Source organism: Pseudorca crassidens, chromosome 16 (assembly GCF_039906515.1).
Source record: "Pseudorca crassidens isolate mPseCra1 chromosome 16, mPseCra1.hap1, whole genome shotgun sequence".
Taxonomy (NCBI): Eukaryota; Metazoa; Chordata; class Mammalia; order Artiodactyla; family Delphinidae; genus Pseudorca; species Pseudorca crassidens.
Window position 1 is genome coordinate 74,608,583 of NC_090311.1, and position 1,153,433 is coordinate 75,762,015.

General features: G+C 39.6%; 7 protein-coding genes, 2 long non-coding RNA genes and 1 other non-coding gene across 40 annotated transcripts; 5 read left to right on the forward strand and 5 right to left on the reverse strand.

Annotated features, from left to right (window-relative positions):
- Nucleotides 1-9,421: 9,421 nt before the first annotated feature.
- On the reverse strand, nucleotides 9,422-29,161 carry ZNF248 (zinc finger protein 248). 7 transcript variants are annotated; one of them, XM_067710979.1, is made up of 7 exons: nucleotides 29,038-29,140; nucleotides 28,033-28,086; nucleotides 27,194-27,295; nucleotides 27,060-27,101; nucleotides 18,690-18,837; nucleotides 18,337-18,432; nucleotides 9,422-13,643 (listed from the first exon to the last, which is right to left on the reverse strand). In XM_067710979.1, exons 4-7 carry the CDS (start codon nucleotides 27,072-27,074, stop codon nucleotides 12,163-12,165), a joined length of 1,740 nt encoding a protein of 579 aa, XP_067567080.1. In that variant the 5' UTR covers nucleotides 27,075-27,101; nucleotides 27,194-27,295; nucleotides 28,033-28,086; nucleotides 29,038-29,140; the 3' UTR covers nucleotides 9,422-12,162. The 7 variants fall into 7 exon arrangements, with proteins under 7 accessions (XP_067567080.1, XP_067567083.1, XP_067567082.1 ...); XM_067710982.1 differs by lacking the exon at nucleotides 28,033-28,086 and having other exon boundaries at nucleotides 18,690-18,816; nucleotides 29,038-29,161; XM_067710981.1 differs by lacking the exon at nucleotides 28,033-28,086 and having other exon boundaries at nucleotides 9,422-13,640; nucleotides 29,038-29,161.
- Nucleotides 29,162-39,662: 10,501 nt separating this feature from the next.
- On the forward strand, nucleotides 39,663-117,110 carry LOC137209365 (zinc finger protein 585A-like). 6 transcript variants are annotated; one of them, XM_067710993.1, is made up of 5 exons: nucleotides 39,663-39,764; nucleotides 42,245-42,303; nucleotides 54,541-54,636; nucleotides 70,306-72,421; nucleotides 113,415-116,572. In XM_067710993.1, the coding sequence occupies exons 1-5, from the start codon at nucleotides 39,667-39,669 to the stop codon at nucleotides 114,262-114,264; spliced, it is 3,219 nt and encodes a 1,072-aa protein (XP_067567094.1). In that variant the 5' UTR covers nucleotides 39,663-39,666; the 3' UTR covers nucleotides 114,265-116,572. The 6 variants fall into 6 exon arrangements, 1 of the variants encoding a protein (XP_067567094.1); XR_010936006.1 differs by lacking the exons at nucleotides 39,663-39,764; nucleotides 54,541-54,636; nucleotides 113,415-116,572 and adding exons at nucleotides 39,791-39,996; nucleotides 103,997-104,030; nucleotides 116,579-117,110 and having other exon boundaries at nucleotides 70,306-70,410; XR_010936010.1 differs by lacking the exons at nucleotides 39,663-39,764; nucleotides 54,541-54,636; nucleotides 70,306-72,421; nucleotides 113,415-116,572 and adding exons at nucleotides 39,776-39,996; nucleotides 103,997-104,030; nucleotides 116,579-117,110.
- TRNAG-CCC (transfer RNA glycine (anticodon CCC)) lies at nucleotides 88,084-88,156 on the forward strand. Its single transcript has one exon. It is a non-coding gene; the product is annotated as a tRNA-Gly (tRNA).
- On the reverse strand, nucleotides 88,350-108,345 carry ZNF25 (zinc finger protein 25). The gene is made up of 6 exons (XM_067710986.1): nucleotides 108,190-108,345; nucleotides 105,801-105,914; nucleotides 94,767-94,893; nucleotides 94,374-94,469; nucleotides 92,291-92,354; nucleotides 88,350-91,798 (listed from the first exon to the last, which is right to left on the reverse strand). Exons 2-6 carry the CDS (start codon nucleotides 105,813-105,815, stop codon nucleotides 90,715-90,717), a joined length of 1,386 nt encoding a protein of 461 aa, XP_067567087.1. The 5' UTR covers nucleotides 105,816-105,914; nucleotides 108,190-108,345; the 3' UTR covers nucleotides 88,350-90,714.
- A 2,155-nt stretch (nucleotides 117,111-119,265) lies between the features above and the next one.
- Nucleotides 119,266-125,668, forward strand: LOC137209364 (ral guanine nucleotide dissociation stimulator-like). The gene is made up of 4 exons (XM_067710992.1): nucleotides 119,266-119,329; nucleotides 120,170-120,279; nucleotides 121,162-121,355; nucleotides 123,200-125,668. The coding sequence occupies exons 1-4, from the start codon at nucleotides 119,278-119,280 to the stop codon at nucleotides 123,306-123,308; spliced, it is 465 nt and encodes a 154-aa protein (XP_067567093.1). The 5' UTR covers nucleotides 119,266-119,277; the 3' UTR covers nucleotides 123,309-125,668.
- Nucleotides 125,669-126,308: 640 nt separating this feature from the next.
- Nucleotides 126,309-130,299, forward strand: LOC137209367 (uncharacterized). Its single transcript, XR_010936024.1, has 2 exons — nucleotides 126,309-126,452; nucleotides 129,936-130,299. It is a non-coding gene; the product is annotated as an uncharacterized lncRNA (long non-coding RNA).
- A 46,046-nt stretch (nucleotides 130,300-176,345) lies between these two features.
- LOC137209366 (uncharacterized) lies at nucleotides 176,346-283,876 on the forward strand. Of its 13 annotated transcripts, XR_010936016.1 has the most exons (9): nucleotides 176,346-176,480; nucleotides 198,022-198,138; nucleotides 198,277-198,436; nucleotides 198,619-198,773; nucleotides 199,338-204,897; nucleotides 205,651-205,965; nucleotides 206,401-206,552; nucleotides 244,089-245,068; nucleotides 262,171-264,382. It is a non-coding gene; the product is annotated as an uncharacterized lncRNA (long non-coding RNA). The 13 variants fall into 13 exon arrangements; XR_010936011.1 differs by lacking the exons at nucleotides 198,022-198,138; nucleotides 198,277-198,436 and adding an exon at nucleotides 277,787-283,876 and having other exon boundaries at nucleotides 262,171-264,364; XR_010936021.1 differs by lacking the exons at nucleotides 198,022-198,138; nucleotides 198,277-198,436 and having other exon boundaries at nucleotides 244,089-244,726; nucleotides 244,972-245,068; nucleotides 263,493-264,382.
- Nucleotides 255,696-325,158, reverse strand: LOC137209357 (zinc finger protein 37A-like). 5 transcript variants are annotated; one of them, XM_067710975.1, is made up of 6 exons: nucleotides 325,110-325,158; nucleotides 314,322-314,390; nucleotides 306,263-306,321; nucleotides 272,019-272,145; nucleotides 271,642-271,737; nucleotides 255,696-260,440 (listed from the first exon to the last, which is right to left on the reverse strand). In XM_067710975.1, the coding sequence occupies exons 2-6, from the start codon at nucleotides 314,350-314,352 to the stop codon at nucleotides 258,990-258,992; spliced, it is 1,764 nt and encodes a 587-aa protein (XP_067567076.1). In that variant the 5' UTR covers nucleotides 314,353-314,390; nucleotides 325,110-325,158; the 3' UTR covers nucleotides 255,696-258,989. The 5 variants fall into 5 exon arrangements, with proteins under 5 accessions (XP_067567076.1, XP_067567074.1, XP_067567075.1 ...); XM_067710973.1 differs by lacking the exon at nucleotides 325,110-325,158 and adding an exon at nucleotides 317,752-317,926; XM_067710974.1 differs by lacking the exon at nucleotides 325,110-325,158 and having other exon boundaries at nucleotides 314,322-317,926.
- A 3,159-nt stretch (nucleotides 325,159-328,317) lies between these two features.
- Nucleotides 328,318-354,553, reverse strand: LOC137209356 (zinc finger protein 33B). The gene is made up of 5 exons (XM_067710972.1): nucleotides 354,359-354,553; nucleotides 353,161-353,296; nucleotides 339,936-340,080; nucleotides 339,190-339,285; nucleotides 328,318-333,770 (listed from the first exon to the last, which is right to left on the reverse strand). The coding sequence occupies exons 2-5, from the start codon at nucleotides 353,173-353,175 to the stop codon at nucleotides 331,684-331,686; spliced, it is 2,343 nt and encodes a 780-aa protein (XP_067567073.1). The 5' UTR covers nucleotides 353,176-353,296; nucleotides 354,359-354,553; the 3' UTR covers nucleotides 328,318-331,683.
- A 33,407-nt stretch (nucleotides 354,554-387,960) lies between these two features.
- Nucleotides 387,961-904,400, reverse strand: CHRM3 (cholinergic receptor muscarinic 3). 4 transcript variants are annotated; one of them, XM_067710995.1, is made up of 6 exons: nucleotides 903,818-904,400; nucleotides 763,804-763,912; nucleotides 671,210-671,272; nucleotides 633,832-633,934; nucleotides 486,604-486,724; nucleotides 387,961-392,983 (listed from the first exon to the last, which is right to left on the reverse strand). In XM_067710995.1, exon 6 carries the CDS (start codon nucleotides 392,962-392,964, stop codon nucleotides 391,192-391,194), a length of 1,773 nt encoding a protein of 590 aa, XP_067567096.1. In that variant the 5' UTR covers nucleotides 392,965-392,983; nucleotides 486,604-486,724; nucleotides 633,832-633,934; nucleotides 671,210-671,272; nucleotides 763,804-763,912; nucleotides 903,818-904,400; the 3' UTR covers nucleotides 387,961-391,191. The 4 variants fall into 4 exon arrangements, with proteins under 4 accessions (XP_067567096.1, XP_067567097.1, XP_067567099.1 ...); XM_067710996.1 differs by lacking the exon at nucleotides 903,818-904,400 and adding an exon at nucleotides 902,761-902,962; XM_067710998.1 differs by lacking the exon at nucleotides 633,832-633,934.
- Nucleotides 904,401-1,153,433: the final 249,033 nt, after the last annotated feature.

Sequence of the window (1,153,433 nt, forward strand, 5' to 3'; positions counted from 1 at the left end):
CTGCTGTTCTTAATGAGTTTTAAGTAGATTTCCTTGAATGTTTCTTTTTCGCCATATGCCTTTAGGACAATTTCCAGAGACTTTACTTTTTTAAAAAAAATTTTTTTTCATCAGTTTTGCTTGCTTCATGTGGGAGTGGATCTGTGGAGTGAGTCATAAGTACCTGTTTGTACTTTGTTGTGCCCATTAGAAAATAAGCTCTATAAGAAGACAGAGGTTTTTCCGAGCTTTATTGAGATATAATTGACATATAACATTGTGTAAGATTAAGGTGTACAATGTGATGATTTGATACACTTGTATATTACAAAATGTATATACCACAGTAACGTTAGTTAACACATTCTTCACTTAACATTGATTACCATTTTGTCGTTATGGTGAGAACAATGAAGCTATGCTCTCATAGCAACTTTCAATTATACAGTACAATATGGTTGACTATAAAGTCCCCATGCTCTTCCTTAGATTCACGGAACTTACTCATCTTATGAATGAGTTTGTACCCTTTGCCCAACATCTCCCCATTTCCCCCACCTTTCAGCCCCTGGCAAACACCATTCTACACTGTTTCTATGAGTTTTTATTTTTATTTTATTTTTTTTGCGGTACGCGGGCCTCTCACTGTTGTGGCCTCTCCCACTGCGGAGCACAGGCTCCGGACGCGCAGGCTCAGCGGCCATGGCTCACGGGCCCAGCCGCTCCGCGGCATGTGGGATCTTCCCAGACCGGGGCACGAACCCGTGTCCCCTACATGGGCAGGTGGACTCTCAACCACTGCGCCGCCAGGGAAGCCCTCTATGAGTTTTTAGATTCCACATATAGGTGAGAACATACAGTATTTGTCCTTCACTGTCGACTTATTTCACTTAGCCTAATGCCCTCAAGGTCTATCAGTGTTGTTTCAATGGCAGGATTTTCTTCTTTTTTAATGGTTGAATAATACCTCATTGTATATATATATAATATGTATATATTATTTCTATATTTTCTGTTTATTCATCTGTCAGTGGACACCTAGGTTGTTTGTGTATTTTGGCTATTGTGAATAACGCTGCAACGAACATGGGAGTGCAAGTATCTCTTTGAGATAGTGATTTCATTTCCTCTGGATATACAATGAGTGGGGTTGCTGGATCATATGGTAGTTCTATTTTTAGCACTTTGAGGAATCTCTGTAGTGTTTTCCTTAGTAGCCTTACCAATTTATATTCCCACCAGCAGTGCACCAGACTACCCTTTCCTCCACATCCTCACCAGCATCATTTGTTAACTGTCTTTTTGATAAGATTCATTCTAACAAGTGTGAGGTGATACGCCATTGTCATTTTGACTTGATTTTCCCTGATGATTAGTGAGGCTGAGCACCTTTTCGACATCATTTGTATGTCTTTTTTGGAGAAATGTCTATTCAGTTCCTCTGCCCATTTTAAAATCGAATTGTTTGGGGGTTGTTTTGTTTTGTTTTGTTTTTTGGCCATTGTGTTGTGTGAGTTCCTAATATATTTTGGATATGAACCCCTTACCAGATATATGATTTGCAAATATTTCCCCCCATTCCATAGTTTCCTGGATCATTTTGTTTCTTTGGTTGTGCAGAAGCTTTTTAGCTTGATGCGGTCCTACTTGTTGATTTTTTCTTTTGTTGCTTGTGCTTCAGGTGTCTTATCCAAAGAATCATTGCCAGTGCCAAGGAGCTCTTTCTCTATGCATTCACCTGGGAGTTTTACAGTTTCATGTCTTATGTTTAAGACTTTAATCCATTTCTATTTTTGTGAGTGATGTAAGATAGGGGTCTAGTTTCATTCTTTTGCATATACCCAGCCCAATTTCATTCTTTTGCATAAAGTATACTTTGATTCCCTTTTCTTTATCTTGAGTGTATCTACTATAGGTTTCTGTTTTGTGGTTACCATGAGGCTTACTTGAAACATTTTATTGACATGACAGTTTATTTTAAGCTCAAAACAACTGAACTTCCATCGCATATAAAAGCTATACTTCTTTATCCGTCCCATTTTATGTTGTTGTCAATTTACATTTTTGTACTGTATATCCATTTACTATTATAGCTATAGCTATTTTCAATGCTGTTGTCCTTTAAGCTTTATACTAGAGTTAAATGTTTAACACACCACCATATTATAGTGTTAGAGTATTCTAAGTCTGACTTAGAATACTTATATTTACCAGTGTGTTGTATATTTTCATGTTATTAATTAGCACCTTTTGTTTGTACTTGAATAACTCCTTCTATTGGTAATGAATTCCCTCAGCTTTTGTTTGGGAGAGTATCATGCCTTCATTTCTGAAGGACAGTTTTGCTGGGTAAAGTATTCCTGATGGGCAGGTTTTTTTTTTCAGCACTTCAAGTGTATCATCCTACTCAGTCCTGGCTTGCAAGGTTTCTGTTGAAAGATCCACTGATAGCTTTATGATGGTTTCCTTGTATGAGAGAAATTTTTTTTCTCTTTTTGCTTTTTAAATTATCTCTTTGGCTTTGATTTTTGGCAGTTTTATTATAATGTGTCTTGGAAAAGATTATTTTGGATTGAAATTATGGGGTGATCTATTAGCTTCATGTAACTGGCTGTCCAAATCTCTCTCTTGGTTTGGGAAGTTTCCAGGCATTATTTCTTTCTTTAAAAAATAAATAGATAAATAAATAAATAAATTTATTTATTTATATTTGGCTGCGTGGGGTCTTCGTTGCTGTGCGTGGGCTTTCTCTAGTTGCAGTGAGCGGGGGCTATTCTTCATCGCGGTACGCAGTCTTCTCATTGTGGTGGCTTTTCTTGCTGTGGAGCACAGGCTCTAGGCGTGTGGGCTTCAGTAGTTGCAGCTAGCAGGATCTAGATCACAGCCCAGTAGTTGTGGCGCATGGGCTTCGTTGCTCCACAGCATGTGGGATCTTCCTGGACCAGGGCTTGAACCCATGTCTCCTGCATTGGCAGGCAGATTCTTAACCACTGCACCACCAGGGAAGTCCTGCCATTATTTCCTTCCTTCCTTCCTTCCTCCCTCCCTCCCTTCCATTCATTTATTTTATTTTATTTTTGGCTGCCTTGGGTCCTCGTTGCTGCGCACAGGCTTTCTGTAGTTGTGGCTTGTGGGCTCTAGAGTGCAGGCTCAGCAGTTGTGGCACATGGGCTTAGTTGCTCCATGGCATGTGGGATCTTCCCAGACCAGAGATCGAACCCATGTCACCTGCATTGGCAGGCAGATTCTTAACTGCTGCGCCACCAGGGAAGCCCCATTATTTCTTTAAATAAGCTTTCTGTCTCTTTCTCCCTCTTCTCCTGGGTCTCCAGTGATGTATACATTGTTTCACTTAATGGTGTCCCATTAGTCCCATAGTCTTTCTTCACTCTTTTTTTGTTTTCTCCTCTGACTGGATAAATTACAAGTGATATTTTTTCTTTTTGGGGGGTTCATTTATTCTTTCTTCTTTAAAATCCAGTCTGCTGGTGAAGCTATTCAATTCTTCAGTCATTGTGTTGTTCAACTAAAATCTTGTTGTGTTTTTTTTTCATGTTTTCTCTTCATTGAACTTCTCAATTTGATTTTGTACTATTTTCCTGATTTCACTAAATTCTTAATCTGTGTTCTCTTACAGCTCTCTGGGGATATTTAGAACAATTATTTTGAATAATCAAGCAATTCATGAATCTCTATTTCTTTGGGGTCAGTTACTGTAAGTTTACTGTGTTCCTTTGGTATTGTCATATTTCCCTAATTTTTCCTGATCCCTGTATCCTTGCATAGGTGTTTGTACATATGAACAAGCAGTCACCTCTTGCAGACGTTATGGACTGACTTTAGTAAGGAAAGACTATCACCTGTGAGTGGGGACATGCCAGAATGTTCTGTGATGCAGGTTTACTGGTGCAGGGTGCCAAGTGCTAGAGTGTGTGGCAGCTCTGGCTTGGTGGAGGGGAGGTGTGATGTCTCACTGGCTCAGGCCACTGGGGGCAGGGCACTGGCAACTATGTGGCCCTTGGTGGGTGCTGTGGGGGTCCCCAGTGGCTGCAAGGACTGATAGAGCTCTCAGCAGCACCTCCAGGTCCAGCAGCTAAGGATCAGGGCAGGCAGCAGTGGTGGCCAGAGCCAGTGGCACGCATACACTCAGCTCTGGGGCCGGCCGCAGTTGCTGTGAAGTGGCAGGGGTTGGTTGCAGACACAGAGTGGTGAGGACCAGGGCCAGAAACAAGGACCTCGGCCAACTGTGGGCACACTGGCTGCCGTGGGGCCCCTGGCTGTTGGTGTGCACTCCTGGGGCTGCAGCGTGTCTCCACAGGCACTTGCATGGCAGTGAGGCCAATGAAGGGAGTCAGGCCAGGAGCGTGCAGGTGCACAGCTGCAGGGGAAGCTGCAGGTGAGCCCAGTGGTGCAGACCAGTGGCGAGAGAGGGCCGAATCTGGGCCCCGATGCCGTTAATGGGGCCCTGTTGCCGTGCGCTCTTGTGGCTGTAAGGTATTGCCACAGGCACACAGCAGCGGATGTTAGTGACAAAGTTCAGGCTAGGGAAGTGCAGGTGCACAGCTGGCAGTGGGCCTAGCTGCCTGTGCGCCCAGTGGTGCAGGCCAGTGACTTGAGATACGGCTGAATCCAGGCCCAACAGCATTTATGCGGACCTTGGCTGACAACATGCACTTCCATGGCCACGGGACGGCATACCAGGTGTGCACATGGCAATGGAAGTTGCTGACAAGAGTTGGGCTGGCAGCATGCAAATGCACAGCTGGAGGAGGTAACCCCAAGGGTGCATATGGTGGTGGGAGTTAGCTGTGAGGGCTAGGCTGGTGCCTTGCACTCCTGCGGCTGCGGAGGCCTTCACTAGCTGCTGCTGTGGATCTCAGGCTCTGGTGGACGGGGGTGGAGCAGAAGGGCCTGAGGCGGACTCAGGCAGCTGGTGTCTGTAAATGCAAATACCTGTTGGGCAAAAACTGGTGACACCTGCAGGGAGTCTGTGGCTGTGCTGCCTATTGGTTTCTTCAGTGGGAAAGCTGCTGGGATCCTCTGCAGGTCACTGGGAACCGTGGTTGCTACTGCTGTGTGGGTGATACTGGTAGCCTCTGTTCTTCTTCCGTGTTCCTAGCTACCTCTATACATCTCACCTGTGCCGGTCTCTGGGTGGAGTGAAACTGAAGTGGGTCCTTCCTCTGGAACCCTGAAAGGCTGGGGAGGCTGGTTGCTCACCTGCTCCTCCTTTTCCAGTGAGAGCTCTTTCTAGCTGGGTTGGTCCGTCTGGCATTGAGCAGCGCGGGCCAGCAGGGTGGGACAGTGCAGGCAAAATGAAGTGGTTCTTCCTTCCCTTTTTGAGTAGTTCTTCTCAGGTTTTTTGTTCTACTCTGTTGCTGAAGTTTGTTAAGTGGATTCCTGAGCTCTCCCACAGCTGTTTTTGTTCCTGGATAACTTGTCTAATTGTTGACCTTTGTTGGGGAAGGCTGGGGTCTCCTACTTCGCTGTCTTGGTGATGTAACTCTCCAGAGTTTTTTCTGTTTGATTTTCAAATAACTCCTAATCAACTGAGAAACTGACTCATATCTATTGATTGAATAAATACATTTAGAATTTACTTGCTTATCTTATTTAAGTCCTACAACTCTATAAAGTAGGTACCGCCATCATTCACATTTTAGGCAGGGATAAACTAAGGTTTTCAGTGGTTAAACTGCCTATCTAGACTCACAAATGTATTAAGTAATAGAATCTGGACGTGTATGCAGACAATAACTCCAAAGTCTATGCTCTTGAACCATGTGCTTTACTACAGACCACTAACACCCCACAGCCCCAGCTCTTACCGGACAGCCTTTAACAACCCTTCTCAATCACACTCATGGACCTCACGCCCTGGCGTACACAGCTTCAGAAAGATCTTCTGGAATAGAGACGTATACATTTTACTGCACACATCTGGCCACCGACATAGGGAGCTTTCCTCAAAGAAAGTAACAAATGCAACCACAGCTGATCCCCTGCTCAATTTCAGTCCTCACCCTCTCTCCTCTGCACCCTCCCCTTCACTCTAAAACACAGACCCTGGAGCACAGCCTATCCCCAAAGGCCTTTATCTGAAGGTAAGTCCAGGGTAGGCACAAAAATATTATGGACACAAATTAAAACATTAATGGGCCCAATTCAGAGGCATTTGGAGAAATTTTGGATGCTACCCACTGTAAGCTAGTCTCAACTCCTTTTCTCTCTGCCAAATTCCACAGAACCCAAAAGTGCACAAACTTCCTTTCCCGTTCTCTGTCCTGAACCAGGTCTCCAGAAGACAAAGGTTGGAACCTTAGGAGGCTGGAGACAGTGAACTGCACATGTGCTGAGCAAAGGGCTGCACCTTCCTTCCCCAGTGTCATCAGGCCCAATATGTCACATTTCTGAATTCAGCATCCATTAGCCTCAATGGTCCCTCCTTTAGTGCTCCCCCAAATAATCTCTTCTCTCTGGAGGTATTGCTCTTTTACAATTCCAAGGACATAGTTTAAAAATGGGCTATAATCACACCCTGACTCTATACTAACATAAAACTACCACAAATATATGCCACAAATATATCCATTTCAATTATGGATATACGGAAAACATTTAAATAAAGCTGAAAACAGAGGCCAACAATTAAAAAGTGTCATATCCATGATCATCAGGGTTTCTCCTGGGTTGCAAAATATGTTAGATTCGAAAAATTACACAATTATTAAACAAAAATGGAAAAAAATCCAAAAAAGAAATACAATCCAAAAGAAGACCCCTGCTCTCAAAGTTAACTTTAAGCACCAACTCTGACTTTTTTTTACAAAGGGTATAATGCTGTGTGACTGGCTTTTCATTAAATATATAGTGAAAATCTTTATTGGTAAATATATATATATGTATGTTTTTTTTTTTTTTTTGCCGTACGCGGGCCTCTCACCGCTGTGGCCTCTCCCACGGCAGAGCACAGGCTCCGGACGCGCAGGCTCAGCGGCCATGGCTCACGGGCCCAGCCGCTCCGCGGCATGTGGGACCCCCCCCGGACCAGGGCACGAACGCGCGTCCCCCGCATCAGCAGGCGGACCCCCAACCACTGCGCCACCAGGGAAGCCCCGGTAAATATATTTTAAGAATATAAAGTGTCCCCCTTCTGTCCATGATGATAATATAGTCAAGAGGTATACAAGTTCAAAGAAAATAATATCTAGACATAAATAAAAAATATGCAGAGTCTATATGAAGGAAACGAACTTTACTGAACAATAGTTTAAAAGATTTGAGTAATAAGAGGTACAAATCATTTTCCTGACTACAAAATGAAGTATGTTACGGCACAACATTCCAAACAAAATCTCAACGAAGTTATGTGTCTTCACATTTTTTTTGTTCCATTGCTAGAACAAATGTAAATTTTATGTGGAATAATGGGAAGAGCCAAACATTTTGTGAAAATAAAGACTAACGCTTATCTAAAGATGTGTTGTTAATGGCTATAATAATCTAAATATTTTAGTTTTGAGTCGGGTAAAAAAACATGTGAAGTCCTAAGATTGTCATAGGAATTCAGTATATGATATTGGTAGTGTTTTTAAAAAAGTGAAGAGAAATGGGCCTATTTAATAAATGGTGTTGGGGTGGCAGAAGATTAAGTGAAAATAACGGATTCAACAGGATAAGCCTTCCCCAGAAAAACACAGATAAAGGGGTAGGTTCAGGGCAACTACAGCTGCAGTCTCCAACTGGGGGCAATAAACAGGGGTAGTGGCTGAGGACATCTAGGATACCCATGAATTAAACCCTCCCAGAGGCTATGGCTCCACCTTTCCCTGCCAAGCATAGGCATGATGATAGCTCATACCAAGCAAGGGGAGGTCAAGTTCAAGACAGAAAACGGGCCCAATTTTAAAAAAAACAACAACAAGAAACAAAACCAGTTTACACATGTGTATGTATTACACACATATACACACAACTTCCTCCAGATATCCAAGTGGCTCTTTTCCTCCACTTTGGCCTCCCCAGTGAGGTCTTTCCCTCTCCACACTACATAAAATCAAACCATCTTTCTGACAACTTTTCCCATTTTATTTTTATAACACTTGTCACCATCATCTTCTTCCTTGCAGATATATTTTCTTGATATGGCTGCTGGTAACAAGAAGGATACAAACTATCTGGTCACGATGACTTCTCAATAAAAATATTCTAGGATGGGTTCTCATTGGCCCATTTTAACAAAGGATCATTCCTGGATGAATACAGACGTGGAGCCAGGAATAGATGGTGCCATCTGGAGTAAATGCCAACTCCATGCTCACAAGAATAGGTAACATTACTAGAACAATGTAGAAAAGTTGCAATAGCCACTACATAATCTTGAGGAACTGACGTCTACTCTTACACACCACTGTTTGAGAGCAAGTTCCCCTCAGATGCTTGAGGAGGTAGAGAAGTGATGCTTAATATCCTGCATGCCCCACCTTGAGCATGTCTGGAGTCCACAGGATGGAATGGTTGATGCTCTCTGGGCTCAGTATCCTCATCTACAAAATAGGGGTAGTTATCCCTATGTGAAAGAGCAGATCTTACCCTGAACTTACTTCCAATAACACACAGCCAAAAATTCTCAGTTGTCTAACCCCCCGCAAAGAAGCCCAAGTCCTTGAAGAATAAGACGGGGTTCAGAATTCCTTGAAGCCCCTTGTGAAGACATGCTCTGCTCTTGTCAGTCTTTAATCATATTCCTTAAAATAGAAGAGGAACTTGGAGAAGCATGGTGGCCATGACTGGTGCCCAAGGAGGTAGCGAAATTTCCTAAGCTTTCCTAGGACTGTGCTGATTAACCAGGGCCCATATTGAGAGAAGAGGGCATAAATACTCTTTGGAGTATAACGGATGACTACTCTTCAGACTCTACCCCAACAGTTACCTCCCCCAAAGTAACTATTGGCTTTTAGTTCAGCAGGTATCCTGGGCCTTTTGCCATGTATTTTAATCCATATATATCTACCTATAGAGAATTTATAATACACTGGAGTCTTATTTTATGGGCATTTGAATTTTGCCAATCAGAAATACTGTCAAAATATTATATTTCAATTAAAAATCCACACAAAAATGTACTCATTATAATATGTGAGGTAAACACCTACTCTTATTATGCTCTCGAGGGGGGTAACCAGTTATCCCTACTGGTCATATCAAGCCAACAAGAAAAAGGATGAATTAATCAAACAGTGCAGAGGACTGGCTATTTGGAAGAACAGAGAGCTGCTAACCTCACACAACTATGACAAGAAACACCATGTAGGGCTATATGAATAATCAGTTTAACATGTCTGCTTCACATATGCCAAAGGAAAGACATACCTGCCACAGTGCTCAGTTCCAAAAGGAATTTACTTTATGACAACGTAACAGCACAATGAGGCAGAAACACTTAACTTTCAACGAGTAGAATAACTTTATTTCTAATACTGAGCCTTTATATAGGAATTTACAGGAATAAAAAACATTGTGATGCTTATTCTCCAATAGCTCCACCCAGACCTTCCCTTCTACATTCTCTAAGCCCACTTGTGCTCACCTGCACGTGGCACCTGAGGGCTCTGGGGATTTGGTGCCAAAATTTTGGTAGTGACAATATCTCCTATGAGGAGGCCCCTCCTCCATAAGAGCAGCTCTTATTGGGCTCTGGTAACACTTGCTTCCATCCTTTGCCCCTTAAGGACTTAGAATGGTAATGGCTTCCTGGTGACACTAGTCTCTAGGTGCTTCAATATCCCTTGTTTTTGGCCCAAACTACTGTACTGTAATAAGTCTGCCACTAAAGTCTTCTTAGTTGAAGCAGAATTCTGTTTTTCACCAGAACCATGGCTGATACTAACAGCCATCCCTATACTAACTTGTCAAAAGAAGTAATTCTTCCCTAAAATTGCTGTATAGAACATTAACACTTAGACAAGAATTCATCTGTATCAGGGAACTGCCTTCAGGTCTAAGTAACAGACATCCCTGAGAATAAATAAGAAGCCACTTATTGCCACAGTAATACAAACTCCTAGTAGAGAGCAGGTCCAAAAAGAGTTGTGCAGCTTAGTGACGTCATCTCTGAGCCAGGCTTTTCCCATCTTGTGTACTGTTATCTTCAGGCTATTGTCCTTCAGGGTCACAACTATAATCTAGTGTAACATACAGACATGAAAATGTCCAGCAGAAGAGAGACAATCTCTTCCCATGTCATGACAATACTTTATCACTGAGATCTTTCCCCAAAGCACTGCAGAATATTTTCCAAATATCTCACTGCTCCCATGTCCATCCCAACAAAATCATTAGAATAGAATATTCATGATTAACTTAGACTAATGTGGATTTACCCCTAAATCATCTGGGGGAAGGACGGACAAAGAGACAAAACAGCCCAGCAACTAAGAAGTAGGAATTGGCTGTTGGGTGGGCAGTATCTCTTGGAACTGCTTTCAATGTGTTCCAAGGAAGCAAAGGAAACACTAAGACAAAGGAGAGAGAGACAGTATATTACAGTCTATTAAATTAAATACATAGTTCCTTTGTTACATACAACTCGGGTTACACACATCATGCCTAAATAGATACAGCAACAAAGCACCAAGAATATGACAGAGGCATTTCATTATACACCACTACTTTTTATTTGTAGAATGCAGTGAGCATTACTGTTCATAACTGATGTTAACCTTTGCGAAATTTATGTAAATATCGTTGTTATTAATAGCATTTGCATTATTGACTGACCCAAGGCAGCTGAGTTACCTCAGAAAAATATTGTTTGGCTCTTTTATGGAAGTGGAAGCTCAGTAAAAATGGCCATACTCATTCACATATGCCAGCAAAGTCAGAAGAAAGGTAAGCAATATGGTTGTAAAATAGCATATACTGGCCATACTACAGAGAGACTCTGGTAGTATTTAGAATAGGATTGATGCAGAGGTAGTTAAAAACCTCACAAAAACATATTTTGGCTTCTTTATTCAAGAGGCCATTCAGCAATAATGGCCATAGCCATTTATTTATATCAGAAAACGGAAAAAGGGGTATGTGGCTTGTACTTTAAATTTTCCAAATGTATTTTCATAAATACACAGTGATGTGCTACTGTAAATATGTGACTACAGGTTCTCTGAGAAAACAAAACCCTGATTTGTAGAGTTTGCCAATTATCATGGTGTAAATACTCCCACTAAAGCCAAGCTACCAACATGATGGCACTGAATGTAGAGCTGGGAAGAGATGTCCAGTAGCACATCATTATACAGTATTCACCATGCAGATTCAACAATACAAATAACCTAAAGAACAAAGATAACAGCAAAATACTGTAAAATAATTAGGAAGTAATGAGTGTTGAGTACTTATTACCTTGCTTTTTTAATATTTAACTGTAAGTTTATATAGTTTAATTTTTAAATAATGACTCTTTTTAACAACTGGCTCACAAAATTCCTGAAAATTTAACAATCAGCAGTACTTGCAAGCCAGTATAAGCTTACTGCAGTACACCACTGTGTGTTGGTATGTGTGTATAAACATATTTACATATCCATATGTACATAATTGTGTCAACCTATAAAGACACTGATGATATCTAGTGTGGGAAATATTAATATAGACCATAATAGTTACTTAACTAAGGGTTCAGAGTTTCTCTTCACAAGCATGTTGGGCTCTAATATACATATCAAGAATACCTCAAATTTCTATGATATTAGCATACTCACATAAGGCCTGCAAACATCAAGGACTCTTCACATAAATGTTTAATGCTGTTGTCATTTAACTTTTTTAAACTTATGATTCTGTGAATATGACTATAAAAGAGTATCATCCATTAGATTTACAATACAATTTCGGCATCACATCCAGAATATGGCACTACACAACATAAATCTGAGATAAAGGTTTTTGCCATATTATTTAAATGAATTTCCCCTCAATATAAATTTTCTGATGGAAGGTTTTAATTTTTCTTGAAAGCTTTCACATATTCAAAACATTATAAGGTTTCATTCTAGTACTAATTATCTGAAGCACAACAAAACTTCACTTTCTAATAATTTGTGGCATTCTTTGGGTTTCATTAATCTCATTTTAAAAACCTGTATAACAAATTTGAAAGAGTGGATAAAGGCTTCAGAATGTTCAGGATGCTGAAAGAGCTTTCACCCTTGTGTGAATTCTCTGATGTTTAGTGAGTACTGACCTCTGACTAAAGGTTTTCCCACATCCATTACACTCATAGGGTTTCTCCCCTGTATGAGTCCTCTGATGTTTAGTGAGAGCTGATTTCTCACAGAAGGTTTTCCCACATTCATTACATTTATAAGGTTTCTCTCCTGTGTGAGTTCTTTGATGTACAATGAGGTTTGATTTCACACAGAAGGATTTCCCACATTCATTACATATAAAGGGTTTCTCTCCTGTGTGTGTTCTCTGATGCACAGTTAGGGCTGACCTGTGGCAGAAGGATTTTCCACATGCATTACATTCATAGGGTTTCTCCCCTGTGTGTGTTCTCTGATGTTCAGTGAGGTTTGACTTCACACAGAACGTTTTTCCACATTGCTTACATTCATAGGGTTTTTCTCCTGTATGTGTTCGCTGATGGTTGGTAAGATGTGGTTTCTGACAAAAGGCCTTCCCACATTCAGTACATTCATAGGGTTTCTCTCCTGTGTGTGTTCTCTGATGTTGAGTGAGGTTTGACTTCTCCCAGAATGTTTTCCCACATTCACCACATTCAAAGGTTTTTTCTCCTGAGTGAGCTCTTCGAAGTTGGGTGAGATGTGACTTCTTGTTGAAAGTATTTCCATTTTCATTGTGCTCATAAGGTTTTTCCCCCATGTGTACTATCTGATGTCTAAAGAGGGTTGACTTTTCCCACATTTTGTGACTTACTTTATATTCATGGGGGATCCTTCTTGTGTAATTTCCCTGATGGATAACGAAAGCTGAACTGTCACAGAAAATCTGCCCATATTCATTATAAGGATTTTCCCCTGTAAGAGCTCTCTGATGCCCCAATCTTAAATCCATATAGAAGGACTTCCCACAAATACTGCATTCATATGGCTCCATTTCCAAATGAGTTCTCTGAGATAAATTAAGCTTTAAACTTTGGATGAAAGTTCTTCCACATTCATTATACTTACAGTGTGTCTCTCCTATCTGAGCTTTCTTGTTTGTGAAAGAGTCTGCCTCCCCATGGCAGCCTTGTCCATTTTCATTATATTCAAAAGGTGGGTCAAAAATTGGCTGAGTGAGATCCAGACTACGATTCTTTTTTTGATTATATTTATAAGATTTCCCTCCAGTAGGAGTTTTCTCATGCCGAATATCAAGGAGCAATTTCTCATATACATTATACTCATCAGGCTTCTTTCCAGAATAGTTCTTTCTATTAATAATTAAGCCTGAAATATTTTTCAAACTCATTTCACATGTGTCACATATCTTATACAGAAAATTTCTTGAAGGAACAGAGTCTGTACCTAGATTTAAAGTTTTCCTTACTCTGTCACCACTATCTGTACTTAACGTTTGGTTGGTGAAAGCAAGTTGCCAAAAATGTTCATCTTCATTTTCCTGGCTGCTCTCTATCAGGTCATCAACTTTCCAGTCTTCTAGAAATGAGAAAAATAACCACGTCTTATAAATCCTAGTACATTTCTAATGGAATTGGACTTTTACACTAATGCCCTATTACGCAGTCGATTCTTTTGTTTTAGGCTCAGTTTTCTGGTGTAAACTAAATCCAAGTATACATTTCCTTTACACTTCTAGTTTGAGTGGAAAATAAATACACACTGCAGTGGAATACTTTATTAATATAACCTTTAAAGCTGGACAGAAAAAGGTGAAGTAAATTCAAAGCACAGGGAACCGGTGAGTGCTTGATTCAGAAATCAGGAAGCTCAAGAGAATGGAGTGAGCCCAACAGAGACACTGAACACTGAATAAAGTGACACTGAAGATTAGCAGACAAGGGCTTTCAGGGGATGAACTATGTTTGGTGGAGACAGAACAGTCTAGTCCTAATCCCCTCAGACACTGATTGCTGGGTGGGATTCCTACTAGAGTACTTGCTTCTACTCTACACATCAACACCAGCCTAAAGTTCTGAAAACACCAACTTCCTCAGGTTCAGAAGAATTGTCCGCTAGCCCAGGATCTAGTTTTTCCTTTAATTCACAAGGAATAATTATTTTTTTTAATGCTGTAAGAGCAGCAGGCTAGAGAAGATGAAATGAACTCAAGACACAGTGAGCAATGGATGGAGATTTTCTGAGCATTGTTCATGTAGGGAGCAGGAAACTCCGAGAACTGGATGAGTTCAACAAAGGAGGTTTTTTGTTTTTGTTTAGTTTTTTTAAAGGAAAATAGGCTGTCTGAGAAACATATTAGAGGAAGCACTCAGTTTGACAGAGACAGATTATGGTTTCTTGTCCTTATCTTCCCACACCTTGATTACTGTGGTAGGATCCTCACTAATATGCATGTTGCCATTCCTCTTTTTCCCATTTGATATAGCAACATCAAAATAAATTTCTGAAAGCACCTATTTCCTCATGTTTTAAGGGACAGTGCTTTAACCCAGACTCTAACTCTCTATCTAGCTGTGATTCACAACAACACAAATGTCCAACAGGAAATACAAAATAGAGGAGGGGCAGACCATCTCTGCAAAACGACCAGGTTCATTTGGTTTTCTCACAGCTGTTAATGAAGTTGTCCCAACCATCAAGTCATATGTTTCTTTACTTCAGTCTGCTGGTCTACTTTCCCCCATAACAATTTTGTTTCTGAAGCAATACTGATTTTTAAGTCTGCTTTTATATCTAGGTTTATCTTTACAGTGAGGTTTTCTGCTTTCATATCTAGCCTCATCTGTGGCTTTTACTTACTGGTGAGACCCATAATGATCACATTTTTCTATATGGTTCTGAGACCTTCAACAAACTTTATCATAAAAAATTCTTGTCTATACTTTACTGTTGGTACCCAATGCAACAATGTTAATTACGTGTTAAAAAAAAATCTAGAACAGTCCTGAGCCCACTGCTCCAAAGGCTAACTGATAATAGTTTTCATACTGGCAAACACAAATCAAAACAAAAACTAGATTCACAGTAAGAGCTCAAATCACAATTCCACAAATCCATTAAAAACTATCTGTGCAACTCTAGCTGGAGCGCTCATAAACTGTTCATTCCTAAAAACACACATTTCACTTAATTAGCTACACTCCAGCCTTGGCTCTCCTTGGGACCTGGACATCCTTCAGGAAATGCTACTTACTTTAATTTAAAACAACAAACCACAAAAATATTAATAAAAGAACAAAAGCCAACAAACTCTACAACATCCCTACCATGTTTAGCTTCCACTTGCTGCCTTAGAAGAAGTTACTGTCTGTTTAATTCACTGTAAAATAAAACAAATCCAGTGCTCAATGCTAAATCCTTTGTCATGACCACAGTCTAGCTCTTGACAGGTGTTACCAAAATCCTGTTTCCTCTGACTTCATTGAGGACACGGTACATTAATCATTCTTAGAAAGTAATGTGCATATGAATTACTTCCAACCTGTACATGAGGACAAAATAAGGAAATGTGCATTTAGGAAGAGTACTATAGAATGCTTTCTGAATAGATGAAAAAGAGTGATCTCTTCTAAACTTGGCTCAACAAAGTAATTATTAAAATATCAGAATCAGGAAAAATATGAAAGGGCCTTCTCTTTGGGAAAACAAAATCTCAACAATGATAGAAACCCCAAGCAGCAGTCATATGGTCAGGTCTGAGTTTTGGGGATACAGATACTAGTGGGTTAGGGTTACAAAATATGGACTATTTAAGTTGCAGCAAAAAATTGATCTCTAACTTAAAATAAGTGAAATAATAACAAGCCATTACTATATACCATGCAATATTTAAACACTTTACATTTACAATTTTAATTAAGTTTCTGAAAAGGCAAAATAAAAGTAAAAGTTATAGAAAAAGGATAAAATATTAATAAGTGAAATTTAAGACGTAAGATAGTATGAGTTTTAGTATAAACTCTGAAGAGCAGAAAGAAAGACTGAGATATATAGAACAGGACCACATTGTGACAGTCAATGGAAGGAGACTGTAAATTCATTTATTAATAAGGAGCAATTGTGTTAGGTTAGTGAAAGATAAATTGGATGCTTTAGGTAAAAAAATAAAAACCAATTAGGAATTAGATCAAGTCAGGAACGACAGAACAGAGACACAGTTATGGTTTTGAGTGACATCAGTGAAAAGTGAGAAAATGAAGACATGAAAAAGATAGAAAGGAAAACAATATCAGGAGTATTTGAAAAAACTAGTAATAGGGGATAACGGGTTCCATACCCTGATCCCATGGTTGCCATTTAAGGCAGTAATGGATGGTTCAATGTTCCTTATTTGACCCCTGGGAAACCAGGCTCTCTAATTTTCTTGTACCTCAGACTTCCTCTCAGTCTCCTCTAATGACGAGATTTAATGGATTTACACACCTTGTAAAAGTGGTACCATCCCAAGACTACCTCTCTCATTTACAATCACTCTCTAGAAAAGGAGACAGCAAACTATGATTATAAGGCAGTGGTCCTAGAACTCAGAATGTTTTTTATGTTTTTAGAGGGAAAACAACAGAAGAGGCAGCAGAGAGGAGTGAGGAGGAAGAGGAAGAGGTAAGAGGAGGAGGAAGAGCAGCAGCAGCAACTGAGACCATGTGTGGCCCACGAAGCCTAAAATATTTACTCTCTGGTTTTTTACAAAAAAGTTTGCCAATCTCTAATCTAAAACTCTTCATCTAGCCCCAACCTTTAACACCACCTAAAGCTGATGCCTTTCGAATGGATACTTCTAGGTCTGGTCTCATTATGTACTTCACACGATGTATATATGAAATCGCCTTTTCAATACCAGATTCTAACAGTTACCTCAGCTTCTTGTGTCCAAATGTAAAATTTGTAGTAACTCCCCTATAATCTCTCCTCCAAATTTTCTCTATCTCAGTAAATGGTACGCTAAGTTATCAGGTGCTTGAGACAAATCACTGGAGTCATGCTCAACTCCTCTCTCTCTCACACTCTGTATCCAACCCAATAGCAAATCCTCTTGGCCTCATCTCCAAGATATATGTACAAATCCACCATTTCTCAGCACTTCCAACATAGCCTTAGCCACTAGCCTCTCTCCTCCCGAGTACATAGTAGTGTCCTGTTATTCCTTCCTTGATCGTGCCTAAGCATCATCTACCCACCACATGTTCACCACAAAGAAGTCAGAGAGATCCTTTAAAACTGTAAATCCAATCTTATAGCTTAATCTGATTTATGTTTACTCAAAAAAGCCTGAGGATTTCCCACCTCACTCAAAATAAAATTAATGGGTCTCCCATGGTACATGCTACTTATGACATCATCTACTACCAATCTCCCCCAGGCCTTCTCACCTCCAGCCACACTGACATCCTTGCCATTCCTCAAACACCCTAAGAGCACAACTGTCTGAGAAGTTCAGCACCTGATGTTCCCTCTGTCTGGAATACTCAGAATCCACAGAGCTCACATTTTAATTTTTTAGAGACTTGTCTATTGTGGACCTCATCAAAAAGGTTTTCCCTTGACTTCCATACCAAATAGCACATGCCATCATTCTCCAACCCCCTTTTCACTACTTTAACTCTCTACAGTATTTATCACCACCCAACAACATGTGTGTGTATACAAGCATGTATAACTCCGTACACATACACACACCTATACCTATACACACACGTATGCTTTTCTGTCCCTCACTGTAATAGACACTCTGTGATAATAGGGACATTCTTTTAATTACCTATAAACATAGTTGGGTCATATTGGGCGCTCAGCATATATTTGTTAAATGAATATATGGAAGTATTGCATGAATACATACTACCTAACAAGAGATGTCCAAAGACAATACAGAAAAGGTGAACAATTTTAAAAGAGAAGGTGAACAATTTTAAAAGATAAAGTAACCAAGAAAAATTATCTCAGATGAAGCCAAATGAGTTTGGATTATGGATATAGGTAAATCACTCTAAAATGTCAAATAACAAAGGGAAGCATTTATGAGTGAAAGTGACATATGGAGGAATGTGATTAAGGTAACAAAGGGATGTGGGCCAACTGTCCTTAATCACTTCCAAAGGTCTGGGGCTAAAAAATGTTTTTTTGGAAAAATAGTTCAAAGTTAATAAACCATAAACCAGTGCCCTAAGATCTCATTTCCTCTGGCTTCCATCTGCCTGTGAACTCACTAACTCACCTGAGCGGCACTGTTTTGGGAATCTTTCCTCTAATATCCAAGGTTCTTCTCCTTGCTCGATCTTGAAGATCACTTCTGGCTTAGTAATGCAATTCCCTGTAAAGAAAATAACACACGACTATAGCTGAACAGCCTGGCTTCGGGGACTCTGAAAAAATGATAGGGAAGAAATGTATAGCTTCAGGAGCTACCTAAAAGAGGTGCCTAAATGAACCAAACCATTCTTTATAGTGGCCAAAAGGGATCAGTCATCTGATCCCTTGAATCTCCATCAGAAAATTCCACAGGGAGTTCTTATGTTTCATCAACTAAGAAATGCATGCTCCTCGTTCACATGGAGAAAAAATTCTTACCTACTGAGACAAGATGGCTGTAATTTTCCAGGATCACGTCTCTGTATAGTATCTTCTGAGCAGGATCCAGCAGGTACCACTCTTCCTGGGTGAAGTCCACACACACATCTTTGAATGACACTTGTTCCTGTAACAGTATATTCCTTTTCTATAATGAAATTGTCAGAGCTCTATGAGTGGTAAATATTTAAAAGAACCAATCTCTTTAGAGTTTACTAAAAATTGGTATATAGGATTGCCTTCTTTTATGCTATTCTATGTAGGAAAAAAGTAATATCTTGTACAAATTGAGTTTCCACTAAGGGGGTGGAACTAGTTGCTACAACTGTTATTCCTGATAAGGAGACATACACATTAACATTTATTAAATTAGACACTGTAGGAGCTAGCATTATGCACAAAGTAGACTGGGGTTACCAAGAAAATGTTCTTTCATATTATCTTTTATATTATAAAGTTAACTGTCACTAAGGAAGTAAAACTTTCCGTTGTTAAAATGAACAGAGGGATTAAAATTAATATGGTACAGGCCCTAACCAAGCTCAACCCGTGACTGATTAAAGTGACCAGTCCTGTACTCTACCTGCCCAACAGAGAAACGGATGAATCCTCTCTGCTAAAAGAGATCATTTTCTGGAGCCTCTACCAATATTTGTGTTGTTAAATACAATGTTTGGCATCCAATAAAAAATTTCATGTTATATGAAGAGACAAAAACCAAGGAAAAAAAGAAAATAAAAGCGTACCCATAGGACACTCAGATATTGGAACAAACAAGAACTTCAAAATGAATTATGATTAATAGGTTCAATAAAATAGAGGAAAATATGAACAAAATAAATGAAAGGATGGGAGAAGTTCAACAGATATGTGGTATGTGTGTTGTGGAGAAAGAATTAACAGAGCAGGCCTGAGACTGCTATCCTCTGAACGATCTGCTACAAGGGTGTTCCTCGGCTGGCATCTGGGAACTTGGATTTCAGGAGGGTTCTTACCAGTCCTTAATAAGAATGGTTCACTGAGCCTAAACTGTTTGTGTAAACAATATGGTTTTTGCTGCACACATACATTCCTTCTGGAGTCTGGAATTCTGTTATATGCTAAGCAGAAAGTACCTATGTTACTAGCCCCTGATAAACATGCTGAACACTGAGTGTCTGTTAAGCTTCCCTGGCAGACATTTCACATCAATTGCCACATCTCACTGCTAGAGGACTTAGGTGTGTCCTGGGAGAAGACTCTTAGAAGCTTGTGCCTGGTGTCCTCTGGACTATGCCCATGTGCCTTTTCCCTTTGCTGATTGTGCTTTGTACCCTTTCACTTCAATAAATGATAGCAGTAAGTACAACTACATACTGAGTCATCTTAGCAAATCACTGAACCTGGTGATGGTCTTGGGGACCTCTGATACATGTGTATACAAACACACACAGGTACATACATACGTGCATAAAATGGGCATTCCAAAGTTGAAAATTACAATATCTGAAATTAAGAACCATTAGATGGGTTCAAATCATATTAGAGAAAGAAGACACAATCTGAAACATATTCGTCTAATAAAAGAGTATCAAAATACATACAGCAAAAACTGATAGAAATGAAAGGAGAAATAGACAAATCTAAAACCATAGTTGGGGTCTTCTATCTTGAGCGATTGAGCAGGCAGAAAATCAGTAAGTATACAGATGACCTTCACAGCACTATCAATCAACATGATCTAACTGGCATCTGTAGAATATTCCACCCAAAAAAATAAAACACACATTCTATCATTCTATTCTAGCTCATATGGTCCATTCACCTAGATAGACCATAGTCCTGGCCACAAAACACACCTTATCAAATTTAAAACAACAGCTATCATACAAAATACGTTCTCAGACCACAATGGAATTAAATAGAAATCAATAAGCAAGAGATAACTGAAAAATCCCGAAGAGTTGAAAATTAAACAACATACTTATAAATAACCTGTAAGTCATACTTATAAATAACCTATAAGTCTAACCTATAAGTTTTAAATAACCTATAAGTCAACTTATAATAACCTATAAGTCAAAGAAGTCTCAAAAGAAATTTTAAAATATTTTAAATGAAATGGAATAAAAATGAAAATACCATGTATCAAAATTTGTGCGATGCAGTGAAAGCAGTGCACAGAGGACATTTATAGCATCAAATGTATACATTAGAAAAGATTAAAAATCAAAACCCTAAGCTTCTATCTTAGTAAACTAGAGAAAAAAGGCAAATTAAGCCTAAACCAAGCAAAGTAAAGGAAATAATAAAAATTAGAATAAATCAATTAAATTGAAAATGTGAAAAAAATACAAAAAGCCAATGAAACTCAAAGTTGCTTCTTTGAAAAGATCAATAAAATTAATAAACCTCCAATCTAACCAAGAAAAAAAGAAAAAAGAGGCAAATTGGAAATCTCAGAAATGAAAGATAGGTTGACACTACTAAGCCTAATGACATTAAAAAAATAATAAGAGAATACTACAAATAATTCTATTCCTGAAAAATTGGTAACATAGATGAAATTGACAAATTCCTTAAAAGACACAGCTACCAAATTCACACAAGGAGATACAGATAACCTGCATAGACTCATTTCTGTTAAAAAAAAAAAAACTGAATCAATAATTAAAACACTTCCAAAATAGAAAGAACCAAACCCAGATGGCGTCACTGGTGAATTCTACTGTACATTTAAGGAAAAATTAATAACAATTCTCCATAATCTCCTCTGGTAAATAACACCTCCAAACTCATTACATGAGGCCAACATTACCCTAATACCAAAACTAGATAAAGACATTATGAAAAAAATAAAGACTAATGTCTCTCAATAACATAGATGCCAAAATTCTCAAATATTGGCAAATCAAATCTGACAATGTATAAAAAGAAATACAAACCATAACCAAGTGGAATTTATTGCAGGTATGGAAGGCTGGGTCAGCATTAAAAAAAAAAATCAATCAATATAATCCAACATATCAATAAGCCAAAGAAGAAAAATTACATGATCATATCAATTAATGAAGAAAAAGCATTTGACAGAATCCTACAGTCATTCATGATAAAAACTCTCAGCAAACTAGGAATAGAGGGGAACTTTCCCGACTTAATGAAGAAGCTAACATCATACTTAATGTTACGAGACTGGACACTTTTCCCCTAAGTGCAGGAACAGGGCAAGGATGTCCTGTCTTAGTACTCCTATTCAAGTCCTAGCTAGTACAGAAAGACCTACAACAAGACAAAACAAACAAAAAGGGCTTCCCTGGTGGCGCAGTGGTTGAGAGTCTGCCTGCTGATGCAGGGGACACAGGTTTGTGCCCTGGTCCGGGAAGATCCCACATGCCACGGAGCGGCTGGGCCCGTGAGCCATGGCTGCTAAGCCTGCGCGTCCGGAGCCTGTGCTCCGCAATGGGAGAGGCCACAACAGTGAGAGGCCTGCATATCGCGAAAAAAAAAACTGAAATAAAATAAAAAACTGAAATGTGATTAGAAAGAAAAAATAAAACTGTCTTTATTTGAAGTCAACATTGTCTATGTAGAAAGTCCCAAAGAATCTACAAAAAGAAAAAGAAAAAAAATCCTGGAAGTAATAAGCAAATATAGCAACATCATAGGATATAAGGTCAATATTAAAAAGTCAACTGTTTTCCCATATCAGAATAAACAATTGGAATTTCAAACTTTTGAATGAAAAAAATACCATTTACAATATGACCACCAAAAACAAAGTATTCAAATATAAATCTAACACAATATATTTCAGGGATATGCAGAAAAACAAAAACTGATGGAAGAAATCGAAGATCTAAATAAATGGAGAGATATTCCACATTCATCAATCAGAAGACAGTATTGTTAACATGTCAATTCCTTCCAACTTAATCTATAAATTCAGTGAAATTCAAATAAAAATCCCAGCTATTTTGTAGACACTGAAAAAATGATTCTAAAATTTAAACAGGAAGGTAAAGGACCTAGAATAGCCAACGTAATATGGAAGAAGGAAAAAGAGGATATACATTACCTGATTCAAGACATATAAAACTACAAGTAACCAAGACAGTGTGTTATTGTTGAAAGAGACACAGATCTGTGAAACAGAACAGAGGTCCCAGGAACAGATCCACTGATATATAGTGAACTGATTTTTTTTTTTTTTGTAATTGAGGTATAGCTGATGTACACTACTATATAAGTTTTAGGTGTACAACATAGTGATTCACAATTTGTAAAGATTATATTCCATTTATAGTTATTATATAATATTGGCTATATTTCCTATGTTGTACAGTATATCTCTGTAGCTTATTTATTTTATACATACTAGTTTCTACTTAATTCCCTACCCCATCCTGCCCCTCCCCCTTCCCTCTCTCCACTGGTAACCACTAGTTTGTTCTCTATATCTGTGAGTCTGTTTCTTTTTTGTTATATTCACTAGTTTGTTTTATATAGTCAACTGATTTTTGACAAAGGCACAATGGCATTTAAATGGAGAAAAGATAACCTTTCAACAAATGATTCTTCAACAACTGTACATCTATGCAAAAAAATGAACCTAGACACAGACCTTACACCTTATACAAATATTAACTAAAAATGAATCACAGACCTAGAAGTAAAATGCAAAACTATTAAATTTCTAGAAGACAATATAGAACATAGGAAATCTATGTGATCTTGGATTTGGTGATGAGTTTTTAAATACAACAGAAAAAAGCACATTCCATTAAAAAAATACATGGGTTGGGTTTCATTTAAAATAAAATATTTTGCCCTGCAAAAGCCATTTGTAAGAAAATGAAAGGTCAAGCCACAGACTGGAAGAAAATATTTGCAACATATATATCTAATAAAGAAGTTACATTCAAAATACGCAAAAGAACTCTGAAAACTCAATAGTAAGAAAACAAATCACCTAATAGAAAAATGGACCAAAGATATGAATAAACATGTCAAGCAAAGACATATGGATAGCAGATAAATTTATGAACAAATGCTCAATATCATCTGTCATTAGGGAAATATAAATTAAAACAAAAATGAGATACCATGACACACCTACTGGAACAGTTAAATCCAAAACAATGACAACATCAATTTCAGTTCCAGATGCAGAAGAGGAATTCTGATTCACAGTTGGTAGGAATGTAAAATGATACAGCACTTTTGTAAAATTGGCTGGCAGTTTCTTACAAAGCTAAACAGTCTTAACATATGATCAAGCAGTTTCACACCCTAGCTATTTAAAAATGTATGTCTATGTAAAAACCTACATGTTTCTAGCAGCTTAATTCATAATGACCAAAAACTGGAAGGAACCAAGAGTCCATGGGTTAATGACTCAGAAATCACTTATACATGTATGCTGGAACTGAACAATTAAGTAAATGAAGTGCGGATGGTGGTAGACAGATTGCTAAAATGGGAGTTACAGACAAGCAAGGAGAGAACGCTAGAATGTTCCATGTGATAATGATTACAGCAGGGGACATCAGTGTGAAATAATACTTAGCTTAATGCAAACACAGACGGTTACATACTGAAATATTTATAGATATGTGTAAACATGTGAGTTAGTATACATATATATTTTCTTGTTCAGTCAGCTGAGAGGGTCTCTAAGGAATTAGAAACCAGTAGCAATCCAGCCCCCCAATCTTGGTTTCTAATACCATGCTCCAATAAAAGGAACCAGAGCTCTTCAGGGAAAAATGGCTAATTCTAGGGCAGGAAATACAAGATGAGCCTGGAATATCTTCTACTACCAGAAAGTATAGAAGAAGTACTCAAACAAAAACACAATAATGGGGTACATCAGAAAGACACAGGAACCAGTTGAAAGTGCTCTATTTAATAACCAAGCTGAAACAATTTGAGCAACAAAATGACCAAGGTAGTACTGGACTATAAACAAGGTAAAAAATAACTAGCCATGAGTTTATATTGATATTAAACACTGACTGAGTTAATAAATACACAAGTCTCCTGTGCAGAACTCCTAATAATTTATGTGGATACTCCACCATGAAGAAGGTGCAGCATAACTCCCCACTTTCTTCCAAAGGGTACAGTATGAAAACAGACGAAAAAAGAATAACTTTGCAGTGGAGAAAGTTGACCACATGACCTCAGCCACGTGATCAAAAGTGATTCATCATCTGTTGAAAAGTGAAAAGTCATGTGAAGAGCATTTACCCTGATAAGATGTTACCAAATGGCACTCTACCTCTGTGGTCTTTCTACACGAAAACAATTACCCCAATATAATCACGAGAAAAACAGCAGACAATTCCCAAGTGAGGGACATTCTACAAAACACCTGTCTTGTACTCCTCAAAAACTGACAAGGTCATCAAAAACAAGGAAAGTCTGAGAAACTGTCACAGCCAAGGGGAGCCTAAGGAAACTTGATGACTAAGTTAAATGTGGTATCCCGAAGCAGAATACCTGCATGGGGAAAAAAAAAACATGAACAATCATCAAAAGACAAATGATATACCAGAAAATAACTCATATAAAAGACAAGCATAAGTATCCCTAATATACAAAGAGCTAACGAGACATTGAAAAAAAGAAAAAAGCCAGAAACCTAAGAGCAAAATGGGCAAAAGATATGAACAGACAGTTCACAGAAATATAAAAATAAGACACCTTTTAGATGCGTGAAAAAAATCTTCAACCTCTCTCATAGTTAAGATAATTACAGATGTAAAGTACATAAAATATTAATTTTTACCTATCAGTTGCCAAAGTCCAAAAGTGAACCACGTATTTCTATGGGAGAAGCTATGGAGAAAAAGCACTATCATGCAGTACCAATGGAAATACAAAATGATACTATCTATAATCCCACCAAAAGGATCAAGTTTATCAATTGTATTCAACCCTTTGACCTGGCAATCTCACTTCTGGGAATTTATCTGGTAGAATAAACCTACATGTACAAGGCTATTCATTAAAACATGGTTTGTAGTAGCAAAAGGTTGGAAATAGTTAATAACTAGTTTAATAAACTATGGAACATTCGCAATTGAATTACCATGTGATTGTTAACAAACAAAGATGTTCTGTTACAGAAAGATCCCTGGGAATAGGCTGAAAAAAGAAGTGAAAAAAGGAAAAAAAAAAAAAAAAGAAGAAGAAAAAGAATGGGAAATAGTGTATACACTCATTACTCAGTGTGGTTCCCTGAGCAGCAGAATCAACTCCATCTGGGAGCTGATTAGAAATGCAGACTCCAGGGCCCCACCCAGATATACTAAATCAAAATCTGCATTTTAACACGTTGCCAGGGATGTACAGGTGCATCTAAATTTAAGAAGCTCTAATAATAGATTCCCTTTTAAATGAAGGCCGGGAGCACATATTTTCTTTCAACTGAATAAAGAAACACTGGGAGGACAAATAAGAAATAGAAATAATGTATACTATAGTAGGGTGACAGTACACTGCAACTCATCTGGGACTGTCCCAATATATGCCAGCTGTCTCAGCATAATTGTTAATAAAACTTCTTTCACTCTCAGTGAAAGTGTCACAGTTTAGATGAGAAATAAATGTCACCCTACCTGGAGGAAGCATCAGCTACAGAGAGGATGGGGTGTGAATTTTTACTTACTTTTTTTTTTTTTTCCATGTTTTAGCCGCACCAAGCAGCATGCGGGATCTCAGATCCCCAACCAGGGATCGAACCCACATCCCCCCACAGTAGAAGCACGGAGTCTTAACCACTGGACCAGCAGGGAAGTCCCTTTACTTACTTCTTTTGTATCACTTACTTTTTTTAAAAACCATGTTAATATACTAACAGTTTAAATTATTTCATTTTTTAAAAAAAAGACAAAAGCAGTCAGGAAAAATAGGTATACTGGGAAGGGCAGTTGGCTAAGGATAGATAAGCAGGGGATAAGCAATAAATCCAGAGATAAGCAATGTTGGGGCAAAAGGCAAAGCCAACTTCATGAGGGACAGAAGTTAGGAAAAGGAGAGCTAGGAGGGTAGTATCATAGACAACAACAGAGGAGACTTCCAAAACAAAGAGACTATGGATAATAGTACCAAATGCTGCAAAAGGGTCAAGTAAGACAAAGACAAAAACATGGATTTGATTACAATCTGGTGATCTTTTCCAGAACTGATTCAGGTGAGTGGTGGTGAAGAAGCAAGACTGCACGTATTAGGTGGAAATGGAAATGGAAATGCAGAAACAAAAGCCAGGACTACCTGCTACTTAAGCTAGAAATACAAATGAGCTAACATGAGGTTTTATAAACCTTTAGAAACTTTAGAAAACGCATTTTAAGACAAAATGGCAATAAACAACAAAAAAAAACTCACCTGGGATTTGTTCATTTTTCACTCTTAGTGGAGGAGGGAGAGCTGAAGGAGAAGGAAGAAGGAAGTAAGAACTTGACCTGCCTTGTAGTTCCTGGATTCACCTGCCTACACAGCTCCACACACAAGATACTTACTTGTCCATGTGTGGCTCCGATTTATGTTGAGCTTAGACATGATACTTTTCACTGAGTGAATGTAAACATTTGTTTCTTATTGATTTATTACCAATTTAGGTTCTGTGACACAGAAAAATTAAAAACATGAGATGAGTTTAACATTGAACAGTAATCTAAAGGAAGGAACACTATGGATCTGCCAAAACTGATGTTGTAGGGGGAGAAAAACACCTCAAACCATATTGTTCATCTGGTTATCTGCTAACACCATTAATCCTATGAGGTCAGATAATCCAAGAAACCTCTGAAAAAAGGGATGGGAGTGTTTAAGGCAAATTCTTTTTTTTTTTTTAATGTTCTCACCTGCTTACAATTTTCAGAAGGATCTTTTAATAAAAAAACTAACTTTGACCTAACAGTCACAAAATGGGCAGTGGCCCACGAATCTGCAGACCTGACTTTCAACCTCGATTCTACCACTAACAAATTGCATGACGTCAGGCACTCACCTTCTCAGGCTCAATTCTTTTTTTTTTTTTTTTTCATTTTTCAAGTAAGCAACAGATAACCCAAAAAGGACCTGCCTGCACTACCATCCTGCGCGTCTATCCAGCCGGGGAGCAGGAACCTCAGCATTTCTCTAGATGCCATGAAAAATGGGACACTGAGGGCGGCTCACCTCAGGAAAGAGTGACTGGAGAATGAGGGGAGGAGGAGGTGTTAGGGACAGACAATGACAGAATTTCCTTAGCTATGGCTGGTGAGCCTTTCAACCCCGACCATGCCTTCACAAACTCTCCAAACAGGTGACATTTCCTGTGCAGCCTGCATGCCCACCCATCTCAGCTCCAGCTCACCTCTCTCTTCTTAAATTTGTCTCAGACCTTCCACCGTCACACAGCCTTCGATGGCTTCAGGATACCGTGTCATGATTATACACAACAAATAACAAATGAATACATAATAAATAATAACTTGGGATCTGGGTGATGTTAGAGCCAGGAAAAGGCCTTGGTGGCTAGCTAGTTTAGCCCCCTCCAATCCCATTTCACAAACGAATTAACTGAGGAATGGAGGCCCTAGAGACTTATCCAAGCTCCAGCCGCCTGTATTACATACAAAACAATTAAATACAACAGCAGCCAACAAAACGTGAGCGCTCAAAACAACACAGTGGGGCAAGCACTCCAGATATCTGCATTTTACAGCTAAGCAAGACAAATCTCCCAGCGGCTATTTGGTCCAGGAAATTCATGTATTTCCGAGCCCCTTCCTGGGGCAGTCGTTCTCTCCCACATCCTCCCTGCGCCCCGTAATCCCGGCACGTCACTACGTAAAGCACACACACGCGCGCGCACACACACACACACACACACACACACACACACACAGAGACACACACACACACACACACACACACACACACACACACACACACACACACGTCGCGCACGCGCACTCGCTCTTCCCCGCATTCCTCGCCCCTCCCCGCAGGCCCAGATCACACGTCACGCACGCGCTCTCCCCTTGACAACCCCGCTCCCTCCCCGCGGGCCTAGCGCACACGTCACGCACGCGCACTCCCCACGGGCGGCCACACGACGGCGCCGCCCGCTCAGCTCAAGGGCTGAAGAGCCGAGGACCGAGCGAGCCCGAGAGTCCGCGTTTCCGCGCGGGACTCCGGCCTCTCCAGGCAGAGGTGCCGCCGCCTGCAGTCCCTTCAGTTCTGCAGGCGCCGCAGACTCCTGGGGTCCTGCCGATGTTCGCGGGGCTCCAACCTACCACCCGGCACCGCTGCCTCCGCCGGCTCCCCGAGCCGCGCGGGGTCCCCTTGGCCCTCGCCCCCACCCTCTGGGGCTCACCCGCAGCTCCCTCGCCGCGTGGACCTGGAGGCCAGGGATTGTTTCCCACGAGGGGCTGGAGGCCGGGGAAGGACGAGCCGGGAGGAGAAGGCGGGGATGCACATGCGCAGAGGGAGGGAGCAGCGTGGGGCGGTGGCGGCGAGTTGGAAGTTGGCTTCTGGCAGCTTGGGTTGGAAAAGTGGCTCTACCTTTAGAAGGAATGCCTCACTCCTAAATTGTACAAAAGTTAGCTAATAGTAGTACAGTACCTAGCTAACGGTTTTTATGAAGATTAAGGGCGTTTACATTGTAAAAGCACTTAGGATGACGTCTGGCACATAAATTGTTCAGTACGTTTTTTAAGATTACCTTGCCCAGTATACACCATGCGCACTCCTTTAGAAATCAGCTGGGAGAGTTTCTGCCTTGTTGACTGGATTGAGATATTACTATCTGATATATTCACTCCTGCTACCTGGACCCTGGATTCTGTCCGTGTCCCAGAGATGTATGTCAAAGCAGTGTGCGCTTTCGACTAGACACAAACCAAGAGAAGCAAAGTGGTACATGAATTTAATTTATGAACGTGGACAGATGTTATTTTAGTTTTGATAAATTTATCTTCTATAGTTTAGACAGTAAATCTATGTAAACTAAAATAATATCTGTGAGCAGCCTAGTTATTCCGCGGAATGAGGAAAAAAGTAACCTAGCAATTCAGTATTAATAATAAAAACTGTTCCTATGTAAGAAACTGTTCACACACCAAACTTACGAAGAAAGCACTTTATCATCTCTCAGAAATGCTTTACCTGGAACCAAATATACATTCTTTTATGTGGGCATCCTCATGACATTTTTAGCACAGTATGAGCATATGGGTATATTATTTTATGATGAACTTTTCATAAAAGAATATGTAGTTAACTCTTTTTGATCAATGTCATTTAACCTATTTTTACTACAGATTTACAGAAGAGTTGCAAAGATAGTTCCCATATACTCTTCACCCAGTTTCACCTAATTGTTAACATTTATTTATTTATTTTTATTCGGCTGCATCAGGTCTTAGTTGCGGCACACATGGGACCTTCGTTGCAGCGTGAGGATTTCTCTAGTTGCCGCGTGAGGATTTCTCTAGTTGCCGCGCGTGCGGGTTCAGTTGCCCTGTGGCATGTGGGATCTGTTCCCCCACCAGGGATCAAACCTAAGTCTCCTACATTGGAAGGCGTATTCTTAACCACTGGACCACCAGGGAAGTCCCTTTAATTGTTAACATTTTACATAACCATGGTACATTTACCAAAACTAAGAAAGTGATACGGGTACAATTGTATCAACTAAACTACAGAGTTTATTCCGAGTTCATCCGTTTTTCCATTAATGCGCTTTTACTGATCCAGGATTCAATCCAGGATACCACAGTACGTTTAATCATCAAGTCTGTTTGGTCTCGTCCCATCTGCAATAGTTTCGTGGTCTTTCCTTGTCTTTCATTACCTTCAGATGTTTGAAGAATAGTGGTCAGATATTATGAAGAATGTCCCTGACTTTGAGTTTGTTTGATGTTTTCTCCTGATTGGACTGAGGTTATAAATTTTTAGAAAGAATACCACAGAGAGGATGTGTCCTACCTATATATGAGGGGACACATGATATCAACACAACTTATATTAACCTTGGTTACTTGGTGAAGGTGGTGTCTGACAGGTTTCTCCACTATATCTTTAGGATTTTCCCCTTTCCAATCTATGCTTAGGTGTGGGTTACTAAGTCCAGTGCACTCAGTGGGAGCGGAATAAGCTCCATCTCAAATTTAGGGTCATATTTTTAAATCACCACATTTAGTAGTAAATTTGGGGCGAGAACCTTTAAGGCTATGCAAATATACTATTCCTACTTAGAGTTTTGGCCACTAATTTTAGCTTTCACTGGTGGCTCTTGCCTGCAACAGTTATTACTGTGGTGTTCCAATTGGTGATTTTATATTTCACCTCTTTCTTCTATATTTATTAACTGGGAATCCCCTGTAAGGGAAAACTTTCATTTCCAGCATTTATTTATTACATCATTTATTTATATCAGTATGGATATTTATTTTATTCCCAACCATGGTTATTCAACCCACCTTCTCACTCAACCATTGGCACTCTCTGATCTGTCTTCTGTTCTATAATTTTACCCTTTTCAGAATGTCAAATGGAATTACATGTATCTCCTGGGTTTGGCTTAGCAAAATTCATTTAAGATTCATTCATGTGGTTGCTCCCTTTTTTTTTAGGTCAGTTCCTTTTCCCTGACTCTTTTAATTTCATCCAATACTATTATGTTATTATGTTGCTCCAATTGTTCTGTGTTTGGGCATTGAGAGCTATCGTAGGTTAGCTTTTGGATCCTCTTAAAGTATTCTTATCATTTTTAAGAAATAACAGTTTTATTGAGATATAATTCATATAACATACAACTCACTCATTTAAAGTGTACAATTCAGTCGTTTTTAGTTTATGCACAGATAAGAGTGATCATCACCACAGTCAGTTTTAGAGCACTTTCATCAACTCAAAAGAAACCCCATATGCTTTAGCTATCATCCCCCTATACCTTCATCTCCGCAATGCCATGCAACTACTAATCTATTGTTGTCTCCATATAAATGGAATCAAACAATATGTGGCCTCTTGTGACTGATTTCTTTCACTTTACATAATGTCTTTCAAAGTTCTTCCATGGGCTTCCCTGGTGGCACAGTGGTTAAGAGTCCATCTGCCGTGCAGGGGACATGGGTTCGAGGCTTGGTCCAGGAAGATCCCACATGCTGCGGAGCAACTAAGCCTGTGCACCACAACTACTGCGCCGGTGCTCTAGAGCCCACGAGCCACAACTACTGAAGCCGGCACACCTAGAGCCTGTGCTCCACAACAAGAGAAGCCTCCGCAATGAGAAGCCCACACACCGCAACGAAGAGTAGCCCCCACTCACTGCAACTAGAGAAAGCCCGCACGCAGCAATGAAGACCCAACGCAGCCAAATATAAATAAATGAAATAAATTTATTTTAAAAAGTTCTTCCATGTTTTAGCACGTATTAATACTTCATTCTTTTTTATGACTGAATAATATTCCCTTGTATGGAATATTTTTGTTTTGTATCAATTTTCTTTATCCCTTCATCAGGTGATGGACATTTGGATTGTTTCCACCTTTTAGATATTGTGAATAACGTTGCTATAAACATTCATGTATAACTTTTGCTTGGACATGTTTTCGTTACTCTTGGGTATTTACCTAGGAATTAAATTGGTGATTCACATGGTAACTCTATGTTTAATATTTTGAAGAACTGCCAGACTTTTTTCCACAGTGGCTTCACAATTTTTCATCCTCACCAGAAGTGTATGATGGTTCCTATTTTTACACATCCTTACACACACTTTTTTTTTTTTTTTTGGCCATGCCACGTGGCTTACAGGAGCTCAGTCCCCCGACCAGGGATTGAACCCAGACCACGGCAGTGAAAGTGCCAAATCCTAACCACTAGACCACCTGGGAACTCCCCTACACAGACTTGCTTTTATCTGATATTTTATTCTAGTCATCCTAGTGTTATGAACTACAACTGCACTGTAGTCTTGATTTGCATTTCCCTGATGAATAATGAGGATAAACCTCTTTTCCTAAGTTTATAGGCCATTTGTATATCTTCTCGGGAGAAATTTCTATTCAGATCTGTTGCCAATTTTTAAATTGTGTTATTTTATTGTTCTTTTAGTATTGAGATGTAAAAGTTTTTGGTGTAGTCTAGATGCACGTCTCTTATCAGATATATGATTTGCAAACATGTAATCCAATTCTTTTTTTTTAAACCGATCAAGGCAAATAATTATCTATTTATTTATTTATTGGCTGTGTTGGGTCTTAGTTGCAGCACGCGGGATTTTTCATTGTGGTATGCACGCTTCTCTCTAGTTGTGGCGCCCAGGCTCCAGAGCGGGTGGGCTCTGTAGTTTCAGCACGCAGGCTCTCTAGTTGGCGTGCGAGCTCAGTAGTTGTGGCACGCGGGCTTAGTTGCCCTGCCGCATGTGGGATCTTAGTTCCCTTACCAGGGATCAAACCCGCGTCCTCTGCATTGTAAGGTGGATTCTTTACCACTGGACGACCAGGGAAGTCCTTGTAATCCAGTTCTGTAGGTTGTCTTTTCACTCTCTTGATACTGTCCTTTCAAGCACAAAAGTTTTGCATTTCAATGAAGTACAGTTTATATTTTGCTTAGTTGCTTGTACTTTTGGTATCATGTCTAAGAATTCATTGCCAAATCCAAGGTCATGCAGATATACCCCTATGTTTTCTTCTAAGAATTTTATACTTTTAGCTCTTACATTTAGGTCTTTGATCTGTTTTGAGTTAATCTTTTCCTATAGTATGAAATAAGGGTTTAACTTTATTCATTTGTAAGTGGCTATCTGGTTGTACTAACACCAGTTTTTTAAACTTTATTGGAGTATAATTGCTTTACAATGTTGTGTTAGTTTCTGCTGTATAACAAAGTGAATCAGCTATACGTATACATATATCCCCATATCCCCTCCCTCTTGTGTCTCCCTCCCACCCCCTCTACCCCACCCCTCTAGGTGGTCGCAAAGCACAGAGCTGATCTCCCTGTGCTATGCAGCTGCTTCCCACTAGCTAGCTATTTTACATTTGGTAGTGTATATGTGTCAATGCCACTCTCTCACTTCATCACAGCTTACCCTTCCCCCTCCCTGTGTCCTCAAGTCCATTCTCTACATCTGCATCTTTATTCCCATCCTTCCCCTAGCATCTTCAGAACCATATATAATTTTTAGATTCCATATATATGTGTTAGCATATGGTATTTGTTTTTCTCTTTCTGACTTACTCTAGGTCCATCCACGTCACTACAAAAACTCAATTTTGTTTCTTTTTATGGTTGAGTAATATTCCATTGCATATATGTGCCACATCTTCTTTATCCATTCATCTGTTGATGGACACTTAGGTTGCTTCCATGTCTTGGCTATTGTAAATAGTGCCGCAGTGAACATTGTGGTACATGACTCTTTTTGAACTATGGTTTTCTCAGGGTATATGCCCAGTAGTGGGATTGCTGGGTCGTATGGTAGTCCTGTTTTTAGTTTTTTAAGGACCCTCCATACTGTTCTCCATAGTGGCTGTTTCAATTTACATTCCTACCAACAGCCAGCACCGTTTATTTTTAAATTATTCTTTCCCTATTGAATATTCTTGACACACTTGCCAAAAATCAGTTGCCCACAGATGTATGAGTTTATTTCTGGACTCTTAATTCTATTCTGTTGATCTGTATTTCTATACTTACGTCCATACTTCACTGTCTTTGATACTGCTTCTCTACAGTAAGTTTTAAAATTCATAAGTGTGAGTTTTCTTCTTCAAGATTGTTATGGCTGTTCTATGTCCCTTGTTAATCTATATAAATTTTAGAATCAATTGTCAATTTTTATGAAGAAGCCAGCTGGGATTATGGTAGGAATTGCATCAAATCTGTAGACTAATTTGGGGAGTATTGACATCTTAACAATACTAAGACCTGTGATCTAAAACTTTGGGCTTTTTTGGAACTTCCCTGGTGGTCCAGTGGTTAAGACTCCACACTTCCACTGCAGGGGGCACAGGTTCAATCCCTGGTCGGAGAACTAAGATCCCACATGCTGCGTGGCCAAAAAAATAAAATAGAATGAATAGTTTCTTTCCTTTAATTAGATTTTTGTTTCCTTTGATCAATGTCTTGCAGTTTTTAGGTGCAAGTTTTGTAATTCTTTTGTTAAAGTTATCCCTAAGTATTCTATTCTTTTGGTACTATTGTTAAGTAGTATTGTTTCTTTAATTTTGTTTTTAGATTGTTCATTACAAGTGTATAGAAATAGAATTGATTTTTTTATATTGACCTAGTATCCTGGCACCTGGTTGAACTCAAGTATTCTTTAGGATTTTATATATACAGGATAATGTCATCTGCAAATAGAGATTTACTTCTTCCTTTCTTTTCCTCTCTTTTCTTTATTTTTTTTGACCACACCCCTTGGCTTATGGGATTTTAGTTCCCCCACCGGGGATCAAACCTGGGGCCCTGCCAGTGCGAGTGCTAAGTCCTAACCACTGGACCACCGAGGAATTCCTACTTCTTCCTTTCTAATCTGTATGATTTTTATTTATTTTTCTGGCCTAATTGCCCTGGCTAAGGCGTCTAGTACAGGGGTCCCCAAGCCCCAGGCCACGGACTGGTACTGGTCCATGGCCTGTTAGGAACTGGGCTGCACAGCTGGAGGTGAGCGGTGCGCGAGTGAACGAAGCTTCATCTGCTGCTCCCCATCACTCCCCATCACTCGCATTACCGCCTGAACAATCCCTCCCCATCCCCCAACCGTCTGTGGAAAAATATTCTTCCATGAAACCGGTCCCTGGTGACAAAAAGGCTGGGGACCACTGCTCTAGTACACAGTTGAATAAAAGTGGAAATAATTGGCATCCTTGAATTATTATTGATCCTAGGGGGAAGGCATCCAGTGTTTCATCATTAAGTATGATATTAGCTGTAGGTTTATATAGATGCTCTTTACCAGGTTGAAGAAGTTTCCTTTTATTCCTAACTTGTTGAGAGCTTTTATTATAAAAGGGTGTTGAATTTTGTCAAGTGCTTTTTCTATGTGTGCTGAGATGGTCATGTGGTTTTTAGTTTTATATTATTGATATGATATATGACATAGATTATTAAATGTTAAACCAACCTTGCATTCCTGGGGAAAATTTCGTCGTGATTTATAATTTTTTTGTATGTTATGTAAGATTTAGTTTGCTATTCTTTTGTTGGGGATTATTATGCCTATATTCATAGGAGATACTTGTCTCGTTTTTATTTTTTGTCATGCCTTTGGTTTTGTTTTCAGCATAATACTGACCTCACAGAATGAGTTGGGAAATGTACCATCCTCTTCTATTTTTTTGGAAGTGTTTGTGAAAAATTGTTATTGAGTCTTCTATAAATGTTTGGTAGAATTCATAGTGAAACCACCTGGGCCTAGGCTTTTCTTGCTGGTAATTACTGATTAGTGACTTGATCTCTTTACATGTCGTAGGTCTGTTCAGATTGTCCATTTATTCTTCAGTCAGTTTGGATCCTTTGTGTCTTTCTAGGAATTTTTCCATTTGTAGTAAGATACCTAATTTACTGGCATACAATTGTTCCTAGTATTTCTTATAATCTATTTTTATTTGTTTCTGTAAGGTGGATAGTAAATTCCTCTTTTTTATTTCTGATTCTAGTAATCTGAGTCTCCCCTATCTCACTTCCTCCCTTCTCCCCTCATCCCTCCATCTATCTAGCTAAGGGTTTCTCAGTTTTATTGATCTTATCAAAGAACTGGCTTTTTGTTTCATTGATTTTCTCTATTGTTTTTCTATTCTGTTTTATTAATTTGTGCTCTAATCTTTTATTATCAGTTCTTTCTACTTGCTTGAAGTTTATTTTGCTCTTGCTTTTTAAATGTCTCAATTTGGAAGGTTGGGTTACTGATTTTACACCCATCGAGGAGCCCATGGAGGAGCCAACCCAGAGTTGCCTCATCAGAACAAAAGGAAATATCACCCAGGAAATTCCCAGAGTTTCATAAGCACTGTCAGGAACCAGGGTCAAAGACCAAATATTAGAAGATAAATGCTTCTGGTGTTCTTATCACTTACGAATTTTCAAGTGTTTTAGGAGCCCTGTGCCAGGAACTGGGGGCAGAGACCAAAATATATTTTCCATTATCTCACAGGCCCAAATAAACAAGTCTCATGATGCAGCCCAAGAGATCTTGATAAATTAGGCTAATTGACTCTCTTCTTCCTGCATTCAACTAGAACTTTAATTTATTTACCTCCAGATTTATGAGCATTTCTTCTGTGTGGAGGGGTTGTCACGGAGAAATTTTGTATGTATATATATTTTTTTTTAATAAATTTATTTATTTATTTTTGGCTGCATTGGGTCTTCGTTGCTGTGCGTGGGTTTTCTCTAGTTGCAGCAAGCGGGGGCCACTCTTTGTTGTGGTTCACGGGCTTCTCATTGCAGTGGCTTCTCTTGTTGCAGAGCACGGGCTCTAGGCATGCAGGCTTCAGTAGTTGTGGCATGTGGGCTCAGTAGTTGTGGCTCACGGGCTCTAGGGCACAGGATCAGTAGTTGTGGTGCACGGGCTTAGTTGCTCTGTGACACGTGGGATCTTCCTGGACCAGGGCTTGAACCCATGTCCCCTGTACTGGCAGGCAGATTCTTAACCACTGCACCACCAGGGAAGTCCCCGTATGTATATATTTTTGAATTTTTCAAATATATTGAGCCTAGAATAGGGGTAAAGAGAGAAAGGATAAGGTCCTGGATTGTTCTTGAAACCCAGGTTGCTGTCTTGTGCAAATCAAGACTTGTGCTGTCTTGATCCTAAGGGAGAGGCTCATAACATTGTGTGAGTGACCATCACAACTATATTCAACATGAGCCAAGACATAATTAAAAACACTATTGTTGAGAATATTTGTAAATATATGCGTGTGAATCAAGAATGGCACCACCTTGGCCCTACTGCTCCTACTACATTTACTTTAAGGGGGAAAACTTGTATGGGCCCTGAGGCCTGGAGTCTCCTCAGGCTTGAGGATTCTCTGAGTTTCTAAGACCCCTGAGGCCCCCAAATCTTGTGGACTAGGCATGTGAAGGTATATTAAAAACTCTGTCATTGATTTGGTAGTACCAAGAATGCTCCATGGGTGCTGGGAGCCTAGCAACCATGGGGAAAGGGGCAGTGGCTTATGCTTACTTAAAAGCATAGACTACATTCCTGAAGACACTATCCATCCTCTCAGGATATTGTCTTCCAATTGGCAACATAATTGAGTCTTTAGTAAGCCATTCCACCTTTCAAGTTAGGCCAGCTCCTTCTGGGTAATAGAGTATGTTGTAAGACCAGTTAATTCCATGGGCATGAGGCTTTGCTGTGAAATGAGTTTCTTGACCAGATACAATGCTATGAGGAATACTATGAGGTTGATAAGACATTCTTTGAGACCACAAGGGGTGGTGCTGACAGAAGCATTACACGTAGGGAAGGCAAATCCATATCCAGAATGTGTATCTATTCCAGTAAGAATGAATCTCTGCCCCCTCCATAATGGAAGAGGTCAAATATAATCAGCCTGCCAGGAGGTAGCTTGCTGGTCCTCCCAGATAATGGTGCCACATCAGGAGTTAGTGTTGATTGATGTCTGTTGTTGATGACAGATTAGACACTTAGCAGTAGCATTAGCCAAGTCAGCCTTGGTAAAGGGAAGTCCATGTTGTTGAGCCCATTCTTTTTTTGCCACCCCATGCAGCCTGCAGGATCTTGGTTCACGAGCCAGGTCAGGCTGAAGCTCCTGCGTTGGGAGCTCCAAGTCCGAACCACTGGACTAACAACAGAGAACCTCAGACCCCAGGGAATATTCATCAGAGTGAGGTGTCACGGAGGTCCTCATCTCAGCACCAAGACCCAGCTCTACCCAACAGCCTACAATCTCCAGTGTTGGAAGCCTCAGGCCAAACAACCAGTGAGATGGGAACATAATCCCACTCATAAAAAAAAAAAAAAAAAAAGGAGGAGTTACTAACAAAGAAACACAACAGTACTTCTTTTTATATTTGCCTATGTAGTTATCTTTACTGGTATTCTTTATTTGTTAATACGGCTTTAAGTTACTGTCTAGTGTTGAGTATCCTTCCTTTTCAGGCTAACAGACAGTTTAGAATTTCTTGTAGGGTAGGTCTACACTGACTTAGCTTGGACCAAACTTTAATCAGGCTTCTCTCGCCCTCACAAGCCCCAAACTTTGGCTGTCCCCCAGTGTGACCAAGCACAGAACTACAGAATATATCCTCCCATCCCTTAACAGCTCATTCCAAAAAGGGCTTAACAGAGTCAGACAAATTTCCAGTCAGACTACCCCATCAAGCTGTTTGTTCACCTCCTCCACTCACTCAATTTCCTCTCGAGTTCCCGCTAATCCTTCTTATTCCTCCCTAGAAAAGAAAAGTCTTTTTCTATTTAATTTTGAGACGCTTTCCGATCCTTAAGTCAGGGCATTATTTCTATTGCAGTAGTCTTTTTTAGAGGCTTCTCTTAACCCGAAGCCTGGATTTATTTTTGATATCCAACGCGCCATCTTGCTATCTTTTTCACTGCTGAGAGAAATGCTACCATATACTGTTTACTTTTAAACAGTATCATCTTATTGCTAGTATTTCCTAGTATTTAATTCATTTAATTTCCTAGTATTTAAAGTAACTTTCCTGTTCATATTCATAATTCACATTGATTTACAACTTTGCTTCCTTGGGTAGCCTGGTGTTTAAAAGGCACACTGGCTGTGAGACTGTTTTTATGAGGTACTAAAAGAACTCAGGGCTGCATACAGTAGAAGTGATAACCCTAGCCCACAATCTCTGAATTGCTAAGGAACAAAAATGTTACTGAAATTCTTTCAAGGTACTGGGCGAGCAGGCTTCTGGGAAATGGAGTCTGGAAGTTCGTGAGCTCACCGCGCATGGTCACGGGAACCGGTCTCTTTTTCGCGTCTCCTTCTGCGCATGTCTGATAGCCTGGAGGCTCTGCCTCTAGAAAGCCTCGGGACGATTGAGGCAGACGGTCACGGAGCGTCCGGGTCTGCGCGCCGCTCAGGGAGCTGGTGCGGCCCTAGTGGGAGTGGCGGGCGAGGCAGAAGGGTTGGACGAGGGCCGGGGGGAGGGAGGGGGCGGCCCTGCGCGGCTCCAGGGAGTAGGCGGGGGGACTGCGGTGCCCGAAGGTGGGGAGGAGCAGGACCCGCGGCGTAAGAACCTGAGAGGGCAGGTGGTGGCGGCCTTGGCGGAGTTTCTTTCTGGAGAAGTCGTCGGCGTCGGGCGTGGGGACGCCAGACCTCGGTGAGGCTGCAAATTCCGCGACGCAGGCCGCCTGGTCTCTGCGGCCACGGGCGTGGGGCGTGTGCACATACGTGATGGGTGCGCCCTGCCCGCGAGTGGGGGGCGGGTTTGAGGGGAGCTTGGGTGCAGGGCAGAACTAGGTATAAAGGAATCTGGGAAAGTTACCTACGTGAGACTTCATTCTCTCGTCTGTGAAACTCAAGATATTAATAACGTGCCTCGTGGGGTTGTTCAGAGGATTAAATACCATAGCACAGTGCCTGGCAGTAAATGTTAGCTACCGTGGTTCATAGAAATAATTCTTCTTACTCGTTACTTTATGGCTCACAACCTGTCACTTAGGTCAGTATAACTCTCCCCACTGTAGCAGATTAGAACACTGAGACTGAGAGGACAGTTATATAGACAAAGCCACAAAACTATCAGATAACAAACTAGAAGACATACTCAGATTTTCTCCTAATGTCATGGTCTTTCGCATTTACTGTCTTGGTTATAAAAGCCAGCATTGCATCCTCCCCAGAACTTAGCAAAAATAATTTGACGTGTGAAGAAATAATTTGAACGGTTGAGTATTACTATGTAACAGCTCTGTTTCTGGGATTTCTAGATGTCTTCGGAGTCCTGGGGACAGACAGCATAATTGTTTCTGAGTTAGTTCTGTAACAGTCTAGTTTTGTGTTCTGAGCAGCCTTGGTTTGAGTTTATTGAAGGTCCGACCTGAGATTCTATGGAATAATGGATACTAAGAGTTGAACTGCGGGCCTGGGTGAAGGTTCCAATGAAAATGAATTTGTTCCTTAGGTGCATTTCTCATCTACCTTGGAATAAAGTACCTCTTGTGAAGTAAGGAGGAGTCTCTAGGAACAGAATCTGACGTGGGAGAGAACCACTCCACCATTTGAGCAAGTGTCTTAGCAGAGGCAGTAGTTCCTAGAAGGGAGCAGATCCCAGGTTTGCACCGCCTGCTCAGAATGAGTGAGATTTGGATGTTGCCACATTCAGAAGTCGTCACAGGCTGCCTGATGGAGGAAAGTCTGGACAAGTTTTCAGAAGGCAGGGGAACTGGGCTGAGAGGAATGAAGGAGGGTTAGGCTACTCAGGAAATATAAGTTCATTGGAGAGCTTTTGAGGACATGGTGTGAGGAAAGGAGCTTTACAGCTAGATTGGAATGAATTCTGTTTTAGCAATCCCAGTTAAACCCGCACTCCCTATTTTTCACTCACTCATCCCAGATTCTGAGCTCTTAGCACAGTGAATCTGGCATCTAAAAATACGCTGATGATTTTCTTATACAAAACAGTATAAGAAGAACTTTCTATTTGTCTTGTTAAAAGTTGGGAAAAATTGGTCCTGAGGGTGTAAATGAATTTCCCTGGCTTTGTGTTAGTGGCAGAGCCAAGAGTAGATGTTGAGTCTCCTGATACCCAGGCCGGTTGCTGCTGCATCATCATTGGTAAAATGTTTCTTAAAAGGCAGTCTTTTGAGGATCTATATATACTTTTTTGTATTTTTCTTTTACTTTTATCCATATTAAAATTTTTTTTAATTAGTTGATTTTTAAAATTGAAGTATCATTGATTTACAGTGTTTCAGGTGTACAGCAAAGTGATTCAGTTACACATATATATATTCTTTTTCAGATTCTTTTCCATTATAGATTATTACAAGATACTGAATAGCTTTATATATATAACTATATTTTATAGTTCCCTGTGCTATACAGTAGGTCCTTGTTGTTTATCTATACACATACTTTAGAAAAACACTTAAAAAGTAGCCTTGAAATGCCTCCTTCCCTTTTTCCGTAGCTTTGGGTGAATTCTCTACCTCAAGCAGTAAATAAGAAAATATATGTGTACATTACAACATTTGCTGTATATCTTAATGAAAGCTTAGTGTTCCTTCATTTAGGGTATTGTTATTTGACCAATTTCCTTGTAATTTTTAAATTTCTTTGAAATAAAGGGGTACATATATTGTTTAAAAAAAAGTAGAAAATAATTACATTCACCCAGTGAAAAATTGCATACCCAAGCTCTGCATGACCATATCAACAGTCACACATAGACATGTGAGTACTTTTTTTCATATGTCCCTTCCTGCCCCTTCTGCAGGATGAAAAGGATATTCTCCCACATAGAAACATTTTACCCGGGCTATTTTTGTAGCCATTTAAATAGGCAAATCCAGGAGTTGCAGGCAGTCTATATCTCTAATGACTTTATTCCTCTCTTTCTGTCCCAGCTATACCTTCAGAGATTTCAACATTTTTCCAAGACCAGCAAAATATGAAGAAATCTTATGTGAGTTGTTAAAGTCTTTCTACACTGTTTAACAATGTATTTTATGAGGTTAATGACTCCTATACTTGAAATGGAAAAGTAGAAATAGGTAAAATGAAACTGAGGGAAACAGCATAGCATAATGGTTCTCAAACTTTAATGTGCATTAAAATCACCTGGAAAGTTTGCAAAACATGGAATGGGGCCTGAGATTGCAGGTGATGGTGATATTGAGGTCTACAGGCCAGTAACATTGGAATAGCAGGTCACTAGAGCAGAATTGGCAAGGAGACACATACACACAGATCATAAGAAATTATGTGGTTACCAAAATTAAGCTGCAAATATTTATTTATTTAAAAATTAATTTTTATTGGAGTATAGTTGCTTTATGATGTTGTGTTCATTTCTACAGTACAGCAAAGTGAATCAGCTATATGTATACCTATATCCCCTCTTATTTTTTGGAATTCCTTCCCATTTAGGTCACCACAGAGCGTTGAGTAGAGTTCCCTGAGCTATAGAGTAGGTTCTCATTAGAGCTGCAAATATTTCTGACCATTCTGGTGGTCATGGCCAAAAAAAGACTATGTTACATGGCTTTTATTGATCATGTGAATAAAGCTGCCTGCTTCCTTTTGGAGCCAAAAGATTTTCTGACATTGAAAGCTGAAAGAAGAAAAAAAAAAAACCTTTTGTTTCTTTTCTTGTAAATGATGAACAACCTTTTGGTGGCAACCATGAAATCAATGCCTGTAATTATTCTTCAGTGGATGCAAAAGATGGTACCAAGCAAAACCCTTGGTACCAAGATGGTACCAAGCAAAACCCAGATTTTTCAGGAGGCCATATTACTGATGCTCATGTAGACAGCTTTCTGATGGTCTTGGGTTTTTTGGGGGGGCCCACCCCTGCATAAAACTAGAACATCTACAGAATAAATTGACTGCATGTCCTTAAAATAAATTTCTAAAATTCTTTGTCTTGCTCAGTATATAGAGTGTTCAGTTAAGAGAAGATTTTCTGGCAGGTGTTTCTGCACCTAATCAAATTTCAATCTGCTTCATGCAGAATGGATTCTGCCTCATCATTTGCTGGAATTTGGTCAGTGAAAGTCACCAATAATATATATTGTTTAAGTACATGTAAACAATTAACCATTTTAAAGTGTACATTTCAGTGGCGTTTAATACATTCACAGTATTGTGCAACCATCATCACTATCTAGTTCCAGAACATTTCCATCATCCCAAAATAAAACCTAATACCCTTTAAAGTCATTCTCTATTCCCCTTTTACCCCAGTCCCTGGCAACTACTAATTTACTTTCTGACTCTAAGAACTTGCCTCTTGTAGATATTTTACATAAATGTAATTATACAGTATGTGTTTTTTGTGTCTTTCATTTAGTATGTTTTCAAATTTCATCCATATTGCAGCATGTATCAGATTTCATTCCTTCCCCACCCCCCAGCTTTATTAAGGTATAATTGACAAAATTGTAAGATATTTAAAGTACATATCATGACAATTTGATATACATATATGTTATGAAAGGATTCCTCCCATCTAGTAAATTAACACATCCACCACCTCACATATTTTTCTCTTTTTTTGTGAGACATTTAAGTTCTCCGCAGATTTGAATTATACAATCAATACAATGTTATCAGTGTAGTCACCATGTTATACATTAGATCCTCAGACCTTTTTCATTTTATAGCTGAAAGTTTGTACCCTTTTACCAAGATTTCATATCTTTTCATGACTCAATATTCCACTGTATGGAGGTACCACATTTTGTTTATGCAGGTATCAATTGATGGACGTCTTTGTTGTTTCCACCTTACAGCTATTGTGAATAGGGCCACCGTCAACATTTGTGCACATTTTTGTTTGAAAACCTGTTTTCTGCCTGTATCACTGCATCTTTTCCAGTCTTGAATAGTCTCATTAAATAATTGTATTTCATTAAAAAAAAAGAAAACCTGTTTCAATTATGGGTATATACCTAGAAGTAGAAATGCTGGGTCCTATGTTAATTATTTTTAACTTAATGAGGAACCACCAAACTTTTTCACAGTGGCTCCACAATTTTACATTTTCACCAGCAATATATGAGAGTTCCAGCTTTTCCTCATCCTCAGCAACACTTGTTAACATCTGTATTTTTTTATTATAGCCATCCTAGTGTGTGTGAAGTCGTATCTCATTGTGGTTTTGATTTGCTTTTCCCTAATGACAAATGAGCACCATTTTGTGTGCTTCTTGGACATTTCTATAACTACTTTGCAGACATATTTTTTCGTGTCCTTTGTCCATTTTTAAATTGGGTTGTTTATTATAAGAGTATTTCGGGTACTAGGCTTCTATCAGTTATATGATTTTCAAATATTTCCTCCCATTCTTTGAGTTGTCTTTTCATTCTTTTGATAGTATATACTTTGAATCAAAAAGGGTTTTAATTTTTTTTAATAAATTAGTTTAGTGGTGCTTGATTCTTTTTTTTATAAATTTATTTTATATTTGGCTGCGTTGGGTCTTTGTTGCTGCGTGCGGGCTTTCTCTAGTTGCAGCGAGCGGGGGCTACTCTTCGTTGCGGTGGGTGGGCTTCTCATTGCAGTGGCTTCTCGTTGTGGAGCACAGGCTCTAGGCACACAGGCTTCAGTAGTTGTGGCTCGCAGGCTCAGTAGTTGCGGCTCGGATCTAGAACGCAGGTTCAGTAGTTGTGGCTTACGGGCTTAGTTGCTCCATGGCATGTGGGATCTTCCCAGACCAGGGTTCAAACTCGTGTCCCCTGTATTGGCAGGAGGATTCTTAACCACTGCACCACCAGGAAAGCCCAAGGGTTTTAATTGTGATGAAGTTTGGTTTATCTATTTTTCTTCTGTTGTATGTGCTTTTGATGTCGTATCTAAGAACTCATTGCCAAACCAAGATCATGAAGATTTACTGTGTTTTCTCCTAAGAGTGTTACAGTTTTAGCTCTTACATTTAGGTCTTTGATCTATTTTGAGTTAATTTTTGCATATATAACATGAGGAAGGGGTCCAGTTTCATATATTTGTATGTGGATATCCAGTTGTCCCAACACCGTTTGTTGAAGAGACTGTTTTTTTCACGTTGAGTGGTCTTGGTACTCTTGATGAGAAATAGTTCACCAGAGATGTGTAGGTTTTTCCCCAGATTTTCAGTTCTGTTCACTTGATCTATATGTGTACCCTTATGCCAGTTCCATACTGTTTTGATTCTCTAGCTTTGTGGCAAGTTTTAAAGTCAGAACACGTGAGTCCTCTGATTTGTTCTTCTTTGTCAAGTTTATTTTGGCTATTCGAGGTTCCTTGCAATTCCACGTGAATATAAAGATCATGTCCATTTCTGCAAAAAAAGACTGTTGGATTTTTCATCGAATTTGTGGAACACTGGGGAGTATTCTTATCTTGACTATATTAAGTATTTTATCCCATGAACAAGGAGTGTCCTTCCATTATTTAGGTCTTTAATTTTTTTCAGCAAAGTCTTGTAGTTTTCAGTGTATACAAGTCTTGGACCTCCTTGGATAACTCTGTTCCAAAGTATTTTATTCTTTTTGATGGTATTGTAAGTACAGTTGTTTTCTTAATTTACTTTTGGATTGTTCATTAAACTGATATTTTGTGTGTTAATCTTGTGTTCTACAATTTTATTGAATTTATTAGCTCTAATAATTTTTTGATGGATATTTTAGGATTTTCTGTGTGTAAGATCATGTCATCTAAAGACAGAGATAGTTTTACTTCACTGTTTCTAATTTGGATGGCTTTATTTCTTTTTATTGCCTGGTTTCTCTGGCTGGGACTTCTTTTACAGTGTTGAATAGAAGTGACCAAGGTGGGTATTCTTGTCTTGTTCTACATTTTAGTGGGAAAGCTTTCAGTCTTTTACCATTAAATACTAGCTATGGGTTTTTCGTAAAAGCCTTTTTATCAGGTTGGGAAGTTCACTTCTATTCCTAGTTTATTGAGTGATTTTATCCTGAAAAGGTTTTGGATGTAGTCAAGTGCTTTTTCTGCTTCACTTGAGCATCATGTGGGGATTTTTCATCTTCATTTGGTATATTAAATTGATTTTCTCATGTTGAACTGCTCTTGCATTCCTGGTATAAATTCTACTTCGTCATGATTCATGATCTGTTTATTTATTTGTTCATTCATTCATTCATTCATTCATTCATTCGTAATGCACCACGCAGCTTGTGGGATCTTAGTTTCCCAACCAGGGATGGAACCCTTGCCCCCAGCAGTGGAAGTGTGGAATCCTAATCACTGAACCGCCAGGGAATTACCTATGATCCTTTTAATATGTTGTTTGGACTCAATTTTGTAGTATTTTGTTGAGGATATTACATTTATATTCATAAGGAATATTGGCCTGTAATTTCATTTTATTGTGATGCCTTTATCTAACTTAGATATTAGGGTAATTAATGCTGGCCTCATTGAATTAGTTAAGAAGTACAGTTTACCCTTGAACTACACAGGTTTAAACTGCATGGGTCCTCTTATATGCAGAGTTTTTTCAATACTAGATATTACAGTACTACACAATCCATGGATGGTTGAATCTGCAGGTGCAGAACCGCAGATAAGGAGGGATAGCTCTGAAGTTATACTCGGATTTTTAACCACACTGAGGTCATCACCCCTAACCCCTGCGTTTTTCAGGGGTCTGAAAAAAGTTTTTCAGGGTTTTTCTTCCTCTTTTTTGGAAGAGTTTGGGAAGGATTAGTGTTAATTCTTCTTTAAATGTTTGTTAAAATTCAGCAGTGAAGTCATATGGTTCTGGACTTTTCTTTGTTGAAAAGTTTTTGATTACTGATTTGATCTCTTTGCTTGCTATTCACATTTTGTATTTCTTCCTGAATCAGTTGGTTATTTGTGTTTCTAGGAATTTATTCATTTAATCTAAGTTTCTAATTTTTTGACGTAAATTGTTTTTAGTATTGTCTTATAACCCTCTTTATTTCTGTTAGGTTGGTAGTAATGTCTCCATTTCTGATTTGAATATTTTGAGTCTTTTTTACTTTGTCAGTCTAGCTAGAGGTTTGTCAGTTTTGTTGATTGTTTTTTAAAGAAGCACTTTTGGTTTTGTTCATTCTATTTTTTTCCCCACTTATTTGTCTCTCCTCTAATCTTTATTATTTCCTTTCTCCTGTCAGAGACAAAGACCAAAATATATCTATATTCCTTACTGTATCACAGTATCAGAAGGATAGAGACAAACAGAGAGAACACCATGTGATGACAGAAGCAGAGATTGGAGTAATGCAGCTTCAATCCAGAGAATGTCAAGTATTGCTGGCCACCATCGGAAATAAGGGGGAGGCAAGGAAAGTTTCTGTCTAGAGTCCCAGAGGGAGCATGGCCTTGCTAACACCTTGCTTTTGGACGTCTAGACTCTAGAACTATGAGAGGATAAATTTCTCATTACAAACCACCAGTTTGTGGGAATTTGTCATAGCAGCCCTAGGGATCTAATCCATGTGCCATAGATTTGTAATTATTGTTTTATGCTTTTGTCTTTTAAGTTAGATAGAGAAAAAAGGAGTTATTAACCAAAAATATAATAATATTGGCTTTCACATATACCTTTATAGTTTTTTAAATTATTTGTTTGTTTGTTTATTTATTTTATTTATTTATTTTGGCTGTGCCGGGTCTTAGTTGAAGCATGTGGGCATGCGGGACCTTTAGTGGTGGCATGTGGACTTCTTAGTTGTGGCATGCAGGCTCCTTAGTTGCGGCATGTGGACTCTTAGTTGCAGCACGTATGTGGGATCTAGTTCCCCAACCAAGGATCAAACCTGAGCCCCCTGCATTGGGAGCGCAGAGTCTTACCCACTGGACCACCAGGGAAGTCCCTACCTTTATTGTTTAATAGTGTTCTTTGTTTCTTTAACTAGCTTTGAGTTAGTGTCTTCCATTCATTTTAGCCTGAAGGACTCTTTAGGTTTTCTTGAAGGACAAGTCTATTAGCAACAAACTCCCTCGGCTTTTGTTTATCTGAGAATGGCTTAATTTCTCTTTGTTTGGAAGAACAGTATTTTTGAATATAGAATTCTTCATTGAAAGTTTTTCTTTCAGCACTTTAATATGTCATGCCACTGCCTCTTGTCCTCCATGGTTCTGATGAGAAAATATTCCTTTTCAGGATCTTCTGTACATGATGAGTCACTTCTCTCTTATTTCTTTCAAGATTCTCTTTATCTTTGACAATTGATTATACTGTGTTTTAGTGGGTCTCTTTGTGCGTATCTTACTTGAAGTTCCTTGAGCTTTTTGGATATGTAGGTTCATGTTTTTCATCAACTTTGGGAGGTTTTCGGCTTTTATTTTTTCAAATATTTTTTCTGTCTTTTACTTTCCTTCTGGTACTCCCAATATGCAAATGTTGGTGTGCTTGATGGTGTCCCACAGGTCTCTTAGGCTCTGTTTATCTTTCTTTATTCTTTTTTCTTTCTCAAACTGTATAATTTCAGTTTACCTATCTTCTAGTTTGCTGATTCTTTTTTCCATCTGTTCACATCTGCTGTTGAACCCTCTACTGAAGTTTTTATTTCAATTTTTGTACTTTTCAACTTCAGTATTTCTATTTGTTGATGTTCTCTTTGGTGGAACATCATTCTTCTGGTTTCCTTTAATTTACCCCCCATGGTTCCTTTACTTCTTTAACCTTATTTAAGACAATAGATTTATAATCTTTGTCTAGTAAATTCAAAGATTAGGCCTCCTCAGGGAAGGTGTCTGTGAATTTTTTTCTTGTGAAAGGGTTATACTTTCTCATTTAAATGCCTTATAATTTTTTGGTGAAACTGGACATTTTGAATATTATAATGTGTTAATTCAGAGATCAGATCTCCTCCCCAACCCTCAGAGTTGTTACTGTTGTGTGAGGCATAGTTTTTTGTTTGTTTTGTAAATGTCTAAACTATTTTTGTAAAGACTGTCTTCTTTGTTGCATGTCATTACTGAAATCTCTGTCCCATTTACATAGTGCTCAACTAGTGATTTAACAAGAGATTTCCTTAAGTGCCTGGAGTCAACAAAACCAAAAATCTCCCCAGTCCTTACTGTAGGGTTTGTATGTATTGGAGCATATCCTCAACACCACACTGGGCAGTTTAAAACTCTTCCCTCACCCTCACTTCTTATTTGTACAGAGCTTGACAGTCACCCAGAGTTGAGAGCTTAGGATTTTGTCAGGTCTTTTTTGAACATGTGCTTCATCCTAGATATGTGTGGGTCTTCTAGATTTCCAGGACTATATGGAAACTTTTCAAAGCCCCAAAGCATTTCACTCCCCAGCTTTTCTTCACAGACTTTTTTGACATATCTTTTGTTTGCTCCAGCTGACGTCCTTTGCCCCAGTGGCAGTAGCTGGTTCATTTGCCTTTAAATGTTTTCAGTAAATGCCCTTCATGTAGTCATTTCTCTGATGTAAGAGGTTCTGAGCATTCTGCTGTAGTCTTTTCAGGTCTCCACCAGACAGTTCAAAACAAACAACCCCAATTGTTGAGAAATAACTCCATTCTGCTCTCTCTGGCACCAGGAATCTACACCAAGAATATTGGAGTCCATCTTCAAGACCAAATGTTACTGGTTGAACTGCCTCCTGAAAATTTATATGTTAAAGTCCTAATCATTGATATCTCAGAATATGATCTTACTGGGAGAAAGGGTCTTTACAGAGGTAGTCAGGTTAAAGTGAGGTCATTAGAGTGGGCCCTAATCCAATACTAGTGTCCTTATAAAAGGGAAATTTGGACACAGAGCTACATATAGCAGGAAAACGTTGTAGAGTTACAGGGAGAAGACAGCCATCTGAAAGCCAAGGAGAAAGGCTTTGAATAGATTCTTATCTCACAGCCCTCAGAAGGAACCAGCCCTGCTGACATCTTAATCTTGGACTTCTAGCCTCCAGATCTGTGAGATAATAAACTTATGTTGTTTAAGCCACTCAGTCTGTATACTTTGTTATGGCAACCGTAGCAAGCTAATACAGCCTGAGAGGGTGAGATGGAGCAAGGGTAAGTTAAAACAACACAAGATCCCGCCTACCAGATTTCAGTTGCATTTTTCTTGATTAATCATTCTCTTGATTGTTGTAACCTTTGTCTATTTTCCAGAGTTCTGCTAAAGTTGATTCTGATAGTTTTTGCCAGGTTTTTAGGTGTTCCTTTGGAGGGATGTGGCCCTGAGAGTTCTGTGCTCTGCTGTTTTCCCTGGTCAGAGTCTGTTACCAATGATACATTGCAGTTTTGGAGTTACTTGACCTCTCTGCATCATTTGACCCCACTGCCTGCTCTTCTGCACAGCCTCTACTAGCAGCTCCTATAACTTCATACAGCCCTCCTTCTACCCCTCTAGTGATGTCTCCTTCAGAACAATTAAGGACTTTGACTCCTGGCAATTAATGTATCCCTGTATATTAGTTTCCTGTTACAGCTGTAACAAATTGCCACAGATTTAATGGTTTAAACCAACACAAAGTTAGAGGGAAGTCCAAATTAACCTTACAAGGTGATGACAGGACTTGTACCTTCTGGGCTCTGGTGGGAGAATCTGTTTCCTTGCTTTTTTCAGCTGTTGTGACACCTTCCTCCATTTTCAAGGCATATCACATCAGTCTCAACTCTTTATATTGCCTTCTCCTCTTCTGTAGTCACATCTCTTTCTGGCTCCTTCTTATTTATTAGGACACTTTTGATTATCCTTAGCGTCCACCTGGATAATCCAGGATGCTCTCTTTTCAGGATTCTTAGCTAATCACATCTGCAAAGGCCCTCTTGCCGTATACAGTAATATTCACATGTTCCAGGATTAGGACATGAATATCCTTATGCCATTATTCAGCCTACCACAGCTGGGTTTTCATCCTTGACTCACTGTTCATATACATGTTTATACATTTATATATATACATTAATTTCTCATTCTATTTGTATAAGTAGAAATGTATGTATCATGGAAGAATATATATTTTGTTTTATATGCTTCTTAGAATTATGTCAGTTATCTCATTTGATATGTAGGTTACTGTATCTCCGTTTTAAAAATTTTAATATTGTACTTAAGATTGGTCCAAATTTTTAATTTTTAATGTCATATAATATTTTATTATGAGACCATACCACATTTTAGTTTTCCATTTCTTTACTGAGAGATGCTTGCTATTTCCATTTTTCAGTGTCATGTATAATACAGGTGTACCTTGTTTTATTGTGCTTTGCTTTACTGCACTTCACAGATACCGTATTTTTTTACAAATTGAAGGTTTATGGTAAATCTGCATCGAGTCTTTTGGCACATTGTTCCAAAAGCATTTGCTCACTTCTTGTCTGTTGTCATATTTTGGTAATTTTCACAATATTTCAAACGTTTTCATTATTATTATATTTGTTATGGTGATCTGTGATCAGTGATCTTTGATGTTACTATTGTAATTGTTTGGGGGCACCACAAACCACACCCATATAAGACAGTGAACTTAAATGTATCTGTTTCGACTGCTCCACCAACCAGCTGTTCTCCAGTCTCTTTCCCTCTCCTTGGGCCTCTGTATTCCCTGAGACACAACAGTATTGAAATTAGGCAAACTAATAACTCTACAATGGCCTTTAAGTGTTCAATGAAAGGAAGAATCACACATCTCTCACTTTAAATCAAAAGCTAGATTAAACTTAGTGAGGAAAGCATGCCGAAAGCCTAGATAGACCAAAAGCTAGGCCTCTTGCACCAAACTGTTAGTCAAGTTGTGAATGCAAAGGAAAAGTTCTTGAAGGAAATTAAAAGTGCTACTCCAGTAAACACACAAATGATAAGAAAGTGAAACAGCCTTATTGCTGATATGGAGAAAGTTTTAGTGGTCTGGATAGAAGATGAAAGCAGCTACAACATTCCCTTAACCAAAGCCTAATCCAGAGCAAGGACCTAATTCTCTTTTCTTCAATTCCATGTAAGGCTGAGAGAGGTGAGGAAAGCTGCAGAAGAAACATCTGAAGCTAGCAGAGGCTGGTTCATGAGGTTTAAGGAAAGAAGACGTCTCCATAATATCAAAGTGCAAGGTGAAGCAGCAAGTGCTGATGTAGAAACTATAGCAAGTTATCTAGAAGATCTAGCTAAGATAATTAGTGAAGGTGGCTACACTAAACAACAGATTTTCAGTGTAGACAAAACAGCCTTAAATTGGAAGAACATACCATCTAGGACTTGCATGGCTAGAGAGGAGAAGTCAGTGCCTGGCTTCAAAGGACAGGCTGATTCTCTTGTTAGGGGCTAATGCAGCTGTTGACTTTAAGTTGAAGCCGATGCTCATTTACCATTTGCAAAGTCCTAGGACCCTTAAGAATTATGCTAAATCTACTCTGCCTGTGCTCTATAAATGGAACAACAGGGCCTGGATGACAGCACATCAGTTTATAACATGGTTTGATGAATATTCTAAGCCTACTATTGAGACTTACTGCTCAGAAAAAAAGATTCCTTTCAGAATACTACTGTTCATTGACAGTGCACCTGGTCACCCAAGAGCTCTGATGGAGATGTACAATGAGATTAATAATGTTTTCATGCCTGATAACACAGCGTCTGCAGCCCATGGGTCAAGGAGTGATTTTGATGTTCAAGTCTTGTTATTTAAAAAATACGTTTCATAACACTATAGCTGTCATAGACAGTGATTTCTCTGATGGATCTGGCAAAGTAAAAACCTGGAAAGGATTCACCATTCTAGAAGCCATTAGGAATGTTTGTGATTCATCAGAAGAGGTCCACGTATCAACATTAACAGGAATTTTGAAGAAGCTGATTTCAGCCCTCATGGATGACTTTGAGGAGTTTGAGACTTCAGAGGAGGAAGTAATTGCAGGTATGGTAGAAATAGCAAGAGAACTACAACTAGAAGTGGAGCCTGAAGATATTACTGAATTACTCCAATCTCTTGATAAAACTTTAACGGTTGAGGAGTTGCTCCTTCTAGATGAGCAAAGAAAGTGGTTTCTTGAGATCGAATCTACTCTTGGTGAAGATTGTATGAGACTGTTCAGTTATGGGAAGAAAATACTCAGGTGCCTACCTACATTTTTTTAATCTAAAAAAAAGAATGAAATTTTATATATAGATTGACAATATAAGTTTACAATTTATAAATAAATAAAAAGGTTTCCCAGAAGGAAGAGTAAGCAGATATTTTGGACACCCCTATTCTACAGGAGTTATATCCAAAATTATTCAATAACTCACTCCCTGAATAACTCCATAGCTCTTTATCTTATCATAGTCCCAAATGGTACTCTCTTATGCGCTAATTGCTTTTCCTTTAACTACTATTCTTAGAGGTATCCATGGTTATGCTGTTGCCCCAGGTTCATGACTGTTACTCTAATGTTGTTTAACCACTCAGAATTTTACCTCCTCAGTGAAACCCACCCTAATAGCAGGAATAGAACTTTTGTCCCCTTTGAAACCGCAATCAACTTTGCTCATCTTTTCACAATAGTAACATCTTATTGTATTTATATGCTTGTATATTTGTCTGTTTTTCAGATTATATGCTTCTTGATAACAGTAACATTGCTTTGTCTTCAGATTCCCCCAAAGTAGGATAGTTTTTATGGCATGCAAGCATCAATAACTTATATTAATAACTGGAGGGAATTAGTAGGGAATATCTGTTAGGATTTCTCCCTCTCTAACCAAGTACAGTGCAGAAGTAGACATCCCAAAACGTATTTTGATTGACTCTGAATAGTGAACAGTATAACCATTCTCATGTAGCTTCTCCATGTCTTTCAATTCTGATTACTTAAATTTGAGCACAAATGTGCTATTTCAGGAATCCTTATCATTTGAGGATGTGACTTTGGACTTCACCCAGGAGGAGTGGCAGCAGCTGGACCCTGCTCAGAGGACACTGTACAGGGATGTGATGCTGGAGAACTATAGTCACCTCGTCTCAGTGGGTAGGGATTGTTTTCCATGTAGATTCCTAGTATGCATGTCCTTTCTTGGTTGCTGACACCTGTGGAAATTTTTTGAGTTTGAAGATACTTAGGCTTGAGATCCAGGGTGATAAGAAGAAGGACTGCTGAAACACCATAAAGAATTTTTCTTATCCCAATAATAGATTGAAATTGGTCCCTGAAGCTTCATTTTCTGTTTTCTTCAGGAGCCGTAAAGCCCATGAGCCTAGCGCAATTCCCATGTTATTTCCCATTCACAGGGTATTGCATCCCTAAACCAGAACTGATCTTCAGGTTGGAACAAGGAGAGCAACCATGGGTATTAGAGGAAGAGTCCCCAAGCCAGAGCTCCCCAGGTGAGTTAGGCTGTATTAAACAGAAGGACACCTGGTGATAGGTACGAATTCTTATTAATCTTAAGTATTGCTCATGTCTTCATTTTTTCTTTTAACATCTTTATTGGAGTATAATTGCTTTACAGTGTTGTGTTAGTTTCTGCTGTGTGACAAAGTGAATCAGCTTTATGCATATATATATCCCCATATTCCCTCCCTCTTGCATCTCCCTCCCACCTTCCTTATCCCATCCCTCTAGGTGGTTGCAAAGCACCAAGCTGATCTCCCTGTGCCATGCAGCTGCTTCCCACTAGCTATCTATTTTACATTTGGTAGTGTATATATGTCAATGCTACTCTCTTGCTTCATCCCATCTTACCCTTCACCCTCCCAGCGTCCTCAAGTCCATTCTCTACGGCTGTGTCTTTATTCCTGTCCTGCCCGTAGGTTCATCAGAACCTTTTTTTTTCTTTTAGATTCCATATATATGTGTTAGTACATGGTATTTATATTTCTCTTTCTGAGTTACTTCACTCTGTATGACAGACTGTAGGTCCATCCACCTTACTACAAATAACTCAATTTTGCTTCTTTTTTATGGCTGAGTAATACTACATTGTATATATGTACCACATCTTCTTTATCCATTCGTCTGTCGATGGGCATTTAGGTTGCTTCAATGTCCTGGCTGTAGTAAATAGAGCTGCAGTGAACATTGTGGTACATGACTCTTTTTGAATTATGGTTTTCTCAGGGTATATACCCAGTAGTGGGATTGCTGGGTCATATGGTAGTTCTATTTTTAATTTTTTAAGGAGCCTCCATACTGTTCTCCATAGTGGCTGTACAAATTTACATTCCCACCAACAAGGCAAGAGTGTTCCCTTTTCTCCACACCCTCTCCAGCATTTATTGTTTGCAGATTTTTTGATGATGGCCATTCTGACCGGTGTGAGGTGATACCTCATTGTAGTTTTGATTTGCATTTCTCTAATGATTAGTGATGTTGAGCACATTTTCATGTGTTTGTTGGCAATCTGTATATCTTCTCTGGAGAAATGTCTATTTAGGTCTTCTGCCCATTTTTGGATTGAGTTGTTTGTTTTTTTGATACTGAGCTGCATGAGCTGCTTGTATATTTTGGAAATTAATTCTTTGTCAGTTGCTTCATTTGCAAATATTTTCTCCCATTCTGAGGGTTGTCTTTTCATCTTGTTTATGGTTTCCTTTGCTCTGCCAAAGCTTTTAAGTTTCATTAGGTCCCATTTGTTTATTTTTGTTTTTATTTCCATTTCTCTAGGAGGGGGGACAAAAAGGATCTTGCTGTGATTTATGTCATAGAGTGTTCTGCCTATGTTTTACTCTAAGAGTTTTATAGTGTCTGGCCATACATTTAGGTCTTTAATCCATTTTGAGTGTATTTTTGTGTATAGTGTTAGGAAGTGTTCTAATTTCATTCTTTTACCTGTAGCTGTCCATTTTTCCCAGCACCACTTATTGAAGAGGCTGTCTTTTCTCCATTGTATACTCTGGCCTTTTATCAAATATAAGGTGACCATATGTGCATGTTTTATCTCTGGGCTTTCTATCCTGTTCCACTGATCTATATTTCTCTTTTTGTGCCAGTACGATACTGTATTGATTAGTGTAACTTTGTAGTATAGTCTGAAGTCCAGGAGTCTGATTCCTCCAGCTCCATTTTTCTTCTCAAGATTGTTTTGGCTACTCGGGATATTTTCTGTTTCCATACAAATTGCGAAAATTTTTGTTCTAGTTCTGTGAAAAATGCCAGTGGTAGTTTGATAGGGATTGCATTGAATCTGTAGATTGCTTTGGGTAGTATAGTCATTTTCACAACATTGATTCTTCCAATTCAAGAACATGGTATATCTCTCCATCTATTTGTATCGTCTTTAATTTCTTTCATCAGTGTCTTATAATTTTCTGTATACAGGTCTTTTGTCTCCTTAGGTAGGTTTATTCCTAGGAATTTTATTCTTTTTGTTGCAATGGTAAATGGGAGTGTTTCCTTAATTTCACTTTCAGATTTTTCATCATTAGTGTATAGGAATGCAAGAGATTTCTGTGCATTAATTTTGTATCCTGCTACTTTACCCAATTCATTGGTTAGCTCTAGTAGTTTTCTGGTAGCATCTTTAGGGTTCTTTATGTATAGTATCATGTCATCTGCAAACAGTGACAGTTTTACTTCTTTTCCGATTTGGATTCCTTTTATTTCTTTTTCTTCTCTGATTGCTGTGGCTATAACTTCCAAAACTACGTTGAATAATAGTGGTGAGAGTGGGCAACCTTGTGTTGTTCCTGATCTTAGAGGAAATGGTTTCAGTTTTTCACCATTGAGAATGATGTTGGCTGTGGGTTTGTCATATATGGCCTTTATTATGTTGAGGTAGGTTCCCTCTATGCCCACTTTCTGAGGGTTTTTATCATAAATTAGTGTTGAATTTTGTCAAAAGCTTTTTCTGCATCTATTGAGATGATCATATGGTTTTTATCCTTCAGTTTGTTAATATGGTGTATCACATTGATTGATTTGCATATATTGAAAAATCCTTGCATTCCTGGGATAAACCCCACGTGATCATGGTGTATGATCCTTTTAATGTGCTGTTGGATTTGTTTGCTAGTATTTTGTTGAGGATTTTTGCATCTATGTTCATCAGTGATATTGGCCTGTAGTTTTCTTTTTTTGTGACATCCTTGTCTGGTTTTGCTATCAGGATGATGGTGGCCTCGTAGAATGAGTTTGGGAGTGTTCCTCCCTCTGCTGTATTTTGGAAGAGTTTTAGAAGGATAGGTGTTAACTCTTCTCTAGTTATTTGATAGAATTCTCCTGTGAAGCCATCTGGTCCTGGGCTTTTGTTTGTTGGAAGATTTTTAATAAAATTTTTGATTTCAGTGCTTGTGATTGGCTTATATTTTCTATTTCTTCCTGGTTCAGTCTCAGAATGTTGTGCTTTTCTAAGAATTTGTCCATTTCTTCCGGGTTGTCCATTTGATTAGCATATAGTTGCTTGTACTAATGTCTCATGATCCTCTGTATATCTGCAGTGTCAGTTGTTACTTCTCCTTTTTCATTTCTAATTCTGTTGATTTGAGTCTTCTCCCTTTTTTTCTTGATAAGTCTGGCTAATGGTTTATCAATTTTGTTTATCTTAAAGAACCACTTTTAGTTTTATTTATCTTCGCTATCGTTTCCTTCACTTCTTTTTCATTTATTTCTGGTCTGATCTTTATGATTACTTTCCTTCTGCTAACTTTGGGGGTTTTTTCTTCTTCTTTCTCTAATTGCTTTAGATGTAAGGTTAGGTTGTTTATTTGAGATTTTTCTTTTTTCTTGGGGTAGGATTGTCTTGCTATAAACTTCCCTCATAGAACTGCTTTTGCTGCATCCCATAGGTTTTCGGTCATCGTGTTTTCATTGTCATTTGTTTTTAGGTATTTTTTGATTTCCTCTTTGATTTCTTCAGTGATCTCTTGTTATTTAATAGCATATTGTTTAGCTTCCATGTGTTTGTATTTTTAAATTAATTAATCTATTTTTGGCTGCATTGGGTCTACGTTGCTGCATGGGCTTTCTGTTGTTGCAGTTAGAAGGAGCTACTCTTCGTTTCGGTTCACAGGCTTCACCTTGCGGTGGCTTCTCTTGTCGCAGAGCACAGGCTCTAGGCGCACGGGCTTCAGTAGTTTTGGCTTGCGGGCTATAGAGCGCCAGCTCAGTAGTTGTGGTGCACGGGCTTAGGTTTTCCGTGGCCTGTGGGATCTTCCCGGACCAGAGCTCGAGCCCATGTCCCCTGCATTGGCAGGCAGATTCTTAACCACTGCACCACCTTGGAACCCCACATGTTTGTATTTTTTACAGTTTTTTTCCTGTAAATTATATTTAGTCTCATAGCATTGTGGTTGGAAAAGATACTTGATACGATTTCAATTTTCTTAAATTTACCAAGGCTTGATTTTTGACCCAGGATATGGTCTATCCTGGAGAATATTCCATGAGTGCTTGAGAAGAAGCACTCTGTTGTTTTATTCTGTTGTTTTTTGATGGAATGTCCTATAAGTATCAATTAAGTCCATCTTTTAATGTGTCATTTAAAGCTTGTGTTTCCTTATTTATTTTCATTTTAGATGATCTGTCCATTGGTGAAAGTGGGGTGTTAAAGTTCCCTAGTATTATTGTGTTACTGTCCATTTCCCCTTTTATGGCTGTTAGCATTTGCCTTATGTATTGAGGTGCTCCTATGTTGGGTGCATAAATATTTACAATTGTTATATCTTCTTTTTGGATTGATCCCTTGATCATTATGTAGTATCCTTGTCTCTTGTAATTGTCTTTATTTTAAAGTCTATTTTGTCTGATATGAGAATTGTTACTCCAGCTTTCTTTTGGTTTCCATTTGCATGGAATGTCTTTTTCCATCCCCTCATTTTCAGTCTGTATGTGTCCATAGGTCTGAAATGGGTCTCTTGTAGACAGCATATATACTGGTCTTGTTTTTGTATCCATTCAGCCAGCTGTGTCTTTTGGTTGGAGCATTTAATCCATTTATATTTAAGGTAGTTATCGATATGCATGTTCCTATTACCATTTTCTTAATTGTTTTGGGTTTATTATTGTAGGTCTTTTCCTTCTCTTGTGTTTCCTGCCTAGAGAAGTTTCTTTAGCATTTGTTGTAAAGCTGGTTTGGTGGTGCTGAATTCTCTTAACATTTGCTCATCTGTAAAGGTTTTAATTTCTCCATCGAATCTGAATGAGATCCTTGCTGGGTAGAGTAATCTTGGTTGTTGGTTTTTCTCTTTCATCACTTTAAATATGTTCTGCCACTCTGTTCTGGCTTGCAGAGTTTCTGCTGAAAAATCAGCTGTTAACCTTATTGAGATTCCCTTGTATGTTATTTGTTGCTTTTCACTTGCTGCTTTAATATTTTTTCTTTGTATTTAATTTTTGATAGTTTGATTAATGTGTGTCTCTGCGTGTTTCTCTTTGGGTTTATCCTGTATGGGACTCTCTGTGCTTCCTGGACTTGATGGACTATTTCCTTTTCCATGTTAAGGAAGTTTTCGACTATAATCTCTTCAAATATTTTCTCAGACCCTTTCTTTTTCTCTTCTTTTTCTGGGACCCATAAAATTCGAATGTTGGTGCGTTTAGTGTTGTCCCAGACGTCTCTGAGACTGTCTTCAATTCTTTTCATTCTTTTTTCTTTATTCTGCTCCCTGGGAGTTATTTCCACCATTTTATCTTACAGCTCACTTATCCATTCTTCTGCCTCAGGTATTCTGTTACTGATTCCTTGTAGAGTATTTTTAACTTCAGTAATTGTGTTGTTCATTACTGTTTGTTTGCTCTTTAGTTCTTCTAGATCCTGTGAAATGTTTCTTGTATTTTCTCCATTCTGTTTCTGAGATTCTGCATCATATTTACTATCATTACTCTGAATTCTTTTTCAGGTAGGTTGCCTATTTCATCTTCATTTATTTGGTCTTGTAGGTTTTTACCTTGCTCCTTCGTCTGTAACACATATTTTTGTTGTTTCATTTTTCTTTTTTTTGATGGGTGGTGCTGTATTCCTGTCTTACTGGTTGTTTGGCCTGAGATGCCCAGCAATGGAATTTGCAGGCAGTTGGATAGAGCTTGGTCTTGATGCTGAGCTGATGACCTCCGGGAAGCCTCACTCTGATTGATATTCCCTGGGGTCTGACGTTCGCTGTTAGTCCAGCAGTTTGGACTCAGAGCTCCCACCACAGGAGCTCGGGCCCGACCTCTTGACTGGGAACCCAGATCCCGCAAGCTTCGTGGCACGGTTAAAAAAAGAAAGAAAGAAAGGAGCAGTATAATATCAAAGAGTATAAAACAAAATAAAATTAGAAAGGTAAAAAATATATTAGGAAAACTAAAACTGTAATTGAAACAACTGCAGCAAGGTAAAATAAAACCACAACAGAAAAAAAAAGGGGGTGGGGTGGGGAACAAGCCAAAAGGAGAGATCATTAACAAAGTATAAAAAATAAAATAAAATTAGAAAAATAAAAGACTTATTAGGAAAAATAAAAATATAAAAGAATCAACAAGGTAAAACAGAACCCCAGTCTAAAAGGGGAAAAAAGAAAAGAAAAAAAAAGCCTCAACTCTGGGGGCAGAGTTTAGGCAGGTGTTGTAACTTAAGCAGGACCTAGGCGGGTGGGGGAGTGACGTTTGAGTATGGGGTAGGGCCTTGGCGGGGTGACGTTCAAGTGTAGGGCGGGGCATAGATGGGGTGACGTTTGAGTGTGGGGTGGGGCCTCTGCTTCGGACCTGCTTAGAAGGGGAGAGGCAGCAGGTGGAAAGGAGGGCCTCCGGAATGTAGAGTTCCGGAGTTTGGAGGCAGGGCCCTGAGTGAGGATGCCTGGGTGGGGTTTAGGCCCAGCCCGTTGGAGGGGGTCTCAGAGGGGGTCTCCGAGTGCAGAGGTGGGGCCCCGGGTGGGGGTGCAGGGGCGGGGCTTGGGCTCTGCACGGCAGGAGGGAGGCTCCGAGGGTAGAGGATTAGGCCCTGGAGCCCAAGAGGCTCCCCCGTGCCTAAGTGGGCAGGGAAAGCGCTGGCCCCATTCCCCTCCGTTCCTTCATGCCCCTCCCCCACCATCTTCCCCGTAGCCACTGGACCACTAAGCGTGGCTGGGTTCTGCTGGGTGTAGGAACTCCTTCCCTCCCCCAGCCACCCTTCAGGGTGCCAGTCCCGGAGGTCCAGCCTTTACTTTTGCTCCCCCTTCCCCCCCACCCACTCCCTCAGGATCTGGGCAGCTGGAGGAGGCCTGGGTGTGCAGAGGATCAGGCCCGGGATCTCAGCAGATTCCTGGGGGTCCAAGTGGGCAGGGGAAACCTGGCCACGCTCCCTTTTGTTCCTCTGCCCTCCCATTGGTTCCCCAAATTTCCCCTTCCTGCATGGTATCACTTCCCCTCCCCCAGCCACCCCTCAGGAGCGCCAGTTCCCTGCCGTCTCCACTTCTCCTCCCCCTTTACTCCCCCCAAGCCTCATGTCCTACCCAGTCGCTGGGGGTTACTTCCGGCCCCTTAGGTGTCTGCGGTCCCCCACTGGTGCCTGGTAGGTGCCCTAGTTGTGAGGAGACGTGAATTCCACATCTTCCTAGTATGCCATCTTGACTCCCCCACCCCGCCCCCGTTTTTTCATTCAACAGATATTGAGTACCTACGTTCATTACTCTGGTTTTAGGTGTTGGAAATACATCAGTGAACTAAATTTTGCCCCTAACCTCATGGAGCTTGCATTCTGATAGGGAGAGAAGGATAAGAAACAAACAATTACACATATATACACTTAAATGTGCCAGTAAATAGCTAGGAAATTAGAGAAGGTTAAGAATGATGGAGTATTTTATTTTAGAAAGGAGATCAAGAAGGCCTTTCTAATATTATCAACTTGAATAAAATGAGGATGAGAATCATGGGGAGTCTTGGTGGCAGAGGTGACATTAAATGTCATTCCACCAAGGCAGGGATATACTTGGTGTTTTTGAGGACACATAAATATGACTGTGGATTGGGGGAAATGAGTGAGTGAAGAGTAGAAAGAGTTGGCATTGTAGAGGTAACGGGAGCTGAAATTATGTGGTGCCATTTGGACCACGATAAGGACTTTGATTTTATTCTGAGTGAGATGAGAAGCCATTGGTATAATTTAACCCAGTAAGCAACATATGCTGATATGCTTTTTTAAATTGATTTCTCTGGCTGCTGAGCAGAGAAAATACTATTGAGGGCAGAGGGCTGAAAGCAGGAACATCAGTCAGAATAGTATTTTAATCTCTGTAAATGTGATGGTAGCTTACCCTTGGTTGGAAATAGTGAGGAAGAATAAAAGTGATTGACTTCTGGATTTAGTTTGAAGGTGGGACCTATAAGATTTGCTCTTGAATTGGGCAAGGACTGTGAGAGAAAGAGACGAGTCAAGAAAGACTCCAGGGATTTCATCCAGAAAAATTGGATGAATGGGCATCAATTGCCAAGATTGGGAAAATTGGAGAGAAACAACTTGGGAGGAGTTATTAGGAGTTTAAATTGCATATACCAAATTCCAGGTGATTATAAAATATCCAAGTTTATTGTGAATAAACATATGGGTATATAAGCAGAGGTAGATTAGGGGAGAGTCCTAAGTTGGAGATATTTATTTGGAAATTATCAGCCATGGCAATATTTAAAGTTTTAAAATGCAGTATTTAAAGCTAAGGGATTAGATAACATCTCTCCTTAGGAGAAGGAATGCACAGATTTGAGAGGCCTGAAGGCTGTACCCTGGGACACTACCTTTCAGAAGCCATGAGAATGAGATGACTCAGCAGAAAAAAGAGAAGCAGCAGTTTGGAGATTAGGGGGAAACAGAATGTGGTGTCCTGTAGCCAAGGGAAGACAGTGTTTAAAGGACAGAGTGAACTTCTTCAAAGAAGGACGTGTGAAGTCAGCATTGTCTCTGTCCCTGCCTGCAAATCATCCAGAAACATTAAAGTAAGTGAGCAATATAAACTCCATTTAATAACACTAGAGAACATCTAAAGTCCCAATCAGTACAAATATAGAAGCTGCAAAATCACTGAAAAAATCAAGCAGGAGTGTATGTGTCAGCAGATGGATAAAAAACAAAAGCATTTCTGACACTAAAAGGAATTGGCAAAGTACTTATCAGGGACAAAGTAAACGCTCTGAGGTGTGAAACCTAAATGTTTTGATTAACTACAATGTTGGGCACAGGATAGCTGGAGCCTTTTTAGATACAATTTGGTTCTGCAAATCAGACATACTAAAGCTACGTGTGGAAACAGACACATAAGCCATGTTTTTCAGTAGCACTATTGTTTCTCTGACAAGTAAGAAAAGAGAGACTTTCTATCTGTGGAAAAAAAACCCTCACAGACGCCTGTATGTGGGGAAATAAACATACATGTTATCTTAGTGGATGATCCTAGAACACAGAATTTAAAGCAAAAACTTACTTGATAACAATTAGTTAGGATGTGCAGACCTTAACAGTTACAAATCTGAGCAACACAGAAAGGCTATCTCTTGATAAGGGGAGGCTAAAAACATGGAAAGGAATATAGTAATACAGTGAATTCTGTTAAAACAGGATGTGTGCATTCCTAAAAAAATCATTGTTTTATGCAAAATAGTATATTAAAAATCACATGGCAATAGGAAAATGGGGTTGGGGTATAACACTTAAAAGCTCTGTCTGTGACACATTGAGAGAGCAGTATTGAAGTCTCTAGCTATAATTTTGCATTTGTTTATTTCTCCTTTTCAGTTCTATTGGTTTCTGCTTTATGAATTTTGAAGAATTATTAGATGCATACATATTGGGATCTTTATGTCCTCTTGATGGATTGATCCTTTTATGATTATGTAATGTCTCTCTATCCCTGAGAGAACTCTCTGTTTTAAAGTTTACTTTGATATTACTATAGTTACTCCAGCTTTCTTTTAGTTAATATTTCCATGGTATACCTTTTCCCATTCTTTTATATTTAAAGTGGATTTCATACAGATAGCATATGTTTGGGTCTTTTTTATCTAATGTGAAAACCTCTACTTTTTAATTGGAGTATTTTGACCACTTAAATTTAACATAGAATTTTCCAGAAATCCTTCAGTAAGACCACATATGTGGACACAAAACACACACCAAGCAGGATAAATAAAAAGTAATATATACTTAAGTACTATTAGTATAACTTGAGAACACTGGATCTTAATAGCAGCCAGAGAGAAAAATCACGTTACCGCCTAAGGAATGAGACATTGCCAGAGACATCTAAATTGAAGCAAAAAATATTTGTCAATCTAGAATAATGAACTCAGGAAGCTATTTTTTAAAGGATGAGAGCTGTCAAAGAGAAATAAAGCCAGATACTAGTTAAAGGCAATATAGATTTTATTCACTAACTATTGAAATAGAGGGATAAAATTTCAATAAAACTGAGCTTAACTCCAAATACAGCAAAGGCACCTGGGGATTTGTAGCCAACAAGCAGAGTGAAGGTGTAAGTGAATAGAAAATTACTAAGAGGAGACATCAAAGGTAGGGATATTCTTGCTAAACTGGCCTAACAGAATTCTTGCTAAATGCAGGCCAAGGGTTTATAAATCATGGTTGGAGCATGAGGAACTTATGGGTGAGGAGATATCAAGGGTGAGGAGATTGTCACTAGACTGACAAGGTTTCTTGCTGAAACTGCTCAGTAGAGACAGACATGAAAGGCCAAGGTCAAGACCTAGTCAAGAATAAGTCTCAGAGGAGCTTAACTAAAATTTAGTCAAGGAGAGAGTCTTTGTCAGAGTGTATGATTAAATTTGGATTGGTCCTGAAATAAATTATAGGAACAATATCTTTTATTGTATAATTTTGTTAGTAAAATTAAAATAGAAATACTACAGGAAGAGAGAAAATGAAACCCAGAAGAGTGCTTGAGATGAGAGGAGTGGTAAGTTATAAGAAATTAGGAAATTTATAGCTAAGTCTAAACAAGATGTGGATAGAATCATTATGATATCTAATTTGTAAGGCTAAAAAAGATACTATGATAAACTAAAAAATAGTTGCATAATTGAGTTGGGAGGTGATCAAATGGCATTTGACTCTTCTCTTATTCAGAAAAAGAGGTTCAGGTTATAGAATCACCTTAGATTTTAAGTTAAATATTAATGACAGAATTTAGTGGACAGCCACCTAAAGTGGAGAAACAGGTATGTATAACCTCCAAAGTTGTAAAGAGAAAAAAGTGGAAAAGATTTTTAAAAAATCAGTCTAAAACAAAGAAAGAAAGGTACAATAAAAGTAGTAGTAAAACTGTGACAAATACAAAGTAGCAAGTAAAATGGAGACAACGTGACATATTTTAATAATCACCATAATTGTATATAAAAGGACTAAATTTACCAGTCAAATTGTCAAATTGGATCTTCAAATAATAAAATAACCTATATCTAAGACATCAGGTTTTAGTAACTTTGTATCTTCAGCATCTTTTGCTCACTCAGCATTCTGTGTTTTATGTGTCTGCAGAACATCTCTAACAGGATACTCCAATTCCTCTAATGTGGCAAGAACTACTATTAAAATCATCATTCACAAATCACAATCTTCCCTACTAATCTTCATTTATTAGGTTCTGTGAACCTTCTACTCTTAAAACTGACATAGCAGCATTTTATTTTTCTCTCTATCATCCTTTCTTACTGATATTAGATCACTGTTATTGGTTTTTTAAAAAATATTTATTTGGGTGCATCAGGTCTTAGTTGCAGCACACGGGATTGAGGCACATGGGATTGCAACATGCGGGGTCTTTCGTTGTGGCACAACAGCTCTTTGTTGCCATGCATGGGATCTTTGTTGCGGCTTGGGCTTCTCTAGTTGTGGTGTGTGGGCTCCAGAGCACGCGGACTCACTAGTTGCAGCACGTGGGCTTAGTTGCCCTGTGGTATGTGGGGTCTTAGTTCACAGACCAGGGATTGAACCTGCGTCCCATGCACTGAAAGGTGAATTCCTAACCACTGGACCACCAGGGAAGTCCCTAGATCACTATTATTGTTATACTTTTGTAAAAGTATTTAAAAAATATTTTTATTTTCTCATTTTCCACTGACACCACCCAAAACACTAACCATATTATTTTAGTTTGTTCTAGTTTCTAAATGAAATTATACTTTCCCCCCCAAAGCATCTAATTTATCATGTTAGTAGCCTGAGTTACATTTTTCCCAATGTGTAATATATGAAATTTAAGTTTTTCTCTTTTAATGATTTTTTTAAAAATATGTATTTATTTATTTACTTAGGCTGTGCCAAGTCTTAGTTGAGACATGCGGGATCTTTTTTTTTTAGTTGCGGCATGCGGGCTCATCATTGCAGCATGTGGACTTCTTAGTTGCAGCATGCAGACTCTTAGTTATGGCATGCAGACTCAGTGGCGGCATGCATGCAGGATCTAGTTCCCCAACCAGGAATCAAACCTGGGCCCCTTGCATTGGGAGCATGGAGTCTTACCCACTGGACCACCAGGGAAGTCCCTTAATAATGCTGGCACAAAACTGGGGGTGCTAAACTCCCATTTAATCCTTCCTGAGTATCACCCATATATATGCTTTCCTTCCCTACAGCTCTATGTTTGATTCCTATGTACTCAGTGATTCTCATGAATTAATATGTGAAAAGTACATGGAACAGAGCCTGGCTCATAGAGATGGTTTGTTATTTTTCTTGTTGTTATTATCATTATTAATATTTTTAAGCATTTTTCTTGTTTTTTTTACTCTTTTTAGATTATTTCTTGACTTTGTCGAACATCTGAGGCAAAGGAGAAAAATATATTTCCATAAATAATTTTTTGAGCAAAAAGGAGCACTCTGCTTAAAATTATATTTTCACAAAACAAGTAATATTTATAAGATGAAAAATACCCAAACTCATATTTAGAATTTGGAAATTATCCCCTCTACATATTAATGACTAAATTGGTCATAGTTCAGTATTTGTACAGCAGATTCATATAATGCATCATTTACCATGTTAAAAATTATTAATATTCAGAGGGAGCTATACATTTTGCCATTGTTTGATTTTCTTATTCATTTCAAAATATAGTACTAAAAAAATCTGTTTTATAATTTTTATATCCTTTGTAAGTCCAGAACAGCAACAACAAAAAAATTTCTACCCTTTCCTCTAAAAAGCCTTCATAGATCCCCTCAAAAAAAAAAATCTCTACCTGTTCCCACTCTCATAATCCTTCATTTCTCTTTTATGTGTTTATTACATTCTGCAATATAGTATAGCTGTATTTGTGCATCCACTTTCCACATTTCCTCTACTATGTACTAAGGTCCTGGGGTCAGGATTAAGGTTTATTCATTGATGTGCCCCTCCCAAAGAATTTGGTCTAATAGCTGGTATAAATTCAGTACTAGCATATTTGTTTTTAAATAATTTAGCCCTTTTTGGTTAGTGATCCAAAAAGGGATGTTATTCCACTATATAGAATGCTATATTTATTAATTAGTTTTTTTTTATACTCAGTGCTTGCCTTAAGGTGACCATCCACTGATTTTTATTTAAATACTTGTGGTTTTCTACTTCCTTTGTCTTTGTGCTTCAGATCCTGTCTTTACCATTCATGAAACAGAATAGAAACTATATCCATTAAAAATCAGTTTAGGATTTATTGATATAAAAGAGAAAGCTTGAAAGTCTCTGTATTTATGTGCTTTTTAACAGTGCTTTGAAATGAATGATTTGTTTTAAATATTGATTATATCCATTAATAAGATATTTGTACATTATTTTCATAATAAAAATTATAGATTTAATAAGCAGTTACTTTTAAGAGGTATTTCCAACAGATCTTGGTATTTCCCATTAGCTTATAATATATGTGTATACATGTTGCAACATGTATTCACTTTATTTTTATCCTTTGAAGTAAAAATATTTTGATAAATTTTAAAATTTAAGCTCAAGGTTCCCCAGCTTTTATGAAATGTTTTGTACTTGTTTTGATATACATTATCTGCTGTAGATTCTAATTCTTGATAGTGTATGGATATTGAATGAGGCTGTTTTCTTATGTATATTATGCTTTCTCCAAAGAGAGCATATCTTATTTTGTTATATAACTTATAATGGGTATTGGATCATTACTTAATTGTTACTCTTGAGTGAGAGGGCCTTTATATTGATTCATTCAGAAGACACTACAAAAGAATTAACTTCTGAATGCACATATTGAATTTTAAACCTTTAGATTCTTGTTCAAAAATTACAGGTTTGAATAAAATTTGAGATTTGTGTTTTGAAAAGCACACTGCTTGTTAAGGACCATTATTAATTCCATATCCATTCAAGGTATTCAAAGGAAATCAGAGGTAAACACTTGTAAGACCATGGGTTATATTTGGGAAAAGAAGGGGAAAAAAAGAAAAGACAACTGAGTATTTTAAATTTCAGCAATTAATAGAGGATGTTTATGTTACAAAGGAGTATTGTCCAGTGTTGTGATAGAATGAGATGTACAGAATGTAATAAATTTTAAATTTCAGTGTAAATAGAACTTGAAATTGTAGAGATGTTTGTAAAGACATATTGGGAAGCAGATATGAGACAGTGTCATTTCCCTGATGTTTAATGTTTAAATTCTAAGCAAAGCCAAAATGGGAATGTAAACCAGCTTAGTGAAAGTCTTGGTTGAATTTGAACAATTTCTGGCAAATTAATAGTCTGTCATTTCTAGAAAGAATACATTTATTATGGCCTTGTGGAGTGATATTGTGGTTACCCAATATGAATATAGTTGGAAAAAGTATTTTTCCCCCCAGAATGGTAACTACAGTCTATTTTGTCTAATGATGCTTGGAGACAGTGGGCTCTGGACAGGTTTTTGAACAGGGTCATCATTGTTATATTGCAAATACCGAACAGGAAGATAACAAGATGAAGTCTAGCTGAGAATTCTTAGGATAAATAAATGTAAGTATCAGTGAATATTTTAGGTCAGGTCCTCTATGGTTTTAAATATAAATAAACCCCAGAAATGTAGAGATCTGGGTTTAAAAACAAAAAATACATTAACATATTAAATTTGTCACAGAAAATTTAAGATGAGGAAAAGTTAGCATTTGATGGTTGGATAGGTTAACTTTTGCAAAAACTCTTAGAGAATAACCTGAATATACTAAAACTAAAAACAGGCTTCCCTGGTGGCGCAGTGGTTGAGAGTCCGCCTGCCGATGCAGGGGACACAGGTTCGTGCCCTAGTCCGGGAAGATCCCACATGCCGCGGAGCGGCTGGGCCCGTGAGCCATGACTGCTGAGCCTGCACGTCTCGAGCCTGTGCTCTGCAACGGGAGAGGCCACAACAGTGAGAGGCCCACGTACCACAAAAACAAACAAACAAAAAAACAAATGGATCTGGCCCTCTGGCAGTCTTCCTTGTCTCTTTGATTTTACATTTCTTGGTAGACATTTGTATTCTTTGTAAGTCACATGAGTAGAGAATGAATAAGAAAGTAAGCTACAGGTCTCCTTAAGCAGGAACAAATTAGTACTTTTCCATAAATTTAATTTGGTATTAACAGTATAATAAATTAGCAATATATAAGAGAAAATTAAAATAATTTTAAAAAGAGGAGAATTGAACTAGAAACATGTAAATCATAGAGATTTAGCTGCAGTATTTTAAGTATATCATGTAAAGTCTAATCTGTATCCTTCAAAAGATCAAATCAGTCCTCTGATATTTCTCCAGGGTACTCTTACCTACTAATCATTGCCTCTCTGCTTCTCTGCATTTCCAACACCTGGATCAGTCTTTTTTTTTTCAAAGTCTGTCTTCCTTTATTCACTGTGATTTGTATTTATTTTTAACCTATATTAAATCTTGAAGTACATATTTATAAATTGTTAAATGTAGATGGGTTCATTCTAAGTTTTTATCCCCCATTTCTGCTCTGTCAGGTTTTGTTTATTTCTTCTAAGCCAAAAGGATGAGGGACACGAACATCTTGGATTACTCTTATTTCAAGAAACTGAGTCAATCATATAAAAGGGCATTTGTATGTAAGTGTAAGTTTATCATAATAGTAATAAAATTAATAACTTATAGTGTTTTTTTGCTCTTTTCCAGAAGTCTGCAAAGTTGATAATCAGCTAGAGCAGAGTCAGGAAATCCAGGACAGACATTTCGGGCAAGCTCCGTTTATCAACAACAAAACACTGACTATAGAGAGAGGTAATGTATTAGGAAAAATGTTTAATTTCAGCACATACCCAGTTTCTTCTGTAAAAATACCTTGTAAATGTGACACAAGTGGTATGAGTTTGAAATATATTTCAGAATTAATTATTGAGAAAAACTATTTAAGAAAGAAGTCTGATGATCTCAGCGCATATGGAAAATTATTCCTTCATATTAACCATGAAAAAACTCATGTGGGAGAGATACCTTATGAATTCATTCAAAATGGAAAGTACCTCAGTCATAATGAAGACTTCATGCCATATGAGAAAATTAAAAATGTAGAGCATTCTTTTGACTACAAAGAACGTGGGAAAGATTTCTGTGAGAAGACACTTTTCATCACGTATAAACAAGGTCACAAGGGACAGAGTCCTTGTGAACATAGGGAATGTGATAAAACATTCTGTAATTATTCAACCCCCCAAAAAAGAGAAAGTCTTTATGAGTTTAATGAATATGGTAAAGCCTCTGAGAAATTATCTCTCTTGAAACATAGAGTTCATTTGAAGGTGAAAGATTATGAACATACTGAAAAAGTAGATAATTTCAGCAGATCAAATTTTCCTGACACAGGAGAGAGAACATTTGAATCTAACAGCCTGAGGGAACCTTTCTGGGAGAAGTCAGTTCTTAATGTAACTCAGAGAACAGGCATAGGAGACAATGTCTATGAATGTAATGAATGTGAAAAAGCATTCTGTGAAAAATCAAAACTCACCAAACATCAGAGACTACATACAGGAGAGAAACCCTATGAATGTAACGAATGTGGGAAATGCTTCTCTAGAAAGTCACTTCTCACTTTACATCAGAGAATCCACACTGGAGAGAAGCCCTATAAATGTAATGAATGTGGGAAATCCTTCTCTAGGAATTCACACCTCACAATTCATCAGAGAACTCACACAGGAGAGAAACCCTATGAATGTAAGGAATGTAGAAAAAGCTTCTACCATAAGTCATATCTCACAGTACACCAGAGAATTCACACAGGGGAGAAACCCTATGAATGTAATCAATGTGGGAAAACCTTCATAAGCAACTCAGTTCTCACAGTACATCAGAAAACACACACAGGTGAGAAACCCTATGAGTGTAGTCAATGTGGGAAATTTTTCTCCAGGAATTCATACCTTACAGTACATCAGAGAACTCACTCAGGTGAGAAACCATATGAATGTAAGGTATGTGGGAAAACCTTCTGTCATAAGTCAGATGTCACTAAACACCAGAAAACTCACATAGGGAGGAAACCCTACAAATGTAATGAGTGCGAGAAAACCTTCAGTCGCAATTCAGGCCTAAAAGTACACCAGAGAACACACACAAAGGAGAAACCCTATGAATGTAATGAGTGTGGGAAATCATTCTCTGAGAAATCAGTCCTCACGGTACATCAGAGAATACATACAGGGGAAAAACCTTATAAGTGTAATGAATGTGGAAAAACCTTTTACAATAAGTCAGATCTCACTAAACACCAGAGAACTCACACAGGTGAGAAACCCTATGAATGTAAGGAATGTGGGAAATTCTTCTCTAGAAATTCATACCTTACAGTACACCAGAGAGCTCACACAGGGGAAAAACCCTATGTGTGCAAAAAATGTGGGAAAACCTTCTACTATAAGTCAGACTATACAGTACATAAGAGAACACACAGAGGGGAGAAGTCTTCTCACTGTGATCAGTGTGGGAAAACCTTCACTTGCAATTCAGTCCTCAGATCACATCAGAGAACTCACACAGGGGAGAAGCCCTATGAATGTAAGGAGTGTGGGAAATCTTTCTCTGAGAAATCAGTCCTCACTGTACATCAGAGGATACACACAGGGGAAAAACCTTATAAGTGTAATGAATGTGGGAAGCCCTTCTATCATAAGTCAGATCTCACTAAACATCAGAGGACACACACAGGGGAGAAACCCTATGAATGCAGTCATTGTGGGAAAACCTTCAGTTGCAACTCAGGTCTCAAAGTACATCAGAGAAGACACATAATGTAGAAACCCTATGAATGTATTGAGTGTGGGAAAACCTCTAAGAAATCAGTTCTCACAGTACATTCAAAATTACATACAGGGGAAAAAAATCTTTTAAATTTAGCAATGAGAGAAATCTTATTATGTAGCATTTCATACCTTGAAATACCATGGAGAATTCACACAGAACATGACCCCTATGAATGTCAAGTGGCAAATTTTTTTACCCTAAGTCATATTCCGAAGTAAATGAAAGAGTAACCACAGGGGAAGTTACTATGAATGTAATGAATATCTATTAATAAGACAACTAAAAAATGAATACATGTAGAAGAAACCCTACTAATGTATATGGGAAATGGGGGGAAATATTATAAGTTAGGGCTTGTTAAACAAATAACTTACGTAGGAGATAATCCTGTGAATCAAATGTATGTAGGAAAATGTTCTTCCAGAACTTGGCCATTACTAACAGTCAGATAAACCACACCTGGGGAGAACTGTCAACATCTTGTATTTTTTTGAAAACTTCATACACAAGTTGTACTTGCTGTATGTCAGGGAAATAATAGGGAAGAGACCTGAAGAATACAACAAATATAGTTGAGCCTATTTCAAGAAATGCCATTTTACTGAACAAGGCGATGTTGAGATGAAGTCTTAAAGATGTTTTGAATGTGAAGGCTTTAACAGAATTCAGACTTTATTATATCTGAAGATTGTTTTGAAGGAAGTCTGTCAACTTAGGAAGTATGGACAGAAATTTTCCTTTAGATATGATGTTATTCTAAAAGTTATATTTTGCACTTATTTCAAATCTTTTAGTAGAAATAAAACTGAAAATAGGCATTTATAAAAATATTAAGTGGAATATGAAGCTTTTTTAAAAGCACAAATAAATTGAATAATCTTCTCAGTCTCTGATTCTACTTTTGGAGAAACACGTATCAGCCCATGGCCTTCCACATCATGAGCCATCACGTTTTTGATGAGTCTGCACCCCAACTGTGCTGTTACCCTTGCAAATACAGTTGGTCCTTCATGTCTGTGTTTTCCTATCTGCGGTTCTGTGGTTGGTTGAATCCACATATGCAGAACCCAAGAGTATGGAGGGCCTACTGTAAAGAACTTGAGCATCAACTGATTTTGGTATTTGAAGAGGTGTCCAGGAACCAGTCCCCAGCAGATACTGAGGGATGACTGTACTGCCTAATTGTCCGGTTCATCCAGGGGCCTACCTCTAGGGGATCTCAGAATGGACTAGATCCCCAGAACAATTGCCAGGATCAGCCAGGGGCAGCATTGAGACTGCTTCTGCTTCCTCTTCTTAGGTTCAGTAACCGGAAACATTGAGTGTGAATGAAGCTAGAGTACTGGCTAGAATACTCTAGGACATAAGACCTCAGTGCTCCCATTTAAATTTACAGGAAGCTTTTCATAGCCCATTCTACATCCTATAGCTGTTACCACCTTCCACAGTATTCTAAATTTGGTTAATACTGATCCCACATGTCTCATTACTTTTACAATAATACACATATATTATTGCGTGTATGTGTGTGATATAACATTGTTTTACAGGTATATCACTGGGAACGTGTTCTGCAACTTTTGTCTTCAAATGCATGGTTTTGGTATTTATACATGTTGATATATTTTGCTTTAGTTGACTCATTTTAATAAAACGTAATATATGGGGTCTTCTGTGGCAGTCCAGTGGTTAAGACTTCACTTTCCAATGCAGCGGGTGTGGGTTCAATCCCTGGTCAGGGAGCTAAGATCCCACATGCCTTGTGGCCAAAAAACCAAAACATAAAGCAGAAGCAATATTGTAACAAATTCAATAAAGACTTTAAAAATGGTCCATATTAAGAAAACTTAAAAAAAATAGCATAATATATGACTATGTAACTATAACAATATTGTCCATTTTTCTGTTTATGATTTTTAAATTTTTCAGTTTCAATATAAAGTAATAAGGTTTGCGTTTTTTTAAAATCAACTTTGAAGTATAATTTAAATGTTGTAAAATATACCCTATTTAAGTAGCTGATTTAATGAGTTTTAATAATAGTGTAACCATATGTAATCACTCCTGCAATTAAGAAAGACAGCATACCCTTTATGCAGAAGTGTTCCTCATTCCCCTTCCCAGTCCCTCCTGGGATGTCCCTCTCCCTTCTGGCCCCTGGCAAACCAGTGATCTGCTTTCTAGCACTAGGTTAGATTGATTTTTTTAATTGCATTTCACATAAATGGAATTATACAAGATGTCCTCTTGTTTGTCTTCTTTCATTCAGCATGATTTTGAGATTCATACATGTTTTAGCATGTATCAGTAAATACCTTCATTTTTATTGCTGAGTGGTATTCCACTGTATGCATATATTACAGTTTTTTAATCCATTCGCCTGTTCTTTGCAGTTTTTGATTGTTAAGAACATAGCTGTAATGAACTTAATGTGCATTTTTGTGTAGACTGGTGTTTTTATATCTCTCGGTTAAATACTTAAGAGTAAAATTTCTGGGTTGGTAGGGTTATTATGTGCAATATCAAACTTTTTTGAAGTGGTTGTTCCATCTTACGTTTCCGTCAGCAGTGTGCAAGAGTTGCAGTTTTTCCACATTTTTGTCAATGCTTGGTATTGTCACTTTTTGATGTAGCCATTCTAAGGAGTGTATAGGTTTTTCATTGTAGTTTTCATTTATATCTCTGATGAATAATGACATTAGGCATCTTTCAGTTACTTATTGGCCGTTTGTATATCTTATTTTGTGAAGCACCTGTTCATATCATTTGCCTCTTCTTAGTTTGGGTTGTTTGTCTTCGTATTATTGAGTTATGAGTTCTTTGTTAATTGTGAATATTTTCCCCAGTCTGTGGTTTTTCACAAAAAGCTTTTCATTTTGATGAAGTTCAGCTTATCAGTTTTTTCTTTTCTTAGAAATCTTTGCAGATCCAATGGCATCGAAGATTTTTTTCCCATGTTTTCTAAATGTTTTAACTCTATGTTTAGGTGTATGATCTATTTTGAGTACATTTTGTATGTGGTCTTTGGTAAGGGTCTAGATTTATATTACTTCATTTGAATATTCAACTGTTTCAGCTCCATTTGTTGAAAAGACTACCCTTTCCCCACTGAATTAACTTGGCATCTTTTTAAAAATCATTTGATTATTTGTTTATGTGGGGGGATCTATCTATGGACCCTTTATTTTGTTCCTCTGACCTTTATATCTTCTTTACACTGTCTGTGTTCCCTTATCTTTATAGTAAATCTTTTTGGAAATAGTATAAGTTCTCTAACTTTGTTCTCCTGTTTCAAAATTGTTTTGGTTATTCTAAGTCCTTTGCATTTTCACATACATTTTAGAATGAACTTGTCAATTTCTTTTAAAAAAAAGACTGCTTTAATATTGTTTTATGATTTCACTGACTCTATAAGTCAGTTTGGGGAAAATTGGCCTCTTAATAATATTGACTCTACTGATCCATGAATATGATATATCTCACCATTCAATTGGTGTCTCAGTGAAAAGAGAAATCTTAGCCTGTGGAGGCAAAAAGGCTTCCTTGACAAGGTGCTTGTGCTGGTTGGGTGTCTCTTGTCATTTCGGCCCATGTTTCTTGGTTTCTTGGTAGGGGAGGGGGTGCCTCCCCAGGCTGCCTGTTGTTGGATGGGATCTTCTAGATCAGTCCCCTTTGCCAGTGGTTCTGGCTTGCCTGGAGCTGTCAAAAGGACTCCCTTTTAATCTGGGGAGAAGAATGAAACTACCTACTTTCTGTTGCTAGGTTGAGGGTTGGCAAACAGTGAGTCTGGATGGCCTTCTTCTGTTGAGTGGAGGGACGTGCTACAGTTGTTCCTCCAGTCCTGGGGTCATAAACCAGTTTGCCTTTTTCTTAACACTTTTCACAGTTCACTGTTGATTGTCTCATATTGTTTCATAGGAAGAGTTTTACAGAGAGGAGCAGGGAGAAATGGCTCTACACCATATTGTATAAACCAATAGTTTGCTTTTGTTTTTTATTTGTCTCATCTATACTTTTGGCCTCCTTTCCTCTCACCTTTTTGAATTTGAATGTATATTTTCCATATTCCATTTTATCAGTGCTATTGCCTTATTTACTATACTTCTTTTTAAAATTACCATATAGATGTTTCTTTTAAATTTACAGTATGCTTCTTTAATTTGCCGAGTCTACTTTTAAGTAATAGATCATTTAATATTTAAAATACATGAGTGTACTTAAATTTCTCCTATTCACTGTTTTTATCATATTTTCCATTTCTTTGTTCATTATCAATCTCACGATATACTATTGTGCTTACTTTAAAATTTCTTTTTAAATAAATTTGAGTGAAAAGTATTTTATATTTGTCTCCTTATTTTACCAATTTTGATGTTTCTTATTACTTTGTGTGTATTCACATTTTCATCTGATATCATTTTGCTTTAGCCTAAGAGAATTTCATTTAACATTTCTTGTAATGCAGTATTTCTGGTAATGAATTTTCACAGGTTTTCGTTTCTTTATTTGGAGGGGAGTTATTTTGCCTTTTTGTGAAGGTTATTTTAGCTGGATATAGAATTATATGTTGGTAGTTTGTTTTCTTCTAAGGCTTTAAAGATGTCATTTCATTGTCTTTTGCCTTAGATAGTTTGTGATAAGTCTGAGGAAATTTTTATCTTTGTTCCTCTGTACATGTTCCCCCCCCCAAGACTCATATAAACTTTTTTGTTCATATCTTTTTCAGGAAATTGATTATGATGTGCCTTGGTTGGTTTTTTTTTTTTGGTTTTTTGTTTTTTGCATTTATCATGCTTAGGGTTCTTTGATCTTAGGGTTGTAGTTTTGGTCAGTATTGGAACCCATTTGCCTATTTATTTAAAAAATATTTTCCTGTCTCTCTTTTCTCTTCTTCTAATGCTTTAGTTACATATATTTTAGACCAGTAGGTTTGTGTCATTGACACTAAGCCTTTTATTTTATTTTATTTTATTTTGTTTTGTTTTTTCTGTTGCTGTATACCCCACAGCTATTTTCCATTATTAATATCTTTATATGGTACATTTGTTATAATTAGTGAACCAATATTGACACCTTATTGTTAACTGAAGTTCATATCAGTACTTTAATATTTAGATATCCTTAATTTTTCCCTAATGTCCTTTTTCTTTTCCAGAATCCCATACCTATCAGCACTTAGTCCCAATTATACCCTCATCCTCATCCCTAACAACCACTAAATCTTCTTTCTGTCTCTATGGAGTTGCCTATTCTGAACTTTTTATATATAAATTGAGTCATATACTACGTGGCCTTTTTTTGTCTGGTTTCTTTCTCTTAGCATTATATTTTCAAGGGTCTTCCTTGTTATAGTATGTAAGAATACTTCATTCCTTTTTATGACTGGATAATATTACATTGTAGAGTTACCATATTTTGTTTATCCATCCCTCAGTTCATGGACATTTGGATGGTTTCTGCTTTTTTTTTTTTTTTTTTGTGGTACGCAGGCCTCTCACTGCCGTGGCCTCTCCCGTTGCGGAGCACAGGCTCCGGACGCGCAGGCTCAGCAGCCATGGCTCACGGGCCCAGCCGCTCCGCGGCATGTGGGATCCTCCCGGACCAGGGCACGAACCCGCGTCCCCTGCATTGGCAGGCGGACTCTCAACCACTGCGCCACCAGGGAAGCCCAGTTTCTGCTTTTTGACTGCTATAAATAATGCTGCTATGAACACATATATTACATGTTTTTGTGTGATTTTTTTTATAACTAGAAGTGGAATTACTAGGAACTTGCCAAACTTTTCCACAGCAGCTGCACCATTTTACATTCCCACCAGCAATGTATGAGGGTTCCAGTTTCGCTAATACTTACCAGCACTTGATATTTTGTATTTAAAAAATTTTAGGCATCCTAATGGGTGTGAGTGGTATCTTATTGTGGTTTTGATTTGCATTTCCCTAATAACTAATGATATTGAGCATTTTTCATGAACTTGTTGGCCACTAGCATGTCTTCTTTGGTGAAATGTCTATGCAGTAGATTATTTCCCCATTTTTAATTGGATTCTTTTGTTTGTTTTTAAGATATAAGTGTTCTATATATATTCTGGGTTGTATACCTTTATCGGGTATATAATATGCAAATATTTTCTCTCATATTGAAGGTTGTCTTTTTACTCTTGATAATGTCCTTCCTTTGATGCAGAAATGTTTTAAATTTCAGTCAACTCCAATTTATCTTTTGTTGTTTGATTGTTTGGTTTCATATATAAGAAATTATCTAATTCAAGATTATGATTTTCACCTATTTCCTTCTAATAGTTTCATATTTTTAGCTCTCACACTTAGGCCTTTGTCTGTTCTGAGTTAATTTTTGTATATATTCTGAAGGAAATGTCTAACTGCATTCGTTTGCATGTCAATAACCAGTTGTCCCAGAACGATTTGCTGAAGAGACTGTTGTTTTTCTATTGAATGATTTGGTACCCCTACCCCCATTGAACATTAATTGAGCATAGATGTATGGGTTTATTTCTGGACTCTAAGTTCTATTTTATTGGTCTATATGTCTATCCTTCTGTTAGTACCACACTGTTTTATTTTGTTTTTGTGGCTGCATCATGTGGCATGTGGGATCTTAGTTCCCCAACCAGGGATCGAACCCATGCCTCCTGAATTGGAAGCACAGGGTCTTATCCACTGGACCAACAGGGAAGTCCCAGTACCACACTGTTTTGATTACTATAGCTTTGTAATGAGTTTTGACATCAGAATACGTGAATCTTGCAACTTTGTTCTTCTTTTTCATTATTATTTCTGTTGTTCGGGGTCCCTTGCAATTCCTTGTAAATTTGAGGATCACCTCTTCCATTTCTGCAAAAAAAAGCTGTTTGGATTTTGATAGGGATTACATTAAATCTGTAGATTGCCTTGGGTAATATTGTCATCTGAACCATATTAAGTCTTCCAGTTCAGGAACATGAGATGTCATTTCATTTATTTAGGTCTTTAATTCTTTCTGTGATGTTTTGTAGTTTCAGTGATTTTTGTGGGTTAATCTTGTATAGTGCCACTTGATGAATTGTTTTGGATTTAATCCCTTTTTGTGTGAATTTATTGGGATTTTCTATTTGTAGCTTCACCTCAAATGCCATCCATCACCTTAGGCAACATCAGTCTGTAAATATTTTTGACAGATGCCCCCCAGGAAGCAACTTTAGCACTGGGCCAGTTTTGAATTAGCTGAAAGAAATACAAGGCCTTTGAGCTGTGCTATCAGACAGGTCAGATAAATATAAGTGTTTGTGAGTGGGGTTTGTGGTGATTCTTCTAATATTGGAAATGTGGGCTATTATTTTGACATTTTATTCCTAAGCTGGAGAGTGAGGACCATGATGGGGGCAAGTTAGAATGTCCCACAGTTTCACTGTTCTTACCAAAAATCAGCCATGTTCCTTGAATTTGCATTCTGACTTGGATGCAAGGCTTTAATTAAATTCCAGATTTCATAACATTGATTCTGACAGTTTTTGCCCATATTTTTGTTGCTTTTATGGAGTTGCATAATTTTGAGTTCCTTACTCCACCATTTTTGCTGACACCACTGTGATCTATTTTGAGTTAACTTTTTGCTAAACTTGTAGGTCTGTGTCTGTGGTCATTTTTTTGGATATGGATTTCTAGTTCACTCCCATTTGTTGACAAGACTATCCTTTCTCCATTGAATTCTGATAAGAATGACCTGGGTTCCTAGAGATGACTCTCTAAAGGCACAGAGAAAGAATGTAAGTTCTGGGACTTCCCTGGTGGTGCAGTGGTTAAGACTCTGCACTTCCAATGCAGGGGGCCCGGGTTCAATCCCTGGTCAGGGAACTAGATCCCACATTCATGCTGCAACTAAGGAGCCCACAAGCTGCAACTAAGTAGCTGGTGAGCTGCAACTAAGGAGCCCACAAGCCACAACTAAGGAGCCCACTGCTTCAACTAAGACCCAGCGCAACCAAATAAATAATAAATACATATTTTTTTTAAAAAGAAGACCAACTTTTAAAAAATTTATATATATATATATATATATATATGAATACAAATTCTACCAAGAAGGACTTTTGTTCCCTGAGTCCAGATTTTTAACAATATCTATAACACTTTTGAGATGAATAGGGAAGTTTTGGGGATTGGTAAAAAGGTTAGGTGGGCTTTGAATTGCTTCTACAGCTGCATTTTTGTTCTTGCTAAGACTAAATTCGTAAGACAAGGACAGTTGTTCTTAATTCCTTAGAGAGTTGGGTTGCAACCTGAATGACATCAAGAAGCTAACCCACTCATCAGACAGTATTATCTTTAGCTTGCTCCCTTATGTTATAGAGGAGATCCTCAACCAAGATGGAAATCAAAAGATTCCATTGGTCTTGATTTAGAGCTGTTTCCCTTTGGAATGCTTTTCTTCCTCTGGGTACACAGTTTCATTTCAGCTTAGGGGAGAAGGCCTTTAAAAAGTTCCTATGGGGCTCTGAATATCAGCTTCCAGTTTGGTCAACTTTTGATCATAGTGCCCCTTAAAAAATTTTTTTTTCCCGATATCTTATCAGGTTTCAGCTGAGACAAACAGTAAATATACCTGTCAGTATTGAATAACCTCTTGGACACAAGAGGCCTCCCAAAAAGCGGGTGCAAAAGATACTGCCCTCCCAAGATGCAGAACCAGTCCCAAAGATAGCCAAAAGAAAGTAAGACAGTCCCTCTGGGAGCTAGCAATGGTTGATAGGATCCTAGCCACAAATGGGGTGCAACCCACCTTTTCTGTCAGGCCACATTTTTTGGCCTCCAACCTGACTGTTGAGCTGCCTGCATATGTAAGAACCAACAATTTCCATGTCCCAGGCATGCAGAAAACCAAGCCAGTTCTCAGAACACAATATAAGACAAACAAGAAAGCAGTAGTTGTCCTTGGAAGAGAAAGGATGACAACAAATGGGTATCTCAAAACCAAATTCACAAGAATCTGAATTTGGAAAGAAAGGGACAATATGAAATTTTATCTTTCTCTCTCAACCAGGCACTACATAGATCTAGGACAGTTGACTCTGGTAAGAATTCTCACCCTTTGCTGGCTCTGCCAGTTTTCCTAGGATCCCATCTACAGGCTGTGGAGCAATTTGGGTAGAGAGAGAGTTGCCCCAGAACCTACCATACTTTGGCAGTTTTCCACTAATTTTTAGTTTTGTTGCAGGAGAGAGAAATGTCATGTCCTGGGATGTGTGAGTGAATCCCTGGGATGGACCACCAAGTGAGGGTCCTTGGCTTCAAGCAGGAAAGAATTCAAGAGTGAGCCAAAGTAAAGTTAAAGCAAGTTTATTTAGAGAGATACATATTCTATAGGCAGAATGCAGACGGGCTCAGAGAATGGCCCCGGGGTATAGGGTTGTTAGTTTTTATGAGCTGGGTAATTTAATATGCTAATGAGTGGGAGAAATGTTTTAACTATTTTGGGGAAAGGATGGAAATTTCCAGGAATTGGGCCACTGCCCACTTTTTGACCTTTTATGGTCAGCCTCGGAACTGTCATGGTGCCTGTCGTGGCACTGGTGGGTGTGTCATTTAGCATGCTTATGTATTACAGTGAGCGTACAATGAGGCATAAGGTCTCCTGGAAGTCAGATCTTCTGCCATCTTGGGCCTAGTTGGTTCTAATAAGTTTCTGTCATATTCTGTTTTTCTTAAAGGCCATGTCCCCCTTCTCATTCTTTTAGTGGTTGTGCTCTGCCCCCCTTCGTTCCTTTCTCAGTTTCTCTTAGCTGTTTAAGGGAATAATTGCTAGAAGTTTGCTGGAGGATTCCTCGGAGTCCTGTCAGTCCTGAGTGCCCCATATGGTGTCTTCTCTGGGGGTGAAAATGGGGGCATTCAAGTTTTTATGGAAGGATTTGACAAAGGACAATCTTTTTTCCACTATCCCAGTTTATTACAAATGAGACACTAGTTTCTGGGCCAGTGTTTTGGTGATGGACCCCTAGGAGGGTACAACAGGGGAGGCTCAGGTGTTCTAGGTTTCTGGCCTTGGAGCTGTTGCAGCTATAAGGCGACTAACTTGGTAGTCTTTTGTTTATAGCCTTACAATGTCTTCAGAGTGGAAAGGCAATTAAGATAGTAGACTGAGTACTCAGGTAAATGAGGTTAGAAAGGGAGTGGTCGGAGACACATCAGTCATTTAGTCTTTTGTTTTAGGTACATTTTGTGTCTTTAATTTTTCATTAGCCTTTGTAATGAGTCTTTCAGTGATGCTGTTTTGGAATCTTGAAGTCTTTTGGAGGCTTCTGCATATAAAATATGTATCCCATTCTGTTTGTTTGATTTGGGAGCCCTTGCTTTCAAGTGTACTTCTCAAATGAATGATCATATCTAATTGGAACATTCCCCATAATGGCCATTGTAATTCTAGGTTATCTTAGTAAAATTTTGCCATTTTTGGGACTACAGCTTTTAGGAGCACAGTTCTTGAGGTGTGCTGGAAGGTGGCACACTCAATTCTTTGAAACTTGAAGATCCCATTTCTTTAACTAATCTTGGATCTCTCAGAACCATATTAATACCTAAGAGGGATGTGCCATTGGGTTGGGGATTTTGCGGTGCTTTACAGTGTACCTCATTGCAAGGAAATTTTCTCGAGGTTGACAGCTGACCTAGTGTCAATCTAACCCATTCCATGACTAGCTTATTTTAGCACAGGAGTCTTAAGAGTTAGGTGGCGAACACACCATTTAAGCGTTCAACCCATGCTCACCAATTTTGCAGGTTTGGTTTCTCAGTGAGATTCCCATTAATAACAGATCTGTTATTCCTTTATGTCATGTGTACCTTAGCAGAAATCAACAGTAATTGAAGAAATAGAACTGTGGACACCAGCAGTAATCAAAGAAATGGTCCTTTGGAGTGGCCAAGAGAAGGCCTTAGGTGTACACCAACAAAACCAGCAGTTCTTAAAGTGGAACTATGGACTGATCCAGTAGAACCCAACAAAGCAGAATTGTGGACTAACCACATTGAGGGTTAAATGTAAAATTGGGAAAAAATAAAAGAATTCATAAAAAAGAGAAAAAGGAAGGGAATGGATAGGAGAGGTAAAATTAATAGAAGGTACAGAGTAGATGGAATTTTAAATATATCAATATTAATTACAGTAATTGTAAATTGACTAGAGTACAGAATTTGACAGACCCCATTTAAAAATAGTATCTACATTTTATTTACAATAGATATAAAACATAGTGATATAGAATGAGTGAAAACAAAAGTATGGAAAACGTTCTACAAACACACCAATAGAAAATTAAAGTAAAATTATCTGTATTCACAGGTGACATGATCTAATGTATAGAAAATCTTAATTCACTAAAAAACAATTAGAACTAATAAACCAGTTCAGCAAGTTTGCAGGATACATCAGTATACAAAAACTCAATTGTATTTTTACACATTTGCAAATAACAACTCAGAAATGAAATTTAAGAAGTCATTCTATTTACATAGCATCAAAAAGAATAAAATACTTAGGAGTAAATTTGACAAAAGAACTGCAAAACTTATAATCTGAAAAATGCAAAACATTGTTGAAAGAAACTTTGAAATGACCTTTAAGTACCTGGGAAAAACATCTCACATTCATAGATCAGATGGATACTATAAAGGTTACAGCTGAGATAAATAAAATAGAAAAACAAGACAAAATGTAAAAAATTTCTTTGAAAAGATCAACAAAATTGGCAGATCTTTATTTAGCTAGATTGACTTTTAAAAAAGAATTCATATTACTAATATCAGAAATGAAAGTGGGGATATTACTAATGATTTTACAGAAATGAAAGGATTATACAAGAATAGTATGAGCAGTTGCATGACAACAATCTAGATGACCTAGATCAAACTGAAGAATTTGTCCATTTCTTCGTGGTTGTCCATTTTGTTGGCATATAGTTGTTTGTAGTAGTCTCTTATAATCCTTTGTATTTCTGCAGTGTCAGTTGTGATTTCTCCTTTTTCATTTCTGATTTTGTTGATTTGTGTCCTCTCCCTTTTTTTCTTGATGAGTCTGGCTAAGGGTTTGTCAATTTTGTTTATCTTCTCAAAGAACCAGCTTTTAGTTTTATTGAACTTTGCTATTGTTTTCTTCATTTCTGTTTCATTTATTTCTGCTCTGATCTTTATGATTTCTTTCCTTCTACTGACTTTGGGTTTTCTTTGTTCTTCTTTCTCTAGTTGCTTTAGGTGTAAGGTTAGATTGTTTATTTGAGATTTTCGTTTCTTGAGGTGAGATTGAGTTGCTATAGACTTCCCTCTTAGAACTGCTTTTGCTGCATCCCATAGGTTTTGGGTTATCGTGTTTTTGTTATTTGTTTTTATGTATTTTTTTATTTCTTCTTTGATTTCTTCAGTGATCTCTTGGTTATTTAGTAGCACACTGTTTAGCCTCCATGTATTTGTGTGTTTTACAGTTTTTTCCTGTAATTGATTTCCAATTTCATAGCATTGTGGTCAGAAAAGATGCTTGATACGATTTCAATTTTCTTAAATTTTCCAAGGCTTGATTTGTGACCAAGATGTGATCTATCCTGGAGAATGTTCAGTGTGCACTTGAGAAGAAAGTGTATTCTGCCACTTTCGGGTGGAATGTTCTATAAATATCAATTAAATCTATGTGGTTTATTGTGTTATTTAATCCTTGTGTTTCCTTATTTATTTTCTATTTGGATGACCTGTCCATTGGGTAAGTGGGGTGTTAAAGTCCCCTACTATTATTGTGTTACTGTCGATTTCCCCTTTCATGGTTGTTAGCATTTGCCTTATTTATTAAGGTGCTCCTGTGTTGGGTGCATAAACATTTATAATTGTTATATCTTCTTCTTGGATTGATCCCTTGATCATTATGCAGTGTCCTTCCTTATCTCTTGTAACAGTCTTTATTTTAAATTCTATTTTGTCTAATATGAGTATTGCTACTCCAGCTTTCTTTTGATTTCCATTTGCATGGAATATCTTTTTCCATCCCTCCACTTTCATTCTGTATGTGTCCCTAGATCTGAAGTGGATCTCTTGTAGACAGCATATATATGGGTCTTGTTTTTGTATCCATTCAGCCAGCCTGTGTCTTTTGGTTGGGACATTTAATCCAGTTACACTCAAGGTTATTATCGATATGTATGTTCCTATTACCATTTTCTTAATTGTTCTGGGTTTGTTTTTGTGGATCTTTTTCTTCTCTTGTGTTTCCCGCCGAGAGAAGTTTCTTTAGCATTTGTTGTAAAGCTGGTTTGGTGGGGCTGAATTCTCTTAGCTTTTGCTTGTCTGAAAAGCTTTTCATTTCTCTGTCAAATCTGAATGAGATGCTTGCTGGGTAGAGTAATCTTGGTTGTACGTTTTTCTCTTTCATCACTTTAAGTTTATCCTGCCACTCCCTTCTGACCTGCAGAGTTTCTGCTGAAAAATCAGCTGATAACCTTATGGGGATTCCTTTTTATGTTATTTTTTGTTTTTCCCTTGCTTCTTTTAATATTTTTTCTTTGAATTTAATATTGGTTAGTTTGGTTAATATGTGTCTTGGTGTGTTTCTTCTAGGGTTTATCCTGTATGGGACTCTCTGCACTTCCTGGACTTGGGTGACTATTTCCTTTCCCATGTTAGGGAAGTTTTCCACTATAATCTCTTCAAATATTTTCTCAGACCCTTTCTTTTTCTCTTCTTCTTCTGGGACCCCTATAATTCAAATGTTGGTGTGTATAGTGTTGTCCCAGAGGTCTCTGAGATTGTCTTCAATTCTTTTCATTCTTTTTTTTTTTATTCTGCTCCTCAGCAGTTATTTCCACCATTTTGTCTTCCAGCTCACTTGTTCATTCTTCTGCTTCAGTTACTGTTATTGATTCCTTCTGTTGTATTTTTCATTTCAGTTATTGTGTTGTTCATCTCTGTTTGTTGTTTTTTAGTTCTTCTAGATCTTTGTTAAACATTTTTTGTATTTTCTCAATCTGTGCCTCCATTCTATTTCCAAAATTCTGGATCATCTTTAGTATCATTACTCTGAATTCTTTTTCAGGTCGATTGCCCAGTTCCTCTTTATTTATTTGGTGTTGCAGGTTTTTACCTTGCTTCTTCATCTGTAACATTTTTTTTTTGCCATGTCTTTTTTTTTTTTTTTTTTTTTTTGGTGTGTGGGATTGTGTTTCTGTCTTACTGGTTCTTTGACCTGAGGCTTCCAACAGAGTTTGTAGGCCGTTGGGTAAAGCTGGGTCTTGGTGCTGAGATGAGGACCTCCAGGAGACATCACTCCAGTGAATATCCCCTGGAGTCTGAGGTTCTCTATTTGTCCAGTGGTTTGGACTTGGAGCTCCCACTGCAGCAGCTTGGCCCGACCACAAGCTTGTGAACCAAGGTCCTGCAAGCCACATGGGGAGGCCAAAAAAAAAAAAAAAAAAGAACAGTAACAAAGAGTAAAATATAAAATTAGACTGGGAAACTAACAGATATATTAGAATATAAAAATAGAAATATAGATGAAACAACAACTGGAAGGTAAAACCACAATAGTAAAAGAGAGGAGAACAACAACAACAAAAAGGTGGAAAAGGCCTTGGCTGTGGAGGGCCTGGCCTAATCAGTGGTGGTGTTTGGGTGGTGGGCAGGGTTTATGCTTAGGAGACACAGGGCTAGAAAAGGCCCTGGGGTGTGTGTGGGGGTGGGGTTTAAGCTCAGCGGAACAGAAGGAGCCCAGGCGTGCCCCTGCTCTCAGAGGGTGGGGGACCCTGCCTCGGAGTCCAGCAGGCTTCCTGGGCCCAAGTGTGCGGGGCAGACATCCTCCGCTCCTTCTCCCACTCCAGTCCTGGAAGGCCCCACCCGCCTGTGTCTCCTGTTCTCGTCCTGGCTTCCTTCTTATGCCCCCAAGGCAGAGTCAAGATGGCGGTATGGGAGGACTCAGAGTTAATGTCTCCCCACACCACCAGTGCCTGCCAGATGCTGGTAGGGGACCTCAATGCCCAAGGAGATGTGAGGAACCCCAAGTGAACCAGTAGGATGTGTGGGGACTGGGGGATGTGGAGAAGTGGAGGCCTGACAGGACTGGCACCCCTGAGGGGTGGCTGAGAAGGGGGAGGGGTTCCCACACCTGGAGGGACCCTCTGGGGCTCAGATCAGTGGGGAGCACACTGAGCATTTCCCCTGCCCAGCCGGCCAGGGAAGTCTGCCCTGCTCTCAGGCCAGGTCCTGTGCCCCCAGAGGCCCCCTCCGGGCCGTGTTGATCCTGGGGGCATAGGAAGGAGGCCGGGGGAGAACAGGAGAGGCAGGCAGGAGGGGCCCTTCAGGACCAGAGGAGCAGGAGAGCAGCAGCAAAAGGCATTTGCTCTGCCCACTCAGGCCCAGGAAGCCTGCTGGTCTCCCAGGCTGGGTCCCCTGCCCTCCAAGGCCCCCACCACAGGCTGCATTGGTCCAAGATGGCAGAATTTAGATTGGAGCAGCATTTAACAATTCTATGAAGCGTGGGCAATAAAATAATTTTCCTAGTAATGTAGCTGGTGGAGTTGGGTATTCTATTTTGCTTTTGTTATTGGGTTGCATTAGTTAAGTATGACATAAAGATGTACTTTATTATGAGATAGTGAGAAAATTAAAAAATGATACAGGGGGACTTCCCTGGTGGTCCAGTAGGTAAGACTCTGCACTCCCAATGCAGGGGGCCCAGGTTCGATCCCTGGTCGGGGAACTAGATCCCGCATGCCACAACTAAGAGTCTGCATGCTGCGACTAAGAAGTCTGTGTGCCACAACTAAGAAGTCCGCATGCCACAACTAAGACCTGGCTTATTTTGGCTCAGCCAAAATAAATAAATATATATTTTTAAATGATACAGGGAAAACTGGCCACTGACATGGAAGAAAATACAGGAATACTGTGAGTAGGGATCAATTAATTTAATTTAGACAATGTTTATTTCATAATTTACTGCTACATTCCATCAGGAAATTTGCTTTGATGTTACAACAGTCCAGCAGGTAAAACACATTTGAAAATAAATTCTAATGCTTAGTCTTGTAACATATAAATATAATGCACATAATATATTGGAAAAACCCCCACCTACCCACAGATTGCTATATGCATCATTTCTGAAACATACCGTATATAAAAGTATACCTTTACATTGGCTGTGATGTTTTCAGCTCTAAGAAAACTTAAATTTGTAAAGCACCAGATGGTAGCTATCTTAGGCTCATCTTAGGCATGTGAGGCATAACACTCACCTCTGCTACTGTAATGTGAAGGCAGCCACAGGCAAAACAGGTACAAATTTTTTTTGCTTTTTGTATTAGTGTTGTAATAAAATTTGTATTTATAGACACTTAAGTTTGAATATCATATAATTTTCACATGTCACAAGATATTCTTTAATTTTTCTACCATTCAGAAATGTAAAACCATTCTTAGGTTGCAGGCGGTGGGCCAGATCTGAATCACTTGTGGAAAAATGTACAACCAAACCAAACCAAGGCACTACAGCAATGAAATGAGGGATGAATGCTGGTAGTCAACCTTTTATTTATTTTGCAAAATACTTCAAGAAATACAAATTATAACGATGATAGTATCTAACATATAGCTCTTCCTGTGTCTCAGACACTATTCTAAGTGCTTTAAAAATATTAACTTTTTACACCTCACAACAATCCTAACACATTTTCACTTTTTTTTATAGAAAAGGAAACTGAGGCACAGAGAGGTTAAGTGCATGCTTCATGCTGGAAACTGAGCCTGGGCAGTAGGAGTCCAGAGTCCACACTCTTAACCTCTATATCACGTTGCTTCTACCAGGAAGAAAAAGGTAGTGAAGAATGTTTAGGACTCTAATACAAAATACAAATTCAGACAGCTCTGCAATCTGCTAAAACAACACTAAGACAGACGTTTCTTTACATAGCATTTTTTTTATTGTGTAGGGTGTTTTCAGCTGTTTTTTAAAATGAACTTAGGTTTTTCCTATAAATAAATGTATCCCTAATGTAAAATTTGGCTGACCATGAGTTGAAAAATTTACAAAAACATTTTTAGCTTCTTTCTGAAAGATTAGTTCAGTAAAATCCAAATCCATTCAGAAATAGGAGGAAAAGATACATTATAATTTTAAGAGTATTACACTTAAATACACATTCTTATTAACAAGAGTCACTGCTGAGACTTAATATCTTCATATACATAAAAGTTACTGAACTAAGGGCTTCCCTGGTGGCGCAGTGGTTGAGAGTCCGCCTGCCGATGCAGGGGACACGGGTTCGTGCCCCGGTCCGGGAAGATCCCACATGCTGCGGAGCGGCTAGGCATGTGAGCCATGGCCGCGGTGCCTGCACGTCCAGAGCCTTGTGCTCCGCAACGGGAGAGGCCACAGCAGTGAGAGGCCCGTGTACCGCAAAAAAAAAAAAGTTACTGAACTAAATAAGGCTACATATTTCCCTATGTACAGTTATGGATGGGTCCACATGCACATCAAACATCCACAATCTGTATTCTGTAGCACACTGACATTCACACATAAATCCTACATACTACAGGACTCTTCACATGTGTTTAATGATGTCACCTGGTTATTCAATTTATTTGTGCTTTTTAAGAAGCTCCATATATCTAGATATTTGCAGGTTTCTTTAAAAGAAAAACAACAACTTTGTAATCAGATTTCTGCAACATGGCTTCTAGTAAAAGTGTTACCCTAGGTACAGATTCTCTTGGAATTTTTGTTAAAAAGCTTTCATATATTTAAATACTTATAAAGGTTCTATACTTTATCACTGATCTGACATTCACCAAAACATCATTTCTTGATAAAGCCTTCCATATGTGTTTCAGTCTTTGTGATTATCCTCTTTTACAGTATTCTAAGTCCAACTGATATAAAAAGATTTCTGAATGGTCAGGATACTGATAGGAATCTCACTCATGTGAGCTTTTGGATGTCTAAATGATGGCTACCGTGACAGAAATTTCCTTACATTCACTTACTTACAGGATTTCTCTCATATGGTTTCTATGCTGTACAATAAAGTATGACTTCTGAAAGAGAGGTTTCCCTCATGTTTTACAATTTGTAGTGTTTCTACCATCTAAGTTGTCTGATACTTAGTAAAAGTCTGAAATATGATAAAAATTTCTCCCTAAAATATTTACAGACTTTCTCTCCATGATGAAAGACTGTGGCTGAAATTTTCCCATACTGATATTTCATAAGGTTTTTGTCTCATGTTAATTATCTGATTATTCTGAAGGATAAATTCAGACAGAAGAACTTCCCAATTTATACTCTTTATAAGCTTTTCCCTTTGTGTGTGTCTTCTGATGTGCAGTGAGTTTTGATTTCTGGAAAAAAGTTTCCTTACACTCCTGACATTCATAGGGTTTCTCTCCTGTGTGTTTTCTCTGATGTATGACAAAGTGTGATTTCTGAGAGAAGGATTTCCCACATTCTTTACATTCATAGGGTTTTTCTCCTGTGTGTGTCCTTTGATGTAATCTGAGGACTGAATTCACAGAGAAAGATTTACCACATTCATTACATTCATAGGGCTTCTCCCCTGTGTGTTTTCTCTGATGTTTAGTGAGGTCTGATTTATAGTAAAAGTTTTTTCCACATTTATTACATTCAAAGGGTTTCTCCCCTGTGTGAGTTCGCTGATGTACTGTTAGGGCTGACTTCTGGTAGAAGCATTTCCCACATTCCCTACATTCATAGGGTTTCTCTCCCGTGTGAGTTCTCTGATGAGTTTTGAGGTGTGAATTTCTAGAGAAGAATTTCCCACATTCCTTACATTTATAGGGTTTCTCCCCTGTATGTGTTCTCTGATGTACTGTGAGGTGTGATTTCTGGGAAAAGGATTTCCTACATTCCTTACATTCATATGGTTTCTCCCCTGTGTGTGTTTTCTGATGTACCATGAGGTATGCCTTAACGTAGAAGAACTTCCCACATTCAGTACATTCATAGGGTTTCTCTCCTGTGTGTGTTTTCTGATGTTCCATGAGGTGTGGCTTCTGGTAGAAGGATTTCTCACACTGATTACATTCATAGGGTTTCTCTCCTGCATGAGTTCTCAAATGTCTACTGAGAGATGACAGGTGGTAGAAAGTTTTCTTACATTCTTTACATTCATAGGTCTTCTCTCTGGTAGGAGTTTTCTGTTGTCTTGTGAGGTCTCCATTCCGAGAGACAGATTTCCCGCATTCACTGGGTTTGTCCTTTGAATGAGTATGCTCATGTATTATGAGGACAGACTTCTGGCAGAAGGACTTTCCACATTCATTGCATTTATAGGATTTCTCATTGGTATGAGTTTTCTGATGTTTTGTGAGTTCTCCATTCCTAAAGAGAAATTTCCAGATTCATTAATGTATACGGATTTTTTTTTTTTTGGTCTGCTGTGTATATTTTCCAAGTAACTCTGAGAACCAATTTCTAGAGATTTTTCCAATATTCATTAGATTCATAGGGCTTCTCCATTGTGAATATTCTATGTTGAAATACATTATGGCTTAACATTTGGTAGAAGGAATTTCACTTGCATTATAGGTCTCTTAACTGCCTGAACTCCACTTTGTGTAATAAAGCCTCCCTTATCGTGTAAGTAAGAAGAATCAAAAGACTGTTGCAAAGTTGTAATCTCCTGATCTTGAATTATAAACAAGGTCTCTATTATGAAACAAGGCTTTCCCATTTGGATTATGTTCTTTGGAATTTTCTCCAGTGTTAGTTTTTTCACATTTATTATTAACTAGTGCTCTCTCACTTCTAGTACCCCCATCAAGACCCTTTCTTACGAAGCTTCTAATCTCAAAATTGAATTCTTGAACTTGCCTTGAATTTTTAGCTTGGCTTTCCTGGTATCTTGCTCCTTGGTCATGAGTATTCCATAGGTCTTCTACAAAGGAATCCAAAATTTAATACCGTATAAATCTTAACACATTATTATGGTCATAGGGTGGATTCTTAGGCTTCAGGCCAATATCCTCAAATGAAGGAACTCTCAAGTGCAAACTTCCTCTATCTCAGTGGTTTAGAAGAAACATAAATAACACTAAAAACTGCTATAGCAGAGGGGAAGGGACCTGGTTATAAACCCAAGTATCTTTGACACTACAAATATGATCTTAAAAACCTGGAGAAGGTTAAGCCAAAAAAAAAAAAAAAAACAAAGAATAGGGAGCAGAGAACAAAGGACATTCAAAGTGCTGCTGAACAGGAATGTGAGACACAGAGAATGCTGTGAGTCCATTAAGGACAATGAATAGTAAGTAGGGTGAAAATAAAAATTAGTAGACAACTGTGTTCACTGGAAATATCAGAGGAAAGATTAAACTGGATGAAGGAGCTAAAGTATCTGTCTTTACCCACTCAAACCTAGTTTACTGTGTTAGGATTCCTAGTAATCAGTAGACTATAAACTTCCACTTTATTTCTCTTTACCCATAATACAACAATCTCGATGTCAACACTAAAGTGACTTTCTCAAAACATCCATTTCCTAATGTTTAGAGGAAAATTCCGCTCTGTCTAGTTGGCTTAATTTTTGCTGGTTCAGAAGACCCAGAAACACATACATCCAAAAGGAAAGATTAAAGAAAAGCAGAGTGCAAGCCATCCTTATAACAGAATGAATTCCCAGTTGTAGCACCAGAGATTTTCAATGCTGACCACCAAATACTGCATCTCCAAAAGAGAGTTACCTATGACTCAACACTAGTTTTATTCTGCTTTCACATCTTAGCTCCCACATATCTGCTTCAATTTGCTACCTGATCTTTAAAGAGTAATTATTCAACATTGTTCTAAATCTTTATGGACCTTCATATTTATTCATCTTTAAATGCTTGAAGAAAGTGAAAGATTATGAGCAGAAGCTTGGGGTTAGAATTTCATGGCATTTGTGGGGAAAACATAAAAAAAGTTGTTTGATAAGGACATGTGCAAGGTTAACTTGGATACTCATGAAATAAGATCTTACATATGAAAGACATTTAAGAGAGCAGATGAAATGAAAATTAGCATGTGTTTTGGGGCCACAAGGAAAAATAAGAATCAGGGCTTCCCTGGTGGCCCAGTGGTTAAGAATCCGCCTGCCAATGCAGGGAACACAGGTTCGAGCCCTGGTCTGGGAAGATCCCACATGCCACGGAGCAACTAAGCCTGTGCACCACAACTACCAAGCCTGCGCTCTAGAGCCCGTGAACCACAACTACTGAAGCCTGCACACCTAGAAGCCTGTGCTCCGCAACAAGAGAAGCCACCACAATGAGAAGCCTGTGCACTGCAACCAAGAGTAGCCCCCGCTCGCTGCAACTAGAGAAAGCCCACGTGCAGCAACCAAGACCCAACACAGCCAAAAGTAAATACATAAATAAATAATAAGATGCAGTAGGCAATAAAGCGCCAGACTAGTTCTTGACAGAAAATTAGGTGTATTTTGTATCAACTCCAAAATAATATAACCGATGAAAGGCATAATGATTTGTAAACTGATTTCAGAGTTTAAAGAGAGAATAGGAAATTAAAATGGGTGCTGGAAAAACTAAGGCATTTTGTTGTTAATGAAAGGAGGAAAATGGCATGACAAAATTTATAAGACAGATTTTAAGATTATAGTTGCATACTTTAATGGCAAGGAGTAACTGGGAATTCTAGAAAAAAGACAAAATGAAAGTTTAAGTCAAAGTTAGTATATAGGGAAGAGAAGTAAATCTATTTTAAAAATGTCAAGCAAAAGAGGGAATTTAGATGGAGAACGAAAACTGGAATTGTGATTTATGTTGCTTACATATGCAGATCAAGTATCCTCAATCATTTCCAAAAGTACAGGGCATTTAAAAAAGAGATTCCTGAAAAAAAAAATTTCAAAAGTCAAAGGCACCAACCTCCTCACAGGTTATAATTTCTAACTTACCAGGGTACTTTTGACGTGGAAATTCTACTTCTAATATCCATGGCTCTTTTCCTTGCTTCAACTTGAAGACGGCATTTGGCTTATTCACACAATAACCTATTAACAGAAAGATAAAGAAAACAATACAAATTGCTTGGAATACACAACTCTGAAGGATAAAGAAGTGCAGTTTAGGAGCAGAACAAGGAAGGTTCCACATAGGCTTGGCAAATTTAGATTGTATCAGTGGAGTGCATGGGGACACACATATTTTTCTGGTACCCAAAATGGATTCATCAACTTTGACCCCTAAAACAAAGCTAATATTCAACCCTATAGGGGACTTAACAAATTCCAGTAACTGAGAAAGGAAATGCAAACTACTGGGATTACAGATGGGGAAGATTTCCTCACCCACTGAGATGAGGTGACGATAGTTCTCCTGCATCACTTCCCTATACAGGGTCCTCTGAGCAGCATCCAGCAACTGCCACTCCTCCTGGGTGAATTCCACAGTAACATCCTTGAATGTTACTGGTCCCTGAAACAACGTATTTCAGTTAAAACTGAAGCGATCAAAATACAGTACCATCTAAAAGACATGTGAACTGTTAATGTGCTAACTATAGTATTTATTCTGGAGAGTTAGATATACTGCCACCCTGCTTTATACATATATAAAATATTTGTTCAGTATATATTTACTCAGATATCACTCCATGCCTGGAACTCTGCCAGAGATACAGAGATGAATGAAAGCAACTTTTTTTTTTTTTTTTTTTTTTTTTGTGGTACGTGGGCCTCTCACCGTTGTGGCCTCTCCCGTTGCAGAGCACAGGCTCTGGACACGCAGGCTCAGCAGCCATGGTTCACGGGCCCAGCTGCTCTGCGGCATGTGGGATCTTCCCGGACCGGGGCACGAACCCGTGTCCCCTGCATCGGCAGGCAGACTCCCAACCACCACGCCACCAGGGAAGCCCCGAAAGCAACTGTTCTTGTCATCAAGGAGCTTACATGCTGACAGGGAGGCAAAGATTAAATTCTTAAATGCAATATGCATAGCAGTTGCTATGACAGAAGTATGTACAAGATGAAAGATGGTCACAAAGGATGGCCAAGATGGTGGAGAAGGAAGACTCTGAGCTGAGCTCCTCCCACAGGCACACTGAAATTACAACTATTCACAGAGCAACGATCTCTGAAAATTATCTGAAGAGTAGCAGAAAATATTCCCCACAACTAAAGATACAAAGAAGGAACCACAGTGACATGGGTAGGAGGAGAAGAGACACAGTATAGTCAAGACCCACACGCCCATGTAGGTGACCCACAGATAAGAGGATAACCAAAATTGTAGAGGTTGTCCCCAAGGAGTAAGGGGTCCGAGCCCCACATTGGGCTCCCCTGCCTGGAGGGTTCTGCACCAGGAAGACGAACCCCCAGAACGTCTGGCTTTGAAGGCCAGTGCGGCTTGAGAGCCAGAGGACTGTAGAAAACAGAGACTCCACTCTTAAAGGGTGCATGCAAAAATCTGACACGTTCCAAGTCACAGTGCAGAGGGAGTAATTTGAAAGGAGCCTACCTCAGACCCACTTGCTGACCTTGGAGAGCCTCCTGGAGAGGGAGGAGGCAACTGGAACTCCCCCTGGAGACATAGACACCGGCAGCAGCCATTTTGGGAGCTTGTTCTACCATGAGGACACTGGTGCTAATAGGGACCATTCTGGAGTCCTCCCTCTAGCCTATTAGTGCTGGAGGCTTCCATGCCCACCAATGGGTCATCACCAATCCCAGGACACTTCAGGCCATGCAGCCAGCCACGTTGGGTCCCATTCCAGGCACCCCACAGGCCGTGCAGCTAGCCAGGCAGGGACCCAGCCCCTCCCAACAGTGGGCCAGGAGCCACTGGATGAGGCAGGGCCTGGCATCCAACAGGGCTGAGGGTCAGCCCTGCCTACCAGTGTGCCCACAATAGTCGGCCCCACAACAAGGAAGGATTCATGTAGCCCACATATAGGGAACCAGTAGAGCTTATAGCTCTGGTGATCAGAGGGGAATATACTGCTGGGCCTCAGAGGACATCTCCTACATACGATTACTTCTCTAAGATTGAGAAATGTAACCAACCTACCAAATGCATGGAAATAAAAACAGAGGATTAGGCAAAATGAGGAGACAGAGGAATATGTTCCAAACAAAAGAACAAGACAAAACCTCAGAAAAAGAATTAAATGAAGTGGAGATAAGCATTCTACCCTATAAAGAGTTAAAATATCTTTTATGAATATAAAGACGAAAACCTTTAACATATTACTAGTAAATCAAATCCAACAAAATAAAAAAAAATAGATTATAATCTATACCATGACCTTGTGTGATTTATCCCAGGAATGCAAGAGTGGTTCAACATACAAAAGTCAATCAATTACAGTAATAGAGCAAAGGGGAAAAAGTAGAAGATCATTTTAATTGACGCACAAAAAGTGTTTGACAAACTTCAACACTCTTTCATGATAAAAACACTCAGTAAACTAGAAATAGAAGGAAATTCCTCAAAATGATAAACAACATTTTTAATCCACCTCTACCCCAGGTAATAGCATACTCAGTAGTGAAAGACTGAAAACTTTCTCCTTATGACCAGGAACAAGTCAAGGATGCCTGCTTCTGCCACTTCTAATCCACACTGTACTGGAAGTTCTAGCCAGAGCAGTTTTACAAGAAAAGGATATAAAGGCACCCAAACTGGAAAGGAAAAAAAAAAAAAAAACTATCTCTATTTGCAGATTACATTAATCTACATATAGAATATCCCAAAGAATCCACAAAAACGAAAACTAATAGAGCTCATAAACAAAGTTGGCATGTTGCAGAATTATAAGATCAACCCACAAAAATTGGTTGTGTTTCTATATACCAGTAATGAAAATCCAAAAGAGAAATTAAGACAATTCCATTTAATGTAGCACCAAAAAGAATAAAATACCTAGGGATACATTTACTCAAAGAGGTGTAAGACTTATACACTGAAAACTGCAAAACATTGCTCAAGTATTAAAGAAGACCTAAATAAAAGAAATGACATTCTATGTTCATAGACTATAAGATTTAATATAGTTCAAGTGACAGTACTACTCCAAGGAATCTACAAGTTCAGTCCAATCCCTAATAAAATCCCAATGACTTCTGCACAGAAATGGAAAAGCCAATCCGCAAATTCATATGGAATTGCAAGAAGTCCCTAATAGCCAAAACAAAATTGGGAAAGAAACAAAGTTGGAGGACTCACACTTATTTCAAATCTTACTATAAAGCTACAGTATCAAAACAGTGTGATTGGCATAAAGATAGACATATTGTGCAATGGGATAGAAATGAGAGTCTAGAAATAAAACCATACATCTATGGCCACCTGATTTTCAACAAGGAAGACAAGACCATTCAATGGAGAAAGAATAGTTTCTTCAACAAATGGCACTGCGACAACCAAATGTCCACATGCGTAAGAACGAAACCTGACCTCTACTTCACCCCATATAAAAAAAAATTAACTCGAAATAGATCACTGACCTAAATATTAAGAGCTAAAACTATAAAACTCAGAAGAAAACATAGGAATAAATTTCCTTACCTTGAATTAGGCAATGGATTCTAGATACGACACCAAAAGTACAAGCAGTAAAAGAAAAATAAGCTGACTTTATCAAACTTTAAAATTTTTATGGGGACTTCCCTGGCGGTCCAGGGGTAAAGAATCCACGCTTCCAATGCAAGGGGCGCAGGTTTGATCCCTGGTCAGGGACCTAAGATCCCACATGCCATGTGGCGTGGCAGCCAAGGAAATTTTATATATATATATAAATATATATATATATAACTTGTATGCATCATAGGATATTACCAAAATAGGAAAACGACAACTCACAGAATGTAATATAATATTTGCAAATCGCGTATCTGATAAAGGTGTTATTATCCAGAATATATAAAATATACTTGCAATTCAATAACAGAAAAGATAGCCCAGCCAGAAAATGGGCAAAGAAATTGAACAGACATTTCTTTAAGTTATACAAATGAGCACATGAAAAGATGCTCAGCATCATTAGTCCTTAGGGGAAATTCAAATCAAAACCACAATTATACCACTTCATATTTACTATGATGGGTGTGTTTTTTTTTAAAAAAAAAACAACAGAAAATAACAGGTGATGGAGAGGTTGTGGAGAAACTGTAACCCTTATATATTGCTTGTGGGAATGTAAAACGGTACAGCTGCTGTGGAAAAGTTTGGCAGTTGCTCAGCAAGTTAAACATACAAATACCATACAACCCAGCATACTTGTACACAAAAGTTCATAGCGGCACTATTCACAACAGCCAAAAAGTGAAAACCACCTAAATGCCCATCAGTGGATGAACAGATAAACAATTGTGGTATAAACATACAATGGAATATTATTTTGTCATAAAAATGAAGTATTGCTACATGGTATAGGGTGAATGAACTTGGAAAACATTATGCTAAGTGAAAGAAGCCAAATAGAAAAGGTACATATTATATGATTCCACTTATATGAAATATCCAGAATAAGTAAATGCACAGAGACGGAAAATAGATTGGTAATTGCCAGAGGCTAAAGGGAGAGGGACTAGGTAATGATTGCTTAATGGGAATGGGGTTTTCTTTGGGGATGGCAAAAATGTTTTGGAACTATCATGTTGTAGTGGTCCCACAACATTGTGGATGTGCTAAACGTCACCTAACTGTACGTTTTAAAATGGTCAATATTATGTGAATTTCACTTCATTTAAACCAACAAAACCTTCTAACAAAGAAATCTTCAGGTCTCGGTGAATTCCACCAAACATTTCAGTGGTGAATTGCACCAAACATTTAAGGCAGAAACAATACCAATTATATGCAATCTCTTCCATAAAACAAAGAGGAGAGAACCGTTCTCAACTCATTTTATGAAGCCGACGTTACCCTGATACCCAAACCTAACAAAAGGATTATCAGAAAAGAAAACTACAGTGGTGGCTTGCACCTGTTTGTACCAGATCAAGAGTGCTGATTGTCAAATTTTGGGCAATTGATTAACATCATTTTGTAGCTTGAAATTAGCCCTGGCAGGGGTATTTATACCATAGAAATTGGTAAACAGTACAAACCAGATTTCTCTCCCAGTCCCCAAAATCTGATTAAACATTTACCACCATAGTGACTACCAACCAATATCTTTCATGGTTATAAGTACAAAAATCCTCAACAAAATATCAGCAAATCCACTACCTGATTTCAAGACTTATCACAAAGCTATATTAATTGTGTTACTAGCAAAAGGATAAACACACAGATCATTGGAACAAAAACAGTATCTAGTAATAGAACCACACATATAATTTTGACAAAGGTTCAAAAGAAACTCAGTGGATTAAGGATAGTCTTTTCAAAAAACTAGTGCTGGAACAAATGAGTAGAATGGTGGTTCCCAACGTATGGGGGGAGTGGGGAGTTAGTGTTTAATTTGTGCGGAGTTTCAGTGTAGGATGATGAAAAGAGTTCTGGAGATGGATGGTGGTAATGGTTGCACAACAATGTGAATGTACTTAATGCCACAGAGCTATACATTTAAAATTGGTTATGATGGTAAATTTTGTTATGTGTATTTTACTACAATTAAAAATAAGTCAACTATACTTTAATTTTAAAAAAGAAAAATAAATAAAAGAAAACAACAAAACACTAAAAATAGCTATACAAAAGCATCAAATATTAACTTAAGCACTAGAATTTGAGAGATAAAGATCCAAGAAAAAAGTGAAATTAATTATGATGAGTCTTATACCTCTGGTTAGCATTTTCAGGGCATTTTCCAATTTCATAGCCAGGGCAAAAATGTAGAGCAGAAAGCAGCTCAGAGCCAGCATCTCTAAAATAAGCATAAAGAAAGAAATTCTGAATAGAAACAAATTCTGAGAAGCAAAGGAGAAGTTGATCTTAACCTTAACGAGAACAAGCCTCTAACCTAGTGTTTTCTAAAATCAGAGATCTGAGAATCCAAAGGTGAACAAAAGATAAAATTCAGAAGAGACAAATATTTCAAAAGACAACAGAAAACCACAACTTATTTCATTCTTGGGGGCAAGTAGGGAAGAGAGGAAACTGGTTCAACCTTTAACAAACTTTTAATGTTTGCTTATGGTCTTGTGTGATGTATTAGCATCCCTAAGACCCCTGGTCACAAAGCAAGTCAACACCAACTTGCCTTTTGATACTACCTGGTGACTGAGTGGGAGTTTCATATTCAAGAGGTCCCCAAACATAAGCTTAGTATTTGTAGAACTTTTTTGTTGTTGTTGTGGTGGTGGTATGTGGGTCTCTCACTGCTGTGGCCTCTCCTGTTGCGGAGCACAGGCTCTGCACGCACAGGCTCTGCACGCACAGGATCAGCGGCCATGGCTCATGGGCCTAGCCACTCCGCAGCATATGGGATCCTCCCGGACCGGGGCACGAACCCTTGTCCCCTGCATCGGCAGGCGGACTCTCAACCACTGCGCCACCAGGGAAGCCCCCTCTGTAGAACTTTTTTACTTCCTATCAAATGTCTCAAAGTGGTCAGTTTATTTTAAGTTGGGGAAGCAGTTTCTGGAACCAAAGGAAAGCTCCATAATTTATATGGATGCTCTGAAATACAAACACTCACCATTTTCCCCCCACAGGCCTTTACTGAGTGCATGGCCACAACCCTCCAAAGGCTGGGAGCAGAGCACCAGGGCAGGAAGAGATGTCTCTGGTGCTTAAAGCTCTACAGGGCAGCAACTCCTCGGTCATCCAAAAGAAAAGCTGGTGGCTAAGCTAAAAGCACATCAGTGGAGCTCTGGTGGTGTTCACAACCCAAGCCCCCTGAAGGGAAAGCCTTGCTACTGCCCTCAATCATGTGAAGCTTGGTGGTGAACAGTACCTCGCTAAAGCCCAGGGCCATCTCAGCTACATATCTGACTTAGCGAGCAGACAAAGGAAGGGACGTGACTTTTTCTGGAGGTATTATTTACTTCAATCCCTACTGTACTTTTATATATAATGTCTAGCAATAATAAAGAAATAGGAGACATGCAAAGAAGTAGAAAATTTTGATTCATACTGAAGAAAGGAGCCTATTGAAACAGACCTACAGATTAACCTAGATGTTGGGATTAGCAGATAAGGATTTTAAAGTAATTACCCTAAAACTAAATAAATAAAACTAAATGACGTAGTGAAAAAAATTGAGAATATAAATGAAATGATGCGAAATCTTAGCAGAGAAAGAAAAACAAAAGAAAAAACAGGAATTTTTAGAACTGAATGATACAATATCAGAAGTGGATTCTACAGACTTATGAGTGAAGAGAACTGACAGAGCAAAAGAAGGATGCCATGAACTTGAAAACAGTCAGCTCAACAGAAATATCCAAACTAAAGGACACACACACAAAAAACAACCCAAACTGAACAGAGCATCTGAACATTTAGGACAATATGTACATATTTCAACACTGTGTAATTGGGATTTTAGAAAGAAAAAGAGAATGATGCAAAGGAACTATCTGAAGAGTGAGTTCCAAGAATTTTAAAAAATGATAAAAGGCAACAACCTACTGGGCATATACCCTGAGAAAACCGTAATTCAAAAGGAGTCATGTACCAAAATGTTCACTGCAGCTCTGTTTCCAACAGCCAGGACATGGAAGCAACCTAAGTGTCCATCAACAGATGAATGGATAAAGAAGATGTGGCACATATATACAATGGAATATTACTCAGCCATAAAAAGGAACGAAACTGAGTTATTTGTAGTGAGGTGGATGGACCTAGAGACTCTCATACAGACTGAAGTAAGTCAGAAAAAAAAAAAAATACCGTATGCTAACGCATATATATGGAATCTAAAAAAAAAGAAAAGAAAAAAATGGTCAGAAGAACCTAGGAGCAAGACGGGAATAAAGATGCAGACCAACTAGAGAATGGACTTGAGGATACGGGGAGGGGGAAGGGTAAGCTGGGACAAAGTGAGAGAGTGGCATGGACATATATACACTACCAAACATAAAATAGATAGCTAGTGGGAAGCAGCCGCATAGCACAGGGAGATCAGCTTGGTGCTTTGTTACCACCTAGAGGGGTGGGATAGGGAGGGTGGGAGGGAGGGACAAGCAAGAGGGAAGAGATATGGAGATATATGTTTATGTATAGCTGATTCACTTTGTTATACAACAGAAATTAACACACCATTGTAAAGCAATTATACTCCAATGAAGATGTTAAAAAAAAAAAAGGCAACAACCCACAAATCTTCGTCATCCTTCAAAAGGGATAAATGCAAAACAAATCATGCCTGTGTGCATCATGGTCTAACTATTGAAAACTAAAGATAAAATGAAAATCTTAAGCACAGAGGAAAAGAACACATTATATTCAGGTGGATAACAGTAAGATGAAGACTAGCTTCTCATCAGAAACAACAGAAGCCAGAAGACAAAGACATCCTAAAAATGCAGATACAAAGAAAACTCTCGATAAAGTTCTATATCCGGCAAAATGTCCTTCAAAAACCAAGGTGAAATGGAGATTTTCAGAAAGACCAGCCAAGTAAATTTGTCACCATCAGTGCTGAAATAATACATGAAATAATAAAATGAGTTGCTTAGGCTGAAGGGAAAGGATATCAGAGAGAACCCCAGACCTGTAGGAAGGAATAAAGAGCTCCCAAAGCAGATACGTACATAAACACAAAAGAGTTTTATTTACACACACACACACACACACACACACGTTTCTTTAAAAGATGAATACTGTTTAAAGCAAAAATAACAAGTATTGGGGGTTAAAATATATGTATAAGTGAGATATAAGACAAGGACCACAGGGTGAGGAGGCTGTAAGAGAATTATACTGATAAAAGTTTATTACACTGTTCATGAATACAGTATTTGAAGACACCATTATTTTAATGGTGCATGTTGTAATCTCCAGATTCAGCAATAAGCAAAATAACACACAAAAATAAAGCTTCAAAGTCAATGAAGGAGATACAGTGTAATACACAAAATACTCAAATATTCAACCCAAGGGAAGTACAGTAAATCTAATTAGGATAAAAAGAAATATAGATATAAACATACTAGGATAAAAGATATCTTAAAAAGCAGCTAGCCCAAAACACAAATTTATTTCAAAGGTGTGACAAGTTAACAGGTGAATTTTCAATAGTACCAGTAGTAGAAGACAATGAATGCTTTTCAGTGTTTTAAAAGGTAAGAACTGTCAACCAGTATTTCTATACACAATGAAAAAGCTCTTCGTGGATATTTCATATAAAGAAAACTGAGAATTTTCCACCAGCAGACCCTCACTAAAACAACAAGCAAGCAGAATAAAAACAATAACTATAAAGGATGTTTTCAAACAGCAGAAATTGATGGCAGCAGAACTTGAGAGATGCAAGAAGGAATAAAAAAGACTTTCTAATCTGGCCAAAATGCCTTAAAAAATCCAATTATCTGCACAAAATAAATTTTTCCAGGAGTAGGTAGTGATGACTGTACTTAAAACTACTTCAAAAAACAAAAAGGCTCACTAGTTATTTCTTTTGTTCCAGACTGACCACTCAGCAGTTAATTACAGAGCATAAGGTAAGAAAAACATCATGTGCCACACCTGAACAAATGCCAGATACGGAAATTTTCATATATAAGGTATAAATGTGTTCAAGACTGACCAAAGCAGAACCATAGAATAGGTTAAATTTTTCTAGAGTCTCTTTCTTTCCACCATCAGGCCTAAAGGCTATGATCTCTAATTAATAATAATGTCCACACTGAAAATTTATGTTATAGTAATAATAACAACACTTCAAAAGTTGGCTGTGAGAATTATGTAAGATAAACTACGTCAAGGGCTTACCAAAGGGCTGGGCATTTAATTAATTGCTAAATATGCTATTTTGTTTTTAAAAATTAAGTTTAAAAAGCAAAGAAATGGTAACCACAGAATTCAGGATTCCTTTTCTCTGGGTAATGGTGGGATGAGATTAAGGAAGGGCATACAGGGGCTTCAAAAGTACTAGTAATTTTCATTGCTTAAGCCAGATATGGGATACAGTGGTGTTACTTAATCAGTATTCCCTAAATTATACATATACATTATGTACATTACTTGCATAAAGTATGATTTTTTAAATATTTAATGAACCAATAAAATCAAAATTCATGTCTTCTACAGCCTACAAAGTCATATACATTCTACTCCCTTCTACCTCTTAGATCTTACCTCTTACTGTTCTCCCCCAAGTTCACTTCTCTCTAGTTTCAGTATCCTAAATACTGTTTCTGGAACATGCCTCAGGGTGTATGCATTTGCTATTCCTTCTATGTAGTATGCTCTTCCTCCAGATTTCTACCTGGCTGTCTCTCATTTAATTCAAGATATTCCTCAAATATTACCTTTTAGAGTGGCATTCCCTAACCAACTTATTCCCTGTTCCTCACTTCTAACACTCTGTCCTCTTAAACTGCTTGAGTTTGCCTCTGAGCAGATACATAAGAAATATTACTCAAGTGTTGACACATTTTATTATTTAATATTAAAGAATCACATTTGTTAATATCCTTACCAATCTCATCAGAAAAGTCTTTAAGTATCAGCTTGTCAACTTCACAAGTTTTCCAACATTCTAATTTTCACTTGAAAGCTCAACTTTTAATATTAGCAACAAATACTAAGTTATTTTCCTTGAAATGACAGGCTCACATCACTCACTGTTGAGAAAATGTTTGAATACCATGTGAATACCGTAGTTTGTCTGCCAGTTGCTCTTTCACATAAAAATGATATTCCATGAAAAAAAGTGGCTAGGTGAGCTCACAAATCAATCACACAAGTGCTTTTCCTCAAGACAACCAACCATCATACTTCAGTATGCCGCAAAAGTACTTTAGGTGAACTTGCCATTTCATCCCACTGAATATTAAAAAGATGTGTACTCAAGGGTCAAGATTTAATAACATTACTAACTTTTACTGTTTCATCAAAGATATCCTTAAGTAAAGGTGGCAGTTTTTTTACTACTGCAGAGGAAGACAATGTCATTGGTGTCATCATCCTGATGTATGCCAGATAGGCAGCAATCTATTGCTTTTACACCATCAGTGCTAATGTCGTCAGTGTAAAAGGCAATTTGCATCCTGGTATTATGTTTTGACTTCACAAACCCTCGGAAAGGGTCTTGGGGCTCCCAGACTACACCTTGGAACTGCTGTTGTATTCAAACAGTATTTTCCCTGAAGGTGATTTTTAATGATTTCCACTTTTCTAATTTAATATATGGGCTCTCTTTCATAAAATTCACTGAAAACACACACACACAAAGTGAAATAAAGTTAAGAGGTAAATAAATGACTCACCCGGAACTTGTTCATTTTCTGCTGCTATTGGAAAGTATAGAAACTATGAAGTCAGAACAGGGAAAGTTGGAAGACAGAAGTCATAAGAGACCTTATCTTGCAGTCAGGAATCACCTGTGAGAAATTTACATACAACATTTTAGTAAAAGATAAACCTCTGGGAAAATGTCTCTTTGAGACATGAGAAGGAATAGGAAGGACCATGAGAAAGGAGTACCCACCTGTCCACTGGTGACTCTCATATAATCTTGATGAATCTGGGACATTTTTGAATCTAAACATTTCTTTCCTATTGGCTGTTTTGAAAATTATATGTCCATTACTAAATAACACAAAAGAATATAAAACTTAAATGTCCAATAATAGCAGATTAGTTAAGCAAGGTATATAATATATATCCAAAGTATGGAACCCTATGCTGACATCACAAATGATGTTGACGAGAAACATCTATTGATATGGAAAATCTTTTAAGTTACATGTCATAACAATTTTTCCTATTGATACTATAAACCCCACAAGGTTAGAAAGTCTTCAGAGCTCTCGAAAATAAGATGTTTCATCTCTCTAAATTTCAGTTTCTCCAGAATCACTTCTCCAAAAACCCTATTTTGACTAAAATATGGTACAGTGACAGGGAGGCTTCAGTTCTATGCTAAGCTCTGCTATTAACAAACCTAGTGACTATCTTAGTTTCTATGTTATTATCTTTTTTTAACATATTTATTGGAGTATAATTGCTTTACAATGGTGTGTTAGTTTCTGTTGTACAACAAAGTGAATCAGCTATACATATACATATATGTCCATATCTCTTCCCTCTTGTATCTCCCTCCCACCCTCCCTATCCCACCCCTCTAGGTGGTCACAAAGCACCGAGCTGATCTCCCTGTGCTATGTAGCTGCTTCCCACTTATGCTATTATCTTTAACATGAGAAGGAATTAGGTAATTTTAAACAATCATGTACTATTCTGATTCTGTAAGTCTTCATTCAGTACCACAAATCCAACAGAACCCCAGAATTCACTGGCCCCTCCAACCCTGGGCTGGGGCCTAGAGTAAAATGTAATTAGGCCTTGATGAATTCTGACATGGCCATCTAAACTGTTGACACTAACACAAATATAACTTCTAAAATAACAATTTGGCACCATAATCCCAAAATAGGCACTTCACATGGGGAGCAAAAGGTGCCAAATGCCGAGGTCCTTCTCATATGCAGAAGAAACCACTTCCCTGGTGCTTACGTGATGCCTACTTACTAAAGCCTAGATACACCATCCAATAAGAGGCATTATGATATCACCTTCATAATATGGAGCATGGATGAAATCGCTGTTTTCATCTTTAAAAAAGTCTGTCCCATTTCCCCTCTGGCCTGGATAGGATTCTCAGCTTCTCCAGTAAAACTTAAAATTCAGGGTTTCAACTATGGTTTAAATTCACATGTGTAACAGTCGTCTGGGTATCGAGACAGGTTAAAGAATGCAGGAAGGGCCTTAATTAACCTTTTACACAGGAGTTTTAAGGAAGCCTCAATTTTTGAAAATAGAATACTACATTGTACGATTAGGTCCACTACACTCTACTCTGGTGGTGCTCAGGGACAATCACTGGATTAAATACAACCCAAGCCTGTGGATTTTAGGGTGGAAAACAGCATGAGATACAGAGTAAAACAAATCCCTGCTAATGATGGCTAAGCCAGTTATCTCTCTGAACCTTCGGTACTTGTATTTATTAAAATGGAGGTGGTAAATACGGATTCAAAGGATGGTTATGATGATTAAGATGATTAAATGAGCCAATAGTGAAAAGAACAGCATACCTTTTAATGAGAAAAGCAGCTCACCTTTATTGAATCCTTAACGTACTTTATATACACTACCCTATTCAATACAAAAAACGACCCTAAAGGCTATTATAATTTTACAGATGAGTATCCGAGTCGTACCCAGATTAACCTGCCCATTTACCGGCGGGCGCTGGCCTTAAGCCCGGGCCCCTCAGGCTTTACAACCCACGTCTCCAACAGCCTGCGCCGCCCACGCGCCAGCGCCGACGTGACGGGTTTGGCATCCACGTCACAAACGGCTGTTCTCGCGCGCGTACGTCCCGCTATAAGCCCGGCGCCCCAGGCCTCCTCTAGCCGCCCCTTTCACGCAGGTCGAGAAACAAGGCTTCTGGGGAGGAACCGCACTGCGGACAGCCAGCCTCCCCGCCAGGCCCCCTGCCTGGCCTCTTCCCCAGTCCTCCTCGGAGGCCAGTCCGGCGCTCAGAGTGGGGGTGGGGGGCGGCGGCTGCCAGGGTCTCCGACTCGGCGCGGCCGTGGAGACCGGCTTCCCCCCGCCCCCGGCCTAGCGCCCGCACCGAAGCCTCCGACACACCTGCAGGGGCTCGGCCTCAGCTCCCGGCCCGCGCAGGTTCCAGGCCCCGCCCTCCGCGGCGCCGAGCGGACTGGAGGCGCCTGAGTCCTCTCCCCGCCGGGGAGCGAGACGGAGAATGGCGGCTGCTGAGGGGAGGTGGAATTGCTCATGCGCGGAACACTCCCGCGCCCCACGCAGGCACTGCGCGTCCCGGGAGCCTCCCGGCGCCTCCACTTCGGATGACGTCACGAGGGTCGGCTTCTTCCCGCGGTCCGAGTGTTTTCTGCTGGCCCGGTCCTTTCCTCACTCGCAGCGGTAACGGATTAGAGCTGGCCACCCGCTTGAAAGCAGGAAGCTACCTTGAGGTAGTGCGATGAATATCGATAGTAATCGAAAGGTAGTACTTGGAACTAAGTACAGTAGTACATTCAAAGAATAACACCCTGTAACAGCTGACTTTATTTTAGGAGTATTAGCTTTCAGAATTATGGAAATGACACATGAAACGTGATGAAAACATGAATAAGCTAAAACAGAAGACGAGTCGCACACATCCCACTTTACAAAAGGAAAAAACCTCGCTTAATGTTAGGTGCACACTCTTCTAAGATTTTCACTCAAATTTTACGCTAATGGTATATTTTGACTATCACTTCACTAAGGAATATATACTGAATGTATGCTGATTTTCTGATCTAACTTTATGACATCAGTTTACTCTGGGCCAACAATAGAAATGTTTCCTCTCAAAGTAATTACAAAAATACTAAATTTTTATAATAAAATTAACTTAAAAAACGTGGAATCCATATAGAGAAAATATATATACATATCTGAATAATGTGTGCACATGTGTGCATAGCTGTATACACACACACACACACACACACACACACACACACACCAATATCCTGGGTGGGAGGTGTTGGGGGAATGATTAAAAATAGTCTCTTGCCAACCCAGAAAATCCTCTCCAGAAATGGAGAAAGAAAAAATTATTTATTATTAATTATTTTATTAATGAACTAAGCATTAAGCTAGACTGCAATGCGCATTCCAGGCAATCTGCTAATGAGTTTGCAGACAGAAATATCACACTTTTATGTAGCCAGGCAGATACAACCCTTTCTATGTACTAAGAGAACTTGACAACACCATTTACTACACACTGTTCATCCTAAATTCACACGGTAATTGGGGTGGCCATTTCTATTAGTTAATTGCCTTTATCCAAATGAAAAGTAAAGCTTCTTGCATCTCTATGACAAGCAAGTAGCTACAACTTGTAGCCAAAAGCCTAGGAGTTTACCACAGACACAGGGAGATGGGGTGCTATCTTCCTTGGTGTTTATTTACATTTCAAAGACATAGCTCCAAGGCCTTTAACAAAGATAATCCTGGGTTGTAAAACTAACAAGAGGTTTATTTACTTTTTAAAAACATTTGCATGCATCTCAAAGGGACAGAAAAAAGGATTTCAGTTACAAGTTTTCTCAAGGAAATGCTCTAAGAAAAGAGGGGAGGAAAATCTTTTCCCCTTTTTGAACCAGGGAAAATTCAATTTTTAAATATTTGTATTTACTCTTACAGGAAACTATAAAACTTAACAATTTAAATCAAAATGACAATTTTTTTCTGAGAGTTTGGTTTTGTTTTCCTTGACAAATAATTTTAAACTTCATCAGGAAATATATAACCTCAGAGAATAGGGAGGAAATTTTATTGGAAATGCATATTATTATAAACATAATTTAAAAGTTTGGTGCTGGCTTCAAAGAAGAACGGAAACAGATCCAAATACATAAGAATTGAGTATATGTTAAAATAGTTATTTCAGGGCTTCCTTGGTGGAGCAGTGGTTGAGAATTCGCCTGCCAATGCATGGGACACAGTTTCGAGCCCTGGTCCGGGAAGATCCCACATGCCGCAGAGCAACTAAGCCTGTGCGCCACAACTACTGAGCCTGCGCTCTAGAGCCTGCGAGCCACAACTACTGAAGCCTGCGTGCCTAGAGCCTGTGCTCTGCAACAAGAGAAGTCACCGCAATGAGAAGCCCGTGCACCACAATGAAGAGTAGCCCCCGCTGGCCGCAACTAGAGAAAAGCCCGCGTGCAGTAACGAAGAGCCAACGCACCCAAAAATAAATGAATACATAAATTTATTTTTTAATTGTTATTTCAAACAATGGAGATAGTTTGGAATGTTCAGTTAATGATTTGAGAAAATAAGGTTAATGGTACATGAATTCAGCTGTAAATTTAAAAAGTAAACCATCAATTACCTAGAATATAAATAAAAGATTTTAAAGAACATAATTTGATATAGCGTGAAACAAAAGGCAGAAACCAGAAAGGATATAACAGAAAGTTAAAACACAAACTGAGAAAATATATTTAATAATTACGAGACACAGATTTCACACTCTTGATAAACTGCTCTTACAAATCAGTTGAAAGATGAACATCTAACATGCAATAAAAATAGAAAAAGAATATCCTCCTGCAGCTTTTCATTCAATCTACAATGCAGTGGACTGCCAGATGCCTCAATATTCTATTTACTATTGCAAAAGAAAATATATGGACAATTAAACTATGACATACCATTTACTTTAAGATGCATTACAAGATCCATTTCAGAGCTGTTAAAATACGAGAAAAAATGCATGTCTTAGAAATATTGAAATGTAATTATAAAAGAGAAAGTACAGGGACTTCCCTGGAGGGTCCAGTGGTTATGAATCTGCCTTCCAGTGCAGTGGACACGGGTTCAATCCCTGGTCGGAGAACTATGATCTCACATGCCGCAGGGCAACTAAGCCCAGGTGCCATAACTACTGAGCCCGTGCATCACAACTAGAGAGCCCACGTGCCGCAACTACAGAACCCATGCACTCTGGAACCCGTGTGCCACAACTAGAGAGAAGTCCACATACCGCAATGAAAGATCCCACCTACCACAACTAAGACCCAATGCAGCCCCCCAAAATTTTTAAATACTAAAAAAGAAAGTACAACTAGTCACTAAGTATATGAAAAATATGTAACATCACTAGAAATCAAAGAAATATTAAAACAAACATGAGACACTATTTTGTCTACAGTATTTCAAATTTCATTTCCTTTCAAATGTACTGCCTTAACTAAAACCCCACCTAGAATTTTCCCCAATTTTATTTTCTTCATACCACTTATCCAAGTGATTTCTATTTGACTGGTCCCAGGAAATGACAGTAGAATAAATTTGTAGAATGATGCTATTCATGTGGTCTAGACAGGAACTACTTTTAGATTTAGAGTAAATGTAACTTTTGAAAGTTTAGAAAGTAGGAAGATTTGAGATGGCATTTGTGGAGATTTGGAGTAATAGTATCATTATGACTTTTTTTTCTAGATACTAAATAGAGCCAAGGCTGAGTGAGAGAACACATTTTCAGCTTGTTAAGAGTGGACAGTTCAATGAGACAAAGAACTGACTAGACTGGGGCAGGGGTTATTGATTATGGAGCTGTAGATTGGTAGCTTGAAAATCTGATGGGCATTCAGTTGGTGTAAATTTTGTTTGCTAGAATGATGACTTGTAATAGTTTTCTATGTGGTACTTGGTCAGTGGTTTTTCAGCTTGGGATAGACTATGTTGCACTGGATGACAAATGTGAACAAGACTTTCTAAATGGTAAATAAACACGATTGTTACTCATTTTCTAAGACTGGATTGAAAAATATGTCCCTTAAATTCTAATAATATGTAGAAGCCTGAAATGTAGAAATGTGAGATGTGAGATATAAAGCAAAATTAAGTGTTAGTATTGTGGCACAGGCAAGGTTTTAAGGAAAAGTAAGTGAAAGTGAATGTGATTATCATGGTAGTTTACCTGTCAAACAAGTATGATAGATTGATATTAAGGTATCACAGCCAAAATAGTCAGAACTAGATTGCCACAGGTGACTTAGTCTGCCATTGTTTTGTACTTTCTTTTGTACATTCCTGTGAATCATGGCTAGAAGGAAAATTAGAGTGCAATCTAATAACTCTTCCCTCAAACATGAGGCAGTTGGTGCATTCAGAGATTTACTTTGCTGTTATGTGTAGAATGGAAATAAGGGGAGTTCAACTGGAGCATGAAAACTTGTCACAATGTTATTAAAAACAATGTAGATTTGAGGGTATTAGACCTACTCTGTAGTCCATCTCTTTATTTTCCCCATTAACACCTTTATCTACTTATTTTCCTTGTCACTGAAATTACTCTTCATTAGCTCAGTTGTACCCATCCCAGTCTCTGTGATTTTCCTCCTACCCGAAGCTACCACTTCTGTAAAATCTTCCATCCTCTATTGCTGTTTCTTGAGTTTACATTTTCATTTCTACCCACTTTGAAATTTCTGTTTGTAAAATGCTGAATAATTACGTCTGCCTATTATTAGCTTTTCTCCCTTTTCTCCACATTTGTTTTCCCAAACAAACTAGACGGGGAAGAGTCACTTTGATCTTGAGAGACTCCTGAAACCAAAAGTCAAATATATAGTATGACATTTGTATCTTAGTCCAATTCTATTAGAAATCTTTTCAAATTCTTATGGTATGTTCAATATTTTCATTTCTAGAAGACTGCAAAACTCATGACCTAACAGAGAGAATCCAGGAAAACCAAAACAAATATTTGCCACAAGTTGCATTCAACAACAAAACATTGACTTCAGAGAAAGTTAATGCTTTAGGAAAATCATCTAATATGAGCACAAACTTTGTTTCTTCAAGCATAATGCCTTATAAATATGACTTATATGGAACAAGTTTGAAAAATACTTCAGTATCAATTAGTAGTAATAGAAACTTTTCAAGAAAGAAGCCTGATGTGTTAAATATACATGAGAAATTATTTGTTATTAAGGAGGAAAAGTCTCATACTCAAGAGGATTCTTATGAAAATAATCAAAATGAGAAACCCTTGATTGTAATCATGGTATTTTTCAACACCTAAACATCCAAACTTCAGAGAAGACGTTTAAATATAATAATGGTGGGAAAGCCTTAGAGAAAAAGGCTGTGATAATCCCACATAGGCAAATTCAGACAGGAGAGAAACTCTGTGAATATAATGGACATGAGGAAAGTTTCTGTGAGAAGTCCTCTCTTTTGAAATGTCATGGAATCTACGTGGAAATGAAGCAACATGAAAGCAGTCAAATTGAAAATAATTGCAGCAGAATGTCACAGTTCACTCAACTTCAGAAAAATCAGAGAGGAGAGAGGCTATTCAAATGTAATGAATGTGGGAAAACATTCAATCACAAGTCAAACCTCACAGTGCATCAGAGAACACATACAGGGGAGAAGCGCTATGAATGTACTAAATGTGGGAAGTCCTTCCAACAGAAGTCAATGCACATGGTCCATCAGAGAGTTCACACAGGAAAGAAGCCCTATGAACATAATTTATGTGGGAAGACCTTCAGTCACAAATCAGCCCTCACAGACCATCAGAGAACACACACAGGAGAGAAACCCTACAAATGCAATGAATGTGGGAAGTCCTTTTACCGAAAGTCATCCCTCACTCAACATGGGAGGACTCACACAGGGGAAAAACCCTATGAATGTAATGAATGTGGGAAAACTTTCTGCCAGAAGTCAGCTCTCATTCAACATCAGAGAACTCACACAGGAGAGAAACACTTTCAGTGTAATGAATGTGGTAAAACTTTCTGTCAGAAGTCAGCCATTGTTATACATCAGAGAACTCACTCAGGAGAGAAACCCTTCCAGTGCAATGAATGTGGAAAATCTTTTCGTATGAAGTCAACTCTTACTAAACATCAGAGAACTCACACAGGGGAAAAACCCTATGAAAGTAATGCATGTGGGAAGAATTTCTGTCAGAAATCTACCCTCACTAATCATTTGAGAACTCACTTGGGGGAGAAACCTTATAAATGTGGAGAATGTGGGAAAACTTTCTGCCAGAAATCAACCCTTACTAATCATCAGGGAATTCACATAGGGCAGAAGTCCCATGTGGCACAAACTGGCTATGTTTTTCCCAATACTCATTTCCTTTTTTGTGTGGATACACAACTAGTTAAGATTTTCTAGCTTTCCCTTGATCCACATGAGGTTATGCGATCAAGCTCTGTATCAGAATGTGGGCGTAAGTGATGTACATTATTTCCAAGCCCATGAAAGACCTCATTTGGAATCCTTCCTACTTCCCATTCTTTCCCTGTCAAAGATCATCCTCAGGACAGCTTGGGAGTGAGGCATTAGAGATTACAGATTCACAAGTTGGAAGAAACCAGGGTCTCTGAATGACTTCCTGAGCAGAGCCCTCCCTTCTCTACCATGACGCTTAAGTCTTTTCAGGAACAAGAAATAAACTTGCATTGTGTTGAGCCATCACATGTTCAGGTCTATTTGTTGTCATAGCTTATCTTAGCCATCCTGTATTTCATATAGCCTGTGAATCTAATGATGGAGTGAGAAACACTGTATGTCAGAGAATTCAGTAATAGAGAAACCCCTGTCAATATCCTGCATTTTAATAACCCTTCATCAGCAAGTCAAACATTTTGTAAATCAGATATTTACCATGAAAAACCCCAAGATGAAATGGCTGTAGGAAGATTTTCACAAAGACACAGATTTTACTGAACATCAGATAATTGAGAGTAGAATAAAACCTTATAATATCAAAACACATTTCAAAATTTGTATATCAGAGAATATGTGACAGAAGAAAATTGTCAGCTTTAGAAATGTCAGGGAGGCTTCCCTGGTGGCGCAGTGGTTAAGAGTCCGCCTGCCAATGCAGGGGATGCAGGTTCGAGCCCTGGTCTGGGAAGATCCCACATGCCGTGGGAGCAACTAAGCCTGTGTGCCACAACTACTGAGCCTGGGCTGTAGAGCCCGCAAGCCACAACTACCGAGCCCATGTGCCACAACTACTGAAGCCTGTGCGCCTAGAGCCTATGCTCCGCAACAAGAGAAGCCACGACAATGAGAAGCCTGTGCACCGCAACGAAGAGTAGCCCCCGCTCACCGCAACTAGAGAAAGCCCGTGCACGGCAACGAAGACCCAACGTAGCCAAAAATAAATAAGTTCATTAAAAAAATGTTGGGGGAATCTTCATCTGGAAATAATCTAATTCTAGAAGCAAGGTTTTGGATGCAGTACCAAATATCTTATTAGAAATATAACACAGTATGTTTACTTAGTCATGCTCACCATGGAATATGTAGCTTTAAAAAAGGCACAAATGAGTTGAAGCATCAGAATAGCAGCTTTCAATGTGTATGTAAATAGCCTCTGAGCTATGTCAGGCTGATATGCATAATTATGCTCTTTAACACTTACTTCATGTATGTTTGATTTTTGTTTCAGACCCCAAAATAATCGTAGTGGAATGATGACGCTTACCTAAATAACTTTATTTATATCAGGGTTTCTTACACTAAATACTATTGTTGTTTCATCATATATTTACACAACATATACTTTAGAAGACACATTGAATGCATAAAATGCCACATATCCTGTGTTCTTTACTCTTTGGTGACATATATAAATGGGTATAAACATTGTTACCAAACTGTCCTTTCAGTAAATGACCCAAACAATGTTTAATAGAATCAAGGTTTACTTAAAGTATGCAACGAACCAGTACACAATTGTTTATAACACACATCTGAGTCAATGTTCAAAAGTAGCCTTGAACATTAGTACTTATACTTTACAGATTAAAAACAGCACTTGTTGAAGAAGTTACCCCCATTTTATATTTTTTATATGTCTAAGTGATATGCTTATATAAATTTAGGTGTGAAGCCCAGATTTTATGTGAGCTAAGAACTATCTGTGTTTGTATTTATTGTGGTAGAATACCACAGTTTTCTTCCTTGAATTATGTGACATGGCATTGTTTTCTCAGACAAGCTGTTCTATTTCTGCCACTTATCATTTGTGTGACCTACGTAGTGATTTAATCTCTCTGTGCCTCAGTTTCCTCATTTGCAACATGGAGATACTATTACCTACTTCACAGATACTGAATAGTTTGACTTGGAGTGTTCTGTTATAGCCAAAGGCATTTATGTTCAGAACTTGAACTTTAGAAATAAAATTGTCTATCATTCCATTGTTTGAAAGGAATTTCTATTTGTTGATACAAGAAGATTCTTTTTAGAACTTTCCATTTTGTCAGGTGTCTTCTCTTTAAAACATATGAAACAAATATGTTTTAAGTTAAGTTGAATGATCAACTGACCCCCTTCTCTTACTGCTTGATTAAATATGGTGCAAAGTAAAGACCCAACTTTGTTTTTTTCCAGATGAATAGCCAGTTGATCTCTCACCGTTTGATTTATTCACCCTATTTTACTGATTTGAAACCCGTTTTTAAATTGTATGCAGGACTTCCCTGGTGGCGCAGTGGTTGAGAGTCTGCCTGCCAATGCAGGGGACATGGGTTCGAGCCCTGGTCTGGGAGGATCCCACATGCCGCGAAGCAACTAAGCCCGTGCGCCACAACAACTGAGCCTGCGCGTCTGGAGCCTGTGCTCCGCAACAAGAGAGGCCGTGATAGTGAGAGGCCCGCGCACCGCGATGAGGAGTGGCCCCCGCTCGCCGCGACTGGAGAAAGCCCTCGCACAGAAACGAAGACCCAACACAGCCAAAAATAAATATAAAAATAAATAAATAAATAAAGATGTTTAAAAAAATGTATGCAGAATTACCCTTTGAAGTGGCTATTGTATTTTTAGGCTCTGCATTCCTGTCCACATTATTCTGCTGGTGCATAACCCAGATGGGCCAATTATAGGACACTGCCTGCCTTGAAAGGAGTCCTTCAAGCTGAAATGAAAAGATGCTAATCAGCAACGTGAAAACATATGAAAATACACAGGACACTGGTAAAGGTGAAAATAAACTTAGAAAACTGTAACTCTGTATTAGGATTGTCTGTTACCCCCTCAAATATATAGAAGTTAAAGGAAGGGAGTAGTACAAATAGCTACTGTAACTATATTCTGAGTGGATTTGGTGTGTGTGTGTATGTCTGCCATATTTGAATAAAACATGCAGTGTGGAAATGCAGCATTTTATGTGAGTATGTAGGCATATATTATCTGACAGGACACGTGAAGTCCTTAATCAGGTAAGACATTATTAATAATGAGGTGATTTTATGAGAGAATATTTATAAATTTGAGCATGTGATTTTCCCCCATCTTAGTGACTACCTCTGGTGCCTGACTCGTAATGAAGTCACTGGGAAAACTGCTTATCCGGGGATTTCCAGCGAGGCTGAGGATCTTTTTACTCCAGCTGACTAAAAAATCCTCTTGATCCTGGTGAAGTTGACTCAGTTTATACTGAGGTTGGGCCTGGGTAAAAGGTGTCAGCCACCCTCAGTACTGAGGAGAGGTATTTAAGGACAGGAACATGAAGGCAGAAGCAAATAAGATTGTCAAGTCTGTCTGGTGACAGCAGCCCATCATTTTCCAGTCTGACCCTGGGCCACTATGTGTCCAGCCAGAGTAGCCAAGCCTGCCAGGATGGGTCCCTGCTGAAGGCGGCTGTCTTGCTGCACCCAGCACTGTGGTTACGGGTGTGGACGGTGGAGCCAGTGTCTGAGTCTGTTATCCCAACTCCAGCTCCTGCTACCTGTATGGCCTTGTGTCACTGTGTCCTGATCTAGGCCAAGGATTGGACACCTCTCATTGGGATTGCTTTGGAAATTAGAAACCATAAGATCTTAGGAAGTTTTTGCACATCCCTCCCTATGTGGGGGCAGTTTTCTTCTGGCTTCCCAGAGAGTGCTCATTGTTGTGTACTCACGCGCGCGTGTACAGAGGGCTGTGTGCTTATTGTTGTGTATGCACAGACACGCACACCTGCAGATTGACGTTAAATAAGGAACTATGGGGTGGGATCAGAAAAGGACATGCCTGAGGACATCCCTAGAAATACATGCTAGAATCATCCCCACTGGGCAGGTGGGGGGAGAGAGACAGGCCTTGAGAGACCCAAGTGTTACCGAAACGCAAGTCCATGTGCCCAACCCACAGTGAGGCCAAACAATCCCAAAACTCCGGAGTTAGGAACAGAGAAAGGTTTATTGCAGGACCATGCAAGGAGACGGGTGGCTCATGCCTTAAAAAAAAAACGCCGAACTCCCTGAAAGTTTCAGCAAATCCCTTTTACAGGAAAGGTGAGGAGGGGGCGTGGTTAGTTGTTGCAGACTTCTTGGTGTCAGATCCTTTGTTCCTGAAGTCACGTCATAGGTCACGATGTTCCTTTAAACCTCCACCAAAACAAATGTTACTCTGTTCTACAAGAAAGGGGAAGGTCGCAAGGCACAGCTTTCACCCTTCGAGGTCCAGGCCTGGCTGAGAGAAGGGGGTCCCTGCGCGGGGGCGGGGGGCGGGTTACCCTGCCCCAGAGCGTTTGTCCAGCACCCAGTCTGGGTCCTCCCGCCAGTGCCCAGGCCTGGGTGAAGAGGCAGATCTCAGATGGTGGCTCCCTCAGGGCCGGGTCCCCAGACCCTGCCCAGCCGTCATCGCTGAGGGAGCCAGGCACCCAGCACCCAGCTGGCCCTCAGGCTCCTCAGGCTGTCCAAACGGTGGGGGCCTGGTCGCTCAGACTGTGTCCCATGCAGCCTGCCGCTCCCATTAGGTCGCAGAGGCAGGGATGGGGGAGAGGTTGGTTCACCGCCGCCTCAGGGCCTGGGCCCGACCAGTGGGCGTCGTGGCGAGGGCTCTGGAGCCCTGCAGGACACACCCCCAGCCTGTTCCCTGGGCCCCCAGCTCACCCGCCAGCCCGAAGCCGGGGAGCTGGAGGGCCCCAGGGAGAAAGAAGGCCGGGATCTGCCTCTTACCTCACTCTCCACCTTACGACCACCACTCCCCCCGAACACTGGCTCAATGCCCCCCCTAAGGGTCGCTCATTGACAGTTGCTCACTTGGGGGCGGGGCCCACTGTAGCGCGGACCAATGGCTGAGCAGGACCTCTAACCCGGCTCTAACCGTCCCGCATTAATGGTCTCCCGGTAACTGTTGCCTGGTAACAGCGTGGGGGAGGTGGGTAAAGCTCGCGGCAATGGCCTAGGCATGCACACTGCAGCACGCTATTACACTAGGAATTATCCAGGGTGGAGAACAGGTAAAATGGGGAATTGAGTCTGGAACCCAGGTCTGCCTCCTCAGAGCTGCGCACAGACCCTCCCCGGGAGCGGTGGAGAGGGCTGTGAGGTGTGACTGTGTGAGATATGGGGTTGCGTGGAGAAGGGGTGAGCCGTCGGCAGCCCAGAGGGCTGTGTGTAGCGGTGTTGTCTGAGGAGGGGATTCAAGTAAGGGGCCCCCAGGAAGTGAAGTCACCTCCTTGGCAACAGACCCCAACAGAACTCTGAGCCCCGGGAGCCAGGCACACACGTTCTAGCGACAGCCCCACAGCCGGCTCACTTGGTTGGAGACGCTTCACAGAGACGGATGTTCTCCTGCTGTGTCCTGACTTCCCAGGGCTTCTGCTTCAGGAAACCCCTGAGTGGGAGGTTTCTCAGGTGCTTTAGGCGGTTCAATGCTTAACCTGGACGACTCTGGTCCTTTACCAGGAGGTCCCTAAGGGAACACGAGGTGGCCGAGAGCAGGCCAGTCGTGGTCCGACCGCGTCTGGGAGCCCTCCCCGGGCAGCCTCACATCCTCGCATCTCCATGTGGGGGGAAGGGGGACTTGAGGGGAGGTTTCCCCTCTGGGCAGGAACGGGTGGATGGGAACTTGGTCAGCTGGTGGTCCCGTCATGATCACACTCAAGCACAAGGGTGAGAGAGGATTCCTGAGGTGCCTCTTATCTGTGCCAGCGTGGATCCAAGGCCCTCAGGTTGTCATCACTTTTCCCTCCTTGGAGGAGGTCTGTGCAGAGAGTGGTTGCGTGTGTCTGCAGTGGAGATGGCTGGTGGGTCTGAGGGGCAGCGCAGGCGGCAGGCAGGGCTCTGAGGCTTCACAGGGCTCCACACAGGAGATCGCACAGGAGCCGGTCCATGGCGCCCCTGCTCCATCTCCCTGCAGGAGGGGCAGGAGCCCCACACCAGCAACAGAGCCCAGGGCAGGCTCAGGGTGAGTGCCAGCGAGGAGGAGACTGCACACCCAGGAAGCCCCAGAGCCGCCCTGCCCCTCCCCTGGGTCCCTCCTGGTGTCCTGCTCCCAAAGGAATCTGGGCCCCCATCTCCTCTCCCGCCTGCCCTCACGGCCCAGGCCCTGCCCGGTCCAGCTATAAAGTCACTATCCACATATACGTGGGAATCTCAGAAAGACACTTTCATAGGATTCCACTTCATTTTTTTTTTTTTTTTTTTTTTGGCTGCGGTGGGTCTTCGTTGCTGCACGTGGGCTTTCTCTAGTTGCAGAGAGCAGGGGCTACTCTTCGTTGCAGTGCTCGCGGGCTCTCGAGCACAGGCTCAGTAGCTGTGGTGCACGGGCTTAGTTGCTCCGCAGCATGTGGGATCTTCCCGGACCAGGGCTCGAACCCGTGTCCCCTGCATTGGCAGGTGGATTCTTAACCACTGCGCCACCAGGGAAGCCCCCACTTAATGTTAAGTCAACTTTGTTTCTGCATTTTTCTACAGATTTCCCTCTTTTAACTCCAACCTCAGGTGTCCATGTTGGCCTGACTAACCTGATCCCTCCTGCCCCAGGGAGACTCTGTGTTCTCATCCCCAGAATGGGATGTTTTGATGACAATCACAGGGATGATGCAGTTAATACAGGGGGACCTGTCAATACTGTGCTACAAACTGCCCTGAGATAGTAACACATGTAACCATCGCCCACCGCCAATTCACTTGTGAAGCCAGAACCTTTATTCTGCTGAGGGCACTCCTGTCCCACCTCTTGCCTCGAGTCCCTGAGGCTTGGGGATTCGGTCTCAGCTCCAGCCCCACCCCTCCTGGTGTCCTTGACGCTGCCTCTGACTCATGTCCCTGCTCTGTTCTACCCCAGGGGGAAAACGTGTCCACAGGGGACAGGAATGAGACCTGCATGGTGTGGAGCGTCCAGGCAGGCAGGCTGGAGAAGCTGGTGGGAAACCTGGTGCCTGCCTTCCTGGGCGGCGCCCCCTCCGACCTCCCCACATTCCTGGGCACCTACAGGGCTTTCCCTACCACCCAGCAGATGCTGGACCTTCTCTTCACAAGGTGAGCACTTTTTCCCGATGGGACATTGGTGACTCGGCCACCTTCTAGCTGTGAGGTTTTAGAATGTCACTCCACCTCTCTGAGCCTCAGCTGGCCCCTCTGCACACTAGGGTAAAGAGAGGACCAGCCCCCTACAGTGACTGTAGAGACCAGCGGGTCCTTCACGGAAAGTGCTTTCTGCGGGCCTGGCCCGTGGAAAGGTCTGCTGGAGGGGCCGTGGTTGTGCTAATTCATCATGTCCCTCCTCCCCACGAGGAAGCCTCTGCCTCAGTTGTCACTGTGCTTCTCACCTTGAGATGAACTCTTCCCAGTTGAATGGTGATGGGTGATTCCATTAGGGGTGCCCTGTCCTGGGTGGGTGAGAGCAAGGGTTCCTGGGAGTGGGCAGTGGGGCCCCAGGCCACTCAGATGTGTGCTATGGGGCTGGAGGGGCTCATTCATTCTTCACATATAGAGGAAGGCCACTAGGTTCAGGCGCTTTTCTAGGAACACCCTTCATTTAACGCATCGAGCAGACAGCAGTCCTGCCCCTCAGGGCTTCCGTTCTACCGGGGGTCACACTGTCACACTAGGCATCACATCCAGGTGTGTCCTCAGGACAGTCCATGTGACGCCTTCCTGGCCTCCTCTAGTTATGGATGCATCCTCCCTTACTCTGATGAGGACGGTGGACCCCTGCACCAGCTGAAAATGTGAGTGGGCTTTGTATGTATCCTTTTTTTTTTTTTTTTGCGGTACACGGGCCTCTCACAGCTGTGGCCTCTCCCGTTGCGGAGCACAGGCTCCGGACGCGCAGGCTCAGCGGCCATGGCTCACGGGCCCAGCCGCTCCACGGCATGTGGGAGCTTCCCGGACCGGGGCACAAACCCGCGTCCCCTGCATCGGCAGGCGGACTCTCAACCACTGCGCCACCAGGAAAGCCCTGTGAGTGGGCTTTGGTTCAAGAGGGAAGGACTCCCTTCTCCAAAGAACTGCATGGAGATGTGGGGTCTGTAGATGGGCAGGGCTGGCAGAACCCTGGATCCCACTCATCTGATGGTTCGTGCTGAGGGCAGAGGTCCGAGGGCTTCTCCTGGAAAAGAGGAAAGGAGTCCAAGAGCGCTGCGGACGGGGCTGGGGTGCCGTGAGGAGCATCCGGGAGGTCAGAGGCCAGAGTCAGCCCCTAAGGGAGTCCACACCCGTCCCCTCTCCATCCCAACCCTGCCTCCACCCCCCATTCTGGGACCCAGAACACAAGGTGTGGAGAGCATCCGACTCACTGTCTGGTGGATCTGGTTAGCAGTGGTGCTCAGCAGTGGTGCAAGTCCATTTTTAATATTTTTTATTACATATACTAAATTATTTATTCTATGATATGAAGTTCACTTAAAATAAAATTTAATAGTTTGATTATTTTAAATTGTACATGTAAATGGCAGTAAGTACATTCACAGTGTTACATAACCCCCTCTAACATCTATTCGAGAACACTTGTACCCTTTTGGTCGCTGAATAATTTTCATTCCAGGAACACACCACAGTTGGTTTTCCTTACATCTGTTGATGGACATTAGGACTGTTTTACCTTTGGGCTCTTGTGAATAGTGGTGCTCTGAATACTTGTGTAACAGCATTTGAGTGTCTGTATTCACTTCTTTTGGGTATTGATTGATCTAGGAGTGGAATTTTGGGGTTGACTGAAAACTGGATGCCTGTCCTTTTGAGGATCTGCTCAAGTCTTGTATACAGTGGTTTTTACAATCCCCCAGAATTTAGGTGTACTATTCACTTCTTCACCTATGTTGCAATTTCCTCTCTCTCTCTCTCTCTCTCTCTCTCTCTCTCTATCTTTCTCTCTCTCCCAGGTCCCTCACTCTGGGGAAGAAGCCTGTACATTATGAGTTGCTGACTGAAGAGGTCCCCCTGGCCTGGCACCGAGGGAGACCAGCAGACAGAGGAGCACCTGGGTCCTGACTCGAGTCCACAGCCCCAAACCCCTGGGAGACACTGGCAGAGGCCTCCAGCTGAGTCCTGTTCAATTCCTGGCCTACAGATAGTGTGAGATAATGTTTGTTGCTTAAGCCACTAAGAGTGGCTAATGCTGTCGCACACAGTGGATCACTCCCACGGCCATCAAGCACCAGGCCCTGGCCCTGCCCTCCCTACTGTCCCCTACTGTCCTCCCAAGCTCCCACCAGCCACACTGGCCCCCTTCTGACTCCCTCTCTGGCCAAACACATTCAGCTTCTATGTTTCGTGCCTTCTTCTAGGCTAATTCTCCCCAGATGTGTGCAGGGCTGGCTCCTTCTCGTCTCACTGCTGGGAACAGACATGTCACCTCAATACAGCCTTTCCAGATCCCCTCACCTAGTGGACTCCAGGACCCCGTTGTGGCACCCTGCTGTTTTTCGATATAGAACTTGCTGTTTTCTTTCTTTTGTTTCTGTATTCTTGGTTTTGTCTATTTTCCCTTCCAGACTGTGAGCTGCTAGAGGGCAGGGACCCTGGTGGTTCTTTTCATCATGGCCCCCATTTGAGGGCTCAGGGCACAGCTGGTGAATGAGTAGATAAGAGGCTCCATCCTGCCACTGACAAGCTCAGATGTTAGAGATGGATGCTAATAAGAGGAGGTACAGGCCAGGTCAGGGGCAGGGGAATGTTCAGGAGTCCAGGGGACACTCTCCTGGCCCCAGTTGCTCCAGTAGAGCACACTGGACACATCATTCCCCCTGATGGGAACCACTCATACTACACACCAAGCAGGGAAGCCACAGCACAAAACATACCTTTGTTTCAGAGACTTCAGGGCATCAACATTCCTTGGGCCCCGGCATGTTGGGGCCCCCCCCGGAAAGGGGCCCTCTTGTCCACATTGGCCCTGTGGTGTCCAGTTCCCTTACAAGGACTCCTCAGCACAGCCAGTGCAGTGGTTCTCGCCTCAATTTCAAATGAGGACCCTGATGGTCTAACAAGGGGGAATTTCTTTTAGTCCAAGGAAGAGTGATCCAGGTTTCAGTTATTGTCCTTCTTCTTTTCCATTTTTCACCATCCAAAGGTCCACTCCTTCCCTGACCCCATGCCCCATGGTCCCTTCCTATAATGTGTGAGTGTCGGTGTACACTTGTGTGGACATGCAGAGGAATCTACTCCACATGTTCTGGGGTCCTAGGAGTTCTAATTCCAAAGCAAGCCCTGTGGGAGGAGGCAGCCCTAGCCTAGGAGGTCCAAACTCTCACTTCATCTCAAGACTCTGCCCCTGCCCAGTGCCCTGGGTTTTCCCTGCCCCTTTCTGGCCCTCAGTTTTCCAATTGTACAATGATGGGTTAAAAAAAAAGACGTTCTAAAGCCTGCACACAGTCTGACTAGCCTTCCACATCCCTGGGCTGGGTATGTCTTGGTGATACAAGCACCCTCAGGCATTCCTTACAGGTTGGAGTCACCCCAGTGGTTCTTGGGTCCCTCTGACCTGCAGCCAGGAAGGGGTTTCAGCCTCAATTAACCTTGTGCACTGAGGGACAAGGGACAGTTCCCCAAGATGTGCTGAGGCACTGTAAGTAATAGAAGATGACATGGATGCGGACCAGGCCAAGGAATGGGATCTTCAGAATAGATGAGCCACCTTCAACCTTGCGACTGCCATGGTACCTACGAGGACGTTTCTGAGATGGGGATTGTCACGTCAAAGTTCACACCGTATTTCAGTGCAAAACCAATAGTTTCCTTAATATTAGATTTCCGTAATATAACAGAAAACCCAGAACAATACAGGCTTAGACAAGAGGCAGAGTTTTTCCTTTCTCATGTAAAAAGATCTATGAACTTGGACAGTCCTTGCTGACCCTGAAATGCACATGATTATAGTCAGCCATCATCTGTCTTTCTGTTCCAGCAGCTTTTACGTAGTGTCAATCCTCAAGTCAGTCTCCTACCCCAAAATGGCTGCTGGAGCACCAGCCTAGACCAGCCACCATGTCTTCATTTCTGAGGCAGGACGGAGCAAAGATGAAGGGCCATAGCGCCCACACAGCTGTGTCTGCACTGTCTAAGCAGTCCCCAAAGCTCCAGGTAATCTTTCTATTCACAACTGGTTTGCCTGAAGTTTGGCCACTCTGAGCTGCTAGAGAGGTTAGAAATTAGAGCCTTGAATTTGGTGAACTGCTGTCCTCAATAAAAGAATGAAAACCAAGTGTTGATGACTAGTACTCTTTTCCTACAGTAAACAGCAGGATGAAGAGTTAAAGGTGGAATACTCTTCAGATGAGTTGTTCATTCATTTCCCCACAACAGTCTCTCCTTGTTGTTTCTTCATTCCCAGAGAAATTAGAGATGTGGTTTCTAACCAGGATATTCGAGTATTAAAGATTCTTTCAATTCCTGCTGGTGACTGGAAACTTTTGGTAGCTTTCGTTTGCCTGTACCTTGAAAGCAGCTCAGAGAAATTCCTCTTCTGTTCTCTAATGAGGTGGAGAGACATGGAGGGTGGTGTCTTTGGGGGAAGCAGCATGTTCAAAAAGCTGAATCAAAATTCAGTATCTGTCCAAAAAAAGATCTCTTTGATCAAGGAAGTAGAACTATCAGACATCGCCATTTTGACACTAGGAACTGATGGACCATCGTTTTGATTATTAGTAAAAATAATCCCCCACCCAATAAAACCCCACATGGTAAAACTTATTAGTGACTGAAAACTGATGGAAGGAGAATATGATTTAAAATTTTTTTGATACCCGTTATTTGACTCAGGTTATTTGACCGAGAACCAGTTAAGATCCCCTAAAGAAATCTTACAAAGGCAGACTCTGTAGTCAGTAAATTATGATTTGGACAAGAAAACGTGTCATTTATTTTTTTTAAATTAATTTCAAGTAAAACACTTTCAGGAAATTAAAAATAAACACGGGTATGCAGACCGGGGGTCCTGAGGCCGGGAGGCGCCCCGCCCCGCCCCACCCCCTTCCTCCCGAGGAGAGTGCGCAGGCGTGAGCGGAGGCAGGTGAGAGGGCTGCGCCGCTGGGAAGCTGGGGCTCCTGAAGGACCGCGTCCCGAGGAAAGGGAAGTTGGAGACCAAGTCGGTCCCCGCACTGTGACGCTCCCGGCGAGGTAGCAGTGCAGAGACGAGTAAGTACAGCTCTACCCGCAGCCCCTCACCGCGCGCCCCCCGGCCGCCGCCCCCTGCCTAACCAACAGCCAGGGGCCCGACCCCTCCAGCACCGAGGAGCGCGAGCCTCCCTCGCTCCTCGGCTCCGGGACCGCCGCCACCGGCCGCAGGGTGAGGACGCCGGGCCGGGGCCACGAAGGCGGCCGTTCAGCGGTGGGCGCCCCGCGCGCTCGCAGCCCTCCCTCCTCGGCGCCCCTCGGGCCTCCTCGCGGCGGGGCTGTCCCCACGCGCCCGGGGGGTCTGGCCTCTGGGTCTGCGGACGCCGGACTCGGCCCTGTTGCCGTGGGCTCGCGGGGCCTGGACGGGGAGGCGGCGCAGAGGAGCCCGAAGACGGGGCCGCGGGGCGGGCGTCTCGGGCGCGGTGTGTCCGGAGGGGTGCAGGGGCCTCTGCTCTCGGGACGCGCGCGGGTGATGGGCGCACGCACAGCTCGGGGATCCTGGACCCCCGGCCGCCAGGATTGGTGTTCAGACGGGGGCCTCTGTGCCCTTTCCTGAAGCCCTCAGGAGGGTCAGCTCCAAAGGCTGAAGGTTCGCTTTCAGCGTTTTCACCCTTGATTAACTGAAATGACTCGTAACTGACTCGCAGAGCGCTCTCTGGAGGGTGACGTGGGACATAATAACATCTAACCGAAGTTTGAAATAAGGAAATTCTGGGCTTTTTGCGTATGGAGGGCTTTTTGACCAGTATGTTTCTCTGGTTTGTGTTACTCTTTTCCAGCAACAAGCCCTTGCGAAGCAGCGTTACTCTAAGTTAAATGAGCATTTAAAATTTCATTTTTGAGTAGTTATCATAGATGCTCAAATATTTGAAAATTCTAGCTACTAAAAAGGGCTTGGTTGTTTTGGGGGGCTTTTTGGTAAATGTTGCATGAGGAAGGGAAGATTTCTGAATCATGAGAAATGTTTATTTCATGATATTCTGCCATGCAGCACTATTGCAATTTTGAGTATCTAACAGTGGGTGAATCTCGATTGTCCCCAGCAAATGCATAATTTGTTTGAGAACAGTTTGTTTTTTGTTCTGTGGGGGTTTTTTTGTAGTATTTTGTTGGTACCAATGTACCTAATTAGCTAGCTTCAAATCATAATAGAATGTAGTCAGAAGTAGTGGTTGATGTAAGGTACAGTGCTTTGTTAAGAGAGATAGGTTGCCTTTCTCTATTGAAATTTTTTCTTGACTTAGCACATTTTCCACACAAAACACTCAGGAATGACTTTTAAAAACACTTCAGTTCCGTCTCTGGTAATGAGGAAGCAAGCACATGTTTTCACTGTTGAAAATAATGACACACATTTCAAAGATGGGGATCTGGTAACAAGAGGAATTGGAGCATTGAGCTTGGTGAATTGGCGGCCTCAGTAAAACTGAGTTTCTCTTCTAAGGGAAAAAGAACGAGAACCACCTGGTGATGACCAGGGCTCTTTCCCTACACTAAACAACACGAAGAAGGGGAGGAGATGGAGTGATTTTCAGATGAAATGGACATTCATTTACCAACCACATACTTTCTTTTTGGTGTTTCTTGATTCCCAGGGAAATTAGAAACGTGGTTTCCTCACCAGGATATTTGAGTGGGAAGATTCTTTCAGTTCCTAGACAGGTGACAGAATCTGTTGTGTAGCTTTCATCTGCCTGTCCTTCTAAGTAGCTCTGAGAAAATGCTCTTCTCTAATGAGGTGGGCAGAATGGGAGGGTGGTGGACCCTTTTGGGGCAAGTGTTTTAAAAGCTGGACCAAAAGTGAATTGCTGTCTTCAAAGAAATGGACTGACTAGACCCCAGCATTTCGAACTTAAGGTCACTTGCAACGTCATGGAGAAATAATCCACACCATATAAAAATCCACCTCATCAAATGAATTATTGACTGAATATTGATGAAAGAAAAATAACATTTTGAAGAATTTTGATGTCTGATATTTGACCTAGGCCAATCGACTGAGTACAAATAATGATTAGTAGACAGAACTTCCAAAGAGAGAATTTATAGTCATTCAGCTGTGATGTGGACAAGAATCCTGTCGTTTATTTGTTAAAAATAGATCCCAACCAAAATATTTTCAGTTTATTAAAAATAAACATGGATAAACTATAAATAATTTACTGTGCTGTGTTTTCAAAGCAGGATCAAGGAATTAAAATGTCTTTCTCAACACTATTTTTCAAATATTATTATAATGCTGATTGCAGTGTTTATTAAACTCAGTAAAAATTGTTGAGGAATTTAAGTTCTCTGAGGTCAGATCACTGGGTCAGAAGAGCAGGGTTAAATTGGAGGGCAAAACTATTAAAAATACAAAATTGACTTTTGTCATTTTAAATGTATTAGATCGATGGCTATTTAAGTTGATTCTATGATTAAAATTTTTGTGGGTATAGTAGTTTATGCTGAATTACCAAATAACTCAAAATTTCAGCAGCATATCACTCTCTATTTCCCACATCTCAGCGCTGGGTGGGTGTTCACTTTGAGGAGGCTGCACTCTTTCACGTGGTCGTTCAGGATCCCAGAGTCTCCCATCTTGTGCCTCTACCATCCCTAGGACCTCCATGAGCAGAAGGGCCAAGAACCAGGAGAAATGCATGTGGGAGGTTAAAAGGGCCAGGTCTGGAGGGACACACATCAGTTCCTCTCCTGCTCCATTGACAACAAAGTGGTCCTGTGGCCACAAAGGAGGCTGGGAAATCTTCCAGCTGTGTGCCCCAAGAAGGGGAGCATGGATTTCCATAGACAAAGTTGTCAGCAACAGGAGTAATTCATTAGATTTACTGTGTTTTCAAATCTATATTGAGTATTTATCATACACCAAGCACTGTGTGGAGAGTAGAATGAGATTTGATTTTTCTTTAAGTATAATACTTTTATTGCACCTAGGTTTATTTTTTTTAATTTAATTTCATTAAAATTTTTTTTTAGGGCCTCCCTGGTGGCACAGTGGTTGAGAGTCCGCCTGCCGATGCAGGGGACGCGGGTTCGTGCCCCGGTCCGGGAAGATCCCACAGGCCGCGGAGCGGCTGGGCCCGTGAGCCATGGCCGCTGAGCCTGCGCGTCCGGAGCCTGTGCTCCGCAACAGGAGAGGCCACAACAGTGAGAGGCCCGCATACCACAAAAAAAAAAAAAAAAAAAAAAATTATTCCTTTTTCGAATTCGTTTCCCATTTAGGTTATTACAGAATATTGAGCAGAGTTCCCTGTTCTATACAGTAGGTCCTTGTTGGTTATCTTTTTTAAATATTGCAGATGTACATGTCAATCCCAAACTCCCAGTCTGTCCCTCCGCCCCAGCACCCTTCCCCTCTGGTAACCATAAGTTCATTCTCTAAGTCTATGAGTCTGTTTCTGTTTCGTAGATAAGTTCATTTGTATCATTTTTTTCTTTTTTTAGATTCCCGATGTAAGTGATATCATATGATATATTTGTCTTTGTCTGTCTGACTTCCCTCAGTATGATAATCTCCAGGTCCATCTATGTTGCTGCAAATGGCATTATTTCAGGGGCTTCCCTGGTGGCACAGTGGTTAAGAATCCGCCTGCCAATGCATGGGACACGGGTTCCAGCCCTGGTCTGGGAAGATCCCACATGCCGCGGAGCAACTAAACCCGTGTGCCACAACTACTGAGCCTACACTCTAGAGCCCACGAGTCACAGCTACTGAAGCCCATCCACTTAGAGCCTGTGCTCCGCAACAAGAGAAGCCACCACGATGAGGAGTCCTTGCTCACCGCAACTAGAGAAAGCCTGCGCGCAGCAACGAAGACCCAACGCATACAAAAATAAATAAATTTAATAAATTTTTAGAAAAATGGCATTATTTCATTCTCTTTTTATGGCCTAGTAATATTCCATTGTATACATGTACCACATATTCTTTATCCATTCATTTGTTGATGGACATTTAGGTTGCTTCCATGTCTTGGCTATTGTAAAGAGGGCTGCAGTGGGCATTGGGGTGCATGTATACTTTTGAACCAAGTTTTTCTCTGGATATATGCTCAAGAGTGGGATTGCTGGATCATATGGTAGCTCTATTTTTAGTTTTTTAAGGAACCTCCGTACTGTTCTCCATAGTGGCTGTACCAATTCACATTCCCACCAACAGTGTAGGAGAGTTCCCTTTTCTCCACATCCTCACCAACATTTGTTATTTGTAAATTTTTTAAAATTTATTTTTTAGCTGTGCCATGTAAGATCTTAGTTTTCCAACCAGGGATGGAACCCGTGCCCCCTGCAATGAAAGCGTGGAGTCTTAACCACTGGACCACCAGGGAAGTCCCCATGTTTGTAGATTTTTTGATGATGGCCATTTTGACTGGTGTGAGGTGATATCTCATTGTAGTCTTGATTTGAGTGTCTCTAATAATTAGCGACGTTGAACAGCTTTTCATGTGCCTCTTGGCCATCTGTGTCTTCTTTGGAGAAATGTCTATTTAGGTCTTCTGCCCATTTTTTGATTGGGTTATTTGTTTTTATGGTATTGAGTTGCATGAGCTGTTTGTAAATTTTGGAGACTAATTCTTTGTCAGTTGCATCATTTGCAAATATTTTCTCCCATTCTGTGGGTTTAAACTGAGAATTGATTGAGCAGCATCTTGGTCGGGGAGAAGCTCTGAATCCATAGAGGCAGAGAGGACATGGTATAAAGTGCCTGCCATCCTGGGAGAAAAGGATAAAGACAACCTGATCTGGAAGTTCGGGGGATGATTTTAGATTTGGAAGCTGCCTGGAGATGATAGGATTTGGACTCCACTTTCAGAGATGAGCAAGATACGGGTGTGGAGGAAGATGCAGCAGGAGCTGTAGAAGCAGGTCTTTTAAGTACAAGGTGTCATAAGGAATATAATGCAGCCATTAAATTCATATTTTCTAAAATTTTAAATGGATGGAATAATTACTAATGTTAAATGAAAAAGTGACCAGTAAATAAGCTAATCTCATTTTTTAACTCTATATAAATTTGGATGGAATTATATAGATATGTTGAGTGACAGTCTTCTAAAATTTTTTATGGTTAATTTAAACAGAAAAGTGCCATAAATTACATTGGTTGGATAGACTAATTCCTCCAAACCAGACACACACAGCTGGGATGTAGACAAGTGAACGCCAGCACTTTCTCACCCTTTCCCTGCAGGTCCTCTCCCTGTGAGGCATCGACCTCATCTCTATTCTCTGCTGTGGACCCAGGGCCGCCTGACTCAGGGGCTCATTGGCCTATTGTGTCATAGTCCAGACAAGGACTTCCACTAGAAGGCACCCCTCAGAAACACTGAATCTACAGAATTTGGTTTGCTCTAACAGCAGGACTGTGAAGGTGGGTAAGTGTGATTGACTCCTGCTGACAGAACTATAGAGCCCTGCAGCACTCTTCCCATTTCTCACAAGGCCACCAGCGGGCGGTGTGTAGTGCTTCTGACAAACACACTGCCCCCTTCAAAAGCAGTCATTTCCAAGTTAGCCTTCATCAGAATGTGTTTTATAAACTTAGAGGAATTCTTTAAGGTATATTTGCTTGCTTTTCTTCTCCAATCTCATTTGGAAACTAGTGAAAATCCACTAAAAGTAACAAATATAAGGTGAGCCACTGACTGGATGTTGTCCCTTGTGATCTTAACAGGCATTTAAAAGTATGTGTCCGTATATATGGAATCTAAAAAAAAAAAAAGGTTCTGGAGGGCCTAGGGGCAGGACAGGAATAAAGATGCAGATGTAGAGAATGGACTTGAGGACACTGGGAGGGGGAAGGGTAAGCTGGGACGAAGTGAGAGAGTGGCATGGACTTATATATACTACCAAATGTAAAATAGATAGCTAGTGGGAAGCAGCTGCATAGCATAAGGAGATCAGCTCTGTGCTTTGTGATCACCTAGAGGGGTGGGATAGGGAGGGTGGGAGGGAGATGCAAGAGGGAGGAGATATGGGGATATATGTATACATATAGCTGATTCACTTTGTTATAAAGCAGAAACTAACACACCATTGTAAAGCAATTATACTACAATAAAGATGTTAAAAAAAATAATGCCAAAGGGAGTTCCCTGGTGGCCTAGTGTAAAAAAAAAAAAAGTATGTGTCCAACTCCTCCCCATGTCTGCCCACCTCTGGACCTTCCTCTCTCTCTCCAACCATCTATAAACATCTGTTTATGTAAAACATCATCTATGTAACATATTAGAGATATTTTTCAATCACATTGCCCCTTCTTTGTGCTGTGAATCTTTGGGTGGCACGTTGTCTGCTTGTAAGACAGTGAGAATGTCCCTGACGCCCTAGGAGACAATTGAAGGTGGGCAGTAGGTCTCAGTGGAGTCGGTCAAAAGTGGAGATCTCCTACTCAGCACAGCCAAGATCGGGTCCACATGTCTCCTATCCCCAAAGCACTGTCTGCTTTCCCCCTGGGGAACTTTGCTAAAATCCTGTCTATCCTAAAGGAGCATCAAGGTCATTATTATAATGGTTATAATAATTATGGGAGAGAGGGACTTCCCTGGTGGCACAGTGGTTAAGAATCCACCTGCCAGTGCAGGGGACGTGGGTTCAAGCCCTGGTCTGGGAAGATCCCACATGCCGCGGAGCAACTAAGCCCGTGAGCCACTGAACCTGCACTCTAGAGCCCGCAAGGCACAACTACTGAGCCCACACGCCACAGCTACTGAGCCCGCACGCCTAGAGCCCGTGCTCTGCAACAAGAGAAGCCACCGCAGTGAGACGCCTGTGCACCGCCACAAAGAGTAGCCCCTGCTCGCTGCAACTAGAGAAAGCCTGTGCACAGCAACGCAGACCCAACGCAGCCAAAAAAATAAATTAATTAATTAAAAAAATAATTATGGGAGAGAGATGGGTTATGATTCTAATTACCTGGTACTCTGCCTACAACAGCCTTCACTGTATTACATTACAACTGATGCTCAACCTTCTGACAGCAGAGTCTACACCTTGGTTTCAGTATATTACAGACCGCCAGCCCTGCACTTGGCAAAGAAGACAGGCCAATACTGCTGAATGAATACATTTGGGAAGCAAGATCTGACAGGTTTGAGAATGTATTTGAAATCAGGACTCTCCCAGAGCTGTCCTGACAAGAGGTCATCGTAAATCGGCTGCCACCTCACCTGCCAGGCCCTTTACACCTGCTGGCCTTCTCATAGCACCCTTCAGCCAGGACCCAGCTGATCCCAGGTATCTCGTAGATCAAATCTCACCATCTGCTGACTTCTCTTCCTCACTTTGGCCTCCTTGATTGTCCTACTGTGTGGCTGTCCACTCCAGGGCTCAGGGGATGCCTCTGATTCCCTTGGGGATCATGTTAGTGTACAGGAATGCACATGATTTTTAACATTGACTTTTGTATCCTGTTACTTTGCTGAATTCATATATTCTAACATGATTTTTGTGGCATCCTTAAAATTACTCCATATGAAATCATGTCATGTGTGAACAGAGATAATTCTGCTTCCTCCTTTCAAATGTGGATGTCAATGATTTATTCATTTATTAATTAATTAATGTATTTATCTATCTTTCTTAACTGCTGTGACTAAAAATACTAGAGCAATGTTGAATAGAGTTGGTGAAACACAGCATTCTTACGTGCTTCCTGATCTCAAAGGAGAAGTTTTCAGTCTTTTACCATTGAGTGTGATGTTGGCTGTGCGTTTTACATATATGGCTTGGATTATGTTGTGGTAATTTCCTACAAACGTAGTTTTAGAGCGTTTTTTTATCATGAAAGTGTGTTGAATTTTTTTCAGTTGCTTTTTCTGCAATAACTGAGATGATCATGTTTTTTACTTCATTCTGTTAATGTAGTGCATTACACTGGTACATTTTCTTAGGTTGAAACATTCTTGTATTCCAGGAATAAATCCCACTTGTTCATGGTATGTATTCTTATTACAAAGTAATTATAACTGATTATTATATAAATAGATGTATATGTGCTCCCAACCTCAGCTCAGGCTTCCCGAGTCCTGATAGAGTGGCAGGTGATGGCCAGGACACAGCACTGAACCACAGAAGTTTATGCCTCTAATTAGTCGTGATTATTGTTATTACTAATCCATGACTGTTGTTTCACACAGTCAATGACTGTCTGACTGAGACCTGCTTCCCCCCATCTCCTGCCTCCGTCTCTCAGACTCCACTCCTTCCTTCTGGGATTCACTCACTTCTTCCTTAAATACATCTTTCCTCACGCTCAGTGAGAGCCTGAGAGAGGCAGACTCTTAGTCTTTTTTATCTGAAGATGTTCTTATTTTGCTTTTATTCTTGAGTGATAGTTTAGAATGAAAAGTACATGGACCTCACTTATCACCTCATTAAAACAAAATGTCCCGCACTCCCCACCTCCACCCTGTTCCTCCGTTTACTTATGTTCAGACGCTGGCCTTATAATCAGACACTGGCTGCCTGAATCATGGGCTGTCTTATTCTGTTTGGGCTGCTATAACAAATACAAAGAGACTGGGTGGCACATAAACAATAGAAATTTATTTCTTGCAGTTTTAGGTGCTGGAATGTCCAAGATCAAGGTGTCTGCCGATGTAGTGTCTGGTGGGTGACCATCCTCTGGTTTATAGGTGGCCCTCTTTTTGCTGTGTTGTCACATGTGAGAAGGAGCCAGGGGGCTCTCTCAGGCCTTTTTTACAAGGGCACTCATCCCATTCATCGGGGCTCTGCCTTCTGACCTCATCACCTCCCAAAGGCCCTGCCTCCTAATATCATCAGCTTAGAGGTTAAGTTTTCAGCATATGTACTTGGGGGGACATAAATATTCAGTCCATAGCAAAGGCCTAGTAGCTTTCCCCTCAGGGGGGTCTCTTTCTTGCTCACCCAGAGCCCAGACAGTAAAGCTTCCTCAGTGAGTAGAATGTTTTCTAGTCCCCCTTCTGTTAGGGGCACAGTCCACCAGCAGACCTGGCTTTCTGTGTGTGTCCATCCCTGATCCCTGCCTCCTCTCCCACCAAAAGGCAGTGAAACTCAGTCCCTCACCTGGTTCTGTGGACCAGTAGCAGGAACCTCACCTGGCAGCTGAAACATTAGATCACAAACTTGCACCCAGCTTTCCTTTCTCTCTTCACTCCCAGAGCCTTTCCCTTGCTCTCTTCTGAGATTGGCCAGGCCATCACACGACTGGGTGTTTGTAGCACAAGGGTGTTTGGACTGTGTGGTCTGCATCTTTCCTGGACCAGGAGCTGTCACATCCTTGGCAGCTGCAGTCTCCCTTGTTAACAATGAGAACATGCGTAGGCCTTTAGCTAACAATACTCTTGTGGATTTTTTAATGTAGTTTGTTTTTTTTTAAGCTTTCTGTGTGTAGAAAATAATTCTGGTTCTCCGTTGCTTTCTTTTAAAGTATCCTTTTAAAAATAAAATTAATTTAAGAATTCTGGGAAGATGGCAATTGTCGTGGAAGCATAGTCTTTGTCTTCCAGAATCCCCACATAAACACAGAGCGGTATTAAAAACAAAACCCATGGGCAATATTTACAACAAGACTAGATGACAAGGTATCCCCCTGTTACCACAAAATACAAGTGAACAACAGCCATGAGACCTGCCCAATATCACCATGAGTGTTGGGAAAGGAGAAGGAAGCAACAGCGTAACTGGACGCCTGAGAGCCCTGCGCATGCTCAGTACAGGAGCAGGTGCACCCGCATCCGCCCCTTCCCAGGAGAGCCCCACGCATGCGCGGTGCAGGAGCCAAATGAGGACCCGCCGCAGAGCCTTGAGCTTGTGCAGAGCAGGAGCCAGGCCGGGAGCCGCAGCTGAGACTGGGAGGACTAGGTTCACTCCACCAGTGAGTGAGGCAGAGGTCTAAGGTAAGGCATGAAAGTCCTTGACTTCTCCCACTGAGCCCCCAGGGCTCCACAGGGACTGCACCCCACAATTGACATCCATTATAGGGTGTGTAATCAAAATAAGTACGATGGAAACAGTAAAGAGGAAGGACAGAGAAGCTCAACTCAATGCTTGAGCCAGGGTGAGGTGAGAAAGGCACTGGGATTGGGCACAAAGTTTCAGGGACACCAAACAGTAATCAAGATAACTGAAATTTTAATGCAATAATTTTTCGAAAACCAAATTCAATGCCAAAAAGTCCTTGATGAACAAAATATCAAACTTTGAAATAAAGATAGAATCATTAAAAGTCCCGTATTGAGCCATATTGGAGCTGGAGGCAAAAGGAAACGCCAGTAATACTGACCCTGTCTTTATTACAGTTTCAGAAGAGTGTTCCAGGAGCCCTCCTTGAGGAATCTACTGAAGAACCAGCTTCAGAAACCACAATAACTAAAGAGACATTGCAATAAGGATTAGTGTGAGCAGTAAATATTTAGTTACCTCTAGAATTAAGATTAAATGCGGGTTAAAAAGAAGAGGTTATACTATGTAACTGATACAGATTTGGGCCCTTGGACTCTTCAATCAACGTAAATTGATAAGAGGCCAGACAAGGAATTCAGGCAAGCCTTTATTGGGACTCATGCTGAAGCACAAGGGATAAAAACAAGTAACAGGCGCCCTTGCTAGCTCTCCAGTGGGGGGCCGATTCCTTCAATGGGATGAGGGTGGGGGAGGATTGGTAAGTCGGACTGAGGTGTGGATTAGGTATCCTGTCCACCCCCTTTGTGGTGCTGTGTGCAATGATCATGTGCAGTACCCTGCCTTTGCTCCTGGCACCTCAGAAGTGGTGGTTGGTTTGTGGCCTTTTAGTATCTTATTGTTCCTAATTGCCTCTACCTGGCTGGCATGAAGCTATTTTTAGTCCCTTATAGTTGCCTTCTATTCTGTTGCTGGAGGAGACGTTTGTCCAGGTGCAGGTACAAGCGCTCAGGTAGAGGGTCCCATGTCCCAACCCATCTCATAATGGCTTTATGATCTAAGAATATAGATATGGTACAAACAAAGAAATGGGGAAGGGAAGGAGAGAATTTCATGCAAAAAAAGTTTTAACTGTTTTCAGAAGTCACAACTAGTTCTGATATTTTATTGTTCTAAGGATATTATTTTTTTCAGGTATAGGTGACATATAACATTATGGTACTTTCAGCTGTACAACATAAGGATTCGTTATTTGTATATATTGTGAAGTAATCACCACAATAAGTCTAGATGAAATCTGTCACCATATATAAGTACATTTTTTTTTCTTTCATGAGAATTTTTAAGATCGACTCTCTTAGCAACTTTCACGTATTCGATATAATATTATTATCTATGGTCAGCATGATGTTTCTTACATCTCATGACTTATTTATAGCTGGAAGTTTGTACCTTTTCACCCTCAGTCATTTCACCCCACCCACCTCCTAACTCTGGCATCCACCAGTCTGTTCTATGTATGAGCTAGGATTTTTGTTTTTTTTCTTAAAGATTCCACGTGTAAGGGAGATCATGCAGTATTTGTCTTTCTCTCTCTGAGTTATTTCACTTAGCATAATGTCCTCAAGGTCCTTTCATGTTATCACATGGCAAGATTTCATTTTTTTATTTGGCTGAATAATATTCCATTGTATATCTATCTATACCACAGTTTCTTTATCCAGTCATCCGTCTTTGGACAATGGGTTGTTTCCCTATCTTGGCTATTGTAAATAGTGCTGCCGTGAGCATAGTGGTGCATATATCTTTTCAAATTAGTGTTTTCCTTTTCTTTGGATAAATACCAGAAGTGGGATTGCTGGGCCATATGGTAGTTCCACTGTTAATTTTGTGAGAAAATGCTATAACATATTCCATAGTGGCTGCACCAAATTCCATTCCCACCAACACCTCACAAGGGTTCCCTTTTCTCAACATCCTCTCCAACATTTGTTATTTCTTGTTTTTTTTGATAATAGCCTTTCTAATTGGTGACAGGTGACATCTCGTGGTTTTGATTAGCATTTCCCTGAGGATTAATGATGTTGAGCATCTTTTCACGTAAATACCTATTGGCCACCTGTGTATCTTCTTTGGAAAAATGTTTCTTCAGCTCTTCTGCCCATTTTTTAAAATCAGAGTGCCTCTTTGTTTGCTCTTGAGTGGTATGAGTGCTTTATATATTTTGGATATTAACCACTTATCAGATACATGATTTGCAAATATTTTCTCCCATTCCAATGGGCCTTTTCACTTTGTTGATGGTTTTCTTTGCAGTGCAGAAGCATTTTAGTTTTAGTTTTTGTTTTTTAATATTTATTTAGGCTGCACCCAGTCTTAGTTGCAGCACGTGGGATCTTCTTTGCAGCATGTGGGATCTTTAGTTGGGGCATGCAGGCTTCTTAGTTGCGGCATGCATGTGGGATCTAGTTCCTGGACCAGGGATCGAACCCAGGCCCCTTGCATTGGGAGCGCGGAGTTTTACCCACTGGACCACCAGGGAAGTCCCGAAGCTTTTTAGTTAGATGTAGTTCCACTTATTAATTTTTGCTTTTTTTCCCTTTGTTTTGGAGTCAGATCCAAAAAATCATCACCAAAACTGAAGTCAAGGAGCTTACTGCCTGTTTTTTTTGTGATTTCAGGTTTTCCACTCAAGGCTTTCATCCATTAACTTTTGTGTTTGTTGTAAGATAGTGGTCCAGTTTCATTCCTTTGCATGGGGCTGTCGAGTTTTCCCATCACCATTTACTGAAGAGATTGTCCTTTTTCCCATTGTATATTCTTAGCTATTTGTGATAAATTAACTGACCATATAAGCATGGGTTGATTTCTAGGCTCTCCCCCCTGTTCCATTCATCTATATGTTTGTTTCTATGCCAACACCATAGAGTTTTGCTTACTATAGCTTTGTAATATAGTTTGAAATTAGGGAGTGTAAATCCTTCAGCTTTGTTATTCTTTCTCAAGATCGCTTTGGCTATTGGGTGACCTTTGTGGTTCTATAGAATTTTAGGATTGTTTCTTCTATTTCTGTGAAAAATTCCGTTGGAATTTTGATAAGGATCGCATTAAATCTTTAGATTGCTTTGGGTAGCATGGTTATTTTAACAGGATTGATTCTTCCAATCCATGAGGTGGAATATCTTCCCATTTAGTGATGTCTTCTTCAACTTCTTTCATCTGTGTCTTGTATGCTATTATGGATACTGTTAATCTGAACTTGTGTGTGCATCAGTTGAGATGAAACAAATGACTAATTGGATATTCTAATTCAGTTATTCCACTGTGTCCTTGAGAACCAGATTTCCCAGTGTGGAGGAAAGGAAATACAGATGTCACAAAAGAGGTTAAGTAAAAACCTTACAGTTCTCAATTTGAATTGGGTATATCTGTATAACCTACCAGAGTATTGTCTCATATGTGTAAAATCTATCTCTTCCCACTGAAAAGACTAGAAACAGTGATCAGACCAGAAGCAAAGAGGATTCCTAACTTCACAGTGTTCAGTATTTAATATTCAATATTATTTCCCACTAAAGGAAACAAAGGCTTCTTGGAGAAATGACTGATTCTAGTCCTGGGAAGGAAATATGCAAGATGAACTTGAAACATCTTGCCAAACGAGATATCATGGAAGTATTCAGACTATTAGGGGCATGTCAAAAGGACTTAACAGTTAACCTGAAGAGGGTCCACCATGTAAAAGATGGGACAATGTGAACATCAACAGATATAATAACGGCCATGTATTGAAATCTGTCACATATGTTTTAATTCTTCACTTCATCCCGGTGTGTTTAAATTAATTCATCATCTTTGGAGTATGACAGGGTAGAAATTTATTATCTTGATAACGGATAAATAAATGAAAGAAGCATCTAATCTGCCTTTCCTTTATGAATGGTTCTACTGGGTGATGAAATAGTAGATGAAGGGAAGTATTTGTTTATTAGATTAATCCAGCTGATAAATAAAAAAATGATGTAATTAGAATATCATAATTTTCCACCCCCAATAGATTAATGAATGTAAGCATTGAAAATCATCCCTGCTGACATCTCAGTAAAGACAGACAACCTGAGATTATGTGCCCCTTGATGAAAGAGCACATCAATACCTAGAGTCTCATCAAAAATATTTATTCGAGTCTGGTCAAGCCTCTGAATACAGTTGAAAATTTGCAGGAAATAGAGAACAGAGGGATGTGTTGAACTGCATCCTGAGAACACAGTCTACAAAATTCTTACTGGAAAATCCCATGGGGGCAGGGCTAGGGTTCTTCCATGGATACAGTGTAAGAAAGAGAAAGGGATGGAGAAGGAACTTAGTGGCTAAGAGAGGATTAAAAGACATCAACAACGTGAGCAAGACTAAACTGTAGGTTCTAGAGAGCACACTTGGGTGATAAAAACTAAAAGAAACTCAAGGAGAGTAATGACTATAAAAATCAGGACAGTGAGTCCTTTTGGAAGTAGGGAGGTGGTTGAGATTGGGATGGGGCACAGGGAGGGTATTCTGCCATGGATGGAAAAGTAAAATTTTCACCTGGATGGTGGTCACAATGGTGTTCCTTTTTTTAAAATTAAGGTATAGTTGATTTACAATATTATCCTAGTTTCAGGTGTACAACATAGTGACTCAAAATTTTATAGATTATGCAGCATTAAAAGTTATTTAGGACTTTTCTGCTGGTCCAGTGGTTTAAGACTCCTGACTTCCACTGCAGGGGGCGTGGGTTCAGTCCCTGGTCGGGGAGCTAAGATCCCGTGTGGTTCAGCCAAAAAAAAAAAAAGAAGAAGAAAGAAAAAGTTATTTAGAATACTGGCTGTATTCCCTGTGTTGTACAGTGTATCCTTGTAGCTATTTATTTATTTCCTTGTAAATCTCAAAATATTTATGGCTATGAGAAAGCAGCCAGATACAGAAAGATGTCATTCACATAAAATGCAGTGTTATCTCTAGTAGAAGAAATCAGATTAGTGGTTGCCTGGGGATGGGAAGGAGGGAGGTGTGGATTACAAAGGGACATGAGGAAACTTTTGGGGGCAATGGGTATGTTTTTTATCTTAATTAGGCTGATGCTTTACTGTGTATATACATATGACAAAACTCATTGAAGTGTATACTTTAAATATGTGCAGTTTTTTGTACCTCATTGGTACACCCATGAAGCTGTCGATAAAGCAGAACAGAGTGATTTGACGAGTGTTTCCCCAGTCTTTGTTGATGTTAAGAAGCCCCTCGTGCTGTGAAAAGTCCATGCTCCTGGTCCTGCTGCTGAGGCTTCCGTGAAGCACCAGGTGAACTCTGCTTCGAACAAGGCTCCCAGGAACTCTCATGCTCAGGGAAATTGGGAAACACTGGTATGAAGTGGGTGATAGCTGAGAAGGGGCCTTCCCTCCTAACGAAAACTCCGCCATCAACAGCCAGGGGAACACAAGTCTTCTGTTTCCTAGTGTTTCACACCAGTACATGATGGTTAACTAACATATAACGAAGGTTTGTTACCAGTCTCTCCTTGAAGGAGTCTTCTCAGCCCCCCAGCTTCTTAGATCATTTGATTAATTGGGAAAAAGGTAAGCTGATGGGTGAAATGGCTCCTCCATAGAATCTGTGCTATTGCAGTTATCCAATCAAGACCCTATAACCTGTGAAAGAAGCACAAAGAGGTGTGCTTAGCCTTTCATCTTGAAGGGTATTTGCTTGTTTCTGTTGTGAAAGAGGTGCATTTCGTGCCAGGTAAAGCATGCTGCAATTTTTAAAAATTTGTATAAAAGTAGTGATTGGAAGTCATTTAAAATGCTCTTTTCTCATGGCTAGCTAAGGTCAGGGATAAATTTGAAATTCACTGACAATTGCAATTCCTTAGATGTGAGTTTTTGTTATGCCCTTTGTCAGATTTTCTATTCTTTTTTCTTAATTTGTGGTAACTTTGTATGTAATTGATTTTAACTCTTTGTCTTATCTATGGGGAAAATACATTCTTCCATCTATCACTTACTATAACTTCATTTCTTGTGTCTTTTTTCACTTATGGCAGCTGTGCTTTATTTTTTTCAGTAAAAACTTGAAGTTTTAAATTACAAGTATTAATTACAAAAAACATACATTGAACCTAGGAATGGAAGACAAAATTTTAAACAATGGAAATGGAGGACGAATTTAAAATGGAAAACCTAAAATAACCAATTGTAGAGCAAACACTACGCTTGACAGATACAATTAAAGGCTGCTTTTTGGAAAAGGACAGTCTTGTTTTTCGATTTGGAAATAGACCCTGTCAAGCAAATAAAAAGAAAATTAGAAAAAATTAAAATTAAAAAAATAAAAATAATGAAGAATTTCATACCTAAATACTTCACGTTAGGCTACTTTATTTCTATAATGGAGTATACCAGATTTACAGTGTTGTGATTGCCATATCCTCTGTAGCTGTTTTTTAGATTTTTAAGGAAACTGCATACTGTTCTCCAGAGTGGCTGGTAGCATTTTACATTCCCACCATCAGCGTAGCAGCGTTCCCTTCTCTCCACGCCCTCTCTGCATTTCTGTTTTTAGACTTTGTGATGATGGTCATTCTGAGTGGTGCGAGGTGATACCTGTTTGTAGTGTTGATTTGCATTTCGCGAATATTTGGTTGGCCATAAGGTGTTATGGAAAAACCCCAATGCCCATTAGGGCCAACCCAGTCATTGGCGATGTCCAGTGACTTGACTTTAATGTCGAGTCCAATCTACCTCTTGAAATCCGGTTCCTGCAATTCTGCCTTGTTTTCAAGTCCTTTTTGATTACTTACCCAAAGACATTTTTCGAGGGCAGGTGTCCTTTACAACCCTGCAGGCCTTGTGAGCGGCAATGTCCCTGAGCACCGGTTTTCAAGTTGTTGTTTCAGGAAATGGCCATAAGGGGACAGGATTTCTTCAAGCCCCACTCGGGTTACTGGGGCAACCTGAGCCTTCGAGAAAGTCCTCTTCCTGACTGGACATTAGAGTGGCCTGTGCCTGTCCAAAAACCCCAGGACTTGTGTCTCATTCCTTCCCCCCTTACCCTTCAACCCCGGACAAATACCAATCTGTGCAAAACTGGCTGTTGGAGGGTGTTGTCTTCCCCAGGTGGGGAGACTCTAAGGAAAGAGGCTGGAGGTGGGAACCCCACCACCAGGAGATGTGGAGATTAGGTGACTTTTCATATCTCTTCCTGCCCAGAGGGTGCAACATCCTTTGGGTGTCCCAGGCATGTTTAGCTGTAGGTTGGCTCCGCTGCACCTGGAGATTTTGGACGCATGGAGTGGGGATCAGGCAGTACAACTCCCGTGGGGCTGCATTGGCTGGCACATCCTCACCAGCTCCCTAAGCCCCTTGGCAACTCAGCCTTGAGAGCCAAGCCAGCGCTTGCTCCAGGGATGTGAGGCTGTGTTGGGTCACTAGGCCTGAACCAATTTAGTAACCATTTCTCTTTTTGTTGTTGTTTGTTTGTTTTGCTAATTTAATGTTAATCATATAATGGATACGGCTGATTTACAATGTTGTGCTTTTTGTTGTACAGCAGCTGGAGTCACTTACACGGAGACATCTGTATATTCTTTTTCCGATTCCTTTTCCATTGACGAAATTATAATGTGTTGAGTCGAGTTCCCTGTGCTATACAGTAGGTCCTTACTGATTATCTGTTTTCTCTCTATAAGGGTATGTATGCTAATTAAAACCTTCTAATTTATGCCTCCCTCCCCCCACCTTTCTCCTTGGCAGCCAAAAGTTTGTTTTCTAAGTCTGTGCCTCTGTTTCTGTTTTGTAAGTTAGTTCATTTGTATCAATTTTTAGATTCCACCTATAAGTGATATCATATGAAATTTACCTTTCTCTGTTTGATTTATGTCACTTAGTATGTGTATCAAGGTCCATCCGAGTTGCTGCAAATGACCTTATTTCATTCATTTCATAGTTGAGTAATATTCCATTGTATATATGTACAACATGTTTTTTATCCATTCGTCCTTTGATGGACACTTTCATTGCTTCCAAGTCTAGGCTCTTGTAAGCAGGGCTACAGTGAGCATTGTGGTCCGTGTGTCTTGTCGATTTCTGGTTTTCCCCAGATTTACACCCAGGAGTGGTTTTGATGGATCCTAAGGTAGCTCTATTTTTCTGTTTTTAAGGACCCTTCATACTGTTCTCCAGAGTGCCTTTTAGCACATGTTAGCATATTTCATTCTCAGCAGCAGTGTAACATGGTTCCCTTTTCTTCACGCTCTCTCCAGAGACTTTGTGGTGATGGTCATTCTGACTGGTGAGAGGTGATACCTCGTTGTAGTCTTTTTTTGCACTAGCATATAATTTCTGATGTTGAGTAGCTTCTGGTGTGCTTTTTTAAAAAAAATATAAAATCACTGTGAGGGAAATTTACATCTTGATATCTGGTTCCTGAAATTCTGCCTCGTTTTGAATTTGTTTTCCAAAACTAACCCTAAGACACAGGTGTAATTTACAGCCTTGAGGGCCTTGTGAATATGCAGGACCCCCAAGCACCAGTTTTCATGTTGTTGTTTCGGGAATCAGCCACAAACCTGCCGGATTTCTTCATGCCCCACTCTGGTAATTGGGACAAACTGAGCCTTAGGGAAAGTCCTTCTCCTGGTTGGAAATTAGAGTGGAATGTGCCTGGACAAACACCCCAGGGCATGTGTATCATTCCTTCTCCCCTCCTTTTTGTAGTTAGGATTTGCATGTCTCTAATAATTCGTGATATTGAGCATTTTGCCATGTCCTTTTTTTTTTAAGTGTGAGTAAAATTTACATCTTAAAATTTTCTTCTTGAAAATTTGACCTGTTTTGAATTTTTTTTCCATTACCGACTTAAGGACACTTTTTGAGGGCAGGTATCATTTATTACCCAGCAGTCCTTGGAAATATGAAGTGACTGTTAGCACTAGGTTTAAAGCTGCTGTTGCGGGAAATGACCACAAAGCGGCAGGATTACTACATTCCCAACTCTAGCTATTAGGGAAAAAGAACTTTCCTGGAAGTTGTGTTCCGAGGTTGTAAATTGGAGTGTAAAGTGCCAGGACAAACCCCCAAAAGCTTATGTCTCATTACTTCTTGCTTGCTTTTTTTAAAATTTAATTTTTATTTAACAGAGTAAATATCTGTGGAAATGTATTCATTGGTATCAATTTTTAGATAACACCTATAAATGATGTCATAAGATATTTGTCTTTCTCTTTATGACTGATTTCACATAGTATGATTATCTCTAGGCTCATCTATGTGCTGAAAAGGACATCATTTCATCCTTTTTAGGGGCTAGTATTCCACTGTGTACATGTACCGCTTCTTTGTACATTCATGTGTCAATGGACATTTTGTTTGCTTCCATGTCTTGGCTATTGTAAATATTGCTTCAGTGCCCATTGGGGTGTCTCTGCCTATTCGATTCTGGTCTTCTCCAGTTACAGGCCCAGTAGTGGGTCGGCCAGATCATATGGTAGCGCAATTTTTACCTTTAACGGCACCTCCATTCTGTTCTCTTTGGTGGCCATTACCAGACTACATCCACAAACAGCATAGAGGTTGTGCTTTTCTCCAAAACCACTTCAGTATTTAATGTTTTTAGACATTTTGCTGATGGCCATTCTGACTGATGTGAGGTGATATTTTTTTTCTAGTTTAGATTTCCATGTCTCTAATGATACATGATGTTGAGCATTTTTCTGTCATTTTTTGTTTGTTTGTTTAAAAATTACAGTGAGAAAAATTTACCTCTTGAAATTATCTTCTTGAAAGTTTGCCCTGATTTGAAAGTTTTTGTAAATTCCCGACGCCAGGACATTTTTGAGTGCTGGTGTCTTCTAAAGCCCTGCAGTCTTTGTGAATATTAACTGACTGTTGGCACTGGGTTTAAAACTGCTGTTGCGGGAAACCGCCACAAGGTGACAGGATTTTTCCATTCCCCACTCTGGTCACCATGGCAAGAGAGCCTTCCTGGAATTCATGTTCGTAGGTTATAAATTGAAGTGGAATGTGGCAGGACAAAACCCCAATCTTATGTCTCATGACTTGTTGTTTCTTTTTTTTAATTTAATTTTTATTTTCTATCGGAGTAAATTTGATTACAATGCTGTGTTTGTTTTAGGTGTGCAGAATTTGGTTTATTTATACATATACATATACCTATTCATCTTCAGATCCTGTTCCTATGTAGGTTATTACAGAGTGTTGAGTAGACATTCCTTGGTACAAGGTGGTCTTTGGTGATTATATATTTTACATGTATTAGTATATGTATGTTAACTCCAGTATCCTAATTTATCCATTCCTCCCACCTTTCTTTTTGGTTAACCATAAGTTTGTCTTCTAAGCCTGTGAGTGTCTTTCTCTATGGAAATATGTTCATTGGTATCAATTTTTTGATAACACCTACAAATGATATCCTATTATGTTTGTCTTTCTCTTTCTGACTTACTTCACGTCCTGTGATTATCTCTCGGTTCATCTATGGTGCTGCAAAGGGCTATGTTTCATTCTTTTTTGTAGCTAATATTCCACTGTGTACCTGTACCACTTATTCTTTGTCCATTCATGTGTCGATGGACATTTTGCTTGCTTCCAAGTCTTGGCTATTGTACATATGGCTGCAGTGCTCTTTTGGGTGCCTCTGCCTTATCCATTCTGGTCTTCTCGGGTTATAGGCCCAGTAATAGGTCTGCTGGATCATATGGTAGCTCAATTTTTACCTCTTAAAGGCAGCTCCGTTCTTTTCTCATTAGTTGCTATTACCAGCAGCATAGGAGGGCACGCATTTCTACACAACCCCTTCAGCATCTATTGTTTGTAGCCTTTTTGCTGATTGCCGTTCTGCCTGCTGTGAGGTGATACCTCTTTGTTGTTTGGATTTGCATGACTCTAATTATTCGTCATATTGACCATTTTTCCATGTCCTTTTTTTTCTTTAAAAATTACAGCGAGAAAAATTTACCTCTTGAAATTATGTGCTTGAAAGTTTGCCCTGTTTTGAAATTTTTTGTCAATTCCAGACCCCAGGATGTTTTTTGAGGGCAGGTGTCATTTACAGCCCTACAGTCCTTGTGACTATTAAGTGACCATTAGCACTGGATTGAAAGCTGCTAAACGGCCGCAAGTCTGCACAATTTCTCCATTCCCAGCTCTGGTTACTATGGCAACAGACCCTTCCTGGAAGTCCTGTTCCTAGGTTGTAAATTAGAGGGGAATCAGCCAGGACAAACCCCCAAAAGCTTATATCTCATTAGTTCTCCTTTGAATTTTTTAAATTAAATTCGTATTTTTATCAGAGTAAATTTGATTACAAAGACATGGAGACAAACAAAATGTCCATGGCCAGATGAACAAATTTTTTTAAAGTGATACATGTACACAATGGTATATGACTGCCATGTAAAAGAATGAAATAATGCGATTTGCAGGAACATAGAGAAAACTAGAGATAATCATAGTAAGTAAAGTAAGTCAGAATCAGAAAGACAAATATCATATGATATCACTAATAGGTGGAATCTTAAAATACACACCATTGAAATAATTGAGAAAACATAAACAGACTCAAGGACTTAAAAAAACACCATGGATACCAAAGGGGACAGAAGGGGACAAGGGAAAAATTAGGAGGATGGGATTAACAAATACAAACTATTTCATATAAAACATATTCAACAAGGATGTACGTATACCAAGGTAGGGCTATCAACTCTCTAATAATATATATGAGAAAAGAAGCCAAACATGCATATATATCTCTATATGTATAACCAAAAAATGATTCCCTATACCTACAACATACACCACATTGTATATCACTGTTACTCCAATAAAAACTAAAAATTAATCTAAAATTAATTTAATTAATCTAAAATTAATCTAATTTAAAAATTGACACGAGATTTGGGTGTTTGTTCTGGCACACTCCCCTTCAGTTTACAAGCCACAAACAGGATTTGCCCTAAGGCTCTGTTTGCTGGGCAAGATGTTGGGCCGGAGGAAATCCGGATCATCAAACTCAAAACGATTGATTATGGGCACTTAATATTCACAAGAACTGCTGGGCTCTAAATGATACTTGCCCTCTAAAAATGTCCAGGCCTAAGTGTTCAAAAATATTTGAAAACAGGGTACACTTTCAAGAAGGCAATTTCAACAGGTAAATTCTACTCACACTGATTATGAATAAAAATGGCCCATAAGAACATGCCCAAAATAGCAGTTAGCAGACATGTGCTAATCAGAACTACAACGAGGGTTCCACTGGCAAGAGTGCAATGCCATCATCAAAAATCTGCAATGAATATATGGTGGAGAGGGCATGGAGTAAAGGGAACCCTTTTATGGATGTAAATGGTAGCAGCCACTCTAGAGAACATTACGGAAGTGCCTTTAAATGGTAAAAGAGAGCTACCGTATGATCCGGCAGTACTACCCCTAAGACTATATGCAGAGAATGCCGGAATTCGAAAAGACACATGCACCCAAGCGTGCACTGTAGCACCATTTACAAGAGCCAAGACGTGGAGGCACACAAAATGTCCATGGACAGATGGATGGATAGAGAAGAAGTGGTGCCTGTACACATGGAGTATGGCTCAGCCATGAAAAAGAATGAAATAATGCCGTTTGCAGGAACATAGAGAAACCTAGAGATAATTAAACTAGTGAAGTAAGTCGGAACAAGAAAGACAGATATCAGAAGGTGTCACTTATAGGAGGAATCTTAAAATGCACATGAATAAAATAATTGAGAAATCATAAAGAGTCTTAGAGACTTAAAAAAAATGTTACCTAAGTTTAAAGAAGGGGGCAATTGATACATTCTGAAGATTGGATTAAGAAACACAAACTCTTTCATATAAAATAGATAATCAACAAGGACCTATATATACCAAGGGATGTCTGTTAACACTCTGTAATAATCTATATGGAAAGAATCCAGAGATGATATGTGTGTGTGTATAAATGAGAAAGTTTGTGGACACCTACAACAGAGACAACATTGCATATCAGTGTTACTCCAATGAAAAATAGAAATTAATAAAAAGAAGACCTGATGAGACCCGAGCTATTGGGTGTTTGTTCTGGAAATTTCCACTCAAATTACAGCCCCAAAGCAGGATTTCTACTAAGGCTCCAGGAGACGGACTAACCAGAGTTCGGCACAAAGAAATCCTGCCATCTTGTTGACATTTCCGGCCACAGCAATCTGAAAACTATTGCTTATGGGCGCTTAATATTCACAAGGACTGCTGGGCTCTAAATTATACGTGCCCTCAAAAAATTTCCAGTCGCAAGTAATTGAAAATAATTGAAAACAGGGCAAACTATCAAGAAGAAAATATCAACAACTATGTACAACTCACACCATTTTTAAAAAAACACATGAAATGATGCTCATCATGGCAAATTACTAGAGACTCGCCAATCAAAACTACCAAGAGACACCGCCATGCACCAGTGAAAATGGCCATTATCAAGAAGACTATAGACAATAAGTGCTAAAGTAGGGGTTAAGAAAAGGGGACCCTCCTATGGTGCTAGTGGCATGTAATTGGTAACAGCCACTGTAGAGAACACTATGGACATGCCTTTAAAAGGTGAAAAGAGAGCTACCGTATGATCCGGCAGTCCCAGGTTTAAGAGTATATGCGTTGAAAAGCAGAATTCGAAAAGGCGCGTGCACCCAAGTGTGCACTTCACTATTTACAATAGCCAAGGCATGGAAGCAGACAACATGTCCGTCGACAGATGAATGGATAAAGAAATGAGACATGTACACATGGAATATGACTCAGCCATGAAAAAAATGAAATAATGCCTTTTGCAGTCACCTATGGACCTAGAGATAATCATAGTAGGTTTAGTAAGTCAGAAAGAGAAAGACAGATATCCTAAGATGTCACTTACAGGTGGAATCTATAAATTCCTACAAATGAACTACTTTACAGAACAGATACAGACTTAGAAAACTAACTTCTGATGATCAAAAAGGAAAGGTAGGGAGAGGGATAAATTAGGAGGTTGGGATTAACAGATGCACACTAACATATATCAAACAGATAATCAAAAAGGGCCTATAGAATAGTACAAGGAACTCTACTGAAAACACTGTAATATCCTATATGGGAAAAGAACCTGAAAAAAATACATATATGTCTATGTATAACTGAAGCAAGGTTCTGGACACCTAAGATAAACACAACATCAGAAATCAACTCTACTCCAATATAAAATAAAAATGAAATTACAAAAGAAAAAAAAAATGTTGGGCCTGAAGTAATGCTTCTGCCTTGTGGCCGTTATCCTGTAACACCAACTTTAAAACCTGTGCTGATGGGCGCTTAATATTCACAAGGCCTGCGGGGCTGTAAGTTAAAAAAGCACCTGCCCTCAAGAAACATCCTGGGGTAGGTCATCAAAAAAGAATTCAAAACAGGGCAGATGTTCAAGAAGCCAATTGAAAGAGGTAACTTTTACTCACACTCTTTAAAAAAAAAATCACATGAAAAGGTTTCAACATCGCTAAAGATTAGAGAAGTGGAAATCAAAACTGCAAGGAGGTTATCATCTCACACCGCTCAGGATGGCCATTGTCAAAAAGTCTACAAACAAGAAATGCTAGAGAGGGTGTGGAGAAAAGGGAACCCTTCTACACTGATGCTGGGAATATAAATTGGTAAAAGCCACTGTGGCAGACAGTGTGGAGGTTCCGTGAACAATTAAAAAGAGAATGAAATTAGAATACTCCCTAACCCCCCAACAAAAATAAACTCCAAATAGATTAAAGACCTAAAAGTAAGGACGGATCCTATAAAACTCTTGAGGAAAATATAGGCAGAACACTCTTTGAAAGAAATCGCAGCAAATTCTTTTATGATACACCTCCTAGAATAATGAAAAATAAAACAAAAATAAACAAATGGGACCTAATTAAACTTCAAAGTAGTTGCACCGCAAAGGAAATCATAAACAAACAAAAAAGACAACCCTCAGAATGGGAAAAATTATTTGCAAAGGAAGATACCCCCAAGGAATTCATCTCTGAAAAGTACAAACAGCTCAAGCAGCTCAATATCAAAAAAACAAACAACTGAATAAAAACATGGGCCAAGGATCTAAATGGACATTTCTCCAAAGAAGGCATACAGATGGCCAGAAAGCACATGAAAAGATGCTCAGCATCACTAATTATTAGAGAAATAGAGATCAAAGCAACAATGAAGTATCGCTTCTCACTGGTCAGAATGGCCATCATCAAAAAATCTACAATAGATGCTGGAGAGGGTGTGGAGAGGAGGGAACCCTCCTTCACTGTTGGTGGGAATGTAAACTGGTACAGCCGCTATGGAGAACAGTATGGAGGTTCTTTAAGAAACTAAACGTAGAAGTACCACGTGATCCATCAAAACCACAGCTGAGCATAGATTCAGAGAAAACCAAAATTTTAAGACACCTGCACCACCACGATCATGGCAGCACTAGGTACAATAGCCAAGACAAGAAAGCAACCTAAGGGTAGAAGGACAAATGAATGGATAAAGAAGATGTGGTACATAAACAGAATGGAATATTACTCAGCCATAAAAAAGCATGAAATAATGCCATTTCCAGCCACAGGGAAGGAAGTAGAGATGATCATACTAAATGAAGTAAGTGAGACAGGGAAAGACAAGTATCATATGATATCATTTCTAGGTGGAACGTAAAAATGAATACAAGTGAACTTCTTCACAAAACAGAGACAACCTCACAGACTTAGAAAGAAAACTTACGGTTACCAAAAAAGGGAAAGGTGCGGGGCGGGGAGAAATTAGCAGGTTGAGATTAACATATGCACATTACTATTTATAAAATAATCAACGAGGACCCACTGTATAGCACAGGGAACCCTACTCAACACTCTGTAATAAGCAATACGGGAAAAGAACCCAAAAAGAAACACATATATATCTATGTATAAGTGAATCAAGTGGCCGTACACTTTAAAAAAACTCCACAACATTGTAAATCACCTATATACTCCAATTCAAAATAAACATTAAAAAAAAGAAAGAAAAGAAAGAAATGCTGACCCTATTCCCGTCAGTCCTTGGTGATCTGGGCTGATGTCACATCCCTGGAGCCTGGGCAGGCTTGTGTTCCAAAGCTGGACCGTCGTGGGGCTGAGGGAGCTGGGGAAGACGTGCCAGTGAGCCAGTGAGGATGCCAGTGAGCCACTGAGCCCCTGGAGTTCCTGTTCCCCTCTGCGTGAGCCCACAGTCTCCAGATCCAGGTGGGCCCTCCTACAGCGAAAGCAAGCCTAGTGCACCCAAAGGATGATGGAGCCTCGGGGCTGGAAGAGCCTTGAAAGGTTTCCTGGGCTCCACGTCTCCTGGTGGTGGGGTTCCCACCTCCAGCCTCCTTCCTTAGGGTCGCCCCACCTATGGATGACAGCACCCTCAGCAGAGTGGTGTTTCAGGAGTTGGGATTTGTCCCGGGGTTAAAAGGTAAGGGGGAAGAAACAATGAGACACAAGCTTCGGGTGTTTCTTCAGGCACGTTCCACCCTAATTGACAATCCTGGAAGCGGACTTTCCCTCAGTCTCTGGTTGCCCGAGTAACCAGAGTTGGGCATGATAAATGCTGCCGCCTTGTGGCCATTTCCCATAACAACAACTTTAAAACCGGTGCTGATGGGCACTTAATCTTCACAAGGCCTTGCAGGGCTCCAAATGTCACCTGCCCTCAAGAAATGCCCTGGGGTAAATCATCAGAAAAGAATTCAAAACAGGACCGACTTACAAAAAGCCAACTGCAAGAGGAAAATTTTATTCACGCTGTATAAAAAACAAGCACATGGAAAGACATCCAGCATCACTGATTATTAAAGAAATGAAAATCAAAACTACAATGAGGTATCACCTCACACTGGTCAGAAGGGCCATCGCCAACAAAAATCTACGAAGAATAAATGGTGGACCGGGCATATGGAAAAGGGAACCCTCCTACACTGTTGGTGGGGATCCAAGTTGGTGCAGTCACTGTAGAGAACAGTATGGAGGTTCCTTAAAAACCAAAACATAGAGTTCCCATTGGATCCGGCAGTCCCACTCCTGGGCTTAGATCCATAGAAAATCATAATTGGAAAGGACAAGTGTACCCCTGTTTTCAAGGCAGCACTAGTTACAAGCCAAGACAGAGAAACCAAATTGTCCACTGACAGAAGAATGAAGATGTTGTACAGATATGCAATGGAATACTACTCAGTCCTGGGGGTGGGGCGGAGCCAGGATGTGGGTTCCTGGGCCTCTGACCGCAGGTGAGAGCAAGGAGGAAGACCAGTCCTGAGGGCAGATGTTCACTGAAGTCTGTGAGCCCTGGTGCCCTGATGGGATTCATTCCCAGTGTGGACACGAGCAGGGCCTGCAGTGGTTTTGTTTTCCACCTGGGCCCCTTTGATGAAGCCATGGCAGCACTGGGCCCAGACGTCTCCTGGTGGTGTTTCAAACTGTCATAGCAGTTTTACAAAGGAACAAGAGAATGAAACTGAACCCCTGATGGCCACTCCTTTCTGGCTCTCAGTTGCTTCTATCAGGACCGCAGTCACCTGCACATAGTCTGCTGTGACCCACCTGCTTCCACCTGGCCTTTCCTCTTTCTCCCTGCGATGATTCCAGGGACGTTTCCAGCCTGGACCCCTCTTCCAGGCCAGATGCCGCTGTCCAGCCATTGCATCCCCATCTCACCTTGGGGGCTAACAGGCCCCTCAGAGGACTGTGATCCTGCAGCTCCCCAACCCACAAGGGAGCCCCACCTCCCCTGGCTGCTGAGCCCAGACACCTGCTGTAACCAAGCAGGACCCTATGGGGCCTTCCTGGGACAGACCCCTCCTTCATATCCTTTGTTGTAACTCCTCTATGAAGTACCTAGATAATAGTATCTGATGCACCCTTCCAGAGTTTCACTGATACTAAAACCACCACCAAATGGAAGAAATTAACTACTTGATGATCATGAACACGTAGCCCCAGAGCTGCTGGTGCCTAAGACTTTATAATGTTAACCGCCTTGTTACCTCACCATCAGCCAGAGAATTGTGCACCAGATGATCAGTTACCCTGCGACCCCCTTCCCTCACCTGGCCTTTAAAATTGCTTTGCTGAAACCCTTCAGGGAGTTCGGTTTTTAGAGCAAGCTGCCCGTCCTCCATGTGTTGGCGCTTTTACAATTAACATTGCACTTCCCTTCACCACAACCTGGTGTCAGTAGACTGGCTTTACCACGCATGGGTGCGTGGAACCAAGTTTGGTTTGGCAACACTGGCGCCTCCCTGGCTCCCACTCTCTTTGTGCCCCAGTGACTGTCAGCTCGTCCTCCAGAGTCTGTGGCCAGTCCCCAGGCTAATTCTCCTCTACACCCACAGCCCTGGCCCAAGCCCGATCTTGTGCCTGGTTCCTCCATCAGGCCCTGACAAAGCTCCCCACCCCTGTAACAGGGAAGAGCTAAGTCAGACTCCAAGTCTGATCTGTTTCTTTGACTTTAACGTTTTCTTTTCATTGCTTTTGTTATTATAATAATACAGAATGTTCTGCCTCAGGGAACCCTGCCCCTCTGCCTGAATGTTAAACCAAAGTGCCTTTGTGCTTCCTGACCCTGACCGCCTGTGGCTGGCTGCAAGAAAGAAGACATTAACACATCCCCTCCCGAGGCTGGCCATTCCTGGGGACATTTGCAAATCTTATGGCCTTTTTACTTTACTTCCTCATCTCCTCCCTCTCTCTGTTCTACAGAAGAAACCGGCATCCAAACCCCGAGAAGTTGGTTTTTCAGAGACAGTAGTCCGCCATCTTCTCGAACAAAGTCTTACTCCCTGCCTCAACACCTCGTCTCCGATTCATTGGCCTGTTGTGTGGCAAGCAGAGCGACCTTGGACTCAGTAACGCACTCGGCTTAGCCAGCAGGAGGCCTGCTGCTCTTGGCTAGCCGGCCCCCAGCAGGGAATATTGGGGCAAGGCGCTAGCAGCTGCCAGGACAGTTTGTCCTGAGGACCTTCCCTTCAGAGTTCCCTGAAGCGGCACCAGCTACCCCAGCGCTTGGCGATTGAGGCCAGGAACCGACCAACTCCCATTTGGGGCTACGAGTTGACGGACTCGATTTGATTCTGGAGGGTAAGTCACTCCGGCGTGCACGCCGGGAACATATTCCCCCCTCGATCTGGGCTTTGCCTTTACGGGACGAGCCAGTCTGGTTGGGTACCCTGCTGCAGGGGAGAATCGTTGTTAGACTCTACCTGATTCTGGGAACCGGTTCGCTGGGAACGAGTTCATTGGTTCTGTAGGGTAAGTCTACCTGATCTAGGAACTGGTTCTTTGGTTTTGTCTTGGTTTTTTGTGCATCAGTGCTAGAGTTTGTTTGTGCCTTTTGTGTTGGAATTTGCGCCTTTTGTGTCTTGGTGTTATCAAACTTTTGAAAGTGGAAAATACTCCATCTATCCTGAAGGAGAGCCTTTTGGGGAATATATTATAAACGGGCAAAACGTAGCCGTGAGCCTATGACTAAGAAAGACGTGATATACTATTGTAATAGGGTGTGGACCCAATATATGTTAGGATCAGAAGCACGATGGCCCCTGAATGGCTCACTCAACTATTATACAATCTTCCAGTTAGAAATGTTCTGCAGAAGAGCAGGGAAAAGAGATAAGGTTCCCATATGTAGGAGTATTTATGCTGTTGCATGAGGGGGAAAAGGAGTCAGAGGGCTGCCCCCTTATGGTGCAGCAGTCTGAAAGGAAACACGGAGGAAAACCTGTTCTACAAGGGAAGAGGGAGAAAATGAGAGTGGGGACATGTCATTTCAAAACTTCACCCCCCCCCCCAGCCTATCCAGCTCCCCCAGTGGCCGAGCAGGCTGCACCGGCAGTTGTTCCACACGCTGCCAACATATTCCCCGCCTTCTGTTTCCCGTACCCATGGGGATCAAATAGAAGTTTCTATGGTAACCTCTGGGGCACGGGGACCTGGTTTAGTATCACCACGTAAGACCTGACAGGGCACCCCGTTTGGACCGGGAGCCACTTCTGCAGCAGGGCAATTTCCCTTGCCCCGATATCCTGTAAGAGGCCAGGGGACTTCCGTGGACTTGAGGCGTCCGATTCTGACTTCCCCACAGGATCCCGGGTAACATTGACAGTGGGGAACGAGTTGATTGATTTTCTAATAGATACAGGTGATCTTAAGAGGCTTGTAAATATTAAACGAAGGGGAAACAGTCATCTGAGGAAAAACTTACCTGTAACTTTGAGATACAAATGTCCTATCTGATCTCAGAAACCCTTACCTCTGCCATCTTTTTAAAATACAAATTTTAAAAAAGAAGGTAGTTATTTTTTAAAATTTAATTTAATTTATTTACTTTTATACAGCAGGTTCTTATTAGTTATCCATTTTTTACACATCGGTGTATACATGTCAATCCCAATCGCCCGATTCATCACACCCCCACCCCCACCCCCCTGCCGCTTTCCCCCCTTGGTGTCCATACGTTTGTTCTCTACATCTGTATCTCAATTTCTGCCCTGCAAACTGGTTCATCTGTACCATTTTTCTAGGTTCCACATATATGCGTTAATATATGATATTTGTTTTTCTCTTTATGACTTACTTCACTCTGTATGACAGTCTCTAGATCCATCCACGTCTCAACAAATGACCCAATTTCATCCCTTTTTATGGCTGAGTAATATTCCATTGTATATATGTACCACATCTTCTTTATCCATTCGTCTGTCGATGGGCATTTAGGTTGCTTCCATGACCTGGCTATTGTAAATAGTGCTGCAATGAACATTGGGGTGCATGTGTCTTTTTGAATTATGGTTTTCTCTGGGTATATGCCCAGTAGTGGGATTGCTGGATCATATGGTAATTCTATTTTTAGTTCTTTAAGGAACCTCCATACTGTTCTCCATAGGGCTGTATCAATTTACTTTCCCACCAACAGTGCAAGTGGGTTCCTTTTTCTCCACACCCTCTCCAGCATTTGTTGTTTGTAGATTTTCTGATGATGCCCATTGTAACTGGTGTGAGGTGATACCTCACTGTAGTTTTGATTTGCATTTCTCTAATAATTAGTGATGTTGAGCATCTTTTCATGTGCTTCTTGGCCACCTGTATGTCTTCTTTGGAGAAATGTCTATTTAGGACTTCTGCCCATTTTTGGATTGGGTTGTTTCTTTTATATTGAGCTGCATGAGCTGTTTATATATTTTGGAGATTAATCCTTTGTCTGTTGATTTGTTTGCAAATATTTTCTCCCATTCTGAGGGTTGTCTTTTCGTCTTGTTTATGGTTTCCTTTGCTGTGCAAAAGCTTTGAAGTTTAATTAGGTCCCATTTGTTTATTTTTGTTTTTATTTCCATTTCTCTAGGAGGTGGGTCAAAAAAGATCTTGCTGTGATTTATGTCAAAGAGTGTTCTTCCTATGTTTTCCTCTAAGAGTTTTATAGTGTCCAGTCTTAAATTTAGGTCTCGAATTCATTTTGAGTTTATTTTTGTGTATGGTGTTAGGGAGTGTTCTAATTTCATTCTTTTACATGTACCTGTCCAGTTTTCCCAGCACCACTTATTGAAGAGACTGTCTTTTCTCCATTGTATATCCTCACCTCCTTTGTCACAGATTAGTTGACCATAGGTGCGTGGGTTTACCTCTGGGCTTTCTATCTTGTTCCATTGATCTATGTTTCTGTTTTTTTGCCAGTATCATATTGTCTTGATGACTGTAGCTTTGTAGTATTGTCTGAAGTCAGGGAGTCTGATTCCTCCCTCTCCGTGTTTTTCCCTCAAGACTGCTTTGGCTATTCGGGGTCTTTTGTGTCTCCATACAAATTTTAAGACTTTTTGTTCTAGTTCTAAAAAATTCCATTGGTAATTTGATAGGGATTGCATTGAATCTGTAGATTGCTTTGGATAGTATAGTCATTTTCACGATATTGATTCTTCCAGTCTAAGAACGTGGTATATCTCTCCATCTGTTTGTATCATCTTTAATTTCTTTCATCAGTGTCTTATAGTTTTCTGTATACAGGTCTTTTGTCTCCCTAAGTAGGTTTATTTCTAGGTATTTTATTCTTTTTGTTGCAATGGTAAATGGGAGTGTTTTCTTAATTTCTCTTTTAGATTTTTCATCATTAGTGTATAGGAATGCAAGAGACTTTTGTGCATTAATTTTGTATCCTGCAACTTTACCAAATTCACTGATTAGCTCTAGTAGTTTTCTGGTGGCATTTTTAGGATTCTCTAAAAATGTATAGTAGCATGTCATCTGCAAACAGTGACAGTTTTACTTCTTCTTTTCCAATTTGTATTCCTTTTATTTCTTTTTCTTCTCTGATTGCCATGGCTAGGACTTCGAAAACTATGTTGAATAATAGTGATGAGAGTGGACACCCTTGTCTTGTTCCTGATCTTAGAGGAAATGCTTTCAGATTTCACCATTGAGAATGATGTTTGCTGTGGGTTTGTCATATATGGCCTTTATAGGTTCCCTCTATGACCACTTTCTGGAGAGTTTTTATCATAAATGGCTGTTGAATTTTGTCAAAAGCTTTTTCTGCATGTATTGAGATGATCAGATGGTTTTTATTCTTAAATTTGTTAATATAGTGTATCACATTGATTGATTTGCATATATTGAAGAATCCTTGCATTCCTGGGATAAACCCCACTTGATCATGGTATATGATCCTTTTAATGTGTTGTTGGATTCTGTTTGCTAGTATTTTGTTGAGGATTTTTGCATCTATATTCACCAGTGATATTGGTCTGTAATTTTCTTTTTTTGTAGTATCTTTGTCTGGTTTTGGTATCAGGGTGATGGTGGCCTCATAGAATGAGTTTGGGTGTGTTCCTTCCTCTGCAATTTTTTGGAAGAGTTTGAGAAGGATGGGTGTTAGCTCGTCTCTAAATGATTGATAGAATTCACCTGAGAAGCCATCTGGTCCTGGACTTTTGTTTGTTGGAAGATTTTTTTTTTTTTTTTTTTTTGCGGTGTGTGGGCTCCGAACACACAGGCTCAGCAGCCATGGCTCATGGGCCCAGCTGCTCCATAGCATGTGGGATCTTCCTGGACCTGGGCACGAACCTGTGTCCCCTGCATTGGCAGGCGGACTCTCAACCACTGCGCCTCCAGGGAAGCCCTGTTGGAAGATTTTTAATCACAGTTTCAATTTCATTACTTGTGCTTGGTCTGTTCATATTTTCTATTTCTTCCTGGTTCAGTCTTGGAAGATTATACCTTTCTAAGAATTTGTCCATTTCTTCCAAGTTGTCCATTTTATTGGCATAGAGTTGCTTTTAGTAGTCTCTTAGGATGCTTTGTATTTCTGCAGTGTCTGTTGTAACTTCTCCTTTTCCATTTCTACTTTTATTGATTTGAGTCCTCTCCCTCTTGATGAGTCTGGCTAATGGTTTATCAATTTTGTTTATCTTCTCAAAGAACCAGCTTTTAGTTTTATTGATCTTTGCTGTTTTCTTTTTTTCTATTTCATTTATTTCTGCTCTGATCTTTATGATTTCCTTCCTTCTGCTAACTTTGGGTTTTGTTTGTTCTTCTTTCTCTAGTTCCTTTAGGTGTAAGGTTAGATTGTTTATTTGAGATTTTTCTTGTTTCTTGAGGTAGGCTTGTGTAGCTGTAAACTTCCCTCTTAGAACTGCTTTTGTTGCATCCCATAGGTTTTGGATCATCATGTTTTCATTGTCATTTGTCTCTAGGTATTTTTTGATTCCCTCTTTGATTTCTTCAGTGATCTCTTGCTTAGTTAGTAATGTATTGTTTAACCTCCATGTGTTTGTGTTTTTTAGGTTTTTTTCCCTGTAATTCATTTCTAATCTCATAGCATTGTGGTCAGAAAAGATGCTTGATATGATTTCAATTTCCTTAAATTTACTGAGGCCTGATTTGTCATCCAAGATGTGATCTATCCTGGAGAATGTTCCGTGCGCACTTGAGAAGAAAGTGTAATCTGCCGTTTTTGGATAGAATGTCCTATAAATATCAAGTAAATCTATCTTGTCTGTTGTGTCATTTAAAGCTTCTGTTTCCTTATTTATTTTCATTTTGGATCATCTGTACATTGGTGTAAGTGAGGTGTTAAAGTCCCCCACTATTATTGTGTTACTGTCGATTTTCTCTTTTATAGCTGTTAGCAGTTGCCTTATGTATTGAGGTGCTCCTGTGTTGGGTGCATATATATTTATAATTGTTATATCTTCTTCTTGGATTGATCCCTTGATCATTATGTAGTGTCCTTCCTTGTCTCTTGTAACATTCTTTATTTTAAAGTCTATTTTATCTGATGTTCGTATTGCCACTCCAGCTTTCTTTTGATTTCCATTTGCATGGAATATCTTTTTCCATCCCCTCACTTTCAGTCTGTATGTGTCTCTAGGTCTGAGGTGGGTCTCTTGTAGACAGCATATATATGGGTCTTGTTTTTGTATCCACTCAGCAAGCCTGTGTCTTTTGGTTGGAGCATTTAATCCATTCATGTTTAAGGTAATTATCGATATGTATGTTGCTATGACCATTTTCTTAATTGTTTTGTGTTTGTTTTTGTAGGTCCTTTTCTTCTCTTGTGTTTCCCACTTAGAGAAGTTCCTTTAGCATTTGTTGTAGAGCTGGTTTGGTGGTGCTAAATTCTCTTAGCTTTTGCTTGTCCTTAAAGCTTTTGATTTGTCCATCGAATCTGAATGAGATCCTTGCCGGGTAGAGTAATCTTGGTTGTAGGTTCTTCCCTTTCATCACTTTAAGTATATCATGCCACTCCCTTCTGGCTTGTAGAGTTTCTGCTGAGAAATCAGCTGTTAACCTTATGGGAGTTCCTTTGTATGTTATTTGCCATTTTTCCCTTGCTGCTTTCAGTAATTTTGCTTTGTCTTTAATTTTTGCCAGTTTGATTGCTATGTGTCTTGGCGTGTTTTTCCTTGGGTTTATGCTGTATGGGACTCGCCGCTCTTCCTGGACTTGGGTGGCTATTTCTTTTCCCATATTAGGGAAGTTTTTGACTATAATCTCTTCAAATATTTTCTCTGGTCCTTTCTCTCTCTCTTCTCCTTCTGGGACCTCTATAATGCGAATGTTGTTGCGTTTAATGTTGTCCCAGAGGTCTCTTAGGCTGTCTTCATTTCTTTTCATTCTTTTTTCTTTATTCTCTTCTGCAGCAGTGAATTCCACCATTCTGTCTTCCAGGTCACTTATCCTTTATTCTGCCTCAGTTATTCTGCTATTGATTCCTTCTAGTGTAGTTTTCATTTCAGTTATTGTATTGTTCATCTCTGTTTGTTTGTTCTTTAATTCTTCTAGGTCTTTGTTAAACATTTCTTGCATCTTCTCGATCTTTGCCTCCATTCTTTTTCCTAGGTCCTGGATCATCTTCATTATCCTTATTATGAATTCTTTTTCTGGAAGGTTGCCTATCTCCACTTCATTTAGTTGTTTTTCTGGGATTTTATCTTGTTCCTTCATCTGGTACATAGGCCTCTGCCTTTTCATCTTGTCTGTCTTTCTGTGAATGTGGTTTTTGTTCCATATGCTGCAGGATTGTAGTTCTTACTTCTGCTGTCTTCCCTCTGGTGGATGAGGCTATCTAAGAGGCTTGTGTGAGTTTCCTGATGGGAGGGACTGGTGGTGGGTAGAGCTGACTGTTGCTCTGGTGGGCAGAGCTCAGTAAAACTTTAATCCATTGGACTGCTGATGGGTGGGGCTAGGTTCCCTCCCTGTTGGTTGTTTGGCCTGAGGCAACCCAACACTGGAGCCTACCTGGGCTCTTTGGTGCAGCTAATGACAGACTCTCAGAGGGCTTACTCCTAGGAGTACTTCCCAGAACTTCCGCTGCCAGTGTCCTTGTTCCCACGGTGAGCCACAGCCGCCCCCTGCCTCTGCAGGAGACCCTCCAACACTAGCAGGTAGGTCTGGTTTAGTCTCCCCTGAGGTCACTGCTCCTTCCTCTGGGTCCCGATGCGCACACTACTTTGTGTGTGCCCTCCGAGAGTGAAGTCTCTGTTTCCCCCAGTCCTGTCGAAGTCCTGCAATCAAATCCCACTAGGCTTCAAAGTCTGATTCTCTAGTAATTCCTCCTCCCGTCGCCAGATCCCCAGGTTGGGAAGCCTGACGTGGGGCTCAGAACCTTCACTCCAGTGGGTGGACTTCTGTGGTATAAGTGTTCTCCAGTCTGTGAGTCACCCACCCAGCAGTTATGGGATTTGATTTTTACTGTGATTGGGCTCCTCCTACCGTCTCATTGTGGCTTCTCCTTTGTCTTTGGATGTGGGGTATCTTTTTTGGTGAGTTCCAGTGTCTTCCTGTTGACGACTGTCCAGCAGCTAGTTTTGATTCTGGTGTTCTCGCAGGAGGGAGTGAGAGCACGTCCTTCTACTTCACCATCTTCTCTGCTTCATCAAAAAATGTGTCACTTTTTAAATACAAGTAGTTCTTTTCAGCTTTTCTCTACGTGAAAGGAAAGATCCCAGGAAGGTCAGGACAGAGTGATATTTTAAGGCAAGGCAAGACAAATTTAAGACATAAACTTTTTCTCTGCCCTTTGGCCTCCTCCCTCCCCACTAGTGTGCATGTGCTTTTTCTCTGCCCTTTGGCCTCCTCCCTCCCCACTAGTGTGCATGTGCATCTGCATTATGTGTTCACCTGACCTCCCAAATGGCAGGAATCTGCTCAGCCACAGAAATCAATTGTTTTCCTTCTGGCGACAGCCATGTAACTCCTTAGAAGATAGCATTCCTTTCCTTATCCTGTAAGGGGTCACGATGACCCACCACTCACCTTGTACATGCAGATGTCTTTCGTGGGCTTTATGGACAAGGCCACTATATCATGTCCCTTAAATAGAATGGTTGGTGCAGAACAGACCGATCAGATGACCTGGGGAGATACTGGGCTGCACTTAAAGAGGTTCTTAGCTTAAATACTTATTTATGACCTTATTAGTGTCACTAGCTATATTACTTGTATTCTGCCCACTTTACAAGATTTTTGTTTCTTGCATTACCAAATGTGTGACTGAGCCTCTGCTAAAAATAGTGATGAGTAGATGATCTAAAACAATTGTCAAATACATAGTTCTATAAGATCAGTGACTGTAATAGTGTAACTCTAGATATGGGAAGAAGCCACAAGAGGGAACCATTTCCTGGACCATAACAGACTAGTAGGACAGGCAGCCCAGAGGCTTTGGGCTACTGTTAACAGGGCCTGGTCCAGTAGCAGCACATTGAGTGGCCTATCAAGGAAATCCTCGCCTGACCTGGGAATGAGCATTCCTAGAACTGTGAGATAAATTGGTCATGAAATGCCTCCTAAACCTTGGTGAAAATTAAGACCAAAAGGGAGGGGATTGTAACATAAAGAAGGTTGCCCACCATCCAGTTCTACAAGAATTAAGTCATCAACCACCACAGTCGCTGACTTGCAGGACATCCTGAAAGGAATTCAGGGTAAAGACCAGGATGAAGCACTTTGTGCTCTGGGGAAACTGGCAGAACTGGCCCTCAGAGAGTTCAGTATTTTCCAGAGAAAATTTTTATGAACCTGGATTCTTGCCTCTTCCCACATTTAGAAAAGCACAAAAACCATTAAAGTGTCCGTTCCTCCTGAATAGCGTAACCTCCTACCAAGCTGTGTGCTTGGTTGCAGGTACCCCTTCATCAAATTCACATGTATATTGGCCTCCCCCCTCACCTCTTCGGAACAGTCCTCAGAGCTTTCTGAAAAACTGTGTCCTGGGTTATAATCCTCAGGTTGGCACAAATGAAATTTTCCATTTCTTTCTTAGATTGACCATTGATTAATTTTTCATTGACAGTATAATCATTACCTTGATGGGGGTACATGTGTTTCAAAACCTACCACATTGTACATTTTAAACGTGTGCATTCGTCGTATGTCGATTACACCTCAATAAAGCTGTTAAAATATCCCAGAGTTTTAGGTAATAATGCATCATTGCATGTTCAGCGGCTTAATGAGAAGCGGCGTTTTGATCTGTCTTGTTTTTGTGACTTAAATAGGAACCGTGTTCACCCCAGCTCCATTTTATTCTGATCTCAGCGGGGCTGCTTTCAGGGATGCATTCTGCAGTTTGCCTCTCACCAGTTTGGTGAGCCTCCTCTCAACAAAAACACACACATTTTTCTTGCAGTGAACATTGAAATGAGTCTTGACTGTCAGAGAATCCAACCAGGCTGGTGGGCCAAGCAGGGAGGATGGACACGCCAATGATCTTCCACAAGCAGGATAAGCTAAAATATGCAGATTTGAAGAAAATGCACTTAAAGCACATCCTGCCGTAAGAGCCCTTTATTAAAATAAAATACCACATGCCCAAAGGCAGAATAAGATGGACAGTGTTGCAACTTTCCTGGGCCATCAGGTTAAGCAGGACTTTCTCAGTGAAAGAGTAGCTGATCAAATCGACAGCTGCTCAGTTGCTGAGCCTGGTGAAGCCTTTGTCCTGCTTCCCAGACACTGAAAAAGGATTCTCATAAATCCTCTTGAAAGGTTCCCGTGGTTTGCTTTCAACAAGATTGAAAGAAAAGCTAATCACATTGTCAGCTGGTAGGTTGCCAAACCTTGTGTGTAATATTTGGGTATTGTAATTGGGAAGAAATTGAAAGAATAAGTTTTTTTTTTTCTTTCTGAAGGTTTTTTTTTTTGATGAAAGTTCATAATACTGCAATTGACAAGGAAATGTAGTTATTTCTGAGATATACATTTTAAAGTAATAACTAGAATTATGACTTATAACATTATACCAGAACATATAAGATTTTTAGAAATTTTGTGTAATGTCTGAAACATTTACATTAACATATTTCCATACAAATAACCCAAAGAAAGTTTAATATTAGTTGTTGTTTTGTTTGTTTTTTTATACTGCAGGTTGTTATTAGTCATCAGTTTTATACACATCAGTGTATACATGTCAATGCCAATCGCCCAATTCAGCACACCACCATCCCCACCCCACCGCGGTTTTCCCCCCTTGGTGTCCATACGTTTGTTCTCTACATCTGTGTCTCAACTTCTGCCCTGCAAACCGGTTCATCTGTACCATTTTTCTGGGGTCCGCATACATGTGTTAATATACGATATTTGTTTTTCTCTTTCTGACTTACTTCACTCTGTATGACAGTCTCTAGATCCATCCACGTCTCTACAAATGACCCAATTTCATTCCTTTTTATGGCTGGAAGCCTGGGAGGCTGGAATCAGGCCACTTCTTGTCTGTTCTTGCAGGAGACGGGGCTGCACTACAGGAAGTTCCTGGCTCACCCCTGGTTCCTGACCGTCACGTGGCCAGAGAAATTGGTAACATTTTTGTTTTGCCTGTTGAAATGTTTAATGACAAAAATTTTGTTCAGTTTCCTGATGTGGGTGAAGGGTGGAGCCTGATGTGATTTATTCTCCAAGAAATGTACATCCTAGTTCCCACATGGGGGTGAGCACCCTGTCCAAAGATGAGAGACCCCATGTCTGTGACCGGTACCTCCTAGGAGATCAGCCCTAAGCTAGTTTAAACCTGATCAAGTTCTGTCTACACAGTAGATTTAGACCTCTCCATGTCCTGTCTGCTGATTATGTTTAGAGCTGACCATGTCCCATCTGTAATAAGAACATTTAGACCTGACCGTGTTCTGTGTACGCTAGGACCATGGGGACCTGGGTAGAGACTGGCCTGGCCTCAGTACTGGGAGCTTCATGGGGGATGTGGAGACTTGGGTAGAGCTCCGGCCTGGTCTCAGGACTGGAAAGCTCCAGGCCTGCATCTGAATGTCAGTGCTTAGGTGTCTGGGGTCTGGATCTGAGGTGGGCTTGTCTAGGTAACAGCCTCTGTTCTCAGTGTGGTTACCTGGTCCTCCCAGGGGTCAGTGCTGTGGTCGGGGCCTTAGTCTTTATCCCTGCAAGGTTCACCTTCCCTGGGGCTCGTGGAGAATCCTCAGGTGAGCTACCTGGAAATTATTCCAATTTACCAGCACATGCATGAACAGGGAGGCAGGTTTACCTGGTGAACTGATTGCAGGTTACACGGATCAGGCAAAAGGCTGATGGGCAACAGGTGAGGCAGCTGCTGTGATCTCCTTCCGGTCAACCGTCCCTACTCAGCAGAAACCTGAGCTGCCCCTCGTCTTTCAGCCTTGCTGTCCTGTGAGCTTTCTCCACACATCAGTGAGACAAGAAAGGACTGGGCCTGTCAGAACCAAGGTAGTGTGTTCAACTCTAGCATGAAAGCTTTAAAAGCAGTTAAAATCACACAGAACCAAAGTGAAAAGAGGAGAACTTGTCTGGGACAAGTATGGGGAGAGGAGACCAACCCTACATTTCCTTCTGCCATCCCAGGAGTTCCCAGGAACCCAGCTTGTTTCCACATTAGGGGGCCAACCAGCAGAGCCATGGTGTCCTGACCAAGGGGACGTATGACCCCAGGTGCAGGGTCTTGGGAGGTGGGGTCACCCTGGAGACTGTGGACGTGTGACCCCAGATGCAGGGTCTGGGGAGGTGGGGTCACCTGATGAGTGTGGACCTGTGACTCCAGGTGTTGGAGGTCTGGGGAGGTGGAGTCACCCTGGTGAGTGAGAACGTGTGACCCCAGATGCAGGGTCTGGGGAAGTGGGGTCACCGTGGTGAGTGTGGACCTGTGACCCCAGGTATTGGGGGTCTGGGGAGATGGAGTGAGAACGTGTGACCCCAGATGGAGGGTCTGGGGAGGTGGGGTCACCGTGGTGAGTGTGGATGTGTGACCCCAGGTGTATGGCGTAGGGATTGTGCCGGTCGCACCCCATCTGCATGGGTCGGGATCACGTGTACGGGGAGACCCCATATCTGCTCTTTTCCTGCAGTGTTTCTTGTCCCCTCTGAGATTTCCAACCTCTGTACTGAGGGTGTTGCCCTGATTAACCTGTGGTTCCTTTTCTTCTTTTAATCTTGTCACATTCATATGAGGTCAGGCACGTTTGAGTGGGTAGCTGCTCTGTGTTCTGGTGAGTGACAACGCTTGGTGGTATCATATTAATATCATAGCATATCATATATCTAATCCATGGGGGTCACCACTGTCTGGGTTCCCCTGACAGAGCTCAGGTGAGCACAGACTAGCCCCCCTAAGAATGGTCTCTCACGTGCCATGGGAGGGTACCATGATGGCCCCTGAGGTGAGGGACTGTGCTTGGGTCTCCCACATTTGTGATGAAGGGGAGTGGAAATGGAATCTCAATTAACAAGACATTATTTTAAGAATTTATTTTAAGTGAAATAAAACACACGTCACATACCCTTTACCATCATCACCATTTAAAGTGCACGTTTCTGAGGCATCAGATCTATTCACTTTCTCATGGAGCCATCGCCACCATTCCTAGAACTTGTCATCTTGCAAAACCAAAATTCCACCACCATGAAAGTCTCACTCCCCACTCCCTCCCACTGCCCCTGGCACCGATATCCACTTCGGTCCCTGAGTTGTTGACTCCAGGGCACCCACTGGAGTGGAATCCTGCAGTGTTTGCTGACGGGTCACTTTGGAAGAGCTGACTTTCAGTCTGAAGCTCTGCCTGTTTGCATCTGAAGAATCTTCATTTAAGGAGAGGGTGTATGAGGAAGGGGGTGTATGAGGGACAAGGGTGTCCGGGGTGCGATGAGCCAGGACCTGACCAACTGCCTTTTGGGTCCTCTGGTTCCATCTCTTGGCCTGGGCCTCATCTGCATCATCACTGGCCCCGCTGGCGCCCCTGGGGTGGTGTTGTCTGAGTGAGATTCCCCTGGTGCCCCTGCTCTCCTCCTGCTGGTTGGGGAGGGAACTGCTTGCTGTGTGGTCTCTACTCCTGAGGCATGAAGGACCCTGCAGCATGGACCTGCAGAGTGTGGGGTGTGGTCCCAAGAGCATGGGACCCACGTAGGACACAGCACTGGGGCATGACAAGTGCTAGGGCTGCCTCATCACTGACAGAGAATGTTGCCAAGATCCCCCTCGGGAGGGCGTGGTGGGTGGCCTGGGACCCCAGAGACCCCATTCCTATCCTGGAGCTTGGAGAGTGCATCCCGCATGGGCTCCAGATTCACCCCATGTCTCAGCCATATCCCTCTGTCCTGTCCCTGAACTCAGGAAAACGACCTCTACTGGCCACTGTCCACAGCACAGGCCTGGTCCTGTCGGTATTAAGATTCTTTAATTTAGCCCTCCTGGGATAGCAGCTCTTTTTAGGCCTAAAGAAGGAAAAGCTCAGTAGTGTAAAACATTTTCAGATGAGACTAGTATTCAATGACGTATCTCAACTCGGTTGTTGACTTCTATTAGTCATAAATCTCCTGTTTTAGATCTGATGTGGGGATTACAGAGGAGCCAACATTTAAATCTTCCTAATCTGGGGCTTCCCTGGTGGCGCAGTGGTTGAGAGTCCGCCTGCCGATGTAGGGGACACGGGTTCGAGTCCCGGTCCGGGAGGATCCCACGTGCCGCGGAACGGCTGGGCCCGTGAGCGATGGCCGCTGAGCCTGCGCGTCCGGAGCCTGTGCTCCGTGGCGGGAGGGGCCACGGCAGTGAGAGGCCCGCGTACCGCAAAAAAAAAAAAAAAAAACTTCATAATCTGTGTATTCGTAGCTTCATTATCAATACTGACCCATAGTTTTTATGGTTTGGGAGGAGTTATTGATTTCATGTATCACATAAAGGACTCACAATGATGATAGGGCAATTAAGATCATAATAATGGCTGGTAAATTGTTCAAATTTTCTCTACCTGTGCATCTATTTTATGTATATGAGTCAGTTTAGTTGTCAATAGTAGTGAAGTAATATAGAGGACTAGAGAACTTATTATAAAAATGATTATGAATATATGATTATGAAAAAGTAAAAGTTCTTCCATAATCGGTGATGTTGCATCTTGAGAGCCTGGATGAAATGGATATGCCTTAGTGATATACAGGATTTTAGCCTGTGTGACAAAGTTACATCACTTTTTACTTTTATCTCGTTTATTGAGACAGACATAATGGTTATGGTGTTGGCTTGAAACTGGTTGAAAAGGACTTGAGTCCTTCCTTCCTTATTTTATATTTCCATAGGTAGGATCTTCAAACATAGGATATGGTGGAGGGCATCCGTGTAACCATTCTGGGTTAGGAGTAGCCGTTTCCACTGCTGAGACTTCTTGTTTGGAAGCAAATGCTTTTCAAACTATGAAGATTATTAGCATTACTGCTCTTACTGAGATGAATGAGCCTAAAGACAAAATATTTCATGTTGTGTGTGTATCAGGATACTCGGAGTAACATAGTGACATCCCTGAGAGGCCAAGAAAATGCTGCAGGAAGTCACATTTACTGCTACAAATATTTGAATTTCTGCTCATGCTGAGTTAAGTGTATAACCTGAGAATAGTGGAAATCAGTGTAGGAAGCCTCCTATGACAGTGAAGACTGCTCCCACGGACATTACGTAATTGAAGTGTGCTACTACGTAGTAGGTATTGTGGAGGAAACCACCTACTGTAAAAAAGGAAAATAAAGCCTAAAGCTCATAATATAGTGGAAGGTCATATAATATTACCTCCATGAAGAGTTGCTAATCATCTAAATACTTTTATTCCTGTAGGGATAGAAATAATTATGGAAGCTGATACAAAGTCTGCTCATGAGTCGACAGCTGTTCTTCTGGTAAACAAATGATGGGTCCACGAGATAAATCCTAAAAAGCCAGTGGACGTAACTCATACTATTCCCAAATAGCTGAAAGGCACTTTTTGTCCTAAATAGTATGTAATGATATGTGAGATTATAACAAACCTTGGTAGGCTATGAATACAGACGTCAGGGTGACTAAAGAATCAAAATAGGTGTTGGTATAGGACTGGGTCTCCTCCTGCAGGGTCAGAGAAAGTAGTGTTGAGATTTCTATCTCTTAACAGTATGGCAATTCTGGCTGCTTGGACTGAGAATGATAATTATAGTAAAATGGCTATAGTTGGGACAGATTAAACAAATAATGGCGTTTTGGTATTGGGATATAACTGCTGGTTTTATATTAAAGGCTATAGTAATAAAAATAATAGCACCAAGAATTGAAGAGACACCTGCTAAATGTAAGGAGAAAACGGTTAGGTTGACAGAGCCTCCTGCGTGGGCCAGATTGCAGGCTGGAGCTGAGGATGTGGTTCCACTGGTACCAGAACCAGCTTCTACTGCTGGTGATACGAGCAGGAGTAAGAATGATGGGGGAAGTAGTCAAAAGATTATGATTTATTCAGGGAAATGCTCTATCAGGTGCCCCAGTTATTTGTGGGACAAGTCAGTTTTCAAACCCTGCAATCATAATGGGTACAACTGTAAAGAAGATTATTACAAGTGCAGGGACTGTAATGACTACGTTACAGGTCTGAGCATCTCCAAGCGCTCCAGGTTAGCATAGCTCAGCCTGGATTAATAGACTTGAGGTGCTGCCTGCGACTCCAGCTCAAGCACCAAGTAGTAAATATAAAATGCCGATACCTTTGTGATTTGTTGCAGATAATCAGCAGTGTATGAACAGAGGTAAAATGACTGAGCTAGCATTAGACTGTAAATCTAAAGACAGAGATTGACCCTCTTTTTAGCAAACCCTGTGGTGAATCAACAAATTGAACTGTAACTTCAGAGAGAAGCAACTTCAATTCTGCCGGTGATTTTCCTGCTTTTTTTTTTTCTTCTTTCTTGAAGGTGGGAGAAGTAGATTGAAGCCAGTTGACTAGAGGATTTACCTGTTAAATAAAAATAAGTTGGGTAGGGATGTCCCTGTAAATCTCCATGAAACAAATGTTACTCTGTTCTACAAGAAAGGGGAAGGTCACAAGGCACGGCTTTCACCCTTCGAGGTCCAGGCCTGGCTGAGAGAAGGGGGTTCCTGCGCGGGGGCGGGGGGCGGGTTACCCTGCCCCAGAGCGTTCGTCCAGCACCCAGTCTGGGTCCTCCCACCAGTGCCCAGGCCTGGTTGAAGAGGCAGATCTCAGATGGTGGCTCCCTCAGGGCCGGGTCCCCAGACCCTGCCCAGCCGTCATCGCTGAGGGAACCAGGCACCCAGCACCCAGCTGGCCCTCAGGCTCCTCAGGCTGTCCAAACGGTGGGGGCCTGGTCGCTCAGACTGTGTCCCATGCAGCCTGCCGCTCCCATTAGGTCGCAGAGGCAGGGATGGGGGAGAGGTTGGTTCACCGCCGCCTCAGGGCCTGGGCCCGGCCAGTGGGCGTCGTGGCGAGGGCTCTGGAGCCCTGCAGGACACACCCCCAGCCTGTTCCCTGGGCCCCCAGCTCACCCGCCAGCCCGAGGCCGGGGAGCTGAGGGCCCCAGGGAGAAAGAAGGCCGGGATCTGCCTCTTACCTCTCTCCCCACCTGACGACAACCACTCCCCAGACCATTGGCTCAATGCCCCCACTAAGGGTCGCTCATTGACAGTTGCTCACTTGGGGGCGGGGCCCACTGTAGCGCCGACCAATGGCTGAATGGGGCCCTCTGTGGTGCTGACCAATGGCTGAGCAAGACCTCTAATGCAGCTCTAACCCTATGCATTAATGGTCTCCTGGTAACCGTTGCCTGTTAAGGGAGTGCGGCGTAAGGGCGCACAGCAATGGCCCAGTGCTAACGGCTGCGCCCTGCAGCGCTCTATCATACCTGCACCAGCTGAAAATGTGAGTGGGCTTTGATTCAAGAGGGAGGAACTCCCTTCTCCAAAGAATTGCATGGAGATGTGGGGTCCGTAGATGGGCAGGGCTGGCAGAACCCTGGATCCCACTCATCTGATGGTTCGTGCTGAGGACGGAGGTCTGAGGGCTTCTCCTGGAAAAGAGGAAAGGAGTCCAAGAGAGCTGCGCACGGAGCTGGGGTGCCGCGAGGAGCATCCGGGAGGTCGGAGGTCAGAGTCAGCCCCTAAGAGAGTCCACACCCGTCCCCTCTCCATCCCAGCCCTGCCTCCACCCCCCATTCTGGGACCCAGAACACAAGGTGTGGAGAGCATCCTGGTCACTGTCTGGTGGATCCTCACCAGTGGGTACTCAGCTGGTGCTCAGGGCACCCAGCGACACTCAGGGGAGAGCCGACCCCACCCTGTGCTGTGGGAGATGAATGTCAGTGGGGAGCGCAGTGGGGAAGGAAGGCCAGGCCTCTGACTCTGCTGTCCACCTGACTCCTGCCTAGGATGTCCTCCATCCTAGGCACCTGGCTGCACCATTACCCTGAGCATTTCCACCAGCCCCCAGAATTTCCCCGCCTGAAGATGCTTCCGGCTTACACAGAGCTCAGCATGCCTGGCTCAGACCTGGAGCAGCAAACCCACCTTCTCCTGGCACAGCTGGAGCACCTAGAGCCCCCTGAGGCAGAAGGTGATGGTGAGGGGGACTCAGGGTGGGTGATGGGGTGAGTGGGGAGGGGAAGGGGCAGAGCCACACAGAGAGAAGAGCCTCCAGAGGCTGGAACTGGGCCAGGAGCAATGAGGAGACTCAGATCACTGTTCCTCTGGACTGCAGTCTGGGAAGACTTCCTGGGGGTGGCATCTTGGACTGAGACTTCGTTGCTTGGCAGTGAGAAGTTTCCTGTCTTTGGGAGACCTGTGGGAAAGCAGTCCTATTGATGGTATTTTCTCTTCTTGGAGCTACAGCACCAGCTCCAGAACAAGCTCTTGAAATACCTCAAGACCTAGAGCCAGCAACACCTCTACTGCCCACTACAGCTCCAGAGCCAGAGCAAGCTCAAGCCACAGCTCCTATTCAAGTTCAAGGGCTAGATCATGCAAATATGGTAGCTCCAATTCCAGAGGCAGAGAATGCTCATGCCGTAGCTTTCATTTAAGCTCCAAGTGATGAAAAGCACCTACAGAGGCTCCAAATGGAGATCCAGAGAAGGTACAAGAAACAGTTCTCCTTCCGTAGTCAAAGGCTGAATCATCACGGAAACCTGTCGTGGCACTTCCTCTACAGCCTCAGCCAGTGTCCTCAACAGCCTCAGTTCCAGAGCTTAAGCCAACCTCAACCAGGGAGCTGAGCTACCCCTGGCTCTGGAGCGCCATCATGCTTTGGAACCAGCTGTGGCCCCGGAGTGTTATCCAGCTTCAGTTCTAGATCTAGAGACCACAGCAGACCCAGTTCTTCTAGCAACTCAGGTGCTGCTCCCAGATTAGCAACAAGCACCAGCATTAGCAGTGCCTTCAGGGCCAGATGAGGAGTTGCCCCACTGCCAGCAGCAAAACTGGAGCCTTTCTTCTCCTCCCTCATAATTCCATTTTTAATGTATGTTTTTAAATTACATATACTAACTTGTTTATTCTATGATACAAATTTCACTTAAAATAAAATTTAATTCTTTCATTATTTTAAATTGTATATGTGAGTGGCATTAAGAACATTCACAATGTTACATAACCCCCCTCTAACGTCTATTTCAGAACATTTGCATCCTTTTTGTCACTGAATAATATTCCATTCCATGAACACACCACACTTGGCTTTCCTTTCATCTGTTGATGGACATCAGGGTTTTTTTCACCTTGGGGCTCTTGTGAATAGTGGTGCTCTGAATACTTCTGTACAGGCATTTGAATGTCTGTGTTCACTTCTTTTTGATATTGATCTAGGAGTGGAATTTGTGCTTTGACTGAAAACTACATGTTTGTCTTTTTGAGGAACTGCTGAAGTGTTGTATACAGTGGTTGGACCATTTGATAATCTCCTAGAATTTAGGTGTACAATTTCCACTTCTTCATCTTTGTTGCCATTTTCTCTCTCCCTCTCCTCCCTCTCTCTCCCCTTGGTCCCTCACTCTAGGGAAGCAGCCTCTGAAGAGACTCTTGTGGCCTACCACTGAATGAAGCAGATCCTGACTCAGGTGAGTCCACAGCCTCAAACCCCTGGGGGACACTGGCAGAGGCCTCCAGCTCAATTATGTTCAATTCCTGGCCCACAGATAGTGTGAGATAATAAATGTTGTCATTATCTTTCTTCTTTTCCATTTGTCACCACCCCAAGGTCCACCCCTTCCCTGACCCCAGGCCCTATGGTCCCTTCCTCTGATGCTAGTGTGAGTGTCAGTGTATACTTGTGTAGACACACAGAGGAATCTATTCCATGTGGGTGGGGATGTTCTGGAGTCCTAGGTGCTCTAATTTCCAAATTAACCCTGTGGGAGGGGGGCAGCCGTAGTCTAGGAGGTCCAAACTCTCCCTTCTCTCAAGACTCTGCCCCTGTTCAGTGCCCTGTGTTTTCCCTTAGCCTCTCTGGGCCTCCGTTTTCCATTTGTACAATGATGGGTTAAACAAAGAGCTTCCAAAGTCTGCACACAGGCTATCCAGGCTTTCACATCCCTGGGTAGGGTATGTCTGGGTGACATCAGCAACCTCGGGCCTCCCTCACACTTTGGAAGCACCCCAGTGGCTCTGTGGTCCTCTCTGTCTTGCAGCCAGGAAGGGGTTTCAGCCTCACTTAACCTTGTGCACTGAGGGACAAGGGACAGTTTCCCAAGAGCAGCTGAGGCACTGTAAATAATAGAAGATGACATGGATGTGGACCAGGCAAAAGAATGGGATCTTCAGAATATACAGGCCATCTTCACCCCTGCTCCCACCATGGTACATGTGAGGAAGTTTCCCAGAGATGGGGATTGTCACGTCAAAGTTCACAGTGTTTCAATGCAAAACTAGTACTTCCCTTAATAGTAGATAGCCATAATATAGCAGAAAACCAAGAACAAAACATGCACAGACAAGAGGGAGATTTTTTTCCTTTCTCGTGAAAAAGCACTATGGACTTGGATAGTCCTTGCTGACCTTCAACTGCACAGCACTGTAGTCAGCCTCATCTGTCTTTCTCCCCATCATCATTAGCTGGTATCCAACCTCAGGGCTGTCTCTTGGCCCAAAATGGCTGCTGGAGCGCCAGCCTTGACCGGCAACCATGTCTTCATTTCTGAGGCCAGAGGGAACAAAGATGAAGGGCAAAGGAGCCCATACAGCTGTCTCTGCTCTAAGCAATCCCGTAAATTCCACATAATCCTTCCATTCACATCTGATTTGAAGTTTGTCTGGCTACTCTGAGGTACAAGAGAGGTTAGGCTTTAGAGCATTTAATCTGGTGAATTGCTGTCCTCAATAAAACTGAGTTTCTCCTCTTAAGGAAAACTTAATGAAAACCAATTGGTGTTGACCAGTGGTGTTTTCCTACTCTAAACAGCAGGATGAAGGAGAGGAAATGCAGTAGTTTTCAGATGAATTGTTCATTTTCCCACCACAAACTCTCCTTGGTGTTTATTCACGCCCAGAGAAATTAGAGATATGGTTTCTAACCAGGATATTTGAGTGGAAAAGATTCTTTTAATTCATAGGCAGGTGATTGGGAACCATTTTGTAGCTGTTGTCTGCCTGTACATTGGAAGAAGCTGAGGAAATCCTGTTCTATTATTTAATGAGGTGGACATACGTGGAGGGTGGAGTCTTTGGGGGAAGCAGCATGTTCAAAAAGGTGGATCAAAGTTCAGCATCTCTCAAACAGAAAAAGGATCTCTGTGATTATTGAAGTAGACCTGTTGGAAACCCACATTTTGACTGTAGGGACCCAATGATGGTGATTATTAGTAAATATAATCCACACCCAATAAAACCCCACATGGTAAAACTTATTAGTGACTGAAAACTGATGGAAGGAAAATATGATTTAAAATTTTTTTGATACCCGTTATTTGACTCGGGTTATTTGACCGAGAACCAGTTAAGATCCCCTAAAGAAATCTTACAAAGGCAGACTCTGTGGTCAGTAAATTATGATTTGGACAAGAAAACGTGCCATTTATTTTTTTTAGATTGATTTCAAGTAAAACGCTTTCAGGAAATTAAAAATAAACACGGGTATGCAGACCGGGGGTCCTGAGGCCCGGAGGCGCCCCGCCCCGCCCCACCCACTCCCTCCCGAGGAGCAAGTGCGCAGGCGTGAGCGGAGGCAGGTGAGAGGGCTGGGATGCTGGGGCTCCTGAAGACCCGCGTCCCGAGGAAAGGGAAGTTGGAGACCGAGTCGGTCCCCGCACTGTGATGCTCCCGGCGGGGTAGCAGCGCAGAGACGAGTAAGTACAGCTGTACCCGGAGCCCCTCACCGCGCGCCCCCCGGCCGCGGCCCCCGCCTGCACAACAGCCAGGGGCCCGACCCCTCCAGCACCGAGGAGCGCGAGCCTCCCTCGCTCCTCGGCTCCGGGGCCGCCGCCACCGGCCGCAGAGTGAGGACGCCGGGCCGGGGCCACGAAGGCGGCCGTTCAGCGGTGGGCGCCCCGCGCGCTCGCAGCCCTCCCTCCTCGGCGCCCCTCGGGCCTCCTCGCGGCGGGGCTGTCCCCACGCGCCCGGGGGGTCTGGCCTCTGGTTCTGCGGACGCCGGACTCGGCCCCGTTGCCGTGGGCTCGCGGGGCCTGGACGGGGAGGCGGCGCAGAGGAGCCCGAAGACGGGGCCGCGGGGCGGGCGTCTCGGGCACGTTGGGTCCGGAGGGGTGCAGGGACCTCTGCGCTCGGGAAGCGCGCGGGTGATGGGCGCGCGCACAGCTCGGGGATCCTGGACCCCCGGCCGCCAGGATTGGTGTTCAGACGGGGGCCTCTGTGCCCTTTCCTGAAGCCCTCAGGAGGGTCAGCTCCAAAGGCTGAAGCTTTGCTTTCAGCGTTTTCACCCTTGATTAACTGAAATGACTCGTAACTGACTCGCAGAGCGCTCTCTGGAGGGTAACGTGTGACATAGTAACATCTAACCAAAGTTTGAAATAAGGAAATTCTGGACTTTTTATGTTTCTGCTTATGTAGGGCTTTTTGAACGGTTTATGTTTTTCTTGTTTGTGGAACTCTGTTCCAGCAACAGGCCATCTTTTCGCGAGGCAGTGTTCCTCTAAGTTAAATGATCATTTAAAAATTCGTTTCTGAGCAATTATCATAGACGCTCAAGTATTTGCACATTCTAGTTACTTAGGTGCTAGGTTGTTTTTTGTTTTTGTGTTAAATTTTGCATGAGAAAGGGAAGACTTAGGAATCAGGATAAGTGTTTATTTCATGACACTGTTCTATGCACTATTGCAGTTTTGTATTTGTTTATTTATTTAATTTATTATCTCATTTATGTTTTTGGCTGTGTTGGGTCTTAGTTGCGGCCCGCGGGATCTTCGTTGAGATGTGCGGGCTCTTCATTGCGGTGCACGAGCTTCCCTCTAGTTGTGGTGTGCGTGTTTTCTCTCTCTAGTTGTGGCACACAGGCTCCAGGGCGCGTGGGCTCTCTAGTTGAGGCGCAAGAGCTCAGTAGTTGTGGCGCGTGGGCTTAGTTGCCCCACGGCATGTGGGATCTTAGTTCCCCGACCAGGGATCAACCGTGCGTCCCCTGCATTGGAAGGTGGAGTCTTTACCACTGGACCACAGGGGGAAGTCCCCAACTATTGCAGTTTTGAATGTCTAATTGCAGGTAAATCTCAGATTGTCTCCAGCAAATGCATATTTTGTTTGAGAATTTGTTTTTTGTTCTGTGGGTTTTTATGTATTATTTGTTGGTACCAAACGGCCTGGTTATCAGACTTCAAATCATAATAGAATGTAGTCAAAACTAGTGATTGGTGCAAGGTACAATGTTTGGTAGGACAGGAGTAGGTTGTTTTTCTCTATTGAAATTTTTTCTTGAGTTAGCAAATTTTCCACACAAAACACTCAGGAATGACTTTTAAAAACACTGCAGTTAGGTCTCTGCTAATGAGGAAGCAAGGACATCATTTCATTTTGAAGACAAAGGAATATGCATTTCGAAGATGGGAATCAGGTACATAAGAGTCTCCTGACGTACAAGTGACTGTGGCTTGTATCCACTAAGAGGCAACTGTTAATGAGTATTTCCCAGGCAGCGTGGGTTTTTAATGATTGCCATCATGGTTTAGTGAAGTTTTGATAAGGGCACTTGCCAATGATTGTGTTTTATGAAACTGTACTGCCTGTGGGGACATAAGAGGGGCAGAGAAACATTAATTAGGCATCGACCACAGCAAAGATGAGGCAAAAAGAGCAAAAGAGAGCAAGTGAGAGAAAGAGGAGAGAGACTGAGACAGAGACTGAGAGGGAGAAAAACAGAGATGGGCAAAGGCAGGTGGATGGAGAGAATCAGAGACAGACAAAAAGATGGACAAAGAAACTGTCAGGGTTGAAGGGGAGAGGAAGATGGAGAGAGAGGGTGTGTTAGCGAGCTCATTCTGGCATTGGGAAAGCAAGAATTGTCTCCTCAATCACGGGTCTTTACTTTGGTTACTAGGAAGATGACTAAAGGAGAAATGATTATTTTCATGGATTGCAGATTGTGTATTGTGTGGAATTCTGTGCTCTTATTCAGAGATAAAAGCATTATTCTTTGTATAGTCTAGAGCCACCCATCAGAGAATACCTCAGGTCCGCCCCGAACTGGTGCTTGGTAGCAGCACGGGCCCTTTGAGCTCCACCTGCTTCTCAGTGTTCCTGGGTTCTTTGGTGAGTTCTCCTGGTAGCTGGACGGCATTGCTTTAAGTGATGTTCTGAATTTTACTCGAGCTATTTTTCTTGGGACTTGGAGTGCTAAGAGGGTACTGGTTCATTCCCTAGGCAGGGATTCGGGGGGAAATTACTAGGCAAGCACCCGGGGTAAATTTAGAGTGAACTGGGTTGGAGCGAAATGAAATTTAGGTTAAATTGGAAAGATTATGTATATATGTCTGCACACACTGCTTGCTAGTGAAATGAGAGACTGAGCCTGCTCAGCTCTGAAGGAAAGAGGGGCTTGCTCCTTCTGGCCACAGGTGTTCACACGCAAGCAGCTGAGAGAGAATGTAGTGGAGGTGTCTGGCGAGCAATCGTCTTGACGATTAGTGGTTCTACGGGGGACTTCACTCTAACCATTAAGTAAATTCCGCTCACCTGAGGGCACAATAAGACTGATCACCTCGTGCTCTGAGCATCCACAGCAGTTTTTCTGCCATATGGGGAAACTGAGACAAGTGAAAGAGTGGAACAGACTCAGGGGTAACTCCTTAGGGAGCTAGACTCAGAAGCAGCCCAAATTTGATCCATCACTCTGCCCTCAGAAGGTTGTTCAGATCATATCTGAATTAGGTACCAGATTAATAATGAGAAACCATGCCTCGAAAGCCAAACAGCTCCCTTGACGGACAGCTACCCATTGAAACTCAGGCTGACGTCATGTAGAATTGGAACAAAGGCAGTGCTTGCAAGCACTTAACTCTTAAATGGAGCTCTTTTGACATTCTAAAGCTGTAGAGAAAGCCGGCTTGAGAAAATATCATTTCAAAATTCTGAGCCTGAGAGAAAAAGTATTCCTAAGAGAAAGCTTGAAGTTATAACTCTTATTGTGTCCTGAAATGTAAACACAGCCTACATCACATGAGACTACAGCCTTGGCTCAGTTAGTAGAACTTAAAACTGAAAGGGAAAGAAAAGGAGGTTTTTTAAAACTCAAGCAAGGAAACTGAAATCTCTGTCTGTGTCCGTATGGATGGATGGATGTCTTTGTGTCCAACGTAGTGAAATTTTGTCCCATATTTGCTTCTAAGAGTTTCATAATTTTAGTTCTTACCCTTATGTCTCTGACTGATTTGTGAGTTAACTTGTATAAACGGTGTTTGCCGTGTCCAGCCTCTTTCCTCTGCACGTTCATATCCTGTTCTTCCAGCACCCTTTGTGGACAAGACTGTCTTTCCGGCTTGAATGATTTTGCTACTCTTGTCAAAAGTCATTTGACCATATGTGTGAGGGTTTGTTTCTGGGCTCTGAATTCTATTCCGTTGATCTTTAATTCTGTCTTTATGCCAGTACCACATTGTTATGATTCCTCTAATTTTGCAGTAAGATTTGAAATCAGGAAGTGTGCATCCTCCCACATTGCTTTTCTTCCTCAAAATTGTTGGCTATTTGGGGGTCTGTTGAGTGTAAGGTGAATTTTAGGATGGGGTTTTCCATTTAGGATGGGGTTTTGATAGGGATTACATTGGAATTGTAAATTTCAGTGGGCAGTATTGAGGTCTTAGCAGCGATACGTCTTCCAGTCCATGAAAATGGAATATGTGGCATTCTCTTCGCAAAGTTAGGCAGTTTTCCTTGTACAAGGCTTCACCTCCTTGGTTAAGTTAATTACCAAGTAGTTTATTCTTTCTGATGCAGTTGTAAATAAAATTGTTTTCTTAGTTTCCTTTTCAGATTGATCATGTTAGTGTACAGAAATGCACATGATTTTTAATGTTGACTTTGTATCCTGATACTGTGCTGAATTTATTTATTAGTTTGGACATTATTTTTGGGACATCCTTAGGATTTGTACACATGAGATCATGTCGTGTGTAAACAGAGATAATTTTACATTTTCCTTTCAAATCACTGGATGTCAGTGATTTATTCATTAATTGTAAAATTTATCTGTCTTTCCTAACAGCTATGGCTAAAACTACCAGTGCTATGTTGCAAAGTGGTAAAACCCAGTATTCTTACATGCTTCCTGATCGCAAAGGAAAAGTTTTCAGTCTTTCACCATTGAGTGTGATATTGATATGGGCTTTACATATATGGCTTGAATTCTGTCATGGTAATTTCCTTCAAACCTAGTTTGTTGAGTGTTTTTTTTTTTTTATCATGAAAGGGTATTGAATTTTTTCAGTTACTTTTTCTGCATTAATTGAGATGATCATGGGTTTTTTTCCCCTGTATTCCATGAATGTGGTCCATTACACCAATGTATAATATTTTCCTGGGTTGAAGCATTCTTGCATTCCAGGAAAATTCCCACTTGTTTATGGTGTATAATTCTTATTATATAGGTAGATATAAATAATTATTATATAAATAGATATATATACACTCCCAACCTCAGCTCAGACTTCCCTAACCCTGGTAGGGTGGCAGGTGATGGCCAGGGCACAGCACTGAACCACAGAAGTTTATGCCTCTAATTAGTCATGATTATTGTTATTACTAATCCATGACTGTTGTTTCACACAGTCGATGACTGTCTGACTGAGACCTGCTTCCCCCCATCTCCTGCCTCCGTCTGTCAGACTCCACTCCTTCCTTCTGGGATTCACTCACTTGCTTAAATGCATCCTTCCTCACTCTCAGTGAGAGCCTGAGAGAGGCAGACTCTCGCAGTCTGTTTAATCTGGAAATGTTCTTATTTTGCTTTTATTCTTGAGTGATAGTTTAGAATGAAAAATACACGAACTGTTTCTGTGATGTTTCATCCTTTGTGTCCTCAGAAGGAAGGGGACTCTCTCAGGCCTTTTTTTATAAGGTGTTCATTGAATTCGTGGGATGACCTAATGACCTAGTCACCTCCCAAAGGCCCCACCCCCCAATAACATCACCTTAGGGGTTAGGATTTCAGCATATGAATTTGGGGGAAACATACTCAGTCCGCAGCACAGGCCTACAGTTTCCCCCCCTTAGGGTAGTGTCTTTCTGGCTCACCCAGAGCCCAGACAGTAAAGCTTCCTCAGTGAGTAGAATGTTTCTAGTCACCCTCCTGTTAGGGGCACAGTCCACCAGCAGACCTGGCTTTCTGTGTGTGTCCATCCCTATCCCTGCCTCCTCTCCCATCTAAAGGCAGTGAAACTCAGCCCCTCACCTGGTTCTGCGGACCAGTAGCAGGAACTTCACCCTGACAGCGGAAACATTGGTCCCAAAGTCGCACCTGGTTTTCCCTCCTCTCTTCACTCCCTGGGCCTTTCCTGTTCTTCCTTTTGAGCTGGGCCAGGCCATCACAGGTCTGGGCGTGTGTAGCACGTGGGTGTTTGGACTGTCTGGTCTACATCTCTCCTGGACCAGGGGCTGTCATGTCTCTAGCAGTTGCAATCTGCCTTGTTAACAATGAGAACATACATATGCTTTGAGCAGACGACAGAGTCTGGTTTTGTTTTTTATGTAGGTTTTTTTGTTAATCCTGTCTGTACGTGACAAAATAATTCTGGCTCTCCACTCTTTTTTTTTTTTTTTTTTTAAGTATCCTTTAAAAATAAATTAAGGAGTTCTGGGAAGATGGCAGTGGTGGTGGAAGCATGGTCTTATGGCTTCCAGAATCCCTATGTAAACACAGAGCGATAGGATATTAAAACCAAAACCTATGGAGAATTTTTACCAAATTAGGTGACAAGGTATTTGTCAGTGCACAAGTGGGAGCACAACAGCCACGAGACCTGCCCAGCATCACCATGAGTGTGGGGAAAGTCGAAGGAAGCAACAGGGTAACTGGATTCCTGAGGGCCCTGGGCATGCTCTTTGTAAGGAGCAGACTGGCCTGCACCAGCCCCTTTCCCAGCAGAGCCCCACGCATGCGCGGTGTAGGGACCAACTGAGGACCCACAGGAGGGCCTTGAGCTTGTGTGGTGCAGGAGCCTGGCCAGGACTTGCAGCTGAGACTGGGAGGGACTTGGTTCACTCCACAGTTAGTGAGGCAGAGATCTGAGGTAAGGCATGAATGTCTGTGAATTCTCACACTGAACCCCCAGAGCTCCATGGGACTGGAGCCCATAGAGAACAGCAACTGTTGGGAGTGAAATGAGCATTAAATATTTAGGATGGGAACAGTAAAGACAAAGGACAGAGAAGCTCTAACTCAGGGCTAGAACCGGGTGAGGCAAGAAAGGCACTGGCCTCAGGCACAAAATTTCAGGGGCCACCAAAAAAAGTCAGAAATCAAGATAAATGAGGTTTAAAGCAATAATTTTTCAAAAAGCAAATTGTAATGCCAACAAGTCCTCGATGAGCAAAACATCAGACTTTTAAATATAGACTCATTAACAGTTCTGTGCTGAGCCATACTGAGCAAAAGGAAAAATCAGTAATATTGGTGCTGTCTTTATTATAGTGTTTCAGTAGAGAGTTCCAGAAGCCCTCCTTGAGGAATGTACTAAAAAGTCAGCTTCAGAAACCACAATAACTAAAGAGACATTGCAGTAAGAAATACTGTGTGCAGTAAATATATAGTTATTGTAGAATTAAGATCAAATGAGGGATGAAAAGAGGAGATTGTAGTACGTAATGGCTTTATGTTCTAAGAATGTAGATAGGGTACAAACAATAAATGGGAGTAGAGGAGGAGGGAATTGAAATCTGTAAAAAATTTTTTACCATTTTCAGAAAGTCATAACTAGTTCTGGCATTATTTTTTTCCTAGGATACAGTAGTTACCTTATTTTTTATTGAGTTACAACTGACATAATATTATGTTAGTTTCAGATATTCAACATGAAGTTTCGATATTTATAGATATTGGGAAATGATCACCACAATGAGTCTCTCTAACATCTGTCTCCGTACATAGTTAGACATTTTATTCTGTAATGAGAACTTTTAAGATCTAGTTTCTTAGCAACTTTCAAATATGCAATACAGTATTATCACTATGGTGTTGCCATTCTGTGCATTACATCCCCATGACTTACTTACTTTGTAACTGGAAGTTTGTATCTTTTTACCTTAACCCATTCCACCAATCCTCAAGCTCCTTCCTCTGCAACCACCAATCTGTTCTTTATATTTATGAATGTCGGGTGTTGGAGTTTTTTTTCAATTAAAAAAAAATTATTTAATTTATTTATTTTTGGCTGCATTGGGTCTTCGTTGCTGCGTGCGGGCTTTCTCTAGTTGTGGTGAGCGGAGGCTACTCTTCATTGCGGTGCGTGGGCTTCTCATTGCAGTGGCTTCTCTTGTTGTGGAGCATGGGCCCTAGGCACACGGGCTGCAGTAGTTGTGGCACATGGGCTCAGTAGTTGTGGTGCGCGGGCTCTAGAGCGCAGGCTCAGTAGTTGTGGCGCACGGGCTTAGTTGCTCTGCGGCATGTGGGATCTTCCCGGACCAGGGCTCGAACCCGTGTCCCCTGCATTGGCAGGTGGATTCTTAACCACCGCGCCACCAGGGAAGCCCTTATTTTTGTTTTTAAGATTCCATATATATAAGTAAAATCATGCAGTATTTGTCTTCTCTGGCTTATTTCACTTAGCATAATGCAAGATTTCATTCCTTTTTAAGGGTGAATAACATATATATGTGTGTGTGTGTGTATATATATGTGTATATATATATACACTCACAGGTATATATTTCTTTGTTCATCCATGGATGGGCACGTTGTTTCCATATCTTGGCTGTTGCGAATAATGAACATGGAGGTGCATATATCTTTTCCAGTTAGTGTGTTCCTTTTCTTCACATCCCCCGAAGTAGAATTTTTGAATCATATGGTAGTTCTATTTTTAATTTTTAAATTTATTTATTTATTTGGCTGCGCTGGGTCTTAGTTGCAGCATGTGGGATCTTTAGTTGCCGCACGTGGGAATCTTTAGTTGCAGCATGCAGGCTCTTAGTTGCGGCATGCGGGAATCTAGTTCCCTGACCAGGGATCAAACCCGGGCCCCCTTCATTGGGAGCGCAGAGTCATAGCCACTGGATCACCAGGGAAGTCCCTATTTTTAAATTTTTGAGGAAACTCCATACTGTTTTCAATAGTGGCTGTACCAGTTTACATTTCCACCAAAGGTGCACAAGGGAACCCTTTTCTCCACTTTCTCACCAACATTTGTTATTTCTTGACTTTTTGATAATAGTCATTTTAGCAGGTGTGAGGTGGTATCTCATTGTGTTTATTTGTGTTTCCCTGATGCTTTGTGATGCTGAGCATCTTTTCATGGGTCTGTTGACCATCTGTATGTGTTCTTTGTGAAAATGTCTATTCAGAGCTTCTACCCATTTTAAAATCAGATTATTTGGGGTTTTTTGTTTTGTTTGCTATTGAGTTGAATGAGTTCTTTATATATTTTGGATATTATCCCCTCATCATATATAGGATTTGCAAATATTTTCTCCCACTGGGTAGGTTGACTTTTCATTTTGTTGATGGTTTCCTCTGCTGTGCACAGGGTTTTTAGTTTGATCTAGTCCCACTTGTTTGTTTTTGCTTTCATTTCCTTGGCTTTTGGAATTCCAAAACACCATCACCAAGACTGATATCAAAGAGCTTACTGCCTATGTTTTTTTCTAGGGAATTTTATGGTTTCAGGTCTTACATTCAAGTCTTTAATGCATTTTGAGTTCATTTTTTTTTTTTTTAGAGGGTAAGGAATTTATTTAACAATTTAATTTGATCACCTGAGCAGGAAAGCTCATGTCTGCAAACCATACTTATGAATCCCAGAAGCTTTTTGAAATTGAGTAATTTCAGATTTAGTAGCTGCATACACTGCTGTATCCAATTAGTGACCTCTAAGGGAATTTATTTTCCCCCTTAGGAATTTATTTGTTTATATCTCTGGGTCCATAAAAAGAAAAGACAGTTTCTTGTGGTCCTTTAAAAAAAATCAGTCTCATTACTATTGAACCACTGAGCCATATGATCATCAGGGGCAGGTCACACTCACCCTGTAAGATGAGCACAACATCACATATATATAGAATCAGATCGATCGGGAATCATTTCTCAGCTTTGTTCCTTATTAGCTGTGTGACCTTGGGCAAGTAACTTTATCTCTCTGAGGGCAACGTTTTTGTTTTTAATTAGTCAATGCAAATATTTTCTCCCACCTTGCAGGATTTTATGAGTTGAAGCACTAATGTATGTAAACCTCCACCAGGTCAGTAGGCTACATAAAGTATGCAGACATTGAGACTTCCCTGGTGGTCCAGTGGTTAAGAATCCGCCTTCCAATGCAGGGGACAGCGGTTCGATACCTGTTCAGAGAACTAGATCCCACATGCATGCTGCAACTAGGAGTTTGCATGCTGCAGCTAAGGAGCTGGAGAGCCATGACTAGGGAGCCTGCCTGCTGCAACTAATGCCCAGCGCAACCAAAAACAAGTATGCAGACATTGTTACAGTCCTTTGAAGGCTTCTGGAGACTAGGAGAATAGAACACGTTTCATAACAGTATAACATTTCATAGTGTCGTGAACCATATACCTAAGCTTTAGGTAGCGCTCAGGGCAGTTTGCTCTTGAGTTATAAATTGAGTGTTTTCTTTGAATTCTACTTGAGTTCGTCTTGGTTGGTGAAGTTCTTGCCTACCACCATCGACTATGGGAATGTTTAGGACACACATAAGGATTGTTAACTGCTCAAATCCACAGCGCTGTGTGTATCTCAAACTTGCCAGCACTTGGGTGAAAATGCAGATTCTGATTTGGCAGTTGTGGGGTGGGGACCTGAGCTCTGCACTGCAAAGCAGCTCCCAGGTGATGTCCATGCTGGGAGTCACTCCTACCAGCCAGACCTCTTAGCAGGGCTCCTCAACCACCTCCGCACCGCAGATACTTGGGTCTGGAGCATTGCAGTGGCACGGGGTGGTCCTGTGCATTGTGGGAGGTTCAGCAGCATCCTTGGCTGCTTTGCCCTGGATGCTGGTAACTCCCACCCTCCAGCTGGGTTACCCCAAACACCTCCAGACATTGGCAGATGCCCCCAAATCGGCGGGTGGAGGACCACACCCTGTAGGATGCTATGAGCAAGGTGCATGCACATCGGGGCAAGCCGGTAGGGATCCTGGAGGTCAGGGTGCAGTTGGGGAAACTGAGGCTAGGCTGTGCCGGCAGTGCCTGTGGCCCCTTGAGGCTGGATGGAAACCTCCCGTCCCTCCCGGAGCACCGCGCCCTCGCATGCTGCCCCCCATGCACTGCGTCCTCACTTGCAGCACGGCTGCCAGAAGTGCCCCTGGTGCCCTCAACGCTCGAGTGCTGTGTGGCTGGTTTGATGTAGCCCTGGGGTCCCTGCCGCCTGCCTGGGGGTCCCGCACACTGCCCTGCTGCGCCCAGCTCTGAGAGCCTGCAGCCTACTCGCCCTCCATATTGCTTCTTTTGCATGTAGCTGCCTGGTTTTCCAAACACCATTTATTGAACAGACTGTCCTTTCCTCATTGTATATTCTTGGCTGGTTTGTCATAAATTAATTGTCCATACACGTATGGGTTTATTTCTGGGCTCTCTATTCTGTGTCTGTTTTTATGCCAGTACCATACTGTTTTGGTTACTGTAGCTTGGCAATATAGTTTAAAATTACAGAATGGGAGAAGATATTTGCAAACAATGCAACTGACAAGGGGTTAATATCCAAAATATACAAATAGCTCATACACTCAATATAGAAAAAACAGACAGCCCAATAGAAAAATGTGAAAAAGATATAAATAGACATTTTTCTAAAGAAGACATCCAGGTGGCCAATAGGCACATGAAAAGATGCTCAACCTCACTAATTATTAGAGAAATGCAAATCAAAACTACAATGAGGTACCACCTCACACTGGTCAGAGTGACCATCATTAAAAAGTCTACAAATAACAAATGCTGGAGGGGGTGTGGAGAAAAGGTAACCCTCCTACATGGTTGGTGGGAATGTAAATTGGTGAATCCACTATGGAAAACAGTATGGAGAGTCCTTCAAAAATTAAAAATAGAGTTACAGTATGATCCAGCAATTTCACTCTTAGGTGTATATCCAGAAAAAAATGAAAACTCTAATTTGAAAAGATACATGCACTCTAATGTTCATCACAGTACTCTTCACAATAGCCAAGGTGTGGAAACAGCCCAAGTGCCCATAAACAGATGACTAGCTTGATATATATTTTATACACACACACACACAACACACACATAATGGAATATTAGCCATAAAAAAGATTGAAATATTGCCATTTGCCCCTACATGCATGGACCTCGAGAATATTATACTGAGTGAAGTAAGTCAGAGAATGACAAATACTATTTGATATCACTTATGTTTGGAATCTAAAATAATACAAATGAATCTGTTATTCACAGACTTAGAAAACATGGTTACTGAAGGGGAGATGGAGGGAGGGACAAATTGGGAGTATGGGATTAACAGATACAAACTACATAAAATAAATAAGCAACAAGCATTTCTTAGTACAATACAGTACCTTTGAATCATAAATAATTCCACAGGGGGCAGACAGCCAATTCTGGGTTTTCAGTTGTTTGTTCTGAAACAGCAAGTAAAACATTGACTAGATTAAACTGCTTTTGCCTCCTTAGATTTTTGATCAATCAAATTGAAACAGCACCAGCTTAAACTGGTTGTCTCCTTAAATAGATTGTTGATTATTCAAACCTTGAGGCATTTTACAGAAACAACACTGCACGTGTGCAGACTGGGAACCCATATCTCCAGGATGACCCTGGAACCAAGAATCTCGGTCTGCAGAACTCAAGGAATAGAAATGTTGCCACCTGAGCCCCTTAATTGAGAAGCCATTCAATAAGGAAAATCTGGCTTCCGGCAGCACGAGTAGCTTATATGGACTGGTTCAAGACTAGCCAATGAGCTTCCAACTTTGAAATTCCCCTAACCCTTTACAAATTGCCCCAGACTCGGGATCAGGGAGACAAATTTGAGAGCCTTGCAGGTTAACCTCGTGGTAAGGCTCTTCTTTTCCAAAAGCCAGTGCCATAGTGTTGGCTTCTACGTGTGTCCAGTAGGGAGCCCTTGCTAGGTAACGATTTGGGTAACAGAGTTTTCTACAGTGCCTGAGGCACTGTAGCTCCTGGTGGAGCAGGTACGCGCTCTTGCCACCATCCTTGAGCAGCTGTCTAGACCAAATTTGTCTAGAGGGTCAGCTGTGGGGTTCCTGCTTCCCAGCCATGGCTCTTCAGGCTCCTCAGCACTACTTTCATGTTTTAGAAAAGAAACGGCTCCTGGACCAGACGCCTTTTGGGTGAGTAATGTCGTTAAAATGCTCCTGTGCCTAAATTGTCTAATAACCTCATCAGGATTGTGGGTTAGAGTCTTACCCTGGGGAGATTTTTGTCAAGTTAGAGTTCTGAGACTAGGGTTAGAGTCCCAAGGCTAGGACTGGGGATGGAGTCCCACCTTAGGGAGACAAGATAAAAGGTTACGGCCAGCGAGGTTCTCAAAAGGTTGGGTTAGAGTCTTGAAGCCTGGGTTGAAGTCCTAGCATCTTGGATTTCTTTGTCCATGTTTTTCTGTGTCTAACTGTTTTATTTGTTAGGATTAGTTCATAGGGGTTTGTTCTTGGATGATTGTAGCAAAACTTTATTAAACCTGATATCAGTGAGGGTCCTCTGACTCAGGAGATTAATTACATTGCTCCCTGACTAGAAATGTTGCCTGCAGGAAGTGTCAGGGTGTTTCACCTGGGCCTAATGTAATTTCCTGGCGGTATTGTTAAAGGTGTGCATTCTTTTTTTTTTTTTTTTTTTTTTTTTTGCGGTACGCGGGCCTCTCACTGCTGTGGCCTCTCCCGTTGTGGAGCACAGGCTCCGGATGTGCAGGCTCAGCGGCCATGGCTCACGGGCCCAGCCGCTCCGCGGCATGTGGGATCTTCCCGGACCGGGGCACGAACCCGTGTCCCCTGCATCGGCAGGCGGACTCTCAACCACTGCGCCACCAGGGAAGCCTGGTGTGCATTCTTAATAGAACCAACCCTGATTACCTCGTTGGGGTGAGATGATAAAGGAGAAAGGAAGGAGTGTAAAGCAGGAAAATTCACCCCAGAAGAACATACCCCATGCCTGGGTTAAAGGAATTTTATACATTTTTGGTTTTTCCTCACTGAGAATTTTAATCTTCTTTTGTATGAGCCAAACTAACAGGGAGTTAGCATTGAACTGCTCTTAAGTGTGTGTGTGTGTGTAACAGATTTACCAGGAGGAAGAAATCGGTGGTGGTTGTAGAGGCCATGGGCCATATGGAGGCCTTGGGATGAATAGTTCTACATGGAAGTTGCCCAAACATCTAGATTAACTTGTCTGTGATCTCTGCTGGGGAGATAAAATGTTTTAGTCATCTACCAGGAAGATTATACCTGTACGTGCTCAGAGAGGAAGTGAGGGATTCAGTATTTCACCCTGTATATTCTTGAATTCCTCCTCAAATTCAGCTCAGATGTGTCTCAAACAGTCTCCTCACTTGCATTTCTTCAAGGTGGTACAGTCACCTCTTCTACCCTCCTCCTCATCCAGTAAATTTTTCAAGGTGGTGAGCGACACAGAGCCTGGACTTTCATAGGCTTCTCTGTAATAGGAAAGCCTGCCTTCAGCACATGGGGTGGGGGCAATTAGGAACCTCTGACCAGATTGGCTACAGCCTTGGAAAGATTGCTTGGTTAGCTGGGTAGCATGTGTGACTTACAGGCTACCGTGCTTGACACTCATCTCTAATGGAAAGCTGCGCAGTGTTCCCGAAGTGAACCCTCACATCCAAACTGGTCATGATTGAGACTGTCCATCTTCTGCAGTGGCTTCTCCAGGGAATTCTTCCAGCCAAATCGTGGCTAGTTGCTACTGCATTTGCTTGCTTCTTTCCAGAAACCAAACTAGGAGACGGAATTGGTTCCTAAATCCTAAGACTCTTGCTTTCTCACGCCTCTTGAGGTTGTATGATTTCCCTTTGCTTTTTTGGGGGGGGAGCTGAGGGAAAGATATTTTCTAGAGATTAGCAATCCATAGACTGTTTTCAGTTCTTTGGTTTTAACTAAGAACTGGGATACTAACTAAGCCTTTGACTTTGGAGTTACTTGCATGTTTTCTCTCCCCCATCTCTCTCTCCATTCTCCGAGGGGCAGGCTAACCCCTCAGAACCGGCACTAAGGTGGAGACTAGTTGAGGGGGGCAAGCTTCTAGTGTGCCCAGGTGCTTCCTATAAAGGAAAGTGTGTTCTGAGCCAACAACTGACAAACCATGGCGCTTTCAGTTTTCATGAACTCAAGGATTTTCCAGGTGCAGCCGACATTGCTGCATCACACAGCCCTGAGTTTCTGATGAGACTGCTGTTGACATTGGGCCCAATCCATGAAGCCTGGGAAGAGGTGGAAGGCATTTGCTAAAGGCACTTGTTCCAGGCTCTTCCGGGCTCTTGTTGGCTGAGAAGTAAACTGTTGTGAGCGCTCACTGGAGGAAATCCAGTCAGCCAAGTGCAGAGTGCTGACTTCACTAAGGACTTGTTTTTCTTCGGAGGATAGACTCCCAGATGGAGAACTCTTGGCTGTCCTCCCATCAGCTCTGCCTTGCACTGTGATCATCAGCTTTCCTCAGATCAAGAGTAGTCAGGAACAAGGAGTGGGCTCACAACGTTTGACCTCGACTTGGCTTTTCTAGGTTATTCTGTACCCTGTTCAGCAGCTACCGGGGAGGCCCTCAGAAAAAGCCTGTCTTGCCTGCATCAGAGCCTCATGATCGCCACAATATTTGCCTTCTCCTTTGGTGCCTCCTGCGGCTCCCCTGCTGTATGAAGCGGGGAATCTCTGCGAGCCCTGCGGAGGCTTCCGCCAGCAGTGCTCCTAGAGCCACAGGTCTAGCCCTAGCCCCTTCCTTACCAGCTAGTCAAAAGGGATTGGTCTCCTCTCCCCGTACCTGGCAGGGTACTCAGTTCAGCCCAGGGGGTACTCTGCTTCAGGCAGGGCAGTATCTGCTGAGACAGGTTCCCGAAGGTCTAGATGACCAAAGTCCCCCCAGGGGATTTATATGTGTGAACTCCCCATTTTCTATCCCTGATCTATATAAGTGAGAAAAAAACATATTTAAAGTACAACTTATAGTTTTCATATCATAGTTTACGTCTGTTTTGTGTATCCCTTAACTGCTTATTGTGGATACAGGTGATTTTACTGCTTTTGTCTTTGAACCTCCCTGTTAGCTTTTTGTGTGGATGATTCCATACCATTACTGTATGTTTGCCTTTACCAGTGAGCTTTTTTATTTCATAATTTTCTTGTTTCTAGCTATGCCCTTTTCTTTTTCACTTAGAGAAGTTCCTTTAACGTTTTTTGTGAAGCTGGTTTGGTGGTGCTGCTTTTTTTCAGCTTTTGCTTATCTGTAAAGCTTTTGATTTCTCCTTCAAATCTGAATGAGAGCCTTGCTAGGTTGAGCAATCTTGGTTATAGGTTTTCCCCTTTCATCACTTTAAATATATCATGCCACTCCCTGAGTTTCTGCTGAAAGATCAGCTGATAGCCTTATGGGGGTTCCCTTGTGTGTTATTTGTTGCTTTTCCCTTGCTGCTTTTCATATTCTTTCTTTATCTTTAATTTTTGTCATTTTGATTACAATGTATCTTGGTGTGTTCTTTGGATTTATCCTGCCTGGGACTCTGCTCTTCCTGGAGTTGGGTGACTGTTTCCTTTCCCAGGTTGGGGAAATTTTCAGCTACTATATCTTCAAATATTTTCTCATGCCCTTTCTCTCTCTCTCTTTTCCTCCTGGGACCCCTATAATGCAAATAATAGAGCACTTGATGTTGTCCCAGAGGTCTCTTAAACTGTCCTCATTTCTTTTAATTCTTTTTTCTTTTTTCTGTTCAGTGGCAGTGATTTCCACTACTCTGTCTTCCAGCTCACTGATCTGTTCATCTGTATCATTTAGTGTACTATTTATTCCTTCTAGTGTATTTTTCATTTCACTTATTGTATTCTTCATTTGTTTGGTTGTTCTTTATATTTTCTAACTCTTTGTGAACAACTTCTAACTTCTCGCTCTGTGCAGCCATTCTTCTCCTGAGTTCTCTGATCATTTTTACAATCATTACTGTGATCTCTTTTTCAGGTTGATTGCCTATCTCCACTTCACTTAGTTGTTTTTCTGCGGTTTCGTCTTGTTCCTTAGCCTGAAACATATTCATCTGCCACCTCATTTTGTCTAAGTTACTATTTTTATGTATTATGTGATAGGTTAGTTATATTTCTCAACCTTGGAAAAGTGGCCTTCTGTAGGAGATGTCCTATATGTCACAGAAGTGCACTCCTCTCTTGTCACCCAAGCTGTATGCACTAAGGGCTCCCCCCAGAAGGCTGTGTGGGTCCGTCTGTTGTGGCGAGCTGGCTCTGGGTGGTCTGGTAGGCTCGGTTGTCCCCTAGTCTGGTTGGTTGCCAGCCCCTGCCTCGTGTGGATGCTGCTGGCTGCAGAACCCTAGGTGGCCTTGGGGCTAGTGGTGGCTCAATGGTAGGCAGAGTCAGGGTCCCAAAGACTCTGGGGCCGTTGCTCACCTATTGGCAGGTGAAGCCAGATCCTGGGATTAGTGCCAGACTGTTGGCAGGCAGAGCTGGTTCCTGAAGTTAGGCTGCAGGGCCCAGGGATCCCAGATCTGGTTTCAGATCATTGGTTGTGGGGAAGGGGCAGTTCCTGACACAGTTGGGTATGGGGTCCAGGGTGTACTGAAGGTTGCTTTGGCCTGCTAGTGGGCAGGGCCAGGGCCCAGCTGGTCCCAGGGTAGGGTCTAGCTTGCTGTTGGTAGGCTCGGTCCGTAGGCTGCAGGATTCTAGTTTTCTGCTTCTGGTGTCTGCTCCCCGGTGGGTGAGGCTGGTCTAGAGGCCAGTATAAGCTTCTTAGCGGGAAGGGTCAGTGCCTGCCCACTGGTGGGTACAGTCCAGTATTTTTGGTGCAAGGGCTGTATTTGGTATGGATACCTGCCACATCTTTCCCCAGGGTGTGCTGGTATTTGTCCCCTTGATAGGGGGTGTGTTTGGTGTTGTGGTGACCAGAGCCTGCACTGGATGTTGGGTGGGGCCTCCTTTTTGCTCTGTGGTTGTCACAGCCCTGTTGGGGGCAGGGTCTGCTCCCCATTTGTTGGAGTAGAAACCCCCAGGTCTTGTCCTAAACTGCATTGTGAGGTAGGTGGGACTGGAATGCTCCCTCTGGGAAAGGATTTCCTCCCCAGGAGCTGTCCGCTGGGACGTGTGACTCTGTGACACTACCCGCAACCCACTGTGCGTGTCCACAAAGTCAGACCCATCTCTGCTGTGGGAGCACCGATAATTGGCTCACACGCCAGCCCCTCCTGCTTGCGGCGTGTGCATGCTTGCAAAGCCCAAGTTCCCCGAGTCTGCCGAGGCCACGAGCTTTCAAAGCCCCCTGAAGCTGCCCCCCGATTTGGGAGCACCAACAGTTGGCTCGAAGTCAACCCCAGTGTGTGCACGCTCGTAAGGTCTGCCACGGCCGGAGCCATGCCCCACTGTGAGCACGGTGACAGTGCAGCTTCTACGGCTGACCTGTGCCCTGCCCTTCACATTGATAATGGGGCTTCTGTGGCGGACCAGGGCTCCATCCCTCGTGCACCCCCAGTTGCAGCCTGGTCCACACTCCAGGCCCTTTGGGCTGTCTCCACAAGCCAAACCAAGTCCTCTCCCCTTGTCTGTCCACGAAGCCTGAGTTTCAGCACCCAACCGCTGTGCACAGCGGCAGGCGTGCGTCTCGGGCTGGGAAGTGTAGTGAGGTGGCAGCCGTCGGCACTGGTACCTCTCTGTCCTGCTTGGCAGCCAGCCAGCCCGTGCACATTCCTCTCAGGCAAATTTCAGGCCCCTGCAGCTCCATCCCGGCTGGCAGAGGAGTTTCCCGGGGTGAGGGAAACTTTCCTCTTTCACAGCTCCCTCCGAAGGGTGCAGGTCCTATCTCAATTCCCTTTTTTTTCCTTTAGTCCTGCCTGGTCATGTGGGGATCTTTGTTGCAGATTTGGTTGCGTGAGATCTTCTGCCAGCTTTCAGTTGGTGTTCTGGGAGGACTGTTGCACATGTAGTTGTATTTTTGATGTGTTTGTTGAGGGGAGGTGAGCTCCATGTCCTTCTACTCCACCGTCGCCATGTCCTCCTAAAGCTCTTTCTGAAAAGCTGGTGCCGGAGTATTGAATTTTATGCTTATAGGGCAGTGAGTCTTTATTTGGTAACAGTTCAATTGTGAATCACTAGTTAACCTTTGCAAGTATGTTGACAAGGATTAAGTGACAGTTACTTTTGTGCTCAAGACAGCATTGACTCAAATCCTGGCAATGATGGTGCATCCTTTGGGAAAATGTGGCCAGAGTTATTTGAGTGGCTATAGGCTCATTCCAGTGGATGGTCAGAAAGGAAAGTTCATGAAACAGTGAAGCATGAGGCTGGTTGTACCATGGGTTTGTTCCTTTATTGCTTTTCTCCAAGGAGCTACCTGTGCCAAACGCTTCATCTCTGGTCAGGTCTGAAAGGAATGATTAAAGAAAGGGTGCTAGCATTTGACCACAGTGCCTGGGACGTTACCTCAAGTCCACAGAAACTGGTTGTCTTTCTCTATTGAAGGTTTTTCTAGATTTATTAGAATTTCCACACAAAACATTCAGAAATGACCAAAAAAAAGCACACTGCACTTCAGTCTCTGGTAATGGGGAAGCAAACCTGTCATTTCGCTGTTGAAGACAACAGCACACGTTTCGAAGATGGGGATCAGGTACATAACAGTCTCCTGACCTAGAAGTGACTGTGACATGTATCCACTGAGGTGACTGTAAATGAGTATTTCCCAGGCAGTGTGGGATTTTAATTACTGTTGTCCGGGTTTAGTGAATTTTTGACAGGGGCACTTACCAATGCATTGTGTGTTACAAAACAGTACTGCTATGGGGACATAAGAGAGGCAGAGAGGGACTTCCCTGGTGGTCCAGTGGTAAAGAATCCACCGTACAATGCTGGGGACACGGGTTCGATCCCTGGTCAGGGAACTAAGATCCCACATGCTGCAGGGCAACTAAGCCCGTGAGACACAACTACTGAGCTCGTGCGCCTCAGCTAGAGAGCCCCTGTGCCACAAACTGCAGAGCCCATGCTCCCTGGGGCCTGTGCGCCACAACTAGAGAAGAGAAAAACCTGCATGCCACAACTAGACAGAAGCCTGCATGCTGCAACGAAAGATCCCACGTGACGCTACTAAGACCCGATGCAGCCAAAAATAAATAAAATAAATATAAAAAAGAAATATTCTTGAAATAGTAATTTAAAATTAAAAAAAAAAGAGGCAGAGAAACATTACTCAGGCATCGACCACAGGAAAGATGAGGCAAAAAGAGCAAAAGAGAGCAAGTGAGAGAAAGAGGAGAGGATGAAACAGAGACAGAGGCTGAGAGGGAGAAAAACAGAGATAGACAAAAACTGGTAGAAGGAGACCGAGACAAAAGCCAACAGAGAAACTGGCACTATTGACTGGAAGAGGATGATGGAGAGAGAGGGTGTGTTAACGAGCTCATTCTGGCTTTGGGAAAGCAAGCGTTTTCTCCTGTCATGAGTCTTTACTTTGGATACCATGAAGATGACTTAAAGGAGAAATGATTACTTTTATTGATAGCAGATTATGTATTTTCTGAAATTCTGTGCACTTATTCAGAGATAAAAGCATTATTCTTTTTTTTTTTAACATCTTTATTGGGGTATAATTGCTTTACAATGGTGTGTTAGTTTCTGCTTTATAACAAAGTGAATCAGTCATACATAAACATATGTTCCCATATGTCTTCCCTGTTGCGTCTCCCTCCCTCCCACCCTCCCTATCCCACCCCTCCAGGCTGTCACAAAGCACCGAGCCAATATCCCTGTGCCATGAGGCTGCTTCCCACTAGCTATCTACCTTACTACGTTTGTTAGTGTGTATATGCCCATGACTCTCTCTCGCCCTGTCACAGCTCACCCTTCCCCCTCCCCATAACCTCAAGTCCGTTCTCTAGGAGGTCTGCGTCTTTATTCCTGCTTTACCCCTAGGTTCTTCATGACATTTTTTTTTCTTAAATTCCATATATATGTGTTAGCATACGGTATTTGTCTTTTTCTTTCTGACTTACTTCACTCTGTATGACAGACTCTAGGTCTATCCACCTCATTACAAATAGCTCAATTTCGTTTCTTTTTATGGCTGAGTAATATTCCATTGTATATATGTGCCACATCTTCTTTATCCATTCATCCGACGACGGGCACTTAGGTTGTTTCCATCTCTGGGCTATTGTAAATAGAGCTGCAATGAACATTTTGGTACATGACTCTTTTTGAATTTTGGTTTTCTCAGGGTATATGCCCAGTAGTGGGATTGCTGGGTCATATGGTAGTTCTATTTGTAGTTTTTTAGGGAACCTCCATACTGTTCTCCATAGTGGCTGAACCAATTCACATTCCCACCAGCAGTGCAAGAGTGTTCCCTTTTCTCCACACCCTCTCCAGCATTTATTGTTTCTAGATTTTTTGATGATGGCCATTCTGACTGGTGTGAGATGATATCTCATTGTAGTTTTGACTATCAAACTCTTAGAGGAAAACATAGGCAGAACACTCTATGACATAAATCACAGCAAGATCCTTTCTGACCCACCTCCTAGAGTAATGGAAATAAAAACAAAAATAAACAAATGGGACCTAATGAAACTTCAAAGCTTTTGCACAGCAAAGGAAACCATAAACAAGACCAAAAGACAACCCTCAGAATGGGAGAAAATATTTGCAAATGAAGCAACCGACAAAGGATTAATCTCCAAAATTTACAAGCAGCTCATGCAGCTCAATAACAAGAAAACAAACAACCCAATCCAAAAATGGGCAGAAGACCTAAATAGACATTTCTCCAAAGAAGATATACAGACTGCCAACAAACACATGAAAGAATGCTCAACATCATTAATCATTAGAGAAAAGCATTATTCTTTATGTAGACTACTACCTTTGAATCACATATTTCCACTGGTGACAGATGGCCATTCTGGATCTTCATTAGTTTGCTTCCTTATTTGTTTGTCCTGTTGTAAATCACTGCAAAAGATCTTTGGAAATATGTTCATAAGCACTGAGTGACAGTGGGTTCCCTATTTGTGCTTAGGATTGGTTTCAAAACCAATGAAGAAGAAATCTGAGGCAGAGCCAGGTGGTGTCCATGAAAACCTTAAGAGAAGGGGGCAATTAAATCATCATCAACAGCCTCGGCCTTGGATTCAAAGTAAGTCCCCAGCATTTCCAAGCGCATTTCCTCAGAGGATCTCCTGGAGACAGGATCACCTCTGAATGTGAACGATAAATGTGTGGCAAAGAATGCTTAGGAGAGAAACCAACGGCAATTTGGTTCTTGCCCCATTAGTGTTGCAGATGTGAGCATCATGTCCCTGGTTGTAGGGTGTGATGATGCACGGCCAGGAAGTCTTTGAATCTTCTGGTCCTGAAACTGCGAAGAAGTCAGAGTTCCCCTCTTCCACCACCTCAGCAACTTTATCCTAGGGCTACTGAGCTAGGGTTGTTGGGTGAGTACTTCTGAGCACTCAGTGGGGAGAAAGGTGGTGAGAAAAAAAAATATATGTATATACCTACATATATATGTATAAGATAAATTATATATAAATGATATTATATTCCATACATATCACACATTGTATTTGCACTGAATGTGCAACTGGCCTAACTCTCTTCTTTATTTGTTCTTCAGAATGCTGCCATAAAGGGGCCGGGAGAAAGCGGACATTCACCTCTCCATCTCAAACAAGTATCCTTGTACAAGCCTTCAAGAAGAACTGATTTCCTGGCATTGCAACCAGAGAAGAATTGGCTTGTCAAACAGGAATTCCAGAATCTCAAATCCAGGTAAGTTCTCAGTGAGTGGAACATGCTTTGTCCCGTGTGGAAGGGTTGTTAACCCCTGAGATGGTGCTGGATACATGTAGGCTCTAGGGGTGGTTATCCCGCTGATTGAGGGCAAAGCTGTGGGTTGGAAAGGCCTGACGTTGCAAGTGAGAGTCCTTCCAAGGCAAGGGTTTCAAAATCAAATTGGCAGCAGTGCATATACATGTAGAAAGAGTGGCAGGACAAAAGTGGGAGAAGTGAGCATTGCTCTCTCTTTGTAAGAAATAGCATCACTGCTGTTCAGGCTTAGCAGTGCTGTTATATTGCCTGAGAGATGTCTTGGTTATAAAAGTGGAGGCGCTGAACTGTGTGTGGCAGCACGTTTGTCCGTATCACATCTTGGGCCTCAAGGCCCTTGGACCTGTGCAGAGCCTGCCCTCAACCCACCCAGCCTCCCTCCCCTCTTGGAAGGATGCCTTAATGATGTAGGGTCTTTGACATTATCCTCAAGTGGGGGGAGGGACTGTTGCCCGGGTGAGAATTGTTGTTCTCCATACGTTATTGACACAGTGTTTTTGAATATAGGCGTCAGGAAGCAGATCCACAGGTATATGGAGACAGAGTCTCTTAAAGACTCACATTTGAATCAAGAACCTGTGGCTGTGCTTCAAGTGGCTTTGCCTCTGTTCACCATGGACTGGGAGGAACCTCAACCCGATCAGGAGAGCCCCTTTCTTGATCCAGCCCAGAAAGTTGGGAGTTGAATCTACACCCAGGTGATTTTCATCTGGACTCGGTACCTACCTGGCCCTGGATCCCTGTCCATAAGAGATGGGCTGGTGGACATATTCAGTGGACATAGGGACTGGAGCCATGTATGTCAACTCATGCCTGATCCAGGAAAAGCATGCCATCCAGGAAAGGTGACTTTTCATTTGGATCCCAGGCACTGACAAATATGGGAAAGACTTGGAGCAATGCCTGTATAGCTGAGGACTTAGAGCCTAGCGCATAAGGAAGTGCAGGCAAATCTCTAACCATTCCCCACTGGACTCCTAGGGGGCTGATCTGAAGGCATCCATTTCCAGAAGAGGAGAGGGCAATAGAGGTGCTGGGCAGTGTGTGAAGGGCCTGACATTCTAGCCAATCAATAAGGGATCTGCTGGAAGCCAGGTGTCCAGTGTTGACATGACGTACCCCTCATTTCCAAGGCCCAGGTTGCAGGTCTAGATCAAATTCCCCTGAGATTAGGCCTAACCGAAATTGCCCTCTGCCAGATAGATCGGGGCAAATCGATCTGGAATGTCTTACTTCTGACGTGCCTGCCTTCCTTCTTCCCTAGATGTGGTTTCAGAACTGAAGAGCTCTGCACCCAGAGCGGAGCAGAGGTGGGCCCGTGAAGGTACTGGCAGAAGGCCCCAGTGCCGGACTAGCTGTGACTGTTTCGTGGGACCAGAGCCACCTGTCCACTGCCCACAGTAGCTCTCATCATTTTCCTCCCTCCAGTCTGCTTGAGAGCATCCAGTCCTTGGCCACAGCAGCTCCTTTTCTCTCCCCCACGTTCTTTGTTCCTCGTGTTCCCTCTGGGGGCATGGGGGCTCGTCATTGAGGTCCATGGTGGTGCAGCCCACTCCGCTGTGCAGGGAAGAGAGAAGCTGAACCTCTGGGAGCAGTTGCAAGTCACTCTTAAGCAGGAGCAAATCCGGGACTGGGTCTCCACCTGTTCACACAGCTCTCTGGCCTCCATCCCAGGGAACATGCCAGGAGAACAACCTGCACACTGGCCTGGCCGCACTCCCCCTCCAAGACTGCCCTCAACCTGACCTTGGCAATCCTCAGCTGCACTTGCAGGACCGGGCTCGGCCATGCACATCCCAAGCCATGCAGTGGTGGCGCTAGGGGACCCAAGTTGTCATCTCCAGATGGGAGCCTCAGGAATGGAGGGTTCTGCAGCCTGCACAGGCTGAGACACACGTCTGGCCACAGCAGGCACGCAGGTGAAGAGACATCTCCTCCGCTGGATCAGCACCCAGCACTTGGAAGCTCATCAAGCCTCTTAGATGGACTCTTGTCAGCCTCAGACATTCAGGGCAAGGCACAGCCTTTCCTGAAGGCGGATGCACGGGGAGAGGGACCACCGGGAATCCCGGGAGCAGCCCTCAGCAAGGAAGAATTTCAGGCTCTTCTCGACACGCTCCCAAGCTCACCAGGGCCTCAGACTTAGGAGGAGGAAGGAAACCTTCTCCCGAGCCCCTTCCAGGCCTTATTTCCTGGGATGCAGGGCCATAATGATAAAAAGAAGGAACAAGCAACCCTTAGTGTTCGGGAGCAGCACCTAGGCAAGAAGACCCATCCTTCACGTGAAACCCCTCTGTCCTATTGGCGGCACTTCGTTGCCTCAGTGAGTGTTGCCCAGCTCCACACAAGCTCTTAGGAAGCATGGACACCAGGAGGGGTGCCCTTCCTGAAGCCTTAAGGAAATCTAGCATTGTAATGACAAAGGTGACCCAACTCTTCTGTCTGCGCCATCCCTGAACTGGAATCAAAACAAGTCAAGGAGATTAGGTAGAAGAAGGACTCATTCACACACGTTACCTTCCTGGCAAGATGGGAAGGTATATCTGAAGTGTGCTTGGTGTATAGAAGAGGAGGGGATGTGACATGGCTCAAACGTGGGTCCAGGAACGTGAGCTCTTATCATGGCTGTGAATGTCGGCTCTGGCAACTGGAAGCAACTTAAGCCTCTAACTAGCGATGATTGCTTCAAAGCTTCAGTCCTTCATACAGTGGAGACGTTGCATATTATTTGCCCCGGGAACATTTGCAATATAAAAAATGGCGGGGAAAGGTACAATAGCATCTCTAACCTGTGACTCAGGAAAGGATAGGAACTTTGCTCTTTCCATCATTTTAGCATGTTTGTATGTATGAGCCTGTATATGTACCTGTACTTTTTCCATGTGGATTTTGAAAAAAGTCTGTGTTCTGAGGCTCTTCCATCAACAGGACCTGCTGCCTTCCTTTGAAAAGTGTGCCTTGGGGGCTTCCCTGGTGGCGCAGTGGTTGAGAGTCCGCCTGCCGATGCAGGGGACGCGGGTTCGTGCCCCGGTCCGGGAAGATCCCACATGCCGCGGAGCGGCTGGGCCCGTGAGCCATGGCCGCTGAGCCTGCGCGTCCGGAGCCTGTGCTCCGCAACAGGAGAGGCCACAACAGTGACAGGGCCACGTACCGCAAAAAAAAAAAAAAAAGTGTGCCTTGGATTTTCAGGTTGTATGTGACATTCCACTGATTCAACAGATATATCTTTGAACTCAGTCTGACTTCTTCTACCTCTATTTTCATTTGACAGGAAGACTCTGTTACAGTGGCCACACGTAGTGGGATAGCGCTTCTGGAAAAAGAGCCTGAACACAGTAGCCTCAGGACAAATGGGGCTTGAGATTTGGAAAGGGACTCCTTGTGGAAAGGATTGTGTCTTTCAATATAGTGAGAGGAAGACTGCATCAGGGTGGCTGGAAACATTCAGATCCTTTGTTGGCAGGACTTCTGCAGACTGTAGACAGAGCTAAGGGCTGTGGCTTAGCCCCTTGTGTGTCCAATGCTGCCCGCTGTAGAGGAGCCCAGGGATGGGCATTGGAGCCCGCACCATCCTCTGATGGCCTGTGTGGAAGTACATCTGCGTTCTCTCGGGATACCCTGGATGCTGTGCATGTCAAAGCCTCTGCTCTGGGACTTCCCTGGTGGTCCAGTGGTTGGGACTCCACGCTGCCACTGCAGGGAGCCTGGGTTTGATCTTTGGTCGGGGAACTAAGATCCCGCAAGCCACGTGGCACTGCCAGAAAAAAGGCCTCCGCTCTCACAAGCAGCCTACCACCTGAGTTGTCCAGTTGGGAGCTGGTAGAGGTCTGGCAGCCAGTGCTTTGGTGAGAGCAGCTATCTAATCAGAAGCTTCAGGGAATTTTATCCACAGAAACTTCCACCTTCTCGAGAAAGACTGTCCTGATCCATCAAGATGGTCCCATCACCCTCCGATCTCTGGCACCTGAGAACAAGGGACCAGAATCTGGGTGTCTTCAAGACATTCTCCTGAGACTTGAAGACAGCTCTGGTCCCGGTGGCAGCCATCCATGGTACCACCTGATGACCATCTTTAGAGTGGACAGAGAAACAAACAAAAACATGTAGCAGCCAGAATGGAGGAGCCCTAACTAAGACACAGATCCTGGACCAGGTTGGGGGTTTTATGCTTTCACAGATGCTACAGTTGAGGCCCTCCTTCTGAAAGTTGTTGGGCCCATGCTGGAGGCCTCAGGCAACCACTTGTGCTGTAAGGCAGTTCTCAACAAGCCCTAGCTGCATCTGAGGGTGGAGAGCAAACTCCTATTTGGGAGGAATCCCGTGCTTCCACCAAACAGCATGTGGAGTTAAAATATGATGTTTTGGTTATGTAGAGCCAGTGGCCATTCTCCCAAACGTACATAAACACAAACACACATGTAAACACACTCACATCAGCATTATTTTAACCTAATTGATTTTATTGAATTGCTGGTGTAGTTATTTCTCATTCTCAATTCTGTATAGGCTTAACTGTCTTCATCTAGTCCACATTTCTGAGTTTCATAAACCTGGGTGGGAAAGGAATACAGTAAAGTTGGTAATTTGTGTATTTTTTTTAAATTTTTGAATTGTCACGAGACCAAACTAAACTGCAATGTTGGTGTGGTAGTATTTTTCATCCAAATCATTCCTTTCAAACACAGTTGTGTCATCCATCATCTAAGTTGCTGCCTTCTTTTTTCTTTTTTTTTAAACACACCATTTTTTAAATGTAAGTCGGTACTTCAGCTCTGTGTTTTGTTTTCATATTATGTATAACGATGTCTATCTTGGATGCTGTGGGGCTATCATTGTACTTCCCACCTCATTTGAATTGTCTTTTTCTTCTCACAAGTTGTGTCATGCCCTTCCTTTTCTGCACTTCTATATTTTCTGACATTCCCAGACTAGCGAAGGAGTAACCAGCTAAAGATGGTTAGTTTCCTTTCCCTTAAACCATTAAAGTTATGTCTCATTTCCCTTCTGGGGATTCTGTCAGGGAACATTGCTTTAGAGTACATTGTATTCGTATGAGATGGGCTCCCCTCAACCAAGCATTCAGTGATGCTGGGCAAGTGTTGTTGGAATTCAAGGAGAGAACATGACCTGGATTTACCTGGGAGATGGACCCAGGTAGTGGAACCACCTCAAACCACCCCCCGAGCCTTGTCCTTGGAATGTGCATTCTGCTTGGCTTCCCCAAGAAGTAAGCTTAACAAGGACACAACTTTGAGATAGCAAGGTGTTGTTGACACCTTTGGACAGTATAGCTGACTGAACCCTTAATGCCTCTATTTAACCTTTTTTAAGGTTCTGGCATACAGGTGGGAAACCTAATCGTTTTGTGGCTGCCCAAGACAAGCTTCAGAAGTAAGTTCCCTTGCTTGTTAAACATGCTACCTACCCTAGTGTGGTCTACCCCTTTCTTCAGACTCTCTGTTGCATGTGAGTAATGGGGTGGGTTTCAGATTACACCCAGGAAGCTGTCAAGAAGTTGGGACTCAAGACCGTGATGTGTGGGTAGACCCTGGACTTATCCATTCACCCTTAGTATTCGAAGTATCATGATCTCACCCTCAAATGAAGGAAATGACTTAGGCATGGAATGAAGTGGGTTTCTGGAGATGCTGAGGGATATGTGCAGTGTACACAAGGAAGCTAGGCTCTTCATTTTGGAAAGAACACACCCAAACCTAATCCTGAGGAACCCAGAGTGACGGACTGCAACCGAAAGCAAACTGTTTGAGTATGTGAAAACTAGAGAGCCCTGAAACAAAATTGTACTGGTGAAAGGATGAGGGCAGCTTCAGAAGTACCTGGTAGCCTCTGAACTTGCCTTTCATTTAATTTCCACTTGCTTCGTGGGATTCCTTCAAGGTCATAAATTTTGAATGAGGGTTTACCGTAGGAAGCTGTTGAAATAAATAGGGGTGAGGCATCCTTGTACTTGTATAAGTCCTGTGCTTCCACGAACTGAACAATTGGCCAGCAGTTTCTGTGCAGTCCAGGTGGCTCTCCCAACATGGATTCATCAGCACATCAAGCGGTAAGTATACATCAGCATCTGGACTTTGTTGTTAGATCATCCAGATGCCTTGATGCCCTTCCAGGGTTAACGAAGCTATAAGTGACCATTAAGTTTGCAGTGACAGATTTTATTGGGCTGTGTTTCAGGAATAAATTGGGGAAAAAGGTTGAGAGTGGCTTGGGCATTTTCTTGAAATGGAAAAGGAAGTTGGTAGCCCTGTTGCCCATCAATGGCTTCTCTACCAAAAGTCTTAAAGTTGGTACTGTAATTGGATGGAATGCTACATAAATTTTCAAATGTTTTCAATTCAGTTGATAAAAATGTATGTTTATTTTCCAGTAGACCAAGTTTGGGATTTTGAGTTGGTTTGGTTCTTTTTTGTCGTTTGTTTTATTGTGTTTTGTTTTCAGTTTTAAGTGGTTAATTTCTATTGTGTTGATGGAAATAATCAACCAACGGTAGTAAGAATAGAAGAGAGTTTATTTTTGCCAAACTGAAAACTAGACCCCAGAAGACACAGATTCCAGAAGCACTTGAATTGTCTTCTCCTGGAGTACAAAATGGAGGCGGCTTATAATGGCAAAATCTGCAGTGTTGCACTCAGTTGCATGAGTTATTTCTAAAGAATTATAATTGGAGCTGGCAAGAGGTAAGGGTTTCGTTAAGCAAGTATTGGTTGGGGTCTGAAACCCTTGCCTACTCACAGGGGAAGACCTTGAGGCCATAAGTTTGCAGCTGGCAGCTTTTAACAGGTTTTTTTTTTTCTTTTAGAAGGGCTGGTGGTGTCCTGGAGTTTGATACAGTTCAGGAAATCCAAGATCTCTATGGTGCAGGAACGTGTCTGAAACCACATTCCACCATGGCCATCTGGCTCCAGTTGGAATGCCTGAAACACAGTTTTATATCTTTTCATAACAAGGGACAAACGTCAGATATGGAGTACGTCACTTCAAGGTTTCAAGAGAGAAAGTTTAGCACGTACACAGCTAGGCAGCATGACCTCACTGTCTGGAAAGAGAAACTCATCCTCCAAGGAGAACCAGCCTGGGCATCATCAGAAGGGGGACATTTGCCCTTATCTTGAAAGTAGGTATTGAAAACAGTCTGATAAAGGCATTCTGTGTTTTTTTAATAGTTCAAGCAGATGTGCAATGTACCTACGACAGGCCATAAGACAGGCGTTTCTAGTTAGCGTAAGCCATAATGACCCTCCCATGAGTCAGTATGTGAAAAATTCTTCCATCAATTGAATGAAATCCCATTTTTCTATGGCTTTGCATTTCGTTTGCATGTAATTCTATGGATTATTTGTTAGTGGTTGGTAGATCCCAGTAACATTGACTATCATCTTTTCTGATAGGTGTATGTTGAGCTCCCAGTGTCCCATTCAGTTAAAAATGGAGTATAATCTCTGGACTCAGAAGTTTTACACGTGGCATAAAGACAATAGCTGGGCTGGCACCATCGTTTTGCATTTATGTGGAATCCCCCCTAAGACTTTTCCCCTTTGCTCTTCAACAGGCGACTCCCAAGAGGACAGAAGAAGGAGACTTGTTCTGAAGCCATGTCAAAAGGATGCTGTGCAAGCACTGCTTCAAAAGAACCCTTACCCTCGTGTAGCTACCAGAGAACAGCTGGCCTGAGACCTTGGCATTCTAGAAAGCAGAGTTCAGGTAAACTTGAATGTCTTTATTCATTCTCTCAGGGTCCACGACCAGAAGCAGTCAGGGCTAAGCAATCTGGAGTCAGTCTTTAAGGTCTGGAAATTTGCTTATAAGCATTAGCCAGATGGTGTCACGCAATGTGAAGAACGAAATAAAAACACCCAACAAGCGAAAGTGACGTACTAGAGGAAGGGTACGAGATGAGGGTTTTCTCATGGCTTGTACGCCCAGTGTGCCGTCTGCTACAGGACTTCAGGTTTGAGGGCACGCTGGGGAGGGGACGTACTTCTTTCTCTCAGTGCTTCTCTTCTGGGTGCTTGAGACAACAGTGACTCAAATCCTGGCAGTGATTGTGCGTCCCTTGGGAACATGTGGCCAGAGTGAGACGAGTGGCTATAGGCCCATTCCAATGGATGGTGAGAAAGAAAAGTCCATGAAACAATGAAGCATGAGGCTGGTCGTGCCATGGAGTTTGTTCCTTTATTGCTTGCCTCCAAAGAACTACCTGTGAAGGCTTCGTCTCTGGTCAGGTTTGAGAGGAGTAATTAAAGGAAGGGAGTTAGCATTTGAGCACAAGGCCTGGGACAGCACAACACGTCAACAAAGATTGGCTGTCTTTCCCTATTGAAATGTTCTCTTGGTTTATCTAATTATCCACACACAACATTCAGAAATGACTGAAAAATGAACATGCGTTGCTCTTTGGTCTTCAGTAATGAGGAAGTAAGCGCGTCATTTCACCGTTGAAGTCAATGGCGCACATTTCAAAGATGGGGATCGGGTACATCAGTGTGTCCTGACCTAGAAATGACTTGGCATGTATCCACTAAGAGGTAAATAACTGTAAATGAGTACTTCCCAGGCAGCATGGGATTTTAGTTATTGTCATCTGGGTTTAGTGAGTTTTTGACAGGGGCACTTGCCCCAATGTACTGTATGTCACGAAACAGTACTGCCTAAGGTGACTTAAGAGAGACAGAGAAACATTACTCAGGTATCCATGAGGCAAAAAAGCAAAAGAGAGCAAGTGAGAGTAAGAGGAGAGAGACAGAAATAGAGAGGGAGGAAAACAGACAGACAAAGACAGGTAGAAGGAGGGAATCAGAGACAGAGACAGAAAGACTGACATAGAAACTGGCTGGTTTGATGGTAAGAGTAATCGAGAGAGAGGGTGTGCTAGCGAACGCATTCTGACTGTGGGAAAGCAAACATTGTCTCCCCCATCACGGGTCTTGACCTTGGATACCAGGAAGGTGACTAAAGGAGGAATGATTATTTTCTTTGATGCACGTTGCGTATTTTCTGAAATTCTGTGCTCTTATTCAGAGATAAAAGTGTTACTCTTTGGATAGTTATAATATATATAACTATATATTATAATCTCTATAGATATAACATAGAGCTTATGCCTTTGAATCATTAACATTTCCGTGGGGGGCAGATGGGCCATACTGGGTTTTCATTAGTTTGCTTGGTTGTTTGTTCTGTTGTAAATCACTGCAGTAGATCTTGGAAATAAGTTGATAACCTGTGGCTTAAATGAGAGCTAGGGCATGACCATTCTCTAGTTCTGGCTGAGGAGCTGGCAGTAATGCATATTCTGGCTCTTGAGCTTGAACAATAGCTGTGGCTTGAGCTTGCTCTGGCTCTGGAGCTGTAGTGGGCAGTAGAGGTGTTGCTGGCTCTAGGTCTTGATATGTTTCCAGAGCTTGTTCTGGAGCTGGTGCTGTAGCTCCAAGAAGAGAAAATATCATCAATAGGACTGCTTTTCCAGTGCCTCCAAAGACAGGAAACTTCTCACTGCCTATCAGGGAAGTCTCAATCCAAGATGCCACCCCCAGGAAGTCTTCCCAGACTGCAGTCTGGGGAAACAGTGATCTGAGTCTCCTCAGAGGCCCAGTTCCAGCCTCGGGAAACTCTGTTCTGTGTGGCTCCACCCCTTCCCCTCCCCACTCGCCCCCCGTCACCCACCCTGAGTCCCCCTCACCATCACCCTCTGCCTCAGGGGGCTCCAGGTGCTCCGGCTGTGCCAGGAGAAGGCGGGCTTGCTGCTCCAGGTCTGAGCCAGGCATGCTGAGCTCTGTGTAAGCCAGAAGCATCTTCAGGCGGGGAACTTCTGGGGGCTGGTGGAAATGCTCAGGGTAATGGTGCAGCCAGGTGCCCAGCGTGGAGGACACGGCCCTGGGGGGAGTCAGGTGGGCAGCAGAGTCAGAGACCGGGCATTTCCTTCCACACTGCGCCCCCAGGGTAGCCCTGGTTGTGAGGTCTAGTGTGACTGTCTGACTCCAAACTAGAACGGAAGCCCTGGAGGGCAGGACTGCTGTCTGCTCGATGCGTTAAATGATGGGTGTTCCTAGAAAAGCACCTGCACCTGGCGGCCTTCCTCTATATGTGAAGAATGACTGAGCCCCACCAGCCCCATCGCACACATCTGAGTGGCCTGGGGCCCCACTGCTCGGCCCCAAGGATCCCTGCTCTCACTCACCCAGGACAGGGCACCCCTAATGGAATCACTCATCACCTTGCACGTGGGAAATACGTTCATCCCAAGGTGAGAGGCACAGTGACAACTGAGGCGGAGGCTTCCTCATGGGGAGGAGGGACATGATGAATTAGCACAACCACCACCCCTCCAGCAGACCTTTCCACAGGCCAGGTCCCCAGAAAGCACTTTCCGTGAAGGACCCGCTGGTCTCTACAGTCACCGTAGGGGGCTGGTCCTCTCTTTACCCTAGTGTGCAGAGGGGCCAGCTGAGGCTCAGAGAGGTGGAGTGACATTCCCACATGTCACAGCTAGAAGGTGGCCGAGTCACCAATGTCCCATCGGGAAAAAGTGCTCACCTTGTGGAGAGAAGGTCCAGCATCTGCTGGGTGGTAGGGAAAGCCCTGTAGGTGCCCAGGAATGTGGGGAGGTCGGAGGGGGCGCCGCCCAGGAAGGCAGGCACCAGGTTTCCCACCAGCGTCTCCAGCCTGCCTGCCTGGACGCTCCACACCATGCAGGTCTCATTCCTGCCCACCGTGAACACATTTTTCCCTTGGGGTGGAACAGAGGAGACATGTGGAATGGCCTACCATACAGTATTTCAAAGAGGCTTAATTTAGGCCTGCTTCTGGGAGCCACTCTGATCCGTAGCATGGCAACTGGCAAAGCCTTATCCCAAGTTAAATTAGTCTCGGCATATTTTAGCAGTGCTCCTTTTTAATGTATAATTCATTTTCTTGGTTTTTCCTGTTGCTTGTGGTCTCCAGGATGAATGGAGCTTCCAATTTGCAGTGCTTTAGACACTTGTTGGGTTATGCTAGAGACAAAAGCAGGCCCATTATCACTGTGAAGGGTATTAGGCAGTCCACATCAGGGGATACTTTCCTTAAGGAGGGCTTTAACTAATCTGGGCTTCCTGGTATTTTGACAAGTCGATCTGCAGAAGTGACCCTGTTACTGCTTGATAATTGCCTTCCTTTGCTGCCTTCTCTGCAGCTTGGTCAGCTAACCAGTTGCCTTTTATTATATGAGCTTCACCTTTTCGGTGGCCTGGGCAGTGCATTATGGCCAGTGGTGAGGGCTTGTGGGCTGCTTCTAATGGTGACAGGATTTAAGAAGTGTGCTTTATGTCTTTACTGTTTGAAGTGAGGAGCCCCGTTTCTTTCCAGATTGCCCCGTGAGCATGCACCACGGAGAACGCATAGTGAGTCTGTGTATATATTTATATTTACTCACTCTCCTTCAGTGAGTAGTAGGGCTCTTGTCAGAGCAATGATTTCTGCGTTCTGGGCTGAGCTACCTGGGGACAGGGCTCTTTCTAAGGGTGACCACCGCATACCCAGCACGTCACCTACCTTGGTCCATGAAGCTGCTTCCATCGGTAAACAGTTCCATATCTGGCCCAGCCGAGGGTTAATCGCTTAAGTCCGGTCTGCTAGAGTGTACTAGCTCGATGACGGGTAGGCATTTGTGCTCCGGGGGCTGTGCAGCATTAATTGGGAGCATTGTGGCTCGATTTGGGGCTGAAGTGACCCTGAAGTCTTACATTGAAATTGTCGAAGAGAATGGCTTGGTACTTTCCCATTCTCCCAGAAGTCAACCAATAGCCCCCTTTTTGTTCCAGTAAAGAAAGAACATGGTGAGGGACATACACAATGGTGGGTTGCCTCCGGGTAAACTTCTGAGTTTCCTGAGGTATGTCACAAGTAGCTGCTACAACTTGAAGGCAGAGGGGCCGTCCCTTAAGTCTGTTCGGGTTGTTTTGAGAAGTAGGAAACAGGTAGAGGGAGATTCCCCAGAGTTTGAAATAACACGCCGAGACTTATGCCTTGTCTCTCATGTACATACAATTTGAAAGGTTTCTTTAAGTCTGGTAGTCCCAAAGCCAGGGCTGAGACTGACTTTGTTTTTATGGTTTCAAAGGCTGTTTGAAAGTTACTTTAGTCCAAGTAAGGGACTCAAGATCATGTCCCTTTAAAGTCTCATAGAGGGGCTTTCTATGGGCCCACAGTTCGGGATCCAAATCCAACAGAACCCTGTCATTCCCAGAAACCCCTTCAGCTGTCTGCGAGTCTTGGGTGTTCCCAAGCCTGCAGTTACCTGTTTTCTATCAGGCAAAAGATCCTGCTGTCCTTGGGGAAGGACAGAGTCCAGATACATGACTTGTTGCTTACATATTTGGGCCTTTTTCTGGGAAACCTTATATCCGTCGTTGGCCAGATAGTTCAGGGTTCTGATGGTATTTTGTAGGCACTTGACACATGTAGGGCTCGCTATGGGCAAATTGTCCACATTTTGGAGTAAGAGTCTTTCATCCAATATTAAGTTTCTAAGGTCCCTAGCCAACATTTCCCCAAACAAGGTAGGGGAATTCTTAAATCCTTGAGGCAGGACTGTCCAACAATACTGTTGGATTACCTGTGCTTCTGGGTCCTGCCATTCAAAAGCAAATAGCTGCTGTGATTCTTCTGCAATAGGAATGCAGAAAAGAAGTACCTTTCAAGTCCGAAACTGAGCACCACCTGTATTCCCCCAGAATCGTTGTGAACAGAGTGTATGGCTCAGGTACCACAGGGAGCAAATCTTGGACTATTTCATTAATAGCCCTCAAGGCTTAGACGAAGTGATACTCTGCTGAGTTTGGCTTTTTGACTGGGAGAATAGGGGTCTCATACGGGGACCTGCAAGGTTTAATTAATCCTTTTCCCGAAAACTTTTTTAGGATTGTCTCAATTCCCTTTTGGGCCTCTTGCCTCAGAGAATATTGTTTTAGATTAGGTGTCCCGGGGTCCTTTTTAACGGGATTTGTATTGGACATGCATTTTTGGCCTTCCCAGGGGTGCCGTCAGCCCATACTTCTGGCCTTATCTTTTCATAGACTTCAGGGGAAAAGAGCTCCGTCTCCTTTTCTGGGGTGGCCACGAGTGCCCTCTGTAGGCTTAAAATGTGCTTCAATGGGACCCTGATGTCAGGCTGTTCCGGTGAAAAAGTTACTTGAACATTTAATTTACAAAGGAGATGTCGGCCCAAAAGAGGGATCGACACGCTGACATATATAAGAAACTGTGTTTCAGGGTGAGGTCCCCTAATTGGCATCCTAGAGGCTGTAAGAGAGAACGATTTTGTACTTGCCCAGAAACTCCCATGACCAGGATGGACTGAGATGTTTTCTGTGCCACCTTGGTGTTTACCACAGCATACGTTGCACCCGCATCTATCAGAAGGTCAATCAACTTGTCTCCCACAGTCAAAGTTACTTGGGGCTCCTGTGGGGAAACTGGAATTGGACACCTCAAGTCCAAGGGAGCCCCTGGTTCTCTTCATTCATCATCAGAGTGTTCCTCTCTTTCTACCATATAAAAGGTTCCCGTCTTTCTTTTATTGTTTCCCGTCTTATTTTTTCGCCTAGGGCAATCTTTTTTCCAATGCCCTTCCTCCTTATAGTAAGCACATTGTTCCCTCCCCAATGGTGGCTTACCTCTGTTGGGGTTACTCACCTTCCGGGAGTCTAATGCTGCTGCCAGAAAAGTGGAATTCCATTTTGCATCATCTTCCTCTGTCATTGTTCCCTGTTGTTGAACACTTTAAAAGCAACATCTACCAATTGAGAAGGGTTCATTCCAAATGCACCATCTAATTTTTGTAATTTTCTTCTTACATCTGGGGCACTTTGCCCAATGAAGGTCGTATGTCCCATTCTCATATTTTCGGGACCTCAGGGTCTGCATCCGTGTAGCATCTATAAGCTTGATAAATTCTTTCTAGAAAGTCTCATGGATCCTCATTGGATTTTTGGTGTATCTCCTGAATTTTGCTTAAGCTCTTTTGCCTAGGTACCCCTTTTGGAGACCCACTAAGATACACTTCCTATAATGCTCTAGATGTGGTATATCTCCATTATTAGGATCCCAGTCAGGCTCAGCAGTAGGAACCGCCCGACTTGCTTCTGGAGTTCCATTTGGATCTGCTGGATGAAGCTGGTGTGCTTCCTTGCTAGCCAGTGACCATCCTCCTTTCATCCCCAGTAAGAATCATATTCATCACCGTGTGAATGTCCACCCCGGGGGGATGGTGAGTGGCAAAGATAGAAGTGAAAAGTTCAGTCATGTGGAGGGGGTCCTCTCAGTAAGCAGGGTTATGGTCTTTCCAATTAAACAGATCTGAAGTTGAGAATGGATTGTACATCCATAGAAACCCAGCTGGCTGGCCATTTGCATTAAGGCCTTCTGTGGGGTATTGGCGCAAGGGAAATTGCCCCAATCCAGAAGTGGCTCCCGGTCCAAATTGGGTGCCCTGTCGGGTCTTCGATGGTGACACCAAAGCAGGCCCCTGTGCCCCAGGGGTTAACGTAGAAACTTCTAACTGATCCCCATAAGTAGGGGAAACAGGAATTGGTAAAAGGAGTGCATATACTGGTGGCATGGAGGCGGTCAGAACAACCGCTGGTGCAGCTGGCTGGGCCAGTGGGGGAGCCGGCTTGGTCAGAGAGGGTTTACGTTTTGAAATAACATGTCCTCAGTCTCACTTTCTCCCTCTCCCTCTTGTAGAACAGATTTTCCCTTGGTTTTCCTTTTAGACTGCTGCATCATAAGGTGGCAGCCATCTGACTTTTTTCCTCCTGATGAATGGCATAAATGCTTCTACCTGTGGAATCTCATCATTTTTACCTGCTCTTTCACAAGACAGTTCTAAATGCAAGATCGTATAATAATTGAGCCATTCAAGGGCCATTGCTCTCCTGATCCTAACGTATATTGGGGCCACACACTATTACAATAGAATATTATCTCTTTCTTAGTCATAGGCCCACAGCTGTATTTTGCCCATTTATTTGAGATACGCCCCAAAGAGCTTTCCTTAGGGACAGATGGAGCGTTTCCTGTATTTACAAGTTCAAGAGCAACAAAACACAGAAGGCATAAATTCCAATACCACAACCACAAACAAATTCCATCCTGAATGAACACAAAACAATAGCAAACGAACAGGTTCCCACAATAATTCTCCTCTCCAACAGGGTACCCCAATCAAATGCAAAACAAGATGGCCTTTACCTTACAGAAAAAGCCCTAATTGAGCGGGGGAGAATGTTCTCGGCTGTACACACTGGAGTGACGTACCCTACTGTACGGAGGCCATCGGCTCCCAAATTCAATCACTTGCTCCAGCTGCCAGGCCCCAGGGCAGCCAGTGCCACTGCAGGGAATTTTGAAGGGAAGATCCTCAGGATAAGTGGTCCCGGCAGCTGCTAGCTAGGGCCTTACCCCCAAATTTCCCAACCCGGGCTGTCTGGCCACAAGCAGCGAGGCTGCTGGCTGGCTCACCAGAATTGATAGCAAGTCCGAGCTTGTCCTGCTCGCTGCATGACAGGCCAATAAATCGGGAGACAAAGTGTTAGGGCAAGGAATAATGGCTTTATTCAGAAAGCCAGCAGACCGAGAAGATGGCAGACTAGTGTCTCAAAGAACCATATTTCCCCAGTCAGAATTCAGACTTCTTTTATACCAGAAAGGCAGCCGGTGTTTGGTTGTGGAGAACTTCTTGGTGCAGAAATCTTTTTTTCTTTTAGCTGTCTACGTAGGTCAAGTCACGGTCAGGTCACGATGTTCCTGCAAACCTCCAACAAAACAGATACTATTCTCTGTTCTGCAACTTTTTAATCTGAAAGTGTAATACTCTTAAAGGTAACAGCCAGAGAAGGGGCTCAAGGAGCATCCCACGGTGTCAGACCAGGCTCATGTGGCGCCTGCCGGGCAGCTGGTGTGAGCCTGGGCCAGAGGTTGCCTCTCCCGTCGTCGCTCCTCAAGGTAGCAGGTGGGCCGTCGCTGCCGGCTAAGGGTGTAGCTGTCCTGGAGCTTTCACGAGCCATGGTGGCTACCTCATGGGTGGCTGCCCCGCATGGCTGGAACAGAGGTGGTCACGGCCCCGGCGCGGGCTCGTCCGCTCGGACGTGTGGAGGCCCAGTGTGGCTGCGGTAGGGTCGCCACTGGGAGCAAGGGGAGGCCATGAAGCGCGGGCGTTCGCCCTCCCGAGGTTGGGGCGGGGACTAAACGGCCCCACAGGCGATGATGCAGCTGCCTGCATGTCCGGCCTGCTGGCTCCTACCAAGCCCTCTCCAAGGCGCGGCTGCACATACCTGGACAGGTGGGCTGGCCGGGGCTGCCCCACTAGGACCCAGGATTTGACCCCCAAGATGGCGCTCCACCCCAGTACAGGGGCCGTTCCGTGTGTGGGCGTGGGGCCTGAGGTGCTGGCTTGTGCCCAGCCACATGCCCAGCATCTGCTGTTGGACAGTGTGAACCCTTCAGCTCGGCTGCTGTCCAGGCCCCTGCAGCGCCCTCGCAGGATGTAACAGGGACGGAGTGGGCATGCAGCTGTTAGCGCAAGACCGTTAGCTTGGTGGTTAGAGGTCCTTCTCTACCCACAGTCAGCCTTGCAGTGGTCCTCGCAGCTGGGCGCCATGAGAGACAGATCCCAGCCTTCTCCCCGGGGCCCTCTGGGGCCTCCGGCCTCGGGCTAGTGGGCGAGCTGGGGACCTGGGGACAGGCTGAGGGCTGTGTCCTGCAGAGCTCCAGAGCCCTCGCCACAGCTGCCCACTGGCCAGGCCCAGGCCTTGAAGCAGCAGTGCACCTCTCCACCATTCCCGTTTCTACGACCTAATGGTGGTGGTGGTCTCCATGGGTCACAGTCCATGAGTACATGGACACTGCCTTAAGGTAACAGCTTCAGCCAGCTTCAGTCTCTCCAAGTTTCGAAAACTGGTTCAGCTTAGATCAGTTGTCTACGGCTAGGAGGTGGCCAGAGGTCAGGGTTAAGTTGCAAGGACATGGCCCATCATTACTTAAGGTCCACCTCTGTGGTTCGGGTTATTCTCAAAAAGGACAATTGCTGTGAGCTGGGAAGGACAATTGTTAATAACCTGATTGGTATTTACTATTGATCTTATACAGAAGATTCTCTCCAGTTTAAATGAAAAGCCAAAGGGAAGGCTGGGTGCTGGGTGCCTGGCTCCCTCAGTGATGACGGCTGGGCAGGGTCTGGGGACTCAGCCCTAAGGGCGCCGCCAGCTGAGATCTGCCTCTTCAGCCAGACCTGGGCACTGGCGGGAAGACCCAGACTGGGTGCTGGATGAACGCTCTGGGGCAGGGTTAAGCGGCCCATGGAGGGACCCCCTCCTCTTAGCCAGGGCCTGGACCTTGGAGGGTGAAAGCTGAGCCTTGGGACCTTCCCCTTCCTTGTCAGAACAGAGAGTAACATTTGTTTTGGTGGAGGTTTAAAGGAACATCGTGACCTGACCATGACCTGACCTCAAGAACAAAGGATCTGACGCCAAGAAGTCTGCAGCAGCTAACCACGCCCCTCCCTCACCTTTCCTGTAAAAGGGCTTCGCCGAAAGCTTTTGGGGAGTTCGGGGTTTTTAAGGCATGAGCCACCCGTCTCCTTGCATGGCCCTGCAGTAAACCTTTCTCTGCTCCAAACTCTGATGTTTTGGTATCGTTTGGCCTCACTGTGCGTTGGGCACATGGACTTGGCATTCAGTAACATGGTGACTGTGCCGGTGAAGAGGGTGAGTGCGCAAATGGGGGCCAGGTCCTGTGGCCTGTGACCCAGGGAGACTGCGGCTGTGGGGACCACTGCGATGCTGACCAGTGGTGGAGCAGGACGGCTAATGGCTAACGGCCCCAAGCTCATCCCTCCCCCATTACAGCCCTCCCCTCAAGTCCCCCTTCCCCCCGCATGGAGATGCGGGGACGTGAGGCTGCCCGGGGAGGGCTCCCAGACGCGGCCGGGCCTGGACTGGCCTGCTCTCGGCCACCTCGTGTTCCTTTAGGGACCTCCTGGTAAAGGACCAGAGTCGTCCAGGTTAAGCATTGAACCGCCTAACGCATCTGAGAAACCTCCCACTCAGGGGTTTCCTGAAGCAGAAGCCCTGGGAAGTCAGGACACAGCAGGAGAACATCCGTCTCTGTGAAGCGTCTCCAGCCAAGTGAGCCGGCTGTGGGGCTGTCGCTAGAACGTGTGTGCCTGGCTCCCGGGGCTCAGAGTTCTGTTGGGGTCTGTTGCCAAGGAGGTGACTTCACTTCCTGGGGGCCCCTTACTTGAATCCCCTCCTCAGACAACACCGCTACACACAGCCCTCTGGGCTGCCGACGGCTCACCCCTTCTCCACGCAACCCCATATCTCACACGGTCACACCTCACAGCCCTCTCTACTGCTCCCGGGGAGGGTCTGTGCACAGCTTTGAGGAGGCAGACCTGGGTTCCAGACTCAATTCCCCATTCTACCTGTTCTCCATCCTGGATAAGTCACTGTGTCTCTCAGGACCTTTCTGTTTCCCTGTCTGTGCAATGGAGACTATTGTGGCCTGTACTTCTAGGGATGTCCTCAGGCATATGTGGAATAATATCTATGCAAGTGGAGGAGTGGTATCACATGTTGGGAGTGCCTCCAAACCCTTTTTTCTTTCTCTTGTCACCTCCCTGCGTCTGTTGCTCTTCTGACACCACAGTCTAATGTCACTGTGTGTGTGTGTGTTTGCCAGTGTTCACTCCCTGAATGCCCAGTAGAAAATGCCCACCCCCACCCTCCACCGATAGGGAGAAAATGGACAAGAACTTACCAAGATCTTAGGGTTTCTCATTACCGAAGCAATCCCTATGGGAGGGGTCTGAGCCTGGCCTAGAGGGTCATAACACACCCTTACTCTTGGACGCTGCCTGTTGTGGGCCCTGCGGTAGTCCCTGTGTGTTTATGGACCTCAGTTTTCAACTGTCCAGTGAGAGATAGATTCAGAAGTATAAGAACTAAACTCAGCATAGAGCTGTCTCTAGATCCCTCTTCCCTGGTTGTGGTGTGGACAGGGTTCACTCAGGGTTCCCGTGACATAGGCACCTCCTAGGAGAAGTTGCCAGATGCCCATCTAGGCTGCAAAATGCTGTCCCTCTTCCCCATGCCATCTCCATATCTTCTCTAACTATACCAGCACAGCCTTTTCCAGAGCCCCTGAGAGAACCTGGGTGCAGCCAGGCCCCAGCTTTGAGGAAACAGAATTGGGTTCATACCTGGCTCTGCCTATTGGCAGTCTGTGGTTCTGGGCAAGGCAGTAAGGCTCTCAGGGCCTCCCCCTTCCCCACTTATGGAGGGACCCCCGTGGTCCCCACGTCCTGGTGAACACATCCTTGTGTCATCTCTTACTTTTGAGTGTGGACAGGACTTAGTGTCTCATTCTATTCCATGGAAGGTGGCGAAGTGATACAAGGTCACTTCCAAGGTTTGGTTGTCAACAGTCAGTGTCTAACCTCCCTCCTTCCCTGTCTCTCTCTGTTTCTCTCTTTCTCTGTCTCCCCTTCTGTCTCTCCCTCCTGCCCTCTGTCTGGTCCCTTGCTATCTGGAGAGGCCCACATGGCCCAGAACTGAGGAAAGCAACAGACAGAGGAGAACTCAGAACTTCAGTCCAAACTGCCTCTTTATACTACTCCTTCAGTGAGGTCAGATCCTGACTCAGTTTTGCTCACAGCCCCAAACCTCCTGGGAGACCCTGGCAGAAGCGTCCAGCCGAGCCACGCTCGATTCCTGGTCCCAGAAACCTGCGATAATAAATGTTTGTTGCTCAAGCCAGCAGCATTGGGAAATGTTGTCCCATAGCAACAGATCACTAATTCAGTCATTACACAGCGGGCCACGCCCGCCCCATACTCTTCTCCCCTACTCTCCGCCCACGCCCCCTTCCAGCCACACTGGCCTCCTTACTAAATTCATCTCTGGCCAGATACATTCTGCTTCCGTGCCTCTACACAGCTGTGCATTCTTCTGTGCTGAGTATCTCCGGACCTGTGACTGGCTGGCTCCTTCTTGTCGTGCTGCTAGAGATAGAAACGTCACTTCTGTCAAAGTATCTGGCACAGGACGCTCATATAACCATTTTTAATACATAACGAGCAAAGGAAGCAAGCAGAGGAGATTATCAAAGGGCATTAAACACTTCTCTAAATGCATTAAAGAATGTTTATATCATCCATTCCCTGGTATAACACTCTGGTCAAAGTAGCTTGTACATAGCAGTCTTTTAAACATTTTCCTACATAGGTTTTTCAACAATTCTCTAAATGCATTACAGAATGTCTTTCAAATCCAATTCCTTAAACAACTCTCTTCTCTGTGTAGCAAGCAGGTTTCACTGTTTTAACCATTATTCCATGTGTTTTTAAACATTTCTCTCGATGCGTTATAGAATGTCTATCATATGCATTCTCTGAAATAACACTCTTTTCAGTGAAGCTGATATGTAGCACTCTAATAACCATCTTTATTACATGTCTTTCTAAACACTGCTCTAAGTTCATTACAGAGTGGATATCACAACCATTCCCTTAAATAACACAGCTTTTTAATGTAGCAAATGGGTTGCACTCTTATAGCTATCATTATTCCATGTGTTTTAAAATATTTCTCAAAATGCATTACTACAAGGCTATCACATGCATTCCTTGAAATAACATTCCTCTCAAAGTAACATGCACATAGTACTATAACCACTCTTACTGTATTTGTTTCCAAAAACTTCTCTTAATGCATTAGAGAACAGCTATCACACCTGTTGCCTTAAATAACACTTTTGTCAGGTAGCTTGCATGCACACTTATATAACCATTATTATTACATGTGTTTTAATTACTTTCTAAATGCATTGCGGAATTCTGTCACTTCCGTTTTTTAAAATTAGTTTTTTTGGAGTATAGTTGATTACAATATTGTGTTAGTTTCTGCTGTACAGCAAAATGAATCAGTTATATATCCACTCTTCTTTTTAAACAACTTTATTGGAGTATAATTGCTTTACAGTGTTGTGTTAGTTTCTGCTGTATAACAGTGAATCAGCTATGTGTATACATATATCCCGATATCGCCCCCCTCTTGTGCCTCCCTCCCACCCTCCCTATCCCACCCCTCTAGGTGGTCACAAAGCACCGAGCTGATCTCCCTGTGCTATGCAGCTGCTTCCCACTAGCTATTTATTTTACATTTGGTAGTGTATATATGTCCATGCTATTCTCTCACTTCCTCCCAGCTTACCTTTCCCCCTCCCGGTGTCCTCAAGTCCATTCTTTACGTCTGTGTCTTTATTCCTGTCCTGCCCCTAGGTTCATCAGAACCATTTTTTTTTAGATGCCATATATACGTGTTAGCATATGGTATTTTTCTGACTTATTTCACTCTGTATGACAGACTCTAGGTCCATCTTCCTCATTACAAATAACTCAATTTCATTTCTTTATATGGCTGAGTAATATTCCATTGTATATATGGGCTACATCTTCTTTATCCAGTCATCTGTCGACAGACACTTAGGTTGCTTCCATGTCCTGGCTATTGTAAATAGTGTGGCAGTGAACACTGTGGTACATGACTCTTTTTTTTTTTTTTTTTTTAACATCTTTATTGGAGTATAATTGCTTTACAATGGTATGTTAGTTTCAGCTTCACAACAAAATGAATCAGTTATATATATACATATATTCCCATATCTCTTCCCGCTTCCGTCTCCCTCCCTCCCACCCTCCCTATCCCACCCCTCCAGGCGGTCACAAAGCACCGAGCCGATCTCCCTGTGCTATTCGGCTGCTTCCCACTAGCTATCTACCTTACGTTTGGTAGTGTATATATGTCCATGCCTCTTTATCGCTTTGTCACCGTTTACCCTTCCCCCTCTCCATAGCCTCAAGTCCATTCTCTAGTAAGTCTGTGTCTTTATTCCTGTTTCACCCCTAGGTTTTTCATGACATTTTTTTTCCCTTAAATTCCATATATATGTGTTAGCATACGGTATTTGTCTCTCTCTTTCTGACTTACTTCACTCTGTATGACAGACTCTAGGTCTATCCACCTCATTACAAATAGCTCAATTTCGTCTCTTTTTATGGCTGAGTAATATTCCATTGTATATATGTGCCACATCTTCTTTATCCATTCATCCGATGATGGACACTTAGGTTGTTTCCATCTCTGGGCTATTGTAAATAGAGCTGCAATGAACATTTTGGTACATGACTCTTTTTGAATTATGGTTTTCTCAGGGTATATGCCCAGTAGTGGGATTGCTGGGTCATATGGTAGTTCTATTTGTAGCTTTTTAAGGAACCTCCATACTGTTCTCCACAGTGGCTGTATCAATTTACATTCCCACCAACAGTGTAAGAGGGTTCCCTTTTCTCCACACCCTCTCCAGCATTTACTGTTTCTAGATTTTTTGATGATGGCCATTCTGACTGGTGTGAGATGATATCTCATTGTAGTTTTGATTTGCATTTCTCTAATGATTAGTGATGTTGAGCATTCTTTCATGTGTTTGTTGGCACTCTGTATATCTTCTTTGGAGAAATGTCTATTTAGGTCTTCTGCCCATTTTTGGATTGGGTTGTTTGTTTTTTTGTTATTAAGCTGCATGAGCTGCTTATAAATTTTGGAGATTAATCCTTTGTCAGTTGCTTCATTTGCAAATATTTTCTCCCATTCTGAGGGTTATCTTTTGGTCTTCTTTATGGTTTCCTTTGCCGCACAAAAGCTTTGAAGTTTCATTAGGTCCCATTTGTTTACTTTTGTTTTTATTTCCATTTCTCTAGGAGGTGGGTCAAAAAGGACCTTGCTGTGATTTATGTCATAGAGTGTTCTGCCTATGTTTTCCTCTAAGAGTTTGATAGTTTCTGGCCTTACATTTAGGTCTTTGATCCATTTTGAGCTTATTTTTGTGTATGGTGTTAGGGAGTGATCTAGTCTCATACTTTTACATGTAGCTGTCCAGTTTTCCCAGCACCACTTATTGAATAGGCTGTCCTTTCTCCACTGTACATTTCTGCCTCCTTTGTCAAAGATAAGGTGACCATATGTGCGTGGGTTTATCTCTGGGCTTTCTATCCTGTTCCATTGATCTATATTTCTGTTTTTGTGCCAGTACCATACTGCCTTGATTACTGTAGCTTTGTAGTATAGTCTGAAGTCAGGAAGCCTGATTCCTCCAGCTCCATTTTTCGTTCTCAAGATTGCTTTGGCTATTCGGGGTCTTTTGTGTTTCCATACAAATTGTGAAATTTTTTGTTCTAGTTCTGTGAAAAATGCCAGTGGTAGTTTCATAGGGATTGCATTGAATCTGTAGGTTGCTTTGGGTAGTAGAGTCATTTTCACAATGTTGATTCTTCCAATCCAAGAACATGGTATATCTCTCCATCTATTTGTATCATCTTTAATTTCTTTCATCAGTGTCTTATAATTTTCTGCATACAGGTCTTTTGTCTCCTTAGGTAGGTTTATTCCTAGGTATTTTATTCTTTTTGTTGCAATGGTAAATGGGAGTGTTTTCTTGATTTCACTTTCAGATTTTTCATCCTTAGTGTATAGGAATGCCAGAGATTTCTGTGCATTAATTTTGTATCCTGCTACTTTACCAAATTCATTGATTAGCTCTAGTAGTTTTCTGGTAGCATCTTTAGGATTCTCTATGTATAGTATCATGTCATCTGCAAACAGTGACAGCTTTACTTCTTCTTTTCCGATTTGGATTCCTTTTATTTCCTTTTCTTCTCTGATTGCTGTGGCTAAAACTTCCAAAACTATGTTGAATAAGAGTGGTGAGAGTGGGCAACCTTGTCTTGTTCCTGATCTCAGTGGAAATGCTTTCAGTTTTTCACCATTGAGGACGATGTTGGCTGTGGGTTTGCCATATATGGCCTTTATTATGTTGAGGAAAGTTCCCTCTATGCCTACTTTCTGCAGGGTTTTTATCATAAATTGGTGTTGAATTTTGTCAAAAGCTTTCTCTGCATCTATTGAGATGATCATATGGTTTTTCTCCTTCAATTTGTTAATATGGTGTATCACGTTGATTGATTTGCGTATATTGAAGAATCCTTGCATTCCTGGAATAAACCCCACTTGATCATGGTGTATGATCCGTTTAATGTGCTGTTGGATTCTGTTTGCTAGTATTTTGTTGAGGATCTTTGCATCTATGTTCATCAGTGATATTGGCCTGTAGTTTTCTTTCTTTGTGACATCCTTGTCTGGTTTTGGTATCAGGGTGATGGTGGCCTCGTAGAATGAGTTGGGGAGTGTTCCTCCCTCTGCTATATTTTGGAAGAGTCTGAGAAGGATAGGTGATAGCTCTTCTCTAAATGTTTGATAGAATTCGCCTGTGAAGCCATCTGGTCCTGGGCTTTTGCTTGTTGGAAGATTTTTAATCACAGTTTCAATTTCAGTGCTTGTGATTGGTCTGTTCATATTTTCTATTTCTTCCTGATTCAGCCTTGGCAGGTTGTGCCTTTCTAAGAATTTGTCCATTTCTTCCAGGTTGTCCATTTTATTGGCATAGAGTTGCTTGTAGTAATCTCTCATGATCTTTTGTATTTCTGCAGTGTCAGTTGTTACTTCTCCTTTTTCATTTCTAATTCTATTGATTTGAGTCTTCTCCCTTTTTTTCTTGATGAGTCTGGCTAATGGTTTATCAATTTTGTTTATCCTTTCAAAGAACCAGCTTTTAGTTTTATTGATCTTTGCTATCGTTTCCTTCATTTCTTTTTCATTTATTTCTGATCTGATTTTTATGATTTCTTTCCTCCTGCTAACTTTGGGGTTTTTTTGTTCTTCTTTCTCTAATTGCTTTAGGTGCAAGGTTAGGTTGTTTATTCGAGATGTTTCCTGTTTCTTAAGGTAAGATTGTATTGCTATAAACTTCCCTCTTAGAAATGCTTTTGCTGCATCCCATAGATTTTGAGTCGTTGTGTCTCCATTGTCATTTGTTTCTAGGTATTTTTTGATTTCCTCTTTGATTTCTTCAGTGATCACTTCGTTATTAAGTAGTGTATTGTTTAGCCTCCATGTGTTTGTATTTTTTACAGATCTTCTCCTGTAATTGATATCGAGTCTCATAGCGTTGTGGTTGGAAAAGATACTTGATACAATTTCAATTTTCTTAAATTTACCAAGGCTTGATTTGTGACCCAAGATATGATCTATCCTGGAGAATGTTCCATGAGCACTTGAGAAAAATGTGTATTCTGTTGTTTTTGGATGGAATGTCCTATAAATATCAATTAACTCCATCTCGTTTAATGTATCATTGAAAGCTTGTGTTTCCTTATTTATTTTCATTTTGGATGATCTGTCCATTGGTGAAAGTGGGGTGTTAAAGTCCCCTACTATGAATGTGTTACTGTCGATTTCCCCTTTTATGGTTGTCAGTATTTGCCTTATGTATTGAGGTGCACCTATGTTGGGTGCATAAATATTTACAATTGTTATATCTTCCTCCTGGATCGATCCCTTGATCATTATGTAGTGTCCTTCTTTGTCTCTTCTAATAGTCTTTGTTTTAAAGTCTATTTTGTCTGATATGAGAATTGCTACTCCAGCTTTCTTTTGGTTTCCATTTGCATGAAATACCTTTTTCCATCCCCTTACTTTCAGTCTGTATGTGTCTCTAGGTCTGAAGTGGGTCTCTTGTAGACAGCAAATATATGCGTCTTGTTTTTGTATCCATTCAGCCAATCTGTGTCTTTTGGTGGGAGCATTTAGTCCATTTACATTTAAGGTAATTATCGATATGTGTGTTCCTATTCCCATTTTCTTAATTGTTTTGGGTTCGTTATTGTAGGTCTTTTCCTTCTTTCGTGTTTCTTGCCTAGAGAAGTTCCTTTAGCAGTTGTTGTAGAGCTGGTTTGGTGGTGCTGAACTCTCTCAGCTTTTGCTTGTCTGTAAAGGTTTTAATTTCTCCATCAAATCTGAATGAGATCCTTGCTGGGTAGAGTAATCTTGGTTGCAGGTTTTTCTACTTCAACACTTTCAATATGTCCTGCCACTCCCTTCTGGCTTGCAGAGTTTCTGCTGAAAGATCAGCTGTTAACCTTATGGGGATTCCCTTGTGTGTTATTTGTTGTTTTTCCCTTGCTGCTTTTAATATGTTTTCTTTGTATTTAATTTTTGACAGTTTGATTAATATGTGTCTTGGCGTATTTCTCCTTGGATGTATCCTGTATGGGACTCTCTGTGCTTCCTGGACTTGATTAACTATTTCCTTTCCCATATTAGGGAAGTTTTCAACTATAATCTCTTCAAATATTTTCTCAGTCCCTTTCTTTTTCTCTTCTTCTTCTGGAACCCCTATAATTCGAATGTTGGTGCGTTTAATGTTGTCCCAGAGGTCTCTGAGACTGTCCTCAGTTCTTTTCATTCTTTTTTCTTTATTCTGCTCTGCAGTAGTTATTTCCACTATTTTATCTTCCAGGTCACTTATCCGTTCTTCTGCCTCAGTTATTCTGCTATTGATCCCATCTAGAGTACTTTTAATTTCATTTATTGTGTTGTTCATCGTTGCTTGTTTCATCTTTAGTTCTTCTAGGTCCTTGTTAACTGATTCTTGCATTTTGTCCATTCTATTGTCCATTCTATCTCCAAGATTTCAGATCAACCTTACTATCATTATTCTGAATTCTTTTTCAGGTAGACTGCCTATTTCCTCTTCATTTGTTAGGTCTGGTGGGTTTTTATCTTGCTCCTTCATCTGCTGTGTGTTTTTCTGTCTTTTCATTTTGCTTATCTTACTGTGTTTGGGGTCTCCTTTTTTGCAGGCTGAAGGTTCGTAGTTCCTGTTGTTTTTTGTGTCTGTCCCCAGTGGCTAAGGTTGGTTCAGTGGGTTGTGTAGGCTTCCTGGTGGAGGGTACTAGTGCCTGTGTTCTGGTGGATGAGGCTGGATCTTGTCTTTCTGGTGGGCAGGTCCACGTCTGGTGGTGTGTTTTGGGGTGTCTGTAGACTTATTATGATTTTGGGCAGCCTCTCTGCTAATGGGTGGGGTTGTGTTCCTGTCTTGCTAGTTGTTTGGCATGGGATGTCCAGCAGTATAGCTTGCTGGTCGTTGAGTGAAGCTGGGTGCTGGCGTTGAGATGGAGATCTCTCGGAGATTTTTGCTGTTTGATATTATGTGCAGCTGGGAGGTCTCTTGTGGATCAGTGTCCTGAAGTTGGCTCTCCCACCTCAGAGGCACAGCACTGACTCCTGGCTGCAGCACCAAGAGCCTTTCATCCACAGGGCTCCTTAATTTGGGATGATTCGTTGTCTATTCAGGTATTCCACAGATGCAGGGTATATCAAGTTGATTGTGGAGCTTTAATCCGCTGCTTCTGAGGCTGCTGGGAGAGATTTCCCTTTCTCTTCTTTGTTCTCACAGTTCCCAGGGGCTCAGCTTTGGATTTGGCCCCACCTGTGCGTGTAGGTCGCCGGAGGGCGTCTGCTCTTTGCTCAGACAGGACGGGGTTAAAGGAGCCGCTGATTCGGAGGCTCTGGCTCACTCAGGCCGGGGGGTAGGGAGGGTCATGGAGTGTGGGGCGGGCCTGCAGCGGCAGAGGCCGGCGTGACGTTGCAGCCTGAGGCGCGCCGTGCGTTCTCCCGGGGGAGTTGTCCCTGGATCCCGGGACCCTGGCAGTGGCGGGCTGCACAGGCTCCCTGGAAGGGCGTGTGGCCAGTGACCTGTGTTCGCACACAGGCCTCCTGGTGGCGGCAGCAGCGGCCTTAGCGTCTCATGTCTGTCTCTGGGCTCCGCACTTTTAGCCGTGGCTCGTGCCCGTCCCTGGAGCTCTCTCAAGCAGCGTTCTTAATCCCCTCTCCTCGTGCACCAGGAAACAAAGAGGGACGTAAAAGTCTCTTGCCTCTTCGGCAGGTCCAGACTTTTCCCCGGACTCTCTCCCGGCTAGCCGCGGTGCACTAACGCCCTGCAGGCTGTGTTCACGCCGCCAACCTCAGTCCTCTCCCGGCGCTCCGACAAAAGCCGGCGCTCCGACAAAAGCCGGAGCCTCAGCTCCCAGTCCCGCCCGCCCCGGCGGGCAAGCAGACAAGCCTCTCGGCTGGTGAGTGCCGGTCGGCCCGATCCTCTGCGCTGGAATCTGTCCGCTTTGCCCTCCGCACCCCTGTTGCTGTGCTCTCCTCCGCGGCTCCCAAGCTCCCCCACTCCGCCTCCCGCAGTCTCCACCCGCGAAGGGGCTTCCTAGTGTGTGGACACTTTTCCTCCTTCACAGCTCTCTCCCGCTGGTGCAGGACCCGTCCCTATCCTTTTGTCTCTGTTTAGTTTTTTCTTTTGCCCTAACCAGGTACGTGGGGGGTTCCTTGCCTTTTGGGAGGTCTGAGGTCTTCTGCCAGCGTTCAGTAGGTGCTCCGTAGGAGTTCTTCCACGCGTAGATGTATTTCTGGTGTATCTGTGGGGAGGAAGGTGATCTCCGCGTCTTACTCTTCTGCCATCTTCCCGGAAGTCCCATGACTCTTTTTGAATTATGGTTTTTCAGGGTATATGCCCAGTAGTGGGATTGCTGGGTCATATGGTAGTTCTAGTTTTAGTTTTTTAAGGAACCTCCATACTGTTCTCCATAGTGGTTGTATGAATTTACATTCCCACCAACAGTGCAAGAGGGTTCTCTTTTCTCCACACCCTTTCCAGCATTTATTGTTTGTAGATTTTTTGATGATGGTCATGCTGACCCGTGTGAGGTGATACCTCATTGTGGTTTTGATTTGCAGTTCTCTAATGATTAGTGATTTGAGCATCCTTTTATGTGTTTGTTGGCAATCTGTATATCTTCTTTGGAGAAATGTCTATTTAGGTCTTCCACCCATTTTTGGATTGGGTTCTTTGTTTTATTGATATTGAGCTGCATGAGCTGCTTGTATATTTTAGAGATTAATCCTTTGTCAGATGCTTCATTTGCAAATATTTTCTCCCATTCTGAGGGTTGTCTTTTCATCTTGTTTATGGTTTCCTTTGCTGTGCAAAAGCTTTTAAGTTTCATTAGGTCCCATTTGTTTGTTTTTATTTCCATATCTCTAGGAGGTGGGTCTCAAAGGGTCTTGCTGTGATTTATGTCATATGTTTTCCTCTAAGACTTTTATAGTATCTGGCCTTACATTTAGGTCTTTAATCTATTTTGAGTTTATTTTTGTGTATGGTATTAGGAAGTCTTCTAATTTCATTCTTTTACATGTAGCTGTCCAGTTTTCCCAGCACCACTTATTGAAGAGGTGGTCTTTTCTCCATTGTACATTCTTGCCTCCTTTATCAAAGATAAGGTGACAATATGTGTGTGGGTTTATCTCTGGTCTTTCTATCCTGTTCCATTGATCTATATTTCTGTTTTTGTGGCAGTACCATACTGTCTTGATGACTGTAGCTTTGTAGTATAGTCTGAAGAATCAGGGAGCCTGATTCTTCCAGCGCCATTTTTCTTTCTCAAGATTGCTTTGGCTATTCGGAGTCTTTTGTGTTTCCATACAAATTGTAAAAAATTTTGTTCTAGTTCTGTGAAAAATGCCATTGGTAGTTTGATAGGGATTGCATTGAATCTGTAGATTGCTTTGGGTAGTATAGTCATTTTCACAGTGTTGATTCTTCCAATCCAAGAACATGGTATATCTCTCCATCTGTATCATCTTTAATTTCTTTCATCAGTGTCTTATAATTTTCTGAGTTCAGGTCATTTGTCTCCTTAGGTAGGTTTATTCCTAGGTATTTTATTCTTTTTGTTGCAGTGGTAAATGGGAGTGTTTCCTTAATTTCTCTTTCAGATTTTTCATTGTTAGTGTTTAGGAATGCAAGAGATTTCTGTGCATTAATATTGTATCCTGCTACTTTACAAATTTATTGATTAGCTCTAGTAGTTTTCTGATAGCATCTTTAGGATTCTCTGTGTATAGTATCATGTCATCTGCAAACAGTGAGAATTTTACTTCTTCTTTTCTGATTTGGATTCCTTTTCTTTCTTTTTATTCTCTGATTGCTGTGGCTAAAACTTCCAAAACTATGTTGAATAATAGTGATGAGAGTGGGCAGCCTTGTCTTGTTCCTGATCTTAGAGGAAATGGTTTCAGTTTTTCATTGAGAACGATGTTGGCTGTGGGTTTGTCATATATGTCCTTTATTATGTTGAGCTGGGCTCCCTCTATGCCAACTTTCTGGGGAGTTTTTATCATAAATGGGTGTTGAATTTTGTTGAAAGCTTTTTCTGCATCTATTGAGAGGTTCATATGGTTTTTATCCTTCAATTTGTTAATATGGTGTTTCACATTGTCTCGTTTGGTATCAGGGTGATGGTGGCCTCATAGAATGAGTTTGGGAGTGTTCCTCCCTCTGCTATATTTTGGAAGAGTTTGAGAAGGATAGGTGTTAGCTCTTCTGTAATTGTTTGATAGCATTCACCTGTGAAGCCGTCTGGTCCTGGGCTTTTGTTTGTTGGAAGATTTTAAATCACAGTTTCAATTTCAGTGCCTGTGGTTGGTGTGTTCATATTTTCTATTTCTTTCTGGTTCAGTCTTGGAAGGTTGTACTTTTCTAAGAATTTGTCCGTTTCTTCTAGGTCGTCCATGGTATTGACATACAGTTGCTTGTAGTAATCTTTCATGATCCTTTGTATTTGTGCAGTGTCAGTTGTTACTTCTCCTTTTTCATTTCTAATTCTGTTGATTTGAGTCTTCTCCCTTTTTTTCTTGATGAGTATGGCTAATGGTTTATTATTTTTTTATCTTCTCAGAGAACCAGCTTTTAGTTTTATCCACTCTTTTTTAAATTCTTTTCCCATGTAGGTCATAAGAGAGTATTGAGATGACTTCCCTATGCTATACAGTAGGTCCTTATTAGTTATCTGTTTTACATATAGTAGTGTGTATATGTGGATCCCCATCTCCCAATTTATCCCTCCCCCACCTTTCACCCCTGGTAACCATAAGTTTGTTTCCTACATCTGTGACTTTTATTTCTGTTTTATAAACAGGTTGATTTGTAATATTTTTTAGATTCCACATATAAGCAATATCATATGGTATTTGTTTTTCTCTGACTGACTTCACTTAGTATGACCGTCTCGAGGTCCCTCCATGTTGCTGCAGATGAGGTTATTTCATTCTTTTTTATGGCTGAGTAATATTCCATTGTGTATATATACCACATCTTCTTTATCCATTCCTCTGTCGATGGACATTTAGGTTGCTTCCATGTCCCAGCTATTGTAAATAGTGTTGCAGTGGACAGTGGGGTGCCTGTACCTTTTCAAATTATGGATTTCTCTGGGTATATGCTGAGGAGTGGGATTGCAGGATCATATGGTAGTTCTAATTTTAGTTTTTTAAGGAAACTCAATACTGTTCTCCATAATGGTTGTACCAATTTACATTCCTACCAACAGTATACAAGGGTTCCCTTTTCTCCACACCCTCTCCAGAATTTACTATTTGTAGATTTTTTTGATGATGGCCATTCTGACTGATGTGAGGTGATACCTCACTGTGGTTTTGATTTGTATTTCTCTCATAATTAGTGATGTTGAGCATCTTTTCATGTACTTTTTGGCCGTCTGTATGTCCTCTTCTGAGAAACGTCTATTTAGATCTCCCACCCATGTTTTGATTGGGTAGCTTGTATTTTTGATATAGAGCTGCATGAGGTTTTCTTGTATTTCGGAGATTAATCCCTTGTTGGTTGCTTCATTTGCAAATATTTTCTCCCATTCTGAGGGTTGTCTTTTCGTTTTGTTTATGGTTTCCTTTGTTGTGCAAAAGTAAGTTTCATTAGGTCCCATTTGTTTATTCTTGTTTTTATTTTCATTACTCTAGGAGGTGGATCAAAAAAGATCATGCTGCGATTTATGTAAGAGAATGTTCTGCCGATGTTTTCTTCTAAGAGTTTTATTGTATCCAGCCTTACATTTAGGTCTTTAATCCCTTTTGAGTTTATTTTTGTGTATGTTGTTAGGGAGTGTTCTAATTTCATTCTTTTATATGTAGCTGTCCAGTTTTCCCAGCACCGTTTATTGAAGAGACTGTCTTTTCTCCATTGTATAGTTTTGCCTCCTTTGTTATAGATTAGGTGACCATAGGTGCTTGGGTTTATCTCTGCACTTTCTGTCCTGTTTCATTGATATATATTTCTGTTTTTGGCCAGTACCATACTGTTTTGATTCCTGTGGCTTTGTAGTGTAGTCTGAAACCAGGGAGCCTGATTCCTCGAGCTCCGTTTTTCTTTCTCAAGATTGCTTTTGCCATTCGGGGTCTTCTGTGTTTCCATTCATATTGTAAAATTTTTTGCTCTAGTTCTGTGAAAAATGCCATTGGTAATTTGACAGGGATTGCACTGAATCTGTAGATTGCTTTGGGTAGTATAGTCATTTTCACGATATTGATTCTTCCAATCCAAGAACATGGTATCTCTCTCCATCTGTTTGTGTCATCTTTGATTTCTTTCATCAGTATCCTATAGTTTTCTAAGTTCAGGTCATTTGGCTCCTTAGGCAGGTTTATTCCTAGGTATTTTATTCTTTCTGATGTGATGGTACATGGGATTGTTTCCTTTATTTCTCTTTCTCATCTTTTGTTGTTAGTGTATAGAAATGAAACAGATTTCTGTGTATGAATTTTGTATCCTGCACCTTTACCAAATTCGTTGAGGAGTGCTAGTAATTTTCTGGTGGCATGTTCAGGATTTTCTATGTATAGTATCATGTCATCTCCAAACAGTGACAGTTTTACTTCTTCTTTTCCAATTTGGATTCCTTTTATTTCTTTTTCTTCTCTGATTGCCGTGGCTAGGACTTCTAAAACTATGTTGAATAATAGTTGAGAATGATGTTTGCTGTGGGTTTGTAATAGATGGCCTTTATTATGTTGAGGTAGGTTCCCTCTATGTGCACTTTCTAAATGGGTGTTGAATTTTGTCAAAAGGTTTTTCTGCATCTATCGAGATGATCATATGGTTTTTATTCTTCAATCTGTTAATGTGGTATATCACATTGATTGATTACTGTATACTGAAGAATCCTTGAATCCCTGAGATAAATCCCACTTGATCATCGTGTATGATCCTTTTAATATGTTGTTGGATTCACTTTGCTAGTATTTTGTTGAGTGTCTTTGTGTCAGTGTTCATCAGTGATATTGGCCTGTAATTTTCTTTTCTAGTGTGTGTGATATCTTTGTCTGGTTTTGGTATCAGAGTGATGGTGGCCTTGTAGAATAAGTTTGGGAGTTTTCCTTCCTTTCCAATTTTTTTGAAGAGTTTCAGAAGGATAGGTGTTAACTGTTCTCAGAATGTTTGACAGAATTTGCCCGTGAAGCCATCTGGTGCTGGGCTTTTGTTTGTTGGAAGTTTTTAAATCACAGTTTCAATTTCAGTACTTGTTATTCGTCTGTTCATATTTTCTCTTTCTTCCTGGTTCAGTCTTGGAAGGTTGTACCTTTCTATGAATTTGTCCATTTCTTCTAGGTTGTGCATTTTATTGGCATATAATTGCTTGTAGTGGTCTCTTATGATCCTTTATATTTCTGTGGTGTCAGTTGTAACTTCTTTTTCATTTCTAATTTTATTGATTTGAGTCCTCTCCCTTTTTTTCTTGATGAGTCTGGCTAAAGTTTTATCAATTTGAGATCTTTGCAATTGTTTTCTTTGTTTCTGTTTCATTTATTTCTGCTCTGATCTTTATTATTTCTTTCCTTCTACTAGCTTTGGGTTTTTTTTGTTCTTCTTTCTCTAGTTCCTTTAGGTGTAATGTTAGATTGTTTATTTGAGATTTTTCTTGCTTCTTGAGGTAGGATTGTATGACTATAAACTTCCCTCTTAGAACTGCTTTTGCTGCATCCCATAGGTTTTGGATCATCGTGTTTTCGTTGTCATTTGTCTCTAGGTATTTTTTGATTTCCTCTTTGATTCCTTCAATGGTCCACTGGTTGTATGGTAACATTGTTTAGCCTCCATGTGTTTGTGTTTTGTACAGTTTTTTCCCTGTAATTAATTTCTAATCTCATAGTGTTGTGGTCAGAGAAGATGCTTGATATGATTTCAGTTTTCTTAAACCTACTGAGGTTTGATTTGTGACCCAAGGTATGATCTATCCTGGAGAATGTTCCATGTGCATTTGAGAAGAAAGTGTATTTTTCTGCTTTCGAATGGAATGTCCTATAGATATCAATTAAGTCTGTCTGGTCTAATGTGTCATTTAAGGCTTGTGTTTCCTTATTTTCTGTCTGGATGATCTGTCCATTGGTGTAAGTGGGGTGTTAAAGTCCCCCACTATTATTGTGTTACTGTCAATTTCCCCTTACATTCCTGTTAGCATTTGGCTTATATGTTGAGGTGCTCTATTTTGGGTGCACATGTATTTACAATTGTTATATTTTATTCTTGGATTGATCCCTTGATCCTTATGTAGTGTCCTTCCTGTCTTTTGTAAGAATCTTTATTATAAAGTCTGTTTTGTCTGATATGAGTATTGCTACTCCAGCTTTCTTTTGATTTCCATTTGAATGGAATATCTTTTTCCATCCCTTCACTTTCACTGTGTATGTGTCCTTAGGTCTGAAGTGGGTCTCTTGTAGAGGGCATATATATGGGTCTTATTTTTGTATCCATTCAGTCAGTCTGTGTCTTTTGTTTGGAGCATTTAATCAATCACATTTAAGGTAATTATCGATATGTATGTTCCTATTGCCATTTTCTGAATATTTTTGGATTTGTTTTTGTAGGTCTTTTTTCTTTCTTCCTCTTTTGTTCTCTTGTGGTTTGATAACCATCTTTGGTGTTGTGTTTGGGTTGCTTTTTCTTTTTTGTGTGTGTATTTATTGTAGTTTTGGGTTTGCTGTTCCTATGAGTTTTTGATATAGCAGTCTATATATGTACAAGGTTGTTTTAAGTTGTTGGTCTCTTTCCCACCTAGAGGAGTTCCTTTAGCATTTGTTGCAAAGCTGGTCTGTTGGTGATGAATTCTATTAGCTTTTGCTTGTTTGTGAAGCTTTTGATTTCTCCATTGAATCTGAATGAGATCTTTGCTGGGTAGAGTATTGTTGGTTGTAGGTTTTTCCCTTTCATCACTTTAAATATATCATGCCACTCCCTTCTGGCCTGCAGAGTTTCTGCTGAAAAAATCAGGTGATAACCTTATGGGGATTCCCTTGTATGTTATTTGTTGCTTTTCCCTTGTTGCTTTTAGTATTTTTTCTTTGTATTTAATTTTTGTTAGTTTGATTAATATGTAATATGCTCCTGATGGGTGGGGCTGTGTTCCTGTCTTGCTCATTGTTTGGCCTGAGGCATTCCTGCACTGGAGCTTGCAGGCTGTTATGTGGGATTGGGTCTTGGCGCCAAAATGTGGACCTCCTGCTGAGCTCATGCTGGTTAATATTCCCTGGGGCCTCTGCTACCAGGGTGATTGCCCCCACAGTGATCTACAGCCTATACCCGCTTCCCCAGGAGACCCTCCAAGACCCCTAGGTAGGTCTAGCTCAGGTTCCTATGGAGGTACTGCTTCGTGCTGGGTCCCAGTGCACATGAGATCTTGTGTGTACCCTCCAAGAGCGGAGTCTGTTTCTCCCCACACTGTGGGGTTCCTGCCCTCAAGCCCCGCTGGCCTTCAATTCTAAATGCTCTGCGGGTTCTTCCTCCCAATGCCAGACCCTCAGACTGTCTTGGAGGGTTATTTTTATGTGGGAACGTCCCTGTGTAGCCTGCATTTTTTGTTTGTTGTTGTTACGAGGGTTGTTTTCAGTATGGGTGTCTGCCACGTCTTTTCCTCAGTGTATGCTGGCCGTTATCCCCTTGATAGGAGGTTTGGCTGGTGTTGTGGTGACCAGATCCTGCACTGGGTATTGAGCGGGGCCTCCCCTTTGGTCTGTGATTGTCACCGCCCTGTCAGGGGCAGAGTCTGCTCCCTAGTTGTTGTTGAAGAGGCCCCCAGATCTGTTTCTTAGCTGTGTTTCTGATCTGCGATGCAAGGTAGATGGGATTGGAGCAGTCCCACTGGGAGAGAAGCCACTGAGTATTCCTCCTCTGGAGATGTTCACCTGTGAGCGTGCTCTGTTGTGTCACCTTTCACCTGTTGTGCAGGCTCAGAAGTTACTCTGTTGTTGGCACTGCTCTCAGTCCCACCTTAACCATGGGTATGTTGGCAGTTGGCCCTGGTGTCTCTCAGGTGTTGTTTTCACCAGGCCACCAGCATAGATCCACTGAAGTCAGGTGCCAGGATTGCAGTAATCATGGATCTGGACCCATTGTGGGCGCTATGGGGACAGCCCATCCCCTGCATGTACTTGCCCACAAACCCCACAGCTGCTAAAGCTAGACTCGTCTCAGCTGCGGGAGCACTTGTCGACCATTCAGATGTTCTGCTGGTGCTGAGTTTACAATGCTGGTCATTGGGGGGGTGTGTGATTCCACGGTTTGTGCAGCTGTGAGGAGAGATTTCAGCTTCTTCCTTTGTTGCATGGCCCCTGGGACACAGCTGTGGTTTCAGCTCCACCTCTGCATGTGGGCCATCCACAGGTGTCTGCTCCTGAGGCTGCCCCGGAACTCATGAGTCCACTCTGGTAGGGACGGGTCAGGCAGTGTATCCAGAGGCCTCGGGTACAGGAGAGCCGGCCCCAGCAGGGATGGTTGCGTTGCATGGAGAGCTGGCGGCAGCGTGCGTGAGAGAGCTGGCCTGGAGGGGTGGGGCACGTGGGGGCGCGAGGAGCCAGCCCTGGCGGGAGCCCCTCCTAGTGCCTGGGGAGGCAGGTGTCAGCTGGTGGGGAGAAAGGCTGCAGTGGTGGCCACACCATTTGTGCGTCACTCAGCAACTGGTGCCTTGCTCCTATGGTGGTCCAGGTTTCCTTCACGAGCATTCCCAGTTGCAGATTTCCTCACTCCCATGCCCTCAGGCTGTCCCCTTCTCACAGCCAACAGCAGTTCCCTCCCCGGGTCTGTTCTGCAAACCCCACATTCCAGCACCCAGTCCCCGTCTGCACTGGGGACAGACTTCTCAGGCTGGGGCCCCCAGGGCTGTGGCTCGGTCCCTCTGTTCAGGTCTCACTCTGTCCTGCCTGCCACAGTCTGGTTGTTGCACTCGCCTCAGAGCCCCTGAAGGACCCCTTCTGTCCCAGCTGATCTTCTGTCAGTGAGGGGGCTTCCCCAGATGTGGGAACCTCTCCTCTCCTTCAGCTCCCCCAAGGGGCGCAGGTCCCGTCCCGCATCCTCTCCTCTTCCTTTTTTCCTTATTCTTTCTTTTGTCCTACCCGGTCACGTGGGGATATTTCTTGCCCTTTTAGGTGTCCGACGTCCTCTGCTAGTGTTCAGCAGGCGCTCTGTGGGAACTGTTCCATGTGTTCCTGAGGCGTTTGTGGGGGGGGGGAGGAGCTCCACGTCCTCCTCCGCCGCCGCCATCTTGTCCCCCCTTTCACATTCTTTTCTTCAATAACACTCTTCTATAGGTGTTGTAGAATACAGGTTCCACTTTTATAAACATATTCACTCCATGACACAGTGCTGTGTGTGAATTACAAGTTTAAGGTATACAGCGTAGTAACTTGCCTTACCTATATTGAGAAATGATTCCCACAGTAAATTCAGTTAATATCCATTATCTCATGGATACAGAAAAAAGAAGAAACGTATTTTCCTTGTGATAAGGATTCTTAGGATCTGCTCTGAATAACTTTCAAATATACCATACAGCAGAGTTAACTATAGCCATTGTGTTTTACATTATATACCCAGGACTTATTTATCTTGGAACTGAACCTTTATACATTTTGACCACTTTCATCCAACTGCCCACCCCCACCTACCACCTCTGGTAACCACAAAGCTCAGCTCTTTTTCTATGAGTTTGGTTTTACTGTTTGTTTGCTTGTTAGATTACACGTATAAGTGAGATCCTACAGTATTTGTCTGTCTCTGTCTGACTTATTTCACTTAGAATAAATCATCAGGGTCTTTACATGTTGTCACAGATGGCAGGATTTCCTTCTTTTACGGCTGACTCTTTCACTGCATATAAATACAATCTTTTCCCTTCATCTATCAGTGGGTACTTTTTTTTTTAACATTTTTATTGGAGTATAATTGCTCTATAATTGTGTGTTAGTTTCTGCTTTATAACAAAGTGAATCAGCTATACATATACATATATCCCCATATCTCCTCCCTCTTGCAGTGGACGCTTTCATTGTTTCCATGTCTTAGTTAATGTAGATAATGCTGCTGGGAACATGGGGGTGCAGCTATCTCTTTGACATAGTGTTTTTGTTTCCTTCATATATATTCCCACTAGTGGAATTACCAAGTCAAATGGTAGTTCTAATTTTTTGAGGGAACTCCACACTGTCTTCCATAGTGGCTGTTCCAAGTTACAGTTACAGTCCCACCAACAGTGCACAATAGTTCCCTTTTCTCCATATCCTTGCCAGCATTCATTTCTTAATAGGTATTCTAACAGGTGTGAAAGAATTTCAATCTAAAGTGGAACCAGGGACTTCCCTCGTGGTGCAGTTGTTGAGAATCCATCTGCCAGTGCAGGGGACACGGGTTCGTGCCCTGGTCTGGGAAGATCCCACATGCCACGGAGCAACTAAGCCCGTGCGCCACAACTGCTGGGCCCACGTGCCACAACTACTGAAGCCCACGTTCCTAGAGCCCATGCTCTGCAACAAGAGAAGTCACCACAATGAAGAGTAGCTCCTCTCGCTGCAACAAGAGAAAGCCCAGGCGCAGCAACAAAAGACCCAATGCAGCCAAAAATAAATAAATAAATTTATTAAAAAAAAATAAAGTGGAACCAAAGGATATAAAATGGAAAATCTTATACATGTGCCCTCAGAAAAACAAAAGTTATGGACTGATTTCCTGTATGTGCCTGATTTACAGAAAACTGTTAATATTTGAATTTTCTTAAATAATAGGGAGTTGGTCAGGGGAAATCAACCTTGGGAAGTTTTGCTTATGGTTTCCAGAGTCATGAACAAGAAATGACCCAGGTCGGATTGGTCCCAAAAAAATAAGCTGAATTGAGCTTTGTTTGTATGACTAGACTGGTTTTGTCTGTACAGGGAATTTTCAAAGCTGACCTCTGGGTGTGTGTGTGTGTGTGTGTGTGTGTGTGTGTGTGTGTGTGTGGTACGCGGGCCTCTCACCATTGTGGCCTCTCCCGTTGCGGAGCACAGGCTCCGGACCCGCACGCTCAGTGGCCATGGCCCAAGGGCCCAGCCTCTCCGCGGCATGTGGGATCCTCCCGGACTGGGGCACGAACCCATGTCCCCTGCATCGGCAGGCGGACCCCCAACCACCGCGCCACCAGGAAAGCCCAGTGTGTTTTGTTTTTTTAACAGACTCTAGATGAACTCTCTTTACATTCCCTGCCCATAAATACAGCCTACCCCAGACCCTCAGTGGACTCACTTGTAGCTTGCTTCAGTTTGCATGTCCTGATTTGTATTTCTCTGCTATTCCTGAATAGTCATTTTTTTGACAATTTGAGCTTGCCTCATTTTCCTTTTTTATTTAGGTCGATACAGGCTAGAGATATTATGGTTTTGATTTGCATTTCTCTAATTATTGAGAACCTTTTTGTGTACCTGTTGTCCATTTGAATGTCATTTTTGGAAAAACATCTGTTCAGATCCTTTGCCCATTGTTTAATTGGATGATGATGATAATTTGACATTGAGTTACATGAGTTCTTTTCATCTTTTGTATGTTAACCCTTTTCAGATATATGGGTTACAAAAATTTTTTTTCCCATTCAATAGGTTGCCATTTCATTTTGTTTCATTTTGTTTGCTCTGCAGAGCTTTTTACTTTGATGTAATCATGTTTATTTTGTTTCTTGTGCTTTAGGTGTTAACATGCAAAAAAAATCATTGCCAAGCCCCATGTCAAGGAGTTATTTTCCTATGTTTTCCAAGTCTTATATTTAGTGTTTAATCCATTTTGAGTTAAGTTTTGTGAGTTGTGTAAGATAGGGATCTATTATAATTCTTTTACCTGTGAATATCCAATTTTCCCAGCACTGTTTATTGAAGAAATTGTCTTTTCTTCATTGAGTATTCTTGGCTCCCTTGTCAAATATTAGTTGACCATATATGCATGGGTTTGTTTCTGGGCTCTCAATTCTTTTCCATTGGTTTATGTGTCTGTTTTATGCCAGTACCATACTGTGTTGAACACCTTAGCTTTACAATATAGCTTGAAATCAGAAAGAATGAACCTCTGCTTTGTTCTTTCTCAGGGTGCTTTGGCTATGCAGGGTCTTTGGCTGTTCCACATAAATTTTAGGATTTTTTTTTCTTCTATAAAAGAAAATACCATTGGAATCTTGACAGGGATTGCACTAAATCTGTAGATGACTTTGGTTGGTATGGACATTTTAATACTACTAATTCTCCCAACCCATGAGCACAGGATACCTTTCCATTTATTTGTGTTTATCTTCAGGTTCTTTCATCTGTGTCTTGTAGTTTTCAGTGTAGAGATCTTTAACCACCTTGGTTAATTTTTATTCCTGGGTATTTTACTGTTTTTGATGCTATTGTGAATGGAAGAGTTTTCTTTATTTCTTTTTCAAAAATTCATTGTTAGTGTATAGAAATGCTGATATTTTAATATTATTTTTGTATCCTGTAATTTTCCTGAATTTGTTGCTTAGAAAGAACAGGGTGGGGTTTTTTTTGTGTGTGTGTGTGTGTGTGTGTGTGTGGAGTCTTTAGGATTTTCTCTATATAAAATCAATGCCATCTGCAAATAGAGACAATTTTACTTAATCTTTTCCAATTCTGATGCCTATTTTTCTTGCATGAATGCTCTGGCTGGGACTTGCACTATTGTGTTGAATAGGAGTGATAAGGGTGGGCATCCTTGTCCAGATCTTAGTGGGAAAAGCTTTCAGCCTTTCACCACTGAGTATGATGATGTGGGCTTGTCATATATAGCCTTTATTATGTTGAGGTATATTCTTTCTAGACCTAATTTGTTATGAGTTATTATCCTGAACAGATGTTGAATTTTGTCAAATGCTTTTTCTGTATCTATCGAATGATCATATGATTTTTTTCTTTCATTCTATTAGAATGATGTATCACGTTTATTGATTTGTGTATGTTGAAGCAATCTTGCATCCTAGGGATAAATCCCTCTTGAATCATGGTGAATGATCCTTTTAATGTGCTGCGGAATTTGATTTGCTAATATTTTACTGAGAATTTTTCCATCTATATTCTCAGGGATATTACCTTAATTTTTATTTTATATTGGAGTATAGTTGATTAACAATGTGTTAGTTTCAGGTGTACAGCAAAGTGATTCACTTATACATATATCTATTCTTTTTCAAATTCTTTTCCCATTCAGGTTATTACAGAATACTGAGCAGAGTTCCCTGTGCTATACAGTAGGTCCTTGTTGGTTATCTGTTTTAAATACAGCAGTGTGTACATGTCAATCCCAAACTCCCTGTCTGTCCTTCCCCACACCCCCATCCTTCCCCCCTGGTAAGCATGAGTTAATTCTGAGTCTGTGAGTCTGTTTCTGTTTTGTAAGTAAGTTCACTAGTATCATTTGTTTTTTAGATTCCACATATAAGCACTATCATATTTGTCTTTCTCTGTGTGACTGACTTCACTTAGTATGATAATCTCCAGGTCCATGCATGTTGCTACAAATGACTATACTACCCAAGGCAATCATTAAGGATATTGACCCATAGTTTTCTTTTCCTCTGGTGTCCTTTCCTGGCTTTGGTATTAGAGTAATGCTGGCCTCATAAAATGAGTTTCAGAGTTTCACACCTCTTTGATTTTCTTTTTAAGAATTTGAGGATTGATTAATTCTTCTTTAAATGTTTGGTGAAATTCACCTGTGAAGCCATCTGGTCCTGGGGTATTCGATGTTGAGAGATTTTTTTTTATCACTGGTCCACTCTCATTATTTGTTATTGATATGCTCAGATTTTCTATTTCTCCCCGATTCAGTCTGTAGGGTGTACGTTTCTAAGGATTTTTCCATTTCTTCTAGGTCATCCAGTTTGTTGGTGTATACTTTTTCATATAGCTTATGATCCTTTGTTTTTCTGTAGTATCAGTTGTAATGGCTCCTCTTTCATTTATAAAGTTGTTGATTTGGGTCCTCTTTCTTTTTTTATTGGTTAGTCTACCTAAAGGTTTGTCAATTTAGTTCATCTTTTCAATGAACCAACTCTGTTTTATTAATTTTTTATGTTGTTTTCCTCTTCTCTCTTTTATTTATTTGTGCTCTAATCTTTATTATTTCCTTCCTTCTACTTTGGGCTCAGTTTGTTCTTTTTCTACTACTTTGAGGCATAGAGTGAGGAATCTTTCTTGTTTTGTTACCAAACCAAGTTTGTTTGCCTGACGTGCAACAAGCTGACATGCTGAGGCACTGAGGTTTGCGGCAAAGAAAGGGGGGAGATGGGAGAACAAGTCTCAAATCTGCCTCCCTAATGGTGGGGGGCTTGGAATATTTATGGCATAAAGAAGCAGGGTGGTCTTAGGTGTGGGGAAAGATGATTGGAGGTAGGGAAGAGGTGAGGCAATCTGTGTTCTGTGCAGGCGTATCTGAATTACGTTTTTCTTCATGGGATATAAGTTCAAAAATGGAGGCGTGCTACTGGGCATGTACCCTGAGAAAACCATAATTCAAAAAGAGTCATGTACCACAGTGTTCATTGCAGCTCTATTTACAATAGCCAGGACATGGAAGCAATCTAAATGTCCATCGACAGATGAATGGATAAAGATGTGGCACATATATACAATGGAATATTACTCAGCCATAAAAAGAAATGAAATTGAGTTATTTGTAGCGAGGTGGATGGACCTAGACTGTCATACAGAGTGAAGTAAGTCAGAAAGAGGAAAGCAACATATGCTAACACACATATATGGAATCTGAAAAAAAAAATGGTTCTGAAGAACCTAGGGGCAGGACAGGAATAAAGATGCAGACATAGAGAATGGACTTGAGGACACGGGGAGGGGGAAGGGTAAGCTGGGATGAAGTGAGAGAGTGGCATGGACATATATACTCTACCAAGTGTAAAATAGGTAGCTAGTGGGAAGCATCCGCATAGCACAGGGAGATCAGCTCGGTGCTTTGTGTCCACCTAGAGGGGTGGGATAGGGAGGGTGGGAGGGAGATGCAAGAGGGAGGAGATATGGGGATGTATGTATATTATAGCTGACTTACTTTGTTATACAACAGAAACTAACACCACTGTAAAGCAATTCTACTCCAATAAAGATGTTAAAAACAAAAGAAAGATATGTAATCAGGAAAAAACAAATGGAGGTGTGTAGCGTGATATGAGGGTTTAGTTTTGGGCACTCTGACATCAAAAAGCCATTCATCAAACACTTGCATAGGCCCAGTTTTAGGATTAGTGGTCCCAACCAGTCTTAATTGGCTCAGCTTGAACTAGACTCAGCTGACTGCAAGTTCCTGGAAAACAACTCAGGCAACCATTTTATTGTTTAAGCTACATGAAGCTTGAAGAGCATGTAATTTGCAATAAAATAATAAGGCAAGTTTGCTCAGTGAAGGCAGGCTACAAGCAGAGGGGTTTTTATAAATTTATTTATTTATTTATTTTTGGCTGTTTTGGGTCTTCGTTTCTGTGTGAGGGCTTTCTCCAGTTGCAGAGAGCGGGGGCCATTCTTCATCGCCATGCGTAGGCCTCTTACTGTCGTGGCCTCTCTTGTTGCAGACCACAGGCTCCAGACACGCAGGCTCAGTAGTTGTGGCTCACGGGCTTAGCCGCTCCGTGGCATGTGGGATCTTCCCAGACCAGGGCTCAAACCCGTGCCCCCTGCATTAGCAGGCGGATTCTCCACCACTGCGCCACCAGGGAAGCCCCAGAGGGGTTTTTAGCAAGCTGTAATATAAACTCAATTTCTGTAAATCACCAGTTTCTACTAACCCTATGGGGCATGGTTTTAAGATTTTTTTTTTTTAACCCTGTGGGGCATGGTTTCAGTCTCTTCCTTTTTTTTAAATTTTATTTATTTATTTATTTATTTATTTATTTATTTATTTATTTATTTATTTATTTATTTATTTATTTATTTATTTATGGCTGTGTATGGCTCTTCGTTTCTGTGTGAGGGCTTTCTCTAGTTGCAGCAAGTGGGGGCCTCTCTTCATCGCGGTGCGCAGGCCTCTCACTATCACGGCCTCTCTTGTGGAGCACAGACTCGACGCGCAGGCTTAGTAATTGTGGCTCACAGGGCTAGTTGCTCCGCGGCACGTGGGATCTTCCCAGACCAGGGCTCGAACCCGTGTCCCCTGCATTGGCAGGCAGATTCTCAACCACTGCGCCACCAGGGAAGCCCGGTTTCAGTTTCTTAACACACTGTTTGACCAGGGGATTTTTGCAGAAACTAATGCCTGTGGCTGGCAATTTGTTATGTAAGTGAATATTGAAACACCCATGTTTGAGTAAATATCAACTTTTTTTGCACTTAATGTATTTATTTGAAACTTTGTACATGTCTTACTAAAGCATTCTAATATTTCGTTGGAGTGTGATAGGCAGTATAGCAGGCACCTCTGTGCAGGGGAACAGAACATCTATTATAAATATGCTCTGTTTCACTGTAGTTTCCCCTGGAAGAGCAGACTCTACACTTTATGGCAGCATTTTTTTTAGTCCTGTGGGTATTATTTCCTCTAGAATATGTTCTTTTATTTTACCTGATAGTCGACAAGGTGGATCGACTTGTGGGGGGCTCTTTTAGAAATGCCACAAGAAGGACCAGGTGCGGGACTACCACTACATTCACCAGAATGGTCAGTTATCCATTCTCTAGCTACTGCTAAAATTGCTTGTGAGTCATTTTATTCTGTGCATTAAGGCCACAATAAATTTTATTTATTTAGGCTGTGCTGGGTCTTAGTTGCAGCCTGCAGGATCTGTTTTAGTGTGGCATGAGGAGTCTTAGTTGCGGCATGCAGGATTCTTAGTTGCAGCATGTGGGCTCTTAGTTGTGACATGCAGAATCTTAGTTGTGGCATGCATGCGGGATCTCGTTCCCCAACCAGGGATCGAACCCGGGCCCCCTGCATTACTCAAATAGAAACCCATTTTCTTATACCATTTTCGAGTTTTCTGGAAGATATTGAAGTGTGCCAGTTATTGATCGGATCAATCAACTCCTTTCATATATTTATTATACTCTAATACATAAGTGGGCTTAGTTGTCTGATGGCCAATCCTTCTGTCTTCCTTTCTTGTAGATGCTGTGGAGGCGTCATGAATAGTTGTCACCATGCGGACTAGCCTCTTGTCTTTCCATATAAGAAGAATCACTTCTCCCTTCCGTAAGAATGTCATTTCCCTCCCCCCACATAGATTTTTAGATTTCTCCTTTAATTGGTTTGGTAGACGATGATTCTCTCTTATATTCCCACAAATTCTGGTTTTATTTTTCAACAATATTTCAGATGTGGACACACCATTGTAATAATTGTCTTGGTAAATATGGTGCCATGAACCAAGATAAGGTTGTAGGACTGATAATATTGTTTCTTGCAGTTTCTTTCCTTCCCTGTGTAAATCTCAAGGTTGCATATATATCCAGTTTCCCTTTAGCTAACCATCCTGACTAAAATTCCATATTTTGTGAGTTTTTCCAGATTATACGTTTTGAATCTGAGTCATCCTCTCCACTTTATCATTGCCTCATCAAGTGATAACTCTTGTTTGGGTATATAGATTGATTGAAATTCTGGTAGAAAATAATCCAAAAGAGGTTTAACTTTTGAAATTCTGTCTGCAGGAAGTGGAGTTTCCAAGTTATCGTTAAAGTGAAGAAATGTCCTTATTTGTTTGAACCTTCTTCTCGTCATAATCTTTGGAAAGATAGGTGTTTCAAGTAAGGGATCAGTCGACCAATATCCTTTCCAGTGTGACTTTCTTATTTGTGCCATCAAAATTATTAATCCAAGAAACTTCTTCATGTCACTGTTGGTTACAGCAGTCCATTTTAAAACCTTATCATACTTTTTATATGATTTTTCATTTTGTTGGTGATACAAGTTTGAGAAGTGACCAACTCGAACAAGTTACTAAAAATTAATTCTGTTATTTCACTAACACTTTGCTGGTTATTATATTCAGCAGTTACACCTGACACACCTGTAAAGTCTTCTAATTTTCCTGAAATGTTGTCTTCAATCCACTCTTCTGTAGAAGCAAAGGAGCATTCTCCAGCACTGTAAGTTTCATTTTCACTTTCTATATCAGAATCAGTCACTAAGATTTTTTGTCTTTTTTTGGTCTAATATTCACATCATCTGAATCAGAACTATATTCTGAAGAACTATCATTTTCTGATACACTAGTATATATGCCTCTCGGACAGTCAGATAAAGTATCTGCATAAAATTCACTGAAAAATTCTTCTTCACTCAAAATTTTGCAATGCGTGATTTTTGAAAACTTTATGGTAATAAACTATGCACAAGGTTGGAACAAAAACCTAACGGAGCAAAATGTGAATGATAACGGCAGTCATAAGTTGTATAATGAACCCTTGATCAATTCTAAGCTCTAACAACTTCGCATGGTGATGTAAATTGTGTCACTCTCTAAAAACATATCGATATGTCTCTGGTCAGTAACGTTTGGGTAACAAAATTAATACATCTCCGGTCAATAATGTGTTAATGTAGGCATTTATTGTTATGAACTTTCCTCTCAGAACTGCTTTTGCTGTATCCCATAAGTTTTGGTATGTTGTCTTTCCATTTTTGTTTGTCTCAAGATACTTTTTTATTCCCCTTTTAATTGCTTTAAGACATTGGTTGTTCAGGGTGTGTTGTTATTTTCTGTGTATTCATGAATTTTCCAGTTATCCTCCTGTTGATTTTTAGTTCCTTGTAATTGTGGTCCGAGCAGATACTTGGTATGATTTCAATCTTCTTGAATTTGCTAAGATTTGTTTTGTGGCCTAAGATATGGTCTGTCCTAGAAAATGTTCCATGTGCACTTGATGAGAATGCATATTCTGCTGTTGTCGGATAGAATGTTCTGTATATGTCTATCAGGTCTATTTGGTATGTAGTTCTGTTTAAAACCGCTGGATGCTTATTGATTCTCTGGATGATCTATCCTTTTTGAAAGTGCAGTATTAAAATCCCCCACTCTTACTGTATTGCTGTTTATTTCTCCTTTTACCTATGTAGTTTTACTTTATATGTTGATATTTAGTTGCTTCAATGTTGGTGCATAAATATATACAAACATTATATACCTTTTTAATGGAATGATCCCTTTACATGTGTGTGTGTGTATAAAACTTTTCTCTTTCTCCCAGTGTCAGTTTAAAGTCTGTTTTGTCTGATATAAGTATAGTTACCACTGCTATTTTTGGTTACCATTTGCAGGAAATATTTTTTTCCATTCCCTCACTTTTAGTCTATGTATGTCTTTGAGGCTAAAGTGAGTCTCTTGTAGGAAGCATGTCATTGGATCTTATTGTTTTATCTAATTAGCCATCTTTGTCTTTTGATTGGAGACTTTAATCTACTTATGTTTAAAGCAGTTATTGATAGGTAAGAACTTAGTATTGCCATTTTGTTAATTGTTTTCTGATTGTTTTGTAGACCCATTGTTCCTTGCTTCTTATCCTGCTGTGTTTGTGTTTGATGTCTTTTGGAATTAGTATACTTTGACTTCATTATCTTGTTTTTTGTGTGTATGAATACTACAGGTTTTTTCCTTGTGGTTACCATGAGGCTTACATAAAATATCTTAAAATTATAACACCGTGTTTTAAACTGATAACAAGACTTCAATAGCATTCCTAAGCTTTACACTTTTACTTCTCCTCCCCCTCACATTTTAGGTTATTGATGTTACAGTTTACATATTTTTCATATTGCGTATATAATAGATGTTTTTACTTATGCTAATTTTTACTGTTTTTTTTAAGTTTTAAACTGGAGTTAGGGAACTATGTACCACCATTACTGTATTACAGAATCTAACTTTGACTATATATTTACCATTACCAGTGAGTTTTGTCCTACCTTCTTATGTTTTTATGATTATATAATTAGTGTCCTTTTCTTCCAGAGAGCTTCTTTAGCATTTCTTATAGGCAGATCTAACGGTGATGAGCTCTCTCAGCTTTTATTTGTTCAGGAAGGTCTTTATCTCTCCTTCATTTCTGAATGAAGGACACCTTGGCTGGATATAGAATCCTTGGTTGACAGGGGTTTTTTTTCCTTTAGCATTTTTAAATTTATCATTCCTTTTTCTCCTGGCCTGGAAAGTTTCTGTTGAGAAATCCACCATGTCTTATGGAGGTTCCCTAGCATGTAACTTGTCTCCATTCTCTTCCTGCTTTGCAAATTCTTTGTCTTTGATTGTTGACAATTTAATTATAATGTGTCTCAGTGTAGCCCTATTCAGATTTAACATATTTGGGGTCCTTTCGGTCTCATGGATCTGGGTGGCCATTTCTGTTAGTTTGGGAAGTCTGACATTACTGCTTTAAATATGCCATCTGTCCTTTTTTTCCTTCTGGAATTCCTATAATGAGGATATTGTTGCTTTTGATGGTGCCCCACACATTGTGTAGTCTTTCTTCACTCTTTTGCAATCTTGATTCTTTTTGTTCCTCTGACTGGATAACTTCTAGGTCTCTGATCCTTTCTTCTGCATGGTTGAGCCTGCTGTTGAGACACTACAGAATTCTTCAGTGCAGTTTCTTTTTTTTCAGCTCTCAATTTTTTTTGATTCCTTTGTTGAACTTCTCATTTTGTTCATGCATTGTTTTCCTAATATCCTTTAAGTATCTCTGTTCTTGTAGTTTATTAATCTTATTTAAGAGGATTATTCTGAATTCTTTGTCTGACTGTTCCTAGATCTCCATTTCTTTAGGGTGTTACTGGAGCTTTATTAGTTTCCTTTCATGGTGTCATGTTTACTTGATTTTTCATGATCCTTGAATCCATATGTTGGTTTCTACATTTGAGCAAACGGTCTCCTCTTCCAGACTTCACAGGTTAACTTTGGTAAAGTCAGTTCTTCACCAGTCAGCTCAGTTTCGGTTTCTGGACATGTCAACTGGTAGCATACTTTGGGCAATTGGGGCTTGCTCTCCATCTCTTTTGGGGCAAGGCCTCTGCCCAAGCTCTGAGGTCAGGAGGGGCTGCCTCTGGCTGAAAACATTTGAATAGCAATTGCTGACTTGGTTTCCTGCTCAAGTGAGGCCATAGGATGGGCTCTGCTATTGCCTGGGTTCTCTGGTCAGGCTTCCTGGACAGTCAGGACTGGGTATCAGTACTATACTCAGCAGTTAGATGGAGCTATGAATGAGCTTCTCTTCCCTGGTGGGGTGAAGAACAGGTCCCAGGGCCAGCACAGCTCATTGTTTGGGAACCCAAATAAGGCAAGACTGTACGTCAAATTCCCTGGCTACATGGGGCCACCAGATTTGCCCTGCAGATGAGGAAAGCCAAGGGCTTTGCTCTCTGTTCAAGTGCCATTGTAAGCAGGGGTGTTGGATGGGCTAGGCAGCTCCTCTTGTGCTCTGGTTAGGCTCCCTAATTGGATGGACTGAAGGCTCTATTCAGCAATGGAAGGGGCTACAAATTAGTTTCCCTATTAGGGTGGGCCCCTGTACAGGCCCTAAGCATGGCAAGTCTCTTGTTTGAGGATCAAATTAGGCAGAAATATGTACCAAGTTCCGTGACCGGACAGACCACTGTCCTAGCTCTGTCAAATGGGTAGGGCCACTGGATGGGCTCTCTACTCAAGTGCTGCTGTCATCAGAGTTGCAGGATGGGCTACACAGATTCCCAGGAGATCTGGCTGGGTTTCTTGGTCAAGCCAGGCTGGAAGCTGTATTCACTTTGGGTGTGGCTATAAACGAGCATCCTTGCCCAGTTGGGGCTGCAGATCAGCCCCCAAGACTGGCAGGGCTCTTTGTTTGGGGATCAGGTTAGACAGAACTGTGCACTAAGCTCCCTGGACAAATGGGGCCACTGTCTCTGTTCTGCAGACGCAGAGCTGCTGGCCAAACTCTCTGCTCAAGTGCCACTGCAATCAGGGCTGCAGGGTGAGCTACTGAGATTCCCAGGAGTTCTGGTTAGGTTTCCTGATTGGTAGTGTTGGAGGTTGTATTCAGCAATGGGTAGAGCTATGGAGTAGCTTCCCTGCCCAGGCAGGACCACAGAACTGGATTGAGGTAAGACCACAAAAAAAATAGCCTTGCAAGGCTTGGTGGAGCTGTTCCCCCCACTCCAGCCAGGCAGGGGAGCTAATACATAGCCCCACCCTACCAGGAAGCCTGACCCGAGCGCCTGGAAAGCTGCTTAACCCAACAGCACTTCAGAGAGCATGGCCAGCAGCACTGCACATCTGCAGAACCAGGACACTGGGCCATGTCTGGCCAAGGAACTTGGGGCACAGTTCGCCCTGATTAACTCCCCAAACAAGAGTCTTGCCAGCCTTGGGGGCTGTTCTGTGGCCCTGCCTGGGCAGGGAAGCTACTCTGAGTTCTGCCCACTGCTGAGTACAGCCTCCGACTATCCTCACTGCAGAACAGTTAAAGAGCTGAATGACATCCTCATGAATCCAGATCTGTTCACTCTCTGCTCTACCACCCTCAGTCTTCACCTACTGCTCAGAGATGCAGGATATAACTAAGGGTCATGTCCAGACATGAAAAATTTCAGCTGCACAAGAAAGAAGCCTTTCCAGAAGTTTTCAGAACACCTCTGCAAACAGCTCTGGCCAGAATGAGGACATGTGCCAATCCCAAACAAATCCCCGAGGAGAAACTTTTCCATGACTGGCTTAATCTAACCAAGGTTTACTCTGAGCATTCTAAGACTAAGGTAAAAAAATACAAATCAAGGCTATGCTACCAAGGGAAAAAAATGAGTATAGGAAATGAAGAGTTTGTAAGAATCTTTCAATTGTTTGAAAGCTAATTCAAGAAATAACAGCTAATGCATGCATAACTCATAGTTCATAAATTATTCTGAGCACCGCTATGAAGTAGGCACTACTAATGTCCCCATTTTATAGATGAGGGTCTGAGTACAGATAGTTAATTTGTCACAAATCTTTTAAGAGCCAAAGCCAGAGAGCATATAAACTCAAGCAATCTGGTATCTAACTCTGTATTCTCCTGTTTATTGGGAAGAAAGGAATAGGAAAAAATATATACACAACATCATAATACAGATGTAAGTATTTCCTGTTCAGCTTGGATTATACAACTTATACCTAGATGTCTCATCTGAACATTTTAACAGGATATTTTCTTCATATAATGGAAAGCAATACTGTGTTGAATTGAAGTAGTTCAAATCTGCTTTCTTTAATTAACATGATGATGCTTAATTTGTTTAATTAGTATTTTCATGATACCCACTGGTAGATGCTGAGGCCATGAAAACTTAATAAACACAATGTTTAAATTCTTTATTAAAGAGTTAATAGAAAACACTGGCCATATGCACTTATATATGCCAGGAAACCATAAGAGAACGTATACTAGGTAAGGTAAACTTGACAACTGTAAAATATTATTTGCCTTAAAATGTATATTAAGAGAAATTGGTTAGCATTTAACGTGAAAAATCTTTGTCACATAGCTAAGGGGACAAAATATGTTATGTAATATATTCACATACCTTTAGCACAACACACGGGGATTCTTCACATACATACTTACTGCTGTTATCCTAATGGATCATCTTATTTGTGTTGTGTGTTTTTTAACAACTGAGAAACTATTGGAGGGATTTCAGAGAGCCAACATTTCAGACTTTCTGTTTTTTATTAAGGAACAGTTATACTAAACTATGAGTATATATATAAATATTCACAATAACTTTTGCCAAGTGAATACACCTACAATCAATATGCAGATAAAAAACCAGAACACTGTTAACACCAGAGGAGCTCCCTCAAGTCAATCCTTGCAACTTGTCACCATCCAGGAAACTACCATCCCAACTTCCAACACCACATATTAAATTTGCCTTTTTGAGTGAAATACAGTATATACTCCTCTGTGCTGTTTCTTTTGTATGCGTGCAGTTGTGGTTGGTTCATTCTCAATCCTGTAGAGTGTATCACTGAGTGAATAGAGCACATTTATATATCCATTCTAGTGTTGGTGGACATTTGTGCTGTTGTCTGTATCCGGGCTATTGAGAATAGTACTACTGTGAATACTCTTTCAGTAAAAATATTTTTATTTATCTGTTGGATATATGCCTAGAAGTACAATTACACATCCAAAATATAGGGAAATTCCCTGGCAGTCCAGTGGTTAGGACTCCATGCTTAAGATCCCGCATGCTGCGCAGCACGGCCAAAAACGACAACAAAAAACTAGCAAAACAAACAAAAAACAAAAAAAACCCCGAAATTAACATGCATGCTCAGCTTTAGTAGAAAAAGCCTGTTTCCCAAAGTGTACAATTTAGATTTCCACCAAACTTGTATGAATCCCAGTTGCTTCATATCTTCATCAGTTTTTAAAAAATCATTTTAGCCATTCTGGTGTGTAGTGGTATTAAATTTTTGTTATAATTTACCTTTCCTTGATGGCTACTGAAGCTGATCAAGTTTTCACATGTTTACTTGCCAGTTAAATATACTCTTTGTAAATTATGTTCAATTTACGTTTTTCTGCTAACTTTTCTGACTTTTTTTGATTTATAGGAGCTCTTTACACATTTTGTGTAAGAATCCTTGGTTAGAAACATGCACTGCAGTTGTCTCCTCCCAGTATGCCACTGCCTTTTTTTTTTTTTTTTTTTTGGTGGTTCGCAGGCCTCTCACTGTTGTGGCCTCTCCCGTTGTGGAGCACAGGCTCTGGACACGCAGGCTCAGCGGCTATGGCTCACGGGCCTAGCCGCTCTGCGGCATGTGGGATCTTCCCAGACTGGGGCATGAACCCGTGTCCCCTGCATCGGCAGGCAGACTCTCAACCACTGTGCCACCAGGGAAGCCCTAAACATAACTTTTATATGCACTGAGAAAGCAGTGTGACTCGCTTTATTACAATATTTACTTTATTGCTGTGGTCCGGAACCAAGCCAATAACTCTGAGGTCTGCCTGTAACAGTCTAGTTATGTAGCAATCTGAGTCCTGCAGCTTTACTTTGCTATTTTCAGACTGTGTCAGCTATTGTTGGTCACTGCATCTGCAAATACATTTTAAATTCATAATTTCCAACAACAAAACCTGCTGTTGGATGGCAGTTAGGGTTGCATTGAATTACTCATTCAATTTAGGGAGAAATCAGTCTTCAAAGTCATCAACACTAAGTAAATCCTTTCATTTATTTTTGTTAACTGTTTTGGATTTGTTTTTGTAGGTGTTTTTTCTTCCCTTCCTTTTTTTGTTCTCTTGTGATCTGACGACTAACTTTAGTGTTGTGTTTGGATTTCTTTTTCTTTTTTGTGTGTATCTATTGTAGATTTTCAGTTGCAGTTACTATGAGGTTTTGATATAGCAGTCTATATCAAAAAAATAAGATTGTATTAAGTTGCTGATCTTTAATTTCAAATGCATTTCCAATATCCTGCACTTGTGCTCTCCTCACAATTGCTGGTTTTGATGTCATATTTGTGTGCAGATAATTTACTATCTTTACTGTATGTTTGCCTTTACTGGTGAGCTCTTCCATTCATAATTTTCTTGTTTCTAGTTGTGGTCTTTTCTTTCCCACCTAGAGAAGTTCCTTTAACATTTGTTGCAAAGCTGGTCTGGTGGTGCTGAATTCTTAGCTTCTGCTTGTCAGAAAAGCTTTTGATTTCTCTGTTGAATCTGAATGAGAAGCTTGCTGTGTATTCCTGGTTGTAGGTTCTTCCCTTTCATAACTTTAAATACATTGTGCCACCCCCTTCTGGCCTGCAGAGTTTTTGCTGAGAAATCAGCTGATAACCTTATGGGGGAGTTTCCTTGTACGTTATCTGTTGCCTTTCCCTTGTTGCTTTTAATATTTTTTCTTCATCCTTGATTTTTGTCAATTTGATTACTATGTGTCTTGGCGTGTTTCTCCTTGGGTTTATCCTGCCTGGGACTCTCTGCCCTTCCTGGACTTGGGTGACTATTTTCTTTCCCATGGTAGGGAAGTTTTCAGCTATTATCTCTTCGTGTATTTTCTCAGGTCCTTTCTCTTACTCCTTCTGGGACCCCTATAATGAAAATGTTTGTGTGTTTAATGTTGTCCCCAAGGTCTCTTAGACTGTCGTCATTTCTTTTCATTCTTTTTTCTTTATTCTGTTCCATGGTAGTGATTTCCACCATTCTGTCTTCCAGCTCACTTATCCATTCTTCTGCCTCAGTTATTCTATTGATTCCTTCTAGTGTATTTTTCATTTCAGTTATTGTATTGTTCATCTGTATGTTCTTTAGTTCTTCTAGGTTTTTGTTAAACACTTCTTGTATCCTCTCCATCTATGTCTCCATTTTTTCCCCACGATCTTGGATCATCTTTACTATCATTACTCTGAATTCTTTTTCAGGTAGATTGCCTATCTCTACTTCACTTAGGTGGTGTTCTGGGGTTGTATCTTTTTCCTTCATCTGGGACGTATTCCTCCGCTGTCTCATTTTGTCTAATTTTCTGTGATTGCAGTTTCCATTCTGAAGGCTGCAGGGTTGTAGTTCCTTCTGGCTTCTGCTACCTGCCCCCTGGTGGATGAGGCTGGCTAAGAGACTTATGCAGGCTTCCTGGTGGGAAGGACTGGTACCTGCGCACTGGTGGGTGGAACTGGGTCTTGTCGTTCTGGTAGGCAGGGCCATGTTGGGGTGTTTATCAGGCAGCAGTTTATTCAGGAGGACTTTAAGCAGCCAGTCTGCTGTTAGGTGGGGCTGTGTTCCTGCCCTGTTGGTTGTTTGGTCTGAGGTGTCCCAGCACTGAGCCTGTAGGCTGTTGGGTGGGGCCAGGTCTTGGTGAGAAAATGGCAGCCTCCAAGAGGGCTTAGGCCAGTAAGTACTTGCCAGAACTGCTGCCACCAATGTCCTTGTCCCTGCAGTGAGCCACAGCCAACCCTGCCTCTGCAGGAGACCCTCCAACACGAGCAGGTAAGTCTAGCCCAGTCTCTCATGAGGTCACCACTTTTTTCCCTGGGTCCTGGTACACACAAGACCCTTGTGCGTCCTCCAAGAGTGGAGTTTCTGTTTACCCCAGTCCTGCGGAATTCCTGTGATGAAACCCCGCTGGCCTTCAAAGCCAGACTCTCTGGGGGCTCCTCCTCCTGTTGTCAGACCCCCAGGCTGGGAGCTCAGAACTTTCACTCCTGTGGGAGAACTGTGGTATAACTGTTTTCGAGTTTGACAGTCGCCCACCCGGCATATATGAGATTTTATTTTATTGTGATTGTGCTCCTCCTACTGTCTCTTGGTTGCTTCTTCTTTGTCTTTGGATGTAGGGTATCTTTTTTGGTAGGTTCTAGCATTATTTATTTATTTTTTGGCAGTGGTTGTTCAGCAGTTCATTGTGATTTTGATGGTTCCGTAAGGAGTGAGTTCACTTCCTTCTACTCTGCCATCTTGTCTTCTCCCCACAAGTCATTCTTAACACCCTTTCATTTATTTTTGTCTTTGAACTTCTCTTAATTTTGTGATGCACTTTTTGGATTTCTGGAACTGTTTTAGGGCTATTGTATGTCCAGTGACTTGAACATAATTATTTCCTTTATTTTTCTGTTTCCCCTTTCCCCAATTATGCCAGGCAGGAGAATAAATCTGTTCTTTGCCACCCTATCCAGGAAGGATGCAATTCTCCTGGCATCATCTAATTTTTCTATTGGTTGTTTATACATAAAAATATAATTTTTATATAGCCAGTTTGCTAAATTCACATATTTCTAATAATTTTTCCATAGACTTTTAAATGTAAACAATGGTATTACCTGCAAATAATGAGTTTTACTTCAATCCTCCCAGTTTTTAGGTCTTATTTTTGATTTTATTTGGCCTTACTGACCTGACCTAGCTAAAACCTTCAGTCCACTGTTAGATAGTAGTGGTGGCAGTAACAAGCATTCTTGTCTTATTATTATTTTTTTAAATTTATTTATTTTTGGCTGCATTGGGTCTTCATTGCTGCGTGCGGGCTTTCTCTAGTTGTGGCAAGTGGGGGCTACTCTTTGTTGTGATGTGCGGGCTTCTCATTGCAGTGGCTTCTCTTGTGGAGCACGGGCTCTAGGCACGTGGGCTTCAGTAGTTGTGGCACGCAGGCTTAGTTGCTCAGTGGCATGTGGCAATCTTCCTGGACCAGGGTTTGAACCCGTGCCCCCTGCACTGGCAGGCTGATTCTTAACCACTGCACCACCAGGGAGGTCCTTGTCCCCTTATTAATATCAGGAAGAAATATTCCAGTATTCGTCTACTTAATTTGATGTTTGTTGTATATTAGCTTTTTACTTGTTTTTAATGAAGTTTCCTTCTATTCCTAGTGTAGTTTTTTAATCATGAATGTGTGTAAAGTTCTATCAAATGTTTTCCACACCTACTGAGACACTAATATTGTTTAACTTATTTTTTTAATGTGGTAGGCTACAACAATTAACTTAAACTTTTAAGTATTGCTTGGATATGATTTCAAACTTACTAAAGTCACTAGTAGAAAAAACTCATTCCCATTTCCCCCTGTGCACTGCATTTCCTCCATCTGTCCCTTGAGCACATACTTGAACTCTGTGTCTACACACACACACTCATTACTCTTTTTCTAAAGCATTTGAAAATAACCTGCAGACACGAGACTTCGTTTCCCCTATGTACTTGAGTGTGTATTTTCCTGAAACAAAACACTTACTTACCTATGGACCCAAGTCTGGAAATAAACACTACCATCGAATTTACACACTCTTTATTGTCCCAACTATTCTATTTTTCCTTTTTGTTTTTATTTTAAAACATCTTCAGTCTAGTCCAACCTGGAACAGTCTCCCAGTCTTTTCCTTTTATGTCCTTGACAATTTAAATACAGGCTTTACATTCTATAATATAACCTTTCAAGGGGGTTCATCTGATATTTCCGCATTAGCATACTCTGGCTATGCTTTCTTGGTAAGAATACAGCACAAATGTGTTGGCTCTTCTCAGAGCATCTCACCAGGGAGTACATTACGTTGACCTGTCCTACCATTGGTGAAGTGAACTTTGATCACTTATGTTGGTGTCTGCCAGGTTTATCATAAAAATCACCATTTTCACCTTGGTAGTTGATTAGTATTTTGTGGCGAAATATTTGGAGATAATGCCAATACCTGTTCTTCATTAAACTTCTACCCACAAACTCTAGCCTATGTTGGCACCTACTTACTGAATCAACCACCAGTATGATGGTTGCCAAATAGTGTTTCTTCTATTGCCATTATTCCTCCTACATTTATTAGTTGGCTTATAAAGAAAGCTTTCCCTCCTCTATGTATTTATTCACTTATTTATATCTACAAATTATTGGATTCACATTTTTAAGTCACTTATATTATGATGCTATTTTTATTTGTTTTGATCAAACTGTCTCAAATTTGGCCACTGGAACCTGTCCAAGGTGGTTCTTTTGACATGTTTCCATAATTCTTAGAACATTTTCTTATTGTCTGGTAGATATTTCTCCCCATCTCTGACTTGGAATAAGCTATCACTCCAGAGACCTCCTCCATTTTTGGTGGGAGGATAGTATTTAGTAATTAATAACCTGGTAATTGGTGTGCTCAGTGCTACTGAGCTGTCAGTAGACAGATCCATAAAATACATACAAACACACACACAATGACTACTATAATTATTTCTGTGTAGTTAAAATGAGTATCATTCCAGTCCAACACTCCAGGTGGTTTTCTACCTTCCCCCCTTTCCATTTTTACAGATACCTTTTCTAACAGCGAGGAACCTGGCTTTCATCATCTTCAGTACATTTACTTATCTGCTCAATGTTACCAGTATCTCAGCCATGCTAACCATCTCTTCCATTTGCCCCCAGCACTCTTGATGCAGGTTGGCACATCACCACAACACCTTTCTCATCCCTCACGGCAGGCCTATTCTGCCTCTTCAACGCTAGGAAGGGAAGGCAGAAGAGAAATATACAAAGTGCAAAGGGAGAAAGGAGAATGAGAGAGAGGAGTAGAAGGCCAAATGGATTGAATTTGAAATACTAAATCTATCCTTTGATTCCTCTAGTGAACATCATTTAGTCAAGATATATTGTCCTTTGATATGGCTGGAATTTTTTTAATTTTAGGATTTTGTATATAAATTCATAAGATAGTGGTCTGTAACTTTACTTTCCTGAAATGTCTTAAAGGTTTTGGTATCAAAGTTGTACTGGCCTCATAAAGTGAATAGGAAAGTTCCTATCTTCCTATCTCTGGAAAAGTTTATAAAAGTTTGGTATTATGTCTTTTTTTAATATTTAGAACAAGTGCAGTGAAGCCATCTGTTCCTATGAGTTTTCTTTCTGGTAGATTTTTAAATATGACTCAGATTGTTTGCAGTTTGGGTAAGGTACAATCTACCTCTGGTATGACCTTGTGCTTTTATTGATAGCATGCTGTGTTTGCCAGGGGCCCATCCTCCTGGCAGTTCCTGAATTCTATTCATTTTTTTCTCAGTACTGAAAAAGAACATCTACTTGTGTTTTTGAGATTAGATTTTCAAGTTCCTGCCCTGTGTCAGTATTCTCAAAATTTTGAGAAACTGGCTATGTGTTTGAAGCCTCTCATGTTTCAGAATTTTTCACTCCAGCCTTGACAGGCAAAGGTCACCATTCCCTGGCTTCTGGTCTCCCTGCACCCTAACCCCCCTTGCCCCACCAAGCTATAGCCCTCTGCCTGAGCCAAGCCCAATATTCAGGTTCCTCCCTGTAGCCAGAATTGGCAAGTGCTCCCAGGAAAAACAGCTATATTTTCCCATATACTTTCTGTCATTCACTCCCTTCCTGAATATTACCATTCTAGCCCTCTTTGCTTCTGCAATAGGTTGCAAGTAAATAGATGCTTTTTGTGAACTGCTTTTCTAGTTGTTCTTAGTGAGTGCACTGGTCTGCTGCAAACTACTGTATCTCAGTAGTAAAATCTATTTGTGCTTTTTAAAGTTCCATACTTAACAATGTATATGTTTGTACATGAATGTTCTGCTTTTTAAAGAAACATGTTAAGTTGGTTGCAGTAAGTCACTTCACAGCAGGATGGCATCTGGCCAAACTGTTAAACACTGGTAAGGCAGAAACTACCTATATTTCATACCATTTCCACTACACCAGGTAGCTGCATTCAAGGAACCTACATTGCCCCTTTGATCCACCATTTCAGGACAGGCCACTCAAAATTAGTCAGCCTCACAATTAATCAGAAATCCTGCTGGCAAGCTCCTGTCCTATGTATATCACCAAGACCAGGGTATCTCTCTCTACCTGGACATCAGAAAATCTTGCAGGTGGGTCCCCTTGCTAAAAATCTTCCCTTGCTTTCCATATGCCTCAGCAATAAACATGTGAGTTGCTTATAACCCCCTGGTTCCAGCTGATATCCAGTACCTTAAAGTGGAAGGAATAGCACACCCAGCAATAGGCCAAATTGTATAAATGCTATGTCTAAATGCAAACATTCTCCACATTTCCTAAATGCTAGACACTTCAGTTCAAAATTTCTGATGTATGATAAGCTTAGGTTTAACTTAAAGCTTCTACCCACTTAAATTACTATCTGATATCCACTGAAATGCTACTTCAAACATTTCACACAAGTCCAATAAAACACCAACTCATAGTAAATGCTTTCCTATAATTTGCTATATAGTTTGTGCCTTTTCTCTGGCCTGTGGATGAAGTCTTCTTTATGAATACTGATAGAGGTTTCTACCCTGTGTGATTTCTCTGATGTTTAGTGAGGTGTGGCTTTGGGCAGAAGGTTCCCTGTATTCATTCACCAATAGGTTTTCTGTACTCTGAGCTTTCTGATGCACTGTATGGTTCAAATTCCAGTAGAAAATTTTCCTATGTCCAGAATATCTTCATATTATTTTCTTCCCTCTGTAAGTTCTCTGCTGTATTACGAGAACTGACTTTAGACCAAAGATGTTCTCAAAATCTTAATAGATTTTTCTCCCTGCTTTGTGTTCTTTGTTATATAAACTCTTGACTTCACCCAGAGTGACTTCCCTCATTTATTATATTTATAGGGTTTCTTCCCAAATGTGTTCTCTGATGTACAGTAAGTTTTGACTTCACATAGAATGATTTCCTGCAAACATTACATTCATAGGGTTTCTCCCCTGTGTGTGTTCTATGATGTGCAGTGAGTTTTGACTTCACGCAGAATGACTTTCCACATTCATTACATTCATAGGGTTTCTGTCTTACATGAGTTCTCTGATGAACAATTAGGGCTGATTTCTGACGGAAGTTTTTCCCACATTCATTACATCCAAAAGGTTTCTCTCCTGTATGTCTCCTCTGATGTTCTGTGAAACCTGAGTAGTAGCAGAAAAATTTTCCACATTCAGTACATTCATAGGGCTTCTCGCCTGTATGAGTTCTCAAATGTTTAGTGAGCGTTGACTTCTCAGAGAAGGATTTCCTACATTCATTACATTCATAAGGTTTTTCTCCTGTGTGAGTTCTTTGATGTTTAATGAGGTCTGATTTTCTGAGAAAGGCCTTCCCACATTCATAGCATTCATAGGGCTTCTCCCCTGTGTGTGTTTTCTGATGTACAGTAAGGACTGACTTAAATGAGAAGGATTTTCCACATTCATGACATTCATATGGTTTCTCCCCTGTGTGTGTTCTATGATGTTGGGTGAGGGTTGACTTTTCACTGAAGGATTTTCCACATTCTTGACATTCATAAGGTTTCTCCCCTGTATGAATTCTCTGATGTTTAATGAGGTCTGAATTCTTGCAGAAAGTTTTCCCACATTCATGACATTCACAGGATTTTTCCCCAGTGTGGGTTCTCCGATGTCTTGTGTGGGCTGACTTCTTGTTGAAGGTTTTTCCACATTCATGACATTCATAGGGTTTTTCTCCTGTTTGTATGCTCTGTTGTATGCCAAAGACTAATTTTTCATTGAAAAAATTTCCGCATTCATTATATCCAATAATACTGTCAATTGAGTGGCTTCTCTGAATTGGAATGAGATCTGACTTCTGGCTCAAAGGGTGAACATTATGTTCAAAGAGAATGGATTCCTCAAAGAAATTTTCTCCACATTCATTAAATTCATAATGATTCTCTTTTGGATGTGTTCTCTGATGAGCAAAGAGAGATGACATATCACAGAAGGTTTTTCTGTATTCAGTGTATTCACAGGTGTTCTGTCCTGTGTAAGGATTCTTATGTATAACAAAGAGTGAATTCTCTTGGAAAGCTTTCCTACATTCACTGTATTCAAAAGGTTGCTCCAAAATTTGAATTTTTTGATGCTGAACAGAGTCTTCATTAAGACAGAGGCCATTCCCATTTTTATTATATTCATAAAGTTTCTCTTCAGAGTGAATTCCTTCATGCTTTTCATCATGGAACCATTTTCTACCTTTGTTAAACTCATCAAACTTCTTTCTTGAATAGTTTCTACTGCTATTAATTAATTCTGAAATAAAGTGACAAGAAAGATTAGTTCACAAGGATATTTGGAGGAAATAGTTAGCATTAGGTTTCGGGGAGTTGATCAGTTTAGGTCTTATCTCTTCCATGCCTAGAATATGACAAGAGTGTATATGTCCAGTCTTCTCTCTCTTTTCCATTCTACCCAGCAGCAAGAAATCAATATTCTAAGAGCCCTAACTCATAAAGGAACAGTACTTCTTTTCTAGCTCTGATTCATGAGGAATAAAAATAAGCAACAAAAGAGCAAACTTGCCACAGATTCAGACTTACAGCTCTATTGTAGGTATGGTATGTTCCCTTTACATCAGAGTTGGTCAGCAGTGGACCTCTCCTGACCATCAAACCCTGTTTCAATCCCTTCTGGCTTTCCCCCAGATTTCACCTTCATATCAGTTTTCAATCCTGCTTTCATATCCATGTTTCAACATCTCTGTATACCATGAAAACCATAAGGAATAAAATTCTAAACCTGGTCCTAGAAATTTCTTTTACCTTTACCTTATGATTATGTGTGGTTGTTTTTACTCCTCTACTATCTACAGTATTCTATATCCTTGAGTTTAATGTCCAAAAACTGACAGTATATATTTAAAAATTTACTTTATTGAAGTATAGTTGATTTACAATGTTGTTAGTTTCTGGTATACAAAAAAGTGACTCAGTTATTTTTATATATATATATATATATATATATATTTACATATTCATTTCCATTATAGTTAATTACAGGATATTAAATCTAGTTCCCTGTGCTGTACAGGAGGACCTTGTTGTTTATCCACTCTTATATATCCTAGTTTACATCTGCTAATCCCAAACACCCACTCCATCCCTCCCCCTTGGCAACCACCAGTCTGTACTCTATATCCGTGAGTCTATTTCTGTTTCATATGTAAGTTCGTTTGTGTCATATTTTATATTCCACATATAAGTGATGTGGTATATGTCTTTCTCCTTCTGAATTATTTCACTTAGTATGATAATCTCTAGGTCCATCCATGTTGTTGCAAATGGTATTATTTCATTCTTTTTTTATAGCTGAGTAAGATTCCATTGTATATATGTACCACATCTTCTTTATCCATTCCTCGGTCAGTGGACATTTAGGTTGCTTCCATGTCTTGGCTATTGTAAGTAGTGCTGCTATGAACATTGGGGTGCATGTATCTTAGAGTTTTGTCTGCATATATGCCTAGGAGTGGGATTGTGGGATCATATGTCAATTCTATTTTTAGTATTTTGAGGAACCTCCACCTCCATAGAGTTCTCCATAGTGGCTGTATCAATTTACATTCCCACCAACAGTGTAGGAGGGTTCCGTTTTCTCCACACCCTCTACAGCATGTTATTTGTAGACATTTTAATGATGGCCACTCTGACCAGTGTGAGGTGGTACCTCATTGTAGTTTTGATTTGCATTTCTCTAATAATTAGTGATGTTGAGCATCTTTTCACGTGCCTATTGACCATGATCATCTTTGTGTTCTTTGGAGCAACGTCTATTTAGGTCTTCTGCCCATTTTTTGATTGGGTTATCTTGTTGTTGTTGAGTTGTATGAGCTGTTTGTATACTTGGGAAATTAAGCCGTTGAGAACTGACTATATATATATATATATATATATATATATATATATATATATATACACACACACACACACACACATATACATATACGTATATATATATAATTTTTTTTTTTTTGTGGTACGCAGGCCTCTCACTGTTGTGGCCATGGCTCATGGGCCCAGCCGCTCTGCGGCATGCAGGATCTTCCCGGATCGGGGCATGAACCCATGTCCCCTGCATCGGCAAGTGGACTCTCAACCACTGTGCAACCAGGGAAGCCCGACAATATATTTTTTTAAAGTATCACTGAGACAAACATATTTTTTAGCCATCATTTTACAAATCTAGAATGACTATATTTTTCTTTGGGTAAGCCCAGCTGTTAATCCCCTATAAATTGCCCATTTTCATCTACTGTCATCTACTCCTTGCTGTTCCCCTGGTTCTGTCTCCTCTGTGTTCATCCACCCACCTGTAGATGTATGGAACTCTTTCTTTGGTGTCCTGGTGTGTTGGGCAGAGGATTTCTTGAGTTACAGATGGTTGAAGGGGAGTGACAAAATGAATATCTCAAACTGCCATGATGCTGACATCATTCACAAGGGTAATTTTTAAAAAACAACTTTGTGTTATTTTGTGGCTACTACATCAGAATATGTGTGTGATTTGCACCTAGGGATAGTGTTCAAGTATTTGTGCAAACACCTGGTAGTGTAAGAAAGTAGACCTCAGACTCTCAGTCTGTGAGGAGTTTTACCTATAGTGCTGTTATTCCACTAGAAAGAGGTGTGGAATTTTTTCCTAAATTTAGCTGAAATGATACATGATCCCGCCTCAGCCTGGAAGGCATTTAAATCAGCTTCAGCTGACTGGCCAGAGTTGTATGGATGGCAAAATGTGCCACAGACTTCTTCCTTGCAGACCAAGGCAAAGTGTAGGCAAAATATTAGTATACCCTGCTGCACCTGGGTACAGCTGGGCCAGGCAAAAGGCTAAGAGAAGAATTTGAAGAGGAAACTATCCAGCTTTCTACCACAGACCTTCATTGTTAAAAGGCTAAAACAAAATGAGGAATAGCACATAGGTAGAAAAACCGGCCAGAAGTCACCTATGGAGAAGTAAAATGAGTAGCACTGTGGGACTCTGGAAAATAATGTTACTTTTCTACACAGTTAGGCCTTTGTGAGCAAATGTTAATGAAACTTGGAACCTAAGGTCAAAGAATGAGATTGGGAGAGTAATTATTAAGGGTAGAACTCTAGAGAGATTTACATTTCAGTGCAGGTGCTGAAACCTGGGAGCCCTGATGACATCCTAGGTGTGAAGCTGGAGACAGTGGTCTTTTTTTTCCCCTGAAGAAATTTATATACCAAAAGGTTAAAGAAAGAATTCAGGATCCTCCCCAAGGGAGCAAAGGTTTTTCTTTCTCCTTTTAAAAGAGTGGGACAGCTACCTCTCCCTTCTACAGGAGCAAGCCCAGATTCATTTTATCAGTGTTCTTCACCTGCAATACCAACTTTGTGTGTATGTGTAGGACACCTAGCTTCTGTCTCACTGCACCAAGAGTAAGATATTAAGGTACGTTGGAACTACACAGTTGTTATTTGGTTTTACGTAAATAATATTTCACCATGTGTTCTGTTCCAGAAACTACATGTATTGTATTTATATTAATCAAGGTAAAAAATTTAACTCTGAAATTTTAAATCTCCATAAAAATAACTTCAGACTGAAATGGCTTTTTGAATTTGCAAATAAATAACACAATCTTGAAAAATCATCATGAAACAATGCTCAACTCATCTTACGAAAATAGGACAGTCTCCAACCCCAAACCTGGAAAGATTACAACAAAGGATAGCTACAGAATACACACAGAAAAACTCAGAAAAACTCAGTGATTATAAAAACTGAATACATTCTGATCAAGGATGATGTATTTCAGAAATATGAGATTGGTTTAATCAAGACTACTCACCAGTATGAACAGAATAAGTAGGAGAAGCCATACGATTTATCTCATACAGAGATAGATAGCATTTGACAAAACTGAATTCATGATTTTTTTTTTAAAAACTCGAGGACTAGAAGAGAACGTCCTTAAAATGATAAAGGGCATTTACAGAAATCCTTAACATCAAAATTAATGGTAACATACTGAACAGTATCTCCCTGAGGTCAGAACTTCTGTATGACACTCTACGGGCTAGGAATGCCAGTACAAAAGGCAAAAAAGTCTGTATTCATAAATGACAGAATTGTTTACATGCAAAATTTTTACAAATCTACAAAACAACTAACAGAAAAAGTGAATTCATCAGCAAGGTTGCAGGATACAAGGTAAATGTGCAAACAAAGTTTTTTCTATAATTGTTTAATGCTAGTATAAAGACAAAAATAATATAAAATATTTAGGAATATATTTAAAGAAAAATCAGCAAAACTGCTCAACTGAGAATTTAAAGACCTAAGTAGAGGTATACCCTGGTCAAGATGTCAGTTCTCCCCCAAATGAGTGATGCAATCCCAAATAACGTCCTAACAGGTGTGTCTGTATTTATGGAAATTAAATTTTAGAATCACCTTGTTAATGAAAATACAAAAGACCTATAACAGTATAGAATTGTCCAGAATGTCTAAAAACATAGATATCATTTTAATACATTGTGTAGACTAAAGATGTTCTTGGCAACATTCATGCTGTAGAATACCCAAGAATCATGAAGAAAACAGCAAACCTAGAAGGTTAACTCTGCCAGATGTCAAGACTTATAATATTATAATAAAAGACAGTGTGGTATTGTCATAAAGATGGATAAATCAGTCAATGGAACAGTAAAGAAAGCCCAGAAACATACATATATGATCACCTGATAGATGACAAAGATAAAACTGCAATTCACATGTAAGGCCGGATGCTATAAAACTCTTAGAGGAAAACATAGGCAGAACATGCTCTGACATAAATCACAGCAAGATCTTTTTTGATACATCTCCTAGAGTAATGAAAATAATAACAGAAATAAACAGGACCTAATGAAACTTAAAAGCTTTTGCACAGCAAAGGAAACCTGTAAACAGGACCAGAAGACTGTAAACAAGACCAAAAGACAACCCTCAGAATGGGAGAAAGTATTTGCAAACGAAGCAACTGACAAAGGATTAATCTCCAAAATTTACAAGCAGCTCATGCAGCTCAATATCAAAAAAACAACCCAATCCAAAAATGGGCAGAAGACCTAAATAGACATCTCTCCAAAGAAGATATACAGATTGCCAACAAACACATGAAAGGATGCTTAACATCACTAATCATCAGAGAAATGCAAATCAAAAACCACAATGAGGTATCACCTCACACTGGTCAGAGTGGCTATCATCAAAAAAATCTAGAAACAATAAATGCTGGAGAGGGTGTGGAGAAAAGGGAACCCTCCTGCACTGTTGGTGAGAATGTAAATTGATACAGCCACTATGGAGAACAGTATGGAGGTTCCTTAAAAAACTACAAATAGAACTACCCTACGACCCAGCAGTCCCACTACTGGGCATATACTTAGAGAAAACCATACTTCGAAAAGATACACACACACACACCCTGCCCCGGCCATGTTCATAGCAGTACTATTTACAATACCCAACAGATGGAAGCAACATAAACATCCATCAACAGAGGAATGGATAAAGAAGATGTGGTACATATATATACCATGGAATATTAGCCATAAACAGGAATGAAATAATGCCATTTGCAGCAACATGGATGGACCTAGAGGTTATCATATACTAAGCCAAGTAAGTCAGAATGAGAAAGACAAATATCGTATGATATCACTTATATGTAGAATCTAATTTTACAATGAAATGGATGAACTTATTTGCAGAACAGAAAGAGATTCACAGATCTCGACATCAAACCTATGGTTACCAAAGGGGAAATACGGGGGCAAGTGATAAATTAGGATATTGGGATTGACATATACACACTACTATGTAGCTAATAAGGACCTACCTTACGGCACAAGGAACTCTACTCAATATTCTGTAATAAGCTATATGGGAAAAGAATTTGAAAAAGAATGGATACATATATATATTTAAAACTGATTCACTTTGCTGTATACCTGAAACTAACACAACATTGTTAATCAACTATACTCCAATAAAAAATTTTAAAAAAACTCAGCTATTGGCTTCCAGCCCACCTGATGTGAAATTATTCCTCTTCATACTCTGTGCCTGGCCCCAGTTCCCCTCTGTTCCACAATTTGTATGTGGATGAAAAGATGATGATATTTTAGAGTAGGAAGTACCTCTGCAGTGAAGTAGAAAATACAATACGTTCTTCAACTCAAAAGGAACAGTTCTTACTTCCTGGGGAATTCTGGAAATCATTCTTTGTATTTTTAAAAGCTGGAGAAATATTTTTTTTAACAGTTTCACTTAGCTCCACCATGTGAAAAGAGGTAATAAGTAATTGGGGCCCATGCCCACCTCACCATCTTATATGATTATCATACAAGCACTCTTAGGCTGCCCAAACATAGAAACGTCAACTGTTTGAAACTGCCCAGCTCTACAGCAAACCTCCAACGTTGGGGAACACAGTGTGTTAACTCTGGATGTCTGACTGAACTCCCTTCATTCTCTAAGGGGCCTGTCTGTCACGGTTATCTCTTCATCCACAAACTTGGGTTCTAGTTACATAGTCGTAAAAAAAAAAGGAAATAAAAGGTGAATTGCAAAAAAAACCACAATTCAGTGGAAGGAAGGACAGTCTTTTTAATAAGCTTCTGTTTATGAGAAGATATCATTAAGAAAGTGATAAGATGTAACTGAGAAGCTACTTTGCAATACATGAAATTTGACAAAAGATTCATACCCAGAATATATATATTGTTAAACATTTCTAAATCAGTAAGAGACCAACAACCTAGTAATATAAAAAAAGTAAATGACCTGAATAATCACTTCACTAAAGGAGATATCCAAATAAGCAACAAACATATGAAAAGATGCTCAACATCATTAGTCATCAGAGAAATGGAAATTAAAACTTAGTAACACACCACAATGACTAGAATGAATAAAATTAATTAGACTGACTATCAAGTTCTCAGAAGGATGTAATGTAACTGGAACTCTTACATAGCTGGTGGAAAACAGTTTAAATATTACTTTGGAAAACAGTTTAAATATTACTAAAGCTAAGTATATTTCTGGCTCTACAGCTAACAAAAATAAGACTTTAGGTCCTCCAAAAGACATACACAAGAATACTTACAGAAGAGGAAATCAAGATGGCAGCAGTAGAGGACACTTAGCTCACCTCCCCCCAGGAACCATCTATTTTGGAGCAGGTCTCACTGAAAACAATGTGGAGACTGGCAGAAAGACTCTTACACAACTAAGGCTATTAAAAAGATTCATAGATTTGGGAAGGAAGGGAAGAGAAACAATCAGTTCAGGACCTGTGCCCCTAGGAGGGGACACAGAAGAGGAGGCTCAAAGATCCTCCCTGGGGGGGGGGGGGCGGGAAGCAGTTCCAACCCCTTATTGGGCAGCCTAGCCCTGGGGTCCGACACCAGGAAGATAAGGCCTCTTGGCTGGTATGAAGACCAGTGGGACCTGCGGTGTGGGGAGCTGTGAGAAACTTGGACTCTGCTCTTGAAGTGCACACACTTGCTTGCTCAGGGAACAGGCAGAGGAAGCAGACTGAGACTGCAGAATTTGGGCTGGTTCCTGCAACTGACCCAGCACGTGCCCCAGCCCATACAAAGCACCCGCTCCAGCCCTTCTTGCTCCACAGTGCAGCTCCCCACTAGGGCAAAGGCTGTTGCTACTGAGGAGCCCATGCAGTTCGGGGCATGGAGCTAGGTTGGACCTGACACTACCTCTGAATGGTATGAGGGGGGGCCACTACCAGTGCAGGGAGGGGCAGCAGATCAGGAGTGTCCTAGAACACTGACTTGTGGGCCAGGACAAGTCAGTGTTCTGGCTCGCACTGGGCACACGCGCCAGTCCCTCTTGCTCCAACCACTGCTGCCTTCTGGGGAACGGAACCAGCTCTGACCCAACCCTCCAGGCTTCTGCTCCACTAACTTAAGACCTGACACCGGCCCTGGCCCTGGTAGGCAGTGTCGACCACTGAGCATAGGAGGAGCCCTGGCTGACACCTGGCTTCTAGCCCCTCCACCTCCAGCCCTAGCCCTCAGCAAGGTGTAGGTGCCAGAATACCCTGGGGGGAGATACTCCCACCAAAGCCACTGGGCACAAATAGACCATATAGGGACCCACCCAAGGACACCACTCCAAGACCAGGATAGGTAACTGTTTCCCCTAATTTCACAAAGACAGAGAAAGTTAAGAAAAATGAGAAGACAAAGGAATTTGTTTCAAACAAAAGAACAAGAAGAAAACCCTGACAAAATCAACTAATGAAACAGATATAATTTACTAAAGATAGTAAAGCATTAGTAATAAGCATGATAACTGAACTAGTGAAAAGAATATATGAACACAGTAAGAATTTTAACAAGGAACTAGAAAACAGAAAAAAAACACTTGGAGGTGAAAAACACAATTAGTGAAATGAAAAATACACTAGATGGAATTAACAGCAGAATAGGTGATAGAGAAGGATGCAGAAGTGATCTGGAAGATAAAATAATGGAAATCTAATCAGATTAGCAAAAAGAAAAACTTAAAAAAGGAAGGATAGTTTATAAAGGACCACTGGGACAACATCAAGCATACTAATGCTCTCATTATAGGGGTACCAGAAGGAGAAGAAATGAAAAACAGGTAGAAAACATATTTGATGAAATTATGGCTCAAAACCCTGAACCTAAAGAATATTCAGGTCCAGGAAGCACAGAGGGTCCCAAACAAGAAAAACCCAGAGACTTACACCAAGACATATCATAATTAAAATGGCAAACATTAAAGATAAAGAGAATTCTAAAGGCAGCAAGAAAGAGTCACGTATAAGAAACCCCAATAAGGGTATCAGCTGATTTGTCTGCAGAAATTTTTCAGGCCAGAAGGGAGTGGCATGAGATATTTAAAGTGTTAAAAGGGAAAACCTTCCAACATAGGATACTCCACCCAGCAAGATTATCATTCAGAATTGAAGAAGAGATAAAGAACTTCTCAGACAAGCAAAAACTATAACAGTCATCAATACTAAACTGACCTTATAAGAAGTGTTAAAGGATCTTCCTTAAGTGAAAAAAGGTGGGAGGAAGGTACAACAAGAAATAAGAAACTATAGAATGGAGAAAATCCCACCAGAAAAGGCAAAAATGTAGTAAAATAAGCTACTGTGAAAGTTAAAAGACAACATTTGTAAAATAAACTAACTACAATAAACAGTTAAGAGATAGACATGAAGATGTAAAATATGTTAAAAACCAAAACGTGGGGGAATGTAGATCTTCTAGAATGTGCCTGAATTTAAATGACTATAAGTTTAAAATAAATACAGTTCTAGGTCAACATATATGAACCACATGGTAACTACAAATCAAAAACCCACAATAGTTTGTTTTTCTAATAAAACTCCCAGCAAACAAAGGTCCAGGACTGGGTGGCTCACAGGGGAATTCTACCAAACACATAACAAACTACTAATACCTACCCTTCTCAAACTATTTGAAAAAACTGAAGAGAATGGAACACTCCCAAATTCAGTCTACAAGGTGACAATTACCCTGATACCAAAACCAGACACAAGTACAGACCAATATCTCTGAGGAAAATAGATACAGAAATCCTCAATAAAACATTAGCAAACCAAATTCAACATTATATAAAAAGGATCATATGCCATGATCAAGTGGGTAGATTTATTCAAGGGATGCAAGGATGGATCAATATCCGCAAATCAATGTGACACACCACATTAATGAAAGAAAAAATGCTTTTTCTAGACACAGAAAAAGCATTTGACCAAATTCAACATTCTTTCACAATAAAAACTCTCATCACAGTAGGTATAGAGGGAGCATATCTCAACATAATAAAGGCCATTTATGGCAAACCCATAGCCAACATCATACTCAATGGTGAAAAGCTGAAAGCCTTCCTGTTATTTCCAGGAACAAGACAAAGATGCAGACCATTGCCACTTCTATTTAAACACGGTATCAGAAGTCCTATCCACAGCAATCACAGACACAAAGAAAAAATAAAAGGTATCCAAATTGGAAGGGAAGAGGTATAACTGTCACTATTTGCAGATAATGCTCCTGGGTATATATCCGGAGAAAATGAAAACACTAATTTTAAAGGATACATGCACCCCAATGTTCACAGCAGCATTTACAATAGCCAAGACACGGAAGCAACATAGGTGCCCATTGACAGACAACTGGATAAAGAAAATTATATATACACACACACATGCACACACACACACATATATACACACATACAACAGAAGAGTACTCAGTCATAAAAAAAAAGTAAATTCTGTCATTTGCAGGAATGTGGATGGACCTAGAGGATATCATGCTTAGTGAAATAAGCCAGAAAAAGACAAATACTGTATGATATCAATTACATATAGAATCTAAAAAGATAGTGCAAATGAATGTATATGCAAAACAGGAACAGACTCACAGATACAGAAAAAAAACATGGTTACTGAAGGGGTTACTGAAGGGGAGACTGAAGGTGGAGGGACAAATTAGGTGTTTGGTTTAACAGATACAAACTACTATGTATAAAATAGATATGCAACAAGGATATATTGTACAGCACAGGGAATTATAGCCATTATCTTGTAATAACTTATAATGGAGTATAATCTGCAAAAATACTGAATCACTGTTGTATACCTGAAACTAATGTAATATTGTAAATCAACTATACTTCAATTAAAAAATATAACACCATTTTTCAAATACCCCCAAATGCAAAATAAATGTATTTTAAAACAAGTATGTTTCAAATATGTACCCTAATTATATTTCAATAATAGAATGGACATAAATTCTGGGATAGTCACGATGGAACGCTGCACAGCAATATAAAGCAATAAACAAACTACTAATGTATATGACATATATATCTCACAGACATAGTACTGATCCAAAGGCGGCAGACACTACACACACACACACATAGTATATATACACATTTACATATTGTGTGTATGTATATACATAGTGCACATATATACATAGTACCTACTGTATGACTACAGTTACCTGAAGTGGAAAACAGGCAAACTTGATCTATGATAATAGAAGGGGGAGATGTTATTTACTGGGAGGAGGACACCAGGGAGCCTTCTGGGGTGCTAAAAAAATGTTCCATATGTTCACCTTGACAATGGCTACATGGGTATATGCATATACAAAACTTTATTTACTTGAACACTTAAACATCTGTTAAAAAAAAGGATACCATTTGTGTATAAGAGTGACACTGGGGAGACACTGCACGATTCAATGACACTGGATATTTGAGTCATGTTAACATGCTACTTCCAAAGGTCCAGAGCCACTAAAACATGATTCCTGAAGACCATTTCAATGGCCTTAATCTCTGAACTACCCCTTTGTGATCTGGTTTCCTCCTAAACTCCGTCTGGCTCATACTCCCGGACTCACCTGGGACACTTTGGCTTGGGGACTCTTCCTCCAATATCCATGGCTCCTCTCCTTGCTCCAACTTGAGGATCACTTCTGGTTTAGGGATGCAAAACCCTGTGAATCAGAATTATATGACATGAGACAAATTGGATGAATGTCAGGGTCTTTGATACACTGTTCTCAAAGAGTATACAATAAAAAAAAAAAAGCTCATCTCATCCTGTTATGGGGCAGAGGACAACACATTCTTTCTGGTACCCAAAAGGGATAAATTGTCCTTGACCTGTAAATCCCAAACCTAAATATTATTATATACTACAAAAATCCCACAGGTTTCTGTAAATAAAAAAGGACATGTATACTGGGAGTCTACATGGGAAATAAGCGCTACCTACCTACTGAGATGAGGTGGCTGTAGTTCTCCAGCATCACATCCCTGTACAGCGTCCTCTGAGCAGGGTCCAGGTGCTGCCACTCCTCCTGGGTGAAGCCCACAGTCACATCCCTGAATGACAGTGATCCCTAGAAAAACACACTTCTGCTCAATCTGCAGTGGTCAGAGTCAGGTGATGTGGAAAAAGAATTTTAAAGACTAATTCTTACCATTTATCCTGGTGAAAATTGACCAGAACATGTTACAAAGGACCTCTACTATATAGCTTGTTTTGTGTTATACTTTGTGATTAAACAAGAAACCATGGTAGAAATACCACTGGTGGATTAATTTATTACTTAATGGAAAAATATCTGCATGCCTTTATGTGCCTATAAGTGTCCTAGTTTTTGAGAATTCCAAGTTGAAAAATATACTCTTCCTGGCCTCAAAGAGCTTATTCTCATAAGGAAAGATATAAAGATATACCTACCATAGGACTTAAAGGACCCATATCACAAATATGTACAATGCAGACAGATCATAAAGGGGTTCTGTGCAAGTTCATGTGAGAGTATCAGCACCCTGGATTTCACTGAGCAGGTAAAACTTTCAGTGCTTAAATATAAATAGTAGTTTCTTTGCAAATATGCGTCAAAACTGCAAGAAATGTTAAGAAGACCTGAAAAAACATGTGGCAAGTCAATGGACTGTACAACAGGACAGGAGAGCAGGTCTGAACCTGTGATGAGATAGAGGCTGCAGAGGCAGGGGCAAAACGTTCAGGGGAGGAAACTAGGGAATATATTTGGCTTAAATTCTGTTGGTGATATCCAAATATTTCATCACTCATCTAATCCATAAAATTCTTGAGGAACCACCAGTTTTATTTATATTTATCTATAAATTAAATACTGTCAATTCACATATGAGGAGAGCTTAATTCTGTTCTTCTCAGATAAAAATATAAATAAGCTAATATTTTCTTCCCATGCCCTAAAGGACTGACAGTATATGATGTATGCAGAATTATCTGGCACACTCCCTTAGGGCACAGTCTCTCTCTCTTCCCCCATCTCCACTCACCCTAGGTCATTGCTGTGAACAGTATGAAGCCAATAGTGAAATGGAAATACACACTTCCGTCCTAGTTATATAAACTAATTGTTGCCGAGGAAGCAATGATCCCAAAGTTGGTTTGTTGTTTTTTTTTTCAAGTGAATCATTTAATGTGTGAGGCTCAGTTTGATATTACCATAAGTATTAACAGAAGAAAATGGGAAAGTATAAACATTTCCCCTTCTATCAAAAATGGGTTTGATGCCAGGATAAACTAGCCTGTTGATTTAACATAGCTGATTAAAAAGGCTAGAGAATCTGGAAGTAAAAAATGTACTTGGAAGCAATGTCCTCTGAGGCTTCATTCTCCTGAGGGCAACAAAATGCTGAAAAATTTAACTGGCTCAAAAATTATATTGAGAGATCAAAAAGAAGAGCTAGTCACAGCTTGGGAAAAAAATTTGGAGAACAGATGACACTAAATGTAGTTAGATTAATAATTCTAAAGTTTCCCTGGAGTTATAGCACTCTGAGCTAACCAAAGGGGCTATAAACTCATGCTCCTTTAAACAGAGTGGTCCTAAATGATAGATTCTGTAGTGCACCCAGCTGTATTTTCAAGTATAATTCTAGTATTTGTACCTAGCAATACAGAAGAAAAAGCAGCAGGGAGGAAGTGTCAAGTATATAGGACATGAAAGGATTTGGCAGCCCTAGAATTCCCAGTTTGAATCTTTGTCATCAGGAAAATCCCATTCCAGCTCAGTCCAAGGTGAGGCTGGAGGTGGTGCTGTGGATGGCCTGTGACAAGCAGGAGGCAACAGTGTAAGTGCTAAACTCTGGCTTTCTTCCTTCATCTGCTAAAGAAACTCAAAATAAGGCTGTATGAAGAAAACGTGGGATACTACACTGCTTGCTGATGGCCTTTTCTCAGGGTCTTGTTGCAGACAGAGCTGTACCAAGCTAAGGAAGACAGGAGAGAATGTTTTTGAGGGCAGTGTTTGCAATCTGTCACTATTTACTGTGCGAGTTCCACTGGAGATGTGTACACTTTCTCCAATCCCAGAGTCTACACCTGATCGGGAACTTTTCATTCTGGATTCTGATTGAGGGAAAATACTGATATCCAGTGGGCTCTAAGGAGGACCTTTCTGGAACAACATCTGAGTCCTGTGCATGTCCTGGAAAGGTACCTGCCCACTGGCCAATTCACATGCTGTAATCCCAACGCTGTAAATATCTGTGCTGGATCGCCTCTATTAAGAGGGGAGTCGCCTATATTATTAGCAGAGATGCTAAACAGGGAACTTGCTGAGCAAAGGAAGAGAGGAAGAGTTACTCCCAGAGGGTCTGCATGATCTGCCTTGGAGGTTCTGGAAACCTCTTGTCAAGTTTGGGGAAACAGGAGGAAGAGCAGGGTAGATGCACAGTGACAATGAAACAGACGCTAGACATACAGTATGCCAGATATCTTCAGAACATGGAAGTAGAAATATCAACTGGAAGTTTGGATAGATGAATCTGGAATTTAGAAGTGTAGTATGAAAATAAGGATTTGGGTGAAAATTGCAACTCTGTCACTGGAGTCACCAGAGTGAATCAGATGGTCACAGAGGAGACAAATTGAGGAAAGAAAAAATACCAGCACAGAATTTAAGGGATCACCAATATTTGAGAGGCTGGCAGAAAAAAGAAAAATAGGCTTTGAAGGCTGAGAAGAAATTTTCTGAAATGTAAGAACAGAACCAGATGACAAGAGAATAGTGGGAAATAACAACACAGTTTCACAAATAACTGACACTTCCAATTAAAGATGGTGGACTTAAAACACACATCTATCTCTGATGCCTCCAACAATATAGGTGGAAGAAACAATAAAACAAAAGTAAAACAAACAAATGTGCCAATAACAGAATACACCAGAAAGACAATTTTGTGCAACTTCTGGATGATATAAGTGGATAGTATCAGACAAAAGAAACTAGAAGCATGGTACCTACAATTTATACAAGCACAGAAGTGGGCAGAAGCAGCGGCTTCCAGCCACAGCCAAAGACTACCAATCTCTAAGCCCTCCAACCAGGGCCAGCGGTCAGCATAGGTGCTAAGATGAATGACTGGTAAAGTAAATCACTGACAAAGTAACTGACTCCTAGGGCACATTGGTGGACCTCCACTCTGTGGAGATCCAGCAGTTAATGAAAACCAAAGCTGAAGTGCAGCCATTCTATAAAGTCAGGACACTTTTTTTTTTTAAACATATCTATATACAGTTGGCCCTCCATATGCACAGGTTCCACATCCACAGATTCAACCAACCACAGAATTAAAATATTTGGGGGAAGAAAAACTCCAGAAAGTTCCAAAAAGCAAAATTGAATTTGCCACATAACAGCAATTATTTATATAGAATTTACATTGTATTTACAACTATTTACATGGCATTTACATTGTATTAGGTATTATAAGTAATCTAGAGACAATTTAAAGTGTATGAGATGATCTACCACAAAGGAGGTGAGAATATACAATGGGGAAAAGACAGCTTCTTGCTGGGAAAACTGGACTACTTTCTCACACCATAAAAAATAAAATGAATTAAAAACTTAAATGTAAGACCTGAAACCATAAAACTTCTATAAGAAAACATATGCAGGGGGGACTTGCTGGTTCAAGCCCTGGTCCGGGAAGATCCCACATGCCTTGGAGCAACTAGGCCCACGTGCCACAACTACTGAGACTGTGCTCTACAGCCTGCGAGCCACAACTACTAAAGCCTGTGCACCTAGAGCCCATGCTCCACAACAATAGAAGCCACCACAACAAGAAGCCCTCACACTGCAACAAAGAGTAGCCCCTGCTCAACGCAACTAGAGAAAGTCCGCACGCAGCAATGAAGACCCAATCAGCCAAAAATAAATAAATAAAATTAATTAAAAAAAAAAAAAGAAAACATACACAGCGTATTCCCCTGGCAGTACAGTGGTTAGGACTCTGCATTTCCATTGCAGGGGCCATGAGTTCAATCCCTGGTCAGGGAACTAACATCCTGTAAGCTGTGCTGTGTGGCAAAAACAAACAAACAAAAAATAGGCTCTCTGAACAAATGTGTGGACACCAAGGGGGGAAAGTGGCAGGGGGTGGTGGTGGTGGTGTGATTAATTGGGAGATTGGGATTGACATGTATACATTAATATGTATAAAATGGATAACTATTAAGAACCTGCTGTATAAAAAAATAAATAAAATTCAAAAATAAATAGGCTCTCTGACATCAATCTTAGCAATGGTTTGGATATTCTGCTCAGGCAAGGGAAACAAAAGCAAAAACTACCCAGTGGGACTACGTCAGACTAACAAGCTTTGTACAATGAAGGAAACTATCAACAAAATGAAAAGGCCGCCTAATGAATGGGAGAAGACATTTGCAAATGGTTATCTCCAACAAGGGGTTAACATCCAAAATATACAAAGAACTCATACAACTTGACATCAGAAAAACAATCTGATTAAACCCAGGCAAGGAACTGAACAGACATTGATCTAAAGAAGATATACAGATGACCAATAGACACATAAAAAGATGCTCAACATCACTGATCATCAGGGAAATGCAAATCAAAACCACAATGAGATATCACCTCACATCTGTCAGAATGGCCATTACCGAAAAGAAAAATAAAAAGTGTTGGTGAGGATATGAAGAAAAGGGAACGCTTACACGCTGTTGGTGGGAATGTAAACTGGTAAAGCCACTATAGAAAACAGTAATGGAGAGTCCTCAAAAAACTAAAAACAGAGCTACCATACAACCCAGCAACTCCATTTCTGGCTATTACTGGCTGTTTATCTGAAGAAAATAAAAATGCTAATTTGAAAAGATATTCGCTCACCCCCCCCACATGTTCACTGCAGCATCATTTACAACAGGCAAGATGTGGAAGCTACTTAAGTGTTCATCAACAGAAGAATGTATAATGAAAATGTGGTGTGTATGTGTGTGTATACATACACACAGACACACATGTACACAATGGAATATTACTCAGCCGTAAAAAGAATGAAGTCTTGCCATTTGCGACAACATGGGTGTACCTACAGGGTACTGTGCTAAGTGAAATAAGTCAGACAGAGAAAGACAAATACTGCATGATTTCACTTATATCTGGAATCCAAGAAACAAAACAAATGAATAAATATAACCAAACAGAAACAGAGTCATAGATAAAGAGAACAAATAGGGGAAACAAGTAGGGGAAGGAGAGAAATAGGTGAGGGAGACTAAGAGGTGCAAACTTTCACTTAACAAAATAAAAGAGTCACAGGTAGAAAATGTAGAGTGTGGAAAACATAATTATATAATATCTTCATATAGTAACAAATGACATATTACTGATGATCATTTTGAAACTTATAGAAATGTAGAATCACTATGTTGTATACAAGGAACTAAAATAGTGCTGTAAGTCAATTATACTTCAAAAGCAAACAGACCAGCTCAGAGAAAATGAGACCAGATTTGTGGCTACTAGACGTGGGAAGGAGGGGGAAGGGGAATTAGATGAAGGTAGACAAAACATACAAACTTTCAGTTATAAGGTAAGTGCTAGGGATGTAATGTACAACATGATAAAGATAACACTGCTGTATGTTATAAATGAAAGTTAAGAGAGTAGTAACTCCTAAGCATTCTCATCACAAGGAAAAAAATTTTTTTTTCTATTTCTTTAGTGTTGTACCTATATGAGATGATGGATGTTCAAAACACTAACTGAACACAAGCTAAAGGAATAGAGAATTCAGTGACCACAGATAAGAAATACAGACTTTGCAAACAAACAAAAGCAGTTTGGAAAAGTCATTTGGATAACTGTAGTCTTCAACAATCAAGAACAGCAAAATTTGGAGAAGAGCAAGAAAGTAATTTCTAAAATTACAACATTATGATACACAAATGTCCAGTTTCAACAACAAAATCACAAAGCACACAAAGAAGCAAAAAAACAAAGAAACAAAAAAGTATGGCCCAAAGGAAAAATATAAATTGACAGAAATGTCCCTGAGAAGACCAGACGTTGAACTTCCTAAACAAAGGCTTTAAGTCAACTGTATTAAATATGGTAGGAGTCAAGATGATGGAGGAGGAGGACATGGAGTTCACCTCCCCCCCAAAACGCATCAAGACCACATCTGCCAATGGAACAGTTCTCACAGAGCACCTGCTGAACACTAGCAGAGGTCCTCAGACACCTAAAAGGACAAGAAAGAACCCCATGTAACCACATAGGACCAAAGGAAAAAAAAAAAGCCCAGAAACAGGATGGACTGCACCTCTGTTGTGGAGCTAAAGGAGAGGAGAGGTTGCCACACCCGAGAGCCCCCTCACCAGTGGCGAGATCAGTTGGGACAAAAGGGGAGCTTCAGGGGCTTGGAGGAGAGAGCAGCAATCTGTGGCAGGTCGGACAGAGTGAGACCCATAAAGGTGGTCCATGCCACAGCCCTGTGCACCCCAGGCTGAGGTGCGTCCACCAGTACAACGGGGGCTGGGTGCTGGAACAGGGTGCTTGGAGAACAGATCTGAAAAGAGGACTGCTATTGGCTGCAAGGAGACAACGTGAAGGGGTGGGAGTGAGGAGCTCCATAACTGGGAATGCTCAGGGAAAAAGCCCAGGGGATGCCACTAGGAGGGGCTCCTGCCAGAGCGGGCTTATGTGCCCCTGGTGGCCGCCTCCAGCCCCTCTCGCCTGGGCGGGCACACATGGCAGTTAGTGGCCACCTCTACCCCCTCCTGCCTGGGCAGGCTCATGCACCCCTGGTTGCTGCCTCAGCCCCCTCCCACCTGGGAGGGCTTCATGTGCTCCAGGGCAGCCCCAGGAGCAGATGCCTGTGGGTAGCCCACGTGCAGAGGTGGGGCTGAAACCACAGCAGAGCCCCAGGACCCATGCAACTAAGAAAGAAGAGCTGAAATCTCTCCTCCCACTGTGTGAACCACAGAATTACACCCTCACAACTGGCTTTATAAACTCAGCACCTCAGGAACATCTGAAGGGACAATAAGTGTTCCTGCAGCTGTGGACTTTGTGAGCAAGTACATGTGGGAGATAGGCCAGGCCAGAGTATGCATTGCCTCCACAGCGCCCACAGTGGTTCCAGATGCATGATTACTGCAGTCCTGGGAACTGACCTCAGTGGATCTATGCTGGTGGCCTGGTGAAAACAATGCCTGAGAGAAACGAGGGCCAATTGCTGGTGTACCCACGGTTAAGGGGGGGCTGAAAGCAGTGCCAACGAGATTGGAGTTTGTGAGCTTGGACAACGGGTGAAAGGTGATGCAGCAGAGCACACTCAGAAGTAAACACGTGCAGAGGAGGTGTACTCAGTGGCTTCTCTCCCAGTGGGAGTGCTCCAATACAGCCTACCTTGCACCACAGATCAGAAACACAGCTGAGAAACAGACTGGGGGGCTTCCCTGGTGGCGCAGTGGTTGAGAGTCCGCCTGCCGATGCAGGGGACACGGGTTTGTGCCCCGGTCCGGGAAGATCCCACATGCCGCGGAGCGGCTGGGCCCATGAGCCATGGCCACTGAGCCTGCGCATCCGGAGCCTGTGCTCCGCAATGGGAGAGGCCACAACAGTGAGAGGCCCGCGTACCACAAAAAAAAAAAAAAAAGAAAAAAAAGAAACAGACTGGGAGCCTCTTCAACAACAACTAGGGAGCAGACCCCACCCCCGACAGGGCACTGACAACCACAGAGCAAAGAGGAGGCCCTGCTCAATACCCAGTGCAGGATCTGGTCACTAAAACATCAGTCACACCTCTTACCAAGGTGATAAGCATAAGCTGAAGAAAAAGATGGCAGACACCCATACTGAAAACAGCCCTTGGACCAAAAAATGTTAAACCCATGCAGGCTACACGGACTTTCCCACAGAAAAATAGCCCTGCAGGGCTTCCCTGTTGGCATAGTGGTTAAGAAACCACCTGCCAATGCAGGGGACACGTGTTCAAGCCCTGGTCCAGGTAGATCCCACATGCTGCGGAGCAACTAAGCCTGTGTGCCACAACTACTGAGCCTGCGCTCTAGAGCCTGTGAGCCACAACTATTGAGCCTGTGTGCAACAACTACTGAAGCCCATGTGCCTAGAGCCCGTGCTCCGCAACAAGAAAAGCCACTGCAATGAGAAGCCCACACACTGCAATGGAGAGTAGCCCCCACTCGCCACAACTAGAGGAAGCCCGCGTGCAGCAATGAAGACCCAGGGCAGCCAAAAATAAATACATAAAATAATTAAATTAAAAAAAATAGCCCTCCAAGACAGTCTGAGGGTTTGACACTGGGAGGAAAAACCCCTAGAGCATTTAGCCTTGAAGGCCAGCAGGGCTTGAGTGCAGGAGCTCCACAGGGCTGGGGGAAACAGACTCCACTCTTGGAGGCCGTGCACACTAGGCCTCATGTGCACTGGGACACGGCACAAAGCAGTACCTCCAAAGGAACCTGGCAGACCTATCTAGGGGTCTTGGAGGGTCTCCTGGGGAGGCGGGGATCGACTGTAGCTCACTGTGGGGGCAAGGACACTGGCAGTGGAGGCCCCAGGGAATAGTGATCAGCGTGAGCACTCCTGGAGGTCCCCATTTCGGCACCAAGACCCGACCCCACCCAACAGCCTGAAGGCTCCAGTGCTAGAAAGCCTCAGGTCAAACAACCAGCAAGACAGGAGCACAGCTCCACCCATCAGTAGACAGGCTGTCTAAAGTTGTACTGAGCTCACAACCATCTCAAAACCAACACTTTGACATGGCCCTGCCCACCAGAAGAACCAGACCCAGCTCCACCCTCCAGGCAGCAGGCACCAGTCTCTCCAATGAGGAAGCCTGCACAAGCCCCTGGACCAACCTCACCCACCAGGGGTCAGACACCAGAAGCGAGAGGAACGACTATCCTGAAGCCTGCAGAAAGGAGACCACAAGCACAGAAATTTAGACAAAATGAGAGGACAGAGAAATATATTGCAGACAAAGGAACAACCTAAAAACCCAAAGAAGAACTAAATGAAAAGGAGATAGACAATCTACCTGAAAAAGAATGTAGAGTAATGATAGTAAAGATGGTCCAAAATCTCGGAAAAAGAATGGAGGCACAGACTGAGAAGATACAAGAAATGTTTAACAAAGAACTAGAATACTTAAAGAACAAACAAATAGAGATGAACAACACAATAACTGAAATGAAAACTATACTAAAAGGAATCAATAGCAGAATAACTGAGGTGGGAGAATGAATAACTGAGCTGGAAAACAGAGTGGTGGAAATCACTTCCACAGAGCAGAATAAAGCAAAAAAGAATGAAAAGAAATGAGGACAGTCTCAGAGACCTCTGGGGCAATATTAAATGCACCAACAATTGCATTATGGGGTCCCAGAAGAAGAATAGGAAGAGAAATGGCCTGAGAAAATATTTGAAGAGATAACAGCTGAAAACTTCCCTAACATGGGAAAGGAAACAGTCACCCAAGTCCAGGAAGTGCAGAGTCCCATCTGGGATAAACACAAGGAGGAACATGCTGAGACACATATTAATCAAACTAACAAAAATTAAATACAAAGAAAAAAACCTTAAAAGCAAAAAGGGAAAAGCATCAAATAACATAAAAGGGCATCCCCACAAGGTTATCAGCTGATTTCTTAGCAGAAACTCTGCAGGCCAGAAGGGAGTGACACAATATATTTGAAGTGATGAAAAAGAGAAACCTAAAGCCAAGAATACTTGACCCACCAAGGCTCTCATTCAGACTTGATGGAGAAATCAAAAGCTTTACAGACAAGTAAAAGCTACAAGAATTTAGCATCACCAGACCAGTTTTACAACAAATGCTAAAGGAACTTCTCTAGGCAGGGGAAGGAAAAAAAAAGAGGCCACAACTAGAAATAAGAAATCACAAATGGGAAACCTCACCAGTAAAGGGAAGGATACAGTAAAAGTAGAAAATCATCCACACACAAATATGATATCAAAACCAGCAGCCATTAGAAGAGGAGAGTACAAATGCAGGAAAAGGGGATTGCATTTGAAATTCAGAGACCAGCAACTTGAAACAATCTTATATAGACTACTATATCAAAACCACATGGGAACTTCAAACCAAAAAACTACGACACACACACAAAAAGAAAAAGCAACCCAAACATAACACTAAAGATAGTCATCAAACCTCAAGAGAACAAAACAGAGAAGAAAAAAGACCTACAAAAACAAATCCAAAAATATTCAGAAAATGTCAATAGGAACAAACAAATCAATAACTACCTTAAACGCCAATGGATTAAACGCTCCAACCAAAAGATAGAGACTGGCTGAACGGATGCAAAAACAAGACCCGTATATATGCTGTCTACAAGAGACCCACTTCAGATTTAGGGACACATACAAACTGAAAGTGAGGGGATGCAAAAAAGTATTCCATGCAAATGTAAATCACAAGAAAGTTGGAGTAGCAATAAGCATATCAGACAAAATAGACTTTAAAATAAAGACTGGGGCTTCCCTGGTGGCGCAGTGGTTGAGAGTCCACCTGCCGATGCAGGGAACATGGGTTCGTGCCCCGGTCTGGGAAGATCCCACATGCCGTGGAGCAGCTGGGCCTTTGAGCCATGGCCGCTGAGCCCACGCGTCCAGAGCCTGTGCTCTGCAACGGGAGAGGCCATAACAGTGAAAGGCCTGCGTACCACAAAAACAAACAAACAAAAACCATTTAAAATAAAGACTGTTACAAGAGAAAAAGGACACTACATAATGATATAGGGATCAATCCAATAAGAAGATATAACAATAGCAAATATATATGCACCCAACAAAGGAGCACCTCAATATATAAGGCAAATGCTAACAGCCATAAAAAAAAGAAATTGACAGTAACACAATAATAGTGGGGGACTTTAATACCCCTCTGTCATCAATGGACAGATTATCCAGACAGAAAATCAATATGGAAACACAGCCTTAAATGACATATTAGACGAGATGGACTTAAATGATATTTAGAGAACATTCCCTCCCAGTGCAGCAGAATACACTTTCTTTTCAAGTGTACAAGAAACATTCTCCAGGATACATCACATCTGGGGCCACAAATCAAGCCTCATTAAATTTAAGAAAACTGAAATCAGAGCAAGCATCTTTTCTGACCAAAACGCTATGAGATTAGAAATCACTTACGGCAAAAAACTGTAGAAAACACAAACACTTGGAGGCTAAACAATATGTTACTAAACAACCAATGGGTCACTGGAGAAAGTGAAGAGGAATTCAAAGAATACCTAGAGACAAATGACAGCAAAAACATGATGACTCAAAACCTTTGGGACTGAGCAAAAGCAGTTCTAAGAGGGAAGTTTATAGCAATACAATACTACTATCTCAGGAAACAAGAAAAATCTCAAACAACCTAACCTTACACCTAAAGCAACTAGAGAAAGAAGAACAAACAAAACCCAAGGTTAGTATAAGGAAAGAAATCGTAAAGATCAGAGCAGAAATAAATGAAATAGAGATGAAGAAAACAATAGAAAGGAGCCACAGAGGTCCACATTTGTTCAGTGGGTTAAAGGACATGGAATGGAAAACCTTGAGGAGGAAGAAAAGAAAGTTCTGTGCCAGAATGGTCATACTTATAAGACATTTCCATGCTATAACCATTTTTTGTGTGTGTATTTTATTCCTCACTACTGTATATACAGTTGACAATAAGTACTTTTTTGAAATATCTAATCATTCTGGATGTTCTGAAGTGTCTGATATATATTAAAAGTAGAGGTAATAAAAAGACATTTTGTAAATATATTTTTGTTAAAATTCATATGAAATATTGTTCTTTATTTGGAGGGGGGGGCAAGCTTGGCCAAACCACCTCTTTTTTTGGGGTTTTTTTTTTTTTGCGGTACACGGGCCTCTCACTGTTGTGGCCTCTCCCGTTGCAGAGCACAGGCTCGGGACGCGCAGGCTCAGCGGCCACGGCTCAGGGGCCGAGCCGCTCCGCGGCATGTGGGATCTTCGCGGACCGGGGCACGAACCCGCGTCCCCTGCATCGGCAGGTGGACGCCCAACCGCTGTGCCACCAGGGAAGCCCCAAACCACCTCTTTGAACAGTATGCATTGCGTTTGTGCTCTGGTTCAAGGTCGGGTGGAGGAGAAAGAAGTGCAAAGACCTGTGCCAGTGTATTTATAGTGAGGCAAGATTAACTACTGTCTTTTTTATGTTCATGCATTTTGTTTCACTTTGCTGTGTATGAAGTGTATATGATGGACAAATGAGTCCTAATTTACAACATCTAGTCTTTCTAGATGTTATAAAGGTTGCCAGAATATGACAAAAATAGAGTTAGTAAATAGTACATTTTGTGTTAAAATTTCTGGGAAAGATTGTCTTCTGAAAACTTGGGCAGTATAGCTCTCTGGGTTGGTGGAGATGGGAGAGAAGGGAAGGGGGTTGGTCTTAGGCTAGAATGCACACATGTTAAAGACACTTTCAGATTATAACTGTCACATGTGTGTAGTTTATTCAAGACTTCTCTGTATATAGTGGACAAATTAAGTCCTTATTTGAAACATCTAGTCCAGCTATATGTTTAGAAGTGCCCAATGTATGGTAAATGTAGAGGTAGTAAAATATCTCTCTGTAAATATATTTTTGCTAAAATTCATAGGAAGTACTATCTTGGGGAATGTTAAATGTTAAATCACCTCTGTGAGCAGTATACTACTGTCTAACTTGTTCAGTGGTTTGGAGGAGATGAGAGGGAAAGAATTGCAAAAGATAATATGCTAATGTGTTTGTACCTGGACATTTTCAGACAAAACCATTTTTTGTATGTTATGTGTATTTTGTTTTGCTGTGTATATAGTGTATATAACGGACAAATGAGTCCTAATTTTGCAACATCTAGTCTCTAGATGTTAAAGGGGTTGCTAGTGTATGACAAAGTAGTACAATTAGCACATTTTGTACAATTTGTGTTGAAATTCATAGGGAAGCTTATCTTGTGTAAATGACTTTTGGATATGAATTTGCTCAACCACCTCTAAGATTACACATGCCTGTACTTGTCCACCGGATTGGTGGTGGAGAGAAGGAAGTGAGGGAGGGAATAGTTCAGGCCAAAATGGTCATATTTAGAAGATACCTCAGATTATAACCATTGTTACACGTGTGCAATTTTATTTAACAGTGCTATGTACATAGTGCACAAGTAAGATCTTATTTGAAATATCTAGTCTTTCTAGATATTTAGAAGTGCTTTATGTATTTAAAAGTAGAAGCAGTAGAATAATGCTTCTTGTAAATATCTTTTAAAAACTGATGGGAAATACTGTCTTCAGAAATGGAATTGTTAAACCTCCCCTCTGAACAGTGTACTCTCTGCTTGTTCATTGGGTCGAGGGAGGTGGGAGGGAAGATGGCAGAAGATGTTTTGCCAGTATGTACTAGAACATTTCAACTTACCCATTGCTCTATATGTTATATGCATTTCATTTAACTTTACTGTATATATTATGTATATACTGGACAAATGGGTCCCAGTTTTATAACATCTAGTCTCTAGATAGTAAAGAGATTGCCAGTGTATGACAAAAGTAGAGTTAGTAAACTAACAAATTTCTACACTTTGTGTTAAATAAGATTCGTTGAAAAGCTGTCTTCTGAAAAGGACCTTTGGAAGCGAAATTGTAAATCATATCTAAGTGACACACACAAAAATTAATGTACGACAAAGGAGCAAGAACTATACAATGGAGAAAAGACAGTCTCTTCAAAAAATGGTGTGCTGGGAAAACTGGACAGCTACATGCAAAAGAATGAAATTAGAACATTCTTTAACACCACACAACAAAAATAAACTCAAAATGGATGAAAGACCTAAATGTAAGACCAGAAACTGTAAAACTCTTAGAGTAAAACATAGGAAGAACACTCTTTGACATAAATCGCAGCAATATCTTGTTTGATCCATCTCCTAGAATAACGGAAATAAAAACAAAAATAAACAAATGGGACCTAATGAAACTTAAAAGCTTCTGCACAGAAAAGAAACCATCAACAAAATGAAAAAACAACCCAAAGAATGGGAGAAAATATTTGCAAATGACGTGACCGACAAGGGATTAATCTCCAAAATATTCAAACAGCTCATGCAGCTCTATGTATGTAAAAAAAAAAAAAAAAAAAAAAAAAAGGCAGAAGATCTAAATAGACATTTCTCCAAAGAAGAAATAAAGATTGCCAAAATGCATAAGAAAAGATGCTCAACATCACTAATTATCAGAGAATTGCAAATGAGAACTACAATGAGGTATCACCTCACACCAGTCAGAATGGCTATCACCAAAAAGTCTAAAAAACAATAAATGCTGGAGAGGGTGTGGAGAAAAGGAAACCCATCTATACTATTGGTGGGAATGTAAATTGGTACAACCACTATGGAGAAGAGATTGGAGGTTCCTTAAAAAACTAAAAATAGAACTACCATATGATCCAGCAATCCCACTCCTGGGCACATACCTAGAGAAGACCATAATCCGAATAGATACGTGCATGCCTATGTTCATTGCAGCACTGTTTACAATAGCCAAGACATGGGAGCAACCTAAATGTCTATTGACAGAGGAATAGATAAATAAGATGTGCTACATATATACAATGCAGTATTACTCAACCATAAAAAAGAATGAAATAATGCCATTTGTAGCAACGTGGATGGACCTAGAGATTATCATACTAAGCGAAGTAAGACAGATAAAGACAAATATCATATGATGTCACTCATATGTGGAATCTATTTTTTTAAAAAGGTACAAAGGAACTTATTTATATAACAGTGCAAAATCAACACACAACAATCAGGGTTTCTTTTTCTATACCAGCAATGAACAACCCAAAAAGTAAATTAAAAAAAATTCTATTTACAATATTATCCAGTAGAGTAAAATACCTAGTAATAAATTTAACCAGGGATATGCAAAACTACAAAAAAAACTGTGAAAAGAACTTGAAGAAGACCTAAATAAATGAAGGATATTCCATGTCCATAGATTGGAAGACTTTGTATTGTTAAAATGGCAGTACTGGGACTTCCCTGGTGGTCCAGTGGCTAAGTCTCCGCACTCCCAATGCCGGGAGGCCAGGTTTGATCCTTGGTCAGGGAACTAGATCCCATGTGCATGCTGCAACTAAAGATCCAGCCAAATAAACAAATATTAAAAAAAAAAAAAAAAGCAGTACTACCAAGAGTGATCTGAAGATTCAATACAATCTCTATTAAAATTCCAACAGCCTTTTCTGCACAAATGGAAAACCTGATACTAAAAATTATGGAATTGCAAGCAGTCCTAAATAGCACAAACAATCTTAAACAAACAAAAAGAACAAATTGGGAAGAGTCACACTTTCCTGATTTCAAAACTTAGTACAAAGCTATAGGTACTGGTGTAAGTATAAACATGAAGACCGGGGACTTCCCTCGTGGCACAGTGGATAAGACTCCATGATCCCAATGCAGGGGGCCCAGGTTTGATCCCTGGTCAGGGAAGTAGATCCCACATGCATGCCGCAACTAAGAGTTCGCATGCCACAACTAAGGAAACCGCATGCCACAACTAATGAGCCCTGGAGCCACAACTAAGGAGCCTACAAGTCACAACTAAGGAGCCCGCCTGCTGCAACTAAGACCCCATGCAACCAAATAACTAATATTAAAAAACAAACACAAAGACCACCAGAACAGTATAGAGAATCCAGAAATAAACACATACCTCTGGACCACTGATTTTCAACAAGTGGGCCAAGACCATTCAATGGGGAAAGAATAGTCTGGACCTGGGTCAACAGTATATCTCAAGGAAAGAATGATGTTAGACAACTATGTCAACACCATATTCAAAAATTAAATCAACATGGATCTAAATATAAAAGGTAAAGCCATAAAACTCTTAGAATGAAATATAAAATTTGGTAATGTATTTTGAGATATGACAGTAACGCATAAACAATAAAAGTAAAAACAGATAAATTGGACTTCATCAAAATTAAAATGAAAGTATCTTATCAAGAAAGAAAAAAGACAATATCCAGAATGGATGAAAATATTTTCAAATCATGTATCTAATACCTGATTATCCAGAATATACATAGAACTCTTACAACTCAACGAAAAGGAAAAACAGCCCAAATACAATACATTTAAAGGACTTAAATGGATACTTCTCTGAAGATTTTTTTTTAATGGCCAAATTATGAAAAAATGCTCAACATCATTAGTCATTTAGGAAATGCAAATCAAAAGCACAATGAGGTACCACTTTACCCACACTAGGATGACTATAATCAAAAAGCAGAAAACACATTTTGGCCAGAATTAGAGAATCTGGAACCATCATACATTTCTGGTGGAAATGAAAAATGGTTCAAGATACTGTGGAAAAAACAGTTTGGCTGTTCCTCAAAAAGTTAAACATAAAATTGCCATATGAGCCAGAAATTCCATATTTATATACACACACACACACACACAGAGTAAAGTATACAAAAAAGCAGGCAAGTATGGTCCATGAAAAAGAAAAATATAAATCAACAGAATCTGTCCCTGCAAAAGACTTAATGGCAGATATATCAGACAGACTTTAAAACCACTATCTTACCAATGCTCAAAGAACTTGAAGAAGATGTGGACAAAGTCAAGAACATGATGTGTGAGAAAAATGGAAATGTCAGTGATACAGAAAACCTAAAAGGAAACCAGAAAGAAGTTATGCAGCTGAAAAGTACAATAACAGATGAAAAATTCATACAGATATTCAAAGGCAGATTTGAGATGGTAGGAAAAAGAATCAGTGAACTTGAAGATAGGACAATGGAAATTATCAATGCTGACGAACAGAAAGAACAAAGATTGAAGAAAAGTGAACAGAGCAATAGGACCTGTGAAACACCATCAGCTGGAGCAAAATACATATCATGGGAGTCTCAGAAGAAGGAAAGAGAAAGGGGCACAGAGAATCTTTGAAGAAATTCACAGAAATATACAAAAAATATTTGACAAACTAATATTTGAATGAAAAGTTCCCAAATTTAATGAGATACATGAATATAAACATCCAAGAAGCTCGACAAACTCCAAGTAAAATGAAATCAGAGGCCCATATCAAGACGCTTTATAATCATACTTTCAAAAGACAGAGTGAATCTTGAAAGCAGCGAGAAGAGACTCATCACATACAACAGATCCTCAGTTAAGATTACCTTCAGACTTCTCATCAGAAACTTTGGCGGTCAGAAGACAGCACGTCTGTATATTCAAGGGCTGAATGAAAACACCTGTCAACTAAGAATACTACATCCAGCAAAACTGTCCTTCAAAAAGTCAGGAAGAAACCAAGATATTTCCAGATAAACAAAAGTTGAGCGAGTTCATGACCACTAGATGTGCCCTGCAAGAAATGCTCAAGGGAGTCCTGCAAGGTAAAATGAAAAGACACTAGACAGTAACTTGAAGCCGTACAAATAAAGATCCAATAAAGGCAAATACATAGGCAATTATAGAACTAGTATAACTAAAGCAATCATTTTTAACTGCAGTTGATCTTTTTTATGTGATTTAAGAGAGTTATACATTTTTAAAAATTTAGAATGAAAGTATTAATGTAACTTTGGTTTGTAATTCCAAGTCTTATTTTTCCTACATAATTTGGAGACTAAGACACTTAAAAGAATTATTCGTTTTTGTTTTGGAGCACACATTATAGAAAGATGTAATTTTGTGGTGGGAGGGAGGGAGACGCAGGAGGGAAGAGATATAGGGATATATGTATATCTATAGCTGATTCACTTTGTTATAAAGCAGAAACTAACACACCATTGTAAAGCAATTATACTGAAAGATGTAATTTTGTGACATCAGCAACTGAAAGGGGTGGGGACAGAGATATAAAGGAGCAGTTTTTTGCAGGTTATTGAAGTCAAGCTACTATAAATTCAAATAAGTAACCATAACAAAATGAAAACAGGTTACATTCTCAATATAAAGGGCAGAGTACTTCATATTAGAATTAAAATGTCAGGATACATATTCTTTACCAAAAAACATACTCATAAAGAATATGGAAAACCTTACTAAGGTGAAATACCCCCATGATGCAAAACCCTCAAGCACATCAAAGAAAGGAACAACTGACTGGTGAGTGAGAACTTATCATTTTACAAGTCAAGTGGTTTTCAGTTACAGTCACCCTCCATATGTAAGGATGCTGAACCCGCAGATACAGAGGGCCAACTAAGGGACTTAGGCCATCAGTCAATTTTGATATCCTCGGAGGGGATCCTGGAACCAATCCCCTGTAAATACCAAGGGATGACTATACTTGCTTTCAGTTGAGAGAGAACTTAATCAGTTACCAGCTGATAGATCATTAAAAGTATATTTTTCTTTGTTAGATCTTTAGTGGCATATGATTTGTAAGGATTCAAAAAATTTAGAGGCATTACTATAATAAAACTCCATTCATTCATATCTACTTATTTACGCAAATTTTCTCAATGCTTACATCCATGGAATTGAACTTGCAATAGAATTAATGCTGACTATTTCTCATTTTAGTAATTCTCATCCAATGATAAACTAGTTTGTAAAAAAATCTACCCAACTCCATCTCTGTAAGATGCTTTTCCAGTAAAATTTTACTTTTGTATTTAATACTTATTCCTAAATATTTGAAATATATTCACTTTGATTAATTGAAATAATAAGACTGAGAGTTTTATCATGACAGGAAACTTTTTCAAACAACACTTAAACATCAACTTATTCATATTTTTTACTACAGGGTAGTGTGATAAGGTGATCAATAAAACAGCTGCAATTTCTTAAAAAAGAATATGAAGCAGAATTTTGTGTGCACCTGAGTTACAAGGCTTTTCAAGTGTTCTATCAGTGCGCCCATCTCCCACTTGTGCCCCACTGAGAGCGCCTCTTTTGCAGGGGCCAATATTTCATTTTTGTTAGAACCTACAGTACAGAGCAAAGGATACTTAGTAGATTCTCATAAGTAGTTGCTGAATGAATACCTGAGTTAAATAAACATTAATTAAAAGAGATTTATTTTTGTGATGAATAAAGTTGTGATAAAATCAGTTGAAGGGTTCATCGATTTCTTATACTTTAAATATGAGTACAAGATATTTATGAGAAAACTGGAGAATTTAAGGAAAAATAATTCTAACTTTCATATGAAAAATGATCCATCTTATCCTGAGCCCTTGAGGATTCTCTGGATTCAATAACTACTTCTTGGTGATTTGTTTTTATTATTCTTTGCTTTGTAACTTTGTAAAACCCTAATATTATACCCAAATCTCCTAGTTACTTTGAGAATGTCTCCAAGTACATCTATAATATAGGTCTTTGTAAATAAGTGAGACCAGATTTAACTTAGTGGGCAAACTACTCAGTTGACAGAGGAAGGAGATCAACATAGCACAGTATGATGTGGAACTCACCTCTCCCCACAAACACATCAAACATACACCTAGATGTGGAACAATTCTCACTTAAAACTAACTGGAGACTGGCAGGAAGAATCCTGTACAACCAAGGTTGTAAGAAAGATCCATACAGAATCAGGTAGGAAGTTAAGAGAAGTGATCAGGCTGGAACCTGTGCCCCTGAGAGAAGACATGGAAGAAAAGAGAGATTAGACAGATGGAAATCCTCTCTGGGGAGCAAGTGGTCGAGCAACATATTCAGGGACCCAACATAGGAAAGATGAGCCCCTCGGCTGGTTGGAGTGCCAGTAAGAGTAATAGGAAGGCTATGGGAAACCTGGACTTTGCCAGTGAGGAGCATGCACATGCTTGCTTGCTCCTGAAGCAAGGCAGATTGAAAACTGCATTCATGGCTGACCAATTTCCTGTGACTGACCCAGCAGGCACCCAAGCCTGAGCCCAGCAAATGCTCAAGCACCACTTGCTGCACAGTGCACCGCCTCACTGGGTGAGGTCCCAGATGTGTGTAACAGAGGTGGCTCAAACCCAATATGGCATCTGAACAGAGAAGGGACAGTCATTACTGGTGCTTACACAGTTAGCACATCAGAAGCAGCCATGATCTCCATCTGCAGTAAGAACACCACAGCCCATGCCCAGACCCACACTGAGAGCCCACACGGGCCCTACTTGTTCTACAGCACAACTCCACACCAGGTCAAGGGAAGCAGAGGGCAAGGGAAGAGCCCAGCTGTGAGGGAAAAAGGAGGCTCAGACCCAAAGCAGCATTGGAGAAAGGTGGTGGGGGGGGCAGACATTGCTGGCACTCACACAGGCAGTGCATCAGCAGTCCAGATCTCTGCCCTGGCAGGACTGCCATGGTCTGCGCATGGGGCTCAAGCCAAGTACCCTACCTTGCTCCAGAGCTGCTTCCCTCTGGAGTAAGGGTGCCAGTGCTGGGAATGGGAGAGCACATACTTAAAGAGAATGGAGCCAGCTTGGACCCAGCCCTCAGGGCTTGTAGACCAGCAACACAGAACCTACGCCCAACCCCAACAGGGCAGAGACAGCCACTGAGCAGAGGGGAAGCCTGAGCTCAAACCTGTATCCAGCCCTAGTCCCTACATCTCCAGCAACACCTACTATCAATGTGATAATTGCCAGCACAACCTGAGAAAAGACATGACTTGTGTTCAAGTCAAATCCAGCTATACCACCAAAGCCACTGGGCACACGCAGACAGTATGGCAATGCTCCCACATAAGGTCACCTCTTCAGGATTGCAGTAGATAACTGCTTCACCTATTTCATAGAGACACAGTAAGTTAAGCAAAATGAGAAGACAGGAAGAATTTGTCTCAATTGAAGAGCAAGAGAAAATCCCTGAAAAAGCAACTACTGAAATAGAAATAAGCAATTTACTAAAGACTGTGAAGCATTAGTAATGAGAATAAAGCAAGTAATAAAATGGCAATAAGTATGTACCTATCAATAATTACTTGAAACATCAATGGACTAAATGCTGCAATCAAAATACATGGTGTGGCTGACTGATTAAAAAACAAGACCAATCTATATGCTGCTTAGAAGAGACTTACTTCAGAGCTAAAGCCACATACAGACTGAAAGTGAGGGGACGGAAAAACATATTTCATGCAAACAAACAACAAGAAAGCAGAGGTAACAATACCCTATCACACAAAATACATTTTAGAACAAAGTCTTTAACAAAAGACAAAGAAGGTTACATAACGAGGGATCAATACAAAAAGAGGATATGACACTCGTTAACATATATGTACCCAATACAGGAGCACCTAAATACATAAAACAGATATTAAATATAAAGGGGGAAATCGACAGTAACAATAATAGTGGGGGACTTTAACACCTCACTTGAATCAATGGACAGTCCATACAGACAGAAAATTAGCAAGGAAACACTGGCCTTAAATGACACATTAGACCAAATGGACTTAATTGATATTTATATAGCATTCCATCCAAAAGCAGCAGAATACACATTCGTTTCAAGTGCACATGGAACATTCTCCAGGATAGATCACATGCTAGGACACCAAAAAAAAATAAGCCTCAGTAAATTTAAGAAAACTGAAATCATATCACGCATCTTTTCTGACCACAACGCCATGAAATTAGAAATCAACTACAAGAAAACACCAAGAAACACAAACATGTGGAGGCTAGACAATATGGTACTAAACAACCAATGGATCACTGAAGAAATCAAAGGGAAATTTAAAAATACCTGTAGACAAATGAAAACTAAAACACAATGATCCAAAATATATAGGATGTAGAAAAAGCAGTTCTAAAAAGGAAGTTTATAGTGATGCAAGCTTACCTCAGGAAACAAGAAAAAATGAAAACCCTAAGCTTACACCTAAAAGAACTAGAAAAAGAACAAAACCCATAGGTAGAAGGAATGAAATCATAAAAATCAGAGCAATAAAAAATGAAATAGAGAATAAAAAAGTTCAATGAAACTCAGAGCTGGTTCTTCAAAAAGATAAACAAAATTGATAAACTTTTAGCCAGACTCATCAAGGAAAAAAGAAAGGGCCCAAATCAATATCACAAATGAAAAAGAAGTTACAACCGACACCACAGAAATACAAAGCATCATAAGAGACTACTATGAACAACTATATGCTAATAAAATGAACAACCTGAAAGAACAAATTACAATAAATGAAAATCTCCCAAGACTGAACCAGGATGAAATAAGAAGTATGAACAGACCACTTACCAGCAATTGAACTGAATCTGCAACTAAAAATGAAGCAAAACAAACAAAGAAACCTCCCAGCAAACAACAGTTCAGGACCAGATGGCTTCACAGGTGAATTTTACCAAACATTTAGAAAAGAGTTAACACCTATCCTTCTCAACCTGTTCCCAAAAATTGCAGAGGAAGGAATGCTTCCAAACTCATTCTACAAGGCCAGCATTACCCTGATACCGAAATCAAAGACACCACAAAAAAGAAATTACAGGTTAATATCACTGATGAACATTGATGCAAAAATCCTCAATAAAATATTGGCAAACCGAATTCAACAATATATTAAAAGGATCACATACCATAATCAAGTAGAATTTTTCTCAGGGATGCAAGGATTTTTCAATATCTGCAAATCAACCAATGTGATAGACCACATTAATAACTTAAAGAATAAATCCATATGATTATCTCAATAGATGCAGAAAAAGCTTTTGACAAAATTCAATATCCATTTACGATAAAACTCCTCAGAAAATAAATATAGAGAGAACATACCTCAGCATAATAAAGGCCATATATGACAAACCTACAGCTAACATCATACTCAACAATGAAAAGCTGAAAGCATTTCCTCTAAGATCAGGAACAAGACAAGGATGTCCCTCTTGCAACTTTTATTCAACATAGTTTTGGAAGTTCTAGCCATTGCAATCAGAGAAGAAAAAGAAATAAAAGGAATCTAAATTAGAAAAGAAGAAGTAAAACTGTCACTGTTTGCAGATAATATGATATTATACATAGAAAATCCTAACAGATGCTACCAGAAAACTACCAGAGCTCATCAACGAATTTGGCAAAGTTGCAGGATACAAAACTAATAAACAGAAATCTGTTGCATTTCTGTACACTAACAATGAGAGATCAGAATGAGAAATTTAAAAACAATCCCATATACCATCACCTCAAGAAGAATAAAATACCTAGGAATAAACCTACCTAAGGAGGCAAAAGACTGTACTCTGAAAACTATAAGATACTGATGAAAGAAACTGAAGATGATACAAACAGATGGAAGGTTATACCATGTTCTTGTATTGGAAGAATCAATAGTGTAAAAATGACAATAATCACCCAAGGCAATCTACAGAGTCAATGCAATCCCTATCAAATTACCAATGGCATTTTTCACAGAACTAGAACAAAAAGTCTTAAAATTTGTATGGAAACACAAAAGAACCCGAATAGCCAAAGCAATCCTGAGAAAGAAAAACGGAGCTGGAGGAATCAGGCTCCCTGACTTCAGACTATACTACAAAGCTACAATCATCAAAACAGCACTGTACTGGCACAAAAAGATAAATATAGATCAATAGAACAGGATAGAAAGCCCAGAATTAAACCCATACATCTATGGTCAATTAATGTAAAACAAAGGAGGCAAGAATATACAATGGAAAAGAGACTGTCTAGTCAATAAGAGGTGCTGGGAAAACTGGACAGCTACATGTAAAACAATAAAACTAGAACATTTTCTTACACCATACACAAAAATAAACTCAAAATGGATTAAAGACCTAAATCTAAGACTGGATACTAAAAAACTCCTAGAGGACAATACAGAACACTCTGACATAAATCACAGCAATATCTTTTTCGATCTCCTAAAGTAATGGAAATAAAAACAAAACTAAACCAGTGGGAGCTAATTAAACTCAAAAGCTTTTGCACAAAGGAAACCACAAACAAAACTAAAAGACAACCCACAGAATGAGAGAAAGTATTTGCAAATGATGCAACCAACAACGGATTAATCTCCAAAATTTACAAACAGCTCATGCAGCTCAATATCAAGAAAACAAACAACCCAATCAAAAAGCAGATGCAAGATCTAAATAGACATTTCTCCAAAGACAGACATATGGCCAAGAGGCACATGAAAAGCTGCTCAACATCACTAATTATTAGAGAAATTCAAATCAAACTACACTGAGATAACACCTCACACCAGACAGTATGGCCATCATCAAAAAGTCTACAAACAAAAAATGCTGGAGAGGGTGTGGAGAAAACGGAACCCTCCTACACTGTTGGTGGGAATGTAAACTGATACAGCCACTATGGAGAATAGTATAGAGGTTCCTTAAAAAACTAAAAACAGAGCTACCACATGATCCAGCAATCCCACTCCTGGGCATATATCCAGTGAAAACCATGGTTTGAAAGGATCTATGCACCCCAGTGTTCACTGAAGTGCTGTTTACAATAGCCAAGACATGGAAGCAATGTAAATGTCCATTGACAGAGGAATGGATAAAGAAAATATGGTACATACATATAGTGGAATATTACTCAGTCATTAGAAAGAATGAAATAACACCATTAGCAGCAACATGGATGGACCTGGAAATTATCATACTGAGTGAAGTAAGTCACACACAGAAAGACAAATATCATATGATATCACTTATACGTAGAATCTAAAAAAAAATAACAAGTGTTCGTGAAGATATGTAGAAATTGGAACCCTTGTGCACTGTTTGTGGAATATAAAATGGTGCAGCTGCTGTGAAGAACAGTATGGTGGTTCTTCAAAAAATAAAATTTAATTACCATGTGATCCAGCAATACCATTTCTTGGTATATATCCAAAAGAACTAAAAGCAGAGTCTCAAAGAGGTACCTGTACACCCATGTTCGTAGAAGCATTATGCACAACAGCCAAAAGGCAGAAGCAAACCAAATGTCCATCAACAGATGAATGAATAAACAAAAATATGATATATACACACATGGACTATTATTCAACCTTTAAAAAGGAAATTCTGACACATACTACAACATGGATGAACCGTGATGACATTACACTAAGTAAAATAAGCCAGTCACAAAAAGACAAGTCCTGTATGACTTCACTTATATGAAGTATCAAGAGTAGTCAAACTCATAGAAACAGAAAGTAGAATGGAGGATGCCACTGGCTAGGGGGCAGAGGGGAATGGGAAGTTTTTTTTAATGAACATAGAGTTTCAGTTTTGCAAGATGAAAATGTTTTCAAGGTTGGTTATACAACAGTGTGAATAAACTTAACACTACTGAACTGTACACTTAAGAATATTAAGATGGTAAAAAAACAAACAAGGATGCCTGCTTTGGTAACTTATATTCAACTTTGTACTGGAAATTCTAGCCAGGGCTATTAGGCAAAAAAATAAATAAATATCAATAAAAGGTATTCAAACTGGAAAGGAAGGAGTAAAACTATCTCTATTTGCAGATGACATGATAGCAAATATAGAAAATCCTAAAGAATCTACAAAGCAACTATTAGAACTAGAACAAATTCAGCCAAGCAGGATATAAGATTAACACTTGAAAATCAGTAGTATTTCAACACACTATCAGTAAGCAATCAAAAAAGAAACTAAGAAAACGATTCTATATGCAATAGCATCTAAAAGAACAAAATACAAGCCTACACGGCTCTTTGGTGGGGCCAATGGCAGACTCCGGAAGGGCTCACGCCAAGGAGTACTTCCCAGAACTTCTGCTGCCAGTGTCCTTGTCCTCACAGTGAGCCACAGCCACCCCTGCCTCTGTAGAAGACCCTGCAACACTAGCAAGTCACCTTGCAGGACAGACCCCGGACTTGAGTACATGTCTGCAGTGACCCAAACACAGGTAGGACATTCCGCAGGAGTTCTTGGATCCCAGCACGAGGCCATGTAGGGGTCAGAGGATCCATCCAGGCTCTGGTATGGTCATAACACAGGTCCTGTCCAGCTGGGCTCACCCACCTGTGCCCATAATATGCCAGAGCATTGTCTTAGCTTTCCCGGGCCATGTGGATGAAAGGCTCTTGGTGCTCCAGCCACGTGTCAGGGCTGTGCCTCTGAGGCGGGAGAGCCAACTTCAGGACACTGGTCCACAAGAGATCTCCCAGCTCCACGTAATATCAAATGGCAAAAATCTCCCAGCGATCTCCATCTCAATGCCAAGACCCAGCTTCACTCAACGACCAACAAGCTACAGTGCTAGACACCCTATGCCAAACAACTAGCAAGACAGGAACACAACCCCACCCATTAGCAGAGAGGCTGCCTAAAATCATAACAAGGCCACAGACACCCCAAAACACACCACCAGACGTGGACCTGCCACCAGAAAGACAAGATCCAGCCTCATCCACCAGAACACAGCACTAGTCCCCTCCACCAGGAAGCCTACACAACCCACTGAACCAACCTTAGCCACTGGAGACAGACATCAAAAACAGCGGGAACTACGAACCTGCAGTCTGCAAAAAGGAGACCCCAAGCACAGTAAGATAAGCAAAATGAGAAGACAGAAAAACACACAGCAGATGAAGGAGCAAGGCAGAAACCCACCAGACCTAACAAATGAAGAGGAAATAGGCAGTCTACCTGAAAAAGAGTTCAGAATAATGATAGTAAAGATGATCCAAAATCTTAGAAATAGAATTGAGAAAATACAAGAAACGTTTAACAAGGACCTAGAAGAACTAAAGAGCAAACAAACACTGATGAACAACACAATAAATGAAATTAAAAATTCTCTAGAAGCAATCAATAATAGAATAACTGAGGCAGAAGAACGGATAAGTGAACTGGAAGATAAAATAGTGGAAATAACTACTGCAGAGCAGAATAAAGAAAAGAGAATGAAAGGAATTGAGGACAGCCTCAGAGACCTCTGGGACGACATTAAACACACCAACATTTGAATTAAAGGGGTCCCAGAAGAAGAAGAGGAAAAGAAAGGGACTGAGAAAATATTTGAAGAGATTATAGTTGAAAAAGTCCCTAATATGGGAAAGGAAATAATCAACTCCAGGAAGCACATAGACTCCCATACAGGATAAAATCCCAGGAGAAACAAGCCAAGACAATATTAATCGAACTGTCAGAAATTAAATACAAAGAAAAAATGTTAAAAGAAGCAAGGGAAAAACAAGTAACACACAAGGGAATCCCCATAAGGTTAACAGTTGATCTTTCAGCAGAAACTTTGCAAACCAGACGGGAGTGGCAGGCCATATTTAAAGTGATGAAGGAGAAAAACCTACAACCAAGATTACTCTACCCAGCAAGGACCTCATTCAGATTTGATGGAGAAATTAAAACCTTTAGAGACGAGCAAAAGCTAAGACAATTCAGCACCACTAAACCAGCTTTACAACAAATGCTAAAGGAACTTCTCGAGGCAGGAAACACAAGAGAAGGAAAAGACCTACAATAACAAACCCAAAACAATTAAGAAAATGGTAACAGGGCTTCCCTGGTGGCGCAGTGGTTAAGAGTCCACCTGCTGATGCAGGGGACATGGGTTCGTGCCCCGGTCCGGGAAGATTCCACATGCTGTGGAGTGGCTGGGCCCGTGAGCCACGGCCGCTGAGCCTGCACTCCGCAACGGGAGAGGCCACAACAGTGAGAGGCCCGTGTACCACAAAAAAGAAAAGAAAAGAAAATGGTAATAGGAACATACATATTGATAATTAACTTAAATATAAATAGATTAAATGCTCCAACCAAAAGACATAGACTGGCTGAATGGACACAAAAACAAGACCCGTATATATGCTGTCTACAAGAGACTCACTTCAGACCTAGGGACATACACAGACTGAAAGTGAGGGGATGGAGAAAGATATTCCATGAAAATGGAAATGAAAAGAAAGCTGGAGTAGCAATTTTCATATCAGACAAAACAGACTTTAAAATACAGACTATTACAAGAGACAAAGAAGGACACTATATAATGATCAAGGGATTGCTACAAGAAGAAGATATAACAACTGTACATATTTATGCACTCAACATAGGAGCACCTCAATACATAAGGCAAATACTAACAGCCATAAAAGGGGAAATGGACAGTAACACAATCATAGTAGGGGACTTTAACACCCCATTTTCACCAATGGACAGATCATCCAAAATGAAAATAAATAAGGAAACACAAGCTTTAAATGATACATTAAACAAGATGGACTTAATTGATTTTTATAGGACATTCCATCCAAAAACAACAGAATACACACTTTTTCAAGTGCTTAAGTTCTCCAGGATAGATCATATCTTGAGTCAAAAATCAAGCCTTGGTAAATTTAAGAAATTTGAAATTGTATCAAGTATCTTTTCCGACCAAAATGCTATGAGCCTAACTATCAATTACAGGAAAAAAATCTGTAAAAAATACAAACACATGGATGCTAAATAATACACACCTTAATAACCAACAGATCACTAAAGAAATCAAAGAGGAAATCAAAAAATACCTAGAAACAAATGACAATGAAAACATGATGACCCAAAACCTATGGGATGTAGCAAAAGCAGTTCTAAGAGGGAAGTTTATAGCAATACAATCCTACCTTAAGAAACAAGAAACATCTCAAATAAACAAACTAACCTTACACCTAAAGCAATTAGAGAAAGAAGAACAAAAAACCCCGAAAGTTAGCAGAAGGAAAGAAATCATAAAGATCAGATTAGAAATAAATGAAAAAGAAATGAAGGAAACAATAGCAAAGATCAATAGAACTAAAAGCTGGTTTTTGAGAAGATAAACACAATTGATAAACCATTAGCCAGATGCATCAAGAAAAAAAGGAAGAAGACTCAAATCAATAGAATTAGAAATGAAAAAGAAGTTACAACTGACACCACAGAAATACAAAGAATCATGAGAGAGTACTACAAGCAAAGCTATGCCAATAAAATGGACAACCTGGAAGAGATGGACAAATTCTTAGAAATGCACAACCTTCTGAGACTTAACCAGGAAGAAATAGAAAAGATGAACAATTACAAGCACTGCAATTGAAACTGTGATTAAAAATCTTCCAACAAACAAAAGCCCAGGACCAGATGCCTTCACAGACGAATTTTATCAAACAAATAGAGAAGAGCTCACACCTATCCTTCTCAAACTCTTCCAAAATATAGCAGAGGGAGGATCACTCCCAAACTCATTCTACAAGGGCACCATCACCCTGATAACAAAACCAAAGATGTCACAAAGAAAGAAAACTACAGGCCAATATCAGTGATGAACACAGAGGCAAAAATCCTCAACAACATACTAGCAAACAGAATCCAACAGCATATTAAAAAGATCATACACCATGATCAAGTGGGGTCTATCCCAGGAATGCAAGGATTCTTCAATATATGCACATCAATCAATGTGATACACCATGTTAACAAACTGAAGGAGAAAAACCATATGATCATCTCAATAGATACAGAGAAAGCTTTCAACAAAATTCAACACCCATTTATTATAAAAACCCTCCAGAAAGTAGACATAGAGGGAACTTCCCTCAACATTATAAAGGCCATATATGACAAACCCACAGCCAACATCATCCTCAATGGTGAAAAAAAAACTGAAACCATTTCCACTAAGATCAGGAACAAGACAAGGCAGACCATTCTCACCACTATTGTTCAATATAGTTTTGGAAGCTTAGCCACAGCAATCAGAGAAGAAAAAGAAATAAAAGGGATACAAATTGGAAAAGAAGAAGTAAAGCTGTCACTGTCTGCAGATGACATGATACTATACATAGAGAATCCTAAAGATGCTACCAGAAAACTACTAGAGCTAAGCAATGAATATGGTAAAGTAGCAGGATACAAAATTAATGCACAGAAGTCTCTAGCATTCCTATAGACTAATGGTGAAAAATCTGAAAGTGAAATTAAGAAAACACTCCCATTTACCATTGCCACAAAAAGAATAAAATATCTAGGAATAAACCTACCAAAAGAGACAAAAGACCTGTATGCAGAAAATTAAAAGACAATGATGAAAGAAATTGAAGACGATACAAATAGATGGAGAGGTATACCATGTTCTTGGATTGGAAGAATCAACATTGTGAAAATGACTCTACTACCCAAAGCAATATACAGATTCAATGCAATCCCTATCAAACTACCACTGGCATTTTTCACAGAACTAGAACAAAAAATTTCACAATTTGTAGGGAAACACAAAAGACCCTGAATAGCCAAAGCAGTCTTGAGAACGAAAAATGGAGCCGGAGGAATCAGGCTCCCGGACTTCAGACTATACTACAAAGCTACAGTCATCAAGACAGTATGGTACTAGCACAAAAACTGAAATATAGATCAATGGAACAGGATAGAAAGCCCAGAGATAAACCCATGCACATATGGTCATCTTATCTTTGACAAAGGAGGCAAGAATATACAGTGGAGAAAAGACAGCCTCTTCAATAAGTGGTGCTGGGAAAACTGGACAGGTACATGTAAAAGTATGAAATTTGAACACTCCCTAACACCATGCACAAAAATAAACTCAAAATGGATTAAAGACCTAAATGTAAGACCAGAAACTATCAAACTCTTAGAGGAAAACATAGGCAGAACACTCTATGACATAAATCACAGCAACATCTTTTTTGACCCACCTCCTAGAGAAATGGAAATAAAAACAAAAGTAAACAAATGGGACCTAATGAAACTTAAAAGCTTTTGCAAAGCAAAGGAAACCATAAAGAAGACCAAAAGACAACCCTCAGAATGGGAGAAAATATTTGCAAATGAAGCAACTGACAAAGGATTAATCTCCAAAATTTACAAGCAGTTCATGCATTTCAATATCAAAAAAACAAACAACCCAATCCAAAAATGGGCAAAGACCTAAATAGACATTTCTCCAAAGAAGATATACAGATTGCCAACAAACACATGAAAGGATGCTCAACATCATTAATCGTTAGAGAAATGCAAATCAAAACTACAATGAGATATCATCTCACACCAGTCAGAATGGCCATCATCAAAAAATCTACAAACAATAAATGCTGGAGAGGGTGTGGAGAAAAGGGAACCCTCTTGCACTGTTGGTGGGAATGTAAATTGATACAGCCACTATGGAGAACAGTATGGAAGTTCCTTAAAACAATAAAAATAGAACTACCATATGACCCAGCAATCCCACTATTGGGCATATACCCTGAGAAAACCATAATTCAAAAAGAGTCACGTACCACAATGTTCACTGCAGCTCTATTTACTATATCCAGGACATGGAAGCAACCTAAGTGTCCACGGACAGATGAATGGATAAAGAAGATGTGGCACATATATACAATGGAATATTACTCTGCCATAAAAAGAAATGAAATTGAGTTATTTGTAGTGAGGTGGATGGACCTAGAGTCTGTCATACAGAGTGAAGTAAGTCAGAAAGAGAAAGACAAATACCGTATGCTAACACACATATATGGAATCTAAGGGAAAAAATGCTCATGAAGATCCTAGGGGCAAGACGGGAATAAATAGAGAGACATACTAGAGAATAGAGTTGAGGATATGGGGAGGGGGAAGGGTAAGCTGGGACAAAGTGAGAGAGTGGCATGGATATATATACACTACCAAACATAAAATAGATAGCTAGTGGGAAGCAGCCACGTAGCACAGGGAGATCAGCTAGGTGGTTTGTGACCACCTAGAGGGTTGGGATAGGGAGGGTGGGAGGGAGGGAGACCAAGAGGGAAGAGATATGGGAACATATATATATGTATAACTGATTCACTTTGTTATAAAGCAGAAACTAACACACCATTGTAAAGCAACTGTACTCAAATAAAGATGTTAAAAATAATAAAAAAATTAAAAAAATAAAAGAACAAAATACTTAAGAATAAATTTAAGCAAGTATATGTAAGTTGTATACTCTGAAAACTACAAAACATTGCTGAAAGTAATTAAAAACCTAAATTAATGGAAAAACATCTCATGTTCATGGATTCTAATACTTAATATTCTTAAAGTGGCAAGATTCCCCAAAGTGGTCTACAGATTCAATGCAATCCTTATCAAAATCTCATCTTGGACCTCCCTTGTGGTGCAGTGGTTAGGGACCTGCCTGTCAATTCAGGGGACAGGGGTTTGAGCCCTGGTTTGGGAAGATCCCACATGCTGCGGAGCAACTTAGCTTGTGCACCACAACTACTGAGCCCGTGCACCACAACTACTGAAGCCCACGCGCCTAGAGCCCGTGCTCTGCAACAAAGAGAAGCCCCCACTTGCCGCAACTAGAGAAAGCCCACGTGCAGCAACACAGACCCAACTCAGCCAAAAAAATAAAACAATTAATTAATTAGTTTAAAAAATTATAAAATCTCAACAGCCTTTTTGTGTGGAAATAGGAAAGCTAACATAAAATTCATAAGGCCTTGCAAGAGACCTGCTGCAGAACACAGTTTAGCAGTTTCAAAATAAGTTAAACACAGAATTATCACATGATCCATCAATTTCACTCCCAGGAAAGAACTGAAAATAGGTCTTCAGACAAAAACTTGTACATGAATGCTCACAGCAGCACTACTCCCAATAACCAAACATGGAGTCACCCCCAAATGCCCATCAAATGATGGATAAACAAAAGGTAGTATATACATACAATGGAATATTAATCAGTCATAAAAGTGATGAAGTAGTAATACAAGCTACAACATGGATGGGTCTTGAAAACATGATCAGTGAAAGAAGCCACCCACAAAAGGCTTCATGATTCCATTTATATGAGCTATCCGGAAAAGGCAAACCCATAAACAGAAAACAGATTAGCAGTTGCTAGGGGCTGAGGGGAATGGGGAGTAACTGTTTATTAAGCTATATAGTACTGCTTATTAAGGGTAAGGGTTTTCCTTTTGGTGTGATGAAAATATTCTGGAAGTAGGTGGTGTTTATGGTTGCATAACATCATGAATGTACAAAATGCCACTAATTTCTACACTTTTAAATGGTTGAAATGTGAATTTCATGTTATATGTATTTTGCCACAATTAAAATAGGGGAATCCCTTGCCATATTCTACAAAGATTTATATTCTGCCCAGTCCTCAGTATTGTCACATAGCCTGCCTCATCCTACTAACCAACCTAGGTCACCCTGGTCTACCCAGACTTGTCCCTTCTTTGAACAACCATGAGTCCTAATGATGCTCTAATTCATTTGAATTATTTATCACATTTTTTTTTCAACATCTCAACTTTTCCCCTGGATTAGACAAAAATCATTCACTTTATTCCTACCACTTCTTTATGCAACTGCAAGACTGTCACTAGAAGGTTCACAATGTCACTGGACATCCCTGTGGCGTAGTGGTTAAGAATCTGCCTGCCAATGCAGGGGACACGGGTTTGAGCCCTGGTCCGGGAAGATCCCACATGCTGCGGAGCAACTAAGCCCGTGTGCCACAACTACTGAGCCTGCGTGCTGCAACGAAGAGTAGCCCCCACTTGCTGCAACTAGAAAAAGCCAGCGTGCAGCAACGATGACCCAACGCAGCCAAAAATTAAGAAAAAGAAGGTTCACAATGTCACCTAATGAGGTCTATCAAAAAACTTTTTTATGGCCCAGTTTCACAACTCAGTAAGATCACAGGATCTGCATTTACCTACATGGCACCTTTGTCCTACTGTTGATCTGCTGTTCTAAATCAGAAGTCAGCAAACCTTTTCAGTAAATGTCCACATAGTAAACATTTTAGGCCTGTGAGCCACACAGTCTCTGTCACAACCACTCAACTCTGCCCTTGTAATTTGACGGCAGCCACGGCCATAAATGAATGAGCATGGCTGTGTTCCAATAAAACTTTACAGACACTGAGATTTGAATTTCATACAGTTTTCACATCACAGACTACTACTCTTGATTTATTTCTCAATCATCTAAAAATTCTTAGTTTGTGGGCCATAAAAACACAGGCAGCATGCTACATTTGGCCCATGGACTGCAATTTGCTGACTTCTGTTCTATATTTTTCCTGATGTTAACATATCTATTTCTACTATTTCATATGAATGCATAGATATTTTATAAACCTCAAATAATCAGTGTTAAGCAAAACTGTGCATAAATTAAACGACTCACCTGGGATGTGATCATTTTCTGCTGCTCCTGGAAGAATGTAGAGAACTGAGGGGCTACACCTGAAAAAGAAGGAAAGCTCATGAGTGACATCACCTGCCTAGAAAGCTCCACATAGCAGCTGGCGAAACACCTCAGAATGGGAGACACTTTGAGAAGCAGCAGAAAGGATAACAGTGAGGGAGGGAAGCACTCGGGTGTCCATGCATGACTCTGGGATGATTATGTAATATTTGGACAAGTTCGTTTTCAAATGTAAAAACATTTGGTTTCTGCTGATTTGTTAACAATGTATGCTCTAACACAGAAAAAATATAAACAACACATTTAACTAATTAACCCAATTAGGAAAAGCCAAGGAATAGAACACAATGCTTTCATTAAAACTGATGCTGAGCAAAAATATTCAGCACAAAAATTTGTAATGTTCATTACAAACCAGAGAATCTCAACAAGGTTCTGAAAAAAAGGATGGGGTATTTTTGGAAGGAAAAAAGGGCTGGTCTTTTTTGGAAGGAAAAAAAACGGTTTACTCTTAAATTGGTTTCAGGTCTCAAAAGTATTTTTTAATTAAAAAAAAACAAACCAAACCAAACTAGTTTTGACTTATCTGTTGTTAATGCAGAAAAGACCTGCCTAGACCATCAAGAGACTCCATGTCTCCTCTTGATTCTGCCATAACAAAACGTAGAACTGTAACCACTTAACATTTTTGACCCACTTCTTGCCCACCCCAATCCAACTCCATCTTTTAAGTAAAGCAGAAATAGACCTGTCTTAAGTCCAAGTCTTAACGACCTGTCTTGCAGTACCATCTCTGATTCTGTAAGATCGGGATACAGGGGGCATCGGTATATCTCTAGTTGTGCCGAGTGTGGGGACAGCTCAGAGCTCAGAAAGAGTGGAGTAAAGAGTGAAGGAAGACGGTAATTCCCTCCCCTGTGGCTGGTCAGCTCTTCCCGCCACAGGATGCCTTCACAACTCCCCAAGAAGCAGTATCTTCTGTTCCTTTTGTCTTGTCCTCCTACCCCAACCACAGCGTACATCTCTCTGGAAAGTTGGCCCAAGGTTTCCACCATCACCCAGTCTGTGAGTCTGCATATGACTGGTTCCGGCAGGAGGACCCAAATTGCTTCCAGCTGAGCAACAAGCGTCTTTGCACCTGGGCTCTGGATCTCTCCTGAGGTCTCAGGCGCACTGATTGTCCTACCGGGACAATTCCCGCTCCCGGGAATCCCCCTTCCTACCTCACAAAAGCCGCTTTGTTGCAAGAAAGGTGAAACCTAAGCCAGTTAGAATATTCATCCAAGATCGAAAGCTCCTGGACCTTAAGCAGGACCTCCTGTAAAAGCAAACTGGTGCTACTGAGGGCACAGGCAAAGCTGGAGGGGGTCAGAGGGGCCTGGACGCCTCCACTTATGTTCACAGGTTCTTTAGAAACAAGAAGAAATCCCCCCAAACCAATGCTGCATTCACTTCAAAACTATTTCCTTGAGGGGTTAGGGTACTCAAGCTGCTTACTGCTGCGACCGACTCATGCTCAGATTTCATGCTGGGCAGAGAACGAGGCATGGGATCTATCCTTGCTCCTTCCCCTGCTCTCTTCGCCACTTTGAATTCCTATCCCGTCTTGGAGCCTCACTGTTAGAAAGGGGACGCGACGCTGACCACAGGTGGTTGGGAGGATTCAGCGAGATACTGAGTGGAAAAGAACAAGGGTCTCCGCTGAGAAGAAAAGTGCGCATCTACTGACAGCCAAGGGCCAGTTTCCGCGCGGTCTTACCGAGGCCTCAAACGACAGGGCACCTTGGAGATGAGAAAATTAAGCGCTGGGACGTGCAGGTTCTCAACAGGTGCATAAAAACGGGGCCAGATTTACACCGAATCTGGACACAAAGCCGTTTCCTCTTTCACCCGCCTCTAGCCTGGAGCTCATCTTCCCCCGGTGCTCCACGGCAGCGTCCTGCTCGCCAGCTGCCGGGGTCGCAGCCGCCGGAGGCTCCGCAACCATCTCCTCGCGAGACAGCGGCCGCGGAACGGGAACACGCCCAGCATCCGGGGGGAGGGGGGAGGAGGAGGCAGTGCACATGCGCAGAAGGCCCATAGTGACAGCCCCGTCCTGTGCCAGAAAGCTGTGCACGGTACATTTCCTGAAAGCCTTAGAGCCACTTCAATTAGAAAAGTCTCTGCGATGGAAATAAACTTATGGTTACTAAAGGGGAAGGGGGGAGCGATAAGTTAGGAGTTTGGGATTACTATATGTAAAATAAACAAGGACCTACTGTATAGCATAGGGGAATAATATTCAGTTTCTTGTAGTAACCTATAATGGAAAAGAATCTGAAAGTATTTTTATGTGTATGTATATAGATTATATAAAACTGAAGTTCTATATATATATATACACACACATATATGACTGAATCACTTTGCTGTGCACCTGAAACTAATACAACACTAAATCAAGTATACTTCCTTCAATTAAAAAAAAAAGGGTCGGTGACTTTGGGCACATTGGGTAAAATTGCCACATTTAGCAAATACAAGCCATGAGACATACTTTTATTCGTTGTTCATCTGAAATAAATTTTAAGTATCTAAATTACATATCTTTCATTAATTATTTTCCTGATATATTGGCTCTCCTTAACAGTTCCTTGCAGAATTGAGTTATAGAATTTCTTCCAGAGACTGTTACATTGCTCCATTTTCATTATAACATATCTTCTACAGTAGTCACATCTCTCTTACTTCGTTCTTTGTCCATTGGACATTCATTAATGAGAAAAGACATTCAACTTTAGCGTTCTGAGCAGATATAATGGCATAAAGTTAACAACTCTAGGAATTGCTCTTCAGATTTGATTTGTTGAAACAATACCATTATTCATGGCAGAACTTGCCTTTTCCATTCTTCAGGATTATGATGGATCTCTTGATTAACAAGTTTTTAACATGCTGTCTGTCCACTGATAAAAGAAAACTTTTTGTCAATTTTTTTCCTTTCCTTTTTAACACTACACATGACAATTCCACTTGTCCTCATGCTATAAGAGCAGTTAGTAACATCCATGTAAAAGAATCAAATTCTTCAAGAGATGAAACTCATTTCAAAATACAGTCATGGCAAGTACAATAATGATTATCCACAAGTCAAAATTTATTTTCCTATTCCTATTATTCCATAAGTAATGTTTTCCCTTTTAAGAACAGTCTGACATGAAGATTTCACTAAGTTTCATTAAACAGTGGAATATTTCACTAACACTTTTTGATCTTCTTTCAATTTCCATAATCCTATTGCTAAAAAGATATTGAAATCTATGTACAAGAAATAAGCAAATTAGCTTCATTCAATGGAATATTTAAAAGGTTAAACAAGAACTGGGAGCCTTGAGAATTAAAATATTATTTCAGTGCTTTAAATAAACTGAGAACTCTTACAGCTGTGTTTGTTAAAGAGAGTCAATGAGTTTCTGAATGCAAGAGAAATGAAAAATACTGAATGCCAATTTAAAAAATCACAAAAATCCTTTAATCACTCAATTCAAATAGTATAAGTGCTGAAGTAAGAGAACAACTTCATGACAATTACTTCAACATCAATAGAAAGAACATCAGAAGCTATTTGAACAGCAAGCATTGTGCAGAATATGGGCAGCACAGTCATCATCTTCCACAGAATCATTCATGTTTTGTTTAACCTTGGAATAAACATGTCTGCACCTTTATGCAAACATCCACCAAAATTTGTATTTTTATTACCTCAACCAAAAGCAATGTAGAAGCAAGGGGAAAATATGTATTTTCTGCATTGTAATTGCTTGCATCCACAGCAATGATGCTAAAAAGAAAAAAGATGAGGGATTTAGAGCATTGATAATCTCTGTAATCATAAGTGAAGCTATTTTTGTTGTTGTTGCAGTGGACTTTATCCTGGCACTTGCAATTTTTTTTTTAAGGTTTTTTTTTTTTTTTTTTGGTACGCGGGCCTCTCACTGTTGTGGCCTCTCCCGTTGCGGAGCACAGGCTCCAGATGCGCAGGCTCAGCAGCCATGGCTCACGGGCCCAGCAGCTCCGCGGCATGTGGGATCCTCCAGGACCAGGGCACGAACCCGTGTCCCCTGCATCGGCAGGCGGACTCTCGACCACTGCTCCACCGGGGAAGACCCTTTTTAAAGGTTTTGAACTTTTGTCTACGTTGGGTCTTCGTTGCTGTGCGTGGGCTTTCTCGTTGCAGTGGGCTTTTGTTGCTGTGCGTGGGCTTTCTCTAGTTGCGGTGAGCGGGGGCTGCTCTTCATTGCAGTGCGCAGGCTTCTCATTGCATTGGCTTCTCTTGTGGAGCACGGGCTCTGGAGCACAGGCTCAGTAGTTGTGGCACACGGGCTTAGTTGCCCTGCACCATGTAGGATCTTCCCCGACCAGGGCTCGAACCCGTGTCCCCTGAATTGGCAGGCGGATTCTTAACCACTGTGTCACCAGGGAAGCCTTGGCACTTGAAATTTTGATTGCAACTCTGGAATTAGAAAATACTCTGGCAGCAGTACATGCAGTCATGTGAGCTGAAAGACTGGTGATGATGTATGGCGTGGAGGGTATTTACAGCTTCCGCTGCAATTACTATATCTCAATCTGAATTCCTATTAATCAAAAAATTTATTTTATTTCTTTCTATAGTACTAGCTGAAGAAATTATACATCTCTTATGCTTAGCTGTTAGTATATGCCGGTTTATATCTGACTCACTACATTTTTTTTTTGCCTTGTGGCCACACTACACAGCTTGTGGGATCTTAGTTCCCCAACCAGGGACTGAACCCATACCCTTGACAGTGAAAGCATGGAGTCCTAACCACTGGACCACCAGGGAATTACCACTACCATTTTTACATACTGTAAAAAAATCTTCAAAGGGAATTTTTCCTTGCTTAATTAATTTCCACTTCTCAGAAAATTCATCATAAAGTTTAAACTTGCATTTTTGTGTTTTAGGATTCAAATGTACACAAATAAAAACAGATAATAGCAACCACTGCAAAAATTGAAATGACTGAACTTGATAATCCTATGACACATTAATGTGTCTGTCATTCACACGTCTGAACTCACAAATAACCACAAACAGGTTGAACCATTGAAAGTGTTGTGAATTTTCAAGAGTGGCATCAGCCTTAGCTTTAAAATTTTTTGGTAAGAGTATAAGACCTTTTGTGTACTGATAATCAGCAGCACTTAGGAGATATAATTGATTATTTTATAATTTTTTATTAATTGGACCACATCCTTAGTTTGCAGGGGGAGTTCGAAACAGATATTCCTTTCCCCTTTTTCATTAAACACTGGGCCATTGGTCTCCAGGGATGGGCCCTCCTATCTTATATCACTGGGTCTGGGATCAAACTGTGACAACAGCACGGTGGAGAACAGCAGAGGATTTTGCAATAACATAACATTTGTGGGGAGCCATGGTCTCTGTAGGGTGGGTGCCCTCAAGCTGATCGTCACTAGGTCCTTCCAATTTAAGGATGACTAACCAGGTAGCATCCTGCTACCTAATGAGACAGGCTAGTATGTCTTTTGCATACAAGGAAAATAAGGGAGAATATTGGAGCAGCCCCTACCTACAGATCAAGCTCGCCAGGTGAGGGTGGGAGGGTAACTGTTCCCATCCCTTTAGGGAACCTTTGCTCAGTACGATAGCCAATTACCCTAAGCAGCCCTGGAGACCGCATCCAGACTAGGTGCATCACAACACATAGGGACCAAGTGGGGACCTCTTTGCTCAGACTACAGCACCCTAAGCTCAGGGTGGGCTCAGCTTTCTGAGCTCTGACACAATTGGACTGGATAACCAGAAAAACCCAACAGATACAACACTACGCGGTGGCTGCTAAAGCAAGTATGTCAACAGCCAGCAGAGCCTTCCCAAGCATTATGTGCTGTCAGCTGGACCCAGTTAGTAAGCCAAAAGCCGGCTGGAGACATATTATCCTCATCCGTCACTGAACCACCCGGCTCACTGCACCAATTGTTTTAAGACGTACCTGGGATTTGTTTTAATCAGGCATGATAAAATGATAGACATGGAGACAACTGTCTTTGAAAGAAGACTTCATTACTTACAATGTTCAAGAGGATGGGAGACACCACACCATGCAGGGCCACATGGGGAAACACCAGTCAAGAGACAGAAGACATGAAGAGAAATCATGAACGAAAGCCTTTCTTACTACAGTGGTGGTGATAAACTATAGTAACCTAACTATACTATGTTAGGTGGGGAAGTGCCCTATTGGGCAGGAAGCAAAACACAGATGGTGGGGTTTTTATGCACCTGTGGAAACACAGGGATGGTATGTATGCCAACATCTTTAGCCATTAACTTGGCCCATGATTTCAAGATGCTAAACCATCAATTATAGAATATCAAAAATGACTATTACATTAATACACCATACTAACAGAAAAAACTCATATTGTTATCTCATTTAATAATATATGATTATCTCAATAGATGCAGGAAAGCATTCAACAAAATCCAGCACCCTTTCATGATACAAGACAGAACAAACTAGGAATAGAATGGAATTGCCTCAACCTAATAAAGGCCATTTTTGAAAAACCCACAGTTAACGTCATATTTGATGATGGAAGACTGAACGCTTTCCTCCTAAGATCAGGAACAAGACAAAGATGTTAAAAACAAAATCTTCCAATTCAGAAACCCTCTCCACATAGGTAGAAGGAAAGAAAAATCATTTCCTAGGCCCAGCATGATGCACTTATTTGTTTCACTTGGTGCGCTTGCCCAGCATGGTGTGAAACTGCCACTCCCTGCCATACCCCTTTTCTTTCAAAGGCCACATCATGACCAAATCAGGTGTCTCTTCCCCAAGGAGCTCCACAGCTACTCCATCCAGAGTACAGAATATGATAGCCTTTTAGTTGCACAACAGGTCTCTCCCCAATAGGTTTACAGAAGGATCAGGAGAAAGTAAGAACATGCATTCCCAAGTTAGAGGACCTATCTGCATGGGAATTGTGGAGGAAAAGGAACAAGTAGGAGACTGATGCAAAATACCAACCCTCTGTATCGATCTGCCGCCAGATGGAAAATGAGAAATTTCTGAGGAAATTGCAGAATAAGTAGCACCAGGCTTTATTAGAGCAGGCAGAGATTAGCCTGAGGGAAAGTTACTGACACATGTGGTTCACCAGCTCCCACCTCTGAGATTCTCACAATCTGCCAATTTTGAGCCATTTGCCAAGTATTTCCTGGCTGAAGGTTTTGTTCTAGGTCCTGCTGATTCTCTTGTCCCTGGGAGTCTCTCTCTACAGTCCCCTCTCGCTGATCCCGTCACAGGCTGACTGGAGTAGGGAGCATTCCCTTTAGCAAGGAGTTCTAATTGAGCAGCCAACACAGAAGCCTTTCTTTTTTTCACTTTCTCTAGATTATCCCCAAAGTGAGTCCCTGCTGCTCAGATTTGACTAACAGTCTGTCCTTGCCATCCTCCCACTTTTCCTTAATTTGGATTTGGACAGTTGGCTAGAGAGTCAAAACAAAGGTTGCTAAAACTAGAGCATATTTTGACCTGACCCCAGGTTCACATCAGGGAATTTTGAGAAAGCCTCAACAAACCACTGACGGAAATCAGTGGGGGACTCACATGTCTTCTGGGTACACTGTTGCAGTATCTCCCAGCTCAACTTCAGTGGAAAGGCTTCGAGTACAGCTGTTAGCAACCCTTCTCAAAGAGTTCGTAACTTCCTTAGTTACTCCACAGTTACGAGGGGTGGCGTGGCAAAGAGTCAGCTTCCCCTGGCCACCTTTATGTAGTGATCTTCCAGACCCTAACGTGACTGCTCTATCAAAGGAGCAAAATCTGCTAATTACAGGATTCCACGCAGCTGCTGGTTGCTGAATTCTATGCAATAAATCAGTATACATTCCCATGTGTGGGCTGTAAGTTGAAAACACACTGAGGTGTATGTCTTCTGGGGCATGGGGAGAAGAAGCGTTTAAATGAGTAACATCAGCTGGTGAGAAAGGCACTTGAATTACCCAGGAGTCCTGGCTGGCTTCTCAATGGCATCAGCTGTGCTGGTGACCCAAATAGGATGGGCTGGTTTCCTTCATGTTGAGACAAGAAAAATATGAATCATGTGGGCACTTTGGTTTCCCTTCCTGTGTTTACATTAATCAGTTGAACACCTTGTTTGCCTTTTTCCAAGTGACTAGTACAGCTACTCTCCATATGTTGCCTTACTACGCAGACTCTTTTATCCAAGCTCTTAATCTTTCCATGATTCTCCCTTTATCATATGTGCCTTCCTAGCTATGTGTGGATAATAAGGGACTACTTAAGGTGTCATCTGGTCTAAGACATGAAATGGACCCAGTCTAGGCCACAAAGTACATAACTCTGTGTCCTCAAACCGAGCAGGTAATTTATTACCAGCTAAAGAAGTTGTGCCCTGGGCTTCCCTGGTGGCGCAGTGGTTGAGAGTCCACCTGCCGATGCAGGGGACGCGGGTTCGTGCCCCGGTCCGGGAAGATCCCACATGCCGCAGAGCAGCTGGGCCCGTAAGCCATGGCCGCTGAGCCTGCGTGTCCGGAGCCTGTGCTCCGCAACAGGAGAGGCCACAGCAGTGGGAGGCCCACGTACTGCAAAAAAAAAAAAAAAAAACCCTGAAGGGAACCACCCATCTGAAAGATCATCACCTCACTCTTCCCCTAAGTCAGTTTCAGGCACGGAGGGGTAAAGACATTCAGGGAAAGTAGGAGGAGGGACAAGCAGAGTGAGGAGGAGTAGGGTTCTGTGAAAGAGGAAATGTATTTAATTCTCACATTTTTCTCTCCTGTTTTTTCGATATTTCCTTCTGGCTATCCAAATAATTTTTAACTCCTCTTAGGATAGTTAGAATTATATTCATCCCATAAATATCAGCAACTCACTTACTGGAATAAAGTCCTTCTAAGAACTTCTGCAAATCAAAAGAATTGTCCTCTGCCCACTGCAGGATTGGAGTCTCAACGTGTATGCCCATTCCCAATGTGACAGACAGATACTAACTGCTTTAAAAAAAGAGACCTGCAGGCAACATTCCTGGCTTCCCGTATTTTCCAACCATACGGTGATCTTGATGAGAGTTTAGAGCCCATTATTACCCATGTTCATTCAATAGTAAAATCTTGAATTTGAACAGGGAGGTTTGTTTAGCCAGTATTCCAAAAAAGCATAGAGCTAAAATAACTTAGGGTCTTTTACTGACTATTGTGAGGCCACAGACTTTCAGTTGATTTGGCTCAAATCAAGAACTGCCAGACTCATCCCATTCTTATTACCAAAATTGTTGGAGAAATATAATTAAAAATAAAAATTTCTCCCAACACAGAAAACCTACTTACAAAGGTAGAAGACAAAGAATTTTATCATTGAATAAGCATAAAACCAGAATGTGATGTGCATTACAGGCAATCTGCTAAGAGACTGCAAAGACAGAGAGAAATCTCACCCTTTTATAAAGCCAAGCAGGTACAACTCATTACATACATGTTCTCAAGATAAACAATAACTAGTCCTTAAGTAAGAGGACTTGACAGTACCATTTATTGCACATAGTTCACCCAAAATTCATCTGGTAATTGGGATGACCATCTGTTGTCTTTATAAAAGGAAAAACAAGCTTCTCATATCTTTATGACAGGAGGCAGTTTTGCAACTTGGAGCAAGGAACCCATTGAAGTTAGGCTCCCACCCTCCCCCAGAAACTGGGAAAAAGGAGTGCTATCTCCCTGGAAGTATTTCAAAGAGATGGCTCTGAGGCTCCTTGAGAAAGATACTCTGTAGGGGTGCAAAACTGCCAAGAGGCTTTTTAAAAGCTTCATATTCATCTCAAAGGGATAAAAAATTTACAAGTTTACAAAAGAAAATGCTCTACAAAAACAAAGGGGGGATGTCTCTTCCATTATTTTTAACAGAGAATAATAATCCTCTTACTTTTCATTTCTATTTGCCCTTACACCACTCTCACCACTTCTAGTTAATATTGTACTGAAGGTCTTAACGGCAATTAGGAAAGAAGATGCAACAAAAGGCATACAGATGGGAAATAAAGAGGTAATGCTATTGCTATATGCAGATGGCATGACCTTGTATATAGAAAATGCTTAGAAACCCAATGAAAAATATTAGAATAAATGAGTTCAGCAAAGTTACAGGACACAAGATCAATATATATATATCAATTGATCTTGTATACACTAGCAATGAGCATTCCAAAAACAAAATTAAGAAAACAAACTTATTTGCAATAGCATCAAAAGAAAACAATTCTTAGCAGTGAATTTAACAAAAGGAGTGTAACATTTCTACAAAGAAAACTGAAAGACCTGTACAAGGCTTGCCTGATGAAAAGTTCACTGAAAGATTTTTAAAGATCTAAATAAATGGAAAATCGGCAAGATGGCAAAAATAAGATTCCAGCCCTCTCTCTCCCCAGAGACACCAATTTAACAACAATCCATGGATGAAAACCAATATATGCAATACATTATGGAAGTCCCAGAAGGACAAGAGAAAGACAGCAGAAATATATTTGCATGTCAAAAGGTGAAAAATAAATCTGAAAAAATTCAGGAGAATTTTACCTTAGTGAAACTTCTAGGGATTCAGTGGTGTAGAGCATGTCAAGATATCCCTTCTATACATGCTTGAAGTGTTAGTGGCAGATAGGGATGCTGTTTGGAGCCTTTGGTAAGCTCACTTCTTGTGAGCCAATTCCTTAAAACCAATCAATCTCTCTGGAGTTTATGCATATTTAATTTAATTATGCCTATTTTAAAAGAGGATGCGGTCATTTAATTTTCTTCTACGTTTATAGGCAATTATACCTTTATCATTAAATTACATGTCAATATCAGTTAGGGTCGCTTTATTTGAAAGTAACAGTAACAGCCAAGAAACCATTAAATAAATGTGCATGCACTCATGTAATTCCATATATGTGATCTTATAAAATCCACTTGGAATGAAGATACCTCAGACTCCTCAGCTTCCGTTCTATAGATAGCAGAGACAGTGAAGTTACACTGAAGGGCTGCAGTTAATAGAGGGAGGCAGAATTGAAGAAAATGAAAAAACTTTTTTTGCTCTCAAGCATCAGACTGATAAGAAGAAAGTGTGGAAGGAAGATGAATAAAACAAAGCTCAGCACCTACTCTCTGCCCTTTGGTTCCACGTGGAAACTATTATTACATCCTGCTCTTTTCAAAAGAATAAAAGTTCAAGTCTTCTCGATATAAGATACCTACTCCCTGATCTGTCTCTATCTCACACCAAACACCCAAATGTCTACTCAATCTTACTCATTGCCTCTTGCCTTTCTCTCTTATTTAGAGCCCTTCCACACCACCATTTCCTCATACTAGGCATTCATCACTTCTCATCTAAACTACTATAAAAGACTCCTTCCTGGTTTCCCTTCCTCACCTGAACTCCAATTCATCCCGTATATCCAATTTTTAAAAATCTTTTTTTTAGGGCTTCCCTGGTGGCGCAGTGGTTGAGAGTCCGCCTGCCGATGCAGGGGACACGGGTTCGTGCCCCGGTCCAGGAAGATCCCACATGCCGCAGAGTGGCTGGGCCTGTGAGCCATGGCTGCTGGGCCTGCGCGTCCGGAGCCTGTGCTCCGCAACGGGAGAGGCCACAACAGTGAGAGGCCCGCGTACCGCAAAAAAACAAAATAAAACTTTTTTTTACTAAATAAAACACATATACAGAAAACCATACAAATATACAACATAAATAAATGTTATTAGGCAAACATCCTAGTAATTACCACTAGGTCAAGAAATAGAACTTTACCAGCCACCCTAAAAATCTTTCCCTTGCCCAATTTACCTCTCCCCATAGTAATATCATCTTGAATTTTAGAGTCATTCTTTTTTCGTTTCTTTACAGCATGTGTTATCTCTAAGTGTGCATCTCTAGCATTATAGTTTAGTCTTTCCCATTTAAAAAAGCAAGAAAATAAGAACTGATTATGGCTTTCAATTTTTTCTACAGATTTTCTTCTATATCTTTCTGTTCTTTTCAATTTGGCTTTGAAAAACCTGGGGCATCTGACATGGTGCAGTCCAGATTTTGCTGCTTACACATTCATGGTGCAGTCAGTGTTCCTTTGTCCTCTGTACTCCATGCAAACTGGCTGCTGGATTTACAGGCCTAATCATGCTGAGGGTGATCACTTTAGCAAGACCATATGCAGTGTGTGTTCTTTTACCATGAGGCATATAATTAACTAGTAGTCTCTCTTTGTAACAACTGATGATGCCATTAATTCACTGGACGAGGCAAAATAATGATGTCCTAATTTTATCATTACATTTTTATATATAGACTTTGTTAGAATAATTTTAATTTATAGAAAAGACAGTACAGCGAGTTCTCATATAACCCACACTATCTAGCTCCCAATATGATTAACAGTTTATATCAGTATGGCACATTTGTTACAATTAAGGAACCAATATTGATCAATTACTATTAACTAACATCCACACTTTACTCAGATTTCCTTGGTTTTCATCTAATGTCGTCTTCTGTTCCAGGACCCCATCCAGAATATCACATTACATTTGGTTGTCATATCAACTTAAGCATTTCTTGGCTATGACAGTTTCTCAGACTTTCCTTGTTTTGTATGAACTTCACAGTTTTGAGATGTACTGGTCGGGTACTTTTCAGTATGCCTCTTGGCTGAAATTTGAAATTTTTCTTAAGATTAAACTGTGGTTGTGGGATTTGGGAAGGAAAAGCACATAAAATGCCACTTTCATCACATCAGACCAGAGGTACACACCATCAACATGACCTACCACTGCTGATACTGACCTTGATCACTTGTTTGTCCAGTTTCTCCATGGTTGTTATATTTTTATGTCTTTCTTTCCATACAGTACACTTTAGAAGTAACCATGCACAGCCACAAGAATGGGGAGTTATGCTCTTCCTCCTTGGTGGCAATCTACATAAATTATTTGGAATTTTACATAGGAGCTCTGTTCTCCCCCATTTATTTAATAATTTGTATCAGTATGATTGGCTCCTGTGGTCCTCTGACATATCCTCATCAAGGTGGTATTTTTTTGTTTGAGCACTTCCTTACATTCTGGTACTATAAGATGCTCCAGGCTTCTTCTATTTATTTCCTGCCCAAGTCCTACAATCAGCAACTTCTCCAAGAAGCCCTGGTTCCTTTTATGGGAATATGGTTTTAGGAACCAAGATCTGGGCACTGCATGTACATACTGCTATTAGGGTTTTGGTGTTTTTATAGTCTCTCAGATGACAGAGCAAGGGAATATTTTGTGTACACTAACGTGTACATAAGCCTATTTATATAATTCTCATATATAACCATATGTATCTATATTAAATTAAACATGAGTTCATACTGATGTTTCCAACTCTAATCCAGAGTACCACGTGGATCATTCTAGCCTCCTCTTCTCACTGATATGTAACCTTCCAATGCAATAGTGATAAACCTGGCTCCCTCATCTGCCATCCACTTACTTAACTGTTCCATTCCAGTATAAATCAGAATTGCTAACCTGTACCCCATGGAAAACAAGTTTATCACCTAGAGTGCTTATGTGCAGTTTCTTTTGTCTTGAGGCTAACAGTCTCATTTCCAAAGTTAGTTAGCACCTTTTCTGCCCACCTCCTTCAGGGAAGTTGTTACATAGATTCTCTTGTCATAGTCTGCAATACTTCCTGGTATTCCTTGAACTCCTCAATGATTTTTAAATTTGCCTACATTAAGGCTCCCTATTTGTGCTGTAAACTTCTGTGGGTTTGGACAAATGCATAATGTCATGTATCTATCATTATGGTATCACACAGAATAATAAACAGCTTCACCAATCAGGAAAAAATATTCTGTGCTTCATCTATTTAACCCTCCCAACGTCCCCCTAAAGGTCTTGCAAATACTTATCTTTTTACTATCTCTATAGTTTTGCCTCTTCCAAGGTCATATAATATGAATCATACATTGTACAGCCCTTTCAGACTGACTTCTTTCACTAAGCAATATGCATTTAAGATTCCTCTATGATTTTTAGTGACTTAACACCTCGCTTCTTATCAATGAATAATATTCCATTGTATAGATGTACCACAGTTTGCTTAACCATTCACCTACTGAAGCATATCGTGGTTACTTCCAATTTTGGAAATGAACCTGCTATAAATATTCATATGCAGGCTTCTGTGTGAATCTAAATTTTCAAATAAGTTGAGTAATCACCCAGGAGAGCAATGGCTGAATTGTAATGATAAGACTACTTTTACTTCTGTAAGACATTGCCAAAGTTTGCAAATATCTTCAACCTCAATTTACAGTAAGAAATACATTTAAATTCATGATCCAATACAAACATTCATTCAACATTTTTTTAAAAGATTTTTGGCTGCGTACGGCCTTAGTTGTGGCACGTGGGATCTTGGTTGAGGCACGCAGGATCTTAGGTTTCAGCGTGTGGGCTCTTCGTTCCGACGCGCAGGTTTTCTCTAGTTGTGGCAAGCAGGCTCCAGGGTGCATGGGCTCTGTAGTTGTGGTGCGTTGAGTTCCAGAGCGCGTCGGCTCTGCTGTTTGTGGCACGCAGCCCTCTCTAGTTGAGGCGTGCGAGCTCAGTAGTTGCGGCACGCAGGTTTAGTTGCCCCACGGCATGTGGGATCCCCGTTCCCCGACCAGGCATTGAACCCGTGTCCCCTGCACTGGAAGGCAGATTCTTTACCACTGGACCACCAGGGAAGCCCCTCACTCATTGACTATTAACAATGTGCCAGTTTTAGGCACTGGATTCATAGTAGTGCGTAAAATAGATAAAACTCCCAGTTCTGATGGAGTTTATATTCTAGTGAGGGACTATAAAATAATAGAGACTAAGTAAAATATTTTGTATACTAAATGAAACCTTGGCAAAAAACTAAAGTATTAAAGTGGGATAAAGAGTTTACAGAAAACAAAGAACTATGGAGACAATAAAAAAATCAGGAGTTGGGGTGGAGATGGAAGGACGAAAAGGCAGCGTGCAGAGGAATTCTAGGGCAGTGAAAATACTCAGTATACCATAATGATGGATAAATGTCATGAATACATTTGTCCAGACCATAGGATGTACAATACCAAGAGTGAACTGCAATGTAAATGATGGACTTTTACAATGTGTCAATGTAAGCTCATCAATTATAACATACACACCACTCTGGTGCGGGATGTTGGTAACACGGGAGGCTGTGCGTGTGTGGGAAATGGGAACTCTCTGTACCTTCCCCTTAATTTTGCTATGAACCTGAAACTGCTCTAGAAAGATTGTCTTAGTTTTTTTAAAAAAAGCTGCCAGAAGACTGATTCAATCTTTAGTACACACATGTACTAGTCTGCTAAGGCTGCTGCCTTAGTCATTCAGGCTGCTATAACAAAACACCACAGACTGGATAGCTTATAAACAACAGAAATTTATTTTGCACAGTTCTGGAGGCTGGGAAGTCCAAGATTAATGCACAAGTATGGTTGCATTCTGGTGAGAACTGTCTTCCTGGTTAACAGACAGCAATTTCTCACTGTGTCCTCACATGGTGGAAAGGCTGGGGTTCCCATTCATGAGGGCTCCACTCTCCAGACATAATCACTTCCCAACTGTCCCACCTTCTAATGCCATCACACTGGAGATTAAATTTCAACATATGAATTGGGGTGGTGGGACACAAACATTCAGCTGCCATAACAAAATATCACCACAGACTAGGTGACTTAACTGAAATTTATTTGGCTCAGTTTTGGAAGCTGGAAGCCCAAGGTCAAGGTGTTGGTAGATTTGTATTCTCCTTGGCTTGCAAATGGCTGCCTTCTCGCTGTGTCCTTGCATGGCCTTTTCTTTGTGCAATGATCATCCTTGGGTCTCCTCCTCTTTTTATAAGGACTCCAGTCATGTTGGATTAGGGCCCCACCCTTATGACCTCATTTAACTTTCTCTCTTTAAGGGCTCTACCTCCAAAACAGTCACATTAGAATGGATCTGGGGGAAAACCACTTCAGTCCAGGATAACATATAACTGACCTTAAATATTTTTCATAAAACAGTATTTACCTATATCTATAATGAATTCTGATATTATGTTTTATTTCTTTAAAAATGTTAGCTCTGATTCATTGAACTGATTTCACAGTTCCTTCATAGGCCAATGTGGTTGCTCTGTAATGTGTTACCTAGGCGAGACTGAATTACATTTCCCAAAATTCCTTTTCCTATATGTTTCCCATGGGGTGGACCATGAAAGAGATTCTTGTGCAAGACTTGGAGGGCATAAGTGATGTAGCAGCCATTTTGTATCTCACACGTGCTATTGCTGATCTACTGACCACCTCATTGGCATGAGACACCTCTAGGACTGTGTTCCACATGGATCCTTCAGCTCCTCTGATGCACATACCACCTCAGTGACTAAGGGGCCAAGCTTCTGTAGGACACCACACCATCAAGGTCAGAGGCAATGAGAACTGACTCCAGTTTTAACCCATCCTCGTCGGCGCCACTCATGGTTGTGAGTTCTCGTTTGTTTTTGCTCTCTTCCGCATTACATCCACCTTCCTTTCCTTATTGTCTGCCTTGTGGACTTCAAGCGCCTTCATCAGACATGAAGACAACAACCTTATAGAGACTGCTTAACCAGTTCCCACAGCTGTAGAAAGCCAAAGCCCTGTAATAAATCCCTTTAGACATACACACTCTTCTTATGGTTCTATGTCTCTAATTAAATCCTTCCTGAATCATAAATTTGTACCAAATTAGGTCTGGCTTTTCTGAACTGGGTCTGGTTTTTCTTAATTAGATGCTGTTATCTGACTAGAGTCAGATTTAAAGCTATTAAAGATCCTGTTTCAGTTGTAAAGGGTCACTGATAGTCCATGACATGCAGTGGCAATACAGATACACAAATTATTACCTTTAGATACCTGTAATCAAGTGCCTATAGAAAGCAAGGCTCTGGGAAATCAAGTATTTTCTCCCCTAGATATTTTAGTGAACACAAGGAGTATAATGGAACTGGCTGTTACTTCTAAATGTGCTGGAGAACTTTGGGGAAAGAAGATGAGAAGCTCGGGGATTTAAATTCCCAGCTCAAGATCCACACAGGGACCTTAAAGCTTCAATGATAACCTTGAAAGCACCTCATCCCCTAAAGCTGCAGGGCTGAGATTTATGAAAGGAAACCCAGTGACAAATCTGTTGGGTAGCTTCATTACTATGTAAACTGAATTTCCAACCTTACACAGCCTCATTACAAGTTAGGGCATTGACTGGTAGGGAACAGAACCCTGAAAACTGGGACAGGAAAATAAGAACAGAGTTCAATGGAGCCGAGATCCTCAATGCCTACAAATGCTTTCAGTATATCTGTTAACCCCATGCCCCCCACCCCTAAATCCACAGCTATGGCCTCATGAGGAGTTCCCTATGACCAGATGACTGAGAAAGAAAAAACCTCAGGCTTGGGTTAGATGATTCTGCACAGTATGCAGCCCCACTCTGAGATGGCCCTGAAAGTCAGTGGTAAAAGGAAATCATCCAAAGGGGAAGAAATTTGAGCAGTGCACCTGGTTTATTTTACCTGGAAGCAGAGATGGCCAAAGTTATGGGTCTACACGTATTTATGTACAGTGGCTAATGGTTTAGCTAAATGGTCAAGGACTAAGAAGGGGTACCCTGGAAAATCTTTGAAAAGTTCTTGGGAAGAGGTGCATGCCCAGACCTTTCCAAATGGGCAGAGTGAAGGTATTTGTGTACCATGTGAATGCTCACCAAAGAGTAACCTCACTGGAGGACTGAATAATTAAGGACACATTCTGTGGATGCCCATCCCCTTCTGTCAGTCAGGCCCTTTTCCCAGCCTCTTCTGGCACTGCCCAGTGGGCTCATGAATGAAGTGGCCGCAGCGGGAGTGAAAGAGATTATGCATGGGCTCAGCAAAACGGACTCACTCTCGTCAAGGCCGATCTGGCTAAAGTCCCTGTTAAGTGCCTAATCTGCCAGCAGTAGAGACCACCAATTACCAACCAACTTGGCACCATTCCGTGGATGGATCAGTTTAGCTACTTGTTATCAGGGTGACTGCATTAGATCATTCCCATCACAAAACAGATAGTATTTTGTACCTACCATCAAAAGATCTGGAGTACATGGATTTGCCTTCCCTGCCTGCAATGCATCTGTCAAAACCAACATCAAGAGGTTTACAGAATGCCTCATCCACCAGCACGGTATTCCTTGCAGCCTTGGTTTGGCTTCCAGGAGGCTGCTAAAGCCCCCACAGTGAAAGAGTCTCTGAGGGCATGAATGGGAGCACCTGCTGATTTCAATTTGGACTGGTTCTTGAGCCTGCTTTTGGAGGAGGCCCTATACAAGTTGGGCCAATTTGAAAGTAACAGCATCAGTGAGATTAAAAAAAAAATTTAAGTGGGGAAATATGTTGCCTACAGAACCCCAAAAGGACTAAAGGACATATCTGTATTAACACTGTGTGTGTTAAGAACACACAATGAAAAAAAAAACAAAAAAAACAGTCAATAGCTGTTTCTTGACGGTGTCAGGGATGGAGCGGCCCTTGGTTTACAAATAATTTTCAGGAACTTAACTGAGGGGGTAGATCTTTGTGTTATGTGTGGTGAAATAACTTATGCCTCTTTTTGTGAGTTCTTTTGTGGGTATTTGTATGTCCCAAGTGGATTTGTGAAACGAATTTCCTCAGAGGAGGATGTCATCAATGTAATGTCATACCTGTGCTCCTGGAGAAAACTGGATGCAGTTAAGGTATTGCCCACGAAGACTATGCAATGGCAGAGTTGCTGAGGTATCCCACGGGTAGCCTGGTAAAGGTGTCTGATGTCCCTTCAGAGGTGAAGGCAAACTGTGGCTGAGAGGCTGTTGAAAAGAGCACTGAACAGAATATATTAGCCAAACCTGGAATAAGAAAATATTTACTACTTGCTATTTGGATGGAAGCAATAATTTTAATAAATTGGGTACTGGGTCCTTAACAGATGGGCCATAGCATTAAGGTTGTGATAACCCCTTGTGAAGCACCATCATTATTTCCAGACTAAGAATAAGCTAAACTGGACCATTAAACAGAGAAGCAGAGGTGATAACCACTTCTCTAGATAGGTCTTTATAATGGTTTCAGTTGGGGTATACGGTACACGGGGTCCCATTTTGTCAATTTGTAAGTGCCAAAAATATAATTTTATTATTCACTGGATCAGAGCATCCATGCCTTCTATGGGATTATGTTAAAATTAAATCAATGGATACCATGAATCTTAGGATGTTTCACCTTAACCAACAGAAATACTGTCTATTTCTTCTCAATGACTCAGTCTGTTTGGGCTGCTATAATAAAATACAATGGACTGGGTGCCTTATAAACAACAAAAATTTATTTCTCACAGTTCTAGAGGCTGAGAAGTCCAAGATCAACGTGCCAGATGTCTGGTGAGGACCCACTTCCTGGTTCACAGATGGCTGTCTTTTCCTAAGTCCTCATATGACAGAAGCAGCAAGGGAATTCTCTGGAGTTCCTATTGTAAGGGCACTAACCCCATTCATGAGGGCTCTGTCCTCATAACCCAATCACCCTCAAAAGCCCAACCTCCAAATACCATCACACTGGCGATTAGATTTCAACCTTAAGAATTTTGGAGCAATACACAATTGAGTCTATAGCACTATTTTATGTTCAATAACTCCTCTAAGATTTTAGGGGTAACGTGATTACATTTAGTGGGATGCTCAGGTATAACTATAACTTGAACCCTGTATTAAGGCCATGAAAGTTTGCCAATGGTACATTTCAGCAGATACTAGAGTTAACACTAAAGTTAATTTGGAAGGTATAAAAGCCAATCAGCACCCTTTTATCTTTTGTTGTATAAATTATATTAGCAAATTCTGGATTTCCAATTGGGTCAAACTGTGGACCTAACTTACATAATATTGTACAGCAACTATACCTCAATTAAAAAAAAAACAAAAACAAAAGACTGTGGACTTTTGTATCAGTTATTTTGTTGTTTCCTCTCCCTGTGTCTAAGTCTGCCTCCCTCCCTTCATTCTTTCTTTCCATTTCTTTTCTTTTTGTGGTTACTGGATATACTTCTGAGGAGGAGGGGTTCTTTTTACTCTAATCAAACTTACAAATTTCTGTCTCCAGAGAGCATCCGATCAGGATCGTCAGGGTTAGGGGCCTGCTCCATGGCAATGGTTTCTGCATATGGCTTAAGGATCCCAGGCTTAAGTTGCATTTGAATTAACCTCTTTGCTGTGCCACAGGATGGGAGTTTTCCCCTCTAACTATGAGCACAGAATTTTTTTTCTTTTTTTCTTTTTTTACAACATAGAAATAGGTAGCAGGTGGTGCAGCAAAAGCATGCTGGGCCCATAACCCAGAGGTTGATTGATTGAACATCCTCTGTCTGCCATGGCTGTGGTCTTTTTTTCTGCCACGCAGGTTTCTTTCTCTCTGTTTTCTCTGTGCAAATTTCCTCGGTTATTTTGGATTTCGAGCCATGTAAAGTCTTGGCTTTCAGTTTTTGTCTCTATCCAATCACCCATGGCATGGACCTTCTGGGTGGTTACAAGGGAGAGTATCAAAGTCCAGCAGCCGGCCTCATAGGTAGCTTAGAGACCACCTGCCAAACAGACTGAACCCAATGGCAAGCCACACAGGGGCATAGCCAATTAATAATTCTCTCTTAGCGAAAACAGCCTCTCAGAGTGGGAAGGGAGAGCGACACTCCAAAAAAAGAACACAGAGCAGAGCAGGCCAAAGTGCAAGCCTACCAGCGATTGGTGGTTCTATCCCAAGTGGCCTCTGCCACATCACAGAACCGGTTAGCCAAGAGCAATGAGCTAACACTGACTAGGTGACCTGTCTTGGATGGATAATCCTGCTCATGATGCCAACTGTATTAACTGCCTTCTAGTCACTCTGTTGGTGGCGGGATTCCTGCCCTGGGGTAATGGAATAGCTGAACACATGACATCTCACACTGGACAGGTGAGATCTACATAAGTTTACTAGTTATGCATATTCACAGGCCAGGCAAGAGGGCACCATATGCCATCCAAGGTCACACAGGTAGTGCACTTGGGAACAGAGGGAACAACTAGGGGTTGTGGGAAATGGCTCTGTACTATCAAGAGGGTGCAGCGACCCCTGGTTCCTGTGAGAGGATGGGACTGGCTTTTCTGAGTAATCTTGCGGGCTGGTAGGGAAGTGAAACTTGCTACTCAGGGAAAAGCAAGAACCACAGGTACACCTGGTTGCCTTGGTAAAACAGGAGGATTGTTTGATTACAGGACCTTATCTGTGGGAGTAGAATGGGGAGGGAAATGTGCAAGTTAGGACATTAGAGGACCTTTTAGTTGTAGGTGTTAAGAGACTCTATTACACTGGGCCTTAAGTTGCTATAATTTAAAGTATTTTGGGGACTTCCCTGGTGGTACAGTGGTTAAAACCCCGCACTCCCAATGCAGGGGGTCCGAGTTTGACCCCTGGTCAGGAAACTAGATCCCGCATGCTGCAACAAAGATCCCGCAGGCTGCAACCAAGACCCAGCACAGCCAAATAAATAATTAAATAAATATTAAAATAAAGTATTACGAAGACTATAAAAACAACCCAAATATTCATTAGTGGTGATTATAGCTGCAGTGCAAAAACATATGACTGACAAGCAAAAACTTTAGTACAGAAACAAGATGTTATAATGAGAGGTAAGGAATTTAAGATAATTCCAAAAAAAGGTAATAAGTCTTAGAAAAGCAGAAAGCTGTAATTGAAGATATGCTTCAGTGGTTGTCAATATATGATTTCTGAGAATGCATTCCCCTCCCCAGCCCAACCCCACATGGGAAAATTGGTACTGAGTGATGTGAGTTTTCAATTTTGTAAATATGTAAGAAAGCATCCTCACAGATTAATCTATTCTGTTATATGAGGCAGGGTTGTTTATTTATTTAATACACTGCATTTTTTCGAGTAGTTTTAGGGTTACAGAAAAAATGAGAAGGCACAGAATTCCTATATACCCCTTCACCTCCACCTCCCTCCACAGTGTTCCGTATTATTAATATCTTGCATTAGTGTGGTACATTTTTACAACTGATGAGCCAATACTGATATAGTTTTACAACTGAAATCCATAGTTTACATTAGGATTGACCCTTTGTGTTTTACATTTTGTAGGTTTTGACAAATCAATGACATGTATCCACCATTACAGTATCCTACAAGATAGTTTCACCATCCTAAAAATTCTCTGTAATCCACGTATTCATCCCTCCCACCTTCACCCCGGACCCGTGATCTTCCTGCTCTCTCCACAGTTTTGCCTTTATGAGAATGCATTACAGTTGGAATCATACAGTATAAAGCCTTTTCAGATTGACTTCTTTCATTTAGCAATACGCATCTAAGGTTCTTCTGTGTGTCTGTTACTTGATAGCTCATTTCTTTTTATCACCTGCTTGAGCATTATATCCTGTAACCTTGCTGTAACTGCTTACTAGTGTCAGGAGATTTTGTTGTTGTTGTTTCTCTGGAATTTTCTACATAGACAATCATGTTATCTGTGAACGTAGATAGATTTATTTCTTTCTTCCAAATCTGTACCTTTTAGTCTTACTGCATTAGCTAGGACTTCCTGAAGGATGCTGGAAAGGTGTAGTGAGAGGGGACCTCCTTGCATTGTTCCTTATCTTATTGGGAAAGCAACTAGTTTCTCACCATTAAGTATGATGCTAGCTGTAGGATTTTTATAGATGTTTATTACCAAGTTAAGGAAATTCCTTAGTATTTATTTATAGTAAGTTAGTATTCCTAGCTTACTGAGAGTTTCTTATTTATCACGAATGGGTGTTAGGATTTTCTGAAATGTTTTTCTGCACCTATTGATATGATCATATAATATTTCTTCTTTAGCCTGTTGACATGATGGGTTACATTAATTGATTATTAAATGTTGAACCAGTCTTGCATACCTGGATGAATCCCACTTGATCACGGCATGTAATTCTCTTTATACATTGTTGGATTCAATTTGCAGATATTTTGTTGAAAACTTCTATATCTATGGTCATGAGATATTGGTCTGTAGTTTTCCTTTCTTGTTATGTCTTTGCCTGGTTTTATAATTAGGGTAATGCTGGCTTCATACAATGAGTAAGAAGTATTCTCTCTGCTTTCACATTCTGTTAGATATTGTAGAGAACTGACACCATCTCTTCCTTAATTTGGTAGAATTCACCAGTGAAAACATCTGGGCCTAATACTTTCTGATTTGGAAGATTAACAACTGATTCAATTTCTTGAATAGATATATGCCTATTCCAATTTATCCTTCTGTGAGTTTTGGCAGATTGTGTCTTTCAAGGAATTGGCCCATTTCATCTAGGTTATCAAATCTGTGGTCTCCGAGTTGTCCATAACATTTCTTTATAATCCTTTTCATGCTCATGGGATCAGTAGTTATGGCTCTCTTTCATTCCTGGTATTAGCAACTTGTGTCTTCTGTTTTTCTTAGTTAAACTGGATAGAGATTTATCAATTTTATTGACCTTCTCCAAGAACCAGCTTTTGGTTTTACTGATTTTCTCTATTGGTTTCCTGTTTTCAATTACTCTGATATCTGCCCTAATTCTCATTATTCTTTTGTTTTTTATTCCTTGGACTTAATTTGCTCTTCTTTGTCTAGTTTCCTAAAATGGAAGCTTAGACTCTGTGTGCAATCTAAGATCATTTGGTTATGTAATCTTAGATTATTAGCTTAACCTAATTATTTCCATAATCTGATCATGTAATTTAGTATATCACCTTTGCCCTGTCAATAAAAGCACCACTCTAGTTCTACTCTGGCCCTGCTCCAGGCTCAATCCTCCTTCTCACAGAATCAACAGTCATTAAGGGCCCAGATCTCTGGGTACATCAGACCCTGGAATTTAGTCTAATTTACAGCCCTGAGTGTCATCTAGTCTGAGGCTTCTTTCCTGGACCCTGTCTTGGAAAGCAGTTGCTTACACAGGGTTTGGATAAATTTAGGCTGAAGGCTAGAGTACTTACATATGTATACTCAAGGCACATCATGGTTTGCGATGAACCATGGGTGAAAAGAGAAAAGGGGCAATGGGAGTAGGGCCTAGATATCCCCATGCATAGAATACATTTTATTGAACATTCTGTTATTTTGATATATAAGTTTTAAAATGTTAGACATTAGCTTTGTGGGCTTCCTTTTATTGAACTGTTGCTCCAGGCCCTACACACATGGGAGATGTGCCTAATGTTGTTAACAACTGCTAAACTAGGAGTATCTATTTTCTATTCACAATTTCATTAAGTTCTGTGTAGGAAACATATAGTTTCCTACATATATAGCCCTGTGAACTTAAGGGATACTTCACAGGTGTTTAGTGCTGTTGCCCTAATTAGTCAATTTATCTCTGCTTTTAAAAAGCTTCATATTCAAATGGTTGCCAAAATCAGGGTGGCAGAAAGGCTGTGATTATTAATACAAGGAAACTTCTTATTGTGAAATCCTGATTCCTTTATAATCTTATTGTAATACAGATTCCAGATTCCTTTTTGATTTTGCAACCTGTGAAGGTTAACTCAAATATATAAACCATAAAATTTCATAGAAATACACACATAAACACACAGACTACCTGGTGAAATATGAATAAGGTCTGTATCTGACTTAGTAGTAGAGTACCATCAATTCCTTGTACTTGCTATGGTTATGTAACATTACTATTAGAGGAAGCTTCGTAAAGGGCACATGAGAATTTTATGTACTATTACTGCAACTTCTTGTGAGTCTATTTTACTATTTTTTTTTTTTTAGTTTTTAAAGCTTTACATTGCACAATATACATCTATAAATTACAATTTGTTTCCTAAAAATAACTATGACATCAAAACCAAAACACAACTTCTAACTTCTAATGTCTGATTACCTCTAAAGAAAATCTTCAAGCCATATGTCTCAAATGGACAGACTTCTCCCCAACATAAATTACGACATAACCTAGTTTGTATTTTTGCTAAAATTTTTACAAAATCAAAATATCTGTGAGGTTTTATGCCAGTATTAGTTATGTGACGTTCAATGGAATGTTACCTCTTAACAAGACTGTCCTATACTTGTTGCAGTCTAGAGATATGTCCCATGTCATTACTTTAGAGTAAAATAAGGCCAGTTTGTGGATGAAGGTTACGGAACATTCAGGATGTCAACAGAGCTTTCTCCATGATGTGAATTGTCTGAAATGCTCAACATTTCTAATATTCGCTTCAATCATAAGATTTTTCTCCTGTGTGTGTTCTCTGATGTACAATGAGGTTTGACTTCTGAGAGAACGTTTTGCCACATGTGTTACATTCATAGGGCTTCTCCCCTGTGTGTGATCTCTGATGTTTAGCAAGGTCCGATTTACGGTAAAAAACTTTCCCACATTCATTACATTGACAAGATTTCTCCCCTGTGTGAGCCCTGTTATGCACCGTGAGGGATGATTTGTGACTGAAGGATTTCCCACATTCATTACATTCATAAGGCTTTTCCCCTGTGTGTTTTCTCTGATGCAAAGTAAGTCCTGATTTCACACAAAAAGATTTTCCACATTCATTACATTTATAGGGTTTTTCTTCTGTATGCGTTCTCTGATGTACGATTAGAGCTGACTTATGGCAGAAAGCCTTTCCACATTCACTACATTCATAGGGTTTCTCCCCTACGTGAATTCTCTGGTGCTGAGTGAGCTGTGATTTCTGGCAGAAGGTTTTCCCACATTCACCGCACTCATAGGGTTTCTCCCCTGTATGTGTTCTGTTATGTTTAGTTAGGTATGATTTATTATAGAAGATTTTTCCACATTCATGACATTCATAGGGTTTCTCCCCTGTATGGGTTCTATAGTGTTGAGAGAGGGTTGACTTATGGCTGAAAAATTTCCCACATTCAGGGCATGCAAAGGGTTTCTCCCCTGTGTGAGTTCTCTGGTGTACCGTAAGGTCAGACTTCAAGCAGAAGGTTTTCCCACATTCGTAACATTCATAAGGTTTCAACCCTGTATGAATTATCTGATGCCTGGTGAGTACTGACTTATGGTAGAAAGTTTTCCCACATGCACTGCATTCATAGGGTTTATCTCCTAAGTGTGTTCTCTGATGTTGTGTAAGATGTGACTTCTGACAGAAAGATTTCCCACACTCAGGACACTCAAAGGGTTTCTCACCTGTATGAGTTCTCTGATGTACTGTAAGGTGTGAATTCATACAGAAGGATTTCCCACATTCAAAACATTCATAGGGTTTCAGTCCTGTGTGTGTTCTCTGATGTTTAGTGAGGTCTGACTTCTGGTAAAAAGTTTTCCCACATGCATTACACTGATAGGGTTTCTCCCCCGTATGTGTTCTCTGGTGTAATGTGAGGGCTGACTTGTGGCTGAAGGCTTTCCCACATTCACTGCATTCATAGGGTTTCTCCCCTGTGTGTGATCTCTGATGTTTAGTGAGGTTTGACTTCTCCCAGAAAGTTTTTCCACATTCATTACATTGAAAGCGTTTCTCTCCCGTGTGTATCCTCTGATGTCGAGTGAGGTGTGACTTCTCCCAAAAAGCTTTCCCACATTCATTACATTCAAAGTGTTTCTCTCCTGTATGAGTTTTCTGAAGCTCTGAGAGGTACAACTTCCTCCTGAAATTATTCCCACTTTCATCACATTCATAGTATTTCAAATGTGCCCCATGATGTTTCAAAAGGGTGGACTTCACACATAAGGATTTCCCACAATTACTAAGTTCATAGTGATTTTCCTTTGGGGGAGTTATCTGATGGAACAAGAAGGCTGAGTTATCACAGAACCTTCTCCCATATTCATCATATTCACAGTCATTCCCTTCAGTGATCTCTCTTTTGTGTGTATACAATACTGCCTTTTCAAGGAAGGTTTCTCGATATATGCTATATTCAAAATTTTGCTCTAAAGTTTGAATCTTCTCAAGCTGAACAGGATCCTCATTATGACTGACCGTTTTCCCATTTTTAAAAAATTCACTTTTTTCTCTAGTGTGAGTTTTCTCATGTTTAATATTGAGTAGCAATTTTCCACAGGCATTAAATTCATCAGTCTTTTTTCCTAAATAGTTTTTCTTATTGATAACGAATTCTGAAACATAGTTGAAGTTCATTCCACATGAGTCACACCCACAGAGTATTTTTCTGGAAGGAAAAGAATCTGTGTCCAAGTTAAGTGGTTTTCCTATTACATTACCTTGTTCTTTAGTCAGCATTTTGTTATTGATGAATACAACTTCCCACACATGTTTAGGCTGGTTTTCTTGGCTCTTTTCTTTCATGTGGTCAGTCTTCCAGACTTCTAGAAACAAGAAAAATTAATCTCATCACATGAACATTAACACATTTCTTATGGAACGAGACCTATATACTATATACAAATGCCCTACATTATTTGTAGCTGACTTTGCTTTCTTGTCTATTCTCCAGGGATAAAAATAACTGCAAGTATGTATTTTTTCTATTTCTAGGGTTTCAGGTGAAAATACAAATGCAAGAAAGAAAAAGGCCAGTATAGTGGAAAAAGGGAGAGGAAACTGTTATTAGAACACATACATTTGGTTTGCAACATCTGAGGAATAACAGAAACTCTTTAAATTTGAATCTCTCCATGAATCCTCCAAAAAACTAAAAATATCAATATAAGGAGAACAAATAAAATTACCAACAACAATCCATGACTTTGGCACAACTAGGAGATACAGAATACTACTAACTTCATATCACCACTAAGTAAGGAAATAAATATTCAAATACAGAAGAAACTGAGATAGAGCCCATATCTACGAAAAGAGTCAGCTAGAAACTGTGGTAAACACATGTAAAACAAGAGACAGAAAACTTAGAGGTGATTAACCACAAATAAAAATTACTCCCAGCAAGAAAAAGTTCCACTGTGAGTGGGAAAATACTGAGATGATGTCACAGTTCTGATAGAGCTCAGACTACTGGGAAACCCGAATGAAGGGACTTGTAGTATGTGGGACTAAGGAGACAAGCAAGGGCTGGTCAAAGAGAAACTGATGGCAATACAATAATAGTAGGGATAATATCCCACTTTTGTCAATGGATAATCCAGACAGAAAATCCATATGGAAACACTGGACTTAATCAACATATCAGACCAGATTAACAGATATACACAAAACATTCCACCCAAAAGCAACAGAATACACATTCTTCTCAAATGTACAAGGAACATTCTCCAGGATAGATCATGTGTTAGCCCACAAAATATGTCGTAACAAATTCAAGAAGACTGAAATCATATCAAGCATCTTTTCCAACCACAATGATACAGAATGAAAAAAACCAATTACAAGAAGAAAATTGGAAAGTTCACATACATTTGGAGACTAAACAAAATACTAGTGAACACCAATGAGTCAAAGAAGAAGTCAAAGGAGAAAAAAAACTATCTTGAGACAAATGAAAATGTAAACACAACAGACCAAAACTCACAGGATGAAGTGAAAGCAGTTTTAAGCAGGAAATTCATAATGACAATGCTTACATCAAGAAATAAGAAAACTCTCAAATAAACAACCTAACTTTACAACTCAAAGAACTAGAAAAAGAGGGAGAAATGAAGCCCAAATTAGTAGAAGAGGGAATAACAAAGACTAAAGCAGATAAAAATGAAATAGGGACTAAAACTACAGTAGAAAAGATCAATGAAACTAAGAGTTGGTTCTTTGAAAAGATAAACAAAATTGAGAAACCTTTAGACAGTCTCATGGTGAGAAAAAGAATACTCAAATAAATAATACCAAAACCAAAAAAGAAGATGTTACAAGTGACACCTCAGAAATACAAAGGGTAAGAGACTACTATAAAAAACTATACCACAATAAATTTCACAACTAGAAGGAATAAATTCCTAGAAATATACAACCTACCAACACTGAATCAAGGAGAAATTAAAAATCTTAACAGGCCAATTACTAGTAAGAAGTTTGAATCAATAATCAAAAAAACTCCCAGCAAACAAAAGCCTAGGACCAGACAGCTTCACTGGTGTGTTCTAACAAACACTTAAAGAATTATTACCAATCTTTCTCAAACTCTTCCAAAAAATTAATAGGGAGGGACACTTCCAAATTCATTTTAGAAGGCCAGCATGACCCTGTTACTAAAACTTGACAAAGACACTGAGAGAAAAGAAAATTACAAGCTAATATCCCTGATGAAGACAGACACAAAAATCCTCAACAAAATATTAGCAAATCAAATTCAACAACCCACTAAAGGCAGCATACACCATGATGAAGTGGAATTTATTCCAGGAATGAAAGGATGAGTCAACATCTGGAAATTAATGTGATATACATCATATTAGGGAAGGATAAAGATCAATGATCATCTCAATAAATGGAAAAAAAAAAAGCATCTGACGAAATTCAACACTCATTCGTGATCAAAACTCTCAACAAAGTGGGTAGTGAGGAAGTGTACCTCAACATAATACAGGCCATGTATGACAGGACCATTGCTAAAATCATAACTCAATGGTAAAAAGCAGAAAGATTTTTCTGTAAGATCAGGAACAAGACAAGGATGCCCATTCTTGACACTTCTATTCAACATGGTATTGGAAGTCCTAGTCAGAGGATGTAGGCAAGAAAATATAATAAAAGCCATCCAGGGACTTCCCCACCAGAGAAGATAAGACTCCACGCTCCCAAGGCAGGCGGCCTGGGTTCAGTCCCTGGTCAGGGAACTACATCTCACATGCAAGCCACAACTAAGAGTTTGCATGTCACAACTACAGAGCCCGTGTGCTGCAACTAAGGAGCTGGCAAGCTGCAACTAAGGAGCCTGCCTGCCGCAACTAAGACCTGGTACAACCAAATAAATTAATTAATTTTTTAAAAGCCATCGAAATCAGAAAGGGAAAAGTAAACTGTCATTATTTACAGATAACATGGTATTACACATAGAAAACACCAAAGACTCCATCAAAAAACTTTTAGAACTAATAAATGAATTCAGTAAAGTTGGAGAATACAAAATCAACATACAAAAATCTGTTGTTTCTATAGATTAATACAAACTATCAGAAAGAGAAAGAAAACAATACCATTTAAAACTGCATCAGAGAATGAAATACCTAAAAATAAATTTAACCAAGTAGATAAAAGACCTGCATATTGAAAACTATAAGACACCGATAAAAGAAACTGAAAAAGACACAAATGGAAAGTTATTCCATGCTCATAGACTGAGAGAATTATATTATTAATATGTTCATATGACCCAATGCAATCTACAGATTCAAAGCAATCCCTATCAAAATTTCAACAGCATTTTTCAAAGAAGTAGAACAAACAATCCTAAAATTTATATGGACCCACAAAAGACTCCTAATAGCCAAAGCAATCTTGAGAACAAAGAAGAAAGCTGGAAGTATCACACTTCCTGATTTCAATCTATACTACAAAGCTATAATAATCAAACAGCATGGTACTGGCATAAAAACAGACACATAGATCAATGGAACAGAATGGAGAGCCCCCAAATAAACCCATGCATACAAAATCAATTAATTTAAAACAAAGGATCCAAGAATATACAACATGGAGAGGACAGTCTCTTCCATAAATGGTGTTGGGAAAACTGTATAGCCACATGCAAAACTAACTCAAAATGAATTAAAAATGGGAACATAAAACCTGAAACCATAAAACTCCTAGAAGAAAATATAGGCAGTAATAAGCTCCTTGATAGTGGTCTTGGCAATGATTTTTTTTTTTCTGGATTTGAAACCAAAAGCAAAGTCAACAAAAGCACAATAAACACGTGGGACTACATCAAACTTCAAAGCTTTAGCACATAAAAGGAAACCAACAAAATGAAAAAAGCAACCTACTGATAGGAGAAAATATTTACAACTATGTATCTGATAAAAGGGTTAATATCTAAAATACATAGAGAACTCATACAATTCAATAGCAAAAAAAAAATCTGATTTAAAAATGAGCAGAGGATATGAATAGACATTTTTCCAAAGAAGACATGCAGATGGCCACAGAGTACATGAAAAGGTGCTCTACATCATTAATCATCAGGGAAATGTAAATCAAAACACTACTTTTTAAAAAATTAGAATATATTTGACATATAACTTTATAAATTTAAGGCGTACAACATGTTACCTTGACAAATTTATAAGCTATACTGTGACTGCCACTGTAGCAATAATTAGCACAACTATCATGTTACATAATTATCATTTCTTTTTAGCAGAAGAATTAAGTTCTAGTCTCTTTAAGTTCTAGTCTCTTAGCAAATTTGATGATTATAATACCATACTGTTGCCTCTATTCACTATACTGTTCATTAGCTCTCTAAGGCTTATTTACTGATTACAAGTTGGTACCCTTAAATAGCATGTCCTATTTCCTCATCTTTCATCCTCTGGTAACCACCATGTCACGCTCTTGTTTTTAAGTTTGGCTTTTTCAGACTCCACATATAAGTGATATCATATAGTAACCTGTCTTTCTCTATCTGACTTATCTCACTTAGCATAATGTGTTCAAAGCCCATCCGTATTGCAAATGGCAGGATGACCTCCTTTTCTTGTGGCTAGATAACATTCCACTGTGTATACATATTGTACACATCACATCTTTTTTATCCATTCATCTGTTGATGGGCACTAGGATTGTTTCCATACCCTGGCTACTGTGAATAATGCTGCAATAAACATCAGAATGCATATATCTCTTCAATATCCTGTTTTCATTTTGGGGGGGTATACAACCCAGAAGTATAAATATTGGGTCATATTCTAGTTCTATTTCTAATTTTTTGCAGAACCTGCATACTGTTTTCCAAACTGGCTGAACCAATTTACATCTTAACCAACGGTGTACAAGGGTTCGCTTTTCTCCACAGCCTTGACAACACATCTTAACTCTTGTTTTCTTGATGCTAACCATTCTAACTGGTGTGATGTGATATCTCATTGTGGTTTTGATGTGCATTTCCCTAATGATTAGTGATGTTGAGCACCTTTTCACATACCTGTGGCCATTAACAACACAACTATAAACTCATTAAGACATTATTTTTTTCACACTACACTCAGCTCTTACAGTATAGCAGGTACTCAAAAATTATTTAAGTCAAAAAATGGCCAATAACAACAGGAATGCAGAGCAATGGAGGTAGTAAGGCAGGCAACTGAAATTGCTTTGAGAATCATAGAGTAACCAAGAAAAACGAGTAAAGATGAGATGGGCAAAAACTCGACTACTGACAAATTTAATAATGATGAATATTCAAAAAGTGAATCAAAAGGAGAACATTTTTTGTAACAGTGGTATCTGGAGGTGTGATTCAAAATATCAGTATTTTTGTTTGTTTGTTTGTTTTGGGTTTTTTTTTGCGGTATGCGGGCCTCTCACTGTTGTGGCCTCTCCTGTTGCGGAGCACAGGCTCCGGATGCGCAGGCTCAGTGGCCATGGCTCACGGGCCCAGCCGCTCCGCGGCATGTGGGATCTTCCCAGACCAGGGCACGAACCCGTGTCCCCTGCATCGGCAGGCGGACTCTCAACCACTGCGCCACCAGGGAAGCCCTCAAAATACCAGTATTTTAAGTCACTTATAAGGATTAGACTCTCTAATGTGATATTCTTCAAAAAATATTTTAAAGTTGTCAACCTCTGGACTAATAAATTCCCTGATGTTCATTTGTTCAGTACACATTAACTCACCTGGGAAGCTCTGTCTTGGGAATTCTTCCTCCAGTATCCATGGCTCCTCTCCTTGCTCCAGCCTGAAGATCACCTCTGGTTTGGTAACACAATACCCTGTCAAAATGAAATAATTTAGGACTTGGACCAGGTGGCCTAGACTTCAGGGACTCTGAAAGAGGAGGAAGCTTCTAGAGCTGGTCAATGAAAGTGCCACTGAACATTTCCTTGGAGAAGTAAATACAAATGTCTTCCTGGTGCCCAAAAGTGACCAATAAACATTAACTCCTGACTTCCAATCTTAAATATCATTAAACTCTACAGAATGTCCATATGTTTCTTAATTAAAGGCATTTTTTTCATTATAAATTTGTGGCCAAGATGAGGGTCTGATTTAAGATTCTCATGCATTTATTATTACTTGATGCCTTAGTCAGTTCGGGCTGTTATAACAGAATACCACAGACCAGGAGACTTAAACAACAGAAATTTATTTCTCACAGTCTGGAGGCTGAGAAATCTGAGATCAAGGTGCCAGCATGGTCAGAATCTGGTGAGGCCTCTCTTCCCGGTTTGCAGATAGCTATCTTTTTGCTGTGTCCTCACATGGTAGAGAATGCAGAAAGATCCCTTTTCTCCTCCTGTTTTTGTAAGTGCATTAATCCCACCATGAGGATCTAATAATTTAATCTAACCCTATTTGAGAATTAGGGTTTAAAAGAAAAATTTTAAATGCCATTTAGAATTACATAATAAACAGACCTTACCCACTGAGACAAGGTTACTGTAGTTCTCCAGCATCACATCTCTGTAAAGGGACCTCTGAGTTGGGTCCAGGTGCTGCCACTCCTCTTGGGTGAAGCCCACAGTCACATCCGTAAATGATACTGATCCCTGGAATTTCTGTTCAATCTGAAATGTTCAGAATTAAGGTGACATGGAAAAAGATGTATGGAAACAAATCCTTACCACGATTACTGTTTACAGATTACCAAATTGGTTTGCAGAATGTTTCTTTTGCTTTATACTCTGGGAGAAGAAGAGAAATCAGAGTAGAAATATTCTGCCATTGCATTAATTATCAAGCCCGCACAATGGATCTGGAACTATGCTAGTCCTTGGAAATACTAAGATTACTAAAAATCATCCTGTATTCAAGAAGCATATAATCTGGTAAGAAAACTTGCAGTAATATGTTACAAGCACTATTGTTAAAGTACACATATAATAGATTAAATGAGAAGCAAAAGTAGTTCTATTTTGAGCTTCACTGAGGAAGAACAGCTGTTGGATAAAGAGTAACACTGTGTTCTTCATGAACACAAGGCCAGGGCACAGGCAAAGGCAGTGGCCCTCTAACATCTTCAGGAGATGAGCAAAAAGGCAAACAGCAGAGGAGGAGTTGAGATAAGAAAAAGGGCCATGGATGTATTCAAGGAACAGATTACAGAGTAACTTCAGACCAATAGTCTCCAAAGTATGTGATAACTTTCCATGTTAAAGAATATTTTTGAACACTACAGAAGTTTATATTTATAAATTATAGAAATAAACAATAAATTTATTATGAACTTTAGTTCTATTCTTAGACTTAAAATGTAAAAAAAAGTCTAATATTTTATTTCACTACAATACATATTCTAGGTTCCAATCCTTCAATTCAGAGACAATAATTAGGATGTGTAGAAAATGAGACAGGAAAGATTTTGGACCTACTGAACTTGAAATGTCTGTAGAACATATAAAAGAAGATATTCAATTGTATTGTTTTTGATATCATCTAGAATTCATGCCTCTACTTGAGGGATCACTGCTGCAGAGAAAGAGGAGCCAAAGAAAAGATTCAAGGATATACTGAAAGTATGTGACCAGGTTTTTATATCAGAACCAATTCTCTTTTTTAAAAATGGGAAGGGAAAGCTAAAGGACAAAACAACACCATTTACATAAACTACTAAAGTAGAAACTGGGATGCAAGTAGAGCACTGATAAAAGGAGATAGAGGGCTTCCCTGGTGGCACAGTGGTTGAAAGTCCGCCTGCCGATGCAGGGGACATGGGTTCATGCCCCGATCCGGGAAGATCCCACATGCCACAGGGTGGCTAGGCTCGTGAGCCATGGCTGCCGAGCCTGCGCATCCGGAACCTGTGCTCCACAATGGGAGACGCCACAACAGTGAGAGGCCCGCGTACCGCAAAAAAAAAATAATAATAAAAAAAGGAGATAGACAGCAACAGAATGTGATCAGCAATTCACGGACAGAAAAGGAAATGTTTTCTCAGGGTATATGCATGAACAGCTCTACAGATACTAGAGTCACAAAGCAAGCCAGCAACATTAGAAGAAAATAGATTGGGCACTGTACTTTAGCAAGATATTTCTTAACTATAATAAATTTGAACCATAATACTGGAGGTGTAGAATGAAAATAAGGACTTGGTAGACATTAATAGTTTAGTAGTGTCTGAAGTCATCAAGAATGAATCAGAAGGCTCTCAGAAAATTAAGATTGAAAATAAAAAAGACTGGAAGCTGAGGGAAAAATCACTTTTTAACTAGCTTACAGAAAAAGAACAGGTTATGAAGGCCACGATGGAATTTTCTAAAAGGTAGAATTACAAGAAAGAATAGTTTTTAAACCTAAGAGATGATGATATGACCAACTCAGTAAATACAGAAAAGCAGGATTAAAAAAAAAAAAAAAACTCTTGGCAAACTAGAAATAGAAAGGAATTTTCTCAATGTGATAAAGGATTTTTACAAATACCTCCAGCAAGTATCACATTTAATGGTAAAATATGGAAAGTGTCCCACTTAAAATCAGGAGCAAGATAAAGACACCTACTATCTCCAATTTTAGTCAACATTTTTCTGAAGTTCTTTGAGTAATATAGTATAACAATCAAGTACACAGAAAATCCAAAAAAAAGTATCCAAAATAAAAGTTTTAGAAATTAGATACAAGTTCAGTATAGCAAATTTCAGAAAATTAAATTTTTTAAAGGTACAACTCACAATAGCAAGAAAAATACGAAAATCTTTACAAAAAATAAAATGAAGGAAAATAAGAAGACCCAAATAAATGGAGGAATGTAACAAATTCGTGGATAGGCAGGCTCAATATTATAAAATATTATATTATAAAAAATATCAATTCTTTCCATGCTGATGTACAAATTCATAGCAATTTCAAACAAAATCTCAGACAAGCTAATTGTGAAATATGTGAAAATCGACAAAACAATATTGAAAAAAAATTAAGCCAGAAAGAGTATCATTTATCTTATATAATTATCAATATACCATAATTAAAACAGTGTGATACCAGCATAAGAATTTTCATATCAACAGAATGGAAGAAGAGGCCAAAAACAGACCCACACATATATGTCACTTGATTTATGACAAGGGTAACAGAAGGACAATCATTTCAATAAGTGATGCTAGTTTACTGATATAACGAACATTTATTGCTACCTTAAGTGTAAAGAGAAATGTATTTTAGATGGTATATAGACCTAAACTTGAAAAGTAAAACAATAAAAATTTTGGAAAATGCCATAAGAAATACCTTCATGACCTCAGGATAGGTCAAGATTTCTTAAACGGGACACAAATTATATAATAATACTATAATATTAAGAACCTACCCTTATCAAAAGACAGAAAGAGAATAAAAATTCAACAGAGTGGGAGAAGGCATTTGGAATACATATACCTGACAAAGAAGTTCTATCCCTAATAAAGAAAAACACTATAAATTAACGAGGGGAAAAAAAGGCAAGTCATCTTGGTAACTAAACTGACAGCAAACCCTTCAACAGAAACTATGAAAATGAGAAGACACTGGGTAAAAATTTGAATAGGCCATTTGCAAATAAGAAAACAAAAATGGAATGTCATTTTAAGCAGCTAGGAAAAATGCCACTAGAAAATTCCAAATCCAGCAAAAATATTCTTCTAAAATGAATATATTTTCCACATAAGGGTTGAAAAAGTTATCAACAGTACACACAGACAAGAAATACTACAGTTATGGAAAATGATACCTGATGGAAGCACAAAGCTTCGGGAAGTAATAAATAAAACTGAAAATGGACTTTAAAGCAACAAGTAATGTCTTCTGGAATCTGTGACAAACACAAAAGTAAAATACAGCAAAACACTAGTAAAAGGATACTTAAACTGTTTTAAGATTCTTGTATTGTCTGTCGAGTGGTAAAAGCACTATTACAGTAGGCAAAAATAAGAAAACTGTAGAGGAAAAGCTCAATTCCTCTGTTTTACTCAGGTCACCAAATTTGTGGGAGTTTTTCCCACTCCAAGGAATTAACTCAACTCTGACACTATAGCGTCAGATCCCAGGCTCAGTCCCACAACACCACTCCCACTTCAGACACGAATTGAAAATGCAGATTGTCACGTGTACATCTCACCAATGGATATAAATTAAGGTTCCCACACCTTCCTCTTTTGGTTCAATAATTTGATAGAGTGGCTCACAGAACACAGAAAAATGATTTACTTACTAGATTAATGGTTTATTATAAAACGATACAACTCAGGAACACCCAGAAGGAAGAGGTACACAAAGCAAGAATGGGTAAAAGGATACAAAGCTTCCATGCCCTCTCAGAGCTCGCCACCCTCCCAGTACCTCCACATGTTCAACAACCTGGAAGCTCTCTGAATCCCATAAATTCAAGGATTTTTATGGAGGTTTCATTATATAGTCATGATTGATTAAAGCACAGGTCATTAGCAACTAATTCAGCCTCCAGCCCCTCACCCCTCCTCAGAGAGTTCCAACCCTCTAATCACATGGTTAGTGTTCCTGGTACCCGTATCTCATTCTTAGAGGCATTCCAAAAGTCACCTCATTAACACAAACTCAGGTGTGGTTGAAAGCAGCTTGTTATGAACAGCAAAAGACACCAATTCCACCTTAATTTCTCTAAAGCTACTTCAGGAACTGGGAACAAAAACTACATATTATAACAACAGATGCCCTTACAGCTCTTAGGGATATTATTAGAGTTTTAGGAACTAAGTTAAGGAATCCTGGAGGAACACCCAAATAAATATTCATTACATATAACAACATCACAAACACAAACTGTAATATCTAGAGTAAAAACTAAAAAAATACAAAATTTTATAACTAAAAAGCTACTAGATATAAAAAGAAAAAATTCCTCTCAAAAGGAAAATGGGTAAGTAAATTGTAGTATTTTCATGTAGTGGAACACTATGCAGTAATACAAGGAATAAACTACTGGTACAGGCAGCAACATGGGTGAATCTAACATATATTGAATGAAAAAAGCCTCATATAAAAGTGTACACACTAATTCTGTACATCTAAGTTTCAATAACAGGCAACATTAACAAATAATGATAGAACAGTGCCACATAAGGGAAGGGAAGTTGTTAAAGATTGGAAAGGAACCTGAAGGGGTGGTGGAAATATTAACTATCTTGACCTAGCTGGTAGTTACTAGGACATATATGTGTTGTTGTTGTTGTTTTTTAAAAAGCAGTATACAGGGCTTCCCTGGTGGCGCAATGGTTGAGAGTCCGCCTGCCGATGCAGGGGACATGGGTTCGTGACCCGGTCCGGGAATATCCCACATGCCGCGGAGCAGCTGGGCCCGTGAGCCATGGCCACTGAGCCTGCGCGTCCGGAGCCTGTGCTCTGCAACGGGAGAGGCCACAGCAGAGAGAGGCCCGCGTACCGCAAAAAAAAAAAAAAAAAGCACTATACAGTTACGATGAATGCACCTTACACACTTTACTGAATCATGACATAGCAAAAAACAAAACCAAAAAAATCAGAATGCAAACAAGGAGGAAAATGGCATATATGAAATGGTGAATGAATTCATAAAAGCAGCAATAACAAGATGCTAGTAAAGTGACAGCCAGCAGCTGTAGGAGTTTGCAACAGGATAATTTATACCTTCTGAAAGGAAAGATATGAAGCTGTGACATTTTCTTATGCTGCTAATAAAGACCATGTAAATAAAATCTTTTTTATCTGTTGATGCAGATACATATCATGAGTACCAACATTGAGATTCCTTAAATATCTGAAGAGGGAGAGTACACTGAATGAGAAGTAAAGTAACATAAGTTTATGAAGACGTAAGGTGGAGAGAGATGATAAAATTTAGGTATCTTATGTTAAAACAGAATATTGCATCGTAAGCTCAGTGTTGAAAAAATAAAACAGAATAAAACATGTAATGAACAACCAACAAGAAAAAGTACAAATAAATATACCGTGGGATGGAAGGACTAAAACCAAACAACAATAAATGAAAATAGGTTAAATCACTCAATGTAAAAAACAGTTATCTTAAGCTTGAAAGTCCCACTTTTTCTTTCTTTTTTTTTTTGACCAGAAAAAAATCCTAAGGAAAACAAAACAGGATTTTGTTTACATCTCTATTGTAGGACTTGTAATGATAGAAAAATTATGTGTTTGTTTTAATGCCCTACATAATTCTAAGAGTTTCTCTTTATAAGGAGTTATAAATATATATCTCATTCTTCTTAGAATCCTCAGCTTGTGGCACACATTAGGACACATAATAAATATTCATAAATCGTTTCTGGAAGAATGAATAAAGAACCAATTAAGTTACATTAAGTGAATATTAATTTCAGGGAAAGGGAGACTTATCTGTGATAAAAATAGCTGTGATCAAGTGGAACAAAGAGCCCAGACATAAACCCACACTTATGTAGTCAACTGATTTTTGACAGGGTGCCAATAATACACAATGGGAAAAGGACAGTCTCTGCAGTAACTGATGTTGGGGAAACTGGATATCCACATGCAAAAGAATATAACTGGACCCTGATCTTATACCACTCACAACAATTAACTTGAAATAGATCAAAGACTTATACATAAGACCTGATACATTAAAACCCCTGAAGAAAACATAGGGAAGAAGCTCCTTGACATGGTTCTTGGCAATGATTCTTGGATAAGACACCAAAAGCACAGGCAACAAAAGCTAAAATAAACTAGTAGAACTAACATCAAATGTAAGAGCCTCTGCACAGCAAAGGAAACAATCAAGAAACTGAAAAGGCAACCTACAGAAAGGGAGAAAATACTAAAACATTTTTCTGATAATGGGTTAATATCCAAAATCTATAAAGAACTCATACAACTCAAAAGCAAAAAAGCAAATAATTTAATTGGAAAATGGTTAAAGGACCTCAATAAGCATTTTTCCAAAGACATATGAATGGCTAACATGTATATGAACAGGTGTTCAACATCACTAATCATCAAATGCAAACAAAGTCACAAGGAGATATCACCTCACACCTTAAAATGGCTATTATCAGAAAGACAAGAAATAACAAATGCTGGCAAGGATGTAGAGAAAAGGGAAGCCTTGTGCACTGCTGGTAGGAATGTAAACTGATGCAGCCACTATGGAGGACACTATAGTGGCTCCTCAAAAAATTTAAAATAGAACTACTATATGATCCAGCAATTCCACTTCTGGGTATAAAACCAAAAGAAACAAAATCACTATCCCAAAGAGATATCTGCACCCTCATGTCCACTGCAGCATTATTTACAATAGCCAAAACATGGAAACAGCCTAAGTGGTCCATCAACATATGAATGAATAATGAAAATGTAATGGATATATACAATGGAATACTATTCAGCGACAAAAAGATGGAAATTCTGCCACTGGAAACAATGTGGCTGGACTTATGCTATGTGAAATAAGTCAGACAATGAAAGAAAAATACTACTGGTAGCACTTATATGTGGAATCTAAAAATAACAACAAAAACAACAATAAAAGCCAATTTCATAGAAAGAGAATGAAATGGGGGTTGCCGGGGGTTGCTAAGGGCTGGGGGAATGGGGAAATGGAATGATGTAAGTCAAAAGGTATAAAATTTCAGTTATTATAACTTCAGAGGATCTAATGTACAGTACAGTCACTATAATTAATTATACAGTATTGTATACTTGAAATTTTGAGAGTATATCTCAAGCATTCTCACTGTCAAAAAAAAAGAGTTAACTATGTGAGGTGATGGATGTGTCAATTATCTTGATCCTGGTTATCATCCCACAATATATATGCATATCATATCATCACATTGTACACTTGAAATGTGTACAATTACATTTCTTGATATAATTATATTTATTGGTATAATTATATTTGTTGATACAATTATATTTGTTGACCTAATCCCCATGTATAAAATAAGTAAACTTATTCTGACTCCTGGTTTTAGCTTAATGTTATTCTTCAGACTTCTTTAGATAACTTAATTTGTCATTGTCACCTCTTTGTGATTTTTGTAATTTTTATTGAAGTACAATATATATACAAAAACAATGCACAAGTGTACTTAAGTGTACAAATGGCTCAATGAATTTTCACAGTGAACACACCCACTTAACCAGAATCCAGGTCAAGAAACAAAACTTTACTTTAAATCCAGAAGTTCCCTCATGCCCCTATCTACTGCCTACACCCTATCTTACTCTCACATGAAAACCACAATGACATACCACTATACACACTTAGATGTCTAAAACGAAAACGTCAGAAAACACCAAATGGAGATATTGGCAAGAACATGAAGCAACTGAAACCTTCATACCTTGCTAGTGGGAGTGTAAGTAAACATATACACGTTGGAAAAACATTTGGGAATTTCTTCTCAAGCTATATATAGTAATTCCTCCCCTAGTTATACACCCAACATGTGTGTTTTTCTTAACCAAAGGCCTGTAGAAAATGTTCACAGAAGTTTTGTTTTTAATAGCCAAAACCTAGAGAGAGCCCAAATGCCCACCAATACAATGGAGAAATAAACGGTAGCAGAGTCATATAGTGGAATACTATACAGCAATAAAAAGAAATAGATATACTTAGCAAAAGAAATGAATCTCACAGAAACTATATCGAGTGAAAGCCAGACATAGAAGCAAAAGTAATCAACAATAACAGAAGTCAGAATAATGAGGAACTTGGAGCACCAGGGAATCTCATGGGATACTTAAGTTTGACACTTATGTACACTTTACTTCAATGAACTGAGGAAAAAAAATACAGATATTTTTTGGAATTTATAACATCCGTTTGACTGAAAGTCTCTGAAATAAAACTGATATACTGTTCACGAAACGAATAGCCTGAAACAAAAAAGTATGAAATAACAAAACAAAACCAAGGCACTTTTTTAGGAGTGATGTGGAAATACAAAATTTTTCTGAAGTTCTTCTCTAGCTTGGATGAAAGACAAGCAATGGACAATCAAAAGATCTTGACGAGAAAGTACTATTTAACATACATATGTTAATAAAGAAATACAGATTCAATTACAACAATTACTAATGTGTTGGTAATCAGAACCAAAAAGCAGCAATCTACCAAATTAGAAAAAAAGAAAATAAATGTGACTAGCAGTGCATAAAGAACCAGAAAGTATGACAAAAAATATAATATAAAGAACATAAAAAATATCAACGATGTCATACTAAGATATGTATTAACCTAAATAGCAAAGACAGCAACTAAGCTATAAGATGGCATATGAATGTGCTAAATTTCTTATCGATGACAGACATACCTGACTTGAAAAACAAAACCTGCCACAGGTTATTTGTAAGAAAAGAACATGAAAATTTGCAAATAAAATGACGGGCAAAAAATCAAACATGCTGCAGAAAATATAAGTAAAATAAAAGTAGGTTTGGCTATATTTATATGAGATAAGGTAACACTGAGGGCCAAAAGAATTAAATGAGCAAAGATGATTCTCCAAGAAGAGAAATACACTAAGTCCCCTACATATGAACGAGTTCTGTTCTGAGAGCACGTTCGTAAGTCCAATTCGTTTCTAAGTCCAACAAAGATAGCCTAGGTACCCAACTAACACAATCGGCTATATAGTACTGTACTGTAATAGGTTTATAATACTTTTCACACAAATAATACATAAAAAAACAAACACAAAAAATAAAGAAAACATTTTTAATCTTACAGTACAGTCCCTTGAAAAGTATAGTACATGGGAAATGGATTTGTAATAATTCATTGAGTTCTATAGTTAAGATATAGTTAAGATCTGTTACTTTTCTATAAACCTGCTATACATATACAAATAAGATTTATTAAAAACTAAGATACACTTTAATTTATTGATCAAAGAAGGCATGAAAATAGAAACTGAAGCCTGCATAAAAAAAAAAGCACTACATATTGATACCTGGATTTTGTAGTTAAAATGGTACACAGAGGATAATTACATCTTTAAATGCATACACTTAAAAGCTTTAAAATAAACTCATCTTCAACAAAAAGTTGGAAAAAATAGCCTATAACCAAGACAGCTGAAGCAAGGAATAAAGGTAAAAGTAGAAGCTAATGAAAATTATAGATCAATGAAGCCAAAAGCTGGTTCCTTGAAAGACTAATAAATACATATCTGTAATAAAAGTCACAAATGAAAAACTGTTAGAAATAAAAAGCAACAGATTAAACACTTTAAAAATAATAATACAGGGCTTCCCTGGTGGCGCAGTGGTTGAGAGTCTGCCTGCCGATGCAGGGGACACGGGTTCGTACCCTGGTCCGGGAAGATCCCACATGCTGTGGAGCGGCTGGGCCCGTGAGCCATGGCCGCTGAGCCTGCGCATCCGGAGCCTGTGCTCCGCAACGGGAGAGGCCACAACAGTGAGAAGCCCGCGTACCACACACACACACACACACACACACAAAAATAATAATACTATAGACAAGTTTATGGAAAAAATACTGATGAACAGAATTATGCAGATCATTAAAAGAATAATGCTTTATGACCTAGTGGGCCTTGTTTCAAACCACAAAGATTAGTTATTAAGAGATGTGGAAATATCCCCCATAAAATGTTAAGAAAGCATTTGGAGAAATTAAACTCTCATTCTTAATAAGACTCAGTGAATACTTTGTGAATATGACAAAATCTACCCAGTCCAAGACAGCAGCATGCGTAATGAAGAAATATGGCAGGCACTCCCACTCAAATCTGTTTTGTTGGTGCTTGGTCAGGAAGTGTTATCCTTTTATTGTGCTTATTCTTCACAGACAGACAAAATAAAATTAGGTCCTTTAATCACATTACATATATATATACATACATACATACACACACACAAATATACACACATATATATTTTTAAAACTCCAGATGCATTAAGATACTATTTTTTTAAAAAAAAATTTTTTTAAAAACATACTTGGTATTTTTAGACAAAAATCATGCTTGGTATTTTTAGACAAAATAAAGAAAAATTTCATTAGGCCCTTGGGCTAAGGAAAACAGAATGAAAAATAGAAAGCAGGGACTTCCCTGGTGGCACAGGGCTTAAGAATCCCCCTGCCAGGGCTTCCCTGGTGGCGCAGTGGTTGAGAGTCCGCCTGCCGATGCAGGGGACGCGGGTTCTTGCCCCGGTCTGGGAAGACCCCACATGCCGCGGAGTGGCTAGGCCCGTGAGCCATGGACACTGAGCCTGCGCGTCCGGAGCCTGTGCTCTGCAACGGGAGAGGCCACAACAGTGAGAGGCCCGCGTACCGCAAAAAAAAAAAAAAAAAAAAAAGAATCCCCCTGCCAAAGCAGGGGACATGGGTTTGAGTCCTGGCCCAGGAAGATCCCACATGCCACTGAGCAACTAAGCCCGTGTGCTACAACTACTGAGGCTGTGCTCTAGAGCCTGCGAGCCACAACTACTGAGTCCATGTGCCACAGCTACTGAAACATGTGAACCAGAGCCCGTGCTCCACAGGGGAAGCCACTGCAATGAGAAGCCTGCACACCACAACGAAGAGTAGCCCCCGCTCACCGCAACTAGAGAAAACCCTCGTGCAGCAACGAAGACCCAATGCAGGCAATAATTAACTAACTAACTAATTAATTAATTTAAAAAAAAGAGTCTGCCTGCCAATGCAGGGGACACAGGTTCAAGCACTGATCCTGGAAGATCTCACACGCCGCGGAGCAGCTAAGACCGTGAGCCACAACTACAGAGCCTGAACTCTAGAGCCCACGAGCCACAACTACTGAGCCTGCGTGCCACAACTACTGAAGTCCGTGTGCCTAGAACCCCTGCTCTGCAACAAGAGAAGCCACCACTGAGAGAAGCCTGTGCACCTCGAGTAGCCCCCGCTTCCTGCAACTAGAGAAAGACCGCGTGTTGCAGCAAAGACCCAATGCAGCCAAAAATAAATAGAAAGCACAGGAGGATTGTATAATATAAAAGTTACAGAAAATACACCATTAAATTAAAAGATAAAAAACATACTAAGAAAAGATAATTAGTAACAATTACAACAAAAGATTACATTTAGAATACATACGGAATGCTTACAAAACTCAGTGGAAGAAAACAACCTGAAAAGCCATAAATTTATGAAAACTGCACAACCTCAGTAATCAGTCACAAAATTAAAGTGAAGTTTTTCACCCATTACTGAGGAAATAACTTTTATACCTGGTGAGGAGGGAAGAAAAGTAGTCTGCTAATGAATAACAAGGTACATAGAAAAATTAGAAATCCTCATATCCTATAACTCAAAAATATTAATCATAGAACACTAGAGCAGTGATTCTTAAACTCAGGTATCAGCATCACATGAACACCTTGTTAAAACAGACTGCTGAGCCTCACCCCTGAATTTCTTTTCCAGTACGTTTGAGATAGGGCATGAGAATCTGCATTTCAAACAAGTTTCCGGGTGCTGCTGCTGCTTCTAGCCAAAGAACCTCACTTTGAGAAGCACTGCTCTAGAGTCCAGAGATACACTTGTATTTGTGCAGAGAGAATGACACGGATATTCATAGCAACACTGTTTATATTACTGAAAAATGGAAATTATCTAAATGTCTACCAATAAAATACCTAGAATGGGAAAATATAACTTTAAAAGGAAAAAAATAAACTACATACGGATAGATCTCAAATTATTAGTGAATTGGGAGAAAAATGTGTATCATACATATGTTAAAATAATTTACATATTTTGTAAAAGCACCCAAAACAATATACAGTATTGTTCAGCTAACTATATATTTTTCCAATGTACATACAGGGGTAAAATAAGAAGACTAGTAGAACTTGGAACTAGACTCGGAACTGAACTATGGGACATAATGAGGAAGACTCCAGGAAAAAGCCATCAGAAGAGTGGTATCAGAAGTGGACAAAGGAGACTTTCCAGGAGAGGGTAGTCAGTAGGGTAATGTAGCAGTTGTTCAAGGAAGGCAACTACAATTAAGTCACTGGTGACCTGAACAGATTCTGAAGTGGAGAAGAACCAAGACAGAATGCTATGGGATGAAATTTGACTGAGAGGCTCAGAAACATTTACCAGAGAATTTAACTTTGAACCATCTGCTGCAGGACTTGTACACACAGCTGGGCTAAGATAAAGTAATTTTGTAATAGGCGTGCAGGCCATTTATTAATCTAAACACACCAAGTTGTATACCCAAATTAATAAGACTATCATAAAATTGATTATTTGAACCCTCTCTTGGACCCTTTTACTCCCAGTAAGGAATGGTTTGAGGCACTCATTTCAGGGAAGGTTACTTACTATGTGAGTCCCTGGAAGGTTACTCACTATGTGTCCCTACGGTAACACCAAGAAGAATATCTTCCAGTAAGAAGATATGTCTTCATGTCTTGATAGGAAACTGTATCCAAGATACAGTGTCTCCCTTTCTGCCATGGTCATCAGAAATGTATCTGCAGGTCAACTTAGAAACTATACATTATATAACAATTAGTATATATCTGTAAGCCAATTTGGTCCTGCTATTGATCTGTGAACTTTATATTTTCTATTAAGTTTGATTTTTATCTATAACTAATTTCCCATCTTAACATATGGACTCTTACAAATCTCACAAAATCCATTGTTAAATAAAGGAATGAATGAACAAACTTACCTGGGATTTATTCATTTTCTGCTGTTCTTGGGAAAATGTAGACAACTCTCAAGATACGCTGGGTTAGAAGAGGAGGACTGGGGTCATGAAAGATCTGGCCTGTGTGGCAGCTCCTGAATTCTCCTTCCCTATAAAGCTAAACACACCACTAGATAAGGAAAAACCTCAAAGTCCCTTTGACCTTCAGAAGAGTCAGGGAGACAGATGGTAGAAGACCACCTACCTAAACTCTAATATAATCAGGTAGCTCTTGGGTATAAAATTGTTCAGAGTTAGGTATTTACCTCCTAAGGATATTTTAACAGTTTAAATCTCCCCTGGTGTTCACAAAAAAAGTTTAAATGATAAAACTGGTCAAAACGAATTAAAAAACACATTATGAAGGAACATTAACTCTTCACCAAAGCTGCTGTTAAAAAAAAACACTCAAGACTAAAGAAAAATAATAAAACTCAAAACTAAGCTGTTTATCAATTTCCCCACTAATATTACTAAACCTTTGGTTACTGACTCCACAGAAAGCTATAAAAAGCAGTGCTTTAACACCCGTGTTTTAATTTATCTTTGTTGCTGTTTCTCAAAAGGATCTTTCATAAAAAACTTGCTTTTAGTTATATGGAAAAGTAAACAGTACTGGCTTAGGAGTCGGATCTTTTAGTCTTTGCCACTAACTGATCTGAACAAGGCACTAATCTTCAGAAACAAAAAGACAGAAATTCTATCACATGATACAAAAACCGGATAATTCTTGATCCTTCCTGAATGCTAGGGCAGGCAGAACAGAGAGACAACGTATATCAAGATGAAGTGATGGACATGACTGAAGAGCAGTTCGGAATCCAAAAAGCATAAATGGAGAACCATAGGCATGGGTATGTGTACAAAGCTAACTATTGTATTACTCAGCCTCGCGCGCTCTCCCCGCAGCACCGCCCACCTACCCCGAGAGGCTCGCTGCACCCGTCACGCATGCGTACTAAGCCCTCCTCCTGCGCCCTCAAAAAGGGGGCCTCTCAGACAGCCGCGCCAGCTCAGTGCTGGGGCTAGTCAAGCAGGGGCTTCGGCTTCTTTTCCTGACTGAGACGCCAGCTTCCCGCCGTCCCGGGGGTCCGCGGAGCTCCTTCCCACCACCGGGCACCGACCTTCTCCCTCCCGCCCTCCAAACCGAGGGCTCCTCACCCAACCCTCCCGGGCTCACCCGCCTCTCCCTCGTCGTGTAGCACTGGCCCTAGAAGAGCGCACAGACCCGCCAGCCCGGGAACCGCGCTTCCCACGCAAGGCCTGAGGAAAACAGAAGTAAAGGCTGCAGTGCACAGAGGCGGAAGTGCACAAAGGTGGCTCTAGGCATGCGCAGATGGCCCGCACGCAGGGCCAGACAGTCTGCGCCAAACGTCAGAAGTCTGTTTCCCTTGAGCCTCCGCGACTGGCGGTTCGGGATTGGCTGAGAGTGCAGCCTTACCTAGCAGTGGGAAGTTTGGAGTTTTAAGTTCCCTAAACTTTAAGCTGGTCAGGGACTCCCCCCAAAGTTACGGATTACAGCTGAGTTCTCTGTGCAGCCAGAATGCAAATTTACACACAGAGCTGTCAAGGAAAGGGAACCTGTATGTCAATTTCACTTTTTTTTAATACTGGGAAATAGACCCCATTAATAAAAGAATAATATGCGCCATCATCAGCGATCTGTTCAGGAATTAAAAAGCGGAGGAGGGGCGGACAAGAAAGCCAGTTCATTAAAATCATGAAAGCAATAAATGAAAATTGTAGATAAATAAGACACAATCCAAAAGAAAACAGTCATTTATATAAACATTCGTTCACCTGTGACATTAAAATTACTTGAATAAAGGGAGATATACCCTTTCATAGAAAGATTCAAAAATTTTGGACAAAATTCCAATAAGAATCTCAACAAATTTTTGCATGTACTTTTTTCTCCGTGACTTTTTAAAGTATTGTGTACTTTACAAAAGCATTCTCAACTTCATCTGGAATAAAAATAAATCTAAATTAACAGCCAGAAAGCATTTCAAAAAGGAGAAAGCTGCCTAAGAAATATCAATACGTATAATAATTGCTCAGTTATTAAAATAGTTTGGCATCTGCTTCATGATAATACAACGTCCATGATTAAGAATGTTTTTAAAATGTAGTATAATAAACGTAGCATTTCAAAACAATGAGGGAAAGAATGAAATATTCCAAACATCAAGTCATTCCTAACAATTGGGAATAAAGTTTATATCCACAGATCACATGTGATACAGTTCACATGGATTCAAGGTTTGAAATGTTTAAAGTAAACCACTAAGTTAGTGAAAGAAAATAAATTGAGATGAGAAGTTGTGACACAAAGAAACCCATAAATTTAATGTGATACATTTTATTATAAAAAATAGCGAACAACTCAGTTCTAGTTTTTAAAAGATATTAAAAGCAAAGAAACCAGGAAATTATATTTTTACTATATAAAAGAAAAGATGTATTACTTAATAAGATCTTTAAATCAATAGAAAGAAAAAACTTAAAATGGGCTACAGAACTAAGCAGCAATATAATAAAAAAAGAAAATTCAAATGAATAATACGTGTTTGGAGAAGTTGATTATGAGAATTGAAAGAAATGTAAATGTTTATGTAAAACATGTAAGATATCACTTACTGAGATTTAACTTTTTTTAATTTAGAATTTATATATATACACAGAAGTTCATTTTATTTGGTACAGTTTTATGAGTTCTGACACATGCATAGATCTGTGTAACCACCACTTCAGTCAAAATACAGAACTGTTTCATTATTGCCCCCCAAACTGCTTCATACCCTTTTGAAATAAAAACCTCTCAGCACTCTTAACTTCTGGAAACCACTATGTATTCTTCATACCTATATGTTTGCCTTTTTAAAAAAGTATTTTTACAAATAGCTACAACAAATATTATAGTTAATATGGACAGTGTTCAACTTAAAAGTAGGACAAAAATAAGGATGCCTGCTATCTCCAACCTTACTCAGCATTTTTCTAAAGTTCTTAGAGTAATATAGTAAAACAATCATATACACAGAAAATTCAAAGAAAAGTATCCAAAATAAGAGTTTTAGAAATTCGATACAAGTTCAATATAAAAAATTTCAGAAAATTAAATTATTTTAAAGGTATACCTAATAATAGCATGAAAAATATGAAAATCTTTACAAAAACTATAAAATATAATGAGGGATATAACAAATTCCTAGATAGGAAGTCTCAATGTTATAAAAATATCAGTCCTCTCCATGCTGATGTACAAATTCATAGCAATCTCAAATAAAATCCTAATAGGAACTCCATGACTGGGGGAAGGGATTATATCAGGAAAGAGCCAAATAAGAATATCAAAGGGCATTAATGGATGTGGTTCCTGTGACTGTGCTCAAGATTTCAGCAGGGGCTTCCCTGGTGGCGCAGCGGTTCAGAGTCCGCTGCCAATGCAGGGGACACGGGCTTGTGCCCCGGTCCGGGAAGATCCCACATGTCTCAGAGTGGCTGGGCCCGTGAGCCATGGCAGCTGAGCCTGCGCGTCTGGAGCCTGTGCTCCGCAACGGGAGAGGCCACAACAGTGAGAGGCCCACGTACCGCAAAAAAAAAAAAAAAAAGATTTCAGCAGGAAGTTCACCCATGAGCTTGTGGGTGTACCTCAGTGAGGATCTCCCCACTGGGTCCACAGGCACCACCAATGCCCCAAGTGCTAAAACACACTTCCCACCACTCTGCAGCCAGCTCCTTGTGCATGCTCCCAAGAACAATGGCAAAAGTAAGTCCAGTAAACAGAGTGCTATCAGGAAAACAGACCAGGATCTTTTTTTTTTTTTTTTTTTTAATTTTTTGGCTGAGTTGGGTCTTCATTGCTCTGCGTGGGCTTTCTCTAGTTGTGGACAGCAGGGGCTACTCTTTGTTGCGGTGCGTGGGCTTCTCATTGCGGTGGCCTCTCTTGTTGCGAAGCACGTGCTCTAGGCACATGGGCTTCAGTAATTGCAGCATGCGGGCTCAGTAGTTGTGGCTCACAGGCTCTAGAGTGCAGGCTCAGCAGTTGTGGCACACAGGCTTAGCTGCTCTGTGGCATGTGGGATCTTCCCAGATCGAACGCATGTCCCCTGCACTGGCAAGCGGATTCTTAACCACTGCGCCACCAGGAAAGTCCCAAGACCAGGATCTTTGAGCAAGGAAAAAACCACAAACTTGACGTATAGTGCCATCTTCTAGAAAAAAGAGGTTTGTGGTAGCCAGCTTGGTGACTGGTAAAATTCAGAAGAGACATAAAAACTTAAGAATCCTTCCACAAGAGGGTAAGAAGAGTGGAGAAGATGTAACCATACGAAGGCAGGGGAAAAAATCCCTGATATATTGAAAAAAACTGAGCACAGATGTACAATATAATTCACCTGAAGGCAAACAGTAAAGAATTTAGAAGGTGTCTGCTACGTCAAATGTGAAAGCAGCAATGCAAAACTACAAGGAACATGAAAAATCAAGGAAACATGTCATCACCCAAAGATAGCAATAATTCTCCAAACACCAGGCTCAAAAGCAAAGAATTCTGTGATTGAGCTGACAAAGAACTCAAAAGAGCTGTTTTGAATAAACTCAAAAAGCTACAAGAAAACTCAGAAAGCCAATCCAATGGTATCAGAAAAAAAACCATAACCAAATGAAATATTTACCACAGAGATAGAAATCTTTAAGAAAACAAAACAGAAATTCTGGAGCTGAAGAAGTTAATGAATAAAATGAAAATGCAGTAGAGAGTATCTACATCAGAGCAGACCAAATGTAAGATAGTCTAAGTGAGCTTCAGAATACGAACTTTGAAATAACCCAATCAGGAGAGAAAAAAGAAAAAAAAATGAAGTAAGCCTACATTATTGATGGTACTCTACAAATGTACAAGTATTGGAATAACTTGGGTTCCAGAAGGAAAAGAGAGGGAAAAGGGGAACGAAAGTTTAAAGAAATAATAGCTGAGAACTTCCCAAACCTGGGGAGAGATATGGACATACAAGATCATGAGCTAATAGTTCACACTATTCTCTCAATTCAGAAAGACCTTCTCCAAGACACATTATAATGAAACTGTCAAATTCAAAGATAAAGAGAGAATGCAAATAGCAGCCAGAGGGAAAAAAAAGATTCAAACCTATCCAGGAACCCCTATTAGGCTACCAGCAAATTTCTCAGTAGAAATTCTATAGACCAGGAGAGAATGGAAAGTTGTATTCACAGGATTGAAAGAAAAAATACTCCAGCCAAGATTTCTAACCAGCAAAGTTATCCTTCACATATGAAGGAGAAATACTTTCCCAGACAAACAAAAGCTGAGGGGTTTCATCACCACTAGACATGCCTAGAAGAATTGCTGAAAGAAGTTCTTCAAGGTGAAGTGAAAAGACACTAACCAGAAACATGAAAATGTAAAGTATACACACATTGGTGAAAATAAACATACAATTAAACTTAGAAAACTCTAATTCTATAAAAGAATGGTGTGTTAACCACTTACCTAAAGTATAAAGCTTAAAAGAAAGAAGTATTAAGAATAATTATAGCTATTATGTGCTAATGAATATATATAATATAAAGAGGTAAAAAGTGATATCAAAAATATAAAAGGGGGAGTAAAAGTGTGAAGCTTTTGTAGGCAAAGTTAAGTTACTATCAGCTATAAATGGACTTTATTATCTATGAGATATTTCATGTGAGCCTCATGTTAACCATAATGTAAAAACCTAGAATAAATTCACAAAAGAAAAGAAGAAATGGGAAACAGAGGATTCCACCACAGAAAATCACAAATTTACAAAGGTAGGCAAGAAGAGGGGAAAAGAATATGTGGAAATACAAAACAAGCAGAAAGCAATTAATAAGATGATTTCAGTAATTCCTTACATACCAATGATAGCTCTAAATGTAGATGAATTGATTTCACCAATCAAAAGGCAGAGTAGCTGGACTGATAAGAAAAAAAAGACCTAATTATATGCAGCCTACAAACGACTCACATCAGCTTTAAGGACATATGGCCTCAAAGCGAAGGAATGGAAAGATAAATTCTGTGCAGGGTGACACCAAAAGAAAGCAGGGATAGCAATACAAGCCAAAAATGGTAACAAGACAAAGAAGGTAATTACATAATGATAAAGAGGTCAATTCACCAAGAAGATACAATTGCAAATATATATGCACCCAACATCAGAACATCTAAATATATTAAGCAAATACTAACAGATCTGAAGGAAGAAATACATAACAATGCAATAATAGTAGGGGACTTAAATACCCTGTTTTCAACAAGGCTAGATCATCTAGACAAATAAAGAAAAGTTGGATTTGAACCATACATTAGACCAAATGGACTTAACAGATATTTATAGAACATTCCATTCAACAGCAGCAGAATACATATTCTTCTCAAGTGCACACAGATTTTCTCCAGAAGAGATCATATGAAAGGCCACACAAGTCTTAACACATTTAAGAATATTGAAATTGTATCAAGTATTTTTTTTTTACCACAATGGTATGAAGCTAGGAATCAACAACAAGAAGAAAGCTGCATAATCTAAAAATAAATTGAAATAAACAGCACACTCTGAACAACCAATGGATTAAAAAAAGCAAAGGGAAATCAAAAAATATATTGAAACAAATGAAATGGAAACACAACAAACCAAAACCTCTGGGATGCTTCAAAACCAGTTCTGAGAGGGAATTTTACAGCAATAAATGCATATATTAAGACTATAGAAAGAGTTCAAGCAAACCACCTAACTTTACATCTCAAGGAGCTAGAAAAAGAGGAAGAAACTAAGCCCAAAGTTAGGAGAAGGAAAGAAATAACAAAAGTCAGAGCTGAAACAAATGAGAGACCACAAAAAACAATAGCAGAAAACAAATCTTAGATTTCAAAAATCTAAGTTTTTTTGAAAACATAAACAAAATTGACAAACCTTTAGCTAGACTCACTAAGAAAAAGAGACGACTCATAAATGAAATCAAAAATGAAATAACTGACATTACAGAAATACAGAGAATTGTAAGAGACTACTATGAACAATTATATGCCAATGTGTTGGATAACCTAGAAGAAATGGATAAAGCCCTAGACACGTAATTACATATACGAAAAAATATTCTCGTAGTTTATGCAGATACAGCCAATTCAAACTGAGAACTGTAAGGTTTTACTTAACCTCTTCTGTGACATCTGTATCTCCTTTCTTCCACACTGGAAAATCTCGTTCTCAAGGACATGGGAAATAATTGAATTAGAATATCCAATTAGTCATGTGTTTCACCTCAAATGATGCACACACAAGTTCAGATTAACAATATCCATAATACCATATAAGACATTAATGAAAGAATTTGAAAAAGGCAGAACTAAACGGCAAGATATTCCATCATCATGGATTGGAGAATCAATATTGTTAAATGTCCATGCTACTCAAAGCAATCTACAGATTTAATGCAATCCTTATCAAAATTCCAATGGCATTTTTCACAGAAATAGAACAAAAAAATCCTAAAATTTATATGGAACCATAAAACTCACCCAATAGCCAAAGAAATCTTGAGAAAGAAAAACAAAGTTGGGGGCATCACACTCCCTAATTTCAAACTATATTACAAAGCTACAGTTATCAAAACTGTATGGTATTGGCATAAAAACACACACACACAGATGAGTGGAACAAAATAGAGAACACAGAAATCAAGCCATGCATATATGTTAAGCTAGTTTATGACAAATGACTAAAAATATACAATGGGGAAAGGACCACCTCTTCAGTAAATGGTGATGGGAAAACTGGATAGCTACATGTAATGGAATGAAACTGGACCACTATCTTGACACATACACAAAAATTAACTCAGAATGAATGAAAGCCTTTAATGTAAGATCTGAAACCACAAAGCTCCCAGAAAAAAATAGGCAGTAAGCTCCTTGAACTCAGTCTTGGTGATGATTTTTTTGGATCTGACTCCAAAAGCAAAGGAAACAAAAGCAAAAATAAACCAGGAGGACTACATCAAACTAAAAAGCTTCTGCATGACAAAGAAAACCATCAACAAAATGAAAAGGCCTATCCCAACTGGGAGAAAATATATGCAATTCATGAATCTGATAAGTGGTTAATATCCAAAATATATAAAGAACTCATACCACTCAACAGCAAACAAACAAGCACTCTGATTTAAAAAATGGTCTGAAGAACTGAATAAACATTTTTCCAAAAAAGATAATATAGGTGGCCAATAGGTATGAAAAATGCTGAGCATCACTAATTATCTGGGAAATGCTCATCAAAACCACAATGAAATGTCACCTTACACCTATTAGAATGACTATTATCAAAAAAGACAAGAAATTACAGGTGCTGGAGAGGATTTTGAGACAAGGCAACCCTTCTGCACTGTTGTTGGGAATGTAAACTGGTGCAGTCACTGTGGAAAAAAGTATGGAGTTTCCTCAAAAAACTAAAAGTGGAACTACCATTCGACCCCAGCAATCCCTCTTCTGATACAAGGAAAACAGTAATTTGAAAAGATATATGCATCCCTATGCTCACTGCAGCATTATTTACAATAGGCAAGATATGAAACAACACGTGTCCCATGATGGATGAATGGATAAAGAAATTGTTGTACAGATATACAATGGAATATTATTCAGCCAAATAAAAGAATGAAATCTTGCCATGTGACAACATGGAAGAATTTGAGGGCACTATCCTAAGTGAAATAACACAGACAAAAAGAAATACTGCATGATCTCATTTATATGTGGAATCTTTAAAACAAAAATCTTAGGAATAGAGAACAGATTGGTGTTGCAGAGACAAGAGGTGGGTGGGGTGAAATGGGTGAAGGTGAAAAGGTACTAACTTCCAGCTATAATATAACATAAATAAGTCACGGAGATGTAAGAAACAGCATGGTGACCATAGTTAATAATATTATATTGCATATGTGAAAACTGCTAAGAAAGCAAACCTTAAAAATTCTCATAAAAGAAAAAAGTTTTTGTACCTATGTATCTTGACAGATCTCAACTAGACCTAACATGGTGATTATTTCACAATATATACAAATAATGAATCCTTACGTTGTACAGCTGAAACTAACATAATATGTCAACTATACCTCAAAAAAAAAAAAAAACTATGATATCCTAGGAACAATACAATATCAGAACTAGTTGTGACTTCTGAAAACAGTTAAAACTTTTTTTGCATGAAATTCTCTCCTTCCCGTCCCCATTTTTTCTTTGTACCGTATCTACATTCTCAGAACATAAAGCCATTGAGATAGTCTGGGACCTGGGATCCTCTACCTGTACACGTGTCCTTGTACCTGGGCAAACGTCTCCTCCAGCAACTGAATAGTATATAACTATAAGGGACTAAAAATAGCTGCATGCATGCCAGTTGGGGGCAATTAGGAACAGTAAGATACTAAGGGCCACAAACCAACTGCTGCTTCTGAGGTGCCAGGAGCAAAAGCAGGGTACTGCACATGATCCCTGCACACAGCACCACCAAGGGGGTGGGCAGGCCACCTAAGCCACACCTCAGTCCGACCCACCAGTCCTGCCCCCACCCTCACTCCATTTAAGGAAGTAGCCTGCCCCTCTAGAAGAGTGAACAAGGGCACCTGTTACTTGTTTTCGCTCCCTTGTGCTGCAGCACTAGTCCCAATAATGGCTTGCCTGAATTCCTCCTCCAGCCTCATCAATTTCTGTGAGTAAAGCGTCCAAGGGCCCAAATCTGTATCAATTACATAGTATAACTTCTTTTTAACCCGCATTTAATCTTAATTCTAGAGGTAACTATATATTTACTGCTCACACTAATCCTTATTGCAATGTCTCTTTAGTTATTGTGGTTTCTGAAGCTGGTTCTTCAGTAGATTCCTCAAGGAGGGCTCCTGGAACACTCTCCTGAAACACTGTAATGAAGAGAGGGTCAGTATTACTCACTTTTCTTTTTGCCTCCAGCTCCAATATGATTCAATATGGGACTTTTAATGATTCTTTCTTTATTTCAAAGTTTGATATTTTGTTCATCAAGGACTTTTTGACACTGAATTTAGTTTTTGAATAATTATTGCATTAAAGCCTCATTTATCTTGATTACTGAGTTGTTGGTGCCCCTGAAATTTTGTGCCCGAGGCCAGTGCCTTTCTCACCTCACCCTAGTCCAAGCACGGAGTTGGAGCTTCTCTGTCCTTTGTCTTTACTGTTCCCATCCTACTTACTTTGATAGCGCTCCCAACAGTTGCTGTGCATGCATAATCCAGTCCCAAAGGAGCCCTGGCGGCTCAGTGTGAGAATTCAAAGACACTCATGCCTTACCTTAGACCTCTGCCTCACTAACTGGTGGAGTAAACCAAGTTTCTCCCAGTCTCAGCTGCAGCTCCTGGCCAGGCTCTTGCGTAGCACAAGCTCAAAGCTCTGCTGTGGTTCCTCCTTTGGTCCCTGCACCGCGCATGCATGGGGCTCTCCTGGGAAGGGGTGCGCGCAGGCTTGCTCTGCCTCTGTACTGAGCATGCGCAGGGCCCACATGTGTCCAGTTACACGGTTGCTTCCTTCTGCTTTCCCCACACTTAGGGTGATGTTGAGCAGGTATAACGGCTGTTGTCCACCCAGTTGTATTTTGCAGTAACAGGGGGATACCTTGTCATCTAGTCTCCTTGTAAATATTGCCCATGGATTTCGGTTTTAATGTCTTATGCTCTGTGTTTATATGCAGATTCTGGAACATAAAAACTATGCTTCCATGATCACACCAACTTCCCAGAATTCCTAAATACATTTTATTTTTAAAACGGTACTTCAAAAGAAAACAATGGAGAACGGAATTAATTTTTTACACACAGAAAAAAACTACATTACATTTTTTAAAACTACATTACAAAAGAAACCCACAAAAGGCTATTTTCTGCTCAAGGCCTAGACATGTTCCCACTGTCAACAAGGTAGCTTGCAACTGATAGGGATGTGGCAGCTCCTGGTCCAGGCAAGATGTAGAGCAAACACATGGGATGGCCTGGCCCATAAGAGAGAAAGGGAAAGGCCCTGGGAGTGAAGAGAGAAGGGAAAACCAGGTAAAAGTTTGTGACCCAATGCTTCAGCTGTTAGGGTGAAGTTCCTGCTACTGGTCCATGGAGCCAGGTGAGGGGCTGAGTTTCACTCCCTTTTGGTGGGAGAGGAGGCAGGGATCAGAGATGGACACACACAGAAAGCCAGGTCTGCTGGTGGACTGTGCCCCTAACAGAAGGGTGACTAGAAACATTCTACTCACTGAGGAAGCTTTACTGTCTGGGCTCTGGGTGAGCCAGAAAGACACTACCCTAACAGGGGGAAACTGTAGGCCTGTGCTGTGGACTGGATATTTATGTCCCCCACATTCATATGTTGGAACCTTAGCCTCAAAGGTGATGATGTTAGGAGGTGGGGCCTGTGGGAAGTGATGACGTCAGAAGGCAGTGCCCGCATGAATGGGACGAGTGCCCTCGTAAAAGAGGCCAGAAAGAGTCCCCTTTCCACTTCTGATATGTGAGGACCCAGCAAAAAAAGGACTACCTATGAACCAGAAAGTGGGCCCTCAGCAGACACAGAATCTGTAGGTGCCTTGATCTTGGATTTCTCAGCATCTAAAACTCTGAGAAATAAATTTCTGTTGCTTATATGCCACCCAGTCTGTGGTATTTGTTACAGCATCCCAAACGGAATAAGACAGCCTGTGATTCAAGCAGCCAGTGTCTGATTGTAAATGCTATGGATATAAGTAAACAGAGGAAGAGGCTGGAGGTGGGGAGTTGGGGACGTTTTGTTTTAACTAGGGTGGTAAGTGAAGTCTTTGTGTCAGGGGGAACATGGAAGAATTGATATTTAAGAAGAATTCTATATGTTCACCTCCATAGGGCCTGAAAATGCACTTAAGAAAATTCAATATCCTTTTCTAATTAAAAACCAAAATAACACAACAAAAATGGCAATAGTTAGAAATGTCCTTAACATGAAAAAGAAACATGTATACGTCAAAACCCCAAAGCCAGAAAGAATCGCTATCACCAAAACATGCCCTGATCTCACCATGAACAACAGTAAGCAGAGACTGGGAGGATTAGAACCCCAACACCTTCATGAAATAGGTAATTTGATAAAACTATAAAAGAAATTACTGTAAATTGGTTGAAGACCGAAAAGATTGCATTGGAATCATAAGTGAATAACACACCATGAAAAAAAATACCAGGAAAATGAGAAAAACAGAACAAGATAAAAAAAAATTCTAAAAGTAAAAAAACACTGCCATGGAAATAAGAACACTGCTGGGTGGATTAGACAGCAAGTTAACCGGGGCTGAAGAGACAATTAGTGAACCCGAATGTTGCAGAGAGATAAACTAATGGAGAATAAAAACAGGGCAAAGACAGTGAGACAGATGAAGTGTAGAAAGAAAGAGTTTAATATTCCCTGGGATTTTACGATGAGAAATGGGAGGAGTGTTAAAGACACAGGATTTGAAGACTTTTAGAATTACTGTAAAACATGGATTTTCAGATTCCAGTCCTGAGCAGGAAAAATAAAAACAAACTTGAACCTCACCCTACAGTATTGGATTGTAGAATATTAAAGATAATTGAAGACTTTATCACAGAGCAGGGAAGGCAGACCACAGTGAGACCAAACAGCAGCCCAGTCAGCAGTCACAATTCAGGGAGGAACACAAAGCAAAGACATCTTCATGTCAAGGGAAGCATCCAGAAACATCTGTATATTTTTCTCCCTAAACTATCACTCAAGAATAAAAGCAAAATATGAACATTTTCAGATAAAAAGGACTAAGAGAGTTTGCCTCTCTCAGGCTCTCACTGAAAGTGAGGAAGGATGTATTTAAGGAAGAAGTGAGTGAATCCCAGAAGGAAGGAGCAGCGTGTGAGAGACATGAAAGCAGGAGATGGGGGAAAGCAGGTCTCAGTCAGACAGTCATCGACTGTGTGAAACAACATTCATGGATTAATAATAGCAATAATCACGACTAACTGGAGGCATAAACTTCTATGGTTCAGTGTTGTGTCCTGGCCATCACCTGCCACCCTACCAGGGTTCAGGAAGCCTGAGCTGAGGTTGGGAACGCATATATATCTATTTATATAATAATTATTTATATCTATCTACATAGTAAGAATTCTATACCATGAACAAGTGGGATTTATTCCTGAAATGCAAGAATGTTTCAACCTAGGAAAATGCATTGGTGTAATGGAATGAAGGGGAAAAAATATGACCATCTCAAGGTAGAAAAAGCAATTGAAAAAATTAAACACCTCTGCATGATGAAAACTACTCAACAAACTAGATTTGAAGAAAATTATCACAACAGAATTCAAGCCGTGTATGTAAAACCACAGCCAACATTACACTCAACGGTGAAACACTGAAAACTTTCCCTCTGAGATCAGGAAGCATGTAAGAATGCTGGGTTTTACCACTTCTATGCAACATAGTACTGGTAGTTTTAGCCATAGCAGTTAGGAAAGATAGATCAATAAATAAGTTAATGAATAAATCACTGACATCCAGTGATTTGAAAGGAGGAAGCAGAATTATCTCTGTTCTCACATGACATGATCTCATGCATACAAATCCTAACGACGTCACAAAACTAATGTCCAAACTAATAAATAAATTCAGCACAGTATCAGGATACAAAGTCAACATTAAAAATCATTTATTTCTATACACTAACATGATCAATCTGAAAAGGAAACTAAGAAAACAATTTTATTTACAATTGCATCAGAAAGAGTAAACGACTTAGTAATTAACGTAACCAAGGAGGTGAAGACTTACACAAGGAAAATTGCCAAACTTTGTGAAAGAGACTAAATGACACAAATCCCATTTTCAGGGACTGGAAGACTTATGACTGCTAACATCTCAATAGTACCCATTGTAATTCACAATTCCAATGCAATCTCTATCAAAACTCCATTCTAAATGGAAAGCCCCATCCTAAACTTCACTTTACACTGAACAGACCCCCAAAGGGCCAAACACTTCTGAGCAAGAAAAACAATGTGGGAGGATGCACATTCCCTGATTTCAAAACTTACTGCAAAGCTACAAGAATCAAAACAGTTTGGTACTGGCATAAAAACAGAATTATACCTCAATGGAATAGAATTCAGAGCCCAGAAAGAAACCCTCACATATATGGTCAAATGATTTTTGACAAGAACAGCAAGATTATTCAGGGGGAAAAGACAGTCTTTTCCACAAAAGGTGCCGGGAGAATGTGATATGAACGTGCAGAAGAACGAGGCTGGACTCTACCAACACCATTTATAAAAGTTAACTCACAAATAGGGACTTCCCCGGTGGTCCAGTGGTTAAGACCTTGTGCTCCCAATGCAGGGGGCCTGGGTTCGATCCCTGGTCAAGGAACTAGATCCCACATGCCTCAACTAAAAGATCCCGCAAGCCGTAACGAAGACCCGTTGCAGTCAAATAAACAAACATTAAAAAAAAAAATAGGGACAAAATTTCATATCTTGGACACACAGACATACATACATCCAGATAGACACGGAGATCTCACAGTGTGCCTGCTTGAGTTTAAAAAAGCCTCATTCCTTTCTTTTTTTTTTTTCCTCTCTTAAAGTTTTAATTTCTACTAATTGAGCCAAGGCTGTAGTCTCAGGTGACGTGGCCTATGTTTACACTGCGGGGATGTCATAAGAGTTATATATATAAAGTTATACTTTATCCTAGGAATACTCTTGCACCAATCACTAGTTTTAAGTACATTCTGTGATGATTTGAGGCCTGCTAACTAGGCAGATTTGTACCTAGAGAATAGCACACAAAAACCCACAGAACAAAACAACAAACTATTCTCAAACAAAATACACACTTGCTGGAGACAATCTGAGATTTACCTGTGATTAGACATTCAAAATTGCAATAGTGCACAGCAGAATGTCACGAAATAAACATTTCCCCTGATTCGGAAGTCTTCCTTTCTTCATGCAAAATTTACCAAAAAACCCCCAGAAAAACAAAAAAAAACTCAACCAAGCCCGATAGTAGCGAGAATTTTCAAATATTTGAGCGCCTATGATAACTACTCAAACATGAAATTTTAAACGCTCATTTAACTTAGAGTAACGCTGCTTCGCAACAACCTGTTGCTGGAAAAGAGTAACACAAACAAGAAAAACATAAACCGTTCAAAAAGCCCTCCATACGCAAAAATATAAAAAGCACAGAATTTCCTTATTTCAAACTTTGGTTAGATGTTACTATTTCACACACCCTCCAGAGAGCGCTCTGCGAGTCAGTTACGAGTCATTTCAGTTAATCAAGGGTGAAAACGCTGAAAGCGAACCTTCAGCCTTTTGGAGCTGACCCTCCTGAGGGCTTCAGGAAAGGGCACAGAGGCCCCCGTATGAACACCGCTCCTGGCGGCCGGGGGTCCAGGATCCCCGAGCTGTGCGCGCGCCCATCACCCGCGCGCATCGCGAGAGCAGAGGTCCCTGCACCCCTCCGGACCCACCGTGCCCGAGACGCCCGCCCCGCGGCCCCGTCTTCGGGCTCCTCTGCGGCGCCTCCCCGTCCAGGCCCCGCGAGCCCGCGGCGACGGGGCCGAGTCCGGCGTCCGCAGACCCAGAGGTCAGCCCCCCGCCGGGCGCGTGGGGACAGCCCCGCCGCGAGGAGGCCCGAGGGGCGCCGAGGAGGGAGGGCTGCAAGCGCCCGAGGCGCCCACCGCTGAACGGCCGCCTTCGTGGCCCCGGCCCGGCGTCCTCACCCTGCGGCCGGTGGCGACGTCCCCGGAGCCGAGGAGCGAGGGAGGCTCGCGCCCCTCGGGGCTGGAGGGGTCGGGCCCGGAGGGGTCGGGCCCCTGGCTGTTGGGCAGGCGGGGGGCGGCGGCCGGGAGGCGCGCGGTGAGGTGCTGCGGGTGGAGCGGCACTTACTCGTCTCTGCGCGGCTCCGCCGCCGGGAGAGTCACAGTGTGGGGACCGACTCGGTCTCCAACTTCCCTTTCCTCAGGACGCGGGTCTTCAGGAGCCCCAGCTTCGCAGCGGCACAGCCCTCTCACCTGCCTCCACTCACGCCTGCGCACTCTCCTCGGGAGGGAGGGGGCGGGGCGGGGCGGGGCGGGGCGAGGAGGGGCGGGGCGAGGAGGGGCGGGGCGCTTCCAGGCCTCAGGACACCCGGTCTGCATACCCGTGTCTATTTTTAATTTCCTGAAAGTGTTTTACTTGAAATCGATTTTTAAAAAATAAATGACACGTTTTCTTGTCCAAATCATAATTTGCTGACTATAGATGCTGCCTTTGTAAGATTTCTTCAGTGATCATAATTTATCTGCTGTCAACCGACCTGAGTCAAGTTAACAGGAATCAAATGTTTTCAAAATTCTACTTTCCTTCCATCAGTTTTCAGTCACTAATACATTGTGCCACGTGGACTTTTATTTAGCGTGCATCACGTTTACTAATAATCACCATGAGGCCCATGGTCCCTAGGGTGAAAATGTAAGGGTCCATTAGGTCTACTACCTTGATCACAGAGATTCTTTTTCTTTTTTTTTGAAGACAGATACTCAATTTTCATCCAGCTTTTTGAACATGCTGCCTCCCCCAAAGACCCCACCCTCCTCGTCTGTCCTCTTCATTAGAGAATAGAAAAGGATTTTCTCTCAGCGGATTCCAAGGTACAGGCAGATGAAAGATAACAAACTGTTCCCAGTTGCTTGCCTAGGAACTGAAAGAACATTTCCCACTTGAATATCCTAGTTACAAACCACATCTCCAATTCCTCTAGGAATGAAAAAACGCCAAGGAGAGACTGTGCCGCGGAAATTAACGAACAATTCATTTGACAAACATTCAATCTTGAACTCTTCATCCTGGTGATTAGTGTAGGAAAAGAGCACGGGTCATCACCATGCAGTTTTCATTCTTTTTTTTCCTTAGGAAGACAAACGCAGTTTTATTGAGGACAGTAGTTCACCAATTTTTTTAAAAGATATTTTTGATGTGGACGATTTTTAAAAAGTCTTCATTGAATTCGTTACAATATTGCTCCTGTTTTATGTTTTGGTTTTTTGGCTGCAAGGCATTATGGGATCTTAGCTCCCCAACCAGGGATCGAACTAGCACCCTCTGCATTGGAAGGCAAAGTCTTAACCACTGGACTGCCAGGGAAGCCCCAGTAGTTCACCAATTTTAATGCTCTAATTCCTAACCTCTCTTGCAGCACAGAGTGGCCAAGCAAACTTTAAGCAAATCACACCTGAACAGAACGATTATGTGGAACTTATGGGATTGCTTAGATAGGCAGAGATAGCTGTGTGGACACTTTGGTCCTTCATCTTTGCTCCCTCCTGCCTCAAAAATGAATATGATGTCTGGCCTAGGCTGGTGCTCCAGCAGCCATTTTGGGCCAGGAGACAGCCTTCAGGATTGACACTAGCTAAAAGATGATGGGACAGAAAGACAAATGATGGCTGACTACAGTGCTGTGCAGTTGAGGGTCAGGAAGGACTGTCCAAGTTCATAAATCTTTTTACATGAGAGAGGAAAAAGTCTCCCTCTTGTCTGAACCTGTATTGTTTGGGTTTTCTGTTATATTATGGAAATCTAATATCAAGAGAACTATTGGTTTTGCACTGAAACACTGTGTGAACTTTGACACCACAGTCCCCATCTCAGAGAAACCTCCTCGTATGTACCATGGAAGATGCAGGGGTGAAGATGGCCCGTATATTCTGAAGATCCCATTCTTTGGCCTGGTCTACATCCATGTCATCTTCTATTACTTAAAAGGCCTCATCAGTTCTTGGGGAACTGTCCATTGTCCCTTAGTGCACAAGCTTAGTTGAGGCTGAAACCCCTTCCTAGCTGCAGGGCAGAGGGGCCCACAGAGCCACTGGGGTGCCCAAAACCTGTGAGGGAGGCCTGAGGGTGCTCATGTCTCCCAGACATACCACATCCAGGGATGTGGAAGGCTGGGTAGACTGTGTGCAGGGTTTGGAAGCTCCTTGTTTAAGCCATCATTGTACAATTGGAAAACTGAGGTCCAGAGAGGGGCAGGGAAAATCCAGGGCACTGGGCAGGGGCAGAGTCCTGAGAATAAGGGAGAGTTTGGACCTCCTAGGCTAGGGCTGCCCCCTCCCACGGGGCTTGCTTTGGAATTAGAGCTCCTAGGACCCCAGTACGCCCCCACCCATGTGGAGTAGATTTCTGTGCAAGTCCACACAAGTGTACACTGACACTCACACTAACATCAGAGAAAAGGACAATAGGACATGGGGTCAGGGGAAGGGGGGACACTGAGGCGGTGACAAATGTAAAAGAAGAAAGACAATGACAGAAACCTGGATCATTCTTCCTTGGACTGAAGCAAAGACCACCGTGCTGGACCATCAGGGGCCTCATTTGGAATTGGGGCCAGATCCACTGCACTGGCTGTACTGAGGAGTCCTTGTAAGGGCACTGGACACCCCAGGGCCAATGTGGACAAGAGAAGGTTGAGGGAAGCTTCCAAGGTCACTCTCAAAGCCCCTGGTTCCTATGGGTCTTGTCACATTGCCCCCCTGGGGCCCAAGGAAAGTTGATGTCCTGAAGTCTCTGAAACAAAGGTATGTTTTGTGCTGTGGCTTCCCTGCTTGGTGTATAGTATGGGTGGTTCCCATCAGGGGGAATGATGTGTCCAGTGTGCTCTACTGGAGCAACTGGGGCCAGGGGAGTGTCCCCTGGACTCCTGAACATTCCCCTGCCCCTGACCTGGCCTGTACCTCCTCTTATTAGCATCCATCTCTAACATCTGAGCTTGTCAGTGGCAGGATGGAGCCTCTTATCTACTCATTCACCAGCTGTGCCCTGAGCCCTCAAAAGGGGGCCATGATGAAAAGAACCACCAGGGTCCCTGCCCTCTAGCAGCTCACAGTCTGGAAGGGAAAATAGACAAAACCAAGAATACAGAAACAAAAGAAAGAAAACAGCAAGTTCTATATCGAAAAACAGCAGGGTGCCACAACGGGGTCCTGGGGTCCACTAGGTGAGGGGATCTGGAAAGGCTGCATTGAGGTGACATGTCTGTTCCCAGCAGTGAGACGAGAAGGAGCCAGCCCTGCACACATCTGGGGAGAATTAGCCTAGAAGAAGGCACGAAACATAGAAGCTGAATGTGTTTGGCCAGAGAGGGAGTCAGAAGGGGGCCAGTGTGGCTGGTGGGAGCTTGGGAGGACAGTAGGGGACAGTAGGGAGGGCAGGGCCAGGGCCTGGTGCTTGATGGCCGTGTGAGTGATCCACTGTGTGCGACAGCATTAGCCACTCTTAGTGGCTTAAGCAACAAACATTATCTCACGCTATCTGTAGGCCAGGAATTGAACAGGACTCAGCTGGAGGCCTCTGCCAGTGTCTCCCAGGGGTTTGGGGCTGTGGACTCGAGTCAGGACCCAGGTGCTCCTCTGTCTGCTGGTCTCCCTCGGTGCCAGGCCATGGGGACCTCTTCAGTTAGCATCTCATAACATATAGACTTCTTCCCCAGGGTGAAAGACCAGGTGGAAGGGAAAGGGGGGCGGGGAGAGGGAGGGAGAGAGAGAGAGAGAGGAAATTGCAACATAAATGAAGCATGGAAATTGTACACCTAAATAATTCTGGGGGATTGTCAAATGGTACAATCACCGTATGTAACACTTCAGCAGGTCTTCAAAGGACAAGCATACAGTTTTCAGTCAACCCCAAAATTCCACTCTTACATCAATACCCCAAAGAAGTGAATACAGACATTCAAATGCTGGTACACAAGTATTCAGAGCACCACTATTCACAAGAGCCTAAAGGTGAAAACATTCATAATGTCCACCAGCAGATGAAAGGACAACCCAATGCGGTGTGTTCTCAGAATGGAATATTATTCAGGGACAAAAAGGATGCAAATATTCTGGAAGAGATGTTAGAGGGGGGTTATGTAACATTGTGAATGTACTTACTGCCATTTACATGTGCAAGTTAAAAAAATCAAACTATTAAATTTTATTTTGAGTGAACTTTATATCTAGATTAAACAATTTAGTAAACATCATAAAAAATCATATTAAAAATGGACTTGCTCTGACTCTGGAGCTGTAGCAGGCAGTAGAGGTGTAGCTGGCTCTAGTTCTGCAGAAGTTTCCAGAGCTTCTTCTGGAGCTGGTGCTATAGACCCAAGACTAGAAAATATCATCAATAGGACTGCTTTTCCATGTGCCTCCCAAAGACAGGAAACTTCTCACTGCCAATCAGGGAAGTCTCAGTCCAAGATGCCACCCCCAGGATGGCTTCCCAGACTGCAGTCCAGGGGAACAGTGATCTGAGTCTCCTCATTGCTCCTGGCCCAGTTCCAGCTTCGGGAAGCTCTGTTCCGTGTGGCTCCGCCCCTTCCCCTCCCCACTTGCCCCCCTTCACCCACCCTGAGTCCCCCTCACCATCACCCTCTGCCTCAGGGGGCTCCAGGTACTCCAGCTGTGCCAGGAGAAGGCGGGCTTGCTGCTCCAGGTCTGAGCCAGGCATGCTGAGCTCTGTGTAAGCCAGAAGCATCTTCAGGCGGGGAAATTCTGGGGGCTGGTGGAAATGCTCAGGGTAATGGTGCAACCAGGTGCCCAGCATGGAGGACACGGCCCTGGGGGGAGTCAGGTGGGCAGCAGAGTCAGAGGTCTGGCCTTCCTTCCCCACTGCGCCCCCAGGAGAGCCCTGCGGGGACCTGAGCCTCTGAGCCTTCTGCTTCTGCCCATCCAGAGGCCAGTTCTACTCCACGTACCATCTAACCTGGCAGACTTGGCAGAGGGGACCTGGACACAGAGGAGGGGCTGGCAACGAGCCTGCTGAAGTGACAGCCCTTGATCCACGGTGTGTCCACCTCTCCACTTCTTCAGGGAAGCCTGACACACTGCTCTTTCCCTCTTCCGGCCCCTCCCCACTGGATGTCACCTCTGTGAGGACAGGCAGGGTGTCTGCTCTGGTCCTGCCCTCTCGGGAACACAGTAAGTGCTCCACGAATATCTGACCCAGGAGGGAACACACAGGCTCTATCTTCCGGTCCAGGCTTCCTGCGGGCCTCCTAACACCTCAGATTTACCTCCTGCACCCACATGCTGCCTCATCCTCTCGGAGCCCTGCCTGGCTCTCCTCCTGCTACTGACATTCATCTCCCACAGGGCGGGGTCAGCTGCCCCCTGCGTGTCACTGGGTCCCCGAGCACCAGCTGAGCACCCACTGGTGAGGATCCACCAGACAGTGACCAGGATGCTCTCCACACCTTGTGTTCTGGGTCCCAGAATGGGGGGTGGAGGCAGGGCTGGGATGGAGAGGGGACGGGTGTGGACTCTCTTAGGGTCCTCTGACCTCTGACCTCTGACCTCCCGGATGCTCCTCGCGGCACCCCAGCCCCGTCCGCAGCTCTCTTGGACTCCTTTCCTCTTTTCCAGGAGAAGCCCTCAGACCTCCGCCCTCAGCACGAACCATCAGATGAGTGGGATCCAGGGTTCTGCCAGCCCTGCCCATCTACAGACCCCACATCTCCATGCATCTTCTTTGGAGAAGGGAGTCCCTCCCTCTTGAATCAAAGCCCACTCACATTTTCAGCTGGTGCAGGGGTCCACCGTCCTCATCAGAGTAAGGGAGGATGCATCCATAACTAGAGGAGGCCAGGAAGGCGTCACATGGACTGTCCTGAGGACACACCTGGATGTGATGCCTAGTGTGACAGTGTGACCCCCGGTAGAACGGAAGCCCTGGAGGGCAGGACTGCTGTCTGCTCGATGCGTTAAATGATGGGTGTTCCTAGAAAAGCGCCTGCACCTAGTGGGCCTTCCTCTATATGTGAAGAATGAATGAGCCCCACCAGCCCCATCGCACACATCTGAGTGGCCTGGGGCCCCACTGCCCACTCCCAGGAACACTTGCTCTCACCCACCCAGGACAGGGCACCCCTAATGGAATCACCCATCACCATTCAACTGGGAAAAGAGTTCATCCCAAGGTGAGAGGCACAGTGACAACTGAGGCGGAGGCTTCCTCATGGGGAGGAGGGACATGATGAATTAGCACAACCACGGCCCCTCCAGCAGACCTTTCCACAGGCCAGGTCCCCAGAAAGCACTTTCCGTGAAGGACCCGCTGGTCTCTACAGTCACCGTAGGGGGCTGGTCCTCTCTTTACCCTAGTGTGCAGAGGGGCCAGCTGAGGCTCAGAGAGGTGGAGTGACATTCCCACATGTCACAGCTAGAAGGTGGCTGAGTCACCAATGTCCCATCGGGAAAAAGTGCTCACCTTGTGGAGAGAAGGTCCAGCATCTGCTGGGTGGTAGGGAAAGCCCTGTAGGTGCCCAGGAATGTGGGGAGGTCGGAGGGGGCGCCGCCCAGGAAGGCAGGCACCAGGTTTCCCACCAGCTTCTCCAGCCTGCCTGCCTGGACGCTCCACACCATGCAGGTCTCATTCCTGTCCCCTGTGGACACGTTTTCCCCCTGGGATAGAACAGAGCAGGGACATGAGTCAGAGGCAGCGTCAAGGACACCAGGAGGGCTGGGGCTGGAGCTGAGACCGAATCCCCAAGCCTCAGGGACTCGAGGCAAGAGGTGGGACAGGAGTGCCCTCAGCAGAATAAAGGTTCTGGCTTCACAAGTGAATTGGCGGTGGGCGATGGTTACATGTGTTACTATCTCAGGGCAGTTTGTAGCACAGTATTGACAGCTCCCCCTGTATTAACTGCATCATCCCTGTGATTGTCATCAAAACATCCCATTCTGGGGATGAGAACACAGAGTCTCCCTGGGGCAGGAGGGATCAGGTTAGTCAGGCCAACATGGACACCTGAGGATGGAGTTAAAAGAGGGAAATCTGTAGAAAAATGCAGAAACAAAGTTGACTTAACATTAAGTGGGGGCTTCCCTGGTGGCGCAGTGGTTAAGAATCCACCTGCCAATGCAGGGGACACGGGTTCGAGCCCTGGTCCGGGAAGATCCCACATGCTGCGGAGCAACTAAGCCCGTGTGCCACAGCTACTGAGCCTGTGCCCTAGAGCCCGCGAGCCACAACTACTGAGCCTGTGCTCTAGAGCCCGCGAGCACTGCAACGAAGAGTAGCCCCTGCTCTCTGCAACTAGAGAAAGCCCGCGCGCAGCAGCAAAGACCCACCGCAACCAAAAATAAATAAATTAAAAAAAAATGAAGTGGAATCCTATGAAAGTCTCTTTCTGAGATTCCCACATATATGTGGATAGTGACTTTATAGCTGGACCGGGCAGGGCCTGGGCCGTGAGGGCGGGCGGGAGAGGAGATGGGGGCCCAGATTCCTTTGGGAGCAGGACGCCAGGAGGGACCCAGGGGAGGGGCAGGGCGGCTCTGGGGCTTCCTGGGTGTGCAGTCTCCTCCTCGCTGGCACTCACCCTGAGCCTGCCCTGGGCTCTGTTGCTGGTGTGGGGCTCCTGCCCCTCCTGCAGGGAGATGGAGCAGGGGGCGCCATGGACCGGCTCCTGTGCGATCTCCTGTGTGGAGCCCTGTGAAGCCTCAGAGCCCTGCCTGCCGCCTGAGCTGCCCCTCAGACCCACCAGCCATGTCCACTGCAGACACACGCACACCACTCTCTGCACAGACCTCCTCCAAGGAGGGAAAAATGATGACAACCTGAGGGCCTTGGATCCACACTGGCACAGATAAGAGGCACCCCAGGAATCCTCTCTCACCCTTGTGCTTGAGTGCGATCATGACGGGACCACCAGCTGACCAAGTTCCCATCCACCCGTTCCTGCCCAGAGGGGAAACCTCCCCTCAAGTCCCCCTTCGCCCCACATGGAGATGCGGGGACGTGAGGCTGCCCGGGGAGGGCTCCCAGATGCGGCCGGGCCTGGACTGGCCTGCTCTAGGCCACCTCGTGTTCCCTTAGGGACCTCCTGGTAAAGGACCAGAGTCGTCCAGGTTAAGCATTGAACCGCCTAACGCACCTGAGAAACCTCCCACTCAGGGGTTTCCTGAAGCAGAAGCCCTGGGAAGTCAGGACACAGCAGGAGAACATCCGTCTCTGTGAAGCGTCTCCAGCCAAGTGAGCCGGCTGTGGGGCTGTCGCTAGAACGTGTGTGCCTGGCTCCCGGGGCTCAGAGTTCTGTTGGGGTCTGTTGCCAAGGAGGTGACTTCACTTCCTGGGGGCCCCTTACTTGAATCCCCTCCTCAGACAACACCGCTACACACAGCCCTCTGGGCTGCCGACGGCTCACCCCTTCTCCACGCAACCCCATGTCTCACACGGTCACACCTCACAGCCCTCTCCACCGCTCCCGGGGAGGGTCTGTGCGCAGCTCTGAGGAGGCAGACCTGGGTCCCAGACTCAATTCCCCATTCTACCTGTTCTCCACCCTGGATAAGTCACTGTGTCTCTCAGGGCCTGTCGCCCCACCTGCACAGTAGGAGTTATTCTAGCATGTATTTTGAGGGATGTCCTCAGGCATAGTTGGGATAAGAACTAAAAAGTGGGGGGGGGAAAAAAAAGTGGGGGAGTCGTGTCACATGTAGGTCCTGCATCCAACCTTTCTTTCCTTCCTCGCATTACCTCCCCCATGTCTGTTCGTCTTCTGATCCCGTTCTGTCATCCTTATTTAATGTCACTGTGCACATGTATGTGTTTGTGAATGTGTGTGTGTATGACGCCAGTGCTCACTCTGGGAGCCCAGAAGAAAACCGCCCCCATAGGGAGGGATGGGTAAGAGCTTCCTAAGATCTTAGGGCTTCTAATTTCCAAAGCAAATCTGATGAGAAGTGTTCCAGCCTTGACCCAGGACATTAGGACACAGTGACACAAGCTAGACAGGTAGCAGGAGCTGGGATGACAGACTCACACAGTCTGGCTCCACTGTCCACACTCACAACCACTGTGCTGGCCGCAGTGAGACCGCTGCCTTCATGGGGCTCACAGCCTGACAAGCTCGGCTTCTCTGGCTGGACTCACAGTGGCCCAGGGACAGACTGGCAGATGACGGGCTGCCATCAGCACACAGACATGACAGTCTCATTTGCTTCTGCCTTTATGTTCCTGTCCTTAAATGCCTCTCCTCAATACTGAGGCTGGCTGGAACATGTTATAGAGGTCCAACCCCAGTATAAACAGAGTCAACTTTACCAGGAACAAGATGACGTTTAATCAGCTGGGGTAAGAGTATCCTCACCCTCACTTGAAACCTCCTGGTAAGCAGTGACTTCATTGGAAAGTAGATCAGAGTTGATCTAACCTCAGAAGTGTCTAACCTTTTTTTTTTTTTTTTTTGCAGTACACGGGCCTCTCCCGTTGCGGAGCACAGGCTCCGGACGCGCAGGCTCAGCGGCCATGGCTCACGGGCCCAGCCGCTCCGCGGCATGTGGGATCTTCCCGGACCGGGGCACGAACCCGTGTCCCCTGCATCGGTGGGCGGACTCTCAACCACTGCACCACCAGGGAAGCCCCAGAAGTGTCTGCCTTCTGGACCTCTCTTCCCATCCCTCCCCCAACATCCATGTAGCTCCATTTCCCCACCTGCTCAAACCAGAACCTTGGGCCGCTGTCTGCTCCCTCTTTGCTCCTCACCCCCACATGCAATCAACTCGTCCCCTTCCCTGGATCCCAACTTCAAAATGCATCCCTCACCTCTCTGCATCTCCCTCCCCTCTTAGTTCAGGCCACCACGGACACTGTCCCTGATTCGTGCTCTTTGCTTCTGTTTCTCACTCCCTCTGATCCAAGGGAGGGATGTTTAAAAGACAGATCTTCTCCTGTCGCTCTGCTAACAGACAGGAACTCAGCAGCACGTTGTGGAAAAGCCCCAGTCCTTAGCCAGACCTCAAGCCCCTCGTCCTGCCAGCAGCCCACCTGGCCTGCTCCCCTCAGTCCAGCCACACTGGCCTCTGTCTGTTCCTCCAAGGGTGCCCCCTCCCCAGCCTTCAAAAGCCCCAGGCTTGGATACCACTGAGCTCTTCACGTGGATGCCTCCTCCTTCAGGTTTTGCTGTAGGTTGCTCTGCCCGGGGCCCTCCGTCCCTCCCTCAGGGCTCTTTCCATGGTCCTGGGAGTTGTCATTATGGCCTGCCGGGCCCCAGTACTTGCCAGAGGAAATGGCAGGAGCCTGGGACCCTAGGCAACCTCAGGTGGTCGGCCCTGGGACTGCTTCAGCCACTGGTGGGCAGGTGAGCCCAGCAGGCTCTGTCGTCACCTGGCGACCCGGGGAGGAAAGGTCTGGCAGTGCTCTCTGAGCCTTGCCACCTGCTTGGTTTCCCAGGTGAAATTTAGAGAAGAAGCAAGCAAGCCAGAGCTGGGGGCGGGGCTTCCAGATCCTGACCCGCCCCTCACAGGCCCCGCCCCTTTCAGTTTCCTAGGTTGGTGTCTAAAGATCAGTGGTCAGGGACACCCGGGTGCAAATCCTCACTTCTGCTGTTCCACTATGTGCTGGTACAAGTCACCTTTTTTCTTTTATTAAACGCGCTAGGGACTATTCTAGGCCCGGGAATACTTTGTAGGAAGAAAACCTACAAAAAGCCTGCCGGCTTGGAGTTTACAGTCTATTGTGGGGAGACCGATCGTCAACATGTTTACATCACTTGGATCCGGACCCTCCCATCTCTCTCCAGCTACTACCCCATCTCTTCTTCTCCTTAAAGCAAGCACTGTCAGATGCTTGTCTAGACTCCACTCCCACTGCTCTGATGGAAATATCTATCTGGGAGAAGAGCATTCTGGGTGGAGCAAACAACAAGCGCACAGGTGTGTTCAAGGGATTCAAATAGGCCAGGGCGCTGGGATGGGTGGGGAGGGCAGAGTGGGATGAGTCCTGGGAGGAACCCGTAGTGGGACGTGTGCTTTTCCTCCAAGGGAGGGGAAGGCAGGAGGGCTCCTGGCCTGGGAGTGGCAGGACGGACACCCAATAACTGAATCTTTTTGGGTGCTGCAGCTGAGAAAAGACAGCAGGGGACAAGAGAGGAGTCACAGGACCAGGTAGGGGCTATTGTGATATCAGGAGACCAGGGCGCTGGCGGTGAGAAGAGGCTGGATTCTGGTTCTAAGTTAAAGCCAGAGCGGATAGGACTTACTGTTTGATTGGATGTGGGGTTCGAGGGAAACTCACAAGTTTCTGACCATCAGAAAGGTTGGAGTTGTCAGGTTGGGGAAGGCTGTTGGAGAAGCACGTTCGGGGAGGGGGAGATGAAGAGCTCACCTTGGGACATGTCCAGTTAGAGCTGAATAGATGACCTCTAGTGGTGTTGCTGGTTAGATGCTGAGGATAAAAGAGACAAGAATTCACAGGAGGTCTAGGCTGGAAGTCAAGGGTGGGGAGTCATGGAGAGATGGCATTTAAAGCCTTGGAACTAGATGAGACCATCCAGAGAGTGAAGGTGAAAACAGCAAAACATGTGGGTGTGTTGGGATTGAGGTAGGGAGTAGCCCAAGCCAGAGAAGCTAGGAGGTAAGAGGAAAACCTGTAAGTGGGAGGGCGGTAAAGCCAAGGGAAGGGAGTGTTTCATGGAGAAGGGGATGATCGGCTGTACCAAATGCTGATGGGACAAGATGAGGACTTGGCGGGGGGGGGGGGGGTGTCCCTGGATTCAACACCATGGAGGCCACGAGTGACCTTGACCGAGCAGCTGGGTGAATGGTGGGGGTGAAGGCTGATTGGAGTGGGTTCTAGATAGAACTGGAGGAGCAGTGCAGGGGAGTTTAGACGAGCCTCTGACAGTGTTTTAAAGGGAAGGAGAGATGGGGCAGCAGCTGGAGGGAGAAGGGAGGTGACCAGGCCTAACAGAGAGGTGAACATACTGATCCAGGACAGGGGAGAGCGGCTGGAGCGATGTCCTAGGGAGCAGAGCTTGACTTTGCAACAGCCAGAGCACCTCATGCACAGCAACAAGAGAACAGACTGTGTGCACAGATGCAGCTGGAGGGAGGGTTGCTTGTCAAAGTCCTCTCTCTCTTTTTTAACTTGTGAAATATATTTACCGAAAAGCACACAAAACACATATATACTATGGTATACCTGTGTAACCATCACTTGGGGGGAAAAAAAAGACATTATTAACACCTTAAAAAAATCTTCCCAGGGCTCCTGTCCAATGGGAATCTTTTCCTTCTGCCCTAGATGTATCCACCATTCTGCCTTCGCTGATGCTATTTTTAAAATAATTGTGCCATCTAAATGTACTCTTGAACCATCTTGACTGTTATTTGACTTAATTTGTTTTTTTTAAGTTAAATTTTATTTTTGCCAGCTTTCTTGGGGTATGATTGATGAATAAAATGTAAGATATTTAAACTGTACAGTGTGGGGACTTCACTAGTGATGCAGTGATTAAGAATCTGCCTGCCAATGCAGGGGACATGGGTTCGAGCCCTGGTCTTGGAAGATCCCACATGCCGCGGAGCAACTAAGCCTGTGAGCAACAACTGCTGAACCCGTGTGCCACAACTACTGAAGCCCGCCCACCTAGAGCCCGTGCTCCGCAACAAGAGAAGCCACCGCGATGAGAAGCCCGCGCACCGCAACGAAGAGTAGCCCCTGCTTGCCGCAACTAGAGAAAGCCCGCGCGCAGCAACGAAGACCCAGTGCAGCCAAAAATAAATAAATAAAATTAAAAAAAAGTGTACAGTGTGATATTTGATGTGAGTATACATAGTGAAATAATTCTCATTTTAATTAACATATCCATTACCTCACATATTTACTTTTTTTTTCTTTGGGTAAGAACATATAAGTTCTACCTTCTTAGCAAACTTTAATTATATAATGCAGTGCTATCACCTATAGTTACCATGTTATACATTAGATCCTGAGGCCTTATTTATCCTATAACTGAATGTTTGTACCCTTTTACCAACTTCTCCCTATTTCTACTACCCAAGCCTCTGGAAACCACTGTTCAAATCTTTCGTCTTTCTTTTTTTTTTTTTTAATTGGGTTGCTATTTCAGTTCTTTATTGCTGCATAAAAAACACCCTAAAACTTAGTGGCTTAATATCAACAATAATGTACTTTGCTCATGAATCTTCAATATGAGCAGCGCTTGGCCTCAGCTGGGATGATTTAAGGCTGGGGTTTGGACTTCCTGGAGAAGGGCTTCCTCACAGCATGGTGGTCTCAGTGTTGTTAGACTTCTTACATAGCAGCTGGTTTCCCCCAGTGCAAGCACTGCAAGACATCCGGGTGGGAGGTGCGAGGCCTCTTCTGATCTAGTCTTGCACGTCCCAGATGTGTTCTATTAATCAAGCGAGTCACTAAGTCCAGCCTGATTCAAGGGAAGGGAAATTAGATGCCACCTTTCAATGTGAGGAATAGTAAGGAATTTTTATCTCCTGCAGTTGCATAGTTTTTTCTTACTGATTTACAGAAATTCTTCATATATTCTGTATTTGCTCATTGTTGTTATATGTTTTGGATTGATCTCTTCCACCATGGCTTTCTTTTCACTTTCTTTATGTCTTGTCCTCCTTTGTGGCTAATGCTTTTTGAATCTTGTTTAAGAAGTTTTTCTCTCCTTCAGGGTCATGAAAATATTCTCTTAAAAACTTTCCAACTTTTATCTTCTAAAAGCTTTCTAACTTTGACTTCTTAATTTGGGTCTTTAATCCACCCGTAATTTACTTTAGTATGTAGTGATGTATAAGTCTTTTTCCCATGTAGATATTTAAGTACCACTTATTAAGAAGAATGTCATTTTCCCACTGCCCTGCTGTGCCACTTCTGCTAGATATCAACTGTTTGTTTATGTAAATATCTTTTCTAGTAGTCTGAATGCTTCCTTGACATCTACTTTGGCAAGATGTTTCAAGCCCATCTTGTACATTGCCTGCCCAAGACTAGAATCAGCTATTTCTTCAGGAAGGCTTGGTTTCCTTTATTAAAGACTACCGTTGGGATGTTAGGAATCCTCCTTGCTACTGAGTTGATCACTGTCTCTAGTTCTTTTCTGTGGGAAGAGCTAGAAATTACATATATGGTAGAACACTCTGGGAGTTTATATTGATACATCCAACTCATACAGAGAACTGTATAGTTTTTACTCAATTTCTTCTGTTACATCTGTATCTCCTTTCCTCCACACTGGCAATTCTGGTTCTCTAATTGAATTCGAATATCTAATTAGTCACTTGTTTTATCTCAACTTATGTACATTGATTCAGAATAACAATATCCATAATACCACATAGGCGATGGAAATTGGAGAAGATACAAATAAATGGAAAGATAGTTCATCCTCATGGATTGGAAGAATTAATATTGTTAATATCTCCATACTACCCAAAGGAATCTCCATACTACCCAAAGGAGTCAGTACAATTCCTATCAAAATTCTAATGCATTTTTCATAGAAAAAGGGAAAAACAATCCTCAAATTTGTATAGAAACAAAAAAGACCCTGAATAGCCTAAACAATCTTGAGAAAGAAGAACAAAGCTGTAGGCATCACACTCCTTACTTTCAAATTCTATTACAAAGCTGTAGTAATCAAAGCAGTATGGTTTTGGCATAAAAACAGACACACAGATCAATGCAATAGAATAGAGAGCCCGGAAATAAACCCACACATTTATGGTCAGGTAATTTACAACAAACAAGCCAAGAATATACAACAGGGGAAAGGATAGTCTCTGCAATCAATGCTGCTGGGAAAAGTGGACAGCTGCATGCAAAAGAATCAAACTGGACCACTATCTTACATCGTACACAAAAATGAATTCAAAATGGATTAGAGTCTTGAATAGAAGACCTGAAACCATAAAACTCCTAGAAAAAAATAGGTAGTAAGCTCCTTAACATCAGTCTTGGTAATGATTTTTTGGATCTAACACCAAAAGTAAAAGAAATGAAAGCAGGGACTTCCCTGGTGGTGCAGTGGATAAGACTCTGCATTCCCAGTGCAGGGGGTCTGGGTTCGACCCCTGGTTAGGGAACTAGATCCCGCATGCATGCCGCAACTGAAAGTTCACATGCCGCAACTAACTAAGGAGCCCACCTGCCGCAACCAAATAAATGAATATTTTAAAAATAAATAAATAAAATTTTAAAAAATTTAAAAAAAGAAATGAAAGCAAACATTAACAAGTGGGATCACATCAACCTAAAAAGCTTCTGCACAGCAAAGGAAACAGCACAGGGCGAAAGGACGATAATAAGAATTTCTTTTAAAAAGAGGAAAATAAAACCCACTTCAAAGTATTATAAAAAATTCATAAACAGAAACCTCAAAGCGAGTTGGAAAACCAGAAGGGGGAGCTCTCAAGTTCTGTGAGGACAGCAGAGCCCAACAGGAAGAAGGAAAACTCTTCTCCTGGCAAGGACTCAGCCCATAACAAGCCATGGACTCTGTTTACTAGAGCCCTCCCAAATCCCACTCCCCCATCCCCGCAGCCCGCTGTAAAAGTGTTCTTCCCTTGCTGCCTGGGGACTTGCATGAGGCTTGCCAGGATGCAGACCCCAAATAAACCCATCTTTGCTGGAGAAGTAACTAGTAGTCTATTTGTGTTAGGTCCATAGTATATATCTAGAGAGAAATATTTTTCTTTACTTGCAGTCTTAAAATTAGGATTATGTCTGCAGATATAGTTAATACATGCTTAACTCATAGTCTAAAACACAGAGTATTATTCTGAGTTATGGCAGCAGCAATGTTCATTGTTGAAGAAAGTTCTAGTGCATGTAAAAAAGAGAAGTCAATGCAAATAAAGGTCTGTTTCAGAATTATCCCTTCAATGTACTCCACCCTTTTATACAATAAAAAAACTGTTGCTGTATTATAGACCTCGGATTAAAAAGAAAGTCAACCACATTCTTTGTTTATTTATAGTTTTATTTCCTTATTTCACTATTAAACTTAGGGGATAATATCACCACAAAGTTGCAGGCATCATTTTATAGTACAGACAATAGAATTATTTTTAGAAGAAGGAATAAAAATGGCATATGACATACCTAAAATGACTACTGAGGAAGTGCTGGACACTAGGAAATAAAAACAGTTAAAATTCAGTGCCTTTGATAAAGATGGGGACACTACTTTAGATGCAACTATGATACATGCCTTTTGCTTACAAAGCAAATATATAGCCATCTCTTTGGACAGTGATTTCTACACCCTCATAAATTAGAAGGATGTGAGTATCACTGAACATTTCCCAGACATTTCCCAGAAAGCTTTCTGCCAAGAAAAATCAATGTGCTGATTCACCAACTTGAAGCCTATTTTAATTATTATTCCTCGAACCTGCACCAAACTTAGAGACAGTTTCCATGTGATTGAAAACGTGGGGGGGGGGGCATTCCTGAAAACGTTGCCTTGCCATAGCTCTAAGCACAAGCCCCAAAGAAATTTCTCTGGAGCCTTGTACGTAGGAGGCTGAAAATATCCACGTGTTACATGAGGAATGAACAGAGGATATGAAGAGAGGGCTTTGTTTAATGCTTGCAGAACAGTATGGATTCTCTCCTAACCTTCATGCCAAGCAAAACTACATGCAAGGATGTTTTAAGCCAAATTACAGAACTTCACCTGTACAAACAGAAGACTTATATGTATAGACTCTCCAGGCTCTCTCAGTATTTCCCTCACTAGGATCAAGTAGAGTTGACCAACCTGGTAAAACGGTTCCAAATTCCAGGGATAGAGTTGATTTTCTTTCCTTCCTGTCCTCTTAATTATATTTACTCCTTCAAATCTATTAAAATATTTCTCCTTGTTGCTTAGTAATACTTTATTAGGAAACCGTCATATCAATGAACCATTTTTCCCTTAATTTACTTTCCCAGCTCAATGCCCTCCGGCTACAGTCGAAGTGTGGGGCATTGACGTACACATAATTCTGATAAATATTTGCTATATTAAGTATAAGGAGTTTATTAAACATTCAACAGCATTTATTGAATGTCTACTGCTTGACAGATAATGTGCCAGCCACAGGATGAGGAAGACCTGATTTCTATCATTAAGGAAATCACAGAATCTAGGATAAAAATAGTTCGGGGTTTGGTATGTAAATTGCAGAATGAATAAGTATTTTGGACTTCAAGAAAGAACAAAAATAAAGATTTATATTCTGAGGATAATCTTTTAAGCTTAAGATAAGATTATTTGGGTGAGGGAAGTGTTATTAATACTTCTTTGCAACTGAGAGTATAGCCTCCTTTTCCATTTCCTGTTCGTATAGAACGTCTTGTGTAACTCAGATGAGAGCCGCCCTGGATCTGGGAGATTATGTGGGGAGTTCCCAGCCCAGGCCAAGAACTGTAGGGTCTGAACTCTGTGCTGAGTCTTCCTGGTTCTACCAGAGTGACCACAGTCCTAACATTGCGCTAAAGTGCTTGGGTGACCGCTTCCACATGTCCGAGTGCACTGTATCTCTGTGTGTGAAGCTGTGAATGTAATGTGTGTCCAGTTAACAACAAGTCTAACCCTTGTCCATCTTGGAGCCTGGTGACAAAATATTATGCAGTTCCAATCTTATGTTGAACACAGTCACTTTGGGAACTTGTTTTTCTTTTTGCATTTTTATTATCTCAACACGAGCCTCCTTTCTCAGGCAGTGACGCTAAAGCCAGAAAAAGAAAATGGAATATTCCTAGTTCTCAAGAGCCCTGGGCTTCTGTACCTGGAGCCAACCTCTTAGGGCTGGAATATTTATTCTCACAGCATGAGTCCCAGTAGAGGCGGAATTCCTACAAAACGGAGGCATGAAAACACCAGGAGAGACAGCATAACCTAGGTCCATAAAGGCAAGTAGTAAAATTGACCTGCATCCTACTATGGGGTGGCGTTTGCACTGCTGTGCCAAGTTTGTCACGCATGACATATGAGAAAAAATATGGTTTTAGAGGAGGTGGTATAAGTAGGGCTGTCAGGTTGAAGAAAGGACCAGCATTTTGGGTGCTGTATGCTATACAGTTTCAGTCCATTTCGAGAAATACTACTGAGAAACCAAACACCCGCTACCCAGCAGCTCTACTTGTAAGGTTGTCAGGCCTTAGGTGATCCTCCTGGAATAAAGTGGTATTTGAAATAAAATTCCAGGTTTACCAACAAACTGTGAGAGTTCCTTAGAGATCATTGTACTGAAATATAAGTAAATAACTCTGAGGGATACATAAAATCAGAATTTTTCAAGTGTTCTTCAGTTACAGCATTTACATTCATCATGGTAGTTATTTACCTAACGCCCTGACTCTATTTCACCTGTTTGCTATTAGAAGGCAAAAAGATGCTTTCATGTTGTTAATGAGTAAGAGCGTATGGGGACAACCCATTGAGTTTAAGGGTAAATGACACGTGTGGCAGAGGCCATGTAATTCCCTGGTGACAGAACTGGGCCAAAAGCTCAGGGATCCTCATGCTAAGTTAGAGCTTCTTTGTGATACATTCACTTGTCCTCTGAAGCTCCTGGGATGTACTGTCCAGTTTCTCAGCCATACGTCCCCATCTGGGAATCGTCTCTACTCGGCTAAGTATGGGGCACCCAGAATGATCCGGAGGCTCTGCCTCCGTCTCGTGTTGTCTCCATCAGGCTTCTCCACTGTGCCTGAGCCTTGGCACCCTCTTCCTTCCTGAGATTGACCTGAGGCAGCTAACTCTGCATCAGAGCTGTGCCCTCCCCCTTCTCACAAGTGATGCACAAAGGGCTCTAATCCTTCTCCAGAGCAATGAACTTGCCCATCTGCACACAGAGGGGTGGACAGAGAAAGCTGCAATGCCTTCTAGATCTTTAGCCCCTGCAGTTTCTTATGCTTATGCTTTCTTTCTTTTTCTTTTTTTTTTTTCCGTGAGAACTATTATATGTGAAAGAGTAAGTAGAAATGGAACTTATCTGGAGACTCAAGGCTCGATTTGAAGTCAAGGATGATTCAGGGTAATATGGTGAACCAGCAGAAAGACTACAGGTAGGTGATGGATAAAAGAGAGCAGAGCCAAGGGGAATACGGGACCAGAAAGCTCACTTCTCTTTTCCACCTGGTAGACCCTGGAGAATAGAGAATGGGAGAACAGGATCAGGGGTGCGCGCGTGCACACGTGTGTGCGTGTGTGTGTGTGTGTGTGTGTGTGTCGGGGGTGCTTTCTTCACGTGTAGTTTATTTAGGTTTGATTATTCTACTCTCAATTAAAGTGGATAATCATGAAAGCTCTGCAAACCTCATTCATATGGATTGAAAACAGTTTGATTCCCATCTGGGGGGATGATCTTATGTAAATGCTGAATACCTTTTCTAGTGACAAGTCCTTTGAGAAATGCATGTGGAGCTATGTCTGGTTTTAAACACTTCACTACATCTTTGATTACACTCCTAAATTTTCCAAACTCAAAAGAATCTGTTTTTCTTATTTTCTTTTTCTGAAAATGACCTAAGAGTTGGACATACATTTCTATAAACAGAGTCAGTAGACAGTATTTAAAAGCAGTTTTCATTCACAAGAGATTTAAAAATAATTCGATAATTAAACCAGTAACAGAAGAGCTGACGTCTTGGACGTCTTTCTTTTCTTCCATTCTCAGCATCATAAAAGGACAAGGATGAGGAGATAATCATGTTTAAGTAGAGTTGTTATTAACCTTCACAGTTCTGCTAAAGCTTACGTTTCTTCATTTCTTAAATTTAATTCTATTCCTTTTTAAATACGGGAAACAGTCTTTTGAGAGGGAGGCAAGATAGGAGATTCAAAGAGAATGGGAATTACTGATGTACAGGGAGACTTGAATCAGCATTCACAAATTTATTAGTGCCAGGCCAACGTGAGTAATAAAATATAGATGCACTTGCTCACTAGACATTTCACAGGTTAATAACATAACATTCTGTAGTTTGCTATACATGTTAGAAAATAGTCTCTGTTTTTTCTTATTCTTTGGTCGAATGTGGGCCAAAAAAATAATTCTTTCAATTATGCCGATTTGCCTTTTTTTGCCCTTGTCACGTGATTTCAAATATACTGGTGGAGGGTTGCTTTGACCGGTTCCCATCAGGTTTAACTAGAACGGTATTAAACCATTATGTTGAAGTTAAAGTTGACTTTTTATTACCTAGAAAGAGTTAGGTACCTCCTGGCACCAACAGGATGACTTTCTCCTCTTCTTAGCCACAAGAAAGCTCGATATACCCTACCCATTGCTCAAGTGGACCTTAAAGAATCACTTTCAAGGGACACCACCTGCTGAAGACTAAAGAGTAATATTTATCAACATTAAATAGAACTCGGTGAAATATGCATAAATACATCTTCATATAAACATAACACAAAATTAAATAGTTCAGAAACACAGACACCACTGAGTACACTTCCACTGTTGTCAACATCTGCTGTAAACACCAGCTCACACTGAACACAAAAGCAGCTTCTACCCTGGCTCCGGGTTCACACCACGGAGACCCTGTACAGAGGGAAGATTTCTCCTCAGCCCCCCACCTCCCACCCCTCCCACTCCCCACACAGCCCACAAAAGGAAAAAAAAAAGAACCCTGACACCTACAGCAGCAACACAGACGACGGCTACAGCAGCAGCCCTCCCCTCCCCCCAATAGAACAGTCAGCGTTTGGGCCAATTCAGAAGAGAATACAAAATCACTTTTTAGAAATGTACTAAGGAAATCAATTTGAAGCAATACTTTTCAAAGTGTAATACTTTCTTTAGAGGACTTATGACTTCACGAACCCCACCCATTCCTGGGTAAAGGTTGCGCAATGAACGGCAGAAAGTACTGGCCCCAGCTAAGTGACAAAAGGTGTAAGCCCTTTTTCATTTAAATATGTCAAGTAGCAAGAAATCGAATCTCGTGTTCTTCTTTGCCCCTCAGAAGGTCTCTTCTGCTTTGCTCCATGTAATGCTGTGTATGCCATTCAAACGTGTCACTATTACTCAGTTTCAAGCAGGTAAGATAGCAAAGGTTTTGTTTGGAAACATTCAGATTTGGACCATTAAATTCAGACATGTGGATGTGGTTCATTCTTAGAGCTCAGAGGGGCCCCCATTCGATTTAGCTCTGTTGAGGGTGTCCACAGAGGTAACAGCTTACTCAGAGTCTGGTCGAACCTTGGTGCTCATCTGACTCACCAGGCTGACCGCTCCACACAGACCTGCCCAGAGGGCCTGGCTGTTCTCTGCTGCATAGTCTCCGGGAAAACAGCCCTGGTCTCCAAAACACTACACGGGGTTTAAGTTCACTTTTACGTTGTGTTAGGATCATAGAGAAACGTCAGTCACCAAAGTACTGAAAGGATATATTGCCGGAATAATTGGCCGGTTCAGTGATTCCCGTTATATTATATACACTGTGTGTGTGTGCGTGGAATTCACACACATACACACACACACACACACATATATACATATACACTTATGCATCTTTTATTTGTACGAAACTTGAACTGCACAAAACAGTACTCTGCAAGAATCAAGAATCAAGTCCACAAATAGAGTTCAACGACACACCAATGAGAAGACGGGGAGCTCTACAGGGACGAGAAGGTGAGGCTTTGCAACGTACGAAAGAATTTCAGAACCACGGATTCACTAGCCTGACGCGTTCCACGTGGGATGTGGATCGACACTTTGGGGACCCTTGGGGAGAACAGGGCAACTGGGCCCGCCAGTTATCCTCACCGAGATTCCAGAGCTAATGGGAATGAAAAGGCCCAGGCAGACCAATTTGGGTATATAATTGCTATGAAACAATTATTTCTTTCTCTTTAAGAAAAAACAAAGTCTATTTCAGAATAAATTTCTTCATATCCAGTAATAGGCTTATTTATTTATTTTTGGCTGAATTGGTATTTGACTTTTGATATGAAAATGGATTTATTTAATGGATCGGTAAACAGGCAGCTTCTTTCACATCTGGGTGATAAAGACATTTTTTATCAGCGCCAGAAATCACCCCCACCCTCGCCTCACTCCCTCCTAAGGTCTGTGGGTTGACGTGTGCGTTTGGTGACTGCTACTGACAACACACCTCATCCTACAAGGCCTGCTCGGGCGCCCGTTTGTGGAAAATGACTGACTGTCTTTGCTGGTACTGCTGCTTGCGCCTCTTCCTTTTGTCACACTGGCACAACAGCAGCATCTTGAAAGTGGTTCTGAATGTTTTGTTGCACAGGGCATAGCACACGGGGTTCACGGTGCTGTTGATGTAGCACAGCCAATAGCCCAGATTCCAATAGGTTTTGGGGATGCAGCTGTCACAAAAGGTGTTCACCAGAACCATAATGTTGTAGGGGGTCCAGGTGATAATGAAGGCAAGCAAGATGGCGCTGAGGGTCTGGGCCGCCTTCTTCTCCTTGATGAGGGACATCCGTTTCCGCTTAGTGATCTGGCTTCTGGTCTTCAGAGCAAACCTCTTGGCCAGAGTAGCTTCCTTAAAGGACAGAGGCAGAGTGGCCGTGGTCTTGCCCACTGAGGAGTTGACATCAGAGGCCTTGGCAGTGTCCACGGCTGACTCCAACTGGATGGGAAGCTTGGAGAAGCTTTTCTGAAAACTGCCTCCGTCGTCCATGCTCTTTTGGGCCTGGAGTTCGCTGGCTTTCGTCTCTAAGTCCACTGCCCCCAGCTCCTCCTCCGGCACCTGCAGGTTGTCTGACGAGGGTAACTTGGTGGAGCTGAGGATGGTGCTGTGACCCGGAAGCTTGAGCACGATGGAGTAGATGGCTCTTGTCTCCGAGCCCATGTCCTCCTCGTCGGAGGAAGCGGAATTTTCCAGGGAGGCAGCAGCGTCGTTGTTATTCCAGCTGTCGCTGCTGCTGTGGTCTTGGTCAATCTGCTCGGCACTGGGCTTCCAGCTCTTCGTTGTGAACCAGAAGTGGCAGCGTCTGTACTTCCTCCTGGCTGAGCGTTTCATGCTTTGCTGTTGAAGCTCATAGCTGCTGCAGCTTCGAGAACTACCTGTGGGATGGACAAAGTTCTCCGCCTCTGCCTCTGTCCCAGAGGCCTGCAGCCCAGCAAGCTCTTTGGTACGTTTTTCAGTTTCCTTATAGATCCTCCAGTATAAAATAGTCATGATGGTGACAGGCATATAAAAGGCAGCGATGGCCGTGCCGAAGGTGATGGTGGGCTCACTGAGGAACTGGATGAAACACTCCCCTGGAGGCACAGTTCTCTTCCCAACAAAGTATTGCCAGAACAAGATGGCAGGAGCCCAAAGGATGAAGGAGATGACCCAAGCCAGACCTATCATCACACCAGCTCGCTTTGTTGTTCGTTTGGCTCGGTACGTGAGCGGCCTCGTGATGGAAAAGTACCTGTCAAAGCTAATGACCAGAAGATTCATGACGGAGGCATTGCTAGCCACGTAGTCAATGGAAAGCCAGAGGTCACAGGCCAAGTTCCCTAAAGCCCATCGGTTCATGATGATGTAGGTAGTAAACAGATTCATTGAAATGACCCCAATAATCAGGTCGGCACAGGCCAGACTTAAGAGGAAGTAGTTGTTGACGGTCTTCAGTTGCTTGTTGACCTTGAATGCCACTATCACCAGGATGTTGCCGATGATGGTCACCAAGGCCAGGACGCCCGTTAAGAATGCAATGAAGACCACCTGCCAGATGGTATGACCTCCCAGAGGGTCACTGGTGGTGCCATTTGGAGAGGAGGAATCCCCAGCTGCCCGAGAAATGTTGTAGCTGCCAAAATGAGTAACCGTTCCTGGGGGCAGCCCTGCATCGGAAGGGCCGTGAATCCAGGAAGAGCTGATGTTCGGAAACAAAGGTGAGGTTGTATTGTTATTGTGCAAGGTCATGGTGACTCTCTGACATAGTCTGGGGAGAAAAGAGAAAAGATGGAGTCAGGACCGTTTCTGCCTTCATCTGATTTGTCTTTGCATTGCATCCTTTCAAAGTAGCACTCCTCCTATTACTGGATAACAGGACCTATATTACAGGCGAACCTGGGAGAGTCCAGCACATCAGTTCATCCCCTTATTTTAAAGCTGAGGAGTTGTCAACTTTATTTCGATAAAAATAGATAAATTAAATAAAGGTGAACAGCACAGGGCAGGCAGAGATCGATCTGTTCAAGGTAGGTAGCACGATTAGCTGGTGACATGCACTGAACATTGTGCTTTTTCTCCACAACTTCCACCTTTCTAAATACAGACCACATACACTTCCGCATGATGTTGTCATCAAACAAGATCTTCCTTCCTTCTCTTTCTTTGAAAAGTACGGGAAAAATAGTAGCTGCATATATGAAACTCATCCCGCATAGCTTTATCATCACACTACGTGAGACATTGATCTTATTCATTTGCATTTTATCCACCTGGGCATTTTCCTAACCCAGGCTTCAAACATAAGCAACTTGAAGGCAATTCCAGCCATGTAAGCCTCACTGGAATAAGCAACAGCAACCTGCAGCAAGGGGGGAAATACGCATAAATCACTATCCATTATATTATCTCTTTAACACACAGTTAGAAAAAGTAATGTATTGGGCTTCCCTGGTGGCGCAGTGGTTGAGAGTCCGCCTGCCGATGCAGGGGACGCGGGTTCGTGCCCCGGTCCGGGGGGATCCCACATGCCGCGGAGCGGCTGGACCCGTGAGCCATGGCCGCTGAGCCTGCGCGTCCGGAGCCTGTGCTCCGCAACGGGAGAGGCCACAACAGTGACAGGCCCGCGTACCGCAAAAAAAAAAAAAAAAAAGAGGAGCAGTAAGAGTAAATATGGGGAATTGACATGGATGTTGGAAAGAGAGAGGGTAATTCTCTGTTCCTTGGGATTCCTGGGTGCTGGTGACTCTATTTATACCCACGTGGAAAAATCTGTGTTTGCTTGCTTCAAGCAAGCAAGAGATATGCGGGAAGGAGAGAGATGGGAGGGAATGTGGGGGAATAGAGACAGTATGATCATCATGGCCTCTCAAACCTAGATCTAGCCATTCCTGAAGTCAACTCTGCCTCTTTGAACTTGCCAGTTATGTAAGCCAACCATTTCCTTTGCTGCCTGGGCTACCTGAGAAAGGTTACTGTCATCTGCACCTGAAAGGGTCCTTATTAACATAACTGTCATCAGCTACATCAGCACTTCTCACTGAACCACTACTAGATTTAGGTCATTAAGACTGGTGCCGCTGAATTCAATAAGTCAAGACTCTGCCTTCCAAGGACGTACACCTTAGATGAGATACAGGACATGGATAACGTAATTTTAAAAAGCACGTAGTTTTTAAGCAAATGTCACATTGTTCACTGCAAATAACACATTATGTTTGTACAAATGAATATCAACTTATTTTGCTCAGTTGACCGATAATAGTGAAGAATATAAGTAGGAATTTTGGAAATAAGCCGGAGATCAATTCTCTCTTTCAGTTCATTTCTGTGAATCGTGAGGGCAATACACGTTATACAATATTCCAGTCCAATCATGCTTTGTTGGAATACAGAATATAAAAGAAACCAGAATTGAGGAAAGACACCTACACTTAGGACCAGCTTTCTATAATGGGTTGATTAAATACCTGTCCTGGTGTTTCTGGTGTCTAGGGGTATCTTGACTCATATCAGAAAACCTGTGAACCACAAATTGTTAGGTGATCTTTGACCTGAAATCTTTGGCATACTTACCAGTAGCCATTGTTCCTTTTATAATTCAACACTAATTCACTATCTAATATCACTTAAAAGTTTCAGATACTGTGTGCTTTAGCACTATGCCTGAAAAAACAAGGTACATACTTTAATTAAAAATAATGCTGTTGGAAAAATGGCACTGATAGACTTGCTTGATGCAGGGTTGCTACAAACTTTCAATTTGTTAAAAATGCAATTATCTGTGAAGAGCAGTAAAGCTAAGTGCAATAAAACAAGATATGTCTTTCCTGGCCTAAATAGAGACTAATGTAACCAGAAATAAATCCAGGTATATACAGTCAATTGGTCTTTAAATACTCTAGTAGAGACAGAGCTTTGAGATAAAGTCTTTTGAGCTGCAAACACATTGATCTTTGAGCATTAAGGGATGGTGCAGTGGCCTAAACATTAGGCAAATAAGAAAGATCTCCCTCCCCCAACCTTCACTCAGGTCCCTGTACCTGAGACATTTTCCATCACCTTTTCTCTGGGCTCCATGCCACTGAGCCATATTCATCTCATAAAAAGGATCTTTCCATTCTGGAGGTTTGACAATTGATGTCTTGTTAGTACACAGTATGACATCAGAAGAACCTGATCAAAAGTTCATAAGGACTTCAACACAGAATATCTAAAAGTTCTTATTAGACATGATAGTCACCCAACGCCTTTCTTCCTGTACAGCTATCCTTTCATGAGTAATATGTGACTTCCTAAGAATCAGGGGTTCTAGTTGAGACCGAGATGAAACAACGATAAACCTGACTAAATGTATTCTGTTTAAGGTGCTTTTTCCGAGAAAGGGACGTCACGTCTATGCTCCATGCTCTTTTCCTCATCCTGACTCAACAGCCTCTATGCTGTACAGTTAGTATATTTTGAGTCAAGGGAGTTCATGGTTAGTGCTCATTGAATTGACTTATGTTGGTGAGGAGAGCTAAGGGAAACACTGCTTTTTAATGCTCAGGAAGAAACAGGTGGTGGGAACAGAGAGGCCTGTAAGCCTGCTGACCTTAGTACTTTGTAAGTGGTCCCAGGCAGGAGTTCTAGGAATGCAGCCTGCATAAGGGCAAATGGGGTTATCACATAGGAGCAGAAGGGGGCGGGGGGTGGCTCTAGATCCGCTCTGGGATTTACAGCAGGTTCCTGTCCAGGCTGGGAGCTGGGGGCTGTGGGGTCCCTGGGACATTCAGGGCGTTGCTACTGAAGTGGTGCAGGCCCAGCCCCCAGGCAAGGAGCTCAAAACTGAACATGATCCTGCCGGTGGGCAAGACAAGCACCTTCCAGAGCCCTCCTGGATTCTGGGAGGAGGGTCATCCTTCCATGTGGGTTAATTACAACTCTGTACATATAGGATGGTTCTTGATTTCATCTCTGAGTATATATAGATTTCCAGACCGTTTTCACTTCATTCCATCTAGCAGCACAAACAGAATTGATTCACTTAGTTTTTCAAAATGTAAGTCAGGAGCCAATTAGTGGGCCAGCATGAGAATAAAAAAGAAAAGGAAATAAACAGAATTGAATGGGACACAGCAGAACACGAACCACATAATGATAACAGTACTGTTTCATAAAAGTTCTGATTAGCGCATGTGCACACACACCCCCACACATTCAATATATAGTCATGATGTAAAGTGTATTTTGTACTGTGGGTCACAGTCAACAATGTTCGAAAACCACTGCAGTTGATAGTTTGACATCTTTTTAAAATTTAAAAGGAGAAAGTGAAGGAGAAAATATGAAAGAACAATTTGAGAGTACTCAGTTTAGAGGAAAGCGAAGGACACTTGTGAGAAATTAACTCCCTTCCCCCTAGTTATGGAATAAAATTTTCCTGGGATTATAAATCTGTAAAATATATAGATAACTTAAAAAAATGTTTAAATATCTGATATGAAAATACATGTGAAAGTTCTTAGAGAGTCCTAAAAGGCCAATATAAATCTGAAGCCTTTGTCTAAATCAATTCTACCTCTATTATTGTTATTATTTTAATCATGAAGGCTCAGGGAAAAAAAGGAAAAATATCTTGCAATTCACAATCATGCTTTTTTCTAAGACCAATTATTTAGTGCTTCTTCCATATTCGAAATCTGGTATGCATCATGTTGCAGGGCTTGTTTCGGGTCTCTCTTGGACTGCGTTCTTTGCTAAGAGTGTCTCTGTTTTCTGTCATAATTCATCACAGTATTCAACAGCTAAAATGACTTTTCCCGAAACTAGCTTGGTCGGGCACAGGAAATGCCACCGCCGACCACTAGGTGGCAGAGCGGACTCGGAGAACAACTTCTCCAGCAGGCGCCAAAGAGCCGCCCGTTTCCCCAGGCTGGTGATGGGGAAACTTCAGCTTAGTTCAGTCATGCAGTCCGTGAAGGATATCAAACAGGGTCAACACACGCTCGGCAATCAAACATGTCTTTAAAGGGCATCCAACCTTTTCAGACGCGCACAGGCAGAATCAAACTTTGTGAACTCAGCTCGTGTTATTCATTTCAAGCCGCAGGGAGGACAGATGTGCCCTAATATGGTGCAGTCACTCCTGGTGCAAAACAGAACATCCCAGAAGCCAAAACTGGAACAGAATTCCATTTAAAAAGGACAAAGCTTGTTTTCAAAAAGTGGATGCATCGTGCTGCCTCCCTTGGTTGCCGCCTTTCATATGTTTTATTCAGTTTGACAACAAAAATGAAGGCTGCTTGGAAAAGCACTTACATCAGCACTGCCTAGGCATAGCAGTTGCTACTGAAATAACATGGTTTTTACCTTAAAAACAAAAGCCTAAATGGGACTAATGATTATCTGCTTCAGCACTCTCAAGCCTTTGTTATTAGAATTTCTAGAGAAATGACAAGAAATGAAAAACAGAGGTGAAGCAGTTCTTTTAAAATATCTGGGGGCTTCCCTGGTGGCGCAGTGGTTAAGAATCCGCCTGCCAATGCAGGGGACACGGGTTCGAGCCCTGGTCCGGGAAGACCCCACATGCCGCGGAGCAACTAAGCATGGGTGCTACAACTACTGAGCTTGCGCTCTAGAGCCTGCGAGCCACAGCTACTGAGCCCACGTGCCACAACTACTGAGCCCACATGCCTAGAGCCCGTGCTCCGCAACAAGAGAAGCCACCGCAATGAGAAGCCCGTGCACCGCAACAAAGAGTAGCCCCTGCTCGCCGCAACTAGAGAAAGCCTGCCGTAGCAACGAAGACCCAACACAGCCAAAAATAAAAATAAATAAACTTAAAAATAAATAAATAAATATCTGTAAGCCCACTTTGCCACAGGAGTCCACGCACTCCCCCTGCAGTCCTTTTCTGAGGAAAAAAGAGGGACAGAGTGCAGCTGAATTCTGTTCTACTGCAAACCTTTGTGACCTAAGGTACGTTCAGTATGGTTTCAACATTCTGCAAATTCATTGTTATTTATTAATATTTTGAAGACTGTGCTTTTGTAATGTTATTAGAGCTAACATAATTGTAGAGATAATTCTGATTGGAAATCTTTTTAATGAAAACAGTCATTTGGGCTAAATATTTCTTACATCTCTATTTACATACTGTAAGGACATCTGGGAAGAAAGTTCTTCTGGCTTGATTTTGACTTCTTGTGATTACTTTAAGTGAGAGTAGCTATGATATTTTTCAAGGTCCATATTTAACAGAGTATTTATTTTTGTATCTGGATATAGTCTATACATGTGATTTCCTTTTAAACTTCAGCCTACATGTGTCCTGCCCAATTCACACATGTACAGAAGACTGTCTGTTTGCAAAGAAAGTAGAAGTAAGTGGGAGACACGTAGAAAACAGTGTAACAAGCCCTGCCACGATGCATTAGGGTCAGAAACATACTGATTCTGCCACGTGGGCACATTATCTGAGTCCTCTGATCCTGCTTCCTCATCTATAAAATGAGGATTATCATACTTGAGGATTGGACAGAACGTGTAGAAAACACTCAGTATAGTCTGACGGGTCCATGGCAGCGTCTCAAAAATGGTAAGGCTAATTGAATAATTTTCTACGACTGTTTGATTTTATAGATTGGCGCTTTTCAAGGCTAACAAGAGCTGACATTTGTTGAGTATAAAACACTTGTTGGGTTGAGGTCTCAACCCAAGGTGACTCTGTCTCCATCTGGCAATGTCTGCGGACATTTCTTGTCACAATTTGGGGAGAACGTGCTACTGGCATCTGGTGTGTAGACGCCAGGGATGCTGATAAACATCCTACAATGCACCAGACAAGCCCCTACAATAGAGAATTATCCAGCCCAAGAGGTCAATAGTGCTGAAGTTGAGAAACTCTACTGTAAAGAAAGAGAGGAGAGATTCAGAAAATGTTGCAACACTCCATTTGCCAGGAGAATCTGGAAAACGTCCTGGCACGCACATACCTGGCACGCTCTAAGTCTCTTCCAGAATCAGCTCACATTTAATTTCTCTGGAAATCACACTCTCCCCACTCCCCCTGAGGATGAATCTCACATTCATTTATTTGGCTCTTCAATCATTATTTCAGACAGTGAATGTGTCTGAGTGCTTACTGCAGGTCTTATGTGGAAGACAGAGTTCTTGCTGTCTAGGAACCACCTGGAGACACCATCAACTAAACAAAATCACTGCAATAGAAGGAGAAAGGCGAGGTTATTTTGTGAGTCTGAGGAATATAACTCCAGGCTGCCGTGCCAGTAAAAGGAGAACATAGCATTCCGGAGGGAGTACACAGACGATTCAAAGCCCACCGCCCAGCGGTCCTGCACGCCCTGCACATCCTCCCATCCGAGCCCACAGCATTTCAACTTGTCTCCCTCACTACACCGAAGATTCCACCTTCTGCTACTCAACTCTTTCCTCCGACATCTAGCACAATTTCCCTCCCAGAGTAGACCCAGAACGATTGCCTCCACCCCAGCATTACTGAGATTAACACTGTTATACTTTGGACAGGAGAACTCATGAGGGCTCAAGGAGATAAGCCTGGAGAAGGTAAAGGCGGCAGGAAGGAAGAAACACATTGTATTTCCAACAGGCTGGGGGCTCCAGCTGTAGGGAAGGCTGACAAACTTCTCTGGGGTTCTCAAAGCGACCTCAGATATGGTGGCATTTGGCTGGGAATGACCCAAGAAAAGAAAGAGTTCGGTGGAATACATCTTTCAGGACTGGAAGAACCTGAGAGAGGAGTCTTCCCTTGATCACCAGGCCATTGCCCAGGGGTGGCTTCAGCCTCTTCCACCTAAGAGAAAGAGAGATGGGTTCTCAAATAACCACACCCTCTCTTTGAAGGTTCATCTGGTAGTTGTCACAATACAAACACAAGAGTTTTCTGGAAAAACAAGCATCACATAATACACAAATTTTGTAATCACTCTTTGCTGCCCTTGAATGTACTCTGGACCTCAAACCCTTAACACTTGTCACGCACCCTGATGGCACTAGGAGTCCTGCAAGGTGGTACCCTCCTAGCTCACTGTTCACCCAGTTGTGGCATCTCCGGTTAGTTATGAAAGCTCGGAAACTCTCAGTCTCCACACACACCAGAAAATTCAGAATAGTAATAGCAGTAATACCGCATGGTTGTTAAGCAGATTCAGTGAGGTAACAGGTGAAGCATCTGATACAACTGCCATCACTCAATAGATGTTTTACAAGTGGGAGACCCCTCCTCTCCCACTTCATCCTCACACCCAGAACTGGGGTCCCTGGTGTTCCCAGTGAATTTGAGGTTCTTGATGTCTCATCGCAGAAAGAATTCAGTGAGAAACAAAATGAGAGGTAAGAAGTGGATTTTTTTTAAAGAGAAATACAATACACAGAGCGTGGGCCATCTCAGAAGGCAAGAGGCCTTGGGAGAAACACGGTGTGGTTAGTTTTTATGGGCTGGGTAATTTCATAGACTAATGAGTGGGAGGATTATTCCAATTATTTCAGGGAAGGGGGGGAGATTTCCAGGAATTGGGCCACTGCCCACTTTTTGGCCTTTGGTGGTAGCCTCAGAACTGTCATGACGCTGGTGGGTGTGTCATTTAGCTAATGTACTACAATGAACATATAATGAGACTCAAGGTCCACTGGAAGTCGAATATTCCGCCATCTTGGACCTAGTTGGCTCTACCCAGTTTTTGTCATGTCCTATGGCTGTGTCATTCTTTTAAAGGTTGTGCCCTGCCCCCTTCCCTCCTGTTTCAGTAGGTGGGCCTCAGGGAATTACCAAAGTCTACACCCCTTTTTCCTTGTCTGACCTTAACCAATGCTGCACCTGCTTAGGCAGGTTCTCGGAGGACCCTAACCGCTTCCATGAAGAATTGCAGGCCCTGACTCTTTCCTTGGACTTACCTGGAAGAATATAAATATTGTCTTTTCCCACTGCTGCACCAGTGAGGAAAAGGCCCAAATTTGGGCACAGGCTACGTGTTGCCCAACCACATAGAAACCCTGTGACAGCAGTACCTCTAATGGATCCCAATTGGGACTATCAACCAGGCCAGCCTGGTATCACTAGTAGGGATCACATGATCCTTTGCCTCACTGAAGGGATGAAACTATGCATAATTAAACCTGTTAACTATGATAAGGTTAAAGAGATCACCCAAGGCCAAGATGAAAATCCAGCCCTATTTCAGGCCCGATTGGTAGATGCCCTCAGAAAGTATACGAATGTAGACCCAGATACTTTCGAGGGACAAACTGTATTTGCAGCCCACTTCCATTAGCCAATCAGCCCCTGACATCCGTTGGAAGCTTCAAAAGCTTGCCATGGGGTCCCAAACCCCTCTCAACCTTCTTATTGACACAGCCTTCAGTATTTTTAGCAAGAGACCAGGCTGAGGAGGAAAAGAAGGAACAGCGTGACTTAAGGAAGGAATGACAGGAAGCCAGGCTTTTGGCAGCCATCATGACAAGACCTAACCCACCACCTGATCATCCCAAAAGTACTCCCAGAAGACCTCTGCCAAGGAAGGGAGCCTTTCTCAGCTGTGGGAGTCCTGAACACCGGAGCAAGGAATGCACAGGAAACAGGTCCCAGCCTACACCCAAAATGCCATGCCCACTCTGCAACAAGATGGGCCACTGGAAGAGGGAATGCCCCGAGCACTGAAGGGAGTGAGGAAATTCCCCCACGCCAGTCATGACAGTGGTTGACTGATGGGACCTGGCACCTCCCAAGGCTCCTGAGGAGACTGTCATCATCACACGGGAGGAACCACGGGTGACCACTGATGTGGCAGATAAGCTTGTCCAATTTCTAGTGGACACGAGAGCCACTTACTCTGTCTTGATGTCTCATGCTAGGTCCCTTGCCCCTAAACCTGCTCTATCACTGGGGACAGATGAAAGCCAAAACTAAAATATTTCGCCACCCCTCTACCTTGCACCTGGGGAAAGACTCTTATAACTCACAAGTTTCTTGTCATGCCTGAATGCCCCAGCCCATTATTGGGGAGGAATTTTCTCTCAGCCTTGTGGGCAACTCTTACTCTCTCTGAAGACCAAAGCCAAGGACAAGACACAGACAGTCCAACCCAAAATATTTCCCCAGAAATTGAAAAACTTATAGATCCGCAGGCCTAGGATCAGGGAATCCCAGGGAAGACAAAGTTCGTCACTCCTATAAAAATCACCTTAAAGGAAACTAATAACTTCCCTTCCAGGCACCAACACCCCATAAAACCAGAGGTTTGACAAGGCCTCCAACCCCTAATCTCAAATTAAATATGAGCTCTCATTAAATATGCGCTTTTGGTGCCATGCCAATCTCTCTGTAATATTCCAATCCTCCCTGGTCTTCTCAGGAACCCTCATCTCTGCCATCCTTATAAAATGCAAATTTTGCAAAAGGGAGTAAAGTAATTTAGAACTAGACTTGTCAAGTATAAGTAGAAATCCTACGTGTCTTTTCTGTAAACATTAGTAAAAAGGGTTTAGCCATCTAGACAGGTGACCTTGATTTGTTCCATCTGCCAGAAGCCCAATTTGAACCCAACCTTTTGGAATTGATGGGTTTTACGTTGTACCTGACTCAGGGCTGAAATTTTGAAATGAGAACTATGAGGTCTCTCTGTTTGTTTGTGTATTCATATGTATCTATACGTGTTTTTTGTTTTTGTTTTTGCTTTTTTTTGCGGTACGCGGGCCTCTCACTTTTGTGGCCTCTCCCGTTGCAGAGCACAGGCTCCGGACGCGCAGGCTCAGCGGTCATGGCTCATGGGCCCAGCCGCTCACGGCATGTGGGATCTTCCCGGACCGGGGCACGAACCTGTGTCCCCTGCATCGGCAGGCGGACTCTCAACCACTGAGCCACCAGGGAAGCCCTCTATATGTGTTTTAAATGTATGGTATTACCAAAATTAATTAGTAAAAGAGCTCTACTTAATTGACTTAATTAAGTGCTTATATAAATACTCAGAAATATAAAACTGGCCAAAATGAATTTCAGGTTCATGTCATCTGGGAAATATTCAATACTAAACTGATATCTGGTATTAAAGGTGGCTTAAGCTTGTTGGTCTGATTAATACAGACACGTCTTTACAGTCATCAATGTTAAGTATAGTACTTCTATTGTACCCGGGTTTACTAGAGGTCAAATAAAACCTTATTACTGTATATCTGGCAAATTTGTTAGCAAGAAAAATAACTTAAAATGGAAAAAAATAACTTTTAAGAAAAGTAGGATGTGTGTTTTCAGTAAAGAAAGCATGAGGAATGGAATTGCATTTTATTAAGCGAAAAGGAAGTAGGTCTGACTTAGAGCTGGCTGTTTCTGGATGGAAAAATAAAGTGATGGATACAGAAAGTGATGAAAGGTTGGTGGAAAGTGGATCCTGAGAAAAGAGTTGTGCATGATCAAGATTTTCTAAGATTGAATTACATCTAGTCAGGTAAATGGATTTTGTTGGGAATGGGCTAGGACAGGACTGCATTTGGTTTCTCCCTCCAGAGTATTCTTGAAATGTTGCCTTTGACAACAGATTGTGTGAGTTTCTTTGCCTTTAAGTGATTTGTATTTGCTTTTGAGATCTCTTGTAACTTTGGTTGAGAAATGTGTTGTCTCACAGTGCCCTATGATATTATTTGACCAAGTGTTTTAAAACTTCTTGACAAACTTCCCAAATATCAAATTTTAATTAAAGTTCTTTTGATTTCCAGCTAACCTTGGGATGCTTTAGGGGGGCCCTGAGGTCTCCCAAAGAAAAATATTTAACTAGGATTATTTGGTATGTTAAGTTAAAGGTAATCATTTGTAATTCTGGTTACTGTAACCAAGGTTCTTTATCAATAACACTGTAATCAGATGTTTAACCATGCCTCTTAAGTCTTTTGTCATTTTTAGATATTTCGTACTACGATGCTGTTACAAAAAACACTTCATCATCAAGAAGATCCACAGAAAGGCTATGGAAACAGTTACAACAGTTCCACATCAAGAAGGTGGCTATGTGAGGATTCCGGCCCATACCGACTTAAAACAAGGAGTTGTCCTGCCCCTGGGGCCCCTAGATCAGGCATACAGAGATTTTTTACTCCCTGACAGGCAGGGTCGATGCCCCTACTCAGCACTGAAGCAGTTACAGAAGACGGACTGTCGCCCCTCTGCTTCCCGTAAGAATATGGGAGTAAAATCTCTGGAGGAGGGAATGAAACAGGAGGGAAGGGGGCAGGGCACAACCTTTAAAAGAATGACATAGCCATAGGACGTGACAAAAACTGGCTAGAACCAACTAGGTCCAAGATGGCAGAATATTCGACTTCCAGTGGACCTTGAGCCTCATCACATGCTCCTTGTAATACATTAGCTAAATGACACACCCACCAGCGTCATGACAGTTCTGAGGCTACCACCAAAGGCCCAAAAGTGGGCGGTGGCCCAATTCCTGGAAATCTCCACCCCTTCCCCCAAATAATTGGAATAATCCTCCCACTCATTAGCCTATGAAATTACCCAGCCCATAAAAACTAACCACACCGTGTTTCTCCCAAGGCCTCTTGCCTTCTGAGATGGCCCACACTCTGTCTGTGGAGTATGTTTCTCTCTAGGTAAATCCACTTCTTACCTATCACTTTGTCTCTCACTGAATTCTGTCTGCAATGAGACATCAAGAACCTCAAATTTACCGGGAACACTACTACTTCCTGAAGGGGGCAAAGAGGCTCTGGCTACATTTCTGGTATGGAAGCATAAAGAGGCTTACAGGGCAGTAGGGCAGGGGAGAGACTGAAGATGGTGGAAGAGTATTGGGGTTTGGGTCCTCTGTCTGGGGCTCCTGTTCTTCTGGGTGCCACTAGAGAGGGCTTTTGTGTAGCCCAAATGGGTCCCAGTTGGCGAGGTTCCCTAACGTAGGACTTGCATAGCTCCAGGTTTTCTCTTAGGGCCATAAAAGCCTGTACATAAGGAACTTCTGTCCATTTCCCCTGCCTTTTGCAAAAGATGTCTAGCTGTAGGATGGCACTATAGTTGAGGCTCCCATTTTCTGGCCAGGCCTCATCGTCCTCAAGTTTATATTGGGGCCAGACTTCATCACAAAAGAAAATGAGCTTTTTTTGTTTTAAAGAATCTAGAGAAAATTTGTCCCAGTGACTCAAAATGCACCCGAGGGGTGAGTCCTTGGGGATGGAGGAGGTGTTCCCCATCGTTCCTTCAGGGAGAGAATGCTCCTGTACCAGAGAGAAGCACTAGCATTAAGAAGTCCCATAGGGGCTAAGGCAGGACTGGTTCCAGGTGTCCCCATTCCCCTAGTCCTGTCGACTTTATCCACAGTGTGGGTTAGCTACTTCCCCATGTGGCAGTCTTTTTGGCCCCAGCATTCTGGGACACGTGTCCTATCCTGGCATCTGCAGCACCCAGGATAAGTGACCTTCCTGAAGGTTTCTCTATAGATTCTATAGATTAATCCCTGTATTCTGGGATATGTTGCCCTGGAATGGACATCCTCATGGTTCTAGGACCTATTTAAGTCCCAGCCTTTTTCTCTACAAAGGTGGTAAGTTTTGGAAAACAGGCACTGGCCATTTAGGGAGATGGTTTGTGAAAAAGGAAAAAAACCCTCTCTCTTCCATTTCTTTTTGTGGGCGGCACCCCTGGGGCCTTGGTGCCATCCTCGCCCTCCCCTCTTCCCACATGTGCTCTGGCCAGTGAGCAGTGGGGCTGGGTGCAGGGGCGGATATGGCAGCTGAAGTGGAGGCACTGTGACTGTAGTTAGGGGGATGGAAGGCCCCATGACCCTGGAAGGACACTCCAAATCTCGTGATCCTGGGGAGGCAAGCACAGCAAATTCGGATCATTTCCCAAGCGTGTATCCCCGGGCGCGGTCATGTGTGTGACCCACCAAGCTTGAGTCGCCTGCCCCGCCCTAACGGGATGGGGTCAGGGCAGACCCTGGAGGGGCCAGCCAAACACCAGGAGGTGGGGGTGGGGGGTCGGGGGGTAGGTGAAAGATGGTCCCACTACCCTGAGTCCCAACCACGTGGTTCAGAACCATCCTCCTCCTGATACCTGGGGTCATGAGCACAGCCTGCCTACCACGTGAGGGAGCTCCCGAAGGGATCACAGCTGCTGTAACCATGGCACAAACACTAAGCAAGGCTGTATTTCATATTTTTACACAACTGGACCTGTTAACAGTTAATCAAATGGTGGATAAGGCAAACCCAGACGGCAAAGATCCTACGGCTCGGGTCCCTGGTTGCCTGTGACGATGGCTGGAAACTTTCCCTGACATGCCCTGCCCATATGTAACATTAGGAAGTGAAAGACCTACCAGTAAGGTTGGAGAGTACCTGGCAGATTTCTTTTTCCCCATTTGCGGCAGAGTAAGGCACGAGATAAGAGTGGAAAGAGTGAGGTAGGGATGCAGAGTTGAGACAAGGAAAATTAGGTGTAGGTGGACCAATAATAAGCCTATGACAGTAGCCGCGGGGAGGGGGCAGTGTTATGCTTTTAACTGTGAGCCTGAAATCATTGCGTGGCAATTGCCTTGAGGTGGGTGGACAGACCTAGCATCTCTGTAGTCTGTTCCACGATCCACTTATCCTCTCACAGAGACTTCTTTTCCACGCCAAGCACCCTGATGGCTTTTAACTGCTTGTCCTGCGTCCACATTTTTGTGGCAATAGGTCTGAAAATGAGACAGACTATAAGAAAGAGAGGGAGAGAGAGATGGAGATGGCTGGAAATAAGGCAGCACCTCTCAAGCGCAAGGGAGGCAAGAGGCTGAGGCTTACCACATTCTCCTGGCTGTCTCGCCAATATGGTCCTGGTGAATTTGATGTTCTTGATGTCTCATTGCAGAAAGAATTCAGTGAGAGACAAAGTGATAGGTAAGAAGTGGATTTACCTAGAGAGAAACACACTCCACAGACAGAGTGTGGGCCATCTTGGAAAGTGAGAAGCCTTAGGAGAAACATGGTGTGGTTAGTTTTTATGGGCTGGGTAATTTCATAGGCTAATGAGTGGGAGGATTATTCCAATTATTTGGGGGAAGGGGTGGAGATTTCCAGGAATTGGGCCACTGCCCACTTTATGGCCTTTTGTGGTAGCCTTAGAACTGTCATGACGCTGGTGGGTGTGTCATTTAGCTAATGTATTACAAGGAGCATGTGATGAGGCTCAAGGTCCACTGGAAGTCGAATATTCTGCCATCTTGGACCTAGTTGGTTCTAGCCAGTTTTTGTCATGTCCTAGGGCTATTTCATTCTTTTAAAGGTTGTGCCCTGACCCCTTCCCTCCTGTTTCACTGGGATATGCCAAGGTGGCCATGGTGAGGTGACCACTTGCACTTGCAGCCACCTGTGCCATTCCTTGTTTTTAAATGTTTGAAATATTACTTTGTGTATATATGAATTTTCATTTTACTATTAGGTTATAAACCTCTGGGGGCAGTAACAAAGGCTTACTTTTTCTTTTCTTTTCTTCCTCCCTTTCTTTACGTTTCCAAGTCTTTTTTTGTGATAAAATAAAGTGGTTTCCTCATAGGTAACATGTTTAATGTATAGATATTTGATACATATGATTAATAAATATTCATCTTTTTTTATAAAAGCAAATTAGGCAAGAAAAAGACATAGTAATCATCGTTTCTCTCAACAACTTGAAAGTAAAACGTCCTGAAGATCAAAATGAATTCTACTGAAGAAGAAGAAGCATTGAAGGATGGGGAGAAGGAGACAGAATACAAAATGAAAAAACCCCACCAGTCATGGGGAAAAAAAAAAAACCTAGCAAGATGGCTTTAAATACTCAGCGAAGAATTTTATGCATGGCTAAGAGATTTAAAAGCATTGTGGGAAACTGATACAACATTGTAAATCAACTATACTTCAAATTAAAAACAAGCATTGTGGGAAGGATAGGAAACTAGGTAAATGAAAACAAGACACCACAATTATATTTTGATTTCTTTTGTCCTTCCAGGGACATGCTTTTTAAGTTCTTTTTATATGACTTTGAGGACAAACATCATGATGACCTCAGGACACTGCAGGTTTTGCTCTTGGTGTTTCCTTTCTGCTATCGTGATAGCATCTGTTCTTCAGGGAGCCAGGTGCTTTTCTAGGTGATGTGCATGTGTTAACTCATTTAATCCTCATCATAATCATGTGAGGTGGAGGCTATTAGGCTTTCTACTTGAAGCTAAAGAAACTGGTATAGCAAGTGGTTAAAAGACCTGCCCAGAGTCCACATACAACTAATTGTAAGACACAGGTGTGCTGGCTCCGAGTCTATTCCTAACCTCTATCCTAGTAGCGGATTTGTCATGAACAAGCAAAATTTTCAAACAATACGTAAGTGTATAAAGCAGAAATTCAGTCCTCTTGCCCTTGCCTCTCTCATTCCCATGCCCTAGAGGTGACCACTGGCAACAGTTCACTTGGTAAATATTTGTTAGATGAATGGATATGTCCTTCCCAAACGTGTTCTTGTAATTACAAAATACATATGTGTGTTTTTAAGCACTCACTACGTGCCAGGCACTGTTCTCTTTGTTTACACACATTAAGTCTTTTAATCTGCCTAACAACCCTGTGAGTTAAGTCTTTTACTTAATGTCCAGATGAGAAAATGGAGGCACAGAGAGGTTAAGTGACTGAGCCAGATCACACAGCTCCTCAGCTGCAGAGTTAAGATGTGAAGCAAGGCAATCTGACCCAAAATTTTGCTCCCAAACAAACAATGGTATTATGTTCCCTAGTTTTCTGTTTTTCACTTCACAATGTATCATGGGCATCGTTCTCATTCAGTGCAGATAAACCTACGTCACACATACTTTAAAATGAACTCAAAAACATAGAGAGGGACTGTTGAGGATTCATCTATTGGCAGATTGTGTTCCTGACTCAAATAGAATTTTCAGGGCAGGTAAGGGCATGTTGCTGTGTTTGCTGAGGGTTCTTTCTTTGAAGTGAAAGAGTGAAGAGCATGAATGCAGCCAATACAAATCCTAAGACACTCCAAAAATGAGTCTGGCGGGTATCCAAACTCATTTTCCCCCACAAGTTCTACTGTAATTTCAGAAGGAGTTAAAGGCCAGCCTCAGTTTATCAGTGTTTAAAAGAGCTATCCATTGACTACCTCGCTCACATCACAAAATTGTGTAGAAAACCAAACAAATGAATAGATATGAAAGCACTCTGATGAAGTATAAGATGGATCAGGAGCTTAAACAACTCTTAAAACACTAAACTCCAAGGGCATTTGCAGTTTTTGATTAAAAAATAAAATGGAAATGAAATTCTTTAAATATGACATACCAGTATAAAAAAAGAGACTATTTTATTGAAAGTACTACCTATCTCTTAAAATGAAACAATGAGAACAGAAACTGTGAGAATTGAAATAAAATAATAATAAAATGTATATTTTGGCACAGCCTGTATAATTAAATATTGGAAAACAATGATCTCTTGTTTTAAATTTCCTGAACCCAAATGGAAACTAAAACTCACATCACTATTGATTCTGGCTCCATGGGATGAAAAACAAAGAGGCCAAGGAAGAAAGTTGAGCTAGTCCAAAGAAACAGTGCGAATCCTCATCGTAAAATGCGAGAGGAATGTGAATTAAAAATTAAACCCTGAAAGTGTGAAATCAATAAAATGAAAAGATTTATCCAGGCAGAAAAGAAGAAATTATACTGGGGTTTATGAATAAAAACAAACAAAAAATAACTTCAGGTTGACTGTTGTGGTTTGGTGCCTGGAATTACTTTTAAAAGGAATCTGCACTTCCTCTGAGCGATATACTGGCTGCCTGGGCCTCGCCTGGGCCTCTTGGCATGAGAGTACTTTGCGCTGATGAGCTCAGAAGTATCATGTCTTATCACCTGCCCCTAAGCTTCCGGAGGTCAAGGAACTGGGCTCATACGTGTGTACAACCCAGCCGGTGGGTGATTTGGAGCCAGACACACCTGACAGCAAACTCCCCATGTACACCTAAGTTATCTGGGTAGATGACTTCACCCTCTGTGGTGAGGCTTGTGTTTATCTTCCCTGGGATAATATTTGAAAACATATAATTCAGTGGCTGAGATATGAAGTCTCTGTCTGCAGTAAATATTATTATTAGCTGTATCTTACTGTTGATTACATGCATGAAACACTCCATAGAAGTAATATACCACAATGGGGGCAGCCATAATTCACCAAAGGAATTCTTTTAGCAATTGCCAACCCCCAGATTCAAATGATTTTATTTTATTTTTTTAACATCTTTATTGCAGTATAATTGCTCTATAGTAATGTGTTAGTTTCTGCTGTATAACAGAGTGAATCAGCTATATGCATATGTATATCACCTTATCTCCTCCCTCTTGTGCCTCCCTCCCATCCTCCCTACCCCACCCCTCTAGGTGGTCACAAAGCACAGAGCTGATCTCCCTGTGCTATGCAGCTGCTTCCCACTAGCTATCTACTTTACATTTGGTAGTGTATGTATGTCCATGCCACTCTCTCACTTCATCCCAGCTTACCCTTACCCCTCCCTGTGTCCTCAAGTCCATTCTCTATGTCTGCGTCTTTATTCCTGTCCTGCCCCTAGGTTCTTCAGAACCACTTTTTTTTTTTGATTCCATATATATGTGTTAGCATACTTTTTTTTTTTTTTTCTCTTTCTGACTTACTTCACTCTGTATGACAGACTCTAGGTCCATCCACCTCACTACAAATAACTCAATTTCATTTCTTTTTATGGCTGAGTAATATTCCATTGTATATATGTGCCACATCTTCTTTATCTATCAAATGATTTTAAAGTCTTCAGGATCTAAGTGATTCAGCATGGAACACAACATTCGCAGTGGAGATTGCACTGTGTGTTGCAAAGTGCTGTGCATATTGCTGAACTGATATATTTCAGGGTCTACAACATGGTTTATGACACAACCAATTCTATAATAACCGATAATACCTGTCATCCATTGAGTGCTTACTATGTCCATATATATGTTCCATATATGGCATATATGGAATATGCCTTCATAAATGCCATATAATGTGCCACTCCATATAAGGTGTGTGTGTGTATATATATATATATACACACACACACACACACACGTGTACGTAATATGCCTCCATAAGTGCCACATATATATATGTAATGTGCCACTCTGTATATGGCATACATATATTAATTATACATATTCAAAATATATATATACATATTCATTAGGGTAAATCCTTATCATAACTCTATAAGGTGGATATTCTTAGTATTTTATGTTTGAGGAAACTGAGGCTCAGAGGAGTTAAGAACCTGCCCCAGGGACACTGGACTAGTTAAATACCGGTGCTGGGATTACTGTGTGTATCTGACACTGAAACACACTCTGTTTAGCTTACCCTACAGTGGGCTCCTCTTGTAATTGGCATTAATCACGTGATTATTGTTGTGTTCATACATTGCTAGTTTAAGAATCAACACATTTGATTCTTCTTTCTCTGTGACAGATGAACATGGAAATGGTTTGTAAGAGGGTGCAAGACTAAATAGGGTGAGGGTCTTCCGGAATTTAAAGTTATACTCTTTGATTGTCTTTTTCTTTTTTTTAATTTGTATTTTATATTGGAGTATAGTTGATTGACAATGTTCTATTAGTTTCAGGTGTACAGCAAAGTGATTCAATTATACATGTTATCTTTTTTTTCAAATTCTTTTCTAATGTAGGTTATTACAGAACATTGAGCAGAGTTCCCTGTGCTATACAGTAGGTCCTTGTTGGTTATCTATTTTAAATATAGCAGTGTGTACATGTCAATCCCTAAGTCCCAATGATTGTCTTTTTCATACTTAACCTCCCTCACTATGCTTGATGTCCTCCGGAGGGCCTGTCATTTAGAATTGGTAAAATTTTTTTTTTTTTTTTTTTTTTTGGTGGTACGCGGGCCCGACCGCCGCGGCCTCTCCCACTGCGGAGCACAGGCTCCGGACGCGCAGGCCCAGCGGCCATGGCTCACAGGCCCAGCCGCTCCGCGGCACATGGGATCCTCCCGGACCGGGGCACGAACCCGCGTCCCCTGCATTGGCAGGTGGACTCTCAACCACTGGGCCACCAGGGAAGCTCTAGAATTGGTTAAATTTTTGACACAGTCTCAGCGTATCTCAGCCCAGGACTGAAGGCTGAAACACTGCCCCATGAACACCTGCTAAAGTGAATGGACTGGTTCCTGGTCACCAGCTGCCGTGGAGATGATGAGGTACCTTGTTGTTCTCCATCACTGGTGTAGCCTGGTTGAACCAGCCTGCATAAGCCAAAAGTGATGGAGATGTACAGATCTTCCTCGACTTATGATGGGATTAAGCCCTGATAAACCCATTGTAAATTTAAAATATCCTAAAACAAAAATGCACTGAATACACCTAACCTACCAAACATCATAGCTTAGCCTAGCCTTAAAACGTGCTCAGAACACTTACATTAGCCTACAGTTGGCCAAAATCATCGAACACAAAGGCTATTTTACGATAAAGTGTTGAATATCTCATGCAATTTACTGAATGTTGTACTGAAAGTGAACAACAGAATGGTTGTCTGGGTACAGAATGGTTGTAAGTATATCAGATGTTGACCCTTGTGATCACGTGGCTGGCTGGCAGATGCAGCTGCCACCGCCCAGCATCACAGGAGAGTATTTTGACCATATATCACTAGCCAAGGAAAAGATCAAAATTTGAAGTACGGTTTCTACCGTGTGTTGTTTTTCACACCATCGTAAAGTTGAAAAATCCTAAGTCGAACCATCATAAGTCAGGGCCGGTCTGTACACTTTATCCCTTTAGCTCTAACCCTTGTGTTCTGTTGCCGGTGCTTTGTCATGCAGTCTCTGCGCCTTTTGTAAAAGAATGTTGCCTATAGCCTGAAACATACAGGAGAGCCCATTCTGGCTCTGACCTTTAAAAGTGTAACACTTTTCCATTCATACAGAGATAAAAAGTTGCAGAACAGAAAACAACAATTGCCTTGTTGGAGGTTTATAGAAACATTCTAGCTTGACCTACAAGGACAGCTGCAAGAACAAAAGATTCCTGCACCAAGAAGTTGAAACAACCAACCACACCCAGTCCCCTTTTGGTATAAAAAAAGCCTGAATTTTAATTTAGAAAGATCGTTCTTTGGGAAACTAGTCCACCATCATCTTGGTCTGCTGGCTTTCCGAATAAAGTCTCTGTTCCTTGCCCCAATACCTCATGTCTCGATTTACTGGCCTGTCGTTCAGGGAGTAGTACGAGCTTGGACTCAGTAATACGCTGAGGTGACCTGAGACTTCTGGGCAGGTGTCACACTCCAGAGGAAGCAGCACTAAGATCACTGCCTTCCTCCTCTGGCCCTGGCACATTAGGAAACTTGGATGTGGGAAGTTACTGATGAAAATTAATTGTTTGGGGAAGCTGATTAACACACTGCTTGGTTTCTCCCTGAAGGCATGGACATGCATCAGAATAGATAGCTTTATCCAGTTTATTTTTCATTGCCATTCTTAATGACATATGAGTGTTGGTGTCAGAATGCAACCGTCTCCAGAGAAAAACACCACCATGACTATCAACACCACAACTTCAACAAGAAAAGCTTTCAACTCTAAAAAGAGACTGCAAAAGAAACGGCTTTTTATAAAATTCATATTTCAATATATTCCAACCAGGGGCAGATACAGATTTTGTGGAGACTGGAGCTTCTCTAAATCTATTGTCCTCCTTTAACAAAATGAACACAAAATTATGACTACAAAGTGCCACCACTCCTCTCTCCCTCAGGGGTCCATGTAAGCGGTAGAACTTGAAGGTTCTGATTTATTAGATTCACAGTAAATCTTCTCCTGATTCCAATAAAAATTGAGATGATCTGGTTATGATTGAGATACTGAAAGTTTTAAAATCTCTGCACATAGCTAAGTAACTCAATATGTGTATTCATATATTTAGAGGTAATGAAAGTCTCTCCAAAAGCATCTCAACAAACGTATACAAATAGAATGGCTGGAAATCCTGATGCTGTAAGGAAGGAGATTCAACTTGCCCAGGTATAATGCATTTCAGGGAATTAGATGACTGAAGGTGTAATCAGCTTTGAAAACTGTTTGAGAACCCACAAGTTCCCACTGTACACTATCAAATGATCCCATCAAAAAAGGGGGAAATAGGGAAAAAAGGAAGAGCAAATTCCCTCTGTTGGTGAGCTGGTGTCAATGCAGAGCCAGAAGTAAGGGGACCCATCCCTGAACACAGGGAACACAAGGCATTGTGAGTCACATAAGCAAGTTCTTCAAGAAGGACAAAGGGACAAATCGGGACATGCAAACATCACAGTTGGGGGATTTAGTGTTTCTGAGAATAATAAAGAATAATAAATAGGAGGTCACTTTTATAATACCACATGCCAAAGCAACATTTATGGGACGATTTTCTCCATGTATTTGGTACAATGTCATGCACAGAGGCCCAGTAAGGCTCACTGCAGCCCAGCTGCAATAAACAGCATATCTGTGACAAATGGCACTATATCCAGCTGCAGGCAGTTGTCTGCTGTAGTTCCTGAAGGAATGTGAGGTTCAGCCAACTTAAAATTCTTAATTACAGATCTGGAAATGAACGCTAATGCAATTTTCTCATGATATTAGATTTGTAACTATTGTAAGAAGACCTGTGGAGATCGAAGGAACTGCCCACTATTATGCAATTTATTTAAAGAAAAACTCTGACCAGATGTTAGGCTATTCAAGGCCACTGAAGATAGAAGACATACAGAAGGATTAAGTTAGAACTGTTTCCAGGAAATATTTAAATAAGATATGATAATGAGACAGAAGAGCTGGCCCTGAAAAAATGTTTCCATGGGAACGTCTATTTTCTCCTCCCCGTGATATTTTAAATTAGAATACATATCCATCAGTGTTGGAAACCCTCATTGCACATACCCAAAGGATTATCATTGGTCTTTAGCACATCTCCCTTCCGGTGGGAGACTCCTCTGCTGGCCATCCAGAGCTCAAGATCAGTTTTGGAATGCTTACAATTGCAACCCAAGACTTCCCTCTCTCACCAAAGTTTGGGTATGAGAGAAGATTCAATTCAAGGCTTAGACTCTACTTCAACAAGGATTGAAGAAGAACCATTCTTACTCTCCTTGCTTACTTAAACAATCACCGCCACATGACTCACTCTGGCTTGAAATAACAAAACACACCTAAGGAGAAATTAGGGGAGCAGCCTACATGGTACCAAATTTCTTAGCAAAACTCTTAGGAATAGTCACAAGATCATTTAGAAACCGCTTCAGGAGCATTTTAATTAGCCTTCCCCTCAATAATCTAGTGAGGAACCAGAGAGAGGTTAGTTTCCATTTGACAAGATCAGAGAATGAGCAAGATGTAGGACCCACTTTAACCTGGTGCACTTGGAGCACTTAGCTATTTAGCTTAGTCGCCTTCCACTGCATGGGAATGGGCCTGCTAGGGAGCTAAAGGTTCCCTATGGGACCTTTAAGGGAAAAACCACGGCAGGTGTCATGTTTACAGAGGATTAATAGCTTAGTCACTGTATGGACATAGGAAGCACTGAGCAGGTGTGCCCTTTACTTGATTAAGGCACGATGTGATTGCTGGAGTACCCACCGCAGAAAGATGGTACCAAAGTTGTCACCAAATAAACTTATCTGCTGCTAAAAATACACTGAGGGCTTTAGCACAAAAGCAACGTAGTGATATTTCTTTCAGGGTACAGAAAATGATCGCCAATAACTGTCAACAAGCCAACCAGTTTTAATTAGATGAGTATGGGCTTCACTCATATGAGTTTCTTCAACCACTGGTTCTCAGAGTGTGGTCCCTGTCACACTTTGAGCATCACATCAACCGGTTACTTGTTAGACATGCACATTTTTGGGGCCTACTCCAGCTCTCCTGTATCAGAAGTTCTGGAGGTGGGGACAAGCAATCTGTGTTTTAACAAGTCTTCCAGGTATTTCTAATGCATGCTCAAGGTGGAGAACCATTGTCCTAGATGATTGGCATGTGTCTTCTATCTCACGGGTTTACAGAATCAAGACACCCTCACATACTGTGTACCACGGGGGCATTTCAGGGATATCAATTATTTTTCATTCCTTCTAAGGCACCTGCCTGTTACAATTTTTCCAACGATCTCTAAAAATTTCTCTTCAGGCATTCCTCCTGGTCGCCTCCCCAACCCCAATTCTTATCAGATTCTAAACACGCAGTTAGATTGTAAACCCTTTGACAGTAAGAAGGAATCAAGACCAGTGACCTGATCCATGTCCTCTATCTCTAAGACATCTGCTGTTGGGGGCTAAGCATACTTTACTTGTTTTCTACCAGCCACTGAACAAGAATTCATTCTGCACCTTTCCTACCGATTCAGCCTCCTAAGGCCTTGAAAGATACTTAACAAAGTTCAAGGCACGTGTTTTTAACTCAGGGGATTATAGTCCAGCTGAAGAGAATGAAACAGAACCACTGAAGTTAAAAACAGGCTTGTGTTTCGCTGTTCCCTCCACAACGCCAAATAAAGTGATGGGCAGAACTTAAACAAAGACCTGCTGAGTGACTACCTAGGAAGAGTAATATTTAAAACTTACTAGTAAGCACCGTAGGACTGCTGGATTGAATCTGCATGCACAGGCACGCTCAGTAAAGCCAGAGTTACTAAAAGAAAAAAGATATTTCAAGATGCCTGTGGTGAGCTATTTTTCTTACCCCTTATCCATTTACACAAAAGAGATGAACCACATCAGCCTCAAAAAGCTTCATTAAGGAAACTAAGAAGCATTACTATAATCATCATGTATCAGTGTATTAGCTTCCCGTGGCTGCCATAACAAATGACCCCAATTTAGGGGCTTAAGAACAAGAGAAATTTATTCTCTCACAGTCCTAGTGGTTAGAAGTCCAACAAGGTGTTGCAGTTCCTCCAGAATCCCTTCCAGGCTTCTTCCAGCTTCTAGTGGCTCCAGGCATCCCTTGGTTTGTGGCAGTAATCTGCCTCTATGGTCACTTTGCCAACTCCTCTTTGTCTTCTCCTCTGGATGTCTTCTATAAGGACACTTGTCATTGGATTTGGGGCTCTCGTAGATAATCAGGATGATCTTCTTATCTCAGGCCCTTAATTTCATCTCTAATGACCCTTTTTCCAAATGAGGTAACATTCATAAATTCCACGACGTTAGGATGTGGGCATATCTTTTGGGGGCTAAAGTTAGCATAGGATAAAGCAGGCAAATTTAGCTCTCCTCTTGAGAATAGAACTTTTATCAAACAGAGGCTGATGTTTGTGTTTGTTGATGGCATTCTCTTTTCATATGATGAATATAGTTCCTTTGGAATGCTAGCTTCATCAGTGTGTTTTTTATTTGCATTAGAAAAATTTTAAGAGGAGAGAAACACTTTCAATAATACTTCAAAAAAAAAAACACCCCCAAATTAGAGATGTGGATAAAGGTACATACAGATGTCGGAAGTGAAGTGGTAGGAAAGCAGACACAGTAGGTAGGGGGACATTTCATCCTCAGCTGCTTTACTTACATTTCAATTTCATTTATTCATATGTTTGTAACAGGGAAGAACACATCTGACTCCATATTAGATCTGTTCCTTTTACTTTAACCTTTATGCTTTGTTGCCTGTGCTTAGTCACGCTGGCTCTGTACCTTTTGTGAAAGGTCGGGATAGCCTGAAATATACAGGATAGCCCATTCTCAGGGTTCTGACCTTTAAGAGTGCATTCATATAGAAATAAAAAGTTACATAAATAACATTTGTCTTGTTGGAGGTTTAAAGGAACATGGTGACCTGACCTACATGCACAGCTGCAAGAACAAAGGATGTCAGACACCAAGAAGTGTGCAACAAATAATCACGCTCCTCCCTCACCTGGCCTTTAAAAAGCCTCGCTGAAATCCTTTGTGGGGTTGGGGGTTTTTGGGGACGAGCCACCCGTCTCCTTGCATGGCCCTGCAATAAACCTTTCTCTGCTCCAAACTATGATGTTTTGGTTTGTTTGGCTTTACTGTGCATTGGGCACACAAACTTGCATTCAGTAACATGCTCATATGTTCAACAAATAAGAATTCAGGGCTTCCCTGGTGGCGCAGTGGTTAAGAATCCGCCTGCCAATGCAGGGGACACAGGTTCGAGCCCTGGTCCGGGAAGATCCCACATGCAGCGGAGCAACTAAGCCCGTGCGCCACAACTACTGAGCCTGTGCTCTAGAGCCCACGAGCCACAACTACCGAGCCCATGTGCCACAACTACTGAAGCCCGTGCGCCTAGAGACTGTGGTCCTCAACAAGAGAAGCCACTGCAATAAGAAGCCCGCACACTGCAGCGAAGAGTAGCCCCCGCTCACCACAACTAGAGGAAAGCCCGCGTGCAGCAACGAAGACACAACGCAGCCAAAAATAAATTAATTAAAAAAAATTCAATGTGCATGGATTGGTTAAAAGTAATGGCTGAACACAAACCCAGAGTTAGTGTGAGTTCAAACCCTTATTCCAGTTTTGTGCCTTTAGGAAAGTTATTTAATCTCTCTGTGCCTCAGTTTCCTCATCTGTAAAACGTGGTACGAGTGCCTGAGTGTGGGGATAAATAAATTAAGCACTTCAGGGCTTCTCTGGTGGTGAGTGGTTGAGAATCTGCCTGCCAATGCAGGGGACACGGGTTCGAGCCCTGGTCCGGGAAGATCCCACATGCCACAGAGCAACTAAGCCCGTGCACCACGACTACTGAGCCTGCGCTCTAGAGCCCGCGAGCCACAACTACTGAGCCTGCATGCCACAACTACTGAAGCCCACGTGCCTAGAGTCTGTGCTCTGCAACAAGAGAAGCCACCACAATGAAAATCCCTCACACCGCAATGAAGAGTAGCCCCCGCTCACCGCAACTAGAGAAAGCCCGCGCACAGCAACAAAGACCCAACACAGCCAAAAAAATAAAAAATAAAAAAAATAAATTATGCACTTCAAATGCAGAGCACATATAGGATAGGTCGTGTTTGCTAAAGACATAAAAGTGCCCGATTCTGTGCTTTTGGGATGAACAAGACAAATGAAAGGTTACATTCGAACAGAAAGGACAATCCTTCAAACAATGGACACAATTGTGGTGCTGCAAAGAAATAAAGCTCTGAGCTGAAGTTAAAGGGTATCTGGGGACCCAATTTTAGAAAATGAGGGGAGGGGTCAGCTCTTTAATGAGGCGCCATTTAACCTGAGAACTAAAGCATAAAAAAGTGAAGCCATGCAAAATGTGGGTGGGGGAGCATTATGGGCTGAGAGATGTTGGTTCTTGATAAGACAGACTTTTATATTTTACAATGATGAGTCGAAGGGGGGGCACTTATTCTATTGAGTAATTGGTTAAATGTCATTTGATGTTTCAACAGAACCTAGACCACAGGGGGTGGACACAGGCAGGAAATTCTCCAGAGCCACAAAGAAAACATCCCATGCAGAGGGAATGCATGGATATGTATTTCTTAAGCTACTACAGCAAGATGATCCTCAAATCACCTTGGAGAGAATCCTCCCTATTGTAAAAGGTAGCCTCAAAACTGTGGAGTACCCTGGAATAGAAATCCCACCCATCGGTAAATTTCAATTCACTATAGGTTTATCTGATACACGTGGTGCAGCCAGTTCGCTCTATATGAGGGTCTGCAAGGGACCCTGCTATGGCTGCTAGGCCATATGGCCTCGTTGTAGCAGACATACATGGTAGTATAAAGATATGTACATTTCAGGTTAAAATTTAGCATAGATTAGATTTTCCTTCAAATTTGTCTTATTGCTCCCATGCAAGTTAACAACTGACTACTCTCAGTGTTTCCTAAATATGCATGAATATGTGAAAGACGACACATGTGAAAGGCTTTAGGAGGTTACTATAGCTCTCTGTACCTCAGTTTCCTAAATGGTCAAGTGGAGATAATAGCACTAACCTAGGGTTGTGCTGGAATTCAGTAAATTACTCTATGTAGCTTGAACAGTGTCTGCACATAGTAAGGACCCAATGATTACAGTTATCCTTTACTAGTATCAATGGGAAACCTCTTTAAAGATTATTTATTTATTTATGGCTGTGTTGGATCTTCGTTGCTGCGCAACGGGCTTTCCTCTAGTTGCGGCGAGTGGGGGTTACTCTTCGTTGCGGTGTGTGGGCTTCTCATTGCAGTGGCTTCTCTTGTTGCAGAGCATGGGCTCTAGGCATGTGGGCTTCAGTAGTTGTAGCAGGCGGGCTCAGTAGTTGTTGCTCACGGGCTCTAGAGCGCAGGCTCAGTAGTGTGGCATATGGGCTTAGCTGCTCCGCTGCATGTGGGATCTTCCCAGATCAGGGCTTGAACCCGCGTGCCCTGCATTGGCAGTCGGATTCTTATCCACTGCGTCACAAGGGAAACTCCATCACTGGGAAACCTCTTAATTCAAAACCTCTTAATTAGTAAAAACAAGCCAAAGGAACAACTAATGATCACCATCATTTGGAGCAGGTCTGCGCTAATTAGCAGATGATTTGGGGCAAGTCATTTTTCCCTGAAGGCTTCAATTTTCTCCTGGGTGAAATGAGGACAATGGAGGAAATCATTGTTCTCCAGCTGTAACTTTGTAGAACTCTTGTGTTTCTAACCCCCTCAGTGCTTCTGTTGTTTCTGTAGGTTCTGTTGTTTCACTAATGGTCCATCAAGAGAGAGACCTACTGCCTTGCACGGAAAACAACCATAAAAAGGTTTTCTTCCATTGGTGAAACTGGCACGCAAACAACTTCCTTTAAATAGTTATTCAAAGGGCACAGGAAGCAGATGGTTGAGGGTGAGTTCCAACTCAGTAGCTTAGGAAAGAACCCTGGGAAAATTAAGGTAAAATCTGGAGATGTGGATTTTTCTGTTTGATTTAGGACATGGGAAGCTTTGGGGAAAATGCGATTGCGGGCAGCGTGAGGCAACTGATAATTATCCAAACGAGAACCCAGGTATATTTGTGGATGGGGCCCCGATCAATCTGCACTCGATTGACTCCTTCTCTATTGCTTTCATTTTTTTCGCTTTCATTTTTACCCCCTTCTCCCACTTTCCTGTTAGGCCAGTTGGTGGCAGCTTTAGCAACCCGCACTGCCTCCTAGTTCACAGTTCTTTTATGGGGCACCTGCTCTCTGCCTTCATCACTAAGTATCTTACTCTCTGCTTCCTCAGCTGAAAACTGGGATTGCTGCGGTTTCCTCTTCTGAACTCAGAGGAGTTCAGCAAATTAACAGGAACAAGAGATGTTTGAAACTCTCCATTGCATCTTCATGGCCGTCAGAAGCAGATATAATCGAAGTATGTTCAGTGCTGTTGTCACGACTGGGGAGGGGAGATTTTTATTGAGGCAGAGGGACCAGACACGAAGCTGTGTGTGATTGACTGGTTCTGCTTTGGACCAGTGAGTACTCCTCTAAGGGGGTTGGAGGGGCGAGAAGGAAGGAGGGCAGTTCTCTCTCCTCTCTGGCTTTCATCACTCTGGCTTCTGCTCACCCCCAACTGCCAGCATGTAGCCCGGTGCCTGGACCAACCAGTTCACTGGGGAGCCCGATTTTCAATTTGACGATTCATGGCTCCCTTGCTGGGGGAGTTTTCAGATTGAACGAAGAAAGCCTGACAGATTTATAGATGCTTTAGTAAACGTTTAGTGACACAAAATTGGTTTCTGAGGTAACGTGGCTATAAACACCAAATTGATAAAACCTGGAAAGCAAAGCCCAGTTTGAATGGCCTACTGAGGCTTGGGATGTTTAAAGCAGTGCTTCTCAAGCGGTGGCGGGGGGCGTCCAGTAGCAGCAGAGTCACTGGGGAGCTTGCTGGAAGTGCACAGTTCTTGGACCCCATGCCAGACCCGCTGAGTCAGAAGCTCTGGGGGTGACACCCAGCAATCAGGGTTGTTTTAACCAGCTCTCCAGGGGATTCTGATGCTCATTCAAGTTCAAGGACTACCTCTTTTCTTTCTGCTGTGTCTCTGCACTTGCCACTCTCTGGACCTGGAAAAGTCTTGCCTCACCTTCCAGGGTCACCTGGTCAAGTCCAGAAGATGCTGATAGAAAATCCTCCCCTCACCCCGCACGTCCTCAGGCTGGGTTAGGTGCCTCAGCTGGGCAGTCACAGAGCACCCAGCACGTGTTCTCACGTGGCAATGATGAAACCAACTGCGCTTCAACTGTCCGTCTGATTGTCCACCTCCCTTAGCACCTGTGGTCAGCTAAGGGTAGATTTTGTTTTTTTTAAATCTAACAATTTAAAAACACCGAGAAGATGGTCATCACATAACATTTTCTGTTAGAAAAAAATTCTGGAATTTCTTTGCATGGGAAGAAGCATGTCAACTGACCCCTGGGTCTGAATCCTCTCACAAAACTGAGCCTCAGTCTCTTCATCTGTAAAATGGAGCGATTATCTTTCTGCAGCAGTTTTGAAAGTTAGAAATCACCTACAGCTGTATCTAGCACATAATCGGCACTAAATAAATGACAACTGGTAGAATTTATTTACCGTGTAGTTGAAAATTTGATTCTTAAAAAAAAAAAAACAGGACTGTGGTTTCCCTGAAGTCCCCAACTTCCTATAGGATTTTAATGAAAAGTGCCTGTACGTTTCAAAATACACATCTTTCAGTTAGGTTCTGAAGGAATGATTATGATAGAATCTTAAGTGGAACCTAAATTACCTGTGAGTGCCTTTTAAAGATTAAAATTGCAAGCAAACACAAAGACTCTATGTAGGCCTGTGTTTATGAGAGAGAGAGGGAGAAATTCTAACATAAACTTGCTTTGTGTTCTGTAAGCCGCTTCTCGCGCAGCAATTTTCCAGACATTTTGTACTTGCTCTCTCTGTTGAAGATATCAATGATGATGACTTGTGGAAAGTGAAAACAAAATGATGTTTGTCTCTTCCTGAGAGCTGTTCAACAGGCAAACGACTTTTTGCAAATCTGCCTGGTTTGAAACACTTTAGTGACCCCAAAAGTTGAAGCTAAAAAAGGGACATGAGCATAGAGAAGAGACTTGTGGTTGCCAACGGGGGGGGGGGGGGGGGGGAGGAGGGATGGATTGGGAGTCTGGGATGAGCAGATGCAAACTAGTATATATAGGATGGATAAGCAACAAGGTCCCAGTGTATAGCACAGGGAACTATATTCAATATCCTATAATAAACCATAATGGAAAAGAATATGAAAAAGAGTATATATGTGTATAACTGAATCACTTTGCTGAACACCAGAAACTAAAACCACAGTGTAAATCAACTATACTTCAATAAAATAAATTTAAAAAAAAAGGTTATGGAGTGTTCAATAACCACTCTAGAAACTGATTGTTGGCATAACCAAAATTAAAAAAAAAGAAAAAAGAATATATAGTATACCCAGATGTAGAGTAACTTCAGCAGAAATCCCTCTGGTTTCCTAGTTTCTGCTATTTAACCCTGTCATGCTGGCACAGATGGTTGGCCAGAGTGAGCTGACCAGAGCAGGTTGGATGACATTCTTTCTCCCAAGAATGTGCATTTGGGACTGAATGGCAGGCGGTGGGTCGGTGGAGCCTAGTTTCCTGTACAGTAGAGATGTACCCTCAGGCTATGGATCTGTAGAGAAGTTTGGAGAGAGTTGGTCTGCCGATGAGACTAGGGCACAGCGGAAGACACAATTCTGCTTGGGGTCCTAATGGCTTTCCAGGTCCTAGTTAGGGCCTCACGTAAGCCTCGCCCTTTTCCCTGCCTCAGGTTCCCTGTGATACTTGTTATCATCTCACTACCTCTCTGTTTTGCTTACACTATCTCCAGCTGCTTTGGAGCTGGTAAACCACAGGAGCCGTAACCATAAACGCGTGTCAACCATAAATGCTTACCGATATTTTAACATTGAGAAATCAGATCAATTTTAAGGACGTGGGGCTCTTTATCTCTGTGTATAACTATCAGTTATGTGCGAAGACCCCGTAAATTGAAGCTGGTTATTCAAATAATTCCTATCCATTGGGCTAATACCACTAACAGCCAAAGGAGAGCTGGAACTGGGAACGAAGGCTGGACTGCCATTCTTTGATTTTGAATAATCTGCAAAAGTGGAGTTATCCAGCATGTTACCAGTGGGCAAGGTATGGAAATCAGCTTTTTGATGCCCCCATCTTCGCAAATTAAGGACGAAGATGCAGTCAAGTATAGGGGATGCTATTTACTTCTACAGCAATGTATAAAACTACCTTCGAGGAGGACAGTTTGGGAAAGAGGCTGGGGTGGCAGTAAGTGTCCTGATTGGAGGATGGAGGGAGCAATTAAATACAAATTTCTGTCCTTTAATTCCTTTGAAATTGTCTCGGAAGAAACAACAGGAGAGATTATAAGAAGCATTATATAGAAAAATACTAACTTCCAGTCAATTTTGACCAATTGCTACTCATTTCCCCCAACATGTTAAATCAAACACCAAGATTAGATCAACAATCTGAGGCAGACTGAACATAAAACAGCAATGGCTACACAACACTGTGTGAAGATACAGCCCCTAACATCACTTTTGTCAATAAAAAACACGACTCAGTTACATCCTAATTGTCACACTGTTCCATAGATCAGGGGCTGACTGTGGACCAGATTTGACAAGCCCTCTTATTTTGTAAGGTCTGTTGAGCTAAGAAACGTTTTTACATTTTTAAGTGGTTCAGAATAAAATCAAAAGAATAACATTTTGCAATGCATGAAAAGTATATGGAATTCCATCTTTAGTCTCTATAAATAAAGTTTACTGGAAAAAGCCAGGCCCATTTGTTTATGCTTTCATGCAACAGAGCTGAACAGTTGCAAGACCATAGGAGAGTGAAACCTAGTATTTATCTGGCCCTTCACAGAAAAAGTCTGTGGCCCCCTGCCATGGAAGCACACCTAGCCTTCTTTGTAACATGCATCTCCTCTCGAGCCGTTGGTCCTGAAGGGCAGGGATCTTGTCTGTCTTATTACTACTGTTTACCTAGCAGGTGGCACAGGCTTCCCAGGTAGTTGGCATTTCAGTATATTTGCCAAATGACTGAACAATGAACAATGACTTCTTGGGCATTTTTCTAGTCAGACAAATACAAAGACATATAATATACTGACCCTGCCTTTAGGTTTAAATTTAACCAGGGACATCGAACATATACATGTGTGTATGTTCTAAATGAATACATATATGTGTGTATGTGCACATACACACACATATTTACATGTATATTTATTTAGAATATATATATATCCTAAAACTAAAGTTGCAAGGAAACCGTGTGAAGGAAACCTACACACAGGGAAGTTCAAATTGAGTTCACACTGAGTTCAAAACCAGTTCCAAAGACGAATGCTGGCACCTTTGGCAAGTCATTTGTCCTCCTGAGCCTGGTTTCCTCATCTGTAAAATGGGGATACTCTCTCTGGGTTCCTGTGAAGCTAAAATAAAATGATGTGTGTAAAATTCCTAGTCAGCTGGTGGGCATGAGATAAATGACAGTCCTCATGTGTTAAGAATTCAGTGAACACCGTGGAGACAGAGCCTGAGTGTTATGAACACAACTGGGCGGAGAGGGGGTTCTTTAGCTGGCCTGTGAAGAACCAGATCCTGGATCTAAGACGGCAGGTCAGCATCAGGAAGTATGTGGCACACGCAGAGGAAAATGAAACGAGGGTGGCAGTACCGGAGGGTGCACGTACAGGGAAATGGGAGAAAGACACACAGAGAAACAGCAAATTATGTGTGGCCTGCTTCCGGGGTTCTGACTCTTATGTGAAAAGAATTGAGGTCTGCTACAGGAAGTGATAGTTGTAAAAAGCAGTTTTTAGAAAGTTTCCCTGCACATGATCATGTTACCAGTGCGGGCTTTCAGCTTTTTCACAGTTCTAGCCTTGAAGACCCCAGAGGTGTTTGGATGCATACATCCCAGTGTCCTTGCTGAGCCCAGTCGTGATTTTAAAACCGTTTGAGGATCCCAGGAAGAGTCGTGCTTCCCTAACAATTCCTGGGGCCATCAATATCCTGGGACCATTTCAAAAGTACTTTCTGGAGACAACAATCTTCTGGTCCTCGATTCTGCACGTAGTTCCAGAAGGAAAAAAATATGAACTGAAGGGTTGTTCTGCAAATCTTTCAAGCCGAACAAGAGAAACTTTGAGGAAAGCACTGTTTTGGGCAGGTGGCTTATGTTCTGAGGAATTCGGAGACTGCTAATTCCTGAGGTCTGTTCATGACATCGATCACAGCATGTATACGACTTGAAAAAACAGACTCGTGGTGCCAAAAATACTCCACAGTTTAGCCTGACTGCAGGCTGTCAGAATGTTATATTCTGATTTTGATACTTCCTTCTGATGTTTGGACATTTTCACAAGTATTATGTTTACTTTTTTTTTCCGGTTTTTCTTTATAAAAGTAGACCGTGTGGACTCAGGCTTAAAGGGCTACTTCAGGAAAGGATGAGTGTCGTGGCCCGCCATTTCTCAGTTCTTCTGGATAAATCATTTAGCCCCAGTTGCTTGTTGTGGAGATGATTTTGAGTGTGGGCCCCTCTCACACATAGGCAGTGAGCTAGTTCTCTTCAGAAAGGTTCTCGCCATAGGTACTCCTCTTCCTGGCCTAGCCATGCCTGAAGGTCTGTTGGGTATAACTGGAGCTTTGATTTGTCACAGAGTGTCGGAGTTGGAAGGTATCATCAGCTCACCAACCTCAAGTGACATGGCAGCTTCTTACCCCATTTTACAGACATGAAAACTGAGGCCTTTAGGGTTTCGGCCTAAAATTGAGAAGTGGTAATGACAAAGGTTCAGGTCTTCTGACTCACAGGAAATTGTATTTTGATCACACTATGTACAGTGTTTAATCAGTAGCTCCAGGTCAGAGTGGGCTGGGAACCCAGGCCTCATCTATGTAGTAAACACCAGCAATTCCCAAAGTGGCCAGGGGCTAGGGTGGGGGTGAGGTATGTTGGCCACCTTACCAAGGTTATCAGAACAACCAGGGACTAATTGTTTTGTGTTTCTATTTTCAGAATTCAATCAACATAATTGTCCAAATTAATTAGCAAGATGTAAAAAGTCTGCATATAAACATGGGCATATTTGTGGCCCAAGAACTTTTTTTACTCTTGGCCCCAATTAAAATTTTCAGTGTACCCCTCCTATTTGGCCAATCTTTGGGAATGCTGCCTTTTACTGAGGAGAAAAGGAGAACCTATTCTAGGTTAATGCACTTATATTAAGTCTAAGGCAGTAAGCATTTGAGCCCCAGAATCCCTTTTAGGCTGGGTAGCTCATGCAACTGCAAGTATCTACTCAAAATACAACGACAGGGACATATTACAAATTAACAGACCAAGACAAAGCAAAGAGAAGAAGAAACAAACCACTAATCATATATTCTGATTCAGGTTTACTACAGTACTTATTTCCACCCATACTGTACATAAAACACAGAAAATAGTAATACCATAGGCTACTCTGTAGTACCTCCCAGACATCCTCTGTATAAGTAATAATATGTGTTTAAATAAATGCCATTATAATTTTAACTTTTCACTTTTCTTGATCATCTTCTCTCACTAGCAGTTTTGGAGCAATTCCACAATCCTCACTTTGCGGAACTCACTGGGAACATCTCACTGCTGGGGTAGGTCAGACATGGTGCCTTAGATCAGAAGGGCAGCACATTAGCTATGAGTCTGGGAGACACAAGGAGAAGGAAAGCACAAAATTGCTTCTGTAATTGTTATCATTTTCATCCCTGCTCACTTGAAGTGAAGCTAGCTTTCAGCTATGCCAGAGGCAAAAACGAATGAATGTCATTTTAGTCTAAAAGAGGATAAACATACCCGGCACCTGTGATCAGTCACCTATTTAATGTACCAGTGAGAATGGATGGAAAGCAGGATCTCCTTAGAGCAATTCTGCTTTAGACAGGTTTTAATATTAAGGAAGGTGGCTAACGAGGTTGACAGCCATTCTGGAAGCATAACCGCAGAGTGATTGCCCAACACAAAACACAGAGGAGGCACTTTACTTCCTTCCAGAACGCCAGGTGAAAATTTGGGGAAAAATATCTAAAGAACAAACAACAAAACCAGTCCCTGGAACCCTGAAACAGCTCACCTCTGAGATGGAGCCATCGCATCAGCTGATCCATTTTGTGTTTGAATTGTTCGTCTGTCCTAGCACTCACAGGAAGGGATGGTGTCAGATGTCTGGCACCTTGCTGACACTCAACAAACAATATTAATCCTTATCATATGACTTAATCGAAGGCCTGCACAGGAAACTAACAGACGAGGTTTCATCTGTCCTCCCTGCCCGGAAGGGGTAACTCCACTTATTTGGACAACTGTAAGGTGCCTGGGAAATGGAAACGCTCAGCTCTTTGCTTCTCACCTCTCCTAATGTCCCTAGGTCTAAACCTGTGACTGTACAGCATATGTGACTTGTAGGTCTACTTCCTTCTGTCAGCCTTGTACGCAAACACCTTTTCTTTCCTTCTTTAGGTAATAAACTCCTCGTGTGCAAAGACTGTGCGATTTACACATTGAGAATCTTCCCAGGAGAGCCTCACAGAATGTTCCCTTATCCTATTCGGCTTTGAGAACCAAGGAGTAACTGGCCAAGAAGAATGCCAGAATGGCTCTCAAATAGTAAAGGATACATGGCAGTGGAAACAATAAGCCCCAACAGCCCATTCTGAATAGAAGACAATGCACCTGAAACCAAGAAACGAGTTGAACGTGACTGCAAGGGCTTCTCCCCTTCACAGACTCTCCCCTCCTTTCCAGATGCCTGAAACCTCTGGCACTCCAGTAATTAAGGAATTTATGTCCCATCAATGAATAGTTACCAAACATCCAGGTAGAACAAGGCATATAAAAATTTTAGACACAGCCCTTTCCTACAGGAATTCACAATTGGGGCAAATGATGACATACGCACAGGAAGAGAGAATACCTACCAAGAGGCCATAAATACTGTAATAAGTATAAATTTAGGGCTCTGGGGGTCAGAGGGAGGAAGCAGCCCTCGGGTGTGGATGGGATGAGCCAGGCCTCCTCAAAGGAAGCTGCAGGCCTCGGGGTCAGGTGAATTCTCTGTTCCACCTAATTGGCTAATTATTATGTCCCAGGCTGCAAGGCTGTTTTTGACTGCGTGTTCTTTTCAGACGGAGAGGTTAGAGCCGGAAGTGGGGAAGAACTGTTGGCTCATTCCTGAGGCTTGAAAAAGCATCCCTCTGACTTGCCTCCCACCATTGTTTCTGGACCAATTCTCAACTCTTTCATCTTCCTCCGAGCCCAGCTTTCAGTCTGCATCACACTGCCTTGTGTGTGGCTGACAATCTGTAGTATCACGTGCCATGGCTCCTCTCGGCGCATGGTGCTGGGGCGGCGCGCAGACCCCACTTGCACACACCCTCTTCATGTTCCAGTGCTACACAGCGTCCCTCCCTACTGCCCTGCTGTGTTAGGGCTGATAACTTACAGTGGTTCACCTGGGGCCCTGCCTCGGGGTGGGGCCAAGTCTGCAGTGCAGGTGGGCTCCAGGGCTCTCCTGGCACTGGGTGGAAACAGGTTCCAGCCAAGAAGCACCCCTGCTCAGCTCCTGAGAACACTGCCCCAACCCTTCCAGGCACAGGAATTCTCACCACAGGCTCTGTTTCCTGGGAACCTGACCTAAGGTTTACAAAGCGATTTCACGGGTATTTTTATTTCATGAGAAGCAGGCTATTGTCCACATTTTCTCAATCTTGAAATTGAAGCTCAAAGACATGAAGTTGTAGCATCGGTGATAACAACAGGGCTTATTAAGCAGCAAAGGCTCCTGTCTCAGCACCATACTTTCATTAATTCACCTACCCTTCCCCCAAGGCCGAGATGGGGCTCCAGGCTCTGGGGTCTTTCCCCTGGTGCATGGCTGGAAGTATTGGATCTTCTTTTATTCAGTTGAGCAGGGAGGCAGGGAGGAGGGTGGTAAAGGAGGATTTTGAGTATTGGATGGTGGTTGAGAATGAACTTGAGGACTTCCTAGGATGGGGTCACAGACTTGGCTTGAAGGTGTGGGTGAGGCAAAGCAGCAGGGTAGCATTCACAGTAAAGTGAGCTTTGTTTGGGTGTTTCCGTTGAAATATCTTTTATCTAATTTATCATTTAAGGTCAGGAGCTGCCACTTACAGAGAGAGAGAGAGACAGAGACAGAGACAATGAGAACAGCCCCTCCACGTGGGCTCTGGGTGGCAGTCCAGCTACACCACATGAGTAAATACACATGGTATTTGGCGACAGGTGTAAAATAAACATGCCCAGTGGAGGTTTGTACTAGGGTACCCTGATGCCACATTATCATTTAAGGTCACCAGAGACCACTTACAGCAACATGCTGTAGTAGTTCCCTAATATTCTCCTCTGAAAGCATCCAAGGCTATTGCCGAGCAGTTTAATTTCTTGCCCACACAGTAGTACTTTCCTGCAAACTCCTTCAGAGGCCCACGTTTCATATTTGTTTACAGTGCATGGAGGACGGGAGAGGGAAAGATAAGGAAGCGCTTGGAGGAGGGGTGCCATGGGCACATCGTCGGGGGGCTTCTGCCTCATTTTCCTCCTTGGCTCACCCATGTCTAGCTGAATGTAAGACAGGTGACGGCAGGTGCCTCCAAAGTGCTCATGAAATGACACTGATTACCAGGAGCGACCCGGCACCCCCATCACTTCTGGGGCCTGGAGGTTTTGCCAGTTCCACAGTGCATCTAAGGCTACCTTTGGAGGGGAGATGGAAGATAACATAGGAGGTCGTGTGTTGTTCGGGGCCCCAAGTGGGCGTGGCTACAGACATAGCTATAAAAATATGCCATATTTCTCTGGGTACACTCGTAAGTTCTTTTATCATGAAAGAAAGACAGTTGTATACTGTATGTGACTTTCAGTGTCACAGAAAATGCCCTACTCCTAGTGGGTATATTCCTATTTCTTACGATCTGATTCACTTTTTTTTTTTTTTTTTTTTGCGGCACGCGGGCCTCTCACTGTTGTGGCCTCACCCGTTGCGGAGCACAGGCTCCGGATGCGCAGGCTCAGCGGCCATGACTCACGGGCCCAGCCGCTCCGCGGCATGTGGGATCCTCCCAGACCGGGGCACGAACCCGTGTCCCCTGCATCGGCAGGCGGACTCTCAACCTCTGCGCCACCAGGGAAGCCCTGATTCACTTTTCAAATATGCAGAACATGATCATATAACCATTGATTTTGTATGTTCAGGCTTTGCTGTCCTCAGCACAATCTTCATTTAAAAACAGTCCTCTCCAGGAATAAAGACGCAGATGTAGAGAATGGACTTGAGGACATAGGGAGGGGGAAGGGTAAGCTGGGACAAAGTGAGAGAATGGCATGGACATATACACACTACCAAACGTAAAATAGATAGCTAGTGGGAAGCAGCCGCATAGCACAGGGAGATCAGCTCAGTGTTTTGTGACCATCTAGAGGGGTGGGATAGGGAGGGTGGGAGGAAGACACAAAAGAGAGGAGATATGGGGATAAATGTATATGTATAGCTGATTCACTTTGTTATAAAGCAGAAACTAACACACCATTGTAAAGCAATTATACTCCAATAAAGATGTTAAAAAATTACAATATATCTTAATATCAGATAAGGAAACCATGAAGTACAACTTAAATAAACTTTCTGTATCAGTGTAAAACAGGAAAAAAAGAAAAGTCCTCTCTTGGGTTGGTGTCAGGGAAAAGGTATTTTGTTATATTTATTTGTTTTCTAATTTTATTTCGATTTGAGCAATGTCCCCTCATTCTGCGGGTGCCTCACTGAGGTTTTGGGTTGGAGCTCTGGGCTAGAAAGGAGCTCTGTGCAAGCAGTCCTACTCTGAGTTTGGCAGGGAAGGGGAGGCCGCAGGGGCTGGCCTGGGGCTTCAGCCAAGGGGTCCAGAGTCAGACACACACATTTCCCTGCGGCTCTACCACACACTAACTGCAGGACCCCTGGCACAGCACTTTTCATGGATGAGTACCCATCCTTCCTATGTAAAATGGGGGCAGTGCTATCTAGTGTACCCCATGATCACTGGATCCAATAGCATGGTGCAGGCAAAATCCCAGGTAAAGGTTTATTAATCCTAGGTGCATAAAAATAAATGATATTTATTATTTTTCATAGACAATTCTTAACAGTGGGGTTAGTATTTATTATTCATTCTATATCCAGTCAAATGAATTTCCTTGCACAAAATGACTAATAATATTTGTTGAATGAAGGAAGGAATATGCTGTATTATCATTTCTTTTTCCTTAAACAGCTTCCACATTCATTACCTAATTTAATGGCAAGTGTAAGGATGTCACCCTAATTTTGCCGGGCTCAGTGTGTGCTGTTGTATTTCTTTTTTTCTGAATCCATGCCTTCCTCTTCAGGTACACTGTGACCATCCTAGTTTACAAAGGTATTTCAAACAGAGTTCAATGTACTTCAAGAGCACAGACTCTACAGCCAGAATGCTTGGTGAATCCAGGCTCCACCCTTCCTGGCTGTGACTTTGGGCAAGTATTTTTACACCCTCCCAACCTCAATTTCTTCCATCTATAAAATGAGGACAACAGCAGAAGCCTCCTCATACGTTTGCTGCCAGAATTAAACCAGGCCCTCATGGAACATTCTAGAACAGTGTCTAGCACATGGTAATGCCTTAGCTAGTCCTGCCTGAATGTCTCCCTACTCTGCACCAGGCACTGCTCTAGGCACAGGGGCTGCAGGGCTGAACCAGCATGAGTTTCTGTGCTCAAGGAGCTGACATGCAACGTCTTTTCTTTTAAATTTATCACCTCCATTGGTAACAGGTTAAGCTTTTAACAGAACAGTTTTGATCACGTTGCCTCTAATGAAAAGCCTCTGATGGTTTCCCATTGTCTACCAAGTAAAAGGCAGCCCCTTCAAGCCTGCTGTCAAATGCCCTACGCAATGCTGCCCCAATATTTCTACCTTTGATTCTTTTTATTCTTTTAATATTTATTTATTTGCTTGCACCGGGTCTTAGATGAGGCAGGCGGTCTCCTTAGTTGTGGCATGCAAACTCTTAGTTGCAACATGCACGTGGGGTCTAGTTCCCTGACCAGGGATCGAACCTGGGCCCCCTGCATTGGGAGTGCAGAGTCTTCTCCACTGCGCCACCGGGGAAGTCCTCTACCTTTGATTCTTGCTCTGTTCTTTCTGGTCAAACTTGAGTCGCTGTTGCCCTTTGAACATTCTCCCTCCTGCACTTTCCCAGCCCTACCCCTCTGCTCCAGCCTTCCCACCACATGGAACGCGCACACTGCTCCTCTCTGCCCTTACTCCTTCTCCAGGTGATGTGTCCTTCCAGCTACTTGGACCAGACCAGCCACTCATCTCTAAATTCCTGCCATACTCCCCCACTCTTCCTCTGCCTTCCCCTTCCTTCTTTAATTTACATTTTATTCATTTATTTTTGAGAAGGTAATATATTCGTATGGTTCACAATTTAAGAACTCCAAATGGAAATGTTTCCCTGACATCCTTAACTCCCAGACACCCGGTGCTCTACGCCACAGGCAACCAATGTTTTCAGCGTCTAGTGATTCTTTTAGAGATATTTTATGCATATGTAAGTTTACAGATTCTGTTTTCTTCTTTTCATCCAAATGGGGGCATGCTGTACACATATAAGCGTTTCTACTATAGATATTATTCTCCATCTTGCTTTTTCTCATTTAGAATATCACAGAGGAGAATAATTCCATGTCCTTTCACAAGGAGATTCCTCATTCTCTTTATGACTGCACTGACTCCACTTCATGGGTGGGTCATGATTTAATCAACTAGTGGCCACTTAGGTGTTTTCTGTGTTTTTACTATTACACACAATGCTGCAGTGTACATTCTTCATTCTGTACTTATGTAACATGCATAAGTATTCCTAGAAATGAACTTGTAATTGTGATAGATGTTGTCACATTCTCCATCTTAGAAGATGTATCAATTTACACTCCCATCAGCAACACATGAGAGTGCCAGATTCTTCTCACTCTTGACAACATAATGTGTCACCATGCTTGTTAATCTTCTCCAGTCCGATAGATAAAAAATGAGATCTTGGATAGTTTAATTTGCATATCATTCTATACTTAGAGAATCCAAGAGAATCAAGTAAAAAAACTTTCAGATCTAGTTTCTTTTTTGATTGCAGTAACTTTAGAACAACGTTAGTAGTAATGGGGATAGTGACTCCATGCTTTCCATGTTCCCATTTTTAGGAAACAGCCATCAGTGGTTCTATTTGCTACCCTGTTTATTACTGATTAGACAAGAATGCTTCTACTGGGTGATGTCAACTGGCTGGGCTAAGGTTCTGGCCAGTGAGATCATTCATACTGCAAGGTTCTGGCCAGTGAGGTCATTCATACTGCAAAGTGACTCAGGATCTGATGTGTTCTGCTCTTGGGGATTCTGAGTCTGAGCTGCCCACACGGAAGGAACAGACAGAAAGTGGCCCTGGCTTCTGAGGGTCTCAAAAGATGATGACTGGGTCACTGCAGGCGCTGCAATGATAGCCAGAATAAAGACCAGCCACTGTCTCCATACTCTCAGAGGATGGCGAGCATGTCATTCTGCTTTCAGAGCAACAGGGTCCAAGCTTATATACAAAGTGTTTCTGCCTTGCAATTTACGAACCTACATAATATGAGATGCTGTGGTTTAGCCATTAGGAGTACACCGTTTGGAGCCGAACAAGCCCAGGTTTCGCTCCATCCTCTTTCAGCCTCCTACCACCCACTCCAAGACTCATCAACTGACTGCAAGTTCCCTCCAGGTAAAAACGCCTCCTGACATCCATCCTGAGGCTCAAAAATATTTATGTAAATATGGATTCTGTAACCTAACATCCACCTTAATGATCCAAACGTTAGGGACATTTTTCTGTGAATCTTTTTTTTTTTTCCACAAGCATTTCATTTAGAATTATAGGGGTGAAAATAAATTAGAAAACTGTTGTGATAATTTTCCTAAAAGTGCCCCTTAATTTCATGGGAATCTATGCTGTGATGTATGCAGCCTAACGGAAAGAAGGTTCTGTGAGTGTGGGCTGCACTTACGTGATTCAGAGCCTATGAGCTCCTCGTTTTTCCTTCTGCTTTATGAAACAGTGTGTGAGTCTTTGTTACATTTATTTTCACAACATGTTACTAATAGGCCACTTATAGAAATCAAATGAATAACTATCAAAACATTAACGTTAATTATTTGTCTACATGTTCAAACACACTCTACCTGAAAATCTCTACCTCCAAGTGCTATGTTTACATTTCAATTCTTATTTTTTTGTGTGTTCTACCATCCTCTTGGGACTTAGCAAAGAAAAGAATTAAAAATAACCATGTCATTGGAATTGTCACTTAATGACTTCCAAAGTACAGTCACCACTGCACTGATTATTTTGATAAACCTGTGATTAGGAATGTTTTTCTTCAATTTATGGGTAAATAAAGTCAAAGGGATGATGACTGTCCAGGCAGTTATGCTGCAGGGACATTTCAATTTTCTGATACAGCTTCCTTTTTAATACCCTAGATTTCTCAGATAAGAGGAAAATAAACCAGCATAAAAGTTGTTTTTTTCCTAAAAGTCTTCATAGTTATTGAGAAACTTAGCAAACTTCCTCTAGGGTTTACATAGTAGGTAACATTCACAAAATCATGAGAGAATTCCACAGACTTCAGAAGGCTTTGCAATCTTTTCCTTAATTTTGCGCCTTCATTGAAACAAGCACTCCTGTCTAAACTGAGAGGCTGGGGTCTGGATAGTGTCATGCCATTCCCCTACTGCAAACCAGAAAACCAGAGAGGAAGGCTGATTTACTGTTTAAGCTGTTCTGTTGGATTTTCCTGATGCCTCTGGGCTCCACAGTCTCAAAAGAGAGGCCTATTTCAGAGAATTCAATGTCCTATGTACAAAACTGTTCATCTCTCCTAAAACCATTTTTGTTCTTTCCACTAAAACATTTATTCACTTTTTAATGATTTGGTCAGCTTAATCCTTACTAAAATTATGTGAACTAAGAAGGCCCAGAAGAAGAAAACAATATCAAACACTGGATTGGAAGAGCTGAATTTCTCAGGGACATTTCCAAGGGCTTTAGAGATGTGCTTTCGGCTCTCAGGAGCTCTGCTACGTCTTTATGGAGAGGGGACAAAGTTCATGTGACCTTAGACACATCACTCAACATTGTCTTACCCCTGCCTTGTCCCACTTGGTCACATGAACAATTACAAGCCCTGTGTGACCCTGGACAAGCTGACCCTTGTACCTCTCCAGCCTCATCTTGGACCTTTCTCTGCACCATTCTTGCACTCCAGTGCCTCAGTTCTCTTTCAGTCTCTAACACTGGCCTTGTTTCTTTTCAACACATGCTGTTCATACTGTTTCTTCTGCCTGGAATTGGCTTTCTGTTTGGTCTTGCTGAATCAATATAAATTTATCCTTTAGATCTCAACTCCATCATCACTTCCTTGGGAAATCTTTCCTGATTCCCCATCTACATCAATCTCCCACTGCAGGCTCTCAAAATACCAAAACACTTGCTTTCAAAGACACCTCTCCAATTGTGATTTTATGTTTAATTGTGTGGTTACTAGACTAACAGTTCCTTCTCCTTCCTAAGCTCCACAGCTTCTTTTTCTTCACGTTGAATTCCTACGGTCTAGCAGAGGGCCTGACTCATAAAATATACTAATGGACATGAACTGAATGTTACTTATAATAGATATTAATTATAGAAAGAAAAAACCCTCTAAATTTTAGTCATAATTACTCCACTAAGTGACCTGTGAGATACTGGAGACTATACTTTTTTGGTCTTTAATTTTCTTAACCTCTGAATATGAATAATAACAACAGTGCTCAAAGGATATGATAAGAACAAAATAATAGATGTGAGTGAAACTTCTAGGGATTAATTTAAAAGATATTTGAAATGCTTCAAATTTCTTAGATAAATGCTACCACCTACATATTTGATGCTAAGAATTTGAGCTGCACACTACTTACAATAGGCAAGACATGGAAACAACCTAAATGTCCACTGATGGATGGATACAGAAGATGTGGTACATACATATACAATGGAATACTCCTCAGCCATAAAAAGAATGAAATAATGCCATTTGCAGCAACATGGATGGACCTAGAGATGATCATACTAAGCGAAGTAAGTCAGAAAGACAAACATGTGATAACACTTATATGTGGAATCTGAAATATGACAGAAATGAACTTATTTACGAAATAGAAACAGACTCATAGAGAACAGACTTGTGGTTGCCAAGGGGGAGGAGGTGCGGGGGAGGGTTGGATTGGGAGTTTGGGATTAGCAAATGCAAACTACTATATATAGTATGGATAAATGACAAGGTTCTACTGTATATCACAGAGAACTATATTCAATATCCTGTGATAAACTATAATGGAAAAGAATGTGAAAAAGAATATATATATATATGTATGTGTGTATATCTATATATATACTTATATACATAGATATACACACATACATATATACACACACACATATATATATTTAAACTGAATCATTCTGCTGTACAACAGAAACTAACACAACATTGTACATCAACTATACTTCAATAATTAAAAAAAAAAGAATTTGAGCTGCACAGACTAATTTCTCAATTCCACCCTATCAGTTGCTATCTGTATATTTAGGAATAATTGATGGACAAGCATATTTATAATAATTTACAGTTTTAGAAGGCTTACATTCTTAAAATTATTTTTTCTTCCTCTTTTATTGAGATATAATTGACATACAGCTCTGTATAAGTTTAGGGTTTACAACATAATGATTTGACTTATATACATCATGAAATTATTATCACAGTAAGTTTAGTGAACATCTATCATCTCATATAGATACAAAATTAAAGAAATAGAAAAATACTTTTCCTTGTGATGAGAACTCAGGAATTACTCTTAACTTTCATATATAACATACAAAATGTTAATTATATTTATCATGTTGTACATTACATCCCTAGTACTTATTTATCTTATAACTGGAAACTTGTATGTTTTGACCACCTTTCTCCAATTCCTCCTCCCCCCACGGCCCTCCCACTTCTGGTAACCACAAATCTGATCTCATTTTCTACGAGTTTGTTTGTTTTTGAGGCATAACTGACCTACAACACTATGTTAGTTCCTGTTACGCAATGAAGTGATTTTATATTTCTATACATTTCAAAATGATTACCAAGGTAAGTCTAGTTACAATGTCACCATACAAAGATATTACATAATTACTGACTACATTCCTCACTGTACATTTCACACCGTGACCCATTTATTTTGCATCTGGAAGTTTATACCTCAATGTCCCTCACCTATTTCTTTCCTCTCCCCGCCCCCTTACCGTCTGGCAACCATCTTTCTTTACTCTGAATCTATTAACTCTGTTTCTGTTTTGTTATGTTTGTTCATTTGTTTTGCTTTTTAGGTTCCACATATAAGTGAAATCATACAGTATTTGTCTTTCTCTGTCTGATTTATTTCACTAGGCATAATACCCTCTAGGTCCACCCATGTTGTTGCAAATGGCAAGAATGCATTCTTTCTTATAAGTGAGTAATATTCCTCTCTCTATATATATATCTCCTTTATCCATTCATCTACTGATCTACTGATGGGCACTTAGATTGCTTCCATATCTTGGCTATTATAAATAATGCTGTTATGAACATAGGGGTAAATGTATCTTTTAAAATTAGTGGTTTCATTTTCTTTGGATAAATACCCAGCAGTGGAGTTGCTGGATTGTATGGTAGTTCTATTTTTAATTTTTAAAGGAATCTCTGTATTCTTTTGATACTGTGCTTATTGTTAAAGGCAGAAATGTAGGTATTCATACATTTAATAACAATAATGTTTTTGTATAATACCCTGTAGTTTACAATGAACTTTCATAGGCATTATTATGGTTCCATTTTATAAATGAAAGAACAGGCTTCTGTTTATGTTAAGTGATTGAGTTGCCCAAGTCACAGACCTAGTGAATGAAGAGCTGAAACTTGGCCAGAGATTCTCTGATTTAAGTTTAGTGCTCAGCTCCAACTCCCTGAGCAATTTCCACCACCGACCAATTCCTTAGCAGCTTTCTCCTCATTGTGGCCACATATGAGTTAGAGATAGATTTCCTTTCCAACTGCTGTCAAATTCTTTGGGCTGCACGTTGCGGCCTCTGCATTGTTTGAGGCTGGGTTTGAGAGTCTTTCTGAAGCTCTTTTAACGCCCACTTGAGGTCAAAATGATTTTGGCCAGATACGAATCACAGTAACCACAAGGACAATTACTACCGTTGTGACATATTGAGTACCTACTCTGTTTCAGATGCCCTCCTGGATTCTTTTTATCTACTCCATGTAGTTTTTACAACGATCTTGCAAGATAGTTGTTATTATATCCATTTTACAGTAACCAAATGGCCTTGCCACAGGCCAGACTGCTTGATGCCCGAAGTATGAATCAAAACCAAGTCTGTCTGGCTCTAGTACTCCCCAATATACACCTGCCTCTTTAATTCATAAAAGAGGATCTAAGCACGGAAGAGAAAGAGTGATCTTACATAAGCATGCATCTGGCTGACACACACTGTCATGGCCACGCCACTGTTCAAGGCCAGAATCTTTTTGGATTGGTTAGTAATAACCAAGCCATGTCTGTTGCTAAATACTTTTAGACTAACCTTTGATGTTAGGTACATACTTGGCACTTTATTGTTTGCTCATAGCTGAATCAGACATTTCTGAAAAATTAGGTTGTGTTGGTTTGTTGAAATGTCCCTGCTAATGGCAAAGCTTATATTTCTAGCAACTATAAATGGACTGTGATAGACGGAGCCACCAAATCTTCGAGTCATATGCAAATGCTAAAGGAAGAATATAATAGTCATGTGCTCACTCCTTCTCAAAATTACGATTGGGTATGAGAAATAAAGGTGCACATTTTCCCCATAGCAGTTTACATGAGTTTAATTTAAAGTGAGTGAAGTTCATCTCTGGATCCCGACTGGCTAAAAATATCAGTGCCACTAGAATACAGAACCTTAAAAACACTCTGCTCCACCCTAAGAACAAAATCCTCACTGCTGATGAACCAAAAGCAATGAAGTAGCTGTCCTACTTCTGGTGAATTGCTGTATGACAGAGAGAAGAGGAGAAACAATTTTGATATCTTTGGGTAGTCAGTCATAAACGTTAATCAATGGCGTAGTAAGAGAAGGAAGATATGGTCTTCTTTCCTATGCTTGTTCTCTCTGGCTTTCCCTTCTAACTCACATTTACTATCTGCAAAGTACTGTTCTAAATACCTTATATATAAAAATACTATACCTATTTTGAGATTCAGTGATTATATGTGTGTATTATATATATACACACACTTTTATATATATAGAACTTAGTTATATATATAACTTAGTACAATGTAGTATGACATGTAGTATGCACTATATAAGTATTATTTGCTCATTCAATTCTTATTTAAAAATGGTACAAGATCAACAAGCATGTGAAAAGCACGCTCAACCTCATTCATCATTAGGGAAATGCAAATCAAAACCACAACGAGGTACTACTTCCTGGACATTAGGATAGCTATAGTAAAAAAAAAAAAAAAAAAATCAAAATAAAATGGAAATAACAAGTGTTAGCAAGGATATGAAGAAATTAGAATCTTCATACATTGCTGGTGTGCGTGTAAAATGGTGCAGCCACTTTGGAAAACAGTCCTGCAGTTTTTCAAATGGTTAAACATAGAGTTGCCATATGATCCAGTAACTCTACTGCAAGAGAAATGAAAACATATGTCCACACAAAAACTTGTACACAAATGTTCTCAGCAACATTATTTATAACAGTCAAAAGAGAGAACCAACCCAAATGTCCAGCAACTGTTGAATGGATAAACAAATGTGGTATTTCCATACAATGGATTATTATTCAGCCATAAAAAGTAATGAAGTACTGATACACGGTACCATGCGGACAAACCTCGAAAATATGCTAAGTGAAAGAAGCATGACAAAAAAGGTCACTTATCGTGTCATTTCATTTATATGAAATATCCAGAATAAATCCACAGAGACAGAAAGCAGACTGGTGGTTGCCAGTGGCTGGGGGTAGGGGAATCGGGAGTGACTGCTTAATTTGTACAAGGTTTCTTTATGGGGTGATGAAAAGAACTTGAAACTAGACAGAGGTGATCATTACTAACACTGTGAACATACTAAATGTCACTGAACTGTACACTTTAAAAGGGTTAGTGGTTAATTTTATGCTATATAAATTTTACCTTGATTAAAACAAAATCCCGCAAACTGTATGAAGCAAGTACAATTATCTCTTTTTTTCCAAATGAAAATACTCAGGCACAGAAAGGTTAAGTAACTTGCTGCAAGTTGCATAGCTAGTTAGTGGAAGAACAAACACAGGAGTCTAGGCAGTCTGATTCTAGAGCACATACTCAACTACTTACGAACGTTCCTCTTACTATTCCTTTTGGATGTTCTTTGATTTGATTCAAGTGACAATAAAAAGTAAGAGCCAGCTCTAAAAGGCGATGTGTGGAGAAGGAAAGGGATGATCTAATAAATACTTAGAATGAATGCATTTGTATGTATGATTAAAGAACACCACCATTTGGCTGTGCAATATTGTGAAATCACAAGGATGCCAGTTTGTGAGAGCTCTTGAAAACCAGTCAATGAATTTCACTGTTGATGCTTTCTTGCTGTCTAATAAAATGACCAGTGCATCACTGAGTGAATTCATTTGAAGTCATCTTGCTCTAAGGGAACCAATAAGAGATGGATATGGTGAGAACTATATAACCTCTACCTTGTACACATATTTATAGCCATATTTCTATAGGATATAAATTGTTTAAACATAAACATTTTAACACCTAGATCATTTAACTGACTAGGGACCACACTAGGTAATGTCCAAAGCAAGTTCAGATCATGTTAAAACATCTAAGATTTCAGAGAGATAGTAATAAAACATGATTAAAGACTTATGGATAATTAAACTCTTTGTCATCTGATAAATTATTTTAATTTTTATGTCCAATTGAACTAGAAAGTCTGACTGTACTGTCATTCATTATGCTTATCCAGCTTCCCTCAAGGTCTCTTCATGGACCTGGACAAGGTTAAAAAAAAAAGCACTTCAAGTGATAGCCCAAATTATTCATAGAGAGCCTCTGGCATCACTAACTAATAAGAGTAATTTTTAAATGATATAAATAAATAAAAACAAATGGTACATATTAGTTCAGTTTCCTAAGACCTAGCTTGTAACTTCAAAACTTTTGGAATTATATGATAAATTTTAGAAGGATGTTTTATTTTTATCTTGATATTTTATATATATATATAATTTTAAATTATATACACATGCAATTTTTTGGATTATTTAATCTTTTTCATCTTGAAAGCAATAAATCTCATCTTCTCATCTTTAGGCAACAGACTAGTATTTTTGCCTGTTTGTCAGAGTATCATTGTAAATCAATTTGGGAAAGGCGCCTTAGTTTTCATATACTAAATGTAAGGAGATTCTTGTTCCAAATAAAAATGGTTCTTTCCCTTTGGGAAGTGTGTTGAGATACTACCATTTAAAAAAATAAATACTGCGATCAGTGGCTGAAAGTTATCCATCTTGCTTTAGCAACTTTCTGTTTGCCCCAAACTCGCCACTCACTCATTTCTACCCTGTGGCTTCTATCTGATTTTCAAGTCCTTTAAGCAGACGCCTACAAAATCATCTAAGTTTTAAAGACACCCCTGAATGCTACTTGTCTTCAGGAAGATTTCTCCAATCAACTTGCTGCCACAAAGAACACACTGGCCAGCTCTACTTTTCATTTAGCAAGGGATTCATTTCTTTTCTTTTCTTTTTTTGCGGTACGCGGGCCTCTCACTGTTGTGGCCTCTCCCGTTGCGGAGCACAGGCTCCGGACGCATAGGCTCAGTGGCCATGGCTCACGGGCCCAGCCACTCCGCGGCATGTGGGATCTTCCCGGACCGGGGCACGAACCCGTGTCCCCTGCATCGGCAGGCGGACTCTCAACCACTGTGCCACCAGGGAAGCCCTCATTTCTTTCAATGTGCTGTAGAGATTATGTCCAGCTGAGGGTTTGCTTAACATTTTCTACTGAGATGAGCCTTGCCTACTCTCTTTATGAAATCTCATTCAGATAAATGTCAGCTCTTCCAAGAAGCCTTCACTTAGTGTCTTAGCTTGTGCTTTCCCTTCCTCCCTCTCTCCTTTCCTCTCTGCTTCCAACCTCCCAGCCATAAACGTTGATCAAGCACCATCTAGGTGTCACAGACACTGCGTTAGACACTTTGTCAACCATCCCTGCCTTTCATGGTCTGCAATATTCTATGGCTGCCAATTGTCTTGCTGGTAGTGATCTCATACAACCTACGCAGCTACGAGCACCTTGGTTCAAGAACTCTAACTGATTCATGGCTGCCTAAAAAAATCAGTGTGGTGAAGCAGAAGGAACAGAGATGGAAACACAGAGTTAGGACAGTTAGCATCAGTCTCAAGGGAGCAGTGGATGGATGTAGCCAAAAAGAGAATGGAGAATATTAGATCTTTGCGGAAGCTAGAACAGCTAGACTAAAATTTTCAGTAGTTTATAATACTTAAGATCTCCTGAAATGATCCCCTCTTGGAAACTATTAAAAAAGAAAACCACAACAACATAAAAATGAGTTACAATGATATGTTTGCTGAAATATTTAGGGGAACAAGTACCGATGTCTGCAGCTAACTTTGAAATCTACCAACTATACATGACAAATTGTTGGATGGACACGTGGGCAGATATGTGCCATACAAATACAGCACAACCCTAATTATCGACTCTTAAGAGGTGGGTTTAGGGATATTCACTGTAAAATTTCTTACAGCTTTTCAGTATGTTTGAAAATTTATATAATCAATGATGGGAGAGAAAGCTAGTTATAATGTAAAAAGGCGATATAAAGAGATGTTCTCTTATTTTACCCACTGGTCAATCTATAAACAGATAAGTTTATCTGTGAATAAAGCCTGTGTGTGTGTGTATGTGTGTGTGTGTGTGTGTGTGTGTGTGTGCGTGCACGCACGCGTGTGTGTTGTGAATCTGAAAAAAGGTTCATTTGCTACCAAAAACCCACTAATGTTGACTAGGTTTCATAGGACACATTGATATATTAGACTAATGTGCGTTTATCTCGCTTATAGTCTGTTTTGTCCACATATAGTGAAGGAAATTCTTGTCTAACGTGTTTTGACAATAGTAATTCATCTGAAGCTTAAATAAAAATATTTGATGTAAAACTGAGTTATGTAATTTCTGAATGCATTTCACAATGAAGTTGCACATCAAAAAAGGTCCACTTCAAACCTAAAAATCCCTCTGTATTTTTTTTACTCAAGTGCTAAAAAATATTTCGGGACTGTATGATGACTCATGATCATTTTGACCATTTTAAAGCCATTATTGGAAGGCAAGGGTTTAATCAAGGGACAGTCATCGTTTATGTTCAAGGAGGCATTCCTAAAGTAGCTGCGAGCAAGGTGGAATATGCTGAAGAGTGTCTGAAACACTTAATGCATCTGGATCAATAAAACATGTTTCAATTTGCAAAGTCAAGAGTGAAGGGCATTACCAGAAACAACTGCATAATAAGGCTGTTCAATCTTTGCAGACTTTATGAATGAAGTTGACAACTGATACACAGTGAAAGAAGTACCTGACAAAAACTAGGAAATGGCTTTTATTCTTGAATCTGAGCAACGCAATTTGTAAAATGGAGCAATTAACTTTAAAATGCCTTCCCCTTATCTGAATTCTTTTGAGTCATTCAGTATTAAGCTTTAAAAGAGTGAAGAGAACATGCTAGAGCTTAAATTTTTCATATTTTCCACACAGTAAAATATTTCTGAAATCCCTAACAGCCACAGTGATTTAGAATGAACAGACTGGTAAAACCTTTGGACTTATCATTTCTTCCCTGCAAACAGTAACGACAGAGAGCCCATGTTTCATGGTGGATATGATTCCTTAGGTACAAAGGCAAGGCAACAGGCAGTTTGGAAAGGATTTCTTTTTTTTTCATTATGAACCCAGGTGGCATATCCACCTGGGCACGGGTGCCAACAGGGACGCCCAGTTATCTATTTTATATAGAAATAAATCTATTTGTGTCTCAAATGTTTTAAATTGCCCTTTATCATAAACTGCATTTGGGCTTCCCTGGGCGTCCCTGTTGGCACGGGTGGTTGAGACTCCGCCTGCCGATGCAGGGGACACGGGTTCGTGCCCCGGTCGGGGAAGATCCCACGTGCCGCGGAGCGGCTGGGCCCGTGAGCCATGGCCGCTGAGCCTGCGCGTCCGGAGCCTGCGCTCCGCAACGGGAGAGGCCACAACGATGAGAGGCCTGTGTACCGAAGAAAAAAAAAGTAAAAAAAAAAAAAAAAACTGCATTGATATTTTAAATGATTCTTTCTCACCAGATGTGTATATCTATATATGTATATGTGTATCTTTATCTGTATCTCTATATTTGTCATTTTATTGAATATTTTCAACCTTTCACATGAAACATCCTTCTCTTCAAAACATATGAAGAACGTCCTTAGTTTGTCTTCTATACCATATTTTAACAGCTCACATCTTGTTCTCCAGCATTCAGTTAAATACTCTCCACTTTATCCATTTTAGGATTTAGGGAACAACAGTAATTTATGTTGATATTAAGAGCTTCCAAAACCGACACTGAATGAAAGCCTATGAAAATAAGAACAAATCATTTTCATTTTCTTACATTTCCAACTGTTTCCTTCTTTGCTGTACTCTGATCATACTGATCTTCGCTTCTCAGAACTCTGTTTTCTGGGAAACATTTATTAATAGCTTATCATACTGTTGCTAGTGACTGGCATTTCTTCTTGCTCTCATACTGTTTTTTCTCACCTGTACTTTCATGGGTGAAACACACGATGCTGTGCTTTCATGCTCCTTGTCATTCCTTTCAGCTCAGGATACCACCTGTAAGCCTCATGAGGGAAGGGATTTTGTTGTAGTTGATCAGTGCTGTATCCCCTACTGAGAAGAGCGCCTGGCACATAGTAGGAGCTCAGCAAGTATTTAATGAATGAATGACTAAATGAATGAATGAATATTTAAAGTAAATTCTGAATGATTCCATTTTCAGAGGGACTGAAGAGTAAAATCAATTCTAAAACCATGGATATTGCTTCTGATAGAATCCTGGACAGTCTCTTCATCTGTGTTGCCTATTACAGCTGATGTCTTTATGTAAATTTCAAAATTCTAAAGAAGAATGAATTTACCTTAATCAGGTATTTTTTTAGATTTCACATGACTCATATCTTAAATAAAATATCACATATATCCCTCTCCCCCAGAAGCTACATACACAAAAATCTTTAAAATTCTTGAAAACAGAGAGTAATGTATTTCTTAATTTCTCCACCAAGGTGGGCCTTTATCAAAACTTTGAGAAAATCAGACCAGATCCTTTCCTTTGCATTTTTTTCCAACTCTTTCTTTCCATTTAGTTCTAGTCCTTTATAATATGAAAATAATGGAAAGATAAATAAGATCACTTTTACACTTAAATTTTTTTATGTGTTTGGAGGTGATGCGGTTTCATCCATTATCTCTTCTCCTTTCCACTTAATCTAATTTCAAAAATACCGATTTTCTATTGAGCTTTGCATAAAGGAGAGGAAAAAGAACACACAGGTGAATCACACATGTTCTCTGATGATAAAGAATCTGCTATGTCGACAGGGAGACACACACTGATGAAGTTTTTACACAAATAAACAGTGGAGGTACAAAGAGTATTCACTTTTTCAAATTAAAAAAGCAATTAAATTCTACAGAAAAGGCAATTCTTTATAATGCTGGAACTTAGAAATATATTTCATTTTCTAAGTCACATATTTTTTGGCATTGAACTTTAAAAAATGTTTCAAAATGCTACATTTACTTTTACTTTCTACAATTTAGAAGTGTAAATTACATTTCACAACAGAATCTGCCTTTAAATTTAGTCTAATAAAACTAGAACTTTACAATAAAAAGAACTTAATATTTCCAACTCTTTAGATATTTAAAACCACTTCCCCAAACATTTATTTGGTTGTGAAGGAGATGCTGAGATTTAAATATAAAAGTAAAAAGAGGATGAGACCAAACCTTTATGAGATTACTTTTTAGTCATAAATGATTTCACTATATTAATAGAAGCAAAGAAAATAAACACCCTAGCATTCCATTTAAGAAGTTCTAGAAAGAACAAAGACAAAAAACTCAAGGAGTAAGAAGAAAAAAAAAAAAGAAAAGAAATTGATAAATTTAGCGGAACACACAAAAGAAAAATCCAAGTAAAATAATGGCCTAAAAAAACCAACAACAGGAGCATTCAGAGAATTTCCAGGAGAGTGAACGTAGGCAGGTGCTGCAATAGTGATGCCTGTAGAGAGAGATAGAAGCTTCCAGCCCCTTCCCCATGTGCCTTGCCTTGTGTGTCTCTCCCATCTGGCTGTCCCTGAGTTATATCCGTTGTAAGAAACAGAGACCTTCAAGATGGCGGAGGAGTAAGACATGGAGATCACCTTCCTCCCCACAAATACATCAGAAATACATCTACATGTGGAACAACTCCTACAGAACACCTACTGAACGCTGGCAGAAGACCTCAGACTTCCCAAAAGATACCTTTTTTTTTTTTCCTTTTTCTCTTTTTGTGAGTGTGTATGTGTATGCTTCTTTGTGTGATTTTGTCTGTATGGCTTTGCTTTACCATCTGTCCCAGGCTTCTGGCTGTCCGTTTTTTGTTTTTGTTTTTTAGTATAGTTTTTAGCAGTTCTTATCACCGGTGGATTTGTGTTTTGGTTTGGTTGCTCTCTTCTTTCTTTCTTTTTTTATAATTACTTTCTAATTTTTAATAATTTTTTTCTTATATTTTATTTTAATAACTTTTTAATTTAATTCTCTCTCTCTCTCTCTCTCTCTCTCTCTCTCTTTCTTTCTTTCTTTCTCTCTCCCTTTTCTTCTGAGCTATGTGGCTGACAGGGTCTTGGTGCTCCGGTTGGGTGTCAGGCCTATGCCTCTGAGGTAGGAGAGCCGAGTGTAGGACACTGGTACATCAGAGGCCTCCCAGCTCCGTGTAATATCAAACAGCAAAAGCTCTCCCAGAGATCTCCATCTCAATGCTAAGACCCAGCTCCACTCAATGATCGCCAAGCTACACTGCTAGACACCCTATGCCAAACAACTAGCAAGACAGGAACACACCCCACCCATTAGCAGAGAGGCTGCCTAAAATCATAATAAGTTCAGAGACACCCCAAAACACACCACCAGACGCGGTCCTGCTCACCAGAAAGAAAAGATCCAGCCTCATCCACCAGAACACAGGCACTAGTCCCCTCCATCAGGAAGGCTACACAACCCACTGAACCAACCTTACCCACTGGGGGCAGACACTAAAAACAATGGGAACTACAAACCTGCAGCCTGTGAAAAGGAGACCCCAAACACAGTAAGTTAAGAAAATGAGAAGACAGAGAAACACACAGCAGATGAAGGAGCAAGGTAAAAACCTACCCAACCAAACAAATGAAGAGGGACTAGGCAGTCTACCTGAAAAAGAATTCAGAGTAATGATAGTAAAGATGATCCAAAATCTTGGAAATTGAATGGAGAAAATACAAGATACATTTAACAAGAAACTAGAAGAACTAAAGAGCAGACAAACAATGATGAACAACACAATAAATGAAATTAAAAATTCTCTACAAGGAATCAATAGCAGAATAACTGAGGCAGAAGAACGGATAAGTAACCTGGAAGATAAAATGGTGTGAATAACTGCCAGGGAGCAGAATAAAGAAAAAAGAATGAAAAGAATTGAGGACAGTCTCAGAGATCTCTGGGACAACATTAAACACACCAACATTTGAATTATAGGGGTCCCAGAAGAAGAAGAGAAAAAGAAAGGGCCTGAGAAAATATTTGAAGAGATTATAGTCGAAAATTTCCCTAATACGGGAAAGGAAATAGTCAATCAAGTCCAGGAAGTGCAGAGAGTCCCATACAGGGTAAATCCCAGGAGAAACACGTCAAGACACATATTAATTAAACTATCAAAAAGTAAATACAAAGAAAAAATATCAAAAGCAGCAAGGGAAAAACAACAAATAACATAAAAGGGAATCCCCATAAGGTTAACAGCTGATCTTTCAGCAGAAACAATGCAAGCCAGAAGGGAGTGGCAGGACATATTTAAAGTGATGAAAGGGAAAAACCTAAAACCAAGATTACCCAGCAAGGATCTCATTCAGATTCCACGGAGAGATTAAAACCTTTACAGAGAAGCAAAAGCTAAGAGAATTCAGCATCACAAAACCAGCTTTACAACAAATGCTAAAGGAACTTCGCTAGGCAGGAAACACAAGAGAAGGAAAAGACCTACAATAACAAACCCAAAACAATTAAGAAAATGGTAATAGGAACATACATATCGATAACTACCTTAAATGTAAATGGATTAAATGCTCCAACCAAAAGACACAGACTGGCTGAATGGTTACAAAAACAAGACCCATACATATGCTGTGTACAAGAGACCCACTTCAGACCTTGGGACATATACAGACTGAAAGTGAGGGGATAGAAAAAGATATCTCATGCAAATGGAAATCAAAAGAAAGCTGGAGAAGCAATTCTCATATCAGACAAAATAAACTTTAAAATAAAGACTATTAGAAGAGACAAAGAAGGACACTACATAATGATCAAGGGATCAATCCAGGAAGAAGATATAACAACTGTAAATATTTATGCACCCAACATAGGAGCACCTCAATACATAAGGCAAATGCCAACAGCCATAAAAGGGGAAATCGACAGTAACACAATCATAGTAGGGGACTTTAACACCCACTTTCACCAATGGACAGATGATCCAAAAAGAAAATAAATAAGGAAACACAAGTTTTAAATGATACATTCAACAAGATGAAATTAATTGATATTTATAGGACATTCCATCCAAAAACAACAGAATTACACTTTCTTCTTAAGTGATCAGGGATCATTCTCCAGGATAGATCATATCTTGGGTCACAAATCAAGCCTTGGTAAACTTAAGAAAACTGAAATCGTATCAAGTATCCTTTCCGACCCCACCGCTATGAGACTAGATACCAATTACAGGAAAATAGCTGTAAAAAATACAAACACATGGAAGCTAAACAATACACTACTAAATAACCAAGAGATCATTGAATAAATCAAAGAGGAAATAAAAAAATACCTAGAAACAAATGACAATGAAAACACGACAACTCAAAACTTACGGGATGCAGCAAAAACAGTTCTAAGAGGAAAGTTTATAGCAATACAAGCCTACCTCAAGACGCAAGAAACATCTGAAATAAACAACCTAACCTTAGACCTAAAGCAATTACAGAAAGAAGAACAAAAAACCGCCCAAAGTTAGCAGAAGGAAAGAAATGACAAAGATCAGATCAGAAATAAATGAAAGAGAAATGAAGGAAACAATAGCAAAGATCAATAAAACTAAAAGCTGGTTCTCTGAGAAGATAAACAAAATCGATAAACCATTAGCCAGACTCATCAAGAAAAAAAGGGAGAAGATTCAAATCAATAGAATTAGAAATGAAAAAGGAGAAGTAACAACTGACACTGCAGAAATACAAAGGATCATGAGAGATTACTACAAGCAACTATATGCCAATACAATGGACAACCTGGAAGAAATGGACACGTTCTTAGAAATGCACAACTTTCCGAGACTGAACCAGGAAGAAATAGAAAATACAAACAGACCAATCATGAGCACTGAAATTGAGACTGTGATTAAAAATTTTCCAACAAACTAAAGCCCAGGACCAGATGCCTTCACAGGTGAATTCGATCAAACATTTAGAGAAGAGCTAACATCTATCCTTCTCAAACTCTTCCAAAATAGCAGACAAAGGAACACTCCCAAACTCATTCTATGAGGCCACTATCACCCTGATACCAAAACCAAACAAAGATGTCACAAAGAAAGAAAACTACAGGCCAATATCACTGATGAACATAGATATAAAAATCCTCAACAAAATACTAGCAAACGGAATCCAACAGCACATTAAAAGGATCATACACTATGATCAAGTGGGGTTTATCCCAGGAACGCAAGGATTCTTGAATATATGCAAATCAATCAATGTGATAAACCATATTAACAGACTGAAGGAGAAAAACCATATGATCATCTCAATAGATGCAAAAAAAGCTTTTGACAACATTCAACACCCATTTAAGATAAAAAGCCTCCAGAAAGTAGGCATAGAGGGAACTTACCTCAACATAATAAAGGCCGTATATGACAAACCCACAGCCAACACTGTTCTCAATGGTGAAAAACTGAAACTATTCCTTCTAAGATCAGGAACAAGACAAGGCAGCCTACTCTCACCACTATTATTCAACATAGTTTTGGAAGTTTTAGCCACAGCAATCAGAGAAGAAAAGGAAATAAAAGTAATCCAAATCGGAAAAAAAGTAAAGCTGTCAGTTTGCAGATGACATGATACTATACATAGAGAATCCTAAGGATGCTACCAGAAAACTACCAGAGCTAATCAATGAATTTGGTAAAGTAGCCGGATACAAAATTAATGCACAGAAATCTCTTGCATTCCTATACACTAATGATGAAAAATCTGAAAGAGAAATTAAGGAAACACTCCCACTTACCAATGCAACAAAAAGAATAAAATACCTAGGAATAAACCTACCTAAGGAGACAAAAGACCTGTATGCAGAAAACTATAAGACACTGATGAAAGAAATTAAAGATGATATAAACAAATGGAGAGATGTTCCATGTTCTTGGATTGGAAGAATCAACACTGAGAAAATGACTATACTACCCGAGCAATCTACAGATTCAATGCAATCCCTATCAAACTACCAATGGCATTTTTCTCAGAAGTAGAACAAAAAATTTCACAATTTTTATGGAAACACAAAAGACCCTGAATAGCCAAAGCAATCTTGAGAAAGAAAAACTGAGCTGGAGGAATCAGGCTCCCAGACTTCAGACTATACTACAAAGCTACAGTAATCAAGACAGTATGGTACTGGCACAAAAACAGAAAGATAGATCAATGGAACAGAATAGAAAGCCCAGAGATAAACCCACGCACATATGGTCACCTTATTTTTGATAAAGGAGGCAAGAATATACAAAGGAGAAAAGACAGCCTCTTCAATAAGTGGTGCTGGGAAAACTGGACAGCTATATGTAAAAGAATGAAATTAGAACACCCCGTAACACCATACACAAAAATAAACTCAAAATGGATTAAAGACCTAAATGTATGGCCAGACACTATAAAACTCTTAGCAGAAAACATGGGAAGAACACTCTTTGACATAAATCACAGCAAGATCCTTTCTGACCCACCTCCTAGAGAAAGGGAAATACAACAAAAGTAAACAAATGGGACCTAATGAAACTTAAAAGCTTTTGCACAGCAAAGGAATCCATAAACAAGACGAAAAGACAACACTCAGAATGGGAGAAAATATTTGCAAATGAAGCAACTGACAAAGGATTATTCTCCAAAATACACAAGTAGCTCATGAAGCTCAATATCAAAAAAACAAACAACCCAATCCAAAAATGGGCAGAAGACCTAAATAGACATTTCTCCAAAGAAGATATACAGATTGCCAACAAACACATAAAAGGATGCTCAACATCACTAATCATTAGAGAAATGCAAATCAAAGCTACAATGAGGTATCATCTCACACCAGTCAGAATGGCCATCATCAAAAATGTACAAATAATAAATGCTCAAGGGGGTGTGGAGAAAAGGGAACCCTCTTGCACTGTTGGTGGGAATGTAAATTGATACAGCCACTATGGAGAACAGTATGGAGGGTCCTTAAAAAACTAAAAGTAGAACTACCATATGACCCAGCAATCCCACTACTGGGCATATACCCTGAGAAAACCATAATTCAAAAAGATTCAGGTACCACAATGTTCTTTGCAGCTCTATTTACAATAGCCAGGACATGGAAGCAACCTAAGTGTCCATCAACAGATGAATGGATAAAGAAGATGTGGCATGTATATACAATGGAATATTACTCAGCCATAAAAAGAAACGAAATTAAGTTATTTGTAGTGAGATGGATGGACCTAGAGTCTGTCATACAGAGTGAAGTAAGTCAGAAAGAGAAAAACAAATACTGTATGTTAACACATACATATGGAATCTAAAAAAAAAAAAAGGTCTGAAGAATCTAGGGGCAGGACAGGAATAAAGACGCAGACATAGATAATGGACGTGAGGACATGGGGAGGGGGAAGGGTAAGCTGGGACGAAGTGAGGGAGTAGCACTGACATATATACACTACCAAATGCAAAATAGATAGCTAGTGGGAAGCAGCCACATAGCACAGGGAGATCAGCTCAGTGCTTTGTGACCACCTAGAGGGGTGGGATAGGGAGGTTGGGAGGGAGACGCAAGAGGGAGGAGATATGGGGATATATGTACGTATATAGCTGATTCACTTTGTTACAAAGCAGAAGCTAACACACCATTGTAAAGCAATTATACTCCAATAAATATGTTTAAAAAAACCACAACAGAACATCTTAATTTCTTATAGATAAAGAGAAAACAAAGTAAAAATTACCATGTAATTCTTGTCAATACATAAATTAGAATGTTCACAATGACGCATGAAATTTTTTAGTAAAACTACCATGTACAAACTTTTTTCATTTAATTTCTTCAAAATATTTTTGAGTATGTTGTTGTTTCAATTTCTTGTTTATCCATCACTGTTCATTTTCTCCAGTTTATTGAGATGTAATCATTACAGAGCACTGTATAAATTTAACGTGTCCAGCATAATGATTTGACTTACATCCATAGAGAAATGATTACCATACCACAATAAGTTTAGTTAACATCCGTCACCTCATATAGATTAAAAAATAAAGGAAAAATTTTCCTTATGACGAGAACTCTTAGGATCTACTTTCTTATGAACTTTAAAATATACTATATAGCAGTACTGGTAATTTCTTGAAAATACCTCATGTCATGAATTCAAAGTATTTGCTGACTAATTCTAGAGTATATGAAAAATTCATAAAATATGGGCAACTTAAACCTTTCATATTGGTTGCTCCTAATCCAAGAGTATGGGCACCTTTTTCATTTACACATAATTTCCTGAAGAATTTATTGATAATGTAGGTCTGAATGCTGAATCAAGAGACCTGGATTTTAGTCTTAGCCACTATCCACGACTTCATGATCTTTGTTACAAATGAAAAACTCCCTGTCTGGAAGGACATATTAGTGCTTGTATCTGAAATTCTATACAAAGAATATAATTGAAGACTTGAAAAATATGCCTGTTGTTATACTTGCGCAAGTGCACGAGCATTATATTGAAAGGGACTTGAGAAATTTTCAGAGGGGGAAACGGGCTCAGAGTTATAATGACTAGACCAAGCTCACATTACAGTTAATGTATGATGGGAAGTGTCTAATTAATTGCTTTTTCAGTTTTGTCAGACTGTCCCATTTTCCTCCATGTCTCTTTTATGAAACAAACATAGCTTTTAAAAATAAGCCTTTTCCACGGCTTCCCTGGTGGTGCAGTGGTTGAGAATCCACCTGCCAATGCAGGGGACACGGGTTCATGCCCCAGTCCGGGAAGATCCCACATGCCGCGCAGCAACCAAGCCCGTGTGCCACAACTACTGAGCCTGCGTTCTAGAGCCCGTGAGCCACAACTGCTGAGCCTGCACGCTGCAACTACTGAAGCCTGCGTGCCTAGAGCCCGTGTTCCGCAACAAGAGAATCCACCACAATCAGAAGCCCGCGCACCGCAAGGAAGAGTAAGCCTGCTCACCCCAACTAGAGAAAGCCCACGCACGGCAACGAATACCCAGTGCAGCCAAAAAAAAAAAAAAAAAAGCCTTTTCCAAAATACCCTAGCGTGATTCCTTGACTTGGTGAGGGAGAAACTTCCTTCACAGACCTTCAACAAACTCACTGTAAATAAGAATGGAGCCAGTTAATTGGAGTTGAATTAGAGTTGTTGTCTTATGTTTGTGCTAAGTTAACGGTGATAATAAACCAGATTATCTAAATCAGCACTTCTCAAAACTTTAGTGTGCCTACAGGGATTTTGTCAAATGCAGATCGCTTCCATGAGGTTGGGGCTGAACTTGAGATTCCTCAGTTCTACCAAGTTCCCAAGTGATGCTGATGTTGCTGGTCACTTTGAGAAGCCAATGTCTACTAGATGGTAGCAAAGTCATTTGGAGAAAGCCTTTCATTTAGCAACTAATTTTATATAGACTCATCCCTAGAGGTAAGGCAACTGTACCTTTACTAGGCTAGCTTTATTGAAACAAGCAAATAGTCAGTAGGTAAGCAGATGACAGCAAGAGTTCCTATAAATTAAGTCCTAGGCCACTGCTGAGAGCAGCACATGCTTCTTCCATATCTATATTATGACAATCCTGGCTTCCGAAGAAGGTGTCAAATTTTGCTATTTATTTCCTATCTGAAAAGGGTTGTGGGTCTTTAATAGGTTTCAGGAAAGTTTTATTTTTAATCAAACATGGTTGAAATCAAATTTGGAGTCTTTTATACCTGAATTTCATTTGTTAGACAATTGCATTATATGAAATAGCTTCTTCTCAACAAGTGAGGGGTAAGAGGCTTAAAAACGTGCCTTTCTGTGGTTCTGCCTGATCTTGCTACATAATATTGGAAGATAAAAATGCTTTGCTTGTATTTGCAATAATTTAGCAAAGATATATGGTTCTTCTGAAATAAAAAAGAGGGAAATTATTTTTTCTTCGAATTTCCTTGGTATTTCAGAGTGATACGCATTCCAACTAAAGTAGCAAATAGTTTCTTAATGAAGGATTAAAGGCTCTAGATTGTGTTCTTCAAATTTTAGTTAATTTCTGAAATCAATGACTAAATTTGCTAGGTAACCATTACTCTTCAAAATGAATTACACTTTTTCATTCATTCAGTTCATTTTATGTTTTTCACTAGAAAGTAATAACAGTGAGTTCTCCTCATCAATATTGTTTTTTTCCTGAGCCAGACCAGCCTTGGTTTTACTCACTTTTCCCAGAACTTAACTATTTTCTTTGGGATACAGGAGCTGAATCTTAGGGTCTGTAACAGATTCAAGAATGCCACATGTGTCATGGAAGCCCATAGTTTGGGAAAGGGAGAAGTCATTTTTCTTCTGCTTGACAAAAATATGTGGGATGATAGGACCACTTACTCTCCTATATTGGGTAGATACGATTTTATCTCTTACCAGTGAGAACATACAGCAAAAAGAAGCCGGTATGTCCCACAATTAAAAACTTACTGTCCATAGATGGCTGGTTATAACATATTTCTCAGCAAATGATGTCAGTTTTGAAAAGATTATATATTTCTTAAGTATTTTCCTAGGAATTTGGACATATTTATATTAAAAGTGTATGTCAAGTGTCAAAAAGGGAGCAGATACATTTCAGTAAGAAAACCAGGATTCATGAGCTGAAGATACCAATTACACCCATTACTAATATTAACAAGAATAGCTAACATTTACTGGTCACTTTCAAAGAACTTTACCTACGTTAACTCTCTTATTTCTTAGAAAAACCCCATGAGGCAAGTATCATTATCATCTCATTTTATAGATGAAGAAACTGAGGAAACAAGAGGTTAATCAACAAAGTCACACAGCTAGTGAAAGAATGGTGCTTCTTTGAACAAATCAAGATCAACCTACATCGAAAGTTTGTGTTTTCTATTTACAATAGTCAGGACGTGGAAGCAACCTAAATGTCCATTGACAGAGGAATGGATAAAGAAGATGTGGGGGGCTTCCCTGGCGCAGTGGTTGAGAGTCCGCCTGCTGATGCAGGAGACATGGGTTCGTGCCCCGGTCTGGGAAGATCCCACATGCCACGGAGTGGCTGGGCCCGTGAGCCATGGCCGCTGAGCCTGCGCGTCCGGAGCCTGTGCTCCACAACGGGAGAGGCCACAACAGTGAGAGGCCTGCGTACCGCAAAAATAAAAAAAATAAAAAAAAATAAAAAATAAAAAAAGAAGATGTGGTACATACATACAATGGAATATTACTCAGCCATAAAAAAGAATGAAATAACGCCATTTGCAGTGACATGAATGGACCTAGAGATTATCATACTAAGTGAATTAAGTCAGACAGAGAAAGACAAATATCACATGATATCGCTTATATGCAGAATCTTAAAAAAGTGGTACAAATGAACCTATGTACAAAACAGAAATAGAGTCACAGATGTAGAAAACAAACTTATGGTTACCAAGGGGGAAAGGTGGGGGGAGGGATAAATTGGGAGATTGGGATTGACACATACATCCTACTATATATAAAATAGATAACTAATAAGAACCTACTGTATAGCACAGGAACTCTATTCAATACTCTGTAATGACCTATATGGGAATAGAATCTAAAAAAGAGTGGCTGTATATATAGGTATAACTGATTCACTCTTCTGTACAGCAGAAACTAATACAACATTGTAAATCAAGTATACTCCAATAAAAACTAATTTAAAAAAAAGTTTCTGCTTTTAACTACTACCTTAGAATACGGGAAGAATGTAAAATTATTTTATTAGGGTCTCTTTGTATTTTGCTGCACAATAAATATATGTGTTTTGTTTCTTGTAAATTTTATCATTTCATATGACAGTTTTTCTAGTATTTAAAGAGATTAAGTCAACAACTCCTATATAGACAGTATTTTAGGTCTGTTTTAAACTCAACCCCCAGGCATGCACTGCACCTATAATAGGAAATGTCTGTAGATGGAAGAAGGTAGCTGTTGGTCTTATCTTTGTGCTGCAATGATACTTGAATCATCACCAGTAATAAAGACTCCTGGGACAGGGAAGTAAATATGCAAAATCAGAATGGTATTCAGCGCCTTCCTCCATTGATGTGTTGGCTTTGCTAAAAACAGCCCAGATTTTGCCTGAAGTGTAAACTAAGCAAATATGACTAGAAGATACATAGGGAACAGATGTTGATTTTTAAAAGACTACTTATCCATCATCACTTTTTTATATAATCAGCTGAAACTAGCATTCTGTCCCTTTTCTTAAAATGCTTTAAAGTTTATCCATAAGGAATAAGTCTCAAAGACTCCATGGTGAAAATGCAATCATTTATTTTGAAAACTCTACACTGTTAATGATGGTTTGGTGAAATTTATTTGCAGATGATCAAATTATTTTCAATCTAATAGGACCAAGAATGTTCAGAACTGTATTCCTGTGCATGCTGTGTAAACACCATGGCACATTAATACCACAGTTTAATGAGTTAAGGTTTATTATTCTTGATAATAAACAATAGGCATGTGTTGTTCTATTATACATGAACATGGTATATTGAGATGCCCTTGCAGAAATACATTCAAATAGATATAATAAACACTTCTGAAAGGATTAATAGTCTCTTTCCAAATTGGAGAAATACAGCATAGAGTTTAGAAACTAAGACCAAAAAGCTTGCACCTGCTGCTTCCTAAATGTCGACATTAGGTTATTTAATCTCCACGCGCCTCAGTTTCCATTTGAAAAATGGAGATAAGATATTATGAGGATAATGTGACAATGTATACAGACCACTTAACACAATACCTAGCAGTCAGTAAACTGTAACAATTTTCTCTAATGTTTTGAGAGAATCATTAAAATCATATAAAATCAACTGCAACAACAGGATGTTTGGAAACTACTGATAAATAAAGCATAGTGTGATTTGATATGGGTTTGAACCTAGCAGAACAAATGACTGAGCCAACTAGGATAATTTTGAGAATAACTTTGAATGACAGAAACATTGACCACAACTCTTCCTACTCCTTTTGAAAGCATTTGTAATAGTGATTTATCGCTGAGCTGAGTCAGAGCTAATTTTATTGGACGGTATGAAAAAATTCTGAATTTAGACAATGTCTCCCTTGCCATGGATGGGTGGATATATATACTACAATTAGGCAAACTTATGCATAAAAATCTTAACAAAAAGATATTTTAATATGAGGGTGAAGACTGGGGTAAATGGTGGTTATCTCCTATATATTTCAAATAATGAGATCAGCTTCCCACTATCATGAATCCATGTAGTTATTTTTCATTTGCTTATTTTTCCCATGTAATTCAACATTACATCTATTTCTTTTTGGTTATGGGCTTAAAAAATTCATACTGGTAAAAACATTAAAGCCTTTGTAAATTAATCCTTAAATGTATCTAAATCAAAGATAAATATTTATGTTATATATTATTTTATCTATTTTGGTGATTTCTGAGGCATGGCATATTCTAATAGCCTATGCTATACCCATCCTCCTTTTCTCTCTGAACTAAACAGATTCTCTACTTTTAGTCATGCATATAACCACTTAGCTAAAAGACTACATTTCCAATCTCCCTGGCAGTCCGGACTAAGTCTTGTTCACTGAGAAATAAAAGAAAATGTTGGCTGAACTTCCAGAAAATCTCCTTAAAAGAGAGGAGGGATATCACCCTCACTTTCATCTTATTTTTGAAATATGGATGTGATGGGTGGAGCTACGGCAGCCATCTTTGATCACAAAAATACAGATAGAACAGAACAGTGGAGGGAGTTTGAGGACTCTATAAACATGGAGCCCTGTGAGTCCTGTCCTTGCTCCTAAACTTCTTTTTACATGTAAGAGAAACAAGTCACTATTACTGAAGCTTAGTATCCTGTCTCCTGCAGCTGGACTTATTCCTAATCAATATAAAAGGTATAGTATATGGAGTACTCATCCAAAGAGATGTTCTATCCAAACTGGATTTCTTTTAAGAATTACTGCATGCCACATCTTTCCTGGAAATTCATCATTCATATTAACACAATAACTATAAGAACTCAGAGAATTCTGTAATAAAAGAAAACGCTTGACTTCATTAACTCACTGTTTCCCAAACTTATATGACCACAGCTTTTTTAATTGTTGGAATAATACCTATTAATATCCTGGGTTATTAGTATCCCTTCCACACAGTACACTGTGGGAAATGCTGTTCTGCATTGCTGTTCCTCTGAATTAGTATTCGTCACGAATTGTCCATATCACTCAGCCTTTTGCTAACCTGCTGCTTGGGAAGACCTGTCTCTCCGTTTTTTCTCAGACCTTGGCCAAGCTGGCACGTCTGGAGTATATTTCATTGTGTTGTCCATTGGTGCACTAGACTGAGACTCCTTTCCTTATGTGAAATGGAGGCAATTAGTTTTACTGAATTTAGATACAGTCTGTTGGATTTTTCTTGTGTTATAACAAAAAAAATCACTAGATATCTACTAGGAGTAATAATTTTTCCTTTATGTCTAGATAAATGTTCAAGTCTCAAATAGCCAATAACTATAGAAGTCCCAGGAATATAATTTTTGTTACAGGCCTTTCAAGAGAAAGCATTTTCTGAAATTTACTTTAAAAATGACATTGACACTGCTGTCTCTGTCAGAGAGAAAATTTACAAGGAAACAAAGCACAGATTTATTACAACAGCAGGAGCCCTGTCCTTGAAAACATCTATTAAATCACAGTTTTTTAAAAAATATTGTAAGATTAATTTCAAAATCGCTGAACCTGAGATAAGTGTGTTGATACATTTTCTTTTTTAGCAGTTAAAATGTTATTAGTATGCATTTAAAAAATATTTCCACCTATCCCTCTGTTGACAAATCACTCTCTACCAAATCTTCATTGAAAATGAAGATCAAATCAATGCAAATTTAAAATCCATTTTCATAAAGGCAATGCTTAAAAGTGATCCTTCTTTGGAAAAGCAAAAATAAAGGAAGATTAACCAGAGTAAGCAAGGGCCCATTTGACTGTATACGGTTTACAGTGATATATGTGTCCACTCTTGACATGTGTTTAGCATGTATCTGTAACATAGGTCAGAAGCTATAATTTGACATGCAAGGCCTAAGCTTTGAACTGTTTTGTTGTTGTTGTTCTTTAGATTTACTGAAGGTTTTTTTTCTTTAATGCCTCTTTATGCAAAACTGTTTCAGAAACAAAATGATGCTTTAGTCACTTAGTGAACTCCAGCAACTTAAAAAGTATTCTTAAAGTTGGAATAAATGGTGGGACCACGCTGAAATGACTACAAGAGCTGAGCAGACCATATACTGAGTGAAGCAGACAAGGTCTAAGACCATAGTGTATGGTAGGAACCTTCTGGAAGCAAGGACTCAGGTCCAGCAATGCCAGATTTGACTTTTCAAGAAAAGCATGTATGTAAACATTCTGATTTAAAAATATTGGCAACTAACTATTTGAAAAGCAAACACAAACAGACCTAAAACACACCCTTCCCTCCCCCAAATTAGCAGAGTAAAAATCAACTAAAAAAAAAAAAATATATATATATATATCTGTGGGTCTAATTCCTGATTTGGCCCAGGGGCTGCCACTTTGCTACATCTTGTTTATACCATCTCTTTTCCTCACTCATCCATCCCCTCATTGAGGAAGTACTTCCTACAGTTTTCTAGTATCTCCTTATTCATTGGCTCTTTCATAGGCATTACGTAGCTTCTTTATACTGTGACTAAGTGGAACTTAAGGGAAAACTCATTGTGAACTGGCTATAAGCTCTTTTCTGCGGATACCATGCCATTTAGCCCATCTGTGACCTTCTACCTTTCAAAGAGCGTATCCTTTGGAGGCAGATTAAATCTCCCCTGAATCTGGGGGTTGGTAACAATTTTTATGACATCTACTACAAGCCCCTTCCCTTTGTTTGCATTGCATTCCATCTACAACCTTCTCAGGCCATGTTTATCCCACCCCTCTCCCTCCTCCACCTTCAATTACCAAAAGGGTATCAGTGTCTTGGTTAAGAACCTGGGCTTTAAAGTCAAATGCATGGGGGTAAACTACCTGCTCTGCCACTTACTCATCAAGTAACCCAGGATAAATTACTTAGTCTCTTCGTATCTAAATATTCTTATTGGTAAAATGGGCTTGATAATAATAGAATCTACTGGTGGGAAGGACTGAATGGAATAACAAATCAGAGTCTGCTCTATCCTTAACCGCAAATATTAGCGAGAGCTATTCATTTCATCATCATATGGTTCTTATTCCCAGGGAATTTTCCCTGAATTTGAGTTAAAATGCCATCTACCGGCCCCAGTGCTACTTCCTAGGGTTGAAGCAATCATGTTTCATCTTAAACGTAATTTCAAAGTGAACAGATGTGGTTGGATCCATCTGGAGAGGGGATTGACTATCACTTCCTTTATTCTAGATACTGACTGCATTTCTTTTCCTATAGTCTGGGATCACGTTTGCCATAGAAAAGAATAGTGCCTGACATCAATGACTCATACTGAGCTCACTGATACATCAAATCTCCTAAACTTTGAGTTTTGATTCTAAGTGTAGAAACTTAACATTTTTTCCTCCTGAAGACTTAGTGAAAAAAATATAATTTCAGAAAAAAAGTCGGCAAATAATGTCCTCTAGACATAAATTACCTGTGCATTATTGGTTGAAAGGGAAACTAAAACTAGCATCTTTAGGTCCTTGTTTTTAAAAATTTATCCATTTCTTTCCCTTTTTTTTTTTTTTTGGAAGGGGGAAAGGGACCCAGTACTTTTATGTAGAAAATTAGTTTTTTTAGCTGGTAACATGTGGAAATGCTAACCTAAATTTTAGTACGGGATTAACCTAAATTAACCTAAATTTTAGTACGGGAAACTCTTGCTCTTTTATTGATAACTAAACCTTCTGCTGGATTTCTGCCTTTGTCTATATACGACCATTGCTGAATCATTCATGCCTCCAGCTAATCCGCTATATCAAGGCAAATGATAAGGCCTCAGAGGAATGCCAAGAAAAATGAGAATGCAACAGAATTTCTAATAGAGTAGGTAAGAAATATCTATCAAAAACTGTTAACATAAGTCAGCATGGGTCCCCGGATGCTACAAAGGCACTGTTATAGAATGATTAAAGGAAGTGAATATCACATTCCACAGTTGTGCTAAGTTTTGAAGGATGGGCAAAAGTTTGGTAAATGGAGGTAAAGAGTACAATGATGATGTGTTTATGGGCAGAAGGATTAATATGAGCAAAGCCACCAAGTCATCAAAGCACAGTCCTTGTTTGGGGCCACAAATTTATATTACCTGGAACGTAAGAAGTAAAAAGGGTAAAAGGCAACAAAAGCAACTTGGGACAAGAAAGCCACGTAAGAGGTTTTGTCCTTATTCAGTAAGTGGTGGGATCTTATCTATTGAAGTTTCTGGAAGAGAGGAATGAGATGATCACCACAAAACTTTGGCTCTGATTTAAAGGATGGTCAAAACAATGGAGGTTCTAGAGGCAGGAAGACCATCTAGGAGTCTGATGAGATAGTCTGGGTGAGGGATGACAAAGATCTGAATCCCTCATGGTGGCCATGGGAATGGAAACCCAAGAGTTTTGAGATATGGTGATAATATTCTAACGTCTTTCAAATCTTCTGCTATACTCTATGTTTAAAGTGTGTGTGTGTGTTGGGGTAGCCTAGATGATCCATCTAACTCTGGGATTTTATGAAGACGCCTGGATTCCTAATACCTCAAAGTGATAAAACATCTGGGGCAAAAAAGATGCCTATATATTTCTGTACTTTTCTCCTGTGTTTATCATTCCTCCCTCCCCTTCCCTTCCTTTCTCCTTCCAGCTCTCCCCACCCATCATCAATAAGGAAGAAGAAAATGGGATTTAAAGGTAAAATATTATAATTCTATGATATGCAATAATCATAGGGCTTGGAGATGGAGGGCATGGATTCAAATTTTAGTTTTGTTATAAGTTGGATAGCCTTAAATAAATCTTTCAATACCTTTGACTCTCACTAGTAAAATTAGGGGCAGCCCATTTCGCCCTCACCTGAAGGAGATTTTCAAACTACACAGGACCAACAGCTAAGAATCCTCTGGAATAAATGAACTCCAAGTTTCCTTCCAGATGCAAAGTATTATTGTTCTATAATTCTATTTTGCACAATTCTATAATTCTATTTTGCACAATTTCTCTCCTCATCCTACCCCGTTTACTTCCAGTTTTCAGCCACTGGAGATAGAGCCAACTTTCTGTGGCTTTTGAGGCTATCCTTCGGGGCCATCTTCCCATTGGAGACAAAAATAAAAAGCCAGTTATGCCAGGAGTCACACACTACTCATGACTCCAAACTGGAAAATGAAGTAAGTCTAGTCAGCTCCCGGGGCCTTGGCCGTCTGATTCTTGGGATTCATTTTCTACCTTAATTGTCAATGGATTCAGAATACCAAGTCCCATAGCCTTTCACGTTTCTAACCACATGGAAAATCTCTTGTGGTGGAAAAATATGGGGCCCTGTGGGCCCTAATGAAAAAAAGCAATTCAACAAATAATAGAGTTTTACTTCCTATCTTCCCCCTTTGAGACAGCTGGAAGTTTGTGAATCTGTACACAATAAAATTCTACAGTGAATCCCAACAGAAGATCGGAAACGAACCTAATTCTGTTTTACCAAAATGCAACATCAGGTTCAGACATGTCCCACCAACTCCCACATTTCTTCTAAACTCATCTCTAGAGCATAATAGCTCAAGACTGATGTTGAAAGTTCAAGCAAATTGCCCCCCAAGGGCCAATATCTGACACATACTAACACTGTTATCATTCAACAAGAGGCTGATTCCACAAGAAAATTCAGAGTTAAGCGTACAGAGCTTTATCATATCTGAAGTCATTTCTCAATTTTTAAGGATCAGTGAAAGGCAATACTAGATGTTCTCACTTAATCTTCACTCATTACTGAACAAGATACCTCGGGTCAGTTTCACAGCAGACAGAGAGGCAGGGTGTCTTGAAGTACAATGTAAGTGGATGACCTCTGAGCAATCTGATAGCTGGGCCTTTGTAAATGGCCTAAAATTATGATGCTTTCTCCGTGTCTGCTGCTGCCCACACGTGCACCATGAATCAAGGGACAATCACTTCATATGCCAGAGTGACAGCAATGAATATTAATCACAAAGAAATGGAACAAACAGTGACTGTGCTCAATTTCTGAACAGCATACTACAAATGGAAATAATCCTGAAAGTTTTGAAGAGAAAACACCATGGTAACTCTTTTTCTTATTCTAACTGATGTTATTTGAATTATGGGAGGAACATACAAATGCAAAAATGAGATTTCTATTGTCCGAATAGATTTTGTTTGGTGTGACTTTTAAAATCGGATCTTTATTTATTTATTTATTTATTTATTTTGCGGTACGCGGGCCTCTCACTGCTGTAGCCTCTCCCGTTGAGGAGCACAGGCTCCGGACGCGCAGGCTCAGCGGCCATGGCTCACAGGCCCAGCCGTTCCGCGGCATGTGGGATCTTCCCGGACCGGGGCACGAACCCGTGTCCCCTGCATCGGCAGGTGGGCTCTCAACCACTGCGCCACCAGGGAAGCCCTAAAATCGGATCTTTAAAATGTTTTCTCTTTACCCCAGGATAACGGTCTGTACTTGATGAGTAATAATTCAAAATCTAACATCCTGCCGCAGATGAACGGTGTCCACTTCTGCTGCCCACGCCTTTTTCTTCAGGCCAGAAGACTACATTTTGATACTGCTATTTGCTTCTTTACAGAATATTCTTTTGTGTATTATCTGTCACTTTCCTCCAAATATCAGTTTGTCAGGAGTTCAGCTGGAACTGTAGACCAGATTGTTTCTTTGGACATGATTAAGAATAGGAAATCAACGCCCTGTCAAGTGTCCAAGGGCTGCCAGACAGTGACGGTCTCGAATGAGTTATGAGGCATAGAGAACAGGTTAATGGGGTGAACTCTTTAATTTACACAGTGTCCTAAGGTAACTGACTTCTTAATATCTTTAACGGGATGCCAGAAAGAAGAAAAAAAGACCACAACCAAAACAAACCCATGTATTTCTGAATGCACACATTAAGGTAAATTTATAGACAATTGGATGGATACACCCAAAATTGAAGAGTGTGGTTACATCTGGGGAGGAGGGTGAGACTGAGTGCTGGTCAAGGGAGATATTAGTTCCCTCTTTCCTGTGTGACGTTTTTGGAGTAAGAATGTATTCCTGCACTATTGTCAAAATTAAAAATAAATAAAACATGTAACAATTTCATTAATCACTTAAAAACTGAGGCCAAAGCTGGATTGCACTCTGCACCAGGAACTGACATTCTTCCTTGAGTGCTGGGAGGAGAGCCCATGTCACCTGCTTTTGTCTCTTCTTACTTCTCCTCCTGCAGTTCTGGTGCGCTGTGCAGAAGGACTGCTCACACCTCCCACTGAATCTAACACTGAGCCTCTCAAGGCATTCATGGCACTTCCTAACCCCCTTGTGAGCCACTTCACCCATGCCTCTCTGTTCAGAGGATACATATGAATAACTGGACCCTCAGGAGGTTCTGATTACTGACCCTGAATGTTTTTCTTTTAAATTAGTTAATCAATTAATTAATTATTTTGGGCTGTGCTGGGTCTTCGTTTCTGTGCGAGGGCCTTCTCTAGTTGCGGTGAAGGGGGGGGGCAACTCTTCATCGCGGTGCGCGGGCCTCTCACTGTCGCGGCCTCTCTTGTTGCGGAGCACAGGCTCCAGACACGCAGGCTCAGTAGTTGTGGCTCACAGGCTTAGTTGCTCCGCGGCATGTGGGATCTCCCCAGACCAGGGCTTGAACCGTGTCCCCTGCATTGGCAGGCAGATTCTCAACCACTGCGCCACCAGTCCCTGAATGTTTTAAAGCATTTAAATAGCTAGGGAAAAAAATGGTAATGTTGCTCCCAAGCACCCCGTTCTGACTTGGACGGCACTTCCCAAAGGCCAAACAAAGAACTGTCCCAGAAAGACCTAAAAGATGAGGTAGATCAGCACGTGGAACCACTGGAATAAATGATATTTCCCAAACAACATACAGCTGATAGCACTTTATTATTTAATCATCTCAAAACATCTTTAAGACTTCTCTGGTGGTGCAGTGGTTAAGAATCTGCCTGCCAGTGCAGGGGACATGAGTTCGATCCCTGGTCCGGGAAGATCCCACATACCGCGAAGCAGCTGAGCCTGTGCACCACAACTACTGAGCCTGCACTCTAGAGCCCGCGACCCACAACTACTTAGCCCGCACGCCGCAACTACCGAGCCCACGCGCCACAACTACTGAAGCCTGTGCACTCTAGGGCCCGTGTGCTGCAACTACTGAAGCCCGCGCGCCTAGAGCCTGTGCTCCACAACAAGAGAAGCCACCACAATGAGAAGCCTGCCCTTTGCAACGAAGAGCAGCCCCCGCTCGCTGCGACTAGAGAAAGCCTGCGTGCAGCAATGAAGACCCGATGCAGCCAAAAATAAATAAAAAAAACAGACACAAAAAAACAAACAAATCTTCACTCGTGTGTCAGATCTAAGGGCAGTGAAAGTGCCTTTGAATTAAGAGCCACACGATCTATAAGAACAATTATTTACTAGCATGATCTGGGGCAAATTAATTAGCCTTGATGTTCTTATTTACCAAACGGGGCATAATAACATCTACCATGCCTTTCTTACGGGGTTATTTGGAGGATCAGGTGTTTTGCAAATGGCCTGAAGGGTGATCAGAGGGAAGAGATATTTATTTTGCATCCTATATTTTCAAGGATGGATATAACGCTCCCTTCTTTTTACTCCTCCTCTTAGAAAATAGGTCGTCATCCAAGCTTTAATTTTCTAGATATGACACTTTGCTTGACATCTTCCTTAGTCTAATTTGAATCTTCTTGATTCTTCTCTGAATATATAAAAAAAACTAGCTGCGTTTTTTTAGAAATGTCAGTTTCCCAGAAAATCCTTTCAAATGTCTGCAATAAGAGCTCTCTTTATTTATTACAATGTTTTACACATAAAAGGACCCATAGTATTTTACAGGGCTTGTGGTTAACAGTACATGAGAACTAGGTAGGGGGCAGCCCGTCACACAATGAGAAGTTCCCTGGATCTGGAGGAAGAAGATTCCAGTGTTCACTTAGTTACTAACTAGCTATGTGCCCAGATGACAAATCACCCAACCTCCTTGAGTGTGCTTCTCTTCACCTATACAATGGGATAAAACTTCATAGGCTCATGGTAAGGGACAAATGAGATCAGTTTCGTACAAAACGGGCATGGCAATTTTAAAGAGTTTACAAATTTTAAGAGGAGCAGTGAAAAAAGGAATGTGTCTACCATGTGTTCTGTTCCAGTGACAGCCAACACGATCCCTATATGTTGCAGTGTTATCCCACACTGCATGAAAACAGATGGTATTTGTGTAGCTTGGAATCTTCAACCACAAACATCTGTTTCTGATCAAATCTATTCCTTCTGCCTAAACACCTTCCCTGGTTCCCACAATCTAGAATCAAGTTGAAGCTCTGTTGCCTACTGTTGTCTGACTTTAAGCTACCCTTCCATTAATAGACCCCATTTTGTAGTCAAAAGAAACAGCTTCTCGTGTACCTAATACTCCTTGAAATTTCCTACCTCATTGTTTATCCACCTCTTAGCACACTCTGTCCCATTTTTACATGTCATTTTACATGTCCTGGTCTTTAGGACTCAATCCAAATGCCACTTGCTTAACGATCCTTCTTTGAGTCCTGTAGTCTGAAGTATTCTCTCTGTTCTTTAAAATTCCACAGAATGTTGCCATTTTATCATTTCTACCTTTTAGTATTGTTATCTCTGCACGCAATGTATCTTCTCCATGACACTTGAAACTCCAGAGGAGAGAGAGAGAGAGAGAAGGCTGCATTGAGTGGATACAGATAAGAGATTATCAAAAGGAGACCCCAACTCCGTCTTTAGGAGACTGGGGACTTGAGATAAACAAGTAAAATCAGCAAACCGATGAAACTGCAAAGGAGAAGTGTCTAGTAATCGTTATGTAATTGTGTAGTTAAGTGCTTAAGTGCAAAAATATTTTGCAGGAATTCAAATTCACTATAGTCATACAGTTTCTACTGCTCTGTTTCACAGTAGTGTTCTGTGGAGTATAACCTAAAACATATAACATAATGGAGCCATTAAACCTGTGGAATTAATTGGTTGCAAATGTCTGTCAGGGTTTGCCACTTTCTAAGGAGAGCAGGGCTAAGAGAGGGGAACAGTGAGGACTTGTACCTGATTCCCTCTCCAGGGTCCCTCCCATCTCAAAACTATAATTGGCAATGTCAGGGACAGGACCACCTGGAGACAAGAGGCTGGGTTGGATGACCTCGACAACTTCATCCTAATCTAGACCCCCGGATATTTTTCTGGCTCTCCTGAGCTATCAGTAAGGATGTGTCAAAGGTATCATTTATTGGCTGTAAACAGACTCTTCAAAGGGTAAGCATGGAAATGAAAGAAAAGCAAGAGGCGTCCCCGGTGCTTCACACACCCTGAGGCATGACAGATTCTCAATCCATGGTTTAGCTAGCATTTCACTGGGTGATCCACGAAGCACCAGGCAAAAGCGTTCCATATCTTCTCCTACAACCCTATTTATTACGCATATCTGACAGCAGGAAATGATGCTATGTGCTCAAAAAGATTCCCTACCCCTCTATCCATCTTACACTTTAAGAAACTTTCTTTTTGTTACTGATTTCCATACACATCCACAGAGCTCCTTCCTGGAATCCTAAGAGGGTCTGCTCTCAGGTGAAAAGGAGCTCTGAGGGCTCTGTCCGGGGATAGTGGGAATAAATCTGGATCCCACACTTGCAGCAGAGGAGGGTGTTAAGGACAGACTGGTTCTTATCTCAGCTCCCCAGGCAAGAAAAATAATGGAATAGGAATCACATAATCACAGGGTTTCTTATATTTTTATCAATTGGAATATATTTATATTCTGCGTGTTTAAAAAAAAATAGAGAGAGAAAGATTTGATATGGCTTCATTCAGCAAACACTGTGCCAGGCTCAGATGCTTGGCTAGCCAACAGAATGCTTGGCTAGGCAACAGAAAGCATACTTCCTCTAAAGCTGCACCCTTTCTTGGTCTGAGGATAAGATTTTGGTTCTGAAATAGCTGAGAGAGACAGGGCTAAAATAACTTGCATTTCCTGATGTTTCGTTAAGTCTTCTTATTTCTTACTTGTGGATTTGTTGGTTGGGGAACTGGTCACCTTAGCTTCATCAGGAAGAAGCTAATATTCCCCTTGGTGAAAACAAGAGGTGATACCAGGCGATTGGCTGGAATCTGTGGCCAGTTCTATCCACGAAATGCCATCCATGCCTGTGTACACATGACACTGAATTCCTTCTCCTCTACAAATGTATCTCCATCAACTCAAAAGAAGCCGACCTCTAAGTAACCCTGCCTGAGTACATTCTTTCTGCACTGAATATATTACTGTATACATATGCACCTGTCCTTTTGCACTGACTTTATGGGCTATGCATGGTATTATTTCCTGGGTATTTTGATACAATTTTCACAGGGAAAACAAATGGGTTTCTGGGGACATACGCAGAGCTCCATGAATTCAAATGCGAGATAAAGGAGATTGATTTATCCCCCTCATCCTAGCTGGCTCTTCTTACCTAGTTTCAACCTTTGTCCCTAGAATTGGAAAGGATTCTTTTTTTTTTTTTTTGACTTTGCAACTTTTATTTGTTCTTTCAGCTAGAAGAACAATCAAAACACATTAGTCAAAAAGATGTGGCTACATTAAAAAAACAAATTTATGGGCTTCCCTGGTGGCGCAGTGGTTGGGAGTCCGCCTGCCGATGCAGGGGACACAGGTTCGTGCCCCGGTCCGGGAGGATCCCACGTGCCGCAGAGCGGCTGGGCCCGTGAGCCATGGCCACTGAGCCTGCGCGTCTGGAGCCTGTGCTCCACAACGGGCGAGGACACAGCAGTGAGAGGTCCGCGTACCCCAAACAAAACAAAACAAAACAAAACAAAAAAACAAATTTATGACATCAATGGTAAGAATTACCTTTTTACTTATGGTAATATGTTTCCTATTAGACTACTGTTTCCTAAATAAAATCATGCTATGAGTTCAGTGTTCCAGGAATAAAAGCTTAAAGAGAATAAGTACTACAGTTAGAGAATCTTTGAAATAGCTCCGACTAAAGGTATTATATTTATGGTAGGCTTTTCCCCTCAATGATACCTGTTGTAAATGCTTTTATTTATTTTTTACTCAAAGCAGTAATGGCGTGGCCTTTACAGTTTAAATAGTTAACCCCTGCATTCTTATAACATCAACTCTGATCTGTTTTCCTGGCTTTGCAAGATCAGGTATTATTGCTATGCCCAACTTTCCTCTTTCTGTCCCTTTTCCATCTTCTGCTGACCACATCTTTAGTATTTCTGTTGCCAAAACTGATATCTACATCTGTTACATTATCGTCATTTTCTTTATTTTGTTTTCAGGTTGGCTCTAAAAGTTGAAAGCCAATAACGAACATTTCCTTTATTATGACTCTAATGCACGGCGAGTGAACTAGAATTGCATTTCTTTCTCTCCAGTCATGATTGATTCCTGTGCCACTAGAAAGAGAAGGTCCCCAGGTTTGTGGTCAGATGAATCCCCTGATGCACTACCCATTCCCGTTCCAGGTTTTGCTACCTCTTAGTTGGTTCTGTGTTTGAATCATGCCTGGAAACGGTTCTTGAATTGGCTTTTTATCGGGTAGGTTCCCTGCCGGCTCAGCAGCACCACTCTTTCTACCGAGGTCACCTCCTCTGGAAAGCTCCCTGTGATGCCCCCCAGAAAACCTGCTTCATTTTCTCCCCTGCACGTAATACTTACTTTTCAAATGAGCCTTATCGCATTGTTTTGTTTTGTTTTCTGGTGATTGACCTTTTTCTTATCCCCCACTAGATTACAAACCCTTTAAAGGGAAGGAACACGCTTACCTACCTGTGTTCCTAGCGACTGGCACATAGGGGGTTCCCTCATATTTGTTACATTTAATTTGAAAATAAAACTCTAAAGATTATCTTGAAAATCTTTAAGGTTTTTCTTCAGTTGATGCAAAAGATGTGTTAGGGATATGGTTGGTTATTTCTTTAAGAAGACTGAATACATGAGCTTTCCTCAAAAACATTTAGACATCCAAGAAAGTGATCTTACAAAATGTATAGTATATGATATGTACAGAAAATGACCTCGAGGAAAATACTAAAAGTGATTATCTCTGGGAGATGAGGTTATAGGTCATTTTTCTAAATACTGCAATGTAATATGGTGAATATGTATTATTGATATAATGAAGATGATAAATAGTAGTCAGAAGACAGATATGAGGTCTTCCCATCAGTCTCCTTCTACTTGTTATGAATACTAACAATTGAAGCAGGACATTCAAAGATTAGTTCATCTAATTCCAATACTCTAAGCATGATGGGATGCTTAGAGATAACACTTTAATACAGAATTGACTGGTCCTAGGAAGGAAGTTATAAAGTGGCACAAACGTGACACAGTTTTGGCAGTTGAGATCCTTGAAGCTTATAAATTTGACATGGAATCCTCTCACTCCCACTTTTCTTCTCATCTTCAATTTCTTAAAACCTGAATTGCAGTGACTTGTGTACATGTTCATTGATTCTTCTGAATCAATGGGCTTCTAACTTTCTTGACTGCGTTTTACGGAAATAAAAACGTTCTACCTTGTGATTCAATGCACACACATATGCATTCTACTGAGAATGAATTTCGTGTGACAATATCCTCACTTTGTGGGAGGTGTTCTGATGCGTTCTGTTCTATGCTATCCTAAATAAATAAAAATGCTCTTACGAATCTACTAAGTTGATTTCATGACTCGAAATGTGAAAACCACTGTTTGAAACTCTAAGGACTTTGAGAACCAGTCTTTATTCATCTCTGTCTCATATGGTGCCTTCACACGTAGAAGAAGGTCAAGAAATGTTGTTACATAAATATTTTTTCCTGAGTAAAAAGAATACTCTCTTGGACAGCACTACCCAAAAACCATCTTTTGATTTCTCTCCCTGTGTTTTGTGTGGTGCAGAGAACACAGTGGGAGCTGGACAGTCGCTTGCTGAATGGCCACAGAAATGTAGAAAAGATTCATGCTTTAATGTCTTCATTGAAGGAAGGAATAGGAAAAAAAAAAAGGGAAGAAAGGCAGAGCTATCTCTGTTCATTTTCAAACAAAAGGCATAGGAATGAGCTGGCATGGAGAATCCAGGAAGACTGAAGATCTGCCGAGTTTCATGTTGGCCCACGAGAGCTCCAATGTGATTTATATTTTATCATTGCTAGACAAAACATGTTAAATCAAAATGGCAATTTAAGGTGAAAGGGTAATTCTCCCTTGATCCCCAGCCCTACCACCTGAATCTTCACCAGATATGGCCTCTCACGTCTCCAAGTAATGAAAGCAAACTAAATTTGCCAGGAACCAAAGCTTGCCCCTATATTCATTTGCTTTTCCTATAGCATTGACTTTAAATACACAATCGTGTGTACATGTTAAACTTTAGCCTAAATAGATTATTTTAAGAACCTTTCCCTAATGGATCTTATTCAAGCTATACGCAACGAGTGTCATTGAGAACTTGCTCCCTATCAGGCATAGTGCTAGACAGCATGAAAGGTAAGTGAAACCTGACCAGATCTCAGCCTACTTGGTGCAGGCAGCCATGTACACAGTAAGCTTTGCTATGGTATTTCAAGCATCAGACCATAGATCTGAGTAAAGAGCTGTGTACACACAGAAAGAAAGTCTCCTGTTATGCCGAGAGTGAGAGGTAGAGTCCAGGGGGAGGACTTAACAGAGGAGGTGACATTTGAGCAGGTCTTTAAAGATGGAATGGGAATTTCCAGAAGTCGAAGGGTAAGGGGCATTCAGGTTACAGGGGACTATATGAACTTGGCTGCCAGGAGCAGGTAGGTCTAGGATGCTTTAGGGATTGCTAAGTGGCTGGCTGTTTCTGTTGCTTAAAGGTTTATGGCACCAGTTGAACAGGAAGAAGCTGATACCCAGTTGAGAAAAAGACTCGAGTATCATGCTAGGCAGACGGGTATTTACCGCACATTTAAACATGTGCCACTGTGTTTATTCTTTAATTGCTGGGTGTGTGCAAAGCTTGTCCTCCTCAGTGTTTGTGATGTGGAATTATATAGCTGGGAGGAAACTCACGTTATTTACCCCCAAACCACTAATTTTATACATGACGAAACAGCAATATAAGTCATTTGGTTCAAAGGGTCTTTTCCCAAGGACTGGAGAAAATTCAGCCCATTTGCATATAGATAGAAAACAACCTTCCTGTTGCTGTTGTATAGACTGGCACTTAGTCAAAAAGAAAAACAGCTCACTGTTTACTTAAATTGAGCAGGAAGGAAGTGCAGGAGCAGGTGGGTGGACCCGATAATCTCACTATTCAGGGCACAGAGGAATTTAGTGTAAAGGTAGCTTTGAATTTGGACACCTTCCAAGGGAACTGAGCTACAGAAGTACCAGGAGGACTCGGTAATGAGGCAGTTTTATGCCGAAAGTAATCACAAGGCAGAGCCTCTGGACCCCACCAGGGTGTCTTTTAATTCAGTTACGAACAGCACACATAGAAGGTCTTCCCCTCCTTCGGGATTTAAAAGAAAATTCTCCCTAGTTAGTGAATAGGAATTCCTCGGCTGGTAACAAGAAATGTGGGGGTAGAGGCCGCTCCGTGAATAATAGCCTGAGTCTAAGTGCATCGGCCTCCTTTGACGGGTGGAGACAATGGGTCTTGTCTCGACCTCCTCTGGGATGTAGATCATAAGATGCTGTGACCCCAGAAGAGGCTCTGAGAAGTCAATGCCTGAGGGATTCTGAGAAAGCTCTCCTCTCAGGGGCTAGTTCTCGATTTCCATGGACATTAAATTCTGGCTTGTGGGGCCCCATCTTAAGCACAGGCCATATTCATCCGAGTGACAGGACAGGCCTGGGTGTCTTTGTATGAGCAACCAAAGCCTGCTGAGAAAGATCTCATCCCGAAGGAGGACAGAGTCAAGGTAATTAGCTGAGTCCAAGGAAAAAGCTTCACTTTCAAGGGGAGGGACTGAGTCATTGAATTCTGGCTCAGTCCCAGCCCCATGGCACAAGGAAGGTGGACCCCAAATCAGGTCAATATGAAAGCAGAGTGCACTAACTCTCTGGGAGCATTAAGCCACAAGGCTTTGTAGCTTATGCAATTGTGCCCTGCACAACAGACCCAGTGGCAGTGTTCCTGTTGCTCAAGAAGGCCAGGGTGCCCTCTTAGCATATGCTCTAATAAGGAATAGATCCAGTGGAGGGTTTCTAAATGTCCCAGAATGAAGACAAATGCTAGGGATTTTTGCAAAGGAAAAAAATAATTCAAAGATGAACAAGGAGGCACGGAAATCCAGATGTCCTCATAGGCAGCACAGACACCAATAATCATTTGCTTTTCACATGATGTGGCAGCTTTTGTCTCCGTTTGACAAAATTATAATTGAAGAACAAGAATAGGACAAAAGGTAATCGGCTGGCAACTAACCCATGGAAAAGCAGTTTCCTCCAGAAATCAGGAGGCTGGCACTACAACGGAGGGACCACACAGATTCACATGCAGCAGTTTTCTCTAAGATTTTACCACAAAATGTTAAGTGGAACGTTCTGTCCTAGACCACAAGCAGGTAGAGTGAATTTTTTCCCTCATTTCCATAAAGGTCATGAGCAAAAAAAATGAGCATGACAGCTGAGGCAAAAACGTAATGCCGTAAATACACAGAGAAAACATATCACATAAAGAATGCTATCGCCCATTTGCTTTGGGGGAAGGATGCTTCTAAGACGAGAGAAAAGTCTAGCTACTCAAAAAGTCTTACTGCTTATTCCTGATAAAATATAAAAATATTGCTTTCAATCTGTACTGCTGATTTCATCACATGGTACTTAGTAAATTACGTCCCCGGAATGCTGCTGGCAAAGAGCGTGCCCCATCCCACAGGTGGGCTTTCGCTCCAGGTCAGGGCACCTCCAGACCTCACCTTTGCTTCTGGACTTCTGACTTAATTTTCAGAGAATGGATATTTGCTAGGCTAACTTTGTAATGATAAATTATCCCCTTCCTTGGAACTCTCAACAGTTTTATAATCTCTGTGATACTCCTTCTATATTGGAGACAAAATTGTGGAGGATGAGTTCTCATTTTTCTGCTCAAATCTGTTAAAATTGCCAGAACGCTTACCACCATAGTCAGGAATAGCAACATATTTTAAAAATTCATATACAGGCTTCCCTGGTGGCGCAGTGGTTGAGAGTCCGCCTGTCGATGCAGGGGACGCGGGTTCGTGCCTCGGTCCGGGAAGATCCCACATGCCGCGGAGCGGCTGGGCCCGTGAGCCATGGCCGCTGAGCCTGTGTGTCCGGAGCCTGTGCTCCACAACGGGAGAGGCCACAACAGTGAGAGGCCCGCGTACCCAAAAAAAAAAAAAAAAAAAATTCATATACAAAGAAAAACGGTTCCTTCAGGTATTCTGCTAGTGTATCTGTTCCCTCAAGTCGGTCAAGAGGGTATTTATACAGCGCTTGATGCCAAAAGGCTTTCTTGAAGGAGTGAACCTCAGAGACCAGCAGCCTCCTGCACCCTTTCCTGGTGCATCCAGAACCTGGGGTGTAACCACGCCTGAACTGCACCCTTCAAATAAATCGCTCACGGGGAATGCAAGGATTACAGATGGAAGGAAGGCTTAGAAAGCATCTGATTCAGTATCTTCCATTTAGAGTTGAGAAAATGCAGAGATTAACCAAGTCCTCCAACAGTCTCTGGCCACTACGTAGTGTTTTGGGACCAAGCCGCTTATTCTGACTCCTGGTCCAGGAGCTATGCTGCTTTTACCCACCTCTCTGGGTGACAGGTGATGGAAAAGGAAATACGGCAACATTGTAGAGCTCTGACTTTCTTAAATGTGCTTTTAGAATACAAAGCCCGCATTCAAAAAACAACACCAAACACAAAGAAAGACAATTGAGAAAAACTCCTCATGAAATGAACAGGGGAATTTTCTGTCTCCCCAGTCAGCTGGTACTAGACGTTCTGAAGTGGAGACAGAGGAGACACCAAACGAAAACACAGTAGTTTCAGGGTGGTGAGAGGCTACAGAGTGGTCCTGTGGAGATCACGTGCTGGCAGTGCCCACCCCTCAGGGACGTCATCTGTCCCCCATTGCCCACATGAGTCACCATATATGGCCTCATTTTCTTAGAAGCAACTCTCATCCAAGCGTGGTCCACTGACACATTTCATTTCTGACTCTTGTGGACATCATGTTAAATATTACATACGCTGCTTTAAATTAAGCACGTTTTGACTGAGGGTGAAGGATAAAGAATGTAATGTATTTTCCAGCACTTTACATACATTATCTCTTTTAAACCTTACAACCACCTCAAGAAGTACATATTTTAATTTATGTGACAGATGTAGGACTAGAAACTCAGAATCTCCCCAAATACATGGAGCCCATAAATAAGCAGGATGGGATTAACTGAGTTCTTTCTGATTTGAAAATTCATGGTATTTTAAAAGGCACATTTCACAGTCTGTCTTAAGTCACAGTTCCAGGGCATGGGTATCATTTTACCATTAAAAAGAATTCTTGGAAGGAGACACAGAGATTTTAAATATTAAGCTTTTTTCAAATTCTTTAAAAGGAAGGGTACAGTATTTGAGCAGGGTGAAGGAATGATAATTATCAAGAAGTCCTATTCAGCTTGTCCATGTGTCAGGCAATGCCCCGAGTACCTATCAGACATGAATTTATTTGATCCTCAATCCTGTGAGGGAAGTACTGTTGTTATCTTCTTTTTAGAGATGAGCAAACTGAACACAGAGAGGTTGAATAATTTGCTCAAGATCACACAGCTAGTAAGCGGCAGAGCTGGGTTTGAAATCCATGAGGTCAGGCTCTACGGTTCCTGCTTTAACCATTCTGTTGGCTGCCATTCTCAGTCCTCCCCAACCTGCATGCAGACAAGGCAGGTTGGAGAGTTTTAAGGAAGGCTGGTATGAGAAGAAACACCAAAGACTGATATACTGAAATTGATTTGAAAATAAATGCTTCTTAAATATGGAAAGTAAAACACTATACTAGATAGCAGGTATTTTTGAACCTCAGTGTCGCTGGAGTAACTCTTGACCTCAATGGAAACTAAGCTAATCAAGTTTGAAAGTTCTAGAATTCCTTGGTGAGCAGAAAAAGGAAGAGAGAAAAAAAGAGAGAGGGAGAGAAAGGAAAGAGGGAGGGAGGGAGGGAAGGAAGGAAAGAAGGAAGGAAGGAAAGAAGAAAGAGGGGAGAGAGAGAGAGAGAGAAAGAAAGAAAGAAAGAAAGAAAGAAAGAGAAAGAAAGAAAGAAAGAAAGAAAGAAAGAAAGAAAGAAAGAAAGGAAGAAAGGAAGAAAGGAAGGAAGGAAGGAAGGAAGGAAGGAAGGAAGGAAGGAAGGAAGGAAGGAAGGAAGGAAGAAAGAAAGAAAGAAAGAAAGAAAGAAAGAAAGAAAGAAAGAAAGAAAGAAGAACTTAAGCTAGGCTTTAGAGCAACAGTTGCCATACCTTCTGGTAGAAGAGTCACACAGATTCTCAGAGGCAGCAATTTTCCTTACCTTATAATTAAAGAAGTTGAGGCTCAGAGAGGCCAAGATTCCCGCTGCTGAAATTAGATTTAGAACTGCTAGTTCCACACACAACTACAGTTAAACAATCCAATTCGCCACACAGATTCATTTCTTTCACAAAAGGATAGAAATAAGTTCAAACCAAAACAGACAACAACAAAAACAAAAGCAAGCTGACATAAAGGACATTTCAAGAAAGCAAGTCTCTGCATACCTGTCACCGGAAATCACACTTATCTTGCCCCATGGAATCTACACCAGCATCTATTACCCTTAGTACCTCCAGCCCATCAGCAGGTCCCTGTAGCTCCACTTCAAATATGTCCAGAATCTTAGTCCAAGCCATGATCAACTCACACAACAGCCTCCTGAGTTGTCTGCTTCTTCCATCTTGGGCCTCCTACCATCCATTATATTGACAGCAGCCAGAGGGGCACTCGTAAAACATAAAACATCTCACTCCTTAGCATAAAATCCCTCCAATCTTTTCCTATTACTTAGAGCAAAATCCAAACCCATGTTACAGCTCCCAGTTACCTTGTTGAATTTCTCTTACCCACTGCCATACAGCCTCTACGCTGCTCCATGAACACTCCAAACATGCTCCCACCTCAGGGCCTTTGCGTCACCTGTCCTCTTTCCTGAACTAGTCGATTCCCAGAGAGCAGCATCACGTCATTCAGTTCTTTACTCAAATGTCATTGCATCAGAGCCCACTCCTCGCTACACTAAATAAGCCATCTTCTTCATGCTATGCCCTCTGGAACCATTTTCCTTCACGACAATTGTTGCCCCATAACATTATGTGTGTGTATGTGTATGTGTTTGTTTTTTCTAATGGAAACACAAGCTCCATGAGAGCAGGGACTTTAATTCATCACTGCATCCTTTGTGTCTAGAACAATGCCTGAAACATAATAGATGCTTAATAAAAATGTGTTTGATGAGGAATGAATAATTTATGATCATAAAAGTAAATCTGAAATGCAAAGAGAAAATTAAATTATCTCCCACAGATTCTAAAAGAATTACATGATGCACTTTATAATGTTTTCTTATTTAAAGCACATTAAAATTATCTTAGCATTTACTACTTAGGTACCATAAAAATCTTTGCAGTTCAATGTGATATACTGCCGAAAATTTATGGACAATTGAGGTTTTACTGTTAGGTGGAAATTATGTTGAACTTTTTAGTGGGTTAAATTTGTACTTAAAGATTTTTCTTATTCTCTATGTATAGCAAAATTTATGATGGCTACTAGGTTTATGCAATCACTTAGGGACAATAATATGAGAAACAGCTAATATTTATTGAGGTACGCTATTATAGGCTCTGGTCTAAACCTTTTACCTGTTCTAATTCATTTAATCCTTAAAAAAAATCTCTGAGGTAGGAACTATTACTACCTCCAATTTACCAATGAGGACCCTGAAATAAAGCATCCTAATGGAGGCCACAGGGCTCATGAGCAGTGGAGCCAGGGTCCAAATGACAATGTCCTCACGCTTCTATTTAGTCATCATTTTTAATTTAAAAAACACCTTTTATTTAGCTACAGTGTATCAGGCATCGAGTTAAGTAGCAAGGATGCAACACAATGATGTAACCCCTACTGTCACACGGAACAGGGGAGCGGACAGGAGGCCAGGCTGCCCGAGAGGCCAAGCCCCCCTGGGGTGATGGGAACAGGGATGCTTCACTGGGCACAGAGTTAATCCCTTCTCCATTGTAATTTCCGTATTAATGGTGGGGTCATTAAGCACCTTGGAGTGATTCAGCTTCTCCCTCTTCGTCCCCTAGAGTCTTCTACTGAACGCAGAGAAGAAAGGGGCTATTTCAGTAATAAGTTGCCTAAGCCTTGCTGTTTGGTTCTGTGGGTGGCCTTGAATCTGTAACTTTGCAGTGTGCCACTCTCGCTGCACTTCAGCCAGGTTTTTCTTGACATCTGAAGAGGCAGTGTCTCTAGAGAGTATATTTTTGTATTCCTCCATATGCTGCTTTTTGTCTCCTCACATATATTGCCAATAAAACTTGCGAGTTCCACCACAGGCCAGCTCTGCAACTTGCGTTTAGTGTTGGTCCGGGAAGAAATATATTATTATTATTTCCATTGGTTCATGTCTTTCCCTCTATTGTGGAAATGCGATTTTCTTGCATTTTCCCCTCAATATATTGATGCACTTTCTCTCATCTGATTTCACTCATCTTTTTTTTTTTTTTTTGATGTAGACTGTTTTTAAAGTCTTCATTGAATTTGCTACAATAGTGCTTCTGTTTTATGTTTTGGTTTTTGGCCGTGAGGCATGTGGGATCTTAGCTCCCTGACCAGAAATCGAACCTGCACCCCCTGCACTGGAAGGCACAGTCTTAACCACTGGACCTCCAGGGAAGTCCCTTCACTTGTGTACCTTATATGTCTCACAGGTTTCTTTTATTGATGACGGTACTTGCTTCCGCCCTGTTTCAAAAATCTATTTAATAAAGTGTCCTGCTTCTGTATTTATCTCAAAGCTTTTCGACTGATTACTTTACCTGATTCTTTTCATCTTTCCAATGCTGTGGATTAACGTAATTTTTTTTTTTTTCTTGTTTGGTTCTTTGCCACAGTCCTCTCCCTAATATCTGCTCCATTGACCTTGGTTTAATCAGACTATGACTGTTGCATGACACTGGAACCAGAGGAAGGACTGACATGCTTTGATGCTGAAGAAGTTTCTCTCTGTCTCAGGTGGTGTCATTTTGCAATCATATTTATTATGTCTATCGAGCATATTTATCTTATGTTTTCAGTGTCTAGAGAACATTACAAATGACATCAGCATTATAAGATAGCAAAAGGGTCCCATTCACAAAGGAGTGGGGTGGGGGAATGAGCACGAGTGATTTTTAAAAACACATTTTAAAACTATGATAAAATCCATCCTCAGCAATTTTTAAGTGTACATATAGTTCGGTGGTATTAAGTACCTTCCCACTGTCGGGCAACCATCATCCATCGCAAGAACTCTTTCCATCTTGCAAAACTAAACTCTGTACCCATGAAACAATAACTCTCTGCTCCCACTCTCCCTGGCACCTGACAACCAACTACCATTTTACTTCCTCTATGAGTTTGACTCCTCTAGGTCCCTTATGTTAGTGGAATCATAAAGTATTTGCCCTTTGGTGACTGACTTATTTCACACAGCATAATGTCCTCAAAGTTCACCCACAATGCAGCATGCAACAGAATTCCCTTCCTTTTTGAGGCTGAGTAATATCCACTGTGTGGATACACCACATTTTGTTTTTCCATTCATCTGTCCATGGACACTTAGGGTGCTTCTTCCGTTTGAGTCCTGTGACCAAGGCTGCCATGAACGTGGGTGTGCAAGTATCTCTTCAGAGTGTGTGCAATTTTAAAAGGCTTAAAGTCACAGAGAAACACAGATATAGGATGAGAACGGTGCACAAGCGCTTAAGTTTACCGTGGAAAGCATTTAACGTCAGATGGGAGCTCTGCAGAAGAGGGAACTGTTGAGTGGCACTTTCAAGGTAGCAAGAGTTTGGAAGCAGTACTCAGGGAGGGCACTTGGCCTATTAGTATTGTGCACAGAATAATCATAAACGTTGAGAAATGAGTGACGCGGGGTGAAATGTGGGTGGGACAGTGTCTAGGCTAGAACATACAGTACTGGCCAGAATAAATGAGGAAAATGCTATGCAATTGATATAAAACATTAAACATCATGATTTCCATGTTTCTGCAAAGAAATCATGACAATGAGAAAGTGAGTTTCTTAGAACTGAAGAGCTATGCACTGGACTGTACGTCCCTTGAGGGCAGGCCCAGCCCACAACTGTGATCCAATGCCCAGCAAACAGTACTTGCACTGGCACCCAGGGGCACTCAGTAAACATCTGTCAAATACATGTATAAGTGATCTCCTCTAGGCACCTCATGCTCATACAACTGCAAAAGATGCTTGTTGCTGATGAAGATGGGCTAAAAGAGAATGCCGTTGTGGCTGGTTTTATCTGGAGGAATTAGGGCTGGCTGGCATAGCTCTAAGAAATAACAAAGGTATTGGATCTGAAACATGTTAAGAAGGAAGAATCTGTGAGACAAAAATGCTAGAACTCATTGGCTAGGATTTTGTTTAGATCTATTGTCAATACCCAAATGTGTTAGTTTGTTCTAAGTTACTTTAACTTTCTATAACCAATGGGTATTTTAACAAGGTGTTAATTTCTTTCCCTCTGCCCCGAGTGTGTTCTCAATCACTACCTTTCTTTTGCAAGGCTTGCCTGTAGTCAATATTTTATTAAGATACTTGCCATCCCAAAGGATACAGAAGCAGAAACAGACTCAGACATAGAAAACAAACTTATGGTTACCAAAAGGGAAAGGGGTTGGGGAGGCATAAATTAGGAGTTTGGGATTAACAGATACAAACTACTCTGTATAAAATAGATAAGATAAAAAACAAGGTCCTACTGTATAGCACAGGGAACTATATTCAATATCCTGTAATAACCATAATGGAAAAGAATATGAAAAAAGAATTTTATATATATATATATTTGAATCACTTTGCTGTACACCTGAAACTAACACAACATTGTGAATCACCTATACTTCAGTTAAAAAAAAAAAGGAACACAAACATGATTCTAATTAATGGATATGCTTATGTTGTTACATTAGACTAGTCTATCTTTACTTCTTCCAGGGTGGAAAAAAAAGAAACAATGCATTCACTAATTATCTTCTGTTTATACACAAACAGTAGAGGTTTTAGTTTTTTCCCCTAAGTGTGATTACGTGCCAGCAATAAGCGGACGTGACTGGCGCTGCACTAGAACTGAATGCTGGGATTTGATGGTTTTACGTGTTAAGCCAGGGAAGAAAATTTAGTCTACACTTCCATGTTGGAAACGCCCTGGCTGAAGGGACTGGGTCCACCTTGTGTATTCTCGGGTCCTAAATGGAACATGATAAATACGTTTGCTGACTATTTCTAGCACATATCATCCTCAACATGGTGTTACTGGTAATGAAATGATAAGGTTTTCCAATCCTAGACTCAGGATATAACACAAATGTTTTACAGACTCGAGGTTGCCAAGGGGGAGAGGGGTGGGGGAGGGATGGACTGGAAGTTTGGGATTAGCAGATGCAAACTAGGATATATGATATGGATAAACAACAAGGCCCTACTGTATAGCACGGGGAACTATATACAAGATCTTGTAATACACTATAATGGAAAAGAATATGAAGAGGAATATATACATGTATAACTGAATCACTTTGCTGTACAGAAGAAATTAATACAACATGGTAAATCAACTATACGTCAGTAAAATATATTTTAAAAAAACACTACCAAACGTAAGGTAGACAGCTAGTGGGAAGCAGCCGCATGGCACAGGGAGATCAGCTCGGTGCTTTGTGACCGCCTGGAGGGGTGCGATAGGGAGGGTGGGAGGGAGGGAGACGCAAGAGGGAAGAGATATGGGAACATATGTATGTGTATAACTGATTCACTTTGTTATAAAGCAGAAACTAACACACCATTGTAAAGCAATTGTACTCCAATAAAGATGTAAAAAAACCCCCAAAAAACAAAAAAAACAGATGTTTTAGACTATAAAGATTAAAGATAGTTAATAAATATGCCATGAGAAACTGCAGTGAAATGAGGCATCGCCAGCGTGGGCTGAAGGCACCAACCCTGGTCTGGCCTTCCGTGTCCGGGTCGCAGACAGCCATGCACGTGCCGAGGAGGCACCGGCCCAGGCACACAGGGGCCCCTCCAGCTACTCTCAACATTTATTATTCGGGAGCTGTGTTCTTTAGGTGTTTGTGGAAGGTCAGCGTCTAATCTGGTTCCGCCCACAGCTGCACAGTTATAGTTTTCTTCACCGCATTTGCCCTCGTTTAGTATCATTTGACATTCTCTCTGCTTGGCAGTTTTCTCTTTAATTCCTTTTGGAAAACTATTTTTTCCCTAGTTTGTCATTTTACTTAAAAAATGTGTTCTGGAGTTGTCTGCTTTTTCTGTCTTTCCTATTTGAAACACCTCCCATAAACTGCTTACTTATGAGAAAAATAATTCATTTTATCAGCATCATAAAGTGATACCTATTTTTTGAACGGTTTCTTAAAGAAGACCCGGACTCATTAGTAAGTTATTTCATGGGGAATGTTCTGAGCAATCAATGATATTCTCTTGACGATACTGACTTGAGGTTGCGAGGGAAGGGAGCAGGGACAAAGGCATAATGGTCCACTTGTTGGAAACACAGAATGCACAGAAGTGAGCGAAAGCCAGGCTCTGCCTTGGGCATCACGTAAGTGGCCTTCCTGGAACGAGGCTAGGGGAATTTGTCACCATCTGCTTGTCAACTTTCTTGGGAGCATTAGCTATCATCCTGCTTAAAGGGATCAGGCATGACCATGTGGTACCTGGAGGCCTTTTCTGGCTCTATTATTCCATAAGGCTGTTGGTTTTTACATTCCTAGCTTGAATGTCATTATGTCACTGATTCTAAGCCTCAGTTTCTGGAGGGGTATCACCTTATCTGCCTCCTTCATCAAGTTTTCTTAAAAATTATTAAACATAATGTAGGACACAGTGCTTTGAAATTAGATTATGTACAATGACAATGATCCCACTTTGGCATAAATCTGTGATAAACTTTCCACCATTGGTTTGTAACATTTCACTCTCAAACTTCTGAGTACCTGACTAAACCAATCTTTCTGATATTAACTTCTCACCCTCCTCCTTATTATTATTGTTATTTTAATTATTATTTTTTTGAGACCAGAGTTCTAGTCTATTTCTTTGCCACTTTATAACTGTGGGGAAACTACAGCTGTTGGGTTTGGTTCTCCATGCATGTCCTTTTTTTCTTTTTCATTGATTTTTTTTTTTTTCACTGTTTCATTGCTACTCTGGGTACCTATGTTACTCAGGTAATGATGCAAACAGTGCAAATTTCCTAGGCTCCTCAAAGACACAACTGAATGAAAAACATTTCCACGTCTCATTTTTCAGCAATGGTGTTAGCGTTCAGAACACAAGTTTCACTCCTATTGATTATTTATACATATTTTTTTGCCTCGCACGTTTGGGTAAACGTGGGGATAGATAATAGGAATCTTTGTTTACTAAGGTTATATAATAATTAACTTAAGTATAACTATAAAGTTACCTTCCTGGATTGATATTGAAAAGGAAGATCTGGGTCTCAGTCTAAACTTTTTCTTCTGTGTTGGCAATTTTTCTAGTTGCAAAAGTTATTTGAAGAAGTACTCACTGCGTTTCTGGAGAATAACGATTCTTCAATGTACTCACATTTCATGCTGGGTAAATTATCATCACTGTACACCCACCTTTACATGTGTCGAAACAGATTCTGGTTAAACAAATGCACAGTCCCTGGAAAGTAGCCAAAAGCGTTTCTCCTGCAGTTCCCGGTACTCCTCTTAGTTAGCCTTGTGTTAGTTTTCTATCCTGTTTTACAAACACAAATACAAGTTATAAGACACTGTTCGGGAATCCCAGCATCAGAATTAAGTCATGTGTATTGTTAGTTGGTTATAAAAGAGCAATTATTATTATTATCATTTTTTTAACTTCTTTATTGGAGTAGAATTGCTTTACAGTGGTGTGTTAGTTTCTGCTTTAGAATCTTTGCTGGGACGAAGAGCAATTATTAATACTTAATTGTGTTGGTGACGGTGTCATAATTTTTGAACGGCATTATAATGTAGTGGGTTAGATTTCCATCCAGAAATACTTCCATTAATGTTTCTCCTCATTACTTTGCGAATGTTCAAAGTGCAGTTTTAGAAAACTGTATTCTGATTTTGGAATTTAAAGATTCTGTTCTTAGCCTTCAATAAAGCAGTTTCAAATCTGCCCCTTTTGCATTCCACAAGGAAGTGAGTCCTGGTGTGCATGTTGAGGGCACATCGACACGTGCCCTCGACATGTCTGGGAGACAGCACGCATAAGGCCTGGGGCCCATCCGCACCCCTCTGCCCTTCATCACTGACACTCCCTTGGCTCCTGGCTCTTGGTTTCTATTTCCCGCCCAGCACCAGGTAGGGCGGAATGGAAGTGAGTGTCATCAGAACGTGCACCAGAATCTGGGAATATCTTGATAACTGATGTGAGTGGAGAGTCGCTTCAAGACCAGCAAGGACTCCAAGTAAAGGCATCAGAGGGCCTCCACTGCCCTGTTTCCTTGGAGACAGATCAGATCGCTCCACATACTAAAGTAGATTAACTGGGGTAGAGGATGGGACTGGCTGTTGCTCTTTAGATCAAGCAGAGATCAGTGTGTATGTGACTGATTACAGACCCTAACCACAGTGTCACTGAAAGAGGTGGCCGACTTTGTCCTACACGATGGACACACCTTAAAGTAAATAAGGCGGCTTGAATTTTAACAACAGCTGAACTACAGATGCTCTCCTCTGACTTGAGAGCGCCACCTAACCTATTACGTCAGAACATGCAGCTCTTTCTGCTGTTCACCTCCTTGGATGGTCTGCAGGCACATCAGAAGACAGAAATAAGCCCACAACAATCACCAGGGGTCGTGACGTTTCTAGTTTGCCTTCAGTTTAACGATGCAAGAGAATGTAAGGAGAGAAGAGAAGAAATCTCATTCAATGCCTCTGTTGTGTGAGTCCCTAATGAACAATATACACATCTAGCTGTGGCCATTTTAAAATGGCTATAGCTTTTTTTTTTTTTTTTTTTTTTGGCGGTACACGGGCCTCTCACTGTTGTGGCCTCTCCCGTTGCAGAACACAGGCTCCGGTCACGGCTCACGGGCCCAGCCGCTCCGCGGCATGTGGGATCTTCCCGGACCGGGGCACGAACCCGCGTCCCCTGCATCGGCAGGTGGATTCTCAACCATTGCGCCACCAGGGAAGCCCGGCTATAGCTTTAGTGTGAGATTGTTTAAAGAAATACAAAATTGCCCCTGAAATGTAAAGCAGAAAAAGCACAATTTTTGGCCACTTGTTTTGCTGTCTCTCTTGAAGATCTGTGAGGTATCTTCCTATTTACTGTGCTGTAGAATTACTGGTTCTTCTGGGCTTGGGGATTCAAAATGGATTATCTGAACACCCCGGAGGTCTTGCCCACCTGATGAACATGGGGTGCGGCCTCGCCCGTGTCCTGGATGCCCCATGAGCACAGGGGCAGGTAGCTGTCTCTGGGGAAGCCCCTGAGACTGTGTCTAGAAATGAACTGTGAAAAGGATGTGGACCAGGGTCAGAGGGGAGTAGGGGACCCCAGATCAGTCACACAGCCTCTTCATTTGTGAGAACCAGAGGATGACTGGCAGGGCAAAACAGCTCTTAGACACCTCTAGCCTGCTCTGCACTTCAGGCTTTACTGTAAACAGCACATTAACAGGATGATGGTATTCTGATTTAGCAGCCTGACGTATGTCAGAGCTCATGGTAACAGGGCTTCAGTGAGAGTTTTTCCATACACGTTTCTTCAATGAACATTTCCACATAGAAATCCTTGCCACAGTCATCTTAATGACTTTAATCTTCACACTTATCTTTGTACAGGCTTTTGTACGTGCATTTAACTTTCCAGTCAACTTTCCCTGATCCTTTAAATGCGTATATATGCAGCTCAATGCCTTTAACTATCTTTCTCAACATGGCCAGAAAACAGTAGAAAATTGAGGTCAAATGCAGGCTGAGCTAGGAAGGGATTGTAGATCTGTTTGCTACTCTTCTCCCTCCGAAGGAACCACAGGTCCCAGGATGATAGCTGATCTCTAGAAATATTAGAAATGTAACTGTGGAAAGTGCTGACCCAAACCCTTCCTATGCGTATGATGAAGTAACTGACCACGTGCCTCTCAGAGGGGTCCTAAGATGCACACCTGCAACCGTGGGACCCGTGCCCACCAGCCTCCGTTATTCCAGGTGACACTGGTTAGAGGGCAGGGAGGGCAGATCTCCCAGAGGGGCACTGCTGCTCAGCTTGGCCACGGGCTCCGGTCAGGAAGGTGCGCTAAGTGGTGGGTGGCAGAGAGGATGACTGACATCCCTACAACATGAGGTGCTCTCAGGAGCACAGAGGACCCTGGCCATTGGGAGTCTGGCCATATGCATGATGCAGGACTGTGGCTCTCAGTCAACCGACTACATGTGAGGCAGGACTCTAGGACAAGAGGGACACGTACATTTGATTTAATAACTGGAAACCAAGGGGTTGCCAGGGGGTGGGAGGAGCACAGGAAGGGCGAGAGTGAAGATCATTTACTATGATGTGTGCTGTAAGCTGACATGTGTATCCACGCTGCCCCCCGCCCCCATTCTTACATTGAAGCCCTAACCCCCAAAGTGACCATATTTGGAGACAGTACATTTAAAGAGGTAATTAAAGTTAGATAAGGTCATAAGGGTAGGCCCCTAACACAGAAGGGACACAAGGGATCTCTCTCTAGGCATGCGCAGAGGAAAGAGCAGTGAGGATAGAATGAGCAGGTAGCCACCTGCAAACCAGGAAGAGAGATCTCACCCGAGACCAACTCTGTTGGCATCTTGATTTTGAACTTGTCCTCCTGAGACGTGTGAGAGAATACATGACTGTAGCCTAAGCCACCCAGTCTGTGGTGGCCATCAGAGTAGACAGAGACAGTGTGGCAGACACCGCAGGTACTATTAATTCATTTAATTCTCAAAACCTCTGTGTGAAGCAGGCTTTATTATCTCCGTTTTATGCATGCAGAAACAGGCTCAGAAAAAGAAAGCCGTGTCTCTAATGCTCCATGGCAAGTAAGTGTCTCTTGACATTTGAACAGGGAAGGGGCACGGTAACAGCGGAGCTCGTTTTTTGACTGAATTGCAGTTCCCTGAGTCCGGAGAGGAGGGATCTCTTTATGATTTAAAGATCTGAGCTGAGAAATTGGTGCAAGCTTGTGGAAGCCAGTGGGTGGAGTAGTGGGTTTGTCGGGGGTGAGGGTGGAGGTTGTGCATGTGAGTGCTTATGTGTTAGGGGGAGGCATCAGCTGGGAAGAGCTGGGGGAAAGTTTGAAAGACTCTAGGTGGTCCCAAGGACCCAGAGGGAGCTCTGGCCCATGACGATTTCAGTGGGGCTGTGTCCTATCTTGAAAATTTCGGCAGTTCTGGGGAGGGGACCATTAGAGAATATGACTCACATCAAACTGACTGAGAAACCCCTGTTAGGAAGGGGAAGGTAAGGAGATAAAGGCGGTTGTGCAAAGACTCAGGGAAGGAGACCTTGAACGAAGAGCTAGCCTGCATTTAAGTAGGTCTTCAGGATTGAACAGGGAGCTTCCGGGATGGGCATTCCTGGCTCCCTAGAGAGGGTCACGAGTGCAGCGAACTCTCTATGTCCAAGTATTCTGCAAAGCTTTTGGCATACATCAGCTCATCTATCCTCACAAGTGCTTTTTGAAACCAGTACTAATATCCCTAAGTTTATAGATAAAGAAAGTGAGGCACAGAGAGGCTGGATGTAGTTTCTCAGGTCACACAGCCAATAAAGGGGCCAAGGTTTGAGCCCAGGTGGACTCACTCCCCTGTTCTTAACCACTAAATTCCACCTCCCGGTGACTTCCTGAAGAAATCCACCTTGCTCTATACTTCCTGGACCAGGAGAGGGGCAGGCAGGCACCGCCAGCAAAGTTCTGAGCCTGGTATCCAAAAGGCGGACATTGACTCTTTTTCTTCCTCCACCTGTGTCTCAGTTTGTCTTCCTTCAAACAGTGTCATTCACTATAGATCTTACTTATAGACTCTCCGTGGGATTAGTGAGGCAGTTCTTGGAAGTTATTAATAATTCTGCTCAGGAAAACAGGATTATGTGGATTAAAAAAAAAAAAAAAGGAGCATTCCTGCTGGAGTAGTAAAGCAAGACTGTATTAGGAAAGACCATCTCTTTGAAGCAAGGCAAACACATTCCCTTAGCCTGAATCAGCTTCATGGGAATGGGTAGAAGCAGACATCAATCATACTGACGTGCGGCCTTTTCTGCCTTCTAGAAGCTTCTCTGCAGCCCTGTGGCTCTGCCAGCTATGAGAGCATCCAGATGGCATTAACTGGTGGGTGAATCCTCTGGATATACAACACTGGGAGGAGAGTCTGAGGGGAGAAAGCTGACTAGAAGCCTGGCTTTGTTTTTTTTGTTGTTGTCGTTTCTCTTTTCTTTTTTTTTTTAATAATTAATTTATTGGTTTATTTTCGGCTGCATTGGGTCTTCGTTGCTGCGCACGGGCTTTCTCTAGTTGCAGCGAGTGGGGACTACTCTTCGTTGTGGTGCGCAGGCTTCTCACTGCAGTGGCTTCTCTTGCTGCGGAGCACGGGCTCTAGGTGCATGGGCTTCGGTAGTTGTGGCACGGAGGCTCAGTAGTTGTGGCTCGTGGGCTCTAGAGCGCCAGGCTCAGTAGTTGGGGCGCATAGGCTTAGCTGCCCTGCAGCACGTGGGATCTTCCGGGACCAGGGCTCGAACCCATGTCCCCTGCACTGGCAGGCGGATTCTCAACCACTGCACCACAGGGAAGCCCCTTTTTTGTTGTTTTTGTTTCTTTCTTTCTTTCTTTTGGCTTCCTAAATGACTCTTAGCCAAAAAGAAAAAAAAAAAAAAAAAGGCCAACCAGAATGAAATGTATTGATGTCTGATGAACTGTAATGACCTACTGTCCAATTTGTCATTGAGATAAAAGTGCCACATTGAGTTTGCTGAAGTGCTGTCACTACACATCATTCGTCTGGAGAAGAGTCAATTAAGAGTGCAATTGAGAGATACATCAAATCCGGACCAAAGGTGTAGCAGGAGACCCAGGCAACGTGTGCCTCAAGATCAAATACAGGTTTCAAGAAGAAAATGTCTCCTCCTGAAGTCAATTTACCTCTGTTCAATGTTCAAATAGCGTTTTGTTTCACATTTGATTTAATTGCCTGTAGGCTGAGCCAGACCTACCTGGTGGCAAATATTCTGGCATTTTCTTTATACTTGGGTCTTTGAGCTCACTTCCTTCCACTTTTCAAATTACTTCTTCTGAAAGATTTAAGCTTTCAGAAAGACTGTATTATATTATTGGGCTTAATTACTGTAAGTTCTGAAATAAGTACCATTTCAATGAAGATATGGACTTATGCATAGTATATGGAATCAGATAACAAGGCAGGAGGGCTCTTAGAATGTTTTAGACAAACCTTTTCATTTTTCAAATAAAGAAACTTGCTTAAAAATGGAAGAAAAGGGACTTCCCTGCTGGCACAGAGGTTAAGAATCAGCCTGCCAATGCAGGGGACATGGGTTCAAGCCCTGGTCTGGGAAGATCCCACATGACGTGGAGCAACTAAGCCCGTGCACCATAACTACTGAGCCAGCGCTCTAGAGCCCGTGAGCCACAACTACTGAGCCCGTGTGCCACAACTACTGAAGGCCCCACGCCTAGAGCCCGTGCTCTGCAACAAGAGAAGCCACCGCAGTGAGAAGCCTGCACACTGCAACTAAGAGTAGCCCCCGCTCGCCACAACTAGAGAAAGCCTGCGTGCAGCAACGAAGACCCAATGCAGCCAAAAATAAAAATTAATTAATTAATTAAAAAAAAAGAAATGGAAGAAAAAATTTCCACAAAACAAAGTGAAGAGTGTTGAAATGTAGTTCAAAGTCACATATTCCCTTGCCTGGGAGAGTCCTGAAAATGAGTACGCTCTGATTTGCGATGACAGTACAGAGGAGGGTATACATAAATCAACACAGCTACTTTCAATTTTATTCATGAACCCTTTTCTGTGGCCTTCGATTGGCAAAATTGACTTTACCTCTGCCTTCTGATAACATGATGAGGTGCTAAAATGTATAAAAGGGATCGATGGGTGGTTTGCCAGAGGAAAGAGAAAGAAAAGCAAGTATACAGTAACATGAAGGATCAGGAGGTTCAAAAAACTAAAAACAGAGTTGCCATATGATCCAGCAATCCCACTTCTGGGCATAGATCTGGACAAAATTGTAATTTGAAAAGATACATGAACCCCTGTGTTCACAGCAGCTCTATTTACAATAGCCAAGACATGAAAGCAACCTAAATGTTCGACAGATGAAGAGATAAAGAAGATGTGGTAGGGACTTCCCTGGTGGCACAGTGGTTAAGAATCCAACTGCCAATACTGGGGACACGGGTTCGAGCCCTGGTCTGGGAAGATCCCACATGCCACAGAGCAACTAAGCCCATGAGCCACAACTACTGAAGTCCCACGCCTAGAGTTTGTGATCCGCAACGGAAGAAGCCACCGCAATGAGAAGCCCGCACACCGCAACAAAGAGTAGCCCCCGCTCACTGCAACTAGAGAAAGCCCGCGTGCAGCAACAAAGACCCAATGCAGCCAAAAATAAATAAAATTAAAAAAAAAGAAGATGTGGTAAATACATACAATGGAATACTACTCAGCCATAAAAAAGAATGAAGTCATACTATTTGTAGCAACGTGGATGGACCTAGACATGATCATACTGAGTGAACTATCAATAAGTCAGAAAGAGAGAGACAAATACCATACGATATCACTTATATGTGGAATCTAAAATATGACAAATGAACTTATCTGTGAAACAGAAACAGACTCACAGACATAGAGAACAGACTTGTGGTTGCCAAGGGGGAGGGGGTTGGGGGGAGGATGGATTGGGAGGTTGGGATCAGCAGATACAAACTGTTATATATAGAATGGATAAACAACAAGATCCTACTGTATAGCACAGGGAACTACATTTAATATCCTGTGATAAACCATAATGGAAAAGAATATGAAAAAGCATACATATATACGTATAACTGAATCACTGTTTCTGTACAGCAGAAATGAACACAACATTGTAAATCAACTATACTTCAATAAAATAAAATAATAATAAAAAGAAAAGAATCAGGAGGAGCCCAAATCCTGTTCCTATCTCTGAGGCCGACTCAGTCACACTCAGAAACCACTTGCTGTGCTGAAACACAATGCCTCATTTACAGCACTTCTGCGTGCTGCCTTCTGTCGACCCTCTCTTTCCCGAGCTCAGCCACTCATCAGCGTGCCTCATCCCTGGGATGACAGACAAATCAACATTACAGGCAATTTCACTGACATCCATAATGCTGAAGGTTCCAGCAGGTACACGTGGTAGTTACCGCAGGTGAAAGGAAAACCGGTGCATTCCCCCATGGGTGGGGTTGGGGGAGGGAAAGGAAGCTTTGTGTGCTTCTGAAATTCACATTATATTTGTCTCCATGTGACTCAAGACTATTTCTCCTATGAGCGACTAAGAGGAGAAGCAGCCAACACTGTAAAGCAGGGAAGGCTGAGTTTGCCGAGAAATAACATCAGATAAACTCTACGGTGCCTTGTTTAAATCCCATGCGCAAGATTTAGATAATCCATGTGCAATTTTGTGACACTGAGAGGGAGAGAGAGAGAAAGAGAAAGGGAGAGAGAATGAAAGAATGAGAGAAAGAGAATCCAAAAGAGAAAGAGAGAAAAGAGTGAGAGAGCGAGAGAGAGAAAGAAACCACATACTGAGCTTCATTCTCACTTTGATATTTACCATTGGACTTCTAGACCATGAGCACCTAAAGTGATCATAATCTATAATATAATCTATAATCTATAATATAATCTATAATCTTCTAGACCATGAGCACCTAAAGTGATTATAATCTTTCATTTAAATTTGGATTTAAACAACGAAAAAAAAATCTCAGATTGGCCTTTTGAGATTATTTCATCCATTTTTCTTCTAAGGGAAGTTAATAACTTTCACAGGATTATTGTGAAGTTGGGTGTGAATAAAAGTGAAGAACTCTGTCACTAGGAAGGCCTTCCTACAACTCTATGTGTGAAAGTTGCCTTTACTTCACAGTAGAAAGAGGGCAGGTTTTAGAAGGAGATACATTGGTCTGTTACTCCACTACTTCCTAAAGAAGCTTCTGCAGAAAACTAGTTCCATGAAATTTTCTTTAAAAACATGAATTTAGCTTTCCCAGCACCATTTATTGCAGACTGTCTTTCCTCCATTGTACATTCTTGACTCCTCTGTCATGGATTAATTGACCATGGGTGTGTGCGTGTATCTCTGGGCTTTCCATCCTGTTCCATTGATCTGTATGTCTGTTTCTGTGCCAGTACCATACTGTCTTGATTACTGAGCTTTGCAGTATAGTCTGCAGCCAGGGAGCCTGATTCCTCCAGCTCCATTTTTTTCTTTCTCAAGACTGCTTTGGCTATTCGAGGTCTTTTGTGTTTCCATACAAGTTTAAAAATTATTACGCAGCCATAAAAAAGAATGAAATAATGCCATTTGCAGCAACATGGCTGTACCTGGAGATTATCATACTAAGTGAAATAAGCCAGATAGAGAAAGACAAATATCATATGATATCGCTTACATATGGAATCTAAAAAAAATGATACAAATGAACTTACAAAACTGAAACAGATCCACAGACATAGAAAACAAACATATGGTTACCAAAGAGGAAAGAGGGGTAGTGTATATATATATCCAAATCACTGTGCTGTACACCTGAAACGCGACATTGTAAATCAACTACACTTCAATTAAAAAATGAACTTAGCAAAGGATGCCCACTATATTCTCCAGTTCAGAGAGTCACAATACATATCAGTATACTAACGGTCCTAAGTACAACCTACACTTAAAAAGGTGGGGTGGAAGGTGTGAGAAAAAAATCTAACTTAGACTAACCAGAATTTCAAACACTTGTTTGATCAAACAAACTTTTCTCCATGAACTAATTTTGGCAAATATTCAGTTTCTCAACTGCTTCAGCAAACAGCTTATCTCCTACTTCCCAGTCTTATTCCAAATGGAGGGGAAGGCACTGAGAAATCCCAACCAAATGAAGTAATCACAGCATAGCAGTTAAGTCCCCAAGGTCACATAGGTGGGAAATGCAAAAGGACTTGATGCACGTGAAATGTTTAACAACATATTCTATAGTTTCTGGGAAGCCCTACCATGTACATCTTATAAGTAAGCACATACATGTTTATGGGAATATTCTCCATTTGGTAGGGGAGATTCAAACAAGTGGTTAAGAGAATTCCCCCAAGTTTCACCATCAGTTCTGGGAATGCCTCAGTGAGACCCAGGCTCTGTTGCTCAGCAGTCACCAACACCACCGGATAGGACCTCCCATCTCACTGCTGGAGAGTCATCATAATGGCGGGACCAGATCATTTTTCCTCTAAGAGAAGTGATGTTTTCTACCAGATACTAGATTATAGCAAAAGACTCCAAGGGGACAAAAATCCTTCCCAGGATGGTGGCAATCAGCCAGTTCATGCATGATTGAAATGAAACCAAGCTTTGCTTCTGGTGTTGATCCCAGGATCTCTGCTGCTGAGTTGGTAGCCATGGTTTCAGGTTCACACAAGAATCCTAGATGTACTCTCTACACGACTGATATCCAAAGGTCTAAGAAATGGACTGAAAAAAGAGTAAATAGATACAACTACAAAGAGACTAGTATTATTATAAAACTTGTCCATAAATTTTCTTAGTATAAATCATGAATTTTAAAATAGTATTTAAAATAAGTAGGCTTAAAGGGCTTACATGGGGAACCCACTATAATTTCTATCCCCACTGTATCTTATATGTCTCGCTTTCCTATAACTGTAACTTGTGTTGCTAGTTTTGCAGGGTAGAGACAATATTTTTTATTTTTTGGATTCCACCTGACACATGTCAGGCTCTTGATATATTTTATCAAATGAGTGAATGAATGTATAAATGAAGGTGGCTTAAAAAGTAATTTAGGGGCTTCCCTGGTGGCGCAGTGGTTGAGAGTCCGCCTGCCGATGCAGGGGACATGGGTTTGTGCCCCGGTCTGGGAAGATCCCACATGCCGCAGAGCGGCTGGGCCCGTGAGCCATGGCCGCTGAGCCTGCGCGTCTGGAGCCTGTGCTCTGCAGCGGGAGGGGCCGCAGCGGTGAGAGGCCCGAGAGGCCCGCGTACCGCAAAAAAAAAAAAAAAAAAAAAAAAAAAGTCATTTAATCCACATTCTGTGCCTTGTACTTCATTTCATGCTGCTCACTTGCAAAATTTATCCGTTGGTCACTGAATAGCTTTACCTTCTATTCATTTTGGTTGCCTCCCCACCTGTGATACTTTTTGATGCTATAAATTCTGTTTCTTTTATCATGTTTTTAAATTGGGTTTAAAACATCCTTAAACTGTGATTAAAATAACACGGAACAGTTCCTTCTCCCTCTTGAAATTTCTCCTGAAGGACTCTGACATTAAATGCCTGATAACCATGGAAAAGATGCAAAGCATGAATCAACATGCAGATCTCATTCTCTCGACTCCTTTCCTAACTTCTAAAGGTTAGGAAGCCAACGGAACTAACACATGCCTTATAGACTTTGGTTTATGTATCCTCGTTCTATTGCGGTAAACTGTGCTAGTGAACTCAAGGTATCAAGAATGTCAGATTGTGTCAAAAGAATCTGAGAATAGCTTTCTTTGGCTGAAGCAAAGGAGGTGACAGGACATCAGGGGAAAAGCTGTGGTTAGGGGAGGGCCAAGCTGCAGCAACCAGAGTGAGGAGGCTGAGGCTAACGTGAAGGGCTTTAGGAAACAGCCAGAAGCTCTCAGTGCCGGGGTGACCAGATCAAAGTGGCTGGCAAAGAAGATAATTTTCACATGGTCTTGGAGGGCCTGAGTGCAAGACAACAGGTCCTGTGGTCCGCGTGCTATCATGTGCCAGATGAGCGCCACATCATAATTGCTAAAATAAATCTAATCACAGAGTACCTGGGAAACACAAAAGGCAGAGCCTCACTGTAGCATCGGTCTGCTCACACAGTTCACAGACAGAGCATTCTCAGTGATGCCCTGAAATGTTATCCAGACTTGGCAATCAGGATGGCTTTTACCAACAAAGTCAAATCATGGGCAAGCGCAAATCCATAAACTGTGTCTTGCTTTAAAAGAGAGGAGACGTTTTAAAAATTCACACATACGTATTGAGTATGCTTATGCCCGAATATGTAAGGTGGCAAGGTTGCTCTGTGCTCTTAGAAGCAAAACTTAGGATGCTTCTAAGGATATCTTGGAAACCATGGCTCAGTTAGAACCACACACAGGTACAGGTATAGGTACTCAGCAGTGAATTTACACTTACAGATGGCCATTTTCAGAAATGCTGCCAGGGCAATATTACAACGTATGAAAGGTGAAATGAGGACAACTATTTTCCTTAGCCTCAAAGGGCTGATAAGCAGGTGGCAGTGTTTAATCACAACTTGGTAGTCCAGCCCCATTTGTTAGCTCTTACTAGCAAATGATCAACGTGTCTTTGGACTTGGCCAAGGACACACTACTGATAATTGCAAGTACTCTGAAATTTAACATTTATCACTTGGCCCTCTATGATAGGCTACTGCGAAACAAAAATTCCAATCAAGGCTTCCCTGGTGGCGCAGTGGTTGAGAGTCCGCCTGCCGATGCAGGGGACACGGGTTCGTGACCCGGTCCGCGAAGATCCCACATGCCGCGGAGCGGCTGGGCCTGTGAGCCATGGCTGCTGAGTCTGCGCGTCCGGAGCCTGTGCTCCGCAACGGGAGAGGCCACGACAGTGAGAGGCCCGTGTACCGCAAAAAAAACCCCAAAACCAACCAAACAAAAAACTTCCAATCAATTCCAGGAAAGTAACATTTGAAATACGTGGCACAGGTTTAAATTCTGGGATCCTAAGCACATAATCTGGAAATCCTCCCCCTTCCCAGTCCTTCAGGTGCATTCCCCTTGAAGATCTTGGGATGTGTTCCCCTGGCAGGGCGTTTTTTTGATCTCACAGGAGGAAGTCGACATTTCCCAGGGCTAGCCTAGCTTTCCTCTGGAATACCAGCAGTGCGGTCCCCAGGGCCATGGGGAAGTGGGCTGTGACTTGGCCCCCAAGTGTCTGTGGGCTCTTCATCAGAGCTTCAGCAGGACAGCCAAGTGGGCCTTCAAGTTCTCCGGCATCCCTTTCATAGCCTGGGAATGCAAAGCTGCACAGATCCCTTTTTGGTGAGGATTACCTCACAGCTGGCATTTCAGCCCAGCCCCAGGGATTGCAAAAGGATACTTGGAAGAACAGTCATTACATTCTGACAGCGGAAGCACACAGATCCTCTCGGGTCCCCTAAGCTTGGCCCAGGCTGATAAACACAACGCTAACGGTGGCCACATTCCACACGTGGGCCTCCTGAGAATACACTGCATCTCAAGGCAGAGGAGGAACCTTTGCGAGTCCCGAGATTGAAAACTGCAACGGCCACAAATACCCGCTCCTCCTTGGTTGAGCAGACGCTGCCTTGGCCTTTCCTGAGCCTGTCTACCACCTAGGTGGAGAAGTGCGTGGCTTCCTTATCTTCTCATGTGGCAAATCAGCTCAGCTGAAAGGGCAAAAGGAGGCTTTGCTGAAGCAAAAAGGAAAAACAACAAGTGGGCCCAAGATGTACTCCTGGGAAGGGACAGTGCTGCGGGAGGGACGGGACAAAGAGGCGGGGTTCACGCTGGCTTCCGAGCTGAAATCTTTTGGGTTCAAAGGCTGATCTTTCTAAACCATGTGGAGAAAAAAAATAGACTTTAGAGTCACAGACCCCTGGTTCTGACTTCCTTATTTCCTCCTTTTGTAAAGATTAACGTGCAATGCTTCACTGGTAGCTTGTCAAGATACTACCGATAGGAAAAGACAGTATTATAAATAAGCCTTTTCAATGACTGCCTGTCCACTGCATCAACACGAGCAGTCATCTGTGTTGGGTTTTATAGCAGAGCTGATTAATTCTTTTTAGTCTGTTTCTAGGGAATGCAAATACTTTAGGCAATTGTCTGAAAGGCTTATACAGAGTCTATGTACAGTTAAAGGTTATGAAGAAAATCAGTGGTTCGCCCTGATTCTTTCTTCATGATCCATTTTGAGTTTTAGGAAACAGAAGGGGTGACAGTCTTGTCACACCTGATTAATCAGCCCTATGGACACAGCAAAGATGATCACCAGGCCCTTTCCAGGTAACAAGTAACAGACTTCTTTATTCCTCCAGATCTGATATATCATTAGACCTAGAAAAGATCACCTGTATAAGAGTGAAAACAGTTCACATAGCATGTAATAAAGGCAGCATGAGGTTGTCTCCTTACCCATAGCACGATTCTAGGGCAAACTCTATTTGCCTCCCTTGTTTTGAATGCCCAACGTGAATTCCCACCTTCTCTGGTGCAGATTAATCCTGCCCATAGAATAAGCTAGCATTCTATTGAGTGATCAGGGCTGTAATGATTTACCTTGTCTGAAGGTCACAAAAAGGGAGAGACACAAAATAGACTTGCAATTCCTTTTTGCTCATCTGATTTCAGCTGTGACTCGTCATGACGTGTGCATACATTCTGTAAGGCTGTCTTTATCGAACTCCCATGCGGTAAATACTTCAGAGGAACTTGGTTGCAACTGGACTTTGGGGCTATTCAGATCTGGGTCAAAATAACCAGTGTCTTGAGAAAGACAAATATCATATGATCCCACTTATATGTGGAATCTAAAAAAATGGTACAAGTGAACTTACCTACAAAAAAGAAATAGAGCTACAGATGTAGAAAACAAACTTATGGCTACCAGGGGGTAATGCGGGGGGGGATACATTGGGAGATTGGGATTGACATATACACATTACTACATATAAAATAGGTAACTAATAAGGACCTACTGTAGAGCACAGGGAACTCTACTCAATACTGTGTAATGGCCTATATGAGAAAAGAATCTAAAAAAGAGTGGACATACGTATATGTATAAGTGATTCACTTTGCTGTACACCTGAAACGCACATAATACCGTAAATCAACTATACTCCAATAAAAATTAAAAGCAAAACAAACCCCCCCCCCAAACTACAAACTAACCAGTGTCTCAAAATGACATTTACTAACAAAGAATTCAAATACATTTTGGAATAGTTCTCTTTAAAAAATCTGCATTTTAAAATAAATGTAATGCATAGTCGTTGTGGAACGGCTTGAAAAGAGAGCAAAGAAAAGAATAAATGAGATCATAATCTCTCATGATGCAGCCATCCAGCAGTGACTACTTTTAATTATCCTGGTGTATTTCAGCATTTAGGGATATGTGTGTATAAAGCAAAAAACTTGATTATGTGCATTTCCAATGTCTTACAGCAAATTTGCCTCGGTTACATGTACTAAAAAGAATAAATTAGAGTTTTTATTTGCTGAAGCTGATGAGTTAAAATACAACAGGGCACGTCAAGATCAAAGAGGAAGTGAGGAAAGCCAGAAAACATTTCACTTAAATATCTGAATGCCATGCATGATTACTAAGCCAAAGAAAAACTATTTATCTGGCCTGAAGAATGTTATTTAAATCCCAGGCTCATTCATGCTAAACAGAGGCAACATTTTCCATTCACTTCTCCAAGGCTTTTCTTCTCCTGGAAGAGACTCCCTTTTCTCCCCCTCTAGCATTCCTATTTATGAGCTTAATGCCCACAATTGAGAAGGATAAGTTTAGAAGGTATTCACTGCCAAAATGATGATATTTAAATGGTAGGACAATTTTAAACAAGGTGATTTTTTTTTTACGTTGTGCCCACCTATAAACATTATTCTTGCCATAAAACTCTAAACTAAAAACCACTAATAAAAAGGCCAGAAGAATAATTATTTACAACGAGGTATTAGGGAGTTGGAGCAACTTTTCTTTCTCTAAAGAACAAAAAGGAACTACATTTTTAAAGATTAACAAGGTCACATGACCTTCTACCGAAGTAAGACTTTTGCTTCTTTTCTTATATTTTCATCGTGTTAGCAACTAAAACCTGCAGATGGAGTGTTAGTCAAATCCCGAGACTTTGTTAGACACGGTCATCTAATACTAACCTCAAATAAAGAAACTGCATTAATGGGAATTTTCATTATCATCACCATCAAAAGTCACAATGCAGCCACAGCCATTTGGAATATTCTTTGACCAGGGAGCAGCCTACGGAGAGATGACAGAATACATGCTTCTTTATGGTTCTTCCTGGAACTATTATCTTTCTATCTTGAAAGATAACGGAAGTACATCTAATATTTCTAGATGCCTTGTATACCTAGCTTTTCTTTCAGCGATTAACTTTCCTTGCCAAAATTGCCTAGTCTGCTTACAGATATAGAGAACAAACTAGTGGTTGGTTACCAGTGGGGAGAGAGGCAAGATAGGGGTAGGGGATTAAAGAGGTACAAACTACTGTGTATAAAATAAACAGGCTACAAGGATATATTATATAACACAGGGAATCTCGCCAATATTTTATAATAACTTTAAATAGAGCATAAGCTATAAAAATACTGAATCATTATGTTGTACATCAGAAACTAACATAAAATTGTAAATCAACTATCCTTCAAGTTAAAACCAACCAACCAACCAACCAAAAGAACCCCTGCCTATTCTGAACCATGAAAAGAAAGTTAAAATTTGTCTAATTTTTTTAGAAGGGGAAACAGCATGCAGGTATGTATTTGTTTTCTATGATATATGTGAACACAGTAATGACCCATTTCTCAGACGAAGCCTGGCCCTATGGCGTGTGGGCACACTCAAGGTCACGTGACCTGCAACACTACATGCCCTTACTCTGTAGGCCTGATGCACCTGGCCCACTAATTCACTTACTGCTGTCAGCTTAATTCCTGCAGTCAATCCTATTTTCTTGCTAAGCATATGCCCACTTACTCCTGATGAACTCAACAATTATAATCTCTGGAGGCCCACAGATGTGTATGTGGGGTGTAACTCCAACCCATACTGCAGGGTCCTGCTTAACACCTGTGCACAAGTGTTGTGTTTCTTTTTTTAAGTGGATGAGGCCAAGGCCATTTTAAGCAAGCAGTCAGGACACTGGAAGAGCAGAAGTTCTGAGATCTGAGATATTCTTTCGGGCCTCTTATTCATTAGATGGCTGCTCGAAGCTGGGCAAAAGCTGCTACTGAATTGGAGGCTGGCAGCCGAGGGCTCATTCCATCCCAGAACCTCTCCCAGGAACCTGCTGACAGGAGCAGGGTAGGGGCTTTATGTGGAGATGTGTCAAAGGTGTCTGGGCAGGCTGGGTTCCTTGATATCTTGGCCCAAGGAATCAAAAGCTTTCAAAATACAAAACTCACTCAGGAGAGAGCCTGTTTTTTAAAAAAATGTAGTACTGAAATACCATTTATTAAGACGCTGGAAAAAAACATTGGACTCCCGCTGCGGAGCACAGGCTCCGAACGCACAGGCTCAGCGGCCATGGCTCACGGGCCCAGCCGCTCCGCGGCATGTGGGATCTTCCCGGACCGGGGCACGAACCCGTGTCCCCTGCATCGGCAGGCGGACTCTCAATCACTGCGCCACCAGGGAAGCCCCTTATGAATTTCTTAAGCTAAATATTCAATATATAATTATTGATAGGTTTGCAGGAAAAGGAATTTATCTGCATCAATGGGTACAGGTCAATGAATACCCTGAGCGAAGGGGTGTAAATATCTGTCCAAATTCACCTGAGGCCTATGAGTTACAGCTCATCATTAAGCAAGCTATGGTGGGTTTTTTTGTACACCAGGAGTCAGATAAACTGCGCTGGACCAGCAGCTCTGCCAACTAATCACTGTTATGAACCTCATTGATTCTCGTCAATTAAAAGGGCTTCCCTGGTGGCGCAGTGGTTGAGAATCTACCTGCCAATGCAGGGGACACGGGTTTGAGCCCTGCTCTGGGAAGATCCCACATGCCGCGGAGCAACTAGGTCCGTGAGCCACGATTACTGAGCCTGCGCGTCTGGAGCCTGTGCTCTGCAACAAGAGAGGCCGCGATAGTCAGAGGCCCGCGCACCGCGATGAAGAGTGGCCCCCGCTTGCCGCAACTAGAGAAAGCCCTCGCACAGAAACGAAGACCCAACACTGCCATAAATAAATAAATAAATAAAATTTAAAAAAAAGGGCATGATACCACCCTCTCATTTGCAGGGATTAGTTGAGATGCCAAATGAGAAGTGTGTAGCCCAGTGTGTCCTGAAACACAGCAGTTTCAACATGCAATAATTACTACTCTCATCATTATGACTTACTTTAGGTCTAGAAGGGAAATAATGCAAGAGGGAAGGAAATGAGCAGAGGATGACTTTAGGATACTGGAGGAATAGGAGATGGAAATGACTTAATCATCTTTGGGAAGAATGAGAAGAAATGAAAGAGTAGAAATATTAGTACAAGGATATGATAAAGGAGAAGAAAAGAGTTTGCACAAGTCACAGCCAGAGAGAAATCAAGAGGAAAACATATGAGAGCAAAGTGACACAGCAAAAAAAAAGCATCAGTGTGCGCAGCTAGGGAAGAAGATTTTGAAGAATGATAGAGCTCTATCTTCTGCTGCCTCCTCGGCCCCAGCTAGGAGGAAAGGACTGCAGTTCACTCAAGCTGAGTCATAGGATTTGGGGATGAACTTGCACATGCCCTGTGGACCACATGATGTACAGGAAAGATGCCGTGGAAGTCAGGGTCACCATCAGCCTGTTTCCCTTAGAAACCTGACTGCAAAACAAACTCCCTTCAAAACAAAAGGCAGTTCTGATCGAAATGAGGATAAGACTTCCAACAGTACAAAGTGGTGGGGTAGCCCTTCTACCTGTGCCAAGTAGGAACAATACAACTCAAAGGCCCCTAACTTTGAGAATTTCCCAGGAGAGCATGTCAAACAGCAAATGCACAGGGCTTTACCACAGGAAGAATAACTTCCCCATTGTAGTCCATTATGAATAAAGAAATGCAATGGATACCACGTAAGGATGCAATGGGATGGGATGGATCAAGTGAAAGAAAGTCAATTTCCCCTCATGGTTATGACATCTCGTTTTTCACTCCCGAGTTTTATTAAGCTTCTGCTTCATAATATGGTTCCTCTTTCCTGTGCCATTGTCCTTGGAAATATCTCAAAAGACAGTCGATTTTGTAAAAGCACCTTCCATGGATTTTCTCAGTAAAATCATAAAGCTGTCATCACCCAGGAGAGATAAATGTTCCCCGAGAAGGGGAAGGCTGCCTCTCTCCCATTAGCATAATGTCTACTGCTCTTGGAGACTATAAATCCTCTGATCATCATAGTTTAAAAAGTAAATTGGTTTGGTTGGCAAATCTGGCAAGTCTGACAATGGCAAGATACCAGTCTGTCTGCTGCTGTACCCAGGGCTACCACAGCAGAGTTAAATTCAGACAAATGCCATTGTGACTTAAGGCACTTACTGGGAGCTCCAATAGACAGTTCTGAAAGGGAGAGCTGGTGCCCTGCTTTTCTGCGTCACTTGATGAGAGGTCCGCTCTGCTTGGCAACGTGGTACATACCCTTAGCTGGCCCGCATCATTTAACTTGTTAACTATGATTACCTACCATATGCCTTTCAGATTTTATCTTAGCGGCTAAGACTAGAAAATTCATACTAAGAAAAAAAAGTTGATCTTTAAGAATTTAATCCATAATTAAATTTGACAGTGAAATGATCAGTGAGGATGGGTAGAGAAACCGGTCACCTCTTGAAATTCGAAGCTCTTTGAATCGGCTCCAGCTGATGAAAAAGGAAAACATTTCCCAGGATTCCTGCCTAATGTGGTGATACACCATGCTCTCTGGGAAATGTACTGTATGGCAGGAAAGGAATAAAGATGCAGATGTAGAGAATGGACCTGAGGACACGGGGAGGGGGAAGGGTAACCTGGGACGAAGTGAGAGAGTGGCACTGACATATATACACTACCAAACATAAAATAGGTAGCTAGTGGGAAGCATCCGCATAGCACAGGGAGATCAGCTCGGTGCTTTGTGTCCACCTAGAGGGGTGGGATAGGGAGGGTGGGAGGGAGATGCAAGAGGGAGGAGATATGGTGATATATGTATATGTATAACTGATTCACTTTGTTATACAGCAGAAACTAACACACCATTGTAAAGCAATTATACGCCAATAAAGATGTTAAAAAAAATAAAAGGATTTGGTAAACTGACTCATGGTTTTGAAAGGAGTGTGATGATGAAAATGCATCCCTGGGTTTTTTTTTTTTTTTTTTTTTTGCGGTACGCGGGCCTCTCATTGTTGTGGCGTCTCCCGTTGCGGAGCACAGGCTCCGGACGCGCAGGCTCAGCGGCCATGGCTCACCAGCCCAGCCGCTCCGCGGCATGTGGGATCTTCCCGGACCGGGGCATGAACCTGTGTCCCCTGCATCAGCAGGTGGACTCTCAACCACTGCGCCACCAGGGAAGCCCATGTCCTCTGTTTTTTAAGTACGTTATTCTTTCTGTGTTCCCCACTATAGCCAAGTGAATAAGTGATAAGCAAATATGTACCAAAGTTCACCTGCAGGATATGCTTTAAGGACAGTGTTGTCTGAATTTGCTGCCATGTGTTAGGCTTTGTGTTGTAATAACAGACTATATCAAAATGGCCCGGCACAAAGGATAGTTACCCAACCCCAAACTTCCAACAAGGTAAGACCTTGTGTCCCCGTGCATTAGGAAAAAATACAGCTTTCCCCCCTGCTCCGCTCTGAAGGAAGACTCTAAAAATATCTCCAGGGGCTTCCCTGGTGGTCCAGTGGTTAAGACTTTGCCTTCCAATGCAGGGGGTTGTGGGTTCGATCCCTGGTTGGGGAGCTAAGATCTCACATGCCTCGGGACCAAAAAACCAAAACATAAAACAGAAGCAATAAAGACTTTAAAAATGGTCCACACCAAAAAAAACCTTAAAAAAAATGTCTTCACACTGTGATGTGAGGAACTTAATGTATCATTTTTCTCAGGGATATTTGTATTGTAAAGACAATGGGAAGAGTATGGCCAGATTTAGCAGGAATCATAGTGTGCATATGGTGGATTTTAGGCTTCGTTAGAAGAGATATTTTCCTGTGGAGCAGCTTCCCTGCGCCTCTCAATCAAACATCAAATTAAGATTTAGAGCTGACTACACATGCCATTTACATGTAGAGTGAGTCCTGGGTCCTTCAGCTTCTTACTCTCACAAAGGCTAGGCACTGCCGCTGATAAAGAGAGGGCACCGCTAAGCCACTGGATGGGGTCTTTAGCATGTAATTCACAGGCGGAGAAGTGTTTTGAACTGCCTTGCCGTGTGGCGTTTCAGCTCCTGTTGTATTTCTTGCTTAACGAGCTGTGTTAAATTTTTACATATTCTCAGCCGTCAGTATGAAATAAATTTAAAAATGATGATATCGTGTGGTTCAGAATCATATTTTTTCTTTAGCACATGTTTAATGTTTATTAGTTTAAGGGGAGAGATACAAAACCTCAGGGTTTCTACTTACCCTGGACCTACAGATGATCTCGGCAATGTCAGACTGTATAATTTCAAAGCGTCTTGGCTTTATCCAAACCCAAACCTCTACAAAAATCTCACTTCATAGAAATGACCCACTGTTTCTCATGTTTGGAAATGTCAGGGATTCATTAGAGGGAAGAGGAAAAATTTGGTCTATTTTTATAGGACGGAGAGCCATAATGAACAAGAAAAACAGACATGCCACTGGGGCTAAAGTTCCTGCTTCACCCGCCCTTGGTCACCAGGGAGATCTGGGGGCAGCAGGCACGTTTAGCCTCATCCCATGATGAGCTCAGTGCATATTTGCTATCACAAACATGGAAGGTGTAGTGTCACAAGCATGGAAAAATCCAGAAGATGTCTGGATAGCTTCCAGAATGCTGAGTTGAAATGCAGAGAAGCGGAGCAGTCACTCTTTACAGCACTCCGGGTACTACTCTTTATTTATTTTTTTTTTGCGGTATGCGGGCCTCTCACTGCTGTGGCCTTTCCCATTGTGGAGCACAGGCTCCGGATGCGCAGGCTCAGCGGCCATGGCTCACGGGCCCAGCCGCTCCGCGGCATGTGGGCTCTTCCCGGACCGGGGCACGAACCCGTGTCCCCTGCATCGGCAGGCGGACTCTCAACCACTGCGCCACCAGGGAAGCTCTGAGTACTACTCTTTTTAATCCCATTTGTGTAAGGAATGAAACCCATTAACTGTCACCTAGTAATGCAATTTACAAAAGCTCATTATAGACACTCTTTTCCTTTAACTCTGATGGCTGCTTGGCAGGAAAAGTACATATTAGTGAGAAACTATTGATTTTCTCTAAGCCTAGAACCGGGGCTCAGTTACTGAACAGAAAACCTAGTTAATCTTCTTATTGTTATCATGAAAGAAACAAGGAAGGAATAAATATCCCCATTCATACGAGACACATTTCCATAATTGTCAACGGCACTCCTTGGAAACGCTGAGCGCTGCCAGGTGCATCAGCCTGGTTTAGTCCAGCTTCTCCGTGGAGTCCTGGACAGAAGTGATATGGTCTGGTTCTAGCCCCAGGCCTTCTTACTTCAGGAGGATCTGAAACTCCGTACTTGACAGCAGGGACTTTGAGGTAACTTCTGGGGCAAACTGCCCAGCTTCTCGAAGCCTCAGTTTCCTCAGATCCAAATGGAAACAACAGTGATATGGACTTGAGAAAATTAGCCTGATATTAAATGTGATGATATATGTTTTGTGCACGACGACTTGCTCATAGTAAGAGCCCAGTAAAAGTTAGTTATTATTATATAGGATGGATAAACAACAAGGTCCTACTGTATAGCACAGGGAACTATATTCAATATCCTGGGATAAACCATAACAGAAAAGAATATAAAAAAGAATATATATATATATATATATATATATATATAATCACTTTGCTGTACAGCAGGAATTAACACAACATTGTAAATCAACTATACTTTAATTTAGAAAAACAAATAAATTTTTAAAAGTTAGTTATTATTAGACTAACTAGCTATTTGAACCTCCCTGGGTCCCCATTTCCTCATCCATACTACGTCAGTGCTTCTGAAACTTTTCCACTAAAGTACCTTTAAGAGCATCTGATCACAAGGCATCCCCTGGAGGCCAACCGGGAGTATAACCTGAAGAGGGAATTTTCAACTGCAAAAAAATCCCTTCCATTTGTCTTACATTTTTATAACAGTTTACATTTTTATTTTTACAAATTTCCTTAATCACATTTTGTATTCTGCTTCCTATTAAAACTTTATCTAAATATTTAAAAAAAATATCAGAGCTCAAATTCTCTTCAACCACATTTGACATTTCATGAAGAAGAACTTTGATCACCTTCTGGCTCTGGGTCCCCTCAGCCCACCCACAGAGGTAGGCGGGTTGCGGGGGGGTGTTGGATTCCACCAGATCCCTGCTACGCAAAGTGGGGTTAAAGCACCGCTAGGAGCTGGTGGGAAATGCACAATCAGGCCTCACTGCAGACCCACAGGAGCAGAGCTGCATATTATAAAGATCCCTGGGTGATTAGTATGCGTGTTAACACTGAGAAGCAATGAACTTGATGATCTCCAAGGAACTACAGGCTCTAACCTACTGTGATTAAGATGGAGAAATCAGCAAACAGTCATTGAGCATCTAATGGGAGCCTGACATTGTGCTAAAAGCTGCGAGGAACACAGAGATGACAGTGATATGTTCCCCCTTCTCTTGAGGGTTTTCTAGCTGGAAACCAGGAAGCAGCAATGAGCTGGTCCCACAGGAACTTGCCATCTGCTCCATTAGAAATTTACACAGCTATTCTTTAGAGACCGCCCACCTAAAAGAGAAGTGCAAATAAAGGAGACTTGCGCTCTTTACCTGGAAATCTTAGAAAAACGACCATAATCCTCTTTCCATCTGTTCCCTTCTCCACCTCCCTACCTATATCCAGCCCTATTAAAAAATTCCTCAGCATTCTCATATATTATGCTTACATTCCTACACATATCATTAGTGTTGGAAAAAAATAAATGACCCGGTATGAAGGAGAAATAAAAATCCATTTTAACAAGACCAGCAATAAGCAGTTTTCCTGAGGCAACTCTTAGGGTGCATAACGAATTGTGTGTGCGTTGCAGACACTTGTTTGCGGTCTAAGCTTCTGACATGTGCTCATTTGACTCTGTTGCTAATAATTCATGGGTTCGTTGAAAGCTGCAAGGGAATGGATGCTTTTCTGTATTTTATAGAGCTCTTATTTTCTCCCCAAGACAGGGCTGCGCCGAGCGGCATGTTCACCTGAAGACAGTAAGGTGTGCACTATTAGAAAAGATGGTCAAGGCAGAAAAAGCTACGGCAGAAAAGTCAATGCAAGTCCAATAGGACTGTTTCTCCTAATGTCTACAAATGGACCTGGGTCACCAAAAGGGACAGGGTGGCAAGGTATCGTCTGTGGCATGGGCAGATAACAATAGAACCGGTGGGTTATCTAAGAGGGTGGGCTGAGGGATGCTGTGACGTGGTTCCTCTGTCCTGGGCATAGGCAGGGAAAGGAGGGCTTATCTCGTGTGCATCAGAAGAGCAGATCCCTCTCCTCTGGCCCTACTCCTGGGTCACGTTTATATCTTGGTGCTTTTCCTGCCTAACTTCCTGAGCCTGTTATCTGTACCAGCTGCCCTGCTTTCCCACGTGCTCACTTGGAAGCTCATTCCATCCAGCCTGCATCCCTTCCCATCACTTAAATGGCACAAAGTCTACCCATGACCTCTTAAGTTTCAAGCCCAATGGCCTTTCAAAAGCTCTTCTTCTACTAGACTTTACTTCAATATTTGAAACAGTTTTGTCTTTCAATGTCTTATCTTCCTTTGGAACCTCATTTTTCGGCTTCTTTTCAACATATCTGGCCTTCTCTTCTGTTTTGCCTTTAATGGCTTTACCCCTCACCCTATCTGTTAAACGCAGCCACTTCCTGAGGTCCAGTCTCTGCCTTCTTCCAGCTATACTCTCATTTTTAGATACTCATCCACTCCAACAGCTTCAAATGATACTTCACTGAAAATACCTCTAGAATATAGGTATCAGCATCTGAGGTTTTTATTCCCCAGAATCCAATAATGAATCTCCCACGGTCTCCCTGGCATTTGCATAGGATTGGCAACCTCGCCATTTACTTGCATCTAACTCTAAACACTACCCATCATCCCAGGCTGAGCCCTGGTCTTATCTGCGCCATGAAGCCTTCAAAGACTTCTAAGCCTATAACACCCCCTCTCTTCCTACTGATGTGTGCCAGTTAAGATTTGCAAAGTAGTCTTTGCCCTTTGGTATTTCACAGAGCTATTTGCCTCCCCAAGACAGTGCAGCACTGAGCAACAGTTGACATTGCGCAGGGTGAGATTTCTGCCCTGTATCACTCTCTCATTCAGCAAATATTTATGGGGTATCCGCTGTGTACCAGGCACTGTTCTATGTGCTAGGAACAGAGAAGTCTACAAACAGGTTTGCCATCAAGAAGCTTCTGTTCTGGAATAGGAGGGGGACCTGGCCAATAATATATATCTATCTATCTCATGTGGTAATAAGCACCATGAAGGAACACAAATAAAAGTCAGTAGGAAGGAAATGACATGATTGTAGAGGATGGCTATTTATTTAGGGTTGTTCAAGGGGGCCTCTCTGACAGCCTGATATCGAACAGAGGTCTAAAGGAAGAGACAGCAAGGCATGACGATAACTGCAGGAAAGGTATTCCAGGTGCCCCTCCAAAGAGTATGTGTACCCTACAGGCGACGCAGTGATGAAGCCGGTGTGGGCCAGGCAGAGAGGGAAGGGGATGGTGGTGGGAGGTGACACTAGAGAAGCACTGGGGAGCAGATCATCTGGGGCTCAGGGGTCAGCAAAGATTTTGGATTTTACTCTGGATAAGAGAAGAAGCCATATAGAGTTCTGAATAAGAGTGTTGGGAATGTAATGGATGTAAACGTAAGAATCGTGCTGACTGCCACGTTGAGAATATGCTGGAAAAACGTGTGTATTCGAAGATGGAAGCAGGGAGTGTAGTGAGAGATGATTAAAATAACTCGGATGAGAGTTGGGGGTGAACTGGACTGGGAAAAAAGTGAGGGACTGGTAGAACTGGCTGGATATTATGGGGGGTTTTTTGGTCTGTTTTTTTTAAAGATAGAGCCAGCAGCAATATGGGAGAAAGACAAAAGCAAGGATAACCCCAAAGTTGTAGATCTGAGCAAATGGAAAAAAAAGAGGTGTCAAAGGACAGAGGGGCAGGTTTGGGGCTATGGGAATACAGAAATTGGGTTTGGACCTTTTAGTTTTAAAGTGTGCATCAGGCATAGAATCAAGGAAGCAATTTGTTATATGTGCCCTAGTTGCTACACTCTTAGACAATCACTGCACTGAACACAGAACTTTTAAAATGCTGTATAGCAAAAGGAAATAGATCCCACAGGGGAAGAAATGAGGCATATCGCACAAGCTGCTACTGCTGTTTTGCACACTACACACTGAAAACAGCCATCCACTAAATAAAGTGGTTTCTATCATACAGTTGAGGTATTCCTTCGAACAGGCCTAACCATTTCATATTTTTAAACCAATTATTTTGGAAACAATTCAGGCCTTTGGTCTTACTTTCATTGCAAAAACTATTACTGTGATGTTGAGAGGAAATGTTCATATAGCTGATGAATTCATTTACTTTGTTTACAAACAGTAGCAAATGAAATATTCGACGTGGTGGTGTAGACGTGGTGGATGCCAAGAACAGACAATGGGAGCACGCCTTTCAGCAATGGAGAGAAAGCCTCTGAGAGGTGCGTCATCTAAGTGATCTCCCACGGACATCTGCCAGTAGGCACAGGAGCCTAAAGTGAATAGCTAATTACACCAAAATGTACACGGAACCCACACAACTGATTTCTAGTCTCCATTCATCATTTATGAAATAATTGGAAAGTTACACTGAAACTCTGCCTACCTGCAAGGACCTCTTGTGATGTCTGTTCATTCTGAGACCTCTATACCTCTTAAAAATGTGATTTTCTTTCCCCTGTGACATACAGGTAAAATTCACTGTTTTTCATTTCCCTTTTTTTTTTTAATCCCCAGTGACTGCCTTCCTTCTTACTTCATCTTATTCTATTTTTATTTCTTCAACTCTAATGGAAAAAATAGAATACAGTATAGAGAAAGGAGGAAAATATCAAAACTCCAACACATATATGTGTAACTTTAGATGTTCTTCAAGAAAGATGAGGTTCCATCCAGGTGCATATTTAATATACGTTTGTTCAAAGGAGTAGTAATATTAACAGATGTCGTAAAACTAACTATAATAGCAATAGGATTTTCAGCATTTGCATGTTTTGATGAACTTAAAAAATACGCGTTGCCAGAAGACTCCAAGAAATATCTCTCTTGTGTTCCCCAGGCCAGAATGTAAATGTCACTGAACACAGTCAACATAAAAATATCAGCATAAACTCCCCTTATACCTCATCGTGTGGAAATGATAGTCTGAGCTGAGTATAAATGAGCTAAGACAAATTGGTCGGATCTAATGTGCTGTCAGCTAAGCAAACAAAAATTTTCAGTTATTCAAAATGCGATCCTTCTAAATCTGAAAAAAAAAAAAAAGCTGTTCTTGAAAACACAAGGATGATCAACTTTCAGTAAAAACGGTGACTCGTTCAATGTTTTCCCAATTACTGAGGCTACAGTAAATCCATTCAAGGAGTCCGTTATTATCACAGATTAATAAAGCACTTTACAGAAGGTGGAAACAAATGGAGAAATTAAGAGAAAGGCTTTTATCTTTATTCTCCTGCCTGACTCCGATCACCATGTACTTGGACAATTAACAAGGACTGGAAGAGAGCCAACTCAGACAGCAGGCAGGAGATCAGCTTCAGAAACGATTAATCAAAACACACCCTCTGAGACAATGACGTGCTACCTCACGGCATAAGGGGTTGGACTGACCAGTACTTGTACCAGTCACTCGTGACGCAATTCAACTCCACTGGTGAACAAAAATTAAAGCCGCTTTAGTCAAAGGCATATATTCTCTTGGAGGATCTCAAGAAAAATTACTCTTAAGGTTCCTCAATAAAAATAATCATTAAACCCATCTACTTCAGTAAAATTACTCTTAAAAGATCATCAATAAAAACAAACAAACAAACAAAAATATTCCTTATTCCCCCTATTTTTTATGTCAGCTCATTTTCAAAATGCTACTCATGAAATCAAAGGACTTTGGATAAGTTAACACCAGAGAAGCCAATATTTCCTTAATTTGAGGTTTAATAAAAACCTGGTTGCCGTGGCAAAGATATTGATACTGATTTGTTTTTCATACAAAGAGTACAAAATAATTATTAAAGATGATTGTACCCTCTTAAGAATAACCAGTATAATATTGTAAGGATTTGGAACATCAAGAGTTAGTTTGCAAATGTGAGTTAATGAATAGATGAATAACCTGTCCTCATGTATGGATAATATAAACAACTTTGGAAATTGTCCAGTACTAGATAATTTACAGAGATGTGATAACAAGTTAAGTACTGTTATCTGGTCAACACAGGGGCCATTCTGCTGTTTAAAAGAGCTACTAATTTCATTGATATGAACAGAAACATCTTGAAAATATAGAATGAAAGAGAAAAATGATGAAATGGACACATAGCAATGTATTATCAAATATTTGCTTCATCTTAGAAGTGGCTTCATATCTTATAAAATGTGCAAATTAATAAACAGAAACACTACTGTTTGTTCAGAGGGTGGTAATTAAAACTACTGTGTTAGAGCTGAAAGAAACCTCCAAATTCGTAGAGACCAACTCCCATATTTTACTGCTAGGAGAATAAAAACACAGAGAGATTAGGTATCAAGTGCCCAAGTGACACTAATTAAAACAAAGCACAGACTGTATATAGCAGATTCTTGGTTACCACCCCTTTGGCTCTAATGTCTGAAATCTTGCATGTTATAGACATATCTGTTTGATTTATATGATGGTCACACAATAAATCTAATACAAATGAGACGTCAGCCCAGGGGAAAATGACAAAACAGGAACAAGCTAATAAGTGGTGAGACAAAACTCAAGGTCACGCGAAGGTGTTTGCTACACTTGTGAGGTGTTCCCCCAGCCATGCACACCATCATTATAGCAAATAGCCTACCATTTATTTTACAGTGCATTCCGTATGGTCTCCTAACATAAATGTTACAGCTAATAGCTGGAATATCATTTATTTTACTGCAATCTCTATATTTTCCATTCAGAAATATGGGCTGTACAGAAAAGAAGAATGTTCTGACCTAAACAGTTGACAGCAGGTAATTGGAGGAGAAAGTAAACATTTCATTTCTCGCAAGGTACACATTGGCTTACTCCTTCCTCGGAAGGTGGTGATAAAGTGAGAATTCCCTAAACTCCTCAAAAAAGCTAAGGAGATATGCCAGTTCCATCATTCAGGTTCCTTTGCCTAATCCTAGTAGATGAAATGCTTTTATGCTTAACAGCTCAAAAGATAAGAGCATTTACAGGAGTTTTCACTCATGATTCCAATCTGATATGTTTAACGCATCTGCCTGAGCAGTTAGGTAAAATTTTGGAGGTTTCTACGAATCATTTTTCTTCAGATTTGCGTCTGATTGCTTACCATCAGTTTTCAAAAAGTCCCTAACGTGGGCAAGCTCCCCCTCATTCTTTCCTGGAATTATGATAACCTGGTGGAGAATCCGAGAGGTGATTCCCATCAAAGGGAAGCCCACTGGTCTCACCAGTATCCTCCCCACGACTCCATCCCAGTGAAAAATGACGAGGTCATCATGATTTTATTTCTCCCCCTTCCAGGGGCAGACAAAATCTTAATCTCTTGTAACAGAAGATAAAATACATTAAAGCAAACAATCCTGCAGTAATCCCTAGAGAATTACGAAACCAGCATTATAATACCTTTAAGAATGGTGACTCTTTTTTTTTTTGGTTGCCTCGGGTCTTAGTTGAGGCATGCAGGATCTTTCATTGCGGTGCGGGCTCTTCGTTGTGGCACGCGAGCTTCTCTCTAGTTGTGGCATGTGAATTTTCTCTCTCTCGTTGTGGTGTGCAGCCTCTCTCATTGAGGCACAGGAGCTCAGTAGTTGCGCCGCAAGGGATCTGCACGTGGGATCTTAGTTCCCCGACCAGGAATTGAACCTGCATCCCCTACACTGGAAGGTGGATTCTTTACCACTGGACCACTGGGGAAGTCCCGTAACTCATTTTAAAAGGTGAAATTAAAATCCATAGCAGTGTTTTATGGAAGCTCAATAATTCATATTCTAAAATGGGGAAGATATCCAAGTGTGGGACACAGAATGAGAAATGACTAAAGCACATGGGGAGTGTTTCTTGAAAAATAATTGCAAGCTGAGTCGAACGCTCTCTAGCTGAGAACAGCAAGTTCAAGATTCGGCTTCCTATTGATATCTGTATCATAAAGGATAATCGTTTTCTATTTAATGGCATCTGTAACTTGGCCATTCACAAACACAGGTTAGGTCTTGCTCTAAGATGCCAATCATAGCTGTGTCATTCAAGCATGTCATGATTTACTGAAGACACTAGCAATGATATAATTTAATGAACAAGCCTCAAGCCTAGGGCCCAACACTCTGTGGCCCATGATTTGAATGTCCTTGGAAAGAACCAGGTATCCTCTGTGAGCCTTGAATTTTACCGTCTTTAAAATCCATAGTCCTAACATCCTGTAGTTTCATACGAACACATTTTGATTTTAACAAATTGCTATAAACAAGGGGAGAACAATGAATTTGGAAGTCATCATATTTATAGTTTGTTGAATAAGAGGAAAAACTTAAAAATGATCTCATCCACGTGTGAACATTAAAAGACATGTTACTAGCTACTAGCAGGAAAGTGACTTTTGTCTGTGTCTTTTCTAAGGCTTCACTAGGAGCCTGGCAGGTAGGTAGGCTTTCTTTGGCTGATGTCTGAGCATTAATTCTCCATCTCAGAAGCTTTTTGCTGAACAGAATGAAAGCTCTCAGTGGGCAGAGCCTTCTGTTCACTGTTTCCCCGGTATCCAGTACAATGCCTGGTTCATAGTAGGTACTCAGTAATACATAAGCTAACACACACATAAATAGCAGTTTTTTTCTCCTCCATTATCCTGGCAGTGAAAATCAGGGAGAAAAAAGGGCACAGGAAAAAGAAAGATTTTTTTTTTCTGCTAGCCTGATTCCCCAGTGGCCAAGGAGCTGAGAGAGAGAGGCTGGAAGGTAGCCAGAGCTGTGGACAGCGGTGACAATGAGACACAAGGAAGGGGAAGTGAGAAACCGCTCCTGTATCCTGACCACCCACATGCCTCTTCTCCACACTGGACCCTTCCTCTTTGTTAAATCAGTATGCTGAGTAGGACTTATGAGACTAAATACATTGACATATACACACTACTATATACAGTATAGATAACTAATAAGGACCTACTGTACAGCACAGAGAACTCTTCTCAATACTCTGTAATGGCCTGTATGGGAAAAATAATCTTAAAAAGAGTGGATATATGTATAGGTATGGCAGGTTTACTTTGCTGTACACCTGAAACTGACACAACATTGTAAATCAACTATACTCCAATAAAAATTTTAAAAAATGACGAAATACATATATTTACACACACACACACACACACACACACACACACACATATTACTAAAGGCCTTCCTGTAGCTGCCCACTTACCCAATGTGGTTCTGGTAACTCCACGCCCCCATCACTTTCTCATCTTCACAGCTGAATCCATAGGCTTTCAATCCGCTCTCCTCACCCAACTTCACGAAGACCCATTTCCTCTTTTCCACACCATCTTAGTGCCTGTGTATTCTAATGGAATACTTTTTTTTTCCCCTTCAAGCTCTAAGAACTGGCAGAGATTACACTGAGCTTTCGGTTTGGTTCAAGACCTCCCAGGGCAAAGCAAGCTTTAGGATGGCGAGCAAAATCTATCATTACATCAAACATCAAAAAATATAACTGATGAGAAAAACTGAAATGCCAACAGTTGCATTTCTATGGCAGCTAAAGATGCAGAGACACTCAGACATGTTCACTCAACTCAATTCTCCTTGCTCAGCAGATCTTTAATGATATTACTAAAATTGCCCAATGTGCCCCTTTTAAAGAAATACTATTGATCCTGATACGCTGTAATACATGCTATCTTTTTTTCTTCAGAGACTCCTGCAGCTATTTGTCTATTATTTTTGTGCATGTGGAATTTTGCTAGTAAAAACACAAACTCGTTTATCTGTGAATAATTTCACTGTACATTTTCTTTTTTAATTGTTCTTTTCACAAAGCTACACATTTAGTATGACTGCAGAGTAGATGAAGCTTTACCCTCCAACTGACTCTGATGTCAATAAAGCTGTATTTTGAGGCACAAGCCGGGTCTTGGCTGTGTCGTGTCTATGCTCTAGGAGGTTAGTGTGATTTAGGAACTAATATTCTGTGCAAGAGGTCAGAGAACTGATCTTCCCACTTTTAGTTCTGCTACTAACAGTTCTGTGGTTGCCTCTGTTTAGGTTTTTGCACAATCGCCAGGCTAGAGGAAGGATATTTATCTTAAGTAATCCTCCGAAGAATAATGAGGAATTATCTCAGGTAATCCTCAAAAGACTAAAGTGGAACTAATTGTATATTTATTCAGTGTGGCTGGGAAAGTGGTATTCTAGTTAAAACAGTAAAAATAGACGCCTTATTTCTTATTGCTTACATACTGGGCATACACTGGCTAATTTTGACAAAATTTATTTTCTCTTCCTTCTGAGCATACAGCTAGGTGACTTTCTCCAGCCTCCTTTGTAATTAGGGAGGTCTGAGTGCTATCACTGGGACGTGGGCAGAAGTACTGATAATCGGCACCAGTTCAAGCCCCGCCCACAGCATCCCCTCCCATGCCCAATCTTACATGCTCTTTTCCTTTTCCCACTGGCTGCAACAGAGAGAACCTTAGGGTGACTGTGAAACTGTATCTGCCATGATAAACCCAGCGGTTGGAATGATCCTCAAATCACCACTTAGAGAAGACAAAGCTGACCAGAAAAAGCCAAAGTGGACTCTTGCATAAGCGAAATATAAGCTAACACTGTTTTAATCCACTGAGTTTTTGGAGTTTATCAGTTATATCAGCTAGAATTGTCATATTTAATACATATTCAATATTCTTTCAAATAATTTAAATAGCATAAAATATACCTTACTCTATAATTGAATGAAGTTTCATCTTCCTTTGGTGATTTAACATGGGCTGCAGAGTCTTACATTGGGGGTCATCCAAATGAAAAATGTAAAAAAATGCCTAGTTGCTGGAGCTCAGTGGTTGTCTCGTTTCCCAATATTAAAATATTTGCCCAAAATGGGATTCAAGGGAAGAAAAACACTTAACTATTTAATCTAAGAATTACAGTTAAAAATAACTATTCACATTACCAATGTACTTTAAATATATATATATACATACATAATAAAACATGTTATAAAATGTTTTAAAATATGTTACGTGTATTCAATAGATATAGTACATATATCACATATAACATCTTTTATATGTAAAATCTTTTTATATTGGCACATTTAATCCCCCAAATAGTCCTTGAGATACACAGTATTAACTTCACATGCCAGAAAACTGCTGGAAGGTGTCGTCACCCACCTAAGACCGGAAAACTTGCAAATGACAGGGCTGTAGTGTGAACTCAGTTGTGCTGGTTATCACGTTCCTTCTCATTAGAAGAGAAGCTGGAGAGAGCTGTCCCTACATCCTCTCAGCATGGGCCAGCAGGCTCACAGTGAAGTCTGCCTCTGCCTGTTTCACTCCACTGACCTATCTTCAGGTCACAAAGACCTCTGAACTGCCGAATCTACTGACCCTTTCTCTATCCTTATTTGACTTCTCTCAGAATCCAGGTTATCGAACGTTCCTCCCACTGGAAACTCCTGTTTTAGATTCTAAGATTTAATTCTCTCCTGGTTTTCTTTCCGCCTGCAGGCTTCTTTCAAGCTTCTACGCAACTTCTGCTGCATCCTCTGCCCCATGGACTTCTCACTCTATATGGGAATGGCTTTACTTAACTGTCCGAGTCCCCTGCCTTTACCGGCTACCTCAAGGGGAACTCTATTTCTTCAAAGCAAATGTCCTCCGACTTCCAGACAGGCCTCTTGAGCTGCCATCGAACTTGCCATCTTTCCTTTCCCACCTGGTCTTCCTACATTTTCTATACGAATTAGTATCATTCATCTATTTACAAAAGCCAATACTCTAGATCTGAACCTTTCCACCTTCCCTCTGGTTTATTACGGAGCCCACCAATTAGTCATCCTGACTTCTGTCCGGCCCCTGTGCCAACCACCTCGGCATTTAAGCCAGAGTGCTCTTTCTGAAAAAGAAATCTTATCATTGAATTTGCTTCCATAATGTCCTTTAACAGCAACCCCACACCCCGGCCCCCAATGTAACTTCAAACTGATTTAGCTACAAGATATTCCACAACCTATCCCGTTGCTCTCCAAACTCCTGTTCTGCACTGTTTACCCAGTTCCTACCCTGCCTTCCGCTGTGTTAAACGATGCCCTAAAACTGGTTGATGCTATACTGCTGTCTCTCTTGCCTAGTAACAGTCTTTATGAGATAGGAAAGTTGTGAGGATTAAATGAGGCAATACTTATAATGCACTTAGAATGACACTCAGCACATAGTATTTTATAAGCATTGGTAATAGTTACGATTTGCTTTTGCCTCAGCACAGCCTAGCACAGTGGGCAGAAAATGTTAATATAATGAACTATACATAACTGTGGGAGCGATTGCTCTTAGGATGTATTTTAAAAGTAAAATGAAATCAGACTGCATCTTGGCTATAGCAATACCAAGTCCTCCTGAAATTAAATGGACATCAGGAGAAGTACAGGCTAATGCTACCACTGGGGAAACAAGATGGATTAAAAGTGCAGCTGATGAACCCTTTAATGTATGTCAGTAACCTGAGATAATGTTTAAAATATTAGATCAGTTGATATAATGAAAGCACTTGGACCTATAAGATCACTTATACCCACGTGGACCCACACACACACACACGGTATTTTTTAAATACATAATTTTACCCAAAGAAAATATTTCCACTCCCTTGCATAGGAAAAGTTCCTAAGGGCCAAAGCAGGAAGGTTCTACAAATTAAACCTTTCCATGAAGATTAAAATAAAAACTATAGCCTCTTGGTGACAGCTGCTCCCACAATCAGTTTAGTCCCCATTTTTTCCTGAAGGAACTAACCCTTGTCAATCCCAGATAATACATGTGGGATCAGGAGAAATCATCATCCAAGGCAAACATGAGCTGAGAAGTCCACAAAGTATCAATAAGGTAATAAGAAATTACATAAACATCAAAAAAAGAAAACAAAAGAAAAGAGAAAGAAACCTCACACCGAAAGAAGACAGAAGAGTAGGGCAAACATCTCAAGGCAGAATAATAGAGACAGGGTGAGACTGTAACAAAGAAAACAAGCTATGTGGTCTCCATGCAGGCGGACAGAAAGCCAGGGGCTTAAGTGATTTATTTTTCTATTTTTACATCCTCAAATGCTCATCTCAACTAAATTCCAAAATCCATTTAAAACCATGCAGGCTTCATAACTCAGAATTTAACTTTAAGAAGTCACATAACTAGGTTTTATTTTTCCCAACTCATTAAGTTCACCTTGTCTATATAAGCGAAATCCTTCCAAATGAGGTTACGGGGGTTCATCTATAATCATGGGCCAAGAGGATGCTGGATGGGCCTTGTGTGGTTTACAGGGGAGCAATCACATGGCAGGGGCTGGAAGCCTTCCCTCTGCCTCCCTCGTTTTATTTATACTGAGACCCTCAAATCACATGTAAGGAGCTGCAAGCTTTGCTGAGAGGTTGCAAAGCTGGCACAAGGGTGGTGGAAATATTGCCAAGTCAGCAAACGGAACAGATGGCAAATTGGAAAGAGAGCAAGGGAGCTAAAGAGACAATGGAAATGCTAGACAACTGTGGGATACAACACTGTTCGGTTTTAACTAACAATTTGGTATGCAAATCTAGTGAGCAATAAAAGAAGATAAAGACAACTAAATTCACTGAAAAGTGGAGCTGGAAGAGACATTAGAAATAACTTAGCCCCCTCTCTCCCCGACCACCCCGCCAAATATTTATACAGGGAGGCTCAAATGACTTACGTAAGGCATTGTCACTAGTAAGTTAATTCTGTCCCTAAAAAATACAAACAAATAAAAACAAACCCATAAGTCAAGACTGATTAGTAAGTGATCGCTGTAAATATAAAGAAAGGAAAAACTGTCCACTCCTCCTTCTGACAAGCGACTAGAAGATACTGTTAAACCACACTTTTTGAAGGAAGAAGAATGCAAACGGAGCTGCACTCAGAGACATCACCTTTCTGAACCTATAAATGAGTGTCCTTTAAGGATAGGACTTTATATGGTCACGGCAAGTGTTTATAATCAGAGAAGGAAAAGTTGGACAAAAAAGGCCAAAATGAATAGGACCTGGCATCCCTTGTAATTGTGGCTCTAAGGAGAGGAATTACAGGATTGTGTGTGGGTAACGTCCAAGTCATTTCTGAATCCAATCCAAATCCTCTAGCTGCTATCAGGAAAACTGTATGCAAACCAACGATTCGCAGCCATCCACCTCACAGCAAGGACTTGAGTTCTTCGTTACTGCCCTGTGAGAATCCTATAATGTTACTGGATGGGGGCCAGAGCAAGGGAGTGGAAGTGATCACGGTCAGGAGGGGGCCGTTAAATTTGTATAAATTCTCATCTGCCAAGATGAATGTGGAAGAGGGAGCTGATGGAAGTCTACAGAATCAAAAGGGCACGGGTAGGGTAAACATGGAACTTCTGCAGCCCGAGGCTGTTAAAACCCGGAGATGGAGAGAGGGTGGTAGAGGTGATGCCTTGGAGATTTCAGAAGTCAATTTAGGATAAATAAAAGTACCCTTTAATCAGTATATAGTAAACTTTTGTCACTCATTACTTCAAGAATTGGTAAAGGGTACAAGTAGACAGAACTCCAAAAGACTTGCATAATATCAAGTCTAACAGTGCAATTTTATGCTTTGAGACTCTGTCCCAGTAATGTCTTGAATTTAAGGATATGGCCTTGCTTGCTGTGCTGCTCTTAGGCAGAATGCTGAGGTAGATGATCAAAGGTCAAACCCAGTTCTGTGTTTCTTATGTTCACCTGAAGAAAAGAAACTGGCCAAAGGCGTATTATCAATACACGAGTATCCAGAAACACACCCTCCAACTATCTGAGGGATTTAAGTTTGTTGCTAGTGTCTTACATAAAAACCTGGAATACAGTCGGCTCTCTTCAAGCCTTCATTTTTATTCGCACTGCATTTGTGCCTAAATAGCATAAATCATTAGTTAGCCTTATAACCTGGCTGCTCAAAGAATAGTATAAGGTTATGTTTTCTCCCCTCTGTGCACCACCCACCTACCTAATTCCCTTAACAAAAACTTTGGACCTTGCCCAAATTTGGGGCTTACAGTTGACTGACTTAAACATGATACATTCAATGTTTTGTCTACGTGAAGTCTTCGTTGATTATAACTATCCCACCTCACACATAGCACAATTTCCAGAAAAAAGTTTTATGAAATAATGTTCGTTTTCTTTTTCACAGTTGTTGATCCAATTAAACATCCATCTCCCTGCATTATTAAGCAATCCATATTCCTTTCAAGCACTGTACCCTGAGAAACTTTGCCAAATGTCTTTCTTAAGTCAAGATGCCCTCAACTGAAATCAAGACGCACAACATTTGACTCTACTAATCTCTTCTATCAAATAGATGATGATGTTGGTTTGGCATGACTTTCTTTTGGTGAGTTCTTGTTTATTCCTAGGGATGTCTTCTATCTTCCCATTATTCACAATCATCTGCTTAACAAACTCTTCTAGAATACAAGTAGTACAGTGTATTACATAGACAGTCAAAAAACTTTGGTTGAGAGAATTCTTGTTCCAGCTCATGGATGAAGGATGTACTACTTTATGTTCCACTCTACAGTCAGTCGCCTGGCATGGTCCTCAATTAGTAGATCCTTTCCTAAGGGAAGAGTCCTGCTTTCCTCTCCTTCCTTTTCTTCTTCTTCCTCCTTGCCTTTCATAAAATTTTGTAAAGGACTTACGCTCTGACAAGGGGTGAGGGAGATATAGAGTATGTCATCTAGTTCTGAGTAGCAGCACTGAGAGAAATGAGAATATATTGAACAAACCTTTATGTTATTATCCTATTTAATAACAGGTTAGACTATGTTTTAAAAATTAATTTAGGATATATTTATATAGGTGTTTACTATGTTTCAGACATTGTTATAAGGGCTTTATGATCATTAATTCATGTAATCTTTATAACAACTTTATAAGATAGGAGTTATTATTATTCCCATTTTACAGATGAGAAAACTGAGGCACAAGGTTGGTAACAGGTGGAGTCCAGATTCGAACCCACGGAGTCTGGCTCCGTGGTCTGTGCTTTTAGCCTCTACACTATGCTGCTATGGAAGTCATGGGAAAAACATCTCCAGATGCCAAATCATCATTTGATGCCCCTTTCAACAGAGAAGATAATACAAAGAAAATGAATGGAGAAACAAATAACAAGCACAAAAGAAAGGAGGAATGCAAAAAAACCTATCAGACTTCTCTTATTGGGACATGTACAAAGCATGCTAGAACTTCAGGTGTACACATACGTATACTGGTTAAAAGTCTCTTAAGGTTGAGATGCACCAGGGCATTATAGCTAAACCAATCTTTCCCAGAAAGCTCCCTTCTTAAAAACTCACCTGTACTGAACTGAAAACCTTTTTGTATCACTAGCAGCAGCCCTAAATCTTAGGCTGTTTCTCAAATTCTGCCCTGTGATAGCCTGTTGCACCTCTCCACTGATTACATAACGACAAGTTGCAATATACTGAACGTCTGTTTCTCCCATCACATGACGGTATTCTATAATTTATTTTGTACAATACCTCCTGCTTTCTTTCACTAAGCAGCCTAAAATGGAATCTTGAAATCAAACACACTACAGGCATTGCCACAGTACACAACCAACCGAGGACAACAGCAACTGCTACTTGGGGAGATTTTGGGAGTTCTCAAAGTACAAGTTAAAGCCGAACTGAATTTTCTATTCAAGGAGACTGAGGACACTTCTCTTACAAAAGATAATATGTGTTTTTAAACCTTTTTCATGGCACAATTCTTTTCGGTAAGATTTTGAAAACTGAAAAATCCCTCCCATCTGGGTAGAAATCTTGAACATTTTCATAGACAGTCCTACACTTTTTAAAAAGCTGACTGTATTAAATATAAAAAGAGTACCTGGAGTTTTCCAAATAAGTACTTTTCAGAGAGTAATACTTAATTGTGCAAGGCTGCAGTTCAAATATTCCTGAAGAATTAAGTAGGAAAACTTTCAAGCTTCAAACTATTTCTTTAATAATAAATAGAAAAGTGTTACTGGATTATTAATGTGGATGTCAAAGATAAAGTTATTGTTTGATATTTTAGTAAGTCTCAAAACTAATCTGATTTTTTTTTTTTTAACTTACCTGAAGACATGAACTTTTTTTTGGAGCCATGATCCTAAATTAGAAAAGATATGGGAGGCTGTCAGATAAGGGAATGATATCAAATAGCACTTATTGCAAAGTTCACTTCAGTAGGGCTCCCAAAAGACAGAATTCATATAAAGAATACATGGGAGGTTTTCTGATTCTGGGTTTTTTTTTCCAAACCCTCTTTTTCCATGGAGATTGACTCCCTCTTTTATGACAGGAAGAGTTCCAGAACTATTGCACAATAAGTTTTAAGGAAGTTATTTCCCCTTCCCCAAATCCTTCCCTCTCGGCACCCTGCACCGCAGCGGCTGTTGGGAAATGTCTGAGTGGTACATGGTGTCTTATTTTGCTGCGAAGGGAAAACCTTCCTGGTCCTTTTTAGTAGTAGGGATATCTGACAAGGTGTGGATCAGATAGTTCTTGCTTCTAAATTGAGGGACTTTGCTCACATGGAAGCCCAGAGTTTGCAGAAAGCTGCCAGAAGGAAAGTATGGGTGAAGGGCCCTGGAGGTCAAGACGATCCTGAAGCACGAAATAGTCCCTTAGACTCATTATTTTATTTAATGGAACGCCTGTCATTGTTGATGAACAAAATATTTTATTTAATCAAAGCTATGTCATCCAAGGACTTCGGATTCAAAAGAAATTTCATTTTGCGGTGGTTCCTAAATTAAATTTTCTTCTTTTACATCCTGATTGTACACATCTTTCTTCTCCCCATGTTGAAACTGTATTTGGCTTTCATGATTAAGCAACACAGGAACTGCTCTGTGTTGTGAGCACCTCGCCACTCTCTTTAAATAAACACATTGCCAAGGTATTCCTACTTTGACTATTTAAATACACACTTGGTGCTTTAAAAGAACCTAATTTATATCTAACCTGACACAGCCATGATTGTACAAAGAAAACTGACATCAGTGGACTCAAATGGAGACTGAAACTCAAGGATAAGGAAGAATTGATCAAGTTCAATCCCTGTGCCAAGACCAATAAAGAAGGGACCTGGATTGCTGGCATGACGGCCACGTGGTGCATTGCATTAGGCTTTGAGGTAAGCCATCTTGGTTGAGTCCTCGCAATAATACCGTGAGACATATAGTATTTTCTCCTATTTTATAGATAGAGCAAAATGTCCACAGAAGTTAAGTAATTATCTCAGGTTCCCATAGTTGCTAATAGCAGAACTAGAATCCTTCTGTGTAACTATAAATTCCATGATTTTTTTTCTAGTATATCTGAGTCCAATCACCTACCAATCTGACAATGGCTAAACGACACTGACGTAGAAGTTCTTTGCTCACTAAGAGGGAGGCTGCTCACTCATCCTCCCTCTGTCTTCCATTCTAAAAAAATCCTTACATATTGAGGTAACAGTAGAGATTCCTTCAATTAAGAGAGGCTATGATCATCCTCCTAAGTCTGAGGGTTAAATCATGATTGATTTAAACTAATCATCTTCATCTCACTTCCCTTAACTAGATTGATATGAGTGGCCATGGGTAAGGGGCCAACAAAATGTAAGGCAAAGACTATTAGTAAAGACTTCTCTTTCACAATTAAAGACAAAGAAGAGAAGGTCTTTTGTCCTTACACTTTAACTCCTGCCTTCAATGTGGATGTGATTCTTGGTGGTGCAGTAGTCGCCCTGCAACCATAAGTCAACAAGGATGGGGGTCAAAATCAATGTGCTAAGAAACAGTAAAAGTAAAGATGAAAAGGGCATTTGCCCCTGATGCTACTATTGAGCAGTTAATTCAAGTTCAACACCTGCCTTCCTCTAGACGATCTCATATTTGAGACAAGTAAGCTCTTAACATTCTAGGCCACTCATAGAGTATTCTATCGTTTGCAGCTGAATACTTTCACTACAACTATAGCTATAAAGTCAACATTTTAGAATAAAATGTGCGTTTTGACTTATACTGCAACAAGCTCCTGCTTGTTCTGGCTGCTTAGATGATGCTGAAAACACGTAAGTACGTTAAGCCCTAAAGGACACCCGAATGTGCACTTTTCTCTTACAGATCATTAACGAAGAACCCTTTTCTAGATGGGGATGTTTAAAAAATTTTGCCATACGAGTCTATGCTGTAGACTTTACTGAATATTTTAAATTTCAGTGTAAAAATCTCCCTATCATATCACGAAGATACTCAAAATATTTCCTTAACTAGAAGTTTCCACCTGCATAGATTTGATGAGTATGTACTGTGTGCTAAGCTCTGTGCTGAGTGTGGGGATTGAGAAATGGTCAGAAACTAATTCTAAGAGTGGATATGGAAAATGGAACTAAGTATGCATTAAAATAAAGTGTTGGGAGCAACTTCTGCCTGAAGGGGACGGGAAAGTTGTGAAAGCAGGGGACATCTAGCTCGGGCTGTGAAATATAAGTAAGAGTTTGTCTGGAGGAGAAGCGGGGCAAAAGCCATTTAGAGAAAGAGAAGCTGTCTTTGTAAAGGGAGGGAGTCATGGAGTGGCATGGCAGCCATGGGAGTAGGGAGACTTTGCAGAGGAGGCAGGATGATGGGAGGTGACACCAGAGTAGAAGGCTGTGCAGATTGTGAACTTCCTTTGATGCTCTGATCAACTGCTTAGAGTTTATACTACAGATGATGCAGAATACTAGAAGGTCTTGAAACACTGGAGGGACAGAATCAGATTTGGGGAGAGAATTCTTTACTTCAATATTTTTCTATAACAAAAATATAATACATAATCATGTAAAAGTTCAAATAATACAGAATATATAAAAATGTAAAATATATACAAATGGAAAGTTTTCTTGCCTTCACACCTATTCTATCTCAGGATAATCTTCTAGTAACATCTGGTATGTATTCTTCTGGATTTTTCTTTTTCACGTATACTGTCATCTGTTTTATCTATTTGTCTGCATCTATATCTATCTCCCTCTGAGTATGTATCTATCTTTTCAACAAAGATAGAACCGCAAACAAAGATAGGATAACAAACAGGATATATCTATAGTCTACTGTTCACCTAAGAGTATACTTCCCTGTTAGCACATGAAGATTTATGTCATTGTTCTTAACATTTGCATAGTAATCTACAACAGGCTCAGCATTGCATGGGTCGAAGGGTCAAATCAGCACAGCTCTGTTTATGTAAATAAAGTTTTATTGGAAGACAGCCACACTCATTTGTTTACATATTGTCTATAACTACTTTCTTAAGAGCAGAGTTGAGTAGTTATGATAGAGACCATACGGCCTGCAGAGCCTGCAATATTACTATCTGGTCCTTTACAGAAAACATTTGCTGACTGCCAGTCTATAATAATGCACTAGAATAAATTTCATTATTTCCATACTGACAGACAGGTCACCCAACTGCTTCGTCACAAATAAAACTGTAACTAACATTTTGATATGTATATCTCTATCTGTTTAAGTGAATGCTTCTGTAGAAGAGTTTTCTAGAAGTAGATTTGCTATATTAGCAGATTTTCTTCTTTTTTCATTTTTTGGAGAGAATCCTGGTGGCAGTGTGAAGAGTCTGGAGTTAGGAGTCTTAGGGCAAATGGATCAATTAGAAGGTGATTCTTATCATCTAGGTTAGAGATTAGGCAAGTCCAAAGGTGGGAATGGGCAGAAGTGTTAGAATTGAAGAGATTCAGGAGGGAATGCTGAGAATGCCACATGGGATAAAGTCAAGTTATTCACATTGGATAAAGTCAAGAAGGAAGGTGGGTGTTGAATGCTTCTGGGGTTGAAATGCTTCTGAAATCAAAAGGTTAGGTAACTCATCCACTGGAAAGAAAAGATAAGCACCATCAGAAATGTGAATTTAAGGAAGTGTATTTTACTTGAATATCACTGTTATGACAAATTGATATAAAACTCTCATGAGTACTTTCATTCTGGGACAAGTAAGTGTGACCGTCAACAAAGGTCTGGATTCTTTATTACCCATGTAAGTTTGTTTTTCTTGAAGTCTAGTGGATTTACACTATTACATTAGTTTCAGGTATACAACCGACACTAGTTTTTTTGTTTTTTGGTTTTTTTTTTGCGGTACACGGGTCTCTCACTGCTGTGGCCTCTCCTGTTGTGGAGCACAGGCTCCGGACATGCAGGCTCAGTGGCCATGGCTCACGGGCCAGCCGCTCTGCGGCACGTGGGGTCTTCCCAGACCGGGGCACGAACCCGCGTCCCCTGCATCGGCAGGTGGACTCTCAACCACTGCGCCACCAGGGAAGCCCCAACACTAGTTATTTTAAATCCAACAGTTCCCGGTGTGGAGGTCATCGCCCTGCTGTCTTTCCACTGTCCTTCGCCAGCCTCTCCTTGGTTCGCCAGCCTTCCCCTGGTCACCTACACAGCCACCTTCCCTGCAGTCCTGTCCCTCATCCTCCCAAACAGCAGACAAAACTCCTAAGGCAAACACCCTTGCATCCTTAAATTCATGATCACTGAAATGTTTATTCAGGCGTCTAGCTTTCTTCTGAATCACATTTTCATAGGAAGTCACATATTTCCTGTGAATATCCCCACACCACAAGTTAAACATGTTTTTAAGTTTCACTGAGATTATCTCTTTCACTTGATGACCATTTTTCACAAATACACTTTCCACGTCACAGGCATTACTGATTAAGCTGAGACTGCCAGAGGCCCATAAAGTCACATGAACTCATAAAGGCAGATGCTCCCTGGGACCCCTGCCGCGTCCCAGAGCCCATGCAAATTTAGGCCTCCACAAACACACGTCCATAGAATTTGAGAGCAACAACACATAGTTGAAGAAAAGCTAATACATTTGAAAATGCCATAGGTCAGTTGTGCTTTCCAAGCGCTGTGGGATTTTCCACAGTGGGCTGTTAACATGACTTATTACAGAGCTTTGGGGGGTATTAAACCAGAGTGTTCTAAAATCTGTAAGTATTTTTTAAATGAGGTAGTAATATGATAACATTTGTGGTTTTGTTTCTGCAATTTTTAAGAGGAAAGGAGCTCCAGTAATGGACAGAATTTGACCAAAAGAAACTGTGTTGAGGAAAGGAAGAGGTGGACCCTACATGATTCTGGACCCTGAGAAGAAAACGTGGATGGAATTATTGAGTGATCTAGAAAAATAAGTTACAGAAACAAAGCTGAGAGCAAAATGCCATGATCTCTTTTGGAACATGGTGCTTACACAACTTTTCTACATGCTGAATAGGTCAGTAATTCTATTACCAAAATTCACATGGTGAAGCAAAGATGATCTTAGGGCTTCTTGTCTATGAGAACCAGCAACTCTGCTACTAAAGTTCTTTGGCAGCTCCGAGTGTCATAACAACAACGTAGATGCCTCTGCCTGAGACTTTTGAGATCAGCTCCAGGGAAGTTCAGACAAGACTGCTCAGAGCCTTGTTAGACCAGCCGAGGGTGCTACGGGCGCAGGTGGTGACACACAGTCATCCTTTCTACCAAATGCCTAGGTTCTCCTGACGCCGGCAGGGAAAAGCAAATGGACCACAGGCCCTACCACTCCCCCCATAAAGCAAATGCATTAAAGAAGAAATTCAAAACCTAGATGTGCAAAATCATGCAGCACATGTTCTGAAGAAAAAGAAAAAATCACTCATGCTGTAACCCAGCCCCATGGAGAAGTAAAGCAAAAAAGAAACTTATGGTATGGTAAAAGGTTAAATCTTAAAAATGTACTCGGCCCTCGACATCTCTCCATAAGCAATTCCCACAGTGTCTAAAGATGTCAATAAAGGAAACATTGGATAAGGAAGAAAAAAGTGGAATTCCAAACTACTAACAAAAGTTTAAAATTAACAATTCCTCCCTTTATTGCTTACAGCATGTTTTTTTTTTTTTTCAGCCTGCAACTTAGAACTTATTTAATCCTGCCCTGAAGTTAATATTTTACACGTTTACACATTTACACATTTACACAAGGTTGACCTCTCCTTGAAGGCACGAGTCCTGCTTTCTTCATCTTTGTATTCCCTATTCACCCCATCCTTTCCCAACTCCAGTTCCTACCAGGCATATATTAGGCATAATAATGGTTCTATAATTTCACCCTGTCCTGACTACTGTCAAGTCTTTATTACAGTGTTTTCCAGAAAAAAAAATTACCTTTAAACAGTCAGCTTGATGGAGTGCAATGCTTTAGAAGTGAACACTAACCCTGTATGATGCTTTATGAGAAAAAATTCCTACTGCCAAATAGATTTGAAAAATGGGGTATATACTATTCTCCTTCCGGAAGTCACAGGCACACAGCAAATTACAGGCTCTGAAAAGACCTGCATTGACATGGTCAGTTCAGTCACGTTTAGCTCAGGCTTGCCTATTATGTTAAATAGGAGTACTTTTTTGTTTTAATCATTTCTATTGACCTACTCTGGAATTATCCCGCTTTAGAACTTTGCTACTCAAAGTGTGGTCCATGGACCAGCAGGACTGACATCACCTGGGAGCTTGTTGGAAATGCAGAATCTCAGGCCTCTGACCGCAGCCCTACAGAACCCGAGCCAGCACTTTAACAAGATACCCAGAGTGATTCACACACACATCAATGTTTGTAGGACACACTTGAAATTCTGGTGTAACTGGAAAAGGCTTTAGCTTTGGAACCAGATGGATCTATCTGATTACCATGTTATCTCCTGCAAAGACAATATATATCTTGCATGGTCATTGTGAAGATAAGGTAATATACATAAATCACCTGGCTCATGATAAATATTACTAAATAAATTATAGCTATTAATAGTATGATTGTTATTCATACTTTATATATACTCCACTCATTATATAATATGTAATTATAGTTGTTCACTTCAAATGACCATCAGAAGTGATCTGTTAATAGTTTTGATTCTGTAAGGTTAGTATAATTAATGTTTATTGCAATGAAAGGGGAATTTTGTAACCTCAAAAGTTCCCCTTCACTTCTCCAAAGGAATTGTTTTCATTACACGGACCTACACTTTCAGAGGAATTGGAAGCTGTTTTACATAAATCTGAGTTGGTTCTCTTTGGGTTGCTCTCCTTTTCCTGCAGGAGAAATGGAGGACACAGAATTGGAATTTAAGTCTCACGTCTGAAATGCTTAGATTCCTGAGGACACATTTTATGCCATTAACTTAATACACTAATATTTAATTAGCAATTCAACTTCTATTTATCTTAGGCATCTACAAACAATATCCATTTTTTAAATAACTGCATTAGCTTGCTTTCCATGTTGCATGTAGCAGACATTTACTGAGATACTATCAGAAAGAAAAATGTACAAAAGTCAGTGGGAAAGAAGTGAAGCTAAATGAAAACAAAAAACTGATCGACGAGCAAAATCCTTTCTGCCCACATTTTCTATTTTTGCTACATTATTTAATAGATATCCTATGAACTCCTTTTGTATTTTGTACCCACACGTGCTTTCACTGGCCAAAGCTTTTCATTTTTTCTTAGGATTAGGAAGTCCTAGGAATTATGTGTTTCAGTCTCTCTATAATCGTCTCTCTATATTATACATATGTATCATATATCATATATAACACACACACACAATGTCTACTTTTAAATGTTCAGAAGGTCCCTTCCCATTACCCCTCTTTAAATCTCACAATATTTTCCTAGAAGTAGAAGAGACACACAGTATCGTTTTTTAATAGGATGCTTCAGAGGCCTGGGGGATTTAAGGGACTTTTAAAGGACTTTTAAGGGATACGTACGGTGTTTCACGGGCAAAGCTAGAATAAGAAATCAGGGTTTTTGTGAATTTGTTGTTGTTGTTGTTTTGTATTCCATCTCTTTGCTAAACCTACTATTGCGTCAATACTAAGCCTTCTGGAAGGTTTTGTTCTAAAGCATAGGAGTCTGCCTGTTCTTAAAGTAGCTTAGCTGGTTGGGAGCTTGACTGCCTTTCTTATGTAGAAACCACTTCCCCATCCACCTGGCCAGGAGGGTGAGTAAGATCCATGACCTTCAGAGCATGGATGTCCTTCCTTCTGGATTTGCTATAACTGGTATCACACAGGGAACACTCTAAGAGGAAGGGTTGGATGTTTCATAAACTCTCTACAGCTCCCTATGCATGCTTACTAAAATCAAGGAAAAACAGAAATGACATTAAGAGTTTACTGCATTTTAAAGGGGAAGACTTTTAAACTTCTTTATTTGCAGTATTGGTAAATAAATATTTATTTATTATGCTTAAAGGACCCTTGTTATTCATCCTGTATTTCAACAAGCCTTGGCAGGGCAGTGTGCTGAGATAGGTGAACTGTTTTTCCTCTTGTTTTCCCTTCATTTTATTTCTTCTATATGACAGCATATCTATTTATGGTAATCCCACATTTGATGATAAGCTCTCAGAATTTCAGTTATTTATACATACCACCTCTTCTTACTTCTCTCTCCCATTTCTAGTATGTATTTTTGTTAAGAAGATACTCATTCATTTCATCATTCCTTGCCAGTTTGATTTTTTCCCCAGTTTGACCATGTAGATGCATGCTGAATGTACTGACCTCTCGAGGGCCTTTCCAACATATTTCATACATTCTTACATCAAATAAAATAGACAAAAGTCAGAAGTTGGGCTCTTTTCCTACAATGACACTTTTTGAGTAAGGACAGAAGTAGACTTCAGTTTTTATGACCAATCTGATACCAGCAACATCAAGAGATTCAACTACTAATCTTCTGTTCTAAAAATGTGTTTTCAGTTTATTTCTGTCAAATGTCACAGACTGTCAAAATAAAGTCTGCATAGGTTCCTATTTTCTGTTGCCATGAACAATTAGCATCACAAACATAACTAGAAAATAACAAAGCATTAACTGGACTTGACCCTGAACAGGACTTATTGCCATAGCGATGAGGACTTAAATAGCCAGCAAGGCCCAGGGCCAATGGCAAAGGGATCTCCTTGCTTCCTAGGAGGCAATGAACAGCAACAGGAGGACAGAGACAGATTCCCAGGCTCTCTGAATAGAGAGAGAGCTGGAGAGATGTTTGCTGGCTCCCGCAGTGAAAGATCAGCATTTCCCTGGAGAACCCTGGGCAGCAGAACTGCAGTATCATTTGAACTTTCTGGACCACTGAGTAAGGCACCCTGTGACTGGGAGACTCTCCTCATCTCTAAAATGAGGGAATAAAATGATCATCTCTAGGTCCCTTTCATTTCTAGCCTGCTGTAAGTCTATGATTCCAGAAGGGCCTTGAAAATAATTTTTTTTCTAGAATATTCTGAGTTGTAGACTACGGAAAAGGCAGAGAAGACTTTCTAGAGTCATATAATGTTACCTCAGTGGTAGCCAGTCAACTGCATGACTAAATTCCTTCATATGATCACACTTGTTATCCAACCAAAGGCAATCTCAGGCTCATATGGACAAGACTCTCTTGAACAGTAACTATGTGGACATGTCTTTACCTGTTCAGAATTTGTCAAGTCAAGAGATAAATCCTGATGAGAAGTGGCCAGAGAATCGCCTCTTTTACCAAAATTATTCCATTGAGTTAATGTCACTTAATTTATTAACCCATTATGCTAAGTTTGGACATTCGCAAGGTACCAAGATTGCTTTCTGTTATGAAAACCCACACGCACACAGAAAGGATATGAAAGGATCCTGAGAAGTGGGGTTTCCACGGAGCTATTTAAAACTCCTTCAATTCAAACCCCTATTCCACTTCCTCACCTTTCCCAAACCCAAGTCTCACGCCCGACACACACATCTGGGCAGCTGATCTGCTCCAAAGAATTCACTGAGAAAGCAGACCTGCCTCCCTGCCCTCTATGGGAACAGAAGCTAAAAAAGAGTGGATCTAGGTATAACTGATTCACTTTGCTGTACAGCAGAAATTAACACAACATTGTAAATCAACTCTGCTCCAGTAAAAAAAATTAATTAAGAAAAATAAAAAGAGAAAACTTCCACAAGCTTCTTAGATAGCCTCATCCACCAGACAGAAGACGCAAGAAGAACTACAACCCTGTAGCCTGTGGAACAAAAACCACATTCACAGAAAGACAGACAAGATGAAAAGGCAGAGGGCTATGTACCAGATGAAGGAACAAGATAAAACCCCAGAAAAGCAACTAAATGAAATGGAGATAGGCAATCTTCCAGAAAAAGAATTCAGAATAATGATAGTGAAGATGATCCAGGACCTTGGAAAAAGAATGGAGGCAAAGATCGAGAAGATGCAAGAAATGTTTAATAAAGATCTGGAAGAATTAAAGAACAAACAAACAGAGATGAACAATACAATAACTGAAATGAAAAATACACTAGAAGGAATCAATAGCAGAATAACTGAGGCAGAAGAACGGATAAGTGACCTGGAAGACACAATGGTGGAATTCACTGCTGTGGAACAGACTAAAGAAAAACGAATGAAAAGAAATGAAGACAGCCTAAGAGACCTCTGGGACAACATTAAACGCAACAACATTCGCATTATAGGAGTCTTAGAAGAAGGGAAAGAGAAAGGACCCGAGAAAATATTTGAAGAGATTATAGTAGAAAACCTCCTGAACATGGGAAAGGAAATAGCCACCCAAGTCCAGGAAGTGCACAGAGTCCCATACAGGATAAAACCAAGGAGAAACACACTAAGACACATAGTAATCAAATTGACAAAAATTAAAGACAAAGAAAAATTACTGAAAGCAGCAAGGGAAAAACAACAAATATCATACAAGGGAACTCCCATAAGGTTAACAGCTGATTTCTCAGCAGAAACTCTACAGGCCAAAAGGGAGTGGCATGATATACTTAAAAGTGATGAAAGGGAAGAACCTACAACCAAGATTACTCTACCAGGCAAGGATCTCATTCAGATTCGATGGACAAATCAAAAGCTTTAAGGACAAGCAAAAGCTAAGAGAATTTAGCACCACCAAACCAGCTCTACAACAAATGCTAAAGGAACTTCTCTAAGTGGGAAACACAAGAGAAGAAAAGCACCTACAAAAACAAACCCAAAACAATTAAGAATATGGTCATAGGAACATACATATAGATAATTACCTTAAACGTGAATGGATTAAATGCTATAACCAAAAGACACAGACTGCCTGAATGGATACAAAAACAAGACCCATATATATGCTGTCTACAAGAGACTCACTTCAGACCTAGGGACACATACAGACTGGAAGTGAGGGGATGGAAAAAGATATTCCATGCAAATGAAAATCGAAAGAAAGCTGAAGTAGCAATACTCATATCAGATAAAATAGACTTTAAAAATAAAGAATGTTACAAAAGACAAGGAAGGACACTACATAATGATTAAGGGATCAATCCAAGAAGAAGATAAAACAATTATAAATATATATGCACCCAACATAGGAGCAACTCAATATATAAGGCAACTGCTAACAGCTCTAAAAGAGGAAATCGAGAGTAACACAATAATAGTGGGGGACTTTAACACCTCACTTACACCAATGCACAGATCATCCAAACAGAAAATTAATAAGGAAACACAAGCTTTAAATGACACAACAGACCAGATATATTTAATTGATATTTATAGGACATTCCATCCAAAAAGAGATTGCACTTTCTTCTCAAGTGCGCATAGAACATTCTCCAGGATAGATCACATCTTGGGTCACAAATCAGGCCCCAGTAAATTTAAGAAAATTGAAATCATATCAAGCATCTTTTCTGACCACAACGCTATGAGATTAGAAATCAATTACAGGGAAAAAAATTCAAAACACAAACACATGGAGGCTAAACAATACATTACTAAATAACCAAGAGATCACTGAAGAAATCAAAGAGGAAATCAAAAAATATCTAGAGACAAATGACAATGAAAACACGATGATCCAAAACCTACGGGATGCAGCAAAAACAGTTCTAAGAGGGAAGTTTATAGCTATACAAGCTTACCTCAAGAAACAAGAAAAATCTCAAATAAACAATCTAACATTACACCTAAAGGAACTAGAGAAAGAAGAACAAACAAAACTCAAAGTTAGTAGAAGGAAAGAAAACATAAAGATCAGAGCAGAAATAAATGAAGTAGAAACAAAGAAAACAATAGCAAAGATCAATAAAACTAAAAGCTGCTTCTCTGAGAAGATAAACAAAATTGATAAACCATTAGCCAGATTCATCAAGAAAATGAGGGAGAGGACTCAAATCAATAAAATTAGAAATGAAAAAGGAGAGGTTACAAAAGACACCACAGAAATACAAAGCATCCTAAGACTACTACAAGCAACTCTATGCCAATAAAATGGACAACCTGGAAGAAATGGATAAATTCTTAGAAAGGTATAACCTTCAAGACTGAACCAGGAAGAAACAGAAAATATGAAAGACCAATCACAAGTAATGAAATTGAAACTGTGATTAAAAATCTTCCAACAAACAAAAGTCCAGGACCAGATGGCTTCACAGGTGAATTCTATCAAACATTTAGAGAAGAGCTAACACCCATCCTTCTCAAACTCTTCCAAAAAATTGCAGAGGAAGGAAAACTCCCAAACCATTCTATGAGGCCACCATCACCCTGATACCAAAACCAGACAAAGATACTACAAAAAGAGAAAATTACAGACCAATTTCACTGATGAATATAGATGCAAAAATCCTCAACAAAATACTAGTGAATGGAATCCAACAACACATTAAAAGGATCATACACCATGACTAAGTGAGATTTATCCCAGAGATGCAAGGATTCTTCAATATACACAAATCAATCAATGTGATACACCATATTAACAACTGAAGAATAAAAACCATCTGATCATCTCAATAGATGCAGAAAAAGCTGTTGACAAAATTCAACACCAATTTAATGATAAAAACTCTCCAGAAAGTGGGCATAGAGAGAACCTACCTCAACATAGTAAAGGCCATATATGACAAACCCACAGCAAACATCATTCTCAATGGTGAAAAACTGAAACCATTTCCTCTAAGATCAGGAACAAGACAAGGATGTCCACTCTCAACACTATTATTCAACATAGTTTTGGAAGTCCTAGCCATGGCAATCAGAGAAGAAAAAGAAATAAAAGGAATACAAATTGGAAAAGAAGAAATAAAACTGTCACTGTTTGCAGATGACATGATGTTATACATAGAGAACCCTAAAGATGTCACCAGAAAACTACTAGAGCTAATCAATGAATTTGGTAAAGTTGCAGGATACAAAATTAATGCACAGAAATCTCTTGCATTCCTATACACTAATGATGAAACATGAGAAAGAGAAATTAAGGAAACACTCCCATTTACCATTGCATCAAAAAGAATAAAATACCTAGGAATAAACCTACCTGGGGAGACAAAAGACCTGTATGCAGAAAACTATAAGACACTGATGAAAGAAATTAAAGATGATACTAACAGATGGAGAGATATACCATGTTCTTGGATTGGAAGAATTAATATTGTGAAAATGACTCTACTACCCAAAGCAATCTACAGATTCAATGCAATCCCTATCAAACTACCAATGGCATTTTTTACAGAACTAGAACAAAAAATCTTAAAATTTGTATGGAGACACAAAAGACTCCGAATAATCAAAGCAGTTTCGAGGGAATAAAACGGAACTGGAGGAATCAGACTCCCTGACTTCAGAGTATACTACAAAGCTGCAGTAATCAAGACAATATAGTACTGGCACAAAAACAGAAATATAGATCAATGGAACAGGATAGAAAGCCCAGAGATAAACCCAAGCACCTATGGTCAACTAATCTATGATAAAGGAGGCAAGGATATAGAATGGAGAAAAGACAGCCTCTTCAATAAGTGGTGCTGGGAAAACTGGATAGCTACATGTAAAAGAATGAAATTAGAACACTCCCTAACACCATACACAAAAATAAACTCAAAATGGATTAGAGACATAAATGTAAGACCAGGCACTATAAAACTCTTAGAGGAAAACATAGGAAGAACACTCTTTGACATAAATCACAGCAAGATCTTCTTTGATCCACCTGCTTGAGTAATGGAAATGAAAACAAGAATAAACAAATGGGACTTAATAAAACTTAAAAGCTTTTGCACAGCAAAGGAAACCATAAACAAGACCAAAAGACAACCCTCAGAATGGGAGAAAATATTTGCAAACAAATCAACAGACAAAGGATTCATCTCCAAAATATATAAACAGCTCATGCAGCTCAACATTAAAAAAACAAACAACCCAATCCAAAAATGGGCAGAAGACCTAAATAGACATTTCTCCAAAGAAGACATACAGATGGCCAAGAAGCACATTAAAGTTGCTCAACATCACTAATTATTAGAGAAATGCAAATCAGAACTACAATGAGGTATCACCTCACACCAGTTAGAATGGGCATCATCAGAAAATCTACAAACAACAAATGCTGGAGAGGGTGTGGAGAAAGGGGAACACTCTTGCACTGTTGGTGGGAATGTAAATTGATACAGCCACTATGGAGAACAGTATGGAGGTTCCTTAAAGAACTAAAAATAGTATTACCATATGACCCAGCAATCCCACTACTGGGCATATACCCTGAGAAAACCATAATTCAAAAAAACACATGTACCCCAATGTTCATTGCAGCACTATTTACAATAGCCAGGTCATGGAAACAACCTAAATGCCCATCGACAGACGAATGGATAAAGAAGATGTGGCACATATATACAATCGAATATTACTCAGCCATAAAAAGGAATGAAATTGGGTCATTTGTAGAGACGTGGATACATCTAGAGACTGTCATACAGAGTGAAATAAGTCAGAAAGAGAAAAATAAATATCGTGTATTAACGCATATATGTGGAACCTAGAAAATGGTACAGATGGGGCTTCTCTGGTGGTGCAGTGATTGAGCATCTGCCTGCCAGTGCAGGGGACACGGGTTCGTGGCCCGGTCCAGGAAGATCCCACATGCCGTGGAGCGCCTGGGCCCGTGAGCCATGGCTGCTGAGCCTGTGCGTCCGGAGTCTGTGCTCCGCAACGGGAGAGGCCACAACAGTGAGAGGCCCGCGTACTGCAAAAAAAAAAAAAAAAAAAAAAAAATTTAAAACGTACGGTCACCAAGGGGGGAAAGCGGCAGTGGGGGGGTTTGTGGTGTGATGAATTGGGAGATTGGGATTGACATCTACACTGATGTGTATAAAATGGATGACTAATAAGAAAAATAAATAAATTAAAAGAAACAAAGAAAAATAACGGATTTTTTTTTTAAAAAAAAAAAAGGAAAAATAAGAAGAGCAACCTCCAGAGCACACAGGCCAGGAAGAGTCCACATCTCCTCCAGCCAGAGTGACGCGTGGGACATCTGCAGAACACTCTGAAGGGCACTGCCTTGGCAGCCTTAGACTAAAGGAGTTTTTGGTCCTTCCTAACAAATCTTAAAAGTAAGTCTCAAAAAGCTGGAAATGTTTCCAACTTAAATGCATCCCAAAACAAAGATAAGACATTTTACAGGAGTACAAAAATACCAGTACCCCAGGGTGTAAAATTCACAGTTCACAATATCTGGCATCAAAGTAAACAGACATGCAAACACGCAGGAACATACAATCTATAATTAAGAGAGAATCAATAGAAATGGACCCAGCCATGACAAAGATGATGTAATTTAGTAGACAGGATGTTAACAGAACACACACACACACACACACACACACACACACACACACACGCATTCTCTCTCCATCTCCCTCTCTCTGTTGAAGAAGGTAAAGGAAAGCATGAACACGATAAGAGAATTATACAAGATATAAAAAGCATCAATCAAACCGAATATACAGTGGCTGGGATAAAAACAAAGAATGGAGTATCAGTGAACAGTGGAACAACATCAGATGACCATATAAATGGGTAACTAGAGTTTCATGAAAGGGGAGAAGAGAGGGAAATGGATAAACTACTTAAAGAAATATTGATTGAAATATGTCCCGATCTGATGAAAACTATAAACGCATCGATTCAAGAAGCTCAAAAAAATGCCAAGCAAAAGAAATATGGAGAGAAACCACACCAAGGAACATTATAATCACATTGCTTAAAACCAGTGATAAAAGAGAAAAATCTTAAAAGTGCTCAGAGAAACAAACAAATTCTGTAGAGGAGTAAAGATACAAGTGACAGCCAAACAGAAGAGAGGAATCACAGGGGAAGAAGGGGATAGTGTAAGAAAAGGTGTGTGGGTAGGAGGAAGTAGTGTGAATTCAGGGAACAGACAGGAAAGGGGTAGCACCAGCAGTGTAAATGGAGGGACAGGGGTGGACATGAGGAGGGAAAGACAGATTAGTAACAGAGCTAAGAGGTCCTTGACTTTCAAGCCACAATAAAGAAACTATTTTTTTTTCAAGTAAAGCGGAGACTTCAGTGAAAATTTTAAAATGGGATGATACATTGTACGGTACTTTACAGACCTTGTAAAGACTGAATAAAGACTGGAGAACCAATTGGTGAGGCAAAATTTTTAGAAATTATATGTATATGTAAATATATAAAGCTACATATTATACGTGTTATATATTATAGATGATGTATAGGATTATTTTAAATATGACTGTGAAAGATAAACAGACATTAAAGGACACATCTTAGAAACTGGTTAAAAATTATTCGCCTACACCTTTCTAGGTGTTTTAAAAAATAATGTCTTATTTACTACCTATTTACTATTTACTTTTATTAAGGAGTAAAATTACACTGTAATCAACTAAGCACTCGAAATTTTGTTACAGGAGGAAGAGCAGGGGTCTGCACTCATTTCCTCTGTTCCTTCCTGGCTGCGTAAAAATGGGGAAACATGGCATGACCACACCCATTTTTCCGTTTCAAAATCTCTTAATTGTATAGTTTTTTCAAAATAAATTTAAAGTAGCAATATGATTATTTTTTGCTATTTTTATACACAGACTGAAGAACAAATTTAGATATCAACAAACAAACAAACAAGAAGCCACAGTCAGTTTTGTTTCATTTTGAATGATAAAAAGGCTAGAAAATGCTGAAGGTTAAATCCTCTAGTCCCTTTCGTTTTGTGGTTACATGGCCAAGATTTATGCGGAATACCAAAAAGCCTGTTATTTTTTTTGCTTGCAGCTCCTTTCCTAAAGTATGAATGGTATCCCTATTCATTCTCCCTTTCTCTTTGATAAATTAATATGAAATGAAATCCCAGGTAAACTTAGATAATATATTAAAGAGCTTGTTGCAAAATAACGTATTTTTTATTGCATTAAAATTCAGCCAAAAGTGTGTACGCATTTATTTTAAAATATGAGTTTCCTCTCTGCTAAAGCCCACAGACATTCTGGATAAGCCGCTTAAACTAAACAATGAGTTAGGAGGAAAATGTCCAAGTTTTGATTGGTCGTTCACTCCAGCTCTGATGATTTAGGTATGGCGCCATTTAATAAATCTGAATGCTTGACCACAAACACTGTGGAAAAACCTACAAATTTAAGCGTCAGGTACCTGACTCTGAGACAATCTGTACAGTTGATTCCCTGACTTCTTAGAAAAGATGCCTGAGGCTTAGAATTTCCTGGCAGGACAGCTTAAATAGATGCATGAGAATGAGGAATCATATTGATCAAGCCCAAACTCTATTACATGAATATTTACAAAACAAAGTTGCCCACTTCTGAAATCAATCAATAACCACAATAATTTACCAAAAAACAATGTGAGATAAGAGTTTTCTTAAGGAAAAAAAAATCATAGAAGTAGAAAAAATATTCTTTCCTTTGAAATGCTATTAATAGACAAGGCAATTAAAAAAAAAGTTCAGACAGTTAACAATTCCTGTTACCTAAAGATTATGAAGCATGAAGACAACTCCCAAAATGTTGGATAAATTTGGAATCACCTACGTAAATGTTTTTATATATTCATATCCCAGTAGGCAACTGCCAACCATTTTCATGGAAATGTGCTGCTGCTTCTGCAGGATCATTACAATCATTACACACCACCTTGTGTGCTGGGGTGGGGAGGGGAGACACCGGGGAAAGTAGCACTCAGTGATGCATTCAGCATTTACTCACCAAGAGCTACTATGTGCAGGAGCAGAGCTGGATGCTTGGGGCAAAACTCAGAGGAACAGGAAATATCTCCTGCCTACCACCTAGTACACAGTTATGAAAAATACTGGCTATAAAAGGCTCTTTCCTAATGACAATTTTGAGACACTATTTAAAGTTTCAAGAGCTACAATCCTTGGAACGTATTACATTAGGTCGATGCAAGCTGTTTCTTATCCCTTACCTTCCAACCGCAGTCTTAAATCTGATATTTGACTCTCTATAAGGACCTACTCTACTGCATAGCGCAGGGAACTCTGTTCAATACTCTATAATGGCCTATATGGGAAAAGAATCTAAAAAAGAGTGGATATATGTGTATGTCTGATTCACTTTGCTGTACACCTGAAACTAACACAGCATTGTAAATCAACTATACGCCAATAAAAAAATTGCATTAAAAATATATATAATTTGCTGAATTTTTATATTCATTTTTAAATATTTTGGGGATATAGTCAGAGCTAAAATTTACTCTGGTAACAAGCAAGAGAAAGGATTCCTTTGAAACGTGTTATTCTTGACTATTATGTCCAATGAGATTGGGAGGTTTCAGGAATCCCTGCTAAGTCCAGGAGAGCTGTGTAAGGTACTCAGTGTTATAAACCAATATCAATAATTGTTATTTATGCAACAAACAGTTACGATCTAGCACTACTTTGTTGGGCAGTGCTGGGAATTATTAAATTCTACAAATTAACTTAGATTTCTTAACCACAAATAAGATGTTTGCAGTTGAACTGACTGCTTCTGACCTAAGTCACTCAGGAAGAGTGAGTTGCATTTAAACATCTTCATATCACCAGGATTAAGTGCTTCAGCCACTGCTGCCTTTATTAAGGTAGCTGCTTCCTTTTGTCTATTTCATGAGCTGGGTAAACAGAATGCATTAACATTCAACATTCATTTACCAAATGTTTACTGAGCTTTAAAGTCAGAACAGCAAAGGATTAAAATGGATTGCTCATACTGAACTTCTACTTTATAAAGCCACTGGCAAGTACATAAAAAATAATTCCACATCTACTACTCAGACATTCTTAATAAAGAAGTCTTCCCTATAGTTATTTTAAAATAGGTTGTATCTACTGAATGGAGACATAACATACATTCATTAACTAAACAGGAAAAGATAAGACATGTGAAGTTGATCTTTCAGTATCTCGTTCCTTGAATTAACAACTCGACGAAGTTTGGAATAAATAGGAATTTGAAATTATTTCATGAACGAGGAAGATAAATTAAGAACTGCAACAATATTCATTTTTGTACTGAAAAACCTTTAGCACCTTTGTCTTGAAATTCTCAAAGTCCTTTACAAACAATATTCACAACATTGTCATGTGAGGAAAAGAAATGCTATTTTATTCTCAAATGAGAAACATGAGGCTACAGCAAGGCATATGTTCTATTTTAGATTCCATTAAATAGATTATGTATAATTATACAACTCTTCAATGATTACAAGTCACTTGCATAATGATTAAAAATGCAAATGACAACCTACATCTCAGAATTTCCTCATAATATAAACAGTCTAAAAATTTAGCTCTATGTAGTAAGAGGGCAGAAATATTATGTTAAAAACTCAGGAAAGAATAAGACAAGAAGAGGCAATATTTGCTAAGAGCAACGATTTATCTATGCTGCCCACTTTGGGCATCAAAATATAACTGTAACCGGATGGTTCTATAATTCAAAACTTCGCATAGAAAACAGGTCAATCTTCCCCCCACCATTTTTTTTTTCTCTCAGAGCAACCAGTTCATTGTCTCAAAGCACTCCCATTGTTTATCATCATTTCGGTAACTATTACATTTTTCTTCCTTATCAGACATTGCGTATTAGAACAATAGTGACCCATACATACAAACATTTTAGGGCTATACATTTTACTCTATCAACATTGATTAGTCTTTCTCTGAAATAAATTGATTTCATTGAAATCATACTCTACAAATACAAATGCAATTATATTAATCTAAGAGTGATAAAGATATAGAAATAATGTTATATGTAAGCTTTAGTAATATTATGAAACAGTTATCTTCTATTTTGGTAGCATCTGATTTCAGTCCAATTCCTCAATCCTTTTTATCCATACTAGTGCGAGCTGAGTAGGAGAAGCTCTCTCTTTCCACCTTAATAAATGCTGGGAACTGACGATCTCATGCATGAACCAGCCTCAGGATACACATTAGCATGTGTATCTGAGCCAGGACGGACCCAAATGTGCATATGAGGAAACCAAGTGAACTACACACAGTATCAGGAAGTCTGTAGCTCAGAAACACACCTACCCTTTGAGGGGCATAAGAAAATACAGAACTTGCTGTGATCAGCTTTGAATCGTTCCAACTTTCAATGGTGGATTTCTCAACTGAATTTCACATACAACTGCCTCATCCAGCCAATTTTATTAGGAAATAAGACAGTCTAAATCAGCTTTTTATCCCCCCCAGACCACTATAGCTTAATCTTATAATTAACACAACTTAAAAAAATTACAAATTTGAGGGGAACCTTTTAAAATATGCTACAAACTTCTCTCACTTCTTACGATACGGTTACCATGATCATCAATGACTACCCCTAGCGGGCACCAGCCACGCTTCGGGAACCACCTGGTTAGGATGTTTCCTCTGAACATAAGAGCATGGCTCCAGGCTCTCACGGTTTTGGACTTCCTCTATTGTTTTCAAATGTTTGATACCATTTTCTCTACCTTTTCCTTGCAAGGCTACAGGCAGGCTCCTGCTCCAGTCCCCAGCCTGAACTAAACAAGACCTTGGCTGTTCACTTTCCAATCTGTTGTAAGCTAGAGAACCAGGTAACCAAGCTCCTTAGGACTCTACGTAAATTGAAAATAAATTGACTCCCAGGAGACGCCAAAAGTTTTCCATTTGGGGCGTAAAAATCAGGAACTTTGTTCCCTGAGTTTACCATGTCCCAGGTATTTGAAGTTCACAGATAAGGCACTTCCTGATAAGTGAGGTTTTATTGTGTTACTGACATAAAACACAATGGTTTGCAAAATTAAATCTGGGGGCTCCCTGACATACTTAAGGTAAATGAAACCTTTTAGAATGTTGATCACGACATCCCCAGTGGTTTTGAACAGATTTCCTTTAAAAAAATAGGAGGATAGAGGCCTCTGGAATATTTAACCTGGGTAATAGAAGCATTGATAAGGACATGCTTTAGATTTAGTTTTAAGAGAACAAAGAAAGGATAAATCTCATTAAGATGAAAACGAATTCTACCTCAATAAAGTAGGAGAGTTCTCGTAAGTTTTGATGGAACAGAAAAGTCCCTTAAAACGATCCCTAATCCTTTTAAGACTGGGTAGGACAGCCTTGGGTCTGCACATTTAAAATTCATTAATGATCTTAAGCTGAGAATTAGATTGGGCATTTTTCCCCACAATCGGGCAAATCATGAAAGAAAATCCTCCTTCCTCCTTCTGCCTCTTTCAGCCTCTGGAGGACCAGCCTATAACTCATGGCTTTGATGGGCTTTGATGTTTTTCTTCCTCACTGTCCTTTGGTTGGGGTTAACTCCAGGATCACCGCTCCCCTTATGAACGTAGCATTAGTCATCACAGATTCTGGCATGACTCTTTTTGTCTTGTGCCCCAGTGTGGGAACGGATTGCCTCTTTACATGCTTAGCCCGGGATGGATACCTAGAGTAGGAGCTTCAGGACACAGAAAGGGAGAAAGAACGACTTGATCTCTCCCAGGGCTTCTCAGTGGGGAGCCAGTGACATTTCGGGTGAAACAATCCTCTGTGGTACTGAGCTGTAGGGTGTCTAGGAATCTGGGTCTCTGCCCAGTATCCCCAGTCATTGTGAGAACCAGAAATGCTCCAACATATTGCCAAAAGGCTCCTGGAGGGGTCATACTGGCCCCAACTGAGAACCACTGTAGTCCTTGCGCTGTGCTGAAACGTCAACAGAAACCATCACTGTCTCAACAAACATAGCTTCAAATTAGGCCAGCAGTGATATTCCCATTAAACTGTTGCCAAGTCAATATGAGGAAGATGTTGAGGTTCAGAATTATTTGTTCACATGGAACACAAATATTCACAGCTTGTAAATGTGGTTATCAGACATACTTCCTCTGTACCAACCACTGCAATTGGAAGACATTTTCTTGGATCCCCCGCTTCCCCTCCCCTCCCCCCCACAGTCAGCCTATACCTAATAGCCTGGTGGTGACTTGGCTACATTTGCTTCTGAACTATAAGCTCATTTAGAGGAGGGTGTCTTGTTCCCCTTGCTTGTCACTGTAATCACAGTGCTAATAAGCACAGAGTCTGGCATAAATAAACACTGAAAACCAACAATAAATTAGTAAATGAATGAACTCAGCAAAGTCTCCACCGACGATTCAAGACACTCACAATTCAAGCAGGAATGAGCTCGGTCACACGTGACTTTCGATGTTCAAAAGGTCAACAGAGGAGACTGTCTACTTCTATTGAGTTCCATGTTTTACTCTGTTGAAAAACGTCTTTAAAAAAAAAATCTCTTGGGAAATATCCACTGTCGTCTTTGTAACAAGTGCAGTCGTTTGCTAAATGACATCTTCCCAATCTGCAGGTTACCTATACAACCCAGGAGTCAGCTGGGGTCTCCCTGAAGCTCAGACTTCTACAATCACCCATTCATTCAACAGAATATGAGGATGCACTGTCTCTATCATTTATATCTACACCTATATCTGTATCTATATCTAGGTCTATACCTATATCATCTATGTCTATAGATATAGATATAGGCATCCTTCCAGATCCTGGGGCTGCTCCTTGGTAAACAAGACAGATATAACTCTTGCCTTCAAGAAACTATAAAGAAACTTCTATGTTTTTCACCCAAAGTCATTCTAAGTGCTAATAAGCTTGGGAGAAGTTCATATGCTCACTCTAGATTTCAGAAAGAATATAAATGATTCTTATCTTACACACAGTAGTTTATGTCTTTGCAGTCTTGCCCTCTACCTTAGGTAGCTTATCAAAGTATTTCTTCCAAACAAATACTGTGCTGCCTAAAAGAATAATAATTTTTTTTTTTTTGGCGGTACACGGGCCCCTCACTATTGTGGCCTCTCCCGTTGCGGAGCACAGGCTCCGGACGCACAGGCTCAGCGGCCATGGCTCACGGGCCCAGCCGCTCCGTGCTATGTGGGATCTTCCCGGACCGGGGCATGAACCCGTGTCCCCTGCATCGGCAGGCGGACTCTCAACCACTGCGCCACCAGGGAAGCCCACAAAGAATGAATTTAAAAAACATTACCTATCTCCGTCTACATAAATATCAATAAAAATGATGTATATCTTAAGCTTCACATTCTCTTTACCGAGATATGAAGAGGTTAACCCCGACCCTAATCCCTTTTTTTCCTCTGAGTTATGATGTGAATCCCACAACAGGTGAAGTCTAGTGAAAATACACTTAAAAATATAACTATCACATCAAATAGACAATCACAGAAATTTCACGATTTTCCAGTTCAGAAAAACTTAGAAAAACCAGCATAATTAAACTATTTTGTTTTTAAAAATGTCTGAATGGATACATTTGGCAATTGTTGGTCATAACTTCACACTTAATCTTATTCACCTTTGAAAATGGAAAACAAAATCCACGTAGTACTTACCCTATATTTTTGCTGGCGATTTTCCAATTAGGAAAGATAACCAAGGTGGTATTTTGCTGAAAGTCAGTATTCTCTAATTCTGTAATACCGAGAACTGGAAACGATCTTGTAAAGTTTATTCCCACTCACTCATTTAATACAAGGAAAACCACAAAACTGTAAACTCTAGACAGGCTGGCTTATAATCTCTAATGTAGGCAATTTCCTTAAGACCCACGTGTGCTCTGCCAATCTTCTGAAAACTTCAATCTTCCGTAGAAGACTAACAGCTAACCAAAATTCATCTTCCTCTTTTTCCATAGAACCGTATGGCTGCCCAGCTACGTGTGTTCCTTTACCATCCTGCCTCCTTCCAGTTGTGAAAAGCTTTGTGACTATTTTTTTCTCCCAGTGCAATCTGAGTGGACCTGACAGATGCAATTTCCATGTCTGACCCTAAATCTCCCACATTTGCTTTTCCATGTTCTTTTGTCCTTTCCGTGCTGAAATGATGCTAACCAGAGAGACCTTGAAAATGATCATATAAAATAGAACTCGCTGACTTGGAATACCTGTTGAGGAGGGTTAAGTGAACAATACATACACTTCTGCATTCCTTGAGCCCCTGGACTATAAGGAATCTTTTGATAGAGCAGTGTAGCATTCTCTAACTAATACGTAGCCCTGATGGACTCTTCAGCAAATTAATTCTGCTTTGTGTCTTCTTGCATATGTGTCTTCTTTAAAATAATAATGTGTTAAAATTATTATAGCTCCTAGTTTTTCAATGCTTAGTCTGTGTTTCACAGAATGTTAAACACTTTACATGGATATTATTTATTTACCACAAACTCTCTCAGGTAGATTCTACTGTTGTCCCCATTTTGTAGATGAGAATACTGAGGCTCCTTGAATAACTTGGTGGTTCTGAGATGAGAATCACAGTGTGTCTGACTGAGTGCCTATGCTCTTTCTTCCGACCTGATGATTCTTTGCTTCTCTGGAATTACACTAGCTAGTTATGCACATGAATTGTGACCCACAAGTGCATTTCCAAAAGAAAGGTTGTTATGAGTAAAAACATTTTAATAAAAATCTTTGTAAGAATCCCAACAATATGAACTTTATTTAGACGTCCGATGTCTACTTGTTCTTATCTTAACAGCACAAGTCAGTTTAAGGTGACTGATGTAAAGTGCAGATTTACGTCGCAGAAATTGACTGGGAGGCTGGCACCTTCAGCACAGAAACCTTGCGTTTGTCTTCCCTTAGAGCAGCGGTCCCCAACCTTTTTGGCACCAGGGACCGGTTTCGTGGAAGACAATTTTTCCATGGACGAGGGGTGGGGATGGTTCAAGCACTAATGCAAGTGACGGTTCAGGCAGTAATGCGAGCGACGGGGAGCGGCAGATGAAGCTTTGCTCACTCGTCCACGGCTCGCCTCCTGCTGTGTAGCCTGGTACCGGTCCGAGGCCCGGGGGTTGGGGACCCCTGCCTTAGAGCAACACGAAAGATGCAAACAGGAGGTAGCAACAATTATTCATCGAACATCCCTTCAAGGGATAATTATTTTACACATTTTGATGTTAGCAAGAAATCCCAGAGGGGTTCCTTCATCCTTTGTTAAGGATAAGATGAGAGAATCCATCAGGAGAAATTCGGTAAGAAGAACATTTTTGGGTGATGGCAATACAAAAATCTTTGAATGAGAAGTCCTCACGTGGAAAATGGAACTTGAAGAGTTGACTGAATGACGGCAGCAGCACAAGTTATCAAAGAAAGAAATTTCTGGATAAATGGCCCAAGTGCCTTTGACTACAATAAATATATGTCATTGGAGACTTCCTAGGGTATTCATTCAGCATAGGTATGATTTTTACAATTTCATTATTATAGCCTTTCATGTACTTTCTTCCGAGTGACTTTATATCTATTCATCTAATATTTTTCCATTTATATCCTGCACATTTTACTAAATCCTGTGCCAGCCAACCAAACAAGTAAGTTGCAAACTCTAATGCTGAGTTACAGGCGCAAAGACGCAGGTAAGTACAGGTCAGAACAGTTACGAAAAGGAGTGCTCCAGAAAAGAGCAGTTAGAGGAGGTGATATGAATGGAGGAGTGGTAAGAACGGGTGATATTTAAGATAAAACTTGATGTAATAGGGTAATTATTATCCTGATTAGTAAGAATTCAATCTATGAATAACTATTTCTTCAACGGCAGTCATGGAGTATCCTAACCCTTAACTGAGACTCGAAGTGATAGTGTTATGTTATTTTGTATCATTCACACAGATCGTTATAACTCAAGTATCCTCTTACCATTTGGGTAAGTTCTTCCGAAATGGGTTATTTTATAATCTGAGGTCAGCATGTCCTACCTAAATTTTAATTTGCTTACGAAAGAAATTCTGATTTAACCAAATGCAACCATTCTGGTTAATGATTTAACTGTCCTTGTTAAAATGGGCTTCCAGCACCCTGAAACTCAGCTCACACAATACGCAAAGCCACCCTCGAAACTTCGTGCCCAGCTCTCGGAGTTTGGAGGGATAACGAGAAGACATCTGCTTTCCTGCTTTAGGGTTTATCTGACCTATGCAGCCATGTACAGTGGTCTGATCAAAACCAGCCTCCAAAACGGAAAAAAAGATCCTATTTAAGTTCACTACTGAAAAGTCGTCAAGGGTCAAACGGTAAAGTTTCGCCACTGGTAATGATTCCTTTCTCTACCACATAGTGCCTACTCCAAATTTTACTAAAAGAGAAAGCAAACGTGGAGGGGTGAAAAATAAATGTATCCTTGGCCTTCTGAACTAGTGAGAAACACAGCCTGTGGCCTTGGTAACTGAATTGCTCATTGCCTAGGTTCTCCTTACCTGCACCTTAATGACGAGCCATCATTACTGTGTATTTCAATACCGACGCTCATTTCAGCACCTGTTTTCTCAGAGTTGAACATCCATCACAGAGCCACCAGTGCAGCCTTGGTATTGCACACAAATAATTTTCCCTCAAGAAAGCCATCCACCCAACATGAAGGTCAAGTTATCTCAGTCCTGCATACATCTAGAGAAGGCCTAACATAAAATAGAAGGCACACCGGAATTTGCACACACCTCTGTTTTCTGCGAACTGTTCCTTGTTTATGAAGTTGGTGTGTAATGGCTAATTATATTTATCAAGTGAATTCACTTCATTCATCTTGGACTAATCACATATTCCCTGGCTGTTCCTTCTTTTCTTCCTAACATTGAGGTAACAATGAAGCAAGATATATGCAAACTGATACTAGGTAATAACTTCATAGTTGAAATTTTCCTGACCTCGAAGTCCACTTCTGCACAGAATTTACTACTTAGCTGTCCAGACATTTAATTAACTGAAAACCATATATTTTAAAATTTTATGGAATTAAAAAGCATCGAGGACAGGTGGGAATTATGATTTATCCTTTAAGGGTATGGCTGAGCAAAAGCACAGTATACAATGGGAGACTGATGAGGCTGAGAATTAGAAAGAATTGCCAATAAAACTCTGTCCTCATAACGAGAGAGCACTGATGTTTGGAAAACCAAAATAAGACAAAAATGAGAAATCTGACTCTCAAAATGAGAATTAATGATAAAAGTAGTTAATATCCAATACATTTTAGATTAGTGCAGAAAATGGGTCAGTGTGTGTACACCTTCTTCTGCAGCGGCGGTTTAAGATACCCCAACAGTTGATGATTGAGTACAATTTTATGAAACAGTGAGATCTACAGGTGTCTACTCAAATTAGAATAAGATCATTTCCTCATTCTTATTTTGATAGTGTTCCTTTATACATCAATATTTCTCATGGATTAAAACATTATTCTACTTGTAAAGTTGATTTAATCAATACATTTAAAACACTGAGCAAACCACACTTTTTCAAAGCAATAACTCTGTGCCTTGTGTTTTCTCATATTCTCTCCTATCTGACAAAGGGTGGGGATTTGATAAGAAAAGTGGAGCAAGACCGGTTTCAATGGAGGAAAAATGTGAGCGTCACCACTTCTTTCTACAAAAGTTTCTCAGTCTGAGCTTCCTAATCACAATCCTCTGTGAAATTGATAAAACCTGCAAATGTCCTCACATTCTGATGGGAAGAACTCTGCATCTTTAAACTGTTCTGTGGACGACTCTGATGTACATCTTTCACTGAACATACCACAAACTTATACTGGATGTCTGCTTCCAAAAGGCAGGGAGTTTTGTTTATTTTGTTTACTGTTCTCTATTTAGCTTCCAGAACAATGCCTAGTAGGGAGGGAGTAGGTGCTCAGTAAATATTTACACTATGAATGATATTTATTGAGTCCCTTGATGAGAAAACGATAGTAGAAACCAGTCCATTCGAATGCAGGAAAATTCAAATGATTTTTAATCTTTTTTTACATGATACAAGAAAAAATTTAGATTTTTCTCTTAATTTCATCAATTATTCACCCAAATTAGCCAAATATCTTCTTAATGGAATGACATACTTAAAGTAATAAATGCTCATCTTTAATAAGACTTTTAAGTCCTGGAGGGGAAAAAAAAACGCTCCCAATTTAATTTTTTTCAACCCTTCATACCTATACCTGTGTGAACTAAGAATGCCACTTGCCATATCAATAAACAAAGAATGTTGCAGCCATGAAGCCAGCACATTACAGCTGCCCCAAAGGTGAGCCCTGAGGGAACTCAGGATGGAAACAGAATGCCCACTGCTGTAGCTGACCCCATCACAACAGAGCACCCTGGGGAGACTCAGGATGAGAAAACACAGCATACTGGCCCCAGGTAGCTGAGGTGCATATCAAAGGAATGATTTCAATGAGCCCAGACTTTGCATCTTCCCATACACAGAAAAACGCTAATTTCTTTAACTTGAGAGGTCTGGTTTTCTTTAATTAACAGTAACCTTTTTGATGTTCCAACTACCTGGACTTTGCTGCAAAAACTATATATCCTGGCTCCCCATCTTGCCTCTTTGGAGCAGTCCCTCAGAGTGATCTGAGAGTCTTTTCTCCCAGGCTTGAAGTCCTCAGAAAATCGGCCAAATAAAACATAACTCTCAACCTCTGGGTTGTGCATTTTTTCAGTCAACACTTGCATCATGACCAGGGATGCAGAAAGAAATACTTAGAAAGAAAGAGACTTGATATTTATTGAGATGGATGAATCTTCAACAGCACTCAAACCCTTCTATGAGAAACAATATTCACAGGACCTTTCTGCTACCTGTCTGTGGAGATTTTGCTTTAGACATCAAGTATATTTTCTCTTAATAAGGTAAGCAGAGGTGAAATGGAAGTAACAATCACTTCAGATAAGAGCTGTTATCCTTAGCCAAGTTATTTAAATCTCTGAGCCTCAATTTTGTCACTTGTAAAATTACACCTATACCACAGCGTTTTAAAAGTTAAATGAAAATTCATGTGAAAGTTGCCTGGCACAGAACAGACATGCAAGAAATGTGGCTTTTCTCTCAATCTCCATCAACAGGAAGAACAGGCTCCCGTCTGATTAAGGGGAATTCCTTTAAGCAAGCTTTAAGGGATGCATATTTCTGGCTCCTATACCTTGTGTTTGGGCTAAATGCTCCATTGTTTTTCCAAAATGAAATACTACAATCTGACCAGTATTACATGGCTGATGGTATTCTGGGATAGAAAACACGAGGGCATCTCTGAATTGCCATCTTTCTTTTTTTCTCATATCCCATTGAAATGGGATTTAATTACAAGTGAGTTGGACAGGTTTCTTTAGGAACCAAGTAAAATGGTGAGCTAACTGTGGCACCTCAGGGTTCAGCCCTGTGGACAGAGATGTGAATATTTACAGTGTATTCACATTTCAAAATAGATGATAATTTTAGACCTTTCAAGATAAGAAAGGCCTTTAGGAAAAAGAAGTCAATCATAGCATATTATTCCCTAACAAAAATTATAATAAAGAGTAACATCCCTTTGCTGTACACCTGAAACAAACACAATATTGTAAATCAACTATACTCCAATATAAAATAAAAATTAAATAAAAAACTGTAAGGCACCCAGGTAGATGTCTTCCTGATGGGCGCTATATAAACTGTGAAATAAATATATTTAGAGATTTTAACTGGAAGGCAAAGCAAACTAAAATGAAATGAAAAACAATGATGCTGTAGCTGTTACAAACAGGGGTCCTTTTAACTTGGGTTTGGAACCTGCTTCCTAAAGTCTGTAATTTCTTCTTAAATTAAAGACTATAAGGTAAAAAATATAAACTGGACTTATGTAGAAAGAAAGAAAAAAATGAGTAACATCAAACACAGATCACTATTTGTCTTTTCAGAGATAGTTTTCAACATTAAAGAGGTACATATAAATCTTTCCATAGCACTTATCTGTACATCGTGTGACCATCACTTTCAACATTGTTGACAGTTATTATGCACATGAATTAAATCTTTCTCGTCTCCAATTTAACCTTCACTGGTCTGCTAGTTATTTTCCTAAAGGATGCATCTGATCGTGTCACATTCCTGCTTAAAAGCCTTCAATGGCTCCCATCTGGTTGCAGAACAAATACTATATTTCTTAGTGTGTCATATAAAGATGTTAGCAATCTGGCTCTCCGGCTCTCCAATCTATTTCTCTAACCTTATTACCAGCCCCTCTCCTACACCCCTTCTTCTCCCTCAGTGTTGTGTCCTGCAAGCGGCCGCATCTGATGTTGCTCCCCACACTCCAAACCTCCCCACGTCCGGTGTCCTTGCATAAAGCCGATCCCTTCACCTGCCATGTCCTCTTCCCCAATTTCTGCTCCTAGATCTCAGGCAACTTCCTCAGGATCCTGCCCTGATAGCATCTCTCCCTGGACAAGTCACCACAAATTTGTTATTCTCTTCCCAATCTGAGTTGCCACCGATTGAAACAGTCTATGAACCGATGACTTCTACAGGTAGGTACCAGCCCTGATGTCCTCCTGGCAGTCTGGATTCTTACATCTATCTATTTATGTGTCTCTTCTACATCTCCCCATGGATGTTTCATAAGCATATGAAAATTAAACTATCGAAAACAAACCCTCCCCTGCCAACCTGCCCTTCTTCCTGGCTGCCCTCCAGCCATGCTGGCCTCCTTGTTCTTTCCTGAACAAGCCGTTCATACTCCTGCCTCAGGACATCTGCAATTTTCTTTCCTTCTGCTCAGAACATCCTTCTTCCCTAGCTACCCGGCCCCTTGCTCAGTGAGGCTTTCCTTGAACTCCATCTAAAACTGATTTGATGACTCCCTCATCACCACCCCTGCTCCACACACCTTCCCTTTCCCTATTTTCCCTACAGTTTTTATCACTTACTTATATGCTATATATTTTATTACAGGCATGATGGGCGAGCTCGGCACCAAATTTCAATTCAGTGAGGCTGACAGAGGAAGCTTGTTAGAAGGTGTGATGCCTGCCCTTATTTGTAGAGGTGAGTAGCAGTCAGGCATACCAGCTTCCAATCTCCGCTGTGTAACCCTCAGCAAATTTCATAATCTTTAAGATCCTCAAGATCCACCTTCCACAAACTAGGATTAAAAGGGATAATTGTTTAAAACTGCAATAGACACTCAAGAAACCTTAGTGCAATGGCAGCTGTTATTATTGTTTGCATCATTAGCTAATTTTATAGTAGTATGTGATTAGGGGATCCCTCCTTAAATAACTCAAGCTTACAATCCTCTAAGAAAGAAACTTGTTGCTAATGTAAAAAAAAAAAGATTCTCTCTTTCCTTTGAAAACCAATTTCAATTTTTGTGCCAGTACTATACTGTTTTGATGACTACAGCTTTGTAGTATAGTCTGAAGTCAGGGAGCCTGATTCCTCCACAGTACTCCCTTCACCCCTACTTATTTATTTACCTATTTATTATTAATATGAATCATGATTTCTGATTTTTTGCAATTGCTTATAATTCATTAGTGTACTTAATTATTTTGTGTTCAAATTGTTTTTGATTTGACCAGTAGAAAACCTTCAAGCTATCTCCCTAGTCTTTGTAACATACTCCATTATTTATTTATTTTGAGCACTTCCTTACTTGTGGCCTAACAAGATGTTCTAGGCTCATCTTGGGTATTTCCTGTGCCAGCTCTGGACTCAACCATTTCTCCAAGGATTCCTTTTAGTGCAAAATGGTATTAAAGACCAAGATCTAGGTACTAGGTACACCAAGAGGGCTATTTTGTTTTAATTTAAGTATAGTTGATATACAATATTGTGTTAGGTTCTGATGTACAGTGAAGTGATTTGGATATATATATATGTGTATATATATGTACTTTTTCGTATTCTTTTCTATTATGGTTTATTACAGGATAGAGGGCTATTTTTAATAGACTCATAAGATGGAAGATATCCTGAGAGTTTACTTAATTGAGCTGTTATATCATTAAATCATTTCAACTCAATTATTCTGAGTGTTCAGAAAAGACATAGAGCTTAAATTTTAAAACACTGAAACAAATAAATGTGTAGCTAATTTAGAAAAAAAAGAAAACCAATTTCAATTTTTAGTTCAAATTATAAATAAAGTAGGTACTAAAATGAAGGCATCCTCATTTCCTAAACAATTGTTAGCTTCTACTTAAATAGAAGTCATTTCTTTGTCTGACTTGTTTTACTTTAGGTTCCAAGGCATGGCTTCATTAAATATGACTAGATGTTAAACATATCCTGAAACTGTTTCCTCTTACAATAAATTATAGAAATTGGTAGCTTTTAAAAACATCTATATTCAGTTGAGGTTTAGGTAGAGCTAGATGGTGGTAAGTACAAATAAAATGGAAAACAGCAATACAGCTTTTTGGTTTTCTTTCAACTAGCACAGGGCCATAGTTTCTGAATGAACTTTGTTAGAGGTTTAAAAATGACACCAGATACTTGTTTCATTAATATTGAGTCTTGCAACGCAAAAATCTTATTTCTCTTATTTGCATATCTACAACTAATTAAGTGGATTTGATAAAAATTAAGACCATGATAGATTAAACATGGTCACAAATTATTTCCCGCTCTTTCCCTCATGGGAGTGTATTTCCTCTCCTCCCTTGAATCCAACCTGGCCTGTGGCTTGCCTAATATTCAGTCTTGCAACATGAAAATCTTATTTCTCTTATTTGCATATCTACTACTAATTAAATGAATTTGATAAAAATTAAGATGATGATAGATTAAACATGGTCACAAATTATTTCCTGCTCTTCCCATTGTGGGAGTATATCTCCTCTCTTCCCTTGAATCTAGGCTGGCCTTGTGGCTTGCCTTGACCAAGAGGATGTGAAGGTCCTAACGTGTAACTGCCCTGTCTGTTGCTTCTGCTCTTCCCGTCTTGGACTGGCTAGAGCGTCATAAGAAACCAGGCTATCCTGCCAGATCAGCCAAGTGAAGGAGGGCTGAATCACCTGCCGACAGCCCCACCAGCTGCCACCCAGACTAGTGAGACAATGTGGGGCCACGTGGCCTCTGCCGAACCTCCAGATTCACGAGTGACCCCAGGTGGGACCAATCCAAAGTACAGAAATGTCATCAAGAGATGGTTATTGCTTTCAGTCACTAAAATTTGGGGTGGTTGTACAGCAGCTGATAACCGAGACAGCAGTTCTTAAAATAACTTAAATCACAAAAATATTTCCTAAAATAGATCATTTTAATATAAAATTTCTCTTGTATCAAGTTTAGCCAAAGCCACATAAACAGAGAAGGACCAAAACATGTATGCATGCTGCAGTGATACGGCGAAAATTGCAACATTCTGTTCAAGCAAATACACATGGCAATTGTTTTCACTTATCTTTTTTTTTTTTTCCCCAGAAAAAAGTTGGATTCATCATATCTTGGAAGAAATTTAAAAGTTGAGAGACATTTATCCAAAAGTGTATTATGAAACCAACTTCTACATTAGTTCTCGACTAACTGAAATCATGAAGTACCTTTTAGGTGCCTCACGTTGTACTTTGTGACTCATGAGACGCAGAATTCATACATACTTTTACACACTACATAATTAGGAGGCAAAAATGTCGAATTATTTAAGGGATAAACAATGTTAACTGCTAGGGCCTATAGGTCATAATTGAAATGGAACAGATCTTTGAAAGAATGAGAGAGGCCTGGGATTTGGAGGAGTGTGAGAAGGCTTTGGACAGGGCAAAGATGGTTGGAGAAGATGGTGACAAGGTGAAGAGCTTAAGAGATGAGTAGAAGCCACAACTGCCATGATATGTGGGGCGGACTCCGCCCCATGCAGAGGCTGTTAGATGGGTAGGCGGAAAGGAGGCTGATGGGCAAAAGGAAATGAGATTTATTGTTTAGAAAGAAGTCTTACTTTCTTATCCTAATCTGCCGTGACTCTATCTTTGTAGAGCGAAACATAGCTTTGACTATGTTTACATACAAATATAAGATTGTGTGTGTGTGTGTGTGTGTGTGTGTGTGTGTGTGTGTGAATGTAAGTATATGTGAGTGGGTGTGGTGACTTATTTAACTGCAAACATCTCAGAAGGCTTTAACTGATTGAATTCAGCCAATACTCCATTGGTTTCAGTGATGGAATTCTTTTATTGGTTCAAGCCCAGATGTTTTACTAAAAGGATATGAGATGGCTTACAGAACACACACACAGAGGTGAGAAGAAAATATATGAATACATCAAGAAAAAATAAGAACAGGGAGTGATAATAAGATTAGGCTGGGGGAATCATTTTTAAAAACAATAACGATTCATTTAACTAAATTTAACCTTCACCCTCACCTCAGTGCATGTTTGTAAAAACATCCTCAATGTCAACTTGCTTGGAAGCCAGCGGCACCTCAGAACGAGCAGAACTCATGTTGCTGCTTGAGCAGCTCTGATGGAGCCTAGAACATCTTGTCAAAATTCCAAACTTCCAGCTTTGAAAATTGGTAAACAATAGCAAGGAAAAAAGAAATTTTTTTTCCCCTCAAATCCTAGGCAAAGCACTTCATGGTATTATTTTCAAGAGATTTCCAGTTGTTGTTTTAAAGGAGAATAGTTTTCTTAACTTCAGCTTCAACCTCTAAAATTCCTGACCTAGAGAACATCCTTTTCCCTGACAGGAAGAAGACGGTTGTATGATGGAAAGTGACCTTGCAGGAGGCACCCATACTCCTCCCAGCAGGCTGACTCTGCTGCACTACTGAATCACTGTGCTCTGTCCTTTGTGGAATATTTCCCTTCCTTTTTTTGCTCTTCTGACTCAGAAACTAGCACATTGACTCCATTAATGACCACAGAGTGAAGTCCCATATAAAAAGACATCTCCCTGGACAGCTCTCCTATGTAAAGCAGCTCACACTCTCCCATTAAGTAACAGGACAAAAAGCAAAGTCAACTGGCCTCCAGATGCCAAGTACCCACCAGCTAGCAGTGTGTAAGACAAATCGATGTCTTTAAAAATATTAGGTTCCTGAATCATTACTGTAATCATCATACAGAATATTTCTATCATCCCAGAAAGTTCCCTTTTTGCCAATCTGTAGTTAATTCCTTTCTTTTATCTTAACCCTTGGCAATCGCCGACCTGTTTTCCACCATTTCAGTTCTAGAATTTAATATAAATGGAATTCTTTATTCTGTACTCTCTGGTGTCTGTCATCTTTCACTCGGCATGGTGCTTTGGGGATTCATCCATGTTGTTGCATGGATCAATAGTTTGTTCGCTTTTGCGGCTGAGTAGTATTCCTTCTTGGGATATGGCACAATTTGTTTATCTATTCACCAGCTGATGGACACTCCTTCCCTCAATCCAGGTTTTGGATGTAATAAATAAAAATGCTATGAAAATTCACGTAAAAAATAAAAATATTAGCTTACTGAAAAAAAAGACATTAAGTTTTTTGACATCACTTTCACTATGTTCCCTGAGACGATTGGAACACACTCCCTTTTTTTACCTTATAGTATTTAAAACAAGCCAAAAAAAGCATCTATACCTATATCTATACCTATACCTAACTCTCCTCTGGCATGTGACTGTGGCTATCAGGGTATATAATATGCAGCTGAGCTCTTCAGAATCACCCAGTGCCCTGGCATTATCCCTGAGTTGGCTAGTTCCCAGACTGGGTAGGGAAGCCCAGCATTCACCACCTTCATTCAATGTGAATCCTATAATATCTTCTGCACAAAGGAAATATCTTGCCTAAAAGTGAATGTGATTCAGCTCACCCGACAAGTTTTAAGAGCTACGTGATGTAATGTGGGAAGATGGCCACAGTTGGCTTGATTGGTACTGTTTTGGAAAAGTAAAGCTTTGGGACTTTTTTTTCTCAGATAAGAAGGGCAATACAAGTACAAGTCTTGAACTCCTATTAATAGACCCTGCAAGCACAGCAGCAAAGCCCAGTGCATGCCTGTTTCCAAGTGCCTCTGAAATGACAGGGAGTTTTCAAACAGCACTGGGCACTGTGTTTTTTCAATGCCGATGCATGTTGGTGCTGCTGCGCTCTGTCAAATACATAATATTGAAAAGCCCAACTGGACACCTATTTGCTACAATGTTCTTGGCTGTTCTCCACCCATCATGTCCCAAGATAGAACCTGCTCAGGGCAGCGAGTCAATTCTTAGGTTCTTCCAGTAGTGAACATTAACAGAACTATTGAAATCTATGGAAACAGGTAGGGATAGTGAGAGGGGAATGCGGCAGCGGGCGTATAGAATCCCTCAGGAGCAACCTCAGAAAAGACATGACACGTGCCCCGCTTCAGTAGTGACTGAAACGAGGCTTCTACCTGAAAAACAAGTCTTACGTGAAACCTATCCTTTCCGGGGCCCTACATGGATGGTCATTTTCAATCCTTTCCTAATAATACACAACTTTCTGAATAATATCTATTTTGTACACAGTGCACTGAGGACACTCTGCAAACCTCCTGAGAGCAGAAAGACTGCCCAAGTGGTTGATTTTCAGTGTCTGTTCCCAGTGCATAAGAACTGGGAAAAGAAAGTTTAGGCTAGGCTCTGGCTTTCTCTCTCTCATTTTATTCCTCATGTCCAAACATCTATTTAACAGGTTTCTAATACCAAACTGACCACGTCCAGCCATCCAAGAGCAGCGTCGAAAGACTGAAAACTTTCCCTGGGGACGAAATTTTTTTTTTTTTTTTTTTACCGGTACGCAGGTCTCTCACTGTTGTGGCCTCTCCCGTTGCGGAGCACAGGCTCCGGACGCGCAGGCTCAGCGGCCATGGCTCACGGGCCCAGCCGCTCCGCGGCATGTGGGATCTTCCCGGACCGGGGCACGAACCCGCGTCCCCTGCATCGGCAGGCGGACTCTCAACCACTGCGCCACCAGGGAAGCCCCACCCTAATATTTATACGGAGGCTTACCCTGATCCACAGAAGTGGATCCTACAACTATTGATGGCATCAGAGTGAGAAATGAAAAGCACAAGGTTATCAGGGATGAGGATGGGTCTGAGAGAAGGGACCAAAAGCTGATTTCCAAAACGCAGGTATAGAGTACGATTAAAGAAAAAGTCCAGTCACGTAGATGCTTTCCTGCAAAACTGTCATGGAATGAAACTCGCAACCCTCACCCCAATTCATTATTGTAAGAGGTTCTCTTAATTTCTGCGGGCAATTAAAGAAACAGGCAAACGAAGGAACCTACATCCATGAGTAATTACTATTATTTTTAATCAACCGTGAGAAATAAATACAGCTTTCACATGTGTTCTGATCAGTTTACTTCCATTTGTGGACTCTCAAAGGTGTGATCTCAAAGATACCTGGACAGGCATTTTTGTAATCCATCACGATTCTCTCCTAGGCAGGGTATTTTAGGAAGAATTTCTGAATTATCTATTACTTCAAACAAATCTGAGTGGCAGAGACAGAAGCATCGTGTTACGAACAGAGGCAGTTCAACTCCGGAAAATATTTCTCTGCTCTAGGTCAACCCACAGTGCCAGGTCTAAGTTGCAAAAAGTAGTGATACAAATATGCAAGAAGAAAGTGGTTATATCTCCAGGGCGAGGAGTAGAGGGTATCTGAAAAAAGGAAGCAAGGTCAGAGCTGCCTGGCAGAGCTCCAGCTTTGAATTACGTGTTTGGGACTTTGGTAAATGGCATTTGAAGCATTTAAACACCTGCACCTATGGTTAGTGGTGTTTTGTTTTCTCTTTAAATAAACTTGTTACCCCAAAAGTAACAGTATCACACTTTCCTTGAGGGATCTTGGATCTAGGGGTTAGATTTAAGTTTTTAATTTTTTGTGGAAAATTCCTTTTTTCCAAAGAGATCATTACAAAGTGGCTCTACCCATTACCTATGGTGATAGAGGACAACAAAAGTTACTTTGTCATTTTACGAAAACGTGGCTAAAAATTCTGGTAAATAAAATAAATATGCCCCGGATGACTAATGATTGTAAACAGACTCAGGTACATCATTCTCAATATGTATACTTTAGAATGCTATGTTGCAGTGTGATTTGTACATGGGAAACATAGATATTAACTCAAATATATACTTAATTGCCCAGAAGTTAGTGTTTTTTGGGGAAAATCCTTGAAATAAACCCCAACAATAAACTATTTAAAAATATTTCTGCAGTAGCAGTAATTCCATATGAATATAAATGTGTTATATAAGTGTATTCACACATTTTTTAGCCAGACTAAACTTTCATGCTAAATTATATTAAGAGCAGAAAATCAGTTTCTGTGATTACTCAATGGAATATTTTAAGTAGATGCCAAGTTGCAGCCATTTTAGAAGGCAATTTCTTTACAAGTTACTTTATTACACTTTATTATGTTTAAAGAAACAAAACATTAACGACTCAATGTTGCCAATTCAACCCTGGGGATGTGAATTTTGTTGGCATCATCTGTTACGGAACTAACATCAGTGAGATCAGCAATTAATCTTGGAAAAATTTCAAAAACAATAAACTGACATGGAGTTTCAAATCTATGACAGAAAGCAAAATTTGTAGCATCCTATATTAATCTTACAGTCATTAGGTTCAACATCTGGTACAATACCCTAAAATAAATGCTTTATTCCCATAGCAATAACTGTGGCACACCCATGTCCCTGCATATAATGCAGGTGAAGCTGGTGTCATTCGTCTTCAGGACAGTATTAAAGTGGAGATGGAGTTACGCAAAGATTTATCAACAAGTTTTAAATTCTTCTTCCTCCCCTTCCCTTCCTCCTCCTCTTTCTTCTTGTTATATTACTTGGTGACTGGTTATGTCTTTAACTGCATATTATTTTTAAGCAGATATTTTAACCTATTCATTCTCAAAGCAGCTGTGTTGAGTAGAGATTAAAAGCGCAGGGTTCAGAGCAGAATGCAGAGTTCAAATCCTTGTTCTATAACCTGTTGCCTAGCCTGTTGGCTTCGGCGCAGCTTATTTCCTAGACCACCAGTTCTTCATATGACATACATACTTACAATAATAAAGAATACCCGGGCTTCCCTGGTGGTGCAGTGGTTGAGAGTCCGCCTGCCGATGCAGGGGACACGGGTTCGTGCCCCGGTCCGGGAAGATCCCACATGCCGCGGAGCGGCTGGGCCCGTGAGCCATGGCCGCTGAGCCTGCGTGTCCGGAGCCTGTGCTCCGCAACGGGAGAGGCCACAACAGTGAGAGGCCCGCGTACCGCAAAAAAAAAAAAAAAAAAAAAAAAGAATACCCTCCTTATGGGACTTCTGTGAAGATTAAAGGTCTTGATATATAAAAAGCACTAGAGCTACATATGGCACATGGAGAGAGAGCAGTTTCTGTTAGCTGCTGTCATTTAGTGGAGAACATCGTAACATTATGTTGGTTTAGTTCTCCTTGTCCTCTAGGCTCAAATCTCAAGGGAAGGGGTAGTAGAAATGGGGATCGGGAGGTCATTAATTTATTTGTCCATAGTGTTTACAGGACTTCTTATTGCTGAAGGGTGTGACCAGCAAAACTTATGGCATATCCATGCATCTCCAATGAAATCCTCCTGTGTGGCCTGAGCAGCTAAATGATTTCAGCGTAACTGCTTTTCTGATGTATTTTGTTCGTGTAAATTATATCATAATGTTCATTTGTCAGCATTCATCTTAGGGGAGGCAGTTTTCTCTGGGTGGCACATTCCAAGGACAAAAAGCAAGCAGTAATTGAACAAAATTCAGTCCTCCAGAGGTAATGGTCAATCAAATGAAGTACTATAGATGGTCAGAAAAAAGAAATGTGACAGCAACTTACGCCTCAAGTCCAAATGCCGTTTCATTTATTATTTATTATTTTTAGTCACTGCTTTTAGTTTATTCAAAAGTAATGAATCCATGTCTGGGAAAAAATATGACAGTGACTTGTTTTGATCAAAACTCTTCCATGATTTTTAAATTGGCTATCATTTTTTAAAAATAATAAAAGCAGGGAAAAATTGTCTTTCATTTAAAACTTGTCAGCTACAGGAAACATGGTGTTGCAGCAGACAGTGCTGAATACGATTATTTGGCAGTATAGGAAACAGGCATGTGCAATGTGCTCTGAATACCCAATTTATGGATCAAGCAAATTAGCATCATCTATAATGTGGTGGCAGAAACTATTTGACGTTTGCTTTGAAAGAAGACCCATGTGGAAGCCACTGGAGTTTGAGATCAGTCACAGTGATCTCAGCCAGGGTGACATCAGAGATGATAAACTCATGCTACATTGACTTTATAGTAAAGTTTTACGTTTCTGGGTCAGAGGACATACGTTCAGTCTGTTTTCTCCCCTAAAAAAATAGGTAAATTAAAAGTATAATACTACTTTTCCCATTCTGACATAACCACCATTTTGGAGCAAACACAAATACACTGTATTTCAAATGACTCTACCCTACAGAATAAAAAATATTTATTTTTATCTTAAATAATGGAAAATTTCCAACGTACACAAGTGTAGAGATACTGTAATGAACTCCATTACCCAGCTTCAGCAACTGCCAACATATGGCAATCTTATTTCATCTAAATCTCCACCTACTTCTCTCTATCTTGGATTGTTTTGAAGCAAATCCCAGCTTTGCTTATATAACCACTTATACATAACCACTATACTGGTATCACACCTAAACAGTTCACAAAGATTCCCTGATGTTCACTAATGACATTTCCCTGATTGTATCATAAATGTTATTTTATGGTTTGTTCAAATCAGGATCCACACACTGCAATTGTTTGGCCTTAGTTCTCTTTTAATATATGGGCCCTCCCTTTTTCCCCCTTTGTTGAAGATCCTGATTTATTTATCACGTGTAAATTTCTCATCATCTTTTTCTACTAATGGTTTTGACAGTGATTGGTGATCACTGCTCAAATTCATTATTTCATTTACAGGTTAAAAAGTAGTGATTCTAACTTTGCCATTCTTCATAGGTTAACTGGAGTTCTAAAAAGACAACATTTCTCTCATCAATTACATGGTACAGCCCAAGATACAGTTTGCAAAGGAAAGGCAGAAAAAATTCTTTCCTTTTTTTTTTTTTAACCAGCTTTCAGAATATTAAGTCGAGTACTAGCATTCCTTGAAAATTACCAACTTTTTGGCATTATTATCACAAATCCATAGAATTGTAACACATTTAATATATTTCAATTATTTGTGAATACACTTTTTGATTTTCAAATTGTCCCACCTCTAACTAACAGAAGTCCGTTCAAGTTGAATCCAAGTCATTGTGACATGACCCCAGTAGTCTTTGGCCTCACTGTCAGCACAAGATACTCTAGGCTCATTCTGAACATTTCCTATCGCAGATTTGGAGCTAGCCATTTCCACAAGAGCGACTCTGTTCTTTAAACGGCAAATGATTTATAGAGACCAAAATCTGAATGCTTGAGATGCTCTTGCTATCAATATTAGGTTAGCTGCCTTTCACGAATAAAAGTTCTGCTTTGCAGAGCCAGAGGTAATAGTAATGAAACTATTACTAAAAATAGTTTATATTACTAAAAATAGAAATAGTTTATATTACTAAATAGTTTATGTTACTAAAAATAGAAAAAAAATAACTAACAATTGACTAGTACCCTCTGTGCTGTGTAAACGTGTGGAAAGTCTGCAGGATACAATGGTTTCTGTCATTTGAAAAACTGCTTATATGAAAATAAAATTTGGATTCACAACATCTCGAATCAAGTTAGTATAGTTTAATACCTTATACGAAGAAGTCTAAGAGAGGAGATGCTTTATATCAAATTGAACTAAATGAAATAGGTTTGTTAAGGACCTAGCAATGTCTGAAAGATCACAGATGCTTAAAATCAATTTACCTCCTTTCACCTTTCCCTACACAAGGAAAATGTACTGGAGGCATACTTAAATTAATATTTGAGTTTAATTCTTGACTCAACCCAATTTCCTATTTAATCCTCATCTTCAACTTTACTTCATTTTTTATAACCTGTAAAAATACTGAATCACTATGCTGTACACCTGAAACTAATATAATATTATAGGGCTTCCCTGGTGCTGCAGTGGTTAAGAATCTGCCTGCCACTGCAGGGGACACGGGTTCAAGCTCTGGTCCAGGAAGATCCCACATGTTGCGGAGAACTATGCCCATGCGCCACAACCACTGAGCCTGAGCTCTAGAGCCCGCGAGCCACAACTATTGAAGCCCACGCGCCTAGAGCCCGTGCTCTGCAACAAGAGAAGCCACTGCAATGAGAAGCCCGTGCACCGCAACGAAGAGTAGCCCCTGCTTGCTGCAACTAGAGAAAGCCCGTGCGCAGCAACGAAGACCCAACGCAGCCGAAAATAAATAAAATAGATAAAATTTTAAAATATTATAAATTAATTATACTTAAAAAAATTAAAAAATGAAATGAATGTACCTTGTGATAAAACTCAAGTACCTTTATAAGCACCTACAGAGGCTAGCAGCAAAACAAGAATTTATTGCTAGTCTCTAACTTAAGACTATATATCTTGAAAATGACTAAACAACAATAATAATAATGAAGTATTTCTTAGATGCTTACTATATGTCGGGCATATATATCTACAAATAGCTACTTGACCACTGTTAATAGAACTTTTTGCCTCAATTCTCTCCAATTGTTCCTAAGTCTTTGAGACAGCTGGAGAAACCTTTGGAGTCCTCATTTTAGTTCTCAGCATCCTTCCTGCCCTTGGAGGCTCTTCCTAGCCTGCACAGCTTGGGGAGCTGTCCAGCTGCTGGAGCTGTCTCCGCTTTGTCTCATGACTGACTGAGGTAGCTGGTCCTACGGTTTGAAATTAGAGGCCACAGCAAGGTAACTTAAACAGGTGGAGAACTCAGGGAACAGAAGAATTTGGTCAACAGGATTAAGTGACCAGGAAAACAGAAGGTGAAAGGATAAGATGCTGTAAAACCTTAACTGAATAAAGTGGCACGTAGACAATAGAGACATCTGGAGGGAAAACAACACTTCTAAGAATGTAAGCAACGTTAAAATGACATTTGTTCCTCTTTTTGGATAAATTTAGCCCAATTAATCAAACAAAATGAGATATTAATTGTGATTATGTGATATGTTTTAAACAACTTCATCTGAATCACTGAATTTCATCTCTATGTGGGTAGAGGGCGGACCAAGTACCAACTTAGGGAAGAAGGGCCTCTGCTCAAGCAAGCTGTGTCCCATGGCTGTATCACTGAGCATTTTCTAGAGATTCTTCTGAGTTAGAAGTGAAATTTACAGGTTGCTAAACAACTGTGTTTGAACCTAATTGTCTACATTTGCTCTTTATAGTCTAGAACCACAATCCTCATAAAGCAGTTTAATAGACATTTAAAAATGTAAAACACAAGCACAAATGTCTAATTACTGGTTAATTTTTTTCCAGTTCTGGATCATCATTTTTGCCAAATCACTGAGGCCAGCAGTAAGGATTTTCAAGTGTTTTTTGAGGGAACAATTCTAATGGCTATTTATGATAGATCATAAATGACTGGCCAAAGATGCATTTGAATCTAAAGCAAAATTAAAATGTTTTCAATTATCTAAATGCTGCCAGCTATTTAAAAAGGGAAGATCTGTACTAGAAAGCATTACAGTTTCTATACACATTCACATTCACTACACTCTAAGCCACCCTCCCCTTCTCCCCACTCTTATTCTCGCTCACATGCAAGAATGCATACAGATAGCAAAATAGTAATGGCATATACAAACTAACTGTGACAGAGAATCAATCGTTGAATTCTTCAATTATGAATAAGTCACTAACTGAGATCTTCCTTCATCTCAATCTTAGGTTAACTGAAGTTGAAAACAAAACTATATCCAATAAGGCTAAATGTACTACAATAGCTAATATCACTTGCAGTATAATACTTTTTGCCTTGTTCATCTCTTCCACTTTGATATCCTCAGACCTGCTCTGTGCTCATCCTGTACCCACTGTCTGAGTGATCTCAGTATCAGACCCATGGATTTGGCTGACATCTATATACTGATGGCTCCCACATCTCTATTTTTAGCCTCTGTGTTTCTCTTAACAGATGTATACATTCAGCTGCCCACTGGCTCTTTCCAACTGATGATCCACAGTCATATACGGCTCAAAATATTAAAGCATATTTATCAACACCATCCTTCCCCAATGTTTTCCCTCCTTCTTTTCTCTCACTCAAAGAATGGCATTATTGCTGTGCAACCACCTAAGCCTAAAAACTTAGTTATATTTTCCACATTCTTTATCCTCCTCTGCATTCAGCTGACTTGACTGCCAAGTACTATAAACATGACCTCATTAACATTGCTCAAATCCACTCCTTCATTCTCCCCACCCCTGCCATGCTACTGCCTTAGTACAGGCTTTTATCAATCCTTCTTCAGACTATTGCAACGGAGTCCTAAATTACTTCTGCCTAAGCCAGTCTTTCTTAATGCCCACGTGAGCATCCACACCACTGTGAAGTTTATCCTCCTACCAGGGGAATCTTTCAATTGCTCTCGCCACAGTCGGAACCACGGCCAACTTCTATTGCTCCCATCTCAGCACCCGTGGCTCGCTCACGCAACCTAAATTTGCAGTCTCCAGAAAACTGTGCTCTTATCATCAGTTCCTCTGAATGGACTGTTCTCTCTACAAGAATGCCCACTCTCTCCTTACTGGCCTAATGTGTATGTGGTCTTCAAGATTCAGATAAACATCAAGACTCAGAGGAACTTTAAGGCTCAGATACAGTGATATTTCTTTCAAGAAGCCTTTCCTGTCCCACCTGTGAGTGAGAAGTCCTGCCTCTGCCTTCTCATGGTCTCCTTACAAATTTCTATTTCAATATTGCACGAAATATAATAGTTGTATTGCTTGTTCTGCTTCCTCTATTAAACTATGAAGGTAGCGACTATGCGTCTTTGATTCTGCATTTCCATGTCTAAAACACTGGTTCTCAAAATTCTTGGTCTCAACTCCTCTTTACACTATTAAAATTATCGGGTGCACGAAAGACCATTTGTTTATGGGGCTATACATCACAGTATTTACCATATTGGAAGTTAAAACTGATAATTTAAAAATAATAACAAGCCAATCACATGCTAACACAGATAACATATTTTTGTTGAAAAGTGGCTGTATTTTCTAAAACAAAAACTTAGTAAGAGTAGTACTGTTTTACATTTTTGCAGATTGCATTTATGTCTGGCTTTACAGAAGACAGATTCTTGTTTCTGTTTCTGAATTTGTTAATGAGATATATATTAATAGTTTTGGTTGATATACATGAAGAGAATCAGGGTTCATACAGATTACATAGTTAGAAGGAGAACATTATTTTAATACTTTTATTTCAGATAATTATGGATATTTTACTTTGAAAATACACCCAAACTCAACAGTAGTCGTTTCTTAAATATGAAATGCAATGTGAAATCTAAAACCACACTTTTCACACAATGTTATATTAAAATCCACTGTATTTTGAATGAATCTTTTACCAATGCATAATTCTGTACCATCTTGCATTTTTTTAAAAAAACATTGGTTCACTGACTTATGTAGATCTTCCAGATTTCAACATGTGTTTTGCAATACAAAATAGTCACATTAATTAATATCACTGGTCTCATTACACCTGTCTCAAACTTTTAAAATATTATAAAGCTGTCAAACTCATGTGGTGGATAACATTTTTTGAAAATTTTAATTTTTACTTGAAAGGTTAAAAGTTACCATTGTCAACAAGTACTGTCAACTGTTTTTCTTTAACTCACAGCTCATTTCATTCATTTTAAAGAAAATATCTGCAAAATAGTCAAGTCTGAATAAGCAGAATTTATCTGTTAGCTGTTCTTTCAAATACAAAGGGTGTTCCATGAAAAAAGGTTTGTTCAGCTTGTGTCTGAAACAAGCACGTGTTTTTTTTTAAGCCGAACATCATGCTTCAGTATGAGACAGAAATTTATACATATTTCACACTGTGCAGAGAGAATATTAAAATGATGTGTCCTCGAGGATAGAGATTTAACAAAATAGTTGGCTTTTATTTTTTAACTGCTTCATCTCAAACATTCTTAAGTGAAATCTGTGTGGGCAAGGGGTGCTGAAGACTACAGTGACTGGTAGCTTTGTATCCCTAACTTGATTCCTGCTAAGGAACCAGCAGTTTTATTTACTATTGTTTTTACATCATCAGTGCAAATGTCCACAGAGTATCATCTTAATATTTTAAAGAGGTCTGATCTGGTGTACTCCCTTCTGCAAGAGTCTTGAAAAAAACCCAAAAAACAAAAACCATCTCAACAGACCACGCTTGGAGAACTGCTGATCTAGACAACACCTTAAACACGATGAGTACTCAAAACACTCCAAATGAAGAACTGAATGAATGAACCTGTGTTGGTTTTATCTATAGCAGTGACAGTCCTTTTGGTGGGTCAAAGGATACAAATAAGTGTGTATGCATGCATGTATGTGTGTGTGTGTGTGTGTGTGTGTGTGTGTGTGCGCGCGCACAATGGAGACCTGCCTGCTTATGAAAGATAGACCTCTGAGTCAAATTTAGAATGAAAAACAGAGACTTTGTGCCCAAATTTCCATTCTGATTTGGGAATATCCTAAAGGGGAAGGATGAAGTTATTCCATTAATTGCAATACCATCAGCTACAAGGGAATAAAACATTTCTGCTTCATTTTCTATAAAGACTTGTCAATGTACTCTATTTTAATTATTTTGAAAAAAATTATCTACATAACACATAACCAAACTACTATCGTGAACTTACAAAACAGGGGACAAAGATTGAAAGATCTAAAAGACTCGTTCAACCAAACTGAGTCAGGAATACTGACAGATGGACGTGGTGTTTTCTAGGAGATTTAGTTTTCTCCCCTAATCATTGTACCTACAGTACCTCGTTTACCAGACAGTTGGCCACAACATGCGTTTATCCTAATGTTGCATAAATCAGAAACTCAGGATTTCTGCCAGGCCCCCTAAGGTCGCAATCTCTTCTATCCTAATCTCATTCATATGGCCTGTAACCCTGACCACCAATTTAGCTTCTCTCAGTGGCGGGTGACATGAGTGTGTGTATGTTCAGAAAGAGGCAAGCTGTTTCTTCTACTTAGACAGGAAACCTTTATCAAAAAAAGGCAGAGAGGGCTTCCCTGGTGGCACAGCGGTTGAGAGTCTGCCTGCCGATGCAGGGGACACGGGTTTGTGCCCCGGTCCCGGAAGATCCCACGTGCCGCGGAGCGGCTGGGCGCGTGAGCCATGGCCGCTGAGCCTGCGTGTCCCGAGCCTGTGCTCCGCAACGGGAGAGGCCACAACAGTGAGAGGCCCGCGCACCGCAAAAAAAAAGGCAGAGAGGCGGTTAACTCTAATTCTGCTGACATTGTGTGAAAAGGAAGTAGGTTATGTAGATGAACTTGGTTGGGTCATCTATCCCCTTTTTAAGAAAGGTATCTTTTTTCTTGTACTCTTCCAAAGTGACAAGTGTAATCCTGGAGAAGTTCAGTAAGGAAACTTCGAAGGCAGCAAGAATTCCTGACAAAATAGTGCGTAAGTATATTAGGTGCAGCGTGTTTGAGGTGCCCGTGTCCCAGGATTTTCAAATTGTGCAGATAGAAACTAAACAGATGTGAGGTGATTAGCTGTCCACTCTAGGAGCACACATGTGGAGAGCTTGTCTGTCTGTGGAGCAGGTTTGCAAATATACAGCCTGGGAGACTCACCAATGGCCTTAATGAAGCATGAACAATTCAGGGCTGAAAGCAAATGATGAGGTTTTTTTTTTTTTCTCTCTCTTTTCTCCCCGCTTCTGTAATACTTCTCTCACGTACTCTTAAAAAAGTCATTTGACCCTTGCTGATCTGTGGAGGCAGAGTGCCCAATTAAATTACTTCCATTATACAAGCACATACAGCCAAATACTTTTTATAGCACACGATTCCAAACCTATAATAAGCATCAAGGAGAAGTAGCACAAGAGCTTTTTAAAATTTAATAGAGACTTTTAAACCATTGGTAATACCAAAAAAAGGTCGGAGAGAGTGCCTCCCTGTCGAGGGCTCAATTGGCAAAGAAATTATGAAACTGACATTTTTGAAATGAGAGAAGATTTTAATATTCATTCTTTTGGGGTCAGGTCCAGGCTCCTCGGAATAACAATGATATCCAAACAGAAGATGAAGACCTTCCAGGAAGAATTACCTTCAAAACACGCTATACCTCTTCACTTGAGATTCATACTAGTACGTGATAATAACTTACGTACACAGAGAGGTGTCCATGTGCTAAGTACATTGTTAGTGCTATATTTGGATTTTACCATTTGATCTTCACAGTAACTCTGTGGCGTAGGTACTGTTATTATACTTATCATACGGGTGCCAAAACTGTGGCTTAGAGTTTAACTAATGTGTGTAAAGTGATTGGGGTAGTGAGTGGCGGAGCCGGTATCCAAACCCAGCGTTGCTAACTCTCTAGAGGCGACACGCTTAACTACTATTCTGGTAGCCTTCCAGAACATCTACGATTCTCTACTGCATCATTAATTCAGATGATAAATATCTAATAAGCACTGCTATCTGTTACGCACTGTGAGATGCTGACATCATAAAAGTAAATAAATCAGTCTTATTTATTCACAAACACACAGTTTCATCAGTGCATCATTTCTTGGAGTTGGTTCCATAAGGCATTTATTGTCGTATCTGTTTTCACAGAGGAAAACTAAAATAGAGACTGTACAGGATTTTATGCTCAATGGAACACAGAATTACTCCCCACTGACTTCAAGCCAGTGTTTTGTCCACTAAATATCACCATATATCTTGTAGATAATCAGGAAAGTAATTGTTGAGGCCATAAAGGTGAGTTCTATCTCCCCAAACCTGGTAAACCACCTGGTAAACCTCTCTAGATACAGGAGTTACATTAATACTTTATACTTTGAAGTCTATGGTAGTCATATTTTTAAAAAGGTAAATCAAAATCAGTCAAAATATAATAGAAAAAAACTAAATGTCCAACAAATGGGGTCTAGTTTAGTAATACAGGGCACATGAACTCCATGGGTATTATGAATTTACCATTTATTTTTATTTTTTCTGGCCGTGCCCTGTGGCCTGCGGGAATCCTAGGTCCCCCACCAGGGATTGAACTCAGGCCCTTGGCAGTGAAAGCGCGGAATCCTAACCACTAGACCACCAGGGAACTAATTTACCATTATTTTTTATTCAAAAGTTCAGTGCCAAGATGAACATTATTTATAATACACAGATAAAACATATAACCACTCACAATGTACCAAAATTACATATTAATATAAGTAAATCTAGACAAAAAAATTAGAAGAGCTAATATGCTAGATCAGGAGTTAGCAAACTTCCATTAAAGGACCTGAGAGTTTCTATTCTATCTGTGCAAACGGATGAGCATGGCTGTGTTCCAATAAAACTTCTTTTAAAAAACAGTCAGTGGGGCACATTTTGCTTGAGGGCCCTGGTTTGCTGACTCCTGTGTCAGAATATGGGAGTATGGAAAAGTTTAATAAATTTTAAAAAGGGGAAAACGTGCACATCTCAAGAATCAGACTGTACTGTTCCTCATTTGAATTCAAGCCAGCAACCATTTTTATTTTAACCCACTTCACCTTTCCTCCCTTGAAATAGTTTGCAAATTCCAGGCTGGATTTTAGGGCAAGGAGTCCGTCTAAACTATTTAGCCAGACAGCAGAACTCTCATTATTGTTGGGTAAATAATTCAAAATTCATGATCTGACCCTCAATCAGCCAATCAACAAGTATTCACAGGCTGGTTACAGAGTGTTTTGCCTTTTCTAAGCACAGTAGGGATTCACACTTGTAAGAGTTTCCCTGTTGTCAAGAAGCTTAAAACCTAATAGGTGAGGCAACTATATCACCTTAATTTATGCAGTGAGACATTTGGCATGAAAAGTATGAACATCCATAGAAACAACTGGCGTGTCTAGTGACAAGAAACAAAAAGCACATCAGGTTGCAGAGGGTGGAATTATTCTAGTATATAAACACATGTATACTCTTGTATATCTGCATCCATTTTAAGTAAACATATATTCGATTTTAGTTTATATATGTATATTTCTATGTAATATGTGTATTCATTGAATTTATAATATTTTGCCAACAAATTATCAATAATTTATTGACTTTAGGTTCTTACTTAATATCCATTTTCCAAGCTTCAATTTAACTGTTACGATGGTAGAAAAACGGCCCCATCACTTGGTAAAGTATACTAGCATTATACCAGAAAAGCAAAGAAAATACAGTGCCATTATTCTCCAGACAATGATAAAGCTAGAATTTTTCTAATAGCAGAATTATTTTCAAAAAATCATTTCCTAGGTAACTTCCAAAGTGCAAAGTATGTTGAGGAAGGAAATTAAGTTAGAGAGGGAAGCAGCAGCCAGATCAACGAAGATGCTACCCTTAAACGCTCGGTTTACACTTACAGGTGATGGGAAGCGTGCCATAGGGAGCATGCGCTGTAGAACACTGCTGGGGAGGGAGTGACGAGGGGTTATTAGGCAAGATTAAATGAGCGAATAAGTGATTGGCTGCTTTAGTAATCAGGTCCAGAGATGACAAGGGTCTGAAATAAGGCCCTGGTATAAGAATGCAGAAAATTTAGGAATATTTACATGGTAAAATCATCAGGTCTTGGTCATTGATCGCATGTGGGAGATAAGAGAAAAAAAGAGGAAGCAACTAGAATTTCTAGCTTAGATGATTTGGTGAAAAGCTGAAATACGGCGTGCCGAAAGAAGATTAAGGTGCTCGATTTGAGATATGTCTAAAACATCCGTGTGGAGAAAATGCCAGATTGGTGAACCATTATTATACACTATTCTAACATCAGCATTTATTAAATGTGTTCTTTGCACCAGGAACTGTGCTAAGCACTTGACTGTACAAGTTCATTGAATCCGCACGATAGCGCTACTGGTATACACATTCTACAAGTAAGGGACCTAAAGTCTAGTGAGGTTAAGTAACTTCCCAAAGCACACACAATTAAATACATGGCAAAGTCTGGACTTTAACCCATTAATTCATACTTCTCAAACGGACTCTTAACCACTATAATATCTTGTGATAATAAAATATCTCAATCTGAAGAACACTCCAAAAAATTACTGTTTTTTCTCAGTGCTGGCCCCACAGGTGCACTGTTTGGGCTTTGCCATGTGTCTCATCAACAAACGACTTGAGAAAGAGAATCACACTCACTACACTCCACTAGGAGCTCAGGACATGCTTCTGTTAATTGGGAAGGGTTATAAGAACTGGAATGTACTCATCATGCCCTCCTAAGCCGACATCCTTGCCAAGTGGACCACTGTTCCAGCATCTACAACACGGCCAACAAAGGCAAGGCTTCGGGCTTTGGCCAATATTGATTTGGACAGAGACAAAGGGTAGATTTGTAAGTTTTCAACTATGTTTGAAAGTAACAGAGATTGTACAGCTTGGCTTCAGTGACTATCAACTCAGGGCCCAAATATACTCATTCATAAAATGGAGTTTGTTTCCTGATTTTTTGTAGTGAAAGTCCCTGGATTTTCGTCAAGCTCCACAATCTGGCACTCAACCAAGCTGGGGCTCTAAAGATGCAAAACGCTACTAGTCTACAGGGGCTCAGCGGTGAGAAGAGAAGGGGCCACAAAAGAGCTGTATGAGCCCTGGGTCAGTCACACTGACCACAGTAATTTCCAATCTAGTTCTAGAAACATTTCATACAATTCACCCCAAAGGACAGGGATCATATTTAATCAGTTGACATCCTACACGATTAGTGTAGTGAGCTACAGCATATAAAGCACCAAACGCTGTGTCTGGCACAAACAAATTGTTCAATATCTGTTAGCTGTTATTATTATAAGTTGTGGTAATACAGTTTAGCAATAACATTAGGGGAGATTAATAAACATTTGCCCAATTGTTGAACTTGCCAGTCCTTGTGACCCATTATACACTTTAAAGATAACGTTGAAAATATCAAGTCCCAAAAAAGTAAAAAATCTAATTCTGTTTATGTCGTTGCTGTCAAAAGATAATATAAACTATTAATCTTTCAAAGAAAAATATTGACAAGACATTAAAATTAAAAAAATAAAAGCTATAATGCAATTATACTTTAGAAAACTATTTTATCCTCATAATAAAGTACCTCTAGAAATTACTTAGGCCCTGTTTTATGCTTACTGAAGGGAACTGTTTCCTGTGTTTGATATTTCTGGTAAATAACTGAGTGATGATGCCTTGCATATGGCTACATAAATTGAAGTAATGGCCTCTTTCTCATGAAAGCAGATTTAGATAGCACTGACATTGCAACTCAGCAATATTTTTCACATTACACAGAGGAAATAAGAGATAGAAAGCAGAGGGTACTGAGTAAATTCATAAGTCTCCATTGACTTCAAGTGCTCATCTAGGTTCTCTCTCTCCATATATATGTATCTCTCTCAATAAGGAGCTATCAAGCTTTAATCAAAAAAATTACTACAGTGATGACACAATCAACCAAACCTAGTTTGAATTTTATTTTCCTTTTAACATTTTATAATCTCTTAAGTGATATCTGCTCTATATCTACACTGGAATGTACTTAAGAAACTCACGAAAAAGAAATGTGGGACTCAACACAGCACAATTGTGTTTATGAATTGTGTTCTTAAAAAAGTGCATAGCTTTTCCAGGCTTATAATTCACTTGAATGATCATCATAAATGCAACTCTTGCATATGTTGGTTTAGTTCTAAATGAAATGTATTATTTGTACATTAAAGTTATCTTTAATAGTTTAAATATTGAAGATTCTTAACTCCAGTATACTTGCATTGCAGACGAGGCATTTATATTGCTCAGTGTGCTTAATGAACAGTAACTCAATGAGTGAAAACTAAGATGCAAATAAGGCAACTGACTTGACCAAAGTCACAAATAGGAATAACCACAGGACTAGAATCTACATCTTCAGATATTGTCATTTGTGTCCTTTTTACTATTAAACTGCGAGAGGAAAGATTTTTCATTTGGTAAAAATAATACTTAAATTGGGGAGGGGGCATATAGCAATGATATCTGTTTGTGCAGCTAACTAGGTACATCTGAGTGGTTAGGCCCACATGGCCAAGGGGCGCTAAGAAACGTGTCCCGTGGGTTCTTTTTGTTTCCTTAGCTATCACGTCAACCTGACTGAAACAAAGGCATGTTTCACAAGAGTAGAAGAAAACTGGTTTCAGTCAATCCTTTTAGCATTTTCCAGGTGACTACATCTTTATAAATCGCCTGGCAAAATCAAGTGGTTAAACTGCTTCACAGACTTTGGCTGGAACCTTAAAGAAATTGAACAATTTATGCAGGAGACGATCAAATAAGTTGCACTGTTTCTAAATGCTTATCCCTTGAACCAAAAGCTGAATGAGAACTGGGTAAATAATTATTTTTTTCATTTTCTTCTAGGATTTCATCGTCTGGAATACTTTTCCCTACCTCCTGTTGAGGGTACAAATTTTACCCATTTTCAAGGTCCTTCTTAAAAATACCTCACTGTCCTGGAAATCTCCCATATCAACTCCTTTCCCTTCCCTCACCTTCTGCAACATTTACTTTTTCATGCTACAATTTTATGTTTTTTTGGTCTTGTTTGCATTTTTCTCCAATTGTTTTGCAGGAGCATATAACACAAATGAGTGCATATCATCTCCTACCAGATTATATAACACTTCTTTTGTATTTCCCATACTGTACAAAGAGAACACATTGATTATTCCATGATGAATTTTCAATGTAGGAATCATTTCAATGAAATGTTCTTTATTTGAACTGACAATATGTAAAAGATTTTTCTCATTCTTTTTAATCTGTTACGAGGGTACTTTTTCTGACCTTCATTAAAATATAAACTCCCATTCTGAGTTACTTTCAGTTGGAAACTTTGTACTGCCTGTTAATGAAATGTATTTATATCGTTCATGGGTTACACATTATTGTGTTTTAGAAGCCCTGAAACCATTAATGATTACTCAATAAAATGCCATTCTTAATGTTAAATGCCAGGCCTATCATTTAAACGTGGTTCTTCCCACTTGATCATGAAATCTCTGGGATTACGATCTTAGTAGAGCTATCTGAGCTGGGGGGAATGGTGGTCCTACTGTAAGGTGAGCTGGAGAAAGACATTCCTTTCTTACCTATCACTAACCTCATCTTCTGTATGCAGCATTCTCTCTGAAGAGAATTTCACTCACCGAATTATACAGGGAGTCTTTTATAGTATCTGTTCTGAGAACTGAAACACACTGGGTTTTCTGAGAAATAGACATCCTTACACAGCATGGAGTTTGGGCTTTTGACATATTCCCAGTTCTTCAAAAGAGTGTTCCTTTAATTGGATCACCTGAATAAAATTATCATTATTTAAAAATTCACAATATATAATTCCCATATTATAATAACTGATGGAGCTCCTTCCTTAAATAAATATATATATCCTTCTCAAATCTATTTCAGTTGAGTGTAAATAAAACAAAAATAAAATTTAAAAATGCATACTGCCTCCAACACAATCACTCCCTGCCATAGATATTTCAAGAGGGAAATTTAATTCACATTGAAAAGAGTGCCTTTGAAAAAACCTAAGGGGATGACACTTGTCTTTATTTTCATTATATTCAAGGAGGTGACCACTTTGATGTAAGGATCAAATACAATACTCATGATTTCCAACGTGAATTTCATAAGACTTTGTTTTCTCTTTAAATCCTGCCTGTTCATGAACTTTTATACAGTAAAAGCTCTTGAGAATCAAGTAAGAGAAAATCTAAAAGAGAAAAAAAAAAACACTCAAATTTCCCATATCTCTACAGACAAAACCCTGGAAGACTTGGGAGTAAGCATTTGGAAATACCAGGCATATTTAAAACATCACACTGAGCTCTTTGTTCACTTGGTAACTATTTGCAACATGTAAAAGTCCCGATTTTTTTGCCTTGAGAAAATTGGAGCCAAGTGGCATTAGAGAAATACTGTTTCATTTTAATGATCCAAGCTTAATTTGTAATATAACTTTTATTCTATCTTAAACTTTTTTTTTGATTGGGTGCTCCTCTGTCTCTGAATAAATGACAAGATCATGAGTTGCCAGTGGCTCTATGAAACCCAATATGAATAACATAAGCAAAGAAAACAGGGCAAAGTTTCCAGTTTTAGCAAACTACATGCTCATGTTCTATACATTCTGGATCATCTTCACTGAAACAATAAGCATTACCTCAAATCGCTACTACAGAATGGCTCATTAGTCTGCGGGTTGGATACACAGCCTGTCAAATCCCTTCCCCTGAACCATAATAAGGAGAGTAATGACACAGCTCTAACACAGTTTGCAAGTCTTCGCCTTGCTTCCGAAACTTAATGCTATCATAGGTCTCCTGTGTATGTATTTTTAGTGCCTAGTTCCTAGTTCAGTGTTTAAAAATCCTGCTGATCCTGGAGTTGGAACAAAACTTTAGGAAGCAATCAACTGCTCTTGCCATGACAGGTGCCAAACACACACACAATGTCCTTTTATTTGTGGAAATACACACAGATCTATTCTGCATGTGCTCAGAGCCCAACACAAACACCTCCTCTTTCCCACAGGCAGCAGGAAGGATGTGGCTTGAAGGGCACGGTTGCTTCATCCGAGTGTTCAGTTCTTCAAAGACCTCTTGTTTTACACAGAATTGCTGAACAACTACTTAAATTTAAGAAGATACAACTAGGCCATGCCTGAAATCCCACTTTTATTTAACTAAAATTGGCATTCAAGTAGATCATGCAATATTCTCCCCCTTACCTTCAGTAGACACATGTTGAAAGTGTGCTCATAATCAAAAGACATTTCCGTGAGCGGCTGACCCAGTAATTCCTTATGTCTACAGGTCAGCTGCAACAATACAGGACTAAAATCGCCAGATGAAATGGTCAGAATTACCCAGTGGCTCGCTAAAATCAGCTTACTTTGAGTCTAATCCAAGGATAAATGTATAGAAAGCTCCAAGCAGTGGAAACTATAAACACTGTACATCTGCCCCCGAAAGAGTAATACTGGCAAGTCTCTCACTGCCACGAAAACAAATATTTGCTAAATTCTAGGGCATTATCTTGATTTTCCCTGAATGCAAACGAGGCCCAAATAATCCCAAGCTACTGCTGAATGGAAATATGGTTTAGTGGAAAATGTAACATGCAGTACAAGGGAATAATTCCATCCCTCCAAACAACTATAAACTCAGAACAAGCAATCCATCAAACCTGATTATCCCGCATTCCTGAAGCTCACGCACTTCATCATTTCACTTCCGAAACCCCTGAACTCTAACTAGGAACCTCTAATCCACAGCCCCGTGCTCTTTTTATTTTCTCCATTTTCTTGGAGTCATCCGCCTTTTCCAGTGTGTCAATCTACAGATGATGTCTTTTTTGAAGTCTAGCACCTTGCATTTCCCTGGAGCCCTAACTAACCCAGTATTCCTAAGCTCCTAAGAAATACGTAGGTTTTTCTACTCTGCAGATTGTCTTTTTTGTGACTTAAACTTACCTTAGAAAAAAGATGTACTGTTAGTTACCAATTGCTTCTTCAGTTTTGCATGCAAAGTCTAGTCTCCTTTACGATTCCCCTGCAAAGTTACGGGCTCATGAGAATCTATAGTTTGAGAAAACAGCTTTGGCAACAAGACAGGGAAATTGCTGCTGGTGGTTACTTCTGAATTACCGCAAGTTGATTTTTGTGTTCTCTCCAGACACTTCTCTTTTTTTCTAACTAGTTTTACTATGTGTGATAGATAAAGTCACTTAGAACTACTGAAGTAGGCATCGAAAGAAAGAAAAATGGAAATAGGATGAAAATATTTTATTGGTAACACCAAGCTAAAAATAGCGCCTTCTGAGAAAGCATACACAACTCTATCCACCAGATGGAATGTTACTCCCACCCCAGGGTATTAAATAAGTGTCTATGTTTCCTTCCCCAAGCAGAAACAAATAGCTCTGGACCAATTGCCTGTGCCCTGGTCCTGCAGAAATCCATATCTGGCTCTTCTAAGATGCCAGGAAAATTTCACCTTGTGTCATGTTCCATGCTGAGAGGTTTGTGTAGCTCTTGTGTAAACCTTGGTCTCTAAGACACATTCCAAACTGAATTTATTTCAAATTCCAAACTGAGTTTATTCCATTCCACTCACTTAAAATTCCAATTGTGATCGGAAAATACACAGTTCATTTACCTTCTGTGCGGTGTTCAATGAACCACTTGCCATGTTTCAACCTTGGAAGCTGCATTTCAATCCTGAGTGTGTCTGTATATCCGTTGATTAAAGCTTTGCCATTATTTGACAGGAACATTATAACATGCACTGTTATCTTTCTCGGCATTTTTGGATACCATTTGTATACCATTATTTGCAAAATAATATGGTGGTTGCTATCCTTTTCCCTTACACCTATAACACTTACTTGTCAGTATGCAAAATCATGCTTCACATGAAGCGGAAATAAATGTAGAAAAATCCACTTCCCTGTCCTATTGTAGCTCTGTCACTCTAGACACTGACATGGCATAAAATGAGCTTGCTTGATAAACTGCTGGAGTTAAACACAAATTACTACCATTTAGCCAGGGCAGGACAAGTCATTTCAGGACACTGCCTCAAGGAAAGTCAATTTCAGAGGAGGAAGGATAAAACCCAAGTCTGGGAGCGGGTTCTTTGCTCAGTGTTGGTGAATTTCCTGGACAACTTTAAGCTAGAAGTGACAGGTAGCGTAAAAGAGTAAACCACACGTTGAGAAAGCAAAAGGTATGAGCGTCCCCAACCTCACATTTCTGCCACACAAGGACTTTACCGCATGGGTCACTGCTCGTATCTGAAGAAATGTCACTTCAATCCCTAAATCCCTAACCAACTGATAATAATCAACAACCACATTTAATTTACTCTTTAGTAACGTAACTATGATAAATGTGTGTGTCTGTTCCTTCTTAAATTCTGTCTTAGTGTTTTCCAATGATGATGGAATTGTCTGGTAAGAAAAATATTTCCATTTCTGTCAAAGGAATGGCCCTGACTCCCTTCTGTGATACTGAAGTGTCCAGCAAGGTTCCCGTTATTCCAAAGAGTCTGTTCTGTGCTTTCTCGGTGCCAGCATAACAAAGTCAATACAACTGATTTCTTTCAAGGCCAGTGGCTACTTTCTCAGCAAGCATAGGTCCAGCATAGGTATAAGCCTCTTTGAGAACCTCACAATTTATCTCAGATCTTACACTTGAACTTTTACTTCTCTGGAAGATGCACTCATGACAACTTTATTCATGCCAAAAACAAAAAACAAAAAACAAACCCACAGAACAGGGACGGTGATTAAGAATACCTGTCTTTCTGGAACTGAAGACATTTCAATTACTATTCCTGAAAATGTCATCTTATAACTATCTTCAGAAACATATAGTCTTCAAATATGCTTGTGTGAATGGCTAAAACCAAATTAAATAACAAACCTAAACCGAGCCAAATAAACCGAAACCCTCTTGTGATTCTCATCTTGGGAGAGAGCTGCCTTCCCCTGATTTCCACCTTAGCTGCACTTGGGCTCTTCCCTGTGTCTCCTAATGTTTACTGAAGTGCGGGCTCTTAACTAAAAAACAAAAGAAAATCATACTGTCTCAGGACTCACTGGCTAGCTTTCTTCATTATCACTTTAAAAAATACTATTTCTTCACTGTCCTATAGAGCATGCTCTCTTTTGAGGCTTGCACTGTTTAACTATACCCCATTTTCCCCTGCAAACGGCTGTAAACCCAGTGACCCCCCTCTCATCCAACAAAGACTTTGGCACGTGGTTTAAAGTCTTAATATCCAATCCAAGACCCTGGGTGACTATAATGTCCATCCAACGCCTCGCCTTACTCACTTTAATGACCTTCACCTCTACTCTGCTTCAGCCAGTCACATTCATGGCCACCCAAACTCTGTTCCCTCTTTAATTATTCACTCTGTGATATTCTCTCACCAGCACCGCCCCCGCCCCATCTTTTCAGCTTACTTGATTTCACAGTTCCTCTACGTCTGTTCCAAAACCTCATTAAGACTTTAACTCTCTTAAAAGTCACATTTTCTTGGATTTCCCTGGCAGCGCAGTGGTTGAGAATCCCCCTGCCAATGCAGGGGACACGGGTTCGCTCCCTGGCCCGGGAAGATCCCACATGCCGCGGAGCAACTAAGCCAGTGCGCCACAACTACTGAGCCTGCGCTCTAGAGCCCATGAGCCACAACTACTGAGCTGACACACCACAACTACTGAAGCCCATGCGCCTAGAGCCCATGCTCCGCAACAAGAGAAGCCAGTGCGATGAGAAGCCGGCGCACCGCAATGAAGAGTAGCTCCCGCTCGCCCCAACTAGAGAAAGCCTGCACACAGCAACGAAGACGCAACACAGCCAAAAAAAAAAAAAAAAAGGCCACTTTCTTTTTTCAATGGCAATGGTTGAATCGATGCTTCTGGCTCTACTCTTCCCTCTCTTCATCCTAGACGTCAGAGCCTATCACTTTAAACATGCTTTTGTCAATACCCACTGCTCCCCTGAATTCTTGCCCACCCTCCACATTCTCCTGCAAAATTTTAACCCAAGAACAATATAATACTTTTTATTTCTGCGCTGCTAAGTTCTGGAAAAATCCATGTGACTGCAGAATGGTGCTGATACAAAGTCCTGGTCTCAGTATCACTGGGACCTCAACGCTGTCCAACTCTCCTACCACATCCACTTTTCCTTCAAACATTATCTGTTCCTTCCAATCCAGTATTAGATACCAACCGTCACTTGCTCCCTCTCAGCAAAGCCCTCATTTCCTGATTTACATGGGCTTGTGCTAGCCCGTGAAGCGAGAACTTACTCAGCTTCATCTCCTCACTATCAATTTATTCCAACCCAAATCTTTGCCTCCTAACCCTCACTCTCTTTACCTATTCTGTCAGATATTTCATTTCTCATACAAACCTTCAAGCTTTCCCATTGCACCGGCTTCTATGCAGTGGTACATTGGAGCTGGTGGCTGATTCTAGGTGTGTATATCTTTTTTTTTTTTTTGCGGTACGCGGGCCTCTCACTGTTGTGGCCTCTCCCGTTGCGGAGCACAGGCTCCGGACGTGCAGGCTCAGTGGCCATGGCTCACGGGCCCAGCCGCTCCGCGGCGTGTGGGATCCTCCCAGACCGGGGCACGAACCCGCGTCCCCTGCATCGGCAGGCGGACTCTCAACCACTGCGCCACCAGGGAAGCCCCTAGGTAAGTATATCTTTTAACTGCATTCAGTAATATTACACTTATAGCTAGACTTCAGTCATGGTGGGATTATGTGCACCAAGGCAATGGCAAAAGCTACAAATCAGGGCTTTTGTCTCCTCTCCCATCCATGGGTTGCTGGTTTATCAGGGCACCACTGCACACAAGCCTGCTCAAAACAAAAGAAACCGTAACACTGACAAAAATCCTTGTATCTAGCCTATCTCCTCTTCTAGTTATACTACCCTCTCTCTTTCATGTTCTAACTACTTAAAAATGTACTGTGTACTCAGTCAATCATTCACTCCTAACCAATTTAAATGTCTTCAATTCTTACCAGCTCTTCATTGAAGTTGGTATTTTCAAGGCAATCGATAACTTCCTGGTTAGCTTTTACTAACTCAATCTGTGGTATTTGATACTGTTTGCCACACCCTCCCTATAATTCTCTCTTGCCTTGGCTTCTAGAACATCACCATTTCCTGAATTTCTCCTTACCTCTCTGGCCATTTCTTCTCCAGGGTTTTCTTCCCCCCCCCGCCCCGCATCATTCATTTGCCCACTTTTAACAATTGCTTCTCCAGTTTTCTTTCCTCAGCCTTTTTTCCCTCCATTTATTTAATACCTCACTCATTTGAGTCTTACGCGATAGATAGCGCCTTTATCCACACAATTCTATCACTCTCTCTCCCACATCTTTTTCACTTGTTGCACTTACCATTGTGTAACTGTCCATTTATTTAGATGGTCCAAGACACCAAGCACCTCTAACCCAAAACTCACCAAATTGAGCCCATCAAATTCCTAGCTCCACCTAACACTTAACTCTGTGACGGGCAACAAAGTGTTCTGAAACATTATCCCATTTGATCCTCACAACCATCTAGTAAAGTAGGTATCACCCTTATCACTTTACAGATGTGGTTACTGAGGTTTAGAGAAATTAAGCAATTTTCTTAGGTCAAATTTCTAGTATATAGTAAACCAAGTCTGGTAACTAGATTTGTTGTCTCCAGAGCCTTGACGCTTTTTTTTTTTTTGCGGTACGCGGGCCTCTCACTGCTGTGGCCTCTCCCGTTGTGAGCATAGCCTCCGGACACGCAGGCTCAGAGGCTGTGGCTCATGGGCCCAGCCTCTCCATGGCATGTGGGATCCTCCCGGACCGGGGCACGAACCCGTGTCCCCTGCATCGGCAGGCGGACTCTCAACCACTGTGCTACCAGGGAAGCCCCAGAGCCTTGACTCTTAATTAGTATGATGTATAGCCTTAATCATTGAGCCTTAATGATTTTGATTTTTTCTTCTTCTGTGTCTCTCTGCCACTACTGTCACTACCTTGGTTCAAATTCTCATCTTCTCATGTTGGGATTGCTATGGAAGTCTCTTTCTCACTTCCATATACCTAGTCTTGCCTCTCTCTAGTCCATCATCCACATTGCAGCCAAAGAAAGCTAATGAAATCTGCTCATAACACACTCCACTCCAGGGTTTAACTACAGGGGGTGATTTAAGTCCGAATATCACAGAATGTTCTGATTTTGTGTTCCCATCTCATTGACCTATTGAGATCATAAGACAAGATGACACCCCTTTTGCTGGGAGGTTGTTTTTTTACCAATAGAAGGGTCATCTGCAGAGTCAATTATGGGAAGAAGGTAATCTTGGGAAAGGAAACAAGGGCATTATAATAGGGTAAGAAAGACATGGCCTTATTGCAGAATTTTGGAGGATAGGGTCTTTTAATATCAAGAAGCATCTACATGTGTGAAATCACTCCCATTGGTGAATATAAGTCTACCCTTGCAACCTGGTGGTATTTTCTAGGTTAAGTAGTGATACACCTTGTTGTAGACTCCATAAGGATGAGTGTGGGCTTTCAGGCTCCAAAAGTAGTTACTTCTGGGGAGTTTAGAGTTACTCTCCGTGTTATAATTCTCTTCTGTTCTCCCTGAACTTTAGTACAGTCTTCTAAAAGAAAGAAAAATGTCTCACAGTTATCCTCCTGGGGAATTAAGATCAGGTCTTTGCCCACTCTTGGGGATGGCATCCCATGCCCTGAAGCAGAATGAACACAAGACTGGTGTCAGATGGACAAAGTGAAAGATGAAAGGCAGCCAAGATGCATTTGTGAACCATGAAATTGCCCAATGCTAGAAACTGGAAGTCATCCTTGGTCCCATCCTCACCTTCCCCCTCCCATATCTTACCAACATCACGTCGATCTACAGACTTTACCTCCTGAGTATCAAGCCAGCATATTTCTCTCCTTTTGTAATCTGTCCATCTTCATCTCCAGCCAGGACTGCTATGAAAGCCTCCTACCTTGTCATCTTGCCTCTTCTGGTCCCCTTGCCTCTCAATCTATCTTACACAACTTAGGTGAGCTGATATATTCCAAGCACAAATCTGATCACATCCCCCTGGTTTAATCTTCTGTTTCTTCCCTACCTCTTGTGATACCTCTGCAGCTTCATTTCCCACAAGGCTTTCCCTGACTGCTGTACTGTGTTCGGGCAAGTTCTGGCCTTTCTGTACCCTCCCACTCTTGTGCTAATACTCCCCTCCCACCACAGGACTTTGGCCCAAGAGATCTTCCACGTCTACTCTTCTTCCCTCACCAAGGTAATGCTGACTTATCTTTCTGATCTCAACTCAACTGAAGCTTCCGCAAAGAAACCTTCCCTGAATATTCTTGATCAGCTCAGATCCACCTATTATCAGCTCTCAGAGCACCCTACACCTCCTTCTCTCTTTTGAACATTATCAGAAGCACAGCTTTATGTTTGGGTGATTAGTAATATTTGTTTCTCTCTTTAGAAGGTGACCTCCATGAAGGATGGTCACATTCATGTTCACAACTGCACACCTAGCTGTTTATGTCATGCTAGCTGTGCTGATCCTATAAATATCTACTGAATGAATGAATGCAGACCCTGGGACTTTCCAGTTTTTCAGGTGGGGAAACTGGTAGAAGATTAGATCTCCTGCAGGCAAGCAGAAAGCACTTCTCAGCCAGGAAATTAAGGCCTTGAGGTAGAATCTGACTTAGTAAGCATTGCTGGTTAGACATAGATGGATGACTTACTCAAGTGATATAAGAGAAATCTGTTGTTTTAACACTATGTCTAGTCTCAAGATCAAGGTTTAAAACCATAAAGAGCTGTATACATTTCTCCAGTTTCTTGCTTAGTCTCTTTTCCTTATAGAATATAAATAGAACATCATTATTTAGGCTTAAATAGAATGACCATACGATTTATCATCCAAACTGGGACATTTGCTGGTGAAAGGGGGTAATATTAATAATTATGCTGGGACAACACAGGTAGACTGTGGAGGTCCCTGGTAAACTGGGACATGTGGTCACACTAGCTTTAGCTGACATAACAGAATAAAATAGGTAAGTGCAAAACTCTCTGAGCATGGGAAACTGTGTCTGGAGTCACAGAATGATCAAATCCATTACACCAGGAGGCTTCTTACAATGTGGTGTTGGCAGACATAAAAGGCAAACTTATGGTTACCGAAGGGGCGATAAATTGGGAATTTGGGATTAACAGATACACACTACCATACATGAAACAGATAAACAACAAGGACCAACCATACAGCACAGGAAACTATATTTAATATCTTATAATAAAGTACAATGAAAAAGAATCTGAAGAAGAAGATGTATATATATATATATATGCATAGATATGTATAACTGAATTACTTTGCTGTACACCTGAAACACTGTAAACCAACCATACTTCAATTAAAAAAAAAAAAAAACATATTTCAACAACAAAATCACGTGGTGTTGGTGTTTGTGCAAACTGTTGAATAAGTAATGTTATCTCCAATAACGTATCATCGATAATATAATTGCATTCATCATTCCATATTTTATCTGGACCTTGTTCTGCTTATCATTTTATTTGATGACCACGACAAACCCAAATCAGTTCCTCAAAAGGCACTTACTGAGCACTGGACCAGGCACAACTGCAGATGTGAAGGACGCACAAGATATCAACCACTCCTACAGCATGGACAGTTTAATGATAAGGCAAGTAGTATCGCCCAGATTTACAGATGGAGAAACTGGCACCCAGAACTCAGAAATGACTTGGGTAGTGTTATGCAGACAGTAAATCACAGAGCTGGAATTGTAATTCAGATCTCTGACTTCCAGTTCAGAGTTTAGTTTATTTGGCTAAGCTACCAAAATGGAGATGACACTCTTAAATGTGTTTTATGTTCTTGTCTACTACCACAGAGAAACGCCCATGAAGAACGTTTATACAGTCTCTGCAGAAGCAGACTGTGCCCAGGCTCAGCAGGCAGTGTTTGTGTTGCCTGTGTGGACTTCCTTTTTAGGCACTGGAAACTGGCCCTGTGACAAGGATTTAAAGGGGCTTTAGAATGCCAAACACATCTCTGATTGGCTCGTCATAGACCATACCCATGCTTAAATCCTGGGTAAATTAAAAGGCCAAAAACATGTCCTTTTACTTTACGGTCAAATTCCACTTCAGGGGAGCAATGAAATAGTCCAGATATAGTCACTCTACCCTTGGGGATAACAGACCATCTCTACCACACAAAATATGGTTATCCTTCCACTATGGAACATTTTACATTATCATTAACAGATGAATTCTAATCTAACAGATGAATTCTAATAAGGTTAGGGTTAGGGTTAATTTATTGGTGCTTCGGAGTTCTCTTTCAGTCTTTACAAAATAGATCTTTCTATCACCTTTCTCAGGTTCTTAAGGGAAATTGCTTTTGAGATTGCCATTATGGTGATAGAAGCAATAAGCCATCGTGCTTATATCCTCCTAAATGTTGGCAAGAGGAGCTCATTAAAATGCTGAGTGTTTTCAGTAGTCACACATATCCTCCCAGTTACAAAGACCTCTGGGTTTTCATTCATTCCAACCACAGAGTTCTATTAGTATACGATCCTACTGATAAACTCAAAGGTGAATTTTGATATTTTTAGTTTTTTTAAATAATAGATTTCACTTATTTTACACAAGTATTTCTAAGTAAGAGATGACTTCCACACAATCTACTTTTCTCTTCTGATCTGAGGAGAATTTTGTAAAGGGCAAAAGAAAAATTAAAATAGCTCACAAATCAATTAAGTGGTTCAAATCACAACCAAGGATAACCAAAATAGAAGACAGCTGAAGTTGCCTGAAATTGATCAGGGACCAAGTTAACTGAGACAACAGAGTCCAGCGTATTTTCTTTTTAGCATCTACAAAAATCTTGGTCTTGTACTCCTGACAAAGATGAATAAGACTTGAGATAAAAGCAGTCGTTCCCTTTTTGGGTAGTCTAAGAGTTTCTCTTAAAGGGGGAGCTTCCTTTGTGGGAATGTGTCTGAACAAGCTTGCTAGGGATAAAAGCTGAGATCACGATGAGCCTGTCTAGGAGGAGCTGCCCTGAGTGAGCTTTGGGGAAGGATCTGGCTGACGCTTTACACACAGAAAGGGGGACCGGGAGAGTGGCAGGGGACTGAGGGTTTGTTGTGTTTTGTGACCCTTTCCTCATAACCCCTCAAACCTTTGGTGAATCATTAACTAAGCTCATCAAATTCTGGAGAAAGTCAAATATTCTTTCTGGCAAATTGGGAAGGGGCTGAGTGGTGAGTCTGGGTGCTAGGGAATTACTAAGGCACGTTGAGCTTGGAATGAAGACACTGGTGATTGAACAGAAATTAACTCGAGTAATTTTCAGGACTTGTGGGGCGAACTCTGGACTCTAAGACAATGCAAAGTTAGATATGGGTGAATAAAGTTTACCAGATCTCAGAGGAGCAGAAAAATTCCAACTTGTTACAGATATAATCCATGCAGAGCCCCAAGGGCTCATGGTGTGGAAGGAGAGACAGACAGATGGGCAAGCAATGAACTAAACCTAAATAATCTCACCAGAGCCAGAGTGGTCGCATCTGCACAAAGCCATGGGGGCCCCAAAGAAGCCCCCACTTATCTCACCTGGGGACTCAGGCAGGTGTCACAGGGGAGGTGTCATTTTTGGCAGGTCTTACAGGGTGAGCACGAGTGGTCAAATAATTAGGAAAACTCAGAACAGTATCCCTTCAATTCCCTAAAATGAAGCCGAACAAAACCAGAAAAGAAGAGGATGGGCTTTCCCAGCAGAGGGCAGAGCATGAATGAGGTTGACAAGGAAGACAAATAGGTTGTCTGGGGAGTACTGAAAAATGCTGGGTACATGGATGACAAGTGCTCAGAGACAGGCTGTATTTTTTTGTCCTTATGCACAGAAAGGAGTGATTTCCCGAGAATGAGACATAAGGAAATTTTATTAAATTACTTAATCTAAACTTGATATTCTATAGCTATCAAATTCTCTGCACTATGCCTGGTTAAATGATTAAATAATATGCAGGAAAATATTTTAATTTACATGCTTAATTGAGGCTTGCTTTGGAAGTGAACCTCAGGTTGCTCCCTTCCTGGGTCCCTCCCCATGTGTTGCATACACAGACCCACATCACATCTATCTCTACAGTTTCAACAATACTAATCATTCACAATGCTATGTCATTACTCAGACAGCCCTGATGTATTTTCTGGCATTATCTGCTACCTACTGATGTGAAATTACTAAGACTTTATGAAATCTCTGCCCAACTTAGATCGGGGAATTTTGCAACGACTGATCTTCAATGATACGAATATAGATGTAGATAGAAAGACTGTTTATCTTTTAGTATTTAATTGGGCTATTAAATTGTCTAATTCACAATCTTTTGCTCCTGGGTTCCCATGATAAGTTCGACAATATTAACCAGCCTTCAGGGTCAGTGATGGTGAAAAAAAATTGCCATTATAAGAATCATCATCAGTTCCTTTCTTATCCGGCCATGGTATAGGAGGACCACATAGTTTCTTTTAGTTGTATCTCATGATACAATGACATTTTGTGCCAAATGCCAATTAATATCATTTTTAACCTATATAATATGGATACTGTTTTGACTTATGGTATTGACTTTTTTTAAACACTTAGGCTTTAAGGATAAAATTAAACAAGCAGCTTTGCTACCAAGCAATTATTCGTCAGTAATGAAGAATTTAGATATTGGTTATCTCTTTAAACTTATTTCTATTTAGTTACTTAACTAGAACTTCACAACAAATAAGAACCTGCCAGAAACTGCCTCCTAAGTCAGAGAACTCTTAAAAGCCTGTCGCTAACACCAATTATTTCCAAAAGCAGCCAATAACCATTTAAAGGGATCCCAACCCCTCTCAGCTGATCCATGTCTAGAACATGGATTTCATTCATTCATTCATTTACTTATTCACTCATTCATTCATTATTTCAACAAATACGGAGTACCTGCCACATAACAAGGACTATTCTAGCCTGGTCTATATGGACAGAATAGATAACGTCATTGATTAAAAGGAATTGTATTCTAGAGGGGAACACAAAATTGCAGCAAAATTAATACGATAACATTAGCTGCTTTACTGGGAAAATAAAGCAGGGTACGTATGTAAAAGGAGTAACTGTCTGGAGTATGACTATTTATTTTAGATCTGGTCGTCAGTGAAAGCTGCCTGAGGATGGAGACATTTGAGCAGACCCCTGCTCACCAGGGGACAGTCTGTGAAAGCATACTAGACAGTGGCAACAGAGAGAGCAAAGGCTTGGGGTGGGAACCGGCTTCACGGTTTCAAGAAGCTGCAAGGTCAGTGTGACTGTACTCTGTTTGACTGTTAAAACTTTTGATGAATACTCTATTTAGTTGCAGAAAAATAGGAAGAGGAAGCATTATATTTTTTAAAATATGCAAATAACTAGGCAGGACTAGATAGATAAAGAGTTTTGGGTAACATTTTTTTTTTTTTAAGTTGCAAATTTCTTTTTGGCAACACGGACCTTGAAGGCTGGTTGATGTTACTGAACTTGTCATGGGACCATAGGAACAAACTATTGCGAATGAAACAACTTAACAGCCCAACAAAAGATAACGATAAATAAGATCAAGTCTACCTTTACACTTCAGGCTCAGAAACCATTTCTGCACCCAAGGAGGAAGACAAGCTTAGAGACTCATAAAAGTTATTTAATTAATTAACCATTCTAGCCCTTTTGCCTCTGAGAAGTAGCTACCTTCTTAAGTTACCTTGCATATTTCATAAAAGGAACTCAAATATGTATCTTACATGCTCATAAACACCACTTCCAGGAAGGAGGAAAAGCTTTTTGATCTATTTTTGCTTAAGCCTACAAAGTAATATCAATTTGGATATCCTAATTTCTCAGAAAATTAATTTTATCATTTCTTTATGGAATATTTAATGCTAACACTGTAGGTTTATTTTCTTAAAAAAACTCAAGACACATTCATAGTAACTCTGCTAAGACATTTTTCTAATTCGAAATATATTTTCTTTCCTGGTTCTAAGAAGTGGAAACCTGAACAATCTAACCTCAGGAATTATATTTTCAGGTAAGACACATAACATGAAATCTTAGCTAATATAAGAGAGAACTTGTTGCATGGTTATTTATAATTTTGAAAATACTGAAACATTGAGATTACTATAAATGCCTAACAATAGAGAAATATTTAATTAGATGAAGGACTATTTTCTGAAATATTATATATCTAATAAAATGATAATTATCAATCTAATGAAACAATGTAAGAGTTCACATTATGATGGGAAATTTAATTAAGGTTCCAAAATATAATGTCTGTAAACTTTTACACATACTGTGATTATAACTAGGGAAAAGAATAAAAATGTTAATAGCTGAGTGAAATTATGACTATTTTTTTCCTATTTTCTAAAAAATTGTGTAGTGTCATATTGGTAGGATTGGTTTTTGCTTTGTTTTGTCTCCTGGCTATTTTTTCAATCCATAAAATAAGGTGTTACTACATAGACTCAAACATCCTGCAGGCTACATTCTCTCCCATGTTCCAGAATTACTACGTTCAGATGCTGCCGTAGTCTACTCTTTAAAAAGATAAGTGGGTATTTCACTTAACAAAATATCCCAGAGTATTTATTTACCAAGTCAGAGACAGATTGAAAGAAAAAGCTAAAGTAGTATACATGAGAGCATTTACTGTCTATAACCTTATAAAAGATTGCTTCAAGGGCAAGGATAACCAATACTTTTCTATATTAAGTTATCCCAAGGTATGTTTATTTTCAATCTATGCTTAAGTTTAGCTACAGAGTCAGGGGTAAAGTAGGATAAGTGAAGGTATTTAATTACTGCTTTCTTTTCTACATTCTCAACAGAGTAAATGCTGACAAACTCTGTTGCCCAGAAAACGTCTACTGGAATTATTGCGTACCAAAAAATACAAAAGCAACGAGAAAAGGAGGATGTTTTATTTACATCCTATTTCAAAACCAGTGCTTCCGTGCTATTCTATTTCTCTGCAGGCCCAATATCACACATCTGCATTAAAAGTTTAGAATTGTTCCTTAAGTTTTCTTCCAACAAAATTATTGGTACATTCATTCGAAAATGTAGACCTTATTTACTTCTAAAACAAGTATCTCATTATTCAGAACGTCTAGGTTTGCAAAGCTAAACAAACTGAAGGAAACTTTACACAAACAATAGTTACCACTTTCGCTAAGAATCATCACAGTGCCACAAAAGCCATGTGTTTTTCCATCCACAGATTCAGATTAAAATTTTTATTATCCAGTTAATTTCCTTTCAGCTTAAGAATAAGACAGCAAGTCAGTCTGTGCGTAAGCACATGTTTAACTCTATGGGGAGTAACGTCTGGAATCCTTTTGCTTATGAAAATTAGAATTCATAATAATGAGAGTTATGGAACACTTATTGTGTTCTTTATATAGCTTATTTCACCTAATCCTCCAAATAACTGTATGACATATTTATCCCCACCTTACATAGCACATTAACCTAAGTTTGAAAGATTAGTTCATTTGTCCACAGTCACCCAGAAAACAGATTATGGAGCTCTGTGTAAGGCTGCCTCCCAGACTCCAAACTCTGTTCCTTCCACTCCTGTATACTGCCTTCACTTTCCTCATATATGTTGAAAGACATCATTCTGTTTTTTACATTTGTTTGGAAATTACTTGTATAATAAATTTAGTTTCTGTATGTATCCCCTTAGCACTTCCCTGTCTCTGGTGTGTGAGAGTATGCCTGTTCATACTCTCGTGTGTGTGTGTGCATGTGTAGGGCAGAGAGGAAGTAATTTTTTTTTCTAGTTTTAAGAAGTTAGTGGGAGTCTCTCCCAATTCTGCTTCATGGCTAGCAAATTCTCCTCCTTCCAAACTTCCAAGAAGACAGTCCATCCAACACCATTCAAGATGGTGTTTGAAAACAGGGTTTTAGATACTATCATAACGTGGAGCGGGGAAATGGTCTGCACACTGGGTCCTTGCTGTGTTCAGTGTCTTTTCCAACTCTTGGAAGTTGAATGAAGGTATTATTTTCCTCAGTAAATTTTCCTTCCATCTTGTAATAAATTAACCATCCTCCCTTATATCCAAATTCCTCATCTCAGAGTTAAATTTTTTAAATTTGCATTTTTCTTTGTCTTCAATATCATTTATGTCTACCCTTTCCTTCACAACTTTGCATCCCAATCGTGTATAAAAGCTTATTTGGTATCCCAAGGTAATTTAATCACCTTGCACATATTGGCTACACAGCTCCACTGCCTAAAATAATGTCTATGTTCCTTATTATGAACATCAAGGCCACTTGATACATAAAGTGAATCTCTTTTCCAGCCCAAATTGTCCTTTTTCTCTCCTTTACATACTGTTACGGGTTGTTCTGTTTCCCTTCCAAAAGATATGTTAAACTCCTAGCATCTCATAATGTGACTTTATTTGGAGATAAGGTCTTAACAGAGGTAATCAAATAAAAATGGGGTCATCCAGGTGGGCCCTAATCCAATATGACTAATGTCCTTATAAAAAGTGAAAATTTGGATACAGAGACATGGGAGAACACCATCTGAAGACAAAAGCAGAGACTGGAGAGATGCATCTACAAGCCAAAGAACACCAAAGATTGCTCGCAGGCATAAGAAGCTAAGAGAGAGGCATGGAAGATGATTCCTTCCAGCACTCAGAAGGAACCAACCCTGCCAACACTCTGATTTTGGACTTCTAGCCACCAGAATTCTGAGACCATAAATTTCTGTAGTTTAAGTCCTTCCATCTGTGGTCCTTTGTTACAGCAGTCCTAGGAAACTAATATATGCAAGTATAACTTGAACTATATTCAAAGGGGGCTATTTGCTTTTCTGCAACCATGTTCCATACTTTTTTCTTTTCCAAATTTATCTGGAGAGCCTTTTCTTTTCATATGCGTAGAGAATTTCTCATTAACGTTTACGATTAGCACAAAGATGATTTCCATGTAAATTCTTCTGCAAAATCCCTAGCTGGAGTAAATTTATTTCCTCTAAGCTCTCTCTAGCACTTTATTTGTATCTTTATTATAAATACTAACAAATCCTCTCTTGCATTGTAGCTACTTGTATACATATCTTATCTTCCTCTAAGAAATAAACCAAGTCCTTTGGGACGAGGGCTACCTCTTCCTCCTTCTGGTACCACTCATGATGTTGATTGGAGTGCTCTACACAGAGAAGGTACTTCATGTTTATTTTGCTACTTGTATTGCACAAGAGAGATCCAGCTACTTGGAAAAAGGTTGCAGAGAACTGTCTTCCTGCTTCTGCGATAAGAAGCTAAAATACACTTTCGATCGTTTATTGTCTTTTCAACATTCTTTCAAATTACGTCTTCTTCATGGATCTGGTTTACCAAAATTTCCCTTTTTGTAATCCATACAAAAATTCAAATCACCATTCTGCAAAAAGTTCTTCCCTGACTGATACATCAGTTAAATGGGAGGAAGAATTCTCCCATTCATTTATAATTTTCATGGCCAGCTCTTCATTGTTTGTTTCACCCCACACTTCCCCAAGGGCACAAGATGCAGAACCACTCTAAAGTTTGCATGTACTTTTGATTCATATGTGCAGCTCTTTCTGCTTTTTGTGTTAGTTACCTTGAAAGTTATTTGTTGTGCAGAAAGCACAGCTGATATAGACTACTTCCAAAAAAGCTGTGAAAGGGTGTTTCAAAAACTTTCCCCAACAAGATTTCTTCTTTAAAATGAACAAAGCTGGATTAAGCCTCTGAGAAATGTTTATTACCATCCCAAAGAACTATTCCCCCAAAGTTCTTCCACTTCTTTCCAGCTGAAATGTCAAATTTATGAAAAAAAAGGAGTTATTCCTGCATTAATTAATAAACAAGTAAATTCTGAATAGAGGTGAACCAAACACAAATTTCAACTAATTCTTACAAGATGACATTATTACTTATTAAAGTGATGTATATACACATCAATTTGTGTTATAATTTGATTAAACCATTTCAGCCTAAAGCTTTGAAGACAGGTATACCAAAATTTGAATTTAATGCTTATTATGTTATTGTCTCACAAGAGCAAGAAGACTTTGCTTCCTTTATCGGGAATAAGAGGACACATATTTGGGGTAAAAAGAAGAGAAAATGAAATATTACCAGATAACAGTCATCAGCTGGTTGCCCTTATGCATTTCTTGATTTGTACTGTAGTAATTTCTCACACCTCTACCCAAAACAATAGAAATCAAACCATATTAGTAAACACGAATGTTTTTGTGTTTTCCTTAACCTGGCGCCTCCTGAATGTGACTGGGACCTGGAAGTGCCTCGTACTTTGCTTTCTGCCCACAGGCACAGCAGTAGTGAAGCCTACATCACCCAGTTAAAGGGATTCCAGTGTGTAGGGATATGTAATTTCCAGACAATTTAGAAACTTCCTCTGTCACCCTAGGAACCAGAAACTGGTGTAAATGTGCAAGAGAATCAAGCAAAACTGAGTGTCCCAGGAGAGTAGAAATATGGCTTATCTGTGTTGCTCTCTTTATGCAAGGTGGAGCCCAATGCCACTCTTAATTAGGGGCCTAATCAATATATTTCTGCAGTGGGTGATACAACTTTGAATTAATTATAACAATATATAATAGAGGGGGATGGGATAACTCAGCCTGTGGAATTTTGAAAGCACTTTAAAATTTTATCAATTCATATATGATATCTATTGAAGACTGTAAATGTTGAAATAAAGACACTGTAAATCAGGACAAACAAAAGAAATTACTCATTGCATGCTACTTTTTTGGATGGAGACTCAAGTCTCTATAGAAATATATAACTCAGTGGGTCGAATTCAAGTCTTAAGATGTTATTGTGTAGCAAATGAGGAGAATTTTGTTTTTGTAAATGTTAGACATTTAGCATATGACATGAATTAAAAAAAAAGAATGGAGAAAAAGGCAATGCCTACTTTTCTAGACTTAAACTGAACACACACACAATGTGTTCTGAAAGAGCATTTGTGAAAGGCAGCTCAGAGTAGTGCCCATTACTCAGCAAAGGGAAGAATTTACCTACAGTTTATAAAAGAAGAACTGCCCACAGTGTCCTTCTTTGATAGGAATGCCAGAATTGAATCAAGATAGCCATGCTTGTGGGGCAAGTAGACAGCTCTTCAGAAATAGTTAGAAGAGCTGGAAATAAGTTGATCATCCCCAAATATTATCCTCAGTGTAAATTCCACACTCAACCCATCAATCAAATTAATTCCATGATTAATCAGCGATTCATTTTAGCACCACATTCCTTTGAAAGATAACTGTTTCAACCCAAGAGCAATATTTACCAAGCATCAACTAGAGGATTGATGCTATTTCAGGAAGTGGTTTAGACCAAAGCATTAACTGACCTGGTGCCTTCTCAAGGCACTTACTCTCCAGCCCAGAAGGAGGAACATAACACAACTGGAACTATTAAGAGAGTGATAACAGAATATTTATTACCTAGATTTTAGCAGTTGACTTAAAGTTGACTAGTGTGGACCAGGGTAAATAAATTATATAGAGGAAAAGGATTAAATCTGGCCTTTGAAGAACAGGTAAGACTTGGACAGACGGGAAGGAGAATAAAGAATATTTTAAGCAAAAGAAATAGCGAGAACAAGAAAGGAGTGAGCATGCGCAAACACAGAAGTCCAGGCTGCCTAGGACAACGGGTGGGTTTGAAAGGAAGGGGATCATTGAGGCCATGTACCCCACAGAGAAGAATCTGCATGGCTAACTACCATCTATTAAAAGACCAGGAGCAGAGCAGACATGATGAGTGTGATATATTAGGAAAATGGTTGGGTAATGTTATGAAAGATGGATTAAAAGAAAGAGTCAGCTGGCCAAACTAGGTAACTACTCACAAAACTCTAGGCCTAATTAGAGGAGGGACAGCTCCCATCCATGAGAATGAGGAGAAGCTCCTGAGGGCCATTTGAAAGTCAGATCTCGCACAGCTCAGTGTCAAGTCTTGGTGAAGGAGGAAAGACTCAAAGACGAGAAAGGAGAGCTGAGCTTGGGGGGAAGAAGAACGTTTGTAGAACCCTGTTTCTGGGTACCTCCTCAACCTGGTCCTGCTCACCAGCTTATCAGCACATGACAGAGACAAAGCTTTCTGCAGACAACACAGTCCTGTGAAGGACTGACAGAACCAGGACGCAAAAAGGTCTCCAATTTTGCCTTGGTGGACTGACTTTAGGAAAAGATAAGCAGTGGTAACAAATGCAAAGTCTTACTTAGGTTCAAAAAACTAACTGCACAAGTAAAAGACAGCCGAGAAATGACTCATCAGGAATGTCAAAGAGTGGAACAATGTCTTAGGAACTTGAGTTATTATTAAGAAGACAAATGAAGAGTAAACAAAAGCCAAGAGTATAAATGGCTGATAAAGGTACTACATTGATTTTAACCCATTAGTGAAATGTAATGAAATGAGGGAGAGGACAGCTCTCTTTTCCTCCAAACTGTTCAGACCACCTACAGCACTGAGGTGAGTTGAGGAATCTACCCTTTAAGACAGAGGCCACAGAAATGCTTCCAAAAGTCGGCAGGTAACTTAGGTGACTCGTGACTTCTAGCAGTAGGAAATAAGGGGGAACCTGCCAGACCAAGGAAATCACGCCCTTTGGATCCTTCTTTTTTTCCTCCCAAATACTCAAGGATCAAAAACTAGGCTGCAGGCTGTGGGTTTATGACATCTGCTTTCACAGGAACAGGCCCACAGTGGAGAGCATCCCGAGGGTGATAGAATGCTAATGAGACTCAAAGTCATATCACATGGGGACAGGGGCTGGACTGATAAAGAGTTATCCAGGAGAAGGTGGATTTGATTGCTCTTTTCAAATTTCTGAAGGTTTTCAAGTCAAAGTGGAATTAGATTTGTTCTTCATGATCCCTCCAGAAGGTAGTATCAGTATTAACAGGACGAGGTGTCAGAGTTTTGGGCTTGCTATCTGGGGCAATTTTCCAACAGCCAGAGATGGATATCAGTAAATGAGACTGGCTTGTGAGATAGTGAGTTTCCTATCACGGAAGGTGATTTAAGATTAAATCAATACTTGCTGAAGATGTTACAGAGTGAATAGCATATATCAGATGGGATGTTGGTTGATAGCCTCTGAAATCCTTTGCACATCTAAGATTCTAGCATCATATAACATCAACGTCTCAGGTAGGGGAGAATGGAAAAGAATATTGGTACCCTGGCGGAAAGGTACAGAATAAATTAAAAAACTGAAGGCATATGGATCCAGGATTCCTTTTCCTTCCAGAGTGAAGGAAAATACAATCCTGCTGAATGGGAAGAAAATTAAGAGTAGGAAAAAGGAAAGATAAAAGAAATTAAATGTCTTCCCTATTTTCCTAAGGCTGGTTTCAAACATAGCTCTGATATTTTAACTAACATTTAAAGAGTTTTAATCATGTTTTTCTGTTCAGTGCTGTTAGGTTGAAGACATCCTTTTTCCATATTCCATTTGGCTATGTAATTTGGTACAGTTTATAAACCCTTAGCAAACGTTCTTCTCTTTGGTCAAATAATTCCACTTCTGAGAATTTGCACAAAAGTAATATGAAATATAGAAAAATATTTTATGAAAAGATATATGTCTTAATGATATTGATTGCTATTAACAATTAGAAACAATCAAACAGTATATAATACAGTCACTTGTTTTAGTCTGCTCAGGCTGCTGTAACAAAATAGCAGACAGGATGGCTTAAACAACATTTATTTCACATGGTTCTGGAGGCTGCGAAGTCCAAGATCAAGGTACCAGCCAATTCAGGCTAATGAAGACTCTCTTGTCTTGGCTTACAGACAGCCACTTTCTCACTGTGTCTTCCCATGACCTCTTTGTGCTTGTATGGAGAGAGAATGAGCTTTCTGTTATCTCTTCTTAAAAGGGCACTAATACTGTCAGACCAGAGCCCCACTACCACGATCCCATCTAACCCTAACACCTCCCAAAGACCCCATCTTCAAATACCACTGGAGGTCTGAGCTTCAACATAGGAATTTGGGGGGGACACAAACATTCAATCTATAACACCACTCATCCATGAGTTTTATAAAATTATGTAATAAAGCTGAACATACTTTTGATACATTAAATAAAGAAGTCAGAAATTACACATGTAATATTATTAAAGTCATGGTGAGAAAAACTTATAAAAAAACTCTTTAAAGAAAAATATCAATAGGCTAGCTGTGGTTGTGTGTGTGTTGAGACTATGAATGTTTTTAAATTTTTATTTTCCAGGTTTTAATAAATAAGTATCTACAACTTTAAAACTGTGCTAAAGAGTTAAATTTGTGAGAACACACCTGCTAATTAACCCTCAAGAATTGACTGAGCCTCTACCACTTGTGTTATACAAGTGACTCCCAGGGGCGAGAGAGACACAGACAACCAGGACCCTGGCCAGGCGGAGGTAGGGGCCATATACTGCAGTCACAGCCCATAAGACACACAGTCTACCCTCAGTAACTAGTTATTGAACTTATTGTTTCTTCGGGCTGAATACTACAGGGACAATGGGAAACTCAGTGTGGTTCTTCCCCAAGCAAGTGTATGTATTTTAGTTAATTAACCTTTTTTTCTTTTTTTGCGGTACGCGGGCCTCTCACTGTTGGTGACCTCTCCCGTGGCGGAGCACAGGCTCCGGACGCGCAGGCTCAGCGGCCATGGCTCTCACGGGCCCAGCCGCTCCGTGGCACGTGGGATCCCCCCCCCGGACCGGGGCACAAACCCGTGTCCCCCGCATCGGCAGGCGGACTGTCAACCACTGCGCCACCAGGGAAGCCCAATTAACCTTTTTTATTTGGAACAATTAACTTTTGCCAGATATGTGTATACTCGACTGGAAGTACGTTATGTTTATTGTGATTTAAATCTTTTGTACTGCTGAACAATTGAATGGCCTCATAGCAATGTGTAATTTATTTCCTCTCCAAAATGCAATTGATTCACTTCACTCTGTGTCAATGAAGTATTGAGTAGAATTCCAGAATGTCAGGCATATCAGGCAGGCACAATTCTATCTTTTGAGGGCTCCACAACTGTAAATTAAATTACTGTAGCGTGTAAAAGAATAAATCTGCCTTAAACTTTTTTTTTTTTTTTTTTTTGCGGTACGCGGGCCTCTCACTGCTGTGGCCTCTCCCGTTGCGGAGCACAGGCTCTGCACGCGCAGGCTCAGCGGCCATGGCTCACGGGCCCAGCCGCTCTAAGGCATGTGGGATCTTCCCGGACCGTGGCACGAACCCACGTCCCCTGCATCGGCAGGCGGACTCTCAACCACTGTGCCACCAGGGAAGCTCTGCCTTAAACTTTTAAACTATTTTTTATATATGCTATTAAAGCACTGTAATAGTTCAGATTAATGATTTAGGAATAATGACCTTTAAGGAGGAAACAAGAGAGTAATTTCTCAAGATTTGAAATAATCTGTTCTTAATTATGTAGTAATGTCAAGTACAGACATTGTAGCGTTCATAATAGCTGTCACAGTGCATGGTTTTACAAAATAATAATTACCTCTTAATGCCTGTTTCTAGAAAATGAATTTGATAATCTTGGTTTGTCATTTCTTTCTTAGAATCTTTTTTTTTAAATTGCCCCTGTGTATGAGTAATTCTCCAGTTCCATCAGCATGAATCCAAGGATGTCAAATTTCCTTCTCTTCCTCGTTTTCCATGCTGCCAGTTCTTACTCACTCTCTGTCCATGAGGACAGTGTTTTTTTGACACCATAAGTATGAAGGGAAGGATAGAGGGAATTTAGTGATCTTTCCTTTTTCTATTTTATTTTTCTCAGGAAAGGATTGGAAAGTGGTTTATACTTCTTGATCCCTCTCCCTGTGTCTGTGTGGATAACTCTGTAAACCAGGCTTTGGAGACATCACTGATAGTAGGGCAGCCAAATGCTATGGAGGCAACAGTGAAATCAGTGCGACTCTACCCTAAGCAAGGGCAAGTGCTTTAGTTACTTAGTCTCCGGCATTTTGGAGTAATTATCAGTCCTTGTTAAAACTGCCTTTCTTATACTTCCTGAGTCCGTGCCTCTGCCCTCCAACCCAATCCCACCCCATCCACTGGTTTCCATTCTTAGGGACTGGTTCCTCTGCAACCCAAATCCGTCCACTTTTTACTGCTGTCATCTATTTACCTTCGTTTTCCCTGAAATCACTTTTGCTCAAGTATTTTTCCTTCTGAAACATGCTAAACAGTGATTATATTTGGACAGTTGGATGGCTGGTGCTTTTGTTTTCTTCTCAGTGCTTTTCTGTATATTTTGAGCTTTTACAGCACATATGTATTATCTAGTACAGAAAAAGAAATAGTATAAAAACTGAAAAATCACTTTCTTTCTCTTCTAAACATACAGACGACTCTGAGCATGTACTGCAAAGGCCAAGTACAAAAATGTGTCAGTATGCTGCCGAATATGTGTATTTTAATTATTATTACCTTTAACGAAGATAATAATAATTATTATTTATTTTATGCTCAGAACCTTCCAGGTTCTTCTACAAGTGCTTTACATGTATTTTCTTGTTGAAATTTCACTTTGCCCCAGGAAGGGAATGTTTTCATAATTCTTATTTTATAAATGAAGAAACTGAAACTCAGAAAGGTGAAGGAACTCATCCTAAGTCACTAGGCTGGTAAAAATGACAAGGATGGGATGAACTGTAGGAGAAGGACACGAGTGTTCATGTTGCCATCAAGACACCTACTCTGCGGCCCCAATGAGAGCTTGTGCTTAAAAAAAATTTAATAATATATTTTATTCAACCCTATATATCCACAATATTAGAATTTCAACATGTAGTCAAATAAAAATTACTAATATGGTATTTTACATTTTTTTCATAGTAAGTCCTAATAACACGATGAACTTGATACTTGGAGTATATCTTAAGTGCTGAATAGCTACATGTGGCAAGTGGCTACATTATTGGATATTCTAGCCACAGATAATTTTCTACTTATAATTTTATATTATTTCTTATAATGTCTCTTCTTTTGTTATTTATTCTTTTTTATTTAAAACAACCCCAGATTTATTGAGATACTGACATACAATTATATAAGTTTAAGGTGTACAATGTGATGATTTGATTCATGTATATATTGCAAAATGATTACAACAATAAGGTCTGTCAGCACCTCCATCCCCATATGTTATTACAGTTCTTTTCGTGGTGATAAAATTTCAGATCTACTCTCTTAACAGCTTTCAACTTCTACAAAGTGAGAGCATACAGGAGCTTGTCTTTTTATAGTACGTTACAGTTTACAAAAGATAGCACTTATATATATATATATTTTTGCGGTACGCGGGCCTCTCACTTGGCCTCTCCCGTTGCGGAGGAGCACAGGCTCTGGACGCGCAGGCTCAGCGGCCATGGCTCACGGGCCCAGCCGCTCTGCGGCATGTGGGATCTTCCCTGACCAGGGCACGAACCCGTGTCCCCTGCATCTGCAGGCAGACTCTCAACCCCTGTGCCACCAGGGGAGCCCAGCACTTATACTTTTGACCCGAGATTTTCATACAAGCCACAGAGCAGGTATCATTATCTCTATTTTAATGATGCAGACCTGTAGCTTAGAGAAGTTAAGTGCCTTACCCACAGCCAGAATTTTAGCAAGTAACAAAGACAGGGCCAGAAATCATGTCTTCTGGCTTCAAATCCAAATATGTGCTTTCTATTACTTTACTTGATAAAGATGGTTTACATACTCTCTGTGTTGTAAATAATATTCTTAAGAGGTAATTTGTTAGTGCAAAGACAGAAAGGGTGAAGAAGATGTTGAAGTTAGAGGTAACGCTTCTTATATATTATTATTCCTACAGATGTAATGCATATATTAAATGAAAAAAAACATCAAGGTAAATGATTTTGAGGCAATTAGGTCACTTGAATTGTACATATCGTCTAGCATATTTTCCAAATAAGTGAAATTAAATAACTGCATAAGTCTAGTTCAAAATCCAATTATAGAACAGTGAATCTGAAATATTTCAAAGAAAACGAAAATTCTTTCTCTGGTTCTTAAACATAATTTTGAGAACCAGACTCGTAAAAGTGAGTTTCCTTTCATTTTAACTAAATATGCCTACCCTGAGGCATATAAGGGAAAAAAGTTAGTTTGTCTAACTACAAAAATAGTTTAAAAAATTCTTACAGCATAGGTTGAATTTTCATCGCTTAAGCTCTTAGCAGGAACTTCAACCTTTATCGCTTTACATGTAATGACTGTAGTTGACTACATAGAGTTTAGGGTGATGATTTTAGTCACTGGCTCCTCAAGATCTCCCACATTTCTTGTGAAAGTAAGAAAAAATAAATTTATGAGTAATATAAATGTTCCAACATGTCAAAGCAGTAAACCAAATTTTCCAAAATAAAAATAACCCACAAAATACCATTTTGTTAGTGCTGTGTATAGTAAAATATTTTTTTAAATTATCAGAAAAAAATTTAAATGTAAAATTAAAATATTCTTTAATATTCAACTCCAACTTTATGTGTCATTTCTAGGGTTCTTTTTGTTTTTGCCTGCAGCACAGATGTCAATGAAAAATAAACATACATCTCTAAAAGGTAAATAAAAATTGATGAAAATGAAAGTAGTTTTTATTAAAATTACCTGTGTATTATTAATAAAATTGAGGATACTTTTCTTTACTCTGAAGATGCAGATCAAGATTAGTGCGATACCTCAATGAGAAGCCTGTGCACCGCAATGAAGAGTAGCCCCCACTCGCTGCAACTAGACAAAGCCCGCACGCAGCAACAAAGACCCAATGCAGCCAATAAAATAAATAAATAAAATAAATAAATAAATATATATATTTAAAAAAAAGATTAGTGTGATAAATTTTAGGATGTTAAGTTTATGTTAGAAGACAAATGATGACTCAGAATTTTTTCTTCAGTTCCATTTTTATATGTTCATTAATGTGCAAGAGAATGGAACATTTTAATTGCTTTGATTTTCAAGCTCAGAGTCTCAAGGTAAAAATGAAACAAAATATTTTTAAAACAGAGGGAGGGAAATCTCTACTGTTCTAACACCAGACAGAAAAAAAAATTAATTTACCATTATGCAAGAGCAAATTTACATTATATAAGCACTTCACCCAGTAGTGCCAGAGACCTTTTCTTATTTCTTGGAACATCTAATCTCGTTTCAAAGATTCAGAACTTAGATGGCTCATTTACACAAGGCCACCATGTGCGAGCACAGACATAATCATATGCCCGATTTGGCTGAGGTCCCCATCACCTGTGACAGACGATTTGTACTTTGTTCCTTCTGACCCAGGGGAGCTCCCATGTGCCCTGGTGGAAAATGAGGCAGAAGACCTTGCCTACATTATGTGACTTCATATCTTAAGAGAATATAAACATATCTTCGTTATGACCATAAGTTTTGGTCATATATTGATCTATTTTTTTATGAATAAGACAAGTTTGAGAGGTAGAGAAGCTTAAGGGTGAGGCAGTACGGACTCTACAGAGGCTAGAACTGGTGAGAGGCAGTATAGACCAGAGGCGGTATGGACTCAAGACTGCTGAGTTCAGCTCCCTTCCCTGAGACTTGCACAGGCAATATCCTACAGCCTTAACTTCCTCATCTGGAAAATGGGCACAATGATCAGTGTCTACCTCAAAGGAGGACTGCTATGAGGAAGAGAGAAATTAATAAATGCAAAATCCTTAGAAATTTCTATGGCTCAAGAAATTCTAGGTCTGAGGATTCTCTAAATTTGCTAGATCATAATAAATCCAGCCAGTATCATGAAGAGGCTTCTGCATTCAGTTATAAGCTTCTATAGCAAATCACCAGTCTTTGAGACAGTTCTTAGATTAATATCTATTACTTGTTCAGTCTTTCATTCTGGGCATTCATTCCATTATGAGCAACTGTTATCATCTATGTGAATACACGGATATAAGAACGAAACAGTTTTTTGTTCAGTGAAGTTTTAAACAGTAATGATAGAGAAAACAAAGCTAAGTTCAAGTTCCATTCCTAACTGAAGCCTTCCTTAGCTGAATTCCTATTGCACTGGGGGGTAGGCATAAGATCACTTAGTCTTCAACTGGCAAACACAAGTCTTCAACCGTTTTTCAAATATGACTCTTCTCTAACTATATTTTACATTTCTGAGTGTTGACTCCTGTCCTTAAATGTCTTAAACTTCGCAGATACCTAAAGGTCCGAAACCTGCATACCACACATAACATAAAGCTCATGGCATCCCAATACATTTTTAAAAAAAACTATTGCTATGTGTAAAGGAACTGAAAATCATCTTTCTGAAGTATGGCTTTCTGTCATTCATATATTTGTCAGAGGCTATCTTGTAATCATATTGGAAAAATAAGTTCCAGGGGAACTTATGAAATCAGGGGACATTCTGTTAAGTTTATCAACTAATCTAATATCATCAAAGCATTAAGTAAGCCCAATTTAAAGATTAAAGGAGTATTCTCACATCTCAGGCATGGCGTCAACCAAGTCTCTGTTTTCACTCTGATGAAAAATGGCTGAAGGTAAACCTGCCTCAAGCTTTTCTCACCACCCTCATCTTCTCCCCGATACCTTGAGTTTCCCCACCTCTCATCTCTGTTGAGATAATTATGAGAAAAAAGTTTCTAAGGTTTCTTCTCATGAGAACCAATTTGAAACAAATGAAATTATGAGAGTCAAGCAGCAAACTTTCTTCTGTGTATCAATGTTCTCAGGTTGCCATAACCAAGTGCTATAGGCTGGGTGGTTCGACAATATACACATTTATTTCTAATAGCTCTGGAGGCTAAGATATCCAAGACGAAGGTTCCAGTGGATTTGGTTCCTGGTGTGGGGATAGAGGCCACCAATCCTACGCTATTAGGACCTATCCTTATGCTATCACTTAATATTTATTACCTCCTGAAAGCCCTGTCTCCAAATAAAATTGCATTGGGGGTTAGGGCTTCAACATATGAACTTGAGGGGAGACAGCTGAATCAATAGCACCCTGAAAAGGCAAAGAACTATTGGAGCTTTGTGAACAAAAAGGAGGTGGAGAGAGAGTCTATTTTGAACTATGTGGCCATCATTTTGTAGAGTGCTGAGGGCAGTGACCGTCAAACTTTCCTTACAAAGCCATGTGAAGAAAATACTGAGGAGATGTGCATGAATGCAAAGAATATAAACACGGGGCATGATCTGATTTCCTACTCCTAAAGGCACTTAAGATGTATTTCTCTGGAGTACATGAATAAATTCATAGAAATGGTTGGAAAAGGCTAAGGAGTCAACCTGGGTCAGAATTTACTGAAGCCAAAAAATAGATGAAAATAGATCTTCTACTCACGCTAACTCTTTGAACTATTACTATTCAACTTTACAATCTCTTTCGGTTCCCTCTCCTGCTATTTCCCAAGTTTCACTGTCAAGGAACCGTTCTCTTTCTGCAGAGGAAAGCCCTCCAGCCAGGAAGAGAGTAAACATGTACACCATCTTCTCTCAAGGAGCTACTCATGAGTTTCAAGAACGTTGAAGTTCTTGATGAGTTCTTCAGTTTTCCTAACTTTTCCTACCTTTTGTTCTGTTACTCATCTTTGTGATTATCCTTCAAACCCTCTTCAAATTCTCCACACTCCTCTTGAGTTATGGAACCAATACACTCATGAGGGTCTCACCAGTATTGAGCATAACAGCAGGATTACCTTACTACTTTTGAAAATAGCTGGCAAAACTTCAAAACAGAGAGGCACGACAGTTCCTTACTCCATCTCAGCTGCTATTTCTTATTCCAGGGGAGTCTGTCTTTTGCAACTGTAACTAACCACAAGCCTTCAATTATTTTTGACATATAAATCATCTCGAACTAGAGTTTAAATCCCAGAGTGTTGTTCCTTGAAACCTTAATTCTCTTAAACTCCATAGATTCAGTGCCCCGCCATAGAACTCCTTGGCCCACTGCATATGCAAAATTCTCTGGAGGATGAAAGGCACTGTCATCCACAAAGCCCATTTCTTCAAAAGAAAGATGCACTTATTTTTTTCCCTGCTCCACTGATTCCAGCCTCTGAATATTTATCTGGAAGATATTAAATGTTTTGCTCAAGATGCCTAAAAGGTGGTCACCTTTCAGACTCAAGAGAAAGAAACTAGAACAAATTCCAGGGAATTAGCCTAGAGGAAACTGACATACCATGACATTTGAAATTGCTAATTCATTTTGAGAGAGTTGCATCCCCTGGGGTCTACTGCCTCAGGATACTTGTCAAAACGTGGAAATAAGTATTCTTTGATTTCATTACTTCACAATTGATCTTTCCAGACACTTGGTCTTGAGGGAAAATCCTCAAATGGTGTGCCTTAGGGGGCTGTAAGCATTGAGTCTAAGAGGGGACATTCTATTTCTCATCAAAATCTAGAGAGAGCCAATTCTTCCACTACTTATAGGCGCCTCCAAATTAGGAGACATCATCATGACTGAACATAAAACCCTTAGAGTTCATTTAAAATTATGAATATTTTCTCCATAGCAACAATATTTAAAACTTAAAATGTATGAATTACTATATGACGAGATCCCCAGGTAGACAGGAGGAACATGGCTTAACGTCACTCTAATCTGTCTTCAGACAATTGCTTAGCAATTATGCCCTCAAGCTGACACTTTATTTATTTCCGTACGCGGGCCTCTCACTGTTGTGGCCTCTCCCATGGCGGAGCACAGGCTCTGGACGCGCAGGCTCAGCGGCCATGGCTCACGGGCCCAGCCGCTTCGCGGCACGTGGGATCCCCCCGGACCGGGGCACGGACCCGTGTCCCCTGCATCGGCAGGCGGACTCTCAACCACTGCGCCACCAGGGAAGCCCCAATTTAAATTAAACTGAATACATGGACTATATTACCTATGTCTCTTCGCTAAATGATGAAAAGCTTGTAGCCTCTGACATTTAAAATATTTTCTTTTTCTTGATTTTGGGTAAGACTCAGAAAATATTCAAACAACATGTTGAGTAACAAAAATGCTCTGAGCAAACACAAATCATATCCATGATATTTTTAAAAATTACTCTTATAATTGAAACCTTTGAAAGTCCTTAATCACACTTACCAATGCCTCCCTTTACAAGCAGATGACCTCCTACAGGTTTACCATGAAATCCTACTGCTTCCTGGAGATCGTGAATCAGCCCTTCAAGCCCCTCTGCCCAGCTCCGTGACCCTGGATGATTCCTTACCTGAACAGGACTACTTCCTGGCTTCTCACACCCGAGAGAAGCTTCCTCTAGCCAGCATCAAGGGCTCAGCCCTTGACAACTCCCATCTGAGTGTGACACATTTTCCTGAGCGATGCTGGTTCCTTAGCTCTTTTGGTCCCGCCTAGGGACCTAGAAACCAAGGGATTCTGCTTTTTTTGGGCTGCTCTCAGCTGGGGTCCAAGCATCCTTAATGACTTCAACTTCAGATAATCTGCAGTTTCTCAACTTTCTGGATTCCTTTCACTTGGATTTTATATATTTAGGTATTTTGTGATGAACAGATGAATTAGAAATAAATATACGTTAAAAGTTTCAGCCACTACATGTCACACAAATATTTTGAATTTTTAGGAATACTAACAAAAACAACTATATGCAACTCTTTTCAACGACGGTCCTTTTCCAAAGCAGGAAAAAATTATTTACTGTGAATTTCCATACAAGGGGTAATTTTTGAGAAACCTAGTCTTATTTTTAAGTGTTTTTTTTTTTTAAGATGAGAAAGTACTTTTGCAAGAAATCTGCTCGATTTATGTTAATGTAGCCCTTTCTTTGGGCGATTATTTTGCCAAGTTGGGATCAATCTGGGAATTTCAAGTATTATACCTCCCCAAACGGGCTTTCACATTAAGTTGGAGCCACAAATTGGAATGTGAATGCATGGGACTCCGGGAGTTACAGCAAAAGGAAATGTACAGACTTTGAAGAAAAAGAGAAGTCCACCCAGCAACCTCTCCTTTCCCTCCCGAGGGTTAGGTGACCCTCTGAGTATTTTTTAGGACCATATGGGCTTAGAAGCACCAGCAGGGTTCTTATCCCTTCTCAGTTTACATGCTCTCGTTTCCAGGCCTTGAACTGCCATATAGTAATATGAAATGCCACCAGATCTTCTCCAACCAGACAACTCCTGAAATCCAAACCTCCTGGGGGCCTCTCCCAAACCTTCCCCTTGGAATTCATCTAAGAACCTCAGATTCTTCATGTGCAAATCCTAACTCATGACCTCCCCTCCACTAACCCCTCCTACTCCAGGTCCTACTTCTAGAAGCAACACCAACACTGCCCTTTACACACCTCTAGCCATTCTCCCTTTTCCTGGAATCATAAATCCCTCAGACACTGAGCTGGTCACATGGCTACCTTCCTTGCAGCAAGGCGTGGCTATGCACGAACGAGAAACACTCCCTTCTACTCCACACGCTCTTGCACGTTGTTGATGGAATGCAACCCTTTCCCTAATCTCTTCTTCACAGAAAAGCCAGAATGATTCCTCTAAAAAAATCCTTATAAGACTTCCCTGGTGGCGCAGTGGTTAAGAATCCGCCTGCCAATGCAGGGGACACGGGTTTGAGCCCTGGTCCGGGAAGATCCCACATGCCGCGGAGCAACTAAGCCCTTGCACCAGAACTACTGAGCCTGCGCTCTAGAGCCCACGAGCCACAACTACTGAGCCCGCATGCCACAACTACTGAAGCCCACATGCCTAGAGCCCATGCTCCGCAACAAGAGAAGCCGCTGCAATGAGAAGCCCGCGCACCGCAACAGAGTGTAGCCCCCGCTCACCACAACTAGAGAAAGCCTGCACGCAGCAACGAGGACGCAACGCAGCCAAAAATAAATAAATAAATTTATTAAAAAAAAAATCCTTATATTAGTTCATTCTGTAGCTCTGATGGGGTTCAGGGCAGGCAGCCCCACCATGTGTCACTTTGGCATATGGATTATCTTGATCTGAAGAAAATCAAGGCCCAACAGACTCAGGAAGAGCTTTTTACCTCCCCTTTAACTGCCTAAAAGCATTTGGATAGAAGACCTGGTCCAGGAAGAGAACCATCACCAGGGATAACTATAAAGAGTGTGGGCTGGTGTGAGAAGCTGCGGGGAGCCAGGCAGGGTGTTTGCTCAAACTCCCCTCTGTGTCCCATGGCTTCCACCTGGCATGGCAAACATTTGTTTACCAAACATTTGCTCTTGCCACCGTCCTGTGAATTGTCTTCCTTTCCTTTGAAGCCCCAGACCCCTCCTCCCTTCCCCTGAGCTCAGGATGGCGCATAAGCCTCAGATGCCTGACCGTCTGGGAGCTTCTCATATCTATGTGAGATTCCCATATGTGCAAAATTAAACTTGTTTTTCTCCAGTTAATCTGTCTTATGTCAATTTAAATTAAAATACCTAGAAGGGTAGAAGAAAAGTTTTCCTCCCTTACAGTTCAAAGTCTTACAATGGCTTCGCAGATCAATTAGTACAGAATTCAAAGCCTTACAATGGTCTACTTGGCCTTTGCATGAACGGCTCGTCCTCCACTCGTCTCTGGCTTGATTCCATTTACTCACCATTTTCCTGCTCTCCCTTCTAGGCTTGATGGCTCCTTTCTGCCTCTCCTCCAATACCCCAACCCTAGGGCGTTTGTTGATGGCTGGTTCCCCGGCCTGGGCTTCTTCTGGTCTCTCTTCGAATGTGACCTTACTAAAAACGACTTTCTTGAACACTCTCTATAAAAAAACACTGGAGCTTCCCCCTTCCCCCCACTGCCATGATTCTCTGTTGCCTTAATACACTTAATAAGACTGATTTCACTCGACACTGTGTATTTACGTATGTTCCTTCTATCTGCCCCTTACTAGGATATAACCTCTATGAAGGCGCAGCTTTTTCTGTTCTATCTGCTGTCAGAGCCTCAGTACCTAAAAGACTGTCTGGCACAGAGTATGTAGTCAATAAATATCCCAGTTTTAGGATCTCTCAAAAGAGAAAATATACTCTTTTTGAAGATATAGTGCAAGGTTGGTGAAGTACAGGAAATACCAAATACAAAATAATTTTCCTATATTTGTGGAGGGAGTTTATGTTTTCTAATGTGCAGCATTTTCAAAAATCTAATTCATGAGCCCCATTATTTTACAATTTTTTCACTCTTATTAAAGAACACTCTAATCAGAGAAATTTACATTTTTATTCATGTTCTTATCACTGTTTTGTTTTGTTTCTTTGGGTACACGGGCTTCTCACTGTTGTGGCCTCTCCCGTTGTGGAGCACAGGCTCCGGACACGCAGGCTCAGTGGCCATGGCTCACGGGCACAGCCGCTCCGCGGCATGTGGGATCTTCCTGGACCGGGGCACGAACCCGTGTCCCCTGCATCGGCAGGAGGACTCTCAACCACTGCGCCACCAGGGAAGCCCCTTATCACTGTTTTATGTGAATGTTTACTTAAACTAAGCTTCAATGTAAATCTCTTTGTATACAAAGGTAGTGCTCAAAGCCAACGCAGCAACGTTTGGCTCCATTAATATTTTATTATTCATCATTCTTCCTGCAACTAAAACTTGTGACAATTCAATACAGAATTCTCCCCAGAAAAAAAATAAACTGAGAAAATCTCATTCTGCATCTTTCAACAAAACAAAGTAGTGACATTCAAACAAATCACATTTTTACTGTTACTAAAAACTTCCATGGAGAGACCTAGTGATGTTTACCTTATTTTAAAACAAAAAGTATACCTTCAGTCTTTATTCTCTGAGCTAAATCTTTAATTGTGACTTAATCAACGGTGAATTTAACATAATATTGGGACCAAAGTGATAGAGTCTTTCATTTGACTGTCAAAAACATGAGAGTAAATAAGATTTCAGTGCAAGATTAACTGTCCTGAAAACACAAAATGACTTAAAGGACTTTACAAGTGTCTGTGTTACTGCAACTTGTTATGCCCACTGAGTATCTTTCTTTTTTGACCTTGTAACACAGATTCCTCAAAGCACCACCATCATTACTTTGCTACCTGAATTTGAGTTATATACTATGTATAAACCAAAGCAAATAAATATCTACAAGTCTTGACTTTTTATTAAGCTAGTACACATGAGTAGTTTCATATTATTTCAATAAGAGTCTTAAGAAAAACATGAAAATTGAGAAAACAAAATCAGTTATTTATAAACAAACAAACAAACAAAAAACTAAGAGAAGACAAAGTAACTGTTGAATTTTAGACTGAATGTAGAAAAGAATACAGTAAGGCGGACTCTAAGATAAAAACCTACCGGAGAGGAGCTTCAAGATGGCGGAAGAGTAAGACGTGGAGATCAACTTCCTCCCCCACAAATACATCAGAAATACATCAACATGTGGAACAACTCCTACAGAACACCTACTGAACGCAGGCAGGAGACCTCAGACCTCCCAAAAGGCAAAGATCTCCCCACGTACCTGGGTAGGGTAAAATTAAAAAGAAAACACAGAGACGAAAGAATAGGGACGGGACCTGCACCAGTGGGAGGGAGCTGTGAAGGAGGAAAGGTTTCCACACACTAGAAGCCCCTTCGCGGGCAGAGACTGCGGGTGTCGGAGGGGGGAAGCTTCAGAGCCGCAGAAGAGAGCACAGCCACAGGGGTGCAGAGGGCAAAGCGGCAAGATTCCTGCACAGAGGATCGGTGCCGACCGGCACTCACCAGCCCGAGAGGCTTGTCTGCTCACCCGCCGGGGCTGGGAGCTGAGGCTCGGCCTTCGCAGGGTTGGCGGCGTGAACACAGCCTGCAGGGGTTAGTGCACGACGGCTAGCCGGGAAAGAGTCCGGGAAAAGTGTGGAGCTGCCGAAGAGGCAAGAGACTTTTTCTTCCCTCTTTGTTTCCTGGTGCGAGAGGAGAAGGGATTAAGAGCGCTGCTTAAAGGAGCTCCAGAGACTGGCGCAAGCCGCGGCTAAAAGCGCGGACCCCAGAGACAGGCATGAGACGCTAAGGCTGCTGCTGCCGGCACCAAGGAGCCTATGTGCAACCACAGGTCACTATCCCCACTGCCCTTCCCGGAGAGCCTGTGCAGCCCACCACTACCAGGGTCCCGGGATCCAGGGACAACTTCCCCGGGAGAACGCACGGCGCGCCTCAGGCTGTTGCAACGTTACACTGGCCTCTGCCGCTGCAGGCTCGCCCCGCATCCGCACCCCTCCCTCCCCCCCGGCCTGAGTGAGCCAGAGCCCCGGAATCAGCTGCTCCTTTAACCCCGTCCTGTCTGAGCGAAGAACAGACGCCCTCAGGGAACCTACATGCAGAGCCGGGGCCAAATCCAAAGCTAAGCCCCCGGAGCTGTGCAAACAAAGAAGAAAAAGGGAAATCTCTCCCAGCAGCCTCAGAAGCAGCGGATTAAATCTTCACAATCAACTTCATATACCCTGCATCTGTGGAATACCTAAATAGACAACGAATCATCCTAAATTGAGGAGGTGGACATTGGGAGCAATGATATATATATATTTTTTCTCTTTTTCTCTTTATGAGTGTGTATGTGTATGCTTCTGTGTGTGATTTTGTCTGTATAGCTTTGCTTTTACCATTTGTCCAAGGGTTCTATCTGTCCGTTTTTTTTTTCTTTTTGGATAGTTTTTAGTGCTTGTTATCATTGGTGGATTTGTTTTTTGGTTTGGTTGCTCTCTTCCTTTTTTTTTTAATTACATAAAAATTTTTTTTAAAATTATTTTTTTATTTAAATAACTTTATTTTCTTTCTTTCTTTTTTTTCTCACTTTTATTCTGAGCCGTGTGGAGGACAGGCTCTTGGTGCTCCAGCCAGGCATCAGGGCTGTGCCTCTGAGGTGGCAGAGCCAAGTTCAAGACATTGGTTCACAAGAGACCTCCCAGTTCCATGCAATATCAAATGGTGAAAATCTCCCAGAGATCTCCATCTCAACGCCAAAACCCAGATCCACTCAATGACCAGCAAGCTACAGTGCTGGACACCCTATGCCAAACAACTAGCAAGACAGGAACACAAACCCATCCATTACGAGAGAGGTTGCCTAAAATCATAATAAGGCCACAGACGCCCCAAAACACACCACCAGATGTGGATCTGCCCACCAGAAAGACAAGATCCAGCCTCATCCACCAGAACACAGGCACTAGTCCCCTCCACCAGGAAGCCTACACAACCCACTGAACACACCTTAGCCACTGGGGGCAGACACGAAAAACAATGGGAACTATGAACGTGCAGCCTGCGAAAAGGAGACCCCAAACACAGTAAGTTAAGCAAAATGAGAAGACAGAGAAACACACAGCAGATGAAGGAACAAGGCAAAATCCACCAGACCTAACAAATGAAGAGGAAATAGGCAGTCTACCTGAAAAAGAATTCAGAATAATGATATAAAGATGATCCAAAATGTTGGAAATAGAATGGAGAAAATACAAGAAACGTTTAACAAGGACCTAGAAGAACTAAAGAGCAAACAAACAGTGATGAACAACACAATAAATGAAATTAAAAATACTCTAGAAGGGATCAATAGCAGAACAACTGAGGCAGAAGAACGGATAAGTGACCTGGAAGATGAAATAGTGGAAATAACTACTGCAGAGAAGAATAAAGAAAAAAGAATGGAAAGAACTGAGGACAGACTCAGAGACGTCTGGGACAACATTAAACGCACCAACATTCGAATTACAGGGGTCCCAGAAGAAGAAGGGAAAAAGAAAGGGACTGAGAAAATATTTGAAGAGATTATAGTTGAAAACTTCCCTAATATGGGAAAGGAAATAGTTAATCAAGTCCAGGAAGCACAGAGAGTCCCATACAGGATAAACCCAAGGAGAAACACGCCAAGACACATATTAATCAAACTATCAAAAATTAAATACAAAGAAAAAATATTAAAAGCAGCAAGGGAAAGGCAACAAATCACACACAAGGGAATCCCCATAAGGTTAACAGCTGATCTCTCAGCAGAATCTCTGCAAGCCAGAAGGGAGTGGCAGGACATATTTAAAGTGATGAAGGGAAAAACCTACAACCAAGATTACTCTACCCAGCAAGGATCTCATTCAGATTTGATGGAGAGATTAAAACCTTTACAGACAAGCAAAAGCTAAGAGAATTCAGCACCACCAAACCAGCTTTACAACAAATGCTAAAGGAACTTCTCTAGGCCGGAAACATAAGAGAAGGAAAAGACGTACAATAACGAACCCAAAACAATTAAGAAAATGGTAATAGGAACATATATATCGATAATTACCTTAAATGTAAATGGAGTAAATGCTCCAGCCAAAAGATAGAGACTGGCTAAATGGATACAAAAACAAGACGTGTATATATGCTGTCTAAAAGAGACCCACTTCAGACCTAGGGACACATAAAGAGTGACAGTGAGGGGATGGAAAAAGATATTGCATGCAAATGGAAATCAAAAGAAAGCTGGAGTAGCAATTCTTATATCAAACAAAATAGACTTTAAAACAAAGAGTATTACAAGAGACAAAGAGGGACACTACATAATGATCAAGGGATCAATCCAAGAAGAAGATATAACAATTTAAATATTTATGCACCCAACATAGGAGCACCTCAATACATAAGACAAATACTAGCAGCCATAAAAGGGGAAATGGACAATAACACATTCATAGTAGGGGACTTGAACACCCCACTTTCACCAATGGACAGATCATCCAAAATGAAAATAAATAAGGAAACACAAGTTTTAAATTATATATTAAACAAGATGGACTTAATTGATATTTATAGGACATTCCTTCCAAAAACAACAGAATACACTTTCTTCTCAAGTGCTCATGGAACATTCTCCAGGATAGATCATATCTTTTCTCACAAATCAAGCCTTGTTAAATTTAAGAAAATTGAAATCGTATCGAGTATCTTTTAGACCACAACGCTATGAGACTAGACATCAATGACAGGAAAAAATGTGTAGAAAATACAAACACATGGAGGCTAAACAATACACTACTAAATAACCAAGAGATCACTGAAGAAATCAAAGAGGAAATCAAAAAATACCCAGAAACACGGCTTCCCTGGTGGTGCAGTAGTTGAGAGTCCACCTGCTGATGCAGGGGACACGGGCTCGTGCCCCTGTCCGGGAAGATCCCACATGCCATGGAGCGGCTGGGCCCGTGAGCCATGGCTGCTGAGCCTGCGCATCCGGAGCCTGTGTTCCGCAATGGGAGAGGCCACAACAGTGAGAGGCCCACCTACCGCAAAAAAAAAACAAAACCTAGAAACAAATAACCTTTGGGATGCAGCAAAAGCAGTTCTAAGAGGGAAGTTTATAGCAATACAATCCTACATTAAGAAACAAGAAACATCTCAAATAAACAACCTAATCTCACACCTAAAGCAATTAGAGAAAGAAGAACAAAAAACCCCCAAAGTTAGCAGCAGGAAAGAAATCATAAAGATCAGATCAGAAATAAATGAAAAAGAAATGAAGGAAAAGAGAGCAAAGATCAATAAAACTAGAAGGTGGTTCTTTGAGAAGATAAAAAAAATTGATAAACCATTAGCCAGACTCATCAAGAAAAAAAGGGAGAAGACTCAAATCAATAGAATTAGAAATGAAAAAGGTAGTAACAACTGACACTGCAGAAATACAAAGGATCATGAGACATTACTACAAGCAACTACATACCAATAAAATGGACAACCTGGAAGAAATGGACAAATTCTTAGAAATGCACAACCTTCCGAGACTGAACCAGGAAGAAATAGAAAATATGAACAGACCAATCACAAGCACTGAAATTGAAACTGTGATTAAAACTCCTCCAACAAACAAAAGCCCAGGACCAGATGCCTTCACAGGTGAATTCGATCAAACATTTAGAGAAGAGCTAACACCTATCCTTCTCAAACTCTTGCAAATATAGCAGAGGGAGGAACACTCCCAAACTCATTCTACGAGGCCACCATCACCCTGATAGCAAAATCAGACAAAGATGTCACAAAGAAAGAAAACTACAGACCAATATCACTGATGAACATAGATGCAAAAATCCTCAACTAATAGTAGCAAACAGAATCCAACAGCAGATTCAAAGGATCACACACCATGATCAAGTGGGGTTTATTCCAGGAATGCAAGGATTCTTCAATATACGCAAATCAATCAATGTGATACACCATATTAACAAATTGAAGGAGAAAAACCATATGATCATCTCAATAAATGCAGAGAAAGCTTTCGACAAAATTCTACACCCATTTATGATAAAAACCCTCCAGAAAGTAGGCACAGAGTGTACTTTCCTCAACATAATAAAGGCCATATACGAGAAGCCCACAGCCAACATCGTCCTCAATGGTGAAAAACTGAAAGCATTTCCACTAAGATCTGAAACAAGACAAGGTTGACCACTCTCACCACTCTTATTCAACATAGTTTTGGAAGTTTTAGCCACAGCAATCAGAGAAGAAAAAGAAATAAATGTAATCCAAATTGGAAAAGAAGAAGTAAAGCTGTCACTGTTTGCAGATGACATGATACTATACATAAAGAATCCTAAAGATGCTGCCAGAAAACTGCTAGAGTGAATCAATGAATTTGGTAAAGTAGCAGGATACAAAATTAATGCACAGAAATCTCTGGCATTCCTATATACTAAGGATGAAAAATCTGAAAGTGAAATCAAGAAAACACTCCCATTTACCATTGCAACAAAAAGAATAAAATATCTAGGAATAAACCTACCTAAGGAGACAAAAGACCTGTATGCAGAAAATTATAAGACACTGATGAAAGAAATTAAAGATGATACAAATAGATGGAGAGATATACCATGTTCTTGGATTGGAAGAATCAACATTGTGAAAGTGACTCTGCTACCCAAAGCAATCTACAGATTCAATGCAATCCCTATCAAACTACCACTGGCATTTTTCACAGAACTAGAAAAAAAAGTTCACAATTTGTATGGAAACACAAAAGACCCCGAAGAGCCAAAGCAATCTTGAGAAAGAAAAACGGAGCTGGAGGAATCAGGCTCCCGGACTTCAGACTATACTACAAAGCTACAGTAATCAAGATAGTATAGCACTGGCACAAAAACAGAAATATAGATCAATGGAACAGGACAGAAAACCCAGAGATAAACCCACACACATATGGTCACCTTATTTTTGATAAAGGAGGCAAGAATATTCAGTGGAGAAAAGATAGCTCCTTCAATAAGTGGTGCTGGGAAAACTGGACAGCTACATGTAAAAGAATGAAATTTGAACACTCCTTAACACCATACACAAAAATAAATTCAATATTGATTAAAGACCTAAATGTAAGGCCAGACACTATCAAACTCTTAGAGGAAAACATAGGCAGAACACTCTATGACATAATTCACAGCAAGATCCTTTTTGACCCACCTCCTAGAGAAATGGAAATAATAACAAAAATAAACAAATGGGACCTAATGAAACTTAAAAGCTTTTGCACAGCAAAGGAAACCATAAACAAGACGAAAAGACAACCCTCAGAGTGGGAGAAATATTTGCAAATGAAGTAACTGACAAAGGATTAATGTCAAAATTTACAACCAGCTCATGCAGCTCAACATCAAAAAAACAAACAACCCAATCCAAAAATGAGCAGAAGACCTAAATAGACATTTCTGCAAAGAAGATATAAAGATTGCCAACAAACACATGAAAGGATGCTCACATCATTAATCATTAGAGAAATGCAAATCAAAACTACAATGAGGTATCACCTTACAGCGGTCAGAATGGCTATATTAAAAAATCTACAAACATTAAATTCTAGAGGGGTGTGGAGAAAAGGAAACCTGTTGCACTGTTGGTGGGAATGTAAATTGATACAGTCACTATGGAAAACAGTATGGAGGGTCCTTAAAAAACTAAAAATAGAACTACCATATAACTCAGCAATCCCTCTACTGGGCATATACCCTGAGAAAACCGTAATTCAACAAGAGTCATGTACCACAATGTTCACTGCAGCTCTATTTACAATAGCCAGGACATGGAAGCAACCTAAGTGTCCATCGACAGATGAATGGATAAAGAAGATGTGGTACATATATACAATGGAATATTACTCAGCCATAAAAAGAAATGAAATAGAGTTATTTGCAGTGAGATGGATGGACCAAGAGTCTTTCATACAGAGTGAATAAGTCAGAAAGACAAAAACAAATACCGTATGCTAACACATATATGTGGAATCTAAAAAACAAAGAAACACAATGGTCATGAAGAACCTAGGGGCAAGATGGGAATAAAGACAGAGACCTAGTAGATAATGGACTTGAGGATATGGGGAGGGGGCAGGGTAAGCTGGGACAAAGTGAGAGAGTGGCGTGGACATATATACACTACCAAATTGTAAAATAGATAGCTAGTGGGAAGCAGCCACATAGCACAGGGAGATCACGTAGGTGGTCTGTGACCACGTAGAGGGGTGGGATAGGGAGGGTGGGAGGGAGGGAGACGCAAGAGGAAAGAGATATGGGGATATATGTATGTGTATGACTGATTCACTTTGTTATAAAGCAGAAACTAACACAGCATTGTAAAGCAATCATACTCCAATAAAGATGTTAAAAAAACAAAACAAAACAAAAAAACTTCTGAAAGACATACATTCTTTCCAAAATGTTAGTGGCAAAACAATAATAATAATATAACATCTTTTTAAAATTAAAAACATTTTCATTAAAACTTAATTCTCAGTTTTTCAAGTTCATCCATTTATTTACTCAATTATTAAATAAAGCTGTACTGAGTATCTACACAGGGCCCTCGCTTAAGTACTGGCAACATAAAAACAAGTAATATAGGATTCTTGCTCACGGGGTGTGAGAGCAACAAACACAGTCTCAGCAAAAAAGATTATTTTCTGCTACACTACTGTGGCTCACTTTCCATGTGCTCATCCATGACTTTAATTCTTCACAGGAATTCTTAAAAACTCACTTACTCATTGTTTCTGGAATGCTTACTATGTGTCAGAACTTAGAGGATGCAAAGATCAGTCATGCCTAATGTTGGCCTGTAGGAGGGAAGCCTTCACACTAGAACATCAAAGCTGTGTTACCTGGAGTTAGACACTTCATAGTCTCTGGGGACATCACTTTTTCCCTTTGTCCCTCCCTCTACATAAAATTAAACTATTAAGGACCTTGGTGAGGTCTAAATTAAAATCACCATTCTCCAAACTCTCACCATGCCCAGGCATTCCTTTTATATACCTCATCTCACTGAATCCTTTCAACAGCCACTCCACAAAATGGGCCTGATTGCCCTCATCGGCAGAATGAATGGGAAAGCAGAGGCCAAGATAAAGTCAAGAAACAGGGCAACACAATTGGTAGGTTTTAATCCAGGTCTTGAATCCAGAGCTGCTGGGTGCAAAGCTGATGCCCATATCCACTAACTATACTACTTACTATATGGAAGTACTGCTAAACCATAGCTACGCCAACATAAAATACTGTTACTCTTAAAGGAAGATGAGCGTGTGTACAAATAAATAGGCACAATGTGCTTAGTAAACTTGAATAATTTTAGCATTCAAATAGACAGCAACTAAAACACTAAATATTGTACTGATAATGCAGTTTCAATAAAGTTAGAAAAAAGGTTATTAGATCTTTCTTGAAAATCAGCATGATAAAATATTTGGGGGAAAAACCCAAAACAATGTGTTTAAGTTGATGGGAAATACACAGACACACAGAGAGTTATACATTAATTATATACATTATTACTTACACACCATTACATTTATATCAGTCCCTTCTGCAAACAGATCAATGAAGAATATTGCAGTATATTAAAAAAAAGTGAAAGAGATATATCCTTTTTTCAGACTGGAAACTACGTTAGAAGCAGACAGTTTTGTGGCTTAATGTGAAACAGTATGGCACGATGCACTGATAACAGTAGTATTTGATGGTGGGAAAAATATAATTATAAACTCTAATGTATATATTTCTTGAGTGCACCTAGTTAAAATAGGTCACATTTATATTAGTAAAGGCAGGGTTTTTATAATTTTGTGATACGAAGACCACAAATTTGTTTCTTATTCTCTATTAAAGGGTTTGAAACTTAGAATGGATTTAACTATGCAGTGAACTGATTTTTTAAAGTATATCTAAGTATCAATATGATCTAATTTACTCAGAAAGATGATGCTGTGATAGTACTATATGAAGTTATTGTTCTGGAATGTTCTCACTCATAAACAATACTGATGAATAACCTCTGAACCCGGCACCAGGGTTACCAGGTAACATCAGCTTCCATTAAAGAAAATTATTAACAAATAAATTTAAAGTCATAGATCAAATATAAAATGTGTAGATATTTTCTAAGCAAAAGTGAATCAATTAACTATTCTAGGGCATTAGAAGACACATCTCACATCTTGTTAATTTCCCCCCAACTTACTATAATTATTAAAATATAGTATTAACAAAAAAAATAATGTTGCAGGTAACCTGGCACATGTTAGGCAATCAATACAAATCTGTTGAATGGACAACATTTGACCTTCAGTGATAGCTTTTTTCTTAATATCTTAAATTTTTTCTAAGTACTTATATTAATAAGCAGAGGAATTTGAATGACACTACATCTTTTTTTTTTTTTTTGCGGTACGCGGGCCTCTCACCGCCATGGCCTCTCCTGTTGCGGAGCACAGGCTCCGGACGCGCAGGCTCAGGGGCCATGGCTCATGGGCCCAGCCGCTCCGCGGCATGTGGGATCTTCCCAGACCGGGGCACGAACTTGTGTCCCCTGCATCGGCAGGCGGACTCTCAACCACTGCGCCACCAGGGAAGCCTGACACTACATCTTTTAAAGGTGTTAAAGTTTTAGGAGTCACCTTCTAAAACATTACATTTTTCTCTATTTGGACTTTTTTCCAACTATAAAAGGGTGAGCGTGTGAAAGCTCAAGTTAATGAAACTGACTGCTAATCTTTTTGGATGCTGGGGCAAATTAATTTATTGCATCATTTCCCTAGCTGCAAGGGAACGATAAATCAAGAGGGATTCATGGATCACTTAGCATTTATTCAATTCACAATAAAACATTTGTTTAGTGACTGTTTTGCACTGCCATTAAGCAATACTATGATGAATACGATGGGGGTGCCAGTCCTCAAGGAACTCAGTCTCAGGGGTAAACAATCAAGGAAATCAAGAAGTTGCAATACAGAGCCATAAGTGCTGGGTAACTATGAAGGGAGGGGTTGGGGAAAGAACGTGGTGAGCTTAACTCTGCCTGGGGAGAAGATGAGCAGGGCACGGGGAAAGATATCAGCATTCTGGTGAGATTTCATCTAGGTCTTGAAGATGAATACACATTTGTCAGGAAAGGGGGTTCAGGGTACTCCATGCAGAGTGATGAGTAGGTGCAAGCACAGTGTTTGTATAATTCCGAGGAAACAGTAAGACACCGGAATGTGGAGCATACGTAGGACGCATGGAAGAGAGTAGCTTATACGAGCTTGCATAGAAACTCAGTCGTGAAACCAACTGAGTTCCCCCCTCAGTTATGAAAACCAAACATGGTTCCAGACATTGCCCAATGTTCCCCTAGGGGACAAAATCACCCTGATTGAGAAGCACTGATTTAGAGGAAAAGGGTTTTGCATTAAGAGAGCAAAAGTTCCGGTTATCACAGTTTATCCTTCTTAGTAATTAGATAGGAATGACTCATGACATAATTTTTCTGTAACCCATTTTTCCTTGTTACGTGTAAAGTGAGGACATTACTTATCTCACAGAGCTACTCTGAAGACTAAATAAGAGATTCTGAAGTAAACATATGTGTTAGGGGACTCACACAGGGACTGGACCATGACAGTGCCTTGGAAATGTGAGACGGTCCAGCATATTAAAGGGGAAACTCAATTGTGTTAATTGTTTTGCACTGTACAGATAATCAGTTTAGATTAAAATGGTTTTTATTAGTTGAAAAAATGTCTCAGAAGGATAGCTCTCAGAACCACCATGGTGATATTTTGTTTACAACTCTGAGACAGGCTCTCAAATGTCTTTATCTTTTTTTTCTAAACAGGAAATAAAGGTACTGCGATCAGAAGTTAAGACTATGCTCAAAGTCAGTGGTAACTCACGGAAGACGAACATTAAGTTGAGATTTTGGCCACTCATTACTTGCTTCTATTTGCTACCATTGTTTCAAAACTGTGTGTAGTTTATAATGTGGTACTTGGAAATAAGCTATATGTTAATATATAATTAAGTAATTTACCAGGAGGAGAAGCTTTTTTAAATTAAAGACTCATCTTTTTTTATAGATCTATCTCTACTGGTTTTCCAAAATGAAAACAAGTCTTCAATCTTCTAAGGCCAGAATCCATGTGTAGGCATTCCCAACTCCCTTTTATCTTATAGAATGATGCTTGCAAAATATGATCCCCTTTTTTACTTTTTAAAATGATTAAATTGTGTGCCGTGCTTTTATGAGGATTAATCACAACAATTTTCATATTGCAAAGGATTTGATAGAAGATTTAAAATGGGGTAGATTTCAAGAGCAGGACAACGATATAAAGCTTGTGCCATGAATCCAACAAGTTGCTGTCCAGGAAAATAAGTAGCACTTTACTTCTCTTTGTTCAATGGTCTCAGTCAAAGAATATATAAAGACTTGTCTTTTTTTTCCCCCAAAAAAGCTCAAAGAGTAACAAATTAAAAATACACGTATCATACACTACCAGATGTAAAATAGATAGCTAGTGGGAAGCAGCTGCATAGCACAGGGAGATCAGCTCAGTGCTTTGTGACCACCTAGAGGGGTGGAATAGGGAGGGGGGGAGGGAGATGCAAGAGGGAGGGGATACGGGGGTATATGTATGCATATAGCTGATTCACTTTGTTATACAGCAGAAACTAACAAAACATTGTAAAGCAACTATGCTCCAATAAAGATGTTAAAAAAATACACATATCTAGTAGTAGCCAATATCATAAATAAAAAGTGTTAGGCAAACACGTAATTTTATGCCAAGAGAAATAAACTACAGAATTTAACTCAATAAAACTATCTCCACTTTTATGTGGACATAAGTCACATAATTTTGCAACTATACCTTCTACTTGTTTTCATAAAACATCATTTAAAATTTAGTGTTGTGGTAGAGAACAGAAAACAAAATCAAGACCTCTGAGCACAGTGAGGTTCAAAGGCTGATGGAATAAAATACACAAAATTCTGACTTCAATGGTTTTCTTTCAACCATCAGCTGAAGCATGACTACAAACATAAATAAAAAGGGGCTGATGGTAGACACACATGGTTCAGGACAGCTGTATCTCATTCCTACATCAGTAATCCTCAAATATTAGTCCAACGTTCCCACAGTGTCATAAGCACTCTTCGCCCCTCCATTCCTATCAGATGTGTAATTTCTGTTTTTACAGAATGAGTATTTTAATGTTACGCAAATATATCTTTTTCAGATAGCAGAATTGCCCAACAGAATTTTGCTTTAGACCCCACTAAACCCAGAGTCATGTCTGATAATCAACAGCAGCAACTGTTGGTCCCTAGGGTCTGCCTGTGACTGATGTTTATTTCTCAGTTGATTCTACAGTTTTATTTATATTTGTTCTGCCTTAATTTTCTATTTTGTTGATAATTATTAGGCTTTATTCTTTTTATAATCTATCCAAAATATTTTTTGGGGGGGTAAAAAAAGCAGAGTGCAGACATCAATACAAACAAGTGAACAGTAGAGAATGAAAATGTTTAAAGAAAAGAAATTAATAATATAAAGAGAAATACGTTTGAACATTAAGATGGCTAAGTTAAATATGGTAAAGTTCCCAATTGCAGAACACTTGTAATCAAAGTTATCATTGATCATATTATTAATATTCAGATAAAGTAAAATAATTTGTTTTAAATACCTCTTCAATATAGGAATATAACTTAGGGATCCTAAATATATGAAATTATTTATCCCTTAGTATCACTTGTGCTACTGTTGTGATACTAAGAATGCAATATAATTTCAAAGTGAAATTTCACATTCTTCTAAGAAAAATGATTTTATGTATGAAGGGCTTATATTACTGTTGGCTGATAAGATCATCACATCCATTTGGACCATCTACTCTTTTTCTAAAATGCAAAAGTGAAGCAATGTAAAGCATATGGGACTTTAATTGGCTTTGAGCTTTGCCAAGAAAAGTCAGAAATTTAATAGGTTAGTAGATGGAGGCATAAGAATGATTCAAGTACTTCCTAGAGAGTTTACTTGGGTAGCACTATTACCTGATCAGACAACATTAGACTCTGTTCAATTATTCACAAGTGCAGAAATGCTATAGTGTTTTACCTCTTAATGTCCCACAAGCCCCTAGCAAAGTTTTTAAAGATAAGGCACCTCAATCAGGAGTCTTTAGACTAGAATGTCCCCTTAACATGACAGGTTAAAAAAAAAAGATTTTAAAGATGAAAATATTGGTGAAGGAGAAGAGGGAAGTGAACAGCCATGCCTTAATGAAATCAGGATGAGCTGCTCACCAAAATATTAGATTTGCTGGACCTTTGACTTTGTCCAAATCCTTTAAAAATGATGCCCATCTCTCTGATTCCACAGAGCATACCAGATATAATATCTGATCTGATGAATTACCATTTTTATTGGTCATTATTTTATATATTTAGTTCATTGGCTAAGTCAGTTCCTAGCTGTGGTATAATTTCATCTGCTTGTGCCTAAGATTAAAATGCATTTGAATTATTCATCATTCATTTCACAAATATTTTCTGAAGTCTAATATTGTTCAAGCATGGAGGATCCCGGAAGAATGTATCTTTTGTTCCAAAATGTTCACTCTTAAAAGTCAACACAAAGTGCTAGAATAATGATGGGAATAAGAAAAAGTCTGATATAATAGTAAATATCTATGACAAATATGTATATTTTTGGAGCTGTTTGATGTATTACTATAACATAACACAGATCTTCACAATCAACTCAGCGTCTATATTGTTCCTGCCCTATAATAAATATAGGATACATTTATCTTTTATATTAGATTTGAAAAATTAATCGTAATTAATTTAGGGAACCTCTCTGATTAAAGGGAGTTAATGGCAAGTGAAAAAAATAGTAAAAAATGCAAAGTGAAGTATGCTTAACCCAAGGTTCATTTCAGACACTATTAATTTCCCTCTCAATAGCTGTTTCATGTGGTGGCAGTATGGTAAATTTTAGAGAGATTTTTAATCTTCCTCTGTCCAGATCCCAGGCACTCAGTGATACAAAGAATTTAGAAAAATGGATTTATCTTACTGGAAAAGCTTTGTCTATACTAATGTAGAACCCTAAAACATAATGGACATCCCTGCCTGAATCCTTTCAAAGAAATTCCTACATGAGAAGAATCTGTGGCCTTATTACAACTCTGTTCACCACAGAGAAGAATTATACGCAAGGCCAATCCAGCTTGATCCCCAAAGGAAATACAAAGGCATCTTGTCAATAAGCACTATCCTGTACTGTGTCTAGGGATGCTCAGTGTGTATGTGCTGTGCCTCTCTGTGTATTTTGTTCTCCATTTGTCCTCCAAAATAAATACTTAGGAGAGAGCTGAAAATATCAACTGTTTCCTTAAATGTAAGGATAACTCTGCCCAGACATATTATTTGGGTAAATTAGGTCCCCTAAGGTAAAGGAGATAGCTATTCCTCATGCATTAATTTAATACCTAGGTAACAGAGTTTTCAGCATCTTTATTGGTCTCCATTACCTGAACATCGGAGGCACATTTTTGTCTTAACACGGATACTTGAACTTTTTATAATGTCAACTGTGAAACACTGATGGTTTTATATTGAAGGAAAAAAATGTCACCAGTACGAAATAAAGTTGAGTATGTTGTACATAAGGAGTGCTGACATGGACCCAAGTTTCCACTCAGCTTCAAAGAAGTTTGCATTTACTAGGTTTTTTTTTTTGCCGTATGCGGGCCTCTCACTGTTGCAGCCTCTCCCGCTGCAGAGCACTGGCTCTGAACGCGCAGACTCAGTGGCCGTGGCTCACGGGCCCAGCCGCTCGGCGGCATGTGGGATCTTCCCAGACCGGGGCACGAACCCGCATGCCCTGCATTGGCAGGCGGACTCTCTCTCAACCACTGTGCCACCAGGGAAGCCCTACTGGTTTATTTTTAAACTCTAAATAAAATAACATCACAGTATGTCAGAAGGTGTCTTTGACGAAAACTTTCTGATGACACCTTATCTCCTTCCCTTCCAATGGGAAGCGCACCGTCTCCAGTTATGGGTGGTTGGAGTCTAAAGGAAAGACTTCAGTAACTACCTCTATGGTCTACACAGTCATTACACAGTCATTCTGAGAAAAAAAGTCTCCACTGCAGCTCAAATAAATAATCGGATTTACGTTTCTTGCTGGTGAAGAGGAGGAACTATATGTCAGACAGGCAAGAGATATGATCCCAGGTTTAACTACCAACCCCGACAAACACACATCCCTAATTCAGTTATTCTGCCTAAAAATTTACTAGTAGCAACTTATTTTGCTGGGTGAATCACGCAACTACGAAGGAGTGACATTTAATAAACTTTGGTAGCTGTGTTCGAACATTAATCTTATAATAATGTCACTGCCAAACTATAAAATCCCTTTGCTTCTCATAGACGTGTGACATCAGGACACTGGCTGGATGCCAATTGGTAGAAGTCGGCAATGCTTCTGGCCTAAGGGTCACTACCTGGAGGGGCAGGCAAGGGGAAGGTATCGTCATATTAGGCAACAGGCCCCATGTGGAAACGGAATAAAATTTCCTTGGTACCCTCGGTCACACCTTTTGTGCCCTTTCCCCCATTTGCTTCTGATACTTAATGTCTCAATGAATGACTTGATCCTTCAACAAAGGCTCAACTCAGATTCTTTATTCAACCCAGGCAGCAATGATCATCATCAGTTGATATCATTACTGCTATTATTATTGAAGAGCTTTAAGCCAGGCATTGACCAGATATGTTTCTATTTATAAACAATGACTCTGGCAGTTGGGTGAAGATGAGATCGAACAGGGACAAGAATAGAAATGAGAAGGTGATTTAGGGATGACAGTGGAAGACGGCTGAGACCAGAAAGTGGTGAATGTGACTTGGACTGGGGGCACGGCCTTTGACACAGAGACATGAAGATGTTAGGTCGGTGGTTCGGAACCTCAGCTGCACATCAGAATCATCTGAAGAGCCTTCTACAGTTCTGAAGCCCAGCTCCACCCTCAGAGCTACTGGCTTACTTTTCTGGGTGCAGCCTGAGCTCTCAGGAAATGACCTTTTCACAGTGAGGGCTGAGAACCACTGGGTCCCAGCAAGGCTTTGGAGGACTTGATGGATTAGACGTGGAGAGGTTAAGACGAGGGAGGTAATTTGTATGACAGCTACAAAATTGTGGCAGATGAGTAACTAGTTTACTTGTAGTGCAATTTCCAGAGGAGAAGAAGACTGGAAGCCCAGATTTGAATGTGAACTCTCCTGATGATTTCGATTTGGCAATTTTTTAAACACATGTGTATCAATTTTGTGTAGGCCAAAGAAAACTCACCAAAACTATAAAATAAACAACCTAAGATAGCCCTAACATTCAGGGGACCAGTCGCAACTTCTGCCTTAAATCAGGGAGGCTAAACTCTAATTATGGATCTCAGACTGTCACAGAATGCAGGAGTGAAATTCTCTGGAGACTCCTGGAAACACATCGATTAATTACTTGATACCTCATTAAGAATAAAGGTGACCTGGAGTATTTGGTGCACTGCAATTGTGAATTTATTTTCTCCCTCCTTCTCTCCCTCCTTCCCCCCTCCTCCTTTCTAAGGAAGCATAATTTGTTTTTCCAAGGTTATGGGTTAAGGAGCAGAGCTAGGTCTTATATCTTATTAAGTCTCAGGTCTGTGCTACTTCTCAAATGTGGTTTTCAGCAGACTTTTTTGGGGGGAGGGGGTGGGCAGGGGAGCTGTTATAAAGTTTTACTTTTGAAAATACAATTTATATACATCAGACGCTTTTCTAAATATAAACCAGAATTTCAACAAGTCTACCACATTCCCAACAATATTTTGAAAGTTGAATACAATAAAGCAATGAATCTTGTAATAAAGTATCTGTTAGTGATAAAATACCACACATACACACACACACACACACACACACACACACACACACACACACAGAGTACTCATCAAAGTAGTCTGAACTGAATTAAATCAGGAGCTCCAAGGCTTATATCTCATGAGAATCTAATTTCAGAATATTCCCTTCAAGAGTATTCATTAAACCATGAAACTTTCAAATACTGTATTTTTTTTGGTTTTATGTCATATTTATGTCATTATATACCAAGGGAGTACTTGTCACAAAACCTAAGAGGATCAAAGGATCATTAATTAATTCCCATTTAGTTCATAATTTGGTACTCAATTTTGTCCAAGACTGAACTAATTTTGGAAAAAAAAGTTTACATCCTTCTGTTAGACTTTTGAGCTACAGATACTATATTTATAAACATACCAGGGGATCTGTCATATTTCATATACTTGAGTTCCATAGGGTTGTATATTAAATCTTATTAGTTTCAGAACCATATGAGCATGGAATTTCCTTTCTCTACTGGCATGAATGTATTCTTAATTTGTATTAATCCCATAACAAAGGAAATGAAGGGTCTTGGGGAGTCTTGTAGGTCATACTATAAACACATACGCTAAGTAGAAAAGACAAAGGTCATCTCTGACACGTGAATTTTACTCTCCAGAACAAATTTCATCCTCAGTCAACAACAAGAAAAGCAGACATGGATATACACCCTTAGGTATGATTCAAAGAATGGGTAAGCAAACACTGAAGCTTTTATGTACCTGTTCCAGGTAGGATCATCAAACCAATCCAATGTATCAAGGACTGTGCTGTGTGCTGAACTCTCCTTGTAGAAAAAAACCAGATGCCATGTCACCACAAAAGCTGAAAACCAAACAAATAAAGAAGGAGTAAATAAATCTAAAACAAGATAAAAGAAGAAGTAGGATACTTGGATCACTTGATTGTGAAATGGCATTTTAATTAAATGATAGATTTCATAAATGGAGATTCATCCCAGACTTTCCCCAAATGGACTTCATCAAGGAAACCCTTTCATTCCACAATACCTGTTAGCATCCTGCTGCAGGAGTGATCCACTGCAGTTACTGGGGAAACGGTGAGCTGTGTACCCTATTTTTCCACGAGATGCCACATCTCGTAGACTCTGTCATATACGGTCACAAGTTCTCAGGTTGAAACTTCCAATAGCTGGAGTACTTTATATGCTTCCCCATTAAAATATGCACATGAGGCACATATATTTAAAACACATATAGAAAGCTAAGTGTTGAGTTTCCTTCACAAGTTTCATAGCAAATTAGCGAAGAACCACTCATCTGACTAGTACAATTTATTTCATGGCAACAAGTATTTGACATTCATCCATCATTTTGATCAATATTTACTGAGTGAATAACATGAACCAGATATTGGGTTGAGAAAATGAATAGGACTTGGTCCTGCCTTCAAAAAACCCAAGTCCACTCAAGTGGGCAAGGCCACGTTGGACCCTCATCAACCCTGAGCACTCAGTCATTGTGTTCCCAGTGCAGACAGGGTACAGGGGTGGCATCACTGAGCAGAGAGTCTTTAAGCTGAGCCTTGAATGTTGAGTAGAAGAGTGACAGGCAGACAAAGAGATATGCCGGCGAAGCAGGGGTGAGGGAGGAGAAGGGTGTTATTCAGGCAGCATGTTCAAACACAGGAAGCTGTGAGGGAGAACGGCATGTTCTGAAAGCTGCCTTATATCGGGCCTACAATAATGTGAGGGAACAGAACATGCACAAAGGAAATGGCAGAACATCCTTTTACAGATTTAAAGGGCTGTAAATCAGTCCACGGCACGGCGGTACAAACGAAAGCACCCACTCCAATAACTGTACAGAAGCTGAACCTATTCCCAAGCTCCTCTACACACGTCATCGCATCCTGGCTTCACAAAGTTGAGGGGTCTGCCCAAGACCTGAAGATAACTGGTGTAAGTTCATCTGTATCATTTTTCAGATTCTGCATCGATGGGATGTCATATGGGATTTGTCTCTCTCTAACTTACTTCACTTAGTATGATAATCTCTGGGTCCATCCATGTTGCTGCGAATGGCAGTATTTCATTCTTTTTTATGACTAATATACTTATTTACAAAACAGAAACGGACTCACAGACATAGGAAACAAACTTATGGTTACCAAAACGAAGGTGGGGGAGGGATAAATTGGGAATTTGGGACTAACAGATACACACTACCATATATAAAGTAGATAAACAAGGACCTGCCGTATGGCACAGGGAACTCTACTCAATATCTTGTAATAACCTACAATGGAAAAGAATCTGAAGTGACATACATATGTGTGTGTGTGTGTGTGTGTGTGTGTGTGTGTGTGTATATATAACTGAATCACTTTGCTCTACACCTGAATCATTGTAAATCACCTACATTTAATAAAAATAAAAAATTTAAAAGCTTCATACAATTGGAAAAAAAAAGTGATTCGTGTAGACCAGTCCAGTGCCCTCTCTGTGCAGGGAGCGGTGCATGTGGCATGTGGTATGGACGTTCCAGTCTCTGTCCTATTTCATGACGTGTGCTTTCCCGACTGTACTGCCGTGTGGACTCCGGGTACAACCAAACCACGGCCACCATCACCTTTCCTGTTTCCAATTTCAGGAAGTCAAGCGTGGGATAGAAAAATTGTGATTAATTCCACATGTTTTCACCTGGATTTTGATATCTTTAATAAAAGAGTTCTCCGTGTGGCCATACTGAAGGCAAGACTGGTCCAGCAACCGTGGAGAAACCGGTGATTCTGTCTACACCCAGCTCTGATCCTCAAACGCCCTCTGTGGACGTAACTGTTATATATGAGCCTCTCTCAGGCCTGGTGGTTCTCGCTTCTGACTTCACCAGCACTTTAATAACTTTGCTGATGTAGTGTATGGATAAAAGGGCTTTGAACTCTAGGCAGAGGTTGGAATTAGTGCATCTATTCAGAGAGGAACGGAGTCCAGCACTCATTCGTAACATGTAAAAATGGGGAGAGAAAGCATGGAGATGAGGGCAAAGCAGGTTTAGTAATGCAAAAATGAAGAAACCTTGTCTATGACACATAGCTTATATAAGAAAAACTCTAAAGGAGCCTGTGGCATTCTCCAAAGGATGAGAAATATAGTTGCTGAGGCTGGAAAGATTGTAGAGGATTTTTTCCCTTCCTCTTCTTCTCTCTCCTCCCACTTTTTCTCTTTTAAACTCCTGAAGTGAAACTGCTTAGAATACATCTTACTCAGTTCAATTTCTCATCATGAAGGTGAGAGACTGGAAAAATATTTCGGTAGCCCTGAAATCTCCTTGCCCTCATGAAAGAGGATAGAAGTTTTTATTTTCAATGCTTTTCCAGTTGAGAAACTGTATGCTTGTTACAGGCTTTCTGAGACCTTACAACATATTAGGAATTATTTTGGCTTTAAAGAAGCGTGATGGCTTAAAAAGGCAGCTTCTGCTACAGAGGCTCTCAAGATAGAAACCAATGCCAGGCAACAGATGAACAGTAATGCCTAGAATACAGACAGACACTGGATGTAAGACAGACAAAATCCAAATGACAGTATCATCCAGATATGCAACTTCCAGCAATGACCTTGTGTAACAGCTGCTTGACAAACCACACTTGTTACCACAGAAGTAAGCTTGTTCTTGACATGCAGCAGAGAGCAGATGAAGCAGAAGCATTATTTGAAACCAAAACATAGAAGCAAATAAACGAATCAAAAATACCTGTGAGCAACCTAATGGAAGAAAACTTGGATAAGTCATTTAAAAGAGAAACTGGACTACATACAACATTCTAAAATGAGTAATTTATGGAAAAAAATTATTTCGAATGTATTTCCCATTTGTTTGTATGAATACTTAGGAAATTCATGGGGTCCAACAGATTTGACCTCAGTGATTTGCTGTATAATCCAGCATTTGCTGGCACGATAGAAATTGGTTCTCTAGAGAAACCTGACAGGGCTTCCCTGGTGGCGCAGTGGTTGAGAGTCCGCCTGCCGATGCAGGGGACACGGGTTCGTGCCCCGGTCCGGGAAGATCCCACATGCCACGGAGTGGCTGGGCCCGTGGGCCATGGCCGCTGAGCCTGCGCGTCCGGAGCTTGTGCTCCGCAACGGGAGAGGCCACAACAGTGAGAGGCCCGCGTACCGCAAAAAAAAAAAAAAAAAAAAAAAAAAAAAAGAGAAACCTGACAACTAGCCCCTGTAAACTCTGGAATGAGAAATCGGGTTCTATGAAAATTTGTACCAAAAGAACCTGGATGCTTAATCCATGCAAGAAGAAGTCGGGGCAGGTGGATTGGTAGATGAGATGAGGGAGGTACAGGCAGAGGGAAGGAGAATTAATTATTTCCCTTATGGTACTAACACACCAGGCATTGATTTCTCATCTGATCATCTCAACAACCTTGTGAAGAAGGTATCATCGTCACTAGTTTACAAATGAATTATTATTTTTTTTGAGAGGCTAATTTACTTAATACACAACAAGAAGTGGCCTGAGCTGGGATTTGAAACTGTGTTTGCCTGATACTTAGGTGATTTTCCTAATTAAAACCACAGTAATCCTCAAACAGTAAGCAATATGTAAATTTAAAAATCTCAATAGCAATCAAACAAACCCAAAATTTAAAAAAGGACACAGATTGCATTAGTTACAATTATAAATAATAAAATGCAGATGGGACTATTGGGAAAACAATGGATAAACTCATATATTTTGGTGGTATTATGCATATGTAGAACCCACTGAATCACTGATCTCACACATACCTATATTTAGGGTCCTGAAATATATTCATATCTTTGGACCTACTAATCCCACTCACAAATTATCCCAAAGAAACAATTCAAAATTAGGAAAATGTTCATTGTAGCATTATTCATAATACTAGTGAATAACAGAAACTATTTGTGTATCCCACAGCAGGGCATCTAAGACAATGTTTGTATATTAACTCCACAGTATATTAAGTAGCCAGTAAAGTAATAACTAAGGCACAATATAGAGACGTAACCAGAATAAAGAAAATTGTGGTGCTAGGATAGAGTAGCTGTGAGTGCATTAAAAAATCTTAACCCCATTCTCATAATATATTTTAAAATTGTACTTATTTGAAATACCTACTGAATAAAAATGCAGACCCACAAACATGATATATATTTGGAACACGTGTTTACATGGTGAAATGGTCTCTAGCACATAAAATATTATTTTGTTACATCGTTAAGTATTTGATAGTGGAGGAAGGAGGTAGGAGATGAAAGAGATATACTTAGTATGATGCTGAGATTATATATATATACACATATTTTAACAGAATGGTGACAATCAATTTCTTATAATGACAGTCCACAGAAAACTTAGATTACAAAACCAAGAAGATCTGTTGACATAATTGCTAATGCATGTGATTTTAAATGAATCTATGATCAACAGTCTTTTCCACACTGTAACATAACTTTCACCTTCTTACATTCCCTCTATCCCATTTTCTAAAGGAAAAAAAAAAGCTAAAGAAAATTGGCTGAGCCTCAGAATCTCCCATTTCTTCATTTTCTTAAGACATCACCCATCTCCCAAACAGGGTCTCCTCCATCCCTGGGAAGCCATTTAGTCTTCCCAGGGCAGGGAGAAGGTGCATTTGAAGAGACAATAGCTAACTCACAGCTACTGGCTTCTGTCCCACGTAAGAACAAGGGTGAACTAGCAAGTGTTCGTCATTTGTCTCAGATGGTATCTATTCATCTCTCTCTAGTCGGGATCTCATTCCTGGTTTTAGGCAGTAAATTTCTAGGATTTGCTGCTCCAAAATATCTCCTACCCTCTAGAAGTGAGATTAAGGTGGAAAAACTACATTGCCTAGCTCCTGGCTCAACAGCTCTCAGAAAGCAAAGGAACATCCATCCTAAGTCTGTAAATCTCACAAATCATTAGAAATTCACAAACCGAGCTGATCTCCCTGTGCTATGAGGCTGCTTCCCACTAGCTATCTACCTTACGTTTGGTAGTTGCTTTGTGACCTCCTGGAGGGGTGGGATAGGGAGGGTGGGAGGGAGGAAGCCGCAAGAGGGAAGAGATATGGGAACATATGTATGTGTATAACTGATTCTCTTTGTTATAAAGCAGAAACTAACACACCATTGTGAAGCAATTATACCCCAATAAAGATGTAAAAAAATAAAAAATAAAAAAAATAAAAAGAAATTCACAAACCACATCCCCTGCCTCTCCCCCGGCAGTTGTTTATACATTTACATATAAAGAGAAATGCAAAATTAAATGTAATTCAAGTACTGCTCAATCTCTTTTGTGTAAGTCAGCCTTTCCATTAGCGTTCCTCTCTCACTCTTTCTTTAAACACACACACACACACACACACAGTGGAGAGGGGTATGGCTTCAGTAAACTCAGGAAGAGAAGAAACATTCTGCATCTCAAAACATGACTTAGTCTATCTCCCTTGACCTATGCGGCAGGGCTCCTTATCCATGTGGGCGCTCCTAGCCCGGCTGACATTTAGAATTAGGCTCGCCACTGGCATGCATACCATTTGTTACTTCTTGACCAATTAAAGTTGGGTAGACATTTCTGTTTAACTCAGCCTCATCCAACCTCCTGCTGACAGTGCAGCCTTCTCTGACGTCTGACTGCGATGCACGTTCAGCCCTGGGGTGCTGCAGCCCTCAGGTAAGAACCACTGACACATTCTGCAGCTGTCCGGGGTCCTATCTATGCCACACCAGAACGGAAGTTCCAAGGCTTTCCTCCGACTGACCAGGCTGAACTGCTAAGTTTGCTATGATGCTGGCAGAGGGCTGCATATGAAGTAGTTGCCTGTCTTGGTACACATGTCCTTCTCATAAATACAGTCCTCATTCTCTGGGCTGAAACTCCAAGAGAGAAAGTTGGGAGGCACGTATTAGACTGCTTCACTTTCCTTCCTTCCACCGTCATTCTTGTTTTGCAGAATTCCTCGGACTCAGCAAGGGGTCATGTTTTCCTTTTCTTTCTTGGTGTTGTAGTCTATTAATATCAGAGAGTGAGCCTAGATGTAATAAGTTGAAGGGTTTTTCCACCATATATGACTGGCATTTTCTGGGCTGACCCTTGATAAACTAAAAAAATCTAGAAAATTCTTTCTCGAAAACTAACTTGGATTTCCACTTTTAGCCATAACAGAGTACAGGGATGGAGTATAACCTATACCCTGGCACCCCCCATCCCCCCAAAACCCCGAGAAAATATAATAAATGAAATAACTATTTTGAGGAATTGGGTAAGTAGTGTAGGACTGTGATGACAGAGAAGGGAAACCAAGAAGAGAAGAGAAACCTGTAACTGGGCTCTTGGTTTGGAAGAGGCTTCTGGGAAGTGGGCACAGGAAGGGGAAGTCAAGCACAGCTCGGTTGCCTTACTAAATTGAGGAAGTGGTGATCAAAGTTTGAGGAGTCTAGTAGTCCTCTGAAGAAGATGCTCAACAACGTTAGTTACTAGGAAAATGTAAATTAGAACCACAATTAGATGCCACGACACCATTAAAACAACTGATTATCGTAACCTTGGCAAGGATGTGAGGTAGCTGTAACTCTCTTACACTGCTGGTGGGAATGTAAAATGACACAGCCACTATGGAAGACCGTTTTGCAGTTTATTATATAGGTAAATATACGCTTAATATGTAGCTGAGCAATTTTACTCCTAGCTATTTACCCGAGAGAGATGAAAATATATGTCTATAGAGAAACTTGTGTATCAACGTTCATAAGCAAAGCAACTTCATTCATAATCAAACTGGAAAAAAATGTCCATCAGATGGAAGGGAGAAAGCAAATCTTGTTACTGTCATACAATGGAATTAAATAGGGATGCAATGCAATAAAAAGGGATGAATCACTGATACTATTTCACAATACCATGTATAAACCTCAAAAATATTATGTTGAGCAAAAGAAGCCAGATATAAAAGTGCATACTGTGGGACTCAATTATTATAAAAGTCTAGAAAAACGAAATCTAATCGAAGGATCAAAAAGCAGAACAGTGATTGCCTGGGACTGGGGTGGGACAGGGTGTATGTCAATTGACGAGGAAGGGCTACACAGGAACTCTGTGTGGTGATGGAAATGGCCTACAGCTTGATTTAGTGGTAATAGCACGGTAGGTAAATCTGTTTAACCTCAACCAAATATGTACTAAAAGTGAGTGCTTGTTATTGTATATACATTATATCTCAATATAATATTGAGATTAAAATTAACTTTACCTGGTTTCTTATTCTTTTATAGTATCAGAACTGATCTCTTAAAATAGTTTTAAGTGATTTTTAATATTAAAATATTAATTTAGGTACAAAAGGAAATACACAGGTCTTACATTTGTTTTAAAGGAATCCAGTGTTTGTGGGAAAAGGGTGCCACAGAAAAGAAATAAGCTGGCCATGTACTGCCACTTACTGAAGGCAGGTGGTCAGCACAGGGGGTTGATTACGTTATTCTGTCTACTTTTGAATATGTCTGCAATTTTTTATCTAAAACGTTTTAAACATCTAGTGGATTGCGTTTCTTTAATTAAGATATTCTTACTATATTAGTTAGCGGTAGATGTCTGCCTTAACTACTTCCTCTCCGCATCCTTATCTCCTGATCCTGTGTAACGTCTTTCTGCATCTTTGTTACATTTTCCATTTCATTCTCTGCTTTTCTCCTTTCATCTCTTAGTCAACAGCAATTTTCACAGAATCAACTTGTGTGACATGGATAAGTCAAGACCTGAATAATTTGAGAGAAAATTAATTAAACCTCTCAGTCTGGTCCTTTATATTCGACAATCACGAATTTCAGTAAGCCTACCTGCAGAAGAGAGGCCCTTTCAGGAACAAATGAAACAGCAAGGTGTAGAGAAACACCACTTTGTTAAGTAAAGCTGAATGACAGTCTGCTTAACGTGATGACTGAAACAAATGGAACAAGGAAACCAATTCAACACAGTGAACACAAAGAAAGAGTACGAAAAATTTAAAAGGGAAAGAAAATTGGACTTAATTATTTTCATCCTACCTTCCCCTTTTAAGGCATTCGGAGTATTGCTACCTTCAGGCAAAGCTGGCTCCAGGCTCCCAGTCACATGAGTAGGGTTCTGGTCCGGAAGTGCTGAGCCCGGTTCTGGCTAACACAGAGTGTACACAGACTCCATGCTGACATTATTTTTACAGATTTTATAAATCATTTTATAGATTTTCCAGGAGACTGAAGCTCACAATGAAGTCAGTCAAAATAGACTGATTAATGATATACTGAATAGATGGCAGTGTTCAACTATGTAGGCAGGGATGGTCTTTAGAGACATTAATGTTCCTTTCAGTTTCTTAGTGATGTATAAAATAGAAAATGGTGTTTTCCCCCGATCCTATTATCTCTAGAACTACCCGTGGTTTCTGTGTATAAGATCCCAAACTGTTTTTCTAATGAGCAAAAGAGTGGACAAAAAACATGTACTAATTACCAACAAAGAACGTAAGTGCTGCAATCACACTCTGATGTGCTAAATTAGAACTTTGTTCTCCAGAACCTAACCCATTATGGACAAACTGAGAATTGTTCTTAATGTTAAACTAGAACAACAAGGCACAGGGTGTTTAAGAGTGGAAGTTGTGCAGGGGCTACACACAATCCTATTATCACAGAGCTCTCATTTTCCTTTAGACACATTCCTTTTCTAAGTATATCTTCTAGTAAAACGTTTCACCTTAGGAGCAAACTTAAAGAACAAAAATTTTAAAAAGAGTCTGACTATAGAACAAGGGATATAGAATAATTCCTAGGATAGGGACATATGACACCTGTCTCTTTACCAAGATGTTCTACATTTAATTATTCCAAAGAAATGCACAGGTAGAAAGCATGATATACTAGTGTCTTTGTGGGATGTAGAGAAGTGTAATTATCTTCGTTGCCTTTGGGAAGTTTATTTTCTCTTTTAGGCAAAAAGATAATCACGTCATAAGTAACATGATAAAAAGTTATATATATATATGTATATTATATATATAATGTGAATCCATCCATCTATGTATTCATCCATTCATCTCTCTATCTATCCATCCACCCATCCATCTATCCATCTATCTATCTATCCATCTATCTATCTACCTACCTACCTACCTATCTATCTCTCTATCTAACGTGGTGCTCGTGTTATTGGCAGTGAGGACTATAGCGTCATGGGAAAAGCACAGATTCAGAAAGGATAAACTGAGAGAGAAGGAAATGCTTTGTGGGAGATAAGCTAGATCTCAAATTATGAGTAAAACTCATAAAATAACAGGAGGGAGGTGCTTCAGGGATGGGGGACAATAAAAACAAAGGCTAAGAATCAAGAACAGAGAGGACACACCATGGGACCAAGGGAGAATGACACTGAGCTGAGATAGAGGAAATCAGGTTGGAGCCCAACTTGGGAAAGCCTTGAACGCTGGTCCTCAGGAACTCGTATTTTAGCCTGAGAGCAGCACAGTCGCTGAAATGTTTTGAGTAGGAGACTGACACACTAGAGGTGGTTTTTACATCAAAGAGATCTAGAAGCTATGCCGACTGGACACAGGGCAAGAGGCTAGAGAACCATAGGCCAAATCAAATTTTCAAAGCATTTCGACCTTAAGTGATGACTAAGGAACATTTCTAAGTAGTAGTAAATTCCTGATAAAATCAAGTGCTTAGAGTCTGCACACACTGTTCAATTTCAAAGTGATTCAACACAAAACACTGACTGCACACGGCTTTAAGCTGTGTGAGAAAGACAACAGGGGTCATCACAGGGTTGTAAAGCCACAAGAGCAGAGAAGGATGAGTCTGGTGTCCCTCAGGCCCCGGAAGACAGTGAAAGAGGACAAAGAGGAAGTTGATTCGTGTTAGAACCTGTGGAGTGGGGTCAGGTTTTGACAGGAACACACTGAAGACAAGGGGATTCGGACACAGCGAGATCAGGAAAAGGTCGGGAGGCAGCAGCAGCGAACATGTCAGGGGGCTCCACGAGTGCCTGTCCCTGTATTTATAGGAGGTGGCACGTGCGGAAGGAGAAAATGAAGGAATATTTCCTTGAGAAAGTTACTTCTCCCCTTTGGGCTTCAGATTCTTCATGGAACTCTTAGGGAACTGTTGACCGAAACCACCTGCCTTAGCCAGGAATGAGGATAACTGCCTGCCTGAGTTGTCTCACAACAGGAGATCCCACTGCCTCCAGAAAAAACTAACTGGGAGAATTCAGGAGGGGCAGAAGGGAGGGAGGACACGCCAGCCCATAGTACATCTTGTTACACTCACCTGGAAGAATTCGGGAGGGGCCGAAAGGAGGAGGGAGGGGACCGACGACATGCCCTGCCAACCTCCCAGAAGCCCTCACGCTGGAACCCACCTTGGCTGAGAGATGCGCGTGCCACCAGGAAGGAGCCTGAGTCAGACCCAGCATGGGCCAAGCAAGATGACTGGCCAGAGGCAACCCGGAAACTCACCCCATTACCAGAAAACCTGAGACTGCGAGCCACGAGGGTTCTCTTCCCCTGCTGCTCTCCGCCCAGGCATCCCTTTCTAACAACGTCTTTTGCTTTGTCAGTATGTGTGTCTCCTCGGACAATTCATTTCCAAGTGTTAGGCACGACGAGTCCACTCTCGGGCCCTGGAAGGGGTCCCCCTTCCTGCAACGGAACTTTATATTTTTACAGTTTAAATTCACACTGAAGACCTGCCCAGAAGTTAAATGATAATCACCCTGTAACTGAGAGCAACGAAATAGAGAGATCATGGGGTGCAGTCATGGTGGGGATCATAAGAAAAGACGAGGTCTTGATAGATCCTGGGAGATGACTGCAATGTACCAGGCACAGAGAAACAGAGAAGGATGTTCAGGTAGGTGGAATAAGGGACAGGTGCCAAAGAAAAGGTGTCACCAGAGTTCTGAGTGTAAATGCCTGATTTTGAGCTTTCTGACTGTAATGTAAGTTCCTGACATTAAGCACCCATTTCAAAGTCTCAGTAAACATACTGCCAGCTGTGTGACACAGCCGCTAATAAAGCCACTAGATAAGAAACCGTGCTGTCCCGCGCACGAAGTTCCCCTCGTAGAAAGAACTGGGTGACCTAGATAACAACCTCCTGGAGTGACCCTGCCTTCCCCTTCCTGCACCCTAATTCCTGCTCTTCTGTCTTAAATTTGCCAATAAAGAGTGAACCTGAGAAACCCTAGTGACCCCACCCTTAGACGCCAATAAAGACAGAGTCTCGGGTCTGCACGCCCTCTCCCTCTCTCTACCCTTGACCTTGCTGTCTGGTTCTCAGGAGTGCCATGTACCCTCCAGGACCTGTGAGTAATAAATTTTGTTCTTCAAAGTTCCCTAATGGTTTTTGCTACGGTGCATCTTGCAATCATAATAGGAACCACAAGGGCTGGTCAAGCCACAACTCTGGCTCTAGCTGGGGGAATGTCTGTGGTGGCTCAATACAAGTAATAATACAGGCCCAGGCATTCTTAGCTTATCAGTTCACTATCAGTCACTGTCAACCTGCTGACCCAACAAGACAAATTCTCAACAGACTGGATACAAAAGACAAAGGTGATTATTCACATATTTTTACGTGGTCAAGGAACCAGAAGGACAGTACTTCCTTTGAGATAAAAAGGGAAAGGTGTGTGTGTGTGTGTGTGTGTGTGTGTGTGTGTGTGTGTGTATTTCAGGAAACATAGTAAATAGATCTGTGTTTTCGAGATGCTGAGTCTGGGGTGAGGGGGACTCATTCAGCAATACAAACAACTAGTAACACAGAAATTAAGCTTTGGAGAGAGAGTTGAAAGATTAAACATGAAGATGACCTACCTGCGTAACAGCTGGGAGAGTGACTTGAGAGATGTAGAAAAGGAAGCAAAGAGAGTGTAAAAGAGTAGAGGAAGAATCATTTTTAGGGAATCACTATTTCAGGAGGCAGGAGGTGGAAAAGAAGAATCCAGCCCAAACCTAGAGACCGGCAAGAGAAAGCAGAAGAACCCAAGGATGCTAAGATACTGACTGCAGTGTCACAAAACCACCTCAAATTCTAAGAAGTTTTCAGGTAGAAAAACTGGGAAAAAAAAAAAAAAAAGCTCAGGTTAGGAAAAAGAAGGGTTCACTGATAACCTTTAAGACCAATGTTTCAGGATAATTAAAGTGGAGACACTAAATGACAGTGAATTAAAGGTGAGAGGGGAGGGGAAGGCAGGGCAGGGCACACAACGCTGATGAATCTGGCAGTGATGGCAAAGCAGGAAAATGCACGCGAGCTGGAGGATACAGCGCCAGGCACACAGCAGACACTGGAATCTTTCTGAAGGAGTGAAAGGAGGCTGGGAGGTGAGGTCAAGAAATATTTTACATTACAAAAATTTTCTGGGGGCCGTGTCACGTGGCTTGTGGGATCTTAGTTCCCAGACCAGGGATTGAACCCGTGCCCTCGGCGGTGAAAGTGCAGAGTCCTAACCACCGGACCGACAGGGAATTCCCAAGAAAAAAATTTTAATTAAAAAATTTTATTGAGGTACAATTGACATATAATGTTATATGAGTTTCAAGGGCATAACACGATTCGATATTTGTAAACACGGCAAAATGACGACCACAAGAAGTCCCGTGAACATCTGCCATCATACATAGTTATTCATTTTTTTTTCTCGTGGTAAGAAAAAAATTGAGTTTTAATGTTTAAAACACCAGGATTCGAAGTCAGGAAATAGGCAGAAAGGGCAGATGTTAGAGACCAGGGCGAGGATGAGAGTCCAGGTAGAAATGTGAATGTCTTAGTTGAAGGGACATTTCCTCTTCAGAGACAGAGAAAGGGGCAGAATAAGGACAGATGTGTTGAAGAGACTGGAGGAAAGATGTGTGGGCTCTAGGTTTCTCAGAGAAGCAGGTCATGGGGGTATTCTAAGAGAGCGTGGGTCAGAAGGGCGGTGTATAGAATTAGGGGTGGAAATTGAAGGGGAACTTTCGGCAAAGCCACTCTGGAGAGTGGACTAAGCCATGGTGAAGGCTTGCTGAGGAGGCAGTAGGAGCCACAGTTACAATGAGCCTCGTCTACAAGCCTTGTGGCTTTGCCTGTGACACTGAAACATGAGAAGAGGCGGGCTTCTTCAAGGAGGGTGACAGGGCAAGTCCAGAGGAAGGGGTGAGAGAGGCCGGAGCGTCAGAGGGGGTGGCAATGAGGGGTCTGGACAAGATGCCTGGTGTGGCCTGAAGGGAACTCGCAGCAGAGTCTCCGTAGGAGACTGAGGAAGAAAAAGAGCCCAGAATTCACAAGGCAAGATTCTGAAGATAAGAGGTGTGGTCGGGCTTCCCTGGTGGCGCAGTGGTTAAGAATCCGCCTGCCAATGCAGGGGACACAGGTTCGAGCCCTGGTCCGGGAAGATCCCACATGCCGCGGAGCAACTAAGCCCGTGCGCCACGACGACTGAGCCTGTGCTCTAGAGCCCATGAGCCACAACTACTGAGCCCGCGTGCCTACAGCCCATGCTCCGCAACAAGAGAAGCCACCGCTATGAGAAGCCCGCACACCGCAACGAAGAGTAGCCCCTGCTCGCCGCAACTAGAGAAAGTACAAGCGCAGCAATGAAGACCCAATGCAGCCAAAAATAAAAACTAAAAAAAAAGGTGTGGCGAACAAAATAAACTTTCTACATGGTACAGGTCCCTCCACCAAAGGAACAAGGGTAATTGTGTTCTCTATGTCACAGAATAAAAAATGAAAATGTTTGGAAAGTATTTTGGATATATATAGAAGGCCCCATTAGTTCAAAGGAAGCAAGACCAGTGTGCTTGCAACTTTCACTTTGTGTAGGGCACAAAGAACGGGGCCACACACGAGGAGGAATTTGAAAAACGCTTTTGATACCGTTGAATCAGTGATAAACCAAACATGGAATAACAGCTATTTTCCTTCCCTGGCTGTGTACATGAACTAATAGAGCTGGACTGAATAGAACAATTTAAGTGAAGATACTGTTTTATGCTTGAAAAGAAAGGAGTCTTAAGTATTTACAGACAAAGAGGGTTCTTAGATAACTGAATGCTTATCTATTGCTGTCTGACGTCATAAAAGTATTTTTTAAGTGGAGATGACATTAGGATTTTGGTAGCTTTCAATACTTCATGGGGACCACAGGCAAGACCCAGAGGATAAATCTGAGAATCACATTTGTGAAACTTGGTTTCGTGACTAAGAAGAAATATAACACTGTTACTTTTTATAAGTGTTTCATGTATATATATTAGAAAATTGTTCTGATATGTAATTGACTTTCACTTACCATCCAAGATTGTACCAAGATTTTATCCCACTGGTTCCCTAAGCTGATGAACTCATCGAAATTCCCCAGAGACTTATTTAGAGGGAAAGATTTCTGGTACATCTCCAGAGATTCTAATTCTAGAGGCCTGTATTAATCTAATTCTAGAGGCCGGCAATACACAAGGATCTGTATTTTTACAAAAAGTCTCCAAAGGAATACTGAAAGAGTCTTCTACTGGTAAGGACTGACTATAATTAACAAACTGAAAAATAAATGTATTTTGATTGACATTGTACGAAATATAAGAGTAAACTGGCATTGGTCAACTCCTGTCCCAGATATAAGACTAGCTTGTTATTGCACTGGAAACCTAATACGAACGACTTTGGTTTTATTTATTCCTCCTTAAGAATACAAATCGGACTAAAGATAATTAGGCCATAAACTAGAAATTAATTTACCACTGTATAGTCTTCCTTTCTCCTATGATTCCATTCATTGGCCATTATAGCACTGATATGTGATGCGACCACCTTTCAGTATATTTGCAACAGGGAAGCATTCATGTTTCACTCTCTTGGGATGGGCAGCAAGGTAAAGAAAAGTAAGAAAAAGAAATGTGAAGTAAGTGGGGTCTGGGAGTTTAGCAAACTGTCGACAAAATTAAAATTCATTGTGTTAATTCTTCTGATATTCTTGTAAGTTTGCTGAGATAAAAGTCAAAGCTCTCAGGGTGATCTGTATTGAAAGAGGGGATAAGAAAAAGAAGGAACAAAAGAGGTGAGACTGAAAAACTTGAGGAAGCAGAGCAGACAGGACAGCAGCCCCTCTCAGCTCCAACTCAGCGCTGCTCCAGCACCAGGACCGCACTGGCTCCCAAACTAAGACCTCCTGTTTCCCAGACATGGGAATCCACGTGAGATATTTAGAAAAAATGAAAGAACACCAAAAAACCCCAAAAGAAAGAAAAGAAAGATGAAAACCAACCAACCTGTAACAAAAACAAAATCACCAAATAAACACTCCTATCCTTTTTTAACAATTGCATAAAACTGCTAACTTTAGTCAGTCTAAAATCGACTTGTATTTATTGGGCACCTATTCTGAGCAAGCTTAGGGGACAACAGTAGGAACCAAATAAATACAGTCTCTATGCTCATGGGTTACTTCAGATATCTCCTAAAAACTAGGCCTGATATTGTTTTGAGGCTATAAACCAGTTCTGCTGTATTGAAAAGAAAAATCAAGAAAAGACAACATACAGACTGGGAGAAAAGATTTGCAAACGATGCAACCGGCAAGGGCTTAACTTCCAAAATACACAAACAGCTCATACAGCTCAATAACAACAAAAACAAACAACCCAATCAAAAAATGGGCAGAAGATCAAAACAGAAATTTTTCCAAAGGCATACAGATGGCCAGTAGGCACATGAAAAGATGCTCAACATTGCTAATTATTAGAGAAATGCATACCAAAACTATGAGGTATCACCTCACACCAGTCAGAATGGCCATCATCAAAAGATCTGCAAATAATAAATGCTGGAGAAGGTGTGGAGAAACAAGAACCCTCCTACACTGTCAGTGGGAATGTAAATTGGTGCAGCCGCTAAGGAAAACAGTATGGAGGTTCCTTAAAAAAACTGAAAATAGAGCTACCATATGATCCTGCAATCCAATTCCTGGGCATATATCCAGAGAAAACTCTAATTTGAAAAGATACATGCACCCCAATGTTCATAGCAGAACTATTCACAATAGCCAAGGCATGGAAGCAACCAAAGTGTCCATCAACAGATGAATAGATAAAGAAGATGTGGCATATATATATATACACATACCACTTGTATATAATGGACTATTACTCAGCCATAAAAAAGAATGAAATCATGCCATTTGCAGCAACATAGGTGGACCTAGAGATTATCATAGTAAGTGAAGTAAGTCAGACAAGAGAAAGACAAATATATGGTATCACTTATGTATGAAATCTAAAATACGATACAAATGAACTTATGTACAAAACAGAAACAGACTCACAAACATAGAAAACAAATTTATGGCTATCAAAGGGGAAAGGGGGGAAGGGATAAATTAGGAATTTGGGATTAGCAGAACTACTACACACAAAATAGATAAACAACAAGGTCCGACTGTAGAGCACAGGGAACAACTTTCAATATCTTGTAATAAGCTATAATGGGAAAGAATCTGAAAAAGCACACACACACACACACACACACACACACACACACACACACACACATATCTGAATAACATTGCTGTACACCAGAAACTAATACAACATTGTAAATCAGCTATACCTCAACTTAAAAAAATCAAGATACTCTCAGTATCTTACTAAAACCTGAATAGGTAGCTACCACATCCAGTCAGGAAGGCTGAAAAATGTTCAGACAAGAGCCATTTTGTCATCTATACCTTTTGGGTTAATTCTGTTATATCACATGGTTAAAGGCTTTCATATAGCATCCTATAACTATCATGTATAATCATTTTAGAAAACGGATACATTACGCCGGTGACATTCCATACCTACTAAAGTCTGGATGAAAGACTGTTCCTACTTACGTGAGGTAAGCTTACAATCATTACCAGAATTCTAAGATGGTTTTCAATCAGCTGGAAAATAGTTGTTTTGTATTTACAATAATCTCTGAAACAGTGACCTTCAACCTTTTTTGACTTCTTACCGGCAATCAGATCCGTATTTTTTTACATTGCAACCAAGTGTACCCATGTACCTGTGTACACAAATGAGGATCTAAAAGTGCAACAAACGTTTCCTGTAACAATATTTATTCTCACAGTGCATGGTGTTCTTAGATATTTTGTGCCACTTTTTTCATTAATCAACTTTATTCTTTAGGGTAGTTTTAGGATTGAAGAAAAACTGAACAGAAACCACAGAGAATTCCCATATATCTCTCTCATCACTCCCCCCAGCCTTCATTTTCCTTATAGTTAACATCTTGCATTCTTGTGGTATATTTGTTACAATTAATAAACACATATTTATACATCTTTATTAACTAAAGTCCATAGTGTACATTAGGGTTCACTCTTTGTGCTGTACATTCAATGGGTTTTGACAGTGTATAATGGCATGTGTCCACCATGACATGAAGAAGAGTTTCACTGCCCTAAACCACGCCCCCGGGGCTCTATCTATTCATCACTAACTCCTTCCCTCTCCCTCAACCCTTGGCAACGGCTTATCTTTTTACTATCTCCATAGTCTTACTGTTTCCAGAAAGTCATATAATTGGAATCCCACAGCACGGAGCTTTTTTTGCTGGCTTCTTCCACATAGCACTATGCATTTGAGGTTCCTCCATGTCTTCGAGAGCTCATTCTCTTCATTGATGTATAATATTCTGTTGTATGGATGTACCACAGTTTGATATTACTGCATTCTATCTCATTAAAACAGTCTGGCTGTGAAGTAGGCAAACAGTAAACTGATTTCAGAACCTACGAGTGGGTCATATCTATGGTGTGGAAACTATTGCCTAAAATGTGATCTTAGGTTCTTGCTGGACACAAAGGAACAAACAGCTTGGTCCCTATATTAGGAGTTTAGACTGTTACTGGGAAGGAAAGGTCTACATCTGTGAGATGCTTAGTAACCAAAGGGTAAAACAGAACAGAACTAGAAATCCATTAGTACTGTTGAGGAACATGAAGAACTGGCAAGTCCCCTGATAGAAACTCTGTAAGAGCAGGACCTTACTGTCAATTACTGACCAGGAGACTGAGCATGGTACTTTTGGATGCCTCAGTTTCCTCATGTGTAAAATTTATATAATATTACTATCACACTGTGTACTATGAGAAGGAAATGAATCAGGCACATAGAGCTAAGAAGAGGATCTGGCACTTCAGATTTCAACCCATATTAATCTATTATTATTAACCACTCTTCTCTTTGCCTAGAATGTAGTAAAACTTCAATAGATAAATAATTTTTAAAGACTGGAGGATTCCACTTTTCACAGGCTTCATTTGGTCTGTGCAAGCTTCTGAGAAAAGCCAAGAAGTGAGCCTTGAAGAAAGTATATAGTTTGGTAAGTGGAGAGAGGAAGAAGGATATAAGTGGTTGAGGATATAGCCTAATACTGGGCTGAGCAGCAGAAGGAAAAGGAGCATTTGGAGGGCAGTGATCAATTTGATTAAAGTAGAGAGTTAGGAGGTGCGAATGAGAAACGCACGCTGACTGCCTTTTAGACATGCTGGTGACAGATATTTTCTGTCACATTCGCAAATGACAGATATTTAAACTTCCTCTTTCAAATGGGCAGGGAAGAAAGACTTCAGTTACCTAAGCAGAAAGCAGAAAGTTCTAATGCTGTCAAGCATCTACTGTATGTAAGGACTTAACTTCTCTTCTACGTATCTTGGAATAGTACTGGTTATCCTTGGAGAACTGAGAAGATAGATTCAAATAATTCTCGGTGTTCTGTGGGTGAGAAGGTTGACCCATTGCCCACTATTGTAGCCATTTTCCATATGGGAATGGTTGAGATTTAAATTAAATGCAAAGAAAAAAATAATTTCTTCAAGTCACGCTAGTTACATTTCAGGTGTTCAGTAACCACAAGAGCCTAGTGGCTACTTCACCGAACTACACAGATGTAGAACATTTCCATCATCATATCAAGCTTCTTAAGAGAAAGAAGGTCTGGAGGCTAGAGAGGCACCTGTCAGATGGGAAAAAGGGGATGAAAGCTGGAGGTGAGAGACAGAGAGAGCAAGATGAAGTGCAGCTTATAGTGAAATAGCAGAGACGAGTACATCTTTTATGGAGAGGGGAAGGCTCCAGACAAGAGGACAACAGGGCAGTTATTAGAAATCTTGGGAACAACTGAGCTGAGCTACAAGAGCTCAGGAGGGACAGAGGATAATGGCAGAGCAGAGGCTTACTTAGAGGTGAAGGGGAAAAGCCCCTTCTCCCCAGAGACACAAGGAGCAGAGGACAGGCACAAAAGCAGACAGTTTGAAACAGAAGATAAAGACACTCATACCTGTGCAGGTATGAAAACCTGGAGCAGAAGGAAAAACAACCATGGAGAATAAAGAACTTTGACTGGACTAGTGTTTTCACACAGTGGATACGGAATAAGTGTACTTACTGAAAATCAAAATCAGTAAAATTATTTTGAAGAAGCCAAGAGGACGCACAGATACTTTTTACAACTTGGCAACTTCTAGGTGCCACAATAGTTGATAATTTTCATATCCATTAATCAATTATTATTATGTATTGGATCCTAATATACCAGGCATTCTAAGCAAACATAATGCAACTGAAAGTCTGGATTTATGGAAAGATCTTGGAGAACAACATAAATAAATGTTACATTACAGAGTACAGCTTAAACATGTTATCTCAAATTAGGGGTGGCCACCCTCTGGCGCTCAGGCTGCAACTCGTTGCTCTTGTCGTTTTATAGAAATCATGAATCAATCTTGACATTCCTTCTGGTCGAGCCCAAGGAAGCCTCGGGATGCCTTTCAACACAAGACCCATATTCAGTCTACTAGTTAGTATAAGAAATAAAACCTATTTGTCAATCAGTACAAATGACATTAGAATTGTATAGTGAATCACACAGAGGAAGCCCATGGTAAAGCTACAGATTTATATGATAACAATACACCCATCTCACTGTTTGAAATCCAAAGAGAATCACTCATCAGAATAAAAGAGTAGACCTCAATAGATGGTCTCAGCTCTTTTAGATATTTAACTCGTAATCTGGGAACTTTTCCTTATTAGAGAGACCCATAAACAGAGCATATTAATAACTGCAAATTGAAATTAACAAAGAGGCACATACTAGACCACTTAAGATAACCCCAATAAAATATACTCCATTGTCCTCAATTTTTCACTAAGGATGTAACAAAAAAGCTGTCAGAGTAAGAAGATAAACCTTGCAATTTCTCTCCAAGGAATGTAGGAGGAAGAATATGTTAGTTATTTAAAGAACATATGAAGCCCACAAAGCAACCAAGGGCAGTGGAGACAGATGAGATTTTTCATGAGATTCTGCTTTATTTTAAAAGGCAGCCTACCACTGTGAACATTTTCTGAGGTCCAGTGACTTACCTGTCCAAACTTCAAATCACAGAATCAAACGGGAGTTAGAAATCGGTGATATCGTGAGATTTAGTACCTAATATAGATTTCTGATCGAGAAAAAAGTATCATAGTATAACAGGGAATTAAAGAAGAAAAGGGGGTCTCAAACACCTATTCTGGTAGCAATCTTGATGAATAGTTCACATAAGCTGCTGACCTTTGTGTGTTGAATCATCAGGGCCCATAACTGCTGAGCCCACCTTGTTAGCCAGTCAGCTCAATCCTTAATACCAGGTTCTGCAGTGGAAAAATTTTGGCAGGGTGGTGTTCTACCTTGGTTTCTCTCAATTTACTGGAAACATTCCAAATTGAGTGCAACAGTATTAAAGACTATTGTTTCCATTTTCTCAATATCCTGTGTAAAGCTGGGTAATTTTATAATGGCAATAAAATTACAGAAAGAACACTGAGACGTTTTAGGTATTCCAGCTCCTCGTCACGTTCCACCGTAAAATGGCTGTTTCCAAAATAATTTATTCAGTATATGTCATTAAATAGAAGTCTAATGAAGTTGAAATAGTATATACATATATAAATATATCACGCATAAACGTCACTGCAAATACACCTATGGCCTTTCTCGTGAAAGGCCCTTTTTTATTCTTAGACTAAATCCTTTCTATTATAAAAAGTATATTGTATAAAAAGCATAGTATTATAATATCCTTCCCTTAAACATGTTGTCAGCAAAGATTAGTTGCTTTAAGTGATCCCCATTTTCAAAACCCCAAATTCATAATTCTCTCTTGGCCTCCTAAGCTATTTTGAAATCCTAAAATTTGAGAACCATTGCTATAGAAACAAGTAACTCCTTGATGCACACAATCATCAAAACATTTCAAGGATATGTCTTTTAGAAATAAAACACAGAAGTTATAAAAATGAAGTATGATGACTAAAGCTAGAAAAAAGTACTTTAGTAATATTTTTTTAACTCATGTAAGGAATATTTGTTCATTATGGAGAATTTGAAAGAAGAAATTATTAAAATTTTAAAAATCACTTATAATCCCAATACTTATATATATGTCAGTTTTTTTATGTCAGTTTTTTTTCTTTACATTTTCTTAATATTTATATTTACCAAAAAAGGGATGGCATCAAGTCGACTATTTCATTTCCTATTACTCGGGAAGCCTTTAGAAACACTGTTTATACAGAGAAGATGTTTCAAGATGACACTAATATCATGTCTGATTTGCAGGTTAATGAACTATAGAGATGAGAAGGCAGGTAGGCACCAAACTCTGAGAGTAAAGTGAGATGGACGCAGGTAATCCTCAGTCTAAAGAATTACACCAAGGGTGAAACTGGCCTAGAGCCACGTGTGGGAGGACATCTGAAGTATATTTAATTTTCAACTCTACGAAAATATCTTGAAACCAAGGAGCTCAAAAAGCCTTTCTTAGAAAGGCAGGAATAGATGAAAGTATGACTATCCCTCATTCAACAGATGGAAAAAACCAGGCTCAGCCAACAATCCAGGAGGTTAAAGAAGGGACTAAAGTTTCTGAGCCAGACTTGACCTCTATTGTTAGATCCTGCAAAGTTTCAAGAAAAACAAGAAACAATTTGACTTGACTTTGCTTGGTGTTTTGGCCTGCAAAAATACTAGGGCAGCTTGACATTTAGGCTACAAATTTTGCAGCTGTGTAATCAGTGGGGTCTGGGAGACCTTACTATACTTGGTTCAGCCCTTGAATGCCTTTTGAGACCAAGACAATAGAACATATTATTAGCAAACTACCATAAGTCTCAGAGTATGACACATGAATAGAATGCTTCCTTTTTCTCTTTGCCTGCACAGGGACATAAAAATAGAATAAGTAACTAGTGTATCTGCACATCTACTCACACTAACTTTAAAAAATATACCGAGAGATGGAGCTTGGCAAGAACGACACCCACTATGAGGTGAATCATTTTTATTTTCCTCTAACATTGAGGTTTCTTGCTGACATGAAAGAGTCAACTTAAACCTGTTAGAAAGGCATTTGTTGCAAACTGTTCTTTCCTTTCCATTCCCAGCGTTACAAATTCAGCTCAGGGTCTTATTACTTTTCCTGGGCCACAAAATATCTGCTGAGTTAGTCTCCCTACTCATTCCTGATTTAAAGCAACTCCCACTTGGATGCCAGATAAATGTTCTGAGACACATCCCTGGTCGTGACAATTCCCACCTCCAAAATAATAAATGACTAGCCATCAACGAGAAATTAGGAATTGAGCAAACAAGGTCCTTCAAAATCTGATCCACACCTACCCGTACCATTCATTTTTTCTTTCCACCCCGCTGTAATCTGGAGTTTCCAAGTAGATTTTTTTTTTTAAATCCTTCCTTTATGTGCTTCAGGCTTTTCTGGCTCTGTTTTTCCTCATGCTACTCCCTCCAAGAAGACTGCACTGCAACTCCCTCTCAGGAGTCTCTCTCCCCCAAGGCCAACCATAAACACCTTCTGTCTCAGAAGCCCTGCTGACATACAACCAGATGCAGTCCTTCCTCTAATTCCTCCTTAGAAACTTTCCTCGATGCCTACTTGTTTAATTTTGTCTTACTCTTTAAGTATATGTGTCTCATTTTCTGCTGCTATGTAGGTAAAGAGCAAAACGCTTATCCCTTTTAAGTCTAGATCATTTTTCAATGATAGACTTTCTGGGATCTACATGCAGAGGCCTCTGTCTCTGAAGAGGGAACCAATTTCCTCTCCTCCCCATATGCAACCAGAGTCCACCTTCTCTCTTCCTGTCCAAGGGGGAATGGCCATATCAGTCACTGATACCATCATTATTATAAATGATCTAATTCACCATCTTATGTTATTTACCCTCTCATCTTCAGATGATTCTTCTGTGAAATCTGTTGTGTTAATTTCCACAATGAATGAAATGCTGTCTTATGAACCACTTCACTCGATTTTTACAAGTCTGTGAGATGGGATGATGTGACCATCCCATAATATTGAGGAGAAAAACGAGGCTCAGAGAGGTTAAGTGACTTGTCCATAGTAACATAAACAGGAAAAAACTTCCAGTGGCAGAAGTAAACTCAGAAAGATTATGAGATCTATCTGCAAGTGTATGCTAAGTATAAGATGGAGGAAGCAGAGGGAAAGGTCACAGTGAGAAGTCATCTTCCTCACTATTATTTCCTTTGCTCAGCAGAAGGGAAATAATGAGAAACACCTAAGAGTTATTGGATGCTTACTAAATATCCAAGGCACTACATAAACACTTTACGTGGAACGATTTCATTTACCTTACATAATAGTATTTATGAGGTACCTATAACTACAGAGTACAGATGATGAAACAAAATCAGAAAATTAGCTTGCCCATGGTGGAATGGGGATTTGAATCCAGATCAATGTGCATTAAAGCCCACACTTCTCATCTCTACGCCAACACTTTTCAAATTTTAATCTGTGATTTAATGTGAATCACCTGCAGAACTTGTTAACTGCAGATTCTGATTCAGTAGGGCTGACGGGGGGCTAAGACTCTGCATTTGCAAGAAGTTCCCAGATGATGCTGAGGCTGATGGTCCGGAGACCACACTTTAAGTACCAGTTTCTTTATACTCCCCTGAGACAGTGCTAGAGTGAGCAACTCAAGTCACTGATGTTCCAATTCTGGGGACTAGCTGGGGGCGGGGAAAGAGGGAAGGAGAGAGGATCCTGACTGCCTTAGCCAAGCCTACCGTTCAAGCTTCTCTGAATGCCCCTCACTGTTCCTTGTGCTATGCTCCATTGCTTCCAGCTTTAACTCTTCCCTTCCTTGTTTTCTCATAAGAATATTTTCATCTTGAAGCACAAAAGACATTATTTCAGATGATACTTAATGGTATCATTTTGTCTGGAACACAATCCTATCTACACTTACCTTACATCTATTTCATAATGCCCTGCTTTGCTCTTTGACGTGACACAGCAACTCATATAAAAGTCCCTAATTATCTAGATTTCCATCATTAAGCATCACTTTGTATTGCACTTGTTTGTAAAGAAACAAATAGAATGTGTTAGCTATTTTTTTCTAAGATGGAGAGGTCCAATGTAAGTCACAGGAGTTGCAAATGTTGGATTTATTCATCCATTTATCCACCCATCACTGTCCGGCCGCTACGGTACACCAGGCACTATGCTAGGTTTGCCCTCGTGATCCTTTGTTCCATTTGGAAATCAAAACATAATGTATATATATTTTATTACACTATTTTTATATTACGTGCATGATGCTATAAAACCCAGTAATTTAATTAAATAAATTTAGCTTACTTATTTTTAACTATTTTAGTGTACTTGTTCAGATGCTCTGATATAATGTGGTAATTAATGTCACTTCTCAATATAAAATCTCATTCCAGGGCTTCCCTGGTGGCGCAGTGGTTGAGAGTCCGCCTGCCGATGCAGGGGACACGGGTTCGTGCCCCGGTCCGGGAAGATCCCACATGCCGCGGAGTGGCTGCGCCCGTGAGCCATGGCCGCTGAGCCTGTGCGTCCGGAGCCTGTTGCTCCGCAACGGGAGAGGCCACAACAGTGAGAGGCCCGCGTACCGCAGAAAAAAAAAAAAAAAAAAAAATCTCATTCCAGTAACTCAGCCTCTGCAGATATTCATTCTAAAATGTGCCCATGCACACACACAATCTCCCCTCATCTTTAGTGAAGTGAAAATGAATCAATTTTTATTAAATTTATCAGCTTCAAAGGAAGGGCTTTGTGTCTTTGGCCACATCATCAGGCTTTAATTGGCTTCCATTCTGTTACAAGTGAAGTTTTAAAACCTTTGCCTTCAAATCACAAGTCATCTTCTCTCTCCCAGTCTTCATTCAAAAGTTCCCAATCTCTGGCTGTCCAGTGGAGCCACCCCTGACCCTCACTCACACTTCCTTTTTCTCGTTACACTCACTTGCTGTAATGCTGAGAACCTTGCATGTAATGTCTTTTTTACTCTCACAACAATCACATGTGGCAGGTCTATTACCTACCCCATTTTACAGATGGAAATGAAAGCTTAGACAGTGAAGTAATAACCACTAACATGGACTAGAAATATATATGCTCTACAAAATTGACAGTGTTCTCACTTGTCACTTATCCTGCCTATGGGTAGGGTCATCTTAAATCTCCACTTTTACACAAGAAGCACCCAGGCAGAAAGGGCCAAGTGCTTGATCCAAGTTGACACAGACAGTTGGTGATGGAGCCAGGATCCCAGCATTGGAGTCCAGTCCGGAACCTGGGCTCTTACCCACCATCAGCTAACCTGATGAGGGTCCCACAGCTGAAGGAGAGTGGCGGAGCCGGGAGACAAAGGTCTGTCCAAAAACAAAGGCCCTAAAGTCGGTCACTGTGCACACGGCTTACTTTCTTCAGAGCTATCCTTCTCAGTCCAAAGGACAGGTTTAAATCTGTGCATTATTTGAACTCAAAGCAGCACGGGGAAAGTAATAATAATTTGCTACTTGCTTCCTTTTCTGACCATCATCATCTGTCTACCCACTGGCATCTGTGCCCCTGCACCTATCCAGGGCCAACCCGGCCCACTGTTCTCACCCACTCAAGGTCTTTACTCCTGAAGTGCCCCGCTCTCCCATTCGCTGTCAGTTTATCCTTCCTTTCTCAATTATTTCCATCATTTTACAAACAGGCTATACAGTCTACCAGCTTCAGAAAGCCTCACTTGGTCCCAGGTCCTGCATCTTCTACCTGGACCACACCACTACCGCATGACGTTTCTGCTGCCTCTCAAGGTCAACCTTGCCTACAAAGTCGTCTATACCACCTACCTCCATTTCCTCACCACCGCTTCATACCAGACTTATATTTCTCTGGCTGCCAATATTTCTATGATAAACACTGTACTACTCTTATTATCAAAATATATTAAAATGTATAGGTATGCTTTTATATATGGTACCACACACACACACACATCTCATAACAAAAAATACTGTGACTCATTAAAACTGTGTGTATATGCCAATGTTACAGCTCAAGTTCCTATATATCACAAATTTATGTTATCAGTCTCGTCCTTTCCTCATTCTTGAGACTGAAATCTTGCTCCAGAAGATTTCATACAGATTTACCACCAGGTCAGCATGAGCTCTCCTCTCCTGCCAGCCGCCCCTGTGTGAGTCCCTTCCATTGTGACTCACGGAATCTCTAACCCATTGTGAACAGTCTACCAACTGGCTTCCATTTTTTCCCCTCACATCTTTTAGATTTACCTTGATAGCATCATGTTGCCTTTTGTTTTCTGCTCTTCAAACTTCCCCCTTTTCAGCTACCTCAGGCTCAAATAGAGGAGGAAAGACGGCTGGCTGTATTCAGGGCCACATCTAAGTGTGCAATTGATGCATGCTACTGCTTCTTCTCTTTCGTTGTCCACGCCCTATGGTTACACTTCCTCTCAAAACCACTCCTACCTAAAGATAAATAGTGCGTCCTCTACCCCTAAGAAGCTGGCAGCACAGAGATGCACACACAGTGGTAATGCAGCATGAACGATCTCTAAGATAATGGCTCTCCAGGAGCACATGGAGGAAAAACTAGTTTACACTTGGGGAGAAAAGGGCAGGAAGAGATATCCCACACACACTTTGAAGATCAGTGGAAATTATCATGGCTAAGTCATGATCCAGTAACGGGAAGAGGCACCAGTGAACTTGGGAGAGGGAGGGGCAGAGCATGGCCTGTTAGAGCATCTTTTTGTAAGGGTAGAAATCAGGGTGGGGGGCTTCCCTGGTGGCGCAGTGGTTGAGAGTCCGCCCGCCGATGCAGGGGACGTGGGTTCGTGCCCCGGTCCGGGAAGATCCCACATGCCGCGGAGCGGCTGGGCCCGTGAGCCATGGCCGCTGAACCTGCGCGTCCGGAGCCTGTGCTCCGCAACGGGAGAGGCCACAACAGTGAGAGGCCCGCGTACCACAAAAAAAAGAAATCAGGGTAGAAGTTAGGAAATGGTGGGAAACAAAGCTCGAGAATTAGGCAAAAACCAAATCACACACTAAGAAAACTGGTTTTGTTTTTTTCAAGTCAAGGGGAGTCTGCTTACTTCAAACAATAAAATAGTTAATATTTACTGAGAGCTTACAATGTGCCATTTATTATCTTCACAACACTCCTGTGAGGCAAGTGCTATTATTTTTTTTCCATTTTATAAATAAGAAGAGAGACACAGAAGTTAAGTAATGCTGAAGGTCAGACAGCTAGGAAGAGGCTCAAGTTGAATGATAATGAGACTTTGATTTCAGAAAGGTAAAGGGATGTATTCAGTTTCTGGGTTGCTCCTGTATGATGCACAGAAGGCTAGGACAGAGATATGGAGAAGTGGGGAGGGGCATGAGGAACAAAGCAATTCAGTTCCGCCATTGTGACTGGGGGTCTGGGGTGAAAGTCCAGCTACAGTGGTCCAGCTGGATGCACAGATGTGGACTAGGGAAAGACGTCTAGGCTGGGGGCAGAGATCTGAGTCACTGGGCTAAAGGTCATAGCTTAAGCCTGGAAGTTAAGTGAATTAGGCAGAAAAGAATTCTAAACAGAATTCTGGCAGGGGCAGGGAAGGGGATTTGTACTTAAGCAATAGACAGAAGAAAGAAACAGAAAGGAAGGAAAAGAGGGAGGGAGAAAGAAAGACAATGAGGGGAAAAGAGTACCAGGAGATTCAAGCAGAGGAAAGTTCCTTGGAATACAAGGAAAGAGGGAATTTCAAAAAGGTCATTGGTAACAAATTTTGCAGAGCAGTCAAGAAAGTTAGGACTCAAAAATTCTTGGTGTTTATCAACCAGGGGATCTTTCTCATTTTGGCAACTGCCGTTCCAGAGAAGTGGTGGAATCAGAGGCCAAACTGCAGCTGTTTGAGGAGTTCTGGGAACATGAGGAAACTGAAGGAAAGAACAGGGTCATGGAAGATGGGAGAAAGAGAAGGAGGGAGACACAGAAATCAAAAGAAAACCTAGGCAGGGGTGTTGTTTGCTTTTTCTTTGCGACTTGAGCCCATTTTCCATTTACATATGAGAGGCAAATCTTCCAAAGAACCAGAAAGTGTGAAGACCCAAGAGGCAGCAAACACAAAATGGATGTAGGAAGGACTCAGGGCCAGACTGTCTCATGCTGTCTTTTGAGTCTATTCTTTCCTCCTGCTGGAAGTTTCCTCTTTTGTCTCGAATCTCCTTTTTCCTGAAAAAGTTATCAATGTATCTTCCCGCTTTCAATCTATTTCCACAGAGTGTTGCCCAGTTAATTTTCCTCATGTTATTCCCCTGCTCCTACTCTTTCAGTGTATTCTGTTATTTTTCAAATGAAATTCCAAGCTCCTTTAGAAATATAATTATTCTCCTTTCGGTCTTACCCACTTTGCCCTGTTCTTAGAGCGCCACCCCGCCTCCACACAAGCCAAGTCCTGAGGTTGTAACATTCTACCCTATACCTGTGATCCTTTGCAATGCCTACTGGGTTGTTTCCTTTTTTCTGCCCCTGTAAACCGTACTTTTCCTGAAACCTCGTAATATGTCACCCTCTTCTTATAGAGGGGTCTCCATGACCTTGAGGCCATATAAAAATGTTATCTTTTATTCTACCTTGGCAGGTCATCAACACATCATAAACATTTTCCGAAAGTTATATATGTTTATCACTGTGAAAAGTATCAAGAATATAAACATGCTAAAGATACAATCCATGACAACTATGGGGTCATAATCTGTTCGGTATTTAAACAACTTGGTCACATTATTTAAATCTGGTCTTATATTTTAACACTTACTAAAAAATGTGTGTACCTTGTCATCAAAACTGGACTGCAAGCTCTTCAAGAGAGAAGCTGTGTATTAAAGCGTTAGCACAGATCATCTGAAATTTCATCTCAGGAACATACAGCAAGAATTGAATAAGTATTTTGCTGAAAGGAAACTGGACAGAATTTGCAATCTCAGAATAATAAGAAACTGTGTAAATTGAATTTTCTTTTTTCCCCCCTATAATATGCTGGAATGTAAATATAGCACTTCCACAGCTTTTGCCTTTTATCACATTATGAGATCTTTTTTTTTTCAAGGCATTCTTACATGTGCTTTGGATTTATTTCTTCTTATACCTGCATGCATGCTGCATGTTGTTTCCTGTGAAGATTGTGCCTCTCATTTTCACATTCTTTTCTATGATTTTCACTGTAAGCCTGTGAGCTTCCTCATTTCTCTTAGAATGTAATTTAATTTATTCATGTTATGAAACTGTGTCTAAAACCTTCTTTTAGTTAAAAAGTATCATCTACGAACTCCAAATTTGGATTTTTATGAAATAAATCATCTCTATTACTTTACCTATCACTCTTAGTTTTCTATGGCTACTCTCGTTATAATTTTTAGTTATCCCCTAAGATTTATTTTATTTCCATATTCTGATACTATTTTTGTGGGTTCTTTGTTCTGTGTCTTAAATGCTACTCTGTGATATATTTTGATCATCTGATCAACTTATTTTGAATTTTTTCGCATTTTATTTCTTTTGTGTATAGCATAACAAACAAATGATCCTTTTATTTAAAAATACGATCTGTGACTTTCTGCTTTATTTTGTTCCTGATCTGGATTTTCTTTTCCTTTTAGTTCAAATGTTCCACTGAGAATTTAAGTTTTTGTTTTTGTTTTTGTGGTACACGGGCCTCTCACTGTTGTGGTCTCTCCCGTTGTGGAGCACAGCCTCCGGACGCGCAGGCTCAGCGGCCATGGCTCACGGGCCCAGCCTTCCCGCGGCATGTGGGATCTTCCCGGACCGGGGACGAACCCATGTCCCCCGCATCGGCAGGTGGACCCTCAACCACTGCGCCACCAGGGAAGCCCCTAAGTATTTTTTTTAAAAAATGGATTGCTTTCAATTGGTTCATTTCTGAAAATGAATTTGCTTTTTCATCTATTTCCGTGTAATGTATTAAAATCTTGCTAGAGAACTATTAGACTTACTACCTTCACTTACAGTGCCTTCTTAAGCCTAATTGTGGGGCATTCCACGTGTTGGGCAGCAGTACCCTGGTGTGTAAGATTCACACTGGTGCCCTGAGACCCCCGTGTGGCCAGCAGGTTTTGGGCATGGGGCCCAATCCTCAGAGGCAGGTGTGGCTGAGCCGGGTCTGTGCTGAGCCTCAGGTCTTGCAGGCTGCAAGGATAATGGGGACTCCCAGTACCTGCTGCTCCTCCGAGATGCTCTGAGCACAGAGGAGGTGGGCTCTGCCATCCGGACGGCAAGTTCAGTGTCCAGACAGAGAGTGAGCTGCCGCCCCTCAGGGACTAGGGGCTGTGAGCAGATGGAGGCAGTGGAGGGACAGGTTGCCAAGGGGCCTGGGGCAGAACAGGGAGGAGGACCAGGTGGACAGGATCCGGGCTGGGGGGTCCTGGAGAGAACAGCTCTCCATGGCAGGCCCACATCTTTGTCTTTACCTAAAGCTGGTACTTCTGTCCAGTACCTCCCGGACACCCAGGCAAGGGACCCCTGCCTCGGTTTGTGCATTACAGTCTTGCTTCTCAGAGCGTAGTCACTGACGGCAGCAGCTGGGTGCGGCGCAGAAACGCAAAAGCGCAGGCCCACCTTAGCCCTTATGAATCAGGATCTGTATTTGAACAGGTGACTGTACACACATTTGCATTTGAGAAGCACTGCATCAGAGGACCCGCTCTGGCCCTCATCCTTTCCAAGGGACATGCCCAAGGGGAGCTGGGTTCCTTTTAGACCAGGCTTCATACTCAGGTCCCCAGAATCCCTTGCCCACAGGCCCAGGTCTGCTCATTTCTAGGGTATACAGTGGTGTTTTCACAAGATACATCCTCCCTTGCATCCAGGACCCAGCAGGTGGTCAAGAGACAGCTGTGACACAGTGGGGAGGGGTGGGTTGGACTTCCAGGCTGAGTGTCCACATAAGGCCCTGGAGGAGCGGGAAAGCGCCAGGGGTGGGAAGGAGGGCGGGTCCAGGGCCTCCAATTATACTTTTGCTCCTGGTCCCTTTAGACAGGGTTGAGCCCACTTCTGTCCATTTGATATACACATCTAGTGGGGTCCAAGCTATGGGCAGGGTGATGGCTACAAAAGAATATATGCTTTCTACGAAAATTTTAAATATTTGATACTAACATGTTAGGCTGGATTCCAGAATCACTTGCCTTATTCTAAGAAATTCCAACATTACAGTTGTCAATGAAAGAAAGTAATAGTCATCAGATTCTCTAGGTATAATTTCAATTCCAGGAACCTTCTGAATGGCTATAAAATAGGTTTTAAACTTTTTATCATCTCCTTGTTCTTACAAAGCATCCCACAAATAGCAGGTATCAAGACTTTGGAGAGACCACTGATTGGAAATTACAAGTCAGCGTTTCTAACATAATACCTCATAAGAAAAAGTTATTTGTGAATTTACGCTTTTCATTAAAACATCTGAAAACATTTTATTTGGAAATTCAATACTTAGTTTTCTTCCCAATACTTTTTCTTTTCTCTTCTTCTTTTTTTAAAACTTATTTTATTGAAGTATAGTTGATTTACAATGTTGTGTTAATTTCTGCTGTACAGCAAAGGGATTCAGTGATACATATATACACATTCTTTTTCATATTCTTTTCCATTATGGTTTATCACAGGATATTGCATATAGTTCCCTGTGCTATACAGTTGCTTATCCATCCCATATATAATAGTTTACATCTGCTAATCCCAAACTCCCAATCCATCTCTTCCCCAAACCCCATCGCCCTCGGCAACCACAAGTCTGTTCTCTGCATCAATGAGTCTGTTTCTGTTTCGTTATTTTCTCTTCTTTTAATACAAAGTATATGTATTGAAATTTTTTTCACGAAATTCCATATGGATGCCCCCAAATCCTATCTAATTTACCCAAGTACCTACCACACAAATATCACACATACATAATTAAGTGAAAAAAGGTGAGAAGCATATACCCAGCTAGACAGAGTGGAGAAGGATACTCCTTCCCATCACATGCAGTGTGTCTTCAGGTCACAAATGTCTATTATTTCTGACTTTTATTAGAAGTATATCCTTTTATAAAGTGGATTTTCTTCCTTTGTACAATTTTTAAAACAGATTTTCCCCCTCAACAGATCAGCTTAAAACTTTTTAAAACATTTTCCTAACATATAATTATCATCTTCCAAAGATCCAAAAGTGCTGTCAATGTGACTGAAATCAGAACGTAAATATTTTATAAACAGCTGTCAAATCTCAACTGGCAGAAAACAAAAACCCCCCGAATTACTGTAATCTAACCACGAGGCTACATCATTTAATTGACAGATAAGACATTTTTCGAGCTTCCGTTTTCCCATCAGCATTTTAATACATTTGCATGGTGTGCCATCCTGGATCGTCCCTGTGACAACTGACTTGGAAGATGGAATTAACTCTGAAGCTCTCTAAGGGAGAAGCCTAGCACAGTAATTGAACTCAGTTTCATGGAACATTTTTCACACTCACTGTATTTGGAATGTCTGTTACTAACAGGGACTAAATATTGGCATCATGGGAATATTATGTTGGCCACTGGAAAAAAAGGCAGCTTTGCTCTTAGTAGTTCGATAATTTATTATTTCATTCTTTTGGGCCTTCATTCAACAAACATTTCCAATCATCTATGTGCCAGGCTTAACTAATAAATCTACGTAAGATCCAAAGAACTGGGCTCTGTCACCCCTCACCATAGATCAGAAATGCCACTAGTGCCAATACCAAAAGTGGTCCCTCCCAAGGATTTACTGCTATTTTCTGTGTGCACTGTTGTCTGTCCCTGTTCTCAGAATTTGTTTTTTCATCTTTTTTTTTTTTTTTCTTTCCAGTCTAGAGCAATAAACCCATCGGGGGCATCTATAAGCACTGTTTAATTTCTTTTGGGATATTTTGCCTAAGGCATGTTTTGACTCTACATTCATTCATTCATTAAATATTTACTAAGCTTCTTGCAGGGGACAGGCATCTTTATAGGTATTGCGGTTCAGGCAGTGAGGAAAAGAGACCAGAGAGGCCCTGCCCTCAAGGAGCTTAGACCATACAACAAACCATAAACACATGTCAGAATTCTTCATGTCTTGCCTAAATCCCTTAAGCTATACAAATAAGTACTTTTTCCATATGGGGGTATTTTAATATGCCTTAAAAATAAAACTTCTAAGTCTTTTTTTTTTTTTAATACTTACTTTATTTATTTATTTGGCTGCGTTGGGTCTTAGTTGCAGCACACGGGATCTTTGTTGCAGCATGCGGGGTCTAGTTCCCTGACCAGGGATCGAACCCGGGTCTGCTGCACTGCAAGCATGGAGTCTCAGCCACTGGACCACCCGGGAAGTCCCTAAAACTTCTAGTTTTTAAATGGAATTAAACTTGGAATAGTGCTCATTTAGAGACAGTGGTTAGGGAAGATTTGCAGCTGAGATCTCAATGGGAAACTTCAGGGACAGAACCCTGCAAGCCAGGGGACTGCCGTGCCAGGGCCCTAGGGAGACAAGAACACAAAGGAACAGAATGAAAGACAGGGCCACTGGTGTTGAGGAAGCAGGGAGAAAAGGCACAAGTAGAAGCCTGATTGTATCAGATAGGTAAGACGTGGTCATGTGTTTGGGTTCTACTCTAAATGCAGAGAAAGGAGTTGAAGGGTTTTGAGCAAGTCTCAGGAGAATAACAAGCTCTGATCTAGTTTCCCCAGACACAGGTGTTGCACACAGAAGGGATTTTGGTGTGGCAAGAATAGAAGCCAGGAGACCACCAGGAAGCTTACACAGTTGTCCTGGCAAGAGAGAATGATGACTTGGAGCAGGGTTGTAACAGAAGATACAGAAAGAAATTAAGAATTTCAGGATGTATTTGAAATAAAGGACAGCAAAAGGAAAATAGCTGATAACTCTTTAGTTTAATGGCCAAAAAGAAAAAAGTTGACTTTAGTAGACACAGCATTTCCCTGCATTAGCAATGGACATCCAACAAGGTAAGTTATTATTTTATATTAAGAGAATATCAGAATATCATACACCCTCCATTTACAAACAAAGAGCAAAGGTCCAGAGAGGTGAAGGAGCTTTTTTGTGCCTCCAAAGAGCTGGCTGTCACCTGCATTTCCCATCTCCTAGTTTCCAGCCCAGGGACTTTTCCATTATCCAGCACCTCCTCCCCCAACTCAGCTCAGTACCTTATTCAATATCTTGCATGTCTTTCTTTGGAAAGGAATTTTATTATATAATTTATCTTTTTCCTGCATTTTTTTCTGAGCCTACTGAGTGAAGTAATAGACACCGTTAGAAGGAAAGTATTTAATATTAGGACAGTAGCTTAAAAGCTTAGTTTTGGTGGCCCTATTTAGACCATTAGTCCTAAACTTTTGTTTCAAAAGAACAAAAAGCAAAATAAAAAACTTGGAATTCGTATTTCTTTCACCTGCTTTCATAGGCAATTTCAATTCATCCTGATTCCCCCAAACCAGAGCTTTCTCTTTCCTTTTTTTTTTTTTTGCGATACGCGGTCCTCTCACTGTTGTGGCCTCTCCCGTTGCGGAGCACAGGCTCCGGACACGCAGGCTCAGCAGCCATGGCTCACGGGCCCAGCAGCTCCGTGGCATGTGGGATCTTCCCGGACCGGGGCACGAACCCATGTCCCCTGCATCGGCAGGCGGACTCTCAACCACTGTGCCACCAGGGAAGCCCCTCCTTCCTTTTATTTAAAAATATGGAACAGCCCCAGTTCACTTAGTTTTATAAATGGATAATCTAGTGGAATTTCTGTATTATTGAAGGACATGCAAAGGATTAGTGCACTGATGATGCCACAAAAACAGTACAGGCTCCTGGCATCATAATGCCAGGATCAGCACTGACGTAGCAGAGTACCGGGAAGGGCACCTGACAGGTCCAAGTTCAAACCTTGCCTTTGACACTTACTATCATAGGACAAAGTTGTTACATCTCAAAGCATCAGTTTCCTCACTGTAAAACGGGGATCATAATACTTACCCGGATGGCACTACTGTGCAGACTAAATAAGGTATAGAAATACTTATCTAGCATCATGACCAGATATGAATGCTAGAATCAGCTAAGTCTGCATTTGACTCCGAGTATCAGAAGACCTAACAAGCTTGTGTAAGGGATTTATTTGTCTCCTACAACAGGAAATGTAATGGTAGCTTCACTAGAGCTTAAGAGTGTCATCAAGGTGTCAAGCTCCTTTTACCTTTCTGCTCCAATATCCCTGGTTGTGGTTTTTGTCCTTGTGATTACAAGATGGGGGCTGTGCTTTGTATTAATCATGTTTTTATTTTCTGTATTTTATGATGTTTTGACATCTTAAAAGTTGCTGACCGGGGAGAAACTGTCCGTCCCAAGACTAGCCAATTCTTAGAAATAGCAAAGGGTTTGGCCTGGAGCACATCTTTCGCATGGAAACCAAACAATCCTGAGTGTATAGTCCCATCCACCTTCTTATCTAACTCACAAACCAAGTCAATATTTCCCCTGCCTAAATCAACACCCTGCCAAGTACCAGGCAACCAGAGACCACCCTTGCAGCCCAGGGCCCACCGACATTATTCTAACTGGCCAATCCTAATCTGTTTACCCTGCCCTGCCTCTCCTTTCCTGAGGAAACTCCCAAGAAAGACACTGACCTAGACTTTCTCCTCATTTCTGTTTTCTGCCCCTTGACCAGACCTGGTCTTCCTCAGATGGCCCTTCATGGAGTGCCCCCTTCTCTCGGGAAATGCAAGTAATAAATTCTTCTTCCAGTGACACTGACTTCTCTGTGTCATCACTCAGTCACTTCCATAAATTAAGACCCTGCAGCTACAAATTTTAGAACTACTTTTCAGGTAGAAAGATGGGACAATAACAAAGGAAAATGTTCCAAAAATATTCTCCTCTTGAAGCTCTGCTCTTTTATTTCAGGAAGGGAATTAATTCAGGAAGGGAAACCCTCCCCAGGGCCCATCACTCAGAACTCATTAGCCAGAAACGGGTCATGTGGCTGCAGCAAAGGAGTCTGGGAAGTCTTATTGTCCTTCAAAACTTCAGGAATTTTTAAGAAAGGAATAGGGGAGAATGTATATTGGGTAGGCTATCTGCACTGTCTGCTGAATAGAAAAAGTATTATGAACAATAACGTTTAAAAAGGATTGAGCTTTTTCACAATGTTGCTCTTTCTTCATACTTACAATCGGATTTTGTACAGGATTCCAAATAAGGTGATATAAATAATCAAAAGATAATATTTAAGCTATGAATTAGACAAGCTATAAGGTCCTATATTTGCTAAAACGTCAAACATTTTCCACTATTTAAAAAACCCTCACATTACTACAGTTAAGATACAATACGTTTTTGAAATAAAATCAACTTATTTCATATTTCAACAAATTCCTTCATTGTAATTTTGAATCTGATGAACAAATTAGTAAAAAAAAGTACCTTTACTGAGACACAAAAAGTTGAGCATGACTTATTTATATTAAGATGCACACAGTAACAATTATAAATTGTACTGAAAAACACCAACCTAGAAATGCCTATTCTTCATTAACCTCTGCTCACAGATCAAGCCATCAGCCCCCTTTTTAAAGCAAAGAACTCAACTCAAAAAAAGATCTTACCTTACAGTACCCTAGTGGAAGTTCTGAATGTCATGTATTTCGTCTCTAATCAGAAAACAGGTGCTAGAAGAGAACAAGAAAATAGGGTTTACACTAAGCCAGGACCCTGGAAAAGGGAAAGTCACTAGGTTACACACAATGATTTCTAAAAATGTAAGAACATCACAGAATTTTCTAGAAAGTGACTTCAAAGATCATGGTGCCCAACCGCCTCTCGTAACTGATGAGGACACAGGTGGTCAGAGAGTTAAGGCACCTGTTATTGGCAAAAGAAACACATCTATTGACTTCGGATGAAAGGCTCTTTCTGTAGTTCCACTCCTCATACCTGCCAAAAATCCAGTCACAGTGAAAGGACATAAAGTAAGAAGAAGAGAAAAAAAAAAAAAGTTGCTCATCCCTTAATTTTACATGTTAGTGATGGTGCCTTCCTTTTTCAGTAAATGACTTAGTGCTGTCGACTTTCAAAGAGAAGTCACAGGAATGACCCTTAGAAGTTCCAGTCCACTATCTTCTCCCAGACACTACTGGAAGTATATACACACCATTATCTTATGATTAGTTCAATTCTCACACAGAGATAGGATCAAATCTTTATAAATTGAATTATAATTGACATGCAATATTAGATTAGTTTCAGGTGTGCAACAGTGATTTGACATTTGTATACATTATGAAATGGTCACCGCAATAAATCTAGAGACCATCTGTCACCATACAAAGTTGTTACAATATACTGACCATATTCCCCATGCTGTACATTACATCATTCTGACTTATTTTACAATTGGAAGTTTGATCCTCTTAATCCCCTTCACTTATTTCACCTGTTCCCCCATCCCTCTCCCCTCTTGCAACCACCAGTTTGTTCTCTGTGTCTATGAGTCTGTTTGTGTTTTATTTTGTCCATTTGGTTTTTACATTTTGCATAGAAGTGAAATCATACAGTATTTGTTTTATTCTCTCTGGCTTATTTCACTTAGCGTAGTATCCTCTAGGTATACCTATGTTGTCACAAACGGCAAGATTTTATTCTTTATTCTTTTATTCTTTATGGCTGAGTAATATTCCAGAATACCACCTTTTTATCCATTCGTTTATCAATACACACGTCAGTTGCTGCCACATCTTGGTTACTGTAAATAATGCTGCAATGAACATAGGGGTGCATATATCTTTTCAAATTATTTTTTTTGTGTTCTCCATATAAAAACCCAGAAGTAGAATTGCTGAATCATATGGTAGTTCTACTTTTACTTTTTTGAGGAACCTCCATACTGTTTTCCATAGTGGCTGCACCAATTTACATTCCCACCAACAGTTTACGAGGGGCTCCCTTTTCTCCACATCCTCGCCAACACTTGTTTTTCTTGTCTTTTTTTTGTTTTCTTGCAGTACGCAGGCCTCTCACTGTTGTGGCCTCTCCCGTTGCGGAGCACAGGCCCCAGACACGCAGGCTCAGCAGCCATGGCTCACAGGCCCAGCCGCTCCGCGGCATGTGGGATCTTCCCGGACCGGGGCACGAACCCGCGTCCCCTGCATCGGCAGGCAGACTCTCAACCACTGCGCCACCAGGGAAGCCCCTTGTCTTTTTGATAACAGTCATTCTGACAGGTGTGAGGTGGTATCTCACTGTAGTTTTGATTTGCTTTTACCTTATGAGTAGTGGTGTTGAGAAACTTTTCATATGCCTGTTGGCCACCTGTATATCTTCTATGGAAAACTGTATCTGCAGGTCTTCTGTCCATTTTTAAATTTTATTTTATTTTATTTTTTGCGGTACGCGGGCCTCTCACTGTTGTGGCCTCTCCCGTTGCGGAGCACAGGCTCCGGACGCGCAGGTTCAGTGGCCATGGCTCGCGGGCCCAGCCGCTCCGCGGCACGTGGGATCCTCCCGGACCGGGGCATGAACCCGTATCCCCTGCATCGGCAGGCGGACTCTCAACCACTGCGCCACCAGGGAAGACCACCTCTGTCCACTTTTTAATCGGGTTGTTGGTGTTCTTTTTTTGACATTCAGTTGTATAAGTTTTTAAAATATATTTTGGATTTCAGTCCCTTGTCAAATACATTGTTTGCAGATATCTTGGGATATAATCAAATCTTAAAGAAAATGCCCTAACCCCTCTTTGGACACTGATATTCACATTTTAAAGTGTACAGAGCCAGACATTTGGGCCAGAATCTTAGAAGAGCATCTCTCTTAGAAGGTTGATCCAGAGAAGGAAAAAGGCACCAAGTTCCATGAGAGGAGGAGGGAAGTGTGTTCTTGTGAGGGATGTCCTTGAGGACAAAGCATCCGTCTGGAAGGAACAGTAAGTGCTACAGGAGAACTTGAGGATGAGACCTGATAAGATATTACTGGATTTTTCAAAGGAGGACTCTGCAGTTTCTAGAGAGGTGAAGGGTAAGTCAGATGACAGGAGGATGAGAAGAGGCTGCGAGGTGAGAAGTAGAGGGATCCTAGGGGCATGTGCAGGGGGATTTCCTCAGCAAGGATGCAAGGAACTCCTCTGAGAGTCTGTGACAGGATAAGCCCAGAGGTGGAGAAATGTTTGATTAATAATTTAAAGATAGAGTTTTACTTTACATGTCTTTTTTAAAAAAAGTATCAACCTGCAAAGGATTGGGAAAAAAGAAAAGAAAAAAAAGTCACTGGTCCTTCACAGCTGGAGAAGCAGTATCTCAGGGAACATCAGCCACTTTCTTGGCTCAAATCCACTCGTCCCCCCACGCCCAGAGCCTCTCCCTCTACTACTGCTCCCAGCACTGGAACTATCAATCAAGGGACCCTCTCCTCCTTTTGGCAAAAGGCGGGCACCTGACTCAAGCGAGGCCTCTCAGATTGCTCCTCCCTTGGGGGCCCCAGTCTGAGAAGTGTGTCCTAAGGAAGGAAGTGGCTGGAGCCATTCACTTTATGCGTGGGGAAACTGAGGCTGAGGGTGTGAGTGAGCAGAGGTCACTTGAATCCAGGCTGTCTGTCTCTTTCCACTCATTGCCCTGCTCCTTTTAGATACAAGCATCTCCTTAGGAAATAGTATCTCTACGATGGGAACTTCAGGAGAAAATTCAACAGTGTATTAACACACCCATTCCTACCAGAGGAAGTGATGGGTAAGTCATCAAACAAGGAAAATCAACCTTGTTGCCAAAAAAATGCAATCCATAAAAGTCTAAAATAAAGAAAGTATAATCAAGGAAGTCTACCAAAAACCAATATGGAGGCCTCTTTAATACTGATTTCTGTCTCTCCTCTCTATCTAACAAATAGACGTTTTCTGCCATACGGGGCATGCCAGTGAGCCTAGAATTCATCTTTCACCATAGATTCCTTATCGAATCTAACGACTTAAAGGGCAAGTGCTCAGTGAATTCCACTAAGCACGTGCCGGTCTTTTCACAGTAACTTACTAAGTGTCTTCCACCTAGTAGTTGCTCAATATGTCTTTGTTATATGGGTTTTATCATTAAAATTAATAAATATCCAGGACACACTTGTCTAATTTACAATTAAGAGTGTCCCAACATGCCTACATATTGAGATTCACATAACTGAAAATAAGCAAATACATATCTCTCAATAATAAAAATTAAGTGGCACGATTAATGACAAAAGAAACGAACACCATTCAGTCATTAACGTGTCTGCTAATAAAAAGACCTTATTCGCTAAATGAATTGGAGAACAATAAATAAGACTGAACACCCTGAAGTTTATCTAAGTTTCTCTAGATTAGATTCAGCAAAGCACTCATTTTGAAAACCAGCGAGGGAACTGGCTTTCATCCTAGCTTCACATTCACTCTACTGCAAATTAATTGCACATGACATTCATTTAGGGGTAAGCTTCAAATCTCTCAGTATAACTGACAGGTTCTTCCAAATCCCAGTAAACATGGTTCAAAAGGTTTCATAATCAAAATATAATTGGCGATTCTAGAGGTCATTGTTGTAATTATGCAGTTAGCCAAATAATGAGGAAAACAAAGCCAGAGACAGAATAACTTCTAGTATTTGGTGGAAATTAGACCCCAAACTCTCAGGGAGGACCTAGAATATTCCCCTATTTAATTTCACAACGTATCTTTAGTCTTTTAACCTCCTTATCTGATAACAAGTGCTTTGACAAAGTTGAGCCTGACAGCCTATTTCATGGGAATAGGATAAATATAGTTCCAAAAATGTATATATTATGCTAGGTCTGGTTTGCATTCAGTTCTTATCCAAAAACAGCATTCACTAAATATCTTTGCTCATTCAGATTTGCATTTTTATTTGTTCCCTTCAGAGCCCATCTTCTCTTTTTTATCCACACCATCTAGAGAGGGAGAGACAGAACTAATGAAAACATGCAACAGTTCTTACGAATAAACTCATTCATTCCTTTGTAACTGAAGGAAAACAAAAATCACAGCAGGTGAAAGAGGGTGAGAGAATAAGTGTTGTTTCCTGTGTGCCAGACTGGTATTACTCCCAATTTGCAGAGGCAGCTCAGGGATCAAATAACTGTCTCCAAGTTGACCAGTTAAGGAACTAGCTTAGATCCTTTCCATTTCAAATTCCATTTAATAATAGTAGGAACAACAATAGCAACAACAAACATTTACTGAATGCTCTCCATATTCCAGGCGCTATTCCAAGCCCTTGACATACACCCAATCATTTCATCATCACAGCCCTATCTATTGCTACCCGCATTTTATAGATAAAGAAACAGATGCTTGCTTGCTCTGTGTAGAACCACAGCTCTACAGGGATTGTCGAGAGAAAACTTGGTGCTGCTTCATGTTTTTCCATTTACCATTATCCTCCTCTCTCTATCCTCCTTGTTTTACTTCATCTTGCTTATGAAATGAACACAACTCCTGGTCTGAATGAGTAGAGAGGTTCCTTTGGTCCATCAATCACTACAAGGATTCTGGGAAGTCATTTGGCTGTTTTGGTCAATAGGCCTTGCTCAGAGCAGCACAACAAGCGTTCCTGGTGGACACCAAGTGTTCTAAGATAGGCCCTACGTGGGCATTCCTGAGAGCACAACACTGTGGGAGGGAGGAGACCGCAAATGGGAATGGCATTTTGGAGCTAAAGAAAATCATCCACTTTGGGAGTTTTTTTTTTTTCAATCAGTGAGTATTGTATCACCACTGACTTCAGCGTGGAGACAAACAATGTTGCCTGCCACAACAGTAAACAAAGGATATTGTGGCCATCAAGCCGTCAGCCCGCTGCAGCTGTCCCCTGACTGTGCACCCTGAGGGGATTCAGGATGGAGAAAAGCAAGACACTGGCCCTAGATAGTTAAGATGCACATCAAAGGAATGGTTTCAATGAGTCTAGATTCTTGCATCTTCCTATACATAGAAAAATGCTAAATTCATTAACTTGACATGTCTTTCTTTAATTAACAGTAATCTTTTGATGTTCCGACTGCCTAGCTATTTTGCAAAAACTCTTTTGTATCCCGGCTCCTCCCTCACCTCTTCAGAGCAATCCCTCAGAGGCTGTCACCTAGGCTTAAGTATGTCTGCCGAATAAACGTAATCCTCAATTTTTAGCTCGTGCATTTTTTTCAGTCGACAAGTATCTAAGGAGACACTGCAAACCCAGAATGAGATCCAGGGGGCCAGGCTGGCTGACGGGGAGCACAGTTTCAGAAGCCTTCCAGGCAGGTTCCACACTTGTTATCAAGACGGCAGCCAACTTGGTGGTTCATATAAGCTGACAAGACCTCAGCCAGTGGTTGGGAACGTGGGCAAGATTCAGTATTTTGGGGTGAGTGGACTGGTAATGGTGGAGCAGATCAGATCATTAAGTCCCTTACCTTCACAAGAGGTGTGCTGGCGAGGCGGTGGATGGCATCTACATTTAAATTAGAATGAGGAGAGCAAACCAGGATTTGGGGAAGATAAACTACAAACTGTCTCTTGCCAAGGCCTACCCCAGATCTCTTGTTGGTTCTCCCAGAAACTAACAGAAGGGGATGAATCTCCTCATTTACTGCACAGAGACTGGGCAGGCCTGAGACCCGCAGTCTGCTAGTTTTCAATTCTTACCACAACCTGAGCCTGAGGCCTGCAGGAGTGGATACTGAGACTCCTATAAAGTCTCATTAGGCCAAGAGTTCTAGAAATTCGAGGCACTAACAACAGACAATTAAGCGAAAAGTATTGTTCTCCATTTCAATTTTGACAGAGTCTTAATGGGAGAAGGAAACAGTACCCCCATTCATGGAAAAGGACCGCTTGTCAATCCAATTTGAGCAAACCTAATCTCGTACTGCTGAGGTAAGAGTTGGAGGCTAACTTCAGCTAGACACACAAAACAGGGTGAAGAGTATTCCCCAAATTTTGTAATTTCACTTTTTGCTCTGTGGACACAGAAAAGTGACTGAAAGGAACTTAACCAATAATATGAATGCTTGTTGGTTAGTTCTTTCTGTAATTAGATGTGAGTTTTGTGTTCTATATTTTAATTGGTTTTATAATTCTGAAAAAAAAAGTATTTAACAACTCATTAGTATTTCTACAGCGCCAGTTAAAGAACAGAAACTTGATGACATTTAACATCTAACTGAGGTTTAAACAGCTCTTTCAACACTAAAGCTATTTTAAAAGTAAAACTTTTTAAAAGATAGTTTTAAATGTAACCCTTTAGAAAGATATATGCATATATATATATTGCATAAAATGTTAACCATAAAGACATTTTAACAATTTAATGAAATAACGCATGACTTTATAAAATCAGACTTTAAAGATTATGACTGCTGGCTGGAAAAGGCAGTTAAATGTCACTTCAATTTATTGCTTTTACTAAAAGATGCACTGAAAACTCAGAAAGCAGAAACTTAGCATGAAGTGAAACATACACAACTTTAGTATCCTACAGTATCCTATGCCTATTTTTCTCCCTGTTATGGACTAAACTGTGTCTTCCTCAAAGTCGTAATAAGTTGAAGCCCTAACCCCCAAGGTCGTAGGGTTGGGCCCTCATCCAATAGGACTGTGTCTTTATAAGAAGAGGAGGAGATACCCAGTGCTCTTGAGAACAAGCTCTCTCTTGCTCTCTCTCTACCGCCACCCCCCATGCATAGAAGAAAGGCCACACGAGGACACACTGAGGAGGCACTGTCTGCAAGCCAAGGACAGAACCCTCCCCAGAAACCAACGCTGCTGGCACCTTGATCTTGGTCCATCAGCCTCCAGTTTAAGCTTAATCTGGTATTTTGCTATAGCAGTCCTAGAAGACTAAGACACTCCCAATTTTCTATTCAGTCCTACAGTGAACAAAAGCCTTTGGAAGATTATGTCTAGCTTTATCTGTAGGTTTGGCTTTTATTTTTCTTTAAAATCATAAAATCATAGAATGTTGAAGCTGAAAAGAATTAAAGAATCACTTAGCCCAAGTCCTACCATTTCTAAATTTTGTCCTTGTCTTCCAAGTGGTGGATTTAAAATAAAACATGACCTTTGAGTAGAACATGTATGATGACAGAAGAGAAATATCCCTGTTTGCTAACTAACACCTTTCGGTATAAGGATAAAAAACAAACAAGCACATTTCAAAACCACAGCTCCTTTCATAACAATTAATTTGAAGGCAACTCATACCACTGGATATTCTGTGAGACCTATTATCTGAATGAGAGGGTGAAAGAGTAATTTACTGCATGTGATTCACCATAATATTTCTTAAACTGGTAAGACAGGGTGATCAGAAAGTAGTTAATCTGTATTACTGGTAGAAATGAGGCGAGAAGAGGGGCCATGGGTTACAAACTTTCACTTTTCCTTTTATCCAGAAAAACTATTATTTTCTACCTTTTTATTCATAGTGGAGATAGAGTTATTTATGAGTTGATACATGCACTTGTGAGTAAGTTTAGGAGACTAACTCATTTACAATTCTAAGGAACCTATGGAAACAGAGTGGGAAGAATCCTAAGGGGCAGGAAGCTGTGTTGTTCACCCTGCTTCTGTCATTCATTTTCTGTTCTTAGGTCTTAATCTCTGTCAGCCTGAATTCTAGGCAGCCTAGCAACTTAGAAACAGAATTAAATGACCATTCCTGTATAACAATACATAATAAAACGCTTTTCTTTTTTTCTAAGTTATAAAGTTATTACTCACTCACTTATTAAGCTCACTTAATAAACCAAACAATACTTAGTTACATAAAAGGAAAAAAAAGATTTCGTCTTCCTCCCATTCTCACTCCCAAATTTAATCCCTTGAATGTTTACAGTTTGATGTTTATCATTACATGTGCTTTCACTTTTCATTCAAACTTACGCATTTCCTTTACTGTTATCCTGCCATTTATATTATTACGCATATTCCCTTCTCACTAAACAATACAGCACAAATTCCTCATCCATCCCAGTGGATCTAACACACGCTTTGTAAGAGCTGATGAACCCGCCTCAGCATGGATGTGCCACAATTTATTCAATTCCTTTTACTGTTTATGAGAACAGGATTGTTTCCTTTTATCTATTACAAACAATTTAGCAATAATGATCCTTTGTCTCTGTACATGTTAATTTTTATAGTTATATATTCCTAAAACTATAACTTATAGGTCCTAGGATCATCACATTTATTTTAGTAGGAAATGCTATTCACTTATCAAAAATATTTAGCAATTTGTTTCCCACTTTCCTCACTGTAATTGGATATTATCTCTGTCTATCTACTGATCAATCGGTAAGTCTATCTGATTTTTGGCAAGAAAAACAGTGTTCTCAGCAGCATCTCTTTATTATCTGTTGGTTCTCAGAGGCAGTCTTGTACCAAGGGCAGACTGGAAACAATCTTTAGCCAATGTTCCAATGCTGTGTCATAAAAGGGAAATAATCCTTGGAAAAATATATTTCAGGAAAACAACAAGAACTACTATTCAGAGAAAGGATTTTTAAAGGCTTGTGTTGTATCAAGTGAAAATGAGTAAACACTCCTTTCAGTAAGTTGCTCTACATGGAAAAACACAGGAATCAGAGAAACACCTTAAAGGACCACTAACAAATTTGCAGTCTAAGATCTCTCCTTGGTAATGAGACAGCCAAACTCATCAATTACACTTTGGAATTCATTAGATGATGAAGAATTAGTAATCATATTAGCTCAGTTTAAAACGTCTAAGGCAGATATGTTTTTAAAAGTTTAATAATAATAAAGGCATATTTTTCTGTATGCCTAGAATTTGCTTGTTCGGAGAATAAAGTTTTTCTTTCTTTCTTTCTTTTCCCCCCATTTTTACTCTTCATTTCAGGACTCAGGAAATTTCCATGCTGGGTCTTCAGCAATAGAAGCAATTTGGACTCTGGGTAGTTAATGTGATTCAGTGCCTTGGTTTTCTCATCCACAGCCTGAAGTTAAAATCATCAACCTACCTCAGAGGAATGATAAAAAAAATAACTGCCCCTTGTGAAAAAAGAGGAAGGAAATACTACAGCTAAATGATAATGTGCCTGTCTTTTAAATGATGGGAATGTGATTTTTAAAAATCTCACATTCTTATTTTCTAAGTTTTTTTTTTTTAATGGCCATATATTACATTCTAATGGAAAAGTAACTTGAAAACAAAGCCCCCACACGATGAAGGCTGAGCTCGTGTCCAAGTCAGAGAGGATCTGCCACACCTGATGCCCTGCTGGCCTCTCTCAGCTTCTGTCCTCACCACACTCCCTCTCTGGACTGCTAGGTTCTGAGGCTCCCACACTCCCTGTAGTTAAAAGTTACCCCCACTCATCTATTCATGGGTCCATCTCTTTCCCAAGACTGTAGGTAAGGACTGTGTGCCCCAAATGTGCCCTTGGGTCCACGCTGCTACCAAAGCAGACACACAGAGAAGACCAGAGCAAATAATGAGGTCCTGCCTGGTAAACTCTTAACTGCAGGCACCTCTCAGAGAGAAATGCAGCTAGGCCAGACTCCTTGGGAATACAGGTGATTAAAAGAAACAAACTTAACTGCAGGCAGAGACTGAGAAGATTTATAAATGCTTCTAGAAGATACAAGATAAGCAGGGTACTCAGGGATACTGTCATGAAACAGTAACTGTGTGGGGAAATAAAAGGGACTGTCACAGCCATTCGTTCCAGACACAAAAGGAACCTCCAGGGGACCATTCGAGTGGTCATCTGATCTACAATCTGTCATCCATTGTGTGTGTGTGTGTGTGTGTGTGTGTGTGTGTGTATGTGTGTATAAGGAACACAATGGAAATTAATATTAGAACTCATCATCATTCACAGTGCTGTATACTTTTGCTTATTAAAAATATTGATATTTAAATGCCGCACTGTAGAACAAAGTTTTTGGTACAACAATTTATCATCTTTATAAACAGTAACTCTTGCTGGCATTGTAGTAGAGAGCCACCTTAACTGTCGGGATTCTAATAAATGACCAAGATGACAGTGTGTAGAGGAGACAAAATCGAGCAATCAAAGGACTCTTCATAGGTGTTTACAGTATTTTCTAGACTTCACCCCAAGTCCTAGGAGCTCCACAATATTCCAAAAAGAGATTTGGTGCTCAAATAAATTTGGGAAATACTGGCTTAAATACTATGTTATCATTATCTTTACAACAGGATTAGTCAAAAATGTTAAAACTGAGCAATGCATTGGAATCTCCTCAAGGCAGATATATCCTGACTCTTGCTTCTCCCAATCTTGTTTGGCCAGGTGAGGTTTTCCTTAGGGGAACCAGGGTAAATGCTGCATTGCACAAACAGCTCAGGATCCTTTTGTACTTCAGAAAAAAAAAATCTATTCGTCAGAGTCTAGCCTAGCTTGAAAATTAATTTGCTCATGAGTCTGGATAAGTATTTCTCTCAAAATTCAAAGACTCCATGACATCATGAAAAATAAATTTATTTTTCTGAAAAAGAAATACTGCATGCTATGCTGCAAAATGAAAACTAATTGATCTGAGATAGAAAAACCATTCAATGATAATATTTAGAAATACACATATTCGAACACCACATTTTGAAATGCAACCATGACATTCTTAGATACAATCTTGAAAATCGAATGAACTCTTCAAAATGGATTTAGCTAAAATTCCAACCTCTCAAATATTTGGAAAGGTCAATTTTGATATGAAGAATTATAATTTTGTCAATTCCTATGGTACAGCTGTTCTCAGGAAATATAATACTGTTGGTGGCGTAAATAATGTATTTAATCAGTTTCCTTGGAGTTTTTCTTGTTAAATACCTTTCAGAAAATGCTCAAATGTCCTAAGCTAATATCGTTTTTTTCTGCTGGCTCAAGCAATGCCTTTGGTTGGTAAACGGTTAACACATGTTGCTGAATAACACCCCTCCTGGAGCCCAGGACCTCCAATCTATGAAGCAAAAAAAACAGATGAAAGAGCTCCTTAAAAGAAACTCTCATTTAAAGATTATATTTTTAAAGAACAGTCACATGGCAAAATGTACTCTGTATTATATTAAGATAAAAAAACCAACCTAGGTATAATGTTGTCTGGACAACCTGTCCACAATCTTAAAAGCACAAATACACACATAAAGTAATCCTTAAAAAGACACAGAAAATTTAGGTTTAACCAAATGAATTTGCTGACTGAACAGGTCCCAAACAGTCAATTATCAGCAATTTCATATAGGTCAAATTGCAGATCAAAATGTTAACAGTGGCTATAACTTGGGGACTTGGGATTGTAGATCAGATGACCACTCGAATGGTCCCCTGGAGGTTCCCTTTGTGTCTGGAACAAATGACTGTGACAGTCCCTTTTATTCTTTGTGTGTGTGTTCTTTCGCTTATTTTCGAAATCTCACGATGAGTTCTCATTGCTTTTATACAATACACCTTTAAACTTTTACAAGAAGACACAGAAGTAAAAACGTTAATGAAAGCACTAGGTTGTTTACTGGAGGGGAAGATAAAGAAACCGAAGGAAGAGTGTGGACTGTGATTTAGGTATCATTTTCAAAAGTCATATGTGGATTCCCACATCTCACTATAAAACTGATATGTAAGAAAGGATCCTGGCTTCCCAGAGTTTGGGGAAAAAAATGTTTGCTGCATCCAGTGTTAAAAGACTTCCCTCAGTTTGGGCCCAAGTAGTGGAAGAAAAGAATGACACGAATTATATCAGGGAATAGGCACTATGGTAATGAAGATATTTGTATTATTCATGTAGTAGTATTCTTCTTTCCCACTTAAGATATTTGACTCTCCTTAGTTCATTTGTGAGTTCCCAGATTAAAATCCTGAAAATACCTATAGACGTTATATTTTGTTTTGGGGTGTGTTTGTTGTTGAACAATCAATGCCTTCTAGTAAGCAAGGCTATACCCCAGTCTTTGTGAACCAGAAGCAGTCTGGAGGATGCCCAGGGCCAGGCCAGGGGAGGAGCTTATTCTTGATTGATGGCTGACAGCAATGGAGGGGTCCCTGTCTTCCCTTAGAAAGGTCCATCTGGATTTTACAGAAACGGTCTCATTCTAGTAACACCCATTTTTCTGAGATCACCCCTGCCAAACTCATGGGCAAGGTTAAGGGAAGAAGAAAACAGACTTTAATAAAACTCTACTTGTTAGCCACTGGTTTGTTTTCTATGTCTGTGAGTCTATTTCTGTTTTGTAAGTTCATTTGTGTCATATTTTAGATTCCACATATAAGTGATATCATATGTATTTGTCTGACTTACTGAAGTTAGTATGATAATCTCTAGGTCCATCCATGTTGCTGCAAATAGCATTATTTCATTCTTTTTTCTGGCTGAGTAATATTCCATTGTGTGTGTGTGTGTGTGTGTGTGTGTGTGTGTGTGTGTACCACATCTTCTTTATCCATTCATATATATGCATAATTGTATCTCTTTGCTGTACGCATGAAACTAACACAACACTGTAAATCAACCATACTAAAATTAAAAAAACTCTACTTGTTAAAAAACAACAGTAAGAATTATTTAAGGAATAGTCAATCAGATAACACTTGAAAATATATGTTGACTTTTTCCCACCTAATGGAGAGTAGAAAGAAGTGAATACTTTTCAAGCTAACAGTAGGGTATTTTTATTTGAATATTAAACCTTTGTATTCCATTTTGCTTTTTAAAATACACTAATCCCACTGTGAAATATTCATTACTTTGAAAGAGATTACCTACATTTTTGGAAATTAGACACTCATTTAGGGATTCAAAAAATACTCTAAGTGTAAACATTTCTGTAATACATGAAATCATTCCACCTTTGCATGTATTAAAGCACACTATTTTCCTTTAATCACACGAGGTATACTGAGAGAATACAAGTTTTCTTGGACGAGGTAACAGCCGGGCATTGTAACAACCTAGAAGGGCAGCACGAATCACTGGGAAATCTGAGGTACAGTTTAAAAAAAGATGTTGGAACTTAATTCAAGACTTACGTTTCCTAGGTCTAGTATAAGCCTGTTCTGTGAATAAGCATTAAAATTATAACAATTATTTCCATGTCTTCCTAGCGTGACCTGACAACCACTACCGCACATACACGATATGATGAAACCTTAAACTCAGATTTTTATTTTGTCGAAAATTTCATACGTAACATTGTTCTTTTGGTTGCTCATCCAAATATTATCCAACTGACGTTTTCATTTCATCCTTTACAACTAAACAGTTGTAAGGGATCAATATTGGTTGCAAATTTGTTTTCAAATAAGTGGCTACTTTCCCAGCTTGTGTATTTCTTCCTAAGTCAGACTCATGAGAGATTAATTTTTGATGTGTAACTAGTCAGCTTGAGACACAAAACTCGATCTTGAAGAAAGCACGGGCCAGGTAAAGGGATACTTAACTTCCCTATTCTTATCCTTTTCTCTTATATGCAATGCTGCATCTTTCTTGATTATTGCTGTCATATTTCCATTTCTGAATAATTAAAGTCATTAATATGTGTATGTGTGCACATGTGTAGGACAGAAAGAGAGAGACTGAGAGAGACAGCATGAGACAGAATGAGATAGAGTAAGAAACACACACACACAGAAAGACTGACAGAGGGAGAGAGACATAGACAGAAACATAGATAGATACACATATACACAGTGACAGACATTTGCTTTTCTTCCCCTTATGGTCTCTTTGTTTTCATTGCTCTTGCACCTACAGACCTTTCGGCAACTAACATTACTCATTTTGAGGCCTGGCTCACTTTAGGCTTTGCCTTTGTGTGCTGGCATGAGACTGACAGTGAATTAAGTTATATTATGTGGTACTTGAGGCTGGGAGAGTTTAAAAATACATCATCTGTGTGATCCTCATTTTTCTGTAACTACAAACCCTATAGTTAAATATGCATAAAGATGCACATTGTCTTAATTCTATTTTTTAAAAAAACACAGCAGTGTGTTGCTCTGAAATTGCTTGTTCTTCTCCAAGTCATCAGTTATTCCTCAAAGATAATAGGCAACAGGGCAGAAAAGGCTATAAGAAGGAGCCTACCTAATTTAGCCTTTGCTTGTGCACAGTCAATGCACTTTGAACTTGGCTTAGCAAAAACTTGGGCTGCATGAATGTCACATCACTTCTTCATTCCCCGCTTTGGTCCCCCTCGGAGTATTGGAAGAGTCATACGGAAGAGGACGAGAGGACACCCCAAATCACATCTGCCTGTTCTGCAATATAGTTTCACCCTAATACTGAGTTTACATCCAAAAACGAAAGAGCGTACATACCTAGCACTTAACATATTCCAGATGATTTTCATGAATTACCTCCTGTAATTCTCATGATAACTCAGTGGCAAGGGTACTCTTATTATCATCCCTGTAACTGAGTAGCTTTCCTCAAGATGACACAAGTGGTGAGGGGCAGCGTTTGAACCTAGGCCGTGAGGCCCCAGAACTGGGGCTCTTCTCCCCCAAATGCAATTCCACACTGCTGCTGGGTGAGTAAATCCCACCTCACCCCGCAAGGAAACACAGTGGGGAGTAAGTTCCATGGTGGGTACAGAAACATAAGTGTGAGACAACAGTCAGCATTCTTTTAGGTGCATCCTGCAGGGAAAGGGAAAAGAAATGATGGAGAAGAGAAGAAGAAAAAAACCCAAAGAAATGAAGCTGCTTCTGGGATGGTGAACAAGACCCTGTCTCAGTTGATATTTCTCACTGCATAATGAAGAGTGAGTTTCACAGGCAGTGAGGAATGGGCTGGGTTCTGTTTATCTGTGGGTTTGATTGCTTTTTTCTTAGCCGCCTGAAAAAAGGGCATGCAATTTACAGAATGAGAAAAAAGATATTTTCTGATCTAAGGAAAAGTTTTAAATCCTAAAGAGGACTTTGCAAAACCCAGAAAGTGTTGCTATCTTTGACTTACAGAAGTGGCAATTCATCATGCAAAAAGCACACTACAGCTATCTATCGATTAATAAAATTACCTAATAAAAATGAAGTAAAAGCTGCAAAATGATATGTGGTATTATGTCTTGTGACATACCACTGAAAATAAAATTGAAAATCTGGCATATGTTTTCTAAGAGTCTCCCTTCTAAGAAGGTTAGGGCAGCAGAAATTGTGATTATCCCTTTGACATGATAAAATACTGAGATTTAAGATAAAAAAAAAAGACATGGCATTTCTATTTCTGAGTATCTTTAAGCAGAGAGAGTTTATTGCCAGGTTCATGAGGAGCTGATAAAGGCAGAGATCCACATTAGAAAAGCCACAAGAGCCATTCTAGCTCTATGACCCAGTCATTTTATGAATGAACCTAATTGCATAAATTTACATAAATTAGAATTTTATAAATTGTACTTAGAATTCTTCAATTAAAATTTTCTCTTTACTTCATTTTTCATTAACATTGATATCATAAACTTCTTAATTATAACCTGTTGACAATAAGTTTTAGGTAGATCTGTCCAAATTTGCCATGTTAGAGAATTTTGTCTACACAGGCTACATAGAGAAATGACCCTCCTTAAATTTTCTCTGAGGCAAAAAATTCCACTTATAAACTTTGGATCTAGCCAATGCTTAACGGAGTGTCTGTTCATATGATACTATGCTCTTGGAAGTCATGTTGTAAAAATTAGCACGTAAGAGTGTATCATATTCAATCTGTATAAGGGATAAGAACTCAGATTACAATTTACATATTTTTCCAGTAAGCTAAACTTTGTTTTCTTTCCTCCCATTACATATATTTCAGCAATTTCACTGCTTAAAAAGGAAAATAAGATAAAACTGAAAATTTTCTTTTGTACAAAGGTTAACTGGAGAGAGAAAATTGAGGCATGATTTATATTCTGCTGATACTCTGCAAAAAGATGGTTGTCCAGAGCAGTTTTTGAAAAGAAAAATTTCAAGTTTTTAACAGAAGCACATATTTCAAGTTTTTAACAGAAACACGTACGGGAACTACACAGCCTGATGTGAATCCTAGCTCTGCCACTTACTTGTGGCCTCAGGCAGGTGTCTTCCCTTTCTGAGACTCAGTTTTCTCATTTCTAAATGGCATCACAATAGTACACCCAAGCTGTTGTGAGGACTAATTTGTGTAATGCATGTAAAGGGCTTAAAACAGCTTAGTGCCTGGCAAGTTTTAGCTATTCTTATATCTATATAAAGCTACAAGGTTTCATAAATATACTACAGATATGGAAAAGCATTAAAAAGAACTTGATAACCATAGCGTGAGAAATGGGACAGCAATATATCGTCTAAGAAGAAGTTATAATCTCATATATACAAGACATACACATTAAAATATAACAGGCACAAATAATGATATCAGCTCTCAAAGCATGAAAAGTAACACTAGAAATGGTTCACATTTTGGACCATTCTTTTAAGATCAATTTTAAAGGATATGGAAATCTAGTTTGATGAATTTATGGATTAAAAGGTGATTTTAAACAGCATCAAATTAGCTCTAAGTTTTAGTTTATAGAACTATACCTGAAAAGTGGGCAAAAAGTTGTTATACTCAATAATAGGATGAACAGCCCAACAGAAAACATGAACAAAATATTTCAAAATATATTAGACCCTTCACTAAAGAATATACACAGATGTTAAATAAGCAACATGATAGATGCTCAAGATCATGAGCCATTAGGAAAATGCAAATACAAATCAGTACCACTACACATCTGTTAGAATAACTAAATACTGATCATAGCAAGCTTTAGCAAGGATGTAGAGGAACTGGAACTCCCATCTGCCGCTAGGAATATAAAATCTATAACCGCTTTGAAAAACAGCTTGGGAGTTTCCTACAAAGTCAAACATACACCTACCGTAAGACATTCTAATCCTGGGTATTGAACTAAGAGAACTGACATCATTTTCCATACAAAGACACGTACACAAACATTTAGAGCAGATTAATTTTAACAACTCAGTGCTGGAAACAAGCCAAATGTCTATTAAAGATGGATGGATAAATAGTAGTGTATAAGCATAATGGAATAATAAAAAGCAACAAACGGCAGAAACTATTGATACACACAAAAATATGAATAAATATCAAATAGTTATGCTGAGTGAAAGAAAGTAGATCAAAAAGGAGTGCCTATTACAGGATTCCATTTATATGAAATTCCAGAAAATGCAAACGAATCTATACTGACAGAAAGCACGTCAGTGGTTCCTGGTGATGGAGAATGACCCGTGGGAGGTGGAAGGGAGGGATTACAAAGAATTACATCACAACACTTTAAAAAGTGACGGGCATACTTATTATCTTTTGTTGACAGCTTCATATATGTATACATTATGTTATAAGACAGAACGGTACACTTTAAATATGCAATTTATAGATAAAATTCTTGCTTTAATAAAGCTGGAAAATAATAAATCAACTCAATTTATAGTACTTTTCAATGTCCTGTAATTTATACAAATAGAAACTAAAGAAGAACTGGGGGGCAGAGTCAAGATGGTGTACTAGGAGGACGTGGAATTCGCATCTACTCACAACTAGGGCACTGACCATGCACCGGTGGTAGACCACGGGCACCTAAAGGGATGGGAGGAACCCCCAGCAACTGGTTATTTCAAATATAGTTTTACTTTTCCTAATACATTTTTTATCTTTCTAACTTTATTTTTTGATATTGTACTGCTCCTTTTTTCCTTTCTTTCTTACTTTTTTTTTTTTTATACCATGCCACAAAGCTTGCAAGATCTTTGTTCCAGGCAGAAAAGTGAACTCAAGATCCTGTGGTGGGAGGTCTGAGTCCAAACCACTGGACTAACAGAGAACCTGAGACCTCAGGGAATATCAATCACAATGAGGCCTCCCGGAGGTCCTCATCTCAGCACCAAGACCCAGCAATATCCAACTGCCTAAAAACTCCACAGCTGGAAACCTCAGGCTAAACACCCAGTAAGACAGGAATACAGCCCCACCAATAAAAAAAAAAAAAAAAGAAACGGCAAAAAAATATGTTACAGACAAAGAAGCAAGGTAAAAACCTACAAGACCAAATGAATGAAGATGAAATAGGCAACCTACCTGAAAAAGAATTCAGAGTAATGATAGCAAAGATGATCCAAAATCTCAGAAAAAGAATGGAGAAAATACAAGAAACATTCAGTAAGGACCTAGAAGAACTAAAGAGCAAACAGTGATGAACAACACAATAATTGAAATTAAAAATACTCTACAAGGAATCAATAACAGAATAACTGAGGCAGAAGAACGGATAAGTGAGCTGGAAGATAAAATGGTGTAAATAACTGCCAGGGAGCAGAATAAAGAAAAAAGAATGAAAAGAATTGAGGACAGTTTCAGAGACCTCTGAGACAACATTAAACACACCAACATTAGAATTATAGGGATCCCAGAAGAAGAAGAGAAAAAGAAAGGGCCTGAGAAAATATTTGAAGAGATTATAGTCAAAAATTTCCCTAACATGGGAAAGGAAATATTCAATCAAATCCAGGAAGAACAGAGAGTACCATACAGGATACACCAAAGAGAAACACACTGAGACACATATTAATCAAACTATCAAAAGTTAAATACAAACAAAAAAATATTAAAAGCAGCAAGGGAAAGGCAACAAATAACATATAAGGGAATCCCCATAAGGTTAACAGCTGATTGTTCAGCAGAAACTCTGCAAGCCAGAAGGGAGTGGCTGGACATATTTAAAGTGATGAAAGGGAAAAACCTACAACCAAGATGACTCTACCCAGCAAGGATCTCATTCAGATTCAATGGAGAAATTAAAACCTTTACACGTAAGCAAAAGTTAAGAGAATTCAGCACCACCAAACCAGCTTAATGACAAATGCTAAAGGAACTTCTCTAGGCAGGAAATACAAGAGAAGGAAAAGACCTACAATAACAAACCCAAAACAATTAAGAAAATGGTAAGAGGAACATACATATCAATAATTACCTTAAATGTAAATGGATTAAATGCTCCAACGAAAAGACACAGACTGGCTGAATGGATACAAAAACAAGACCCGTATATATGCTCTCTACAAGAGACCCACTTCAGAACTAGGGACACATACAGACTGAAAGTGAGGGGATGGAAAAAGATATTCCTTGCAAATGGATATCAAAACAAAGCTGGAGTAGCAATTCTCATATCAGACACAATAGACTTTAAAATAAAGACTATTACTAGAGACAAAGAAGGACACGGCATAATGATCAAGGGATCAACCTAATAAGAAGATACAACAATGGTAAATATTTATGCACCCAACATAAGAGCACCTCAAGTCATAAGGAAAGTGCTAACAGCCATAAAAGGGGAAATCAACAGTAACACGATAATAGTAGGAGGCTTAACACCACACTTTTATCAAGGAACAGATCATCCAAAACCAAAATAAATAAGGAAACAAAAGCTTTAAATGACACATTAAACAAGATGGACTTAATTGGTATTTACAGGACACTCCACCCCAAAACAACAGAATACACTTTCTTCTCAAGTGCTCATGGAACATTCTCCAGGACAGACCATATCTTGAGTCACATATCAAGCCTCGGTGAATTTAAGAAAATTGAAATCATATCAAGTAACTTTTCCCACCACAATGCTATGAGACTAGATATCCATTACAGGAAAAAAACTGTAAAAAATACAAATACATGGAGGCTAAACAATACATTACTAAATAACCAAGAGATCACTGAAGAAATCAAAGAGGAAATCAAAAAATACCTAGAAACAAATGACAATGAAAACAAAATGACCCAAAATCTATGTGATGCAGCAAAAGCAGTTCTAAGAGGGAAGTTTATAGCAATACAATCCTTCCTCAAGAAACAAGAATCATCTCAAATAAACAAGCTAGCCTTACATGTAAAGCAATTAGATAAAAAAGAACAAAAAACCCAAAGTTAGCTGAATGGAAGAAATCATAAAGATCAGATCAGAAATAAATGAAAAAGGAATGAAAGAAACAATAGCAAAGATCAATAAAACTAAAAGCTGGTTCTTTGAGAAGATAAACAAAATTGATAAACCATTAGCCAGACTCATCAAGAAAAAAAGAGAGGAGATTCAAATCAATAGAATTAGAAATGAAAAAGGAGAAGTAACAACTGACACTGCAGAAATACAAAGGATCATAAGAGATTACTACAAGCAACTATATGCCAATAAAATGGACAACTTGGAAAAAATGGACAAATTCTTAGAAAAGCACAACCTTCCAAGACTGAAACAGGAAGAAATAGAAAATATAAACCAATCACAAGCACTGAAATTGAAACTGTGATTAAAACTCTTCCAACAAACAAAAGCCCAAGACCAGATGGCTTCACAGGCAAATTCTATCAAACATTTAGAGAAGATCTAACACCTATCCTCTTCCAAAATATAGCAGAGGGAGGAATACACCCAAACTCATTCTACGAGGCCACCATCACCCTGATAGCAAAACCAGACAAAGATACCACAAAGAAAGCAAACTACAGGCCAATATCACTGATGATCATGCGTGCCAAAATCCTCAAAAAATAGTAGCAAACAGAATCCAACAGCACATTAAAAAGATCATACACCATGATCAAGTGGGGTTTACCCCAGGAATGCAAGGATTCTTCAATATATGCAAATCAATCTATGTGATACACCATATTAACAAACTGAAGGACAAAAACCATATGATCATCTCAATAGATGCAGAAAAAGCTGTTGACAAAATTCAACACCCATTTTTGATTAAAAAACCCTTCAGAAAGTAGGCATAGACAGAACCTACCTCAACATAAAAAAGGTCATATATGACAAACCCACAGCCAACATCGTCCTAAATGGTGAAAAACTGAAACCATTTTCCTCTAAGATCAGGAACAAGACAAGGTTGTCACTCTCACCACTATCATTCAACATAGTTTTGGAAGTTTTAGCTACACCAATCAGAGAAGAAAAAGAAATTAAACGAATCCAAATTGGAAAAGAAGAAGCAAAACTGTCACTCTTTGCAGATGACATGATACTATACCTAGAGAATCCTAAATAGGCCACCAAAAAACTACTAGAGCTAACCAATGAATTTGGTAATGTTTCAGGATACAAAATTAATGCACAGAAATCTCTTTCATTCCTATACACTAATGATGAAACATCTGAAAGAGAAATTAAAGAAACACCCATTTACCACTCCAACAAAAAGAATAAAACACTTAGGAATAAATCTACCTAAGGAGACAAAAGACCTGTATGCAGAAAACTATAAGACACTGATGAAAGAAATTAAAGACGATACAAGCATGGGCTTCCCTGGTGGCGCAGTGGTTGAGAATCTGCCTGCCAATGCAGGGGACACGGGTTCGAGCCCTGGTCTGGGAAGATCCCACATGCCACGGAGCGACTGGGCCCGTGAGCCACAACTACTGAGCCTGTGTGTCTGGAGCCTGTGCTCCGCAACAAGAGAGGCCACGACAGTGAGAGGCCCGTGCACGGCGATGAAGAGTGGCCCCCGCTCGCCGCAACTAGAGAAAGCCCTCGCACAGAAACGAAGACCCTACACAGCCAAAAATATAAATAAATAAATGAATTAAAAAAAAAAAGATACAAACAGATGGGTATACTATGTTCTTGGACTGGAAGAATCAACATTGTGAAAATGACTCTACTACCCAAAGCAATCTACAGATTCAATGCAACCCCTATCAAACTACCACTGGCATTTTTCACAGAACTAGAACAAAAAGTTCACAATTTGTATGGAAACACAAAAGACCCCGAATAGAAAAAACAATCTTGAGAAAGAAAAACAGAGTTGGAGGAATCAGGCTCCTGGACTTCAGACTATACTACAAAGCTATATTAATCAAGACAGTATGGTACTGGCACAAAAACAGAAACATAGAGCAATCGAACAGGATAGAAAGCCCAGAGATAAGCCCATGCACCTAGGGTCACCTTATCTTTGATAAAGGAGGCAAGAATATACAATGGAGAAAAGACAGCCTCTTCAATAATTGGTGCTGGGAAAACTGGACAGCTACATGTAAAAGAATGAAATTAGAACACTCTCTAACACCATACACAAAAATAAACTCAAAATGGATTAAGGAACTAAATGTAAGACCAGACACTATCAAACTCTTAGAGGAAAACATAGGCAGAACACTCTATGACATAAATCACAGCAAGATCCTTTTTGACCCACCTCCTGGAGAAATGGAAATAAAAACAAAACTAAACAAATGGGACTAATGAAACTTAAAAGCTTTTGCACAGCAAAGGAAGCCATAAACAAGACGAAAAGACAACCCTCAGAATGGGAGAAAATATTTGCAAATGAAACAACTGACAAAGGATTAATCTCCAAAATTTACAAGTAGCTCATGCAGCTCAATATCAAAAAAACAAAACAACCCAATGCAAAAATGGGCAGAACACCTATATAGACATTTCTCAAAAGAAGATATACAGATTGCCAACGAACACATGAAACGATGCTCAACGTCACTAATACTTAGAGAAATGCAAATCAAAGCTACAATGAGGTATCACCTCACACTGGTCAGAATGGCCAGTATCAAAAAATCTACAAACAATAAATGCTGGAGTGGGTGTGGAGAAAAGGGAACTCTCTTGCACTGTTGGTGGGAATGTAAATTGGTACAGCCACTATGGAGAACAGTATGGAGGGTCCTTAAAAAGCTAAAAATAGAACTACCATATGACCCAGCAATCCCAGTACTGGGCATATACCCTGAGAAAACCATAATTCAAAAAGAATCATGTATCACAATGTTCACTGCCACACTATTTACAATAGCCAGGACATGGAAGCAACCTAAGTGTCCATCGACAGGTGAATGGATAAAGAAGATGTGGCACATATATACAATGGAATATTACTCAGCCATAAAAAGAAACGAAATTGAGTTATTTGTAGTGAGGTGGATGGACCTAGAGTCTGTCATACAGAGTGAAGTAAGTCAGAAAGAGAAAAACAAATACTGTATGCTAACACATGTATGTGGAATCTAAAAAAAAAAGGTTCTGATGAACCTCGGGGCAGGAGAGGAATAAAGACACAGACGTAGAGAATAGACTTGAGGACACTGGGAGGGGGAAGGGTAAGCTGGGACAAAGTGAGAGAGCAGCACTGACATATATACACTACCAAATGTAAAATAGATAGCTAGTGGGAAGCAGCTGCATGGCACAGGGAGATAAGCTCGGTGCTTTGTGACCACCTAGGGGGGTGGGATAGGGAGGGTGGGAGGGAGATGCAAGAGGGAGGGGATATGGGGATATACATATGTATATAGCTGATTCACTAAATAAACTAACACAACACTGTAAAGCAATTATAGTCCAATAAAGATGTTAAAAAAAATGATGAAAAATTTTAAAAAAATAGAAAGAATGGGGCTGTGCAAGAAAAAATAATTTTGAATTGAATTGCTTTATATAGCATGTACAATTTGTGAAGTCAAAAATCTTTTTTTGCTAACATCATGTCTAATAGTTTTGTATTTAAATTTTTGTTCTGATGAAAATTGTCACATTTTGTCTAGAATTGAGTAATGGAGCTGACAAACTTTGCCCTTCCTTAATGTTCTTGCGTGTGTGCCACTGGCTAGTGGTGTCATTGTTACTCTCTGCATTAGCATGGTGGTACTGAAAATTACCAAATGAGTTTTTCCATGTTCTAAATCACAGAAGTACCAAGGTTTATTCTTTTATGGTTTGGCAAGAGAACTATGGTACTTCCTTGCATGTAAAATATCCATGTTGCTTACTTTAGGGCATACAGAACAATTAAAACAGATGGAAGTATCTAGCAGGAAATATCCTTGCCAACAAGAATTTTGTCAGAGCAACTCTTTTCCAAGACTGTAATTTATTAAAACCCACAACAGTTCATTTCAAGTAACTATGTTTGGAATATTTTCAAAAGCAACCTCTGAGCGAAGGAGTTATATGTGATAAGCACTTAAGGATTCAGATGGCAGAATACTTGGGTTAAATTTTGCATATACCATGGAATATTTTCAAAAGCAACCTCTGAGCGAAGGAGATAGATGTGATAAGCACTTAAGGATTCAGATGGCAGAATACTTGGGTTAAATTTTGCATCTACCATGTTTATCAAGAAATCTCAGCCAATGACAAATAAGCTTGATTCATTTGTAACTAAATGATTCCGAAATAAAGTTATACATAAACTTCAACGTTTTACTACAAATAATATATTTAACATAGCATGTTGTTGCAATTTATTACACTTACTATGACACAAGGTTGGCCCCATAAAATAAAGGAACTTAGAACCTGAGAGAGTATGAACACTGCTGTGCTTATTAATAAATATTTGGGCATTTCTTCCAGTGAAAATGCACCTTCCTTTAAAAATACACAGACTCCTAGAAGGCAATGAGAAATTGCCTAATGAAAGCTTTCCCTAATTCTAAATGCAAACAAAAGAATGAACACTGATGTTCCAATATTAAAATAGAACATAGGGTATAATTTATTTTTCGTGCCTAATTGCTCCGGCTAGGACTTCCAGTACTATGTTGAACAAAAGTGCTAAGGGCAGGCATTCTTTTTTTGTTCCTGATCTTAGAGGAAGCTTTCAGCTTATCACTGTTGAGTATGCTGTTGGCTATGGATTTGTCATAAATGGCTTTTACTTTTTTTTTTTTAATATTTATTTATTTGGCTGTTCCGGGTCTTAGCTGTGTGGCATGTGGGATCTTCGTTGCCATGTGCAAGATCATTTTAGTTGCAGCATGTGGGATCTTTTAGTTGTGGCATGTGGGATCTTTAGTTGTGGCATGTGGGCTCTTGTGGCATGTGGGATCTAGTTCCCTGACCAGGGATTGAACCCAAGCCCCCTGTATTGTGGGCGTGGAGTCTTAACCACTGGACCACCAGGGAAGTCCCATTAAGTGGCCTTTATTATGTTGAGGTACATACCCCCTATACTCAGTCTGTTGAGAGTTTTTATCATATAAGAATACTGAATCTTGTCAAATTTTTTTCTTCATTTATTGAGATGATCATATGATTTTCATATTTCATTTCGTTAATGTAGTGCACCACACTAATTGATTTGTGGATGTTAAAACCATTCTTGTAGCCCTGGAATAGATCCCCCTTGATCTTATAGTTTTAAGTTTACAACCACGACTTACATTGCAAAAGCACTTCAAAATAAATCTAAGGAATGCAAGTTAAGTTTATATATTTTTCAGATCAAGGAATAAATTCCAAAATTAATTTTTAATACACACACATATAATGGAATGGCTGATTTAAATTGAACTTTCTTTGGTTTTCACTTTTATATTAGTGGCATACCAGTGAGATAAATAATTTAAATAAAATAAAAATAAATTTTTAAAAGTCAAATAAAATAAAATTTTTATGACAAAGAAAAAGCTGAGTCAGGAATTTGAAAAAATTTGCCAGTACTCCAAATTATTAAAGAAACTGGGCCCACAATTAACATCAGTCTTACATGTACTTTTATTTTCCCGAGGTATATAAAAGCAAGGAATACAGGCAACCTGCAAACCAAGAAAAAGTTGTCTCAACAAGATGCCTATGCATTTGTTAATGGGAATCTGACAATTTTTTAATAAAAATACAGACAATAATTGGGTACTTTTTCTACAGTTACGATGTACCAGGAATTATTATAATCACCTTTAATTTACTAATTCATCCCTCCCAACAATCCTATGCAGGATTATTGCATTATTATCAGCCTGGTATAGCTGAGAGTACCGAGGCCCAGAATGATGAGGTAATTTGTCCCAGGGAAACAATGGGGTTAGCCTGTTGGGCTTGCCCATAACACATAGACTTTTATTAATATTCTTTTTAGGTAGAAACTTAATTTTGCTCTTTAAGTTTAGAAAGTAACACATTTCTACCTAAATGAAACCTTAGCAGCAAGAGGGAAGAGAGGGCATGTGGATGACAGTGAAAACCCAGTACCTTCGTCAGATAGAGTGTGTGACAGGATTGCAGTCAGGAAACTAAAACTTAGGTGTTGCCTGATTTATGTAATCACACATTTTTTATTGATGTTAAGAGCATTTTTGGTGCATAGAAGAGACTATTTTTAGGTTTACTTCGGAATTAAGATTTCAAATTGAATTTGGAATTCAATTCATTAAATTTACAAATCAAAATCAAGGTTTCCTTAGGCATTTTACTTAGCCTGTCTTACTTTATAAATCTGGTAATTTTAGCAATCATTAGAGTAGTGAGTCTCAAAGTTTTAGGTCTCAGGATCCCTTGACACTCTTAAAAATTACTGAGGACCCTAAAAGAGCTATTCTTAAATGAATTACACCTGTCAACATTTACTGTTTTAGAAATTAAAACACATATTTATTTAATTCACTTAAATCAAAAAAAAATTCTTAAAAAATTAACATAAATAATATGTTTTGGTGGAAAATAACTATGTTTTTCAAAACATAAAATGTAGTAAAAATGTGGTGTTGCTTTACGTCTTTGCAAATCTCTTTAATGTTTGGCTTAATATAAGATGGCTGGATTCCATCTACTTCTGCAATCTCTCTGTTGCAATATAGTAACTTCATGAAGTCTATGGGCAAGTCCACTGGACATGCTGAGGGGTAGGAGTGAAAAAGGCAAATAGTCTCTTAGTAGTATTATGAAAACAGTTTTGACCATATGAAACCCCTTAAAGGACATGGAAGGACCCCAAAGGGTACCAAGGCACACTTTGGAAACTGATCCCAGGGTGACCTTGAATGATAGTTGTTCTCAATTGGTATGTCTAATCCTTTTAAAGTGTTATACATGCTTGAATGGAAAATTTCCCTAAGTATTAGGTAGTTCTCATAACCTAATAAATTAACCTTACAAATGCCAGAAACTTTATCTTAAATATACTAATGGAAAATATAAACAGCGAGATTTCTGGTCAAAATCCCAAGTTTAAATGATTACACATTTTAAAGTAGAATTATCAGACTGTAACTCTACTAAGACAATCTTAAAATGACATGTCTGTAAATTACCAAATATGCACGGATTCTCCTTAAAACAAAAATGTTAATATTATGGTCTTGATTCTTTTAAACATTTATATTTTAATTCCACATCTTCTCAGAGTTGAAAGATGCTTGCTTTGTCAGCCTGATTGTGAGTCCTTTCGACCTGCTCCTTTGGCCAGGGTTTTCATGGGATTTTGTTGCTCAGTCTTATGAGAGGCACTCAACTCCACATGGTCATTATATCAATGGCTCCATCACTGACTATCAAGAGGGGAGAAAACACGTGTTCCATAACCCTAAATTCAGTTATGGGCATGACCTATTTTTTCCTTCTACTAAAATAGTCTGAAACTTTCACACAGGCTGATGGCTTGATTAGATTTTGAATATATCTAGATCTTAAGATATGTAAATGTCTTCTTGCATAAAAACTTTTGAATGTGACAATGATTCTTCACTCATTTATATTATCTGGACCATACAACCATACAGATATTTAAAATGTTAGCTGATTAAATTCTGGATAGCTCATGTGGTTCTTCCTGGCATAAAAATCAGTATAACTCAATCCATAAATGACTCATGAGATATGTATTTCATCCTACCTTTAGAAATATATTATCAAATCCAATTTTTCTATTAAAAATCTTAGTCATTAAATAGGGCATACTGACTGAAAAGACCTTAATGAAATGAACTCATACAATCATAAATTAAGAAAGCAACACTGAAGAAACTTACTCTGCAATTAATCATCCCAGAAATAGTACCTTTAAAAGGTACAGAAATTTAAAATATTAGTTGGCATTCCACTTTCCCCAACGGCACCATTTCAGAGGAACGATATCTGCAAATGCCTAGATTAAAGGAACAATGGAAATATCTAAAAATTCTCAGGTTGAAATGCTTCTGATGACATTGATGCTGGGACCTATTTCTCTTGGATTATTTGTAAGCCACAGAAAATGACCCCAGTCTCTGGAGATGCACAGTCTACCACTTCATTAGAGGGCAACTGTCACCTGACACGCTGAGTGTTCAGGGGAAAGACAGCCAGCCAAGATTCCCTTGGCTCTAGACATAAATCTCAGAGAAGCAAGTATATTGCTAGACATACTGTCAGAGACTGCAGAGAATCTTTCCGTTTCTCAATAATTTCAAAAATAGGTGAAAATATATTCAAGAATTCATCTAGCCCAGGAAATACAGGGGTCAGGTAGATGAAATCAATGAAGTGAACGAATATCACGGCAGTATACTAAAGCTGTGTTTAGAAAACTTACATTTTTTCACATTGCTTTTGTCATTAAAAAAGAAAGAATCCAACCTCAGTTTTCCCAGATAGGCTAAGTTTTCTAACCCATTTACAGTTTTATTAAATTTCCAACCTAAGAAATACTATTTCTTAGAGTGTAAATAATCAACATCTTTCACTCACGGAACACAAAGACACAGGCAAGAAATGTTTACTCCTTTATCTTAAATCTCAAACTCAACAACAAGGATGTCTAATTCAAAGAAAAAGGTTTACTTAAGGAGAGAAATTTTTAAAAAATATATTTCAATTTTTAAATGTACAATTTATGAGCCCTCTTCATTTTTATTAACAGCTAACTAGGTATCTTCTTGTTCTTATCAAAGTTCATCTTTTACTGCATGTCTGAAACTTCATAATACCACCAAAGAAAATCAAATAGAATTTGGGCCATAAAACCACTCTCTCCAGTGGCAAATGACTAAGCTACAGAAAAATACTTATAATTTTCACTCCAAACAGAACTTAATGTAAAGCTGTTCATTTATTGTGAAATTTATCATATCTATGAACTATCCATAATGTGTCTGTGCCTACGTGTGTGTATAAAATTTTGTTATATGTGTGTGTATGTGTAGACAGATATAGATAAAATGATACATGGTTAAGGTTAAAAGAAATGCCCATGCACCCCAACTTACCTTGAGGTTCATTAATCATATAAGGCTCTTTTTCATGGGTCACTAATACATTTTCTCCGGTAAAACAGAGGGTCAGTTTCTAGACCCAGACTGAAAAACCCTTGGCTATAATAAAGGTCAAACCCAGAGCTCACTGGCTTTTACTATACATGCTTACTTTAGAGACAACTTCCTTCCAAAGGCTAAGGAAGATTGAATAACCAACCTCAGGTGAGAACTTGGTGATGAGTAGTCTATAAATAGCATGTCCAAATAGCATGTCCAATAGCATGCTTTGTCCAAGACAACTGAATGCCCACCAGGGTACAAGATACGTGGCCTTGCCTATCACTGAATAGCGGTAGTAGTTATAGCATCTGTTTAGAATAACTCAGATAGTCTTGAAGTAACACTTTATTATTTATTCTTGCCTTATCTATCTTTCCCAAAAAGTTAACTTTGCCTAAATTCTTGCCTTTAATTGCAGGAATTCCTTACAAAAAACTTCAGATAAAAATAAGCACTATACTTCTTAAAAATGTTATCCTGTTGTGATAAGGGACTATTAATATTTCCATGTTACTTCTTTTCCATAGCAAACAACAACAATGAACTAGAAGTACTATAATACAACTCTATATTCATTCACTATATATTTAAAAAATTAAAAAATAATTCTAAAAATTAAACAAATTGAACGATATCGAAATTAAAAACTGCTATACATCAAAGAGTATAATCAACAGAGTGAAAAGGCAACCCCCAGAATGGGAGAAAATATTTGTAAATCATATATTTGATAAGGGATTATATACAGAATATTTAAAGAACTACTGCAACTCAACAAAAACAACTTGATTGAAAAATGTGCAAAGGACTTGAATACACATTTCTCCAAAGAGGATATACAAATGGCCAATAAGCATATGGAAAGATGTTCAATGTCACTATGATTAAGGAAATGCAAATCAAAACTACAATGAAATACCACCTCACATCCATTAGGATGGTCACTATCAAGAACAAGAAAATAACAAGTCATGTTGAGGACGTGGAGAAATCAAAGTGCACTGTTGATGGGAATCTAAACTGTTGCAGTCCCCATAGAAAACTGTATAAAGGCTCCTCAAAATAATTAAAAATTGAATTACCAAATGATCGAGCAATTCCACTCCTGTGTATATATATCCAAAAGAATTGAAAGCAGAATCTCAAAGAGATATTTGCACACCCATGCTCATAGCAGCACTATGCACAACAGCCATGAGTTCTGGAAGCAAGCCAAGTGTCCATCAACAGATAAATGGATAAACAAATGTGGTATATATCAATACAAACAATGGAGTATTTATTCAGCCTTCAGATTTAGGCTACAACATGAATGAACCTTAGGACATTATGCAAAGTGAAATAAATCAGTCACAAAAAGACAACTACTGTATGATTCCATTTACAAGAGATATCTAAAGCGGTCGACGTATAGGAACAAAGAATGGTACCATGTGTAAAATAGATAGCTAGTGGGAACCTGTTGTATAGCACAGGGAGCTCAGCTCGGTGCTCTGTGATGACCTAGATGGGTGAGGTGAGCGGGGGATGGAAGGGAGCTCAAGAGGGAGGGGATACCTGTCTACATATAGCTGATTCACTTCGTGCACAGCAGAAAGTAACACAGCGTTATGAAGCAACTATAGTCCAATTTAAAAAAAAAACAAAAGAAACAAAGAATGGTGGTTGCCAAAGGCTGGGGGGAATGAGGAGTTGTTTAATAGGGACAGGGTCTCAGTTTTGTCAGACGAAAACTTCTGGAGATTGGTTGCATAACAATGTGTATGTCCTTAATGTAACTGAACTGCACATGTAGAAATGGTTAAAGTCCTTTACATTATTATTGCAAATAGCTTGAAAAAGTGGATTTTTCTACAGAGTTTTAGAAAAGTGCTTCTAGTCCTATAAGACATACTTCCAGCAGGCTTCATAAATAATTGTTTGAATACTGAGCATTACTTCAAAAGGTATGTATTGAGCATCTATTGTTTACATGTTATTTAAAATGCTACCTTTTATTGTGTAAAGATCTATCAACGAACACTTTTTTTGGTTTGAGTCCAGGATGTGCTTTTCTTGACAGACAGATATCTGTTTTCTCCTACCTGAATGCATCACTAATTAAAACCCCTTATTAGGTCAGTATTTCACACTCCCAATTATTTAGTTTCTTCTCATACCAAAATTCATGATCTTAAATGGAGACTTCACCCCTAACAATACTGAAAGTTGGGACTTCCCTGGCAGTCCAGTGGTTAAGACTCTGCCTTCCAAAGCAGTGGGTGCGGGTTCGATCCCTGGTCAGGGAACTAAGATCCCACGTGCCTCACGGCCCAAAAGCCAAAACATAAAACAGAAATGATACTGTAACAAAATTCAATAACAACTTTAAAAATGGTCCACATGAAAAAAGAAATCTTAAAAAAAAAATACTGAAAGTTGTCCAGAATTGTTACTAGAATTAAATTTTTATTATAAAATCATAATCTTAAAGTCAGACATAACTCCTCTTACTCAAAACACGATTTTTTTAAAAAGGACCAAATTACTGGCATTTATATTGATATTAAAGGTTTTATGAGAATAAAGGAGGAAACTACGGAAGCTTTAAATTGAAGACTAACACGGTGGAAAGGTTATTGCACAACTAGGAACGAAAGGATTGAGACCAAATTGACATAAAAAGCATACATACAGACAACAATGAGAAGCCCAAGAACGTCTAAGTAACAGCCATGAGAACAGCCACCAGAACAGAACAAGAGCCATCATTTAGCCATTTACTGAGAACTCAGGCTTTAGACCCTCTTACACGTTTTCTAGGTTATATATTTTATTGAATCATCACAATAAGTACATGTGGTATACTCTTTCCCCTCATTTCAGAAATAAGACTGAGGCTCAGAGAAATTAAGTCATTTGTCCAATGTCACACAGTCTTGCTTTCATGAGCCTACTTTTATTTCCCCCCTAATGGGTCACAAAACTACAAAACCGTAAAAAAAAAAAAAAAAAAACTCAGAAGTTCCTCTAAAACTCTAAACTCATTCCCATTTCTTTCCACTTTATTATTCAATACTCTCTGCCAGATTTTCATGCATATTGACATTTCCTTTAAGAAAATACAGTTTAAAAACCACTTCTGTCACAGGGGATCGATCAGGTCACAGAAATTATTTGCTTGTTTTATGGATCAGGAAACAACCCAACATTGTCACTCCTTGTACCACCACCACTCAAGAGTCTATGCTTCTCTAAAATCTCCCATCAATCACCCGCCCCAGACTGCAGCAAATTAACTGGAGAAAACACAAGATTTGAGAGTGGAGGATGGCAGGAGGTGGGGCTTGCTGAAAGGAATGATCCAGCATGAGACTCGCTCCCTTAGGAAAAGTAATTCCTTTCCTGAAATGTGAAGATCCACTTAAGAAATTACATAATCCTCTCCACTGAATTCTTGAAAGTAATATTTCAAAGGAGAACCATGGCCGGAGCCTTCGATCACTGGGCTTTAAAATTACCCCTCTCCCTCTTTCCCATCCCACATATTTAAATCAATGGGTTTAAAAATCTCAAATACACTTCACATAATGTAGGAAAACATGTCATGCCTAGAGATTAATGCTAAGGGAAACATGAATAGAAACAAAGACGGAAGGAGTGAAAGAAAAGCAGAAAGAAAGAAGGGAGGAACAGAGGGAGGGGGGAAATATTCCTTTGATCTATCCAGAGGTACTTGCATACAAGAGAAAAATGCCTCTTTCTTGAGCTTCCCTGAGCAACCCTCATTTCATCTGTCTCGTTTTCATCCTTATTTCCAATTTAACATCTTCCAAGGAAAAAAGTCATCCACTGGGGAAAAAAAGCAATCTTTCTCATTTCCATTCCTCTTCTTGGATATTAACCTAAGTGACAAAATCTGAACAAAATACCTATTGGTTCACATGGTGGTAGCACTGGGAGAGGGGGACCAGCAGGTCACACAGAGCACGGCCAGAGTCAGCCTCTCTGCAGCTAGAGCACAGGGCTTTCTGTACTGATTCGGCTTATAAGCACTTAGCCTTAACTAGTTCCACCCTGAGAAGGGGCAGGTGGTGTGGGGAAAGCCTGGAGGGGCTGCGAATCATGAAGGACACTGTTTGCCACAGAAGCCTTCATTCTCATCTTGGAGCCAAGGAAGTCACTGCAGGGTTTTAAGTAGGTAGGTGACATCAAATTTACATTAAGAAGTTCATCCTGCAAAAAGAGGGTGGAGGAGGGATTGGAGAAACGCAGAGCTAAAGAGAGAGACTAGTTAAAAGGTGCATCCGTCTGAGTCCTGGCAGGAAACAGACTGGCACACTTGAAGGGTTTAAGAGAAGACGTTTTACCAAAGGGGCTGTTTACAGAGGTGTGAGCAGAGACAAAGAACCACCAAAAAAAGGTGAAGCACCAGAGACCGGTAACAGTGAAAAGCTGTTACCAGCCCAAAGCAGCAAGGGGCAGGAGGGAGCCATGTCAGAGCCTGGAGAAAACTGGGGATGGAAGGCGGGCCTCCCTGGAGGAGCTGTGTCCCTGGAGAAAGGCAAACAAATCAAAACCATGGGGACCCAACCTCTCTCCTCACTCCCTGTCATCCTTCAGAGCCTCCCATGAATCTAGTTCAATAAGAAGAGCCCACACGGAAGTTAGCCTCCCAGGGGTCAATCTAGGAGGAAGGGCAGAGAATGTACTGGGATGGGGGTGCCCAAGGGGGACTAACCATCAAAATGCCTGATACCATCACTGTTGAGATGATGTGGGCTTTAAAGGGAGTGGCAGCAAGGATGGAGAGGAAGAGGAGGATACCAGAGATGATCTGAGAGTTAAACTAAATTTGACTTAGTTTTGGATGGGATGTGAAGAGGGGGAAAAGAGAAGCGTTCACAGACGACTTCGAAGTTCCTGGTTTTGCTGGTGAGTGGCATGGCTTATAACCAGGAGAAGAAATATACATGAACATGTAGGTTTAGGGGAAAATTAGCTCTTATGTGTGCATAAAAGGAGTGGCCAAGTGGGCATATCATGGACGTTACTGGGTTGGGTCTTATACTACCTTGGCAGGAGGTATGGGTAAGACATCAACTTTGGGCATAATCAGCAAGTGAGTAGAAGTTAAAGCCAAGGGAAAAGGATGGAGAGCCCTTGGATATGGTATCAGGAAAGAAAAACGGAGGGTCAGGGAGTAACCCTGTGGAACACTATTAATGTTTAAGGATCCAAGAGAGGAAGAAAAGCCACCTAGAGCCTGCAAAGGAGACTGACAAAGGATGAGAAGTAGGCGAAAGTCTGGGAGGAGAGAGCTGTGTCGAGAGTCACCGGGAGAGACAGCTGAAAGGCAGAAGGGTGGAGAAGTGGAGGAGGGTCCAGTGAGTCTGGTGATGAGATGGTCTTTGTTCATCTGAGAGAGAACAGTTTTACTGAAGGCAGAATCTTCATGGCCGCCGGTGCAGCTGAAAATGGGAGATAAAGAAATGGACAAAGCCAAGTCCCTCTAACCTCGGAAGAAGTTTGCTGGTGACAGGAAAGTGTGCAGCAACGTCTACACGGAACACACAACAAAGGGAAGGATCTCTTTTCAAAAGAAAAGAGAGCTGAGTCCAGGCTGTGGAAAGGAGCTAAAAGAGAGAGGGTTTGAAAACACAGAGAAGAAATAAGATGCCAAAAGAGATGTCACAAGAGGAAGGAGCAGCTGAGACAGGATGATGGAAGAGCCAAAGTGTGCGCGAGGGGGGCCTGAACTTGGAGGTGGTAGCATGGGAAGTCCTGGTTGTGTTTGGTGGCCTCTGTGCAGACCTTGGTGGCAGCACAGGTTTGGGTTGGGGTTTGGGGGAGAATACGATTAGCCCTCAAGCTCATCTCTTCTGACTTTCACAGCCCACATTTGGAAAAAGCACTCTCAATTTTGGCAAAAAAAAAAAAAAAGAGAGAGGAGAGGGGGGAGAGGGCACTTTGGTGTGTAAAGGAGAAAAATTAGTTCAGAGCAGTTTACATCCACTCAAAATCTGAGAGCCAATTAAAGTGTAAAAATGGAAACCTTTAGCGCTGCTTCCGCAAACAAGTTGGGGGGCACCGACCCTGCTCTGAGTCATCTGTGACTCTGTCCATGGGTCATATTCATGTATTATCTGTAATCAGGAACCTTGAATCAAGTGACCCTACCTTTAAATTTGGGGTCATGGATACAGCAAACTCCATTTAACATCACTTCAGTGAAAATACAAAGTTATTTATGTCCCAAGTTCTACTAAGACAAGGTTGCAATCCCAGACTTAGAATCAGAGTCTCCCGAGCGCTAGTCCAGCGACCTTCTCATTACATCAATTTCACAAGAATATAAAAGTAATGGATCCTGATGTGTCTCAGGGCACATTCAAGATGCAAGGGAACCAGGAAATAACACGCTTTCTTATCCTCTCTGAATCAATAAAGATCCAACTTGAAGCCTCTGTTCTGCTGGGCTGGCAGGGAAATCTAAAGAATAATAACGTAACAATAACAATCTCAATAACGACTGAGGCTTTCCCCAGGTCCCAGTGGTGTCTTACGCGGCACCGAAACACGAGGGAGCCCCTCACCCACCCTAGCAGTCATATGTCAGCTACCCACTTTGGGTTCTACCTTCAACGTCCCGGCTCTGTGCTACGATGAGGCACGAGAATTAACTGTACAATTAAGAACTAGATGTCTAAACCCAGAATCTTTCTAGAACGACCTCTGAAGACGTGCTGTGTCCCGCACTGAATTATACAAGGGACCCCTATTCTCAGAGACCTCAACTGTCAAGAGTTGTACTTTTGGGGGAAAGGAAAGCTCGAGCAAATCATTTCTTATCTTCTTATTGCCCTCACAAGATACACTGTGGCAAACAATCCTGTCAACAAGTTTAGGCTTTAACAGAAAACAGGAAATATTCCTGATAGAAAAAAAAAAAAAAAAACAAGAACCTAACCAGAGGTAAGAAAATACTAAAGCATGGCTATATGCTTGAAGTGGGGTCTGGGGACAGCTGGGAGAATAAACACAAGTTAATATTGTAATCATTTAGCCTAATATTAATGAGATTAAAAAAATCAAAAGGTATCATTAGAAACAATTCATGATGAGAAAGCTAATTTGCAGTCACTTCATTAAAAACCACCACCAAAAGAACCCACTAGACCAGAAACTTCTAACACTACTGTTTTTACTGTGGCTTTACTTTATACTTTGGACAAGATTTCTCAGCATCCTCTACATGTTAGCTACTGGTAATTGTGCTATTATATACCATTTTACCTTTCGGAAATAAATTTCCCTCTTGATAAAGCCATTGAAACAAAAATAAAGGTGCAATTATTTTTTTCCAACATAAAAAGTGAAAACAGATTGGAATCACTAAATGACGAGAACATTCTGTATACCCTCTTGTATCCTCGGGGCCCTGCTCACAGGAAATGTCCAAAAATGCATTGTGATGATGATAATAAATGGTAGGAAGATGTAAAAAGAGGAATATTCCCCAAATATAAGTTGAAGTGAATTATAATTGAATTCTCACCCATAAATCTTTCACTTTAATTTAATTCAATTTATTCAGATGTGTTTATTTTACTTTTTATTTTGATTCTTCAGCTTAAACTCTGAGCTATTTGGAAAATTTTAAAAATTACTTGTTTTCTTTGTGAAAAGGCTCTGGTTCTCAGATTCTCCCTCCTTCCCTCTCTCCCTCAGAAACACATAGAAGAATGAAACTTCTTTTGTTTTCTGTTCCCCTGAATCTTGCTTAAAAAATTGTGGTCACTTCCACAGCACTAACAAATATATAAAGTATTTGTATTTATGTGCAGCTACTCAAAAGAAAAAAAACATTTTTGTGTTCTCTTGTCCGTTAAATGTTAATATTAAACTTTAAAATCATCAACAAAGAGTACCTCTGCTTCCTCAGAAAGTGCTGCAAATTCTGAAACACTGTGACATATATGCATTGCTGCAAGAAAGCACCCTTCTCAAAAAGTGTGATGGTTAGAGCTGGAGTCCATTCTCTGATTTAAAATTAATCAATTTCTTTATGAATTAAAATTTGGTATTATCAGGTGATATACTCATTGCTGCTAGAATTTTTTATCCATCAAACAGAAACCGCAGAGTTATGCAGCTATTTTTTTTTTAATTTGTCATACTCTCCAAGGAGTAAAACAATGGCTTGTTATTTTTGCTAAGAATATTTTAAACACTAGAGGCTCTACTTTGGTTCTCTTCTTAGGACTTCCCTTATGGATGAGCTGCTTGTTGTCTCTCCTTTCGTACTTGCAGCAATCTTTCACTTAAAAAATAAAATAAAATAAAACTTTCAGGGACATATGGCTTTTCTTCCACCTCCATGTTTCAAATTTACTTCAAAACACCTACACAGAGTTGGAGGTTCCTGAAGTGTCAACAGCTGAAATGTCCCAGGCTGCAAATGCTTTTCTTGTGAAGAGTCAGAGGTGGAAAATTACTAGATTTAAAGAAGGCATTCTTAAGAGGGGTTATCTCAGCATTGATTTATTTCTAGTGACTTCAAACAGTCTAGTGAAAGTTGAGAGATGAAAGAAATATTACACATCGAATTTAAAAAATTTGAGTTTCATAAGTCCATGCAGGTGAAATGTACTTTAAAGTGGATTTTTTTCCTCTAATTAAAACTAAGAAGCATGAACAAACACTGATTCCTAGTATAAAGACGCTGTATGTTGTAGGCAAGGTTCTGTCTCTTAAATAAAACACATGTAACAACACGTAGTAAGAAAGACTGGTGTAATAGTGGTCAAAATTATGGGACTCTCTGCAAAAACTTGCAGTATTCTAAAAATCAACTCTAAAATTAAGGAAGTAAAGTTGAAAGTAGAAAAATAGAACTAAATTTTGACAATGATGTTTATATTGAACATATTTCCCCTGGTATACAATCCAGTTTCCAAGCAGCACTGGAGCTAGTTTTACCATTTTATGGCAAAACGGTTAAGGTAGGTTTAGATTTGTTGGAGGAAAATTCTAATCTCTTCCACCGAAATGAATAAATACAAAACGTCATTTCAATGACTACTCATAATGTTCACAACCTTGAAGAGCTGGGTAACTGAAAGAGAAGTTTAGAAAAATGCTTTAATATAAGAAACATCTTGGAAATACATGAGTTTTGAATACTTAAATAAATCCAATGTTTTTGTGCTTTATAAAAATAAAATATAGATAAGTGATTACAGTAGAGGTCAACTTGCATATTTAATACCTTAAGTTATGGGAAATATTTCTGAAGACTTAAGTCTTTTTTTCAGTTAACAAATTCATACTACTTCCTTTCTTAAAACACTTTAATCATGCATGCTGGCAGCTTTCTGCAGGCTACTGGAATTCTAGCTATCAAAAATTGAAATACAGTGAGACTTTGATCAAACCTAGAAATGGCCACAAATGTATCTGAAATTATACTTTCTCAAAATACCATCAAAATTTGAAACACTGAAGACAGTCTTAAGCAGACTTTGAACTTATGTGAGCCTTTCCATCAATATCAAGTAGGTTCCAGAACAATAAATTCACAGGTTTTAGACAGTAATTTATAGGTCAACAGTATGACTGCTATATTCACAATTAAGATATTCCTGTACAGATACAAACAGTGCTTGTTATAAACACAAACATCTTGCAAAATGCATTCTCTGCCAATGCATCTCACGATAACATAACACATATAGAAAATGAACCATTTGGGGAAAAGCTTTGTTGCTGCCACTTTTAGTCTCCTAAAACAAAAGTCAACAAACTCCCTGTAGTACAACTGTGCTTATCAAATTTTTCTGGTTTTAGAAATGCAGTTTTAGTGCCTTGCTTGTAAATCAAACGAGTCATGTGCAAAGTACTTCACTTCTGATTTCCAAATGTTAAAACTAATAACATTATGTTGTGTCAGAACACAGAATACAGAAATACTTTACACCTAGCAGAATGTTTTGGACATCAAAAGGGAGAAAAAGTTTATCTACTTACATGTTTTACTTAATTCCTGGTATATCCCAAGGCCACTGGTAATCAATACAGATTCAAAGGGGAAAAAAGATGCCAATGATATGGAAAATACCTAACAGCACAATTAAAGTGGTTATATAAAGCAGCAAATGATAAACTTGCTTATCTGTGGATTTGAACTTCAGGGGTTTAATTACAATTCTGAAGATTTATTTTCAACTTAATAGCAATTGCTTTTGAGTAAGGGTTAAAGGTGCTAGGGATTACTTTTGAACAAATTGGTTGCTTTTATAACCAACTGTTCAACTGCTGTAATATGTCAGTTACATCTCTAGGCCTGAATGAAGGTCTCTATCAGTTGATGTTTTTCTTCACCTGGTGGTTCACAGACGGCTTGACACTGTGTCCTCTACTTGAGAAATGCTACCTTACTGGACTCGCCATAGTCCAGAACTACACAGGGTATTATTCATCTTTTAACTCAAATTACTTCAAGTTGTGCTTCTAGGGAAATTCTGAGCCTGATAAAGAAACGTCTATATTCTCTAAACTGAGGTTAAAAATAGGCAACAGATTTGAAATTGCTCTTCTAAGTTGGTCCGTAAGTACATATTTTTAGAGAAATCAGTAAAAATAAGAGAAAATGAAAAAAAAAAAAAAAAAAACTCTACTCATTTGTTCGTAGAAATGGAGAAGGGAAAAGTCTGGGGGCGGCTGCTGAAATTAATATAATGATTTACTTTTAAATATAAGTTAATACAGTCTTTTTTTTAGATGGCTTGAAAGTAATATTGAAATTATAAAAACCTGGTAAACAGATCACAGAGTTGATCTCAGCCAAATGAGATAAAATATTTGAGCTTCATTTTTTTTTAAAGGAACGTTCTAAAGTAAGAAATAAAGTAAGAAATAAATCAAGTTAATCCAGTTATTATACTTTGGTCTGACACCCAAACAAATTTTGGAAACTAAAGGAGAAATCAGGTCCTTCAGGCACTAGAATGAAGATTAAAAAACAAACAAAAAGCAAAAACAAAACACCTGACAATTTCTATAGAGGAAAAAAAGTGGCAGGGCTACTATAGATGCAGATTTAAATTTTAGTTTTAAGGTCAATCACGGTAGATCACTTCGTGCTCAAATAATTATAAGGGCACATGTTTCTAGACTAGCTGTATTTCGGGGAAAAAAAGCCCAAACCTCTTCACTACAATGAAGCTTTCTGAGACTAAAATTCATTTTTCAATACAGCTCTGCCACTATAACATCTAGGCCACTAAGGAATGTACTAGTGTCATATATCAGGGACTCCATCTATTTTTAATGAAGACATGGTGAGAAGTCCTAATTCAAATGAATAAGCTCCACTTACAGAGAGCCAGCTTCTTTTCAAGAGAGAAAATAAAAGACTGGAACTCTGCAAGCCTGGGACCCTGTGTTCTGCCAGCTCAGAGCTCTGGAGCAGGGCTCTGGGGCTCGCCAATCGAGACCTTTGAACTCTGACATCCCATGCCGAAGCTGAGGCAGCTATCTCCCATTCCACTTACTGCATTTTCTCTCCAGGGGAATGAGGGAGTGGAAATGGCACCCCTCTTCCTTACAAAAACAGACAAAATACTGTCTTTTTTTTTTTTTTTTTTAATTTCAGAAACACTGTCATTTTTCAGGACATAAAATTTGTAGCAGTTCTACTTAGATAAACTTCAAACTGTGTTACTTTGCTACATTCTCAGACACAAGGCCCCGAAAACGTGTGTGGTGGGGACTCAGTTATTCTCAACTTTCAGCTGAAGCCCCCATACATTCATTTAAGTGGTTATGAAAACTCCAGTTTAGAGTATTAGTTCAGAGTCATCTTCTTATTTCTTGTATTTTTTTTAAAAATAAAGACCACATGCAGGGTGAATTTTGCCAAAGTCTTTACTTTAAAATTAAAAAAGAAAAAATAACCCTTCATCAGTAGTAAGTTTAAGTCCTTGTTTTAGCATTTTTAAGATGGTGTGACAATATTCTTTCACCTTAGCTGTGAAATGAATACAAGAGACAGAAGAACAGGCTGATTAAACGTAAAGGAGAGACAATGATGTGTGTAAGCCCTGTCGCTGGTGCCAGGGAATGTCAGAGAAGCAGAGGCAAAAGGGAGAGGTTAAAGAAGAAAGAAACCCGAAGTTTTCCATCTGGGTGGACGTAGAGCAGAGATGCTACGAATGGAAGCCTGCATTACAGGGAGAGTGCTTGTGGAGGGAAGCAAGAGCAATTCAATTTTAGATAACTGATTGTGGACTGTTTGGATTGAAGAAGTGATGGAACAATTGAGAATTGGTACAAATGGGTGAGAGAGCTGCTCAGCAGATGGCTGGAGCTGAAGATCAGGATGCTGGCCAGGGCTAGTCTAGAGATGCATCTGTGGATGGCCTTCTCCAAAAGAAGCTTTCAGGTTTTCCACAGTTTTCAATATGACATGCAGAACCAAACGGATCATTTTTCAGACGTGTTCCGCCCAGTGCCCAGCACAGTGAGCATAATTCTCACTGTGATGTGAAGACATTTTCCATGAATGCCAACTGTGAGCAAGGAGGTGAGTTACATTTTTAGCAGCTACATCCTGCAATGGGCTTATATTTAAGTTTGTAGCCAACTAAAATCCTCAGACCTTTTTTTTCCCCATGTAAAACTGTGCTTCTCTTATCTCTTATACGTTATGATAAAATTTTTAATTTAAATATAGGATTTTATGTTTATTCCAGTTATATTTAATCTTTTTGGTTTTGATCCAGCAATTCAGACTGCCAAAAATTCAGACTGCTAAATAAGGGATACCAATCCTTTATTTTCTATCTTCCCTGGAGAAACTAAGGGACTTCAAGTTAAAAATGCATCATGAAGAATTTGGGTAAGAGATAAAGAATTTCCTATTGGGAAGATCAGGGAAGCTAGAATAAATATAGGGAAAGTTTTGGTCTCTACTTTTTTTTTAATTATAAAGTTTCAATTTATTAAAAATGGGTTAAACCATAGTCCTTTAAGTAAACTTTCTTCCCTGCCTCAAAGAGAACTGGCCAACCTTTCCTTGTGTTCCACATGCATCTTGTTTTATACGTAGGTCATAAAACTGGTAAGATGTACTGCCCTTCTTTGTCTGTTTGTCCTCTTTTTATGCTAGACTGTAAAATCCTTGGGGATAAGAATCATATCTTATTGGTCCTTATGTCCCAAGATATATCATGGGCATTTAACAGATTTTTAATGGTTAACTTAATAAACCAGTGAATGAATTGAAGATGAAAGTATTAGGAAAGAGGATTCAGTCATCTCATCAACAAACCTTCAGCACCTACTATATTCCAGGCAGAGCTAGAGATCCACAGGGGCAAGGCCACCATCTTGGCCTCCTGGGGGACGATGAGAGAAAGGGAATCAGACAGACCAGGTGATCTATGAAGGTGATGTTGAGTGCTGTGGACCCATCACATCCATAATTTTAGGTCCAAGACAATTTACAGACAAACAATACAACATGCCTCAGAGAGAAATCTAAAATAAGATTTAAAAACAATCAGTGATACTTAAAATGTGGGTTTTCATATAAAAATAAAAGATACCACTACTTTATGTTTATCACTAAGGCATTTTATGGCATTTGTAAATAAGTGGTCTTGTATCTAGTCATACATTTAATGGAGACTTATACAGTACTTCAGATGCAAAGTCTGAAATATATAATTTTATGTAATTTTCATGCACTAATATATGATTCTTTTTCATGAACAGTGCTTACATTTTTAAAAAATAAATTTATTTATTTTTGGCTGCATTGGGTCTTCGTTGTGGCTTTCTCTAGTTGCAGCGAGGCGGGGGCTACTCTTCGTTGCGGTGCGCGGGCTTCTCATTGTGGTGGCTCCTCTTGCTGCGGAGCACGGGCTCTAGGTGCGCGGGCTCAGTAGTTGTGGCTGGTGGGCTCTAGAGTGCAGCCTCAGTAGTTGTGGCACACGGGCTTAGTTGCTCCGCGGCATGTGGGATCTTCCCGGACCAGGGCTCGAACCCGTGTCCCCTGCATTAGCAGGTGGATTCTTAACCACTGCGCCACCAGGGAAGCCCAGGACAGTGCTTACATTTAGCACCTTGAATCATCTTTGGCAGAGAGATGTCTACACGTGTAGGAGGCTATTTTCACTCAGTTGAGTGATTTAGTAGATATTAAAATTTGGTTTTGCATTGTAACCAGTACACTGATTATTCATAAATTAATACATTTTTCAGTTCTCACTTATAATGATGTTTCAGTAACTCACTAGGGTAACAGTTTTGCTTTCTCGTAACACCTGGAGGTCTAAGCTGGACTCATAAACCAACTTCCTTTTCTACAAAGTGCTCTGGGCATTTGTGAACCACCACATACACGTGCATATACTCCTTCCACTGCTCTGCATATCTAAAGACTGTGCAGGTTTTTGTAAAATGCTATTATGAGCAGCAGTGCACCCAGACCTGCTGGCATTCTGGTTCCTTTGCCACAGAGCAGGACAGTGGGGCACATGACAGTTGAAATATATAGACGTCTTTTTTCTTTTTTTAAAGTGTCTCAATGCTTTTTTTTTTTTAACTTTGCTTTAGATTTTCAAAATCGTCTTTCGTTCACAGGATGATTGTGCACTAAATCACTGCAATATAACATCTACAAATGTAAAATGCAAAGGACAACTGAACATTTCTAATGGGGGCTTGATTATGGCCATGCATTAAGTACAGGAGCATTTATTCAGGCAACAATTATTTGTTGAATTGCTCCCAGATACCATGCAATGTGCTGCATACCAGAGGTCCTCTGCATACCAGAGTTCTTGAGATGGGTACTTTGTTAACAACAATAAAAATACCTCCAGACAGTAGAGAGGGACTTGCAGATATGTCACTTCATTTCCAACTGGACAGTATGAAGGCTGATCAATATTCTAAACGATGGCTTCATAAATATTGTCCCTCACCTATTCCTTGCGAGCTGCAGGGGTGGTATTCTAACTAGCAAATGAACCAATCTGCATACGTGCTTAAATCAAGTTTGTTTAAAATTAGAAAATGGCATAATGTATTCAATTCATAATGTTTTTATGGAGGATTCACATAGAATTAAAAATATGCTACATGATTTGAATTGGGAGAGCAAAGATATGTAGCTGATCTATGGGTCTAATAGGATATTCAAAACCCAAATTTCAGAAACGTTTGCACTTAAATAAAAGAAAAAAGAAAATCGCAACGCATTAGCCTGTTCACTGGTCTAACGAAAGTATAATTAGCATGTGTGAGAAAACTATATTGGTTATGTCAGGTCTGTAAAATTTAAGAAATTCTTGGGGCTTCCCTGGTGGCGCAGTGGTTAAGAATCCACCTGCCAATGCAGGGGCCATGGGTTCGAGCCCTGGCCCGGGAAGATCCCACATGCCTGGAGCAACTAAGCCCGGGTGCCACAACTACTGAGCCTGCGCACCTAGAGCCCGTGAGCCACAACTACTGAGCCCATAAGCCACAAATACTGAAGCCTGCGCACCTAGAGCCCGTGCTCTGCAACAAGAGAAGCCACCGCAATGAGAAGCCCACACACCGCAACGAAGAGTAGCCCCCGCTCGCCGCAACCACAGAAAGCCTGCATGCAGCAACGAAGACCCAACACAGCCAAAACTTAAAAAAATTAAAAAAAAAACATTCTGGAGCTTCTTTTGTTGCTTAGCACAGGAGAAAATTTCTTTATATATGAATCTGACAGGATGTTTCTCTTTGCCAGAACATGCTTTTGTAACCTTGGCCAAAATTGCTGAATTAAGCCCTACAAAAAATGACTTTGTTACTTTTTAGGGATAAGAGAAATGGAGAAAGGAGGGAGAGCAGGACAGAGAGACAGACAGATAAACAGAAAAATAAAACAGAGACTAGAAAGTGTCTGTAGGTAATTTAAACAGTTTTGCCAACCCCACTACCCTTAAGTGCACGGCCTGAAATTCCCCTGCGCTGCATGGGCACCCCTCTGCTGCATGGGCACCCCTCTGCTGCATGGGCACCCCACTGCTTCCCCACATCCCTACTCTGTCTGTCAATAAAGGAATCTCTTGAGGAAAAGCAAAGTCTTTTCTGGTGTGTGTGTTTGGGGGCGGGAGTGGGGTTGGGGGGAGGAGACCCTCTTCAACTTCATATCCCTCTTTCCACTATATTTTTCATCAAGAGAAAGGGAGCTGCAGTAAACTGACTAAAAGGCTGGCCTCTACAGGTGTTTTCATTTACAGGATGGATGGCTGAGCTTACTCCTTAGGTGGGGGTGGGTTGCATGTCACTGCCCCGTCCCTGTGGGCACATCACAGACGTGCAGGAAGGCACCAGGACCCAGCCGGCTGCTCCCTTCCACACTGGTGGTAAGGCTCAGGGCCCACCTTCCCAGAGGGTGACCAGGAGGGTCACCCTGCTGACTCTGGTCTGAATGTGTGAGGTAAGGCTGAGGTCGACCACCTGCTGGCTCAGGTAAGGGACGTGCACTCAGATTTCTTGACAAGTCTGGAAAGGGACAGCCCTGAGGACTTACAAGGAGCCCAGATTTCTCCACCAGCAGTGTTTTCAAATCCAGCTTTACCCCAAACACCTGCCTATCAAGAGGTGTCAATGCTCATCCTAAATAAAGCTGACCTTTCAACCTTCCTCTCTCTCTCTGCCAGACAGATTCTAAAAAGAAGAGAGGTAATAAACTGGAACACCAAACTTCCAGTAGCAACCCTGGAACTGGCTGTCGCTCAGGGAGTATCACATAAAGTGCAAGAAAATAATTTTAACTTACTCAAAAAATTTAAGAAGCTTACATAGCACATTTTTTCCCCTGAATGTCAAACTTATAATTTTCACACAGGAAGAAAAAGGAAGTGTGCAACATATCTGCTTTATAACATCTGAATATATATAATGAACTGAAATGTTTCGCAAAGAACACCTGAATACTTTACAAATAAATTAATGGTGAATTTAGGAATAATCTCCTTCAGAAGTTGAAGAATGAGAAGGGGATTATATTCTGGCCTTTAGTTTTGGTTCTAAGAGGCACCTAAAATTTTATTTCTGGCTGTGTTTTGATTCACGAGTAACCAAAGCCCTGAAATTCGCTTTGAGAAATTTCCACGCAGCAGAAAACAGGCTGCAGTCCAAGCTCACCTCTGCGGTTTTCACAGAGAGACCTTTATGGCGGTGTGGACCACAATTATATACTAATAGGCTATGGTGTAATTCCAGAGCTAAAATTCACTAAGAGACAGCAACAAAAAACATCTATATAACTTTGTATCAGTTCTGACTCTGATACAAGTTATATAGGTGTTTTTTGTGACTTGGCCTCAGATATTATTTCGTGAAGAATCTAAACATCTTTAACACGTTAATTCACAGACTTTGGAGGTCTGTCTGGGGCTGTCTGCTTCCTAAGGCAGAACAGGGTAGAGAGAAATATTCTTCAGAAAGGCAGCAAGGGGTGTAGAAAGTAGATGGACTGCTGACCTAGAAGTTCTGGCTTTGCATCATGATTGATTAGTTGAGTTCTAGCAGGGTTGCTTGACTGGGCTGGAGTATTCTCATCTCTAAAATGGGAATGATAAGTAAAACTGACATTGCAGAGTAAAAACTTTTTTTTTTTTTTTTGGCAAAAATGAGAGCAAAGCGCCTAGGAAATCGCAAGTGTCCATTAACATCTAGTTCTTTTTCTCCTCCTTGCATCCTACTGAAAATTCGATAAAAGATGGTTACCATAGTTTACAAACCAAGTTAATCCTATGTGGCCATTCAGAATTCATGTTTTTTGTCTTCTTTTAAAGTACAAGGACTTACTGAAATAGAACTCCTCATTGGCTTTCGTAAGATTCAGCCTGAAGAAGAAGGTAATGATGTGCCTGGCAAGCATTTCCAGCATCTTCAACTGCGATCATTAGACACAAGCTGTCCTGGATCCAGTCAGCTCCATGTTTGTTCGTGAATACTATTTAGGGAAAGGCTGAGGGGTGACTTTTATGACAAAATGGTCAAAAGTGAGGTTTCTCCTAAACTTCTCTGAATTACCACAGGTTACAAAGGGATCTGTTCCATGAATGCATCATATTATCTCTTCCTTTAATAAGAGGAGTCACTTCCTTTAATTACATTAGACATAACTGGTCAAAATGTTTTCCTATTGACCTCAGCTTCACCTATCTCTCCACTGTCACCAAACTGAAACACCCTTTTCTCCTGAGCAGCTAGTTGACTCTCATAAAGGTCCTGAGCACCTATTTTTTCTCCCAGATAACACACCTGGAAAATCCCAAGGGAGGAAGGGCAACCACCCCTTACTCAACTGGAATTTCCAGATTATCATCCTTTTAGCATCTAAGTCCTTAGACTTTGACTATATTTTACATATGTGAATATGGGTCCTAAAGTATGCATAGATTTATATATATTCATTATATCTCCAAATGATCACTTATGTAATTTTTCAAGTTTTATTTTGTTGCTTTCGTGATGAACTACTGCCTCTGACAGTAGTAAGCCATGGACCTGTTTGAATCACTCCAACCAGAACCTAGTGCAAAAGTTCACAAAATTAATTCGACTTTAGAATTATGATACGGATATCTCAGTCAATATGAATTTGAGGCCTTAAGGAGCTTCAAGAGTATCAGGAACTACAACTGACATGACACACTGCTGGTCAACATGATGGCCACAAAACCAACAAATGCATTTCAAACCGGCATCCTGAATGAGATTATGAGGAACATACTGTAAACAGAGGAGAGGAGGCTAAATCTGGACACCCATGAGAATTACTCTAATCCCAACCCTCCTTGACGCTATCTCAACACAAGGTTTTAGCTACCCATCAGCTTCCAAAGAATTCATCATTTCTGTCACTGTAGTGTTTTTTAGTCTATTTTATGTTTACCCTTACCCCATCTCTCTTCTTTTCTTCCATGTGTTCTTAAATACACCACTAAAATATTTGAATTCAGCTTAACAAAACTATAAAACAAAACTAAAAAAAAAAAAAAAAAACACAAAAAACTTAAGAGCCCAAGAGTTTGAAATAGACAGGAATCATCTATATCTTTGTTTTCTATCTCAGTCACTCAGAATGGTTATTCTAATTGAACCTGAGAAATATACAGCCTTGCTCTGACATTCTGGGGCCCAGCATGGTCTGGAAGAGTACGGGGGCTCTGTCGCCAGGAAGCCCCAGTCGGCAAGGGGAGAAACAGACCTTATCTATTACTCAAGGCTTAATCTAACAGAGTCGTGAGGTTTGAGTCTATGGTGCGTTCGCTGGTCAACAGGCTAGAAGAGAGCCCATTATTTAAAGCATTTTTTTCTAAACAGTCACAAGACTTTTTGCAAAACTTCCCCAGCTAGAGTAAATAAAAATGAATGATTAGTAACCATTCTGACAATAAAAATGTGCTGGGTGACAAAAAATAAAACGAAGTCCTCTTACAGTGATTACGCTGATAACTTTATGTTGTCATGATGCCAAATGAAGGGAATTAAATAAATCTTACATTTCTGCTGGGAAAAGTGGGTGTGTGGGAGGAGTAAACAGAGAGAAAAGCAAGTCAAAGTTAGTAAAATTACTTTCAAAGTAATTCCTAGCTAAGTAATTAGTCACTAAGGATAGATTCTGAGACCTAGTACCCCTACACTAGATTGGCCTCAATTACCATAGTTCTTCGTGTCTGTGTTCTATCTTCCCAACTAAACTGTCCAAAACTTTGAAGACACACTATGCCTCATATCTCTTATATTTAGCACATTTTCAAGGCAGAGCAGAAGAATTTACTAAATATTTATTGAACGAACGCATTATTTCTTGTGCCTAGCATTTAGTAATAAACATAATGGTAATTAACATAAATATTTTTGAGACTGCTGATGTATTTGAGTATTTCCATGTTTTATATCCTCAGTAAGTCATTTGTAATTAAGCTATAAACACATATGCGTATTTAATACAAAATACACAAATAGTTATTAACATACTGACTTCCCATATGGTTTATTCACACATGTGACCTGCCTTCACAGAATCTCACCCTCCCAAGGAAGACAGATATTAAACTATCACTGTAGTATGGTGAGTGGTGATATGGGAAATTAGTCTGGTCCAAAGTGAGCAGCGTTTCACTGAATGGGTGACAAGGAAGATGTTAGCCAGACCAGTGAGCAGCTCATGTGAAGGCATGGGTGTGAGTAAGCTCTCATCCAGAAAACTGAGAGGCCTGCCGACTGGCTGAAGGGCAGCAGGGAAAAAGGAAAGTGGCTTAGCCGGACTCTGGAGAGCTCACCCAGGACCATATCAGAGAGTGTCTTGCAAGTCAAGTTAAAGTCACTGGACTTGATCGCCATGGAAGACATGGAAGCGTTCTGCGTGAACTCACAGCTTGATCCCATCAGTAAGGCCCTGCGTGATTTTGGAAGGTTCACATTAGTTGTTATGTAAAGAATGGATTCCAGAGGGGAGAGATTAGTTAAGGCACAGGCTATGGTGGTGTTTCAGTAACTCAGGTTAGAGACGGTAGCACTGCGGATTAGGATGGGGTTGGAGAGGTAGCTTTGAGGGAATGAGAGAAAACAACGTGTTCGGTATGAGATGCCTGCAGCACAGAACAGGTGATATGCAATAAAATGGAGGATGTATCATTCTGGAGCTCAGCGGATTCTTGCTAACCAGGGAAATCGTCAGAGGGCCACAAGCACACGGCTGGTAACTGAAGCCAGGCTGTGTGTGGGTCTCAGGGAGACCACGTCTTGAGAGATTTTCCACTTGAGTGAGCAATTTTTCTACAGGTAACAAACTGCATTAGCGATAAAATAATACTCAAAAGGTAAGTACCCCAGGCATACATTATTTTATACAATGGTTCATTTTTCCCAGTGAGATGATAATATAGTTTAGAAGTAAGCATCTTTAGCAGACAAACTAGGCCCGTAACTTCTCCAATTCTACAGTGCAGCCTGAGTCCTCCTTGGTTTGATGCTGTCAAGTTAACAAGAACATAAGGAAAAAACTCATAGAGGTTAGCAGGTTGGCATAATTTGTATTACCCAGCAGTATCCAAAGTTTCTAGCACATAAACTATGGTTGTACTTAGCACACAATTTAGTGTCACGGTGCCCTCTTACCAGAAATTCAAAGTTTTAGTTATTTAAGTGACACGTATTTGCAAAGTGGGTAGGTTAAAAAATGTCCTACAAATACTGGATATTTATAAGTATTCTTTTATTGTCACAGCATTACAGCAGGGATGAAAAAGGATAAAAAGACATCACAAATCATCTGTAGAACTTATTTTTCTCTGCTCCGTATACTCTTGGAAAGTAGGAAAATTTTTCTCCTAATTTTTCTTCCGAATGGTAAAGCGGTTAATACACAGGCTTTGGAGTCAGGCAACCTGAGTTCAAGTCTTGGCTTTTCCGTTTACTTACTAAGTGACAACTTAATCTTCTGAGCCTCAGTTTCATCATCTATCAAACGGGGATATTACCAACCCTTTAGAATTACTATGAGCATTAAATGAGACAATGCCACCAAGACATTCGCACAGTGCTGGTCACCTACCAATCACTCGACACACAGTTAACCATGGTGAATTGTATTCATTTTGATTGGGCCTTACTCATGTCAGTCCCCAGAGGTGGCCAGCACAGGGAGTCCAGCTTTGCAGGTTCTCAGTCAATGTTTGCCCAAAGGAAACTCTGCAAGCATTTTACACACAGATACCCAGGCAAGGTAGAGTGCTGGTATCAGACAGGCCTGAATTTGAAGTCTAGCTTTGCCACTTAACAGTTGTGTGTCCTTAAATAATTTCTTACCCTCTAAGTTTTGATTGTTTCCATCCAAAAGAGAAGAACAATAACTACTTCATAAGGATGCTTTAAAACTTAAACAAGATAACTTGTTTATGGTAACATACTCCTCCTCCTTCATGTTTTTAACATTCTCATTTGAGAAACAAAACCTTACATATGAGAGTACAGGGTCTGTAGTGGTACCATATGGCTCATATAATAACTTCCTGTCAAGAAACCCTAAATTAAAATGAGCATCTGTCTTGAAAGGATTAGAAAAAGGGGGACAAAATGCAACTTCGGAGTATCTTGAGGTCTGTGTAAAGGGCCACAGCGCCCCTGGGTCACTGTCAAGTGCTCTGAGTAAGACCCAACCAACATACGTTTTGGTAGTCAAATGCCCTAGACGCAAAGAATCGTCTGCTTCCAATGCAGAGAGATGTGCTCACCAGAAAACCAACAGGAAAGAGCATTTTCACTGGAATCATCTGCATGTTAAACATCACATTTCTTAATAATTCATGCATATAACTAATATGAGTATATTTTATATATAGGCAAAGTGGTACATATAAAACCACGCACAAATATCAAGTGGGAGTCAGCTCTGGTGGATATTCTGACACTAGGTCTGGGGGTGAGATCAGAAACATTCAATTGGATTAACAGTTTTCAGAAATTCTCGAGGACCACAAATCAATCACTTAACAGTTTTTTCTTTTGTTGAGTGAGGATAACAGTGACTTCTCAACAAGGCATAAACAGTTGCTAAACTATTTGCCAAAATAGAAGATTATATAAATAGTTGAAAAGTGTGAACTGCATGGAGGAATTTTAGTTTCCTTCCTTGGTAGATAATAGCATACTAACAATTTGGTTAAAAGTGAAGAAAATATGGAAACTGAGCGTAATACTCAGTCAGATATGTTTAGTTAGTTTCTTTTCAACTTACAATGTACGTGTTCATGTAACTGTGTGTGCATGTGTGCGTGTGTGTCTGTCTTCTGCACAGTACCGTCCGGTTCCAAGAGACTTGGGAAAATATGGGGAGAGAAGTAATGTTCTTCTGTGTATTCGTAAGTTCTCTTAGTAATAGAAGAAGGGGTAGGTAATGCTTAAGAGAATCAATGTGGATGTGAATTCATACAGTATTAAGCTATTGATGAACTATATGGACAAATGGTACATAACGGAAGACAGCTAAGTAAAGAGACCGTCTGGCACAGTGGTTAATATTTGGAGCCAGACTGCTTAAATTCAACTCTCAACTCAGATAGCTTTGAGCTGTAGGACCCTGGACAGATTACTTAACTTCTCTGTGCCTTGGTTTCCTCCTCTGTAAAATGGTGATAATAATAGTGCCTATCTCATAGAGTTTTTGTGACGATTAAATAATAAGTTAATACACGTGTATAAAATACTTATAGCAATGCCTGACACACAGTGAGTACTAAGTAAGTATGAACTATTATTAAGGACAAATAACACCATTTCAAAAAATCTAAAACTCACACTGAGTGAACAATAATTATTAAAGGTAAGAAGAACTGTTCTAGGAGTAAGTAAGCTCACATTTAGTGCTTCTGAACAGTGGACTTATGTTACTGGATGAAAAAGTGAAAGAGAAAGTGAAAACTCAAGTTTTCATAAATGTCTGTCTTCTCTGTCAAGGAGAATGAGCTTCTAAGTGAATATGAAAACTGCTAAGGTGAAATCTAAACTCCATGACATGAATGCAGGGATTATACAGGGCTGCTCTGTGAATTCCAGTATCCTGGCCTCAGGGAAAATACCTTTAGAGGTACTGAAAGGATCCACAAGTAAGAAAACTTCTCTATGACCTGAGATCTTTAAAAGATTATACAAAATAAGAGTTCCTACAATTCTGGAAAATGACATATGCTATTCTAATTTCTAAGAGCAATGTAATTTGCAATATTGAGATTAATATGTTTAATGATTCTATAATAGATTAGCACAGCAATGGACATCATGAAGAGAGACTTGCGAATCCCTAAGCACCAGTATGGGTTTAATAAAACCAGTATGTGTCAAACTAACTTCATTGTTTTCTTTGGTAGAGTTGGTAGATTGGTAACTTAGGGAAATGTGTAATATCATAAAACGTGGGGTCAAAAAGGCATTTAACAAGGTCTGTCACAATTTCTTTCATTCATTCCTTTCATCATGCATTCAACAGATATTTAGTACATGCTACAATTATGGCAGAATAGAATCTAATTCCTCTATTTGAGAGAAATGGTGAGACATTTATGTTAATACATGTAAAAGCTGGACAGTGAGATATTTAAACTATAAAGTCAATAGGATCATGGGGCTTCCCTGGTGGCGCAGTGGTTAAGAATCTGTCTGCCAATGCAGGGGACATGGGTTCCAGCCCTGGTCTGGGAAGATCCCACATGCCGCAGAGCAACTAAGCCTGTGTGCCACAACTACTGAGCCTGCGCTCTAGAACCCGCATGTCACAACTACTGAGCCCATGTGCCACAACTACTGAAGCCCGCGCGCCTAGAGCCCGTGCTCCGCAACAAGAGAATCCACCGCAATGAGAAGCCCGCGCACCACAACGAAGAGTAGCCCCCGCTCTAGTTGCTCACTGCAACTAGAGAAAGCCTGTGTGCAGCAACAAAGACCCAACACAGCAAAAAATAAAATAAATTTATTAAAAAATAAAGTCAATAGGATCTTGTTACTTAATAGAAGGGGGATGAGAAACTCTGAGGTTGCTCCAAGTTTTCTGAACTAGGGCCACAGAGATCAATGATTCCCAATGGTCCATTGAAAGGTGTCAACCTGGCTACGTAAGAATCACTTGGGGAAGCCAATTACATCTGTGCATCCTGGGTAGGAGACCTGGAGACGCTGGGTCAGGGGACTGGGCAGAGTCCTGGTGTAACTTGCTTTTCAGGTGGTTTTTTCTAAAAAAATTTGTTTATTTATTTATTTGTTGCGGTACGCGGGCCTCTCACTGCTGTGGCCTCTCCCATTGCGGAGCACAGGCTCCGGACGCGCATGCTCAGCGGCCATGGCTCAAGGGCCCAGCCGCTCCGCGGCATGTGGGCTCTTCCCGGACCGGGGCATGAACCCGTGTCCCCTGCATCAGCAGGCGGACTCTCAACCACTGCGCCACCAGGGAAGCCCTTCAGGTGGTTTTGATATTCATCTAGGCTTGGGAACCGCTGAAAACACAGCATTTAATGAAGAGCTCAACCCGGGATAATCATATTCATTTTATAAAATCCAACACATTCCAATCTATACTTTCTAGTGAGTCAGGTCATCTTCACAATAGTCACGTAAGAGATTATATACTAACGACAAAGAAAATATCACTGATTAAAACATGATAGAGTGCCTCTTGTGGAATGCCCTTCAGATTCTGCAGTGTGATATTTTGAATGCTAACCATGGTAGTAAATTTTCACCTTTATGGATAGATTTGATTTTTGGAAAATTTCCAGTTTTTCAGAGCTAAATAATATTAATAACGTGCATAATCAACTTGTCAATAATTTTCCTGAAGAAAGTGGTATCACTGAGATATATGTAATACATCTTTGTAAAACATAGTAAATAGTTTTGGTAAACATAAAATATGAAATGTAATATACAAAATCTTAAAATATACGCAAACTTTTCTTGTACAAGAAACTGAAAAGCCACAAGACACAAATTCATGAATGTATTTACCATAATTGCACACATAGATGGGGCTAAAAATGACTGGAAGGTGCCAAAAGACCTAGCTGGCCTCCCATAAAGACAATCATCTGTGTGATAGGACTTCAGGGATACTCAGGAGCACACATCTTACAAAAAAAAAACAAAAAACAAAACTCATTTCCTTGGTCCACTGCGCGTATTTAAAACCTAACCATTAGCGTTCTGTTCCTCAGGCTTTCAGCGTTGACTGTTACAAAAATGCACATACCCTTGGGAAGAATGACATAATAAGCCCTGTCAGACATTAATGTCTTCACACCAATAAGTCTATCATTTCCTTCAGGAACCAGGTTTTGTTAGAAGCTAATTATTCTCACGAGGGATCGGAATGCCTGTGCTGGTCACTTTAAGGGAACGCAAACAAAAGGGGAAGTGAGGATGCTGCAGAGGACTTGACTCCTTCAAGATAATGCATGGCTTGGGCATATGTGACATAGCAACCAACACATAAATCTGACAGGAAATAAGATTAGGAAAAAAAATAGGATATTACATTCAAATGTGACCAATTCGCTGCAGAATTTTACAATGGAATAGGTACCAATGCAAAATTAGGAAGCAGTTCATACTCAGAAGCAATCATTCTGAAACCTAAGTGCCTGTTTTAACAGTTGTAAGGATTTATATAACTGATCACTCTGGAACGGCAAGGAAGGGGAGGGGATGATGCGTGGTGTGCACGGTGTCGTGTGAACACGTGCTGTTTGCCTCCCGTGCAGGAGAAGATCACGGGTCAATCCCAACCAAGTCGGCCATTCTCATCTCAGGTGAAGAACTGCATTCATTATGAATTTTCTCTGACCAGCTTATTGTCCATTATGTTTTTCAAAATGTATTTGAAGAAATATAAATGAGAAATATACTTCTCATTTTGAAATTACAAGGACGAGGGTCAGCATAACTTTATCAGTGAATAAACACCAAAAGAAAGAAAGAAAAGAAAGAAAAGAAAGAGAGAAGGGAGGGAGGAAAGGTTAGACCAGAATAACCCCTAGTCAGAGATCCATTAGAAGTCCTTTACACATGTTAGAGGAGCAATTACAAACAGACGAAGTTTCTAATATTTCACTTTCAACTTAAAGTCTTCAAATGGTCTTGAAAATTCTCAACTGTTTTTGATCATTTTCTTGCCTTTGGAAATGTTTTTTATATGGAGAAGTAAGTAGTCAAGCTTTACAGCTAAAATCTCTATGTGTTTAATCTTCACGGAGGATTGGGCTTGTGCATGTTTGCGTGCACAATGTGTGTCTTTCTGAGTGACACATAAGGAGCCGTGGGTCTCTTTGCTGTGATAAAACACCTGTAGGCCATGGCCACTGCAGAAATGGTGAACTTTCATATTTCCTCGTCACGAACCAAACTGCTCACGAGTGACTCCTCTATTCCTCGCTTAAAAATAGAAGCTGTTCTAATACTCTCTGAGGCCACTTGCTGAATAATTTCAAGCACATCCTATAACCACTATAATTTCATTTACAAATGCTATTAACTGTGACCCTGAGAGGAAGGGCACGGAGCGGGGAGAGGTCTAGTCTCACAAGATGAATAGAAACAAGAAGTGGTACGTGCACACAATGGGATATTAATTGGTCTTAGAAAGGATATTCTTGACACAGCCTACAACATGGATGGTCATAAAGGACATTAGCTAAGTAAAATAAACCAGTCACCAAGAAGACAAAGACAGAATAAGGCAAAAAGTCTGATTCCACTCATATGAGGCACCTAGAGGAGTCAAATTCATAGAGATAGAAAGCCAAGCGATGGTTGCCAGTGGCTGGGAGAGGAAGGGACGGGAAGTTAGTGTTTAATGAGGAGAGTCTGTTTTGCAAGATGAAAAAGTTCTGTGAACAATGTGAATATACTTAACACAACTGAACTGTATACTTAGAAATGGTTAAGATGGTAAATTTAATGCCATGGTTTTGGTTTCTTTGCCACAATAAAAAAATAATTAAATGTGTGTGTGTGTGTCCAAAATATTAAAATTGTACACAGCCCATGGAAGGGCACGCATGCACATGTTCAGGCCCAGCTTGTCATCACATAGCTGTCCTGCTCAAGTCCTGATGGATGGCTGCATATGGCCGTAACTGACCAGAGGTGACACCTTCCTGGCTCTGATATCCCATAGATTTCCCAACCTCTAGAAGGGAATCTTATTTTAGCAGAGAAACTAAATGACTGGCCTGACCTAGGGGAAAACATGAAGCCCTTTGCCAGATACCACGAAACATCCAGGACTTTCAGCCCACACCTACCTCTGGTGACAGAGACCTAAATCAGGAGCCAGAATTGACTCTGTGTCCTGGGCATGATGTCAGGCCCATCCTCACTCTCAAAGGTGTTCTACTTTCTCTGGAAAGTGAGAAGTGCTGAGATGCAACCCATTCAAAGCACAGTAAGTCAGAAAGTACTCTGGTTCCTCCTTGGAGATTCTTGTAAGATATTAGGAATAAAATAATGGGAGCTATTTTGGTTGTCCCTGGGCTTTCCTAGGACTTGGAGTTTCTCTCTCTGCATTCATGATAGACTGATGACTTTGGTTAATCAGAAGTGAATGAAATACACCCCCCAAGACTCTTAAGCCTACTCAGCAAAAAGAGGAACCATCACCACCTTCTGTTCTACTTTACTCAGAGAATTTTAAGGGCTGAGTGCTAATAAATATGAAGAATCTTTCTTTAAAATCTATTGTCCTAAAGGAGAAACTTCACCACAAAAGTAATATCCCAGCTGGAAAACAAAAAAACTCGTTAACTTAAATCCTTCCATTCTTATTTTAGGACATACAAAGTTTAAAGAGTTTCATTACACTGACATATTTATTTTACATAAGAATCAAGGCATAGTTTCTGCCACTATAAAATCGGCATTTTAAAATTCTGGAATGGCATCTTCTGTTCTATGGGTAATATTAGGGTCAAATCATCGGTTGGTTAAGATGAATACTTCCATCCAATAAATATTTTTTGAATACCAAATATATGCTGAGCATTGTTAATCTAGGTGATGCTGATGATGGTAATAATAATACAGATGAAAATCACTGCCATTACTGAATATAAATTATGGCAGAGGAAATAAGACAATAAGCAATTAATCCAATAAAAAAGTAAATTATATACAACATCAGAAAGTGATAAGAACATGGCAAAAATGAATAAGTAGAGAAAGCCAAGAGTGGCGGGAAATGCCTAGGGTTCAGTGGAGAGAAAGGAAGGGCAGCTGGCTCTGTTACACAAGGCAGTCCAGGTAAGCCTGGTACAGGAAGTTAGATCTCACTGAAGACTTGAAGTGAAGTCTTCGCTTGAAGTGAAGGGCGTGTCCTAGTGCATCTGGGAGCTGAGGGCTCCAGGCCACAGTGGAAGCATGTGTGGCAGGTATGAGGACCAGCAAGGATGATGGGCTGGAGAGGAGTGAAGAGCAGAAGTAGGAGAGGAGGCTTGACAGCACATGGACACCCAAACCACGCTGAGCTTCAGGACTGTGTGAGGCCTCTAGCTTTGACACTGTGTGAAATGGGGAGCCCTGGTAGGGATACGGCAGAAAGGCAGTATGCTCTGGTGTATATTTTACAAGGGCCACTGTGGCTGCTCTGCTAAGAGTAAGCGAAAATGGGGCAAGGAGTAGGCAGATCGAATCTCTCTTCCACTTAACAACAGTTGTGTGCAGATAAAAGAACGACTCTCAGGGGTTGTCAGGGTAAGTCAGTGTGGATTGCTTGTAGGTGTGATGCTATCAAGGCTGCCTTGGTACAGTGCGAAGAGCACTAGATCAGGAGACAAGAGATCAGATCCAACCTCTACCACTAACTGCATAACTAACTAGGAGTCTCTCTAGGGCATGATGGTGACCTCGTGTGAAAGACAAGGTCCAGGATGATAAAGCTATGGGGATAGAATTATATGAAAACTGTGGGCCAGAAACGAAAGACTGAAAAGAAATACAAGACTAACAGAGTTATAAAATGGGGATTTCAGCTCAGAGAGATGATCTGAACAAAACTCAGAAGAGAACAGGACAATTGTAAAGAGGTTTGACTGGGGAACCTGAGGGTCACCTAAAGGAGATCTTGGCCAAAATGGCCACTACCAGCAAGAGAGCTGAAGGGGATTAAAAGCATGGTTTTTGGGGACCTATGCTGCATTGTTATACAGTATTACGTACATTCGTACAAGTTCTTTAATACAGGTTATGTGCATTTAATACAATTTTGTTCTTACGCTATGTAGTGAAATCATTAAAGAACTTTAGAGATCACCTTGGGAAGAATATGGCTTGGAGAAGAGAATTTCCTGGGACTTGCCAGGGAACCAGGGCCAAATTCTGGCCCTGAGATGTATCCATGTTAAATTGATCAAAGAAACTTCCTACAGAGAATCTCTTGTTGTGTATCAAGGTAATATTGCTCAGCATCTTCATCTCTTTGATCTTCATCACCTAAAGGGCACTGTCAAACTGCCTGGTTAGCTAATCAGCATAGCACTGGAAGGGTAGAGCCAGAGATCAGAGATGAAAAGGGAAGGTGATGGCTAAAGGGGGGAAAAAACGGGTCTGAATAGCAGTAGGAGAAAGGATGCTGGAAAAGAAGATGAGCCTTGTAATGGAAAGGCGTAGGGAATGGAAGAAAAGATATAAGGCCTTTGTGCGCTATGTCTTCCATATATATATATATACACACACAGACACACACACACACACACACACACACACAGACACACACACACACACACACACACACACACACACACACACACACATATGGTGTATACTCCATATGGTAGTTCAAGGGTCACATATGCCAAAGAACCCCTGGAAGCTTGGGTGAAATGGGAGAGAATACAATACCTATTCAGTGAAGCAGAAGAATGTTTTAGAGAAGAAAGAGTACTGGGCTTGAAAGGCAAATTCAAAAGAGGGTTATAAATAACCACAAGCAAGAGAAGGCTACATATCAAGTATACAGGCTTATTTTTCTCTCTCTTTACTTTGAAATGTTTTGTGGAATCCTTAATAACATGACTTTGTTCTTTGAAATAAACCAATCACTTTGAAAGAAATTTGAAACAATGGCTATGTATATATAATACATGTACCAGATCACATAACTTAATTATCTGACCAGGGGAACATCGTTGCCTCAAAATGATGTATGAAATCCAGTAATTCTTGAGAACAAAGATTTGACATATTAAGTACCTAATGGAAATAGAAGCCATCATTTAAATAAAATGGTTTAAAAGAGCAGTGGAGACAAATACAAATTTATGAAGTTGCTCGTTGCTGATGGTTATTCTTTATGATGAATACTGGCTGGAAAACATGTGCATTACCCTGATGCCAGTTTATATTGAATTAGGAAACCTCATCCAACATGACGCCCAACAATAGCAGAATTCTAGCAGTAATTTTCTGACATACAGCCTAGAAATAACTAAAGCTTCTCATTTTCAGACCGGAAAATTAGCAGTATCTGGTATCCACATAACTGCCTGAAAAAGAGGACTGAATTTGTGAAAAAGTGATCCATTGAAATCTCTTCTCCACCTCATCAAGGTGGCCCAGGAATTCTTCAGCAGTCACTATGCAAACCCCCCCGGGGCTCAAAAATCATTCTGGGTAAGGGAATACTTCCCCCAGCTCCTGCATCTGTAATCCTGTGCACATGTGTTAAGTCCTAGTTGGGAACTCATAGGCGTTGCTAAACTAGCTAATAATGCAGCTTTAGGTCAAATCCAATTTAAAATGGGGAGCACTGCAACTTTCCCATAGGGTGCTTGTAAAGGTAATTTAGACATGATATGTACATTACTGAGCATGGCATCTGACACATGGCGAGACAGGACATACTGGCTGAGCTTTTATCCTTGGGAAAAGAAGTCAAGGCAGTCAGCCCTGTTCCAATGCACTGACCAGCATCAAGAGGTTGAATCTGAGTGGGAAGAAAGAGGCACATGCCCAATGCCCACGTATCTATTTGCATTTACAAACTAGTACAAAGAATACTTTTAAGAGAATAGGAGCTGGATCTTTGACCATTTCCACTTGGGGTTGGGCACATTAGGGACCTTGCTGATGGGCTGCAATTGTCCTGACCGAGTAGGAGAGAGTAACAAAGTGTGGGACAGAGATCACCGAGAGTAAAAGAAGTGCAAAGCAGTGTGTGACACTGCACAAAGCTGGAGGGGCCACAGGGAAGGTGACCATGGGAACAAGGGTCAAAAAGGATCACTATGAGATCTGTATCGTTAAAACTCTTGAAGCCTTTATCTGTCATTTCACCTACTAAGCTCTGCTTACCATTAAAAAAAAAAAAAATCCTGGGCTTCCCTGCTGGCGCAGTGGTTGGGAGTCCGCCTGCCAATGCAGGGGACATGGGTTCGTGCCCCGGTCCGGGAGGATCCCACATGCCGCGGAGCGGCTGGGCCCGTGAGCCATGGCCGCTGAGCCTGCGCGTCCAGGGCCTGTGCTCCGCAACGGGAGAGGCCACAACGGTGAGAGGCCCGCGTACCACAAAAAACAAAACAAAAAACAATCCTGTGATGTATGTACTTTTATATCCACAGAGCAAATTAAAGTTTACAAAATGAAGCAACTTTCTTACTGCTGTGTAGCTAACAGATGACAAGATTATTGTATTTACATACGTAGGTATGCACATGCATCCCATATATATTTAAATATTAGAGATAATACGACTGTAAATATTAGACCAACGTATTCTACTTTTTCTCCTTTAATTATGTTCCAGTGTAGCCTTTCCTTTTCTGGACACAAAATGAAAAGAAACTGACTGTCTAATTTAGCAGGAGACATGAGAGCCAGGCATGATACATAGAGAAAAGACTTGCTGAATTCCAGTCTCTCTCCTTTAATTTCTCAAGACCTAAGCACAGGCACTTGAGTTACAGATGTCCCAGTGCATAGAGACCATGCCCCTATTCACCCTCTGGGACTAATTATTAGGCTTGTATCCAGAAGAAGCAGCATATCACTCAGGAAAAGCTGCCCTTGTGCGGGTCCTGGGCTTCTGCTCTTCTCCAGGACCCACACAAGGGTGCGAGTAGGTGTTCTCTACTTTGCCCTTCTTCCTGCATTGTCCACGGGATGGGAGGGTGGGTTAAGGAAGAGAGAAGAAAGCATGCCCAGCAGGGCTGTTGTCTCACTTTCCTACCTTGGACTCAGGAAAGAGGCTGCCCACGCAAGCCTGGGGTACAGCCACGAGAAAGGGAATGTGGCTGCCCTGCAGGACTGAGCACGAGAGACCATGCAAGTTCCATTTCCTGGCCTCCCCCTGTTCATGTGAGGTGCAGATGGGCTCGGAATTAGCTGAGAGGCTGCCTGCAGACCAGGGCAGGTCATCATAGCAGGGGGAAGGGGCTGCTGAGTGCCAGCCCAGTTGGAGCCCAATGGGATAAAGTGAAGACCCCATGGGGGCCTAGAGAGAACCCACCAGCGGGTGCCATGGAGAGGGGGAGTCAGGCAGGGAAAGCCACCAGGCTCGGTGCCAAAACAGAGCAGTTTCCATGTTTCCACTAATCCATCTTCCATCCTTACATGCCAACAGGGCAAGCAAAGCAGAGGTAAGGAGGGCAGCATCCTGGAGCCCAATGGAGACAGCCAGAGGGCCCTGGTCCCCAGTGACGCGCATCACATCCTCCATGATATAATGGAAGCCACACACTCACCTCCACTCACAGAAGCAATCTTCACCTGTGGGGGTGGTAGGTGGCCTGAGGCTGATCATTTCCATCAGAGAATGTGCAGTATCTAAGGCACTGTTTAAATAATTGCTTCAAAATAAATTCTCAAAGTGTTTTAACCAGTAGTTTACAGTTACCATAGACGGTATGAATTTTATCTGCATATCTGTGTTGTAGAGAGAACGAAAATCTTGACTACATCATAAAGAATTCTTTTTTAAACTAGCATGTACATAAAGAGAGATTATCAGTTTTAATGAGGTCATAGATAGCTTAAGTAGCCCCTAACAGTAATTCTTAAATACTTCTTTGATGGGATAGTTACAACTTTGTTTACTGTTGAGAAGGGCCAATTCTTTGCTGAAATTTCAGCAAAGAATTAAATTTAACTTTCTGAGATACTTATGAAATAAATGATTACTCCATCCAATCATTCTAATACAATGATGCTTTTCTTAGAATAAGGTCTTCTAGTCATTCTGGAATAAAGATCTTGAGCTAGTTAAGTTAACTCTATACAAATGTGGTACATTTCTGCAAAGAATTTTTAGTCTATCATTGAGAATACACTTGTACCCAGACACATTATATGTATTTGTGATTAGGGAAAGGAATCATATTTGTTTATCTGGAGAAAGCTGTACTTTGTGGGTAACCCTTCATCTTGGGGCCACTGCTCTGCCACTGGACCTACTGCTCCATAGGCTAAGAGCCTGGCAGTGCTGATGAGCTTAAAACTCAATACTGAATTACAAACATTTGACCTAAAGGAGAGCAAGGAATCTTCCTCAAAGTTCCCTTCCAATCTACATTCCTAGGAGAAATCTTCACGTCCCAAAGGGAATTAATGTCCCATCATATTTCACAGCAATTTAGGATAGAAAGTAAATAATTAGCCTGGATCCAAAGAATTCTTCAAAGGTAATAAACATATACAGAAGAATCTGAATCAAAGGGAATGGAAATTAGGCATCTAAGTAAAGACGAATAACTCAGATACAAAAGATATAATGTGTTTTAATAACTACAGCCTCCCATTCCATTAGCAGGTACAACTGCTGCCACTTAAGCAACTAATATGTCTCTTCTACCTCTTATTACTAAGATAAATTGCTAGTGGAATGCATTGCAAAGTGAGTAATGTCTTGCTGGACACTGGTAATTCACTTCAACTGATTAACATAATAACAGACACAATGACATAATCTCCGGATTCACATTAATATCTAGAGCTTAGCTGGCTCTTGGGGATGTGCAGCTGAATCAAAATTAAAGATGCTTGAAATGACAACAGTGTTTTACCCATGCAGTGTTGTTTTTTTTTTTTTAACATCTTTATTGGAGTATAGCTGCTTTACAATGTTGTGTTAGTTTTTCCTGTATAACAAAGAGAATCAGCTATATGTATCCATATATCCCCATATCTCTTCCCTCTTGCGTCTCCCTCCCACCCTCCCTATCCCACCCCTCTAGGTGGTCACAAAGCACCGAGCTGATCTCCCTGTGCTATGCAGCTGCTTCCCACTAGCTAGCTATTTTACATTTGGTAGTGTATATATGTCAATGCTACTCTCTCACTTTGTCCCAGTTTACCCTTCCCCCTCCCCATGTCCTCAAGTCCATGCTCTAAAGACCCATGTGGTGTTTTAACATATATCATTTTCTCAGTTGGACATGCTATAATACAAAGCCAGATCAGAGTTTGTTATCTTATCTCCTTAATTTTGTTAACCATGATAACAAATTGCCTGAATGTGAGGAAAAGTATCACCAGAAAACAAAACAAAAACAAGAGAGTTTTTCACCTGATTGTGGCAATTTAGAAACACCTAATAGCAAGTATTCCAATCTACTTCCAATAAACATCATGAGGAACATTTAGGCAAGAAATTCTTTTTAGGAATTTAGACATTTAGGCAAACCATTTAAGCAAGGTTTCTTTACAAGAAACCTTGTAAAAAAAATTTATAGTAAATTAAATCATTTTTTATTGAAACATTTAAAACTTGATTTCTACAGCACTTAGTTGGCACAGAACAATAGATAGCTTTATAGCATGACCTCAGTAATTGAAAACAGATTAAATATTTGGGGTGAAAAGTAATTTGGATACAAAGATATTTTCACCCCAAACACTTTCCACCTTGCACTATTTACAGTTATGGTAGCTTTCATTAGTTTTAGTTAACTAAAAGCTCTAGTTAACACCTACATTCTAATATATTCCCAAACTGCATCAGATGTAAAGCTACTAGAGAATAGCAAACTACATGTTGCAGCATTCAGTAGGATGAATAATGCCCCCCAAAGATATCTTAATCCCTGGATTAGGATGAAATCCCTAATCTCTGGAATCTGTAAATGTTACCTTATTTGGAAAAAGGGTCTTTGCCAGTGTGATTAAGGATCCTGAAGTAAGGAGATTTTCCTGGATTATCTAGGTGGGCCCTAAAGGTATTACTTATGTATAAGAAGAAGGCAAAGGGAGATTTGACCTATACAGAGGAGCAGGTGATGTGAAGATGGAGACAGAGATAGTAGTGCTGTGGCCACAAACTAAGGAATAAAGGCAGTCACCAGCAGCTGGAAGAGTCAGGGAACAGATTCTTCCCTATAATTTTCAGGGGGAGTGAGACCCTGTCAACATCTTGATTTTGGACTTCTGTCCTCCACAGCTGTGAGAGAATAAATTTCTATTGTTTAAGCCACAAAGATTTTGTTTTGTTCTGCTTTTTAGTAGTGGCAATAGAAAACTAACACACAGCATTTGATTTTTGTTCCTCTCAATCAAATAAAATTTAGAATCAAGGAGATCCTTATACTAAGACATGTGTATCATTTAAAAAGTGTCATAACATATTTTTTGCCTAGCTGCGTCTTCTTAATGAACCTAAACAAGAAAAAGGCAAAACTTCCAATGCACATGTATTTCTGTTAAAAATATAGTTAGTTGCAGTGGCTAACCACTGCAATAGATATTTTAGGAAATATGATTCTATTGGCAACCATGAGAACAAACATGGTTTTAAATATTTAGGTAATATTTTGAAGAGAATAAAGAATTAATTTCTCTGTTTCACTATGTAAAATGGGAAGAAAAGTAAATCTTTTGTGTGTGTGATGAAAACACTTCTACTCTCTTAGCAAATTTTAAATATGCAATACAATATTACTTAATGCTGTAGATTAGACCCTCAGAACATATTCAGTTTTATAACTGAATTATCTGCACCCTTTGACAAACATCTCTGCATTTCCCCCACCCTCTAGCCCCTGTAATGGAAATCTCTTTCTTTATGGGGTCTTTATAAAGAGACTACATTTAAATTTCTTGGGATGATTTTAAAAAGTAATAATAATAGTCCTACTTACAGGGAATGAGTTCCATTAAAGTATTTTTCCAGGTTTCCTCTATATATGTTTTTTTCTTTCTTTCTATTGAACATTCTTTATTCTTTGGGCCATAGAAATGTGACTTTTCTGAATACTTAATGGAAATCAATTTTCTATTTTACATTAAGGCTATTGAACCACATAACAAATATGCTTTCCTTTTAACTGATGGTAGACTAGTTTGCTTTTCTACATTAATTGTTTTAATAGATCTTTACTGGAGTATAATTGCTTCACAATACTGTGTTAGTTTCTGTTGTGTAACAAAGCAAATCAGCCATGTGCATACACGTCTCCATATTCCCTCTCTCTTGAGCCTCCCTCCCATCGTTTCTATCCCACCCCTCCAGAAGAAGTAAAACTGTCACTGTTTGCAGATGACATTATACTATACATAGAGAATCCTAAAGATGCTACCAGAAAACTACTAGAGTTAATCAATGAATCTGGTAGAGTAGCAGGGTAGAAAATTAATGCACAGAAATCTCTTGCATTCCTACACACCAACAATGAAAAATCAGAAAGAGAAATTAAGGAAACACTCCCATTTACCATTGCAAAAAAAAGAATAAAATAACTAGGAATAAACCTGCCTAAGGAGGCGAAAGACTTGTACTCAGAAAACTATAAAACACTGATGAAAGAAATCAAAGATGACATAAACAGATGGAGAAATATACCATGTTCTTGGATTGGAAGAATCAATATTGTGAAAATGACTATACTACCCAAAGCAATCTACAGATTCAGTGTAATCCCTATCAAACTACCAATGGCATTCTTTGCAGAATTAGAACAAAAAATGTGTTTCCTATGGAAACACAAAAGACCCCAAATAGCCAAAGCAATCTTGAGAAAGAAAAACGGAGTTCGAGGAATCAGGCTCCCCGACTTCAAACTATATCACAAAGCTACAGTAATCAAGACAGTACGGTACTGGACCAAAAACAGAAATATAAATCAACGGTACAGGATAGAATGCCCAGAGATAAACCCATGTACATATGGGCACCTAATTTACAACAAAGGAGGCAAGAACATACAATGGAGAAAAGACAGCCTCTTCAATAAGTGGTGCTGGGAAAACTGGATGCTACATGTAAAAGAACGAAATTAGAACACTACCAAACACCATACACAAAAATAAACTCCAAATGGATTAAAGACTTAAATGTAAAACCAGACACTATAAAACTTCTAGAGGAAAACATAGGAAAAACACACTTTGACATAAACCACAGCAATATCTTTTTTGACACACCTCCTAGAGTAATAGAAATAAAAACAAAAATAAACAAATGGGACTTAATTAAACTTAAAAGCTTTTGCACAACAAAGGAAACCATAAACAAGACAAAAATACAACCCTCAGAATGGGAGAAAATATGTGCAAATGAAACAACAGACAAAGGATTAATTTCCAAAATATACAAACAGCTCATGGAGCTCAATATCAAGAAAACAAACAATCCAGTTAAAAAATGGGTGGAAGGGTTTCCCTGGTGGCACAGTGGTTGAGAGTCTGCCTGCCGATGCAGGAGACACGGGTTCGTGCCCCGGTCTGGGAAGATCCCACATGCCACGGAGTGGCTGGGCCCGTGAGCCATGGCTGCCGAGCCTGCACGTCCGGAGCCTGTGCTCCGCAACGGGAGAGGCCACAACAGTGAGAGGCTCGTGTACCGCAAAAAAAAAAAAAAAAGGGGTGGAAGACCTAAATAGACTTTTCACCAAGGAAGACATACAGATGACCAAGAGGCACATGAAAAGATGCTCAACATCACTAATTATTAGAGAAATGCAAATCAAAACTACAATGAGATATCACCTCACACTGGTCAGAATGGCCATTATCAAAAAAGCTAGAAACAATAAATGCTGGAAAGGGTGTGGTGAAAAGGGAACCCTCCTACACTGTTGGTGGGAATGTAAATTGATATAACCAGTATGGAAAACAGTATGGAGGTTCCTTAAAAAACTAAAAATAGAAGTACCATATGACCCAGCAATCCCACTACTGGGCATATACCCTGAGAAAACCAAAATTCAAAAAGAGTCATGTACCACAATGTTCATTGCAGCTCTATTTACAATAGCCAGGACATGGATGCAACCTAAGTGTCCATCAACAGATGAATGGATAAAGAAGATGTGGCACATGTATACAATGGAATATTATTCAGCCATAAAAAGAAACGAAACTGAGTTATTTGCAGTGAGGTGGATGGACCTAGAGTCTGTCATACAGAGTGAAGTAAGTCAGAAAGAAAAACAAATACCACATGCTAACACATATATATGGAATCTAGAAGAAAAAAAGGTACTGATGAACCTAGTTTCAGGGCAGGAATAAAGAGGTAGACATAGGGAATGGAATTGAAGACATGGGGTGGGAGGGCGAAGCTGGGGCGAAGTGAGAGTAGCACCGACATATATACACTACCGAATGTAAAATAGTTGGCTGGTGGGAAGCAGCAGCATAGCACAGGGAGATCGACTCGGTGCTTTGCAATGACCTAGATATGTTTTATGGCATGTGATCTACACATGTTTCCTTTGTCTATTCTAATTCTTGTATCTTTGGGGATTTTTAACTACTTTTTATACGAGTCCTTCTATTTCCTTATTTGGAACAATTAAGTGTTGTTTTATAAAATGTTACTCATATTCTACGTTACATTAGGTCTCTGGATAATTTTTTCAATGTTTAGTTAATCTTCATTATTCTGTAAAACCAATTCTAAGTGTTGAGTTCAATACAGTGTACTTTTTATGAATGACATAAGCCGAAATTTGTTTCCTCTTTATTCTACTTGAAGTTCTTCATTCTAGAATCATTTCTAAGTAACCAAGGTTAGAAATATATGCATTATCTCATTAAAGACTTCCTGACATGGCTAAGCACTGAGCTTCTAAAAATCACTTTTTGCTATTAAATGTTTACAGAAATCTGTGACCGGAACGTCAGCGTGCTTTTTGAACCATCTCCTGTTCTTGTTCCCGTGCTCATGAAAAAGAGGAATGCTTTAGATAAACCAGCTGCTGGATTTCCTACAATAGTAAATTATTCTAACACTCCTATTTGAGGTGATCCTGCCACACTGTTTTCTCCAGCAGGATTTCCTCATTTTTCACAACTATTTGTTTCCACTTTAAGTTAGCTTCCTACAAACAGCCTCTTGTCAAATGCATACCTAGCTATCCACACAGTTACCATAAATAAAGAGACCCTCCAATTCACTACAACCATCTCCCTTTAATTATAAAGTCACAAAACACAGCTTTTTCACTGACATTTTGCCTCCGTGTCTTAAACAGGTCACTGCTATAATATAAAAATATCAAAATTCTATGAACCCATTTGGAATTCTGCATGATTATTGAGTTACTACACTGTTAAATGCTTTGGATTAAAAAACAGCAATCATGAAAAGTCATTCAAATATCTGGAGAACTAGTATAAAAGTAATTCAGATTTATTTCTAGTTTTTTAGCTTAAGCCATTCTTATCTCTTTTACCTTTCCTATTTTCCCCAATATTGGTTATTTTAATGACATTCTGATGACTCTGTATTAAGTTAGCTATCTGAGAAACTAACAGTTTGATGCACGCTCACCTTCCTGATTTGAGGTAAGCTATGTCTGTGATGATCTACTTATTCTTGGAAACAAATAAACACTCATAATTTTGATTATATAAACTGAAGGAGACAACTTGCACCTGGATAGACCTTTTTACGGTCTCTTTTCTTTTTGCTCCACATCCACCCTGGAATAAGGAAAACATTACCCTTCTTGAGAAGGTAGGTAAGCCTCTGAGGTTGTAAGCATTTCTAGAAGATAACATAAATTCCATCAGTGCAAATTATAATGATGTGATTATATTAATGGCATAAATAAAACATCTGTTAAAATTTTCAACAGCAATTTATTGTTTCTTTGCCCATATAAATGATGAATTCCAGTCTCGTCTATTTCACTACCTGTATAACTTTACATAGTAAAACAAATATTTGAGTCTGTGGAAATCTTCTAAAGGAATGACACTTGTCTCCTTTAAAAATGCTCTGAATAGAACACTAACATCCAGAATCTACATGAAATTTAGTCATTAAGTCTCAGGAAGTTTGGGTAACAGACACAAACCTTTTCTTCTTATGATGTTGTACTAACAGTTTTTGGGTTTGGGCACCAGCAACCCTGGGTATAGATTTCAGTTCTATGACACATTAGCTTCACGAACCATAATCTCAAAGGCTGTCTCTTCATCTGACAAAAGGGAATAGTATCTATCCTATTGTTAGGAGGATCAAATGACTTAAATGTAAATATGTAAATGAAAAACAAATAATGAGGATGGTCCCTAACATTTTATCTCACTAAACGGGTCCCCACTTTCTTTATACTTTTCTTGCAGAAGTCATCAGATGCATGTGGCCTACAGGGACTGGGTCAGAAGTGACTGCAGCTTCTAATGAAAAAGATTTTCAAACTTCCAAATGTTTTGACCCCATATGTAGACACTAATATGGAAATTAAAACAATTGCTTAAACATGGTACAGTGAACTCGCAAAACGAATTTATGTATGCAGTGTTGGGCAGGGAGTGCAGTAAAGTTAGTCCTGCTGTACAAGGGTTGGTGGGAAGGAAAAATGGTATTTTGGGGTAGGGGGACTATGGATTAACAGGCAAAACATTTCTCCCAAGGCCAAAGGTATACAAGCAAAAATAAACAAATGAGACCTAATCAAACCAATAAGCTTTTGCACAGCAAAGGAAACCGTCAACAAAACAAAAAGACAACCTATGGACTGGGAGAAAATAATTGCAAATGATGCGACCAACAAGGGATTAATTTCAAAAATAAAAAAACAGCTCATACACATCAATATCAAAGAGGTTGACAACCCAATCAAACGGGCAGATGACCTAAATAGACATTTCTCCAAAGAAGACATAGAGGTGGCCAACAGGCACATGAAAAGATGCTCAACATTGCTACTTATTAGAGAAATGCAAATCAAAACTACAATGAGGTACCACCTCACACCAGTCGGAATGGCCATCATCATAAAGTCTACAAATAATAAATGCTGGAGAGGGTGTGGAGAAAAGGCAACCCTCCTATACTGTTGGTGAAAACGTAAATTGGTGCAGCCACTATGGAAAAGAGTACGGAGGTTCCTTTAAAAAAATAAAAATAGAATTAACATATGATCCAGTAATCCCACTCCTGGGCATATATCCCGAAAAGATGAAAACTCTAGTTCAAAAACATATATGCACCACCAATGTTCACAGCAGCACTACTTACAATAGCCAAGATATGGAAGCAACCTCAATGTCCATGGACAGATGAACAGATAAAGATGGATAGATATGTATAATGGGATATTACTCAGCCATAAAAAAGAATAATGCCATTTGCAGTAACATGGATGGACCCAGAGATTATCATACTAAGTGAAGACAGACAGACAAATATCATATGATAGCACTCATATGTGGAATCTAGAATATGACACAAATGAACTTATTTACAACACAGAGCCTCACAGACTGACAGACATAGAAAATAAATTTATGGTGACCAAAGGGGAAGCCAGGGGAGGAATAGATTTGGAGTTTGAGATTAGCAGATACAAATTACTATATATAAAATAGATAAATAACAAGGTCCTACTATATAACACAGGGAACTATATTCAATATCTTATAATAAACTATAATGGAAAAGAATCTGAAAAGCATATACATATATATTGTATATATATACACATAGCTGAATCACTTAGAATTAGTTTTTTTTTAATTAATTAATTTATTTTTGGCTGCACTGTGTCTTCGTTGCTGTGCACGGGCTTTCTCTAGTGAGGAAAGAAGAAAGAAGAAAAACATCTAGCCTTTGGTCTGGATCCCCTGGGAATAAAGTCTGGAAAAGGGAGATTAGACAGATGGGAGAGAAGCAAGTTTGGGGTTAGGTGGGCAAAATCTACAGAATTTTTTTTTTTACGTTTTATTTTACATTGGACTATAGTTGATTTACAATGTTGTGTTAGTTTCAGATGTACAGCAAAGTAATTCAGTTATACATATACATATATCCATTCTTTTTCAGATTCTTTTCCCATATAGGTTATTGAAGAGGTTTCTTTTTTTTTTTTTTTTGCCATACGCGGGCCTGTCACTGTTGTGGCCTCTCCCATTGTGGAGCACAGACTCCGGATGCACAGGCTCAGCGGCCATGGCTCACAGGCCCAGCCGCTCCGCGGCATGTGGAAATCCTCCTGAACTGGGGCACAAACCCACGTCCCCTGCATCGGCAGGCAGACTCTCAACCACGGCGCCACCAGGGAAGCCCTATTGCAGAGTATTGAGTAGAGTTCCCTGTGTTATACAGTAGGTCGTTGTTGATTATCTATTTTATATATAGTAGTGTGCATATGTTAATCCCAACCTCCTAATTTATCCCTCCCCCCACCTTTCCCCTTGTAACCACAAGTTTGTTTTCTGAGTCTGTTTTGGACAAGTTAATTTAGGCATTCAAGTAAAGACACCATCTTTGTTGCATGGAATCTTATTGTCAGAGAAGGGATCAGAACTGGAACTGTCATCTGAACCTAGACACAGTCTAGGCCACTGAGCCTGTGCGGAGGCTGTGCTCCACAACAGTAGAGGCCACAACAGTGAGAGGCCCATGTACCGCAAAAAAAAAAAAAAAAAGTATGCAAGGATGTTAAAGAAAGTTGTAATACAGAATGATTGAAAACAAACTAAAGTATCACCATAACACACCATAAATTATGATATATCCATACAATATGTTATGTAGCCCTTATCTTCTAGAATAATATTTAGAGGAATGCAAAATGGGAATGCACTATTATACTTTTAAGATGAAAAAGGTACAAGTACTGTGATCCCACATTTGTATACATATATATAAGTTTTAGAAGACAAGAATATAAAACTATTTGAAGAGAGACTTTGGCTGACCGCGACTGAGGTGGCAGCTGCGCTCCTTCCTGAGAGCTTTGGGTTCTCCGGACTGCCTTCACTAGTTTCGGTGTCTAGAGCGAGACTATCTTTCAGTTTGCATACATCAGAAATACACCTACACGTGGAACAACTCCTACAGAACACCTATTGAATGCTGGCAGGAGACCTCAGACCTCCCAAAAGGCAAGAAACTCCCCACATACCTGGGTAGGGCAGAAGAAAAAAGAATAAACAGAAACAAAGGATAGGGACGGGAGCTGCACCAGTGGGAGGGAGCCGTGAAGGAGGAAAGGTTTCCACACACTGGAAGCCCCTTTGCGGGTGGAGGCTGCGGTTGGCGGAGGGGGGAAGCTTCGGAGCCGCGGAGGAGAGCCCAGCAACAGGGGTGAGGAGGGCAAAGCGGAGAGAGTCCCGCACAGAGGATTGGTGCTGACCAGCACTCACCAGTCCAAGAGACTTGTCTGCTCACCCGCCGGGGCGGGCGGGGCTGGGAACTGAGGCTCAGGCTTCGGACGGAGCGCTGGGAGAGGACTGGGGTTTGCGGCATGAACACAGCCTGCAGGAGGTTAGTGCACCACGGCTACCCAGGAGGGAGTCCAGGAAAAGTCTGGATCTGCAGAAGAGGCAAGAGACTTTTTCTTCCCTCTTTGTTTCCCGGTGTGCGAGGAGAAGGGATTAAGAGCGCTGCTTAAAGGAGCTCCAGAGATGGGCACGAGCAGCAGCTAACAGCGCAGACCGCAGAGATGGGCATGAGATGCTAAGGCTGCTGCTGCCGCCACCAAGAAGCCTGTGTGCAAGCACAGGTCACTATCCACACCTCTCTTCCGGGGAGCCTGTGCAGCCCGCCACTGCCAGGGTCCCGGGATCCAGGGACAACTCCCTCGGGAGAATGCACGGCGCGCCTCAGGCTGGTGCAACGTCACTCCGGCCTCTGCCGCCGCAGGCTTGCCCCGCATCTGTACCCCTCCGTCCCCCCGGCCTTAGTGGGCCGGAGCCCCTAAATCACCGGCTCCTTTAACCCCGTCCTGTCTGAGAAAAGAACAGACGCCCTCCAGCGACCTACACGCAGCACGCGGCCAAATCCAAAGCTGAACCCCGGGAGCTGTGCGAATAAAGAAGAGAAAGGGAAATCTTTCCCAGCAGCCTCAGGAGCATAGGATTAAATCTCCACAGTCAACTTGATGTGCCCTGCATCTGTGCAATACCTGAACAGACAATGAATCATCCCAAATTGAGCAGGTGGACTTTGAGAGCAAGATTTATTATTTTTTCCCCTGTTCCTCTTTTTGTGAGTGTGTATGTGTATGCTTCTGTGTGAGATTTTGTCTGTATAGCTGTGCTTTCACCATTTGTCCTAGGGTTCTATCCGTCATTTTTTTTTTTTACTTTAAAAAAATTTTTTTTTCTTAATATATTTTTATTTTAATAACTGTATTTTATTTTACCATACTTTATTTTATTTTCTTTTATCCTCTTTCTTTCTTTCAACTTTTTCTCCCTTTTACTCTGAGTCGTGTGGATGAAAGGCTCTTGGTGCTGCAGCGAGGAGTCAGGGCTGTGCCTCTGAGGTGGGAGAGCCAACTTCAGGACACTGGTCCACAAGAGACCTCCCAGCTCCACAAAATATCAAACAGCGAAAATCTCCCAGAGATCTCCAACTCAACACCAACACCCAGCTTCACTCAATGACCAGCAAGCTACAGTGCTGGACACCCTATGCCAAACAACTGGCAAGACAGGAACACAACCCCACCCATTAGCAGAGAGGTGGCCTAAAATCATAATAAGTCCACAGACGCCCCAAAATACAACACCAGATGTGGACCTGCCCACCAGAAAGACAAGATCCAGCCTCATCCACCAGAACACAGGCACTAGTCCCCTCCACCAGGAAGCCTACACAACCCACTGAACCAACTTTAGCCTATGGGTACAGACACCAAAAACAACAGGAACTACAAACCTGCAGCCTGCAAAAAGGAGACCCCAAACACAGTAAGATAAGCAAAATGAGAAGACAGAAAAGCAGACAGCAGATGAAGGAGCAAGATAAAAACCCACCAGACCTAACAAATGAAGAGGAAAAAGGAAGTCTACCTGAAAAAGAATTCAGAATAATGATAGTAAGCATGATCCAAAATCTTGGAAATAGAATAGAGAAAATGCAAGAAACATTTAACAAGGACCTAGAAGAACTAAAGATGAAACAAGCAACAATGAACAACACAATAAATGAAATTAAAAATACTCTAGAAGGGATCAATAGCAAAATAACTGAGGCAGAAGAACGGATAAGTGACCTGGAAGATAAAATAGTGGAAATAACTACTGCAGAGCAGAATAAAGTAAAAAGAATGAAAAGAACTGAGGACAGTCTCAGAGACCTCTGGGACAACATTAAACGCACCAACATTCGAATTATAGGGGTTCCAGAAGAAGGAGAGAAAAAGAAAGGGACTGAGAAAATATTTGCAGAGATTACAGTTGAACACTTCCCTAATATGGGAAAGGAAATAGTTGATCAAGTCCAGGAAGCACAGAGAGTCCCATACAGGATACATCCAAGGAGAAACACAAGACACATATTAATCAAACTGTCAAAAATTAAATACAAAGAAAACATATTAAAAGCAGCAAGGTAAAAACAACAAATAACACACAAGAGAATCCCCATAAGGTTAACAGCTTATCTTTCAGGAGAAACTCTACAAGCCAGAAGGGACTGGCAGGACATATTTAAAGTGATGAAGGAGAAAAACCTACAACCAAGATTACTCTACCCAGCAAGGGTCTCATTCAGATTTGATGGAGAAATTATAACCTTTACAGACAAGCAAAAGCTGAGAGAGTTCAGCACCACCAAACCAGCTTTACAACAAATGCTAAACGATCTTCTCTAGGCAAGAAACACAAGAGAAGGAAAAGACCTATAATAACAAACCCAAAACAATTAAGAAAATGGGAACAGGATCATATATATCGATAATTACCTTAAATGTAAATGGATTAAATGCTCCCACCAAAAGACACAGACTGACTGAATGGATACAAAAACAAGCCCCATATATATGCTGTCTACAAGAGACCCACCTCAGACCTAGAGACACATACAGACTGAAAGTGAGGGGATGGAAAAAGATATTCCATGCAAATGGAAACCAAAAGAAAGCTGGAGTAGCAATTCTCATATCAGACAAAATAGACTTTAAAATAAAGGATATTAGAAGAGACAAAGAAGGACACTACATAATGATCAAGGGACTGATCCAAGAGAAGATGTAACAATTGTAAATATTTATGCACCCAACATAGGAGCACCTCAATACATAAGGCAAATACTAACAGCCATTAAAGGGGAAATCGACAGTAACACATTCATAGTAGGGGACGTTAACAGCTCACTTTCACCAATGGACAGATCATCCAAAATAAAAATAAATAAGGAAACACAAGCTTTAAATGATACATTAAACAAGATGGACTTAATTGATATTTATAGAATATTACATACAAAAGCAACAGAATACACAATTTTCTCAAGTGCTCATGGAACATCCTCCAGGATAGACCATATCTTGGGTCACAAATCAAGCCTTGGTACATTTAAGAAAACTGAAATTGTATCAAGTATCTTTTCCAACCACAACATTATGAGACTAGATATCAATTACAGGAAAAGATCTGTAAAAAAATACAAACACTTGGAGGCTAAACAATACACTACTTAATAACGAAGTGATCACTGAAGAAGTCAAAGAGGAAATCAAAAAATACCTAGAAACAAATGACAATGGAGACATGACAACCCAAAACCTATGGGATGCAGCAAAAGCAGTTCTAAGAGGGAACTTTATAGCAATACAATCCTACCTTAAGAAACAGGAAACATCTCGAATAAACAACCTAACCTTGCTCCTAAAGCAATTAGAGAAAGAAGAACAAAAAAACCCCAAAGTTACCAGAAGGAAAGAAATCATAAAGATCAGATCAGAAATAAATGAAAAAGAAATGAAGGAAACGATAGCAAAGATCAATAAAACTAGAAGCTGGTTCTTTGAGAAGATAAACAAAATTGATAAACCATTAGCCAGACTCAACAAGAATAAAAGGGAGAAGACTCAAATCAATAGAATTAGAAATGAAAAAGGAGAAATAGCAACTGACACTGCAGAAATACAAAGGATCATGAGAGATTACTACAAGCAACTCTATGCCAATAAAATGGACAACCTGGAAGAAATGGACAAATTCTTAGAAAGGCACAACCTGCCAAGACTGAATCAGGAAGAAATAGAAAATATGAACAGACCAATCACAAGCACTGAAATTGAAACTGTGATTACAAATCTTCCAACAAACAAAAGCCCAGGACCAGATGGCTTCACAGGCGAATTCTATCAAACATTTACAGAAGAGCTAACACCTACCCTTCTCAAACTCTTCCAAAATATAGCAGAGGGAGGAACACTCCCAAACTCATTCTACGAGGCCACCATCACCCTCATACCAAAACCAGACAAGGATGTCACAAAGAAAGAAAACTACAGGCCAGTATCACTGATGAACATAGATGCAAAAATCCTCAACAAAATACTAGCAAACAGAATCCAACAGCACATTCAAAGGATCATACAGCATGATCAATTGGGGTTTATTCCAGGAATGCAAGGATTCTTCAATATACGCAAATCAATCAATGTGATACACCATATTAACAAATTGAAGGAGAAAAACCATATGGTCATCTCAACAGATGCAGAAAAAGCTTTCGACAATATTCAACACCGATTTATGATAAAAACCCTCCAGATAGTAGGCATAGAGGGAACTTTCCTCAACATGATAAAGGCCATGTATGACAAACCCACAGCCAACATCGTTCTCAATGGTGGAAAACCGAAAGCATTTCCACTAAGATCAGGAACAAGACAAGGTTGCCCACTCTCACCATTCTTATTCAACATAGTTTCTAAGTTTTAACAACAGCAATCAGAGAAGAAAAGGAAAAAAAGGAATCCAAATAAAAGGAATAAAGAAAAGGAATAAAAGGAATCCAAATCGGAAAAGAAGAAGCAAAGCTGTTACTGTTTGCAGATGACATGATACTATACATAGAGAATCCTAAAGATGCTACCAGAAAACTACTAGAGCTAATCAATGAATCTGGTAAAGTAGCAGGATACAAAATTAATGCACAGAAATCTCTGGCATTCCTATACACTAATGATGAAAAATCTGAAAGTGAAATCAAGAAAACACTCCCGTTTACCATTGGAACAAAAAGAATAAAATATCTAGGAATAAACCTACCTAAGGAGTCAAAAGACCTGTATGCAGAAAACTATAAGACATGGATGAAAGAAATTAAGGATGATACAAATAGATGGAGAGATATACCATGTTCTTGGATTGGAAGAATCAACATTGTGAAAATGACTCTACTTCCCAAAGCAATCTATAGATTCAATGCAATCCCTATCAAACTACCCCTGGCATTTTTCACAGAACTAGAACAAAAAACTTCACAACTTGTATGGAAACACAAAAGACCCCGAATAATCAAAGCAATCTTCAGAACGAAAAACGTAGATGGAGGAATGAGGCTCCCTGACTTCAGACTATACTACAAAGCTACAGTAATCAAGACAGTATGGTACTGGCACAAAAACAGAAATATAGATCAAGGGAACAGGATAGAAAGCCCAGAGATAAACCCACGCACATATGGTCACCTTATCTTTAATAAAGGAGCCAGGAATGTACAGTGCAGAAAGGACAGCCTCTTCAATAAGTGGTGCTGGGAAAACTGGACAGGTACATGTAAAAGTATGAGATTAGATCACTCCCTAACAACATACACACAAATAAGCTCAAAATGGATTAAAGACCTAAATGTAAGGCCAGAAACTATCAAATTCTTAGAGGAAAACATAGGCAGAACACTCTATGACATAAATCACAGCAAGATCCTTTTTGACCCACCTCCTAGAGAAATGGAAATAAAAACAAAAATAAACAAATGGGACCTAATTAAACTGCAAAGCTTTTCACAGCAAAGGAAACCATAAACAAGACCAAAAGATAAGCCTCAGAATGGGAGAAAATATTTGCAAATGAAGCAACTGACAAAGGATTAATCTCCAAAATTTACAACCAGCTAATGCAGCTCTATAACAAAAAAACAAACAACCCAATCCAAAAATGGGCAGAAGACCTAAATAGACATTCCTCCAAAGAAGATATACAGACTGCCAACAAACACGTGAAAGAATGCTCAACATCATTAATCATTAGAGAAATGCAAAGCAAAACTACAATGAGATATCTCACACCAGTCATAATGGCCATCATCAAAAAATCTAGAAACAATAAATGCTGGAGAGGATGTGGAGAAAAGGGAACCCTCTTGCACTGCTGGTGGGAATGTGAATTGGTGCAGCCACTATGGAGAACAGTATGGCGATTCCTTAAAAAACTACAAATAGAACTACCATACGACCCAGCAATCCCACTACTGGGCATATACCCTGAGAAAACCGTAATTCAAAAAGAATCATGTACCAAAATGTTCATTGCAGCTCTATTTACAATAGCCCAGAGATGGAAACAACCTAAGTGCCCATCATCAGATGAATGGATAAAGAAGATGTGGCACATATATACAATGGAATATTACTCAGCCATATAAAGAAACGAAATTGAGCTATTTTTTTTTTTTTTTTTTTTGCGATACACGGGCCTCTCACTGTTGTGGCCTCTCCCATTGCGGAGCACAGGCTCCGGACGCACAGGCCCAGCGGCCATGGCTCACGGGCCCAGCCGCTCCGCAGCATGTGGGATCTTCCCGGACCAGGGCACGAACCCGTGTCCCCTGCATCGGCAGGCGGACTCTCAACCACTGCGCCACCAGGGAAGCCCGAGCTATTTTTAATGAAGTGGATGGACCTAGGGTCTGTCATACAGAGTGAAGTAAGTCAGAAAGAGAAAGACAAATACCGTATGCTAAGACATTTATATGGAATTTAAGAAAAAAAAAAATGTCATGAAGAACCTAGGGGTAAGACAGGAATAAAGACACAGACCTAGTAGAGTATCAAGTTGAGGATATGGAGAGGGGGAAGGGTAAGCTTTGACAAAGTGAGAGAGTGGCATGGACATATATACACTACCAAACGTAAAATAGACAGCTAGTGGGAAGCAGCCGCACATCACAGAGAGATCAGCTCGGTGCTTTGTGACCACCTAGAGGGGTGGGGTAGGGAGGGTGGGAGGGAGGGAGACGCAAGAGGGAAGAGATATGGGAACATATGTATAACTGATTCACTTTGTTATAAAGCAGAAACTAACACACCATTGTAAAGCAATTATACTCCAATAAAGATGTAAAAAAAAAAAAAGAAAAAACTTACTTTGGAGTTTTTCATTGCTAAGATTAGAGGTGTTTGTGTTACTTTTTGTATTTTCAAGTTTATAAAAACATGGAAAATTAATGGTCATAAAAACAAGTGTCTTTAAAAATATCAGTTAGTTTATGAGTTACAATAAAACAGCTGAAGGTACTAAAAGAGATTTAGCAAAAATAGTTTAACAATATTTCATTTTGTAAACATTACTGTAAATTTATTAACTAAGAGGTATTGATACATATTCTAATTAATTTGCTTGTATATCACTTAACAATTTTTACAAAACAAAAATTTTCTATGTTTTGTTCCTGTTCTTCGCATACATAAATGTTTGGTCCCAGAGAATTCTGCATACAATGTGCCATACTTCACCGTTTGTACCTTTTATTATGAATAAGTGGTACGTAGTTAGTTCATCCATCACTCTTAAATTTACTTGGAAAAGTGCAATGTGAGATCCACTGCTGTTAATTCCAAAACAAACAGACTAGGGACATGCAATGTTTTATTTCCCCTTAATGGCTGATTTGCACGCCACATTGGGAATGATCAATTGTGTGAAAACTGGCTCTGCAAGGACAAAAAGGGGGAAGAGTGGGTAAGGTATATCATAGTCACTGGACTAGTGTTACATATATCTGCAGTTAAGGAGTTAATGCAATATCTTCCTTTATAAAATATACATTCCCATGATCATCCAGTGAAATGTAACGATATAATTAACTCAGGCACAATAAATGTTAATTAGCTTCCTGCACTAACAGTAATGTCTTATTTACCAAATTAATCCAATCACTGTGCTGTCTTGAAATTCTACCTAATTTTTCCTGAAATCTTATGAAGGAAATCTTATATTTATAAAAATCAACCCCTCTGAATTTGGTGTTAAAATCTGATGCAATAGTTTAATACGTCAGTTGTTGGCATTTAATTAAAAATGTTTGACTGTAATGAAGAAATTAGGGAAAACGTGTTATATAATGGTATTCAATGTCAAGGTTAAGGTCAAAGTTAAGCTGAAACCCAAGATTTGATTTTAAATATATGTGTTTAGATAAGTAGTCAAGCTCATATTAGAACATTCCTTTAGGAAATACACCGTAGGGATACTCTTACCAGACCTATGAATTGGTGAATCCATATAAAAAGATCATAACCCAAGTTCAGAGCTTTCACTGGTTATCAGTGGCTTTCTACAGACAATAACGGAGACAAATTGCTTTGCTTATATGATCTTTTCACAGGTTATAAAACTCACAGTCTTAGGGAAAGAAAGGAAAAGGAAAAGTGATGGGGAATGGCTGTGACTGTTCTTAGATGTTTCTGAGACAAGAATTCACTCAGCCCGTGTTTACTGAGCATCCACCAAGTGTCCAGCACTGTGATAGGTTCTATCTAGGGTTACAATGGAGAACTGAAAATACTTCTGCAGGAGAAGCTCAGAGTCCAGTTAGGGACGGGAGGATGAACATACAGACAGCAAAGGATTATCAGTTCCCTACATACTTAGTAAGTAACAGCAGAGGAGCTGACTCAGGTGACTCAATATTCTTACATGAGGCAAAACCTTGACCCATATGTTGACGGATGTGTAGTCATTTTCCAGGCATAAGAAAAGGTGACGTTGGGCTTCCCTGGTGGCGCAGTGGTTGAGAGTCCCCCTGCCGATGCAGGGGACGCGGGTTCGTTCTGCGGTCTGGGAGGATCCCACGTGCCGCGGAGCGGCTGGGCCCGTGAGCCATGGCCGCTGAGCCTGCGCGTCCGGAGCCTGTGCTCCGCAATGGGAGAGGCCACAACAGTGAGAGGCCCGCGTACCACAAAGGAAAAAAAAAAAAAAGAAAAGGTGACGTCATTCTAGGCAAAGAGGAGAACATGCGTTAGTCCACTGGCCGAGTTATACAAAAGACTTTAACTCAGGTAATAGTTTAGAATGCTAACCCAAGTTCAAATGTTTGGTGCATGATAGGGTGTGGCTGGATACATTTGGAGTATATCTTGAAATCAGATATTGTAGGGCATTTTATTCTCATTCAAATGTGTCTGGATTGTAAATTTCAAGGCAAAGGGAGTATGGCTACAGGAGATATTTACCCAAAGAGTAAAATATTCAGATTTGTGTGTCCGAAAGAATCCCAACGGCAAGGGCAATGACATGCTAGTAGGGAGTAGTGCTGGAGTCAGATAGATATTAAAATGTTTATGGCCACAATCTAGGTATAAACTGCAGGGCCACATAGTAGTCATGGCAAAGTAAAGAAGAAGATTGTTTTAAAGGCTATTAAGTGATAGAGTCACCTGGATTGGTCACTCATCTTGATTAAAGAGGCCAGGGAACTGAGAAAATGACTCAAATTCTAAAGTGTAACTGCATGGTGGCACCTGCAGTAACCATAATAGGGTTTAAGGGAAGAGAAAAAGGGTGAAATTAATAAATAAATTGGCATTTGGACTCACAAAATTGTAGTTCTTTTTAGAATACCATTAATTCATTGCTTCAAACAACAAACATCTAGAGAGCACTTCTTCCAGTTCTCACTATACTAAGAGTTGGCTATAAAGATGAAGACACTGAGAAACTAAAGAGCTCCTATCTAAACTGACAGAAAAAAGTAAATGAGGTGAAGATTTTGAAAATGTATGAGTTACAAAGGACAAATTACCCAAGAAAAAAGGCTGAGAAGAATTTAAGGGGATTAGATTAATAACACTCGTTTTCTGTTTTGACTGTGACCCTCAGTAAAAAACACATTTTACCATGTAAGTCAGGCACACATGTATATACAAGTTATTAAAAATAATTATGGAATATAGTCTTTATTGTATTATATTTCATTTTAAAATGCTGATGATAACATACTAAATTGATTTTATGATTGATTCTTAGGTCATCCCTGAAGTTTGAACAACACTGACAGAGAATGTAGATGGCAGGACTAGTTTTGTTCAGCAGCCAGCAAAGCAAAGAAGTGTGGGTGTCAGGAACAATGTGATCAAGTCGCCTTTCTCACCTTTCTCGTTAGCAGGAAGAAGAGAGTCTGAACAAAGGAAGAGAATTCTCTCTCTTAATTATCTTTTCCTTACTCTGCACAGCCCTTGAGGGCCCCCTAGCCCAACACATGAAGGAAATAATGAGATTAAAGTCCATGACCCAGTTACTTTTTAAGATTAAAAAAAATAAACACTTTTATTAATGTATTCTAAACTTGTAGCTGATCTCTCAAGTTAATAAACAGGAGCATTATTCAATTCATCTAACATTTATTTCCTTCTCCTATGTGCGCTGCTTTGTGTTAATTTTCCAGGGAGAGCTATGAAAAAACTGAAATAAACAACCTAGAACTCTTTATATATACAGGGTTTTTCTTTGCCTTAAATTTGCCACCTCTACCTTGCAACTTACGTGCCTCTTCCTTGTGAAAGGTGCAGATGCAACCCTAACCTAAGTAAGGAAGCCTCTGACATTACCATAATCTGTTTAATGTATTTTAATAGGCTTAATATTCAGAGTATTGCAGTCGATTTATTTTTCTGCATTATTTGATATGATTATACAGTTTTGACACTCAAAAAAATTCAGTTTTAATTACTCTATTATTCAAGTGCTACATTTTGCAGGTTGTTAGTACCTAGGGTAGGGACCCAATTTGTCAACAGTTTTTACTTTGGCAGACATTTATTTTTGCTCCCTAAATGGAGTAATGAAAAACGGCAGAATTAGCACTGAGGCATTATTGGCGTTACTCCACCTCAACACTCTTTTTACCCCATCATCAAAAAGCCATTAGACCTAATCATTTGACATTATTTGCTAACCTAGATTTTTTTAAAAAACTAAATTCAAAAATGAAGTAAGAACAGCTACGAAATCTTTTGTGGCACATTTGTGTATCAAGCACTGATTTTTACATCAGTGGCATTAAAGTTAAATGATCTTGATTTGAGAAAGTCACCAAAACCATGTATTCAGAGTTAAAAAGTAGGTAAGTTTTCAAACATGAACCTGTGATTCATGGAAAGAAGAAATATTTTTTAAATGACTGCACTGTTATAAGGTTTTTCGTCTTCCCCCAAAGGAATGGTCTACTTTATCTATCATTGCAATCAAAGTGAACAGAGTTTAATATCCACTTACTTGCTGAGCTTAATAAAGAGGTCATTATATTGTATCCAAAACCACTAAAAATGATTGACTCACTGACCAGTTGGAAAACTGGCTCATAACAGTGAATGCACGGCTGACGCTTTGTTTTTCCAATTTTTGAATTGTTCCTTTTGTCACAAGCACTAGGTGCACGTCTGATATCACACTTCTTATTAAATAACCTATATGAAACGAATCTGGTTCCATAACCAACTTTCGTGCAATTAGGTAATACAAGCACAACATGCCTGCATTATTCTGTGTTTCAACACAGAGAGGACTTGAACTTCGATTAAAGAACAAAAAAAATTTAGAAATCGCTTCTCTTCCTTCAGTGTAATTTTTCCCCCTTTGGGTCTCACAGGGTTCAAGTTTTCTGTCCCCCATCAGCCGACTGCACTCTCAGTGCAACCTGGTGATGTACAAAATAGTCTCGGGGATTTCTCCTTTAGATTCTGGAACACCTACAAATATTCTTAAAATGAATAAAGAAAATAAGATAGCAAACATATGAACTATTTAAAAATAATGACTGAGATATGTTATCAGAATTTCCCTTTCTGGAAATGATTAAAATATGAAGTTTTGGTGAGTAAGAATTTCAAACTCTGTAATCTGAAACTTAGAAAAAGTTCAAAACAAGAATTCTTTTTGCTACAGAAACGCTTTAGAGAAAGTTCAAAACAAGAATTCTTTTTGCTATAAAAGAAGTGGCTTTTATTTAAAATTAAATTTATTACTATTTGTATATACATGTATTTATTGATATATATCACTCTATATAAATATATGTGTATACGTGTGTGTGCGTATATATATATATATATATATATATGCATAAACGCACACATATTCTATTCTACTTCCTTTCTTTCCACCACCTGCCCCCTCACTCCCCAGTGGCTACCTAGAAATATAAACTCCATGAGGACAGGAACTTTGTTTATTGTTCATAGCCCAGGGCCTACTACATAGAAGTAAGTCCATGAATATTTGTTGAATGAATACATGGGATACCTAAGTTCTCCAGTTTCATATATTTAACTAACATAATTTAAAACATGACTTTCTTTTCAGGTAATGTAATCCCCTTAAATTTCAAATGACTTCCAAATATTATAATTATCTTCTTTATTAAAAAGCAGGTGCTTCTTTTTTTTTTTTTTTTTTTTTTTTTTTGCGGTACATAGGCCTCTCACTATTGTGGCCTCTCCTGTTGCTAAGCACAGGCTCCGGACGCGCAGGCTCAGCGGCCATGGCTCACGGGCCCAGCCGCTCCGCGGCATGTGGGATCTTCCCGGACCAGGGCATGAACCCGTGTCCCCTGCATCGGCAGGCGGACTCTCAACCACTGCGCCACCAGGAAAGCCCCAGCAGGTGCTTAATTTAAAAAGCACCTGCTGTTTAATTAAAAAAAAAACAACAAAAAAACCACTGCTTCTTCAAAATTATCTCTGCTTCCTAGGCATATTTGGTATTACATTTATATTTTCTTTGTTTGGGTAAATAGAGCAGTTGAGTGGCACATCTAAGGGACAGTAAAACCCTGGTGGTCTCTGTCCATCATACAGAGAAGCAAAATGTGAGATGAATCAACAGAATTCTTTTCAACTAATTGAGCTGAAAAGAAAGTTCATGTGAAAGCATTTGGTGGGATGTTAGTGGATATAAGATACTTATTGAGACCAAGAATATTAATCTTCATCTCGTGGAATCAATCAATTAATGCTTCCACACATGCTCATACCATGGTATTGACACTGACCATTAATGTGAAAAAAATAAAATGGAATAAAACTTGCTAAATGAAGATATTATCTGACTTCAAGGATAACCGGTTCAATCTTAAAAATGGTTAATGCGTTCTCCTGAAAGACACCTGCCTGTATCTGCTTGAGGACATGTCTCTAACAGATACAGATTCTCATTTTTACCCATATCAATTGCTGGAGAAGGATAAAAGGGGAAATCTTTAATTATAAGGTTATAAGCTATTTATTCTTCAGAATATTAAATAAGCATGACTTAAAGCCTGAAGCATATTATATTTTCAAAATTAATTTTATTTTAAAAGTAAAATTAGTTTTCTAATTCCACATATAAAGTATTATGCGCCTCCATATTTATGTATCATTCTATAGTGGTGAAGCTGTCACAAATTTAGGTTATAGAAACATGCATATAAATTGGTAGGGTACCCTGCACATTATACATCTCCTCCTTTGTAAAGAGAAGGTAAAGCCATCCTTGCAGAGCTGTTGTGAATATTAAAGGATGCTGTGCAGTGAAACCCCACTGCATAGTTACTACCTTAGTAGATGGTGGCCATTATCAGCATTATCATTAAATTTCAACATGCAACTCTAGGTCCTTTAGCTAAAAAGAATGTCAGAAAATGGTCACCAAGTTACTTTAGTTTCAAGACTAATACATAAAATAGAGACTAACAAAGTTATCAGGAAACAACCTGGAATTCTATCAAATGTTACCTTTGGGCACAGTTTTAAAAATTCCCAGTTCTTTGAAGAATATTATTCTTGCTGCATTGCTCAACCTACTTGAGCATATCAAAGCTTGCATACTGTGATAATACCTACATTACTCCACTATATTTCTGCTTACACAACTGGATGAATATTCTTAATATAGGATTCATTCAAGCATTATGTCTTTTTGCTTAAAGCATGTCAAGCTAAAATAGCTCATGCACTGAAAACTGGAGTACCCTGTCGGCCCATTTTCCTCTCTTAAAGATGTCTTTATTAGCTTAATGCTTTCCACTTATCTGTCTACAGCCATCTGTGAAAGCTGAATGGCTTGAGATACCCTGTGCTACTTATAACTCTTCCTAGTCAGCCCATATTGACTCCTCTGTGTATGACTGATGTACACTAAGTAACAAAGATGAGAGTCAGAGTGTTTCCATACTGATTTGGTGGACTTAACGGGCTTTCCTGTTAAAACAGTACTATTCAAGAATATTTAACCTAAACAATTTTAAGTCCTCCTCTTAGTGATATACAGTTACCGAAATAAATTTCAGATAAAATTTCAGTTGGCTCTGTAACAAAGGTTTTGTTTATTGACTTAGAGGGCTTTTGGGGATTTGGTTATGTTTCCCTCTAAGTTTTTTTAAAAAACAGCTTGAACCTATAGGAACCTTTGATTACACTTGATATATTCCTCCTCTCTCAAATAAAATTAGTAGTTGACACCCTCTATGAACATGAAATATATATGTGTGTGTGTATATATATACATACACATATATGTAGTAATGTATTATATACAATTAATATAATAATATAAAACACTAAGAACTGTTTTATTGTTGTCTTATTAATTTACATGGAGAAAATCATGCTAACTTCAGTCAAGATGAGGTCAAATAATTCTCATCATTGTTGAAATGTTGTTCTAAAAACAATATGCTTAATGATAAACTACTAAGGAAGTCAGTAGGGTGAGTTATACATTTTCAAAATTCCTGCTACCTTTGGCTAAAAATGTTTAAATGATACAACCTTCATGGTATGCTGAAAGTGACCACTTTTCATTTTTCTGTTTATACTTTTTACTGACTTACATTAATAACAATTTTACTGACTAAGACAAGGAGTGCCCTCAATAAACCAAGAATGTAACAGGAAAGATGGATACTGCTATAGACTGAACACCCCATCAAATTCATATGTTAAATCCTAATGCCCAGTGTGAGAGTATTTGGAGGTAGGGCCTCTGGGAGGTGATTATTAGATGATGAGGGCGGAGCTCTCATGAATGGGATTAGTGCCCTTATGAAACATAAAAGAGGCTCAAGAAAGCACCTTTGCCACTTCCACCAGGTGAGGACACAGCAAAAAGATGGCTTTCTAGGAAACAGGCCCTTGCCATACATAAAATCTGCCAGTGATTTGATCTTGGATTTCCCAGTTTCCAGAATTGTGATTAAATTTCTGACGTTTATAAGCTACTCAGTTAATGGTGCTGTTTTAGCAGCCCAAAGAGACAAAGACAGAAATGTCAACCAATTATTGCAAAAGAAGTGAATGTGTTCTATCAAAGAGGCATCTATACAGTACAGAGGTTAAAGAAAAGGAGGCAACAGTCAATTTTAAGAGGATTAAGGAAGTTTTCATAGGTGGCAGAGCAGGTAAAATGAGTTTGGAAGGAAGCGTCAGAGTTTGATGGGCAGTATCTGCAAACATTAGGAGGCTTGCGGTGTCACACAGGTAAGGCTGGGGTGCTTCTAGGTAGGGCTTGGTCAGCAAACAGGTGGCCAGCAAACAGGTGGAGGGGTTCTGCAGCAGGAAAACAAGAGGGGGCCACATAAAGCCCCCCCAGGGCACTCACAACTCATCTGATTCCACTTCCGGTGACTCTGCAGCAGACATTCAACTTTAATGGACTCATCTTCTGCTTGTCCTCGAATACCTCCCGCTCATTCACAACTGTGAATGGGAGGCTTAAACTGTTCCCTTTATCTGGATGATGCTACGCTTAGACTTATAGCCTGACAAAGTGTGCCTGTTGTTAAAGTCCCACTGATACAGACACTTCATCTATCTCTGTCTCCAAATTACAGGAGACTTCAGTTCTGAATACCCGAGGTCTCCTCCAAACTCTGGTACTTCTCTCTAGTTTCTAGAGATATTGTTTTATGAAATACTAGACTGACATCTAAGTCAGACTCCTTTAGAAGGAGACATCTAAAGTCACGAACAGTTTTTAAGATTAACATCACAAATCCATAATGGTCATGGAAATAAGGACACGTGAGCATCTATCTGCTCAGTACGCCTATGTTCCAACATCATGACCCTGCTTTTTCATTTTATTACACCCTAAATCCTAATATGAGAGGTCAAAATGTGAACTCTGGCCACATTAAAGGACTGCAAGTATGGAATGAGGCAGGGCCCAGGAGAAGCAGGACAGAATAAGCACCATGGTCATCTCTCACCCAGGGCCCCAAGCAGGGTCAGCAAAGCAGCAGTCCAGCCTAACACCACATCCACGGTTTGTGGGCTCCTACCTAGGAATCCCCCTCCAAAACCTTTACCCTCAAAAGCCTCCTCCAGAAACATGATTTTCCACGTCAGGCACAAACGCTATAAAGGCTAAAGGTATTGCAAAAATAAGCAACAAGAATAAAAGGGAGTGTGCACAGAAGCATTCAGTAATGTTATAATCTGAGTTACAGACAAGTCACATTCCATTGACATGCAAAAGACTCTCTGGCTGCTGATTTAGATGGATACAGAGATGGACCAGACCCAACACCGCCATTGTTTCAGATGGTGTATAATTAACACGTGAGAGAAAGAGACTGAGCTTTCTGTTCTGACTGATATATAGCAGCCAGACAATCTACTCTTGGATTACGGCCCCAGCTTATCAGTATTTTCCACCTTGGAAACAAATCGTGACTCATTCGAAAAATGCCACCCATTCCAACTACTGAATTTTGTCCAATACAAACCCAAAAGACAATACTTGAAATTTCTTCATAACAAGAACAAGTAGAGAGTCTGTCTTAGAGCCTAGGGTTATGAAAGTGGAAGTTCAAACCCTCCCTCTCCATTGTTTTGTGACACATATTCTACATTTCCATCTCCTTTCCTCTTTCTTCCTTTTCTTTCCAGAAAGTCATTTTAAATGTGGTAACAGCCCAATCTTCCTAACAAATTAAATAATGAGCTGATGTTCTCTGTTAGGCCTAAAAAAGGCCAATGGATTTTTGTCACCTTTATTTTTTAAATCAGGATGCCGTATTTGTTATGTTTGTACTTGTAATTTGATTTAAATTATTGTCTGTCTTTTTTGAAATTGTGGATCTAACAAAGCAAATCCTATAATTGAACACATTTCTAAAAGTCCCCTAAATACAACGTATTGCAAAGACACTTTCAGAATCAGAGAATCTCTCATTTACATTACTTTATAATTGCATTACATAGTAATTTGCAATTATACCTCCACAATTCCCAATGGTGATAGCCTACCCTTTCTTGCCAGATGCTGTGTTCCACCATCCTAACAAAAGCATTATGGAGTATATTGTAATTATTCCCATTTTATTTCTCATAAACCGAGGCTTCAAAAAGTTCAGTAACTACTTTAGATTTCACCATTAATTCATAAATGGTTTTGAACCTAGGACTTTCTGATTCCAAAATCTGTAGTCAGCACCAAAATCCCATGCTCATCCAGTGAATAATAATCACTAATGCTGATTGGTTACTTACTGTCACACAGTGCTCCTACGAGCTTGACCACATTAACTCATGTAATTCACACAACAACCCTATGAGATAAATACTCTTATTATTAGACCCATTTTACAGATGAGCACACTAAGGCACAGAGAGGTTAAGTGACTTGTTCAACACTGCAAAGCAGGAAAATGATGAAACTGGGTTGTAACCCCAGGCAATCTGACTCTACCACTCCCTGCCCCACCCCTGGCCCCACCACCATACTTAAGGACTACACTACAAAATCAGCAAGTGAATGTATGTTACCTATTTTTAAGATTTTTGTTTCACTTATATGTAAAAATTTTATTTGTGTAATAAACCATGGCCTCTTCAATGGTAATCATAACTAATTTCTGGAAAAGAATTTCCAAACCAGTTTTATTGCACTGACCCAGTTACGTAATAATTTAATTTTAGTGGAAAAGTCTTTCTCAATATTACTAAATATAGTTGTCAAGATTTTCATTTACAGTCTTTTATTTTAAACAGGCTAGCTGTATTCTGTTGGCTAAAGAGAATGGTCAGATGAGGTGTTAAAGAGATTTCAGTAAACAAAAAAATTAATACATTAAACTGAAGGAGTAATATCTGATCGAATTTCTATGTTGCTCCCTTGGGATCCTGAAATTAAATGATACATAATAAGTATCTAGTGTATCTTGTCTCCTCCAAGAATAAAACACCTAAAAATAAACTATAATAGAGTAAACATCCTGGAGATCAGAAGTAGAAACCTAATTATTATGGTTGGTGGGGATTTGTGTGTGCAGTGTGTGTGAGAAAAGTGTTTTTTCATATTTCATTTAAACATAACTTTCTGAAATACAAAAAATAATTGGGGTCATGAGTTAACGTTAAGTGTAATTTTATCATTTATCTCTTAGGTGAATAACAAATAAAATGTTAGACTCTATTAACCAATTTTAAAAGAACACTGTGGTCACAACTTCATTTCCAGCTCCCTACTTGTAATAACAGTCAGCCACAGACGATATCTATTCTTATGGGGTTTTACTGTTAATAATTTCACATTCATTATCTTATTTGTCCTTTAATCTTGTGAATTAGGTAAAGCAGAAATTCTTCCTCTCATTTTGCAGATGAAGAAACTGAGCCCTAGATATTTAAGGGACTAGTCAGATGATAAATGTTGGAGCTGGAACTAAAATTAAGGGAATTGAGTAGAATTTCCTTTCAATGACACCATAAACAACCTATGTCAATTACCCATATGATACTTGTGTAAGTGAAAGTGTATTAGATACCCTGTTAGATAAAACTGCAATAAAATTGAACTGTTTCACAATATTAAACTAAGTAAAATTTTCAGGCTTACACTGATTTATATGATATTAAAGAACCAAAAGACACTGAAACTTTTTATTCAGTTAAAAGAGAGGTAAAATTCTACACTTCTAAACTCTGCCTATTTAGATATATATATATTACCATATCAATATGCACACATATACATAACAGATACATCTAAACCTATTTTTTCCTTTTGCAGTTGGTTGGTACATAGACTAAGTCTAGCCAATTTCATAACAGCAAAACAAACGCAAGTATTTTGTACACTTCTTGCAAGGTAAGTGCACACTGTACTGAAGATCTCAATATATAACCATGTAAATGGTACTGAATAGAGAATACTTACTAGTGAGGAGCCTTGGCGGTGTACATCATGATGGGAATGGGTACAGTTCAGTCAATCCACAGTCCACTGAGCGACTCATAACTGAAACAAGCGCCATCACTGTTCAGACCTAAGCAGGCACACAAAGAGAGGACAGTCAGTAAACACCATTTCGTACCATTTGCACAAGAGCATCTTTCCAACCTGCAGCATTAAAAAAAAAAAAAAAAGTCTGACAAGCAATCCAATGAAAGGGCTTTAATTTACACACCTCTGTTTTCCATATTATGAGCAATATAGCAGTGGAAACACACTGTACAGTCAGTAAAGAAGCAATAAATTTAGTGATTATGTAGCAATTAGGAAGTAATAAATTTAGTAGTAAACTGGTATCACATTACTGGAGGCTATAAACTTATCAATAACAAACTAAACCAAAAAAATTAACATACTCTGATGTATATTTTTTGGGGGCGGGGCTATGTGCTGAGCATTTACAGCACATCTCTGTACGAAATTTCATTTAGTCTTGACAACAAAACTGCAATGTAGGTAATCTCCTCACTTTACAACACTTAAGGCTTAGAGGCGCAGGGCGGTTGGTCCAAGTCCCTACTCTATAGCTTATGCTGCTTCTCCATATCATGTGGAGTGTGCCAAGCACACAGTTTTTCCTATGCTTACTTGTGCTCCATGTAAATTACAATATGAAAAGCAGATACCAGGAGGATTATATAAAGACGTATCTTTGTTTCCCTGTTAGAAACTGTTAAAACTGTTAGAAGACAAGCACTGTATTCTACTCATCTTTGTATGCCAAAATGTAAAGTGAGATCTTGTTTTGGGATACAGTACCTGGCACACACTAATATTTGCTGAGTAAATAAATGAATAACAGCATCAACAGAAGTAGGAATTGGCAAATATCTTTTGTCTCAAGTCACACTTTTCGCTTTGTCAGTCCTTTCACTTAACTTGCCAAACTTGTCTTCCTGTTTGCAACACAATCTCAGGAAAAAGTAGGAAGAAACATGTAAAAATCATGTGAATGAAGTTCAAATAGAATCATTCAAAGAATTACAAACTAGTCAGTAGTCAGTTTAATTTAGTTCAATTGGAGAGGTTTCTGAAGAACAGCAAAAGGTAAAGTAACAAAAATTTTCCAGAGAGGGAGAAAAGAAAAAATCCACCTTTCACTTCTAGGTCGGCCATCAGCTGGCTAACAAAACCTAATCACCTTTCCTGTGGTCAGATCCCAACAGAGGAGAACACTGAAATGACTAAAGACTCCAGGTAGAAACTTCATGATCACAGGAAACTAAGAAGTGCTGCTTTGGATTGGAGATGCTGTAGAGAAGCAGCCAGACTGGAGACTCTGATGGTCAGACCCTAATTTACCCTGCAGACGAACAGCGTCTCAGCACCCTGCCTATGTAGGGCAGGGCCTGGCAAACCATAGCCTGCTGCCTGTTTTGGGGTAGCCCGTGAGCTGAGAATGGTTTTTGCACATTTAAATCGTTGGAGGAAGTTAAAAGAATCATATGAGTGTAAATTATTTGAAATTCAAATTTCAGAGTCTGTAAATAAAGTTTTATGAGAATACAGCCACAACCACTCACGTACATATTGTCTCTGGTTACTTTCATGCTACAACAGTAGAGTTGAGAGGTTGTGAAAAAAATAGTATGACTTGCAAAGTCTAAAATATATTTACTATTTGACCCTTTACAGAAATCATTGGCTGATTTCTGGTCTAGAAAACTGTTAGTTCTCAATTTGGAGGGGATGATACTAGAGAAAGGGGCTGCTTCAGGGCAGAATGGAAGCAGGAGGTGGGAATCCACTTCCCTACAAAGACCCATGGACAATGCAATATTATGAATATAGCAGGAGTTTTTCTGGGGACAGTGGGGTTCTTCCCTGGAGGAAGCACCAGAAAGGAAGGTAAATTCAGCCACACTCAATCTGGCACACAGGCTGGGCCCATGAGGATGGATGGAGAAATCTGGCTACCAGGATGTCAGTTTTCAATACAGCAGAATGAAGTTCTCATGAAGGAAATCAAATCTCCAGGGCTCTGATTCTCTTCCCATATGTGCCAGTCTCAAGAAAGGCAGATAACTTAGGCAACCAGTTTTGTTTTGTTGTTTTTGCTGAAGGTCTGAAGAAGAAGATTACGAGAGCAAACGGAGAAACCCTACGCAGGTAAAAGACACTCCATCTATCCCACAGAAGGGCAAATGGTGGGCCATATCTAAGGATGGATAAACAGGTGATGAAGCAAAACAAAACAAAGCACAAAGACTATATAAAAAAGAATCTGCTACATAACACAAGGAAACCATAGATGGAGTATTTGCATTTGAAAGATATCAAAGAAAGTTAAAATAATGTTTTGTAGCACATCCGCTTTGTGCTTTTGATGAAGTTTGAGACAACACAGGATAAAATCCCAAAGATTTATCTTTAGAGAAGTTAATTACACCCCAATAAATGGAATGACACTTAAGTGGTTTCCCATTTAAATTTTAATTGCATCTCGGTGAAGAGAAGAGGGGTTTTGATCTCAAAGACTTGGGTCTGAACATCAATTCCATTTATTTTCTTGCTGTACGACCTTGGACAACTTACTTTCTAAGTCTTATTCCCATCACCTCTTCAACAGGGTTATTCTGAGAGTTGTAGGACAAAATATGCATTAAAAATCCAGCATACTGCCTGCCACATGGGAGGCACAGGATACATAGCAGCTTCGTATGTTCTTTCTGGCCCTGCTTACTTTCTCACCCTCTTGTTCTAACAGCAATCAACTACCGCGATCATTACAGCCGTAGGAAAATGGCTGCCGGACACGTAGGTCTCATCTATGCTGTCACATTTGACTTTGCACCTTATTTTCTCTAGGTGGACTACACCTTTTCACTTTGGGCTCCTCTCTATTTAACTGGTAAGACGGTATTCACTTGACAAAGAATTTAATTCAGAAGGGAATTCTGTAGCCATCCTTAATCCCTTAGGCAGAAATATACAGTCACAAGATTTTGTGCATTAAATCCATTTTTATGATTAATACTGTATTATTATTTATTTACATGTGTCTTTCCCAGGAGGCTGTATCTTGGTCAAGTGCATTGATAGGATACATCAAGAGGAAAAACTATGGTCTCATGGGGAAGACAGACATGGCAATGGAAACACACACACACACACACACACACACATACACTTGGCCTACATTTCTGCCTATTCACTGACCTCGCAGTGGACACTGCCCCCAAGTCTTTTGATCCTTACTGAATGGACAGCACCTCCTTCATGCAAGATGCAACCTGGAGTCAAACAGTGACTTCATCAATGCTTGGTGAACAACAGGCTCTATTATTTTCTTAAGGAATAAATAAAGAATGATGGAAAGGTAAAGTTGGTGAGGATTTGATACATAAAAAATGGACATTTAGAACACTGTTGGTGACCCTGACCACTTAATTATCCTGGAACACCATTTGGAAATATGCACAAAATCGTACAAATGTCTTCATTTTACACACTTGGTTATTAAATCATCTTTAGAAGTAGTCCCCAGTGACAAACTTCTCCCATATCTTGAACATCTACCATGTGCCAGACTCTGGTAGGTACAACCTCTAAGTAGCTATTATTATTCTTTTTTTTTTTTTTTTTCAGAGGAGAAAATTGAAGGTGAGGAAACAAGAGAATTTTTTCTTGACTAGTATCACACAGGTAGTAGAGACTTAAGTATATCAAATTCTAAAGTCTAGGCATTGCCATATAAGAAACTAAGCTTGGTCTCTACATTGTAAGAAGATGTTCTTAACAGAACACTAATTGTGCAAACAGTTGATAAATGGTAGCTGTTATTACTACTATTATTAATACCATAACCCAACAAAAGGGAATCAGTTCAACACTATGGAATGTTACATTGTTAAATGTATATGATGCTTTATTGCTATAATAAGTATGAAAGTTATGCTGATATAAGGAAATGTGTACATAAATGCAGAATACAAAATATTACATATAGATTCATTAAAATTACAGGCAGTTCCACATAGGGTAGCTTAACAAAAATTAGAAGACAGTGTGACACATATAATAAAATTTTCGATTATAGGTAACTTATTTGAAGCTCATCAATTAATTTGAGAAAGTGAAAATTTGCTTGAGTTCAAATTTATGTTTAAAAAAACAGATATGTATATACATTTCTAAAAGTGGTGATAACATCCTAGACCTTCTCCACATTTGAAAGCTCATTTTTTTCTCCGAGCAAGATAATATATTACTATTGTTTCAGTAAAGAGCTGTTTGTCTGTCCATTTATTTATTTTGCTGTTAGGAGTGGAAACATTTAGGGGCTGATTTAAAAAATAAGAATGACTGAAGTTTTCTTTGAAACGGAGTCATTTAAACCATCTACTCTAATTAAAACAGACATCGTTTACTTTAATATTTCCCAATTAGCATAAGCAATCAACATATGATGATGCTAACTCCTATACACAAAGGTTTTATATGTATATATTATATATATGTGATACATACACACACATATATATGAGAAAAAGAGACAGCTATTTCAGCAGAACCTCAAAAAGAATAGTGTCAAAAGTCATTATCCAAAAAAGGGTGAGAATATTCGACAAGAGCAACAGTTGAGGCTCAAAAACGTGTGGATTTGTGCTCAGACAGCATCTGGAAACTAACCCCACCAGAGGCTATCCAGCTCACTGCTCTTTTTAGTTGCAGACTTTCCTCTGAAGGCAGTTCTAATCAGTGTCACCCACTCACGAAGCATATAATGTTCTTTTATTCTCATCACATTATAAGAGAACAAAGGTACAAAAATTCAAAGAATTCTGTTTGATCAAAAGTACCTTTTACCAGTGAAGGTGCAGGAAAGTGACCTTGATTGCAAAGCTATGAAACCTACTCATCTAGGAATCAGAAGCGTCTCCTCCTGTGTGAGTGGGTGGCTTCTCTTCCCTATGATGATTATGTCAAGAGTTTAACGCCTGATTTATCCATGGTTTGAGCAAACTAATGGTTAGGTCTGAGGCAAATAGTGATATTACGGATGAAAATATACATTTTAGCTAGGTTTTCCATAACTTGAAGACTATTTGAAGAGTATTTTTTCTTTCTTCGTTGACTCTAAAATTATTTTTCACCAGGCTTAACTATTTTAGTAACTGCATTTGGTAGCCACAGTGGTAAGGTAGAAAATAATAAACCCAAAAGAATGACAGCCTCGGTGAAAAAGGCTCAGGCATAAGCGAAGTAGGAGGTATATCTCTAAGTCTGGTTTAAATTGCTACCGGGCAGGTTTATATGTGTGTTTACATTTGTAATGAGGCAACTGTCACTTCATGTTTACGTTTATTGGCTATTAGAGTTTAAAGAATAGTTGTACTGAAAATTAACTTCTATGTTTAGTCTACATTTGCTCTCCTAGTGTCCCAGTCATCTTCTCTCTTAAATTTAACTAAAGGACAGTTAAATTAACTAGACAAAAATCAGTGGATTATTTTTCATATGTAGTTTACAAAACAGAGACAGCCGGCCTCCAACTCTATTTAAATTTTAAATCAAACTCCAACGTTATCTAATTGGGTTGACACAACCATTAGACAGACTGCGGATAAAGGGCTCTCTTATGAATCAGTGCTGTCACGATGGTACAGAAGTGGTTAAACTGTCAGACGGAGTGGCGTTGGGGAGGTGAGCTAATGCAGAAAGAAGGTCAAAAGTTAGGGCAAAGCCAACACACAGAAAGTGGGAAGCAGTTTCTATTGGCTTCTCCTTTAAAAAAAAAAAAAAAAAGGAAAAACAACCTTTCAGAGTCTCGCATCATGCTTTGTAATTGCACTGTAGGTGAGAACTATGTACATGAAAGAAAGAGATATTTGGAAAGCCCTCCCCAAATGGTACAATCTCATTATTTCAGCCACTACACGCTCCTGCTCTCCCCTTTCTTTTTTCTCTTCTGCTTCTCCCCAACCCTCGCTTCTCTTCCTTTTCCTCTTCTACCTGTCCTTTTTTATTTTTATTTATTTTATTTATTTTTTTTGCGGTACGCGGGCCTCTCACTGTTGTGGCCTCTCCCGTTGCAGAGCACAGGCTCCGGACGCGCAGGCTCAGCGGCCATGGCTCACGGGCCCAGCCGCTCCGCGGCATGTGGGATCTTCCCGGACCGGGGCACGAACCCGTGTCCGCTGCATCGGCAGGCGGACTCTCAACCACTGCGCCACCAGGGAAGCCCTCTACCTGTCCTTTTTTAGCAGAAGCATCATCATAATCAGTGTTACTTATGTGCCTTCCCCTGTGCACAACACTTTGATGGGGGCTTTACACGTGTATCTGTTTTCTTTTCAATGTCTTCCAGAATTGCTATTACTATCCATCTTTTAAAAAGCTGCGGTTCTTATCAAGTGAATTTTACAGCCAAATAGCCAGTGAGTGAGCAAATGTAGGAATCAAATCTGATTCAATCTAATTCTTTTATTAGTAAAAGAAAGATTCCTGGGAATAGAACTCTTTGCAAATGCAGAATTTAGCAGAACATCACAGACCCTGAGCATCTAAGGTATTAGGATGTTAGGTGGGGTGGTGGAATCTGGGAGCTGAATTAAGTTAGCCTTCAAAACACAATTCCATATCAGAGAGCTATTCACTTAAACATTCTCAAATAACAGCAACAGATAAGTTTGGGAACAAATGAAAGTAATTTCTGAACCTTAATGTTAGGAGGGACAATAGGGTCAATGTACCAGTTAACTTATGGATGATAAAAACAAAGACAGACAATTGTTACTAGACCAACAGATATGTAAACAGGCAGGGTAGTTAAAGGGGTATTTCTTTACCAAACTGCAACAAAATTAGCAGTCTATGACTACCTCGGCCACCTGAAATATGCTAGGAATATTAGAGATGGAACCCAAGAAAAGCAAACTTAAAAGTCACCTTTGAAACCTAAGAAATGAAAGAAAAGAAAAAACAAAGAAAGAAAAGCAAGCTTAATTATTACCTTAAGACCTCATAGGACCCACTATTGGAATGAGGAAGCTTTCTACCGGAATACATCCACAGAGGCAAAATATTCATTTACATTGAGATGGAAATGGCGCCCTTACAATTTCTAAGCTGTCTGCTAGAATGCATCATTACTTTCAAGTACTTGAGAAGCCCGTGCACTCTTGATTCTGAAATCTGAAAAGGCCTTTGGTTTCCTGGAAGCACAGTATGAAGGAAGACAGCCAAAAAAGCATAGAAAAGATTCAGGTTGGGGTTTTCTCTTTTCACATTACCAGCCTGGACTTTTAGATGGCTATCTTCGTGCATTTCTTTGGATACTTTCCTAGTTTTGTCTTGAAATGAAATGACTTATGATTCAGAAATCATAGTTAGCTCAAGTGGATATGACGATTTTCAAAAAGTTGAGGGCTTCCTAGTATCTTGGGCATAGAGATGCCTCGGCTATGTTTTGGAGTTAAAATATTTACAAATTTCACAAATGCTATTTAGTCTTTGGAAGTGATCGCACTTCCTTTAATCCCAGGGCACAGTTAAAAGACAAATGCGGTAAGCATTCCTTAGTACTAATATTCAGACCTCTCTTGACTAAGTGAGAAAGACTGCAAGTAAACAGGGCAACAGGATACTGTGTGCTTAGGGCAGAAAGAGGACAACCTCATCACTTAGGATGGCAGCAAGTGTGGCTTTTGCATTCAGTACTTCAGATGCATCATTTCATACAGCTGTCTCTCTTAGCCCAAGTCTCCTCTAACCTCTACATTTAAGCAAGGGAAGTATCATTTTAAATAAGGATAAAAAGAGGGCCTTCCCACTTACATATTAGAGAAAGTACGTTTTAGGTTACTTACAAATTGATATCAAGGATATTATTAAGAAACAAAGAACAAGCAATAATCCTAAGGTAGAGGGCACGATAAAGGCTTTGGATAGGAACTCCTCTACCATATGTGTATATACACAGATTGTTCTTAAACTATGCAGTTATACAGTGAGGCCAACCATTAAGATTACTGACCTTCCTGGCAGTTACCCGCTGAATTCCATAAGCCTCCAACTTCCTGATGGACATAAGAACACGGGCTGGCAGCCCCACCAGTAAACTCTAAGCCAGTTAGTAGAATGCACTCTTCACAAAGTTTCCCTTCTTCCTCAGTCACAGCTCATGAGTATTAATCTTGAAGCTATGTTCTCCATCCCAGTAGAGACTGTTTGCCATTGGAGGAGAATGCCTTTAGCCAAGAGAATGCTAGTAACCATGTCCTCCAGCTAGGACTAGAAGTAAATTATTCAGCTAGAAATAAATTACTGAGATAGAATGGGGAGCAGTCAAACCACGTTCTCCTCTGGACATTCTGGGAACTGGAAAACCAAAGCCAAGGTTAGAATTTAGGTAATTCATCCAACGAAAGGAAACGTGACACCATGAGGATAGTCACATAACCCTAAACCAAATGTTATTCCTGCCTCCTGGACTCCAAATACAGAATGGAGTCGGGAGCAACAGACTTAAGACGCCTCACAGGCTTGGAACTAGCAATGTATTGTTGAAGTCTAAAGCATGCTTTCTCATACACGCGGCAGGCTTGCAACTTGAAAACAGTGCATGCTGTTCAAGATACCTAATCTGCCTCAGCCTCATCAGCAATGCCAGGTGAGGCTGCATCCCTCTGGTTCAAGGTCAAGCTGCAACAGCCTGTACCCAAAGGCCCGGATGACAGCCTCTTTCACAGCTCTTGCCTCTACTCCAGCCTAACCGATGGCCCCGCCCTCAAAAGCCACTGACCTCCATGAGGCTGACTCCTTGATTCTAGGGAACGAGCTTCAGAAGTACCAACAACAGGTCCAGGCCAGGAAAACGGCTGAGATTCCCAAACGAAAAAACAAATGTAGGGATGAGGGGAAAAAAGATCTTCCCAATAGGACAGGATTCTTAGGCCTAAGCAAAACCCAAGGGCAACACAAGGAGCCTGAAGAATTTGCTGGCAAGAGTGTGAAAGTGTTTTCACAAGGTAGATCCCACGCTCAATGTGGGTCTGGGGTTCTAGAAACACAGGGCCTAAGGGGGAAAAAAAGAAATGCAAAGGACTTAAAATATACTAGATAGGAAAGAAAGGTCTCAAGTAAGACCTGGTGACTGGGGTTCCACTGAAAGTTGGTAATATGACAGCAACATGATGAACTTCCCTTTTAGGAGAGAAGAGACAGATAGACTGAGATATTTTTGCCCCAGGTATGCTGAGTGCATAATACCAATATTAACTAACAGAAAGATTTCTCCCAAGTTTTAATCTATCTTCCTTCCCTCAACAAAGATTTGGTGCTGAATTAATTCTACTACTCAGGTTCTGATAAAAGTATAAGCATTTGGTGGAAGAAAGTTGTAAAAGCAGCCCAGGCTGCAAATGCTAAAGATCCATCTAGAATGTAAGCTGCATGAGAGCAGAAGCTCGCTCACTGCTGCCGCTACAGCAGGTAGCACAGTTGCCTGGAAGGTACTGGAATATCTTTGGATGGATAAGCATGCTTATAGAAAGACAGCATCTCCTAAGTAAGTCTTCACTGAAGTTTAGCAGCTCCTAGCAGTGCTATTACACCCTTCAATCAATGACAGCTTTACTACAGCACAGATTATGATTTTTATTATTCTGTATCATGTAGTCATCCTCTCCCGCGAACTAGGTAAGATGCCAGCTGTTCCAAATATGGACTGTATCATTTAATCCTTATCACAACCTTGAAACTATATATTAGCCTCATTTAACAGATTAAGAAACTGATGATTCAAACTTAGGTTGAATTTTGCCAAATTTCATTCACTTTCCACCATACAATAATTTCTTTATCTTCTGTCACAGAGAATGTTCCTGAAATCAGAAATAATAGGTAGACTTCTGGAGGTGAGAGGTGGCAGCAAATTCTGGCATCGTGATGATGTTATATGATAGTAATCTAGCCAGGGATTCACTTCCCAATCTATGAAATGGGATAAAATAAGTTAATAAACACGTGAAAATGCTTTGAAAATTAAGGATGTAGAAGCGTATATCAGTGTGTGTGTTCTCTAATGAACATTTCCATTCTGACACTCATGTAACGGTGAGGGAAAGTAGCGGGGGACAACCAGCTAACCAGCCAGAACTGCCAAGGCAGCCTATACTCAATGGGGCAACAGAGGTGGCAGGCAGATTAGCCTCACTGCTAATGTAGTAGTCTACCATCATGGAAGACTGAGCTTAATTATGGAGGTCTTATTCAGTAGGTTTTATTACCATATTCACATAAAAATTGAGGAATAGGAAGAACAGAATGCTTTTCTTTTCTAAAAACAGAGTGATTTGGCCTTTTTTCCCCCTAAAGGAGAATGAACATGTTCCCAAAGATATTACTATTTAAGGCTTTAATTAAGGGGGCATTTTGCAAAAATAAATCTTTTGTTTCATGCAACTAATAGAGTGAAAATTTAAAAGACATAAATAATATCTCAGCTGAATCTGCTTGAATCCTTTTTGTTCTCATTTCGTTAGAGGTGATTCTGCATACATTTATAGCAAAATTATATTCAACTACCAGGCAATCCTTTCTCTTACATTTTTCCAGTGTATTCCCGATTACTTTCTAACTTAACCTCCCAATTTTCATTACACTTTGCTTTTTTTGTTTTTTTTTAGGATCTTAACGTTAAACTTTATCAGGTAGAGTGAACTCCTACATATCTTGTAAGAAAAATTCATCTTAGAAGCCCATTCTAGAGTCATTCTTTTCTACAAGACAAAGTAAAAAGGAGACATATTTTCCTTAGAATTAATTAAGTGCATGGTATCTTGTAACACTTAATCCACAAAAATTCTATTTTAAGTAGAGTCACAGAAAATGCTTCTAACATTTTATGACACCTGACATGATCAAACTATATGAGTTATACTCAATCCCTAAATATAGTCATTGGTTCCATTAAACTATTTTTTAAGTTTCTTACCAGATGTTCTCATGATCCTCTAACATTTTAAAATATAATTTTCCTGTACACCTTAAACTTACACAGTAATGTATTCAATTATTTCTCCATAAAACTGCGAAAAAAATGTCATTTCCCTCATCTAAATTCATCATCTCTATCAAATATGTAGTTTTTTCCTGTTTTTGGCCCCAAAGCTTTTAAAAAATAATGGCCAAATACAATAATGAGAAACAAATTCTGAAATGAGTCCTATTTATTCTTTTATCATTACTATCAAACTAATTAACAGCGTGGTCCTGGTACAAAGCTTGACTCTAGTCACCATGAGGCTCATATATGGCTTGGGTAGAGGAAATCTTGTTCTTCTAAAAGTATACTAAGCAATGGAATGAGCTGAATTTTGATATAACTTTATGAAGTGACACGAGACAAATAATTCAATGTATAAAAGAAATCACATGCATACAAATTTCCATACATCTGAATGAGGGGGCTACTGAAGAGAATGAGATGATGTGCACATCAAATTGGGTTGATTGAGGAAAGCTTCCCAAAATACATCTATTTGAACTTGGACTCGATGAGAGCAGAAAAATTCGAGAAAAGGACAGCCGGTGCTGTACATGGGAGAGAGGTTTTGTCAGTGATGGCAAGTCAGCTAGTCTAGTGTAGAGAACTAGGTTGCCTGCATTGGAGAATAAGGTTTGGTCAACAGGATATGCAAAGGGAAAATAAACGCACTCCTTTCAAGCCTTTTATCTTTGAAATGGCAAAAACAGAAAAGAAAAATTTTTTAAAAAAAAACAGAAAAGACAAATTAAAAAAAAAATCCTCAACTTTCAATTCTTGTTTTCTATATTTTAAGATAAAGCATGAAGAAAATACAAAATTATGTGAATTTATTTAGAAATAATCTACATACGGTGGAATTCACCCTTTTTTAGTATACGGCTTGTTGAGTTTTCATAAATGTTCACTGTAGTGTATCCATGCCCACAATCAAGATACACATCTCCACTGCCCTAGGAAGTTACCTGTGTCCTTTGTAGTTCGTACCCTTCTACCTCCCCAGCCCTGGCAACCACTGCTCTGCTTTCTACTCTTGCAGTTCTTCCAGAATGCCTGACAAATTAAACGCTTTTGTGTCTGGTTCCTTTAATTGGGCATATGTTAATGTGTGGAAGACTCATAATTGTACGAGTTTATCTCTAGATTCTGAATTATGTTCCATTGATCTGTATATCTGTCTTTTTAAAAACCTTTTGATTATTTTGGGTCCTGTGAATTCCCACATAAATTTCTGGATCAACTCATCAACTTCTGCAAAAATCTGAGTGGATATTAATAGATTTTAACTGAATCGACTGATAAACTCGGAAAGAACTACCATCTTAATATTAAGTCTTTCAATCCATGATCACGCGATGGTTCTCCATTTATTCAAATCTTCATTAACTTCTTTAAGATAACGTGTTCATTCTTCAGAAAGTTCCCTCAGAAATGTTTTGTAATTTTTGATGTATACATATTGCACTTCTTTTGCTAAATTTAATCCTACATATTAATTTTTTGTGAATAAAATTATTTTAATTTCATTTTCAGAAAGTTCATTGGTAGTATACAGAAATACAGTGGACTGCACATTGATCTTATATTTTCTGGTTTTGCTGAACACTTTACTAGTTCTAATACTACTTTCATGGATTGCATAGGGTTTTCTACATACAGGATCACATCAACTGCCAATAAGCATAATTTACTTCTCTTCTAATCTGGATGTCTTTAATTTACTTATCTCTATATTTAATTTTGGCCTTATTGCAGTTGCCAGAATGTCCTGTACAACTTTGAGTTTTAAATTGAGCGTCTTGTCTTTTTTTCTATCATAGGGAAAAAAGATTGTCTCTCATTCTTTTTTTTGCAACACCTTTATTGGAGTATAATTGCTTTACAATGGTGTGTTAGTTTCTGCTTTATAACAAAGTGAATCAGTTATACATATACATATGTCCCCATATCTCTTCCCTCTTGCGTCTCCCTCCCTCCCACCCCCCCCATCCCACCCCTCTAGTTGGTCACAAAGCACCGAGCTGATCTCCCTGTGCAATGCGGCTGCTTCCTACTAGCTATCTATTTTACGTTTGGTAGTGTATATGTCCGTGCCACTCTTGCACTTTGTGCCAACTATCCTTCCGCTTCCCGTATCCTCAAGTCCATTCTCTAGTAGGTCTGTGTCTTTATTCCCGTCTTACCCCTAGGTTCTTCATGACCTTATTTTATTATTATTATTTTTTAGATTCCATATATATGTGTTAGAATAGGGTATTTGTTTTTCTCTTTCTGCCTTACTTCACTCTGTATAACAGACTCTAGGTCCATCCCCCTCACTACAAATAACTCAATTTCGTTTCTTTTTATGGTTGAGTACTATTCCTTTGTATATATGTGCCACATCTTCTTTATCGATGGACACTTAGGATGTTTCCATGTCCTGGCTATTGTAAATAGAGCTGCAGTGAACACTGTGGTACATGCCTCTTTTTGAATTATGGTTTTCTCAGGGTATATGCCCAATAGTGGGACTGCTGGGACGTATGGTAGTCCTATTCTTAGTTTTTTAAGGAAACTCCATACTGTTCTCCATAGTAGCTGTATCAATTTACACTCCCACCAACAGTGCAAGAGGGTTCCCTTTTCTCCACACCCACTCCAGCATTTACTGTTTGTAGATTCTTTGATGATGGCCATTCTGACTGGTGTGAGATGATATCTCATTGTAGTTTTGATTTGCATTTCTCTAATGATTAGTGATGTTGAGCATTCCTTCATGTGTTTGTTGGCAATCTGTATATCTTCTTTGGAGAAATGTCTATTTAGGTCTTCTGCCCATTTTTGGATTGGTTTGTTTCTTTTCCTTATATTGAGCTGCATGAGCTGCTTGTAAATTTTGGACATTAATCCCGTGTCAGTTGCTTCATTTGCAAATATCTTCTCCCATACTGAGGGTTGTCTTTTTGTCCTGTTTACAGTTTCCTTTGCTGTGCAAAAGATTTTAAGTTTCATTAGGTACCATTTGTTTATTTTTGTTTTTATTTCCATTTCTCTAGGAGGTGGGTCAAAAGGATTGTGCTGTGATTTATGTCATAGAGTGTTCTTGCCTATATTTTCTTCTAAGAGTTTGATAGTGTCTGGCTTTACATTTAGGTGTTTAATCCATTTTGAGTTTATTTTTGTGTATGGTGTTAGGGAGTGTTCTAATTCCATTCTTTTACATGTAGCTGTCCAGTTTCCCCAGCACCACTTATTGAAGAGGCTTTTTCTCCACTATATATTCTTGCCTCCTTTATCAAAGATAAGGTGACCATATGTGCATGGGTTTATCTCTGGGCTTTCTATACTGTTCGATAGATCTATATTTCTGTTCTTGTGCCAGTACCATACTGCCTTGATTGCTGTAGCTTTGTAGCATAGTCTGAAGTCAGGGAGCATGATTTGTCCAGTTCCATTACTCTTTCTCAAGATTGCTTTGGCTCTTCGGGGTCTCTTGTGTTTCCATACAAATTGTGAACTTTTTGTTCTAGTTCTGTGAAAAATGCCAGTGGTAGTTTGATAGGGATTGCATTGTATCTGTAGATTGCTTTGGGTAGTAGAGTCATTTTCACAATGTTGATTCTTCCAATCCAAGAACATGGTATATCTCTCCATCTATTTGTATCACCTTTAATTTCTTTCATCAGTGTCTTATAATTTTCTGCATACAGGTCTTTTGTGTCCTTAGGGAGGTTTATTCCTAGATATTTTATTCTTTTTGTTTCAGTGGTAAATGGGAGTGTTTTCTTCTTTTCACTTTCAGATTTTTCATCACTAGTGTATAGGAATGCCAGAGATTTCTGGGCATTAATTTTGTATCCTGCTACTTTACCTAATTCATTGATTAGCTCTAGTAGTTTTCTGGTAGCATCTTTAGGTTTCTCTATGTATACTATCATAACATCTGCAAACAGTGACAGCTTTACTTCTTCTTTTCTGATTTGGATTCCTTTTATTTTTCTTCTCTGATTGCTGTGGGTATAACTTCCAAATCTATGCTGAATAATACTGGTGAGAGTGGGCAACCTTGTCTTGTTCCTGATCTTAGTGGAAATGCTTTCAGTTTTTCACCATTGAGGACGATGTTGGCTGTGGGTTTGTCATATATGGCCTTTATCATGTTGAGGAAAGTTCCCTCTATGCCTCCTTTCTGCAGGGTTTTTTATCATAAATCGGTGCTGAATTTTGTCGAAAGATCTCTCTGCAACTATTGAGATGATCATATGGTTTTTCTCCTTCAATTTGTTAATATGGTGCATCACATTGATTGATTTGTGTATATTGAAGAATCCTTCATTCCTGGGATAAACTCCACTTGATCATGGTGTGTGATCTTTTTAATGTGCTGTTGGATTCTGTTTGCTAATACTTTGTTGAGGATTTTGCATCTATGTTGATCAGTGATATTGGCCTGTAGTTTTCTTTCTTTGTGACATCTGCATCTGTTTTTGGTATGAGGGTGATGGTGGCCTTGTAGAATGAATTTGAGAGTGTTCCTCCCTCTGCTATATTTTGGAAGAGTTTGAGAAGGATAGGTGTTAGCTCTTCTCTAAATGTTTGATAGAATTCGCCTGTGAAGCCATCTGGCCCTGGGCTTTTGTTTGTTGGAAGATTTGTAATCACAGTTTCAATTTCAGTGCTTGTGATTGGTCTGTTCATATTTTCTATTTCTTCCTGATTCAGTCTTGGCAGGTTGTGCCTTTCTAAGAATTTGTCCATTTCTTCCAGGTTGTCCATTTTATTGGCATAGAGTTGCTTGTAGTAATCTCTCATGATCCTTTGTATTTCTGCAGTGTCAGTTGTTATTTCTCCTTTTTCATTTCTAATTCTATTGATTTGAGCCTTCTCCCTTTTTTTCTTGATGAGTCTGGCTAATGGTTTATCAGTGTTGTTTATCTTCTCAAAGAACCAGCTTTTAGTTTTATTGATCTTTGCTATCATTTCCTTCATTTCTTTTTCTTTTATTTCTGATCTTTATGATTTCTTTCCTTCTGCTAACTTTGGGTTTTTTTTGTTATTCCTTCTCTAACTGCTTTACATGTAAGGTTAGGTTGTTTATTTGTGATGTTTCTTGTATCTTAAGGTAGGATTGTATTGCTGTAAACTTTGCTCTTAGGACTGCTTTTTCTGCATCCCATAGGTTTTGGGGCATCGCGTTTTCATAGTCATTTGTTTATAGGTATTTTTAGGTTTCCTTTGATTTTTTCAGTGGTATCTCGGTTATTAAGTAGTGCTTTGTTTAGCCTCCATGTGTTTGTATTTTTTACACATTTTTTCCTGTAATTGATATCTAGTCTCATAGCATTGTGGTGGGAAAAGATACTTGATACGATTTCAATTTTCTTAAATGTACCAAGGCTTTATTTGTCACACAAGATATGATCTATCCTGGAGAATGTTCCATGAGCACTTGAGAAGAATGTATATTCTGTTGTTTTTGGATGGAATGTCCTATAAATATCAATTAAGTCCACCTTGTTTAATGTATCATTTAAAGCTTGTGTTTCCTTATTATTTTCATTTTGGATGATCTGTCCATTGGTGAAAGTGGGGTGTTAAAGTCCCCTACTGTGATTGTGTTACTGTCGATTTCCCCTTTAATGGCTGTTAGTATTTGCCTTATGTATTGAGGTGCTCCTATGTTGTGTGCATAAATATTTACATTTATCTTCTTCTTGGATTGATCCCTTGATCATTATGTAGTGTCCTTCCTTGTCTCTTGTAACATTCTTTATTTTAAAGTCTATTTTGTCTGATATGAGAATTGCTACTCCAGGTTTGTTTTGATTTCCATTTGCATGGAATATCTTTTTCCATCCCCTCACTTTCAGTCTGTATGTGTCCCTAGGTCTGATGTGGGTCTCTTGTAGACAGCATATATACAGGTCTTATTTTTGTATCCATTCAGCCAGTCCACGTCTTTTGGTTGGAGCATTTAATCCATTTAAATTTAAGGTAATTATAGATACATATGTTTCTTTTTTTTTTTGCAGTACATGGGCCTCTCATTGTTGTGGCCTCTCCCATTGCGGAGCACAGGCTCCGGACGCACAGGCCCAGCGGCCATGGCTCTCAGGCCCAGCCACTCCGTGGCATGTGTGATCCTCCCAGACCGGGGCATGAACCCGTGTCCCCTGCATCAGCAGGCAGACTCTCAACCACTGCGCCACCAGGGAAGCCCATGTATGTTTCTATTACCATTTTCTTAATTGTTTTGGGTTTGTTATGGTTGGTCTTTTCCTTCTCTTGTGTTTCCTGCCTAGAGAAGTTCCTTTAGCATTTGTTGTTAAGCTGGTTTAGTGATACTGAATTCTCTTAGCTTTTGCTTGTCCGCAAAGGTTTTAATTTCTCCATTGAATCTGAATGAGATCCTTGCTGGGTAGAGTAATCTTGATTTTAGGTTTTTCTCCTTCATCACTTTAAATATGTCCCGCCACTCCCTTCTGGCTTGCAGAGTTTCTGCTGAGAGATCAGCTGTTAACCTTATGGGGATTCCTTTGTGTGTTATTTGTTGCTTTTCCCTTGTTACTTTTAATAATTTTTCTTTGTATTTAATTTTTCATAGTTTGATTAATATGTGTCTTGGCGTGTTTCTCCTTGGATTTATCCTGTATGGGACTCTCTGTGCTTCCTGGACTTGATTAACTATTTCCTTTCCCAATTTAGGGAAGTTTTCAACTATCATCTCTTCAAATATTTTCTCAGTCCCTTTCTTTTTCTCTTCTTCTTCTGGGACCCTTATAATTCGAATGTAGGTGCTTTTAATGTTGTCCAAGAGGTCTCTGAGATTGTCCTCAATTCTTTTCATTCTTCTTTCTTTACCCTGCTCTGCAGTAGTTATTTCCACTATTTTATCATCCAGGTCACTTATCCGTTCTTCTGCCTCAGTTACTCTGCTATTGATCCCTTCTAGAGAATTTTTAATTTCATTTACTGTGTTGTTCATCACTGTTGTTTGCCCTTTAGTTCTTCTAGGTCCTTGTTAAACGTTGCTTGTATTTTCTCCATTCTATTTCCTAGAATTTGGATCATGTTTACTATCAATATTCTGAATTCTTTTTCAGGTAGACTGCCTATTTCCTCTTCATTTGTTAATGAAGTTAACACCGGGGAAGTTGTCCCTGGATCCTGGGACCCTGGCTGTGGCGGGCTGCACAGGTTCCCCGAAGGGAGGTGTGGAGAGTGACCTGTGCTCACACACAGGCTTCTTGGTGGCGGCAGCAGCAGCCTTAGCATCTCATGCCTGTCTCTGGGGTCCGCGCCGTTAGCCGCGGCTCGCACCTGTCTCTGGAGCTCCTTTAAGCGGCGCTCTTAATCCCCTCTCCTCGCGCACCAGGAAACAAAGAGGCAAGAAAAAGTCTCTTGTGTCTTCGGCAGGTCCAGTCTTTTCCCCGGACTCCCTCCCGGCTAGCCGTCGTGCACTAACCCCCTGCAGGCTGTGTTCACGCCGCCAACCCCAGTCCTCTCCCTGCGCTCCGACCTAAGCCCGAGCCTCAGCTCCCAGCCCCGCCCATCCCGGCGGGTGAGCAGACAAGCCTCTTGGGGTGGTGAGTGCCGGTCGGCCCCGATTCTCTGTGCGGGAATCTCTCCGCTTTTACCTCCGCACCCCTGTTGCTGTGCTCTCCTCCTTGGCTCCATGGCCTCCCCGCTCTGCCACCGGCAGTCTCCGCCCGCGAAAGGGGTCCTAGTGTGTGGAAACCTTTCCTCCTTCACGGCTCCCTCCCACTGGTGCGGGTGCCGTCCCTATCCTTTTGTCTCTGTTTATTTTTTTTCTTTTGCCCTACCCAGGTACGTGGGGGGTTCCTTGCCTTTTGGGAGGTCTGAGGTCTCCTGCCAGCATTCAGTAGGTGTTCCGTAGGAGTTGTTCCGCGTGTAGATGTATTTCTGACGTATCTGTGGGGAGCAAGGTGATCTCGGCGTCTTACTCTTCCGCCATCTTGAAGCTCCTCTCTCATTCTTAGTATAATGTTAGCTGTAGTGTTTTTTGTAGATACCGTTTTTCACAGGCTAAGAAAGTGTCCTTCTATTCTTAGTTTGCTCAAAGTTTTTGTTTTTGTTTTTAAATCAGGAATGGATGTTGGATTGTGTCAAATGCTTTTTTGCATCTACTAAAATGATATGGTGTTTTCGCCCTTTATTCCATTAATTTGGTACATTACATTAATTGATTTTTTTTCCTATTAAACCAATTTTGCATTCAAACAACAACTTACACTTAATTTATACATATTGGTTAATTTATACATTGATTTGGTTTGCTATTTTTGGTAGAAGAAAAGGATTGAGACTAGCACCTGAAGCTAGTACTGAATCTGCATCAGGTAACTTCTGAAGATGGATGACTATAGGGTTGATGTAAAGATGAATGATAAATGGACTGAGGTAGGAAATACATCGTCAGTGAAAGTAACAGAAAATTAACAAGACACCTCATAACTATCAGCTATCTAAGCTTCAAAATGAAAGGCATTTTAAACTAGAGCTTTCTATACTCACTTCTCAGACTATCATATCAGAGCAGATGGTACTCACTAAACTGAAGATATGCTATATTCCATGATGTATTATCCCTGGAAACAGGGCAAGATTTGCAAGTATTTCTTCAGTAACAATTTTTAAAATCTTGTTTTCTTTCCTCAAAGGGAACCATTGCTGAAACACTTCAAGTACTAGAAAAAGACATCAGTGGGTTGAAAAGTGAATGGAAGAGGAGGAAGAAGATCCAGCCAGTGTAGACTAGTCTTTTAAGACTGAATAAGAAGGGGAATATCCATAATGGTCTTTTGAGTTATTCCAGAAGAAAATATGTTGTTACGACTGTCTCCATCCCAAGCTAAATGGAGGCTCTTTTATTTCCATCTCTAACCTCTGCTGTTCCAGGATCTACAGGTCCTATTTGTACCAAAGATTGTCAACTACACTTTTCAAGTCATATTCTGGCATTTACTGTAGCTGGATCACTAGAATTTAGAGGAGGACACCTTGTTTACTCTGTCATCCTGATGACCTGCACCTTCAGACAGATGGCCAGCCAAAAGCCCAGTGCAGAACAGAAAGGATCTACAGAAAGTGTTTATCCTGTTGTCACAAGAGACATTCAACAAGACGTGCCAAGCCTCTCACTGATCAATACATCACATACTCCCTGCATGACAGCAGGAATCAGTCCTGCTGAGTATTAATGAGACAGAATCTCAAGACTTGTCATATCCCATCACACAACGAGGTCTAGCTAAGAGATGGCTGACATGGACAGCTGTGATCTGCCATCATCTCAGTATAAGACAAAGAAAGCAGCAACATGAAAGGGTTTTACTCCCTCTTGAATTCATCCAACCATTTACTCACTTATTAAATAATGATAGCTACTGACATTTATTAAAGGCCTTCTATGCTAAACAGTTTTACATTTTCTCTTAATCCTCATATCAACCCTATGAGCGTTTTCATTTTGGAGATAGAGAAGTTAAGGAACTTGCAAGAGTTCACAGGTTTCCATTCTGTGCTGAGCACTTAGCAAAATACAAAAGTACAAAATACATGTCATCACACCCATCATTATAGAAATTAACTGTACAGTATGAGAAAACAGATTTTTAAAAAACTGTCTACAATGAGATGGTAATAAAAATAGTTAATATTTTAAAAATGCTTTCTAAATAATATGCAGTTGTGTATCTTTCATTATCTATCTTTTAATATTCATAAGCCTCTGAGATAGGTTTTTTGATTATCTTTAACTTCACAGATGAGGAAACTGCAGCTTACAGAGGTTAATTAAATTGTCAGAAGTTTTCAGGTAGTAAGTGATGAATGCTGTGATTGAGATATTTACCGTATGCTGTAAGAACACAGGGAAAAGAGCAATTAACCAACTTGGATGCTCAGTTAAAGCTTCAAAGAGAATAGTTTGACATTTGAACTGAGGCTTGAAATTTGTGAGTGGGAGTTCACCTGGAAGGAGAGAGGAAAAATTTCACACTTAAAGAACAGCACAGGGAAAGATATGCAGTTGTCACAGGTTCAGGGAACAACCAGTAGGTCGGTAGTGCTTGAGGAAAGGGTGGGTGAAAGTGGCAGTGAGTGAGAACACAGAAGGATATAAAACGGAGTTTGGGAGTAGGTTGTTTGAGGGCCTTGCATATTTTTTAAGAAGCCCAGTTTGAACAACACAATGGTTAACAATTCAGGCTCTGGGAATAAAATAATTATAGGTTGGAATCCTCTTAGCTCTATCATTTATTAAATATGTTACCTTGACTAAGAAACTTTATGTAACCCACTGTATCTTCATCTGTTAAATGGGAATAAGTATAGTAACTATTTTGTAGGTTGTTACAGCAGTAAATGAGATATAGCACTTGTAGAAGACATTTTGGTATGTAAATGTAAAAAGAATCCAATGAAAGTTATTCTCATCATCATTCATATGCTTATTATCATTATGGATGAGACAGATGTAGTTTGCAGCTGGTAGAAAATAAAAGTAAAAAAGGAAAAATCTAATAAATGAAAAGGGGTCCCTTTCCCCTGCTCCCTACTATCTGATAGGAGTCGGTCCTCAAATATAGCATCAACATTTCACTTGCACTTAACTGCAGCAAAGGAATCAGAGCAGGAATGTGTTTGCTGAGGCCAGAAAATGTCTTGCTTATTAACGCTATGGGAGCCCAACCCAGCCAGGGGCCGCTAGCAATCATTGGTACCCAGGCCAGCCTCCATATTCAACACAGAGGTCAAATCCAGTGGGCAGGGTGTGCCTTAGTACCTGTAAAAACACTGGGACAAAGTAGAGTTGTTGGGACTCTAATGTAAAAATACCAGTTATTCATTGAGAGTACAACTTGAGCCATAATTTGGAGGTTCAGGAAGCAAGATTTAGCTCTGCAGAGAAAAGGAGCAGAAAAAAGTACACAAGAAGAGGATAGACACTGATCATACTGACTATAGAGGAAGAGGGACTACTGGGTAAGGAGCCCTGTCTTATTGGTTATTCCAATGTGGAGACTAGATGGGTGAGGATGTGGACAACAGGAGAAGAGTCAGGGGTGAGGCAGAATTTGCTTCAGCACAAGAGATCTGAGTAAGGCAGGCAACACCACTTAATTTTGATTGCCCCGTAAGATGGAGCTACGACTACTTCTCTCCTTCCAATCCCCCATCCAACCAAGCTGAAACTCCCAATCAGTGCTTCCTAAACCTGGCTGCCCAGTGGAATATCATCTGAGAAGATTTAATAAGTACTGATACCTGATTACCACTCCTAGGGACTCTGACTTAAGTGGAATTGGGGTGTCTTGAGCACTGGGTTTCTAAAAGGTCCCTGGGTTGATTGTAACATGCAGCCAAGGTGGAGAACCGCTGGGGTGGACAATATGTTATGCATAGTATCTCATCTCCTGCCTACTTGCCATTATTCCAAATAATGATAAAACAGACAGAAAGTTGTCCTGTTGAAAAATGCATCACCCTGAGAGTGAGTAAAGAGCCACAAATTTAATCTACTTTCAGGCATTAAAATAAAAAAATATACGCCGTCATGAGATAGTGGGTTGGGGGAAGGTGAAGTGGTACATATACGTATATTGCCAGTTAATCCATTTATTTTCTCTAAAGAACAATCTGGGAATATGTTATGATTTGCATTATTCAACTTAAATTGAGCCTTTGAATTAAACCCAAATAAATAGCTGAATCTGTACATAATTGTTAATACTATACATGATTAAAAGTTTTTTAAAGAGAAAACCAAAATGCCTAACAATATAATAACTGGTAATCAAACTAGGATACAGCAATACAACATCATGTGGCTAGGAAGGTAAACATTAGGCTGACTATCTTAATACATGGATATCTGTATAAGAAAAATGAAGCCAAAAATGCACAATAATGTATTCTGGTTAGTATTTTGTAAAGGATGTTGTGTTGACAGATTGGAACGCTTGAACTTGCTCTTATTTTCATTTTACAAAACTCAATATAAAAAAACTTCTTCATTTATCCAAGTATTAAAATAAGGGATTAGATTTTTTTTCCCTAAAAATATGATAGATTTGAGAAAAATCAAAGAATAGTGATTGGAAGCAATTTTTCTTGATCAGGCCTCTGAACTAAGTCAGGCTACTGGGAAGAATTGCTAAAGAAGCTGCCGCTCAAATAATCTACTTACATTTTATCATTTTCTGTTTTCAAAATTTTATGTTTATTTAATCATTTAATTTTATTTATTTTTACTGTTGAGGTAACACGTGGTTCACTCTGATTAAAATTTAATAGCCAAGACATAAAAGCAACATAAATGTCCATTAACAGATGAATGGATACAGAAGATGTGGTATATATACAATGGAATATTACCCAGTCATATAAAATAATGAACTAATGCTATTTGGAGCAACATGGATAAACCTAGAGATTATCATACCAAGTGAAGTAAGTCAGACTGAGAAAGACAAATATCATATTATATCATATATATATATGTGGTATCTAAAAAAATGATAGAAATGAACTTGTTTACAAAACAGAAACAGACTCATAGACATAGAAAACAAACTTATGGTTACCAAAGGGAAATTGTGGGGAGGGATAATTTAGGAGCTTGGGATTAACAGATAATACTACTGTATATAAAATAGATAAACAACAAGGTCCTACTGTATAGCACAGGAAACTGTATTCAATACCTTGTAATACACTATAATGGAAAAGAAAAAATATATATTATATATATAACTGAATCACTTTGCTATACACTTGAAATTAACACAACATTGTAAATCAACTGTACTTCAAGTAAAAAAATAATTATTAAAAAATAAAATAAAATTTAAAACTGGAAAGGAAACTTGATTTTCATGCTCAGGTTATGACTTCAGTCTGAGTAATTCACTGATTATATTTAACAGAAAAACCCCTATGATAACAATTTTCTTGGTTACATTTATGAAATTTTAGCTGGATAATAGCCAACCCAAAGGATGGACCTGGCAACAAATAACTGAGTTCTTTGTCCATGTTTTCAAAAAACTACACCTCTATATAGATACAGAGCAATGTTGCTGGGATGATGGCTCAAGTATTACAAACAGGAGGGGAAGTGACTGAAATCAAATGCCAAATTGCTGGAAACAACAATGACAAGGAGCTGTCTTCTTGAGAAGATAAAAACATACGCTGTCAATAAAATTTGCACTTAGTTTGAAAGTCACAGAAGGCCTGCTTTTGGAAAAAAAAATAGCAAATAATAATATGCAAAACTGGTATATATATTTTTTATTTAAATCAGTAGGAATCCAGAATTATAACAGGTGGGGTTATTGGATTTTCAAAACTGTTGAAGGGTAGGGTGCAGGCTTAATGATTTGGGTGGTTTTAACACTTAAAAGCTGAGAAATGTGCCTTGAAATTATACAGGCATTCCACAACTCAGGCCCTCCTGTTATCAGTTCCACCCTATAGATCCTACTTTCTAACAAACTTAACTGATTTAATATACTCATCATGAATATCTCATTTATTAATTTATTCTTTTATTTATTCAATTTCCTGATCTGACCACTCTTTTTCTGATTGTAACTTTTGTACTAAATCACAAAAATCTGAACAGCAAGGTTTTATGTGACACCATTACGCTGTTTCTTGCCATTAATTTCATCTACCTCTATCACTTCAGCTATACTTTTGGCCCTTCTGAAACACTGTTCTACCAAACAGTGAATAGTTTCTTGCTAACTGTTACTGGATGCCTCTATGGTACTTTTATGTTCCTGGTTCTATTTTGATCAAGAAAATAAACTGAAATAAGAATTTCAGAATTAGAATATGACAATAACAGAGACATAAAGTAAGAATATAAAAAAAATTAAGATAAAACATTCAGATTTTTTTTTTTATCTTAAACCACATGTGTCACTCTGATTATTTGCATTCATCAGCTTATCTGGAACTGTGAAATGATATTTTCATTTGCAAAACATCACTACTGAGAAATTAATTTCCTATTGCAGTGCTAGCATCTAGAGTAGAGAGTTGTGAGCCAGGCATCTTGCTTGGACATATGTTACTTACTAATGATGTGTAATCCTGGGCATTATCTTTACATTTAAGACTTCTAACTCCACCATTAAATGACCAAGCAGGACTAAAGAGATCATAAGGCTACTTCAAACTTCAAGAGTGTAAGTTTCAAGGATTCTTACTATGTTGCCCCTTCCTTAGTAAGAAGGAACAGACCAAAATACAGAACTGACTTGTTTACTATAGTATATTCTGAGATAACCAGCTGATGAAACAACAGGCTGAAATAAAAGCCAACTATTCAACAATTCACCAAATATTTAATGGGTACCTACTGTGTGCCAAGCCCTCTGCTAGGAGCTAGGAGTATATCATGGAATAAAATTTACCTGTTCCTGATTTTGTAGAGCTGACATGCCAGTGGGGAAGATAGATGATACCCAAGTAAACAAATACCTCAACAGGTAATTACACTGTGACAACTGCTAGGAAGAAAATAAAGAGAGCAATGAAGCAATGGGGGATGGGATGACTTCTTTTCTAAGGGGGTGACTTTGGGCAGGATCCTGAAGGATGTTAGTGAACTAGTCATGTGCAGAGGTGGAGGAAAAGCTTTCCACGAAAAGGAAACTTGGACAAGTACACACACACGTGTGCCTGTCTCTATGGTGCTATGTTCACGCACTGTCATTTAACTGCCCGATCTCATGAAAGGCTCCCAAATGAAAGGTTCAGAAATGCAGGCAATAAAGAAAATTAACTACATCAGAAGAATTGTATTCAATTTCTTAGAATTAAGTTGATCTCATTTTGAAATGCTGAATTTAGTGAAACATTCCAAATGTAACATACAACTTTTAACTTTTCTAAAAGTTATCTTTTAACATATTTGTGGAAGGCAAAATATGAGAACTCCTAGAGCAGGCTGAAACTGCTGGATGGCAGCAATGATGATTTGCAGATGAAAACGGCACGGCATTTTCACTCAATAATATCCCATTTATTCCACCTTGGAATGCGTGAGAGATTGCTATGGAAAATTTGGGGGCAGTTTTGAATTGCACTGTGTGGACACTGTCCATATTTTTGATAAACCATTTTTGACAATACTTCTATCTGAAATCACTAGAGAAATGTTTTTGATAAAATAATTCATTAATAGCAAGTTGGTATAGACAGATATTCTCTTTTCCAATAATCTGTAAAACTCGAGCGCAGGAAACAGTAAAACTAAATGGCACAAATCCTTTGATGATTCTGAAAGAACCTCAGGTCAGCATTAAGAATATCATTATCAATGTTTGCTCAGTTAACAGGCATGGCTGTGGAGTAAGATGCTGTCTGTGATTTACTCTCTAAAAGTTAAGCCTAGGGAACTCCCTGGCTGTCCAGTGGTTAGGACTCCATGCTCTCAGTGCCAAGGGCCCAGGTTCGATCCCTGGTCCGGGAACTAAAATCCCACAAGCTGCTGTGCAGCAGGGCCAAAAAGAAAAAAAGTAAAAGCTAAGCCTAGGTTTTGGGATGATTCTGCTGCACAACTTTCCATTATGCGTATTTTGAAATGTAGTCAACCCCTCCACAGGTATTCTGTGGATGCCTGATGTGTACTTGGCACGATTACACTAGAGTTCTTTAATTTATTAGAGGAGACTAATAAACACAATTATTTCTTGATGCTAAGTGATAATACATTTCTGAGGCATAGTGGGAAGATTTTAAAATCAGAGTTGTTTCAAATTATCGCTCTGAAGTTAGTTCTGGGATGGGCCTAGTGCAGACAACTTCTTTAGCTTAAGTTTCTTCATCTATAAAACATGTAAATAGTGGTTATGAAGATTTTTGAGAAAATTTTATGAGGTGACATCTCTGACTTGACACACTGGAAATGGTTATTTATTGTGCATTGTAAGTGGTCGGTAAATGGTTAGAATATATGTATGTATGTGTACGTGTGCATATGTACATATATAGTCATAAATATGTTTCTACATGCATGTACATATAACATATATTACCTACTGTGATAATGAATTTTGTGTCAACTTGACTGGGTCACAGGGTGCCCAATACTTGGTTAAACATTATCCTGGGTGTGTCTGTGAGGGTGTTTCAAGATGAGATTAACATCTGAATTGGCAGACTGCATAAAGGAAACTGTCCTCCCCCCAGTGTGGGACCTGACTAGAGCAAAAGTGAGAACTTACTCTCTCTGCCTGAAGGTCTTGAGCTGGGACAATTAATTGTCTTCTCCTGTCTTTGGACCCAGACTGGAACTGGCACCACTGGCTCTCTTGGTTCTCAGGCCTGCACTCAGACTGGAAAACACCATGGGCTCTCCTGGGACACCAGCTTGCCCGCTGCAGCTCTTGGGACTTCTCAGCCTCCATAACTGGGTGAGCCAACTTTTTATGATAAATACATACACATAGTTGACCCTTGAACAACATAGGTTTGAACTTCTCGGGCCCACTTATATGTGGATTTTTTTCAATAAATATGAACTACAGTACTACAGCTTGAATCTGCAGATGTGGAACCACAGATACTGAGGGCCCACTTAAAATTCTATGGGGGCAGGGAGGGTTGGTTCCCTTAACCTTGGCGTTATTCGAAGGTCAACTATATATGTTGCTTCTACTTCTCTGGAGAATCCTGACTAACCCATCTACATATGCAATCAGCTTGACTTTTGTCATTTTCTGCTTTTTCAGTGCCGCTTTTCACGTGGGTTAGACAGGTGGGAAGAGACCCCACGACACCACCCCCTGGGGGCTAGATTAATTCTCTGCTCCCGTTAATCACAATGTCTGATCTTATGAGGCAAGGCTGGAGCTGACTCAGCCTCCTACAGCAGAGCCTTCCTGGGCCCTGGAGTCCACATGGATACCCCCAGATGTAGTTGACATTGCAGACTCAAGAAAGGATTGTACCAGGTCTGAAAAGTTCAAGTTTCTGCTAGACGGCCACCTTTTCTTCAGTGAGGTTATATAACCTTTCCAGAAGCATTTAAACTAACGATGGATGTATCAACTTTCGTAGGGGAATGATTAGAAACACTGAGAGTGCCTTGTTCTTAAATTAAGCTCAGCATCTGCAAGGCCACATACCTCTTGGAAGGAAAAAATGGACTCAAAGGCCTTTAACTGAACAATGTCTCTACCTCCTGATTTTCAGTGGCCAGAAAGCCCATTTCCCTACAGGCACAAAAGGAGAACATATAATGAATACATATGGCCAACAAAGATCAGTGTCTGCCATCACTTGCTGCAGAAAGTAATCAAAAACATAGTGGCTCAAAACAATAATAATGTTTTATTATTCTTCATAGTATTTGTTGGACAGGATCTGGAGAAGAGTTTGACTGGGGATGTCTACTTAGGGTCTTCCATGCAGTGTAGTCATGTGTTGGTTGAGCCTGGAGGCCCCACTAAGGGCTTTATTGGAGCTGGGGCATCAGCTTCCTAGGCGGCTCATTCACATGGCTGGTAAGTTGGTGCTGGCTGGTGGCCTAAGGCATCAGACCCTCTGCACGGCCCTCTTGCTCCACAGGATGCTTCAAGGTCCTCTGACATGACACCTGGCCCCGTAATTACAACAATCCAGGAGAGCAAGATGGACCCTGTAACGTCTTTGATGGCGTGGAAATCAAAACCTCTTATTCTAAGAATTGGGGCAGTGACAACAGTCTGCCCGTGTTCAAGGAAAGAGAACACATTCCCATCTTTTGACAGAGAGTCATCAGCATCACGCTGTAAGAACAGTACTACGGCCAAAACAATATACGACCTTCCCACATACAAAACAGAGGGTAAATATGTATGTCCAGCTGTGCAAAAAAAGTTCACTATCTTTTCATAAAATTAATGCATTGAAGAAATCCTTTGACAGTTTAGCAGAATTCACATGGTATATTATTTCAATACTAGAAATTACTTCAAACATTTAGTGAATAACCAAAACATGCATAGTATATATTCATTCTATTTATGGGAACAATTATTACCATGTCAACACTGGAGAATTTTATAGATTTATGCGAAGCACAAGTTTTCAGTGACTAATCCTGGAAGGAAGCTGTCTTCCAGGAGGATGAAGAAGATCCACTGTTTTCTTGTGTTATTCAGAGACCCACTGTCTTCACAAACCCACCTGTAGTCCTCTGGCTTTACTGGAGCCATAACTCTGAAGGCCTGTGTCCAGGAAAATAGTTTTCATGTCATAAGAGAGGTGGGAACAGGGCAACACTGCGCTTAGCAACGACCATCTGTCGACCATGGGAGCGCTTCAAACTGGTCTGTGTATTGATTACTACAAAAGAAGATCTTTGGTCTTTGACTGATAGACAAAGTCTAGGTTATGGTTGTGCTTGGAAGTAAAGCTAATAGATTTCTGGATGCTGCTACAATGTGGGAGGACCATCTAATCCAGTTATTTTAATAGAAATCAGAATAATCAAATACATTCTAAAGGATTTCCTGCATATGTCTATTTTTGCACTCTCACTGCCAACCCTGATTCCTTCAAGTTCATACTGGGTCAGATCACTGTCTTTTCTGTGCTTTATTATTATGTAACTCCAAACAGACAGTATTTTTACCAAGGTGCTCTTGAAACTCTTCATAAGTTTGTACTAACAGTATGTCATGTACGTACAAAATGCTTTGCATTGTAGTTGCCTTTTGAAAGTCAACAAATGCCTTGACAAATACCTGAAAGCTTCCCTAAAACAGGGTCAGTATTAGATCTGCTCAAGGGAGCTCACTGCTGCAAGGACTGGAAGAACCTGGGAAGGTTGCTATTTTAGTTATTGATTTGACTTAAATTACGACAGGTCTGCTCTACTCTTAAACACTAGAGTACTTGATGACCATAAAACATTTTTATCCTCAAACTGTCCTGATTTCAACTTAATTTTTTGTGTGCATTTCTTGGATACAAGAATACTAATACACTATGAGAATTAAAATGGTTTTTTCCTCAGGAATAATTGAGCACATTTACAGTTAAACATTTGGTATTTGACATGTGAGACAATACACTTTGAACCTTAAGAGATGGAGAAAGGAAAAGAATAAGAACCAAGGAGCTAGCTTTTAAGCAGGAGAAAATGACAAAGTAAATTTAAATGGCAAGGAAACTGGGAGAACAATTCTCTTACAGATAAATATTTGAGATGTCAAAATAAATTTGATGAACATTGAATATTCTCTGTTAAAAACCTCTCTGCTGGGGTTTCCCTGGTGGCGCCGTGGCTAAGAATCCGCCTGCCAATGCAGGGGACACATGTTCGAGCCCTGGTCCGGGAGGATCCCACATGCCGTGGAACAACTAAGCCCATGTGCCACAACTGCTGAGCCTGTGCTCTAGAGCCCGTGAACCACAACTACTGAGCCCATGTGCCACAACTACTGAAGCCCGCGAGCCACAACTACTGAGCCCATGCGCCTGGAGCCCGTGCTCCACAACAAGAGAAGCCACCGCAATGAGAAGCCCATGTACCGCAATGAAGAGTAGCCTCCACTCACCACAACTAGAGAAAGTCCGCGCACAGCAACTAAGACCCAAAGCAGCCAAAAATAACTAAATTAAATAAATAAAAATTTCTAAAAATCTTAAAAAAAAATCTCTGCTAATAATAGTTTAGAGTTATTTCAAAATAGGTCTTGTTTTGATGATAAAAAGAATACTTATGCCTACCTTCACCCAATTAATGAACTGTTTAACATATGAATCCCTAAAAATTCAAGTGCCAAACACAGAAACCAGATTTCTAATATCAGTAAAAGAACTACAAAAAAACTTTGCAAGTTAATTTTGGTAGGTCTTAAAACATATGGGAAGATGCTATATTTGTTAAGACTGCCTCATAACAGATGCATTTTTAAACTAGAATATGTAATCATAAAATTTGAGTTTAAATTACTACAGAGAAAAATCTGTACAAATTTTTATTTATCTAGATAAGTGTGCACCACACACTAAATTTTTATATTATTTACATTGAAGAAATTACATTCCAATTATCCCTAAATTACAGTCAAACAAAAATATAGGTTTATGACTTCTGAGAGGCAAATCATTCTAATGCAAATACCATTAGTCCATCATTCTGTGTCTATAGTAGCCTCTGTATCAAATACAGACTGGGCTAAACTCAGAAGAGGGATGAGATCACGCTAGACAGGAAGGCACGCTGTTTTCCTGTCTTCGGCAGCCCAACCACTGTCCCTCGGCCTTTTAAACAAGGGGATTCATCTGCAACAATTGCACATAAACTTCCTCCTCATAAGTACTGGTGTACACAATTTCTCATAACGACCCTAAATCGTGCTATTGTCTTCACTGCATTTAACGGTCAACTTCTAGCACCTGTTAACTTCCTGGAACTAGCTTCTGTTTCTTTCCCCCCAAACTTCTGATTTTGAAAAATTTCCAACCTGCAGAAAATTGAAAGGGTCTTCACCCAGATTAACAACTGTCCACATTTGGCCGCATCTGCTTTCTCCACCTTCCACCAAGAGCACCTCACGGGATGTGTCTTTTGTGGACCTCAGTTTGGGAGATTGTACAGCATATGTCACTGAACCCAATCAACTACGCTTGTGCTTATATTATGCAACCCAAATCCAGTTGTAAAGTTGAGAATGATCTGGGTTGACAAAAGGGGTGCAGTGGGGTTAAATGATGATTGGACTTAGATAGGGTCAAATCCACATTTACTTGATTCTCTTTTATAAATGGTTGAAATGCTTCAACTGTATTTACTATTCCACTGCATATATTTAATGAGTTTATTACTTTTGCTTATTACAGTTGGCCTAGAAAATTAATTTGACTATTTAGTCTTCCCTCGTGCTCTTTAAAAAGCAATTAAATTAAAACATGTGTGGAAATTGTCTTTATCTCATCAGATACACTGATTATTCATCCCCAGTTTGCTTTAGTTAATTGTAAAGTAGAATATATAAGACAATCAAAACAGTGCTTTCTAAAATGTGTCCTTCCAAAATGCTTATTCCTTCAGACAAAAGTAGTCCCTGGAGAAAAACCAAAAATAATTCAGATGATAAAATTTTCTTAACTCCATTATACTCCTAGAAAGTCTGAAGGACACTCTTTGCCTGAGTTTCATTAATATCAACTGATAACTGAACACCCCATGTATCACACTTCACTAAACTCTGGAGCAACTTTATAAGGTATATATTACGTTTATGATAAACTCACGTTGTTCATTTGTCCATGGTCTAAATGAAAAACACAGCAATGTTCACAGATGTAACATAAATGGGAAAGCTAAGATTTTGGAACTAAGGAAACTAACACTTTGCTTAGTTAACTTATTAACTGAGTGAAGTCAGGCAACGTAGTCTCTTTTTACTTCAGCTCTTAAATCTGTGAATTGAGAGAAATAACCAATCCTAACCTAAGCGTCAAGGTTTTACTGAAATACGGTAGTCAGTGATAACAATAGCTAGCATTTTTCAAGCACTTATAACGTGCCAAGGTTTACATACATTTTCTCCTTTAATTCTCTCAGAAAGCCTAGGAGGTTGATGCACTGGTTTTCCCCAATTCAGAGGAAGGGAACTGAAGCTTTAAGAGGTTATAGATTTTCTAGCATCTCACACTCTAGTAGAAAACAATATGGGCTTAACCAGAGTCTTTGATAATAGGATTACCAAAGTCTCTGACATGAGAATAAGAGCTCAGAAAATACTCAGATGTAGCTGTCATTAATATTTATCAGGCTATGTATGTGCAAAAACATCTTTACAGGCAACATCTGCCCTAATTCTCACAGTAGCCTTGCAAGGTAAGTTTGATGCCCATTTTACAGAAAAGGGAATTGAAGGTTGGAGCTTGTGTTATTTTCAAGCTTGCAGAGAAACTACTTGCAAATAAATCTCTTAGCATATTTCTTAGCTATATCCCTTTACTTAATATGTTTTCATAATTGCTTACAATATTCTTCCTGCTAGGAATGCCCTCTTACATGTGGTGGATTCCCTCTAAAAAGAGAACGAGATATCATACTAGAAGGACTAGCCTACAAATGGTTGCTGCAAATAAGCAAAACATTAGCAAAAACATAAGCAAAAATTAACTCTGAGCTTTCTGCAAATCTAGACCAAAAAACCACAAAAAAAACGGGCAGGGGGGAGGCAATGAGTTATCTAGCTCTTAATACCATTATAAGGAGGTTATCAGGAATAAGGTGCCCTATGGTCCCATTCAATAACCAGGCCAAAGAATAGCAGTCTTAATTTCATAGTTCATGTTCCTAAAATGTCCAGAGGCTTTTAATGAGCTTTTATCTTAATAAACATAAAAGTCATAAAAATTTAAAATATAACATGTTTTAGATATCTAACTGGTTATTAATGGTATTACACTTTTATTCATTGTGAACTGAATACGTCAAAATCATTTTGTACTATCTTGGCAAAACGATGACGGAGTTCAGTGTATTCACATTTTATTCATTAGACATACAGACGTCTGCCTGCTTAAAAATCTGATGCAAGGAGTTAAATACATTGTCACTTCTCATTTCTCACAATATTTGTTTGTCTGCAATGCTTCTGAAACCATGCAGAATGCTTTAGAAAAATAAGTTAAATCCAGAGAAATAACTCTCCCTTTGTTTATGGCAGAAAACCAGGTTTGCAACAGACATTGCTTTTCATGAAGTATAAATATTGTGAAATTCTTTAAGCTAAGAAAACGTATTGCCCCTACCCCATCCTTATCCCAGAATTTTTTTAAAAGTGAACAATTACAAATTATTCTAGATGTTCCATTAAAAGTTACAATGATATGACACATTTTCTGCCTTTTGATTCGTATGTACTTTTTAATCTTATTGTTTATTCATAAAGTCAATATATGATCAGAAGCCACCTGAAGTCTTCCCAATTTTTAGATAAAATTTTAATTTATTTTTTAATAAGAATTTTAAAGAACTTTTGATTTGAATATTTAGCTTATTTGTAGGAAAATATATACAATTATCAAACACTGGCAACATTTTAAGCATTAAAATATGGCCAGTGAATACACATACTGATAGAGAAAACCACTGTATTTCCACGAGCATTATATTTACTCACATTTCTGTTATTTATTTAAAAATAGATGATGTTGACAAAGGAAAATATTTGTAAGTTCTCAAAAATTCAATGGTATAATTTTAATCTTCATTTTTTGGGGTGATATTTGGGTTTAGAGAGGACTTTATGAACTGAGTCTTGCAAATTTCAAAATTTTATTTGTGTTATGGTCCAACACCAAATAATGGAACATTTCCCCCTGCAAATTTTCTTCTTGATCAAGTTCAGCAGACAGCAGTCAGATTTGAGAATTGAACTAAGTAATGCAAGTAAAACACTTAAGTTCTACGCATAGAAAATGCTCAAAACCAGTTAGCTGAAAAAAGGGACCTCATGAGAAACTAGCCAGCTTCCCGGTAAGATCGTCAACAGGCCAAGGATGTTTCCTCCGATCAGATCACTCCTTTTCAACATTCCACTGGAAGTCCTAGCTAATGCACTTTAAAGAAAAGGAAATAAAAGGTATATGGATGGGGCAGGAAGAAATAAAACTTGGTTTACATATGACATGACTGTCTATATAGAATGTCCAATAAAATAGTTTAACTCCTGAACTAATAATAAGTGAGTGTAGCAAGGTTGCAAGTTCAAGGTTAATACACAAAAGTCAGTCACCTTCCTATATACCAGCTATGAACAAGTAGAATTTGGAAGTACAAACAAAATTTACATTAGCAGCCAGAAATGAAAAATTTTGCTATAAATTTACAAAAAATAAAACAAGTTCTACCTGAGAAAACCCAAAACTCTGGGTGAATAAAGTAAGAAGAACTAAACAAATAGATATTGCATGTCCATGGAAAGGAAGAACCAATACTGTCATGGTGCCAGCCCTTCCAACTTGATCTATAGGCACAACACAATCCCAATCAAAATCCCAGCAAATTATCTTACAGGTATTATCAAAGGGATTCTAAAGTTTACACATGGAGAGGCAAAAGACACACAATAGACAGCTGAACATTGAAGAACAAAGTTGGAGAACTGACACTACCTGACTTCGAGACTTACTATAAAGCCAAAGTAATCAAGACAGGGTGGTACCTGAGAAAGAAAGAATAAATAGATCAATGAGCCAAGAATTAGACTCACATATAGTTAAGTGATCTTTGACAGAGGAGTAAAGGAAATCAATGGAGCAAAGACTGTCTTGTCAATAAACAGTGCTGGAACAACTGGGCATCCACATGCAAAAACAAACAAACAAAACAACAACAACAAAAAAACTAGACAGAGATTTCACACCCTTCACAAACACAAAATGGGTCACAGACCTAAATTTAATATGCAAAACTGTAAAACTCCTAGAAGATAACATAGGAGAAAATCTAGAATGACTTCAGGTATGGCAATGACTTTTTAGATACAACACCAATGGTGTAATCCATGAAAGAAATAATTGATAAGCGTGACTTCAAATAAGAAAATGAACAATGCAATGAAAAAAATAGGCAAAAGACCTGAACAAACTCCTCACCAAAGATGATATACAGATGGAAAACAAGCATGTGGGGAGATGCTCAACAATCCATGTGATTACGGAATTGCAACTTTAAACAAGATAGACACCTAATAAAATAGGCAGAATCCAAAAACACTGACAACACTAAATGCTGGCAAGGATGCAGAGTGACAGAAACTCTCATCCATTGTTGGTGAGAATGCAAGATGGTACCACTGCCTTGGAAGACGGTTTAGCAGTTTCTTACAAAACTAAACATACTCTTACAATGTGATCCAGCACTCACTCTCCTTGGTCGTTATCCCAGTTAGTTGAAAACTTACGTCCACGCAAAAATCCATACATGAATGTTTATAGCAGCTTTATTCATAATTGTCAAAACTTGGAAGCAACCAAAATGCCTTCAGTAGGTGAATGGATCAATAAATTATGGTATATCAGAAAATGCAATATTATTCAGTGCTAAAAAGAAATGAGCTATCAAGCTGGGAAAAGACACGGAGGAATCTTACATGCATATTATTCAATGAAGGAAGCAGTCTGAAAAGGCTACATACTGTATGATTCCAACTATATGACATTCTTGAAACAGTAAAACTGTAGAGTCAGCAAAAATATTAATGGTTGTTCGGGGTTAGGAGGGAGTGAAGGATGAACAGGCCGAGCACAGAGGATTTTTAGGGCAGTGAAACTACTCTCTAGGATACTATTATATAATGGTGGGTGAATTATACGTTTGTCAACACCCACCGAATGTATAATCCCAAGAGTAAACCCTAATGTAAACTAAGGACTTTGGGTGATGATGTAGCGTCCATGTAGGTTCATCGATTGCAACGAATATATCACTCTCGTGATCTTGACAGTATGGGTGGAGGGCGTGGGGTATGCGGGCACCCACTGTACTTGCCCCTCAATTTTGCTGCGAACCTAAAACTGCTCTAAAAAATAAAGTCCAATTTAAAAACAAACATGCACCTCAAAGTAAGCTGTACCCTGAGGCACAATTTCCAAAGGTATCTTTATTTTCATTCACAAAAGAAATTCTAACTGAAATAAGTAAATAATGTGTTTGCTCCAGAAGATTGTAAATGCTGTGATATCGGAAAGTTTATTAACAACTGAATCTCTAGTGCCCAGAACAGTCACTGTCCACTGCCGTGAATATTTGTTAAATGGCTAATTGATCGGATTGGTTAATATTAATATTATTATTATATTGGTTAATATTGGTTAATATTAATATTAATATTGGTTAATATTAATATCTTAAATAATAGGAGTAAAGGACTTATAAAAAGATCATTTAAAAATTTAGAATTTTGAATATCTACTTTACAGAAAATGTTCTATTTCCAATTGTTAGAAAGTTTATAAAGTTTGTAGAAAATAGGAAAAAAACCAGCATCGATGGATATTTAAATAAATAAGTTATCCTTTTCAGAAAAACAGAGACAAAATGAAAATATACAGATTTAAGTTAATTTAATCAAAATCCAAAAAAAAAAGAAAGCATCAGGTTAAGATGCCAAAAGGCTCATAACTGTATGCTCTTTTTGTTACCTTCTTTGTATTTTTTACAATACCTATTAAAACATTTAAAACATATCACTGGAAAATCAGCTGGTATTGGACTAACTTCCCAAATACGGATTTCTAACATCAGAAATCCTGATGTTTTGTAAAATGTTAAATCTTTTCCAATATAAAATACCTACCTATGCTGGAACGGGCATGAGAACATGCATCGCCCAACTGCATGGCTTACCTCACAGCAACATGAGAAAAATCACCAGAGCCTGGGGTGGAAGGGGGACTCTGACAGCTGGGCTGTTGGGCTGCTGCAGAACCACAGATACTCAGAGACACATCCCTGCCTCACTGCTCAACCAGGAATCTCGATTCTAGTAGTTTTTCTTGGGGAAAGAGGTTAAGCCTTAGACTCATACAAGGTATGGAACTGACACCTCCACGTTAAGCTAAGTCCCTTAGAGGACTGGATACACATTCAAGAAAATGGGGCAGCAGAAAAAGAATGTCCATCAGCAAAGGGATATGGAAGTAGAAGAGGAAGAGGGGGGCGGAGGGAGGGAGGGAGGGAGGTGACAACGAGCCTCCAAAGAGAATAAACACCCTGAAGTGCTTGTCAAACAGTAGTGGAGTCAACAAGAGGCTGAGGAGGGGGTGGGGGTCAAGGACACAGTCCTGAAGCTCAGGCCTCTGCTACTTCCTGTGCCTTCACTTTTAGCCACTTTCCCATGAGATCTCCCAGACAGACTAGGCATTCATTCAAGCAAAATCTGCTGAGTTGAACTGAAATCCTTTAGCTATCACCTGAGCTCAGAATGCCCCCACATCTCCATGCACCTGACTGGAGCCCTGAATGCTACCTGTGGCTTGAAAACCTGGACTTGGGCATCCCATTTTTTGCATCATGACTGTCTGAGAGTGAACTGGGGTTTCCACCAAAACCACACCCTCTCCAGGTTGGATCGTCCTTATTCGGGATTCCTGTTTCTCACTCAATCATTCTCCTGCTCACCTGTGAAGTCAATCTTTCACCTCATGCTGGTTCCTTCCATCCAGTTTCCATGCCAGTGTCCTAGCCCAAAACCTCATCCAAAACAAGTCCCTCGTTCCATCTTTCTTCTCTTAGTCTTAACCCTCCAATCCACGTACACATATCATAACCAGTGGGTACTCCTATAACATTCCTCTCTTTAAATAAGTGAATTAAAAATGTACTTGCAATAAAAAGTCAAAGATATCATTTATTACAGTTGTGATTACCTTACAAAGCTTATTTTGCTTCCCTGATCTATGGATTTGGCAATGACAGGATTTTAACTTTTGTTCTCTCCTTCTGAACTTCCCATGAAACACATTTCATTCCAATCAAGAAGTAAATATGAAAGTATCAGTCTGTACTTTATGGAATTAAATTTAATCAAAATATTTGATTGGTTATCTGCCAGGCAAAAATTCTCCAAATTCTTCTCCCAACATAACCTGGTCCAACTCCTAAATAAATTGAGCCTGATTTATTTATTTATTTTTAAATGATTTCAGCTATGAATCCCCCATAGTTGAAATCATTCAACAAAGTAAAGACAAAAATGGAAGAGACATAGCTAATCTTTTTGGAAATTTATTTTTTAAGGAGAAAAATAACCATAGAAATCAGACTTGACACTTTCATTTTTGAACCCTTTAAAACACTTAATCTCACCAGAAGAAAATGAATTTATTTTCAGTTACGGAGTAACAAAATTACAAGAGCAAATTATAAATCTCACCTTTATAATGATTTGATCTTAAATACATCTGCAAGATAACAACTATGAGAAAAATGGAAACAGGAAACAATAACCTCACAGCTGTAGATGACTGATTTACTCCATGTGTAATTAATTTTTCAAACATATTATCCACAGTACTGGAAAGTAATATCCATGGTTCTAGACTGCCCTCATAGTTGTTAATAAAATAAAACTGCATGGAATTAATTTGATGAACACCTCACTCCAACCTCCTGCATCAGAGTGCATAAGCTATAAACACCGACCATGTGATGATCAACACGGAATACTGTTCAATTAATTGCATCTGGTACTTTTCTTTGATTCGCCTTTGGACATTTCACTCCTCACATAGAATTGTTTCTCTCTTTAATATTCTACCTTTGTTGCTGTAGTTTCATTTTGTTCTTCTGGACTATTCTATCTCACCCCTAAGATTTCATTATCTATTCTTTATCTGTTAGGAGGTTTTCAACTACACTGAAATTTAATGTAATTTAATGACAATTTCAATGAAATTGTCATTTCATTACAGCTGAAATTTATTATCTCACATTACAATAAGTCTAGGGTGTCAGCCAGGGCTCCAGGCAGGATCCAATCCAATGATGCCACTAAAGATGCAGGTTGTCCCCCTCTCTCAGCTGTGCCGTTACCTTCTCAGTGATGGTAACAGGATGGCTGCAGCATCTGTATTTCTTAACACCCAGAGAAAGAAGAGGGAACAACTTTTCTTATGTCTCTTTCTAATGAACAAAAAAACTTGGCAGAAGTCTCCAGCTGATTCTGCTCATGTCTCGTAGGCCTGGATTACTGCACCTACTCTTCTCTAAACCAGTATTTGGTAGGAAAAATAGAGTTACCTTGTTTGGCTTACCCTAATAATCTGGAAGTAGGATATATTTTGACAAATCAACCTCAGTGAAAACTACAGCTTTTTCTATGGTATCTCAGAATTCTTACACAGGATAAATAGCTTTCACTTCTTAAAAGTTTTCAAGCGTTGACTAAGCAAATAAAACTCATCAAGACACAATTCCAAAGCAAAATGCATGCTCAGAAATGCACAGACACATATTTTTATGCACTGAATTTATTCTAAAACATAAAAATAATGTTATTCTTATAGACATTACAATAGCATAAATAAAGTTCAGAACAGCATGCCATTCTTTTTTTTTTTTGGGGGGGTACACGGGCCTCTCACTGCTGCGGCCTCTCCCGCCACGGAGCACAGGCTCCGGACGCGCAGGCCCAGCGGCCATGGCTCACAGGCCCAGCTGCTCCGCAGCATGTGGGATCCTCCCGGACCGGGGCACGAACCTGTGTCCCCTGCATCGGCAGGCGTACTCCCAACCACTGCGCCACCAGGGAAGCCCCAGCATGCCATTCTTAAAAAAAAAACAAACACTGTTTCTATCTGCTACCTACAGTATCAACATTTCTCTGTTAACAGGAATGGTTTCACATGATCCCAGAATTTTGTGAATTTCGGGCTGGAGTGATCACTGGAAACCAACTCCAGCTGCACCCTAAGGGAAACATTTGCAAGTATCTTGCATACAGATTTTCCCAGAGTCAAAAGCATGGTTGCTGGAAGAAAATTCTAGGTTAATTTCTTCTTTATATAAATGAAAATAGCCTATAACTGGGTATTCCCATTAGTGGAATTTATTAAAATAATTTCAAGACCACAATAGGATATGTAATTACTCAAGAGTTAAAAAAAAAATCTTCTAGCTGTAACATGTCCAGGAAGAGAGGTAACAAGAAAGAATATTTTTCAAGAAATAATATTGATCAAATATATTTATTCTTCCCCTGTACATTTTCACTGGATGGTTTAGTTAAATCAAGAAAGTAAAATAGTAGCTTGATTCTGAAGAACTTGTGTTGGAACTAAAGTGACAACTTCCTTATCACTAAAATACCTGGTTCAGAGAGTGTTATAAGTGTTTATTACACTAGAGCAATTTATACAGCGTGAGATTAAGGCCTAGTCCTTTAACGGTTTATCCAGTATATTTATTTGGGATTGTTTCTTTTGAAAAAAAATCCTGCTTCTTCTAGTCTTATGCACTGCTGACAATTCAGGCAAAGCTGACTTTTATCACATTTTTCAAATCATCATCTCACAACATAGAACTGAAAGGGCCCTCAGGAGTACACAGTTCAACAGATGACAAAGCCAGAGTTGAAGGAGATTGATGACTTGTCCTATATCACAACTAGTCACAGAGCACTGGAATCATAACAGAGCTTATTTGATACCTGATTCATGGTTCATTTGATCAGTAATTATATGTTGAAGATGTACTACGTCAAAAACACCCAGCTAAGCTTTAGGAGTGATTATAGAAGCATCATACACATGTTTGTGTATTTCTGGAACTTACAATGCAGATCCAAAGAGAATACAAACAGAAGAAAAATATTTGAAGACAAATATTGAATACTGAAGACAAAGAGCCAGCTCAAGTTCATACAGGATTAACTTGCCGGATGGTTTTGGAAGTCCTTAGCTACTAACAACTTAGAGGAGGAAAGAGCTACGGAGGAGAGAATTAAGTTTACAGGAAGAAGAACTCCAGAGAGGTGTATTAGGAAGGATAATACATGTATAGGTAAGAGGGAGGTCTGGGCCGGTTATACTAAGAAAGAGGAAGGGCACACTCAAAGCCTTAGTATGGGGCTAAGTTTCTGGACCTCCAATGTTAGAATTGCCTGTTACACTTATTGGCTTCAACACAAGGTTATGATTCAGGAGATCTGGAATGAAGCTTAGAAATCTGAATTTTAAACAAGCAGAACAGGTGTCTTTAATAAACATCAAATTTTAGAGTACCCAAATGTTAATTCCAAGACAATAAGGACCTCGTCCTACTTTGTCAAGTGTTACATCCCACTGTATAAAAATTGTGTTGGCATGTACACTAAAGTATTTAATAAATGTTTGTGGAATGACAGTATGCAAGGAGACAGATGACTGTAGAACATGATTAACATAATTCTTGTTGCCTTTGTTCATAAGAGGACCCATAACACTTTAACTTTCATGCTCTAAAAATAGGCAAAAATACGGGAAACATTCTGGTCCTCTTTGTAAGCTTCTACTCTTTTCCATAAGAATGTGCCAACTGGAATTATAAATAGGAGGTTATGGGTGATTATACTTGAAGTAAAAACAGAGGGCCAGATCATAAGTCAATCATAAGTAAAATCAGAAACCAGACTTTGGTGAGCTGAGAAAGAGAACAGAGACCACTGTTACCCTAAAACTTAGAAGAGGAAAGAATATTACAAGTATTAGATTGAGAACAGCAAAAGCAAAAGTAATTAAAACATGGCCAAAGTAGAGGTGGTGAAGTTAAAAAAATAAACAAACAATAATAACAAAAACAACACAAGGAATTCATTTGTGCCCATATTTGGCGCTTAAACATGTTTTTTATATTTTAATGAGAACTTCTGACATTCAAGATAATTCACTCAAATTCTAGAAAATATTGAGGGACACAGTTTGAGATCCCATTTCACTGTACAGAAGTGCCCAACTTCATAATAGCCCTTCCATATTCAACTACCAACTACTCTAAAACTGAGAATGTGTAGCTTCACTTCCCATTTGTCTCTGAATACTAACCCGGCGAGAGCGGATCTAATTCTTTTCTTTGGAAACTAAATTTGAATAAAATTGATAGTCATTTCCAGTGACTCTCCAAGATTTAAAGAAGAAGCTTCTCTAGTATCACCTTTTCTGGGAATTCTTCCTCTGTCTTCCCAGTCAGAGGAAGCTGCAGGTTCTGTAGCTTGTGCTTGAAATAATTACTGCACTCTGCCTTGTATTCTTATCAGTCATATACCATGGAGGTCTTCTCAACTGTGTCTTCAATTATCAGTCAAATGTCTGCTCTTCTCATAAGCACAAAGCTCATATTTTCAGGGACTTTTATGTAAATTATAGGGATATGCCCCTCATATCCTAAACCCCAGAAGTCCAAAACAGAATTTATCTTTCTCACTCTAATGCCTGTTCTTCGACAGTCCAACAAGCACAGCTGTGCTCGACATACAAAAATAAATGAGACAGGGCTTCCCTGGTGGCGCAGTGGTTGAGAGTCTGCCTGCCGATGCAGGGGACACGGGTTCGTGCCCCGGTCCGGGAAGATCCCACATGCCGCAGAGCGGCTGGGCCCGTGAGCCATGGCCGCTGAGCCTGCGCGTCCGGAGCCTGTGCTCCGCAACGGGAGAGGCCACAACAGTGAGAGGCTCACGTACCGCAAAAATAAATAAATAAATAAATAAATAATAAATGAGACCAATTCCCTGAATTCCGTGAGTTTTAGTCAATTCACATAAACCAGTCCATAAAAATAACATTGAAAATATAACAGAGGAAGCAAGTAGCCCATGTAAAGGCGATCTCTTTGCTTTCATCCCCCTCATCAACATCATCATGATCACTGTCATCATCATCACAACGAACAGATACCGAGTACTTACTACATCTCAGGCACTTTTCTAATTAATTCCACTTATTTACCGCACCATTAAGAGGCAAGTACTAGTATGATCCCCACTTTTAAAGCTGAAGAAACCAAGGCCAAGAATTTTCAAGAGATCGAGAACTTTCCCAAAATACAGAGCTGGTAAACAGGTCTGTTTAGTTATTATTAAACTATGTCTCTAGTTATTATTAAACTATGATTTATTAATATCATCAATTATAGTATACTATAGTATTAACTATACTCCAAGTATTAACTATGTATTAATAATTAATGCTATATAATAAATACTAAAATTATATATGAATGTAGATGAGTATTAATATAGATTGATGATATAATTAATTAATAAGACTTAAATCTATTTAATTATCATTAAACTCCACTATAATATGGAGTTATTGAACAGTAACAATCCATTCTTTTAGCTTGAGCAGGGCTCAGTGGGAATGGCCCCTCTCCACCTGGAGCAGCTCAACCGAGGACTGGGGCAGCCACGTTCAAGGTATCTCACTCACAGGGTGAGCATACTGGTTGCTAGCTGCCAGCTGTGAGCCCAGTGGGTGCTGAGGGCAGGGGGTCTCGGTTCCTCTCCATGTGGGTTTCGTCTTAGTCTGCTTTGGGGCTTCTTCACAGCATGGTAGGTGGGTTCCTAGCATGAGCATTTCAAGAGAACAAGGTGGCAGTGCGTGTCATTTTTATGACTTGGTGTCTGAAGTTATCTCCACTTTATCTACTGGTCAAAGCAGTGACAGAGATCTCCTCAGGTTCAAGGGAAAGAGACACAAACTCTACCCCTTGATGGTGGTGGTGGTGGTGGCAGAGTCCAAGAAGAGCTCATGGGATGGGAGACATGGTTCCATCTCTTTTTTAAAAACACAATCTTTGGGGCTTCCCCGGTGGCACAGTGATTAAGAATCTGCCTGCCAGTGCAGAGGACATGGATTCAAGCCCTGGTCCGGGAAGATCTCACATGCCACGGAGCAACTAAGCGCATGCGCCACAACTACTGAAGCCCGCGCAGCTAGAGCCCGTGCTCTGCAACAAGAGAAACCACCGCACGGAGAGACCCGTGCACAGCAACAAAGAGTAGCCCCAGCTCGCTGGAACTAGAGGAAACCCGCCTGCAGCAACGAAGACCCAACATAGCCAAAGATAAATTAAATAAAATAAATTAATTAAAAAAATAAAATAAAAAAATAAAAACACAATCTTTGGCACTTCCCTGGTGGCTCAGTGGTTAAGAATCCACCTGCCAATGCAGGGGACACGGGTTTGATCCCTGGTCCGGGAAGAGCCCACATGCCGCGGAGCAACTAAGCCCATGTGCCACAACTACTGAGCCTGTGCTCTAGAGCCCGTGAGCCACAACTACTGAGCCCGCGAGCCACAACTACTGAGGCTGTGTGTCACAACTACTGAAGCCCGCATGCCTAGAGCCCACGCTCTGCAACAAGAGAAGTCACCACAATGAGAAGCCCGCGCACCACAATGAAGAGTAGCCCTCTCTCGCTGCAACTAGAGAAAGCCCGTGAGCAGCAACGAAGACCCAACACAGCCAAAAATAAATAAATAAATTTATTTTAAAAACAAAACAAAACACAATCTTTCACCCAGCCTTGCACATTAAGGTCTCAATTTATTGGGTTGGCCAAAAAGTTTGTTCGGGTTTTCCCATACCATCTTACAGGAAAACCCGAACGAAGTTTTTGGCCAGCCCTACACCTTCCCAAGCTTAACTCCTACCCTCCAAAGCCACTGAAAGCTCCTTGTTGTAGCCATACATATCTCAACATTGTTTCCTTTGCCTAACACATAACAAGTATCCAATAGATGCTTACTGAATGAAGTCATGAGTAACTCATCCTTCTGCCTAAAACGTCTACCTTTTAAACCCGATCTTGAATACTATCTCCTCTGAAAGGTCAATCCTGATCTCCCTGCTAGAAATAATCTCTCAGTCTGAACTACAAAAGTCCTTTATTTGTACCTCCTTAAAAGCCTGTGATACTAGCGAGTGATCTCCTAAATCCAGAAGCCAAATCTTTTCTAAATCATGGGACCATCAGAGGTAACAGACCAAGTTAGAGAAGTTCCCACTTTGTTTCTAGCCATTCCCCAAGGTGGCCTTCCATTTTACAATCCCAGCCACGAATGAAATTCAGGTCAAAGAGTTCCTAAGAGTCTTCCACATTGCTTGGCACTGAAGAGGTTATAAAGATAAAAGTTCTTGAATGCAAGCATGTTTACGTTTACTAGGGAATGTGGATTTCCATAAGAGATTGTGCGAAATAAATTAAAATAGGCATAGCATACAATGGAGGTGGCAGGTACGTCTAAAATGTAATTGTACAGTGGTTGTAAATACCCAGAAGCTGGAGCTGATCTCTTAGTTTTATTAAATATCTGCTCTCCAGCAGGACAAGAGGAAAAAGATACATTTTACCTGCAACTCTTTATTAGTTTACACACAAAATACATCAGGTTTTGCCAGACACCTACATTTCAGCTCATGATATTAGGGTGTTGTCTATTACAACATTGATGAATAATTTATTCATCAGTCAGAGAGAGACAGTTTTCTTAAAATTCTCTGAAAGTCTATACTCATGGTGTATGTTCCTCTATTTTGCTTATTCATAAAGCAACCTTTGGTCTTCTTTGGGTCCACCTGCTCTTTAGAAAATTGAGATTGCACATACACACAAAGCTGTACAATTCATGCAGTGGAAATTTAACTTTATTTAAATTAAATATATTTTTCACCGAACAAACTATGTCCTGCAATCTATTTTTGTAATTACTAGGTTATCTTGAACAATAAATACAGTGACTACAAAAGCCAAGAATGCGTGTGCCTAATAATCAAATTTAAAGTGCTAGGTATTTCAAAATCTCTAAATCCCTAGCATAAGTTTAATTCTTATTGTTTACAGTAAAACTTGACGCTTGCAAGATCTTTAGTTCCACCAGGCAAATGTCTTGATATGGACTTATATATGATTAAAAAAAGGTTGAATAAAGCAAATATGTAATTCCCCAAATCAACAGTGCTCAATGTCCATATCTGACTAGCAGTTCTCATCACTGGGACCTCAGTCTTGCTCCATTTGCAGCCCTATGACAGAGAGTCATAGCAGTTAGTGAGTTATTAAGACATGTTTATATCAGTTAGTAATTAGCTGTACCCCAGTTGTTCCCATGCTGCCCAGACAGGCCTGGTTCATAACCCAAGACACTCTAGAACTTTTCCACTGGAGACCTAGTGAGTGGCATGGTGGGCTCCCCGCTCCAGCACCATGGCCACATCCCTTCTGACCGGCTGCCGTCTCTATTATTCCAGTTGTTTTAAATGGTTTACATGTCACTCATGCCCAGTTTCTCCTCCTGATTTTCTCCAAGCATTGGCAATGGCCTCATTCCTTGCTAGGTCCATCACCATTACTTTGCCCTGGCCTCACTCATACTGCCGTTTTACCTCTCTCCTATCACCTCAGGAAAAAGAAGGCAAGGACAAAAAGCGAGTATTATAGATGTAGAGTATTACAGCCTTAGAGAGTCTCTCCACTTTCTATTATTCTTTAAAGACAGCAACTTCCAGATAAGGAAAGGAAGACCTCGGAACAACACTGTGAACTACTTCTTACTCATCCAAGTAATGTGTTGGGGAAATAGTTCATGAACAAGCAAAGTACTAAGACAATGAAAGAAGCACAAATAGACATTCAACTGACACCCTCAGTGTGTTGCAGGGCTTAGTGACAGTCTCTGGCGCTACCCTGCTCCGTCACTACTTGCCATCATTACTACCGCATGGAACACTACTTAATAATGTCTTTGTTGACATATTTTTTCCAAAGTCTGTTTAACTGGAATGTATATTAATCAGCCTTTTTACAATCCCTAGAGAACACTGGATAAAATGAAAAGTAATTGCGAAAGCAGGGCCTTGAGCCTCTATTCCAAAGCATAAAAGGAATGACCAGACTGACCCTCATCATCATCACCAACGATCTTCCAAAAAGTTATCACCGTTTCACATTCCTTGGAATAACATTTCTCTCTAAATTTACTCTCCAAAAACAAGATCCTGGTTACTCTTTTCAATAGGCCATATTTGGGAACTTCAATCCAACTGTGTTTTCTGGGTCTGCCTAGGTATTTTAGCATACACCCAAACCAAAATACTCCTCACTAAAAGCATAAGAGGTGGAGTTCAGCAAATGTACGTACACACACAGATAAGAGGACTGGCCAGGGAAAGTGGATTTTCAAAAGCAATGATGAGGCAGACAGAATGCATTCAGTAGTAGCTTTTCTTCAGCAGAGAACATCAGGGATTCATCAAAACAGAACCCAGACTCAAATGGAACTTAAGATCATAATGAAATGGTATTTTACACCTGTGAAACGGGTTTTTAAAAAACACGTCAAACAACAGAAGTTATTGTTGAGAATGTGTATTCATGGAAATTGTATGCCCTGTGCGTGGGTGTGAACTGATTTAACCCACTCTGAAAAGCAATCTGTATTGTCTTATAAAGCTGAACATGTGAATAAACTATATCTCAATAATTGTCTGCTAAAAAAAGGATCCTGACTGCAGGTTAAAAAAATAATATTTAAACAAAACTTCAGAGTAATTATGGTTCCCACATAAAAACTGTGTGATGTTCAAAATGCCTCACCTGTGTTGGATAACTGTAAGTATCAAGACAAGGAACTGCTTAAAATTAATTTGTAGTAAAATCTGGAGAAAAAAGAGACAAGTTATCATTGCAGGAAAAATATTTATTATCCCCATGTGTTATATATATGTATATATGTGTATATACATATACACATATATAATATATGATAGATTATGTCAGCCATTATTCAGATATTATCTTCTTCAATCTCTAACATAATCCACATGGTAGATATTATACATATTTTACAAAGAAACAGGCTTAGTAAGATAAAAATAAATTCATAAAACTAGCAAGTGTAGGGCTGTAATTTGAATGTAGATAATTGGTTCAGTCTCTCCAAGCCTTGGAATTCTAACACATAGAATGGAAATAATAGTATCTGTACTGTGGAAGGCCAGTTCCTGCTAGCCTACCCTCAGATGACACCATTATGCTATTTTCATGTGGTTTGTGCCTTGAATGATTTCTGCATCTACATCCCCAAGAAGAAGTGAAATATAGAGACACATAAGAAAATAAGGCGTGGTGGCGGCATCTTTTTAGAGAATGCATGAAAGATGATGAATGTCCTTAGGTTCCAGCACAGCACAGAACTAGGCACTGGCGGTAGCAGGAAATATTGCTCCAGGACCCCTGGTCCCTCTGACAACCCAGTAATAGCAGATATACTCTCTACCCCTTTGCCCTTGTAATCCTAGTTATTTTATAGGTTGAATTTGGGTAGGAGAAGGGAAATCCAAGACAGGGTGTGCAGGAATGAACAAAAACAAGAGCAGTGGCACAGTCATCACGAACAATAATAGCTAATACTTAATGAATGCTTACTATGCGCTGGGGACTTTACATGGATTTGTTGATTGATTCTTCAGTATTCTGCAACAGCAGTTATTACTATCATCCCCATTTTACACACGAGGGATCTGAAGCTGAGTGTGACTAGTCTGAGGGCTCACAACTGGCAAAGAGCAGAACTGGATTCAAAGGGAGGTAAGGCTGACACCCAAGCGGGACCTGTCTGCTACTTAGGCAGCCCTAACCCCCATTCCACTGTGACCACAGAGAATGTAAGTCCTACCACAGACCAGCTCAGGATAAACAGAAGTATTTCAGAGGTGGGAAGGAGCGGGCGGTTCACAGAAAAGAGTCAAATTTGCACACTGGAGCGAGTGGTTAAGGAGGGCTTCAGCTAAAAGGAAGATAAATTAGAGGGAAGAGAGATAGGGGTAAAGTCCACTGCCTGCCTGTTTCTTGAGCTGCTCTCTTGGTCTGGGCTTTTGTCTAAGAGCTGATGGTTTAATGCACAGAAAACCCAAATATCTACATGGATTCCAATGAGTTTAATTCTAAGGACACTGATGTAACCCTCCTTCTTGTAGTACAGTTGGCAGACAAACTCAGTAACAATACATGAAGCAACATAAATACTGCTGAGTCCTGTACCTATTATGTGAATTTTGCAAAACTGCAGGTAGAGCCACTAAGAATTTTGTATGTCATTAGAATAGAAGCTGTGATATGAGGAACCGACTGCCCCAGTCCAGACAGACATGGAAAAATGGAATAGTGAACAACGGCAATGAATGCTTTAATATCAAGATGATTAAAAAAGAAGACCCGGGGGCAAAGAAATTATTTGTATCTGTTGGAAGAAACATTTTCCCTAGGGAGGAGATGAAGTAAAAAGCTGAAAATACGCAAATATTTTTGGTAACCTATCTAGGTGTCATATGTGCAAATATCCACATATGTATGTTCAATATCAGGTTAATAGTCTACTGAAGTGAACATAACATGAATTCAGCCAGGCTCAACTAGTGCTTTTATCCTTAGTATACAGTCTGTATTTAAGGACCCTACTGGACACTATTAAACAGCAGAACCTGGATTATTTGACTTTAGAGTTAAATCACATTGCAAGCTGGGGATTTTAATCTTCTGCTCAGTAGGAACCTATTAACTAAATACAAAACCCTTATGAGCCTTAGTGCTTTTCAAATCCCTACTGTGTGTTTGGAAGTCTATCCAAATAATTTTTAAAGCTACTTTTTTTAAACAAAGTTTTCAAGAAACTTCAACTATAAATAAACTTCCAGCTTATAAATACGTGGTAAGAGCAACTTCCCACAGAGATTAATTTAGCTGAGATATTTTCAGTACAGGATGGACAGGATTTTTTATAAAACCCATGTAATAATTGGGTTGTGGTTCAAGGTAATAACCTGCCAAGTAAAGCCTGGCCTATTGTGTCTAGTTTAGCAACAAAAACACAGTTCTCCAAATAGTAACTGGGGATCTTTCAGGTGGATCCAGATGTCTTACTGAGAAATTGTATTGGTCATCTTGCATGAGTCTACATAAAAACCATTAATAAATCAGCAATGTATAAGTCCATCAGCTGTAGATTTCTAATACTTAATTACACGAAACACAATTCCTAAGAGTCTTTTGTTTTTAATATTAGTGGTTCCTTGCAAACTCTTTTTTTTCTTTTTTTGCGGTACGCGGGCCTCTCACTGTTGTGGCCTCTCCCATTGCGGAGCACAGGCTCCGGACGCGCAGGCTCAGTGGCCATGGCTCACGGGCCCAGCCGCTCCGCGGCATGTGGGATCTTCCCGGACCGGGGCATGAACCCGTGTCCCCTGCATCGGCAGGCGGACTCTCAACCACTGCACCACCAGAGAAGCCCCCCAAACTCTTTTAATTACTGGAAGAGAACTAAATCTGTGCCTTAGTTTCAGTTCAGCTACTGTCTCAAATTGTACAAGTTTCTTCATTGCTTTGAACCTCAGTTTCTTCACCTATACACTGAGAGGCTCGCAATGGTGAGTTCTCAGGACTATTTCAGGTCTTGAATAGTATAACGATGGAGTTTTGAGGAGACTCAATAAGTACCATCTGTCTTCTCAGATGAGTTTTGGACAAATGAACAGTAAGACCAAAGAGTCAGAATATGGAGGCCTTCATCCCCCTGATAAAATCTGTCCTGGAGAACAGGCGGATTGAGGTTGACTTCACGTACCTTGTTGCTGACAGCTCTGGACCGGGCAGGCCCCTTCTGCCAAGGTGGGGGCTTTACCCCCCAGTTCACAGCCTGGCCCAGAGCAGCAAACACCCCACCAGGTTATTCTGCCCACATCTCTGCTAACTCATTTTCCCGGGGGCGGGGTAGAGGAAAGAGTGAGAGAGTACACTGAGACCAAGTGCGTTTGGGCAAAAATACCTTCCAGGAAATCAGGAGTAGAGAAAAAAAAAAAAAGTTTAACAAATTCAACTGTGATTCCTGCCATACCCAGCTATGAGGCAGGAGGTCCTGAAAATATGTTAAGGTTTAGATTACATTCATTACAGGGATATAAGTGATACTTAGTATGAGAAGCTGTGTTGTTACTAACCTACTAAGTATTTTTCATACTCAAAAATTGCATGCCTTTCTCTAGTGCAAAGTATCTAGGCAAAGCTTGGTAATCTTTATTTGCAACAAGACTATTGTTATAAAGATAGAATATGATTAAATTGAAAATAGATATAAATTTTGATATATCTAAAATCAATTTCCACACCATCTCCTGACCTACTATAGACACTATGCTACAGACACTAATTTCTTACCAACTCTTCTGAAATTTTTACGCATATCAAGTGCAAAACAACTTATATAGAAGAAACTGTAACAACATGCATAGAACAGTCTACATCTTGCTTTCTTCCCTCTGTATTTTGAAGACTGTCCTATATCAACACCTACAAAACTGTCTAATTCGTTTTAATAACTACTTAGTAGTCCAAAGTACTGATTTACCATAATTCAGTGGGTCTCCTATTAATAAACATTTAGGTGTAACCACTGTAATTTCAATAACACCTTTCAAAATTGCACAAGTAGGAAATCTTCCTAAGGGGGGAATTTGACTCTTGGGAAGAGTTGAAGGAGATGTGCATTTCACATTTCAAAGTTAGCCAAACTGCCTATCAACAGCTCTATACCAATTTACACTCTCAATCAAGAGGCTGTGAAGAGTGCCCGTTTACCGATACCCTTACTATACTGAGAATTAACAAACCTTTTAATCTTTGCCAATCTGGTAGTTTAAAAAAGTACCTCATTTTAATGTGCATTTCTTTACTTAGTAATGAGGCTGAGCTTTATTCCCATATGGTTACTGTCTACTTATTCAAATTCCTTTAACTGTGAGTTGCTCTACGCTTAATTTTCTATTTCGTGGTTTGTATTCCTCTCTTTGTATTTTAAGGATATTTCTCTTCTGTCTATCTGTTGTTGTTCTTATTGTTATTGTTTTTGCAACTATTATACAAGCATGTTTGTCATTTGACTTTGTATATATAGTAGTATGGATTTTTTGAAAGGAAAATATTTTTCCTTTATAGATTAAGATTTATAAATTTGATATGATTGATAAATTTGATATTATCTTAGGTTTATTTTTCTAGCATCTTTGTAAGTATTCCTAAAATAGTACTTTGTTATTTTGATTGGGAATGCAATGTAGTTAATTTATGGAGACTTGATATTTTCACGATACCAAATCTTCCCACCTAAAATCATGCCATGTGTTTCCATGTATTCAGTCATTCATTTAGGCCAATAGTGGAGGTTTGAAGTTTTGCATGTGGTTCCTACATACTTATTACTGAATTTCTTCCCAGATATGTTATCCTTTTTATTGATATTATACATGAGGGCTCTTCTTCCAAAATCTAAGTATTTATTTGTCGTGTTTATGAAAAAAAAGTTTATACTAAGTTTCCTACAATACTTTAAAAAATTAGACACTACTTAATTCTCTTTTTTAAAATTTGTTTTCATTGAGATTTTCAGGCTTATCATAGATACTATTAATGATAATTTTATAGTTAATTTGAAAGGCTAATGAGATTTTAATTGGGATTTTGAATGTTCTTTACCTAAACTATCATGCACAAAAATCATAGAAAATAGCTTTGTCTTTCTATCATACTTTAATGTTTTAAATGAGAGCTTTTTTCCTTACACTTAATTGGAGTTGACTGAGGCTACAAAATTCAACACATGTTTGGTTTCAATTTTCCTTATTGGTTTCCATATTTGAAAGGAAGAAAGAGTAGTGTAACTATAACAAGAATTTGGTCTTCCCTGCACTGGTTTTTACTGCTTTTTTCCACTAAGTTCTATCTAAACATTAGGAATTGTGATACACGTCAAAATCCAGAAATTTCAGTGAAATAGAGCAAATGTTTATTTCCAAAATTTTAGATCTATTTTTTATTGAGGTAATGCTGATTTATTACATTATATAATTTTCATGTCTTCATATTTTCATTCACTCAACACTGAATACAGGAGATATAAAGAAGAATGACACTTGACCCTGTCACCCAGGAATCTGCCATCTTGCTGAGGAGGTAACCACTTTGTTACAGTAGATGTGATAGAGGTGAGTGCCACGAATCAAAACAAGAATTCTTTTCTGGTGGTGACGATGAGAAAGCATCAGAGAACAGAAAATTCGGCAACACAGACATAGAGGAGGACATTCTAAGTCAGGAGTCAGTAAACTACAGCCTGTCAGCCATCTGTTTTGTAAATAAAGTTTTACTGGAACATGCTTTTTCCTTTACATCTCCTCTGGCTGGTTTCAGGCTACAACTACAGACTTAGTAGTTTCAACAGAAACCATGTGGGCTGCAAAGCCCTAAGTATTTACTCCCTGATCCTTTACAGAAAAAGTTTGCCAACGCTTGTTCTAAACCATGTCATGATCAAGTTCCCATAGATAGAAAAGAACTAGATATTTTCCATTGTTTGTGGGGGACAGTTGGAGGGTAACAGGATGGAGAGCAGATGGGGTTTGGGGAGAAGTAAGCTGGGAGTTAAGATATAAGACTGTCATGTCCGCAGAAGGCACTGTGATAAATGAAGGCTGGAATACAGGGCAGACCACAGCTAGACTAAGAAAAGCCTTCAACTCTAGGCAGTTTAGAATCCATTTGGTAGCAGGAGGGATTTATAGATGTTCTAGAGGGTGGGGCATGGCCAATATAGAAACTAAGAAAGATACACCTGATGTCTGTACAGGAGATTTTGCAAAAAAAAAGACAGCTGAATGAGAACCATCACAGCAGTCGGGGAATGTGGCTTATTCAGCCCTGTGTCCCAAGCACATCACACAATGTTCAACACCCACCAACTAATAAATTTCTCTCCTTGAATGAAGAAAAGTAGCCAAGTTATTGCATTTGTTCAGGAACAAGTTAATGATGATAACCCGAGTAGGTGCTTAGTGGAGATGAAAAGGGAAAGATAATTTTGAGAGGATTATGAAGGAAAAAATACAGACTTTGCCTAACAGTACTGAGGAACTTAAAAATAACATTAAAAGGAGCACTGGGGAGGGGTGGGGTCATTAACTGAAATAAAATATTAAGCAGAGGAGCAACTTTTCTAGCTTTAACAGGAGGTAGTCACTTTAGCATTAGTGAAACCAAACTCGAGGTGAAAGCAAAGACTGCTCAGTGAAAATGTCTATCTCACATCTGCAAATGCAGGGCTAGGGTTTGCAGTCAAGGATCTTAGTAAGGAAACTTCACAGGTGACACACATGCTTTTGGGGAGCAATCTTTTAAAATCAAGAAGTTTTAAAATGAAAACCTCATACCTGCTTTCTCTTGAAATAATCGAGAAATTGGTCCACACTGTGCCCTGATCATGCATGGCAGGGACGAGTAGGAGTTATGTAGGGACTATTGCTCAGGACGAGATGGGTCCCCAGGGGGCCACAGCCCTGCCATCCCCTGATGCTTCCCAACACTGAGGCCAAATCTCATTTGCAATTTATCATTGAGCTGGAATTTATATCCTTCCCTAGTGGAGATATACTTCTCTATTCCCACATCTCTTATCAAAAGAGAGAAGGAGGGCTTCCCTGGTGGTGCAGTGGTTGAGAGTCCGCCTGCCGATGCAGGGGACACGGGTTCGTGCCCCGGTCTGGGAAGATCCCACATGCCGCGGAGCGGCTGGGCCCGTGAGCCATGGCCGCTGAGCCTGCGCATTTGGAGCCTGTGCTCCGCAATGGGAGAGGCCACAACAGTGAGAGGCCCGCGTACCGCAAAAAAAAAAAAAAAAAAAGAGAGAAGGAAAAGGCAGACCAAGATTGGTGCATGTTTCAGGAAAGAGATGGGAGGTGGCATATGGTCCGAGAATGAAAAGACTAGCCTTGCCCATTTAACAGCAAACTCCCGGCCTGCTCTGTGACTCCTGTGGACAGGTAAGCTTTGTGCCCTAATCCTATGAACCTGAGACACAGCGAAGACACAGGTGACAGCTGGGTTCCCGGGCATCCTAAGATAATGAAATTTGTCCATAAAGTAATGTTTTCATAGCGGGATAAAATAGATAAACACAATAGATAAAAATTAATAATGCTCCGTTTCAGAATATTAATTATGACCTTATGTCATAATGAACGGGGAAATGTTTAGCCAAAATCAAGTTGACTTCAAGATTGTCATAATGGAGTTGTGCACTATCTTCCCCTTCCCAGCAAGATTGGACAGGTGAACATACAGGTTTACGAAAATGTATGCATTGAAGTTCACTTACATTATTTTCTCTTATATGAGGTTTTATTTTACAGAAGGTTTTGCCATAAGATTCCTTTTAGATCTTGACTTTGCTTTCTCAAAACACAGCAACCTGAGGGTCTAAGTTTCACACTGTGAGCTTCGCACCATGTCACTGCCTCGGTCGAGGCAGGATGCCTAGCCCTTACAACACGTCCACTCCTGCCCCCGTCCCCATGTCTGACTCCCTTCCATGCTTGTAACTGTGTTGTTCTTGCCGGAGTGAGATCCTAGAAACACTTTAAAAATAAAGATCTTGGGCTTCCCTGGTGGCGTGGTGGTTGGGAGTCCGCCTGCCGATGCAGGGGACACGAGTTCGTGTCCCGGTCCGGGAGGATCCCACATGCCGCGGAGCGGCTGGGCCCGTGAGCCATGGCCGCTGAGCCTGCGCGTCCGGAGCCTGTGCTCCGCAACGGGAGAGGCCACAGCAGTGAGAGGCCCGCGTACCGCAAAAAAATATATAAATAAATAAATAAAGATCTTTTGGAGATCCTGAAGGAATGTTTCAAAGCTGAGAAGATTACACATTTTGTTAATAACCTTACGTGATTCAACAACGTCCACGGCAGTGGAATTATTGTTTTCCTTCCTATATAAAATAAGCATCCAAAAGATAGGTCGCTAAATTAATAACTGTGTTACAAGTAGGCAATATCCTGGTCTTATAAGGTCCACATTTGCCGTGATACCAAATTATCTTTTCAGCCAATGTGAGGGTAGACACAGAGCAAGGGCAATGGTCTACCCACAGCCTAGTTAAAGAGCCAAGACAGGGGCACGACGTGCCGCTACTTTATTCATACCATCTTGTGTTTACGTAGACTCTGTCTCTGAGGTGCTGAAATAAGTTTTCAGACAGTATCCCATTAATCTGTAGCTACGTAGGTGTCAGCATTTCAGATTAAATTATCTTCCAGTCACTCCCTCATTAAAAAAAAGAAAAAAGATGTCAAGCATGTGACAAAGCATCTTGTCAAAAACGACTTCCCAGCTGAAGAAGCTTTGCAAAAGGAGGGCAAACCACTCCCATTTGCTCCTGCAAACCCAGGTTTGTGCCTCCCCCGTCCACTCTTTTGCGGGGCGACCATATTCAACTACTTGGGTTCCATCTGACTGGGAAGTCCAACAGTGAACGGCCTCTTTTACGGTGGTGTGCAGGATATGAAAGACCACACTGGGAACCCAGGCAGGGTATGATTAGCTAATTTCACAGAAGCACAGAAGAGCAGATTAGAATTACAATGAGAGCTTATGACAGTGAGAGCTTCTTAACAGCTTCTGGAAAGGAGCAGTTTTCTACTGGTGCAATATTCTTAAGCCTCATTTTAGTCAGCAAATCCTTAATGCCTTCCTGTATAATAAAGGTTAGAATAATTAGAATGTAGAAGATGTAGAACAGACGTGTAATAGCTGGAAGACCTGTAACACTGACTTTCTGTGAAGTAGTCTTCAAACACTTTAACAAATCTGTTAATTATTGCTAAGTTCACACTAGTATCCTCAAAATAGTCTCCTTACCCCTCTCAAATTTACCTTCAGAAGGCAATAAACCAAAACTAAAGAATTCATTTGATTCAAATGGTGCCTCTTACAAACATGATTATGAAGTCAGCACAGATATACTGTAGTGTCTTCTGGGGGAAAAAGCAATGTTTTACAATTCCATGAATACAAAAAATGCTAGACATGAAAAAAGTTCTGAGGAATTTAGTTTCAAGGAAACAATAAGGAAATACCTTGCTATATTTTTATATCATGTCATTCATTCATTTAACAAATATTTGCTGAGAGTCTACTAAATTCCAGCATCTAAGCTAGGAAGTGGTCATAAAAGATGAATATGACAGACATGAAACAAAACTGAATGAAATTTATAGCTCAGTGGAGAATTCAGACAAACAGGCAACTGCTCCTCAGTGTAATAACAGAAATGTATCGTTCAGGGTTGTGTAGATGCAACCTGGGTGTGGGATGTCAGGGAAGCCTCCCTAGAGGAAGTGAATCCATTCTGAGAAGTGAAGGATGAGCATGGGTTAGCCAGGTGAAGTGAGGGTGCTGGGCAGAGTGGGGACGAGAAAGGTATTCTAGGCAAAAAATGTTATCTTTTTTTTTTTGCAGAGAAAAGAAACTGTAGTCTGGTAGGGTATGTGCTACTCCAAGCTCCAACCTGCTACTCTGTGGAGCAGAAATATGAAAACTGTCCCTTTTGTTGGCTTCAAGTCCTGTGGGGGTATTTCTCCCTGAAAGATCCATACTGTTTCCCATCACAGTTTCATGTCCATGTGGACAGAAGTTAAAAAAAAAAAAAGACACACAGAAAAGAGAAATGAAAAAAAAAAAAAAGAAATGATATATTCAACAGTGGTGTGAGAGAATACTGGTTCTATGAGTAAGCAGAGCAGCTCAGAAAAGCAGGAGGGTGTCACTGGGCTGCCACTGCCACACCAGGCAGGGGAAGAAATGCCAGAAAAAGAGAGCAGAGGAAAAGGAAGTGGAGTCAAAACATGGGAGGGGAGGCTGAAAGAGTAGGAAAGGAGAAGAGAAAACGAAGGGAGTCCTTATAATGGCAAAGAGGACTGACTTAAAACTCTGCGTCAGGGAAAGAACTCCTTGCCGATTAATCTTTCTGAAATACTCTTAAGTCTGAGGGACACCCTGTTCAAAACCCATCAATGGAACCCCCTTCACTCCACATAGGGCACCAACCTACCGTCATCAGCTCATCATTTTCCAAAAAAAGACTCCATTTCACCAACACATATCTACACTTTTCTGCTTCCCCATCTGTGTATCATTCTTGCCTAAAGTGATATTATTTCACAGCTCAGCCCCCAAAACACTACCCATTCAGCATCTGTTCAAATATTACCTCCTGCATCATGTATTATTCTAAACAGTCCTATATATTTCTGTGTTTGTCTCTTACACCAGAATTTATTTATTTATTTTTTATTATTTTTTGGCTGTGTTGGGTCTTCATTGCTGCACGTGGGCTTTCTCTAGTTGCAGTGGGCGGGGACTACTCTTCGTTGCGGTGCGCGGGCTTCTCTCATTGCGGTGCCTTCTCTTGTTGCGGAGCACGGGCTCTAGGCACGCGGGTTTCAGTAGTTGTAGCACATGGGCTTCAGTAGTTGTGGCACATGGGCTCAGTAGTTGCGGTGCACAGGCTCCAGAGAGCAGGCTCAGTAGTTGTGGTGCACGAGCTCAGCTGCTCTGTGGCAGGTGGGGTCTTCCCGGACCAGGGCTCAAACCCATGTCCCCTGCATTGGCAGGCGGATTCTTAACCACTGTGCCACCAGGGAAGCCCTATACCAGTATTTAAAAGAAATTTTACTATTTAATATTACCAACACCCTTTTAATTTAAGGTCAATGAATATTAATGCCTATATACCAGCACATTAAGCTGGGTAAAAAGGAAAGAAGTAACGGCCTCTGCCCCTAATAAGCTTATGTGTGAGTCCTCCATTAATTTAGTGTAGTGAACTAGGCTTTTTAAAATCAGGCGAAGAAATCCTAGTATGTAGTAAAAATTTTAAAAACACCAAAAGTGAGTGCTGTAAAAAAGGAGGTCTCTTTTTCAATCCTGACCCTCAAGTTCTAAAGCACTTCTCCTTAGATTCAAAATCTCTTAGCAGATTTCCCTCCTGGGCTTCCCTGGTGGCGCAGTGGTTGAGAGTTCGTGCCCCGGTCCAGGAGGATCCCACATGCTGCGGAGCGGCTGGGCCCATGAGCCATGGCCGCTAAGCCTGCGCGTCTGGAGCCTATGCTCTGCAGCGGGAGAGGCCACAACAGTGAGAGGCCCGCGTACCGCAAAAAAAAAAAAAAAAAAATTTCCCTCCTATCTTTGGTTGCAGCAGTCTGACTATATTGCATATCAGTATGGTTTTCCTTGTATTCCGTTTGCTTGGGTTTACTAAACTTACTGGGTTTGTAGATTGCTGTCTTTGTTTAATTTTGGGAAAAAAATATATTATTTATTCAAATATTTCTTCTGCCCCATGTGTTTCCCCTCTCTTAAAGGGACTGCACTTACACTAACAGAAGAATGTTTGATATTATCCCACAGTTCTCAGGTATTTTGTCAACTTAATTTTACTTAGCAAATAAATCATCCCATGTTCCTAACAGTTTTGTTGTTCTTCGCAGAACCGCCTCTTAATTGTGTATATCTGTCTGGTACTCTGGTGCCCCAAAGCTAATACAAAAGTAAAAATATAGTTTAACTTTATTCTTGTGAGTAGGCAGTATCACTGGCTCTGCTTATAGCCCCAAATATAATAGCATAGTGTAAGTATTACCAACTTATTATTTTTATTATTTATTTAAATTTAACTTTTTGATGTAAATACGGCATAAAGTTGTAGACTTTTATCAATTTATAAGAAAGGAGTTGCAGTCAAGACTTACCCCCTCCTCTGGCTGGTCGTGCTCTTACACAGCTTTGCGTAACTAGCCCTGGTGCCTTCATTCCTAGGTCTCTTTATCGGAGGCTTTGGGCAATTGTCTTCTTCAAGAGTCTTTGCCAAAACCTCCTCGTGGAGGAGGAGAGCAAAACCCTGAAGACACCTTTCTCAACTCTGACTCAGTCCCAGTACTCTTCCACTCCTTTACCCCTTCGGCTACCCCTTCCCCACTCCAGGGTCCATAAATCTGCCGGAGCCTATAGTTCCGGGCTGGCTCCACAGTGAGCCATCTGGGCTGGCCCACCTGACACCCACCGTGCGCCGTTCCATAGGGGAAAATGGGTGAGGGGCCGTCAGCACTTTCTCCCACTTTAACCTGTTGCTTGCGTCATCTCGTAAAGTGATTAAAGGCTTAACTCTTTCAGTTTGGGCTTGGCGCTTTGATGGAGTGTTCTGGCAACGCCACACTTGGCAGCTCAGCCCTCTCCCAGCTCAGCTGAGCTCCTGAAGCCACTCTTTGACCAAAAAAAAAAAGAAGAGAGTCCAGAAACAATGAAATACCAACTAAAATTTAGTCTCATTAATGAAGAAGTTATTTTGAAATTCTTCCAAGTACAATTAATGAGTCATTGAGTTATCACATATAATCAGTGTAATATCAGTGCAGTGAATGGACGCCCATTTCTTAGGACTGTTTAAGAGATTATAAAAATGTATAGACTTTATATCTAATTGTGAAAACACGAAACAATGCCATATGGTGTTATTATAGTGCTGGCCTCCACAATGAACTGGGAAGAGATAATGCAGGGAGCTTGGCAAGTGTGACAGGTAGACACCGAGGCTTCCCTGGAAAGAGTGCAAGAAGAAACCACATCGTGGCACAGTCTAAGGAAGGAAGGAAGAACAGGGATGTTTTCTGGCTGGTTTTCAGTTGGTCAAAACTCAGTAACCAAGGTGTTGGCAAGGTTGGTTCCCGGGGGAGGCTGTGAGCGAGAATCTTTTCCGTGGATCTCTCCTAGGTTTTGGTGGCTGCCGGCAGCTCTTGCTGTATCCCTCCACCCTCTGCCTCCATCTTCACATCACTTTCTCCCCGTGTTTCTTATCCGTGTCTTTGTAGCTCAGATCGCCCTCTTCTCTCCTTTATAAGGAGAGCAGTTATGGGACTTAGAGAGATCATCTTAAGATCCTTAATGCCATCTGAAAGACCCTATTGCCAAATAAGGTCACCATCACAGGTGCCAGGGGTTAGGACTTGGTCATACATTTCTGGGGACCACTATTCAATCCCTCACAAGGTGAATGGCACAGATAGAGCTCAGTGGGTGGGGTGCAAGGGCCACACAGCCCTGGGGTTTCACTGCAGACTCCAGCCTGTTCAGGAAACTTGGCAAGGGCAGGGGTGGACACAGTCCCAGAAACAGGTGGTGCTTTTGGAAAGGAGGCCATGAAAGGAATCTGAGAAAGTGCTCAAGGTTTGTATCCAGAACATACCCCAAATTTATTTACTTATTTAAAGTTAGTGTGAAGATCTTATGTGATAGTAATGATTAGGAAAATAATGTTAATCACACATTTATTAAGAACTTTCAATGTGCTAGAAGCTGGAGATAAGATGATTCAGAATCAAACCTTAATGAGCTGACACTCTAACAGGCAGAGAGGGACATGTGAAATAAATGAATAGAATAAACTGCAAGGACAAGGTATGGGAGGAAGGGAGACAAAGACACAAGTATGATCTATTCTACGTGGAAAGAGTCAGGAAAGTGCAAAACACTTCAACATGCACTGTATCATCTGACCCTTCACAACAATTCTGTGATAAGTGCTAGTTTTAGAGGAGGAGACCCTGAAACCCAGGTTGAATAAATCACCCAGATTTCCCTGTTGGATAGATGTCAATTACAGACTAGAACTAGCACTTTTGACCCCTAGTCAGATTTACTGTTCTCTTTACACTTGCCTTTCACATGAATTAACCACCTCTGGTCTTCCCTTATTAATTCTGGCTTTTATAATCCCAGTATAATTTTTCTTTCTGTAGGAACATACTAGTAAGTTGATATTGTTTACTAGTAATTGTCTGCTAATGAATCTGCTGGACTTGTGTACAGTTGTCTCCTGCTTTACTTGGGTTTCTGGTCCTATCTTTCCTAATCTGGCTAAGAGAGCGGACCTAAGGATCCACACAGTACGTACCGGAGTTTCATAGTTTGCAATCTGTGTTTGAATTCCCCAGGAATGGAGTTCTCAAAGTGACAGGGTCATACTAAGTCTTTTCAATGTTTTTTTGCACATGAGACTACATCGTTATTACACATTAACCATTTAAAGCATATTTTTGACACTAAATTTGAAGATAGAGTCATAGGAATGACATTCAATTTCCACTGTTTTTATTTTCAGTATGTCAAATGCTAAATAGTAAAATGGCATCGTTCCAAATACTTGAGTGTACCATCTACAGCAAAGAATTTAAAGATCTTACTGCTGTGTCTAGGAGCGAACAAAGCAGCAAATTTCATTTCCTCCTAAAACAGCAAATTTCATTCATAGAGGACTGGCAACTATCACCCTCATGTTGCCAGAAACATAATGCCAGATATTAACTTCAACAAAATTAATTTTTGTTGAAAAACTATACTTTAAAATTAGTGCTACTGAGTCATTATTCATAGAAAAAATATATTTATCATTTATGTAATGGTAGAAACACACTCTAATGATAAAAAGACAGCTGAAGACTGAAGCTTCAGAGAAAACTCAGTATTACTCTCATAACCTGCTATACTTTATTTCCCTTCTCAATAAAATTAAGAATCATGGGCACTTCAGAAGTGGCAGTGAGAGTCTATTAAATCATCATTTCTCAACTGCTAATCCAAAATGGACACGCACTGTGGGAAAACAGCAGTGAGTCAGAATAGGGAGAAGCAGAGATTTCTTTAAGCCTTACACAAGAATAGGAAAGCCTATTCCATTACTAAGCCTAAGTTTTGGAGCTCTTTAAAGAAGAAAATTATAAGGGCCCATGTGCTTTTAGCATAATTGGTGGAGAAAATGATCAGTTTTATTTTCTTTATTTCCCCGAGTGTCATCCTTAAAATAGAACTGATCTAACCCCCTGAGCCAAAGAAGAGCATGACATTCATCATAATTCCCTTCAACTCAAGATTCAAACTATCTCAGCAAAAGTGTTATGCTTTTTAAATAAAGTCAATAAGTAAAGCTTATAGAATATACCCAGTGTCACAGCAATAATTTTCCCCAGATATGTTTTTTCTTAATGTCTGTGTGTTCTTACTCAAGATCTAAAGGCATTTAACTCAACAACTTGTACGCATTTGCCTATCTCTGGGACTTGTTCATCCAGAGACTTTTTTTTTTTTTTAATAAAAGAAAAACAAGCACTCATTTGCAAGGCATGCAGCTCCCATGGATGGAGTTCTTAAAGTGACAGGGTCACTTTCCTAATTGCCAACTGTACCTTGTTAAAGAAAAAATACTAAATTACCAGAGGAAAAAATTCAGTATACTTTATCACCTTTTTTTTTTTTTGCGTTACGCGGGCCTCTCACTGTTGCGGAGTACAGGCTCCGGACGCGCAGGCTCAGCGGCCATGGCTCCATTTAAAGAGGGCAACAGCACAATGTTTCTTTATTATTTGCAAAGTTCAATTTCTCTTTCTCCAGGATTATAATATCTTTAGAGTAACTAGAGACAGCATAGCGACAGAATTCCAAACATGTGAACTTTATTCCTAGTCTTGCACTTAATCAGAGAAGTGACCATGAGAAGCTGATTGAAACCTCTTGGACCCAGTTTCTTCATTTGTTAACTACAGCTAATATCATCATCCTGTCCATATTATGGGATTTTTGGTGAACCTTCCAAATTGGAATAGAAGTGTAATTTATAATTTAAAATAAGAAATGCTACATAATAATGAACTGAAAGTGAAGAATCTTCCTTCTCAGAAATACATTTCACTACTCAGATTTGAAGGTTTGGAATTATGTAGTCCAACTAAGCATCATCTGAATCTAAGCTACCTGGTCATCAACGTGGCTGTAGTGACATGGAAGAGCAAAACTATGACCCTTAACCTTGCACACCTCCTAGCTTGGCTGTGGAACAGAAGCCACAAATGGCGAACAAAAGTACGATCACCACAGGGGGAAACTGATAAGCAAAGCACCTTCACTACTCCATCTGGAGCCTGCTCAACCACCTGCTGGGCTGTATCTCACACCTATGGAGGGGTCGTCAAGGTCCTCACCCTGTCATTCAAGACTCTCTACTCCTATCTCATCCTTCCAACTTCAGTCCAGTTTTACTGGACACACATCCTATGCTGTAACCAGAATGGACAGCTCACTGGCTTCTAAATGTCTTGGGTCATTTCCAGAGTTTTCCTTTCCCTTACGCCTTCTCACAAGCCTGGAAAGTTCTCTGTTACCTCACTCCTCTCTAGACAGCCCAGAGCACAGCTTTCACTAACGTTCTGTGAGCTGAGAGATGGGACCACAATTTCCACATCTCTGCCACATTGGCACCTAGCCCAGCGCTATGCAGCTATCATGGGTGTTCAAGATTGATTTGCTTGCTGTATAAATAAAGAATATTCGGAAAATATAAAATCTCCATTTTACATTTTGATATTATGATGAAACGTGTAGAGATATTATGTAGGCACCTAAAGAAATGGAACTGATTTGGGGAGAATAAATCAAATTAGAGGCATAGATCTGGAAATCTGCAAGGAGAGCCTTTGGCTCACGTCTCTTTTATACGTGCATTCTCCACATTTCAGGGACTTGTAACTCTGCATCAGAAGTTAATTACTGCTCTTTTTCTAGGAGGCACAGGTAGGTACATATACACACAGAGGTCCAGGATTATTTTTACAGACTCCTGGAACTTTGAACACTTTAACAATGCAATTTTTCATTAAAATATACATTATACCTCAAGTAGATGTATATTCATACATAAATCAAAACCATGTATTACATATCACACATTACTAAAATATAAGTGATGCACCCAATGGAAATTTTAAAATATTCAACAAAAATACTTAGCAATGCAATTTATAATATTTACTTCCTACACCTAAACACACTGTCTTTCACACTGTACTTTGGAGACTATTCTTTTGGGGAAAGTCTCAAATTAAAACATAAGTTAGGGCTTCCCTGGTGGTGCAGTGGTTAAGAATCCGCCTGCCAATGCAGGGGACACAGGTTCCAGCCCTGGGCCGGGAAGATCCCACAAGCCGCGGAGCAACTAAGCCCGTGCGCCACAAGTACTGAGCCTGCGCGCCACAACTACCGAAGCCCGCGTGCCCTAGAGCCCGTGCTCCGCAACAAGAGAAGTCACCGCAATGAGAAGACCACACACCGCAACGAAGAGGAGCCCCCACTCGCCGCAACTAGAGAAAGCCTGCGCGCAGCAACAAAGACCCAATGCAGCCAAAAGTAAATAAATAAATTAAATAAATTTATATATATATATATATAACATAAGTTAGAGTCAGGAACCCATTACAGTCCTTTCTTTCATAAAAGAAACAGGACCACCTCAGGGTAGTCAGATTTTCTACACGGAGGCTTGGGGAACGAGCGCTCTAGGAAGACAAAAGCAGCCGAAGCTGCCCATCTCTTAAGGCAGAGTGTCCCTCTGCCATATTGTGTCGGTCAGAGCATCACAGAGCTTGCCCATGGCCAAGGGAAAGGCACACAGACATCACACCTCCATGGGAAGAAAGTCAAATAATTTGTGGTCATCTTTAATCCATCACACCCAGAATAAACATGAAACTGCAGGTATACTTCTATTATGGCAGAGTGAAGTGTTACATTGGCTTTGGGGACGAGAAAAGAGCACTGTCCACACAAGGGGAGAAGTTCCCCCATGGCGGTGGAGGCTATAAGGAGTTGGCAGGAATGGGAAGTAAAGTCCACCACGGGAAGAAGAAACACCAAGCAAATACAGAGAACGCATGCCAATGAGAGGTGGAAAGGTAAGATACTTTGGCTTTTAGATTCTAACTGTTAAGTCCAAATGGGAGACAGCTGAACATTTACTTGCTGAGAAGAGGTCTTGTGAAAGTACTATTTAAGAAAAATGAATATGGCAGTGACAGATCACAACTGGGACAGCCTGATTCAGAAAAGTCAGCTAGGCTGCTAACATCAAATAGGATGGCAGAGAAGTGCAGTTCTTCTAGGAAAAGAGCAAAGGAATGTGCAAGGAGGAATAAGGAGAGGCAGGATGGAACACTGTCATGAAAGCCTTGGAAGGCTTTCAGACCTCACCAAGAAAATTTACTAAAATTAGCTTATATATGGAAAAAAATTCTCTCCTTGGTTGAAAATAAGGTCTCATATCATTGCAACACTAATATAATCCGATTCTATTTTTTTACTTATTCACTTCATTTATTTGCTTACTAGTTACTATCATTATTTATTACATACAAGACTCTGTGCCAGGAGCTTAGTATTATTTCATGTCATCATCACAACCACTACAAGAAGATGTTAATATCCTCCACTTGGCCATCTATGTTGTTCAATTAATGAAGTAATTATGCATAGTCTGGGATAATATCAAAATGTAGTCATGTATATTAGCTACATAAAATAAACTGCTTTTTCTAGGAGTCATGACTCATTAATTTTCTCTTTTCCTCTTGTCATATACTTGCTGAATGGTGATCAGAAAATTTTGTCAAAGTATAAGAAATATTATACCAAATGTCCAAAACGGATTCCATAAAATGTACAAATTAAGTTTAGTTCACACTATGGGATTTTAAAACTTTACGTTAATGTAACTGAGAAAAAAGCTGCAGAAATAGTTGTCAACCAAACTTGAGATATAAGTTCAAAACTTTATAAAATTATTTTTAGCTGCAAACACACTATGTACATAAAGTTAATCTAAGACTTTATCTTACACATTTTAAAGTTATCTCTACTAGAGCATTTCTGAGTAGTTTAATATCAATCATCTATGTTGCTATTCTAATCTGCCAGAAAAGTGAACTTGTAGTCCAGTTATTTTTACACATACCCTGCAAGCAGCTGTAAAAGTGTGAATGTACAAAATGAAATGCTGACTGTTTTTTGTATCCGTGGGATGCATTATATTAAAAACAAAAGTATTCATGATCTGGAACAAACATAAATACGAAAAACTTTTTTTTTCTTTTGATGACAATGGGCTTTCAGAATCACAACTTTTGAAACAAATAACTTTAGGTAACAAAAACTGGTTCTTGTTAACATGACTAACCTTGTATAACCCAAAATACATTATTTATTTTGCCAGTGAAAAACAAAATAACAATAACAAACCAGTAAACACTTCTGCTCAGAGGAAACGGTTTGTGGAAAAATAAAAGGAATGCCTCCTGAGTTCTCAAATTTAGTATATGCCCCTAAATCTCATTTCCCACTTTAAATAAATTCAGCACTTATGCTTTTTATGTTTCAGAGAAAAGGACAAAAAAAATTTCACAATTATTTACTAGTTAAATGGATGCAGGAAACAGAAACTCAACTCATAGCTAAATCAAATATAACTTTAAAAATTAATATTTCTACTTACCTTTGAATAGACATGGTATTATCTGGGGGTGGAGGGGCCCAAGGATGGTTCGACAAAAGGTTGGTTTTTCCTGTCATTTTACTTATTTACTTTTGAAAGGGGAAGGAATTGAGAATGTGAAGTAGAAAGACCTGGTAGGAAGGGAAACAGTGAAGAAAAGTAGGCAACCTGTAACTGGCAAAGATGTCCCCAGAGGAGATGGGAGGGGCTGGGATATGCTGGGGATGGGCCATGGTAGGAAGTGGGGAGAGAATTAGGGTAGAAAACGGTTACTAGTGACCTTCCAAGGGAAAGGGTCTATGTTTGCATGTACCGGATGAAACCACATGGTAAATCAACCTGAAATACCACCTGAAGAGCCCATCCTGTCAAGGGACTTTCATACACATATGTACATATGTGTATACATATACACATACATATATGTATTGTATCAATATATAGAGAGACAAGCACATTCTCTAAGGTTTGCTTGTGTAGAATGTTTGCTAAGCATACACCAAAGAAAAACAGATGTAAAGGAACCGTGAAGGTGTAAAGGAAGCCAATTCTCCCACAATGTAATTTGTTTCAAAATAAATAAATAGATAGATAGATAGATAGATAGATAAATAAATAACATAAGCGGGCTTCCCTGGTGGCGCAGTGGTTGGGAGTCCGCCTGCCGTTGCAGGGGACACGGGTTCGTGCCCCGGTCTGGGAGGATCCCACGTGCCGCGGAGCGGCTGGGCCCGTAAGCCATGGCCGCTAAGCCTGCGCGTCCGGAGCCTGTGCTCCACAATGGGAGAGGCCACAGCAGTGAGAGGCCCGCGTACCGCAGGGGTGGGGGAAAATAACATAAGCTTTTGCAATTTCTGTCATCTTTATTTCTCCCTGAGATGGTCTGAAACTCAAACGTCATTATCATCTGTGTATATTGATCAGAAAATGCATCAGTTTACATCTCCTCTCAGAGGAAGTCATACACAATTTCTAAATTTGAATGCTTTCATTATACAATAAAAGAAAAACAATTTAATTTTTAAAATAAACACGATCAGAAACTATAACTCATATAAGTCTGTCCTTCTTTATTGGCACATCATATCTAAATTTAAAGCATTTGTCAGAGAATATAATCTTGAACTTTCTTCTGCAAACACACTGAATTTGATCCTTGAATCAAGCCAGAATAATCAGGACATGCACATGGGAACCATGTCATGTTTGACCCTAGCAGAACTGTTTTGGCTGAATTTTTCTTGGATATTATGTTATAGACCTCAATAAAGGTCATTTTAAGAAACAGTCCAATGTATCTTTTGTATACACTTTTTAATTTACCATCAGTATCACAGATGATACTCATTACTTCATACAATATATCTATATAAGGAACTATGGAAGTTTCTCTCTGTGGCACACAGATAACTACACTTCTATTAATCTTTTCAAACCCAAAGAACACTGCATTTTACTTTATATTTTCCTTTCTGTGTGGATTACCAGGAGTCTATAATCCTATTTGTTTCCCATCACTTTTAAGTACACATGAATTGATGTTAACTTATTGCCAGTTCTGCTTTTTTTTTTTCCTATCATTATTTTCCTTATCTCCTTTATTTCATTTTATTGTGGTATATTTGAAGTATTTTTGAAAATTGCCTTAAATCTTTTTTGGAAAAAGGTGTATAGAATCTTTTTTTTTGATGTAAAGGAATTTAGGTTAAGGAAAGATGTTTTACTTAGATGCAAAGATCAATAATATATAAAGATGGAGGATAATTGCCCAAAGCATTAATGAAGAAGAAAAAAGACAATACAATATGCAGCCTTGGGTTGAAATCAACCACTAGCTTCCCTAGTTACAAATCATTCTCAAATGGTCTGTGCTGGGCAAACCCATCCCCTAATACGAAGTGAGTTCATTGGTTTTCACCACAGAAAAGATGAATTAAGGCACAGCTCTCTTAATACACTGGAGCATCTCCCCAGTAAGCATCAACCCTTCAGTTACGATGGGAAAAAAATGGGAGTTGGAAGCCCATGTCCAAGAGAGAACAGAGAAGGAGAAAAAGCATATATGGATCCACTTCTTCCCTGAGCCATTTTTTTCTTTTACCTTTCCATTCTTCCCTAATACTTACTCCTTATACTTCCTGACAAGCTAATGGAGAAACAGGAGCCAGCCCTTCTTTCCCAGACACAGTTTCCTTTTCGGAACATATTCTGGAGCCAGACTCCGTGGGTCTGAATCCAACTCCACCACTGACTAGCTTCGTGACTTCAGCCAAGTTATATAACCATGCCGTGTCTCAATTTCTCCATCTGTATAATGGAGACAGAAGTACCTTCCTCATAGGGCTGCTCCGAGAATTAATCTCAATGAATATGTGTAAAGTCCCTGAATAGTGTGTGACACACAGTTAGTGCTCTTTTAGTAAGAACCATCCCAACATCAACCAGACCATGCATTTAGCTCTGCTTCCCAGCCACACACTACACCCCTAAACCCAGCCAGCATCTTAAAATATGGGCCTTTGGAAAAACAGTCACAGTTTATGGTAACCCTTGTCACTCAAAACCAAAGCCTTCATTTCAGTTTTATTTTTCTCCATAGATTTATCAGCACTCAACATACTATATATTCTACCTTTTCTTTTTTTAAAAAAAAAAAAATTATTTATTTTATTTATTTATTTTTGGCTGCACTGGGTCTTCGTTGCTGTGCACAGGCTTTCTCTAGTTGGGGTGAGCGGGGGCTACTCTTAGCTGCAGTGCGTGGGCTTCTCATTGCGGTGGCTTCTCTTGTTGCAGAGCACGGGCTCTAGGCGCACAGGCTTCAGTAGTTGTAGCTCACGGGCTCTAGAGCGCAGGCTCAGTAGTTGTGGCGCATAGGCTTAGTTGCTCCGCAGCGTGTGGGATCTTCCCGGACCAGGGCTCGAACCCGTGTCCCCTGCATTGGCAGGCGAATTCTTAACCAACATGCCACCAGGGAAGCCCTCTACACTTTCTTTATATAGTTTCTTAGAATATATATTCTATTCTTTTTTCTCCCGACTATATGCAAGCTACTAATACTCATCTGTCTCTGTGGTATGTAATTTCCTGGACAAAACACAAGGGCAGCACAACTGAAACCCACAAATTTATACTTTCACACGAGGAGCAATTTCCATAACTGGCAGGGGCCAGTGATAAAACAGTTTCACAAATCACTTGGTTTCGGTCCACACAATACTGTATTGAATCCCACTGTTTATAATTCAAAATACTTTACTTTTTTAAAAAATTAATTAATTTTTGGCTGCATTGGGTCTTTGTTGCTGCACACGGGCTTTCTCTAATTGCAGTGAGCAGGGGCTACTCTTCCTTGCGGTGTGCAGGCTTCTCATTGCGGTGGCTTCTCTTGTTGCAGAGCACGGGCTTCAGGTGTGCGGGCTTCAGTTGTGGCACGTGGGCTCAGTAGTTGTGGCTCGCAGAATCTAGAGCACAGGCTCAGTAGTTGTGGCACACGGACTTAGTTGCTCCACAGCATGTGGGATCTTCACGGCCCAGGGCTCGAACCCGTGTCTTAACTACTGCGCCACCAGGGAAATCCTTTACTTTTTAAACTATCCATCATGCACATTCTCAAGCAGTTTATCATTTTATGGTGAGCATTTCTCACAAAGCAACAAAAGTAACAAAATGTGTATCATTTCTTGATTAGTAAACCAGGTCTCTGAACTGCAGGTGTCCTGGCCTCCATCCAGACAGGTAACACGCTTCCTTTTATCCCTAAACCTCAGGGTCCTTGACATTTATTTTTGTTCTCAGAAGTATGAAAGCTTAGTACACTTCATGAAACTTGCATTTTGCTTGCAAATAGGCAAAATGTCACATTTAAAATCTACAGCACTAGACACGGGCCTAATTTGGTACTTTATGGACCTCTGACATCACTTATTCTCTATTAAATATTAAGTTGAAAGACTCAGTTGGAGCTTTCAAAGCAAAGCTCCTCAGCTCAAATGGAAGCAATATAACATATACAGTAACCCAGATATTTCTGGATAAGAGGATGAAATGGATAGATAATAGAAGAATATTCAAAAATTATAGTCACAATAGAAACTGCTAAAGCTTTAAGGTGCTTAACACATGCCGAGCAGCATATTGAGAGGTTTATATGTGTTCTCTCATTAAATCCTCACTTTCCATCTTTTATTTTATTCTTACCATTTTACAAGTCGAGAAAACTGAGGATTAAAAAGTTCAGTAACCCTCCTAAGATCATACAAAAAAGCCAGGTGGAGGGCTGAATCCGAACTCCCACTGACTGCCCTGGTTAGAACCGGGAAAGGATCATACGAACGTCAAAGATGCAACAAGCAGGAGATTCCTGTGGAGTGACAGTAGCAAACTGCTTACTTCACTGCTGGCACTCAGAAACCAAACCACAAAATACATGCAAACATCTATGAACAACAAAACAGGTCTCAAATGCCGCTCATTTGTAAAAGATGAATTTTTACCTCTTACGTGTTAGTCATTAAGGTGGTCACAACGTTGCCTGCTCAGAGCCCCCGTTGATAGAACCTGCTTTGGGAAGGGTCGTTGCCTCAGCCCGGAGTTATTGTATTTTTTGATCCGCTGTGGTGTTCACAGCAGGCCACGTGCCCTCCATCAGGCCCAGGACCCCTGTCCCCCCCCCACCTCCAGGCACTCCTAGCCAGTGGTCAAGCAAGGGCAGGTCCTAGAATCAGGCTACTTCTGCCCATCTCTGTGCCTCGGAGACTTCCTATCAACCTGGCCAAGCTTTTCTCCAAACTGCACTGTAGTCTGAGACTCTCCCATCCTATTACTTCCCTCCCCCTTCAGAGATGCCAGACCTGCACTGTGGTTTGAAGGTCCTCCTGCCTAGCCCCATACCCTTCCTCTTCAGCCTTCACAGACACCTCCCCCAAGAAACCCCTGGTGCATCCATTTTGGTGCCTGTTTCTGAACTGACAGAGTTAGATTTGCTCGTGAGAATAAGAATCCTTTGTTTCAGAATCTTTGCAGTATCTAAGATTGTCTAATAGGATGCATAATTAATGTCTTGTCTAGAAGGTGTAATTTACATCTATGGGCATCCTTTTTTTAGCAGCTAAACTTGTCCTTTCATTTTGGAACGTGTCTGTGTTCAGTGTGCGGAAATATAAGTGGGCAACATCTCGTTTCTAACGTGATATGAAATGTGGTCACGCAACAGTTTGCACAACTGTACAGAGATGTAGCTTTGCCATTTAAAATGAGAACATGGATGTTATTGTAGACATTCGCATATATTTAGATGAAACCACATTAAAAAATTAAATCTGTTTCTAAAAGTAGGCGTTTTAGCTTAGCTTTTGCTACAACACATGGGATAGCAACAAAGTCATTTCCATTTATTATTCTGAATTAGCTCTATGTTCACAATGATAAACACTGTGAGGTAGGAATGAAAGATTAACAGCGAAAAGACTTCCTCTTTCTTATTTCTTGGAAGTAGGGCTGAAATAAGATGGGGACGTTAAATTATGTTCATGACAGTACACTGAGCCTGAACTTCGGGGCTTCTGAGCAGACTTCCTGTCCTCCTCGTCTCTCTTACCATCCTTCTCCCCACCATCGTTTAATTAGAAGCAAGGCTAAATCAAGAGTCTGTTTCATCCTTCCAACTTTCACTGCGTTCTGGAATAGAAACGACATTCTTTTCAAATGTAACTGTCAGATATTAATCTAGAGTTTTCTTACAATTTATACTCCCTTTGGGTAATGCATTTTGACACTTCCATTATTTCTTTGTTTGCTGACATCAGGCAATAGACTCTGATTGATCCAACATTATTACAGTGAACTTACATCTTGGTGAAATATCTTGGCTACAGTGAAAATTGATACTGGAAATACTGGAACATATTCAGCAGTTCAGTGGTTTTTCAGGCAGAGATATTTTAAAACAGGAAACTGTTTTTAAAATCTGGGCTTAATGAAGCAATTAATTTCTAGAATTCCTGGTCTTTTTCTCACTCTAGTTGCAACCCCGTGGAACTGTCATCAGTCACTTATTGCTGTAGCTATTCGTGGCTGGGTAATGAGGGTACTGTTAACTGTTTAATAATAAACACAAACTTTTTAAAGCAACATATTCCGATTAGCTTGAATAAATGGCCAGTGATTTCTGCTACGTTTATGGAATCCAAACTCAGGTTAAAAACTAATTAAGACACATGTATTCACAATTATTTTAACTTGTGAATTTTTGTTTCATGTGTCCAAAATCTGGGTAGAATGGGACTTTGATTTATAACATGTGGGCATCAATTTGTATTACATAGTTATGGGAAATGGATAAACACCATCTTTTAAAGGATGGGCATATTATTTTATGGAAAGTATATTTATGCAAGAATGTTGTATAATGTAATAACAATACAGGCCAGCCTGTTTAAATTTCACACTTTCCTTAATTTTTAAGTATATGGCATTTAATCAGTTGATAATTTTATTTCTAAAATCTAATTAAAAAGTTATATTAAAATATAGTATTCAATTTAAAAAGGCAATAGGATTTAGGAAACGAAGATCAAATATTTTATGTATTATGTTCATTTTGACTACCTTATTCATCTATTTTGCATTCAGTAACACTGCACTGTACAATATATTTTCTTTTATTTTTTCCCATCCCTTGGCTGGATTTTTTTTTATTGGCTACCAGGTTAAAATCATTAAAATGATCTTTCTGAAGTTTGCAACCCTGATTAGAAAATCTGATTAAAAAAATATGTTCCAGGCACTGTTTAAAGTGCTCCACAGGCGCTGAATTCATTTAATCTGCACGACATCTGTGAAGTGAGTCTGTACCATTCCTATCCTTGGTATGCCGGAAGGAAAGGAAGGCGCCAGAGCTGGGATAAGCTGCCCATGGCCACATCTAAGCCAGCATACAAATCCCCATTCTGTGCCCTCAATACCATGAGAGGCCACGTTTGTGACTTAACAGTCCCTTCTTACCTCAATATGCATCCTTGGCAGTAATCTTGGTATTGTCCGGTATAACTTACAAATTTAATTCTGCCGGATTATAAAATACAGGCTGTTTTACCTCAAATTCAGATGGCTAGGGTGTGCTTTCTCCACTCACTGAGCACTTACTGGGCTGATAATATACAGTGCCATTTAGCACCGACACATTCCATCTATCACTTCACCACTATAATGTGATTCTTAGGATCAGATCCACAAATGTTCTATTTTATAAGTAATACCTCAATACTGGCTTGAGAAGAATGATTAAAGGATTTAAGGAGAGACACCTAACCAAAGATAAATTACCAACATCTTGTAATGCCACATGATACAAAATGAATATATCACCACTGCGGGCATTTATGAGCCTGAGTAACCAAGGAAAACTATACCAGCAGAAGGAACTCCCAAGCATTGTGAAAGAAGTCTATATCCTTTTTTAAAGGATGTTTTTACACCTAGCTTCATGATTTTTTTCTAAACACTCATAATCAAAAGTGGGATAGCTACAAACTCAGTTTTCATGACCATATTTATCCTCTACACAGCTAACACTGTGTGAGAGAGGAAATCTGTCATAGGCTAGAACGAGGCCAGTCCTAAAATTAACATACTGAAATGACAGGGTTGTTCAACGAAGTGACAGAAATGGCAGAATTTCATATTTTTTTAATATCATCAACAATTAAGAATCAACTTATAGAAATACATGACAAATAGATTAGAAACAAAAGGTGGTAAAGTATAATTCATTCTGTAGATTTTAACTCGGCACTTATTTTCCAGAGGAGGCTCTGCGCTAGACCCTAGGATTCAAAATGAATAAGATACAGCCCCTGCCACCTAGAAGTATGTAGTCTAGGGAGCAAGACAGACAAGTAGTAAATCATTAAAATACGGTGTGATGAGTGCTGCCCTTGCAGGAAGAGCTCAGTGAAAACAGGCACTACTGCACTAGGCTAGCAGAAGTGAAAAATGATGCAACCTCACTAGGGGCCCATTGGGCAGTATATTTCAGAAGTATTAGAAATGCACATGCCCAGGAATTCTTCTTCTAGGAATTTGTCCTACAGATATAGTATTAGATGTGCATAAGAATCCTTTGTTTATAAAAGAAAAGTATGTTAAATAGCCTCGATGGCCAAAAAGAGAGGAACTCTTACATTAATTACACTCTACCTGTGTGATGGACTATTATGAAAATATTAAAATAATGTTTTCTAAGAATACTTAAAGCTTTTAAAAATGCACATGATCTAATATTAAGTGGAAAACAGAATACAGGGGTATATACATACCAGTTCCTGAGTTGATTTTGTTGTTGTAACTGCTTGCTTTTCGGAGGAGGAGAATGGGTGTGCATAAACAAATTGGAAGAAACTACACTAAAATACTAATGATATTTATCTCTAGACATGGAGCTATGTCTAGACGGTTGATATTTTATGGTTGATATTTTTAACTTTTTATTTCTATATTTTTATAGAATGTATTTATATTAATTTTAGAAGCAGTATATGTATATTTTTAATTGAAATAAAATTGACTTACAATATTGTGTTAGCTTCAGGTGTACAACACAGTAATTCAGTTATATTTTTTTCCGATTATATCACATTATAGGTTGTTACAGGGTATTGAATATAATTTCCTGTTCTATACAGTAAATCCTTGTTGCTTATCCATTTTATGTATAGTAGTTTGTATCTGTTAATCGCATACTCCTAATTCGTCTCTCCTTCCCTCTCTCTCCCCTCTGGTAACCATAATTTTGTTTCCTATGTCTGTGAGTCTGTTGGAAGCAGTATATATTTTTAAAACAAGAGATAACTAAAGGTACCTTAGAGAAAAGCTTTAGAGTAGAGGGGGAATTTGAGATGGGCACAGAAGTATGATAAAACTCTCACCTGGAGGAGGAGGGGGAAAAGCATTCTTGACAAAGGGAACAGCATGTGCAAATGCAGAGCCATGAGACGCTTAAGAGAAGTGGGATCTATTCGGCTGGAGGAAAAGGTAAAGAACAGTGGCTTGAAAGGCACAAAATGTGTAACTTGCAAAGGTCCCTATACGATTAACAGTAACAGGGAACCCATATTTACCATATAATTTTGAGTTTCCAGAATTTGAGAGCCTTAACTAAGCCTCCAACAATTTACTTAGTGTAAGTGGGCACCTACCTGACACATGGCTGAGCAGGGACTTGAATTTGGGTGCTCTAATCCCGAACCCATGTCTCCTTCCACTGCATGTTGCTGCCCTGCCACTTTATGCTACAACTACACACACACACACACACACACACACACACACACACACACACAGAGCAGAAAGTGACAAGTCATCCTAAATAATAGAAAGCTGAGAAAATGAAGTCTGGGGAAAAAAACACTGTCATTAAGTAAATTTCTTGTCTTGGTATCTATTCTACTTAGAATAGAATTTAGAACTATCTGCAAATTCCACACCTCTTTTCAACTCCTCCATTTTTACCCTGGGATCAAACCAAAGTTGAAACCAGAATCAATCTGTGGGAAGGAGTATGAAAAATTATTTTTATGTTAAACATCCTTCCGTTTTTCAAGTCTCCTTCAGCCTCACACAGTGATCTTTATAATCACCTTCTTTGCAAGTTTGAGGATGTTGGATTGTATTGTTCAGGTTGTGGCCCAGTAATTTTCTTTTGTTCTTTTTTCTAAATGATAAAGCTAAAACATTCTTTCCTTTAAAAATAAAAAAGACTTTGTTGGTATTGCATTGCTAAATACCTAAATAGAGTTAAATATGCTAAAATTATACTAATAATGTCTTGGGGGGTTGACCAGATAAACTAAATTGAGCTGTCATAAGCCCTCTTAATTTACTTGCCCAGCAGAATTGTAAATGTAGCAGAAAACAGCTTACTGTAATGTAAACAGAGCTTTCCCTGCACTGCGCGCAGGACAAGTTTATTTAACGTAATATATTACACTCACCCATCATTGCTACCTTTCAGTTTATACTTTTATGGTAACAAACGGTTATAATAAACAGAGCCGTTGTGTTAAAAATCAAATGGAAGGCTCAGTGTTCATCCTCTAGTTGAAAAGAATCTGATATTCCTCGACTTTATACTTTGTGATACCGAAGACCCACAGAACAGAGTATTTTAAAAGTAGAAAGGCTCTCAATTCCTAATATTGACCCACGGAGAATTTTGGTCTAAGTTTGTTATTTCTAGTCCATCCTCTAGTATCCTTTTTCATGGTTTAGATGATTTACAACCACATTGAAAAAAATTAACTCTTTGCCTGAAGTAAAATTACTTGGTGTTTTATGGGAAGATTATTACCAATACTTCTTTTAAAATTATCTTATAACAACAGCAATATTTTAGTCATGATAAATAAGTCTGTTGAAACATCATTTTGAATGTTTACGAAAGAACATTTATTTCAATTTTTAGGCAACTTAGGTAATCTCTTCTCTTCTGAGGTAAAATTGGGCTAAATATTTGTTACAAACTTGATAAAGTGTTCATGTTCTAAAAAAACAAGTATTTTTACCCCAAGTTTGTAACAAATACTACATATCATTTCTTGGCAAAATAATTCACTATATTTGAGATATCTTTTAATGAAATATATGCTAGGCTCCAACCTAATGTATTAATAACTTGCCAAGTACGTTATTTCATGTATAATTATTTAAAGAATAAAGTTAATAATTTGGCTAAGACTCTGATAGAAAGTGAATTATATAGGAACACTGTGTCTACCTTTCAGAACCTTTCAAGAGCAGAGTAAACAACACCCTGACAGTGGCTGATCTAGGAAAGAAACATTTCTTGAGCATTTATGATGTGTTGGACGCTTTGCTAAATCTTTTCCTATGTTGTTTCATTTAATCCCACCAAATCACTTTACAAGGCACCTTTAGTATAAAAACAAGGCTTAGAGAGTTGGAATAATTCCCCCAAGACCTTGTGATGGTGAAGTGGCAGAATCCAGACTGGAATCCAGGTCTGTCTGACCTGAAGTGTGTGTTTTCTCAAGGACAAAGTGTTGGGTGGGGTTTACACCCTGTAGTGTGGCTGGGATGCATCTAGCATTGAATGATGACACAACAAACCCAGCCCAAAACTGAGAAGACACTAAAAGGAGTGTAGAGGCCAAGAAAAACACTCTAATTCATAATGTCAACTCCAAAGATGCCTTCTTGATAAGCTGACTCCAACTTGAAGCCTCTCTTTTTCCTGTTTGAACCAAAAGCTCCTACTATAGTATTAAGAATTTGTAAATGTTTTGTTTGCTTTTCTGGCACTCAGTTGCTCTTGAAAAAAATGCATGCATTTTTTTTTTCCTCCAGAACTTTCCTTTCTGCCCTTCCCTCTCTCTCTCCCCAAATTCTTGGAATATTCTAAGAAAATACGTATAGAAACTAACTTAGAAAAGCCACTTTCACTTAATCCTGTCTTTTTACATCTTTTTTTGTATAAAGATTCTTAAGACATTTTCTAATATAATATTTTTAGTATTGGGAAGTCATGAATCCCTCTTTATCTCTAAAAAGAAAAATGTATTACCAGCCCTATCTTACAAGCTATTCTGAAAAATCAAAGTGAAGTCATTTAGTAAATATTTTAAAATCTTAATCAATTTTAAGTTGGTGATGAAATTGATTACGTACACACATATTCATGAATAGATTCTAATTAAATAAAATTTGTAAAATGTGGAAAAACCAAAAAAGTCACTTATAGACCTGCTACTCCCAAACCCAATACAATAGCAAAATATATCCTCTCGGGACTTCCCTGGTGGTCCAATGGTTAAGACTTCGCCTTCCAATGCAGGGGGTGCGGGTTCGATCCCTGGTTGGGGAGCTGAGATCCCATATGCCTCACGGCCAAATATCCAAAACATAAGACAGAAGCAGTATTGTAACAAATTCAATAAAGACTTTAAAAACCTTTAAAAAGATTATCTACTTTTAAAAAAACAATATATATGTCCTCTCTTTTTATTAATGCCTATATTTTTACATACATAATTTTTGTATCCTGCTTTATTTATTTAATATTATATGGGCAATTTCCATGGTATTGAATAATATTACTAACGCCCTTCTAAAAGATCCCTTATAGAGTCACTGCTTACTTAATCATTCCCCACTTCTAAATGAACATTTAGATTACTCCAATTTCTCCTGCTTAAATAGGGCTGAAATGGAAATGCACATCGCTTTCACCACACATAACAGTATTGCTGTAGAACAGGCCATACAGTATTACACATGTTACTAAGTTGTTTTTTCAAGGATTGTACTATTTATACTGCTGTTGGTAATTCATGAGTTAGCCCATTTCACTGCACATTATCAATGAAAATGTCTTAAAAATATGTGTCTAATCAACAAAGGAAAAGTTAGCTCAAAATGGTTTTAATTTATATTTTTCTGATTACTGTTTAAGTTGTAGTGTTTTTGTTCTTGTTTAGACATGTTGATCACTCTTTAGCAAATGGTTAGTCACATACGTTGATCGTTAATCTGAGATGTTTACTAATTTCTTAACAGTTTAATTGATACCATTATATACTAAAGACAGTTTCCCTTTATTTTGCTACAAGTTATATTCACAGGTTAATAAGCTCCTAATTTGATTTTTCATTTGGTATAAAAGTTATAAATAAAAATGCATTCAATTCTATTTGTTATATCTTCTGTCTTCGGGGCTTAGAAAGCACACACCACTTAAGATGTTCGATAATTAAATCCATCTTTTATTCTTAAGGGATCAGTACCCTCTGCAGTTGGCTGCTTTGCTTTCCTCCCCCTTGGACTGTTCCTTAATGGCAGGCTCTGTCTTTCATCTCAAATCCCCAGTGCTTAGTAAACAGCGCTCCATAGTTACTGGCTCTATGGATGGATGAAAAGATGGATGATGATGCTAATAATAATGGCTAATATTATTTGACTTCTTACTAAGCACTGTTCTAATCACTTTTATAAACATTAACTTGAGGCACTGAGGTTTCTATTCTTAATCATACCTACATAATAATCTTGGAAAGAGTCACAAATCCATGTTAAACAGCCTGCTTTTCTAATGAAGGGGCATTAGAGAATAAACATCAAACTTATGCCTCCACCCTATGCCTTAGAGGGTGGCCACTATCCACCAGCAACTGTAAAATAAAGCAGTACGCAGAGCGCCATGAAACATTAATGACATTCCAGCTCCTGTTGTTAATCCATATTCTCACTCCTAAACTCAGATGCCTTAGTCTTGAAACGTGTCTGTTATATGCGTAGTCACTTTCCATTACGTTCTATGTGTGTTTTTTCCTTCATCAGTAGAAAGAAAATAATAACACAATCTCTTTCATAAGGGTGCAATGAGGAGTAAATGGGGAAATACTTAGGGCAATGCCTGACCCCTGGAAGAGCTCAAAAACTCTCAGCTATGATCACCAGCATCATTTTTATTAGCCAAGCTAGCATCACCTGTGTCTTCATTCTTTCTCCTTTGCCAAGCTAGACAAGTTTCTGAAAAATTATTATTTCATATCTGTATGGTTCAACTTCCCCAACTTTCACATATTCTTCCACATTACAATCGGATTACCCTTCATGAAGATAACCACCTCCAGTGTCAATCATCTCCTCGGTGCTAAATCTGCTGGCCTGTTGCACAAAATGAAATCATCATCCATCCCCCTAAACCTTCCAAACCTTCCATCCTCCCTGTCACTAATGCCAGAGACCTTGGTACCATCCTAGTTCTTTCTCTTTCCATGTGCCCCTACAAGTAAACCATCATCAAACGAAAAATCATCCAATCCAATCCTTCCACCTTAGAGAGGCTCTCCATCCTTTCCACTCCAACTCTCTTATTTCAGGTCCCTCCTGTATGCCACTAGGACATATGCAACATTCTCTGTTCTCTTTTAATTCTCTTTTTCTTCAACTAAAACATGTTATATTCTTCCATCAGAGTTATCATTCTAACATTCAGTTGACTTTCCCCCCTAAATTCTCTGAGATCAACTGAATTGAACAGACTTTTCAGCGTGACATTCCAGGTGTTCCCTGATCTAGTTCCACCCCACCCCCCACCCCCTGCCTTGCAGTCTTCCATCTCCATCCCTATCTACTCCTCACACTTGACGTCTCTCCTTAACAAAGATCTACCCACCTTTCAGATCCAAGCTCGGCCATCAGGGCCTCTAATGAAGTCCTTCTTATTCCCTCCAATACAAATTAATTGCTTCCTCTTTTATAAATCCCTAGTATTTTATATCCTCCTCAATTTATTAAAAACACTCTTTTTATTACAGTTGTATATGAAATGCCTCTCTCTCTTATTATAAGGAAAAATGTCTTGCTTACCTTTGTAGGACTGGTTGTATCCAATAGAATCTGTGTGTGTGTGTGTGTGTGTGTGTTATTTAACTCTTTTCATCTTATTTTCTTCTTTTTTAAAAGAGAGAGCAATTAAAAATATATAGAGAGAAGCCATATGGAGTTAAAATATAATGGGCTTTCATATTTTCTCTGGTACATAGGAATTGTGTGACTCTTGAGGGAAGACCCACAACGAGCTTAAGGCTTTTTTTTTCTTTTTTTTTTTTCTTTTAGCCCATCTCTAAAGCAACAATACTAATAACTAAGCTGAAGGGTTCTTGTAAGAATCGAAGAAGACATATACATGACGTACCTGGCATGCTTGGTTCTTAGTACAAAAAGGTCATGATTGCAAGTATTAAAAGTGAATGTTTCACAAGTTCTTTTTTTGGTAGGCATTGCATAACACAGTAAGTGTAGAAAGATTTTGTTAACTATAAAACATGAAACACATTTTATACGAAAGAGCTCAAATAATACAATTAGGAGAAAAGGAAGACTTCAACAAATGTTTAATTGATTCTTCTTTCAGTCTCTCTCAAATTCTCTGTGATGACTCAAGTTTCTACTCAACCAATTTGAGGCATACCTAGCCTTTGACAAGTCAAAATATTATATGACTAATGTTTAAACGAAAAAAATAATAATTTTCTTTAAATTTTCACTTCCTAACCATTTCTTAGAATCTTCATTAAAGTAAATAGTTTCCAACAAAGTACTCTGTATTTATTATATACAACTTTTGATGTCACAGTCCACTTAAGAAAAGTCCCCCAAATCTCATCCTAGCATCTGTTCTTCCCCACAGACACTTTGATGTGATCTTTGCAATTCCAACTTCATTTGTGCTTATGTAAATGTAATAGTTCACTGCAATTTTTTCCAGACTTGATGTTCTCATAATTATTTATTTAGAAGAAATGGTATCAATTTTATACCCGTAACACTACAAAAAAAGTTCTCCTTAGCTGCCGAAGACTTCAGTAAGAAATATTCACTTTGATACCATATTAGGAGACTATATGACTCATGAGAAATTATGCAACCATCAGATTATTCCTCAAATACATGACTCTTCTATAAATGACTTTCAGCCCCTCGAACATCAAAAGCTGCAAGTCACATATGGGAGGAGAAAACTACTGTAAATTCACTTCAAATATTTTTATAAGTGAGAACAATTACCTCAGACTTTTGAAATTCACTATTAAATGGAATAAAGTAAGCTTTGTTATCTCACAATAAATTAAACACAAAATGTTAAAGACAGGTGCATCTATTAAATTGACATTTTATCCTTATTTGTAAATACATTTTTTTAAACCTCAGCCTTGGGTAGAAGGCCTTGTGCATATTAACAACTGGCACGCCCACTGTTGGGTAGAGAGAGGAAACCAGCACAAAGAATTCACCAGAAAAGAAACTACACAGGTTCTAAGTAGGAAATGAGTATTCTGATTTTCTCTCCCAGGCCAGTTCTTGCTGCACACATTTGTTTCCAGAGACAGTCCATACCTCTCAACCTGAAAAATTCATTAACCTCAAGAACACAGAAAGAAAGAAAAACGTCGTGTCTATCTACGCCGCATCGAGAACTAACATGCATTTGATGTCTTCAATGCTAAACGTCATACAATCTGACAGGACCTGATATTCAGCCCTGCTATGTGAAAGGAAGCATTTGAGAAAACACACAATTATATACACTTTGACAATTAATATATGGGCCGCCTCTTCTCTAGGTATACAATGAAATTCAAATAGCACCGTATGCTAAAGACATAAATGATGTATTTGGAGTTGTATCTTCATCTCTCTTAAGTGTTTGTTCTCGAGGATTTTAAGATTCTTCACCTGTGCGTGGTAACTTGAGTTTGGCTAATGAGAAGGGTACGGATTCTTACACACACAAACAGCTTTATAAAATAAGCTGGTCAGGGCAAGAATTAAGAATTTTGTCTTATTTAAAATTATTAATTACAGCTACGAAAAATAAGGAAGAGCTTTATCAACCTGGGAAATCCTTTCCTAGTCTCTCTCAAGAACTTACTTGTAAGGATTTTCACTGCTTTATTTTATCACAGGTCACAAGCATTTCCACTGTCTACGGACCTTTTCAAAATGTCCTGGCACTTGGTTTGGTCCATTTAGTGTCCATCCCCCTCCCCAACATTTGAACACCGGTCTATTATTGGTTTGCAGACAGATGTGCCCAGCTATAAATCTAATAATTCTTATACCCTCCGTTTGTAGATTCCATTCTGCTCAAATGTAGAGAAATACTGGGAGCTCTGAATGAAAAATGAAGCAAAAGAAATGTCAACTCGCCCCTCTACCTTTTTATAGGGAAAGAGACTTTAAAACGTCTTAGAGATACTGATGAAACGTACAAGTGTCCAAAGCCTTACTCAGAACGACACAGAAAAACACGAAAACTAGCTCCGATTTAGGTAATGGTCATGGTTTTGCTTCCTTTTTTGTTTTGTCTTACTTCTGCTTAACTCGGCTAGGAACCAAGAGCTCTAATAATTTTTCCAATTATAAATGTTCTTTCACATTTTGTTTCCATTTCAGATCTATTCATCAGCAAATGATGATGCATGCTTAAAATAATAACCAATAATTTGGGGAAACTTTATAAACCTTTCCTCTAGTTAATCATCACTATCAGGAGAATTTATTTCTGCTTATTTTTCCATTTCTGTCCTCAATCTGCTGATTTATAAATTTAGCTGTCAATACCCAGAGGACTAAGCAATGGAATGACTGTCAAAGAGAGTACCGTCTGCCTTACAAAGAGTAAATGCAAATTCAATCACCCAGGGGAGACTGAACTCTTTACGGAGTTTAACCATAAAGACGTCAGAGCTAATAGTACAGGTTTCCAGGCAAGGATTAAGAAATTACTTAATTAGGTACAGTTTGGGTGACGTGCCATTTTAGCACTATTCGAAAGGATACATTTGTTAACTGGCTAAAGAACAACAGAGCACTGAGACCTGTTCTCTGACAAAAAAATATTACATTCAGTAAGTACTGATATGACTATGAGATAGGAATACTTTGACCCTTTAAACATCACTTTAATGATAAAAATGCCTTATGTTCCTCCAAGGTGGAATGACCTAACACATGCATATAGAGTTAGTCCTGCCCTTAATGCCAGTATTTCTCCTAAACAGGACACACACATTGTCTGAGACCAGCAGACCAACATTTGCTGGTCTCCTGTCCTCTTTTCTTTTCCCCTGTGATTCATTTTCAAGTACTAGCTTCTTCACTTTTCACTCATGTCTAAACCTACCAGCCTCCTGGCCTTGTAGTGAGGTCTTTTAAACTTCCTGACACCATCTTCTTGCACATTATTTTCTAAGAGCTAATGGGCAGATGCCTTGTCCTAACTGAAGACACGACTGCCTTTTGCTCCCTAGCAAACCTTCTCTGTACTGACAGCCCCAGCGTCCTAGACATGCCCAGCTTGCACCATTCAGGTGCAAAGGCCCAGGCATAACAATCTCGAAATGACTATAATAGATCCTAATACCCCAATGAAACCTAAGTTTAAAGGAATTTTAACAACCTGGACATCTTTAAGATCAACTTCGTATAGTATGTTGGTTGACTGCCTTCTCCATTATTCTAAAAAACACAAATAATTAGAATTTGTGCACAAGCCCTCTCTTACCTTTCTTTGTACCCTACTTCAATTTCCCCCTTTCCTGTCCTTACAAACTTCCAGGTGTCCAGTGTCCTGGTGCTGGCCAGTAGCATCCAAAGCTCTGACCCCAGCCCCCCCAGAAGCTACTGTCCTCAGAAGCACCACAAATTCTAATTCTACTTCTCCTTCCTCCATAAATTTACATTTTCCCACAAGTGACTAAATATAAAAGCTACAAAGTGCTAGCGTTATTATTAAAGTCCGTAGAGCCATTTGGATTTAGGTCTCAAAAGACAGCCACATCTTGACCTGACCACCTACGATAACCCAGGAGTTCCAATCCAACCCAGACCCAAGGCACATGTTTCAAAACTGTATTTGTTACTAACCATTATCTAGTGGCCTTCAATGGAATTGCTGGGCTACCCAGGGCCATGCGCCCTTTTCAGTAACTGCCACTACTGTGTCTGAATCTAGATTTTCACACTAAGTACTCCAAGAGAAGATACTGCTGCAACTATTTAACAAATTGGATAATAAGCTAGGCTCAACTTACACAACGCTTTAGAAGGACGGTGATTATTGTTCATTACAATCAGAGTTGTATTTTGATTCCATATGAGACATTCTTTGCTTCCAGAGTCCCTAAGTTCTGTTGATTTGGTTTTTTATTCCTTGATGAATGGTGCACATTTGGGCAACCTTTTGCTTAGGCCCTTTCAGAATTCTGGAATAGGTTTCAGAAGCCCATCACTACTGAAAAATATTACACTGTGAAATAACTATGTTTTCTTAGATTGCACACAATCAGAAAGCCTCGATGCTCTTTATAAGAGATTCACAACTTGATAAAAATATCCATTATCTCTTCTAACATATAGATCTCTTAAACCTTCCGTAGCTCAGAAAAGCTTCTCATAACTCAAATATTGAGTCACTGCTGGGACTGACAAAACAGTTCTATCAATTTCATAGTAACTGCAGGTTCACTATGACTCCATGTCATACAGATAATCTACAGGAAGGAGCTTATATGACAAACTTTGGTGTATCACAGGAAAATATAAAAAATCAGACTCCAGACTCCACCAGGGTCAGCACGCTAAGATAAGCAGCATAATGCCTTGTTCAGCTCGAGCAAATCAAAGCAGAATCTTGTTCTTTATTAGTTAGTTTATAAAGGCCAGCTCCATTTTCAGCTGGATACGAATTTGAAATCACAGAGTTGGCTTTACTTGAATATGTCTGTGTTTATGCATGTGTCGAAAATCTGCACTATTTATAATTTATGTAAGTTTTACATCTCAATTACACTTTAGCTATCATTTGAGAGATTACATCTTTTTTAACTATTAAGAAACATCCCGGGGTAGAAATAAATGTTAATGTACTTAAAATATAATATCATGCAAGACGGTTTAGGTGAGAATGTGTTTTGGTATATTTTAAAATGCAACATGCTTATGGCTGAAGAAGAAATACAGTGCATAAGGAGCCGTTAACGAGCTTTAAGATCCGCGGTTACATCTGCCATTTCTATTCCTTGTGACCTACACCATGTGATTCCTCCATTCCCTACTTCAATGACCCCAGTGGGGAGCACAGTTATTCAGGAAGCAAAGCACTAGGAAGACAATAAGGCCTTAGAAATCTGTAAGAATAATTCCAAAATCCTTCTAGTTTTCATCTCAAACAGATGAAATGCTTTGTACTTTTAGCAGCAGCGATCAAATGCTGTCCATGCTCTCTAGTTTCAGATTCCAGTCTCAGATTCCCTGAGCTGTTTTGGTGAACCTTTCGGACTCTCATTTCTATTTGGTCACTGTTCGTCTTCTGCCACTTCAGCAGTCCAATCAGAAAGGCTCTCCATGCCACCACAATCCCCAAGGTCCCCAAGACCACTGGGGGTGGGGGAGAAGACAGTGTCTCAGAGCAGAGATGGTAGTATTATTTCAAAGCTCTGAACGAAGCATGACAAAGGCGTCAAGAACTGTTTAACTGGGATAGAAGTTCAAGTTTGCATTACTCAGTAGACTACAGACTATGTGAGGCCACTTATTTAAGAGAAAAAAAGACTTCCTGTGTGAGCTATGTTGTATCTGGTGAGTCATTTATGGTCTAGAACTGGAAATCCCATGAGAGGTCACTTCATGGGGGCTTCCTTCAGTGATAAGGTCAAACAAAAAACTGGGTAGGCAAAAGCATACCTCCCAATAAAGACGGAGTAAGAGTAACACTCAAGTCTGGGTTTTATCTGAGAAGGTGCTGAAGAAAACAACAAGGCATAAAGACAGAAGCCTACCTTACTACTAAACTTAATATGTCTGCCCTAGAAAAAGGAACCATTTCTTTGACGTTTTTCATTTGCATAACATTTGAAAAAGAGGTTACAAGAAATCCCATATAAAAAAAGTATCTGAGTGCAATTAATGAAGTGAGAGAAATTCATAAAGCTCTTTCACTTTCAAACAAAACAAGGACCAGCGACTTTTCCCTGGCTGGTTCGGACAGGTGGGTGAAACAGAGGAAAGAGTACAGCAGCAGACACAGGAGCAAAGAAAGCTGTGTCATCCCCACACACCGCCGGGCTGCCCACAGTAAAATGCCACGGGGCAGGGGCCGCCTGCCCGCTCAGTTCATGGTGGTCTCGCGAGAGCTGCTCAGGACTCACAGCTCTGTTTGCCGTGGGGAAGCACGTGCTCATCCTGGTGCCTCTACCCCCGAACGCTCAGGACCAACGGTCCCTTGAGAACCTCCAAGTTCCAAATGGCTGGTGTCCCTCAAACTAACCAGTTCAAAGACGCCTTGACTAGCTGAAAGTGGTCTCTTTTAAATTAATGTGTTTACAATCTGCTGGAAAACTTCAAGAAAACTCTTCCAAACCAATCCTACTGTCTTTTAAACTACTAAGCTAAATAGCCAAGATATCGCTCCCTCTCTTTCTTACGTGCCCATGAGCGCGCACCTGCACACATGTGCATATACAGATTTTTTTTAAAAAAATTGTCTCATTATTATTTACAGTATCTTTCAAACTTATTTTCAGAAAGTACCACATATCTTTAATTCTCAAAAGAGAAATGTGATCCTCCTAACAATGCCTTACATAAAGCCCTAGCAGTGCAAAACATCACACTATGGAAATGCTGAAAAAAAGGCAGGACTTCCCTGGTGGTACAGTGGTTAAGAATCTGCCTGCCACTGCAGGGGACAGGGGTTCAAGCACTGGTCCAGAAAGATCCCACATGCCGCCCAGCAACTAAGCCCGTGCACCACAACTACTGAGCCTGTGCTCTAGAGCCCGTGAGCCACAACTACTGAGCCCATGCGCCTAGAGCCCATGCTCTGCTACGAGAAGCTACTGCGATGAGAAGCCCACGCACTGCAACGAAGAGTAGCCCCTGCTCACCGCAACTAGAGAAAGCCCAGCGTGCAGCAACGAAGACCTAATGCAGCTAAAAATAAATACATAAATAAATTTATGAAAAGCTTAGACTTTCGGCCTAAGTTATAATATATAGCACATAATTTTAAAAAAATAAGGCTATAAAATTATTTCCAGGAAAAGCAAAGGTCCATTTGAGTTCAAGATTAAATCTAGGCACTGAAGAAACATGTTGGAATTCACCTTCTACACTTTATCTGTAAAGCATGAAAAACAGCAGAGCATCTTTTTAAAACTATGCACATTTGCCAAAAATAAATATGAAACTTCCAAATGCCTACCTCAGATACTGATCTGTAGGAAAGCTATAGGTATCAATGCAACCATTCATTCACTTATTCACTCAGGATTTCCTTGGGATAAGAAAATCCCACCAGCAATAGTGGGGAAACTTTTTATGCCCTCCTTAAAAGCATTGAACATTACTAGTTTTCTTTTAAATTTCTAAAAAAAAGTTAAACGTTCATATAATTTTCTTTATGTTTCATAAAACATTTATTAATTGGAAATACATGGGAACAATACTGCCCTCCACAGGCAGTAAAGTCCTACAATGAAGTCCTAAGGTGGCAGCCCCCCTGAGAAAAAAACACGAGGAGATCTCAAGAGGTCTGCTTCGCTTTCTACAGACTGGTATTTGGAAATCTCAAATTCTCAACCAAAATACCCATTCCTGTTTCCTTTCAAAGCAATTACAATTCCGTCATTTCATCTCAAGGTATCCTTCCTTCCTTCTTTCTCTGTCCTCTTGCCTCCTTCTTTCTCTCTCAATACCAACCAAATATTATATATGCTAGGACATAAACTCATGTATGCAGGGATTTTTCATTCACTGTTTCATTTACTGATGTGTTATAAGCACTTAGTGCCCAGCAGACAGTAGGTGCTCAATATTTGTTGACTGCCACTGAATATGCCCATTCCTATGAAGACAGTGGTAAACAAGACACAGTTCCTGCTCTCAAAGCAGTCACTACATATTTGAGGAAACAGACCAGATTATCATATAAACACACGTGCCATGTGGTAAGTTATAAGAGTCATGAACAAAAGGTTCCTGGAATACAGAAGGGCAGCATAGTAACTCTACTCCTATATAGATGGGGGGTCTTAGGAAGTATCCAAGAGAAGATGTTTCTCTTAAGAGGAACAGGAATTAGCTATACAGACAAGGCAAGAAATGGCCCTCCAGGTAGACAAAATAGGACATGTAAAGACTTGGAGTATGAGATCACAATATACTGCCTGCCCAGCTACTGAGAGGCTTGTTTTAGAGATGACAGTGCAGAAGTTACCAGGCATTATCAAGGCTCAAGCGTAACTGACGGGAAACTAAAGAAAAAGTTTAAACAAAGAAGTGATTTGATCAGACTGTGATCTTCAAAAGCAAGTTTTGAGGTAGGGGGAGGAGGAGAGGTAGAAAAGACAAGAAGACTGAAGCCTAAGGATTAAGTGCATTTGTTGAGGCAAAAAATGAGAAGAGCCTGAACTCAGGCCATAGAGGTGCTTTTAAAAGAAAGAGAATGGATAAGAGAGATATTTAGGAAATGGGATTGTCATGACTAAATGACTCACGGTGAGAGCAGGGGAATTTAGGCTGATCTGAGCTTTCTGAATTGAACAACTGAGAGCCTCTGAGTTCCATTCACTGACACCATGGATAAAGGTGGCTGTAGAGGTTCTGATATTTGGGGAGAGATAAGTTTGGGTCCTGGGTTTGAAGTGGAGGTTTGGGGCAACTGATGGAGCCATGGATCGGACAGTTAATAACACTGGTAGAGATGAAGACAGAGCACTGGGCTGGCTGAAAAGCCTTAACTGATAAAGTCATGTTTGGGGTTAAGGTAACCCAGAGTGCGGTGGGAGAGGATAACGAAGAGGACAGAACTTAATAAAAAATTGTTGAATTAATAAAAGGACCCAGGATAATATCCTGGGAAGCCCCAGTGCTCAAAAATAAAAGAGCCTATGAAAGCAGCTTAGACAGTGATATTTGTGTATTATTTGACAGACTATCTTTGGGTAGAAAATGCATTCGATGAAATTTGAGTTTCTCTTTCAAGTCTGTGGTACCAAAGAAAACTCATCTTCTTTCTAAATTAGATTATTAAATGATACCATAATTGGCTTTCATACATTCCATTTTCATACATATCCTGCTGTTTATCATACCATATATTCATAAATGAGCATCAAAACCAACTTTTCAAAGTAAACAAAGTAGATATCCTAGCATAGCACTTATAAATGGCATACCATGGGGTCAGGATAGGCCAAAATTAGTTCACCTTTGCAAAAGCAGCTCTGCTTACAATCTACATGCAGAGCATTTTCCCCAGTAACTCTCCTTGTAGCAAACAGCCGCAGTACAGCGGCAGCTAATTAGGTAAGATTAAACGCAAATGAAACCTAGATGACTAAAGAAGAGGATTCATGTATTTCATTATAAATATAGAAGATGAATGCATTTTCACATCTATCACGTCAAATCACTGAAGCACAGACCGGCTGATTGAATGCCCCTGAGAAGTTATCAACCAATAACAAGACGTTCCCAGAATTTTCCCAGAAGATAACAAAACTGCTTATGGAATGACTGAGTAGGTCATCACCTAACAGACCACCTCCAGATGGGATTTTGAATTTGGACTTCTCACTTGTCTTTTTCCCCTTCCCCCTCTAGACCCTCTTGACAGCATCCATAAATCATCTTAGTCCCCTTCAAATCCACATTCTTTGAGGATGAGAGAGATGGTTACAAAAAGTTTGTGTTGGGTTGAGTGAGGACCAAGGGGAGCCATGGTCCCCACTCTCCCCCCAGGGCAGGGGCTTGCTGAGTGTTTATTAACTCAGTTCATAAACAGTTACAGCTTCTAGCACTCCTGGAGATGTACTCTCAGCAGAAGAATCCCTGACCCTTGGGAAAAAGTATCTGGATACAGTAAAATGGAAATGAAAGTAGTTTAGGATCATGGCCCAGAAGTTTAGTTAGTTAAACAGCATTTCAAAATCCCACAAGGTAGGAAAAAGGTCCTTGTTAGCTTAATTTCTTCAAAGGGCACGAAACACTATCTCTTTGTATCTCTCATAGTACTTAATAAGCACTAAAGAAGGAAATGAATCATTATACACTCAAGTGGTAACTGATGCTATCCTTGACTTTCAATTACAGCGCATGGGAAAGGCAAGCAACCTCAGGGAACTTCACACTAACAGTAAGTCTTTCACTTCGAAAAGCAGGGCCTGACCTTGAACTCCAAGTTTATTTTTGCTCCAACCTAAGTCCACACACAGTACCTTTTAGTGATACTCTTTATTTCCTTGTTCCTAAAGAGGCTATTGTGTCTTGTAGAGCCACTGAACCTTGTTAATTTCATTATTTGGCATGCCTAGTTTTATCCTCAGGCAATTTAATTACTACTTTATAGGCTTTAAAAATCCTTTTCCTGGAAATGAAAATCAATGAGGCAGACTCGATCATCTGTGGAGGACTGACTGAACAAAAACCTGTTACGTGACCCTTATGAACCTATAAATTTATCTTAGGGGGTAAATAAGCTAGGTTGCATAGATTTATTATGTAAATTAATTTTACTCCTATTGTACCCCAGAGCATTTTATAAGCATAGTAGGTACCTATAAATATTTCATGAACAAGTGAATAAATGAGTTAATATCATTAGACTTTTCAATATGTAAGGGTTATGAAAGTCTTATTCTATCATTCACGGTGAAAACTTTGGCTCAGTACTGTAATGTATGGATCAGAAGCAGAGACTCGTTTAAAAGGAACTCCGATGTCCACCAAGAGGAACAGGTGTTATGATTTTCGGTATGTTGAAAATGCTTTTCTATTATTCACTGAATATTAAAAGTAACTAAGATATCCTTACTTAGATATTTGAAGATATACGTATATACACACATATTTGTATCTGGAAGGTAAAAAAACCTTATTTTTAGGTATGGAAAGTGTTTTTCTAAAATTCAGTCTTCCTGGCAGATCATATGTCATCAGGGAAATGCAAACTAAAACAAGCGAAATATCACCATACCCATTAGAATGGCCAAAATCTGAAACGCTGACAATACCAAATCCTGGTGAAGGTGCGGAACAAGACGAACTCTCATTCATTGCTGGTGGGAATGCAAAATGGTACAGCTACTTTGGAAAACGGTTCGGCAGTTTCTCAAGAAACTGAGCATACGCTACCCTACAACCCAGCAGTCATGCTCTTTGGTATTTACCCAAAGGAGCTGAAAACTTATGTCCACACAAAAACCTGCACATGGATGTTTATATCAGCTTTATTCATAACTGCCAAAACTCGGAAGCAACCAAGACATTCTTTTTTAATAAAATAAACTTATTTATTTATTTTTGGCTGTGTTGGGTCTTCGTTGCTGCACGCGGGCTTTCTCTAGTTGCGGCGCGCGGGGGCTACTCTTCGTTGCGGTGCGCAGGCTTCTCATCGCGGTGGCTTCTCTTGTTGCAGAGCATGGGCTCTAGGTGTGTGGGCTTCAGTAGTTGTGGCTCATGGTCTCTAGAGCGCAGGCTCAGTAGTTGTGGCACACGGGCTTAGTTGCTCCGCAGCATGTGGGATCTTCCCAGACCAGGACTCGAACCCGTGTCCCCTGCATTGGCAGGCGGATTCTTTTTTTTTTTTTCTTTTCTTTTTTGCGGTATGCGGGCCTCTCACTGTTGTGGCCTCTCGCGTTGCGGAGCACAGGCTCCAGATGCGCAGGCTCAGCGGCCATGGCTCACAGGCCTAGCCGCTCCGCGGCATGTGGGATTTTCCCAGACCGGGGCACGAACCCATGTCCCCTCCATCGGCAGGCGGACGCTCAACCACTGTGCCACTAAGGAAGCCCGGCAGGCGGATCCTTAACCACTGTACCATCAGGGAAGCCCCAAGATATTCTTCAGTAAGTGAATGGATCAATAAACTGTGGTACATCCAGACAATGGAGTATTATTCAGCTCTAAAGAGAAGTGAGCTATCGAGTCATAAAAATACATGGAAGAAACTTAAAATGCACATTACTAAAGGAAAGAAGCCAATCAGAAGGGGCTACATACTGTATGATTCCACCTGTATGACATTCTGGAAAAGGCAAAACTATAGAGACAGCTAAAAGATCAGTGGTTGCCAGGAGTAGGGGGGATAGGAAGGGGTGAAATAGGCAGAGCCTAGAGGATTTTTAGGGTAGTGAAAATATTCTGTATGATACTATACTGATGCACACATGTCATTTTACATTTGTCCAAATCGACAGAATATACAATAAACGCCAAGAGTGAACTATCATGTAAAGTACAGACTTCGGGTGATTGTGATGTGTCAGTGTTAAGTTCATCAATTGCAACACATGTACCGCTCTGGTGGGGGATACTGACAGTAATGGGAAGTGCTATGCATGTTCAGGTACAGTGGGTATATGGGAAATCTCTGTATCTTCTCTGCAACTTTTCTGTTAACCTACAACTGCTCTAAAAATAATCTCAAGAAAAAATAGTGAGTCTACCAGTTTATCTGTGTCAATATTTTCCCCAAATCCAGCTGAACATGGTTTTCTTCTGATCACTTTGGCCAATGAATGAAAAAGTATCCAGTGGTTACATGAAAATTAACCTATTAACTTATCAATGATGAGCCTATCTTAGACAGATGCATGGTGGTAGCTTGTGAGAGTTTATGAAACTCTATGCATTTGGGGCATTTACTGACTTAACTTGGAATCAGAAGTGAAAATTCAAAAAAATGTGTAAAATTACAGACTTCACCTATCATTGCACAGTGCAAAAATATTTAAAGGACTGTCTGGGCATTTATTTACTTAATCAAATGCTTTTTTATGATCTGAACATGTATTTTATTTAACTGTAATCACATGTTTAATATGTTTAAGAAGTATAAAGATGGCAGAATCCTTGTGTAGGTAGTTTTGGAAAATGCAAAAGAATTACCGTGAGATGGTGAGAAAAACTCATGATAATAAAGACGGGCAGAAAATACTGACAGAAGGGAAAAAATAATTAAATGCAAAGAGAAGAAAAATGCGATCAGACCAGCCAACTAAAAACACCAGATATGAAAAATCAACACATTCTCAGAAGTGTAAAAGAGCAAAGCACAGAAAATATGTGCCACATGCTTGAGCTCTGCGGTGTTTGCTGGGGCAAGAGTTAAACCCATTAAACAAGTACTGGTTAATAACAGTTACATCACAGTTTTATAGCATATGTTACAGTGGGTATGACTACGGAGATCACAGCTAGCCTTTTTGATCTAGTTTGAAGTGTTACAGCAAATAATTATTAGATGGAAATAAATCACAGATAATGACTTAAGAATCATGTATTCAGACTTAATCTTTAACTTCGTACTCAGGGATAATGGATTTTAAGTCTGTTTGTTAATTTCCCTCTTACCCAGAGCTACTACCATTTGCATTCTACAGGCCTAAAGATTAAAAACCACCAGGTTTACCTGGTTGAGGGACTTGTTAGATATGCAAAGGGCTGAAGCAATTAAAACTGTATTTATTCAAAGGCGAGCTTAAGCAACAGTAATATCAACTAGCTGTAAATTGCATCAAGATCCCTACCAATGTTTTTGACCCTAGTAAATTGATTTCAGGAATTCCAAAAGATTTCCTAAGGAAACAACCAAATACTCAAGGGGAAAAATTCTGGGTACAAAGACCTCATCACAAGTATATTGATAATAGGGAAAAACATGAAAAAACACAAACTCCCAGTAACATGGAGAAAGCTAAGAAGACCATCTTGCATCTTCCGGACAGACTATTATTCAGCCACTAAAAGTGATGGCTATAAAGTAACAGAATGCTCATCATATAAAGCTAGTAAGGAAAACTATACATAACTGTATATATAATATGTAGAAAAAGAGGGCAGAGAGAATAACGACCTTGAAAGGAATTTATCAAAGGGATGGCTACGTTTGCCTATTAAAATTTTTGGTGTAGTTGGTTTGTTAATGAAGTTATATTTTGTAATGGAAAAAATCAACTAGAAACATACAGGGCAAATGTTACTTTTGCTGATCCTTTGGTGAGATGACCAACAGTTTAAGAAGAGAACAATTCTCCTATCAAGTATTTTCATGACTAAATGTTTCTGCAACTAAGTTTTATTTTGTTTTACTTAACAAACATTCAGGGAATGTTTTCTATATACTATTCCCTTCCCTATATGCATTTCACTCATAATTCAAAATGCTAGTCTCCTGACATTGCCTACTAAATACAAAGTCTTTTATCTTTTTCCTCTAAACTATCCCATGCAATGATTTGGGATTCCTTGTCCAATTCACAACCAGGTCATACTTTGCATTCTGAACTACCTACTCAAACTGTAGGAGACCAAGCCTAGTACTATTAAACATTTATGTCAAATAATTCACCACCAGTTGTTGTTTTTTTTAAACATCTTTATTGGAGTATAATTGCTTTACAATGGTTAAGTTTCTGCTTCATAACAAAGTGAATCAGCTATACATATACATATATCCCCGTATGTCCCCCCTCTTGCATCTCCCTCCCACCCTCCCTATTCCACCCTTCTAGGTGGTCACAGAGCACCAAGCTGATCTCCCTGTGCTATGCGGCTGCTTCTCACTAGCTAGCTATTTTACATTTGGTAGTGTATGTATGTCCATGCCACTCTCTCATTTCGTCCCAGCTTACCCTTACCCATCCCCATGTCCTCAAGTCCATTCTCTACGTCTGCATCTTTATTGCTGTCCTGCCCCTAGGTTCTTCAGAACCAATTTCTTTTTCTTAGATTCCATATATATGTGTTAGCATAGAGTATTTGTTTTTCTCTTTCTGACATACTTCACTCTGTATGACAGAATCTACGTCCATCCATCTCACTACAAATAACTCAATTTCGTTTCTTTTTATGGAATATGCACCACATCTTCTTTATCCAGTCATCTGTCGATGGACACTTACATTGCTTCTATGTCCGGGCTATTCTAAATAGAGCTGCAATGAACACTGTGGTACATGACTCTTTTTGAATTATGGTTTTCTCAGGGCATATGCCCAGTAGAGGGATTGCTGGGTCGTATAGTAGTTCTATTTTTAGTTTTTTAAGGAACCTCCATACTGTTCTCCACAGTGGCTGTATCAATTTACACTCCCACCAACAGTGCAAGAGGGTTCCCTTTTCTCCACACCCTCTCCAGCATTTATTGTTTGTAGATGTTTTGATGATGGCCATTCTGACTGGTGTGAGGTGATACCTCATTGTAGTTTTGATTTGCATTTCTCTGATGATTAGTGATATTGAGCATCCTTTCATGTGTTTGTTGGCAATCTGTATATCTTCTTTGGAGAAATGTCTCTTTAGGTCTTCTGCCCATTTTTGGATTGGGTTGTTTTTCTGATATTGAGCAGCATGAGCTGCTTGTAAATTTTGGAGATTAATCCTTTGTCAGTTGCTTCATTTGCAAATATTTTCTCCCATTCTGAGGGTTGTTTTTTCATCTTCATGGTTTCCTTTGCTGTGCAAAAGCTTTGAAGTTTCATTAGGTCCCATTTCTTTCTTTTTGTTTTTATTTCCATTTCTTTAGGAGGTGGGTCAAAAAGGATCTTGCTCTGATTTATGTCATAGAGTGTTCTGCCTATGTTGTCCTCTAAGAGTTTTATAGAGTCTGGCCTTACATTTAAGTCTTTAATCCATTCTGAGTTTTTCTGTGTGTATGGTGTTAGGGAGTGTTCTAATTTCATTCTTTTACATGTAGCTGTTCAGTTTTCCCAGCACCACTTATTGAAGAGGCGGTCTTATCTCCATTGTATATTCTTGCCTCCTTTATCAAAACTAAGGTGACCATATGTGTGTGGGTTTATCTCTGGGCTTTCTATACTGTTCCATTGATCTATACTTCTGTTTCTGTGCCAGTACCATATTGTCTTGATGCCTGTAGCTTTGTAGTATAGTCTGAAGTCAGGGAGTCTGATTCTTCTAGCTCCATTTTTCTTTCTCAAGATTGTTTTGGCTATTTGGGGTCTTTTGTGTTTCCATACAAATTGTGCAACTTTTTGTTCTAGTTCTGTGAAAAACGCCATTGATAGTTTGATAGGGATTGCATTGGATTTGTAGATTGCTTTGGGTAATAGAGTCATTTTCAAAATGCTGATTCTTCCATTCCAAGAGCATAGTATATCTCTCCATCTGTTTGTATCATCTTTAATTTCTTTCATCAGTGTCTATAGTTTTCTGCATACAGGTCTTTTGTCTCCTTAGGTAAGTTTATTCCAGGGTATTTTATTCTTTTTATTGCAGTGGTAAATGGGAGTGTTTCCTTAATTTCTCTGTCATATTTTTCCCCATTAGTGTATAGGAATGCAAGAGATTTCTGTGCATTAATTTTGTACCCTGCTACTTTACCAAATTCATTGATTAGGTCTAGCAGCTTTTTGGTAGCATCTTTAGGATTCGCTATGTATAGTAGCATATCATCTGCAAACAGTGACAGCTTAAAACAGTGACAGCTTTACTTCTTCTTTTCCGATTTAGATTCCTTTTATTTCTTTTTCTTCTCTGATTGCTGTGGGTAAAAATTCCAAAACTATGTTGAATAGTAGTGGTGAGAGTGGACAACCTTGTCTTCGTCCTGATCTTAGAGGAAATGGTTTCAGTTTTTCACAACTGAGAACAATGTTGGCTGTGGGTTTGTCATATATGGCCTTTATTATGTTGAGGTAAGTTCCCTCTATGCCTACTTTCTGGAGGGTTTTTTTAATCATAAATGGTGTTGAATTTTGTCAAAAGCTTTTTCTGCATCTACTGAAACGATCATATGGTTTTTCTCTTTCAAGTTGTTAATATGGTGTATCACATTGATTGATTTGCATATATTGAAGAATCCTTGCAATCCTGGGATAAACCTCACTTCATCTTGGTGTATGATCCTTTTACTGTGCTGTTGGATTCTGTTTGCCAGTATTTTGTTGAGGATTTTTGCACATATGTTCATCAGTGATATTGGCCTATAGTTTTCTTTCTTTGTGACATCTTTGTCTGGTTTTGGTATCAGGGTGATGGTGGCCTCGTAAAATGAGTTTGGGAGTGTTCCTCCCTCTGCTATATTTTGGAAGAGTTTGAGAAGGATAGGTGTTAGCTCTTCTCTAAATGTTTGATAGAATTCGCCTATGCAGCCATCTGGCCCTGGGCTTTCGTTTGTTGGAAGCTTTCTAATCACGCTCTCAATTTCAGTGCTTGTGATTGGTCTGTTTATATTTTCTATTTCTTTCTGGTTCAGTCTTGGAACGTTGTGCTTTTATAAGAATGTGTCCATTTCTTCCAGGTTGTCCATGTTATTGGCATAGGGTTGCTTGTAGTAATCTCTCATGATCCTTTGTATTTCTGCAGTGTCAGTTGTTACTTCTCCTTTTTCATTTCTAATTCTATTGATTTGAGTCTTCTCCCTTTTTTCTTGATGAGTCTGGCTAACGGTTTATCCATTTTGTTTAGCTTCTCAAAGAACCAGCTTTTAGTTTTATTGATCTTTGCTATTGTTTACTTCATTTCTTTTTCATTTATTTCTGATCTGATTTTATGATTTCTTTCCTTCTGCTAATTTTGGGGGTTTTTTTCTTCTTCTTTCTCTAACTGCTGTACATGTAAGGTTAGGTTGTTTATTTGAGATGTTTCTTGAGGTAGGATTGTATTGCTATAAACTTCCCTCTTAGAATTGCTGCATCCCATAGGTTTTGGCTGGTCGTGTTTTCATTGTCATTTGTTTCTAGGTATTTTTTGATTTCCTCTTTGATTTCTTCAGTGATCTCTTGGTTACTTAGTAGTGTATTATTTAGCCTCCATGTGTCTGTAGTTTTTCCAGATTTTTTCCTGTAATTGATATCTAGTCTCATAGCGTTGGGGTCAGAAAACATGCTTGATATGACTTCAGTTTTCTTAAATTTACCAAGGCTTAATTTGTCACCCAAGATATGGTCTCTCCTGGAGAATGTTCCATGAGCACTTAAAAAGAAGGTGAATTCTGTTGTTTTTGGATGGAATGTCCTATAAATATCAATTAAGTCCATCTTGTTTAATGTATCATTTAAAGCTTGTGTTTCCTGATTTATTTTCATTTTGGATGATCTGTCCATTGGTGAAAGTGGGGTGTTAAAGTCCCCTACTATGATTGTGTTACTGTTGATTTCCCCTTGTATGGCTGTTAGCATTTGCCTTATGTATTGAGGTGCTCCTATGTTGGGTGCATAAATATTTACAATTGTTATATCTTCTTCTTGGGTTGATCCCTTGATCATTATGTAGTGCCCTTCTTTGTCTCCTGTAATAGTCTTTATTTTAAAGTCTATTTTGTCTGATATGAGAATTGCTACTCCAGCTTTCTTTTGATTTCCATTTGCATGGAATATCTTTTTCCATCCCCTCACTTTCAGTCTGTATGTGTCCCTAGGTCTGAAGTGGGTCTCTTGTAGACAGCATATATATGGGTCTTGTTTTTGTATCCATTCAGCCAGTCTATGTCTTTTGGTTGGAGCACTGAATCCATTTACATTTAAGGTAGTTATCAATATGTATGTTTCTATTACCATTTTCTTAATTGTTTTGGGTTTGTTATTGTAGGTCTTTTCCTTCTCTTGTGTTTCCTGCCTAGAGAAGTTCCTTTAGCATTTGTTTTAAAGCTGGATTGGTGGTGCTGAATTCTCTTAGCTTTTGCTTGTCTGTTAAGCTTTTAATTTTTCAATCAAATATGAATGAGATCTTTGCTGGGTAGAGTAATCTTGGTTGTAGGTTTTTCCCCTTCATCACTTTAAATATGTCCTGCCACTCCCTTCTGGCTTGCAGAGTTTCTGCTGAAAGATCAGCTGTTAACCTTATGAAGATTCCCTCATATGTTATTTGTTGTTTTTCCCTTGCTGATTTTAATATTTTTTCTTTGTATATAATTTGTGATAGTTTGATTAATATGTGTCTTCGTGTGTTTCTCCTTGGATTTATCCTGCATGGGACTCTGCGCTTCCTGGACTTCACTGACTCTTTCCTTTCCCATATTAGGGAAGTTTTCAACTATAACTTCACCACCAGTTTTGAAATGGAAAATACTGAACTCTTGCACATGTGTCTGCTACTGTCAGACTCCAAGAGACTTCAGAAAGGAGTGGCCTACTCCTTTATTGTTGCTGGCAGTTACCACTGTCTTCCTTTCCTGGATAATGTCATGGTGGACTCAAGGTGATACTTCCCCATCTCCCCTCAGGTACCTTTCACAATGTGTGCTTGCAGACACAGGAGCACACATGGAACAGGAGATACCGTGGGGGGAGGAGGGGTCCACCTTTGAGGGTGGCACACTTTCTACCTCTCTCTTCATATTTGACTCAAGAACACTGACATTGGATTTTACAAATCTGTTTTTGTGCCTACCACCAATTTCATAACTTTGCCTGAAAATCACAATGTGAAGCAAAAATAGTCACCAAGGACCCTAAATGGCTAATTTTATGGGCATTCTTTGGACTTCTGTTATTAGATTGTTCCCTTGCATTTGACAATTGTTTCCTCTTTCTTAGACCACTCTTCCTTTCAGCAAAACTACCCACTCCTGGTTTGCATCTAGTCTTTCTGGATGCCGTTTCTCAGGCTCCTTCTTCTACCTGTCTCTTCAGTGTTGGTGCTTCTTAAGGTTCTGTCCTGGCTCAGTCTCTACATCATCTCATTGGTTATTTTCCACTTGCCATTCTAAATCCACTATCATACTCTCCACCTTTCTCTACCCTGCTCTGCACCCAAGGAAGATGACCTCTATGGAGCCTCAAGGTGTTTCCTTGCCCTTTGGTTTTATTATGGATTTGGCTAATGGGAGGCAGAGGGCAAAGGGCAGAGGGTGGGCAGAGAGGGAGGACATCAGATGTATCCCCCAACCTCTTCTCTTGCTGGGCCAAGTTCTGGCAGTGGCTACATTCCTGTACTGAAGGCTATAGATGCTACTGGGCAACTCTCTCCTGCAGCCACTTCTACAGATTCAGCTTCCACTTGTCCATCTTCTTCCCTTTGGTCCCTCAGGCCTGAGTGGTAATAGCTCTCTGCTATTGCTAATCCCAGTGTTTCACCAACTCAGCTGGTTTCCTTAATCCTTCCCATAACCTTTATGAATAGTCTTCTCATCAAATTCTCCTTCATTACCCATTTGAGAATGACATCTGTTTCCTGCTGGGATCCTGACTAACACTCCATCATAGTCTCACTCAGCTTTAATTACCACTACATGGTAATTACTTTAATTCACTAGAACCCAATCTCTTTCCAATTTCCAAATACATATATATTTCAAAGCACCGCCTAAGTATTCTAAAATAACATCAAGTTAACATGCCCCTAATTAAACTCATCTCTTTCACCCACCTCTGCCTTCCCTTCAACCCACGTGTCTCTTCAATCCATATCTCTGCCTGCATTCTCATTTTAGAGAAAAACAACCATCCACCACCTGCACCATCTAGGAAATTGGCAATTATCTTCTGTTCCTCACTCTCTTACTGGTTTATCAAGTGCTCTTGGTTTTGTCTCCTATATAGTTCTTAAATCTATTTCCTCCTCTTCATCTGCATGGCCTCTCCTTTAGTTTAGAATCCATCTTCATTATATTGAGAAGGAATTCCTGCTGTCTCTCACCAACTAGTTATAATCAATTTGAGGAAAGAGACAATCATCTGCTACATTCACCAGTTAAGTGCATTGGCTGAATGAGTGATTGAGTGAGTGAAGTACAAAATGAAGATTAGAATAGAATTTCACTTTTTCCACAGGTCTTACAAATAGCTTCAGGTCACTTCAATTTGCACGTGCACACACACATACGCGATGCACACACACGCGCGGTGCACACACACACATCTGTTTGAGAATTAATTTAATTCACCAAACTTAATTTTGTTTTGTATTTTGAATTCATAGCAATGGTGTGCTAGAAGATAATTAACAACCAGCTTTCTGAGAAAAAAAGCCACATCTCTGATTTATAGCATGTGCCAATTTCCATGGTGAAAACACTGCCATCATTGTCAATTTCAAGCTACCAAAGCAACATCACTGAAGAAGGAGCTAGAAAAAGATGGGCACATCTGGCTCTCCTGAGCTGGCTCCAGCATGCCACTGAAAGACACATCAGAGATTTCTGAAAGAACACAATTACAAGGAATAGAGTATCTCAAGATTGTACAGGAAAAATAATAAAAATAGTACATAAAGCTAGAAGCATCATGGGAATCTGATCATCATTTGGAGAAAATTTAATTTTGCCCCGTGAAAAACTTCCCACCTTTGTTTTCTTTCATTTGACTCATTTGAATAATCATTTACCATATGCCTATATTTTGTGGGTCTCTGTTCCAGTGGAAGAAGCCAAACGTGAAAAAGAAGCTCTTTGACCAAGGTTTACAGGTAAAGTGGAATGACTTAATGCTTGAGACCCGGGCTGTTTCTTCGCGAGGGAAGACAAGTGAGGGCAGCTCTTTCTTTCTTTTTTTTTTTTTTTTTAACATCTTTATTGGAGTATAATTGCTTTCCAATGGCGTGTTAGTTTCTGCTTTATAACAAAGTGAATCAGCTATACGTACGCATATATCCCCATATCTCCTCCCTCTTGCGTCTCCCCTCCCACCCTCCCTATCCCACCCCTCTAGGTGGTCACAAAGCACTGAGCTGATCTCCCTGTGCTATGTGGCTGCTTCTCACTAGCTATTTTACATTTGGTAGTATATATAAGTCCATGCCATTCACTCACTTCGTCCCAGCTTACTCTTCCCCCTCCCCGTGTCCTCAAGTCCATTCCCTATGTCTGCGTCTTTATTCCTGTCCTAAGGCTGCTATTTCTAACTGGGGAGATCCACGAAGTGCTCTTGGAAGATGAGGCTTTGAGCTGCACTCTGGTGAGAATTATTATAATAAATTGAGAGACAGAGGAAAGGGAAATTAAAGTCAGCCAGGGAACCTGGCATTGTGTTTGACACATAGTAGGCACTCAACAAATATTTGAGAGAATGAATAAATAAGTAAATGATTCACTGAATAAACGACTGAGTGAATGAATTAAGGGGGAAACGTGGGTAAAGGCAGAAATGTGAAAAAGCATTTGCATTGGGTTTCACCTATTGGGCCTAAGGCTGTGTCATTTGGTGCCCATATTAGCTCTTTAACCTTGATTCTTAGTACTCCTAATTCACTTGTAGTGAAGTTATTAATTCTTCTTTGTCCCGGTATCCAACTGCTCTGTCTCCATCACCAGCACTGGTGTCTATGCTTCCAAGGACTGCACTAGCCCCTTGGAAACCTCAACCAGAATCCACTCTGGCCCTGCTCCACTGCATCACCCCTGCTGAATCCAGAGTCTGCTTTTCAAAATGCCAAAATGAACGTCTGGTGTTTTCTGCCACCCTGTCACCGCTCATTTAAGATTTAGGGTCTTTCCACAGAGAACAGACTTGTGGTTGCCAACAAAGAGGGGTGGATTGGGAGTTTGGAGTTAGCAGATGCAAACTATTATATGTAGAATGGATGAACAACAAGGTCCTACTGTAGACTGTATAGCACAGGGAACTATACTCAATATCCTGTGATAAACCATAACGGAAAAGAGTATGAAAACGAATGTATACACATGTGTATATATGTATATAACCGAATCACTGCTGTAGAGCAGAAATTAACACAACATTGTAAATCAGCTATACTTGAATAAATTTCAAAAAAGAGATTCAAGGTCTTTCAGTGGTTTGGACTGTTCTGATAAGTTTGACTCCTTAATGCGGCCTCCAAGGCCCTATCTGCTCTGGCCCCAGTGCCTTCTTCAGGCTGATACCCACGACCCTGTCCATAGATCCCCTTGTGCTGACCCCACAGCCTTCTCTTAGGCCGTCAAGTGGTGCCTGCAATGCTGCTCCTTTTGTTAGGAATCCTCCCCCTTCTCTCATCACCCAACTGCACATACACTCTGTCCTCTCTGACCAGGTCAGGTGCTGCCTTAGAGCTCCATGTACCTCTCCTGTGTGGAATTTATCACAGTTATAAATGTGTACTTACTCTTACAACTGTTTGATTAATGCTGATCTCTCCCACTAGTTCGTAAGTTCCAGAGGGAGAGGCTATATCTGCTTTCACTCAAGTGTTTGGCACAAAATAGCTGCTTAATAGCTATTTGTTGAATGAATGAACAAAATGAGATGTTCATTTCAATCTCCACATCTTGAAAGATTGTTCTCATTCCTGGAGTGACCTTACCACCCTGCACCTTCATGTCCTGCCATGAATGCAAATCTAACATTTCTTTCCATGCCCAGCTCAAAAACCCATTATTTAATGCAACGAATATTAACAAATTCTTCTGTTCCAGGTTTTGTGTTAGGGGCAGGGACTATATGGCTGCATAAGTTCTTACCAGCTCCCCTGAGGATGCCTGGTCTACCCAGGAGGATACACCACTAACTGCCACGTTATGTGTAAGGAGTACTAATATCGGTATGACTAGAATTTATGGAAGCACAGTGGAGAAACAGATTAATACTCTCTGGATATTCAAGATGGCATCACAAAGGAAGAAGCATTCGGACTGCAGTTTTACGGCTTTTTTCTTGAATGTTTTTCTATTTCTTAGGAAAAATATGATAATGACATATATAAGTACATTTTTTTTTTTTTTTTTTTTTTTTGCGATACGCAGGCCTCTCACCATTGCGGCCTCTCAGGCTCCGGACGTGCAGGCTCAGCGGCCATGGCTCATGGGCCCAGTCGCTCCGCGGCATGTGGGATCTTCCCGGACTGGGGCACGAACCCGCGTCCCCTGCATCGGTAGGCGGACTCTCAACCACTGCGCCACCAGGGAAGCCCTATAAGTACATTTAAACCTACTACTTATTGGGCTTCTATTCTGTACCAGCCACTCTGATCAAAGCTTTTTACAAATTTCCTAATTTAATCCTACCTCATAATAGTTTCTGACTCTAAATTTTAGTAACATGGTTTTATAACAAAATCCCACCCAAATATACATTGCACGATTGTTATTTGTATTGTTTCACTTACTTGGCTTGGCTTTCCCAAATGCTGCTCAAAAACTGTAATCTGATATTGTATCTTCCCTCATCCCCACTCTTCATCCTCCTCCACAGTGCTGTGCTAGATGCAGGGTAACTGATTAATGGATACCTTTGGATAAATGGAATCCAGGTGGTCTTTGAGCATGTGTGGTAGAGTTTCTATTCCAGTCAAAAGTGTTGCATAAACAAGTTATCTTCATCATGAGAATTTTGACTTCCTAATTGCATATGATTTTCTTTTAAAGGCAAAAATATGAGGATCAACATTGCACACCTGCTGTTCATATTTTTTAATGAATGTCCTAAAAAGACCAAGAAAAGAATGAGAAAGACAGCTTCTTGGGAATTTCAATTAATTCCCCCCAAATTCCTTAGATACAGGCACCATGCAGGTGACACTAACAGGCTTTATTTCATTTTTTCCTAGCTACAGCCCTTTGGGATTGGTATTATTACCTCCATTTTATAGATAAGAAAACAAAGGATCAAACAAAAGTTACGAAACTTGGCCAAGATCAAACAGAACTGGCACCCAGAATATTTGAACTTAAGGCTCATCCTCTCTGATCACACATTTTCTCAACTGCAAAATGATCTCTCCAATGACTTGCTCTGTAAGATCACAGCTTTCCTGTGTTAAATGGGTTTTATTCCCATTTAACAAGTCATTATCATTATAAAAACTTAACCTTCTCAATGGCATGAGACTGTCTTTTAAAAATAAAAAAGTGGAGCTCAACACAGTACAACCACAATCCATATTTTTTTAACGCTTGTTCCGAAGAAAATAAGTAAAATAGAAAAAAGAAAATAAAACAGAAGACTGTTTACTGACTTCCCAGAAAATCTCCAAATACATGCACTGGGCAAGTCATTTCCTCAGGATTTACAGGGTCTAACACAACTTTGTTGTTGTTCAAGTCTGCAACAGAAAAAATGTAGTCTATGTCTAAAAACTGTAATCAGAAAGCTTCCTTATGGTAGTATTATTGAGACCACTGCTTATTTTTGCATTAAAACATTTTGTAAAATATAAAAGGAAGATAAACTCCCCTTTTTTTGGCCATAATTGGTAAGCTGTTTCTTGCCTCATTTATTATCTCTTGGCTAAGGTGTCAACATGGCCTTCACTTTTCTGTAATGTTATCTGTGTTATAATTTAGCAATGGTGACATGTCATCTACAGAGCATAATTACCTGTACACATGTTAAAATTATTGTATTTTGCACATTCCATGGTGTAATATAAATTATAAGCTGAATTCTTCACGTGTTAAAAAAAAATTAAACATATTCGTTAGTCCAATAAAAAAAAATCTGGCATCAGTACGATGTGGTTTGGCAATGAAAACTAGAGACTGTAAAACTAGCCTAATATAGAGAAATGGAGAGATAAAGAATATATTAGAGGTGAAGCATTCCACAGGGTAAGTCTCACACTGATGTTGGAATTTCTCAATAAAAAGTTAAGAACACTTAATATTTCCTAAACTACGTTCTGGAGGTCAAATCAAGAACGATAGCTCAATCTCTGGAGAGCAAAGAAACTTTTATAAATAGAAAGTCACATATTTAAAACATATAAAAGTAATGCATCAATGCAATTTTTAAAACTGACATTATTTACAGGGTATCTTAAAGCAGAGGTCCCCAACCTCCGGATCTAATGCCTGATTATCTGAGATGGAGCTAATGTAATAATAACAGGAATAAAGTACACAATAAATATAATGCATTTGAATCATCCAGAAACCAACACTCCACCGCCTGGTCCGTGGAAAAACTGTCTTCCACGAAAGCGGTCCCTGGTGCCAAAAAGGTTGGGGACTACAGTCTTAAAGGATAGTTTAATATTTAAGTGTAATTAAATGATAAGTACTTATTAGCAAAAAGATAGTTAAGTTTATATAACTCAATGCAAATTTATCCCCCGCCCAAGTTATTCTACTCTAATGAAAAGGTCAAGGACTCCAAATAAAGAACTTAAAACATTGTGGCATTTCATACAAGGCAGTCAGAAAATGAAAAGCATATTCTAGTTATCACTAATAGACACCATGTTTCCAAGGTAACTGCTTACTAAACCTGAAAATCAAAAAGTAATAAAATCAGGAAGAATTCGTTTTAACAAGCATGCTAAACATACAGCATAATCTTGCCATTTCATGACAACCAAATGTGCCTTATAGATTCACAATAAATATCTGCTGAATTATTAAAGAAATTTGGTGTAGTCTAAAAAAATCAGTAAATTGGAATGTTGTATTATCCATTTCCTTTAAAAAAATAAAAAACTAACTCTACCTACACGCCATCTATCTTAGAGGTTTTACTCATTTCCTGTAGACTCTTTTGCCTTTTCTCACCATTAAAAACATGATTTTTTTTTTAAGTAGAATAACTTGTAAGAGATTACATGAAGTTATCAAACAGCCACTAGATCTACATGTCAATATGCGAAGGGGAAACAACTTGCATCATGGTGCCCTGATGTTTCAATGTTTTACTGTCATAATACATTTATATAACTTTTGCTTTCTTTGTTCTTAAAAAAATAAATATATATTGAGGTCAAAGATACATTTAAACTTTGACCATTTGCATAAAACTTACTAAAAGAGAATAACTGGGAAAGTTGGCATAGCTGTCCCAGAGGATTTATACTGAAATCAATACCTACTTATCAATCTTAAAAGATAGAGGGTACTTTTAATAATTTTATTCAGAATGAGGAAAAACTAGAAAGACCTCATAAGATTCCTTATTCTGAAACTCATTTTTAGGTTAAAAGTGTAAATTTCCCTTAATTAAATTGTGTTGACGCTATTAAGTTTGCCAAAACTTAAACATCAAGCTCAGTGGCTTTCAACTCTGTTGTAAATCAAGATCCCCTGTGAAACTTTAAAAAATCTGCTGGCTCACATCTCCCAGGTAGAGTCAGAGCATCTGAATTTCTTAAAAGCTCTGCAAGAACTTTGAGCATTCCAGTTATGAGTTTATCCATCCAGCGTATGTGCCTACTATGGAAAGCGTTGGGAAAGCACAGATGCAGAAAACATTAAGTCCTGTTGATAAAGAGGGAAACAGTTGTTTGTGGTAAGTGTGGTAAGTTTACCTCAGATAGAGTCAAGCAAACAGAGTGCTCTGGAACAATGAAAAGGAACCCCTAAGCCAGATGTGGTTTTGTGAGAGAGCTCAAGTCTTCAACAATGAGAAGCCTTCTCACTCTCTTCCTTTGACTAAAGGTCCTGATCTTCAGGGAGCCTGAGAATAAAGAAAAGACCTTCCCTAAAACCATGTTAGACCTTTGACCATTAGATGGAGTATACAGTCTAACCACTGAGTTCAGTCCGTGCATCTGACAGGAGGACCAGAAAGTCACTGGACTGTAGATTTTCATTCAGGGGCAGGGAAATGATCAGTCCCACTGAAATGACATGAAGCAGCAATGGGAGAAAGATATAAATACAATTGCTTTCACTGGCACCACATTAGTTGTGCTTGTTCAAGGTAATGGTTCCCTAGTTCAAGCGGTGTAAAATAATACCAGGAAAAATGATGCAAAGCAGAGTGAGAAGGCTGAAGTTATTTCAATTTTAATCTTTCTAATACAATAAATTGCTCCCCATTTGCATCCTGACGATTACATGTGGACATTGTTAACATTTAATTTATTGAATTGCTGGAATATATGAACAATATGGACTACAGACTCAAGTCTGAAAACGTTAATCATATACAGTCTGATCCTTCTTTAAACTATCATCCTTCAAAATAAAAGGTAGATGAATTAAATACTCTTATATATTCTTCTCTTGTGATTTCCTGACCTCAAAGCTTAAATCCAACTTGTATGTTGTTATAAACTCAAAGAAAAATCTAAATGTCAATACAAATTATACCTACACATGGAAATGTTATGCTGACTCTTCCAAAAAGCATTTCCATCCTGACTCTTCCAAAAAAGTTAATCCATATGAAAAGGTTGGGTGGGAGCTCACAGCACTAAAATTTGTTTGACTTGAATAAGTAGACTATACTTAAAAGAATCCTCTTGAGAGCTGGACATATAGAGTCAGATCAAGTCAAATTCACTGAGGCAATACTATGGATTAGAGAGAGAACAGATGTCTCTAACGTCAAAAACATAAGTCAGATAGACATCTAACAGACAGAGGTAAAAAATACAAGAACCCTTAGACTAGAATGTGCAGACACCAAGAGTGACTGCACCAGTGTCCCATGAAACTGCAATGAGGAAACCAACCAACCAAATGACTCATTGTCATGGGAGATGTTTCCCTTCTCAAGTGTTACACTTGAGTCCCACTCCAGTATCAATATCAACATAATTTCTCCCTGAGAAACATTGAGGGTAAAAGGAAGAATACATTGAAAATTTCAGTTCCTTCATTTAAAGCAAGCAGATTTTATCTATTGATACTTGGCATGCTACAAATCGGATAACTACCATTATCGTACTTTCCATTACACACATAGATTTTCTTGCTCATCATTTTATTACTAGTGGCTAGCACAAAATAACTGTTCATTTTTGGGGGGCTTTCTTGCAGTGTTTTTCTACATTGAAAAGAAATCCATGTAAGCACTCTTTCATGCATTTATTCACTGACTTTTGGTGTATGATGTATGTTAATATTGGATTTAATAATAGATTAATAATGACCAAGTCCATTCTAGAGTGATGTAGATGGAATTTCTTAAAAAAACAAAAATACACATTACATATGACCATAACCAAGTAGTACAAAGTTGTGATATTTTACTTATTCTTTATGAAGAAAATAAAGGACATTCTTCCTATACATGGTTAGGATAAATAAAAATAATTTTAAACCTTTCAAGGTTTTCAAGAAAAAAAAGATAACCTGAAAAAACCAAATTTCTCCCTAATATATCAAATAGACTAAAAAAATCACAAATGCTTCTCAGACAATTTATAGAACACTGTGTGCACACACAAATGAGTTCCTTAAGGCAGATTGCAAAGTGCCTGCCACCCAGATAGATCTGATCCTGGTAAATCTTTTGTTTGCTTATGCAATATTTAAAAAATAATACATATAAACATCTATAGCATATAAATATATACATATAAAGCAACATCTAAACATTAGTAAAACTCATGTTAAAAACTTGATTTTAAGCATCCGTTAAACACATAGAACATCTGACAACAGAGGGTGAGCACTGTCGTGTTATAAAGACAGGCTCAGGTGAGCAGTGGGTCACCTTCACAATGGTGTGCACCATCTACTTGGCCTGAGTCCCTACCCTCTCCCAGGGGCTACACTTTACATCCACTTGGCCCACTGCCTCACTGCTGTAGGCATCTGAGTTTAGCATCCCTGCTTCAACACCCTAACGTATATATGTTTTAGCAGTCATTTATGAAACTTTTAACTAATAGAGCAGTCTAGGAAATCTGATACTTAGTTTGCTTTATTTCTTATTAAGGTGTATAGGCATCCTATCTTGCGTAGGTTTTAGCTCAGAAGCAAATATTTGGTGAAGGTAAATTAAAAATCTGTTGAAAAGGAAAAATAAATCTGTTACAATTGGTTATCTGCTGTTAAATAGTTATAACAAAAATCATGACCTGGATTATTTTTTTCTTCATTGTATTCATGTGTCTAGACTTAAAGATTTGTGCTTTTCAATTTGTATTTAGTTACAGGGAAACCTACGGAACTCAAAGTTAATAAGTCGTTGTCAACTTCTAAAATTTAAATTTAGGAATATAGAAAACAGATGTCTTTGGACAGTCAAAAGTCATTTCTGATACCAAATTACATTCTAGGGGATATACATATTATGTGTAAAATTATGGAAAGCAAAAATTAAAACATTAATTTTAATAATTTTCCAATCTCATATGCTGGCTTAAAACATAAATTTACAATGACTGTCTAGGATAATAAACATACCACCATGCACTCATAATTTGTTGTCCATTACAAAGTTAACCTTTTGATATCTATGGCAATCTCCTGAAACAAAAGATGCGACGCCTGGCCAGCAGGATGCAGCGATTGAGAAGCGCAACCAGGAATAACTTTTTTTTTCTTTTAAGAACCAAATGGAACAAGCACAAAGTTTACCCAGAAGCACAGACCGCTTGTTCTAAAATATACCATATTCTTTATTCAATCATGAAGTCTATGAATTTCATTTCACAAAATCTTTCTCCATCGACACATTTTTTTTCTTTCGAAAACAGCATGTGTGAGCAACACATATTCACAGCTGAAATTGTTTTCTTCACATCTTAGGAGGATGATGAAATGTTAACATGCATCTTTCTTCCCGAAACTCAGAAGCAGAAGGTAAGGGTGACTGCAAAATCACCTAGTCAATCTGTTATCAGTTGCCTCTGATACCATGGGTTTCCATCCTTTTCAAGGTTTTTTTTTCTTCATTCTACAAATGAACTTTAAAGCCTCAAATAGTAATAATTTATCCCCTTGTGCAATACCCTTTATCCACGAACTGGAGAAGCAATTTTGGCACCACATTCCTTCCTACTGGTCTCCTGCCTCCACCCTCAACAATGGCATGACCCAGTTCCTCATCTTTCTGAACTGTCCATCCTCGTATCTAAAGGGAGAGCTGAGGTAGCTTACTAGCTGGCGGTAATCTGGGCTGCCAAACCATATCCGCTGGAGGGGAGAAAGGTTATAGATGTACCCTTCTGGAAGTCTTGTAACGTACCAACCATGGAATGAGTCTCATATGTCAGAGCATAATCTTTGTTAAACCTTATACTTTTTTTTTTTTTTTTTTTTGCGGTACGCGGGCCTCTCCTGTTATGGAGCACAGGCTCTGGACGCGCAGGCTCAGCGGCCACGGCTCACGGGCCCAGCCGCTCCGTGGCACGTGGGATACTCCCGGACTGGGGCACGAACCCGTGTCCCCTGCATCAGCAGGCGGACTCTCAACCACTGCGCCACCAGGGAAGCCCTAAACCTTATACTTTTTAACTTAAACTTTCCCCTTCTTCTTTTGACTTACAAAGTAGCACTCCATGAAATCACTTTCTGAAAAGAAGAAAACTATTAATTGGCAGCAAAAAGAGAACATAGTTTACACCACTACTGATAACTTGCAGTCATTAGTGCAGGTGGATATTTTTCCTTGGAAAAAAGATACCAGAATATTTCATTCTAGTTCACACTGCTGAATAGTTATCCTTCAAAACAATGAGACTCATTAGGAAGCGAATGAAATGCCTGTCAGAGGTTCTCCTCCCCACCCCAGAGAGGGTGTTCTATAGAGAAAATCTTTTATGAAGGGGAAATATCCTTCTACTTTACCATACATGTCAATGGTTAGTTTATGTATTGATAACATGTTGTAATTTGTTTGAATTTAAACTTTAAAGTCAGTGTAGATAAAAATTATTCTACAAAACTAAAGTATCATTTAATTAAAAAAAAAACCTTATAATCACTGAAGACCCATGACCATATGAAATATGGTCTCTAAGATTTTATTCTTTTAAAAACAGATTTTGAAATTCAGAGCAAATATGGTTTCCCCACAATACTTAATTCTGTTCTTGAAGAGCCCTTCTTTTAGTTCTCTCAACAGACTGATAATCAAGGAAGGTAGGTACAATGGCAATGTCCCACTAGCCCATGTTCATATTTGAACAGTCTGCTCTGCTTCCCTTAATTTTCATCTACTTGGAAAATCTATACCAAATATAGAAATTTAGGATTTCTACTTGTCATCTTTTATATCAGTTATGCACTGTTTACATAAGACCACTGAATCAGTTTCCAAGTTGCACAGAGAACATTATACTCAGAGCCCTGGATGATCCTACTTAAATGAATAAAATCACATATTATTGGAATCTGGTTATAAGTCTGACTACTAAAAAAAAAATTTTTTTCCTCTCTAGCTGCTGCTTTAGCAGTTACTAATCTTTCTTCTTTTAGCTTCACTGGTAATGAAAATTATCATGGGTATGCCACAGCAATGCAGCTAAAGAATTATACTTTTAGATATATTAAAATTTTCCCTATACAAATTTGGGTCCCTTACTTGTTTACAACTTTATTTTTTCCTCCAGTTACTTTCATTTTCCTGCTTTTCGTATTTTTATTGTGGCCTTAATTTTTTAAATTTAATGAGCTGTTACTGTGACACGTAGAAAGGAATATAAGAAGTAACTTCTGTAAAAAGAAAACTTTTTCTCTGATCAGTCTGTGAGATTCATGTTTTTAGTCCAGAGGTTGCAAACGTCTTTAACCAGAACCGAACACTCGTGTGTTTGAAACCTGATCTGGACAAGTCATTTAACCTATCTGTGGTTTACTATATCCATCCATTAAACAAGAGAGAGTACTTATCTTGTATATTATTTCAAGAATTAAATGATACATTACACAGGGAAGTATTTAGCACTGTTCTAACACAGAGTAAGCACACAATATTTTGTAAATATTAATATTTATATTATTGTCAGTGAATCATTCTCTAGAAAGGCTCAAACTGTGGTTTCCTATAACCTAGTTGTATTTGCACTAAGAGCCATTGTTCCATTAAGGGCAGGAGCTCCCAATAAACTGATCATAAAATAAAATACATTTTCAGCTTCTACTCTATACATTGAATTAATCCTCCTTAATCTCAGCTGGACTGAATTTAAAGAAATGTATAAAATTAGGCATACTGTCTATGCTAGTCCATTATCTCGAAATGTCTGTTATGTGATCTCAACTATTTTGTTCTGTTCCAGATTTTTTACTACCTGCTTTGGAGCAAACATAAGGTAGAGGTTGATGCTTGTGTAATGTCACATAGCAGAGGCCAATGGGACCGGATGGAAGATAGTGTGTTCCAAATAACATCAAATGGTTGTAAACACTTGCCTTAGGTAGATGCAACCTAAATGAATATTCACATTACTTAAGTTTACGAAAAATCAAAGTAAGGAAGGGATTAACCCTTTTTAAAAAAGGTAGGCCACTTGTGTGATTCACTGAAGAAGTATTCTTCTCATTATGTCAAAAACAAGTATTTAACTGTCATCAAAGCCAGTGGGTTCAATACAAAATTAATTATGAATAGAAAGCAAGCAAAGGAATAGATGAAACAGTATAGCAGTGATGAGGTGTGCCTGTGCCCAGAGATTCAGAACGTTTAGATATTCAGCTGACAAACACCACCTGTTCCTAATGGCAACACAGGGGCTGCTTATAAAATTACTGTGGAGGCTCCACTAATGATGAGAGCCTAGAAGAGCCTCAAATGCCAATTATTTTTGTCAAGAACCCTGGTTTCTTTTCAACAAACACCTCCCCCTTGGGTTTATATTATTCTGATATCATCAGTATGATTTTAAAGCACCCAAGCAAACATTTGCAATGGAAATAATAACAATGGGAAACAAGCTGGCATTTATTTGTTAAAAATGTGTTTATACATGTATATGTGTATCCTCTACATCTCCAAACCTCACTAGTGGCAAAGAAACATCTAAATATACTTGATTTTCAGCCTTTCCATTTAATTAATTAGCTAAATACCCTGGACAAGTGAGTTCTCCATTCCAACATAGACACTCACTCTTTCATGATTCAGTTTTCTTCAAATGATATTGATTTTAATATGATTGAAGTTCATAAAATATAGAACACTCCTAAAAGACAGCATACAACTTACATTCAGATTACAGAAAGTTCCCACCTTCATAGAAAATGGGCTTGTCTTGTCAGGGTCAGAGTGTAGGAAGGTGAGGGCAGCAGTGGCTAAACAGCAAACCTCAGTCACACTGAAAAGAACTACCCTTCTCTCCTTCAAGTGGTACCTGCTCTGATTGACCCTTGAAAAAAGTCTGCAGTATGGTAGACCATTAATAGTAATTCTAATAAGTATGAGTACATTACCACTGTGCAGGACTCTTAACTTATTCTACGGTAAGCTCCTACTCTACTCATATTGTCCCATAGAAACTTTCCATTTAAGACATGTAATGGAAAAATAAATGAGTATACAAACAGTATACACAGTAGCAGTAAGTTGTTATTACCTTTTTGGGGTGTGTACTACATGCAAGTTCTAAATTAAATTTTTTTTTATTGATTTATTTTTCAGCTGCGCTGGGTCTTTGTTGATGCGTGCAGGCTTTCTCTAGTAGTGGCAAGCCGGGGCTACTCTTCATTGTGGTGCGTGGGCTTCTCATTACGGTGGCTTCTTTTGTTGTGGAGCACAGGCTCTAGAGCGCAGGCTCAGTAGTTGTGGCACATGGGCTTATCAGTTGCTCCGTGGCATGTGGGATCTTCCCGGACCAGGGCTCGAACCCGTGTCCCCTGCACTGGCAGGCAGATTCTTAACCACTGTGCCACCAGGGAAGTCCTACATGCGAGTTCTAATATGTACTTACATATACACTCATTTAATGCTCCTGAGAACCAGGAGAGGCCAGGATAGTAATTTTCCTTCTCACTCTGCAGATAATAAAATTGAAGACCTCTGAAGAAATGAAACAATATGGGGATGGGTATAGTGACGGAAAAATCCTAGAGGACAGCTACCTGGCAGTTCTAGAGAGCAGCTAGTCCTGACTAGAGCAAAAGGCTGGAAGACTCCTGAGGAGATGAAGGACAGGAAGGAAGGAAAGGAGGGAGGGAGAGAGGAGGGAAGGGAGGGAACGGGAAGGAAGGAGAGGAAGGGAGACTATGAGACACTATTAATTCCAAGAAAACCAAAAAATAATACAAAAAAAAGAAAATATCATAGGTCTCTAAATGGTTCAGTAATGAGTAAAACATATAGTCAAAACATGCTTGTAATGAATTTGATATAACAAAAATTTTAATGGTTCTCTTGGGAGTAAAATGATTTCTAACGGGCTAAAACATTTTATATAGTAAGAAGTAACAGCCCTCATTTTATATAGTAAGAAGTAAATTCTAAAAGTCAAAAAGCAAAACATAGCCGTCTGGGCATGCTATTTAGAAATACGGAAGTAAATAACAGAAAAAAGAGCCTAAAGAGATGAAAATGGTTGCCTCTCATGAATGGGGATCCAGAAGGGTGGGCACTGAGGATGCTATCATTTTATTGCAGCCTTGGGAACTTTGCGACTTTCTAAAGGCCTGGGGTACTACAAAAGCTTGAAAACTCTTTGGTGGCACAAGAATGCAAGGACTGTGTAAAATCATATTAAAAATACAACAGAGTGGACGTATCTAGGCAGTCCTGTATCTCAACTGCACTTGGGTGCTGGGAACAGGCAGATTTGCCAGGAAGAACACAGCCAGCTTAGGACTCCCTGAGCCAATGGGGCTGAAAAAAAGCAATAAGAAGCAGGAAGATACATGAAATCGTGCTTGGATTTTCACATTTTGCCTCCGAAAAAAATATACTGATCTTTTCTACTGCTCAGAAACCAAGTATTAAGGGACATCCCTGTTGACGTTTTAATGGAAATCCTTCTCTAGGGATAGCTGGTGAGTCTACACAGGGACCAGTCCTGAAGGATCACAGAATTCAACTAAGAGATGGCAATGGAGGAAGGGGGTGAGAAGGGATCCTGCAGACTTCAGTGAGGGAATCCTGTCAACACTGCAGAACTTCTGGGGAGAGGAGAGAGAAAGGGGACTGAGGGACTGTGAGTGCGGTGGGGCATGGAATCACTCCTGCCTTCATATCGTCCTGCTATAAATGATTAAAGCATGCATTCTATGGGGGTGATATCACCCCAAAGGGGGTGAAAATGAGTTCTTAGAGGGTGAAAATGTCTTAGAGATTGCAATGGTTTCTGACTCTCTAAATGGTCACATTTTATAAACAAATACACAATAAATGTATGGCATTAAAATTTTCATGATTAAGGGAAAAAAAAAGTCTAAAAGGCTCCTAGGATGGGGAGGGCATTAATGAGGAAAATCCACTTGAGAAACACTGGATTAAAGGAAAAGGTAAAAGAAGAAATAATGGTTGGAGAACTTGGGAATGTAAATTGGTAAACACTCAGAAGGACCTTACAAATTCTGGGAGCATGAGGGCATTTTGTGATTGAAACAATTTTTAAGGTTAATATCAGACATCTAATACCATACACCAGAAGCTTCTTTAAAATGTTAGAAGAGAACAGTAGATACCCTCAAATCAAAACTGCCCTATTACCTAGATCACTGATTTTGTTTTAACAAAAGACATTCTCTCTTCAGTGAATTCTTTGATGCCAACTCCAAGCATCTCATTACCTTTTAGAGATCAATGAGCCAAGCTCATGACCATCCCAAATTCTCTTTGACCACTAACCTATGTGATCCCAGAAAGATATCTTCCAAACTTTCCAAATATCTGCTTTGAAGCCACACCTACACAAATATTGTTTTCTGCCTTGATTCAGAGCCCAGACCGTCAAAGGTTTTCACATACACATATGGTTTCAAGATCTGAGATGGGAAAAACTCAGGCCCAAGTGAGGTCAAGACAGTTTCTAAACTTGAGTGTGTGTGTGATTTGGTGATGCCCAGGTTCCAAAGAAACCGTATCTCCAGGGAGTGCCTTCTACCCAACCACCAACAGAACACAATTTCCAGTATTAGGGATGCTGATCTTCTCATGATTAGGCCCACATCAGCATCCTTCAAACCAGACTGTCTCTTACATTATACTACTTTTTAAAGCTACTTCTCAACAGAAAGAAAAATTAGTTGATTCACTCAAACCTCAAACTCCATTAGGGCAAGACCCTGTCTTCTTTCCTCATCACTCTGTCTCCAGCGTGGAGCACCATCCTGGCATTAGCGGCTGCTTAATAAATGTGTGATGGATGGAAAGACAGAAAACATTACCTTCAAGCATGTTTAGCAATATTTCAAAACCTGGACTTGGTTGTGAAAACGCTAACAGAGTATACCATTTCATTATTTTAGAGAGACTCAGCCTAACTGAACCACTATAAATCATGTTAGCAAAGTAACATAGAAAATTAAGTATATTATGACATGTCAAGAGCATCCCAGGCCAACATACTCTTGTGTATCATGTTTTGCACAGTGGCACACGGTAGGCACTCAACCGCTGACTTCCTAAAGTATGACACAGAATCCCAACTACAGAAAATCTCTACTCCATCTTCCTCTTCCATTTTACAAGGAGAAGAATTTCTTTACTTCCTTTTTAAAGCATATGTTCGTAATTAAGTCAGTGGGCATTTACAAAAATAGAATTGAAAAGAATAAGAAGGCAACAAGTTGTTTCTCTCTTATCTAATTCTAACAGAAAAACAGGGTCAAATAGCATTATTGAAAAAAAAGCTGGCCATATTCAATTTGATTGAATGTGCTAGTTTATTTCATTATTCTTCAAGCCTACAATTGTTAACCTGTAATCTGTTATTCATTGTAAATGATGCTATTAGTGACTATTTCAACATGGATGTTCAAAAGAAAAGGCCCTGGTTGAAAGGAAAATATGGGATAGGTTTGTCAGTTTTCCCTTCTGCAATAAGAAAAATAGGGGCGGAGCCAAGATAGTGGAAAAGGAGGATGCAGAATTCGTGTCTCTGCACAACTAGGGCACCTACCAGGCACCGATAGGGCACGGGCACCTAACGGGACGGGAGGAACCCCCAGCAACCGGCTTGCAGGATCTTGGTTCCCAGGTGGGAGGTCGGGCCCAAGCTCCTGTGGTGCGATCTCCAAGTCCAAACTGCTGGACTAACAGAGAACCTCAGACCCCAGGGAATATTAACCAGAGTGACACCTTCCATAAGTCCTCATCTCAGCACCAAGACCTGGCTCTATCCAACTGCCTGCAAATTCCAGTGCTAGATGCCTCAGGCCAAACAGCCAGTAAGACAGGAATACAGCTTCACCCATCAAAAAAAAGAAAGAAAGAAATGACCAAAAAAAATGTTACAGACGAAGGAGCAAGGTAAAAACCTGCAAGACCAAATAAATGAAAACGAGATAGGCAACCTATCTGAAAAAGAATTCAGAGTAATGATAGTTAACATGAGTTAAACTCTTGGAAACAGAATGGAGAAAATACAAGAAACATTTAACAAGGATCTAGAAGAACTAAAGAGCAAACAAATAATAATGAAAAACACAATAACTGAAATTAAAAATACTTTAGAAGGAATCAATAGCAGAATAACTGAGGCAGAAGAAGGGATAAGTGAGCTGGAAGATAAAATGGTGGAAATAACTGCCGGGGAGCAGAATAAAGAAAAAAGAATGAAAAGAATTGAGGACAGTCTCAGAGACCTCGGGGACAATGTTCAACACACCAACATTCAAATTATAGGGGTCCCAGAAGAATAAGAGAAAAAGAAAGAGTCTGAGAAAATATTTGAAGAGATTATAGTCTAAAACTTCCCTAACATGGGAAACGAAATAATCAAGTCCAGGAAACACAGAGACACCCATACAGGATAAACCCAAAGAGAAACACGCTGAGACACATATTAATCGAACTATCACAAATTAAATACAGGGAAAATATTAAAAGCAGCAAGTTAGAAAAACAACCAATAACATACAAGGGAATCCCCAGAAGGTTAACAGCTGATCTTTCAGCAGAAACTCTGCAAGCCAGAAGGGAGTGGCAGGACATATTTAAAGTGATGAAAGGGAAAAACCTAAAACCAAGATTACTCTACCCGGCAACGATCTCATTCAGATTCCATGGAGAAATTAAAACCTTTACAGACAACCAAAAGTTAAGAGAATTCAGCACCACCAAACCAGTGTTACAACAAATGCTAAAGGAACTTCTTTAGGCAGGAAACACAAGAGAAGAAAAAGACCTACAAAAACAAGCCCCAAACAATTAAGAAAATGGTAATAGAAACATACATATCAATAATTACCTCAAATGTAAATGGACTGAAAGCTCCAACCAAAAGAAATAGACTGGCTGAATGAATACAAAAACAAGACCCGTATATACGCTGTCTACAAGAGACCCACTTCAGACCTAGGGACACATACAGACTGAAAGTGAGGGGATGGAAAAAGATATTCCATGCAAATGGAAATCAAAAGAAAGCTGGAGTAGCAATTCTCATATCAGACAAAATAGACTTTAAACCAAAGCCTATTACAAGAGACAAAGAAGGACACTACATAATGATCAAGGGATCAACCCAAGAAGAAGATATAACAATTGTAAATATTTATGCACCCAACATAGGAGCACCTCAATACATAAGGCAAATGCTAACAGCCATACAAGGGGAAATCAACAGTAACACAATCATAGTAGGAGACTTTAACACCCCACTTTCACCAATGGACAGATCATCCAAAATGAAAATAAATAAGAAAACACAGGCTTTAAATGACACATTAAACAAGATGGACTTAATTGATATTTATAGGACATTCCATCCAAAAACAACACAATGCAATTTCTTCTCAAATGCTCATGGAACATTCTCCAGGAGAGACCATATCTTCGGTCACAAATAAAGCGTTGGTTAAATTAAGAAAATTGAAATAATATCAAGTATCTTTTCCAACCACAATGTTATGAGACTAGATATCAACTGCAGGAAAAAAACTGTAAAAAATACAAACACATGGAAGCTAAACCATACACTACTAAATAACCAAAAGATCACTAAAGAGATCAAAGAGGAAATAAAATACCTAGAGAGAAATGACAATGAAAACACAATGACCCAAAACCTATGGGATGCAGCAAAAGCAGTTCTAAGAGGGAAGTTTATAGCAATACAATCCTACCTTAAGAAACAAGAAACATCTCAAATAAACAAACTAAACTTACATGTAAAGCAATTAGAGAAAGAAGAACAAAAAACCCCAAAGTTAGCAGAAGGAAAGAAATCATAAAATCAGATCAGAATTAATGAAAAAGAAATGAAGGAAACTATAGCAAAGATCAATAAAACCAAAAGCGGGTTCTTTGACAAGATAAACAAAATTGACAAATCATTAGCCAGACTCGTCAAGAAAAAAAGGAAGACTCAAATCAATAGAATTAGAAATGAAAAAGAAGAAGTAACAACTGACACTGCAAAAATACAAAGCATCCTAAGAGACTACTACAAGCAACTATATGCCAATAAAATGGACAACCTGAAAGAAATGGACACATTCTTATAAAAGCACAACGTTCCAAGGCTGAACCAGGAAGAAATAGAAAATATGAATAGACCAATCACAAGCACTGAAATTGCAACTGTGATTAAAAATCTTCCAACAAACAAAAGCCCAGGACCAGATGGCTTCACAAGCGAATTCTATCAAACATTTAGAGAACAGCTAACACCTATCCTTCTCAAACTCCTCCAAAATACAGCAAAGGGAGGAACACTCCCAAACTCATTCTACAAGGCCACCATAACCCTGATACCAAAACCAGACAAAGATGTCACAAAAAAAGATAACTACAGGCCAATGTCTCTGATGAACATCGATGTAAAAACCCTCAACAAAATACTAGCAAACAGAATCCAACAGCACATTAAAAAGATCATACACCATGATCAAGTGGTGTGTATCCCAGGAATTCAAGGATTCTTCAATATATGCAAATCAATCAATGTGATATACCATATTAACAAATTGAAGGAGGAAAACCATATGATCATCTCAATAGATGCAGAAAAAGCTTTTGACAAAATTCAACCCCCATTTTTGATAGAAAAAACTCTCCAGAAAGTAGGCATATAGAGAACCTACCTCAACATTATAAAGGCCATATATGACACACCCACAGGCAACATTGTTCTCAGTTGTGAAAACCTGAAACCATTTCCTCTCAGTTCAGGAACAAAACAAGGTTGCCCACTCACCACTATTATTCAACATAGTTTTGGAAGTTTTAGCCACAGCCATCAGAGAAGAAAAAGAAACAAAAGGAATCCATATAGGAAAAAAGGGAAGTAAAACTCACTGTTTGCCGATGACATGATACTACACACAGAGAAACCTAAAGATGCTACCAGAAACTAGAGCTAATCAATGAATTTGGTAGAGTGGCAAGATACAAAATTGATGCACAGAAATCTCTTGCATTCGTAGACACTAATGATGAAAAAGCTGAAAGAGAAATTAAGGAAACACTCCCATTTACCACTGCAGCAAAAAGAATAAAATACCTAGGAATAAACATACCTAAGGAGACAACAGACCTCTATGAAGAAAACTATAAGACACTGATGAAAGAAATTAAAGATAATACCAACAGATGGAGAGATATACCATGTTCTTGGATTGGAACAATCAACATTGTGAAAATGACTATACTACCCAAAGCAATCTACAGATTCAATGCAATCCCTATCAAACTACCAGTGGCATTTTTCACAGAACTAGAACAAAAAATTTCACAATTTGTATGGAAACACAAAAGACCCCGAATAGCTAAAGCAATCTTGAGAAAGAAAAACAGAGCTGGTAGAATCAGGCTCCCTGACTTCAGACTATACTACAAAGCTACAGGCATCAAGACACAAAACTGACACAAAAACAGAAATATAGATCAATGGAACAGGATAGAAAGCTCAGAGACAAACCCATGTTATATGGTCACCTTATCTTTTATAAAGGAGGCAAGAGTATACGATGGAAAAAAGACAGCCTCTTCAATAAGTGGTGCTGGGAAAACTGGACAGCTCCATGTAAAAGAATGAAATTAGAACACTCCCTAACACCATAAACAGATATAAACTCAAAATGGATTAAAGACCTAAATGTAATGCCAGACTCTATAAAACTCTTAGAAAAAAACATAGGCAGAACACTGTATGACATAAATCACAGCAAGATCCTTTTTGACCCACCCCCTAGAGAAGTGGAAATAAAAAGAAAAAAAACAAATGGGACCTAATGAAACTTCAAAGCTTTTGCACAGCAAAGGAAACCATAACCAAGACGAAAAGACAAGCCTCAGAATGGGAGAAAATATTTGCAAATGAAGCAACTGCCAAAGGATTACTCTCCAAAATATACAAGCAGCTCATGCAGCTCAGTATCAAGAAAACAAACAACCCAATCCAAAAATGGGCAGAAGACCTAAAACAGACATTTCTCCAGAAAGATACAGACTGCTAACAAACACATGAAAGGATGCTCAACATCATTAATCATCAGAGAAATCCAAATCAAAACCACAATGAGGTATCACCTCACATCAGTTAGAACGGCCATCATCAAAAAATCTAGAAACAATAAATGCTGCAGAGGGTGTGGAGAAAAGGGAATCCTCTTGCACTGTTGGTGGGAATGTAAATTGATACAGCCACTATGGAGAACAGTATGGAGGTTCCTTAAAAAACTAAAAGTAGAACTACCATACAACCCAGGAATCCCAGTAGTGGGCAAATACCCTGAGAAAACCATGATTCAAAAAGAGTCATGTACCACAATGTTCACTGCAGCTCTATTTACAATAGCCAGGACATGGAAGCAACCTAAGTGTCTATCGACAGATGAATGGATAAAGAAGATGCAGCACATATATACAATGGAATATTACTCAGCCATAAAAAGAAATGAAACTGAGTTATTTGTAGTGAGGTGGATGGACCTAGAGTCTATCATACAGAGTGAAGTAAGTCAGAAAGAGAAAAACAAATACCGTATGCTAACACATACATATGGAATCTTAAAAAAAAAAAAAAGGTTCTGATGAACCTAGGGGCAGGACAGGAATAATGACACAGACGTAGAGAATGGACTTGAGGACATGGGGGGGGCAGGGTAAGCTGGGACTAAGTGAGAGAGTGGCATGGACATATATACACTACCAAATGTAAAATAGATAGCTAGTGGGAAGCAGCCGTATAGCACAGGGAGATCAGCTTCGTGCTTTGTGACCACCTAGAGGGGTGGGATAGGGAGGGTGGGAGGGAGACGCAAAAGGGAGGGGATATGGGGATATATGTATACGTATAGCTGACTCACTTTGCTATACAGCAGAAACTAACACACCGTTGTAAAGCAGTTATACTCCAATAAAGATGTTAACAAAATAAATAAGAAAAATAAACATGGCACCGCAAATTCCCTGGTGGTCCAGTGGTTAGGACAGCAAGCTTTCACTGCCGAAGGCCAGGGTTCAGTCACTGGTCAGGAAACTAAGATGCCAGAAGCCAAAAAGAGAAAAAAAAACAGTCAGCAGGGCTTCACTCCTGCAGGCTCTAGGAAAAGCGCATTGCATATCCATTTAGTCATTTAGGGTTTGACAGCAGCCTACTCTGGGCCAGGCAGTGTTCTAGGAACTGGATATTTAGCAATTAAAATAAAAGATTAATTCCTTGGTCTCAGAGAGCTCATGCTGTAGTGGGTGTAAACAGACTATAAATGAAACAAAAAAAAATTAATATGTATTGTATCAGGTGGTGATAAATGCTCAGAAGAGAAAAACAACAGATTAAGGAGATGGTGAATGATGAAAGAGGTGCATGCTGTTTCAGATGAGGTGATCACAAAATGCTGGCCTGATAAGGTGATATCTGAGGACATATCTTAAGTGCAGAAGCAAGCTGTATAGGTTTCTGGACAAAGAGCGTTCCAAACAGAACAGTAAGTGCAAAGGATCTGAGATGGAGTGTTCATGGTATAGACCAAAAACGGCAAGGGGTTTTCACATGTAAGTTAAGTTTTGCCTAAATATTCTACCTTGCGTCTCCATCTATTTAAACCTTACTGGTCCTTTTACAGTATCTCTCTCAAGTGAAATCCTTTACACCACCAAGTACCTGGTAACCCTCCAAAAAGATCTGGCTTCTTCACCCTTTGAATCCCAAGAACAACTTGGCCCAGAAAACTCTGTTTTACAAGTGAACATCTTTGTAGATTATAAGCACATATCTAGGGTCAAGACTTGCTGCAAATTTGTATAACCTAGCTGCCTCAAAACAATCTTGTCTTAGAAAGTCAAAGGCGGTATGTGTAGTTGGTGTGGGTTTCCCAGAAATTTAGAGTCAGTGGGCACTACTTTTCATAGCTTAGTGTTGTTTGGACTTGATATGGCACCCTCGGTCTTCCAAAAGACATGCTTGTGTTCATGCTTTGGTTACTTATTTCCTTGCTGAAAAGGGGATACAGGTGGGCTCTTCATCACCAGGCTTTGGGCCAGTTTTCAGTTCTGTAACAGTGATGCTAATCTTGGTTTATATATGTGATTTGCCAGATGTAACTTCTGTTCCTGTTTCATTTTCTTTGGACTCTTGTAGCCAAAAGTAGATCAAGTGAAGTAGTCAGGCAGAGAGTATCTAGTATCTTTGTTTCTTCTGTCACAGGAAAATGAAACATTTGTTTCTCATGTTATATCTGACAAAGTTAACACATTCTCTAGATCCACCCAGTGTATTCATCTATGCCTCAGCTTGAAAAGACTATTTTAATTTTCATACAAAAAGAACACTGGTAAAAGTACATTAAAGACTCACTGTTATATCATAACTTCAGCAATATATGTGATTTTCAAAAAGCATTTCAAAAATGGGTTGCCCTGCATTTGAAAAGAAACAGAGCAGGTAGCCACATGGAAAAGTAGATGCCAGGGAGTTTTAAAATGGTCACGTTTAAAGGATGGAATCCATGGCACATAGGAGCAACCGCTACCTCTCATTCATGTGAGACTGACAACATTATTTTTCATATCAAGTGAATCGTTTTCAACCTCATTTTAATTTTCAAAACTTGACTCACTCGGACACACAAATGCAGATGTTTGCCATCTAGTGGCAAAAGTTAGTAACAGCAGTCTAATTTTTCTAGAAAAGCAGCAGTATTTTGCCGAGAAAAATTTAATCTAAACCCCATGTTTAAGAGGTGAGGGGAAAGTAAAGCCTAAGGAAGATCACACATCTAATTGGTTACACTATCCTAACACCCCCATCTCCTCTCTTCTTGACACTAAGGAGGAACAGGCCTGTTTAGAAAACCCTGGGAATATTATTCCAGGTTTTATGGATTTGAATTCACAAAGACATAAGTTCCATGAAAGCAGAATGACTATTCATCTAATTATCTCTAGCATCTAGAACAGTGCCTGAAACAATTCAGGAACTTAAATTTAATGAACAAGTGAATGGCCGGTAGAAAAGCTGAAAATAGGCCAGACTGTGTGGGTCCCCTACCAGAGGAATTTCTAAAGTTCTAAGGAACAGAGTGATTGACAATTTTGTTTAATTCTCTTAAAATTTATGTTATACTTTACATTAAATCTGTGTGAAAGTATTAGTTGTACTGTATATGCTTTTTAAAATGCACTCACGTCTAGAAGATCTATTATAAAATGCCCTTTAATTGAGCAAAACTAATCTATGTCCATTTCTAAGACCATTCATATTAATTAAACTACTCTGCACATATGCAGCATTTATAGACTATTTTGTCATTCCTTTATTGACACCCTGTTGTTCACATCAATAATATATGTGATGTACTTGCTCAGAAAGTTAGACTCTAAATATAGCATTATACACATGCAAAAATGTGGTCCGCTTCTGATATAGTTCCATGGTACGACACAAGAAACAAAGAAAAAGTGTTCAGGACTAGATGTATTTGAGATAATTTGTTTTTATAGCACCTTGTGAACAATGTTATCCATATTTTTAAAAAACTATATATTTAGTTACCAAGGGGTACATGTGATGGAAATGGTTTCACCTTAATTCTATACCTGAGACCTCAGTCATTCCTCAATTGTGTTTAAATTTCAGTGGAAAAGAGCACTCTGCCCTTCCTCAGAGCCTGAGAAACACCCGAAATTGAATGGCTCATTTTACCAGAGAACAGCCTAAGATAATGTACCCCTTGCCAATCCAGGCTATTAATCTACTTAAAAAAAATACAAAGTGTTTCTAAAGTGTTTCTCTAGCTCATTCAATCGTTCTCTCAAACAAAATATTTTGTCTCTCTCTTCCATTAGTGGATTTTAAAATTTAGCTGGCAGAAGTATCATTCAAGGTATTTATTTAAAATGCAGATTGCAGACCCCGCCCCTCCCCCCATTCTAATTCAGCTGATCTAGTTTCAATCCCCAAGGCTACAGTTTAACAACTACCCCAGGTGATTTTGGTCAAATGATCCTAGGCCACAATGGTAGAAACATCACCTTAAATCCCTGTCATGGAAATCTTTCCAGTGATTATGAAAAGCCCTTAGGAGACCTGGCTACTTATAGCAACTGGTGATCAATGAAAAATGACTCCTTCAAAAGTCCTGGCCACTAGAACAAGTTGGTGAGAAGAGCCCTAATTTGTTAGCTGTTATCTGAGAGAACAATGCCTCTCAAAATATTAGGGTCACCAGGGCAACCATTATATCCTTGCAGACGACGCTTCAAGCAAGTGAAACTCTGAGTCTGACCTGGGATAATTTTATTATGTTCTGTATCATATTCATCAAGAACTCCTTACTGTTTATTAACATGTAAACTATCCTGTCATTATCAAAATACACTGAAAACTTCTAAACCTCAGATTTCTTCCCCCACCCCAAAAGGGACAGTAAGAAGGAATTCATTCAAGAACCAATACTTAATGCGAGTACTATTGCCAAGCACTGTTTAGACCCTTGGACTGTATCATGAATAAAACATAACATAAACATCTCTGCCCTGACAGAGATCTAACCATCATTCAATATAGTGAGTTGCGCATCCCCATTTCACAATGTGTAAGTCCTGGTTATAGATAAATAAATAATGGGTGGCTCCTGATAAGAAGCTCAAAATCCAGAGGAAAACTTTGATATTTGCATCGTTTATTCTAGTGGAAACAAGTATGGCAAAGAATAATACACTCAAGGGGCATGGGGAATGAAGAGACGAATTGTCTTAGAGGAGGCATGCAGGCCTCCTCCTGTTTGCAGGACTGCTAAGGCCAAAGCTAGGGAGCACATTTCAGGAAGTGTGGAGGGTCTACCTAGAGGCACATCCCAGGACCCTCAAAGCAGGCTGACGTGGCTACAGTGCCACAGCAGAGGGGGGAAAGGAAGAAGGGGCTGAAAGTTATGGAGAGTGAAACGGTAATGGACTTTGATCTCATTGTAGAATAGGTACAAGCAAACAAAGCAAAAAGACAAGTCAGAGGCCATCGGGACAGTGCGGGGGTGGGTTGGGGGGGGTTGGGGAAGGCCTGTATCAAGAAAATGGGAGTGGGAGTAGGAAGGAAGGAACTGATGAGATGGTTCAGGAAAATCCAGTAGGATTTAGAGACTGCACGAGAGGAGGGAGGGTATAAAGGAAATGCCGATTGGAGATGCTTCAAGTCTGAGCTCCTAGGATGACTGTGATGCAGTCAATTAATACAGGAAAAAAATAGGAGGAACAGCATATCTTGGAGAAAGATGATGGGTTCCAGAGTCCAAATGGTACATGACAGGTGCCTGATTGATATTCTTTGTGGAAATGTCCAACAGGGTGCCAGCATGGAAATCTAGCACTCAGGGGAAGAGCTACGGCCTACAAAACTATGTCTACCGACACTTGAAGCCCTAAGCGCAGCTGAAATCACCGAGAGAGGATGTCAAGCGAGAAAGAGGTGAGTTGGGTCCTGAGAAGAGATCTAGCATGAAAGGATAGAGAAAACCAGACACAGAGTCAAAAGATCCAGGCCTGTGAATTTTGGGACCCTGGGTGAATCACTCAACAGGATGCAGAAATATTCTTTTTATAATGTCACTAACTCACACTGCAGAAATCTCATACAGGTTCAAAGTTTTCTCCCCTTACTGTCTTGGCATTCTAGTTTTAAGTATTTCTTCTTAAGACACAACCAATTTTGCTGACAATTCTAGATTCCCTGACCATATACCTGCCCTCCCACTATCCAGGAAAATTATCTTCCAGAATTCTACCACAAACATTTTTCTAAATGACAAATAGGGTAGCAATAACAAACATTCATCATTATTAAGATTTCTCTCTTCCCACATGCCACGGAGCGGCTGGGCCCGTGGGCCATGGCCGCTGGGCCTGCGCGTCCGGGGCCTGTGCTCCGCAGCGCGAGAGGCCGCAGCAGGGAGAGGCCTGCGTACCACAAAAAAAAAAAAAAAAAAAAGATTTCTCTCTTCAAAATTCTTAGGGGAATATTGATTACAAATTCTAAAGGAATTCTCTTTTCAACAAATGTGTCATATTGTGCCTTGACTTACTGGCATTCTAAGACACAGATCATTATGATGTTTTTTCTCCATACTTCTCCCTAAATTGTAGTTTTATTGCACATACAAGATTTTGTCGTCTTTGTTAAAAGTTTTTCTGTTTTTATTCCAAACTTATATTCATTCATGAAACAAAAACAAATATACATATATGTGTGCGTTAGACAGACTAAAATGTCCACATTCAGAATTCAAAATGAGTCACCTGTACTTTATGGATCTAATTAATGCAAAAGCTTCAACTTCAACATAAAAGTTAACGATCTGAGAGTGCATGTCATCAAACATGATGATTTCAATCTGGCATCGAAAATGAGTGACCACTGTACCTCCATTAGTCCACTGGCCGACATTAGCCTGAAGGCATAAGAACAGCTTGTGTCTTCTAAGGCAGTGTTTGTGTGTTACTCTTACAAATCTGAAGTGTCTAGTATGATCCTGGGGGCAGAGAAAGTGCTGAACATAGACATGCTTAACTAATCAGAAATTCAAAGCAAACAGATTTCTTTATTGCTGGGCCACTTTAAGTGGATTGATTTTTATGCAGTGAAATCAGTCAATCTTTTAGAACACACTGCAGATTTAAAAATTAAGGAGGTAGATTTACATTTAAAGTCAGCTCACAAAAGTCTATTATTATCCCAGTTTTGCATGAATGTTAGGATATGTACAGAAAAATATCAGAGGATTATGCATCAAATTGTTAACCTTGGTTACCTTTGGGGGCACTGGGTCATGATGGACTTTTACTTTTGACATAATATATTTCTTTCATGACTGAATTCTGTGTAATCCATATTATTTTTATAATGAGAAAAACATCAAAACCACTATATTTACATACTTTATATGTCGATATGTATATTGAGCATTTTATGGGGATGACTCCATAGTAAGTACTTTAGGGCAATCAAAGACAAATGCAACATGGCATCATCATTCAAGCACTTCACACTCTAGTATTTGAAATAATTTATACACACACACACAAATAAGAGTGAATGTGATCAGTGATAAAACTGAGAATCTGATAAAGTACTAAAAGATGAATTCACAGTGCAAAGTGGCATTTCAAGCACTTTGTCCTTGACAAATTGCTAAAATTTGGACCCATGAGGATGTGGAAGAAAGGGCATTCCAAGCATTATGAGAACATGTGAAAATCATGAAAATGGCAGAGGGGGTGTACAGGACAGCAAGTACTGCGGGTAAAGTTAAAGGTGACCTTGAGACTTGAGATTGAATTAATGTAAATCCAAACCATGGAACATATGGAATGCTAGCTGAATGCTGATGTAAGAGATTTCATTGTTATTCAATAGGTAATAGAAGGGGATGTCAGAGAAGTGTTTTGAGGATAGGAGGGAAAAAATGATCAGACTTGATCTTCAATAAAAGTAATCTCTAAAGTGGATTAGAAGAAGGGACTATAATCAGTGAAATCAGCTGGGAAGCCTGGAGACTCAGAGAAATGTATAAAGGTCTGATTGCATCAGCATCACCTGGGGGGGGTTAGAAATGCAGATCCCCAGGCCCCGCTCCAGCCCTCCTGAATCAGAGTCTGCCTTTATCACAAGATCCCCATGTGACCTGACTGCACATGAAAGTTGGAAAAGCCGTGAACAGAGGTGTTGGTAGTAGGAAAGAAAAGAAGCCAAGAGGTTGAGTGAGCTATTACTTGGTTGAATTATTACAATTTGGTATCTGACTAAATGTGGGAAACTATGCAAGAGAACAAATCAAGATTACTCAGAAAACTCCAAGCCACAGGGTGGCCACCCTAGGCATGTAAACGGGAAACCTCAGGGGAGCAGGGCGAGGAAGAAACAAATGAAGGCGGTGCTACCCAGCAAGCTCACGGAAATGCCCCTTCCAGAAGCCACACCAGGCTTGGAGATGATAAGATGGGTGACCCACATTGAAAAGTAGTGGAAATCATGACAATGGATGAAGTCACAAAAGGAAAAGGGTGCAAGAAAGGCATGGGAGTCAACGGAGGAGAAAGACCTGCAGAGCCTCATGCAGCTCGGGAGACGGTGCAGGGAGGCTGGAAGGCGGAAGAGGAACCAGAGGAGGAAGACAGCCAGGGAAGTACAATGCTTTCAAAATGAAGGGTGGTTGAAGGTGCTGCTAAGAGATGAAGGGGGATGCCCGGGAAAGGGCCTTTTGTTTGTGACTAAGAGGGGACAGGTGGTTTTTGGCCGAGCGGTTTCTGTGAACCTCCTGAGGATGGAAGCCAGAGAGCAAACGTTACAGTCAGAAGTCGGTAAAATTAGAGATATGTGGATGTTACTCACCGAGTGTAAATGAAGATGTTAGGAATGAACATGAAAAGTTAGAAGAGGCGGAAAGGGCTAGGTTGACTTAACTTGAAACTATTGAACTTGATAAAGATTTTCTTATGGAAGAAAGATCAGAAGTATTCCCATCATAATTTTCAGAATGATTAGGAAGGCCAACAGGCACAGTGAGTAGGAATTGGATTTCTGGCTCAGCTGTAAGGAGGCTCTGCCTCTCCCTGCTCTCTGGAAATGGAATGAGACGCGTTGCGGGCGTTAATTTCTCAAATCGTACAAACCACACAGTTGGACAATCATCAATGGGGAGTCACAAAGTAGGATGCTCTTCACTGATGACTTCTGCTGTGAGCCGAATGACGGCCCCCCCAAATGATATGTCTGTCGACGTCCTAATCCCCCAAACCCGTGAATATTACCTTATATGGTAAAAGGGTGTGAGAGCTAAGGCCCTTGAAAGGAGGAGCTTGTCCTGGATTTTCTGGGTGAGCCCTGCATGCAATCACACGTATCCTTATAAGATGGACACACAAAGGAGGAAACACACGGACAGAAAGGGAGGAGACGATCTGACTCCGGGCAGTGGTGAGAGGCAGTCACAGGTCGGGGAATGCAGCCACGGCCATCAGAAGCTGCAGGGGGCAAGTACGAGTTCTCCATTAGGGCCTTTGAAGGGAGTGTGGGGATTATGAGACGGTACATTTCTGTTGTTTTAAGCCCTAGGAAGCGAATACAATGTCTAACATCACCTTCCAGTTCTGAGATTTCTGGAGCTGCTCTCACCTCATATTGATCATGTGCTCCTGGAAGGCCGAGCCCCGGACTCACCCTTCTGAGCACCCAAAAAAAGAAGGTCCACTGTGCCTGGCACATTAGATAACACTCGTTACCACAGGGATATACACTCCTGTGTATAAGTGCATATCCACAGGGATATACACTCCTGTGTATAAGTGAAAAGCAGAGATGGCTGGATAGGTAGACAGATGATTGACAGATAGACAGAGAGAGAGACTCATTTTACTCAAGCAAGTATTTATTAAAATGTACTTATTAAACACTCTCATGACTTAACTTCTTTAGAAAGAATCATAAATACTACCTGGGTTACCCTTGACTGTCGACTTTAATATTAAAGATAGTGAGAACAACCAGAACTCAGATGAGGGACATGTGGCTTGTAGTTGCTTAGATATGTTTTCAGTTTCTTATTATTAAATGAATTGAGGGGTTTAAAATAATTTATCAGAGGGAAAGCAGGGTGATAGCCGCACTCAAGGAAAGCTGAAAAAGGTTGGCTGGTTATTGTGTGATGAGAAGGGTTTGGGGATAAAGAAGGAAGAAAGGAGGACCCCATGTAAAGGAACCTTGTGGCAATGCCAGTTTCCCTGCAGGGCTCCCTTCCCACGAGGTAATGCACGTGACATGTGTTATCACATACGTGAGAAATCACAGGCAAGGAAGACAGGAGGCTCTTTGCTTCCATCTCATGTATGAGAACTTCTTTCCAATGCAATTGATTTGAGGGATCTCTGCATGAGAGACGTTGTGCTTTTAGACTATTTTGAACTAAAAAAAATTGAAAATCACCAAAAAAATCACTGTGCTCAATAATACTTTTAAATGAATGTACACAGAGAGATACAGATAGAAAGACATAGAAATAGAAATAGAGATAAATAAAGATAGATACATAGACACACAGATACAGACACACAGAACCCAATGATACTTGAAATGTATACGGATTCTTGGAGTCCACACAATACCACTGGATTGGGGTCCCCTGGAGGTGAGAGCTGGCTGGATGAAACTTCAAATGGCTGTGCGCAAGAAGTGGTACCTAGCTAAGCAATAACTAGGTTTCTCTCCAGACTGGATCGCGCCGGCAATTCTAATGAGGTAATCTACTCCAAAGTGATAAATACAAAAATACTGACACAGACTGTCAGCAGATGCCTTTTCCCAGAGCTTACTGACAGGATATTTTTGTATGAATCTAATGCCATGGCCATAGCTACCTGGGATCAATTAGAAGGCTTCAGTGGAAGAACATCAAAACACCTCACGACCGTAAAGGCACAGCCTTTGCAGTAGACATCTGGCAGCCCGCTCCTCTCTGAAACCAGCTGGTAGTATTTTACTCTGGTTTAACCTCACCTGACTTTTATCTAAACAGCAGTCACTGGAGGATATCCTGCTCAACCCAGGATGTCTAGACGAGCACCACTTCCTGCAGTAGAGGTGACTGAAGGTAGAATATGTCATGGCTCAGCTGGTGTGCCGGATTTCAAGGGAACACCGGGGACAGGAAATAAGCTGGGGCTAGGCTAGAACAAATGACCTAATGAAGGATTAATTCCGTAGTGGAGAGTCAACAACTCAAATTACAGTGGCCAGGAGGAGAGTGGAGAACAGAGATTTGATCCTGCCAACAATGACACACAAGGAGATTTGTCAAGTGGAACCTGGCAGCACAAGTCTCCAGGCAGAAATGATACACTGTCCCAAGGGTGGCCCTGCCTCAGGCCTAGCTAGGGGTTTGTCCACTTCAGGACTGCAGCAGAGACTGGCAAGGGAAGGAGTAAACTCTTGCTTCTGGACAGAAGTTCTTGGAAAGGGTGAGACTGTCAAGGTCACGCTAAAGTCTTTCTAGGCACAACTTCAGTCCTGCAAATGCAAACTGAAAACATGAGAAAAGTTTAGTCCTATGAAATGGCAAATATGACAAGGGTTGCAGAAACCGAGGCTAGCTGGGCATGGCAATTAGTAGAGCTCACTAGGGTTAGGGCAGGTAATCCCGTCTCAGACTCCCTTCTTCTGTTTCTGCACCGGTTGATGAATCAGGAAGGCCAGCCCTGCCCCCACCCCCAGTCTCACCAGAACAGGGCTGGGGAAGGCAAGAGCTCAAACCCCACAGCGCACCCGCCAGCTACTGTGGTTTTTTTCCACCATTGTTCCTCCTCAAAGTGTTCACATTCTAGCTAGCTTCAGGATGAGCTGGCACAACTGGTGAGAAGAAGATGGCAGTGGCTCAAATATTCCTTCTGTTGGCTTGCTGTCATCACCAGTAGATCCCAGGTCCTGTGTCAGCGTGGCCAGCCGCAGCTGCACCTCCGCAGAGGAAGTCTGAGAAGGTGCACGCCAGAGGACTTGGCCCTTGGGAGCTGATGAGCAGGAAGTTCCAACAGGTGAGAGAACAAAACTGCCAGCCTGAAGGGGAGAGGCTGCCAGAGGCAGGGGAGTCTGCAAGCCGCCCAAATTTCTGGACAAAAAGGAACACACAGTAGCCAACTACTGAGCCAGAGGGACACCTACACACTGGCTCTCCATGCTCCACGCCAAGGAATATAAAGGTGGGTGGGCAACCAAATCGCGCACTGCATTTTACAGTGCTTTAGAGACTGATCAAAAAGTGTGTGCACAGGCATCATGCCTTTCAACTCTTAAACCCACTCTGCAACTACTGTCCGATCATCTCCATCTGTGCACTGGGAAAGACATGCTCTGGAGAGGGAACACAGTCTTCCTGTAAGGCCCACTGTGATTCAACATTTGCAGTAGCTTCGCTGCATCAAAACTCTGCATTTCTTTGTTTGAAGACAATGCTAATGCAGATCTGTACTGCATAGGATATGCAACTTTTAGGGAATGGAGATGTCTAATAGAGCTCTCTAGAGACGCTGGGTTCACAACGGAAGGAGGGAACCTTTGCACTTGCACAGCCTTTCTGCGGAGCGTCCATGGAGGAAGAAGTACAGGGACAGCTGATTTAGGATTCAAAGCGGCTACTTTGAATGTGATAGGAGCAAGGACCACTTCCTTAATGGAGAAGATAGAGACTGTCAGATTCGAGAAATTGAAATTAATTTCTAATTTGACTAGCTTTGCCTCCTGTCAAATTCCTTCAATGATCTCTTCACATTCTCCCTCTAAAATTAAAACTTTCCATTCACGGTGAAATTTTATCCCAAAGTTCTGTTAAGACTAATAACCAGGATAGGGATTCCTCTGGACTAAATGAGATCGAAAGGTGAAAAATCTTGTGGAACACGTCACTGCCATCACACCCGGGAAAGCACTGCATTCAAGGATTAAGCATGAGACACATTTTATTATCCTGATTAATTTTAAAAAATCATCATGGTGGAGGGATTTGCTTATTTTTTTTTTTTAACTGAAGCCATATACGCCTTTTTGATACTCTTCTGTAAGAAAAACGTGTTTTAAATTCACCAACCTATTGTGTAAAATAAAACATTTCCAGTCACTCACTGATACTTCAGAACCACAACGTGAGGAAAATGTTATTAGTCACAATACATTATGACATCAAATTAGGTCCCATAAGTGAAGGGCAGATGCATCTCTCTGCGTCCCGATCAGAGGCTCACGCTTCATAGGCGTCACAGTTCATTCATCTCCTATCTGAAGTGCCACTACATCACAGCTGTTCTCAACATAAACTTCCCTGCACTGCAAACAAGACCCAGTTTCTTAATAGTTACACTGACAACGTCCAGGCCATTTAGGGGTAAGCAACTAATTTTACCAATGTTAACAACTTTATTAGGAGAGAACACTATGTTGGCTCCGGGAATGATAGAGAAACTTACTTTCTTATGTTCAAATACACAAGGCAGCTTTGCTTTTAATCATATGGTTTAATTTTCTGTCTAATCAGTTTCCTGGTATGGATTCAAGAAATTCTAGTTCTGCAAATTCCGTATTTTTTTCTAGACTCATGTTCAACAGGTTGTCTGCAATCAAATGCTAAAATATCATGCAAAGAAGTTCATGTTTTTACACACTTAAAATAACAAAGTTTCTTTTTGTAAGGAAATAAATCAGCTGTCTTTATAAGGATGAGAAAATGAAAGGGTGCGCCCTAAAGAACTTTTAAGTATGCCTAAATAATCTTCAGAAATAAATAATATTTTTGAAGTTATATTTTTACCTTTTGTCCCAGGAAGACAAATGAGGTAATAAACAATCACCCATTTCTCTAAACGTTAAAGGAAAGTTTCCTAAATAACTTTAAATGCAGGTTTAATGCAGAGCTACTCATTACTGTAACACGCTGGATCATTCTGTAAATCTTAACCAATTCCATAAACTTGCTTTCCTTTTCCCCAAATTACACTTTTCTCATAATTTTCCACGCAAAAGGTATATACACTGTCGAGGATCCTTTTCAAAATCTACTTTTCATCTCATATTCTTTTTTAAATATCAAGCACATTGGAATATGGGTTGTTATTTAAAAGTCAGTATTTCAATACTACTATTTTCATATTAAATTCAATCTTATACCACCCTCCCCAGCCTACAGAAATGGTCTGAATCAGACCTGCAATGTAATTAATTTTAAATTAGTAATTTAAGCTCAAGTTACAGTTCCATATGGAAACCCATTTCAAAATTAATGTGCTTTCTAGCTCAACAATAGCTATTTACATATTAAGCTAATTGCAAAAAACCATGTACACAAAATCTAAAGATGGGTTATTCAGTGATAGGAGTGTATGATCAAAACCACGTATCTGTGGCATGCTGAATCCACACTGGAGAGGCACGCGTGTTCTACGTATACTCCACAGTACCAGCTCCCATAACAAGAGGGTGCACCCAACGCCATATCTATCCCACCACCATATCTATCCCACCACATTTGGAACAGAAAGACCTCAGGGTTTTTCTTCTTCTTCTTCTTCTTAATTAATAAGCTACTATCACAACCCTGTCTATATGCATGGATTTGTTCCAGCGTCAGCTCTCCCCTTTCTGAAGTGTATGTTCTTGTGTAGTGCCTCTTAAGTAAATACAGGGGCATTGTTTTAAACACAGAAAATAGTGATGAATGCTTCATGCAATACAATGATCTCACAACGTAAGATTATCGGGCACTATATAACCAGCCAATATACTTTTTACAAATATTATTTTTCCAATCATAACCCCAAAAGACCCCACATGGAGGACTACTGGCTTGCTGGCATTCAGAGGCCAAGAGAGAAATGATGGGTCTGTGCAAAGCATACAGTGAAATAATCAGTGTCCTTAACAACATAAACGCTTAAATTACCTCCTAAGGAGAGCCATCGTTTCACATTGCAAACACGGACACCGGGAGGGAAGCATATCCTTACAGCCATCGAACAGGTTCAAATAGCACTTGCAGACAAATGAATGTTTGCGTTTTGAAATCTGTCCATATGGGATGCAATTCCCAAACCTCTGCTTCCTCTACCACTTCCAAACTGCGTGCTAGGAGAGTTGCACACACGCCGAACAGAATCACCATGCCAGCACGCACAAGCGCCAAGTAGACAAGTGAATTCTGCTGCTTGAGTCAACCCTCCCCTAACCCCCACCGCTTCAAATCACACAGAAATTAACCCAGCTGTAAGGAGGCTGCGCTGGGGGAGGGCTCCAGAGAGAAGATCCGCCGCAATCCAGCGGCTGCCGCTCCGCGAGCGCAAACTCTGCCTGGGTCAGTGAAGACGAGCACCCGGGCTCAGTACCTTCGCCCAGGTGTTACACTAAGTGCCAAATTTGCCTCTTTCGTCCCTGAAATGCAATCCGAGGTAGCGGCCCCACTGCAAGGTTGGCCGGTGTCTGCTTTAACCTTCTTAAAAGCGTTAGGAAATCAAATGGGGGGACCTACACACGCACCACACACACATACGCGCGCGCGCGCACACACACACACACACCGACCCCAGAAGCTCCTCTTGTCCGGACACTCCGTGCCTCGGATTCCGCATTCGGGGGACAGAGAATCCAAGCGAAAGAGCGCCGGGTGGGGCATCCCAGGTTCTTTCCCGGCCACCGCTCGTATTATTCTCGTCGCTTTCCCCGCACATGGTCACCCCGGCGTTTCGCACCCTTGGTTCCAGAACTCCAACTCCGCCCAAGATGCCGCTCTCTCCAGGTTCAAGCCTCCGCCCGGCCCCCCAAATCGACAGACCAACTCTCTCCTCCCTCCCCAGTACCCGCTTTAAACTCCCCATAGCAAGGGCATTTCCTACTCGCGCAAAAAACTTTTTCCTCCTTTTGCAACGCGACAAGGCAAAAAAACTAGGTCAACCGCTACCGCCACCCGCTTTGCCCAGCGCCGGCTTGGTGCGGGCAGTCCTTACCTGGCCGCTGCGCTCCAGGTGGCCGTCCCACGCCGGTCGTCTGCGCTTCCCCAAAGCGCGGGAGGCGCCCGGTCCACCGTCCGTTGGTCGCCTCCCGCTCGGCGTTCAGGAAGCGAGTGTCCTAGGACCGCCCGCCCATGCCCGGAGCCGCCCTTCGGTTCATCGCCTGTCTTTCCAGAAGCGCCTATGCCGCCCCGGCGAACTGAGGAGGAGCGTGGGGATTCGGGATGGTACCGACTTGCCCCGCGGTGTGCGCTCCCGGGTCCGAGAGCGCTCCGCCCGCGGGCAGCTGCGGCCGCGCGTCACATGCCGCCTCCGGGCAGCAGCCGCGGCACCTGCCCAAGCGGCGGCGCTCCTGGCTCCGCACTGCCGCCCCCGCGCCTCGGGCTCCCTGCACGATCTAGCCCTTTCGGTTCACGTCCTTTTTTCCTCTATCTCCCCCCTCACTTCTTTCCCCCGCTTCTTCTTCCCGTCTCCTCCTTTATCTTGTATTCTCTTTTTCCAAAAGCAAATGCCAGGCGCTTCAAGTGCGAGGAGGGTCTTTCCTTCCTCGCGAACTCTTCCTCTGCCTGGTGGTGGCGGTCGTGGCTACTGCTGGCCGCTCCTCCTCTTCTGCCTCCCCCGCTCCTCCCTCCTCCCCCCCCCCACCCCCCGCCTCGGCTGCGTGCTGGTGTAATGCACAAGCTGCCTGGGTGAGACCCAAACCTGCCGGCCTTCTGAGCATGCCCAATTGCCCCGCCGGCGTGGCGCTCGACTCCCCCGTGCTCGCTCGGCTCCGCCGGTCGCGCCTGGTCGGGGGCGAGGGCGCCCAGCTGTGGGAGAGCCCAGCGTCCTCCTCGGGCGGGCTCCCTGAAGACGCAAGACTCACCCACCCACCCAGCCCGGGCACACGTGTCCCCTAATCGTGCGCCTGGTGCTTCAAGGACGGCTTTTGTTGGCCAATTAGTTTCGTCGTGTTCTCTTATAAATTGGTTTGCTTGAACTGCCTGGAAGGACGTAGATTCCTGGGAACAACTTACTGACGAAAGAACATCAGCTCAGTTACGGTATACGACTCGGCTGAAAACCTTTCCCCAGAGAGCAGCCTGAGGCATTCATTTTTTGACATTTAGTGAGAGTTTGTTCATACAGAGCAGTGTACTAATAAAGGACTTCTTGGCCTTTCCTTCTCTGGAAGTTTACGCCTTAGGAGTAAATGAGACAAACGTGTGTGGAAAAGACACAGGTGTGCGGACACACACAAACACACAGTTGTTTTATTTTTTAATCAGAAAAAAAAAAAAAAAGATAGGACCTTGCTAGCCAGGCTTTTAAGTTTCATATATAACTCAAGAGGAATGGGAAGCTAAAAGGAAAGAAAAGGGAAAGAAGAAAGGGAGGGAGGGAGGAACGGAAGGGGGAAAAAAGGAAAGAAACGAGGGAAAAGGAAAGAAGGGAGGGAAAAATAAATTTCTTACTAAATACTTTCAGCTAACTAGTGGAAAGATCTCAAAGTGGCAAAGATGCCAATGAGGTTACCCCACAGAAGGCTGAGGGTATTTTAAAGAGTATGCAAGGAAAGATTATAAGAGAATCCCACAAAGAACAAAGATAATCAACAGTGGTAACTGGGGAAAAAAACAAGAAAAAAAAGAGCACAGTATGAAATTAAACTTTTTAACAATATTAAAAGAGGCAACATGATTTTGTTAATTCTATCTGGAGCAAGACAAACAGAAAAAGGTAAACCTCTTCTTGGAGAAAGTAAGTAATACTAAGGGAAGAGAGAAATATAAATATACACCTTCCTTTCTGAGTCTATAATAGTCCCTTCTAGGTAGAACAATCTTTAGGAGAGAAGGGACTAAAGATTGATTACAGAGAATAAAGATCATAACAGGAAAAAAGATAATGAGAAAACGTGTGGCTACTTAAATTAATTCAAATATCCAAGCTCAGGTGAATTACATGCAGATTACTAGAATGACAATGATATCAATATATAAGCCATCTTGTTTGGATAACTCTCAAAGGAAATAACAATAGTTGTCTTCATATATTACCCTAATCTTCAAAGCAAACTTTCACACAAATATTTTATCCCCATTTAATAAAGCACAGGAATTTAAAGGTCTAAGTAAATTGCCTGTTACATAGCTAGTAAGAGGAGTATGAAATTGCTATTTGCCTGTGGGAACAGGGGTAACTTTGATAATATTTGGTAAATCCATAAGTAACAGACAAGGGGCCAGAAGAATGGGCATAGAGATATGTTCTATTTTTTTAAGTAGATTCTGTTATCTATACAGTGATTAAGTTTGAGATGGATCCCTGGCAATATTCTGTAGAAGATCCTGAAATGAATTTTTTGGCAGTAGTCAGAAAAGAATAGGAAACAACTACAATGTAGTAAAAATATCTTACCAGGTTAACTTCATTTCTCTTTATAAGTAGCCATTAAACTGATACATATGGCATTTTCTAATTTCAGCCAACCTTCCTATTATCTTTATGAACAAGGTAAATGTAAACTGTGTTAATATTAAACAAACTAAAAACTAACAGTTTGGACAGGGTTGCCCCAAATGTCCCAGTAAGGAGATTCTTGCTAGATCAGAGTAAGGTGTTTGATTCTGAGCTTATTGCCCTACTGTTCAGCAGATTTATCAAATTATACTTAAGAGAAAAATATAAAAGGGATACTTATTAGATTTGAGAATGAGCCAAAGGAAGGGCAGTACTAACTTGCGAGATGCCAAAATCAGAACCCAAAGAGTACATTACTTCAGATGCTGATCTAAAACAAAGGAGATAAACTAGAACTAAAATATATTTTGAAATCTTGCATTTTAGGTTTGTTTTTAAAAAGAACAGGATAAGCAAAAGATTTATTCATTTATTCAATTATTAGACAAGACTTTGGATATGGACAAGACAGACAGTTTAGCCTTCTACCATAAAATAACTACGTAACCTGGACCAAATATATAAAACTACATTTTCAGTTATTAAAAGCAACCAACACGGGGCTACAATGTTTGAGTCAGGAGCCCACTCACACAGATATTTCCCTAGGGGCCATTTTTTCCAGCAGAAGTACTGGAAAGTTGAGACTAAGCAGCGAGTTTCACCAGGCAGAGAACACATAGCTCAAGAGCTTGGAGCTGCAAAGGTAACTGAGATTTGGGAGGGCACGAGAGAGAGAGAGGGGCATGGAAAGGAAACCCCAGAAGTCTCTGCGGAAATTCCTGTGCATTCCTTAGCCAAATGCCTACGCTGCATAGTCCCAGGGCAAGATTCTGGAAGCCTGATAGAGTATAGTGGCTGAGAAGTGGAAATCTGAGTACAGATCCTGAAAATCACACAATTCTGGGGAGATATTTAAGTTGGGACTTTGGTGAACACCTTAGACATTTGGTTGATTGAGACCACCCCGAAGGATACTTTCTGGGTGTACAAATAACGCCCTAGGAAAATGAATAAAACCAAAATAGATTCGCCCTAATAAAACTAGACCTTTTCAGGGCTTCCCTGGTGGCGCAGTGGTTGAGAATCTGCCTGCCAATGCAGGGGACATGGGTTCGAGCCCTGGTCTGGGAGGATCCCACATGCCGCGGAGCAACTGGGCCCGTGAGCCACAATTACGGAGCCTGCGCGTCTGGAGCCTGTGCTCCACAGAGAACAAGAGAGGCAGCGATAGTGACAGGCCCGCGCATGGCGATGAAGAGTGGCCCCCACTTGCCACAACTAGAGAAAGCCCTCGCACAGAAACGAAGACCCAACACAGCCATAAATAAATAAATTAATTAAAAAAAAAAAAACAAACTAGACCTTTTCAGCATTAAGATGATCCACCAACGCTTTAACTATTCTGCCACAGCACAACTCAAAATTCATTGGAGGAAGAAAATCTAAGCTAGAACTTTTACAAATGCAGTACGCAATAAAAACTTAGTAGACACGAAAAGAAGAAGAAAAGAAGGAAAAAAGAAATTTGATGACAAAAATTAATAATAATACATTTAATAGACAGAGACCAAGAAATGATCTGGAATTAATAGTCAAGGACTTTTAACTAACCATAAATAATATATTAAGTAAACTACCCTGGAAATGAATACAAAGATAGAGAATTTCAGCAGATTATTACATTCTATGAAAAAGAATAAAATGAGCTTTTTGGACTGCTAAATCAAGAACTAACTAGATGCATGGCACCTGGGCAAAACAGGAGATGGGGCTGATGGTCTCATATACAAGCTCATAGGAAATATCTGGAAAGACGAGTAGGACCAGAAGCAACATTCAAAGAAACAATGCATGAGAATGTGCCACGTCTAATGAAACGTGTCAACCCAGAAATTCAAGGAGTTCAATGAACGCAAAGCAAAGAAAACATCAACGAGGTCCGTAAGGTTCAAACTGTTGAAAAGCAAAGATAAAAAGAAAATATTTAGACCAGCTAGAAGAAAAAAATGTCACCTTTGGAGGGAAAATATCAATGAACACTGACTTCAACAGAAAAATCATGGAAGCCAGAAGACAATAAAAGACATATTTAGGGGACTGAAAGGAAAAAGAAACCTGTCAAGCTAGAATTCTATGCCCACTGAAAAAAAAGCTAAAATTGCAGGTGGGGAAAGATACACTCAGATAGACAAAAGCTGAGAGGATTCATTGTCAGCTAACCATAAACTACAATATCTATTGAAGGATATTCTTTTTAAGGTGAAGGAAGGTGATCCTGGTCTGAATCAGAGAAGTGTAAGGAAAAATAAACAGCTCCATAAAAGGTAAATGTATGAGAAAATAGACTGTTGTTTAAAGCATAAATAATGGGACTATTTTGTGGGGTTTTTTAAAATAAATTTATTTATTTTTGGCTGCATTGGGTCTTCACTGCAGTGCACGGGCTTCTCATTGGGGTGGCTTCTCTTGTGGAGCATGGGCTCTAGGTGTGTGGGCTTCATTAGTTGTGGCACACGGGCTCAGTAGTTGTGGCTTGCAGGCTCAGTAGTTGTGGCTTACAGGCTCTAGAGCACAGGGTCAGTAGTTGTGGTGCACGGGCTTAGTTGCTCCGTGGCATGTGGGATCTTCCTGGACCAGGGATCAAACCTACATCCCATGTATTGGCAGGCGGGTTCTTAACCGCTGTGCCACGAAAGAAGTCCCCTTGTGGGGTTTAAAACATTCACTGAAGTCAAACGTATAATAACAATAACACTAAGGTGGAAAGATTAAATATTCTCTTCTTGAATTTGGTAATGATTTAAGGTATAGAGTATTAAGGATGATTCTTTTTTAGTGTAACCAATGGAAGAATGATACCTATAGGTATAAAAAAAGAAGGTAATAGAGAAGATAAAGTTGAATTGTCAACCATATTTGATTGCTGTGAAAGAAGGCAGGAAAGGAAGGATGAATGAACAAAGAACAGATGGGGCAAATAGAAAACAATAGCAAGATAGAAAACGTAAAATCCAACTGTATTATTAATTATATCAAATATAAATGGCCTTTAAAAAGGCAAATATTTTTCAGAATGGGTTCAAAAATTACCCAACTATTTGTTGTTTACAAGAAACAAACTTTAAATGTAAGAATATAGAACGGTCGAAAATAAAAAGATGGAAAAATTCTAGCATGGAAATATTAAACACTTTAAGACGCTGAATCTCTTCAAATGGGTCTACAGTTCCAGGGTGATCTCAATCAAAATCCCTACACTGTATGTGTGTATGAATTAACAAGGTGATTCTACAATTTGTAGGTAAATGCATGGGAGCTAGAGTAGTTAAAACAGTACTGAAGAATTCAGAAATTGGGCTTTTAGGCTTCCTACCAGATTTTCAAATTATTATAAAGTTACAGTAATCAGGACATTACGGTATTGTCAGAAGGAAAAGAAGATAGACAAATATAGGTTCTAAAGTTTGTACAAAGACACTGTGGACACAGAATAGCCAGCTCAATACTGAAGGAAAAGAACGAAGTTGGAGGACTGACATTACCCAACTTCAAGGCTTATTATAAAGCTATGTAATCAAGATAGTGAGAGAGTTTGGGATTGACATGTACACACTGCTATATTTAAAATGGATAACCAACAAGGACCTACTGTATAGCACAGGGAACTCTGCTCAATAATATTATGTAACAACCTAAATGGGAAAAGAATGAAAAAGAATAGATACATGTATATCTACATATATCTATACAGTATATGTATAACTGAATCACTTTACACCCGAAACTAACACAACATTGTTAACCAACTATATGCCAATAAAAAATAAAAAGTTTTTAAAAAGCTTTGCAATGAAGATAGTGTGGGAATTGCGAAAGAATAGAAAAATAGATCGATGGCACAGAATAGAAAGCCCAGGGGCAGGCTTGGAAAAATATAGCTAATTAATTTTTGGTAAAGGAACAAAGGCAGTACAATGGAAAAGAGATAGTCTTTTCAATAAATGGTGCTGGAACAACTGTACATCCATCCACATGCAAAAAAAAAGAATCTAGGAAAAAAGCTTACATTTTTCACAAAAATTAACTCGAAATGGATCACGGATCTAAACGTCAAATGCAAAACTATAAAGCTCCAAGAAGATAACATAGGAGAAAAACTCAGTGCCCATGAGTATGGCAATGACTTTTTAGGTACAACACCAAAGACATGATTTGTGAAAGAAATAATTGATAAGATGGACTTCATTATGATTAAAATCTTCTGCTCTGTGAAAGGCAATGTCAAAAGAATGAGAAGAGAAGCCACAGACTGGGAGAAAATATTTGCAAAAGACACATCTGATAAAGGACCACTATGCAAAAAATACAAAGAACTCTTAAAACTCAATAAGAAAACAAACAATCCTATTAAAAAATGGGCCAAAGACCTTAACAGACACCTAACTAAAGAAAATATGTAGATGGCAAATAAGGATATGAAAAGATGCTTCACATCAGTGAAATGCAAATTAAAACAACTGTGAGATACCACTACACACCTATTAGAATGGCCCAAATCTGGAACACCAAATTCTGACGAGGATACGGAGCAAAGGAACTCTCGTTCGTTATCGGAAAGAATGCAAAATGATACAGACATTTTGGAAGACATTTTGGCAGTTTCTTACAAACAAGATATAGTCTCACCATAATGATGCAACAAGTGCACTCCTTAGTATTTACCCAAAGGAGTGGGAAACATGTCCAAACAAAAACTGAACATGAATGTGTATTGTAGCTTTATTCATAATTGCCAAAACTTAGAAGTAACCAAGATGTCCTTCAGTGGGTGAATGGATTAATAAACGGATACATCCAGACAATGTAATATTATTCAGCACTAAAATGAAATGGGCTATCAAGCCATGAAAAGACATGGAAGAACCTTAAATGAATATTACCAAGTGAAAGAAGCCAATCTGAAAAGTCTATATATTTTATGATTCCAACTATAAGAGATATACTGTAAAAGGAAAAACTATGGAGGTAGTAAAAAGATCAGTGGTTGCCAGGGATTGGAGGGGAGGAAAGGATGAATAGATGGAGCCCAGAGGATTTCTAGGGCAGTGAATATACTCTGTTTGATACCAAAATGATGGCTACATGCCATGATAAATTTGTCTATAGAGAGTACAACACTGAGAGTGAACTGCAATGTAAACTATGGACTTTGGGTGATTATGCTGTGCCAATGTAGGCTTATGAGTTGTAGAAAATGTACCATTCTGGTGAGGGATGTTGATAATGGGGGAAGCCGTGCACGTGTGTAGACAGGTGGTAATGGGAAATCTTTGTATCTTCCCCTCAATTTAGCTGTTAACTTAAAACTGGTCTAAAAAACCAAGTCTTAAAAAAAATAAAATTTAAAAAACAGTAGAAAGTAATGGAAAATCCATAAACTCACACATTTATTTTAACTTAACAATCAAATCAAGAACAGAGTAAACGAATTTATGGTGGTAGATAGTTACTTGATTGGGGGGGAGTATTTACAAGGAAGGGAAAAGAAGAAATTTGTGGGGTGGGGATAATGTTCTATCTTGATCTGAATGGTGGTTACCGAAGTAAATACATGTGTAAAAATTTATCAAGCTGCACACTTACAATGTGTGCACATTTCTATGTGTATGTCATATTTCAAATTTTAAAAATTGTATGCTGAGTATCTATTAGAGGCAAAGCACTAGGTCCAAGACGAGGTGGAGAATGCAAACTTCAGTGACACCGAATTCCTGCTCTCAAGAATGGGGATACCTGGCCGGTCTAAAGTTCATTAACAAAAACTTGGGATTAACTTGTTTAAAAACGTGTACAATTTTCTTTGTGTCAAGAGAATAAAAGTAGTAATTTGATTACATGAGGAGATAATTCCTTAGCACTCTCTTTTGGACAGAATACTTTTGATTCTTCAGAGTTAGTCCACCAGATTTTAAGAAGTGAGAACCAAGGATAGAATGATTGAGATTAATTTTATTTTTTCATGCATCCCCTTACTCATTCACTTACTTTAGATCACTCATCGAACTTCGCTAAATGCCAGACACTAAGCTGTGCTTTCTAGATTTCAAGACACGTCAAGTAATAGTTAAAGAATGTAGCTGTTCTTAGAAGACTTAGAGGACATGAATGGCTCTTTTAAACTTTTGAAGAAAGGGTAAACAAATTGTGTAGTTCTAGAGGAAGTTATGGGGATATGGGCTCCAGCTCATGATAAGGAAGACGTAGCTTAACCTTTATAAAGTGTCCGTCTGTCCTAAAGAAGTGGTGAGATTTTAATCTCTGGAAACATTCCAATATAGAACAATAGTAACAATCACTCTTGAACCCCACCTTTGTGCTAGGTAAGGTGCTATGAACTTTTTATTTATTTCAACAGCTTCCTTTTCAGGAAATTCATATTATTGCCCTTTTAGAGATGGGGAAACTGGACAAGTGACAGAGCAAAATCCAAACACAGTTGGCCATTTACCTCCTTTAGATGATGATTTTTTTTTTTCGGTACGTGGGCCTCTCACTGTTGTGGCCTCTCCCATTGCGGAGCACAGCTCCGGATGCGCGGGCCCAGAGGCCCTGGCTCATGGGCCCAGATGCTCCGCCGCATGTGGGATCTTCCCGGACCGGGGCACGAACCCGTGTCCCCTGCATCGGCAGGCGGACTGTCAACCACTGCGCCACCAGGGAAGCCCTAGATGATGATTTTTAAATAATGTTGGCAGAGGGATTCCTGTAAGGTTGGAGGACACATATGACCTTTAAAGTCCTTTCCAAATCAAAGATGTGTGAATTTATCCAGTATGCATGGATGGACCTTGGTTTGGGGCTGAGTTTTCTTCAGGAGAAAATAACATACATTTATGAATACTAAAATAGCCCCAAGGCCTTAGAAGAGTGCTCATACAAGGAGAGACTGAAGTTTGAGCTTATTCGCTTCCAAGTTAGTCACCCTCTACCTATTTGTCATAAATACCTCTGGTAAGGAGCTGCTTATGACAGGTTTCTCCAGTAGAATTTGGAAAACGGAGATGACGGCTGGACCTCTGCTCTAGGACACCTTGACAGCTAACAGGGAGTGACCCAAGAAAGTAGCTGTGAGAGAAAAGGGGTCCATGACTGGCTGGTGAGAAACATGTTGGTAATCACATATTTCCTTTTCTCTTGTTCTGCTTTTGCCTCTATTTCTTCTGACAATACTGTTTGTTGGAATGTGGTTTAACTGGAGCTCTGGTTTATTTCTCTCCCTGTGTCTCGGTGCTCCCTTAGTTCCCCGGAGCCCTTGGCCCTCTTCCTGTTGCTCTGTGTTCTATACTTGAGCCATCCCATCTATAGCCAAGACTTCCACTAGCTCAGATTTAACGATGACATATTAGACATTGCCCAGTGGAACTCATCTTCCCTCCTCTCCTCCATTTCCAAACCTTTTTTGCTTCTGAATGTTTCATGTCGCCTAGTGACAGACCTCTCCAGTCTATTACATAACAGTCCTATGTTCCCTTGACTCATCACCTTACACATTAAACAAATCACTAATTGTCATTGAACTCATTCTTTAAAAATTTCATAAACTTATAAATATATTGAGGTTCAAAAATAAGAATGTTAATGAGTAATATCAAGATTGAGAACAATTTTAAAGCAAGAAAATGACCTTTAACTTGGTAGTTGAGGCAATGTCATATCTGGGAACAATATGACAATATTGTGTATGATAATTATAGGTAATACTTTAATACATTGAATACTTTTATTTCTGTTATTTTGATCTTTTGATGAAACTCATTCTGTAGGGGTGAAAACAGGCTAGAATAGGCATGAATGTCTTATTAAATGTGACAAAAATTAATAGATGGCAGAAGTTGGATTCACATTTAGTTTTCCATCAAGCTCAAAATCACACAGTGCTGATTTCTGCCTACAAATAAAATTATTCTGGTGATGGGAACAGTTGTTCTTAAGTAAAACAAAATGAAATAAAACTTTATGCTATTTATTATGACTCAAATGACTCTGCTCATATAGTTTTTTATAATATATAAATTTAAATTTTTTTATCATGTATCTCATTTACCATGGATTACCTATGGTGTAATTTTAACTCATGAATTTCCTTCCCATCATCTTACAAGCTTTGGAGTTTGTGTGCTCTAAAGAGCCTGTGCCCAGGAACACAGAAGAATTACAACAGCTGCCAAAGTAAGAAATGCATAATTTAGAAACTGAATGTCCTGGTAAAAATATCATAAAACCAAGTTAAAAGGCATCTATACATTATTCTTGATTATCTGTTGAATTATTAATGATTATAATTAAGACTTATTTACTTATCATCAAATATATTGACTGGTGCTTCCAGAGCTATTAACCATGTAGATTGTGCTAAAAGGACCCACAATCTTGTGTAAACAGTGTGAAGACTGTATTTTGACTTGTAACAAAACTTTCTATTACTGTTTCAATCTCTGTCTATAAACCTTTCATTTGGTTTGGAGTTTTTTTTGTTTTTTGCCGTACGCGGGCTTCTCACTGTTGTGAGAGCACAGGCTCCGGACACGCAGGCTCAGTGGCCATGGCTCATGGGCCCAGCCGCTCCGCGGCATGTGGGATCCTCCCGGACCGGGGCACGAACCCGCGTCCCCTGCATCAGCAGGCGGACTCTCAACCACTGCGCCACCAGGGAAGCCCGAGTTTTGGAGTTTTGATTCCTCCTCCTTCTTTTTGCTGCCATACCTCCCAGACACTGTGGGATTCTGAATTCCCTTTCCTCCCTCCCTTCTTCCTCTCTCCCTCCCCCGCTCCATTCCTCCTATCTTCCTTTCCTCCTTCCTTCTTCCCCAGTATTCCAAGGTTCATAAATCAATAGGTCTCTCTCCCAACATTTAACAACGATGTACTAGCATTTATTAGTACCATATATGTGTGTCTTAGTTTTTATTGCATCTACTCTTCTCTACCTCTACTACTTTATTCTAAACAACTGCATTTCTCTAATGAACTTTTCTAGGAAGACCCTGCTAGTTTCTCTCCCAACTTCTCTATTTGATCTTCCCCACTGCAGATAGAATAATATTTTGAAGTCTTTTGATAATGCAAATTCTATCTCTGTATTCCCTGGGGGAGGAGGTCCCTTAAAATATTGACTTTTAGCATAAAGTACAAATTATTTCACACACCCTGTAAGCCCTACCAAGTTTTAGTCCCTGCTTATGTATCTATAGTTATCCTTTTCCAATCCTCATTCCAATCCCCACGTCCCACCCTCCACTCTATTTTATAAGCCCTCTCTCTTTCTCAGGGAATTCTCACCAACTCTTCCCTCTCCTAGAAGGTTCTTACCTCTACTGTTCTCCTAGATAACCATTCTTTATCCTCAAGAGCTCAGCTTAAAGATGAGTTTCTCAGGAAGGCTCCCTAAACTAGGTTGGATTGCCCCTATATCCTATGCTTTTCTTTTGAAAAAAACTTACGCTCATATTCTGATGTTCCCATAGGACTGTGCACCCTATAGTGGCAGGGACCTCATTGCTTTTCTCATCACTATATTTCTAGTACCTCAATTTTGTTCTTTTTTAAAAGTTTTGGCTATTCTTAATTTTTCACATTTCCATAAAATTTTTACAACCGGTGGTAGCTTCCCACTAAAAGCTGCTGGATTGTTAATTGGGATCACATTCAATCTACAGATCAGTTTGGGGCAGAAATGACACCTTCATAATATTGAATCTTGCAATTCATGAATATGATATATCCCATCATTAATTTAAATATTCTTTAATTTCTCAAAAATGCAAGCAGTTAGTCTAGACTCAGACAACCTTAATCAAGTCTAGCATGAGTTGATTGAAACTCAGTTTTAATCTAGAGAGAGCTGCACAATTTCCAGTTTGCCATCTAGGGTTTAGTTTTTCAAGGGCTCCACCTGAATGCCTGGGATGGTTACCAGGACCCTTATATTTGGCCAGCCCTGAACTTCAATTTTGGTTTTCTTATCAACCAGAGATTGCTGATAGTCTGCTCTGCTGCTTAACCTTTTAGTCCCTGCTTCCTGCTAGGCTATTCAGCTGTTGGAGGTCATCAAAAGGACTTGAGCGTTGGTTGACTTGTGAACTGGATCCGGCCAATCAGCGGCCCCTTACCGTCCCCAGTGTCCTTGGAAAGCACCTTCCACCCACCATTCCCATAGCCTGAGCTGTTTCAAGGATGCAGTCTTCAGAGAGTAAAGTGTTGTTGAGACCATCTGGACAATATGTAACTGCACCTCATTAAAGCCTCTGTATAAACTTTTCAGATTCTGGCAGAGATCTCATCTTGCAGCCGCCCAAGACAAGTCTTGTACGTAAGTTCCCTTGCTTATTCAATCTGCTACCTGCCAACCTGGGGTGGTTTGCCTCTTTCTTCAGTCTCTCCTTGCCCTGTGTGTAAGGGGGCCACTTTCAATTTCACCTGAGGACCCCGGAAGTTGCAAACCAACATCAGCTACTTGGCTCACAGAGACAAATGTCTCTAAGGGAAAAGTAGTGAATCACAAGGCTCACCCCAATATACTTTCCTCTTCTTGGAGATGTTGGTCCCTGGATCCAGGCTGCATTGACAGCAGTTTAATATCTTTGACTTTTTTAAAAGAACATTATCCACAATTTTTAGTTGTTCTCCTTGGAAAATTTGGGTTGATTGTTATAGATGTCAATAACATAGAGCTACATTTGAAGGTTATGTACTCAACAAGTCTGAAGCCATCTTAAATGAAGAGTTATAATTGTATAGGGGAGGCTGAAAATTAGAATTGTGTATGAGAGAAGTGGTGTTAATACTTGTCAGTGACATTAGTGGGATCTTACTCTCTATTCTGCTCAGATCAAGTTCTTGACTCTTACCTGAACTTATTAGCTGACTATTTTTATCCTATTTCTGTATGGGTGATTTTTATCCTATTTCTGTATGGGTGATCCTATTTCTGTATGGGTGATTATCCTATTTCTGTATGGGTGATTAAATTTGATACATATAAAATAAAACTTCAAATTAACTTCACCATTAGACATAATAGAGACTCAATTACCTCACCCATAAAAAAATCTTAGAAGTATGGTAACATTGCGATCAGCAGGGAGGCATGTTCCTGCCAGCTTTCTGCTTCAACAGAAATCTGTAGCTTTCATCAAGATCTCTTCATGGTCTACAGTGGCTGCTGGAGTTCCTGTAATGATGTCTGTGCTGGAAGCAAGAAAAAGGAGGAAGTGGAGAGGAGGGAAGATAAAAGGATAACCTCGGGCTTCCCTGGTGGCGCAGTGGTTGAGAGTCCGCCTGCCGATGCAGGGGACACGGGTTCGTGCCCCGGTCCGGGAGGATCCCACGTGCCGCGGAGTGGCTGGGCCCGTGAGCCATGGCCGCTGAGCTTGCGCGTCCGGAGCCTGTGCTCCGCAACGGGAGAGGCCGCAGCAGTGGGAGGCCCGCGTACCGCAAAATAAATAAATAAAAGGATAACCTCTAGCCTGGGATAGACCACTTTAAGGTCAAAAAGATCCATCCAGCGTCTGCCCCTTTACTTATCATTATCAATTCCATTTGCAAAAGAGGTTATGAAACATTGTTCTTTGCTTAGACTGTAATTGCAGTTTTGTAAACAAGAAAGGGAAAATGAATATCAGATAAAAACACTAACAATCTCTGCTGCATACTCCCTTTTCTCTTAGGATTAAGGTATACCATATTTAGAAGTATTACCTACTTTTAGCCATAAGGCAGTCTCTAACACAGAAAATTTTACTCATCCTTTTATAATTCTAGTGCAATCTACATCACCACCCTATTTATAAAATAGATTAATCTGTATAACTGATTATGTTGCTATATGTACATTTCTATGTCATCCTAAACAAGCCTAGGATCTAACACTTAGCTGAAGATCATATGGGAATATCAGGTACTAAAGGTTGTCTTCATTTTCTTAACTGTAGGCTTCATGTAGGTAGAAAATAAGTTTTATTCATTTACATATGCCCCAAACTTAGTCAAAACCTTATAAAAAATTAGTCAAAATGCATAAATGAGAATACAAATTAATTGAGAAAAAGCAAAAAATCTTCCAGGACTCTCAGAAGTTGTGGTGCTTTCACTGATACAGGCAACCTGACTTAAAAAAGAAAACTTATTAGCTGACTATTTTTTAGCTCTGTATTTGTGTCTTCTGCAAAGGACTGGGCACATTTTGAACAAATATATCTAGTATACCTCCTATGGCTACAGATAGTTTGCGGGCCCGCAATGCATGTTAAAATTAAACTTTCTTCAAACCGAAGATAACACAAAGTACACAAACCCACGGAATCAATGCCTTATCTCTGAACTCCCTGAGCTCATTAAGGCATACCACTTCAGGATTTACAAGCACTCTTGGCATTAGAACTCACCCCACATCATTCCTTCATATTGACTAAAGTTTTTTCTTTAACTTCCTTTAAAGATTTTTTTGATGTAGACCATTTTTTTAAAGTCTTTATTGAATTAGTTACAATATTGCTTTTTTTTTTTTTTTTTTAATGTTTTGGTTTCTTTGCCTGCAAGACATGTGGGAATCCTAGCTCCCTGACCAGGGGCTCGAACCCACACCTCTGTATTGGAAGGCAAAGTCTTAACCACTGGACTGCCAGGGAAGTCCCTCTTTAAGTTCCTTTAGTTTGGCATATCATTATTTTTAAGGACATTTAGTTATTAAGTCTTTACCAACATTTCAACCAATTTTTCATTTCTCAGTCTTTTTTTTCTTTTCTGTACCCATTCCAAAATTCTGTAACTAACTCAGTCTTCTAATATATGTAAAATGAGATCTACCACAGGCTCATTATATTATCAGCCTCTTGCCAGTTACAGAATGCATTTTATTTGGGATTTTAAAAAATAATCTCATAATATTCAGATCCATATTTGTTCCACTTTTAAGACTGAGGAATGAATAGGGTCACTGGAGAATAAAATTTACCAGACATTTAATTTCTCAGTATAAAAAATGTGATCAAATCAGAGCAGATGACTTTTCAGAATTGTTCCTACTAAAAGTTATTATTTTTTCCAATTTTAATTTGATGCAGTGGAAAGAAAATGATTTAGTTGTCAGAATTCTTTTTCTCACTGGCCAAATGTATGTTGAACGTCAGCTGTGTAGGTCCTATTCTTCCCTAAGAACACACAACTTCTGAAGTGAACACACAATTTCTGCTGTGAGAGAAAGAGAGAGAGGGAGAGAGAGGTGGAAACAGAGAAGAGAAGAGAAAAGAGAAGGAGGAGAAAGAGATGGAGAAGAAGGAGAGAGGGAGAGAACAAAATTGGTTATAGTGGTGATTAAGAGCTTAAGTTACCGTAGTTACATAGATGAGTTCAAATCCCATACCTCCCCACTAATAACTGGTTAATTAATCTCTTTACATCTCAATTTCTTAAATTATACCCTAAAAATGGGGATATTTGATTCAAAGGAATGTTTAGAGGAATAATTGTTTGTAAGGTTACTATCACAGTACCTGAGACATATTAGATATGTATTAGGCATAGAATGACACTAAATTATTCTGGTAAAATGTGATTATTACATAAATAACTAATAAGTAGAGTGATTTAGATCAAACCGTATTTGGAGAGCACTGAAAAAGGCCCTGGATGCAACAGGAGTAATTGTGGTGTGACTGAGTCGATCAGTGATAAAGCAAGGCTTCCTAGAGTAGTTAAAGCCTCTGCTGAATCTGGACAGACAAGCACAGTTATCCAGAAAAAAACAGAAGAAGAAAGAGCATTTTAGGCAGGAAGGACAGTGGGAGTAATGACATGTTAGCAATAGGTAGCACAGTGTATGTGTAGAACTAAAAGCTGTTTGACTACTGCCAGAGCAGAGTGTTGGTAGCAGAAGGTAAATGCACATGTTTGCTAACAAGATAGATAAGGCCAGACCTTAGAAAATTCTGTATCTGATTAGTCCTATAAGGTGTTTGCATTTCATCTTGTGGTTAATAAAGCATCACAGCTGATGTGTGAAATGGCAGCCGTTACGGGAAACATGGGCTTGAAGAGGAGTTGACTAGAAGAGAGGGGTTACTTGAGAGGCTGTTTGAGGTAATACAAGCAAGAAGTCAGGAGGAAGTGATTTAAGAGGATAATGCAAGAGTGATTCGTGGGTGATAGGTGGGCTTATGATATTTAAAATCCAGGCTGTTAGTTCTGGAGTATGACTTTGTTTAAGAGTGAAGATGGTGATTTCAGTGTTTCATTTGTTGTATCCACTATTCTATGGGAAATAAAAGTGGAGATGTCCATCAAGCATTTGGAAATAATACTCTGAAGATTAGTGTGGGTCTCACATTAGCAATGTAGATGTGGGTGACCAGCATCTATGAGACAGCTGGGTCAATGACAGTCAAGGAGAATATTCAGGAAGAATATTTAGGTTGAGACGAGATGTCAGTGAAATCCTGGGATACAACCACAGTTTAGAAATCAGAAAAGAAAAAGGAGTACATACAGAAAAAAGACAAAAACTCTCAGAAAGGTATGATGACCACTACAAGACTACAGTGTCACAGGGACTTCCCTGGTGCTGCAGTGGTTAAGAATCCACCTGCCAATGCAGGGGACATGGGGTCGAGCCCTGGTCCAGGAAGATCCCACATGCCGCAGAGCAACTAAGTCCGTGCGCCACAACTACTGAGCCTAAGTGCCACAACTGCTAAAGCCCACGTGCCGAGCCGGGGCTCTGCAACAAGAGAAGTCACCACAATGAGAAGCCCAAGCACTGCAATGAAGAGTAACCCCTGCTCACCACAGCTAGAGAAAGCCGGCACGCAGCAACAAAGACCAAACAGCCAAAGATAAATAAATAAATAAATTTTAAAAAATTTATTAAAAAAAAAAAGGACTACAGTGTCACAGAAGCCAGTGGAGTAAAGGAATTCAAGTAGTGGAACTTACCACAATTATCAAATGTACCAGAAAGATCTGGTAAAATAAGGATAAAATAGATAGATAGATAAATGATAGCAATTCAAATATCAATGAAGATCTTATTGAAGCTGTTTCTCTAAAGTGATAGGAATAGAAACCAAATTTTAATGGGTTAAGACATAAATAGGAAAGCAAGTGTATGAAAATGTTACTAGATTTATTGAGGTATAACTGACTTACAATAAAGTGTACATAGTAAAGTGCAAAATTGGATAAGTTTATATATATATATATGTATAATGAGATAATAGGAAATATATGTGTGTGTGTATATATATATATATATATATATATATATATATATATATATATATATATATATATATATACACACTAGTCTCTGCTCCCAGTTCCTGGCACAGAACTCCTAAAACCCTTGCAATTTCCTAAGTGATAAGACAATTGGGAGCATCTTTTGTTTTAATTTTTGGTCTTTGATCCTGGTTCCTGACATAGAGCTCCTAAATTCCTTGTAATATCCTGGGTGATAGAAGTATCTTTTGGTCTAATGAGGCAACTCTCAGTAGGCTCCTGGATGGGGGCTGGCTGCCAGAAAGACCCAACCAATGATTAGAAGCTTGGAACTTTCAGCAGGCCTCCCTCCCATTCTCCAGAGAGGAAAGAAGGGCTGAAAATGGAGTTAATATTCAACCATGCCTAAATGATGAAGCTGCCATAAAAATCCCAATATTATAGGTTTGAAGAGCTTCTGGATTGGTGAACACATCGAGTGCTGGGAGAGTGGCATACCCAGAGAGAGCACAGAGGGACCATGCCCTTTCCCACATAACTTCCCCTTGCATCCCTTTATCTGGCTGCTATCTTTTATCTGTTACCTTTATTATATCCTTTACAATAAACCAATAAATGTAACTCAGTGTTTCCCTGAGCTATTCTAGCAAATTATTGATCACAAAGAAGAGTCATGAGAATCTCTATTTATAGCCCATTGATGAGAAGTACAGGTGACAACCTGGGACTTGGGAATGGCATCTGAAGTAGGGGCAGTCTTGTGGGACTGAGCCCTTAACCTGTGGGATCTGATGCTAACTCCAAGTAGTGTCAGGACTGCATTGAAACGTAGGACACCCAGTTAGTGTTGCAGAATTGCTTGACATGTGGAGAAATCACATATCTGGTGTAAAAAACTATTGTGAGACTGAAGGAGAAACACAGGAGTGTTTATATGTGTACTGGTAACATCATAACCACAATTTAATGAACATATCCAGCCCCTCAGAAGTTTTCTCCTGACCCTTTGTAACTTGTCACTCCCACCTCTCCTTGTCTTCACTCCCTGTCACCCCCACAGGCAACCATTGATCTGCTGTCACTATAAATTAGTTTTCATTTTCTAGAATTTTCTATGAATGGACTCATGTATTATATATTGTATTTTTTTTTTTTGGATTGGCTTCTTTCATTCAGTGTAGTATTTTGGGATTTGTTCATGCTGTAGTTATTATCAGTTGTTAATTCCTTTGTGTGTGTGTGTGCTGAGTACCACAGTTTGTTTATCCATTCACCTGTTAATGGACATTTGGGTTTGGACTATTACACATAAAGATTCTATGAACATTTCTGTACAAATCTTCTTTGGATATACACTTACATTTCTCTAGAGTAAATACCAAGGTGTTCAATGGCTTGATCATACAAAAAGTTTATGTTCATTTTTTTAAGAAACTACCAAACTGTACCATTGTATGTTGCTACCAGCAATGTATGAGAGTTCCAGTCCTTCCATATTCTCACCAACACTTGATATGGTCAGTCATTTTACTTTTAGCCAAATAGTTGTATAGTAATATTTTACGGTGGTCTTAATTTGTGTTTCCCTAAATGACTACTGATGTTGAGCATCTTTTCATGTTGCTTATTTGTCATTGGTCCATCTTTAGTGCAATGTCAGTTCAGTTATTTTGCCTGTTTTTACTTTTTTTTAATTCATTTATTTTTTGTCTGCGTTGGGTGTTCGTTGCTGTGCACCAGCTTTCTCTAATTGGGCGAGTGCGGGCTACTCTTTGTTGTGGTGCACGAGCTTCTCATTGCAGTGGCTTCTCTTGTTGCAGAGCACAGGCTCTGCATACGCAGGCTTCAGTAGTTGTGGTGCATAGGCTCAGTAGCTGTGGCACATGGGCTTAGCTGCTCTGAGACATGTGGGATCTTCCTGGACCAGGGCTCGAACCCGTGTCCCCTGCATTGGCAGGCGGATTCTTAACCACTGTGCCACCAGGGAAGTCCCTTGCCTGTTTTTAAACTATTTTTTCTTATTACTTAGTTAGGTGTTTTTTAAATATATTCTAGATACAGGGATAGAAGGAAGAAATACTGATGGATAATTTCTTGAAGACAGAAAGGTGTGTGCTCAAAGGAATAGACAGCAGGGTTAGCTGAAAAGAGCTGGCATAATTGTCTTCGAGAACTGAAGGAGAGAAAGCAAAGATAAGCATGAATGTAGAAACACAAATACTCAAAGCATCTCATGGTTCTCATTGCATTCTAAGGAGTCTTTGCTCACTCTGTGACTTGCCACAAAGAGCCTTTTTTTTAAACATTTTTTAAAATTTTATTTATTTATTTTTGGTTGTGTTGGGTCTTGGTTGCTGCCCATGGGCTTCCTCTAGTTGTGGTGAGCAGGGCTACTCTCCGTTGCAGTGCGTGGCTTCTTCTTGTGGTGGCTTCTCTTGTTGCGGAGCATGGGCTCTAGGAGCACAGGCTTCCATAGTTGTGGCATGCAGGCTCAGTAGTGTGGCTCGCAGGCTCTAGAGTGCAGATTCAGTAGTTGTGGCACACGGGCTTAGTTGCTCCGCTACATGTGGGATCTTCCCGGACCAGGGCTTGAACCCATGTCCCCTGCATTGGCAGGCAGATTCTGAACCACTGTGCCACCAGGGAAGCGCCAAAGGGCCTCTTTGATGACAGATTGGAAGAGGTCTCTGCAAGCAAAACTGAGTTATGTAAGGAAAGACATGGCACTCCTCTGGGAGAGGAAACCCTAACACATCTGGATAAGGAAGCAACAGGCAAAAAAATTTTAGAGAATAAGAAAATAAAGATGTTAGGACAGTAGCTATAATGATTAGTTGAAATTTGGGTAAGTTTTATGACATCTTGCTATTTGTATAATCCTGTTAGTACTTACTCTGGGGAATTCAGCACGGACTTTCATTACTCTTGAAAGCATCTGAAGTAAAAATTGTGGCTTTTTTGGACATAAAACTCTTCTACAAATGACTTTAGGCCAAGATTCACACACATATACACACGATTTGTCATAGGTGAGGAAGAATATGGGAAGATATTAGCCATAATGGCTAACTAAGCAGAGCTCATGCATCAGGGGGCAAGTGTTCATTTGTAGTGTGGAGGATGGAATTTGATTAGAGAGTGTAAGGAGAGTAACGAAGAAGAGAGATCTTCGGAAGCTACTGAGGGAGCTGAAAGAAGCAGCGCAAGAAAAAAAAAAAAAGTGAAATTTTTACAAGTTGCCCTGAAGTCTCAGCTAACTTTTAAGGCCACAAGAGTTTATGGTTAGGCAGTTATTTATAGCAACCCTCAGCCTGCAGGGTATAGGAGCTAAGAAGTTAGATTATCATAATGAGTGTACTGAGTCTGGGTGGTGGAAGCATTAGAGTACAAAGGAATCAGAGGCGGGAGACTAGAAGTCTCAGAAACAGGCTGGATAGAAGAGGAAAGGCAAAGAAGAAGGTGAGCGTCCTGGGAGGATGTATATGCTGTTGATATCAAGTGGCTAAATCTTCCTCTAAACTTTATCTTTCAAATTGGCTTTGTCAAGAAGTTACCAATAAACCCAATCTTTCTATTACCTTTATTACCATTATTACCAATTACTGGTATACTAATACTGGCAGATTACCAATTATTGAACAAGCACTACATGGCACAAATGTGCAACGTCCTAGGAACACAAAGATGACCAATGTTGGGCTCTGCACTTCATTTTACAAACCCTCATGTCCTCTATATCTCCCAAACAAACAGCCTATTATACCAACATCCCATAATCACATAACTGCTAATACCTCTTAAAATGCTTTTTGACTACTATTCCCCCACAGGACCTACTACTGCCCTATTGTTTGCTTCTTTTGTAGGATTATTTACCCACTTTATATTTCCTTCACCTCAGTAAAATAAGATACCTCTTTGGACAAGAAAAGATATAAAGACATCAATTTATCTGGCGCCCTATAAATTGCTTACTGTTTGAAATTCTGTCATACATTTCCTGCTCACTTTTTACAGAAGTTAAGCTTCTGGTTCTTTCTCTGTATTTACAGTTGTCTTTCCTTTTTAATAGTTCACTTACTTTTCCTAATATTATTACAGCCTTGGGATATGAAAGTATGTTTAATTGCTCCATTAACCCACATATTTTGTGCTTGCAAGAAACGAGGCTTCTCTCCAGATATCTTTACCACTCCGGTCATTTATTAATGGGCAATAAAACATACCATAAAGTGTCTTCATCTAATAGAAATCACAGCAGACATTTATATAGAGGTTGCCATTCTGTGATATCCAAAGGACTTGGCAGAGTTTTGCCATCAAAGTTTTGCCATCAAACTTACTGGATTTATGAATAGCAGAGTAATAATTGATTAGGCAAGGAAATGTAATGATTTCATTAATACGAAATCCAAAGAGAGTGGCTAAAGTGAAAGGAGGAAGAATATTTATGCCTTTCTCTAATGAGACAAAACAACAGTATCTACCATGCAGGAGAATGTGGGGTGGAAACAAAATTGCAAGAATGTGCTCTGAAGTGGGCAGTGATTGGGTTTATAAAGTAAAAGGAAGGAAAAGAAAGGAAAAGGATGAGTTTGTGAGATGAAAAAGGGGATATAGGAAGAGAACTGAATGTTTCTGTTGAACACTGTGTGCTCACTTTGAACCTGCCCTAGATATTGTGGCAGGTCAGATGCCAGCAGTAAAAAGTAATTTCTGGACTTGTTCAGCTGATGTAGCTATCATGCTAAACCTACACATTCTGAAGCCTAAAGACACAAAGACCATAATATCCTCTTTCTTCCAGTTTCACTTGATAGATAATTAATTTTGATCATTATGTTTCTCTTGTAAGGATAATGGAGTTGACGTTTGAATTTCTTTTTCTTTGAATTTTATTTATTTTTTTATACAGCAGGTTCTTATTAGCTATCTATTTTATACATATTACTGTATATATGTCAATCCCAATCTCCCAATGAATTTCATATTTAGATGTGATATAGGATTTCAGATGCACCAAAAATAAGCTTCATAATGAATTCAGTTTGAATATATGACACAGGAGCAGTTTAGAAGTGTCATGAGAAGAGAGAGAAATATTTCTATTTCATCCTTGCAAATCATATATGAATAAAACATAAAATCCAAATTATTATTCTTCCTTAAACATTTTGATGGGGTAAAATAATTAGTAAATAATTTCATACATTACTTTGAAATTGACCTAAGTTGAGGTTTATTACTGAGTAGAAGGCAAATTCATATGAATTTTTAAGATGAAAGAGAAGGCTTTGGAGAATTCTCATGCTTGTAACAGAAACTTCATGGACATCCCTTTCTTCAAGATGTAACTCCATTCTCCTCTATCTTAGGGGGAAGTTGGTGGGTAAGTTTGAGCTCTACTGCTTTAAGAGCCCAGGTTATAAAAGTGTTCTTATAAGACTCTGGCAGCCAGTTTGGAGTTATAAAATTTTTGATAAATCTAATTAATTCTAGTTGAAATTTCAGAGAATGAGAAAATGGGAAAATGAACCATTTTATTGCAACAAAGCAGCATTAGTGACTCCATGTAATGGCCTCTAATAAAGCTTGTTTAATCACCTGCTGCGAACAGGAATTTCCTTTCAGCATTTCTAGAGTCAGAACAAAGAGATTATTTTACTTTCTTCTTGTAATACCTTCTGGCAGAGCCAGCCTTCAGGGTAAGTGAATCGGCAACCAGTGACACAGGATGACTTGCAAAGTGCAGTAAAGCCTTTCCTGCCTCCAAGCTCCTCCCATCACTGGGTATCCACCTCCCATTTGTCTAGAAACTTCACCTTTGGAGCCAAGATTGGGGGCCAACACAAAGCCAGGTGACTTATGTGGAGAAAGTCACATATCCATGTGTGTTACCTAAGAGGGCTGATTAAGAAAGGGGAAGAACCTGGGGTTAGCATGGGATTTGTAGGCTTGTCCTCCTTAGCAAGTTTCCTGTTTACATGGTTTACTTTGTTACATTCTCTAGAAGCAGACAGTACCTGCTATTTACATAAATTAAGTATTATGTATATTTAAGGCCATGGGCAGTTGAAATATTAGGAACTCTCCAAGCAAGTGACAGATTTGGACTGGAGGCTGGTGAGAAGTTGCTCTGGGCCTGAGGATGGCAGGCCACACGTGCAAGTGGGCCTCCAAACCGTGACCAACTGACCACCTAGCAACTGGCTCAATTGACAGCTTTGTCTAAAGCAGGCCTGTCTCTAACAATTTCATGGAATCATAAAACCAGTGCCTTGGAATAACCTTCTATATCACCTTCATTTCAATAAACCAGAAAACTGAGGTTTTTAGAGTGGTAAAATGACTTTTATACAGTCTCCCCATTAGGTGATACAAAATCTTGGAATACAATATGGGTTTTCTGGTTCTTAGGTCAGTGTTCTTCCTTTATGTATCTTTGATGAATCTTTCTTCTAAGTATATCAATGTAATCAATGCCAAGAATTTGGGGAAAAAATGCCATAATTTTAAATTGTCAGTCTAAGATAAAGAGATAGGAAAGTCTAGATGCTTGCAAATTACGTGGAGTTAATAGAAATAGGTAAGTAGTAGAGACACATCATTTGTTAAGTATATGTTTTATTTTGATTTCCCCAAAGGCCCAACATGAGAAAAGGAATTGGGTGTAGGTAAATTATCCCAGAAGAAATTTCATGGAGCAGAATTAAAAGTGTATAAAAAGAGAAAAAGAAGGAAGAAGAGCCAGCTCTATGTTTTGATGCTCCAGTTGCCACTGTGAGCAAGTGAGGTTCGATCCCACCATGGACCCTGGTGAGGAACTGTGTAGAACCTGCCTTAGCATTGCCACCACAGAAGACAGGAAGGCTGGGGCATTTATCCTGTCTCTAGCTTGTGGCGGATTGCTCCCACGAGGTTAGTCCTCCTACCTTTGCAGGCTAAGCCAGCTTGCAGCTGAATGGCCTCCTGTGGATTAGAAGAGGGCCTTGAAGCAGCAAAGCAGAGGGGCACTCAAGATGTTGGCCACTGGCAGCATGCTTGGAGCTGTCCACCACCAGTGAGTGGAAATCAGCTGGACTCAGGGAATTCTGCATGATGCATCACAACCATTGACAACAGCCTAATTCTTAATCATAAAAAAATAGCAAAAGACAATTTTATGAACTTTTTTATCAAGTAATAATTCTTGTGAAATTGGAATGGAATCTCTTCTAGGGCTCTCCTGAAGAAGATTTGTGGGTTCCTTGTAAACTAGACCATTAAGCATATATATTATTCACTGAGGAGACACGGAACTCCAGGATGAAGATGGAACTGATATCAATAAAAGTAATGCTTCTCTGAATTTATGGAAGCTTTTTATTTTTCTCAAAATCCTTTCTCATACATTATCTCTTTGTTCCTCCCAAATATCTCATTATTCTCTGAACATGTTGGTCTCCTATTTGCCTCCATTCTCTTGTTTATAATCCCCTCTTTAAATGCCTTTAAAAAAAGGTGGGCAAATATTTCAAGATATAGGTGAAATATTAGTTCCTTCATGAAGTCACCTCTGTTTTGCCAGGAAACCAGAATTAGTTGCGTTCCATTCTGGTTCTGAAGGTTTTTTTTTTTTTTTTCTTTTTTTCAGAAGATAATAAGCCTTTTGGGTTTTAAGTATGAGAATTTGAACAAGAAGCTATTCTTTCCATACTATGTTTGGGTTTTTTTTTCATTTTTGGCTGCATTGGGTCTTTGTTGCTGCACGTGGGCTTTCTCTAGTTGCGGTGTGTGGGCTTCTCATTGCGGTGGCTCCTCTTGTTGCGGAGCACGGGCTCTAGGCGTGCGGGCTTCAGTAGTTGTGGCTCGCGGGCTCTAGAGCTCAGGCTCAGTAGTTGTGGCGCACGGGCTTAGTTGCTCTGCGGCATGTGGGATCTTCCTTGACCAGGGATCCAACCCATGTCCCCGGCATTGGCAGGCGGATTCTTAACCACTGTGCCACCAGGAAAGCCCACCATACTATGTTTTGATTAATATTTAGGATAAAAAGCAATACTCAGCATACATATGAGGGTATAGAACACTGTAAATGCTGCTATTAATTTAGAGTTTCAGAAAGGCAATATATTCAAGAATCTTGATTGTTAAGAAGAACTCCATTGTCAAAATTAAATGTAAACAGTTAACCTAGCAACGTTAGCACCTCAGCAATGTTGCTACCTCTGCCAGGAAGCAGAAACACTGGTTTAATTTCTCATGAAATTAGGAGACATCTATAATTCTGAATTACAACATACGAAGATGGAAAGGAAAAGTAGGAATTAAGTTATTTAACAAAGTAGAGAAAGATCAAATATGTGTATCTACAAAGTAGGTGATCAATGGGAAGAAAGCAGATTTTGTTCTTTAGAATTCTGGGAAAACTTACAAGCTAAGGCATCACAACTATAGAAAGGAGTATGTTTGGAGATGGGATGGAAGCCTGGGGTGGCCTGGAATTTACAGAAGAAGGAGTTAGATCCCTAGCTCCCACCTCCACCTTACATTGTCAGACAACTACGGCTTCCAGGCTTTTTAGGGAAGGGGAACTGCTCTCTGGAGAAAACTGAACCAGAGAGGCGTAGGTTAAGGAAAACCAGATACTGAAAAATGTAGGGTGAAAGAGGTGTGTTAGATGGAAGTTCATATACTAAATGCTGAACTGCTACCCTCCTCCCAAGCTCTTTCCCCTACCTGGCTGTGGAACACAAGCAATCAAGTTTTATACAAGATCAAGAATTTGAGGGATCCTTCTTGAGATAAACTGAACCATTCTAGAAAAAAAACCTAGGTCTTGCTATTTAGTATTCTCCAAAGGCCATCTGATCATCTTACAATAAATCCTACCAGTCAGTATATTCTGCCATTCACACAGAGCTTAAAACAATTTTTAAATATGAACAGATAGCTGAGTATGTCAAAACTTATGAGGAAAGTCTCTAACAGGAAAGGTAGAAACCAACAAACAAATAACACATAAGGAGCTCAGAAGGATCAGAAGCAATGCTGAAAGCAAAGAAAACTTCAAAGAAACTGTAATTAATATACTCAGAGACCTAAGATACCAAACCCATGAGGGAAGAGTAAAATGTAGTGAAGAAGAATGGAGATCAAAGTAAGAGCTCTAGGAAATTAAAAGTACCATGTAACATTTTTTTTCTTTTGAAAAGAAGACGTTTAGGGTGTTAAAGTCTACTGGAAACTACTAGAAAATAGAACATATTGGCAACCAAATGGATAATAAGAAATAAAGGTGTGGCCATTGTAGGAATAATCCATGGAACACCCAAATAATAGGGTTTGCACAATGAGAGAAAATAAACATTGGAAAGGAGGAAATAATCAAAGAAGTAATACAGAAAATTCCCCAAAGTGGAGGACATGAATCTCCAAACTGAAGTGAATCATTAAGTGTTCAGAATAATGAACTAATAAGCAAAAGACTTAACCATGTCACATTTTTAGGAGACTTTAAAATCATATTATAAAATTGACCAAAGTGAAGTGACAGGTCCTAACCCTGAAAGAGGCACAAGAGTTCTCTGTAATGATATCTGAAGCTAGAACACATTGATCAATGCATTCAAAACTGTCTCCAAATATTACAAACTGGTAAGTTTGGAATGGTATGAGATTTGTAAATACACACCCACTCACACACACACACACACACACACACACACACACACACGTAGTGGGAGGACGGAAAAAAGTATGGAGAGAGAGGACTAATATTCACTTGTATCTGTACTCATCTACATTGTCTGTTCTTCAGATACAGTGGGAAAAGCATCCTAGTCATATCAAAGTCCTTGAGATCTGAATCTTGTTCCAGCTATTGTACTCGGGAATCTTGTGTCTGCGATTATCCTCTCTCTCTACTGCATTGTTTTTTTCCCAACTTTATGGAATAACTCTCTTTAGCACACAGATAATCCCGCAATAGGCCTTCACTTTTAAAAGAAGTACAGACATCATGTCTCTCTCCAGCTACTACTCCTTCTGTCTGATTATCTTCACAACAAATCTCAAATGAGCTGCTAACCTCTTTTTAATTTTCTTTTTTTTAAATTAATTTTTGTTGGAGTATAGTTGCTTTACAATGTTGTGTTAGTTTCTACTGTACAGCGAAGTGATTTTCTAATTTTATCACCCCCATTTACTCTACCTTCCACGTCGGCTGGACATTCATCACTATGACTATAAGAAACTATTCTCATCAAGGTTGCTACCTATCTACACATTGCCACATGTAATGGCTAATTCTCTGCGCACATCTTCCTTGCTTACTAAACAGAATGTGACATTGTGAACCACTCTCAGATAATGTGAAGCAAGTTATTTATTTGACCTCGGGGACACTGCCATGTATTATTGTCCTGCAATTTACTGGCCCTTCTTCCTCCTCTACTTGATTTTGTAAAAGGGAAGAACCTTTGTATTCTACTACAAGTTAGTCACTAAAGGGATGTTGCCTATAAGCTTAAATCATACACAGTGACCCATCTCCTGGAACCCTGCCTCCCAGGTAATGAGCGTTAAGCTAAAATACCTTTGTTTAACTCACAGGAAACATCTTGAACAGGCCAACCAGTGCAGGGATGCAAGAAGAAAGAAATTAACACACCCTTTCAGGAGTCTGGCTGGAACCAGGACTTTACCCACTTCCCTTCTTTTAGTATAAAAGAAACCTGAATTCTAACTTGGGGAAGATAGATGGTTCTTTGGGACACTAGAACACCATCTTCTTGGTCTGCTGTCCTTCCAAATAAAGTCGCTATTCCTTGCTTCAACAACTTGTCTCTTGATTTATTGGCCTGTCATTAGATGAGAAGTATAGAGCTTGGACTCAGTTAACAATTTCATTTTTGAAGTCTACTTGGCATCTCAAAATATTTCAAAAGCACAACTCTTTGTTGCCCCTTCTCTCAAGCCCATTTCTACTCCAGTTTTCCCCACCCCAGAAAAGACCATCCCAAGAATCCACTTATTCAGTTACTCAATAACTGGAATTCATCTCTTTTTCCTATAGCCCAACTTTCACAGCAAATATTGAAACTATCCTCTTCTCTCCATCTTCATTTATACCATACTGGTCTAAACTACCATCATTGATCTTATGCCTGGTTTCCCTGCCACCATTCTTGTCCTTTCTCTACACAGCAACAATGTAATCTCATTAAAGGGTAAATAATATCACCTCCTTAGAATCTACTAAATACCTCTCATTGTATTTAAAGCAAACTGAAACTTCAGACTATGGCATGCAAATCTCTAGCTGGTGCTGTCCTTAACAATATAATGTGGGCCACATGTGCAATTTAAAATTTACAGTAGCAATTTTAGAAAAAGTAAAACAAATGATTTCATAGTCAAAGTACGTTTAATTTAATCCAATGTGTCGAAAAACATAATTTCAACATATAGTTAATATAAAAATTATGATATATTATTTCTCTACACTAGCTCTTCAAAACCCAGTGTATATTTATGTTTTACACTTACAGCACATCTCAATTCAGACCAGCTTGATTTCAAGCGCTCAGTAGCTATACAGCGCCAGTGGCTCCCATATTGGACAGTGCAGCTGTAACAAACATTACTTTTGGAATAAAAATTACAACAAAAGGCTTTGCAATAAACTAATAAAAATATTATGAAACCACTGGAGACTGGACTATGTGGACAACCAGTGGTCAAACAGAACCACCTTGCTGATGAAGTGAATGTAATTTCCTCTAAATAAGAGATGCAGCTGTTGCAATATACAATCAACGAATGTTCTAGAACTTGATCTTGAGCTGACCATATATGTCTTAGAGGTTGTAATAGATGTACAATGCTCAATATTTGATTCTAAACTTCTTGGCATTTGGCATAAGGCTAAATTACAGCACTCATACAATATCATACCTTGGATACAAAATCTCTTTAGAGGTCATGGTAGAAAATATTTAAGGGGTATGAAAAGCCCCTTGCTTTAACCCTATGTCTGGTACCCTGGAAACCTGCATTCCTAAAAATTCATTCCAAGAGATTCTGCTGCCCTTAGTTATGGAACACTGCCTCAAATAAAGGATCCATTTCCTTTTATCATAAAAGGATATGTTTTCCTGCAAGCTCTGCTGAGCAGAATAACAGTGAACTCCAGGGAACTGTTATTAACCATTTAGAAGAAGATACTTTCAGATTTTTTTAAATTGACAGCTTGCTGAAAGCAGATTTTAAAGAGAAAAGGGTAAATATTTTTGCCGAGGCTAAGGGCTACCCAGAGAGAGTGTCTGTTATAATTGTCTGAGAGTGTCTGCCAGGGCTCAGAAGCATAAAAAGACTGGGTATGACCAGTCTGAGAAAAGATGAAAAGGTACCAAAAGAAAGCAGTGCCCATCACACAATTTTTCCAAGATGTGCAATCTCACTGGGAAAAGAAAACCCTGTACACAAATAATCCACACACTCAAATATAAAGAAGAATGAAGAAAAATATTAGTGCTTTGGAACACAGGCTTACAAGTAGCATAATCCCTATACCCCTGTTAGAGGCTTATTTTAGAGATTTACATAATTGAAGCGTGGAAAGATAAGTTTTTTGGCATGAAACTCCAGCATCCTATCAGAGGTGAGAAATGAAGCCTGAATCAGGACTCTTAAGGACTCTGAATCACCTGGCTAATAGCCTAAAGTGGAATCAAGAAACTGTTCTATCTCTTCTTTCCCCTTAAGCTTTAGGTTTAGTGAACCAGTTTACACCTACTGCTGATGAATCATCTTTCTAAATGACCCTACTAAATCATACACAGTTAATTATAAAGATTTCAGTGCTATGTTTTGTATGTGGGTTGCAGATTACCACTGCCTGACCACATCCTCAATAAAACTTCAAACTGTCATCAGACCACAAATAAAAGAGTGAATTCTTCATCCCCCGTAGCTGCAGAGGAAAAAAAGTGATAAACTTTTTTTGGCAAGATAAGACTCTGCTCCAGCCCTTCATCTCTCAGAGTTCTCACTGTACGCAGCTGACCAAGACATACCTCTGGGTCAAAAAGGTCATCCTTTTTGTACTTTAATCATTTGCATCTCTGTGGATGAGAGTGTACATGGAAAGAGTGCAAACATCTTGTTAAAGAAGTAAATAAGTCTGACAACAGGAAAGGAGAATTACATAGGGGGAATACAGGTTTGTGTGGTCAGATGATGTGAAGGACAAATTTTTCTTGTAAGTGACAACTTCACTGGCAAAGACAGATGAGCAAGGCAACTTCCAGCACTCAGCTCAGAATAAAACTATTTTTCCATTTCATAAGGAATAAAAGTTATTAGAGTGTGAAGGTTCAATATTGGATAACTGAAACATCTGATTAGCTTGAAAAATATCTGTTAAAAAAAATAATTGCACTCCTTGGTATTTACCCAAAGGAGTTAAAAAAGAATGTCCACACAAAACCCTGCACGTAGATATTTATAGCAGCTTTATTCACAGTTGCCAAAACTTGGAAGCAACCAAGATGTCCTTCAGTAGGTGAATGGATAAATAAGTGGTATATATGGGCAATGGACTATTATTCAACACTAAAGAGAAGTGAGCTATCAAGCCATGAAAAGATAGGCAGGAACCGTAAAAGAATATTACTAAGTTAAAGAAGTTAATCTGCAAAGGCCTACACACTGTATAATTCCAACTGTACGACATTCTGGAAGAAGAACAACTATGGAAACAACAAAAAGATCCGTGGTTGCCAGGGGTTATGGGTGAGGAGGGATGAATAGGTGTACCGCAGAGGATTTTCAGGGCAGTGAAAATACTCTGTATGGTACTATAATGATGGATACATGTCGTAATACATTTCCCCAAACCCATAGAATGATCAGCATCAAGAATGAACTGTAATGTAAACTATGGACTTTGGGTGATTATGATGTGCTAATGCAGGTTCACCAGTTGTAACAAATGTACCACTCTGGAGGCGGATGTTGATAATGGGGGAGGCTGTGCATATGTGGGATAGGGCAGTAATGGGAAATCTCTGAACCTTCCGGTCAATTGTGCTCTGAACCTCAAACCGCTCTAAAAGAACCATCCTTTCTTTTTCTTTTTTCCAGAATACTGACACACAGGAAGTATCAATAAATAGTTAATGAATGAGGTTAAATAAATGAAAGTTGCTGAACTTGCCTCTTTGAGCCTCCTGTTTTCTCACCTTCCACCGACATTAAAGTGTTTATGACCTCCTAGAAGCCTGTGGGATTATCCAGTCTTCATGGAGTCTGGCATCTTCCACACCAACTGGAAAGCACGTTAGAAAATCAAGTCTTAATTTTAAAAAAATGCTGTCCATAAATTTTACTATTTACCCATGAACCGAGAAATCACATGAAATATATCAAATTTGCAATTATTTCATTTTACATTTTATCAAAATGTAATAATGAATTAATTTAATGAGGGAAAAACACCTTTTTATGCCATTTCCTATTCAAGAAACTTTTTCACCTGGTTTAGCACACATATTTTTTAAAAGCCTTTTTATTGCAGAAAAATCTAAGTATGTTTTCCCTCTTAACTATATTGTAAATGTCCATGTAGATTTTTAATAACAATCACAAACATTTCTTAATTGTGGGAAGGGAATGTATGAAGTTACAAGTTAATAAAGACCACTTCAGGTTATCTATGTGAAAAGAAGCAAAGTAAAATACATTAAAATTCTAATGTTATTTGTCACAGAACAGAATATAAACAGTAGAGCTTTTCTTCTACAGGAGTTTAATTTCTGAAACCCCTCCAAATTTATTTCATCTTATTTTTATTATTTGTTTCTTACATGTTTTGCAGAAAATAATGCATGTCTATTGTAGAAAGATTTAAAAATATGGAGACAGAGAAAAATGCCTCTAACTCATCAATTCTAAGTATTCCACTGTTTGATGAAGGATTTATGTGATTTAACCCTTAAAGGTTGGATATTTCTTCCCAGCTGTTAGCTTTTATAAAGACTGTTATAATATACATTTTTGTTCAAGTACTGTTTGAGCCTTGTCTGAATGATCCAGAAAGTTTCTCTACCACTATCTAATGCCATTAGCAATGGTTATGAATGATACTTCCTACTTGGTATCACATTTCTCAATGGACTAGTCAATAAATAAACACATAGCAATTTTTACATTAATCTGTAAGTACTTAATTGATAGTAAAAGTGAAGTCTTTTTCATATACTTACTACCTATTTGTATCTCTTAGCTGCTCATTTACTTGTTCATGCCTTAGCCTATTTTTAAAATACTGATGATATATGTTTTGAACTTTGAGTGCACTGAGATAACTACACTCATCGACGGTATGGCACATTATCATTGGTCTCTGCAAAGCCTAATTCTGTTACGTTCCTTTGCTTTTGTTTTATGTTTTTTTTATATATTCCATTTCCTTTGTTTTATTTCTCAGCTCCTCCCACACAGATATCCATTCCAAAGTATTTAATGGACATTTTTTTGGTTTGCATGTGCTTCTGAATGTATGTTGTCCTTTTGTGCACTTATGAAGTTAGTTTACATAAATTTTATACGCTATACATCTCATCCTATTTTATAATTAACTCATTCATCACCACGTTTTTTTTTAAATAGAAGAATCCGTATTGCTGGGTGTATATCTAGTTGATTAATTCTGATTTCTGCAAGATATTCTGTGCTGTTCATTAATCACATTTTATGAGTCCAGTCTCCCAAGAATGGGCACCCAGATTGTCCCTAATGACTTAGCAGTGCAAAAAAAAAAAAAAAAAAACCTCTTCTGCAATCTCTGCTAAATTTTACCTAGGGATGTAATTGCTATGTTACTGGATAGGTTTATATATTTTTGACACTGTTACGTGTGTTTGCAAATATTTCCCCTATTTTGTAATTGGTTGACTGATGATTATGTAGACAAATCTACCAATTTACTCATAACTCTTTCTGGCCTTGGCAGCACAGTTAGAGGGCCATCCCAATCCAAGAGACAAAGACGATTTATCTATGTGATTTATTTTATTACATTCATAACTGTAATGAATCTGGAATTAATTTTGCTAAAAAGAGGAGGTATGGATTTCACTTAATCCTTTTCAAATGTGTAACCAATATATCAATTGAATTCATTGAATAGATATTTATTTCTGCACAGTCTTGAAATGATAAACTCCTCTTTATTCAGTTGTATTTGGTCTGGTTTTGGACTTGCTATTCACTTTAACTGATCATTTTATTCTCATGCATAACCAATACTTTTCAATAAATATAGAATTATAGTATAGTTTTTGTGGTCTGGTTGATCAGGATAACTTTTTCTTTCTTAAGTTTAGAAACAACTGCTTCTTGTTTTAAATAAAACTACAGGGCTTCCCTGGTGGCGCAGTGGTTCAGAGTCTGCCTGCCGATGCAGGGGACACGGGTTTGTGCCCCGGTCCAGGAGGATCCCACATGCCACGGAGTGGCTAGGCCTGTGAGCCATGGCCGCTGAGCCTGCGCGTCCAGAGCCTGTGTTCCATGACGGGAGAGGCCACAACAGTGAGAGGCCCGTGTACCGCAAAAAAAAAAAAAAAAAAAAAAAAAACCCAAAAAACTACAATGTGTATAAGAAAACATTAATACTCATAATTTCCTGCTTTCCAGAAGTTACCAGTTGCCTTGTGATATTTTTCCTGTCTCATATAACATATATAGTTTTTTCTAATTTTTTAAGAAGTGGGATTCTAATATACATGTCATTCTACAACTTGCTTTCCGTACAATATATCATGGCTATGTTTTAAGCACAAAAAGAGTTTTTACCAGCTATGGTAGGCTGGGTTATGCTTCAGTAATAGGTAATAAATCATTCCCAAATTTCAGGGTTTTTTGAAAAAAATTAACAATAAAGGTTTATTTTTTGTTCAACTACGTATTTATTGCAGTTGCTTGAGTCTCTGCTCTATATTATGGATAGTCAGTTTGTTGGAGCAAGTTACCTCTGTGTGGAGGGAAAGAAAACACAAATTGTGCATAGGCTTCAGCCCAGCATTCATTTCCTTACACCCATGCCAACACTGGATATTATCACTCTTTTGATGTTTGTGTTTATTTTTATCTTTAATTATCAAATTTTAATACTAGTAAGGTAGGATCCATTCATAGGTTTATTAAATATTTATATATCCTATTATGTGATTTGCCTAGTAATATCTTTTGCTTAATTTAAAATTATAATTAAAACCTAAATTTATATTGAAGTCAATAACCTAGGTACCTAAATATACATCATATTTATCAAAACTCTTGCAAATTAAATCTTCAAGATATACCCTGAATTTGGCATTGACCCCCATCTCCATTGACAACACTTTTGCCTACATCACACATCCCTGGCAATCTCTTACCTGATTTCCCTGCTCCCAGTCTTTCACACCATCAATTCAATTTCCTCACAGGAACAAAGATGAAGAAAAATGACATAGAATCACTGCCTTACCTAAAATATTTAAATAGTTCCCCAAGGCACTTGGAGTAAAATTGGAACATTTTAACCATATTCTACATGATAACTGCATGTATGATGTGACCTTTGCCTCCATATACTTCAGCCATTTTTTTCTAACTCTATTTCTTTGAATTCTTAAAGTAATAGCAAAGACAATAAAGTTTGACTGCCTCAGACACTTTGCACATGTTGTACCAGTTGACTTGAGCATTCTTTTCTCCATTTGTCAGCTAACTGGCTCATACTATTCTTCTGTTCCCAGATAAATTGTCCCTGCTTCTGCGATGCCTTCTTGGACCATCCTGTAACAGAGAAGAACAAACCTGACTCCATATTGGATCGATTCTTTTAGCTCTAAGCCTTATGCTCTGTTGCCTATGCTTAGTCATGCTGGCTCTGCACCTCTGTAAAAGCATGTTGTCTATAGCCTGAAATATACATGATAGCCCATTCTCAAGGCTCTGATCTTTAAAGGTATAACATTATACATTCATATAGAGATAAAAAGTTGCAGAACAGAGAATAACCTTTGTCTTGTTGGAGATTTACAAGAACACCCTGTCCAGACTTACATGGGCAGCTGCAAGAAGAAAGGATTCTGGCACCAAAAAGTTTACAGCAACCAGGCACATGCCCTCCCCTTTTAGTATAAAAGAAGCCTGAATTCTAACTTGGGTAAGATGGTTCTTTGGGACACTAGTCCACCTTCTTCTCTGTCTGCTGGCTTCCTGAATAAAGTCACTACTCCTTGCCCCAAAACCTTACCTTGATTTATTGGCTTGTCATGTGGCAAACAGTATGAGCTCAGACTCAGTAAAAAATCTTATGTCTTCCTCTAATTTTCATCTCAGGCACTTATTGCTTATTTCACAATGCTTATTCAGTCTGCAATCATTTTGTTTATTTGTTGCTTTACTCTTTTTTAGAGTAAAAATAGTTTATTCCACTAAAATCTAGATTTTATAATGGTAGATGTCTACCTTATTCACAGATGCATTTCCAGAATCTTTATCAGCATTTGACACAAAGTATATTCTCAATAAATACTTGTTGAATAAGTGAATCAATGCCTGAGAAGAAACTTTATAAATATTAGGGATAGTAGGAATACTAGCTATCTGGATGTTCATCATTTGTTTCATGTTTCTCCTTCCTCCATTAATTTAATTTGCTAAACCAAATGCTTTAATTTTATGCTGTCAAATTTGTGAATTTTTTCTTCATGCTTACCCATTCTGATTTTAAATAGATTTTCCTATATTTGATCTTTAATCTACCAGGAATTACTTAATGTCTTAGGTGAGGTAGAGGTTTTTGTTTTAACCAAATGAATGACAAATTTAACTTATGTAACCTTTTAAGTTGCCCATCATTACCATACTCATTTACTCATTGGAAATAGCACTTTTGACATAAAATAACATACACACACACACACCCCAATGAGGAGAAATTTGCACAAAATTATATAAAACTACATTTAGTGAAACATAAGGCTGTATTAATTAAAACTGTGATTATTTCTTCAACTATGTTTAAAATATTGGATTATATTGTGTGTGTGTATATATATACACACAGATATACATATATATATACACACACAGATAGATACAGATATCTATCTGTGTGTGTGTGTGTATATATATATATATATATATATGGCAAAAATCATCTAATACAAAGCCTATTTTATAATAAACTGTTCACTATCTCATGTAATTTATAGAACACTGTACTGAAAGTGAAAAACAGGATGGTTGCATGGGAACAGAATGATTATAAGTGTATTGGTTGTTTCCCCTCTTGACTATCTCACTGCATACCACCTCCCTGGGAAAAGATAAAAATTCATAATTTGAAGTACAGCTTTCTACTAAATGCTGTTGCTTTCGCACCACAGTAAAGTCAAAAAAATTGTAAATTAAACCATAGTAAGTTGAGGACTGTCTGTATAAGTTTTACATTTTCTTTATTTTTCATTTGGAGATTAATTTTTGATTTTGTAAAGTCTGCTTAAACTTTCAGAATACCCTGTTCTTCTGTTGTTTATTTTTGTTAACCTCTTTAAACATTTGAAACATACATTCTTTAAGGTCTTTTTCATATTCGTCCATTTTCTCTAATTTTTAGGCCCTAATCCTCCTTCTGGTTGATCCCATGAACTCTCCTTCATGAGAGCTTCTTGCAAGATTTGCAATTGTTAACTGTGGTTTCCAACTTCTGCAGGAGTGGTTTTCCCTGGGAATTACGGCCGGTCCTAGGTTGTGTATTCCTAGGGCAAAATCATATTAGCCTCTGCAAAATCCCTGTGGGTATCTGTACAGGATTAGATTGTTTTTATATTTCTAAGTAATTTTAGATTTAGAGAAAAGCTGCAAAAATAATGTAGAGTGTTTCTGTGTGTCTCTTACATAGCTTCCCCTAACAGTAAAGTCTTAATGACTGTAATAAAGTTAGTAAAACCAACAAAGTAAGCATTGTACAGTATAGTTAACTAAACTATAGCTTGTATCTCGATTTCACCTGCTTATCCACTGATGGCTTTTGTTGTTCCAGAATCCTACCCAGAATTGCACATTACATTTAGTTGTTAGATTTCCTTACTTTCCTCCAATCTGTGACAATTCCTCAGTCTCCCTTATCTTTTATGTCCCTGACACTTTTGAAAAATACAGATCAATTATTTTGCAGAATGTCTTCCCATCTAGGTTTGTCTGGCATTTGCACATGATTAAATTGAGGTTATAGGGACTTCCCTGGTGGTCCAGTGGTTAAGACTCTGTGCTTCCACTGTAGGGGGTGCAGGTTCGATCCCTGATTGGGGAACTAAGATCCTGCATGATGCATGGCGCGGCAAAAAAGAATTGAGGTTATATTAATATATTTTTGCCCAGAACATCACAGAAGTGATGGTGTTCCACTGTCAGTGCTACATACAGGAGTTATGTGATGTCAACAGATCTTACTATTGCTGATGTTAAACTTGATACCGTGTTTAAAATGGAATCTGGTTAAAGTGCGTTTGCTGGTCGGATCTCTCCAATAATGCTACTGTATTTTCTTAACTACTTACAGATACATTTCTACATTGTATTTTTAAGTACATAAGAAATACTTGGGGGAGATACTATTGACTATGCAAATATGTTTCCCCTTAAACTTTTGCTCACTAATTTTAGTATCCGTCGATCTTGTCTGAATAAATTAATCTGGTGGTTTAATGATTTTTTTAAAAATGTTATTCCTTTCACATTTAATTTTTGTAATTTTTATGTGAGGAAGACCTGTCCCTTCTCCCTCATTTATTTACTCTATCACTTATTTATATCACTATAGATTCATAGATATTTACTTTATTCTAGAGATTGTATTATTTTTTATTTCATGGCTCAATTTGTTCCATCTTTGGCCATTGGAGCTATTTCAGGTTCGGTTCTGTGCCTTTTATACATACCTTCATCTTTTTCTTTTTTTTTTAATTACCCTTTAAAAAAAACTTTCTGGAGCCACAAGATACGCCAGATACTTTCTCCGCCCTAGTTTTAGAATCAATCATTTCTCCAAGTGTCCCTGGTTCCTTTTATATAATGTTATTTAGAAACCAATATCCTGGACTCTATGTGTGCTAATTGCTATTGGGGTGTCACTGCTCCTAGGTTTTTTCAGTAGAAAGAGCTAGGAAATATGTATATGTATACTAACCCATACACTCACTCACACACACACAAACACACACACATACATGTACATCTAGGTATATATACATATATATATATATACATATTTGCTTGAAGTTTACTATTCAAATGTTAGAGATAAACCAGATAGTTCTAAATTTCTCTAAAGGGCAATTAGTCCAAGTTCTTGTAACATTTCAATAAACTTTTTTTTTTTAAGTTGGGAAAATCTCTCTTTAACTCATACATCTCTTAATTAGAACTAAACCAGTTTAACCAATTCATTGGAACAGATATTAACAAAAGATTCATTTCTATTCTTTATTCTTGAATTGTATTTTCCTATCACAAAGACAATGGAGAAGCTAACTGATTTGGGGAATGTATACTTGATTAGCTCTCAGGTTGGGGACTATCAAAACCCTGCCCAATTATTAAGCTCTCAAATGAAAAAAGTTCTAAACCTATGCTGACAGTAAACATACACTATGATTTCACACCCTTCTTGATGGCAGTCTGCCGTGAAGGAATTTCATATGTGGCTTTGGTCAGATGTTTTGAATTCCTGCACATACTATTTAAAGAGATTAACGTTTAGTGAATTAAGAGAATATTTTTGTGCTTGAAGACCTAGATATAAAAAGAAGGAATAAAAGATAAACTTTTATACTCACGTGTTTACAAAAAGTGCTTATGTTCTTTGATATTATTATTTAGTAAACATCTCTTCTAAACGTAATTAGATACTGATTCATTTAATGCCTCTCTTGACAGTGTCATTCTTCTATCTAGCACTGAAAGCACCTGTAGCTCTCCAGCATGGTGTCATACATATCGTTACATTAGGCCTCTGAAACTTTACATTCTACCACTCTTTGGTGCTTTTCCTTATCTGGTTCCCTATACCTCACGTGCCCTTTCCCTTCACTGCCTATGACCAACTTCTCATCCTTCAGTTAGAAACCAACTCTGTCTTCTCTCTCCCTTTTACATATCTAGTGGCTAAGAGTGGCATGGGACATCTGTCTCTCTGTTTGCCCTTCTTCTTCAAATGGCAAATGAGCACAGTAGAAAAATAAGGAAAGACAATACTAAAAGCCAAAACCATTTCAAAACACGATGTATCTGCACCATCTAAATTGGTTTAGCATTATCCAAGAGTGTGAACTGGGACCTTGCAAACCTAGTTGTGGGAAGAGGTGAGGTAGATGATCCAAGTGAAGTCATCAGGACCTGGAAATGTATAGGCTGCAGGCTTGGAGAGAACAGAATAGAAGCTTACACACATGTAGAAGACACTCTCACTTTTAGTCCATATTTCTCAAAGTTTTGCCTTACAAACACTTTCATTGTAATTACTCAAGATGCTTCAAAAAATATCTAGAGCCTTTGGGAAGGGGGATGAAGGGACGAGGAGTCATTATTTTTAAAAAACATGACCCACAGATAATTCTTGTGTGTACAGGAGTCTGAAAAACATTGCTGCCTAATCTCACACTTTACATTTTTTTTTATATGCAAAGGGAAGTTCTCAGATTGTCTTAAATATCTGTGAGAAAATGCTTTCTCTCCCCCAGGTGGGTTGGGTTTTTATAGCTCTACCTTGCTACTTCCTGCTTTTTTATTTTTATGAGATTTTTCCATTTCTGCAACAGTACACTAGGTCTTTCCTTTTGCTTTTCCAGTTTTGGAAACAAACAAGAGTGGTAGTGGAGAGATTTCCTGAATTAATAGTGAAAAGGTGACTTTCTTTATTCTTACCCACTCCCATTTCAAAACAAAATAAGTGACTACATTATTTTACTGGCTTTACAAAATCCTTTTGCTCGGAGTTAGATCTTTTTCCCTTAAAGCTATTCATATCAACAACTACAAGGAAATGTGGGAAACAGTCTATATAAATACCGTGTTAGGAGAGTAATCTGCCAACAGCCTGTTTTTAACGTTCTAATCAACAGAAGAACTAGATTTTATTTGTTTTCTCCTGCTCACTGCCAAGTGATTGCCATGTAGTTTATTAGCAATAGTGTCAATAGTGTTTGGTGAGGCAAACAAATATGATAGTGGGAAACTCCAGGCATTTATTTATAATGTGGCACTTGACGTTTTAGACCATTCAACTACAATTCCATAAATACTACCTACATGCCTTTTTTTTTTTTTTTTTTGAGTCAAAGATACTTTTGTTTAAGTTCCCAAGGATTAAATTCCAGGGTTATGGGAAATGTTCTCTTTCCTCTCAATCACAAAGACAATAAATTGAAAATCATTTGGGAAAACTGCTCTCATTGCTCTTGATAATCCAATTACGGCAGGTGGCAAATCAGGCAAATCTCCCAGAGCTTCTGAGAGCTCCGCAGCTACAAAAGATGATGTAAGGCAAGGGAGATTTCCAAGGAAGTTTATCTGAGTGCCAGTTATATTGCTGTGCAAATAAACACCTTTTTACATTATTACCATGTTTAATCATTAACATGTAAGTGTAAACTTTCTGGTTCATTACACCTCAGTTCAGGGCTCAAGAAGACCAGAGCTGGCCTTCTCTTTTTCATCTATCAATCTTTGCCTAGGGAGTAGCTGTGCCTTTGTCTTGCAAAAATTTAAAACTTTCCTTTCTACTTACTCTCCTCAAGGGGGGAAAAAAACTGCTGAAATCAATTCTGCCTAAAATAAACGAACAAAAAGAAGCTGACAAATTCTCCTTACTGTTGCTGCCTCTTCTGGCATTGCCCTGTTTCTCTTCTTTCTTTTGCCAATAAATTACTACAAAAGGAGAGCATATTCCCCTCCCAATCTCTCTCTCTTTAATTTTTCAATCTCGGTTTGCCACACTCTCCCGTTACTCCTAAAACTTGTGTCTAAGTATCAAATCCAACAACCCCCTTTTCAACCTTCATCTTTGTTAACCGTTTCTTTCGGCCTGTGATAAGGTGGACTCTGTCATCTGGGGTAGATTGCTGTAATAATTTCATGAAATGACTCATGCCTCCCTCCACCCTCAGGTGTGTGTGATTTTCTTCTTACATTCCCTCAGTGCTTGGTCAAGGGAGCCATCAGATACTGGAAAAAGACCTGCTGAAGGGAGATTACTCTCTGCTCTTTCAACATTAAAAAACAAAACACAACAGAACAAACAGCCCAGGCTAGCCTTCTGGAGGATGAGAGAGCACAAAGAAGACAGAGGCCCAGTCGTCTTAACCGTCCTGACTGAGGACTACATACATGAGTGAGCAGTAACAGTCCTTCCCAACTGAGTGCCGCACCAAGTGCCAACCCACAGAATCGTGAAGAAATACATGGCTGTTACTCTAAGCAATTAAGTTGGGGGCAATTTGTCTTCCAGACTAGACAACACCATTCTTCTGGAAACATAATTTCCTTAGCTTAATTTCATGTTATTTCATGTTCCTGGTTCTTTCTTTTACTCTTCCAATGATCTTTCTCCCTCTCCTCTTTTTTTTTTTTTGTTCTTCTTCAAATGTAGTAAGAAATAGGATGTATTAACTTTAGTGAGGCTAGGTCACAAAGTAGAAATAAAAAGATCATCAGTATCCAGACAGTTCTCTGTTCCTGGCATCCCTGTGGAAATGTGCAAATGACCAATGGCTTTCAGGTAATAAGAAAACCACTCTTCTTTGTGTTCAGAGCTTGTAATTGGAATGGTGGTTGTCATCTGCATTTTGTGTACGAACATTAGACTCTCCTAATATTCCTTTGGGAAAAAAATCACAAAGTTTTTAATGTATCATCTGTGTGAATTATTGACACTCAATACTGTATCAAGAAAAGGTGAATCATTTGGTTTTTGATTTCCCACATCTATTTTGCATCATTTGTTGCTATTAAGGTGGCAAATGTACATATACTATGTGCATAATGCAGAGTTATTTATATAGCCACAGTGAGTCACTATATAGCACATTTAATTACTGATGCAATCTTCTTTATGGTTATTTATGTACAATAGTGAAAGCCAGGGCTTTATATATTAAATAATGGTATAGTATGGATATATATTCAACGGACAGGATATTTAATTAAACCGGAAGAATGTTTCATTCCACTGGAAGTGATGTGTCACATCTTTGACTTTAGTAAAATCAGATGACAAACCTAAATAATATTCTTGCAAGTAGACCTGCCTATATATTTTTTCAGGCATGAAGTGAAGCTATGCTCCTTTGTAAGCACTGGTTCTTCCTTTTGGTTATTCCAGTTAGCATTTCTTCCTGACATTATCTTATGCTGGGTTTAAGATATGGGGAAAGATTATGCTTTGGCTGGTTCCCATGAAAATATTCCATGATCATTATAAACATACTAAATGCAGCATTGTATGCCCAGATCTTTAGTATTTTCCTTAGTTCATTAAGTACTAACAAAGCTTTTTTTTTCCAAAAAGCAAAACACAGTAAGTATGTATTAAATTATAGGATAAGAAGATAATTATATTAATAAAAACATTTAGCTTTTTTTCTGATGTATGTCTGCATGCAGGATAACAGAACATGGTTTAGCTGGTGTTGCATAAGGAATAGAAAATCAAATAATTTTTAAAAAATATCATTGAATAGGAAGTTTATTTAATTTCCTATGAATTATTGTGACAGGTTTGGGAAAAAGTATTTAGAGAAGTTTACTTGTATGTCCTGAATTTTTAATGCCTTGAGCATGAAGTCATTCAGGGAGAACTAGTTTGATGGTATTTATCATGAATCAAAAGTAATGCAAATGCTTTTAACATGAAATATATTTTATTTTGTTCAATCAGAGTTACATGAATGAGACTGTGTTTGTTTCTGAGTCCTCTGGACTTGAACTTATGAATGTTTTTGTTTCTTTTTTTCTCTGACCAAAGCAAGCTTAAAAAACTTAAACAGTAGAGATCCCAAGGCTTGCAGTGGTTACACAGCAAGGTCTTCTTCTGTCATCATGTCTATTGCTAAGCGCGTGACTTCCATTTTCATTGAATTTCTTACCTGTTAATGCTGCTTTTTTTCTTCTTTGTAGGCCTGACCTGAAAAATTTAATTTCTCCAGAATCATTTTTTGTAGCTATTTTTACTTTGTCAACTTGTTTCTTTGCCTAATTCCAATAGAAACAGTTGGAAATGATACTAGAAATGAAGCTTACATTGGCCAATTGTATACTTTTTCCTCCTCTTTAGATTTGAAACTAGAAAAGGCATGAAAACTTTTGTAGAATTCTAACTTGACACACTGAATTAATGATGATCAATACAAATTCTTGATATTTGATCTGAGGTGAAGACTAAATTAAAAGCACATCAAGTATTCTGCTAAAAATGCAAACAGATTTGAATTAGTTTGACTTGTATTCGTTTTCAACTTTATAAAGGAGCCATTCTATTGATTATATCAGAAACTACAGAGAAGTAAACCCACAGTAATTAGGTTCTTATGAAAATTCTTACAACCATACATCTTGGGATTATTTTTAAATGAATTTTCTGATTGTGAGGTATTTATAAAGAGAAGTAAAATGTATTTTAAAAGTCATAATGTTACAAAACTCTCCTGATCACTTCTTTTCCCTCAAAAGTAAATAAAAGTCAACATATTCATTTATTTTCTTAATGTTTGCTTCATTCTTAGAAGGCCTGCTTCAGAGTTATCCTTCTGTGAAGGTGAAAAGGAGTCAGCCTTTGAAATGCTGATACTTGCTGAAGTTGCTCATTGCAGCCTAAGCAGTGGCTGTTCTAGAATTTGAGCATGAGTGCCTGGGTTTACATCCTGACTTACCCCTGTAGTTGTGTGACATTTAGTGAATTACTTAGCCTCTCAGTTTCTTTATTAAGTGAACTGTGATTACCAAATCTCACCACTACCCCATATAGACCAGTGTCCAGAATGTGGTATGTACTATATAACTCATTACATTGCTATTGTTTCTATTTTTGTCTAATGATTTAAGATGAACTTTTGTAAACAGTAAAGTAGAAACTATAGTTTATCAACAACTTTGGGTTAATATTCTTGTTTCTTGAGAAAGGAACATAGAAGTGAGAGACTGAATTGGTGATATGAACTGTGTAGGTTTCCATTGTATCAATACAGTCTAAAATACGGTTGCATATGTATTAAACTGAAAAATGGCATGTCCTTGTGTGATCACATAAATGCCGAAGGCTTCAGTAACAGTTCCACAAAGTACAGACAGGAAGCCACATCTATAGATAAACCATGCCCTAAAAAGAATGTGCTGCTTTTTTTTTTCTTCTTGCCATTTTGGATGGGAAAGAAGTGTGGTTTCCATTATATATTATACTGTGCTCTGTAACAAAGATCAGAAGATAAAGTAATGAAAGAAGGCAAGCTTTATATGAACTACAGAGAAGAGAGACTTCTCTTTTAATTCAATTCTCTTATATAATTAAAGATATATTATAAAAGTGTGTGAGAGAAAAAAATCAAGTCAGAGTTCCTACTGAAACCCATATTCAAACCACCAAGAGTTAAAATTTAATCACCATTGACCTTACTCTTGATATTTTCACTAACACCTGCACATATATATTTGGTCTAATATATGAGGTGAATCCTATAAGTCTGGCTAACTTTCAAGAAATTAGATTATTGTCAATAATGATGACCATAGGAACATGAGTCTTCATGTTGAGGATGGTCTGACCCATCGTAATAAGGGTTTTGAATTGATATTCTAGCAATGGAAATAGATTTGAGTCTGTGCAAATGTGTTCTGTTGTCCAATATTCTTCTTAACTAATGGTAGATGTGTCAGTTACTCTGGTTGCTCTGAGAGATCCTGGCTGCAAAGTGTGCTCACACATGCTCTGCTGACCCAACATTTACTGATTGTGTGAACCCCAAATGTATTCAATATTATCAAAAGGATAATGCTAATATTCTCACCTGATTCCATTTTCCCTTTTAATTGTTATCTTTGCTAAGTTTTTATGATTATTATACAAGAAAAATTATTTTTTTTCTTTTTATTAACTATTTTCCCCATTAATTTTCCTTAAAAATCTCTTGAATCCATGCTCAAGGAGCATCGACATCTCTCCTTGAGACAATTTTAGAAACAGCTACAGTGTTCTCTTAAGAGAAAAGTATCCCCCAATCCTCAAGATATCAGCTTTGTTCTCAGATGGTAAAATTCATGGAATTATTGTGATTTTTTTCTGTTTTTATTTCAGCTAATATTTGAGTTTTAATTAGCTAGAGAAATGGGTTTACACTCTGGGAAGAAGACTTTGACTCTTCTACTTTATTTGTGAATTGTTTTACTACAGACTGTGAATGTTGGTGCTTTGATGAATCATTCATCTGCTTTTATTCTATGCTGTCAATCATACCATGTTTTTTTTTCAGTGGTATTAACTACTGATAGGAGATAGGAGCAGGTTTGCTCAGAAAATACACTGAATCTCCAAAAAAAAAAAACCAAATGCTTACCCTGAAATAAGCGCTATTTTTGTTGTTCATTTGCCCCTATGAAATTTAGCATATCCTATAATTTACCTTTCTAATTTTGCTCATCAAAAGGGAAAACAATTCCAGTGCTCTCAAAAACTCATTATCTAAAATCTCCCTATACTTGGTTCATTGTTCTACAGTTACTGAGTTATAATAAATTCCTATGTGGGAGGTAGGGACCCATTTATTCAAGATATATTTATTAAATGCCCTCTAAGCAAAACATCATTAAAGTGCACATCTAGAAGAAACCTTAGATCCTTAGAGATCTTTTAGTGAAAAATCCTTCATTATTTAGGTGAATATTCTTAAGGCCAATGGGGTGAAGTGAATTTTGCAGAGCCATATAAGTAGCTCTCCAGTTTGAACAAAAGCAAAACAATAAATGCAAGGAAAGTGTTAGAAAGCTAAAGCTTTTGACACGTTTTTCTTTCTTTTTCTTTTGTTGTTGATTCAACCACCCAGACCTGCAAAGCATTTCCTTCCTGATGTTCCCCTCCGGTCAGCTGACCCTTTATTTCATTACTACCATCTATTATATCCCTGTGCCGATAACTTGAATTTGGTCTATTTCAATGGTTACCATTGCAGCTTTTTGCTCGATCTCTGATTACCAGTTCTAAGGTTCCACAGTTGTGTGCTGAGGTACGCTACGGAACTTCAGTTCACTCACGGGGATTCAGGGGAGAGCTTCATATTTTTGTTCAAGCTTGGCCTGTATCTGTCTCCTATCTATTTGTAAGGGCTCAATTCAGGCTTAGGTAATCAACCTATCTCTCTCATTCTTTTAATATCTGATAGCATTTACTGTAAATATGTCTCATGCACTAAAGAAAAAAAGCGGGACTGCATCCAAAAGACCTGATCTCCAATTTTGGCTCTGTCTATAGAAGTCTAACTATGTAGCTTCGGTAAACTGCAATAGCCATTTTGAGCTTGTTTCTTCGTCTGGATTATTGGAATATAAAGGCTTATTTTAAAAGGTAAATGGTAGGGCTTCCCGGGTGGCGCAGTGGTTGAGAATCCGCCTGCCGATGAAGGGGACACGGGTTTGCGCCCCGGTCCGGGAGGATCCCACATGCTGCGGAGCGGCTGGGCCCGTGAGCCATGGCCGCTGAGCCTGCGCGTCTGGAGCCTGTGCTCCGCCACGGGAGAGGTCACAACAGTGAGAGGCCCACGTACCACACACACACAAAAAGGTAAATGGTAGGCTTGAACAATACAACACTTTATAAACATCTGGGACTACTTACATAGTAGGCACACTGAAAATTAAAGCTATCATTCATATTATTACTGTCTTGTATCATTAGTTTTATCTTTCTTTATATGAATGCATTAATCTCCAAACCTGACCCTAAAATTTACAAAGTTTATATAAGTTTCTGTATTTTTACTATTTGAAGCTGGGAGATTGGATATAAAAGACTTTCAATTAATATTTGGGATGGGAATGAAATATTAAATTTCTAATTTTGATATTTTGATTAAAATTTTTCAGTTTTACTATCACTTATAATATGAACTGCTTTAGCTCAAGTATAATTTGATTTGCCAGCTAAGAAAATTATTTTATGGATGTATTTATTCAGGAAAATTTTTAATTACATCATTTTTATTTTAAGATGATTACAGTTACAGAGAATTCTTAGAGCCATAACGACTGCATTTTAACTGCAGTTCCTATATCAAATATAGTCTTGGCAACAATCTCTATGGCTTTGGATAACATCACACCAATATCTTGCCAACCCTGTAAGATGTACGTAAGCACTGTTATGCCTCCTGCCCCCTCAGAAGAGAATGTGAGAGTTATTAATACTATGCAGAAGTGTATGCATCTTGAATGCAAAAGAGGTCTGAGCCAATATCAAAAGTACGTGAGTTTCAGGTTGTTGCATGCCAGGAATGTGCATCATAAAATCTATTTCTAAATTGTAGAGTAGAATTGAGTAGGTGTTTGGTTTTTTTAACTTCTTAGTTTAGGAACTAATTGATATTGGGACCTAAATTATTATGTCCTAAATATAGTCTTCAGAATAAACCTTAGTTCCCAGTCCAGTTTGTTCTTTTTTTCACATCCATATCTCCACATTTTACATAAGCTTTTTAGGTGAGATGCACGCATAATTTCCTTTTTCAACTTGGATGCTGAAAGTACTTATGTTTATAAACTACTGGAGAAATTATTCAAAAATGTTTTACTTTCTTCCTTTGTAGTAAGTAAAGAAGTAAAGACAGTCCACTCCACTAGATGCTAATCTCACATTTTCAGTTTTAAACAAGCTGTATTTCAAGTATTTGACAAAAATAATTACCTAGAGTGACACTTTACTAAATGAAGAAAACTTGTGATCTCTATATCTTGCAAACCAATTAATTTGCTTTAAAAAATGGTATCACGTTTTGGGATGTGAAAAGCAATAGTATTTTTAACTTTGCCAAGATATGTAGAAAGAGCTATATCTAAGATCTTTCTCTCAATTCTTCTGATAACCCTGCAACATAAGTATTAAATTATTTCAATGACAATAATATTAAATCTCAGAAAGGTGGAGTGATAAGCTCAGGGTCTCAGAGCTTATTACTGACAAACTAGATATTTCAGTTTTATCTTGTGATAATAGATTCAATTCCTATATTACATCATAATTAATGAGTCTTGAAACTTCTTTGCCATTCTCTTGCTAATTACTCACACGTCATATTTTTGTGAATTATGTTAAAGTGTTTTGAAAGCCATAAAGTGCTCTACAAATATAAGATGCTATCAGATGTGCTTATTTTCCTATTCTGTACTACATGTGCAATGTAAGCCTGGGAGATTAAGGCATTTTGTAACTCCCTATATATCGCCAAAGGAGGGTTAATAACTTCAACACATTTTTATGACCTATTGAGCAAAAAACACAGAACTTGGCACACTGGTAATAGTGACTGTATCATAAACTATTCTGCAAGATATACATTTTGACTACAAACATGTTAGTAAGCTCTCTTCAGCATTTTTACTCATAAATGAGTGCTGAGTTCAAATCCCGACTGCATTTAGAAGTTTCTCATCTTTAGTTTTATCTCTTTTTACAAGTTTCTTTAAAAATTTTTTCCCATAGTATATGTCACATTATAATTTATAGTTTATTTTTTCATTCAGACTGAAATTCTTGAAATGTCAAGATCCAGTCTTGCTAATTTCCCCCATCAACAGCACTTAATGTAACATGGGGCACAGAGTAGGTATTCAACAAATATTTACTGAAGTGAATAAACACACTTTTATATTGTAACTTGTTTCTTAGGAAAGTTAAATTTCTAAGGTCATTGATGTGATATTCACTTAAGCTCCATTTGCTCCAACACAGTCCAATTAGTTATCTAAATCGTACTCTGTAATTAAAATTAAAGATGTGATTTTTCAAGAAAGTGAATGGACAAGGCTGGCCAGCATTGCCCATCTCCCAGGTGTTGTGTGCTTTGCTGTGATAAGCTCTGCTCATTGCTTGTCCCGTGGTCCGTATGTCCTAAACAACCCTATACTTTCTTTGAGTTTTTATATTTACCTGTTCTCACTACTAGTAATTACAAAAGAAAGCTCTATTTTTATTGTCACAGTTAATTTTTTTTTCAAAAGCAGATATATATCCATGAGTGACGTATTTGGAATGTAGGCTAATGGATCCTAATATAAAAATAATCTGTGCTACTTGTAAACCAAGTTCAGTATGAATAAGAAAGGAATATGGAGAGAAGATAAAGAAGAATCCCTCAACAACACCAAAAACTCCCTCAGCTCTTTATTTACATGTGTGTTTATTATGCACATGGGCACACACCCATTTTTAATCACATAACTAAAATTAATTCCAAATGTTTTAACTCCAATTTTATCCAGTGAGATATTTTCTAAATTAAAGTATATCATATTTGTGCAATTAAGAATTTTTATGGCCGTGATTTTTACTTCCACTTCTTTATTCACCATATAGAAAAAGTGGTATAGTGTAAATGGATACATTTACCCACAATGTGTGACAAGACTAAAGCACCACTACATTGACCAATAAGTCACAGGTAGACAAGGACTTGATTTATGAAATCTTGAAAATGCTGAAAAATCTTACAATATTGGGGAGCTTCCTACTACTAATTGGATTGTGCCACTAGGGTTAAGGGTGTATTTTCTGAGGCTTTTTACCTTTTTGTTTTTTGAACTATGCTCAATAACAAGCTTTGGAATAAGGCCGATTTAGAGTTAAGTCTTGGCTTTCAACTTAATCATTGTGTAAATCTGGGTTAATGACTGACTTCTTCAGAACCACATTGTTTTCAACCATAAATTTTGAATAATAATAACACTTTACTTCATTTTTGAAACGGTTGGTGCCAATATATGTGACCCATTCAACAAGTGACCTACAAATGATAGGAAAAAAAGGCATGAAATTTCTCCCAGAAGGCCTTTAGGGAAACTGGGTTGTGTTCATCACCTACATGAAAACAATTAGCAAACCATATAAGATATTACACAGATGCATCCTAAGGTGTGAACTCTAACCTCTGAACAATAACAATTATCTGTGATAGGCTGATGTTAGTTGAATAAGATTTCAGAAGAGTGAAATGATTGAAGAAAGGGATCCTTCTGAGAAGATTTCATGGAGAAAAGCGTTTTGAAAATAAGCATTATTTAGAGAAAAGCATTATTTGGAGAAAGTAGAGAAAATTTCAACAGGAGAACTGTATAAGCAAAGCTACCAACAAAAGGGACAAGCGAGACTTTTCCCCAAGCATTAAGGGAATTAGCTTTAGAAGTGCAGAGAGGGCTTCCCTGGTGACACAGTGGTTGAGAATCTGCCTGCCAATGCAGGGGACGCGGGTTCGAGCCCTGGTCGGGGAGGATCCCACATGCCGCGGAGCAACTGGGCCCGTGAGCCACGACTACTGAGCCTGCGCGTCTGGAGCCTGTGCTACGCCACGGGAGAGGCTGCGATAGTGAGAGGCCCGTGCACCGTGATGACGAGTGGCCCCCACTTGCCGTAACTGGAGAAAGCCCTCGCACAGAAATGAAGACCCAACACAGCCAAAAATAAAAAAATAAAGAAAGAAAGAATTATTTAAAAAAAAAAAGAAGTGCAGAGAATCAAAGGAGATAGCAGAAAATATTTTGACAGGTATGCTAGGGCCAGATTACAAAGGGTAATGAATGTGAGAAAAACAGAGGTAATTTTAACATCTTAAATAAAATCAAGTTAATCATATTTTTAAAGGAGTGAAGTGCTATGATAAAGATTATATTTAATGAAAATTAAGACAGAAGGGGAGAATATAGCCATGGAGGAGACTCAGGAATGGAAGAAGCAATGATGGAGCTGACTGGAGGGAAAAAAGTTAGGAGGGGGAACAGGGAAGGCTTGATTTTATTCCTACTGATTTGAAAAAGCAGTGGAACCTCTAAGTGAAAATGGTCAGTAGGAAGGATCAGAGATGCAAATTTAAGTGGCAACTTAATGTCTTAGAATTAATAGTTATCTTAAAGATAACTAATCATCATTGCCAAATGAAAGATTGAGACACAGAGAAGTTGAGAAATTAGCTTGTGAATTAAATTCAGGGATCTGATCCAGCTTCTGGTCTAGTACCATTTCCATCAAAATGACATCTTAGCAGTGAGCATGGAAGAAGTCCCCAAGGGAGAGAGAATTTTGTCGAGAGAAGAACTCAGGAAGCTTAAATATGTGGAATGCAAATGTAGAAAGGGAGAGAACAGGTAGAGAAGTCAGTAAGGAAAATCACAGGGATGGTCAGAGAGATAGAAGGGGAATCATTATATCCTGGTTCATTTGAATTGAGGGAGGAAAACATCTGTGGATAAGATGGTGTTCAACTGATTTAGAATTTAAGGAAAAGGACAACAAATGGAAGCTATTATATTTGGCAATAGAAAATAAATCGGAAGCTTTAAGGTGAGCAGACACCTGAGTAAATGAGGTTATAAGTGAAGAAGGGGGAAATAAATTAGTGGGAAATTTTCAAGAGCCTTGGAAAAAGGAGAGTAGAAAGACATCAGTTTATTTATTTCATAATAAAATAAGCATAGACAAATTTGAAGACAGAGAAAAAGGATCTAAATGAGTGAGATAGTTCACATTAGCCAGATGTGAAGAGCTATGGGAATAGATGCACTCAAGGATGGGAACAAAGAACCTTAAAATACAATAAGTCCCTTACACGTGAACCTTCAAGTTGCGAACTTTCAAACATGCGAACATGTGTTCGCATGTCCAGTCACGTAAGCTAGTTCATGTGTCTGGTGTACATTGTCACGTGCATGCATCCTCTACAAGTGGTTGTGCTTTTGTGTACTTTACTGTACAGTACTGTATAGAGTACAGTAGTACAGTATCTTTATTTCAAGCTAGATCTGCAAGAGGATGACTTCATTGAACTCCTTGCTGTGCAACACGAGGAGCTTACTAATGAAGACCTGATGGAATTGGAGGCCCAGAGAGAGGATGAAGAGAGACAAGAGGAAGAAGAAATAACTGAAGAACCAAAGAGATTCATGACGAAGGAAATGGCAAGGGGATTTTCTTTAGTTGAGGAGGCACTGTTAGTTTTTGAGGCACAGGACCCAAAAGTCGAACAGTACACGATGGTTGCAGCAGCTGTTCAGAATGCAATCCAATGCTACTGTGTCATCTATGATGAGAAAAAAAGAGCTACTACCCAAACATCACTGGATTATTTTTTCAAGAGGGTAGATAGAATTCAATCCAGCAAGGAACCAGAACATGTACCATAAACGTCAGGCGTGAGTGAAATTGCAGCTTGCCCTCCGTCTCCTATTGCTGACAATCCTTCAGCTCTGCCATCTCCCACCTCCTCTCCCTCCTCCAGTCAGTAACTCTTCTTGCCTGTTCACTCGATGCCAACCCCTATATGCCAGCCCTTGTATGCCAGCTGTTGTACTGCACTACTGTACTTTTCAAGGTACTGTACTTACTGTAAGATTAAAAATGTTTTTTTTTCTTTTGTGTTTGTTTTTTATGTATTATTTGTGTGAAAAGTATTATAAACCTATTACAGTACAGTACTCTATAGCCGATTGTGTTAGTTGGGTACCTAGGCTATCTTTGTTGGACTCACAAACAAATTGGACTTACGAACACGCTCTTGGAATGGAACTCGTTCCTATGTAGGAGACTTACTGTACACAGGTTAGCTTTAGCCACGTAAAGGGGGGAATTTATTTCAAGACTAAAGGGAGAGATAAAAGGATATTTCAGTTATAAAAACACAGCCATTAAAGTAGAAATAAAGATAAAAGTGGGCACATATCAAATTTATATCTTTATTGGTTGGTCTGTTGGGAGTAGAGTAAAAGTCAAACTCACTTATACATAAATAACAAGGTCATGAGGTGTGAATGAATTGTTATTCCAGAAAGGTTAGAATTCCTGCAGAACTTGGCATATGGGGAGTAGAATTAAGGAGGTTAATAAAGATGTTGCATTAGGTAGAAATATTGGGGATACAAACAACAAAATAGCTAGCAGTGACTTAAGACATTTAAATACCTCCCATTACAAGAAGCGTAGAGGTAGGTAGTTCCAAAATTATTTTAGCAACTCAGTAATATCAGAGTATTGGGTCAGCTTCTGTAGATTTCTCTTGGCTTTTCCCCCATGGTCCAATTATCGTATCTTCATAGGAGGACAAATAAGGTGAAAGGAAGAGACAGTGAAAATAGAAAATCTCCTCATGCACTTTTTTCTCTTTTAATAGGAAACAAAGTTTTGACCTTATTCTAATGAAACTAATTTTATCTACATCTTGTGAAAGAATCCAGTAGAAAAGAACTAGTTAACAAAGTTTGATCTCTCTCACTTCCTTAAGTGGTGTAAATTAGATGTGATGATTACATTTATTTTTTAGTGACTGTACTGATTTTAATTACAAAAACCTATTGATAATATCTGAAGCATGGTGCAAATAACCTTGCTTGATCAGGGTGGCCTCATCATTACTTTGAGTACTCTTAATGTCAAGTACCAAGAAGGAACACATTAATATCATGCCCGAAAGTATTTTATTTAAAAAGACTTTGTATCTTATCAAACTGTGGGACTGTAGTATTCCATCCACTAATCTAATGGCCAAATACTGTGAGCTGTATCAGTCCAACTGCTATAGCATGACTTGTTAAAACAAAACATATGGGAAGGACTAAAAAGTTCATAATACCAGTCTCTAATGTAGCTTCTTTCATATTGAGTAAAATGTATGAATAACTAACTAACTGATAAAAAATATAGCATTTTCATATGTTAGGCCACAAAACAAGTCACAATAAGTTTAAGAAGACTGAAATCATATCACACATTTTTCTGATTCCAGTGGTATGAAATTAGAAATCAATTACAAGTAGAAAACCGAAAAATTCACAAACATATGGAGATAAACAACATGCTACTGAAAAAATTGGGTCAAAAATAAATAAAAATATATTGAGACAAATGAAATCAGAAATACAACGTATCAATACTTATAGTGTGCAGCAAAAACAGTTCTAAGAAGGAAGTTTATAACAATAAATGCCTAAATTAAGAAAAAAAAAGAGCTCAAATAAACCACCTAACTTGCACTTCAAGAAACTAGAAAAAGAAGAAGAAAAATGAAGCCCCAAATTAGTAGAAGGAAGGAAGGAAATAACAAAGATCAGAGCAGAAATAAATGAATGAGACGCAAAAAAGACAATAAAAAAGAAACATTAAACTAAGAGCTTGTTTTTTACAAGATAAACAAAATAGATAAAACATTACAACTGATACTACAGAAATAGAAAGCATCATGAGACTGTTATAAACAATTATAGGCCAACTAATTGGACAAACTGAAAGACATGAATAAATTCCTAGAAACATACAATCTACCAAGACTGAATTATGAAGAAACAGAAAATCTGAATAGACCATTTACTAGTAAGGACATTGAATCAGTAATCAAAAACCTCTGAACGACAAAAAAAGCCTAGGACCAGATGACTTCGCTGGTGGATTCTACCAAACAGTTAAAGAAGAATTAACATCAACCCTCAAATTCTTCCAAAAAATAGAAGAGTAGGGAACATTTCCAAACTCATATTATGAGGCCAGCTTTACCATGATATCAAAGCCAGCCAAGGACTCTATAAGAAAATAAAATTACAGGCAAATATCCCTGATGAACATGGATACAAAAATTATCAATAACGTATTAGCAAACAGAATTCAAACACATTAAAAGGATCATACACCATGATATAGTGGAATTTATTCCAGAGATGCAAGGATGGTTGAACATGCACACACACAAAAAATCAATGTAATACACTGCATTAACAAAATGAAGGATAAAAATCAGATGATCATCTCAATGGATGCAAAAAATAATTTGACAAACTTCAATACCATTTCACAATAAAAACTCTCAACATAGTGGGAATAGAGGGAATAAACTTCAATAGAATAAAGGCCATTCATGACAAGCCCATAGTTAACATCATACTCAGTGGTGAGAAACTGGAAGTTTTTCCTCTAAAATGAGAAAAGAGAAAAGGATACTCTCACCACTTTTATCAAGATAGTACTGGAGGGCTTCCCTGGTGGCACAGTGGTTGAGAGTCTGCCTGCCGATGCAGGGGACACGGGTTCGTGCCCCGGTCCGGGGAGATCCCACATGCCGCGGAGCGGCTGGGACCGTGAGCCACAGCCGCTGAGCCTGCGCGTCCGGAGCCTGTGCTCCGCAACGGAAGAGGCCACAACAGTGAGAGGCCCGCGTAACGCAAAAAAAGAAAAAAAAGAGTACTGGAAGTCATAGCCAGAGTAATTAGTCAAGAAAAAAAAGCCATCTAAATTGGAAAGAAAGAAGCAAAACTGTTTCTATTTGCAGATGACATGATATTATATATAATAAACCCTGAAGATTATACCAAAAAACTATTAGAACTATTACACAAATTCAGTAAATTTGCTGGACACAAAATCAGTATACAAAAATCATTTGTGTTTCTATACTCTAAAAATGATCTTAGATCCTCAGATTCTCTAGTAGGAAAAGTGGTATCCTGGCATCATTTAACATGATACTGGTGAATTTTGTCAGAGATTATAAAACCAAAAATGAACCTCAACATACCCCATACTTTATTTAAATTCCTAAACAAAGAAACAAACAAATACCTAGCTTTTTTACACTACTTTGAAATGACATATGGTATGACTCAACATGTTATCATACCACCACAGTCCATGTGAGAGATCGAATGTTATTAATTTTCTACAAAGATAAGTAACTAGATGTGTGTTTCTTGTTTATAGAGACTCTGTCACATAAGGGAGGCAGTACCAACAGGTACTATACAATGAATAATGGATATACTAATATATGTTGAATAGGGGCCTCTGGGTTAACACGGATCCAGGTTTGGATCTAGATTCCAGACCTAGCTCTGCCTCTTTGTAAATTTCTATAGATGCTTAAACTCTCTGACTCTTCGTTTCTTTATGTGTAAAATGGGAATACCCATATTTAGGAGACGGTACATACTTTGCATGGTGCTGGGGATGTTCTAAGTAGTCAGTAATTGTGAACTATCAATAATATTTATCAGTAGTAGTCTTTACACTTACTAAAGCTCTTTTTAAAAGTATTCACTCAAAAGAGTCGGAAACAGCTTCCATAAGAGTCCAAAAGAAACAACGTAACAATTCCTCCATGTCATTTAACTGATATGATGTCTCTGGAAGAAAGCTGTCCCACCTAATCAACTATTATAAAACAGTTGATCCGTTAAGGTAGGGCCAGATAGGAGCTTGATTTAATACTTCCTGCTTCATTGCAAAATATAATCTGCAACGTCCTCAGTTCCTGTTTTTGGTTTTTTCTTAGCTTCCCAGTGCCCCTTTCCAATCAATCCCTACTGGTCATAGGAAAAAAAAGACATTCTCTGATTTCTATCATCGTTAGGTTGGTTTTGCTTGTTCTGAGCTTTATCTAAGTATGTTATATGTTAAGGGTTGTTTGGCTACTTTCACTCAGCATACTAGTTATGAATTTCATCCCTGTTACTGTGTGTATCAGATTTTTTTAAAAAGACTTTATTTCAAATGTACATAAAAGTTTTAAGGACAGTCTAAAGAATTTCTGTGTAACCACTCACCCAAGTTACCAATTGTCAGTATTTTACCATATTTGCTTTCTCTTTCTCTTTCTGAGCTTTTTGAGGTTAAGTTGCAGACATTATGCCCCTTTACCCCTAAATTCTTCCATGTATAACGCCTCAAAACAGCAGAATATCAGTGCGCTTATCAAAGTCAGAAAATCAACATTAATATAATACCAGCATCTAATCTAGATACCTTATTAAAATGTCACCAAATTCCCCAATATTTTCCTTCATAGAAAAAACATGATTTTTGGTTCAGGATCCAATCTAGGATCAAGTGTTACATTTACTTTTCAGGTCTCTTCAGGATCATTTAATTAGGAACAGTTTCTCAGTCTGACTTTGTCTTTCATAGCCTTGTCATTTTTGAAGAGCAAAGGCATTGTATAATGTCCTCGAGTTTGGGTTGTCTGATATTTCCTCATTATTAAATTCAGGCTATGCGGTTTTTGGCAGGAATGTCATGGGGATGATGATGTATCCTTCTCAGTACATCCTACGGGGAGGCTCACGCTGTCACTTTGCCCCATGACTTGTGATGCTTACATTGGATATCTGGTTAAGTTGGTGTCTGTTAGTGTTTTCTTCGGCAAAATTATTAGTTTTCACTTTGTTATTAGTAAGTATTTTGAAGAGGGCTAATTTACTTCATTTTTTAAAAAATGCTGAGTGATCTTCCCTTGAATGATTACACCACAATTTGTTAATCCATGTGTCTGTTGGTGGGAATGGAGTTGTTTCCACGTTTGTGCTATTATGAACAAAACTGATGTGAACATTCTAGTGGAATTGTTTTCATGGACATGTGTTTTCATTTCTCTTGTGCAGATACTAGGAGTGAAATTGCAGGCATATCTGGTAAAGGTATGTGTAATTAAAAAAACAAAAGAAAAACACATAAAACAAAAAGGTTTCCAAGATGGTAAATGTGTTCCCATTGCTCCAAATCTTGCCAATATTTGGCACTGACCTCGTTTTAAAATTTTAGCCATTTGAGTGGGAAGCAAATGGCATCTCATTTAGTTTTAATTTTTATTTCCCTGATAATAATATTGGACATAATATGTCCAACATAATATGCCCAACATAATATGTCCAATTGGACATAATTATGTCCAATAATAATATTGGACATAATTTATGCACTTACTGGCCATTCATGTATCTTCTTTTGTGAAGTATCTTTTGCCCACTAATATAGGGTTTTATTTATTTACTATTGTTTTGTAGGAATTCTTTACATGTTCTAGATACCACTTTTCTTTTATTATTCCTTTTTATGGATTATTTATATATTCTGGATACTTGTCCCTTGTCATATGTATTGACTAAAAAATTCTTCCAGCTTATTGCTTGCCATTTCACTTTTTAACAGTGTATTTTGATAAGTAGAAGTCTTCATTTTACTGCAATCCAATTTTCATTAAAAAATTATGGCTAATAGTTTATTCATACTAAGAATGTCTTCCCAAAACTCAAATTTATGAAGATGTTTTTCAGTGTCTTCTAAAAGCTTAGTAGTTTTAGCATTACCCTTATCTCCTACCACAATTAACATAAAACATGCTCCAGTCACACCAGACCCCACTGGTCCTTAGGCAGCTTAGGTTTTTAATCTACTCCTTAGGTTGGTACATGCTGTAACTGTCACTGTCTTGCAAACTCTTACTCATCTTTAAATCCACTCTTTGTGTACGTGTTATTTTGGCTTTCTTAAGTAGGACTTACCTCTCTTTCTCCCCATAGCACTTTGTAGGTCCCATATAACACTTACCACATTGATTATAATTGTTTGTGCCTTTGCCACCAGAGAAGGAGGCTACTCACTGACCAGGATCAGTGATTGCTTTGGCTATTTGGGGTCTTTTGTGTTTCCATACAAATTTTAAGAATTTTTTGTTCTAGATCTGCAAAAAATGCCATTGGTAATTTGATAGGGATTGCATTGAATCTGTAGATTACCATGGGTAGCATAGTCATTTTGACAATATTGATTCTTGTAATCCAAGAACATGGTATATCTTCCCATTTGTTTGTGTCATCTTTGATTTCCTTCATCAGCGTCTTATAGTTTTCAGAGTACAGTTTTTTTGTCTCCTTAGGTAGGTTTATTCCTAGGTATTTTATTCTTTTTGATGCGATGGTAAGTGGGATTGTTTCCTTGATTTCTCTTTCTGATCTTTGGTTGTTAGTGTACAGGAATGCAAGAGATTACTGTGTATTAATTTTGTATCCTGCAACTTTACCGAATTCATTGATGAGCTCTAGTAGTTTTCTGATTGTATCTTCAGGATTTTCTATATATAGTAACATGTCACCTGCAAACAGTGACAGTTTTACTTCTTCTTTTCCAATCTGGATTCCTTTTATTTCTTTTTCTTCTCTGATTGTCAACCCCATGATAAATCTTTGATGTGATATTTTATTAATAATTGCACTTGTCTTAATGCAATTAACATATTGGTAAATTAATTATTTAAAAAAGTCTTAGGAGCCTCTACAAAGTTCGAGTTATTGTGGTAAGCACTGCTGATACAAAAATGATGGTAAAAGACAAACTAAAATATATTGTGATACAGAGTGAAGTAAGTCAGAAAGAGAAAAACAAATACCATATGCTAACACATATATATGGAAACTAAAAAAAAAAAAAAAAGGTTCTAATGAACCTAGGGGCAGGACAGGAATAAAGACACAGATGTAGAGAATGGACTTGAGGACATGGGGAGGGGGAAGGGTAAGCTGGGAAGAAGTGAGAGAGTGGCATGGACATATATACACTACCAAATGTAAAACAGATAGCTAGTGGGAAGCAGCCGCATAGCACAGGGAGATCAGCTCGGTGCTTTGTGACCGCCTGGAGGGGTGGGATAGGGAGGGTGGGAGGGAGACACAAGAGGGAGGGGATATGGGGATATATGTATACGTACAGCTGATTCACTTTGTTATAAAGCAGAAATTAACACACCACTGTAAAGCAGCTATACTCCAATAAAGATGTTAAAAAATTGTAAATGCTTTGAAAACATAGGCAGTGTCTATAGGTTTTATCATTTGTTATTATTTGTTGTTGTTGTTTTTAAGAAATAAGCATGCTGTTTGTCTCATCTGGTGACCAAAGTAAAAATGTGTGGATTCCCATGAGATAGTACGCAGCTGAGAATAAAAGAGACTGAATTCCAAAACGCCAAATGTTACGAATACCCCACACTGGTGTCACTGGTGTTGAAAGCCTATGATTCAAACCAAGTGGATGAGGCAAAATTAGTTCGTTTTATTTGATTACAGCAAGAAATAAAAAGACAACTTAGCTAAGGAAAAAGAGAGAAGCAACAAAGAAGAAAGTTGAAGAATGGAACTTGGTCCTGGTATGAGGGGTATACTCGACACGTCTCCTCTTAGCATGGGGGCCACTAAGGACATTGCTGAACTTAGGGAGGCTATTCTGTTTATAATGGAATCAAGTTTGGTGATGTTGGCTTGGCAGTGAAACCTGTCTACAGATAAGTGTAGCAATTTGGGAATGTGGATAGCGCAGAACTTGGGGAGAGCTGTAACATGGTGGGAGACAGCAAGGACAATCCCCAGTTTCCCTTAGAACTGAGTTTGGCCTGGCAGAGATTCAGAGGTTTCCAATAGGCCTAAGATAGCCTGTGAAAGACTCTGGAAGAGTGAGTATTTCTCCGCCACTACATGGGGATACCATGCAGAAAGAGAGCTCTCTCACTAGAGACAGCCTGGAGCTCCATCTGGATTTTGAGGGAGGCAGTCATGCTTCCCTGCACTGGGGTCCAGCTGGGGATCTGCAGACAGAGAATGCTTCATTTGCTGAGACCACCTTCGGATGCTGTTCAGGCTGAAAGCGAGCTGGGATACTGCTAGTCCCAGACACTGACTAAAGTTCAACAGTAACAGCAGAAGACAAAAGAACTGCACAGACCAGATATGCAATGCCTCTCCTCGAGGGAGGTCAATTACATAAGACCACTCCTCTTTTCCTACCTGTAGCTGTGTTGGAAAGGGACACAAAGGGCCTATAAAAAGAGAAGTGAGAACAGGAGGTGAAGACCTTAAGACAGGGGGAAGTAACACGCTGTGGATAGTGATGGAAATAATAATACTTGAATTTGACTGAATATTTACCCAAAGGAAGTGAAGCTTTGAACTAAAAGAGAAAAGAATAACTGGAAATGTCATGATTTTGTTAACCCTTGGCCACTGAGAAAGAATGAGATCTTGAGAAAGGAAACCCAATTCATATCAAAACAAAGAGAGCTTTTGTAATCACCCTGAAGACATTTAGTTTTGCTGTCTAGTTCATACCTGTTGACAATTGCAGCTAAGGAGTACTTGATATTCAGGGCACTTTCCCATGGAATAAGAATGCTTTCACTCACGGGATCTGCAACATAAATGGTGAACAAAGAATATTGTAATCATACTTTATTATATTATTTTAACTTGACAATAACTGAAATGGGTAAGGATAGAATTAATATTTCTTAGTCTGAAGAAAGAGCCTCAGAAAAGTCGTGACTTCTGACCTACAGGTCAGTGTTTAATCTGCTGTCCCAAACTGCCTACTCAAGATCAGTGATAATTACTCCCAGAATGAGAATTCTCAGGGCTTGGCTCAGGGACCCCTGAGTCAGAATCAGTTGGAATATTTGTTAAAAATGTAGATTTTTGGCCACATATCTGACCTACTGAATCAAACTACACAGGAGTTAATGGCATCCTAACCAGGCCGCCCACATTATTTAATGCTCCCCAGATCTAAGAATGACAATAGACCAACAGCATTACTTCTTTGACTGAGGGATCATCTTGAAATGGCCTTGGGGTTTAGTCGTGAATAGGGCTGGAAAGGTACCAAATACTGTTTTGAACTTTGTAATTAAGGATGCATTCAGAAACCCTTTCCTTTTACCTCAAAAACAAGCACATTAAAAAAAAAATCCCAAATCTCAACTGTAAGACGTTGTGATTAAATCATTCATATTCTAAAATGCCATAGCTGACAACTTTGATCCCTGCAGACAGAAGTCACTGTAAAGCAGAATGTGCAAATGACTTTTCCTCTACTAGTGAGATAATTAGCCTTTCCTCTTTGTTATTCTTAGCCTCCTCTCCTCTTTAGCTTCAGACCTTTAAGCCATTCTATATCTGGCAAGAAATTTCATTGTACTTTCTTCATTTACTGCTTCTAGGAACCACTGCAGTTTATTCAGATATATGAATGAGTGGCTGACTTAAGCCCTATTTCGTTTCTGGTTTTGTGCATGTTTTTTGTTTGCAAATTTAAACAAAACTACAAATATCTTAAGAAAATAAAAGGAAGGGGAGGATTATGATACTGGAGCCCGTGTGTATTCATCAAAAAGCACACAAGGATGTCTGAGACCTATGCAGCTGCAGGCTATGTAGCTGGGCTTTTAGAAGGGGCAGGAACTAGGCTCTGAATGCTCTGTGGGACTAAGACTTTCTCAAGATCTTCTTTTTTTTTTTTTTTCTTGAGGTACATGGTCTCTTTATCTTTTTTTCTCTCTGCACATTAATTTTACTCTTCCTGTTTTATGGACTATGTCTGCTTCTAAAAGTACACGGACTCCCTCTGCTACAGATTCTATAAATCCTTACTTTTAGGCACATGCAGAGACATTTTGAATCCAAATTCCTGGAGACAGATTCTGATCAGCCCAGCTTGGGTCAGAAGAATATCTTTATCTACTCAGCTATGGCTAAGGAGCAGGTACCCATTGTCAGCAGGGTACCAGGTGTTCATTCCAAAGAAGTAGAACAGGTCTCTGAGAAACAGGGCAATTCTGGGCTGTCAGATCCAAAGGTGTTTGGTTGTCTCTTTGCTTGTTTGGCTTTAGTTAATGTTTCTGAGATGTACACTGACCCGACTCAGGTCAGTGTGAAACAGGGCCTGATACTTTCATCAGGTATTGGGGAAGAGAAGATATTCCTTTCCACCAGCTTTGGTCATGGGAAGATGTGGGTCTGTAGCTACAAGCAGCTATGTTGGAATCACACTGTGCTTGAGAATAAAACCAATATATAGACAAGAACAAAGCTGAAAGGCAGACCAGGGCCTGATGACACTTGCTTTGTTCCAGAACTTTCAGTTACGTGATCTAATACACTTTTCTCTAAGTTGATTCGGATTGGGATTTCTATCCCCTAACATATCTTCATTGCTATTTTAAAATTCAATATCTTTTTCTCATTTCATTCTGCTCTTGGTTTAATTCTGTTCTGAATTCAATCTACCTTGCTTTTCTTCCACACTTTGCTCTTTCTCCCCAGAAAGAGAAGGTATGGGACAATGTTCCTCTCTAACAATAACAATTATAGCAACAGTAATACATTATTACACATTATTATTTTTACATTATTTTTTATAAGCAGATATTCATTTTTAATTATTATTTATTTATTTTTGGCTGTGTTGGGTCTTCGTGTCTGTGCGAGGGCTTTCTCCAGTTGCAGCAAGCGGGGGCCACTCTTCATTGCTGTGCGCGGGCCTCTCACTATCGTGGCCTCTCTTGTTGCGGAGCACAGGCTCCAGACGCGCAGGCTCAGTAGTTGTGGCTCACAGGCCCAGTTGCTCCGCGGCATGTGGGATTTTCCCAGACCAGGGCTCGAACCCGTGTCCCCTGCATCGGCAGGCAGATTCTCAACCACTGCACCCCCAGGGAAGTCCTACATTTTGATTTATCCAATTCTCATCATCTGATTTTTCTTGAGCAAAGATATTTGTTTGTGTTATTATTATTTTTTACTTAAATCCCATTACCCACTGAATAACAAACTGCCTCTTTTGATTGACAGTCAAGACCTACTACAATTGAATCTTGGTTCATCTTCGATCCTTTTACTATTACATCGTTATTCTATGGTTTCATCAAAGTGGGAGACTTCCTGGTGAGTTTTGCATCCTGTGTTTTCTTCACTTTGGTCACGTTCTTTGTTTCAGATTTCCAACCTTTAATCTCACATGTGGAAGTCCTAAACATCCTCTCCCTCAAATATCATCCGCTTTTCCGCTCTGGAAGTGTTCTTCAGATCCCTTATTTAGAAGTTATCTTTCATACATGCTCCCCAAAGTTCACAGCAGTACTATTTACAATAGCCAAGATATGGAAGCAAACTAAGTGTCCACCAACAGATGAATGGATAAAGATGTGGTATGTATACACAATAGAACATTACTCAGCCATAAAAAAGACTGAAATAATGTCATTTGCAGCAATATGGATGGACTTACAGAATATTATACTAAGTGAAGTAAATCAGATAAAGACAAATATTATATGATATCACTTATATGTGGAATCAAAAATAATACAAATGAATTTTTTTTTTTTTTTTTGCGGTACGCGGGCCTCTCACTGTTGTGGCCTCTCCTGTTGTGGAGCACAGGCTCCGGACGTGCAGGCCCAGCGGCCATGGCTCACGGGCCCAGCCGCTCTGCGGCATGTGGGATCTTCCCAGACCGGGGCACGAACCTGTGTCCCCTGCATCGGCAGGCAGACTCTCAACCACTGCGCCACCAGGGAAGCCCAATACAAATGAATTTATTTACAGAACAGAAACAGACTCACAGACATAGATAACAAACTTATGGTTACCAAAGGGGCAAGGGTCAAGGGATAAATTAGGGGTAGTGGATTAACAGATACACACTACTATTTATAAAACAGATAAACAACAAGGTCCTACTGTATAGCACAGGGAACTATATTCAATATCTTGTAAGGACCTATAATGGAAAACAATTTGATAAAAACACATACATACATAACTGAATCACTTTGCTGTACACCTAAAACTAACACAGTGTTGCAAATCAACTAAACTTCAATAAAGAAAGAAGTTATCTTTCCTCCTCTGTACTCAGATTGTACATTATTCTGGGGTTTGGAAGGCAAAGTGTTTGTATCCATAGTTTATATTACATAACAGATGATATATTCACTGCAATTTGGAACTACATGTTATGTCCTTTGTATACGTCCGTGTACCAGGTCAGTGCCTTGCACATAGCAGGTACTCAGTAAATATCTAAAGATGGCGAACGAAGGAAAAGAAAGTCTATGTTGTTATATATAGACTACAACAACAATAACACAAAGGTATCATCCATCACATATCTAAGATATAAAATTCAGCTTCAAGTTTACTTTTGTCAGATTGTCACACAATATTTTTCAATGTAAAAGTTACAAAAGGGAAAGGTAATTTTCAAATCATTCCAAGAATTCCGTAGGTTTTCAATTCACTTTGAAAATCATTTTATATGGTAGTCTGTAGCACTGGGACACCCTATAGAGTAGAAAATTGCTGTGTCGAGTAGTCAATTAAGTGCATATAGCAGCTGTATTTCAAAGTTAGTCTGTTTTACAAAAGGAATTATTCAAATATATGAAAAAGCTTTTCCTTGTAGAAATCAGTAACTAAAAAAAGATTATTCTCAAAAACATCCTTCCTTTTGCTGCTCTAGGGGAAACAAAAAGACAACTTAAAATAAATAAAATGTCATCCAACTTCCCTTCCAACATACACAGCAGTTTAAAAAAAATCTAAGAACAAACAGGTATCTAAGCAGAGCCAAATTCAACCAAATGCACACGGGAAGGCCTTCTAATAAACTTCTCAGAATGGCCTCCAAGTAAAAAGGTTGACATTATCATACGATGTATCAAAAATTCTAGGGGCCAGTATAAGTGTCAACTGCAGAGTGTGACCACATAAGAAATGAGAGAGAGAGAGAGAGAGGAAATATAGACACACACACACACACACTTTTTAAGAGAGCCACTAAAAACTGCCAATTCAGTGGCATCTAACTGAGTGTAACTGCTGTTGTGGTATTAGTAACCGAACCACCAAGTAGTTCCTACAGCCCATTTGACTTCTTTCCTGGGATCCATCGGCCTGAAGGTTTTAAACTCCTTGAACAAAAAAGGGGGAAGGGCTTCCCTGGTGGCGCAGTGGTTGAGAGTCAGCCTGCCGATGCAGGGGACACGGGTTCGTGCCCCGGTCTGGGAAGATCCCGCATGCCGCGGAGCGGCTGGGCCCGTGAGCCATGGCCGCTGAGCCTGCGCGTCCGGAGCCTGTGCTCCGCAACGGGAGAGGCCACAACAGTGAGAGGCCCGTGTATTGCAAAAAAAAAAAAAAGGGTGGGGGGGAAATGATCAAGGCAGACATCTGAGCAAAAACATGCTGTTTATACAGAGCAGTGTGGTTTCTAGAGCTGATCCCTTACCTGATTAGGCACATCAATTATTTGTATCCTTCTGTCTCCTCTTACGTAAACTCAAAGCTGCGCTGTGCCTTTCTGATTTGTTCTGATAAGCCCTCACTGCCAGCCTATAGAAGGAGTTTGCATGACCTTGGGCAATTCACATAGTATCCGTATCTGACCTGGTGTGCATTAACCAGGAACAGAAATTACAAATTTGAGTCTTCAAATATTAATATATGTGTTCTAAAATACAAGTTAAGTAATATTGGTAATTTAGACCAATCAATTAAAGAGGAGGAAACAGGTCTACATTATATGGAGTAATTTGTCATAGTTCCATGTATTCTATAATCTACAATATACCTAAAAATTAAGGCAGAAATGATTCTTACAAATCAAAACTGAAACTCAAGTAATTCCAAACCACTCTCTTAACCACGTATTTCAGATTTTCTTTCACAGAATCATTCTTTCACAAAAGCAGATCTGTTGCCAACATAGTCAGGAAGATTCGACACATGAAAGGTAAGAAAAAAGACTTAGGTAACATTATAAATAATAATTACCACCACTGATAATATACAAATTGTATTATTTATTTAATGATAATAATGAGATAGAGTCAGAATTTTTAGTAAAAGGGAAAGCTTGACATTTTATACCAACATACTAATAGTATAGAAGAGAAAACTGTTTTTTGACAGTGTAGACTATATCTGAATACTGATTCCCTTTATATCCTATCCTGTTTTGATTTCTTTTTTTTTTAATTTTAATATAGAAGCTACAGCTTTGGGAATTGAAAGTAAAGTAGTCTACGGTGAAATACAAGGATAATATATCACTTGCTCTGTGGTGCAAATAAAAGCATGAGATAATATGTGTGAAAGCACATTACCTCTCACATTATAGGCGTACAATAAAAGTTTGTTGAATGAATATGATACATCCATAAACCTTAAATGATAATTTGATTATAACCTTCACAACGTAGATGTCCAATAGCTCACAGGACAGCCTTTCAGCAGAAATTATTTTACTGGCAGATGGATTTAAAGCAATAGAGATAGAGAGTCATTACTTCATGAATTCCCTCAGTTCTGGAAATGGAGTCATTGTTGATTTAGCACAGCTCAGATTATTTATTTATTCAATTTTTATTTTATTTTTTTAATTTTTTAACATCTTTATTGGAGTATAATTGCTTTACAATGGTGTGTCAGTTTCTGCTTTATAACAAAGTGAATCAGTTATACATATACATATGTCCCCATATCTCTTCCCTCTTGCATCTCCCTCCCTCCCACCCTCCCTATCCCACCCCTTTAGGTGGTCACAAAGCACTGAGCTGATCTCCCTGTGCTATGCAGCTGCTTCCCACTAGCTATGTATTTTACGTTTGGTAGCGTATATATGTCCATGCCACTTTCTCACTTTGTCCCAGCTTACCCTTCCCCTCCCCCTATCCTCAAGTCCATTCTCTAGTAGGTCTGCATCTTTATTCCCGTCTTGCCTCTAGGTTCTTATTTAAAAGGTCACCTCTTTATTTTTCCCCCCTGTAGCTAGCATTAGAATTAGAGAGAGTTTAATTGAGGAAATCACACTTTAAAAATAAGCCTATAAAAATAAGATAATGGTGGAGAGTATTTCTTTGAGCTTTTAGTTTGTTGGATGTAATTTTACTAACAGTACATTTCAAATTATCTGATGTATAAGGCACTGGAGTGATATTATGTTGGACTTTAAGTTCCTAAAATTTAAAAAATTCTTCTCTTTAATCAACAGCTGAACATATTACATAGCGACTGTTTGGGGGTTTGGAAGGCCATTTTATTCCCCAAGCATCTCCCATGTATGAGGATTTGTCATCATCAGGCTCTGTCCTTCCCCACCTCCACTCCCTTACTCATCAAGTGGCCTTGCAGGGAGGCAGGTCTGCCCACCTGGGCTGTCCCTGGTGCCCCACACACCTTGTGTTCCCTAATAAAGCCTTCTTGGTTTTTGTCCAATGCCTGAGTCACCTCCCATTGACAGGTCTGGCCTTAGCTGTCACTTCATGTCATTTCTCCACTGGTGTTCTTTACATGATAGCCAGGTCTTGTTGACAAGGGGGAGTAAAGCAAGCATGTAATTATCTGGGTAACTTAAGCTACCACCATGCTTTGTCTCTACTACCTGGACAATTCACTCGAGAGGAAGTCAATAGAGAAGAGATGATTAACTTACAATTATTCAGGCAATTTAAGTCAAAGCAATGTTTTTGCTTGAATTATCCAGATAATTGCTTTAAACCTATATTTTGCTTTGCTAATTGAAAGCTAACCTAGGGAAAAATGGCTTAAGGCAGCAAGTAGCCGAGAGATTCCAATTCAGACCTTCATCCCTAGAACTTTTATTGGCAGTTGATTTCATTATATTTTTATAAGGTGAATAAAACATCTAACTTCACATGCAAGGAGAAGGTAGGTAAAGTGCCTGTGTGACTATGGATAAAGATGAAGCTGCATGAGCTTCACAGACCATCATCAAAACACTGCTACCTACAGACACAGAGAACAAACATGGATACCAAGGGCGGAAGAGGGGTGGAATGAACTGGGAGATTGGGACTGACATATACACTACTATGTATAAAACAGATAACTAATGAGAATCCACTGTATAGCACAGGAAACTCTACTCAATGCTCTGTGGTGATCTAAACGGGAAGGAAATGCAAAAAAGAGGGGATGTACGTATACGTATAGCTGATTCACTTTACTGTACTGCAGAAACTAACACAACGTTGTAATGTAACTATACTCCATTAAAACTTAATAAAAAAAAAAAAGACACTGCCACTTAACCTGTAATTGCCCTTGGTTGAGAGCAAAAGAATGCTATGTATGATATTGTATCTTTTGCAGTCCTTAGTCTGTAATTAGGCAGATTATGTCATGGTTCTATCGGGTTCAGAGAAAACTGGTCTACCCAAATACTTCAAGAAAGAGGGGGTTTATTTATTTTCAAGATACACACAGTCTGGAGCTGAATTGTGAAGGTGTCCTCTTCCCTGTCTCCCTCTTAGGACTTCCCTGGCAGCTCACACAGGGGATCTTGGCACCTCTGAGCACACTTGCTCATTACCCTGCTCTGTCTTTTACCTGCAGAAGACCTACAACGGCTGCTTCGGCTCCCCGTCTCCTAAGATTGTTCAGCTCAGCTAATTATTTCAATCTCACAGTTTCCTATTTCTAACTCTCAAGGCATGAATATGATTGATTCTGCTCATTTTTGCAAGCCAGGTGGTGTGTGTGGGATGATCAGGAACCTGTTGACCACAGCTAAGCCAATAAGCCGGGGCAGGCCCTTAGGTTCACATGGCACAGAACCTTGCTCTAAATGCCCGTCTGCAGTGGTATAGAGACTGGCTCCTCTTAGAAGTGTGTGTGCTGGGGGCAGGTAATGACTCACTTCTATAATACAGAGCCCTCCTGAGGAGCTGAAAGTGTGCCTCAAGAGTATTGTTGAAAAGTTGCAGAATTCAGTTAGTCTTTTTCTTCTTCAGGTGACGATCATAGGTAAAAATCACAAATGTCAAATACATATTAGCTCGAAGAAAAAAAACAGGGTTCTAGGAACTAATAAACGTTATATGCAAACATCTATGGAGTGTCCATTATATTCCAGGCACTGGTTCTTGGGACTCAGTAGTAAGACAGATGACACGCCTCACGCACTTAATTTATAGTGGAGGAGACACGCTACATGCAAATACACAATGTCTAAATAGGGTGAGGTTTGTAGTGATAATTGCAATGAAGAGAAATAAAGCTTAGTAAAAGGACAGAGAATGCTTCAGGGTAATATTTAAATGAGATGTCAGAGAAGACTTTTCTGAAGGAGTGACATTTGAGCAGAGATTGGAAGGAAGCCTGTGACCATCTGGGGGAAGGGTGTGCCAGACAGAAGGAAAAGCAAGCGTGAAAATTCCCAGGTGAGTCATTCTTTTTGATTATATTCACTAGTTTGCGGTATTTTTTACATTCCAAATGTAAGTGATATCATACAGTGTTCGCCTTTCTCTGTCTGATGTTATTTCACTTAGCATAATGCCCTCCAAGTCCATCCATGTTGCTGCAACTGGCAAAATTTGATTACCAGTGGGGAGAGAGAAGCGGGGAGGGGAAACACAGGGGTAGGGGAGTAAGAGGTACAAACTATTAGGTAGAAAATAAGCTACAAGGATATATTGTGCAACATGCAGAATACAGCCAACATTTTATAACAACTATAAATGGATTATAAGCTTTAAAAGTTGTGAATCACTATATTGTACACTTGTAACATATAATATTGTATAGCAAATATACTTCAATAAAAAACAAACAAAAACAACTGCCATTTGGATTACAGACTGTCGTAGGGCAAAGGAGAAAGCACAGAGGCCATTTAAGAATCTGTTGCATTTTGTGGGTTTTACTAGCACAGAACTGTAGGAATTGTGAGAAATGGTGAATTCACAGTTTTAGGATATATTTTGATAGGAAAGCTGAGAGAATTTGCTGATGGTTTGGATTTGAGGTATGAGCAAAACAAAGGAGTTAAAAACGATCCAAGCATGTTAGCTTAAATGAAAGGTGTTGCTATTGGTTGAGATGCGGAAGACCCGGGGAGCCAAGGTTTTGGGTGCAGGGAAGCAACACTTCATTCCCAGACCTGTTAATTTTGAGGCTTATATTAGTCATGCAAGCATGGGTGCTAAATAACTAGATGTCTAATTCTGGAGTTGAAGGGAGAGATTAGACTGGAGAATATTTTTAATACAGATACATTAAGCTGATTGTTTTGGGGGGGCTGCACAGCATGCGGGATCTTAGTTCCCCGACCAGGGATCGAACCCACATCCCCTGCACTGGAAGCTCGGCGTCTTAACAACTGGACTGCCAGGAAGTCCAAAAGATATCTTTAAAGTGAAGCAAAGATTGCTTCACTGAGACAGTTGTGTCGAACAGAACTGCCTCTTTCTAAATCCTGGATTATCTCACCTCTTTTTTCTTCTCTCTCTATATAGAAAAGTTTCCAACTTCATCACCCTCACAAATAAATACCCACCCTGATTATGATACTTTAATTATTGCCTAATTCCTTGATCACATTACAATCATAGTTCCCTGCTCAGAATCACTCCTGTCATTTTTGATTTCACCAAGCCTACTTTTCTTATGTTATCTTCTCCATCAAATTATGCATCAAGGTCTCTCACTTTTTAAAAAATTATCTTACTACTCACTTTCCACATTAATTTCATGAAGCTTTTACTCATCCTTTATTCTGTACCCACATTCCACTGTGTTCCATTTGTTCTCTATTGATTTTATATTTAATTCAGCAAATATTTTTGAAGGATTATTGTGTGCTAAGAGCTGTGAACCTAGCTTTATAAATATCCTGATTCTTTTTTAATATCCCCCATTCCATGTTTGGAGCACTGTCTTGTAAATTGCAATGTTAACACTAGTAATAATAATCATCATCATCCATGATGTATAAATAGTGCTGTACTCTTTACAAAGAATGGTCACATATATTATCTCAATAAGATTGAGGGAGACATTATTGTTATCTCTACTTTATAGGCATTTATATTGAATATCTACTATGGCACCTGCTCTAGTTAAAAGGGAAGATGTGGAGAAGGGTAGAAAAATGACACCTCGTTTCATTGGCTTATAATCTGAAATAATATTTTCATTTAACTAGATAGAAAATGAGAACAGATCAAAGGTACAGTTGTTAAGCAATTAGAGGTTCAGTGGCCTGTTTCATATGAGCAAACACTGTTAACCGTGAGGACAAGAAACTAGATTTCCTGCAGCTCCAAAAATATAGTTCTTTTAAGAGTGTGTTAAAAAAGTTGTCATTTTTTGTTATTTTTTAGCATAAAAAATGAGTGTGGGGGCTTCCCTGGTGGTGCAGTGGTTGAGAATCCATCTGCCAATGCAGGGGACACGGGTTCGAGCCCCGGTCTGGGAGGATCCCACATGCCGCGGAGCAACTGGGCCCGTGAGCCACAACTACTGGGCCTGCGCGTCTGGAGCCTGTGCTCTGCAACAAGAGAGGCTGCGACAGTGAGAGGCCTGCGCACCACAATGAAGAGTGGCCCCTGCTCACCGCAACTAGAGAAGGCCCTCGCACAGAAACGAAGACCCAACACAGCCAAAAATAAATAAATACATTTTTAAAAAAATGAGTGTGAAATGCTGCTAGAAGGTGTATTATATCATTTTGAATTATTCTAGGCCAACATACACAAAGTTTTTTACTAAAGAGTAAAAACACTCCACTTATATTAGATAACTTGAGCTGTTGAGGAGTCAAGAGGAATAAAAAGAACTTACTCTATTTTTTTTTCTGTATTCATCACTCTCAAATGAAACAACAAAAGGCCACATAAAACTACAAACGACAGGAATTTTCTCTTTTTCTTTCTCTTCTTATCACTGTCATGAGAACTATCATTGTGTGGTTGCTTCCAACCAGGGTTTGGTCTACTTTGTCCACTCAAAACATTCCTTCCTCATTATCAAAAATTACATGGAGGGGGGCTTCCCGGGTGGCACAGTGGTTAAGAATCCACCTGCCAATGCCGGGGACACGGGTTCAAGCCCTGTCCAGGAAGATCCCACATGCAACGGAGCAACTAAGCCCGTGCGCCACAACTACTGAGCCTCTGCTCTAGAGCCCATGAGACGCAACTACTGAGCCTGCATGCCACAACTACTGAAGCCCACGCGCCTAGAGCCCATGCTCTGCAACAAGAGAAGCTACCGCAGTGAGAAGCCCGCGCACTGCAACAAAGAGTAGCCCCCGCCCAGTGCAACTAGAGAAAGCCTGCCGCAGAACGAAGACCCAACACAGCCAAAAATAGATAAATTAAAAAAAAAAATTACATGAAGGAAGGAAGGAAGGAAGAAGCCCAGTGGATTCCTTCATCTTCTATATTAAGAAATTAATTTTAACGTACTTTAATGACTTGTGACCCGAAGTTGCTGCTTTTGTTTAGAGCAAGTATCCTTAGGCGAATATATTTTCTCTCTTGATTTCGACTAGCAAACAGGAAACAAGCTGTGTAACTTTAAATAAGTCACCTAATTCCTCAGTTCTTAATTGCCCTAGCTCTGAAGTGAGGAAGTTGAACTAAATGATCTCTGTTCTTACTTCTAATTTAACAATTCTGTGAGTCTATGGCATGCATAATAAACTCAATATAATATTCTGCCTGTCCTGGAACTTGTGGTGTTCTTTTGCAAAGTTCTTGTTCTGTCTTTTGCCTGTGAGCCACCTCGTGTAGTCTCATGGATTTAACCACCACAAGAATATTGCTTACTTCCACCTAAACACAGATCTACAGCCCAGCATTCCCCAAACTGTATTTGTGGGGCACGAGTGTTCCTCATGTTGGTGATAGCAATTCAATCGAAAAATAGTTCCATTGGAAATAATGTTTAGGATCCTGCTTTACTCGATCCCCTACTTGGAGGTAAACAGAGCACCCAAAGCATAGTAAGTGGGGGTGCAGAAACCTGCTTAAGTCAATGTTTTAAGAGTTGTGTAGGGTAGCAGCAGATGTCTTAATTTACCTATCTTCTCTTGAACCCTGCAAATCCCCAGTCAGCACAGAACATGGAGCTCCTGGTGCATGGGTCAGTCATCGAGCTGAGGGCCCTTGCATATTTGTTCATGTGAGTCATTGGAAGACTAAATTCTCACATTTTTATTTCTCAAACTGCAAATAATTTTTTTCATTTATATTTTCTGCAGTGAAAAATCATTACTATAGTTTAAAATATCTAATTGCTCAACAAAAGAAAAATGGATACAACAGATTAGACAATTTTATTTGCTCATTGAACAAATGCAATATTTATGATTTCTCCATTTTCAGTAGTAGTAAGAACACATGCTTAGGATGGTTTGAAATGCTTTCTTGAATACTTACTGTGGAATGCAAAATGATTGTTGGGATATAATATCTTCTGAAAACTAAACATTTCAGATGTGATATGAAATTTAAAAGACAGTGTTCCTGAAATCATTTCACAATGACTTACTTCAGTACATATAAGGAAGTAAGTTGGATGATATTATTTTATCAAATCCGAGCATGCAAAATAAACTTCCTTATGATCCCATCATAGAATAATAAAATTTCCAATAAAATATTAGAATAAAGTTGGTGAACACTGCCATTTTTGTGTGCATGTACATGTTAGGGCTTATTTAGAACTTATTCTAAGCCTAGAGCTACATAAACTTCGTTGCTCACCTGTGAACTGTATTATTAAACAAGGTCATTCTTATCACCCCTCACAATTGCAGCTTACCTTAGTTAATTGTTAATAGCCCAGACCTGTGGCTTTCAGTAACCAAGTTATCAGGTCAGTGCTGTGCAGGACAGTTATTTGAAGTGAAACTAATTCCTTACTACCTTTGTCTAAGTATTAAACAAATAATCTTTTATGGGAGAAGGTCAAATGCATAAATTTAAGTGTAAAGAGAATATCTTATTCCTTATGAAAATAATACTAGTGGTCTCAGAAAACAGGATTGGATCTTCAAACATTACTTACAGTGGAAACTCTCCATTGCATTCTGTGGTTAAAATTTTGGTTTTAACTCTAAGATACTATTTTAAAGAGGAAAGTTTGTTCTCTGTTACAGTTTCCTTACTTATTTACTCTTTCCAAAGAGTAAGTTTTCTAGAGGGAGAAAGATTTAGAAACACAAGCAAGATGTTTATACCAGTTAATGAGCAAAAGTGTCTTTAATAAGACAAGTAAGTTGAACACTGTCAATCTTAACCCAACAAATCCCAAAGCAAGTTTAGCATTAAAAGTCAATTTGGAGAGACCTTCAAGATGGCGGAAGAGTAAGATGTGGAGATCACCTTCCTCCCCACAAATATATCAGAAATACATCTACATGTAGAACAACTCCTACAGAACACCTACTGAACGCTGGCAAAAGACCTCAGACTTCCCAAAAGGCAAGAAACTCCCTACGTACCTGGGTAGGGCAAAAGAAAAAAGAATAAACAGAGACAAAAGAATAGGGACGGGACCTGCACCAGTGGGAGGGAGCCATGAAGGAGGAAAGGTTTCCACACACTAGAAACCCCTTCGCGGGCGGAGACTGCAGGTGGCGGAGTGGGGAAGCTTCGGAGCCACGGAGGAGAGCACAGCAACAGGGGTGCGGGAGGCAAAGCAGAGAGATTCCCGCACAGAGGATCGGTGCTGACTGGCACTCACCAGCCCGAGAGGCTTCTCTGCTCACCTGCCAGGATGGGCGGGGCTGGGAGCTGAGGCTCCGGCTTCGGAGGTCGGATCCCAGGGAGAGGACTGGGGTTGGCGGTGTGAACACAGCCTGAAGGGGTTAGTGTGCCACGGCTAGCCAGGAGGGAGTCCAGGAAAAGGTCTGGACCTGCCTAAGAGGCAAGAGACCATTGTTTCGGGGTGCACAAGGAGAGGGGATTAAGAGCGCCGGTTAAAGGAGCTCCAGAGATGGGCGTGAGCCGCGGCTAACAGCGCGGACCCCAGAGACAAGCATGAGACGCTAAGGCTGCTGCTGCCGCCACCAAGAAGCCTGTGTGCGAGCACAGGTCACTATCCACACCTCCCCTCCCGGGAGCCTGTGCAGCCCGCCACTGCCAGGGTCCCGGGATCCAGGGACAGCTTCCCTAGGAGAACGCACGGCGCCTCAGGCTGGTGCAACGTCCTGCTGGCCTCTGCCGCCGCAGGCTCACCCCGCATCTGTACCCCTCCCTCTCCCGGCCTGAATGAGCCAGAGTCCCCAAATAAGCTGCTCCTTCAACCCCGTCCTGTCTGAGCGAAGCACAGGTGCCCTGAGGCGACCTACACGTAGAGGCGGATCCAAATCCAAAGCTGAACCCCAGGAGTTGTGCGAACAATGAAGAGAAAGGGAAATCTCTCCCAGAAGCCTCAGGAGCAGCGGATTAAATCTCCACCATCAACTTGATGTGCCCTGCATCTGTGGAATACCTGAATAGACAACAAATATCCCAAAATTGAGGCGGTGGACTTTGGGAGAAACTATATATTTTTTCCCTTTTTCTCTTTTTGTGAGAGTGTATGTGTATGCTTCTGTGTGTGATTTTGTCTGTATAGCTTTGCTTTTAGCATTTGTCCTAGGGTTCTATCGGTCTGTTTTTTGTTTGTTTGTTTTTAGTATAGTTCTTAGTGCTTGTTATCATTGGTGGATTTGTTTTTTGGTTTGGTTGCTCTCTTCTTTCTTCCTTTCTTTTTTTAATTTTTTTTAATCTTTAATAATTATTTTTATAACTTAATTTATTTTAATTTTGTCTTTCTTTATTTTTTTTCTCCCTTTTCTTCTGAGCTATGTGGCTGACAGGGTCTTGGTACTCTGGCTGGGTGTCAGGCCTGGGCCTCTGAGGTGGGAGAGTTGAGTTCAGGATGTTGGTCCACCACAGACCTCCCAGGTCCACGTAATAGCAAACTGCAAAAGCTCTCCCAGAGACCTCCATCTCAATGCCAAGACCATTTCCATGCAATGAGCAGCACCTACAGTGATGGACACCCTATGCCAAACATCAGCATGACAGGAGCACAACCCCACCCAGTAGCAGAGAGGCGGCCTAAAATCATAATAAGGTCACAAACACCCAAAAACACACCATCAGATGCGGTCCTGCACACCAGAAAGACAAGATTCAGCATCATACACCAGAACACAGGCACCAGTCCCCTCCCCCAGGAAGCCTACACAACCCACTGAACCAACCTTACCCACTGGGGGCAGACACCAAAAACAAAGGGAATTACGAACGTGCAGCCTGAGACAAGGAGATCCCAAACACAAGAGTTAAGCAAAATGAGAAGACAGAGAAACACACAGCTGATGAAGGAGCAAGGTAAAAACCCACCAGACCAAACAGATGAAGAGGAAAGAGGCAGTCTACCTGGAAAATAATTCAGAGTAATGACAGTAAAGGTGGTCTAAAAACTTGGAAATAGAATGGAGAAAATACAAGAAACGTTTAACAAGGACCTAGAAGAACTAAAGAGCAAACAAACAATAATGAACAACACAATAAATGAAATTAAAAATTCTCTATACGTAATCAACAGCAGAATAACTGAGGCAGAAGAACAGATAAGTGACCTGGAAGATAAAATAGTGCAAATAACTACTGCAAAGCAGAATAAAGAAAAAAGAATGAAAAGTATTGAGGACAGTCACAGAGACTTCTAGGACAACACTAAACGCACCAACATTTGAATTATAGGGGTCCCAGAGGAAGAAGAGAAAAAGAAAGGGACTGAGAATATATTTGAAGAGATTATAGTTGAAAACTTCCCTAATATGGGAAAGGAAATAGTTAATCAAGTCCAGCAAGTGCAGAGAGTCCTATACAAGATAAATCCAAGGAGAAACATGCCAAGACACATATTAATCAAACTATCAAAAATTAAATACAAAGAAAAAATATTAAAAACAGCAAGGGAATAACAGCAAATAACATACAAGGGAATCCCCATAAGGTTAAAAGCTGATCTTTCAGCAGAAACTCTGCAAGCCAGAACGGAGTGGCAGGACAGATTTAAAGTGATGAAAGGGGAAAACCTACAACCAACATTACTCTATCCAGCAAGGATCTCATTCAGATTCGACGGACAAATTAAAATATTTACAGACAAGCAAATACTAAGAGAATTCAGCACCACCGAACCAGCTATACAACACATGCTAAAGGAACTTCTCTAGGCAGGAAACACAAGAGAAGGAAAAGACCTACAATAACAAACCCAAAACCATTAAGAAAATGGTAATAGGAACATACATATTGATAATTACCTTAAATGTAAATGGATTAAATGCTCCAACCAAAAGACACAGACTGGCTGAATGGATACAAAAACAAGACCCATATATATGCTGTCTACAAGAGACCCACTTCAGACCTAGGGACACATACAGACTGAAAGTGAGGGGATGGAAAAAGATATTCCACACAAATGGAAATCAAAAGAAAGCTGGAGTAGCAATTCTCATATCAGACAAAACAGACTTTAAAACAAAGACTATTACAAAAGAAAAAGAAGGACACTACATGATGATCAAGGGATCAATCCAAGAAGAATATATAAGAATTGTAAATATTTATGCACCCAATATGAGCACCTCAATACATAAGGCAAATGCTAAGAGCCATAAAAGGGAAATCAACAGTAACACAATCATAGTAGGGGGCTTTAACACCCCACTTTCACAAATGGAACGATCATTCAAAAGAAAAATAAATAAGGAAACACAAGCTTTAAATGATACATTAAACAAGATGGACTTATTTGATATTTATAGGACATTCCATCCAAAAACAACAGAAAACACTTTCTTCTCAAGTGCTCATGGAACATTCTCCAGGATAGATCATATCTTGGGTCAAAAATCAAGGCTTGATAAAGATAACTAAACTGAAAGTGTATCAAGTATCTTTTCTGACCTCAACACTGTGAGACTAGATATCAATTACAGCAAAAAAAATCTGTAAAAAATACAAACACATGGAGGCTAAACAATACACTACTTAGTGATACAAGAGATCACTGAAGAAATCAAAAAATACCAAGAAACAAATGACAATGAAAACACAACGACCGAAAAGCTATGCGATGCAGCAAAAGCAGTTCTAAGAGGGAAGTTCATAGCAATACAACCCTACCTTAAGAAACAAGAAACATCTCAAACAAACAACCTAAACTTACACCTAAAGCAATTAGAGAAAGAAGACAAAAAAAACCCGAAGTTAGCAGAAAGCAATAAGTCATAAAGATTAGATCAGAAATAAATGAAAAAGAAATGAAGGAAACGATAGCAAAGATCAATAAAACTAGAAGGTGGTTCTTTGAGAAGCTAAACAAAATGGATAAACCATTACCCAGACTCATCAAGAAAAAAAGGGAGAAGACTCAAATCAATAGATTTAGATATGAAAAAGGAGAAGTAACAACTGACACTGCAGAAATAAAAAGAATCATGAGAGATTACTACAAGCAACTATATGCCAATAAAATGGACAACCTGGAAGAAATGCACAAATTCTTAGAAATGCACAATCTTCTGATACTGAATCAGGAAGAAATAGAAAATATGAACAGACCAATCACAAGCACTGAAATTGAAACTATGATGAAAAATCTTCCAACAAACAAAAGCCCAAGACCAGATGGCTTCACAGGCGAATTCTATCAAACAATTACAGAAGAGCTAACACCTATCCTTCTCAAACTCTTCCAAAATAAGCAGAGGGAGGAACACTCCCAAATCATTCTGTGAGTCCACCATCACCCTTATACCAAAACCAGACAAAGATACCACAAAGAAAGCAAACTACAGGCCAATATCACTGATGATCATGCGTGCCAAAATCCTCAAAAAATAGTAGCAAACAGAATCCAACAGCACATTAAAAAGATCATACACCATGATCAAGTGGGGTTTATCCCAGGATTGCAAGGATTCTTCAGTATACGCAAATCAATCAGCGTGATGCACCATATTAACAAATTGAAGGAGAAAAACCATATGGTCATCACAATAGATGCAGAGAAATCTTACAACAAAATTCAACACCCATTTATGATAAAAACCCTCCAGAAAGTAGGCACAGAGGGAACTTACCTCAACATAATAAAGGCCATATATGACAAACCCAGAGCCAACATCGTGCTTCATGGTGAAAAACTGAAACCATTTCCACTAAGATCAGGAACAAGAGAAGGTTGACCACTCTCACCACTATTATTCAACATAGTTGTGGAAGTTTTAGCCACAGCAATCACAGAAGAAAAAGAAATAAAAGGAATCCAAATAGGAAAAGAAAAAGTAAAGCTGTCACTGATTGCAGATGACATGATACTATACATAGAGAATCCTAAAGATGCTACCAGAAGACTACTAGAGCTAATCAATGAATTTGGTAAAGTAGCAGGATACAAAATTAATGCACAAATCTGTTGCATTCATATACAATAATGATGAATAATGTGAAAGAGAAATTAAGGAAACACTCCCATTTACCATTGCAACAAACAGAATAAAATATGTAGGAATAAACCTACCTAAGGAGACAAAAGACTTGTATGCAGAAAACTATAAGACACTGATGAAAGAAATTAAAGATGATACCAACAGATGGAGAGATATACCATGTTCTTGGATTGGAAGAATCAACATTGTGAAAATGACTATACTACCCAAAGCAATCTACAGATTCAATGCAATCCCTATCAATATACCACTGGCATTTTTCACAGAACTAGAAGAAAAAAATCTCACAATTTGTATGGAAAGACAACAGACCCTGAATAGACAAAGCAATCTTTAGAAAGAAAAACGGAGCTGGAGGAATCAGGCTCCCTGAGTTCAGAATATACTACAAAGCTACAGTCATCAAGATAGTATGGTACTGGCACAGAAACAGAAATATAGATCAATGGAATAGGATAGAAAGCCCAGAGATATACCCATGCACATATGGTCACCTTATCTTTGATAAAGGTGGCAAGAATATACAATGGAGAAAAGACAGCCTCTTCAATAAGTGGTGCTGGGAAAACAGGACAGGTATATGTAAAAGAATGAAATTAGAACACTCCCTAACACCATATACAAAAATAAACTCAAAATGGGTTAAAGACCTTAGATGAAAACATAAGCAGAACACTCTATGATATAAATCACAGCAAAATCCTTTTTGACCCACCTCCTAGAGAAATGGAATACAAAAACAGAAACAAATGGGACCTAATGAAACTTAAAAGCTTTTGCATAACAAAGGAAACCATGAACAAGATGAAAAGACAACCCTCAGAATGAGAGAAATTATTTGCAAATGAAACAACTGACAAAGGATTAATCTCCAAAATTTACAAGCAGCTCATGCAGCTCAATATCAGAAAAACAAATAACCCAATCCAAAAATGTGCAGAAGACCTAAATAGACATTTCTCCAAAGATGACATACGGATTGCCAAGAAACACATGAAAGAATGCTCAACATCATTAATCGTTAGAGAAGTGCAAACCTATACTACAATGAGGTATCACCTCACACCAGTCAGAATGGCCATCATCAAAAAATCTACAAACAGTAAATGCTGGAGAGGGTTTGGAGAAAAGCGAACCCTCTGGCTCTGTTGGTGGGAATGTAAATTGATACAGTCACTATGGAGAACAGTATGGAGGATCCTTAAAAAAACTAAAAATAGAACTACCATGCCACCCAGCAATCTCACTACTGGGCATATACCCTGAAAAAACCATGATTCATAAGGAGTCATGTAACACAATGTTCATTGCAGCTCAATTCACAATAGCCAGGACATAGAAGCAACCTAAGTGTCCATCAACAGATGAATGGATAAAGATGTGGCACATATATACAATGGAATATTACTCAGCCATAAAAAGAAACGAAACTGAGTTTTTTGTAGTCAGGTGGATGGACCTAGAGTCTGTAACACGGAATGAAGTAAGTCAGATAGAGAAAAACAAATACCATAAGGTAACACATATATATGGAATCTAAAAAAAAAAAAAAGGTTATGAAGAACCTAGGCACAGGAAAGGAATAAAGACGCAGATCTACTAGAGAATGGACTTGAGGACACAAGGAGGGGGAAGGGTAAGCTGGGACGAAATGATAGAGTGGCATGAACTTATATATACTACCAATTGTAAAATAGGTAGCTAGTGGGAAGCAGCCGCATAGCACAGGGATATCAGCTCGGTGCTTTGTTACCACCTAAAGGGTGGGATAGGGAGGGTGGGAGGGAGATGCAAGAGGGAAGAGATATGGGGATATATGTATATGTATAGCTGATTCACTTTGTTATAAAGCAGAAACTAACGCACCCTTGTAAAGCAATTATAGTCCAATAAGGATGTTAAAAAAAGGAAAAGTCAATTTGGCCAAAGGAATAAATTAACAACAAAAGGGAAAGAAGTCAAATATATTGTAGCTATGAAGCAAAAACTCCATGACGGTTTTGTATTATAATTTTTTTCCCCTCCCCAAATATATGCCAAAAGAATGAATTTTATTTAGGAAATATGCTAGGTTCTCACACATTTTAAAATGCTCTGAAGAATATGGTTTGTTTTTTCTTCCTGGCATATAGTAATGATGGTACCAAGGTAGAATTTTCTGTGGGAAAATAAAATTGTGGGATTGTTTTTTTTAACGAAAAAAATAATAGTTTTCACTAAATGGCCAGACATTTCTTTGGAGGTTAGAAAACACACTTCAGTAAAGTAAGAGTACGAATATTTCAACAGGTAATGTATAAGAGGCTTCTGGCATTTCTAATTCACTCTCCTTAGATTCCCAGTATATTTTTCTATAGTCATAACACACAGGCATAAGTGTCCATTCCACTATGATCTATTCTCAAGGTAAGGGTTTCATTTCCTGCTCAGGAAGCCTCTTGGTCTCAGTCAACCAGAGATGGTGTGAGTGGGATGCATAGGGAAAAGTCTGTTCCAGTGTCATAGTAAAGTAGACCTTTTCTGCTACAGTCTAAATTATGTACATTTCATCGGCATAAGAAGGGGCTCTGACATTTAGCTAATAAACCCAGATATTCAGATGCAACATTGCTCAGGCTGGAAAACAGCTGAATCTCTCAATTAAACTAAGCAAAACATTCAAGATAATGGAGGATGAGACTCCTCAAGATGGATATTTGAGTCCATTCCCTTCATTTTACAGTTGAAAAACCTTGGGCCCTGAAAGTTCATGTGACACAGTGAAGATCCCACAGCACATTTAAGTGTCAGCTGGCGTTTAATCAGGTTCAAATCCAACTACACTACTTTGGATGCTTCCTCTTTTGAGATAATTAATCAATAAGCGATTACTGAATTTTTACAGTGAATGGAACACTGAACTCTGACTCAGGAAGTATACCTAAGAAATTAAAAGCAATGTAGGTATTTTTCAAAAATTCAACAAGAAATAATAGTTATGTCACAAAAAGTAAAGGAAAATTGAGGGCTTATCCTAAGAGCTCTAACATTATCGAAAGTTTGTCTATGTAATTCATGGAAAATTGGCACAGAGAGTGGAGTAAGGACAAATGAAGGAAATGACAAATTATCATGGAAATTATTTACGTTTCTTCTGTACTTGCCTATTTTTTGGGTTATTTGTGAATAAGACTTTCTTAGAATCAACTTATAAATGGAATCAGAAAAGATCAGTAGGAGTCATTACAAACCTCAACTCCACTTTGGCTTGGACCCCATCACTGTAACAATTTTATGGTGATCCCTATTGGTATTCAGGAGCTGCTCTAATACAACATTCTGAAAATTATCTTTTATTCATTATATTTAGGCTAGGCCTAGAAGGATTCATCTTAATGTTACTGGCATTGGTGTACAAAGAATAAATATAAGATAGGCCCACAAACTGTTACCAGGATCCCCTTCTGGAAGACATCTTTAAGCTTTATGGGAAAATCTCTTGCAGCCACCTTCACCTGGCTTGCGAGAGCAGGGTGAGCACTTCCTTCTTTCCTCTCCCATTTGGAGGGTAAGACTGTGTGCCTTGTCTGAGAAGACCTGAGAAGTTCTCCCTTTCTCTCAATGTCTCAAATGTATTTAAAATTTCTGGGTTGGGATGAACCGAGTTTAACATAGTTCATTCTTTCTCCTTGAAGTAAGTTCTTTCTACAGCACATTCCACTATGAAGAGATCTCTTTAGATTATGGGAGTACTTAACACTTCTTTAGCCTCATTTTGTGGCTCAATAAGAATTCCTGAACATCAGGAAAGGTTTAATTCATCATCCTATTGCATAGTCTGTTGATATTACTCCTACTAAGAGTGGTGGTTCTATAATTTCTAGAAAAGGAAGGCTTACTAGTTACAATCTAGTTTAAAATGAGAAATGCTTGGGGCTTGGGTTGAGGTTGCTTGCACTCCTTAGCATACTGGCCTATTGGTTTATTCTGGAAGCTGATAGTAGTGGAGGTTGTGACAGAGATTAAGCAGAAAGTTAAAACATTCTTCCTCTTTCCTTAGGCTCTTCCTCTGCATACCCCTTCCCCAACCCAAGCCACACCTCAGCTACTGGTATTGTAGCTGGCACCTATTAAGAAATGACTGTCTTTGGAATGATCACAAACCTGCTGGTTCTTGTTGAGATCAGTTCTGCTTTGGGACAGACACTAAAGTATGGTTGTGCTGACATTGCCGGGGCCAAATAGGCTGCCAAACCCCAGCATGTGGGCAGGGCTGCTCTTAGTATGTGGGAACTTGTGCAATATTTTTGTGTGGGGCTTTTGTATTTATAAGCAAAATTCAAGGAACCATGTGAGGTATAGTGACCCATAGATTTAGATTTAGACTTAGAATAATGAGTAGAGAAGAGGTACTTATTCTTTTTTGTTTATTGTCCGATCAATGCATGAGGATTCTCTGTGGTGTTCAGGCACTATCATCTGCTGTTCAGATCTAGGAAACTATCTCTTCATGGACTTTATTATCAAATGCATACTTCTTGGATAATTTCATATGTCCAGCACAATGAAAAGGTAGCAACAATGTTAATATTTAAAATGTTATTATTCAAATGATCTATATTTAAAACAATATAGATATTCTTGCTATTTCAGTTTCCTGATATCCTTTATTTAATACTGATTACATTGATACTCATGACATATCAACCATTGAGCCATCCATGAATATTGCATTCTAATGACTATCAAAATTTGTTACTGTGCTTTGTTAAGCATGATTTCAAATGCAAATCTTACTCAGAATATTCAGAATAACGTGAAAGATAATTCATTTTCTTGGTACATTAAATTGCCAATATTTATGGTGTAAACACAGGACAACATGCAACCATATCTCTTGAACATTTTAGGTCACGATGACTAAATTCCTAGAATGTGGTCTCCTACAATGGTGTCCCTGCCTTCTAGATACTAACACAAGTCGGGAGGATAGTTAAGGGGCCCATGAGCCAAGCAAGAAGAGTGATTCCCTTTGAATAAGCAATGTCCATCTCTCATCTGGTATGGCTTAATAATGACGAAGGAGAACAAAACATCACCATATTTATTGGAGGCAATAGAGGACATTGATTGGCATGGCAGGTTTCTCTTGTGGATTTTAAGGGTCTCAAAATACTTTAAAAGAAATAGGTACAGCCACCCCTGAGAACCGCTTCATATGTGTGGTGAAGACTATAGAGGAGGTGAGTTGGCTTCTCTTAGGGCTATTGACATGGGGAACATGGAGTAAGGAAATTCTGGTGCTACTTCACCACTCTCAGGTCCAGAGCAGAGGCAGTGATGGATGGGTGAGATGGATGGGTGAGAGCCAATGAACAGGCCTCAACACATGGCTCAAGCCCATGGATTAGTGGTGGTTCTTTGGTACCCATAGCTGTAAATGTCTTCTGTTTCCTCCATGAGTTAAAATCAGAGTGTCGGCATAATACTGGCATGTGAAAGAAATATTGTGCTAGCTAGTTGGATTGATCTGCTTACCAGAGATCTTCCTTCTAGAAGCAGGGACTGGGGATACAAGGTCTTGGGATAACCCTAAAGGCTTGAGTCCTTTCTCTCCTCCTTGGGGGCATCTCATTGGCCTCATGTGGAGTGGGCACAGGAGAGGGGGTTGATGGGACACGGTTAGAGAGTGCCCTAAAACAGAGAAACGGAGACTAGGACCAAGCAGTCCAGGCCTGGGACCTCTTGCCTGATGACACTGCAAGCCCACACAGCAGAGGGGTCTTAGGATATTTTCAGGAAGACACTCCAAAGTACAAATAAGGACCCTGCCTAGCCAGATCTAAGAGTGGTACTGCCTATGAATGGCATGAATAAGGGTTGACTGATGAGTGCTATCTCATCAGTGAATATCACATAGCTGTTACCTGGAAAAATCATCATTTAGGACTCAGATCATCTATTTTAACTCTGATAAAAATGACTGTTAGCAATCTCTGCCTGTTTTTGCTTAGATGGAATCAGATGGTATCTCAGCTATCTTTGTACTGTGTGAAGCCCTCTCTGTATCAGACCTTGGGTGGAACTGACATTAGGGCTTTACCTGAGGGTGTCTAGACTAGGTTTGAGGTCTTTACATGTCTCTAATCCTCAGAGGCCCTTTCTCTCTTTGCTCTAATCTCCTATATATAAATGACCCAAATCTTTGGTTTTAATCTTTCTCTTACATGGAGACTCTGAAGAGAGATGGCTAGGAGCCTGAATGTCTAGCCCCAATCAGCTGGCTGATTTCTCTCAAGTTTTTGAGTGAGTTGGGCAGAGGAGAAACTCTAGGATAAAATTAACCTTGTATTACTATCTGGAGCTCTGGCCTCCAGTGTTCATGAAGCCTACTTTATGGGGATGGAACAGACTATGTATGAGTCAGGAATTTCCACCACCAGGACTCGAGACAAACCTATGCTTTCTGCCTCATCTTTTCTTTCCTTGGCCCTCACCCTGGTTCCCATGTGGTGCTCTAAGGAGATGACTGTGGTTCATCACATCAAGCAAGAAGAGGTACTGTATCAGACCCAACAGGAGGATAAACAGAAGCAATCCAAAAGAACCAATCCAAAATAGGAAAGAAGGATTTCAAAAGTGATAGAGCTGAAAGAGATTGGTTCCCAAAGTGGTGATCCTAAAAGGAACATCCTAAAAGAAGATTTCCAACTGGGAGTAATTGCTTTTAGAATCCTTATCATACCCCAACCCAACCCAAAACTACGTGCCTCAGAAAAAAAAGCACCAATGGTGCCTTTGGCATTGGTCCAAGCCAACAGCCAGTGTCCTGCTCAGAAAAGTGAACAAGATGTAAAGGAAGATGGGGAATCTTGATCACCCCCTAGAGCTGGGAGCATGCTTCTATCCCACAAGAGCTTTTCCTTGCCAGGGGCAGGTAGACCGATTCGAGAGCCTTAATTCCTGGGCTACAGTGAAAATATGAGACCTATTCTTTGCTTTATCTTTTCTTAAGATAAAGTTACTTTTTTTCCCTATACATCAACAGTTAACAAAGGGAAAAAAGTCACAGATCCCTATGTTTTTCTCCCACATGGACTTTGAGCCTGCTGCTGTTCTTGGGAAAAACAAAACAAAACATGAAAATAAATCATGGAGACTTTTTGGAACAGATTAGTTTATAGGAAAAAAATTAGTGCACCTGAAATATCAAAATAAAATTGTGACTCACAAACCAGAACTCTGATTAACAGTGTATTATCTAATTTATTATCAGGATCTGGCAAAAAACAAGAGTACATTATATGAAACAACATTTATTAGTCTCTTTTTAAAAAAAATCTATACCAGTATTTTAATTTTTCATACAAAATTTATTTTTTTTACTGAAAACAGGTCTCTAGTATGAAAAATGATAAATTAAGATGTTGCCAAGGTATTTGAACTTTGTATGATATATTCAACTGATGTAAATATTTCCCCAATTCTCTGAATAGTTTGACTGAAAAAGATACTTTCAAATATCTATTGAAAGTGATAAGGGAAATTAGAGCTCTGTACATTTCTACAATATTAAAAATTAAACCAGCTGCTCAGGTATTTGGATTTTGGCATTACATTGCCGATACAGAGTTACGTTGCTTGAAACAAAATTATATATAAGAGAACCACATTCTTATGTATACTCAGGTTTGCTTTTCCTAAAACCATTTATATAAGGAAAAAATGCAGCTCCACAATGATTTAAGTAAATTATTTTAAATGCAAAAATCATAGCTTTCAAGTTCAAATATAGAGACAGGTTATTTTGGTGAGTATATCCCTCCTTGGGAATTTATCACAGGTTTTTGGAAGCAAATTTACTTCTTAAGGTTACCATTAGCACTCTCCCTTTCAGACAGTTTGTTGTAGAGCTCAGTTTTCCAAACCAATAACAGCATCCTTCTGCTTCAAGAGCCATGAGTTCATTGCACTCTGTTTATGGGCCATTGTATATTCTTTGAACACCACCTTCTGAACACCTCACATAGGCACTGTGGATGGCATGAAGTTTCCTGCCCACAAGGAACTTAGGATCTTGGTCAGAAAACACATCTTGACATAAATACCCATGATGAAAGTGATGACCTATGAGAGCCTAAGGGCATTTAAAATGAAATTCTACAGAATTACAAAGCACTGAATTGAAGCATTTTGTGTAAACTCTTTTCTGGAGAAAAATTATAAAACATATTACCCAAAGAGAACAGAATGGACAAAAGAGTCAAATAAGTGAATAAGCTGTGCTTAGGAAATGACCAAAAACTCATTTTGTCTGATGCATGGAAGAAGATAGGGACCAAGTGGTGTCAGGAGTTTGCACCTGATGGTGAGGAAATCAGAGTCTAAGCTGTTGATGAGACATCCAGGAAGACACAACTGCTGGCAGCTGGAAGTGTGGACCCAGAGAGTGGGGAAATGACTAGGCTGGGCCTGCAGATTCTGAAGTCATCTTCAAAGAGGAGATGCTTGGAGCTACAAGGAGGGCATGACTTCAGAGAGAAAGAAATCAAGAAGATAAAAGGTAGTGGAATGAACTCAGGCCACTGCTGCTCAGGGGATGTAAGGAGGAATAAGAATGATTGGCAGGACAGAAAAGCAGGGTTATAGAGCCCCTCCCTATGAGAACATGTCAAGGAAAGGATAACCAATAGGGGCAAATGATGCAAAAGACTGATGAAGATGTAGACCAAAAAGGCCATGGGCTTTGGAGATGAAGAAGTTACTGATGACGGCTTCCCTGGTGGTGCAGTGGTTAAGAATCCATCTGCCAATGCAGGGGGCACAGCTTCGAGCCCTGATCCAGGAAGATCCCACATACCACGGAGCAACAAAGCCCATGTGCCACGACTACTGAGCCTGCACTCTAGAGCCCGGGAGTCACAACTTCTGAGCCTGTGCATCGCAATGAAGAGTAGCCCTCGCTTGCTGCAACTAGAGAAAAGCCCACACGCAGCAACAAAGACCCAACACAGCGATAAATAAATAAATAAGTTACTGATGATATTTGAGCTAACAATTCAGTTGACAGTCAGGCAGAAACACTATGTATCCATTTTAAATGCAGCAGTTATTTCTGAAAGAGATAAGGCATTTTATAAAAAGTGCATAATTTACTACTGTAGAATAATTTACCAGTGCATAATCTAGGCATGGTGAAAATCCTCTTCTTCATGTCTATAATTAAGCACCCCCCAATAATCTGCACAACCAAAGTCAAGATATTGATACTGACAGTAAACTTCAACTCTTCAGGTTTTGTAACGAAACCAAATTCTAAATTACTAGGCTAAGCCAGCCATCACTAGGCAGAGAGACATATTCCACAAAGATACATGTTCAATCGACTTCTTAAACCAACTGAAACTTTAAGTTCTTTCCAAGTTTCGTTATAAAAATTAAGTATGTTCCTAGAAAACAAATACACTGTACTCTAGATAAAAATAAAAACCTAACCAAGGATGAAGCCAAAGATCTAAATACAAGGAAAATTGAATAGTGTTTTGTGTTTTTTTTTTTAAGTCAGAAACCTAATGCAAACAAAGGTACACATTCTTGGAGACATCTTATCTGAGATAAGCATTCTTTAAAAGCCAATGTACAAGTTAAAAGCAGCTGGCTTTTCTGCTCATGTTGATTCCTTGTTCTTTACTGTAAATACACTAATTGTTCATCTATTTAACTAAGATCTGCTGGGCTGAAAGCACAATAAAGTGTTTGCCGCTATTGATTTTGTTATGAGCTATGGATTCATACATAATTAAGACGCTGCTTGGAGTTATGCAAAAATATATGTACATGTTATCTTTTTTCCATAAGTGGTGGCTTTTCAAGATGAATTTTTCTAAAGTGAGGCACATCCTTGTGAGATTTATGACTTTCCGAGGAAGCAGTATGAATATACCTCCTTAAACAGCCATAGAATTTGGTAAAGAACTATTTAATTAAAGAGACACTGTTCTGATCTCAGTGTTGAAACACTTCTAAAGTTAAAGGAAGCTTTATAGGAATTTTGTGGTGTGGGTCTTTTCAACCTTAAGTTTCTAACAGAAATAAGTTAAAATGTTCAGTTTGAAGAAAGCATTCTTTTCTAATCTAAAATAATTATTTCTTATATTTTTGAATGCTACAAACAAAAGTATTTATATAAAAGATTATTAGGTTTGGGAGGATCTTCAAGATGGCGGAAGAGTAAGACGTGGAGATCACCTTCCTCCCCACAGATACATCAGAAATACATCTACATGTGGAAAAACTCCTACAGAACACCTACTGAACGCTGGCAGAACACCTCAGACCTCCCAAAAGGCAAGAAACTCCCCACGTACCTGGGTAGGGCAAAAGACAAAAGAATAAACAGAGACAAAAGAATAGGGACGGAACCTGCACCAGTGGGAGGGAGCCGTGAAGGAGGAAAGGTTTCCACACACTAGGAAGCACCTTCGCGGGCGGAGACAGCGAGTGGCAGAGGGGGGAAGCTTCGGAGCCACGGAGGAGAGCGCAGCAACAGGGGTGCAGAAGGCAAAGCGGAGAGATTCCCGCACAGAGGATCGGTGCCAACCGGCACTCACCAGCCTGAGAGGCTTGTCTGCTCACCCGTCGGGGCGGACGGAGTCTGGGAGCTAAGGCTCGGGCTTCGGTCGGAACACAGGGAGAGGACTGGGGTTGGCGGTGTGAACACAGCCTGAAGGGGTTAGTGGGCCACGGCTACCCGGGAGTCCGGGAAAAAGTCTGGAGCTGCTGAACAGGCAAGAGACTTTTTCTTGCCTCTTCGTTTCCTGGTGCGCGAGGAGTGGAGATTAAGAGAGCTGCTTAAAGGAGCTCCAGAGACGGGCACAAGCTGCAGCTAAAAGCACGGACCACAGAGACGGGCATGAGACGCTAAGGCCACTGCTGCCACCACCAAGAACCCTATGTGAGAGCACAGGTCACTCTCCACACCTCTCCTCCCCGGAGCCTGTGCAGCCCGCCACTGCCAGGATCCCGGGATCCAGGGACAGCTTCCCCAGGAGAATGCATGGCGCATCTCAGGCTGGTGCAACGTCACGCCGGCCTCTGCTGCCACAGGCCCGCCCTGCACTCCGTGCGCCTCCCGCCCCGGCCTGAGTGAGCCAGAGCCCCCGAATCAGCGGCTCCTTTAACCCCGTCCTGTCTGAGCGAAGAACAGACGCCCTCAGGTGACCTACACGCAGAGGCAGGTCCAAATCCAAAGCTGGACCCCGGGAGCTGTGCAAACAAAGAAGAGAAAGGGAAATCTCTCCCAGCAGCCTCTGGATCGGCGGATTAAATCTCCACAATCAACATGATGTACCCTGCATCTGTGGAATGCATGAATAGACAACCAATCATCCCAAATTGAGGAGGTAGACTTTGGGAACAACGATATATATATATATATATATATATATATATATATATTTATTTATTTATTTATTTATTTATTTATTTATACTTTTTCTCTTTTTGTGAGTATTTGTATGCTTCTGTGTGTGATTTTGTCTGTATAGCTTTGCTTTTACCATTTGTCCTAGGGTTCTGTCTGTCCATTATTTTTTTTTAGTATAGTTTTTAGTGCTTGTTATAATTGGTGGATTTGTTTTTTGGTTTGGTTGCTCTTTTCTGTCTTTTTCTTTCCTTTTTATTACTTAAAATTTTTTTAAATATTTTTTTTTAATAACTTTATTTTACTTTATTTTATTTTATCTTCTTCTTTCTTTCTTTCTTTTCTCCCTTTGGTTCTGAGCCATGTGGATCACAGGCTCTTGGTGCTCCAGCCAGGCGTCAGGGCTGTGCCTCTGAGGTGGGAGAGCCAAGTTCAGGACATTGGTGCACAAGAGACCTACCAGCTCCACGTAATATCAAATGGCAAAAATCTCCCAGAGATCTCCATCTCAACCCCAAGACCCAGCTCCACTCAAATACCATCAAGCTCTAGAGCTGGACACCCTATGCCAAACAACTAGCAAGACAGGAACACAACCCCACCCCGTAGCAGAGAGGCTGCTAAAATCATAATAAGGCCACAGACACCCCAAAACACACCACCAGAAGTGGACCTGCCCACCAAAAAGACAAGATCCAGCCTCATCCACCAGAACACAGCACTAGTCCCCTCCACAAGGAAGCCTACACAACCCACTAAACCAAGCTTAGCCACTTGGGGCAGACACCAAAAACAACGGGAACTACGAACCTGCAGCCTGTGAAAAGGAGCCCCCCAAACACAGTAAGATAAGCAAAATGAGAAGACAGAAAAACATACAGCAGATGAAGGAGCAAGATAAAAACCCACCAGACCTAACAAATGAAGAGGAAATAGGCAGTCTACCTGAAAAATAATTCAGAATAATGACAGTAAAGATGATCCAAAATCTTGGAAATAGAATAGAGAAAATACAAGAAACATTTAACAAGAAACTAGAGGAACTGAAGAGCAAACAAGCAGTGATGAACAACACAATAAATGAAATTAAAATTTCTCTAGAAGGAATCAATAGCAGAATAACTGAGGCAGAAGAACGGATAAGTGACCTGGAAGATAAAATAGTGCAAATAACTACTGCAGGTCAGAATAAAGAAAAAAGAATGAAAAGAATTGAGGACAGTCTCAGAGACCTCTGGGACAACATTAAATGCACCAACATTCGAATTATAGGGGTCCCAGAGGAAGAACAGAAAAAGAAAGGGACTGAGAAAATATTTGAAGAAATTATAGTTGAAAACTTCCCTAATATGGGAAAGGAAATAGTTAATCAAGTCCAGGAAGCACAGAGTCCCATACAGGATAAATCCAAGGAGAAACACACCAAGACACATATTAATCAAACTATCAGAAATTAAATACAAAGAAAAAATATTAAAAACAGCAAGGGAATAACAGCAAATAACATACAAGGGAATCCCCATAAGGTTAAAAGCTGATCTTTCAGCAGAAACTCTGCAAGCCAGAACGGAGTGGCAGGACAGATTTAAAGTGATGAAAGGGGAAAACCTACAACCAATATTACTCTACCCAGCAAGGATCTCATTCAGATTTGATGGAGAAATTAAAACCTTAACAGACAAGCAAAAGCTAAGAGAATTCAGCACCACCAAACCAGCTTTAAAACAAATGCTAAAGGAATTTCTCTAGGCAGGAAACACAAGAGAAGGAAAAGACCTACAATTACAAACCCAAAACAGTTAAGAAAATGGTAATAGAAACATATATATCGATAACTACCTTAAATGTAAATGGATTCAGTGCTCCAACCAAAAGACATAGACTGGCTGAATGGATACAAAAACAAGACCCGTATATATGCCATCTACAAGAGACCCACTTCAGACCTAGGGACACATACAGACTGAAAGTGAGGGGATGGAAAAGATATTCCATGCAAATAGAAATCAAAAGAAAGAGGGAGTAGCAATTCTCATATCAGAAAAAATAGACTTTAAAATAAAGACTATTACAAGAGACAAAGAAGGACACTACATAATGATCAAGGGATGAATCCAAGAAGATATAACAATTGTAAATATTTATGCACCCAACATAGGAGCACCTCAATACATAAGGCAAATGCTAACAGCCATAAAAGGGGAAATCGACAGTAACACAATCATAGTAGGGGACTTGAACACCCCACTTTCACCAATGGACAGATCATCCAAAATGAAAGTAAATAAGGAAACACAAGCTTTAAATGACACTTTATAAAAGATGGACTTAATTGATATTTATAGGACATTCCATCCAAAAACAACAGAATGCACGTTCTTGTCAAGTGATCATGGCACGTTCTCCAGGATAGAGCATATCTTGGGTCACAAATCAAGCCTTGGTAAATTTAAGAAAACGGAAATTGTATCAAGTATCTTTTCCAATCACAATGCTGTGAGACTAGATATCAATTACAGGAAAAAATCTGTAAAAAATACAAACACATGGAGGCTAAACAATACACTACTTAGTGATACCAAGAGATCACTGAAGAAATCAAAGAGGAAATCAAAAAAACACCTAGAAACAAATGACAATGAAAACATGACAACGACCCAAACCTATGTGATGCAGCAAAAGCAGTTAAAGAGGGAAGTTTATAGCAATACAATCCTACCTTAAGAAACAAGAAACATCTCAGATAAACAACCAAACCTTTCACGTAAAGCAATTAGAGAAAGAAGAACAAACACCCTCAAAGTTAGCAGAAGAAAAGAAATCATAAAGATCAGGTCAGAAATAAATGAAGAAGAAATGAAGGAAACTATAGCAAAGATCAATAAAACTAAAAGCTGGTTCTTTGAGAAGTAAAGAAAATTGATAAACCATTAGCCAGAGGCATCAAGGAAAATAGGGAGAAGAGTCAAATCAATAGAATTAGAAAAGTAAAAGGAGAGGTAACAAGTGACATTGCAGAAATACAAAGGATCAAGAGAGATTAATACAAGCAACTATATACCAATAAAATGGACCACCTGGAAGAAATGGACAAATTCTTAGAAATGCACAACCTTCTGAGACTGAATCAGGAAGAAATAGAAAATACGAACAGACCAATCACAAGCACTGAAATTTAAACTGTGATGAAAAATCTTCCGACAAACAAAAGCCCAGGACCAGAAGGCTTCACAGGCGAATTCTATCAAACATTTAGAGAAGAGCTAACACCTATCCTTCTCAAACTCTTCCAAAATATAGCAGAGGGAGGAACACTCCCAAACTTATTCTACGAGGCCACCATTACCCTGATACCAAAACCAAAGATGTCACAAAGAAAGAAAACTACAGGCCAATATCACTGATGAACATAGATGTAAAAATCCTCAACAAAATAGTAGCAAACAGAATCTAACAGCACATTAAAAGGATCATACACCATGATCAAGTGGGGCTTATTCCAGGAGTGCAAGGATTCTTCAATATATGCAAATGAATCAATGTGATACACCATATTAACAAATAAGGAGAAAAACCATATAATCATCTCAAGAGATGCAGAGAAAGCTTTTGACAAAATTTAACACCCATTTATGATAAACACCCTCCAGAAAGTAGGCACAGAGGGAACTTACCTCAACATAATAAAGGTCATATATGAGAAACCGACAGCCAACATCGTCCTCAATGGTGAAAAACTGAAAACATTTCCACTAAGATCAGGAAGAAGACAAGGTTGCCCACTCTCACCACTATTATTCAACATAGTTGTGGAAATTTTAGCCACAGAAATCAAAGAAAAAGAAATAAAAGGAATCCAAATTGGAAAAGAAGAACTAAAGCTGTTATTGTTTGCAGATGACATGACACTATACATAGAGAATCCTAAAGAAGCTACCAGAAAACTACTAGAGCTAATCAATAAATTTGGTAAGGTAGCAGGATACAAAATTAATGCACAGAAATCTCTGGCATTCCTATACACTAATGATGAAAAATCTGAAAGTGAAATTAAGAAAACACCCCCATTTACCATTGCAACAAAAAGAATAAAATACGTAGGAATAAACCTCCCTAAGGAGACAAAAGACCTGTATGCAGAAAACTATAAGACACTGATGAAAGAAATTAAAGATGATACAAATAGATGGAGAGATATACCACGTTCTTGGATTGGAAGAATCAACATTGTGAAAATGACTCTACTACCCAGTGCAATCTACAGATTCAATGCAATCCCTATCAATATACCACTGGCATTTTTCACAGAACTAGAACAAAAAAATCTCACAATTTGTATGGAAACACAAAAGACCCCGAAAACCCAAAGCAATCTAGAGAAAGAAAAATGCAGCTGGAGGAATCAGGCTCCCTGAGTTCAGACTATACTACAAAGCTACAGTCCTCAAGACAGTATGGTACTGGCACAGAAAAAGAAATATAGATCACTGGAACAGCATAGAAAGCCCAGAGGTAAACCCACGCACATATGGCCACCTTGATAAAGGTGGCAAGAATATACAATGGTAAAAAGACAGCCTCTTCAATAAGTGGTGCTGGGAAAAGTGGACAGCTACATGTAAAAGAATGAAATTAGAACACTCTTTAATACCATTCTCAAAAATAAAATCAAAATGGATTAAAGACCTAAATGTAAGGCCAGACGCTATTAAACTCTTAGAGGAAAACAGAGGCAGAACACTCCATGAAATAAATCACGGCAAGATCCTTTTGACCCACCTCCTAGAGAAATGGAAATAAAAACAGAAATTTAAAAATGGACCTAATGAAATTAAAAAGCTTTTGCACAGCAAAGGAAACCATAAAGAAGACGAAAAGACAACCCTCAGTATGGGAGAAGATATGTGCAAATGAAGCAACTGACACGGGATTAATCTCCAAAATTTACAAGCAGCTCATGCAGCTCAATATCAAAAAAACAAACAACCCAATCCAAAAATGGGCAGAAGACCTAAACAGACATTTCTACAAAGGAGACATACCGATTGCCAACAAACACATGAAAGAATGCTCAACTTCATTAATCATTAGAGAAATGCAAACCTAAACTACAATGAGGTTATCACCTCACACTAGTCAGAATGGCCATCATCAAAAAATCTACAAACAATAAATGCTGGAGAGGGTTTGGAGAAAAGGGAACCCTCTGGCACTGTTGGTGGGAATGTAAATTGATACAGCCACTATGGAGAACAGTATGGAGTTTCCTTAAAAAACTAAAAATAGAACTACTATATGACCCAGCAATCCCACTACTGGGCATAGACCATGAGAAAACCATAATTCAAGAGTCATGTACCACAATGTTCATTGCAGCTCTATTTACAATAGCCAGGACATGGAAGCAACCTAAGTGTCCATCGACAGATGAATGGATAAAGAAGATGTGGCACATATACACACTGGAATACTACTCAGCCATAAAAAGAAACTAAATTGAGTTATTTGTAGTGAGGTGGATGGACCTAGACTCTGTCATACAGAGTGAAGTAAGTCAGAAAGAGAATAAGAAATACTGTATGCTAACACATATACATGGAATCTAAAATAAAATGGTCATGAAGAACCTAGGGGCAAGACGGGAATAAAGACGCAGACCTACTAGCGAATGTACTTGAGGATATGGGGAGGGGGAAGGGTAAGCTGGGACAAAGTGAGAGAGTGGTATGGACATATATACACTACCAAATGTAAAATAGATAGCAAGTGGGAAGCAGCTGTATAGCACAGGGAGATTAGCTCGGTGCTTTGTGACCACCTAGAGGGGTGGGATAGGGAGGGTGGGAGGGAAAGAGATGCAAGAGGGAAGAGATATGGGGATATATGTATATGTATAACTGATTCACTTCGTTTTAAAGCAGAAACTAACACACCATTGTAAAGCAATTATACTCCAATAAAGATGTTAAAAAAAAGATTATTAGGTTTAATGGCCATAAGATTATTAAATGATCTTTTACCATTTACTTGAAAATCTTTCCAGGTTTAAGGTATAATTTCTGTGAGCTAAATAAAGAGTCTTCATATTTTTTCTGTGTACAAAAATAAGTTTTTCTACATGAGGAGGACATGAAGGCAAAGGGAATGACGTGATATAAGAAGGCTGAGGGAAGAATAATTAGTTGAAAATTTGTTTCCAATCATAATGCAACTCAAGAACCCCAAACTGAGTATCCTATAGTACTTCACATTTTCTATTTAAAAACTGGTGGCATTTATCCAGTGTTTAAAATCACTGAGGTGGGTTGCATTTAATCTGTTACTTAGCAACAATATAAATTTAGTAAATATCTTAATATCCAGGATCCAAGTAAATGCATTCCAGTTGAATGGAAATCATAATTCGTTGGTAATAAACATTAATACTAAAATACTGTCTTTTTTTTTTCTATTTGATTCATAGAAAGCAAAACTGAAAATCAATACAGTTTGCTTGAGGGATACATATGTCTTCTATGTATGTATACTTGTTTCCAATTTAGCCACTGTCGATGATGTTACTATATCATAGTGGGCATCTAAGGAAGGAATTCAGTATCTGCTTACAGCGGTTTGGGAATTGAGCAGATTTTGTTCAAGTATGAACTCTACCAGGTGATCTTGGCCATGTTGCTTCCCTTTCTTAGTCTTTCCTCTTCTATAAGAGAGGCATAAATTATACTGAGTTCAGAGTTCCGAGGCAACAAAGTAATCATCTGATCCAATAGCTTAACACCATTTTTGTAACTTGAAGCTGATCAGTATACCTGCAATCTCCCACCTGTTGATGTAAGACCAAAGCCTTTTGTTTGAATAGATGCCCATGATGGATATCTCTTAGTCTTTCTTGCATAAACTATATTCATAATGCATTGTCTAAAGTTTCAATTTTTATTTTTAACATCAAGTGGTAGCTTATAAACACGAAGCAAATGAAGGATTAGTCCATATTTTTACATTTTTACTCCTATTTTAGTTAGCTCACACCTCATTCCACAGATGGTTTGGGAGGTAGAGGAGAGCAGCAACAGCTCACTTTTACAAGTTTCAAGGTTATTGAATTACTTTTCTTTATACACCTATATTTTATTTGGTTTCCTGATGTCTAATTAAAATGCATAATGAACATAACAAAAGAAAGTAAAAACAAATGAGATCAGACGGGCTCCTGCATCAGGTGAGTAGGTCCATACTGATATTTTTACAAGGAAAATGGAGAATACCAGGTAATTCTAAGAGTCAATCATCAGCAAATAATTTAAAATGCTTCTACAGTATTAGTAAACTCAGCCACCTTCAAATGCATGCTTATCAAAGTAAAGCCGTAGTCTCACATTGTACACAATCTAAAAAATGAAGCTGTCCTGATTCTTGCATGTTCACAAGCACTGAATTTCCCATTTTTAATTTTCTTTCAGAGACATTTTTTACTCAGTGTGCAAAGTGGGAACACAGTTATCAGCCCCTGTCTGCTCTTCCTAAGGGAGTGGGGGAAGGCTGTGGTAACTCTCCTTCTATCTGTGGCCATTTATGCAAACTGTGTTGAACTGATTATTGAGTTTGAGGGTGGCGAGGTGGGAAGATAGGAACTGGAGAAAGGGTCTGGGGATACTTTGCTGAGAGTCATGAATGCCACATAAAGAGTTTGTACCATGGTAACTGCCATATTTTTTCTATCTGTGTATGTATGCATGTATGTATCACCTATCTATCCATCCACCCATCATCTACCTGTCTATCTCTCTATCTTTCATCTATCTATCCACCCATCTGCCTATCCATCTACCCATCATCTATCATCTCTCTCTCTCTCTCTCTCTCATCAATTTATCTATTTAGTGTGATAAGAGTGGATAGCGTTGAGATTTTGGTTTCACAGATTTTACACAAGCACTTTGTTTTACAAAACTATACTGCTCTTCAACAACACAGCTGCTCATTCCATCCTTAAATTTTAAATTCAAATGATGTCCTTTCAGTTACCAGCTTTCTGGTGGTTTTAAGTTATAGCATTCTTTTACTGAAATTTAACTTTCTTTTATTTAATTCTGTTTATGTTTAATAGTTCAAATGTCATATATTTCATTATTGTGGAGTTATCCATTTTAATTAATGTACTACATATACAATTTATTAACAATTAAATTTAAAGCTCTAAACAACACCCAATACAAACATGTTTTCAGATTTTATCTGGTTTTATTTCTGACTTCTAATGGCTATAGTGCTGATAATTATGCTTCTTTTAAGTTTATCCACAAAAACAAGGATTTAAATAGGGATAAAGTCTAATATTTTCATTCTGTTATAATACAGAAAAAGTCATGCTTATCTGGCACAAATACTACGGACATGGCTCAGCATTATAAAAATTAACTAGGGTAGACTATTCTTACTGTAGTAGCTAGGATTGTGTTCAGCTACAAGTAACAGAAAACCAAATGAAAAATAAGTTGTACATGAGAGGGATTTGGGTTTTCTGTTTGTTTGTTCAACATATCAAGTGGTCCAGAGATAGGCTGCCTGGGACAGGTATGGTGGTCCCAAGACTCTGTGTGGGATTCAGCCTTTCATTCAGTCATCCTTCACATGTTATACTTGGCACCTCTGGTTTGCCTCCAGTGTTGTACTGAATTTCAAGCAGGAAGAAGGAAAAAAAAAAAAAAAGGCAAAGGGCACATGTCAGCTAAATCTTCCTCCTTTAAAAGAAACTTTCCCAAAGCCCCACTCAATGCCATTATGTGCATTATTTGCCAGCATTCAGTTATGTCTAATAACAAAGGATCTATAAGTTGTAAGTTTTTATCTGAGCATGCTGTAATCCTGAACAGATGGGAGCCTTTCAGGTTGGAGGAAAGGAAGAATGAATACTGCATAGGCTGACATCAGTGTCTTAAACAATCCACTGAGACCCAGACACTTCCTTGTCACAGAGTCCTCCAAACAACTGTATGGTTCTGTTTATTTCCTTGCTGCCTCTGTGTGTGTTGAAGACGGAAAACGAGGAAGGATTAGCAGAGAAGTGCTACATCCTCAAAGATGTTCTTCTCAAGTTTAGAGTAATGCCTTGGAAATCCCAAGTTCTGTGCTTGTGAGCAAAAGTAGTTTGCTAAGTGACAGAAAAGATGTTATACTTCAACACAAGCTGTGACGCTGAGGAGTGAAGCTGGGAACAAGGACAGATGCTGGGTAGATAGATGTTCCCAGAGGGATTGAAAAGACATAATCTGCAGTTTGGTAATAGTTCCGTCAAGTTTTGAGAGGATAGCAAATTCTCTTTCATACAAAATTTTAAAATTAAAATGTCCAGTTTTTAGTGTTCCCTTCTCTTGAGTATTGCTGGCTGGGTGAATACTGTTTGTTTAGATTACAATGTAATCTAAACTTTCAATGTATGCATTCAAAATGTTGTAAAGCTTTTATGTGGCCAAGTATGTAATTTTGAATACCATAGTCAGTGGTTAATATTAAAAAATCACATGTGTAAGCAAAAAGAAATAAATTCTATGTAATATGGGATTGTCTTGAGATATCTGTGATATGCTTTTTTCATAAGAAGAGATGCATCATGTAATGTCACATTCTATTTTAACAGCATAATTTGAAATGAGTAATTTCCTATTTACAGCTGTATTCTAATTTTGTGTCTATCTAGTGTAGATGCTAAAGGGTACTATTTTAAAGTATTGTATTTTTGTGTCAATATAAATGAAATCTATTGAAAGTTTTGATATGATTGTTCCAGCTTTGAAAAGGGACAATTAAAGACTAATTAAAAAAAATTGTACCTCTGCTTAGATTTTGCTAGGTTGCTGTGGACACCATTCTAAAACAGCTTTCCACGACTTTGAAAAGTATTCATCACAGCTCGAAGCTGAACAATATACACCATGTTTGTAACTAAACTTTCATATGTGCTTTAGGTAAAATTCAATTTTGTTTCTTCGTTTTCCTATTTCTAATTATACCTACAAGAAAAACAAAGACTAGTTCTGTGGACGTAATAACACAAATTCAATTATCTTCTAAAACTAGGTTTCTCTCTTTGTAAATTGGATTAGTTACAGCCTTATCATTTGTGAAAGGAAATAAAATTGTTTATAAGGAAAAGGGTTTTTTTTTTTTAGTTTTTCAAAGGTTTTATCTGAGTATTACATTTTGATGAAACTGATGGGGAGAAGTTATATATATTTTGAAGAGTTTCATTAACCTATACAACTTTAAAAAACATGTAATTTTTTACTTTCACTGGTGCAGAACAATAGTCTTGTACAAATCTTTCATTCCTTTGGTATGTCTACTGCCTTACTGCAGTTTCGTGAAATTTCTTCAAGTTCTGGGAATGTCTAAGTTAGCCCAGTGCCATGCTTTCTCATGGTCCTGACTTGCCTCAGGCCTGTCTCTTCCTTTTTACCAAAACTTGCTTAACTTACGTTTTAATATGAGATACACTGTGTTATTCCTGCCCACACTAGACTATTAGAGGGTCCTAATAAATTAATGTATCTTAGTGCAAATTTATGCAAGGTCCTTCTGAAACAGTGTTACCATCCGACATTTTATAAACTAGCTTCTGCATGACAATACTGCCAAAAGGTGTTAATATATGCCTTATTTTAAAAAAAAATTAAAATGTTTTAGAAATGGTGCATCGCAGATATGCTCTCTCTGTTTAATTTTCTCTAGTTAACTGTTACCCAATTTTATCTGACTAGGGAAAACATTCCTTTATAGCATTTCTACCAATATCTGTCAATATTTGTATATATCTACATACATTTTCTTTGTAATACCCACTAGGGGAATGCTGGCTTAACCCAATGGTATAACTTGGAGTGACACCATTTTGGCCAGGAAAGTAGGTGAATGGATCTTTGAGAATGACAAAGGAAGAAACCCAGGAACTGCAATATTCAAAAGGCAAACAGGAAGAAGAAGAGACAAGGAAGGGAAGTGAGAAAGTGCAGCCTGAGAATCAAGAGAGGGTGGTGTCACGTCAATCAAAGGAAGAAAGAGGAGCCTAAGGTGATAAATACTGCGCAGGCCAAATCAGATTTACAAAGTAGTTCATTGGGAGGTGACTGGAGACCACAGAAACATCAGTTTCGGTGGAAAGAAGGGGCATAAACCAGATTATAATTGACGAAGAGAAGATAAATTACTTTTAAGTATTAATCTTCCATAAGTTCAGGTATGAAAGGAAAGCGGGAAGGAGGGGGGACACACAGAAAAGGTAAATATTTTGTTTAAAGATGAAAGACTTGAAATATTTGCAAATGATGTGACCGACTAGGCTTAATTTCCAAAATACACAAATTGCTCACACAACTCAACAGCATAAAAACAAACGACCCAATTGAAAAATGAGCAGAAGACCTAAATAGACATTTCTCCAAAGAAGACATACAGATGGCCAACAGGCACATGAAAAGATGCTCAGCATCACTAATTAGAGAAATGCAAATCAAAACTACAATGGAGTACCACCTCACACTGGTCAGAATGGCCATCATTAAAAAGTCTACAAATAACAAATGCTGGAGAAGGTGTGGAGAAAAGGGAACCTTCCTACACCTTTGGTGGGAATGTAAATTGGAGCAACCACTATGGAAAACAGTACGGAGGTTCCTCAAAAAACTAAAGATAAAATTGTCATATGATCCAGCAATCCCACTTCTGGGCTTATATCCAGACAAAACTCTAATTCTAAAAGATACATGCACCCCTATGTTCATAGCAGCACTATTCACAATAGCTAAGACATGGAAACAACCTAAATGTTCATCGACAGGTGAATGGATAAAGATGTGGTACATATATACAATGGAATATTGCTCAGCTGTATAAAACAATGAAATAATGCCATTTGCAGCAACATGGATGGACCTAAAGATTATCATACTAAGTGAAGTAAGTCAGAGAGAGAAAGACAAATGCCATACGATATCAGTTATATGTGGAATCTAAAATATGACACAAATGAACTTATCTACAAAATAGAAACAGACTCACAGACATAGAGAGCAGACTTGTGGTTGCCGAGGGGAAGGGGAAGAGGGATGGATTGGGAGTTTGGGATTAGCAGAGGAAGCTATTATATATAAAATGGATAAACAACAAGGTCCTACTGTATAGCACAGGGAACTATATTCAATATCCTATGATATACCATAATGGAAATGAATATGAAAAAGAATATATATATATATATATATATATATGAGTCACATTGCTGTACAGCAGAAATTAATACAACATTGTGAATTGACTATACTTGAATAAAATAAATTTTAAAAAATATTAAAAGACTTGGACTTTTCTTAAGCTGAGGGGAAGAATTTAAAAAGTAGAGAATCCAAGGAAGAGAGCTGGGTTGAGCATACAGCAGTTTGGAGCAGGTGGGATACAGAGCACAGGGGAGGGGATTAGCTTCCAGGAGGAGTGAAGCTACATTCTCTGAGGTTGCAGGAACAGAACATTCTGTGTGTGGGGGATAGGTAACTGAAGTAATTCACCTACGGTGCATTCGATTGTCTTTGTGAAATAGGAGGGAAAGAAAGGTGAACCAGGAGGTTGGTTCTTTTAGGGCAGAAGACCTAATAAGACTGATTACAATTAAAAATGACCATTAAAGAAGATGGCTTAAGGCTGACCAGTGGCATGTAAACACTCTGTGGTGTTTAGATAAATGTAGCTTCAGGCTAACATTCCCTTTCATCTGATCTTCCAACCGACTATCTTAATAGAATGATGATATTTAAGAATAAAATATTAGAGGAAAAAAATCTACAGAAACCAAAGACTGTATCTCATTGTTTAAAAACATACCAAGATTTGTTTAAACATGTGTGGTAAGACAAACAGACACAGAACTGACTGTTAGGAAGGAAGAAATTTTTATACTCATATGCGCTAGATCCCTAGAAATAGGACACATGACACACCATGCAGGGCCACACGGGGAACCAGTCGGGAGGCAGAAGAAGTAAGAGGAAAATATGAGCGAAGCCCTCACCATGGTTTCCATGGCAAGAATGGGTGAGGCAGGAGGGGAAGCAGGCGTAGGGTTGGCGAGTTTGAATACTTTCAGTGGGCTCTGGAGTACAAGCACTGCCCAGGGTCATTACGGCAGGTGGATAAGAGTTGGAAGTGTTAGACTGTGATAAAGGAGGTGATTGAGCCCTGTGGGCTCTGGATTGGCTGGTTTGCTTATGACAGTCATGCGCACAGAGGAGTTGTCTGCCACCTCTAAGAATTAGCTAGCCCTTCAAGGGGCAGTCTCCTACCAGTCACCGAGGGCCCAGATGTCAGAGCGTCAAGAATATACTAAATAAAACATATATATAGTTAACATGCACGTCAGGGCTATCATCTGCTGGATTGGGAAGACAACTGGTGGTCTACTGAACATTGTCCTTTTCTACACCTTAGCAACCCTAGCCAAGAAGGAGGTTGAAAGATCCAACTTGATTGACAACCTGTGAATCAGTGTCCAGCAGCAAAACAGAAATGGCACTGGCTCCTTCAAAATAAAATAATTTAGTGCAAGAAATTGGTAACACAGGTGAAGGGTAGCCTGACAAGACAGAGAGAGACAGGAAGGCAACCTAGAGCTTAGCTGTACCAGGAAGCCCCTATTAGTCCAGGAGTGGAGGAATAAGAAGAGGTCGTGTTAACAGAGCTCAGACGCCATGAGGCTGGCTCCCTGGCAGGAGCTGTGACATAGGCAGGTCCCATGCAGCATGAAATGAAGCTACCGAGGAGCTGTCAGGAGGCTGAGGGGGAGCGATACCCAGTATAAGGGCTTCTCCCTTCCTTTGGCCCCGCTTCCCATGGACTCAAAATACCCAGAAGCCGGAGGACAGGGAGCATGGAAAATAGTTTCCTGAGACGCAGAGCAGGCAGGAGACTGTCAGGAAATGATTTGAGAGCAAACAGGGCATATCCTGCAATTCAGAGATGCAGGGCTCAGAATGACTAGAAAGACGGGAAGCCACACGGGTGCTAGCGCCAGGTGCTTATTTCTGGGGCAGTCACATCGAGGTCATCCGGCTGCTCTCCTCAAAGCCATTAAGAGAAAAGGGAGCTGGAAGAAGAATATGGGCAGAGTTCCATGCCCTGCAGAATCCTCTGACTCTTGACTCTTCCCAGCCACAGAGGCAATAACTAGGGACTGTCACGAGGCAGAATCCCCCAGATTGATCCCTCAGGTGAATCCCCCTCCTCAATCTCAACAGCAGGATCCTCTCTGCAGCCTGGTTGTTTTGACACTACAGACTGTCTTCATCTCCCTCTTAGTGAGAGCCAAAGGAAGCTGGAAAGAGGCTCTGCTTTCTCTGGCTCTGCTAAACCTTGTTTAAAATTTGCATTTTAGGCTGCATTGCTTGTGAATGATTTTATGCATAGGTGGGAGTAAGGGGTGGTTTACACACTCCTCTCTGGCTTTAGAAGAGCATAAATTGTCTTCTGTTCCCTGTGTGAGCAGAAAACACATTGGATTAGCTGTTTCTCTTTCGGTTGTTTTCTAACATGATCAGTTTTGTCTCGGACTACAGGCTGGGCAGAGAGAAGCAACACGCTGTCTCAATGAAAGTTGAAAGGCAACCTCTGGCTCACGCCCACTTGTATGTGGGTTAGAGTAGCATGCCTTTTTAATAGCTGTGTACTATTAATCTGAATATTATAATCCCATATGTATGTCTGATAATTCTGCTGGATCATTAGCTCCTTGAAGGCATGGGCTCTGCGCAATAAATGATTGCTCATTGACTAGTAATTTTCATTAGTGCTTTGACAGTGTCTCCAAAACGTAACCAAGTGGGAACAGCACACTACAGAAATTACAATGTCCATCTAGTTACAGAAAAAGCAAGAGGTTTGCATACAACATGCCTCTCAAAATGGAGTGACAATAGTACTGATAGTATGAGTGTCTGAATCAACCACCATGATTAGGCACAAATGAGTTCCTCTTCAGTTCTATTTTATAAGAACCCTGATTAAACTGACTTTTGTGAAGTGAGGAAAAATACTGGGGAATTTTCCTGACATAACTTGGCGAAAGTGGGATTATATATATTAAAAAATACGTATAGAGACAAGTTATGTCTCCACTAATATGTAAACAATTTTTCATGTTTATTCCTCGAGAACCAAAGTACAGTTTCTTCTAAAAGGACCTGGCATAATCTTTTTGATTTATTTAGCAGTTTTACATCTAGATGTCTTTACAGCATGGTAGAGTAGGTCAAACAGCAAAATAAGATTGGAACAAAAGTCAGGACAGCTGACAGAAGCCAACTGAGTAGGTGGATCATCTGTATTTACAAACATAAAGAAAGCAGGTGGCAGGGAACTTAACAAATGAAAAGAAAAATTCAGTGCTTGTGCTAAAGTAAACAATAGTGTAAGTTGTCCAGAACAATTCTCCTTTTCCCACATCAGATGTGAAGATGAGAGAAGAGAGAGTAATATTGTTATTACTTTTGTCCTTCTCCATTAATCTTCACCTTTTTCTCATTTTAACTTTGTCCTATTTGCCTGAGCTTTCCTTTTCATTTCAATAAATATTTACTGTTATTTATCTATCACAGAAATGAGGTTAGGTCATGGGAAATATTCATTCATTCACTCTCTCATTCACACATGCACTTGTTTCACTCATACTTTTACAGTTTCCACAAATGCTTTTTGTGTGCCTTCTATGCATCAGGCACTGTTCTAAGTGCTGGGAAAACAATGGTGAGAAAAACAGAATCCCTGCACTCTGGGTTTTCCATTCTAATGAGGGGAGAGAAAGACAATAAATTAACTAAATAACTAAAATATATAATAGACTACACCAAGGTGAATTTTATGAAAATAAACAAAGTAGGAAGGGAGATAGAAGTGGTCAGAAACTTTTTATCGTCTAGGGAGGATCAAGGAGAGTTTCCCTAGAAGATAACATTTGAGTCAAAACCTGGGAGAAGGGGGAGAATGAGCTGTGTGGACATTTGGGAGAAGACTGTTCTAGGCAAAGGGAATAGCAAGTACAGAGGATTTTGCTTGGGATATTTGAACAACAGCAAAGAAGCCAGCGTGGATCATCAGAGTGAGTAGGGAAAGGAGGAATAGATACAACGCGCTGAAGGCGAGATGACAAATCCTGAAAGGCCCCGTAGGCCATTGCAATAAGCTTGTCTTTTACTCTGAGATGTGAAGCCTTAGGCAGGTTTGAGCAACACAATTTCTTTAGCTGCCGTATTGAGGACAGGCTGAAGAGAGTGAGGTTATCATTTAGGAGACAATTTGGAAGCTGCTGCAATAATCCATGTAGAGGATGATGGTGGTTTGGGTCAGGGTGGTAGCCGTGAAGGAGGTATGAAGTTTGTGGTTTTTGAATATATACTGAAAAGAGAGATGAGAGGATGTGTTAATGGATCATTTATATTATAGGAGACAAATGAGCAGAATCAGAAGTGAGTCCAGGGGTTCTACCCTGAGCCACAGGAGGGATGGAATTGTTTTTACCAAAAGGTGAAAGCCCGTATTAGGAGATTCGGGAGCAGGAAAGACTCAGGGTTCAATTTAGGACAAGCTAGGACTTGTATGTCTATTAGGCGTGCAAGCAGACATGTCAAATAGGCAGACAGATGTAAGAGGATGGGGTTCATGGAGAGGTCTGTGCTGGAGATATAAATGTGGGGTTTGTCAGCTTAGAGATGGTTTTTAAAGCCACAGAAATGGATGAGATAGAAAAAAAGAATTAAAGTAGATAGAATATAAATGCTCAAAGGATCGGCCCTGGGGACAGGGCTGCCACACCCAATGGCACAGCTATGCTCTGCACGACCCCTTTGGGGACCATTCACCTTCAGAAAGAGACAGAGAAGCAGGGCCCACCACAAGCATAGGTAAGCTAATAGAGGGTGGTGACCTGGCAGCCAAACGAAGGAAAGGATTCAAGGAAGAAGGAGAGGCAACTGTGTCCAGTGCTGCTAAGAGTTCTAACCAGATGAGGACTGAGAAGTCCCTGATGGCTTTTTCATATGAAAGAAATAGGACATGGTCATGCCCTGGGAGTCATTTATAGTCTAGCAGACTCCAAGAGGCAAAGTTTTATAACTCTGCTACAGGCAAAGCGCCAGGGCAGTACAGAGGGGGGGTGGTGGCAATTCTAACTGAGGGTGACATGAAAGAGTGCAGGGAAAATGTGATATAACCACATAAGCCCTGATATGAAAAAAATCATAAGGCAAATATTTGAAAATATTATGCAGTAAGTGACGAAGAATAAATTATTTCTCTTCAGTGGAGGAGACTTAATCTAGTGAAACTTAGTCTGGAAGATGTTTCTTTTCAGTAATAGCTAGGGTTGCCCACACAATACCTCCCACCCTTATTAGTACTGCTGAAGACATTACAGATAAACAGAGACAAACACCATCTTGAAAGCAACTGACACTAGACATATGGCAGGAGAAGCATTGGGAAGCTTTGCATTATATAGACTCAATGCAGTAACAACCAGAGTCAGGGGTATTTGAAACAATGTGAATGCTGTTGATGAAAGATGGGTTTTAGGATCTGGATTTTGAGCAGACAGAGATATAAAATTCTGTGAAATTAGTTTAGCAGCCCAAATACTAAAAAGAGTTCATTCTGTCACTTATTTGTAAGGGAGAAGATAAAAGTTTAGGACAATGTAGAGTATGAATGGGAAATTAACAGGATCTATAAAAAAACAAAACAGACATTTTACTTAACTATACCTGGATAAATGTTTAACTAATTCCTCAGTGAAGTGGTTTTAGAAATTCTCATAAGAATGAATGGCAGGGTGCTGACAGTAAGAGAGATCTCTGAATTTGGACTACTACTATTCAAACCTCTGCTTCCCAACTCATGACCTTTGAGACTTTGGGAAAGCTAATTTAACTATAAAATCTCAGTTTATTTTTATAATGAAGATAATAAAAATGTGTCACTAATATAATTTCTGCATTAAATGAGATAATACATTTGTAGTAACCACAGTATAATAATCACTCAATAAAATTTAGGTAACATTATTAGTATCTGTGTGCCTAATACAATTCTTTACTAAACTCTCTATTAATCATACACTCCTAGTGTTGGATTAATCATTCTCAACTAGTATCTTTCTTGCCTTTAAAAATTCCAGAGTAAAGAATCCTTGAAATTTGTTTATTGATTGTATGGACTTCTACTGGTTATTGACATTAAGATTTTTCACTCACTATGGGTCAACTCAATAAGACATACCCAACAAATAGTGTTTCCTTCTTTTTGCTGTTTTGGTTGTACTTTGGTGCCAAGGGCATTTGAATTGTACCTTGAAGAAAAATTATGTATTTTCCAGTTAAGGGATAAAGTCTGCTCTAAAAAGAAGGCCTGGATATTGAGTCATGGTGGCATGAGAATGGTTCTTAGAGCATAGTAGGTAGTGATGCAGCAGGACTGAAGGACAGGATGCATGCACGTGGGAAGTAGGAATTAAGGCTATGCACATAAAACAGCACCTTTCATAATATGCTGAAGAACATGGATATTGAATTTTAAAAAAACTTAACAGATTTATTGGGGGTATAATCAATATACAATAAACTGTATTGTATACATATTTAGAGTGTACAATTTGATACATTTTGACATAGGTAGACATTGATGAGACAGTCAAAGCAATGAAGATAATGAACATATCCATCATCAGCAAAAATTTCCTCATGCCTCTTTTGTATTTCTTCCTTCCTGCAATGCCTGCATCCCCTTCCAGGAAACTACTGATTCATTTCTGTCACTAGAGATTTACATGTAATTTTTAGACGGAATCATAAGTTGTACTTTTTTGAAGCGGCTTCTTTCACTAAGCATAAACAGGTTAGGATTCATCTATATTTTAAAATATATCCATAGCTCATTCTTTTTATTGCTGAGTAGCATTTTATTGTAAGCATATATTGTAATTTGTTTATTGATTAGACTATGGATGGATATATGGGTTGTCCCCAGTTCTGAGCTATTACAAAGCTGTTAGGAACATGCATGTAGAGGAATACTGGTATATGCTTTCATTTCTCTTGGGCAAATACCTCCGATAAAGATGGCTGCGTCACTTGGGAAGTGTTTATTCACAATGTTAGAAAACTGTTAACTTAGGGCCCAAAGTGATTGTACCATTTTACATTCCCATCAGCAGTTCCAGTTGCTCTTCATCCTTGTCTACACTTGGTATTGTCATTTAATTTGAGTCATTCACATAAGTATTTAGTGGTATATCATCATGGTTTTAATTTTCATTTCCCTAACGACGAATGCTGTTAAACAGCTTATCATGTATTTAGTTGCCTTCCATGTATCTTTTATGATAAAGTATTTGTTCAAATCCATATTTCTCTTTCTTCCTTCCTGTTCTTTGTGCTTTTTTGGTCATATATTTTACTTCTGACAAATGTTACAAATACTATAGTGCATTATTATTTTTGCCTTAAGCTATCAATTACCATTTAAAATGATTTAATGTGCAAGAGAAACATCTTTTGTATTTACTTAAGCAGTTACCATTTCCTGTGCTCTTCATTTCTTGGTGTATATTCAGATTTTCAGCTTCTGTCATTTTCCTTTTTATTGAGGGACTTTCTTCAGTATATGGTATGATGAAGGTCTGCTGATGGATGATGAATTCTTTCAGCTTTTCTTGGTCTAAAAAAGTATTTTGCCTTTGTTTTTGAATTTTAATTTTTGTTGAATTTAGAATATTAGCTTGGTGGAAATTTTTTTCTTTCAGCGTTTTTTTTCTTCTGGCTTACCTTGTTTTCAGTAAGAAATCTGCTGTCATCCATATCTTTGTTCCATTGTGTGTAATTCAAACTTTTTCTCTGGCTGATTTTAAAATTTTATCTTCATCACTTCTTTTAAGTAATTTTCTTAAGCAACTACAGATTCCTTCATTTTTGGGGGGGGGGAAGTTAGGAGGATGTTAGGATTCTTGGAAGTATTCATAACTTTGAGCTTCTCATGAAGGAGTTACAGACTTCATCAAATATTTTTTCTGTCCTCTCCCATCCTCTAGGGACTGTAATTGAATACATAATTAGGCTGCTGATGAACTTAAAATTATTGAAGTTTATAAATTTTTTTAAGTTTTATGTTTTAGAATGTTAACAATTTTGGTAGTATTTTGCACAATGATCAATAAGAAAGGAGAAATTATTGAGGAGATCAATTGGGAAATATGAAAATAGTGTAGGTGAAAAATTCTAAGGCATTAAATTTAAGCAGTGGGAAAAAACAGAACAGATTGAATGACATTTATGAGGTAGAATTCACTGTACGGACATTTGGATAGGGTTGATGAGGAATCCAGAGAGAAATCTGGAAAGTTTCATTTGCCTGTAGTTTGGACTTTTGAAAGCTCTTTGTCCAGTAAGCAACATATAGAAAACCATTAGCAATAGATTTGAGGGTGTAAGAGATGATGATTCTAGATGTCTGAGTGTCATGTAGGATATTCAGGTTGAAATGCATATTAACCAATTGATATGCTTGGCTGGGGAGTTTGATTTGAGAGACAGCAGCAGAGAGGAAACTATTCACGTTGTGGGAACTTGTAATAATGCTCTGTTAGAATAGACAGAGTGCACATGAGACAAAGAAGGGGTTGCTGGAACTTACGTGTATGTAAGAGGGAGCTAGAATAAGGAGACTTACCTAGAGAGGAGGAAAAATAGCACCACGTCATCAAAGCCACGAAAGGTACGACTTTCAAGGACGTGGAAGAAGTAGAATGATCATAAAGAAAATGGTAAAATTGACAACTGATTCTTGTTAAACTTGCAAACAGAAGTTTTAATAACATGATAGGCGTCTGAGTTAGCTAGAAGGATGAATGGGAAACTGAGGAAATGAAGACAGGAGAAACTTTTGGAGAAATTTGGCTATAAGAAGGAGAAGAGAGACAGTAAGGAAAGGGTCTTTAAGTGTAGAATCCAGGAGGTAATGGAGTGATTTGGATAAGGACAAGATAAAAATAAGAAAATGAGATGTTAGAGAGGGATGAAAGGAAAAGGAATCTCCCCTCATTGAGACAAAGGCAATTGAGGTCTGGCGAGTTGTGAGTTTAAGAGAGGAAAAAGAAGCAGAGGGAGAAATCAACTTTTTTAGGTCCTGTACGTGTACACTGCTGGTTACTTAACACATTATGTAATTTATAATGTTTATAATCATCACTCGACAAGGTAGCACTTATTATCTCCACTTTACAACAGAGAAACAAAAGATACTCAGAAAATTTTAATAACCATTGTCCCATGGTTATTAAGTAACAGAACTGGGATTCATATTCAGGTACACCTAAATCAGGTATATCTAATACTCTTTATTCCAGCAAGCCAAGGGGACAAAGGTGTTGAGCTTGAAAATGGGGTACGTTTCTTTGACCTTCCACAGAAGAACAGGAAGTAAATATAAGTGAATACAGAGATCTTTATGACGGGAAGTAGAAGGAAATCAAAAGGTTCATATCTGATGGTCCTATTTTATCTACAGATGAATGTCCCTGCAGGTGTACACCTGGGGAACTGGAGCTAGCGATAAAGATTTAGACCCGTCTTTTCAGGAAATAGAAGAGATGACTGACTGGAGATAAATAAAGGAATTACGTTTGTTCAATTTCTAAATATATTTAGGAGAACATCTTTGGAGTTTCGTCTATATTTCTATCAGTAGAAAATGAAGCAAATGAAGTTCTTACTAAGAAATTAACACTTCTGACTATAACCGGGAAATAGATGTAAACTATAATTTGTGTATAATATTTTGCTTCACACTTCATTTTGGGTATAAACGATTTTAAATTACAAGAACTATCCTGAAAAATATTGTATTGTACTTTTAAAGTTACAAATCTTCTGGACAAACAGCAGATACACATCATTTAGGGTTGGTGTACAGATCGTTTTCATTAAATTCAGTAACTATTTTTCTCAAAATTTATATTGAATTATAACAAATAAATTGTAGTAAAATAAAAATGAACTTTTTCTGGAGTATGTTGAAATGAAAAGACAACTGACTTGAAAAAGTAGATGTGATATTTTCCCCTCTATTCAGGAAGACCAGTGATCATTACAAAGGGAACCGTTTGAATCAAATGTTTTAAATATGCATTTTAAGTAAATTGAGACAGAATTAATTCCATTTATTGGGAGAAAAATTTATTCATAAACTGGCACTAAGAAAATACCTGATGATTCTTTACTGTGTGTTACAAAACCAAATAATAAACAAACAAGAAAGTATTGAAGTGTTTACTAAGTGAATAGAATGTAAAAAAGTATAAATGTTACGTGGATTTTGGTGGGGGAAGGTAAAGGCAAATGGGGATATAAGGAAGGGTTTTATGGAAGACCAAGCATTTGAGTGTTGCCTAGGAGGATGGTTAGGATTAATCAGAGTTATTAACAGAGAAAGAAGCTTATACAGAATGAAAAAAAAAAAACAGTAGTTAACACTTACATAGCGGTTACCATGTGTTAGGTACTTCCTAAGCACTCTGGATATAATATATGAAGTAGGTACTGTTGTCATCATTGTTTTGTAGATGAGGAAACTGAGGCATAAGGCAGCTAAGTAACTTGGACAAGTTGTCACAGTTAATATATGATGAAGTTGGGATTCAAACCATAAGCATAAAGTGTTAAAGAATGAATGAATGCATTCTTCTAGAATATTCTTGAAGGGAAAGTCTCAGATAATTAAAGTCGAAACATAAAGCAACAACCTGTGCAATAGACAGGATAGATGGTATTATTCTCAGATTACATAATCTCATATCAGAAACAACTCAAGAATTCTAGTTTCAAGTTCAATGTTTGTTTTCTTTTGTTTGAATGTTGACCATGGGCCACTCAGCAATCCTGAATCGATTATGTTCCAGATATTCTAATAGGAACTGGCGATGCAATTGAAGAAGGAAGGTTATCTTTTATTAGAGACAGAAAATAAATAAATACATAACTAAATATAAACTAGATAACCAAAAAATATGATGGTGATAATTTGGGGAAGAAAAATAAAGTAACACAGACTGACCGTAGCAAATTTAGGCTGGATGGGCAGGCAGGACAGGCTTCTCTGAGGATGTGATATTGGCTTGGAGAGATGAATAACAAGGAGAAGACACAGATGAGCAGAGCAGTCCAGGCAGGAAGAACATGAATGGTTAAGACCCTGAGTCAAAGATGAGCTAAGCACGGTCAAGAAGTAGAAAGCAAGCCACTGTTGCTCGAACTAGGAGAGGGAAGGGAGATGGAAGGGCATGAGGAAGCAGAGTTTGTTTGTCAGATGATATATAATCTGGAGGCCATGGGAAAGAGTTCAGGGTTTTTTGTTTTTGTTTTTGTTTTCATCTTAGTGGAAACACTCTGGGAATTTGCCATTTAGCATGCAGTTATAAGTCACTATTTCCAAGGGCACATGTGCTAAAATTTTCATGAAGTCATCATTAACTATTTTTTTCAGGGTTGCATTCTTTACAGACTTTTTTCTTGTATAAATATTTAGGAAATTCCAAAGCAATTCATGAATCATTAATATCAGCATACAGAACATAAGAAAGCAAAATGAAGCTTAGTGGAGTCTCCCAGCCCTGGAAAAATTCTAGCAGAGAATTTAGCAGGAAAGCAAAGCACAGTAATACAGATGTGCATATTTCTGGAAAGACAGTGGGATTTTAGGCTCTAGTGTACTATGAGGATACGGATTCACGGAATCATAATGTTAGAGCCTCAGTGGAGTTCAGTGATCACCTCATTTCATAAATGAAGAAACTGGAGTCCAGCCAAGGTGTTCACTTGCCTGGGGTCATAAAACTCATTAAGCAGAGCCAGAATGAAATTATTCCTGTAAGTAAGATGCCGAAGAAGGGAAATAGAAAAATCTCTCCTTTATATTCATTGAATTTGCCAAAGCATTTCGTGCTGTACTACAGTAATTCATTGAGGCTGAAGTCAATATTTTGTGCAACTCAATGATCACCCCATCTACAATGCTTTCCCTGCCCCTCCTCTTGCCCTATGGAGCAGCTGACCAGTTAGCTCCTGTGTTTACCCACCAAAAGCCAGAGATGCCGCTTTTATAGCTTCTATGAGCCATTTTTATGCTCCCCTCACCTTCCCTCGCCCACCTTTTTACTCTAGGCTCTGTGTGGCCACCACTATGCAGTGCAACCTGAAATACTGTGCTCTAGCAGCATCACACATTTCTTACTTCTTGCCGTGAGAATTCTCTATGACCCCCACATGGGGGTCTGCAGGGATCCACTCACCATTCTGAGGTAAGTTAAACCAAGAAGTATGGGCAAGCCCTTGGTCAAAGCGAAGGGGGAGGTCCATGGATAAGTACACCCTGATTCACTGACTAAGGACTACTTCACATGGCTCTTCAGAGAGTCCCCAGTAGAACTGGGACCCCATTGTCCACAGCAGTAACCATTTAGCCTTGAATTGGCAATCTTTCCTGGTTTCATGTTTCCCAGTCCCCCACTTTTGTCCCTTGGAATTACTTCCCAAAATAAGGTACTGGAGTACAATCCCTTGTCTCAGGCTTGGGAAAACTCACACTGAGATGTTATCCATTTGTTAACATGCCAGCTTATATTATATTTGGAAATAGACTGCACAGCATTTGTCATCAGTTGGAGAAAGAATTAAATGGCAAAGTGAATGGTATAGGAAAAAATGCTACAGGAAATCATGGAGGAAAGCAATAAGACCTGACAGTGATTACTAGGGAAGAATTTGTGGATTTACAAACTTTAGTAACTATTTAAATGTGTTTGGGTAAAGAGAGAAGAAACAATAAGGACCAAAGACGCAAAAGACAGGATTACTATCTGGGATGGTTGGTACAGATTTCCATATGATGAGGAAAAGCCCCCAGCAGTAAATCTCTACTGTGACTAAGGCACCTCCATGAGAAGGGAAGAGAACCAACCATCTCAGAAATGGACTGCCCCAAAGGTAAGAAAGGATGACAAGAGATGATTTACCCTGGCTTCATATCAACAAATCATGTCTTAGGATGTAGAAAGAACTTATAAGTGGGACCAAACTCAGGCCACCTAAGGGGTCATAACAGACAAATCATTTCCTCCCTTAATGACATTTCTAGTGTGGCACATGAAGGTATGTTAAAATCAGTATTTTCCTTTGTGTTTAACAGATCATTTAATCAAGTTTATTGTGATATGTTTTTTGAAAAATGAATAAAGATTTGAGCTAAATAACAGTATTCTTAAGTAAATGCAGAGTAGTTTGAATAAATGTATCTTACAAATGTTATTTATTGATGTAACTCTTTCTAAAAGCCAAAATTGTATCATTTACCAGTCAATATTCTAAACACTGGAGATCAAAGATGAGTGTAGCATTGTCTCTGCTGTTAAACTGATCGTGGTCCAGTGGAGCACATAGATACAAATTACAGTTCTGTAATAATTTTAATGAGGATGTGGGAGCACAAAGAAAGAGCACGTAATCCATTGAGACTCAGAACAGTCTCCTGTTCTGTTCCTGGATGAGCTCAGTACTCAATAAGAATGCAGAAATCTCACTGGAGAAAGAGAAGGATGGTGGCACTCCCAGCAGGAGGGGAAACATTTCAAGAGCGTGGAAGGAAAAATGAGCAAAGTGGCAGCTTCTAAGCAAGTCCTCTCCCTTCTTAGGTTACAGTCCTTCAGTCTTGGGAGTCATCAAAGATAGTTTTGAAGGGCAGATGTCTCTACAGAATGAGTGAGGCCGAGTCCACGGCTTGTTGGTTGTCTTTGTTCTTCCAGTTAACACGGACACACCTTGTAGTAGGTGCCCGAATGGCAATGGTGTGGGATCTGGCTCTGACTCTCTGTTTCCACCTTATTTCAGCTCCAACTCCTGAATTTTATTGGTGCTTGGATCTCCATGTCAAGTGGGTAGCACTCTTAATTGGATTTTGAAAAATCAGTTTAAGCTCAAATACATATGTATCTTCCAACTCGAGAAAAATTAAAAACCAAAACCTTAAAATAAATGTTTCCAAATATATGCTGCTGCCTATGTGGAATCCAGCTGATTTCAAATTGACCTCTCCAGCTATATCAGCTTCAAAATATTTGAGTAGAATAAACAACTATAGGGCAAAGTGGATTGCCCAATTTGCGTGCATGCATGGACAATTTCTTGATATCAAAGTTTGTATTGAATGAGGCTCATGGGGAAGACAGTGACAATGTGCTTGCCCTGATATTCTAGGGTCAAGACACTTGAACAACTAGCAGGAACCAAAGCTACCCTAATATTAAGGGCAATGCCCTTCACAGGCAGGGTATTAATTTGAGGTTGGATGGAGCTGAGGCTTCTCTGCCCATCCTCACACCCTGGGGTGTGGATCACAGGGAAGATATAATCAGGTGTGATTATGTCCTTTTCTGGAGAGAAAGTTAATGACAGTAACAGCTGTCTTTCACTGAACACCTACAATGTATCAGGAACTTTATGTACATAATCATTACCTTACTCTGCAAGATAGATATCATTTGCATTTCATTGATGTAACTCAGAGTTAAATAATTTGTCCAAGACTGCAAAACTAATAAGGGCCTTTAATTTTCCTTCTCAGAGACTATCTGATCTGGGGAAGAAAAAGTGTTACTTGTGTAACTGTTGTAATTGCTGTCTAAGTTTTAGCTTTCCCCTTACCCACACTTCAAGAAGTTATGCTAAACATGTATATACAGAAATGAATGTGCATTCAACATATTTTGTTTCAGAGTGTGTAATATTTAGGGCAAACACATCTGCTTCTCGGTCAAAGAGAATAATTGAAGGTTCAAGTGTCTAAAGTAGAAAGAGGTCCAGTGGGGGGGCCTTCAAGGAAAATCGGTTAGACTGCCTTTTCACTTGGAACAGTGGAGTTGGTAAGGCTCATGAAGAGATGAAAGCACTGGGAGAAACAAAGAACTCCAACTTCCATGGCCAGGATCAAAGGTGATGCAAATGACAATGAGGGACCAGTCAGTGTAAGGAAGTCCAGCCAAGCCCAGCCTTACAGAAGTATTCAGACACACAAGCCATTCCACAGGTGAGAGAGAAGGAAAGGCAGAATTATGAAGGGAAATTCCTTTGCAAAACTGCACATCCTGCCTTGACAGAATTCTAAGATCATTTACTTGCTTTTTTACAAGGTAGGCAATGCTTTTGAAAATTCTGACCCCCTCCTCTTTGGCTTAAATATTCAAACAGCAAAACTGATATTTCAGAAAAATAAACTACTAACAGGTTGGAGCAAACTCCCCTAGGGGCAGTAGAGAAGGAATTGTTTTGCTGAGAGAATTGACTGAATGTTTTGAAAAAAAGAAAAACAGCACTTCCCTGGTGGTACAGTGGTTAAGAATCCGCCTGCCAATGCAGCAGACAGGGGTTCGAGCCCTGGTCCGGGAAGATCCTATATGCCACGGAGCAAGTAAGCCTGTGCGCCACAACTACTGAGCCTGTGCTCTAGAGCCCATGCTCCGCAATGAGAAGCCACTGCAATGAGAAGTCTGTGCACCACAAGGAAGAGTAGCCCCCGCTTGCCACAACTAGAGAAAGCCCACACGCAGCAATGAAGACCCAGTGCAGCCAAAGATAAATAAATAAATAATTAATATGTAAAAAGAAAAACAAAAGTTTGCAGTATACTTGAAAATAGAGCATGATAAAATTAATGAGTTATTGTAACTAAAAGTCTACAAAACGTTTCATGTGAAAGTAAGCAGTTCATAATTGAATAAAAATTGAGAAAATTTTTGTTGTTGATGACAAATTATTGTTCCTGCAATTGTCTACCTAAAATTATCACCTACTATCTGCATGCTTGCATCTGTGAAGGTATGTGCTAATAAACAAACTCCTAAGAATATAAACTGAGAGACTGTGCAGAAAATGAGGTAAATCTCCAAATATAGACTCATATATAAAACTGCCTTTCTACAGCAGTGTCAGAAATTCAGAACATGGTTGATTCATGATCGAGGAAAACAATCCAAAGAACCTATTTGTTTTTGAGAATTTGTGTCCCTTTAAGCCAAATTCACTGTTGATATTGAAAGTGCTGATTATTTTGTTCATAATTCTGATTTTTGTATTTGACAGTCAAGGTTTCAAGCTTTATATCAGTCAGAGTTCCACCAGAGAAGCAGAACTACACAGACACACACCGATTGTTTTTCAAGGAATTGGCTTATGTGGTTGTGGGGTCTGGCTGGGCAAGTCTGAAGTCCATAGGCAGGACGACAGGCTGGAAACTTACAAGCAGGAACAGAAAACGCAGTTGAGAAGCAAAATTTCTTCTTTCTAAGGAAACTTCAGTTATGCTCTTAAGGTCTTTCACATGACTGGATGAGGCTCACCCCCATTATTGCAGATAATCTCCTTGACTTTAAGACTACTGATGGTAGATGTCAACCTCTTCTACAAAACACCCCCACAGCAACATCTAGATTAGTGCTTGAATTACTGGGTACTACAGTGTAGCCACTGACATGTAAAACTACGCATCACCGTGCTTGATTCAAATTTACATTTAGAGCATGACGCTGAATTTCAAAAGAAGGTGTCTAATACAATGTACCTCTAAAGGTCTGTGGAAAACCACTGTGTAAAGGAGGAAGGAAAACAGAATACAGTTTGAAATTACATTTCTTCCTACTTCACTTTTATTTTAAAACTTTGGTGTTCGCTGAGTTCATATATTTGAGTTTACATGCTCTCAATTCAGAGTACACCATCTCATTAGTTTGTATAAAGATGCTGGCTTACCATTTTACTTTTCCCTTGCTTATTTTCTTTTTTTTTTTCACTGATACCAACTCCCATCCTCCTTCCCAAAAGACATACTATACTATAGTATATATTGTATATTATAGGTACACTATGGTATATAATAGGCTAGTATATAGTCTATTTACTAGACTATACACACTATCTTTTACTCAAAGAGCTCCAACTGGTTTATGACTTTTAATTTCTTCAAGTCAGCAGCTAGTGTGAGGGACTATTTGTGATTCCTCTTCTGAAATACAATGGAAGGACAATTAAAACTTAACCAAATTTATTTTTGTAACCCATAGATAAAACCTAAAAGAAATTGAAGGAGAGACTCAAACTGACTTAATATGTTTTCAGGTGATTTCTGAAATCTATTCATTTAAAGTGTATTAAAATAACTAAGTTACAGTTCAGAGAACATCCTTCATTTAGGACAACTCACAGAGAGAATATAAAGGAATTCCGTATCTACCTTCAATAATGACTAGCCCGGGCTTCCCTGGTGGCGCAGTGGTTGAGAATCTGCCTGCTAATGCAGGGGACATGGGTTCGAGCCCTGGTCTGGGAAGATCCTACATGCCGTGGAGCAACTAGGCCCGTGAGCCACAACTACTGAGCCTGCGCATCTGGAGCCTGTGCTCCGCAACAAGAGAGGCCACGATAGTGAGAGGCCCGTGCACCGTGATGAAGAGTGGCCCCCGCTTGCCACAACTAGAGAAAGCCCTCACACAGAAACGAAGACCCAACACAGCAAAAATAAATAAATAAATTAATAAACTCCTACCCCCAACATCTTCTTAAAAAAAAATAATAATGACTAGCCCAATAATTTACTGTGTAATTAAAACCACTTCTTAACCTGTCTATAATATTTATCTCCCCAGGTTCTACGTGCTTTAAGAAGATATTTTTATACCTAAAAAGAATGCTTGTGGGGTCAAAAAGAATGCCTCTAGGGCAAAATATTCCAATTTCCACTGACCATAAACCTCTTTGGAAAGTTCAGGTGAGCCTACAACTCCGTGTTAGCAGGGATGCAGCGCTGGAATCTACTGCCCAGAGCTGTGACACTCTGCATGGCTCAAGACTGGACAACAGGACTGGAAGGTCGATATACAATTTCGATGCTCAACATCCTCTGGCACTGTACGCTTCAGATTGTACTACAGCACCTCCGCATGGATATTTCTGGTGATGAAGGACCCCTCTCACCTACGTCTGCTTAAATCCAACAATACGAGTGTAGGGGGTTTCAGAAAGGGAACTTGGTGCCACATGATACGCAAGCAAATCTGATGAAGAAAAGAGGATGGGGACTATGGATGTACTATGATACCTCTTAGGCACTGTTTTAGATTCTCAGTTTACCTGTCTCTGGAGTCCTTGACCCTTTGCTCAGCTGAAGCTGCTGCTGAGGAGACCTACTCCCCATGCACATCTGGGCAGTTCCATTATCTGATCTGTCAGACGAAAACTGGAACTCCCCATGGGCAAACATGGACCAATGGAAGATGGTGGAAGCAGACAGACAAATTCCCTCTCCATTTCTCCTTCTACGTCCATTTTGGAGCATGTTGTTTTCTCTATAGCCTGTCTGCCGATCTTGCAAGTAAAAGGGGAGGTTTGTGTTTCTGCATGAAGAAAGGACCTCTGTGTAATGCACCATCTCTTTATTTCCCATTCTTCCTTGCCTTATATTTCTTTTTGTTTCTCTGCCATTTCTTAATAAAGCATCTGTACTCAAAACTAAAAAATACATTCTGCAATGTTTAGTACTGAAATAGAATAGAAGTAGATTAAATTATTGTACTTTAGTCAGATTACTTTGAGACCTCTACCGTTTAAAAGCAGGGAGATAAGAGGCATTCAATTTGGCCAAGAGCCAAATCTGCATAAATAAGAAGATCCACTCTAAAATGAAGTAGTTAGACTTAAAAGATCTCTCAGTTTCTTCCAGCATCTATGTTTTTTTATTAAAATGTGGTTACAGGGCTTCCCTGGTGGTGCAGTGGTTGAGAGTCTGCCTGCCGATGCAGGGGACACGGGTTCGTGCCCCAGTCCAGGAAGATCCCACATGCCGCGGAGCGGCTGGGCCCATGAGCCATGGCCGCTGAGCCTGCGCGTCCGGAGCCTGTGCTCCGCAACGGGAGAGGCCACAACAGTGAGAGGCCTGCGTACCGCAAAAAAAATAAAAAAAAATAACATGAAGAATTTTTAAATAGAGGAGAAAAACATAATGAAAAAAAAATGTCATTGTGCAAAACAAGAGTGAACTTGACACAACAGTGATATGCAGCCTGAAAGAACTAGGTCCAGAAATAGGACATAATGACTGGGTGTCTGGGTTATCCCATGGTAAGGGGCATAAGGACTTTTCCTTGGGCCCAAGCAAATCAGACTCTAGAACTGAGATATCTGCATGATATAGGAAGCTTGGCAGGCATCACCCTCTAGGACAGTGGATGAAAAAGAAACCACCTGCAGGTCAAGATGGAATAGGAAAATTGGCTTTAACTTGAACTTAGTATGTGGAAAAAGCTATAGCCTCTACCTGGTGCAAGCACTGAGCTCAAATTGCCCGCATTCCCTTTGTTTAGATATCTACAAGCCAGTAATTAATATAGAGGGACAAATAAGGTGACTTTTGAAATCCATTGAGCACCTGCTGGGACAAACATGAAATAACTCTAGAGGAACAAGTGGTATTAAAGTTTATGGATGACTACAGGATTGGAAGAAGCAACAGAAGATGAGCTAACAGAAAAAAAAAATTCAATGTTAAACATTCTACCATAAAGAAGAGAACACAAGAACAACACATGTGAAGATTAGCACCCAGAGAAACTAAAACAGAACAGTTTTTTTTGTTTTGTTTTGTTTTTTTGTTTTTTTTTTTTTTTGCAGTACGCGGGCCTCTCACCGCTGCGGCCCCTCCTGTTGCGGAGCACAGGCTCCGGACGCGCAGGCCCAGCGGCCACGGCCCACGGCCCCAGCCGCTCCGCGGCATGCGGGACCCTCCTGGACCACGGCACGAACCCGTGTCCCCTGCATCCGCAGGTGGACCCTCAACCACTGCACCACCAGGGAAGCCCCAGAACAATTTTAAAGTGATGTAAAAATCACTTAAAGATGCAGACATAGAGAATGGACTTGAGGACACAGGGAGGGGGAAGGGTAAGCTGGGACGAAGTGAGAGAGTAGCATTGACATATATACATTACCAAATGTAAAACAGATAGCTGGTAGGAAGCAGCCGCATCCCACAGGGAGATCAGCTCGGTGCTTTGTGTCCACCTAGAGGGTTGGGATAGGGAGGGTGGGAGGGAGGCACAAGATGGAGGCGATATGAGGAGATATATATATATAGCTGATTCACTCTGTTATACAACAGAAACTAACACTACATTGTAAAGCAATTATAACCCAATAAAGATGTTAAAAAAAGCATTTAGAAGCAAAATACAAAGAGGAGAAGTTATAATGAAAAGAGTCGGTGCTATGAACAAAAGAACAGGTAGAGGGACATCCCTGGTGGTCCAGTGGTAAAGAATACGCTTTACAATGCAGGGGACCAGGTTCTATCCCTGATCGGGGAACTAAGATCCCACATGCCTCGGGGCAACTAAGCCTGCACGCCACAACTACTGAGTTTGTGCACCTCAACTAGAGCCTGAGTGCTGCAAACTACAGAGCCCAAGCGCTTTGGAACCAGCACCACAACTAGAGAAGAGAAAACCCGCATGCCACAACTAGAGAGAAGCCCTCGTGCTGCAGAGAAGAGACTGTGTGCCGCAACTAAGACCTGATGCAGCCAAAAATAAATGAAACAAATAAATAAATAGTAAATAAATCTTTTAAAAAAAAAGAGAGAACAGGTAGATCTGAGAAAAATTAAAATTGGGAACTTAAAACCTCAACAACTGAGTTAAATAGCTAATTACACCCAGCTAAAAGGGAAATTAGCAGAAATTTAGGAAAGACACAAGGAAAATGCCCAAGATTTAGAATAGAGAAAAAAAATGTTATAAAATATGAGATTAAGTTACACGAAACTATCAGGAAATGGCATAGTTGGTGTTTTAGGACAACATGAATTTTTATACAGCAAATATAAAAGAATCTAGAGATAAACTATTAGAATGAATAATAGACTCGAGAGTTTTCCTTACATGAAGTAACTATACAAAATTAGTAGTTATCCTTTATAGTAGCAAAAGAATTAATTAGGCAATCTAACTTAAAAGGATAGAGCTTAGTTTGGGATTATGAAAAGGCCTGGAAATGGATAGTGGTGATGGTTGCACAACAAAGTGAATGTATTTAATTCCACTAAAATGTACACTTAAAAATTGATAAAATGGTCAATTTTATGTTATGTATAGTTTACCACAATAAAAAGTAGTTTTTAAGCTATGGTATCAATAACTGAAAATACTGAATAATTAAATAAAAATGTACAAGAGTTTTACAAAAAATTATAAATTTCTACTGAAATAAACTAATGAGAATCTAATTGTAGAATGAAACCACGTTCATAAATAAAAGGATTCACTATGCCAATTTTCTTCATAATAACGTATAAATTACATGTAATTCTAATCATCTCAGAGATGTTTTACAATGACACTGAGGTATTTTTCATAATATTCATATGGAAGAACAAGTTATTGAAAATAGCAAAGTAATTTTGAAGTTGATTAATCTCATAAAATATCAAGCTTCACATAATGTTATAGTCATGCCAGGTAAAGAGGGCTTCCCCAACTTTGTAGAGTTGGGGATGTCTGAAAGGAGAGGAGAATGAGTTTTAGAAACTCTTAAGCGTACCCCAGGGGCACCACGAAAATGCACTGTAGCTAGAAGGTGATACATCTATTGGAGTCTGAGGACATTTGCAAACGCTGAAACTGGCGCCGACCTCTCTGCCTTAAGGATGATGAAGACATGAAATGACCTGGAGGAGCCCCTTATGACAGGGTGAGTAGAGGGGGCAGCTGGGGAGCATCCTGGATTGACATCCAAAGATGTGGGAATTGACTGGCACATGGATGTTTTGGATGATAGCTGAACAGAGCCATCTTGCAAGTATTCTTCCAAAGTAGGCATACTGCCAAGATGAGCAGACCTCAACTGTTGAAAGGGTATAGATTTTATTTCTTGCAAAGGGGCAAAAATAGGGACATGTGGCAAGACTGCAGCCAGAATGTGCCTTGTCCATATCATGAAACATACTAGCGTTTCTCCCATGGGGCCTCCAAACAGCATATGTATCTCCAAGTAAGCTTTGGAGCGACTGCCACATCTTGAGCATTTATGATTATGAGCATTAACAAAGAAAGACCTGCTATAGCAGGACAGTTAAATGTGAATAAACAACAACATGAACAAACAAACAAATAACCTGTCCCTTTCCTCTCTTGCCTCCTTCACTTCCTTCAACTTCTGAAAAAATAAGGTGTGTGCTGGAGATGTCATCAGAGTGGGAGGGTGTGAGAGACGTCACATCTCTGATCCCCAGATACCAGCAGTTGGAGATAAATTAAGGCATTTACACGCACAGTGATTTCAACCCATTTACTAAGCTGCTTACGTCAAGAAAAATAATAGATGATTCAAAGTACTAAATCTTACATTTTCTTGAAATCAGTAATTTGATATTTCTAAACTCACCCTTTTAATGGCTTGAAAAGATTTATTTATGCTAATAACATTTTCTAGGTAAAAAACAAAATTATTTTCTCTACATCTTAGTTGCCATTAGTTGGTATTACTTTGATTAATTCTTTCTAGACCTTGTGCAAGGAGAATCGTCAAAACAATTGGACAGATAGGCTAAAAGTTAAAAAACAAAGTGGCTAGAAGTTAGTACAACAGTCTATACATAGATGATATTTCTCACTTTTTTCTTGACATGGAAGAAAAATAGTGTTATGAGGCATGACTATTTGCTGAAAGTAACTCCCTAGGTACATCCTCAGGTTAGAAATCATGTTAATTGGGCTTCCCTGGTGGCGCAGTGGTTGAGAGTCCGCCTGCCGATGCAGGGGACATGGGTTCATGCCCCGGTCCGGGAAGATCCCACATGCCGCGGAGCGGCTGGACCCGTGAGCCATGGCCGCTGACCCTGCGCGTCTGGAGCCTGTGCTCCGCAAGGGGAGAGGCCACAAGAGTGAGAGGCCCACGTACCGCAAAAAAAAAAAAAAAAAAAAAAGAAATCATGTTAATTATAACATAGTATTATTATATTAAGTCATTATGTCAACAAAGTTCACTGTTACATATTTTTTATTATGAAGACATTTTTACTCTGGACTACTGTGTATGTGATGCTATCTATTAATAAAGTCACATTATGCCTATATGGTCACAAAAAGTTGGAAGTAGGACCCAATCCATCTGGGTTATTTGACATCAGCTCCAACTTAATGCTACCAATTTGTTTCCTTTCTTTGTCATTGGAATCTGGATACTTTGATTGATTTTCTAATAAAATACAAATGTATTAACAAGAACAGTGTAGTTTAATATAAAATATATTTAATCAAGAATGTCTATATGTTTACACTGGAAGGAGACCAATTCACCTTATTTTCTGAAGTAGAATTCCTTTTGCTCTTTAAAAACTAATCGTGTTGATTGGAAGTTATGTGTGCATGGCCAGGACTTATTAACGTGTAGGCTTCCCTGCAGAATGAACAGATAGTGAGTGAATTTTTCACTAAGAATTTCCCAAATGTTAGTATCTAGAGGAATGCTCTCTCTGGAGAGGATCCTCCTGGCTGCCTGTATTCTTAGATAAGGTGCAGCAAGAGGGCTTGGAGCAGTTTCTTTCAGCCTTTTGACTTTCATTTAATGTTTGTATTCCTGAACCTCAACACTAAACTTTTCTGCACCTGGTAGTCCTTAGTCCGCAATTTCTCAGATTTTAAATCTTCAGAGAAGAAATCCAGTCTCCCGTAGTGGTGCAGGTAGAAGGGTCACAACCTAGCTGATGCTAAGAGGTTTCAGAGGGTACATAGCCACTGACCTGCTCCCTCTGGGGAGGTTTGAACAATCCCTCTATTTTTAGACTTAAGCCTAACCCCTGCCTTCTGAGATGCCTGGGGACCTCAGGGGGTGAGTTTTCAGGTGTTGAAACCATTTCATTTTATGTTGTTGTGTATTTTTTTTTTTTAAAGAAAGGTTGGTTGAGAGTTTTCTATTGTGTTTCTTGTTCTCTGATTGAAATATTATAACTCTGACAGTGTGAAGGGTAGTCCTAGAAGTAGAGACCAATGGCAAGGAGACAAGAGCTAAAAGAAATGAGCTCTTCTACAATTCTACTGTAAAGATATACTGTTCCATTACTTAATGCTTTGTCATAAAATTGATATTACTTAATATCAGATGTAAATGTTAGAAAAGTTTTAAAACAGATGAAATCTTAAAGGACAAATAGTCGAAGGCCTCCATTTTACAGAAAGGAAAATTAAGCTCAAACTCTGAAATATTAGTGAAGTTTTCATGGATCATCTATTTGATATATTGTAGAGTTATGCAGTACAAGCAATGTAGAGTTAAGTGTAATGTATGCACTCTAGAATTAGCATCTACTAAATGTATTCATTATTTGCAGTAATAGCCTACTTGGCTTTCTTACAATTTAGTTTTCTTGCTTATTAGGCACAAATTACATTTAAATCACTAAGTAATGAAGGTATCCCAATCCTATTTCATCTGTAAATATTCAGATTAAACTAAGTTTATTTATTTAGAGAAGATGAATTATTGCCAACCATATAATCGTAATTTGGAAGCATAATAATGCAAGCTAAATGCATTTTAATGAAAAACTAGTTATAATTCTGAATTAAAGAAAATATTATTTTCCCACCTGTTTCATTAAGTAAATAGCTTTGTGGTTTAGAGCAAACAATTTAATCTCCCTTACCTTCATTTTCCTCACTGGCAAAATTTCTAAGCTGAACAGAATCTGTTCCTTTCTCCTTTAAACACAATTTTTTTCCTCCTGTATGTTTCTTATAATGGAGAACCTTTCATGTAATTTATCACTGCATTTTCTTCCTCCTGCTTAGGTAACACTGTTTTGTAATGTTTACAAACAAAGGTGGTTTTGCCAAGGTGACACATACCGTTTCCAATTCACTATGAAATTGTATTGTTTTCTGTCTCTGTAAGACCCTTTTTATTCAGTTCTAGGAATTTTACATTATTTTAGCTACCTTTTACGAACTATAATAAATATCTTCTTTTGACTTTATTCTAAAACAACACCTAAAACAAATTTACAGAAATATACAATTATAGTATTCAAACAAATGACTGGGGACCACACATTTGAAAAGAGTGATACAGCAATCTGCAAATCCAGAATTAGTACAAGTTTTTCTAAATGTATATTGAAATACTTTCTGAGGATTTTCATCTGTGGTATGCATAATAAGGAATACAATAAAAATGGCATCAGGAACTCAAGAAGAAATAATATATACATTAAAATCAAGACTGATAACCATATTTGTTCAATGTATTAGGGGCTAGTATTCATAAATGTTTGAATATGATAATTTAGTCTCTAAAAAGAAATTTATTCATAATCAAGGGAAATGAACACATGGTTAGTAATAAAAATAAATCCCAATGTTTCCCAAGCTATGTTTTTTTAAAGTTACTTTTTAATTTTTTATTATTTTTTAATAAATTAATTTTATTTATTTATTTTTGTCTGTGTTGGGTCTTCATTGCTGTGTGCAGACTTTGTCTAGTTGCGGCGAGCTAGTGTGCGGGCTTCTCAATGCGGTGGCTTCTCTTGTGGAGCACGGTCTCTAGGTGCACCGGCTCAGTAGCTGTGGTGCACGGGCTCAGTAGTTGTGGCACATGGGCTTAGCTGCTCCGTCGCACGTGGGATCTTCCCGGACCAGGGCTCCAACCCATGTCCCCTGCATTGGCAGGCGGATACTTAACCACTGTGCCACCAGGGAAGCCCCAAGCTATGTTTTTTAATTGTATGGTTCCTTATAGTGTCTAATCATGATATGAATAAGTTGATCAAAATGCCTATTTGTTTGGCCATGAATCACGTGTGCATGTGTGCATGCATGTGTGAGCATGGGTGTGTGTATGTGTGAAAAGAGGGTAGGGAGGAAACTAGAAAAAAGGAGAGAGAGAGAGGGTTAAAGAAATCAACACAAGGAAATCTTGGACCATCTATTTCCAGACACTGGCACTTCCTTGTCAATGAGACTAGTTGGCACCAGCTGTTCCTTCATGTTCATGATTGATTAACGTGCCAAGGAACACACAGGGAAGAATTTTCAGTTGGGCTGGAATAATCTTTTCTGACATGTGATTTGCACATTTTACACTATTTTATGATAAAACTTTTAGCAGAAATTTGAGGCACTCAAAATAATCTTTAATACTTCATTTTAAAGATAAATTAAAATAAAGTATATAAACAAAGGGAACTAGCACTTAGACTACATTTCATTTATATTTCAACATAGAAATAAGCAGAAGCAAACAAGTATGATAATTATTACTTGGGTAGAGAAAAGAGAAACTGCTGTATTTTTTATTTTTATCAAATCCGCTGACAAAATTTAAAACAATGGAATGTTAATAGCCTCCTTGATCATTTAACATCATTAATGTGTATGCTGAATAGGGAATTCACAAAGAATATGGTTCTTATAAGACCATACCAACTAAGAATTCTGATCACTCAGTCCAAATACGTAACTTATAGAGAAGTGATGCAATGCTCCATTCAGTACTATTTACATGGAACTTTAGAGTTGCTAAGAGTCCCTCAAGATAACTGAGTTCAACAATTTTGTTTAGCCAGAGATACAGATTCAGAGTGGCTTCTTGAGAGAACTAGCCATAGTTGCCTTTCCAATTTTACAATTTCCCATTTACTCTTTATCCATGCTGCTTTCTGGATTCCTGCCATTCTACCAAGTCTGTTTTCCAGGTCACCAGTGAACAACTGAGCGCCAAGTCAGCATCTCGGCCACTCTTCAGTATTTGGCATCATTAATGAATTTCAAACCCTTTCCATGTTTGATGTTTCTTCAATCTCTCTCGCTACTCCTACTCAGCACTCCTCTGTACTCTTTCTTTCTTTCATCCTCCAGCCCTTCTCTTGTCTTGCGGTGTATACTTTTCACTAATAATCTTTTCTTGTGATGTTTCCTTTCAACTACAGTATATTTATTGACAACTTCTAAATCCCCATCTCCATACACAAATTCCTGATGTACATAATCTTGCATAATTAACTGACCATCCAAGATCAAGGATGCCACCGATTACTACTCTTATTCCCAACATCTAGCTGGTTCAAAATGCATACCAACTACCTTTCCTTAAACCTAAGGAATCTCTTCTTTCCTGCTCCCACTGCTATTGCAAGAGCAGTAGCACCTGTAATTATTTTTACCATTTCCTACCAAAGCTTATTTTTAGGATTCCTGGATAAATCATACAGATTCATGAAAAGATTTACCAATCTTTTTCCACATTTCAACAGAATGATTTTTCCAAAATGTAATCATGATGACAGGCCTCCAAAGCCTCTTCTTAAAATCCATATTTCCTCCCCCAAACCTTAAAGTTAACAATTTTTAGCATGACGTTCAAGAGGCGTCATGATATAATTTCTGTCTGAAGTTAAACAATTAAAGCTCCCGTTGTTCACTTCACTACTGTCTAGTCATGCTGAAGTTTATTTCCTAAACAGGTTATGTGTGTGTCTTTGGATCAAAAGTCATATTTCATCTGATAATACATATTAATTATTTAAATCTCAAAATCACATTCACCTTAGAGAAAACTTTTTGATATCCAAAATCTGGAATAAGCTTCTCCTAACATGAAATCCTAAAGGATTTGCTTATCTGTTGACTTTGTTGTGTTTTCCATTAGGTTAGCACACTTTGAGAGCCATGATTTCATATGCTGTACTATATACCCATTCAATATTTATACAATAAATCAATGAAGTTTAGAGTTTCAGGCTCAATAAGGAGGGAAAAGCTTTGAGCTAAAGTTTCCTTTCCCAAACCTTATCTGAATCTGGCAACCATCCTATGAGTCAGGCAGGCAACAGGTTTTATTTGATTTTTTAAGTGAAGAAACTAAACTTCAGAGAGATTAAGCCGTTTTCCTGCGTACACACAACCTGTACGATGTGTGTTGCCGTTTTGCTTAAGCTGAAGGAAAATGGGCAGGAGGAATACAGAAAGGTACATGCTGCTAACTGAAGTCTGATTCAGTTCAAGAAAATTTACTGAATGCCAATGTTTAAAGCTACAGAATTTGGTGATTTTTTTTTATTTTAAAATAATTTTAGACTGACAAAGAATTTGTTAATTATAGATTTCACGTATTTCCTTCACTCAGTTTCCCCTGTTAGCAATTTATGTAACTATCGAACAATTATCATCCAAAACACTATTTAACTAAGCTACAAACTTATTTGAGTTTTACCATTGTCCCCTCTCTTAATGTACATTTTTTTTTTGCGGTACGTGGGCCTCTCACTGTTGTGGCCTCTCCCATTGCGGAGCACAGGGTCCGGATGCGCAGGCTCAGCGGCCATGGCTCATGGGTCCAGCCGCTCCGCGGCATGTGGGATCTTCCCAGACCGGGGCACGAACCCGTGTCCCCTGCATTGGCAGGCGGACTCTCAACCGCTGTGCTACCAGGGAAACCCAACTCTTAATGTACTTTTTCTTTTTTTCTCGTCCGGAACCCAATCTAGTGCTCCACATTGCATTCCACATCCCTCCAGTTCATCATAAAACAATTTTGATGAGTACTGATCAGTTATTTTTTGGAACGTCTGTCCATTTGCATTTGTCTGATATTGGTAATACCTTTTCTTGAAACACAAACGAATTTGCCTCCATTTCCAGAGGCACCCAATGACCCCAAAAACATTGTACATAAGTCCATTTTTCGAAATTCCCTAGTTTTTACACATTATGATACCAACTATTCAAAAAACTAAAGCACATAGAATTTTTATACACATTCATGATTAAATCTGGGAGAAAATCTACTTAGGTTTTATGAGAGGTTATTTCTTATACATTTTGAAATTATAGGCAGTTTTCCCTTTATTATTGTTTATATAGCATGCAAATTTGTTGAAAAGACTATGCAGTCTTTTATAACCTGTAAACAAAATAAAATATAATTAAAAATATATTTCTAGGTCCTCTATCATATCTTCTCCACCTGTGATATTCAACGTAGTAGCCATGAGACACACGTGACTATTTAAATTTAAATTAATTAAAATTGAAAATTTAGTTCAGCATTTAAACTAGCCACATTTCAAGGGCTCAAGAGCCACATGAAGTTAGTAGCTACCACACTGGACAATAAAGACTATAGAATATGCTAGTCATCACAGGATGTTCTATTGAGCAAACGATCTCTAGACCATGATTGTAGGAGACAGTCTTTGCATTCACACAGACATATTTTCTGGATTGTTGCTATAGACTGCATTCATCCCCACCCAAAATTCATATGTTGAAACCTAATTCCTTATATGAGTATATTTAAAGGTGGTGCCTTTGGAAGGTGGTTACATCACGAGGGTGGGCAATGCCCTTATAAAAGGGACCTTAAAGAATCTTCCAGCCCTTTATGCCATGTGAGGACACAGAAGATAGACATCTATGAACCAGGAATTGGGCTTTTACGAGACACCAAGTCTGCCAGTGCCTGGATCCTGGACTTCCCAGCCTCAAGAACTGTAAGAAATACACTTCTGTTGTTTATAAGCCACCTAGTCTATTGTATTTTTGTAGCAGCCTGAATAGAATTAGACAATTGTCTTCATAAATTAGAAAACAATGTTAAATTTTGTTAATAACCAATCATGGTTCTCTAAACGATAACCTAGTTGTATTTGTTTTGTCATTTATAGATATAATTTGGTCAGCAATCCCTGCCTTAACTTAGGCAATAATTTTATACACACACACACACACACACATATGCATTTATATAGAGAGAGTGCTATTCTATGTAATTTATATATATCACCTTATCAAATCCTCACAACTCTATGAACTAGGTACTAGTATATTTGATTTTCACAAGAGGAAACTGAAGTAGAGAGTTGTCTGGAATCACACAGCCAGTAAATCACACAGCCAAGATTAGTCCCTGTTCTTGACTACTTTCCTATGCTGTCCAGTCCAGTGTGCCAATTTCATTCTTCTTCTTTCAAGTTGGATTATTATTTCAAATTTCTGTATATTTTCTGGAACTATTCCTAAAACAAACATCAGAAATCATATATTTGATGTTCCATGGCAGATGTAGTAATCAATAAAAAATCAAAATTGCCAGTTATGCTGGATTTTCTAAGGAATATTTTTAAGTTTAATACCATAATAGAAATGTTCACTTAGTTTAACAGAAATTGAGAAGGTTCAGAGAAATTAATTTTTGAGCCGGTAGTAAGGTTACTTAGGTAAATGCTGAAGGTTTCTTTAAAACAGTTTGCAAGAGAAGTAAAAAATACATGCTAATGTTTTTTCTGATTGAAAGGGAATTACAGAATGAGGCTTCATTTAAAGCCATCAAAGAAGACTGTGATTTATTACATGTTTACTTTTATTGTTTCTTTTTTTCTTAATGAAAGTGCATTCTCATCCTTAGGTATTGACCTGATCTCAGTATCACTCAAAGTTAAGATGACATCAGCTCATTTATTTAAAGAGATTCCACACTGGACCTTGGAGGAAAAATGTCACTGATACATTTGCAATGTCAGTTTAATGAAAGCAACGTAGAAATCTATGAAATGGAAAACAATAACTAATGTTAGTAATAATTCACATTGCTGTGCATGATAAGGCTAAACTATAACTTGATAGCATGTTTAAAAATCCCCACCCCAAAATCATTTTCATTTCATTAAAGCTGTAGATCTTTCAAACACTCAGAATTATTTCACTTCTGCTTCTATGAGATACTCGAACAAATCGTAAGAGTTCATATTCAGAAATGGTTAATTTCATCTATTCTGGTGGGTTTCTCTAAATTCTTAATTCTCTATCTCCAGGTAAGTAGGAAAACATTTTCCCTATTTCTTCTGTTTTGTACTTTATTTGCACTTTACTTATTTTGTTACATTTCTTCCTCTAATCTCCTCTTCTGTGCTAGTGATTTTCTTCTTTCCCCAATTTACCTCCTGATAAACTGTTAAGTCTCTAAGAGTTTTGATCTTACAGCCACTCCACTTAGCTTGCTGCTATATACTCTGTTTTTTTCCAACAACTGATGGCCCTAACCTTCTCCTATGCTTCACCAACCTCTCTAAAGTAATCCGGGAGACATAAAGTGCTTGGTCAGCATGTTAAACAAGGACATCAATTTTTTTTTTTTTTTTAAGGACATCAATTTTTTAAGTCAATAATGAAACAGGCTGACTCTGCAAAGAAACTATAAGGAAGTGCCCCGCTAACCCCTGCCCAGCTCATCTACATTTATTGATGATAACACATTATTTCATACCATTTTCTTGGAGAGAAGTATAGTAACACTGATGCTCCATTTTTAGGTGACAGAATTAAATGTTATATAATCTAAACAATAAGTAGTGATTTCACTATTATATCATCAATGACCCCTTCAACCCTCTCATGCCACAAACATAAGTAATATTTAATCATTAGTGTTCAGGTTGTTATGCAAATTAATTTGTAATATAAGTTCCCATCGGTATAAATTTTCTGTTACCCTTACACTTCATTTTATCAGAATTATTGGGACAAATATATATAATTTATTATTTTACATCCTAAGAAAGTTTGTAAAACTAGATTATAAATATCTTCCATGATAGGCATCACATATGAAAATGAAAATATTTCAGAAATTATTCTTTAATGAAAACGATTAGGGATAACACAATCTCCAAAATATTCTGTTGAATTGTGATAAACACATCATACAGGCCAACATTGAGTTCAGATCAGTATTCTCCTCAAAAGGCACCATAGGTTAGGTGAGGCAATAGGCCTCCATTGCATGGTCCTTATAGTCCACTGGTAACCTGGAGTGTTCCAACTCCTTATAAAACTTTCTTCAAAAAATTTTAGGGACTTCCTTGGTGGCACAGTGGTTAAGAATATCCCTGCCAATGCAGGGTACACGGGTTTGATCCCTGATCCGGGAAGATCCCACATGCCATGGAGCAACTAAGCCCATGTGCCACAACTACTAAGCCTATGTTCTAGAGCCCACGAGCCATAACTACTGAGCCCGTGTGCCACAACTACTGAAGCCCTTGTGCCTAGAGCCTGTGTTCCACAACAAGAGAAGCCACCGCAATGAGAAGCCCACCCACCAAAATGAAGAGTAGTCCCCGCTCACCACAACTAGAGAAAGCCTGCGCACAGCAACGAAGACCCAATGCAGCCAAAAATAAAATAAATAGATTTATTAAAAAAATTTTTTTAATTGTGACATTTATTTGTTTAGTTTATTTGTGAATTAAAAGACTGACGTTCTTGGGACTTCCCTTGGTGGTCCAGTGGTAGAGAATCCACCTTCCAATGCTGGGGACGCGGGTTCGATCCCTGGTCGGGGAACTAGGTTCCCACATGCTGCGGGGCAGCTAAGCCCGCACGCTACAACTAGTGAGCTCACGTGCCTCAACTAGAGAGCCCGCGTGCCACAAACTACAGAGCCCATGCACTCTGGACGCAGCCAAATAAATAAATAAAAATGAATATTAAAAAATAAATAAATAAAAATATTAAAAAAAGAGATTGACATTCTTTCCCTCTTTGTTCACAATGAATGTTAATGACTTTAAATAGTAATAATTTAAATTATTAATTTTTCATTTTCAAACTTTGCCTTTTCTTTTTTTGAGGGGGAGAGGGGGAGCGCCACGGGGCTTGCGGGATCTTTCCTCCCCAACCAGGGATTGAACCCTGGCCATGGCCGTACAAGTGCTGAGTCATAACCACTGGATGGACAGGGAATTCCCCTTTCTGACTTTTCTTATGCATTTATCTCAGTCGCTACTGTAGTCATTTAGCAAAGGAAAAAAGCATGTGTCTATTTTGTAATATACTGAAACTATCATTCTTGGCTTTTATCAAGAAGGTTATTATGAATAACCGTCTTCTTTCGCTGATTTTTGTACACTGTGCTCCCTGTGAGTGACACATGAAGTACATTTCTTGTCAGAGAAAAATAAGAAAATGAAACGTGCATGGAGGAGAAGCAGCAGTACAGAATACTCACTCATGGTGATGCACCAACTGACCCCACTAAATTTGACTGCTTTCCACATGAAACGATTTCTCCTCAAAATACTTTCCTCCTTTGACCTTTAAGACAACAGATCTCCTGCTTTCAAATTACTTTTGTTTAGTCTCTTACTCTATTTTTCCATCCTCCCATCTACCCTTTAAAAGTGGGTGTATTTCAGAGCTACAGCATAATACCTTCACTTTGTCCACTGCCCACACTCTCCCTGGGACACCCATAACGCATCCTTCCTATGCCTTCAATTATCATCCACATGCTAGCAACTCTTATATTGATATTTCCTAACAGCATTTACCCCAAAACTTTATACCAAACACCTCTATGTTCACATTCCACTGCCATCCCCAACTCCTCATGTCCAAAACTGAGCTCCCTGAGATGTGATATCTGAACACTGTTCATGCTGACAAGAAATGGTACAAATCATTTGCATTAAGCCAGAAACGTGAAGATCATCCTTAAAACCCCAGATTTATTCCATCTCCTTTATAACCAATAAATTTCCAAATAATCTCACATTTTCTAAATATAACCTCTTATTGGTCATCTTTTCCCCATCATTGTCGCCATTGCCTTTTTAAAATATAGCTAACACAGTATAACATTGTTCTAAGCACTTTAAATATATTGGATCATGTAAATCTCTATTCTTATATGTCAGGTATTATTATTCATCTTATTTTATGATTTATTATTATTTATTAAGCTTGAACCAAAGAGTTGTTTTCATCTATAAGGACAGCAATTTAGTACAGTTCAACCTAGCTGTTCAGTTGTCTTAAGGATTAATTGCAATGTTAGTAATATGTTTACATGGTCTCTGAGATGTCTCCAGCTCAACCCTCCTGGTTCATCTTGTGCCATTTCTCTCCTGTTATTTTCTAAACCTTAGCCATGACACAAAACTTTAATGTTATTTTCTCTCAGCTACTGGCTTTTGCCTATGGAATTTGTTCTGCCTGGCATATTATCTCTTTCCCTCATTTGCCTATTTAACTCCTTTAGTCTTAGATATTTCTACTGAATTCTCACTTCCTTAGCTTTATCTTCTCTACTAAAATATAACTCCCTTGAAGGCAGGAATCACATATGACCTACTCATATCTAAATCTCTGGCTTAGGGACTTCTCTGGTGGTCCACTGCGGGGGCGCACGTTCAATCCCTGCTTGGGGAACTAAGATCCCTCATGCCACGCAGCACAGCCAAAAGAAAAAAAAATCTCTGGTTTAACACTAGGACTGGCACATTATAGGCAATCAAAAACATGTACTGATGGAAATATTTCTTGTTAGTTTTATTCCTGTAAACTTATACTTACTATTTGTGACATACAAAAGATTTTAATGCAATCATATAAAATATGAAACTGATGTGCAGTGAGATTAAATTCTCTGTCCAAAATTATCAATATATACTTAATACATTTCAGACCTCAAAATCAAACCCAGGTCATCTCAGTTCAAAATTCATAAATATTCAGCATTATTTTACATTTCTGACCACGTACAGAAACCAGTCCTATATAAGTTAACTCATTTGTTAGAAAAGATTGACAACATAGTTAAGGTTGTGGATTTAATTCCTGTAAAGCCTTCTCATCAACAATTTGCAGCACAGTTGTTGACAGTACTACTAAATTTAAGTTGATATTTGTCACAGGATGGATCGTATGAAATAACACAAATTATTCACTACTAATGAGAAATGTATTAAGCATATTACATCACCTGGGAGCTATATCAGATGCAGTATCAGAAGAATAGTACAGTTAAGAATTTATAAGTCTCAGTATACTGTTTTCTTTTAATAGTGACAATTTTATTTTTTAAAGTATGTGTGTGCATGTGTGTGTACTGTAAAACTAGAGGAATATTCAGAAAGAAATATTCTAGTGAAAAGAAATATTAATATTTGAAATACACAATCATTTTTGTTTTTTAATATTCAAATATATTTTAAGCTTGGGATAGTGTAACAATCAGATAAATTTACCAGTGCCAAGATACTGCAACTGTAATTCATACATACTAGTTATTCTGCTCATAACTTATTAAAGCATAAATAAATCTGTGTTTTCTTGCCATGTTGTTTTTTTCTTGCAAATGTGTCATTTTTAACTACCTAGTTTATTTTAATTTCATGACATAAATAAGCATATAAACAGATGTCAACATTATGAGCCATTAGGGAAATGCAAATTCAAACTAGAATGAGTAACCACTGTACATGTATTAGAATATATAATATTTTTAAAAGAGTATAATAATTAATAAACAGAAACTTCAGTTAAATAGAGTCTGGAAACCAGAGGCGGAGCATCTCACACCCTAGAAGGATAGCAGAACCTAACAGGAAGAAGGAAGACTCCTTTTCTTTCCTGGCAAGGACTCAGCCAATGAAGAGCCACGGACTCTTTGTTTACTAGAGCCTTCCCAACTTTCTTTTTGCCTCTCTAAATGTATTCGCCTTCCTTTGCTGTGAGGGGACTTGCACATGACTTGTCATGGCTGTAGACCCCAACCTGCAATTCTCTGCTAATCCTAAATAAATCCATCTTTGCTGGAGAAATATCTGGCAGTCTATTTGTTTTAGGTCAACAAAACTAACCACACTAAATATTAACAAATATTTGGGGCAAGTTGATTTCTCCAACACTGCTAGAATATAAAAAGGTAAGATTTTGGAAAACGGCTTGGGAATTTACATCTTCCATATGATCTAGACATTCTACTACTGAGTATTTGCTCAGGAGAAAGACTACGTTCTTACAAAAACCTGTACACAAAAGTTTATAGCAACATTATTGCTATTAGCCAAAAACTGAAAACAACCCAAATGCCCATCAAAAGGTGAATGGTAAACAAACTGTAGTATATCTTTACAATGGAATAGTCCTCAGCAATAAAAATAAATTATTTATACAGACAACAATATGGACGAGTCTCAAAATAATTATGCTGAGCAAAATAAGTCAAAGAATAGTGAGTAATGTATGGTTCCACTTATATGTCATTCTAGAAAATGTTAGCTAATCTACAGTGACAGAAAGCAGCCCAGTAGCAGTGAGGGACTGGAAATGGATATGGGAAGGAACAATATGGGAGATTACAGGGGCAAGAGAAAATTTTTGGCAATAATTGGTTTGTTAATTTTCTTCACTCTGGCAATGATTTTACAGATATACATATGTCAAAACTTATCAAACTGTACAATTTAAATATGTACAGTTTGTTTTAGTCAATTATATTTTATGAGAGCCGTTAAAAAAAGAGAAAACTATGTTTCAATCAAAACAAAGTTAAGGGCTTCCCTGGTGGCGCAGTGGTTGAGAGTCCGCCTGCCGATGCAGGAGACATGGGTTCGTGCCCCCGGTCCGGGAAGATCCCACGAGCCGCGGAGCAGCTGGGCCCGTGAGCCATGGCCGCTGACCCTGCGCGTCCGGAGCCTGTGCTCCGCAACGGGAGAGGCCACAGCAGTGAGAGGCCCGCATACCGCAAAAAAAAAAAAAAAAAAAAGTTAAAAAAATAACATCTGGAGGGCCTAATGTAGTGGTTCATGAAGATACTAGCAAGAAAAAAATGACATTAAGTATATAAAGGAATAAGTAAAAAACTGTCATTATTCTCAGCTAATGTGATTGCATGTAGGGCACATTATAAAATTTATAAAAACCTATCATTATTAATAAATTAATTTAGCAAGGTCAATACAAAATTAGCTTATTTCTCTATAGTAATCATAAACAATTTGAAATCAAATTTAAAATTAATTGAATTTTAAAATACTTAAATATAACCCATCACGTACCTTTGGGTAAATTTAACAAAAGGTATGCAAGACCTAAACACTATGAAACACTGCTGAGAAAAAAATTAAAGGAGACTTAGTAAATAGAAACATATACAATGTTCATGGAGCTGATCTACAGATTCAACACAATCTCAATTAAAATCCCACAGGCTTTAAAAAATATATTAGCAAGTTGTTTCTCAAATTAATATTGAAATGCAAAGGATCTAGAACGGCCAGAGAAGAAAAATGGTTAAGAATGAAAACAAAGTTGAAGGACTCTCAGTATTTGAATTCAAGACTTACTATAAAGCTATAGTAATCAAGATAGTGTAGTATTGGTTGAAAGCTAGCCACATAAATCACTGGAACAGAATGAAGAGTCCAGAAATAGAATCATACCTATACAGTTAATTAATCTTCAACCAAAGCATCAATTCAATTTGATAAAAAAAGGAGAAGCTTTTTAATAAATAATTTTGTAATACTGGGTATCCATATGAACAAAAGAACCTCTACCATGACTATGCTTCATATACAAAAACTAATTCAAGATAGATCATGGGCATAAATACAAAGGTAGAACTATACAGTTTTTTAAAGAAAAACATAAGATGATACTTTTGCAAACTGGGTATAAGCAAAGATTTTTTAATATAAGACAAAAAATTAACAGTTAAAATGGAGAAAAGAATGGATTTTTATCAGAATTAAAATGTTTTGCTCATCAAAAGTACAATTAAGGAAATGAATCAGTAGACCAAAGCCAGGTAAAAGCATAGTATCTAGAAAACATGAAGAAATACTAAACTATTAAAAGAAAAACAATCTAATTGAAATGGGTTAAGAACATAAAGAGGCAATTATAAAGAAAGGTAAGTGAATAACCAATAAGCACACAGAAATACTTCTAACTTCATCAGTTATCACGGAAATGCAAATTAAAACAATATTTAAATACCCTCTTATACCCAGTAAAGGGACTTAAATCAAAACGGCTGAAAATACAAAATGGTGACGTCCTCGTGGAGCAACTTGAATGTTCATACATTGTGGGCAGGAAAGAAAAATTGTATAATCACTTTGAAACACTCTTCTGTGTTTTTTTAAATTTAAATATATGTCTGTCTTATGACCCAGCAATTCTACTCCTAGGTATTTACCCAAGAAAAAGAAAGAAAGAAAGAAAAATAAAATCATATGTCCCCCCAAAACCCTCTACGGGAATCTTCTCGGACCCTTATTCATACTCATCAAAATCTGGAATCAAGCCAAATGTCCTTCAACAAGGAGATTTTTAAAATAATTGTAGTATATTCACCAAATGAACTACCATTCAGCAATAAAGGGAAAAAAATCTACTTCTGCATGGAAAAAAACATGAATGAATCACAAAAATATCAGGCTGAGTAACAAAAGAGAAGTATAAGACCTCAGTATGATTCTATTTATATAAAGTTCTAGTACAAGCAGAACTAAGTTATGGTGATTGAAATCAGAACAATGGTTACCCACGGGGTAAGGAGGCAGGAGAGAGCTTTCTGGTGTAACTGAAATGTCCTGAACTTTTTTTTAGTATTTGTTTCATGGTGTATACAATTTTCCAAAACTAATCAAAGTGAAACATCACAAGTCCGTGGGAAAAAAAAAAATCCAGAATGTGTATAATAATACCTTGCTAAACATAAGGGTAAAGATCCTTAACAAAATATTAGAACACAGAATGCAGCAACACATAAAGATGTAATACAGCATGACCAAATTGGGTTTAACATGGAAAGGTGAATCAGAGTAATTCACCTTATTAAGAGAAAGAAAGGGATAAGCCACATGCATATACTAATAGGTGAAAAAAAATGACAAAATTTAATGCCCATCAATGAGGAAAACTCTCAATAATCTTTTTTTTTTGGGGGGGGCATGCCATATGACATGTGGGATCTTAGTTCCCCAGCCAGGGATTGAACCCATGCCCCCCTCAGTGGAAGCAAGGACTCTTAACCACTGCACAGCCAGGGAAGTCCTCAATATTCGTAATGATGCAATTCTGAAAGCTTTCCCCTAAGATATGAGCAAGCCATGGATGTTCCTTCTGAACCCTCCTCTTTAGCATCATAAAGATCCTTACCAGTCCAACAAGCAAGAAAAATAAATAATATGCATACTGATTGAAAAGGAAGAAGCAAAAGTGTTATTTGTAGATGACACGACCAAGTATGTAGATCATTCTAAGGAATCTATAAAAAACTACTACGAATAATAAGTTAGTAAGGTAGTAAGATACAAGGTTAGTTTGTTGTTGTTTACTTTTATTTGTAATTATTTTATGCTGAATTTATTCATGGGTCACAAGTTTTTGTTTCTTCAGTTTCTTCTGGGATATCTTTTTCTTCTGTGCAACTTCCTCTTCTGGTTTAGGAACAATCTATTCTTTTTTGCTGAGGATCAACTCAGTGTGACAGGGGAAACTCATGTATAGTTTAATCCAACCATGAGCTCTGTAAGTTCTGTATCTTAGGTGCTTTTTTCATCCGGATGTGCTTAATGACCAGAGAAACTACATGTAAACTTTCAAGTTCAGAATTACTCTCTGCACTTTTATGCATGTGCAGAAAAAATTCAGCACTCTTTTTGGGTCACTGAGCCTGTATCCGGCCCCACTTCTTGGCCTAAGCACACCAACTGGTTCAACTGTTGTAATGACAAAATGGCACACATTGCTTCTATAAAGTGACATCCTTCAGATACTTAGTGGCTTTTTGGGTATGCATGCCCTTGATGGCCTGGAAAGTTTCACTCATGTTCTACAAGTAAACACAAAGATCTGAACCTCTTGATTCGCATGATTTTGTGGGGTTTTCTGGGTTAAGTGAACAGCGAACAATTTTCAGAGATGATCTCAGGCCACTAACAAGAAGAGCCAAGGTTAGTTCTCAACAATCAACTGTATTCCTATATACCTGCCATGAACAATTTCAAAACAACATCAACAATAACAACAAGTTTCCAACATTATCAAAAACATGAAATTTTAAGGAGGTATTTAACAAAATACGTGCAAGATTTGTATACTGAAAATTACAGAACGTTGCTGAGAGAAATTAAAGAAATAAATTAATGCAGATATATACCATGCTCCTGGTCTGAAAAATGCTAGGATATCAGTTGTCCTTATATTGATCTATAGATTCAATGCAATCTCAATCAAAGCATGATTTGTTTTGTAGAAATTTGTTAAGTTGATTTTTAAAAGGATATGGGCACACAAAGGACCTAGAATAGCCAAAACAATTTTATAAAAGAAGAACATATTTATACCATATGGATTTATACCATCTTATTTCAGTACTTAACAGGCTACAGTAATGAAGGCAACTTGGTAATAGATCAATGGGTCAGAAAGGATTCAGAAAGTAAACCATACATACATGTGCATGTGATTTTTAACAAAAGTGCCAAGGTAATTTCATGGTGAAATTAAAGCCTTTTCAACAAAGGGTGCCAGAACAAGTGGATATCATTTGGGAGGGAAAAAACAAACTACTTTCTTTTCCTCATACCATACGGAAAAATGAACTAAAAGTGGATCATTAAACCTAAAATCTATGCCTGTAAAACAAGAAACAGTTTGCTTTTTAATTTAAAATAGGCAGAGCTGGGCTTCCCTGGTGGTGCAGTGGTTGAGAGTCCGCCTGCCGATGCAGGGGACACGGGTTCGTGCCCCGGTCAGTGAAGATCCCACATGCCGCGGAGCGGCTGGGCCCGTGAGCCACGGCTGCTGAGCCTGCGCGTCCGGAGCCTGTGCTCCGCAACGGGAGAGGCCACAACAGTGAGAGGCCCGCGTACCGCAAAAAAATAATAATAAAATAAAATAGGCAGAGCTATGTTATTTGGGGCATATAAGGCAAAGAAAGGATAAATTGGACTTCATCAAAAATAAAAACTTCTGATTTCTGGTGAAAGGCATGTTATAGACTAGAGAAAATATTCCAATACATATATCTGACAAAGGACTGGTATCCAAATATGTAATGTCTACAATTTAATAAGACAGTAGCTTTATTCAAATGGGCAACCTCAGAGGAGATTTAAAAACTGACATTGAGCCACATGGATGAATCTCAAAAACATTTTTTTGAGAGGAAAAAAACAAGACACAAAAGAGTACATACACCATGATTTTCATTAATATGTGATTCTAGAAAAGCAAAGCTGATCTCTGCTGGCAAACAGATTACTGGTTGCCTGTGTTCAGGCACCTGAAGGGGCAGTGCACAATCTACTACAAAGGGAAAAGAGGAGCATGCAGGTACACTGGGAGTGGAAGTATTTCTTGGTTTTGAATATGCGTGTGTTGGGGGAGGTGTATTACATGTACATATTTGTCAAAAGTCACTAAAAAGTGCTCTTAAAATGAATGCATTTTATTTCATGACATTACATATTTTATTCAGAAGTAAAATGTAGTTGTGTTTTGTTTTATAAATTATAACACAATAAAAAGTGTGCAGAAAACTATGGCAAAATATAATAAATGGTAGGGAGGAAAAAGAGAAAAAAATCTATTTTAAGTAAGGGTGCCCTTTGTTGTTCTTCTAAGGATTTAGATACTGTTCATGGCATAATAAATGACCAATGAGCAGATGGCTTTGTCTTTCAGATCTGTTGGGCTTGAGACACAGGGCGAAATAAAGCAGGCTTCTCCTGTATTCCAGCACATTTAGAAGTCCCTGTAAGAGCTGCAATCAAGAAGTTCATGTTTTGCCATCAAATGGACCTATGTTTGTGCCCCTGCTCTAGGGAATGTTTTTCGAGTTTTGGCAATGAAGTTCAGGTTGCATCTGTTAACATGTAAGGATGAGAAAAGGAAGTTACTAACATAACAATCCTCAAACTCTCCCTGATAGCAGTAAACATCAATCATTACTCTGGATAAAATATTCTTCATTTTAGAACCGTATTTTTGAAGTTTTACTGCGCTCCTGACACAGTACTCAGTAGATTGCTACCTACAGGATTAATCTAATATGACTTTATGAAAATAAATGTACAGGGAACAGAAAGGTATAAAATCTTTTAAATGGAAGACATCCTTGAAGATTTTCCAGTGCCTCTGATATAATGTAATTTACCCTGGATTTTGACTGCTGTGTCTAAGATTTACCTGTAGCTACATAGCACAGGGAGATCAGCTCGGTGCTTTGTGACCGCCTAGAGGGGTGGGATAGGGAGGGTGGGAGGGAGGGAGACGCAAGAGGGAAGAGATATGGGAACATATGTATGTGTATAACTGATTCACTTTGTTATAAAGCAGAAACTAACACACCACTGTAAAGCAATTATACTCCAAAAGAGATGTAAACATATATATATATATATATATATAAAATGTTAAGCAGTTTAATATTTGCATTTGAAAAGGAGCTATTCACAGTGTAACCCTACAGAATACATTGTGTGATAATTTCAAGAATTATGGAAAGACTGGAAGGGGAGAGATTTTTGGCAAAAAAGCAACTTTCACTGTGACTACCTTTTTCCCAAGCCTTCACACACTTTCGTAGCACCAGTTATTTTTCAGCAGTTAAAGTTAAATCCAGTGCCACAATTTGCATCAGGTTCTCCCTTTACATTTTTTTTTTTTTTTTTTGCGGTACGCGGGCCTCTCACTGTTGTGGCCTCTCCCGTTGCGGAGCACAGGCTCTGGACGCGCAGGCTCAGCGGCCATGGCTCATGGGCCCAGCCGCTCCGCGGCACGTGGGATCTTCCCGGACCGGGGCACGAACCCGTGTCCCCTGCATCGGCAGGCGGACTCTCAACCACTGCACCATCAGAGAAGCCCTCCCTTTACATTTTAAGAAGTAAATCATAACCCTGGTAGGTAAGAAATTCATTTTTTAGAAAGACAGGCAAATGGACCAATGTAATATGATTAAAAACCTGGAAATAAATCAAAATGGTATGGTAATTGAGTGTAGATTAAAAGCGAGACCCAAGACAGTTAGCAAATTATAGACTTGAACAACGGGTAACTGAATATCCATATGAAAAGGATGGATTTGGAGTTCCATCATATGCATTACACTAAATTATAACCAAGTGGATCGAAGATTTATATGTAAAACTAATAGTGTAAAAGCCTCGGAAGACAATGTGGGAGATCCCATTACAATTGTGTGGTGGAAAATGCCTTTCTTACTCATCATTTAGAAACAGTGAGAGGATACATTTGACTACATTAATAAACAGCAACCACAAAAATCTAAAACACCAAACTTAAAACTGGCAAAATTTGATAAACAAATGCAAATAAAAGTGGCAAGAAAAAATCTGAAACTGCATTAGATGGGCAACAGTACAAAAGTTCAAAGTCATTTTTTTTTGTGAAGTTGCTGGGATAAAATGGGCACTCTCATATACTGCTGGTGGGAGCAAAACTTCAATCCTAATGGAAGAAAGTTTGTAAATTTTTTTCAAAATAACAAATACATGTATTTTTCAATCGGGAAACTTCACATATGGGAATTTATCATATCTATATCTATATAGATGTATACACACACTTGCAAAATGACTTCTGAATATTCATTGCAAAAATTGTTTGTGATGGCAAAAGGTTGAAGGACAAACTTAGACATCAATAATGTATTGATTTATCTTAAATTATAATAATTTAAATTAAAATAATTTAAGCCAGTTTATTTTAAATTCTATGTAATTTAAAGATAAATAACTTATGCTAATCCAAATGATGCATGGAACTTTAAAAAAAGGGGAGGAAAATATGTACTGATAGAGAAAGAGCTCCACGATAAATTAAATAAAAAAGCAGGATGTAGAACAGTGGTTTAATATGTTCTTATGTGTAAAGGGGGAAGGAAATAAGACTATATTCATATTTACTTGATTTTGAAGATAGAAATTCTAGACAGATACAGAAGAAATCAAGAATAGTAGTTATAAAGGATGAGCAGGTGGGAACAGGGCTGAATCAGATACTGAAAAATTACATTTTTCTCCTCTTATTGTCAAATTTATATGAATGAGAGCTGGGCTTACTTCAGTATGGCACTAGCCACCTTGCTTCCTTCAAGCTGCTTCATCAGCCCATGCTGCCTCCTCTTGACTCTTATGATAAGAACTTCAACTGTGGATCCAACCTCAGGACCACATGGGGAAAATATTTTCTCCCTTCTCTTTGACACACGGGGCGTGGGATACATTACTTAAGTTCAGTCAAACCTGCGTTCCACTTCGAGTTTGAATCTTGAGCGAGTGACACAGAGTTGCAGGGGAAGATGAGAAATTCCCAACACCAGCAGTGTACTCAACAAGAATCTAGCAGTGGTGAAGCAGTTATCAAGTGGTGACAGTGCCCGCGACAGCATCCAAAACCCCATCAGCAGAGCCACCATGCCTTGGTTCCTTTGGGTTTTACAAGTTAAGGTCCTCAGGCTTCCCTCCTAATCTCTGGGTTCTCCAGTGCTCTTCTCATAAACACTACTTCTGTTAAAGGTAAACAGATTTAGTTTCTTTTGTTAGCTGCATATAGTTATGGTGCCAAGTGAATTTCTTTTTTCCTCTCTTTGCCATTGGGCTGTGAGCTTCCTGAGGTCAAGAAGTTAGTCTTGTTGTATACCCATAGGGCCTAACACTGTGCTTACCATAAAACAATAGGTGATTACTGATAGAATTGACCGATTCAATGACTCAGAGAATATTGGGACTGTTTTTATTCACTGACAGTTAAAAGTTTCAAAATAACAAAGAGATTCCAATGTCTGAGCTCTGAGTTTATGCAATTTTTTTTATGTTAAATGATCTGCTCAATTCCCAGTCTCAAATCAAAGAACATATTGAATAATTTAACATTGTAAAAAGAGGTTGATATTGAATTATTTCTGCTTGAAATAAAATAGCAGGAAATCTGTTCCTAAAGTACATGTTTATTGCTAAAATGAGTGTAGATTTTTCTGAAATCATTTCTTTTAAAATGATAAATTTTACATTTGAAATGATTCTCATTTTTAATGATTGTTACTATAAACCCATTCCATTTCTCTTAAGCATTAGAAGAGAGGATAATTTGTATTATATAATTTTCATTCAGTTAAACAATGAAAAAAATATATTGCCAAGGAAGTGTAACTAAAAAAAAACAACTGATCTTTACTTTATACCTGACATCACCATAAAAAATCCTTATTAGAATTTTATATTCGCGGAAACCATGTTTCACTGTGTTAATATAAAATCCAGAATGTAATAGAAATAGATAAAAAATTTTCCCACAACCAACCTTCAATTACTTAAATAATATATTTTACATAGCACTAATTATCTTAAACTAGCATACCACTGGGAAATGAAAAGCAAACATGAAATCTATTTGATTAATGTATTAGAACATTGCAAAATAACATTTTTTCCTCTTGACAGAGATCATTTTCCCTGTATTTCCCCTTCCTTGTTTTTATTAAGTACTCTCAAGTTGACAATACTGATTTGACAAGTTGAATATCATTCCCATAAGAGCACTCCAAATAACTACTCCTTCACCTGTGTTGTCTTTATCCATAAAAATACAGTATTATACTCACTCAAAAGCCTTCTAAAATTATATATTATCAAACATAATTCTTAACCATTAAATTTCTCAATGTGACATGTTAAGGACAACAAAATGTGGGAGCCATATAGATACTTCCTTAAGGATTAGATTGATTTTGACAAGGGCCACTGCTCTGTCACTCTTTGAAAGCCTTCAAATGTCAATGCACTGATGTCTCTAAAACTGAAGAAGCAATATCTTTTTGCCTATTATTTGCAGAGCAAGTGTTATTCAAGTTTAATTTTATTTATCATTTTTATAATATCCTTCAAATAAAGTAGACAATTTTATATACAAACAAATACTAAGAAATTTCAAGACCCAATACCACTCTCCAAAAAAATGAAATCAATCTCAATAGTTGAATTAGGACTCTTATCTCCAAAATCTGTCATTTCTGCAGGCAAATTTATTTCCCTACTATGACACAATGAATTATTTTTAGGTAAAATATTTTATTGTAACACTGCATCAAAATACCCTTTCCCTGGCTCAGTTTGTTTTGTTTTGTGTTGCTGTGGAAGTTCCTTCTGTATAGCATGTCTACTCTGGAACCTGTTAAAACCATCAGGATCACAGGTTTACAGTTTGCTTCTATAAAGTTTGCTTTTCCTTGCACCTTAATGATTTTTTACAGCAGCTTAGTTCTGCTTCTTGCATAAGGTTTTTTTTCCCCCCAAACTTTATTCTTAGATGAAAACTATAAGTGTATAAATGTATACATACTATGAAGGGATTGTTGTATTTTCCAAGCGATGTCTCATATGTCAGAACCTTGCTGAAACCTTTTTAACTTTATCTGCTCTGGCTGAACTCCTTTACTCCTCTGATAGTATTGATTATACTCTGTTCTTTACGGAAATTTCTGGTTTTTCCTCTCCAGTTAGAATGGTGGATCCATGAAGCAGAACACTCTATCTTATTATCTTCAGCCATGGTCCATCTCTACTGCCTTCCTTCTTTTCAGACTTCTTTTCAAGTCTCCCACATCTTAAAATAACCTATTTTCAAGCCTAAATCCACATAGAGTCATTTTCAATCTCTATCTCTTCTTGCTTTATCAGGCTTTGTAACACAATGGTCAAATGCTGCTGCTTGACTTCATCTACTCCAAATCACATTTAACATGGGTGCAGGGACTTCCCCTGTGGTCCAGTGGTAAAGAATTCACCTTCTAATGCAGGGTACGCGTGTTCGATCCCTGGTCGGAGAACTGAGATCCCATATGCTGTGGGGCAGCTAAGCCCACGCGCCACAACTACTGAGCTCACACACCTCAACTAGAGAGCTTGCATGCTGCAAACTACAGAGCCCACATGCTCTGGAGCCCTCTCCACAACTAGAGAAGAGAAAAACCCGCATGCCACAACTAGAGAGAAGCCCGTGCACCACAGTGAAGAGCCTGCGTGCGGCAACGAAGACCTGACGCAGCAGAATAAATAAATAATAGATATTTAAAAAACAAAACAAAACATCAGTGCAATGTCACTTACAGACCCATGCTTCTGTGGAAAGAGTCTGTCTCATCATCAAGCTCCTAATTTCAAAGTGCATGACCTGACCTCAAAATCCTGACTACTTTCCACATTTTAAAATCTTCACCTACCCAAACCTTCATGAGACTCTTCCTACCCATGACTTATATGACTTGCTTTCTCCTCTCTCTTTGCTCTTAATGATCTTTACTGATTCCTTTTCCAACTAAATTTAAGAGCTTGAGCACACCGGTGTTCCAGTCATAGCTACTGATTCAAAAATACTTACTAAGAGGGTACATTGTGTCAAACACTTTTCTACCAACTGAGGCTTAGCAATGAACAAAACAAACAACAAAAAAGATTCCTGCTGTCATAGACGTTATATCGTACACAAGAGGGTTAGATAATAAATATGTCTGATGGCAACAGGGGCTGTGGAGAGTATGCAGGGACAGTGAATAGGAAATGGTGAGGAGGTGTACAAGTTAATACAGAGATTGGGGAAGATTAATTGTGAAGTTCACAGTCAGGCAAAGATGCTGCAGAGGTAAAGAAAGGAGTTCTGGAGATATCTGGGGAAGAGAAGTTGAAGCAGAGGGAAGAGGGATGCAAAACCTCTGAGGTAGGAACCTGTCAAAGTGTGTTCTAAGAAGAGCAAAGAGAGGACTTCCCTGGTGGCGCAGTGGTAAAGAAACCACCTGCCAATGCAGGGGACATGGGTTCGAGCCCCGGTCTGGGAATATCACACATGCCACGGAGCAACTAAGCCTGTGTGCCACAATTACTGAGCCTGTGATCTAGCACCCACAAGCCACAACTACTGAAGCCCATGCACCTAGAGCCCGTGCTCCGCAAAAAGAGAAGCCACTGCAATGAGAAGCCCGCGCACCGCAACGAACAGTCTCCCTGCTCGCCGCAGCTACAGAAAGCCTGCGCACAGCAACAAAGACCCAATGCAGCCAAAAATAAATAAATTAATTTTTAAAAATGACCATTACTAACATAAATTATTATATTATTGAAGATTATTTCTCCTATACTAAATAGGTCTATTCTGTTGTGCTATTACATTTTGCAGCAGTAGAATTTATTCATCTTCCTAGTAGCTGCTTTTAGTCAGCTTTGGGTTTCAAAACCAGATAACTAAGATTGTTAGAATTCTGTATGTATTAAAGTAAATTGATTCTGAATGAAGACCTGAATGACTTTATTCTAAGTATGTGAATGGATTTTGTAACATCTATTATGTGGGGCTCGAGGGACATTGTTCCAGCTAATGATTAAGAACTCTCCAGACAATAGGGGCTTCTTAGACAATGGGTGAATTTCCAGGATGTCCGGCCCCCTTCCGAGAAGGAGGGAGATAACAAAATGTAAAAAAGGTGTCTGTCAAAGACCAATCAGGCAGCTGGGGAGAAGGAGGGAGATAACAAAATGTAAAAAAGGTGTCTGTCAAAGACCAATCAGGCAGCTGGGGACAAGTTCCCTCTCTGGTCCGAGCCTAAGCCGGGACCAATCAGCAGGAGAACACAACCAAATCTATAATTTACATACGGGGAAGTGGGAACCTATAAAACTGACATATTCGCGCCCAAAAGGGTTTCTTCTTCGACCTCCTGCATGAGGACCAAGGAACCCCGGTGCACCGGCCTTCAATAAACCTCTTGCGTTTTGCATCGACTTCCGACTCTTGTTGTTTCCTGGGCGAGTCGAAACTCCTAGGAGACCGCGCAGGTCTAACAATTACAGGTGGTCTAGACCTTTTTTAATTCGTTATCTGCCTGTTTGCTGCCTTTAAAATAAATGAAGGTACTGGATGAGTTCCAAATTAAAAAAATTTTAATATACAAAAGTAATCACTCTGCCTCCTCATTTTATCTTCTTCCTAGTTAATTCTATATTATAATTCTTTGGATCAAATTAAAACCCAAGTACTTGATTTTGTATTTTCTATTTGAATTGGACACTAGATGCTTTAACAATTTCTTTGCAGTATTTTCTAGCATGACAGTGTAAGATGTTCTGTGGATCCATTCCTCAGTGATACTGGGGAAAATTTTACACATATATATGTATATATAAAAAATCAGTAGTCTCCGGAAATGGTCCCATGGGTATACTGGCATACCGTGTTTTATTGTGCTTCACATATACTGCAATTTTTACAAATTGAAGGTTTATGGAAACCCTGCATCCAGTAAGTCTATCAGTGCCATTTTTCCAAAGGCGTTGCTTACTTCTTGTCTCTACGCCACATTTTGGTAATTCTTGCAATATTCCAAACGTTTTCGTAATTATTTTATCTGTCATGGTGATCTGTGATCAGTGATCTTTGATGCTACTACTACGACTTGCTAAAGACGCATATGATTGTTAGCATTTTTTAGTAATAAAGTATTTTTAAATTAAGGTATGTATACTGTTTTTTTTTTTACATCTTTATTGGACTATAATTGCTTTACAATGGTGTGTTAGTTTCTGCTTTATAACAAAGTGAATCAGTTATACAAGTATACTGTCTTTTTAGACATAATGCTATTACATACTTATTAGGCTGCAGTATAGTGTAAGCATAACATAGATCATGCACTAGGAAACCAAAAACTTTGTGTGACTCACTTTATTGCCATATTCTCTTCATTGTGGTGGTCTGGAACCAAACCCTCCACATCTCTGAGGTCTGCCTATTCGGCAAATGAGGAAACTGTTTACTCAAGAGATTTCACTAACATTTGGCAAGAATAATGAGAGTTTGTGGTATTTGAACTGAGATCTGCTTCCTCCCTTCCCTTTCCAGTTCAGCTAGATGAAAATCCCAGTTCATACTGGTATAGCCAAGGACACAAGGCTCCCCACAAGGCTCTCCGTCCAGCCAATGCCCAGATGGAGGGCTATCTTACTGGGATGGGCAGGATGTCAGCATTTCTCATCCTGCCTTCAGGGTGTGTTGCTGAGGCTAAGTTTGGGGTGAGTGTAGCTGATTAGCGTGAACTCTCTTCTTTCACCCAGCCCTCGCCTGTGGGTCAGAAAGTCTACCTTGGGCATGGAGCTGAGAATCCTGGAGCCCTTCCTTTAGCAATGGTTCCATTTCAGGAGAGACAAGCGTAGAAGATCTGAGACTACTGCTTCCTGTCCACTGAGCACTGCACTACCAAAGCAATGATGCCATCCAGTGAGAAGTGTACAATATCCCCAAGCCCAACTCCAGATTCAAGGCTCAGAAATTTTGGATGGAAGCAAAAGCAGGGCGTAAAATAGATAGTTTCTTTACCCCAACAGACTGTCTTTATTTGCAATAGAGTATGGAGAACTTAAAGCTTCCGATTCCTCTTAAAAACAGTGGAGCTTGGACCCACCTCCTAGAGTAATGGAAATAAAAACAAAAATAAACAAATGGGACCTAATGAAACTTCAAAGCTTTTGCACAGCAAAGGAAACCATAAACAAGACCAAAAGACAACCCTCAGAATGGGAGAAAATATTTGCAAATGAAGCAACCGACAAAGGATTAATCTCCAAAATTTACAAGCAGCTCATGCAGCTCAATAACAAAAAAAACAAACAACCCAATCCAAAAATGGGTAGAAGACCTAAATAGACATTTCTCCAAAGAAGATATACAGACTGCCAACAAACACATGAAAGAATGCTCAACATCATTAATCATTAGAGAAATGCAAATCAAAACTACAATGAGATATCATCTCACACCAGTCAGAATGGCCATCATCAAAAAATCTAGAAACAATAAATGCTGGAGAGGGTGTGGAGAAAAGGGAACACTCTTGCACTGCTGGTGGGAATGTGAATTGGTACAGCCACTATGGAGAACAGTATGGAGGTTCCTTAAAAAAACTACAAAAACTACAAATAGAACCATATAACCCAGCAATCCCACTACTGGGCATATACCCTGAGAAAACCAAAATTCAAAAAGAGTCATGTACCAAAATGTTCATTGCAGTTCTATTTACAATAGCCCGGAGATGGAAACAACCTAAGTGTCCATCATCGGATGAATGGATAAAGAAGATGTGGCACATATATACAATGGAATATTACTCAGCCATAAAAAGAAACAAAATTGAGCTATTTGTAATGAGGTGGATAGACCTAGAGTCTGTCATACAGAGTGAAGTAAGTCAGAAAGAAAAAGACAAATACCGTATGCTAACACATATATATGGAATTTAAGAAAAAAAAATGTCATGAAGAACCTAGGGGTAAGGCAGGAATAAAGACGCAGACCTCCTAGAGAACGGACTTGAGGTTATGGGGAGGGGGAAGGGTGAGCTGTGACAGGGCGAGAGAGAGTCATGGACATATACACACTAACAAACATAGTAAGGTAGATAGCTAGTGGGAAGCAGCCGCATGGCACAGGGATATTGGCTCGGTGCTTTGTGACAGCCTGGAGGGGTGGGATAGGGAGGGTGGGAGGGAGGGAGATGCAAGAGGGAAGACATATGGGAACATATGTTTATGTATGACTGATTCACTTTGTTATAAAGCAGAAACTAACACACCATTGTAAAGCAATTATACCCCAATAAAGATGTTAAAAATAAATAAATAAATAAATAAAAACAGTGGAGCTTGTAGTAAAAGACAAAAAGCAGAAGATTAGTAGAGTCATTGTGCATATAAGCTAAACTATAGGCTGGTTAGTTTGCCTGTGAGAACCTGCTAAAAAGACAGCACAGAAGAGCCTGATTGGGGTTGAAACACATCTCAAACATTAACCTAAGGAAATATCCTTTCAAAGGAGTCTGGTATTGATGGGTATAGTGTTTTGAGTTATTTATGCTTCAGGACATTGTTCATGACTACAGAGATTAGCAATTAATGGAATGTAAGAGCTGGATGTGGTTAAGGAAAGAAAGTCAAAGAGAAACAAGCCAAAACTGCTGTCACTCCCAGTCAACTTTGGGCATAACCGAGGCTATGCCTCTTAAAGAACATTAGAGACTTAACTCTGTAGAGGGCAGAAGAGATTTAAATTAAATAATCTAGTTAGTCACTAAAAAAATAAAAGAGATAATGAAAAACTACAACAAATTTTGGGTGTGGGAGGACAGAGTTGCTACAACATTTTTTTAGCTAAAATGCAGTTTACACAAAGAATTATGACAAATGAAAAACAATAACAACAAAACCCAGAAAAGAATGTTTGATATACCAGAAAAAATAGGCAACAGATATCGTTATAATGTGGGCTCTATCTGGAAGTTATTAATTAAAAAATGTGACATAACCCATATGAGATAACTCATAATCTTCGTAATTTGCTTTGTAGTTTTTATAATGCAAACAAATAACAATTTCCCCAAATGCAAGTCATTTCCAGTCTTCTTCCTTTCTTTACCCAGATATAGATTTTCAAGTGTTATCATTTTCTTTCTGTCTGATGGGCTTGTTTAATATTTAAAATGTGGGTCTTCTTGTGATAATTTATGTCAGATTTGTATGTCTTAATATGTCATTATTTCACTTTCATTTTTAAATATACTTGTTGGTATAGAATCCTAATTTGTCCATTCATCTGTCGATGAACATTTAGGCTGCTAACAAGAACCTACTGTATAACATAGGGAACTCTGCTCAATATTCTGTAATAACCTAAGTGGGAAAAGAATTTGAAAAAGAATAGATACTTGTATATGTATAATTGAATCACTTTGCTGTACACCTGAAATGAACACAACATTGTTAATCAACTATACTCCAATAAAAAATAATCCTAATTTGACAGTATATTATTTTTAAATGTTTTTCATTCTTTTTATGGTTCTGCTTCTCTGTCTTCTGTCTTGCATTGTTTTCAATAAGAAGCCTACTTATTATATTTGTTCCTCTATATGTAAGACACTCCCCCATCCCTTAATGTCATTTAAGATTTTGTCTTTTTCTTTGGTTTACTGTAGTTTGAATGTGATATGATTTGGTGTGTCTTTGTCAGTATTTATCCTGCGTGGTGTTCTCTGAGGTTCTTGAATCTGTGATTCAGTGTCTGTAATTAATTTTAGAAAGTTCTCTGCCATTGTGACTTCAAATATGTTTTCTGTTCTGTTCACTATTTCTTCTACTTTGATATTCCAATTACAGATATATCATTTAACATTATCCCACAGTTGTTCAATGTGCTATTATGTTTTGGGTTTTTGTTGTTGTTGTTATTGTTTTTATTTTTATCGTCTTACATTTCAGCTTGAGAAGTTTCTATTGATCTGTGTTCAAGTTTACTGATTCTTTCTTTGGCCATGTTGAATCTACTAATGAGCCAGTCAAAGGTATTCATTTCTGTTACTGTCTTTATTTTTATTTCTAATGTATCCTTTTGATTCTTTCTTAGAATTGCTGTGTCTCCTTACATTACCCATTTGTCCTTATATGTTGTCTTTCTTTTCAATAGATCTATTAACATGTTATTCATGGTTATTTTAAATTTCCTGTTTGATAATTCCAAAATCTGTGTCATATCTGAGTCTGAATCTGACACTTGCTTTATCTCCTCATGGTGTGTATTTTATTGCCTTTTATCAAAGCTTGTAATTTTGCTTTTTGAAAGCCAGACATGTTGTATTAGGTAACAGAAATTCCTTTAGTCTGAGTATTATGTTAATCTTACTAGGAGTTAGCCTATGTTTAATGTTTGCTGTAGCTATGAGTGTCTGAGGCTTCAGATCTCTCTAGAGCTTTTGTTATTGTCTCTCCTCTTGATTTTGGGCTTATCTAAGTATTCTTCCTCAGAGAGAGTCTACAGCTTGCTGTTTTTTCAACTGTAATTCATTATTATTATCCTGGATCCCAGTTGGTGTGGTGGTCAATTAGGGGAGGAGGAGGAACATTCTATATAGTCTTCTGAAAAAGTCTCAGCCATTTAGTGGGCCTGCGTCTCTGCACCGTAGACTTCAAAAGTGATTTTTTTCCCCCTCTTCCATTCATACAGCTTTTTCTTCTTGCTGACTTTCCTGGGTACACTTCCAGTCTATTTTCTTGAAGCCCTACCCCTGTTGAAATGTGTTTCCTCTTCCGCCCACTCAGGTAAGACAGGAAAGCTCAAGGGGCTGGAGAAAAGAGGAATTTCCTTCTCCCAGCTGAGATATGGTTTCAGAATTGAGCTCAGGTAAAGTGCTTTTACTCCTTCCTCTACCACAGCCCATACTCTTGGGAGTTGGGTAGAGAGTGCGCTGGGCTTCTTTCACATTGATTTCCCTCCCCCTCCCCTTGTCAAGGCTAGGAGGGGATGTTCTCAGATCTTCAAAGTGAAAACTGTGTGAGGGCTCCCCTACGAGACCAAGGAGTTTCTAACTCACACTCAAGTCCACACTGAATCTCTGCAATTAATCAAAGTTACCCTTTATTTGCTCCTCTCAGGTTATGACTTCAAAGGATTCTGCTCCAGGTAGTCAGATCTGGGTTTCTTTCTGCGGATGTGCCTGGGGTGTCAGTCTGCCCTGTGACTTCAGTCATCTGATGAGTAGAAAGCTGTCAGTTTTCATTTTGTCCAACGTTCTTGTTGTAAGGATGAAAATAGCAGCTTTTCAGCTCTTTACATACTGGGGCTAAAATCATTCTTATTTTTATCTTAAAAGTTTTCATCCAACTGGACTTTATTTTGAAATTTAAAAAATTAAGTAGAAATTTTATTTTATTTTTATTAACCTTGGTGCCTCACTCTTTCTAATACCATTGATTAAATTATTCACTTTTATTATCAGCTTTTAATTTTCACCTTTATTATTCTTAGAATTCCTATTTGGATTGACTCAAACATTTTTAATACTAGTAGAAATCATAAGCTCTACCAGTTTTTTTGTTTGTTTGTTTTTGCGGTACGCGGGCCTCTCATTGTTGTGGCCTCTCCCATTGCGGAGCACAGGCTCCGGACGCGCAGGCTCAGCGGCCATGGCTCACGGGCCCAGTTGCTCCGCGGCATGTGGGATCTTCCCGAACCGGGGCACAAACCCGCGTCCCCTGCACCGGCAGGCGGACTCTCAACCACTGCGCCACCAGGGAAGCTCTACCAGTTTTTTTTTTTATTGCTACAATATCTGATTTTGAAAACAGAGTTGTAATAGAATCATGATCATGGAAAATAACATATCTAGTGAACTAATCCAGTGCCACCATGAATATCATCTCAATTGATAAGACAGTGGTTACTAAATGCTTAAATGGTAAGTACTTAATAATTAATATCATTAAGATAATCATTTAATCTAACACAAATAATATTGAACTTTGAGAAATTTGGCAATTGTAGCTCACAGTGATAAAATGCATTCCCTGATTAACTTCAGACAAGTCTTAATTTAATGGTATCAGTTATTGACATGAACAATCTTGGCATACTTTTCATCTAAAAGACTGAGTATGTTTTCAAACTGTACTTGTTTTTTAGTTGACCCATTTGTTAAGCCAGCAGTGTAAAAAGTTCTAGTCTGTTAGACTAGTCCAAAGGGTTATCCTTTTTCAATACCCAAATCCAGAGTTTATATTTAAGCTAAAACAGTGGTTGTTAACCCATCTAATCTGACACAGTTATAGGCCAGACAAAGCTTCCTTTCTTAAAGATAGTTTCTACTTGATTTTATTTAATATCCTTACATATACTGGGTGAAAGCAGAGAAAATAATCAGGCATTGTGTTATGAGCCATTAAAATCAATTTGAAAAATGGATTTAGCTTTGAAGATTTAAGTGCTGTTGAAATATTCTTGATTTTATGTGACATTAAAATGTTGAGATGTAATCACACTCATCTCATAATTCTGCACAGGTTTCATATTGTAAGTATTTTTGTATATAGTTAAATCATTAATTAGAAAGAAGACTCCCTTTTAACACATTTTCACTTTTACAAACATGTTCAAATTATTTTCTTTATTGCAGCTCCCATTGTGTTATAAGCAATGATCACAATAGCACTGCGTTCTCAGATAATACAAAGTGAAACAAAACAAAAAATTCCAACTACCCTTATTTTCGTTCAATTTCTGATTTTTTAATCTTCTCATAGCTAAACTTTTTAAGAGTGGTATATGTTTGTCTTCATCCCTTTATTTTCCCCTTACCTTTCACTCACTGGTAAGATTTCAAATGATGTCTAGCCCACTAAATGGAGTGGTCTTCTATCAGTATTCATCTTAGTTCTTCTCTCTCTGTACAAGTCTGCAGTTTTGACCAAGGCCTCCTTCATCTTACACTCCTTTGACTTTTTTATCACTTGTAATTCCAGCTTTGTTTCTTTAATTCCTTTCTTTTTTTCCCCTTTCTTATCTTTATGGCCTCGCCTAACCTTCAGTTCCCTCATCATGCTCCTCTCTCCACTAAACATTGAAAGATGGTGACTTTTTTAGACCTTGATCTTTCCTTTCACACTCTCACAAGTATAACTTTCTTCTCATCCCTTAGGACTCATCTAAAATCACTTCCTCAAAGATATTTCTCTGGCCTTTCGGATTATATTTCAATATTTTTCTGATAAATGCTTTCATTTGTCCCTACATAGTTAATTTGTTTAACGTCTGTCCTGCTTCTTAGATTCCATGATTCATGAAGCCTGGAATACACTGAATCTTTCTGACCTAGCACAGAGTCTCACCCATTATTTTTATTTATCAAATAAATGGATGTAGAGTCTTATAAAAACCCAGAATCTATTAGTATTCATAATTCAATATTCTTGCCGAATACTGTGTTGGATTTTTTCCACTGCAGATTCAAGAGAACATATAAATGCACATTCCATTGTCTTGATAAATATTATTAATAGGCTTTCAAATATCAAAAATATCAAAATAAATTTAGATCATACTATGCTCTTTGATAAATGCAAAAGTGAGTACAGTAGGTTGTAGAGTTAACCTCAACTGTCTGAATCTCTGAACAAGACTTTCTAGGGTGCTTCCATGAGAAAATCTATAGAAAATGAAGATTTTGTTCAAATGAACATTTTTGTATTTAAGCCTTTATGATACTATATTTAGTTGTTCTTATGTCCAACTCACCCCTTAGGATATTTAAGGTAAAACAAAATAGAAGCTATTGGAATTCCATTTGATTTTAATCCCTTACTACAGTTGAGAAGAAATATTTTAGTAAAAACAAAAACATTTGTTTAGCTATATTTCATTATCTGTTTCTTAAAAGGGAACTTAATCTCTGAGGTATTTTCTCCTGAAAGTAAGAATTCACAAATTTCTCACAAAGACATTTTAAAAAGTAACTCGAAGGATTTCCTTGGTGATGCACTGGTTAAGAATCTGCCCACCAGTGCAGGGGACATGGGTTCAAGCCCTGGTCCAGGAAGGTCCCACATGCCACGGAGCAGCTAAGCCCATGCACCACAACTACTGAGCCTGTGCTCTAGAGCCGGCGAGTCACAACTACTGAGCCCGTGTACTACAACTACTGAAGCCTGTGCACCTAGAGCCCATGCTCTGCAACAAGAGAAGCCACCGCAATGAGAAGCCTGTGCACCGCAACGAAGAGTAGCCCCCACTCGCCGCAACTAGAGAAAGCCCACGCACAGCAACGAAGACCCAATGCAGCCAAAAATAAACAATTAAAAAAATAAAAGTAACTCAAGGACCCAAGTGAATATCAGCTCCAAAACACACCAAAGTATTATTCACACAACTGGTTTTAATATTAATTCTGCCCAAAGCAAAGGGAATAATATTATGTAATAATGTAATTAATGCAGTTGTGCTAGGAAGGTGATAGTGAATGTGTGGGTCAGTCTCATATACTTATCCACAGAAGGTGAACAAATGTATAACTTAACCATATGAACCCTACATCACTCTCTCTATACAGCTTTTATCCCCTGCTTCTAGGCCTTACACCTAACCCTGATCATAAACACTTCAGTACCTAAATATGTATCTGTGGTCATGATGTTCTTCATGCCTCTGCTCCCAAAGTTTTAATTCCCAGCTGGATTACCATAAGATGTCATAACTCTACCCAAGGCTATCTATGGATTTAATGTGATCCCTCTAAAATTACCCATACATGTTTCAAAGAACTAGGACAAATAATCCTAAAATTTACATGGAACCACAGAAGACCCAGAATTGCCAAATCAACCCTGAGGAAAAAAACAAAGCTGGAGGTATAATCTTCCCAGACTTTAGACAATGCTACAAAGCTACAGGAATCAAAATAGTGTGGTATTGGCACAAAAACAGACCTATGGATCAGTGGAAAAGAATAGAGAGCCAAGAAATAAACCCACACACCTACAGTCAATTAATCTTAGATGACGGAGGCAAGAATATACAATGGAGAAAAGAGTGTCTCTTCAATAAGTGGTACTGGGAAAACTGGATAGCTACATGTGAAAGAATTAAATTAGAACATTCTCTAACACCATATATAAAAATAAACTCAAAATGGATTAAAGACCTAAATGTAAGACCAGATACTATAAGACTCCGAGAGGAAAACATAGGCAGAATATTCTTTGACATAGACTGCAACAATACTTTTTTTGATCCAATTCCTAGAGTAATGGAAATAAAAGCAAAAATAAACAAACTGGACCTAATTAAACTTCAAAGCTTTTGAACAGCAAAGAAAACCATAAACAAAACGAAAAGACAACCTATGGAATGGGAGAAAATATTTGCAAATGATGTAACAGACAAGGGCTTAATTTCCAATATATACAAACTGCTCATACAGCTCAATAAAAATAAACAAACAAACAAAAAGTAAATAACCCAATCAGACAATGGGCAGAGGGTCTAAATAGACATTTCTCTAAAGAAGACATACAGATGGGCAACAGGCACATGAAAAGATGCTCAACATCACTAATTATTAGAGAAATGCAAATCAAAACTACAATGAGGTATCACCTCACACCAGTCAGAATGGCCAGCATCAAAATGTCTACAAATAATAAATGCTGGAGAGGGTGTGGAGAAAAGGGAACCCTGCTACCCTGGTGGTGGGAATGTAAATTGCAGACACTATGAAGAACAGTATGGAGGTTTCTTTAAAAAGTAAAAATAGAGTTAACATATGATCCAGCAATCCCACTCCTGGGCATATATCCAGAGAAAACTCTAATTTGAAAAGATACATGCACCCAATGTTCATAGCAGCACTATTTACAATAGCCAAGACATGGAAGCAACCTAAGGGTCCATTGACAGAAGAATGGATAAAGAAGATGTGGTACATATACACAATGGAATAGTACTCAGCCATAAAAAAGAATGAAGTAATGCCATTTACAGCAACATGGATGGACCTAGAGATGATCATACTAAGTGAAGTCAGACAGAGAAAGAAAATATCATATGATATCACTTATATGTGGACCCTAAAAAAGAATCATACAAATGAACTTATTTACAAAATAGAAATAGACCCAGAGACAAAGAAAAACTTATGGTTACCAAAGGGGAAAGCAGAAGGGGCGGGATAAATTAGGAGCCTGGGATTAACAGATACACACTACTTTATATAAAATAAACAACAAGATCCTACTGTATAGCACAGGGAACTATATTCAATATTAGTAATAACCTGTAACAGAAAAGAATCTGAAAAAGAATATATATATATATATATATATATATATATATATATATATAAATCACTTTGCTGTATAACAGAAACTAACACAACATTGTAAACCAACTATACTTCAATTTAAAAAAGATGTCATAACTTTCCACTTCATTAGATGTCCTGGGAAAAACTACTCTGGAAATAGCTCTGAAAGTGCCTTGGATACTCTACCAGGATTGCCCCCTTCCCACTACCCAGTCAGTACCTCTTCCTCACATCTGGCTTCTTCCTCCTTTTGGCTCTTTGCTGCTCAGTGACCACATATCACACTCAAGGGCTACTGACATGTAGCAAGAAATACCAAAAAAAAGGGAAAGTAAACAAACCAAAGAGTCATTTTGCCTAAAACTGAGAAGCAGATACCTTTTTAGTGTTAAAAATTGCAATGATCTCAAATCTGAACTCAATTCTCATCATCTACAACTTCAACATGCTTAGATGAAAATTCTTCCTAAATTAACATTTTAAGACAAAAAGAGAAAATGTTTAATTAAGAAACCTCATTGACAGTAAGTTTTGTTGAATAAATGAATGCAAAGGATTGAGCAAGGGAATATATACGATTTGCTGGATGATGACCTTGGACCAGGTATGGGGCTGGGTATTTTGTAAATGTTCATTGATATTTTACTTAATCATCACCACAGCCTTGTGCATTTTGGTGCTCTGTGTGCTTCTGAGCTAGGTAGGGAAACTGCATATGTGGGTCCTGGCATTGAGCACTCAGGATCAGGCAAGGGAAAAAGAACTGATAAGGATCAATGGACAATAAAAGAACCAACCTCCCCCATCTCTGCCATTGTCCTGTCCTGGGATGCAAGGAGAATGCTCATAGACTATGAATATTTTCCCTTGCAAAATCTGAGATCGCAGCAGATTTCAGGGACCTGTGTTAAACTATGGTTTGTTGGTACTAGGACCTCTCTTCCACTGTTATTTTAAAGGGAGCGTCCCCAGAACTTCAGTGTTTTGTGAACAAGTCAAATCTGCATTATAGGCACGCCTGGTTACCAGGCCTCCGCCTTCCAAGTGTATCCTGTACCACCAACCGAATGCCTGCCCATCAAAGACCAGCTGTCTGCATCTCCCCAAGGGAGCAGCCAATGTCTCCTAAGACTTGCTCAGAGAATTAGGGATATGATTACCAATGCTAAACTGCTCTCTTTTATTCAGGGAGAATAAATGTTTCTACAAAGAAGAAATTGCTGTTACCAATTCCTGATGATATTGTCCAGCTCAAAATTATCTACACTTCACTTACTCAGAGTAATATATTCTAAACCAAAATAGTTCCTGTGTGGTTTCACTTTCCCTTTTCTCAAGGTAAAATCATCACAGTTCACATTTCTTAGACATAATGTTAGGTATTATCATTCCCATTTTGTAGATGAGGACACTAAGGCTCAGAGTGATTAAGAAATACAACCACCATAGGAAAAATAACATAAATGATTGAGAAATATATTCAAGATAGCTGGTAAGTAGCAAAACCAAGTCTATTTGATTTACTCCTTAGTGTGGTTAAAAAAACAGCATTGAAAATACAGGGAAAATAACTAGAAATAATTGAATACAAAAAATGCTTTCAGTTTTACTGCAGGAGAATTGAATATATTCAGTAAAGCTTTTCACCGAGAAGGCTCAGATTGTTTTTCAATATTAAGGGAGTTAGATGAGGAAAACAATGCTAATATCTTCCCTTCCCTCTACTGGCAAGTAATCAGGGAGACTTAAAAATGATGAATTCCCATGAAATATATTTAGCCGTTCCCTAACAACCTAAGAAACAAAAGCAGTTAATATTAGTATGGATGAGAGATTAGCTTCCATTTGAGACCTGATAATCCTGACCAAGAGAAATAGATTTGATACCTGGGTCGGGTTTCATTCTTTGTTTCTTTTTGATGAGATCAACATTTCACTCCACTTACCACCTCTATCTACCTCATAAATACTGGGCCTCAAAATTCTTAAAAATACACTTATTCAAAAAATGCATAAAATATACTTCTCTTATGAGAGATATATTAAATTTAGGGGGAAGAGTATGGAATAGATACTGCCTGTGAGGTGTATATTGGAAGGAAAAACTACAGCAGCTTATTTGAATAAATCAGTAAGAAGGACTATAGAGTACAATTACTAGGAGGATGGATGAGTAATTGTTATCTCTCTTTTCCAATATAAAGTCTGAGGGAGAAATGAACTCCAGTGTCAGTCTATCATTCTAATCTGGAACAATTTAGACTTTTTTTTAGAACAATTTAATTGAGATTCTTACCTTTGAATGCTGTGCATCTTAATCATCATTTACAAAAGGATTTAAAAAAATAGATTAAGCATAGCAGGTCAAAAGCTAGCAATAGGAATCACTTTGCTTTCCAATAAATTATACGCATATATTCATGGTTCATATTTTTTTTAATTTTGAGGACATCTTATTAAAGTTAAATTATGTTAAGTTGGGAATAGTTGAATTAAGATACATTTTAATTTAACACCATTTGGATTAAATATTCATGGTCTTTTAAATCAAAAGCTGTAAAACTATTTCTAAGATGAAGTTTCTGTAACTCTGCACTAACAAGACTTATTATGTTGACTGCTGGCATTGTTAAAAATAAAAAAGATCAAGAGCAAGATATATTTAAATATGTCTGTCGTAGAATGTTCTCATGGTTATAACCTCATATAAAGTAGTTAGATTCTGTCAGAATTTTTTTTCTGATTTTAAATATATTTTCTATCTATAATGTGATGGAATAAAAGAAAGTTATAGTAATTTCTTTAGTAAATAGGCTTATATTAGTTAGCTTTTGCTGCATAACAAATTACCCCCAGGCTTAGCAGCCTAAAGCCATAATTTTTTTTTTTTTTTTTTTTGCGGTACTAGGGCCTCTCCCGTTGCGGAGCACAGGCTCCGGATGCACGCGCAGGCTCAGCGGCCATGGCTCATGGGCCCAGCCACTTCGCGGCACGCGGGATCCTCCCAGACCGGGGCACGAACCCGTGCGCCCTGCATCGGCAGGCGGACTCCCAACCACTGCGCTACCAGGGAAACCCAATAAATATTATTTTATCACATCTGTGGATAAGGATTTGTCAGTGGCTTATCTGGGTGGTTCTGGCTTAGGACCTCTCATAAAGTTGTTGTCAAGATGTTGGCCAGGGCTGCTGTCATCTGCAGGTTTAATTGTGGCTGGAGGATCATTTCTCAGGGGAGTGCTCACATGCCTGGCCAGTTGGTGCTGGCTGCTGACAGGAGGAATCTATTCCTAGCCACAGAGATCTCTCCAAAAGGCTGTTAGAGTATTCTCAGGACATGGCAGCTGGTTTCACCCAGAGAAAATGATCCAAGGGAGAAAAGCAGAAGCTGCAATAATTTCCCCAATCTGCTACGTGTTTCACAAGTCATCCCTATTCAATGCAGGAGGGGAAGACAACAGGGATACACATCTGGGGGTGAGCATCACTGGGGTCATCATCAAAGCTGGCTACTACAACTGTACATCTTTACTTGATAACCATCAAAAAGCTTTTTTGAGTACTCCCAAATAAACAGAATAATAAATAGAAAAGCATTGGAAACATGCTCTTAGACTTCATTCATTCCATTTATAGCATTATGTCCTAGATTAACATTTCTTAAATGGCATTTTGTTTTTCTGACAGCCTTACTGTTGCCTAAATTTCCATGTTGAAGACTCATTAAAATAATACTGGGAACTTCCCTGGTGGCACAGTGGTTAAGAATCCACCTGCCAATGCAGGGGACACGGGTTCAATCCCTGATCCGGGAAGATCCCACATGCTGCAGAGCAACTAAGCCCATGCACCACAACTACTGAGCCTGCGCTCTAGAGCCCATGAGCCGCAACTACTGAGCCCGCGTGCCACAATTACTGAAGCCCGAGCACCTAGAGCATGTGCTCTGCAACAAGGGAAGCCACCACAATGAGAAGCCCATGCACCACAATGAAGATTAGTCCCCACTCACCACAACTAGAGAAAGACCACACACAGCAATGAAGACCTAACACAGCCAAAATTAAATAAATTAAAAATAAATAAATTTTAAAAATACTACTTATAACAAATACATTTATCCTCTATCAGGTGACACTCACTCCTCTAGGAAGGAAGTTACAAAAATATTCTTAAAGATCTCATATACAAGTGGTATAGAGCTACTTGGAAACAGCAGAAATGTACAACAGTGGGAGAAAATTATAAAAGAGATATGCAAGCATTTCTGGAGGGCTCAGTGAGTATAAAGAAATGAAAAGCGAGTCAAAGTAATAGTGCCATACATGATTGAATATATCCATGATTCTCCTCTCATTTCCACCCTTATCTTCTGAACTGGGGAACTTAATGTGGTAGGGGTGAGAAATGTCTCGAAAACAGGGTGATGACACAGATGAGGATTGGAATAGAAATATGACATAAAATCAGGAGTCATGTTTTGGTCCTATTTGTTTATCTGACTCAGGGCCTTTGAAAATTACAATCAAATTCTAAGGTCTATAAACTATATTTTAAATGACATCCTTCAAGTATTTTCTCTTTTATACCTGAAGTCTTTGATTGCTGTAATTTATTTGAATTAATACATTTCCATGCTGAAGAATAAGAATTGTTTAGTGTTACATTTATTCCAGAGGATAAACACCTCTATCTTTCATGGTATTCCTAATTATATAGGAGATGGGGTTGGGAAAATATTTCTTCTTATATCATCTCTATTCTGCATTAGAAAAACTTAATTAAATTTCTTACAGTTCTCTCAATAGCTCACATAAATTAAATTTAATATTTGGAAAACTCTTTTGAGGATATACTTGCTTGATATATCCCCTTAGAAGCCTACTCAAAATTTTAATATCTTTATTGTTTTCCCTGAATAGAAAAAGCAATACACGCTTGTGAAACTTCAAACAGTAGAGGGATGTATAAAATAGAAAGTGAAAGTGCTCAGTAATCGAAGTGGGACTCAGGAGTTAGGGTCAGGGAGATTTATGCTGAGCATAATCCTTGGTAATATATTTTTAAAGAAACTCATTTGTATATATTTTGAAACAGCTGCTTTGAAATAGAAAAAAAATCTCAGCCCTTTTAAAAATGTGCTTTGATGAAGGCAAGGGAAGACACATGGAAAGATGACAAACTAATAAAAACAGACTGTTAACCAGAGTTAGGCAAGAATTGGTGGTGGCTTTGAGGATCCATGCATATTCAGAATCCTTGGGAAGACAAATACATGATGCTTTTTGCAGGGAAGTGACCATTATGCACAGGCTATACTTGTGCAGAAATATATAGAACAGATATTAAATGGTTGTGCAAATGGTATGGAAAGAGGGAGATAGTGGTGGATTTAAAGAATTGTTTCTGTAAAATATCAAAAGGCTCCTGAACCATTTTATGCAATTTTTTCAGTCAATGCAGGATTAGGCCCTGTTAATTTAAAGGTGAGTAAGACACAGCAGCTGCCTTCAAAAAATTTAAAAGCCACTGGAGCCAAGTTATGAGTATACTAACGTTTCTTTCTTGGAACTTCATATCTAATAATTCTTTAACATCAATTCATTATTTATGCATGGAAAAATGAAGTCTTATATTCAGTGATAAAGTTGATGTAAAAGTATATATCCAAAGACATTTTATGAACTTTCATTTTTGCTTTAATGATATTGCCAAAGACCCACCACAATGTTGGTTTGGGTCTAGAGCATAATATATGGAATACAAAAAAAAAAATTATCTCTTGTCCTCCTGCCACACCAGCAAGGACCCAGGGAGGCAACGCAATTGGCAAGTACTAAAAAAATGCGTTTTGTTCAAGCAAATCCAACTTAAACGGCTGCATTTTAACATAAAATAGCAATGCACGTTTATTGCCTGGCCTCCCCTAGTATATCAGCTTCCAGATGTCTTCTTAACAATTGGCTTAATGAAGTTTAGAGCAACCATCTTCTCTCCCACATGCAGAACTATTTTTAAGACAAGTTAATGTGTTGTTCTTCTCACTTTTACTGAATTTACTCCCCTTTAATGTTCATTTTGGCAGTGAAATCCTTCAGCAATAACAATAACAAAAAAGTGTGATTTTCAGAAGAGTATATTTCTCAACACCCATTAAATAATTCTGTATATATCAGCTACAGAATAATACAGATACAGAATAATATAATATATAATACAGATACAGAATAATATTCGTATTTCTTTACATTGCATTCATGTGTCTTCAAAAAAATTTCTGATCTGAAGTAAATTTTATACGAGTATACATATCACTATTGATAGTTATTTTCTATTTATGGAAACCTTTGTCACTATTTTCATTTTCCAAGACTTCTTCCTCCCCAGCCTTTTATACCTGGCATTTTTTTCTTTTTTCTTATGTGCCATTGGATCATTCCAAGGTCTTTTCAAATTGGATCTCTTCCTATTTATTTAGTAATCTCAACTATTAAGTAAGACAACAAAAAAGAAAAAAAATGTCGCCACCTGAGCAACCAAAACATAGACCATGGGCTTTTTTTTTTTTCCACCAGAATCACTGCAGTCTCCAAAAGGTTACCCTTAGAGATTTCTTCCATTGGTGAAGCACGGTCCTCTTCAGGCAAAATTGCCTAAAGTAGTAATACTCTCTAGACAAATATATTTGGGTCCATTAACATCAGCATGAATTTAATTTGTAAGATCACAAACTCCAGGTCAAGCATACACAAACAAAACTCTAGGAAATGTTACAAGTTTTGCCTACATCTGGGTAACTTTTAGATAAATTACTGATGTTTTTCAGCTGTTTAAAAGGCTGAAGATGTGTGGGTTTTTTTTTTGTTTTTTTGCAGTACGCGGGCCTCTCACCGCTGTGGCCTCTCCCGCTGCGGGGCACAGGCTCCGGACGCGCAGGCCCAGCGGCCATGGCCCACGGGCCCACAGGCCCAGCAGCTCCGGGGCATGTGGGATCCTCCCGGACCAGGGCACGAACCCGTGTCCCCCGCATCGGCAGGCGGACTCCCAACCACTGCGCCACCAGGGAAGCCCCAATATGTGTGATTTTTTTTCTCTCTGAAACCTCATGAATTATAAAACCAAAGAGAAAGAGAACAGTATTTTAAAACTTATGCAATTCATCAACTCATTAGAAATTATTTCAAAAGTATTAGGTCTACAGTGTCCAAAACTGTTTTCTACTCTTAGTTATAGAGAGCAAGGTGCTGTCAGCTGTTACTGAAATGAGAGCAAATAAAATCTTAGGTAACTACATTCCTAAACATTACTTAATTAGCCTAGACCATTGTTTTAAAAACCAAGAAGTTCAAAGTCTGGTGAAAGATCCTGTGTTTTCAACTCTATTTAGAGGAAATGCTTTAGTGGTTGAAGTCCCACTCTGCAGCTTTATTCTTTTTTTTTTTTTAAATTGGGATATAGTTGCTTTACAATGTTGTGTTAGTTTCAGCTGTACAACGAAATGAATCAACTATATGTATACATATATCCCCTCTCTTCGACCTCCCTCCTCCCCCCCCATTCTACCCATCTAGGTCACCACAGAGCACCCAGCTGAGCTCCCTGTGCTGTACAGCAGGATCCCACTAGCTAGCTGTTTTACACATGGTAGTGTATATATGTCAATTCTAATCTCCCAATTCATCCCACCCCCCTTCCCCACCCCATGTCCACACGTCCATTTTCTACGTCTGTGTCTCTATTCTTGCCCTGAAAACTGGTGCATCAGTACCATTTTTCTAGATTTCACCTCCTTGAGTTATGAAAATAAAAACAAAAATAAACAAATGGGACCTAATTAAACTTAAAAGCTTTTGCACATCAAGAGAACCATAAATGAGATGAAAAGACAATGCTCAGAATGGGAGAAAATATTTGCAAACAAAGCAACTGACAAGGGATTAATCTCCAAAATATACAAACAGCTCATGCAGCTCAATATCAAAAAAAAACCCAAAAAACAAACCGGGCTTCCCTGGGATAATTGTGTCAGAAAATGTTTCTGCAAATGCAATCTACAAAAATCTGCAAATTACAGGAAAGAATAGATGCTAAATTAAACATTTTTTAAATGACCATTATTGGAGTTTGGTTTGGATCATATTCCTGATAAAATTATATATTAATTTGAATAGTTTCAGTTATATAAAATTGATAAAATTATTCTACACACAAGAATTAATTAAAACTTGTTATATTATAAAGTTAATTTGAAATGAGTTGTAAGTGGGGGAATATGTACTTTGACCAGCAGACGCACAGTGAAGAAAACTAAACTTGGAATAGAAAGTGCAGGATTCAACTTATATTTTCTTTAGGAACTCACGTAAGGCAGTTTTGATTAGTGAAACATACAGATATTTGAAGCCAGACATCTGGATTAAAACATTGTTTCTGTTCTTTACTATTTTTTTTTTTTACTAGCCTGGACATTTGGTTCTGAGTCTCTGTATGTATTAACAGTGATATACTTCTGATCTCTCAAGAGTGTTGTATGGATTAGTGCAGACAGCACACAGAGGTTAGGTTCTACATCATAGTGCTGACACATAATAAATGTTCAATAAATGTCAGTTCTATTTGTGTCTTCTTCTCCTTCACTTTTGGAATCAGTTTCCTTACCTCTAAAATAGAAGCAATAATAAAGCTAATATAAATAAAGCTAGTATACTATTACCAATGCAATTAATAAAACTAATATAAATTTTTTACACGAAAATGCTTTGCAAACTGTAAAATCAAGTCATTCTTTAGAATTTATTAAGATGGAGGATGATCATCATACATGAAAAAGGAGAGTTCCTTGCTTGTCCCTTATAGCCTAAAATAAAGGGCATAGTACAAGTGTATATTTCTAAATGTAGAAGAGGATTTATCACTTCACCATGGAAATACCCCATTCAGAATACTGAGGTCTATTTTATTTATGCTATGCTAACCAAGTTTGTCCTAATAGTTTCATGAGTAGACTTCCAAACAGGGGCCAATTCCTCAGCCAACCAGCCTCAATTATCAGGCCAAGTTTATCCATCCTTGTAAAATCTGTTAGTCCATATCTGTATTTTTAAATCGGGCTCTTACATGTCAAGTTATGAGACACAATAGTAAAACAATTCAAAAAGTTGAGTGTCTGACAGTAAACTGTGAGAATTTGATATTACAACAGCCTGAAAGGCAGAATAAAATCCCCAAATTTTAAAATTGAATTCAACTCCCTCCATTATCCGAACTTATATGTAATTCCAAATATTTGTTCCACTACTTTCCTCACCCAAATCCTGTATTCCTGGCTATGTGTTATACACTTTATTTTTCATTAAATTTTTGAAATATAATTTACATACTATGAAATGCATCCACTTTATGTGCACATTTTGATGAGTTTTCACAAATACCTGTGTGTGTACATCCATGTAGTTATCACCATTAGAAAGATACAGAATATGCCCATCACCACAATATGTTCCCATGTGCTTATTGCTGATATACCATTTACCAAACCAGATACCACCACCAACTGCTCTGCAATCTATCCTTCCCAATATTTAATTTAAATTGTAGTACACAGTATGTACTCATCTTGCTATTTCTGAGGTTTATTCATGCTTCATATATCAGTTGTTGGTTCATTCTTATTGCTGAGTAGTATTCTATGTATGACTATATATACTCTGGAGTGTATTTATCCATTTACCTTTCAATGGATAAACTGACTCCTATTTTTGACCATTCTGAATGACGCTTCTATAAACATTTGTATACCAGTATCGGTGTGGTCAAGTTTTCATTTCTCTTTGACAAACATGTCTAAGGAGATAAATATTTATAAGTGTTGTTTAACTTTTTAAAAAACTGCCAAATGCATTTCCAAAGTCATTGTATCAATTTACATTTCCACCAACAGTGTGTGGGATAATTGAAATCTTAATAATACTGAATCTTCTGATCTATCCACATGGTATACTTACTTCTCCGTTTATGTAGATCTCTTTTATTTTCTCTCTGCTTCATTTTGCACTGTTTTATTTCCATTCTTGCACATATTTTTTAAAAGTATCCCTAATTGTTTCATGTTTTACACTGTTCTAAATAATTTTTTTTTAAATATTGAGTACCAATTTTCATTGCTAGTGCGCAGAAATACAATTAATTTTACATATTGACCTGTGTCAAATAACTTGTGTCATTCTTGTAGTTATTTGTAGATTTCCACGAATTTTCTGCATACATGATCATATTGTCTATTAATTTAAAAATTTAGTTTTTTTCTAAAGTGTATGCTTTCCTTTTTTTCTTTCCTTAGTGCACTTTTCAAGACCTCCAGTACAATGTTTGGTGTAAGTGGTGAGAGGAACATCTTTGATTTTTCCCAGTCTCATGGGTGGAGTGTTCATTCTTTTCTTCTTCTTTTTTAAATAAATTTATTTATTTATTTATTTATTTAGGGCTACATTGGGTCTTCATTGCTGCACGTGGGCTTTTCTCTAGTTGCAGCGAGCGTGGGCTACTCTTCGTTGCGGTGCACAGGCTTCTTGTTGCGGTGGCTTCTCTTGTTGCGGAGCACGTGTTCTAGGTGAGCAGGCTCAGTAGTTGTGGCTTGTAGGCTCTAGAGCGCAGGCTCAGTAGTTGTGGTGCACGGGCTTAGTTGCTCCGCGGCATGTGGGATCTTCCCGGACCAGGGATCGAACCTGTGTCCCCTGCATTGGCAGGTGGATTCTTAACCACTCCACCACCAGGGAAGTCCCATGGATAAGTTGAATTCTTTATAATTTTGAAATGTTTTCTTCATCCTTGGTAATGTCCTTTGTCATAAAGTCTACCTGTTCTGAAATTAACACAGCCACTGCTGCTTTATTACTGTTATTTTAGATGATTATATCACTTTAAAATTATTACTTTCTTTAAAAAATATTGGTATCTTTGTATTTAAAACCACTGCTTTGTTAGAATAGTTAGATTATTTGTTTAATAAAAATTTTAACATGATTAGGGTAAATCAACCCTATTCCAATTATGTTCCATTTCTCTCTTCTGTTCTCTTCATCTTTTTTATGCCCTTCTTTTTTTCCTTATTAATTTTATATTTTCTTACAGTCCGTTTTATCTCCACTATTAGCTCATTTATTTTACTGTGTATTCAACTTCACTGAATATTTTCTTCTTCAATGACTAATCTACTTATAATTCTATCAACTGAATTTTTCATTTTAAATACTACATTTTTCATCTCCAGAAATTTCCTTCAGTTCTTTTTTTCCATGTGTTTCTTTTCTCCCTCTACTCTTGTCCTAATTTCCTTTAATCCTTAAACATACTGAGCACATTTAAAACATATACCTTAGCATCCTAGTCTACAAATTCTATCATCTCTATTATTTCTGGCTGATTTTATTGACTAAATGCAGTAATGGATCACTTTTTTCTATGTCCATATATGCTTACTATTTTTAATTGAATGTATGATATTTTGACTCTTATATTTTTGAGTGTTAGAACTTGTTTTCTTCCTTTATAGAATTTTGGTTGTTCGGATTTTGTTTCCTTTCTTTCAGAGCTTTGAAGTTTGTTTTGGTAGGCAATAAGTTAATTGCAAATCAGGTTTTTCTTTTGGAGGCTTACTGTTAAGCTTTTGCAGGGAAGATTTACAGCAGCCTTTATTCAGGACTAAATTAGCCTTACTGGTAAGAATTGACTTGTCTTGGGGCTTTACTGATTAAAATTTCAATGTTGTCCAAAGTGGTCTCCACAGTGGCTAGAATTCAAACATTTCCCAATCCTGTTGAAAACCAGGAACTATGGACTTTTAAGATTCCTGGCCTCCCACCTTTTTCATGAGTTTTTACCCCATGTAAGTATGGAAAGGTTTGCAGCTAAAGGGTGAATGGGACCCCTATTTTGATTTATGGAGCTCTCTTCTCATGGTGCCCTCACTTTCAGTGTTCTGCCCTCCAAATTCTGCGTGCAGCGGTCTTCCGGAACTTTGATCTGTTTCCTCAGCTAAGCAAGACTATTGGCTCTGCTTCGGTTCCTCTCCCCTGCACCATGATTCAGAAATTGCTTCTGGATAGATATCTGGTACAGTCACAGGGTTCACCATGTTTGTTTCCCTTTGCCTAAGAATCAGTCCTGGGACTTCCCCGGTGGTCCAGCGGTTAAGACTCTGCACTCCCAATGCAGGGGGCCTGTGTTCCATCCCTGGTCAGGGAACTAGATCCCGCATGCCGCAACTAAGACCCTGTGCAGCCAAATACATAAATAAATATTTTAGAAAAGGAAAAAAATAATCAGTCCTGCACTATTTATTGTCCCATATTTGAGAAGAATTTTTGTTGTGTTTCGTCATATTTATTGTTTCAGGTAGGAGGAGAAGTCTGCTCCATGAGTTGCAGCACGTAGAGAAGCAGAGGTGGTTGCTCCTTCTTCCCCCCTTCGCCCCCTGGGAGGGCCAGGCACTGTGTCCCTCAGAGCATCGTCGAAGGCCGCGGACTTTCCTTTAGTCTACACATTTACGCTTCCCTCCTCCCTGGCCACTTGAACCTTCCTTCTTAACTTCAATGATCAACTACCCCACCTTTTGCCTAGGCCTTTGTTAGAGCTTTACTCTTGTTTAGCTCTTGTGGCATAAGAAACAAACCCAAAGTTCAGCGGCTTAAAAGTGGCTTTTACAATTCCATATGCTCACTGGGCTCAGCTGGAGCGCTCTGTTCCCAATGATACCAGCAGTAGCCTCAGTAACCTGGAGGTCCCAGATGGCTCACTCCCAAGTCAGCTGACGTAGGGGATAATATTGAAGGCAGGGCTCAGCAGAGATTCTGGGCTAGCTGAGTCTCTTTCTCTTCCTTTCCATGTCACCTCTCTGTGTCATAGCTACATATACCCTCTCTAACTGGAACTACTTACTTGGAGACTCATGACTCCTAAAAGTGAAAAAGCAGAATCTGACAGGCCAGCTTAATCCCAGAACTGGCTAAGTTTACTTCCACCACCTTGATTGCTATACAAGGATTGCTATATAGCCACGGCAATTAAGGCACTGTGCTATCAATGCAAATGGTAGAAAAATACACCAAATAAGCAAAATAGAGTCCATGCTGACTTGACTTCTGAAAAACAAGCTACTTATTTTGGAATACTTTCAAATATAGAGAACATTTGCAAAGATAATACAGAAAGTGTCCATATACCCTCACCCAGTGTTCCCTAATGTTAACATCTTACATCACCATGATATATGTGGCAAAACCAAGAAGCCAAAATTGAAACATTACTGTTAACTAAGCCCCAGACTTTACTGAAGAATCACCAGTTTTTCCACTCATGCCTGTTTTCTGTTATAGGATCCATTCATTGCACGTAAAGACCCACTTCTATATAGTTATATGATTATGACAAAAACACCACTGCAATTCATAGGGCATAGGATAGCCTTTCCAAACATGATACTGAGCCAACTGGAAACTGTAGAGAAACATGAACCTTGACCTCCCCCCATGATTTATACAAAATCTAATTTGAAATGGATCGTAGCTTTAAGTGTGACATGTTAAATTATAAAGCTTTTAGAAGAAAACATGAGATAATATCTTCATAACCTGGAATAAGCAAACATTTCTTAAATGTTTAGGGCACAGAAGTCACTAGACATAAAATCAAGATAGATAAGTTGAATTTTATTAAACTTAATCACTTCTGCTAAATAGCAGACAGTTTTAAAAGACTGAAAATGCAAATCTCTCTCAATACATACATACAATAAATGAGTCATACCCTGATTATATAAAGAAGTCCTAAAAATTCTTCAAATCAATAACCTATAGATCAAAATAAAAAGTAAAATGGGAAAAAGATATATCACAAGTTATCTAAGTGGTCACAAACCATGAAACAACAATACTCACCATGGCAACGCAAATTAAAACTACAAGACACCACTACACATCTAAACAAACGACTTAAACTAGAAAGGGACAATATCTAGCGGTGACACAACTTAGAATGGTCATATATTGCTGGTAGGACTGTAAAATGATAGAAAAACTTTGAAAATTTATTTGGCAGAATCTACTAAAAACTAAATGAACTTCTTCCTTATGACTCACCAATTCTACTTTTATGCATATTCGTAAGACAAATGAAGTGCATAACTCCATGAAAAGACATATACAATATGTGTAATAGAAAAAAGAGTTTGATTCATAATATCCCCAAATTGAAAAAATTAAAACAAATACCCTTCGGTGGTAGAATGAATTTTTAAAAATATGGTATATCTCCATAATGAAATGTATTTAACAGTAAAAAGGAACAAATTACTCATACCCAAGGACATGAATCTATCTCAAAAACATTACGTTAAGCGAAAGACTTCAGAACAAAAGTAAATTTGCACGAGGGTGATGTCAGCAAAGAGAGGGCTAGGAGGTCTCAACACTTGTTCTCCCCACAAAAACAACAAAAGTAGTAAATAAATAACCACAAACTGAAGAAAATATCTCTGGGAAAGCTGTGGACTACAGCAAAGAAGTAGCAAAAAACTATGAAGCTCAAAATCCAAGGATGGCTACAGAGAAGAGTGTAGGAAGCATTTCACCTGCACCACCCCATCCCCCAGCATAGAGGAGCTTGGGGCCAATAGAGACACCCTCCCTTGGGGGGAGTTCATGCCAAAGGAAAAAGGAGAGCAGGAGACCTTCACCAATCCTTACTACCAATGACTTATGCAGACTTTGCTGCTCAGGATCTCCCAATTCTTCACCAATATTGAACCCAGACGATGGAGCTGCCTAAAGTCCCTGCCCTTGTGTCTCCTCCCTGGGGCTGGGGCTGTCTCTGCGGTGAGACCACACTGACTGCTGTGCCTGGCTCTCCTAGATCATGTCACCAAAGCACCTCACCATCTACAGGACCAAAGCTGTTGCTGCTTTGCACCCCACCCCCGTTTCCCCAGGCCCCGAGTTACGTCACTTACCTGCCATTACCGAGGCCAAGTTGCAGCTGCTTTACAACCCATTCCCTGGTCCTAAGTTGGGGCTTTGACCTGCCATCACCAGGCTGCTCTGCTGCAGCTCTGCCCCATCCCCAAGGCTGTATGTCATGGTTCTACCCACTATCACCAGGGCTCCACTGTTGCTGCTCTGCGTCCCACCCGCTGGGCTCCAAGCTGGGGCTCTGACCTGCCAAACTTGAGCTACTGCTGTTCTGTGACCGCCCCCAGGGGCCACCATCCCCAAGGCAGGCTACTGCTGCACCCCACCTTCTGAGCTGAAGCCACCGCTACACCCTCTTAACCCAGGGACCATTCCACTGTTCCCCCCTCACCCTCAGCCTGAGTCACTGTGGCAATCCCCAGAGACCCAGACCAAGGTTCCACAAGAGATCTGCACATGCCCACATCTCAGATACCTGCACCACCATCACAACAAACATACCCAGAACCCAGGTGCTACAGTAGTTCTAATTGTACCTGATCCCAGGACCCCAGATCAGCTTCTGCTCTGAGCGTCAGCACCCCATAACTGGCACCAAGAGGAATCCCCTCAGCTAAAACTGCTTCCCATAGGCAAAAAGGGGAAAACAGAAGTCTAGCAGCTGTTGCCTCTGAGTACCCTGCCACTCATGGGACCATTGTACCCTTGACCACAGAAGACCCCCACAGTCTCTGTGGATGCGGCTTTCAGCTGGCAGAGCTGCGTGGAGACTACCGCCACCTTGCCCTTCCAGGAACTGGAGACACTACACCCCACCCAGCCAGTGCCCTCACAGCCAACCACAGATGAAAGTCTTTCTCCAAAAAGGCTGGAAGAAATGACTGCTCCCTCAAATGCTCAGACATCAAAGCAAAGCCATCAGAAATGTGAAAAAGCAATCATACATGACACCATCAAAGGAACAATGATTTTCCAGTAACTGACCCCAAAGAAATGAAGATCAATGAGTTACCTGACAAAGAATTCAAAATAGAATTCTCTGGTAAAGGTGAATAGATAGTAAAATTCAAAACACTCTAGTACTGAAATGCTGGTGCATAAATCACTTTGAACTCTAGTTAGGTTAGAAGACAAAAGTTATAAAAACAACTATATAGCTTCAATATTTTGTTAATGGATACACAATATAAAAATATGTAGATTGTTACATCAACAATGTAAAATGTGGGGGGAGGTCAAGTAAGTAGGTAGAAATTAAGTTCTTATCAGCTTAAAATAGACCCTTATAAGATGTATTATGAAAGGCTGATGGGAATCACAAAGCAAAAACCTACAATAGATACACAAGTGATAAAGAGAAAAAAAATCAAAGAATACCATTATAAAAAATTATCAAAAGATAGCAAGAGAGTAAGAAGGCAACCACAAAATAATCATAAAGCAATGAACAAAGTGGCCATAGTAAATCTTTAGCTATCAGTAAATACTCTAAGGGTAAATGGTTTAAAAATCTCTAATTAAAAGACACAGAGTGGCTGAATGGATAAAAACAAGACCCAAATATATGCTGCCTACAAGGACTCACTTAAGCTTTAGGAACACTCATAGGAGAGACAGAAAAAGATATTCTGTGCAGTTGGAGACCAAAAGAGAGGAGGGGTAGCTCTACTTATATCAGACAAAATAGACTTTAAGTTGAAGCTATAACAAGACATAAATAATGTTATTATATAATGATGGAGTAATTTTATCAAGAGGATATAACAATTGTAAATATATATGCATCCCGTATCAGAGCACTGCAATATACTAAACAATTTTTAACAGATCTGAAGGTAGAAAGAAGCAATCAAAGTAGCGGAGGTTGATACACTGCTTTCAACAAAGGATAGATTAGCCAGACAGAAAATCAATAAGGAAATAATGGACTTGAACTATACTTTAGACAAAATGGACCTAACAGACATATGTAGAACATTCCATCCAACAGCAGTAGAATGTACAATCGTCTCAGGAGCACATGGAACATTCTCCAGGATAGATCATATGTTAAGTAACAAGAATAGTCTTAACAAATGTACGACTGAAATCATATCAAGTGTCATTTTTGATCACAATGGTATAAAACTGGAAACCAATTAACAAGAGGAAAGCTAGAAAATTCACAAATACATGGAAATTAAACAACAAACTTCTAAACAATCAATGGGTCAAAGAAGAAATCAAAAGGGAAATTTGAAAATATCTTGAGATAAGTGAAAATGAAAACGCAACCTTCTAAAACTTTTGGGATGCTGAAAAAGCAGTTCTTACAGGAAAGTTTAGAGGGATAAAAGCCTACGCTAAGGAAAAAAAAAAAAAAGAGATCTCAAACAACCTAACCTTACACTTTAAGGAACTAGAAAAAGAAGAGCTAATTAATCCCAAAGTTAACTGAAGTTAATTTAATAATAAAAATTAGAGCAGAGATAAGTGAAATAGACTAGAAAAACAATAGAAAAGATAGACTAAACTAAGAGTTATTTTTTTAAAAAGAGAAACTAAATTGACAAACCTTTAGCTAGACTAAGACAAAAAGAGATGATTCAAATTAATAAAATTATAGGAAAGAGGAATATTAAAACGGATACCACAGAAATAAAAAGGATAAGAGACTACTATGAACAATTATATGCACACAAATTAGATAGTTTAGAAGAAACAGACAAATTTGTAGAAACATACAATTTATCAAGACTGAGTCATGAAGTAATAGAAAAATTGAACAGATAAATAATGAGAAAGAGATTGAATCAATAATCAGAAACCTTCCACTGAAAAAAACTAAGGGACCAGATGGCTTCACTAGTGAATTCTACCAAACATTTAAAGAAAAATTAATACCAATTTCTCTCAAGCTTTTTCAAAAAAACTGAAAAGGAACGAACACTTCCAAACTCATTTTAGAAGGCCAGCATTACCCTGATACCAAATAAAGCCAGATAAGGACACTACAAGAAAAGAAAACTATAGGCCAATATCCCTTACAAACACAGATGCAAAAATCTTCAACGAAATACTAGCAAACAAAATTCAGTAGCACATTAAAAGGATCATACACCATGATCAAGTGGGACTTATCCCTGGGATGTCAGGATATTTCAAATTAATAAATGTGATACATCACATTAACAGTATAAATTTTTAAAATATTATGATAGGGCTTCCCTGGTGGCGCAGTGGTTGAGAGTCCGCCTGCTGATGTGGGGGACGTGGGTTCGTGCCCTGGTCCGGGAAGATCCCTCATGCCGCGGAGCGGCTGGGCCCGTGAGCCATGGCCACTGAGCCTGCGCATCCGGAGCCTGTGTTCCGCAACGGGAGAGGCCACAACAGTGAGAGGCCCGCATACAGCAAAAAAAATAAAAATAAAAATAAAAAATTATGATAATTTTAATAGATGCAGACAAAGCATTTAACAAAATTCAATATCTTTTCATGATGAGAACTCTCAACAAAGTGGGAATACAGGGAATGGATTTGAACAAAATAAAGGTCTTATATGGACATTTCTCCAAAGAAGATCTACAAATCTCCAACAAACACATGAAAGGATGCTCAACATCACTAATCATTAGAGAAATGCAAATCAAAATTACAATGAGGTATCACCTCACACTGGTCAGAATGGCCATCATCAAAATATCTACAAACAATAAATGCTGGAGAGGGTGTGGAGAAAAGGGAACCCTCCTGCACTGTTGGTGGGAATGTAAATTGATACAGCCACTATGGAGAACAGTATGTAGTTTCCTTAAAAAACAAAAAATAGAACTACCATATGACTGAGCAATCCCACTACTGGGCATAGACCCTGAGAAAACCATAATTCAAAAAGAGCCATGCACCACAATGTTCATTGCAGCACTATTTACAGTAGCTGGGACATGGAAGCAGCCTAAGTGTCCACTGACTGATGAATGGATAAAGAAGATGTGGCCCATATATACAATGGAATATTACTCAGCCATAAAAAGAAAAGAAATTGAGTTATTTGTAGTGAGGTGGATGGACCTAGAGTCTGTCATACAGAGTGAAGTAAGTCAGAAAGAGAAAAACAAATACCATATGCTAATACATATATATGGAATCTAAAAAAAAAAAAAAAAAAAAAACGGTTCTGATGAACCTAGGGGCAGGACAGAAATAAAGACACAGATGTAGAGAATGGATTTGAGGACAAAGGGAAGGTGGAGGGTAAGCTGGGATGAAGTGAGAGAGTAACACTGACATATATACACTACCAAATGTAAAATAGATAGCTAGTGGGAAGCAGCCGCATAGCACAGGGAGATCAGCTTAGTGCTCTGTGACCACCTAGAGGGGTGGGATAGGGAGGGTGGGAGGGAGACGCAAGAGGGAGGAGATATGTGGGGATATATGTATATATATGTATGGCTGATTCACTTTGTTATAAAGCAGAAACTAACACATCATTGTAGAGCAATTATACTCCAATAAAGATGTTAATAAATAAATAAATTAATTAAAAGGTCATCTATGACAGGCCCACAACAAACATCACATTCAATAGTGAAAAGATGAAAGATTTTCCTCTAAGATCAAGGATGCCCCACTGTCACTACTTTTATTCTACACAGTGCTGGAAGTCCTAGCCACAGCATTAGGCAAGAAAAATAAATAAAAGGCATCCAAATTGGAAAAGAAGAAGTAAAATTATCTCTGTTTGAAGATTACATGATCTTATAAGAAAACCCTAAAAACTCCACCCAAAACTGTGAGAACTAATAAATGAGTTCAGTGCAGTTGCAGGATCCAAAATCAACATACATTACATTTCTGTACACTAACAATGAACCATCTAAAAGGGAAATTAAGGTAACAATTCCATTTACAATATCATCTAAAATAAACTCTAGGAATAAATTTAACCAAGGAAGTGAAAGACTTATACACTTAAAACTATAAGACACTGATGAAATAAACTGAAGAAGACACAGATAAATGAAAAGGTATTCTGTGTTCTTAGGTTGGAATAATTAATATTATTAAAATGTGAGATCTACATATTCAATGCAACCTCTATCAGCAACATACATCATCTTATTTGTTATAACAAAACAAAACAAGAAGACAAGAAAACCCAGCCTTATTTATTGTGCAAGGGGACTATACAAGGATATGGATACCACGACACAGGGGTCATTGTGATTCATCTTGAGGATGGTACCACAGGGTACTGACTCGGAAAATGCATCAGGGAACATCCTGGGAGGTTGGAAATATTCTATATGTAGATCTGGGTAGTTCCATGAATGTATCGATATCAGAAAATTCATGATGCTGTACATTCAGGATTTGTGCACTTTATCCTATGTATGAAATGCCTCAATTTAAAAAATAGATATAAAGAAAGAAAAAAATGGAACTATGTAAAAATATGCGTATCTGAACATTTGGTTCTGTTGCTTAAAACCTTTAAGTGATTTTGTAATTACATAGAAATGAAGACCAAAATCCTTACCATCAGTTACAAGGCCCACAATTACGGCTTCATTTCTTCTAGCATTATTTCACTCTCCCCATCCAAACCTCACTCCATTCTTTTGTTTCCTTTAATGAACTATATCTTTTTTAAAGTGTACACTCTGAAATGCTGTCCTGTTTGTCTAAAAAATTCTTTTCCACATCTTGTTCTTTTTTTTGTTGTTCCTAGCTTAAAAATGTTTCATCAAATGAATTAGTAAACTATTTACTTGTTGGAAGCATTGGTAATTACAGGAAAAGAAATAGCCTTTGTGGTACCTTTTTAGTCACAATTGTGTTTCAAGGTTACCAAATATGCTCAAATAGTGATACTGCAAAGAACTTCTTTAAAAATTATAAGCTAATAAAAATATATTGAGTGGTAGAATTAGAAAATCACAATTTTGCAACTGTAGTGGTAGAACTGGTAACCAAGCATTATCATTAGACACTAAATCTATTAGGTCAAAGATCAATGGATAACTGGAATTTGCAAGGAGCTGAGGTATTGTCTCAGCTTAATTGCTGGTTTGGGGAGTAAAATATAACCTCACAATGGAGAGAGCTTGCTGGTTCTACATTAACCCAGAGATCAAATTTAAAATAACTGATAATGAGAAAACCTACACTATGCATTATATGCCTTTTGAAATGATGCAAAAGGAAGTACACAACATCATCTATGGAGTGAATCTTATCCAGTCCCTAGATTTAATCTTAAATTTACAGAACATACAGGGTATAGAAAAACAACCTAAAACACACCAAAAAGAAATGATTGAGACAAATCCAGAAGGTAGAATATTGCCAATGTTCCATGAGTGTGCACGCACACACACACATTTGGGTTGGGCAGTGGCAATGTTATAGATTAAGAGAGAGAAATGCAATGTGTGGCCTTGACTACAGTCTGGTTATTAAAAAAATAACATTTTTTAAGGGAGCAATTTGAGAAGATTAAATATGGCTGGAAAGTGTATGATATTAGGGAAATACTGGTACCTTCTTAGCTTTAATGATGATTTTAAGATTACGTAGAAAATGTTCTTATACTTTAGAGATTCCTACTAAAATGTTTAGGTATGAAATGCCAATGTCTATAATTTACTTTCAAAATTTAGCAAAAAGAGACTTCCTTGGTGGTCCAGTGGTTAAGACTCCGTGCTTCCAATGCAGGGGACACGGGTTTGATCCCTGGTCAGGGAAGTTCTGCATGCTGAGGGGTGTGGCCAAAAAAAAAAAAAAACCCAAAACAAAAAACCCCCACAAAATTTAGCAAAAAGGATGCAATTAGTATGGCAAAATATAAACAATTTTTATATCTAACTTAATTAAAAATCTCTTTATCAGACGGATTTCTCTGCTCCTCCACCCTGAGTTGACCAAGTAAGGAACTATGAAAACATAGTGGCTATGTTTTTCATAACATTCATCACAATTATAATTATTCATTTATTTAAAGTTTGTATTCAACACTAAGCAGTAAGGCTCATCCTATTTTATTAAACACTGTTTGCAAATGTTCAGTAACTATTTCTTCATGAAAAAATGAAACACATGATAATTTCCAATTCTCTGATCATTTGGTTTCTTAATTTTTTTCACATTTTTTCTTTTATGTTGGACAACCTACCCTACTAATCTCAACTTGATATGCTGAAATTCTGTAAATCTCTACTCAATGTTACCTCTTCCATAAAGTTTTCTCTTATGTTGCCAATCAAGATAATTTCTTTATCCTCTGTATGATTATTACTCTATCATAACAAAAATAATATGCTCAATCTCTATGTAACTAGTTATTTACTTGTGTCTGTAATTACACTCTATTTCCATAAAAACAGGGGCTGTGCCTTTTACTCTGGCCTTTTTCTCCTAAAAACATTATTACTTTGTATACTACATAATAAATAACCTTTGATTTGGGCTCATATCAATATGTGCACCATACATTTTTATATAAGTATTACTTTTTTTAAGTTCTAGTATTCTTTCGTGACAAAATACTGAGGGTTTTTTCCAAGTGTTTTGCAGTATTTTTTCATAAATATTTCATAATGTTAACTAGCACAATAGGATTAACAACTTCCTTAGACAAATCCAATCTTTTAATATTGATGCTCAGTCCCAGGCTGGATCTGTGCCAGAGCATAAGCCCACAGAATGTGGAAGCAGGACGACAAGAAAAAAAAAAAAAAATTGAAGCAGAACGCTAAAGCGTGAGACTTCGCCTGTCACGTTGGCTGTGTTACCCCGGAGACAATAGTAGGAGATTGGGAAATCTTTGTGCCAAGGCATTCAAAAGCATAGGAGATGAAAGGAAAACCTGTAGACACTGAAGGACAATCACAGACCAATACTCAGAAAGAACGGGTCATCGTTGTGTTTTTGTTGGGTTGACAGCTAAGGGAAAGCTCTTCCAGTTACCATGTGTCTGTTAAATCCTGGTAATCTGTACTGTACTGGTTGTGTGCACACAACATTAACATGTATTCTACAGATTTCTCCTGCCTGCTTTTGGTTACTCCCACCATCCACCCACCACTAGAACTGGACACAGAAAAAAGAAAGGAGGAAAGGGGGAAAAATCCCAACTGGGTTTTCACAAGACAAGTAGTAAAGGAAAGCAAAACCCACTTCCCCTGTCTCCGCCTGCTGGGGTACATGGCCCTCCTTTGCACAATGTTTTCTGAGGCCATGGGGTTGGGATTCAGATCCCAGCAACCACCTCAGGCTAGGTACGCATGACTCAGTTTTTTCAGGGAAGTAAACAAACTGTTCTCAAGTTAGTGCCTTATTAACAGGAGGTCAATTTCTTCATTCTTGTTCCTAAATTATTACCCGTTTTATCTTAAAATGAATAGAAACCCTTTCATTCTATAGGTAGGAAGCATCTACACAATCAAATTTTGTGCTTTTTTGCTACATATCACTATTTTATTATTCCGTTTTCCCCAAAGCATATGATTTCTCAATTGAGCTTTCTTTTTACTGTCTTTTATACATCCTTAAAATTATACTTTCAACAAAATAGATATGGACTATTAGAAGTATTTAGACAACTATTTGCAGGGAGTCATACTTTTCTTACAGTATATTTATAGAGTATCCCAATAGATGTGTTTTGGAAAAAATGTGATGCCCCACAATATCTATTATCCCACAATATCTATTAAATATTTTATAATGTGATTGTTTAGAAAATGAAGACCAAGGAGGAACAAACTATGAACCAAGCCTAGGCCACGACTTTATAATTGCTTTATCAATGTTAAGTCAGATTGGAATGAGGATTTAACCAAAATGAAAACACGATACAACGCTAATATCTTTCTTCAGATTATCCATGTGGCCATCTCTATAGAATTAGCAATTATTTGGAAGCCAAAAGTTTTCATTCATGTTAAACGAAATTGGATGATCAGTCATTTGCACATGAAAATATTCGAAGCACTTACATGGTATGACACACCTAATTTTGTATTTGAAAATCATGATGATAAGAACAAAATCCTCAATGTTTTATATACCACTATGGTGTTAAAAAAATAGTATTTTCTTAAAACCAAACCTCATTGTTTAATCAATGAAGTGTTAGGTTGTGGTTTAGGATTTACCATGATCCTTAAGTATAGATTTCAGCTCTTATTTGTTTGTTTGAGATATAATTGACAAAATGACATTATATTAGTTTCATAATGATTCAATACATGTACATACTGTGAAATGATCACCATAACATCTAGTTAACATCCATAATCACGCACCGTTACAAATCTGTTTTCTTGTGTTGAGAACTTTTAATATCTAGCTCTCTTAGCAATTTCCAAATATACAATAGAGTATTATTACTACAGTCACCATAATGTATGTTATATCCCCTTGACTTACTTATTTTATAGCTAGAAGTTTGTACCTTTTGACTACCCTTGATGTTTTCGATTATTAGTTATTAACTGTTGTCCAATCTAACATTTACCTAGTATTATGTGGTTATAAAGTGCTTTCACACACTCTTTGATTTGCATTTGAGGGAATATCTTTGAGGACAGTATTGTTATTGTTCTATTCTTCTCCATTTATAGAGCTGAGTAATTAAGTTAACTTGCCCAAGGATATAGCTAGTCAATATCAGACTCTTCGTACTCTCAAGTCCTTCTGATTGAGGTGTCACCTTGCCTAACTCTTCACACTGACTTACAGACACATCAACACAAAGGCCCAAAGCTGCTGTTTAGATTCTTTGAAAGCTACAGTTCAATATTCAAAATAGACATATATTATCACTCCTATACTCAATTCACCTTCCTTAATCACTACAGCAGTAGAGAACAAGAAGGTAAAAGCCAAATTATTCAAACTTTGTGAGAGATATAACCAACCTGACTTGTTAAAGAAAGATCTTTTCAGGTTATTTAGCAGATAAAAAATGATATTCTGTCTGATATCCTAAAAATAAGTTCCAAGGATATTGTAGTTATCTCCCAATGACAATATAATTTTATTCTTGATTTCTTGTGGAAACTTGGAATGCAAATACAGGATTTTAGAAAAGAAGGCCCTGAATCAATATGTAGTTCATATAAACAGTGCAACAGCGCTGGGCTATGTCCAATCACTAATAAAACAAAGCAAAGGACAATGGAAGGAGGAGAATTTAATAAGGCTATAACTGGACAACATACTACATATAGAGTTCGTCTCTTTCATCAAGTGAATTATAATTTAAACTTTATACTTGAGGAATGATGCTGTTTGTCTCCTATTACAGGGAAATTCTTATAGAATAAACAGAAGCATGTAAAAAATTATTTCCATTGTTTAATTCTATAAATTTTGCAATATAAAAGATTCCCTGTTAAAAAAATCAAGATTAAGGGGAGCACTCTTAGTCCTCAAAGCTTCATCAGGCACCTCTCTGTTCCCGAAATCATTGGAATGAGAAAACATGCCTTTCCTCCTCAGAGGACATCCTAAAATCCATGGCTTGTGGATTGTGAATCAAACCCAAACTGTTGGTTTTGTTTACCAGTTTTTTGAAGACTGTGCACTGTCCCTAATGGAAAAGCAGGTTTTAATTAAAAGAACTTTGTTTTTACACTGGGTATTGGATGCTAACAGCATACCATTTTAAAGGTTTCTATGCAAAATCAGAACGCTGAATGAATTGCCACTATAATGATTTAACTGTATAAAACAAGAGAGCATCTTGAGCATAACTTCTGAGATTCTTATTGAATCAATCATGGTATTTAGAGTTAGATGAAGCACAACTCTGCCGCTTTAGAATATGATGGAGTAGCTTGCTGCAAAGCTGTGCTCCCACCGGGAACAACCAGAGGAGTTGGATAAAATACAAAATCAGGTGGAATCCATTGCAGAGTTGCTGAAGAAACTAGTATTTGAGAGGACAAGATCTTGAAGGAAAGGGAATCCCAGAAATGTGAGCTAGTATCATGTAAGTTGTTTTTCTATGCAGGGTATTTGCTAATAATAGCGAAGAACTAGAGGCTGATAAAATCGTTAGGAATGCAGCAAAGAATCAGTAGAGCAAGGCAAACTTTTGCCAACCTCACAAGGGCAAGGTGAGATGAACTTTGCCGCTGGCCAGTCATCCATGATTCAATAAGCCAAAATCTTGAGAAGGGAGGTGTAGGGAAGTAACGTCAAACTCAAGGGGTTCCTTCCTTGATATATTTGCTGAAATTTTAACCAGGAAAAGAGCAAGATGCTAAAAACTAAGCAGAAAGCCACCAAAAAAGCAGAGCAGAGTTATCAGTAGCCTCAAGCTGATTTAGAGATGAAAATGAGATTATACTAAATAGAAGGAGTCTTATAAAACATTTGGCGTCCCTGGAAATTTACATCTTACAATACGGGGCAAAGCAGAGGTAGAAAAAACCATACCACGAGTTTTGAGTTAAATGCCTGATTGGATTAAGGTGATCCCAATGACTCCTACTACTTTTCCATGTTCAACATTTTCTATTTTTTCTATATTTTTCTATTTCCTATATTCAATATTTCCATTTCAAATGGCTCCTTCTCCATCAGCATTCCAACATACTCAACTATTTCCCATCCTGATGGGGTACACAGGGGCCGGGGAGCTTTTCTTATCTTCCACTCCTCTTTCCCACTCCAACACTACCTTCACTAACTCTCTCCAATTCCTCACGTTGCGCTTCTGAACCCAAGGCAATCCTACTTCCATTCCTACCAAGCAGCCACTAAAATTGTTCTTGTCAAAGACTCCATTAACTTCCATGGCCCTCCATGTTCTTAATAATTAACATTTTTAGACTTTATCTCAGCAGCTTTTCATATCATTGCAGTTTTTAAAAAAATGTACTACTCTTCTTTTCTGCCAATTCCTCCTACCTTTCTGCTTCTTCCTTCTGGTTGTTTTTAGGCATTCTCCTTCTTATTCCTCAAAATAATATTGTAATTTTCTTTTCCTTCAAATTTCCTTCAAATTTCTACATGATTCTGGTTAACACTTCCACCTAGTTTCAGATATCACATATATGATGTTCACTCCTAAATCTACACCTCTTGCTCAATACATATTGCTCCATTTCCAGTTACACACACCCAAATACTATTTTGAATCTCTACTCACACAATTCAAATGCTCTTCAAAATCAATATATCCAACATAAAACACCCCGTGGCAAATAACTGAAGGCTCTTCAAATTTTACTATTACATTCTAGCACCCGATATTTTTTCCCCCGAATATCTCACAAATCTATCCTCTTTTCACCATCTCTAGTCCTAGGTACTAACAATTTTTTCTGGCTATGGTATTAATAGTCTCTGCACAGCTACTCTTGGGAACCACTAGACCATTTTCCAGACTGAAGTCATAGAAGCCTCTTACATACTACAAATCTAACCATGCACTCTTCTGATTAAGTATTTCAATCAATAACTTCCCTTAGTTTTAAGGACAAAATCTGGTCACGGTCCAGCCCTCTGACTTCATGATGTACAATTCTTCTTCCTTCTCTTTATTCCAGTCAAATTGTTCAACTTTCACTTCCTTAAATGAACCAGACTCCCTTCTGCCTCAGGGACTTTTGCCCTTTCCAAGTCTTTGTCTACTGAGCTAATTAACTCCTACTCATCTTTCTAGTCTTAGTTCAAATGTCACTTCCTTCAGGAAGATTTTCTCGACCTCCTCTGGCAAGAGTATGCTTATTCAGTCTCCACTTTCTGTACGCTTTTCTAAAAGAGAACTTTATGTTTTTCTAAAAGAGGATTTTATGTTTTTCTATTTATTTCCTACCCATCACAGATCTACCACCCCAATCCCAAGCAGACTGATAATTCCATGAGGGTAAGGACCATGTCTGTTTTGTTGCCACTGTATCCCCAATACCAAGTTAGTTCCAACAAATAGTAGATAATAAATGCATGTAAAATAAGTGAGCACAAATTAAACAGATGGATAAATGAACAGATGGCTAAGAAGATACAATATGTAAATTATTTGGGTACCCTCTGTTAGCTAGCATATCAAGGTGTTTATTTGCTCTTGGCTTACTTGGGTAGGCAACTTTCCTCGCCAAACACTAGGTCCTCTCATTCTTATATCCACATCTATCCACATCATCATGGCACATTGGAAACAGATTAGAGAGCCCCATCATAACTTTGGGGATTAATCATCTCCCTCTCTTACCTTCAATGCACATACATGTGCACATGGGCTCACACACACACACATACAAGGTCAACTTCTGGGAGAAAGAAAACACATTATTGTACTTAGTATGTAATTTTCCCAGAATCCTCCAATTTCCTAACGATATTTTTTTCAAATTAGTATGCAACCAATTAACGAGTTAAAATATAGATTGTTTTTAGAACCTTACGTTGACTCATTATTGAACTGATTCATTAGTTTCTTGGAAAGAACCAATTCAAACTGTTGTGCTTTTTTTCTGTAAGGTTTTTTTGCCTTGCAATTTTTACTCTTTCTTCTTTCAAAAGTAAAATAAATTTAAAAATTAAAATAAGGGACTTCCCTGGTGGCACAGAGGTTAAGAATCCGCCTGCCAATGCAGGGGACACAGGTTTGAGCCCTGGTCCAGGAAGATGCGACATGCCATGGAGCACCTAAGCCCGTGCGCCACAACTACTAAGCCTGTGCCCTAGAGCCGGTGAGCCACAACTACCGAGCCTGCGAGTCACAACTACTGAAGCCCGTGCACCTAGAGCTGATGCTCCACAACAAGAGAAGTCACCTCAATGAGAAGCCCGCGCACTGCAACAAAGAGTAGCTCCCGCTCACCGCAACTAGAGAAAGCTCACGCACAGCAACTAAGATCCAGTGCAGCCAAAAATTAATTAATTAAAAAAATTAAAATATGTTAGAAAATGATACGTTTGAAATATTGCACTTTTAAAACCCTCAATTTTCTAAGTACTTCCATCCTCAAAATGTTTCCTAAGAAAATGCCTGGCTGCCATTCAATTTTCAAGTGACATTAATTGTCTAGAGTAATTTATTTAATATGCTTATTTTCATAAAGGGAAGAATGGGTGAAGGAACAGAGAAAAAACAGGGAACCATTATTTTATTATTTTTCATTGTAACCAGTGTGTATATACTACTGCCTCAAATTATTTGGGGCAGAATGTTAAATGTATATTCTATATGTCTGGCCTGATAAAGTTAATATTCTCGTAAAGATGACCGGCAACTGATGAGCTTCTTAATACAGTTCATCAACTTATACTACTGAAAGAAATATTCAGAAAGTATACAATAGTCCTCCCTTATCCACAGTTTTGCTTTCCAAGGTTTCAGTTACCCATGGTCAAATGTGGTCAGAAAATATTAAATGGAAAATTCCAGAAATAAATAATTCATAAGTTTTAAATTCCACGCCATTCTGAGTAGTGAAATGAAATCTTACGCCATTCCCCTCCATTCCACCTGGGACATGAATCATCCCTTTGTCCAGCACATCCCACCCGTTAGTCAGTTAGTAGCAGCTGGGTTACCAGATAGTCTGTTGAGGCATCACAGTGCCTGTGTTCAAGTAACCCTTATTTTACTAAATGTCCCCAAAGCACAAGAGCAGGGATGCTGGCAATTCAGATATGCCAAAAAGCAGCTGCAAAATGCTTCCTGTAAGTGAAAAGTTGAAAGTTCTCCACTTAATAAGGAAAGAAAAAAATCATTATAGCGAGATTGCTAAAATGTATGGTAAGAATGAATTTTCTATCTTTGAAATTGTGAAGAATGAAAAGAAATTCATGCTAGGTTTGCTGTCACACCTCAAACTGCAAAACTTATGGCCACAGTGCATGATAAGCGCTTAGTTAAGATGGAAAGGCACTGCATTTGTACAAGATGTTTTGAGAAAGATATGGACTGCATTCACGTAACTTTTATGTCATAACTGTTCTATTTTATTGCTAGTTATTGTCGTTAATCCCTTACTGTGCCTAACTTACAAATTAAACTTTATCATAGGTATGTTCGTATAGGAAGAAACATAGTATAGATATGGTTTGGTACTCTCCAAGCATCCACTGGGGGTCTTGGAACATATCCCCCGTTGATAAAGAATATGATAGTTCTTTGGAGGCAATCTTTGTAAAGTTCAGAAAACATGGCTATTGCTTCCTTTGGAGGTAGTTGCTGTCTTTTACAATCTTTGATACTCTAACACCAAATGATTGCTATTCAAATATTTTAGTAGCAGAAGAAGCAACACCTACATGACTTTTTCTGTGGTTCTAAAAATCTCTTTTTTCCTATAAAATTGACATTTTTACTTTTATCTTGGAGACCATGAAGTCCAATATCAATCAGAGTCCTTACTCATAGTAGATAGAGAATGATGTTATTTGAATGGATGTTGAGTTCTCCATGAATCCTAATGTTTATTTTCTCATTATGCACACAATTTCTTGTAGTCCTTTCTTAAAAATAACATCTAACACTTCCAGTAACATTAATGCCTTTTGTATTTGAATTCTCCTGGTTATTCCATCTGCAGTATAATTTTTGGACTAAGGTATGGAAGTATATTAAAATAGTATTTATATAAATAATTACTATTATTTCCAAAGTGGGAGCACATTGCTTTAATACTTGTTTATCAATATGGAATTGGCTTTAACATTTTTACCTAATTATGTTTCCTTTTTTCAAAGACTATTCCTAAGCAAATGCAAATCAGTGAAGTATGTTTTCAGTGCCCTCAGCAACTAGTTCTGTACCTTCTGTCCTATTTCCAGGAGCCCAGTCCCTGTCTACTACATATTACAAGAAAACTATCTCTAAACTGTACCAAAAATTGTATTTATCCTACCAGGTAACTGACTGACAGCCTAAAGTGTGTCACTTCTTAAGCCTAATTCCACTTACTTAGTATTAGCAATGATAATAACTGGTTTTTATTTGTTCCTTCCTATACGCCAGGCAATCTAAGTACTTTTCAAGTTAATAGAAATGTGAGCACCTTCTATTCTTTTTCTGTCTTTCTCCAGATTAAATTTCATGAATTGCAAAATAGTAAAATATTTTCAATGATTTAAAGATGTAAAACATAATATCACTTCTGAACCACTGGGATATAGAGCTGGTCGAAAGTGTGTTATATTCTCTACAAAAGACTACGGCTGTCGTTGGTGCATAGTTTTAGAAAGCTCCAGTGCTATATCAAAGACATGGGTTTTATTTTTCTTAATAAAAAATTCTGAGAAAAAAATAATTTTATGTTGACATACACAGAAAGAGACAAGAAAACAAAGCAAGAGTGATGCAAATAAAGGATTAAAAAGTAGACTAACAGGCAGCCACACTTATCTTGGAAAATTAACATGGATGTATCCTCCTTTCCACCTACTCTTGTCAAGCCTTACAAAAATATCAGTGGTAATACGGGAAAAAAATCAAATATGTGACACAATCTTAGAGCTAAAAATGTGCTTAAGATATAACCTTATTCAGCCCAGGTCACTTTCTGAGTTACACAGAGGTTAAGTGGCCATGGTCACAGGCTAGTCAGCAGCAGAATGGAGCTGAATCCCAGGCCACGTTGCATTTTGGTGATGGCATACTGCCTGCCAATTTTTTAACACTGAGTTCTTTTTAGGCATTTTACAGTAAACTGATTATTATTTAGAATCTAATAATCTGACTTCTGATTCTATTTCACATTAGAAATATGACCAAGACGAAGGCATTTCATTGGGAAACATAAAACCCTTTATCTATAAAATGTTATCAGACATATTGATTCCAGAAGACTGTTCTGCTGACTAAATGAGATAAGTCTGCAAATGGCTTTTTACAGCATTTTTAATAATGAGAACAGCTGACACTTATTGAGGACTTACTAAAATAAGGACTTATTGCTAGACACTGTTCTGATTTATCTATATGTAATAAATTATTTAACTCTAACATCAGTTTGAAGAATACACTTCACCCAACTAGAAGGTATTTTAGTGGAAATTGATAATGCCAGGTAGTATATGTATTAACACAATACACATGCAAATTATTGTGATAACAAGGTTGTAATAATTAAGAGCAGCCATATAACCACCTCTAAGCTTAATACACCAAATTTTGCTAGTAGTTTCCATTGTGTCTTTCCTCATTGCAGCCTCCTCCCCCCACACCTAGAGTTAACCGCTAACCTGAATTGGGGTAATCATTCTTTTGCTTTAACTTATGGTTTCCCAAATATATGGGAAAAGGAGAACTGGGGACATATATATTGTCTTCATTTGTAATTTATCTTTTCTACCTTTTCTAAGGTGACCTTTGATGAGCAAAATATTTTAATTTTATGATAGGCACAGTAACCAAATGCTTCATTAGTCAGTGCCATTCTGGTAACCCATAAATATAAGCAAATGTTTAGCATTAATGTCATGACACACTCTCATAACCACTTTAGTTTCTTATCTAGTTTCTCATTTATAATATATTTATATTATTATATATCACTGTTAATCATATTATTATCTGTGAAATCAACACCCATAACAAAAGCTAGGACCTGAACAATGCCTTTCATCTAACCAAGTTATCTCCTCACTCCACCTCCACTACATTTGAGCTAACTTAATTGTGAATGCTGTGTTTTTTCCTTGCTTTCAACTTATTTTTATTTCTATAGGTATTGCTAAAAAGCATCTGCATATGTTTACATACACATATGCACACATAAATTTTAGTTTTACATACTTTTCAAATATAGGAACAAGGTATTTATTGTATATAATATTTTGGAACTTGTCTGCAGATTCATCCACGATGTTACATGTTACTCTCATCCATTTTAACTGCAACATCATATTTATTGTGTGATTAACAGTTTTTTCATCCATTCTCTCATTGATGGGCAGTTGGATCATCCTCAGGTATTTGCAACTGTCACATTTGCTATTGTCACCTTTCTTTTAGGTCATAAAGAACTGGATCATAAGGTAAATAAAAATTCAACTTCAGGGCTTCCCTGGTGGCGCAGTGGTTGAGAATCTGCCTGCCAATGCAGGGGACACAGGTTCGAGCCCTGGTCTGGGAAGATGCCACATGCCGCGGAGCAACCAGGCCCTTGAGCCACAACTACTGAGCCTGCACATCTGGAGCTTGTGCTCTGCAACAAGAGAGGCCACGACAGTGAGAGGCCCGCGCACCACGATGAAGAGTGGCCCCCGCTCGCCACAACTAGAGAAAGCCCTTGTGCAGAAACAAAGACCCAACACAGCCAAAAAATAAAAAATAAAATAAAATAGCGTTCCCTTTAAAAAAAAAATTCAACTTTACAAAATAATTTGACACGGCATCTGTAAAACAGTAGCACTAGTTCACTATCACAGTCAATATAACAGGAGTTCTAAGGGTAATTACTCTCTCCAATCCTAGGTAGTGTTACAATCTTCAAATTTACTAATTTGCTATTTAGGTGTAAAATTATCACTCTTTATGGTTATGTTTTGCATTTCCAAACTGATAATGACGTGAACAACTCTCCCTAGATTTATTGGTAATATGTAATTCCATTTCACTGACAAGTATTAAACCATTTTTCTATAGAAATGTTTGTGTTTTTCTTATTGATTTATAGATTTTTTTACACGTTCTTGATACAAATCATTTATCAATTGTGTGTACTGAGAATATCTTCTCTCAGTCTCTATGGTGTTTTCTCATTGTTGTCTTTTGAAGAAAAACACATTTAATTTTAGTAAGTTACATTGATCTGTTTTCTCCTGAACAATGTTCTTTGAGTCTTAGATTTATCTTTAACTCGTTTTAATAAGATTGTCACATTTTATTTTCTCCTAATATTTTAAGATTTTTCTTTGAGCAGTTAAGTCTTCGCTATACTTAGAGTTATTTTATAATATGGTGGGTGATATTCACCCAATCCAACATTTCCCATATTAATAATTGTTCTTTTCTAGATTCACTGAAGTTGCTCCTTTCCTCACTAATCGGATATGACATCTGTAGCATTTACTCCAGTTTTCTACATTTGTAAGTCTGTGTCCTCTATTCTAACCCATTTGTCAATTTTTGTATGTCTCTATGACAATACCACACTATCTTCTTGATGACAATTCTGGAATAAATCTGGACATCTTGTAGGGCAAGTCCCCTCACTTTGCTCTTTATTTTCGAAAGTGTTCTAGCTATTCTTCCTTCACTTGACCAATTAATTTTTTTAGAATATTATCACATTTTATGAAAATATGTGTTGGGATTTTTAATGTAATTGTACTGAATCTATAGACTGACATGGAAGAATTAAAATCTGTGAAACATTCATTCTTTCTATCCATACACATTGCAAATCTCTCTTTATCTCTTTCATAAATGTGTGAAATTGTTTTTCTGTAGAAGCCTTGTGCCCCTTTCACTAAATTTATTTCTAGATACTTAACATTTGCCTATATGGTTATAAGCTGTGTTTTCTTTTATATTTGGGTTATTGGCTAGGGGTGTGTAAAAAGACTTATGATCATCAGCCTTATATCCAGCCATCTAACTAATCTCTTCTTATTAATTCTTAGAATTTGCTGACAATTCTTTAGGGTTTTCTAATGCAGTGGTTATATTATGTTCTTTTTTTCCTATTCTAATCCTCCAGTTTACTTTGTTTGTTTGTTTTCCTCAATACCCTGGCCAGTATCTCTAGTATACTGATGGGCATAAGCAATGATAGTGATCATCTTTTACACCTGATTTTAAAGAGATTGCTTCTCTTTACAGAAATCTCCATTTAGAATGATGTACTTTGCCCTGTAATCATCTCTAGATATGATTTATTAGACTAATGAAGTTCCCTTCTCTTGCTCATTTTTATTCATGACTTTTTTCTAATCATAAGGAGTGTTTAATTTTGAAAATACTTTCTACTCCTCTTGATAAAATTTTTCTCTTTTGATCTATTAAGTGCATATATTCCTAAATATTAAGTTATCTTTGTATACTTAAGATAAATTTAACTTTACCATGGCATATTATTTTTTATAAAATGTCAAATTCAATTAGAAAATACTTTATTATGATTTTTTATTTTAGTAAAATATACATAACATGAAATTTACCATTTGAACTATTTTTAAGTGTACAGTTCAGCAGTGTTAAGTACATTCACATTGTGTACAACCATCACCACCAGCCACCTCCAGAATATTTTCATCTTCCCACAGTGAAACTCCTAAGCTGTCACTGTTTGCAGATGACATGATACTATACACATAGAAAATCCTAAAGATGCTACCAGAACACTGCTAGAGCTCATCAATGAATTTGGTAAAGTTGCGGGGTTCAAAATTAATACACAGAAATCTCTTGCATTCCTATACACTAACAATGAAAGATCAGAAAGAGAAATCAAGGAAACAATCCCATTTACAATTGCATCAAAAAGAATAAAATACCTAGGAATGAACCTACCTAAGGAGGCAAAAGACCTGTACTCAGAAAACTATAAGATACTGATAAAAGAAATCAAAGATGACAGAATGAGATGGAGGAGAGATATACCATGGCCTTGGATTGGAAGAATTAATATTGTGAAAACGCCTATACTACCCAAAGCAATCTATAGATTCAATGCAATCCCTATCAAATTACCAAGGGCATTTTTCACAGAATTAGAACAAAAAGTTTCACAATTTGTATGGAAACACAAAAAACCACAAACAGCCAACACAATCTTGAGAAAGAAAAACAGAGCTGGAGGAATCTTACCAATTAAACACTAACTTCTCACTCTCCTTCCCTCCAGCTTCTAGCAATCCCATTCACTTTCTGTCTCTATGAATTTGACTGTTCTACATGTTTCTTATAAATGAAATAATACATTTGCCCTTTTGTGACTGATTCCTTTTATCCAGTATAACGTCTTCAGGGTTTATCCATGATGTAGCATGTATCTTAATGTCTTGCCTTTTTAAGGCTAAATAATATTTCATTGTGGTGTGTGTGTGTGTGTGTGTGTGTGTGTGTGTATGTGTATACGCACCTCATTGTGTTTATTCATTCATCCACCCATTAACGGACATTTGGTTGCTTCCGTCTTTTGGCTACTGAGAATAAAGCTGCAATGAACACAGATCAACAAATAACGGTTTTAGTTACTGCTTTCGATTGTTTTGGGTTTATACACAGAAGTGAATTGCTGGATCACGTGGTAATCCTATGTTTGATATTTTGAAGAATTGTCATACTGTTTTCCATACTGGCTTCACCCATTTTATTATTTTGTATCTACATTAATGATTTATAAGTATTAATAAAATTTTCTGTCTTATAACATCCTTATTTTGGTTTGGTAAGAAAGCAATACTGGTTTCATAAAATGAATTAGTATTTCCTCTTTCTTAGTTTTCTGGAAGAGTTTGACTAACTATACAATGCACATTTGTATACAATGAAATACTGTATAAGTTTATTAAATAAGTTTGTTATATATGTTAAATAAATCACCTGGATGCATACTGAATTTCTCTCTGCTTGATTCAACAACAGCTAAGATTGCTGAATTAAAATATTCTATTATGTCTGTGAAGTTTTCTGTTTTCCTTCTTATTCTGTCAATACTTGCTTATTGGGGGGCGGAGTCAAGATGGCGTACTAGAAGGACACAGAATTCGTGTCTCCTCACAACTAGGGCATCTACCCTGCAACGGTGGGGGACCACCGACACCTAAGGGGATGGGAGAAAACCCAAGCGACTGGGTAGGATGTGGGACATGGGGGGAGTGAAGGAGGAGGAAAAGTGGCAGCAGGACTGAACTGGCCCTCCCAAGGGGCAGCTGGGGGAGGGGAAGGGATCCCACGCCTAAAGGGGGAAATTGGGGAACCACTGGGGGGCAGAGGATCAAAAGAGAGCATGGCCAGGTTTTGCCTGCCAAATTGGGCCCCTGGGAGCCTGCTGAGATCCCAGGCCTGATCCTCTGCCCAACAAGGCCCCCTCCAGCCATGCGGGTCCTGAGGGAGAGGGAGGGAAGGAAGGGAGATCAAAAGTAAAGGCTGGACCTCCGGAACCGGCACCCGTGAAGGGTGGCTGGAGGAGGGAAGGAGTTCCTATACCCAAGGGACCCACCCACTGTTAGGGGTCCAGCAGCAATGGGGGAGACCCTGGGGGACATGGTGGGGGAGTGGCATGAAGGAACAGAAGGAAACACAGCCAGAGCTTTCCCTGTCCACTTAGGCACCAGGAAGCTTGCTGGGCTCCCAGGCCTAATTCTTTGCCCCCGGAGCCTCCCTCCTGCTGCTCAGAGCCCAAGCCCCGCCCCTACACCTCTACCCAGGGCCCCACCTCTACACTCGGAGACCCCCCCCCCCGAGACCCCCTCCAACGGGCTGGGCCTAACCCCACCCACACACCCTCATCCAGGGCCCTGCCTCCAAACTACGGACACCCCAGAGACCCTCCTTTCGAGGTGCTGCCTCTCCCCTTCCACACAGGTCCTAAGCACAGCCCCCACCCCAACTTGAACGTCGCCCCACCTAGGCCCCGCCCCATTCTCAAACGTCACTCTCCTACCATACTAGGTCCTGCCCCACCCAAAACCCTGCCCCTGCCTAAGTTCCACCCCTGCCTAAATTCTGCTCCCATAGCCAAGGCTTTATTTTTTTTCTCTTTTAGACTGGCGTTCTGTTTTACCTTGTTGATTCATTGTTATTCTTTTATATTTTTACTCTTCCTAATAAACCTTTCATTTTTCTAATTTTATTTTATTCTTTATACATTGTTATTGTTCTCTCTTTCTGGCTTGTTCCTGCCCCTTTTTTTTCTTTTTTCTGTTCTGCTTATATTTTACCTTGTTGCAGTTGTTTCAATTATAGTTTTATTTTTCCTAATATATTTTTTAACTTTCTAATTTTATTTTCTTTTTTATTCTTTGATAATGTACTAGTCCTTATTTATTTCCTTTCTTTCGTTCTTTTTTTTTTTTTTTACCACGCCATGAAGCATGCAGGATCTTGGCTCCTAGGCCAAAGGTCGGGCCCGAGCTCCTGTGGTGGGAGCTCCAAGTCCAAACTGCTGGACTAACAGAGAACCTCAGATCCCAGGGAATATTAATCAGAGTGAGGCCTTCTGGAGGTCCTCATCTTAGCACTGACCCGGCTCTATCCAACTCCCTGCAAATTCCAGTGCTGGACGTCTCAGGCCAAACAACCAGTAAGACAGGAATACAGCCCCACCCATCAAAAAAAAAAAAATGACAAAAATATGTTACAGACGAAGGAGCAAGGAAAAAACCTACAACACCAAAAAAATGAAAACAAAACAGGCAACCTACCTGAAAAAGAATTCAGAGAAATGATAGTAAAGATGATCTAAAATCTTGGAAACAGAATGGAGAAAATGCAAGAAACATTTAACAAGGATCTAGAGAAACTAAAGAGCAAATGAACAGTGAGCAACAACACAATTACTGAAATGAAAAATACTCTAGAAGGAATCAATAGCAGAATAACTGAGGCAGAAGAATGGATAACTGAGATGGAAGATAAAATGGTGGAAATAACTGACAGGGAGCAGAATAAAGAAAAAAGAATGAAAAGAAATGAGGACAGTCTCAGAGACATCTGGGACAACATTAAATGCACCAACATTCAAAATATAGGAATCCCAGAAGAAGAAGACAAAAAGAAAGGGTCTGAGAAAATATTTGAAGAGATTATAGTCGAAAACTTTTCTAACAGGGGAAAGGAAATAGTCAATCAAGTCCAGGAAGTGCAGAGAGCACCGTAAAGGATAAACACAAAGAGAAACATGCCGAGACACACATTAATCAAACTATCAAAAATTATAACAAAGAAAAAATATTAAAAGCAGCAAGGGAAAAGCAACAAATAACATAAAAGTTATTTTATGTTAAAATAAAAAGTTATTTTATGTTAAAAATCCCCATAAAGTTAACAGCTGATCTTTCAGCAGAAACCCTGAGCCCCGGAAGAGTAGCAGAACATATTTAAAGCGATGAAAGGGAAAAACCTACAACCAAGATTATTCTACCCAGCAAGGATCTCATTAAGATTTGATGGAGAAATTAAAACCTTTACAGATAAGCAAAAGATAAGAGAATTCAGCACCACCAAACCAGCTTTACAACAAATGCTAAAGGAACTTCTCTAGGCAGGAAACAAAAGAGAAGTAAAAGACCTACAAAAACAAACCCAAAACAATTAAGAAAATGGTAATAGGAACATACATATCAATAATTACCTTAAATGTAAATGGATTAAATGCTCCAACCAAAGGCACAGACTGGCTGAATGGATACAAAAACAAGACCCATATATATGCTGTCTACAAGAGACCCACTTCAGACCTAGGGACACATACAGACTGAAAGTGAGGGGATGGAAAAAGATATTCCATGCAAATGGAAATCAAAAGAAAGCTGGAGTAGCAATTTTTATATCAGAAAAAACAGACTTTAAAATAAAGACTATTACGAGAGACAAAGTAGGACACTACATAATGATCAAGGGATCAATCCAAGAAGAAGATATAACAATTATAAAAATTTATGGACCCAACATAGGAGCACCTCAAATGCTAACAGCCATAAAAGGGGAAATTGACAGTTAACACAATCATAGTAGGGGACTTTAACACCCCACTTTCACAAATGGACAGATCATCCAAAATGAAAATAAATAAGGAAACACAAACGTTAAATGATACATTAAACAAGATGGACTTATTGATATTTAGAGGACATTCCATCCAAAAGCAACAGAATACACTTTGTTCTCAAGTGCTTACAGAACATTCTCCAGGACAGACCATATCTTGGGTCTCAAATCAAGTCTTGGTAAATTTAAGAAAACTGAAATCGTATAAAGTATCTTTTCTGACCACACCGCTATGAGACAAGATATGAATTACAGGAAAAACACTGTAAAAAATACAAACACATGGAGGCTAAACAATACATTACTAAATGACCAAGAGATAAATGAAGAAATCACAGAGGAAATCAAAAAGTACCTAGAAAAAAATGACAGTGAAAACACAATGACCCAAAACCTATGGGATGCAGCAAAAGCAGTACTAAGAGGGAAGTTCATAGCAATACAATCCTACCTCAAGAAACAAGAAACATCTCAAATAAACAAACTAACTTTACACCTAAAGCAACTAGAGAAATAAAAACTAAAAAACCCTACTGTTAGCCGAAGGAAAGAAATCATAAAGATCAGATCAGAAATAAATGAAAAAGAAATGAAGGAAACAATAGCAAAGACCAATATAACTAAAAGCTAGTTCTTTGAGAAGATAAACAAATTGATAAACCATTAGCCAGACTCATCAAGAAATAAAGGGAGAAGACTCAAATCAACAGAATTATAAATGAAAAAGGAGAAGTAACAACTGACACTGCAGAAATACAAAGGATCATGAGAGATTACTACAAGCAACTCTGTGCCAATAAAATGGACAACCTGGAAGAAATGGGAAAATTCTTAGAAATGCACCACCTTACGAGACTGAACCAGGAAGAAATAGAAAATATAAACAGACTAATCACAGCACTGAGATTGAAACTGTGATTAAAAATCTTCCAACAAACAAAAGCCCAGAACCTGATGCCTTCACAGGTGAATTCTATCAAACATTTAGAGAAGATCTAACACCTATCTTTCTCAAACTCTTCCAAAATATAGGAGAGGGAGGAACACTCCCAAACTCATTGTACGAGGCCACCATCACCCTGATACCAAAACCAGACAAAGATGTCACAAAAAAACAAAACTAGAGGCCAATACAAACATAGATGCAAAAATCCTCAACAAAATACTAGCAAACAGAATCCAACAGCACATTATAAGGATCATACAGCATGATCAAGTGGGGTTTATCCCAAGAATGCAAGGATTCTTCAATGTATGCAAATCAATCAATGTGATACACCATATTAACAAATTAAAGGATAAAATCCATATGATCATCTCAATAGATTCAGAAAAAGCTTTTGACAAAATTCAACACCCATTTATGATAAAAACCCTGCAGAAAGTAGGCAAACAGGGAACCTACCTCAAAATAATAAAGGCCATATATGACCCACAGCCAACATCGTTCTCAATGTTGAAAAACTGAAACCATTTCCTCTAAGATCAGGAACAAGACAAGGTTGCCCACTCTCACCACTATTATTCAACATAGTTTTGGAAGTTTTAGCCACACCAATCAGCAAAGAAAAAGAAATAAAAGGAATCCAAATTGGAAAAGAAGCAGTAAAGGTGTCACTGTTTGCAGATGACATACTATACAAAGAGAATCCTAATAATGTTACCAGAAAACTAATAGAGGTAATCAATGAATTTGGTAGAGTAGCAGGACACCAAATTAATGCACAGAAATCGCTTGCATTCCTATACACTAATGTGTTTATTCCTATTCTCCTAGGAATAAACCTACCTAAGGGGACAAAAGACCTGTATGCAGAAAACTGTAAGATACTGATGAATGAAATTAAAGATGATATAAACAGATGGAGAGATATACCATGTTCTTGGATTGGAAGAATCAACATTGTGAAAATGACTATACTACCCAAAGCAATCTACAGATTCAATGCAACCCCTATGAAAGTATCACTTGCATTTTTCACAGAACTAGAACAAAAAATTTCACAATTTGTATGGAAACACAAAAGACCCCAAATAGCCAAAGCAATCTTGAGAAAGAAAAACGGAGCTGGAGGAATCAGGCTCCCGGACTTCAGACTAAACTACAAAGCTACAGTAATCAAGACAGTATAGTACTGGCATAAAAAATAGAAATATAGATCAATGGAACAGGATAGAAAGCCCAGAGACAAATACATGCACCTTATCTTTGATAAAGGAGGCAAGAGTATACAATGAAGAAAAGACAGCCTCTTCAATAAGTGGTGCTGGGAAAACTGGAGAGCTACATGTAAAAGAATGAAATTAGAACACTTCCTAACATCATACACAAAAATAAACTCAAAGCGGTTTAAAGACCTAAATGTAAGGCCAGACACTATCAAACTCTTAGAGGAAAACATAGGCAGAACACTCTATGACATAAATCACAGCAAGATCCTTTTAGACCCAGCTCCTAGAGAAATGGAAACAAAAATAAACAAATGGGACCTAATGAAACTTAAAATCTTTTGCACAGCAAAGGAAACCATAAACAAGATGAAAAGACAAACCTCATAATGGTTGAAAATATTTGCAAATGAAGCAACTAACAAAGGATAAATCTCCAAAATATACAAGCAGCTCAATATCAAAAAAACAAACAACCCAATCCAAAAATGAGCAGAAAAGTTAAATAGAGATTTCTCCAAAGAAGATATACAGAATGCCAACAAACACATGAAAGGATGCTCAACATCACTAATCATTAGAGAAATGCAAATCAAAACTACAATGAGGTATCACCTGACACTGGTCAGAATGGCCATCATCAAAATATCTACAAATAATAAATGCTGGAGAGGGTGTGGAGAAAAGTGAACCCTCTTGCACTGTTGGTGTGAGTGTAAACTGAAACAGCCACTATGGAGAACAGTATGGAGGTTCCTTAAAAAATGAAAAATGGAACTACCATATGACCGAGCAATCTCACTAGTGGGCATATACCCTGAGAAAACCATAATTCAAAATGAGTCATGTAGCACTATGTTCATTGCAGCACTATTTACAATAGCCAGGACATGGAAGCAGCCTAAGTGTCCATTGACTGATGAATGGATAAAGAAGATGTGGTCCATATATACAATGGAATAGTACTCAGCCATAAAAAGAAATGAAATTGAGTTATTTGTAGTGAGGTGGATGGACCTAGAGTCTGTCATACAGAGTGAAGTTTGCCAGAAAGAGAAAAAGAAATACTGTATGCTAACACATATATATGGAATCTAAAAAAAAAATAAAAATAAAGGTTCTGATGAACCTAGGGGCAGGACAGGAATAAAGACAGAGACGTAGAGAATGGACTTGAGGGAAGGAGGAGGGTAAGCTGGGACGAAGTGAGAGAGTAACAGTGACATATATACACTACCAAATGTAAAATAGGTAGCTAGTGGGAAGCAGCTGCATGGCACAGAGAGATCAGCTTGGTGCTCTGCGACCACCTAGAGGGGTGGGATAGGAAGGGTGGGAGGGAGACGCAAGCGGGAGGGGATATGGGGATATACTTATGCATATCGCTGATTCACTTTGTTATACAGCAGAAACTAACACAACATTGTAAAGGAATTATACTCCAATAAAGATGTTAAAAAGAAAAACTTGCTTATTGAGTTTGGAAGTCATGTTAAGACTATACTGGTGAATTACTGATAGAGACTCTTAAGGAACTAAGCCTTCTATTAGCATATGGTTATTGTTCATCACTTACAATGTTTTGCTTTATATCTATTTTGACTGATAGTACTCAGGATTCATAGGGAATAAAATTTACTAACATTTTTACTTTTAAACTTTTATGTCCTTATGCTTTAAGTATGCCTCCTGTAAACAACATGTAACTGGATTTTTTGACAATCTTTGACATTTACTGGAGATTTTAACACTTTTATATTGATAATAACTATTGATAGGGTTGGATTTATTTCTACCATCATATTTGTCTGCTCAGTGATTACACTTTTCCTGTATTTCTTTCTCCTCTATCCACTTTTCTTTTTCTTAATCATCTCTTTTTCTTTCAGTTTTGCCTGTACTGTTATGAAAATTATATACTACTTGTCTAATGTTTTAGGGAATGGTTTAGACTGTTTAAGAAAACAAGGACTGGAGAACTTTAAAGTGCTATCACCCTCTGTGTCAGATACGTGCTATTTTCTATATTGATTTTTCAATTCCACAAATTTCAGGGTGATTTTTTATTGTTTTATTCAAAATATTTGAATAGATTTACACATAAATATAATTTTATCATCTTTTACATCTGACACCTTCCTTTTGGAAACTTCTTTCTAAAGTTCATCCTTTAAAAATTCCTTTTTTGAGGGTGTGCTATTAATAATATCTTTTGAGTTTCATTTGTGTAATACTGCCATCATTTTACCCTTATTTTTGAAAGATAATTTCTCTGGATATGTAATTCTCGCTAGATGAATTGCTTTGTTTTCTCTCTCTGAATGTTGAAGAACTTATTTTAATGTCTCTGGCATCTGTTATTTCTACCAGCCAAGTAATCATTCATTTACTGAAAATCTGCCTTTTGCATTTGATCTTAAAGTCTTCTATTTGTTGTCAATGTGTTTCAGTTTTACTTCTTTAAATTACAACATGTTTATTATTCATTAGTCTTCTTCCAATCAGTTGGATTGATGCTTTTCATCAGTTCTAGAAATTTCTTTTTAGCTATTACTTCCTTTTCCCCAGATCTACTTCTGAATCTCTGATTAGATGAATTTTGATTATTATTACTTTATTCTGTAAGTCTATAAACCTCCATTTTATATTTTATTTTATTTACTTCTCTGTGTGCTGACTTCTTGGTTATTTCTCAGATATATTTTCTAACTTGTCAATGTTTTCTTGAGTTACACCTATTCTGATGTTTATTACATTAACTGAATTTTTAATTTTACTTATACATTTTTTGTAATTTTTGTAAGTTCATATTAGTACTTTTACAAATCTGCTTGGTCCATTTTTATGATTTCTTATTATTTTCACGTTTTTAATTCTTTATGTATTTCAAAATATTAAACATAATTTATTTTATATTGTCTCTCACAATTCTACTACAGGCATACCTTGCAGATATTGAGGGTTTGGTTCCAGACCACTCCAGTGAAGTGAATATCACAATAAAGTTAGCCACAGGAAGGTTTTGGTTTCCCAGTGCACATGAAAGTTGTTTACGTTACACTGTATTCTATTAAGTGTGCAATAGCATTATGTCTGAAAAAGCAATGTACATACTCTAATTAAAAAATACTGCCATTGGAAAAATGGCACCAACAGACTTGCCCAATGCAGGGTTGCTAAAAACCTTCAATTTGTAAAAAACTGTAATGCCTGTGAAGTGCAACGAAACGAAGCACAATAAAATGAGGAATGCCTGTTTTTACAAGCTTTTTTGAAAGTGATTTTGCTGATTTATTTTCTGTTGACTCATTTGCATTATGTTTTGTTTTCTAAATTTTCAGTAGTTTTTGAGTTTGGGCTTATTTTTCTTTGACTTTAATTTTGGGAAATCTTTGAAACCTGCACTTAAATTGAGCTCCTCCACAGAGAATGTGCACTGGTTTTTGCCAAATGCCTAGTAGCATATTTAATGCAAATCTTTAATTTAGATTTTAGAGTCTCAATGGATGTTGTGAATAATGGCCTCAATCTCATGATTTATTAAGGCTTTTTAAGTGAGAATTTTCTTCACTTAGAAACAGGGCTGGGAAAGACAGGTCATTTTCCAACGCATACATTGTTTGTTTTGTACAAATGGAAATAAGGAGAAGATACTATCCTCTGCTGTCTTAGTTTTACTCACGGGATCTCTAATGTGAGTTTCCACCTTGCTCAGGCCAGGCTTTGTCTCCTTTATCACAGGTACGCAACCCTTAACACTCAAACATCAAAACACTTTGGTTTGACGCATATACTTGGGACAAACATTTGCTATAGATCTCCTAACCTCTGTGGCAATGCCCTTTACGGTATTTCTGATCACTGATTCATACTTAAATTCCACTCACCTATGCATTATAAAATTTTTCAAAATAAATATTTTATCTAACATTCTTAGGAGATGTTTCTTTAAATGTCTCCCATATTCCCAGAAACTAAACTACAAGCCAACGCTGGCACAGTCTATCTCTCAATCAGAGAAAATATATGTTTTTGATTCATTATGCTGTCAGTCATAAACTGTGGGTATTGAGGAAGGCATCAAAACAAATGTAATTTACAGAAGCCATGTTAAAGATTCAACAATCACAGGAGAATACAGAAAAGCATTCCAAGCTGTGAGTTCTGTAAGTTAGCAAGAGACATACACCAAATACACTGAGACTTTTCCTTCATGTTTTAGTCACATTAAATCTCTCAGTAACTTCTGTTCAACTTTGTCATAGTCTTGTTGTGAATCTCAGCCAATTCACAGAGAGTTCTTTTTTTCTAGAATTTTTCTTCTGCTTTTTCACCTGTAGCATTTTTACTCACCCATAAAAAAAAAATCTGCCTTAAATCACTTTTCCTCTGAAGTTTTTATATATTCTAATGAAAGAGTTAGTTATTCTGGGCTTCAATATGATCATGTTTGCATATTAATTAAACCATTCATTTTGCATGAGATTATGAGCAATTTTTTAAGTTGAAAAATGTTTTTATTGAAATTGGAGACAGTTTTCCGTGGCTTCCTTAAAGGTAGCACATAATTATTCCTTTCTTTTGTGTCCTAGAACTTTTTATACTGTCTTCATATATTTTTTAAAAGCACACAAATCATGTCTCTACAGCTCAATTAATTAATTAATTATGTGATTCCATCAATTTAATCATTTTGGATCAAGAATTAAATACCCTAGTGACAACCCTTGAGCCTTCTCCAGTAGTGGCTGCTCCTATCTCTGCAATGTAGCCCATATTTTGGGACTTCATAAGCAATGATTCACTATGCTTGTATTCTAGAGCTCATGCAGTATGTAAATTTCTGGCTGCTTTTGCTCAATATCATGACTACGAGATTCAACCTCGTTGATTCATTTGTCAATACACCACTTATTCTTATTACCATTTAGCATTTCTTCCTTTTTAGGAATATACTACACTTTATTTATCTATTCTTAGCTGATGGATATTTAGGTCATTTCTATTTGAGGACTGTTATGGATTGAGCTGTGTGCCTGCAAAATCCATACGTTGGAGTCCTAATCCCCAGTGCTTCAGAAAGTGACCTTATTTGAAGATAAAATCTTTATAAATGTAATCAAGTTAAACTGAGATCATCAGTGTGTACACTCATTCAATATGACTGTTGTTCTTATAAAAAGAAAATTTCAAGACAGATATCCATATAAGGAGGACACCATGTGAAAATGAAACAAACCACCAGAAGCTAGGGGAAACGCCAGGAAGAGATTCTCCCTCACCATCCCCAGAAGGAACAACCTTGCCAAACTACATCTTGATCTCAAATTTTCAGCCTCCAGAACTGAGACAACACATTTCTATTGTTTAAGTCACCTAGTGTGTGGTACTTTTTTATGGCAGCCTAGAAAATGAATATTAGGACTACTGAAATAGAGCTGCAATAAATATTTTTACTCATATTTTAATTGAACATATACCTATGCATTTCTATTGTATATATACCTAGGAATGGAAATTTGGTTCATATGATATATGTTCTTTTAGCTTTTTCAGATCTTTCAAATAGTTTCCATGGTGTTTATACCAATTTACACTCTTATGCAGAGTACAGAGAATTTAACATGAAGGAGATGGCAGTTTCTACAGGTTTTAACAAACTTATGGGTGAAAATAGGACCACGAAGCTAGCAAAGTTTATTCATGCTACTTATGTATACAGACTCAAACTGGGGGAGTTTTTAATGAATATCGATTGTTGAATTCATGGACTAATCACTGCAGTTTAAGCACTGACAGCATAAAAGTGTTATGCCAGCCTAGAGAAGAGATTCCACAAGATTCTGTAGGTCATACAAGTATGTTTTGGGGGTTCCTTCCCCCCTATGTTCAGAGACATACTGAATGCGATGCCATGAAATAAGATGTCTAGTGTAACATCCTAGACAATTTTGTTTTCATAACAGGAGTTTATCCCTGCCTCCTCTCACCACCCACATCCTGTATGGAGATTTTCCATCCTGGCACCTTTCTGCCTAAATTAGTAAAGCTCTAGATTCCATTCCCTCTTCTCTTCCCAAAGGATGCTCTCAGGAATAATGGTACTTAGAGCTGTCAAGAATCTTGCCCAGAATAGAAGCAATCAGTGTAGGCATTTTAGATTAATAATATCCCTGAATTTTCTACTTTATTGCAACATAGAATTTCATATGAATGGTCCTATCTTGGATCCTATACAAGAAATTTTATTTATTCAACTAGCTAATATGTATTATTACAAATAACCACATTAAAAATGAATTCTTAATGATGACTTAAAATAAAAGTTCTTGAAAGATTATACTAAACAGTTAGATTTAATAGTTATCTATGTACCAAGAAATGCTGTTAGGTGTTTTGATGGACAAAAAATGTCCACCCAGAAGCAATTTATGATTGAATGGGGAGCATGCTTTTCAAAACAGGACTTTATACTCAATTAACTTTACTTCCTTATGCCCCCCAAAGTACATATTTTCTTCTTTTACTATTTATAATTATTTTCCAGTCCCTTCTTCTTTAGCCCATGCCATCTGAAAAAACTAATGAAGCTGAATTTTGAAAAGCCATGTTCCTTAACTGAGAGACATCAGATATAAACTATGACTACAGTCAAGAAAAGGGCAATATTCTGCCTTCACTACATCATCAACTTTAAATTTAATAACATTAAAAAAGCAAAAATATACATTCTTGTTCACATGTAGGCAACTGTCACTATTAAACTGAAAAATCCCAAAGACCTAATTAAATCAGTAATAGCTTATTCTACTTGTGTAGCATCTGAGTGACAGTTTAATGAGTGTTTTTGTGATCCTATAAGTCAGAACTAAACTCCATCCTAACAAGATACACATAGCACTTTCAATAAATTTTGTCAGCAACTTTTTCCTTAAATGATTTCATGATTCCCCACTTATATAAGGAAACACATTTTACAATTCTCTTCTCTTGGTGTTAAAAAATGACACTTTCAGAAACAAGTTCTTTTCATTTTTTTATGAGACTGATGTTGCTGTGAAAAATATGACATTTTAAGACTTGTTGGAAAAGAATGATGTACTTAACCAAAAAATTTAAGTCGAAGACTTTAAATGACTTCAACAACTCCACTATTAGTGCAGAATGTTCCCATTGTGTAAGATCCTATGTGCTTTGTTTACTATATTTTTTCTAACTTTGTTTTCTCCCTTATTATTGTGAGTCTTAGCAATAGATATTTTCTGCCCTTATTATGTAAAACTATTACATTCTGGGACCACGACTTGGAAAGGATTAGGAACCAAAATAAATCACTCAATAATACTCCAGTCAGAAGTATTAAAATTTATGGTTATTGGAATCATTTTTAACTTCTTATTTTCTCATTTAGGATGAATAGTTTACATATTTATCTAAGGCAAACTCATATCTGAGAGGTCTTTTGGCCCAACTGTAAATCACCTTGTCTTGTTTTGAAGGTGATGTTACTGTAGGTGAGAGTAAGGAAACAGATGGAAAAATTTCTAGCGTTTCAGTGAACTCACAGAAGTTAATCAGTCTGATGTTTAAAAGGTCTGTTAGACATATCAGACTATATATTGGACATCTGTGTGTCATTCATCTCTGATACATTTCATTTAGAATTCAGCCTTCAATATTCATGGAGAAAAATATACCGCATGAGTGTAACGAAATCATTTAGCAACCGTTTACTGAATACCTCCTACACTCAGGAAACTCTACTAGTCACTCTAGTTCAAACTTGATTACTGCAAGAAATCTTAAATTCTAAGAATAAAAGCTACACATAGAGCTCTTTGATGTCAACTAAAAGTTTATAGCAGCATGATAAGTTGATTAAGGGAACATCATATTGAGCTAGAGAAAAGCAGCCTCTGACCGTCTGTCTGCAGGCTGGCCTGGTATACACGGGGAGGCATTAGTGCTCTGCCCTTGAACATAAACGATTTCACGGATCATCACCATCAGACAAAGCCATTCTGTGACCACGATGAATTGAGACCAAAAAGAAGACCACTCTGTAACATTGTTCATGTCACGAAAATGACTAAATATCACTTTATACTGGAAAATGTGAGTGACTACTGCCCTTTTACCAACTACAGCTTAGCCTTTATCTATACTCTCATCTTCAGAGAAGATTTAGTAAGATACCCAGGCATAGAATTACCCACAGTTCCTGACAGCATCCAATGAGGAACAAATATCCATTTTTATACCCTCCCCCAAATCTGCTGACACAAACTCCAATTCGGTAAGTCATTTTCAACACCATTTTACTCCTGGGTGCCTTCTTACTCCCTGAAATGAGTAGTAAACACAACTTGGTCAACTCCAGGTGTGTTTCTGGTGGTCTTTCATCAAAAATTATCAACCATGTAACATAACTAAATGAGCTAATTCTGTAATTCCTCAAGTTTAAGACTACAAGTTGCAAGACACATTCCAATTTCACAGATATTGATGTATAAAAAGTGTGCATCTTAGAACTGATGCAATTCTGCATTTTAAAACTTACATGTACTTTCTGGATTTAGGTATGTACTTAGCACAAACATTAAATTTAAGCACTGAGGAAAATCTTTTACTTTTAAGGCAAAGCACTACCTTACAAAGGTTCATGAAATGTTCTCTGAGGAAAATGAATCTATGCAGCATAGCAAGTAGGAGCTTAGTAAATTTTTTTCACCTTAAGCATAAGTGAATACATAGTGGATTTTAAAAATATATTCTGGATCAGAAATTTATAATGTATGGCCTATGGACCAAATCTGGCTCACTTCCTGTTTCTATAAATAAAGTTGTATCGAAACATAGCCACATCATTTATTTACATATTTTCAATGACAAAATTCATTAGTTGTAACAAAGATCATATGGCCAACTAAGCTTAAAATATTTATTATCTGACTCTTTAAAGAAAAATTTTGCTGACCACCCATCTTGGAGACAGGCAGAGTGAAATTTAATCCTAAAAATAGGATTGAACATATTTCAGCTTCATAACACTCATAAAATATATTACCTTTTACATGTAAAATGTAATTATAACATAATAAACAAAATACTGTGACTCAATCTCCTCACCCACAAAATCAGCATTAAAATTATAGTACCTACATATTCATATAGTTTTGAAGATTAAGTGTATTGATATATCTAAAGGGCTTAGAACACTACTAGCATCTAAGAACTGCCAATATAAGGATTTTCTATTTTTGTACTTGCTTATAATCACTAACAAAACCAGTAGCAACCCCAGACGTCTAAATATTAAAGCTCATTTCTGGAAAAAAAAAACAAAAAACAGTGAGCACAAAAATAGCCAAATAATAACAAAGTTGATTTGTATTCAATGGCCCAAAACATAAGAAGCAAAAAAGAGAGTGAGAGAAAGAGAAAAGGAAAAAAAGAGATTGCATAAGAAAGAAATGGCAATTATTCTATTGAAAACTAGGAAATAATTAATAAAACTGATTAGAAGCAACAACATACACGATAGCTTTTTTGGACTGTTCCACCATTGGATTACGAACAGATGTGAATACAATAGAGTTCTGAAACACCCACACACTGATTAAATAGGAGAAACCTAAATACCCAGCTTCATACCCAACTTTTGCGGAAACATCAGTGTGGTAATTAGTCTGTCCTCAGACTGGAATTTAATTTCTGTGCCTCCCATTATTATTTCATGCTATTTCTTGGAGGAAAAAACCCACAAGTTGAGGTAAACAATTGGGCAGATTAAAAATGTATGTATTAAAATACAATTAAGGACAATGAAGGGTAACTTCCTATGAAATTTTATTAGAAGGTAAAATCACAGAAAACTCTCTTTAAAACATTTTTTTTACAAAAATTTCAAAGGTCATTTATTGAGATTATATCCTATATTACCTTAATGTAATATAACATTTATTTAATTGCTGCCTATTATGAACTGAATATATTCTGCAAAAATTCATATGCTGAAGTCCTAATACTTCAGAATATGATCGTATTCATCACATATGTTATTTAAATTAAGATTAGTAGGGTGGGCCCCTAATCTGATACAACTGGTGTCCTTATAAAAAAGGGAAATTTGGATTCACGAAAGACTGCACATAGGGAGACTACTATATGAAAGCTGGAGTTATGCTGCCACAAGCCAAGGAACTACCAGAAACAGGGAGAGAGGCCTGGACAGATCCATCCCTAGAGCCCTCAGAGGGAGAATGGTCCTGCCAACAGCTTGATTTCAGATCTCTGGTCTCCAGAACTGTGAGACAATAAATTTCTATTGTTCTGAGCCACACAGTTTGTAACATTTTGTTACAACAGGGCTAAGAAACGAATACTTTATTCAACTGCCTACTAGGCTCTTGAAATAATATAATGAATTAGAAACAACCCCTGGGACTAAAGTCCAGCATGTATCACAGCCTACAACACTCACTCCCATTGCTATGCAACTTGTATGTTTAGAAATTTTATCTTTCTTGAGTAGACGCTTCACAACTCCATGACATAAAATTAAAAAATAAACAGAGACTAGAAAAGGGAGTTAGGTGTGAGATATATATATATATATTTGATATGTTTTATTAACGCTGATAGTGGTACCTAACATACAATGAGTGTTTATTAAGTAACAGAAATGATATTCTTGGGTATTTTCATCTATCCTATATACATAAACAGAATATCGCAGAAAGAGATTTGCTCAAATAATGACCTGAACCCAATTTGGAATCAGGAATACATGTGCTCTACTTGTATAAGATAAAATTGTCTAGGTGGTTAAATTTCTTACTACTGTGACCACAACGAAGTTAATAATCTCTAGATGGCACTGTCAATGTTTCCCCTTGAAATCCAAAGCATAAGAATTCCAAAATCTATATCTCTTTCAAAAATTATGCTTTCTGAAGAAAATGATTATACCATTTTCTTCACAACAGGTAAAACCTATTGCAAGAAATGGTAAACAATTACAAAATTTAGCAAGTGACATGCCAATATGTACTTTGTGTTTCATGGTTTCAAAGAAGTAGCAACATTAACATTTAAATAGGAAAACTTAGTATATGAGCAGAAGTTTTTTAAAAAATAAAAAGAAATTGCACAAAAAAGGAAAAAGAAGATATGAACATCACCTTGCCCTCAACATGTGACCCATCCAAGATAATTTATTGAGTAGATATCCTACTCAATTGTGAAAAAAATACTATAAATTTTAACTCTGAAAGTTTTCAAAGTTTGAATTAGCTTCAGAGTTAAAAAAAAATACTATTACTCAGAGATTTAATCTAACTTAAATCAAAACTTTGTTATAAAATCACTTTACCAGGTTCGGTCACATTACAAGTCAATCATGTTTGTGTATTAAATGAATAAAAAGTCTTTTCTATTGAGAAATCTTCTAATGTAGTTTTGTTATCAAATATATAATATGTTCACCTAAAACAAGAAGACTGCCAGTTGTTTCTCCAGCAAAAATGGGTTTATTCCGGATCAACAAAGAATTGCAGTTTGGGGTCTGTAACCATAGTGAGCCCTTACGAGTCCCCTGCAAAAATTGACAGGAAAACTTTTTTATAGAGGGAAAAAGGAAGTTGGGAGGGCCATGGCTTCCCATTGGCTGAGTTGTGACAGTCTCTCTTTGGCTGAGTCTTTGCCAGGAAAGAAGAGGGAGTCTTTCTTCTTCCTGTTGGGCTCTGCTATTATGGTAGGGTGTGAGAGCTCCCCCCTCTGGCATTCTATTTAACTGAGATTTCTGTTTATTAATTTTTTACATAAGTAACAAAATAAGTTCCTATTAACAGACAGATTTTCTTTTTTGTTTTTAATTTATTTTATTTATTTAGTTGTGGCTGTGTTGGGTCTTCGCTGCTGTGTGCGGGCTTTCTCTACTTGTGGCAAGCAGGGGCTACTCTTCTTTTCGGTGCGCAGGCTTCTCATTGCGGTGGCTTCTGTTGTTGTGGAGCACGGGCTGTAGGCGCAGGGATTTCAGTAGTTGTGGCTTGCGGGCTGAGTTGCTCCATGGCATGTGGGATCTTCCTGGATCAGTGATCGAACCCGTGTCCCCTGCATTGGCAGGCGGATTCTTAACCACTGCACCACCAGGGAAGTCCCCGACAGATTTTCTTGGAAATTCACAGGAGTGTTAAACAGTCCTGCTGTAATCAATGAAAGTTTTTTAAAAGGTGGCATTTTTATACATTGGAGACTTGCTTCAACATTTCTAGAGTTCTTTGCTTGACATATTTTTCTATTACTGGAACGAAGCATTTGATATTGGGAATTTGGTAAATTTCCTATTCCTGAAGTCATAAACAGCTTTTCCAGGTTCATGAAGTGAATCTTTAAATAAACTCTTTTAAGTGTCATCTTTCTCTACTTTGTTTAACAGGAATGCACATGAAACATTTGGCTATACAAAGGTTTGGCACCTAAAAATCAGATGAGCAAAAAACCACAGTTTTATTTACTTAAGCTAGAGAAAGAAAACAGAAACGGCCTTCTGAGTGCAGTGAATCAACAAAGCATTCAAAGTGCAATGCTTCCTTTACCCCCTTGTCATAGTTTCAAAAGATTTGATTCAAATATTTGACCCAGAAAATTTCTACGTGTTTTCTTTATTACTAAGTGATACCAGCTCTATACTTACATTCACAATACCTAATAGTTCTGTCAGTTTAATGTAATTATTATCATTTTCAGGTTTGATTTCATTATGGTCATATGACGAAGGCTTTAGTAAGTGGCATATTAAGTTGAGAATACTGCCAAATTTTAATTCTCTCCATTGTGTTCAATCAAACTTGTGGTGAAAAGATATAATAAATGACAACTAACAAAAGGCTTGTCACTTTTATTTCTATATGAATTTTAGTATGGAGAAGACGACAAGAATTTCTTAAAAACAGTTCTATGGAGTAGAATTACTTCAGTACAATTTGCTCACATATATTAGAGACTTAGGATTAATCTTTCCTTTCACATTGCAGTTTTCTTTATAAAATAGCACTGATCAAGGACATAATACACCTGAGTTTTTATAAATAAAAATATAAAGAAGTCATTTTAAGAAAAAGATATATCTACATATGCTTATATAGAATGATCATCAAAATATATGATTTAATGGGAAAAAATGGTGTAGAGAATTTGTAGTGGACAGACTCTAAGATGGTCCTGAATGATCCCTGACTCCTGGTGTTCACACCCTTATGTAATTCCCACACCTTGAATGTGGGTGGGACCTGTGACTTGCTTCTATGAAACAGAATATGACAAAGGGAACAGGATGTTACTGAAAGTTAGGTTACATAAGGTTGCCACTTCTATCTTGCTAGCAGATTCTATTTCTTTTCGGCTTGCGTGCTTTGATATAGCAAGTGGCCATGTTGGAGATGTCCATATGGGAAGGAACTGAGGGCAGCCTTGAGCCAATGTCAGCTTGGAACTGAAGCCCTCAATCCAACAGCCCACAAAGAGAGAGAATAAGTGGATTATTCCCCAGTCAAATGTTCAGAAGAGACCCCAGGCCAGGATGGCACCTTAATTGAAGCCTTATGAAAGACACAGAAGTAGAGGACCCAGCTAAGCCATAACTGAATACCTGACCAAGAGAACCTGTAAGATTTTAAGTATATATGCATTGTTTCAAGCTGCTTATAATGTGATAAACTGTCAGGCAGCAACAGATAACTAATACAAATTTTGGTACCTGGAAGTGGGATGCTTCTACAACATTAAAGTGTGGGACTGGCTTTGGAACTGGGTAATAGTTAAAGACAGGAAGGATTCGCAGGAGGATAACAAAGAAAGCCTAAATTGCCTTGACCAGTCTGTTAGTAGAAATTTGAACATTGAGGACACAGCCAGTGAGGGCTCAAAAGAAGTGAGGGACAAGTGTTGAAAATGCCACCTGGTTTCTTCTTACTACTTACAGCAAAGTGCAAGAGGAGACAAATTAGGGGTGACCTGTGGTGTCAAACAAAAAAGGAACCAAGACCAATGATTTGCAAAGTGCTCAGCTTCTTCAGATGGCGAAAGATGCTAAAATTAAGAAATGACTTCCAAGAAAAATGTCAGAAAAATGTATTCTAGTGATGAGGTTTGGTCTAGAAATAAAGTTGAGTGTGTAACTGGACAAACCTTTTTTTTTTTTTTTTTTTTTTTTGTGGTACGCAAGCCTCTCACTGTTGTGGCCTCTCCCGTTGCGGAGCACAGGCTCCGGACGCGCAGGCTCAACGGCCGTGGCTCACGGGCCCAGCCGCTCCGCGGCATGTGGGATCTTCCCGGACTGGGGCACGAACCCGTGTCCCCTGCATCGGCAGGCGGACTCTCAACCACTGAGCCACCAGGGAAGCCCCTGGACAAACCTTTTGTTAAAACTTTAGAAAGATAAAGTATCAGAGTATTCTGTCACAAAAAGTCATTTAGAGAGACTAATGGTGTGGCTCATAGAACCCTTCATTCAAACCACAGGGCATCTAGGAAACTTTAGGGCATTGTCCTCAGCCAGCTCTGCAGGAGCCCAAAGCAGAAAAAGGTTTATCTAGAAGACATTTCTGGGTGTGGCTTTGCCTAATGGAATAAATCCCAATGAAATCTGCAGAAAGCCCACAAATTTTTGAGAAAATCATGTCACCTAAACCACTGACAGTTTGAACTAAAAGGAACAAAGAGAATAGAAAATGAAAAGACACTGCTGGTCTCCTCTAAACTTCTCCTGACAGTGACCATATTGAGAAAACTACTCAAGAGCAAACACGTGCTACTTTTCATGAAAAAGTCAGGGAGACTCAAGAGGACGAAACCAAGACTGTGGAAAGGCAGCGAAAGGAGCTCTAAAAACGGTGACGCTCACAATGAAACAAAGGGAAAACATGCTTTCTGCACTTTGGCCCCATCTACCAGTCCTTGTTTACAACTTTTAACACTAATGTCTCTCAGGTATATACTCAGCTGGTCCAGGATGGACACATACCAATAAAAGGAGTGCAGAGGAAGTGGCTGTCTGTCATTTTTTCCCACTGCCACAGACAGAAGATTTTAGAGGTAGAAGTGAAGTCTTTCACTAGCTTCATACATGAAATGATGTGTGTATCGTAACCTGTCTTGACTTTTGTGATATGTCCTAAGAGGTCACAAACTGAATAGCCAGAGAGCCAGTCACAAGGAGTTAATTTTTTTTTCCTTCTAAACTTGCTAGCCACAGCCATAGAGATTTTGAAACGTACTAAATGTATTAGAGCAGTTAACACCTTTGAAAGACTCCTGGAAAAAAATGGATTCCAAACTGGATGCATAAATCTATAACAAAACCCAAACCCAAACCAAAAAACAAAGTTATAGAGAGTTACTCACAGGCCTTGAAACCTAATCAAGGACCTTCCAACCTTCGCCCAGGTGGATTTCAAAATTATTCTAGACTATTTTTATCTCTCATTTTTTCCCTTTTCGAATAGGAATGTCAGCAGCCATTATCCTATGTCTCACCCACCACTGTGTGTTACAGAGATAGACAGGAGATAACTCTTCTCTTTAGTTTCACATGCCTGCAGAGGAAGAGAAACTGTATTTCAGGAGTTTTACTTAACAAACTACACTCATTCTCATCTACACCTGATTCTGAAGGTGAGATTTTAGACTTGGAGCAAGTTCTGTAACAGGTTAGTACTCTAAAGAACTTTGTTTGTTTTTGTTTTGTTTTGTTTTGTTTTTGCGGTACATGGGCCTCTCACTGTTGTGGCCTCTCCCGTTGCGGAGCACAGGCTCCGGACGCGCAGGCTCAGCGGCCATGGCTCACGGGCCCAGCCGCTCCATGGCATGTGGGATCTTCCTGGACTGGGGCACAAACCTGTGTCCCCTGCATCGACAGGCGGACTTTCAACCACTGCGCCACCAGGGAAGCCCTAAAGAACTTTTGAGAAAGGGGGTTTAATGTGTTTAGCATGTGAAAGTGATGTGTTTTGGGGTCAGAGTGCAGACTTGGTTAGGCAGCTTCTATGATGGCTTCCACTATCCCTGCCTCCTGGTGATCATGAACTTGTGGAAACCCCTCCTTTTAAGTAGTATGCTTCTAACTATCAGAATACCTCAGAGCAAAGGGGATATAACTTCCATGATTAGAATTACATAAGAATTTAACTTCTGTCTCACTTTCAGACTCTCCCTATTGCCTTCTTAAAGAGGTCTATGGGGCAAGGAGCTGAGTGAGGGTGGCCTCTGCAATTCTACCAGCAAGGAACTGAGGCTCTCAGTCCCATAGCCCATAGGAGACTAAATACTGCTCACAAACATATGAGGGTGGAAATGGATCCTTCATCAGTCAGTCCTTTAGATGAGGTCCCAACCCTGGCCAAGACTGTAGCCTTGTGGGAAACCTTGCAGCAGGGGGTACAAGCTAAGCCCTTGCAGCAGGGGGTACAGCATAAACAAAATTACAGAAACTGTAAATAATAAATGTGGAGCCGAAATGTCCATCAACAGATGAATGGATAAAATGGATAAAGAAGATGTGGTACATATATACAATACAATACAATTCATCCATAAAAAAAATGAAATAATGCCATTTGTAGCAACATGGATGGACCTAGAGATTATCATACTAAGTGAAGTAAGTCAGACAGAGAAAGACAAGTATCATATGATATCACTCATACGTGGAATCTAATTTTAAAAAAATGATACAGGGCTTCCCTGGTGGCGCAGTGGTTGAGAGTCCGCCTGCCGATGCAGGGAGCCCCGGTCCGTGGGTTCGTGCCCCGGTCCGGGAAGATCCCACATGCTGTGGAGAGGCTGGGCCCATGAGCCATGGCCGCTGAGCCTGTGCGTCCGGAGCCTGTGCTCCGCAACAGGAGAGGCCACAATGGTGAGAGGCCCGCGTACAGCAAAAAAAAAAAGAAAAGAAAAAAAGAAAATGATACAAATGGACATATTTACAAAACAGCAACAGACTCACAGATTTCAAAAAGATACTTACGGTTACCAAAGGGGAAAGGTGGGGAGGAGGGATAAATTAGGAGCTTGGGATTAACATACACATGCTACTATTATAAAACAGACTACCAACAAGGACCTACTGTATAGCACAGGGAACTATACTCAGTATTCCGTAATAATTTATATGGAAAAGAATGTGAAGAAGAATGGATGTATGTATAACTGAATCACTTTGCTGTACACCTGAAACTAACACAACATTGTACAATAAATCAACTGAACTCCAATATAAAATAAAAATTAAATTAAAAAAATAAAAATATAATAAATGTGGGTTATGTTGCCAATTTTGTGGTAATTTGTTATGTCACAATGGATACCAAAGATAGTAATACATGTAAATGCATGCTTTAATATGTGTGGAACATTTCAGAGATAAATACAATAAATGAAACAGGGTGGGTACCTCTGAAGATAGAATACCTTCTGGGGTGAGAAGAAGTCATACTTTTCTTTGTTTACACTGTAGTTTTTGAGCTTTTTCCCCCCGAATTTTGTGTGACTAAAACTATTAACTATTTTTAAGAAAATAGGTAATTTTATGCTTGTCATTTAAAAATTAACTAAGGCTTCATTTTATATAAAACACTCTATTAATTCTATTTTAGCAAAATGAGACAGCTTGAAATGTTAAGACAGTGAAATTTTAGTATAATAAAATTTCAAATCAGAGAGCAATCAAGGTGAGGACACACCTCAGTTTAATCACTTGACAGCAAGAGTCTTAGAGCTGAGAAATCAAATCTATGATCTTTTCTGTACAATCACTTTGTATCAAGAAAAAATACCTAAGTGTATTAGGTTCTCAGTGGAGATATAAGTGGCAGGTTGCAGAGATTCTGTGTTCTTGTTACAGCTTAGTACATGTGATAGGGAACAATTCTGATTTACTTTTTCACCTCATAAATTTGTTAATAATTTAGTTATATAAATAATGAAATTCTTAAATCTGAGATAAAGTTAACCTGTATAATATTTTTCTTCTTATGCATGAAACATAAAGAATGAGATAGCCTCCTGTAGTTGATTTCTTTATAAAAACATATATTGAATACATATCATGTGCCAATCACAAATGATGAACGAGGGGATTTCTACTCACAGGAAACTTTCATTCTAATAAAAGAGAGAGATAACACTCTGTCAGTGGGACTTCCCTGTTGGCACAGTGGTTAAGAATCCGCCTGTCAATGCAAGGGACGTGGGTTCGAGCCCTGGTCCGGGAAGATCCCACATGCCGTGGAGCAATTAAGCCCACGCGCCACATCTGCTGAGCCTGCGCTCTAGAGCCCACATGCCTCAACTACTGAAGCCCGCGCGCCTAGAGCCCATGCTCCACAACAAGAGAAGCTACCGCAATGAGAAGCCCGCGCACCGCAAGGAAGAGTAGCCCCGCTTGCTGCAACTAGACAAAGCCTGCACGCAGCAATGAAGACCCAACGCAGCCATAAATAAATAAATAAATAAATTTATATTAAAAAAAGGCTCTGTCAGTGTGGTAAATGTTATAATAGGTACATGGGCAGGGAAGCTAGTGGAGAAAACAGAGAGTCACCCATCTGAGTCTATGAATGGGGAGACCTGGGAAACTTTCCAGAAGAGTAAACACACAAGTTTTCTGTCTCCTTAACTAATAAAAATTTGAATTTTACTTTCATTGTTTGGAATTTTATTCTTAACTCGTGTTTGATGTTTTGCCTTTATGCTCGATAATCTTATTTTCAACAATGCATAGGCTTGTTGGCATAGCTATCAGATTCAGCCAGTAGAAAATCCTGAGAAACTGGACATCTCTGCAATGTTGGGAGTGTGGGTTGGGTATGCTAAGCCATGAAATAGGAGAGAGGAGCATTGGAGAATAAAAAGGAGTTATATACCAAAGGACTTAAAAGAATGTCAGAGAGTTGGCATGGGAGGACTTGCAGGAGAGGCACAGCAGGAAATGCTCTCACTGGACTAGAGCAGATGGTGGAAAGAAAAAAGAAATTACACACACACACACACACACACACACACACACACATACACACACACATATATTTAAAAGCTGTAGAGAACAGCCTGAGAAGATTGAGTAGGCTGAGAATTACCATACCACATTATCTATTATTTTTAGTTTGCAGATTCCTATTCATTTCATTCAGCGAGTGCTCCTAAGTATACCACATATTTTGAACTGAAGGATTTAGGGAAGAGTGGGTGAGTTTAGGAGAGATCAGATGACTCAGTGGAAAATGAGCACAGATGCTATGGCAGACTGCCGTCCCATCTTCCTGGGAGTGCTCACACACTGTTTAATGACGTTTTCTTGGGAGCCTGTGGTGGCCCCAAAGCTCAGCCCCATGGAGTCTACATCAAGGCACATCAACTGCTTCATAGACTTACTCCACCTCTGTGCTCAAGAACAATCACTGCCGAAGTCGTGACATCTATGGATACCTTCATTGGATTCTGTGAGCTTCAGCATAAACAAAATTATTTCATGATTCTTGCTTTCTAAATGAAAACGAGGGGCTTCCCTGGTGGTGCAGTGGTTAAGAATCCACCTGCCAATGCAGGGGACACGGGTTCGATCCCTGGTCTGGGAAGATCCCACACGCCACAGAGCAACTAAGCGCGTGCGCCACAACTACTGAGCCTGCACTCTAGAGCTCACGAGCCACAGCTACTGAGCCCACGTGCCACAACTACTGAAGCCTGCGTGCCTGGAGCCCGTGCACCGCAACGAAGAGTAGCCCCCACTCGCTGCAACTAGAGAAAGCCCACGTGCAGCAACGAAGACCCAATGCAGCCAAAAATAAATGAAAAAATAAAATAAATTTTTAAAAATTAAAAAGAAATGAAAACGAAAAACTATTCTTAAAAATTAAATTGTATGATGAAATATGGGAACAATTTGCTCCCAGTTCGGAGTAAAATATTTCACAAATTAGTCCAACAATATTCCCTTATTTGTCCAATATCTTATGCAATGGAATGTACTGCCTAGTATGAAAATGAGGAAACACACAGGAATTTTATTGATAAAACACATCACTTACTCATAAGGCTGTCTAGTGGGAGCAGAAATGGTAGTTAAGTGAAGCTAATGAATGAATTAGGGTTTGGGGCAATATCTTTGAATTTCAGTCTTATCCTTATATGTGCCTTTGGTCATTCCTCTGTTTGAACTAACCTGACCTGAACAACCCACCTCCCCATAATATTTAAATTAGTTTAACAGTATTAAAAGTTCTTAAGGAAATAAAAAACAATTTACAGTGATAAAAATATGAAAAGTCTAAAGACCTTGTCACCAATACATATACATAGTCAGGCTTCAGTTTAAATGACAGGCAGGGAAAGGCCATGTAGTACAGGTCTTTTTTTTTTTTTTTCTGTTGGCTTAAACGTCCTCATTTGCCTTTGCTAGGAAGTTAGTTATTTTTCTCAAAATTCCATACAGGCCAGAATGAGAGTAGAGTGGTATGAATTAACCAAGCCATTCTGGCTAGATTTTTTTTTTCTGTGAACATAATATAACTATAAATCCAAACTAACCACCACAGAAGTACTCTTGATATGATACACACAGGATCAGATAAATCATTGACCTGGTCACTAGGAAGTCAAAATGAGGGTGAAGTAAATTTGAGAAGTAAAGGTAGGGCGTGAATATAGTTACAGGTATAAAAATACACATGAAATTTACTTAAACTATTCATTTATTTCTCAAACAGTCATGAAAATTTTGCATTTTCTTCTACAACAGCTACTAATGATGATAATAATCACAACTTAACATTTACTGAATATCTCACAAGGGTGGGTACTTATAAACTTTGCATTCATTACCTCATTTAAACCTTTCAAAAATTCTTTGAAGCAGGTACACTCTATATCCTCATCCTACAGATATGGAGAAAGAAATGTGAAGAGCTGAGCAACTTCACTACAAACCCATGGTTACTAACTGAAATAGTTAAAATCAAAATCCAATTCCAAAGCTATACCTCTCTGTACTTTAATATATACACCATAATTTTCTACAAATTTTAATCAATATTTTGATGCCTGATAAATATATGGTGCTTCTTTTCACAACTCGGGATTAAATATTTTTATATATACCTATGTGTATGTTACATATATCTATAAGTATATGATAAATACATGATGAGCCATCATCCTCTGTAGTTACTGAAAATTCTTTATTTTCCTCTATGTTCAGTAACATTTTCAGTAAAAGAGTCTGATAGATGCATTTTTTTAACTTTTTTTTGTCATAATAGTACTTAAATAAGATGCACTTGGCCAGTAGGTCATTATTGTTATACCTGGACAGGGCGAAGTACAGTTATGTCTAGCACCCTAGCATGAATGGCTGCATCAGAGATCCCATACAGACAACTGGTACCTTAGCAGGGGGAGCAAGGTTTTGATGCCAAGTAATAAAATCAATAATTGAGGCAGAAAAGAAAAAGCAACAAGGTATCAGACTAACATCGATATTACTTCACTGAGTAATAATACTCATTTAACTATGCATCAGGAGAACAAAGTTCTGATTCAGGAGTTGGTGCAACAAAATTTATTACTAAGAAAAATGAAACTCAACAAACAAAACCAGTATTGCTGGTTTGTTATTACTTGAATTAAACATCAAAACTACACTTCAAATACTTTAGACCTAAATAAGTTCATCAATAATATTGGTGTGTGAGAGAATTATAGCAGTTACAATTCAATAGATTTCTAATAAAAAGGCAAAATCGATTAGTTCTTCTCGGGTGAAAAAAAATCTCCATTCAGTATATTGCCTGAGATGGGTCAGTGGATGACAGATTTTATTTTCAGAATAAAAATAATATAAGTAGTAAGTGTTGCCTGCTTCCTACTTCATTCCTCCCTTGTTTCTTTCTGAGAAGGAAAAACAAAACCTTCGCTGGTGTGTATCTCTGACTTTAATACAAATAACGTCTGTGACTACTCAGATGTGATAGAGACAGAATCTGGATGGATGTGGGATGGGGAGCAAATGAAAGAGAAGCCATTGTTGAATCAACAGTAAGTGACATGTAGGTTTATAGAGCACATTTAAAGGCAAATAAAGACTTATTGACAAGGCAATTTTAAAGGCTATCTGATATTTCAAGTCTAAACTTCGAGTAGTTGCACAGACAGAGAAACTGCTGCTCAATCAAGGTCATAATAATAAATATGCAGTATCTCGGTGCAGACGCGGAAGGGAGAGAACACCTAGGAAAGTCAGAAGGATTTAACAAGAAGAAGAAAAATCTGACACAAGAAAAATTGCGACAGGTAAGAACCAGGGTAGTTTTCTTAAGTCACACCTCCTGAGGACTTTCTACTAATTCCTTTTGGGCACTACATGTAAGTCAATAAAAGGAAAACATATATTACATGTAATAAAATATCTACAATATTGTTCAAATAATTGTGTTATTACACTGTGGTAATTCATTAAAAAAATCAAACCTATAAAATGGCATATCTTACAATTATATTTTACAGAGAAGAAATTTCAGTGAATGTAAATTTACTGTAATGAGAAAAAATTCAATTTTTATTTACTTTATAAAAGGACAAAAAGATATATGCTAATAAAACAATTATGAGAAAACTATTTTCTGAAAAAAGAAATTTTATTTAAAGGGCCTATTTACTTAAATAATTATATATTAAAATGTTACTTTTTAATATAAAAACCAAGGTCATCCTTCTTCCATCATCAGAAATTACTTAAGTTAGGACGTTCTATCTTTTAAGGATGGGCCCCTTTCCAGTAAACAATCAGCACAAATATAAATCTATTCAATTAATGGAACTATCTACCTGAGATTTGATGGGAAAACCAGCATTCTGCCAAGGTCTTTGATCAGCTCCAAAGAGCATTTTAGAAATAGTGGAAGTTTATTATTTTATTTTATTGTTCTGTATTACAGCAAACAAGATAAAGCACCAAGTTCAGCCCTTGAGCCAGAACCTAGAAGTGCTCTTATTTGGAGATTTATGAGCAACTATGTACTCAAAATATTTTTGAGCCATATTTAAGGTTTCAATTTTCATACTTCCTCAAACAATACTCAAATGTTCATTCTTTCTGAAACACAATTAGAACAACAGAATATTTGTTTTCTTTACTATAACCTTTACTACAAGCTTGTACTAGAATGTTATTACACCTCAGTATTATAGTGGCTTTCTAAAGTATACCCTGGTTCACCAGCAGTCTTACAAATTATGAGCCCAGGGGTTTTTTCATGTCTCTCTCAGGAAGGTAACTTCTCAGAACTCTATTAATAAATTAGTTCAGATCTGACAGAAAATATGTTCTTTTTATTTATATGAAGTTATACACTCTTCAAGATTCATCTTCCTGAAGTATTTCTCATTAAAAAGGAAGAAATACGTTGGGACGTAAAGAACAGCAAAAGAGGAGAGAAAATTTTTTGCATGTGAAAAACTTTACTTTGAAATAAAATACTATTTTTTCATATTAATTTTGGGTTTTGGCTGATGTGTCAGCATCTATCAAATGGGAGTTGTAAAATTTAATTCTACTTGTTCAATGTAAACAGGAAGACACCAAAATTATTGGAGCTTCTTTCAATATTAGATTGGCCTATGCAGTTTGAATCCATCTCTGATAATAATTAATATTCTTATGTTGAAAATCCATTGAACATATTTTAAGTTAGAGACATTAAAGGATACTTCAAAATAATATCTTATACATACAACACAACAGTGTGATGTTATTTTATTCATTGACTTTGTCTCAGATATGCCTAAGACTGATGGCACAAGCATGGTAGTACTTTATCTTGTCCTTCAGCATCACAAATGGTTGTTAAAAATATTTATTTTCTACCTCTGCTTACTCTGAGGGACTAGAAATAATAGCACTCAGTAGCAATTAACACACTAGGCACACAGATATTAATTTCTAAATACCATTCACTTAAAGTAAGCTTGGCTTCTCAGAGAAATAATTTCAGCACTGGGGCAGGGAACTACACAATGAATCCAGAACAGCTTTTTGTGCCAGGAAGTAAAGAGGTACTCAAAGAATGACAGGGAAATATTGTAAGTATGCAGAAGTCAGCCTGAAGAAGCTCCAAACTACCAAGTCTGGGATAATTTCAGTGTGAAAATAAGTAATTATATTAAGGGATTAGAACACACTGTTTAAAATCCATTGAATGAAATAGGAATTCACGAGTCCTTGATGATATAAATAAATGAATAAAAAGAAAGACACGTTCTTCCTTGTAGTAGAATGCCAACTGGTAAATGCAGTAATAACAATGCAGTTAGAAAGTCACTATTTGACACATATCCTAGTATAACTGATGATGAGACAGATATCTACATATTCTCAAATATTCTCAAATTCCAAAGGGAAAAATAGTCAATTTACAGTGGAGAAAACTGTAAGACAGGATCTTAGTTAACTGAGTGACCAAAGTTAATGTCATCAGTAATGGAACAAGCCAACCACATGTGATTCTTGATACGATGCACTGAGGACAAACTCATTTTTGGTCTATGTCTGCCAAAGATGTAAAACCTCAACCAAATCATGAGAAAGCATCAGAAAAACCGAAAATGGGGAACATTCTAAAAATTACCTATCAGCAGTCTTCACAAATCTCAAGGTAATGGAACACAAGGTAAGATTGAAAAACTCTTCCAAATTAAGCTAAAAAGATGTGACAACTTAATGCAACACATGATCTGAGATTTTCTGTTGTTATAAAGGAAATTTTAAGGACAATTTGTGAACTCTGAATAAAAGCTGTAGATTATATTGTACTGTGAATCATTTAATTTCCTGATTTGAATTTGAATTTATGTAAAAGAATGTCATTATTCCAAGGAAACACAACATTTACATGTAAAGGGAGCATTGTAGCCTCAGTCCTCAACTTACTCTCAAATAGTTCAAATATATATATATATGATGTGTATTTATACATTTTTATAGTGGTTTCTCTGCATACACACACACAGAATGTGTGTGTATGCAGAGAAAACACTAAAAACAAATACAATATTTAAAATAGGGGAATCTTGAGAGGGTATGGCAATTCTTTTCACTGTTCTTGCAAATTTTCTGAAGTCTGAAATTACTTCAAAAATAGAAACTTACCAAATATTTTTTATCCTATTTTGCTTTGAGGACTCAGGAGTTATAGCAATTTAATTACTATTTACTCTAGAACAGAGTTCATAAAATGGCAGTCAACAGGGCAGTTTTAGCTTGCAGGAATGCTTTGTAGTTAGCTTAGTGTAGTTTAGTTTTGCTTCCGGTGTATATAGAATAAAATAATATAGAATTCATTTCAGTCATTCAAAATAGTAAAGTTTCATATGTAAATATAATTTTGAGCTTCTTTGAATATTAGAAATTTGGAAACTGTAGGCCCACAATCCCCCAAGACAAAAATCAGTAGATGAACAACAATTTCCCTTTTAGTTTAGGCATGTGCTTTCCAGTTCATCATATTTCCCATCCTCCCTCTTCATTCATTCTCTTTTTATATCTAATTTCGATAGGTATTTGCATTTGGAACCAAGCCGCAGAACATATGAGGCAATGTGGAACCTTATCTGTGTTCTATAACTAAGGTATTCCTTAGTTATAGGAATTTTATTGTGGAATTGGAATAAAATGGAATTGGAATACCTGAATGAAGTTTCCAATGTTTGCAATTTCAGTCTACCTGCATAATCCTGTAGAAATCATTTACCTTTCTGGGCCTTGGTTTCCATATCTATGAAATTGGGATAACAACTCTACATCAGTGAATTTCTGAGGATCAAATGAGATATTATATTAGAAAATTCTGAACTACAAATTGCTACACAAATCTTAACTATGTTCATAACAATAAATTAATAAAGAATTCTGACCAATTCTAATAAAATACACATATTTGAAATTTTGAACTCTATTTAGACAGGGTTTCTAACTTAACAAGTATCCTCATCATGCAGTATGCCTTAGGTAATGTAGTGTTCTAAGAGATCTAAAATGTATACTAATCTCAATAGCTACTTGGGGTGCTTACAACCTAAAAAAACAACTTTATTGAATAGCGGGTCTATAAACTATAAATTAATAACCAGAAATTAATAAAACTCTATTACACTGAGAAAGAACTTTAGATTAACATCCAGCAACTGTGATCCTAGAGGGAAAAAAAAAGTATGTGTTATGAAACAGGTTGAATTTCAACGGAAGTGTTAATTAAAACACAAACCTATTTTGTGATTTCATATCAATTTCCTCCTCAAGATGCTTATTTGTTTTAGTCCCAAAAGATTCCTTTCTCTTCCACTTTTAAAGACCTGGAGACTTCTCTAGGAGAGTTTCACTAATGTGATATTGACATTATGATATTGATGAGATTGTCAATGACCACCTTAAAAACAAGTTTTAATTTATCCAGGAATGGAAGAAATTATTCCCTACTGGATGTGTTTCCTAATGAGTACGGAGGAAATCAAAACAATTCTTTCTGCCTGATCTTTGATTGCCATTAAAATTTGTCTTCACCCAAATCTAAAAACTTATCTCTGTAGTAGAAAAATAGGTGGCATAATATTTTCTTATTTGTTAGCTGAAAAAAAGCAAATTAAAAAAATTCTAATTATCATTAATTTATTTTCTAATGAAGTTACCATTTTTATACATTTATCAAACAGGCTATGTCCTTTGTCAGTTTTCTAATAAAGCACTTCACTCATTTGTTTGATTTTCACTTATTTCTCTTTTCATTGAACACAAAGTATTGCATAGAATTTTAGAAAATTGCAAAATATAAAAGCAAAACAAGCTTGATTGTGCACAGACACTATCAACATTTGAAATACATGTTTCTAGGTGTTTTGCTATATGTAGATAGGCACATAGCAACAACCTGTCCATTAGGATACACTCAAAATGTTTTGTTCAAAGAATGTATAAATAAACCATTGATGACACTACAAGAGATATGATGTGAAAGTGTTATCAGATGGAAAGCAGGTAAATGACGTAAGGATCCTGAAAACTGCAGAGTGGCCAGCAGGGTGACACTGAAGTAGTACGTTATGTAGCAGCATACCTGAACACTGGTAGAGGGCAAGGATGTTGGATCAGGGGCTAGATCTCATTTGCTGTAATGGAACCAGTATGACTAAACCAAGTAGCCAAAGAAATTGCTTCTCTGTGTTCAAAAGTTCAAGTAGTAGATCAGCCTAGCTCCACAGCAGTCCCAGGAAGATCCAGTGAACTCTACAGGGATCTTAGAATCTGTTTGCTTTTATTTTTTCTTCTAGCTGCCATGAGATCATATAAGCTAGATCCTTCCCCAAATACATACAGAAACCCTATCAGGGAAGAAAAGAAGGGGAAAGAAGAGGTCTGAAAAACTATCCCTCTAGCACAGCAGAACAGAGTTACCTAGAAAGTCTCTTCAAGTTAAGAAGTCAAAGTAAGATGACAAAATGAGACTAAATTATTTTTCTAAGGTTTTTCCCACCACCATTGGTTGTACTGACCAAATCATTAACAGAGAAAAAATTTAAAATGATTTTGTAGTGAATAACTACATGAATTATCCATACTATTTTCTTTAAAATGCATAACTGAATGACTCATGTTAGCACATCATCACAGTCAAGTCCACACTCTTCAGAACTTTCCTGAAAATGTGCTAGCATGTATGATGTTATTTCTTCTACATCATAAAAACTGGTTATTTGACCCAGTAAAATGAATGACCACTTCATGTAAATTAAAATATTTAAAAAAGACTCTATTTATAAGACCCTCTCTGCATTCCAGTAAGGAATCAAGGTACTAACTTACAATTATAGGCCCTCAGAAAAATAAATCTTATTTGGAACTAAAGCTCTGTTCTACGGATATCTGGGTCTTCTCTCTGAGGAGGAGCATTAAGCCTACTTATTATTTATATGAAAGATCTATTCCCAGAAGGAGAAGAAGGCACTTTTCCGAAGTTAAAGCAAGTTCTTGGGTTTTAACAACCACAAACAGCTTAATCAATTCAACTGCTTAACCAATAAAGTTCACCTTCACATTATTATAAAACCAAGTACCATTTTGTTGCAGCTTGGGATTATTAATATTTTATAATATGAATAGTATTTATCACGATCTTGTCTGTTCTTGCTTCCAGTGATTGAAGAAAATTTAATTTAGGGAAGTAATGCTGTATAACATGAACCCTGGATCACAAGTGCACCTGAGTTCTACATATTTATATGACTCCATGCGCATTTATTTAACACAATGCAAACTCAACAGAAGAACCCAGAGACACACTGCTAAAAAGAACAGGGACACAATCCTGAATTTCATGGAGCTGATATCCTACTAGAGCAGACAGATTATATGTACGTTTAATACAGAACATTCTGTTTATACTAATGGCGTATTATGTAAGATGCACCAACCTTTTTACTGAGAATGGTGAGAAACACTGTTTTTACTGAGAATGGTGAGAAACACTGTTTTTAAAATATATCTGAAGACATAGGAATGCTGCAGGGTAATGAGAACTATAAACCAATGAAGTAGGAGAAAGAAACAAAAATAGTTTAACCTAGCATTTTGGAACATCTTTTCCACAAGGGACATCTGCCATTTACTGAAAAGGCAGATGAGAGCCTGAGATACCGAGTAGTGATTGAGCAGGCTCCTGGGGCTGAAGGACACACTGGAATCCAGGTATTTCAAAGAGGAAAATCTTTATTAACCCCTTATATTTTGTGTTGAGATCATAAAGTACTGTATCCTAAAAGAGAAGTCAGTAGGTGTTTTCTGTGAAGGGCAAGGTAGTAAATATTTTAGGTTCTGTGAGATGTACTATCAGCAGCAACTACTTAGTTCTGCTTTTCTAGCAGAAAAGCCATAATTGACAATACATAAATAGACAGACATCACTGTGTTTCAATAAAATCTTCTTTACAAAAACAGGCAGCAGGCCAGATTTGACCCATATCTGTCATGTGACTCCTGCCCTAAAGAAAAGGTGAACCAGAAATATACCAGGATGAAAAGGAAATAGAGCTTAACCTCAAATTATATTATTTTTTATAATTGGATTAAAGTAAGAATGGATTTCTGGCATCCATGGCTACCTTTAAAAATCAGGCTTAAATCATGACAAATGGAAGTTAACAATATCTTGACCTCAAATTATTTCTAAAGTTTTTGCATATAATACTTTACAGTCAACTGAAAGAAAAACACAGTCCCACAAGAAGATAAAATAAGAAAGAAAGCAAGCAATTCCAAAAAAACTCAGCTTTTTTTTAGAACCTGATGAATTCAGTCTAAAATTTGTGTAGAAACTTAAAAGGCCAAAGAGAGAAAAAAAAAGACTCCTGAAAAAGAAGTATAAGGGAGAACACATTCTCTACTAAATATTATTTTTTAAATAAAGTATTGGCTAGAGTCCAGATCAAGATGGCAGAGTAGGAAGATCCTGAGCTCACCTCCTCTCATGGGCACATCAAAATGACACCTACATACAGAACAACGATCTCTGAGAACAAGCTGAAGACTAGCATAACAGATTTTCTGCAACTAAAGATATAAAGAAAAGACCACATCAAGATATGTAGGAGGGGCAGAGATGCAATCTAGTCAGAACATACCCCCCAGGGTGACGACCCACAAGCAGGAGAGACATCACAATTGAGGAGGTTCCCCCTGAGGAGTGAGGGCTCTGAGCCCCACACTGGGCTCCCCATCCCAGGGGTCCAGCACTGAGAAGATGAGCCCCCATAACATCTGGCTTTGAAAATCAGCAAGGCTTATGTCCAGGAGAGCTAGAGAACTGTAGGAAACCAAGATTCTACTGCTGAAGGGCTTACACACAACATGCTTGATCCAAGTCTTAGCACAGAGGTAGCAGACTAAAACACTCTGGGTCATATGAGAAGGAAATTCATTGACTAATTGTAGAGTGTGACCCAGAAGGGCAGGGATCTGGTGAAACATTCTCCAGGGATGGAAGCACTGGTGGGAGCTTTTAAAAAAATCTCCTTCCGCCTAGCCAGCCCAGCACTGATGGGTACCATTTCCATCAGTAACACCATGCACCCCTCCTAGGTGTTTCCATGAGGATCTACCATGCTCAAACTGCCCACCCTGCCTGGGTTCTCCAAAGATGCTCCAGCCCCACTCCACCCAGTGGGTCACCAGAGCCAGCGCCAATGCCCCTCCAAAATGACTGATGCTCCAATAGACTGGCCCTGCAAACCAGCATGCATGCAGCACTTGAAGCTGATCCTTGAAGCCAGCTGGCCTGGTACCAACCACAACCACCAGCATGTCTGCAGCAACTGCAGCTCAACCACAAAAGGAGGGCACATGCAGCCCACAGAGCAGATACCCCTGGCGACAAGAGGAGATTGCACCACTGGGCCCCAAAGAACACTTTCTACTTTAGGGCCCTCTTTCAAGACCAGAATACAAAGTTGATATACATAATACATATAAACAGAGAGTCAGGCAAAATAAAGAGACAAAGGGATACCTTCCAAACAAAACCTCAGAAAAGGAACTACATGAAAGTGATGAGAAATTTACCAGATAAAGAGTTCAAAGTAATAGTCATTAAAATGCTATCTTACTCAGGAGAAGAATGGGTGAACTCAGCAAAAACTTCAAAAAATAGCTAAAAAATATAAAACAGAACCAATCAAAACCGAAGACTACAAAAACTGGAATGAAAAAAAACACTGAACAGGGGCTCCCCTGGTGACACAGTGGTTGAGAGTCCGCCTGCCAATGCAGGGGACACGGGTTCGTGCCCTGGTCTGGGAGGATCCCACATGCCGCGGAGTGGCTGGGCCCGTGAGCCATGGCCGCTGAGCCTGCGCGTCCGGAGCCTGTGCTCCACAGCGGGAGAGGCCACAACAGTGAGAGGCCCGCGTACCGCAAAAAAAAAAAAAAAAAACAAACAAAAAAAAACACTAGACAGAATCAACAGCACATTACAGATGCAAAAGAATGATGAGGTATCTGGAAGACAGTGTAGTGGAAATCGCCTAGTTGTAACAGCCAAAAGGAAAATGAAAGAAAAAAAAAAATGAGGAGAGATTAAGGGACTTCTGAGACAACATCAGGCCTACTAACATTCACAATGTAAGAGTCCCAGAAGCAGAGAGAGAGAGAGAGAAAGGGACAAAAAAAAAACTATTTGAGGAAATAAAGGCTGAAAACTTCCCTAACCTGGCAAAGGGAACAGACATCCAAGTCCAGGAAACACAGAGAGTCCTCAAAAAAAATAAACCCAGGGCTTCCCCGGTAGTGCAGCGGTTGAGAGTCCGCCTGCTGATGCAGGGGATGGGGGTTTGTGCCCCAGTCCGGGAAGATCCCACATGCCGTGGAGCGGCTGGGGCCGTGAGCCATGGCTGCTGAGTCTGCACGTCTGGAGCCTGTGCTCCACAACGAGAGAGGCCGCAACAGTGAGAGGCCCACGTACTGCAAAAACCACCACCAACAAAAAAAAACCCAAAGGGACCCACACCAAAACACAATATAATTAAAGTGTTAAAAGTTAAAAATAAAGAGAGAATCTAAAAATGAAAGAGAAAAATAACTAGTTACTTTTGCATGGATTCCCCCCACCCCCTCAATAAGACTATCAACTGATTTTTCAGCAGAAGCTTTACAGTTCAGAAGGAATTGACACCACATATTCAAGGTGCTGAAATAAAAACAAACAAACAAACAAACAAAACTTACAACCAAGAACACTCTATCAGCAAGGATATCATATGGAGTACATCAGCACTAAACTGCCTTTACAATAAATGTTAAAGGGACTTCTTTAAGCAGAAAAGGTCATAACTAGAAACAAGAAAATTATAAAAGAAAAAACCTCACTGGTAAAGGCAAATATATAGTAAAGGTAGTGGATCAACCATCTATAAAGCTAGTATGAAGGTTAAAAGACAAATGTAGTAAAATCATATATCTAAAATAAATAGCTAAGTGATATACACACAAAAAAGATGTAAAGTATGATGTCAAAATCATAAAACCTTTAGGAGTAGTAAAAATGTAGTGCTTTTAGAATCCTCTTGAACTTAAGCAACCATCAACTTAAAATAGACTGCTGTATACACTGGTTGTTATATATGAACCTCATGGTAACCACAAACCAAAAACCTATAACAGATATGCACAGAAAAAGAGAGAGGAATTCAAATACAACACTAAATCAGGTCATCAAATTACAAGGGAAGAGAAACAAGAGAAGAAGAAAGGAACAGAAAAGAACTACAAAAACAATGAGAAACAATTAACAAAATGAAAATAAGAACACACCTGTCAATAATTATTTTAAATGTAAATGGACTACATACTACAAATAAAAGACATAGGGTGGCTGAATGAATTAAAAAAACAAGACCCATATATATATGCTGCCAACGAGAGACTCACTTCATATCTAAAGACACACACAGACTAAAAGTGAAAGGATGGGAAAAGGTATTCAATGTAAATGGAAATGAAAAGAAAGCTGGTGTAGCACTACTTACACCAGACGAATAGGCTTTAAAACAAAGACTGAAACAAGAGACAAAGAAGAACATTATATAATGATAAAGTGATCAAACCAAAAAGAAGATATAACAATTATAAATATATATAAGACCAATACCGGAGTACCTAAATACATAAAGAAAATTTTAACAGACATAGAGAAATTAACAATACAGTAAGTCCCCTACATACAGATGAGTTCTGTTCTGAGAGCACGTTTGTAAGTCCAATTTGTTCTTAAGTCCAACAAACTTAGCCTAGGTACCCAACTAACACCATCGGCTATATAGGAGTGTACTGTAATAGGTTTATAATACTTTTCACACAAATAATACATAAAAAACAACACAAAAATAAAGAAAACATTTTTAATCTTACAGTACAGTATCTTGAAAGGTACAGTAGTACCAGCTACATCACTGCTGCTTTTATGCTTGACTCCAGATATCCTGGGCTTCAAATAAAGATACTGTACTACTGTACTCTGTAGAGTACTGTAAAGTACACAAAAGCATAATGACTTGTAGAGGATGCATGCAAGTGACAATGTCTGCCAGACATGTGAACTAACTTACGTGATTGGACATGCGAACGCACGTTTGCATCTTTGAAAGTTCGCAACTTGAAAGTAAGTATGTAGGTGACTTACTGTAATATAATAACAGTAGAGGGCTTTAACACTCCATTTACATGGATAAGATCATCCAGACAGAAAATCTAAATGAAACATTGGCATTAAGGACACGTTAGTTAATATGTACTTAATAGACAGAGAACATTTCACCCCCCAAATAGCAGAATGCACATTCTTTTCAAATGTACATGGAACATTCTTTAGTATAGATCACGTCCTATGAGAGAAAACAGGTCTCAATAAACTTAATAAGACAATCATAACAAGCATTTTCTGACCACAATGGTATGAGACTAAAAATCAATTACAAGAAGAAAACTGGAAAGAAAACAAACACATTGGGGCTAAACAACATTCTTCTAATCAACCAAGGGGTCAATGAAGAAATCAAAGAGGAAATAATAAAATACCTGGAAACAAATGAAAATGAAAACACAACCTTCCTGTATCAGTTCTAAAAGAGAAGTTAGAGCAATATAATCCTACTTCGGGAAACAAGAAAAATCTCAAACAATCTAATCTTACATCTAAAGAAACTAGAAAAAGAAGAAGAAACAAAGTGCAACATTAGTAGAAGGAAGGAAATAATAAAGATGAGAGCAGAAATAACTGAAATAGAGACTAAAAAAATAGAAAAGATCAATGAAACTAAGAGCTGATTCTTTGAAAAGATAAACAAAATTGATAAACCTTTAGTCAAAATCAAGAAAAAATAGAGAGGTCCAAATAAATAAGATCAGAAATGGAAAAGAAGTTACAACCAAAACCACAGTAATAGAAAGAAACATAACACAGTGCTGGTTGTCAGAGGGCAGTAGGGTTTGAGATTGGGCAAAATTGGTGAAGGGGATTAAGAGGTACAAACTTCCAGTTATAAAATAAATAAGTCATGGGGATGTAATCTACAGCATTTGAAATACTGTCAATACTATTGTAATAAATTTGGTGACATGATTTACTAGACTTATCATAATGATCAATTCACAAATTATATAAATATCAAATCACTATGTTGTACACCTGAAACTAGTGTATCGTACATTAACAATACTTCAATAAAAATGCAAAGGAATTTTTTTAATAATATAAAAAAGTAAAATATAGGATTTAAGAGTTTTCTACTGAAGCAATGTTAGACAAAAAGACCAGTGGAACAGAATAAAAAGCCCAGAAAGAGATCTATATATATCAATAAATAATTTATTTACTGTGGAGACACTGGAATGTGTATGACAATCTCAAGAAAATGAATTTCAGAAGATTTGTAGCACTAAATGTAAATGGAAGGGCAAGGAATCTCCTTGAATATTATGTGAATATCATGATTTGGGGTAGGTATTTTTTTAAAAGATATGAAAAATACTTACCCCTAAGGAGAAATATTGAAAAATTGAACGACTGGTTTGAATCATATGAAATGCCACCATCTGACCATTTTTGACAACAGAAAATGCAATTTTATAAGGCAAACATTGTGCATTAAAATTGACCTTATTTTTATGAACAAATACCATTAAAACAAAGAAAAGACAAACCACAGAATAAATAAAAAACAGAGAAGTATCTCATACTTCTCATACATAAATAATGTCCCCAAATGAGTAAGAAAAGTTGGAACATCCCAAGAACCAATTGGAAAAGAGACTTGCACAGGCACTTCAAAAAATGTATCCACATGGCCAATTTTATGATAGATAATAAAATATGATCAAATTGATTAGTCATCAAGAAAAGCAAATTAAAAACACAATGAAATATCACTCCGTACCCAGAAGAATGGCTAAAATGTAAAATATTGGCAATGCTTTAGGACAATGGAAACTCGCATACATCGCCGTGAAATTTAAATCATAACAACATTGAAAAATAGTTTACCATGATTTTTTGAATTTGAATAGATGTATACTTTATGACAATGAAAATCCACTGTTACTTTTTACCAAAATAAATGTGTGAAAATATGCACTAAGAGATATGTACAAGTATGTCTTAGCAGCATTATAGGTAATAAACAAAAACTAAAAATAGTAAAAGATAGAAGACTGGATTTTTATATTAATAAGAAAGAACTACTTACACAACTGCAGAGATGAATTATACAAATACAATGTTAAGTGCAAAGATAAACACAAAATAAAATAAACGTATGATTGAAAAGTTCAAAACACTCATACCTAAACTATGGTATAAAAAGAAAAGCAGGTAACTGAGACTGATGGAGAGGTATCTGTTGAGATAAGGAATGCTGGATGGATGCTCTGTCATGTCCATAATGTTCTCTTGATGCTGGTTGTTACATGACTGTTTACTTTTTGATTATCTTTTGAACTGTACGTTAATGCTTTGTTTCTTTTTTTGTATGTGTGCTACAATGTAATACAAGTTTAAATTTAATTATACACATCATCCAATGATTCAGCAACTACAGTGATAACTGTATGCGATTCTATGAAGTTTTATGACAAGTGCAAAAGAGGTTAGAGTCTAAAACAAAGGAAATTTATCTCATCTGAAGGTTAGAGAAGGCTGAGTTCTTAAAGACTGATGAGTCATTGTAGCGATTAGAGAGGTTGAGTAGAGAGGGCAAGGAGGTAATCTAGACATATGATAAAAAGAAGTATGGCAAGTATGACATAGTTAAGGCCATACAGCTGAGGCACAATGAATTAGAGAGATCTTGGGAAAGTCAGGGGCCAGATCACGAAAAGTATTGTAGATCATGGTAAAATTATTTTAAACAACCATTTTCTAAGTTGAAAATCAGGGAAAGTTTTTACACAGAAAACCATTATTAGATGTGCATTTTTAAAAGATGACTGGCAGCCATGTGTGGACCAATCAGAGTAAGCCAAGAATGCAACACAGGAAGACAGACCCATTTCAGGCTATCTTGATCACGCAAGGGAAATGATGATCACTTTTGTTAGTGCAATGGCTGTGAACTTGGCAAGTATTAAGATCTCTGAAATTAAGACGTATCTTAAAATTTAAGGTGTGCCATAGCTTAGTTAACAGCTTTTTTTTTTTTTTTTAAATTATACGTGCTACTCTGTAGCTGGAATTCTATCCGTGATGTGCTGGAGCTTCCACTGACTGCTCTGTTTTTTTAAGTTTTTCCTTCGCTGTTGGTATGTGCCTCTTGTGAGTTTGGATATGCATTTAAAGGCTGGTTATTATATTTTACCCAACATTTCATGGTGTTTTACAATGGAAATATTTTCAGGTTAACGTGATTACTTTGTTATACCCAGGATCATGTGGTATTGCACATAGGATATGCCCAATACTGGTTAGTTGATGAATAATTGCAGTTGCTTCCTCTAAGACATTTCTTTCCATTGTAACTAGTTTTTATTTGTTTGTTTGAATCTCTTTTACTCTTATAAACAACAATTCAATTCAATTATAATCCTCCATTCACCTAGGAAATCAGATGTTTGTAACTTAGTATTTTATGTCTAGGGCTGAGTTTTATATTGACTGCTAACATTACAAAGATCCAGCCTTTCTTTGATCTTGTTTTCATTCCTCTTACCATGTTGTTTTTTACCAAAAAGAAGTAACATATTTATAGGTTTTCTATTGTAAAAGATAGTGTAAAACTGTGGAGAATCTATGAGGCAAAAAGGTAAAATAGTCTTGTAATAAATGAATTTACATCTTATCTTTATATTGATTCAAACTCTAATTTTACTTTATGTCTTAACTTCAATTTCTCCAAAGTCAGAGCCTGAGAAAAAGGTTTATTTGTAAACAGTTTATTTGCAAGTGCCACTCAGTGTCTGGGGTAAGAAACAAGGGGATGGAAACAGGGAAAAAGGAAAAGCCAAAACAAGCATGTGTCATCAAGTTATGTACCAATAGTAGAATCTAACCAGTAGGTAACTGGTTGCCTGATCACATGAAATGTGTGTTGGATCAGGTTTTCCTGAAGAGAAGGGAGGAACATTTATCTTAGTTCCTGTCTCCCTTGATCAAGAATTGACACACATGGTTTTAAATGCCCCCCACCTTCTTCTTTACTGGAAGGTTGTTCCCACTTGACTGCAATGGGAGTGAGTTTCCTACGTTCCCCACCACTCACATACTCAAAACATTAAGACAAGGAGAGGTTCACAGCATAAGAGAATTTGAAACAGTGCAAAAGAAATGTTCCACTATGTGATACTGTGTATTTTTGTGGTAAATTGTTGTAGAACAGTGTTCTGTATTTATTTTCACTTTGTAGTCCACATTTATATATTGTATTAGCAGCTCTGTCTTTCTTGGCTGCATATATGATATCATTTTTTGACAGGAGGATTTTTTTGAAATTTCCTACCATTCTCCCCCCAAATTTCATCTGCTTCTCAAGGCAGTAACCAGAGTTGTAAGCTATAGCTACTGTTAACAGAAATCAAATTGTACATGTTTGTATGTGAGTCAATGGATACACAAATATATACATATATTGAATATGTATTCTATATATTTGAAGATACTTGAAAATGCATAAAATAATAAATATATAGAATATATAGATACATAATATATTTTTATATATTTGGAAAATATATTGTGTGGGTTGAAACTGCTAATTTCAGGTGAAAGATTACCTAAGGTTATTGGTAAACAGTATGGTAAGATTGATATGTATGTTAATGTATATACATATTTACAGTTGACCCTTGAACAACAGGACTTTGAACTGTGTGGGTCCAATTATACATGGATTTTTTTCCAATAATTTTCATTTTACAGGTCTAAATGCAGGGGAATGTTTGTGTTCACCCAGAGATCACAATATGTGGAATCAAAAGAACTAGAGTTTGAATCCTGATTCTATCTAAAATGCTTCAGCTTCCTGCCTTTGGGTGAGTCATTTATCAATTCTTTTGTTTCTGAGATAGAGATAGCAATCTGTGGATTTGCTACTGCATGGGGTCGCAACCCTAACCCTGCGAGGTTCAAGGGTCAACTGTTCTCTATATTATTCTTTTATATAAAGTTGACTTCTTGAAATTACTTGTGTTTACTTTTCCAATTACCAAAAGAAAAAAAAACTACATAAAAGGAAAAAGTTTATAAAAAAGAAGCCATGGGAATAAAAAAACTATGGCATCTTTTGTTTGTTTGTTTGTTTGTTTTTTGGGTTTTTTTGCTGTTTTGTTTTGTTTCAGATGAGACCACATTCCATGGAGCTGTGATTAAAAGCAACAAACTCCTAACTGAGGCCTTGAGTATGTTGCCTGGTAGTCTTCTTAAGCTTTAACAATGTACATATCTCTTTAAAAAACAGATGGGAGAAGACATATATTTTATCATTGAAAACAAAAGTAATCGTTTCATCAATTTAATGCACAAACTTTCTATTTACAAGGTGCTCTTCCCAGAATAAAATTTACTGCATAGTTTGTCATATGTTAATCAGCATTACCTATGCCTATTGGGTATAGTATAGGTAAGGAGCTGCTAGGATGTATTTTGAGGGGCTACAAGAAGAAAAGCCAGGGAGCATGCCTTAGGGGATGATTATAAGAAATGAACTCACCAATCTAAAATCAATGCACAAAAGTACTGTGATGGTAAATAATTTGTGCTCTTTGGGAATACATGGGAAAACTTCTTAAATGTCTTAACATGGAGATTATACACGCTTGCACATACCTACATGCATACATGTATGTAACGTAGATATAAAGATATTAAAACTTATATATAAATTTATTTATAAGTTTATTTATTAACATTTATATGTAAATATGTTAATAACTATGTTATATTGTGTGTATGTACGTAGTTAGATGATGATCAATAAAAGATAAAGTCATCTAGGCCAACAGCCATGGTTTTTTTTTTGCCACCATGAGTCTAGCAATTCTTTATTTAGAACTTGATTTTAACTGGAAAAAGTTTACTTTTATTTTGGAAATCAACAAGGAAATTCTAGAATGGTAGGCATTAGAAAGTCAACAACTTCAGGAAAACCAATCCAAATTGCCAGATACGTATGATTTCTCCTTAGAATCCTATTTCCTCAGGCTATTCTAAGAAATTGCATTACCTCCTTAACCAATGGCATTAACTTAGAAAGGAAAATTAATACTGATTTTACAAATTAACTCAAACTAAATTACCTCAGTTCCTGGTATATTTTAGCAGTTTATGTTTGAATGACTAAGTTTTCCATATGGTTGTCTAAATACTCCACTTTTAGAATACAACTTCATAAAAAAGTATTTCAGGGAACTTCCCTGGTGGCACAGTGGTTAAGAATTTGCCTACCAATGCAGGCGCACAGGTTCGAGCCCTGGTCTGGGAAGATCCCACATCCTGTGGAGCAACTAAGCCCGTGCGCCACAACTACTGAGCCTGTGCTCTAGAGCCTGCGAGCCACAACTACTGAGCCCGCGCACCTCAGTGAAGAGTAGCCCCCACTCACCACAACTAGAGAAAGTCCGTGCACAGCAACAAATACCCAACGCGGCCAAAAAAAGAAGTATTTCAGAAAACAAACTGTGAAACATATAAACAGCTCATTGTTTCATTGTCCTTGAAGAGTAGAATGTAATTTGGTTTTTTCTTATATATAAATTTATTTATTTATTTTTGACTGCACTGGGTCTTCGTTATTGGGACTTCATTGCTGAGCGCACGGGCTTTCTCTAGTTGTGGTGAGTGGGGGCTACTCTTCGTTGCGGTATGTGGGCTTCTCATTGCGGTGGCTTCTCTTGTTGCAGAGCACGGGCTCTAGGCGCACGGGCTTCAGTAGTTGTGACACGCGGGCTCAGTAGTTGTGGCTCGCGAGCTCTAGAGTGCAGGCTCAATAGTGGTTGCACATGGGCTTAGTTGCTCCACAGCGTCTGGGATCTTCTTGGACCAGAACTCAAACCCGTGTCTAATACATTGGCAGGCAGATTCTCAACCACTGCACCACCAGGGAAGTCCCTGTAATTTGGTCTTAGAACTTAGAAAAGTCCTGAGATAGCCACAGTCATTGTGTAGTGGATGAGCTGAAATATTTCAAGGTTTCTGGTTTGTTTTCACTGTGGCCCCTACTGGCAGTTTTAATACAGTCATTTTTAGCTTTCTTTTGAATTGCTTCCCATGTCAGCTGATCCTTGAATCTTTTAAGAACAAAAGCTTCAGCAAGTTCTGCAAACTGCATTTTGGTCAGAAATTGGGATTTAACTGTAGAAAGTATTTACATTTTTGTTTGAGCTCAAGCTTATAGGGGAAGTTTTACTGAAGAGTTTAGCAGAGTACAACTCATGTTTTAGCTCTGTAAGCTCTAAATTTTAGCTTCTGACAATGACAACTTTTCCCCACATGGGTTTATATTTTATTTTATTTTTTTAATTGTTTTGCAGTACGCAGGCCTCTCACTGTTGTGGCCTCTCCCGTTGCGGAGCACAGGCTCCGGACGCGCAGGCTCAGCGGCCATGGCTCACGGACCCAGCCACTCCGCGGCATGTGGGATCCTCCTGGACCGGGGCACGAACCCGTGTCCCCTGCATTGGCAGGTGGACTCTCAACCACTGCACCTCCAGGGAAGCCCAGGTTTATATTTTAAAGTGAGGACGTCTAAATGACATAGAACAAAAAATGATATAAAAGCAAACAGGATTTTAAACTCTGACCAGCCATAACCATTCTATTCCTCACTTTTTGCTGAGTCAAAACGGCCAAATAGTACTGGCTGTTACCTATTCAGTTAGTTAAAGCATGAGACTGATGAAGCCCAGGTTAAAGTTCTTATGGGATCCGATTATTCTTCTACTTTGTTGTAGTCTCCAATCTCTGCTGCCTACTCAGAAAATGGAAAATCTACTCATAAGGGACAGAGTGTTGGTTCATTTGCTCAAATATATTCTGTTCCCATCTATAAAAATGTAATTTTTTATGACTTATAAAAGCTTGGAGCACCATTAATTGAAAAGCAGTATATTACACTGCAAGGGTTCATTATTTCAGAGTCTAGAGACATTTGCTTCAGTATTAAGCCTACCTCAAAACCAGCCAGGTTATCTAGAATAAACAAAAATCTGAGCTTACCTTTAACCATCTGAAAAATGGTGTATTAGTCATGGTCCTTCAGAGAGGCAGGACCAATGGGGATATATATATATTATATATATATATATATATATATATATAATATATATATATATAAAATGAATTAGATAGGAAAAACAGATATACATACATAAAGAGACTCTTCTAAGGAATAGCTTATGTGATTATGGAAGCTGAGAAGTCCTATGATCCACCACCTGCAAGCTGAAGATCCAGGAATGCCAGTGGGGTAGTTCTAGTCCAAGTCCAAAAGCCTGAGAAGCAGGAGCACCTATGGTGAAAGTACTGGTTCAAGGGCACAAGAAGACCAACGTTCTAGTTCAAGCACTAAAGCAGAGAGAAGAATTCCTCCTTATTCCATCTGTTTGTTTTATTCAAACCCTCAATGGATTGGATGATTTCCATCTACACCAGGGAAGGATAATCTGTTTTACTCAGTCTACAGAACAAATGCTGAACTCTTCTAAAACCACACACAGAGACACACAGAGCAATAACACTTTACCATATATCTGGGTATCCTACAGCAAAGTCAAGTTGACCCATAAGATTAACCATCACAAAAGGCGAAATAAAAATGGTAATAAAGTCCATTTTAGTTTTTTAAGATTAAATCAAATGAGATAATGGAGGATAAATTATTTTTGTATGTAAAACTTTACGAAGAGATTACTTACCGTTTTTAAAGTATGAAAGTACTTTATAAGTTTTTTTTTTTTTTTTAATGGCAGATTCTCAGTCTGAGGCATGATGTCAATATAACCACCCAGGGTTGCGATGATTTCTGCCATTTTGGTAAAATGGCCTATGCAGGTGAATGAATTATGCTAGATATAATTATAGTAACTCATTCTTTTCTGTGAACTAAATATATATTCTCAAGTTTAATCGACACTTTGATAAATGTGTAGGAGAAAAGGGTGATATGTTTAAAAAGCTTTGAATTGCTTATATCTTTATGTTTAATTGGGTATAACTGCGTTATCAGTACATATAATGAAAGATCATCATCTTCCATTCGTTTAGAATATATCATTGATTTTACTTCATGGTTATAGCACATGCATTTATCCAGGTAATCTTTCCCTAAAGAACTAAGAAAGAATTTATGAAAATATTTAAAGCATAGTTAAGGAGGGAATCCGAATTAATGTTTTCTATCTTACATAAAAAAAATTATGCGGGGCTTCCCTGGTGGCGCAGTGGTTGAGAGTTCGCCTGCCGATGCAGGGGACACAGATTCGTGCCCCGGTCTGGGAAGATCCCACGTGCCGCGGAGCGGCTGGGCCCGTGAGCCATGGCCGCTGAGCCTGCGCGTCCGGAGCCTGTGCTCCACAACGGGAGAGGCCACAGCAGTGAGAGGCCCGCGTACTGCAAAAAAAAAAAAAAAAAATTATGTGGAGGTGGTGTGAATCCTATTAAAACTGAACTTAGTGAAATATGAGATGGTTTTTAAAATAGAAAAATATAATGGAAGAAAATGTCATATAAGAAGTAAAGAGTAGAATCAACAGTGAAGAGACTTGGATCAATGATGTGGGGAATGGCACTGAGAAAATCACATACAAAAGAGAGGAAAGTGAGAAGGATGTGGACGTCATTAAAAAGAAGATATTAATGAAGAATAACAGATAATGAAAAGTTAACATATAGATAGAACATTTCCTTGAAATAGAGGGAAGGCCAGATGTAAAATTTTAAATATAAAGAGCAATATCAGAAATATAAATCTTCTTAAACTGTAAGATGGAAGGAGTTCACCACATAAAATTAATCATCAGCAGGTAGCACCTAGATTATAATTTAATAGTTGCTAAAGTAATAAGGTAGACAGAAAAAGGGAAACATTGTGTGTTATCACTTACATGTGGAGTCTAAAAAATAAAACAAATGCGTGACTATAACAAAACAGAAACATACTCACAGGTACATAGAACAAACTAGTGGTTACCAGTGGGGAGAGGGAATCAGAGAGGAGCAAGATATGGGTAGGTGTTGGAGAGATACAAACTACTATGTACAAGGTAAATAGGCTACAGGGATATACTGTACAGCACAAGGAATATAGCCAACATTTTATAAGAACTTTAAAGGGAGTATAATCTATAAAGATATTGAATCACTGTGTTGTACACCTGAAACTATTATAATATTGTAAATCAACTACACTTCAATAAAAAATAAAATAATTACTAAAGTATTCAATATTAAGAACGAATAGAATTATTGAGGTAAAGGGAAAATCTGTTAAATGCAGAGATTAAAAACAGCAAAAGTATTGTAAGACTTCTCCACAAGTGTAAATGCCAGTAGATCTATCCCAAATCAAATAAATATGACCAGGATAGACATATAATCTAGTAAAAAATATCTGTGCAAAAACTTATGAAATTATGCAAAAACAGCACAAATTATGGTGTTTCTCAGAAAGATGGGAGTACTGAAGGTAGGGGCTCAATTATCCCCAAAATAAATTTAAGACTTTAAGATAATCCCAGTTAAACGCTCCATCTGATTTTGATGGACCTTAAAAAATACA

What these genes read in the sequence shown, in the direction of transcription:
- ZNF248 (XM_067710978.1), bottom strand. An exon ending in CAGCCATCTTGTCTCAGTAG is followed by an intron (nt 18,433 to 18,689) that starts GTAAGAATTTTT and finishes TTTTCTTTACAG; the next exon opens with GGAATTGCATTACTAAGCCA. An exon ending in CCCAAAACAGTGCCGCTCAG is followed by an intron (nt 13,644 to 18,336) that starts GTGAGTTAGTGA and finishes TCTCATTTCTAG; the next exon opens with AAGACTGGAAAGTTGATGAC.
- LOC137209365 (XM_067710993.1), top strand. Translation starts at nt 39,667, where the DNA reads ATGTCTGATAGCCTGGAGGCTCTGCCTCTAGAAAGCCTCGGGACGATT. An exon ending in AAAATATGAAGAAATCTTAT is followed by an intron (nt 42,304 to 54,540) that starts GTGAGTTGTTAA and finishes TCCCATTCACAG; the next exon opens with GGTATTGCATCCCTAAACCA. An exon ending in CCCAAGCCAGAGCTCCCCAG is followed by an intron (nt 54,637 to 70,305) that starts GTGAGTTAGGCT and finishes GCTCTTTTCCAG; the next exon opens with AAGTCTGCAAAGTTGATAAT.
- ZNF25 (XM_067710986.1), bottom strand. An exon ending in TCCACGTCAAAAGTACCCTG is followed by an intron (nt 92,355 to 94,373) that starts GTAAGTTAGAAA and finishes ATTCCTTTGTAG; the next exon opens with AAGACCTATGGAATACTCAT. An exon ending in AGCCAAGCTAAAAATTCAAG is followed by an intron (nt 91,799 to 92,290) that starts GCAAGTTCAAGA and finishes ATTTCTCTTTAG; the next exon opens with GAATGGAGAACTCACAAAAC.
- LOC137209364 (XM_067710992.1), top strand. Translation starts at nt 119,278, where the DNA reads ATGCACACTGCAGCACGCTATTACACTAGGAATTATCCAGGGTGGAGA. An exon ending in TTATCCAGGGTGGAGAACAG is followed by an intron (nt 119,330 to 120,169) that starts GTAAAATGGGGA and finishes GAGGCTTCACAG; the next exon opens with GGCTCCACACAGGAGATCGC. An exon ending in CTGGACCTTCTCTTCACAAG is followed by an intron (nt 121,356 to 123,199) that starts GTGAGCACTTTT and finishes TCTCTCTCCCAG; the next exon opens with GTCCCTCACTCTGGGGAAGA.
- LOC137209357 (XM_067710973.1), bottom strand. Translation starts at nt 317,917, where the DNA reads ATGGCTCACAGGCCCAGCCACTCTGCGGCATGTGGGATCTTCCTGGAC. An exon ending in CGGGATGAATTGGAGTTCAG is followed by an intron (nt 314,391 to 317,751) that starts GTGAGGAAGGGA and finishes CTCAACATGAAG; the next exon opens with GAAACCAGCCCATCCTATTT. An exon ending in AGAAAATGATCACATCCCAG is followed by an intron (nt 272,146 to 306,262) that starts GTGAGTCGTTTA and finishes GTGTTTTTCTAG; the next exon opens with GGATCACTGTCATTCAGGGA.
- LOC137209356 (XM_067710972.1), bottom strand. An exon ending in CAGTAACCTTGTCTCAGTGG is followed by an intron (nt 339,286 to 339,935) that starts GTAAGGTCTGTT and finishes TCATTTTGACAG; the next exon opens with GGTATTGTGTTACCAAACCA. An exon ending in CCCAAGACAGAGCTTCCCAG is followed by an intron (nt 333,771 to 339,189) that starts GTGAGTTAATGT and finishes TCTTGTTTCTAG; the next exon opens with AAGTCTGGAAGACTGACCAC.
- CHRM3 (XM_067710998.1), bottom strand. Translation starts at nt 392,964, where the DNA reads ATGACCTTGCACAATAACAATACAACCTCACCTTTGTTTCCGAACATC.